This window comes from Falco punctatus, assembly GCF_963210335.1.
Source record: "Falco punctatus genome assembly, chromosome: 8".
Lineage (NCBI taxonomy): Eukaryota > Metazoa > Chordata > Aves > Falconiformes > Falconidae > Falco > Falco punctatus.
Genome location: NC_137588.1, coordinates 46,770,625 through 47,784,692, shown reverse-complemented (window position 1 = coordinate 47,784,692; position 1,014,068 = coordinate 46,770,625). Strand labels below are relative to the sequence as shown.

Sequence of the window (1,014,068 nt, the reverse complement as noted above, 5' to 3'; positions counted from 1 at the left end):
TGTAACCTTTTTCATCAGTCCTGCTAGTCTCCTATGCACTGAAGTCACTTCAAAATCAAAACATGTGCAAAGTTGTGGAAGATCTAAGCTGAGTTGCTTTTACAAACACATAGATAATATATTTTTAGATATCACTTCAAGTGCTGCTCACTTAGGGACTCAAACAGGTAGTTAAAACAGTAAAACCTATGTAAGGATAGGTTCATTCATACTGAACACGTGATATAATGAAAAGCAACCCTTTTATTAATGCTGCTTCTTTTTTACTATTATTTTTATTTTCTCATTCATAGACACTACACTTAGTCATTGTTAACTATTATAAATAGCAAGACTCTAGATGGCTTTAAATTAAAATTGCTTCTTAGTGTTTATTGTACAGAAGAAAAATGTTACTTATATTCTCAACAGGATCTGTAAAACTCAGTTGGAGAAAGGCGCTCTCACAAATCATGTTTTTACATAGAATCACTATATGCCTATAAAAGTAAAGTTTCAGCTATTCCACTGTTACAACGAGCTCTGGTCAAGGAACTGATGCAGCCTACCCAGCCTCTACTTTCAGAGTCTCCACAATACCATTTGTTCCAGCAACTCAGATTTACTTCAATGCTGTGAACAGCTCACACCATTTTACATCCTAAGTTTGCTTATAACATATTTTTCTGTACCTGACATTACGTGATGAAGAAAGTACAGTGCCTCTTTTCTAGCCTAGATTACACTTTATGTCCTTCATGGTATCCTCCCTTGCAAATGTCACTTTTCTGTTAGGATCCCTGTATTCATTTTTAATCAGTTTGTTCTCCAGTCAGTATTTTGACTACAGCCTCTTCCAACGACCTGGATTACAGCTGCTGAGTCAGTTACTTTTGTTTGCATGAAACCAAAATGCTGAGGTTGTGACAAAGAACATTGATACAACAGAACTAGTGGATGTTTCTTTAGGAAATGGACAGCATGGCTATGGCAGGGGAAAGGCTAAGACCTGAAGGCTATGGGAGCTGCTATGGTTTACCACAGCTTGCAGCTGTGAGAAACTCTTCCCCACACTCAGGAAAAATTACCTTCTTGCAAGAGTTTTTCTTGTTCAAAGCCTACCAGTCTGGTCTTTGGTCATAATATATTTTGTTATCAGAAGCTTAGCAATTTTTTCTCTGTTGAAAATATGAAGATCAAATATGAGAAACTGACTAAACTGAAGAAAAAGCAACTTGGGTTGTACTAAGACGAATCATTAAATTAATAAAATTTAAAAATCTGACACAATTCTAGGTTATGACAGAAAAAGGCTGAAGCGTTGCAAAGGCTGGAAAGTACACAAGTACACACCTTTTTTTTTTTTTTTTAAGAGAGGGGGAAGGTAGAAGTCTTTCATAAGTCAGCCAGCTAAACTGAATTCCAAGAAAAATCCTCTGACCATGCTAGCAAATACATCTTTCAAATGCCAAGAAACTTGAGAGTGTAACAGCTGACCCAAATTTGTCAGGAAAAAAGTCATGCCAGACCAGTCTGTCTGCCTCCTATTTGACAGGGCACCATCGCCATGTAACAGAAGCAGCAGGAACTGTCCCGCCAGGCTTGGGGGCTACAGGACTTCAGGCTTGGCCAGATGGAAATGTGGGCAGAGAGGTAAGGTCTCACCTGAAACACTGTGTCCATCCTTAGGCCCTATTCTGCAGTGTTAAGAGATGCTGAAGTCTCAAAATATACATATAACCCATGTCACCCCTCATGCCTATATAAACAAGAGTAGCGGACACCTAGAATAGAGTTCCAGGAAGGTTCTGCTATCTCTGTCGCTACCGTTTCAAAGAAATGTTAGGGCAGGCACTGCTGGCAGTGACATGGATACCATCAGTCCTGCCTTGACCCTGAGCTGAGGGTTTACTGGTGTCCCCGAGGATGGACTCGGGTCCCGCCCCAGGCACTAATGGTCCCTGCAGCCACCGGAGGCCTATAGACATCTGAGAACAATGAGCCGGCAAACTCATTGTGTGTGCCAGCCGCGCCCCTGCCGGCTCCTCACCAGCGCCGCCACCTGCCTTCCCGCCTCCCTCCACTCAGCGCTCCCCCCCGCCGCCAGCCTTCCCGCCCCCGGCGGGCGCGCGCCCCCTCAGCGCTCCGCGCCGCCGGCCCGGGGGCAGGGACGGAGCCCGCGGTAACGGCCCGAGCCTGACTGCTGGGACTGCGCTACAGCGCCCCAGCCTTGCAGCGCCCCTGAGACCTCCCCCTCTAAACCCACCTTTGGCATAGCGTACCCCAAACAATAGCGTGGTTATTTAATGTGGCGGTTCCTGCCTGGAGGGGAAAAAGAGCAAGTCGGAGAGGAGAAAAGGAAAAGATATTTGTGCCGCTGGCAGGGTAATGGGTGGCAGCACACTGGGCAAATTGTTCTGAATATCTCTCGGCTGCGTCTGGGCGCCGGTGCTGCCGCGGTTTCCGCGCGTGAGCGGACGCTTGCTGCGGGCGCCCTGCCCCTCACACCGCCACTGGGGACTGAGGCGAACGCCAGGGTGGCCGCACTGCACCTGCCTCACGCACCTCAGGGGGTAGCCTTGTACCCTTGTAACATTCCGCTGTTCCTACAAAATTAGTGAAACATTTGAATTATTCACTGTTCACTTTCATCGAGCAATTGTGAGCAAGCCCTGCGCTTTAATGGGGTTTCAGTGGAGTTGAGCAGTTCTTTTCAGGGGCAGCTGCTACTGTTCAATTCTTCTTAAACAGAAGCGCAGTGACTGCGTATCTCTGCTTTTTGGAGCTCCTGGTTTGAATTTAGATTGAAAACCTTGTGACATTATCAACCAGCTTTGTAGGTCACAGAGACAGCTCTTAAAGCTGAGAAACCAGAAATAATGGAACCCTTGTCTTATGGGAATGTCGGTGCTCTGTTTGCACAAGCCAGACATTTTGAAAACTTGGTAATCTGACTGCACCTAAGGACTCTGAAAGACTGTAGATATTAGTAAAGAATGTTTGGTGACCTGAAAAAAAAAAATCCAAAACCAAAACCCTGAACAAAAATATTCACGTTAACCCCCCCACAATTCCTCTTATTTTACAGCAGTGTCACCTACAACACTGTGGTGAGAGTAAGGTTGGAAGAGTGAGTTTTGTATTTCATTATATGGGGAAAAAGAGTCTTAAGCTATATTTCCTTCTATTGTGTAGTGTGCCTGTTCCAACATTAATTGCTAGCATGCACATTATCTTCAATATGTGATTAGATCTTAATATACTTACTAGAAAGACATAAAGTTTAGTACAGTACGGTAGACATTTCTCATTTTGATGCAAGAAACCAAACTGGCATATTTTGAAATGCTGTGTTACCACAGTGTAAACTGATAGGTTGGATCATATCAGCATCTGTATAACGGAAGCGCTGCAAACCATTTTCTATTGTGATGATGTGCAGCAACTAACAGTCTGTTCATCTGTGTCATAAACTGCCCTAAGATATGGTATCTAACATCAATGAAGTACTTCAGCCTCCTTTTTTTTGCCAGGGTCACTCTCTGAGACTCTGGAAGGATCGAGCTCTGAATTAAAAAAAAAAAAAAAAAAAAAAAAAAAGCCTTACATTCCATTTTAAATTCCATTAAGTTTTTGTAAAAATTTGCATTGTAAATTAGGACAAGATGTTGCTGACCTGGAAGTCTGCTACATTTCATTTCAGAAACTGTTAAATGAGAATATTTCAGACATTTTTTAAATGAGATGCAGTCTCTGAGTTCCAGGATTAGTTGTTTCACTAACACTTTTCTTCTCCAAAGTCTTAAACCTGAACAAAGTTGGAGAAGCCCTTGAGAACTGGAACTTCTGTGCCAATTCGCAGAACCAATGAATTCAAATGTGGCTGTATTTATACATTTATTTTTCTCTGCAGTGACCCTTTATATTCAGATAGGCATAAAATTTGTTTATCGTGCAAAAAAGCAGTGGTACATGCATCAAAACAGTAACATAAGATACATTTGTTTCATGTAAATAGAGATCGTCAACCTTAATAGTGATTTAATCTCATTTGGATGGGGATATGAGGCAAAGTGGAATGTGCACACATATTGGAAGTGACATGAAAATGTTTTACGTATGTAAAGTATACCTACCTCTTCTGCGAACCTCCTTGAGTTCAGAGACTGGGGATATAATGCAGCTGCTGTAATGCTGAATACAGGCAGAGCAGGCTGTGCATGTTCACAGCTGCCGGGAAGTAGTTTTTTTCAAATACAAACTGAGTTACAGCTGCTCTGGGTGGTGAGCTCCCTTTAGATGTAAGAGCAAGAGTCATTAAATAATATTTTAAGGAATGATTATGGAGATAATAAGACAATGCTGTCCAAAAGCACAGAGGTACGTGGCAAAACTCAATGCAAGAAAGTTCCTTGAGGGATTACCTTGAATTTTACTGCTTACAGCTACACCTGTCTGTGATGGAAGAGACAGCAGACTGTGAGAAAAGCAGCTGCTTCTGAGCAGGTTGTGCTTGACTTCTGAGCTGTTTGGTTCTCCTGTATTCAAGGGCATGGGGATTTATGACACATATAGTAAGTTTTCCCTCCTAATGGTAATGATGAGGCATGGCTGAGATTTTTGAAGCAAGGAGACAAGATTCCTGAAATATTTACATGTAGATGTTGTGCCCACATTTGTTTCTCAGGGCGAATGCAGCAGCATTTTCACTGTTGGTAGCCAAAAGACTTTTTAGACTTCCTGCCAGTCCTGGGGCACTAGGCAGGCTTCCAATTCAGTCTTTATGTATGACAACTAACAGAAAACAAATCTGAGCTGCAGTTTTCATCTGTCTGTTCAGAGAAACAGAAAATAATGGAAAATACGTAAATTTCAAGAAGGTAAAATGTTTGGGGGTTACTCTTGATGTTTTTTCCTCTTTTTCAGTCATTAACACATCTTTGCCCCAAGTGAACTAAGTTTCAGCAATTTATTTCATCCCCTGCTCCCTTTAATCCTTTATTCCCTTCTCCTTTTCTCTCCCCTGTGATGAAGACACATATAGTCACACTCTAAAAGCAATCCAGCAAAGAGAGAACAAACTCTTGAGACCAAAACTTGAAAACTGGTGCTTGTAAGTTATGAAAGAATAATAATACAGGAGCCTCCAGTCTCATGGTTTTGATGGAGTAATTATTGGGAAAGAATGCAGTGGCAAAGGAAAGGCTGAGACATCACCTGAAAAACAGAAAGCTTTAATATTATGGCTTTAAAAGGAGTTTCTGTGTGTAAGACTTGAGATTTACTATGGAATTCTTTCAGAACAAGTATTTAGTTTTAATTATCAGGGTGGTATCTTGGTTAATGGCATTCTTTGAATTCTTCAGTGGCTGTGAAATGCTGAGGCCTTATTAAGGAGGAATATAGTGAAAAAGGAGCCACAGGAGATGAACACATTTCCCCAATTTTCCAAATTGAATGTTCCAAGCCAACTTTAAAATATATTGTTAATTGAAAGAACACAATGAATGTTTATGGAAATTCAGTGGCGCATTCAGGGGTGTAACCCATCTTCTCAAGTTGTGGATATGCTGCAGCTAGCATTACTCTGTGCTTTGTTACAGCTGTGCAACTCCTTGTACAAACTCTCCAGCTGATCTGAGAGTACTTTTATGGGATTATCTTGGCTAGAACTACTTCATGGTTTTGTGAGTTTATCAAACAAATAAGGAGAAGATACTTCTAAGCCAGCATAAAAGTGCTGTGCTTGGAGAGACAACAATGATTCATCTCATACTTTCAATTAACTACTTAACAATACTTGTATGACTCCAGTCTTCTTTTAGGGAATGAAGGATTCTGTGTGAAGCAAAGACCTGCTGCTACAGAGTGTAAATACCTTATTATGCTCTTGGAATACATGTACAATGTGTACATGTACATGTACAGGAAATACATGTACAATGTGTAATAAGATACACTGAGTCAGACTGGTGGTCCATCTGTCTTGGTATCCTGCCTCTAATAGTGGCTGTAAGTGGCAAGGGAAGTGTAGAAAGTCATGTATCCTTAAAGATCCTAAAGGAGCCTACATTCAATATGCAAAATACTAAACCCCCTCTAACTACATGCCTAGCTGACTCCCAGTTACTGGTAATGCAAATATAGATATAATTCAAAGCTACAGTCTTCTGGAATTAACAGATTAATCTGATTAAATGAATAAGAAATCATCTCATGTTACCCCTAACAGTAACACATTTAGTATTTGCATACGGTTTGAATGAAGATTGTCAAGGACATGCAAACTAGAGGTTGAGAAATAGTTTCTAAATAGATAGAGATCTTGAAATATAAAAGGTGGTATAGAATTGGTCTTTGCTGGCATCCAAACTGCATTTAATGCATTTGTCTATTTAGCTTCCTCCCCCCGCTCCCCAAGCTTTCATAATCCCTTCAGAAAACCATTTTAGACAGTTCATAGAGAACTTCCAGTATCACGTTCCCTTAGTCCTCAGAAAAAACTTCTATCACACAGGAGATCTAGTTCTTATGCTATGTATACACTCAAAATAAACACCGTAAACTGAATAAATAGCTCTATAACAAACTGTAAGTGGTCACAGATGGCACTGTGGTCTTAAAAGGGGTCATGTCTGCTCTTTTTTTATTTTAATAGGTAAATACTATAGTCCATGATTTATAATTTTAAGACGGTTCAAAAGAATTTACCCACAGTGAATTCCAGTGAGAGGTAACAGCCTAAATGCTTAAAAATACCCATTCCACACAGTTACATTTTTTCCCTCCAGTGCTGTTTGTAACATTTGCATTGGAAGTCTCATGTGTTCACGTTGGAATCCAGTCTTAGAAAAAGGATTTTAAAATTAATTTTGATACTTGAAAAATACTGTGGCTTTCTATTAGGGAAAGCAGCAAAAACAGAAAATTAAAAAAAGGAAAAATACAGCAACAAGTTGAACCTATGTGTCTGCAGCCTTGTTTGGCTTGTTAATGTGTCCCCATCTATGCATTTAAATCTAATAAGTAATCTGCCCTCCTGCTGCCAACTTAATCTCCCTTATTTCCTTAAATATTTGCAGTTACAAAAGCAATGAAATTACAAAATTATTAAAACTCCACAACAGGTTAATTAGCATCTGTATAGGAACATTAACTACAGGTACAAATCCAATTATTTCAATAAAAAGACTATTCCTTTATCCTTATAACCAAATAAATCCTGCTCTTTTATATGCATAAATCAAGCCAGTCCTGTCCTATGGCTGAATTCTTCATTTTCTGAACTAAGGCTGTAACTAATTTGCCCAGTTGGGATTTTAGATACATGAAGCATTTAAAACCCATAGCAACTGGTGTAAACAGAGTACCTTTAAAATCCTTTAGTTGGACTTTAACTGAAAAATAAACCAGTACATAACCTATTGAAATAGCCTAATTTTTTGTGGGCAAAATTTGAAACAGGCTTTTAGATTAAAGATAGAGTTCTGAGCACAATAAATTCATAAATTCACTGCTCATTTGAGAAACATGCCAATTAAAAGATTAAGAGATATCAGACATCTCTTAATGCCAATTAAATTATATCAGATTCCATTCCCATATGCGGGTATTCTAGAGTAGTCAAGAGAAGGGACTCTTACCACTCCTTGGTAGAACTACTACATGTAGGGGGGGCACCAAACCAAAACAAAGCTCTCTCTTCTTCTGTTCTTAATAACTGTTAGACTAGATTAACAAGTGCTGGAAAGTGATTGTTTGTGAAGCATTAGCTCAGCAAAACAAAGGAGCAATTATGCAATTGGCATAGCCCTCTTTCAATGCAGTATGAAATGCTCACTTACTCTTACCTGAATATCTGCTATTTCAGAGCACAAAACAAGCTCAACACATTCAGACTCTCAGCAAGTTATTCCCACAGGCCTGCTTGGGAAAGATTCGCTTTGCTGACACGCTGACTTTTTGCTAACCTCTTCACAGCCCCTGTTTCTCTGAGGGATTTTGTATTGTTTTGCTTTGAACAGAGCTCCTAGTTTAGCACATCTACTTCCTGAAAGATTCTGATTAACCCAGTAATTCTACTTGCCTACTCCATCTCTCAGGGAATGAGTGTGTTTCAAAGGCTGTTAACCCCCTTGGTACACTGTCTTATATATGAGTTCTGGGTTTGTATACAGTAGTTGTGCTATCTATTTTGAGGAGCCTATGCTTTAGGAATATTGTGCTTTCATCAGAAAACTTCTGCAAAAGCAGTAATGTTTTGTGCAAGTTGAGACAGTAATGATAGTATCCACGGAGAGCTGAACAAAGTCCTGAATTCTTCAGCTCAAGGATAGAACATTATGGCATGAAAAGCCAGCACAGGTATAATTAGACTAATTAGACTAAGTAAAAAAACTGAAAGCAACTCCTGTGGCATTTGGCTCACTAAATGTGGTTGTGGGATGCAGAATGAGTACAGCTGCTTTTCCCCGAAAGTGCCGGTGAGCTTTGCTAAGAACTTTCCAACATCATGTCTATAAACACAGTATGGATAATCTGTGAGAATGATGCTTAGCTTAGTAGGGTTGATGGTTTCCTTTAGACTTTTTCTGTTTATCTTTAAACTTGATTCAACCTCAGATTTTACGGAAGTCATCTTTCTGTGAGAAAGGCATAAAAAATCTCTGAGGTTTCATAACATCAGCACCTTGCCAATCAAGATGGGCGTGGTGAAGCAGCCAGAGAGAAAGCATACAAGAAGTGAATTCTGATACAAAACACATAGTCATGAGCTCCTTTTGATTAGAGGGGTTTTGTTAGTTTATAGATTCTATTTAAAGCTATGGCAGCCAAAATGAATCCAGGTTTACAGTAACACCTAGGCTGGGTGTCCTGGGCTTCCTCATCTTCCCTGAGCCAAGTCTGCTCTGGTTAATTTTCTTGTCATTTACTTTTCTTGTAGATTTTGAGAGGAAGACTTACCAATCAGCAAGATTGAAGAGCTATTAAATGTTAAGAAAGTAACTTTCATGTGAATGTGGTTTGCTATCATCCATGTGTCCATTACCGCTTGAACTGGTTTTCCTTACCTGGAATTCAAAATCATGACTAAGCTGCTGAAAACTCTCATCTCACGTGTAACTTTTGCTATTGGACTGGTGCGTTAATAGTGTGTTAGGATTCAATACATTTTTTTACTTGAAGATCTTAACCTTTTTTCCCTAGACCGTTAATACCTGAATTTAGCACTGAAACAGAGAGCTTGATGTTTAAAACATCATAAACCCACTAGAATCAGTAAATTTTTTCATAGGGCCTCACTTGTTGCAGGACTGGTCATTATACATCATTTAACATTTCCCTGAGATTTAATACCAAAGGTCAAAGCTTAATCCTAAATCTTTATTCTGACCAAAGGGGATACTCCTCCAGTCTCTTTACAATGCTTGCCTGATGCCTAAGTAGCATAAGACCTAAAAGTTCATAATGAAGCTTTTTGTTCAAACTGCTTGGAGTGGGGATCAGCTTTATCAAACTACAGTTGGCTTTCTGTATATTTTTGCAAGCAATTCCTGGGTAATCTTGCAGTCTGGTGAGGCCTGATTTTCAGCTCTTCATTCTGTGTGGGTTTTTTAAGGGAGGACGAGCTTTAGAATCTCCTTTATTATGGTCTGATCTCATAGAAGAGCAACCTTTATTAATAGAATTGTGGTATTGTATTGTCCAAGTCAGTGTTTAAAATACGCCAGGGCATTGCTTTTTTAAAATGTTATATCTTAATTTTTGCACATTTTTATGATGCCTCAAGAGGCTTGTTCCTCCAGTCTTACTCTATGGAGCTATTTCACTTAGAAGAGGAACCTCCCTATGTTCAGTGGGATATCCAAAAAAAAGTAAGATGGGTCCTGTGATTCAAAACACTATACTGGAGAAAAAGTTGTCATATAAGACATATGCTTTTTTGCAAATGCTTTATAAAAAAAGTAATAGTAACATTACTTACATTTTATTGATACTTCTGGTTTGTGTGTCTTTTTAACGTGTGAGAACGTGTAGAACAGAAGACACACATTATCATGTCTGCACCAATACTAACATGACATGGTTTATGTCACTATGCAATATATTAAAATAAAAAAACTGACTGCCGATTCTATGCCAGTTGAAGATGTTTTAAAAGGAGAGGGCTTAGGTGAATTATGGGAATTTGGTTCTTGTTATAGAGGTGGTGCTTATTATTTCATTACTGCCTGACAGTGCAGTTTTATGGTTGTAAGCCATACTAGCTGAAAGAGTGCCACTGATGAAAACAAATACATTTGATGTAAATAGTAAACACACCCTTGTATATGGTATTTGTTGCAGTGTTAAAATTTATGAATACAGTGCATTGTGTTTTCTGAGAGAGGCAAACAGGTGGAAAGAGTTGGAAATTTCTCTCATTTGATAGTGAGTGTGTAAGAAGACAGAATTCTGCAAAGAGGGTAAACAAGTAGGGATGGACTCTCTGAAGACACTGAGTGGGTAGTCAGAATAGCCCTGAGAAAGGAGCTTTAGTCCTGTGCTGCTGGGTGAAGGCATCTATACTTTTTCCTTATATTGGTAGCAGGCTGCATTAGGTCTTTACCAATGAGAGTGAACACAGCTTTGCAAGAAAAGAGGCTGTGTGGAGCCTTCAGCTTTCACTTGCATGTAAATTTGTAACATGGTTCCTAACATTTTGCCAAGCAGCAGCACATCTGAAAGCTGTGTCCAGAAAGAACAATGTGTGTTTGCAGTCTCAGCACTGAGTGGGGTTGGCTGCTGATTACATCAATCCTGGCAAATTCCAGGAGGTATATATAGTATGGCTCTGGAGTCCTGGAGCAGGAGCATGGAAATTGGCATCAGCAAATTAAAACTATGATCTCTTTTCTTGTTTAATTAATAAAGTTCTTGCTAAGCTCCCTGTAGGAAAGGCAGAGACACAGGGAAAGAAACATTTCCTTATTCAGAGCTCAGTAATTAAGGCAGAATTTCCAAATGTTCCTGTTTAAACTTAAGGGTGCAGTGCTATGAAATTCTAGGAGATCAGCACACATTTGAGAAGGCAGAAGGGTCCAGGAGCTTGGGCATTAACAGAAAAGTCAGAAAATTTGAATTTTGTTCCCTGACTTCATAGACTATTTTCTTTAAGCATGTCACTTTGTGTCTTTGTTTTCTTACAGTAATATGTTAGAGCTGTGCATTGCTTTTGTGGTTTGCTGAGTGTCATAACAGGATCCTGGTGTGTTCTGCTACCATATATTAAAAATAAATTAATAGATACAGAATCAGGCCCAGCTGTTGGGCACCAAAGTGTAAAGTCAGGTTGTGTGCAAAAGTTTCAGGATGATTGAATCTGTGAATCTCTCACAGCCTTTTAGAACTACTTTACCTATGGAAGTTTCCAGTATCTTTTGATACTTGCAGGATGTTGTTGATTAAGATAAAATATTGTTTTGTGAATGCTTATGAGTGCAGCATATGGATTTTAGTGCACATTAAATATTGCTATGGTTAAGTTGAACTGAGGAACAGGCATGCTGCACCATGTTGTTATTTTCTGTGAAGTGATTTAACAAATGTTTGAACAGCTCTTGCTGAGTAGACCCTGTTGATATAAGTGATGTCATGAGAGCTGGTGTTTTGGTTGTTTACATTGGAAAAGAACAAATCAAATCATTTTCTGCCTGAGTAAAAGAAACCTTGAACGGTAATTCATGATAAAGTTTGTGAAATTCAGCTTTGCATCTATAGTGAGTTTTATTACAGATGCGCATTTTTGATCTACCAGAGAAGGTGATAGGGTTTTGACTACTTCAGAAGTCAAGACAAGAAAATTGCCTTGGAGAACGGTCAAGACAGTTGCTGATCTTGATATTACTTAAAAAAATTCTTTCAGTTCCCTAAATGAGCAGTCTCTGGACCATAATTCGAGGTGGACCAGCAAAACGACTGCCACAATTGATCATTTGTAGCAGAAAAACAGCATTTCTGCAGTTAGCACCATTTGTCATGGAAAGGTTCTGCTCTGCACTAACAGTAGCTTGCCAATGAGTTTTAGTAGTAATGTGGTAAGGGAAAGGAATATAGTTTATAAACAGTAATGAATGGTATTAAATGAACAGCTAGCATTCCTGGCATAGTACAAACTCACCAAACAGGAAAAGAAAATTATAGAATATTGTAATGGTTTCTACTCCTAAAAATGGAAACCAGAGATGCAAATCCCAAAGACCCCACTTGAACTTTCTGCTTGTGGTCCAACTTCTGATAAGAACTAATTGTAAGGACAAATTTGAGAGTGGGCAGCCACTGTGACAGTGGGCAGCCAGTGATAGTGGAGTCTGAGTATTAGCTTGCAGCAAAATGCACCAAATAAAGGCCTTGAATTTTTGCATAGTGATGAAATTTTTTTGAAAGTCTAAATGTTAATCTTCATGCCTCAGTTGGTCCTCTCTAAGCATCTCATTCCCAGGACTCAGGCTTTTTTTTTTGTTTGCCAAAGAAGACTCAAAAGGTTTAGTGGTGGCAAGCCCAATGAGTTGTTTGCAAGAAGTGTACCTGAAAGTCACGGAAGTGCATAGGGACAGTGGCAATGCAGCAAATCTGTCCTCCTCAATTTAGTATGTTCCTTTGTACTGCTGTTCTCACCAGGAAAGGCAAGTGTTAGAAGAGTCTTGAGAAACGAGTTGCCTTCTTACGGGCTTCCTGGAAGGGAGAGCCGAGGTGTGATGACAGGGAGCTGTTAGTGTTTATGCTGTACTTTGGATGATAAAATAATTTAACATCTTCAATGAAACACTTGTATTTTTTTCTTTGTCCCCATCTCCCCCTTTTTGCACTACAAGGTATTGCATTTGCCTGGCCTCTGAGCAGTTCCTCAGGCTTTTTGTAAAGAAGAAAACCTGTGATGGAACAGAAAAAGGACTTTCTTGTATTAAGGAAAATGACATACTGAGGTATGCTTATTGCCAGTTCTTACAAGAAAGCAATCCTTTCCAGGAGAGTAAAGAGTGACTGAGATGCCTTTATTGCAAGGAATGCTATGTAACAATAAAACATTCAGTAAAGTTTATATTGCTGCCACCCTAACTAAGGCATGATATTTAAATGAAATAACACTACTTTTATGAGTACACACTGTAATATGAGTTATCAACCAACAAAGAGGGATTAACTGGATTCTATTTCTTCTGAAGGATAAAAGCTGTCAGATTGTGTACTGATAGCTGCAAGGGTATTCCAGGTGGCTGATTGCTTGGGTGTAAGTTGGAGGAGTGGCTGTGGGTGCAGAGGCATTGAGCTGCAGCTCCACTAGTGATGTGCAATGTGTCTTTATAGTTATTCTGCTTTGGAGGGCAAGCCATCAGAACTTCATGCTTTGAATGAATTATGTTTATCTCAGAAGCCTAGAAATAGACTTGGTCAAGGTTTCTCCATGCCTATGGCCACGCAGACAAGGCCATGCTGGATGTTAAGGTGGGCTTGAATACAGTCAGTGAGAAAGCTTGTACTGCAAATCTCTTAATGGTATACCACTTGGCTAGCTTAAAAATGTCTGTGTGTGCTCTTTTCTTCCTCTTTTTTGTGGTATAAGTAAATTCCAAACTGCAAACAGTGAGATTGATTTTGACTCCATGGCTTTGACCATTGCCATCTTCAATCTGTCTTAAAGATATCTTTAGTTTTCTTTAATGTTGTCCATACAACCTTTGTTGTACATAATTTTTTGATGACTATATTTAAGATAAGTTGTTTTAATTAATACTTGGTCTTTCTAATGAGCCACAAAACTGGTCACCATAACAGTCAGTGGAGAAATCAGTAATATTAAGGTACGTGGTGATGTGCATGTCTTGATGAAATTTAATAATAGTAATGTCAATAATTCTAAAAACTGGCCAGCAAATAATGAAGGGCCCTACCTTCAGGAAAAGCTGAGACGTAACAAAGTGAAAAAATCAGTTGTCTTAATTATGGTAATTATTTTGATTTAGGCTTTAAATAATAAGAGACTTGCACTTTGTATATTTATTATTTCAGTTACCTATGGGCAGTAGGGAAAATGAGGCACCTCAGCGATACTGATTAAATCCAGCATTTCATGTAAGAAATGATAAAAAGCTTTCTGGGAAAAACAGCAGTAAGAAGGAGTAGAATGTTGGTGGAAATTGACTTTTATGTCTACCTCTTTCACAAACCTACAGTGTCTTAACTCAGGGAAGAAGGATCACATTTGCAGGTAAACCACTGAAGCCGTCATCTGTTTCAAGTAGCTGGGGACCTGACCTGTGAGTTCACTGGAGACTCTGTCTTCTGCTGAATCCACCTTCTGAACCAGTTGTGTTAGCTGCTATCCTACCAAGTGGTGTGAATCTGAGGGTTACTGTATGGAAGCTCCCTGGCAGGATTAGGGTAACCTCAAGGCTATTTCCTTTAACAATAATCTATGAACAGACCTTTCTTTGCAGTGAAATGTCAAGTCTTTATGAATTCAAAAAGAAGAAAGTCATAATCCTCTGTGACTCTGTATACCCAGATGTGCCTAAGTATCCTGGAAATTATTAGTTTTTCTGCTCCATAGATAGTAATGTTATTTGCTCAGCTAGTTTTGCATGATTTCCAAAACTTCATTCTGAAACAAGCAAAAGAATATTCACATTCACATTTCTTTCCTGCACAAAACATAATCAATGTTTAACTGTAATGTATAAACTCAGTGGATACCCGATTGATTAAACGTAGCAGATTCCATTCAGAAATCCTTATTTCCTTAGTGAAAACACAGCCTTATTCAGCCGTTACAAGATAGACTTAAGAGTCATGTCTACACATCTTTTAGGGACATGGTTTAGTGGTAGACTTGGTAGTGTTGGGGTAACAGTTGGACTCAATGATCTTAAGTGTCTTTTCCAATCTAAATGATTTTATGATTCTATGATAGGTGATAATGCCCTTAAAGAAGTGTAGCTGTAATCCCCCAAAAGCAGTTATTTGTGTATGTAATGATTAATTCCACAGAATGAGAACTACACTATGGTTGCACTTCCTCTGCTCACTGAAAACATCATGGGCTTGCTTTTTTTCAAGGAGGGTTGTTTATTTTTTAAGTTTACTTCTTTTTTCACCTGGGCAAACAACTTTCTTCCAAGCATCAACTTCATGTAAGATACTTTCTGCATATGACATTAAAAGATGGTAATTGTTAGTGTATTATTAAAATACCACAGTGGATAGGTACTGCCTTGACTCACATATTCCTTGCTAGGAATACAAAAGTCAAGGGCTATAAAGAATTGTGTGGCTATTGAAAGGTGCAATCCAATTACCAGTGGCCCAGCTAAGAGATTACTGATCTAAGTTTCTTTTTTGGATGCCTTGACTGACCAGTATGTTCTATCTCACTCTGCATATGAACTGAGTTTCTTATTATAGGAATGTTGAAAACAACCAGAAGTAAGTTGAATTGCCTTTGTCACTCCTACTTTGAGCCACACCGTGTTTGGGGTTCATGCTGTACAGGAATTTAAACTCTGACTGATTCTATTGCTTTCAAAAACATTATTCCTGGAGATAACAAGTGTGTGTGAGGGTGCCATACTTACTCACCTTAGAAGAAAGAGTGCATTGTGTCTGCATTGCAATATGAAACAAAAAGAAAATAAGTTGAAAATCAGTTTTGCTTATCCAGCCTTGCCAGATGCACCAAGAAAGTCGCTCAGAATTTTTAAAATCAGGGAAAATGTGAGTGCTGGGCTATTTAAATAATGGTGGTCCAGAAGGTTTTTTTAAAAAAGGAAAATAAAAAAAAAGCAGAAAAGGTGGCAAAACTGTATGTCAGTATTCTCTCAAATGCTTTTAATTACCATCTTGAGAAGGACAATGAGAAAGCTGAATCTGTGGCTGAATTAAGCAGGCACTTCATTCTAGATACCTTGATATTTTATGGTACATTAGCCAGAAACATCAGGTAAGGAAAAAGAAGAGGGAGTGTGTGAATCACAGCATTTGTTACTTTCAGGTTTGAAAGAGTAACATTTATAAGGTGTAAAGTAAGTAAAGTAAGTAAAAGGAATGAATTGGAAATTGCTGCAAAAGACCCCAATTCATACACTTTTTAATCACTGTCTATCTAGATGGCCTACTACACCACCACCCCAGTTGAATATCTCAGAATCATTAATTGATTTTATCCTCTCAATTCCTATACATTATATATATACCTATATCCTTTGATACTTATATACACACACCTATGTATACCCATATATATATGTAACTATATCCTCTTGTGCCTATACAATACAACTTAATTTTGCAAATGATGAACTATAGAAGTATGTAGCTTAAATGAACAAAGTCACAAAATAAATCTAGGTTTAAGTCAGCAATTGATCAGGTGCTTTGATATGATGCTCCACGAGGAGGACATGCCATGCAGGACATTCCATTGGCACCCACACTTCCAGTTAGGCTGGGTCATCTCTTCAGTGGAAATGCAGCTTTTGGGACCTGCACTGCCTTTCCAGGGTTTTGCTTAGAAATGTATTTCGCATTGTTCTTTGAGACAAATTGGTTTGGGTCGGGCTCTTTCCACAGTGGAGACAGGAGGTATTGTGTGCTGCAGTTTACACAGACTTTTCCAGCTCTTTAAACTAGCTATTTCCAACACTCTTAGCAATGTGGCCACAGCACCATGAAATACCAAACAGCTGGGAAATATTTTCAAATACACCACTAATCGTGCCTGTGTTAATTTGGACTCACAAAGATGAGCTGCAGTTATTATAGCATGTATGCGCTCACAAATAATTTTTAGGGAGGGAGCTGAAGCTACAGCAAATGAGGCTCAGATGCATGATCAACTGTGCAGGAAAGCATTAAGGAAGGTTTTTGCAGTGACTGAGTAGCTGCACAGCTGTGATGGTAGCAGAGGATGCCATTAATTCTATTCTCTACCCATACTACAACCTTCAGCTACCACACCAATGTTGCTTTACATCTCTCTGCACCAACTGCAGCCTGATTCCCTGGCACATGCTTTTCTAAGCAAACCCTGCAGTTCCCCTCAGAGGGCTTCACCATCACAGCCAGCTGCTATCTATCTTAGTCGCTAATCTGTGCTATAAAGCAGGCCCATTTTCCAGGCAGTGTTTACTGAAAACACAGGAGCGTGCCTGGCTCCCTTAGCCATGCTCCTTCCCTCCCGCTCCCTGGCAGGCAGTATGGCTGCGGAGGTCGGGCTGCAGGACTCCTCAACTGCCTCTGAGAGAGCGTGGAGGGAAATCACCAGCCCGTAAGACCATTATTAACCCTGACAGATTTACAGTTGCTTCCTCTGAGGTTCAGAGTTCATTATGCTTACAGCTAGTCAAAGTGGTTGGCAATAAAGCAAACAGTAACATGATTGAAATCTTTGTTATAGAGAAAACTGGTGCACTAAAGGAAAAATTTGGGGATAGGAGAACACAGTGCAAGATAAAGGCTTTCCGTGATATCAGTAATCTAAAAATGAAATTTCTAAAAAAGCAGAGAAGAAATAATGAAAAGGGTCAAAACCAAATAATAAGGGATAATTATGAGGTTGATGTTACTCACATATGGCACTGGAAAGCTGAAAAGAAGAAACTGGATCTTGCCATAGTGCTTAGTACTAGGAAATGTTCAAATGTTTAATGAAAAAGCACATTTGAAATGATAACTTCTGTGTATTTGCTGCTGTAGATTAATTATGTCTAAGACCCGTATATTGGGTAGTTTCTGGAAGGATGCACCAAGTTTTGAGAACTAGAAACCATCTGGTGCTGCCTTCAGCAGCATTTTTGTCCCTGTTGCCTGACAGCCAGGATTGTGGCAAGATAATTAGGGACTTTGCTTGAGTAAAATGTTTCTGTATTTCTTTGCAGCTTGTTCTGAACTAATCTAGCCATTCCTATCCATCTTGACAGGTGACCTGTCTTATTCTAGGGGTCAGAAAAGCTATATTCTTTTTCTTTTTCTTACTGCATGATCAGACCATTAATAGTGTGACATGTTCCAAATGGCACCCATCATCAGCATATGTCACGCTGACTGTACTTGGCCACTTTTTTTTTTTCTTACTTGGGACTGGAAGGGACTAGAAGTGGGCTGTATGATTATTTTATTTTTTTCTTGGTAACAGCTCCCTTACTTGCCTGGTTTTGTCACTGAAGCTCTAAGGGGCTGTTGAAGCAATATTGTAATAGGGCTATATTCAGCCTGTGAAATGCAGGGTGAGCACTCATGTTTTAAAAGAGAGATGTTTAGGAGCCTACTGAGCTCCTGTTAAAGCCAGCGGGTATCCCAGCATGTCAGTGGAAGCGAGATAAGATTTCAAGTCACATCTTGTATTCTACATGTTTTCCTGTGTGTCCAAAAATGTCAGTTATCTCCACTCATGACTAGAGATCATGATAGCTGTTTGACTTTTTAGTCAAATAAGACAAATACACCTCTATTCTCTCTAGTTATATATTTATTCAGTAATCAACACAACTTTGAAGTTCACAAACTTGTTCTTTGTTCTTTAAGTGTTTGACATAGAGCTTAGGAGCAGTGATCTCCAGTGGAGGTGAGAAGCCACAAAGAGGGACAACAGCCAGGAGCACTGCCAAGGCTGTTTGGCTCTACAGATCTGTTTGATGTTTTAATATCCTTGAGCAGTAGCAGGGTATTTTTGCATATGGTAGTGTGTTTGTATTTTCTATCCAATGTTTTTGGTTACAAATGAGGAGACAACGTATTTTCTACTTAACATTTTGTTTTCTTGTCAGCAGTTTAGCACAAGGAAGAATACATGTTCCAAAAAAATCTTAAAATGTGTTCAGCTGTGGCCTGCACAGCTTTATTTCTCTGTGTTGTGTTTCTTGAGCTGCAGTGTGAATACAGACTAGTGTGTTGTCAGGGTTTCAGCTCTAAACTGCCCCAGTTAGGGACTATTACAGCATTTAGACATGTCTCTGGCAACAAGGAAAAGAAAACCCACTGCCCTTCTGCATGACTGAAGGAAAAATCTGATAATCTGTTTTGATTTGCTGTAGATGTTAACAAAAAGCTCAGAGAAATCTGAATGACAGCCACAGTGAAAGCTGGTATGAAACTCCAGAATATGGGCACTTTCAGTTGAGAGTAACTAGAATAATTAATATCAGAAAAACTAAAAAGTCTGGATTTATTTACTTTACATTTACATTAAAAAAGAGACATTGAGAAACAATATTGAGAAAAAGTATGTTTAAAATGTAATTACCTACAAAACAAGATCATTGATCTAGAAATAAACTAGTAGTACTTTACTAGAAAGAAGTTGCCAATAAATTTATTTCATGAATTAATATTTGTACATTCTGTATTGGAAACTTATGCAAGATAGCTGAACAGTTTGTTCCTTTCTTGACAGGAGTTACAATAAAAAATGCTAAGAGCTTGGATGCGTAGGTTTTTGTATTCTCCCTAGGGGATCTTTCAGAATTAAGAACTTTTGGCAGCTATTCTTTCCTTTCTGTTTGAAACATCTTTAGAAAAATGAAATGGTAACCTTCCACTTAAAAAAAATGTCTAGAATTTATTTTACCACTATTACTGAAATGATTGTCTCTTGAACAGGACATTGGGAGAACACTCATTTAACATTTCTGTTAACCTTGGTAGTGTTTTCTTCTGTTGGTCTCTCCTATTTCTTCTTTCTCTGGTTTACAGAATAATGCACTGATAGAGTCAGAACTACATCTTCAGACAGAAGAAACTTACATTTGGGCAAAGAGAGCTACAAACTGCCCCACACCTCTGAAAATCAATTAACTGATTAAATGGTCCAATATTTGGTATTTTGATTTGGTGCAATTGATCATTTCCCCTAATATCTGTGGAAGTCTTGGAAATTAAAAAATATACATTATAAATTATATTTTTTGTATCCAATTTAATATTTCTGAAATATGAAAAAAGCCATTTTTGTGGTTTGGCTTTTTGTTACATTCAGATTCAGAGGCATGTATGGACTTACTGTGTTTTTTTCAGAAGTTTATTTAGTTGTTAGAAGACTCTTCATTCAAAACAAAATCACAGGTACCTTCCCTGGAAAGGAGGTTATCCTCCACTTAATGGCAGTGTTTCTCATTCAAGTGGAGCATGAATCACAGGGTTTGCGCTTGCTGTAGAATGATGAAAATACAGAAAAATTCTGACAAAACTTGAAAGCAATTTGTGAAATTATTTGAAATTTTATGAGGCATTGGAAACATTAAATATTTTGTCAGTGTTTGCTCACTAAAGATCACTACATGTTCTGAAACTTTTCTGACACACTAAGGATCCATTGAACACTGTAAAGTCCGCTGAGGTGGTGCTCATACACACCGCTGGCTGCTTGCTCAGTGCAGACCTGGTCAAGGTGCAAGAGCAAGCTATGTGTGCAGCCTTCTCTGAGATCAGTTCTTCACAACGGTGCACCTGAAGCAAAGTTGCATGATATGCTGATATTGATGCATGCGTAGCATTTATTAGTGCAGGTAGGTGAGGAAGAGTTAAAAGAGTTTTCATTCCAGTTTCTTTGAATAGTGTGTTAGAGTAAGAATGCTCAGAGCCTTTTGTATAGTTTTGTACAGTTTGTGTTTTCTCCTGATATATGCATTATTTTAATGTCAAGCTTACAGATAAGCTCCAAGGAGAGAGTGTGGTTATTTTAGAGGAGTCAAAAAGACAGAATTTTCTTTATATCTTTTCTGTCCAAAATGGTACTTGTAAAATCAAACTGTGAAAAATGTCGATAATAGACTCTCTGTTGTTATTCAGAGGTAAAAGATAAGCCTGTTGGCAACCAGAAACCTATTTCAGCAGTTTCTGAAGTGTGTCACAGACAAGTCTGCAAAGACATTTCATAATATCACTGATAAAGATCATGTAGTATTGAACTGCTCTGCAAACATGCAAACATAGACTAAACTTGTGTCATTGTGCATATGTATTCATCTAGATTGGTGAGCAAGTAGAAGGATAACTTTTCAAGAATTTTGTAGTAAAGTAAGAGTAGTAGTAATTAAAGTAAAATCTCGTTAACTGTATTCCAATTGTTCTTTTATTTTGGCTCTGTTTAGCATTTCAGTGCGTAACACAAGTGATACAAGCAAAAATGTTTCGGACTGACCAATACAGCAATTACATGACGGAGCAGTAAAACCCTAACATTTTCAGCTTCAAGGGTGAAGACTTGTTACTTACTGCTGATTAACTTATTCAGTATTTTTTTAAGTCACCAAACAAGGTTTTTCTCTGACTCTAAAAATAATTATTAGTAATATAGGAGTGGATAGGATGGTGATGGGGGATGCTTTCTCAATTCAAACTGTAGCTCCAGTCTCCCAGAGCTTGTCTTTAATCCTCCTTAATGCTTTTAAGTTACCAGCTGTCCTGCCGTCTTAGAAACACGGTGACTTTCCACATTTGTGTTAATAGCATGTTGGATGTAAATCTACTTTCTAAAATGCAGGATGTAGACATTCTTTACAATGCTTCCTCTTTGGCAAGACAGAATAGACTTCCACAAGAGCGAAGAGTAGGATCAAAAGGAAACAGGATAAAGCAGAGCAATAAATGAATGGTTTGCTAAGAAAATCTAGCTAAAGTTTTAAAGTCTGAAAACAGCATATTGTACTTTTTCTTTCCCTGGCACCCTTATGAAGGGTCCTATCAACTATGCCATTTAGTCTGTGACTGGCAGTAAAGCCTGTGCCATCGTCATTAAAAATAATCAAGAATTTGGGATAGATTTCATCGAATATTTGTGGCACTTAATAAAATATAGGGTAATTGGGGTGCTTTATATTGATCAGAATTGGGTAAATCTGACAACACCCAATTAAGCTTTGTACAGGAGAGAGTAAGTGCTGTTGCCTGCATGCGATGGCACTGTGATTTATGGAAAGAGGAACACTGGTATGGAAAGAGCGTTTTGGGTGCTGCCTTTGTTGTGAGCTTAGAAACAGGGATGGTTTACAGGGATCTAAGAGAAGGAAATCATTTCCCTGCTTTTCCAGCATCCTGCATCTGAGTCTTCAGCCCTGGCATCAAATTCAACTGATAGATCTTCTTTCAACAAAAGATTAGTGGAACTAATAACAGGTAAGTGTCCTTGTTGAAGTCAGATCTGAGATGCTAAATATGCCTGCCAAAATTTTCCTGGAAGGCTGCAGATTTACAGTAAATGCAACACTGAAAGCAGAGGTATTATTCTCTAGTACATTTCTGCACAGGTCAGCAGATAAAGCAGATACATTATGCAAGTCAGGCAGCAGAGATAGTCTGTCTCAGAGGTACTTTATTAATTTTACAGGAATATGAATCAATGTGATTTCATGTTGAATAGACAATAAAATATTTTTTGCTCTTACTTTCAGACCCTCAGCAATCATTAAGTATGGTAAAAAGACCATAAGGGAATTTGCTTTTTGACCCAGTATTCACCAAAAGTAGATTCTGCTAACAGTGGGAATAGTCTTAATGAGCAGTTTGCAAGATAAAGATTCATATATTTTCATTATAGGCAGATTTTGTAAGATTTTTAACTTTGTGGCCTGAATGGAAGCTTTGAGGCAGTTACTAAAAAAAATAAAAATAGTAAGACTGGCTGTGGTACATAAGGAGATACGATGCTTTAGAGAAATGGAAGTGTGATTGGCTTCCAGGTGCTGATGTTGAGTTTCTTCTGAATGGCATGTCATCTTGCACTTGCATGCATTTCAAGGGATCCCTTCTCCTCCTGTAAGATCAGTAGAGACGAGATGAGGTGAGCCACAGCCTTTCTGAATTGAGACAGAATGTAGATGTAAATGAAGATGATATATATCCAGCACGCTCTAACTCCTCTTCATAGTTCCACAGTTCCAGACTATTGAGTCTTCAAAGCACACATTTGCTGTACAATGGTTTGATTTTTCACCTTGTTCTGGGTGTCAGCTGGAAATATCTATTTAGTTTGTTTGCTAATCTGTCTTTGCATAGGAAAAGGAGGAAGGGAAAGGTAAAGAGGAGATAATGCACTGCTGCTGTTGTGGAGTGTACCTCCTATAGGGTCCTAATCTCAAAGGACAAAAGGTGAGAACATCAAGCAACTTTAAGCTAACATGATAAATGCTTGGCAGTCCTCCTCCATCAGGAATCAGATATTTCTATATAGCTGTCTCAAGATTTAACATATGGGTATGCCCCCTCTGCATAACCTTACCACATGGCTCACCCTTGATGGAGTGATGATGTCCTGTCCTGGAAAATAATTACTTTTCCTCTTCTACCTCAGCAGGGGCTACTCATTGTCCTGGCTAATGGAAGGAATAACAAAGGTGACTTGCTTGGACTATCATAAGAAAAATGCTATGCAACATCTGCAGAGACAGGTAGGACAGGAGCTGGGATCACATTAGATTCTTCAAGGGCTGGTACAGCACTTGACAGCTTCCAATTTGGAGCAGTTGTGCTTCACATCACTCAAAGATGTACTTTATCTAAGAAGCTATAGAGCTTTTTAGTTCTCCAGGACTCTGGCTAAGAATTGGTTGAAATCAGAAAGGATGAAGTTATAAAGTATTATTAGTTGTTGTCAGAAAGTGCAATTTTCCTTGGGTATTCTTAGATAAATGTCTGTCCTTCAAGTTCATTGCTGTAGCTTCAAACTGAAGATTATTTTCATGTCTGTTTTGGTTGGCATTCTGTTTCTTCAAACCTTTGAGAAGTCTATGATTACTTATTATATACCACCTCTTACAAAGAAGGGGCTTCTTTTACAGTAAGAATCTCCCCACAAAGCTCTTTCCCAGGAAAACAAAACAAAACAAAGTAAGTTATATTTTTCTATATTAAGTGGGGATAAGATAAGGAGGCATAAAGTAATTAAAGAAGTTGATGGTGCTCAGCTCATTCAAAAAGCCCAAACCTTCCATCATATTCTGTAGGTGCTTAGGATTAAATATTTACTTTAATTCAAAATGTTTCAGTTTGAAACTTGTCTTTCTACAGTGTCTAGTGTAGTGGCATCCTGTTACATGAGTATTACTCCTGGATTCTATACCATAGGAAATAAAAGTTATTAACAATAGTAATAATAATAGTGTTTAGAGGAGCAGAGCGCCCATGGAGCCATCCCATGACAATGGTTCATTGCAGAGTGAGAAACATGCCCACTGCTGAATTGCAAGTACAGCTATCAATAGCACCGTAGGTTAAATTTAGGTATGCATATCTGAAAGCTTTAGGTAGAATAAAAACCCAGCATTTTTTGAAAACCAGTAGTTGTATGATACTATAGAAATGGATGTGGGAAGACAGGCTGATTGCACAGCCCAACATATTGCAGAGTGTGTGCATAGTGTTACCTAAATGCTGAGTCATGTTTACTATGTGTCCATTCCTTTAAGCATTTTGTAGTAAGACCAGTCACATGCCCCTTCAAAATAAAAAATATTTGCTCTTTAAGAAGAGATTTTTTGATAAACTACTACAATAAAACTGGTCTGCAAAGGTAAAATATATTCTGTTGAAGGATCTTCAGTGCCTCTTCACTGAAATTCCAGTGTGCCCACTTTCCATGACCTGCCTTATACCTCTGTCATCTTTACAGAATATTCTGTTAGCATTGCCAAAATGGGCTCAATAAAGGAATAGGAAATTAATTTAATTTAAAACAGAAAAGCTGTGAAATCTCATGGTGAGCTTTGTAAGAACTGTATTGCCACTAAGTCCTGGGAAAATGACTGTGTCTGCTTTCCTTGATGGGAAATTAGACATGTAGGATTTTCTCCTGAGACTTATCACAGTGCATTTGGCTTCTTGAATTTGAAGCAAACCCATACTGCAAGAGAAGATGCAGAGAATGACTGGAACAGAATCAATGACTTTAGCTAAATCACTTAAACCAACATTCCTCTTTCATGTTAGAGCAAAACAATGTTATAGCTTGAGTTATAATAAATTGCTGCTTAATAAGGCCAGAAGTAAGTCATCGCTTTTCAGCTAATTCCTGTTCAGCTTCCCCATCTATAAAACACTTATTAAAGAAAGTTTAGCAGCTGTGCTGTTCTCTGAGGCATGAAAAATCTTGATTAAGGTCGCTATACTGCAGTCAATGAAGCTTAAACCTTGATATACTGGGACACGGCGAAAGGACATATTAGGTTTATACTCCACAGTGTCCTGCTGACCAGTGCACAGAGAAGTGTTTGTTTTGGATGCTGAAAAGCAGCTTGCCAAACCTCCTGCCTGTAAGATAAGCACCATTTTATCTGGGTCTATCTGCAAGGTTAAGAGCAGCAAGGAAAAAGCTGTGGTCACAGAAGGGCAGGACAGTTTAAACAACCTTTGAGGCTGAGCTTCTGGCAGTCCTGCTTTTGACAAAGAATGTGTCTGGGGGAAAAGATCACCTTTAGGTCTTTTAGACTTCACGTGTTTGATTTGAGGAATACATTTCAGCTGCCTATTATAGTAGCCATATATTGAGTCACCACTGGAAATATACTTGAATGTAATGTAACTGAAAATGTTAATGCAAAGTGATTAGTGATTGATACAAGTTGATGATGTTAATGAGTCAAGTTCTACTCTGAGCCACACAGGTAAAAATCTTAATAAATTAGTTATCTGTCATGGATATAGTCTGGTCTTTCACTTACATAACAGGACAAAGTTTTGAATACATGATCTTTTCTCTAGTTATTACAGAAATTATTGTAAAGCGCCATATATAGACAAGTCACTGATATGAACACTAATCAGTTTAGCACAGTATTAATATTAGCACTGTAGGGCTATTTCCACTGTCAATCAGAATGTTTTTCATTAGGCCTTGGATCTTGATTTTTATCTACAACTTTTCTAAACAAGATGTCAGGTTTCTTGTAATAAATGGATGTCATAGTTGGAGAATTTCACTCTCTGTAATGTGCAAACCCTCCCATCCTTTGGGAGAGGGAAGCTGTCATAGGCGTTTGTGACTTGAAAGATTTTTCCAAGATGCTGCAAGGAAATAACTCAGATGTGTGAAGTTTCTGATGCCACTTGTCTTCAGCAGCTGTCTTGAGGTCTAGGCTTTCCTGGGGCTGAAGCCTCTTCTGAGGCAGGGAGCATGAGGACAAGGAAGGAAGATCTGACATACTACTAATATCTTTTTCCATTTGATTTTTCCTTTTAGATGTTTCTGCAAAGAGATTATAACCTGGCCTGCTTATATCATTGTACATGCCTCAATTTAATACATTTATGTCTAGAATGAGTAATAAATAAGACAAAGTTTTCTGGCTAAATTGAAGTTTCTTCATCCTGAAACCTAAGAAATTACCAGTTATGTCACCTGCTAGGATGTAGCTTCTGTAATTGTCAACCATTATTTTTATAGACAGATACAACTGCAAAGGCATTGCCATGAATAAGATGTAGACAAAAGTAAAAATGGCATCCAGAGCTTGAGCACTGAACACTTTTGTTATTTGCACGCAGACTGTTAGCATGTGCAGATTTTACTCCTGGTTTTGCTTTAATTACTTTAATTAGTACACGTTCCCTTCCATTTTTCTGTGTCTCTTAAAAGTATTGATTACATTGTATATAAAGAGGTTTGAACAGTATCATGTGACTAAAAGGAATAAAACCTAACACAAAGTTGGAATGCAAACTGCTAGAGATACAGTGGTATTGCAGGCACAGGATTAACTGAGTTTTGATTCCTACATTTTTAATATTAATATTTTTTCCATTTATTCTTGAGTATGATATACAGGACTTTGAATTAGATTGGAAAAGTGGGGGAAAAGCTTCATGTATGGTTTGATTTTTCCTTTTACTCAGTTTTGTTTGTCAGTTCTTGCAACAAATGAAATTTATTTAATTGATTTTCCATTTGTTTTCATTTCATACTTACCCCGGTAAGTATTATAAAATATATTCCCACAGGAAATGATTTGCTATAAATGTTCTGATTAAAAGTATATAAAATATCTTTTGATTTATTAATTGGTAAGTGAAAACTTTTCTCCAATTATAAAATTTAAGGTTTAAAAAACCCCTGAAACATCCAGATTAATCTGGAAAAGGTTTCATCTGTAGCGCAAGTCTACAACCTCTTGCTGTAACTCCCACTCATCGGCTGCTATTGCAAAATATCTTAGCAAGGAAAGAAGGGGTAGTAGCTGAAGCAAGACTACCTGGGCAAAAAACTGATTGGGAGATCGCAGTTATAGAATCAAGAATCATATAAAAACATGTTTTATGATTAATGAAGATTAGTTAATGAGTAACTGGCAAAGAACAGTTCACACCTTTGTATTGTGGTTATTTAGATGTAATTGGCTTTAGTAAAATCACATGGCTATTACATTTTATTTGTATAACCTTGTCTGATTTACTAAAAATCACTTGAGTGTGTTTACAAGTTTGTTTCTTTTTTTATTAAAGCAAAGAAGCTGACTCATTGTTCTTAATCTATGTGTACACAGCCAGCCTCTGATGTGCATGCCAGCATTCATATTTAGGGAAAGGTTCTTAAAGAATGAGACTATATGTTTCTGTGAGTGTAAATAGCAGGAAATTCAGGCCTTTGGTATCATGTTATGCATAATTTTTTTTCTAATATATGTTCTAATAACAAATTGACTGGTGCTTTAAGGTAGTGTCTTGGGGATAAGGTATAAAAAGTTCAAGGCATTATTGGTGTTAAATGTCATTCAAAAGTTGGATATTACTGCTGAAGCAATGTCAAAGCGTGACATTACAAAAGGAAAAATGTCTTCCTCTGGACTGTCAGCCTGCTGCGTGCTTGTGCATTTAGATTCAACCATACATTCTGAAATGCTACAGAACACTGTTCCCTGACAGCTTTTGTGGATGACATCTGCAGTAAAAGCAAATGCTTGTGGCAGTTAGCTAGGTAACTTTTGTCCTGGCCATTCCTTTACTCTTAATGTATTTATTGTTTTGTTGCTGACATCTATTTGGTGATATGCTATTTTGACATGTACAAGTCTGCTAGATCATCTTATTGCAAAAGTCATCAGTAGTTAAGAGATCATGATAACCTAGCAGTTCTGCAGCTGGAACTCATAAAGCATATAGTCACATTCTTATGTATTTAGTGATCCAACTACCCTGTATTTTGGCTACAAATGAATTCCACCAAGAATGGAGTTTCCCTATCTGCTTTGAAGCAAAAGTTAAAAAAAAAAAAAGGGAAAAAAAATTTCAACAGATCTACTATAAAAGGATCAGACAATTCAGCTAGACAGTAATTTTTAAGTGCCCATTGCAGTAAATAAAGACACAATGCTTAAAGACACAATATAGAAGAACTTAAAAACAATTAGATTTGGTTTATGTCCTGGACGAGAAAGCTAATATTCTAGTTCGGTTTGGCAGATGAATGAATACCCTAATTTCACTCCTTCTCTTCCCTGCCCTCTCTTCTTCTTCCCCTACTCCAAACATGGTAGAGGAACTGATAGACTTGCTTTTTGTTTTGTAATTTTATGATTAATATATTTTATTAATCAAGTGAAATAGAAGTTTTTCAAGAGAAACCAAGCTTAAATTATCTCCCAATTATAGTCTAACATGAACAGAAATTAATAGCCCACTTCTTTTAAGCCCAAATGTTCACTGGTTTCTACTAAGGAAAAATTCTATTGGCTAGAATAGACTTAAATGTACCCTGTACATAAAATGTATCTTCTGTGTTCACAGGCTCATGAACATAGAATCATAGAATCATTTAGATTGGAAAAGACCTTTAAGATCATAAAATCCAACCGTTAACCTAACGTTGCAAAGTCCACCACTAAACCCTGTCCCTAAATGCCACACATATGTGTTTTAAACACCTCCAGGGATGGTGATTCCCCCACCTCCCTGGGCAGCCTGTCCCAAGGCTTGACCACCCTTTCGGTTAATAAATTTTTCCTAATTTCCAACCTAAACCTCCCCTGGTGCAACTGGAGGCCGTTTCCTCTTGTCCTGTCACTTGTTACCTGGAGAAGAGACCGACCCCCCCTGCCTACAGCCCCTGTCAGGCAGCTGTGGGGAGCGATAAGGTCCCCCCGGAGCCTTCTCCAGACTAAACCCCCCCAGTTCCCCCCGCCGCCCCTCCCAGCACTTGTGCCCCAGCCCCTTCCCCAGCCCCGTGCTCAGCTCTGGACACGCTCCAGCCCCTCCATGTCTCTCTGGCCATGAGGGGCCCAAACCCGAACCCAGGGTTGGAGGGGCGGCCTCACCAGTGCCGAGCACAGGGGTCGGGCACTGTCCTGGCCCTGCTGGCCACGCTGTCCCGGCTACGAGCCAGGGTGCTGCTGGCCTCCTTGGCCACCCGGGCACGCTGCTGGCTCCTGCCCAGCTGGCCACCAGTCCCCCCACAGGTCCTTTTCTGCCAGGCAGCTTTCCAGCCACTCTTCCCCAAGTTGTGACCCAAGTGCAGGACCCAGCACTTCTTGTTCACAGATCATCTTATTTTCCTTTTTCCTTTCCATCTTCTTTTCTTGTAGTTTGCTGTTCTTTCTTGCTATACCATTTATTTAATGTCTTGCACAGTCATCAGAACTGAAACGTTTACACTGCAAAGTACTGCCACACTATTGGTCCCATATAAACAGATAGTAATATTAAATATGATTGATAATACACAAGTAGAATTGGAAATGTAAGCCACTGTGTTGAAGTGTTATGTGTTAAGAAGTAATGACACCCTCTTTGCATAAAAATTATTTTTCTTTTATGATAGAATGGAAGCGTTTCTGAAGAACCTCATGTCATCCTCAGTAATCATGGGTACCAGATCATGTTTATCCAGTTAGGGGTGTATCCAGAAATGGTAGATGGAAATCCGGAAGTTAATGCATATGTTTCACTAGTAAAAAGTAAAAGTACCTGTAAAAAGCAGTACCTCCTTATTTCATCCTTCTATGTCTTCTTTGTCCAGAGTTTATAGCTATTTACGTGAGAAAGAAAAAAGTTATTACTTCAGAAAAACAATATTCAAAGAAACAGTGTGTGGAAGTGAGCCAGACTCAGTGTTTACCTACTCAACACGTGTTTTTCAGGTCTGGACTGAATTTCATAATCTTTGCAGATATCTAGAAGACAGAAATAAAAATTTTAAACTCAAGTCTCCCAAGAAGCTGTAGGAATAGTAGAGCTAATGTTGTGAGGATCAGCAAAAAACTGAAGCCAGGACTTTGAGTATTGAAGACTGCCTTGCTTAAGAAGCTTAGATGGTGATTGATTTTTCCAATTATCAGACTCCTATAAAACACGTTAAATTGTGCATCCAAACTCTTTAAACATGCAGAATAATAAAGTATTTTTTAAGTCTTGCTACTAAAGCTACACCAGTATTAGCTAGTATCAGCAGCAATGAATTCACCTGCTTTAGACAAGCAAAGTGAAGCTACAGCAGGCACAGTGACATAATTGCCTTAGGTCTTTGAAACATTTTTGTTAGTCCAAAAGCTAATTGACTGACCATTTTCCATAAATGCGTTTAAGCTTTTCAGGTAACAATTCAGGCAAATAATAACAGCATTTTTGTGATCTGATATGAAAGAAGTTCTTTAGCACGAACATCAGTAAACCAGGGACAGTTTGGTTTCAGTGGGAAATGTGGCAAAATTAGCTTAAAAATGGTCAAGGAATTGCTTTCTAATCTCTCTTAACTATTTTCCTATGCTAGAGATCATAGGAACTAAAAAGAAAGAGAACTGGTATTCTATCATTTGTATTCATCTGGGATATTTTGTTTGCAGTCATACAGATCTTCAAACATTTATGTAGAAAGAAATAACAAAACCTAATATTATTTATCATTCTAGAAGCTGAAGCTGTCACTACCTTTCATTTAATAAATACTGTTTACAATAAACTTACACCTTTAGGGTGAACCTGCAGTACAGAGGAAAACTAAAAGATAACTTGAAGAATAATGAACTTGGAGTCTGCACACACATTCATGTAAACACCAAGCTGGACTAGTCTAGTCCTTACTAGAAAACACCTGTTTCAGGCTGGAGAATGCAGTATCTGTTGGAGAGATATGAGCCTAACTACCAAGCAGGCACAATTAACAAGTCCTGCATTTTCCATCTATCAAGAAATCTATTGCCAAGGTGTCTAAAATGAGAAACTGAATTTTGTGCTTACTGTAAGTGCCATGAGAACTGAAGAGTACCTGCTCGCGCTGTTCTGTTTCTCTGACATGCCACCATTGTTTTTTCAGCCCAGGCTACTCTCTACTACTGTACTCGTGTGGGCAAAGAGGGAAGAAGTGTGAATAAAACTGATATATCTAGGAGACCTGTTCCCAAGTAGTCCAGGGTAAAACTAATTCACCTGGTATATTTATAATTTCCACTGAATTCATTACAGAGACTGATGAAGACATGTGCATTCAGATAACTTCCTCTAAGGCTGATTTAAGAAAGCAATTTGGAAGCTAAGCTTGGGGGGGGGGGGGGGGGGGAATAAAAAACAATGCCTAATTCAGTACAGTAAAGTATTCTGTATTATAGATTCCTATGGTAATTTGTTCTTTGTAGACTAACATGTGCAGACCTCCCCCAACGACTGTCTGTCATTTCCTCTTTTATACTCAACTCTTAAAATAATTTTCCATAATTCAGCAGCACAAATGATTTGGTCATCAGGCAGGTACATCCTTCTGTGTAACCTAGAGTATACAATAATGGAGGCACAAAGAGGATTATGTTTATCATTGGTGTCTCCACTGAGTTTAGTAAATTGACCTCAAGGATTTCTTCCGTTGCAGAAGGTAAAGAAACTATATATGAATAACAGGCTATTTGATCAGTAAAATGTTTTTAAAGTAGCCTGTACTTGATGGCCTCTTCAGTCTTGGATTGGTACCTCCACAGCTGCATGAACTGCATTTCTCTGATTTACTCTTTTTCCTTGGAAATATGGTCCAAGATTTCAATGTAGGGATGTGGGAATATGGAGGTTATGATTATCACCCGCAGTAATGCAGCTTTGCTGAGGACAGTAGGTCATATTTGTTAGCACTAGTTTGAGTTTAAGACCCGTTACCCCACTGAAACAGTGCCATCCTGCCTTCTGGAGAGGTCTCCACAGGTAGTGTAGTGTAATTTTATTTAATCTAATCCCCTGTAATTTACACTACACAGGTAGTGTAGTATAAAAAATGCTGTAATTGTGCTGCATGGCACAAACTAGCAGAAGTGCGATGACTCTAGTTGCTTGGAGCTCTTAGGTATAATATTGAGCTGTAAGCTGTCAGAACAGTGTGTGCTGGGTAGCTTTCTCTCAAGACAGGGGGTTGTCCCAAGGGAGCTGTTAATAACATAACTTGTAGACTAGGCCTGCTTAAGGGCTAATTAGATCTCTGGTAGGTTGTGCACTTACACCCTCTCATGTTACCCTATAAGAAGATGAGCAAGTGAATGTGCTCGTGGCTATACGTTTATGAAGGGTGTATATATGGCACATGCACAAAGAATTCCCTAACACCTTACAGGCATTCAGCACATACTGTTGTGAGTGCTGAAATAAAGCTATGAATGATAGGAATCAGTAGGGTTAAGCTCTTGTTTTACGACTATTCTGCGAAAACTAGCAACTGGATCAAGATTGCATTTTTATTTCTCAAAAGCATCCAAGCACCTGTCGCACAGTGTTTGTACTGTTTGTACTTCTTGCCACAAGTTGAATTTTGAATCAGAAGCCAGATGGATGGTTTCAGATCCCACTTGAATCTACACTAGGCATCCGGTCTTACAGCAGAAATACACTATTGCAAAGAAACCCAGTGCTTTAGGGGATTCTACATTATGTACAGGGTTAACAGGAAAGCAGCAGGTCTTATTTATGTGTAGTGCAGGAGTTGCCACAGCAGCAGAAATATTGTTTTCTTTCAATGATTAATGTGCTCAATAAAAGTGTAGCATCTGCTGCCAGCTTTCATTAACAAATAAATGAAAAACAAATCCACGTGGTAGGCAGTGTGTCTGGGGACAGCTTAAACAGGACTGAGCTGCTTTAGATTTCAGCTATTTTTTTTAGCACAACAGTGTGGAGCACTTTATTGTTTATAGGCTAAACACACGGGATTGAAGTGATCTGTGTAACACACAAGAGCGGTTGCCAACCCAAAACATTCTGCAGAATGCAAAAATTCCATAGCTGCTCCCCTGGGAGTCATAGGCTACAATCTTCTTGCGTGTTGGTTTCGGTGTAAATAACAGTTAAATCATCAGAACAGACAAGCTGCCAGTAAAACTTTGAATAAAGTATTACTTAGTTCATTTTCCTTCCTTCATAATACCAGTTCAGCAGACTCAGAGCTCAGTCCTTTTTCAGGAGGCAATGTTACAGATGTAGCATTTCACACGCATTAATACAAGTAATGCATAAATGTAAGGTTGTAAATGTGTGGGGTTTTAGCTTCCTTGCAACAAAGCAGACTCTCTGAAATACAATAGATGTTTCTTTTTGGCCTTATTTCTGTGGAAACAAGATTTATTTGATCATTTTGTCTCTCATCCACCTTTTATCCTCCTAACTTCTGAACCATATTGGCCAGTTCCACCCTCTTTGACATGAAGAAAAGGGGAAGGAGGGTCTATATACAACAGTATCTCAACATAGGGGAAGGTCGCAGTGCCTACTTATAGACATCACAGAACCCATGTAGGAGAGAATCACTGAGTATGCCATCCTTATGCAAGTTTTGATCAACAATTTATGGCTGAAGTGAGTCCATGAAATTTTAAGAAGCTGATTTTTCTCAGCTCTGGTACAGCTAAGACTGCTTTCCTTCGTGGAAGTTTGAGAGTGGTCACCCAAGCAGATCTCTGAATGTGACTTTGCATCTGTGACAAGAACTTCACTGAATCAGTCTCAGGTTGTGTAACAATTAAGAGTATTGCTTTCAGCATTTCCGGTTGTTTCAGGCTTATTTGTATAGAAATCAAGTTCTTTTTAAACAAATAAGCAGAGACTATTTCCAGCAATAATGTGTCTGTCCTTCAGACACATGGAAGCCTAGAAATCTCCAGAGCAATCCATTTATGTATTTGCAAAATGCAACTTACTAATTCATAGTGGAAATACATCACAGAATGGCAAAAATATTTCAGTGCTAAAAACTAAAGTGCAAAACCATCATGACCTAAGGAAGGTGACAGAGCAATCTCTGCAGATTATATGATGAGGGACAAGGATGGCTTTGGGAATCTAAGGCATTTGTTCTAAAATTCAGTGAGTATTCTAAGCTAAATGGCAGTTCATAGAAGCTACCTGTACCTGTGAGCTATGCTGAAACGAAGAAAACCTTTCCTATCAATGTGAGACAGGAGACCAACTCATTGCACTGCTGTTCCCATAAAATCAGCCTCTCCCAATTCTCTTCTCTGCAAAGTATTTCCAGATAGAAGAGAATAAACTGGGTTTCAGCAATCACAAAGACTAAGCTAACATGCATCAAGAAATGTGTGCATTGATTTACAGTTTTCCTGTACATGCCTTTAGTGCTCAGTACAAACTTAGTATTTATGTAGCTTGTGTGGTCGCACACTGAAGAGAATTTCATGTTACTGAGAGCAGAACTTCTTCCTCAGTCATGACATGCTGTAGCTATCCTCACCATGCAAATGTGATTATTTACTAATGAACAGACATCCCTCTATATTTAATTGCATCACACTTTTCAATCTTATACTCTTCCTATGGTGATTATGTTCCCTGTCTAGCGTGAGTCATCAGACTCTTCGGGTACGTACAGCGTGTGCTATACAGAATGATGCATTAAGCAGGCGTGGCAAAGGACAGGGCAGTTCAAGTAAAAGGAAATCAAAATGTATTTTGAAAGAGAATGCACAAATACCTTAGTGTTTTATTTCCAGGGTGGTGATTAATTGCAAACTGTAAGATAAGAACATACAGGACAAATGAGAGCAATAGTCGTTTGTTGTATCATGTAGTAGATGCACCTCTGGTTTAAGCTGGCTTTTGGTGGTATGAAGCAGAACACAGGGACTCTGGCAGCATAAAGAGAAGTGACAGCCAGAATTCCCTCTCTCTGGTGAATGCTGAGGGCTGGCAAGCTGCACGCAGAGGACCCTGATCTCAGCATTCTGCACAGGCTGAGATTTTCTGGCACTCTCCAAGCCCATTAAAAATGTTGTCCCTATCAGGTATGATGGTGAAAATTAAAATGTGGCCTGCCCTCACGAGCATGCAGCTCATGCTGAAGTTGATCCTCCTCATTTACTTGTACTTGTTTGTGCTAGAGAACAAGTCTTGGCTTGCATGTGCATTCTGATTTATTCTGATTTTAGGGAATACAGAGTGACTGTAGTTAAACCCTCGATTCAAATGCCGGCAATGTCATCTGCCAGCTCAGGAGGTGCAGTGTGTCGTCAGACTTTGTCCAGCTTACACTTGAGCTAGACGAAAGAGCAAAAGAAACTTGGAACTCATACCTTCTTCCTTTGTATTTATAAAATCTTTGTACGCTTTGGTACAACTTGCAGTTCCAACTAAAAGCTGTAAAAGTTGCTGTGTTCCAGGTCATAAATTGGGGTGAGATGGCAGTGCTGTGTGATGAAGCTTGCACAATACCCACGCAGCTTATACCTGACTCCAGGCTTTGCTATTAATTCCTCACTTTCATGAACACAAAATTTACATCCTGTTCTTTTTGTAGTCTCTGACGAACATCTCCTATTACATGCCACAAGCAGAAATCTTTCTAGACAGTATAAAATTCCTCAAGACGTAATGCAGTGAAACAAGATCATCTCTGAAATGAGGTTTTGCATTTCCCCCATTACCCAGTGCCTCACATCACTGGAAAATGAAATGAGTTCCTGGCCTGAACGCTCCTGCTGTTATCTAACTCTCACTGTACTTCATGTAAATTATTAACATCAGCAATGATAGAAATCTTAACACATGTTAAGAAACAGGACTCCTACATAATTTTTGTTAATCTGAATTATTTTGCCCTATGATCTTTGTTTCAGAGCCTACCTTTCTCCATCTCCTTTTGCAATGTGCTTTCACATTTGGAGTGCTTTGGGCTCACATACTGCTTTTGGCCTTTGGAGGACAGGGTAAAAAAGCTGTTTATGATCTTTTTCACCCTCCAGCAAAAGATCTTGTTCATCATATAAGCACCTTCTGTTTATTAATAAATTTTACCTAATAATACCACTAAGAATTTAACAGAAGACAATAGACACCACTAAATGACTTAGCTGAACTCTCAGATTGGAATATATTGATATATATTAAGGAAGTCACTGAATATCTGCCTTAAGTATGAAAAGTGTCTTTTTTGTTGGCTTGCTCACTTCATTTTTTTTTTTTTTCTGTGAATCTCAGACCCAGTGATGATCCTTTGATTTTTCTCAGGATAATAAATAATGCAATGTAGAAACTGCTAACTGCTAACAATGTGAACACTCCAGTTATGTAAAGCTTGGGGTTGGGGGTAGGGGGGACGTGGATGGATGTACAGTCCAAGCACTTGGAACGAAGCATAAATACAAGGGGCTGGTTTGGCTTTGCTCTGCTTCCAATGCAGGTTTGAAACACTACATAGTGACCAGAAAGCAGTTTGGATTCTCCAGCTGGGAAGGCTGAATGTGTATCCAGTCCCCAGGAAACACTGGCCTCAGTACAGCATGTGTGTTGGGGATGGAAGATAACATGACTACAGGCATGTATTTCTGCTGTTTCTTTTTAGAGGATACAGTTTTAAGCTTTTCCATCTGGCAAGTGTCAAAGTGGATTTCCATCTCCCTTAACCTTCTCCAGCTTTGGGTTTTGGGGAGGAGGTATGGGGAGCCATAGCTTGCCTCTTGGCAGCCTCACTAATCCTTGCCTTTGTCCAACAGAAAATGGTTACACCTTGAATCTGACTCAGGAAGAGTCTGGGGAATCAAAGAGGCACAGGACTAAGCCCATGGTATGTGGGCTTCTCAACAGGATAAATGATGATGGTATCCAGCACCAGGTAATTCCATACCCACATTTTTTACTACTACAATGTAATTGCATATGTGCGAATGGCATCATATATGTTTCCTTTGTGTAACTGAATATTGCTAGGTACCTGGAGCAATGAAATACAGAGATCAGCTAGAATAAAAGATAGCAGAAACTTTTACAGCTGAAGTTTCCCCAGCTTCATGAAGCCGTATCAGAAGAGCTGTTCTAGCATTGCAGGTGTGAGCTAGTGATTTCTTCTAAAGAGTCACAGCCTGTTACTTTTTCTCTTTTCCTTTCCCAGCTAGAAAAAAAGCTGCCAGGACTAAGCCATAGATGTGAGTGTACTCATCCTTCTCTGCAAGAAAACTGATCTCTGAATCAGAATTCCGAGACAAGTAAGTTAAATGTCAAGGCTGTAGATTGCATCTGTACAGGCCATACATTACAAGTAGTAGTGTTAAACAGTACCAGAATGAATCAGTGATCCAGGCATGTAGAAGTGTTATTAAATTCCTAGGAATTCTGGCATTGCAGAGCTCACTTGGATTAGAGTGTGGTATAGGTCATTCATAAAAATATAGATCCTTTTTTTGGTCATTGATAAATTTTATCTTTTCAGCTGGAAGGTGATTCAGTCTGGAAGCTTTTTTGTGGTTTTTTTTTTACTTAATATCAAATAACCTATTAAATGTGTAGAAACCCTGTAAAATCAAGAACATCAAATCAGATTGTTATTTTAAATGCAGAAATCTTACAACAGATTCCCCCAATAAACTTTAGGAGAGCAAGCCAAATTCCTACTTAGAAAGAGAAGAGGCAGTGTTATGTTCTGACAGACAAAATGAGCTTGCAAACCATCTGTTGAACAAAGAACACAAGAGTAACTCGCTATTACATTTTCTTTTGTGTTAACTGGCTAGCTGCTGAACTACATAGCATGCAGGAGATAAAATAGCTGCCACCACTTACTCGAACCCTTTTTCAAATTCTGTGGTTTGTGGAGGTCTGTGTTTCAGTATGGCTGGAATTGGTACATAGCTTCACTGAGCTCCTAGGCCAAGGGCTGAATGAAACCTGGTTTAGGATGCGGTGCAGTGCCTAATGCCCTGGACATTTTGTTGTTTCACATTGTGTTATTTCATGTTTGCAGGCAGAGGGAAAATTGGTTGCTAGATGTGAGCCTAAGGCCAGTGAGTGTGGTAGTTCTTCTTCCCCTGTAGCACTGCTTATCTCCACCCAAGTCACATACACAAAGTTGTCTTTAGCAAGATCCTGAACTGGTTGGGCACTAAATACATATGTAAATTTACATATGTAAATAAATGTGCAAAGATGCACATACCACCAGTGCACTGTCCCCTAGGAGGGGTTTAGCACTTACCCAAGTCCTGCCAGCACAAGTACTGCAATGTTTTGATGTCATCTGAATGTGCCCCATTACGACTGGCTTAGCCCAACCATATGTAATTTACTGCAGGATCAAAACACAAGTGCAAAGAACAAACAATTTTGGAAGAATCAATACATTTGGGATGGATATCAAGTATGAAATCCTGATAATTGTGCAATCACTGGACACTTTTCTGATGCCAGAAGCAGTCCTTTGTGTTTCAGGTCAAATGCTCTCTCAGAAACAATCCCGACAAAACTATAGCCTGCAAAGAAATCAGGAAAAAATTAGTTTTTATTTTGCAGTGTACTACAACTAGGAGAGAGAAAGATGTTGAGAAGCAGACATCATAAAAGTGATGTTAGAAATTTTCTTCTTAGTACACAGGATTTATGATGAAAATAATCACACTGGTTTCAAGAATAATACCAGAAAGCATTCTCCTGGAATGAGAGTTTTATTTTAGAAAATTCAATTGAAAAAAGAAATTATCATAATATGTAGGCTACTATGAGTTATGAAGTGGTATACCAATATCAAAACTCTTATCTGACCTTGGACAGATCACTGAGAATTGCAGCAGATACATTACTTTAGTAAGCTTAAAAGTATGGTATTAAGACATATGGTACGTATCAGACTTCTACATAACTTTGTAGTTGTGGTATCAGTTATATAGTAGCATGGGTGGATATTATTTCCATTCTAAAATGAGGTACCTGAGATGCAATCTTGTCTTGAACTGTTGCACAGTGATGGCAGAACTGGAGGTGGCACCGGAGTTAACTCTCAAGTTATTTCTCCTCCAAGTCTTCAGAATACATGCTAATGTTGCCATCTCTAACTCATCAGTGCTATAAAAGGCACAGATGGTGACATGATGGATTTCCAATAAACCTGAAAAAGTATTAGGGCCTGTGATTTGGGGATTATGTACCTGGAATATAGTAACTATCTATCATCTGGGCTCAAGGGAAGAGATTAAAATGGGAAGAGGCAGAGAGAATTGTTACTAAAATGATCAAGGAATTGGAGGGTTTAATCATATCATAAAAGATACAAAGATATTTAATTAATCAAAGCAGAGGGAGTGTAAGGGCTAGTAGATAATGTTGACACAAGAACCAAAAGTTATAAGTTGACTAAGAATAAATCTGGAGTGGAGTTTTTATATAAGGTCAGTTAGAGCAAAGAAATCCTGGAGTTAGTCTTCCAAGAGAAGAAGTGAGAGGGAAAAATAATCTAAGTTTAAGATGGCATAGAATACTTTTATGAAAGGACAAAATAATGCAGTGCCATAAAAGGCACCTATACTCAGTTACTCAGGAGATAACCTTGCAGTCAGTGTTCGCATAATTTCTGCATACCATTTGAAAGCATGAAGAGAATTATTACCTCTCACAGGCAAGACTTTCATTATCACAGAGCTAGGCTATTCCTTGCCCTAGACACAGTGCCATCCCAATTCTGAACACAGTGCTCATAGTAGGTTGTGGTTAAGCAAGAACTGGCGCAGAGGACTGTGCTGATGCAGCTGCTACGGCATATGGGACATCTATCTGCAAACAGCAGTCCTGTGTCATCTGCTACTGTGAGTCATGTGGCGCCACACGGACAGCAGCAAAACAGGTGAGCTAATGGTACTGCCATGGACTTACCTTCTATTTTGCCTTTTTTTTTAATAATTAATGTTTACAACAACGTTAATTCTATGCTGTCGTTAGAGCCTGCTGTTGTGCTAAGGCATTGTCGCTTTTTTGTAAGGCGATTCCTGAAATACCACGCTGCCCCCTTGAGGTCGGATAATACATGTTTGGGGTTTTTTTTCAGCCAGGTAGTGGAAAGAAAAAGATGTTTTAATAAAAATTTTTATCTTATGGAAATAAGTAAATTAGGCGTGACCATTTCAAAGCTGTCTGTGTTTTGGATGTTCCAAAAGGAACTGGGCATGCAAGTCCTCGCATATGTCCTTAATTTCTCCACCTGAACTCCTCAAAAAGATCTAGAGGACCATGTGCAGAAGCGCCAATGACTGGGAGCAGAAATAGGGTTGCTTGGTTACAAACATTGTTCCATTTAGATTTGAACACAGAAATAATTTGCAGCAATGGGAGAAATCACGTTTCTAGTCCTCTGGCTTTGGCCAACAGTCTTCTGGTACTATCCACAGTGGTCAGGCACACAGTGACTGATAACACCCGTCACTGCGGAGATCTGGCTGCCTGATGGTTTCTTCCAGCTGCAGTGTCTCGTTTGAAAGGATGGCTTAAGAGAACTAAACGTGTCTATGTTGGCAAAATGAGCAATGCAGGTGGTTAGAACAAGTGCTGTAAAGCACAGGCAAATTATAAACACGGAGGAAGACAGCATGACAGAAATTGCCTCTGATAGTTTTGTGGGGGTTTTTAACATTAAAAAAAGGAAAGTTACCAGCATGATTCTGTGTAATAGTCTCTCTCAAATGAATTGTTTTAACATGAGATCAGATAGACAGTGGTGGGAATATGGTTAGGTGAACTAGGGTGCCTAATTTCTCATTTTTTATTCATTGCTCTGGGAATCAGTTTATAGTACAGCGTGTTCATCAGATACAAACAGACTGGAACAAAAGAGGAGGGAGCCAGTTGGATCCCATGTGTTTCTGTGCCACTGTAAGGCTTGGATTTGATAGGATATAAGAAGATGTTTTAGCCATTTGTCTTCTCCCCTTCTGCTCCACAGTGTCCGTGGCATTCCAAGGAGTTCCTAGAGAAAATGAATGATAGCAGCTAGAAGCAGAAGTATGCTGGGAGTGATTTCTAGTGGCAGAAAGTTTGGCAGAGCTTCTGCTGCCTTGACTAGAGGCAGAGGTTTCCGTTTGTCCATCTAGTTTTAGGATATTTGCTGTCTGTGCCTAAGGGTTCCTTTCAAGCCTCAGTTGTGCTAATGTGAGTGGGACTGAGAGCCAGTGCAGTGTCTGGTGAAGCTTCTTTCAGCCTGGCTGCCATGCTTGGCAGGTAACACTTTGCTGGCAATGGGGATGGGAAGGACTGGCAGTTGTAATACCAACATGAATGCTGGCCTTTGCACTATGTATTTCCATTGCAGCTGATCAAACAGGGCAGTGCTTCTCCAGTCTGCCTGCCTTGACTAGAAAGTAGTAATTGAACTTCACTGAGCAAATATCCATGGAATGACTAATGCCAATGAACATTAAAACCATCCCATTACAGGGATTAGTGTTACTAAATATAGAAGTATGTTTTCTTAATATCATATAAAAGGAAAGCCAATGCTCTTTTCTGGTATCTTCTAAAATTCCTGAAAAATAGACAATGGTCTGTGTATTTCTTTTTCAAGAGTAGATATAAATACTCCTTAGCCAGTCATCTTGTATGCAAAATTTCCAGGGCCCCAGTACTGCCCTTCCTCATACATATTTTCAAGTATTCTTGTATTCTGTCTGTAATGATTGGCACATATAATGAGTAAACGCCACTACAAATAAGAAAAAACCAAGTATATAATGAATTAGAAGTGTTTATAGCTGACTATGAAAAAGACCTTCCTTTTTTACAGCTTGCCTGGTTGAAAGCCAAACATTTACTTTCAAATGATCAAATGTTTATTTCCAGATTAGAATATACCTTATAAGGCCAGCAACCATGCAAAAAAACCAACAAAACAACCAAACCCAAAAGACCCCAAGAGCTTGACAGAGCTTTATTTCAAGTATGGAATAATGTATTTTGAAATAATTTGAAAAGCAGGAGTGCTGACACAAAGCGCCTAAGTTTCTTCTTGAAAACTAATCCTATTTACTTGTACTGTTATTTTTCCCAATCGAAACTTTTTTTATGTGGAGAGAGCTTAACTGAGCACAATCTCTTTCCTTTCCCTGATGCAGAATAGGTACGCAGTGTTCCTCGGACTCTTCAGCAGCTTTCCTGACTGATATAGCATGTCTTTTCACTTGTATTGTTCATAACTTCTTAGAGACCTGCAGACTTAAAATACTGACATATGGCCTCATGCCTTAGGATATTGGTGCATAATTATAGCAAAATAAATGCTATAGAATAACAGATAGAGAAAAGACATGTTCAGCTGCCTCCCATCTCTCTTGTGGTGTTACTCTCCTATGTTCCCTTTTTGAAGCTCTGTTTACTGGAGAGGGGAGTAATAGATATAAAGAATCACAGAATCATTGGTTGGAAAAGACTTTCAAGATCAAGTACAGTTGTTAGCCCAGCACAGCCAAGTCCACCACTAAACCCTGTCCCTAAGTACTATGTCTACACGTGTTTTAAACACCTCCAGGGATGGTGATTCCCCACCTCCCTGGGCAGCCTGTTCCAGTGCCTGACCACCCTTTTGGTGAAGAATTTTTTCCCAATCTCCAACCTAAACCTCCCTGGTACAACTTGAGGCCGTTTCCTCTTGTCCTGTCACTTGTTACCTGGAGAAGAGACCGACCCCCCCTGCCTACAGCCCCTGTCAGGCAGCTGTGGGGAGCGATAAGGTCCCCCCGGAGCCTTCTCCAGACTAAACCCCCCCAGTTCCCCCCACCGCCCCTCCCAGCACTTGTGCCCCAGCCCCTTCCCCAGCCCCGTGCCCGGCTCTGGACACGCTCCAGCCCCTCCATGTCCCTCTGGCCGTGAGGGGCCCAAACCCGAACCCAGGGTTGGAGGGGCGGCCTCACCAGTGCCGAGCACAGGGGTCGGGCACTGTCCTGGCCCTGCTGGCCACGCTGTTTCTGATAAAAGAGGAAAGGAATTTAAGGGGGTATTGGAGCTGTAAGTCCCATTTTCCTGAAAGCATTGACATCCCTGTGACAGAGAAGGTGGGACACAGTGGACACAAAAAGGCACTCTGAACCCACTGCTAGTCCCACTCCTATTGCACGATTTCTAACAGGGTAGTCTACCCTTCTCCATCACATCTGGGCTACATCTTCATCAGTGTAGACTGCAGATTTTTTAGTGTGCAATTTGATTTTAGCAGAGGGGCTTCAGTCTGAAAGAAGTCCCAAAGTGTCGAATGGGGGCAGAGGAGATGTCCCAGGCACTAGAATGCTTCCCCGTAGTGCTGCAGTGCCCAGAGCACAGCTTGTGTACCTCTGAGATTCGAGTAGGGACAGAGACTGTAACAGACCCTGTCTAGTCCCACCCAGCTGCAGCCAGCCACGTTATGCTCAAGCTCCATTTTACAGCTAAGAAGGCTTTCACCCCTGCTATGTCTGCTGGAGTGCTCAGCCCCTCATTTGAATTTCACATACTTTCTTCTAATTTCCAGCCTTATTTTGCCTAATCATTTTTAATGTTCTCCTTGGGCTTACATGCCTTGTCTTCCTGCCTGCTGTTATTCGTAGGTGTGCTTCTCTTCCTTTCAACCTTTGCTTGCTAGGTTAAATAAGGAAGGATCTTGCAGCTCATCAGACAGTTTTTTCTAGCGGTCCTTCTCTGTTCATTGTCCCTGTGACCATGGATGTCTGGAACCATCTACAGCTATATAGTTTCCTATTTCATTAAACTAAAATTGGTGTTATATAATGTCACACAAATTAGACTTCTTGAAACACTATTCGAGGGTCTTTTTCAATGACTTTCAGATGAGGAAAAGCTCAAAAGGGACAATGTACCACCACAGCTTATCCAAACAGTGACCTTTAGGGCTGCTGAATTGTCAAAAAAACCCAAAAAAAAAAAGAATCTTGAACTTTTAATATAATAATACCTATTATCTGAAACAATTTCTGTAAAACCTGACAATTCTGACAAAAAAAGTGCAGCTCCAGGCTGCCGGAAAGCAGTCTGAATCTTTGGTGAACTTGTTCTGTCTGTTCAGGACTCAGCCATGCCCATAACATCTCCAGAGTAAGCAGTGTCATTCCTCTTAAGCAAACATGGTATCTGCGAGTACATAGCCATAGCATCCCGGACTGCACAAGCATACCTAATATCTGGAGTAAATATTCAGGAGCAAGAGACCTTGCCAGATACAACACACTGCTCTTTGTAATACAGATATGAAAGTTATTTTCAAAACAATAAACTGTGAGGCATCCACACTTCTGGGATAAATTTTAAGAATACTGTTGCAAACATGGCCAGAATGCAGAGCTTCTTTACAAATGGAATTTCTGGAATAAACTCAGAAATAGAACTAGAGGCATGATGAGAACTGGTAACAAATAGGCACTTTTTAAAACATACCTGCCCTATATTTGATGTCTCAAAGGTAGCTCAGTTCTTCAGAAATCACTTTGAGACAATGTTTATGCAGTCAGATAAATGTGTAACTTTGTGAGCCAGCTCTACTCTTGATGACATTTTGCCTGTAACCTCTCAAGCAGTGCTTTTCAGATTTTCTGTGAACCCAAGACACTCCAAGAGAGAAAACTTGCTTAGACATCTCACATGCAAAAGCTGTTGTAGAGCTGTGGCTGAGATTCATGCACTTTTCATACTTGCTTTATTGGTTTCCAGAAGCTCATGGAAAGTCCTGTTGTAAAGTTCCTAGTTTTCCTTTCATTGTTGTCAAATTAACATTAAATAGGGACATTGCTCACACATGCTTAGTTTTAGTATCTGCTATTATTCTGGTGAAAGATGTCTGACATGAAACCTATGCGCATGCTTAGTAGGAGCTGTAAAGTGTCTGTATATTTGTGTGCTCCGTTTCATCTATTTTATTCTGCTAACTTCCATTTGTATCTTATTTCCCTGAACTAGTGTGCTACAGCCTTAACACAAGAAAGCTCGAGCTTTTGTATGCAGGAGAAATATGCAGCAGTAAACAAAAGCAGCAGCTGGGAATTCAACATCTATAAACTGTGCTGGTTGATATATTACTCTTCTTTTTAAACTGAAATTATATATAACGTTCACCTCAGCGACTAGGCTCAGTTCATTTTGCCTGAAGCCGTCAGACCCTGAACTCTGACGCTGTCTGATTTCAGGCTAAACAAAGTTGGTCTGGATTGGTACTAGACTGTGAAGAAACAACATGACCTTGGGTGACATTGCGTACTGCTGGGTCAGAGGGCACAGGCATTCAGGAGGGACGTGCTTGGTACTGGACAAGGCGCGAGGCAAAGCGTTGTTATTAAAAATGCTGGTGAAAGTACAATTTTATCAAAAACTTATATATTCACTCTTGTTCTAAATTATAAGTAAGATCTCTTTTTCTATCCTTGCGTTTTTATACCCAGACTACAGAAATGTACCAGAATATTAAACAAATGATATGTAAAGTATTATTGTATTATTAACTAGTAACAAGTTCTTTCTGTCTTAGAATTTGAGTGTACACAGAAAGAAATTTGACCTTGAAGCAGCCAAATACATTTTTTAATGAAATTTTCTCTAGAGATCCTCTGAGAGCAAAATTCTAATTTTCAGCACAAGTTCCTGTAAAAGCACACATCTGCAAAAATGTATGCATCTGAAAAGAAAATGTAATGTGACTGCAGATTATCTGGGCTTGTCATATGTTTTGGTGATCTTATTGGTAGAAGTAGTGTCCATAGGTATCATAGGCTTGAAAGCAGTCAGTTATTACATTACTAGAATTTCTTATGGCTTTGTTTAAGGTAGGATATTTTACGCTGGTGTAGTCATCCTTAGATAAGTGTAATTATAGTAAGTTATACAATTTGTCATCTCAGATTCTGTTTCTTGACAATGGAACATTTTGGTTTACTTAGTTTCATACTGCTACTGTATACTAATTACTTCTAAAGTGGCACAACTCCAGCCCTTTCAGACATCCAGACACAGAGTTAACTTCTGTTGTTTTGTATGTAGACCTGGAACCCCTACTTTTCAGACAGCTGAGATGAAAATGATAAAAGACGATTTACATAGCAAATAGAAAGTATTGTATGTTCTCCCTCAAGCTGTCACAGGCGTCTTCCTAGTAAAGTCATGACAGATGTTCCTGAGGACCTTAACCACAAACAAAAGATAGAAAGAACCAAAATGAATTTTCGCAATCCAAAAACGTTTGTCCTGGAAAGAAGTTTCTGTCTATGGAGGTAATTAGAGAAGTTGCTGAGAAGATCTTGAATAGAGAACATGCCCTATGGCTTCTTACTCATTCCTTACTCATTGCCGCACTGAGGCACAAGAGGAGTAGTTGTGAACTTCCATGTAAGTATTTTGTACATATGTAATACTGAGAAATTTGAAGTGTTGCTTTACTCCAGAGATGGCTACAAATTGTACTTCCTTATCAATCAGAACTTCGTGATGTGCATATTCGGTTATAACTTCTTACTTTAGATCAAGAAAAAGGATTAAAGAAGCATTACTTTGAACAGTAGTCCCAACTCAGCTACAATTAGGGGCCTGGGTTCATTTTCCATTGCATCAGCAGCATTTCTTACGAGGTTCTAGATGATGATATGTAAGCAGAGATCCTCTCACCAGCACAGAGGTGATGGAATCACTGCAGCCTGCAAACTTCTGGTGTTGGTAGTGTCAGGATTAGAAAGAACTCATTTGAACTGACAGTCCAGAAGGCTGGAAATTAAAGGGAAAAAAGTGTGTGTGGCATGATCGTAGTAACAATTTAAACACTTTAAGGCAGTGTTTGGAAAAGAAAACATGTTGCGTGTAAACCCAGTTCTACCAAACCTGATGTCTTTTCAGAATCTTGAAGAAATACATTATAGAAACTGCACATTTTTTTCTCTTTCTTTGCAATTGACTCTCCAAACAATTTCCCTTCTGTGATTGGGTCAGCCTTGGCTTAAGTGTCCTGGAGGACATGTAGTGGTCCTTAACTAAACCCATATAGATGACCATCTAACCATAATTTTAAGTAAGTATTTGCAGTCATACAGATAATTCATGGTACAACTTGGCATATTTGTTATTTGGACAAAATGGAACCTATTTACGTTAAGACCAAATTATCACTTAAAAGCTTTCTGCAGTATGAAGTTGTTCGAGCTTCATTATAGTTAAGATTTAAAGTTTTCAATTTAGGAAAATGTTTTGACAGCATGAAGGATTTATCTTTAAACATATGTTTCAAATATTAGATCATGATGAACCATCATCTGTATGTGACCTTCTGAAGGTCACGATGAAGCAAAGGCTTTTAAGCTGTTTTGGTAACAAGCCTATCACTAACAATGGCAAAACAGGACAGCCTGAACTTACAAACATTACGTCAGACCTGTTGCTAGAGATAACATGTTTGCTAAACTTCTCAAAATGAGCTGATACCACAAGTCATCTCATTGGGATCAGACCAGCACCAGGACTATTTCCTGCTAAGACTGGCTAGCAGATTGGTATGTTACTGCTTGCCCACAATATTGAACTTATGAAGTAAAGTTATCTTTATTTTGTGTAAATAAGCACAAGCATTCTCTCCTGGAAGGACAGAAAGGTTGCTAGCAAATGCAAATAATGGAAAATACCAGTATGCTAACGATAAAGACATTCCAAATTAATCTATTTTTTTATGAAATCTTATTATTACATTGATAAATGCAAAATATATACCCTTTAGTCTTGTAAAGCTGGAGAAATAAATGCTCAGAACTAGGTCAGAGCACTTGCCTGCATTTCCAGAAGGAAGTGACTTGAATTGGTTATTGGTATTTTTGTAAAAATTTGTAAGTATTAAAAATATTCCACAGATATTCATGTGGATTTTCAGGGGACTGTAACTGCAGATCGTGCTGTTACGAGCCTGTATGGCCCAACAGTGAGTCTGTGGAAACTAACGACTGAGAAAATCAAACAGCAGTCATGTTGCAAAAGTTGTTCCAGTTGCTGAACAGAAAAGGATATGTTTCATTTGAGGAAAAATGTCCCTAAAAACTCCCCCTTAATGGGACAATCTCAGGCACCTCTGCGTTAACACAAGTGATACTTTCAATGTGCCTTTCCCTTGGTTTTGTTTCGTAACTTGGAAGCTTTCTTAGCAAAACAAAATGTCATTTGTTGTCTAAGAAGCAAAAACCATTATTTCACATATTTCAGATATACAGAGGTGGTACGGAACAAAATTACAGGCTAGACATTAAATTTAGCACTGCTTCCAATAACACTTATGTCATTTCTCTTACTAATGTAACGCACAGCAGCTCTCTGCGGTAATAGCAGAACAGGTGCCATTATGCAGCAAAGCAAATTAATACTCTGTGAAGGCTCAGGTCAAAATAGTTAATGGCTTGTTAGGTGCAGAAGCGATTCTGTTATGAATAGGCAATACTGCAGTATATAAGTGGAAACCTGAACACATATTCGTATTTATTTTCAAATTTCAATTAGAGCATTTTTGAAACTATTTGTTTTTAGGATCAGCTTTATTAGTATTTCTTATGTTACAAGAGAATCCCACCTACACAGAGACCTTTTATAGTAACATATGCTTAATATGTCAAATATTTTAATTAATTTCAAGTAAAGAAATGGGTCATATTATTTATCTGCAGCATAAAAGTTCTAATGACCTTGTAAAAAAATTAAGATTATGTCCAATTCTGTATTACCTAAACTTTGCTACTTATCAGTATTTGCTTTGTTTGTCTTAGGGGCTGCAAACTTAACCAAAATTTTGGATAAATACCTGTAAGAGTTGGGCTAAAAACAAGACAACTATTTTTATATCACAAAGCAGAACTCCTGAGTACTTTTAGAAATTGTCAGTGAAAATGAGAAAGTTTTCAAATAAACTTTAAAATATTCTAAGCAAAATCATACTTTCCCTGGTACTTAATGAGTCAGTTTTGATTTCTGTATCTGTTTCTGCTTGTGAAGAATCGTTACAGAAGAGAGCCTTGCCAAAATTAGTTAGAAGGACCATTGGCTAAATTCAGAGCGTTGCATTTGCACTTAAATCCAAACATGTGGCTCTTTTTGATTTTAAGCCAGAGGAGAGCAGAAATTAGTCATGACCTGTTGTTATGTATTCAGAATATGTTGAGCAATTATATTTTTGTTCCCCATTGTCGTGAGACTATGACAAATGGGTGAATGTGCTGTACATATGCAATTGCAGCCAACTAAAGTCTGCCTGCAGTTATTTCCCTTCACCTTCAATGAAACAAATGGATTAATACAGAAGAAACATTTTGCCTCATGCTCTCTTAATTCCTAGTTGCTAGAAATGGTACATTTAAGAAAAGTAACTAGTTTGAATTTTGCAGCCTTATAATTATTATCTGCAGCATAATGTTGCCAAATCTTGTTTGGCAAAAGGTGTCAGGTTGTCAAAAATGTTGTTTGGCATAATGGAAATAGGACACTTTTCTTTTTGCTCAGGAGAACATTTTCGTATTTATGGGGATTATGCACTTGCAATGAAATGACGCCACAAAGGTCTTCCATGTTTCTAAACATCAAATAATTGAATTCCCTTGTCTATGTACAAAGTAGTATTTTCCCCAGAAAAGCTCTTTCCCTATCAAAGAATAGGAAAATAACACCATCATTTCCCCCCCTGCAACTAAGAATAATTACTGAGCAGAAATCTAGGCATATTGTCCCGGATTTATAGCCAAACTCCTTTGTGTATTACTCTGAGCCACATATTAGCACAAAGGACTACACAGCCATAAATCTTTAAAGTTGTTCCATATTGATATCACATATATATGACAATTAAGGTTGCATTTATCTGGCTGCTGCTATGATTTGAAATCTTTTCTTCTTCTGTTTCAGAATTCAGAGCAATAATGCGGTAGTCTTGCAGTAAATCCACTGGGTTGAAAGGCTTCGCTATTTCAGTTACAAACAAATTACTTGTGCATTGTCATATTAAAAAAACATTGCTGGCTCTGCAAAAAGGACATCCTTCTCCTAAGGTTCCTCCATTTGACTGTTTGTCCAAAAATGAGTAAAAATATTCTCAAAGACAGTTGTATGTTATTTCCAAAGGCATTAGTGTTCAATCTCCACATTGTTCTTATGGTACATTTTAGTAATCACTCACAAATACAGGTGCTAGCTTGAATTTGTCAGTCCTTATATTACTATTCATTTCCTTTGTTTAATTAAACTTTATGTTCAGAAAAGCCACACTGTTTACTTTCAAATCTTGTCATACCACTTAATCCATTTTTCTGGTGCTAGGTTTGCATTTAATTCGGGATTTGATTTGTACTCAACCTCATCATTCCAAGTGAAAGTTTATTAGGATGGATATACACAGTACTGCACGTAATGAAAATGTGAGAAACAGAAAGCTAAACTGCAATGTCAACACTGGAGGAAAAAAAGACTCAGAAATTGGGGTGACTCCATTTTGGAAGACCAATGTCTTTCTAAGGCCTCCTTTTCAAAAAGTGCCCCTGAAGGTTCCCTCAGTACTAAGAAGATCTGTCATTTCTTACTAATAAGACAGTCTGAAAACACGCTCGGTGCATATACAGAACTGGTGTCAAACTCCTTGACTAATTGAAAAGAAAATTAGTCTTCTACTCTCAGAAATGTTGTGGCTTGCTTTTCGTATTTTCTACACCAAGAAAAGACGAACCATGCTAGATCTTATGTTCAGTACCTTCAGGAAACACCTCTCACATTAATACAACTCTAATAAACCTTCTGAGACTGCCATCTCAGTTGCTTACAGGTATGAGAAAGTTTCTGGCATTTGGTGTTAAAAATAGGTTTTGTAAAGTAGGAAGAAGAAGAAAAAACCCTCAAAAATTATCTAGAAATCGATTCTTTCATTTAGTGAAAACTAAGACCAAAAAATGAAACGAATGAGCTTTTATGGTATTCTTAAACAGGAGGATATCTTTTTAAGAACAACTTAAATAACCAGCAGATATGGATCAGTATTTCTGTAAATAAAGTTAACTTCCTATTTCTAGCTACATGGCTAGGAGTGAAGAGAATTTCCAGCTACCTGTTTTATGCATCACTGAAATATAAAAGTAAGTAAAAGCAACTTGATTAGACACATATCTTCATGCATTAGAGAACATTTATTAGCTAGAGCACAAAATGTGCATTATTCTTCCTTAAAGATAAATGCTTACTAGTCATTTTTTATTCTGTCCCCCCGATGCCAGTGGCTTTGCTAAATCTCAAAATTACAAGTAGCAATAATATTATTTTCTTGTCCCCCCCTTCCCATCCTTCCTGTGGTTATCTAGTAGATTTGAAGCACTAACTAGACTAAAATATTTTAAGATTACTTTGCATTAGGAATATTCACCCTTGAAAGTTATTTGTATGAAATAATACAACTAAAAAAATCACTGAAAATTAAACTTCCTGACTTGTACTCCAACCTCATCCACAATTCTTGTTGAAACAGCATTCCCACAAATTAAGCCAGTAAACCATATTGAAATGCCATATGATCACCTGTGTCACTGCATGATGCTATCCCAAGAAACGGGGCTTTCTCAAAGTGAGCGTAGTGTATCTCTGCTCTGGGATTTATACAATGCAATAAAAAATGACAAAAAACACAAATGCAAATATATTTTAAAATATAATATTAGCATTGTCAACATGACAGACTTTATTTACTGCACAGGAAAGAAAATATTCAGAATAGTGTAATTTGTTTCGGGGAATGCACAAAAAAGTTTCAACAACTAACACACAGTGTTTCTTTGCAAAATAGCCCTTTGCATGATGCTGAAGCTGAAATGGTTTTTGCCCACTGGTATCTACGTTCTTGTGAAAGAAGGTCATTAGCCTCTATTGTGACTGCTGCTTTTGGATGTCTTTGACTTTACACAAGTCAAACAATAAATAAAGGTAGTCTGTTAATATAGATTAGCAGTTAAACTGTTATTTATCGTCACATTTTATGGAGAGATTCTGTAGAGACTGTTATTACCCTTCTCTGCCTACAAAACAAGAGTCATGTATTTGTCCCAGGCAATCCATTTGCAATGAAAAAGAAATTAGAGTCTTACTGAAGAGGTTAAGGCGTGCATACAGAAACTGAGGTACAGTGGTGAGGAACAGTTGCTGAGTAAACGTGCATCACAAATTCACATCATGTTATGTCTCTGAGCATATTAGATGAGGAAATAGTTGAGAAACAACAGATTTCCTCCTGCAGTTTTTGAAGTCTTCTTTTAAATGTTGTCTGGGTTCTGGATGCAGTTGATCGTGAGGAGAGTATCTAGCACATTTTCATTCCTTTGAGTTTATGTAGGTAAGACAGCTATAAGAGTAAACAAAAAATCAACACCCTCTTTTATGTTTTCTTTCAAGTAGAAATAACTGAAGAAAACCCGGGATAACAGCCACCCACTTGCTGTGCCTGAATGACCTTAACAGCACGCCCTTACACTGGTTTGGGACAGGACTTCTGCAACGCACCCTAAATCAGAGCACACCTGGGAACAGGGCTGCAAGGGCCACTGTGACCACGGAAGTAGTTCCTGACTATGTACCAGGGAGGCTTCTGGTTAGAATGGAAAGAAACTCCTTATCTGAACATCCTGACTTGTGAGGATGTCAGAAATCCAGACTAAGTCTCCCATCATGCTAAAAATGGAGAGGAAAGAAGAGAAGAGCTTATAAAAATGTAACTTTCTCCTGTGTAAAGCAGACACAGCCTTCTGCTTTCTCACCCAATCTGTCTTTCAGGCCCAGACCTAACCAAATTCTGACCAAGCGCCTTCCTTCTGCAGCCCTTCCAGGCTGCTGAGTTGTCATGTCACCCGTGGCCGCACCACTGTGTTACAGACAGACCCAAATGAACCATAACACCTCTTTGAAGAAGAAATAATCTCCATCCAAGTCATGGCCACCTCTCCCAGCCTGACTTGTCAAAGTGTATGAAAAAGCGCTCAGAGGAGGCAGCAAAGTCTGCAGGCAGCTGGATAACTACTGGTAGTACAGCTCTACAGTGTAGCAAAAGCCGAGTAGGGAAGGGAGTGCTCTAAGCCATGTGTGAGGTAAGGTAGAAGTGGTGGCAAAGAAACTATCTAACGCTACTTCTGCTTTCCATCTCTCCAAAGGATTATATGCCTGCATTCTTCCCTTGTTATCCAGAACAAAACAATCTGCAGGACACCGGCTGGTTCCTGAGACTAACAGAGGTAAGAGCACAGTCAATTTACTACTGTGTCTTCTTTGTTTCAAAAGCAAAAAGCTTAGAAAGATTAAAATATGTTAAAGGCTTGAAGAAGTAAGGTCACGGTTCCTTTCCCAACTGATGTCTGGGCAAGTACCTCTGAAGTCTGCCGCGTTTAACTAGTGGAGAAGCACTCAGTACTTCAACATACTCATTTATTCTTTGCAGTCAAGTTCAAATTCTAAAATTCATTAAATAAGACACACAAAGAAGTAAGTCCTTATCCAATGCCTTCTTACAAATATCTTTACAAAAAGTATATGAAAAAGCATCCAGGAAACATTATAGGGAAAGCAAGAAATTATAGTATAAAAATAAGGTGACCACATTTTCCAGAAACTTCTGAAGTTCCAGAAGGATGTTTGCTTGGAGAAAGCCATTGCTGTAAGGGAGAGTAGGCCAGATCTGACTGTACTAGCCACACTACTGGAGGTAATATAAGGTAAGAAAAATGTGAGATAAGACTTCAGCTCCTCAACAGTGTCTGAATGGTATGCTCCTGCTAACAACATCGTTCTCCCTAAAAGTTTGTTGAGTTCAATTGTGTTGCATGTACTGCAGCATGTACTCTAATTTGGAAAGAATGTCTACACACTGGCCAGGTTTGAGTGGTCATGTGTTTTTGAGACAAAACATACCAAATACAGTACTGATATTTTGTTTGCAAACGAGTCATTTTGAAATATGCCTTGCTTTTCATCTTTATAATAGCCTTCTTGTAAAGTCTGTTATTTTAATAACTGAAGTTTTTCTTTTCCCCCTTTTAGTCTTGAAAAAGACCAAAATCTCCCAAGCAGTTATTTTTGTGGTAGTGCACTGTTTCAGGTTTGTGCTTACTCTTGGTTTCAGACTCCCAAAGCAGGATCTGCTGAATATCTCCTAATTCTGTTTTTGTTTAACATACAAAGCATTTGTTACTTCCTTGCATATCACACTTATACTTTAAATTGAACCTTGTCTCCAAATGCCTTCCAATGTCCCCCACAAATTTCTTGACAGTTCATTCTTTATATAGTTCGTTCCTTATATATCCACCTCTATTTGTCCCTGAAGTATTCAAACATTTGTAAGTAAATTCCATCTCATTTTTCAAAAATGTATCTTAATTTAATTAAACCACAAGTCCTGTACCTGACAAGATGTTGACTGAGGAATAAAATAAACAGAAATGTTTTAAGGAAAGTGATTACCTTTGTCTAAAAGTAACAAAAGGTTCAACATATTTGTGAGCTGTATGCAGTTCTACTTTTCATATTAAATAGATAGGTTGTGCAGTAATTTTTTTTTTATTATTGTAAAATAGGTGGTGAGGGATGTTCAGTGAAACAGTGCCCCTTGCTGGGAATTTTGTGTTGTTGTTTCTGATTACATTGGTTTTGAAAGCTCCTGCGGAGATCAGTTGCTCATTTTAATGAGTTCATAACTGGAGTGAATATTAAGCATGTTATTGCTAACAATAAGTACGTACTTGCTTATGTCACTGAATTATGTTAGTACTGCCTATAGAAAGAGGTGGGTAAGACTGGGAATGAAAGGAAATTGTGTTTCCAGTGACATTTAGATATCCTCCATTCACAAGCAAACATGTCAGATCTGTCAAAGTGTACAGCTGTAAAACTGAGTCTCTTACGGCAGCATGGGCTGCTGCCCCGACCGTGCCACAGGAATTCAACCTCCTTGTCTCACCAGCTCCCAAAAGCATTTTATGCCTGCCAACTTGAGAGTCCAGAGCTACAGTGAGTTCTTAGCTTGCAAATCATGAGCAATAAAGACACTACAGTACAAATATTTTCTCGAATTAATGAATACTATTGGTGACGCATAAACTGACACAGAATGCCCTTTACATGCTGTTTTTTCAGGGAACAAAAAATACGAAAAAATCTATGTTAATGAGAAAAGGTCTGACAATTCTAAATTTAAGCAAGGAGCAATTTGTTGGGTGAGGAAGTATGCTTTTTATATAGTTGATTTCAGATGGCAGCCATGCTTTAAAGGAGGTTTCATTTTGTCTTGGGTAGCTTGGATACATTGATGTAAAGAGGTTTGAGAAATATAAATAATTAACTTCTGCTGTCACAAAAGACAATACCTAACTCTCAATTTTTCTTACTTTCTTTACTGAGGACACAAAGGGAATTATCTCTTTTGTGAGAATGCTTTGAAAAATGCAGAATATTGGAATAAATAGATGGCCTTTCTTATACAGGAACATAATCCCTGAAAATTCTTAATTTTTTTCCCTGAAATCCTTGGAAAAGTTTAGATCCAGAAAACAAACTCACCCCTTTTCTTTCCTGTATGTGTCACAGTGAGCCAGACAAAATCTCATTGCTTGCACAGCTATCCACACCATAGTATTAGAAGGAATAGTTTCAGGTGCTGTCAAATTAACATGTAAACAGTTCAGTCCAAAGTGCTTCCATTTACTGGTCACTCCATTAAGGCTTAGACAAATGAATAGGAACAATAGAATTGCTAATTGTTAATACATCATATGTCTTGGCACATGTATTCCTGAGTAATGTGCATCATATTTTATGTACACCCACAAACACAATGAAAACTCTTTATTTTTCAAACCCAACAAGATCATTTGAAATATGACCTTAAGACTCACTTGTTCTGCTGCCCATATTAAATCCATATCACAGTTAAATATGGATTTTTCCCCTCAAATACATTTTATTATTCAGTTATTTCCAATATAGCTCAGCCTTTCTTTGACTTCAAATACCCAGTAACATTTTACTGGCAGGTTACCATTACTACTGCAGTTATTCAGATTGATTCCTTCTGAAAACAATTAAATGGGTTGTTACTAGGTCTATTAACTAGGTTACTGTTCACTTCATGAGCTGCTTGCACTGTCAAAAATTTTTAGCCAGCTGACAGGTGTACAGTTTTACTTGAAGTAACTGTTTGTCACTTGTCCACTACTATATCCTGTACTTACTAGCTTATTAGCGGCAGACTTGCTAGCTCTGCAGAGAAACAAGATGTGAATGCATCAGTGACTTGTCCTCTTACTCACAACTAAGCTTCACCTTAGACTGAAGTACACTGGTAGGTGGAAGTTTAAATTTTTTCTGCATCAGCTGTGATATTTTATTTGCTCATTTTCAGGTTGCTTATTTGCAGCCAAGTAAAATCAAATTTAGGGAGCTTTGTAAACCAAGATTTGAACTTATGTATTCCAAGAGCTGTAGAGCTGCACTACACAGAATATTAAAGATGCTTCATTGCTGCCAATTCTGCTTCCCAGCAGCAAGGAAAAAGGGATTTAATCAGATGAGACTGCCTGAACAAAGTGGTAAATCACACACTACTTTCCAACAGTGGGCAATGCCAGTCTGATTAGGCACAGTAGACTATATTCAAAGCATTTAAGAGACCTAACAGATATATATTTTATTGCATAGCAGTTGCCAACAAATCCTTGCTAATGTGATCAAAGTGTTAATGAATGCTTGGTAACATTAGCATGCAAGTTGCTTCTTGCAGTTTTTTTGAAAAGTGACCAAGGACATGCTACTGTGCTATTGCAGTAACGTTCACCTGCTGATAGACCTTTGTGTCAGAGGAACTCTTATGAAGGAAGCAATAAACCAACCTTACATGAATCATCTTGGGTCCAGCTGAGGGCTACAAAGATGATGAGGGCACTGGAGCATCTCCCTTGTGAGGGCAGGCTGAAGGAGCTGGGCCTCTTTAGCCTGGAGAAGACTGAGAGGGATCTTATCAATGCATCTAAATATCTTAAAAGCAAGTGTCATGAGGATGGGTGACCACCACTACTTTAGCAGGGGGTTGGACTAGATGATCTCCAGAGGACCTTTCCAACCCCAGTCATTCTGTGATTCTCTGATCTTTGTGGAGTAAATTGACCTCCTTACTTTGGACTACATACTTGTATTTGTGAATATTTTTATGGCACTTTTAGTCTTTTTTTTCCACTGGTACAGTTATTAAACCCAAATGTATAATGGTTAGAAGATGGACTTCTTGAGAGTAAAACCAACAAGTGGTTAATAAAGCACTGAATATCAGAGAACTGATGAGTTTTTGCTTCACTAAAGGTTATTTTATAAGAGGTGCTAGGTTTTGTTATAGGTACACAATGCACATCACTCTGATGAGAGATGATGATTGAAATAAGTCAGCATGGAATTTTACACTTCTAAATTCCCCTGCACTGTTTCTTATACTTTTCTTAAACATTTACATTGAAAGTTCTTGTTAAAGGAAACAGCTATAAAAAGCAGTCACTGAAGCAATATAACCTAGGTGTTATAAAAAGCTTAGGCAGTAAATTGTCATCATTTTTCTCCAGAAAATAAATGCTCTCCTTTCTTTCAGTGGAGGCCATTTGCTCCCCTTAAGTAATAGGGGGGAGCCAGAAGAGCATGTGGCTAGTAAAAGGAGATAAAAAAGTGATGAGTACAGAGCAGTGACTCTGAAATGATCCTAAAGTTCAGTGATCACTTGCTGGTATCAGCCCTGCCAAGGTAGCTACAACCACAGCTTGTGATCATATGATAAAGCATAAAACCTGCTATGTAAATTACTGAAGGATATGTTCAGACTAATGTAATTATCTAAGCAGAGCCCTTTTATGCTGTGATACTTATCTTCCTACTTCTTTTATTTTAGAGACACACACACAGATTTTAACTGTTCAGTTGCTGAAATGACCCAGTGATTTAACCCTTAAAGGCCAAACTTCTTGTTTATTCAAATCTTCACTAACACAAAGCTAAAAAGAAAAATCTTGTACTTCTGTTGGAACACCATTTTTGTGCTTTCATGGATTTAGTTCCAGTTCTTCCGCTCTTTAGCAGAGCCTGGATTCTGAGACAGTGTCTTTGGGTCCCTCTAGGTCTTTCTTTTTGACCTAGGTTGGAGCCTGTGTCCTGCTCTGGGTCCAGCCCTCCACGTCAGGATAGCAGCTGGTTTCCGTAACTTTTCAAGTCAAGAGATATTTTGTGGGTTCTTGGACCATTTCCTATTTCAACCACTGGCTTTTTTGGCCTCTCTCACCTGTGCAAGAATGAGATAGGTTTGTTAGAAGTATAGCTGGGCTTTGGTCATTCTTAAAAGCATTAATTATCCTGTGGCACAAGATGATGTTAATTACTTCAGTGCTGTGCGATGTTTGCTTGGCTGCTACATCTCCTGCTCCTTCTGGAAAGGGTGTTTGTATGAATCTTCTCTGTGCTTACTCTCTTCTCTCCCTGAGACCAGAAGCAGACAAAAGTTAACAGAGCAAGAATCTGTTAAGTCATATTCAGTCACTATCTGTAGTCTTTGTGCAGTTCTGTTTAGAAAACAAAAAATCTAACACACTGCCTGGCACTGTAGTCTTGCCTTCTGAAGGGGGGAAAGTTGCCGGGCAGGAAATGAATGTTGCAGTGTCACAGTGAAGGGCTGTCACAACGAATAAAGGAAATTAATGACACCAGCTTAATTTCTCCAGTTTGTAAAAAAAAAAAAATGATCTGGTCTAATTGGGACAAAAGTCAAAATCTCAACCAAAAACATAATGACCTGAAAGATCATGACAGAATAAAATGTGGAAAAGTGTTTATGTCAGAATAATGAAAATATTTACATTAAAGATAGCAAGTTGAGATTGGCTTTTGAAATTTAGATTCACAGGTGTTGATGCAGTTCTATGAACAGTTTATATCTGAGTCTTTGCTTTTTAACTGACCAAAGAAAGTTTATAAAAAAATTCCTGATCAGCTGTCGTGATTACCTGAAAAAAAGACGTGGCTGATTCTTTTACAGCGTTTGTAATGTGCCGTAATTATTTTCAATCTGCTGTGATGTTTTCAAAGCAAACCTGCTTTCACTAAATGTGCTTTTGTTTTATGTACTGCTAAATACATGTCCCATTTTACATAGCCTGCCTACCAGTAACCGGTTGTGGGCAAAGGTAGCACGGAGTTTCTCAGAAGCACATTTCAGCAATGCTTTCAGATGCAGCACATTGAGCATGCAGAACAGAGCACATTGCAGAATACGCTCATGAAAGAATTGCTTGGGAAACCTAAAATGAGACTAGACACAAAACTGGTAAAATGAATAAAAAGGCCTGATGGCACTGTTAGGGACCTAGAAAATCTCATCTGAGGCACAGTAACATCTGCAGTTCTATAGCAAAAACCTGCAGATTCATTATAACTGTGAACAAGGAGCCTGGCCAGCAGTGAACCATTTATTTTGTAGCTGCTCATCTTTTTTATAATCTCCATTGCAAGATTATAAATTCACAAGAAAATCTCTCATGAATATAACAGGAGGGATTATGTGAATCAAATACTGAGATAAGTTTGCTCCAAAAAATTAAATATTTACACAGGTAAAGAAATTTTCAATTTCATAGGTTACTTATTTAGAGTTAGCTCTTAAAATTACCAGCAACAAAAAAGCTGAAATATTGTGCAAAAATCGGCAATTAATGTCACAATAGTCTTACCATATCTGTTTTACTTAATTTCAGTATATCTTATTTAACTTTAGAAGGAAATTAATAGTGAGTTACATGTCCCAGAATTAATATTAAGGGATTATATTTTTATTTGTGATTTAATCCATAATATTAACCAATATTAACTGTAAAGAAATAATCCTGCTTTATTTTCATTCCTTCTGCAGACTGTGTGGAGGAATAATATGAATGGATTAGGAAATACCTGTTAGGTAACATTATGTGTGAATGCCTGTAAATTCTCAAAAGTTAAACTAACCCTTTTATTTAAATATTATATCATGCTTTCAGAAGTCATACCTGTAACTGTGTGCATTTTAAGGCTTTCTCCCTTGAAAATGTAACTTTATGAAGGTTCAGGAAATGGACTTGTGTCCTGCTGAGGGATAACTAAAGCATCTGCCTGCTCTGGAGTAGGATAATTGGATTGCAGGCATTCATATAATATGCAATACTGCAGAGGATCTAGACATTCTGGATTTTACAGTATCTGTGATAAGGGTAGAAGGTAGAGTGTGTAGGTATTAATTCATTCTGGATTTGCTGAAACCCAAGAAAAAGCTTTTATTGATCCTTTTATTGATGTTAGCTGTGTGGTGACTCCAGTAGACTCCAGCAGAAAATATTTTCTGACAGAGTTGCCACAGAGCTGACGTGGTTACAGACAGCCGGGAGGCAGTTGGGATGGCGAGCATGCTGGTTTTAAACCATGACACATGCCATAACTTGTACCGATGATGACTGGAATCTGTTTCTTACCCTCCTGGAATGACATGCAGGTCCATCACATGCAGGGGAAGAAAGAGGCGAGGGCTCTGAAAGGATGCCTGGATTCATAGGACAAGTATATTGTCAGCTGTTGATATTTCTTGGCAGCTTTATTCCAAATTCCACTTTGCTAAATGTATGTAGGATCTTATTTCTTGTTCATGCAATTTGCAAATGTTAGAACCTGACTTCCTTTACTTACAGCTAAACCCAGCTCTTGCATTATTTGTGGGAACTGGAAACACTGACCATTTCTTTGTGCTGTGATGCTATTTGAGTGTAATAATAATGTAGCAAATTTCTTGGGAAATGAGCATAATCAAAAAGATTGTGAAACATTTCCGTGGTTAAATGTCAGTGCCTATAGATCAGAATGCACACAAATGGGTATTATGTATAACTATAGAAATTTTGCTGCATTTAAGTGTACCTGATTTGTCATAAAACAGTTTCTCTGCGGTTCCAAAGAAATGTAGCAATGTCATAAGAGATTTCAACCATTTAGAGTTTACAGGAGAAATTATCAATTCTCAGACTGGTTTCTGGAATAGCCTTCCAAATGCTCATTTTTGTCTTTTTGAGGAGTTTTGTGTTCTTATTTCTTTTCTTTATACAATTTGATCATATATTTAAAATTCTATTTAATAGAGAAAAAATGAAAGCAATTGTATTTATATAAAATTAATCTGAACAAGACAAACCCTGAAAAGAAGCATAAGTTTAGCATTATTTTTAATTGAATTTTTAGCTATAAAGCAAGTGTGGTGAAGCAATGGGAGAAGGACCTCATTTCCCATTTTTGGAAACAGAATTGTTTTGGTTGGACAAGACCTTCAAGATCATTGAGTCCAACCGTTAACCTAAAGCTGCGGAGGCCACCACTAAACCCTGTCCCTAAGTGCCACACATATGTGTTTTTAAACACCTCCAGGGATGGTGATTCCCCACCTCCCTGGGCAGCCTGTTCCAGTGCCTGACCACCCTTTTGGTGAAGAATTTTTTCCCAATCTCCAACCTAAACCTCCCCTGGTGCAACTTGAGTCCATTTCCTCTTGTCCTGTCACTTGTTACCTGGAGAAGAGACCGACCCCCCCTGCCTACAGCCCCTGTCAGGCAGCTGTGGGGAGCGATAAGGTCCCCCCGGAGCCTTCTCCAGACTAAACCCCCCAGTTCCCCCCGCCGCCCCTCCCAGCACTTGTGCCCCAGCCCCTTCCCCAGCCCCGTGCCCGGCTCTGGACACGCTCCAGCCCCTCCATGTCCCTCTGGCCGTGAGGGGCCCAAACCCGAACCCAGGGTTGGAGGGGCGGCCTCACCAGTGCCGAGCACAGGGGTCGGGCACTGTCCTGGCCCTGCTGGCCACGCTGTCCCGGCTACGAGCCAGGGTGCTGCTGGCCTCCTTGGCCACCCGGGCATGCTGCTGGCTCCTGCCCAGCTGGCCACCAGCCCCCCCAGGCCCTCTTCTGTCAGTGGTTGTTCACTTTACATTTCAGCTTGTGTAGGAATCTCAAGAGAAATCTTAACTTTGACATGTAGAATCATTTGTTAAATAGTATCTGCTTATTAATGCTCATCAGTGGAGTCTGAAATATTGGGAGCATGGTATTGTCATAACATAATTATCCTGTGAGCCAGACAGCCTTCTGAGGTGTTAATGTGTCCATTTATGCTTTGGGCAGAGTTGAAGCTTGATTAGACTTCTAAAGGTCTCTTTTGTGTCTTATTGCAGCATGTTGACATGTTGATATGTTTTCACATTGACGTCCTTGTAAAACTAAGCAATAAGGGTGCATACTTCATTGCTCATGATACATCCAGCAGATAAAACTAAATATTTCATCTTTTCCCCCATCTAGACCCACTAGGCCTTGTATAATGTGAAGCTCATTCAGTTGGCATCTGCAGCTCAGTAACGTTAATCATGCAGTAGCAGTTTCTCTCGCTCAATGTTCCTAGGTACCAAATGCGAGAGAGACAGAGGCCGTTGCTCGCTCTTCTTTTCCTTGCTCCCTTCTCTGCCAAGTGATGTGCATGCGGGTACCACCCCCAGAGCCTGTGATTCAGCTTACAGTTTCAGATACCAGGTCAGAAAAATGTTGAGGGTTGTATCTACTGCATTGGTACAGGTATGTTACAGTTCCTTCTCCACTTCTCACCCTATCCAGTTCCTCTCTCTCTCAATGAAAGTATTTTAAATATAAATATTGAATTTTATTTGTGTTAATAAGTTCTATTTTTACTCTGTTTTGCATATTTGTTTTGAAGCTAATGCATTTGTAACTGCCCTAATTCATTTAACACAATGTGGCCATTGTCAAACTGTGAGAAAACTGAGCCAGGACATGCAAATATGGGGAGGGAGATGAGGTCTTAGCTTTGATGCTAAGTAGTTGCCACAGAATGAGTGAGGCTAATAACTTGTTAACTTATGCCATAGTTATTTCAGAGCAGTCTTGTTCATATTCAAAAGACCTTTAAAGTCTAGTTGAAATAAGTGATTTTGCACATTTTCTCTTCTGATAAAAGAATCTGAACAAAGTGCTAGTATTTCAGTTTACTTATGTGATTCAGCAGATAATGCAACTTCACCCATGTCTGCAGGTACAATATGGCAGCTCACCCAGGTAAATATGCGATTGCTGTGCAGACACAGCCACAGCCAGGATATATAAATGTGAGATTTTCCACAAGATAAAAGCAAAAGCCAGAGTTAAAGACCTGCAACCTACAGTTTGTTAGTCTGCAGTCCTGCAGTCCTCTAAACTTGATGCTGTTTCCTGAGTTCAGATGACAAATATTTTGTGTATATATATATATATATGCACACTGTAAACACAGAAAAAACACAGCAAAGCACATTTATGTGTGACGTGAGACCTAGTAATTGCTCCGACAGTACAGAGCGAGCCTACTGTGAGTAGCTTTTGTGTCCTCCGTCCTCTTGCTACATCCCTTCCCCCTAGGATTACAGTGTCACTGAGTGGGAAGCTCATACAACATGCAACTAAGGCAGTGACATGAATTACCTGGCATCTATTGTCATTTTCACATTTGGCCTAAATCACCAACCTTTTCATCCAAGCACATTTACTTTTCAAAATGCTTTTTAATTGTGGGAAGGAGGGCCTCTAGTGGCTTCTTTTTTTTTTTTCTTTGTTTTTTTTTTTTTTCCTTCCATAGTTATACCATTCCAGTTTTCAGAGATTGTAACTTACTAAATTTTGTGGAATTTGTGACATGGTTGTATTTAAACAGTATGAACATCTTTCCAAAAGTCATAACTTTTTATTCCAGACAGCCAATTTATGAAAAACCTTAGTTACAGGGAAATGCTCCAGCTGATCTGCTGAGACAGGGTGTTTCAGGATCTTTTGTTTGCCTCCCACTGGCCATTTCACAAGTCATTAAAAAAGAAATCTTCTGATAATGCAATAAGAGTAATCAAGCCTGTAATTTCAAAATAATAATAGAATTTCCCTGAGCAGATTGGTATTCTTTTAGTCTTTTTAATTCTCATTTCTGTACCTCTAATGCTTATAGGGTATTTCATTGTAACAATTTATGCAAGTTGACAAATGAAAAATAATGTAGATACTTAGAATAGAAACAGCTAATAGAAGCTGCAATATCTACATTGTATCTCTAACCATTAGTTTATAGTATTAAATGAATTTAAGTGAAGAAGGGATAATTTGCAGTGTAGCAAGTTATAAATCTGATTTACTGATATCAGAATATGCCCCTATTTCTCTCTGCAGTATTTCAGGCAGTACACTCTTATTGCTATTAAAATCTAGGAAGATAAAACAGAAGCGTGGTAAGTTATCTGTAAAAACTGAGCTACTAAGCAGTGCCATCTCAAAGGGCTCAGCATTTTCAAAAAGGCAGTCTGGAATCACTGGTTTCATAGGGTCTTGAAACAGTTTCACATTTCCTTGCTTTATAAACTTACTTTCCCCGTGCAGATGAGAAAAATCTTACTGAATGGCATTTGGCATGTGAAAGGATGCAGAGAAGTATATGTGACTCTGTATAAGAACTGGAAGCAGATAGATTTGTATAGCTCCAGGTAGCTGCATGCTAATGAGTAAAGGTTCACAGTTGCTATGAAGTTCTGTGTTGTTTCAGTGGTTTTATCATGAATAGGGAACAAATATCATAATATCAGAAATCACTTCTGTTGTGAAATCCAAAAAAGCATGAGGAATTCCTCAATGCTTCTTGAAAATCTTCTGCCCAACTCCTGGATGTAGCGGAGTTTCACTTTGAAAAGCCCTGCAAGACAAGTTGTGCTTCCGAATTCCATCGGCTCAGACTTTGCAAGCCCAGCAGGACTTCTGCTTTCCTCAGTAGTTCTCCCTTTCCATAATATATGGGCCATAAGAAACCAAAAATATTTGTGAATATCCCAAAGTTTTGTTAAGCATAATGTTTATGATTAACTGCCCAAACTATACCACCAAAACCTAATTGGCACTTACCATTTATCTCTTCAAAATTTCACCACCTGATCACCTGACTTTAGTAAAAAACTGAACAACAAAGATGTTGTATATGAAATGGCTGCAGGAAATATGCCTTTATTTTTACTTAATTTTTACTTATTTTTTTTACTTAAATTTACTTAAATTTTACTTATTTTAACTTAAAAGTTATCCATACCAACTAAGCAGTTTCAACAGACGATTCCATCTGTATTAGCATTATACAGGCATTTGTGTTCAATCAATGAATATGCATATCTTTAGCATCTCATTGGCATACTACATTGAAGAACTACTTAAAAGCTATAGTTTAAAAACTTTTACAACATAAAATAACTTTCAAGGTCACTAAGAGGAGACCTTCTGAAGTATCTACAAAGCATAATGTGTGCTGATGCTGCTTATTGTTTAAAAATCTTTTTTCAGAAAACTATTTCAGAGCAACAGGAAGAACCCTGTGGATTTAATATTAGAATTTAAACTGCCCATGGAAACAAACAGACTACAAGAACATAGGAGATGTTAAAACCTGAGGTGCTCTGAGCTTGAAAAACATAGCGCTGACCAGAAAAGTGTTTACTGATCAAGCAACAAAACGAAACAGGGCTCTATATAGTGACATCCTTCTTCCTCTCAGATGCCACTCTCTATTTTCTTAGTTCTTTGGCCACTGTAGGGAAAGTATTAAAAAAGATGCTTAGTTAGGCATCCTCATGTATTACCTCCTATAATCTGTTGCTGTGTAGAGTCCTCTGAAATGGAAATTAGTATCTAAAATGGAAGGCGGTGGTATGTGTCCCTAAATCTGATAACGGTATGTGTACAGCAATCAGCAAACTTCAGTGTGCAAGCAAGCACTTACTAAATTATGTGCAGAATTTTACATGGTCTCAACAGCTCCTTTTTTTTTTTTTTTAATGTATGCATTTAATATAATCAGTTTCTTAGAGCCACACAGACTTAATTACATTGCTGTTGTGAAATGTGGTAATGATTTTCATTCTGTAGGAACACTAGTGGTTTTAGTGTTTTCTTAATCAAGTATTATTACAACATTCTCAAAAAAGTCTGTTATGTGTAACATAATTTCTTGAAGTTTTCTGGGTGAAAAATCGGGAAGCAAAAGCATTTCATAACCCAATATACTATGTAACAAATATATATTTTAACTTGGTGTTTACTCCTCCTTCTTCTTGAGCATATATTAAGGTGAGACAATTTGCTTAGCAGTCTTTTCTAGCTGTCACATTTTGCCTCAACTAATTAGATTGTAAACGTTTCAAGACAAAGTCTGGCTTTTGCTTTACTGTTTTGAACCATGATCTGGTCAGGCTTTTTTTGGCCTTCAGCATTTACCAGTTTTCATGGGTGAAAATCCTATGTGTGCTCTCAAGCTTACTAAATGCATTATTTCTTCAGAAAAAAACTGTCATAAGTTGAGGTTGTCTGATTTTTTGTGTGTGTTGGTTTGGTTTCTATTTGACTTTTCTTGCAGTCTGGATTAACATTTTTTATATTCAGGCAATGGTAAAAAAGCAGTTCCTCTTTTGTTAGAGCTTTTCACGTGAAAGTTTAATAACATGCATTGAAACTTCAAAGACTCCTAGTAGATCCACTAGGAAATTTTTATGAAAGCTAAAGCTTTCAAAGTAACAGCAAATGGTTATATTTTCATAAAAGTTTATTTCCTTGCATCTTATCTCCTAGGTATTGCAGTGTTTGTAAATACAATTTCCTTAAAAGACAGAGTCTATTAATGTTTATTAATCTACTCACTAAAATACTGTCTTTTAAGTGAATAATTTTTTTTTCTACTTCCCATTAGAACAATTTATTTTAAATATTTTTGTACCCATGAGATACAATATGAGATCACAGAATCATAGAACCGTTTGGGTTGGAAGGGACCTTAAAGATCATCTAGTTCCAGCACCCCTGCCACGGGCAGATCAGGGTCTCTACTTCATCTGTGAATATACAGGAAAGTAAATTTGGATACCCTTTATTTTGAAAATCCTCCTGTTAAGTGGTTGTCTATGTAATTGTTTTATTTTTGCCTGAAATTATATTCAAAGTAATTTTACTGCAGAGGTGAGGAAGGTAGTTCTGTAAAGTGAACTGCACTGTTTTAGTTGCCTGCAGTGCTTGCTGATTCATGTCATAATCCTAAATTCATGACCTGAAATATATTTCTAGCCTTCCCAATCTTTTTTTTTTTTTTCCTCCTTAGAGAACTGGTTTGGTAGTAATTCTGTCTTTATCTGAGATTCATAAATGTGGCTGAATGGCTTCAGCTTCCATAACTAAATGTATTTGCGGAAAGACTCCAGGGAGACAGTTGTTTCGTGTGTTAAACTAGCATACACAGCCAGATCAGCCCATGATTAAAAAGAGTTACAATCATCTTCAGCCGCACATATCTTTGCACATGAACCTGTAGGTTTATTTCAGGGGAAGCTGCAACTGCAGCTCATAAACTGACACATTGATATGACATTTTTAGCAACACTTACAAGGGCACTCCTCACGTAGAGGTGTAACTTAATAATTTAAATTATTAATTTCAAATTTTCATTTTGAAATATTACTTTATTAAGAAATCCAGAAAGTATGTCAGTTCCAGGTAATTTTTATTGCAGAAATTAAATATCTCTTAGTCTCTTTTTTAATTCTTAGAAGAAAATGCCTCGTACAATCAACAATTATGGAAGGTTGTTTTTAGAAAGGCTTTGCTGTTAAGAACCATTTTGGTTTGTCCAGTTAGTTCTGGGGGCTCTGTTCATATTTTGTATCTAATTTTTCTGGTCATCACAATATTCTGTTTTTCCTTCTACAGTTACTTCACAGAAGAATTTAAGTACAATGTGAGCAGTTATTTATAGGATGTGGTAAAAAACCCAAACCCAAATGTAGAAAGTAAACTTAAATATTTGAGCAGAGGTCAATGTGGAACTGCCTCCCCTGTCTTGAAAACCTCCCCGTTACTTGGTATTTCACTGCTGTTGAGGTCAGCTATATCTTTCCCCTTCCCTAGTACCATCCATAGCAGGATACTATGCCTGTTTTAACTAGCGGTCTCTGCAGTAACGCAGGTGCCTGTTTATCTTCATTATAGCTTCCCCTGCCAACCCCATTCCTGGCAGCCATTTAAGAAATCACCTTTACAGGTTACTGAGGATAATGACTTCTGCTTATGCTAACACAGATGTTTTCAGGAGCTCACTAGGCTACTGTTTTACTTTTTTGTATCTATGCTTTTTATACAATTTTATATATTTCTTTACATATAGGAGCTATATAAAACCACCTTGTTGTATATTTTCTTTCTATGCACGTGTACTCCAGTATTCTGCCAGGAAGATCACCAGTTTCTGCAAATCACAGAGAACTTTTTCCGTAGACACACACAGAAAGGGCACAGCTAACTTGTTTGCACTGAGGTCCATGTAAGACCTTATAAACAGAAAGGCTATGCAGTACAGGAATTAGTGAACATGTGAAGTGTTTCCTGCCCTGCATTTCTCATCTTCAGAAAGCTCCAAATCTAAGAAGTGTCTCATGTTTACTCTTTGAGTCACAGTTCAATTGTGCCTTAACAGAAAATGCTATTCTGAGTTGCAATTTAGCTTCACCCACAGTCAGAAAACAACACATTTAGAACGTTGCATTTTTAAGAAGTTGTTTTGTGAAAGCATACCCCTGAAAAAGAGAATAGAAGAGTAAGTAAATGGCAGGCAGCTGACTTCTCTGTCCATCTGCTCTCTACTGCACAAGCAAATAATTCCACTCTGCTCTGAGGTACGGTAACCCTCCTCAGTGGTGCTCACATTACAGCTGAACACTGAGCAGCAGGAAAAATGGTTGCAGTAAATTAAAGTTCTGACAGCCATTCCCTTGCTTGGTGTCCGTGGCTTTAAGTACTAAGGGGCACACACTGGGGAAGAAATGAACAGTTCCCAACTCCCGGTCATTACTTAGCAGTTTTTGTTGAGTTCAACTGAGGTCAGATACATGTGTCTAAGGGCAGCGTTCAGTGTTGTGTAGTCTAAAGTGATAAATCTGCATAGCAAAGTGCCTTTCTCATCTTCCTTGAATTTAGGCGTAGTATTTGATCTTTGCTCATCATAAATTACTCTTACTCCATGAGAATTTAAATTGATGACAAAAAGGAACTGACTGCTTATAAATTGGTTGCTGCAATGTGCAGTGAACACTTGACAGACAGGGCTTCAAAGGATGAGAGGAAATCCTGTTCACAACTCCCCCATGGACACCTCAGTCCTCTCTCGTCCACGTCTTCAGCTTTTGCAACATTTGTGGTTACTTCATACCTCCCACTGCTAAAATCACAACTCATACAGGCCTCTTGCAGCCTACTGACATTCCACGTGCCGGAAGAGGAGCGCATCACAGGGCTTTCCTTGGTGAGCAAGGCAGAGGGCAGCCAAGCACTGGGGCTGCCCGTGCGGGGGGCACACGCTTTCTCCTGCCCCCATGGGCTGCTGCCTGCCCCCAGCCAGGGCAGCCAAGCCCTTGGCCATGCCCCAGCCATCGGGGCTGCCCAGGGCCAAGCTGGAGTGACCAGCTCGTCCCGTTGCCTGCGGAGATGAAGCTATGGCACAACCAGGCTGTGGTAGTGGTGGGCTTTTCACCTCTGGTGGGAAGGGCTGTGCTGCTGCCTGCCCACAGGCCTCACCAGCGCCTATGAGGTGCCAGGGCTCAGCTGGACCGCACTTTCCTCAGGGAGAGCCCTGCCTGCCTTCATGGCAAAGGGGCAAAGGTGCCCTGCAGTCCCTGGTGTTCTGCAGGTCTTGCTGCTAGCGGCTGCAGTGTGTGAAGGGGAAGGGGGCAGCCGGGAGGCATGGCCCTGCTGCCGCGTGGCCTTTGAGAGCAGAGGGGCCACCACTGCAGGCCACAGTGGGCAGCAGGGCCTTGGGCGCCAGTGTCCAGGGAGGTGTGAGGCTTCATATGCCCGCACGCCATGAGGGGGCTGGTGCCGGTGGGTCTGACTCTCGGAGAGTGTACCTGCCCATGGAGCACCACCAAGAGCAGGGCAGCGTGGCCTGGCCAAACTGGCTGCCAGGGCTTTCTTTCAGTCCTTGGCAGGCCTTGCTGCGAGATATCCCATCTGCACTCCTGCGTGCTCAGGGCAGCCTCCAGTGACTCGTGGGGAAATCCTTGGGCCTTGAGGGGCGCCCTCATGGCCTGCTTCCTAGTGGCCCGTGGCCATCAGAGCTGGGCCTTGCCAGGGAGGGGCCTCACCCCGCCAGCCCACAGGCTGCATTCCCCTCCCCGGGGCTATGAGGGACTTGGTTTGGCTGCCCCTCCAGCTAAGGGCACGGTCTGCTTCATTTCATTGCACCCTTGCTGAACACATACAGTACTAGCATGAAATAAACCCTTTCCCCCCCCCTCCCTTTTCAGCACTGAAACAGCTTTCCAGTGATGTTATAAATGTAAACGTGCTGAGGGTGTCTGAATTTGTGAGGAGAGAGATCAGAGGAAATGGCAGAAGAGCGAGCCCAGGCATCAAGTATTTAATTTCAGATCTGTGACTGACCAGCAGACATCCAACACTTGACTTTTTTTGTGTCTGCTTTACATGCTCCTTGCATAAATTGATAGAAACTGATTGCAATGACTTTTTATGAAGTTTTTAATCTAAAAAAATGTAGAATTTTGTTTGACGAATTCTTCATCACAGTTATAAATATGCTTATTATAATACTATTATAATAATATTATATACCTAAAATTAAATTAAATGCCTAAAATATTTGTGAAACAGACTCTAAAAGAAAGTAAAATAAGTAAAATTCAAGATTTTATTCTACCTCAAGGAGAATTAAAACTATTCGACCCCTTAGACTCTATTTTCATATAGCACCAATGACAACATAATCTAGTTATTATATTTATCAAATGTTATTATATATTTGATTGAGCAAGATATATATTTAAAATATATGTTACTCCACAATAATTTGGAGTTTGTCCTTTTAGGATCTTTGGCGTTGACTGATGACCTCAGTGCAAAGCCACTGTGTGAAGGGAAGGGAGACTTGGACAAAAAATCTATGTTAACTGTACGTTCAGGGTTTTTTTTTCTTATTTCTCAATGTGCTAAGGTGTTCTACAAAGTGATCATTATTTATGAATATCACCCAGAGTTTTTCCAGATATTATTTTTGGAATTTTTGAATGATAGAGAGCTTATAACTAGGCCAGAAACATGATATGTGCCATTTCTTCTAATATTTTTCTTAAGGAAAAAAACATGCCCAAAAAGATTGTAGTATGAAATTAAAAATTCAAATTATACTTAATTTCAAACAGTTAGTCTTATTTGTCGCCAGATTTTTATAGGTTTTTTTTAGTTTAAAGTGAAAGGGAAGGACTATGATCTCCAAAATAAGCCAAAAGATGTTGTTTATAAGATAATTACCTGTACAGACACAAATGTTCCTGGGCAGGTATTAACAGATTCATTAATATTCAGTGCTGACAGTGACATTAATTTCTTTTACTCGTGTTAGTGTCACAGTAGCTCCATCTTGTGGTTTACTAAATATTGCTTGATTATTAATTTTTATTTAGATTCTATAGGAAAAGTAAGGTTGGAAGCAAAAATGAAAAAATGCTGGTGAGGAGAAGAAATCTTAGATATGCTTGATTTCATTGCAGTTTGTAAGAAAAGAAAATGAACTGAAAACAAAAAATAAAGTCTGAGTGTTTAGTAGTTGCCTTCAGTATCTGCAATTTGCTATATCAAAGTGGATAATTATAAAACGGGGGAAGTGTTAGTTAAAATATTATTTTAGAAAATCAAAGAAAAAATCATAAAGATTATGATTAGCTAAGTTAATGAGTTTGTGAATCATATGTACACTGCCAGTTATGGCTTGTTTCTGTTTCATACAGGTGTTCAAAAATGATGTTGCTGGTCAGCAGTTTAACCTCGAAGCTGCGATTAAAAATGTTGAGAAAATGTCCAATGAGCTGAGGAAACTAAATGGTACTTCTGAGTTCATCATCCAGTTAAACAAGAAGCTGTTTAAGGCATCATTTTAAAAAGTGTGCAGCTGTGAATTATTTGGTTTTCTATGTCATGCAGCTGGGTTTTGATTTAACGAAACAATACAGTTGCTTTTTTGTTTTGAAAAATTCATGAAACAGTAGGTACATAGAAATGAAACATGTTAGTTAGCCATGGAAAAAATTGGTTAGGTAGTCAAAGGCATTCCTCTGCAGGAACAACAGTCTCCTAATAGAAATATTACCAGTATGCTAATACCAAGCTTTATTTAACCATCTTGAAGTAAACAAAACAAGGCAACCCTCCAAATTTTTCAGAGTTGGTAGGTGAACACTTCAAAAAGTGCTGTGTATAAATTGCCTTTCACTTAGCATCTACTATTCCATAAATCCCATGATGATACACTGCCCTTTGTCTTTCAGTGGAAAGCCAGCTACTGCTTTGTGACCTTATTTTGAATTTCAACCATCCTAAGAAAGCCAAAGATTTAAGAGAAGCTGAAGACAAAAATTGGAGTTTGACAGATTAAGTAATAACACCAATCTTCATGCATCATCTATTAATACTGCTTCAGTCTGAACTGTAAAATAATAGTACAGTTTCCTTCAGTTAGGCTATTTTTGTTTTAAATTGAAAATGTGGAGTGGAAAAATGCTAGTTTACTGGTTTTGAGAACTTTTTTTTTTTTAACCCAGATTTCCCAAATTAAGCCCAGTAGGGCTGGGAAGACTGATATAATTAGCTAGAAAGGTCAGGAAACTGGGCATGACATTTTTCACATGTGGTTGTCTTCCCTTAAACAAAGATGTATTGGAACAGTAACAAAAGGTTTTAAATTACTTCAAGTCAAGTCATTGCTCTCTTATCTCAGTTGTGCTGTGGAAAATGGGTTAAGAAACAGTCAGTAAAGGAGGAACTGCAACTTGTCTCATTTGATCTGCCTTCCTCATTCTAAAAATGATGCTGAGGAAGGGGGCCAAAGAGCAGATTACTTCTGGAAAACTGAAAGTACTTTCATTCTGGTTTTGGTGGTAACTTTCTAAAGCACCTAGCTACAAAAGAAAGAGTGGTCTAATACTCTGCCCTGAAATCTTCTTGGCTCTAAATTTGAGTAGCCAGTATTTTTGTGTAGTTCATTGCAATTAACACTCGATCGTACTTTACTTATGGACATGTTTGAATATTTAGGTGTGGTTTTATTCATACAATATATGTTTATCTGAATAATTAAATCAAGATTTACTCTGCAGAAAAAAACCCCATGCAGTATTATAATTTGTTACGCTGGTTTATATTTTGTTTCTCTTTCTCTAAGGAGATGATTTAAAACAAATATAACACAATTCCAGGTGAGGTATGGCTGGGTTGTCAGACATTTCAAGGCAGTGCATTGGAATAGAATTACAACCTCCAGCTCACATAATCAGTGGTAATATCAGGGATGGTATTCTTAATTTTAACATGTTTTTAAAAACATGCATTATAACTGACTTTCAGAAGGTTAGTAGTGAGTTTTGAAAAAAAAAATGGACTAGAAACAGGTTTTGTCCCCTGAAGTATTTTTAAAACTTTATTTTTATTTTTATTTTTGAGTCATGGTTGCATGGAAATGAAATGCACTAACTTTAAACTCCAGCACCTAGCTAAATATATTAGAAAGGAAGATAACATTTACAAAACATATATTTAAAGTAAAACTGTTTATGAAATCTGGTTAATTTATCTGAGAAGCTGTACAGATTACACGGAAGATAGTTTTCTGCCTTGAATTTTGATTTAAGTGTTTCAAGTGATATACACACAAATGGCTTTAAAGGAGAAAAAGTGTGGCACAGCCTAACATAATTATCAGACCAAGGTCTCATCAGAAATCAAAGGTTACTGGAAAACGGAGGCAAAGAGTTGATAAATCTCAATTAACAAAGGAGAGGGGAAAACTCTCGATACAATATGCTTCAGTGATCCTCTGTTGCAATGTATTTTAGAACTAAGAACTCTGATGTTTTTCTTTAAAAAATACAGTAAAAACAGAAGGCAGTTGTATAAGAGGAACTAAGCTTTGCCTGCTTGTCTCTGTCTGCTTTAAGAGATTTGGGTGTGTTCTGCCAATTAAGAATCACATGATGATAATCTTGTTGATGTACCTCCTATAAAAAAAGTAGTTGCTTAATTTGGAGTCAGAAGGACAAAGCTAAAGTGAGCTCTTTGTTAAGGGGGAAGAGCTTGTTTCAGAGTGAGGTTAGGAGATAGAGAATTCCAAGAGTGAGGTTAGGAGATAGAGAATTCCAATTTGTGGGTTAAGACATGCCATCAGTGGTATGACAGAGAGAACATGATGTTTGTAGGATGTTGGTTTTTTTTTTCTAGAAAACTGTGAACACAGTTTCATGGCTGAATAACATGGACCCAAATCTTGACAGGCTGCTACATATAAAACACTGGGGCTTTTTTTTCGGTGTTGCTGAAACCTAGGTGTCTTTAGGATCCAGGGTGGAGTCCTCATCTTTTTATAGAGGAGGCCATAGTTAGAGTTATTGGGAAGTAGATTGTGGGGAAAAAAAAATCGGGCTTTTATTGTCTTTTGTCTGCTCCTCAGCTTTGACAAGGTTTGGGTCTACTCTGTATCACTTTAAATTATATAACTGTTGCTGCAGTTCAGATGTGAAAAATGGCTTACTTTTTTTTTCCTCCTTGGAAAGTAGATACTTGAAAGAAATAAATTGGTATTTATTTCTGGGGCCTCTAATTTCGTGTGGAAATAATTTCAAGAATGTACAGCTATCTCGGAAGAAAAAATTCTCCTGTACTGTATGCTTAGTGGACAGTAATAAACATGTAGGAAAATCAAATTTTAGAGTACTGCATATAAGGCATAATTTAAAAACAACATTGTCCTTTTTCCTTAAAATTAGAAAGATTTTTGACGACTTCATGATTTTAGTTTGCTGAAAAAAGAAATATCCTGAAGTTTACAAACTTCAGTAGGCTTCAATATTGCATGTGATCTTCTTTAAGGTCTGATTTAAATATGTCCTGCAGCGTATTTTAACATGCATTGATTTCTTGAACCTCTGTCTTTTCCATCAATCAGAAGAAGAGGTGTTCTTTGGAAGTAATCAATGATATCTGCTACAGAAGAAAAATCCTGTGGAATGGAAAAAATGATAAGGCTATGGCAAAAACCACTGGTGGTGTTAGTAAATAATAAAACAAGAAGGCTTTTTTTAAACTCTAAATATTTAGCAGTCTTATAAGATCCACTAGATACTGTCTGATAAGCTGGTTTTGTTCCTGCCATAACCTCTAGCTCAGTAACTTAATCTAGTGTGTGTACAACCTACTGCAACTTTGTATAATTAATTTATGCACTCTTGGCCTGTTTAATACATGATGTTGTCATTCTGCCTGACATGATGATTGCACTTGAACATTCAAAATGTTGGCTGATCAATTCAGAGAGTTCTGACTCGATCAGAACTGCAATACATGTGCTGACCCGTCAGTCTGGTGCCAGTGAATCCAATGCAGTAGTGCGGAATGTAAGTAAATCAGCAGTCCAGGAGCAAAGCGGTAAATTTGGCAGATACAGATTTGCTCCCAACTGTGTATTTCTTTTATCTGATATATTAGTGGTAAATAAACATTCTCTAACCAGGTATCTGGATTTCTAATAGCTGTATTCTAAGGCTATCCCTCATTCCTTGAGCACAAACAGGTGAATCTGATTTTACTTTCAGCAGTAACGTATTCTATCAGGAATAGCTCTGGGACAATAAGCAGAATTCCATTGGAGTAAACCAGCTGCCAGGTTAAGCAGCCTGACACTTAGGAATGAGGCAGGAAATACCTTAAGATGAAGGGGAGTACTGTGAAAAAACACATAGTACCTCTTTTCCTTTTAAGCCGGTTCCTAACAAATATACGTGGTTTTGCTCCTGGTAACGAATCTGGATGTTGTATACTTTATCTCTGTACAACACCATTAGTACATATGGATGAGTAGCAGTTTTTCTTGAACTGTCTCTTACCAAGAATGTTCCATCCTGATGAAAAAACAAAAGATGAGAACTATACATCACTTCTGGATTTGGTCAGCGTAACAACCTTAACTAGAGCACTCATGATTTTAAGTGTTAGGGTTTTTTTTCTTTCTGAAATCTCTTTCCTCCTGGTAAAAGAAGCTGCACTGTTAAAGAGTTTAGGTCATTTCTCAAATGTTTTATCTTTCAGTTTGCTACTTAAAACTTTCTGGTCTGATACACATGCAGATTTTTAGGGAAGGGAGGAATGGTGTTCTGTGAGGGAGAGATTCCATTAAAGGAGGAAATAAAATGTCAAGGGCAAAATCTTACATCATTTCAACCAGAAGAGAAGTTCGTTTCTGGTAAGTGCCAATCAAGGTTCTTATGTGATCTATTCACAGACAGTCTCAAATAATGATAGTGTCTGTGTAATTTTGGTAAAGGCAGTAATATTCTCTCTCTCTTTGCTTTTCTTAATTTCAGATCTGTTTTAACAAGTCTTTCATTGAAACACACTTTCTTAAAGGCATTGAATGTGGTCTCATAAGCTGGACCTTAGTACAAGTCACTGCAATGCTGTACGCGTCATCCTCAGCTCATGACACGTGCTGTGACACACCACAGAGTAAACACGTTTCCACCGTGCTGGAATACAGCCTGGTTTATCTCCACGTGCACAGGTAAGCGTGGGTTTCATCTATTTGAATCTGTACTTCATTTTGCTGGTAAGTATGGCCTAGAAGAGGGTGGGATTCATCTAATTCAAGCTATCTAAAACTTGGAATGTGCAACAAATTCCTCACTGGTGACTAAGAACTAGTTCCAGAAAACAAGTAATCCTCCTTCGAGAGGTGAGGTGAAACTGCTTTCTGGAGACACGTAGTTTGTTATCTTGGACTACGAAAAACAACAGCCTTTGTGGCTGGTTTAAACTAGATGTGGAGTTTTTATCCAGGTAAAGATATTCAAGATGAATCTTCCACTCTAAACATCTACATGAGTGCCTTCACTTTTCCCGTATGACTGCAAGGACATCTAGCTAGGAGGTAGTGAGAATTTAAATTTAACTATTTTTTTAACATTTTTTTTAACATTTAAAATTAAAATTAAATTTAAATAAAAAACAACAATTTAAAGAGTACCTTGTTTATTTTTCGAAGAGCTGCTTCTGCTTCTGGCCGGCTAACGTAAGCAACATACCATTCATCATTTAGGGAGTCCTATGGGGTTTTGTGAGAAAGTCAGCTGCCAATGAATCAGCTTGTCATGTTAGCAACATACAAATAAGTAGAGAGAAATTTGAATGTGAGGGATATTTGTGTTTATGTGCAGAATCTCTGAAGGTATGAGCACCAGGGATCATACTAGTATATATATAATAAGTTCCACTACATAATTTTATAATAATTTTCTTACTTTGATGAATTTTAAAATATTACAGACCTAGCTATATTATGCCTTCAGGTAAGCTAGGAAAACAGATATTTCCAAATACTTTTTGTAAATAAGTAAAAAATAGATTTTAAGTGACATTTTCTCTTTTGTCTGCATGGGACACTAGCATCCTTTGTTTCTCTGGTTGTGATTGTTTTTTTTTAATGATTTTATTTTGTTTTTCCTTTTTTAACTATCTCTGAGACAATAATGCAGACCCTGTGAATATACCATGTATGGTTGCCCAGGAGTGTTATCACCAGGAGTGGTTTGCTCTAAACTTGCTGTAAAGAAATATGAAACCAAAATGCACATAAAGTGTATGAATTCTTTACTCACCAAGGTTTTGTGGAAGGAGAACTGAATATGTAATGCTACTTGAAGGCAGTTATGCAAACCACATAATCCAGTAAACAAGTATTTTTCTTATTTTGTTCTACTGGGGTTTTGCTATTTTTTTTTTCTTGGTGAAGACAAAATAAGGCACTAAAGTTTGACACAGAGAAAGAAACTGAAAGTCTGAAAGTGCTTACTAACATCATGACAGTGACTACTAATTAGAAAAAACAACTTTGAAAAATGTTTTCCCTCAAAATCAGAAAATTTGCTGGGTTTAACAGTTATGATTAATGTTTGTTTTGTACCTCTTCGCCCTCCATATTTATTTGGTGAACAGTGTGTCTGCTGGGAATTGGCAACGGAGGTCTTACGTCACCTGTGCCTCTTGAAGGAGATCTGCTGTTGTTGCCTTCAAAGATATAAAAGTAGAAAAAATGTTAAAATTGGGAAAATAATTTCATCTGTGGAGTCATATAGTCTACAATCTTGAGTTTATGAGGCATGAAGAATTTATATCACTCTGATACTGAGACATTTTGAATTGATTTGAAATCAGATTTAGGTGACTATATGAGAACCAAGTTCTTCACATAAACTCACCCCTCGTGCACAGGGACTTTAACTGAACTTTTGCAGTTCAGTTTTCCTAAAAATCGGATGAACTTGAAAAAGAGGTTACATCTTTTTAGCTTCTGTACCATAGTTACTCAGTTGAGAGCATATCCGGTTCCTTTAGACAGTTAGAAGTGATGTTAACTGCATCCCTTGCCTTCTTAACATGTAGAAAGCAAAAAATTTCACTGTAAAACATTGGCAGCTGTCACCATATAAAAAAAAAATATTTGAAAAGCAGTTGATTTCTAAGCTTCCTTTATTTTTTACTTGTTATTACAGGATAAATATGCAGCATATTTCACATGGAAAGTGTTTTCTCTCTTTTTTGAGAATGTTAGTATACCACAGTGACTTGCAGCTGATGTTGCTGAGCTCTCAGTAGTGTTAGTTATATTGAAAAAGATGATTACATGAAGTTTTGATAATGGTTTAACTAGGCAGTAAGCCCAAACTTTATGGGGAAAAAAAATCTTACATTCAGACTAAGTTACACAAGCTGCCTTTCAGGAACTTGATAATTTTCGAGCATCCATAGGAAAAAAAAAGATTATATTAACTGCACTGAAACCACCTTTTAACCTTCAATCATTTTTTGTATAAAAAATGCAGGAATGCAAGATACAAACCTATATGTAAGCGTGGTGGTAGTGAGCCACTTGAAGGCAGGTTTCTAGCACTGTTAAAAAAAAAATAGTAGTCAGTATAAATGCAAGACTGTTATACAAGATTTCTTGGCTCTGAAGAACTGATCTGGACTTTGTGCCTGTTTTGCAGAATATGAGAGGCTCTTGAGACCTATGCAGGATGAGGATAGCCTTCTCTTTTTTTTTTTTTTGTTTGTTTTCTTTCTTTCTTTTTATGTAAGCAGATCCACCATTAAGTTTACTTGCAGCTCAGTATCTGGGAATAAGGTAAAGGGAATCACTAATGGCCCCCCAATTCTTCTGTATCAGGATCAATTCAGAAAACTCATTCAGCTTGTTGAGCTTTCATGGGAATGATGACTTTATTTCCCTAAAGCAGGAAGCACAGGCAACACCTTGCTAAACGTTTCTTTCTGTGGAGATCCACTTGAAGAGTCATTTTTCTTGTGGCTTCTATAACATTGTTGATGACCATGCAGTTTCTCATCATTAATGTTGCAACTGTGGATATGGAGCTACTGGAGACAGTCCAGTAAAAGGCTACTAACGTGATAAGGAACTGGAACATCTCACATGAGTGAAGGATGAGGGAGCTGGGACTGTGTAGCCCAGGAAAAAGAAGGCTCAGAAGGGACTGTATCAATACCTGAAGCTCCAGAGGGCCAGGCTCTTTGCTGCGATGCCCAGTGACAGGGCCAGAGGCAGTGGGCACAAACCGAAACACAGAGGGGTCCCTCTGAACGTCAGGGGATGCTTTTTTACTGTGAGGGCAGCTGAGCACAGGAGCAGGTTACCATGAAGGGTGGTGGAGTTTCTGTTCTTGGAGATATTGAAAAGCTGTCTCGACATGGTGCTGGGCAGCCTGTGCTAGGTGACCGTGCTTGAGCAGGGGGCTGGGACCAGATGATGTCCAGAGGTCCCTCCCCATCTCAGGCACTCTGTGTGAGCTATGAGCTGACAGTGGCACAGAGCTCGTACCCACAGCTTCCATGCATAACACTTCCAAGTGCCTATGCTTTCTCTCCAGTGTTTTTTTTTTTTCTTTTATGTTTTTTTTTGTTGTTGTTGTTAGAAATCTATCATTTTCTTTTATGGCCTCATCTCAAAACCCACATCCAAAATTACTCAAACTGAAGATTCCCAATCTTAGATTTTTTTTTTTTAATTTCTTTACCTAATTGAGAACAAACTGCCTGCATGATTTTCCTTTACAGTTCATATTTCTCTTCTGCTTGAATGGACTGTACAAAGAGCTCTGGGATGAATACGTTAATTTTGTTTGCAGAACAAAACACCCTATCACAGCTTGATTCATGAGAGAGAATCAGCCAAATGAGGGCCTCTGCTAGAGCAAAATTTGGCAATGCTGTTTGAATATAAGCAGAAGTGTTCATCATAGGAATAGTTCATATTTGCATATGACCTTGCTATTGCTACTGCAATATTTGTTCTGCTGGGTGTCAGCAGTTCCAGAGGATGATGGTAAGTGGGAGGAATTTATCAGAGACCCATTAAAAAAATACAGAGATTAGAAAATGAACTTCAGATTTAGACTGAAGGAGCCCGCTCTAACTCATGAAAGGCTAAGTCTGTTGCACACTACATCAGAAATAAAATTTTGATTAAGGGCTCTTCCATCCAGCAAACGAAGACATAACAATCTAATATTTGGAAGTTGAAGCTAGAAAAAAATAATAGTTGAAGTAAAGTTTGCAATTTTAAGTAGGAGTTATTAACCATTAGAGTAAAAATTAGTAAAAGGGTGGTGAAATTATTTTATATTTAAATTTAGAGTACTAAGGTTGTGGGGTTGTTTAAGTTTTGAAGCAATTACTCACAGCTCTAGCACTTAGGCTCCTAGAGTGTGCAGAATCCTTTTAAAGAAGAAACTCTTTGACCTTCATCCTGCATAGCTTTGTAGAAGATAATCCCTTCCTTAAAGGGTATATCATTCTTATGGATCATGCAGGTAATGGGAAAGATGTCTCAAAATGGAAGCATTGTACCATGTAGGCCCTAAAATACTTCTTTGACATAAAACTGAGATATTTACATTTTTTCTTGGTTGCCTGATGTACACTATCTGCTTCACTGAGTACAGAGCTTCAATTATATGAAGGATTCTCCTGGATAGTAGGAGTCATACATATTAGCATATAGTGAGGCAAGGGTATAGCTTGAAAAATTATGGACTACTACAAGTAGTTATCTTGTGTTAGCCTGAAAACCCTGTAGCCATGTACATACTATTATTTGCCAAACTGCAAAGAGGTTGAGATTCCAAAGGAATGGCACAATGAGTGAGACAAACCTTTCTGCACCAGGCATGCTGTTGGATCCTGGCTTAGGCAGAGGCTTGACCGATTTGCATGGGAATGTATTGGAGCTGTATGGGGGCAAAGATATCTGTGGCACTGGTCTTTGGGGTGCAGCTGTGGAGAGAAAGAGAAAGCATCTTAAAACTTACTGAGACATTCTTAAGTGAGGTAGAATGAAGAAATGCTGTCACATTACTGCTGTTTAATTAGATAAACATAATGGAGTGAACTATTCTATAAAAAGTCCTTGATATGTTAGTTATGGTTTGTAAACTCATATAGTTAGCTGAGAACTTAAAATTAAATATTAAAATTTAAAATACACTGGAACAGGCTTGAGCAACATTTACATTTTCTGACTCCTGTTTTGGATAAGCCACAATTCAGATACCTTAATTGTATTAGAGCTGAAGGTGGTACAAACCCATGTGTTTTCTGTTATGTTGCTTCTAAGTAGTAGATTTGAGGTTACCTTTTTGAACTTAATTCCTTTCTGAGATATCTCCCATGTCATCATAAACAACAGCATAAAATAAAAAAGAACAATTTCTTTCTGCAGTGTTCTCAGACCTGAACTACTGGTAAGAGGGGAACAGATTAACTGTGCTCTGCACAGCTTAAATAGCCCTGTTCTTTATGGGGTCTTAGAGGCAGTGATAATTTGTAGACACTTGGCCAAATATTCTGTTTCTCTTATGGTACTATTTTACCAACTTAATTTTAGGAACCAGGATTCTGAACTAATTTATAAATGCCATTATTACATGAAACAAGTTCTGTTTCTGTTAGAGTAAATAACAACCCAGCAGGGTCTGACTGAACACTTTGTTGAAAACTGGGAGGATACCAAGTTTGCATGCCTACCCGTTTGATGCTGTATGCAGATCACAAATCTTTAAAATGTAATGTATTTCAAAATAAGAAATCCTGCTGTCTTGTAACTGGCTGACTGAAGGAAGCTATTACCTATTGATTTCCTGTGTTTTGCAGCCTTGATATATAAATCTGCATGAGGTGCTTTATAAGTATTCTACACCCTGTCAAGACAGCACCTGCCTTTTTGAAATGGCTCTAAAGAAACAACTCTGATCACTATTTATTTTTTTTTTAGAACTAAGACAAAGAAGGACTTAGAGTTTTAAAAATCACTGTAGAAATACTTACCGTCTTCTTCTTCCTGGGGAGCCAAAAGAAAATAAACATTAGCAACGTATTACAACACAGTTCTTAGGAATATTTTACAGATTTGCTTATACCACGAATCTGGTATCTATAGTCACTTTCATCTAAAATTCTGGGGTTTCTATCTTCATGCCACGCCACATAATTTTTAAATTTCTTGCATTAAAGTGCAGCTATTATTTACAAATAAACTGTGACATAGATGTCCCATAATGGATCTTGACCCAAAGTAGTCAGAAACTCTCAGTGAATGTAAACTTTCCTCATTCCTTCAGTAAATGTAAGCCCTCGGAGTTCTCTGAAAGTGAAATTCTTAGGTCAGCTTAAGCTGAAAAAGAAACCCTAAACCCCAATACACAGTGAAAGAAAAAACACTTCTCACATGTCCTAAAAATATTCTGGCCTTATTCTTCCTGTTATCTAAGATAAAGTACTTGGGGAATAAACTGAGCTTGACATAGAAGAACTGTTTAACAAGAAACACATGCTATGGAAAAGCCATGAGTTTTCTTTATAACTGATAAAAGAAATGAGTTTACGTTTTCCAGAATTATTAGTTTATACAGGTATTTCATTTTATTACCATTCCTATACCTTTAAATATTTGCTTTGAAACTATACTTACTTCACATTTTTTGTGAGGTGGCCAACCTTGCCTGAAATAAAACAAAGAAAACAAAACATACTTTGTAGCTGGAATATTACTAATTCACTTTGTGTGCATTAGGCCATATTTTCAGACATGAAACTATAGTAAGTTATACAGACCCAATGAATGCAAAACATTTTTTTCCTCATAAAAATATTGGAGATTCTAATTTCAGCCATAATCTATGCTAGTCTTTAGCCCATCTTGAGTCTATCAACAAGGAAAATGTCTGATGAATTGATGATAAGATTAGAGCTTAAACCAAAATTTTACAATGATGAAACAGTCTTGAACTCATTTATAGTACTTAGAAACATTGCTGGAGCACATGATAAGCCTTCCAGTCTTTGTTTCTCTGATAAATTATCCTGGTTGATTAGCAAATATCAATTAATTTCTTATTTTGTTTTGAGATCAGTCACACTGTTCAGCCCTCAAGTTATCGAGAAAATGCTAGAGATTGATATAGTTCTGCTAAAGAATGCTGTTTGCTATTAAGAAGGAGTTTTGCAGGCTAGTCTAAATCAATGGCAGGGAAGTAAAGCTTTCTTTTTCTAATATCCTAAACAAATTAGTAATAGAACTCATGAAAGAATGTTCCCTAGAGCAACTTGATCTGATGAAAAAAAGCATGGATCATACATTTCCTTGTCCAACTTGGAAGTGAGTCATGCCCTGTGTCACAGCCCTTTCAGAGGTGGCTGGAGAAAGAGCTCTCTCTGCATTCACACTTTTCTGTAGCTTAAAGCACATCCCATGCCGATTCCTAAAGCAAAGCTTTCGTGTCTGCAGACACTGCTGTCATGCAGTAGCAGTAAATTATACTATGCTGTGTTGCTTATCCATGTTTTTCTTAAATTTAATTTATCCTTTATTAAATTTAAATTAAATGAACACTTACTTTAGAGGGGTTTGCTTCCGTAAAGGAGGTGGATTGCCTCTTTCATATCTGTCACTTGGTGGGACAGGAGGTTTCGGCATCATTGCAAGCTGTTCCCCCAGGGATCTAAAGCAGGAGCAGGATGATGAAATAAAGGCAAAACCCCTGCTTATTAAGAAATAGCTGGGTAATACTGGCATCAAAAGCCTCATTTCCAGAGGCAAAACTCTTACCTTAGCTGTGAAGTCAGAGGCTGTAAAACAACAAGGAATGGTTAAAGAGAATGTGTATCAAAATGGGTGAAAAACCTCAATAAGCACCAAAGACATTACCTTTTCAGGAAGGCCTGGCTTCCTCCCTGAAAATAGTAAAAGCTTACATTTAGAAAAAATGAAAGTTAAGATAATTAATTAAACTTTCTATGAAACAAACAAGTTTTGAATAGCATTGAAAATTAATTTTGCAGATTGAAACCCTCAGCTTCCTGAGATGTAAGCCAGAAAAAAATTTGGTTTTGCAAGAGATGGCAAAACTGCCATATCTCTTACTAAAGGAAAATTTTAAGATTTTCAAAGTGATATGTTTTACAATCATATTTTCTATGGTTCAGCTTTGAATTACTGGATACTTTTATGCCATTATATAACAGATGAAAGCATTTGGATAATAAATTAAAATCATAGAGTAGTATCTTTAGAGTCTTCATAAAATATGGTTTTCAGGTCTGAAACAAATGCTACTTTTTCCTGTTTTTTCCAGTACCCAGCATTTTTTTAGATCTAGGTACCAAATCACATAGACTAGTGTGTGCAGAGTTTCATTAGCTTTGTATGCAAAAGTAATTTCCTCTTTATAACCTACTAAATATTTTCTTGTTCATTCACTCAATGTTACATCAAACCTTTACTGCAGAGGGATCTCATAATGTCTTGCTGTTCAACTAGTCCTGACTAGGGCTGCTACTTTCTAGATACAATTTCTCTCACTTTGTAAGTAGTGCTCACATTATTTATTTGTAAACAGATCACCTTGTATGTGATTGGATCACAATACGTTTGACTGAGCCTTGTTCTTTTGCATGAATGATATTCAAACTGATCATTTTGAATAATTAAAAAAGCTCCATTGATGTTAGCGTAACGAAATACTGACCTGATACTGGGCTTTCTCTTTCAAATGGTGGAGCAAGGCGATCCAGTGGGGGTTTTGTGCTTCTGTCTATAGAAGGAGCTGGGGCTAAACACAAAAGCTGTGTAAGATAATTTACTAGTATAGGTAAATGTATCTTTATTTCACATAGCCATGAACAAGTGAGGCTTCCATATAAATAGTAAAAGAGAGTGGAACTGAGGAGATGTAGGCAAAAGTGAGGTGCTATATAGCCCGGGGGAGAAGCTTTACAAAGAGAAAACCAACTGTACTTACGTTTCAAAGGCTTGGTATTTCTCTCTCTACTCAAGTCGTTGCTTGGTGGAGGAGGAAAAGCTGGCAGCTAAAACAAATATTTTACATGTGGTTAAAGTGTGTCTTCACATTTCTGGTTTAATTTTCACATATTAACCTCACCCCACCATATCTGCCAATCTTTGTCTTTGGCACAGCACAAAAAATAGGTTTCTGCTCAGCACAGGAAGGATAGGAGCCATTACCACCCCTGAAGAATGACCTACATAAACGGGGGTTTTGTTACGTGCAGAATTGCCTTGGTTTGTTTCATCTCACAGGGAATACTCCAGTGGGATGTTACGTTTGAGGGGGGCCTGAGTATTGTCAAAGGAAAGAAATGAGCTTCAACAATCCTGTTATGTCTTTGCCTCTACAATGGAGCAGGTGTTAGTTTTGGAAATTGGTATTGAAATTAGTGGATGTAAATTTGAAGCTGAGAAATATTTATCATGTCGGTGCTGCTGATTGAGACAGGAAGAGGAAAGAGTGTCCTTTGTGGCTGGGACAGCTGGGGTCAAACAGCATTGTGTTGTCAGCAGCTGCAAAAGATGTTTGCATCTAAACCTAGATTTCTCCAGATAAATGCCTTTGAATGTTCATTCTTATTCCAAAAAAAAGTAGAGCAGCAATTTAGGACAGCAGTCTTGAGAACTCATGACACCTAAGTCCTGTGTGGTTTATAGATATATGAACTATGACACTGTGTCAGACCGAAAGTCCCTCTATCACATCCTAAAATTACCTTTACTTGTATACGTGGGTAGGTCTAATGTATGTCTGTTCTGACAACCTATAGTGCCAGTAGCTTTCAGTTTTGAAGTATTCACACCAAAAAAAGAGGGGAAAATATCTGAGTCATGAATCTCATTATACAGTCCCCTATACTTTTAAGCGGTCTTAAATCAATTGAGTAATTGCTAGAAGTATCGCTTGGAAAGACTTAGCCTTTTTTTCTTTTTACAAATTTCACTAAAGAAACAAAGAGGCATCTATTCCATATCTAATTTATATGGGAGAGGCATTCACAAGTGGGTACAAACTTTTAGTGTAAGAAACAGCCAAGTAATGTGAAATAATTTAATATATATGTCCCATGAAATTTAATTGTTCCATGAAATAATGGCCAGCCTTAACAGAGTTCAAATCAATTTTCATGGCTGAAATTCTTCCTCTACATACAGTGTCTGAATAAAAATGGCATTACACTTGGACTTCTAAGAAGGTACTGGCCAACCCAAACCATTCCATGATTCTATGAAATTTTAAGAAACAAACATACAGAAGCACCTCTTCCCCCAAATGAGGCTGGTACTGGGGATGGGCCAGGTCGCTGAGGTGGCACTGGAGGCTGCTGATGTGAAGATCTTGTTGTTGGAGGTCTGTCTGCAAAAAAGCAACCCCAAAATCCCAAATTAAACAACTACACAGTCTGGTTATTTTATTCTCATTCGATCTTTATGAAAATAAGCCCTTGCAATAACCTGCATACTTAAATAATAGATCATAAAGACATTGTTTTAGTATATAATGGATAGTTGCTTTGTGATCAATGTTGCATTGGGAGTTAGGGCTCATCTGTCCCTCTGGTGATGAGGTGACTCCATCTGCTAGTCTGTTGGCCCACGCTATTTACTGTCATTCACTACAGTGCAGTGAGTGTGTGAAACACCAGCCAGTCTGACTGGCTGTTTTGTACTCCTGTATTTGACTCCCAATGGCAGGCTGCTACAGAATCAAACATAAAAAAAAACCATGATAGCCAGAGAAAGCTGCTAGTTTGTTTTGGGGTTTTTTCCCCAATTTTTACTGGAGTTGTTGACACTTGTGACAACTTGCTCTATTCAAGGTTGTACTACTAGAGGTAATACAGTACACACATATGTTTAACTTCATGTGGATTCAAACCAAACACCAAATAACACACACATCCCATGAAACTAATCTTTAATCCAGCAGGGCTTGTTTGAAGTAGAAAATCTAGCTTTAAAAGTCACAAAGCCACCAACATGTTGTAAGTCTGTGTCACTAAATCTTATTCATGAGCTACACTGTTGACTTCAAGGAAAAACCTATATTCCCTAACCAGTCACCTAAAATGTGCCTGATAATGTGTGAAAATATCACTTAAAAATCATTAATAACACTTAATATTTACTGATTACCTATATAATCTGTGTTGTTTGTAAGTGACTTGGCAGGAAATATGACATTGTGGTGTGCTTCATCATTATTGGATGGAGGTGGCTCATAGCCATCACTGTCATGTTCTGCTTCCTCAGGTTCTTCTGTTGGTGATTCATAGTCAGCCTCTTCCTTTTCCTGGTCATCATCGGGGCTTTCGTAGTCATCATCTTCATCCTAGCAAATGTACACAAAATTGGGTGCTGTAACAGTGAACTAAACACTTTAGTGCAGTTTCCTTGTGCCCTTTCACTGTTGTGTTTTTCACTGGAGAATACAAAGTTTTTACAACGAATTTGGGTGAAAAAATTCACTGTTGAAATAAAACGGGGAAAGGTGGCAGAATTTTATTAATGTATATAGCACTCAACAGCTGATGAAAGAAAATGAATATAATTTCGTAACAGTAACTGCAGTGGAAAGTCAAGATAAGGTCACAGCTGGTTGAAATGCACTGTGCCTTTGTTTTAAGTAACAGACAAGGCACCAGCAAACAGTCAGTGCTTCCTAGGAACATAGTGGAGCAACAGCTGATGCCTGTTAATACTCATTCTTCCTTAATGGCATGTACTCTACAGCCTGCAACTCAACTTTTTAAAAATGCTTCAGAAAAAATGAGGTCTTTGATACGGGTATTGATGCCCTCCTGACCAGAACAAAATCAGCTTCAGACAACTTGCAGGACCCAGTAACATCACAGTGAAAATACGGTAGCAGTCATTACACACATCCGTGCAGTTTGTCAAGGCCCACAAGAAAAAGAATATCCAATTTATCATTGATATCTTGGCTGAAATTTCCAGGCTCATTCTGTATTTACATAGAGCCTAGGTGCTCTATAGGTAGTTACTTTTAACTTTTGTGCTCCTAAAATAGCAGCAACTCTCCTGCGAACTTAGTACAAGTGGTTTTTAAAAATCCCTCTCCATTTTTCACAAAAAACTTTGGCATTGGTCAATGTAAGAGATCTTGATAAAGTCGGGCCATGCATCGTTCAGCTCATTCATTTAGCTAGCCATGTATGCTTCATTTAATCACATTTAACAATACATTTTCTATGCCAAAGGGCAAAAGGAACTTTTACAGTCTAGTTGGCTTCAAAAAATCACATTCTTCAACAAATCAGCTCTAGAGAATAAAATGGCAAGAATTTGCCACTGAATAACATAGCAACCTTTCCTTTACCTCTTTTAAGAGCTTGAAATAGGTATATAAAATTCAGCTAAGGTTCTGTAGAGACCTGATTGTAGGCTGTGAGCTTGAGCCGGTGGCATAGGACCACCATTCTGAACCTCTGCCTTGCATTACTGGGGGAGACTTTTTTCTCAGGGAAGAAATTTGTAAGCAGCTACTCCAATCACTCATGTTCCTGCTTCTCTTTCTCCTCACCCTAACACCCCCTGCCATCGATCACTCCATGTATGCTGCTCAAAGTAGATAATGCAAGAAATGATAGACCTTACAGAAGAGGTAATCCACTCAACCAGTAGGTTTTGCTAATCCCGATACTCACAAATGAAGACCAGTCATCGTCTTCTTGACTGTATCCTGTGTAAAGAAGCATAACCACAGACTTCTTAGCAAGTACAACTTTAAACTATCAAGATACAACTTGACAAAAAGGACAGGACAAATCCCAGATGAGTTCTGAACCACCGTATGATGTCAGAGGAGCAAGGTAAGTCTTTCAAAGGCAGGCAGGCAGGCAGGCCTGAAAGGCACTACAAATAACATTCTGATTCAAAACTAAGAATATAGCTATTCTTGTATGATATATGTACTGTCACTTCAAGTTTGTCCTATACTTTGAGTTTTAACTATAATTTGAAGTAGAATGCTTTCAGAATGAGCACAGACTTCTTATCTCTTTGTTTAATACTATTTTAGCTTTCATATCAAAAGATTTTTTAATTTCAGTAGGACTGGGGGAACATGGTAGCTTACAGAAGTTTTAAATAATTGTGACCTATTAAGAAAATAATTGAAATAAAATTTCAGAACATGACAGGCACCTAGAAGCTTACCTCTCTGATGTATGGTGCTGCTAGGAATAGAGGCAGGGGGCAGAGCTGCTGAAACAGAGATATATAAGCACTGATACTATGTATTGGGTTAAAGAAAGGCAGGTTGGGGATGTTCACATAAGTGTCTCTGCTCTTGCCCTTTTTCACCATCTTTTCTATTTTAAGCATATTGTTTCATACTTGTTCTCCTGTAACTATTCTTGCAACTTCTTCGTGCTCTCCTCTTTTCCTGTTTGTTGTTTTGGGTTTCCCCCACCCCTAACCCCCATTTATTCTGACCTGCAGGGACTGACTTAACGTTTTAATACTTTTACACAGTTTTTGTTGTTAGAGACTATCTGCCAGTACACACTTACCTGGATTTTCAGGACATTTTTGTGTTTGAGCCCTACAACAAAGGTGAAAAAAAATAAATTTCTTCGATTTGCAATTCTTAAATGTTTGAAGCATACTAAAATCTATTGTGAATAAAGGTAATAGTTAGCTTTTAACAGTGAAATGAAATTTATATAGATGAGTTTAACTCTGCCTGAAATGCCAAAACCACACTACTTCATATTACACATACAGGATCCTTATGTAAGTTAAACTGTCTTGAAAAAATTTAAAGTCAGTGAGGTCAAGTGTTTAGAAACAAGAGGACTAAGTAAATAAATTTACTAGAGGCCCCAGTCCTGAAAACCTTTTTGACTAACTCCATTCATGCTGCTGAAAATCAAGTTCATTAATATTTTTAGGGTTGATAGATATTTTTATGGTTTTCAATTTTAGTTTTGAACTCTAGTTAAATGGAAAGGTGTAAAATTGTGTTGTCAGATGATGCAAAACCATGTTATGTAGACTAGAGTTAGATTTCATTGTATATGAATATAAATTGTTCTTATGCAGTGTTATTGCAATTTTTGCTTTTTCTATTGCAAGAATATTCTATTCAATAAGTCATAAAGTATTAAAAAGTGTAACGCTGTATACCTCTGTGAAATGCATTAATGATGATTTATTAATGCGATAGTATTTGCCTAGGCTTTATAGCATTCAAAAAGGCTAATTTAATCAGGTCGAAAAATGTATGAGATTTACATGTTACATGGCTCTGGACATGGCAGAAGTATCTAGGGTGTTTGTGGGCACAGGCCTCACTATTCTTAACAGATGACATTAACAAAATAGAGTTTTATTTTATATAATTTCCAGGCTGTCCCTCTGACCCAGGTATTATTGATAAAATGGAAAACAGTCCAGAAAAGATATATCTGAAAGCTTTGAAAAAGAAAGCAAATTTGTTTTACTTACCATTTTGGTAAGAAAGATAGCCTCCCTTCATTTCTGTTTATTTCTTGACTTAATTTACTTACAATCCTATTTAAAAGAAACGCAAAAATAGTTTTAAAAAACTCCTTGAAACTTATCAGTCATTTTCTTAGCTGCTTTCCCTTCATATTTACTAAATTAAATCTGGTAATTCAGAATTATTATTTGCAATGTGGTAAGAATACTGAATTTATCATCTTATTGCAAAGTTGAGCTATAGTGCATCCAATTCAAAACTGAAGGTTTTTTACATAGATAAAAACCTGTACTGTTGGATCAAGTTTAAAAATAAACATTAAACATACCAAGCCTTAGAAACTTTGGGTGTGGTAGACATCACACACTAGAACACTGTTTTAGATAGTGGCAATTGCATTTGCATTATTTTGCATAGAAAAAGCAGATAATGCTTCAGGAAGCAGCTTCTGCCAAGCTTATGGTTGAAAAAGCAGGGATTAAATGTACCCTGTGTCTATTCTTTTTTTTCCCTCCCTCTGCAATCAAGATATACCTAACCCAGAATCCTTCCAGTAAAGAAGGTGAAAAGGTTTAGTTCCATGGGATGACACATTTGCAGGGCAGAAATAGTCATGGAACATATGAAGTTTTATGTCTAGAGACATTTTTCCAAGCGGATGTGTTTGTTCGTCATCACTCGTGTAGTTTGGTGAGCAACAACCAATGAAATACAATCTTGAGTAAAATTTCGGTCAGGAGCATGCTTTTATGCTGCTAATATCGCTGGCATCTACAGTCAGCACAGACATCTAGGACTGAGAGGTTTTATATTGACTGACTCCCTGAAACAACTCTGAGCTTACAGGACGGTCGTTACCGAGGCTGACAGAATTAAGTCCACTGAGAGCAACAGAATTCTGCTCTGCTAGTAAGCAAGTTTGCCTCTCTGATTATTTTGTTTCAAGTAACAGGGGTTTTCTCAAAGAAAACCTATGATGAGTCATGGTCTGATTATTAATTGTCATTATTTCTTTTTGAGGAAAGTCCTACCGGGAAAGTCCTGTGACAACCAAACCAAATCGGTTACATATACCTGGTTAACAGTTTCCCATTTTACTTCAAGTTTATATTATTCAGGTCTATCAGAGACAGTAATTGTGGAAATAAAAGTAGTATGAAAAAAATCAGCAACTCAACATGTCTGTTTATCTCAGGTTCTAAATTCTGTAAAATCTTAACTTTATTGTTTGTTAGTGCAGAATTTTTTCCCATACATCTTAGATCTGGTCAATCGAACTCTGTATCAGTATTGCATAATCTTTGTTTCTGGCCAGGCAGTTGCCACTCTGTTTTGTTTTGCTGCTTCTTTCATGTCTTTCTGCTACTCAGCAATAATAATCCCCTAGCTTTTTCTGAATGACCTCATTTATGCATCTCTTTAATGTCTAACGGCTTTTCTATGCTGGGACTTGAGGAAGACACAATTTCAAGCAATATAATATTAAAAAAAATAAAGCCTGCAAAATCATATTTTTTTTTCATCCTCAACCATGCTAAAGATCTTTCTCTTATTTTGAATATCCCTTCTCTTGCCCTTTCTACTTTCCTAATACTTACTTTACTATAATTCAGATCAAAAGATAAATTCAAGTCATAGGGTTGCTCTATTTTATTACGGAAAATGCTATGGGGGCAGATCAGGCTGCCAGCACGTATCAGAGAACAAGCAATTTCAGATCAGTTTGATGGTGCTGTCTGAAAAGGATGAAGATGGGTAATCTGTAATTAAGGATCCACATGTGAAAACAGAAAGTCAGAGGAAGAATATTTTTTGGTGTTTCTGTTTGAAGACAGTGCTTTGCAGTTTTCTGATTTGAAGTAAATATTGTCATACTTGCCCCTTTTGAAGTAAGCACATACACAAATGTTAATAATTCAAGAAGGTTTGCAGCTGTCTAAATCCGACATCAGTACCCAAGCAAATTGTATAAAGCAAGAAAGATGCCAAGTTGTAGGCGCAGGACTCCTCACGCTCCTCTTCTTTCCCATGCAACTAACGCTCTGCGCAAGAAATGTCCTTCTGCTGCAGGTGGTAAGGAAGCTGCTGTGTGAATAATAAGTTCCATGTGAAACATCAGGAAACATTCTGGGGTCACCAGTGCACTGTGTGTAGCAGTGCTCTGGTTGAGAAGTAGATTACGGAACTTGTGTGTGGCATACTCTCTGTGTAGAAGAGGTAGAGGAAGGATCTTTCATAATACTTGTGTTTATTTTCAGCTAAAGAAGTATAATGAAGATCACTGGGTTTAGAGCTAATAATTATTTTAGTTCAGACTTCCATAGTCATGAATGAGACCTGAGTTTTTGGGAAGTTTCTGGACTGAACCTGGGCTGGCTGCTATGAGGATTTACACCAAATGGGTTTTGAGGAAAAATTGAAAGGGAAAAGTTGCTCATCTTATCTCGCTGTCAAAAAAATGATCATTTGCTGCTTAAAATTCAGTGTCTAATTTTTGCTTCAAGTTTATTGAAATGCTTTAAACTTCAGAGAGGTTATGAGAGGAAAGCAACGTTTAGAATAGTAACACTTCACAGTTAACATTATTGCAGAGAAGATTGGTGCACTGAGCTGCTGAGTCTGTAGCCATGCGAGGAAGGAAGTACCCAAACCACACTGCTTTCTGAGTTGTGGGAGTGGATGATAGGAGAGGATAAGGCAACAGCACTTGCAGAAAATGTTACTCAGACTTCTCTTTCTCTTTCTACCTCCTCCACCAGACACTTAGCTTAAAGCTGGCAGGAAGTTGAAGATAAAAAAGAAAAACAAAACCACACAACCAACCCCCAAAGCAGTACTCCCAAACTGGCTTCTGTTCACTTAACTGCAGATATCGTTGTCACGAGTAAAATCCATTCTACATCTATTGGGATAAAGGACTTAAGATGGATGAGAGAGATGGAAGGCAAAGTCCTCTAGGGCCAGGAAGATGCAGAGTTGCATATTGAACACTGTCAAGAGCGTAGTGATGAAGTCTTTGTTTTGGCCGTTGAGAACTCTGTCAGGCAGATGCAATACTAATATGTTGGCTTCAAAACTGAGTATTAGTTATATTCTAAACCTTTCAACAACCTTTAGTATCCCAGCTAAGAGAGCATGTGTGCACACCCATCACCTCTGCCCAAGGCATACCTTTTTAAAAGAGAAGGGTACCACAGATTTATTTTTTTTTTAGGTTTTCACTTTGACTCCCCTGAAAGTAGGACAACTTTCAGACTGCGCCATGTCAGTAGGTCTGAACACTTCCCATTCAGAACTCAGCTCACTTCCTATGTTTGAACTGGTGGGTGCAATTATGTATTTTAGTGCAGTGATGCTCTTTTTATTACTGGAGTTTTTCACAAGTGCTATAGGATATGCCATAAGATTTCTGACCAAGACTGAAAATTTCAAATCCCAGGTTTGCCAGCAACCTGCCACTGAGGATAGCCAAAGGGATCAACAGCCTGGGTTAGTACCTTGACTTACTGAAAACTTGGAAATCTTTTCTCTCAAGCTAGTAAACAATAAGAGTGGCAAAGACTGACTTTGGTGTTTAGATCATAGCTCAGGCATCGACCAGACACCAACATTATTTTGAATGAGATCTTTGCTTTTTCTTCTTTATTGATTCTGATCACATTAAGTAAGGCACAGTCTGTCGAATGCACTTTAAAATATTTTGAGACTCACATTTGTTATCCACAAGCATAAACCTTTATGACCTTCTGTGACTGCCAATAGTGATAATGAGCAGTAAGAAAACTCCATGTGTCCCTTCAGTTGTATATTGGCCTTTTGTTTCATTAGATTTATTTAAAAAATGTTAATTACACCCCCATGGTTAGGTCTGAGTTTTAGTTAGCACTTAAGACACATACTCAGTGTCTGCTCTGTGTAACATATACCATATCCCTTCCCTGTTTCCCTGATGTACCACTTACTCTCTCAGGATGCAGTGAGTTGTTTGTGAAGCTTCAGGTGCATGTTAACCTAGTGGTATTGATATTAATTTAAATGGTTACTTCATAAGATAGCAAGTACAAGAGTAATATGTATGAGCTCAACAAAATCCATAGCACTACGTTTTTTAACAGTTTTTCATATTGTTACCAAAATGCCAAATGTTAAGCTTAGTATATGTTTGAAAAAAAAACAGGTTGCAACTGTGCTAAGCTTTAATAACTGAATGAGTTGTTAGGTCAGCCATGATGCTACCTCTGTCTTAGGATGACAGCTCCATTCACGATAACCCAATCTCTAAAGCTGATGGTTGTGCCACATTTACTTGTTTTAATTTGTCAGTGGGAAAGGGGAGAAAATGTGTGTTAGCTGTTCCTGCCAATAGGTTACTTGGCCCAAATGTTGCTGCTCCTTAAAGGACTGTGGCAATGTGGTAGCTGGGGCCATGGCTGAGTGTCTCCTGGGCCATAGATTTCCACTAAAACTGTAAACAGATGATGTAGGGAAAACCCTTGGTGGTCTGGAACCTGGCGACTGCATTCCACCGCGGCATGCATGATCCCTCAAGAAATCTACGCGTGGCCTGTGCATTTGCAAGTGCAGTGAATCCTGAGCAGGCTTATTGCCCGTTAACCCTTTTGCCCACCACAGAGTTCCCAGAATAAAACTTGCGGGACTGTCTGGATACATCAGACACTTTGGTGCCCTTAAATATCTAAACTTTTTAGCAAAGTTTTCAGTAAAGAGTTCAGCTTTTTTAATGGAGAGTTTTAAAGGTTTTATGAAGCATTTTGATTTTCAACATGATGTTTAAATCCTTTTATCTGGTATTTAAAAATAAGCCAAAAGAAGATTTGTGAAGATGTGTACCTATAACATGACTGGTGGACATTTACTTTCAAAATAATAATTCTGTTAATAATAACAGAAAATAGTGGGGTTTTTTAATTAGTTTCAGGAAATGGCCTATCATACTTTGTAATGACAACTGTTACATACTTAGGCACTCAAAGATTCTTGTAAAAGTCACAGAATCATACCCAAGTAGTGCCACTGTTATATGCAAAGCTTGATCAGTAGAGTTGCTCAAATGTATGTATTTTCTAAACCTGCATACCTGGCTCAGGAGGCCGCTATGGATGCAGGCTGTGCTTTGCAAGCCTTGTATAGCTGCAAGTGCTGGCTTCTGCTCTCTGTACATGTAGGTCAGCACAACCTTGTAAAGTTACTGGAGAACAATCTCTCCTGTATATGTACTTTTTATTCATGCTGCTGGCCACTGCTGTAAGTGTGATGCTTGCTATTTATATTAAGCATTTTTACAGAACATGCCCAGATTTTAGGACTGTTTTTAAGTATCAGGTACTATAACTACAATATGCTAATGTGTATTTCAGCTTGTAGAAAAACTCTTCCTACTAGGTGAGGTCTACATTATGATATAAAAGTAAGGTGTGAATGTCTTCTAGTAGAAGTCAACAGCAAGCACTTTCCATTTTGATGACAGTGTAGAGATTCTGAAGTAATGAAATTCATGTTAAAAAAAATGGCAGGTTCTTCTACCCATGAATTTTATATGGTTGGATTTGTTTTTTTTTGTTTTGGGTTGTTTTTTTTGTTGTTGTTGTTTTGTTTTGCTTTGGGTTTTTTTTGTTGTTTTGTTTTGTTTGGGTTGGGGTTTTTTGATGGTAACCAGCTTTTTTTCCTATTAAAGCTCTAAACTCTTGTTTTACACAGCAGCATTACATGGAGGACCCCACATCTCACCAACCTTTTTGCATGTATATTCACAATGTTCTAGTGAATTGCTTCCCCGTGTGGAGAAAGCTGAGGACAAGGGCTTTTCTGGCAGAACTTTAATTCAGATTCAATAATTTACTTATTCAGTTCTTCAAGTTGTGCACCGAGCTTCACTCTTCTCTAAAAGCTCTTTAATTTCAAGTTCTCTTCTTTTTGAGAAACCCAAAACATCTGACTAGAAAAGGCTGTTTGCTTTCTGCTAGGGTGTTTTGAGGTAGGTGGACAGTGAAAACAGAATTTTCAAAACATTTTTGAGCTATCAATAGATTAGAATCATTAGGCTATGATCATTAGGTTAGGATCGTTTAGGCTGGATCTTTAAGATCATCGAATGCAACCCAGGACTCCCAAGTCCACCACTTAGATGAGGAGATAGGAGCAATGTCACATTGTTAGATTTCCTTTTAACTATTCAGCTATGACATTAATATCTCTTGTGTGTGTGTGTGTTTATTAGACCTTCCACTGACCACTTTTGACTCATGAATTTGGAAGGAAATCCCCAAAAATTCTCAAAATCAGGAGTTCAGACTGGGAGAACACAAGGCAGTTTTGCCAAAGGAGGGACAAATGATCACAGAATTAAAAGTGATGCATTTTACAGTATGGTAAAATGAGTTTTTTGCAGAGAATCTGCTGTGACTCTGGACCCTCAGTCTCAGTAACCACAGTTAAATGTTGCTTTTAATTGACAGTAAGTTAAAAAATGCTGAGCCACAGGGGCATTTTTTTTAATATAGTATGTTGGCCTCCTTACTAATACATCATACACCACCAATCCCTATTATTAGGAAATTTATTGTGTGAAAATATAGAAATAACCTTAAGAAACATGTCATATCCAAGGCTTTCACGTTCAAGTCCTTGCATATCTGATCCAAACAGAGGTATCCTCCTGCCCTCAGATCTAGCCATCAGCCTACCCATGAGCACGTGAATGTGGGAGATCACACAGGTATTTCAGAATATTTCAGTATTCTTAGCTTCACCAAAGCATCTTACACAAGTTCTGATGCATCAAAAAAAAGCAAAGCAGACTGTACCTTCATAGCAAAATCAAGATATGCATACAGGGAGTGAGTCCAGAATTGGGAAATGAGGAACAAAGAAACAGCCATGTTGGAACAACTTAAGTTCCTTTTTCCCCTCCATTGTTTAGAAAACCTCGGAGAGCTTCATGCGATCATGGTTAAAAACCTGCACCTTCCAGCTTAAATATGTACCTGAGAACTCATAGCAAAATAAAATCCTTCATTTTTCACCATGAAATATTAGAAGATAATTTCTCTGTCACTCAATATTGACTTAATGAGATCATTGTTCTTCAGTTAGTAACTTCTATGAAATTATGAAAGCTATTCTGGTAAATTTGAAACTTTTTCACGGCCTAATCTACAGTAGCTAAGGAAAACTATTTAACACTGAATCAAATGTTCCAGACTGATTTATCTTTAACGCCTACCTAAAGGAAAAGCACGTGATGAAAATCACTTGAACTTGAACTCCTCAACAGTTGTGTACATACCTGACTTTTTTTTTTCCCTTTGAGTTAAAGATAACAGTTAAGCAGTGAATAATTAAGTCATACTTTGAAGGTAATACTTGCAAAAAAGTTTAACTTTTGTGTAGCTGCTGTCAGTCAAAGAATTTATGGATGAGTTTTTTGAACAACCCCCAGACAATTTTTTTGTATTGCATCATTGTGCTTGAGCAGTCATGACAACACTCCTTTTATTTTGGAACATTCTTATTTTTCTCTTAGTACACTGCAATGAACAGGTCTCTAATTAATCACTTGTAAATCATTTGCCCAGTATTTCCTGTGAGTTTTCACTACAGACCAGCTAAGATAATTTTAATGTTAAATTGGTTTGGCTTTACTTACGGCACTCTGAGTTTGGGAAATTTCTGAATATCATTTTCAGACATGTTCTGAAAAAGAAACACATGGCATATATCACAAAATTGTCCATGGACACCCTGTGACTTACAGAAGAATACTCATTCAAAAATGTGTCATGAAGTTTCAACAGATAGGAATATAGAGTGCATAGAGAAGCAATGCAAGATAAGAGCCTGCCCATCCCATGGCTCATTTTCATAAAAAATCCTCTCTCTATTTTTCTTGTTTTGCTGGCTGTTGGTTTTTACTTCAAATTACTGCCAATTGTATTAAACTATCTAGGAGGTTAATAAGCATCATATATGTTTGTTTACACACAAAGGACTTCAACAAAATAATCGCATCTAACTTCAAAGAGAAGTATTTCTGTAGCTAGAATGTTTTAATGATATCTTGTCAAAAAGATGTGTAAGGAGAAGGGAAATCTTAAACCAGCTCTTACCAGCTGAGAGTTGGGTAACCAACATCAATCTGCAGGTGAGCCATTCTTCCAGGATTAATTTCAAATTAATAGGACCTTGTGCAAGGTTAAAGTCAACTCTTTTGCTTTTATGATCTGGGTGCTAATCCAGTTCTTTATTGATGTTATATTGTCACACTGACTTACAGGCAAGCTTAAAATCCATCCCTGCTCTGCTTCTCAAAAGAACTGGAAATAAAACTCTCTTCTGCAACAGCTTTCTCCCTTGAGATTGTTTAAGCTAAAGCAGGTGAACAAACGTTAAACCAAAAAATTCCAGATTTTTAAGTTTTCTTCTATTTTTAAGGCAGTGTGCAATGAAATACCCTTTATACAGGGCTGTTCCTGGCAGGCAAGGCAATCTCCTACCATAGATTCTGATTTAATGCTATTTTGCTTCGCATCTTTTTGGTACAGCTAAAAGATATGGTATTTAAATGATTTTGGAAGCTAGGTATATTGAATTCCTTCATGTCTGCATAGTCCAGTCGGGCAAAGTTGTGCATGGTTGTGAAGTTTCAGGGTGAAACTATAAATTTTAAAACAGAGCATCATTTGCTGGAGATTTGCATTAAGGACCTTATCTGCAACATCACAGTATACATCAAATCACATGTTCTAATGGAGATGTTGCTGAAAAACGTGGATTAAAAGCAGCCTTGGCAACCTAACAAAAATCTTTCTAAAAACTGGGATGGGGAGATAGTGATTCTCCCCCCTGCAATCATAGCATAGCATATAGCAATTAGATTCCAGATTACTCCTGACCTGACCTGAGTCTTGAGAACCTTACTGATGCTCCTGCAGAGAGACTCAGCCTCTCTCTTCTGCCATCATGCACAACTCCAGGTTTAGGACCAATTAACCCATTATGAAAACTTTTGAGAAAGTGTTTCATTTAGCTAATCACAAGCTTCGCAAACTCTCTTTGGAACGTGGATGATAGTCTGGTTCTTTCTTTCTTACTGCCAACAATAAGTTTCTAATTACACACTGGTTCACAATGCTATCAATGATTCTCAGGACAGAACAAATCCTATCTGTGTTTTCCAGCACTGTTTTGCCTCTGGGAGTACTCACAGCAGTAAAACAGAGAAAACATGTACTCCCCTTATGGAAATGTCCTGCAGGATTTACTGAAGCGTCATATTTTTTTCTAAAGACTTTCTAAGCTTCTCTCTGGAATTCTATTCTGGTGATAAACCTGACAAATACTATGGGTTTAAACTCTCATAAAAGGGCCATGTTGCCACTTTAAATATTAGATAATTTTATATAGGATAAGTTACATGGAATCCCTCTGATTTTATTCCTACTACATCTCAACTGGAGTTTCCTTGTGGTAGCCAGCAGATACAGAAATGTAACTTTGAAACTAGGGTGTTGTTCTGATGCATAAGATAGCAATATTTTTACAGTCAGGTTTACCATACAGATCTGACAATAGATATAAAACCTGCAGACATTCAGTCTTAACAGTTTCTTCTGTGCGAATGTAATTTGGCAGTTTCCAATAACATAAAATGTAAAAAGATATTTCTTAGAAAAGCCATTCATACAGAGAATCAACTGTACTCTAGAATTTTCCACTTAAAGTCTTTTTTGTTGTTCTGTTTAACAGGTGAACCGGTTTTTGCATTATAAAATTGACAAGTAGGTCAAAAGCTTAAAAACATTGTCTCAACAGGCATGAGCAGCTGCTTGCTTACTTAATAGAAAAGCATTCTTTGAATCTACTGGCATGCTTCTGGATAAATGCTGCACTCTGAGCTATACATTTACAGAAAAACTCTGGAAATAATAAAAAATTACAAAAATCACTTAGGAATCACACAATTATTGCTCTTGTTATTTGTACCTCACAATCTTTCAGGATTTCATAACGCTTCCAGAGCTAGAACTCCCACTTCAGCCACAGATCCTTAGCGCTTGAGCTAAGGAGAATCCCTCAGGCATTAGTAGGATAAATCCTATGACACACATCTGAATGATTCTGACTCCACCCAGCATGAGGGAAGTGTAATATCCTGTTCCTACAAAAGGTGTTTGATTTCAATGAAATGTCAAAAAAGATTGATACATTAGGATAAGTAAATAAAAAATAAGAAGGCTTTAGAAGAAGTTATGCATAGATTTTCCCATGATGGCTAATTATGCAGATGATCGAAAAGGTTACTTTAAGGGAAAATAGAATACTTAATATTTGGAAATAAAATAAAATAGAAGTAAAATGAAGTAATAATAAAAACCGTTACACATCTTCATGGATATGTATTTAAGACCTGAACTAGCAGATATGTCAATGGAAGTTGTCAGCTTTTCTAAAGTTAATTTGTTGCTAAAGCCTGGAGCAATGTTGATTTAAACCCACTGGGACCTTGCTTACTAGTTTTGTTTCTCTTAAATGTCATTGATTTTATATATTCCTGCAGAAGAAATCCAATTTTAACTATAGAGGCATGAAATAGTGATTACAATAGAGGGCCAGTCATTCTGGCCAGGTCTCTCTTCTTTAGTAGGAGAGGACACTTAATAAATGTGAATTTTCTGTAGTTACTATTTGAAAACAAGTACTTCCTATAAAGAAAAAAATGAATTCTAGACAAAATTGTGGTTTTATAGCTTCCTTTTCAGTTTAAAAAATACTAAAAATTATGCATATTAAAGAACATGTTTGGGTTCCCAGCATTCCATATTTAAAGCAAGCTTTCTGACTGATTTTAGCAAAGACGTTTGCTTCTTAAATTTGTACCCGAGTAACCATCTGCGAGCTAAGTGCTTTGCATCTGCCAATGCAAAGTAGGGAGGAGTCAAAACAATCTCTTGATTGGCATTTTACAGGAAGAAATTGTACAACTCTACTTACCAAAAACCTTTGTCCATTTATGCTGTGCTTCCTCACGACTTTCTCACAGTCCTTATACTTTAACTGTCAATGAAAAGAGGATGATTATTGCACCCTTAATTGTAAGAATGGATTAAGACACTTAGACATATGGCTAGCTTTCAGTAGATGCTTCAAGTAACCCTTTTGTAAACTGGAGCCTGTCTAAATGGCTCGTTTTGTTCTGTAAACATGAATTTTTAAGACAAAGGTTTTTGTGTGGACTTGAGGATTTTCATCCTTCTGGGAACATGTAATTTCTCACATTAAAAAAACACCTCACAGTTGCCTGGGCCAAAAAAATATTTGGGAAATGGATAGTTTTGGTACTGACGAAGATGAACGGTTGCTGAAAACAGGGATTACAGCAAAAACCTTACTGTCTTGGAATACTGAACCTTGATCCTGGTTGCTGAATTCATTATTCTGATTGAAAAGTTTCCTTTTCTGGATGGAAATGTCATTTGTTAATCCTGGAATTTATCTATAATATTTGAAAAGCTTTTCCACAATATTATGTTTTACATTAGCATCTAGAACAAGGATATGCATTTTAAAAGTTGATCATGTACATAAGAAAAGAAAGCTCCTAGTCCTACCAGGCAAAAAATTCAACAATAATTGGGGACACTTAAAAAAAATAATTGAAAAAATGTTAGGTATATTTAGCAAGACATGCCTCTTAAATATTTCAAGTGGGTGTCTTAAGTGTTTTTTAATTTGAACAGTAATAGCATACTATGAGAGCACAACTTATATTTTTGATCTGGCTAGAATGCATGCTTTCTGTTTCAAGCTGATCAAGTCCATATCAGAAAGAACCCAAAGAGTGGGCAGAAAAAGTGACATTTTGGAGCCTTCAAGAGAGCAGAATGGCTGTGGGCCTGCCTGAAACTTCAGTTAGTGAAAGTTATGCAGACAAATTATCCTGTGCTGCTGGGATAATTCCCCTAAAGCAGAGAACACCTTATAGGGAGCATTATGTTCTTTCTTAGTTCTGTCCTATTTATGCACCTCAAGGAATAATTTTGTAACAGTGTTGCATGAGAACAGATCCTGAAAACATCTGAACAACTGAGAGTATTTTTAGGAGCCACCTTCATTTATTCATATGCAAAAACAGGCCTAACTCTGCTAAATATTTTAGGAGACAGATTAAGACTCTTGCACAGACCAAGGACTTAAACCTGTAAATTATGTCTCTGTCATGCAGCGAGTCCTATCATGACATTACAGCTCAAGTCTGTATGTGGCGGTGAGCAACTGCTGTATTTGGTAGAACGTATCAGTGTGACTGACACCTAATCTCTTCTTAAATTAATTAATGAAAAATACTGTTTAGCTATTAAAAATAAACCTTGGGATATTAGAAATATGACCATCTTTGCTTTTTCTAAAAAAAAAATAAAATTTGAAGTCTTTAGAAATTCTTTGAAGGTTTGATTCTTTATTGGTCCTTCCCTATTTTGAACACATGGTTTAAATTAACATAGGCTATAAGGTAACACACACAGAATTATAAATTAGATCTTATTACTGATAAGCATGAAGAATTCTTATTTGACAGAAATGGAGGACTTTATTAATTCCGTAATATATCATAGCATTGTTACATATATTACTGATGTGTATGCTGGCTGAATTTTGCTAATATGAAGGTGTAAGCTAACAATGAATTGACAAAAATCTTACCACTGCCCTGGGTCATGACCAATCACTTCAGGTGAAAGGAGATATGAATGTGATTGGCCTTTGAAAATTACCCCACAATTAGCTCAATTTAGGAGGAAAGAATTTGCTTATCCCTCTTGGACTTGAATCCTGGCTTCGAACATATGGCTTCAGGCAAAATATACTAAGCAGGTGCAAATAAAGCATTCCTAATATTCAACCATTTAATGATACATGTGAGGGAAATTGTATGAGTTTATCTGGGGAGAAGATCTGGTCACTTGTGGCCGTTGCCCAGAGATAGCTGACTTAGGCTGCCAATACTGTCTTACACGGGTCTCTTAGATGACTTTAAGCAGCTTTTGCCTTGATTCAACTCCCTCAAAGTGGAACGCCAGGATTGTCTCTATCCGGAGGGGTATCTGGATCTGTCAAAGGGAAGTACTCAAAAATAAATGTAACCAGGCACGTTCAGTTATGATAAAACCTACAGTTAATCCTTCTGTCACTGTTAATAGAATTATCAACTCTTCCAGGAAGCCGCTTCCCCTAGTCTCTTGGAAACGGTGACCCAAACCACTGTGCCCCAGCGTTGTAATGTTTTTCGTATCTGTCTGAGGTTGTCTGTTGATAAAGATCTCATCTGTTCCATCTCTGAGTCTATCACTTTGCTGTGCCACTAACCCCTGCACCCTAAAATTAGAAGTTTGCAGGTAGTTGGTAGTTTCAGTTCTCTGGAGATTTGGTAGACATAGACTTCATGTTTGATCTGCTTGTCTGTTTTAGCTAGTTTTTCATCCTCGTATCAGACTTGCAAAATCAACTTCCCAGATAAAACTTTTGTAGTTATACATGCCATTGAAACAACAAACAGCATGATTTCAAAATGAAGCCCAAACTGTTCCGGGTTTTACAAGTCCAGTCTGACAACTTACTGGAAAATCAGCCAGCTATGCTGATATTGCTTGCAAATCTTCCCAAATCTTCTGATTGACCTGAATGTTAAATTCCAGGATGGCAGTTTTGGACTTTGGGAGGAACGTGTTCAGTTGCCAGGGAGATGGAGCAGACACTCTCTGATGTGAACTGAAAAATGAGCCATTTACAGAGAACACACAGAAGTGAAATCTCAGTAAAATTGGCTCAGTTACACATTCCTGGGCAATTGCAAAGGTGTCAGCAGTGCTGTGCAGAGGATATATTTTGGCAGTGAATTCCCGTTTTGCCTTTCAGAGTATTTATTCAGTGTGGAAACTCCTTTGCATTGTAAAATAAAATTTATAGATCATCACAAGTGAAAAAGATGTCAAAACAAACAGAAGTTCTGAGCTAGTCACACAAAGTAGTCAGAAAAGTTTACAGTGACAGGAAAGAAGGGGTAGCTAGTAATCTTTACCCATGAGGTTTGCCTACAAAGTTTTAGAATAGGGAAGTCAAATCAAAAGGTGAAAGGTCTTTCTAGCTGAGCCTAAAAAAAATTTAGGAGTCCATGTATCCACTGTTGTTAAGTTCCTGGCTGCGTTCTCATGGATGTGATTAGCAAAGACATTCAGAGACTCATTTGTGAACACGGAGCAATTGAAAAAAATGCTCTCTTCTGAAAGTCACTGAAGAAGACCTAGAAAACTTGTAATCTTCACACATTAATGCCCTCTACAGCTGTTAATATTTGCTATATCAACAATTGTAGTAAAGTGAGTATTTTCTCTAAAAGACATGACTTTCTCTTGTACCTAATTTAAAACACACTTTCAAGATTCATTTATAGATTTCCCTGGCCAGTTTAGCTCAGCTTTTTAATTGTCAGAGGTTTTGGTTTTAGTTTTGCAGCAAGCTTTGCCCAATATAAAAATAGGTAAATTTAGCACAAACAATATTACACTAGTTTGCTCCTGACAAAACACAGTTAAACTTACCGTCCTAAAATAGTCTGCTAATTCATCTGGGTTCCACGTAACCACGTCTGAACGGTAAGGAACATTTCGCAAATCCATTGTAAGTTTTCCTCTCCGGGCAGCTAGAGAACGTTCATAGCAGTATCGTCAATGAACCAGCCATGTATTTCCTGCACGCGCCCACCTCCACTGGATCCAGTAATTCCTCGCCTAATGCCCAGTTTCTTCTGTTTAAGAGCTGTTTTTGTAAATGTAGAACTACGTTGTTAGGACTTCCAGGAGAGATACTGCTTCCTCTAACACAAAATGGTCTCTTCTCAGAAAAGTTGTCAGCTAGTCAGCCTTACCACTTCCTTTGTCTGAATATAAATAAGTAAACAAGGAAGCACAGTAAAATGTTGAAAATATTCTGCCTGCTACATGTAAGTGAGCTGCTGTGGACCTATTTGCTTGTAACTGCATACATAAACATTTACATATTTACACACTCCATACACTATAAAAATATTGGCATATTATCTGCATGGACATTGGTTACTGCTTCAGTGCAAGTCTAGCCTGGGCAAGACCCCCTCCAAAGAAGAAACATTCACTTAAGAGAAACTTCTTCAACTTACCTCACACATGGAGTGTCACATTATCTTTCTTTGATTTGTGCAACAGTAGAAGGTTGTTGCTGGAGTTGTGCATAAGGGGGTAATGGTTGAATTAGGGATGGAATTACAGTCAGCAGTCCTTCAAATGAGGAATCTCTCAGTGAAACTAAAAAACAGACAAGCTTAGAGGAAAAGTTATTATGTTGTCATTATTTCCGTGCCCCATTTTTCAGCTACCTCTAATGAGGATTTCTGTGTCTGAAAAAAAATCCACAGAGCCATAATATTACCACAGGGACATGACGGACTGTATCTGTCGTGTAAAGCCAATTCAGGCACTGTCCTCTCAGTAGGTCCTTTTGGTGAGACTACATTTAGTAATTCCAAATGTGCCTATTTTTTACAAAAAGCCACCATGTCCATTGTCCCTTTTCTTGATGTGGATCTCCTTCCAAAGCTGTGTTGGTATGAATGCCTGAGGTCACTGTTCGCATCTGCTCCATTTAACTGCACAAAGGGTGGCATTTTGTGAGCTTCCTATATTAGTAAGACTACATGCATAGTTCTGAAGCACTGGAAAGTTTCTCATCTTTCTAATGAAATGCATCACTCGCGCTATTTCTAGTCATTGAAGACCTTCTAACCTTGGGTCTGTAATTTGCAAGTGCATTCCATACAAGTGTGTGTATTTGAGATCATATCTACAAGTCTCAGTAGTATTGTATATGAGTTTTCCTTTTGAAATTCACAGTCTGACTTAAAGTACCTTATTTTTTCTGGGGAAATTTTGGTAAATGATGGCAGCATAGTAATTAAAACTCTTTAAAACTAAACTGCTGTAACAGCTGGTCTAAACACTGTAACATTCATCAAATACATCATATAGCTGTTTGATGGGTTCCTACTTGAAATGGCCTACATGAATCATCTGAGGCATGTACTGACGGTATCACAGAAATACCATCACCTCTTCATTGCAAATCTTAAGTTTGGGGATGAAATAGGGCTAAATTAACTCATGACAAAGAATCCCCAAAGAAGAAGTTGTTTTGATGGTGCATTATGATCAGTGGTAGAGTGGGGATCACACAGCATACGTCTCAGCCACCCCATCACACACCATGTCTTTCAACAGAGAAACAAGTTTCTTACAGTACGGAAAGAGGAAAGAGCCTGTGCTATAATTTCTAATTGTTCATTCTATTATAGTGTTTCATTACCTTCTAATGTAATTTCTATCCCAAATCCAGTGTAGCAACTCTAATTTCAATTGCGTTATTCCTTATTTGTACTAATATAAAATTAATTAGTCTAGTCAGAATTTATTCTGATGATGTTACAGAAGAATCATAGATTCATTTATTCTGATGCTGAGATAGGAGAAAAGCAGTCACCTTTGAATTCAATCTCCTAGCCTAGAGAGCAACTAAGAAATTCTAACACATTTATCTAATCATTATTATTTGTTTAGATCCTGTCTATGTCACTGTAGAGTACATTGTAGATACCTGCATATTTCATGCATTTTGCAAAATCCAGCTGCACACATACTTGAGCTTTGTCTTTAACTAGAATTTCTTCTGTGATGTGATAAAGACATAGGATGTGGTGGCCAAGTGAGGCTTGCTGAGGAAACATCACTTTGTATTTTCTACATTTGTATTTTCAGATACACTGTTAAATTAGTGTAATGATTTCAAATTACATTTCCAATCTATGCATGTATTTGAACACGTCAATGGAAAATGTTGTTCAACTTGCAAATAACCACGCATGAGTCATGGCCCCCAGTCCCAACTAAACTGCAGAGAATTGTTATGAAAGATGTTTTTAATCATCTGTCTTTGTGGCCCAGAAATGCAATGTGGCAAATCCCATATTCCACAAAAGGAAAATCTTGATCCTGGAAAAAAGGCCCCACATTATTTCCTCATGCTTTTAATTGTTCTTCTGTTCACTTTTCCCATATATTCCCATTTGTTTCTTCTTTCTCTTTCTCTCTTCAAAGTCACTGTGGTTACCTCCAGAGTCAGCACTTTCTCCCATGTGCTCCTGTTGCCGCCAGTGTCCTCTGCTCAGAGGCAATTTCAACACTGATGGTCACCAAGAAAGGAAATGGAGAAACAAGAAGTTGAATGTCCACACTTGCACAAACAAGCCTACATGCCAGAATCTCCAGCCAGATTTGGGCAGGAGCGAAAAGGAGGACATCTGGGAAGCAACCACATCTGATTTTTACAGAGGAAGACAGAATGACTGCAGGGATAGCATTAGGGTGGTTAAATGAAGTGCAGCCAACAGGCAGGGCCACAGAGACTTCCTGGGGAAGAACGTCAGGTTGGCAGGCTACACGCAGAAACTTGGTTGATACCTGAATACATTTCAGAGGTGACAATCCTAACTGTCTGCTGGGAATGATCACATGCTTTGAATTGTAGTAGTTCAATCTTATATTGCAAGAAATGAAGACGCAATAAGTAGGCAGCACAAGATACATCTGATCCGTAATAAAATTTTTCATCTAATTCAGTTGGCAATCTTCCACGAAATGGATTTTAAGCTCTTAGATTTTCAAATGCTGAGGAACACTGACATTACAACTATTATCAGGTGCGTACCTTTTCCATTAAGACCTTTTTTCCTCTTTTTAAAGATTCAGGTCTTTTGTAGTGGATGCCTGCAGTGACACAACCTTCACATAAGAAATGTGTGTCTTCAAATAACAGCTGCCAATGGTACAGTTCTTTCAGATGTGGCAATGGTCCGGTGACTGGTATTTGGAAATGTGAGAGTCTAACCATTTCAGGCACTGCAGGAAGGAAATTCACACTGCCCACATTCCACTGTCTTCAAAGAGCATCGATATTTTCCATTTTCTCTCACCTCTTTCTGGTGATGTTCTGTCCTGCAGCACCCTTTTGTAAAGTGCAGACAAGGACTTCCTTTGAACAGCTTTCAGAATGGCTTATTTTTATAGAATAACTCAGTTTACATGGCAGTTTTCCTAAAGCCAAGCAAAAAAAGTGAAACCTCATAAGAATTTAGTCTTCATGTTCATCTCAGTCCCAAAGCAAAGTGGATCTTCATGACGTTTTGGTTTTGCCCCACCTAATTTTGTTTTTAAAAGACTCGGGCACTTTCTTCCTTTTATCCTGGGAACATTTATCATTGCCAGCCTGTATTTCCCCTTTTAACATTGTGTGCCTTATTCCCAAGCTGTAAATCTATCTATAACACATGGAAAACATGTTTTCATCTTTATACCCTTTAAAAATCACCACAGTATTGTTATATATTCCTGGCTGTCTTTAATAATCACCGAGCCACTCTTCCTCCTCCTCAAATATCCTTATCCATTATTTCTTTAATTCTTGTAGTCAAGTGTTAGCCTTGATTTTGCAGCATCTCTGCATTAATACAAGATCAAAACCTGAGTCTTTGCCAACTTAAAAAAGCGCTTCTGTAGGAATGGAGCTACAAGTCGTCGTCCCTCAGCTAGTGACCACCTCACAGCCCAGCACCCAGCACTAGTCCTGCTGTGCTGAGGAGCAGGGATGGACACTGAACTGCTGACACTGAACTGATTTGATACTTGGGTAATATATATGACATTTGATGGGACTAGCAGTTGAGGTAGATGCTAACCAACCTACCTGCATCTGAAATACGTGATTTGAATTAAACTGAGATACCGGCTTCCAATCCAATTTCACAAAAATAAAATTTCTGTATTCATCTTTCTGATCTCAACCTTCAGCAGTGATTTTCCTGGGCAGGAAGAAAATGTGCATACTTGAAGAAGCATGTTTTCCATTACTAGTGAATTGTTTTACTTTGAGTAGGTGGAAATGGGGAGTTCAGGCAGTTCCAAAATGCCTGAAATCCTAGAATGCAGCCACTAGAGTGCAGCTGAAGTCTATTCAGAAAACAGAGCATCAACTATCTATTAAGGTGCTGTAAAAAAAAGGCAAGTAGTTAGAGATATTCTAGCAAGAGTACTGTTTGTTCAGGTGCATACTTTGTTCCACTGTTAGGGTCACAGTGGCATAACGTGTCTAGTTTGTCCAGACACTGAACAAAAATGCAGAGGAGAACACCTAGCAGGACTTGGAAATGGTGTCTACTGAGGAAAGACTGGAAAAAAATAATGTTTTGCATAGTCTGGGAAAGGGAAAGACAAGGGAAGGGAAAAGGAGACAAACTTAGTGACTTTGGGTGATAGCAATCAGTTGTTCCTGTGACCTGTGAAAGGCTCTGCTAACAAGAAAAGTAGCTGCAACCTTGAAAAGTAGGCATTGCAAGTGGAAGGACTCTCCTGCCCGATATTTGAACTGTTCAGAGCAATTCAACAGCTCAGTTCATAAACTGCCAAACAATGCCGGCCCTGTTGTGACTCAGAAGGAAGCTAAGTAGGCAAAAAGAGCAACTGGAGAGGCTGTTGGGTTTGGATGTGATATTCCATTTTAGTACAGCGCCTTCCAGGTACAGAACTCTACCAGTGAACACACAGGTTTTGTAACTGAATACGCAGGTTTGACAGAGACACTGGACTTACGTAATGTGCAGATGAAGAAAGTTCAAAACACACCATTTAGTGCCAGGTAATTGCTCAGACCATTTCCACCTGTGCTTTCAAAACCCACCGGTTTCCTCCCACCAGCTCCAGACATGACCTCTGCCAAGGGGGTGGGAGCCAAGCCCTTGGCTCTGCAGGGCTCCCCAGGGCCCCGTTCCACCAGCAGAGCTGCTCTTTGCTCCCACAGCTCCTGCGCCAGCTCCTGGTGGCCCCCGGCCCTCCTGCCCTCTCTGCACCACTGCAGAGCTGAGCTGTGCCGTGCTGGGCTGGGGGAACCGCCAGCTCTGCAGCCAGACCCCATCCGATGCCAACTGTGGTGAGCATTTTGGGGTTTTTGAAAATTAGAGTTAAATCAAGGCTAGATTTTGCTGTTGTGGTGGGTAAAAGCCTGTTATTTCGATCTGACTGTGAGGAGAGGTGATCAGGCTCAAATTATTTTTATCAGTGCTGTAAACAAAAGGGGTGATCAAAAAAGTCCCCGAACAAAGTGGTAAAAGATGGGAAAGGGAGAAAAAAGGACCAACGTGAATTCAGTAGGGATGTCCCCTTTCTGTGTCCTGCCCCATTCTGCCCTGGTTACCCCTGAAGAGCTGGGACAGGGTGGACTGGACAGTGCTGTGACATGGCTGGCGCTATGACATGACTGATGACATGGCCAATGGTGTGAAATGGCTGGCGCCGTGACATGGCTGGTGCTGTGACATGGCCTGTGCTGTGACATGGCCGGTACTGTGACATGGCCGGCAGTATGACATGGCCAGTGCTGTGACATGGCGGCACTGTGTCATGGCTGGCACTATGACATGGCCTGTGCTGTGACAAGGCCAGCAGTGTGACATGGCCGGCACTGTGACATGGCCAGCGGTGCTTTCACCTGGCTGGTGCTGTTACATGGCCGACGCTGTGACATGGCCAATGTTGTGACATGGCTGGCACTGTAACATGGCCATTGCTGTGACATGGCCGGTGCTGTGACATGACCTGTGGTGTGACATTGCCTGTGCTGTGACATTGCCAGTGCTGTGAGATGGATGGTTCTGTGACATGTCCGGCACTGTGAAATAGCTGGCAGTGTGACACAGCCGTTGCTGTGACATGGCTGTTGCTGTGACATGGCCAGCACTGTGACATGTCCAGTGCTGTGACATGGCCGGTACTGTGACATGACTGGCACTTTGACATGGCCGGCGGTGTGACATGTCCAGTGCTGTGACATGGCCCACGCTGTGAGATGGCTGGCTGTGTGACATAGCCGGTGCTGTGACATAGTTGGCAGTGTATACACGGCCGGTGCTGTGACATTGTCGGTGCTGTTACATAGCCAGTGCTGTGACCTGGCCAGCAGTGTGACTTCTCCGGCACTGAGACATGTCCGGTGCTGTGACATGGCCGGTGTTGTGATATGGTTGGCGGTCTAAAAACGGCCGACAGTGTGACACAGCTGGTGCTGTGACATTGCCTGTGCTGTGACATGGCTGGTGCGGTAGAGATGGACGGTGCTGTGACATGTCTGGCACTGAGACATAGCTGGCATCGTGACACGGCCGTTGCTGTGACATGGCCGGTGCTGTGACATGGCAAGTGGTGTGTCATGGCCAGCAGTGTGATGGCCAGTGCTGTGACATGGCCGGCGCTGTGACATGGCTGGCTGTGTGACATGGCCAGTGCTGTGACCTGGCCAGCAGTGAGACATGGCCGGCACTGTGACATGGCCAGCGCTGTAACATGGCCGGCATTCTGACACGGCTGGCAGTGTGACACAGCTGGCGCTGTGACATTGCCGGTGCTGTGACATTGCCAGTGCTGTGAGATGGACGGTGCTGTGACATGTCTGGCACTGTGAAATAGCTGTTATTGTAGACATGGCCTTTGCTGTGACATGGCCAGAGCTGTGACATGGCCAGTGCAGTGACATGGCCGGTTCTGTGACATGACTAGCACTGTGACTTAACCGGTGCTGTGACATGGCCAGCGCTGTGACATGGCTGGTGCTGTGACATGGCCGGCGGTGTGAAATGGCCGGTGCTGTGACATGGCTGGCGCTGTAAACATGGCGGGCAGTGTGACACAGCCGGCAGTATGACACGGCTGGCGCTGTGACACTGCCTGTGCTGTGACATGGCCGGTGCTGTAAACATGGCGGGCAGTGTGACACAGCCGGCAGTATGACACGGCTGGCGCTGTGACACTGCCTGTGCTGTGACATGGCCGGTGCTGTGAGATGGACTGTGCTGTGACATGGCTGGCAGTGTGACATGGCTGGCAGTGTGACATGGCTGGCAGTGTGACATGGGCGGCGGTGTGACACGGCCGGTACTGTGACATTGCTGGTGGTGTGACATGGCCTGTGCTATGATATGTCCAGCGGTGTGACATGGCCGGTGCTGTGGCCTGTACTGTGACATGTCCAGCACTGAGACATAGCTGGCAGTGTGACATGGCTGTTGCTGTGACATGGCCGGCAGTGTGACATGGCTGGCAGTGTGACATGGGCAGCGGTGTGACATGGCCTGTGCTGTGACAAGGCTGGCACTGTTACATGGCTGGCAGTGTGACATGGCCGGCACTATTGACATGGCCAGAATTGTGACATGGCCTGCGCTGTGATATGGCCGGCATTGTAACATGGCTGGCAGTGTGACACGGCGGGCGTTGTGCCATTGCCTGTGCTGTGACATGTCCGGCACTGTAACATAGCTGGCATTGTGACACGGCCGGTGCTGTGACATGGCCGGTGGTGTAACCTGGCCAGTGCTGTGTCATGGCCAGCAGTGTGACATGGACGTCACTGTGACATGTCCGGTGCTGTGACATGGCTGGCGCTGTGACATCCTTGGCTGTGTGACTTGGCCAGTGCTCTGACCTGGCCAGCAGTGTGACATGGCCAGCGCTGTTACATAGCTGGTGCTGTGACATGGCTGGCACTGTGACATGGCCAGCACTGTGAACATGGCCGGCACTGTGAACATGACTGGCTCTGTGACACGGCCAGCTGTGTGACATTGCCTGTGCTGTGACATGGCTGGTGCTTTGAGATGGCCGGTGCAGTGACATGTCCAGTACTGTTGACATAGCTGGCAGAGTGATACGACCGTTGCTGTGACATGGCCGATGCTGTGACATATCTGGCACAGTGATATAGCTGGCGCTGTGACATGGCCGGCACTGTGACAGGGCCAACGGTGTGACATGGCTGGTGCTGTGACATGGCCGGCGCTGTTACATGGTCGGTGTTGCGACGTGGACGGCCGTGTGATACGGCCGGCGCTGTGATATGGCTTGTGCAGTAACATGGCCTGTGCTGTGATATGGCCGGCGCTGTGACATGGCTGGTGGTGTGACATGACTGGCTCTGTGACATGGCCAGCAGTGTGACATTGCCTGTGCTGTGACATGGCCGGCAGTGTGATATGGCCGGCGCTAGTGACATGGCCGGTGCTAGTGACATGGCCGGTGCTGTGATATGGCTGGTGCTGTGACATGACTGGCGCTGTGACATGTCCAGCGGTGTGACATGGCTGGCACTGTACAGATGGCTGCCACTGTTACATGGCCAGTGCTGTGATATGGCCGGTGCTGTGACATGGCTAGCGCTGTTATGTGGCCGTCGCTGTGAACTGGCCAATGCAGTGACACGGCCAGTAGTATGACATGGCCGGAGGTGTGACATGGCCAGCAGTGTCACATGGCATGTTCTGTAACATGGCCTGTGCTTTGATGCGGCCAGTGCTCTGACCTTGCCAGCAGTGTGACATGGCCGGTGCTGTAACACGGCCAGCAGTGTGACATGGCCGGCAGGGTTTCATAGCTTGTGCTGTGACATGGCTGGTGCTGTGACATGACTGGTGCTGTGACATGGCTGGTGGTGTGACATGGATAGTACTGTGACATGGCTGGAGGTGTGACCTGGCCAGCAGTGTGACATGTCCAGCCCTGATACATGGCCAGTGCTGTGAGATGGCCGGCCCTGTGACATGGCCAGCGCTGTGACCTGGCCAGTGCTGTGACATGACTGGCTCTGTGACATAGCCAGCAGTGTGACATAGCCTGTTATCTGACAAAGATGGCAGTGTGACATGGCCCGTGGTGTGAGCTGGCCGGCCGTGCTGTGACATGGCAGGCAGTGTGACATGGCCGGCACTGTGTCATGGCCAGCGCTGTGACATGGCCGGCACAGTAATGTAGCCGGCACTGTGACATGGCCAGCAGTGTGCCATGGCCGGTGCTGTGACAGGGCCAATGGTGCGACATGGCCGGTGCTGTGACATGGCCGGTGCTGTGACATGGCCGGTACTGTGACATGGGCCAGCAATGTGACACGGCTGGCGGTGTGACATGGCCAGTGCTGTGTCATGGCCAGCGCTGTGACATGGCCGGTGCTGTGACATGACTGGTGCTGTGACATGGCCGATGGTGTGGTAACATGGCTGGTGCTGTGACATGGCCAGCGCTGTGACATGGCTGGTGCTGTGCAGGTGGCAGTACCCAGCAGTGGCTCTCAGTGGTGAGGCGATGACGATGGCCCACCCCTGCCACTACTCAGAAGGGTGGAAAATAAAGCTGGGCACAGGACTGTTGCTAAAGTATGCCCCAAAGTATTTACCAGATTGCTTTTTTTTTGGTGTGGTTTCTCCTTTCCCTGGGAGAAATCCATTATTTTCAGCCCTTTTGAGTCGCTGTCTGTGAGGGGCTAATACTGCCTCTTGCACAGTGCTGAAGGTAACTACTGCGGAGTGTTTAAGATTATTAAATTCTTTACTACAAAACAGCAGCTGCTGACGGTTACGTATGGCTCTGGAATTATGCAGTGTGTCCAGAGTTGCACACAGCTTGTTACCTGGATGCTGACGGCGCAGTGGCCTCCATGCAGGCTGGACCCTCTCGTGCCGTGAGGAGGTGCAATGCTGGCACTGCCGGGGGGGCCTGGGAACCCGCTGCAGGACGCTCCGGATAACAAAGAGTGCTTCTGGAGTGAGCTGAAGCTGCAAGGAGGAGATGCTTTCACTGCAGTTGGGTAAAATACATGTAAGACAGAGTTGCTTTTGAGTTTTGTGGGTTTGGTTTGGTTTTGTTTTTTTGGTATTGGGTTTGGGTTTTTTTTGGTTGAGACCATGGCTTTGAAAGGAGCTTCCAGGAGTGCAAATGTGAAAGAAGGCATTTGTACAAGCTGTGACAAGGGTGGCTCTGCAGGGCTCGCCTTGGGTGCTGGAAATCAGCTGTTACGCCTAGATGGTGCAGGAACCCTGGGGTGCTCCTGCTCACTGCTGCTGCAGCAGCTTTCTGTGTGCTTTGCCTTTTTTTTTTTTTTGTACACATTTATTAAAAAAAAAAAAGTAAAACTGTTCTCTTTCAGCAGAGACGACTAAACAGTAACAAAAATGTGATTTTTATCTCACAAAAGTTTTATAAAAAGCAATATTTCAATTTTATGCAACTATTCTGACAGCTAAATACATTAAGATTAATTTAACTCAGGCCATTTTTTAATTTTTATCATGAACTATTCACACCAATAGACAGCTTCTTGGCTCTGACATTCAGATTGTAAGTGACCTCCTTCTGCTTAGACAAGCAGTTATCTTAACCTAAACACACCTAACTACAGAACTTGCAGCGTTTACACTGCACTCAGCTCAGATCTATACTGGTTAACAACACGGCATTTTAATAACCGTACCCATCACAAGGAAGGCTTGACAACTTAATAAAGAAGAAAACAATTGCTCTTAATTTCAAAGTCAAAATCTGGAGTGAATGTTGCAGTTGCAGAACATCCTGTTCATACACAAACCGAGAACTGGATTCTGGTCCTAGTATGTTTCAAATTGTCTAAATATTAAACAGCTTGCTGAGCAATAAGAAAACCACTAGTGATTTTGCAATGCTGAGAAAAAGAAAAAAGCTTCAACAGCTTGTACAACAATATGTGTTCATTTCAGACTTTCATGGGAAATGTTTTTGTCGATCCTGAAAGTTTTTGAGAATGAATTTCTTGCCAGATGAGAAAATATCTTACTTGTGAGACCATTTTGATGAAAATAATGATATCTCAGCTCCTTGGTTACAACCCAGTGGTTCTGTTGGCACTTCATCCCTGTAGTGTTCCTAGCAGACCGAGCAAAAAGCTGGGACTCAGAAGAAATGCTCAGCATTCTTGTGTTTGTGGCACAGGGTTTTTTTCTTGCAGGCAGAGAAGACACTATCCTATAAATGGTGGAACATTTCCTCCTCTACAGGTTTCCCGAGGGCTTCCGAAATTTAGAAGTTTAGATGCATCTAGACCGGCGTGGTCTGCAGGCACAGATGTCAAGCAGAAAAATAGAGCTGCTGCTAACCAGCGTAGTCTCAGGTATAGTTTCGGGTTTAGTGTTAGTTTTGTTTTCAATATTTATATTCCTCTCTATGACTAGGTCAGAGTTTCCAGGGAGCTGAATTCTTGAACGCCGCCCCGTGCTTTTAAAATTTTCAGTGTCACCTTATATTCAAAATAAAGTATGTACAGAAAAAGATATTTTTTCCTCATAAACAGGCATTTCACATACATTTTAATCTGTACACATGTGTAGCACTATGAGTGGATGCAGAAACAAATCTTTTTAATCCTCTGGCTCATTATGAAGGAGGGCCAGCACAGATCAAAAGTAATTATTCAGTTGGGCCAGTCCTAATTAGTCAGGTCTCTCATCCAAGATGTAGATTACAGCAACAGCAGTGTCTGAGTAGGAGCTCAACTTGCTACTTGATGGGTGACAGGGCACATTCTGTCACTAGGGGCTGGAGTGTCCATTGCCCAGAGCAGCGCAGGGATGTGATCTGGGCTTCCTTCGTCGGCTACAGTGGTATAAAACTCAAAACCTCAGAAGGAAGAGTTGCGAGTGCTGAAGTTTCACACACAATTAAAGACAGCATTAGCTGATTCTGCAACTGCAAGGCATGGTCCCTTCCCAGCCGCTGGGTTCTGTACTTGTGCTGCTCCTGCTTGCGCCAGCATAAGCATTTCCATGACCACAGGGGGAAACAGGATCAGGGATTTGGCTGTTAGCTATTCTAACAAAAATAATGACGAAACGGTAAGTTTCAGACTGTAGCTCTTCCCTGCAATGCCTTTGCTATATGACTATGCAGTGGTTATGCTGGCAGAGTAGGAGGTGTAGCATAGCAAGAAAATTTTTTGGCGCTGGCTCTGCCGGGAAGTCTGGCCTGTTTCTTTTGGCAGCAATGCTAGTTCAGACTGCACATTAAATTCTAATGTAGGTAAAGTGGTCCAGAAAAAAATAGGAACCCATTTAATTTTTACTGTGTAGTTCATCCCATTTCACCATCTTATTCTGGCTGATAGGGCACTACTTGTTTGGGATTTCAACTTACAGAATTAAAATCCTATTTTCTAGAGAAAGTTGAGCATTCATGTGCTTCTTACTAACAGCCCTGACCAGCTTCACCTGGGGCCTCCACTCAGCCCCTGCCCATGGTCTGAGACTCTATTTAAGATCAGCTCGGGACCCTGCTAAAATGTTTGTTATTGAAGATGTCGATGGGTAGAGACAGGTCTCCTCAGATAAAGTAATATTTGCTTTCCAGTAAAACTTTTGCTTTCAAGTGAAGGTTTCTGCTTTCCAGCCTTCACTGCATTGGTCAGAGCCTTGATACAGCACATATAGTGGGGATGATGAATCTGGATTGCTCTATTTATAGTCATTTAAAGACATGGGCTGCTCAGTATTCTTACTTAGGTTGCCCTGTTACTTATAGGATGGTCTTGAAAATGAATGACTTCCTAATGTTAGTAGTTTGGAGTACGAACCTGAGGATATGTTCCCTGATGCAGTTCTGAAGTGCATGTAGGACTGTTGGATATTCTCTGTTAACCAACATTAGCTCTGATTTAATGGTGTTAAGACAAGAGGTGATGCAGATAAGAGGGAAGGTAAGTAAGGAGGTATATGAATCTGCTTCCTTGCTGTGTAAGATGTGTAAGCAGCATACAGGAGCAAGATGACAGAGATCCAGCATGCATCCCATGCAGCTGGCTGCATACAAGCTGCATGCTTGTGGTGCAGCTCCAGCTCTATAGCTATTTTATCTGGCAGTCCAGCATGGACTCCATGTCCCCTGTGACATAGCTGTGCAGTTGTAATAGCTAGTTCTGCTTGTCGTTTTCCTTCTTCTGAGTGGTGTGGCCATGAGAAGGGCGGTGCTTCTTCCCTTCTGTAGACTGTAGACATGCCTACTGTTGCACCTTCAAGACCACTTTTACTGCATTTCTTATGTGTTTTCCAGCCTGATAAATCCAGACCACTCAAATGTTTGCCATGTCCTCTTAAAGGCTGGCTATGTAAGTTTACATGTATGTACATCAGCTATGGGAAGTTTTCTGCAGTCCCTTGATTAACAGATGAACTTCATAAGGAACTGAACTTTTCATGCTGTTGTGGTTGCTTCTGTTCTTAACACCAGTTCATGTAAGAGCAGATGTGATCAAGATACCCACCGTGACCTCATAGACCCAGGTACTCCTTTACCTAGGTAGGCTTATTCTTGCTTACTAATTTGAGTGCTTATAGGTCAGAAGGAAGTTAAATGATTCTTGCAAAATGAGGCACTGATACCTCTAGTGAAAGGAGTAAATGTAAAACCCTTCCTAAAACTTGGGGATATAATTTCATAGATGCAGAAACATCCTTTATTCCTCTGCCCCAAAGCAAATGCCCTGTAAGTATAATTTGGAGCAGTTTTAGGACCATTTTTCCCCCTCTCTATCTAGGCAATACACAGAAACTACCTCATCTCAACTTTGTGTACTTCTGCAGCAACACTTACCTTTGTGCTTTAATGTGTTCTGCAGTAATGGATGCAGCCCTCCAAAGGTTGTCGGGTGAATCAATTGGGTTTTTTGTCTTAATCCAACTAGGACAGAATCATTATTGATCAGCATGAAGTTCTCTAAAGAGACTAATATTGTGCTAAGGCTCCTGGAAATGGATCTATGTACGAATCTTGAATTTACTTGGCCTTTCCTCAGATACTATTTGTAAAGTAAAACTGTTACTGTTTTCATGGAGATAAATATCTATAAATAGTAGCAAAGAGAGGGTATCTTTCATGGTACATATCCCATGTAAACAACTTGCTCAGCTAAGTGCTTGTGCTGCTCAGTCAAATAAACAGCTGCCAGTTGCAGAATGCTTTTGGATAATGTTGAGAATTGTTGGGCAGCGGAATTCCAGAACATGCTTTGGCTGCCTCTGTTAGTGGGGGGGACAGGTTAACAAGAGAAGCCATTTCTACAAAGTGAACTCAGGTTCCCATCTCTGTGCAAAGTCTAAGCAGAGCTCTGTTAATACATCGGTCTTACTGCAGCTGCACATATAATAACATTTGTTTTGCAGGAGAGCTTGTATTAATTCTATATTAATCTTCTATATTAATAAAGATCAGTTCTCTCTAGGTAGTCTTGGCTTCAGGCTCCAGTTTCTTAAATCTCGACATTTATTGAGAAAATTTTTGATAAGTGCAGAAGTTCATTTTCAATAAATATAAGTGATAGTGTGCTTCTGTGGGTGTGAACCAAAGCAAGCTCTGTTGTCAGAGGTCAGGTGAATGTCATTTAAGTCTATATCGAGGAGCAGCTGGTGTGTGTGGTCAGAAGCAACATGGAGGTGTTGGTGGGGAAGACAGGTGTGTGCTGAGGATAGCCTTGAGGGGGTGAGGGCAGCAAGACACCCTGGCTGCTCCAGCAGCTGTATGTAGGGTTACTGAGGAAAATGTTCCCAGGAGCAGTTTGTACACAAGGAAGTGAAACTGGATTATGAGGGGTGGAACTGGAGGTGGTAAACTCAGGGCCAGATCTGTTATGGAGGTATGTGGCCAATGATCTGCTGATATTTACTGGTTTTGAAGACACTCAGTGATTCTTCTGCGAGAAGAGGGACAAGCCCCAGCCCCTGACTGGTGCAGAACGGGGGGATGACAGGCTTGTCTTGTCTCCCCATAGGCTCTACTGTGGGATGAGATGTTCCAGCCCGAAGCCACGTGCAAAGCAGAAAGCTGCATAAGGTTTGGAAAAATGCAATTTGTTGGAAATGTGCCTTAATGACATAAGAAATATTTTCTTCAGAAAACATGAGAAAATTTATACCCCATCTTAGGAGTAATAGGAAATTATTGAACAGTGTCCAGAGTCTCTGGTTGCCGTGATAGGAAAATAGAGCACTTCTGAGGCAAGTGTTTGCAGAATCATAAACAGTAAGAAAGATGAGAGCATTAACTGCAATCATTGAGGGTTCAGATCTTCAGCTGGACATGAACTTTTTTGAGTTCTATTTAAATACTTCTTTGCTGTAAGTGCTGTATGTTGGTCTGAGTCTTTTGCTTATGGATCACTGACAGGAGACAGATGGCCTGATCCAAAGCTATGTGCCTTAGCTGGAGCATACTTGCTTTGCTAATAGCAAAATAGCAAATAAGGACACCGTGTAGACTTTGAAAATACTTTGGTTCCAGCAGTTAATATTACACACATCCTGAATTCCTTCTGCCAAATTCACAGGGTAATGGACTGTAGTAAGAAATTGTTGGGAGGAGCAGGGTAAAAAAGGCACTGAGGTACAAGCTGGCCATGATCCACTTCATATGTGGATTTAGGTATTTATAATTTGAAAGGCTTGATAAAAGGAAGAAAAATCATCTGAGACTTCTCAAACGGGAAGAGAATCGGTCTCTGTTGGGGAATATATAAGAGCAGGCTGGGTGAGAAGGGGAAAAAGGTTGATTATAGAATCATAGGGATTCATTTCACTACAGCATTTGCTGGAAGAGGTGCAGAATAATATTGTTGTATTTTAAATGAACACAGACTTTGGGTGACTGCATTGCTTACAATGAGATGATAGTTGCTATTTTTCTGGAGAGGAAACCCAATAGGCAGCTGTTAATTCTGTAATGTAACTTATGGGAGCAGTTTTACCATGCCTACAATGTGTTTTAAGGGAAATATTTTTATTCATGAAAAAGTAGTAAGCAAGCTAAAACTGTGGGTAGGGCTGGGGAAGAATTCAAATTGTGTTTTAGGCATAGTGCTTTAAGGCAGAGTTAGTTATGCTCATGTCTTGAGTCACAGTGTTTCCATTTCCCAATGTTTATTATACCAGAATTATTCATGAATTTAAATCAGGTCTGAACACTGATCTTTGACGGGAAAATTCTAGCTTTCATCTCCCAACCAGGCATATCGCCATTTTCCAAAGCAAACTGTTGGGCATGTAACATTTAGTAATTTAATTATTTCTAAAGATGGGGTGGTGGTAGTGTTCTGAAAAACAGCTAAGTCACAGAGAAAGCTAATTTGCTGAATAAGCTATAAGTCAAAGACCAGGTGATGGGGAATCTTGCATGGGGAATGTGTCTGCATAACTGACGTTTTTCCCCTGCAAGCTTTGTATGTAAACAGGATACACATCTAAAGTGTAGCAAGAATGAAAACAGTGTCTGTTTCCACCTACACCACAATGATACTTTAAATAATTTCATTTACAGCTTTCTCTTACAGTACTGATTTGCTGTAGCTGAGATATGGACCTTATCTTAGCAGCTCTTCATAAAGGTACAGTTCTCAGCCCAGATAACTTATGGAAAGATCTTTCAACAGTTATAGAAATTTCTTGAGATCCAAAGACTCACAAATCCCACGATGTAATGCATAGGTATTTCAGCCTGCTTAGACATGTTGTGCTTTACTGAAGTACCTTGCACGTATACGAAGCACGGCTGTTCGTGTGCTGGCCGGGGTGTCATAAATTTGCGTTCCTCACAGATGCCTAGTGCAGTGTTGTAACACTAAGTGCACGATGCTAGATCCTTTTATAGACCTTGTAATATGTATGACTAGGTAAGTTGAGAAGAGACAGGAGGCTAATTTACACCTTACAAATGAGGGATTGAAAACTTCTCCAGAGCAATTTAATTTTCTAGGAATGACTGACTGTCATCACAAACATCTTCCTGTGTGGGTACAAGATCTGTTCCTTTAACCTTTCCCTTTTGCTAATGCAAATGTGCAGGTGTGCATGAGCTGGAAGGTGCTTGGGTGTTGGAGGGATGAGCATGGCATAAAAGCCTGTATGGCACAGAATATCACTGAGGTCACGCAGAAAGCATATAGCAGAGCAACAGCTTTGATCAGTGTAGTTTGAGTTCCAGTTCAGTGCATCAACTGTCTTGCAGAATTAGTCATCACTTAGCATAAATCTCAACAATTTTGCAAATCTGCAATTTTATGGTACACAGTTGGTGTTAAGTTACTCAACCAGGTATTTCCTGCACCGTGGTGGTATCAAATGCATATTTAGTCACAAAGCCATTTTGCTATTACTTATCCTTTGTAAGACCAGCTCTTTTGTGTGGGCAAGGTGGTGTTGAGAACACTTTTACCATTATAGTGCCTGGCAATAGACTTATGAGAGCACGGGTAACACTGTGGCTGTTTTGAGTTCTGTGAAGATACTGGTATGCCCAGAGCATCTAGTAGAGGGGGAGAGTGTAAAGATGACTAGAGCCAGCTTTGTATAGCCATGGTTATCTTTGGTTTGAGAAAGAACCATTCTCTTCCCCCATTCAAGTTCTATTCTCCCATTTTCACCCTCTGTTATGATCTCTGAAGGAGAGTTTGCTTTGAGTGGACATGTATTCAATGTCAAGTCAGATGACTTGGAACCAACAGCCTCTGTTAGGCTCAAGGCAGCAAGAAAGGCCCACTTCAGAAGTATTTTGAACCTGTTTATAGGTAACTTCTGATGAGCTGTGTTCAAAAGGAGATGCAAGTAACACATTATTCATCTAAATTTAACTTCACCCTTCACAAAAGAACAATTCTGCAAAGGAAAATATAGTAAGAAATTGAATTAGATTTCCCACTGTTGAAAGCTTATGAACAGTGGCTGATCAGTAAGCCTGATAATGAGGATGGAGTGCAGCGTTAGCAAGGCCTTGACATTAAAGAGAAAAAAACAGATGATTCTATGGGACCACGGTGTTTCGAACAAATGATCTGTATTCAAAAGAAAGTATACAGCAAACATTAAACTTTAATGGAATAATCTCAGGGGGAAGGTTATTTTCATGCAGCTGAACATTTTTCTTATTAGCATAGCAAATGGTCACTTTTGCAACAAGCATAATAATGTTGTTCATCATCCACTTGTTCTGTGTAAAGGTTAAGTCTCCTTGGAAGTATAGTCAAATAAACTAGTTTACTATCCACTTTGGAATGCAGTTCTCCCTCTGATGAGCACATATGTGAGTTCTAGGCATTACTTCAATGCCAGTGGAAACTATACTTTTTTTGGTTTTAATATTTGAAAGAAAGAGTAGTGCTAATGCCTTGCATTAGCCACCTTTGGAGATCAGACTTCCTTATGAAATGTCTGTATGTACTCATCTTAATTTGTCCCTTCTGAGATAAATGGGATTCTTATTCTACATGGAAAGTGTGGAGAGTGATTTGGTTCCAAAATTTCAAAGCTCGGTACAAGAAGGAAGGAATTCTTATGTTCTGAAGAGGTCAGTGGTGGTTGGCGCTGTTTTATTAAAAATGCCTAGAAGCTGAGTCTCTATTTTGAATATTTTTGAGCCTCAGTGATTGCTGAGATTAGACAGGGTTGGTTGTTTATAACTTCAGCAGTAAGTTGAGGTGCATAGCTCTGGTTATAGACCATGAATTGTACTGGAAGTCAGATTGTTGAGAGTTGGTCACTACTTGATTCTCCCATTAGTTCAGAAGGATGGTAACCTTTGGAAGCCTTTTCCCTTTCTGTGCCCTTTCAGTTGTGATACCTTCATTTGTGAGAAAAGAGGAATGACTTTACAGGCTTACCATGGTCTGCATAGTGGATGGTCTTAATCATGGAATTAAAATACTGTTAAATAGCCAGTTCAACAATGAACTGGTGAGTGCTGCAGCTGTAATTACTGGAGGCTGAAAATCACTTAAGATTGGTAATATATAGTAGCTGATATGTGGGCCCCAGACGAAACCACCCTCAAAAATATCTGTTGCAGTGAAGTTTGTTCTAAGGATAATTTTTACCCACTCTATGATCCAGGACTATTACCTTTAGGACTTTTAAAAGAATTTCATACAATAACTACAGGCAGTAAGTTGTTGCAGTCCATGCTTTGTACTTGGACCAGTGTTTGCTTTTACCTGTTCTCACACTCACTGTTACGAGCAGCACACTTACTGCTTTTTTCATACAAAACTTCTGCCTACCTCTACTCTCTCCTTACTCCCTCCTGCACTAGTGACCACTATTTTTTACAGCTACTAAACCCAAACATAGTTCTATAAAGATTTGTTTATGCACAGCAAAAACACAAACTGTGAGTCTAAGCTTGATTTCCTGTCTGCTTTCTTTATGCAAACATTTTAGTTTCTTTAAAAAGCAAGTACTTTAAGGTGGTGATCTCCAGTTTGCAGTGAGCACACTGTACTTTCTCACCTCAGTACCTGTCATTCAAACCTGCCATAGGCCTCTTCCAAAAATAGTATTGACAACTTATAGCAGAAGCTGGGTAATCTAGTTAGAAGAGCAGGAGACTAAAAATGGATGAAATCAGATAAATGTTTTGCCTTTGATCAACCATCTGTGAAATGATTCTACCAATGTCTCCTCTTACGGAAGGATTTTAATTTTTGCATGTAGAAAGAACCTACTGTGATTTCAAGTGTAAATCAGCAGGATTTGTGCTCCTAACTTGGAAACTTTCATAAATCCTACGCAAGGGACCTATTTCCCATTCTCCCCTCTTAATATTGTAAATCATGTTTAAACTCTTCCAATATGCAGGTTTGTATCCTGAAGCAGTGAAAACTGTGTGGTCAGGGTTTTTTGACATTTTACTATGAGGCTCACAATACTAACTTTTCTCCTTTAAGTATATAATATTTAGAATTCTTAGATTTTAATAAAAAATAATTTCTGACCTTTGTAGTAGAGGTGGGAATCCAAAGATCTCAAAAATTAGAACATGAATGCACACTTAAAATGTACTTAAATATGTAAAACTCCTTTATGTAGCTTGCTATTTGCTGGGTTAAAGTCTTACAAGTAACACTACATTGCGGACTTCAGACTGAAAATCTGTCTCGGAAAGTATGATCCATGTTAAGCATGCAATTACAGAGTGCTTAGCGTCTGCAGCAGGAAAGTCCTTATCCTGTGTTAGTTTAAAAAAAAATCCCAAAACAAAGAAAAAACCCACTTTAGGCTTCAAACACTGAAAATGCTTAGTTATGTCACCATTCAGTGTTCTTGTCAATCATTATGGTATGTCTCTTATGAAGCCAGTAAAAGCTATGGAACAATTTGTAACGTAATCATTTTAATGAAGACATTCAGAATGGTGGAAGCAAACTGTGAACAGTTGCTAAATATTTCTGAAATGTGAACCCTGTAGCTTGTCACACATTGAGAAGTTATACAAATTTATACTCACTTCATCTTTAGTTATTCATAAATATTGTGATGCGCCAAATCTTTTTCTAGGCTAAAATCAAATGTCTCTAATAGTAAAGATTAGACACAATATACTGCTAACACTTAAACTGGTTCTAAACCCAGAAATTATTAGTAGGCCTTGGTCCCTTGCTCAGTGTACTTACACTCTGTTATTCCACTTAAGAACTTGAAATACTGTTTATCATGTCATTCAAAACTCAACTGGATGATGACAGGAGGCACAATTTAAATTTAGTTTTAAAAAAAAATAATAGAAAAACAAAATCCCTAAAGGCTATAGGGGAAATGACCAACAATTGCTTTGGGTTTTGATTTATAATTGGAGACAATGTCAAGCTTCACTTAAACTGTGAAGCAAAGTCCATATTTTATTATAAATACCAGCCAGCATAAAAGAAGAATTTAAAACATTTACCAGCGGTAAAGGTGTCATCAAAAATTGCCTGCTTCATCAAGTATGTAGTCAAAAAAAGTGAACATGTCAGCTAGTCCTGACTTTTAAGGTCTAAGTTTTTCTGTCAGTTTTTAAATGGCTGGAGTAACTTCTTGATGGAAACAGATGAAGCTTTGCAGTTTGACATTCTAAATTAAGATGGGCAAAGCATTTATGCAATCCTGTCCTCTTTATTGTGTTCTGAGACTGAGAGGGGCTGCATGATTTTACAGGCCTTTTTTCTAGTTTCTGACTTACATGCTGCTCCTCCAGATCACTTATTTGTCTTATGACAGTAGCAGTAACTGCTACCTGTGTACCCTGTGGGAAGTATATTGAGTGCTCACAGTTTGGTTTCATTTTATATAAATACTGACTTTCTTGTAGCAAAGGAAATAACCTTTCTAGGGTTGTACTATGTATTGTACTAATACATCAACTCAAACAAAACTTAAAGGTTGCTGCCTAAGTTACTGATTACTGCAGTTATCTGTCTGTCAATTTGTACAAGTGCATCTGTGAAGAAGGTGCTTGAGATTAGGTTGGTGGTTCAAAATGCCACGTGTAAAACGATCAGCCTTCTGTAGAGGCTTTGCTCGTTTGTACGCATATACTTGGACACAATGATATTTTATAATCGCTATAACACTTTTCCGAATAGCCATAGCTAGTAAAAGTGTCTCCTCATCCAGGGTTATTTATTATAACTAGACTGGAAGCAGACCCACAGTAGATATTCCCTAAATGAGGACTACAATGAGACAAATACACTGTTCTACTAATGGCAGGAAAATGGACTTCTCTTTGTTCAAAAGCCAAAGGTTTTTAGAAGACGTGCACCTTCTGTATCTAATTTTAAGTGATTGATATAGAGGTAAGTATACATTGATCTTAACGTATTATTCAGGGTTAAGATACTGTGTGTGTTATAACAGCCTGTTGTCTCACTAAGGCAAAATACGGCACTAAAATTTCTGAGTGAAATACTGAAATCAAATTAATTCTTGTAAGAAGTAATGAGCCTTTTCTTGTCAAATTCACTCCTAATTATAATCTCAGCAAGACAGTAACAGGCTAGACTCAGCAGGTATGTTTTAGCTAATGGAAATTACTAGTCTACATTTCCAGGAAAAAAAAAAGCGAAAAATTTACTTTGGATGCTTTAATGGAAGTGGGATATGAAGCTAGTAATACTGTGGGATTGCTTGGTAGTCTCATGGACCAAAGTCACTTAGTATAGTCTGTTTGTTTTTTTTTTTCCCTATGTTGTGACTGGCTGCATATATCCTAGATTCAAGGCTCCATGTTGTAACAAGTTGTGTAAAGTTTAAATGAGTTTTCCTGGATTAGAATACTGAATTCCCTCAAGAGGACACAAATAAACTGCATGTCATCACTATGGTATCAGGAATCTTACTTGGCCTTTCTTTTCTCCCACTAAACAACTTAGGGACACTTCATTATTAGCAGGTTCTGGAAGCTATAAATGAGGGATGATTTATCTGGTAATGGATCCGGTTAAAAGGCAGCCAGAATGGAAATTAAAGTAATCATACAATGGCCATTATTACCATATAATTAAATCCCCTTACCATTACTGTCTTACACTAGTTAAATATTCAGTGTACCATGGTTACTATTAGTAACATTTCTAACTTATTTGTTCCAAACATGTCTTATTACTGTATGTTCAATTTAGTGTCAGTGTATGATTTTGGCTACTGGGCAATGCTACCTGTGTCCTGGTTCTTACAAAAATTGACAGACCTGAGGACACTTAATTCAGAATTGGACTGAGCCTGTATCCATTTATCCTTTAATAATCTAAATGCTTTCTATTTTCAACAACCTGAAATTATATAATCCTTTTACTCATTCAAGTATTACTAACAAAATTTAGTACATTTTAACACTTGGAATTGGTGGGCAAGTCTGTTTAAATTATGACTTTATTGGAATAGGGAAAGTTAAGAAAATAAACTGCTATTTTTATTTAATAAAAGTATAGATTAAATGTAGCAGTTCTTTTTCCAGGAATTACCTAGCATTATCTAAATATATGCTATCCAATAAAGCATGCCTTTTAATTTTCATGAAATCCCTGTTGTCACAGATGAATATTTTAAGTGCTTCTAATTGGAGGTAAGATCCAGTTTTGAAGTCAACTATAAAACTCCAATTAATTTCAAAGGGTTTCTGAAACAAATATATTTCAGTCAACCTATTTGACTGATTTATAGCTGTCTGTGGCCTGTAATACTATGGTAACAAGGACTGTTATGTGCCACTTCTATCAATAAGTGGTACCTAAAACTCCTTCTCCCTTGACATTATGAATGCAGACCCATGACACTTTGGAGTGTATAGTGGCGATGTTTGCCTGCATTCTATATTCTGCAGCAGTATAGGGTTTCTCCTTATCTCAGGCACAGGTAAAATGTTCTCAGTTCAGGGCTGCTGAGTAAAGAAAGAAACAGAAGAAGAGAGAGTAGACAAATGAACATTTCAGATCGTAGTGCAAAAGCTATTTGTCTGTTAAACAGCTCCTATTGTTATGGTTAAGAAAGAATCCCAATATGGAGGGACAGCTGAAAGGAGGAGAAAGAAATAGCGTTGTTCTCTTGTAAGGAAGGCACTATTACAAAGAGCAAGGAATAAAATTTATGAAGGAAAAAGGAAAGCTAAGGGAATGTCTTGCTGGGCAAAAATAGATGAAAAGGTAATGAGATCTTCAGAATAAATCTTTTTAAGTAGATGCAAAGTTTAGAAAGGAGTCTGTGGGTTAAGAGTCCAGAGTCAGCAGTCATCGATGGATGCCCACTCTCCCTTCAGGGAAGGAACAGACAGAAAGCAATTGAAATCTGCACTTGTTTCCCTGGTCAGTGATTGCTCTGCCAAACAGGGAGTGCTCTTTTGTAAGATGACTTGTGAATAGCATTGCTGTTCAGCTGTGCAGGTAGGCATTTGCTGAAAATTAATTTTAGAGGAACACATCAATGATTTTTTTGCATTAATATGCTCTACCTGCACTGGCCTGGGATAAGTACATCACAGTAAACTATAAGGATTCCATTGGGTGAATTAAGATTGTAACAATCATATTCAATAATCAACCAAGATGGACTGGCTTTAGCTCACCTACCTTTAGTCATCTGTTTTACCTAATCTTCCGAGTGGCATCTAGCAAATGGAGAGGCATCTCTTATTTGTTTCTTTTTTTACTCAATAGTCCTTGTCTAAAATGTGGTCATCTGAAGACAACTGGGTTCCTTTGACCTCCAGAAATGTGCAATTCTCTTCACGGACTTTCAAGGGGGCTGAGGTGACAGCTTAGCCTTGAGGAATAAGGTTAAATGATGCAAATATGCACTAAGAGATTTTATAGCTCATCCTACAAAGAAGAATTTTTAGTATTTTTAATTTTTCCCCCTCACTTTCACTGATTTATACTTCAAAACTCTCCTGGGACATGTGGTGGTATGGGTTTTTTGTTGCCAGTGCTTAAAGCATTAGTTTGAAATTATTTAAATTCAGTCACCCTGTTTGTGCAGGGAAAAACAACCTATTCAATCCCAGGGGCAGTCACACTAACCTAAGCAATCCAGGAAAGGGTGAATATAATGATCCGTCCAGAATCAGGTGGAAATTTTCTTTGAAATCCATGAAGTCTATACTTGATTCCACTTTAACTTCCTGAAGAGATGAACATTATAAATGTGTATTACTGTGCTGGATTGGCTCAAAGTATATTTTTTTCACTCATGAATTTGCTATGCGCTTAAAGATGTATTAACAATCCTATGATCTAATAAACAGTTTCCCCTGCAGTGATGTCTCTTACAGTAATGCATGTGAATGTGTGTTTTTTCAGGGGTGTTTGTGGCTAATAGGTTCTTCAGTAGCTGTATATTTCTGACTAATGGAGAAGTCTAGAGTGGATAAATAAGATAAAACTGGGTATTTTGTTTGAGCTGTGGGGTTTGTCCCTGTATCCTGCTCTATTCATGGCACAAATTATCCAATTAGAACTCAGGAAGATTACTGTTATCTTGAATTCCTACAAAATTTAGGGAGTGAGCTTCCCTGCAGCTCCCAATTACAATCTTGATCCAATCTATTGGCAAAACCAGTTCTCCTAGTTAGGAAGAGGAGTTGGCTGCAAAGCCAGTTCCCTGATGCAGTCTTATTTGTTTTTATGGGACATTTAATTCCCTGTATGGAAGGTCTTGAACAGAAGCAGATAATGTCCTTGTGCTTGTTCCCACATTCTCTCTGCAGCTGGCACTTTGCTTTGAGGTGTTCTGCTTTCAATCGAAAGGGTGACTGATGCTGTACAATATGTTATTTCCTTGAGGTTCTCACACAGCTTCTCAGAAATCGCACTCAAACCCAAATACCTCAGGTACTTGGTGTACCTTTTGCCTAAGGTAGGTGTGTTTTCCCCACATTTAGCCTTCTTCCTGCTTTTTCTACTACACCGTTATGTGAAGATGTGTAACCACTAGTAACTCTGCCACAACACAAGACAGCAGTTACGTTCTTGCCTCCAAGCACCTTCCTTGCTTTTAATCACCCCACCAGCAGCAAATAGAACTGCATAAAGAACAGAAATATTAACATCTTGCTACAGTGTGTTTGGCTTTTTTAGATCACACAATCTGCTGTTCTTTTTAAAAAACAATGTTAAATTTTGGCAAAAAAAGCCAAAACAAGACAGATTTTTGCCTTTCGTGCTTGTCTGTCTATACTAGATTTTGATAAAATTGATACAATTTACAAAAATTGTAAGAACCTACTTATAGGACTGCCATGTTCCTAGTGTAAAATAGTTCAGATTCAGTTCTCCTGCCCATGTCTAGTCCTATGGCCTTCGTACGTGCTTCTGAACCCTTCAGAGGCTCTTAGGTTTTTCCCTTTTCTAGTAACTACAATTTGTAATGTCTCTTATTCTAACAATCCCACTTTTGATTTATTTGTTTGATATTGCACTCAGTTCTGGGGAACTTTTCTTTAATGTAATCATGTCTTCCCAAATGGATAATATTAGAAAATTGGATAATAGGAGCTAAATGTGGGAATTCCTCTGTACCTGTTATCATTAGTGTGATTTAGCAGTGTGCAACAGAGTATGCAAAGACCAGCTGTTATCACAACTGCTAGATTTAACTTTACCTTTTTTTGGTGACAACACAGATCAAGGTGAGACACTTCTAATGAAATGACATAGTATTCCAAAACTGTTTCTCTTTCTGCAGATCAATTCCTTCTAGACACCACCCCACCCCCACCCCCAGGATTTATGCTAGTTCTTTAGTGGCACTTGAAAGCTTTTGACTACAATATCATGGTCTTCCCAGAATGAGCAGTGCATTCTTGAGAGTAAGTGTACTTTGCAACATGAAACAGCTTCCCCCTCAGGTCTGTCATATGATTGAGCTTCTCTGTCTAAAAGCCAAGTGGGAAATGGAACAAAGGAAATAATTGTCACTTTATAAATCTTCAGAGAACTATTAAAAAGCCTTTGTAGTTTTTTCTCTCACTCTTTTGTGATGATCTCTTATGCATGACACTTTGAAAACAATGATAGATTACAAATACATGCATAGGTTAAACAAAACTGGCAGAATTTGGACAGCCTTGACAAATCCCTTCTGCATAAGTGTGTGTAGCTGATGAAGTGACTGATAGTCTGAATTCTCTCATTCGGAGAGTATTTATTCAGTTCAGTACTGAACTACTCAATATGGGTAGTTACATCTTTATGTAGAAAATCACCTGCTATGAGTTGTTTAAATGTTGTTGACTGGTCTAGCATCAAAGTAAGTTGTAACTTGGCTCTGCTTCTGAAAGGGCAGAAAGTTCCCCATCTGAAACGTTAAACTGCCACTGAGTTCAAGAGCAGAGAGTAGTTATCTCCCCTGCTGCCTCACCTGAAAACACAACTAATACTTCCAATGTCCTGGTTGAACTAATTTAAAAGGCTTTTTCAGAAAATACAGTCATGCATTGGAAGCCAGCAGGGAACAGAAAGAATCAGGGTCTCATCTACTTGAATTATTATATAAAATGTTGAAACCCTGGCCTGGTGCGTAAGAGCTCATTTTAAAGAAAATCACCTGGCTATATTTTAAATGCAAATTTTACCCACTCTTCTCTAGTTCTGCAATCCAGTGCCTTCCCTTTATGTATGAGAGAACATGCTTCACAGCACCCGAAAGAAGGGCATATGTTTTCTGTGTTCAAGTTCATGGCAGTAAGCAGAAAGGATCAGCTTCACAGGTGAGTGGATTGACTACAAAGGACATCAGAATTAGAGCTCAGCTCTAGATTCTTTACAGGAGGGTGACAGGATAATCTGCACGTGTCTATCAAATTAAGATGCATGTACACACAGAACATTCTAAACCACAGCTTGGAAGGAAACTATATTAATTTGGGGTGAAACACTGAATTAATTGACAGATTGTGACTTCTCTGCCTTATTCAGCCTAAAATGTGTTTAAATCAGAATCTTTCTGGTTTTTAAAGTCTCTAGAATGAAAATCAAATCTAGAATATACAATATGTGATGGTGGGGCACAGCTTTGACGAATCAGCTGAAGTAATACCACAGAAGAGTGGTCCCATTTTAATGAAAGGCTTCAATTTGTAGTAGAATAACTAACCACCCTTAGACAAATATATGTATTAATACAACATAAGATGTTAGTTTTCCTCCCTCAAAATCAATGTTTAGAACATTCAGTATTAGCCACAGTGATAGGGAAATGCACCAAATCCTATTGACTTAAACATATGGGATTTGAGTACTTTAGGTATCTCTGGTTTATTGATGGGCCTTTTATAGGTCGTGACACAATGTATCATGTGCTAAATTCTTTCTAAAATCTACAATCTAGAGTAGGTGCCAAGAACTGGGAATTCTGGTCATAAACTTTTTGAAAGATGTTATTGCTGGGTTTTAAAATTAAAACAATGTTTCGAGATCCTAGTCTAAAGGTAGTTTTTTCTAAGTGGAGCTAAATCTTAATGCCATAAGTGAAAAATAACCTGATTCAATGGGTGAAGCAAAAAGCTTAATCTAGATATAACAGAGGCTTTATCTAAAACTTGATGTGAATAGAAGTCTTAACATCCGTTTATTGCTGAGGTTTTGGAAGCACAAAATGAATAGATAAGTGATCTCAGGCTTTACCATTTATTTGTTTCTAAACACTTTCTCATACTCTGTAGCAAAGCAGCATTTAATTTCCTCTGAAAGTGAGACTGCATTGTCTTAGCTGTAGTCTAAGTAAGAGTTAGCCCTGGGTTTAGAGCTTCCCATCTGCATTAACAGGAGAGATAATCAAAGAAATGTGGGGACTTTTTTAAGGCAGGAAATCGAGGTTGTTTTCCTATAATTCTTCCCTATCTTTTTGCTGCCTTGTCTATTTAGACTGCTTGACTCCTTGCAGCAGGGAATGTTTTATTTTCTCTACAGAACCTCATGCCCAGTTGAGTGCCAAACTGAAAGACTGTAGAAGAGATTAGAAACACAGATTTATTGAACACTACTGTAGTGACTTAGTCAAGAGCAACTTATTCTTGCACAGTACTGCTTAGGTATGTCTTTGCAAACACTGCTTTCCAATGGTCTTTGGAGAAAGAATGATGTGGTAGACCCTGAGGAAATTAGTTGTGGAGATATGTACTACAGATGAATCAGACCAGCATGTCTGAGTGGTTTTACACTTTTTAAAGGGCTCAAGATCTGGAGTAGTGACCAAATATAGTTAACTCATCCATAGCAAATTTGTTTGGCAGTTTATCTGTTCTTTTCTCTGGCCTTTGGATTTGATGCAAGCATCTCACACAGATTATTCCATGTGGAGATCAAAGGCCGTGGAACCTCTGGAGCAGCCCTTCATCACCGTATGAAAGCACAGGGAGGTGTGTGGGCTTCATCCAGGTGAACTGTGAAGAGCTTTACAAACCAAGAAGAAAGCATATAAACATTGTAACTTTCTAAGTAGAAAGAAAAAGGTCCTACATGATTAGGACATGGAGAAAGATACCTTTCCTTCTGAAAAGATCTGAGACGTTACAAAACAGCTAGAAGTGTCTATAATATAGCCAGTTTATTTTGTAGTGTCACTTTTATATTTAACAGAAATGGTGACAGTGGAAAGATTGGTAGAAATATTTCTTTTCCCATACTGGGAGAGTTATCCTGGGATACAATGTTTTTAACTTAGGCAGTCTAGGCAGCTGTAATCCTGCTGTAATAACTGAAGTATCAAAACTGCAGTTAAGTACTTAAGCACTTAAAGCTAATTGGAAATTTGATTTGGATTCCATTGGAAAACATTTTACTTTTTCTCACTTCATGAGTGTTCCAATTGCGAGTAAGAGCGACTGCAGCCCTTGGGTTGGTTCACATTGGGGGGGGTGTGGGGGGGTGGGGGCAGGATTCAGGCTGCAGAGACTTCTGAGAAACTCCAGAGGTTAAGAGTTGCCAGGTTTTTCTTTGTACCTGTACAAAAAAGTGGATGGTGCTTGTAGGTGCTATTGATGTGCAATTATTATTACATTTTGAAATTAAAAATGCATTTCCTTAACATCAGGTTTGGGGCAAAAAGTGTATTTACTATTCAAATAAAAGAAAGTATTTGGGAGCCACTTGTCAGAGGCAGATTCTGTTTGGTGAACATGGTGAACATGCTTGGCTTAAAGACAACAAAAGGCACTGGCAAGCAAAAACTGCTTGAGGGTCAGTATGGTTTTACCCTGCACAAACATGTATGTAAGCAAATTAAAATACAACAGTCTGGGTTTAAACTGCTCTCATAAAGGACAGGATAAATGAGGCACTTAGTGGCTAAATGCACAGGGGTAATTAGGCACAGACACACACAGACCCTGTATGTCTGAGTATGTCTGAGTACCTCTCTAAGAATTTACAGGAGGGGGAACATTCAGCACGACAAAAAACTCAAGAGTTTTTCAAGAGCACAGAACAGACTTATGAACCTCTCCTACAAATATTTTTACCACATCTTGTATAAGGCTTGCTTAGAATCCTTCAGTTCCAGAAGACAAATTTTTCGTATCATGTGTCCAATTAAAATAACATATCATGACTGCTCCATTACTCTAAAATCTGGCAGGATCATGAAAAAGCATGAGTTCCTCTGCTTTTATACTTAACTTTCTCTCTTGTCCTTGCAGGATGATATTTTTATATCTCTATTTCCATTGAAAGTGTTCTTTGAATATGCAGCCATCAGCTTTTATGCTCAACAGCCAATTAGTTTGCTCGATCTAACCAAGACAGCGCTTCCCCACAGCAATCTCATCTTCTGTTCCTTGGATGACATGTGCTCTTATACAATGTCCTGGCAGCTGAACCATGCTGCAAACAGCTACCACATCTGCAAGAGAGGAAAAGGTGATGCTAAAGGGCTGCTGCCACTTGCTTGTGCCAAAGTGCTGCCATGTTGATGACCCAAGGGCTATTGCTATGGTATGACCCCCAGGGAGAGTGCCAGAAACGAGATTCTATCCCCTCAAAACTGATAAAGTCGGACCATACAAAAAAGACTTTTTTGGTTGATAGATCTGATGTTTCATGTATTCAGTTACTAAACCTTCAGAGATTTCAGAATTCAGATGTGCATCTTGGGATTACACCTACTCCTGCATGCCTTCATGTACCAAAGCAGATGAAGCATTAGGCACCAAATACTGCATTGCACTTCAATAGTGGCATGATTCTGAATTGTCTTGTAAAGGCCATAACTAGCAGATATGAGTGTTCATGTATTTCTAATCCGGTATGGCAAAAGGGCCATATGTGTTATGCATTTTAAGGTCCTACAAAAGTCTAGAAGTTTTGATTAAAAATTGATATTCACTTCAGCATTTCTTAATATAACTGTATGCTTATGCTTTTAATATGATAATTAATATCCTGGTGAGTCTCTAGTTAGCTGTGTGAATGAAGCTGACAGAAAGAAGAGGTCCGTGAGTGTGAACTTCCAACTTACTGCCAGATCTGACAAACCTTCTGCCAGGTATTTGCAGAGGTGGACAGAGACCCAGAGATGCCATGGGCCCACCTTTTAGGGACTTATTACTGAGACCCACTTTCCCTTGTAGTTTAATAGAAAGTTTCTCAAAAGAGTGACAGTTTTCCTTGTCCTCTGTCCCCCAGTTCGTGCAGGAAACCTGGTTCTCTACTGATATCGATATTACACTGTTTCAGCTACCACAAGCATGACAGTGTGACTACCCTGATCTAATAATACTTTAAAATCAGTTTGGGGGTAGTGAAACAGTACAGGGCAAGAACTCATGTTTGACGTACATTAGTCAAACCATGTATTAATCTCACTGTCGGTTTTCTTCCACAAATATTAATGAGGAACTAGACTTTTTAAATGACCCATTTAATTGCTAGAAGAAGGGTACACTTTAGGGGCAACTTAAAAGCCACTAATTCCATTTCAGAAAGCATTTCTGACATAAAGGTTAATGATTAAATATCTTAAGATACTTTATAATGAAAATATCAACTCCTCTGTTATAAAGTCGTATTTAACATAAAATTTAAGTAAAGTTAACAAAAACTAGTAAAAAATGAATTCTGTATTGAGAAAAAAAACCCAAAACCCCACAACACTTCTTTCCTATCTAAACAAAAAGTGCTGTTGCAGAAGTAGATTTAAGGCCAGTCTTAGCCAGTGAACTCAGACTCCTTGCAATCAGAAGTCTTCCAGCAATAGTTTTTGTTCTAATTGTGTTGTCATTGCAAGTCTATCTTTGCTGGTTAAGTATGTTTGGTATTTACTCCAGAAGTTCTTGCCTCATGAATATTTTCATGCTTGGTAGCAGCTTTCAGAGTTTGGTTATTGAATTAGGAAGACTATGACCACAAATTTCTATAGCTCCAAACTAATTTGGCTTTGTGGTGGAAATACTAACATTTTAATATATTCCTACATCTTTTAACAAAAAGATAGCAGATGTCTGGCTGACTTGACATAGATCAAAGTTGCTATACAATTTATAGCAAGCTCATGCATGGTTCAGGTAAATTCCTGATGCCTCAGGCTTAGTATAGATACTAGGAGTCATTAAGACCAAAGCAAATCCTTTGATATGTTATTGTACAGTTACTCATAAAAATAATATGATGAGGATTTTTGCTAGTAAGAAAGAACAAAGCAAATCTTGTTGGGGGGGTGTGTGTGTGTGTGTTGTATTTTTCCTTTCGCTTTGGATTTTGAAACCCAGTGATTCACAAGCCTTACCCATTGCTGAATTTTGGAAAGCACTATTGCTTTTTCTTTGATGGATCTGATGGCTCCAAAACCTGTCAACCTTTCCTTAATCCTGTTAGGTGTAAGAGCAAGGGGTAATCAAAACCATATTGCAGTTATTTTTACCTCTCAGGTTGTCTGGGAATGCATCTGTGCTATTCTGTAGCAGTGACAATGCTGAAATGGTGGCCTAAGGGCCAGCTGTGTACATAATTTTAGAAGACATAAGAAGCTGAAAGAGAAAATATACCTAAATTCTCTTCATTGACATAGAATGCCAAACTGGGTGAAGACATTATTTTGTTAGGCAGCAGTCTGACCAACTCCAGGGTTTTCGAAGTAGACTTGTAGGGCATAGAAAGGCACAAAAGGGGATTTGTAAAGGATAAAGAAAATCATGGGAGAACAATTTTAAAAAATAATTCATAAAAATAGTAAGATAGTAGTACAGATGTCTGAGGATAGTAAAAGAACTGGGCCTACTCAGGCTTGCCCACTTATTTTAGAATCAAAAATAAAGAAAATTATCCTTCCTTTTTTTCCAGCTGTCCTTTTTGCTGTATCTAAAACTTCCTGAGCTCTTTTCACATTGCATCAGTAAAGTTCTCCCTAGCTCCTGTGGCTGTTCTTCTAGTCTATCTTTAAGTTGATTGCACAGCTGCAGGAGAGGTAAGTATTCCATCAGTCTTCTCCTGCTGCTACACAATCTGTCATTTTATTGCCTCTCTGATGAATCTCGACAGCTTTAATTGATTTTAAAAATAGAAGTGACAAAAATAGGATAAAACCAAAAACATATCACCCATTGCTTTCCATGTATGGCATAACTGACTTTTGGAGCAGCCAACACCAATGTTCATGGAAAGAGCTCATGCAGCATTTTCTGAGCTGGAGCCCACTTCTGCAACATGAACGGTTTACCATGGACTAAGATGGGTTTTCTGTTACTCAACCCCAAAGAGCTTGACTCAGTGAGGCAACCAAGTTCTGTAGTCCGTGTTATGCAGAAAGTCAGGAGGAGCTTCTCACTGTTAGTGAATGTGACACATAAGTATGTAAAAACAGTAAAGTCTTGAACTGCTGAAACTGTTATGGTTCTTACAAACCTTATAAGCTTCACTGAGGGGGATGCAGGAAGCTATTAAATTCCTGTGTTCCATAGCCAGAAGTGATGGAGAATGATGGTTGAAATTGGTCAGGCTTTTCCTGTCATCAGGTTTGTTGTTGTGTAGATCAACCATAATTGCCACTACACAGTGGTAAAATGGGAAGGTTTATGACAAGGAAAAGCCTGTAGTGAATGGAAGAGGAGGGGAAGATGTTCTAAAGTTGTCTAAAATTAGTGAGATGCAATAGTCTCTGCTTTTGTTTTTTGAGAACAGTAATGTGGTAAATTGAATCTTGAAAGTATTTCTGATCTTTCAGAACTATAGTTGCCTGATAAATGGCTGCCTTTATAGCCTTGTGCTAGCATGGACCACCCAGATGGTACATGTACAGTGAGAAGTGGTACTGTAGGACACTGGAATTGATGGCATAACACAGTGGGAACAACATACAATACCAGTAAACACATTCTGAAAGACTGAGCTTGTCTACATGAAAGAATAATGCAGAAGAAAGTGTTGTTTCCCTTTTAATTGTATAGGTAAGTTGCAGTGCTTATTAATAAAATACGTGCACACAAAAGGATGTGTTTTATTGCTCCAGTAATAGTTGCTTTGGGTGTATTGAGAAGTAACCTTGGACCATCACTTCCTTTTAGCTGATAATTAACTAGGAGGTTCATTACAGCTTAGATTAAATTTACCAGCCTCAGAAAGCCTTGCAAATAAGATAGATGTGGGGTTGGAAAAGATGTTATTGCTTGTGAGATGAGGTGGCCTTCTGCAGAGGTTATTGGACTGGGAGCTAAGAGACCTGACTGCTGTAGATGCCCCAGGTACAAATTTCTGTTCTTGCTGGGTATGCCACTTTGAGTTTAGTTACCCTCACTCCTTCTAATTCTTTATTTTATCTGTTTATACCTTGGTCTGGCCCTATAGCAAAACTAATCTGACAGAAAGTCCTGTTTGGGCTGTCAGCAAATAAGTACCTCTGCCATGATCTGTGAAGAACAGTGGGCAATCAAAGTGTATCTGCCATAAACTATAGATGTAAGTAATCTTCAGGGAAGTTTGGCTTGCTTCCTGTGTATACTTCTGGGGTCTGGGAAAGGCTTGGAAATGTAAAACTGTACAGGAAGTTCTCTGTGTTTTCCAAATTCCGTATGCTAATGTAGAGTTTAAATAAAATCATTAACATCTCAGATGCAATAGGAGATCCATATATTTCTTGACCCCTGATAGTCTGGGTAAATTCTCTCTGGCTGGTATAATTCAGAACAGTGCTGATAAGCTTGTGCAGTGCACAGTTTATACTTCATTTCACATGGATTTCATTTGATTAGCTTTGAGACAGAACAAAACAGCAACAAAAATCCCACATAATGAACAGCAATGTTCAGAACTCTGACAGCTTTTCCCTAGCACATTGCTTTGATTCACAGGGTCCTTAAGCCAACAAACTATCTTGTTCTGGTTCCTGACCCACAGTAGTCAACCTAGTTGTATTTGGAAAAGTGTGCAAAGTTCACATTATGCTGAATTCATGCAGGTGATGAGTATGAGCTGATGTACAAAGGAACATTCCCTTAAAGACCACATTAGGGCTTTGCAAAAGTCCAGTGAGAAGGGTGGTCGGAGGGTTGGCTTCTTTTATACAGCAATAATGTTTGTGGTACTATTAAAGAGCATGGTGTTTAATAAGTCAGAATACTGTTGCTGAACATTCTCAGAGAAAGCTAGATAAGCATCCCACTCCTCCTCTGATTGTGTTTTAGCTGCAGTAGCTGCAGAACTATTTGGCAGATCATGGAGGAACTAATGGAAGTAAGGAGTTATCATCTACTTTCAAAATTTTCAAAATCTCACCAGGCACCTGTGTGTGCTGGAAGGCCTGAAAGTGCACATGTGAAATAAAGTACAAAAGAAAAGTGAGGGTAAATTATCCTCAGTCCATGATCTAGCTGACATATTAGATTGCTGGGCTGTTTGGAAAGGGATACTGCTTCTTAGTTGCCTGTATCTAGTGACTGACTAGCCCTTAAAGTCTATCTAGATCTAGTAGGTAAAGTAGTGGACTGTGATATAGGTTCTGTCACTCGCTGCTGCAAGAAACTGAGTATGTCAGCCTTTTGGCACCAATGCTCTTCATCTGGCAGCTAAGGAAAATACCATCTTTTTTGCCCTTACTGTTTCCAGAGTATTCTGAGATTTAGTGATCAGGGTTCATTAGATTAAAAAATAAACTAAAATTTTAAAAAGCAGAGAAAAAAAACCCAACATTTAAAAATCAATTAAAAACTAGAGTAGCAAGGCTTTACTATTCATTGGAAATGGAGGGGAGCAAAGAGCACCTGTTATGAGGGGTTTTTGAACAAAGGCTATCAGTGGTTAGAGTCCTGCCTTTTGCACCATGTGCGCAGAAAAAGGAGTTGCAATAAGTAGAAAACAGCAGACCACCTATCTTACTGTTTAAATATCAGGAATGAAACCCTACATTTGTTCAAGGCAATAGGTAACTTGTCATTGTCAGCTGAGCCAGGACTTCTTCCCTTGATGTACCTCCCCAAAGCACTGTAGTTGAGAAGAACATCTACATCAAAAAGATCATGGGTAAAGCCAACTTGAATAATATTTATTAAGAATCTACCCTTTTAATTAATGACTGACTTTTTTTTTTTTTTTTTTTTTGAATGAATGAAACTGAAGTTCCAAGTCCTGAGTATTTATGAACACTTGTGAATTTGCCCAAATGAACAGATTTCACCTAAGGGTAATTTACAGACTGTTTGTTTTGATTCTACTGTAGTCGTACACAGCTGGTTAATCTGCTGATTCCAGGCTGTTTTGCTGATTGATGAATTTTAAACTAAATAACAGCTGAACTAACATTTATATTTATATTAGTGGAACTTTCAAGAGTCATGGAAACTTTTAAAAAATCTCACAGGTGTCTACAAATTCACAAATGATACAATCACATTATTGTGGTCTGTATTGAGTGTTACTGCTCTGTATCATAACAGTCTCAGGGCAGGGCTCTGTGCCACAGGACAACTATGACACAGTTCTTCAGATGGTGGTGTGTCCAGAAGACATTCATAGCTTTCCATCTATTAGAGGTTAGCGGTTTAGTCAGTATCAGAATCAGGCTGTTAACAGCCATGTTTGGGTGCGTGCATAAACCTACATCTGCTAAAAAGGTAATTGAAAGTGGTATAAACCTATTTAAAAAATCACAGATACTGATACACACTGCAATTTTCAAACCCAGAAAATATTTCCATAAGAGTTCAAATAATCCTTTTTAACCTCAAAAAAACCCTCCATTTTTTTCCTTTGAAACTATTATTTTCTGAGATTGTCAAGGTAGGCTGGACATGTTCTCATAATAGGATAAAAAAGAAAGCTTAACAGTTGTGACAGCTATGTTTAGATCAATTGTTTTGGGTGGTTATAAACAGTTTGGGTTTGTTTTTTGGTTTTTTTGGGTTTTTTTTTGTTTGTTTGTTTGTTTTTTGTCAGCTGAAACATTAATTTTGTATAGTTATTCCCTACATTTAGCTGGAGAATTATAGCTTCACAATTGGAGGTTAGTTTAATGCAATTTAATTGTGATTTAATTGGGAAGGGGCTTAACTGTTTGCTCAAAAGCTTCAACACCTATTTTATGCCCAAAGGAAATAAAAAAAAAAAAAAAAAAGAAAAGAAAAAGAAAAAGTGAAGGTAAAAGGAGACCATGGGAAGTTTGGGAGATTTGGAAGTATGACCTATGCTTCCCTATCCTGCCTGACTTCATTTATATAAGTCTTCCTGCTTCCACCAGAATTTAGTTTATTTTTCTGAACTAGAACAAATTGTTATAGCTCATTAAAATGTATAAGTATATATTCTCTCTTGCTGCTTTCTGAGAAGTTTAGCATCTGCTGCATAAATTAATGTACCTATACCTCAAGAATGGGCAGGATGGAATAAGTAGTACAGTATGACTGGCTGTAGAAAGAAAACTGGCTGGAAGTGCTTTGCTTCATAATTCCTGCACCAAGCTAAAGACAGTTTGTCATAAAACTGTCAGATGCCAAGTCATTAAACCTTATTTTATTGAGGCAAATAGATTCTTGGGATGCCAAAAATAAGTATGAGGTAGGCACATGTTATTAGATGCATTTAATAACAAGATAAAAGACATGGAAAGAGTATTTTAAATCAATTCTATCTGAGATAAATACTGCAATGTAAAGAAAGAAAATACTTTGTCTAGTCAAAATACATACCAGGTCCAGACCAACGAATGCATCAGTGAACTAACTCAAAGTTGAGTGAAAACCTAGTATGTGAGGAATGGGGGAGTGAAGGAAATATACTTCTAATTTTCCCTGAAATTGAAATGCTGAGAAAATTTCATTTTGGAAGCTCAATGACATAGTGCTTCTGGAAGGAGCTGTGCTGTCCTTACTGCCATAGTTGTTCTTCCAGTTGATGTTCTCATCAGTGTTGTTTCATCTTTTTCCTGACCTGTCCTACCAAGCCACTGAAGCACAGCTAACATATTAGTGATTGCCTCTCTCCTTTTTCACTCAGGGACAGCTCAAGCTCAAGCATGCTCTGATACTGTTATAAACTAAAAATGAATGTGTGCACGCATCCATGTCATTGAAGCTGGGAGGCATAACAGCAGCCATTGATTTAGCATAAACATTCCCAGCCTACAAATCTGGAGACCCCTTTGACAAATCATTGCCCCCAAGGTGAAGAGAAGCATGGTTTACTTTTTCTATTCTTCCTACTTTGGTCCTCTGTAACCACCTCTGCAAAGGCATACTTATCCATACAGCTTACACACTTACGAGAAGTAAATCTCTTGGGTTTGTACTAGAAGTTTTTCTGGATGGTAGATGTCTTCTGGGGAAGCTGCCTTCACCTACCACCAACCTACTTGCAAGGGCAAGACCACTATATCCCTGTCTCCACTTCGAGCTTTACAAGCTGACTACAGCCAATGTGTTCAGTGTATGCTGTTTGCTCTCTGAATAGCTTTGTATTTGCCAAGTAGCATCTCTGTCCTTAGTTATGGTTGAACAAACTGTGATTGAACATCAGAACAAAGGAAAAGTGTGTCTAACCCATCTCCATAACACAACTATTTTGAGAATACAGGGCTAAAGTGGAACTTAGGCAGGACCTCATCAAAATACTAACATCAACTCACCACTGGAAGCATGGCATCAAACGTGCATTTGATATGTTAAACCATCATTTCTATTTACTGAGCAGAATTCACTTCCCAGTGGAATATTTCTGTAAAGCCTGTGTATGGCTCTGGTTTTCCTGCTACTTTTAATCTCCTGTTGACACACATGTGATAATGACAGACATAATGAAAGCTAAGACATGTCACTAGAGTGTTTCTTGGACTCTCATAGCCAACAGCTGTGAAACTCTGAACAGTGTCTGGCTAGATTTGGGGGTTGTTTTTGTGACAGAAGCTCATGTAATTTTCAGGGTTGTGGTGTAGAACCCTTTTGCTTTAGACTGTGCAATTATTCAAATCTATTCAAGAGTATGAAGAAGTATTCAGCCCAATCCCAAACTGAATTATGATTTTACCGGTATATTTTAGCAACAGTGACAAACCACCTCAAGAGAAGTCCAGAACTGGAATATCATGAGGGCTGGAACTTCAGCCAATTTCTCTGCAGGAAGCTTGCACAGCAAGTACTGAGCTTGGCTAGGAAAGAAGGATCTAGGCATTGGCCTCAGCCCTCTCTGTAGGGAAAAGCTCTGTCTGCACACAGCTTCAGGGAAGTCAATGTGGTTTTCCACAGGCAGAAGTGAACCACCTGCTTGGAGTGACTTCCAAGTCCAAGGTGTCAGGCTGCTCCTGGAAGAGAAAGACAGAATTGTAACTTCAATTTATGTGCACTCTGTATATGTATGCCTGTATTTCAGGCAAAAATTTTGTACCCAAACCTTGAGTCTCTTAGTTTCTCACTGCACTCTAAAAAGCTCATTTTAGTGTGCATGCTTTTTCATAAACCCTTTCTTCCCCTAGATTTCTGTATAAATAAACAATTAGTCATGCTCGGCAGATGGGATATTAAATAAACAGATGATCCAATTTGAGTGGACAGTTTGTGGAAAATACTGATGTGTTGCTATCTATATACATTCCTACCCAATGAGGAACGCTGCCTGAGTCTAGCGATAACTACTGTGCCATAAAAAACCAAATTCTATAATGATGAGGAAATCTCCATGCGATGTTCCTGAGGCTCTGATTGATAATACTAACTGGAATTACAGACTGAATAAAAATGCAATATGGTCATTATCTGCCTGGAAGCAATGCCAGACACCAGTGGAGAAGATAATATCAGGGCTGGGAAGCTGCTGCTGAAGTGTTGGACTGGTACAAAGGAGACGTTGATTCTAAACTTGCTGCTGCTTTGTTCCTGGTAATCATAGGCAAGTGAGTCCATCTGGTTTTGTGTTAGTTTACCAGATTTGAAAAACAGATACTAGTACAAACTTCCTTGGGAGTCGAATGTAGCTGATTTCTATACGTGGAAAATGCTCAATATTAATTCTGGTATTATTGCAAATAGTAATGGCATGTGATATGGCATGCTGAGAGCTCTACCCTCACAGGCTATCTGTATTCAAGTAAGGCATGAATCCTTCATTTTAAGTAGATTGATTTTCAAAGCTATTCCTTGATATTATACTTTTCTTAAGGGCCAACAAAACTGGTTCTTATTGTTTTAGGTTACCTCAAATCTAGAAGTAATTGGGATACAGCTAGTAGGAACAATTGCCTGTACCTGCTGGATTTGCTTCCAAACAGATTATTAATATTTAATCTATATTATTTTCAGGTCTATCCTGAGACAACTGTGCCTTTGGGAGTGCAATGAAGATGATACAGTACGTCGGTAACAACACTTCTGGACCCAAGAGAACACCTGGCACCTCTACACTTCCATGTCTGGGTAACTCAGTGCATATCATTGCTTCACATACCTCTCTTCTCTGTGAAGGAGAGCTGGGTGTGCAGGCTGGGCAGGAATCTTGTGGCATGCTCCAGCCAAGTCTTCAGCTTTGTCAGGACAGCAGGGACCATGACCACCAGGCTCGAAATGAATACATGGAGACTGAAAACAATTTCCAGTACAGGAGGAAAGATCCTGTTCTTCTTACAGCATTAATGTAACAGTGCACCATACCAACAATGGAAAAAACTTCTTACGAAAAAAATTAGGGGAAGGAGTTTGAGAGAAATTTTTGCAATGATATGCTTCCCAAAACCACAGGGAAAAAGGGTGACTTGGATTATCCTTCTTAGGGTGAGACCTTTCTGGCTTTCATGCAAAAGTGTTTCTGCAGGCAAATATGAGAACGGATCTGCCCGAATACCAAACTAGTTGACAGTTTCTTCCACAATGCCAAGTAGCAGAAACACAGGAAAAGAATATAAATAATGCAAATATCAGAGTCTATTCTCTGATAGTACCCAGGATCTATGATGGATCTCAGCCATTATCCCATTTGCCTTTTGGTCTCCACAGCATGATGGTAATATCTGTGGGATGAACTGGGTATCATGAATGCTATACCCTGACACCCTTGGCAGCAGTTAGCTCTGGAATTGCTCTTTCCAAACCTAATATAAATACAGAAAAATAGGGATATTCCCTTTATGCTGGAGGGGGCTGTAAGGAAGCAAGGCATCCAAGTTTGCAGTTTGTTTGTTCACACCTATTCCAGAGATTATTCTTGAGCATTTGCTGTGTGGTTTCAAGATAAGGGATTAAACTTTCTCCTGATGCAAATAGGTTTAACTGTCTTTGATGTCAGTGAAAACCATACTGGCTGAACCTCTGGTTGAACTTAGCTCATCTGAATCTTACAGACTTGGAGAATATTTTTACATCTTGCCCACCCACACTGTGATCCTGAATGGCAAATTAGGAAAGAACAATTTCCTACAATGCACTTTTATATCTCTTTGGGATGACAATTAACTTGTTATATAGTGTTCTCAGACTTTACATGCAGAAAATTAAACTAAGCTTGGGTGTGAGTGAACCAGTTATGTTTCTGAATGCTGTGTAACTACTGTAGTCCCTGAAAATGCATGTAAAATATATTAGAGGGCATATTCTGTTTTATTTTGGAGTTTATTATATCAAAACCTTCAGAGAAAAATACTTTCCCCTACATCACAACCCTCCCTTTGAATAACCTTACTTCTATATGCCTTTTTACCTTTGCCTGACCTTAGATTTCCAGCATTATACAGAAATTTAATATACAGCAATATAGAGGAGTACTATCTGTCTACACTCATTGTCTGAGGCCATTATAAAAAAGCTCAAACAGTGACATAAGACCTTTTTTTCTCAGTAACATTTTCAGTCAGTTACTGAAGACTGTCTACATTTGCCTGCAATCAGAATAAGCTGCCTTTGTGCTTTCCCACAAATAACAGCAGTAAGCAATTTGAGACCTTTCATGCCCAGTATTTTTTTAGGATTGTCAGTGTTGGAGGCTACATTTAGAGGGCCTTTTGGCTGCTGGAAGTCTGGTTAACTCCAGCTTTCACTGAGCTACAGGGCTGCAAATCTCCACCACTGCTGAACCTGATGCAGCTTTTAGGAAACCCTGTGGTTAAGATGATCCACTCCTATTAAAGTATATTTTGTGTTCCTTTTGACCCGTTTTTCCCTGTGTGGTATGGGTGTGCTGGTTTTGGCTGGGATAGAGTTAACTTTTTTCACAGTAGCTAGTATGGGGTTGTGTTTTGGATTTGTGCTGGAAACTGTTGATAAGACAGGGATGTTTCCCTTATTGCTGAGGGGTGCTTACACAGAGCCAAGGCCTTTGCTGCTCCTCACCCCACCTTGCCAGTGAGTAGACAGGGGGTACACAAGGATTGGGAGAGGAAAAAGCTGGGACAGCTGACCCCAACTGACCCAAGGGATATTTCACACCGTATGACATCATGCTTGCTATACAAAGCTGGGGGAAGAAGGAAGAAGGGAGGGGACATTTGGAGTGGTGGCATTTGTCTTCCCAAGTAACTGTTAGGTGTGACGCAGCCCTGCTGCCCTGGGGATGGCTGAGCACCTGCCTGCTGGTGGGAAGTGGTGAACAACTTCCTTGATTTGCTTTGCTTGTGTGCACAGATTTTGCTTTACCTATTGAACTGTCTTTATCTCAACCCATGAGCCTTCTCACTTTTACCCTTCCAATTATCTCCCCTATCCCGCTGTGGGGGGAGTGAGTGAGTGGCTCTATGGGACTTAGCTGCTGTCTGGGGTTAAACTACAACATATGGGCCAAGAGAGGTAAATGGATGTCCAAGAAGAACTCTCATTCTCTGTGTGAAATTAGGGTGTTAGGGACACTTAAAGTGCTATCTGGGATATGACACAGTTTTCTTCTCCCAACTATGTAAGACCTCTCAGTTTCCATTACTTCCATTAATACAACTCCTAGCACTTGTTATGTCCATTGCCCTACATTCCCACCCCAAATTATATCACGATGTATATATATAAATGCAATTAAACATGCTGCAAACCTTTTATACAGAGATATACAGAGATATACTAATTAGCAACCTGCTGACTCCTTGATTTCCCTATTGACGTTTTACTGCCTTATTACAATTTATTTTTTCTTTTAAAGAATCACATTTCCAACTTTGAATTAGATCTCTGGGAATGAAGGACAGCCTTGGAGATGGCTTTATGAAGGAGTTACTTAGCACTGTGTTTCCCACAAATCTGCCATTCATTTTGTGTAGTCAGCAAAGATTATGAAGCCAAGAATGGTCCAGAGAAAAGTGGCTTTTGGTTTTTTAACACATCCCCTCCACCTCCTTTCCCACTCTCCATCTTCACATCACTCTGTACTGTTTACCTTACTGGTTGGAAATTTGTAGTGTAGAGGGCAGAAATATTACTTTACACCTGAAACCCATGCCACTCTCTATTCAGCCATATGTTTCTGACAAGGTTCAGCAATGTATTTAACCTCTGCCTCAAGTTTCCCACTAATAACCTTGGACAGAGAGTCCCCACTAATGTAATCACCTGTGAGATGGGGAAGCCCTGTGTAACAAAGGCTCTGGGCTGTGTGGAGGCAAGGGTGGCAGGAACCACAAGACCTTTGGGTGTTTGCTGCAATCCAGGGGGAGGATTTGGCGGCAGCAGGGACCCGGCTTCTCTTCTCCACCTGCAGTGCCCCGCGGAGGGCTGGCCTCAGTACTCAACATCCTGTGCCTCAAAGGGCAGGTTCTGAGCACTCAGCTGGCTGGCTTTGGCTCTGCAGAGCGTAATAAAGGGAAGAGGAGATTTTTTTGATAGATTTACAGAAAATTTACCTGAAAGGTTGTGTGGGAGTACAACCCCGAGGTGGAGGCCGCAGCCCCAGGGGATGTCCGTGTGGGGCACTGCCAGCCTCCCGCCACCAGGCTCAGCCATCCTTGTGAGCTCACACCTGCTTTCTGCAGAACGTTTCCATTGAAGCTTTTTGGAAGTTTTCCAAATTTGAGAACTATTAAATCTGAAAAAACCTGAAACTGAATGTTAGGTATTTAAGGCTAGAGGCAACTGGGTGGAAGCCAGTGAGCAGCAAAACTTCCAGTGCCTGACAACTCAGCTTGGGAGTGACAGCCTGGGCACGAGCTTCATGGTGGCTATTACTGAAGTAATTTTGTCTGTATGTCAGTTTTTATGTGTCAAAGTACCTTTTTCTGAGGTAAAATGAGGCAGTGTGAAGCCTCTCTGAGCAGCCCTAAGGAGATGGTGAGCAGCTGCATGGCACAGGGGTGCCTGGGGAGGAGGAGGCCAGGAGCGCCCATGTGAGGAGGAGGGCTAGGGTGCTTCCAGGTGCGAAGGGCAGGCAGTTGCCTGTCTCAAAGCAAGGTGAACCATTTGACAAAGCCCTGAATTTTGCCTGAGAGGGATGTAAGTTATACTGCAAAGCAGTTTAGTGCCCCCTGAGCAAAAGGGACTATCGTTGTTCCCTGAAGTGAAAAGCTGTTTGTTGTGCTTGTTTCTCAGGTAAGGCAGAAGACTCAGCTGTTGCTGCTCAGACGTGATGGCTGGCTCCAGGTGGCTGTGTCAGAGACAGGGCTGATCAAGTCATCTAACAAGTGGCAGCTGGGTGTGAACTGAAGCCTGAGCTAATCTGCTTTGTAACCCACCCTGCGACAAGCAAATACGGCATTTTGGGAGTTGTTTAAAAACATCTGAGAGGTCTTCATTGAAGATGCCTGACTCAGTGCTCAGGTGGGGTTGAAGATCTGAGGCAACTTCTACTTTGCTGCTGGACACATCAAGTCTTTTTATTAAAAGTATTCCAGGCACGCAGAAATAATTGACTGAAGTGAAGAAGCCAGAGCTGTGGCTGTTGCTAGGGGATAAACTCACGGTACATGGTAAGAGGGAGCCTTGTGTGCATCGGACAAGCACAACATGAGGTAGTGTGTAAAAAGTAAAGGTATTAAACAGTGCTGTGCTGCACAGAGGTGTGAGCATAAGCCCCGCAGGCTCTAGGAGCCTGACTGACACATCCCTGAGTGTTGAGCAAATACCCAGCTGAGCAGCATCTAAGCTGGTAATATTAAAAGGGACTTTTTCTGAGCGCAGCTTTGCTTTTCTACTTCTGGCAGGTTTTGCAGAGGAATCCCCTGCAGCTTTCTATGTGTAAAGTGCAAGTACAGTGTTGGTAGAATTTTCTGGTTCCTTTGGGCCCGATGGGAGTAAAATTGGCAGCTTCATTGAAATCAGCTGGAAAAGAGAACCAAGAAAAGGGTCTTCAAACAGCAGCTTCTTTTTCTTGCAGCAGTCACCACCCTGTGACTCCAGCATTGATTGCTGCATTACCAGTGCCCGGCATGGCAGGCTGCAAAGCCTGGTGAAGCAAATCCCTCCTCCTTCCCTGCCTGGCTGAGGTGTTGCCTGTGCTTAGCAACTTCCATCAGGGCACCGCGGCATGCATGTGCAATCACAGTGGAGAGGCTGAAGGGGAGAGCTATACCTTTAACAAAAAGGGGATGCAAATTTCTCCACTGCAATCTTTCCTAGTAGCTTCGGAGAGGCAAATCTCCGTGCAGAGGCTGGTGCTTTAGTGCATGAGAGCAGAGTTATGTGCATTGCACAAACTGTCGTCTCAACTTTGTAAAGGACTTGCTTTTTTATTTTTTTGTTATTCCTGGACTTTATAAGAGAGAAGAGCATTTCTACCCTTTTGAACCATGAGCGGTTGTTCAAAGAGATGCAAGCATGGGATTGTCAAATTTGCCCAGACTATTTTTAATCTCATCACAGGCACTCTCAGCAAAGGTAAGAGAAAACATTTTAGTTCGTATCATTCTTCTCTGCTGTTAGCTTTGTGTGGGGAGTTTTGTAGCCTTTAAGGAGGTTTGTGATAGAGTTTATTATTGTCTCTTCAGTGGCGTTCTGGTTTAATTCTGGGAACTGACTGCTCTGAAAGAAGTTGCTGTGTGCAGCGAACATTGGAGCTATGCTGTGAAGCCTTATGTAATTGTTTCTAACTTGTGTAGTTTGTAACCTGTATATGTCAATCTGACATAGCCCACAACTGTAGCAGGCTTTTTCAATGTGTTCGGAAATGTGCTTCTGAAAGCTGATGTGCAGCTTCAAAAATTGAAGACTTCATAGCTGTCAGTAACTGGTACTTCTCTGTGTCATTTTCTGCTTCAGTGTTTCTGCTTGTTTGAAGCATGCGTGTACCTTGGCTCATAATCTAAGTATACCTTTGAGTACCTTTTGTTTATTTAAGTTTTGCTTGTCACCTACACACCCTGTGTGCCTTTGTGCCTTACTATGTGGCAGGTGGAACAGTACCAAAATTATTTATGCTGTCCTCTTCACTAAAATCAAACAATTAAAAAAAACAAATCCTCTCTTCTTCTTTGGAAGTTTAGTAGTTCCTGTAGTGGTGCACTGAGGTAAGTTTTTGTTGGTTGTTCCTTTTGTGATGATACTTTTCAGCACCACCTATGGCCGCTGGTTAAATGAGTACTGGTGATCTGTTTGGGAACTCCTGACAATAATAAGCAACGTTATGCTTGACTGCTGCTTGCCTGTTGAAATGTGGACAATGTTTAGGTGAGGGTCAAACTTCTGCAGGGGTGGGTGTGTGTGTGTGGTTGGAGGGGATGTGATTTATTTTTTGTTACTTTTGTTTGGAATTGATAATACAGTCTGGATTAAATTATTAGTAGAGAGATTCATATAAGGCTGAAGAGTCTGTGCCATGATGTGGGTTTTTTAAATATAAAGTCTGTAGCTTTTTTTAATGTGTTCATAATCAAGGAGCAAAAATGAAGCATTTCTTTTTCAGGTAAGTTATAATCCTTGTAGTTCTGTGGCTGTGTTGGCTGCCTGCAGCACATGTGCTCCTGCATGAATTTTAATGTTTAAGTTGTTCCCTAGGATAAACTGAAGCAGGCTGAGGTGACTTTTAAAATAGCAAATGTGAAAGTGCCAAGAACTGTTAAGTGCAGCGTGCAGCTTCCTTTTGTAGAAACTGGGGAAATATATTCAATCTGTCTCTCTGGAAAAGAAATACAGTTCTAAGACAGCATTCTCGTATTAACCTTACTGGTTTTCAAAAGAAATCTACACAAGAAAATATCTGTTTCACATAAGGAATGCTGGAAAAGTTGGTTGTCTTTAAAGTAAAAACTGGTTTTAAATTGCATCTTTTTGTATTTAATTATTCTTCTTCCACTTGCCCCTGCCCCCATCATCCATAGGCTGTCAAACACCAGCAGAGGAAAGATTAAAAACTTGTAAAAGTCTGTCACAGGAAAAAGCTGTCTGATGTTGGTTATAATTCATGATTAATGCCAAGATGTCTTTTTAATATTAAAAACAAAAGAGAAAATCACAGAAGAAAATATAGCAAAAGAAATTACTTTCACAAATGGTAGGGAAAAGAAAGTAGTGGTAGGATGCTATCTGCAAGACCTCATCTACTATGGCATGTATGTATGGTGTATTTGGTGTAATTTATTTGTGCTTTTTTCAGAAGATAATAGAATGTAGGGTGTAGACTGCTGTAGTCACAAGTCATTGACAATAAACTTTGTGCTGTTTGCTTGAGCTCCCCTTAAGGCAAGCGGAAACCTGTGGTCTTGTAGTGTTTCCCCATGTGCTCATCTAGAGCAGTTCATCTGTTGTGGAGTTTTCAAGTAGCCCTTGTGCCTCTACTGCTTGCCTTGCTTTGGCAAAGGGATACATCAGTGTTTGAGTCTGACAGTAGAATAACACATATGGAGAGCTAGAAATGGGAGTATAAATGGTCCAAGGCCTGCTTCCCATCCCCACCCTTTCTTCTGAAAGATGCTGCTGTTGTGCCATCATTGTCTTTGCAGCCAATACAATAGTATTTTACAGTTTTACCCACATCTTTCCTGTGGCAATGTCTCATTTCAAGCTGCTTGAATTAGATAAGAGTGGCTTCCTAGGATTCAAAGCATTTAAAAGTCTGTTAAACTTTTTTTTCTCCTAGTCAGCTGCTTGTATTTTGAACTGGAAGAACCAGACTGAGGAAGGAATAAACTGTATGAATGAGTTTGTTGCATAGATATCAAAGACCTGCTGTAATTAAAATAAATGTTTCCATATCATTACCTATGAAACTCATAACTAGAAAGAAAAACATTAGAAATCTTGCTCAGGAGTCTTGAATTATTTTTTTTTTAAAGTGTTGAGGTTTGTATATTTATCCCAGAGCTGATTGTTTAGTATTTCTTCTAGTAAAAGTGTTGTATGTTAAGCCAAGAAATAGAAACTGTTGTATGTTGCTGTTATTGTAGGGTTTTAAACTTACACCATATACGTGCTCTTGAATGTTCAAGCAAAATCCTGTGTTCTTCATCCCAATCCTGCCTATTTTCCTCCGTACTAATTAATGTTCTTTATTTTCCTTGTAAAAAGTGTTTAAAGTAAAAATAAAATGTGAGGCACAAGATCCTTTGTTTTCTTATGCTTCTATCTTTGAGTGTTATTGTGGTGGCAGATATTCCACAGTTCAGTGAGATGTAGTCCTTAGCTGTGCTCTATGGCTTCTACTTGTCTTAATAATAGCATTTTTCTGTCCCCTTGATTATTTACAGTAATAAAATGATGCTGTCTGAGCTGCAGATATAAAATCGTTTTGCAACAGGGTGTGATGAGACAACAGCCTCTCACTGCAGTCTGCAATGAGGGAATAGGCACACCTGCTAACCCCGAATGGTCACCAGCCAGGTTGGTGTGTCCTGATTTAAATCTGAGCTGCAGCAAATCTATGAGGTTGTAAGCCAAGAAGTTCATAGCTGGTATCTCTGCAGAGCTGGACTAGCAAATTTTGCTAGCTTCCTTCTCACTGTGCTCTTATTTGGAAAAATTTAGTGGCAGAGGTGTCTGCTGCTGTGCAAAAGAAGGCCTCTTCCACCAAGAGCTTTGTGTAGTAAGATGCATGTGTTAAAGAAAATATGCCTAGTTGAAGCATATGAAGTTTGCAGCTGGTGGAAGAAGAGTAACTCCCTTATTATGCTTCTTGGCTTGGATGGAGGTCTAGCACTTGCAGGGAAGAGTCCAGAAAAGGCTTTTAGAAGTGGGTTACCGTGGCAATGGACAGTGTGTGAGCAGCAGCACTTTTACCAAAGTTGCCTCAAAATGGTGGTGGTGGTGGTAGAAATGTTTTGTGCGAGGTTTGGGTGTGCTTTCACATAACCTCTACTGTGGTGTGTGAAATAGTAGTTCATTCTCCACACCCTGGGAGCAAGTAGGGATGGTAAGAATGAGTTTGTTGGGGGTTTCCTATTGAGCAGAATGATTAAACTACAAGTCTCTCTGTGAGTGTGAAGATATTGCTAATGTAATTAAAAACCTAGTACAGGAGGACCTTGCTGAGTGACCAAAAATGAAGCTGGCATGAGACCTCTTGGATTTCTATTAATGTGTTATAATTTTCAATGCAAGAATACAAAGATTATTTCTGGCACTAGCTCTTTCAAAAATGTTCCTTTGCAAAAGCTGATAAGATTCTGCAAATTAACTATCCTTTCACCTTTGTTCCCAAGCTGCCCCTCTTCTAGTCATGCTATTAAAATCCTTGCCAAAGGGTCTCATTTCTGTTTTCTTGTTTCTCCCATCTCTGTTCTGCAGTGCAGTTCATCTGCAACTGGTAATTTGTCCATTTTCTTAGTTTTAATTGCCTAATTGTCTGTTCCACTGCAGCGATAAAGTCTTAAAACATCTTGCTCTCCCCACAGCCTCCCTCTGCATGAAAGTATTCTGTTTTACAGAAGTGTGGTCTGTTTTGCTGCTGCTTTGTCAATCCAAATTAGTTAGTCTTGTGAGATGGTAAGGAAAATGCATGGTCCCTTTTAGTAATACACAGGCTCTGTCTCCTCTTAGTGAAAGTTAATCTTGTTCCTTCAGAGCATACTGGCACTGCATTAGGTTTGTCTTCATGTCTCCAGCATCTGAAAAAGCAAGGGTAGAGTAGATGTTACTAGATGTCCTAAAGACCCAGGAAGGTTTTACATTTGTTCAAGTGATGCTGTGGTTACTGCACCTGTATGGAATACAAAAATGTACTTGGATTCTCCTGCTGCTGCATAGCTTACTTTCAGCCCTTGAGTTCTGGCTATTCCTTCAGATTTAGAGAAGCTCTGATTCAGAGGGCTCTTCTAAAAGCTCTTTGTGTCTGTTCTTTCTTTACAGAACTTTTCTGAGTGTTTTAAATGTCCTTTTAATAAGGAAACTGGTTACAGAAGCCAGGTTAATAACATGCTGTTAGAGTGGGATTAGAGCTTATCCACGTTTTCCAGGTGGTCCTGAAAAGTGAGGGTTTCTGTACAGAAGATGCTGGTGTAAAGCCCCAGTTAGAAAAGGAATGCCACTATAATGGGCAGAGTAAGAGTCTTCACTGTGCATCTTTAGAGAGAAGTCCACAACTGTTGAAGCCTCACAGTTCAGAACCTTCACTCTCCCCAGTGAAGCTCTCCAATTTTACTACGTGGCTGGTAGGAACTCTTGCGTGGTGTGTCTGTGGTTCTTGTTTTGCTTTTTAAAACCCCAGCATATCTAGTTATATTTTCTCCATACTGATGAATCTTTGACCCACAAAGCAAAATATACCTCTGTTTGGCATGTTACACATGTTTTATGTCTATGAAAAATGAACTACAAATAAATCTTTTTTTTTTTCCACAAAGTATGTACCGCTTGAGCCATGTATGTACACACATTTTACTTCTGTCTTTCATCAGGAGCAAGATATAATAATAAGTATATATTTTTTTGCATAACTGATGGATTAATCTGCAGATTCTCTAATAAAAAAAATTAAAATCAATAAAGTAATCATGTTGGATTCTATAGCAGTGGAACAACTTAGGAAAATTTGGCATCCTATTGTGTGTAGGGGCTTTTTTTGGTTGGGTTTGGTGTTTTTTTCTCTCTTTCTCCCCACGCCCTTTTTTTTTTCTTCTCATAATTGGTGGGCTAAAGAAAGAATTCTGACCCATGCTGTAGCTGTATTGATATGCTAATTCTACATGTAGGTTTTGTCATTCAAAATGGTGTAAAATGAACATGCCACAGTATATTTTGACCTAATGGACCATAATAATGTCCACCTAATGAATGGTTGTAAGTGTAAACAGATAACTTCTGAAGATGGCTTGACATAACTGGGTACTAGCATGTATTAAATAATTGTAAAAATAGCTTTAATTAACACATGAAGTGTAATTTTAAGATGTAGTTTTATCTCCAATAACACAGTACTAAAGGGTAACAATAAGGTAACACTTGTACATCTCTTCTGTGCTCAGAAACTAGTCTTGAGCTGCTAGTCTACTCTGTTTGGTTTGGGCTATATTCTGCAAGTTTCTTTATTAATTACTCCTGGTCTGTAGAGTGTGTTCAATGTTGAACACCTTGGTGCTAACAACAAAACAAGCAGTGGTGTTTCTACTCCATGCTGGGTGCCTGGTAAAGCTAACTTGTTTCCTAAGCAGGAATCCCATTGTTAGGGTAACAAATGAAATTCTGTCGACTATTCTTTATGATGGTATTTGTGAGATTCCTATTCTTAAACCTTTGTTTTCGTTGTTTTGATATGATTAGTAGGGCTCAAAGATGGTAATGTAATGGAAAGCAGGCATGGGGAAATTTTAACTATAGCAGCATTTAAGCTTGTGATGTAATTGGAATGAATATTCATGGCCAACTTGTTCCACATTTGCACAGCTTTACTAAAAACCAGTAGCATGCATATATAATTTGACTTTCACTTCTCAGCTGACTTTAACTTCTAATGTCATTCTTTGTAATGAGTGTTTCACAACATTTGGCTTGCAGGGCACGTGAGAGGAGTACATTTAATGCCGATAACTAGAAGTGAAGTAGTCTGAGGTTTAAAATCAGAGTGATTGAATGCTTTCTTTTGTAAATGGCAGACGTGGTACAGTAGCCTTACATTACAGAGTGAGAGAGAAATTGCTACTGCAGGCTTGATGAGGTGCTCATCTTGTAAAGCCAAAATAGAGTTTTGAGAGTGTAAAAATAAAACCTTGTTATATAATTTACATAATTGCATCTAGCAAAATTAATACCATTTTAATCTATTTCAATCTGAGAATTGTCCCTAAACATTTAAAAATCTAGTAAAGAACAAGTGTTTAACTTGCCTGGCTTTGAGATTGAGTGGCACCTTCAACTTTTAGGTAAGTGCGTCTCTCAGATGTGCAAAAATGGCATGGCATTTTTCTAATGCTTTCTTTATTTTTAATGATACAATGGTGTTTTGCCATTTTAAAATCTTTGTACCTGGCAAAGCAGATGTTTGGTTCTGCATTATTTCACCTAGAGTCATGTTTAAACTGGGTAATGGAAGACGTAATGAACACATACATCCATCATGAAAGAAGTGCAGTGTGTTTTACTCGGTGGAACAGCAACCATCATATACTGAAACTACTTTCCTAACTCAGCCTGTGAAGCAAGGAAACAAAGACTAAATCCACATAGAAAAGTGGATGATAGAGGCGCTCTTAAACTCTTGTCTGCTTCCTTCATGTTCTAGCTATGAATAGATGCGTCAAAGCTGTTGCTAAGTGTGAGGAAAATCATGTGAACTCCAAAGAAAGATTCTTGGTGCCCTAGTTCAAGTCTAGTTCAAGAATCCCAGGAATTTTAACCCCCCTCACCAGCCAAAGTGAATTAGGAATTAGCCAGGTAGGGGTGACCATGTTTCAGGGGTTTGGGTGGAGCTGTTCTGCTCAAGCTGCTCCAGTTTATAGAGGTGATTATATAGCAGTGGTGATCTGGAACACCTGTGATTGAGGCACTAACTGTGGGACTGCTCTGCCTTTCTCTGTCCCTCTTGCAGCTTCCCTGCTAACAGGGCTGCGCCATTTTCCTCTTCTTTGTGGGCTTCTGACTATCACACTTTTAAAATATTTACTCTGTCACTGGATGCAGGGTCACTAGCAGGAGTGGATTTCAAGGTAAGGATCAAGAAACTTATTCGTCTCTGTGGATCCAGTTTTACTTGCATAGAAACTCACCTGAAAACAATGTAAGTAATGGAATACTTCACTTGCCTGAAATTGTTCTGTGATGTTTTCAGACCCTGCAATAACCGTGTCAGTCTTCATCAAACAAATATGGTTTAAAACATGTCTTTGAATTGGCTGTATTTCCATATAATCTGCTGTTGAAGGTGACATGTTCTGGGGTTTTTTTGGTCTACACCCTCATAGTTTTGGTATAAATGTCATTTATTTTTTGTATATTGTCTTGTCTATGGGGTTTACTGCCAAAATGTTGTATGCTTCAGGTGAATGTGTTGCATAATGTTTTGATTAAGGCAATAATTCACAACAGTATTGCATACATTATCCAGTCTAAATTAAAGTGTGTGTTGGCTACAAGTGAAATTAATAAGCACCTGGAAATATCATTCTCTTAAAGTGTTTTTGTACATTCAGTTGGGAAGATGATAATGGAAGATGATGGTGTGGGGCAGTATTCCAGTGAAATATGCACACTTTAACATGAGTACTCACAAATGTGTTGCTGTTACTTTGCAGTTTGAGTGTCTGCTTTAGAGTAAATGAAAAACACAATAGATCATCTGTCTTCCAAAGAATAATGAAATCATACATAGCCATTCTTAGAGTGGAATAATCTGGTTTAGACTTTTAAATTCACAACTCCCTATGGTTACCCATGATAAAGCATTATTACTACTGCACAATAAAGCTAGTGATGACTCTAAGCAGGATAAGCCTCTGATAGTACACCAACATTCCAATGTTTGCGTGGGTTCCTGGAATGAACTGGGAATGCAAAGTGTGAGAGATCTTTATCGTTTATATATTGGTAGAGGTAAACATGTTAGTTTAAAGAAATGATCATGACATGTTCTACATCAAAGTACTTAGCCTAATACTATAAAATATGGCTTTTGTCACACCCCCTTGAAGTAGTAAAACTGCAGCTGTCTGTTGACAGAAATTGAATAAGATTCAGTCTAAGAGGAGGCCAACAAAAATGAAAACCACATTTCCAAGCATAAAAAAGTTAGCTTGAAGCTTTCAAAGGCATAAAAAGTAAGATAGACTTCTCTATTTCCTACTTAAAGGTTTGGGTTTTTTTGCTGTGATGATTTGTGGGTTTTGGGGTGTGTGTGTGTTGGTTTTTTAATCCCATACCTGTTGCATTCTATGTGTACAAGGAGTAGCAGATCTTCAGGTTATGTATTTTAGGGAAAGTCATAAATGCCACAGGTTTTTGACTTGGGTCTGAAAATGTTTGCAAGCTCCCCAGTTGTTGAATTGTGTGTTTATGTTGATGCTCTGAAAAGAATTTTATCACTTGTTTCATGAGAAGCAATTTGAGATTCAATGAATGAAAGCATTGTATAAATGTAATCCATACTGCAGACGTGGTAACTCAGGATGCTGCAGTGATTGTTATTGGCAGCATGGTGAGCTGTGATAACTAGGGTCCTTTCAGTTCTCAAAAGTTCTCACTCATGCAGTTGTAGTGATGCGAATCACTCCAGAAACTTAAAGGAGTGCTGTTTGTATCGAGGCCTGGCATTTGAATTTATAGGGAAATACCTCATGCTGTGCCTTATGTTCATCTTGGAAATAATTCTGCTTTTTGTGAGATTTCTGTCTTCTCATAAATACACGAAAACAGAAGAAACATTTGGAATGTGAACATTACTCTGCAAAATCACCATTACAAACTGAATATATTTGCAGTACTTCATGGAGAGGTAAATCATCAAGACCACGGGCTGTCTTGTGAAGGCAGCTGTGATAAACAAGCTGTGCATTTGTCTTTATAAGAGGAAGAAATGACAATATTAGACAAACTTATCTGACAAGCTATAGTATGCAAATAAACAAGGGGGCACAGAGCTACGAATACTTTTAACAGTCTCTGGGATTGTTTAGGAAGTTGGGGGAAGGGGGAATTCAAGCCTTAAATGCTTATTAAATATTGTTGCCTATTATGCAGCTAATAGCACAAGCAAGGAAATATTTAAACCAAGAACTGCTTCTGATGGAGTACAGCAAATCAGACCATAACAGGTGACGTGGGTGTGATAAGGTACATCTGCAGGAAGTAATTCTGCCTAGCAAGGATGGGGTGTGGAGAGCTGAAGCCATCTTGAAGCTTCTGTCCATCTCTCTTTTTTTTCAGACAGAGTGCTGCCATTCTTACAGAGCCTAATTTAGCATTTTAAATGCTTTTGTAGGAGCTTAATTGTTTTATTCCATCTTCAGACTTACCCAGCTTTGCTATGCACTCAGTGTGTGACAAAAGTAGGTATTCTGTAGGTATAAAAATTGAGTGTGATATATACAAGGTGGGCAGAATGAACCTTTTGTCTTCTGTTATGGTTTGTTTTGGATTTTCCATAGCACATCTTCGGCAGCTTGGATAACCTCAGGTAATTGAAGAAACAACCTGTGTTTCATGGTAATCTTCACTTGCAAGGATGAGACTCTGGATCAGCTTCTATAGAACAAAATCTTAAGCACAAGTTCTTTTTGTGGTTTCTGGAGTTGTGTCTCTGGGGTTTTTTTTGGGTTTTTTTGTTTATATTTGATATACCAAAAGTGACTTGTCAGGCATAAAGCTGAAAAGATTATTTGAGAACAACATCCATTTCAGGATTTGTTTATTTTGACTTTGGCTCTCTAAATCCTATTGAATTTTAAAAGTTGAGGGGTAAATCCCTTTACAAGGAATCAGACACAGAAGAAAATTTTACGAAAGGCCATCTTTTTTGCTTTATGCAGAAATACTTGCTTTGCTCTTAATGACTCAGTACAAGGGGCAGAAGTATGATCCATAGTGACTACAGTAAGCCACAACCCTGATATCACTAGAATTATAATCAGTTTTTGGGATAAAGATTTTGACCAACTTGCCTAAGAATCTATAGTGAGCTTTACTGCTCAGGACCGCTATGTGAGAGGGTTTTTTTTTCTTCTTTTTCTGTCTGTGACTTGGCTAACAACTCATCCTGTGAGTGCGCTTGTTACCTTCAGAGGAATTAGTCCACCAATGAATTTGACATGCCGTGTCTTTCCTGTGTGTTTGATCTGTTTTTTGAGAAAAATGCTCTGTGTACTTGCAGTGTTTTACATAAATAATAAGTAGCCATGAGAATTTTGTAAAATGACTGGTCAGTAGCTGTAGAAACAGGCATAGTGGCAAAGCCTGGCGTTTCTAGCATTCTCACAGTATCTATCACCTTCAGCTAAAATCAGCCTCTAGATAGCTGAAGGCTATCGATGTCCTCATAAAAACAATTTATCTGAGAATAACCTAATGGTTAGTATTTTTCTATGCCACAGAGAGTAACCATAATGAAGACTAGCTCTTAAAACCTGTTTGAGACCTACTTATTTTTGGGTTATGTGTTTTCTGGTGGTGTGCTTTGTGACACTTTGTGCCATTAAAGTTGGGCGATACCGCATTACAAAGTCTCTTTCAGCAATAAACACTTGATATTATGGATACATAGACATGTAGATGCTTGCTGGAAGTGCATTTTTCTCCTGTTTGAGAGCAACATGAATATTGCAGCACCGATCTGTTAAGCAAGGGGCTTAAAATGGTGGTCTGATATCCAGGACATGTGAAGCGGTACAACTCTGCAGCACTTCAAGATCTGACCTAATTATTTTGGCACTTGATGTCCTGCTAGAAAAGAAACGCTACCCTTAGCAAAATTAACTTGCTAGATCTGGGTGTGAGGTTTTGTAAACGCTATGCCAGGAAAAGGATAATATATTTGATAAGTGTATATATTTCCCAAACACAAGAACCTTGGGTTTACATTTGAAAAGAAATTTGTAATTTCTCTTGAAAGTATTTTAATATCCTTTGTCCACTGTTATACGTCTTAAGGGATAGATGTCAGGAAATTTTTGAAAAACTGATTTCCCTTTAGGTAAATAATGTCGTGTGTCTAAACTACAGTGTTTCTTACATATCTTAGGAAGAGAAGGAATAAGATATTTCAGAGGAATTTCTAGATTGTTGTGAATATGATTCCGGTTCTTTCAAGTTGCTGTTCGACTCAAATTTCTGACCTCTCCTTGTAGAAATATCTAAAGTAGATTAAAAAAAAACCAACCAACCACACATGTTTTCATGGTAATGTGAAAATAATTTGTGCACTTAATGCCAGATGAGGAATCTGGTGAATGCTCTCACTAAATAAAATAAAAATCAGCATCGTGTTCCAAAAACTAATATATTTTCTAGAGTTGTTCCATGCTGCTGTCTGAAGTAAAGTATTTCCTAAGATGAAATAAACTGGTGAATTGCCCTTTAAAAAGCTAAAACTCAAGTGGATTACTTGTAGTAAACTCATGAGCATTTGGATTAGTTTAAATGTTCCAGACTATCTAAAAATAGTCTCAGAAGCCCGGTCAGAAGCTGCAGAAGAGGATGCAGTGAGCAGCGTTCATGTTGGGCAAGACATCCTTTAACTTATATGTGTAGGGGTTTTGTTGTTTTAACAAAGCCATTGTCTAGTTTGAAAAGAAAAAAAATTCTGGTACACTTCAAAGAACACTCTAAATACTATAGTGTGGCTACAAGGCCTATTAGTGCTTATTTTGATAAAGAACAAACTACCATAAACCCCCTTTACTTTTTAAGAAATATGTGGAATCGTTTGGCGTGGGTTTCTCCTAGCAGTAGTATAAAATGAACTTTAGATTTGCAGCCCTTATTGTTGCCTTCTAGATTAAAGCAGGAGATACTCAGTTCATGGACACAGAGGAAATCTGCAGAACAGCACACAGAAAATGTTCCTATTGATCAAAAAATATTTAAGTATTCGATTTCTTTGTCCTTGTTCATGAACTTGACCAATGCTGCTTTCAATGGCCATATCTGGCAGAGATGAAGAGTTTCGTCAAATATCTATTCTTTGCCTTCTAGCCATGATAACATTAAGCTGTGTGAGGTGGCCAGAAACATCTTTGATTGCCTGCCACTTATTGCTGCTTTCTTATGTACACAGTATCTTGTTTTGCTGCAGACTTAAATGTTTCTTTCCGGTATGTTGAAGTACTTAACTGTGCCTTTTCCATGTATTACACCCCTCTTTCTTCTCCAGTTGTGGAGCTATAATTTAGCTCCATTCTACTCTTTATCAGTTAACTGACAAAATGAGAGACACCCCCCAGCATGTGACTTGGAAGTCCCTTGAGAAATGTTGAAGGAGGTTGTGTGATATTGTTCTGATTAAATCTTCCTATCAATGATTTTATTTCATAGAATCATGGAATGGTTTGGGTTGGAAGGGCCCTTAAAGATCATTTAGTACCAAACCCCTGCCCCAACCAACCTGGCCTTGAATACTTCTAGGAATGGGGCATCCACAGCTTCTCTGGGAAGTATTTCTGTAAGTATTTGCATAATAACCTTAGAATCGTAGAATCATTTATGTTGGAAAAGACCTTTAAGATCATCAGGTCCAACCGTTAACCCAGCACTGCCAAGCCCAGCACTAAACCATGTCCCTAAGTGCCACATCTATTTTAAAGACCTCCAGGGATGGTGATTCCACTACTTCCCTGGGCAGCCTGGTCCAATGTCTGACCACCCTTTCTGTGAAGAAATTTTTACTAATCTCCAACCTAAACCTCCCCTGGTGCAACTTGAGGCCGTTTCCTCTTGTCCTGTCACTTGTTACCTGGAGAAGAGACCGACCCCCCTGCCTACAGCCCCTGTCAGGCAGCTGTGGGGAGTGATAAGGTCTCCCCGGAGCCTTCTCCAGACTAAACCCCCCCAGTTCCCCCCGCCGCCCCTCCCAGCACTTGTGCCCCAGCCCCTTCCCCAGCCCCGTGCCCGGCTCTGGACACGCTCCAGCCCCTCCATGTCCCTCTGGCCGTGAGGGGCCCAAACCCGAACCCAGGGTTGGAGGGGCGGCCTCACCAGTGCCGAGCACAGGGGTCGGGCACTGCCCTGGCCCTGCTGGCCACGCTGTCCCGGGTGCTGCTGGCCTCCTTGGCCACCCGGGCACGCTGCTGGCTCATGCCCAGCTGTCTAATCCCATTGATATCCCTTTATAAGGCTGCAGTAGTGCTATAATATAGTCCATGTTTTCACCTCCCATCCTACCTTGTAAAAAGATATTTCTGAGCAAGTTAAACATATATTGCACTAGCATGCTTTTTATGACAAATGTTGATAATATTCAACAAATACCTGTACACAGTATTAGTGCATATGTAAAGCAGTGAGTAGTTAGTAGTCAGATAAATAAAAACCAGACTAAACTACTAGCACTGTACACAAATGGCAATTGCAAGCTGATCCATTCCATCTTAGTGATTGGGCTTGCTAATGCTGCTGTAGGAATGCCTTGTGTTGTGCAAATCAAGAAGCAAACATCCCAGTCTTCTTGCAAGCTGTTTTATGAAAGAACAAAGGGAAGCAACTGTCCCAGCCCTCAGATCCTGGGCTCTGAATTCTGAACATGATGCCAGAAGTATAAAGAACTAAAAAAATTATATGGACTGTGGCTCCAAAATTGGAAAACTGCATGTAGCGCTAAAACATCTTCTCATAAGTCAGCTTACAGTAAAAACCCTTTTATTTCAGTGTTTGGCATAAATACAGTACTGTAAATGCAAAGAAATAAGCTAAATTGAATTCCACTATTGCAACAATATTGAGTCCAGTAAATGAAAATGCTTCCTCCTTTGCAAATATTGGCTTTTGTTAGCAGCCTTAAACTTCTTGGAACAATTCCCATTGACTTACCCAAGTAGCTAAATAAGTTTTGAAAAACAAGCTGGTTTTAATACTGTAGCTTCAACAACACAGATACCAAAATATAGCCTTGTCTATGTAACCTGAGCTGGGGCTGAAGCTGCTCTGGAACTGGGAGCTAAAAACACTGATGTGTTTGCAAGGACTCAGCAAAGTATTTGCTACTGCCTTAAGGTATTAAAGGAGGAGCTATAATGAAATAAATGCTGATTTGGTAAGAGTTGTGGAGTTCATTTTGACAAGTGAATGTGCTACGCACCCAGCACTCTCTTTGGCTCTCTTTGCCCTCCTGTCCCTAAGCCATAAAGGGTTGTACAGAGGACATACCTTCTGGCATCACACTACTGGAGAAGAGGATATAAAAGCTGTGCAGTAGCCAGGAACATTTTCCAGCCTAAGAAAAGCCTGAAAAAATCTTATGTCTTGCAGCAGGGCTGGGTCAGCAGGTCTCACAGAAGTGAGACACGAGAGGCTCTGGCTGCTCCTGACTGCCTCTTACAACAAGGGACATTACCCTTCATTTAGAGCTTACTGGGAAAGAGAGAAAATGGTATGAGCAGCTTATGTCTTTCATGAAAAACTTTTTTTTTTTTTTTAAAGCAAGATTATGCACAGGTTCCTCTCTTATTTAATTTATCAGGAAAATAATGACTGGAAATCTTGTGGCTGGCACTTGCTAAGCCTTTCTCTATCCACAGCAATGTCTCGACATTCTTGCTGTTTTTTCTTCTAATACTGATAAATAAAGCTATTAACAGGCTACTGGTATAATTGTTGATTTGACCATCTCCTGTCACAGACACCTTCCATTTCATAATGTAGCACAACTGTAATACTTACTAGGACACAGATTACTCAGGGATAGAAATGTACGTACTGGCAATATTTCTAGTTTTCGCTCCTCTTTCTAGTGGAGCGGTATGTAAACTGGTATAGGTACACCAGCCTCCCCAAGTGAAAGGAGTCAAGTGGGCTTTAAATGCTGGAGTATGCTGTAATGACATTGCAGTATTAGAAAGTAAAGGGTGAAGCTGCATACGGGACCAAGGAGGGGGAAGGACTGTAAGCTTGAAAATGCTCTATGCCAGCAGTTGCCATGGTGCAACTTTACTAACACGCATCTTTTCCTTGCTCCAATGTTATGCTAATATTAAACAATACATTATAGCCATCAAATGCTACCCTATGTGTTTCTTAAACAATAAAATCAACACAAGAAAACCCAAACCTGCCCATGCCAAATAAAGTTCTGTGAAGCAGTTTCAGGTAGGGTTTTTATTTTATCGTCTTGAAGAAAGTTTGTTGCTCCATGTTCAGGAGGTGAATGCAGTTTCTGTAGGCCGGCAAACAGAGTTTCATGGTGATTTAGGAGCCCTAGTGAACTGTAAAACGGTTAAAGTAAGCTATCTTTACACTTCCTTCTGAAGTCCTTTGTGTAAAAACATTTTTTTTTCTGCTTAAATTAACTAGTTTTGGTGCTTGGAAGCACAGTAGTATAGGCTTCTCCATTCTTATTGCTGTGTAGGAATTAAAGCTGGCATCTTTTCTGACAAGAGCAGCAATAGCATGGGATGGAATCTCAGAAAGGAGCTTTTTTTGTTATTTGGGCCTGGTTTCAGAGGAATAACCACAAACGGTTATGCTTTTTCTACTTTGTTCACTGCAGTTCATATTACACTGAAAATACTATGCCATATTCTCAGAGTTTTTCAACTTGCACACCATTAATGTTTTTCATTTTTCACTATCAATGTTACAATTGTATGATCTGTTCATGCTGTTAGAATTATGAAATGGATGTTTCAGTTTTGAGATATTGGAAGGGGTTAGGGAAATTACAAATTTAGATGCCTACATTTTAACAGAGAAGACCTTGTCCTAATTAAGGAATGGCTTAAATTTGCTCGGTTTCAAGTCCTGTGTACAAAGTTGTCTTGGTTGCTATCTTCCATGTAAAGCATGAACAATAATTTAACTTCCTCATTATTCATCCTTGAGTTTGAAATCACAAAGCCTCATCTCTTCTCTGTAACTTAAACTTCCTATCAACCTATGTGTGTGTTTCCTTTCTAAATTCATTAGTTCATTAATTTTTGTCCTTGCTTCTTGTTCAATTTCCAGTAATAGAATGTGAGAGAGCCAAGAAAACTGTCTGCTGGAGACATCTCTTTTTAATAACTTTGTATTAGTGCTGCTGTGCCCCTACCCAGAATTCATTTGCTAAGAAGGCTTTATAGGAAAACCTGTCTCATGGTGCTTGGCAGAGAAAACGCAATGCCTAACTGTAATGAGTATTGATTGGTTTTAATTTGTTTGCTGTACAATAAGAACAAACTTTCTCTTATGTTGGGTAAGGAAGTGAAAGTTGAGCGATACCCATTTCCCACCTATCTTAGACTGTTCTTATTGCAGCCATGCAGGGCACGAGTACAGCTGACTTTTAGGTGAGCAGTTAGACAGCCATGAGATCAAATTGCAGCAAACTTACTCAATTCACTTAAGGGGAATTTTCTTCTCACAAGCTGTAGTTTGAGAGGGGGAGGTTGATTTGGCATTGAAGGAGAAGTTGGTGCTGTCTCTCACCTGATTCGAGTTGCAGTCCTTCTAGAGCTCTAGTTTCATAATTAACTACTTTACAATTTTGTGTTTTATATTAGTCCATGAATAAGCACCATGTCTACATATTTTGAACTCCTTTTTTATTTTTTAACTCTTTTAGTCATGACTGCAAGTGATTTGCATGGGAATTCCCACTTGAGTGCTGTTCTCTCACCTACCGGATTTTCAATGAGTTAAAACTTTGGCCAATTTCCCTGATGGTTTCTTCCCAGGAAGAGTTTCTTCTTGTTTGACTTGAGCATAATCTGTGTTTGGAGACAAAATTTTATAGTGACAGTGATAGTAATAAGGTTGACAACTTTTTTTTTTTTTTTTTTTTTTAAATAGCTGTCGTAATTTACTCAGGTTAAGAAGTGAAAGAAGGCACTCTTTCGGGTTTTGGGTTTCTTTCTCCTTCCTTTAAATGTGTCAAATTTTGTAATGGTTTTATCCATCATGGATGATGATGCTATATTTGTTTCCACTGTAATTCAGAAATTTGTTTATGGATTGAAAGTTTTTAAGAGAGTGTCACAAATGCTGCTGATAAGCCTTTGTGCAAGACTTCACATTTAGATTTGAGTCAGCTCAAAAATGTGTTTAAAAAATAAGAAAAACAAAAAGACTGCAAACAGCCAGGCTGTTTGGTATTGGCCACACATCTGAAGTGGCTTAACTGTTGAAGTAATTCTATTACAGGTGCAGAATGAATTATTTATGAGGAAATTTGTAGCAGAGTTAGTGGCTTCACAAAGTAGTATATAGGTATGTTGGGCTAAAATTTGCTGACTGTGGTGTAGCTCTGATCCGCCCCTGAGATCTGTCATTGTGTGTACATAGGTATTGATATTAGCTCCAGCAGTGTTCCATTTTCAGATCAAAGTAAATTTTGGTTTGACCAGGTAATAATGCCATTGCAAAGTGTCGCACTGGAGGTTCACATCTGCAGTGCTGCACGTGTCTATTGAGACTGTGACAGAGCAGTGTGGTGGTCTTGGAGATCTCTGGCATCCTGTCAGTCATACCCTTGAATAGAGGCATAATTCTGAGCAGGCTGAGGATTCAAGCAACAAAACCTTTCAACATCCAAGCAACATATGGTAAGTCACATGCTCAGTGTAGTAATAAAGAGGGGGCAAAAAGGCTTGTTATCTTAATCTGTCCAATGGGGACCTCTTGGTCTCTGCATGAGGTTCCTAGGCTCTGTTGCAACAGGAAGATTTGAACAACTAATGAAATTAAGGAACAAAAAGCTTATGCCGTTATCAAATTCATTAAACTTGGAAATAAACTTTTAGAGTGTACAGTCCTCACTCATCCAAAATCAAACGTCATAAGTGCCACTCTTCAGTAAACAGCCTAGTATCCTCAGTGACTTTAATGAAAGCCTATCTGCTTCTTATGTAGCCACGCCTACTGGGAGGTATTAGGAAGACAGCGTTACTGGCAAAGTTACTCTCAGCACTACATGTTATAAAAAGGCCTTGATTTTCTCCTGGCCTGACAGCTGCAGTGCTTGGGAGGTATTGTATTATAAGTGTGCCAGTTGTCTGGCTTTCCTGCAGCATGCTAACAGGAGATGAAGGAGAGGAGAAGTATACTTCTTCCTCGTTACCCCAACCAGTGACCAGGACATTTTGCTGTAGCTTAAGGTGTTGAGGATCTGCCTTTTCACAGGCAACTATTTGTTTGCTAGTGTTTGATGTATCTCTGATAGAATCCTTGAACGAGCAAGGTGAAAAAACTCTTGTTCCAGATGTGACATCTGGGCAGGATGGAGCTGTGCTTGTCGATGGATGCTCATTGCCATTCCTGCACTTTCCAGCAAGTGCAAAAAGGAGGGTGCGGTGTTCTATATGAAAATGCTGTTGTTTTCCTATTATGTAAGAAGCAAACGCTGCAAGTTATGCAGGCCAAAGAAATCATTCCAGTCCACCTCTTGACACATTTTGTTCTTTATTTGGTGCTATATGCAATTATTTATATTCATCATATTTTTTTAAAAGCTCTACTTCCAAATGCTTCTGTTTTAAAAAAGCTTAACATACTGTGAGAATACGTGTCCTATACTCCAGTTTGCAGCAATTCTCTTTCTACCAAAGTTTACCTTATATCAGAATAAGACTATATTGCTATGTACACTTACACTTACAGATTTGGTGCTTTTAAAGCCAAAGGACCTTCAGGTTTGCAGCTTGAAAATACTGAAGGTGAAAAGTTTGGTGGGTGGGAAGCAATTTAACAGCACTTGTACTGTGAAGAGCACCCAATAAATACATGTCAGGAAGGCTTATTATGTGTTGTTTTTCAGAATGAATTAAGAAGGAAATTTTACAAGATACCAGCCAGTAAGAGCTGATTTGAGAAGTGAAGGCTAAAGGCTGCCTTTTTATTACTGGGCTTTGTAAAGCATCATGTGTTTATCTAATGCATAACGTTCTGCTTGGGTGCAGCCTTTGGTGAAGGGAGCTGACTAATGCCTAAATGACTTTTTTGCTCCAGTCTTGTGCAGAACTTGATTGATTGCCTTTTCCCAGGCACTCATTTGATTAGTAATAAATAATGTCTTCTGCTATTTTAAACTAATTGAGTTTTTGGCAATATGTGCATATTGGGAAGGAGAGATGATCAGGTCCTTACTTCCCTAATTAACTTATGTTAGGATGGGGTTCTGTGCGAATGCAGAAATCCCCATGAAATGTAGGAAATATTAATCCATTTTTCAGTGCCAGTAGGTGTTTAACATCCATACTGAAAGCTAACCTTTCACTTCTGTTAAGTCTGTTGGATGCCATGACACCCCTCTATTGAATTAAGAGCTAGACTGGCCTAAAACTAACCTCATAAGGAAAACAAAACTCTTCTGTGAGCCAGGTCCCAATGCTGAAGTGAGAGCCAGTGTCTGGATCAAAGGCAACATTGCACATGTAGGAAGAGGGGAGAGGTGTGTCTGTCTCTTTGGGAAAAGCTGTTAGATCAGATTTGCTGTAGTACTGCTGTAATAGCCATCAGAGTACTCCAGTGATAGGGCTTTGAAGTGTCTTGGGACAGATAACTTTGAACCTGTTGACATGCTCAAGCACTTTAAGGACTGTTTCAGAGCTGGGGGTGATTTAGCAGCCTGACTGATAGTGCCCTCATTGAATCCTTTCTAGGGATTAGATAGGAGTTGACTCTAAGGCCAAGATCTGTTCATTCTCAAGAGCACCCTGTGATCAAGCAATAGTTGTCTGACCGTGTTTAAGAAATATAGGTTACAGAATGTTAAAGCAGTAGACTGTTCTCAAAGTAGCTTTGATTTCTTGAGCAGAGAACCAGTAGCATGCAGTATATCTGAGAGTGTTATGGGGTGTAAAAATAGAAAATGGAAACATTATGGCTTGTATTAAGGAGGGAGAGACTTATTGTAACTTTTCAGACATTAAAGTGTATCACTATACATACTTGCTTAGAAAAGCAAAGGTTGGGGTCGTTTGTGTTTTCATGTTGCATGTTGGCTCTTTGCCCTAATAGAATTGCATGGGATTTTCTTTCTTTCAAATGATCTTTTTCTATAAATGCCTATCAGAATGTATTACACTAAAAATTCAAACCCACACAGCAATATCATGTTTCAAATGACACTGCAACAGTAATGCAGAAAAGATTAGAAATGGAAGTTGAGATTTAATGTGGAAATAGTCATGACTAATGATAGGCATCAAGGTTTGCTTGAGTGAAAAGTGCATTTTAATTGCTGTGGATGATTAGTCTTGTCATACATGGGCCAAATACAGTAGTTGTTGGTTTTCTCTTTTGGGGGAGAAGAGAGCAAGAGAAATGGTCCAAGTCACAAAAGAAAAATAATGCTAATCATATGGCAGGAGGCTGCATTTCTTGTGTCTGATGCACACGGGTCACTCCTCTTCCTATTGAGTAAGGTGTTATGAGAGTGTTTCACTGAGATTCACTAGTGTTATATTCACAAGTAGAGTAAGGTGTGTCATCATAAAATGGTAATATGTTGTTAAAAGCTATAAAAATGTATACTACTCTTTCTTATTCTCTGAATTCAATGCAGTAGGGTTTTTCTAAACCTAATTTGAACTGGCTGATATTTTTCAAGTCAGACTTGTTGACTCTTGTCTCAAACTCATTTTTTTAATGAAGAATAAAAGACCAGAGGCGCAAAACTGGAGTAGATTTAGCATAATTTGTAAGTCTTAAATGATAAATTTCTACTAAGTTCCCCAAAGAATTGACATGTGAAATACAAACTTGTCTCACTGCAGTTTTTCTTCTGCATACACCTTTTGTTCACCTATTTTTTTTTTTGCATACAGTTGAATGGCTTTGTAGATGTCTTCCTTTAGAACTTCCAGCCTGAATTTCCTTATAAAATGGGATGTGCAGGAGGAGAGTCATTGAAGTGAGAAAATGTGGAGAACAGAACAAGAAATCCTTGCAAAAGCAAACCCCGCAAAAGAGAAATATAAATTGGAGCAGAAAGAAGAAAATAGGTGCAAAACCATAGATAGCCCTAGTTCTGCCTGCCTAGGGAAGGCAAGACTCTAATTTGTTTCTGCCAAAGTTGTGGATAAACAGAAAAGAAAAATCCCACTATTTTCATGATTTAAAAGGACTATTGAAATACAGGCTATGCTCTTCAATCTCAGATGAAAGCTCAGCATTAGTTCTGCTTATCTCTTCAACCATGTCCATAGTTTTAATGGAACTGGAGAGCAAATGAATATTACTTAAACCAAATGTGTCTTACAGCCCACTTGTGACTTCTGCCAAAAATCTCGTTCTTTTTCCTTATTGTTTGCAATCACATGATGAGAGATGCAGAGAGGCTGGGGAGCTGGATGTGTGTGGACCGTAATCTGTTTAAAAAAATTATGCTGAAGGATTGCCATTGGCAATATTCAAACACTATTCTACCATATTCATACACCAAGTACTACATTTATTACTACAGATACAGTTAAGGGAGTAAAAATTTCAGTCTCAGTTGCATGCTAGCTAGATCTTGAGGGTCTTGGATCAGTGAGCACAGAAGTCCTGTGTCATCAGTTGAAGAGGCTGTTAATTTTTTTTCTCGTTATGAAGCAAGAAAGATTGCTAAACATCAGGTTTTGGTGTTTAGCCCATAAATTTTATTTTGCTCAAGTGCAGTATCTGCAAATCTCTCCATCTTTGAAATATGTACTTTATTTTGACATTTCTGGTTTGTCTTTATTGAATTTCAACATTTTTACTGGCCATACACATATTAAGGGTAATACATAACTCTTTATATCAGTCAGTATGGTACAATAGATAATACTAAGTACTGTTAAAGAATTTGCTAAAAAAACAGGTTTTATTATTTTTCTTTGTTCAGAACTACATGATATTAGGATGGACTGATGGAGGAGGGCAGTGTTAGGAGAAGGCATTTGTTAAATGACTGGCTTCACAGTCCTACATGAAGAAAGGAGAGCAGTAGTAGTATGAGAATAATGGGCTTCAAAAAAGATATTTCAGCAGGCTTGGGAAGCTGATGTACAGTCATCTGGGAAGGTAATATTAAGAAAGCTGGTCACTGCTGGAAACGGCAGGCAGTGATCCTGACTGTGCAGGAAGATAAGCACCGTAAGAGACTAATACAGATGAAACAGTGGAAGCATGTTGGGATAAGAGCAGAAAGGTCAAGGTGCAAAATGAGTTATTACAACTGACAAGCAACTTGAGAGATGGTAATAAAAGTGTCCAAAAATACACTGGAAAAGAGAAAGACAACAGACAAAGATCATGAGTGCTGAATGGCTCATGGCTGAAGTCATGGCTGATTCTTCCTTTAGCCTTCAAAAACATGTGACTTGTAGCTTCACATAATTAATTACCACAAGGAAAGAGAAACCAGATGGGAACAATGGCTTAAAAAATGTGTAGATAAGTCAGACGTAATTGAATTCATATTGCCTGATGAAAATCGCTATTGATGGCTAGATCTGTGTAATCTTTTAGCTGTTGGAATTTATTTCTGAGAACAGGGGAAACTTTGGAACAGTGATTACTGTAGCTGTAACGTGGTACGGGGAAGAGAGAATGTATAGGCCAACCAGCCTAACATTCCTGAACAGAAAGATAATAAAATAATTATGGGAAAAAAGCCCAGCTGTTTGAGATGACCCAATTTTGTAATCATCTCTTCACCATTCTCTGCCTGCCCAAAAACCAAAAAACCAAAAAAAAAACCCATCCCCAGCTAGCCAGCTTTTTGTCAAAAATCAAATATGCAAAACCCCGCAACAAAACAAACAAAAAACCTCCTCTTGTGTTTTCATTAGCAAAACTTTCCTAGTGGGAATGTTGGAAATGGGAGGTGCAGTGCTGCTTTATTAGGTTTTGTTTTGGAACTAGATAATTTTAAACCAAAATAATGAAATATAATAGTTGAAATTGCTGTTAAAAGTCGTTTATTAAAAAAAAAAAAAAAAAAACACCTTTAAATATGTCACCTAGATTACTGTCATCTGCATCTGGTGATGTATGCACCTGGGGACTTTGCTTTTTTACAGTTGGTGAGATGAATTGACAGAAATAGGGATTAGGAGCATGATAGCTCTGCATAACTTTACAGAATAAGTGTTAACATTCAGTATCATACAAAAATTAGCTATATTGCAGAAGGGAGGTTAGAGATTCTATTTCCTTTTGTTGGTGGCATCTGAGCTCTTACAACTAGCTTTCCAAAGTGCTTTTATCTGATTAGTTTACTAGTGATAATTTTACTTTGGTATTTTTCATGCTTTTCCTAACTTTTCCGAGTCCCCAGCTTGTCAGTGATCATAGAGTATTTGGTGACATGTCTGGTGGGCTTATGATTTTGGTTTTGTTGGGGATGTTTGTGTCTGCATGGGGAAGGGGGTGTGCGTTTTGGGGTTTTGTTTGGTTTTGTGTTGTTGTTTTTTTCCCCTAAAATGTGTCGCTTCCAGCAAAGTAGATCTCTTGTTCTGTTTCTGAGCTGTTCTCATTCTGTTGCAAACTTGCTTCTAGATACTGTTGTGCTGTACTCCCCATGGGTAGGACTTGAGAGAAAGCACAATTGCACTGGAGCAGCAACTTGGATCAGCACCAGTTTTGCTTGTATCTCCAGCTACTAAGAAAAACAAGGCAGATGTGGACTGCTAAATGCTACCAGTCTCCTGTGCAGAATTGTTTCTTTCAACCACAGTGCAACACACAGGAATAGTCTTACAGAATTAATTATGTGTCTTTTAGTCACTTAGCTCTTCAATGCTGGGAAAAGCATATCTTAATACCTACAGCTGGGATTTGTACCTTCATTTTTTGCAGGCAGATTAATTCTTAACTTCTGAATATTTCTGACTATTGCAATCAGGTGCCAGTGCGTGCTTTTGACATGAAACTAGGTTGAGTTGAGAAGATGGAGGCAACAGAATTACACTTTATCTGTTCATTTTTCTTGGTTTGAATTAAATTTTATCCTTTGATAAATATTTTTTCCAATCTTAATAGGCACAAGTATATCCCTGTACATTGCTATGATTTGAGATCATGAAGTGTCATCAGTTTGAGTCTAAATTTCATTCTCTTCTTATACTACCTTCCTGTAGAGTCTTGATATTTTAAAGCTGTATAAAATACTTGTTCTTAATACCATCTGAGAGTTTAAATGTCAGCTGAATGGGTGATTTACTGCATTTCTATGTAGATAAATCCCGTGCAAACATGAACCTAAACAGTGCAGATTATCACAATATAAAATAACAGAAGAAGCATGTTGTTAATCTTGTTCCAAAGCAGCTTCTGTATTGTTTTATTCATTAAAAAAAAAAATATAAAATAATGCTGCTTTCCAGTGAAGAACCAGCTGTGTATCAAACTTCCTGTATTGATCCATTAATTGAACTTTTAAAGAGGATGTGAGACTACAGGAGCTCCTCATTTATTAAGAGTATCTTCAAGTGGCTAGGGACTCTGAGAGCTTCAGTTATTAGGTGTCCCATGCTGACAACCACATTTACATAGTGCAATCTAGAATTTGGATCCTCTTGCCCATGATCAGCTGTGGCTCGCTCAAGGAGCAGGATGGGGCAATGTCAGCTGTCTGAGTGACCTGCAGATTTTCAAAACATGTGACTGGAAGCATCTATTATGTATCAAGAAAGATATATTTGTATGCCTCCCCTTGCTTTCAACTCTCTTAGACTGTCCATTCCCAAAACACTCGCCAACAAATACCAATAATAGGGGGCTTTTTTTGGTCAGTTGGTGTTTTTTGTTGTCTTTTTTTAAAGACTGCTCTTCTATTTGCAGTTTGGGCTCCTTCATTTTGATAGGTTTGTGCAGTTTTGTGTGGGGTTTTTGTTTGTTTGGTTTTTAGTCCGTGAATGTTTCTGAGACTGTAGTGTATTGGTATACTGGTGAAGGTGTTACATGGCCTTTATGGTCAGAGCTATGGTTCTTGTATTTTACCTGAAGATTTCCAGAACCTCCTCAGTGTTCATGTGCTCTGTAGTCCAGGCTAAATATTCTGATGCTTTTGAAAGCAGCTGGATTTTAGGCACAATGTTATGTAGGAAATGTTTGGGGAAAAACGCCAACAAAACAGTTTTGTCATGCAGGTGTTGTATATTTGCTGACATTAAATGCATGTTACCTATTCTGTAGTACTAACTGAAAATTTTAGTATTTTTAAGTGGCTTTAAGCACTTTGATAACTGTCATTCTGAAACAAACTTTTTTTTTTCTTCTTTTTCAACACTGTCCATAACTAAGCATGTTGGTCACTCTGTTAACATTAATTTGATTATGCGGTAGTAATATCTACTGCTGTTTTAGCCTCTTACATTAAGCCTCATTTATGAAACTAACAGTGTCATATTACCCAAACAGGCTCTTGACTCCATTGCCTTAAAACCTGTTCTCAGCTTTGGTCTGCCTCACCAGTTCAGTGTAACCTGCATCTCTTTGTAATGTCCCTTCTATTTGCAGGTTTCTCTATTGCTAGTTATACAGGGCATATTTCAAATGCCCTGGAAAAGCAACCGATGTTTTAGCTATTAAAAAGACCAAATAGATTTGTGGTTTTCTGAGGCCAATTTAGTACGTGACTTCCAGGAGGCAGATGTGGCAAAAACTGGAATTTGATATCTGCATTCAGTGCCACCTTGACCCATGGTAAAAATGAGGTGTCACTCCGCAGTCCTGCCCTGAAGCTGCCACTGAGCCAGTGAGTCGGCTAGGAGTCAATTAAACACTTGATGCTTCTGCTGAAATCAGCAATAACAGCACAGTTGACACTTTTATTTCCTATCACTGTCTTGTAAAAGGGGTGGATTTTCCTGAGCTGGTGCTCGGAATGCTGCAGGCTGAGCCACAGCATTGAGCAGCTTATGTAAGGGGTTCACATCTCAGTCAAAAATTCATGTCATTTTCCTCATCACCAATGCCAGAACCAACCTTCCAATACACATTGCTACACTAAGACCAAAGACAAGAGGTCCTGTGCTTAAAGCACAGACAGTAGGACATGCTGGAAGAGCTGTATTCATTCAGAAAATGCTCAGGTGCCCCCACTAGGGTGGCCATTCTGAGGCGAATAAAGCCACCTTGTGTAAATCTGTTCCTAAACTTGTGCTGAGCATTTACTTGGGATGTTGGCAACATGTTCTGCTGGTCTGGAAAATACTCTCAAATGCAGCACCGCTACAACTTTACAGAATAGAAACTGCCAGGAACTATTAAAGTTGGTTGTGCAATTTTGTCTTTCTCAGGCCAGATAATCTGCCCCAAAGGATGCTGCGAGAATATTGGGAAGTTGAGAATGCTCTATGGATGTAGACAGGCCACAACAGCATAGGTCAATAACTTCAGCTCTGCCAGGATGACTTGATTCTTCCAGTCTAAATTATATTCTTGTATGGATATCTTTGGGCAAGAATCAAACAATAGTCTTTCTACCTGGTCATAAAGAACCCCACATTCTTTTCATGAGGTGTGTGTGGGTGCTTCAATTTGTTTATAGTCTATTGAATCGCCACATTAACATGCTACTTCTGAAGAGTAAAGGGTATATAATTCACATTCAGGTAATTTGATTGATTGCATCATATTTTAACACCTTTAAAAGTTCTGTTCATTGGTGCTATTTCATTGCTTTACTGAAAGCAGTAGAGAAGGCAATGAATTATTTCGTATCTGCTAGTGAGGCATGAAGAACCACTAGTGAGGCATGAAAAACTGTTTCAGTGACTACAGAGGGGAACATCAGTGGCTATAAAAGGAACAAGGGAGACTTCAGATTTTTAATCTGATCTGCCTTTCCATAGATAAAACTTTTATAAGCTGTTTTAAAGCTTCTATTAATGTATATCTTTATGCAGCTGCCTAAGTGCTATATTTTGAATGAATTGCTCGATACATAATTTCTCATACAGATTTAATTTCTGTTGTCAGTCTGTCTGATAAACATGCACTTGCAAAAGGCTTAAAAAACCAAAACCTAAACAGCGATGCATCCTTTACAGGCAAACTATTCTTTCATGTCAAGTCCAAGGCAAAAAGTTCACTGCAAGGTCAGAGCTGGAGAAAGAGGAATGTCTGGTTTAGCAGTGAATCACCTGAATTCCCTCACCTTTGAGTTCAAGCCCCTCGTGATTAGCCACGCATCTGGGTTTTGCAGTTGTAACTCTCTGATTTTCTGACCATTGACGGATATGGATTTTTTTTACTCGCATTGTTTATCAGTTTCATCCTAGTTGTGTATTTTATAGGCTGCAGTAGTGGCAGCCTTCACATTATTCTTGGTATGCAAGATTCAGCCATGATTGTGGGCATCTTCTTGCCAGAAATCAGAGGGTAATTCAGTTCTGAGGGCTGTCCAATAATCATCTTTCTGTCAATCTAGATCATATAAGAATAATTAACTGGAGGCATTTGTTCATTGCAACTATTTCGTGATTCCAGAGGTGGTAATTATTTTCTGTAGACTAGGCTTAAAATCTGGTGTTATGGTTTCAGGCTGCTGAGGCTGATAGCCCTATTGACATAGGGGTCATTTGATTATTAAGAGTAATCTCCAAAAAGAAGTCAAGATTTATTTCTTTATTTACTTTACAATTAAACATATCCAATGTTTTGAAATATTCCAGCAGAGAGAAAATTATGCAGTGCTTTAGTAAACTATAAACCAATAAGTGCTTCAAACACAATTCTTTTGTTCAACCTCTGTCTTTGAGGTTTCTTTCAGAGACACCTCTTTAATACATTGTGCTGTCTCTTTAGACTTTAAAGCATTTGAATAAAATTATTTAAAGACTATTCAAAGAGTTTTTATAAGAATGGCCTTGAGTTTGATTGGACTACACAGCCTGTATTTACTTCATTCAGGTCACCTTGTTCCGTGTGTGGTACAAATAATTTACTGAAGAGATGGAGCCTTACAAAGAACTCTCTTCCCTGCCCCCCATCTGTAAAATTAATCTTGTGTTATCTTTTTGCTGAAGCTGAAGTATTTTCAGGTGCTCTCCTTGCTTGCTCTTTGTGCTGAATGCAGAATAACTTATTTAGCACGCTGAGACTTTCTGAAAATCTGACTGGAATGATAAAAGGTAAGAAGTAGTATCATAGAATGGTTTGGGTTGGAAAAGACCTTAAAGATCATCTAGTTCCAACTGCCCTGCCCATGGGCAGGGATACCTTCCACTAAACCAAAGCTCAAAGCTCTGTCCAACCTGGCCTTGAACACTTCCAATGATTGGGCATCCACAGCTTCTCTGCACAGTCTGTGCCGGTGTCCTACCACCCTTATAGTGAAGAATTTCTTCCTTCTGTCTAATCTAAAGCTACTCTCTTTCTGTTTAAAGCCATTACTCCTTGTCCTGTCACTGCATGCCCTTGTCCCTCTCCAGCTTTCTTGTAGCCCCCTTTAGGAACTGGAAGGCTGCTATGAGGTGTCCCCAGAGCTTTCTCTTCTCTGGGCTGAACAACACCAACACTCTCACAAAAGAGAACTGCCTGCAATCAATACTTAATATTTTAACACAGGAAGAATAATTATATCTAACTTCAAGCCACTTTGTAAATTTGGAGTCAGTCAGTTAACCCTAAATGCTACTTTTTCTGTTGTGGAAATTGCTAAAAGGAAAATTTCTGAATTGTTTTGTATGGCTTATGAATATTCTAGAGACCCTGAACTGGTGGTGTTAAGTTTTTCCTAGTTTTGTAATAAGTAACTAAGGGTAATTTGCTGATCAGACAGGTTAAGCAACAGGAATGATCTCATTGCAGACATGGGAGTGTCCTACATTATCATAAGACAAATGTTAAACCCCGATGCTATGTTGCTTTGGCAATTTCTATCTTTGTTTAAACCTTTGTACCAAACGGCTGTGTGGAGAAGGATTGCATGAACTAGTTTTGTAACTGACATTTTATCAAAACTACCGTAAGCAAGAAACCACGATAACGGAAGAAGCTGAGGGGTGTACCGAAGATGCTGAAACTGAGTTCCATGAAGGTAAAAGGAGCCGTTTAGCTTGCCTAAATTTGCGAGCCTTGGAGGAGCTGTGACTCCCCAGCCACCCAGTGCACTGTTTTTGCTTTCCTACCTTAATAAATATTTAGTGACTTTATTTTGGACTCAATTTATTTCAATTCAACTATAACAGTTTCCTTATTAAAACACACACACACAAACATCCAAACAAACAAAAAAACCCGCCAAAAACCAGCCAAACAAAAAGACAAAAAAAAACAAAAGAACAAAAAAAAAACGCACCCAAAAGGTAGTAACAAAGTACCAGCTACTCAGCTGGAAAGTATTTTGTTATCAAGTGTAGTGGGTTTATGCAATGAGTGAGGAATCTTCAGGGACCAGAGTCATCTTTGTGTTAACTACCCTGTTGCTGCTTTGAGGATGAGGTAATAAAAATAGCACCAGTTAGCAGGATACTTAAATCAAAGCTGCCAGAGGTAGCCAGAAAGTGTCTGCTATTGTTTACGTACATTAAGAAGATGCTGGTGACTAAGGGGTAGCTGCTTAGCAAATCGGTGGCCATAGGCTCCTCTTAAGCTGCCATTGTTGCTACCTTACTGAAGGTGGAAAACAGTGATCTTACTAAAAGCTGATGAAAACTGAATCTATCTCATCCAGAATTATAGCTTCTGGTTTATGGGAAAAGCTTTGTTTTACAACCTTTTGCAATAGTTGTGTGGGTGGTGTGTTTTGTTGTTTGTGGTTTGTTTTTTTCCCCTAAAAAAATGCTAGTTCCCTCAAGAATAGTGCTGGAGCTTTTGTTCTTTTTCATCTTCCAACAGTAGAATCACCAGGTCCAAGCCTTATTTGGCATCAAGCAGAAAAACTATTCCTAAGAGTCTGTGCTCAGCACTTGAAAATTAGGACTTTTAATAGTTTCAGCAAAACAATATTATTCATATAGACATATAAAGGGCTTGCACAACTGAAGTATTCATCAGGGTCTAAAAATCTGTCCCCATTCCCTATGTTCCCTGTCTTTCTGGTCGACTCAAGCACTACTGTGGTCTGAGCATCAATGCTGGTGAAAGCTGTGTGTAGTCAAACAGATTTGAGGTATGAATTTAATCTCCAGCTGCTTATACTTCCACTTTTCTTCTCCTGGCAGGAGTTTTAATGCTGTCGTATGTACCTTGAGCATCTGCTCTGCCTTGAAAAAGTGGATTGTGTACATCTGTCGCTGCAATAGTCACTGTATTGAAGCACTTCTCATAGGAAGTGTTTTGCTGGATCTCAGAAAAATAGCATTTTATTTATCAGATATATTATAGACTTGATGGTATAATCCAATAATATTAAAAAAAAACACCAAACACACAAAAAAAACCAAACCGAAAAAACCAAAAACCACCTACCCAACAACGAAACAAAAAGCCCTAAAGGCTATATAGCTTCCTTGTGTGCTGCTCTAAGAAGCATAGAGTATTATTAAAACTTCACTCTCTAACAAATTACAACTTTTGTAGATGGAAGAAGGATAGAAAAATGTTTACAAAAGGCCAAGAATAATTCAGCAACGTGGCACAATGTTAAAACATTTAGTTCTGACTTTAAGAGAAAGTGAAACTGTAAAGGAAAAAGAGTATCTATGACTTTAACATTAAACTTTTTCAGAAATGTGGAAAATAACCAGTATTTATACATGGGCAAATTGTTATTATAAAAGAACAGTTCTGTAGTGCCTATACATTTTGTGTGTTTGTTTTCTACATTATAATATTTGGCTTTTTGAATTTAAACCCCCTTTTTAATTTGGGCGAAAGAGAGGCTGGCTGGTGAGAGTCCAAGACAATGCAGTTTCTGAACTTGCGTCTAGTTTTTCCCCTGAACTGGCTGTTTTCACTTAGAATATCTCCTGCCCAAATAGAAAATGTTACTATATTGGAGAACAAAATTTGTGGAAGGTTTTTCTTCATGTTTTTGCAATGTTGTACATGTTGGAGGGAAATAATTGTTTTCATGCGATAATCAACTCTATTTGTGGTGGAGGTAAATCTGGAGACACAGCTTGCACTGAATAAATCATCTACTTCTATCAGGGATAACTATGAACAGGGAGGGGAGGAGGATGGCTTTAGGGAGTAGTCTCAGGAAGCCAAGGTAGGAGTTGGAAGCAGGAGCTCCCAGTCTTCATGCTGAGTTCTGAGCTTAGCAAAATCAAGAGCTTCTGCACTTCAAGGATAAATAACTGACCCATGAGTTAGCAATGGGGACTGCTGCTAAATATCCAACCTTCATTTTTCTCTGTTGAGCTGAGAGAGGAGCAAGGTGGCAGGGGTACTGGTTTGCTGGACTGAGTATAAAGTAGTCATGAACAAGTTCTAGTTTGCAAACTGAAGGCTTTTGCTTTTCAGCAGTAGTTTAAAAATATGGAGTAAAGTTTTGAAAGAACCTTTTAAATAAACTGCTTTGTCTTATTTGCAGCTAGCTTGTTCACCTCCTTTGGTACCAGTACAATGCATTAGGTTCAACAGGTATCCTCTCTGCCTTTTTATTTTTAAGCAGTTACCACAGTCCTGCCTTAGCTTTTGGTGAACTAATAAACCAGGGTCTCTTCCCCTTGCCATCCTGTTGGCAAATGCTTTTGGTCACCCAAAACGCCTGTACCTGTCAGCTGCACTTTCACTTTCCTGAATGAGAAAGATTAGAATCATATATACACACAGCTTCAGATGCATTTCATAAAACTGTTGTATGAAGCTGTAAATACCTTCCTGTTTCTTGTGGAAATAATTCTCCTCCTATATTCATTTTTTAGTTTAGGCTTTTTTTTTTCTTTTTTTTTTTTTTACAGCACCACTGACACTGTGTGACTCTTAAGCACTAGAGCTTGTCATTTTTCCTCTTGTAGATTTCTAATAGATAACCATCTAGACTTTTCATGTTGCATGAGTGTTATTGATATTAATAACTGCTGTTTTGTACTATCTTGGTCTAATTTTGGTTTGATGATCATGATGAAAAGCAAACTCTTGATGCTGTTCCATTAGTAATGTTGGAAAATGAATGTGGTGGCTTAATATTTCAGCCTTCCTCTTTCTCACAATAGAGAATTGTACCACATTAATGAGAATATTTTTTTTTCCACTAGAGTTTAATGGATTTAAATTTGCATCTAAGCCCTGAAATTTTCCTATGAATGATAGCTACCAAGTGGTTCATCAGGAATGTGACAAAAAATTTTTTACTAGCTATGTCTCAAGTGCCAGTCAAATACAGCATATAGGAAGTAGCTTGTGTTCCTCCTGTGTCCAGTAGCAATTTGGAAATTGTCTGAGGGAAACGGTTATTTTCAGAGAACAGAAAATGTATCTATGCATGCATCAGAGCATTCCTAAGAGTTGGCACTAGAAACAAAGATGTCTTCATTGTGAAATATCCTTGTGCTAAATATGGAAACTTCTGTCCTTAGGTTATATTACAGTGTTTAGTAAGACATCATGGATGTTTCAGACTACATAATTGTGTTTTTCATGTTATGACTTCCCTTCCTTAACAGTTTTATGATACATGCAAATGGTAGGCAGATGGTCTTCCTTGAGTGGTACACTTTGTAAAAAGTAAAGCAAGGTGAAGATTTGAGTTAAATACAAAAACTTCTAATATAAACTTCTTTACCATACCCTGTGTTTTGTGCATATATTTAAATACATACAATGGGTGTTAAATGTTTAGAGTGCAAACTTTGTAGTGTCTGTGTACGTATATTTTGTTTTTAGGTGGTTCTCCCCTCTCCCCTTTCCCAAAAGCAGAGACATCCATGATGATAAATACCTTTTTGGACCATAGCAAAACTTCTTTATCAACAGACAAGAAGACTATGTCATGAATACACACTATATTGGTAATTAAGTATATAAAACATGTGTCTGCAGTGATGATATATGTGGATCTGGCACCAATTGTTATCAACTAGACAGAAAATTAGGACCACGTCTAAAACATGGAACAAGAGTTTAGTAGTAAACTTAAGTTGTAGCTCTGTAAAGCTACTCTACTGCAGAAAGTCCAAGGAAACAATAGGCAGTAACTCAGTCTGCGTTCTTATGAGGTATTTTCAGGCATTCCTGGTGTCCTGGTTTTGGCTGGGATGGACTTAAATTTCTTCTTAGTAGCTAGTACAGTACTGTGTTTTGGCTATGATGTGAGAACAGTGTTGATAATGCACTGATGTTTTCAGTTGTTCCTGGATAATTTTTATACAAAGTCAAGAATTTTTTGGTTTTTTGGGCCGTGCCAGCCAGAGGGCTGGAGAGGCACAAGAGACTGAGAAGGGACACAGTGAGGACAGCTGACCTGAACCAGCCATAGAGGTATTCCATGCCATGGGACGTCATGCTTGGTATAGAAATTTGGAGGGTTAGCTGGGGGGGTCGTTGCTCAGGGACTGCTTGAGCATCAGTTAGCAGGTGGCGAGCAGTTGTACTGTGCATCACTTGTTTTCCTTTCTCCCTTTTCCTTTGGATTTTGTCCTTTTCCCCAACTTCCCATTATAATTGTTGTTGTTATTGTTATTATTATTGCTCTTACCTTTTTATTCTGTTTAAATTATTAAATCTTCTTATTTCAACCCTTGAGTTCTACATTCCTTTCCGATTCTCCTCCCCACCCCTCTGGGTGCAGGGAGTGAGCAAGCCGCCGGGTGGTACTTTGTTACTGGCCAGGATTAAACCACGACACCTGGGAATCAGTTTTATATTTTGTCTTCATGTAATGGATTACCATCCATAGTGATTCAGTTTTCTGGAATGCCTACCCTTGGATTGATACCTGATGTATTAAAAGTCACACAATGCAGATAAACAGGCAGAACAAAGGCGCTTTAATATCTTGCAAGGATCTCTGCTAGATATTTATGTTCTACTGCCGAGCAGAAAGAACAGAAAAATACTGACTAATTTTTACTAGAACAATAATCAGGCATCCACCTGTAAACATGAGTGTAGGCCAAAGGAAAGCAAAAAGGAGGCCTTTTGGGGGATAAAGTCTGCTTAAAATGACATTGGTTTGCGTTCCTCCTGGGTCATAGTAGCACGGGAAAGTCTGGTATTTTTTGAAATTGCTTGCAATTATTTCTATTCGTGCTTTAACTTCTTTAGAGTTCTCCGACTTGCCTGGGACGTACGAACACTGGAATAAGAAATCAAGGTGATTCATTATAATGGATACTCACAATTCAAGGTTTGTAGTTAAGCCAAATTGAGTAAAACAAACATGCTAGTACTGACAAAAACTTGTGTGGTTTGGCTAGTATCCAGGGTAATCATCTTGGTTTCCTTACGCACGTAACCCATTTGCCATGCTTCACTGTTTCTGTCAGTGTGTCTATGCCCCCAGTCTGCAGTTTTACAGATTGGAGTAATGTTGGAAACCAATAGTACATATGTGCTTGAACTAAAACCGCAGTCTTTGAGACTGTCACTTCATTATTGCAGTGCCAAGTTTGGATTCCTAACAGAGCTTGTAGGCGCTACCACAGCAGAAATGTGTTAATTGTGCAGAAATTCACAACTGGCTTGTCAGTGTGCAGAAAAATGAAGTTGCTCTACTCTGCACCTCTGGTTGTAAGTAGCAGGAAAAGTAAGAGAGAGGCATGGCTGTTGGCAGCTTTCTACTTATCCTTGCAATGCAGAACTATCTTGACCTGTAGTAATAATGCAAAGTTATTTATACTTCAGTGGATATACTAATAGACTTCAAAGCAGTCTTTTTGTTGCTGTAATTCATAACAGTTTCTTTTATGCAACACTATTTTGCATACATAATAATGCTTAGGTGTCTTAAGATGGAAACTGGCCAAGGCAGAAAGGGTATGGTTCCCAACCTGAAGGTTTGTACTTGCAATAATGTAAACAGTAGGTAGGAAATCAGCTAATGGCTGCCTCTTGCAGTGAGCAAGGCTCTCATTTCAATCTACAGCAGATAATTTCTCCTTTGCCACTTCATTATATGTAGCTTTTCCTGAGATAGTTACTATAAAGACAGACATTAGCTAGCAAAATTTTCTTCATTTCAGTGTTTTATGCTACCAGGTTTGCACTGTGTGAAACTAACCTATATAATTTCTTTAAGAAGATGAACACTTGTAGTCTGAGGATGTTTGTTTTGGATTCTGAAAGTGCTTCTGTCTTGGGCATCCAAGATCTGAATTTCATTTTATGTCCCCTTAGAGAGAGTGTTGAGCAGCAGTAAGGTCTCTGAAATACTTCTGCTATTGGTACTGAACTGAACCTGACCTTCCTTGGACAGCATACTTGTTAGAGAGGTTCTGGTTGTGGGGGAGCAAGCCTAAAGATGTTGAGCTTTTTGATTCCCAAGGAGAAATAGTGGCAGGAACAAAACAATAACATCCTCCTTTTCCCCCCTTCCCTAATTTTTCACACACCTCTAAAGCCAGCTTAATACTGTGCACCCACATTTCTGTCCCACCCATGGTCTACAATCATCCTCTGGGGAAGAGATTGCTAAAACAACTGGCCAAGGGACCTCTACTGTGATACGCAGCGCCTCTGCATTACACAGGTGCTTCCCACAGCATCACTCTCTTCTCCGTGACTCCAGGTTTCTGCTGCCATACTGGCCAGAAAGAGTTGCAAACCAAACCAAGGACAAACAAGTTTTCTGGGTGATCGTCTTCCAAAATTATGGATTTGTTTCTCCTTTCTGTCTAAAATGTGCATAATTTCAGATGTTCCCAACAGCACCCTTATTTCCCCTTTCTTGGCTTTATTTCCTGCTTGATACCACCCACCTATAAAATAGAAGTACAATTGGTATTTGTGCTCTCACTTTGGACAGTTTTTAACTTCAGGTCTCTCTTGTGATAATTCAACAAGCAAGTGAGCAAACCACAGTTTATGAACTATTTCTTACCAGTGGTCTTTAGCTGGGAGACTTACGTATTTTTAAATGTTCATGAATGTTAAACATTCATGTTTAATTACTGTAATTCCTTAACAAGTATTAACTTAATGTTTCATGTAATGTTTAAAAGATATATTTTTTTTAAAGTGTTATTTCTGGAATGTTTTAAAAATGCCTTGGTCTAAGCATGGATGTGAAAAGATGAACAAAAAATACTTTTACTATGCTTCTTGGTTTAAAAACAATCACCCCTTCTCCTCAAAGGTGCCAGCCAGCAGCAAAGAGTGATTATTCAGTCTCTGTTGCAAGTACCTTAGGGTTTCTTTCCAGTGTATCTTCAGTCTGATACAGCATCACCTCTTGTCCTGAGGCTGTCAGATTAACCCACACCTGCAGACAGGGGTAAGGAAAGGTATCCCCATCCTCTGAGCCTTCGCTGTTTGGGCAGAGTGCTTTATCCTTGATGTTGGCTTTGAGTACCTGGCACACACTTTCTGTTGTCCACACACTACAAAACCAAAACAAAAAGTGTTGCTTTTAAATGTGTTGACAGCGTATGTTATGGGCCACATGCTGGATATACATCTGTGTGCGCCAGCTGTAGGTGTGGTATGGGTGAGCTCACGGCTGCTCCCTTCTGGGGCCCTGCACTTTGCCTTCTCTGCACCGACAGCTGGGCCAGGGGAAATGGCGCCATAGGAAGGCAGTTCTTTTGTTGTTGCTGTTTGTTACACGTTCTGTGGTTTGAAGTCAGATTCTAACCTCATCTGTAATCAGCTTCAAGTGTTATTCGAGAAAGAAAAATTAATATGGATTTTAATGTTTGGTAGTAAATATTTGGAAGCACAGTACACTTGATGTCTCAGAAATATTTTGACTAATCTCACTCAATTCTCAGAACTCAGATTAGCTCCCATGTTTCCCCTGCCTTTTCTTCCTTATGCAAACCTTTTGCATGAATAAGTAGCAGGGTTCTGTCAGACAAAAGTGGGGGTTTGGGGTTTTTTTTTGGTTTTTTTTGTTTGTTTTTTCTGTTGCTTATCCCTTTTTCTCAAGGATTACTGTTAGTATACCAGCTTTTGCTTACAGCAGTACACTTTGGTGGCAAAAAAAAGTAAACAAATAGTCTCACTCAAGTTCTTAAACTAATCTTTTTACATGCAAATATATTTTGTAATGTAATCAGGAGGCTGGAAAATAAATAAGCGTAAATTACTGTTTTAAAGATAATGTTTTTCAAGCGTTTTTGAGCTTAAAGGTGCGCTTAGTAAGAAGAATGAGATGGATGTACTTTATCAAAATCTTCAAGCATGAAAAACTGAGCTGCACTCTTGTTGCTTTGTTTTGTTGCAAATTGATTTTGTGTGTGGAGACAGAACTTGCAAAACAAAATAAAAATATGAGTAACAGTAACTTCATCAGCATTCATTGTATTCTGCAACATTTGCTGTGGTAGACTGGGCTGTTGGAGGATGGTTGATTTGGAAATAAGCTACTGATTCTCAACTGAACAATTTTACTGTGACTTTTATGCTCAAGTTTTTATAGTTTTATTAAAAAACACACACCCTCCTGCACATGGAAAAGCTTTTTTAAATTATTTTTTTTATTATTATTAATCCAAGATTTAGTTTTCCGTTATTGAGCTTTGATAGTCATGGCTGGTTTTTATTTTACATGTTTTCATAGTAAATGTTTTGTTTTAGTCCAGGGGTCCTCAAACTTTTCAACCAGGGGGCCGGCGCACGGATGAAGTGGCAGGCAGCCAGTTCCCCCCAACCCCCGGCGGGGGGGTTCTGTAAATACCGGGGGCCGGATTGAGGACCCTGGGGGGCTGTATCCAGCCCGCGGGCCGTAGTTTGAGGACCCCTGGTTTAGTCTATTCTTACTCTGGCTCTGAAGGTGATCATTCCCTCTTTCTTTTGCTTACCTGTGAATGCTCAATGACTTCTTGGCTCACCTATTTCTTTCTTGTTTCTTCTGTCTTAAATTCTTATGAGGTCTTCAAGAACATACTGTTTATTTATTGCAACATACTACCATATATTTTGGCACTGTTTCAATAATTGTATTTGACAGGAAAAAGAAATAGCTTTGTATTCATAAACAAATGTCTGTCATTACCTTTTAGTGTAGAATGGCACAATGGTGATCCCAATAAAAAAGTACATCATCATGGAGCACGCAACCATTCCCAGTCCCAGGCACAGGGCTCTTGTCTCCCCTCGCTTCTGTGCAGTCACCAACTTTTTTCCCAACATGATTTAGAGTTGTGTAATCTGAACAATCTCTTCCTGGTATAAAACAAAATAGAGAAAGGAGAGGGAAAACAGGACTAGGATTGGCTATAAGTATCGCAGTTCTGTAATAAGTTTCTGGAATATAATGTATCCTGTGGAGGAACAGTCCATTTTTTCAAAAAATAGATTTTTTCAAAAAAAGTTACCGTGTCTTTTATTATCAGTAGACTTCCTTTTTACTTTCTGATATTTACCATATAGTACTCCAAAATGTATGTGTGTGTGGAGGATGGGAGTTAAGGGGTAGGAAAACCTGATTATCTTGTGGGAGAGTTCTGTTAACAGCCTGATTGTCCTCAGCCTTAATTCCATCTTTTTTACATCATTGCTTCTCTGAAGTAAGAGGTATTGTGTTGTGTATTGGTAAAGGCTGCATGAAGGGAAAATCTTCCCACAGCAGAATCCTTTTTACGTTATGTCTTCTGTTCTGGATTAGTCTGAAAGGGATTGTCTTATTTTGAAAGAGCTGAAATAATTTAAAATTTAGCACTTGAGAGGCTGGGTTCTGACTTCTGCATGTTTGTTGTTTGGCCTTGCCTGTTCAAGGATGCTCAAAACTTGATGTCCAGTCAAATAGTGGAGAAAAGCTGTGTTTTCTAGATGTGAAGCCACCAAACACGATGCAATAGGATTAGAAAAAAGAGAAGTTAAACCTGCTGTATTTCTCACCATAAGTACGGTGTCAGGACTGCTGCTGGCACTAACGGGAGAGTGCAAACTGCAAAGTGTTGGTGTAACACCAGGGGAACACTCAATCAGAGCTGTCTGAACCTGAGCTCAGGAGAGCCTGGCATTTCCCCCCAGCTCCCTTGCCAAATAGCATTTTAAATTATCTTGCTAATGTTTTGATAAAGAGAATCTGAAAATAATTGCTGTGAATCCATAAGCCATTAAATCATTACAACTGATAGAAAGGATTAATACATAAATGAGGATAACATTCACAGAGTTCAGCCTATCACCAGAATCTGTTGAACTGACAGCTGTTAACTGAAGGTTCATGAGGTTCTGTTTTTTCCAAGAAAACATGGTGCAAGCCATAGTTATGGCAAATGACAAGACTGGCACGATTTTGGTTTTTTTGGGGGGGAGAAGGGACGAGAGCAGAGCAGAAAGGGAGACTATATTACATACATGCATGTGAGAACAGGACTGAAACCTGTTTAGGCAAGACGATGCCCAGCTTCATGCGTTAGCTGGTGCATTTTCAGGATTTCAGCTTCAGGTATGTGCAACTATTTAGTATTTACCCTTACTGGCTGGCCTTCAGGACAGCGTGGTCTCTACCAATGTTCAGCTAAGCAATGGAGCAAATGCCAAGACTTAGGTTTAGATACCGTATAAGACAAATACAAGCCAAAGCTAGCGAATGGGTTCTTAATGTTAACCATGAGTAAATGGTCTCCAGCTACCCCAGGCTGGCAGAGCTGTGGTGTTACCAGGGGTGGGGAACAAGACTGAATTCTGTGAAAGACAAGATAATGACACCATCAGCTGTCAAAAGAAAAAAATGTGAATATAATCTGAGTTTTGCTTTCTTTTCTGTTATATTTCTGGTTTTCACTGGTAAAAGTGCCTTACTTTGACTGTTTAAATGTTCAAAAAATTGAACGTTGAAATATTACTGATTTTAGACTACTATAACACCTGAATGTTAGTGTTATTAACAATAAAAATATAGATCTCTATGGACAGTAAAACAGCTTTCATACAGCATAACTCAAGGCTAGTTACAGAATTTTTTAAGTATCTATTTTGAAGTTGCTGGTACATGATATCAAAATGAAAGGCTGTTTTGAGCTGTCCCTAGGAGCAAAAGGAGTTATTGTTTGAATATTGAATTTTTTCCAGTTCCATATTTCATTCCACTTTAAATAAAACATCAATATACACTGTGAATTTTACAGACAGCATTTTTAAGGGAATTATTTTTCTGATGATCATGTGTAATTCACTGGCATTTTAAGAAGTAAGGAAATTGCCATAAGATGAACCTTACCTGCTTACTGGCATTTGAGTTTAATACAGAATGTGAGCTAATGCCCTTAATAAGGCTGTATTCTTTTTTTCTTGGTCTGTGGGGCTATAATAGAACATGTGGCATCAAGCACTGTCAGCGTGCTTGCACTGTGCCTGCATACTTTTGTATAACCATGCACAGATGCATGTGCACCTTGCAACGAAACTTGGGTGAATGCCAGTAGTGGCTATTCCTTGGAAACTTCTGTCATTTCTTTTAGTTCTGTGAGGGCAAAGTGGAAATAGCACTTTCAAAAAACCAATGAAGTCTGAAATAATAAAAATATTGGAACATTGTACAACTTGGTATTAAACTGACTCTTTTACTTATTGTCCAGCTTGGTCAGAGGGGAAAATGGAACAAAGGAACATCATCAGTCCTGGAGCATGGGCCCTGAGTCTGCGTGTACCCGAGTGGCAATTCCTTATATCACAGTGGGAAGCTGCTAATAGGCGAGTGAAAACCTGTGTTGTTAGCAAGAAATTCTTAGATGCAGTAACAATTATTCATCTTTCATTAGTTCTGTGGGAAAATGAAAAAGTGAATGATCGGTACTGCCACCATGACTTATGGAAAACTTCTAGTGGCCTTGTGCTGTTAATGTCTTGAGTTTTAGATGAACCATAATGTTTATATAGCTGTCCCAGTTATGCTGAGAAATAGTGGGGTAATCAGACCACTTATTACATAGAAAACAAGAACTGTGGGTCAATTAACCAAAGAATTAACAAGAAATGTAATTACCCCACCAGTCTGAATGTCAGCCACATATGCAGCAGAAGCACTAGTAAGCTCATCCCTCCTAATCATTGTAAACTGCCAGACTACCTCTTTAAGACACATAAAGAATTTGTATGTGTAAATTGGAAATTTTAACAAGTGGCCAAGAGGTTTTCCAAGTATTATGTGCAGTGTTGTTCCCCATCCTGAGGCTAGCCCCAGGCTGCCTGACCCTTGTTCACTGCGTGGGCTGCTAAGTGATCCTGTTTGCCTCAGCTTCCCCAGTCCAGATTTCTGCTTGACACCAAAGAGAATAAGGACATATAAATTATGCAGAGAATGTTAACAAGAAAGATTCATCTAAAAATATCTCACTGAGTCCTCCTGTAAACATTAAAAAATAACCTACTAGGTCTTCAGGCAGTGTAAATCAGAGGTGCTCATGTCACTGTTGTGTTGCTGAACCAGATTACTGTGAATGCAGTCCCTAAAACTGAAATATGTGCTTTCTGATGCTTTTTTTTTTTATGATTTAAAATTCAGAAGACCAGAAAAATCTGTAGCGCTATTTCATGTATGTACAGAACAATTTAAGAGGAAGCACAAGTCAGTGAAGGAAACTCCGTGTGCATTTTTTTTTCTTTTCATATATAAATCTTATGTTCTTGTGCTGAACATCCTGCATTTTCTGGCTTCAGGACAAAACAAGGTGCATGCATATAGAAAAATGTATTCATTTGGAATTTCCCCGTTGTTCAAAAGGTTAAGTTTTTTCAGATTAAAAATTCTTCTGTCTCCTAGCTCTGTCAGTGTATATTAGGAGGAATGTTCAAAGAGCTAATTAAGTGTTTCTTCAGACAAAATCATTACATCTTTGAAAAATGAAGGATTGCAGAGCACTTGATTGGCCCAGGAAGTTTCTGAGCATATTTGAATTGGTAGATATTGAAGTGTGTAATGTGGGTTTTAGCCTGGCCTTCAAGAGTAAATCTAAATGTATCTTTTGCATAGAAGATTGTGGGGTGCCTCCATAATTATTAGGAAAATATAAGCTCCAAATCTTTTCATAATGTTCCTTCTCCCTAATCTTCTTCTTCAGTCTAGTTAAATTATACAGTACATTAGCTGTGCAATTTCAATGTATAATCACTGCATTGACAGCTGCTGGTGATAATCCTAGGGATACCATCTGCTCAAGTTTGGAATAGTCCCCTATTTTGATTAGTAGACATGTTTGATACTTAGCAGGAAGTATCTGACGCCTCCTCCCCCCATCTCAAGGAGTTTCCAGTGCTGTGACCTCCGCTAGTTAGCTTGAGAGAGGACTCATTCAGTTCCAGGCTGCTCTTAACTTGGGTATCACAGTATTGGTAGCAGTGATGAATAAATCTTGCTTGCTTGCAGAAGGAAGGGTGCTAAACCCTTATCACAAATTTAAGTTGGGAATAGATATTAAACAGTGAGCTAGTAATTTTTTTTCAGCTGATTTATCGTATACCATATGGTGAACTTGCAGTGAGCATTATGTTTTGCTTTCAGATGAGCATCAAGTGCTAATACCACATTACACCCAGAATGATGAAAGTCATCCACCTCCCTGAAGTGATGAGTTTTTAAAGAGGCCTGGACCCTTTGGCCTCTACTGCCTCTGCATACAAATAGCCACCTTGTTTTCCCTTATCAAGTGTCAACTTAACAGCCACCTTGTTTTAGTCTCAGAACATGTTGTGTGGACAACATGAAAATTGATGGCTTTGCTGGGTGTGTAAAAGGAGCATAGTATTCATTGCCAGTTTATTGGCCAAGCGCTTTGTGTGGAGACCAGAAGGCAACCATAATTTTTAGATCTATAAATATGAGCTCTGTTCTGGTTATGCTACTGTGGCAGAGCAGCACAGCTTACACATTTACTACTGTCTTTGAGTAGAATTAGTTTGATCACTCACACTTGCCTACCTGTTTCCATATCCGTCTACTTAGATTCTTCCTTTCTGTTTCAAACCTGCCTCATCCTTTTCTCATCTGTTACCCTACTGCTTACACCCTGGACAAGGGACCTGAAGTTGAAACTACACTTGTGTTGGCACTTGCTTCCCCTCTCCCTGCCCTCTATTTCCTACCCTAGCATTTATATGCATCTCTTGCTGGTAACAGATCTGCCTTTGCCAGGGATGCTGGGGCCAGGGGACAGTGTTTTTTGTTCATTGCAAACAATTACAATGCAGAACCCATTACTGAAAAAGCATTCTGGGCATCTAGGACCACGAATCCTCTGAGTGTTACAGAATAAGGTGATGCTGAACCTCAATGGAAATCTGCACAGAAAAGATTTTGCCATGTACTCATAGTTGCCTTGGAAACCTGAAGCAGCAATATTTTGACTATGTAAAATGGTACAACCACATATATTTTATGAAATATGCTGTACCTTTTTGCTCTATTAATGTTTATCTGATGTAATAACTAGAATGAATTAAAGAAGTTAGCTTTTTTGTTTAAAAACCTGTACAGTTGTTTAAGAATAATTCTGTTAGCTTTTTAACCTGGTTGTTCTTAAAAAAAAAAAAACAAACAAAAAAACAAAAAAAAAACAAACAAACAACCCAGAAAAAGAGAGTTAATTGCTCAGTTCAGCAGTTCCAAAACCTGTCTGGAGTGCTTCTTTTGGATTCTGTGCAGTATAGGGCTGCATAGAATGGATCAATTTAACAATAGATTTCATGGAAGCCTGGAAGCATTCAAATGCCTGGTTTCTCTAACTTAGAGGTAGGCAAGCACAGCCTCTAAAGAAATGCTGAACACCCAAAGCCATGAAACTCCTAAGAGTAAAGGTGTGTTAACCATTAAAATTAATAAAAGCTATGATCCCATATGAACTGCAGACTCCTGATTTGTGAAATTATACAGTTATCTTTGCTAATAATTGTGGAGAATTATCAGATTGCATCCAGTTACAAAAGAGAACAACTTAACCCACAGGCTACAGAAAAGTTATCTGTGCTGTCCTCTACAGTGCTGCAGATTCAGAAAGATTGTTGCTTCCAAAACCACTGTACTTCTCAAAACCCAGAGCTATTGCATGTTCCCAAGGAAAAATTCCTGCTTGGAAATATACTTACCGATTTTGATGAAATGCTTCTTTCTTTGATGAAAAACTTCTGTTACATGATGGACTTGGAATAGTAGTAGAACTTAAAGCTGAAAGGGATTTTTATGTTTTGTTTTTTCTTTTTTTCCTTTCCTGTACTTCTCTGGGTTTGCTTTGCTGTGGCTGAACTCCTAACTTAGTTCCACTATTACAAAGCTTTCTGTAACCATAAATGGTAAGGTATGAAAGAACACTGTCCTTTTTGAGATTAATTGCTGAAAACCAGGAAGCCACAATACTAAGACCCACTACAGCTGAAGAAACTGAGAATTCTTATACCCTAAGGCCCCTTTACCACAGATCCTGGTGGATTTGTCTTAAGCAATGGTTCTGCTCCTTTTGTACAGCTTTTTAGTTTAGAAATCTGATAGGTCTTTTGGGTAAGATTTAAGGAATTGACTGTACCAATGACCACTGATACAGACTCTTAATTCTTCATACCTAAGCTATTGACAGCAGTGTATGAATGTTTTGTTCCCACTAGTTTTGGTCAGTTTGTATGCAACAGATGCTAAAATTCTGTCTGTACAGCAGACCTCTGTAGACAAGAACAAAGCATCCATCATGCCATAGATATGTTAGTGTCCAGCATGTTCCTCTAGCCAAAAAGCCAACTTTGTTTCTGGGACGTATAAACAGATGACTCCTAACACAGATCTTCAGAGAAGAGCTAAAATAATTTTTTTGAGAGAGAGAAAGAGAGAGGAAAATTCTCTTATTGGGAGACTAAAGGAGCTGAAACAAGATAATCTACTATAAAGCATTAAGAGTGTTCTGAGCAATGTAAACAAGGGTAGGATCCCCTCCATCCCGCTTTAGGCATCTAATAATTAGCTGTTTTATCTTAAGGCAATCTTCTGGGTTTACTTTTGGTAAAAGATTTGAAAGTGACATGTTCAGAGAGTTCGTGCTGCCTGAAGATAAGAGATGTATCTCCCCCAAAAGGACTTTTTCTATTATAATTGATGCAGAAGAGAGCACACAAAGCTACCTTGGATTTAGATAACTGTCTGTTAGACACTTAAAGCTAAGTAAGTTGAAGTCAGCTACTATCATCTAGATTGGAAAGATTTATGATCATGGTAATTTTTTTAATATTTGAGAAGTGATGTAGCTAAATTTAAAGAATGACATTTGAAGGTTGAAAAAAAAGCCTTATGAACAAAACTTATTCCCAGATAAAAAGTGATCTGGTTGAGTGGAGTTTTCTATCATTTTTTGAGACTTGGAAAACAAGACTGAGTATTTCAAAGGTGCAGGCTTTGGCTCAAGTAAAAGTAATATTTTTAATGAGGTATTTATTTAAAGTGGGGGGTTTGGGGGACTATGTGATTCAGGAGTCAAAGCAGAAAACAAGGTAACCCTTGCTGACTGAAATTAATGAATTTTGAACTCTGACTGTCTCTTCTGCCTGCTCTCCTTAACCCTGATGGCTAACACACATGGATCAATTTTTAACTGCAGCACTAAGCAGTTCTGCAAAATTAACATAAATCTTGTGGATTCCACAGGCAGAACAGATCACACTGCTGAAGTTTCTCAGTGTACGGAAGGAGGTGGTGGTAGAGCGCTTTGGCTCAGCTTGAGGTGCACTGGTGATTTATTTGAATAGACAGAAGCTATGCTACAAGTCTGGTACCACAATCTACCTTTTGCTTGTTTCTTTTCATCTCGTGTACACTGCAGATGTGCAAGTCCAGATGGCCTCTGTCTTTTGGAGAACTAACCCAATAAAATAACATGGGTTTGCTAAAGGGAGGTGCTATGCTGATATCCACTCTAACCCTGGGATATTTCAATATGCCACTGACCTGTATGGCGATGTGTATGCGTGAGAGCTGTATCAATGGCAAGCCAAATCTTTGTTATCTTATAGACTGTAATTCTGTACTGCAGTCTAAAATAGCATATGCCTTATTAAAATCACATGGATTTTTTTTTTTTTCAATTTCGTGGGAAGGGAGGAAAAAGGGAACAGTCTGGTTGAGATCACCATGCGCTTTTGCCTTGGTGCACCTTTCCTTGCAGGAGCTGCAGTGCTCACTCCTCTCCGAGCCTTGCTCCTGGCTATCAATATGGGGCACCATGAACCAACTCGCCTGCTTGTTCAAGGCAGGATTTCCCTGGTCTCAGAGAAGTACAGGACCAGCTGTATCCTCTGCATGAGGATCTGCTGCAGGGACACTAATTCACTGGTTATTTGTAAGCAGCTACCTGGTAATGAACAGTTTCTCTTGGCCTTATGCTGACCCAGAGAGGGAGTGTGGGTGACTGCTGGACAGGCTGAGATCCTGAAAGTGCTCTTTGAGTATGTGCAGCAGAAGAAACTGTGCCCAGTTAAGGTCACCTGGAGCTAAAGGCAGTAGCCCCTTTGGTCTATGATCCTTTCACAAATACTGGTTTTAGCCAAGTTAATCCCAGACTGTATCTGGGGGAAGAAAAAGGGAAGAGAGTATCAGAACAGGCTTTTCTGAACTAAAATTCTCTATTTTGAATCTGAACAAGTTTCTTTTCAGTGTCTTGCTTCCTACTTTTTTTATTCTAATATATTAAATTTTAGCTAAGGACAAAATAAATTAAATTTGAGGGATCGTTTCTCGCAATTCTTTGAAAAATGAGCAATTTTTCAACTTCGAAAACCTGCTGTGTCTGTAAGTTAGCAAAGTATTTATACTTACAATTATCAGTCTCCAGAACTGCAAGAAACTATCAGACAAATTAAAGAGAATTAAGACAAATATTTCTGAGTAGTTATTTTCTCTGTAAGTGCTAGTGGAAGAAAAAACATGGAAGAGAAGGCATGTAGATCTGAAAGAGAAATTGTGTAAACATTAGCATACAAGGATTGTAGCTCTGTTTTGTAAGTAAAAATAAGAAGAGACTGTAAACATTACAACAATGGCAGGGGAAAAGTTTCTGATGTTTGTTTCCTGTACTACTCTGTAACTAGTACTCAAACTCTTGTCCTTTCTGCATCATCTGTATTGCAGAATGCTTTCTTCCAGCTCCCTTTTGTTTCTGATAGAGCATGGTCATGGCAGGTGTGTTTTAGTTCAGAGGACTCTTAACCCTCCCAAGAAATCAGACTGACTCTGAAGCTTCAAGGAAGCTCAGGAGAGTTTGGTTCAACCCCATGTGCTACTGAACAGTTTCTTGCTGTGACATCACATGAATTAAACTTATTTTGTGGTTGCAGGTGACCTGTTATGCATTAGGCTGTCCTATGTAACAGGTGGATCTTGCTGGAAGTCCTAGTCAGATTATACAAATAGTGTCCATACACAGGCAGAAGTGATGTGAATTTGCAAACTGTGAACCCCCTTTTGGCTCTAGTGTAAAGAGCAATTCAGGAGTTAAAAAGGGGAAAGGAAAAAGTATGAAAGGTAAAAAAACTCAAAACAAACACCAGTATCTTTTTGTTGGTCAGAACTGCTTATTCTATTCTTCTAAGGCAATCATCCATAAGGGTTATTTTCATGTTAGGGCATAAGAAAAACTTAATGGCTATGAGACAGAGCCAGTTTAATAAGTATTGTAATTTTATTTCCAGGGCTTTCTTGTGCTTCTGAAGAATCACTGAGCTGTGAAATGAGAACAGTTGTTTGTATCTTCAGAGAGCCCTACAAAGTTATTAGCTCCCACCTTCCTAATTGAAACATATTCATAGTGTAGTACATTGTCATTTTTAATGGGCATCATAAAGAGAAGCTGTGGCTCTTGAACAAGGAACAGTCACGTATTAAAAATTATGCAAGTTAGAAGGAGGCAGATGTCCTAAGTGCTGGCATGTCTAAACCAGGCACAGGCAAGCTTTAAGACTCAGCTGCTTTCTTTTAAGCAACTAAATTAACAAAATGTTTGCTGGACTTGCTGATAACTCACCAGTTTCCTGAGGACTGAGAGATTCCTCAGAACTTGTCACACACACATAAACAGGGATTTTGGATCATTTGTTTGGCCTCTAACTTCGCAGTGTGGTGGCTGTGTGCTTGTGAAGATTACCTGAGTTGGAAGGTAGCTGTAACGTGATGGGCCTTCCTACGATGTTATACCTGTATTAAAGCATAATGTTGTGGTAGAATTTCATTTGTGTCTGAAGTTACTAACAACACTTAACTACTGTGTGTTGAAACTGAAGTTAGAGAGGATACTTAACTGTTTGCTGTACCCAGCCATCTGTGGATACATACTAACTGATTTCAGAGATTAAGGGCATGGTTTTCAATCAGAGAGTAAGTGCATATACTCCTTTCTCAGGTTGGATCTTGCATGTGTAATCGGTTCTTAATAAAGATATTCCAGATAGAGGAGCCCTTGAGATTTAAAAAGAAAACAACAAACATCACCACAAAAAAAACCTCAAACCCAAACAAAACAAACTCACACCACATTGTATAGAAATTTTGATTGTGAATTTAAAAGTGTTTTACAAAGAGAAGTAATTTTTTTTTTTCCTTGCTTTGTTAGATGAGCAAAAAGAGCTAACTGCCTTTGCCTGGCAAGTGAGAGGCAATCAGCTGACCGGGTTTGCTGAGTTTCTGCAGTGTGCTCTGTACCGTTTGCAGGTAGAAGTACAGAGGGGGCATGGGGGTTGTTCTGAGACCATGGCATCTCCCACCTAACTCCTTTTATCTGCCACAGTGACTTGCGCTCTCTCACTGCTATATGCTTAGCTGTGTGACAGTGGCAAACAAACCTGAATAAAAAATTTTCAGCTTAGTTAGAAGTTGGTGTTGTCTGCTTTTGAAAGTGTGTCTCAGACATGTAATGCATATAGCATTACATTTGATGCTGATGGGAACTTTATGCAAAGACTGAGTAGTATCTGATACCAGGTAAAAAGAAGCTGCTATGAACATAGTCATGGTCAGGTTAACTACAACATAGAGCAAATATAAGACCTTTCCTGAATTTGCAAACTTAGTACAGCAACTTTCTGACATGTTAAAGCGTGGCATGTAGTGTACAGGTACCATGTGCTCGTGCTGGGAGACATAAGCATTGCCAGATAATCAAGGCAGATGCTTATCCAAGATAGGATGGAGGGCTAACTCTGGTAGTATTGTTGCTAATGGTCTCTGCTGTCATCTGTGAAGCTGATTTCTTCAGTGAAATGGTAAATTTCTGTTTCTGAACCTTGTTGGTTCCATGTTTGTACTGTATCTGAAAGAAGGACTTTCCCCTTGTCTGTAGAATAGGAACAGTATTTCTGTTCTTGCTGTCTGAAGGCCAAATACATTAATGAAATGTCATTTCGTAACGGAAGGCACTCACTATATTAAGTTGAGTATAACTCATTATGCAGCCTGGCCAATAAAAGGAAAAGTGTTTTGGTTTTTGGTCATCACCTGCTTCTCCCTGGCCCTTCACCCCTGTATTGGGTAGTTTGCTAAGCTGACAAAATGCAGGCAGAAAAAAGGAGAAATGTGAAGAAGCTTTCACAAAATAAGATATTTAGACATAACAGTCTGTGATGTTAAGTAAGCCTATGAGAATGCAATTCCAGTCATCTACTCAGAAATAACACAGTTCTGTATAGCAGAAGAGATCAGAGAGTTGCTGTTAAGACTTCTTTACTTTTTACTTTTTGGAACTGAGTAGAGCCCCTGTATTTCTGTCTGACAAACCCCAGTCAGCAGCATGGCCGCGTGCGGTCTAACACGTTCTAGATATGTCAGACCTACTGCATATGCAAGTTGCAGATGAGCACCTTAAGTTAAGCAAATCTGCGTGACTTAATTTACTGTCTAAGTTCTGGGCATCAGGCAGTCTGGTTATGGTGAGTCATATAGAAACGATAAAAACTTTTTCTTGGCTTGAGGGAGAACCTCTGTGTTTTGGGAAGCCTGGATATTGGTAACTTGAGTACAAGGCATATATCGTAAGTGGTATTTTGTTATTGCTTATCAAATAATAGAAGTCAGGGCAGTTAGTATGGTTCATGTGAACTGCCTGTTGAAACCCCACAGTTGGAGCCTATTGCTGTCCGCTGTGATCCCTGATGCCATTGCTTCCTTTGCTGAGAGCTCTGCTCCCTGATGTGCTGCTGCTGCTGTTACGGTGAGTGAGGTGCTTTCTACCTCTTTGTCCGTGTCCACATATTGACAGCCTTTATTGCTGTCACACATCTACACCTTTCCTGTATTGGTGAGGGGAGATTGAGAAGCAATGTGCTAACCTTTAGTTTCCTATGCTCCCAAAACACATGATACTGTAAGTGTATCAGCCTTGCTGCAGTGAGTTACAAAGTCTCCAGAAAAGACATGCAAAACATAGTGGTAGCAAGGGTGATGTGCCTTCTTTTTCTGGAATTAAATTGCTTAAAGACAGGATAAAAAAAAAAAAAAAAAAAAAAAAAAAAGGCAGTGGTGAAATGAAATGAAAATATATTATGAAATGCCCTTTCTTTCTATTCCACACCTGTTCTGTATAGAAAAGTTCACAATTTTTTTCTTCTTGCCCTAAGTCAGATTGATAAAAGGAACTAAAGTAAATCTTTTCTTTAACATTACTCTTTTGTTGCAGAAAGTTACTGTAAATGAGACTGTGGTCTAAAAATAATAGCATTGATCTTGTGTTCCTTGAAGCAGTTAAATTTTCTTTTGGAGTGCAGTCCCAATATCTAGGCATTTAATGTGCTTTAATATACACTTTTCATGAAAGTAACATGATTACTTTGAGCTCTTCCTTTACCTGGGGAATTTTAATCCATTTCAAAGTAACATTGCCCCAAGAGGTTACTGACACAGACGTTTTGGGCTTATGGAGCAATTCCCACTGTGATTAAAAACTCAAATGAGCCATTGGTAGCAGAGGTCGTTAATTTTGTCTGTGTAAGAGAGGAGGTCATGCAGGCTACTACTACAACAACCTGGTACTGGATTTTTCCATGACTTGTGGCAGGTTTCAGCTGAAGAGGGTCTGACATATATGGCAGACCAGAGGAACATAGTTTGTGAATACCATTTTTTCAGATTCACTTGCTGAAGTACATTTATTCTGTGCTGACATAGAGAAAAAAAAGCCTCAGCTGCTCTGTGTGTGGAGAAAGGGAGTGGAGTGCTGGAGGGAGAAGTGTGGCAGGGATTTGGTGGAGAGAATTGCTAGGAAATGGTTTTTTTACACATTAGAAGCCCTAACTTCCTATCTTGACAGAACAGAGGCAGAAACAGAGGTAATGTCACACTTCTTCACCTTTTTCAACCAGTCATGCTTTTGGGTTGGCAACACTTTTATTCTGTAATCATGGTCTTTGTGCTTCTCGTACTATTTTTCGCTTGCTTGCTTTATTGATAACTGAAGGTTGAAATACCAAGATGAGGCACAGACACTGGGCAGAAGGAGCAAGTACTCAGGGCATGCAAAGGTGAAAGGCTATGTTGATGCTTGATCATTTCAGTGTCACTTCTACCCCCAGTTTTACTGCAGGACTGTCTTCTCTTGATGCAGCACCTTGCTGGACTATGAGGTCCTGGTTGCCAGAAACTGTGGTGAAGCAAATGGCTCTTGTGCAGCATGGATGTGTTTGCATCTCACTCTACCACAGAGTGCAAAAAAGGAGTTCTGTGTGCAAATTTAAATTTCTCAAAGAAAAGTGGAAGCAGAGCTGAGGAGAAGATAATATTTGGGCCACTAGGACATATACCCTATCGGAGATACATATAGGCTATATTTGTGCACAGTTTCTACCTTGAATCTTTTCACCACCAGGAAGATTTGATAGTATACCTGCATGGACTTCAAAGATGTTAATAAAATGTGTGTTGCTTGAGGAAAAAGCACTAATTCTTTTTGTGGGGAGAAGAAACTATTAGACCTTGCTCTGTAACTCTCAGCCTTCCTCACTTTATCTGTATATTTCTCCCTTGGACCCTACTGTTTTCACTGTTGATGTTTAGTTTCTTGTTTTCTGTGTTATTGCCTCTAACCTTGCAGCGTTGTGAGAAGGAATGGACTGATGAACCAAGGTAGAAACCTGTGACTGTTGGGAGGAATTTGATGTTTGTGCATACAATCTGGCAGGAACTGGCACTTGCATTGCAGAACCTCTTTTCCTCTACCAGAAGGCTTTGCTAGAAATGAAAGGAATGAGTAGAATGAGAGAAAGAATTACTGAACCATTAGGGCCCAAAGGTTTCAGGATGACCTTTCCTTCAGGAAGGGATGTTCTGGTTTCTGGAGGGCTGGACATGTTTAACAAGCCTCCAAGAAGGACATCTGACCCAGGATGTGATGTGAATTGCTTTGCCCTGGTTTACTTTTTCTGAACCATGAATGCAAGTGTGACTACAGTAACTTAGTAACTTCTTCTATTTTTTCGATCTCAAATGTAGTAAGTGCTGATGCTACTGTGGTTTGTAACCTCATTTTACAGACACAAGTTCTTGTAATGCAGAGGATTTCAAGAGGGAAGACCTTTGTAGCTGAGCAGAGTCCCCTGTAGAGTGAAATGGTTCTGTTGCAGTTAAAATTGAGTACTTGGAGAACTGGATTCCAGTAATGTGTATTTTGCTTTTGCTTGCAGAGGAAGAGAGTTGAACACTAAAAAGTTACTTTTCTAATCTTTCTCATCTCCTTTTGTATCTCACAGTATTGTAATTACAAACCAGTAAAAAAGAATATATGAAAACTAGTTTCAGGTCATAGTTTTATGTTAAATTTTTATGGGTATCAACACAGTTTCCATGAAAATAAACTTACAAACCTTGGCCCTTCATTTTAGTGAGCTTTGTTAACAGTGCTATGCACTTTAACAGGAACTTCTGAGACATTTTACAGGATTTGGAAACCTCTTGATGAAATGCTATGGCTCACTACTTTAGGGCATAAACAGTGGCAATGTTTAATCTTCATTATCTGTCTTTGTACTTGCTCAGCAATTCTATGCTCCCCCTGGATTTCTTTGTTCTTAGCAAAATTATTTTATCCCCCTCAGGTTCTTTCAGTCTGTTGCTTTTCTCATTCAGTTTCTAGGTGAATAAGCCTTTTTTTCCATCTTGCTGCTTCCCACCCCACCCCCACCCCCCCCCCCAGGCTAAAGGAAAGAAAAGGTGAAAACTGCATCCTGAACTTTGATTGTGTGTGATGAGTTACAAAACACTGCAATGTTCATAGGGATGATGTGTGAAATGTGGGTGGTCCGCAGCAGTGGGCTTTGAACTGGGCTTTAATCCAATGGCTGACTTTCAGATTTATTTTTTTTAGGGAAAGTGGGGTGGGGTGGATGGTGGTGTCTCTAATAATAGTTGGATTTAAAAAAAAAACAACGTATAACTATGAATGAAGAACACTAGATAAAAACCAAAATGCTGTTCTTTCTTGACTCTACAAGATGGGATTTTTTACCACTTGACTTCAGTGGCAAGAGGATCTATGCTGACAGCTCATGCACGTCTTAAGTAGTATTATTTAAAAACTGGTGTAAGCAAATGAAGCCAAATTTTGACAAATAGAGGAACCTGTTACTGTAGTATTTCTTGCAGGTTTGCTGAAAATAAAAATGTAGGGAACAGAGTCACAAACCAGTACTCTAATAGATTGATGTCTGTAGTACCTTTTCTCCAACTATATATGGGGATGGGCATCTCTTTGTCTGGCAGAAGCTGAAAGAATAGTGAATGGTAACACAGGAGGGGATAGATTAAGTGTTTGTGGTATAGCAGGTTCAGTTTCAGATATATATGGCTGGAATTTGGCCTGCAGTTCCCGGGTACTGATCCTAGCCATTCCTGACAAATAATCCTTTTACAGAGTGATTTAATAGTTTCATCTTGACAAAATAAATGAAGCTTGCTGTCTGCTTTTTTCTGGGTGATAAAGTTCTCAAACTTAAAATGGTCATCAAGTATCACTGTGTAAACTGTTTGAGGCTAATCAGAGACCTTATTAAAACAAAAGCCAATAATGTATTTATATGTCTCCTCCTCCCCCTTTTTCTACCCTGCTTTTGATGCAGATGCTCTCCAAAAAGCTTACAGATTGCTGGCACTGACATGGTAGGTGGAGGAAGTGTAATAAGCTTCCTGTGTATGACTTCACGATTTTTGTCAGGTACTAAATACCTGTGTGTACAAGGTGCCCTTTATATCAAGGGGTTTGTCTTGCATTTGAATTAAGAAGATCAGATTCCTGCAAAGGTAATAATGCCAGGATAATAGCTGCATATGGGAACATCTCCATAGTTTCTTCATTAAAATATTTTGGACATAACTAAGGATGTGCTAGCCAAAACCTCTTCAAAATCTGCAGAAATTGGCAGGTGTCTATCTGTGGGAGCAAGCAGAAAAATCGATCAGGATTTTTTTTGCAGGGTTTGCAAACTTCTTGTAGGATTTTTGAGCCAAGTTCAAGACATCAAAATGATCCATAAATGATTATAACCGAAACTAAAGTAAAAAGATAGTTACAACTTGTATTGATATTGTGTGGTCATGATGCAGAATTTGCAGCACATGTCTCCTTGTTGTCACCTGACAAGACCTCTGTCATGCCCAAAAAAGAAAATAGCATGAATTTCTCATATAATGCCCCACTGATTTCTTTCACAGGCCAAGAAGCAAATGTATCCAAACTTTTAAAAATCTGAACTCTGGCTGTGCTCATTGAATCGGTACTAGAGAGCCAAGGTAGCAGAGGGACTGGAATTGCGTCCATGCCAAGAATTTACGATGACACAATATCCAGCCAATCTAACGCATTGCCTCATTTGCCTGCATTATGTTGCCACAAGATGTATCCTAGCCCGTTCCAGTTTCCTTATGTTCTACTTATAGCAGGGGTGCTGAGATAATATTGTGCACCCTCAGCAGGTGCTCTGAAAAAGGAGTATTCTCTAATCCCTACTATTTTTCTTTTTGCGCATAGAAAGGAAGACTCTTACAAAGCACTGGCAAGCAGGCTTCATGTAGATAACTACCTCGGCTTTGACTTCAATGATATTGGGCTTATGTGTGCAAAGAAGGTCTATACCTGACATTTTGTTGGGCAAAACAGCAGCATGCTTTGCGCTAAATATTCTAGTTTCCTTTAGTCCTCTTCATTGCTTTTGACATTACAAACTCTTGGATAGCTCCAGATTTACCCTGAGCCAGTTGGACTTGCTTCTGAGACTGAAGTTAACCTCCCAAGTCCCTCAGAGCTTTCCCATACTTCATACTGTCTCAGGAGTCATGCTTTTGCCTTTTGTTGTTGCATTTCCTAAGTATTTCTGTTTACAGTCAAAGTTCTGGCTTTTCTCAATATTCTTCATGGTCTGCAGAGCTTAGTAATATGACTCTCCTACTGACTCTGGACTGCTTTCATTTTGCTGCAATTCTTCAGAGCAGTCCTTTTTTAAAAAAACAAAGCGGGAGGAGGGAGAAAGATTGACACTTTTCTTAGTGACACCAGCCAACTTGAAAATAGACCAAATCTTGTGATGCTTCTCTTGAAAGCAACTTAGATGGAAAACAACCTGAATTCTTTAGCATCTTCTTTTTTAAATAGTATCCTAGTGGGATGCTGAAAACACCAGAAACAGGCTTGTAAGAGATAGCATGAGTTTTGGGATTTGGTATGAACTGCTAAGGTTTAGAGAATTTTTAGATGTAACTTCCTGGATCCCTTGTCTTTATTTATAGACAAAAGTTACCAGCATGCGGAAAGCACTCTTACACTTAGCACAGTAGTTCAACAAATAATACCTGTGGTCAAGTTCTAGAAGAGGCAATGTCTCCAAGGCTGGACTGAGATAGGGTGTTGGTATGTGTTATGCCTACTGAGCCTGCCAAAAGTCTTCAGTAAAGTTTTGCAAGTGAATGAGCTGTGACACCGTTCTTTAACAGTAAATGGACTTAAACCCAAAGAGAGTTGAATGCAGCCTACTAACCTGAGTGGTGAAGGATTATTTCCACGATGAAAGAATGAATGTGTTGGTACTGTTACATTCACATCTTGTTTCTGACAACAGATTTCAGACTGCAGGAAATGTGGTTTTTTTTACTTTCTTTTACTACTAGTCAGGTTTTTGGCCTCTTATGCTTGAATACATGCTATGCTGAACCTAACTGTTATGATTTGTAGCCGTATGGGAACCAGAATGGCAGAGGTGCAAGTGAATTTCTGTTATGTGATTAAGGCCACTATCTATTCCAGGGAGAAACACAAAGATGGCCAAAAGAAAAATGAGAAAGAAGAGAAATTACAAGAAGAGTTTACTTGAAAAGGGAAATAGAGGATGATAAGAAAGATCAGAAAAAGTGAGGAGCAAGATTCAGCTTCCTTTTTCATGCTGTGGCAGTTGTGGAGCTCAGTAATCACGACTCTGTGGGGATGATATCCGGCTAGGAAGATTAGTAACAGGAACCAAAAATCTGTCACAAGACATTCTTGAAAGCTTATGTTTCCCTAAGTACTTGTTCAGAGCATACCCCATGCTGAGTTTTGCTTATCTCTAAGTCTGTGAATAGCTTTTGGAAATGAATGGGGGGTTTATTTTTTTCATTTTATTTTTATTACCCAGTATACTGCAAAAAGATAGATAAGCAGCTGAAATACTTTAAAACTTCTTTGTCATCCATCACTCCATCTGCTTCAGGGCTTAGCACACATCCCTGATCCTTCTCTGCTGTGCTGTAGAGCTTGGTCTCTCATATTTCTTGAGTGGAGAACAAGGACAACAGTGTGAATTCAGGAATTATCTTGATATTTGTAACCTTTTAATTTTTGCTTCTCTTTTTAACCATTTCAATTGCATGGAAAACTGCCTGTTGCATACTTTGGTGGAAAGTCTTTCTATTATAAATATAGTCTGTGTAAAGGTAGGATATGCATAGCTATGGACAGGTACCATCAGCTGAACAAGGGAACCCAATCTTGAGGATTACTTGTGGGTAAACTGGAGATCACATCTTTGCCCACAGTGAAGTGGAACTGGTCTGTTGTACAGATGACTGGTAATAGCAAATCCTAACTAATGTTCACACACTGTTTGCCTTAAAGATCTATTTTCTTTTTGAGAAAATAATAAAGCTGAATATGGGGAAAATACTTCCAAAACTGACTCAGGACAGATATTTGAGTTTTGGGAGTAATCTGAAGTGGTTTGGATTTTTAATTATTAACATGTATATTAATTTATATTAACATGTCACTTGCAAAATATTACAGTCTTTCCCACACCCTTCTCTCTTAATGACATAATTTTTCTCTGAGAAAATTACCACTTTAGTTTTGAATTCTTCCTGATTTGTAAGAATGTTCTTGACTTGCAGATGAATTTTACTGAGCCAAACTGACAACTTCCACGGCGGTGGAGCAGGAAATCAAAATACTGTGTTCACTGGGGGATGTTGACAGTATTTTTATCAATGACCAAGAATGGTAAATCTGAAGTGGCTTAAACTAAGGTAGGATGAGGAAAATACACACACTGGCAGCCAGTATAGGAAGGCTAGGTTATCTTCTTATGTCTGGTATTTTGTGTCTAGAGCTGTACAGAGCCTTTTGTATTTTGGGAGGTATGGTATCTTTCTGTGAGCACAGCCATGACTTTGGATGAGTATGTATACCTGACATGGACATGTTCTGTCCCTCAAGAATGGATTCCGCCGTGAAGAAGAACAACCATAACTATTCCTTCCTCATTATTACCTGGACCAGTGATGAGCAGCTAAACAAAACCATAGCTAAAAGCCACAAGGGTTATAAATTACTGGCATGGTCACTTGACTTAGTTATGGGATCTTAAACCTGGCCAGCTCATATAACTTTGATGACAATGATTGCCTTGATGTCTGGGATTAATAGTGCTGGTCCTTTGACGACAGAGTTTGTTTATGAGAGGTAAGGGATTCTAGGTACTTGCTGAGACAGCTAGTATTAGAGAAGATCAGACAGTCCACAGTGTTTTCATTCTTTTTTAAAAATATTTTTTAACCTTTGAAAATGTATTGCATAAATATTACAGAAAAGAGCATATAAGAAGATGGATTGGCTTGGCTGTATCTATATAAGGTATAGTTTAGCCCTGACTATCTCCTTGCTTTCCTTTTGTAAATTAATTGATTGGGAGAAAGGAAAGATGAAATAACTTGTAGGAGTATGATTTCCACTGAACAGGATCAGTCAGTGGCTATTAATTTTTGTGCTGAGGTTACTGAGCCATGTGGTTGTGCTAGCAGGAAAATTCCCCAGAAACATTTACCCCAAAAAATATTAGATTCTTCCCATGATCTCAGGATGCTTGAAGAATGTCTAGTAAGTTGGACTGCATGAGACCCTGGCAAGGTAGAAAATGGGTTTGTAGCCTCTCTGAGTCTCAAACACTGTCCCAGACAACATGGGGTCGAGGGAGGTGCTGCTGCAGTACTCCCCTCCCAGGCCATAGCACACTACATGCAAGACCGTACGTTCACAGAATGGCACCTGGAGTGAGAAATGAGAAGATGCTGAAGCAGCCTTGAGCTTGTAGGCAGTGGTGGAGTCCTGTGTGCCTTTGCAGCTGCAGTTTGCTAAATTCATCCCCTGCCTTGGTGGCCGTTGCCCAGTTCAGAACGAGGGGATGGTAGTACTCCTCAAGGAAGTATTCATCCCGCTTTACTGACCACAATGCTCACATAGCCCAGGTGAGCAAAAGGTAATTTTCTGGTCCCCAGGGTAGTGATGGTAGCTGTCAAAAAAACATTAGGATGGAGCAGGCTCCGTGAAACAGCTCCAGAGAACTGGGAGAGGATTTTTTCGTGATCATGTCTTTAACCCGTTTTCTGTGCTCAAGTTATTGGCCTCAATGCAGAGCAGTCATACTTCTAAAGCTCCTTTTTGCTGAAATGTAGTAAATTCACCTATACAGGTCTGGTTTGTTTTTTTTTTACCCTCTCTGCCATTGTTCACTTCAGACATTAAGGAAAAGGGAGATCCTGAAAGTTGTTTGTTCATAAAGATTTTTCAATCCTCAAATGCAAAATAGAGTCTGCAGCGATTTGGCCTCTAATCTGTATCATAACTTTGTTATATACTTAATGGCCATTAATTTGTACTAATAACATTCAGCCATTTTAAAGAAATTATGTATATACCTGTTATTATTTCAAGATTAATTTGCCTGTCAGTTAAGATCAAAAAGCTTGCTCCTGAAAGTTCCTTGATATTAATCAGAACACTTTTCTGTTAGTGCAGCTATCTTTTCCGTAAGATATATGTTGAAAGAAGTCTTGGTGTCACTTCTGTTTGCATTGTTTTCTTTTAATGACCCATCCCCCCATCTCATGGCTCTTTCCCCCTCCCCATTCTTATACCAGCAAACATTGCTTTGTTTTTATCGGTGACTGTATTTTCCTGTAACAAACTGTCCTCAAAGAGCACAGTGCTAATGGATACCAATGACATAAAATCAGTCTTAGATGCGTAAACACCTGCTGCAGTCAGTAGATCTCACATTGGTTTATTCTGTTTTGTCCTTGTTTCCATTTTACGCTACTCATGCTTCCCCCAGTTGTTATTTTGTCACATTATTTTGAGACTGAGCCTCCCTAAGCAGGCTGCTCCATGTAACACTTGATGTGAAGTTGTTCTTTCTTTAATCTCCGCAATGTGGACTTTTATGTGATGATTTTCATTCAGCATAGCTATAATTAAGAAACAAATTATACTGTGAAAACACTGGGGCATTTCAGGAAAAAAAAGAGGTGCAGAATCTTTCCCTTTTAAATCTTGGGGATCTTTGTACAGACTCTCTGACAAGGAAGGTATTTCAAATAACCCTCATGAAAGGGAGAAACCTGGACAGATTCTTGTAGTTAAAACATGTCTCACTGATCTTCTGAACTCGCAAAATTTACAGCTTTTGAAATATGAAACTAGGATAGCCTCTGAATTTTGGAGGTAATGCTTTCTTGTATAATCAAATTGTTTAAAGTAATATTTTTGGGTTTGCTTGGTTTTAAGGTTGAGCTCGGTCTGATTTGGTTCACACATTCTTAATTGCTATTATTTTAACTGTCTGTCTTACTTGAGATGGAAAAATCACCAGCTAGCCAGCATTTCTAAAATTAGCCTAATTACATCACCACTTTATTTCTAAGAAGTTTTATTTATTGAGGATCAAAAGAAGCAAAAATAGAACTTTTTGGTGTGAAGCGTATATCAGTGTTTCTAAGTATGTCTGTGAAAACATGCCCAAGTTTTAAAACGAATGGAAAGAAAAGTCAGCAAATGAGTTGTTAGAAAGTAAGCATAATTACAAAGTGTCAGCAGGTACAGAACGGCAGGGAAGGAAGGAGTCCAGTTGCACAGAGTAGAGGGTGATCAGTGGCTTTGTGCACGCAGTGACTCATCTCTCACAGAGCAGAGTTCTGCTGCATGGTGTGGGCTTCGTCACTTGCCTTTTTGTTTCAGGGTTGAACACGACTGATTCTATTTCATATAAGTAATGTTATTCCTATACTGTGCAAGGATATGGTTTGTTATTTCTAAGGAACCAGTACTACTTAATGTTTGTAATGTGATCTACAGTCTTTCACTTGCACGACAAGCACCATGCTGTGAGCAGCACAAGATTTTGCTTAACCTGTCATCCATTTTTTATAATTTGGTTGGCTGTTAAAATTTTTGGAGAACACAAAATGGCAGTGTACTGCCCACAAGCTGAGAGGTGTTGCTGGCTGAAGATGTGGTTTGCTGGCTAGTAAAGCAGCTGCAAAACCTCATCTATCCTAGCTAGAGTTTGCTTTGCTTTACAGTCAAAGCAGCAGAGCTGCCTCAGTGAGGCACCAGGCCCGTGTGGTTTAGCTCCATGAGGTTCCAGGGCCTTATAGTCAGGAAATAAAATTGTGGCGAGCTTGGCAACGCTGTTTTTCTGGAATTTTTCCACGAGTATAATTGGTGAAGGGTGAGAGTCTTTGCCACGTGCATTCAGAAGAGATAATATTGAGAGGATTACAAGCTCGCTTCAGAGTTTCCTGAGACTCCTTCAAGCAATGCCAGTCCTTCACAAAGACAGTAAAAAGAAGTTTTATTTATTACTTTTTTCCAGTATTGGTATTCTAGTATGTACATAGACATCCAGGTGTAGATTTATTCTCTTATTCAAGTACTTCTAGCAGGAACAATTTCAAATTCTGTATATGTTGCAATAATTACCGTCTTAAGCAATATTAGAGTATGGACTGTTACTAAAATTGGAAGTTATGAAATGTTGAAAACAAATTTAGTATACACCTACTTTCAAAAGTCATAAAAGAATGAGAGAACAACCTTGCTATTGTCTCTGACAGTCTTCATACCATTTTTTGCTGAAGATGATATAACTTGCTGTGTTCTTATGGAAAACGTTTCCTTTTTACAATCTGATTCTAATTTCTGTGCATGCCTTTCTCCTCTGCACAAGAAAAAAATCTAGATGTTGGATCCCTTCTGTAAAAGCAACTAGATAAGAAAATTCTTTGTACAGTCCATGTATGCCCTTTAACTAAAAGTTCTTGTCTTTAGTGGAATTTCTGTGCAGTTTCAATGTTGTAGTGCTATTCAGGATTAAAAGCACAACATAGCATGTAACAGCAAGTACCTTTAGTTGGGATCTCTATTCTTCCATCTGGTGAGGTCCAGGATTGTTGTACATCTGTTCATGGGCATGTAGGTAACTGTCACAACAGCCTTGACAATGTAGTCAACAGTGCAACAGCACCAGCCAAGTGTGTAAAAACACAGTGTTTTTCAGATGGGAGTATCCTGGCAGGTGATAAAACCAGAATTCCTTCTCCACCCATGGTTTGGAAGAGGCAAGTCATGAATGTGTTTGGTGCTGGGGTTTTTTGTTTGTTTCTCTTTATTTCTTCCCAGTTTTCTGGAAAGTAAAGAAGTCATTAGGTTGTAAGGTATAAGTGGTTCCCCTGCTTAGGTACTGAAAGCCTAATACAGAGCTGGAATAATAAATTGTCTCCAACACTGTATTGATGTCTCAAGATAATGTAAACTTTCTGGTTCTACATTGAGGGCACATGGCATTAATCTGTCAAAATTACCCACATAAACTTACCCTCTGCTGTGTGAGTGTTCCAGTTAGATGTCAGAAACATTTTTTTTTTTTTTTTTTAATTGCAGAATACGTGCATCAATTAAAAGCCCAACAAAAGCACACTTCTTATTCAGACCCTGTCAAGTCCTTCTGCTCCAAAACCAGGCTGTGTCTATCTCCACACAAAGGGAGGGACATTTTATCTCAGCTTCCATCCAGCTTTATGTGCTTGGGTCAAAGAGAGTTTTCAACATACAGTACTGCACTGGGAACAAAAGTCGTGCATGTGTTTATTTTTGAGGAGTTGAAGGACAAACTAACTTCAATGTCTGTGTTGTACCAGGCTTTCTCCTTAGCTTATCTAGCAAACAACCCCACTACTTCTGCTTTAGGAAATTCATGGTGAAATATCTTGAAATTCCAATGTGAAGATGTGCAGGCAGTAGGGGTATATGAACTGAAGTTACGGGTCTTTCTCTGCAGATTGGTATGAATGCTTGCCATTTGATGAAAAACCAGGGATGAGTTTGAACAGCAAACCATCTCACCATCCTGCACCTGTTTCAGCTGGTCTGCCTTTCTTAATGAGGAACACACAGATGTAGGGTGATGCAAACTCACAAAACAAAGTAATAAACACTGGTTATAAAAGAGGAAAAAAAAAAATTCTCTCTACTCAGTAGAAAATGGAAGGCGGTAGGTAGGGGACTTTGCAGCTGTGGCTGCCATTGCCTTGCTGTCATTTGGAGCAATGCCCTGCTCAGCTGCCTAGGGCTGCGCCCAGGCTGGGGGAGCTTGGTGTAAGGCATGGCAGGGAGGGGATCTCATGGCTATACAGGGTAGATTAGGGTGTTTGCCCTTTGTGAGTTTGGCTTAAAATGGAAAGAGCTTCAGAAATAAGGATTTTTTTTTCAATGTACTTCATTTTAGTTTCCACAAATTGGCTGGCTTTCCCTCTTGTGCTTTGGGTTCTTTCCCTGTTTTAAAGAATTGAAAAGGCAAAGAAGATGTACTATCTACTGTTCTCTTGCTGAGTAACTAACATCTTGAATTAATGCTTTCATGCCTAATACAATTTTTATAATGATTACTTTTTCTGTATGAATTTTTAATATTTACAAATTGCATTTTATATTGGTGCAAGAAAATAGGAAGCCAAATGTAAAATAAGTAGATTAACTCTGCTTCTAAAACCAATTGCTGAAAATAAAATTTTCTCAAGTGCTGAGCTTGTATTTTGCTGATCAGCCTCACACTGAGGAAAAAAATAAGTAGAATGTGAATTTTTTTTTGTTTTGTTTTGAGAACCTGCATTTTCCTCAGTTGAAGGTCTGTTGTCAGTTTGTGAGGACAAACCTTCATTAAGCCACGTTGCTTTTAAGCTCTGATGTACATAACTGATGAGCAGCAATTCTCATAAATATTTATTCAATTATAATTTAATTTTAATCTTATTAGTGTGTACCATTATCTGTTTCAGCTTCTTTTAAAACAGTATCTTCATCCTTTGAAAAGGAAGTATTTAAGTTTTAATATTACACCAGTATGGTAGTATAGTGTAGGCTAAATTAGTTTAAATCTCTTTGTGTTCAAGTTGTCTCTGCTTAAATAGGCACAGAGTAATTGATGGTTGAATGAATAAAAAGATATGTTGCCTCCATTTATCCCTCCAATTTTTATTCATAATTGTGACTGACTTAATGTTTGTACGACATTGAGCTAAATCACTTATTTCAAGCAGTTCAGATGAAATTTTGATATGATGTTATTGTATTGCACGTGGTAACTGAAGGTAAGCTAAGTGTGAACAGAAGGGAAATGTTAAGGATCTAGTAAGTGTTGCAGCTTGGATGCAAGAAAGTGCAAATAACCATGAAACCAATTTTGAGAGAAGCATTTTTTGTCTCAGATTCTGGTGTATTTGCCCATCCTGAGAGCACCTTGCCTGCACAAAAATTCTGATGAAATTTTGCTTTGAATTCTTTAAATTGATTTTTTTGGTGTTAAAACAAGTAGCTGATGAACAGTAAATGTAACTGAAGGTGCAAAGTTTGCATGTATATATAAAAGCACACAAATCTGGACAGCGGTGTAAATGACTTTTGCAGTTTTGCTTTGTGGAGATGTATTTACCCATTGAGACGTGACTGTTTCTTCACCAGGGAGTGAAGGCAGTAAAAAACTTCCATGTACTCTTGTGCTTTACAGAAACTTGGCTTTAGCATGTTAAAACGTTGAGTAGTAACTTCAAATAGTAAATTTCAGATGGTATTTGAAAGGGACGGCTGCTTTTTTAGTTTTAAAGAAATAAACCAAAGTATTGCTCAGCTACTGTTTTAAGTCAGTACTGTAAGATATTGTTTGCAAATGTTATCATTGCTTATTTACATTTCTTTGCTCATATCTAAGGCATGTAAAGATCATCTTTGTTCTGCATTTCAAATATATTTCTTTTAAAATGTCATCAAATCACATGCCTTTGCATGCAGCAGTATACCTGTATTAAGAACAAGCAGATCAGTGTCTCTAAGCAGAAACGTCAAAAGGGGATCACTTTAGTGTATTAATTTAATGTTTAAGCATTCTAGCCTATTTTTATTAATTAGATTTGTATTGTTCTATGTTACTGTATTTAGTTGTAGTAGAAGATGCAAACATAGCATGGTAGGTGCAGTTAAGTGGGCTTTAGTGACCTCAGAGTCCTTGAGGAATTAGCACAGCTTTTACTGAGGTCCTGTCCCCCTCCTGCCCCAGCCACCTTGCTGTCATCGTGGAGACTAATTCAGAGCAAAGGTTGCTTCAATAAACTTCTTTGCAATGTGTTCACAGCTTTTTGGGTGTGGACCTTTCGTTTCCATCTCTGCTCTTCTGGTATGTTACGTGCATATTCAGTACATGGAAGCAAACGCCACAGCCTGGGTTGCTATGTGGCACCTGAAGAAGGGCTGGTGTGGAGGTAGGATCATGTGTGGGTGGGTTTTTTCCCAACGAGATTGGATAGTCTGATAAAACACATTTTCTTCACAGGATGCTTACCTCATTCTGTATGCTTGGCAAAAGGAGATGGAGTATTTTATTAGCTCCTTTTCTAAGTGTTAGCTTACTCAGGAGCGGTATTTTTCATTGCAGCGTGTGCCTTGCCATTAACCAAGCTGGGAAGGTGATGCTAATTGTGAAATGGCTCTGGCTGCTGGGGAACCATGGTGAGGGCTGCGATGTGCTGGCAGAGCCAGGCAGGGGGCCGGAAAAGGTCTTGCCTGTCTGGTTCAGCAGCTGAGAGTAGTGTGCTGCGCTTGATAACAGCTGCTCTTTGGTGAAAGAGTAATCTGTCAAAATGCTTGATGACCCCTCCCTCCTTCCCTCTTTGTTTTTTGGGGGCTTGGAATTTTGTTTTTGAACAAAATCTATACATGGAAGAGCTTCCTGTAACAGGTCACCTTGTGGGTGGGCTGCATGTGAGGGAAGAGGAACAGCGGAGCCTGAAGGTCTCCCTGCATCCCTGGCAGGTGGCACTGGTGTCTGTCCCATCCATACCTGCTATGACTCGTGCAGGAGTGGGGGGCACGGAGGGGAGCACCCTCCTGAGGGGTGCAGCTGCAGCACCGTCCCTGCTGCCAGGCACCCCTATGGCAACTGCCTGGTTTGGCTTGGCTAAAATCCTGCCCTGCATGCAGGGAACTTAAAACTTGAGTCTTTTAAAAAAAGGGAGGATGCAGAGAAAAAAATAATATAAAAAGCTCCATTAACTTCAGTTATGGTGGTCTGTTAATACATTTGTAGCTCAGAGTGGTGGAAAATTATTTGCAATAGCAACTTTCATCAGGCTGTTTGACTGGTTATTTCCAAGTGCTTTACTGAGGAGGTAACTGTGGCAAGCCCATTCCTACTGATGGGTGGCTAAGGTCATAAGGAAACCAGGAAGGATTGGGAATGAGCTAAACTAGAATCCCCTTAATTCAGAGGGTTTGTGCCCTAGGTCCTTCTGCCACCCTGATTTTGGGGTGGGTTTTTTTTGGGGTGGTGGTGGTGGTTGGTGTTTTGGTTTTGCACTGAGAGGCAATGTGCCGCATGCAGGAGGTGAATTTTCCTGCTGCCCTGCACATAAAGCTGGGAAATACAAATTTTCTTAGTCTTTGAGGTACTTGGGCAAAGCTTATTTATTCAAGGTCTGTGTACGTACATGAGAGAATAAGCCTGTTCATGGACAAGCAGTAACAGAAATCATTTAATTAATAAATTAGTAATTTTTATCTGTCTGAATAGCAATTATAAGTGAGGAAACAAGCAACTATAAAACACACGGCTGAGACGTACCAGCAGGCCTGTTCAGATTGTAATTTAGATGCTGCTCATCCAAATTCATGCTCTCTTCTATTATCCTTGAAAGGCTGCAATAAAAGCAGCATGGACCATTACAGCTGATGGCATCTAGGTGCAAGGTGACTCCGCTTTGGGAGAGATTCACAGCCCAGCTGCATGCTCCCAGTACAGCGGGGTGTGCAGAGGCAGAGCCAGGACGATCTGGTAGAACCAGTCCCTTGTTCCTGGGCCTAAGAATTAAGCAAACCAGGACTTAACCTTCAAGATGAACTTAGAAATCAAAATTTACTCTGGAGTGATTCCTTTGGCAGTTGTTTTGTGCAAATTATGCTGAGGAAAACAGAGCCTTCTCCTTTGTTTTCCTTGACAACCGCCATGTGAGAGCAGTGAAGAGACAATTCAGGCACATGGTATTTCCAGAACTGGGCTGATGTTGCTCCGGAAAGGAAGGGCCAAAAGCAGTGAGGTGCAGCTCTGACAAAAGCTGTGGCTCAGGCTGTTCCAGTAGGGATGGATGGACATGTCAGATCTGCAGTGCTGTTTGCAAAGCTGTTTGCTATGAGAAAATGTTTCTTGACTGGAGCAGTTTTGTTGGAGAGCTCAGCTGGATGGTGACTTTTGACTACCATTCAGGAATTTCCAAGGTGTACCGAATATTACCGGTGTGCTTATATCTCACAACCTTTGTCAAGAGCCTTATCTGTTGTGAGGGTTCCACTGAATCAATGCACATATGTGTTTTATCTGAACATCAGCAACCAAATTCGGGAGAGGCAAACTTGTATGGCTAGCAAAGATTTGGTTAGGTATGCTTTGGTCTTTTCTGGTGCCTGGTAGATCTGTACACATTGGGGCCTGGGACAGTTACTAAGGTGTTTAGTAGTGTACCTCTGCAACAGAGAGGGGCTTGTAGGGGTACAGCTAGAAGCCTGTGACAGCAGTGAGGGGTTACAATCAGGCTGCCCCCTGGTGCTGTAATACAGGTTAGATGTAAAATGCTTTCTTACCTGCAGAAAGCGGTAGCAGCTTCTTTAGAACTACCATGCTGCTTTGGTAGGGCCTTTGATTACGGGAGGGTGCGTTTTGGCTGAGGTGGGATATAGAGAGGGTGAAATCCAATGAGGTGTTAGTACCTTGTCCAGGTCTGCACTGAGCCTCAACACAAGAGGCAGAGCTTGGACTTACTAAACGTTGTCTTCTGCTCATAGCAGCAGTTTGTTTGCTTCGAGTGATTTCTGTTTTACCTTGGGGTTAGTTACCAAGTTTTGTAAAGAACTTGGAGGCTGTGGAACTTGCTAAATGTACATTCAATTAACATAATTTTGAAGGTGAGGTTTTTTTGTTGTTGTTTTGTTTGGGGTTTTTAAATTTTTTTCCCTGCATTATATTGGCTTTAGTATGTGAAATAAGTACTTCAAATTCCCAATTATTTTCCCAGGAGGAATTGTTTGGGATGTAATATATTCATGTAGAACTGCTTTTAACCTTTGAATGGATGTCCTTGAATAATCATTGCTAATTTTCATTAATAGTGATAACTATAGATGACATTTTATGTTGATGGTACTACTCCAGATTGAGAAATCACATTTTTATTCAAGCATTTTTCCTGAATACTACCATGTGATTTTTGCTGAAGCTACCATGTGATTCAATATCATTTAAACTGTTAGAGAAAAATTCTTCACAGTGTTCTGTACATCTATATTACCATAGTTTTAAAGCATGTCCTTATGGAAACATTGTCTTCCAGAGTAAAATTTGGCTCCAATATTTTCAGAGTTAAGCTAATGGATAAACTTGCAAAATCAATGCAGTGAGGCTATGCATTTGACATACTGCTGTACAATACTGTAGCTTTGAAGTACAATTTTATGGCCACTGCATTAAACGTTAATGTAAACATGTACCTGGCAGTGGAGACAACTATAGCAGTCATGTGTAAATCAGGGCAATGAGTACAAAGCTGCTTACAGGCAAGCATTCAGTTGGATCAACTATTGAACCACTTATTAAATCTCCCAGTGCTGTGTTCTAACTGCAGAGTAAGGGAGCACTGGTGCTGCTGTCTTCCTCAGGCTATGTGAGTGCACTAGGTCTTTCCCTGTGTTTTAAACTGGTATTGCCTTAGTTTTTGCATTAGGTACTTAACCTGCTTCTCAGCTACTGCATACAGCGGGTGTGCTATCCATACCACTCATTCAAGCTTTTATTATTGTAGCATCACTGTGGTAGACCATGATATACTAGATGTTGTAGAGCTTTTGGAAAATAAATCTCAAGAGATGGAAAAGTGAAAGTGTTATTAGATTTGCTACAGCAGCCAAAATGCAGAAAGAATAAATAACTATTCTATTCTGACTTGACAACAACAGATCTGCATATTAAGCTTGGATCTCATGCCTAACTTATCTTGCTTCAGACCATCAATTCTAACAGTTCATATTGTTGCACGGGCAAAACATGTAGGGAAACTCTTACCTACCCAGTTGAAAAAATAGGAAGGATACTATAAGCTTATGGAGAGATACTATAACCTTTCAATATGCATCAGCTTAAAACATGTTGCAAAACAAAGATAAGTTGAATAATGTATTTGACACAAGAAGTAAAACTTTCTATAGTTATGTAGGAGGAATTTATTTCAAAAAAAAGAAATCAAATATTGCGTTTTCAAAATGACAAGATTTTGTATCTTTCAAAAACTGCTTATGTGTGTGTGGTCAGAAAATCAGTGGAATTGGCACCTGATTAAATACCCAAATGTTGCCAAATCTGTACTTTAAATGAGAGAGAGTTGTAGAGGATAAGCCACCTGGAGCGTCTGCTACTTGTAGGCAGTAAAACTACTCTGTGCTTGACCTTGATAAATCTCCAGTTTTTGCAGATGAAGATGCTGGACGTTTATAAGGAACTTTTTGTTTTGAAAGTGCAAGACAGTCATTGTTCTCCAAGTGCAAAAGATCACAGAGCTGAGAGGTTTTATGCTGATGTGGCTGCTGTAGCATGAAACACATTCTGGTGATCCTTCAGTGCAATTCCAGATGAAATAAGCACAGGAAGCCACAAGCAATGTTTAGATTTAATAAAAGAACAGATCCTTTTGCCAAATGAAAGCCGTAGGCTTGGACTTGCTAAATTGATAGCTATCTGTAATGTCAGCTGCCAGTGATACTTCATTAATAGTGATAGTAGCTGTGGTAATTGCCTTCAGCACCTGGCCTGTAAACACCCAAGGAAGTTAAGTATCCCTCAGCAAGGTCTTATTTAGTGCCAGATCAAAGGAGGGATTATAATATGATAAAAATAGGGTACTCGTTTACAACCGTAAAACGACTCTGTCTCCTGCTCAGCTCAGAGATGTATAAGCTCCAGGGCTGGGTACTGTCAGGTTTCTGAGTTCCCCGGAACATCTAGCCCTGCATTTCTGCATTCTCCCCAACCTCTGGTTTTCACAGGTTGAAGCAGCTTAGTTTAAATGTTCAAAGAGTAGGAGAAATGATCCAGGACTCATGTCAAATCTGATTTACCAGCTGGTATTGAAAGTGCACTACTTTTTGCAGAAAGGCTCTTCAGAACAGAAATTATGTCAGCTTTTTTTTTTTTTTTTTTTTTTTTTAATAGCTACTGTGTGTAACTAGTACCACAATATCTATGCATAATTGTTCTAATTTTGTTTTTTTAATTGTACATGTTGATCTTATTCTTTTGCAGTTGTTCAGAGGAATTTAGTCCTGTGTTGAGGTTTTTAACCTTGTAAGTACTGTAACCAAATGTTTTTCATGGTTCTTGTCAGCTAGAAAGCGCTACCAACAAACATGAATATGTAACATACCCATTACCAGAAGGCAGCTTTCTGAGGAGAAGAAAAAAGAGAGGAAAAATATGTATACATCATATAAATTGCAACAATAAAATGGAATTTGATGTGGAAGGGGGGAGCATAATGATCTGATATTGTGTTAGTCTATCTGGGACTAGGTACCAAGCTAATTGACTCTAGCCCCCTAAAAGTCTTAGCCACTACAAATTCGTACCTGTTTTCTATTCAGAAGATGTATTTACCGTCTTTTCTTTCTTTTTTCTCTTTTAAATTAGGTCAGCTAACCTGTCACTTAACAGGTTAAGGCAGGAGTGAAGTAGAATAACTTTACAATATTAACATATCCTAGATTCACACCAGCATAGGCTGTGGTCACTTTTTAAAAAGCTGAATTTGAAATGTCACTGCACTTAGGGTTCAGAAAGATAGACTGGGCTGTGCTGGTTTAAATAGATGCAGTGAACTCACTGGAACAAACTTCAATTAGTGTCAGTTGAATATTATGTCCAAAATTTGCAAATGGTCAATATTCAATTAGTTCAGTTGGAGACTGGCCATTGAAGAAATTATAGCTACACTGTGAATAAAGCATTCTGGAAAATATTTGAAAGCAGGATTTCAGTTTGGGTGTATGAGAAATGCTGATAAGCTTAGTCAACCAGTTGTCACACTTTTTTGTTCTTTGTCCGGTATTTATTTTACTGCAAATTTGAAGAAACTGCATTATCACAAGTAAGTCATACTCAAATATTTCAAGTGGAACAATTTTATATGTAGTTTAATTTCATGCACTAATACTTTTCCTTTGACACTGTGCTGAGTATTCAAAACTTGTAAACTGCTGGGACTCCGCTTTTCACTGATGTTATACCATAAAGGATGTATAAAAACAGTGGCCAAGTCATTCTGAAAGTAGACGTCACAGATTCAATATACTAATTAGTTTTTAATTCTGCTCCTATTGTAAGTCAAAAAGCTTTTGTAGAACGAATGAGTAGAAAACAATGCAGATAACCCTCATTTAAATTTTTATGCATGTATGTATTACAGAAAACTAGAAAGAATTTTCATTAATAATTTAGAATAAGTACAAGACTTGCTCTTCCAACATTCACATTTTGTGGTGAAATCTGGGAATCATCTTCTCTTTAGTGTTTTTTTTAAATTAGATATTTCCTTAACTGAAGCATTTAAGTGAAAAATGGTATTGGGTATTCAGTCTCTCCGGGGTTGAATTCTGTGGGTTTCTGATGTGGTTTGTTTTTTTGGTTTTGTTTTGTTTTGTTTTTTAACAATTCTGTTTCTCAATGCCAAACACCTTAAAATAATGGAGGGCATTAAATGTGGACAAACCAGACTTTATGGATTTAGGTTAGGCTGAAGCTTGAACAATTCAACAAACAACAAAAATCAAGGGATCTTGGTAGGACTCAGTGGCCCTTTGTCATTTGGGAGCTCTGCATCTAACCCTGTCTTTGTACCCTCTGTATCTAATCTCCTTTTAAAGTTCATTCTTCACCTAGTCTTGCAAGTTGATGCGAACTACTTAAACAGCAAAGCACAATGGACAAGATTCCCCTTTGATGAAATAACAGGGATGTAGTGTTTTCCTGTCATTTCTCTGTGTTGGATCCAAAGATCCAATGAGCATGTTACAGGTCAGGGATCTTTCCAGTTACTTGTTTAATTCCAGGTTTAAATTTTGGTCAAATCCGTAAGGTACAGGAATCATTGCATGACTTCTGGATTAAAAGAAGGCAAGTAGTAGGTTGTGATACAGAGTGGGAGGAGACTGGGTTTTGGTGGGCTGGACTGACTGAAAGGTGCCCTTTTAACAGAACTTTGAGAAACTGGTCAAGCCTCAGTTCTTTTGGCTTGATAACTAAATGCTTCATATATTTCTAAATTTAAAAAAAAAGAGTATGAAGAAAAGGTTGGTTCATTGATACTAAGGTAATTTGCACTTCAATATTCTTCAGTATTGCTTGTTTTCTGATGTGTAACATGTCTTTCATTCACTGAAGTGGACACATAGAGTTGTCTGTACATTTTTTTGTCTTTGTTAAATCCTGATTATTTTTTGGTTTTTTTGGGTTTTTTTTTCTGTTTTGGTTCCATTTTGGGGTTTCCTAAGGTACTTTGGTACAGCAGGAGCTATTTTAAAATCTTAATATTCATTGCATGTAGAGGTTAAATTGACTATATTTTTTAAAGTATTCCCCAAGCATGCAGAGTACCACAAATAACCAAGGTTCAGCAAAGAAGTATTAGAATAGTTCTTGCTGCATTAAAGCGTTTGGAAAAGAATATAAATTGCCGTTGTGTTCAACATAGTGTGGTTGTGATCTAAGGTCAAGAGATACTGAAAAAGCCTTTTTCGTATTAGTTTGATGGATTAACTTCTACTGGAAATATAGGAAATTACATTCTGTGGAGCAAAATAAGCATTATGGAAAAAAAGCATGTGTGGAAATGGCTGCAATCAGATTTCTTCAATTTTTTTTTTAGTTTTATTTTATTTTAATGTTTCCTGTACAACTCCATTACATCAGATTGTAGCTTTGGTGACACCTGTCAAGCCTTTTTGTATTGGTGGCTCTTCTGCTGCCTTTCTAGATTTAAAAAAAATATCTTTTGGTTCTCTATTTTGAGCTACTGAAATGAGGAAAGGGGCATGACTACAAGGATAGAAAAGGTAACATGAAATTTTAAAGCCATCACTGATGAATTAAATCTCTCCTGAAATCATATTGGGTAACTTTAAGCAGGAATAGTTTAGAGTAGATTAATGAGGGTAATAAATAATATTATGTATGTGGAGTACTAACTGACTGATTCCTTGGAAGTAAAACAGATCAACAGATCCTAGAACTATTGCCAAAACAGTACAAGCTATTGAACAAGATGGGATAAGTTAAAGGCCCAGCTCAGCAATTAGGTCCCGTCCTGTTCCCCACCCCCCTCTTAGAGCTCTCTCATCTCCCATCTTCCTTCCTCTGGAGTCTTCAGGAGCCTTTTTCTCTGTCATCCTCCTCCTCCTTTCTCAGGTCAGTCTATCTCTTCTTCCACCATTTACCTTCCAAGACTGTTGGAGAGGATCTTGCTTCTAGATATATTTTCACCTTTTGTTCTCCACTCTTGGTTCTTTTGTACACAAATATGTGCATGCTCCCACACACATCAAGATGCAGAAAATGATCGCAGACAGCAAATATTTAAGGGAAAGAAATGCAGAGAGTGGAAGACTGAAGAGACGGAGGGAAAAGCAAACTTAATAAGATTTAAATCTGAGCTCAGAAGTGTATGTGTTTTATGGGCTGAGGGGGGAAGGAATAGATGTCCTTTCACTTTCCTGGGTTTGAGTCCCAGGAAAATGGAGTGTAAAGTTGCCCACAGGCTGCTGGTGATCACCTCTATATCACTGCTCCCCACAGGCACTTCTAGTTTGATGCCATTTTCTGTGGTGGCAAGGGAAGGAGAACAGTACCTGAAAATAGGCCTGGATCATGAGACATCTGAAAAAATTAATGTCAGTTTGTTGTGGGAAAGACCTAATATTCTGCGGGACCTTTTTGGTTTACTAATCATCACCAGTGAACTAAGATATTTCCCTCTGCCACTTCCTTACTGTTTTCTGATATAGTAGTCTTCAACAGTTCAGGAATTCACATTTTTGTGTATAACAGTGTTTCATCTAATCCCATACCCCTTCACACACACCACTGAGTTCAGCATTTAGGAATGCTTTTCACTTCTCAGAGTGTCAGAGGATGTCAGAGAGGTAACAATCTCCTGATTCCCTCCCAGATCTGCTGCTGGTTTCCAGATGTGTTTTGGCTCCTAAAAGAGCTGTCAAGGAATAAAAATAGCTGAAGGGTTGGGGTTTTTTCCCTATCAGCTTTCAGTTGAGAAGTTCAGGCTTGGTAGGATACATATTATACCTCTTCCATGCTCTACATTATGGTCAAAATTTAGTGTGGGAGGTGTAGCTTAATTTGTCATTAGCCATCAGCTGTGTATGTATGTTGCTCTAGGGCCAGTGGGCATTGAGATTCTAATTGCAGCTTGTTTTGTTGTTCAGCTCAATTGTTTCAGTTGTTTTCAATAAAGTAAGCCTGCTGAAAGCAAATTGTATCCTCATTAAGACTAATTAATAGTTGCCTTTTCCAAAAAGCTTTATGTGAGGCTTTGCACAGAGCAATAAACTGAAATATTGTCCAGCTGCAGACTTAATGTCAAACTTTTGCAAAGGGAGCCAGATGCTATATAGAAATAGTTCTGCAGACCCTAGCACTTTCTTTGCATTTTATACTCTTCCAAATGGCCATCGTTACTCTCATTCTTTATTCAGACTAACAAAACTTGTAAAGTCTGATGGAGTCGGATCCTGCTGCCATGGGAATCGGGGGAAGTGGGAGCTGAAAACAGTCATATTTCTTAAAACAGATTCTCATAACCTATTTCCTGAGGAAATTCTGTTCCAGAGTTGCTTTGGCCTTTGGTAATAAGACTTATGATAACATTTATCTATCTGTACAGCATGCTGAAATACTGCCTTGTCAAAAGCTATCAAAATAACTTTCAGGTACTGAGCGGAGATGGTGAGAGACTGATTAGCTTTGCTCTGTTCTTTCAGGTCACACAAAACTTTATGCTTTTTCATCAGTATTACTTTCTTTAAAGTTTAGTTAATGCCCAGAAGGAAAAAATGGGTTTATGACCCAAATATGATACAGGCAGCTCCTGTCCCCCAACAGGCAAGGCACGGTAGCTGGAGGAGGCCCATGTAAGTGAGACAAGTAGGGACAAAGCCGTCAAGTGACGCCATGTGTTTGCTGTTCAGGCACGTCTGCTGCAAAACGTATTCCCTAAGGAAGAGTTTGTAATTGCCATGCCCCCCCCCGCCCCGGGTCCTTCGTAGTGCTGTGTATATTCCCTTGGTCATTCCTTGGGCCACCACCAAGGATGCAGATCCCTCAATCCTTTCCATCTGCTGTCACTCAGAGCAGTGGAAGATGTTATGCTGTGCACAAAGGTGTTCTCTCCTGTTTGTAAAATGAAATACTGGTTTATCTTCATTTAAATTCCTGCCCCCCCACCCCAATCCAAAGTTTTATCTGATTTCAGATGAAATTAGGTTTACCCGTATCCATCAGAAAGCATGAGAGGGCCTTATTTTGTTTGCATTTATACTAATACATTTTTTTATCTGTTCTTGTTAAGCATCAGCTGTGAACCAGCACTCTGAAAGTCATGGGGCAGGATCTAGTACTTCCAGGCGAGCTTGAATTTGTCCTTGTGGTTGGTTTTGATCTGATCTTCAGAAGTAAATGATACGTCTGAATAAAAGAGAAATAACAGCTATGGGAAGTTTTACTTGCTGTGTGCTTTTGCCTGTCACAGAGTAATGTGTTCATCTACCTGCACGCAGGTCCTTGGAAATCTTTAGGATTGCAGGAGTAAGATATCACTCACTGCTTTGCTCTTCCTACTGTTTCTTGCACCAGCTGGTGTAAAAAGCCCCTTTCAGATGCATGAAAAAAACTTGTGAATGTGAGCAGAAGGAATGCTAAGTGAGCAGTCCTGCTCTTTAAGCATTGGAAAGTCACTGTGTCCAGTCGTCTTTTAGTGTTTCCCAGGGACTGTGGGAATAGGGATTTAAGAAGTGCGGTGTTCAGAGTGCTGTCTGGCACGGGGAGTTCGTGTGCCATCTGCATCCAGCAAGGACTGCCTGCGTTCTTGGGTTGCTAAAGAAAAGTTAAGGAAGTTGGGCATGGTTTACTTGTGGTGCTGATGTAACGGGTATATAGATCACTCAAGGATGTTATCTGTGGCTTAAATATGCATGCAAAATTTTGTGAGCCCTTGGGAAGAAGGGGAAAACCTGAGGATGCTTCTGCATGGGATTTTCTACTGCCTGACATGGATGTGGCTTTGTCCGTGCAGGCATCCAGGCAGTTATCACTCAGCGCTTCCAAGTTACGTGCTGCAGCTCTACTGAGAGCAAAATTGGAGTAGATCATGTCTTGTAGCTTCTATTGCATTTTAATTCATGAAACAAGTAGGTAATTGATTTTGAAGTTCATCGTTTCCAACTCCAGAGAAAGCATGTTTGTAAGATTAATAGTTCTCAAGAAGAAATTACAAGGGAAATGGTAGCCTAAAGAAAAAAAAAAGGCAAAGTCAAGCTTTTTCTTCTATATCTGGTATCTTTTCTAACTGAATGTCTACTCTGAGCATTGCTGAAGGGTACTTAGGCCAAATTTCCAACCTCCTTGTGTCTTACTAACCATTTTTGAAAAATACGTGAATGACCTTGAATGGGAGAAAAGGATACTGCATCGGAGCTTGTGGATTACCAAATTTTCTAAGCTCTTACGGAGAAACAGGGCTTGGGCAAAGAAAGTAATTCCTGTGATTGTTCCTCACTGTGTTAATTCTGGAACATGTTTCTGGTTTTGGTCCCAACTCCACCATGGTTTTTGGAGATGCCATGTTTAGGGCTATGGAAGGGTTTTTCAATTTCACAGCTGCACCAGGGCTAGCAAAGGGGGAATCATTTTAGACTGGAATAAACATGTAATTTTGGTATTTTACTTGCCAAATATAATGCTGGAAAAATTTTCTCTTTTAAAAAGGAAATCTCCCTTTGTTTCAGAATAAAGAGTTTTACTGTGGACACGTATAGAATAAGTGACAGAAATAAAGCGAAACATTTGGAAAGGGAGGTTACCAAATATTACAGGGGTCTGACAGTGTACGTTTTGGATGGAAAGATCCAAGTGCAAAGAGAGATAATTTTGAGTGCCTGAGCCCTCCTCTTACTACTTACAACAGCAAAGAGCCAAAGTTTATTATACAGGGAGATGGGAGGCCATGTCTTTAGTTACTAAATATGTTTTTGTATGAAGTATGTCTTTGTCAGAACAGGGACTGGGACCCAGGAATCCTTTTTCCCAGGTTGGTGCCATGAATCCTGGTATTTGCACAAAACAAAGCTGAGTACAGGGCATCTGAAGAAGCCACCAGCTTCTTGATGTGTCCCTTCAGGTTGTTCCTAATGGTCAGTGGGGATGTTTGAGCTGGAACTTTGTATTGAATTTGACTTCCATTTTCCAAAACCACTTAAATTTAAGTTATATTTCTGTTGTGAAGCTAATAGTTACAGGGAAATGTTTTCTTGGGTGTAACCTAGCTGATCAAGTTATTACTGCTATAATTACATAAAATGAGACAAGAAGTGTCACTTCAACTGTGGTGTCTGTTGGGAAATTAATCTCCTGTCTTCTACAACTGAGACATGAATGCAAGAGTCTGCAAACCAGTAAATCTGGAATCTGTACTTTCCTAAAGTAAATATATTACCACTTTTTTGATATGGATCAATAAGTGACATCTACTTCCAGGATATGGTGGGCAGAAGTACTAAACAGTTCCCTGTTAGCATATTCTGTGTGGTAAATATTTGAAGACTGTTCCCCTCAGTGGGTAGAAGCTGTGCAGTGCAATTATCTGCTCTGCTGTGTGGTTTCTTCACACTCTTGTGTAGAAGTTTGCTTCAATGTGGACGACTTTTTTTTTTTTTTTTTTTTTTTACCCCTTGTTTTAAATACTCTGTGAGGAAAACATGAGTAACAGTGTTGTAAATAGAAAAACCATGTAACAGCTGGTGTCTGGATTGGGTCCTTTTTCTAGTTTGGTATTTTAATGCTGCCAGACTTGGGTAGAAAAGCAAACTGTTGGAGAAGCAAGGTAGTGCTGGCAGAGGTGGCCGGTGCAGTGGTGCTCAGCCTGCAGAATAAGGCTGCGGGGGGTTTTGCTTGGCTGTAGGACAGCGCACAGCTTTTGAGTGCCATCTACAGTTTTCCCCAAGGAGAGTTTCAGCCTGCTGTACCTTTGGGTCTGGGTGACCATTGCCTCCTTCAGTCCTCTCGCCTGCACCTGGGAGCCCAGTGCCATCGCAGGGTATTTGGCCTCTCCCACAGCTGGGTGCTGCAGGCACCGCCGTGCTGCTGCTGGAAACACCAACATTAAACCAACAGGCTTAGGTATTCTGTTGTGAAGCCTGATGGCTCAACACTTTTAACCACTGATTTAATCAGTCTCATTACATATCGATTTTCCTTGTGCTTTATAAAATCACCATATTTAGGGAAAGCAGAAACCCTTTGAACAGGAGCTAAAATTATTTTAATGCTTTACATTTACTTCTGGTGACTCTGCATAGCTGGAGTTGAAGCCTGGTATGGTTTGATACCCTCACAGACTGTCACAGTTCCTTGAGTTGCAGACATCTCCCGCTTTCATCTAGTTTTGCCTCTCCTGTTTGGGCTAGGTGGTGTCTAACTGGAAAGTGGGTTTTTTCTGTGGCTGGACATTCATACCTTTCTCTGTTTTGTGGAGTTTCTGATTCCTGACAATGGGCAAACCTTACCCTGTCTGGGGGCATTAACGTGGCACCTCACCTCTACCTACTTGTCCTTTTTCTTGATTTTGGAAGTTGATTGTTTTTGGGGGGTTCACATTTCCTGTATCAAATTTAGTTGAAGCTGGCTGCATGGGACAAGAGATCTGGGGTGAGCTGCTACAATTGTATAAAGCGGATTTCCTTAAGAGGCTGGGCCAAAACACTCCAAAGGTTTTGCTTTTCTTTCCAAGTATCGTTTACTACAGGCTTAAGTCGGGCTATCACTTCCAGGCATTAACAGCCACATTACTTACATAGTGTTGTCTTTCCCTCATATTTGCACAGGAAAAGATGAGCCAAGCAGGGTGGCAGTGGGGGGACCGTGGCCACATGCCTGGCTCCCTGAGCCCCTGCCATGGGGGAGGAGGGGGAGCCCTTGGGAGCTGGATCTGCCGCAGCAGGGCTCGCTCATCCTGCTTAGCCTCACTGTACGCTTTTGGAAGTAGTTTCGTTGACCAGTGCTGAAAAGTTGAAGGTCCCAGCAAACCTTCAAGACAGCCATATGTCTCTCGTAGTGGTGTTGCCTGAAATTCCGAATATGGAGTCGGCATTGGAAGCTGGCGGTACCCGCTTTTCCTGTTGGTTTGCCTATGAAATTCTCCCAGTTCATCCTGAGCTCCTGTCTCGATTTACTGTAATAATCTGTATTCTTGGCCAGCTCATCTCACTCTCTTGAGAGGAATATTCTTTAATAGTAAGAGCTATCTATAGGTTCTAATAGAAATTAGACCAGGGGATGTAAACCCATAGGGATTTGGGTTTTAAAGTTTATCGACACTGTTCCTTAGGAACTGCGCCTGTTCTAGCAAGGATACCTAAGAATTTTGCTCCCTTTGCTTGTGATAAATCCAGACCCTATAAAAACAGCCTGGTCGTATAAACCAACAAGTCTTTATAGCCAAGCAAAGAAATAGTTTGTTAAACATTTATACTCTAATCATAAATAATAATACTAATAAAAAAAAATGTGAGCAACCAAGTTGTGTATTTTCCTTAAAAGAATACCAATATATGTAGCATCATTTGCAGGAATTTGAGATACATGTGTCTTGATCTAATTCAAAGTAATCACCTTGTTTCTTATGGAAAATATTTGTCAGGTATTCCGTGGCTGCTGTTCTCCTAATACATATGCAACACAGGAGCTTTTAGGTCTGAAGTTGCTTTTCTGACAGCTCCTCCAGAGAGGGCAGGAGATCTCTGGAGACAGGGACATATCAAAGTGTCGGAGTGTTATTAGCAGTACTGTGGAAATAATTTTCATGTCCTTAAAATAACTACACCTCATGACTTTTAATAGATGTTTCTGAGTAGGTAATAATGTCTCTTATTTTGGTCGTGGTTTGGGGTTTTGGTGGGTTTTTTTACCTCCTCAAATTATTAGCTTTGGAGTGGTGTCTTTTAACACACCCTCTAAAGAAACTCACTATACTTCTGAAGAGATATCTTAACACGAAAACAGCTGCGAGCTGTTGCCAAGTGCAGTCTATAATAATAACGGTGTTCTGTTATAATGAATGGATTTTTATATTTAATACAGCCTTGGGGAAATTCTCCCCCCTTTGTGTATTTCTAAAGCTTATAATAATGTATCAGTGCAGAAAGAAAATGGTAATTATTAATCTGCTAAAATTATGTATCCCTTCAGCCACACTAGGGAGTTTGGATATTCAGTTTCAATATTTGTTTGGTGAAAAATAGGAAAAGTGCTGAGGTTTCAGCATTTGGTTCTGGCTGAATACTCTGCCCCCAGCTAAGGGAAGTAACTGAGGCTCCAGCTGTGCAGTTGGACTTGACAGTGGCTGTATTTTGTCAGCTACCATTTTTTTTGTTTCCTTATGTTAAATAACCTGCATGGTGGTTAAGCTACAGAGAGAATTAGGACTAGTAAACCGAAAAGAAAAAAACCAACCAAAAAAAAAAAAAAAAAAAACACAACCCTGCTACTTTCTGTCCAGCTTCTCTGTAGTGTTACTTACATTTGATGTCCATATCTCTGCCCTGGACTTAGAGAGAACCAGAACTGCAGTAAATTGAGATTACTGGTTGAGAAGGCACTTCCCCATATCTCAGCTTCTTGCTGCTTGATCTCCCGCACACAGCTAGAACAGCTCTTCAGAAAGTTGCTTTATCAGCAGCTGACTTTACAAGAAGCTGTACTTTCTGCTTGGGCTAAGACTGGATAGGCAAACAACAAGATTTTCAGCCGCTGAAAAGAGTTTATTGCTTCATGCTCAGACAGCGAAGCTTCTGGTCAGTAACCCCTAGGTTACGATCAGCACACCACAATCTTTTTGTGTGATGAACAGTATAATTCCATTTTCACATACCCCAGGAAGGCTGTGGCAGATGATTGCAATAGATGGCCTCGGCCATTTGACAGATGGCAGCAGGGATTACCTAGCACAGCTGTGCCATTAATTGTGTGAAACCACTATGGCAGACTTGAGAATCACGGGCGAGCTATTCCTGACTGTTAGGCTGGTCTGTCTGAGTCCTGGAGGTTCTCCCTGAGGACAATTAACTCACTTTGAATGCTGGGCAGCCCCCTGTGCAGGGTCAGCCTGACTCCTTGATGGGGACTGCTGCTGGAGCATCAGGGCCAGGCAGAGTTGTGCCATCTTTTTGTTCAGCACTTACAACAACTGTCTTTTGGGGTAGGTGGGCTAATAACTTTCCTCAAAAGCTTTAACATCCTGTGGGATGCAAAAAGCTCATTCTGTAGCGACTGATAGGTAGACATGGGACGGTATGCAAAGGACGTTGATCAGTAGAAATGCCCATGGTGTGGCCTAGCAATGCACCGTGTAATGTTGTGCTCAGTTCTGCTCCGATGTAGCTACACAGTGCCCAGAGCAGGAGTACCTCTGCTCAGAGCGTGGGCAGTGCAAAGTCAGCTCTGCACTTGGCTTCACCCATGCATCTGCTCTGTTTTAAAGTAACATCTCCCTTCTTCATCAGTGTCCTCAGCATAGGGTCTGTTCTTCTGCCCAGAGTATTACAGTGGAAAAATTGTTACCCCCATATCTCTGTTCTTTCAATTGTACATTTTAACAGTGCATAGACCCAAATGATAGTTTGCAGCAGCAATTTTAAAGAGCTGCTTTTTTATCTGCTCTGGGAGTACAGCACAGCAGTAGAAAGGCTTGTAGCTTTCTGCTGCATATAAGGACCATGGGGAGGTATGCATGATCCATAGCAGTGCTTGGGACTACACTAGCCCCTAGCCATTTGTACTGGTATGAAGATTAAAATTTTGTCTTTGTCCCTATGTGTTGGGGACCTGCTCCTGACCTCCCCAACCTAGGCTTTCAGTGAAGAGTGTATGGTGGACATTATGATGTAAGCAAGAAAAAACATTTTCCTTAGTATGCTCCAGACTCTTAAATAGGGTCATTTAGACACTTCTGTTAGTAGTTGCAGTAGCTTTCGGCACGGTGCTGTACTTAATGCATTTTTTAATGTTTTATTGGATGGCAGCATTAGTTCATGGTGAGGCACCTACATTGTTGCAGGGAATGGAGACATAAAAATAAGAAAGCACTATCATAATGACAGCAGCAGCAGTTGCTGCCAGCCATTATTAGCGAGCGAACTTCATCTCAGAAACAAATTGTCCCCTCCTGTGGGCTAGGGCAGTAGGTTGTGTTTTCATTATGTATGCACTACATACAATGTAGTAAAAACTGATGGTAGTCAGTTTGTTTTATAGCTGTATGGCATGCTACTAGGAAATTTTAAGGAAGAAGCTCATCTTGTCAGCTTTATTTGAATGTGTTCAAGTAAGACTGAATATGTCTTCCTATACACATAGGCTCTGACCCCTCTCACTGCCTGCTGGGGAGAGGCGATTTTGTTGTCCTCTCCTGAAAGGACTGAAGCATCCTTGTTGTCCCATTCTCCTGTGAAGCAGAAATACCCCAGACCTGGCTGTGCCAGTAAGGAGGCAGCCAGGCTGCCTGCTCGTCTGGCAGTGGTGGTGGCAGGGAGCAAGCTCTGGGCACATACAGCATCCCAGGCAAGTGAGTTAAGCTGCTTTTCAGCATATTCCCCAGAGACAGCCTTGGGTCCTGGGGGGGTACCGGCCCTGTGAGGTGCACCATTCTTTCTGCAAACCTGGGCGTTACATTGCATGCAGTGCCTGTCCTTGTAGCTGTGAGAACCAAAAAGGTTGCTGCTGTTTCAGAGTGAAGGTTGAGTTTCTCCAATGTGATAATACAGCTGTAGGAGTCCTTCTTATTCTCCAGGGTGAGGCTGAACTGTGAGGGATTTGAAAAGCGAGGATGGAATAGGTAAAAGGAGGTACTGAGAAGTAGACACAGAATTTTATTGCAGAGTTTGGATAAATTTGTGTCCCCGTTCTCATTGCATTGCTGCTCCACTGTGTAATTTCTCTTTCAGAAATGCATCAAGTTTTTTATCTGAAGGCTTGGGCTTGTTTGACTACTTTTCCCATTTCTCATTTGAAATAAGTGAATAGGAGAGCTAGTTAAATGATCTTTCTACACTACTGTGCAAGGTCTTTTTGGTTCTCTCTTGCTATGTAGTAATTATAAATGGAAATCTTCTGAAACTTCACTGTCTCTGTTCAGGCTCTAGTGTCTTGACTCCATCAGCAGCTGCTGAAGCTCAAACCCAAATGCTTTTTTTATTTGAAAGTCTGTTAAGAGGATGTTCTGAAGTCACAGGAGTAAAACTTCGCAAGTTAATCACTATGACACCTTTTCTTTCTGATGACTGCTAGGAGTGTGATGATTTTATACCAGTAATAGGTGAAAAAATGAGCAGGGTTGGTGATAGGATTCCTTCTTAGCTTAAATGTGTTTCCTTCAGTTCCCTGCTACTATACAGAACAGTTCCTGTTAATGTATGCTATGAAGAGAGAATAAAGGGATCAGGTATCCAGTTTTAGAGGTTACCTCCTTTCCACTGATTTTCCACTGATTGACTGTGGTCTGTATGAGCAGCCACTAAAAATTTGGTCCTAAGGGTTAAAGCCTGTAGTGATGTAAACCTTCGCTGGCTTCACTGAATCAAGACCAGTGTACCCTGTCGGAGGTTTGGCTCTCGGTATTTACTGTGGAAGGCAAAGTTATTGAAGTACTGAATGTTTGCAACGACATTGATCTGTCCTTTTATTGTTATATTTTGTAATTCTCTGAAAGGAAGCAAGCTTGAGACCTTTTACAGACCTCAATCAAAGTATAGGCTGCCATTGCCCTTTTTGCTTTCCGTTTTAATTAGCCTGCACAACAGGTAATGAGCAGAACTATTGACTAAGCCAGCAAAAGGAAAGGTGTGTGTCTGCTGTGGTGTCACAGCACTCAGCCTCAAGGTTGGCCGAGCTCAGAGCGAGGGGATCGATCCGCAGGGAATGGGGCCCAGGTAAAGTTTGCTGTGAGATGAGCAGCAACTGGTGGAGCAGCTGCCTCTTTGCTGCTGAAAGGGGCTCCTGCCAGCAGAGCAGCTGACGGAATCCTGCCAGCACCTGCCCTGCGCAGCGCGGCAGTGGCGCAGCGGCTGCAGCGGGCCCGGGCCGGGCCGGGGGGGAGGGTGGGAGGCGGCAGCGCTGCGGCAGGGCCGGGAACTGGGAATCCTATTGCAACCGAACAGCACACTCCAGTGGAGCCAGGGCGTACTGCTCCGGGTCTGCCAGCGTCTGGCAAACACCTTGTGGGGGGGGTTCTTCTTCTTCTTCTTTTTTTTTTTTAAATATATTTTTTTAACCAACAAAACAAAACCCAACCAAAACCCACAACGCTTTTATTCAGCCAGTCCCTTGCCCGCCTCAGGCAATGCCGATGTTTCTCTTTCAAAAGGTACATAACTCTCCAAAATAAATGTAGTTCTGTTTGTTGCCACTTGTTTTGGCTAAACTGGTGGAGTTGTGGATATTCCTGTTCCTCTTCTGTTGCCTACTGTGTAAACACAGAGAGGAAGAGACTGGGCCAGAAGAAAGGACATCTCATCCAGATGGAGCCTGTTGCCCTTTTATTTTTCATTGTTGAACACAGTCTGAGTTTCTGTATTTGCAATCTGTCTTGCACATGTAGTTTTTGTATTTTCGTGTTGTATATTGGTAAAATAATAGACGTGAGAGTGATAGGCTGTGCCCATCCTCAACCTCATGGGTGACTTGGGGCATCTTAACCTTAAATAACAATTTTGTTGTGAGTGTGTTTGAAAATCATGGCAAAAAGCATATTTTTTCCTTGCTCTAAAAATGTGATTGTGTAACATAACTGAGTACAGGTGGCACCACAGCAGATTGTCTCCTGTGGAGTCTCCAGATAGACAGAAATGTCTCATTGCTGCCTAGGATGCAAATTCTTTGAAGCGTTGAGCATGTGTAACCTGCACAGTGTGTTTTCATTTTGATTCTTAGAAATATTCTTCCTGGGTGCAGTAGATAATACTTCCACAAAGAAAGAAAACAACATGTGCTGAGAAGTTACTTTGACTATAGAAAAAAATACTAGTGAAGGTATCGAGAGCCGAAGGCAGAACACTTGAGCAATACTTGCATGTTGTCTGGCTGTATAGAGGTGTGCTGGTTGTGGCTGGATAGGGTTAATTTTCTTCACAGTAGCTAGTATGGGGCTGTGTTTTGGATTTGTGTTGGAAACAGTGTTGGTAACAACAGGGATGTTTTCTTTATTGCTTAGGGGTGCTTACACAGAGCCAAGGCCTTTGCTGCTCCTCACCCCACCGGTAGACTGGGGGTGCACAAGGAGCTGGGAGGGGGCACAGCCGGGACAGCTGACCCCAACTGACCCAAGGGATATTCCACACCATATGGCATCATGCTCGCTATACAAAGCTGGGGGAAGCAGGAAGGAAGGGAGGGGAAGGATGTTCAGAGTTACTGTTCCACGTGATGGAACCCTCCCTGCTGTCCTGGGGGTGGCGAAACACCTGCCTACTGATGGGAAGTGGTGAACGAATTCCTTGATTTGCTTTGCTTGTGTGCATGGCTTTTGCCTTATTTAGTAAATTGTCTTTATCTCATTTCATGAGTTTTCTCACTTTTACTGTTCTAATTCTCTCCCCCGTACCGCTTGGTGGGGGAGAGTGAGCAAGCATCTGTGGGGCTGAGTTGCCAGCTGGGGTTAGACCACAACAAGACACTTGTGCTCATGTACCCCATAGCTTTTCACTTCAGGGTGCAGAGTCAGGTTAGGAGTTACTGATACTTAGTACTCAGGGGCAGAAGTACTAGCAAAGAGTTATGGACCTTCATATGAGCATGAGGTCACCTATGCTGTATTGTTGTTTGGATAAATGACATAAGCTAAGTAAGAGTCTGGTCTGCAGATCTGCTAATCAGGAAGGTTAAATAAATTTTATAAGCTCTCAAAGAAAAATAAAATGACGCATCAATGATGCAGAAAAATCAGCAGGAAATACACATTTGCAGCAATGAAAATAATGGAGTCCAGTCCAGTTAGTTTAGTCCCAAGTAGCCTGCAAAATTACAACAAGAGCTGTAGAGAGAACACACAGAATAACAAAATATAAGTAGGAAAGAGTGAAAAAGAGACTTTTCTGTTTGAAGTGAAATCTGAATGTGCTAAGAACTTGGCTGTGAGATAGAATTTTTGCCCTGTCTTCTCTTTTTACTTGTAGTTTGGGTTTTGGAAGTTTTGTGTTACCTCTGGGCACAGTCACGATTCTTATTCATAAATGGTCTTTTTCTCAGATTCACATACAGTTGGCTCTGTCATGCTGTGCCAAGGTGCATATTTTTTTAATTGCCAGGGTAAAAATTTTGCGTTCATTGGCTTTGAATGAGCTTAAGCTTCCATGAAAAGTGCTGACTATCAAACTGCCAGTCTTCATTCCAAGGAGGAGTGCAATAAAGTCTTGTTAAATCAAGCTCTCTGCAGTGTGCAACCACTTAAATAAATGTTTCATGTTGTCTGCATGAGGCTTTTAAAATATAACAGTTGCCTCTGTAACCATTGCACAGGAAATAAATAATTGATGGTGTTCACGGCAATCAGAGTGTAATTTCTGCTTGCGTCTTTGTGATGGAACACTTCATAAAAATAATTTATTTCGCAAATTTGTGCTCAGGAAAGAACTCTGGACCACTGTGGAGTGAGAAATTCTACAGTGTTAAGAATTTGTTTGTGCAAAGTTTATTCCCAGAAATGGTCAGGGTACTTGTGAATACTTAATGAAAAACTGAACTATTATGGATGCTGCATGTGAATGTTGAGTATTTATTTGTTTGAGGACTCTTTTTGCTTCTGTTCTGTATTTGCTGCTTGGTAGTAGTTTAATAAAGTAAATTAATAGTGAATGAGGATTTAAAAAAAATGGGGTTTATGTTTAGACCATTTGACCATCTTGCAGCATTAGCGTTATCTTAGTGAACTAGCAAACTACCCTAATAACCATAAGCAACGGAATGATCAGACAAGAACAAAAAATATTCCATGATAACTGATGATATGCGTTGGGATGCTGCACACATCCTACTTGTATGTGATCAAAATTTAATTCAATCAGGAAACAGCTTGATGACTGCACTGGGCTGTCTGTATTGTACGCTCAGTAACTATCGATGTTACAACGCTTGTGCCACACGGTGGTGGTACAGCCTAGTGGAGCTGGTCTCAGGAGATGTCCCCTTGCTGCCGCAGGCATCCTGCTGACCCCGAGGTCATTTTGGCTCCTTGTCTATTTTGGCCCTCAGTCTGTAAATGAACCGTGGTGCTTGCTATCTTCGGAGTGCCTTGAAATTTATGTATACAAAGCAGTATATAGAATTAGTGGATTTTCCTATGTGCTAGTGTTCTTGCTCTTATTTGCTTTAAAAAAAGACTTACAGGGAATGCTTTCTCGATTCCAAATAAAGCCATTAAAATCATTCCTCCTCCATCTCAAGAGAAATCCACAGTCTCAAAATCTGCACAACGTCATTTTTTTGAGAGCCTTCCTTGTTCTGAAGCTTGCAGTCCTTCACCTTTTAAGCCTATGCTGATCAATGGACCACACCGGACTGTGAAGCTGTATGAATGCCTCCAGGACAAAATTCAAAAGGGTTTCTTCCATACTGAATTTTGACATTCTTCTTCCCAGGAATCTTGGGTACCAGGCTCATTGCTCCTGCATAGCCTAAGGAGAGGGATTACCATTTAGCCTTCAGCCTGTGTCTAGTAGGTAATCAATTCTGTGCCTTAAAATGAGAAGGTCCTGAGAAATCAGGGAAAAGAGAGGTTGTGTGTGGAGACAGGCAAATCATACACAGGGGATGGTGCCTGGTGGGTCACACAAGAAACAGTGTTTCTCTTCCCATCACCCTCATGCCACGAGCCCTGAGCTATGTGCAGGGGAGAGGTGTTAACACCCAGCCTCTTTCTGTAACAGAACAGCAGAGAGAACAGCTCCAGAGAAAGTAGATTTGAACTACAAAGCTCTGGGGGACTTTGAGGGGAAACGTGTTTATCTGCAGCTTTTGGAACATTAATCCCCCAGTCCCTGCTTTTCCACTTCACGGCGAGGAGGAGAGAGCTCAGCTAACAAGAGGCACTTTCAAAAATCCCATTTGCGCACACCTTCCAGTGTTTTTTTCAACTTCATTAGTGTTACCAAGGGCATTTCATATCACTCCACTCATCGTAAAACTGCAGGTGAGTTCAGCCTCAGTCCTTGTTCCCAAACTCTTTGGAGGTTGCTCTTTCATGTAGGCACAGTGCTGATGTCACCCCAGCAACAGAAAAGTTGCGGGCTGCATTCAGAAAGGTTTGGAGCTGTGCGAGCAGGCAGGTGCGTCTGTCGCAGGGACGTCCCTCCCTTGTCGCAAGGCACCAAATGTGAGGTTGTTGACAGGTGCTGTGAAATTCATTTGATGCATAGTCTGCCAAAGTTCCAACCCTTCCTAGGCTGTCCTAATACTGCTCTGCTTTCACCCCCTAGTTCAAATTATCAGCAGCCCTCCGTAAACTTTTGCAAGTACTTATGTAAAGCTGCTGGTACCAGATAATGGGGCAAAGGTGGTGTGTGGGGGGGATAATTGCTTGTTATTTTGCAAGAATACCTTTTCTGCAATGTCAAATTCAGTCATTGGGCAGTATTTCAACCCTCATTTACACCCTGCCCTAGGTTGACTGTACTTTTTTGTTATGGCGGCATTTACAGAATTTCTACTCAGTAAGTAGCAAGGTCATACCAAGATTTCTCCTCCGAAAAGACCTCTGCAAAAGCACGCACACTATCTAGAGTTTTAGAGAGGAGGGCTGTCATTTTGTTCTGGCGCAGCTGGAATAGTTAATGGTCTCACATCTCAGCTCTGTACTGCTTTGGAAAGTCCCACCCTCAGTTCTGTACCATTTAGCTAGTAGGACAGAGACTATTTTCAAAGTGGGCTCTGGGTTCTCGCTTGTTTCATAGATGTTAGAAGCTGAGGGACAGAGCAAAGGAAATAAGCCCATGACCAGAAAGTGTAACTTCGACAAAGTTGGGTGTAAATCTCAAACAAAAAGACCCAGGTCTTGCAGCCAGGCTTAAGAACGTTTAGTACTTTTTGTTTGGCTCTTGCAGGGTATGAGTGGGCAAGAGAACAGCATCCTGCACTGTGGTGTATTTGTTATAATTAATATCATTTATTATAGTAATTGTTTCAATATATTCAAGGTCTGACTTTTAAGATTTTGAGCTTGCAATAGAACATTTTGCTCAGAAAACTCTGCCTGCCTCTCCTCTTATCTAATTTGCCTGTAGCAATGTATCAAGTGAGCACGGGTGCTTTTTTTATCTACATGGGTTTTGTTTATTATCTTTTGCCATTAATTGCTTTTCTTCCCCCTCTTCCTTCAATAATGAAACTTGAATGAAAAATAATAGAATTAAAAAGCACTCCCATAGTCAGATACAGCAATCGTTTGAGGGTGTTATTAGTTTATGCCTTACTCATAAGCAAAAGAGCTGTAGCAGTACTTGTGGTGTGCCACATCTTTGAATTTATTTTCAGGCTCCTCAGTGTAAAGCTCAGATTTGCTCCCTTTGAGCAGAGTTGGGAAGCATCGTTCTGCCAACCTTCTGGACTGGTGTGGTTTTTACAGGCAATGAATAAAGTTCTGGGTATATAAGTTTATAATTTGCCCAGCAGTCCTGTATTAAGGGTCTTTAATATACATACATATATATATATATGTATATTGAGCCATGTACAGTCTGACCTGTCCGTTTGGGGAGCTTAATGTCTTGCTAAAAGACTAGAACAGCCCAGTAAGTAGAAGTTGCTGTAAGGGACATACTCTGATATCATGGATATTTCAACAGGATTACTCTTTCCTTCCTGGTGCTAGAATTGCCTGTCTGAAGGCCTCTTACTTGAGTCTGAATTATGTTCTTCAGAGCCTTTCAGATAAGCTATTATTCACCTGGTAACTGGAAAAAGTTACAAAAATCCCCGTTGAAGTTCAGTAGAACTACCTCAGCTGGTTCTGATCTTTGTACCCACGGCTTTTGAGCATCTCAGTCTTTAGCAAGCTCATCTATGCAGAAGTGTCGTGGCAGGAGATGATGTTATTTCTGCATTACAGATGGAAAATTAAAATGGTCACACCAGAGTTGTGTTCCTGAGGAGGGCAGTTTGATCCTCACAAGTTGCTGGGCTTTTGTCTTGTCCCCTGGGAAGTTCTGTTTCTGTAGCCATAATTATTCTCTTACTTCAGGCTCTGAAGCAGCTGTTGTCCAGATCTTTGCTTCAGTTTCCTATCTTAGGTTAACTCTGTTTATGGCACACTGACCTCGTGTGTGAAGTCAGTCTGTATTTGTTACAGTGCATTAAACCCTAGAGCTGCTGACACTTTCTTAGGATGCAAGTACCCAGGAGCTGGGAATTTCTCGGACTGGTTTATAAGGCAGGTTAACAGTGCTCTCTGCTGTCTGCATGCTGTGTGCTGTGCTGATAAAAGGAAGAGGGTGCCTGAGGGGTTAGGGGAGATCCTTCAGTGCATTCTGAGGTCCCCTGGAAGAGGAGATGCTTTAGCAGCCTTGGCCTGTGCTTTTCAGGGAAGGACTGAACGGTGGGCTTTGGTTTTAGGCTGTTGATTGCTACAGAGCAACTGTATTTCTTTTTCAGTCTTCTTGGAAGTAAATTGGGTCAGATCACTTTGTAATTTGAACAGGGAACAGAATGTGGCATGGGGAAAGGGTAATAAAACCCAGAACATCATTTAGAAATCATTCTTATGTAATATAAATTATAAAAGAATATAAAGAAGAACAAAGGAAAGGCCTAAGTGAGTATATTTCAGTACATACACACTTGAAACTATGTGATTCAATACACTTGTTTTTCTAAAACCTCTAATACCAAACCCAGGGTGTGATCCCCAGCTTCCAGAGCGAGAGGGGCAGCTGCAAGGCTGGCTGAGAGCACCACGGGGTGTGCCAGAGCTGGGCACCTGGAACCCCCCCGCTGCCTCCTCCCCGCCCCGGCCCGCTCCCCCCCCCCCCCCCCCCCCCCCAGCATTCAGGGCAGCGAGCAAAAGCGGGGGTGGGTGACTCCCTGGGGACCAGGGTGTGCTCACCTGGGTGAGGAGGTGGTGGCTGTGCTGGCACCAGTGCACTCAGGCAGGCAGTTCGTGATTTCCCACAGCAGAGGGTACTGTTACATGTGCCTGCCCTGCTGGAAACATTGGTTCAGAATGATGGGTGTATTTAGTCTGCTTGTTTCAAGCTGATGTGGAGTTGTTAAATATTTATAGCAGACATATATATGCATCTTTGCTGCTTTACTGAAAATATTTTTTCTGTGAAGCAAATATACAGCCCGTTATCTCTCTGGTTCTGCACCACAGTGCTGATACTGAGTTTGCAAAGCTTGCCAGGCTGCTGATTTTCTGAGATTTCCTCTATCACCTGTAATAACTTCCTCTGCTAACATTTTGTCTTACTGCTTTATTTTTGGTAAAGTTTTATTTTTGTTTTAATGCCACACCTTTTACAGAAATGCATTTCTTCTGATGACACTGCCTTCCAGATGCATGACATCAGCTATGCAGCAAAACCTAATTAAAAACAACCACACAATTACTATTCCCAGTGTCTTGGCACCAGTGGTGGGTGATTCTGGGATCTCCATCCTGGTGTGGAGCTGCAGGCACGATCCCCCATCTGGCACGTCCTCCCTGCCCTGCAGCCCCTGGGCAGTGCCACATACACCAAGGCTGGCTGATGCTGCGGTGCCTCAGGTAGAAGTGTTATTTGGCCTGGCAGAGAAGCCCCTGGTAGTAGTTGCTCTTCAGAGAGGCAGCCCTGGCTCCCAGCCAGCTGAAGGCTGGAATCCTTGAGCCCAGGTGTGTGCCACATCCATTGTGCCTCCTGTGTGCCTTCAGCATCAGCTGTGTCCTCAGCAGGCTGCCAGAGGAACGTGGTATTTTCAAGGCAGAAAGAAAGATTAAAATTGAAAGCTAACTTTTAAAAAGTAATATAAAAGGAAAGTCAAACTGGCTAATAGGTAGCTTAGAGATGAGACATGTAGTTCTGCATATTGAATTTCCTAGATTTTTAAGTGTCTCACATATTCGGAAGCTGGATCTGTTCTGTGTCCTGTCTCTCTGTCCTGGTTTCAAGCACACAATGTGATGTGGCTTGAGCTGCTGGACGTGCAGACATGGGGTGTTCTGTACTAAGGGAATAGCTAGACCTTCCCCCCTCCCACCCCCACACCCCCACCCCCCGCTTTGAATATGAGATAGTAGGGAGTAACTCAGGAACAGTTGGACTTAAAAGTTTTTAAAGGTCTTTTTCCAATCTAAATGATTCTATGAAAGGTAACAGGCTCTTGATCTGATCAAGTGTGGCAAACCATTGCGTGGCAGTTATTTGCCTTGATTTGTGTTTTAAGTTGTCCCTAGATGTGATTTCTTTGTACCTGATAGTTTGCTTGGGAGCAATATTGTCTGAGGATTGAGGCAAGAGAAGAGTTTGTGCAAACCCACTGATGATTTCTGTGGGATGTCTTAATGCCAACACTCAGGCATCAGGTAGGAAAGGGTGCAACATAATCTGAATGGAGAGCAGCCCCAGTATAAACATGTATAGGTAAGACGAATCTGTATGGTAGTTTATATATGTTTATGTATGATAGTTGCATGATCACGTCTTTGCACACATATGCATTGCCCAGTTCAAAGACGATACTGATTTTTTTATTCAGAAACAGAGTATCTAATTTAATAATAAGCTTTAGGACTTGTGTTTTAGGTTAAAAAAACTCAAAGAGCTCTGCTGGCAACTTCACGGTCCTTTACCAAGATTACACACAGCAAACGTTTGTAGTGCTGAACATCCTGTAGCTTTTTGGGGCTGTATTCTTCATACTAGTCTGCATGAGTGAGATTTTTAAATTGTATGTGAAAGGACAGGACCAGGAAAGGCTGATACACTGTTTCATTTGTTTGCACCATAAATTAGTATTTAAGATTTTAAAGGTAATTTGACTCCCTCTTCCTTTCCTCCTCATACTGTTAAAGTTGTAACATCAATTTTTAAACAAATTTTTCTTATACAGTCTTGCCTATTTTCTTCGTGTATTCTTATCTTGCTTTGTCCCCCCCTTCCCCTTTTGCCTCTTTCCCCTTCTTTTCCTTCATTTTGGGTTTTATTTAAAAAACACTTGTTACTTGCTGAAATTAACTTGATTCTCACCAAAGTTGGTATCATGTTCTGAGCATTTTGTTTAAATATTGTCTATCAACTCTAATTATACAATTGTTTATTTCTCTCTCTGACATGATTACTTATTTCACGTTTAAAAGTTGAATTTTAAGCACTGTGCTGCTTAAAGAGGAAAAGAAATTAAATTGAGGAGGGGGGAAAGGAGTAAAAAAACATTGATGCAGATGAACTTGTAAACCTTGTTTAAGACATTTCTACTTTGCTAGTGAAATGCTTGGACTATCCATAGATGGTGTCAGGTCAGCCTACAACACTGAGTTAAGATGCAGGTTGGTTTGTGTGATACGTTATCATGTGGTTATGCAGTTCCTGGTGCTGGAAGTGACTAGTTCCTGGCAAGCATCTCTACCCCACTGCGTGGTCCCATTTCCACTTCACCATAATGATGCCTTCATGCTAAAATAAGGTTGCTGGTTCTGGTGCTAGTTCTTTCCCACCCCTGACTCTAAAATCCAGTGTTCCTCCTCTGCTTTATTTTTTATCTCTCACCTGCTGGGCTCCTCATCTGCTCCATCTTCTCTGTACTGCCACCACCCTTTGGCCTTCCTGTGTCTTCCTTCCCGCACTGTTTGCCTGTACCCTCTTCCCAGCTCGAAGGCTGCTGATCATCCACTCCTTCAGTAAGGCAAGGAGTCACTGTTGCAGTTTTGTTCAGTAAACTGGTGCTGCTGGCTTGGATGCGTCTCTCTGGCAAGCTCCAGATGAGTATGATGACCCCCTGGGGGTAAGGTGCTGCTCCCCTGAGTAAGCTGGAGAACCACGTTGTTCAGCATTGCCATAAACTGCATATTCCGTGTACCTTTGACTTCCATTGCTGCTCTGCTCCCTCATACATTCCTACAGAGATTGGTACCAGTAGTCTAAAACCTTCAAGCAACTTCCAACAGCTGCTTATTTAGGGGGATAAAAAAAATATCTGCACAAACCAACAAAACAAAACCTTGAAAAACCTACTTACCAGAAAATTGATTCTATCACTTCCTCTAATGTAAGCTTGTCCACACAGAAACAAACTGAACTTGAATCCTGGGAAAGGGAACATTTAGTCCTGACTGAAAAAGGCATTTAAGGTCTGATTGTTTTGCTCCCCAAAAAGGACCTGACGCCCTGAGCTGGAGCAGCCAGAATGCACATTGCTCTCTGCAGAGACAACATTGTCTCTTTTTGCTTAACACAACATGTTTGTCACTTTGGATATCTTAATTCTTGTGAGAAAACTTCAAGGCTACGCATTTATTAGTTTAGCTTCACAATGCTGTTGGTATCTGGTACCCGCTTAACTTTTGCTGTGCTTCCATGTATATACCTCTGTACTTAGAAATAGGAAAGCACTAAGAATTTTAAAATCAGGGCTGTAAATTGTGCATGTGGGCCTGGATGTCAAAACATCTCTTATTAAGAAAGAGTTGGTACTATAATCAAGAAGAAAAACATCCTTTCTAAAAGTATTCTAATCTGAAAACATCAGCAAATGACAAAATTCCAAATAAATGACCATGTGTAAGAAAGAGCAGGTATTTAACAGTATTTGCCACAGAAGATTAAAGCCATGGGATTCAATGGGATTAATTATGGTACTGAAAGCGGATCATGTGTTGCATTGAACTGTAGCAAACACCAGTGTTAGGGCTGGCAAAGACTCTCACAGGAGCGTTTGTGATTTTATTATTATAATTATAAAGCATTTGACACCATCCTACATGACATATTTGTCTCTGAATTGGAGAGAGATGGATCTGATGGATGGACCACTCATCAGATAAGGAATTGGCCTCTTACTGTGCGGGCGGTGAGAGCTGTGGGTGCCCCATCCCTGGGATGCTCAAGGCCAGGCTGGATGGGGCTGGGAGCAGCCTGGGCTGGTGGAAGGTGTCCCTGCCCAGGGCAGGGTGTGGGACCAGGTGATCTTTAAGGTCCCTTCCAACACAAACCATTCTACAATTCTATAATTTAGATAATTATTTAAATAAAAAAGCAAATATTCTCACTTCTTCAGACAGGTCATCTCATTATTATTGTTATCCCTCTATCTGGAGATAATTTTTAATTCAAAGGTATAGTGAATTTGCTGTTCAAATCAAGGAGACCTTGATTCTAGAAAGAATTTTGAGTGTTTGGGTTAATCTGGATTAAGAAACTGGGTGTGAAAAAGTAAAGCTTCTGTTAAAAAAAGAGGGTGCTCTTCATTTAAATGTTGCTATGCTTAGCCAGTCGGAGAGAACATAATTTTTCATCGTGCTTAAAATATGATGTAGCTGTAGACCTTAAGAAATGATGAGATTTTTTCATTCTTTTTTCACCTGTTCTTAAATTGTGAACCATTAACCTCAGGATGCCATACCTCCTAACGCTATCTAAAGAATTTTGGTAAATTGTAGCATTCCACCTGCTGTTGTTTAAGACATGATACTATAGAGATCTGAGATGCTTTTGAGTTGTTTGATATTGTGGCGTAGTGGTTGTGGGCAGCTTCTAACGCTTCATAGTTCTGGAAAGCACAGTGAATTTTGACTCTCTGAACACGAGCTGGGAACAAAGAGTGTTGAAGGATCTGCTGTACACAAATAATAGTCTAACTGGACTGTAAGTAAAATATTTCCAAGTTTTTGATGTGCGATAATAAATATAATAGTAATTATTATGAGTGAAATACAGATATTCCATGAAGAATTTATGTAGGACTGAAGTACAATGGTGGATAATAATTTGGGAGATAAATCCAATGTCTCGACACTCAAGAGCTCTAAATGTGGCCTTGGAGATCACCAGTGGATGTGGGATCAGAAGCACTGTAACAGGGTTTTGGGGCATGCATCTGTGTCAACTTGAGATAAGAGCAAAAGGAACAAGTTACAGCTCAGACTTCTTTAAGTCTATCATAAGTATTTATAGATATTTTACAGGCAGCTGTACCTATTTATCTCTCTGGAGTAGTTTTTTATTTTAGCTTTGATAATAATATAAAGGTCTGGTTGGTTTCTCACTTCATAGGGGCACCTCTGATCGCTCCTTCTTATTCTGATTCCTTTTAGTCTAATTTAGTTTACCTACCCAACAATTATCACAGTCTATGAACTCTTTTGTGTTTTCATGTTTCTGTTTCCATTTAAACTACAGCAAATAAGAGATATGTCACATAAAAATCTATGTCTTTTTAAGCGGGTGAAGACTATACGTCAGTTATTGAATTTACCACAGTCAGTAAGCAATGTAATAACCTGACCAGGTTCAAACCAAACGTGTGTGTATCTATGTATTCACACCTGTAGTGAAATGTTACTTATTTTCTGTATAAGAAATAGGTGATCAGTGGGACTATATTCAGAAAAAGACTCAAAATGACCATTCTTAGCAAGAAATAGATCCTATTGTGTTCATTTATGCCTTTAGAGTTGTTTTCCCAAAGAATACATAATTTGAATTTTCCAGCAGAAAACCAGCAGGCCAGACATGTTCCTGGTGGTGCTAGCAGGTCGGTCTGGAGGGGAAGGTACGTGCCACAGGGGTATCAAGGCCGGTTTTAAGTCAGTGAAGAAGACAATCAGGAGATTGCTTTCCCAGGCTGCTGAGTGGAGATTGCCAAAGGGCCTGTGCGACAGTTCGCAGGGGATGTGAGGGGGGAAGATTGCACTTCTGTGGTCTTGCTGAGAGTTCAGTTGATAGGTTGTCTCTGCTTGTATGTATAGGAGACTAATCTTCCTGGGCCTTTCCCACACAGGACATTGAGAGAATGACCATCTGCTCCGTGGCAAGTTCTTACAGAGTAAAATGTGCCTTTTCCTTTAGGAGATCACCACCCTCTCTGAACAACCACTTTTGGCAAAAGATGAGCGGCAGCGAGTCAGAGCCAAGTAACCTAGCCTTCCTAAATATTTTGACGCAGCTGAATAGAGAAACAAAATTATTCAATTCAGATTTTATCTTGATCCAAAGTATTCGTTAGTTGAGGGGTTGTGTTTGTAGAGGTGTTGCTTTTTGTTTGGTTTGTGGATTTTTTGTTTTGAGGTTTTTGAGGTTTTTTTTTTTCCTTTCCTTAAAGTGCTGGTTTCTTCAAGGCTTGCTTGAAGAGTTTGGTCTTAAGATATGAGACCACTTTGTGTGAAGCAATTTCTCAAGTATGGGGCTTCATTAAGTCATACAGGAGCATCCAGCTTCAGGTTATATAGAGGTGCAAATACACTATCACCTCCTGCATTGACAAAAATAAAGATATGATATGTTCTCACATAAAGCAGCACACAGGCAGCTGGGAACACTGAAATTTCTAAGTAAATTCACCAATTATCAAATATAGCTTGAAATTTCCCCCATCAGCAGATGTACACACCCCTTTTGTTACACATACAGATACAGACAAGCATAGCTACACTGTGATCGTTATTAAAATGAGCTGCAAAAAATAGCAGGACCTTTTTACACAGCATGGTTTGCAGTAGCAGCTTGTTGCTAGAGAGATGTGAATTGGTTTTGTCTGCAGCTGGAGGAAGGCTGCACATCAGGGGCCAGTTAAAGCTCTGGGAAGGAAAGAACAGTGTGTGAGAGTGATGTCTGCAGTGCTCCTCTGACCTGGCAGTACAAGCCTGCTCCTGTTGCCCTTCCTCAAGCTTCAGTTTGTGATAGTGGGAGATTTACTTCACTGAATTTTGCGGGATTGAGTATTATCCTTACCAAACTTTTGAGGATCTGCAGATCTCTCAAATCAAATGCCAGGATCAAGCCATCTTTATGAAAAGTTTTTAAAAACAAACCTTTCAGTTTGGTTTTAGACACTCTGGAAGCTTGGAGGCATTGCATCTGGCGGTCTGATTCAGTTCAAGACTAAATTTGAGAAGCACATTTCAATCATTGCATCCAAAAGGTGGTTAACTTAGGATATATTTTCTCTCCTGTCCTCCATAAACATGAGCACACATGCACACTTGCATTTCCTCTTTGCTCATGCCAGACCAGGGAGATGTTTCTGCCTGATGTTATGACTTGGAGCCTGTTAGCCATAAATGCTCCTGCATCAAGCCTTAGGTAGAAGCCATTTCTGCACTATTTTTTTTTTATTGTTTCAGTGTTTATTTGTTTATCTATTCCACTGATATGTGCCATAAAAATATATAGTTAATCAAATTGATCTGGTATTTTAACATGAACCTCCACTGTACATGTTATCTCTCAATAAAAGTTCTTTGTTTAATGAATGATATTTTTCTCACTACTGCAGCAAGAGAACTGTGCTGATGGTGCAGGAGGTCCTAGGTGCTAGAAATGAGATGACTGATGAACACAAATGCAGGTGACAGCAATATATGGCCTGGTTTTCTGAAGAGTACTTAGAAGTGAGAAATATTCCTGACCATGCAAATAATAGCTTTCTGTACCTATCATGTAATCATTCACAGCTAACTGTTTATTTACCTAAAGCAAATAATACAGACATCTCTGTAGTTCTGAAGTTTTACCATGGGGAACAGCTGAGCCTACTCTGCATAAATCCTGATTCTTCAGGTTACAGCTGATGCTTGGTTACAGCTGGAGACAGCTGGAGCTCCTGTGCCCTGCAGCCAAATGCTGGCATCCAGTGGAGTATTGCAACCACAGTCTCCTTGTGTGTTTCTAGAGCGTAAAAAATTGTCTGAATGATGAGTTCTGTAGAAAATTGCTGATGGAAAATCTTCATGGTTCCCTTCTGCCAGAACAGCAGGAATAAGATTGTCCTGCTTGTGCAAGAAAGCAGCAACGTGCCTAACTGGATTCAGATTTCTGTTGATTTGTGCCGATACGTTGCTCCTTGCCCAATTTGCTCATGACTTTCTGTTTTATTTTTCACTCATTTTTGCACAGTTTTGGCATGGTGCAAAAGAGGAATTTCTCCACTGAAAAGTGAGAAAGCAGAATTCTCACCTGTCAGGTTTTGAACAAAGATGCTAATTATTGCCAGGAGAGGTCAGAAAGCTCATGTGAGAGTCTAAACAACCCAGTTATCCTGAGGAGGTCCTAGAAAAATGTGCTTCTGTAAACTATCTCGAGATGTCACTGCCTGCTGTTCTGGATGACTTTCATCCGCTTCTAATTGCACCTGCCTGTGGTCTGGTGCTTAGCCACCAAGCAGGGCATTTTTAATTTTAATTTTAATTTTAATTTTTTTTAGATTTGTAATTTTCAACTCCATGAATATATAATTTCTTCCATTTGGCTCCAGCAGTTATCCTCTACAGTTCTGCTGTGATGAAGGGGGATGCCAAGTACTATACTTCCCTTATGCTCCTTTCATCATGAAGGCATAAGAAATGAAATCGGGGATGGTAAGGAAGGTAGTTGGAGTCCTGCTTCACCCAGTGAGAAGGCATAGTTATGCTATCACCTACACATTATTTCCGTAGCCTCCTCCAGTCTTGCGTTCCTTGAAATTCAGGATACCTCTTTGTCATGAGGTTCTGCTTGTGGTTCTCTTTGGTCATGATGCTGATGAAACTCAGAACATTTATTAATACTTGGGTTCATTGAAATTCATTAACTTCTTGACTGAACATCAGAGTAATTTCTAATAATTTTTGCTGACTTTTTATCAGTTCAGCAAGTCTCTTTTTGTCATGCAGAGCTCATTAATTTAAGTGGAAATTTGTTTTGAAGTTTTGGGTTAATTCACACCCATAATGGAAAACAGAAAGTACAAAATGAACACCAATTAAAACCACTAAAAACAACTTCTTGCATAACTGTGCACAACGATGTCCTTTTGCAGACTGTGGTCTGGCAGCTATGAGAAATGCCTTTTCTTGCTGCAGTAATACAGCTGTGTTTGGAAGGGTTACAAAAGGTGCCCTGTTTGCGTAAATTTGATTATTCTTTTCAAAGTCCCTGGTTAGTATTAATTTGAAACTAAGTATCTGGCCTGAGTTTTGCAAAACTCATGTGTATAAGTGTAATGTTCAAATTGCAAACGAGATGGTGAATTGACGTACTGCTCCCATGAGCCTCGGAGAGCTGTACAGAGCGTGAGCTGCTGTGTCTGTTTGGTAGATTGAAAATGTGTGTTTCGGGTGAGGAAATCTGGACCCGAGATGTTCAGAACTGCTTGAAGGGGTTTGAGGCCACATTCCTTTTAAAATAAATAACATAAACTCTCTTAACTTTAAGAAACTCAGTGGCATATAAGCAGTAATTGCACCACTAGCACTGCTCTGTGATGATGTATATAGCTCCGCTTGGCGTCAGTAGGGGCTGGCTTTGTCCTGCTTTTGCAGTCCTACCAACCTTCACGGCTTTCTGGGGAGCTTTTAGGTTTTCCTGTGACTTTGTAAATGTATTCCCCATGAGTAACTGTTTTCTGTCTCAGAGTATGTTCACTGAATCAAGCCCAAAGCTACACATGCTTTTAATCCTAATATTCCCAGTAATTACAACAAACCTAACTGCACATCTTTAACTTTCTACTGTAGCTTGTATTCAATTCAGTCTGTCAGTAGGAACTGTCCTTGTGTTAAATTTTCAGTTTCACCAGTTTATAAGGATTTTTCATTGAGATTTCCACAACATTTTCTAGTTGAACCACGAGCGCTGATATGTAATTCGAAGAGTTATATCAAATAATGTTGTATCATCATCATCTGGGAGTACTGAGGCATCATGTCAGCTCTTGCTTTCCCAGACTGCTGATGGCAATCCCTCTGGCTGCTCCCTGTGCTTCCCTTCCAGCACTACCAGTGCACCTGTGTGGTGATCTCCTTTGCATCTGCTGCTAGTGGGCTCCTTTTTTCTTAACGGTTATTTCTGTAGCTTTGGTAAAGTGTATTTGAAATGCTAAAGATTATTTGGGGCTGTACTCTTGCTATCTTTTGCAATGCTTCCTTTTGCATTTCTTTTGCCTTTCGACCTGTGAAATCTCTTCTGAATTCTTATTCTTACGACCTGTTTTTCAGTTTCCTTTCTAAACAATGAGATCCCAGTCTAGTTTCACCTTGCTTTCACCATAATGCTTTCATTCAACACAATATGATTTTTTCTGAAGGCACAAACAGCCTGCCTGATAGACTATATTTGTTAGTAATCTTTTCTTTGAGCACAGTCACTGTCGTATAAGAAAAGCTGCCAAAGTATCACAGTTCTGTTTTGTTTCATTAATTTAAAGGCAGTCAAAAATGCTTCAGTGGGCTCTCCTTCCTTCTGCAGGCATCTTTAATATTCATATCTACTAACAGGTGTATTTCAGATCGAGATATTTTTCAGACTTGCAAACTTGAGGTTAATAGCTTGCCCTTTCATCCTGGTTTACTCAAATGATATTTAGGAGATCAATATCTTCAGGGCTTCAGGGCAACATTTAAGAAAAATTGCTATTTTCTATGTGTCTCCATTGTGCTCAAGTCCATCTCTTTGCTTGTGGGTACCAGGGCTCTGTTTAAGTATTCCAGAATTTTGAAAATTCACCAGTGATTGTTACCTATTTAGGAGCTTTAATTGTTCCACTTCTTGTTTCTTTTCTTTCAGACTCAACTGTTTGGGTTTTTCTACCTCGCACCCACCCCGCCCCTGGTTTTCACTTTTCAAAATTTTGCTTGGAGCTCTCATCTTCTCTTAATGCAATCAGAGTCTATTCCAGTTTCAGGTAGTAACAGAGGAGGGAAGTGATGCCTCAGTGCATGGAGATTTCTGTGCTCCCGGGGTCTCATATTCTTTTAACTGGATCCAGCAATCATAAGCATCTCAGTCATACATAATTTAGTTAATCATATGTCAAGAGAGATGTGTATGAGGTGAATGTTACAAAAAGAAATGAACCAAGAGACCCATTTCAGTGCTGATTTCTTAGCAGAAAGGTGTAACTCCCTTTAAAAGAAGGGAGTTTTTATCTGCCACAAAGCTCATAAATTATTTTTGAGGTGAAGCTGGAAGTCTGGAGTATAAAAATTGTGATGAAGGACTATAGTCTTCTCAAATTTAGTCGGGTGATAGTTCCTTGAGGCTGGAGATGCTGACTGACACTTGCTGTATGCCAGGGAAATACTATTTGCTTCAGAATTCAGCTTACAGAAGAAAATCTTATTTCTGTTTTCTGCAAAGGTGAAATGCATTTCTGGTTCTGTATATATGTATGCTTTAGGGAAACTGCTTTCTGGTAGTGCAAACCTGCTTTTCTCTGTCCTAGAGAACCTGTTATTTCTGCTTTGCCCCTCCAACACGTGATACTCTGTTGGATAGCTGTCCTTATCCTGCTTTGTCCTTCATTACCACTGCTGATCTGGGACATACTTGTCACACCCTGGGTAGCTGTGGTGGGGCTCACTGCCAATGGCACTGCCTAAAGAAAGTTTGAGCCTTCACCTTTCCCATCAGGAGGATCACAGTCCAGATGATCCTCATGGAGTAACTGCGTTCCTATCAGTCCAGCGGGGTTTCAGTAGCACAGCACGAGCTGTCTTCTCCAGTCAGAATATTGCAGCAACATGCAGGGGCTAAGGTGTCATTGTTCTTCCTAGTGGATGGCTAGCTGGGAGCACAAAGTGTTATGATCGACGACTTTTTGATGTGGAGATTATAGCCATACCCTGAAAAATGTTAATGTGAAATATTGGCAATAGTAAGGCTTAAAATGTTCCATCATTTGTTGTTCCTGCTTTATCTCCTGTTGCTTCTTGAATATGTTGTGCGATATCCCAAAAACTGACTTATGAAAAGGCAATTCCTTAAGCGTTAAGAGATGAGGTTACAGCCGTGAGCAATAGGGTTGTGACCGAGGCTGACCCTGCAGCAGTAGCCACGGACGCTTTGGGACTCAGCTGAGTCCATCTCACAGTGATGAAATCAGAAGTAACTCTCGGGACTCATTACAGTTTACCTGCATAAAATTAGTCTGACTATGAACAGTAAGTCTGGAGGGATATGAGATTTTTCACGTTGTTAAAAACCCATACATACATGAAAACAATAAGCTATAAATATATTTGTTATAATTATGATCTCTTAGAGGATAACATGTAAGCAAGAGTTAAATTTGCAAGACAATAAATATTTAACCAATCCTGGCTGCAACGATGCTGAGTTTTTGCTGCTGTGGGAGTCAGAGGTGGTTCTTACAGAGCTCAGCCTGTTCAGTTTGCTGCAGGGGGCTGTTGTTTGAGACGCTCCTATTTGAAGGTACAAATGAAGGTATGGAAGCCCCTTTCACAGATGTCTGGAAACCAGCTGGGGCAGACTTTTGCTTGTATTCAATGAAGGCCAGATTTCATGTTAGTTAAATTTAATGAAGGTCAGTCTAACTTCACAGGAAGTTCCATGAAGCTCTACAGCCTGAATATTAAAAATTTCTTTTTTTTTTTTTTTTTGGCGAGTACTCCTCTTCCTACTCCTGATATGCAAAAAAATCAGGAAGATCATTTACCAGCTCCCCTGTGGCCTCTGCTGAATGCAAAGCAGTGTATATATCTGTGTGGCAGAGGATTAGAAATAAGTAGATGTTCTCAGTTTAAAGATGAAAAGAAAACATCTGAGAGAAGACTGCAAATAGAGGCACACCAGAAACCTGCAGAATGGATGGCTTTGTTGAACCAAATTCCTCTCTCTTTAATAATTCCTGATTATTTTCAACAGCTATTTGCATAAATAGTCCTCTTTTTTTTTCTCCTCTGACATAGATTTGACTTTTTTGCAGAAAAATTATAGAGCACTGACTTTTTGACTGTTCAATTTTCTGCCTTATTTTACCTTTACATGCTCTTTGAGTTCAGTTGTTAGTCATTTTACCAAGAATATTTTAAAAGCTTAATATAAATCTTGGTATGTGCCATTTCCTCTGTGAAATGGATGCCTCATTTTCTTGTGGAATGTACAGAAGACATACACACCCTGGAGTGATTTCTTACTTTGAGTTGCAGTTTGATCTAAACCCAGAGTATTCATTTGTATGGTGTCTTGTTGGAATTTCCATGAAAATGGTTTCTACTGAAGAAAGGCTGCATATTCTGAGGTTACAGATAAACACCAGTCCAAGCCCATTTAGATCTGCATTTTTATTATGCTTGCTAAGCTGGTTTATCAAGACGGAAGCACATTTCCTGGAACAGAGAAACAGCTGAGCCTGTCAGCGTTATTTATTCATTGTTCATAGCGGTAGGAAGCTGTTGCCAAACTGCCAGTGGTGTCCAGTCTCTGTAAAGAACTTGCCAAAAACTGCCCTGTTTGGGAGTGCTTGAATACCTCACCAAGCCATCTGGTGTGGAAAAGCACATAAACACAGGAATTAATTAACTGTAACTAGTCTCTACTGAGCATATACAAGATGAGGTGTGTGGTTTTGGTTTTTTTGTTGTTTGGTGTTTTTTTTTTTTTTTTTTTTTTTTGATGTGTGTGTGAATGTTTATAGCTTGGATGAAAACTACCTGGTTGCAAATTTGTAATTCCCTTTAACAAAGCACAGAGCTGCAAGAAAGCCCCAGCTGAGCAGATGTAGAGAATTGCTTAATGTTGTTGGGGATTCAGTCTTTTCTGCCCCATACTGCAGTGCAGCTCAAATGTTTTTTCTTAGTGGTTGCCAAGGAAAATATTCTGTATGAGGACACATGCCTCCTAGCCTGGTCACTTCACCTCAAATTTCGTATTTTTTAAAATTTGTAAAGTACTGAAAACCCTTCTTTACCTGCCTGTTATTGCATATTAGTAATGCAGGAAGGAATAAAGCCTTGCTTATTTAAATCCATCAAATGCATAACATTTTCTGACTATATTTGATATATAGACATTGGCTGACTTAAAATAAGTAAATGTTTCGATGCATAGCAATTTTGCATCTCTCTTCCCAAGATTTTAGCTTTTTGTTTGCATTTACATCTTACAGGAGTTCAACAGTACAGCACAGCAGCTATCTACCTTATTACAGCATATAATGTGGTGCCTTGGTGTAGCCAGGTATTCTGACTACTCATATAGACTTCCTCAGAAGAGTAGGGCATGACAGTGCTAAAATACAAATATTCCACATTGTTGTATTCATGTAAACTCCCTTTTTCCTTTTAGATGTGTGCCAGGAAGGAGCCTAGATGTTGTAATTCTCAGCAAAGTTCTGGGCAAAATGTGAAGGCAAAATTCCCCTTGGCTTTGAAATCTTCAGTAATTAAAGAGCAAAAGGACTTTAACAATCTTTCTTTCTTTCTTTTGTAAATTGCTTGCTTAGCCTTGCTTTTTTTTTTTTTTTTTTTTTTTAGCTTTGCCATTGGACATAAACTCTCACCTCTGAATAGAGAACAAACACGATGTTGCAGACTTTGGGCTTTAACATGGACAGGAAAATGTTTGCTGAAGATACTTTCTTATTGCAATTCACACAAAGCTGTCATCCAGAAAATGCGTTGGGTTTTCAAGAAGCTTGTTTCTAATGACAACCTAAGATTTGCTCTCTTTCATGCCTAAAGTTGTGTTACGGTTTGCCTTCATAGCTACGTAGCTATCAGGCAGCTTTTCCACCTCAGGGATGAGCTGTTATGCATGCTGCTGCTGCCGCCTGCTCTTATGTGCTTGGCTGTCTGTGGACCTGGGCTATAGTGAATTTAATCATCTGTTTGGAAGTGAAGTGGAAAAAGTTGGCAAACTTGACCATGAACAGGTTGGAGCTGATTTCTTCCCTCCAGAACATCAGGTCCTGACCAGATATTGATACGTTCACATCTACTAGTCTATTTGCTTCACCTTTTCTAGAAGGTAATAAATAGACTGATTTATTTGAACTTGAGAGTGGGATAGATAGGAAGGGCAATATCCTGATGGATTCTTTTCAGTGAGAAAAGGAGGAGACCTTAAGGGACTTAAATTTAGAGAGAGGGTGTAAAGACATGAAACCCAGCCTGCTTGAATGTATGCCTTGCTACAGCTTAACTCATCTAAAATTAAAGTAGCAATGAGCCAGATTGTTTGTTTCAGTGACTGGACTATTAGTAGTAGATTTTTATTGTATTGAAAAGCTCTGTTGGTAACTAATGGCAGATCTACGCTTGTACATTGTCCTCCTGACAGAAATGTGAAATCTTTCTCTCTGGGACGATTCCCTGGTTGGAATGATCAGTCACTGGGGTGTTTCTGTAGTTTGCAACGATCTTCTGTCTTCCATGAAATGCAGTGTAAGCTTTCATCGTGCCAAGAGAGATGTCTGTGCTTGAGACAATGTAGTGCAAACCATTCTGGGCATGCGGTAAATGAGGAGCCTGAGAATGGGCTGGCTGGCTGTGTTGTGGAGCACATTTACTTCTGTTGGGTAGTCTCTGCAGCTTTTATCCTGCTTGAGGTCGTGACATCTCTTCTCGTATTCCGATAATTACTCTAAAAAGTCTTATGTTTTCTCTTACTAACACAGACCTTATAATTGCAAAGAAGAGAGACAGCAAGAGAAAAGTCTCTAGTCAACAGCAAAGACAATTCTGGACATGCTCCTAGGTTGCCTCTGTTCTCCTTTTGTAGCCTGGGATGGACTATTGATAGCCCACGATGCCATTCATATGCACAAGTATTCACAATACTGGGTATATTAGCAAATCCAAATCCAAAAGCTTCCAAAATTCATAGTTTGAGATTAATTCTGAACCATTTTTACCTTCAGGTTTTATTATATGCGTTTTTTAAAAACAGCCTATCCAAAGTTTCAAATTAAAATGTGGATGTGTATGTAAGTCAGTAAAAATTGAGATCTATTTTTTATGGTTCAAGAACACTTCCTTATGACTGTATGGTTTTGACTGTCGTAATGTTCCTGTCTTGGATGACAGGTAACCCTTTTGAATCTTTCTGTGTCATAAATTACATTGAAATGTTTCACTGCAGCTGCACTGGTCTTGGCTAAAGTGCTGTGCCAATGTATGCTTAATTTTTTATTTTTTTTTGTACCTGGTAAAAATGTGAGAAAAACTAATGTTTTCACACACAGAAAGGGAGGAACATTGTTCTTTGATGTTTTACCTTGTACAATCTGCAAAATAAGAAGTTGAATTTTATTCATCTATTGAAGAGAAACTAAATAGTTTGTTTTAGCTTGGGGCAAAGTCTAGAGGTGGCTATTTTTGTTGAAGTGTCTTTTAGAAAATAATGGAAAATCTAGTATTCAAGCAGGTACCCTTACCTTCCTTTCAAAGTAAAAGAGAATTGAAAATAGATGTATTTCTGCTATAATGCATGAAAATTAGACCCTGGGTTCATGCCAGTATCTCTGAACTCTACCCTGTGCCCCTTCCTATGAGCTATTAAATGGCTCCAGGAAACTGAATAGCTTTAAAATGTTTAGCCCAACTTCTGTAAGTCCCTGCAGTGGATCAGATACTTCTACAGGTGAGATCATGGATAGGTACCACATGCCTGTGTTCCAGGCAGAGTTAGACAGATTTCTTTTGCTTTGTTTAAAGTCTCTTGGTCCTGAATCTGGTTTAATCTGAACAGTCTTTGCTTGGACTTGGACACATTGTGTTAGCAATAGAGCTGAGTGGGTGCCCCTGGAATTCCCTCGTAGGAAACACTCACCATCATGCACTTAATAACAGCTTGCTTATTCAAGAATTAAAAGTATTGAGCTGTCAGGGTACAGGCTGCCTGGGAGTCACAACCTAATGTGTCAAGCAGGGCTCCTGGCAAGGGTCTGAGCCTTTCCCATCATCAGAGGCTGTCAGAGCAGCCCTGAGTGGTGTGATGTCTGTGCCACAGAAGGAACACTGGCGGCTGGGAAATGAACAGACAGATCCATAGGGTTGGAGGAATAAGCAGGATAATAGAGGCAAAGATGACGAGGATCTCATGAATGAGGAAGCAAATGTCCCCTGTACAAGCATTAAAGGAAGAGCATCACGGAAAAGTGTCATTTTTATTTCTGAGGGCTCTGCATGCAGCAAGTAAAAATAGGGTTTGAGAATTAGGCAATTTTTTAACAGCAGTTTGCAGTATGCATTTGTGTGAGTGCAATATAAGACAGGTGCCCACAGAGCGAGTGTAGTTTCCCCAGTGACACTATTTACACTGCAATAATTTATTTTAGCCTCCTGAGTGAAACATGCCAAACCTGTAGACACATTGGGATTTTTCAAAGAATAGAGTGCATTGTTCAGGGAAGCAGCTTATGCAGACCTGGGGGATAAGTCTTCTCAGAGGTTTTGAACTAAATCTAATGCTATATTATTGAGTATTGCCAGTATGAAATAAATGGCAAAAGTCCAGTGAAAATGATGGGGAGGCACAGTAATACAGGCTACTTATACTTTTACAAATGTTTTTAGCAAACAGTTTCTGTTCCTCTCTTGCATATGGGGAAAGCAGATATGCCAAAATGTCATCTTATAATTTTTCTCTTGCCTTATTAGGATTTGCTAGGTAATTTCATATAACCTAAAGTGATGGTAATTGTGGTGCAGGGAGTGAAGGAATGTAGTGGCTCAGGTGCTGGCATACATAACTGTAGGTTTCAAGCGCATATATTCCTTTTCCTATATATAATAGCATATAATTTCTAGGAATAGTTTTGCTGTTATCTTCATAGCATTTTCAGAAATGGCATTTTTCTGGGGTAAAAAAAAAAAAAAAGATTGATAGAAATAATTCTTATGGGGATGGTTTCACATAAAGAAGAATAATTTAAGTAGGCTTGTCCAGGGTCACTTTTCTACAACCAGTTTTCTATGCTAAGATTTTATGAGGAATCATGCAAAAGTATGATTCTCATTTGCTAAAAAAAGCATGTAGTGTCATAGAAGTCATAAAGAACAGAGAATTAAAACAGAAGCCAGTAAGAGACAGAGGCTGCTGGAAGATATGAAAGTATATGCTTATTTACAAGTGTGCAGTGCATGGTAGCAAAAAAGGGGAGGTGAGTAGTTTTAATGTTCAAACTTCATGATGTAAAAGCAAGGCTGAAAATTAAATCCTCCAGGAATTATCCAAAAGCACCACAGTAACAAAGTCCTACGACAATTTGGATATTTTTTTTTTTATGCTGCTTATCCTGCTGCCCTGAATTTCCACAATGCCAGGGAATAATGAGTTAAGAGAAGAGCCAGCCAAAGAAGACATTGAATGGACAGAGGTTAATTCCCTACCTCATTCAAGTAGGCTACTCCCTAAGTAGACTTCTGCTGGGAGAAAATGTTATTTCACGTACAAATGTTTGGTTATTCTCTTTGTGCAGCTTCACAGTCTAAGCTTTTCTACCCGGGAAACAAATTCCCACAGGGTTCCCATTCTGTGTTGCAATGTTCATTGTGTGGGAGTTAGACCTGTTAGAGCATTTTTAAGTATAATCTGCTGTTAGAAGTGTTTGGGGCTTAAATGACAAATGGGTAATTTTAAATAATAACTCTTTGAAATCTAGGTGGAATCATAGAAATCGCAGTGAAATGGCTTGGCTCTGCTGTTATATTCTTTGTATTTAGGTCCCTAAAGCAGATGTGCAGACCAGGTAGGTATTCCAGGGAGTTTTTAAACTTATTCAGTGGTTTACAAGCTTTCTGCATGCCAGTACATGCACTTTTTGTGTACCACAGCACAAAATCTTGTACATGAAAATTTGCTGCTGCAAAAATTTACATTAATTTGGATTGTTAATTTGAATGCCTGGTCTTCCACCTTAAATTTACGCAACTGGGCAAAAATAAGCATGTTCTCACAAAAGTATTACTACGCATAAAAGAACAGCTCCTCTTTTTGCAGGTTCTTTTATAATTAATCCAGTTTTGCAAACTACCTTGTGTATTAAATATTTTCACTGAAGTTTCAGACCAAGAAGGCAGTGAGATGCTATATTTTTTACTTTTATTTTGTTACCAGATATAGAAGACCTAACCTTTTTAATATAAGCACACTTTAGGATAATCCTATGTGCCTGACTGGATACTCATGCATATAAAAAGAACTACTTTTGTGTTTCAATCCTTATTTTGGTATCTTAGTATCAGATTTGGTATTGCATTTGAAACCAGTTTTCTATGATTAGACTCTTAAAATGGGTTCTTATATATCTGAGATTGCTGGTCTTCTAAGTGAGCAGGTTACATTTAAATTGTTGCTGACATCTGAGCTATTCTGGAATGCTTATCCACCTTCTGGCACTTGAAGGCAAACTGAAGATGAAGGTGCTCAATTGACTCTGCAATAGATGAAGAAAAGGTAGAAAGAAAATGTTCCCTGAGAAATAAGAAAAAGAGAGCAGTTACCATCTGGTTTCCTGAGTACAGTTTTGGGGTTGTTTTCGTGAGGGGTGTGTGTGTATTTGTTTTTGGCCAGAGGGGAAAGGAATGGGAAGGGGTTGATGAGAGATTTGGTTTTAATCAGGCAACTTAATCTCAGGCAAAACACCATTTCATAACACCCTTATGCATGAGCAGACATCAGGTTGTTTTTCTCTGACTCATGCACATCTAGGACCTTCTGGTTTTGGGGTGACCTTCCCCATTTCCAGCCAGTTATATCAGTAAATGCTGGGAATAGAGTCAGGGTTCTTGATTTCTTGTCCTTTCCTGTGAACTTGCTCATAGTGGGAGCTGATGGTCCTCAGCAGTGACTGGAAACACAGGGGTAGGCAGGGGCCCAAGCTGCTGGCACTGACGTTAAAGACCATGGGGATCAGCCCTTTGAGAAGTAGCTACATTTTTAGAAAGCTGAAAAGACCACCAAGGTTACTGAGATGTATTGGAATGGGACACTAAGATTTTCACAAATATGCAACAGCAAATCATTTCACTTTGCCCAGAACGGGTTAAATAATGGTAATTCAAGAAGGGATTAACCTCCTGGGCTGGCAGTCCTTATACAGCTTTTAAAGCGAGGTGATTAGCACTGAACCCAAAGTCATTGATGCAGCGCAGGCCTGGGGCTGGCTACGTTTTAAGCTACTTTTGCCATCAGTTTGAGGCTTCTTGGGCAGCAGATCTGGCCCTCAGATCCTTCCTGCTCCTCTTCCAATTCTGCCAACTTGACATTTGCTTGGAATTTTGTGTATCGTCATACCTTTTCTTGACAGGAACCTGAATGTTCAAAAAGTTTAGTTATAAATTTGAGAATTTTTTGAAAGTCTTCCAAGATTTGGTTTATAGCTTTGGATTTTGGTTCTTTGTGAAGCTGCAGGAGCTGAGTGTATTGACGGGTTTGTAGAGTGAGAAACTGGACAGCACTGGTATTTGCAGCACAGTGCAGTTTCTGCCACTTTCCCCCTGGCCTTGGGCATACAGCTGGACCCCACAGGGCTGAAAGGCAAAGCCAAGGGAAATATGACCGCAAACTACAAATTATTATTCACTAGTGACTGTTCTTCTAGAGCACATATAACATCTGAATTCCTGTGCATATATTTAAAGGAGCACCACTGTCTCTTAGGAGAAGAATTGAATTCTCTTGTTCTTGAGTTTAAAACTAATTGCTTCTGCAAAATTAAATCTGGAGTGGTTGCTTTGAAAGTGCAACATTTACTCCCCTTCCATAAATGAAAACTTTGGATTTGCATAGAGCTTATGAGAAATAATTACATCAATGTGTGTAAAGTCTTTTCCTCTCCATCAGGAAGAGAATACCCCTAAATTTGGATTGGTAGGATTTTACACTGTTCCCCTAAAAAAGAAGTAGATAAATAAATGAGAGAAGAGAAATAATCTCTCCAAGGTGTGTCTTCCAATGAAACTGACACAAGCATGAGTCAAAATTACCATTCCTTCAGTGAAAATCCAGACTAACTCCTTTGGTGTCAGTGAATTTGCCAGAGCGTCAGTAAGGTCAGGGTATGGCGTTAGCTCCTTAATGCAGGAATTGAATACTAGGTTCCAGTTTAAGTACAGTGGTCCTAATGCAGGCAAGGATTCTTTTTAAAGTGATAAACTTTCTGAGATCCCCTTGTTTTTAAAGTTAGTTGCATGATTCAGTATTTATTCTTGATGTTTCTTGACTTACCTGGAGATAAATAATTTTCCCTTTAGTCAATTTTCTGGGGATAGGAAAGTGTAATTTATATTCACAAACAGCATTTGTGTGCTCTGATCATGTGAAACAACATCTGCTTGCCCAGTTTTCCTGTCCAAATTATTTTTGGGGATGTGGACTGGAAACCTGAAATATGAAGATGGACAGGTTGAAACTGAAGAATATTATCTCACAGGAAGAACAGGTACCAGTTGGTTTCATTTTCTCTTTTGAGCAAATAGAGGGAGCTTGTTATGTGGAATTTGCTTGTGCTTTAGAACAAGATTCTTGCTTGTCAAACCTTTGACAGGCTTTGTGAGTCATGCCGAGCCTCTTCAGCCCCCATTTGAGTGATTTGCTTTGGGATGGGGCACAGGGCTGGACCTCTGCTCTTGAAAGTCCCTGGAATTCTAGATCAATTAGAAATGCTTAAAAACTCTCTCTTGAGGCTGGCAGAAAGTCTTTTGGATGATATGACAGAAGATAGCCTTTTTTGGGGGGATCTCATGACAATACCAAAATAAACAAGGCATGGGAGATGCTCCCAACAAAAAAGATTCACGAGGAACATCAAAACTTTCGGGCAGGAGCATGTCCTTCAACAGAAAAGGCAGTTGCCAAGGTACAGCACAGGGGAATTTCATTACTGTTCTCATCATTGTGACAGCAAGAGACAATAAGGGAAAAATAAAAATGCCTATATACATATTTCCTTCCATACAAATACTAAGAAATTACTTTCAAAATGATTCTTCAGCCAAAAATGACACCCTGCAGTCATGTGTGTCTGGCTGCTTGTGCGGCAGTTCTCTGTCCAGGGTGTTGATTCCTCTTGTTATGGAGTGTATTATAGCCATTATAAAACCTTAAATGGGCATAAAAAAACCCTTGCTGTAATTCCAATCTTATCTCGTGATTCTTTTGTAATAGCACCTTTGGTCTTATTCCAGTGGGGAAGGTTGCTTTTGTGCACTGTGTAGCATCACGTGGCAGAAAAAAACATGTAGTTCTTCAGTGCCATTTCTTCTTCCTCTGAGGATGCGAAAAGAGTTGATGTCGGAAAATATACTCTCTATTCTTGCAGTAACATGATTATTTTTTATTTTTGCTTTATTTTTCAGAAAGTGTAGGGATCATTACACTTTCAGTTCTCTCTGTGTAATTTTTTGTGAAGAAATTGCAAATATAATTGAATTTTTTGGGAATCCATGAATTCAAATGAGGCAACAATAAAGGGAACAGGGTGATTAAGGAATTGTGATTCATTTGTTGTACATCATTATAGCAAAAGCTTTTTTGCTGGTTTCCTTGCAGATGAAGTCACTGAACTATGATTATATTTCAGAAAATGAAAGGGGACAAAAATAAAAAGGCAATAAAACAAATTAGTAGATGTCTTGAGGGATGCGATTATTACTGACTGACTATGTTTTGTATCATAAATGTTCCAAAAGTCTGGCAGTTTAAATAATATATCCATGAAGGCAAAACTCTTCTGGTATCAAAATCTTCATTTTGCTGCTGCTCTTATATTCTCTTTGAAGTTCTGAATTGGCAAGAAAAATTAAAATTGTCTTTTAATGATGTTTCTAAAAGATAGTGTAGAACTGTTTGAAATACCATCTCTTAAAAAAAAAAGAAAGAAAAAGAAAAAAAAAAAAAAAAGAAAAAGGTCATTGAGGCATGTAAAACTCTTTCTTTACCTTAACATTACTGTTACTTAATACAATGACTGATACGCTGATACTCTATGCCTGTCATGGCACTGTGTTGCGTTTTGTACTCAGATTTGAACCAGAATGGATAATTAGATTAAATTAGTGGAGATCACTCAACAAGCAACCATTAGGGAAAGACCTCTCTACCCAACAGGTTTGGTGTGGATGTGCAAAGGCACCACTGGTGAGGGGCTGCGCTGCAGCCTGACACAGTGACCCCGCAGTAAGCGAGGGGTCCTCCCGCAGTGACGGTGTCTGGAGGTATTTAGTCTGCAGCAGCTGGGATCTGCTGCAAAGCCACCTGATGCCTAGTGTGACTTACCCTGCTGCCAGGGCTGGGACCAGGCGTTCACTTTCCTTCTGCCCAGTAAGTGGTTAAAAACTCACGTTTCTGTTACTAAAATAGATCACCATAAAATAATCGCTGCCTGCCACAATGATAAGTGCTTGCCTGGCTTGGGGTGAGTTTATGGCCACCCCATGATCCACGTGTGAGCACACAGTCCACATTTTCTGTAACAAAGCACTGCGTGCTGCTGCCAGGTACGCCGAGCAAAGCCAGCACAGGCTGGAGTGAAGGTGCCCAAGAGAGCTGACCTCGGAGAGCCCAGTCATAATACTTCGTCTATTGATATCATATTATACATCCATTAAACAACCTACATAACATTTTATGGATAGACAGGGAAAACAAGTTTTGTGGTGTTTTTTGCTTGGTTTAACATATCTCTATCCTGTGTGCATCTTATCAAAGAGCATTGCTATACGTATGTGCAAGGCTGGCCTCTTCACTCCCCTGTAAGAGATCTGAAGCTGAGGTTGCCTTTCTGATGGTGAGGTCCGAACTCACCTTTGAGGTCTGTTTCCCTTGAGCAGTTTCATACAGTGTGGAGAAAAGGGGTGCATGCTGGTGTGATATGAGCACCACGTTAGAAGTGTCCCCTGGCAAGCTGCCCTTGCCTGGAGCCTGCTGCAGCACTACATGATGCCCGGCCGTCCTGGGAGAACCACTGCTTTCCTAGGAAGCAAGGCAAACAAGGAGCAGCTGGCTGGACTTCAGCGTTATAACCACTAACTGGACTAGAAAAGAAGCTGCTTTTGCCAGTGTATCACTGAAGCTCATAAATATGCTTTGTGACGTGCATCGCCTGCCTCCCAGCTCTAGTTCCTGCAAGCTCTGGGAGCACTGGTGGCGAGGGGCATTCCTGAGCCCGTCACTCAGCCCTGATGATGGTTTTCTCTGGATTTGACATTGCACAGTGGAGAGCAGGGTAGAGCTGGCTCCTGCTCCATCTCAAGTGCCATCTCCTGTCACTGCAACTGGAGGAAATGCTGAGAAAGGGAAGGACACTGACTGGGGCTGAGGAGAGGGAGGAAACCAATTGGACAAAAACTCTAACTTTGTAAGGGGAGATCGGGGATTTTGCTGGCAGAATATAAATAGTATCCATTAGGATGAGGTTAATCTCTGGACTGACTGGATACTGCAGTGATACAGAGCAGTGTTTGGTTTTGGCCGGTGTGCAGTGCTGGCCCCTTCTGCTGCCTGTCACAGGGAAGCAACATGGCTGCTGGATGAGTCCCAGGGGAGCGTGGATGCAGGTTTGTGTCCAAGGCTTAGGTTAAGCCTCATACTTGCACTCTGTAGCTGTACCAAGGGCTTTCCACCTTTGTATGAATGTTGTGCTGAGGAAGGGCCCTGGTTTAGCAAATTTTGACACAGGAGGATGTTGTCCCAGGGGAGCAACAGCACTGTGTGTTGGAGGGGCTTTTCTCCACGCAGACTAGTTTCTTTTTTTTGTAGAGCAGATCAGAAAATATTGCTGCTTCTCTCTCCTTACTCTTTCCTCTCAAATGCATTTTTCAAAGCTAGTAGAATCTTTCACAAGGTTCTGTGTCTGACCAAAAATAAGCATCTGAGTTTTGACCTTCTTTGTGTGTTTTTCCTTTCCTACTTGTTTTTTTTTTTTTTTTCCTTGTTTGCATGCTTGCTTTTTCTTCAGGAGAAAAAAGAGAGAAATAATTTTATTCTATAAAAGATGCTCAATTGTTAGGTGGGTTTGCTTTTGAAACAAAGGCTGTTGTAATAGTCTTTCACAGGCAACCTTTATCATTTTTAAGTCTGTTCTAGCACAGTGGGATAGGGCTGCTACATGGCTACTGTGATTATTCCAGAAATCTTTCAAGTTTAGATAGCACTTGCAAGAACCAGAGCTGACTTAATACCCCCCATGCCAGGCAGGCTGGCTAAGCTAGTGTGTCTGCAGGTAAACACGTGTTTTGGCTCACTGTCATCTCTGCCATTTATTATCTGTGTTAAAATGATTTCTTATGTAGGTGTTTGCTCCAAGAAAGACATCTTTGACAAAGCATCAGGTCTGTTTGAAACCTTAAAAGCATTCACAAAAATATCACGCCCTGACCAAAGCATTCTCAGCCAAGGATTGTACTCATTATTTTACCATTCCCAAGCACAGAAGTGAAGAGTGTCAGCATGATCACAACCACCAACACAACATCGCAGGGAGCAGGAAAGCTTCAGGGGTTGTACTTTGAGGAAGTTTAAAGAAAACCTTAGTGATACCTAGCAATCCTTGGTGGGATGAGTTACAGCAGCTGACTGGGGTGGGGTGGGATAAAATAAAATTAGAGTTAAATGTATTTCTGTAATTCATCTTTTCCTTAACAAAGGAACTCACCAGTTGGGGAACTCTTGTCCTTCTGTGGGCTGCTTCCTAAATCCAATGGGATTTAGTGATTAGTTGACTCAAAACTAATGTGTAGAAGCAGCAAACTCTCATCTTTTCTCCTACAGAAGACAGTGTTTTCTGTCTTGGAGAAAAAAGTGTAGCCAGGTTTGCAAAGCTGTACAGAGTGTAATTCCTTCCTGACCTCTCTAACATATGCCTTGAAGCACAATACTTTGTTGACCTTGTTACTTCATCTTGCATAACTAGTTATACTCACAGTTATACAATTTTCCAATCCTTTTGAAATCCTGCATCTACAGGATGGGTTTCAATAGCCATAATAATGAATTTTATAATCCTTTGGAGAACTGCAAGGTTAGAGATTAATGCAGAATTTGATAGCGAACTATTTTAAATAACTCAGTAAATTATCCCAACGAGGACACAGAAATAAAACACCACTCAGCTGTCTCAACTTCTTTTTAATGATGCTTATTTCTTGAGATCTGGTACAGTCCTGCCCTTCCTATTCTGTAAACTTTCTGCAGCAATAAGATTATGATGTCACTTGCTTCTAAATCTCCTAAAATGAAGGACCTGATGTTTATATAGAGTTGTTACTGTGGTTGAGATGTGAAGCCCTGCATCCTCCAAAAGGCAAAGCACCTCCCTGCAGAGCGCCCACTGTACCGCTCAGGTAGCACACAGGGCAGGCTTTGACAGAGATGCCATGAAAATCAGTGCCTTGTTTTGAAAGAAAATGTGATGGGTGCATGAAAGGAGAAGTTGTAGTGTAAGAAGTCTTAAATAAAATTGTATTACCAGCTAAGTGTTAGGGGGAAAGTATTGATGACAGATTCTCATTACCAAAGCTGCCATCCTCCTGACATCATCTGGCTTGGTCTGAAAATCATGGGGTGAGTGGTCCCTGAGCCCCTGTGAACAGCTAAGAGCCCTGAGTTAGGGTCAGAGTATGTTCTAGGAAGCAGGCTAAGCTGTGCTCCCTCATCAGGTTGAGAAATAGATTCTCAGGCTCTTTGGGACAATCGTCCATAGTGAATGTATCAAGACATGGGGGAAGAAGCTGTGATGAGCAGTAGTTCAGCAAAGGTCAGTAGCTGGGGCAGGTATCCATTGGTCTGGTAGTGGGAAACTGAGATACTTGTTTCTGAGCTCTTGGCATGGCATGCTGGCAAATACCAGCCTGTTCTCAGTACCCTACCAAGTGGAAAGTACTGCTATTTTCTGTATATTTATAGGTAGAAATGCAGAAATTTAGCAGATGGTGGGAACTCATCATTCTCAGATCATATGGTCATATTCTTAACTGGAAGAGATCAGCTCTGAAACCAATGGTGTTATACCAATGTACAACAGCCAAGAGAACTGACTAATCAAAAGTCACAGGTTGGAAACAGTTTTGGGTTTGGGTGTATTTTTCTTTCCCTAAGGTTAAATCTATAACCTGATGCAGCTTTCGCACTTGCTGTATATGGTATGCATGATAGCTAAAATACAAAACATTGAGGCAGTCATTTGTAGGCAGCTTACCTTTTCCAGTCAAGCCAACTATGGTGATGTGTTTCTAGAAGCTGCTCTCCATAATGTGCAGCCTTTAATTCTCCAAGGGCTCCTGGAACACCTGAAGGCAGGGACTGCACTGCGTACCTCACCCAAAGCAGCGGTCTGCATCAGCACTGGGGAATAACCGATTTTCTGATGGAGTGGCACTTGGAAAGCGTGGAGGGAGAAATAGTTGGAAATAATGAGGGATGCTGTCCTGGGATTGTGCTGCTTGCTTTGGAGTTCCGGTGTTACATTTTTCTGGTGGTTTTTTTTTGTTTGTTTGGGTTTTTTTTCCCTATGTCTTGATTAAAATACAAGGAACTGTGGAAACAGCAGTTGCAGGGAGAAACATGTGGAGAGTCCACTGGAATAGACAGAAGCAATCTTTACATCTTAGAATTATTTTTAGTTAGAATATCCCAGCAACCTTAGATGAATTCATAAAATGTCTTAGTTTTTCTGCATTTTCATTTTTCTTCCCAAATGTGCTTTTTGGCCATGTTTTGTGTTACAGCTCTTTCAGGCTGGGAGGACCGATCTCTTATGGCAGATATGTCAGCAGCAATGTTCTCTCATCTCTCTCCTGGTTGAGGCAGTTATTAATGGGTTGGGTGTTGTTTGTGTGTGCAACTGTGGTATTTTCTGATCTTTGATTCAAACAAGTGTTTAGATCTCACAGAGGAAAGTTGCGCTATTTCACATCGGTGGAATCACAGGGGCAATCTTGCATGTTGTCTTGTAAGTTTTGCTGTTTCTGACTCATCTCAGAGAGATCTGCCCCACTGTGCATTCCTAAAAAAAAAAGTAAAAAAAAAGAAGGGAAATGTACAAATATGCACGTAGCAGAGGGCTGCCAGCCCAGCCTGGTTATGGCTGCACAAAGGGAAAACGCACCTGGCTGGTGCACTGCGCGGCCGCCCCGCAGCGGGGACAGATGGGGCTGTGGGGCTGGCGGGGCTGCCCAACAGGGCTGCGCTGATGGCTGAAAGCTGTCAGCCATCCCCCGGTGGTTTGGATGAGTATGGCATTAATAAAAGGCTGTAATAGCCACATGTTTCTTCATTGCTCCTTGCACTAGCAAATAAGGGGGCTGTGCGTGTGTGTCTGTGTGTGTGAAGGTAGGTGTGAGTAAGGTGGTGAAATTAACGTGTTACAAGTATAAGGGGGGAAAATGAACCTTGAAGGCAAAGTGTAGGGAATGAAATGTAGATTTTGTCCATTGCTGCTGCCAAAAAGTTCAAGACCTCTATGCAAAAAGACACAGGCTCGGAAAAACTGTGGAATGAGCATACCTGCTGGTGTGTAATCAATGGCAGTAGAAGGGGCTGGGACCACGGCTGTAGAGGGTGGCGATGGATTTGCTTTTCATACACTAGAGATCCACAGAATAGGTGATGATAAAAACCAATGTATTTTCCACTTTGCCACAATTTTCCATATTTTTCCACAGCATGTTAGGGACTTGTCAGAGCATCTGCTCTGATCAGTAAGCACAGGAAAGAGACTTGGAAAAACCCAAAGCTCTGTTTTATCAGTAGATATTGCAGTTTGTTTTGTTGTTACTGCTATGCCCAGTTCTGCTCTGTGGTGCTGGAAATACCAGTTTTTAGATGCCACCCCTCTACTCTATAAGATGTATGATGGCAATAGCTTGGTCTAGACAATTAAATTTGTTTCTGTAAATCTTTAGTTGCATTCCTTTCACTTCATAACTAGAAATCGAAACCTGTTTGGTGGTAAGAATTCTTCAGTTCAGAAGAGGTTGGTGGCAGCTGGATGAGGTCATGCCTCCTGCCACGTTTTGAAGACTAACTTTTTGACCAGCTTTTCTGTGGATGTTTCAAGGGTGCTGATGCTACCACTGAAGATACCAGTTTAGCTTTAAAGGGCTAATGCATGCCTTCTCAAACCTCAGTTATTGCTCCTGCTTCTCCCTTGCCAACACAACTTGACCTGGCAGCATCAGAATTGTGCTGCTTTAACTCTTCCAGTGTAAGATGGTAAAATACGTCCGTGGGGGATGCAATTACACCAGTGTAGCCCTGTTCCTGAATGTCTGTTCTCATGCAGGAGGCTGTTGAGCTCAACTGCTCTGTCACACTTACACTAGGATAAGCTGTACTTGCTGCTGATTTAACCGTTAGCTTTAAACAAGAAAGTTTTAATTCCTTGTGTAATAATGGTGCTTTTTGACAAAGACCAGACTTGAATAATCTGTCTTTTGGGATGGAAAATGGTATCACTATAACAACAAGCAGTTTTTAGGAAGAGAATCCAGCTTGTTTCAACACTAATATGAAAAGTGAGATACACTTTCTCAAATACGCACTTTTCAGATTTCCATAGTACAACCTAGATTGTTGCTTTTTGCTTCCTCTTCTGTTTTTTAATCTTGATAGTATCCTCATCTCTCTTTCCCGGTCTTTGCTTCACACCTGGACAACGTAGCAATTTCCAGTTCACTGGGGTGTACGTATCTGGGACACATCTGAGAAGAAAAATAATTTTCTTGCCCCCATGTAGTCCCTATCAGTGACTGCCTGCTATGGTGTACCATGTGGAGTAGCTTGTGCTCACTATCTTAGTGTTGTGATGAGAAGGGTGATAATAGGTGTCAGAAGTGATGAGTATCAAAATATATCCAAAAGCTAGAAAGTAAAAAAAGTTTCCTTTAGCTAGTCCAGTGAGACCTTGGATCCTGTGCCAAGCCAGCAGTTCTTGGTGACAATGAGAACTGCCCCTAAAATACTTATTTTTCTTTCAGTGGCTTAAGGCACTAAAGGTTCATTTGAGATTTCATCTAAACTTCAAAACAGAGCTTAACTGAAACTAAGGAATTGAACCAATTATTTTAAATTCTGAATTTCATGTAGTTTAGATTAAAAAATGTGCTGGTCTCCCAGGCTCTGTTGAACTTGTGAGTTCACATACTCAGGGAATCCTCTCCAAAGGTTGGCTGAATAAGCAGGTAAATGTGAGTTTCTACTATAGAAGTTAATGGATCTTTGTTCACCATTACAACTGAAAGCAGATTTCAGAAAATGGACTAATAACTTGTTATGTGATGGGGCAGAAGCAGCATCAGAATGCTGTCTGTGTCAAATGACCATGTATGCCCACATCAGATAAATAACAGAAATCTGCACTTCACCAGCCCGTTGCAAGACGAGCATTCTCCCAAGCGCCCAGCAGCAGCACAGGAGCCAGCTGGGCTGGCAGCTGGAGGCACGTGTTGGGGCTGTCTGTGGGACTCCGGCCTGTGAGGTGGTGTCCCGGCAGCCGTGACACACAGTACTCTGGTGGGTATCAGTTTCAGCCCAGCAGGGCCGTACCTTTCCAGCAGTACTTCAGCATTTCTGCTCCAAGCCTCTTGAAGATGGGCTTTCATCTAAGTTTTTTTCCACTTTTTTTTTTTTTTTTTTTTTTCTTCTTCTTCTTTGGGATAACTTAGTAGACTGATTAGCATCACCCTTATCGTATCTTTTTCTGTAGTAGTTACACACAAAACTGTATTATGTCTTAAAGATAGAAAAGATGTCAGCTCAATGAATACAGCCTCACACCACTCACTCGCATCTCTTGCAGTAATGGTATCATACCCTTTTTTCATTAACTTACAAGAATAAAAGCTTGCTGAAGTTTTGTGCAGAGCCGGTACTTGTCTGCACAACTGCTGTGCTATCACTTCCAGGGTAGTGGTACCTGTGGGCTACCCTGCAAGGTCAGAGGTGCTCTGAGCTGGAGCTGTAAATTCCACCAGAGTGGAGCAAGGAGGGGCACGTTTGTTCTATTCCAGCAAGCTGATGGCATCCAGGATCTTCTCAGACTCTTGGACTAACATCACCTCTCGTGGATTGTGCTTTCTGCAGGGTTTTTGCAGCCTGGCAAGGAGGAATGTTAATGGATAGGCTGGGAATAAATTTAATGGCTTTGCTTTGCTTTGTACCTGGGTCCAGGATGGTGGGAACACCACTTTGTTACATGTTACAGGCAACAAACATTTAAATATGTATTGTAAGATAACAATATACTTAGAGGCAGTAAAGTGAGGATTTTATTCCTGTATCAGATTGAAACCTGCCGGTGTTGTATTTTGCCTGTTAGACTGGGTTTTGGATGCCCAGGATATGAATAAGATGATGCACGTTGGTATGTGGGAAAATGATATTCAGTTGCTAGCGTGGTAGTATTACAGGTCTTATGTCAGATGGCCAAACTTCTTTCAGTCTCTTTGTGCAAGTTATATACATTTTTGTACAATCTGTAACTTTGTATGGGAACTCTCTTATAAATACTTAGAGTTCTATTTTTTTCCTGTAAATAAAGTGAAGGAAAAAATTGTTTTCTAAGGGATGGCTGCATTTCAGCAACAGATTATCTGTTTATGTATTTTAGCATTCTTTTATTGAAAAGCTCAACCTTAAGACAAAAGATATGGCCATCATGGATTATTAGACTTTTCTGAGGAAAAACCATTAATGTGTTTACTTGCATCACAAGTAATATCAAGTATTTTTATACCTAATTATTGGCACATGCAGTTGTCATGAACAAATAGCAAACTGTGTTGATGCAGGAGTTGCAGAGGTGCTCAAACCTTTCATGAACATTTGGGTACATTCTGAAATGGTTTTCCTGACTTTGTAAGGTCACTTTGACTGTGCAGAGGATTATATAAATCTGAACTTTTATTATTATAACCCTTTGTTCACAGTTCCACCAAAACCTTGAAATAGTTTCTCAGAAGTAACTTGTAAGAGAGACATACTAATTGAGGTCAGCTGAGCCATGCGTTTGATGAACAGCATGCTAGGAGCTGCGTTAAGTGATCAGCTTCCATCTGGAGATGAGGTTTTATTGCAAGCCTTTGCAGAATAATTAACTGTGCACTTGCCTCTGATGGTCACTGTTTTGGAGAAGTGGCTTCTGCCTTCTGAATGGACTTCAACAGTTTTTCCTTCTAAAAGAAAGGTTCTGATGAGTTGCTTTTAATGTTTCACGGAGGCTGTTCTTCCCCACTCTTTGGCAGCTAGCTAGCCTGGGGGGGGGGGGGGGGGGGGATAAGTTTTGATTAAAAACTCTGTGAATTCACTTAGCAGAAGGAGTTCTGGCTTCCCAGGAGCTGGCGCCACTAATGAACCAATTGGTGTGGCTGACAGGATAAACTAACTGATTTTTCATCATCATCTTGCTCTTCTCTAAGGGAAACAGGTTGGTGGTTTGTAGGTAAGGCAAGATTCATTTGTTGCTTTGCACGCAGCCAAGCCACTCTGGGGACGTAAGGAGACATACATCTGCTGGGTTACCTATATGTGTGCTCCTAGGTGCAGCCTGTTGGAAGTCGATGTGCAACTAATGCTTTTTTCCCCTTTTAACTTGTTTTTCTCACATGCTGAACATAAGACTTTTAGATTTATCTGTCTTACTATTCTTTATGTAATGTGACTTGGTGTCTCAAACAAAACCCGTTGCTCATTATCTTTTGGAAATGTTGGCTATGGTGGCGGTATGGGGACGTGTGTGTGCATGCAAAGTCAGACAAAATTTGTAAATTTTTGCTGCTTCATTATTGCTGTGGGAGTTGCAAGAGGAGAAACAAGAGAAAATATGTTATACTGGAGCAGACTGCAATGCTAGAAATCTTTCATTTGCCAGTAATCATATGGTTATTTAACCAGTCTGATAAAACAAATATAGTTGTACGCAGTTTTGTGTACAAGCATGCTTTGTATCCTGTTATCTTGGTGTTCACTGCCTGTTTTCTTCTCAGCCTTGTTTCTAGATTTTCCTAGATTTTCTCAGTAATAAAATGCCAAGCTTTCAGGTTATGTAGTGTTCTTTGTGTTCTGGCATTAATTTTTGCTGAGTTTTTTTTAATACTTGGTAAACAGGCAATATGATAGTTTTACCTGTACAGAAGGTCTTGATCTCAGAAAATTCTGGTCTTAAAAATTACTTTGTGAATGAAAGATCTGGGCAAGTGTTACTGTGAAAATAAGGAAAAAAAACAAGCCAGTTAAGTGTATGCAGTAGTAACTGAGGTAAGTTATGCCACAAGATGACATGCCACTGAACAGTTCTTTTTTGTAACAGTCATAGAATACGAGTAAACAAAGTGAGCTTCAGGAGAGATCCGTGCACTTTCTTAGAGTGACAGATTATATTGTGCTAGAAAATCCAAAAAGGTAATTTCTACATCTGTTATTTATTCATGTAGTAATGATGACAGGTGAATTTAAAAGAGAAAAGCAAATCTCTTCCTTCTCTTCCAAGCCAATCTACCTTGCCTTATGCTTTTTCATGCAGTTCTAGGGTTTGTGAGGGGCTATGAATAATCAGGTCTGGTATCTGGGGGTGTCATCTCTGCCCTTTCATTTCTGAGACAAATCATACTTTAAGCGAGAGAGGAAGATTAATGCTGTCATAATTTGTGTTGATAGTTGTGGCTGAGGCACACAGTAACAGAAGAACTTCACAGCTGTACCTGTCAGAGGGGGCTGTTCACTGCAGACACGCCAGCATCTTATTCGGCAAGGAGGTGGGGAAGGGATTTTGGCGGAGCTATGGGTACGGAGTCTGGTGTAAGGCTCCCTGTCAGTTCCACTTGTCAAAAAATTGCTAGCAGCTGAAACCTGCAGGAAGCAATTGGGTAAAGGTTATGTATTTGATTATTTCATAGCACAGCTAAGTTAAACAGCCTTCCAGCTGTTTGTTTAATATTAACGATTCACTTCATCTACACAGGCAATGGCACTGCTTTAGAGTCATTTAATGTTTTTGTTTTAAGGAATGCTTTCTCTTTTATTAAAAATCCAGGGTGTATTTGAATTGTTCTATCAGTGCCCTCCTGGGTAGCTAACATTTTTCTTTGCGTGTGGAAACCTGAGGTGAGTGATGAGGCATTGCCCACCAGAAATCCTCCCGTCCGTTCGCAGTACAACCAGCACTAGCCGTCCGTCCAGTGACAGCAGCTCTGCTGTTTTCTGTGGCACCTCCAAGGACAGAGGATCCTCTTAGTCTCGAAGCCCCAAACCCCAGGCAGTGTGCCCAGTGCTGGCCTTTAAAAGACCACGGAGCTTCTCACAGGGTTTAATATTTTTTTTCTTTGCTGCAGCTGCTCTTTCTTGAAACTCTGTTGCGTGTTGGGTCTGCTGTGTAACAAACCATGCTGCCTTCCCTATGAGCGATATAGGGCTAGAGTATCTGTGGTTGAAATATGGATTCTGCTACCAGTAGTGCAGTACCTCTTTGAATTTTTAGAAGCTGTCAGTGTGGGAAACCTATAGGATTTTTATTAGTTTCCACTGTATATAGAAAGATCTCTGTGATTTGTTTGGGGCCATACAAATGAGTTATTGCCTGTGAACTCTCGTTAACTTTCCAACAGAATTGCACTGCATTCCTTTCACTACCAAATGAAATTCTTTGGCTCTCCTGAAAGGAGTGGCTTAAACCAGCAGAGTCTCTTTTGGAAACCAGCTCAATTCCTGATGTGAGAGTATCAAATACCTTCAGTAAGACTCTGCAGGTTCTGTTGTCCTCTTATTAACCCAGGTTTAGTACTAATGTAGCTCTTCATTTCCATCACTGCCTGGCTAGGCTGGAGGGGTGGGGGGAGCCGGCCAACAAAGGGGGAGGGGGAAATCAGCCTGCCTGTCAAATTGCAGTGAAAATTGTAACGAATGCAAAGTGTGTGAAATGAATGGTGCGTCAGGCTGTCTGCCTTAACTCAACGAACAGGCCCAGCCTCATGCAAACAGTCTCCACACACACCTGCTTGTTCTACTTTTCCTTTTCATTAGCCACTGTAAGACACTGGACAAGAGGGGAGTTTCTACACCTTCGATGTTCTTTGATGCAGAAATAATTAAAATTTCTGTTTCTGATCTCTGGAGGCCTTCAAGCTAAGAACACAAATCTTTCACCTTTTCATGCAACTTAAAAGCAGGCAAGCTCAAAACTGAAGGTTTTTATGAGTGTTATCATGTCTAGGAAGACAATTTTCATTGTCAAAAATGGGTGGTGAAGACCAGGAGTATTTTGGTCAACAAGAGAATAGCCACACTCTACAACCAGATTAAGACCAGGAGCTGCCTGTTTCTGGGGGTCCTGCCATGGCAAAGAACTGATGGGATGACTGAGTGTTTCCACTGGCTGAGGAAACCAATAAAACCATGCTCCCTGCCAACGTGATACAATGAAAATAATCCCTGCTGGCAGCAATTTTGGAGATCAGCGTGACTTTATGCTGCTTAGATACAGGAAGGTATTTGCAAAGGCTAATTTCATCCCGGTGAGGCTCATCTCTCCAGGGGCCTCTGTAAAGAGAGCAAAGGATAAACAGCTCTCTGGAGAGGGACTGGGAGCAGGAGCCCAATTTAGCTGGTATGAATCACCAGAGACAGGCTCTGACCGTCGGCTGTGGAAGGGAGTCTGGAGAGAGCCTCCTTGTTAGGCTAAAGATAACCTGTGTGAATACCCTTCTGTCTCTTCAGAAAAATCCACTGTGCCTGCATCGTTAGCTGTTCCATACGTGAAATGGAGCTGTTCAAGCACATTTAACCTGCTGTTATGTTCTCTCCAGAGCAACCGGTCCAGAGAGGGATAGCTACCTGCCTCTCGAGTCTGCTTCTGCAGCCTGACCTTCACTCTGAGGAACAGAGGTGTGTGCTGTGGTGTGCAGATCCTCCTTGGCTTACGGGATACAGAATGGGATTTTTTTCCTCTTTTAGGAAAAGAGAAAATTTTATGCAATACACTGATTGGGGGCTTTTTTTTTTTAACCGTCAAGCACTCTGAAGTAGAAGAACAGAATTAATAGTGTTTGTGCAATGCTGTTTCCCTGCCTTGTGAGCCTGTATTATGACACAGCCTTCAGTTACATGATCACACAGTCTTTCTTCCACAGGGCAGTGCTCAGTGAATGGCAGCTTGAGCTTGTTCAATCTTTGTGCTCATCTTCTAATGCATATGCCCCCTCAGCTGGTTTCTGCACATCCCCTGCTCTCAGCCGCCTGCTGCTGTAGCCTCCGCGGAGGCCTCCCTGCATGCGTGCGTGAGAGGCTCTCGCCACACGCAGCACGTGCTCGGGAGCTGTGTGCAACCTGTTCACAGGCAGAAAAATAGCAGATGAATTCATAAATCCATGAGTATGTTATATCATCAATAACATCGCATATATATTTGTGAGCAGAAAAGGAGTTCAGCTGACAGTAACATGTCTTTGCAGTAACTTAATTTCATTGTAAAATCCACTAGATATTTAGACGGTAATTGAAAACATTATTTAAAGTCTAGTATTCAGTATGTCGTTTGAGTTTCAGACATGATTAACTGAGACAGCTACCTCTCTGGCCTTTTCTTGCTCACCCATGAGAAATACAAATTCTGTTTGTCCTATGCAAAGTCAATGCCTGACACTGTCACTCGACTTTGCTTAGGGCAAGCCCCTTTCCATGGTTCCTAATGAGGAGGAGGTGAAGACAGCTATCAGACATCACTCTCTGCTAGCTCACCCCACCAGCTGTAGCATCAGTAAATTCCTGGAGCTGTTTTGATTCCCAAAGTCCAGCCAAGAATCCAGCTTGGCTGTTTCAGAATCTAACGTCAATGACAGGATTAGAAGCATGTAGGGGTTTGACAGCATGAAAGTCTGACCTTTTTTGTATGCCAAAGTGAATGTTTGCAGATTGGTTTTCTGTGGTTGTTATGGGGGTTTATATTTAACTTTTACTCCCTTAACCAAACCCAACAGCCGAAAATGAAGAAAAGTAACAGTCCCGTCACTAGCAACCCCCATATATGATGCCTTTTGCTCTCACCTCTCCAAACTGTTGCCCTGAATTTAAGTTTCTCCTGTCTCCCCTGGAGGTGTTACCAAAGATGCCTACTGCTGTGCTTCTATGTATGTCCTGTCAGCTCTGCTTTTACTTAGGAGTCGTCAAAACAGGGAAGAATTTTGCAAACTCCATTATAATGTGAATATACACTACCTGGAGAATGCACTCTTTTGTGGTTTGCCGTTACCTTATGTGTTTGTATGTGTCCCCTCAAAGAGCTCAGCTGGACTTTTGGCAGGAAAATTGCCCATTTGCCCCATCACGGCCCCTGCTCTTGGTGTCAGTCCCATCACTAACCTGATGGCCTTGATTGCCTGTGTTTGCTTCTAAATGTTAACAAACCTGCACCACCACATTTTACTTATCAGTAAAAAAAAGGCAGGGCAGAAGTTTCCCCTTAACTTTTTAGGCAAGGGTTAATTGAGTATATTTACCAGCCTTCCTTCAGAGGAAGAGGGAGGGCAGTTAACCTCATTTGCCCAGCCTGATGGCAGGGAGAGGCATCCTGCCTGTAGTTCCCTGAGGATGTGCCCCCGTAAAACCCAGCGGATTTCGGCACAGAGTGCTCTGCTTTCAAGCTCTGCCTCCCTTGCAGTGCCGGGGCAATTTCAACAGGGCATTTCCTGGAGCAATGAAGAGGAATAGAGCAGGCAGGAAGAATGCTGACACCTGCGATTTTTCTCTCATATTATTTTGCAGCTCTAATCCTAAGAAGAAAACTAAATGGGCAATTTCCTGATGATTGTTGAGTTAAAAGTTGTACCTTCATGGTCCCTGCCCTGGGGGATACTTCTAGGGTGGTGAAGGTAGAACAGTCTCAGCACTCGCTGTCTGCAATACCCCATGGTAATGTACAAATTCATCTTCATTTATTGGCACTAAGTGGGAGCCTCAGCACTCAGGGGGACTGGCAGCCTTCCCTCATGGTATGCTGAGAGGGGCAGAAGGGAGAGTCTTCAGAAACTCTTTCTGCAGGAATCATTTGCAGTAGCTGGGAATAAAGCAGAAAGGAAAAGAATGGAGGGGGGTATCTGACTTCCGAGGGCGCAGCAGAGAATTGCTGTCGTGGAGGAGGGCCCCGTGTCAGCTGGATTTCTCATCCTAGGAGACAGGAAGAAATACAGTCTAGAACATAAAGGCGAGTGGGATCAGGTCTGCCTGCAGTGAATCGTAGTGCATCTCTGCTTTGTACGGATCCAAGCACATCTTGCTGTCCATGCATGTCCCAGATCAGAGGGATGTGTACTTGCAGCTAACCTAACTGCTGCAGGCAGTGCATCTCTCCAAAGCATCTTTGGAACATGTTTACTGCGCACTGCTGGAGAGAGTGGAGCGACCTGTGGCTTTTGCAAGCTGAGGACGGGGTCTTGCAGACCTGACGGTGTCCTTTCCAGCATGTCAAATGTTGTGAGAGGGCAATGCGGTGCGTTAACTGGCAGCTTTGCGTGCATGGACTCCTGATGACTTTTGAGGCCTGCTGTGTTTGAGGAGCAGCCTGACTGACAGGTTGGAGACTGGCAGTGGTGGAAGTAAGGTGACAAGCGAGTGCCTCTGTAGAGTCTGTGCTGTAGCCTCAGGCAGGGAACCTAGGAATAGCATCATCTCCTGCCACCCATGGCATATAAAGCAGGAAAAATGCTGCCCTTGGCAGGAGGTGTGGAAGAGGTGTGCAAAGCTTGGCTCGGCTCTCCCTGAGGAGGCTGGCAGAGGGGCAGGGGAAACAAACCCTTCAAAGGGTCCTGAAATGCCAGCAGGCGAGTCCCATCCCATCTCTGCAGCACAGCATGAGCTTCTGCTACTTCTGGGAGGAATTTCCTTGGCGAGACTTGTATTCAATAACCACAGAGGCTATTAAAACCACGTCTATGCCTTTAAAAAATGTGTTATTTGACATTTTTTCCTCATTGAATCTGTTTTCAGTTTTCAAATGCAATAGCTAAAGCAAGTTCCAGAAATATTTTCATATCAGAAACTTGAGTTAAGCCCCTTATTTCTGTGTATAGTAACGACTAACTGGTTGAAAACAATTGCTGCTTCTTTTATGAGTACCTATGTTGGTAAATATAGGCTTTTTTGATCACAGTGTTTCACTGAACTATGTGAATTTTGCTTATGAAAAAAAGGAAAAATTAAAATCATTTTGGGTTTTCTCCCTTGAAATAAATTAAGGCTGTGACCTCATGTTTCACCACCTAATGAAAAAGTAACACAATAAGAGGAAAGTATTGGTTGCTGAGATATTATAAAGGAAAAGGCAGAATACTGTATTCTCCCTCTCAAATGTTCAGTCTAGTACAGCATTTATTTACAGGTCGTGATACGTAATGCACATGTGCCATGATGTTACTCTGAATTAGGAAATACTCCTTTGCCTGGTGGTCTTTTTTTCTTTTTTATTGCCTATAAAATTTATTAAAGCAAAACAAAGCATCATATTCCTCTAATATAGCTGGAAAATCTGACTTCCAAGGGTGACATCTTTCCCTCTGTTTTGCTTTTGCTGTGCTGAGCTACTGTTTTTTAGACTCAAAAGTGGCTAAGTATTTTTCAAAGCTGCTATCTGTGGTTTGGCAATCCCTTTTTTGGGGGGATATGATCACATTGCTCCTGAAAAACCCTTAGGTTGTGAGCACGCTGCAAGTTGAGAAAAATCAATGGCAGTATTTACGCGGAGGTGCCCTGGGAAGCTGGCAGAGATGGAGGGCTGCCTGGCCTCTGCTCCGAGGCACTGGAAATGTGCTGGCAGGATACCTGCTGTAGGAGGAAGATGGTAGAAGGTCTTTGGATTATTATTCCCTTCCTAATTCAATGCACTCATTTTAGAAACAAAAACTAAGAAGGCAGAGAAAGAAACTATTTAACAAATTTGAGTCTGTCCTGTCAGCTGGGCTTTTGCTCAGAAAGAGGGGATGAAGTCAGGCCTGTGAGAGCAGTTGCATGTTCTTGCAGAAACAGCATCTTCTGGGTTGAAGCTCTTCTGTTTCTCTTTTCATCTTTCCCTTGTGATGTCTGTCTCCTCTCTCATTTGTTTTCCTCGCCCTTTTCAAGACCTATTGGAGCTCAATGGCAGCAGCGAGGAGGAAGGTTGCATGGGCAATGCGGGTGCTTCTCCACCCTGTACCAGGCTGCAGCCAGCTAGAACCAAACGCAGGCAGAGGAGCTTTGCATCATCAAACCACACATCCTGGCACGACACAGCTTTAAAGCACAATGAAAAGAGCAATTCTGCCCTATGAAGTCAGCACAGCAAAATCACAATTACAGATTTTAAAAAACAAACTAGAGAAAATATTTAGAAGAAATGTCTTAGCTTTTATTTTTAGTAGCTATTGTTTTAAATATAATGGCTGTGTAAGGCTGGAATGTAAGCTGACTCAATTGCATAATTTCTCCAAATTGATTAGAAGCATAAATGATAGGAAGGAGAAAAGAACCAGTAATGACTGGACCAACAATTCCATTCTGCTAAGAGGGGCTACAGCAGCCAAGAGCCTTATATGCCATCTTGGAAGTGAAGTCATGTGTCTCATGGGTGTATGTTTCCATGGTAATTTTTTTTATTTCTGGGGAGACTGAAAATCTTTGTAAGAAATGGGAAAACTCATCCAAAAACTATGATTTGAGGATGTTGCCTTGGAATAGTAATATAAATACCCCAGAGCCACACAGAGCCTGCTTTGGCAGGGGAGCCAGTGACATCTCTGTGCACATCTGAAGTGTTTAATTAGAGAAAAGTGAAACCAGATAGAAGAGAAACATATTCAGCTACCCCTCTGCTGCCTGCCTAAACCACGAAACAGCTTTTTGTAGTTGATTCACGTGCCTTGAGCTTGGCTTAGGGAAAATGAGTTTTCCCATGTTAATATTTTGATTTTCAACTATGTAACGGCTTTTGGAAAGAAATATTGATAATTTTCTAAGCCTCTGCCTCATACACATGATTACAGCAGTGAGGTGTGCTTTTGAAAAACATCTGTGCTGCACACTACAACTTCTTGATACTTTCTGAAGCTTTTGTGGTGCACTTTTTCAATGACTGTTGGATTTTATGTGTGCTTTGGGTTCAATGCTTTTATCCCTGGAGCAATGTAAAAATAGTTATATCTTGTAAGCAACTGCAGAGGGCCAGCCCCTTGCTGCTGTAAATGAAAAACTGTTAAAACACACAGTCACAGAAGATGTTTCACCTGTGCAACTGAAGATCAGCATTTTAATTAACATTTAAGAAACACTTGACTGGGGTAGCAGAGCAGGGATGGAATGGGAAAGATGTGTTGAATGGTGTTAGAAATTGATCCATAACCAATAAACATTGTGGTACTTTGAAGCAATTGTTTTCCCTGTATTTTACATGCAATGGAACTGTAAGAATTACAATTAAGAGTTCAGCTCACCTGATGTGCTCAGGGAGCATATGTGATGCTATAATTGTGGGCACGCTTAACAATACGAATAGGTTTTGTTCCAAGTAACGTTTAATATTATTAATATATACAATCCATTGTTGGGTTAATAAAGGGCAAGAGGCTGAATTATTGAAGATGTTAATTGGGTTTAATACTCATTAGTTCCATTAAGGGGCTGTACAACTATCACATAGGAAATGTGTTATAATGAAGAAGAAGCAAGTACATCTCCCACATGGCTCAGAGTTCCAGTAAGAAGCTAGTGATAAGCCCGTGGGGGTCTCTGGTGCCAGTCAGAGGAGGGAGCATGCTCTGGGGGGCTGGCTGCTGTGGTGGGGTCTGTGCAGGTCACCCTACCAAGCAGGCAGGGCTTTCTGCAAACTGTGTTCAGAAATCTGTGTGTGCTGATGGCTGGCAGAGCCACCCAGCAGCAGATGACACTGGAAAGGCCATAGTTCCCCGTACCTGTTTTCCTTCCTCCCAGCTAGCCCTGTGTACCACTGGAGTGGGGAGAGAGGCAGGCAGCCATGGAAGCGGAGGCTAGGGACTGTGTGGCAAAGATGGATGGATTCAACCAGTGGGATTTGCTGGAGAGTGCAGGACGTGTTAGTGAAAGTGGTTGCAGTCTATCATCTGTGAAGAAACACGGCAACTAGGGAAGAAAGGTGGCTATTATTACACTTGTGTTTAAGGCAAGGAGGATGACTGGGGTACAGGAGGCCAACCAGCCTTGCCTTAGTCCGTGCAGGGAGCACATCCTCTTGCAGACTGTTCCCAAACCAGGGAGGATGAGGAGGCAGTCAGGAACAGTAGCACGGATTGTGTGGTGTGTAACTTACTGTGATGAAGGGGCTGGCTCTGCAGCCAAGGAACGAATACCCAGACTCTGTTACTTTACTGCCTCTACCAATGCCAACATCTATATTAATGTCAGATCAGTTATTACTGCTGGGCACTTTTCAAGCTAATGTAATATTTCAGTTATTTTGATACTTCCTTAAAATCTGTAATTGATGCCTTTGATTTGATGATTAATTTTATCTCTAAAATTTAATGTGAGCATTGGGAAGAATGATTTGATTACTGGCTTTAGTTACCTGACTTAGTCTTGCAAGAGATTCCTGCAAAGTTAATTGAGTGTTTAACTCACAGCTGACTGTGATGCCAGTACTTGAGAGAGAACCAAGGAGATCCTCAATTCAGAGACTAGTGAAAGTCTTTGGATTAAATCACCTCCAGGTGAAACGCTGAGTCTAAACCAGTAGCTCACCAGCTATGGCTCTGGCAGCAGAGCCAGAGGACCCAGCAAGAGGTAGCTGGCAGCTACCACCTCCTGGCTGGGAGGAGGGACTCCGCTGTGGTCCTCTGTGGTGTACAAATTCCTGTTGAGTTCCTGCAGGCATTTCAAACACACCTGGCTTACCCACCAGCAGGTACTTGCTGGCAGGTTTCAAAGCAAAGAACAGAGTTAGAGCTTGTAGGTGAGATGCACAGATGGAAATAAAGTAGCAGATACTGATCGAAGTCAGTAACAGAATATGTCAAGGTAAGATATGCTTTTCTGCCCTAGGAAGAATGAATTTCGGTAGACAGGATGTTTTCTGTGCGAAGAAAGGTGATTAAATCTTAGCTAGGGAGAGAAGTCCATATTGAGATGTCAGCAGGAGAAGTGAGGGCGATACAAAGAGAGGAAGATCACAGTAGGTGAAGTCCAGGGGAGAGATTTAGATGGGGGAAATCAGGAAGTTAGTAGAAAGTGAAACAGAAATTCAAAAAGACTGCAGGAAAAACCGGGGGGGGAGCACAAAAAAACACTGAAAGAAGGACAAAATGTGCTTTAGTGATATTCTGCAAGTCTCCCACAGAGGTGGGTGACAAATTGTTAGTGTGTGGTCAAGAGGACCGTGTTTGCTGGGGGTTTATTTTGTAATCTAAGGTAGGCAATCCTTTCGAATGAGGCACGTTTAGGAGTCTGTCTTGGGATGGAGAGAAGGGCATTGAAAATGAGGCAGAGAAAGAGGTACTACATTGGGTTTTGTGCTTTTGGTGTTCAAGTCTGCGTAGTCCAAGCCCAAGCAGAGTGGTCCCATGCCACCTCTAGGGAGGGCTGCTTTGCAGAGAAGTAATGTGTCTCCTGTAACTTTGGCTAAAAGATCCTATGTGACTTGAGAGGGGAATGAGATACTTAGAGCCTAGCAACAGAGGATAACTTTTGCAGTACAGGAGGAGATCTTTAAGATATCTTACTGGGCGAAATTTGTTAACATTACATTGGTTTAGAAAAAGACCTGTGAACCATCTATATTCTGCGTTCAGTTTGAACATCAAGAGCAACCTCAGTGGAGCTTCTCCATTGAACCTGGTTTCAGACAAAAATGCCAGCTGGCACAGAAGGCATTTTTCATTCCTGATTTAAAATACCATAAATTTTTCAACATTATTCTTTTGGGAAATAAACTATTTCAAAATTATCTCCACTTTTGCATTTCCGTAGATGCAAATAGTCTGTGAGCTTTTTCACGGGCAGTTAAGTCTACTGCCAGCATCTGAGCTAGTGTTCAGAGATGGAGAGCTGCTTTTTGAGGGGTCTTCCTATCTGAAATTTCCTTCCTTCTGTCTGTGAAAGCATTTTGGCTTACTTATTTTCAGAGCAGCCATGAAAACCCATTTGTTCTTCCGACGCAAGGTGAGGTGGAGAGGGCTGCAGCCCATTCACAACTGCTGGGTTAGGAGGAATGTGGTTCCTTTGAGCTGCTGTCTGCTGAAAATGTGTGGGAGCAATGAGGGGGAAGACAAAGGGTGCCCATCCCAAGTACTGTGGTAATCGTCCTGGGGGTCCTTCCTGAGAAGAGGTGTTAAAATTGTCATGTGAGGGGAAACCACGCATCCTTCCTCACCTGGCCAATGTTGCACAGTGTGTACGCAAGAGAAAAAGATGCTGCTAGACTGGCAGCATGATGGCAATGCTGTTATTTTGCAGGTACTTGAACTTCCAGCACGTTAGATACTTAAGCCTTTTGGGTTTAATACATGCCTGAGCAGTGGAACATGAAGCTTGCCTAACAGGCATTGCTCAAGCTGTCTCTAACCAAATACTGCACTTCAAAGAGAAGCCTTCTTACGCAGTCATTTCCCATAATCTTTTCAGCGCTGCAAGGCAATATATGTCAAGAGATTTCCTTGTATTAATCTAAATAGAATTCTTAATAATTAAGGCAACCTAGTCAAGTCAAAATAAATTTAATGGCTCATACTTAAAATTCTGGTTAGAGTCCTTATGAATCAGGCAGAAATGTTACAAAAAATTCAACTAAGCATATGTCAGTAGTAAATAATAGAAGCCTGGATTGCAGACAAGTCAGGCCCTAAACTGATTAGTACAAGCAACTGGCTGTAAGTCTTCCCTGAAGTCTGATGGATTTAAGACGCTGCTAATACCAGTGTAGGATGTGTAGTAATGTATTTCAAAACCTAAGTCCAACTTCTGAGGAAGCCGATGCAAAATCAGTACTTGTAAGTGTATCTGGACAGCCTGGATATTACTTATCTCTAGGTATTTTCTGATGCTTAGCGTTCAGTGCTTCTAGCATCTTCCCAGAGTGCTAGCTCTGAGTGAAAGCAGACCACATTAGGGGAAGACATGCATTTTTAGGTGCTGAAATAACCAGGGAGTTGTAAAGTAGCCACACTCAGTAAGTGCTTGTTACACAATGGGACAATGCAGAACTGTAGGGACATGAAAGTTCATGCCCCAGGTAAGGGACTCTGTAGGCAGAAGTTTCCCTTGGCAGTGTCTTGCAGCTGTGAGCCTCACAATACTGGTTTGGTGTTTTGACTTCATGCTCTGGGAATTCCCATGTTTTGAAAAATTTCTGCTAAATATTTTAGGAAGCTTATGAAATGTGGATGCTCAACCGTAAGGAGCCACTCCAAGTCCTTTTAAGACTTGGGGTCATACTGCACTTCTCAGAAACCAGTCGCAGCATCATAAGGATAGGGAAAGGCCAGCTGTTAAACAAGAGGTTTGAGGGGCAACCAGCCCCCCAGAGCCACACTCCCTCTGGCTGTCACCTCTGTGCTCGGTGCTTCCAACAGCACAGCTCCAGTAACTGAACTGTGTCTGTCTATTTCTAGCAGAATTGTCCTTTTGTGCATGGTGTGTTAAAGCCGCTGAATTTTCAGACTAAATTTGGTGCATTTGTGCTGAGCCATGCCTGAGTTGTTTTCTCTCGCTGCTTGCATCCCTGCCTGGTCAACTCATCACCTGTGTATCAGACACAAATAAAAAGGGTGAATTGCATCATTAAGCATCACAACCCGTAACATTAAACAGCTGGGATGCAAACAAGCCCTGAAAAAATTAACTGGGGTGCTCAGGGTCAAACTGATTTTCTAGAGAATGACAAATGGCTCCAAATCTTGGTTTTATGTACAAGTAATGACTTAGGAGGTTACCTGATCTGGGCTTTCCACTGCTAAAGCCTGTCCAGTAGCCACCTCTGCTCAGGCTGCTGTGCTCACTGCTCGAACCAGAGCAACAGCTCCCCCAGATCCACCCTGGGCTTGGGTCTTTACATAGCAATCTGACAATATTGTCTCCCTTTTATTTCTTTATTTTAAATGATAATTAGTCTATCATGGCTGATTATGTGATTGCTTTTGAAGTAGTTTAGCTGGATTGCACTGCATTTTTAAAATATTTCTTCTCTTTAGATACCTGCTTTAATGACTCCCCAGTGCTCTGTCTTGAGGTTTTATTTATAAAGGATCTTGACCAGCTTACTTTCACGTAGTTATTACCATAACTACTTGAGTGGATTAAGAGAATGCATCTAATGTGATATATTTGGATTTTAATAACTCAGTGGTATTTTCTTATTCAGATTTCCATTTAAACAAAAACAACAACAAAGAAAAAGTCCCAGTTGGTTTAAATAGGACGGTGGCCACGTGGACTGACAGCTGGCTGAAAGATTTTATACAAAGGCAGTGCATTGATGTGGGGAAGGCTTCTGGTGGAGAGCTGCCAGAATCGATTGTAGGACTTGATTAAAGTTCATTGCTGATTGGGAAGATGTGTTAAACAGGACGTTAATGAAATTTGCAGATGATACTAAATTGGGAGGCACTGGAACACCAATGAAGAGAGAGAAATTTAAAAGGTATCAATGACCATTAGAAAAATGAGTGGAATAGCTATGAAGAACTGATTCATTTGGGGGGGGGGGGGGGGGGGCGGGGAAGCTACAGTTGTTATTTCTAAAGGAAGGCTATCACATGTAACACTGAAGAGGGAGGAGAAAGCTTGGAGGTAGAAATGCTGTCACTGAATGTCTCACTGCAGATTAAATACTCTATTTCTCTGTGTCATGGCCATGAAAAAGCCACTAATTCTGGGAAATGTGTTTGAAAACACCTTTTTCTGAGCAGAACATTAACTCCTTTTTAAAAGTGCTTGGCCTGTCCCAGCGCAAGGAGCACACCACGGGCAGGTGCTTGTTTTGTTCCTCTCTGTTTGGCATCTTTGCCAATTTTCCCATCTGTTAAATGGCACCAACACCTAACTTGGTTGCAAATGGTGGAGTTTTGGCTTTGGTGTTTAAGACAAGGCTGCACACAGAGTTTGTGACTCCCAGCCTGTCAGAAAGCAACACTGGTTGTCAAACTTTTTGCAGAGTGCTATCAGTTATTGGTGTTTCCTTCATTAGGAAATTATTTTTTCATAAATACTTCTCTTTTCTGCAGCTCTACAGAAGAGATCAACCCTCACCTCCATACCTAAAAGAAAATCCAGGTTTAGCTGCTAAGTTCTTTGTGTGCATATAGGATTGCTGCAACATAGAGCTAAGGCTGCAGATTTGCAGTAGATGTTCTCCCATATGCAATGTCTCCTCTTACCCATAAGTAACGTGTCACTCAGAATGACCCTAGGGTGTTGGGGTTTTTTTCTGAAAACTATGCAGTGTATTTTTATTTCCAATCCTTCTTCCTCTTTGTCCTTGATATAAACTTTCTGCTGCTTCACCTGGAATCATGACAGAGCAAGTATTATTGCCTGCTATCAGTGATTGGTTCATGATAACTGTGCTTCTTAAAACATTGATTAATTTTATTAGTGCAAAGACCAACAGAATTACATACACCTAACACAACCCTAGTAGGACTTAGTACGAATTTGCGTTTGCTGCTGGTGAACATCAAAATTCAAATTTCCTTCTGTTCTGGTTTAAGGTTACTTTTCCCATTTATATTTACAGTTTATAGCCTGTTCTCCTAAGTGCTTGTAAATCTGCTCGGATCTGATACACACAAGCACAAGTGGCAAACAGGTGATAAAGCTTACCACTAACTTGGGATTGTGAACATGCTGTGAGGAAATACTGTAAACATACTACTTTGAAAAATGAGGCTTCTGATTAAAAAAAAAAATGGAGGAAGGGGGATTAATCTGGATTTTTTTAAATGTGTATAAGCATCAAATTAAATTTATTTTTTTAAAGGAACATGCCAATATTGAGATTGCCTATTGTGAAACTTTCTATGTGCAAACACAGGTGTAACTGCTTCAAAAATATTCTTTTGGTTTTGTCAGTCAGTCTTTGCTAGTCATTCAGAACATAAAGTTGACCAAGAACCTGTTTGATCCTTTTTTAGTGAAAAAAAAAATTCTTTAGAAATTTTAAAATTTTAGAAAAATCTAGAAAGTTTTAGTGACACTCAGCTATTGCAAGGCAGTGTTCATGCTCTGCAAGCTCACACAAAAATCATGGGGAAAAAAATGAAACCTGTATTTTTATTACAGTTATCCTACAATCTGACATGATTTTGATCTCTGCGTCCTTCAAGTACTACACATGAAGCTTCTTTTTTTGTTTACTGAAGCTTTAGTAGTGCAATGACTGGTTGTGTTTTCCTTTTTTAAGAATGGAAAAAGCATAACAAATGTTTTTTCTGACTTCATTGAGCTACTCCTTTACTAGAAACTTTCCTAGGTAACTTGAAAACAATAACGATCCTGAGGCCCATGCTGTCACTTTTCAATCTTTATTATGAAAGAGGAGCTAGAGATGTACGTAATGCCTATGTAATACAATTACATAGTCTGCTGCTGACTGGTTGCAAACTCAGAGCTTGGTCAGCATCAGCTATGGCGTGAAGTTTTTATATGAGTTGAAAATTTTGTTTTGAGCACAAACACCTGATGAGGAATTCTGTGGAAATAAAGAAATGTTTGAAGTTAGGCACATCCTAACTTTTTTGGGTTTTGTGCTCAGTTGTGTATTTATGGACAGATGGTAAAATCTTCATATGCTTATAGCAATAATAAGTAACCTGTGAAAAATATAGTTATCAAATTATGAGCTTTGTATATGTGCCGGGAGCAGCTGAGTTGTTTTTCTGATGGCAGTGGAGGTGGTATTTGCAGTTTTCTTCACTGGCTGCTGGTGATTAAACTTCTAATCAACCACAGTGTTCCTGGAAGATTTTAATTACATTTGCTCTTTCTAGGCTGTTTTGATATCAAGTGAACTTTTAAAAAGCCACAGTCATCTTCCACAGAACTAAAAATGAATTGAAATTCTGCCATGCAATTTTAAGCTGACATTTTGATAATTACAGAGAAGCAGCTACAGAAAAATAATGTTCATGTTGAATGCTGGAGCCCAGGGCTGTCACCGTGCAGTGCCCTCATGTTAGACCTCTGGAGCTGGGCAGTGCTCTGCATAGCCTTGCTGCAGGAATACCCATGGCCAGAAAGAAAAGGTGGAATTTTGGGGGCAGAGGGATGAAGGACAGAAGTGTCTTTAGCAGAGCTGAGGCCAGCATTTGCAGCCAGGCTGTGGGCATGCCATGGTTGTGCTGCCTCTGCTACCGCTGTGTTTTTGAAGCACATTTAAAAAGTGATACTCAACTCACATAAAAAAAAAATTGTCATAAGGGCAGGGAAACTTCAGCAGAGAATCTGTATGCACAATAAATGGGGTGAATAGTGTGAATTTTCCTGTGGAGTTTTCACACTGAGTTATCATATCAAATACAGATGCTGAAGCTGATGGCACTGTGATTCCGGTTCTTTCATGTTTTGATTTCTATTGAAAGATATTTTGAGATAAATATACCTGACTCAGTAAGATCCTGTCCCGTACAACTGTTTCTGGAGAAAAGTAAGAATTGCATGTGCACAGCACTTCTGTAGCTTGTACCAGCATGGACTAAAGTTTAGAAATAAAAGAAAGTAACCATGCCAGGGTATTTATCGATACGATGTTAGTAGTGGCACATTGGAGTAACTTGGCTGAAATCTATAATGCCAGCTAAATTCACAATCTCTGTTTATTTGCAAATATGACTACCTTTAAAAAGTGTCCTAGCATTAGCTGTACAAAAGTGGTATGCTTTACTGAATAATTCTGGTCTTCTGATAAGTAGTGTCAGTGAGGAGAAACACAGCACATTTCTAGGAGTCCTTGCCTGAGAGGTGGTTTCTGTTAATATCACACTCACAAAAATATGTCCTACACTCAAGCTGATTATACTGTCCGAACCTTACTCTAACGTAAATACATGGTAAGATTTGGATTTCCCACCTCTTCTGGCTATGAGAACTGTCAGAATTGATGAATTTCCAGGTTTCCTTGGTTAGGCAAAACACTCTGCTCTGCTCTGAGCTGTGATTAGTTAGTTGTAGGAGGGTGTTAGTCTTAGCTTGTTGTGGCTTTGCAGTTTGCTTCTATCTTGTTTTCTAGCTCTAAAGACTGTTAGCGATGCAGCTACTGCAGGAGAAGAAATTTGCTGTAGGACTGATTGTTTATATGAAGGATAATTTAGTGTTTGGTGAAAGGATGGATATGTATCCACTTTGTTTTGGAGGTTGATAACATGCCAGAGTTGCACTGCACTGATGTTAGGCTTGGTTAATCCTCAGTTTCTGCAGGTCAGAAATATTTGTTACTGTGTTATATTAGTGAAAGTCTTGAAATTTGTTTTTAGGGAGTTTTCCACTGAGTTTTAGAACAAAGCGTCTTGGTAAATGTTGGTTTCATGATGTCAATTGAAAATGCAGGTTTAGGCTGCTGCCTAATCACACCTGAGATGACATCAGTGGGATCCCACAAGTCTGGGCAGTGGGCCAGTGTGGCCCTGGTGTATGTCTGTGTTGCATCCTAATGCCATCAGCACAGGGGTTTCTGTCAGCATTCGCCACATGGAGCGGCCACCTCTCGTCTTCCGTCTTCCTTGTGCATCTCCTCTGTCATGCAATGCATTTATTATGCATAAAAGGTCCTCAAGTGACAAATCTCAGGACTGTCCATCCTATTATCTTCTGAAGATAGGTTAAAACGTTAGAATATAGAACACAGAACAGAAGTTAAAAGTAAACTGATGTCCAAAGTCCTGAATATTCCACCTTAATAGGAAGTTTTTACAAAATATTCCCATAGGACTGAACCTAAAGTGGAGCATGATCCAGGAGTCACAGAAAGCCAAGGGCCTGCAGGCCAGGTGGTTTTGATGGACACCACCTTCATGGTATTGATCAAGGCCATTCCATTCCCCTCACATGCGCTTTTGATACAGGTGGTTCCCCGAGAAGCTGTCCTGAACTTTTGAGCTTTTCTACATCCATTACTATTTAATAAGCTAAAAAGATTGTTACCTGGCTAAAAGCTGGTGCCATAAAGACAAAAGGATGGAAGAGACAACCTGTCAAAGCTAGCAAAGTATTTACCACAGGGGATGGAGGGCGGGAGTGTATGTGTGCATAAGATTAAGTGGTTTTTTACTTTGTGACAGGTTATCACAGAGATAAATGTGGCTTTGGTTTCTGTAAATGTGGCAGGCTTTGTTGCTGTCATCTGTACAGTGAAGAAAGCAAGGTCATAGCTGTCATTTCTTTGTTCATGCTTCCAGCTTGGTCTGGATAAGTGGTACAAGTGGGAACCCAACATAGGTCTACTGTATTGAAAGTCAAGTTGGATTAAAAACAAGCAGCAGCTTTAAAAACACATAAGCAAAGTTAACAGCCCTTGTGCAGTGGTAATTTTGCCCTATTGGATGTTTTGATCCCAGCATTTCTGGACCTGGAATGGTCATTAGTTCATAAGCAAGTCCAGATATTTTGCAATTAAATCAACAATATACTCCAATACTATAGGAAAGACAAGTTACGTTGTTTTGTTTTACTGATTTGTTCAATAGCTCATCAGTGACAGAATAAATGCACGCTACAGAACCTAACTAAGTAGGAAAATTGTATTAACGACAAAAAATGAAAGCATAGTATTAATTGCTGGCAATAATTGTGCTACATCTGAAGCTGTGTATTACCTACCTCAAAATAGTGATGAAGCTGTGATACCACATCTAGTTAAAGTCTTTCCACCTCTCAGGGGAAACAATTAGAAAAAATTACAACCAAAATAGTTCTCTGAATTCTTTGGAGTCACCATCATTAAACAGAAAGTGAGAGTGAATATTTGATTATATATGCAATCAGAAGGGAAAATACGGCCTGTTGCAATATTACTGCTGGTCAAGACTGTGAAAGTGAACCGCTTCTGCCTGGCAATCCTTCAAATTCAACCTCTGAAAACAGCTTCAGAAAGGTTTGGGTGAGTGGAGGCATCAGATGTAATTACAAAAGAAGGATGAGAAGATCAAAGAAAAACACTAAGCACAATGTAGGAGAAGCCCGCAAAGCAAAGCTGAAAGGACGAAAGAAGATTGCAGAAAAAGAACTCAACCTTTTTCAGGCACAAAAGGAACAAGAGGTCACTGAAAAATTCAGCAGGGCTTCAAGAAGCAATTTATTGACAAAAGCAGCCGATATGTCTCTGAGGGATTTGATGAATTCTTACCCTCAGCGCTCACCTGGTGAGGCGGAGGTCAGATGCCAGAAAGATAGAAACCTGCCACGAGGAGGGGAGGAAATCACCCTCATCCAGGATCAGCCAAAACGCAATGAGCCTGTGATGCCTCCTAGCACTCCAGGAAGACAACTTATGTGAAGTGATGCTTAATGAACATCAAGTGGGCTGAGGATCAAATCATTCCAAACCCCAAAGATTTTTAACCCTCCTTTCCTGTTTTTGCTTTCATTTTCTGTGTGTGTTTACTCTCCCTGCCCCAATTAAATATTTAATGTGCTGTTACCATTTGTGGGCAAGTCTGATCGTGAGATACTGAAGGCAAAGCCTGGCTTTAACAAGCCTGTTGGGTATTTTGTGTATCTTTTGTATTCTCCCATGTGCTGCCCTACAGCTCAGCCCCACGCTCCTTCTTTCAGCTGCCTTTGGTACATATTGAATTCCAGTTTAATTGCTGTCTGACCTTGGACGCAGAGTGCAATTGAGACACAGTAAACACCAGGAATACGGACATGAGGTAGCTAGATCTTGTCCTCTAGACTGAGCACAAGATAAAGAGTATCAGATATTTGGATGCTGATTAGTGAAGGAGTAAAGATTTGGTATTGGTGCACATGAAACATGGAGGCATTTATTGACAACTAGAATTTCTCTAAAATTGTTTCAAGTTTGCTGCTTGAAATGGGTTATTCGCTTATGTGGTTTGCTTTCTAGAGCTGGACCCTTTCCTTTCCCAGTTTCTGAGCTGCAGGCAGCATCTTGCAGGCACAGAGCGTGTAAGCTCTTTGTGGAAAACAGCTTTTCTCAGCAATAGTTAGTGTCTGCTTTCACTGCCCATGAACTTCTATAACTTCATCCAATGCAGAGACTTTCTGCTCACCGCCAAAGCAGTGAGTTCTTTTTCAGGTTTATATATGACACTGCACAGCATGTTTTATATGTGACATCCCTTTTTAAATGTTACCACTGTTGGACTGGGTGTACTGATGGAACAATTTCAAATGTTTGTGCTGCTTCTGATCTCCTTTGCTTCTGTCTGGACCAGTCATTTTCACATGTAAAAATGTTATGCTAATCCATGCCTTGTTAGTATATTTAGTATCAATTAGCATAAGCAAGGTTGTTGAATGCCATAATTTAAATGCTAGGCACAGCTATTTTGCTTGTGACAGGAAGGTATGAAAAATAATTTTAACAAATATTTGTAATCAAGAAACCGGAGAAATTGCTTTTGAATGGCTATATAACAACCAGAACACAAGTCCCAACATTTTAAATTATGGTGCATCAGTTCTCTAAACAGCATGGATTTGCAGCCGGAAAGGTTTGCATATTTGCCAACATGAAAAGAAATGAAATTGTGAGGAGTGCTTTTCATTACTCATTTTTATTATTTTTTTCTGCTACTGCAAAATGTATCATATTGTAGTTTTATAGCATCTATCTTATTGAGCTGATATGCAAAGCAGAGATGAGTGGAAAAGCCCCTTTGGAGTTGGGTCTTATTTCAAATCGACAACTTCAGCAATAGGTCAGGCTTAGCCCTGACAAAAGCACTTCTTCTGTAGCAGCTCAGTGCTGAAAGAACCATTCTGGGGATCTATATATCATTCAGATCAGGGCCAGTTAGATTAAGCTTTTAATTCATCTTGAAGTTGCAGGCGGCTCCTTCAGACATTTTAAGACTAGCAACTAACTCTGCTTTTACATATTATGTAGCACCGTGGATATGTAAACATGTAAGCAGACCTGTATGTTCACTGTCAGTGCTGTGAGCAGCTGTTCCAGAACTCTGTTTAAAAGGGTAAACCTGCAGCTGTGCATATATATGTCTTTTTCTGTATCCAGTTTCTAGAACAGTGGCTGTACAAGTGTTTGGGTAGATCTTAAGTATTTGGTAAAGCATCATCTAAATTTCCATTTGGGACCTGAGTCTTTATCTTCATGTAAATGGCGGCATGGGAAAAAAAACCTAGGAGACTTGGGATAGTGTTTTGGTACTCATAAATGTATATTTAAGGCTAATGTTGAAGGTTCATGCCAAAAAAAGGTATAGAATATGCTCAACTTTTGTTTAATTCTTGCTCAAATTCCAGCAGTTTATGAAATTGTCATTGTGAATTTCCCCAAAATTTAGTCTGGTAGAATTGGGCCAGTCCTGGGGCAACAGGGATCTCTGTTTTTCTCCCCTGTTTCTTTGTTCCCACCTGTTTGCATGCCATTGGAAATAATTCCTGGGTATTACAGGATACTGTTTTGTTTAGGTTGCCAGGCCCATATTAGAAGGTTGAAAAGGTCAGCACATCCTGGGAGGTGTTTTATTGTAAGCTGTTAACTGAGTCTTGGATTTATGTTCCTGGAGTGCTCCGATATCCACAGCAGGAACAATGAATTACTTTATTTGTGTATTTTTTTACTGCTGTATCTTATAGCAATGAAGACAGTGACTCCACTAAGAGCAGAGTGAATCTTTCTGGTGCTTTTCAGTGAATCTGGATTATTATTATTTTTTTATTTTTCCATGTGGAAGGGCAGGAAAACATTAGACTTTCTCATCTAGCCCCATTAAAGAGAGAAAATAATACATATTTCAGTTTCTAAAACGGTGCTGTAGTCTGAAAGTCATAGGGAAAATAACCTCATGCATAATGCTTTTCTCTATTTGTCCAATGAGGGTTTGCAGCATGCATTTAAAGCTGGTGCTTGCCTGTCTCTGCCCCTGTCCATACACAAACTTCCTCGCTATGCTGGGTGGGGGGTAGCTGACCCCAGGAGTTCTGTACACGGGGGGTAAAGGCACAGAAGAGGAGCAGCGGCCGGGACCTCGTGTGCCCTTGGGGACCCTGCAGCGCCTACTCCCTGGGTACGGGTATGCAGCAGCCACAGCTCCGTACCAATAGCTTCCTGATGGCTGGTTTCTGCTAGGGCTTTTTCCACTAGATTAATGAAATCTTGATGACAATCTTCATAGCTCACAAAACAGGACTGCTGAAGATTTGTTTCATATAAGTTTGCTACTAAAATTTTTGCTGTCACTCCTTTGGCAAGAATTAATTCTAAACCAGGGACTAAGTCTTCAGCAGAAGCTAGATGGAGGGGACCTGGAAAGAAAACAAAGGGCTGACTGGAATTTACTGGTCTGCACCAGATGAGAAGTTATTCATCAGCTTCAGGAGAAGCTTCTTCCACTGAGAGGCATTCCTGGTTACACCCTGCTGCTCTGCAGACATGCAAAAACTCCCAGCCCATATGATTACCAGCGGGGTTTTACTGAGGAGGGGATCTATGGGGACATAAATCACTCACCCTTTGTCCAGCATAGGAATAAAACACTGGCTGCCTTGCAAGAACACCAAACAGGTCAGACAACAGCTGGCTGATGATATATTTGCTACAGTAGGTACTTCATTTGCCCGGAGAAGTTTAGTGCCCACTCTTGGTGCACATGCAGTCTGTGTTTGTATGTTGAAATGGGTGTCCTGTGACAAACCCCAAGAGTTTTATATAGTACTTGCACTAATACTGATCCAGTATGGGACAACTTCTTGGGCTACTGCAAAGTATACTCTGGACACTGGTAGAGGCACGGGTGGAAAACGCAAAAATAGCAGTACAATTTTCTGCACGTGTGAAAAGCACTCGATGGACAAGGGACTAATTCTGTTTGTTTTGGAAATTTTTTTCTGCAAACAGAAATTTCTTCTTCTGTCCATATATATATATCTGTTTGGGAGCTATGCATGAGGTGTGGAAGCATTTGACTGACTCCTGTGTGTGTATGTGAAATCTCCATGGCTTCCTGAAGTGGCATGATGTGCTGACCCTTTCTCCAGCTGCGGGTTTGGCCCTGCTGGCCCAGCAGGGACACTGCTTCCCTGTCAAGCCCTTCAGTGACTAGGAGAAATCATGCTCCACCAGCATGGCTTGTTTAACCCGTGGTTTAAAGGCCATGTATTCCAAAAAGTGTTGATACTCAGTTCTGAAGGTATCCTTGGCTGAGAAAACTAAAAGTGATATAGATATTTTGACCTGAATATCTGCATTTGACTTTTGGGTCCATTTGCTGTAGTTGCAGGGTTATTGCACACACCAGTGTGCTGGCAGCAATGGAAGTAGCATCGCAGTTTGTCTTGGAGCTGTCTCCACCCTACCATTGGTACATCTTGAAATGGAATATTTTTAATTAGTTAATAACTCCAGAGAGTATCTGGATTGGTGTATTGGACAGAATTTGAAAATAACTGTCACCGATGATGTGATTTGGGGAGCACTTCAGCATCAAGATGAAAGTTATTATATAATTGTAATAATAATAATTCAGTCCAGCAGCTAGCATTCTAGGAATGGCATATATCCCTTTTATTGGAAGCATTCTTCATCTGCTGAGACCTTAATGTGAATTCTTTCACATAAATGAAGTTAAGATGGAAATACTCACTGTTACTGCCAAGACAACACATTACAGGGACACTGCAGTTACTCCCCAAAACAGGTGATTCTCTGAAAAATGCACAGACCTCCAAATTTGTCAAGAGTTTTCAGTGTCATAACAGTGTATTTTTCACATTGTATCTTTGTAGTTCCGTGTAGTTCTGCCATGTAATAATGCCACTGAATCTAGATAAAAACTAGCTGCTTAAGAAACAGATTTTCCAAACCTTTCCCCCCCCCAAAAAAAAAAAAACAAACCAAAACTGCTGTTTTCCTTTGATCAAAGGAAGGGAGAGTTTAGCTGTCATTATTTCAGGATTTCATGAATCCTGTCAACATTTATTGGAAATGTCAGTGAATTTAACTACCTGGGAGCTACCTGAAATTACTTAATTTTTTTTCCTGTGATGCCAACCAAAGTAAAAACCTTATTTTGTCCTGTGGGTCCCATGGTAAGGAGGTTTCAATCTAAAAATCATGCTATTATGCTACTTTCTCAGTCATCCCCAATCCCACTTAATTTACATTTACTTGTATATGTAGGTTGGAGCATGATCCTTCTGGTGCAATTTAGTCTTGATTTTAATTTGGTGAATTACTTCAGTATATTAACTGCTGGCAGTAATCATTGCACAGGTCACAGAACTCGTGGTTTCCATAGGGACCATGTGATTCCCCATGATTGCTTACATAGATACTGGTCAACCACTGCCCTGCTGACAGCTGACCATTGTTCCTAAGCTTGCTTTTCGCTGGAATTGCTGTAGCAAGGTATCAGGCATAATCTGGTTTTAGTTGGGTATTCAAGGCAGATGCCACATCTTAACTTCAAAACCTCTTTGTGCCCAGTCTGCTACAAAGAGTCTGCTCCGTGTTACACAAAAGTAGTGTAGTTCAATACACATTAACAACAAATCAAGATACTCCCAGGCAATATGGTAAACTGATGTCAATGTACTGAGGGGCACTTTTGTATCAAAATGAAACTCTTAATTTACTGCAAGCAGGTTGTACAGATGGAGCATCAGAAGATGTGCATTTGCAGGATGGAAAATTGAGACATGTATAAACCTGGCTGTTTGGTGTGCAGGATATGAGTTTGGGAGGTGTTAGTGCTTACCTATCTTAATGAAGCTTGCCAAGCTAATCTCCATTTTAATGCATTGTTTTATCCAGCTTCAAACAGCAAACATTTGAGTGGAATAATCCTATCAGGTTTTTTTTCCAGCAGGAAAGATTACAGCACAGAACATAAACATAAAATTATGAATCTTCATTAAGAAAGTTGTGTTTATTTTGAAAGTTAGGAAATGATGCAATGAAAGTTGTATGTCATTTCAGTTAAAGCGTGATGTCATCAATGATCAGAAAACGGAAAAGTCTTCCTTTTCTAGAGCACCTTCTAGCAGGACATGGCCAGGGGACCATCCGTGCCTGGTGTGCATTCCTGGAACATTCAGAAAGAAATAATACTGATTTACTTGCCCAGGTGGCCAAGAAGTCCAACAGCACCCTGGCATCTTTACCGAGGGGCTGGGCGAGGGGACGGGGCGCACCCCCAGGCGGGTTGCAGGGACACCAGGCTGGGGGACAGCTGATGTGCTGGGGGCAGGAGGCTCTGCAGAGGGACCTGGGCAGGCCGGGCCGAGGGGCCCAGCCCAGCTGGAGGAGGTTCAACAAGGCCGAGTGCCGGGTCCTGCCCCGGGGGCACAACAGCCCCCCCAGCGCTGCGGGCTGGGGCAGGGGGCTGGGAACTGCCCGGCGGGGAAGGGGCTGGGGGGGCTGGTGGCCAGCTGGGCATGAGCCAGCAGCGTGCCCGGGTGGCCAAGGAGGCCAGCAGCACCCTGGCTCGTAGCCGGGACAGCGTGGCCAGCAGGGCCAGGGCAGTGCCCGACCCCTGTGCTCGGCACTGGTGAGGCCGCCCCTCCAACCCTGGGTTCGGGTTTGGGCCCCTCACGGCCAGAGGGACATGGAGGGGCTGGAGCGTGTCCAGAGCCGGGCACGGGGCTGGGGAAGGGGCTGGGGCACAAGTGCTGGGAGGGGCGGCGGGGGGAACTGGGGGGGTTTAGTCTGGAGAAGGCTCCGGGGGGACCTTATCGCTCCCCACAGCTGCCTGACAGGGGCTGTAGGCAGGGGGGGTCGGTCTCTTCTCCAGGTAACAAGTGACAGGACAAGAGGAAACGGCCTCAAGTTGTGCCAGGGGAGGTTTAGATTAGATAGAAGGAAAAATTTATTCACCAAAAGGATTATCAAGCCATGGAATAGGCTGCCCAGGGAAGTGGTTGAGTCACCATCTCTAGAGGGATTTAAAAGACATATAGATGTGGCACTTGGGGACCACAGCAGACTGGCAGTGCCAGGTTAATGGTTGGACTTAATGATCTTGAAGGTCTTTTCCAACCTAAAAGACTCTATAATTCTGTGTAGAAACAGTATACCCTCTTATTTAACATATTTTTTTACCTGATGTGATTTAATTTGACAGAAGCTGAACTAGGGGTGTCTAATGGCTGCTCTTGTTTTCTATTGTAAGGCCCTATGGTGAGAAGTGAAATGTGAAACAGAAATAGCTGGTTAACTATCCACATTAGTTACCCAGCGGTATGTGCATCCGCTCAATGACCTGAATTAGACGTGGTTAGTTTGGTACATTTCTTTGAAGTGCACTAAAGCAAAAGGAAAGCAGGGATCCAAGATCACCTGGATGTCTTCTCTACCCTCTTCTCCCTGAAGTGAACTTCATTGACTGTAAAATTCTTTAGAGTCAATTTATCAGTCATTCATGGAAATACCAAACAATTAAAAACTGCTTTTTCTTTCTCAATAAGGCCACTTTGACCATTATCACAAGACAGAAGTGAAACTAGCTGTCAACCTGGATTGACATTTGTCGTTTGCTTTCTTTGTATAGTTTTGACACATTCTCTTTAGTGCTTTTGGGAACAAAACACCATTGAATTCTTGTCTGTCGCTCAGCTTGCTTAGTTTGTAAGTTCAGGCAGTGCTGAGCTGATGTTGGGTGTGTGAGTGAGGGGGCAAGTACATGCTACACTCCAGCACTGCCTGTTCCAGCTGTTGGGAGAGATGTCCTTGTCATCATGCACCAGGACACGTTTCCCTGGGATCTTGTTCTGTGTTTGGTTGCAATATATACCAGTCTGAGCCTGTTAATTTAGCTGTATACTTCCTCCGTTATGTTCATAGAGGCTGTGGTTGCAATAGAAATGCTCATGTATTAAGATAAAATGTTGGTTTACTGAGTCTATGTTTGTGAACATACCTGGTGTTTGGGTTGGCTGCTTGGTGTTCCCTGGAGTACTTTTATCAGCCAAGTGCCTATTTTGTGAATGTTGCCATTGCTGCTGTCACTGCCATCGCAGGGACCGGGATTAAATGCCCACCTGGCAGCCACGTTACTATATTCATCTTACACAGGCCAGTCTCAGTCAGGTTTGTGGTACATGGTGTGATGCAGCATCTCTGCCCTGGCCTTTCTTTCTGCAAAGGGAAAAGGCTTTTGGGACCTTCATTGGCTGCCAAAATTCCCTTAAAAAGTCCTCCCATTGTTCCATATGTGAGAGGTGCCTTAACACATTACATTCACATCCATATACCTGTTTTCAAATGGCGTTAACTTTTTTGGATGCAGTCACCACAGTGCCACGGCGGTGGTGTCCTGCTTCCCAGCCTTCTCTGCGGCCTGATGGTTCTAATATTTCTCATGGTTTTCTGCTTCAGATCTTCTTGAAGTTTCTCATGTATGGATTTTATATTTTTGAAAGACAAGACTTCACTTGGCACAACGTTCAAACAGATTTCATGGGGTAATAGATGGTTTTCGTTACTGAAATGTGAGCTTTTTCAGCCTTAGGCACTACTGTAATGGCAAACAGAGAACAAAAGTTGCAGTTCTTGATTCCTCTGTGTGCAGCCTCCTCCTGGCTGTCCTTGGCTGTGCCAGACATGCTTCCTGGCTCTGCAGCCTGGTTTCAGGACTGACCCCTGTCCTTCTTTCCCTCCAAGATAGATGCTGTTATGAAATTCTCCCGGTTTTTCTCTTTTCTTATCATGAAACCCCACCTTTTACAGGCACTTTCCTTGCCAAAGCCTCGTGTTCTGGGGAACAGCCCAGCCGTTTTCTATTCCTCCTTCCTGGCCTCTGCTCAGCTCCGTCTCTTCACCAGACGAATCCACACCGCTGTTGTTCACCACCACCTTTTTTATTTTGACACACCAGGACCCTCGACCTTTTCTGATTGTCCCCTGGCTCTCTTGCCTTCTGCCTAGCTATAGTGTCTTGTCATCACCTTCAAAGGGTTCAGCACAGTGTCCTCTACCCCTCTGTCAGTGTTCCCTCCCTCCCTCTGGCAGCAGGGGTCCAGGACAGGCCCCCTCTGTGCTCCCACAGCATCCCTCTTCTCCTGCCAGAGGGCATTTGTTCATGCCACCCTCCAGAGCAAGCGCTTTGCCCAGGTTTCGTCTCTCTCCTATTCTTTCCAGTTTTTATCTGGAAACAATCTCCCCCTGTTTACGGAAGAAACACTCCAACCAGAGATACAAACTCATATCTGCCTCGTGCTGTTGAAGTTGTCCCTAGCAATGTGCAGTATTCCCTTCCTGAGCTCTCAGCTATTTTGGAGTGTGACATACTTAGGGCCAACATTAGGTCTGCTCTGTGGAGTTCTGCCCAGTTTTATTACTATAACAAAGAGAAGCCAGCAGACAATAATGCAGTTTTATTTTCAGCTCTCACTACACTGCTTCATATGGGCTGAAAAATACCGTATTCTTTTTTTCTTTTTATTTCCTTTAAGTACACAAATGTGTATGTCCATGCATACCTGTGTGCAGCTGCAGTGGTGAAGAAAGACCAGAGCAGAGCAGGGACATCTGGTCTCGATTTCAGGAGTCCAGGACTTGATTCCTTGTTCTGAGCAATACAGTGCCAAATGCCAGCTCCGTTCTCTAGTCTCCTTCTTGGGATGTTAAGGAGGAGCAGCCCTTACTGCTCAGACCTCAACACCTGGCTTTTTGTTCCCTGTTTGGTGGCATTAAGTGACCACTGCATTTATTTTGTTTTGGTTTGCATAGCTGTATTTGCTATAGACTGGAAAACAAGTGGCTTTCCAATGCCTTAATATTGTCACAGCCATACGTACATGAAGATCTAGATCACAGAGCTTTAAGCCTCATCTATTGCATTTGATTTCTAACCATTATTATTCACTGGCTTTCATGTAATGAAAAATATATTTCCATCAAAATAGAATGGAGGACATCTGGCTTCTGAGGTCTGGCTAAGCTAGACTTTGCTTTGGGTCTGTAGAGGTGCAGTAATGAATCTTTTAATAGCTCCTGTTCTGCTACCTTGTCCTTACAAAGAACAAAAGATGTCTTTGAAAACTTCCCTGTTTATTATAATGGCTCATGAGTAGAGAAAAAGAGGAAAAAAATAGGCTCTTGTGTGTTGTTGTTTTCTTGGAAGAAACACTTCCAAAAAATACGTGCTAGGAAAAAAAAACCTACTTCTGGGGTGAATTCTGACTTTGTGAAAATCTGGAATAGGAAGACCCAGTTTATCCTTAGCATGATAAGAAGGTAAAGGATAGCCCAAAAAGTTTCCCCAAACAATTTTTACAGGTATAGACCAGCAAAAAGCTGCCTCGTCTTGGTCTCTATGATCAACCTGTTTTTCAGTGGCAGAGCAGATGGTCACACGCTGCTTAAATTTATCTCCATAGATCTTTGGAGTGGCTGTGTGTGTTTCTTCAGTAGGTGGACTTTTCTCAGCTGGGTGCCTTTCTGATTTGAACTGGGACAATTTCAATAAGTTAATATATATTTGCAGTAAATAAACACACCTTAAATGTTTTGGTTAGTGTAACTGAAATGTTAGCAGCCTAATCTAATTTTTAATAATAGCAGAGAAATAAACAGAAAGAAAATGACTGCTACTACAAGATAAATGGTGTGCCTGTCTTTCTGCTGCTCCTTGGAGTCTTGCGGGTTCAGTCTGGGAGGGGCTGCACTATGGAGGCTTGTCAGCATCCCAGGCTCTATGCATGTGCTCATGATGGTGATGATTTCTTCATCATCTCTTCAGGGTCCAGCTGGAGCTATTTTTATTCATTTCCTACCATGCTTTTGCACCTTGGTCTTCCATAGCTGGTCTGTGCCTGTGTGGAGTGCTGCTGCCTGGAGCCTCGGCACCGAGGTGACCTGAAGGATGAGTCTTTCAGTGACACTGGGGGCATGTCTGGAGTGCTCCAGCATACTGAGGTAGATGTGCTCTCTGTAATTCCTCACCCAAAGCAGTGACTCAAGCAATTGGGCAGGTCATGGCTCAGAAAATCTCCACCAGGTCTTCTGCAGAGCCTTGGGCTTAGGGTCAGGCAAAGCACTTGGCAGAGGATGTTCTGGCACAGACAGCTGAGGACAGCAACTGGTTAAAAATTTGCTAAGCAACAGAAACTCTCATTTAATTCTCTTAGAAAAGGAACATTTTTCTTCTTGCTTTTGATTTTTATTTTTTTCCCCCAGATAGCCAAGTCTCAGTGTTTCATGAACTGCTTTAAAAATCAGAGCGAGCTGGAAGAGAGGACAGGAGCCTGTGGGCAGCTCTCATAGTGCACAGGCAGCTTCTGCAAGCTTCTGCCATATCACTGCGGGTGCAATCAATGCAAAATTCATGTCTCCCGTTCCTCTCCAGCTGCCATCTCTTATGGAGGAATCTATGCCCAGATTATCACAGAAGCGACTGCATTTGTTGTTGCTGGGGGGACCCAGCTTGTTGCCATGGCTGGAGGCGGGTTTGTGCCAGAGCACTTCGTGATAATTGGGCTGGTGTTGGTGGGTCCCAATTACAACCCTCCATCCAGGCTACAGTTGAGTGGGCACAGCTGAACGCAGGAGTCCTGGCATTTCTGTGTCAGTGCTCATGTGGCATCCTCCCAGCTCCCAGTCTGCTACTTGTACACTCTCAGCTGCTTCTCACAAGGACTCTGTTTACATTCAGCCTCAAGAAAAAAGTAGCTGCTTAGGTGAACTGAAAGTCACCTCCGGCTTAAAGTGAAACACTCCTTGTTGGGTCAGTGTAAAAGGCTTTCCTGAAAGAACTGTTAGTTACTGGAATATGAAAAATGCAATTCCTTTAGTCTTTAGTGCATAGCAAGAAACTCTGGCCAATGCCAGCTAGATCTCATTCCTAAAACACCTAGAAGGGAAAAGGAAGCAGTCACTTCCAGTCACTTCCAGCTCCATTTAGACTTTTTAAAGCAAGAACCCACCTGGAACTGCTCAAAGCTAATAGATACAGAGTGAATGACAAGGGCTTGCTATAAACAGGCTGCTTTCAGGTTTTATTTGTGTTCATATTATGCAAACGATCATTGCTGTACTTTGGGAGAAAAAAAAAAAAAAAGCCATCAGAATGAATTTCACCAATGTCCTAAGTTTTAAAATCTGGGTATGACTGAGGCATTCCATTGTTAGTCCTACAGATCTGTGTGATGTTGCCAGCTTTGCCTTTTAGAAGAGAGGATGGCTGATAAACCAGAGATTATGTCCCTGGATACTGTGCTTAGGGGAGGGTGTTTTCTCCTGGCAACGGTCCACATCTCTGCATGATGAAAAAAAACAACTTCCCCCTCTATTTTCCTGTATATACCCACAAAAATCCCAGAAATACGTAGTTCAGGACAGTTATAATACAGGCGTGGTCTGGCTCCATTTCACACCAGTTGTCTTTAGTGGGAAGAGGGCCTGTTCTTGTGTCAGGGAGCAAAGCTGTACTGATCCCAGTGACCTTGCTCCCGGGAGATTTCCATCCCTTACCAATATTAACTAGCTGGTATTATGATTCCCTAATTGAAGATACTGTATTTGCATTTATTAAAAATAATGGAACTGCTTATTCGACCAATCCTTCTGGCTACACCCAACAAATAAGCGTTTACATCACTGCCAGTGTCTGTCTACTTTGCTCTCATGTTTCCAAGTCTCACAGATGCTTTTTAAAAGCAGTAGTATAGAGTTAAGAGGCAGAAAGAGATCAGGAAGAGGGTCAGTGAATAGTAGTAGGTCATGGTTTTGTTAGTCAGTAGACAGAATTTATTACGATATGGTATATAGTAGTAGTAAAAAGATGGAATGGGGTTTAATCACTGGCAGACAATAATGATGGATTAGTGGTGACCCATGGGGATACATTTGCCCTGCTGATCTGGCTCAGGAGGTCAGCACCCAGCACCAAGCGCTTGGCTGAGTGTATACACAGGCTTCCATTCGGGCAGAGCCATACCCAGATGGATGCTTTTGGTGCGTTGCTGTACCTGTGCACACCTAGTGTGTGTCTGCCTGTCGCCCCTCCCCAGAGGGCACTCCCCCTTCTTTAGCAGTGACTGCTGGGGCGGGCACACAAGTCACCTGTGGCATGGACTTTTTGTCAGAAAGTGAATGAGTGTAGGCATGGCGCAGGCATTGCAAAGTGGTATGTACGTACCTTCAGCTGTGCAAGCAAATGCCGGAGAACTGTGTGTAAGTTGTGCTGTGAGAGAGCCCCGCAGGGTGCAGCGGGGGTACCAGGCTGCGCGGGGCAGTGAGCCACACTGGGCTCTGGAGCGCTACATCGGTACTGGGGCTGCAGGCAGGTTCACTACAATACAGCATCTAATTTCCCCGAGTTACCTTTGATCCTCTGCTAGCAGCTCTTACCAAGGATGCTGGCTTAGGTACCCACAGCTAGAACTGTGTGTTTCGCTGTCACAGGCAGAGCTGAACCTTCATCTTACCCCTAAAGAGGATACTCTGAAAATTCGGCTTCTCAGATAGAGGGTGATCGTCAGCACTTGTTATGTCTCAAGTATTATCTCTGAGGCTGATAAATTTGGATGGTCACCTTTGAGGAAAGGGATATCCTGCCTGCTGTGGTAAATACCCTAATTCATTAGTGTTTATGATGCTTCTGTTCCTCTGAGGTCTTAATTTTCAGCTGTGAGGGAAAGCAGCTGCTTTTGAACTGGTGATCTGAGATTCTGTACTCATCCACCCAGGCACAGACGTGGTCTCTCTTCTTGTCCCCATTCTTGTATATTTGAGTCATACAAGCAAAAATGCATGTAACCATTTATCCTCATGATTTCATAGGTAACTGTCAATACTGGTTTCCAGCCAAGATAAATTTTTCTTTCTTTCAAGTTTCAAGAAAACCAAATATTCACATTTGCCCTCCGCCTTCATATACCATGCCGTTCCAAGTAAATCAAGTGTGCAGCATCAGGGATGCAATTTTATCTTCCTAAATTACTTTTTTCTAGGGTATCTCACCATATGGGCAACCTAGTCTGTCACTCCCAGGCCGAGCCCTTTCTGCGTGGCTGGGATCCAGCCGATGTCAGGAGGAGTCCTGAAGGAGCTACTTTCTAGGTGCTTTTTCCTGAAAGGAGGTTGTAGTGAGGTGGGTGTCAATCTCTTCTTCTCTGTAACAAGTGATAGGACAAGAGGAAACAGTCTCAGATTACATCGAGGGGGTTAGGTTGGATATTAGGAAAGATTTCTTCACCAAAAGGGTGGTCAAGCGCTGGAATAAGCTGCCCAGGGAGGTGGTGGAATCACCATCCCTGGAGGTGTTTACAAGACAGAGATGCAGTGCTTAGGGACAGGGTTTAGTGGTGGACTTGGCAGTGCTGGGTTAACAGTTGGACCCGATGATCTTAAAGGTCTTTTTCAACATAAATGATTCTGTGATAATCCATGTAGTTCTTTCCAACCTGCTACTTTGGAGCTCTTTAGATGGTTAACACTGGTTTTCCCAGTGCATGAGTCAACTGACGTGTGGTTTTGTGAGTGGACAATGTGACAGGAGCTGCAGCTTATTGACTTCTGCTAGCAACAGCTTTGCCTAGGTTGAGGAGGTTTTTGGTTTTGACATCTTGGAGACATCATGCCTGGGAGCAGAGGAAAGGAGAGCACAACACCCCACTGGCAGCTGTTACTTTTGGTGGTAGGATGCTTTTTGCTGTCTTGTTTTCAATAGAGGAGCCCAGCGATGGCACTGAGAACTCCTGCTGGGGGGGGAGGCAGGACCACCGCAGCCTTACTTGCTGGTGAAGGGCTGATCCAGGAGTGACCGCTCAGTTACAGGAGCACAGCTCCTGCCCCAAGACCCATGGAGGCTCTGTCATGGCACCAGTGTCCCGTAAGGGTAGTGACGTATCTTGGAGGTAGCAAAGGTGGTGCAAACCCAGCCTGCCAAACAAGAGCCTCACCATCTCTCTTTTCTCCCTGTTTGCAGGAGAAAGGACATATCCAGGCACATCCTCACCTGCTGGTTTCTCATCTTGGCAGCTGTGGTGTGAAGCAGCTGCTGTTACGTGAGGGCACATCTGCCGTGGCCTCTGGTCACCCTGCAGCCTTTATTGTGTGCATGGATACCAACAGCAGTGATTTTCCACATGCACGCTGCAGTCTATCTAATATTTTAATGTGTAAACACAAATAAAATATTCATAAAATAAATATAAATATTTAAATAAAAAAGAGCTTAAGAATCTCATAGAGCTTTTCAGTGCCTTGTGGAGATCTTAGTCTGAGAGATCCCCATCTGGGTCTGGAGAGCTGGAGAATCCTGGTAGCCCAGGGGCTGTGGGACCACAGCCGTGTGGTTTGGGGGAGGAAACTGGGGGCAGCCAAGGCATTGCACAAGCCAGTACAGGCTCCTGCCCCCAATGGCAACGGCCACACTGTGTGCCCCAAGTCGTGGGTACTTTGCAAACTGGTATGGTTCAGTTCAGGACTCTGGTATCTAAACAGGACCTTACTTCAGACATTCCTCAGAAGAAGTTCAATTACTGTGTTTTGAGTTGTAAAACAAGGCTGGGGGGGGGGGGAAGGGAGGAATTATTGTGCGTAATGCCTTTTGCAACTAGGGACTAATTGAAAGCTCTTTGCTGGTATGTACTAGGGATGCAAATACACCTGTGCATGCAAAGGTACCTTTGCTGGCAGCTTGTGAGCATGGGCTTTACCTCCAGGGATATGGATGCTGTGCTGTTTCTGATCCTGGGGGCTCTGGGATCTGTGTTTCCTGAAATCTTTACTGCAAAGTTAGAGGAAAGCTGGGAAACCTGTTGAGACAAGGTGCTTTGGTCTCTGGTGTAGGAATGATTTTTTTATTTATTTTTTTTTCAAAAAAACACAGCATTAGCACAGATGCTGCCTTAATCTCAGTCACCATTGTCACCATGTGCAAATAACAAATTAATTCTGGTTCTGATGGCTGCCTTAGTATATTTAACTCTTTCTGTACCTGAGCACTTGTGATTTCACCTTCTGAGAAAACGTAACAGGATGCATAACAGTTTTTTTGAAATGTGACAGAACTGAATAAAATGCTGAGAATTGTCCTAAATCCTCTGAGTTCCTGGATGTTTGCAAAATTTTGTTTCAAGTTTGTTGTTTTAATATCCTTTAAAAAGGATGTGCACATACATACTTTGCAGAAAAATAAGTTATTAACAACCATTACACCTGTTTCTGGTGCATGAGAAAGGATGCGAAGGAAAGGATACACAATTTTCTGTTTTCCCTGCTGCACTTATTTTCCCCTGACTTTCCTGCTTGAGAAGACTGTTAGAGATTGCTGCTTCCTACCTTTCTGTCAGACTCTTAATTAGCAGGAGCATGTAGTCTGCGCAGCTGGGGCTTTGATGCCTTGCTCACTATCGTTTCCCACTCAGAAGATTTCCATTCATTCCGAATTGGTACCCAGCCCAAAGCCCTGGCTTCCCCCCGAGACACTCAGCATGTCTACAGGACTCCAGTTTAGTATGCACTGGAAGAGATGCACTGATGCTCCCTCGCTAGACCTACAGGCTGCTGGTTGGAGCCATAAGGGAGTGAGAGGAAGAATTAGCCTGTGTGTTTATGTGGCTGTGCTCCAGTAAATATTTTGATGCATCTGCTGCCAGCTCTGGTCTGAGGGAATCTACCTAGCATTTAAATTTTGATGGGGAGCTGTTTTGAATAATAACAGTGCAGCCGGCTGTGAGTCAGTGCATGTGTGTTGACTTAAAAAAAAAAAAAAAAAACTCAAAGCTTAACGCTTGCTGAACGCTGAGCTGCAGTGCTTTGCTTTTTCCCTCCTCCTTTCTTCTTTTCTTTCTTCTCTTGACTTCCTCTGTCTTGTTTTTGTTCTTGGGGGCATTTCACATAGATTTTGTTCACTGGCAGTGGCAGGGTGGGTGAGAAGAATAAAAAAACCCCAGCCAAAATAAATCCTCCCAAAAAACTCACAAGTAGCTTTTGCAATGGGTGCTGTAATGGGTACGTTCTCTTCTCTACAAACGAAACAAAGACGACCATCAAAAGGTAAGACCTCCTGTTTTGCTTTTCCTGTCCCTTCTGTGTATTTGCTAGGACAGAAATTTATATTAGGAAGGGAGGAGAAAATGAACATGTGCCACTTGCAAGTAACCCAGCAATGTTTATGTGAGGTGTAATTTGAAGAGGAGAGTGGGATGCGTGGTGGTGGAGGAAACGTGTGGGCATGAGGAAATTGCTGTGGAGGGGCTTGGGGGGTGAAAAGCATCTAAATGTTGTAATCCTTCATACAGGCATGTATGACGAGGAGAAAGTAAGTGGCTCTATATGCAAAGCACTTGCAGAAAAGACCTGTAATTTCCAAATCCCGTGCTTTATAAACCCTTTGAGGAGGGAATAAAATGTAGATACATAGCAAATTCTTCCCAATGCCTTGTGATTTCTTTCTCAGAAAGTATTGTTAGAGTCAGTGTTGCATACTCAGTAATCCAACACTAAGTGTGCAGTACTAATAATGTGTGTTTTATAAAGATTATCAAGAGGGGGGAAAAATCAGTATGTTTTCATAAAGGAAAGGAGGAGAAGCTCTTGAAAAATGAGAAGTAAGCAGCAGTCTCCATGGTTTTAATCCTTAAATCCATAAATATTGGGTGTGAAATGCTGATTTTTCAGGAGGTCTGGTTTGTGTAGTGTTTGCTTGAGCTTTGCTCAGTTTCTTTCAGGATTAATTCCAAAATTCCTGGGTGCTGCTGAGCAGAAAGTTGAAAGCTCTGTCAGGGACATATCCATACCATACAGAATGAGTAGTGCTTAGAAAACAAAACAAACAAACAAACAAAAAAGACTCTGTAACTTAGGCAAGTCTTTCTGCTGTTTGAAGTGTTCCCTGTCAGAATCTCTGCATTTAACAGTGTCTCTGTATTTCTAGGGTAGGTCTCTATTTCCACTGGATCTGTTGCTCAGTGTGTATATATACTTTTTAATTGCAAGTTGGTACGGGGTTTCTAGCAATTTAAATTAAAAATCATCTTAGGAAATATTAAGCATGAAGCAATCATTCTAAAGAGACATGAGAAAGGGATGTGCAGGGGATTTGAAGTGGCAAGTTTGTGAGCAAGTGTAAAATTCCATGTTCCTGGTACAAGAGAGTTAAGGTAGGGTAAAATTTCACATTGCAGTGTCTATACATGGTTTACAGTTCACATTTCTCTGCTATTATAATGCAGCCATAATTGTACAATCGTCTGGGATGTGTATGATACTATTTATAATGCAAGCATAACTGTGTAATTGCCTAAGCACTGAGTCACACCTGAAGCTGTGAGGGTCGTGTTTAGGTACCCACGAGCTGAACACGGCGCGCTGGGCATGCTGGCTGCTGTGGCACCGAGGGGTGTCTTATCCACCTGCCAGAAACCTGGGAGCTGGATCTGATGTCCATTAAGCGCAGAAAAATTTTGGCTGAGTGTATCTGTTCTCTGCTACTTTGTTGTCTTGCAATTGGCTCATCTCTCTAGTGGATGGACAAAATTGCTTTTTGTTGGAGTTCATGAGCACTAAAAATCCAGCATCTGGTCACATATTTGAATATTTACAGTGGGATTCAATCTTGCTGATGCCTCCTGGCAGTGGTTGTTCAGCTATATTTTATCAAAAGTTGTGTTCCCAGAGTTATCTTCTCTTGGCTCGGATGCGTTACCCATGTGGTATTGCTGGTTAGTAGGGCACACAGCTGAGAGAGCAAGCTGGAAGAAATCCCTTTGATTTTTCTTGGCTATTTTCAAACCAGCACAGAATTTCACACCTTTTAGTCACTATTTACCTGGCAGGGAAGAGCATTACAGAACAACACTGCTGATTTCAGCAGTCCTCAGCCAATTGCAGATGCTCTTCTAGACCTATGCTCAGAGGACGCCCCAGATCTCCGGGAGTGGCAGGGGCATTTGCCACATGTGCCTCTGGGCTGCTCGGTGCGTATCGTGCAGACTGGGAGCACTTTACCTTGTCAGAAATGAAACACTGAAGTGTGCTGGGCTTGAATACAATCTGAAAGTGTTCTTGGTCTGTGAGCTAAATAGTTAGTAGAGGTCAATCACCACTGCCTGATGGATCCCTTACTGTTTGCCCACCTGTTCCCTCTGTACCTCCTCCAGCCCCCAACCATCCTGGTGGCCTCCACTTGACCATGCACCAGTGGATCCATTTCTGTCTTGTACCAGGGAGCCCAAAAGTGGCTGCGGCCCTCGTTGTGTGCTTGCATAAGCTCTGGGCAGAGGGGTGGCTCGTCCCAGTGCTGGCTGCATGCCTGGGGGGTTGCCTTCTCTGCCAGAGGGCACCTCGCTAACGATGCCTGGGTGTAACTGCTCTGTTTGATATTGCTGGTCTACCTTTTATTAAAGTGTTTATTATCTATTTTGTTATTAGATTCTCACCAACTGTTATCTTATTTATTAATTATATTTATCTCTGTGTTTGTTTGACTATTTCAGGATTTATATAGGAGTTAAACACTGCTGCTAAAATAAAACAAGGGCTTGAAGAAATAGTTACAACAGGGCTAGATACACACCTGTGCAAATACACTGTCATCCTGGTAAATATGTACTCTTCCAAGTAGTTTGAAGATGATTTGTATAACCTTTCCTAGCTAAGCAGCTCGCACAGGTATCTGAAGCTATGTACTTTTGGGGTAATAAATGAAAGCAAAAACCATGCATACGTATTGTTTTAAGAATAGGTAAAATACAAAGGTCACATCTAAGTGAGTAGTTTCCAGAGGTTGCTTAATATCAGTAAGCACGTGCTGGCTCCTGGCAGAGTGGGCTCCAGTGGCTGGTGCTGAACCCTCCCAGCTTCAGTGCAGGACACGTCTCCACCTGCACTGCTCCCCCTCACGCCCCGCTCATGGCTGGGCCCAGGATGCTGGCAGTGGGACTGGTGGCCAGTTCAGGTAGTCCAGCTGTGAGTAGAAATGCTGGAGATTATCTTGTACCACTGTTCAAGAGTACAAGATTTCATTCCTTGTTTTAATGAAAATGGGGAGCCTGAATCAATAAAGGCACAGGAGTAGGACAGCCATTGCCTTAAAGCTGAGGCAGGGGTCCGGTGGGTGCAAGGCCTCGTCCCTGCGAGCAGACAGTGTCGTGGCTTTGCAGAGGAGGAGATCATTCATTTGGCTTGAATGTGAAAACTTGATTCAGTATAATTGGACGTTTCATCTAGGCAGGTTTTGAGCCACGCACCCTGTCCTGTGGGATAAAGATTTCTGCTTCTTAGATTTGCAACCCAATCAGTAAAGCTGCAGAAGCTTTCCCTGTTCGCTGGAGTGTCCCTGGGTAGTCTATGTGATTTGTGCTGTTTGCTTCGGTAGTGGCTCGGGGCAGTTCTACAGATTATTTGTACATTTCATTAGAAATTATTTCCTCTGATCTCCTCAATTGATGGCATTTTAACTTCATTCACTGTTGGGATTCTTCTTGTCTGCCTTTTCCAGCATTCTGAGTTAGCCTAGTAACAAATAATACCTCTTTCTACCATGTTCGCTTCGCTTGTATCTCAGACCAACAAAGCTGGGCAGAATTCCTGGGGTCCTGGTGGAGCCTGGCTGAGGTCCTGGGGGACAAGCTGGCCATAAGCCAGAAACGTGTCCTCCCAGCGAAGGCTGGGCTGCACTGGGCAGAGCATCTCCAGCAGGCTGAGGGTGGTGATGCTTCTCCTCTGCCCAGCACTGGTGAGACATCCACAGTCCATGGCTGGTGCTGGGCTTCCTAGATGGAGATATGGGCACTCACTGCACTGAGTCCACTGAGGGGTCACAAGGAATATTAAGGGATTGGAGCATCTGAAATACAGGGGAGAGGCTGAGAGAGCTGGGACTGTCCAGCCGGCAGCAGAGAAGGCTCAGGGGGATCTTACCAGAGTGTAGAAATACCTGATGGGGGGGAGCAGAGGTGATGGAGCCAGGCTCTCCTCAGTGGTGCCCAGTGATAGGACAAGGGGCGATGGGCACAAAGTGAAATACGAGAAATCCAGTTAAATATAAGAAAAAAAATTTACTGTGAGAGTGACTGAACACTGGAACAGGCTGCGTAGAGGGACTGCAGAGTCTCTCTCCTTGGAGATATTCAGAACCCAACCGGACAGTCATGAGCAACCTGCTGTAGTTAACCCCACCTTGAGGAAGGGACTGGGTAAGACAAAGATACGAGGTCCCTTCCAACCTCAACCACCCTCTGGCTCTGGGATTACCATCACTTTAAAAATCCTAAAGATGTAAGGACTTGGAGATACTGGGAACAGGAAGAAACTCGGAGAGTTCAGTATGGACTGAACACCAACAAAGCTGTGAGGAGTTCTCGGTCCTCCCTTAGTCTGTTAGCAGTTAGTGCTTAGGTACAAGATTAAAATGGACTTGAAAATTTCAAGATGCTTGTATATCTTCCAGCAAACATAAGCAATAAAATTATAAATGAGTTAGGGGAAAGAAAAATGCAAAACCACAACAACATTAAAAGGCAGAGGGGTCAGTACAGCAGATAATGTACACACAGATGCCTCTCTGGTTTCAACTAGCTGTAGAAATAGAAATTTTACATTCTGCAGCCACTCATGACCAAATTTGTGGCTAGAATTAGGCACTTCCATATTTGTCATGGAAACGTTTGGATTAGCAGATTGTTAAAGCAGGTGGAATTTCTTGTTTTGACTGCTTTCTGTACCTCTGCAGTAGTGGGGAGTGGGGATGGTTAGCCTGCCATTTGTGGGCAAATTCAGTTACAGTAGAAAAGGAAAACCGAGAAGTAAGGGATTAGCTATGTTTGTTCTTTCTTTTCTCTCTATACACACACCAGCAAAAGTGAAATGTAACTCAAATATTTCTCAATACCTGAATCTTGTATCTGCAGGCTCTAGCTTTTACTCTGACAGCACCAACAGAAAGCAGTACCACTTTCGCTTGGGAATCTGAGTCTTTTGAATGTAAGAAACTGTTTTGATCCAAGACCACCCAAGCCTAAACTGTTGAGAGGAGCCTGACACAGCTGTTTAATTTTGCAAGAGCTAACAGCAGGAATTCACTTTGCTTAAAATGTCAGTTGTGCCACTTCTGTAGCGACCAGTTTCTAGACTTTGTTTTGAAGGAAAGTTTGCTTTGAAATGGCTTATTGTCCATAAGCATCAGATTTTGTGACTGACCACTGTTTTCCAGATGTTTTATTTAGCAGGAAACTGCTCAACATTGTCAGTCTTTGTAAGAACATCTGACTGACCGGAGCTCCTAAGATTGCTGCTCATGGCTGTGCCCTTTCAGTTCTTTGCACTAGAACAATCTGCTTTTCTGACCAAAAGGAGAAAAAGTGGTTCAACAGCATTTCAAGGAATCTGTCCTTCTCAGCCCTAGACCTACCGCTGCAGAATGGAGAACAATAGGTTTGGGCAGGGGAGCTGCCCTTGTATTTACTTTGACCAGTACATACCATTACAAAACAACGTTCTGCAAGCTGTTTACAGCAGCTTTATTCTTGATGGGCCTTTGAAATTCACCCAGGAGGAGTGACAGACTTGCCTTTATTCCTCAAAAATCTCTTCAGGTTTGACAGAAAGAAAAGCTTTGAAAGTTGCCCTTCTTTTGCTTCTGCTCCTCAAAGAAACCTGACAGCTTGCCACTGTTGTGAACGAACGTGCATGTCCTAAAGACACGGACCATATAGCCCTGTGTCCTGGGTATTTGGTTAACAGAGAGATCTCAGTTCCTGGCACATTTTTCTTCTAGAGCAAGGAGAGCATCCTTCTCCCTGGTTGGAGACCTGAGCAGGCAGGTGCTGGAGTGACTGAAAGCAATGGCTGGTTTGGTTTCTCCTGCCCAAGAGCCAATACACAGCACTGACATCTCATTTTCTCTCTCTACTCTTTTCTGATCATCATCTGATACAGTCTGGCAGGTCAGGTACGTGGTCGGCTGCCTGCACTGAAAAGTGAGAGTTTGACAGGTGGTTTTTTTCTAGGGAATTGGCTTTGTAACTGGTATATAGAACAACACTCAGCAACAAAACTGTTTGATACAAGCACTCCATCAGAAGCAATTTGGAAAAACTGTGGTGACCAGTAAGCGTTCATCAGAAAATGCCACTCCACGTGAAGTGCTCAGAGGTGTGTGGGAGGCTGCTTGGCTGGGATGTGCCCCCAATGGGTGGCACAGAGGGGCAGGAGCTGTTTGCACCCTGCTTCCTGGTGTCCTCAGCAGCCCTGTGCCAGTGCTCATGCAGGTGTAGGGTTTGCTTAGAGGTGGGTAGGACTTGACGAACCTATGACTGCTTCCATTTCCCACTCCCCCATCCTCCAGCCACATTTCTGTCGCTCCCAAGCAGTTGTCAGCACTAAATTTCTTCCCTTGTCTCTTGCTTTGTTTCCCACTTGCTTCCCTATGAATTCAACTCCTGGAAATGAGGTAAAGGGATCTGAAATACCTGGTCTGAAGAGTGGATAGCGCTGATTGAATTAAGTGATGGGTGTCCTTGATCGCTTCCCACAGGCATACAGTGCCTGCCTGAAATGCTGTAGTCAGACCCAACTTGGAGGTTTGGAATAAAGAAAAATGGATGGAGGAAAGTACATTATATAGTGCGTTATATGTTATGCTGCATTACCATGTATGTGTGCTTATTTACTGCCACTTGGAGTGCAGCACATCCACACAGACCTATGAAATCCCACCACAAAAGAGGCGATTAGACTTTAGCTTTGTGTGCCAGCAGGTTGCAGTGCTTTGAAGCTTCTTTTTGTTACACAATAATCCAAAAGGGTAAAAGAGAAAATACTTTCCAACTTTTAACTTCCACCCTTGATAGTCTTCCAATCTTTATCATCATCGGCTCTTCCAGTGTGAATTACTGGATATTTGATGTTTGGAATGGACATTAGGAAGCACTAGGATTTTTGCAGCTGGAAGTTGCAATACTGTAGAAGTGAAAAGCTTGGAACTTAATACTTAGCAGAGGTTTTGGCCAGTTCCCAGCTTTACGGTTGTTAATGTCACCAAATGCATAAACAGGAGTCAGTTAAGGTTGTATACCTTTTTTGAGGAAAAACTCATCTATAAAAAAGCAGACCAAGGTCAGCCAAAGCAAGTTATAAACCCATGATGATTTCAGTCAAATGTGAGGGGAAAAATAAAAAATTCATATTTCCACTTATGAAACTACAGTCAAAATGTTTATTTTGGTATTTTTTTAAGCTTTATTAAAAACTCTGAAGCTTTACAAATTTTCCAAAATTAAATGATGGTGTTTTTTTAGATGAAGTGTTTCATTAATCAAAATTAACATTAATTATGCTTATTCACCAAAAATTTCCAAACACTTTATTGGCTTGTAATTTTATTGTAGTTTTAGATATGAATAGAGAATTGTGAATGTTAAAGTACTTCCTCCATTGAGGTGGGGGACAGACTTGGGTATTTGTCAAGTGCTGTGTTTCTTATTCAAAATCATTAGCTGGAGAACATAATGGCACAGTGGCGCAGAAGGTTTGGGTACCTGCTCAGGGTCTTGGAGTCCTGCCACCGCTCACACCGTGGCTCTTTGTAAGGCAGGAAACTTCTGCAGTCTCTGAGAGGTGTTTCCCAGCAGATGCAGGATGCTCTAGGCACCCTATATTGTTCCCAGCAGTAAGGTACCAAAATGCATGGCAGGGGTCTTACCCAACTGGGAAGTGCAGGTTTAGAGCTATATGGGACCCCAGCAGCATTTCTAACCCAAATATATTTAGGCTTCCAAGCAAGGTATTTAATTTTTCACCTTTTTTTTGTTCTGAGATGCCAGAGGGAAGGGGAGTAACTGTAAGATGGATTGTACTTTCCAAATCAGAAAATTATTTAAAGTCTACACTGTATCCATGTTTTCAAAATAGGTGAGTCAAAAATGAAGGAAGCTTTTCCCACATATCTCCAATTTGTGTTTGTGGGGTGATGTCTTTGGTCTGGACTTCAAAGGATACAGATAGTGGCCAGATGATTTCTAACTGCATTCATGAAAATGGGGATGTGACTCATACCAGCACTGCTTGGGATGGGGAGGTGGGGGTGGGGGGTGGTAGTCTGGAGAGTTTGAATGAACCACAGCAGAAATGATGCAAAGTCCATAGGCAGTAAGCGGGGAGGCAGGGAAGGACCATGTGCCAGCTGACAGGTGCAGGACAGCAGGGCTGCCCTGGGGGTGAGCTGAGACCTGGGGGTGGGCTGCAGGAGATGCTGGCCAGGCAGGAGGGGAGTGGGCCCAGCCCAGCTGTTGTGTGGGAAAGCTTTAAGGAAGACATGAACTGGGTGACAGAGCCGTCCTTTCCTGGCAGAGCTCTGCTACATCTGTTTGGCTTTCCTCAATCCAAACATTACTTTCTTGACATATTTAACAACCACAGCTCTTCACACACACACACACACAGAGCGTTTGCTTTTCTCTTGCTCCACAAACTCCCCCCTCCCTCTAAGCCCATTCTGTGGGTGGCTAGTTGGAAATGCCCAGAATTTCCAGACGGCCACAGCTACGGTCTCTGAAAGCCAACGGGTAGGCACAGGACGTTTTATATTGTGGCTGAGAACAGCTAATGGAGAACATGATTGTGAGGATACACGTTGTGCTGCTGGAGGCAGGTTTCTAGGAAACCTGAGAGACGCCTGCATCCTTCTGCTGAAGGGTCCTTCGTGCAAAGGGAGGGTGTCACCTCAGAAAGGGGGAGCCGAATTTCAGCGTGCCAGAGATCAGTGCTGAACATCAGGGACTTTTAGTGCTCTGACAAAATAAATGTTTCTGCCTGTCAAAATTCTATGCAGGAAAAACATGGATGAAACAAGCCATATTCACAAGATTTAGACAGTTTGTAGAGCGCAGTTTCAGAAGCAGAGTGCAAATGTTTTGACAACAATTCTAACTTTGCCTGCCTGCAGCTCAGGGCCGAGCTCCCAGGTATATTTTCCCAGGTACGTTTTCCCCAGCTGCGGTTGCTTTTTTCTAGTGAGCGATACAACACATCAGCCCCACAGATTTCTGGTTATCACGTGAGACCTCAGGCAGGGACCCTGGTTCAGCATGTCAGACTGCACGAGCAGAGGCTTGCTGTCTGTAGGGTTCACATGCAGCCCTGTGAAGGATAATGCCGTTAGCTCCCCAGCTGCAAAATGTCAGAAGCCAACACAGCATCTGCAGGTAAGGACGATTTCCCTTAAGGAAACTGTTTCATCCCATGCAGGTGAAGCCTGTGATGCAGCAGGAAGCATCAGCACCCCTTTGCACGCTGAACCCTCACAGCTCAAGGGACTTGCGCATTGCCACCTAAACTGGGAGCAGCACATGAAAAGAAAAAATGGGAAGCAGAAAACTTTTGTGTCAGTGCAAGGAGGATTGCTGTCTGCTAATCCTAATAAGCTAGTGTAATTGAATTGGCACACTAGTTTACATGCTTTGCTGGGAGAGTCAGGTGTGACACCAAACTGTGATGCCAGTGCCCCAGGAATTGAAAGCCTGTCCTTGTGTGGATCTGTATCCCTGTAACACGGTGTTTGCTTTTATCTAATATTTTAACATGTTGGATTGCCAGAAGGTCTAGTTTGTGGTCCTGTGCATACAGAATTAGCCATGCAGCTGGCAACTAAACAAAGAACTGCATTCGGGCATGAGGAAAATCCTGCCTGGGTAGGCATTTGTATATGCTGAACAGTTGACAAAGGCAAGGGTGTGCAGTTCTGCAAAGGAAACCTGGTGCAACAAGGTCCATTCCTGTTTGTGTAGGCAGCAACCGGACTTGCACACAGAGCAGGTTTGGTGCTAGGATGGAAAGCCAACTGCAGACTGATCTTCTAGGAAAGTGCCTCCCATTTCCAGGGCTTTAAGGCATCAAAAGGGGCTATTTACAATAAAAGTTCAGCATCCCCTGCTTGGCAGGAGTTGAGGACATTACAGCTGAGCTGCTGCCCTATCATTTCTAATCACCTCTGTGATGGAGCACAGGGCTGCATGTGGCTCACCGCAGCCCTCCAGGAAAGTCTGCTGTCAAACAAAGGAAATTTTCTCATCAGGCATTTTCTGGGCAATGCCATCAGCTATAGCACTTTACATGGCTACATTTGCATATTTTTTAGCTGATGCTGCCTTTTCTTTTTCCTCTGTCCTGACAGTTGATGAAGGTAAAGTACTTACAGTTCAGAAGTTCATGTGGTGCAGGAAATCAGAGCACTCTGTACTTTCCTTGGGCGCTGGTGGTTCAGCAACGTGCCAGAGAGAGCACAGCAATGTGCCATTGTGAATGTCATCTGCAGCCCAACTCTGATCTAGGTGAATGAGGTGTAAGTTGAATGTGGGGCTGTATCTGTTGCAGTAAATGCACCCTGTGTTGCGTGTACCAGTGGTTTGTAAAACCTACAAAGCAAATTAGTTGTTAGACTGAAATTTTGGTCCAAACCTGAAAATTTCCTTTACTCCACAGAGTTTGTGAGAAGTTTTGGAAACTTAGGAAACACTCTGACTTAGAATTAATTTTGTCGCATCTCTTTGCATTGTTGGTTTTTAGCAAAACTGTCTCCCTTTAGAGCTGTTGTCTGGAAATTATTGATAGTAATTAGCTGGTAAATGTTCCTAACCTCCACCCCGATCAAAACCAGAAAAAAAGTTGGAAGAAGTTGCTGGGGTGTAGATCCCCACACCGAGACTGATACCTCAGGCTCGGATCACTCAGAAAACACAAAGCCTCCCCTATTTCTTGCCCCCTGCCCCTTCACCCCACTAGGCTGCTGCTTTTGTCTTGCTTTCTGCTTGGGCTGCAGCAGTGCTGGCGCTCAGGCCAGGCTAACAGGCGCGGGCAGAGCTGGGAAGCACAGGTGCAGCTTTGCCTCTCTGCTTCGGTGTTGCAGCTGGCATTTCTGAGGGACGTGTCCCTGCTTGGGGACCAGTGTCCTAAAATGCTGGTTATCATTTATGGTCAGGCTTTCAGTCAATATGCATGAATTGTGTGTGTTCAGATAGCTAAACAAATATAAGAAAATACTAGAGGCATGTGCGTATCTGGTAATGTTTTCTATCAGCAAGAACACTTCAAACTACTGAACTCCTGAAAGAACAAAAAGCGAGGAGCAAGCCTTTGATCATCTCCCTGTGTTTCTGTGAAGAGGTGCTTCCCTGCAGAAGCCTGCACAAATCATTTACTTAATGGGTGTGTTTCTGTCCTGTTAGCCATGATCGTAAAGCAATCTGTTTAAAGAGCTTCATTTCCCTATAAATTAAACTCCTGAGGCAGGATGAGGTGGGCACAGTGCTGTGGGAGATCCCTTTCCATCTGTGCTTCCCCTGCAACCTGGGGCAAGGTGCTGGGTCTGTGTTTCCACAGCACCCGCTGCTCTAAACTTGCTGGTGTGTGGTTCGGGAGTGTGATGCTGCCCAGCCACAGAGTGTCGGTGCCCTTGGTCATCCTCGCCAGCCTGATGTCCTTTTTTGCATGAAAACTCTTACAGCTGTAGAGTTTTGCCTAAGCTAATTGCTTGTCACTTGCCTGCTTTCTGTGATTTAGTTTTATTGTATTTTGTTAAGCATTATGAGATGGCTCCCAACAACGTTGAGATTTAGGAGAGTGGGAGGTCAAAGCTAAGGCATCGTTACTCACGGTGTGAGTGCTGTTTCCCAGTGTCGGGAAGCACAGAGACCACACCAGGCAGGCGTTGTGCATGTGGAATTGCTGCAGACAGGGCATTTGGCTCAGGAGCTCACTGCAGCTGTTGCCAGTGGCAAAGGGCAAGGATGTCATTAAGCAGCTAGTCTGACACAGCATTCACCTGCAGAAGCTTTTCTCTGTGGAGCAACATTCCTGGTTTCAGTCAATTAGTTGTCACTGATGTTACGTGGCAGCAACAGGATGGCTGCAACAACAAAGGCTGCTTTTGAAGACCCTGTCCCGGAGTCACTGTCTTCTGTAGTGTCACCACCTGCTTTGCTTTTCTGTAAGCAGCTAAAGGAGATTTGATGTTGCTGTTAGTTTCAGGGCTGCACTTCAAGAGGCTGTCAGTGCTGTGGACAGGCTTACGTGATGCTGAGATAGCTACATGGATAGGTCTTTTCCCAGCGTGGGCAGGGAAATGTTTGTTCCCCATCCCGTGATGGGAGTTCTGACCCTTTCCAACAGTTCAGACAAGATCACTGCCTCTGTACCTCTTGGGTTTAGGATCTCTTTTTACTGGACATGTGGACAGAAGGGAACAGGAATTTTGCCCTTTGCGGCTGACAGAACTCAGTACAGTGTGGCAGCTCTTGTAATACTGGCAGGTTGCAGCACCACTGCAGTGAAACAGATCAGTCACCTCCCATCCTACCTGTCAGGTGTGGCAAGGTCCTGTGCTTCTCTGTACCAGACCCGGAGGGACAAGTGAGATGTCTTGAAGGGTGGGTGAGAGAGGCTCCCAGAGCGTGCTGAATAGCTGGAGAAGGTGCCTCTTGCACAGAAGGGATTTCTTGCAGTGATGTTTGAGATCAGGAATAGTTGTGAATGTCAGATGTAAGATACCAGTAAGAATGTTTGTGGTCATCAACAAGTGGGAACGTTTGCGTGCATCCTTTGCCTGGTGCAGGAATGGACAGAGAAAGCGGGGAACCTGCAGAGTCATGCTGGGCACTGTGTGCATGGAAATCGGCATCACCTTCCTCAGCTCTCTCTGTGGCATTTACCATAAAACATTGTAGAGGGAACAGAACTCAGCAGTAACTACTCAGATCTGTATGTTTTAAATTCTCTGTGCATTTTGAATTGTGTTCTTATGCTGATTCAGGTACCCTTAGTCAAGTTGAAGTTACCTCAAGCAAAGTGACAGGGTGGACTAATGTACTTTTTTTTTATTTTCCTCCCGTTCCCTGATATTCTGAGTCTGGTCTTTAAGTAAGTAGTATTTGGAATTTTAACCTGTTTGCTGCTGTGAAAGGTGGTGTGAAAGAACCTGCAGCGGAGAGAGAACAGCTCAGAGAGAGATGAAGGTGTTAGTGTCTGTGCTGGAAAAGGCAGCAGAGTACGACCTAAAGAAATTCTAGAAAAGTTAATATTAAGGTGGTTTCTAGTTTTGGCTCCCAGAGAACAACGCATTTGTTAACAAAATATGTCTTGTACTAGTAAGAGAGCCTCAAACTGATTTGCATTTCATGGTCCACATAAATGTGGAGAAGCTGCCAAAATTGTCTCTTTTTCTCCTCTGTTTTCATTGTAGGCATTCCAGAAAATTGAGCAAAACATTTTTCCCTGCTGTTTGGTTCTTCGTTTCATGCATATGCATTTCTGGGACACGCGCTCCTGGAGCATGCAGCCGAGTGCACATGCCTGGAGTCTCTGCAGGCTTCTGCAGCTTTGAAGCAGAGAACCTAAAGCATAAGAAAGATATTTGCAGAATTAAAGAGAATTTACAGGAACAACAGTTGAGACTTTGAATTCCTGTAAATAAGTTCAGTCTCAAATCCAGAGATGAGCTTTCACCTGCCTTCTGCTTCCATCTTAGAGATGTTTATTGGACTGCAGTAGGAAAGGAGAGATTATAGAGTGAAACTGCTCACAGATGTGAGGAAAATCACTTGTGTTACTGTTTTCTGTTGATGTTCACTCTAATGCAGTTTGCTGTTGACACCACATTACAGAAGGGATTTATTGGTGAACACTCTTGGGTGCTAAACCTGCTGACACATGGCAGTGTAGGGGAACACTCTAAATAAGTTGGATAGCTTTATTTTTGCAGCACTCTTGTCACCCTTTAACACCTACATAAAGTAGACATGCAGATTTGTAAAATCCAGGGCCCCAAATCTCCTTGCTTCTCAGCCGGAATATATGAATGTTTCTCAGGTTGAACATCTCAAGCTGGCATGTGTTTTGTTTTCCCTGAGTTTCAGCTTTTAAACTTCAGCAAGCATAGGGAAAAAGTTAGCCTGCATCTTACAGTGTCCTCTGAGCCCAGAAGAGTTTGAAGGCACAACCTAATTGCCCAGGAACTTACCAAGTCTTGTTGAGCTTGATTCAGCCTGGGAAGTTTGGGGTTGTTCTGCCGCCGATGCAGCTCTCTTCAGCGAGTCCCTTCCCATTTATTTTGGAGTTGTGCATTTCGGTGTTGCAGGTGGGCAGAGAGAAGACTGAAGTACAGGTTAATTTAAAGGCTTTTGCTCTGCTTGGTGGCAATAACCTACTTGAAGGAATTGGAAGCAAAGTCTCAGTCTGCAGCTTCCTCCAAGTCTTTCTGGAAGGCTGGGAAGGGATTTTCTTTTGCTACCTCCCTGCGAGCAGGCGCGCAGTGCAGGGGGTGGCTCAGCCCCTGCCCATGCAGGCTGTCCTCCTGCTGCTCCCTCCCGCACCCCACTGCACGGGGCTGCTCAGCACCCACCGAGGGCTCTCCTGGGCTCGGGACACCTGCCCTGAAAAGTAGTGCCTCATTCCCTGGTGCCAGGCTGAACTGCCATATACCACCACTGTCACTTACCCATGCATAGGAAACAGGGGGTCGTTATTTACCATCCAGCTTAGAAATGTATTTACATTTCAAGCAGTGGGAGCCCTCTCTTGCTCGAGCAGTGTGAGTGGGTCCCCATGCATCTGGTTTTTGAGGAATGTTGCAACAGCTGTAGTTGAAAAGCAAGGAAGAGACTCGTAGGCTTGTGCAACAGCTAATGGCGTGGTCCTTGTTCTCTGCACAGAAATGTGTTTTGCTTAAGAGCTTCCCCTCTAGCAGCATCCGTAAGTTCCTTTAAAGCCAGATACGACATGTCCTTCTGTGCAAAAGTGGCAGGCAGAAGTAGGTCAGGGGTTTGTCCTTTTGAACTATTAATACAGATCACAAAAATGTACCAAAAAGTGTGGGAAACTTTAAAAAATACGATGAAACTTTGGGGATGACTTGGTTTTTATTACAGCTAATATTGTATTTGGTGTAAAATACAAAGCATATTTTGATATCTTCCTTCCTTGGTGTTAAAGAGGGTAGAAGGAGAATCCAAATTCATTCTTGATTAAAACTTCTTGAACCCTGTATGTCTTTTTTCCCTGAAAGGTACTGCTCAAAAAGAAATTTTCCATCTCTAAAGCCTAAAGAAAAAAGGAAGCGTGGCCAGCCCAACCGAGCACACACTGCTACTGGCTTCTGAAGGAGTTTTAGCAAGTGTGTGGGATGATAAATCACGCAACATCAGCCTTGGCGCCTGTGCAGGGTTGAAGAGGAATACAGTTTCAATCTTACGTATCCATTTTCTCCCGCATGAGGAAGAAATCATCATATCAGCTATTTTAAAAGGGCTTCTGCATGTACAATGTCTATATGAATTACAAAATGATTTAAATATCTGTAGATACCAGCTCTCCAAGGAATTTCATCTATTGAGACTCACATCTTACATTGTAAATTTATCTTTAATTGCCATCTTTCACTGACAGATCTGCAAAACTTAAAATATTTTCAGTAATTAATTGTCAATATTAGCTCTATTGTCAGGAGCAACAGTTTGGATTGTTTTATTGTAGGGAAGTGGGAGGGAGCCACTGTTTTGGCAAGTGACAAGCAAATAGTATATCATTAAAAGCCAAGTGCTGGAGTCATGAAATCCAGTATCAGTAGATATTCAGGGTCAAGTCAGTGGTGAATTTCTAGCTCCTGAAGGCAGCTGTGCTGCATGCATGTGTGAAATGCAGATTGGTGTTTCTCAGAGAAAGCTTTGAACTGGACCTTGTGGCTCACCAAGACCTGTGGTGGAAACCAGAGTGCTGTGGTGCTGCCTGCTTTTCCAAAGCATCTGGCACGTGTTTCTGGGGGATAGGTTTTCCAGTAGATTTCTTGCATTAGCCCTGTGGAAGTTTAGCCATTGCCCAGGCAAATTGTGTTAAAGAAAATAGTCATTAAACCACTAAATAAAATCTATTTCGCACTTGTCTAGTATCTAACCATCTTTTGCAAGAGGATGCTGACAGGGCTCCTGCCCTGCCTCTTTGTCCACACCCATGTCTCCTCTCGCAGCTCCCAGTGCTGCTCTTTGCTCGCTTGGCCGCCACAGGAGCTGTGCCCTTCAGTACTGGCTGTGCCCTGCCCTGCTGCTGGCTTTGGCAGAGCTGGGCTGTGGATTGCCATAGGGGCAAACCCACTGAAAGCTGTCAGCTTTCTCCACGGACTTTTAGGCATGTGTGGGGATATTGTACCTATAGTCGTTGTGTTGTTTTCATGTACAGTTTGTGCCGAATGCAATCATCACCTAAGCTTAATAAATAATTTTCATAGAAATTGTAGACTGCCTCCCTAAACAGATTACAACTCAGTCCTCCTAAATGTAAGTATGTAGCAGCGCCGTGATCAGCATGCTGCAAAGGAAGCCTCCCAAATGACAGGATGTATGGGCATACATTTCCCCTTGTTGCAGGCATCCATAGTTTCACCTTAAGCAAAGCAACTGCATTGCCTGAGGCTGTAAATACCAACCCTGCTCTTACTGGTGTGAGGTGAGCTCCCAGGTTGGCGAGACCACTGTGCGTACAGCTCAGAAAGCTGCTTGTGTGCTGCTTACAAACACCACCATTTTTTTACAGAGAAAGATTACTGAATTAAGTTCACAAATGTATAAAGTCAAAACCAGGGCCTTTTTTTGTTTTTAAAAAACTTATTGCCTTCATCCAGAAATCTTCTATGTCTGTAATACAGTCTTTGTGGTGACAAATATTTTTAATCTTTGACCTAGTTTATAGCTTTTTCTTTTTTTTGTTTTAATCAAGCATGGCAGGAATAGGAGTGAGTGATATTGAGAAAAACTTGCAGCTACCCAACCTCAGAAGTACACGTCCTATCTCTGAGTCTCTTTTCATCCTTTCAAATAAGCAGATTAGATTTTGCCTGAACTCAAGCCATTAAGCCCTCAAAAGATGAAGGTTCGCTTTATTAAGCTCTTAAAAAGAAGTCCAAGGTCTAGTCCCAGCTCTTACTTTGCATGATGGGCTATCCTCACTGTTTCACTGCTTTCTGTGCTTCAGGGACAAGCTAAAAAAAGAATATAAGGGAATGAGGTTTTACCTTTGGCAAAATGCATCTTTTCGCTCCCTCACGGCCATGCCCTGAGCTAACCTGCCTCGGGAAGCTGCTGCTGGGAGCGATTGGCGTTGTCTTAAATGAACATGGTAAGGGGTTAGGACCAGAGTGAAGAAGGGGTCTTGAAAATTCATTGAGAAGGAAGAGCATCTCTGTGAACACAAGTGTACAAGCTAATGTCAGGAGGCCACAGGTTGGGTTTTTTTAGATATGACATTAATATCTTGCTAGGCACAGTCAAGACTGCCTCACCAGGGTTTATATGTGTTTGTATGTGTAAGTAAGTACAACAAACAAGTGCTATTCAAAGCCAGCCTAACATTTTTTTATGGATACATGTGAAATTGCTCTAAGGAAGAAGCAAGATTTTTCTATTTAAAAATGGTATGAATTTTCATATCAACTTTGTTCCTGTATGTTCCCCAGTCTTAGTCAAGGGAAGAGTTGTTTGGTATCAATGTGTAAAAGGAAAATGCAGAAAGAAAGCAAAAAAAAATAAAAAAAGGAAAGCAGATAACATTATCAAGATGGCAAAGAGAATCCAAAGGTCCATCTAGTTCTGCCAAGAAAAAGCAAGGAAACAATTTCCTTCTGCTAAGCAAGGCTGTAAAAGCATGCCAGCAGGTAGGACACAACCCAGGGCAGTCAGGGCAGGCTTTTGGATCAGGCCCTGATGAACTACGTGTTGTAAAGCTGCTCTTGAGATCCTGATTTCAGCCAGAGAAGGAAGTGATCCCTCTGATGGGTATTTTGCTTATTCTTACTATTCCCGCTCCGTTATTCTTAGTGCTTTGTTTCACGCACCAGAAGCAAGGAACTCTCTGGACAGGCAGTGACCGCTGTAGCCTGGGCTGTTGTATTACCCCGGTAAAGAGAGAGCTTGGGTCTCGGAAACCGTGAGGTCTATTACTGTCACAAGCCACATGAGATGGGACAGGTGGGGACAGTGACTGATGGCAGCAGGAGCTCTGCAGCATCAGCAACTGCCTGGGCACTGGAATGACCTATGCTCCCTCTACACGCTAATCTGTTTTCCATGACTTGATGATTAAGTATAGCTATAATGTATGGGGAAAAATTAACTCACACTATACAGCCCATCCTTAGGCTAGTACACAAAAAAAAAAAAAAAAAAAGATTCCCTGTAATCCAAATCCCTCAGCTTTGGATCACTGGTAGGCTGTGGAGCATGGCTCCTGTGTCTTATTTTCAGCAGTTAAATTGCGTCAACAAACCACTTAGTTATATCTGTTGCTATAATTAGCACCTGAGGAGGAGAGGAGATGGTCTCTGAAAGCAGGAACAGGATAAAAAGCTGTCCATGGGATGGGCTGTGCACTCGGGGTGTTACCGAAGGCTTTGTACGAGCTGGCTGAAATAGCTCAAGAAGCAGCAGGCGCGTTGCCGCGTGTACCCAGGCTGGAGTGGCTGCAGTGGGCTCCTGCAGGGTCTGATGTTTCCCAGCTTGTCCATGTGTAATCGTATGCAGGATCTTAGGAGCTGCATGACAGGCAACATAAAAGTGTGAACATTAACATTCCTCTTCAACTGGACCACCTCTGTGTGTCCTTCAGACACATCTCCTTTAATCTCATCTTCTTCTTGTCTGCAGTCTCAGAGGTGAGATGAGTCTGTGAGGACTTGCTGGGGTGGTGGAGCACAGCTCCCTGCCCTCCTCTGCTCTTGGTTATTCCCTTTCTATGTGCCACGCTCAAGATGCAGCACAGTTATCTCAAACGGTGAAGATTCAGAGATGCATGCTTAAAAATTGTTACTTTCTTAGCTTGATGTGCAGTGTGTACCGCACCACGTCCCTCCTCTCGCTGTCCCTCGCCCAACTGGAGAAGCAGCAAAGTCCAGGGAATGGGGGGGTCTCCTCAGCAGCTCAAACTGACACAAATATTTGTCATTGGAGGTCACAGTTTTTCTCACAAAGCTAAAAGAAACCAAAGGAAACTTCTCTTGGGATGTTGTGGAGGATGGCAGTGTTATGCCACTGTCCATGTAGATACGGGGAACGGGTCATGGGCTGCTAAAACGGCGTTCTGGGTTCCCTTGCTGTAGCAAATGCTCAGTGTCACCCTTCGGTTGGGGCTTTCTAATTTTTCTATAGGATTAGTGAGCTTGTATCTGCATAGGGCATCTCTGGAGGCCTTTAACAAAGCACTTAAACACTTTCTACTCTTCCTTTCCCAGCTTCAAAACTGCTGTATTTTGAATAATAAAAGGGCCCTGGTGAAAAAGCTATTCCTGATGCAGATTCTGCCGGTGTGCTGTCCTGCTGCCAAAGCTTCTGGGCTGGTCTCCAGGCATTTTGGTGCTGATTATTTTAATTGCTATTTGACTTCAACATCCTGCTCTTTTCTAAACCTTTCTTTTTAAATTTCTACTTTTCCTGCCGTGCGATTTTCCTCCTTTTCTTCTCTTTTGTATTCCTGATCCTCTCTTCTTTCTCTGCGTGTTTTGCTTCTCCTTTATACCTGTTTCCATCTCTCTGCTCCTGCTGCAGGGAGGTAACGGGACTCCTTCCCATTGTCCTGAGGCTGTGCAGCTGCTCAGGAGAGCAGAGATTTCTTTCAGAGGTGGGAGCTTTGGAGGAAAGGGGGTGGATTACACTTATGAAAGAGTAAGCCCTGGCATCCCACTCCTCAGCTACTGTTGCACCCCTGGCTTTGCTGTTCCTGTTTTCCTTAAAGCACAGCAATCATCAAAAATGTTGAAAAGTCTTTCTGACCCTGGTTGCCCCTGCAGTTCCCTCCATGGGCCCGTACTGAGTGGGCCGTGAGTTCAAGGCACTCTAAACCTGTCAACCACTTTACAAATGTCTGCAGTAACTACTGCGCTTCTTTTCCACAACCAAGTTTCTCGACCTCGCTTATGTTTTTGTCCTTGCTTCATTCCACACTCTCCCTTTATGCAATGTTCAGATGGCTTCTAGCTTCACCTTTATGCAGATTTGGTTTCTTCCTCACTGCAGGAACTCTGTTTTTTAATGAGATTTCAAGTATTTAACAAAACTAAACCAGTAATGAAGTTGAGACTAATTCCTCCTGCAACCCCCCCTCTGTGATAACCTGTTGACAAGCATTTTCTGCACTGCTTGAGTTTTAAGCACTGGGTCATCCAGGATGGAGTCAGCTGGGTGCCAATGCAAAGCCTTTGGATCACTTAAGCCTCACAAAAAGGCTTATATGGTTTGAGTTTTGTATAAAAGCTTTGTGCTCTTGGCTTTTTGGGGGTTGGATTTTTTCCCTAATGAGCATTTTGTAACAGTACCTTTCTCACTTGGTCTGAAACTACAGTGGAGGAGCTCGGTGCTCCTGCTTTGTACAGGATTGGACAAATTAATTCTCCATAAATACAATATAATCACTCATGGCATTGATGTTTCCCATACTAATGACTGATTCCTTAATTTTGCAGTTTCTTACATGCTTAATATTGCATTCTGAATGTGAGAGAGGCTTTTCCTTTTGACTTGTCTTACCAAATGGGCTTGCGATGTTCAGAAATTATGTCTAGTCTGAGAATTGTTTGGTGCTGCTTGTGTCCATTTCACGTAACGTGGGGACACCAAGTGACAGCTAATGAGAGCTTCAAGGACACTGCATGACACAGTGTGTCTTCCTGCTCTTCACATCAAGTATCAGCCACTGCTTTAGGTGAGCATTTTCCACGGTAGAATGAAACTCCAAGCACACTATGTGTTTGAATAGGCTTTCTTAAGTACAAAACCAGTAACTCCTAGGTCAAGAATTCCCTGAATCAGAATTAGCTGCAGCCTAGGAAGACATATCTGTATATATTTCCCTTGTTCCTAGACTCTTCCCAAAGCATTTCCTAACCGAGTTGTTCTCTGATCTAGTACATATGCTCCTATGTAACTTTTCTTCTTCTGAACTGGATTTAATTGTTTCTTCCAAAAGTACTGCAAGTATTTTGGCATGCTCCAAATGTCAGGGAGCAAAACGTTCACCTGGTGTCAGGAGGAGTTTGGATAACACACCTATGCTTCAGAGCTCCTGAGCTTGCTCTGTAAACAATAGTGGAATATCTAGCAGACTTGGATTTTGTTGGCTAAAGCTTGTGAGTGCAGCTGGGAAACATCCAGGCACGTAACAGTGTCTTTGGTCATCTGGAAGATGCAGCCTTTGAAGCAAGTTTGTGGTGCTTTCAGACAGGTTGGAAGTACACAAGCCTTCTGCATTTGGGATCCCGTGGCCTGTAATGGGAAAACTTAAGCCTGAAACAGAAGAGTAGGTAGGTGTAAGAACACTACAGTGTTTTTGAGTTCTGCCAAGAACTGAAGTCCTTCAGAACCTTTGGTGCTGACAAATTTGCAGCCAGTAGTACCAATGGATGATCTTTTCAATTATTCAAAGCTTCAGAGGTGTTTGGGGCTTTTGTGGGTTTTGGGGTTTTTTTTCTACGTAATTTGTGTTGCATAGTGGCAGTGGTATTTTGTCTTGCTCTAATAGCATATTTCATTTTTCTTTTCATAAACTAATTGTAATTGTATATCTCTGTGTGAAAATCACAGGTTGCTTGTGTCAGCGAAACCCAGGGAAATGTCAGTTGTGTTGCTAACGTCAGAGCTGCTGGAGCTCATCTCCTGTAACCTGCACTGTCTAAGAAGCCACTTGCTTCAGTTCTCCTGTATTTTTAGCAGTAGCTTTGCACTCCCAGATAGTCCTGAAATTGTGCTACTGATGCCAGCCCGCTGGGCAGGCCACAGGCTTAGACTGGCGAGCCTGCTGGGCTGCCTCTTACTCCAGGTCCATCAGGGAAGAGCAGGATATGTAAATTTCCTTTTTTTTTTTTTTTTTTCTTTATTGATACATGTTTCTTACCTTATCACTGGGAAATTGTAAAATTTCATTTTTTTCCTAACAGAAGTGAACACTGTTCTGTAGCAGGCTTTAGTCCCGCAGCTGGAGAGAGTCTGGCTTCCTGGTGTGTGCTCTGGACAGGAGCTGCTCAGTGATGTGGGAGGAGGCAGGGGATACAGGAGAGGATGAGTAGCTCTTCCTTTGGTAGAACTTGTGGCAGGTGCTGGTGGGCACAGCTATCTCCTGTCTGGTCATCCCTTCCGGAGGCTCTGCTTGGCACTGTGTCACTTTTCCCTGGCTTCCTTGTGTCCTTTAAATCCCCATATACAAACCATCTTACCTCAGAAGACCTGTAAAACCAGAGATTGGTGGGAATCTTGTTCAGCCACAGAGCAAGATTTGGGAACATTGCAGCATTTTCTTTTTTTCCACATAAGGATGAAGCTGAGACAACCCAGATTTTTATAAAGGAGAAAGATGAGGGTGTGAAGCAACCAGAGCAACAGCCTGGCAGTGTCTGGGCTAAGCCCTCAGTTTGAAGCTGGCAGGATGGGGACCTGTACCTGTCTCTTCTCTTGCCCCAGTGACAATTTCAGCATCCATCTCTTGGCCTCTCCGCAGAAAAGGCTAGACTTGCTCTGGTATGTTTTAGCCGGCAATTGTATTTTGCACTTGTATTTAGAATTTTTTTCCTTGAAAAAAACCCAACAAACAAACAAACAAAAAACAACAAAAAAGAAAAACAAAAAAAAAACCCAAAAAACCATACCCACAAACCCTAGAAAGTTTGGAGATCAACTTAAAAGTAAAATCGATAGACAACTCTACTAAAAACACATTTCAGCCAGTGTTAAAAAGAAAAAAACTGTGCTTCCAAATGCAAAGCTCTGCTAGGAGCCCTGTGTCGCTGGGTGGTTTCTGCTGCAAACATATAGGTGTTATTCATGCATGTAAAATCCACTTTATACAGACCTTGATACAAAACTTTATAAAATTTTTTTAGTTAAAAAAATTCTTACACAGTGGGGCAGAGACGCTTTAAGGGTTTTGCTCTGTTAAACGTGAGCTCCCTACAACAGGCATTGCTTTTCCCAGCAGAAGCATCTCTGCCCTTACTATGGCAAGTCCTTGGAGGTGCCATGACAATAGGGCTTATGTTCAGGTGCTTACCATGACTTTGATAAAATGTATGGTATTTATTGTGTCTGGCTTTCAAATAAAGGAAAAAGCAAAGAACTAGAAAAAATATGGTAGGTATTTTAAGATACTGGGAAGAGTGTTTCTGCTGGTTGAGGTTGGAAAGAGCTCTGTTTACTGTTCCTGTCTGAAAAACATGCCTGAAGGACAGAAGTGTATTCCAGAAATCCTCAGATGCATCTGTACGGAAATAAAAATAGATATGTTGATAGTAGCTGAAAAGAATCCCAATATTCTGCAAAATCTAGTAAAAATGATGGTGGAATGCTTTTTGACACATTTTAAGGGAACAGAGGTAAAAATTCCCACCTTCTTGCTCTGCCTTGTGCTTTGCAGCTGCATTCTATGATACCTTCTCCCAGGTTCCCTTTCCAGAGAACGTGGTGGAGGTGAGTAGCTACACAGACATCCAGCACGTTCCTCCTGCCCCTGAACCCCACCAGACTGTCCTAGTTTGGTAACAGCCTACGCTGAGGCAGACTTTACCTAGTAGTCAGTTAGAGCAGTAATACAAAAGCTTAGTATGTGTTTAAAACAGGGGGAACCCTCTTTGGTTCCTCTGTGACTTAATTTCTTCTGAATCCTTTAGAAACATATCCCAGCTACATTCCCAGGCAAGGACTCCGGTCTTTCCTCATTGCAACACGCATGTGCTCAAATCAGGATACGACGGGGTAAGAAGTGAAAGCCCTCTATATTTGAAAAGGTGCTTTCTTGTGCTTCAGTTTCTCCTTGGTGAAGGTAAAACGCTTACTTGCATGCTCCGTGTGAAGGAGGGTGGAGCGGGAGAGGAATCCATCTGTAGTTTGGAAGCGTGTCATGCACTCTGCATGTTGGCAGAAGAGGTGACAGACTCTCCCAGCTCATCGCTCTGCCCGCAGTGCCCAAGCCCTCGCCGTTGGTTCAAGGCTATACCACCGCCGTGGTTAACACAAGGTTGGAATGTTACTCTGGGAGTTTTATTCTAGCAGTTCATGAGAAATCAGTACGCTGCAGAGAAGAAAGTGTCAGAGAACAGCCGTTCTTCCCATCTGCAGCAGCTGCCAGCCAAGAGCTGGAGCAGGTTCCAGGCAGGGACTAATGCTGACTTCTGCGGAGCAGCAGAACTCCTGTGAGAGGTTTGTTACCTTCACAGGATGCTGGGCTGTGCTTGGAGGTATATTGTTTGGAGATAAAAATCATTAGTATGTTTAATTTGTGTATCTATAGCTCAGGGTACCTGCAGCACAACCTCCAGCATGGATGGTCAGTTTGAAGTCCCACAAATGCCCTAGAAAGATGTTTTCCAAAAGTCTAAGTAGAAAATTTATGCATTTGCTTTCCTGAGCTGTCCATCACTGCAGCACCCTGTGCTTTGTAAATCCAAATGCATTTATCCTGACAGCACTTCAGCGCGATGGGGCTGTGATCACATGGACCATCACCTTGCCAGGCTTGGCCGTACAGGGAGAACACCCATGGCCTCACTTTTCCAGTTATTCCCTGTTTTGTAGTACTTTAGAGGATCAAAGCCCAGCTCACTTTGGCTTCAGCTGAAGCTGTTGAGTATTCAGCATTTTACAAATCAAGCCCCAGCCTCTCCCGCTGAGCACGGAATGATGAACGTGCAGTTACTGACAGTTTCTGCAATTAGTGATTTAACAAGAGCTCTGTAACAAAGGTGTAGTGTGTTCTCAAGAATAGTGTTACCCAATTTTGAGAACATCAATTCCTCTTCCTGCAGTTCCTTCCCTCCCTCTCCACCTTTCAGCCCTGAACTGCGGGAGAGCCCAGTGTTCCCATGAATGGTAACCTTGCTGGTTATGGCCCAGGGGGTTATTCCCAAAGCTTTTCCAACCCCTCTGAAGGGATAAAATCAGGTTCCTACTTAAGAATAATATCTGTTTACTCCATGAAGCATATGCAGATTCCAAATAGTATTGCACAGACACCTTTCTTCTGGCATTTTTTGAACTTCTGATGAGATGTCCGTAATTATTTTCTTATCAGGCCTTTTTGTCCAAGTTGTCGTGAAGTGCAAAATATCAAGCTGAAAGGACAAAGTCTTTTATCTGGCAATACATTGTCATTCATATGATGGAGCATCAACATGCCTTTAATATCACAACCCTGGCTTTGCAAACTGAGCAGGCAGGGTAACTGCTCAAAGACTAAATTTTTCCCTTCTCTCAAAGCATACCTTGCAGGTGCTGCTTGTAGAGGTGCGATCATGTGGTAAAAGCTCTGTGAACTCTATAAATAGATATCTAACTTTATATTAAAACATAATCCTTGGAAACCATTAACCCTTCTGCAGTCAAAGCTTTGCAGAATGCATTCAAGGGATGTTAGTTCAAGTTGGTCTCCTACATCAGGCTGAGAGCCCATAAAGAGATTCACCGGCCTTTCTGGGGCATTGATGCTGTCCAGTGGTGCTGCTCCTGTCAGTTTATAGGGCTCTGATATGGCTGTGCGATACCACGTGTGGGAATCTATTAAGGAAACCTTGATTTTACCCAGTCATGACTAGAAAGCAAGGTAGGGATAATCTCCCAGTGTACTGTGCCTTGCCCTCAAATGTGCTTTCTCTACCTCGCTTCTGTTCTGCCTGCTTTTTCTGTGGGTGATTAATGTTAATGAGGATTGAGAAAATTGCATTGCACTCGTTAGTTCTGCCAACCAGCTCCACTAACCAGCAACTTTTGCAAGCATCTGAATCCAGACAAATCCCTCCTGTGGTTTTAAGTTGGTGCTCTTGTGTTAGCAAAGGAATTTGCCCTGGTACGTAGGAAGCTGCAGAGTCCAGCTAGTTCATCCTGTGCTTTCCAAGCTCCTTTTAACAGGAGAACTTAGTGCTGCTTTGTGGCATTGCTGCTCTGTGCTACAGCTGGAGAAGGGAGCCTCATGCACCACTACTGAGTGACAATGCATGGCACTGCTGTCACCAGGCAGCTTTTTAGCAATGATTATAAGAATTACAGTAATGTATAGGACGCCTGGAAGGAAATGGGCATTGTTTCCCTTTCAGGCATATAAACAAGCTTTGAGGGCATCAGAAGAACCTGTACTTAATAGCTCAGACCTGGAAGCTGTATGGCAGTTATCATCCAGCCAGGTTAAAAGTCCTTGTTTGTATAAGTGACGGGATCACATTTATTTTCCTCACTGTGTAGGAAGCATGCTGTGTGGGGGTGGGCTTGGGGCTGGCCGGCCAGGACACCATGTACCTCCTGTGCAAGGCAGGCAGCAAGGGGTGAATGAGGTGGGTTTTGAGCTAAGAGAAAGGAGGTTCTGCCTGCTAAGGGAAATAACACCTGCACTGGAAAATGGGGTCTGCCTCCGTCTCTGCTTCAGATTCGCGTTGTGGTGGCTCTTACCTAACCCTACGCCACATCTCACAGCTGTCTGTTAGTGGCACAGCTCATTGCCTGGATGCTCAGGGTGTGAGTGCAACGTGCAGAGCTGCTTCTGCTCAGGGTATGGGAGCAGCTGCTGGTGCCTGCGCCAAGCATCCAGGTCCAGCTCCAGCACAGGGGAGCAGGTGTCCGTCTCAGGGGCTTTCCTGGAGACCCGAAGTGCACATCTGATGTGTGACAGATTAGAGCCATGACCCCATAGTCTTATTTGAACATCCCAGGAGGCTGACCCAGGACAAAAGCCATGAATCCCTCAGGAAGGACTGCAGCAGCAGCCAACCTCCCCCTCCAGGACAGCCCCACTTTCAGATACTTTGCTAGCTAAGACACAAATAAAAGTAGAGACAGACTTTTCTATAGCTTTGAGTTTACCTTTCTCAATTATACGTAAATGTAGCAGGATTTGCCACAGTGCACCGTGTCACCAGCAGCCTACAGCAGTTCACAACTGGTCTATTAACATTCATGTCTGGTGCCGTAATTCAGGTTCCTCTGAACTTTCTATGAGCAAAGAACAAATTGAAACATTTTTGAATTTTCTTTGCTCTGTGAACCACGGTTTGGCTTGCCAGAGTCATAAATGGAATTCAGAGCAATACAGCAGTTGTAATCACACCTCTGTCCTGGGCTGGGGAACATTTTACAGACTGATTAGACTGTAGAAACCCTCTGAAATGGAATAGGAGGTGGCTGCTAATGGAAAGTCAACTGTTACACAGAGCAAACAAATGAGCAAAGTAATCCTCGCACCAAAAAACAGGCACTCAGTCTCGCACTATTCTGGAAAAAGTCATCTGGTTGCTTTATCTGCTGAATCAAATTTATTTTAATTATATTGCAGCCAGTCTGTTCCCCACTCCTGTGTGGTGTTTTTTGGTTCCATCATTATCTAATGGTACTACTGTTTATTTATGTAAGGGACTGGATCCAACCCACTGAAGCCAAAGAGAGCCTTTCTGTCAGCTTATACAGATTTTGCCTTCCCCACCCCGCTAAGCTAGTGCACTTTCTAAGACAATACCAGAGGCCTTAAACAGATTTTTTGAAAGAATTTAGATTTATTATTTTAAAAGAAAACAAAACCCACCCCCAAATCATTCTTAGGGGTGTTTTTATTTCTGGAATTGCGTCTCTTGCTCTCCAGAACATTTTACAGGCTGCAACAGGGTCAAAACCAAACATCGAATGTGTCCTCAGCAGTGTTCCTCCAAGTGCTGTACTGGTCAGCAGCTGCATAGGGCTATAAATGAGCTGCATTTCTGTAAACACCTCTCTTGTTGCATTACTGGTTAGATCTGAGTTTGTATGGTATCTTGGGAATTAACAACAGTTTTTGAGATGTACTGCCTTACACAGCTCACATCTTGCTTTTCTCTTTTTTTTTTTTTATGTACAGTTTTCTGTCCAAGGCCCAGGGTGTGCTTGGAATGTGTCTTTAAATGTCTTTGCTTGCATCCCAATCCCATGTTTGTCTTTGCCATACACATACTGAGTTGAAGCTGAATTTTCATCAGAACTGTTTTAAAAAATGCCCCAAAAATTTACAGAATCCCAGCAGAGATCTGAACCAATTTCATTATGTGTTTCCTTCTTGACACCTTAAATTCTAGATGAAAGGCAAAGAAAATCCCTGGTTTGATTTTGCTGGCAGTGGAAGGTGGCAGTGCACCCCTTGCAGGTACCGTTACACAGCCGTGTGTTTTCCACTGCAGCCACCTGCAAGGGCACCAGCATGCGGGGGGGAGGGGGGGGGGGACGGCACAACAGGCCATGGGGACACAGTGACATCGCACTGGTATCTTGCCCACCCACCCCACCCCTCGCCCAGGAGCCTGCTCAAACCGTGGTGGCGAAGCCCCAGCTCAGCTGGTCCGCGGCAGGGACCCACAGCTGGTGCAGGAGGGGCTGTGTCATCACTTCCATCTCTGCCCTGACTTGCTGCTGCCTCGAGGAAATCTTTCTAGTCGTGTTTCAGTGTACTCAGATGTAAGGTGAATGTGAGTCCTTTCTACTTCTCCTACGCCTTTATTCTATATAATGTTGCAGGTATGTGTGGGATACAGAATTGTGGTTTAAAACTACCACCAAATCACAGAATCATTCAAAAAAATGCTGTAAAATCTACGTCTTGACTGGGAGACTTTCAATCTGCTTTTTCCTTTTTTTCACTGTATTCAAGATTTCTCATGCTTCATCTTAAATAATAGTACTTTCCAGATAGAGGTGGTACGATGAGGTTCACGCTAGCTGCAGCGTAAGAAAGAATTCTAATTATATTTAAATACCCAAGGCTAACAAATAGTTCAATTAACATTGGCAAAGGCTGTTTGTAGTTGATAGTTTGTTCGTGAGGTTATAAATAGACCTGTCAGAGCTCTAACGTGTGCTGGGCAGATATTTGATCGTTAACACTGACTGAGCTTGCAACGCCTAGGAAAAGAGTGATTTATATCTAGAAAAGGTTGAAGAATTAAGAATAATGATGTAGCCAGAAACAACAGTGGTCTTTAACGCATGAAGTTGGTTAGACCCTGTCCTGTTTCCTGATGCGCGCAGGAGTGTGCGGGGAGTGAGCAGGGGGACGCACGGCAGGGGTGAGGAGCAGCGTGGGAGCTGGGCTGTGACACATGGACAGGGGTCAGGCTGCCGGTGGCGCTTGGAGAAATGGGTGGTGGTGCCATTTGCAGCTGCCCAGCTTTAGTAACGGCTGTAGCTGATGTATGTCCCTGTCCCCACACAGCTGCATGTTTTAAATAGTTGGTGGCTGCACGCTCTGAGGACGCACATCTGTCATATTCTGATCTGCCATCCTTCAACCGAGAGAGATACACCTTGCTGCTAGCATGCATAGCACAAGCCAGTAGATTATCTCTAGCCTGTTGTGTCGCTTCAGTTTTGACTACATACATACATTAAACATTTAGACGTTCTCTAGCACAAAGCACAGGGTATATGGTGCATTTAGAGGTGGGACGCACATTCACGCAGCGCTGAGCTCCCTTGCTGTTCGCCTGGGGCTGGTGATGTCTCTATTAAGCACAACTGTGTTTTGCTACCAACAGCTCAAGGTGCCTTCGTGCAATGGCAGGCACTCTGTATCTAAGACAGCAGGGGAAAAAGTATTCTGCTGAGAAACTGACAAAATTTTGGGTCTTTTTTTCTTGTCTCCCAAATCTTTGTCCTTGGCAGCCTCTGCTTGTTCCTGCTGCCACACTCCCTGTTTCGCCGCAGCCTGGGCAGGTGGCACTGGCCTGAATCTGACGGCTGCCTCTGGCCTCTACATTCTCCGTAGCCCTCAGATGATTCCCTTTGCTATGCTTGAACTCAGAGAACCAGGCATATATTTGATATGAAACCTTTATGCAGTAATTATGTATTGCCTGTTTCCCACACATTTTTCAAAAGCTTACAAATACCACCTGTAGCAAGGTAAGTTTATACTTTGTCTTAAAAGGGAGAAACAGTATTCTACCCAGTATTAGTCAAACCAGAAAAATACTCTAGCTCTGTTTTCTTTTTCCTACTCAGTGACATACCCAGAAAAAGCTGAGAGGAGACCTAACATATTTCTGAATTATCTCCTCCCCTGGCAGACCGTACTCCGAGTGGTTTGTGCCTGAGTTCTTGCCATCGCCTGTGCAGCACTGTGCAGCCTTTCCTAGGCTGGGACAGAGCTGCAGGCAGAAGGACCTGAATGCCTGACAGTGCTCCAGAGCATCCATTTAAAATGAATCTTCTAGCACATGCCAAAGATAATGCTTAGAATTAAAAATCTACAATAACTACTGCTTTTGGGGAAATGCAGTATAATAATAATAGCATGTTGGCAATTTTGCATAAGGCTGATGGCTTACAGGGCTGCTAATTAACTATGGGTTTTCTTTGCTGGCACTACAGGGAGACACTTCATGAGGAAAAATGTAACTGAAGCCAAAGAATGACTGTCTCGGAAATTCACTGTGTCTGTCACAGTCATGGCAAAATACTGAGCTTGCTTGCTATTGCATGCTAAAATAGTGTGTTTGGGGATGCTTGTTGGTTGTAGTGTCAGTGAAAGAAAACATGTGGAAGTCTCCATCTTAGACTCTGGGGCAGTCTGCGAGTCTTCCCAGGCTGGAATTGAGTTTTGATCAACTGAAACATCATTACGTGTCCTGTCCGTGTCCAACCAGAGGGCTGCAAGGGATTTCCTGCGTGGTGTATGAGGCAGCACCTGTGCTCAGCCCTGTGTTAGAGAATTAGATACTCAAATGGAGAATTTAATGTTCACCTTCTACACCCTCCTGAAACCCTTTGGAGTGTGTTTTAAATATAGGAGAGGTTAAAATACACTGGGATTTGTTTATTTTGTTTGCAAAAGGGTGTTTTCTTGAACATTCTTTATTTGATTAGAGATTTCAGTCTGACCAGTAATCAAAGTTTAGTATATTCAATTCCTTTGGCATTAAATTTCAAGTTTACACTTGGATAAGAAAATTAAAAGTAATGGTATGATACTGTCACTAAAACATACTCATAATTCTAAATGATGCTACAGTGCTCAGGATTTGAACAGTGTTGTTACATAACAAAGCAACAAATGTATACTTTCTGCTACAAAAATTTGGCTATCATCTAAGCATCCACTTGTTATTCCAAAGCTTCTACTCCTAATCATCTTGGGATATGGGTTATTTTTTAACAAATCTTCATAATTTTTACTTCTAGAGTCACAGGATTGGATACCTTTTAAACTCTTCTTGTTTATTTTCAAATTGTCTATAAGTACTCAACTGAAACATTTAAGGAAACTGTACAGAACCCTTTTCCCCCCTTGGGTTTTGCTCTATTAGCTGAGACTGAAGGATTCTGAAAGGGAGAGTGGAGTCATGGCTGTAGCCTGCAACCAGACATGGGACGGAAAGCAGCCCAGTTATATCTGGATTGATTTTCAGGCTCAGTTGTGAATTTGGGGCTTGGAACCAAACAAGAATGAAAGTCTGGATCTCTTGATGACACAAACTGATGAATTTCAATTCTATGTATTTCTGTGCTATAGGTGTTTGTGGTTAAAATGGAGTTAGTCGATAGAAAATATTTCATAAGACCTTACTATAGGTAATGTGAGATCAAAAAAGACTTAAGTCAATTAATTTTGCAGATGTTTGCCTGCCCATTTATCATGGGCAGTCAGCACTTAGTGTCTTCATTGGTGGCTGTGTGACACTGTGTTCATGTTACTCCTTTCTTAGAAATGGTTATTCCTTATCCACTTTGTTTCACCTGCCGATCAACCACTTGTGTGTCTTTTTAGGTCACCTCGATGTTGCAGTTCTCGAGTAAATCCCTCGATTTACTGCTGCCAGCCTCGGCTCTTTTCAGCCAGCCTGATTTACCCTGTTGGTCTTCAATATGGTGTTCACCTTAATTTTTATTTTTGTAATTCATAGTATTTTGCTTCAACAGATACGCTTCAGGGTGCTAGAGGGAGTGCAGGTTTCAGGGAGGTTGGCTGTGAGTGGCCATGTTTGCTGTGATGATGCTGGGTCATCCCTCAGCGCATCAGCCGAGCAGCCCCCGGAGGAGGAGGAAGGGCTTAGCTGCAGTAGGCACGTGTTGTGAACTAATGCAGAAAAAAATCTCTGTGCTTCCAAGTTTTTTTCACTGTAGAATTTCTCACCAGCTGTAATAAAGTGACTGGCTTGCAGTTGGATGAAAACTGCAGGACCACTGTTGCAGAGTTCTCTTCCGATGCTTTTCCCTAAGAGATGATTGACTCCCAATAGCGATCGTTTTGTGTTAGGATTTGACGTGACAGACTGACTTCTTCTCTTGCTTGTGTGTGCTAATGAAGGGGAAAAACTCTCTCAGTCCTTTGAGAAGGATGCGCTCGGGTTCTCAGCACAGCCGAGAATGGGTGTGCTCTCATGGTGTGGTGCTCAGCCTGTGCCTGAATCCCTGCCTGGAGCAAGGAAGGATGCAGGTGGCACCTTGTCTGCGGGAAGCTTGCTGGCTCACAGCCACTGCTTTTAGAAAATAGTGTCTGCACCAAAGTTTCTAATCCCCACTGGTGAATTATTATCTCTCTTCTAACATCCCAGCTTGCCTCAGCCCTTCGCAGAGAAGAGCTGGGCTACAAATCAAAGCTTTCACTAGCAGAAAGTCATTAACTTGCTTTGGATACTTTGGCAGAACCTCATCTCTAGAAAAAGAGATGCTCCCAGATACGGTATCTTAAAAAATAAAAATGAAACAGTGTAGTTTGTCTGCGGTCAGTTGCTCAATTTATAACTAATTATTCTGTGACACCTGTGACTGATGACAGCTCCAGCCCAGTGCAGCTGAATGTTGCAAGACAGCAACTTTATCAGGGGTCTCCAGCAAAACCCCTGCTTGTCTTTGGGGCTGGGGTTTGAAAGAGGCAGGTAACATCCCATGTCAGAGCTGACTAATTAAACTTTCAATGCAAGGATTCCCTCTGGCATTATCCCCACAGTCCTACTGTGTACAGTCGTTGCCATGGCAATGGTAAAAGGCTACTATGGCTGGCTGCCCATCTCCTCTTCATATTTTTCTCAAAGAAAATAAAAGCCAAGATATACTTCAGAGCAGATTTGCTGCCTGTGGAAACTCTGATCTTAGTTGAAGGTCCCCTGAGGAAAACATCCTTCTGACTATCCCCAGCTGCCTCTGCTCCCTGATGCATCACCCCAATTTCAGGCAGACTCCCTTGGTTCAGGCTGATGTGCTGCAGCAGAGCTGTGGGGCTACAGCTGTGAAGTGTGAGCCCACAGCTGGGAAGGGATGGCCTCGGACAGCTGGGGGGGGACCCTGATCCCTGGGGAGCTACAGACACTCCCTGGAGCATGGACAAGTGCTTTGAGGTCTGCATCATCAAAGGGTGTTAGATCCAAAATGTTTTTTATACAGATAGTGAGGCACTGGACGGGAGGTTGGGGGTGGGGTGTCCCTGAAAGTATTTGAGTATTTTCAGTTGCCTTTTATCTCATTTGAATACCTAACTAGCTCTAGCCTATCTTAAAATCCAGGAAGTGCCTATCTCCCTTTGCAGGTACCTAAATAAATTTAAAAATTTGGTTCACTGTATACTCAGTTTTCTTCTCTGTGAAATAAAGTAGGATGATTTAGAAAGGATAAGGTTAATTCCTAATAGTGAGGAGAGGTATGAGGACTATCTGGGAATAAAACAGGATTGTGTATATGAAATGGTTGTGACGGTGTTCAGCAGTGACTACTACAGGCAGATTTCTCTTGCCTGCAACTCTACCACCGGCATATGCTGTGACTCCTGGTTAGAACAAATACCCGGCACTGAAGGATACCTTTATACCAGATCAGTTCAGCAGCAGCACAAAGATGACAACTGACCTATGGGTTTAGGAAAGAAGTCAGTCCATAATCGTGCTCAGAATAAAATCCTAGAGACTGGTGTAATCTCAGCTCTGGTATAACTCCTATGACGCCACCAAAGCTTAATATTTGGAAAAATACCTCCCAATAGTTCCCTGAAGCTATTCAGGCCCTTCTTGACTCTTCACCTCCTCGAAGTTTCTGTCCAGGAAGGAGCATTAATGCAATCTATTCACCAGCCTCCTTGTTGAACCTCTTTCCTGCTACTTTTGCCCTGGTGAAAATAGAAGGCTTCGGTGGAATTATTCACATTCTGGTGGTCACAAGTTTTTTATGTAAAGCTCTCAAACTCTCTCATTCTCCATAGCTGGTGCCTAATAAAAGCAGCAGACCAGGTCTTTCCCTGCAGTTATGTTACCTTTGTGCCTCCCTGTGGCTTTGTCTTTTCGGAATGCATCCATCAAAAGTCAGTACGCGCACTTTTGCTCTTGTAACTCTAAATAAGGCTGTTGACACCAGAAAGCCTATTCCAGAGAGTTCGCTTAAACAAACAAACAAACAAACAAACAACAACAACCAAAAAACAAAATAACAAACAAAACCCCCCCATGTTAAGTGAGGTCATTGATGATTTTGATCTTTGTACGTCATATGTTAGCATAAAGCTGCAGGATTTTATGATATCTTTGGGTTAAGTTTGAAATAACGAAAAGCTATGCACTCCGTATCTTGAGAGTATGTACATAAAACCTTCCAAATTTCTTTATCTGCAGAAAGATAGCCCTTCCTTTCACAGATCCCCAAACGTTTTCTTAGTAACTGTATATAATTTCAGAGCCTACAGTGTTATCAAGAACTCTTTTGCTGCTCTATACATGGTAACACTTCTGTGGCTGTACCATTTGGGTTTTTTTAAAAAAGACTCCATCTTTTTAGTTTCTTCTATCTGATGTGTTCCTGTAGGGCTATTGAAGCATCCTGGTATCACTGGGTACACGGGGGAGAAACCCAGCTATGGCAGGCTGCCGGCCCTGCTCCTCACATCTTGTCCCCACTCCGCCTGTGCCCTGTGAGGTGACGTTCATACGGGTTCACGTTCAAACGCTGTCCCACATAGACAGGCAGCTTGCAAACCTGGTGGATCACACATCATTCCACCTTCATGCTGAAGCTTTGAAAAATGTCAGCTGGAGAGCAGACTGAGCTGTGTATGCCTGCATGGCCGTGCCTTCGCATGAGGCGAGGGCCAGCCTCGGGCTCAGGGACACACAGAAAAAATAAATCAAAGCATTCACATCAGGAGCAAAGTCAACGAGCAAAAGTCACACTTCTGCGTTTAGGGCAAGTGAGAAGCTACAAGTGAGTACCCCAGTGTTCGTGTCCTATGTGGGGCAGAACTTGGAGGGCCAGGCTGAACTAGGAGACAGCGGATTTTTTTTTTAATTATTATTTTTGTTTGGTTTTATTATACAAATGGAAAAACACAAGCAGATAAGGGCTTCAGGTGAATTGCAGTTGAATGTGACATGTAACTGATGCTCCCAGTAGTCTGAAGAAAGCTTAAGGAAATGTTTTAAGGTATTTTCAAGAGGAACATTTTTAATCCATAAAACGCACTACCTACAAAACTGAATAGAGAAAGAAACATTTTGGGCGTCCTAGACCGCTAATCAAAAGAGTTTAAATTTTTTGTGTTATATGCTAAAGTATGCAAAGGTCCATGGCAATTTAAAAAAGAATGCGTTCAGTTCACGGAGAGATTCTGAATGAAAAAAAATATACCACCAAAGACTTTGCAGATACTTACCCTGTTCCAGATTAGTTAATAAACGTTGCAGACAGTCACCTGGCACACCAGGGCTCACCCTGTGGGCAGTCACTGGTGTGGAGGTTTCATTGTGGGCAAGCCATAAACTGGTCGAATTAGCTGCCTCTCATGCCCAGCTCAACTTGTGGTCGCCAGGGCTTGACAGAGTGCACAGCCTGCCTGCTTCCTCCGGAGTCAGAGAAGGTGCCTCGTGTCTGCGCTGGGGCTTGTTTGTTGTTGCTGCTAAAGGTGAATAACCTGGCCTCGGCTTGAGCGGCCGTTTCCTATAAGTAATTGGGGGTTATGTTTTGGGTGAAACCCTGCCATGCTTTGCTGCTTATACTAAAATCTCTCTTTTCTGAAATCCATCTTTCTCTCAGTATTGTGTCGAAAAGGTTGGGTGGTAATGAAGCAATGTCCTAACAGGTGTGTCAACAAGGAGAATCAGGTCACTTGTGAACATCCCTTATTTTGTATGCTGTCAATCAGTAAATCGCCCTGGGAGTGATGGAGTGAGCCTGTAATCAGTGCAAAACAGACATGTGAATCTTATTTAATCCTATTTGACTTGTCATTTTAATGACTTGGGTTTGGGGGTGAGCTGTTGCATACAACTTCAAGAGATGCTGCTGCTTTCAAATTCCTGTAGTTTCATATGTTGTGTTACTGCTAAACAAGCTGTACTCTGCAGAGTTGACTTGCTGTGAATTCTTTAGTTATTCCTCCTGTGCCTTATTGCTCATGTCAAGTGCAGAACTCAAAAGCCACATCACAATCTAGATAATGAGCTGAAAATACCTTATCAGAGACAAATTTAGATCTAAAATTAAGATTTCCCCTTGTTTCAATGTGCTTAGATCTGCATTTCTTTAAAGTCAAATGATTTGGAGGCCAGGAAGCCTTTCTTGCTGAATTGCTTGGTACTTAGATGCTGTTTGAACCACTAAGTAATAGATCATCTGAGCTACATAAATTGACAGCAGTAAGACAGCTTTTCTTCTGCGCTTGACACGAGTCATCTGTTCCCTCCTGTCTGTCTTGCTCAGCTGCCACTTTCATTATGGAGACAGGTTTGGTTCCGTGGTTGACTTTTTGGATGACCAAGAATGGTACTGATCCTTTGCTTTTGATGATCTGGAAGAGCATCAGGAGAGAGGAGATAAACTGGAAACTGTATGGCTTTTCTTAGTGTTCCCACAGTGAAAGATCATCAGTAGCAGGTAAAGACTCTGGACCAAGCCAGCTATGACAGCATTTGCTCTGTGCTTTGGTTTGTTCCCTGGTGGTAAAAGGAAAAATATTTCTTGTCAGCCCTGCTAAGCCTGAAAAGCCTGTGAGGTGGAGCTTGTACAGGAGAGAGATACTGGGGGACAGAGAAGGGAAAGCTGCTTTCTGCTTTTGCTCATGCCTCAGTGGCCAAAACTGGGGAACTTGGCAAAGAGGGACAGAGTGTACGTGGTAAAGCAGGCGTTTGGGGGAGGTAGGTAGAGTTCTATTTTAGCGCATTAATTCTGAGAATCTTAATGGATTTATCCATTATTTTGAATGCTAGTTGGCCTAATTCCAGTCAATTGATTCAGTTTTAATGTGGCTTTTAGTTTATTTTGTTTGTAGTGATTTCATTTACATCCCTTTCATACATCATTTTATCAACTTTTCATTACGTATTAGAATGGTGAAATGTGCATAGGTGACCCTTTCCAGCAGCCCTCCCTATAACCCAGTTACCATCCACACGGTGGTGGAAGGTGGGGTACTCTGCCCCGGCCCCCTTCCCCCAGTGCACAGCTCACCCACCACGTGCACTTCCCAAGGCCGTCTGTTTTGTCTCTGATATGCCCACAAACCTGGCATCAGTCGCCCTTAGCAAATACAGAATGCAAAGCGCTGTTCCAGTTGACTGCACTTATCCCATTCCTGTCCTTCACTGTGAGCGTCCTTTAAATATAGTCCTTAGGTCTTTTTGATCTCCTGGCCCTATGGGAACATGGCTTTAGGTATGAATTACCCTTCTAGTCCAAACTCGTACCGTCTGCAGCATCTGGGAGGTATTACCCATTCAGGCTTGCTTTTGAATGTTAGGTACTAATTTCAGACAAGTGTCTGTCACTTGAACATAAAGTGTGCAGCTGCAGCAGCCCCCAAATAATTATTACCTCTAACTGGCAGCCATTCGGTTCTTTCTCTTTTTTTATCTCTGTAGTATCTGTATGAGTATCCATGGTATAATTCATTTCCCCTACCTCCAGCTGGCTGAAAGGTAGATGTGGAGATCAGCTTTTACTCTAGGGCCCAGTTACAGTCAGTGGCGAGTGATCCATCCCTCCAAAGGACAATCTGTCCATCAAAGAGAAAATGGGATAAATGGCTTATTGCTCTTCACTGACTGTTCTTTAGACTCAATTCCTAAATGTTTGATGGGCAAAACAGCAAAAATGAATCCCAAACAAAAAATTGATGTGATAGATGATGTTTGTGGCCCCGCTGTGTTACCAGCGGTTTGTATGGAAAGGCATCTCCCTGTCCCTAAGGTAGCTGTTCTACTTGTTACAAAACGTGACCGTTGCTTTTACTACCTTCTTTTAAAGCAGTGTCTAACGTTAGGCTTCAGTATCCTTCTTTTGTGGCCAGTACAGAAGAGCTCTATTTTAGAGCTCCTGAGGAACTTGTGATTCAAAGCAAAACCGTTTCTCTTTGCCGTTGGAAATGTGAGGTAGGATGCCTTGCTTAGGACCACGTTTAGTAACTGGAGCAGCTACTAATTGAACTGCAGGGCCATGTGCTGGAGTGGCAGGCAGCTCTCTTAACGTGTGTGTAGGGAAATTACCTCTTTCTGGAGGCAGTTGAGTCTCAATTATTTGTTCAACTGGTGATTGCTTGCTGACTCATTCAAAATTTGGCATAATTCAGCTGGGTTGGGTGTTCAGGTTGTAATTCAAATCACAGACTTCATTTTCAAAGCAAAATGAGCCGCAAAGCAATATGAAAGTGTGTAAGCTTTGAGAAGCTTGGAAAAAGCTCAGCACAGCTTGACCTGGGTATCTTTAAAGACTGGGGGGAAAAAAAAAAAAAAAAAAAGCTTAGTTAAACATGCAACTTTACTAAAACATAGGGTGTTTTTGCATTGGTATTGAACACTTTACTAATGGTCTTATGTAGTTTCTGCTTAGTACTACACTTATTTTTCCCTACTCTGTCATTCTGCAGCTGCTTAGGCTATTGGTTCTCTTGCATGTGATTCCTTACTTAGCAACTGCTTTACCAAAGCGCAAAGTGATTTCAGTCAGACATGGAGGATAGTGCTGTTTCTTCTCTCAGGCTCAGATTCATCACTTTTCCTAGTAATTTAGTAGCTGGTAAACTAGCAAAATGGATGTGGATACTGTCTGGTAAGGGACAAAGCTCTGGACCTCAGGAAACTGCTGTTTTAGAAAGCATTTTTCTAACCTTAAAACTTATTTTTGGTAAATAATCTTAGATTTCTTGATAACAGTACATATTACAGTAAGACCTACATACCAGTGCATGAAGTGAGATTTCAGGTAGCCTTTTTTTTACCGAATGTAAAAGCACCAAATGTTTCTATTTAGGTGAGGATTTTCCTCCAGTTATTTGGTTTTGCTAGAGACACAGCGGTGTTTGTTCACGTTGGTGTAATTCTAGTATCATAAAGTGAATGATGCTAATCACTGATTTGCCCTGTGAGGATCTGGGCATATCTGTCAGGGAAATATATTTAGAATTAGAATTCTTCTGATATATATGCAGCGCAAGAAAAATAAGGCTGTGGCACGGAGATGATTGGCTGTGTTGTATCTTGCACTTACTTTCACTTAAAAAAAATCAACAAAAATCTTGCCTTTCTGAGCAGTGTCTTGCATTGTACTCTTTTAGATCTATGACGGTTACATTATGCTTTCATACCATCTGTGAGAGTGGGCCACAACTTTTTTTTCCTACAGGCACTGGTTTAATTTTTTTGTTGTTACCGTTTTTAAGCTACTTCATAATGGAGGTTTATCAGAGGAGAATCCTGGGGGCAACAGACCTCCTTCTCCTGGCACATATAGAGCCTGGAAGGTGTGAGTATTTTTATCCAGTGAGTGATAATTCATAAGCTTAATGAATAAAAATGCAAGAATAGTGTTCCTGTAGGTACATCTCTACAGAGGCAAAGGAGCAGCTCTGAGATGACCCGAGCACCGTCTCACCTTGGGGACAAAAGGGCAAAGTACCAGCGGAAGTGTGTTGTGGGGTGGCTGCTCTCCCCACCTTGTGTTTCTCGAGGGCTTTGGCTGGGCAGAGTCCAAGCCCAGTTCTCATGCTTCTGCCATACAACAGCAGTAGCTGAGTTATCCTCTCCAGAAGATCCATGAAATAGTAATACATCATGCTGGCCCCGGTGGATGCGCCTTGCAGGAGGAAGCTTGTGGGGGCCCCTGGGGTGTCTTAAGTGCCCTGTCCCCTCTGCTCTGGGAACACCTCGTGTCTCCATAGCAGACAGCCTGGGGGAAACCTGGGGGGAGGCAGCCCCCAGGTCAGTCTGAAACATTGTCAAGTTGAATTTACAGATGCAGGAGAACTCCTAATTACGGGGAGCTGTTTGCTGCTGTCAGTGAGAGCGAGAGGCAAGCTCTGCGCTACAGCAGCACTGCCGGTGTCAGGCAGCGTGCTGCTCCTTGTCTTCTGGTCAATCAACAGATTTGCTTGAGAGTAGAGTTAATACAGTGTCTAAGTGAAGTATTTCCAGTGTAACTGCAACCTCTATCAAAACATGCCTTTTCTAGATTAAGTATCATCCACGAAGAGATCATTTTTCTATTTCTTCTTCCCCCCTAAACCCTTACTTTTCTGTGCTTGCTGTCTGAAAGCACGCAGCACTGCAGCGCTGCTCTGACAGCATGGTGTGTTCAGGGAGGGGGAGATAAAATGTCAAAGACCTTCAGAACATTCACAGTCTACTTCTGGGCTTCCCAAACATCACTGGGGTTTTCTGGATAATTTACTCAAGACTGCTGCTTTTTCTCCTGGGGATTGTCTCAGTAGCGTGACAAGCTTGGTGCAGCTCAGGTTCAGGGCTTTCAGGACACCAGCTTAATATCCACTCCCTACACACAGTGCAACTTTTGGCAGTTGAGCCCTAAAACACTGGAGTGTTATTAGAAAGCATTTGCATTAAAAAGCATCTACAAAACTGAAAGGAACATCCCTTGCCTGAAGCCTTGGCAAAAGTCCACCTGAATCCAGGCTGGAATCAGCTCCCCAAGTGCCCTGGACTGCAGGTCCCCTGGAGGAACAGAGACCATCCAGGCTTTGGGGCAGTTTTAATATTTGACGTGTATATAGAATTCTTCCTATCATCACTTCAGGTGGAATGACACAGTTTGAAAAGCTGACACAGGGGCTAGGACCCAGGTCAGAGAGAAGCTTCCTAAAAGAGGGGAGCATGCTGTCTCACACCCTTGGGCTCTCTGTTGCACTAATTCCATTGTGCTACTCTCACTCATTCCTCTTACGATTGGGAACACTTATTCAGAGACCACTGTCATCCTGATTATCTGTAATTAGGAGCAGAAATGACTGTCCAGGTAATGGCTATTGCTGTACAAATGTATTGCATTTTTTCTAAAGTAGTTTTGGAATCCTGGGCAGCAAAACAGATTTTTCTACCTTTCAATTCATTAAAAGTGAAAAACCAGCCCTGTTTGGGACTGCATAAAAAATTACCATTCTTCAATTGCAGCATATATTTCTTGAAGTTAATTATATTTCAAAATGTTAACTAGATGCAAGCTATTTTTTCCTATCCTACAGCAGAGTTTACACCAATGTCATTGTGCCTGTTTCATACATGAATTAATTGTACGTAGATTGTTGCCCTTCTGCAAGTGAGACCAAATGAAGGAGCTTTAGAGAGAACCATTTTAGCATGACTTAGTGTTACTTCTTTTCCATTTTCAGGCTTTTTAAAGAGCTCCAGGCATGATCACATATGTCTCAGGTCAGACTCTCTGTCTGCCCTCCCTCCCTCTGCCTTCCTTCAGGCTCTTCCAGTAGCTGCCAGCTTTGCCAAGCAGTTATCCATGTGAGTTCATTGGAAGGTTTGTTGCCACTTTAAGGCATAGAGTTTAGGTAAAGGAATGAGTTATATAGATCTTTATTACGACTGAAACCCAATTAACTACTTTGTTTTAAAAGATTACTGAAAGGTTCAAGAGTGGTGTTCATCCACTTCAAGGTGAATCCTTCAACCTCATCTTCACCTTGGCAGCTACACTGTGCATCTCTTCTGAGGTCTTTTTCAGATCACCTTCCTTTGTCTTCCCACCCCAACAAGCTTTTATTAATTCTTTGGTTGTCTTGCAGAAGCCAAGAATTATGCCACCACTTTTGATTAAGAATCACACTTTCCCAGTAATTTCCATGCACTTCTTCTAAAGCTTATAAAGAGATTTTGCAATAGCCATTAATAATTCTTAGCCCATCCTCCGTGTTTTACAGAGTGATTTTGGAGAGATGAATGTGCCTCAGTTTGATGTTCATGGAACCTTTTACTGTTTTCTGTGCTGAAATATAGGCTAATGTGTCAGATAATGCTACCCAGTTGCAGCAGTTTTACTCCTGGCTAGGCAGGGTCTTGCTGTGTGAACCCTAATAGCTTATACTGTTTTTAAGACTAGAAATTAAGTTACATTAATCATTTTTTGCAAATAGTTTCGAAGTTATAAACCATTGATCAATAAAAGTGAGAGAAAAGACTGGGGCCTTTGGGGGAGAAGTAATGCATTCATTACTGTGAACAAATTCAATATGAGGAATGAATCAATGTCATGACTTGCTAGCAATGTATTACATATTGTCCCATATAATCTAGTGCAGACCAGACTGGTATTTCTTTCATGTGGTATCTGAAAAATGATTGTCCTTCCTCCAGTGAATTGCTGTTTGATATTTTCTGCAGAAGAGAATATGAAACAATAATGAGAGGGTCAAATGCTGCCCTTCCCTGGACACGTGGCTGGCTTGCTCAAGTCCACAGCCTACCTGCCAGCATCTCTCTGTGTACCTAAATCCCATATTGATGACAGCCTGACAGAATGCAATACAGAATGGCAGCCCTAAGGCACTAATACCAACAACCAAGATAAATGCATTACACATCACAGAAAGGACTGAATAATAATTTAAAAAAAATATTTTAAATGTATGGCAATTATTTAGAAAGGAAAAAGGTACTAGGGGGATGCCTACTAGGATGCACAGAAACCACCTACTGTGCAATGTTATAGTCTCTCAAATTCTTCTGAATACCGATCTCAGTTAATCTCAGTTATCTTTTCCCAGATTGTTTCTTCCATGCCGCTCTCCCCTCCACAGCACCCACTGCTCACGTGGAGAGCCCGGCAGCCCTTGCAGGCAGTTGGCAGGAGCCTCTCTGGCCCAGCCTGTCTGAGAGAAGGGAGCTTGACAGGCACCTGAGCCATCTTCTCACTCCATCTCCGCAAGCCTGCCATCGATGAGTATGTATCATCCATTTCTCACATGTCAACAATTTTGATGGGACCTTTTCTTCTCTTCCCTCCTTAAAGCTAGTATGCCCTTTATCAGGAAGCCTGGAAAAGGATGTACGTCGGTCTGCACTGTCCCAGTGGCAAACAAAAAGCAAAAATATCTCCAATTAGTTAATCAGTGAAAGGCCTCTTATTCTGTAAACTCATCTGCAGGTTTTATGATGTTCTTTTTTGAGTGTTTTCTTTCTGAATTATATAGTACAGTAAAAAACCCAAACCAGATACTTTCTCCATTGTTTTCTGAGTCTACCATTACACTACAAAGTACCTTAATCAGCTTCAGCTTCATAGTATTTTTTCCCCTATAAAGATAGAAAGTCATTGAAATTCTGCTGGAGAAAGTATCTGTGCAGGATTTGAGAAAACATTTTCCCCAGGAGCAGTCTAAGCTCTATATACTATTAAATGCTATCAAGTTAAAGAAACAAACAAACAAAAAAAAAAAACCCAAAGAAAATAAACAAACCAAGCCAACAAAAAACTCCAAACCCACAAAAATTGCTTTCATGTCTGATGTGAAATATGTGCAAGACTAGGCACCTTGTATGAAGCTTCAACCTACCTTGTGGTTTTATTTTGGATTCTTTTTCTTCAAGGGATTCTAACACACGTTAACCAAACTAATCCCCTTTCACTATCTCATCCCTTTGGATACATTCAGACTTATAATGATCATTGATTAAAACACTTCAAAACCCAAGCAATGTCAGGGAGACATGTGGTTAAAATTTTGCAGTGTGGGGTAGTGGAATGGAGTAATGAAAAACAAACAAAAAAAAATCATCCCACAAACTCTTATTTGCTGCTGGTGGTAAACAGGTTAATACATTCCTTAAGCTGAAAAGCCAGACAATGAAAAAATGAGTGAAAAGAATTATTTAATGTGAATAATAAATGCATGAATCAGACAGCATTAGAGTTGGGTGTCTTCTCATTATTGACTGATTTGCTTGAAGCCCAAATGCTCAAAAAAAACCCTAAGTAAATATCAAAACACAAAAAAATTGTGCAGAACTTTGAAGCATTTTGCACAAACTGGACTCTTGCGGTTTGCAGACCATACGGTTGGCTTCTGGTTTACTTGGATTTTTCCTGCATTATTGTTGCGCATGGTGGGATCTGCATGGCTAGATGGTGTGGTCAAGGCTTCCTCTCCTCGTGGTCCTTTTTCTTTGTGTTTGACGCACAAACACTGTGGTGAGATGTTTGTGCATCAGCTCGTGAATACCAAAGTTTCTGTGTGGGACCCAAGAGCGGCTGTTGGACTGCGCTGGCTGGGCAGGTGCCATCTGTAACCCGGGGGTTCTGGCTTCGCTTGTAGAGCTACTCTGGGACACGTGAGTGGAGAGGCAGCACATCGGGTAACCGAGTCCTGTTGCAAGGCTGGGGTGAGAGCAGGTCAAAGCCAAGCCTTGCACACCCCGCTGTGCCCAAGGCAGCAGTACGTGTCTCCCTGTGCTGCAGCCGGCAGGCACAAGGGTCAGCTGCTCTGGTGCCAGAGGCACTGCACAGCGTCCAGGGTCCAAGAAGTGATGGAAGGATGACTGGCCATGCCTGCAGTAATAAAGGATTTCTCAGGCCTGAGATGGCAGTTTCATTCATAACTGATTATAGTCACTTCTAAGTCTTCATAGCCTGTCCTGTAACTTTTCACAGTTATCCATAGCCCCAATAGCAGGAGCTTCAGTATTGACATTTCTGCAGAAAATTTCTCTGTATTTCAAAATCAGCCATTAATCTGAATTAGTAAGCAAAGTTTTTTAAAAAAATACATATCCAAAAACATTGTGTTCAAATATGTGTTGAAGCACAGCAGATAGTTGTTAAACATCTTTTTTTTTTCAATTTCTCTTAATCTGTGGTGGTGTTTGTGCATTGTGAGATGGAGGCGGTGATGTGCAGCCAGGTTTGAGAGGCAGTGGTTACCTTGTTGTGTGCCCCGTAAGAGTTCAGCCATTGCTTTGCATAGAACATTAACATTTTCCTAGACTAGCGGTTAGACTCTGTACTGGTCCTAGGAGGGCCCCAGGCTGTCAGTAAAACACAAGATTTGAGGTTGGTGGTGGATGCTGAGCTGTGTCATGGGCACCAGCGGGGGGTGACAGCTGCCCAGGCACTGCTGTGGCCATGCCTCCGCCAACAGCTCTCCTTCCAGCAGCTCACTGTTTTGCCACTCCGCAACATAACACTGATCTCTTAAAAGTACATTTGAGTGGTTTCCAGCTCTGGCTGAAGGGATAAAATACTTTGTACTATTTATTAGTCTGAATAACACCAACAAATCAGTGACTGCAGCTAATAACAGCAAAAGGTATTAAGGGGACAGTGAGCATCAAGTCCAATTTGCAAGGGCCTTTAGATACCAATTAATTGTAGCTGGGGGTTTTCTTGCCTCATGTAATCACTGTGGTAAAGATGGGGTTAGTGCACAGTGGTGTGGTTTTCCCACAAGATAAGCAATGGATTGGTTTTTTTTGGATTGTATCCAAAAGCAGCTGAATAATGCTGAACTGGATTTCCTATCCCTCGTTCCAACCCACCACCACCACCGTTACTGCTGAGTAGCATCACGTGCCATCTGTCAGCACTAGTGCCCAAGTTGGCAGGGGATGCTTCTGGTTACAACTGATCCAGAAGAACATCCCCCCTCTGCCCCCACCCTCAGCACAGGGCATGCTGTCTGAGATACTTGACATAGAATAAGCGACTCTGCTGCAGAGATAACTTTAGACTTATTCTTCTCATCACCTTTAAGCATTTTCTTCGTGTTTCAGTTCTCCTTGCTATAACAGCAACATTCTTTAGCTGCCATTTGCGGTTCTCTGTTTTATAAGATACTGCTGTCTTATTAGGTCAGGGAATTCAATAAAGAATAGCAGGATTAAATTAGATCAAATGAAAAGCGTACTTTGTAGGAAGGAGGGTTTAACTGGAAGGAGATGTCAGAACATACCAATCACTTCAATACCTAGGTGTGGGGTAAGGCGTAAGTGTCTGATTTGAAGCACTGTCAGTATGTCTGCAGAGCAAACAGAGGCTATTGTGGTGTGTGCAGGCACAGTCTTGTTACTGTGACTCCAGCAGTAACAGAGAAAGGGGGAGGCGGAGGGTTGGGGTCAGGGGGAGCCCCTGGGGGGCTCATGCAGCACATGCTGATAGCTGGGTCCTTACCTTGCTGTTATCCTCATTTGTGTTGCCAGACGAAAGCCAGGGCAGGGGCAGCTCCCCTGGCACAGTGTACGCCTTCATCTGCTGTGCAGCCCTGCCTGCGATGCCCTCCATCCTCCTCCTGAACCAGTGAGCCTGTTTTACTGCACAGACCTGGATTTGCTCTGATGAGGTTGCAGCCAGCAAGACATCCTCTAAACTAGCTGTTTCTGTGCCACCACATCAGCTCTGACCTGGGCCTTCTCTGTTCCGTGTTCTTCTCCAGTTGTGTGATCTTTGTGACACCAAGTGACTCTAGCAGGGAACACATCCCCAGGGAAGCAGCAATTCACTATGTTGTGCGAGTTTAACAACCCCTTGGTCCGTTCATCTTCTATTTGGTTTTGTTAATACAAAACAAAAAAGGAGATTATACATCAGATGAAGAGTGATGGTTGTTCTGTCTCTGTCCTTTGAGTCCATACTGGGATCAGGAACCACAGAAGCTCCATGATGGTAGCTGTTCTTAGAAGGACTTGGATCCCCACGTATTTCTGGAGTTCTATTGATTTTTTATCACCGATCTCTGATGGCTGCACACTTTGCACAGCCATTTGCATTGTTATTGTTATGCTGGTTGCTGCGCTGCAGCTGGGCTTTCCATACCCAGACTGGAGGCTGAGGAGGCAAGAGGAGCGATTGCTCCTGCTGGCACACGTTCCTGGAATGACCACGCTGAAGTAATGAACTTAAGGTTTTGACATGTTCTTCACGGTAATATTAGTAGTGGAGGCTACTGCAGATGACAGCAAATTAGATAAGGCAGGGTCCCCCAGTGATTACTGCCTGCCACAGAATTAGTTTTGGCTTTAGTATTTCACTTAATTGAAAAGTGGTCTTAAAGTCTGTACAGTGCTCCATAGTTTTTAACTTCCTCCAAGAAACAGAAATCCAGGCCTAGGCCAAAAATGGGACATTGACATTCCCGTCTGTGACGATCCCCGTGGGAAGTACTGATAGAGTTGCAGTGGTCAGGAGTTACCACCTCAGCAAATCGGGGGGCTCAAAGGCAGGGAGAAGTCACAACTTCTCTTTCATTTTAGAGACCAAAGCCTGACTCGTAAACGTGTTTCCCAACAGTGTTTGGCTAAGGGAGGTCAGCAAAAATGCAAATTTATCAAATCCCATTAAAAAAAAAAAATCAGATATAGGGCTTAATGGTGGTGGTAGGGTTTGGGATTTTTTTAAGTTTGTTTTTCCTTGCTTGGTTTGGCAGGGAGCAGCAAGGGACAGCTTTTTGTTTCCTGTAGTTGATTCAATGCACATTTTTGTCATTAAAAAAGCCAGAGTTGCAAGGAAGTTTCATCCTCAAAAGCCAAGTTAGTGAAAGAAATATAATAAGCACTTTAAAATGTTGTAACCAAAAGGTGTAGCCAAACAGGAAACTTAAGGAAATCTCTTTATGGTTGTGTCAGGTGCCATTTGTGCTGTGCTGCAGTGGAACAGCCAGGGTGGGCTGGCAGCGATCCCTCAGGCCTCAGTGCCTCTGTGGTGTCATACTGCTCGGTATGGGTGGGAAGGTACCGCCTCGCTGCCACTCTACCAAGTTAAACCATCTCTCCTAAAACTACAGTCAACTAGAGTGCTTCACAGAGCCCGCGTGAAGGTATCCAAGATGGTTTTAAGAGGACAAAGCCAGCAAGTGTTAGCAGGGCACTGGACCCGAGCGAGGGAGCGTTGATTTTGTGCGTTGTTAACAGCCGCGGCAGCAGTTTCCCTGCTTGCATGACTGCTTGGCCTTGGGATGCAGAGCTCGTTTCATCGTGTGGCCTGCAGGTTGTGTTGTGCTGTAGGTACACCTCTGATCTCCAGGTGTAAGGGTACATAGGCTTAATTAGGTCATCATTTTTAGGACCTGAGTGACATCAGTGCTGCTTTGCTAGAAAATCTCTGCTGTTTTTCCTTGACTGTTGTTGATCAGACCCAGGCCTGTGGATCACCTCATCCCAATTGCTGATGTAATTGTTTGCAGACTGTAATTTGATGAAAACTTCATTTTAAAACTTATTCTTACAACATGACCAGGGATAATTAGCTGACAGCAGCATAGTTTTGTTGCACAACAGCTAATTTGGAGGCAGTGAGTCCTTGTAGTGGGAAGAGGTGAGTGCGGTGGCACAGTCCTTCAGGGTTGCTTTATTTTTGTCGAGACATTGACCAAAGGAGCAAGTTTATAGTGAGGTTCCCCCTCCTCTGTTTTTTGGCTTCTTTTGTTTGGTTGGTTGGTTTGTTTTGCTGATACTTTGCTTTTGACGAAGGACTTAGATACTTGGTCATTGTTTGAATGTGGAGAAGTCAGCATTATTTACTAGGAAAAGGTAACCCATGATCCTGGATGGAAACCGAGAACATTAATTTATACATAATTTATACATTATTTCTGTGGGTCTGACCCTCACACAGACACTGGCCATTCTCCTTATTTGAGGCACATGGATTGCAGAGAACGGTTTAAGTAAAACCATATATTGGCTTTCCTTGTGTTTTCCTGTCAAAAATATGATCCCATTAAATGTTGAAAAAGCACCAAAAGTATAGATATTAGTGAGAAACCCGCCTTTGAAGTATTATTGGGTTTTGGAGGGATTTTATCGTTGCCCTCATTTAATACCTGGTTGTTACCAATTGCTGTGGTTCAGCATGAGCTCCCGTAGCGTCAGAGAAGCAGTCATCCTGAGTTACTCTGGCACACCAATTGCCTTGGCACACCAATTGCCACGGCACACAAAACAGCTGCTGTCTCTCATGGCAAATGCAGAAATGGGCTGATTTCTGCAAGTTTTGCGTAGTTCTTATTGGACTGATAACTTAGTGAAACGGATGGGGCCAGAAAAATAAGTATCAACCACTTTGTTTTGCTGAAACTTAACAGGAACCTAACAGAGATTTCTGTGTCTTGAGAACAGGGGAATTATATTTGTGACCTACATTCTTCTGGTTATTTTTGTTAATTGATGAATGATTTATTTGCGTGTACATTTTCCCTGTGTGCTCATTTCCATAATAATATAAATATAAAAAGAATTACAAAGGCTTTTCTGGGGTTATAGAGGACTGATAGAGAATCTCTGTGTGCTACTGAGTACTTCATTTTTTTAGACAGTTAGCATGACTCTCTTAGTGGGTGTTTTGCTTCTCTCTGAAGTCCTGGCTGGCATCAGCTGCAGACAGCATGGTGCTGCTTACAGAGGTTAAAGCAGAATGGTAGGGTATGCAGTCTTATTTTAATGCAATCAACCAAGATAACACCAGTATAAATATGATTATCCTTTACACACTCCATAGGTTGGTCCTATATTCACTTAAGCAGATCCATTTATTTATCAGTTTTATTTAACTACAACAAATATCTATATAAAAGGCCTAAGTACTTTTTTTCTGCCTGCCTGAAATACCAGTGTTGGTTGTGTGTTTTATTTAAAAAAAAAAATAATAATAGCAACTAAAGGCTCCTAATGAATGCTTTCGGGTCTTTGGGCCTGTTTGACACTCCCTGTAGATCACTCCAATTCAGTGGCTGGTGGGTACATGTGGCTGCTTGCCTTGCACCTTTCTCCATCCCATTTGCTCTTTGGCTGTCCCCAGGAGTGGCAGGGCAATGCCCTGGGACCAGTTCAGCTCTGGTGCTGCCATTCAGGGTGAAGGTGATGGGGGAAAATGATATCTGTTTCTAGGAAGAAATACAAGGGAAAGTTTATAATTCTTCTTCCTCTTCCATTTTGAGATGGTGACACTCAGGACTGAACAAGGGTGGGACGTAGCTCCTAAGTCCCACAGACATTACAGTCCATGCATAAATGGATGAACCAGAGAAAACTGTAACCAACAGTGAAGACCTGGGGATGAGAGCTGCTTTTTGAAAGGCACAATTTTTCCAGAGCCAGCGTGCACTGAGAGAAGAGAGGCGTGCTCAGCGGGATGCGGTGTTTAGTGTAACCTTCGGGGCAGCTCATACATGACTGCAAGGTTTGGGTCAGCCATGTGTGAACAAATGTCTTGCGGAGTAAGTGGGTGGAAAGCAAGCTACTCTCACAGGTTCACCTCCTCAGAGAGCCCAAGGCAGACCTGACACTGTACTAACAGCCTTTTGAAAATCCCATCAGGAAAACAGAGCTTGACATTTATGGTCACTATTAAAGGTACCTATAATGAGCAAAACCCAGCAGCTAATTCCTTCTTTACATTGTTTCTCGGTGGAATGATAGTGCCACCTCCTTGCACTACGGGAGGAGCGAGCTGGTCTAGTGTACCTGCCTTCCTCCCTCCGCCAGGTGTTTGCACACTAAGAAAAGCTGCACGCTGCTGAGATCACTGCTGCCCATGCTGCCGACCCTCTCCAGCACCGAGGTGACAGTAGTGGCAGCTCCTGCAGTGATGCCAGGGTTGGGCTGGCAGTCACAGGATGTCTCACAGAGTCCCTGCCCTCCAAATAATAACACCCAGGGGCTGATATCAAGTCAAGTCAGTAGCTGTGGCTTCAGCAAATCTGTTTCAGACTCTTGCGATGGGTTTTTGCTTCAGTGCTGTTAAGCATGGTACAAATTTAAGTCATGTATCATTTATGAGCACGATCCCCTCTGCAAAGCTTTCTGGTGTTCAGCTTGCAGCATCCATGAACAGGCTGTTTCTGAGGAGTAGAGATGGTCTTTATTGAATGCACTCTGTAGCACCTTTTTGATTGCAAGCCAGCTTGTCTTGGTCTTACTTAGGTGAAATTGTGTGAAAGTAGAAATCTGGGTTAGAAGAAATACATGCAAATGCCATTACACTTTCCCTTGCATTTTCTTCTTCTTTTTCTTTTTTATTGGGTACTTTAATTTGTCCTGGCATAGGGTCAATAACTGTTTGCTACTTCATGTGGTTACAGAAAAACATGTGAACGTGATATCAAACAGCCTTTGACCTCATGGTATTTTCATGTTTTTTTTTCAGAATCATTTCAATCCATTAATTTACACTGGGATCTGTAAGTTCAAGTCTCATTGATTTCAGTGACAGATGCATGTGTGCCTTGGTGAACTGAATCAGAAATAAGGGGCTTTAGCTATTGGCAGAGGGGAGATGTCCTCATTTGCCTGACAGCTGGGTTTGTTCTGCAACTCACTTTTCCAGATGAGCGCAAAAAGATCCTGCTTATTACCTGAGTATATGCAATGTTGTAACTAGACATCCCATTCCAGATAGGGCATTGCAATTCTAGCTTAAGCCCTGGAAATTTGCTATTCTGCAAGAGGAGCACCTGCCTTTGCTACACGTCACAAACCTCAGTGCTGTGGAGGTTGCTCTGGAGTAGCAGAGAGTAAAGGGGATATCTCAGCCACATTTGTTTCCCCATTTCAGGTGCATGAAAAAACTTGATTACAAAACATCGGGAACATATGGTTTGTGAAATCAGCTGGTGTGTGGAAAATTCCATCTCTGGGCTGGGAGCTGGGTTTCCCAATCAGAAGGCAAGTGTTAATCTCGCTCCATCTATCTCAGAGCCTTAAGTCTAACAGTAACACATTTGCAGCCATGAATGTGCCTCCTTTCAAGGAGCACAGATCAGTATGCCTAGGCTGTACGTCCTCTTCATTCAAAAGTAGGTTTTATTATACTGGGTGAATTGCCTTCGAATCACAGGGAGTTTCTGTAACATTGGTATTTGTACCAATACTTACCGTAGTAACAACCAGATTGGCTTGCATGGCTTTTAAATAATTCATGACTTTGCACTGGACTGCATTCTTCTTCACCAGAAAACAACATTTTCCTGTAACAGTTTCTGTAAATGATCTGTCTTAATTGTGGTAGCTATGCCTTGTCATCAATGTTGTGGTGTTTGATCCTTAAAATCATTTATCTCTTGTTTCTTTCTGGGATATCTGAATTCAATAATATTACCAGGAATGCCTGTGGAGAGTATGTCCCCAGGACTGCGCTCGCAGCTTGCTTTGGGAGGTAAAGCAGGTCTGGTTCCTTACACCCCCACTCAGCTGGACACCAAGAGCGATGCCCTGGGCACTGTGCCCTTACACCTGTGTGCACCCTTATGTACTGCAAACAGCGGTCTGCAGCAACTCTGCTAGTGAAATCTCTGCAGTCAAAGTATTTATGAAGCTCTTCTGATGTACCAGGTAGAGAGATGTCCTCCAAGCCTATCAGGTAAAGAGGCAATAACCGTTCGATCATGACGGAGGGTCCAGGAGGACTGAGATGTGAGACTGAGGTGGAAGTGAGAGGTGGACTGAAGGAAAGAAGAAATGGGGGCACTGCAGAGCTAGAGCTCGATGAATGTTAATTTGCTTTACATGAGATGTTGACAGTCCCTGCCATGTTGTGTGAGGGGTGCAAGATACATTCACAGATTAGGTGAATGCTACCACTTAAAACTACCAAACCAGAGCAGGAGCGGAAAGGTCCGGAGCTGAGCAGACCAAACTCATGGGCTTGGTCGGTGCAAGCAGCTGAGAAGGGAAACTCAAGGTTGGAGTGAACAATCAAGCTGAATTAGAGTCTGATGGTTTATTTGCGCTCACTCATTCCTTCTCTTGATAGAATCACTAAAACAACCTTTACCTGAAATATTAAGCCCCAAAGAGTTGCTGCCACAGTAAATATTACACTTGAATTGATTAGGTGCACTTCAGAAATCAAGCCACATTCTTAATAGAGGAGCAGTGCATATTTTCAATGTTTATCATACTGTATTAGGTGTTTAATTAAAAAGAGGTTCCCAGAGGATTAGCCAGCTTCATGTTGATGGCAGAAGCAGATCTGTTAGCAATTTTTGGCAGGTAATTATAATGTGGAACTGGATGGCTCGAGCTGAATATTTTATGATAGGAGCTCTAGTTGGAATGAAGAGAAGTATAATCACTCTTTTTGCTAGAGGAAAAAAAATAATCAAACAAGCACACACACCTGTTTGCTTCTGCAGGTTTGCTAGCTTGGTAAATTAGGAAGGAATTAGTGTTGATATTATCCAGATTACTGGGCTGAGCTCCACAGCAGGGAGCATGGGAATCGGCTGATGGCTCTCACTGCTCACACTTCTGCAAGCACCTGCTCTCGCGTGCTCCTCAGGGAGCCGGGGGGATTTGATTTCTATTCTCCGCTCTTATGTTAGATTAAGCCAGATCAGCAGGACAGGATGTAGCCCTGCATGTGAGAGGCAGAGCACAGCTGGAAAATAAAAGCATCTTCCCCTCCTTAGGCAATGTGCTGCCTGTCTGGGTGTGATTTTCAAGAATATTCTTGACATCAGAAGAGGGTTTACCCAATGTAGCCACCCTCCACTGATCCTTGTGACATCCCTGTAGCTAGGAAAACTTGTGCCTTAACAATGTTTGATGATCTTAATACCACATGTGGCAGCAGGTAGGTGGTGTGAGAGGAGGTAAAGAAAAGTTTGCAGAGCAAAGCAGACATGGAGCAGGCTTGTTTCCCAGACAGCCTCAGCCCAGACCCCTCACCACCAAGATGCTCCTGCACAAGGGCTTCCATGGCAGATCTTTTGGAGAGGTTGGGACATGACACATGTGACATCCATTTGCTGCTGCTTACATTGCTGAAAAAGCAGCAAACGAACAGGTCTTACTGGATCAGATCATTAACTCTCAGAAGTCCAGCAGCAATCCTCTGCTTGTGGCTGATGCCTGGTGTCTCACAGTAGAGAGAAGGACCTGCTGTGGTTGTGCTGCTGGGAATCTTCGGGATGTTACCGGTCTGCAAAACGAGGCATTTGTGAAATGCAGCATTTACTTAAAGCAACTCCCTCTCTAGATAACCACTCAGTGACTCCATGGAAATGAGGGAGCTTAAAAGAAAGGTGGGAGAACTCAATGCTGTGTTGACAGGTTTTTTACCATTAGGGTCTGAATTAATTTTAAAAATGTATTTTTTAATTGCTATTATTTGGTATTGACTGCAGCATTAGCTGTCCCTGCTCTTAGCACACATGGTGGTGCGTTTGCACAAAGGCACATGTTTGATGGCTGTGCCAGGCTGTGTGCCATGGTGGGAGCTACCAAATCCAGGATACAGTTGCTGAAGCTGCCCGTGAGCACTGGCAGGAGAAGCCTTAGAGAAGCCTTAAAACATCGGGCTCAGCATTTTATAGGCATTAGGCTGAATGAGCTGATAGAAGGAAAAGGAGAAAACAGATGGGAGAAAGCATTTATGAAGCAGCTGCCTGTTAACCAATAATTTGGTACATTTCCTTCAGTTCTTTTCATTAAGCCACAATATGTGGATGCCTCGTTTTCTGTGAGATCCATTGAATGTTCAAAAGACTTGGCTATAATTAAACAAATGCTGAAAGAGCAGAGACATGCACTGTGTCAGGAATAGTCCTCTCTGCGTTCTGGAGTACAACAGCCCGATACAGCACCCTTCTGTACCCATCTCTTTGTTCGGAGTTCTTTTCAACAATTAACAGGGTAACAAGGTGAACGGATGATTCAAAGTTAATATTGTTTAAATCTGAGAACTCCCTATGGAAGGTTTGGTTTCAGCTTTCAGACCCATTGGTGGCATCTTGGTGTGGTAACCCAGGATTTATCAATGTACAGAATAAAACTTGCTTGATTGCCTGTGATGTCTACTATGGGAAGGAATTTGACCTTGCATTCTGATAACAGCCAGATATGGTCACATCATCTTTCCACTAATTTAGGACCCTTTGCATCTGCAGTTAAAAATATAAGACTGAATTTTTGTAAGAACGCAAAATGATAACACTTCTTTTCCTAACTTTGTTGCAGTTTGTTAATTAAGTTATGTTAACGATATGATGTTAATGACTCAAATTTTCCCTATTGCCTGCCCACCTCAAGTTCCTCACCAAAATGTGAGGTGGCTCTGCCAGGAATTTGTGCTGTGGGATTAGCGGGGAGAGACCATGTCATGCAGAGCACATCCATCCCGGAGCAGAAAGGTGAGCCCAGCCTGGCTGTAGTTGCCTGGCCCAGGAGCAGGGCAGGAGGTCTGCTGTGAAGCTCCAGTTCTCATTCCTGGTCCTCTGAATCCACCTATAGGGTGTTTGACTTGCACCAGGCCTAGGCAGCAGAAGAGAACATCATTTCCAGTGTTCGTAGTTGATACAAGCAGTTCCCTTAGTGACTGTGGGTGCAGAGAGATCAGGTGATGAATGAAAAGAGGTGCTCTGGGTACACTGTAAAATGGGCTAGAAATTATAGTGGATTCCGTGCGGAAAGGGCTTGTGTATGTCATGACATAATATACCATTTCTCAATATGCAGTAATAGCAAGCAAGCCTCTCCATTAACATTTGAAGTTTCAATGGTGTGGAACAAGGCCTGGGTTCCCCAGGAAGGAAGCTGATGTGGGTTTGAAACCGAGGTGAAAAGACACCCACATCTTCACATGCAGAGCAAGTGCTCCTGAGGGACGTTGGCTTTTCAGGTGCCCTGAGATTGACTGGGAAGGAAAACCTGAATTTTTGTAACCTCTGCCCACTTGGTCTTCCAGGAAAATGTCCAGAGTGCTTCATCCTTTCTGTCGTTTTTGGTTTTGGAGTCAAGGGGAGAAATACTCCACTGCTGGTAACTCTCAGAGCTTCATTAAGATGAGTACAGTCCCATGAAACTGTGACAACTTCTACCAATTAAGTGGTACATGAAGGATCTCTTTAAACTTCTACTACAGTGTACTTAAGAGATTGATTTCAATTATTTCTGCAAGCTTTGAAGATATTAATGTCAGAAAATAGTAACTTTCTTGTGAGCTACAAATGGCGTTACGTGCAGATGTGGTAGCATAGTGGTTGCAGCAAGTCACTTTATCAGTGTCCATCTCACCACACAGGCTGTTTCATCTTCCAACGCCAAGCTCTTGACTTGCCTTGTTGATAGCTCAGATTAATCATTAGCTTCTTATTAGTCTTGGTCATTAACCTTATTAATTCTTACAGATCTTTAGGGAGTCTGAGACAATCTGAGGATGCAGGAGCCTTTTGTAGCAGCCAAGTCCCATGTTTGAGTTGCATGCAGAGAAATTAGGATGCCTCCAGCTCATGGGAAAGCTCTTCAGTGAACAGCACAGGGAAGGGACTTTTACTACTTGGGTTGTCTTTGATCGCCCAACACACTGCTTCAGCTCCTCTGTGGGTGCTAGCAACCCACCCAGCACCACTGCCTCATCATGCCTTACTCTCCTGAGCTGGAAGCTGGGACCCGCAGCCTCATCACAGGCAGCGTTTCTGCACTAAGAGCAGTGGGAGGTTTGCATGTGCAAAACGCTCTGGCTCCTGAGGAACACAATTACCATTGATCAGGCTGAAATGGAGATGTGTGCTTTGAGTTTAGCTTTTCATGCTGGTATTGTTATTTGCCGAATTCATTAACTGCAGTGCAGCTCAGGGTGCTTTAAAAATTTAAATGGAATTGACTGAAAACCAAAACCTAAGTACAGATGAGTGTTATTTACCTCCAGTACTCCCTATAATTCTTAGTCTGGAGCTAAAGCAGCAGCAGTAATTTTCCCCACCTCCTCTGGATAATGGCCTTCTATGCTAAAACTTAGCTTGGTTGTGTGTCTGTATTTTGCTGAAGAAAGGCAAGATCCCCCTGCAGAGGAGCCCAAGCAGAGGAGGGGCTGGGGGCAAGGCAGAAACTGGTGCTTAGGAGAGGTGAGGCTGCTGTCTGACAGCCACATCAGCCTGCGACAGGTTGACAAGCCACTCGGGCTGTGTGCTGCAGGGGCTGATAGGAGCATCGCTTTTGGCCACATCGTTTGTACCGTGTGTTTCTCTCACAGAGTCTCTAATGGTTTCTGACCAATGGAGCTCTTCTTTCCATGGAGGTACTTGTAGGAAATTTCTCCTCTGGCTACTGCTCATATATTATCTCTTTTCATGGGACCGATAAGAGTTTAACTGTCTTTGAGACTCTACTCCTGTTTTCCCCACCAGCAAATCAAGTTGGTTGGGCTGAGCTGGAATGTGCAGAAGTTGTTACGGAGGGTGATGGGGAGGCACATAGGGAGGGGTATCACCCGAAAGGCTCATTGCTAGAGGAAATCAGGCCTTGCTTTCTTTCTGGTCATTTGCAGTGTCTGAAGACTAAAAAGGTGGAGATTTCCAAGGTGGGAGCATGCAGCCAAAGAATAGGGGCTGAGCACTGATAGACCAATTTCCCCCATCCCGCCTGTCATGCTGCAGGAAAATATAGCACCTGAACAACACTACCTGGGAGCTGGTCAGACTGGCAGTGGAGGAAACCTGCACTGTACTGGTGTGAAAACAGTGTAAAAATAAATTCTTCCCTTTTTCAACAGTATCATCCATACATCTAATGGATCTTAGGCAGAGTGCAGTGATGTCCACCATTCGCAATCTGCTCTTTCCTCGCACATCTGACAGGTCTCAGCCAGTGACCTGGTGTCCACACCGTGAGGAGCTTTTCTGTTCCCTTCCGCATACTGTGCTCTGGTCTCACGTTACTAGAAAGTTGCTGATTTTGCAGAATCTGGAACAATGGGTACGTAACTGAATTAACAGAGACAGCACATTGTGCAATCAATATTTTTTCTTCCCATTCCTGGAGACAGAAATAAGCAAAATTCAACCAGGGGCAAGAGACTGTAGCTGCAAAACTGGTGCTGAACTTACTAAGATAACTTAAATGTTTTCTGCTCTGATTACAAGTATAATATGATTACTTCTCAGTGCTTGCCTCGGGTATCTTCACTGTATGCATTGGATGGGATGTTTACAATTTGTTTCAATTGCCATTATTTTGTAAGGTTAGAAGGCAAAAAAAAAAAAATCATAAGTGGTATTTGAGGAGAAGATAAAGTTCAAGATACTCATGGTCAGACTTCTAATAGCCCTAAATTCTGCTGACAGGACTCAGGCATTGTTGGCTTCAGCAGGAGCTAAGTGCTCCCTACATCTGAAGCTTGAGTGCCTTTAGTGCTAGAGTTGCTTTTTAACCATTAATTAAAATGTTCTGTTAAAATACTAAAATCCTAATAGAAATTCTGCAGTTGGTATAATTAATTATTGCACTTATCTAACTGAAATTGTGGCTTCACAAGAGTAAAAAAGTTTTATTACCAGCTTGATGTTATGCCTCTACATCACAGCCTTATTGCTTTGATACAGAAGGTTATTATCAAATCCAGTCGTATGTAAGCTAGTTACATGCCTGAAATATAAGTGCCTGCCACTGCATTTCTGTAATCAAAGAGATATAGTTTTTAGAAACTAAGAAAGATGTGTGCAGTCACTGCTACAACTGGTTTGTATATTTATTTTTTGTAAAATATGTATGCTAATGTTAAACAAACTATGTTTCCTTTTATTTTGTGATTTTTTAGATCCTTTTTACTCTTTCAAGCTATGTTAGTCCTGAATTATTTAGTCCTGAAGTAGTCCTGAATAGATAAATAAAGGGAAAATGCCAGTTGTCCTTTTTTAAAAGGGCTGGGCTGCTTTGTCCTGTTTTGAGCAGGACCTTCCAATGCTATTCAAAGGCATTCATTCTAACAGACAAGAAATTTCCAATAGCCAGGGTGATTCAGCACCAGGGTCATCTATAACAAGAGAATCAACATAAATAGTAGCTAAAACCAGAGCATCTCTGTAGTGTCATTTTGTTGTTGTGGAATGAAATACAGAAAGGGGGGCCGTATGCCAGGCGCCAACGTAGCCATGCTGGGAGGCAGTCGGGGGAAGGCTGGGTCTCTAACTGCCATTTAAGAGCAAACCTCTTCCTGTGAAGAGAAGTAAGAGTGCTAATAAGCTTTAAGAAAACTAATGTTATGAAAATCAGGCTGATCAAGGGAAAAAGAAACTATCATTAACAGGAACATCTCTGGATTTTGCTGAATCGATTTATCAGATCTGGCAAATGCCCACTTTCTACGTGATGTATCTGGTCAGGAAGGTGGCCAGAGGAGGGATGCTGTGTGCCGCTGCCGCAGACAGCTCCGCACTTGGTTCAGAGGGGCGACACACAGATCGTGGGTCTTGCAGGCAGCATCAGAAGGGATCTGTGTCGTCTCCTTTTAAGTACATTTCTACACCGAGATTTTAGAGAGAAAAGCATGAATTATTGCACAAAACATAGAAAAGCATCCTGCAGGCAGGGAAATCTTTAGCTCCCACTGTGTTAGTTACTTCTGTGCTACACTGAGCACAGATTTGAAATGTAATGTGGAAATTTTAATAGAAAAGCAGCTAAGAGCAAGAAGGTAGCAGTCACAGTATCAAGCATTCATTGCAACATTGGCCCTAATCTGTACAAAAATGAATCCCCAATAACTCGATTGACACAAGGGTCCTGCTTCTCTTATTCCAGCTGCTGTAGCTGTTAGGGCTGAGTGCTATGTTGTTTTGCAGAGCCCATTTTTTCTCTAAACCTTAAATACATAAAGCAGCCAATGCACCCCCAGGCAGATATTCTGCAGTACGTGCAGATCGCACCTGTACTTTCTCCTCTCTTCCTCCCTATTTCTGGACAGCAAGAGTGCCTGGCCTCTGCCAGCTCCTTGTGGGAGCAACCCTGGTCCAAAGCTGGCAAAGGGCTAGAAGGGTCAGGTCCCTTCACCTCCCATGGAGGGGTGCCCCATGGCATCCTTGGGCCTGACGCCCAGGGGTGGGAGGAGGCAGGATAGATTTATCTGCTGCTCAGGTTAAAAAAGCCAGGGCACCAGCTAGGACTTACGGCAAGTCTGCTAGGGTGCTGCAAGTGTTAATGCGGGGACGTCGTGGGTGAGCTCATAGCAGAGACCTAAATGACAACATATAGCTTTCCATACAAGATACTATCATTAGACACCCAGAACATAGATGCTAGTGATGTGTATGCATGGATTACTTAAATCTTCTGGGCATTTCTGCACCATAATATCAGCTGTAATCATTACAATTACAGCTTAATTATCCACTTGGGCACAGGTACAAAATAATACTCCTGCCTCACCTGTCAAAACGGAGATGATGGTTGATGGCAGCTGTGTGATTCTCTGCCCCAGCCATGAATTTCATTAACTCCATCAATGTGACAACTGCCAAGTCCTGCTATTGACAGGAACTCCATGGTAAATTTGCTAAATTTCTTGGCTTGTGCTGCTACTCAGCAGTGTTATAATGCAAGGATACCTCAGTGAATCCCAGGAGTCAAATGATCTCTACCATAAAGACTGTTCTATAACTTTTCAATCCTATATAATATATAGAAATCAGTAATTTGGTTTTTGAAAAGAGCAGAGAATGCATCAGGCTCACATGCCCAGTGATGCATGGTTCAGTGCTCATCATGATACGATCGTTTATAAGTGACAATACTGAAAGCAGTTTTTAAATTCAGCACCTCTGCCATTTCTGAGATGAGCATCGCTTGTTGCTGGGAGAACTGTCAACTGCTTGGTACCAAGTCATTTGTTACATCTTTTTATAATTCTTAATACCAGTTCAACCCTTTTTCAAACAATTCTAGCTTACTGCTTTAATCACTGTGTAATCTTCACATAGGCCCTCACCCGATGATACATGCATATATGGCTCTTGCTAATTTGGAAGAAGTTAAATTTGCATAGCAGTGAAGATTAGGACATTTAGATGTCTTAATTATATTCTATATTTTCATTATTTTTTGTACTCTTAGAGATGGCCAGGAAAAAAACCTGCTTGCTTTCTCACATGACATCCCATTCTTTGGTATTTGTTCATATGTTTTTAATGAAAGACTGTAGACCTGGTTGAGACTGAAAACATCAGAATGGGGAGAAGAAGGAAAGCTGTTGGTGGTCACAGCCACCGCCCGACAGAAATGGGTGTCTGCGCTGGCTGTGGACCTTGGCGTGTTTTCATATCCTCTATTGCTTTAGCTGTAGAGCCAAAGAGGCATGGGCAAAGAAGCAGGATTAATGTCTTAGGTGCTAACCACCTCAACAGAAGGTATCAGAGGGTAGTTGGAGGAGAGCAGATTTGCTGATGGTTGACCCTGGGATTTCCCCTGTACTGGTAGCCTTTCTCCAAGGGGGGAGACTGCTGCGGTCAGTGCTGTACAACCTGTCCTTCCCAGAGCTGGTTCCCCATCTCCCACACCAGGGGCTATTAGCTACTCTTAATTTTATTTAGCATACTTTTGCAGCTTTGAAAGACATGTTGGATTTGCCAAGTGTGACCAATTTCTCTTCTACCTTCCAAAGAGTTTATTGGATTTCAGTGTATTACTTTAATTCAGAGAGATTATTGCTAGTGTCCTTTTTGAATTACATGTGCAAGTCTAATGGATCATTTTATATCAATGTAGATTGTAAATGGAGTAGCACCACTGACGGTCTCCTAGGCAAACACACAGCTGTGGACAATGAGTTACTGCTCTTAAGATGAACAGAGTGAACTTTCACTTGTTTTTAGCCCTTAGTGCTAGTAGGATACCACTAGGACAAGGGCAGGCTTACCATAAGTAAAGCAAAAAGAATCAATATGACTCTGGGAATAGGACTTTTCAGAAAGAATGAATTTATTATCCTTAAAATAATTATTTTGATAGACTCCCTGTGACCTACTGAAGATGTGTTTGGGTTTACATTCATGCAGCTAAATCAGATATCCATCAGCCCCGGTTAAAGACGTCATCTGTAGTTGTCTTTCCAGGTGCCAAAGCCCATCAACTTTTAATATGGTTGATTATTAAGGAGCTTTTGATGTGTTCATACTTCTCCTGGGCTGAGCAATGAAATGTCTATAACATTTAACATAGTGGCTTGACATTTAAATGTCAGTTAAAAGCCTTTTCTTGAGCAGGTACCATTTCCAGAGGGACATGTGTTTCATTATTGGGACAGCCTCACAAATAGCTAGATAATGTGTCTGTGATTTCAAGTCCTTGCCACAATTTTATTCTACAAAGAGGGAATTTAAAATTAATTATTCCCAGGCTCTACATAACTTAATGGAGTTGGTAATGACTGGTACAGCAGCCACTGTGTGCACAGGCAGGTGGGGACAGACACCAGGAAGGTTTGACAGACTGCTGGAGAACTGTGACACTCTTTTGGAACATGGCCAGGAATAATTATGAAAATAACACTTCTTTTCCAAATGTTTAAATTGCTGCTAGTAGAAATCTGCTTGGAAATAATAAAGAACCACAGCAATTTATGCGGTGACCATAGGATAACCTCCTTAATGACCGCAGACTGTAGATGTTGGTGGCTCTGTTTTATCTTTAGAAGGTCGTTCCCAAGGCAGAGCCGGCGCAGAGGGGAATGGCAGTGGCGAGCGAACGACCAACACGGAGCTGCCTGCAGAGCTGCTCTGGATCTTGGTGCCTGAGCACAGGAGGCTGCATTGCAATGGACCTTCCAGCAGGGTTTGACACGTCCTTTGTCCCTGTGGTTGCTCTTTGGGCAGTACCCCCTGAGCAGCTCTGAGCAGTTCTCTGCTACGCAGAGGGACAACGTTCCTTATTGCTCTTTTCTCTTGCGCAGTAAACCAGTTCCAGCTCCACTGCAGGGGGATGCCGATAAAGCCAAGAGCAAAATTTGCCCGTCTTGTTTTCTGTTCAGCAGCATTCCCTTTAATTTTTAATGATTACAAATCACCTTATTCATGAGGCTTTGGAGTAAGTAATAATGTATGCACATTTCATGGGGGACAAGTGATGTCATTGGTCTTTTTCAAGTCTAAGATAATAATGTTAGATGAGGTACTGACAGCTTGAAATCCTTTATAAATTAATTAAATTGCTTCATAACATTTAAGAAGAATAGGTTGTACTAGATCAAAACTGTTCCTTCCTGAGGTAATAAATAAAGTAATAATACAATTGTTAATTTGTTTGAGGTTTGGAATCAAATTTAGAAAGAAATAATTGAACATAGGTGTGAAATCTTGTTTCTAACAGTTGTTTTACCCCAGGAGTATCTTGGGTTCCCTTTCCGGAGGAGAGCAGGTGGGTTGTGTTGAGAAGGAGCCTGATTTAAAATGCAAGCTAAAGCAGACAAACCAAGGAAATTAACAGGGAACTTCCAAAAAGTACTCTGATTGAAGTTTGCTTTGATAGCATCAGCTTGTCCAGTGGTACCCTGGGAGGAGAGTGTGCTGGGGTAAGGGTGCTGCTGGGCCCTTTCTGCTGTACGTTGGCAGTTACAGCCAGTTGATCGGGGTTTGCTACTCACTGGGGCACCATGCTAAGCAGAGTTCCCTGTGAATTCATGTTAAAAGTACATTTCTAAAGGTTGTTTCTTTCTGCTTGCTGAAAGGGACCCTCAAAAACCAGAATAGATGGTTCTTTAGAGTTTCAGTCTGGCTGTCCATAAATGCCACGTGACTAAGGATCCTCTTCACCCTGGTTCAAAAGTACCCCTAAAAAAGCCCCAATTTACTTGTGCCTTCCAAGGGCAAATATCATCTGCTCTTGTTTAAAGATGTTTCTATAAGGAAGTCTGTGCCAGGTCATTTGCACATGCTGGCAAGTTTGAGGCATCAGTGCTCCAAGGACCGAGGAGAAGCCCCATTCATCTTTACTGCATGAGCATGCTGCACAATACTGCTTATCCCTGATTATGTACTTTCACAGATAAATTGCAAACAAATAGAGGTAATTAGGACATAAGAATGTTCCATTTGAGACCACAACCATTTGAGATTTCAAAGTATTTACCTTCCTCTGTTCATACTGTTATTCTGTCTTTTATTACTTCCTCTACTGAGTTAGCACGGCAAGGATGTGATGGCAAAGTATGAAACAGTTGGGTTCTTTTCAACTTATGCCAGTTATTAACTTTCCTCTGTTTATCAAGGAAATAAATCCTCTGGTTTATTAGTTTGGTGGTTGGGGGGTTTGTTGTTTTTCATTGTTTTTCAGTGTCGTGTCCAAATAGAACGTGTTGCTTTATATTGGATCTTAAGTCATGGCTGGATCCTAAGAATGATTACAGAAGGTGGAGGGCATCTTTCATTTGAAAACCATTATTTGTATAGGACAGTATTAACTCAATATTAAACCAAAATCTAGTGAATAAAATTGCCCTAAGAGGTAAGCTGTTAGCATGGGGACAAGGGGGAAGGGAAGGAAAGCAGGGAGCGATCTGAATGTTTAAGCTCAAGTCTAGAAAGTAAAAGCCTGAATTTCTCTTTGTGTTTCATTCATTTATTTATTCCACCTGTGCAGTCATTCTTAATGCTGCCACAGTTGTTGAATGTGATCAATATTAACTCTGTTCTTAGCGTCACTGCAAGTGAGTAAATCTTATGCACATTTCTTTTCCCATATTATATTTTGCTTAAGCACTATTAAAATATAGCTGCTCACTCTGGGGTCATCTAGGCTAAACAGAAATACAAATCACTATCCTAAAAGCAATTCAAAGGAACTCTGAGTGTTGTATACTTTTTAATCATCTTCTTGTTACTTTTACCATTAGCAACAATTAGTACCATTAGCAACAACTGTGCGGGGGTTTAATTTGGCAATATCTATTGCTTGTGAGGGAAAGGGTCAGGGAGCAATATTTAGAAATACAGGAATGACTGTATGAAAAGAGAGAAAAATGAGGTTTTAGCATTCAAATTCATTTTGCGTTGGGATGAAATTCTGAGAAATAGATTTATAAAATGCAGGGCAGGTCTGTGGGCAGGGCAAGCAGCTGCACCATGGAAGATGGGTCTGAATCTGGTTCTGCTTGACTTGTCCCAGGATTTGCTCCGTTGTCACCCAGCTCCTGGCTAAGGGCCCAGGTCAGCCATCAAGCCAGTGAGCAGTACCTTAAAGGTGTAATTCAGGAGCAGACCTAGTCATGTCAATCCAAGAGTTAATTCAGTTGTATTCCAGTTTGTGGGAGTAAAACAAGGAGCAAGAAAGCATTTTGCTGCAAATACTCTGCAGTATTAATGGAGTTCAGAATGATGCACAGAATTTGCACCTCTGGGCTGTGACTAAATTTACCTTGGTTTGGAGTCAGTCCCTCCTCCAATAGCTTCTTTTTCATATTTCTCTATTGAAGCTTGAGGTTTGATCTCTTCCACCAAATTTAGCTCAAAAGCAGGCAAAATACCAGGTGCTTCAGAAGTAGATGCTGTCAAAAACAAGACTTCTGACTCTGCCTTCTGGCTCTACTCATCACTTGCTGGTGCAGAGGGAGGTCTGGTAAACTTTTTCCTCTTCCCCTCTAAAACATAGGCGGATTTTTAATTGCCTTGTTCTTTGTTAGTTCATTTTATTCCTGGTTCCCCATGCTGTTCAATAATAATTTGCAAAGGCTAGGGTTAGCTGTATTCATTCATTCTGCATAAATATTCTTACATAAATGAGAAGTGCAGAGGCTCTGAGCTGTGATTGGGCTGGGGGGCAGGCGCGCTCGGTGCTCCCTGGAAGAGGCAGCTCCACGCAAGTCTCCATCCCACCTCCCTTGGGCACCTATTTTAGTAGGAGATGAATCACTTGCTTTTCCTCTCCTTTGAGTGGAAAGAACCTGGGTGAGTCACAGGCACTAGCAAAGTGCTTAAGCGTTAGATATCCTGGTTAAGCACATCCCTGAAAGCTCCTTCAGTAACACGTATTTGCAAAGACCAGCTTGACTGGCTCATTTTGGAGCACCAAGGGGGAGCAGCTCTCGCTGCAGGTGTCAGCGTGAGGCCCCCGGCCGTGTAGCATGAGGCTTCCGATAGTGCACCTCAGAGTGAGCTGTGAGCCCTGGGTTACAGCAGCCTCCTGCCTGGGTCTGGTACTAATCCAGTTAAACACAACCCCGGTAGCAGGAACATAAAATCCCTTTCTAGTCGTAAGGAAGGTTTACAAGCACCTCCTGGATTGCCTGGGGTGGGTAGAAAGACTCGCGTGTTGCTGTGGTATGCAATGCAGTATGGGATTATCATTTTCTTCAGCCCCATCTTGTCAGCTCTTCTTCAGGAAGGCGTGGAAACCATTTTGTTTCATTTATTGCCTGCTAAATATATTACTAAAGGAAATTTGAAGCTGTGGTTGCCACACAGGTACTATGAAGTTCCATTTCAGCAATGCTTTTAAGCCTGTTTCAATCTCAGTGATGCTGCAGGTCCAAGCCCTGTGCCTGAGTGCTCTGCTGAGCAGGAGGCAGCGGTTCCTGCCGTGGGGCTGTGCAGCTTGGCAGTGGGGCAGGTCGTGGTGGCACCCTTGGTTGCCTTGCCGCTGTTACAGAATTAGCTAGCTGCAAAAGGATGTTTCCAATCCCAGGTTGCATTTCCATCACGGCGTTTGTCCTGGATATCTCAAACTTGCTGAAACCCCCAAAATCTCCCAGACACATCTGTTTTTACTGCTTATGTCCTTTTAGATGTAGGTATATTCTGCTAAAACTGCCTGTTCTTTGTATGATTTCTACTCCAGTGCTTCTCATTACAATAAATTCCTTTCTCTTACAAATATAGTTAATTGCTCCTTTTACAGCCCACACTTGCCTCAAAGATTTTAGTTGAGAGCTCTGAAGAAGCATTTTGATGTCCAAAGCCGCAGGAGTATTTAGCAGTGTGCTGCCGAGAGATGCCAGGCTCTCCTAGGGCAGGACCCATTGCAGCCTCTGCTGCTCGCTGAGAAGGACCAGGGTCCTCAGCTTCTTCCCAGACCTGAAACAGAACTTCACCACAGGTGAACTAGCATACTTTCAAACAGCTGGGTAGCTGGATAAGTAAATTGATATTTGCGGTGGAAGCTTACACACTCTGTGCTTGTCTACTTCATGCTCATCACTACTTTTCCTCTACTTGGCTTTGGAACAGCTGTCATTCTGCTTGATTAGTTCCCAGCTGATGGAAAAGGCAGCAAAGTGCTTCTAATGGAAACACAGTGGTCTGTGTCCAGAAGGGTGTTGTTGGAAGTGAATTCAAAACGCAACACATTAATTTAGGAAATGCAAGACAAGATGTACGTTTCATTGTAAAGATGGTCCCCTTCCAGCTGTGCGAAGAGCCTCACCAAGGTGTTACTGAATAGCAGCACTTGGGAGAGCTGGCTGAGAATTTCCCATTCAAGCAGTTTTCTTAAGAGAATTTCAGAGAAGATGTAGTTCCCAGAAAATAAAATAATTTCCCAGAAGTTCATTTTTATTATGAAAAATAAAATGTACATATTTTACAGTCATTTTGACCTAAATAGTAACACTTTTTCCAAAATGGCCCAAGGTATTTAATATTGTGTTGGTATTAGCTAGAACTTCCTCAGTGCTGTGCATTGGCTCACGGAACCATAGCTCAGGACTCCCCGTGTTTAGGTGCTGGAAGGCTCATCTGCTCCCCAGCTGTGTAGGTTGCTTTCTGGTCAGCATATTTCATTTGGTGGAAAGAAGGGCTCGTGGCAGGGCTGGGACCCGTGGGAGGGCAGGAGCAATGGGGCCCTGGAGGTTTTGATGCTGTCTCCAACCGCGTTCTTGTGTGCTGAAAAAGTGTGACTGAGAGGATGCACTCTCAGGTGGGTGGAAAATCAGCAGGATCGGGCTCAAAGCTAGACTAATCAGATACTTAAACTTTTCCAATTATTCAGGTTAGTAATATTTTCATTTGCTCAAAGCAGTACCTTTGGAGAATGTGCTCACTACAGCACAAAATCTGTTGCACCAGATTAGCAGCATCATTTCAAGAGAAAGCAGGCTTGGGAAGGGATGTTTTTTTGGGGGTGGGGGTGGGAAAGCTGCACAAAAGCAATCTGCAGTCCCTCAGGAAAATGAAGTTAATTCATTTAATCTTGTAAAAAAAAAATATTGAATTTCAATTCCCTAGATGTTTTGCTTGTTTTACCCTGGCCACTGTACTGTGTTTGCCTCTGCACTGCAATTCAGGATTTGCTGTCTGTAATCTCTCTGTCAAGCTGATCGCATTGATTTATACCTCTGCTGCTCCCATCCAGTTTATCTGCCTTGCAACCAAGCAGGCAGTTCTCTTCTGATGTTGTGACTTTTTTATTATTGGAATTTATCTTGGAACTGTGACTGTGGCACAGTGTGCTCGCCACCTCTCCGAAGGAGAAGCATGGTTGGTCTGCAGCTACGCACTGCTCTGGGAGGAGCAGCGCTTTCCTCTCCCTGCCTGGGAACCCAGATGAGCGTGCAAAGTGCGATTAGTGACTTCATGACTGCATGTGAAACTCTGTTTCCACTAAATAGTAGAGTTTAAGAAGTCAAACATGAAGAAGAAAGCATTTTTATTGTTGTGGCAGATGAATTCAAGATGTTTCCAACTTTGTAACGCTCTACATGCTATTTCTAATGATAATGTTTTAATCTCTGCGGCAGGCTAAATGCACCTGACAGACTATATATGCTGTCTCTGGATTGTGTAGATAAAATAATTTTACTGTTACCAACAATAATTGTCTGTTTCCACTAAAAGTGCTTCAGCAGCATTCAAGGCAATGGAAACACAGACCCAGACACAGCAGGATTGCTATGAATAGAGCAGATGTGGCATGTGGGGGCTGAGCTCCCGCTCCGGCTGCATGGGGATGGCTTTTGGCATCCCAGGGAAGTGAGAGACACCCTTGGAGGGATGCTGCCTTGGGGGAGCTGGGTCCCACTTGCAGGGGGGGCAGGGAATGCTGAAGCAGCATTAGCTGCTACCACTCCTAGCTCGACAGAAGTCAGTCTTTTGCAGAGTCAGCTGAGCTGGCAGCAGAGATGGAGAAGACGCAGCTTAGGGAAAATGCATCTAATAATGCTCAAAAAAGCTCCTGAGACCTCAAAATGCTTCCACTTGACTCACGTGTTCCCATTCTTTTAGTTACTTCCCATCTGAAAAGCACAGACTAATTGGTGAGGTTTCTATGTTTAAAGGATCCTGCTTCTTGCATTTCACCATGAAAATGGGGAGATTTAGTCAATGTACTTGTAAAATCATGGAAAAATGTACATGGAAAGGGAGAGCCCTGCCCCCAGGCCTAGCTGCGTACCTCTGTCAAGGGCTATGGGTTTACCTGGCTGCAGCTTTAGGTACTTAAATGCCTTTACAAACCTGCAGTCAAATCTCTTTTCAGAAGGGCTGTAAGGATTTAGGAGGTCAAGTCTCCCTGACAAGCTCTGGGACTTGTAATTTAGTTCCTGTGTACCTTGTGCCTTTAGAAAATCAAAGGCACCTGTAAAATGCCATCTTTGCTTCAGCTCCTCTCTGATTAGGAAAGCACCCCATGCAAGGCACGTGATGGGGCTCCGGAGGGATGCAGGGGTATCCATCACCCCGGACAGGTCAGCAGTGGGACAGGTGCCACTGTCCCCTGAGCAGCAAGTGCTCCAGGGCTCCTCCGCAGCCCCAAGCAGGCTCCGTGTGCTGCCAGGCACTGCAAAGCATGGAGCAGCAGTGGGATGCACAATATTTGTGCTTTCATTCACCTTTTGCCATAAAATAGGCATGCCTAACTCTGCAGAAATCATTGGAAATTTTAAAAAGGGTAAGGAGAACAAACCAGAACACCAGGGCTGGGGCTAAGATGCAGCCCGCATACCTCTGCGGTGGTCCCTTGTGCAAGTGCATGCTTGGATACCTCATGATACGGACCATGCTAAACACAATATTCACTCGGTTTACTCAGGGCACAACTCCCCTGTCCTTCTGTGTGCTACATTCTTACAGACTGGGCTAAAAACTGTGACACACAACCAGAGGTAAAATGCAGTGCTTTTTTTCCTGCCTTCCTTTTGGAAAGTTAGTGTTCTGATGTTTCCTCCCTGTTTTTTTTTTTCTTCCCTATTTTTATTTTTATTTTATTTTATGTGTCAGTACGCATTCCTATGTCAGTCTTTTTGCTTAAATGGAGAGTGCTGTGTATCATGCCTTAGGCTCCATTGTTTCTGAAAGCAATTAGAAAGGATAAAAAAAAAAGTCCAGAAAGAGAAGGTCTAAATGAGAACCACAAAATAAATGAGGAGGAGGAAAACTGGATTAAAAAAACCCTGTATACTAACTAATTATTGGAAAGCCTCTGATTTTGAAAAAGGACAGTCTTTGATGGAAGAAAAAAAGTGTTGTTTGATATAATTTGATATAATTTGATTCACTGCAATTCCAAATTGCTAATTAGCATGCAATTGTAGGGCAGCGCTCCTCATAACTTACCAACACCTTTCATTTCCTACTTGCTCTCTTAGGCTGTTCTGTCTAAATGAGTCTGTTCAGTTCAAGAGCTGTGTACCTCCTCATTATGTCTGCAGTGCCTTATTAGACCATCTCCCCATAATGATCACTTCACAACTAATAATAGCATGTAGGTTTAGATCCGTTGCTATTGCCTATCTCAAGCAATAATCATTTTCCATGTATAAGGAAATTTGCTATCCTTTTCATTGATGCTGGATCATTTCTTCCTAGGGGTAATGAGAGCTTTAGCATGGCCCATTTCTTTCCAAAAAGCTTGACTTATTACTAAGGTGCCATAGAAGCCATGAACTCTATTGTTAATTGGACGTGAAACGGGAGCATACAGGATAACATCTTCCTCAGGAGCTCAGCGCCCGCCCTGCCCAGTGCTCCTGCCGGAGCTGGGAGCGGGCTGGTTCTGCCCCAGGCTGCAAGCGCCTCCATTAAAGGGGTCCGGGATGAGCTCTTGCTTTGGAGGGATCAACAGCACGTTTATTGTTTGTGCAAAGGAACATTTCCAATATTGCGTGCTTTTGTCTCCTGTCATTGAATCGTTAACTGCTAATGCAGATCCCCGCATGGCCGGGGGCCAGTGAGAGGTGGGGTGCAGGTGTCTGTGCTCCCCAGCCCCCCACACCATGGATGGGTTTTGATTGTCCAAGGGATGCCAGTGGGATCAAGAAACCTGGTTCAGGTACCTGGAGAGGCCGAGGCTTTGCTGAGCACACTGGGGGGCTGGTGCTGGCAGGCTCAGCGGGTGGTGGCTGCAGCCTGAGATGGCGTTCCTCTGAGGGAGGTGTAAACACAGACCAGATTTTTCACGATGAACAAACCCAACCACACCAAACCCTGCAGACACCCCGAGTGAATCAGTGTGCTGTTTGGTGAGTGCACACACAAACCAAAGGGGTGATGTGGGGCAGACACGGCGCACATTGGCGTATGGGTCCATGTCCCTGTGCCCTAGGCTGGCCGGCTGTTACAGCATCCAGGAGCCCTGCTGCCTGGACACATTCAGGAGAAAGTTGGATCCAACAAGGGAAACCCATGCGCTTGTGTGCCCCAGCGATAGTCACAGCTCCTCTCTAGTGTTTGTTGGCCTTCCAGGTTTGACTTCCAAAGACAAAGCCTCAACTTCTAGCACCGTCCCTCCAGCCAGGCCTTTCTGGACACCTTGTCCCATGGCGAGCTCAGGGTTCTCTGCATTCATGCCCTTTCCTTTACAGGAAAAAAGAGGTGTGCTCCCTGCTCCCCGCTTTGAAGTCTCCTATTTGAAGTACAAGTTTTTGCTTTGGAGCGTGGTGGCCATGGGACCTGGCCATGGAACATGGCCCTGCTAGGCTCCTGCACTCCCTACCCTCCCACCAGATCCCAGCCTTCCCAGCTTCCACAACTCTTAACAAGTTATAAAGATGCAATGTGACAGGGAAATGTATTTTTAATGCATTTGCTATTCTGTATTCTGTACATCACAACACCTTTAAAAATTGAAAGCAGTAATACCAAAATGAGAGGAACTTGCCAAAGTACAAAGCGCTCACCAGTGTTTCCTATCATGGATTTACTATTTTTTTGAGGTATTTCAGTTCCTGTGAAGTAAAATGCTACCATCCCTTCCCTTCCCATCCCTTCCCTGCCTGCTGTTATTCCTTTCCAAGAATGAGCCTATAATTCAGTTATTGAATAATAACTGTCACATCTCCTGAGAGCACAAAACTTATTTATGGCTTTGCCCCTGGGCAGGAGGAAGCAAGGAGCTGCTGACAAAGACCCAGATAGCTATTTATGTCGAATTTCATTTCAGGGAAGGAGCATCTTGACTTGGTTTTGTGATCTCCAAAGCGATGCAGGCAGCATGGGGTACGGGGGCTGAGAACCTGGGGAGACTTTCATAAGCCTCAGGTCGTGCCCACTGGAGTGCCAGCCCCTGCCTGCTCTGCCTTTCCAAGGCAAGCCAATTAGTCGGGCTGCTGCTGTGCTCCAGCACTTGAATTTAAGGATCCAAACCCTGATGAGGGGAATGGCAGTTAGCCGATGAGCAGGGCTTGTGCTGGGCTCCTTTGGATGGAGGAGCCCTCAGATCTCCATCAGGTAGATGGAGATGTGGGCATGGCATCCTCTGCTTCATCTGCAAAGCTATTTGGGATCATATCCATTCTCTTATATTCAGAGGTTTACCCTAAACGTTGAAAAACTACAGCGAGCTTTGATGTTTCGCTGATTAATTACAGAACAGGGGTGAGTCACAAGTGTTTTAGCATCAGTGGAAGCATCTGCAAGAAATAATGTGGCAGGGTCAGACTGTCCCCCTCTTTATGTACATTTCCTGGATAAACTCACATATTTATGGATGTGTTTCCCATTGAAGGTGCTTGCAAGTGGCTCAACAACTTGATCTGCCCCAGTGCTTAATATTTTGCTGGTCTAAGGCAGCAGTCTGGCACTGTAAAACTGAGCTCCCTGTCAAGTATGAAAGAGAGCACAAAAGACATAAATAACTTCTGGGGGGGGCTCTAACAGGTTTCTCTTTAGCACAAAGCCTAAAGGGTGATTTTGAAACTGGTGGGTTTTGTCTCCCTGGCTGAGTTATTGCTGGGGAGATGAGAAATTTTTGCATCTCAGTCTTCCCACCAGTGGTGGGGCTGGGTTGTCCCCTGCGCAGGGCCTGGTAGCCTTCAGGCTGCTCTCACAGTTGGTGCAGGTGGCCCAGGGTTGCTGTCTCAGCTCCGTGATCTGGGGACTCTGGCAATGAAGTCTGGTGAAGTTAATTCTATGTCCACTATGTGTCAAAAATCGGGATTATCACAAAGATCTAATCTCCTTTATAGAGCTTTACAATAACTTTCTTGGTACATTGCTGTTAAAGTCTGCACATGTCTTCCTTCAAGGACACCATAAATAAGCATAATAACAATTAGAAATATCCCAAGTGAAAGCCAGGATGAGAGCTCTGCAGCATATGCCAAGGACTAGAGTAAGATTAAAACATCCTGGAGAAAGAGCTCACCAGCAAGAATAGTGGCAGCTACCAATTATTTTAGCTGACAATGACTTCTCTGTAACCAATACAGACAAGTATTAAAAGCAGTTCATAACTGCTGTCCTTTCTTGCTTAATGATGCAGGGGAACAAGAAAAATGCTGCTACCAGAAAGGGACTGGATAGATGGCTCCAGTCCATGCATCCCTTGGGGAAAACGTTGCCAATTAAATGAATACTCTACTAGGGACTTTTAATAGTGTTAAAACGTCAATATTTGGATAAGCAAGAATATACGTGTTAGCTTCTGCTTCTCTGAGGTGGTGTGCTCCGTGGAGAAATTGAAGTCGGTGAACCTGTAGCTGAGCTGTGGGAGCTGAATGGTCCATACCTGAAGTTTCCCATTGACATTGTGCAAAATGCGTTTAATTCTAACCCTTCCCATAAGAAGTCGTACTATTATGTTATGTTGATTCTACTTTCACATACCTTTCAGGAAAGAGAGATAAAGAATTTATTTTTTTTTCTTCTTGTAACACATGCAAGACAAATTGCGAACTGAGCCTCAAGATGAGTAAAGTCTGTTACAGAGCATCTGCTGAAGTACCTAGTAATGGCTGTTGTAAGTGTTGTAAGGCTGGTCGTAGCTAACATTAATGCTTCATCCTCACAGGATCCAACATACCGATCCTCACTTTTGTTCCACTGCTGAGCACTGAGTCCATGTTTGGACTTAACATGCAGGTGCCAGTACTGCCACAGTCCCAGCAATAAGCCCACTCCTTCACCCACTGTGCTTCTGTGATTGAAACATCTCTTACAGTGGGGATGTGAGCAATGAGCTGAGCATTCCTTATGCCCTCATTTTGTTCCGTTGAAGGAGTCACCTGCAGTATTCTGCCTTTGGAGAGCTCACACACTTTGAAATGAACTTCCTAAGCAATGTAGTCCCTTCCTCATGAATAACACTGTCTTGGGAACTGTCTCCATAACATAAGAGGAATTTTTGTGGCCCTGAAAGCTCAGTGTTCCCAGAGTGCTTGGAGAAGTTTTTGGAAATCTGTAGCATTTAATTGTTTGATTGCATACAGTGTTCAAGGCCTGTCTGTTGAGGAACAGCTTTAGGATATATTTTTTTTGTTTGAGAATACAATAACTAAAGCAACAGTATCACTGTTAATTGATCAGTATTAATTTAAAGCAAATCTGTAACCACAGTTAAAAGTATTCTGCAGCTGTGCCAGAATATTCTGAGGAGAGGAAAATACGAGAAGAGAAATCTCTCTAAAAATCCAGCTCTTAGGGGTTTGTTCTCTTTATTTTTCTTGAAGAACTTGTCATTAAGAGCATTCATGTTGGCAAAGTGCCTTCCCATGTTGGGAGCTGCAGCATGTCGGTCTCATGCTGGGGCAGAAGGCAGCGGTCACTGTGCTACCTGCTCACCAAGGTCCATGGGGTGAGCATGACGGGGGAGCCATCCTCCAGCCACAGTGGAGTTACTTCCCTCTTATGGTCTCTCCTTGCTGCCTTAATAGAGAATTTATACAAGAAAAGAGTGTTAAGGGATATCAGGTGTGTCATGTAATGGTGCAGCTCTAACTAGCATGTTTGGAGGCTGGACCCCTTCCTAAAAGGCTGAAGGTTAGTCAGTGGCTTGGGTGAGTGTTGCCTTGGTAGAGCCTGGGAAGGCAAAACGCCGCAGCACATCACTGCAGTGCAAATGAGGACGGACTTGGGCTCTGGGTGTGAGATTTCTGTGCTTATCCCATGATGCTTGTAATGATGATTTTTATAGCTGGCCCTGCTGCGCTTCACAGGAGCCGTCTGCTCAAAATAGAGGGAGGGCTGGAGCGGTAAGCTTTATGTAGACCTGTGCACAGAGCAGAACAGATCTGAGCTAAAAAGATGCAAAGAAATAGCCAAGAGGTTTGGTTTGGTGGCTGGTTACGTTGCTGTGTTGCCAGTCTGTGTCTGGCCCAGACCACCATGCAGGAGGAGGGGATGGCTGGGGTCTGTGTGTGTGTGTGTGGGGGGGGGGGGAGTAGCATTGTATGTAGGAAGCAGGTGTAGAGGTCAGAACTGCTAATTTGCATCCAAAAGCAGAAAGACTGTAAAGGCTGGGTCACACTAACACACCAGCTCATTTTGAGAGCGCTTAAAATAATTAGGAGCCAGAGCCTCATGTCTGGTGATCTCTTTTGACTGGCTTTGGAGCTTCCCAGATACCTTGCCAATGAGAAATATAGAGTCAATTTTAGTACTTGAAGTCTGCAGGTCTTCAATAGTGCTTGACTCATGCTGGGAAGAAAGAGGAGGAGAGCTGTCACTCCGCTGCATTTTTTTGTTTCGGCATATAGAAAAATTGTTATTTCTCATAACAAATATATGATGATACTCTTAAGATGGCACAGTGTGTGAATGTCTACGCTATTCATCATCTTGCTGGCTGAAAGGTGTGTGTGTAGTAGTAAATGAAAGATTGCTAGAAAAGCATTGCTTGAGTTTGGTACCCCCAGACTGAAGTCAAGTGATTGATCCTCCTCCAGGTACATCATACCTGTCCTCCATAAAGGAAATTACATTCTCTTACACTGATCAGCTGTGACCATAGCACATGAAATTCTTAATCCTGACTTATTTAAAGGCAACAAACACTGTGTCATTTCTGTTGGAAATAATGCCACTGACCTGCTTCATTCAGCTCAGGAGCTGCATGGTAGGACCTCAAGCATGGCCTGACGCTGGGCAGATAGCCAGGCTGGGCTTTGCTGAGCCTCTGCCACCTGTGAAATAAGCTGGAGACATTACAACAGGCTTCTTTGGAAATGGCCATTGCTCCTGCAAAGAGCAGCTTCTTTCATGAGCATTAGTCCTGAATATGCAGACACAGTAATTAATGTAATTCTTTAAACACCCCTGGGTTTCATTAGCTTTAGGGGAAGTTTGGTGCTAGAAGACCACCCTGCCCGATGCCAGAGCTTGTTCTAAGCAGTTTCTGCTTTAGTGCACAATTGCCCATGATTTCCCAAAGTTCTCTGAAATTGCATCCTGTGTGTGTCAGGCTGAGACTCGTTATGTGATTCTTTTTCTTGTCCAAATCTACAACACTGAATTGCCATAACAACACTGCGACCAATGTGAACTGCTTTGCATGATAAAAGGAGCACAGAAATCCCTGCAAACTGATTTGGAGATGCCTCAGTGAGATGTTAACTTGACTAAGCATTTCTGGGAAGTGGGAAAGGAAGCTGGACAGCAGCGTGCAATGTGTCTCTTGGGTCGGCCTTTTGATGCTCGCACAGAGTGATGTAAACCCAGGTGCTGAATGTTGTATTAAACCAGCTCCCCACAAAGCAATCTAATAACAAAGATGTGTAAACAACAGCATGGTAGCAATAAACGCAATTATCAGTGAACTGAGTTACACAGAAGAGGCGGAGATGACTCCTGCTGTCATTTCTGGGGAATATAAATGCAATGCCTGCCGCGCGTCGGGGGAGCCGCTCTGCTGCACCGGGAGCCTGCCCCAGCTCTTGCAGCTGCCCTGGGTGTGCGGCCGGCATGCCCAGCACCTTGCTGCGCTCTGAGCACCCACCCCCCAATCCTCCTGCTCTTGGCAGTCCTACACTTGCCCCGGTTGTTCTCTTGTACAACCCAAGGAGCCAGCGGCCCCGGTGTGGGAGGAGATGGTGCTGCTGCTGCTGGTGCACAGTGTCAGGGACTGTAACACGCCGCACATGATCTGGCTATCAAAGGTGCGCCTTCAGGGTTTGGAGCTGAACTCCGTTAAATACCAATATTGCTTCTAAGCCTGCTCACCTCGCTGCTTGGAGTGTCTCCTCTGCTTGAACATGGCGAAGTGGCGCTGGCAACCTGTGACAGTGAGTGCCAAGGGCTGGTTCTGTGCCGTAGGACTGACTTTCACCAGGCTTAGATTTAGGGTTGTCATTTTAGTCCTGGCTACCGACCTGGGGAATGAATGAAGTCTGATAAAACCGCTGCAAGCGGGGAAGGGAAGGAAAGGTTTGCAGCTTCTCTGTGGGTTTGCTGAGAGCAGCTGAGCTGCGGTGACCATGCCCAGTAAGCAGAGAGAGGCTGGGGCACAGCCACTGCACGGGCACGGTGTCCCCTCACTGGGGCTGGTGTCCCAAGGGGTAGTAGGGGTGCTGGTGTGAATGCCAGTGTGCGCGGGGAGCGTGGCTTGTGGTTATTGCCTGTATCACAGACTTACCAGAGCTACAGCCTTGGGGCACAGCTGCCGGCCACCTCCGCTGTGATGGCTCTGCTCGCTGCCCTGCCTGCCAGAAGAGAGAAACCTGGGGGACAGGGTGGCACCTTTGTGTGAATGTGGTTGCACTTGTACCAGAAGAGGCTGGAGAGACCAGCAATTCTGGCTGAAGGCAGAGGGAGGCTCTGGAGGAGGGATGTGGAAACTGCTGTAGATAATAAACCAGGCTCCTCAGCCTACTAACCACACTAGTTCTGATAGTCTAAATAGAAACACTGGAAAACACTTTAAAAAATTGTACAGACAATTATAATTTTAGCATAATCTTACTTTAAAATTAAGGTTATCATACAATACTAAAAGTGAAGGTAACATAGAAGAGAAGACTTTGTAACGTGACAAGCTGCCTTGTCTTCGAAACATAATCTTTCAGATTTAGCAGTGTAATATCCACAGGACTCAGGGTTATACACAACAAAAGTACTTTCTCATCTGAAGACAAATAGGACATTTGTGAGCAAATGCAGAAAAGCTGCTTCCTCTTGCCTCTTTCCCGAGAACAAAACCCTGCTTGCCGGAGCTGGCTGATTGACTGTATTAGACAGCAGGGCAATTCAGATGAAAGATTATCTGACATTTTAAATATCTGTAAGTTTAATGTAACAGGTAAAGACTGTCTCGCAGGAATATTATATCTATGGAGTCACAGTTTTAAGAGGTGATTATAACGCAAGCAATTGACTACCATGTGGAGTATGTGCTAAATGATATCATGAATGATAATGATGGTTCACTTGGCAGCCTGACAGGTCTCTGATCCATTTATAACTGCACAGAAACTGGAGCACAGGAGCTGCTGCCAGATGGCATTGGCAATAAGCGGGGATAAACTGGGCAAATTCAGCACCGTGCAGCCAGCCACCCAGTGTTCAGTGGCCGGCAGGCGTAGGGGCTGTGAGCCATGGCCACAAACCTGGGCCAGCCTGGCTCCGGGGCTGGCTGGCAGCAGCGGCTGTGTGGACACCAAACAGCACAGCCTGAACAACTGAAAAATATACCTGATAAGCCCCCTGTTAATAGTCGTCATTGTGCCACTTCTTCTCACCCAAAATCACATTAGATGCGAGAACATTAGCGATAATGAATTGCACAAATCTTTTTTTCTGTAACAAATATCTATTTATCATTTAGTTTTATTACAGGTTGTGTTACTTTCTTTTGTCTTAAACTATTGATTTCACCAAGTTTTTCAGTAAACAGAAAAATGTACACTTTGTATCAGTCTTGTTACCCTGAATAAGGCAACAACCACACACATGCACGTGAAGCAAATGATTTTGTGTGTTTATCTCTGTTTGTTGAGGAAGCAGCTGGAATTTCGCAGCACGGTGTGTTTAGCAAGCAGTGCTCAGCATCGCCTTGGAAATTATAATTAGGCCTGTTCCCCTTGCATGATGCTGAGCCCACTGTCATGGCAGTTACTCTCTTTAATTCACGCCTGTCTGTGGCTGGTAAGACCTTGTTTTCTTAACTCCTTTCTGCCGGTCACAGAAGGACTTAGAGCTGTTGTGGTGCTGGGAGGCATCCCCGAGTGCACTGGGTGGGCAGGGAGGGGACAACCATCTCTGTAGGCAGTAGCAGCTCAAAGTGGCCTTGGGGACATGGGGTAGAAGCACCACAAGGTGTTAAAGGAGATTGACTTGAACCCCAGTACCTCCAGGGCCACTGCTGCTGCCGGCAAAGCAACAACGTGTGGGTACCATCCCCTTCCAGCCATCCTGCCCATGGGCGCTGGGCTGACGGGCAGCACCCAGAGTTGTTGGTACAGTAAAGCTCACCCCGCGACAACAGCAGGTACGCCGGGGAGCACGGGCTCGGGCTGGTTCTTCTGTGTCTCGGACCTTGCTGTGCGGGAGGACGTGGCCTGGGTTCAGCCTGGCAGGGAGGTCAGCCCAGCTGACACCCCTCTCCCCAGCCGTCACCAGCCTCCAGCGATAGCTGGTGGGTGTCCGGGTCAGTGCTGGAGCAGGGTGGGGATGGGGCCGGCACAGGCTTCTCAGAGGGGAGAGCACAGCGGGCAAAAGTCTGATGGGGAAAAACTCTCATGATACCAATCACTGCAGTTGCTGTGATGGTTTAGGTTTTATTCCAGAGAGACAGAGGTGGCCTCTCCGGGCTTGGCAAACCGCTGTGCAGTCCCTGGGTGCCTGGGACTGGTCATGCTGTGCCATGATGAACAATCACCCACCAAGGAAAAAGCCTTGAGCACTGTCTAAATGAGGTGTTGGGGCATATCACCAGCACCCAGGTCTGCTTTGCTGTCTCTTAGAGCCCCCTTCTCTCACAGGGGACCTGTGCCCTGTGCTCTGCCGCTGGCAGGTTAATCCTCCAGCCTGGCAAACTTGGCCTCACCACTTCTCATGATCAGGGACCCTGCTGAAAACAATGCCCTCATGCAGATAAAAGCCTGATGAATTACAGCTCCTCGAGTCTTTAGTACAATGAAATGTTATGCAAAGAAAAAGAGCAAGAGACCATTTCAGAGCCTTTTATGGTGATTCATCTGGGAAATTATCTGAGAGCAGATAATTTAATGCTAATGGCTTTTTCTTTTTTGTCCAGTGTCATTGTGAGATGATATTCCAGCATCCTTTCTCCACGCAAAATGGGCTGGGTTTTGCTTTGAGGTTCTTCTGCTATGCAGCTAGTGAGATGAGCGGGTAATGAGCAACCAAGATCAGGAAATATTTGGGGGGGAACTATGGTACCTCCCAGGGACTGAGGTTTGTACCAGCTCTGTGCAGTGTAAGGCAAAATCATGGTCTAGGGACTAAATTCTTTGTTGGTGCCAGGTGAGTTAACTCCAGGGATTTTAGAAAATTTTACTTCGCAGGAGCATTAGGCGCAGCAGAGGCAGTGTATGCAGGGAAGAAGCAGAAGTGCTTGCAAGTAGGGAAGGCAGGGGATGGGCAGAGTAAGGGAATGGTTTTGGTCATTTAGTTTACTGAAAATGCTGGAATTGTTCATTTGTCATGTAAACACTGTTTAATTTTCAAGCCCTTATAATAAATGCAGCGTAGCAGAGAGGCAGGTGCTTTGTTAGCCTCCTGCCAAAGGCCGTTAGCCAAGCGATTAAAGCCCTTGGCAGAGCATGGGAGAGCCTGATTCAGCTCTCCAGCAGCATGCCCTTGCTGCTAGCTCTCTGCATTTTCTTTCCTCTTCCTGACACACCCAGCCTGTAAGAAGGGCTGGCATGACCAGAACAGCCCAAGCAGCCCAGCCTCTCCTGGAGGTGCAGGAGAGCTTCCTCCAGTGCCTCACTGCACATTGGGCTGGCAAGCAACAATTTTTCATCCAGGTGCAGGATGTATTATCTTTACTCTCAAAGTTTCTAAAATGTTCCTAGAGCATGTCCCACAGCCTGAGACTGCTCTTCGTTTTATCATTCCCCAGCATTGCTGAACAGCTCATGATTTCTGATATTCATACTTAGAAAGAAATGCCCTTTGGTCTGGAGAGTTCAAAGCAAAAGTTTTCTGCATTATTACACAGTCCCCAATATGCACCCTTGCCACCTCCAGCTCCACTTCTTTTTTGGACGGTAATTGAACCCAGTGGTATTCTAAGAGTTGATGTATAATAGAAAATAGCCTGAAACAAAGTGGAAGAAAATGTATTTATGATCAAAATGACCCTAAGGTGCAACATGTGCTTTCTCTGCCATATCTCATGATCAATGGTGACACAGGCACACAGCTGAGATGCTGAGGCCACACTGGCAAGCCATTTGTTTCATGTCAGAAAGCGATGCTAAATCATGGCTATTATTTTCATGCTAAATCATGGCTATTACTTTCATGCCAGTGGTCAAAAAAAGCCCCTAGTGCGAAAGCTGTAGAGGAAACATTAACTTCAGCTAAATACAGATTCTGCAAGATCATGACTCCTTTATGCATGCACAAGATGAAGGAAAATAATTTTCACTAATTTATTTTCAATTTTACATACCTCTTAATATACCTACAGATCTTTTGCCTCTTGCTTAATGTTTTCTCAGGTGTGAAAACCTCTTGATAGAGAGCTTTGTAATTTTCTGTCTCCATGCATGGTTTTGACATAATATTTTGCATTCTTAAAAAAACCTTTGAAACTCTCTTTCCCCTATCCTTATTCTCTTGTGGTACAAAGTAAAAGTCAGCGTGATCATTTCATAGCAGAAAAGTAAATTATTTGATAATGAAATTCAGGGAAATACATTTTTCTTTCCTTATTTTTTTTTTCTGGCAATGTTTAAACATTAGCTAGATAAAAGAGGGAAATGGGAAAATACAAAAGAGCTGTTTAATCAAGTTTCTACTATCTGACCAGTCTTCAAAACAGCAGGAATCAGTCTCATGCTAAAGCCTTGCTGTTTCTTCTATGTCTCTGGCAATCTTAGCTGTAAATAAAATTTAAAATGACAGATGTGAAAGCTTGCAGAATAATTGCTCTCAGAGTAAAAAGTTGGCAACAGATTTGGTGCTGATCCTGGGATTTTTTCTGGGGACAGTTTTGCGAACCTGACTGGTCTCATATTCACATTTTCTACTATTTTGTATGGGCTCATAGATACCGGCCTGAAATGTGCTTTTAAAAGAACAGTATCTTATGCATGTTTAAACAAGGACGTGGAATTTAAGTGCTGCTCAAAGCGCACCTTGGGCATCCTATAGATGTGCAGCAGTGGGTGCAGAAAACGGTCCCTCACAGTGGGAGCCACGGGGAGCAGATGTGGCAGAGCTTCAGATTTCCTGATCTTCAGCTTTTCTGTCAAACATCCTCAGCGCAGCTCCTGGTGGGCTTTTTGTTGCTTTCATGCTGCGGGGGCAGATTCCCATCCCTCCCCGCAGTGTGAGCCCTGTGGGAAGGGCTCCCACCGTCCATCCCACTCCCTGGGCAGATGCTCTGCCAGTGGGTGCTGTCCATTCTCTCAGATCTTTAAAACCATAAAGCTCAGCATGTAGAGACATAAAATATAAGAATAATAAACCACAAATACTACAAATATGAGCATTAAAGTCATTGGCACTGCAAAGTTAGAGGCCGTTCCTGCTCCATCTCTGACCACAGCCGGGTGTCGCTCTCCTTTGTTGGGGAACGCTGGTGGGTGGCACCTCGGCCACAGCTGGCTGTGCCCTGCGAGCAGCCTGGGCAAGGGCAGCAGCTTCCACCAGGGCATGTGAAGCCTCCAGTGGGAGCTCTGGCTGGAGTGTGCTTTATCCATGTTTAGATGGGAAACTCAGTCCTGAGGGGAAACAAATCTTGAAGGATTATTTTTTTAATTTTTTTTTTTTTCTGGGCTTCCAAGCCCATCAAATTGGTGTCTGAATCTAACACACTAAAAACCACTCAGGCAGCTCCTCTGGAAAGCCAGATCCCCAGACCCAGTCAATCACTGTTTAAGATACTCCGTTACTTCTGCAAAATCAGGGACTACGGATCGGTCAAGCAGAAAAACTTGCCCCAGGTTCTCCCACAGGCTTCAGGTTTGCCTTGGGGGGAGGGTATTGGGGATGCTGGAGAGCCCTTGTTACTCAGGATGGGGTGAGATGGGAGAAGCTGGGAGCTCTGCAAGTGTGCAGTCACATGCCTGCTCTGAGAAAAAAACAGGACCTGGGAGTTAATTGTTCGAAGGCAGCTCCTTTGCCCTGTTTTTTGGAGAGGAGTTCAAAATGTTGCGGGTACACCCTGTGCTTTTTAAGCTGCACTTCATTACTTCAAGTTCTGTTTTAAGGTTTTGACAGGCAGTTTGTTTGGCTGCTTCAAACAACAAATAATTCAGCACACACCCCCCACCCAAATGGCTTTTTGCAATTAATAAAATCATGTTTATGCCATTGAATTAAAATATTGAAGACAGTAAGATGACTGTGAGTAACACAGTCATGAATCTCATCCACAGTTCTGCAACCTGCTGTTCAGCAACGCTTCTTCCACTGCTTCTTATTAGTTGTTTATTTGCTAACTGCTTTGTCAACGTTGGAGAAGCTCAAAATAATTTCTCTGGGCCAGGCTGGGGGGATGCAGCCCCTGACCAGGGCAGGGCTCTTCTGGCCTTAGCAGGGCCACAGGGCAACCCCCAGCTCCTGGCTGCGAAGGGCCACTCACCTCATGGGTCCTGGAGAGGAAGGAGCTCTCCACCCCTCAGCAAGCCCCTTTGGATCATGTTTAGGTGGTGGTGTGGAAAAGAACGGCATTTTGAAAGTTTACTGTGACTTCTTTTGCCAAATATAAAAGAGTAAGTAGAGTCGTGACTTAGTAAACATGGACCTTTAAAATGGTTATTTACGTAGCATACCTTGTTGCTTTGCCTATGTGCACTTTGCTTTGCCGTGGTTGCTTGCAGGATGCTCAGTGTGTTCAGCCAGCACCTCCCCCTTGGCTGGGCACGTCCCACAGCTGTAGGTGCAGAGGTTCGGAAGAACCTTTCCCAGTTGGAGAGTCTGAAAGTGAGGTGCTTTTTACTGGGGTGCTTTTGCAGAGGTGCATTTTGACTCCAGTCACTACCCTGAGGCTACTTTAAGAGTTCAAGGCCACTGGGCTGAAGGGATGGGGCTGAAGGGGGGGCAGGCTGCAGCCCCCCGCACGCTCCGGCTACACAGCAGAGGTGGCTGTCCCAGCGCCCGTCCCACAGGTGTCTCCTCATGCTTGAGCTCACAGGAACTCCTCCAAGGAAATCCAGCAGCATCTGTCATAAAAATGCAAAGGGAATAAGGCAGATGAAATTTCCACCTTTTCCTTGGCACCATATAGCTGTTTGTTTACCTTACTAGCCACCAAGTGATGCATATTTATGTATTCCCCGTGCCAGGATCGCTCCTTCTGTCAATGAAAGGGCACAGCCTGTGGAACAGGGAGCACAGCAGCTGCGTTTGCAAATGTAAAAAACATGAATAGTGAAGATAAGCATTCACAGCAGTTTTCCCAAACAGTCCTTTTTTAAGTCTAACAGTGTCTGTAAAGAGATTCCTGTGGCATTTCCACCAAGTTGGCCTGCAGCATGTAACGCTCGGTCTTGGCAGACTGGATGCAGTTTATCTGGAGTAAGGAGCCGCCTGTGTTTGTGCCCAAATAGCTGACTCAGCAACCTTTCAGCCCTCGCTCATCCTTGGTTTTATTGGGAAAGTGCTCTTCCTCTATTATTGTGAGCTGTGCTTTAGCTGTAATAGCTAAATAAAAGTGTGATTTATGTTTTCTCTTACATGACGGTTCTTCTGGCAGGGACACTGGCTTCGCGCTGCTCTGCCACCACACACAGACAGGACCTTCCCACCAGCAGAATAAAAATGTAGCCAAGTTAAGTGCTCGAAATATAGTGATGCCAGAATGAAAGTTGTCTGTACAAAATTAACCTGCAATCCTGGCCATAAATCCTGGAAATTCAGATCTGGCAGGGAGAAACACATGAGGAGCCCTGAGAAAGGGAAGCCCAGGCCCAGCAGCCAAAGAGACTGTTCAATTATTTTATTAACAGAAAAAACAGGTGTTTTTCTATAGCTTCACCTACAAAACCAGCTGAGTTGCTATGGCTGGATTTCCAAAAAGAAGAAAAAAAAATTAGGCTGACACATTTTTCCAATGCAATAATACAATACAAAACACTAAAAGTTTTAGCTTCAAACACAGAGCAGGGGACATTGCAGCGGGCAGTGCCAGGCAGCCAGCGCTAGCAGACTGCTTCGGTCCCACCTGTGCCTCTTAAATAGGTTTATTACGAAGATTTAATCCACGATGTAGTGGAGTGTCTGTGTGATTTATACTGGCATAACATGTGTCATCTTGTATCTACTGGCTTTATACTTACTGACTCCATAGTTAATTCTATGGACATTACTTCGAAGTTCATTTGGCAAATAGACAAGCTAGTGCTGGGGAGCGCTTGTCACAGAGACTTTTCAAAATTGCTTTACCAGTAACAAAACATTAAATAATAAAATGACAGCACACAATCCACTGTAAGAAAAGCCTCCCTTGTTTCCTCTGCCATAGTAGCTTCCATTGATTGATTTCGCAAAGTTAATCATATTTTAAGGGGTGGGACCATCAATCATGTACCTTGGGCTGTCTCTGACGCAGGATGCAGTTGTGACGATCTGGATGAATACGAATGTGTTGCCAAAACATCTGTCCCCACGTGTGGTGTCACAAGAGTGTGGAGATGAGGAATACTATTCATTCTAACTGGGAGGGGTTTCAGATCCCTGGAAGCGTGTCTAGAAGAAAACAGCAGAGAAATTAAGCCATATCATTTAAACCTAGTCTCGCAGCGTTAATTGATAGTTGCTAGGCATCAGATAAATCTAATAATTTATCAGTCAATCATAAAAGCAATGTATTGGCAAAGTGGTACCAAATGTCAGTTGGAGTTCAGTGGGGGATTAACCGTGAGAAGAATGCAAGTGCAATGCTCCTCTCTCCTTACATTCTTTCTTTCTCTTTGCTGAAGCCCTCTGTTTATTTGCCTGCACAGAATGAACGGCTGTTAACTGCTTCTTCTGCAGCACCATCATCTGTTACAACAAAGGGTAAAGCAAAAAGAATGGCAACAAAAACCTGCAGAAAGCCTTGTTTTCATTTCACAAACAAGACAAATAGAAAAGGTGGTAACTCAGGTATTTGCATTTAGCAGAATATGAAAGGAAACTCAGAGGAACCAACCTCACTTTTGCCTGCTGTCTCAGTTTAGTGCACATCTGTTCAACATGAGAAATAGTAAAAAAATGAGCTATTTCCCTCTACCCTGTAGCGCGTGCCTAGCGCAGTCTCTGGGTCCCACCCCGCCACTCCTTTCTGCTCACTCCCACCCAGCACCGGTAACTTTTTTTGCAGAGTGACCGTGGTTTATTGTCTTGATTTCATCTTAGCTGCTGCTTGAGCTTAAAGTTTCACTAACATTGCAGAGAACACCTCTGGAAGTTGAGTTGGAGCACTTGCTGCATCCCTGGGGATGCGGCTGGGGGAGTGCATGCCCCCCGAGCCTTTGCCTGCTGCAAGGTGTCTGGTTAGCAGGAGAAAAAAGAAAGGAACAGCCCACTTTACTGTGTGTTATTTCTATTCCTCACCCTTTATGGTGAAGAGATATTTCTTTCCTAATGTCCATCTCTCCTTCTAAGTCTTCCAGCTGTTCTGAGTGCATGAAATATTTCCTTTATTTAAAAAAAAGAAGAGAAAGAAAACGGGGGGAGGGGGGAAAAAAAGCATTCCTTTTTTTTTTTTTTTTTTTTTTTTGAGTGGAGGTGTAGCAAAATCCCATCCCCACAGTACTAGAAGATCCTCAGCATTGGCTTTTCCATGTTGTATCCCGTTAGCAGCTGTAACGCTGGTGCCGATGCGATGTTTTGTGTCCCAAGCTGTTTGCCAGGCTGGGGCTGCAGGTTGGCCAGGATTCCGCAGCGCGGGGCGGCAGGATGGACTCACCGGTGTGTTCTGTCCTGAGCTCAAGGGTTAGAAGTGCTGAGCCCTCAGACTAGCTTTCCTTTCCCTCCGATGGGAGTATCTGCTTTGTATTGCCCTGTAAAACAGAGGGATGAGTTGAGCTAACGGCTGGCACATTGTGTAATAATATATCAACACTTAGGAATTTGCTGGCAAATAAATACCCAACAATGAAATTACAGCCATGCCTCCCTTGGGTTGCTTCCCTTCTCCCCAGAGTACAGTGCTCTGCTTAAACCAGGTGAAATTTATAAAGGACGCATGCCCGGACATCACTGTGGAGCCATGTTCTAATAGCATTATAGAAGCCCATGAATAGCGATGAGGGGTCGAAAGAGCTAAGCCGGCTGCCAGCCTCTGAGGGGGGTCAGTGTACTCAGGTGGAGATAGGGCAAATCAGAAAACATTTCTCACGCAGTTGTGCAGGGATCTGCGATAGGGCAGGTTTTTCCCCATCTATTTTGCTAGATTTACTCAGTCATTTAGAAAGTAATATAATTGGAAAATCTCTTTAGCTCGGGATTACATTTGCTGGTAGAAGATAGAGAAGGTATTGGTAAACAGACAGGATTATTATACAGTGTGCCAGCAAAAATTGATTTGTTTTTCTTGGGTGGGGGAAAATATTAACATTGTCCTATTTCTGTCATATGTCCTTGAGAAAGACAGCTGCAAGGTTTTATATCAGATTGTCTTCACCTATCCTGTTGCATATCAAAAGCCACCCACTGCAGCGGAGCGGGCACAGGAGCAGCGTGCGTGAGCAGGGCAGGTCCTGCAGCTCCTGCCCATGCACAGACATGCGTGCTCTGTGCTGCACGCCGGCACTGCTGCACGGGACGTTATATGCCTCCCTACTGACACTGAGGCTGTCTGTTCTTTCTGATGGCCACCACAATTAATACGTTGTGTGTAACATAATAGATTGATGGACAGTTTGGAAGTTATTGAGGTCACAGGATACCACAGATGATCTGAATTCGGTACCCAGACAGGACAGAATCGGGCTCCTCCTGATACATCAGCACAGCCAGAACCTTCCCCTACCTGTGCAGCTGTGTAAGGTCTTTTCAGTTGTTTGCTGCCATTGCATTTACTAGAATGGTTTGGTAGAGATGAGAACTACCTCCCTCATCATGGGTTTGATGAGTATGTAGGCACTAGGAGCAGCCTACACCTTCCATTTCCATCTTGGCAGGATATATGCCCCCGAGCAGAGTTTTATGTGAAATGCAGAGACAAGCATTTACATAGAAATTTTCTTAACTTTCCAAAGAATTGTCTTCTTTGAGATGCAAAGTTTTTATCCAAATCTGAGTTTTCAGTGTGTAAAGAAAATAAGGGCAAACATTTAGCACTAAATAAATTAGATGCACAATGAACTAACTGAGTTTCATCTGCCAGAATTACTCAGCAGTAACGTTTCATTAACATTAGATGTTTATCAGTAGGTTTACAAATTAAAGTGCTCTAACAACTTTCCCGTGACTTCAGGCAGCTGCTAAAGGGCCGGGGAGCAGCCAGCTGACCTCAGTCGTGCGTCAGCACGTTGCACGTTACGGCACCAGGCTTTGTGCTGACTCAGCGCACTTGTCCAGCTATCCCTCCTAGGGATGCTGGGGTTGTTCTTGCTAGAAAATGAATCCACTCATGAAGGTTGATTGCTGGCCTTTTTAAAAGGAAAAAACAAATGAAGCTGTAAACCAGTATTTAACTGATATAATAGTTTTCCTTATTCCTGCCACACCGGAGTAAAGTGCAAAGCAGGCTCTTCGGTGGCTGTGTAACCATGTTGGCAATGCTGTTTTCTGATCTCTGCTGGGCTGTAGGCCCTATCCAGTGGTGGGCAGAAGAAAAGTTCATGGCTGCATTCATGAGACTTAACTTAATTAACCTTAATTAACCTTCAATAATCATTTTGTACGATTCCACAGAGGGAGGTCACAGCCAGGACTGGATTGAGGCACTTTGCCCATAGCAGCCTTTCTCTTGCCCCCTCGTGGGTGATGGAGAGCTCCTTCCCTGTTCACCTCCCCGCCCCAGTGGAAGTGCTGTCAGTGCTGCTTTTCCCACCCGAACATGCAGACAGCAAGCGCGGCACCTGCCTGGCATCACCTAATGAGGTAGCAATAAAGACAAAAGCTGAAGTAAGAACTCATTAACCATTACTTCTCCTTTCTGGACAGAACAGTTTTTCAGGCTGATGTGGTCTGAAGAATATATACATAAGTACATATGTCTAAGTATGTACACATAGAGGAATATATAGATATATAAAAAGAATACCTAAATGTATGGATCACTGGGCTGAAGAACCCCCTTGATGAACTTGGATGACTGCCAAGTCTCGCTCAATGAACAGGTTCCCTCAGCATCTCACCCAGCATATGGGGCTTTTGTTTCCATACTGAGGATGGAATCGTACCCTCAGATACTTCAGTCCCAGTGTCGGTCTTAAAAGAAGTTTTCTGGTTTCTGCTGGTATCCTTAAACCAGCAGCATATTTAGGTGGTAAAACAGGATGCGAACTAAAACAGCTGAAACTGCAAGTCTGACGCTACGGCCACCAACGGCCTCTTGGGAGGAGCCCATTTGTGCAATTTTGATCACTATTTATGCCATGAGCTCCTCCACCCCAAGCTACCCTGCCCAAAAGGCATGTGGAGCAAACCCCAGCATTTTTGAATACAAGCTACAAATGTATTCCAGAAAATAGAGATTTGGTGCATCCTCAGGTGTAGAACATTTAAAAACCTTCCCTATTCAAAGATGTACCTGGTAAACATCCAGGCAGCAGCTTTTTGCAATTTTAATGTTATTTATATATTAATGTTCCCTAGCGTTAATATAATAGGCTAAGTATAGAAGATAGCTGGGGACTTTAGGATACATCGGGAAGAATACAGCTTCATGAAAACAACATTTGGAGCTAATTACAAGACCAATGGGTTAGAACAACACTAAGCTGCCAAAAATCCCTGGATAGTTACTTATTCATAGCAAAATGAAACCCAGCAATTGAGTGGGGAAATGTAGCTGTAATAGAAATCATGCCTGGAATATTCATAGAGAAGTTTATCAGAATTCTGTGGAAAATACAGTATTAACATTCATAGGCCTTGAATGCATCCTTTAGGACACTTCTAATTTCACTTTGAGCTACATCATCTTTATGCAGCAATAAGTTTATTTCAGCACACCATGTTCATTTAAAAAAAAAAAGATTGCTTACATGGAAACATATTTAATGAAATCTGAAGCTAGGTAAGGACAGATACCTGCAGCAGTATTAACCTTGCAGAGGAAGGGTGGGATCTGTTAGGATTGTTCATATTCAGCTGCATGCAGTCAGGGTTAATCTTTGCTATTCCTGCTGTTGCAACATAAAAATTATTTTCTTTTCCCTTCAGTAACAAAACAGAGGAGAACTTGGCTGTTGAGCAAAGATTTAAACATCATACCTCCTCAAACAGGAGTGTGTTGGGTCACCCTTTGATGACTTGCATGATGTTACTTTAGGAGACTAGTTATAGGGTTTCCCCTTACATTTTTCTTTTGTGGGGTGTTTTCTTTCTTTCTTTTTTTTCTTTCTGTATTGTTGATATTGGCCTTGAGATTCAATGGTGCTGAGGAAACTACAGGGCTAAGTGCAATGGGATTTGTTCCCTAATTCTCTCCGTCTGGAGCTGGTTACGGAAGAGCAGTTGCTGGGCGTTGTGTTTGCATTCTGCAGCTACAGTCGTGGTAGGAGGTTTGATTAGAAGCAAAGCAGAGCACAAGGCTGGAGATGACACCTCGGTGAGAGGCTTCTGCTGTGGGTAGGAGGGGGTCGGTCGTGGGAGCTGGGGAGGGAGGCAGCACAGCAAGGGGCGGTGAATGCAGAGGTGTGGGAACTGCATCTGCCAGAGAGCCCCGATGGCTTACAGAGGCATACCACTCCCTGCGTTCTCTCTTCTTTTGCTCTTTTACAAAATGCCTGTAAATTGAGAGTCCCATGTGCTTTTAACAGTGTTTAGTGCTGTGTTAGGTTTTGACTCTGACATTTTGCTATAGAGGATTGGAAATCGCTGGCTTTTCTCCTAGCGCAAAGTTAAAACAAGAAATATTTGGGAAATGTTTCTGAATATTTTTTTCCTTCTTGAAAATCTGTTTTCTATAGAAAGCAAAGAAAAGCAAAGAGAGATCCTCATCTTCTCATCTGAAAGCCTGTAAACTTGTGTTTTGCTTGTAGCTACAAAGAGCTATAAAAGATGGAGCCATTCCATGGAAGTTCCTGTTTCATTCACAAAACCATTTTTTCCTGATGAGTTACAAAGCACTTCCACCACCTATGCTTGCATAGTGCCTGGAGGTGGTGCAGCTCCCAAATATCTCTGTGCTGTGTTTGGGGAAAGGTTTCAAATGTAAATATTTCTTATCAGCATCCAGAGAGCTTTGGTTCTCCTTCACTACCCTATCGATGTTTCAGCATCACTGAGCCTTTGCCCTGTCACTGTTGGGACATACAGCGTTACATACCCAGCAGTGTGTGTGTGGCCCCCCATATCCTGGAATCGGGGCTTCCAGCCACTTCCCATTAACATCAGCCTGTTGGAAAGACCCACTCTGTAGTGAAGGCTAAGATGCTGCACACCAGCCAGTCTGCCAGAAGCTTCTCATTTCTGACAAGTGCCATTAAATTTTATCCTGTTTAATGTCTGCATTAGAGCAGAGCCTTCCTTTGCTTTGTGAGGTTTAATGAAAGATTCGGGGTGGGGAGTGTCTGGTTCTGTTGTCGCTAACGGAATGCCACCACAGCTAACAGACAGTATCAAATACTTTTTTGGTGCCAGTTTGCAGGCAGAATCACCTTGCTTTGCTTTCATCCATTCCTTTGCTCCTTTCCTTCATCTCCCATTCAGTCTCCTAACATCAGTCACATGAAGAGCGCAGTCACAGGGGTTATCTGCCTGCCTGCTGTAATGCCGCGGTTTTACGGTCAAGTTTCTGTGGCTTTAAAGAAAATATGAAAAAGGATTGTGTTGCACACAGGCTCACCCAGCACACCATCAGCTAAACAGTGAATTCAATTAATGAGCAGTAAAGATTGATGGTGGCTCAAAAGGATCATTATTAAAGGCTGCAACAGGGGTCTGCTTCCTCCAGGTGATGCTTAACCTGATAATCCAGAAAGATCCATCCTTTTTCTCTGCTCCGCGAGGAGGGCACTGCCAAGCTCAGCACTGTTAGACATGCCTGTGCTGGACTTTATTAATGTATCAATACATTGTCTGAGGTATGCAAACTTTTTCAAGACTTAAGCTTCTTTTCCTATGGCTTCAGTAAAAATCTTTGTTCTTCCTGCTCTGAGTGAGCCGGAATCACTGCCCTTCTGGTTTGGTTGGAGCTGCCCACCTCCACTGCCAACTTGGTATGTGTGGACAGGGAGGGAAAGTGATTCCAGCCAGTAAAACACTACCTTTTGCTCTGTATACACTATGGCAACTGACATCTAAAGGAAAATTGGACTTCTGATCTGGACAAAAATCTATAGACTAAATAAGCTGTTGTTACTACTCTCTTTAAAATAAGCCGAGGACAGAATTTAACATCCTGGACACCCCAACAGTAAAAGAGCAGCTGCTACTGCCACAACTTAAGATGATCCAAGGTGGCAAGGTTTGAAAAGAGGAGTCTCAGCTTTTATTAAACCAACCAATGTAATCAGCAGACAAGGCAAATCCTGGAGACTCAAGTACTTCAAATCCCGTGTTGGTTTTAGACCGATTGTTTAATTTAGTCTAGCAAAAGATACTACATTTTCCTTCAAATCTTGTTACCTTTACTTCTGTAAACAACTTGTTATTTTTCATCTTCAAGAAAACCCACTTAAAGCTCAACTTTTTCACTAAAACTATTTTTCAGTTTATTAGAGAATTTTTTATAACCCGTTCACCTGCATGATTGCCCCTGACTGACCACTGCACGTGACCCAGTGCTGCCGGTCAGATTGCTTCTCTCTTTTCTGTAGAGCAAGCCTCTTCTGTAATGATCTAGTAATAGAGTAATAGAGAAGTTTAATTTTAATGTTCCACATAGGTGCTGCTTTGGAGTCTTTAATCTTCGGTTAACCCTGATTCGGTTAACACCTCCATTTGTACTGCTGCTCATTGGACTATACTAAGAGGAAGGGCTTAATGTCTGTGTTTATATAATGTGCTGTAATTCCTGGTCTGTATTGTGCAGTGTGTGTCTGATCTGTCCCACCTGGTTTGAGGGCTCAGAGGGGCTGTACGTGCCTGCAGGCAGCAATGCTGGTCCTTCGTGTGCTGGGGTTGCCCAGCCAGGGCAAGTCCCTGCTCCCATTGCTGCCCAGCCCCAGTACTGCCCGCTGCAACGCGGCTTACGGAGGTGCTGGAGTACGTAAGGCTTGCTGGGGAATGGGAATGTCAGGGTGACTCCTCTGCAGCCAGGGTTACACCTTCTTACAGTGTTTTACTGACTTTTGATAAAAAGGTAATCCAAACTACCAGGAATATTCAGCTGAAACATGTGGAAAACACAGGTTTTATAATAATTGATTTGAAATGGGGAAAAAAAAAGGCTTTCAACTGTAATCCACTCCCATCTTGACCTACATTAGCTGGGAATTCAGAGTGAATGCAGTTATGGTGGCCTCTGTGCAAATAATCCCTCCCCGCTCTGTGCACTCTCCCCAAACCTCTGCTGTTCCTTTTCCCCCGTGACACCAGGCATGCTGGCAGCTGCTGTAGCTGCAGCACGTGTGCTCAGTTCCTGGACTCGTCCCATTTAGTCACTGCAGACTGTGTTTTCTGGGGAATTTCTCACCATTTGTTTGGATACACAAACATCTCTATCATGATTTTTGCAGTGAATAAACAGCATTTTCATTTTATGGAAACAAAAATGCATTCAAAAGGTAGAATGCCTCATAGGACTTTGTTGTTACTGTTGTTCCCTTTGTGCTTTTTTTTTAAAATATTTTTCATTATAGTTTGTGTCCCTAAAAAAATTGGGACATCCCCCTAAAGCTTCTCTTCCTATTTCCACAACTGCCAGATATGGATGTGAATTAAACAAGCAAGCCAAGTTATCTGTGATGCTACAGAACACTATTGCATGCCAAATGGTTGTGGTGAAAGGGAGCTGCTTCGATTGTTTATCTCAGATTTAGCCCCTTGTTTTTGGTTTCCATGTAATTTTGTGAATCAGTTCTGATTTCAGTGGAATCAGTTGTTTGTTACTAAGCATTTGCAGGAGGGAAATTCTTAGTCCGTGGATAGGTTTTTTTTGACTGTTTGCTGCAATGATGGGTCATCTAATTACCTGGTGATGCCTGTTCTTGGCATGTGGGTCTCTGAAATGCCAGGCTGCATCAGCAGAGAGGTAACAATAAAGGAGTTCTCGGTGCAAGGTTGGGAGAGGGGAGATTCATTTGTGGAAGACTGAAATTCATGAGTATTCTTCCAAATATTCTTCAGACTACTCAACTGATGACTAACATCCCTGTGCGTAAGAATGCTTCTGTATTGGTTTAGCAACCAATTATTATATTATTTCATCAGTGTCACAGTAATTACAAAGGATTTTTCAAAATCAGAAATCTTGAACTTCTCCCTTGGAAACCTGGTCAAAAGGTTGCACACTACACCTCTTATTTTCCATCGTAATATCCTCCCGTGTATTTCTGCCCCTACAAACCCTTTCAAGCACTGGGACTTCACCAGCTCCCTCTGCTGTGTCACAGTTAGCTCTCAGCAGTCAACCGTTTGTAGCATTATAGTCTCTTGTTCTTACTCAAAACCTCAACATTTCTCACTCCTTAGTGTTCCATCAGCTTTGTATTTGCTAACAGCTAAATATTCTATTTGCATCAAAATGAAGACAGGATTTTTCAAAGGGAATGAGGTGCTTATATAGCCTTAACACCAAGGAACTGGGGCATGTGATTCCCCTAAGCACAGGGCAGAAAAATTTCAATCCTTTCAGTTTTTGGTGATTACCCTGTCTGCTGCTGTGGGGAAGGTGCAACCTTTTATTTGCAGGCATGTCTGTGTCAGGTACCAGTTTTCTTATAATTTTTTCTGATGATACCAGGAATATAAATATCCAACGTAAGCTAGGATCTGTTGTACACTGGGTTGTAATTGCCTGGAAGAGACCAAACTAACAGAGATAAGAATGTGCCTAGATAAGCTGTGAGAGAGCGCCCTACAAAAAGATGCAGGAAAGTCTTCTTGTCCTACTATGTCTTAGCAGGAGCTGCAGGGCTTCCCCCTGCAGTGATGCTTGCTGGGGACAAGGGGTTGCTGTGATGGGAGTCCACAGGAGCCCCAGATAGTCACCAGAGGGGAGTCTCTGGTTGTGGAGGTCTCAGGAGTGTGTGGCCGCAAGTGTTTAAGGGGAATGGGGAGAACCCAGACTCTGGAGAAACTCAGCAGCACAATGGTTTGTGCAGGGCAGCCAGGCAGAAGGTTAGGTTACACTTTTCAGTAGCAGTGGAGTGCCACCAAGGGCTGTGCTGAAAGAGCTGGACCACGGCACTTTCCGTGAGGTAGTAAGTGGAACTCTGGTTACTCAGTATGGATGAATCTTAAAATTAGACAGTAACTGTGACGTTTGCAAAGCTGGAACAGAGTATCAGCACTTCTGCTTTCTGATGGTCCCTCTGTACAATTTTAAGCATAAATAATTTTACAAAGCCATATATTTTTGCATCTGAGGTGAAATACCCTTGTATTTGGTCATTAATTAACAGTACAGTAAATTAAAAATTGACATTTGGTTTTACAGAATTTGTCAGCAGAATTGGAATAAATTGCTCTGGGTATATGTAAAGGTCCTGGTATTCCTGCAGCTAGTTGTTCATGTGCATTGAGATGGACTCCTGCTCCTGCCTGGTTGTGATTCCTTGCCCAGATGAAGTAAGAGATATGGGAGTAAGGACACAGTGTCTAGCACTGGAATTTCCAGACATATTGGAATTTCCTGGGATTTCCCTCATTTGAGGGTTCTGCAGAGCCAGACTCAGCTTAGCCTGCAGACCCCATGCTCCCTGTGAGCCTGAGGTGGCCAGCATCGGCACAGTCCAGCTGGACCCTCCTGACAGCAGCCACAGCCACCATGGCGTTGGGGAGAGCACAGACAGCCCAAGGGCTCTTTTGTAGGTTTCCAGTTCTGTTTTAAAACTTGGGGAAGGATTTCAGTGCTAGCACTGTGTGATAACACAGGCAGCTGGTCCCCACTCCTCATTAACAGTGCAGGGAACTCCACCTCCACCAAAGCAGACAGGGGGAAAAAAGTCCTGACTGCCACATTGCAATAAATCGTGTAGCTCCACTGCAAGCTGTGGGAGGGCTAAATTTAAACCCCTGGGTTTGTGAAGCCCAAATTGAAAGACAGAAAAACAAGAAAAGCCTCTTTGCTGAATACTCATCCAACATCACCCGCTCCGGAGAGGCTCCGAGGTGCTGTGGCCCTGCACCGCTGCTCCAGGCTGCCTTGGGGTCACCAGTCCTGGACCGGGTGCTACAAGGCAGCTTCACACCAGAGCACTTGAAACTCCTGGAAAATGTGCAATAGCCAGCAGTGCCGGGGAAAGGCTGCCGACAGCCCCCAAGTGTCACAGTACATTTTGGGCAAAAGCAGTCCTGTGCAGGAGGGGCCGCTGCGCCCCAGGGCTGGGGCATGAGCCTGGCCGTCCCACAAGGGCTCTCCCCCTGCTCCTGCTTAGGCAGCGGGGCCAGAAGCAACGGGTCAAGACCATCATGGTCCCCAAGTGACTGCTGGGTGACACACCGTTACAGGTCAGAGATCCAGATAACACCTAGACTTTAACATGCATCGACGAGCACAAAATACCTGTCTTACTCAAGTTTTATGTTTTAGAAATCTTTGCTGCTTATTGAGTTTCTGTGAGCCATGTGGTGATGCCTTTTTTGATTTTGAGATATTTGCAAGTATGCAAAATCCATATCCATCCTTATGCTTGGCTGCTCCCACATGAGCCGGCCTTTCCAGGGGTAATACCAGTAATGCAATCAGTGAGCGTGCGCAGTGAGCACCAGTTGCAGTTGCTTTCCCAGAGCACTGTGTCTCAGGGTTGGGTGTGACTTCCCAAAGGGTGGCTGCTCTGTTTTGACACTGTGCTGCCACTCGCCCATGGCAAGTTCGGGTTTTCATACAGGCCTCCTGCCTCTTCCTGCAGGCCACCCCCTCTGCAGGGAGTTTGCAAATCATTAATGCATCCCTTGAACAGGGACATTTGCAGAGAAAGCTGATACGAAGTGACACCAAGAAGGAATTTTTAGCTCAGATGTAGCCTTTGGAAGCAGAATATACAATATAAAGCTGCAGTTCTTGACATGCTGTCCCTGAGACCACACAGCTCTAGGTGGTTTGTTGCATTCAATTCTTGCTTTTTAAAATATTGGCTTAATCAAACACTTTTAGCCAGAATAAAACAGCATGAAAGGAATCTAAAAAAGATTCATTTTACTGTCATCTTATGCTTTTTGTTACTACTACTGCAAATATGAATCAAGATTGTTTCATGTTAATGAAGTTTCCTTAAGCTGTGGGATATAAACTGCATGTTGTATGGAAATTATGGAGCTCAAGCACAGAATAGTGTAAGATAGCATATGCTTTTCTCTTTCCATTCCTAAAATATCAAACTGTGTCTTTTTCCTAGTATGTTGGCATTCTTTACCAGGTGTCTAGCCGCTTTTAATGAGCATGTCTGTTATGTAAAGGTGTCACACAAAGGAATTTGCAGTAGTAGCTGCTGGCGTTCAGCCCTGTCAGCAGGGATGCCCAGCTAAAGGCATCAGTTCGTACCTTATTGACAAATCTTTCAATTATTCTATTTCTTAAGATTTCTCTGAGTTTTCCATGGAAGCACTCCACAAGCCGTGGTCCTTCAGGAACTCCCCGGGCATTTGTCCTTCAGTAATTCTGATTATATTGGAGCGAGTCTGACATTCAGGGTTGATGTTGAACATCTAGCTCACTCAGCCTATGCCCATGAGCCACCTGCCCCTATTGTATCCTGCATGAGAACGGGCTGTAACGAGTCTGTTCCTCCTTCAAGGAAAATTTACCGAGGAGACAGCATCGCTGACAGCATGGCATCAGCTGTAGGAATGATACCCAAGCTACTGCTCCTGCTCTAGAACAGGGCAGGCAGGATCTCTCATGTCCCTCCTGGAAAAGGTGAAAAACCTCAGATAAGTGAAAAAATCATAATGGAGATGAACACACAGAGGGCAGAGTGCTGGCAGTGTGCAGTTGAACGCAGCTGGAATGCCTGGCTTTCCCATGGCTCCAGCTAGTAATAGGATGATGGAGTAAATGGTTCAGAAAAACGTGCCCTCTGTCTTTCAGGTTTTGTGTGCAATAACACAGAGTTTTGATTTTTTTTGCTTGTTCCTCAGTGTTTTCACTTGTTCTGTACTTTGAGAGCTGTTTTCTCCTCTTTCTATAATTTTGTATTTTTCATGCAGATTGCTTTTACTTCTGGCTTCTCCACGCTTGTAACAGACCTTGGACTCCCCGTAAAGAACAGTTTTGTTGGTCTGTTTATAGTTTTCTGTTTCTCAAGTAAAATTGCTCCACAGCAATCCAGTGGGGCTTTTGCTCCATTTCATATTAAATACCAATTGAAAGGCAAAGTGTCATAACAGAAAAACCTGATGCCTGTCTTTCAAACGACCTCAGTGATTTAATTTAGCACTGGTAGATGGCTGATTGCAAGAGGGCTGCAACAAGAGGCACACTATCTCTCTTGCTGTGACCATCAGCTGCCACCTCGCTGCTCCCGGGCACAGGGTGCTCCTGGCCATGTTGGCAGGATTTGCATTTCTCTTCTCCTTTCTTAGCTATTTTCCAGGTTCAAACTCCATCACCAGAACTGCTTCAGCCCCTCATCTTTCTCCATGCTCTCCAGCATTGGGTGCTGCTGTGGGTGCTGGGTGGTGTGGGCAAGGTGCCATGGGGCTGCCCAGGTGCCCTCCCCATAGCGGGGCCCAGGACTGCCCCTGCCCCATTGTAGACCTGGGTGATTTCTCCTTCTCACTTGTGTTTGGGCTGTGTCCTTCCCTGCATGCTGCTGTGCACTCACATACCGCTAAGGAGAAAGAAGCATAAAGACTCCAGAGCATTAAAAATACACTTGCTTTAATATAGAGCCCTATGGGAAGCAAGAGAAGGGATTGAAATTCTGGTGGCGGATGCTGGATGTTTCAGCTCGCAGCTATATCAAATATCCCCAGCGTTAGAATAAATCTTCAGAATGCGAGATCTGGGGTTGGTATTAAACCTCAGTCCAAGCAGTCCTGAGGTTACAAGTCACCGCATCCAGTCAGACCACTTATTAGTTTTAGTTTTGAACTAAATTCTGCAAATTGGACCAAGCGTGTAAGCGCAGGGAGCCCTTCCTGCAGCTGAGCAGGCTGGCCGGTGGCTTGGCTGCTCTGCTGCAGGACCCTGACCCGTCCCCGCGTACGGCACATTGGCTGCAGCCCCTTTCGGGAGCAAATCTACTCCCAGCTGCCACTGCAGTCTTCATGAAACAAACTCTGCAAGACAAGCCAACCCCTTAGTGCATGCTGCAATTATTTCTACCTTTTCATTTTATTTTTCTGACCTCAAGAGACCTGAAAAATCCTGCTTAAAGCTGCGCTAGCTCTGTATCCTCCTGGATTTTCTCCCTCACGTGACAGATCACTCTTTAACAGAGAAACATAGTCACATAGGGGACAGGTGCCTGGGATGACAATATTTTAATATTTGTTTTAAGATTAATCTGGGAAAATGGATTGACATAACAATTGTTTAACTCATCAACTCTTAAAACATGTGCTCTGTGGAAAGTAAAGGGAAATATGGTTTAACCTGAAGGACGGTAGAGAGCTGTGACTCATCCCTCAGGGAAAATTTCTCTTTTGTATCATGAATTGATGCACTGTAGGCCAGCCGGGAAGGTAATTCAGAGCAGTACACAGCAAAAAGACTTTTAACTTAGAAGCAAGTTCTTGTCTTGACAGCACAAATTATATAAGTAATTTGTTTGAAATTAGTACTTTTTCTAAAGTAATTCATGGCTCAGGAAATTCTCTTCGGTTAGAAGTTTTCCTATTTTATGAACAGATCTACTTCTGTTAGCCAGTGAGTCATGCTGCTCCCTCCAGCTAATACAGAATGATGCTCGCAATTATGGGAGCTATCAGCTCCTTAATGATAAGGATTTTAATTTGGCTGCTTCTAAGACATGCCATGAATAGAAATCACAAGGGCCTCAACTCCTTCTGCACAAATCTTAATTGCAAGTGAAACTTCAGCAACTAGTTCACAGGATAAGTCTTCTTTAAGGTACTGGATGCATTCACTAGTGAGCCCTTGGAGAGATCTGCAAGTAGCTCTATGGCAGGAGGAGGCTTATGCTGGCAGAAAGCCATGCAGATAAACTCTGTGGCCTAAAACTGGGGATCAGCTGTGCTTGTGAAATGGCTGAACCTCTGGCACAGCCTGAGAGGTGAAGCATGGTGCTGCACCCCAAGTGCTGCCTCCTGCGATGCCCCTCAGGCAGGGACAGGGCAGCAATGTGTGGGGCAGGGCGGCTGGGCTGAGTGGCACGCATCCTGCTGTGGGTGCTGGGCACCCTGGGCACTGCTCCTGCAGCCCAGCCGCGTCCTCTAGTGAATCACATCAGGGTTGTCTGCTGCAGAACTTCTCTCTCCGGCTTTTCATCACTTGGTTGTGATAAAAAGACACAAAAAATGAAATAAAACCATCAATCAAAAGACAATTTAAAACTTAAATCTGCAGATCAAGAATGGTGTATTATGATTCTTGTCTTACTTTTTCGCATTTTCCATCCTAGTTCGATTTAATTCTGCAGCTGTTTACCTAGAAATATAGGTGCTTTTTTAAGGACCTGTGCTTTTTTGCTTCCACAACAGGACCAAAGATGTATCACGTAACTGCTAGACTGCAGGAGATCTCTCTGCTACTATGTACAATAAATAATTTTAATACAGTTCCATCTCTTCTACCCTCTCTGAAATGATTAAGAGCCCTGTTTGGATTCTGAACTGTGTTTGCAAGGTGGCATTAAAGCCAATGTCTTAATGAAAAAGGTTTGCCCATGTCAGGGGGAAATATAAATTACATTTACCTTTATGGAGACTTTGTTTTGAAATGTCTTTGAAAGCAGCAACCTATATCAAGAACTTCATTTTTATATGGCTCAAGGCTTTCCTGGTCTGCCAGTGATGGTGGCTCCATGAACAGCAGTGAATCACTCTGGCCTGGCTGGCTGCCACAATTAATGCGAACACATGCTGCCTTCCCGTAATTACTGTGCACTCAGTGTGGATTTGGAGCGATCCTTCAGCGTGTGGTCCACGTGCTGCAGACATAGAACAGCAGTCTTGCTCTCATGGTCCTTTCTCAAGTTCTCCTCTGGGTGTCACAGCTTAGTGAAATAGAAGCAGATTTCTGTAAATAATTTAGATGTCCTGGTTTTCATTATTCTGTATTTTCCATCCATTTTCACAGCAGGTTTCATACTGGTTGTATCATAGTTCGGTTGCTGATAGCTACAGGTAGCATTGATTGATAGGCAGGTTTTTCCAGCTTAAAGCACGCTCTTAGATTTTGGGTTGGGGATGTTGATTGATTTTAGTTGAGACACACTGAACCCAGATTTTCACAAACCTCAAAGCCCCTGGGCACCCTTGGCATGAACATGACTTTGAGAGTTGCAAAGCTCTCCCCATGTCCCAGATATCCAGGGCTACTCAGCAGCAGCAGGTCTGGGGCTTGATAAACTGGCATTTATTGTGGCCAAAGATTTCCTACCAGCACTACTTCTAGCTGCAAGCTGATGCTTTGTGTACAGTCCCATATGGCGTTTACTTTACCTTGATAAAAATCAGTACCTACAGTCACTGGCTTGAGTGTTTGACACTACATGCTCTGCCTGTGCTGCTGGAAGGTCCTTCCCTCTTATTCATTACTGATTTATAAAAAATAAGTTGGCAGTGTGTGTACAATGTCTGTTGGAAAATAAATGTTCCCCTCGTGCTTGGCATCCTTCTTGGCAGATGTAGTATTGACAGCAGGAGGAGAATTCATCTTCTCCTGGTTATGGCCTCCACAGCCACCGGCGGGGACGGAGCAGGGGTTTGGTGCGTTGCATAGCTGGAACAGGGACATGTTTCAGGGCCATTCGCTGACCAGATTTCAGTAGCAAAACATAGCTACTAAAACACATATTTTTGAAATACATAAATCTTACAGTTTCTGAGTTTAAGTCTTCTGCCAAATTATTTTTATTTAGAAAAGCGTGTCTTTTGGAGCCTGAGTCTCTTTGAACCTTCCTGGTCTTTTGTGCTTGGTGTGGTGTGACTCCTTCCACAGCTGTGACTGCAAACAGTTTTGATCTACTCAAGAGTTAAACATAGAAAAGGATGTAAATTTGCGTGGTGAAAGAGAAAATCTGCTGATGTGTTGTTTGAAGAATCCAGGCACTGCCTCATGAGGGAGCCATCTCCAGCTCAGTTCCTTGACTTCACAGATAAGCTTTTAAAAGCTTCTACCTAAAATAGCTGTGTGTACCTTGGGGGTTGCAGTTTAAGACTCCGTGGCCCTGCTGTGTGCTGCTGACTAATTGCTGTTGCCCTCCTTTAGCCGATATAATCACTGCTCGCTCCTTCCCAGCAACTGATACACGTGCCCCATCCGCTGGCCCTTTGCTCTTTCATCTCCAAGTGGCAGGAGGGGAAAAACTGATATTCAATGGGAGTAAGAGACGTGGAATGTCACTGAGTTTTAGTGCTTGAGTGCAAGGTTTATGCATGCTACAGAGGTTGGTTTGCCTCTCCCAAAAGATGGGAAAAATGGGCTGAAACCCTATTCTCTGCACATTTTGTTTTCCTACATAGTTACTCACCTCAGGTTCCTGAGAGAGTTGGGCCCATGTCGATCCAGACTTTGTGAGACAGGGGATTTACAGCAAGCTGAGCTTTTAATAACTGTGAGTTATGGGAAAGGACACCAGCCATAAACCTCTGCTAACCTGCCTGCTGCTGCTCTGGGCACACAGAGATCACTGCAGGGGCTGTGGGTGGGTGACAGAAGAAGCACCCAGCTGATGGAGCAGCTCATGTGCTGCCTCACGCTGATAAAACTTACTGAGTCAGGGCAGGCTGCAAAGCTCCCTTGCCCCAGTGAAAGCTGCCTGTGTTTTCCTGGCAGACCTTAGCTCAGTTTTTTTCCCAAGTCTTGCAGACTGCAGGAGTTGTAGACATGACCTAGTCCAGCTCCTGCTAGTGCGAGCCCAGCTTGGATGCACTGCACAGCTGGTTTTGCATCTTGGCATGCCTGGTACCAGGGTAGCTCTGCTTTGTGGATTTGTAACACCTCACCTGGATGGACACCCCAGCCACAGTGACAGCCTCTGACCTCTTGTGATTTAGTATTTGCTATTGCTTCAGTGCAGGGAGCATAGCCACTAGGTACGTGGACCAAAGTGGGAACCACTGCAGTTTCTGTGTAGATTTCTGTTGGTGCAAAAGTGAACGGAGTGCTCCAAGCCAGCATCTGCTCCACTGTTCACGCTGGGGAAATGCCTGTGTGTGGGGCTGAAACTGGATCCTTTATGTTATGCTAAATCAGACTCCACCTGCCTTGAAAACCTCTTCAACTCTGCCCTTTCCAAAAAAAGACAAACAAACAAAAAAAAACCTAGCCCACCTATAAATGAGCAGAACGTGTTCTATCTCTGTTCTAAGAGGAGACAACTAAACACAATTATTTGTCATGATCAAAGATTAGAAGAAGAGGCTTTCAGGCCATTATCCTTACTGTATGCAGGGAAGATTGAATTTAAAAACAAACAAACAAAACAAAACAAACAAACAAAAAACCTCAAAGATTTTAAAACAAGAGATGTGAGGAACCAAACTGAACTACAAGACTGTGATGCTCCAGCTGCAGTTTGCAGGGGAAGACTACAGCCACTTCCACTGCCATATGGTACAAACACATTCCTTGTTTACAACACCCTTAAGCTTTGCAAAGGACGCACTCTCATAAATCAGATAGTTAAACAGGGCTTTACTAACTCTCGTTTATGAAGACACTGCGCAGCGCAGCCACCAGGCAAGCCCTGACCCTGCTGTCCCCAGCACAGATGTAACCCCAGGCCCCTGCCTGCAGCCACAGCAGCCCCAGAGCCTGCCCCTGGGCTTCCGGAGTTTTCCATCCTTCTTCCTCTGCCAGGTTTGCACCGTGACACCATATGGCCGCAGTGCTGCACTCCCTCTTCATCTGCCTGCCTCCAGCCAGTGTGGATGGACCTGCTGCACCTTGCAGCCAGCTATGAGCAGGTTCGCATCAGCCTTTGCTATTAAAGACAGACACCAGAAATGCCAAGGGCTTTACAAAGTAAAAAAAATAAAAGGAATTCTGTGCTCCAAAAGGTATTAAGGTATTGCTTTTTAGGCATTTTTTTTTCTGCCAGAAGAGTTTCACTTACTCATTAGTCAAATCCCTTCTGAAAACCCATTTATTCTGAGGCTCACAAGTACTAATCTGCATACATCATATCATTACCTTTGCAGTTTACAAGGAAAGGGATTTACATCTAGCTCTGAGATCTCCTACTGTGTGGGTGTCTTCTCTGACTTTTTTTTTTCCCCACTCTTTATTTTGTAAATGCAGGGAGGCAGAGCACCCTCTTCTCTCTTCTACAGCGCCAGCCATACTGTCAGCACATAAGGAGCAAATCATAACTGTCAAATTCTTTCCTATTTTACTGTTCCAGCAGCAATCCACAAGCAGCAAACCACATATTCTAGTTTTCCACCGACATTTCAGTAGCCCTGTCTGCCTTTTGGTATTTAATTCTTCAGCTGATGGTTCAAAAGAAAATTCTCAAGATCGTCCTCCCAGTGGGAGCTTGGCATCCTGTGCTTGGTGAAAATGTTGGTATGTCCCATGTCACTTGGTCTGGACAACAGAAAACAGTACCCTTCAAAAGCAGTTGGTTGCTTCTAACAACATTAAATCTACGGCTTTGTGCAGTGGAAAAAATATGTACTGCAAAAATAGGTGTTATTATTGACAGGGGCATAAGCAAGAGTGCAGCTTCAGGAAACAGTGAGACACTTTGGCCTAATTACTAAAAATCTATGTTTCAGAGTAGAGATAAAGGACTTGGCAGCATGGGGCATGATGTGTGGGTCAGCGAAGGATGGAAATTAATGTGGTGAACAGTATGGGGAAGTGGGGCGATTCACTTTGTTCCTTACAAGTTGCTGTGACACCAGTCGGGTGCGTTCGGAACCGCTGGGCAAGCAGCAGAGACGGGAGGGTTTGCTCTTGGCAGGAGCTGCTCTCTCTGCCATGGAATTCTCAGCTCTGAGGTGCTCTACAGGCAAGATTTCAGTCAGCATTTTGAAAAGTATTCAAAGATATCAAGAGTCTATTATTCTCATGGCAGATGTTGCTTAGCTTTTCCAGTTGTTTCTGTGCCTTCCATGTGTGCAGCCCCGTGTAAAAGCCGACACCTCTACAAGCATCTTCAGGGATGTGCAGGAGCCGGCTGAGCTGCAAGAGTAGCAAGCGGCTCCCATGCAGCCCCAGGTACAGCTGTGCTGGCGTGCAGGGACCCTGAGAGCTGCAGCCAGCCCTCAAAACGTTGGCATTAGGCTTGGGAGCTGCGTACAGACATTTGGGTTGGTTGGGTTCCGCTTGCCAGTGGGCAATCAAACCTGCCTTTGGAGGAGGCAGACGTTGGGACTGGGTTGGAGCGTTGTCAATCTGAGACAATGTCTTCTTTTGTGGCACGTAGTTCTCAGTCCCTGTTCTTTTCAACTTCTCATGGACTGTATAGGCAGAAAAATAAAAGGTTCGCTGTCTCTTGTAAGTAATGTAGGGTATTTGAAATGTTTGTGTGTGCACATAAATACAACTGAAATTAAAGGGCAGTGAAGACACCTGAAAAGGAACTCAACAGACAATTCTTGAAGCACTTGTGTTGCTAAGAATAAGCCAGCATTTAATTTCAGCAACAGCATGGGGATCTATAATTTGCATTTTATAGCACAATCTGTATAATTTAAAAGCCATATTAATGATTTTCCATGTAAATCAATAGCGTGAACATCTCAGCTATATCTACCGGCTACTGAAACAGTCGGTCTGGGGGAGAATCTGCAGATGCCTCTGGTCAGGGCACTTGCTCAGGGTGTCAGAGACGGAGGGGCAGACCTGCCTGTGACCACAGGGCTGCACGAGCCTTTTTGGCTTGTCCCACTCTTCCAGCAGTTGGGTGATGCTTCCAGACACTTCTAAGTGCTTGAACGTGACTTTTCCCTCCAGAATGAATGAGATGTTTTAGCTCTACCAAAGCTGAAATCAAACTGAAAAAAATCTTTGCTTTTTTTCTTCCCTGGTAGCAATGCAAACACAAATTATTTGAGCAGCCAAACCATAGAGCTATACTGGCACTAAAGGAAAAACTTCAGCGACTATTCCAGGATGCTCACTGGGTAAGTATGTGTCTGCATGCCCCAAAAAAAGGGACAGAGCTATGGAATTAATCTAGTAGGTAGGACTGTCCTGGAGCTGTGTCACACTATTTTGCCTGTGTCACTGGTGACCATGCAGGGAGCTGCTGTACGTCTGTGGAAAACCCAGCACTCCTGGTGCAAAGGGCAATGAAATAAGAAAGTCTCTAGAGGAACAAGATGAACAGGTGAAGGTAAAAGAGTTTCTCCAGGTGTGTTGTTTGAAAATAATTACAGCAACTCCAACCTGCTCTGCCTTTCCAACAGCCCTGCGCTTCCTCTCACTGACACCTCTGAGCTTGTCTAGGGTAGTAAACCAACACTCTGGCAGGATCAAAATCACAAAAAGAGATTCTGAATAAACCCAAGCATTATTAAAGGGTGCTTAATTGCGTGAGAATTATTGCCCTCTCACGTGGTCCATGCCACAAGCTAGACTGCAAAACTGTGTTTTCTGCAGACCTGGGACTGATAAGTCCAGGTAATGTGACAGCGGTCTGCAACGTACAAGATGAGCTGGCAAACTGGAGTTTACGTTTGTGGAGAATGCGACTGTGGCACTAAGCATGGATGCTGCTCGGAAACCTGCGTGTAGCTGGGTGCTGCTGACCTCATCTGGCAAAATGCAGATAGGCACCGAGGGAAGGCAGCTGCCCTCACTGTCCTGGCTTCGGTGTGAGGACAGGGTTTATCTCACTGCTGGCTGATAACATGGGTGTAAGGGTACACACAGGCTTTCCCTGCTGCAACAGGAGGTCCTGGTGCTGTGAGGTTCCTGTTCTGCTTTTTATATATATAATGCAGTTTTATAAAATGGGCAAGGCTTTTCCATGTGTATATTAGGCCAGTCTTAAATTTCCAGGTCATTTAAAATGAAATTACAAGCTATCTAGTTTCTTCTTAAGTTATTTAAATCTATTATTTAACCTTTCCTGGGAAAGAACTGTGTCATCAATATTTATATATGTGAAGCACAAAAAAAGTGGAAGGTTAAGTTACCAGAACAAAATACCATGTGTGCCAAAATATTTCTATACCTTCCTTTTTTCTATACCTTTCTTCCACGTGCAAAAGGTATTTACACGTGCTAATTACACGCGTAGTTTTTTCATGTGAACTATGTCACTTAGGCAGGCAACACTCTGAGACCTTCCTTGCCCCATAACTCAACTTCTAGTCTTGAAACTAAACAAGTTGTGGTTCTTCTAGCCTGTGCCCAGTTTGGGATGACTTTTGTGCTGAAGTTCATGTCCATCCAGCTCCCAGGGTCTCTGCAGCACATACCCTGTGATATTTGTAATCTTCATGGAAAGGCAGTTTCCAGTTTAACATGTTCTTGCATTTCTTTCTGAAGCTTTTGCCTTGGCTGTAGTTTTTAACTGTCTGTAAAGTTCAGATAATGGTGACTGGGGCAAAACCACAACCTAAATGTGTGGGGCCTCAGTGTGCAGCTGGCTGTGGAAGTGGCCAGATTATTTGGTTTTATTCTTACACTCTTTGCTCGCTGATCTCTGTAGGTGAATTTGCACAGAAGTTTCCCATCAAGTTAGATATCCACCTGTCAGGAATTTCCTTGCATATTTTACACTATAATTGCGCTACAGAGAATATGGGAAGTTCAGTGATAGATTTCCTGCATATTTTTAAGTCTCCTATCTCAGACTCAAAATACAGACAATGTAAGTAATTTATCACATAGAAACCTGCTAATTCATTTGCAGGCATCTCACTGCTGGAGCTTAAGCCAACAGCCAAATAAATAATTTTTTTAAAAAAATATATATAAGTAAATACAAAGGTTGTTAACTCACATCCCTAACAAGTAAGTTTCATTGGAATTTCTGTTTCTTTAATGCAAGCACACCTCTAGTCCATCATCAGTAAATCTATAATCATTTTAATAGCTCAAATTCAATCAGCCCTGTAAGCCTCATTTTCTGTAAGTTTCTGCTATAAGGGAGCTAGTAATTTCATATTTAAACAAATGACCTTTATCTCATGGATAATGATTTTAAAATAACAGGAGAGCCATAACATGATCAAAGGCCATAAAACGGAAGGATTACTCTGATATATTGTGGGCTGTAACACATTGGGTGTAGCTAAACCTCTTAGCTTTTTGGAGATGCTTTCTAAATTTTTCATGTGATGCAAAACACCACCTTGTCTGCAACTACACTTGCTTTACATCTCCCTCGGAGAGGTCCCCCAGGCCATGTGTACCTTCCTCCTTCCCTGCCACACACCCTACATCTCTCAAAACTGAGAGGTGGCCAGTGTCCAAACCACGGCCGTGGCTTCTCCACGCTGCTATCGGACATCCTGGCATGGATCCTGGGCCCCAGCAGCTGAGCTGCTGTACCACTCTTGATTAAAAAAATGAGACAAGACTCTTTAAATATGAATCGCTCCCTGCTCCCAAGAATTACAACCAGGTTTTTAGGTAACAAGGGAATATGGCTCACTTTGAAGTACAGTCAGTAAAAAAACTCAGAAAGATGAAATACATCTCTGGGTATTAGATCATTAAAACACTGCTTCTTATATGCTACTGGGATCACAGAGAGTGGACTTAACTAGGAAAATAAGAATTAAAATCCTGAAGATATTTGCTATGCTCCTTGCAATCAATATGATGGAAATTCAACTTAAATTATTTGAAAATACATTAAAGCATCACATGATTTCAGTAGTTTTGTACAAATTGCTTCAGCTGAAAACATTTCAAGAAAGATTTCCAGCTACGTCTCTATCACAGTCTTATGTATCTGAGATTTTCTTTTCATTGCTGATTTGTCTTTAGAGCTATTATGGAGGTATGGTGGTGTGTGGTATAATTCAGGGTGGGCAAGGCTGAAATCCAGAGGGCCGAGGGCAAGTAAATAAGGTATCTAATAGATTCAGTGGACACGTTGAGAAGTAACAGTGTGTATGAGTTTAGCCTACTGGAATTAATGCTGAGGGTTTATTTAAACCACTTCTGTTGCAAAATGACAGTTGTTTTACACTACGTTTAGATCCTAGGTTAATAAAGAGTAAACCTTTGCTACTCTTCCTGAACCTCTCCCAATCCGAAGGCACGGATGTCAGAGCAATGCTGGCTGTGTGGGGTTCACCACAAACCCCGAGGTACCTGCTTGCACCGCCTCGGGGCACAGCTCACCCCCTCCAGGCAGGCAGGGCCCTCGCACCCACCGCGGAAGGTGGGCAGAAGCAAGACAGGCTGCTCCTGGGCAGAACAGTAACATCAGTAAGTATTGCATAGAAAACAGAACAGTTTAAGGGCTTTATGCTTAAGAAATGTTTTCCAGGGGTGCCAGCAGAACATCTGAACTATTTTCTGTGTCAGTTCAACGAAATCTTCAGGACAATTTGTTAAAATTTTTGGAATTCCCTCCAAGTTGTACAGTAGGAGGCTGCATTTGCTTATTGAACATAAACCAGAGAGAAGGTGGCACAAAACAGCAGACGGTCATTCCGTTGTGTTGTCCTGTTTCAGAAGGCATTCTCTAATGGTGAGGGCTCAGTATAATGTGCCGAGCTCCTGTCCTGGTTTCAGCTGGGGTAGAGTTAATTTTCTTCTTATTAGTTAGTACAGTGCTGTGTTTTGGGTTTGGTGTGAGAACAATGCTGATAACATGCTGATGGCTTTACTTGTTGCTGGGTGATGTTTATAGTAAATCAAGGACTTTTCAGTTCCTTGGGCCCTGCCAGCCAGAGGGCTGGGGGTCACAGGAAATTGGGAGGGGACACAGCCAGGACAGGTGACCCAAACTAGCCAGAGGTATTCCATGCCATATGACATCATGCTGAGTATATAAACTGGGGGAAGAAGGAGGAAGGGGGGGAACATGCTACATTATGGCGTTTGTCTTAACCCGAGTACCCATTACGCGTGATGAAGCCCGGCTGCCCTGGGGATGGCCAAACACCTGCCTGCCCGTGGGGAGTGGGGAATGAATTCCTTGCTTTGCTTTGTTTGTGTGTGCAGTTTTTGCTTTACCTATTAAATTGTTCTTATCTCAACCCCTGAGTTTTACATTCCTTTCCAATTCTCCTTCCCATCCCTCTGGGTGAGAGGGAGTGAGCAAGTGGCTGCATGGGGCTTGGTTGCCGGCCGGGGTTAAACCATGATGGCTCCTTAACCTTGTGTTGGAGCTGCTGTTGTACCAGTGCCCAACATTTTGTCTGCTATGGTTTTAAACACCAGACCCTGTGCACCATCACTGCTACTGTTAGTCAGCGTTCCTATATCCAGCTGTGCAAAGCTGGCTATTTGCATTTCAAGTGTCTCAACTAAGGGCTAGTGGAAGACTTTCACCTGGAAAACTAATCATTTAGAGTACAAAGGGTCGGGACTGAAGAATCTTTTACGGTCACAAGATCATGTTTTTCAGAAGCAAGGTGTTGAGAAAAGCCTTTAAAAATAGATTTTTGTAGGCTCAGAACTGTGCAGGAACATGCACAGACATGATCTGTTCCTTTACAAACTTTTTGGAAAGGTTTCTCTGCGGTTCACCTGGAGCAGGCATGGGGCTGTTGCTGAGCTGTACGCACAGCATGATGCTGCAGAGCAGTCCGTGAGGGTGAGGGCCCTGTGCCAGCAGCAGGGTGAGCGGTGTAACTGGGCTCTTGTCAGTCCTCATGCTCAGGAATTGCTGTCAGTTGGGTTTGGGCTGTTAAAAACACGACCAGGGAGGCTGCAGCCACGGTTGGGCTGGCTGATCCGGAGCGTGAGCACATAGGCTTTGCAGTCTGGGCTGAGTTTTGGTTCCAAGTGTGAAATTCCCAGGAGAAATATTTGTCTTTGGAAGACAAACCCATTGGTTCACTATACATCAAAGTTAAACTGTTAGGGGAGATTGTGCTGCATGGAAAACAAATACCTCTATGGCAGTTAATCCTCCACTAAGCACTTTGGCTCCAGAGGTGCCTTCCAACCTCAACTGTTCATTGATTCAATGAGACACTCAAATGGGATTGAGTACATTTCTCTGCCTGACCTTAACAGCTGTTGAAGCAATAATTCTTCTTGTTCGAACACTTGTCAAATTCCTGACATTAAAATTTTAAATTATAATTCAGATGAAATAAAGAAATCTCAGGCTGCCTCTCACAGCCTCATTATTTCATGCTGATTAATGTTGCTGCAAACTTCTCATTGAAGCTGGTGAGCTGAGAGGAGCTGAGGTAAGGTCTTAACCTCTAAAATCCCTGTAGAGTTGTATCAGGGGCAGTAGCCTTCCAACAGGATTTTTATACCAATCTGTATTTCTCGCTGCAGGGTATAACTATATGTTTAATTGCATAGGAAGGTCTAAAGAGCCTGCAGAGAGGAAGCAACTTACTGTCAGGTTCTTTAATTTTTAAAAACACAGTTTGAGAACACGTCAGTTGGGTTATGGGGTTGCTTTCCAGCTGTACGTTCTCCTCATCAAACTACTGTGTATAAGAACCACTTGGCTAAGTATAATGCTAAGAATGGTCAGTGCAGGTTCTTTTTGACATTTAGAAAATGTTGTCTATAATGTTATAAACCAGTCATCCTTGTGGCTGCTATGCAAGCTGTCAGGTAATGCAAGAGCAGAAAGGTCATTTGATTGTGTGTAAAGGCAGTATTTTTGATAGTGACCATTCCTCTGTGCTTGGAATAAATGTTTATATCCTTCTAAATTTTCACAAAGGTCCTTGCTGCAAGTTGTGCAGTGCTTAACCAAGTAGCAAGATTTTTAAAAATCTTGTTTAAAAACAAGTTTTAAACTCTTGCGTTTCTGGGTGACTTTTATCCATGGGGACCCCAAGGTATCTTCCAGCTTCCAGTGCCTGCTATGTATTGCATAGACTTTCCAGAAACTGGTGAAGTAATTTTGAAGAGTTGCCCAAAGCTTGAAAAGTACTTTATATGTTATATTCTGTTTAATACAGGCTCAGAATAAGAAAGGATTAAGTTAGCTGAAGACAAAAAACATGTCTTTTCCATAGTTATTATCAAAATCTCAATGCTTCACACTTTATAGGCAGCTAAAAAGGAACCTTTGCAGCTTTTCTGAGAAACACAATGTTGTTTGATTTTGGAAAGAGATGACTGAGCCCAAGAAACCTGAGGCCAACAGCACTAATATATATGACAGCTGCCTTGATTTCCCTGTTCCTCCTTCGTTAGATGCAGAGGTTTTTGTCTTTGAGTTGGGCATAAAAAAGACCTGAAGGAAAATTAATATTCTTCCCTTTTCCTCACTGGATTCAGACAAGCAGTTTAAAAATTCTTCAGAAATTAAATCCCTCTGTGAGCTGCCCTCCTCTGCTCTGAAACATCACACGGGGAGGAGCTCGTTTTGGCAAGAAACATGCTGGCTGCCTTCGTGAGAACGGACTGACAGATAGCACTGCCACAGCTCTGCAGTGCGGGTGCGTCTGGCTGGTGCAAAGGGCCAGTTTGCTGCAGGTCAATCTTTGGGAGGACCCTCAGTGTCTCAGACCAGCTGAAATCTGAGAAACCACTAAAATATATCCCCAAATCCCTGATAGCTGCACTAAGCACCTTCTCCCAAGGCAGTTTGCTTGATGCTTTCAGGCAGTGCCAGATTTTCTCTTTCTTGTTAGCAGTAAACCAGAGAAAACCAAGATGGTTGTGGCGAGCTGTAGCAACTGTTACGGTGTGGGTTGTTCAGGCAAACCCTCATTTTGTTGTGTAGACCCAAAAACGCTGCAGCAGAGCTGGCCACTGAGGCTTCATTGAGATGTCTTGCATAGACTTGAGTGTCCGTGCCCTCACCCCACACTGGGCTGCTGCACGAGAGGGTGACATAGTTTAAGCTTCTTGCTGGAGCTGGCAGCGGTATGATGTGGGGTCCCGCTGGGCTGCCACAGCCTGGGCTGCTCTGGCCATGCGTGTCCAGGAGCTTGGGGGTACCAGTGGCCCCTGAGGTGGGGGCATGGCCACCTTGTGGTATGCCCTGCAGCCCTCCCCTACCAGGGCTGTGCAGCACAGCACCCTCGCGGCGCATCATTTACACTTCAGGCATAGTCAGCTAAATATGTGAATTTAGCAGATAGTTGCCTCCCTGGGAGCTGCTGTCAGGGCCGGGCCTGGTGGTTAGGCGGTGGGGTGCACTGACAGAGGGCTTTGCTGCTCTCCCATGTGACAGTACGTGGCCACTGCAGAGCCTTTCCCCCTAAAATGTTTTTGCCCGAGCTACAGCCCCTCTGGTCATGTGGCTGGGGACTGTGGCCAGCCAGCGAGCACAGGGCAGTGCCGTGGGGGCAGCCCAGGGGCACAGCCACCCCCTCCTTCCCACCATCCCTGCCTGCAGCAGGAGGCAATGGCCGGGAAGGGGCTGCTCCAGTTGGGACAAGCATGTTCCTCCCTCCCTCCCCAGGAGCCTCATGCCCTTTTCAGTGAAAGAAAGCAAATTTGCTACTCTCTCAAAACTGTGTTTTGGTTTTGAACTTACTTTTCATTGTGCTCCAAACAAACCATTCACCAGCTCTGCTCCTCCTGCCTGTGCTCTGCCAGGGAAGTGTCAGAGATGCCTCAACAGTGGGGAAATGGCATAAGAGGTAAAAATCTGCATGTTAATGTTCTTGTTGGCCAGTTCTTAACACCTGCATAAATGCTTGCAACTCCATAGTGCAGCACAAGTGGAAATCACTCTTGAATTATTATCACCTGATTAAGAGACGGAAACAAATTGTGGCAACTGAGGTTTACTGTGTAAACCTGAGGAATGTGAAATGGGATTTAATGGGGTCTTGACTTTGGCTTGTTAAGCTTGCTGATGAGGTTTATAAATCAAGCACTTATGGAAATGAACTGTTCACTAATAAGTAAAATAAGGCATGCATTGAAAAAGATAGGTGTGAAGAGTGCTATCTAGTGTTATGCATGTCTGAAGCTACACTGGACGTTTTTTGATCTTGGAGCAAAGCTAAAGTTTAGCCTGGATTTTAACAGCTCTTTGCTGTCTATTGTTGGAAGGGGCATATTATGACAACACTTCATTTTTTAATTGCTGACTTGAATTTACATTTGTTCACTGAGATGCTAAAATGAACTGAGGATAGTAATAAATAAATAATAATTAAAAAAGACTAGCAGATGTGGTCAAAGCAGCTGGCTAGTAGAAACAGGCTTTGTGAAATTTAGATTAGACCAAGATTTTATTTTATTTTCATGAAATTTTTGCTGTCTACAAAATGTCCCATAAAAATTCTTTATTTTTGTAAAAGAAAGTGAAATTGCTTTTATGGCTATTTCCCTTTTGGTTTTATGTTGTTTCAAGGTGTCTGTGCAGCATCACAGTAGAGGCATCACAACGGTGTTTTCAATACAGGGCACCTGCTGCTAATATTCGAGCTGTTTCATTATGCCACACACAGGAAAAGCTTCTGTTTTAAAATAAATCATGAAGAATATTCACATAAGAAATCTGAAGATTTGGAGGCTTGTACCAGCTCAGTACTCTTCACCGGGAATTCAGTCTGGTGTGTACGCTTTGCATACATGTTCATGTTACTTCCTACCTGTAATATAGAGATTGGAAAATTGTGGTCAGTTTGCTGATTCTGAGAACATCAGTCAAATGGTAAATAATCTTACTAGGAAAAATCTTTAAAAAATCACACTTATTGCTAGTCTTTGAACTACACTGACTCAGCCAATACTGGTCATCAATACCAGAAAAGAAAGTTTCAGCCAGATATGCTGAACTTGGGCTCATTATGAACCCCTAAGCCCTTGCCGTAGTGCAGTACTGATGCTGCTGTGTCTTGCCAAGGCAGTCATGTCCTGCAAATAACATTTTCTTAAATTGTTCTATAAATTTGAAATTATGATGGAGGTCATGCAGGTTTGTAGGAAAGCTAAGCCATTTTTAATGGATTCCTGTTCTTCACAAATGAAGTGCAGCTCAAGAGAGCACTTCATTAGCACCCCAATCACACATTTTTCAAGTGGGATGTTTTCAGTACAATGTTGTAGATTCACAGAGTTGTGCAGTGGTACGTTAGAGCAAAACTCTTCAGTAACATTGGCTAAAATATATGCAGTCTTAAAAACAGGCAGGGGACTCTGCTGGGAAGTTCTCAGATTTCCAGATGTGAGAAGTGTTTCCCTCTTTTGTCCTTTCAATACTGGCATAGTGATAAACTGTGATGGGACTGCTTCAGCTTCCCAGGCACTACCTGAAATCCAGCAGGTAGCTCCCATAGCGAACTCATGACCTGAGCACCAGCAGCTTCCATTTGCAGAGGTATACAGGCACTGAAACAATAAGACAATAATTTCCCAAATGGTGTGCGTGTGCAGCCTTATAGCTGAACACCTGTGAGATTCACCTCCTCCTAGCCAAGAATATGCCCACATTCTGCACCCCTGGTACTATTATGGTAATCCCTCTTGAATGAGAACCCTTGCTTTCACCTGATTAGCTGTCTGGGAATCTGTTCTCAATGTAGCTTTGATTGCCAGTAATAAAGACAATTTGATTCTCCCTTATGCCTCAGCTGCCTGTTAAATTCACTTTGGACAGATAACACCAGCATTTTGCAAAGGCATGTTAAAAAAAATTGATGTATTATTGCCTACAGAAAGATCAACCCACTGAATATCTTCTTGGTGTCGATTTGAGATGCTCATCTGAGAACCCCAAGAGCTGGTTTAATGCTGCAAGCAGATTGGCACAACCCTTTTGTTTTGTTCTGGTTTTTCATACAGCATCAGAATCAAATCCAAGCAGGATGGGTTTGCTAAACGGGTAATGTAGGCAGTGCAGCCCCCAGCACACCCAGCTGTGTCCTGCAGCCCAGCAGCACACTGAGGCATCCCTAGACACACTTGGATGCTGCTATGTTGGGCTGACATCAACAGCTTTGACCCTTTGTATTAATAAGGCACTGCAGTGTTCGGTAAGATGTGAATTATAGGTAAGTTTATCAAACAAATCCATGTTTCTCTTGGCTCTGGCATTGTATGGAGAAGTAATGTTGGGCAGGGCTAGTGAATTCCAGGGCGTGGAAACAAAGTACAAAGTCTGGTAGTGCCTGTTTGTGTCACCAGTTAAACGTAGTTCCTATTGCATATCTGGGTTGAGTAAGAGTAAATAACATGGTCACTTCAGAGCAGGCTGTTTTGGTGGCATCACTGGGCAGTGAAGCCCGGCTTAGAGTAACAGGTGAATGTAGAAGCACCATGATACAATTGCAAGAGTGATTATTTTGTATTTATGCGGCAAACGCAGAAATTTAATGTTGCAGTGCAGCATGTGGGAAATTCCAGATTTTGCCAGGTATTTACAATCTTTTGGTAGAGCTGCCTGCTGAAGTCAGATGTCCCCTTAAAGGAGCAGACAGTAATCGCAATCTGACATCATCCCATGAACTGCTATGATCCTCTCTATTACAGCAAGTGTAAGAAAGTGAGCCCAGCACGCTGGAGCTGGAGATGTCTATTTTGCACTGACTATGTTTTCCTCCATATTAAATAAAGTACCACTGCTTTGTAGCAGAGTTTAGCAGCAATTGAGACATGCTTGAGAAGTGAGACATGCACACACACTTTGAAACCTCAGACCAAAAAGTTAAATATAAAATACATTGCATGTTACTGGGCTTTTTATAAGACAAGGGTTTAACGACATTACCAGCTCAAAAAATTCAAATCGATGACATGTCGGGGAACAGACTCTAGGGACTGAAGACCATTTTGTTGGTTGTTAATGCAGTGATGATTTCCTGTCTAAAGCCAAAGGGATCAATAACTCCAGTTAGAAAGAAAACCCTTCAGGGAAAGAGAACTTGTGTCAGAGATGTTTGCTGGACTGTTTAAGTAACAATATTTTATAGATCCAACAAACAAGCTATTCCCAGCCCAGTAAGCAACATTCCTCAGCTGCAGGTCAGGTACAGCAGAAATTAATTTAGCTCAATAATGTGTGTAGCTTGTAGTACCATCCACAGCATTACAGAATTAATTTGGCAACATTTCCCATTCAAGCCAGGCTCTCCACGAGGTGGCTCACAAAGGAGGATCATAGACTTACCTGTAACTACATGGAATGATTTGGAAAACACCATGTAGAATTCATTCTGTGTGGCTGGATAGAATCATAGAATCGATTAAACTGGAAAACACCTTTAAGATCATTGAGTCTAAGCATTAACCCAGCACTGCCAAGTCCACCACTAAACCATGTCCCTAAGTGCCACATCTACACGTCTTTTAAATGCCTCCAGGGATGGCGCCTCAACCACCTCCCTGGGCAGCCTGTTCCAGTGCCTGACCACCCTTTGGGTGAAAAACTTTTTCCTTATATCCAACCTAAACCTCCCCTGGTGCAACTTGAGGCCGTTTCCTCTTGTCCTGTCACTTGTTACCTGGAGGAGAAGAGACCGACCCCCCCTGCCTACAGCCCCTGTCAGGCAGCTGTGGGGAACGATAAGGTCCCCCCTGAGCCTTCTCCAGACTAAACCCCCCCAGTTTCCCCCGCCGCCCCTCCCAGCACTTGTGCCCCAGCCCCTTCCCCAGCCCCGTGCCCGGCTCTGGACACGCTCCAGCCCCTCCATGTCCCTCTGGCCGTGAGGGGCCCAAACCCGAACCCAGGGTTGGAGGGGCCAGCGGGATGTGACTCCATTCCCCACCGCTCTCTGGCCCGGCCGCCCAGCCAGCTTTGACCCCAGCGCAGAGCCCCCCGGGCAGCCATGAGCAGCCGGTGGCTGCAGGAGAGGCTGTGGGAGACGGTGTCAGAGGCTTCACTAAGGCCCAGGACACACCAGCCACAGCCTCTCCCTCGCCCACCAGGCCGGGCAGCTGCTCCTAGCAGGAGATCGGGGCTGTCAGGTAGGACCCATCTTTCATAACCACTATGCTGGTAGGTGTTTCCCTTCTGCATCAACTGTAACAGGAAGGTTTTATCCATCCCAGCAGATCAATGTCTGCTTGAAATACAGTCACAAATGAGCATCACCTCTGTGTGATTAAAGCAGGTCAGAAAAGACTTCCTAAAACAGACCATTGGAACAGCTTGAACTGGGAAAATGTTTGCTCATTAGGTGTGTTTTGCATTCATACATAAATGGTAGTGAAGGACCTGACGGGGTCATCTCAAGCCCGTTCCCTCCCAGTGCTGTTGATTGCCATTGTCTCATGTCAATGAAGAGCTAGTGATGAGCTACATATATTAAATGCCAAATACGGTTTCAATTTACATGTTGATGTAAAGTATAAAGTCAGTGTATGAAAAAGTTTTCCTGAGAAACTTATCTATGGCCTCACAGAATGAGTAACAAATTCTGTCCCTTGATGTAGTAGCAATGTACTATCAGGTGGGGACTCCTGCACTTGGTGACTGTCTGCCAAAGGGATGTTCTTATTTCTGAAGAAGGAGGACAGTCCTTGTGGAGGGAGGATGTTTAAACCGCTTCCTGATGCAGTGAAGGCTCAGGTACCCTTGGGACATTTGGATGGAAATGAGCCCGCTGGGGAAGGTGTGCAGGCTGCTGGCCAGGACAAGCCCGGAGCCAGGGTGAGGGAAGTGCCTGCACTTCTGGAGGTGAGGAATGAGAAGGAAAGGCAGGCTTCTGACTGTGAGGCTCTGTGAAGTATCTCGAGTGTTATTTTTCTTTCCTTTTTAGCACCTGTGTCTGCAATTTTTTTGCTTACTGCTCCTTTTGTGTGCTGTCTAAATACCTATTTTATATTTTTAAGACTTGAGTAAAGGGTGCTTTTGAAGTAAGGGAAGAGCTCTGTTGCAATGGCTGTAGTGATGCTTGTAACCGACGCGTTTGAGTGCTCATGCAGTGTGGGACAGTGACACATTGCTTCCGAATGCCCAGAGGATGGGTGCCCGCTTGACCACACGGGCTGTTTCAGGAGCTCCTGGTGTAGGAGTCTGAGAGGAAGAGGTGCCTTCTGGTGTTGGGGTCGGGATGCTCCCTCGTCTTTGGAAAGTCAGGGGACACTTCTGCAGCCAGGGTGGTCCATGGCAGAAGCGTATGGCTGGCAGCCTTGGATTTGAGAGGATTTCTACATATGCTTCGGTGCACTAGTCTGCCCAAAGTGGGCATAACCAGTGTTCAGCTTCATCTTAGACTGCTGCTGGGAATGATTGTCTTTAATTTGCTTTAGCCGAGCCTATCTCTAGCTCTACATAAGTGGGGTGTCCTTTTTTTTCCTTCTGTTCTCACAGGTTCTTTTATTGCCATGCAAATATTGATCTGGAATTAGCATAGACCTAGCTCTACTCCCACAGACATTGCAGAAAAATTTAGGACTGCGCTTAAAATAACAGTTGTTTTGACTACCTCATCCTAATATGAAGTGCCAGTTCTTGATGACTGATATCAAATCACCAGTTTTGCCTAGACTCTTTTACCCCTGTGGAGGGATATCATTCTGTGCTTAGCACCTGAAATAGGATTTTAAGTTAAAATGTTGTATCCAGATCTCTATATTTAGCTCTTCTTGTTTCAGAGATATTCAACTTGCAAATGCCTATTTTATATAAATCTTTTTTTCAGGTATTTGCATTTAAAATTTGGTTGGACTTATGTGAAAGGCTCTGCATAGCATAAGACAGCTTGCTTTGGAGGCAGAAAAATAAATATACCTCCCACTGAAAAGTAACAACCGTGTATGTTCCTCAAAATGCGCGAGGGATGATCACGTCTCACAGTGCTATTTTTCCACTGTGACTAATGCCCCAATTCCACTGTCCCCTGTCCATCTTTTCCAGTGCAAAACACTGTAATTCATGCATGGAGCTACACCCACAGATATGGACGCCAAGAGCGCTTAGCAGCCTATGATTCAGCTCAGCAGACTAAGATAATGTATCCTATAGATAAAGAAAAATATGCTTTTAGTCTACTGCTAACCTTTTTTTCTCCGAAAGGAAAGGAATTATCTGAGCAGGGTGCTCCTCTTCTCCAAAGGCAACAGCTGTCCAGAGATTAAAATGCCTGTGTCTGTACACAGCCTAGCCAGTCCCTGGGGTAAATGCAGCTCAGGTAAGGGTGCTTTACTTCGTGCTTCTGTGTGAGCCACCGAGACCTCAGTTTAGCTAAAGAGTCCTCATCGGTTCTTCTTAACCACATGCAGTGATCATTCTTACAGCATGGGCTGGTTTCCATCTCTGATAGAGTATGAGTACTTCTAACATCACTTGGAAGCAGGCAGTCATTGGGATGCTTCCTAACATCATCATTACACCAGAGGGAATCTGCAGAGACCGCGGCAAACAGCAGGACTTTTGTGTGAAAGCTACTGATCACTGTAATAGCCTCCTTCTCTGGAGGGAAAAATGGATATACCTGGAGCTGAAATCCAAGGAGACCCTGAGGTACTTTATAGCTATAGTTAATGGAAATCAGCACCCAAACAGCTCTGGGAATCCGTCTCTCTGTAAGAAACCCTTGTGACATGGCTGGACATGCTGTGGGACATGGAATGAGAGAAGCAGGGCATCTACTGCCAGCTGTCACACTGGCCCTGGAGATGCAGAGAAACCAATCTCTGCCTTCTCACCACCTGGAGTAAGGACTGTTGCCCTAGTTTTGAGGGACAGCTTTGTTGGAGTTTAACATCGTCTGATGTGACCTGAAGAACTAGAGCAGCAGTGTCCCATCACTCTGTTAGGAGCCATAAGTCCTGTCTACTGGTAGGTTTGTCCCATTTTTCCTCTTTATTGAAGGTCTTTCAGAGATGGATGAGGTGAGAGCTTGTGGGCTGTGTATACAGGGTGGACAGCCTTCTTTGGTCATGCAGCAGGTGGGCATCCAATTCCTCTGGACACTAGACTGTTCTCAGGGGCCCTCAGGAAAAAAAGGGGTTAAAATGGGCTCTTATTCACAGGAATTGCACTTGAAGGTTGGGCAGTAGCAAAAGGGGTCTCATTTCACTGCATTGGGATTTTGTTTCATGACAAAAACCATCCATGCTCTGGCTTGGTGGATGATTTTCAACTTCATGTGAATTCATCAGGCTTTCATGATGACAGTAACTTGTGACCTGTGTGTTCAGTGAGCCGTACTGAGGATCATTCAAAAAACACCCAAAAAGCAGCAGCAAAAGATGGAATACCTGCCTTACGAAGAATAAACTCTCAGTAACAGAGAGTCCAGATGCCAGAAGGATCAGGGCTGTAGGATGTAAGATTGGAGCTTGATCTCTGGAACACCTGGTGGGTAGCTTTTCCCTGAAGTACAGCAAGGCGTAACAAAATGCTCTTAGTGGCCCATCAATGTGGTGAGCCAGCTGCCCCTGCTGTATGTATCTGCCTGGCACCAGCTTTTTCCTGCAGCAGATGCTAGGGGTTAATCCTTGGGAGCTAGCACTTCATTTTGTGAAGCAGAAAGTTGTTTTCCACATTTATTTGCATCCAGGTGTTTTTACTCAGTGCATCTAGCTATCCACAGGACTGCAGTTGCCTTTCAGGTCAAGAAGTCTGTGCTAAGTTTCCACCCACTGGCATTATTATCCTCCATGTGAGGCAAAGCAGGGATTTTCTGGGCAGTGTCCATGTGTCACCAGCACAGCGTGTGGGTGAGGACACAGCAGGATTCGCAGGCAAGAACGACAGCAGGTGCCTTACACTGGTTGCAAGTGAGGAACGCTGGGATGGCATCAGTCTTTGGTCCCTTGAATTGTATCTATAGTGTGTTGTAAAGTAATTTTACTGAAATGAGACTTTACAAGCCACTTAAAATCTAAAACCCCCTTAAAAATCACTTAAAAATGAAAAGAAAAAAAAAAAAGAAGAATGGGAGGTTTGTGTAATGAAAAACCCAGAAACTTCACATTTACTACAAACTCCTGAACTTTAAACATCTATGTACTCAAGAGGAGATTTAATACTTTTTCTCACTTTGATGCCATTATGATAGAACACTTTACAACATCTGAGCTGCCCAAGAATGTGAACGGGGATGGTCTTTGAGATGGTAGAAATCTCAAAGTGGAAATTAATTCACTAGAGATAGGTTAGTTCCTGAAGTCTCTTTATAAAAACGTTTCTCTCAGTCTGTTAAGATTATCAGCTGCTGTGCCAACTCCCTGTGACAACACAGGAAATGAAAAAATGGTGGTAAGAAATCTCAGGCTGCTTGTTAAGCCTTTTTTAACCATCATACAAAACCAAGGGAGCAATGTACTCAAAAGAGGATTTCCCAGTCTCTCAGAAGCACAAACATCACTGAAGATTGGGCTGCACTTGGTATCTGGATAAGGGAAAAAGTTGTGGGGGTTTATTTCATTGTTCTTGGGTTTTTCTTCTTTTTTAATGTTCCTTATCAAGAGTATTAAAAAAAAAACCAAAAAAACACAACAACATGAAAACAATCAGGTAGCTAGGTTTTATTTCTCGTTTCTGACTGGAGTCTCCTCAGTTGCATATTGGCAGAAATCATGCCTGAGAATGATTAGACAAAATTTACCTTGGAACTTTTCCTCACATCTGTAACAGAAAGTCATGTTGTTTGGGTCTTCTGCAAAAGCAATTGTCACCATATATGTTGTGACAGAAGGACTGGAGGGAAAGAAAAGCTGGCGTTACAGCTTTAGCCTTGCCCTGTCTGTTCTTTGGTACAGCCAAAGAGCGGCGGGACTCCCCCTGCGCCGCTCCCCAGGTGCATCATCGTGCTTTCATGGATTGTTTCATACTGTGATGTTTGATGTTGATACAAAAATGGTGTTGCAGGCACAGTGGTGCAATTATATGGATTTCGCTGGGCTTGTAGGGGATCTCCTTTGGTATAGCCCCTCCTTCTTTGCCCCTTTCCACTGGCTCAGTCCAAGGAGGAGTTTCCCACAAGTAAGGAAAGGGTGAAAAGATAATGTTTCCAGGGACCGCAGTCTCCAATCACTTATGTCTCTACTGGTTGTAAATTATTGGCTAATAATGGAAGTACTTGGTTTGTGTGTTGGGTTAGTTCAATAAAAGCAATGTTAAGGACAGCCTTTAGTACCATAAAGCTAGGAGCTGTATGGCTTTGCTTGAGATGTGTTAATTTACGGATGGGTAGCCTGCAAAATGTTCTGACCCAGCAGTTACAAGAGGTGTAGCTCATTCAATTTAGCCACTCACTTTTCAGAAGATCTTGCTTTCAGTTAGGGTTTTTTGTGTTATCCATCACTGCAGCATCTCCAGACCTTTTTTCAAATCGGTAATTAGGCATGTGCTTAGATCTCATCAGCTAGAAAGCGAAGTATATCCTTGAGCACTCTGAATCGAGATGGGAATACCCATATGCCTGAATGCTTCTCTAAATGGGGTTAACCATGTGGAATATAACCCATGCTGTAGTATTTACACTATGACAGTTTGTCTTTGGTGCAGTGGGCTATCAGTAATTCGAAGATGAACTGTGTGTTCCTGACACTGTCTGTGCTCTTTAAACTGAGGTAGTTCCTGGACTCCAGGATGTTTTTTCTCCATTCCCGCTCCCCAGAGTGCCCTCAAAGCTGAAGAAGTTCATTGGCTGTGTTAGAGGCCAGGCATAAATAACAAAATTTCCCTCATTTCCTTTAAGTTTTTAGTAGGTAAATCCAAAAGAGTCAGGCAAGGAAGGAGCTGCTTTGCTGTGCTTGATAAAAGCTGGAATTTGCTGGCGGTGATCCTTGCTGCCTTATTCTGAGCTTACAACTGAAAGGCGGAGGATATCTGGGGGTCTCTGGATCATTGACTTGACTATGCAGTAACTGCCATCAAAGAGGACTTCATGGGGGACCTGTGAGAGATCAGCTGTAGATCCTCGTGTCTCTAGTGTGGCACAAGGCTCCCTGAGCTGCACTCTCTAGCTGGGATCTGCTCCTTTTTACACTTGCCAGAGCAGCTGGCACAGGGCCTTTGATCCTTGTGACAGTGGCCAAGCACAGTTTGCATATACATGTACAGGGTACTAAAGTATCACATTACCATGTGTATCTATACCTAAGATAACAGTTTGACATCCTCAGGAGGTATTAGAGTGAAAGGGAGTGGTCACAGGATAACATGTTTTGTTGGGAGATGCAAAGAATTTGAAAGTGGAAAGACAAAGCATTGAGCAAGCATTCAGTGTGTTTGCTGCAGATTAATTGTTTATTGTCTCTGTGCTCTGGTGCCTGCCTACGCCACTGGCAAATGTTTGGCAATTTACTCTGAACAGTGTCTATATTGCTATAGGTTTTGTCATAAAACAGCCCGGAGAATGCAAAGCTGCTCTAAGGTCACGATTCCTTTCATGGGATTGTCAGTTTAGTCATAAACAGATAGAAGCTGTTAAGAAAGCACCTACAAAGTAGATTACGCAGTGAAAAAAACTGAACTCCTCTTCAAATGTTGTCTTTGTAAGAAGATGTCTTAGCAGTCTATAAAGCAGACTTTCTAATAACGAGGAGTTTTTGCTTTTCTTGCTTTCCTCCTAAAAACTGTGAAAGGCAGAGCATGTATATCCAAGTGCCTCTGTCAGAGTGAGCTGACTACATGGACACTGGTCACTTAAAGACAGGCTTCCACTGCTCAGGAGAGAAGCACGTCACTAAGTGCTTTGGTTCTGAGTTACTTTCCTAAACTACATATAAAAACAGAGAGAAGGCTTGAGCGTAAAGGATGCAATTTTCCACAGGGGCAATATTAGGCAATGCAAGGCCTGTAATTTTTGTCATTCATCAGAGAGTCCCTATGGACTCTAAGTATATGCTTTATGCTGCTTAAGAAGGTAAGATCAAGACACCTGCCGTAGCTAGGTTTAGCCAGAAGGCTGTGCACCACCATCCTTTGACTTCAGGTTAAATGGTCTCGGTACCCCAAGAACTGGTCTGCAGGTAACTTGTTTTTAAGCATCTTGTCTTGCCTTTACCTCACATAAACTTCTGCTTTCCCAAAAGGAAAGCAAAATGCTCTTTAGGAATCTCATTAATAAGGGACGAACAAATATTTATAATAGTCCTCACTTGGCTGTAATTCCAGTGCTGTTCTAGACAAAAGAGGACAAGGGGCAAAAGCCATAAAGGGACTTTGTGGGTGCTGCCAGCTGCTGGCACAAATGGCCGCTTGGTGTATTTCTCCCTTTTCAGCCTGGACTTTGTATCTTCATCTTCTTTCTACATCCTCATTGTCAAGACCCTTTCATCTCCTTGCAACCTGATGCAGTACACATCCACATCAGATCAACACCTCTTACAATTCATTGCATGCTCCAGTACAGCCCTCTTATCTCTTACCCTAGTCCTTTCCTCTTGGTGACCGTTACCCTTCTGTGCTCACTGGAAGAGGCTCTGACCTAAATCCTGCTACTTCCAGGGGCAGGAATGGTCCAGGAGGTGTCCTGGGGCTGGGACAGGCACTGTGATGTTCTTACCGCCTCTCAGAACCCCATTGCCAGTTGTTATTTTAAGGGCAGAAATTCAATAATTCAAATAAGATGGAATGCTTATGATTATATTTGTATGTTTTAGAAGGCATTGACTTCATTTGAATGAAAGTTACAGATGCTTTGACTTTGAGCCTGGCAACGTTGTGGTATGAAATAAACCTTAAAGGATGTTCTTGGCTGGAACTGACATCTCCCTGGGCTGCTGGCCAGCCAGCCTTGGCTGCTCCAGCTTGGTGGCACCCAGAGCTACGCTGGGGCTGAGCTTTCTGCCTTTGGGCTGTTTGCTGCCATTATCTGGGCTTGCATTGGCTGAGGATTGGGGAAATAAATAAAATAAAACAAAATAACAACAAAAAGAGAGAGGCCCTGGCTGCTCCTACCTGCTGCTTCCTTGGCTCTAGCTTCCACATTCCTCTCTCAAACTTCTACCTGTTGCTGGCTGTGCTGAGCCCGCTGCTGCCGGGCCCCGCGCCGGGGCTGAGCACCCTCCCAGCACGGCCCTGCGGGGTGCTGGCAGCCCCTGCCCCAGTGCTGGGCTGGCTGAGCCCCTTGCCCCTGCCCCTGTGCCGGGCTGGCTGAGCCCCCTGCCCCCATGCTGGGCTGGCTGAGCCCCTTGCCCCTGCCCCCGTGCTGGGCAGGCTGAGCCCCCTGCCCCAGTGCTGGGCTGGCTGAGCCCCCTGCCCCCGTGCTGGGCAGGCTGAGCCCCCTGCCCCTGCCCCTGTGCTGGGCTGGCTGAGCCCCCTGCCCCCGTGCTGGGCTGGCTGAGCCCCCTGCCACTGCACCGGGAGGTGCAGGGCTGTGCAGGCACTACAGACCCATCTCACGTTTTTCTCTGTTTGCTGGCATCCACAGAGCCATATTTGCTGTTGCCTGTGTATTGAGGACTGGGCCACAAATGCAGATTTCTGTAGGGAAGAAAACAAGGTTTTTCCAGGATTGCACACGCAAACATCAAAGATTATTTGTACAGCAACATGAGATTATGGTAGGATTGCCCCTTGACGTTTTGAGTGTCAATGTGCAAAGTCAGTAAAGCACAAATTGGAGTCACTTATTCGCCAGGAAAGGAGGAGAATTCCTCGAGGAGATAAACCTAAATTTGTATATTCTGTCTCCTGCATCATTCCAGGCTGCCTGCCGGGGCGGGCGGGGCGCTGCAGGTGCGCGGCGCGGCCAGCAGAGGGCAGCAGGAGCCCGCACCGCCCGGCAGCGCCGCAGGGGCGGGGGGAGCGGCTGGGAACCCGCGTGGGAAAGGTGCGGGTTAAACCCTGGGAGCTGCAAGGGCGCTTTGCTGTTTAAAACATTGCGAAGTCCTTAACGTTACATCCGGACGCCAGGAATCTGAGGATGTTTTATCTGTATCTGCCTTTAACTGTCCCTGTCTGACAAACACCCAATAGTGTATTCCTGTTGTGGTAGGATTGAAATGCAATCTGGAGAAAACGGTATTCCCAAAATAAGGCTGACTGCTGGCTTTTTGCTTTTGTTTCTTCACCATGATGTCAATGCCACAAGGTGGAGATAAGAACCTGTTTAGATTTCTATCAGATTTTCCTTCCCAGTTACTTACTGGGGCTGGGTCCTCCGGCGGTGTTGGAGTACAGCCCTGGTGGGCTGGCACACTTGGTGGACAGTCAGTGTTTGCCAGCAGCTTTTACCCACTCGTTAACTGCTTGATACAAGTCTTCTCGGCCATCATCTTGAAGGTGATGTCTTTCTTCAGCCTCTTGCTAATGCAGAACATGGCACAGCTCGCCAGCAGGTAACCTGCCAGGGACACTGCACTCCGACGGCGTTTTCCATGACCCCTCGAAGGTGGTGCCTCAATCGTCAGCATAGTGGCAAAATTTTAAAAGTAGATAAACTCATTTGATGGTTGGAGAGAGCAAAAGAATAAGATACATTTCTTGGCATTTACCCTTCGTACATCACTGAGCTGACTAGCTCAGAGCACCTCTCAAGACCAGGCAGTGCTGTCTTCATCGTGACGGAGCACGGAGGTGCTGGTGGTTTGAGCAAGTCAGACTTGCCCAAAGGCCCCTCAGAAGCATGTGGCAAGTCTCGGCCATGTCACTGTTAGCAAACGGACAGTGCTTCCTCACACCTGAAATAACCGGAGTAATTTCCTCTCCAGCTGTTATTGTGCTATTGCAGGTGCTGAGATGTCAAAGGCATGGAACTACTGCGTCGTGTGTAGTGTTTGCCTTTGAGTAACCTGGATTTGACAGCTCTGAGAGACTGATTATTTCAGGTGCTTCTGATAGCACAGAAATATATTTTTATCAGCTGATAATGTAGAAATTCATGTGTTTTAATCCAAAGTCCTTCTCCATCTCTTTGACTAAGGCTATATCCTAAATTGCCAGAAATTTTTGTACCACATTAGGGAAGCATTTCCAGTGCTTTCAGAATTATCTCTAGATATATTTAGCTTTTCATATTGGCTGCTGCAGATGTCGTTTTCCATAATATTCAGAATTGAATATCCATCTGGTCAAAAAAATACCCTGTCTCCTGTTCTCCTAGTATGCCATAGTTATTACTCAGTATTTGCCTAAGCAGCGTTAGCAGAGCATCCTAGAACCAGGTTCTGTATAGCAGTGAATGAAGTTAGTTATTTTTCAGTCTATTATGTGTATATATGTTTATATGTCCTGTGTTCAGATAAAGCCTTCAGCTCTTATCATGGGGGAAACAATGAGTTATCACAAAATGGAGACAGAAGGCTTAGCCTGGTATTATTTAATCTTTTTTTTTTCTTTTTTCTTTTTTTTTTTTTATTTCTTGAGTCTCTAGCAGCAAACTATAAAATCATCCCTTCCTGTTTGCTTCTCCCTGTTTCTCAAAGAGCCCTTTGAGCCACAACATCCTCCCTGAGCTCCATTGCTGGAGTGATTTGCATACGCTTATGGTTTTGCCCCACTTTCAAAGAAACCCATTGCTTGGTGGATTCTTGCACAGATGTTGCTTCCCGTGTTAATGTAAGACAGAAGTGTAACAGAAATGTGATTTGCATAGCAATTGCCAACCAGGATACTGCCCCACACACATGCTGCAAAAACAATGGTGAGAAGGTGCACAGCAGGAACTTGGGAACAAGCTTCTTAGGCCATTAAATTGTTCTTGAGGTTATAATTTCTACATTCTCCTTGTCAGATAATGGCAGATAATATTTATTTTTCATATTATAAGCAAAAGTACCAACAGACTGTCTCCTATATAGTGTCAGCAGCCAGTCCATGTACTTGTTGGTATGCTGTCAGGGGCATGCTGAGTCTTACAATTTCTGCAGAATTTAATGAAGGAAAAATACCCTGGAAGTGTGCAAAAGAATAAAGTGAAAATATTTGCAATGAGGGATGGGCAAAGTAACGTCAGGTATCATGGACTTCTGCAGATTTATCTTTATTAGTAAATTGCCTGTCACTTTACGTGAACGTTTCCACAGACAGTTGCATTAAGTTGCTGTCTTCACAGCAGGATTGTGTATAGCCAAATATCGACATTGGTCTCGTTGGCTCTATTTTCCATACACTCAGATCAAAGTGTAGTACTTTTCATCCCAAAATCTTTTATCATGTCATGTTAGCTGAACACCTGGCTTTCCATAGCTGGCTAGGCATGGTTCTAGGAGGCTCTCTATGCATTAAAGTAAAAATAGAAAGTGAGTGGTTTGCTCAGTAATTTCAGCAGCCCAGGTATACACAACTGAGGAGGTCCACATGTTTGGGGTGTCAATGGTTCTAACATCAAAAAGCTGAGATCCTTAACTTTAAACCACCCGCTTTTTGACTTAGCTTTAGAGCAACTCTTCTGAAACGGGTTAATAGGTATAGTGCAACACAGAAACTCCACTTTAAGATTCCTTGAGTTTTTCGTGCTCCTCGTCTCGTGGCTAAGTGGGAGTTTGCTATTTGCAGTAAAGCTACATGATGGAGGAGTCCAACATAGCATTGGGCAGTGGAGGATGCTGCTCTTTAGGTCCCTGGGGTTCACTATGCCTCTTTTCCGCACTCCTGCTAGTAGGGTGCCCAGAAAGCCATGTTTCCATTTCTAAGGGAAGCAGCCACAGCAGAAGTAAATCTTCTTTTTTACCACCTTCCTTATGGTAGATGATGACAATAATTATTTTCCACAATCTGCCAAAGCAGAGGACCAAGGAATGAGAACATCCTTGGGGTGCACCATGTAACACGTACTTGACAAGCAACGCTACTGTTGCTTTCTGACACATGAAGTACCGGGTGCATGGAGCTGTAATAAAATCTCAGGGGCAGAGTGCTGAGTCCGAAAGTCATTTTGTTTCAGGCTCTTTTTATGTAAAAGTTGAGTTTTCAGCTGAGGAGCATTTCTTGGACGACATCTTCCTTCTCATTTCAGTGACATGATTGCTATCCCCTGGGTGGTGGCTCCTGGCACATCCCACTACCCCACCATGACAGATGCCCGTGTCAGGTGCCTGTGTTCCCCCACCAGTTCTGAGCTGAAAAACTGAGGACTCTCCCTTGCCTCCCTGAAGGGCTTGGCTCCTGGAAAGGAAAAAGAGGAGAAAGGAGACCAGGCATGCCTCTCTGCCCTGGGGAGACAAACACACCCTCGGTAGTCAGATCCTGTGTACTGGCAAAAACATAGTAGGAAAGTCTCCATCTTCCAGTCTCTGAAAAACAGACTGATGTTTCCTACAGAGCTGTCAAAACACACTCACATCATGCATAGCAAAACATCTCCTTAGCCAAGTTTTACGGTGAAAAGCTGCAGAGACTACAGCCTCTTCAGGGACAGGCAACAGCAGATGCAACCCCAATGCTGCTGGGTGGGGAGACCTTATGCACAGGACAGCCGTTTGCATCGTTACCATCCTTGGGATGCAGAAAGGTGCACGCTGTGCTTTGGTGTTTGGGTCATGTCGATGCATTGGGCAGCCAGTGGTGTCAGAAATCTATGAAACCCGGGGTGGGATGTACCTCATGGAGCACTTTGAGGTGGAAACGGCAGTCTGCCACCCATGGTGGGAGAGGCCCTTCTCATGATGCTTATTAAACCACCTTTCATGAATTTACTGTGGCAAAGAGGAAAAAAAGTTTCTCTCAAACAGTTTGCATCCAAATGTCTTGTAAAGAAAACAGCTGGGAGACTGAGGTAAGGGAACTTGCTAGAAAAGCTCAGCTTACTCTATACATTGGGGTCCAAGCACTTGCTACCATTGCAGGAACAGTTCACCATGGAGCTGGTGGGTTACTACCTTACTTCTATTTAAAAGCTCGGTTACAAGTATGTGCACCCCATCTTTGTTAATCTGCTCGTCCTTGCACTTAATCCTGCTGTTCCAAGCAATGCACTCTGTTGTACTGTGAAGCAGCGGGGGAAAGAAAAGCTGGGGGTGGGAGACAAGACTATGTGAACAGACAAAACAGAACTTTGTAATAAGAAGAAAGTCAACAGATATTATGTTTTGCCCTTTGGCAATGCAACATTTTGTAATTAAATTATCAGGATGGAAAAGGCTATCTTAATTATTTAAGGGCTAGGAAAAATGTATAGTCAAATAAATAATTCATTATACTGCAAACAGTTATTTTAACTCTAGTACTGTGAAATTTTTCAGAGATCCATTATTTATTTTCAACTCGGTGACAGATTTTTAAGTTTGAAGCTGTAACCCAACATTTGCATTTTGTTTTCTTGCAGGTAAGTCTGGATCAGTCTGTTTGAACTGTGCAGTTTGGGAATGTGAGTGAACAAAGTAAGCCTTCTTCAACTGTCCCAGCCTGTTAACAAGGTCAGAGTGTTGTCTTTATTTTTGATCTCTAATACTTCACATTAAAATGAAAATGGAATGGATAACGTAATTGAAGATTGATACAGCTATGCAGACACGATGTGGTCTTTCTGTTTGTCAGATGCGAATGCTACAAGAACAAGTATGTGTTACTGAGAACTATTATGCAGGCTACTGTTTCACCTGTTCATCCTTAATCCAGGAGTGGATTGAGAAAATATGAAATATTCACATTACCAATATTCTAGAGGGTAATACAGCTTTTTATAATATTTTTTCATTGATCATTTAAATGGGTTCTCTAGTTATGATAGATAACAAGATACAAAAATTTCAGTGCCTCCTCTTGAATAGGGCCAAGTTAACAGGTCGCATGCTGAAAAGCTTACTTTGTGGATCGCTCAGAACACGTTATCTTTTATTAATCACCTGGCAATAGGATCTTGCTATAAGTCAGTAAGATTGTTATTGGACTGGCATGCTTTGCTTCCTACCTCAGCCTTGCTCTGTGACAACTCCTGCTAGCAGTAAGAAACCTCTTAACCTTGCAAGCTTGCTTGCATTGGAATGAGCAGACTCCATTGAGATGGCATCATGTTTATTGTGTCAGAGTTGAAAATTATTTTCTTTGAATTTTTCTTCCTCTCTTTTCTTCTCCCACTATCTCCACGTGCAATTAAATTCACCTCTTGTCAGAGGCTTGTGTTGGCTTTCTTTTGAAGTGTTGTCTGCATAAATCAAACTGTGGCTTCTTTAGAAGTCCATACTATGAAGGATTCTTTGTCCTAATCTCTGATTCTTGTTCATGTACCAGTATCAGTACCAAAAAGCTTTTTGCAATCTTTCTGTATGCCCATGTTGTGGTATCTGTTCAGATCAGTGCTGTTGTGATGCTAATTGCAGGACAGATGTTGATGATCAATATACAGAAAATGGTACACAAGGCACGTTCCCTTGCAATCATTTGTGAAGCTTAAAATTGTTCACTTTCCAAACACAATTTTTTTCATATTTTAGCTGGACACTGTAAAAGCTATTCATGTTCCTCAGATTCATTATTAGTTCTGTACCACTCTAGCTTTTATACATTTGGTTATCTCATTTCAATTACTGTTCAGATCAACCAGCAAAATCTTCTATGAATGCTAAGAATCTTCTTGTGCTTGGCTTTTTTCCTTTCCTTTCTACTTCTGTTGACTGATGTTAGGATGTTTTGTTATCAACTGAGAAAAGGGGCCGTATGTTCTTTACAGCTACATCACCACTACCATTTTGAGGATGAAATAACAAGGGAGTATTTTCCCATGCTAATGAGTGCCTCACTTCTGAAGTGAAGCTGGGATTTGAGATGGTAGCAAAATGTGTTACCAGATTCACATATGCTGTATTTCTATCTCTGAATCACCTATAGTTTTGTAATAGCTGCTGTATTTTTTTCTTCTGAAAGATTGCAGTGGTTTTGGTCATGCTCACCTGTCTCTTTGGGCACACTAGAGATAACATCCTCAATATGCCTTCACATCCACTTTTGGATGCCTTCTGGCTACCAGTTTTATACCTTAGCTCGCATCCTGCACTTGGCATAGAACAACTAATTCACCACAGAAGGGTTACACTTTCCGTTTGATCCTTTCAACACCTTTTGATTCCAGCTTTCCATTTTTGGCTTTTGAAATCAGTTTGGCTTCCAAAACCCGGGTGGCCAGAGTCTTTTGCTCTGCAGCAGTTGACTGGTCTCTAGTGCACGTGTGCACCATTGACTCTGCCACGACATGTGATACTTCTGTGTCTTTTCATGCACAACGTCCTGAGCTCATACCACAGGTACCCAGCTGTATTCCCCCTCCACACTCCTTAGATTGCCTCATCCACCTTGGCTTAGAGAGTTCTGCACGAGAAGCAGTCTCCATACTCCTTGAAGAATTTATTCATTGATTCCAAAAGCAATAAGCATCACTTTGAACCAGGCACGTTGCACGTTATCAATGGAATAAATATGCTGTAGTGTAACAAGGCTGTGTATTATTTCTCAGATTATAAGGAACTCTGGAGCTATTAAGGAAAGAGGGGCTGGATGTGAAAACACCATCCATCATGTCTCATTGCAATGAAAAGGAGGTTTGTATTTCAGCATTACTGTTTGAAATGTAGAAATGCCTTTTTCAAGGGTTTTTAGACATAAGCAGATAAAAAGTTATTAGATGTGAATACGAATACTGACAAATCAAAAATAAAGCCTTAAAAATAAACACCTGATGTAGTCTAAGTTATGAGCAGCATTTTGGAAAGAAACTCCAATTTAAAGAAATATACAAAAAATAATCTTCTGCAGATCCGCTGAAGTCATAATTAATAATCAGATCAGATGGTCCTTACACAGGCTGCAGAAATGATGCTGAGGGGTTTAGGAGATAGGTTAAAAATGAATGGTTTTGAAAATGCTGTCCATATATAGCCATTTTTTACCCTAGTGTATCTCAGAACTCAGCACGATGGTAGATTTCATCAGCTTTAGAACTTCCTTTGTAAAAATATACCTCTTCTGTAAGCCTCACATAGCAAGAAGTATTCCTTTGTTGCCCTCAGGCTGCTGGTAATATACAAAGAAAACTATTCTGCCTTAAACCAAAATGAAACCTTAAACCCTGAGGGCTGGGATTGGCAGTTATCTTCAGTAATAACTGGCATGTGCGGTGTCTATAGAAAGCTGCACTGTCAATTTAGACCTTGGGAGGCTGTGAAACAAGGAGCATTGGGAAATTTGAATATGTGGGAGTCCTTCAGATGAAAGAGGATTGGTTTGGGAAGCATCTACTCCAGCTCACCTGGGGCTGTGCTCTGAGGATTGATTGTGGGATTGCAATCTGACATCTGTTGTGACAGCCTACAGCTTGTGATTTATACCTGTATGTTGATGCTGAAATCCTCCTTGTCATTGTTTTAGTAGAGAAGAGGAACGAGTCAGAAGCTATTGCTCTTGGAAAATGTAGGAAGGACAGGCTTGTGATTAGACTTTTGATCAGGCAGGTTATTGGGATACCACCAGTGGAAAAGCAACAGGCAGACAGAAAGGGTGGAGAGCATTCCTACTTTTGAGATATTTGCAACTTCAGTATAAAAAATGACTAAGTTTATTTCTTACATTTAATATCAAATCAGTATTTATAAAGGCAGGGCTATGTTTATTTATAAAGAGAATTCTGCTTGTTCAGGGTCTTTGCGCTGTTCTTGGGGGAATGGAGTGCAGAGCTGTAACATATTTAAAAATATATTTTTAAACAAATTCTTCAGTGTCTTTGTTTGGGGTCCTGGGATTAGCACAGGAGCCTTGCAGGGTGCCGGACGTACCATCAGTTTCAGTCTTGCCTACTTAATCAGGCACAGCACAATGCAGGAGATTTCATTGAGTGTGATGTGACCTTAAACGTATTTTTCATGATTAATTGAGCTTGCTAGGCACTGCTGCAAAAGAAATTGCTAATATGGTTGGGAGGGGAATAAAATAAAGGTTGTAAGATTAAAAGTATACTGATTTTTCTTTAAACCTTGTAGCTGTGGAACCCAAATGGCACTCACGAGCCCAGATAAAGCTGCCATGGTAGTTTAACCATAGTTCTGTAGCAAAAGTTTCTTTTGCTATAGTTCTCCAAGTATCCATGGGCTAGGGAACTGATCGTGCTCATGTATAAAAACTTCTCTGATTTTGAAAGAAAATAAATACGACTTTTGTGTTTAATTTATAGAACTGTTTGCTCAGCTTTAGCTGTAGAGTCATTATTTCATGCTTTTCCTACTGTAGATTTATGTATTTGGCAGGCGTGGTCTTGAAAGCACTGATGTGATGCAAGATGCTGAAGAGCAGAGCGCCTTAAATCTCCTCTAAGCAGGCTCAGCCATTCTGGTCCTTGAAATGCCAGTCAGCTCCCTGAGACCTTTCTGGGTGAAAAATCATACTGATGCTACTCTCAGGGGCATTGTGTGAGCAGTAATGCAGCAGTGGAAATGTTTTAGCCCGTAACCTGAAGTTGAAAATTAATCAACTTTAGTAAAAACCCAGAAGAAACCTCAGGCTGCTCTTGGGGTTTTTTTCTGCTGCAACTCAGTAGCTGAGAAAGCAGCTTACCTCCTCTGAAACAAAACTACTGTCTGGAACCAAGTGACTTACCACCTGAAGTAGAGGTGCTTAGTGCTTTGGAGTTAAATGGCTTAAATTTATCGTGAAACAGACTGTGGAGGAGAAAAGCAGGGCTTTTTTGGGGTTGTTTTCTAGAGATTTGGTTTTGTCTTGCACTGTTTTACATTATTTCTGAGTGTTCCTTTTCCCATAACAATGTCTCCCTTGTGTCTGAGAAAAATCTTGACAAAGTAATTCTCCCTGAGTTTCTTGTTTCTCTGGACTGCTGATGCTTGTACCAATGATGTGAAGTGGTACATCATCAGGGTGTCTAGATAACCCACCTATTTCTGAAGCCCACATAGTGGTTCTGGCAGTAAGAAGAGTCTGAAAGATAGAGCATGTCTTAAGATTTCCATTAAATAATTTGTGCAAAAATTGAAGCTCGGAACCCCACTTCCATGTGTTCTTCAAACATTCCTTGAGGTAGAAGTTGAACGCTCCGTAGTCATTTATATATTGAGGAGTACACAGACTTTAAAAATAATGTCTTACCAGTGCACAGATGTATATTAAATGCCACATCATGAGCACAGGCACAGCTCAGTTCTTGCCAAACCCTGAGAAAAAACTGTTTTGTTTTGAAGGTGTTTGTGCCAATGTAAAATTGCGAATATCTGTGCCATTCTCAGCCATAGTTTAGATTTTACAGAACTTTTCACAAGGGCACTAGGGTTACACCAAATTTTCTGAGGACAAATAGGCTTCCTATATTGGGATGACATATATTTAGTTCACAGCATCACTTCTAGTCTTCTGAGGGGAATGAAACTGGCACCTTGTGTTCCTGGTGCAACTTTCTGTCATGATATTAAGACATAATAAGAATGTAAAACCTACATGTCTTGTGATAGGGCCTTCCTTTCTGATGGAGAACATAAATTCCCCTCAGTAACACAAAATCAGATAGTCTGTGATTTTATTAGATTCACTGATCTTACTAGCTCAGCTTTGTCTTCAAGGGGGTTCCTGTATTTTAGATCTCTTTCAGCATCTCTTCGTCTTTGTTGTCTGAAATTATCACTACCAAAAAAGGTGGGAAATAGCATATTTAAGAAAATGTTTTCTGTGCTGCTCTCTCCTGTATGCCAAAGCAATGGCAACATCCGTACAACCGACAGATATGTATCTGTGATGTTTGAGAACTATCAGATTACTGCCCATCTGCTTTCTAGTTCAGTCATAATGTTATTTCCTGTAAAAATGGAAAACACTGAGCATAGCTCATGTTCACTCATGCCACTCAAAGCTGTTTGTAAGTGTCTGCATCACAAATGCTTTACTCTCAATAAATGCGATATTTTGCTATTGGGAAAATGTTTGACATGGAAAAGACAAATACCCCACACCAAGCAGAGGGTTGTGTTTTGTGGCTGGGAAGTGCGGCTGTAAGGCAGCCGGTCTGTGAAGCCTCGGGCAACAAGTCATTTCTTCAATTCCAGGTAGACTTACACATGTAAAACATCAGCTTCCTCTTCCTGCTTTCAACTTGCTCCCAGCTGACTTTAACCCCACAATTCAATCATTTTTTTTTCTTTTCTTAAGAAGGGCTGTACGAAAGGATGCACCTGTCCTGTTCCATGGCCAGAGTGTTTGCCTTTTGTGTGCTCAGGTATCTCATCGGTAACTTGCTTCTTGCTGTAACCATCTCCTGTGTTACTGCAGTGTGCAGATCTTCGTAATTTGTTGCTATATACTTCTGGCTATTTAATCTCTCCTTGTCTGTTAGAGCCATAAACAATTTAGCAGGTGAATACATTGCCACTATGATGCAATCATCATGACAAAAAATGATTTCTTAATTCCGTATAATTTTTCTAGATCTTCTGCCTGTCTGTCTCTGTGTCTCTCAGATATGGTTGCCCAAAGCAATTGTTTTTTGTTGTATTTTATCTGAGTTGAGAAGTGTCAGTGAACCTCATGCATTTATCTAACTCAGAAAAGTTTATTTGTTGATATATATCTCTTAAATACAAGCACAGTGTGTGCAAATACTAGGCTTTGCTTCACCAAATTCAAAAGCATATTCTCCCTCTAACTTTATAGCCCCTCAATAATTTAGTTGAGACCAGGGAATGACACTTGGCCTGCCAGAAAGTTATTAGCATCACTAAAGAGTTGAGCCCAGCTAATGCTTTAGGAGAAGAAAGTGGAATTTTCTTTTGAATTAGTTAAAAATTAATCAGTCCATGAGGGACTTGAGGGAGTTTGAAGGTAAATGTATCAGCAAGAAAACCTGTGTGGCATGAAAGTGAAGCTGGAGAGTCCTGGCGAGTCCTTCTCCTGTGTTGAATTGATCATTGCTGGGTTACACGACAGTTGGAAGTTTGCCAGATCTCTGAAGCCTGTTGAATTTGGTTCTGGAGATAAGAAAATTAAATGTGGTTGTTTTTAGTTTTCTGTCAGCTTTGTCCTTATAAAGATTTCTGATTCTGTTGTCTATTTTGAATTGAATAAGTGCTGTTTGTTTTTTGGTGACCATTTCTTTGTTAAGGACAAATTACACAGTTTCCCCTTGTGAGATGTAGTGAGCCTGAAAGTCTGGGTACCTCAGTGGTCCTGGGGGTCAACATCCCTTGGCTTCTCTGCTGTCTTCTGGCAGGGGTCTAGCCAACTACAGTTGCTCTGTAATGTAGCTGTAAAATATGTTTGCTTACCATGCTTTCACACTTTTTATTTGATGTTCATAGAGACCAGGTATCACTGTTGTCAGGCCCCTGTTACCCACTAATCTGTATTGAAAAAGATCAAACACCACATTCAGATTTCCCCCACATTGCAGGGATGCGTGTTGATATGTGTTGCAGGGAACAAGGTCTCTCATTTCCCTGGGTTTTTGTTCAGGCATCTGCAGGACAGCGAGCATCTCCATTGTAAGCTTCCGTATTTCAAAGTTCTCCCAGCACAGGCTGGGGCAAGACAAGAAGAGATGAGTCAGCCCTTTGAAAATGCTCTCGAGGAGCAAACGATGTCAGTGGAATGCTTTGTTGATGCTCTTCATCAGTGAATGCAGATTTCAGTGAATATTTCAGGAAATCTTGATTAACTCAGAGAGTACTCTAGCAGGGAAACTGTGGGTCTAAGTGAGAGTCTTGCCTGTAGATGAAATTCGGGGTCAGACCTTCACTTTCCTTTGGCACTGCTTCATCCCATTATTTTCAGCTATGCTCTGTAAACCTCCACAACAATTCTGATTTTTATGCCCTTTAAATATACATGGACATTTAACAACTTTTCCTGAGTCAAGTTATAAATATTTATTTTTTTAAATCTACCTCTGTAAGTGATCTGTAGCAGCCTTGTGGACACAGCCTTGTCATTCCTGCTGATGTACAGGATCAGCCGCTCAGCTGGAGTCTTGCTTTGAGCAGCTGGAAACTGCCCAGGGCCATGGTGGTGCAATTACTGTGTGGCACGTCAGCCTGAGATGTGAATTTCTGTGACCTGCTAAGCTGCAGAGGGCATACTTTAATATCTTCTGCATAGCTCAATTTACAGCTCTAATTTCTGAAAGAGAAAGAGAGAAAGTCAGAGCTCACCTCCAAGTAACTTTGAAATGGTTTCGCTCCTAAGCAAGCGCAATAGAAAATTCTGTAGGAGACATGAGTGCTCCCGTACATGAAACAAGCCAGGCAGCTTTCTGCACATCTGCTTGTCAAGCAGCACATTGCATCTTCATTTCTTAAATGTTTTGTTCGGGGCCATGATGAAAGGAACATAGCTGCTAACACAAGGGGCTGCCTTCCGACATGAGGGACATCTGTCAGAACGCTGCCTCAGAACAAACATCTAGTATTCTTCTGTTGATATTTCCTAAGCTCTTAATGTATGTTTTCTGACGTGATATTGGCTAAACTTGCTGTTTTAGAGTGGAGTGCTTATGCATAAGATTTGTTTCCTTAAAAAAGGAAGTGGTGTTTTGGATTCTCATAAAATTGAATTACTGGGGACCTGCAGTAGATCTGGATGCTTTGCTTCAGGCCCTAGTTCTGCTACTCTTAATGGTGACATGGTGAAAAAAAGACATGACCTTGATTCACATCAACCCTCTGAATGAGGCAAGTTTGAATACAAGCCTGTGCCTGGTGTAGGCATCCCTCCCAGGAATGGAGGAGACCTGGGGAAGTCTGGAGAGCCGAGTGAACGTCCTGCCTGTGGAGCCCCAGGACGTGCGCAGCAGGGGGCTGGTGGGACAGAGCTCCATCATGCCCAACACCCCGGGCTGTGTGGGAGGAGAAGCTGTTGTATTGTGGCCTGAGCCCATAGGGTCCCGTTGGCTGCTGCCTCCCCAGGGGCTGCAGACACGAGAATGGCTGAAGAACGAACAGCGCTGCAGCTGTGGCTGGCAAAAAGAGGTGGACGTGGCCAATGCCCAGAATGGGCTCATGTCGAAACGCAGTAGGTAGCAGCTCCTTCAGATTATAAGACATTTCTTGCTGGAAATTGATACATATGATGGGAGAGTTCACAAGGCACTTTGTCTTCCAATATAGTTCTCATTTTTCCTTTTGAACATGACTTTGTCTTGAGGGTGTTGGGTTGTTTTTTTTCTCCTCATTATAATTAGAATTCAGAAAGTGAAGGCAACTGGCCTAATAATGCCACCATGCTGTTTTAAAATTTAATGGCCAAAGCTGCAGGTCAGACACAGTGGCCAGGCTCGAAGTTGTACTTGGGATGAGAATGTGGCAACATCCCTGTGGCAATCAGTGGACCTGCTGCTCCAGCAGGCACAAAGCCTGCCGTGCCTCCCTGCTGCAAGCCAAGCTCGGCATGTAATTGCTGGGTCACTCATTGTCTAGTATAAGGCCAGGAAGGTGAAAGCTTCACGTAATCATGTTAAAGATTAAAACAGAGCTGGATTTTTTGGCAAGCCTGTACGTTGTGCTAAGATAAGGGTTTTTTTTTTTCTTCAAGAAAGCCTTTTGAAATAGCTTCCTGTATGGTAATCTTAAATTGGGACTAAAATGTAAAAAAGGTAAAGCGTTTCCTGTCTTGGGTATCACACGCTGCTTGCTGAGGCAGGGCTGGTTCAGCGCAGCGGTGCTTCTGTGTTTGAGCAGACTGCTGGGTGCTCCCCTCTCCCCTGTCACAGCACTCTCCAAACTATCAAGCTGCAACAAGGCCTTTTACCATCTCATACCAGCACACTCTTCATACAACCCCTCTGCTGCCTTCTCATCATCTTGCCTCACCCAGGGCACGCTGTCTCTCTTCTCTTGCTTCTTCCTCTCTCCTCTTCTTCCTCTCACCTTCTCTTCCTCGGCTGCTCTCTCTTCATCGGCTCTCAACCACCTAACTTAACCAGCCACAGCTGCACCTTATCTACATCGGCCAACCCGCCCCCCCCAAGCCAACCCACAGTTGTATATTATCATTGCTAATTAACCCAGCTTCATTCCTCTACACTCCCCTAGGAAATTCCTGTTGTATATTACAGACAGTTATGAAAGCCACTTTTAGACATTTTAAAAAGTGGAGGAAAATGGTGTATCCAAGAAAACTGTGGGAGTTCCATGTTGTCCTAATCAGGTTCTTTCAGTGAAACGAATTCTTCTCACAGGTTTCTGCACACATCTATGCAATGACAACATTAACACCTTTGAGCCTTCTCTGTGGTCGGGACAGAGTGTTGTGCACTGAATACTCAGCACAGTTTTGCTTATCACCAACAGGTGACTGCCTGCTCAGATGCTGGATGCTTCAGGGTTTTCCTGCTGGCAGATCTTGTCATTAAGCGTTGTTCTCTGCTGTGATGATTGCTTTGAGGAAAAATTCTTCGAACTAAGATTTCACAAAAATTTTGAAAACTTGTTTTAGTTTCCCCCTGCTCTGCTACGCACCTTATGGGCATTTTTCTCATACCATTAGCACCCTCTATGTCCTTTTTATAGCAGAGAAAAGACCATCATGGTATTCACTGTGTTGGGTATCTGGGACGCTCTCCATCATCACTCAGTGGAGGGAGTTGAGGCTTCTTTAAAGCTCTATCAGTGTGATGTAGCTAATTTGACTAAAGCTTCAGAAAGGAAATAAGAACTCATAAGCAGTGCATTTGCAAACAGCACATAGCCCTGACAGCTGTGCAAGCCTGTGGCAGCTGGTTTAACCCCAATTTGTTTTAATGTGAGTGGTTTAGCTGCTTTCCATGCCTGGTGTTATTTGTCCTCCCTGCTAAATCCATGAGAGCAGAATGGCTTCGCATGGTTGGGAAGATACTGAAGAATGACTGGGAGCCTCATTCTCTTCCACTGACTCTGCCAGAACAGGCTCAGTGACCTTCTCCAAGTCCCTTCACCACGCTGTGCACTCCATTCTCCACCTGCAACCCAGATCCATGATATACCCACATGCTTGGAAATGGTTCATAAAGTGCATTACCGGGCATTAGGTGATGCTGCTGTTGCCTGTCAGCTTTTTCTTCCACAGCAGCTCTTGGTGCTGGTTTGCTGCTGTTCTGCTCACAGCTGGTTTTGTATTCTCTTGCTGCTGGTGCAGGCATCCAGCAAGCCTGCATATGGAACCACAGACTTCTGTTTCTAAGTTAGCCTTAAAGAGCCTCTTTAGAAAATGGACCATGCTGTAAATGGAAGTTTAGTACAGATGTTAACTATTACTTTGGAATTAAATGTGTGCCTCATAATCACTTTGGACATCACTAACATCACTGAACCATAATCAAAGCATCATTTTTTTCAGTGGTACAAGCTGGATTTTCTTCTCGGCATTCATCTGAAAATTAAATCTCTACATGAGATATCTTAATTTAATATTTTATCATTTATTTAAACTGAGAAGGTCCCACATTGCTTCTGAAATAAGAACTGTAAAAATAAAGAATTACAATGTGAGCTGCTAGCAGACTCTGGGGGTTGGGAAAACTGAAACACACTTTGCAAGTGTTTTGCACTGCCTTTTCTGGGATGGAGTAGCAACAGAAATGTGGCAGTTGCTTGTGTTGAAAGTTTAATTTGGTGTCCTTATTGCTGATTGTCCATGGATTACATCACTGAACACTGTTTATAGTGTCCATATTAAGAACACGGTTAGTAGTCTGAAAAAAATAAGATTACACTGTCTATATTAAGGGTATGACTAGGACGTTTTGAAGAAAAACTAGTGTGGCAAAGTTTATCTGTGAAACACTGAAATGTGAAAATACTGCCCTGGACACCTAACCAATACTCACTGTACTGTTTCATTATACAGTGCATAAAGCAGGAAAATGACAGCTCTCTTTTCTGAAGACTTAGATCCCATTTGCATTAAATTCTCCCTGCATCTTTTTGTATGACTGTATTGAAAAAGTAATTATATTATTGGATGTGAATTTTATTCACTGAATAAATTGGCCTGGAATTTAACATTATTAGCATTTGAGAAAATACTGAGAGCATTAAAGGAAATATTGAAAGAGCTGGAACTGACACATTTGCCTTAAGTTTCACAGAGCTGAATTTAAAAAAGATGTGCATGCAAAGATACCAAGGCATAATGAAGCCTCCTACACACACCATGGGATGAAATATTTATACCGTAATCATACTATTAATAAAATGATGGATTAGCCAGCATCTGCTGCAACAAAACTCAGCTGAGAGACCAGTTACTGTCTAGAAGAGCAAAGCAATGTAAGAACTGAGGAGCAGAAGCATATGGACTAGCTTGGGAATCCCTGTCCTGAATTAGCCGTGTAATTGTGGAATCCACTGACTTTGCAGAACAGCCTCATGTTGCAGCTGGCACTTGCCCCCTTCCTTATTTCTTGTGGCAAGTGAAGGCCCGGGGAGCAGAAGGAAGGGCTGCAGCTCTGCTTGTGCTGCCACCATGCCTGGGTGGATCACCATGAGTGCCATCAGGATTTTATGCAATGGTCTGCCTTGTTCTCAGTTGCTGGTAGATGTCATTCTGAGGCCATCAGGAACATATGGGCTCAATCAGAGCAGGGCAATCTCAGGGGCTTTACTGTCGGTTGCTACCCTACCCAGAGTGCTGCTGTGATGCTGAACAAGTCATTTTCTCCTCTTTGGACTTGGCCCAGTTTCCAAGGTTTAAAGAAAAAGATAAAAAGCCTAAGAGGTTTGTGTAGGGAAGGAATGACAGATGGAAATGAGAGGAACAGTGCATCTGAGCTGTGAACCGACACGGTGGAGACAAATCTTAGACATGCCCTTAAGAGTAACCGTACAGGAGATTTTACCTAACAGGTACTGACTTGGTGCTCTCCTGATTGCTTTCCCAATTCCTCTGTTTGATGCACGTGTGAGTTAGCTTAGAGATCTCTCCTTGTTTGCCAGGAATGGAAGGGTGATGTTTCTCACAGGCCACTGCCATGAGCCATTCATCCATGTGGCCCCTAGACTTGCACCCACCACTTTATCTGCCAGACCCATCTGGATGCCTGGGTCTGCACCAGTTCAAACTGCATTCAACATCAGAGCACTCTGTGAGCATCTCCCAGAGAAAAGCTGTATGTAGTGTCGCTTTTTTTACCCATGTCTTTCTCCTCTTTCTCTCTCCTTGTTGTTTTGTCCTTCATGCACCTTAATTTTTATCTCGTGCTGTGAATACTAACTGCAAAGCAGATGCTAATTAAGCAGTTACTTAGGGCTAGCGTCCATACATAGTGAACTCTCAGGAATGTTGGGTTCTGTGTGCATATTGTAGTGTTAAAAGAGTTTGATTTCTAGTTGTTCTGTGTCCCTCCTGGTGCGCTGTGATGGCCTGGAAGTCCTGGAGGACGGGTTAACTTGCCCCCTGGCATTGCGGCCCACTCCTGGCCTGGCAACCAGCCTTCCTCCTGGAGCAGAGAGGAGGTATTCGAGCAGCCATGCCCACCGTGTCGCGGCATGGAGATAGGTGGATGTATAACCCGGTACTGCCATCGGCGGTAATTGGACATTTTCCTCCCAGAACACCAGTGCATTTCTCTGTTGACAGGAGTGTTTTCCTTCACAGTGAATTGCTGAAGCTCAAAAAAGAACAACTGAAAATTATATTGAGAGTTTGTTACAAATATGATATACTGCTATGAAGAAGTAACTAGTAGCAAATGCACAGCCTGCAGCTTTGTTCTGTCAGCTCGTCCAAGCTAAATAAGCTTTGATTGGAGTATATTTGAGTAGGTTTCTTTTCTCTCTCTTTCTTTCTCTCTCCCCAAAAATGCTGTTACCGGTGGCTTGGGCTGCCCAGAAATCAGCTGGGAAGTACTCTGAGGTTTAAAAATTGGGGTTTTGTCGGAAAAAAAAGAGGAAACTTTTCAAATAGCTTCTAGGAAGTAGAGTGCAGAGCAACCAAAATTCAGTAACAGAAGTGTCACAAGAAGAAGGCAGGGTCTGTGGATGTCCCTTCTCTGCTTTCTGGGGGTGGGATTTGCCCTCCCTGACCAGAGCTGTGGTGCTGGGCAAGGGCAGCGCTCTGCTCTGCACAGGCTAAAGCAGAACTTGGACTTGGCCTCTGGAAGCCAAGCAGGGAGGGAGGGTGCCTCAACGTGTCAAGGAGCTGGGCTGCTCTGGAAATGCAACCTTTGTAAAAAAGATCCATTTCTGTGGATCATTTTTATTTTCTACAAAATAGATTTTTTGACAAGAAAAAGAAGTTATGTATTTGTTAATTGGTTGTGTTGGTGGCTCAGCGGAGCACAGCAGCAAACCAGAACAGTGGTACAAGTGCACTGGACTCTGAGAAATACCCTTTCCAAACAGAAATAAAATTAATTTTTAATGCTTATTGGCATCACCCAGCTTATGCCACTTCTAGTAGGAGCAGAGGTTTTAAACTTGACCAAAATTAAGCTTAAGTTACTTTCTTCTTTTTCACCTTCTGTCCCAGTCCATTTCCATCAGGTAGCGTTTCCTTCTTTTGTCTTCTTTACTAAGACATTCTTTATTGATACAAATTATGATACTTTATGTCTGAACTGTCCCAAAGTGGTTTCATTTCCATGGTGATTTGATTTGATACTTCACTAAATTATCAACCTCCCCTCAGGAGTGTTCATGCTCAATGAGAAATTGGGTAAGAAGCTGTGAGATCCTCAAATGATGTTCAGTAATGAAGAGAAAAGTGTAAGATTTATTTTTGAATGGGGATACCTGAGAAAAGCCGTAGATGCTGATGATGTTAATTATATTGATAATGAGCTAATACCTCTGAAATAATATTTGGAATAATTGTATGGGAAATAGTGTCATTCAGGCCTTTAGCAACACAGCAAAGCATTGTTGAAGTCAGTAAGAAAACCATTGACCAGCATTCCAAAGAGGCTCTGGGGCTGATCCTGCTGTATACAGCAATAAGGGTCCATTTTGTAGTTGCGGGGGGACGCTAGCATGCATACAGAAGGCCTTAGTACTCAAGTCCTTGCAATAGCATTTAAGTACTTAATGCAATTGGACAAGATTACCCCGGGAGATATTAACTTAAAACATCAGCTAAAGATAGAAGTACACAAACAGTTAAAAATCAGTAAGTGAAAAGAGTCAGATTTCAGGCTTTCAGATGAGTATTGTTAATTTAATATTAAAACAAATACAATACTAATGTAAGTTTAGACTTCTTTATTTTTCCATGTATCTGTCTCGCTTTCAAAGTCAGATTATCCCAAAATTAATTAAAAGAACAGTGAGTTTGGTAGGCGATGTTGTGCACTGAAGTGGCAGCCATTGCAGGCCAAATACTCAACAGTTATCAGAACAAGTGGCCAGATTTTCAAAAGGGTGGGGTTGTGAGGTTGGGGTTTTTTTTTTCAATTCTGTGCATGTCAGAAACTGCCTGTAAATAAGGAGAGCTGAGTGAAGGTAAGTAGGAAGGACAGACAAGTGCTTGCTACTGTCTGCTATTAAGGTGCTATTAAGTCCTTCAGAGAATCTGTTCCTAAGTGTAAGGTCTGAGGACTTGGAAACAATTTCAGTTTTTCTGAGTGCTTGGAAAGGTGCTTCCTGAGGCAGAGCGGCATATTGCACGCAGTTCTGGCCATGGGCATACTGTGTCCTTGATGCCATTTTTTGCCTTTCCTCATCTGGAAACAGCCATGGGAACAGCAGCTGACCTACACCAAGGGCAGTTGTTCCAGCATCTGCACAGAGCCCCTAGGGCTGTGCAGCAAGAGGGAAAGGCTGTTGTTTCTCACATACCCCTCCAACTTTAAAACTGATTTTCCTCTAACAAGTCTTTTCATACCATATTTAATATTTTGCTAGATTCCTGTATCTGATGTAAAATGTGTGTGCAGTGTGGGAAAACAAGATACTCAAACATGTAGTAACTGTATTTCACTCGCTAGGGAAATACAGCAAAAGGTAATTTTCTAAATGAAATTATTTTGCTTTGAGTTTTCTGAAGTTCACTTTAGTATCAAGCAAAGAATGTGTTTGGACTTTTTCCTCTGTGTTGTTAAACTATGACATCATTTCATTTAGAAACTGTAGTTCACTGTGAAAAAGGGGCATCAGATTTTACTAGGTATCAGACAGATTTGGTGAATTTTGGCTGTGACAGAAAGGAAATGCTAAACAAAGTGGTTACTGTATATTCTGTTGCCTTAGAGACTGAAACATCTGTATCCATGCAGGCAAGTGATGCAGACATGGTAAGATTTGACTTCCTTACATTCCTGTGTTCATCTTGCTGTCAATGGAAATGTTTTATGGTGGGAATATGCTGGACTTCTTTAGCATTGTGTTTATCTGGTTATGTGGCATGTCTTGGACTAGGAGGGCTTTTTAATTAAAATCTAACTCTGAAGTCAGGACGCTCCCTAAGAAAAGATGCTTTTACATGAATAATTTTTCAAGATGAACTTGGAGGGACTTGAAATGATTGTTGTACTGGTGATAATTGTTGGATTTGTGAAGGCACTTGAGCATCTGGGTCTTCTAGAAGGCAATTATGAAGGTAGGATGTTAAGAAATAGAAAATATTTTATTCTGAAAGCCTTTTGCTGCAGAGCATTATACTTTAATCTGTACGTGCATGTGCAGTGTTTAAGTATCAGAGGAGCTGAACAGTAGCTGAATTAACTTTAAATGCTTTCTTTAGAGAAATGAAATGTATTTAAATGTCAATATAGTACTGTAGCTCTCATTGCAGCTCTGAAAATAAATGTGACAGTCTTAAACCCTTCTTTGTCTGTGTTTAAGATTGTTTCAAGAACTTTAATAAGATTTGTATGCTTTAGAAAACTGCAGCTTGCATCCCGAAGCTCTGAATGAAAGAAAGGTTTACATTTTTGTAAGTTTATCATTGTAACTTCTAATTTGTCCTAATTGCTGGAAATGTCCTGGCTTATTTTTTAGATATTGGCTATTATTAACAGAAAATCCAAAAGCCTTACTGACCTTATTTGGATGCATGTTTCTGTTGCGATCAGTTTAGCCCTCTTTCAGAATATCTACCTTTAACAAATCTGCCTGGTCTTGTTCTTTAGTCTCATGTAGATTTTAGGAAAACACTACTATTTGAAAAGTAAATATGCTTTGTAGAAGATAGTTTGAGAGACCTGACTGCAAAAGATAATTTAATTCTTGTTAACTCTCTGTTTTTATAAACAATGTAATTCATGTAGAAACACAGAAATATTAAATAGAGGCAGAAGGGGTGAATTTTAGCCAGTGAGCTCTATAAATCAAAACATGCTGTACAGATAGCCTCACTGTTTAATAGGAAGAGTAGATTTACAGTGTTCCTAAATGTTCCTGAACATGATATACATTGAACAGCTGCTTTTTATAGAAACCTGAGGGTCATTTTTCATGGTAAGCTAGAAGTGTGCAAGTATTAAAATAACCTTCAGCTACCCACAGATACCAAACAATTATTCCTTTCTGCTTCAGAGCTCATGACAACCTGGAAAAGGCGAGGCTGCTGGCCTCATATTAATTACATGACAACATTTAGTACAAGGCTCAAAGAACCTTGGAGGCTAGCAGCAAGTACTTTACTAGAGGAAAAGTTATAAAACTTTTGGTTCGTTGGTTGTTTGCTTTATTTTAGTTCTCATGCATGTACCTGTTTCTCCTACTTCCTGCTGCTTTGAGTATTTTTTCTAACCTCTTATGTGTATGGATTAATTAAGAGGTACCCAGTGATAACTGTTACACAGCATTTTGAAGCTAGGGCAGTAATGCAGATTGTTTAGCAGTTGCTTTACGTACCAGCTCTAGCTTTGCAAGGTCTGTTGAAATGATTGAATTGTGCAAGCAAGACAGAGTGCCAACAGAGAAATGCATTTATTCTGGCTTTTATGAGCCTTCAGAAGTCTGTGTGCTCCTATCATAGAAAAGTGTTACATGGTATCTGATGTACAGTTAATTTCCTGTCTCCAGCTCTGGCAAAGCCCGTTATGAATTGGTCTGTCTGAACCTGTTTTTTTGGAATCTTTTTGTTGTCTGCCTGGATGCATTCAAAGGGCAGATGCTATTTTGGTTTTAGTAACTTGGTTTTAAAAAAAAAACAACCAACCACAAAAAAAAAAAAAAAAAAAAAAAAAAAAAAAAAAAAAACAAAGAGAGAGCATTGAAGAAGGAAGCTTTAGGAGAGCACCTCTTGGATTTGCACAGCTGCATCTTCCCAGTGCCCAGTCTTGTCCTGTACCTCTGAGCTATACTCATGTCATGAGGGGGGAACTGCACATCTGGTGCTTCTAAGGAGAGGGAAGGATTGGGATATTTGAGCAAATCAGAGGAAATTTTAATGATGTCTAGTTGTTTTCTGTTTAAGTTTAATTGAAAATTTATACATACTAAGCAGGAGATTGGGGTTACTTTGCAAATTATACTGAAAAGGGTTAAAGTAAACTTTACATTAGGTTGTTAGAACTTCAGGGGAAGTTGACATATTCAGACTCCGTAGTTTGAACACATACACAGTTCTGGCTTCATTACGGTTGCTTCTGCAGCCACCCTCGTGTAAGGACATACAGCGTACACATACTTTAATGAAGCTCTTGTCATTGCTGCTTGCTTTGCTTTAATGGTAAGATGTCTTGAATGAGGTTTGTCACTCATTATTTTCCAGCAGAGATTATTGACTGTTTGTTACAATAAATTAATTCATAATGTTTGCATGCTGGTTTTTATGAAAAGAAACTTTGCTTGATATTCTAGTGAGAAAAAGTTTTAACTGCTATTAACATCTATTAATTTTGATAGCCCTGCTTGACCCTGTAGGACTTTACAGAGTATCATGCTACACAGGAATCTACACTGCCACTATGGTATAAATTCCTCAAGTGTGGGTTATCCTAGTGACAAAACAAATTTCTGTGGCCACACTTCATCATGCAAAGAGAAAATAAGGGTTGGATACATACAGCAGTAGAAAGGTGAGTGCTAAATCTCAGGCACAGCATACGGAGCGCTAGCAAACGAGCTGAAATAGCTGGAAGGTGCCTTTGGCCTAGATAACTCCCAGCTGCAGCTCCAACTGCCTGAAATGGTTGTGGACCTTATTTACACTGCACAGCTTACAAAAGTACACTGCTAACTACTGCCTACATGTTGAAACCAATGCAATTATTATTTAAACTCATCATTTACTATCTGTATAGAGACTTTCAAAGTGACTTTTACAAATATGAAATCTAAAATCTGTACATTTTTAAATGGAGGAAGAGGACCAGGACTGTCATGGGCAGAAACAGACTAAACTTCTTGAAACTCTGCACCTTCCAGGCAGTAATAATAGGCTCTTCTGAAAGTCACTGTCACTAAAAGGGGATGCTAGCTCTGGAGTTGGAGTTCTTGGCTCTGGCTGTCCTTCTGCTCTTACTTTAACATTTGTGGGCACGTGGACAGGTGAGCCAGCTGAGAAGACTGTGCTACTGAGAAAGTGCCTCAAACACTTAAACTTATATGCTGCTTTGCAAAATCATTAGCCAAAACCACCTGCCATTAACTGAGTGAAGGGGAGGACTTCAAAGCTTTCCTAACTGAGTTTTTGTTTGTATCCATAAATGATTTTGAAACAATATACAAAATTTCACAAAAAACAAATACTCCCATGCCATTTCCCATCTGCTCCATTTGTATTAAAATATAGTAGAGAACAGGTTCTGTAGCAGCTGCTGAACACTAGATGTTCCTAGGAAAAACTACTTCACAGCTTCAGCCTGTGGTTTACAAGGTACCAGAATTTGGTGTAGGGTAAAGGGAAGGAGTGAAGTTTCCCCCGACAGGCCAGGAGGTAGCTTCCAGCTTCCACGAGATACAAGATTCACTGCCTTAGTGATGAGGAGCCACAGTTTCTTTTCAATACAGTCCTGTGCTCTGACCGTGTCTTAGCAGGGAGTATAAAGCTTAAATTTCATTCCAGGCTGTTAAAAGCCAAACTTTCATTTTCTATTTGATTTAGCATAATGCCCATCTCTTCTGCTACTGGGAAGTACAGTGATCTGATGGTGTGACTGATTTAGACTATCAGCTACTGAGTAAATGATCAGGTTGATAAGCCACTTTTGTTAAAGACCAAAGAAACTCATTGTGGGTCAGCCTGGACCAAATCTGAGTAATGTGCACCAAGAATCAGCACAGTGCATGAACTGACAGGTCTAAAACATCATGCAGTATTCTCCCAGAATTTTATTTGTTCCTTGCACTTGAAGCACACTGTCAGCCCTACCACCACTGCAGCAATTATTTTTCATAATTATTTAATACATAAAGTTTTGGCCCTTTGCAGGGAGTTGTCTTTGCTGACAGCCATCTCTGCATGCTGATTTCACAGACCTGCTTCACGTGGAGCTTGGCTCGTGCTCAGCATGGAGCCTGCGTGGCTGCACACACCACAGCTGCCTCTGAGCCAGGCAGGGACCATGCACGCCAGCAGCGCTCACGCCATGAGCACGGAGGACTCAAACCGCTGGGATGCGAGTGTCGAGAAGACTGTTCCCTGAAGGGTTTAGTCTGTGTTTAGTGTATGTAGTTACCCTGTGGAAGGCAGCATGTCTAGTTGTTTCCTATGTAGTGGCAACTGGTGTCACAGAAATAGTATTCCTGTGAACATTGCATAGGAGCAACCACAGTGTCTGCAATGCACGGTGTACAGCTGCGGCGTGATGGGGAAGGGGAGGGATGTAAGGGTCTGCAGAGAGAGAGACAGGCAGGTAAGATGGCTGTCTTGACCACCAAAGTTCAAATCTCCATGTGGACCTTGTAGTCTGCATTTAGTTTGAACACCTGTATATTAATTCCCATCATTTTGGGAGCTGGTAGCATGTAATCTTGAACTTTCAACTGTCTGTTCCTCAAACCTCTTAGCAACTTTTCATTTTCTTCCTTCATTTTCTGTAAGAAGGTGCCTTTTCAAGTCTAGGCCCTGGCTCAATTCCTGTGCGTTGCTTTGCTCTGGGCTGGCTGTTTGGCAGCTCTTGGGTGTTGGACAAGGGTTTTTCATAAAAGCCAGCTGCATTGCTCTTGAGGCAGTGGTACAAATGATGCTGCTGCAGTACACGTGGCTCTGTGTGTGGTTAACTGGATGAAGTGTGTGAACATGAGCAGGGCCATCTCGGACCGCGCTAGCACTTTTACACAACAAAAGGCAAGAGCACTGCTAGAAATTTATGGTCACAGGATAGCTTAAAAGGCCAGATTTTGTATTTTCTGGTGCCCACACACAGGTTTCTCCCTTTGCTAATCCCCTTCCCAGTCCATCTGTGACTGCTCTTCCTCTTAAAAAAATATAATATTCATTGAGCTAATGCCCCTGAATGAGCTCAGAGTGCTGTCCTTGAGTGTACAGGACCGGCAGTGGGTAAGACTCTGCCAAAACAGCATCTTCCAGAATAACAAACAAGACAACTCTGTGTATGTATTTCCCCTGGCAATCTGAGATACGTACTGAGATACGTACTGTACTTGCAAAAGGTGACAGAGCTAGCCAGCTGTCAAATGCTTGCTGGGTGAAAGGAAATAGTTATCAGAAATGTAGTATTTTGTTTCTGTTATCCTAGCAGTTACAGCACGGTTGTTTGCTGTCTTCTCATACATGTACTTGGTGCACACTTGACTCATTTGCCCACAGCACACCACACAACGTGCCTTCAAGAGAGCCTCCATTTCATCGGCCAGCACCTCTGCTTAGGTCTGTGCCAAATTTTTGCAATTAATCTAAAAATGGGAGGTTTCAGTGGTATTTGTTGGTGTCATTAACGGACGTATTTGAGGGGTGTGTGCTTCAGCTGTGGATTCAGAATGAACTGTTTCTAGCAGGTGCTCAATTTTCTGTTCCAGCTTTGGGATTTTCACCTGTTGCTTGTTCTTGTCTTTCTGAGTGGCTTATGAAATCTTTAGAAAGCATTTATACCTACAGAGGGGCTCTGACCTGCAAATCGCTTGTGCACACTCATGTAAACTAACAGGACTGTGCCACTGTTTGTGAGCACAGAATAACCAAAGGACAGAAACATCCTGAACAGAAATAAACTTGTTTGCTACTGCCTGCCAGGGTTTTCTACGTCCTAACCATTACAGGACCGTGTCAGAGGTTTTCCTCTCACTTCTTCGAGATGATGCTCAGACAGATGGAATGTCCTTTTCTCTCTGTACTCAATTTATTCATATGAAAAATTGAGTTAAAATTAATGACCAGGTTCATTTTCCTCCAAGCTTAACCTTGACCATAAAATACTTGGAACATTTCAACGGAAACATACTAAATCAGTAGACTTTAAACCCTAAGAATCTGCTAACAGTGTGTGCTATTATGTACTGCTGTGCACATAATAAACTTCTCTCTTTGCTCTGCCACAACTGACAGTCTCATCATAGTCGTCATCTAATTCATGCCTTAGAAGCTGGTTGAGAGAGTGTGGTGGCTTCGTGGGTGTTATGCAGAATCAGGATCTCAACTTTTTTCCACTAATCATACATTGCTTTTGATTTGTAATATCAGCTGGATATTTTACATCTCTGCTTATCACATACTCTTGAAAAATCTTTCCACTGAAAGTGCTTGATGCTTTCCAGGTAAATATACAGCTGAGCCTTTCTCATATTCAGTGTACTCAGGCATACACACGTCCTTCAGATGCAGAAAGTAACAAAATAAGTTTCTGTCTTAGTGTGTAATTCCTAATAAGCTGTCGAGATGAAAAAGGCAGCAAAGCATGTTAGAGCAGAAGAACATACCTCTTCTCTCAAGGGTGGGGAGGAGTATGCACCGCAAGACAGAGCAGGATGGGCAAGAATTAAGTCTAGCCCTAACTCCTCCTACTACATAAGATAAGAAAACCTCTAAAAACATTATAAAAGTTCTATCCTCTAAACACATTTTCCAGTGTTGTCTTGTGTTACAGTGGCTGAGTTGAATTGATTTCTCTCATTGGCATACTGCTGTCATTCATGGTCTTCCTCTATATCAAGCAAAAAGGTTATTTTTATCCTGGCAGGCATTTTATGTTTATATCAGCTGCTATTTCAGTTTACCAAACATGCTAGATAGAGGACATCGGCAACGTGGGTGAGAGGAGCTGATAATTGTGATAGGAGTGGGATTGATTTTTTAGGAGAGATAAGGTCTGTTTCTTACATATAATCTAGATGTGCCTGGCATCTCATCAGGCAACTGGGAGTGTGGAGGGAGAAAAGATGTAAGTAGGGCTAACCTGCTTCACATGTCAAAGACCAAAGGGTAAGTTGTAGCTGAAGGCCACATGCGGTAACGAGACAAACCCAAGCATGCATGTTAACCAGCACCGAGTGTTCTTTCCTTCTTTCCTGCTGCAAGGCAACATGAAAACACTGTACTTTATCTTGGAAATCTGTATGGTGAGTCTCATACTGTGATCATGCTCCTTAGTTGTGCTATCATAAATTGCAGTGTGAGCCGGAGACCTATAGCAGGCACAGGGTGCAGCTGGATTGAGCTGTCCTGAGGAAGGTCCAAGAGTCCCAGGTATCAGCACTGTTGCTTCTTCCTTTGGATCCTTTAGCTGGAAGGGTTTTTTTAGTTCCTTACAAGAGTTACCTCTACTGAAGGAATCTGTAAATACCTGAGTCTCTCGGAAATAGAGTATCCACCTGCAGAGCATGTTAATTGAAGACCCAGGTTAATGAACGCACTGGGCTGGTATGACTGCCTCTCAAACATCCAGGCTTCTCCTTGCACACGCTGGTAGCCTGCCCACCTCAGCCCAAGCAGCTGTCAGAGCTGGGCTGTGAGATGGAGCCTGAAGGCCCTGTGGCACGAGGTCCATTTCATCCCATTCATCCAGGCTCCTTTTTAAATAGAATTCAAAAGCTCTTTCCATCCTTTTTCACACCTCCTCATTTCATACTGAGGGTTTCAATCCAATAAGAAGGCACAGAACAGCCCATATGCTGGTGGTGCTGTAGGTGATCATGTTTCCTCTTGTTTCTTAGAAAAGTCAGAAGTTAGCCCATCCAGTATATCATGCAAAAGCAGGGAAATAAACAGTCACTCAGAACTGTTGTAAGAGTAACACAGAATTTTCACGCTGTTGTTCATGCAGATTTTCTCCCCAAACTGGAAACGCTATAATGTGGCCCTGATTTTTGTGAGCATATTTGCACAGCTTCCACACAGATTGTGCACACGGCTTTTTCTTCACTTAGATTTAAGGATGGCTGCCCTTATTTCCAGTGTTGTTTGATCAGTATTTTTGTCAGGAGAACGATCCGTGTACATATGGAAAGAGGCTGTATATAAAGTCCAGTTGCATTCTATAAGCACAGCTATTTGCTCAAAGACAGAGGCAGATTTTGCCCAGTGGAAGAATAACTTATTGGCCCTTAAAATAATAGTTTAAAGAGTTTCTATAGGCTTCAAAAATCCCACTTGATACAGGTGTGACCACTCTATATTCTTATCTCATGAGATAATGAAACAGGTCGAACACTTCTTTTCAGCTTAGCTTGAAGTAGGTTTAGTGGCAGGTGGACTGCAGCAGCACTGTGTGTGAGTAGCTGATACGAAGTGGAGCCTCTTTGGCTCGTTTTTAATGAAAGCTGAACATCTTGGTCACCTTTGTCACTAGGTAGGGATGAGGAGTCACTTTGCTGTGGGTTACTGAAATGCCCTGTTTTATGGGGGTTTAAATATGCTTGTGCAATCACAAATTCACTTGTATCATGATTTGGATTAGAACTCTTGTAAAGAAAGAAAGAATTTCATTAATCTTTTTCACTTAACTTCTTTGGTGTTTTCATCGAGAAAGACTTCTGAAGTGTTGATACACTCATAAATAATTTCACTATTTTCTGTATTCATTAAAACTTAACTACGGAAAGATTTATATAAGCTTAAACATGACAAAAACTGAAAGATTCCCTCAGCGATGCTGAAGCACTGCTTCACAGTGTCTGAGAAGTCAGAAGCACGTACAACCTCTTTGGCTACTACGTTAGTCCCTTGTGACTGTGAGCAATTGGTACAACCTCTTCAAGTGCATACCAGGCGACTTCTTTGCCTAAACACCCAACGGAGGAGTTAAAAATAGTAGTAGCAACACTTCATGCTCCAGATGTATAAACTACTTCCGCCCCAGACACCAAGAAGGTCCTTGAACCAGAGGTGAAGAGTGGATTTGTGCTGTTGTGCCGCAGCTAATATGTGGTAAGTACAGCCAGGTTCGGTGCTGCAGACACTGAGGTTTGCCAGGGATGCATAATTTTATCCTAACTAGATTAAAATATTTGTATTTACAAATACATGGTGATACATGATGCCACTGAGCATAGGAGTGGGCATCCTTGGAGGCAGTGCCCTGGGAGGCTCTGGAGGAACATTTTGAAACTCAAGGGGAGCTGGGGAAAACTTAAAGAAGCTCACAACAGGAACAGCATACATTTTATCATTCTAATCAGTCTACAAAAAATTATGAGACTTCTTTTTTCAGGCAGAAACTGCTAGTATATGTGTGTCCCCAGGAGAAACTGTACCAGCACAAGAAAAGGTGACCTCTGAGTGTCACTGCGAGCTGTTGTGTTGGTAGAGTTGATGTTAACGTGTCAGAAATGGTGCATGGCTCCATGTCAGCATTGTACCACCACTCACACAGGAACATACCAATCACTAAAAAATCCTACTGTAGGACAAGGCAAGTGGAAACTGGATGCAAGATACAGTGAGCTGATATGGAAGCCTGTCTCTATTTACAGCTTCATCATCTCAGGTCTTTCTGAATGGTTAGAGGAGCTTCTGTGGCCCCATGGTTCCCACAGAGTCCACTGTGGGGGACATTTCTCTCTGGGGCACACAGGATTTTACTTACTACGTAATACCAAGTTCATATTGACAGAATGTCAATTTTATTTCTATCTCAAAAAACCTCTAGCTTTGGGCTTGCTATTTAATCTAAGTTTGCTGTACTGTGAAGGAGAAGAAAACTTTTTGCTTTAGTCTGTGCTTCTCCATTAAACACCTGACCCACTTTTGTCCTAACTGTATGCTTCTGTGCTTAAAATTGCTTCATAGTTCAGTTCTCCGGGATTCAAAGGATTTTACTAGTTGTTGAAATTGTCCCTTTTTTTTTGCCTTTTGTCCTGACCTCTGAATTGTTACTATTCTTAAAGAATTTCTTCTACTGTGTCATTTGATGAGGTGGAAATATATGAATTCAATAAACATCCCAACAATGTTGAGATGACCTAATTCTGACATCTTCAGAAAGGTCTGGGGTTTTGCCCAGTTCATTCTGTGAAATTTTTACTGTACAATATGCATGTTTTAGGAGGGGAAAAAGATGTACTCCATAAAAGTGTGGTGAATCTTAGTTTTCATTTATCATGTACTTCAAAATATTGTGCTTTCAGTAGCACATTTTTCAGTGCTTTGAACTCGCATAGTCTCACATACAGTCACTAATTTGTAGTGCCTTGGTTAATATACACTGAATTAATGTATTGCATTGAAAATGTAGGCAAATAATTTTCCTCTGCCCTAGTGGTGATATACTGTAGTTCTATCAGTGTTATACACTGTAGTAGAATTGGAGTTATCTTTTGAGGGTGGAGGATCATTGCCTTGTATGAACCAAAAAGCACAGAGTGAAGAGGCAGCCCAGAAATGAACACAAGAGAGGACCTCAAAGTTCCCCCTTCAGAAAGTATCTTTCCACACCAGAGAAAAAAAGAGAAAGGGAGCCCACAGGGATGAAATAGCCTGAAGAAAAAGTGCTTTTGTGGCATCTCAGGAGGTTAAATACAACCTTGGGGATGGACAGGTCAGGGTTCAGTGGACTGAAGAGAAGCTGTGGACCAGACGACACCTTCTTCCCTCCCACTTTGCCCACAGCCAGTCCTCAAGGGTTTCCCTGTGTGGGACCGGTGCTCATGTACAAGGCAGGCTGATGTCTGCATGAGCAGCAGCTGGTGGACACATCTTGGGGCTTTCTTTTGGGGGCAGGGAGCAGACTGCAATTCAAAAGACATCAGGACTAGGGCAACAAGCGAGCTGCTCTACCAGTCTAATATAACTTGAAAACTTACTAGGAGATTTTGCTTAATAAAATCAAATCATTACGCAGTACTGGAACTTGGGAGACCTGAACCTGTTGCCCATACCATCACTTTTCTGCCACCTTTACCAGACCCTGTGATGTTTTAGCTCCAGTAATTGCTTTCTGTTTTTCTTTCCCAAGAACATGAACACATCACTTGGTTCTTGTTGACCTAAGTTAATTTCCTAGCAGGACTGCGTGCTGGCTTGTTTCTCCTTGTCAGGTGGAGCATTGGCTCTTGCTGGCCATTGGCTCACCATCCACTGTCCCTTGCCTGCTGCTGGACACTTCCTTTCCTTGATCTTTTGTCCTCATATTTATAAAACTTGAGGATCCTATGCCTAGACTCAGTGCAGACCAGAGTCTGAAGAATAGCAGGGAATGGGATGCTGTAAGGACCAAGTTCCTACCACCAGCTTGTCCCTGCAAAGGCATTTGGTTAAAACCTGTGCTGGGTCCTGCTCAGAACAAGTGGATCAGGATTGCCATGCAGAGTGCAGCTGCTGTGGCAGGTTTGCACCCTGCATGAACAAGCAGTGAGTCAGCAGGCTGTACCAGAGCTTTTATGTTCCTTTCCACCTTTTGAAGGTTTCAGTCACACTCCCTGCAGCTGTTTGCACTTCTGCACTTTAAAAGCATCTTTTTGAGCTCAGCTGCCTAGAATTCCCAGCTGGGCTTTCTAAATACAAAAGGAAAAGGCTGAAAACAGCAGCCGTTGAGTACTGAACACAAATGGCAGCCCCAGATACAACATACACCTGTTGTTGAGAAGAAAGAAAACAAATGTGATGGAACTTGTAGGAGAAACCTGAGGACCACCAGTGGTCCATAATGGACAAATTTAAACTGTGCCCTGTGAGTAATTTCCTGAAGCCCTCCTTGTCTTTTGAGCCATCATTACTCCTAGCTTCTCTCCTTACCTGCCTTCATCCCTGCCACTCTGACTCCCCTCATCTGTTCAATAGGAAAGGAAACTGGTTCCAAAATAAAGAACTAGGTAATATACTAATAAAGCCAGCAGACACAAAGAGCCTGCTTGCTTAGTTATGGGATAGCAGCCCCCCGCCTTCCAATAGTAAGTCTCCCTCTTGTCCTTAGCAGGTCTCATAATGCTTGCAAAGGAGATTTTTTTATCATGATTTCAGTTTTCTAGGCAGAAATGGTGTGACTAGGCTTCCGATGGCATACAGCTGTCACCTCCACAGCTTTTGTTTCCTGCAGTCCTAGATTAGCTTTCTGGCCCTAAGTTCCTTCAGACATTGGCTCTGCAGAAGGTTTTGAAGGTCTCCCCTGCACCGCACCCTCAGATTTCTCATCTTGCTTTCAGTGGGGAGGCCAGTTCTGCCTGTGAATGGGCTTTAAAGCAATACCTGTGAGAAAAGTTTTTCTTCCTGGTCTCTGCTTGGATACTTGAGGCTGGCCCATTGCCAGTATGCTGAATTGCTGTGTGTCATGGTTTAAGCCCAGCCGACAGCTAAGGCACACACAGCCTCTCTCTTACTCCCCCCACGGTGGGGTAGGGGAGATAATTGGAAGGGTAAAAGTGAGAAAACTCATGGGTTGAAATAAAGTCAGTTTAATAGCTAAAGCAAAATCTGTGCACACAAGCAAAGCAAATCAAGGAAGTTGTTCACCACTTCCCACCAGCAGGCAGGTGCTCAGCCATCCCCCGGGCAGCAGGGCTGTGTCACACCTAACAGTTACTTGGGAAGACAAATGCCACCACTCCAAATGTCCCCTCCCTTCTTCCTTCTTCCCCCAGTTTTGTATAGCGAGCATGATGTCATACGGTGTGAAATATCCCTTGGGTCAGTTGGGGTCAGCTGTCCTGGCTGTGCCCCCTCCCAGCTCCTTGTGCCCCCCAGCCTGCTTGCTGCTGGGGCGGGGTGCAGAGCAGAAGCAGCTTTGACACTCTGTAGGTGCTGCTGTTTCCAGCACAAATCCAAAACAGCCCCCCAAGCTACCGTGAAGGAAATTAAGTCTATCCCAGCCAAAACCAGCACACTTTACACCTAACTACAGAGCAGGTTAATAATGTTACACCGCATGCCCACAGCTACTGTTGTACAGAAGATCTTTTGCTTCGCGTAGTGTTCAGGTTCTATTAATGTGTACATTAATACCCTATGTAAAAAGGATTCTGAATTGCCTGAAAACTAGCATTGCAAGTTTCAGAAAACCTACATGGCAGGATACGGTAGGCTTCGGTAAACCTTTTAATAGTCCTTGGCTAAAAAAGCAGCATTTAGTATAGATCATAAAAGTAAACACAAATACGGCACATCTAATTACTGTGGAAAATCAGACATCAGAGTGCAAGATGAAGGCAGTTGTACGTGAATGCCTGACAAGAAATCTATTGAACATATTAAATTATACACCTCTCCTAGAATAGCTTGAGTTTTGAAAAGAATATAGTGCAGCAGTACTCAATCAAGAACAAAAATACAAGCCTGGTGCACATCAGACTTGGGACGATGTACACACAAGGACTACCTTGAAAGTGAGAAAACAGCTTTGAACTTCACAGCATGCCATTACGCAAATACACATGCATGCAAATTATAAAGAAATCTCTCACTGAAGTGAAGCAATGTGACAGCCACCCTCCACCGTAAACCAGGACACAGGTGATGGAAATAGAAAAGGGAGGTAGGAAGAATAAAGGAGCACAGACTCGGCACCCAGGGGCTGTGCTGGCCAACTCCAGATGTAGCTAGCGGTGCTGCTAAAGGGACCTGAGAAGACACAATGCTAGTGTCAAATCCAGCCTTTTCTAGTCACAGGCCACTGGGTACCCTACAGAGCATTTACTCTCCAGAATACTTGCAGGACTCTCTGTTGCAGACTTAGTAAAGTCCCAAAGCCAGGAAAGCAGGAAAAATCTACAGCTACACCTGCATTGAATTCTAGGTCTGTGCAGTAGTAGGGTGGTGGTTAATAAGTGATGCTTTCAGGAAGCAGGCTGCAGCCTGTGCTGCAGAGGAAGGAAGTTTCCTCCAGATGCCAACCAGGAGTGTGTCCCAGGGTGTGCCAGCAGAAACACAGAGAGAATTCAATTCATTGCTGAGCATGGTTTTCTGTTCCAATATTGTGTGGAGAACCAGGGCCAGAGAGGTGCAAATAGGTACTCTTTTTATTTATTTCCTGTGGTGTAAAGTGAGTGCTAATTCTAGCAGAGTGTAGGCAGGATGGATGTGTCCCAGATGATGGCAACTGGCTGATACAGAGCTTGTAATTCTGTAACACCTCACTCTGTTGCCTCAACTCTAGTAATTAACAATTTACTCTCCAGAAAATTAAATCGATTCTAAATTTATGCATGGGAACAAGATAGCAATAACTTCCTGAGCAGCTCGGGAAAGTGGAGTTGGATTTTGGTTTTCTGGTCTGATGAGAAAGGTTAATGAATGTTGTACATCCATATTAAAATAGTTGAGGGGAGAGTGAGCAGCTGGCGACAGCAAGGGTGCCTGGAGCCAGAGGAAACAGCGTTACTTGCTCTGTCACTGCCTTTCTGTGTGACCTTGCACATTCTTTCTCGGAATTTTATCTATCACATCTCCATATATACCTTAATATCTCCAGGTATGTATAGAGCTTTAGTACTTAAGGCATTATAGATGTGCAAAGTATTAAGGTGTGGAAGGGCTTCAACAGGAAAGGGGAAGATACCCTTTTTTAGGTAGTTTCCATACCAAACACAGAATATCTGTTTGCTTTTGATTATTTTCCCATGACTTGTATGAAAGTGAGCTGGCAGACTGCAGTGTGGGCATAAGGCAGCAGAGGCACTGCCATACCAGGCTCTTGCAGACCCAATTGTTCCATACATCTGCCCCAAGGCAGCTTCTGGCAGCTGTTTTCTGACTTGTTCAAAAAAACATCCCATCTCAGAGGCTCCTCAGTCTTTAGGCAATTTGTGTCAGTGCTTTGTTACCTTCTCCAGGGGAAAGCTTTTTCCTCCTACCAAATTGATTCTTCCTTGCTAAACTTGAAGTTTGTTACTTCTCTCATCCACCAAGGACATGTAAAATAGATTAACTTCTTCCTCTGTGCTGGACTTTTGTGTACTTATAATCTCTTCTTGGTCTCTTCTTTCCTGAGCAACCTCAATTTGTTTAGGTCTTGTTTATTAGACTATTGATCATTCTTGCTGCTCTGGACTTTTCTTTAATTGGCTTATATCTTTCTGGGTGTGCATGACCCAAAATTGGATCTTGTACTTCAGCTGAGGCCTTGATAGTGTGGAGAAGAGTAGAAGGGCTATTTCATTTTTCTTCTAAGTTATCTCTGTGTTTCTACTTCTAGAAAAGCATTTGCCTGATTTTTCTAACATATAGGTCTTGATCCTTTATAGCTTCTGAATTTCTTTATGGAACTTTTTTTATACCGGTAGAACTCTTTCCCACCCTACATTTGTGCAGATGATTATTCTGACATAGGTATAGATTTCTGCATTTGTTCTTATTGAATAGAAACCTGGGTTTGCTTGTTTTCAGAATTCAGCTTTTAACATATTTTTTAAAATTACATTTGCTCTTCAGTTTTCCCCCTTTCCCAGCTTAGCATTATTTGCAAATCTGGTAACTACACTAATTCATCTGCCATTCATAATGATTGATAACATGCCTAAAACAGCCCCCCGTGAGGCTCAGGTTTATTATATCTTCTATTTTGAGAATGAACCTTTGATACTACTCTGAGTATTTTTTCAAGTAGTTCTGCATCCACTCCCTACTATTTTCATCCAGACTCTGTTTTCTTAGCTTATATACAAGAAAGTGAGATGAAATACTGTGAAAAGCTTTAGAGAAATCAAGATGTGACACAAAATCTATTGTCTTACTGTTGAAGGAAACAAGATTGATTTGACACCAATTACTCTGAACAGATTCAGTTGGGCAGCCACTCATTTTCTTGTGATTTTCTCTCTGCTTACCAATTGTTTGGTTTTATTTGTTTCTAGGAACTGCAGCTAAGCTGATGGATATCTAATTCCCTATCTCCTCATCCTCCACCTTTTGTAAAGACAGAAAGTGTATTTATCTTGTTTCAGTCTTCTGCACCTCATCCGTGTTCTTCAACACTGGGTTGCCAATAACTGCTAACAGCCATGAGATTTCATCAACCGAGGATGGATATCAGGCCAGCCAATTTCGAAACATCTGGCTCATCTAAGTACCCTCTAAATTCTTCCTTCCTTATTAAAAAATAGAGACCTATGTTGTTGATTTTATCAGTTTCCATATTGGTTAGAATCCACTCTGAAGGACCCCTTTTCTAGTTGGTTTTTTTTTCCCACATCCTATGTGAAAAAAAAATTACTGAATTCTACAACCTTGTTGGTGTTATCGTGCTTTTTCCAGGCATGTCTGTGCTTTTTCCAGGCATGTCTGTATATTACCACTTCCTAGAGGCTTCTGTCATCATTGCTCAAGGACATTTCTTCCCATGCAAAAAAAAGATGCATTCCCCTTAACTTCCTGATTTGACAGTCTATATTATCAAACTCTATTTTATGGTAGGAGCCAAGGTTTCTTTTTATCCCAGCTAGCACCTTCTCCTACAGTACGAATTTCAGGTGTTCCTCTGAGTGATTTCAGAAACCAAATACTTTCAGCAATCAAATAATTCCCCTCTTTACAGCTCTCATGACATCAGGCCAGATTACCTTCTTCAGAGTACTTGGAAAAGCTGCATGCAAACTGCCAGCCACTCAGCCCTGGCTGCTAGCCTGTTGTGTTCCTCCTATTCTTCTGAAAGGCACAGACACAGTCAGTCATCTCATGCTTTTATCCTTGGTGACCTAAAGACTCTTACAGTGACAGCTGCACAGGCAAAAGCAGGAAATCTCAGTGGAAGAGGAGTGGTAGGGTTAAAAAGAAAGGTATAAAATCCTTCCCGGCAGTTGTGAATTAACATTCTCATCTGGGAGGTACTTTCTAAACCCTGCACGGTGTATTGTTTGTTAATAACCTAAAGCAGGTTTGATTCCAGCAATGTATTTTAGCAAACAATGCTATAGCTTAGCTTTTTTTGTATCTTTATGCAGGGTGATGAAGGAGGAAGGCATTCTGCATTTATTTGGAGCACAAGTGGTTTTGAAGGGAACAGCCATGTTGAGGGGGATGAGGGGAGCTCACTGAGGGCTGCTGCTCATGCTGACCTCTTCCACAGCCCATGGACAGGCTGAGCCAGAGGTTGAGCCTTGAGGAGGGGAGATGCTGCTGAGCACTGCGCCTGGCACTGTGTCCCCAGGTCTGGCCCAGACCCCAGCCCTGTCGTGCCTTGGGGTTTTTCCCTTTTTAAATGACCTACCTTTGAATATCAGTGCATATTGCACTTGCAGCTTTCTATTAAACCATGGTGAAGAAGGAAGCGGCACTGGCAAGTTATGCTCTGGTTGCTTATGCCTCCTTTGCCATGTTCATTCTCTCTTAACTAGCTCTACTCTAGTTGATGTCTCCTCATGTGGAAATACTTCCATGCCTTACCTATTTCTATGGCTAGTGTTCGGACCTTTTCAGTTTCCTTCTGGCATCTTGATGTACGACCAGGTTTTTAAGCCTTATTAAGGGTTAAGCACTAAATGCCTTTGAAAAATTGTACATAGATTCTTTGTGCAAAGTTTTTTCCGTGAGTAGAGTAAGGACAATATTGTGCACCTTTAAGAAGTTGCTGAAGATTAATGAAACACGTTTGTAAAGCACTTTAAAATCTTTGCATATTGTGTTACTTCTTGAAGTGCAGATTACTGAACGCTGTTTGAAGAGATAACTAACAAACTGAATGCTACCATATGCAGTATTAATTGCACATGCAAATACAGCAGGCTTCATTATAGGATTCAATGGCATTTACTGAACTCTGTGACACATCACTATAACAGCATGCTTTTATTTGAAGTAAAAGAAATTAAATTAATCCAAAATTAATTTGGGGATATCTTTAGCAAATCTTTCCTTTACTTTGAAATAGTCAATTAGCCACCATTCAAAAGTTACATCTTACCTGCCATCCTGTACCAGAAAATGTTAGAAGTCAATAGGTGCTTCTAGTTGAAAAGAAGTTTCTGGCAAAACTTTCTCTTCTGAAAGATGACACCAAACTGAAAAGGGTAGGATATATCACCAGCTGATTTTCTTCACAATAGGAGAATGTTTTAAAAAAAAAAGCAATCACTTGCTGGGTTTATTTCCTTTATTCTGGACCAAGAGGTTGCCTGTAGCAACAGAGCAGATAAAATCTCAGTCTGCGGTGTCCTCACTGGCTCTGGAGGTTTGTCAGTGAGGATGAAGGAAAATGGACCCCTGAGCCTGCACACAGTGAGCCCCAGGGCTCTGTCTGGAGACAGCTCATGGGGGAGGATGGTGGAGGAGCTGGCCCTCAGGGGACACACCAAGCAACCACATTTGGATGTTTCACTCCCAGGCAATGACACGAGTGCAGATCTGAGCTGCAGCCTTTGTGCATGGGTCTGTTTCAAGAGCAGTTCTGCAGTTGTAGAGAAGAGCTTGCACAGCCACCTGCAGCATGAAAGATGTAAGTGGAAGGAAAACCTCAGTCAAGACCTACAGGAACCAGAGATCAGAAGACCAGCTGGAGAGAGTTGAGTAGAAATGTGAAAAGACTGAAAGGGCATTTGAGGAGGTGTGAAGGGAAATGAAACGTGGCAGGAACTGGAAGTACCATGACGTTCTGGGGATTGCAAGGGAAAGTGGCTAAATGATGCTGAAGGAGAAAATTAAGTGACCTTGAGTTAAGCTGAGAAGGTTAATTCAAAAGTACGGATGTGATATTGTGGCTGGAAATGGGATATTCTGGCACAGTAGCTGGAACTAGTGCTGTGATGACAAATTTCTGCTGCAAAGAAAACCTTTCTAAATAGAGGTCATACCAAAGTACCAACCTGTCTCTTCTTTACTGGAACCAGTCTGCAGTATTTGCAGAACTGACTTGCTGGTCAAAGGGGGGAAATAACAAATGGCTTATTTTAAGTGTTTAAGAGGTTGTAATGGCTGCAGCTTTACAGCTCTGCTAATTTATGGGAAAGGATGAGATTCAGGTTCAGTAGCAGTTGATGACAGCTCTTCACGTCAAATGTTTCCTGTTAAGCAATGTAGCAAAATTATACAGAAACAGAAACAGCGTGTATGATTTAGAGTTGTATGTTACCACATCATTCTTAGGGCTCTTTTTCTGCTGTTTACATTTAAAACAGAAAGTGTGCTTCCCGCTTTGGGATTATTTGTTCTCCCAACTATATCAAGTTTAATTGCTCTTCTTTGAACCATGAGACAATGCAGTATTTCAGAGCTAACATTCTTTGTAAATCCCGTCACTCATTTCACTCACTGAGAATTGATATACTTAGGCTTAGTATATTGGAAATGAAGCTAGGGAGCAACTCCATTCTGAAAATCCTTGTCACCTATGCCTTTTCATAGTGAAGAGCTATGTTTTCAGACCAAGGCACGATCTTTCAGGGTGGGTTATTTTTGGACTGTATGACTTGAGATACTTCAGACCTGTATTTCAGAGGCAGTGAGGGCACCCACTCCAAGATGCATGTTAGTGTGAAAGCTGCACTGCCATGAAGGGTTGTGTTCGCAGAGGCTTGGTTCCTGCAATTCAGGGAGTAGCTGTACGGGTAGCACAGCTCCGAGTGCGCATTGTTAGACATTGCCCTTCACCTTGGGCTCAGTACTGCTGTGAGCACAGCCAAGTTGGACAGCAGGCAAAACTTCTGGCTTCAGCTGCAAGTGTAGATGCATGGCTGGGAGTGGGGAGAAGGAAAGCCCACGTAAGTCACAAGAGAAAAGGGGGTATCCTGGCTTTAGGTGTTCCTAGACCTGTGAGGAGTTAGCAGGGTGTGGAGGAGGTAGTTTGAGGATTTCAATGGCTAAGATCTAGCAAGTAGTTAAGGAGCTAAATGGGAGGCAATATCAAAGAATCTAGAAGAGGGAACCTTCAGACAGGAAGATCTGCTAGAGAAAAATCTGATCTGGGAGCTGGAAGGCAACACTGTGCAGAGATCGTGGGGAAAACCCACCATATGAGGGAACAGAAGGGGAAGCAGGGGACCTGCTGGGGTGGGCAATGGGGAAGCCCATGTCACCCAGCAGTGAAAGGTGCCATAGCTATGAGACAAGAGAATGAAGACTACAGTGCCCTCAGAAGAGTGTTTGATTTCTGAACCTTGCTAACTTGTAACATTTGTGTGGTGTGCTGTGTGACACAATCCAAAAGTTTGCATAAATTGTATAACCAGGCTCTCCGAAAGTGAGAAAACATTGTAATTAAATTCACTAGCAGAGCTTTAATTTAGTGCCCTGAGCAAATACTTCATAAGCTAACCCATCTTTTCTTCCCCATGCAGTCCTTCTATTGCACAGCAAGATGTTGCCTCCTTAATTTTCTAGGACTTTTTACAGAGAAAACAATGTATTTTAACCCTACCCATGATCAAAATCATACGGGCTTTTTTTTTGTCTTGAGACTTTCTCTCAGTTTCTCATTTTTTATGGTAACCTGATGCAGGCACATATCCTTAAAAATCACAGCTGTAAGCAATTAAAAACACAGTCTGATAAAGGGAGCATGTCAGATGAAGGTTGCAAGGCACACATGTAATATGGCTGTCTTCTAAGCTACTAGTGTCAGCAACTACTGGTAAAGAAATACAATGCTGCAGCTATAGGTCTCTGATTTTTATCCAACTCAAATAATAAGAATTACAAATTATTCCATTTACTATGTGTTTGACCGGCTACAGATGCGTTTGTGCTTCATTTCCAATTTCACTGCTGGATCATTAAGATTACACTAACATCTTTGAATGGTGAAAACAGCTTAATTAAACTAGAATATTCCCTCAAATGTAAGTTGCATGCAAATATGAAAATAAATTAATGATTTTTTGTGTTTTTTTAGGAAGATGTTGTGCATAACAATTAATTGGCCCCATGAAAGTCTTGATGTTTTCTTTAAATATCATTTTGAACAGATTATTAACAAAAATTGTGTGTGTCTTTTGAGGTCACTTATCATTTGTAATGATTTGACTGGTGTAATAAATAAGCCAGTACAGGTCCTGTGCAGAAACTCCTGAAGTAATTTGTCAGCATGTATATATTATAGATATGCCCAGGTAAGATTTAGTTGAGTTTTAAACTGACCTTAAGATGTTATAAAACGGGCAGTCAACACTCAGATTAGTTCCCAACTTCTGATGTGATTTAATCAGGCTTGGTTACAAATGTAGGCTGGGACAATAACCTTTCATTTTCACTCATGCTTTCAGTTCCTCTAGATTAGACCTTCTGGGAGGCCTTCCTAAAGGTACTGTTTGATGTAATGCTTTTTCCAACTAATTTGCTATTTAATTGTAGGGTAATAAAATGTTTGTCACCTTTGAAATTTTCTAAGGTAAGTTTTCCAGTTCATATTACAAAAACTGTAGATGAGTGTCATGTGCCAGAAGGCGTTTGTTGTGAGGGCTGGTTATTTGACACTATTCTTAAGATAATTTTGAGTAGCTTTTTGACCTTTTATGAAGTTTCTTGCTCAAATGTTTCTCTTATCTCAACTTCCCTTTAGGAAAAAGAAAACAGGCAGATAAATTCTACCCTTCTCTGTACAAAGTCAAAGAAAACATGTTGATTCTTTGCCATAAATAAACTTTCACTAAATAAGCCTTTCCACTAAGTTGTCTTGGTTCTGCAAAGCCATTGACTAGATAATAGCTGAGGTTCCCAAAATTATTCATGTCTCTTTGACAGTCAAAATACCCTAGTTGCTTTAAATATTTATATATATATATATATAATATATATATATATAGTTGGAGAAATTATTTCCACCTTATCAAAAGATCTTTTTTTCCTAAAGTATTTATACAGCTTAAACCATAGATAGAGAGATTCTAAGAGATTATTTAGAAACCCATAATTTCTTTTCTAACTATATGCCTCAGTTTCTTAGGGTAGTTTCAAACAATATTAAATATATTACAAGATGACCTGTAATCCATAGAATTTATGTATGGCTTTAAAAATATTGGCAAAGCCTAAACCAAATCCTTTATTCATGTGGCATTAAACAGAGTGACTGTGAAAATATGCTTCAGGAGTTTCTGTCCTTCCTGAGTGTGCATGGCAGGAAACCACTGAAATTGCAATGAGGAAACTGCAATTGATAGACCTTCCTGATACCTTGTTCCTTAGAGAACAGTGAAGAAAATAAAAATAAATGCACCTCACTGATCTGGTGTTATTGCATGTCTGCCCGAGCTGCTCTGCTCACTTCTCCCCTCAGTGCCTCCCCGTCCTTGCCCACCTGCTGACCATTTCAGTGGAGCCAGGTTTGCCCTGCACTGTCCAAAGCCTGAAGTGAAACCTGAATATTAGTGGGAGAGTCTTAATAGTTTAAAAATTCTGTATAGTACTAGGCAAATAGTTTTTTACTAGAAAATTTAATAGATGGCTTTTGAAAATATTAAAGCATTTCATGATGGCTTTTAAAGAATGGTTTAGAAATTATGTTTTGCTTAAATACTTAAAGCACTTCAGGGAAAAAAAGAAGGGGGGGGGGGGGGGGGGGAAGCAAATGAAAAAAACCCAAACCACTTCTTTTTGGCTCTAGACCTTTCACATCTTTTCTAGAGCCTTATTCAGGGTAGCAGCAGAGACCGCCCTGACACTTTGTGTTCTGCAGCGTAATGGGCATTTCCTGCTCCCCTCAATTTATGGCCCTTAGCAACACTTATGTAAGAAAGATGAGCCAACTCATTAAAAGCAGAATTTTTAAAAGGTTAAGGTCCAGCCTTCTGTCTGGTGAGGTGGTACATTTCCAATTGCTAATTTATGAGAAAGACTTGAAGAAGACCAGAAAGTCCTCCATCATTTATCCACTGTCCTGGCAGACTGGGGAGGTGCCGGCAGGCTGGGGGGAGACACCGTGCCGCCCGTCTACAAGAGGGGCAGGAAGGAGGATCCAGGGAACCAGAGCCCTGTCAGCCCGACCTCGGTGCCGGGAAGGTGATGGAGCAGATCATCCCCAGCACCATCACACGGCACGTGCAGGACACCCAGGGGATCAGGCCCTGCCTGACAGCCCCGATCTCCTGCTAGGAGCAGCTGCCCGGCCTGGTGGGCGAGGGAGAGGCTGTGGCTGGTGTGTCCTGGGCCTTAGTGAAGCCTCTGACACCGTCTCCCACAGCCTCTCCTGCAGCCACCGGCTGCTCATGGCTGCCCGGGGGGCTCTGCGCTGGGGTCAAAGCTGGCTGGGCGGCCGGGCCAGAGAGCGGTGGGGAATGGAGTCACATCCCGCTGCCCCTCGAACCCTGGGTTCGGGTTTGGGCCCCTCACGGCCAGAGGGACATGGAGGGGCTGGAGCGTGTCCAGAGCCGGGCACGGGGCTGGGGAAGGGGCTGGGGCACAAGTGCTGGGAGGGGCGGCGGGGGGAACTGGGGGGGTTTAGTCTGGAGAAGGCTCCGGGGGGACCTTATCGCTCCCCACAGCTGCCTGACAGGGGCTGTAGGCAGGGGGGGTCGGTCTCTTCTCCAGGTAACAAGTGACAGGACAAGAGGAAACGGCCTCAAGTTGCACCAGGGGAGGTTTAGGTTGGATATAAGGAAAAAGTTTTTCACCCAAAGGGTGGTCAGGCACTGGAACAGGCTGCCCAGGGAGGTGGTTGAGGCGCCATCCCTGGAGGCATTTAAAAGACGTGTAGATGTGGCACTTAGGGACATGGTTTAGTGGTGGACTTGGCAGTGCTGGGTTAACAGTTGGACTCAATGATTTCAAAGGTCTTTTCCAACCTACATGATTCTATGAATTCATGCTTGGTATGCCTGACATCCCCTGATTGGGAAGAACCTGGAAAGGCAAATGCTTGTCTAGGGATTCTTTGGGTTTTTTTGGGGAGAGTCCTGTAACGGGGGATAAAGCCTAACAGCGGTATCCGGTGGGTGTCAGCAACATCAGGAACCCATTTGTTTCCTCTTCATTGCTGTGGTGACAATGGCTGAGTAGTATGAGCCACTGTCTGTTACTGGAAATACATTGTTGTTCTGAATATGTATTTAGGGAGATTGTAGCTCCTCTTCTCTTTGCTTTTCTTAAATACACCAACCATGAAAAAAAAAAAAAAGAAACAATACTGCCTCTTCATCAAAAATTCCTGAATTTCCCTGACTGTGATGGGTTGGCCTTGTCCAGCTGCCCACCCAGCCACGGTCCCAGTCCCCCCCTCACCCTACAGCGTTGTTTCTCACATGTTTTTCCTCACTCCCAGGCAGCCTTTTGCCCTTCCTCAAACCAGCTTCCCCAGGGGCACCACCAGCTCCACAGAGAGGCCCAGCTGTGCCCAGTGGAGGGACCACTGCGGGGCCGGCAGGAACCAGCAGGAACCGGCAGGAACCGGCTCACCTGCAGCCCCGCTGCCAGCGCCTGGGCACTGAGAGGCATTTTAGTTTCTGTGTCCCCTACGGAATTCAAAAAGCATTTCTGCCTTATGTCCTGGGAAGAATGTACTCCTGTGGTGGCTGAAACGGGAAGGGTGGGAGAGGGAAATCAAACAGCTCCGTGCAAGGAGCTGCCACCACCCTGGCCCTGGCCCGGCCTGAGGACAGACGGGTCAGAGGGCTTCTGGAGAGTCAGGTGTCCCCGCCTGGAAAAAACTTGGGAAAATACAGTGAAGAAAAGCTTTGATCTAGAAGAAGGTAGGTCGAAGAGGTTTTCAGTTGATTCTGGGTAGCAATGGCTTTCGTTATTTTAAAGGTAGTATAAATGTTTTGTATCTCAGTGCTCATTATAAACATCACATAGAATAATGTGAAATTCCTGACATATAATGCTGGAAAGAAAATTCAGTTATTCCGAATGAATTCCCAAAATTCCCAATCAAAAAGTTTGCCACCAATTTCCTCAAAAGCAAGCTACTTTTCCAAATTTGTCTTAGTTTTTAACCAAAAGAGTTTTGCTTGAAGAATGTGTAATGGGTTGTAATTGTATTGTAATAACTTCTAAATGAGCAATCTATCATTCCACGTGAACAAAATCTCCAAACCACATTTATCTCTTTGACTTGAGAAAAGATGTGAGGATTGAAAGTCTCTGAGGTGATGGGATTCAGCTCATAGGGAAAAGCCTAACACCAACTTAAAAAACAGTGAAAACTGAGGTCAGTGTGGGATTCCACACCAAGCTACCTGGATTTCTCTCATCACGTTTTACATGAAAATACTTGCTTTTCTCTACAACAGAAACTAACTGAAAACTATGCCATTCAAGATTTTTTTCTTTTATATTGTCTGTACCATGTTTTTAAACTCAGTTCAGTTGTTCCTTTTCTCTGAAGGTTAGTCCTAAATTGGGGAAGTACGTACTGCCAGCATAGACCTGTAAAATCTAATCCACTCAATTAAAACATGTGTTTTACTGTTTTCTCAGTGAAAGTCTGGCTTTCACCCAGATACATTAGGCTTAAATTTTCTTCAATAGTGTGAATAAAATATCTGTTGTTTTTAATGATTTGCTGCAAAGTCTGGTGCCTGTCATCCCTTCTGATAGTGTAAATTGCTCATTACTTCAAGAATTAATTCAAACAAAGAAGTGGTTCTTACAATAAAATTGATTCCAGCTACTTGTCTTGCCATGAGCTGTAATACATGCACTATTGGTGACAAAATCTGATCCTAAGTGAAGAAAAAGTCTAAAAACTTGGGGTTTAGACTTGATGTTTGTTTAGTCATGGGTGAAATTTGTGTAGCATAAAAGTAAAAGCTGGGATTATGAAAGCAGACAAGGAAATTCACCCATGTCAATTCCATGTATTTTAATGAGTTGGTAACTAAACCCTAACTCATTTTGGCTTGGCAGGCTTTAATATCTGTGTGTAGAGTACTTAGAGCATTTGGTAGTCGCTGCTATAAGCACCATAAATTAACTCTTGTTGGAAGTTTGCTTCTTAGCTGGGTTTAATGCAAGACTTCACCCATTTGGCTGAATTTTTTTATTTTTTTTAGGTTTGTGAGGTTTGTTTTTCTTTGGCACTACCACAAGTACTTTGAAAATTTCAGTACTGTTTGGAAGACCGGTGGGGGGATGCATCACTTACATGTTATTGCCTTTTAGTTGGGGGTGGGGAGGCTCATCTTGAATTTTGAAGGAGAAATGGTCAATGTTGGATATTCCTCCAACACCCAAGCTAGGAACTGTTCAATATTGCATATTCTCCCCTTCTGCCCTGGTTTTCATACCCAGGGAGTCTGGTAATGGTTTAGTGGTTTAACTCAGTGATAGTCCTTTAACATTTCAGAAGCAGAAGAAATTATTTGTAAATTGCTGTGTTCTTCAGATACAAGTATCCAAGAAATCATCTTCCTGATTTAATATCCCCCAGTACCCAAAGAAACAAGCAGTTTAGGCAACGTAACATGAGTATTTGTAGTGCAGAGAACACACAGATGCCTCTTTTTGGATCCAAGTTTTCTAACAGCCTAATTTGTAAATGAGCTTTCTGTGTATTCACACACTCCTAGTAATTTGGCTCACCGACCTAAGGAAATGCAGTCATCCAGCTGTGAATAGTTTCCCATACTTTCATGCTTCATTTCCAGGGAAAGAATCATGTCTGAGCAACTTAAGGGGAAAGAGCTGCTGAGGCATATAAATACATCTATTATAAACACTGCTTCTTAGAAACGGGCCTGTGTCTTGATGAAGTTTTGCTATGAGCACTAGTGGTTTCTGCAGAAAGCAAATCTAAATGGGGCGTGCAAAGGTCTGCAGATAGGAGCAGAGCCTCCTGTGTGGAGTGAAGGTTACGCATGAGCAGAGGTATGGTAAGTGTGTGTGCTTCCCTAATGTGATTAAAAATAACAAATGCTAATCTGACTTACCATCTGGGGAATGTGCAAATGCCATACAAAAATATCTGTATCTGAAAGTGTGTGATCCGTGCACAGTTGGATACGTAGATAGAGCTGCTGTTAAATGACTGAAGCTTTGGGTAGCAGTGGATCTATTAATATAATAATACATTGATGTGTCATTATCTGCTGTCATAATCTATTAACACTATGATTTCTTCTCCTTTGTGCTGTCTGTGTCTGAGATTAGTTTGTTTCAGGGCTGAACTGTGATAGAGAGGAAAGCATTGCACTGGGGTTGAAAGGAGTTGATGAATTCAGCTGTGGAATTGGTGTTTCATTTTTTCTATTGAGATATTTATGCAGCAGAATGGTCAGACTCATTCATAAATTTGACACCTTTAAATAACTAGTGTTAGCCAAAAATAAACTACTGAAGTGACATGCACACAACACATTTCATTCAGATTTATTATAGAAGTTAAAGTAGTTCACAGAATAGTAAGAGTTAAGTCTAGGCAGGTACTTAAAGAAACCCATGAGCTGCATTTGTGGAGCCTGAGGAGGAAACTCCTCTCCCAAGAGGCTGGAGTGCTGCTCTGGTTTAGGGGTGAAATTCCTTCTTTATGAAGCGAGACTTTAGTGTATTCCCTGTTTCCAGGAGCATGGATCTCACCCCAAGAGGTACTCTGGTCCAGACCTCTTCTAGCATCTTTGGTTGGGGTTCATCATGTAACAGAGATTGCTTTAATGTTCACAAAGCCAGAAAGCAGCCCTGGTGTCTGCTGGCAAGAGCACTGCAAGGATAACTTAGGTTTAGAAACCTGAGACCATGGGAAAGCAGTATAAACTTGGGTTTGTGAGTTCTTGATGAACACCAGGATTGCTTGTCCCCAAACATGAAGCTCAGTTCCAGGAAAGGCTTCATGGTAGTGAATGCTCATTGGAGGGAAGCGCCAAATTCCCAGTGGTACAGGGCCAGTACTGATTGTCATTCCCACCACCCTCCTGCTGCCTACACGGAGTTCAAAAGCACCTCAGAAGAGCCTGTCTCTCTGTTCAATGGAAAGGTTGGTCTACACTTAGGTTGGGAGTTCCTCTAAATACCGGATTACTAAAAATTTAAGGAGTGCTTAAATGCTTAATCCTGCTCCTTGACATCACTAAACGGAGATTTAAAAATGCGTTGCATCAGGATTTTGCTGCCATTTGAGCTATTTTGTGTGAAACCCTGTGATTACAGAATGATAATGTTTTGACACAGTGATAAAAGCCAGGAAATTCACCATTAGCATTGGTGTTTCTGTTTCTCTTGCCTTTACTGCATGACAGCTTTAGTGTAGGCAGTAATTGAACAGAAATGACAATAGCAGTTAACTTATAACCTTCTGCTTCTGTACACATCCTAGCATTCATTCAAGAAAAAAATGGCCATTAAGAAAGTAAGTGTTTGTGAGCTATCTCTAATAAAAATTCGTACATCTTGGAAAATCTGCTGTGAATATCAATATGACCAGGATTTTCATTTCCCTTGCAGGTTTTGCCATTAAAAATACCATTAATCCCATCTCTTTTCATTCCTAGTTCATGCCTTCTTTGTTACAGTAATTAGTCCAAAAACTGAAGTTTACGTAATGTTCTTTATGAATTACTATCAATTGGCTAAATAGGCTATTTTGGCATTGATTTTTTTCCCCAAGAAGCCATTAAGGTTTTTGTCCATGGTTCATAACTGTTGTGATTAGCGAGGTGGGAAAAGAAATGGAAAACACTGATTTATGTTTCATGAATGACAACTTCCTATTTCTGGTTGCTCCATATCTGTGGTTTAAAGCCTGGTTTATTAATTAATAAGTAGAATTTCTCTGCATCTTTGATCATTGATACCATCACACAGAATACTGAATATTTAAAAGTAATTTCCAATTAATCTCTAGTACATATGTTGTATCACAAGTCACAGCATCACCTTACAAGAACTATGCTCAGTGATTAAATATATAAGATACTCACTTTCCAATTTGTGATGAATGTACTGGTAGTGAAAGTGATAGGTTTAACACTGATTTGAATTGATCAGGTGTCAGTATAGGCTATGAAATGTCTCCTAAAAGAGCTGCTGAAGAAACTCAAACAAAATGATTTTTTAAAATTATCCATATTTAATACTTAGGCCTGAAAAGGAATAACCTGAATTCCTGAATCTTTAAGAGATTTTATGGATTTCAGTACCTCTGAAAATCAAGTTATTTTATTGAAAGAACTAATTTTGACCTACAATTAGCAGAAAAAAATCCCCTCAAAACAAACAAAAAAAACCCGTTAGCCTCAGCCTTGAACACCAAACAGCACCAGCTCCTTCTAGTTTATTGGTGGTTTCTGAGGACCTGCTTGGTATGAAAATTGCTCATGTAGGTATTGGTTTCACATGCCTGTCAGCATCAGCACTTTCTACCAGTTCCTGCATCACAGGTGAATTTTAAAAGAAATCTATGTTTGCAGTAATGGACAGCAATTGTTATCTCCATAAAGTTTTCCTTTTCTGTACTTGTGCATCTGCTGCAAAAGCTTTTGATTCAAAGGAACCTATTTTGCTTTTTGATACAGCGTGAGCCCTGCTAAAATGAAAAAGTGTTACATGTGTGCTTTGGTAGGAGCCTGGGGTCGGGCTGTTGCTCGCTGGCTGGGAGGGAGTGGGAAGCAGAGCCTTGTGAAGATGAAGGCTCCTTTGCCAGTGAGCAAACTGCCCATAACTCAGCCCACCTGTCTGTAGTTTATTTGCAGCTGTTTCCATTAAACCTGTGATATATATTCCAGGTTAACAAGCACCTGTGTTGCAGTGTGTCTTAATGTGTGTTCTGGGGGTGTATGTTTTCCTCTGCTAAGTGCTGGAGTTATATTTACTAATGTTAGTCTTATTGTTGAGACTAACTTGTTGTGCAACATTTCTGCTTGAAAAAATGTGTTTGTGGTGGCTATGGCCCTTGTTAGGAGAGGCTTTTACTGCTAGGTGAGCACCTGAGCTGCATGCTAATGTACAGAAGACTGGGTACTAGGCAAGAAAAGAAAAGGCTCAAAGGGCTAAGTGTGTTGTCTCTCCACCCTGGCAGACTTGAATAGCTTGAAAGAATGTTCAGATGCAGTAGAGCTGTTTCAGGTATGTTTGTCTTCTTTATTTTCAAGTAAGACCATTTATTTAGTCTGTTTATTTCTGCAGATGTCTTCAAGCTAAAGACTTTCATGTGTGAGTTTTGATATTTTTTTTCGAGCCTGTTGAGTACTTTTGAAAACTTTTTTGTGTATTGCTTTTCTTTACTAGGCTATTTAGTTGTAAATAGACTGGCCAATGGTTTTAGTCTAGCAAAAATATGGGCTTGTGTAGCTGCATGGGTAGGTCAGGCTTGCAGAGAACGGGAGTGCTCTGAAGCTGAACTAAATGTGTTGCTTAGGTTTGATTCCCTGCTAGACTTCAGCTTGGCACAGAATCCTGGTGGACTGTGGACATTACTTCAGAGTAGAGATTGGTTGTCTAAGGCTGTGGAGTTGCTTTAGACTTGTGTGTTTTAAATACTGGGTTCTTGATTCAAACTCTTCTCACCTCTTAATGGAACTAAGAGGGCTTTGAGCAACTAGTTTGTAAATTATTGATAATAAGAAATCTGTGTTTACGTTGTTTTGTTGTAGTAGAGGCAGATGTGCTGTGTCAAGGACTCCAGAGGAGGATGGCATGGCTGCATGGAGAGCTTGGCAGAGGCTTTGGAAGCAATAAATTCTAGGACAGGGTGGGATTTTCTGCTGTATTTCAGTCTTACAGGGCTTTTTTTTTCCCCAATAAATGGAAATTGAGATTGAAGGGGCGGGCGGGCATCAGGTTCAAGAAGTTAAACCTGGTTCAAGTCATCTTGTTGTGGATAAAACTGAATTTTGTCAATGTGACGCTATGGTGTTTACTAAACTGAATTCTGTGGGGCCAGTGTGAGTTCTAGAGGGAGCTCAGTGGGTTCAGGGTGATAGAAGAGCTAGGGCATGAGGCACTAGTGCTTAGGCATGGTCAGCCTTGTTTTTCCCTCTACTTGTGACTTCCACATACCCGCATCTGTCCATGTAGCCTCTTACTTCCAGTCAGTTTTCCAAGAAACACCCTCTTCTTCCTCTGCAAAACCCAGCAGCCGAAGAAATAAATGTGTTATTTGCACCATAACAAAAGCAAACGCTTCCATAAAGCAAGTGCTGATGGGCATCTAGCCCAGATGTGCTCTTTCTCACCTCTCTTTTCCCCAAAACAACCCTGTTAAGGAGGTGAGGGGCAGAACTGGCAGAAGCACCAAGGAGCATATCACCTCTGCCTGTACCTCCTGTTCCTTTGCAGGGAGGGCACGGGCAGGAATGGGCTGCCCAGCCAGGGCAAACAGGGTTCCTGGGCCACAAGGACAGAGTAAGGATGATGGCATCAGCTCCGAGCTCTGGAGCAGCTGTTGGCGCAGCAGGAGTTACAGGAGGCAGGATGCCTTCATCCTGGGTAGCCATCTAAAAATTCCCTTTTCTTCCTCTGCTAGCAGGGACTGCTGCTTTATCTACAGCTCTGGTGACTGTCTCATTCCATAACTGCCTTTACTTCAGAGTGCTCCTCCTTGACAGGCTGTCACAACTTCATCATTACGGGTCCTTCACACCTGTGAAAAGTGACCCGCTCTCCTATTTGTGTATAAATTGTGTAATGCCCAAAGCAGACTGTTCAACATCCACATTTTTATCTCTTGGACCAGTATTTTTCCTTGTTCAAAGCCACCTTATTCATCAGTACCGTTTGGCCACTGGTAAACTAGCATGTGGCAGCTCTCTCACAGATGGTTTAGGAGACAAAATAAAAAAAATCTTTATCTTACAGGGAAGTGTTACAGGACTGTGAATGGCCAGAAAATTATTATACACTTGAAATTCCACCAGGATACCAGCTGACTGTAGAAAAAAAACAGCCTCTTTGAGAGTGGGAAGTTTAGAGATGGCCAAGTTTTCTCCTAGGCTAGGAGAGAAATTCTTATTTTTCTGCTCAGTTAATGGGGTGAATTGACCCTCCAAGGTATCAGATAAGTGCCGCTGCTGGTGCAACACAGGGGGCAGAAGTGTGAGGATGGGGGGTTAGAAGGGAAAAAAAGAGGCCTGTCCCTTTTGGCAGGGATTGTTAGTATACCTGTGAGTCCCACTCCAACACTGACTGAAACTGAATGGCTTAAAAGCAGGATTTAATCAAATCCACAGCGTGAGATGCAGGAGAGTCTGCACTTGGAAGGAAAAACCTTTCTGGTTTTCTATAGCACTGACATAGAGAGAAGTGGGTGTATTACCTACCTCTGAGTCTACATCAGTAACTCATTTGTCAAAGAGCAAGGGAGAAAGTGAGTAATGAAAGTTTATGGAGTATATTTTCTCCTCAATGTGCTATTAGCATTAATGGGAAATGCACTGAGAGTGAAGCGAATATGCCCCCTTGTGTGCTTTAATGATTGAGCTCCCAGGTCACTGCTAAATCTCACACACTTTATGTGCTCCTCTATGTGATGTTACTACACTGTAATTTAAAAAGGGGTGAATTATATTGCTTACCTTAGTTAATTGCTGTATGCAAAGCAATAGCACAGCCAAGAGCAGAGTGCATCAAAATGACCTGAGATTGATCTTTTTCTAAAAACAGAGCTACAGAGTATTCCTCATATTACAGTCACTCAGGATGCAGTATTTAGAAAGCAGGTAATATTTGGTCAGAAGATCAGAGAAACTAGCTTTGGTGACACTTGCTTTCTCCTGAAAGCATAATACTTGATCACTGTGGTGGAGTTTTAGCAGGAGCAGAATACAAACTCCTCTGGAATTGTCTTTTCCAATACTGAGTGAGGCGTTTTTCTTTTGGTGCTTCTGTAAATGAAATGAGGAGAGCAGAAGCAAGGGGAGGGGGCATGGAAATTATATAGTGGTATGTACATAATTTGTTTGGGTTTTAATTTGGGGAAACTATAGGCCTTGAATGTATGTTAGTCCTTTCTGGATCTCACTGGAGAATAATGGTGTACAAAACTAAAGCACGGGTTTCTTACTGGGAATGAATGTAGAAAGAGGTCCATCCCCTCTAACTTCCAGTGTGGGTCCTGTTAATTCATGTTTAGGGTGGTGACATCATTGCCCTGTAACACTTAGATTTGGTGAACTCGGAAGGAATTTTGGGTGAGAGCCCTTACACTAGCTTTCCTGAGGGTTTTTTTGTTAGCAAAGAGGGTCTCATTCACTTTCAGAGATGAGACAAAACTTCTGGGAGCCTGTGCATGGCCACAGGGCTGTAGCCTGCAGGTGACCATCTTGCTCAAGAACCTGGCTGTGTTTACTTCAATGAATAAGATGGGGATGATAGAAATCAACCCAAAGTTGTGATTCCTGTCTTGAAAAGGCAGAAGACTCCCAGGCAGGAGGAAAGTTTGCAAGCAGGGGGAGCTGGTTAGCTGCTCTCTGGAGAAGGATGTCAGACCCTGCTGCTGATGTTGGAGGACATCACAGTTGTTCCTATTCCATGACATTAATAGAGGTTATGCCCTATTCCAGTGCTTGTAGGGAGACCTCTGGTGTGGTGGTGTGCAATGATGAGATAACTGGAGGCAGCCCGTGTGATGTATAAAGCCACCTTGTCCTGTTCAAACTCCATCAAATAACCTTTGAGGAACATGAAATGTGGTACAGGTCTGCAAGAATTTCCAAGCTTCGTCCCATTCCCTAAGGCAGTGTTTTCTGGGGCTGCACGTACAAGCAGAGAGTGTGTTGCTGCACACAGGATAGTTTGCCCTTCTGTTCCTGGGGCATAAAGCCAAACCTCCCCATTAAAAAGGGAGCCACAACATTTGCATCCTTCTCAGGCAGTGCGCAAAGACCTCAGCCTATGTTTCTAACCCTCATGAATACTGAATAGCTTTGTTATTATAATGCAGTGCAGCCAAAATGAATTAGTAATGCTTAACAATAAACATTGAGATTAATTTAGTTGAGGTTTGCTTTTTTCCAGAAAATAAGTGATAATTGCATTTTATACAAGCACTAGCTCTTTTTCTCCCTCTGAGCACAGAGGAAGGACCTTGATGTTGTAGCTGTCAGCAGGCCAGGGCTGCTATAGCACAGGGGCTGCTTGGTGGGAGAGCCACTGCAGCCCAGAGCTCGGGCGCTGTGCGTGCAGGCAGGTCTGTCAGCATGGCTGCGCCAGATGGCACAGGGCTCGTGGGCACAAGTGATAATAAACCCCATCTGTGATGGACAGTAGGCTCCTCTTGGTTACGCACACCCTGTGGTCTTGGTCAGCTATTAGAGACTCCTTTAATCATAGGCAGGCTCTGGAGAGCCTTCCCCAACACCCAGAATGTAAATCCTTGAATACCCCTGATGCAGCGTGCTGTGGAGCAGGGGGCTGCTGTTGAGCCAGATGAATTGGAAGAGTTTTCACCAAGTGACTTTACAGGAGCTGCTATAAGTCTTCTCCCCTTCCCTGAAGCACAAAAGGAAGAACTTGTTGTTCTGTACCACCACCAATAGCTCCCATGGCTCTGCCATCTAGAAAGAGAATGCAATCTCTTAAGAAAAGTGTGTGTGTATATGTGTAAACTCTCAAATTAACATTTGTTAAACCACTGCTGAATCATGACAATTGAAATATTACTGAAATTAAAAAAGAAAAATTGGGAAATTTGGTTCTGTTTCACTTAAACTGTTACAATGGTGCATGTCTAAATGTATGCCTGTGTTTATCCTTCCTCTGTTTTGTTTCTCTTGCTTCAAGTTTTTCTAAAAGAGTGTTGTTTTCAAATAATGAAACCTCAACATTTGCATCCAGACAGGGTCTGAGTAAATTTTGTACTTTGCCACCGTATGTATTCATCAGAATTACTGGCAAAGACAAGCTCCAGCTATTGCTATTCATACTCTCATAAATTTCTCCTTTAGATTTCCTGGCTACCTTGATATATTTTAGTTATTAGGTGAGCTACAGAAAAACAAACTTGTAAGTGGAAAAAGGTCTGGCCTAACCTTACTGTGATTTGCATATCCTAATCTAATCAAAGCTTTTGATAAATTTTTAAGATGCTCAGGCATGATAGACCTGTCCACCCTAATCTCTTAAATCACCTTTGTACAACTTCTGTTCTAAAGTAAGCCTCATACTTTATTGTGTGTATTCATAGCGAGAATGGTTCCTCAGTACTGCTAACAGACTCTCCTGCAGTGTTCGGCCCTGGTCAGAGAATGGAGACTATCACTTTGTGCTGCTAGAAAAATCAGGACTAAATCAGAGATGCATGCTCACAAATCTCCCTGAGGTTTCAGATGTGTTAAATTATGCTGTGTTTGCAGCAGAAGTAACATAATGCTGTAAAGCAGATGTGTTTTGAGTGCATTCAATGACTTGGAACATCATTTGAAACTTTATTGTGAAGTCCCACATCTGGTCTAATAACTTAATTATTCCATGAACTCCTGGGCATCTGGGCTTTTATCAGAAAAGAAGGAAACTGGGTATCCAGGAAGTTGCTAATTAGAGTCATTTTTAGCTACCTTGCCTCTACTGCATGAAATGTTAATAAGCTAGTTTCTGTGAATCTGTCATATATAAAATTGCTTAATTGCTTGCATTGTATGCTACAGAGATCACATTTTCAACCCAGAAATGGACTTTGATAACAACTTTTCTCCTGCTGAAAATACTATGAACGGTGCTTACAGTAGCTGATGGGGTGGTGGAGGAGCTCAGCTCTGGGAGGGGACATGGAGGGGAAGACTTCCTATCACCCTTGGGGACTAAGCTGGAGAAACCCTTAGAAAAGCTGGAGGTGGCCCTTCCCCACTTGCCACTGTTGGTGTGTCGCTCATGAAGAGGAAAACACATGTCCTCGATGGAGAGAGGGGCTAATTGCAAAGAGCAAATGGAGAACCTTATGAAAGGAGTTGCTGCATGGGACTGGCTCTGGCTCGGCCAAAGCTGTGATGAGTTTAGAGCATGTCTTGGTGGGACTGTTAGGGAAAGGGTGGATTTGGGTTCTAGGGGCTCTGTTGGTTGGCTCTAATAGAAGTGAGCAGAGTTAATGCCGGGCTGCAGTACAGCCAGTCTGAGAACTGACTCTAAAGCAAAGCCCCAGTGCAGAGCAGCCCTTAGAGGGCAAAACCAGTCCATGCTTTCAAAGCACTTAAATCTGCATTGTTGTAGTTGCTTCTTACAGGGAGCGTGGAATGAGGTTTCATCATTTTGAATTTGCTTTGAAGTAGGTCTGTATTCAACAGATTAAAAGAATAGTTCCTGGAGAAATGTTAGCATGCAGACCGAGGCTTCAGGCTGTAAAACTGACAGTAGGGAAGTGTAAAGGGTGATAAGGGAAACAGGCTGCCATGATAAAATACAGCCCATGGGAAAAAGTGTTGTCTGTTAAAATCTCCTCTCTGAAAGGCAAGGAGAGCTGTGGAGTTTCTGGAGAGACAGAGGAGAGGTGAGGACTGAAAAATCATCAAATGGGCATTGAATTTGTAACTTTTTATTTCTGATAACCACCATTTTCTTGGTTAGGAAGATTTCCTTGTGTCTTGTTGGAGGAGAGAGGGAATAAATACTCTTAAAAGGTAAAGGAACTTAAACACAAATGTGTGCCTGTGTGCTCACAGAATGTCAAAGACTGGTGGTATGCAGACAACTGGTAGAAGTTCTGTGTAATCATAGGTGAATAATACAATGAAGAGAGTTATTGTATGGATGAAAGCAGAAGAAGTAATCTTAATGTCCATGTGATGTGCTAAAGAGGACACTTTTTTTTTTTTTAAGTAAGAGGTTTAGCTAAATAAGAGCACTTAAAATTGAGCTGGACCACAAGTGTGCTGAAGTTGATTAATTCTGGTAGACAGAACATTCATTTTTGCTGTCCCAGGGCATAAGATAAATGTTCATTTGCCTTTGTATATGGCTTTAATGCCCTAAAGAAAATGGTGTTATTTCTGGAGCTGAGAGAGGTTTTAACTTGCACTGCAGAAATAACTGGTGCCCTAGTTTAGTTTCGTGAGCCCTTGCCCAGAAGCATAACAAAACAGACCTGTGTGTTTTCTACCTTGACGCTGCCCAAGGGCCAGCTTAAGTGTTTGGGTCTGCCATGGGTGTAGGTGAAGCCTGGGTGCACCTTGTGTCCCCAGTGCTGTTCAGATCAGAGCAACTCTGACACGGGGCTGGAGGGTTACCAGCCCAGCAGTCACTGGGGCAGGAGCCAGGAACTGCCACGACCTGCATTGAGATACTCACCTGAAAGAAATGCGATTTCTCCTCCTTGTTGCTTATTTAAAAGCCTAACTTTAGTTGTAGTTCTGTTAAAACACTGTAAAGAAACCAGTATTTTAGTAGTGTCTATTTTTATCCAGGAACCTGTTGAAATGCCATTCTTCACAAGAATATGTTTTTAACTTTTTTATTTAAGATTCTTGTAGCATCTGACTGCTTTTTTAAAACAAACAAAAAAAAAAAAAAAACCAAACAAACAAAAAAACCCAAAGGCTAATCATAGTGGCATTTGCCAGCAAGAGTGCTCATGATTTTTTCCTCTCTTTTTTTTGGTGTGTGTGTTTTCGGTTTATTTTAAATTTATATATGGTTTTGGTTTTGTTACTTGCTTCATTAAGGTTTTGTTCAAGAGTCACATTTTACATGTTTTAATAAGGAAACCAGCAATTTCATTCACTCGGCAAGGTGCTTCAGTTATTAGAGCCCCTGGCAAGTTTAAACAAAATGCATGGATAGATGGAGGATATTTGCCATGTCTTGTCTTCAGAGTGCTTTACAGTCATTAACCAATTATTCATGGCTTATTCTGTGACTATCCAGATGGATCTCTGAGTTGTTTGTATTAAATTATACTTACAAGATCATACAAATTGAAAGGAACTACATGATTTCACCCATAAGGAAATTAATGATTTTGTAATTAACTGCTTAATTAAAATAAAGAATTTAGATGTTGTCGAGAAAGCTAATTGGAAAAGCTCTCCTTAATGCATCATTTTTACAAAAAAGTTGGGATGTACAAGGGCTAGGAAGTAGATCTGCAAAAGCCACTGTAAATCAGCAGACAGGAACTGATGGCAGGGCGGGAAAGCAATATGAACTGAGTTACAAATTTAGTTGCACCATCATCACTTGCAAAAGTAAACAATACTTGGTTTAGAACAAAATGAGGTGGTAAAAATAAATATCTTCTTAATCTCCCAGAATCCATTGCTTTTGTAAAATTAGCTACGTATTTTGTAAGACTGAGGAATGTGAGGAGATTAAGAGAAAGTCCTTGCTCTGCTTCTGCTTAAAATCTTTCACAATGTCTGTTCTAGAATATCCAGACCTTGTCTTTGTTACATTTCCTAACAGGTAGGCTTGTTGTATGCTTTATGGTCTCTGCCTTACAGTCAGTCATTTAACTTTCTTAAATCACAGCTGAAATGCTAATACAGGTGATACACGCGTTTCCAGAAAGAAGAGAGAGTTTTAATTAAGTGTGGCCAAACAAAGCTGATTAATTTAGATTAAAATAGCAGTGAAGATGGAATGACTTGGATTTTTACTGGATTTCTGAGCTTAAGTGGCTGCTGCTGAGATCAGGGAAATCCCTTTGGCATTCTGATTTCTTCCCTGCATGATGCACTGAAACAGTTAAAAGCACATTGTGCACATTTTGTTCAGCTCAACATTCTGGAGGTTCAGAAGATAAGAAAGGCTGCTCAGCATGAAGGAACTGCGAAATGTATTTGAGAATGAAGCTTTTGATGAGAATTTACATCAAACACACACATATCCCAAACTTCCATTTTGAAATATATCACACTGTTTATTCCTCCAGGGAAGTAAATCTTATCTTTTGGATTTCAGACTGTTGTACTGAACAGGTTTTTTCTTAAGATATTTTAATGGCAATTGACATATGCACTCTCCCCACAACTACGGGGGGACAGGGATGGACGACAGTCCTGTCTTCTTGGATTTCTCATTGTGGCAGGTATAATATCCCTTGCATGTTTTTAAGCCAAATGCCCTTTCAGAATTATACAACATTTTGACTATTAGGTGATGGTGTGACCAAAATAATGAAAGCTGTCCTGCAAACGGCATTGCAAACGTTGCAGCAGAGTTTTTTTTATAGGCAAACTTCTTTCTTGGTTACATAGAGTGTGAGTAATTGTCCTGAACATCCAGAGATGGGTATAACAGCAGAATCCCTCTTCTAGCCAAGATGTATAGAACATAAACACTATCAGTAGACAGCTCACTACTGCTATATGTGTTTGCACAAGTTCGTGAAAAGTACTTATTCCAGTAAGTGTGTAAAATACTGATATGGTACAAACTCTTCCAGTGCATCCTGGTTTGCAGGTGTCAGCCTGCTGTCCCCCCATAGCACAGTGCTGACACTGCAGACAGCCCCACTGCCTGCACAGGTCCAGCCTACAAAGCAGCAAGTAATGCTAGGAGTGCTGTAAGTAAGAAAGATTATATTTTTGTTAGATATACAGGGAATGTTTTCAGGGTGCTGATTTCTCAGGGCTGGCAGTGCTGGAAGGGATTAGGGAGTGAAATGTTGAGCTGCTCCCAAAATTGTGCTAAACAGGTAGATGTCATTGAAAAGAGATTTATGTATTTTGGGGGGGGAGGAAGAGAAGAAGGGGAAACAGATGGGTACTTTGTACATGGATTTGCTTTTCTTATCTGGAAAGGAACAGGTAGTTTGCTTAAACAACCTCTGCTTTAAATTTCTGTGGCTCTGGCACGAAAGGCAGGTGGGAGCGGGGGAGCAGGGAGCCTAGGCAGCCTGGCTTGCTGTTGCTTCCACTCAGCAGGGTGGTGTGGGGCACAAATAGGGTCTGTCCTTACGGGCTGTGGTGGCACCTCACCATCAGCTGCTCCCTTGAGCCCTGTTAGCAATGGAGGCAGCAGCCCCCAGTTGCCTGCCTCCATAGGTGTGCTGGTTTTGGCTGGGATAGAGTTAAATTTCTTTACAGTAGCTAGCACGGTGCTGCATTTTGGATTTGTGCTGGAAACTGTTGATAACATAGAGATGGTTTTGTTATCACTGGGCAAAGCTTACACAGAGTCGAGGCCTTTTCTGCTCCCCACAGCCACCCCAGCAGCGAGCAGGGTAGGGGGCACCAGGAGCTGGGAGGGGGCACAGCCGGGACAGCTTACCCCAACTGACCCAAGGGATATTCCACACCATATGGCATCATGGTCAGCAATATAATACTGGGGGGATGCTGCTCAGGGACGGGCTGGGTGTTGGTTGGTGGTGAAAAATTGTTTTTATTTGCATCACTTGTCTGTCTTGGGATTTATTTCTCTCTGTTGTTTTCCTTTTCATTACAGTGTGGTTTTGTTTTGTTTTTTTTAATCATTAACCTGTCTTTATCTCAATCCACGAGTTTTCTCACTTTCATTCTCCCAATTCTCTCCCCCAACCCATCCATAGGGGAAGTGAGCAAAAAGGCTGTGTGGGGCTTAGTTGCCAGCTGGGGTTAAACCACAACAGTGGGTAATGGCCAGCTTGACTGATTCCTAACCTGAACATTTCCAGCTTTCCAATGTGGAGCACCTCTCAAAGCATACTTCCATGCAGGGAAAGCCATACCTACTACTTTCCACTATGGCTTGTGGTTGAGCTGGTAAATACTCTGAATGCATCAACGTTCCTTGCATATTGTACAGGATGAGAGTAGTAAATTGTAATTGTGGACTTCACGTGGTCGAAAGGCTTTGCTCTGGAACACCAATTTAACTGATCACTGTTTACCAAATGCCATTTCTAAGGGATGTGATGAATGTATGTGCACAGAGCGTGGCTCATCAGTTGCTAAGTGGTAGCTGATGGTCACATGGCGGGTGGTCCGTGTGAATTGCTGTTTCCTGTTGGTGCAGCAATTGACAAAAACCAAACCCTGTGATGCAGCCATGTATCAGAAGCACTGTGAAGGAAAACACACTTCAAGTTTTCAGTGGAGGAGGGGAAGGAAAGCAACCAAATCCCATATGTGTTCTGTGCAGCAGCAGGGGAAGGATTTCAGTGACCCAACTGCTCTCTTAAAATCTGTCCTATATTTGCTTTACCCATATAGTGAATATGGATTATTTTTTTTTATATAAAAGGGCTGCATCTGAATGAGGGTAGCCAAAGCTTCTTCCCCACATAGTGTAGCAGATTGTTCAGAAACAGCAGAAATACAGATCTCATGATGGGCACTATGGAGCAAGGAGTAGCGCAGGGAGCAGCTGTGGATGAAGACACAGTACAGACATGCTGCTGTGCCTACTCTGAGGATAAATTAAATACCTTTAGTCTCTAGAGCTTTCACTTCTGTTCTCCTTTAGAATTCACATTTCTTCTCTTTTCCCTCAAAAGATGCAAGTTCCTTTGAATGTATGTTTCGTACAACTTGATCAGAAGGCAGGTCAAAGCTGCTGTTTGTAGTAATGGATGGAAATGTTCTGAAATCCCAATTCAGCTGTTGCCAGAAGTACCAAACAACCTAATAATGTAAACTCTCTCATCTCAGTGCCATCAAATAATTCAGTATTCAAATTAGTCATAGACCTCAGGAAAAAATCAATAATACAATTCTGCATGAAATAAAGCATGGCTTCAGTTCAACTGAACCTACTCACTTCAAGTGTATTCTGATTCAGCAAATCTGATCTGCAATCAGCCTGCTTGACCATAGATATCTATTTTCCTTCTGTGAGAAGAGATGGTTCAGCAGCTTGATACCGGGGTGCAGGATTTTCAGGATTTTCATCTCCAAGTACCTTTGTTCAAGGTTGTACTAAGCTATTTCCATGCCACAGTTGTTGGATACCAGTTCATATCCAAAAAGCCATGAAGCAGATGCTAACTCTTAATGCTGCAGTGTGGGATGACTGCAGCTTTCCTTTGAGTTTGGGGGGAGGAACACGGTCACCTGCATTTGCACAGCTGGAACAGAGAGCCTCTCTCACTGTGGATTTCAGAATCTTTCTGAAGATTAAGGATTAAATTAGAGACCTTGTGTGCCTTTAAAAATTTCTTCCAAGTGTCAGTCTTTCACCTTTACAATGTGAGGTTAATTTATTGCCCAGGGAGGTTGCTCACAGCAATGCATTGATGACAAAGGTGTGATACCTGTGTTATCACAGATGGACTGATGTCCTGCCATGGCCTGGCTAGGTTTTTCCTTTACCATGTAGATAATAAAGAACTGCAAAAGGAGTGTCTAAATTCAGGTCTGCTTGTCCAAGATGTTCAACTAATAGCTGAGACTTGCTGGGAGAAATGGCAAGTTGTGTTCCACCAACCTGAGGCTGGAGCTATGGGTCTTTATCCATTAAAAAAAACCAAAAAAATAAAGTGTAGATCAGCTTTGAGGTAAGAGGTATCACTCGGAGTCTTCAGAGTTTCACTGTAGTGGCAGTGACCATAGTAGCTAGTACTAATTACGTTAAAGCAGTACTCTGCTCTTTATTATATCTTCACACTTGATGGGCTTTATTGCATCTTGGCTCATTTTGGGGTTTTGTGACTGTCTTGTGGCAAACTGAAGTCCATTTCCACTTAGTGAAGGTTTTGGCAAAACTTCTGTACAGTGTAAAGATCAGTCCAAGAGTAATGTTTTGCATCATTAAGTGGTTGTCAGAATCCAAGTTTTTGAGCTGCTTGGGGACACAGGTAACTTATCCACCATTGATGGTGAGGTGAGTAGGCAGACTGGGAGTAAAACCTGTATCTGATATCTAGATATTTGGATCATTCTCTTCTTATTTTTGTCTCTTATTTCTTTTTTCTTCAGCAAAAATAGAACTGAACCCTTTCAATGTAATCCAATTAAGAATCCAATTAGCACTACAACTTCTAGGGCACTATTATCATGTTGACTTTTAATCATGCTACTGTGAGTATGTTTCTCTTCTGAGCCCTGACTGTTAACGAATAATTAATTTGAACATGCTGAGGTTGAACACTTCTTTTGAGAAAACTCTTGAAAATATTGTATATATTAGCTATTTATGTGATGTTTTAAGAAAAAAAGGATAAACCAGCTACCCGGACTTTAAAAGATGAGCTTAATATTGACATATTTGTAGCAGTCCACCATGAACGAAACAGTCTGCCTGGTGTAAGAAAGTGCATGTTGACTAACAGAATTAACTGAAGGACTCCAAAAATGAGCATTCCTGCTAAAAGGGCTGACCACAGCTTTGTGATCTCTGAAGGTTTGTATAATTGCTTCTCATGGCTGTGTTTTAGTTATGAAATGTTTTCTTTTTAATTAAAGCATCATCCCTCTAGTAAATACCACTTTCATTTGGTTTGTAATTAGGGAAAGAACTAATGCTGTGATTCTTAGCACTCATAGGATACCAAGTGAATAATAAAGAACTGTATGAACAGACTGTCAAATCTCGGTATGACTTCTATCGCCCCCCTTTCCCCAAATCTTGCTCCTACACTCAGGTTTTATCAGTGTTGTAGTTTTCATGGTTATAAGGTCTATTAACACTGCTGTGGTAAAGCAGATCAGTGAAAATTTTCATCTAAAAATCCCCCTGTAAAATCAGAGTTAGGAGGAGGATAATGCATTTGGTGGGGGTGGAAGGTCTGGAAAAGTCCTTTCTTCAAGTATGGACGTGTTTGCCTTGCGAAATATGGCAAGCCCAAGGAATGCAAGTGCAGTTTCCTTCCATGCTACATCTGCAGTAGTATGTGATTTAATGCATTGCCAGCTTTGCTGAGCCTAGCAAGAAAGGAGCCAGTTCACAGAAGTTCATGTTATGGAGATTTTTTTCAGTTTTGAACATTTTAAATAACGTTTTGTTCCACAATAATTCCTTTCTGTTAAAGATAGTAGACTTTACGCCTTCCTTAAAGTGTAGAGAATAGAATGAATATATTGAATCAACAGAAACTTGAAACAGATTGCTTCAGGTTAATGGTCTCATCAGCCAGAACTGGGAGCTAACACAAGCCACTTTTGCCCCTACATAATTCACTTCCAAACTGGCTGGATTAAGCCACAAAGCTTTAGCTTTTTCTGATGCTACTGATGCTTTGACCACTGTGAGCTAGGACAACTCTTAAAAAAAAAAAAAAAAGGGGGGGGAGGGAGGGATGTTGGTGGTGTTGGGAGGCAGCAAAAAATGCTTAGGCTTCAGCGAAGTGTTTGCCTTTATAGACTTATGTATCTAAATGGGGGGGAGTGAAAATCTTGCTGCTCTGTCAAGATTTTTTTGCTCCTAAGTACTGAGTTTCTTTGACTTTTTGTTTATTATTATTTCTATTGTCCTTTCCAATAAAGTGGTGCCTTTCAAGCACCAAAACACTTCCCTAGGCTTTGGTTCTAGATAATGAAAAGCTGGTGGAGGGTTATTTTTAGTCAGCTGACACATTGTTTTAATTTCTAAAAATTCTATTTTCATGATCTGATTATGTAAACTGTGTAGCCTTTCTGCTATTTTTTTAAGTTTGTTCTCTTGGTCAGTTACTGCAATGACACTTAATTTGGTCTTAAACCAAGGTCTCTTTATTTGGTATTGTAAGTCCTTAAACCCAAAGTATCTAGATAAATTCAGTATAAACTAAAAACCAAGTTCTCCACTTTTAAATTGTGAATTATGAGAGCATATTTGAGAGATTTACATTGTCTTTTGTCTCCAAATGAGACATGGAAAATGGGTAAATATACAGACATTGAGCTATTTGTCTCCAACTGGTTCCCGTACCACTGCATCAAACTGCCTTATGAAGTAGAATGCAAAAACACTTTATTTCAGAAAACCCCCAAGATCTTTCTGCATGACTGGCATTTGTGATGAGCCTGATAATGAATGGGATTATACAAGGTAACTCCCTAAGGGTTGAAGTCATAAAGGTTGCTTGTTGACTCCAGCAGGTTTTAGATCAAATACTTGAACAGGTTGATCTGAGAGGTAGTGGAGTCCTTGGAAACAGTCAAAACCTGACTGTAAACTAACCTGAGCGACCTGCTGTAGTTAACCCTCCTCTGAGCAGTGCCTTTCTAATATCAACTGTTCTGTGATTCCGTGCAAGCACACACAGAAGTTAATGTCTCAATCTTAACAGTAGAAGAATGAGATGAAATTGCAAAATCAAGTATTTAACAGAGTAGAGAAGAGAACCTGAGTCTCTTAAAGTGAATGCTATATTTATCCTGGAATAAATTAGGCTTTCCTGATATATTCTGATGAAATGAGAAGTATAAGGATGACTTCAGGATCATTCCAGCAGTGGGAGGAAGAAAGCTTACAAACTTCTGTTGTACTGTGTGCTGCCTATAATGGGGAATGAGATTTGACCTCTCTGTATGTAACTATTGTTTCCATTGGACATGTAGTAGAGTTGGGCATCCTGGTTTTGATTGTACTTGTAGGTGATAGATTAAATGTTGGCTCTGTCATTACCAGTTAATAACTATTGGATTTACAATCTGTGAAATAAGACAGTCTCACTCCAGTTGTCACTGGCCAGGGGAGGAGTTCTCTGCTTCCATAGCTGGATGTAATGGATGTTCTTGCTGATAATATCAAGTATGGAAATATCCTGGCCCAGACTTTGCTAGGTAGTTCAGAGAGGTTCTTTGAAAAGACTTACCAGTAAAATCTTCAACAGCATACAAGGTTTACAGCACTAAACATAAATCTTCTAAAGTTTGTGTTAAGCTGAAGCGTACATGTGGTTTATGGTTCCTCAGAGCTCTTGCATGAGGTCTGAAAAGCTGAAAAAATATTGTATCTAAATAACAATACTGTCTAGCTTGAAGGAGAAATTGTATGTTACAGTTCCTTTCCAAAAAGAAAGAATTCCTTGTGATCCAGTGGCAGGTTGGTGACAGTCTCTGAAAGGACAGGCAATTAGCCTTGCAATAGTGAGTCATCAGATTTTATCATTTTTTTTGGACAGTGGAAGAATTGTGTCCTTCCATGATCACTCAGAGCCCTGGAGTCTTGCAGAGGTTTCCTTCTCAGTGTCATGTCACAAGAGTCTACACACACAGCAGCTGCTTCCAAATGCTCTAGAAAATGCAGTTCTTAATGATTTCCTTCCCCAGCCAACAATTACAATTATAATTACAATTTCAATTGTTGATGTAATCTAGAATTTCAAATGTATATGGAATTCTCTGATCTAAATCCCATCACATTCAGTTAGTCTAAAATATACCCTGGTCTCTTGTGTGGATTTGCAGAAACCAAGTCTTCCTCTGTGGTAAGTCCATGCACCCCCAATTATGCCCTGTCTTGGGTTCAGTCTTCCCATCCTGATTCTTGTTGGCTTTTATCTCCCCTTTAAAGGGATAGGAGCAGGTCTTTAGCTCCCCTTTGAGATTCAAAACAACATTGTCTATCTCTTTATTGGTATCCAGTTGTGGTTCCGTCTTTGGGTGACCTTGGTGCTACCTCTCACTACACTTTTTTCATGTTGTTTTGCACTGCAGAAGTGTAGTGTTCTGCTTTAGAAGTGGTGTCAGCTCTGTGCTCCGTGTCCAACAGGCACGCTTGCTTTGCATTGTCTCTGTCTTCCAAGTCCGCAGTGGCTTGCACAGATTTTTCAAGCAGTTTCTGTTGTCAGCATCAGCAGTGAGTAGGTGTAGCATCTTTGAAACCCCATGACAAGTACCTAGCACACAAAGGCATGTGTGGCCAGTGCTGTACAGGGCTTTTCTGACTAGATATGGGTGTGCAAATAGTGCCAGTGTCGCCACCAAAGTGTGCATGCCCTGTAACGCCAGGCTGCAGGGAGATGCTGTGGGAAGTTGTCTTCACCTGAAACAGGATGAACCTGTTGATGCTGAAACATGTACCTGGCCCATTAGCTATAGGACCCATTAGGTCACGAACTGTAAGTGGTATGGAATATTTCTCCTGTGCTTGTTGATGGATTAAACTTGTTGCTTGGCAGATAGTGAACCGCCCAGCTCAGTAGGAAGCATTTAGCTCTGTTTCCTTTACAATTCCTTCTTGATGAGATTTTCTGCGTGAAGTCTTATCTAGCAGGAATATGTGAGAATGCCTTTTCTGCCACTTCTAATGCTGGCAGAGAGTGTCCTAATAACCTGAAAAAATGGGGTAGTGTAGAGGAATGAAGCTGGGTTAATTAGCATTGATAATATACAACTGTGGGTTGGCTTCAGGGGCGGTGGGTTGGCCGATGAAGAGAGAGCAGCGGAGGAAGAGAAGGTGAGAGAGGAAGAAGCAGAGAGAAGAGAAAGAACACACATGGATGAGATGAGACAAGGAGAAGGCAGCAGAGGGGCTGTATGAAAAGTATGTTGGTATGAGATGGTAAAAGACCTTGTACAGCTGGCTAGTTTGGAGAGTGCTGTGACAGGGTAGAAGTAGGAAAAACTGTGAGCCAAGGTCAAGTTAGGGCATTGTGTGAATCCATGCAAAGACTGTTGTTCTGAAGTGTTGCTTCAGTTAAGGTGATGCTGAGGCTACCAAATGCAAATAGATCATGAAGTACAGAATTCACAGCTAGGCACCTGGAAATACGTCTGTTTGAGGCACGCTAATGTCCAGTCTCCACTGGCTTCAGGTGTCCTTCGACTACCTTGGTTCTCTGGAGGTCTCCAGGTCCTGTCCTTCAGCTCTGCCTTGCCAGCTGCAAGGAAAGTGAAGGATAGCTCTTGACACGCATAAATCAAGGGTAGGGGTAAATTTTTGTGCTGGATTGGGCTTCTGTGGGTAGAGGCTCTTATACAGTAAGTATTTGCACTAGGTATCTCACTTGTGGGCCTTCTGGCTTCAACTGGAAACTTCCCTTGTTTTGTTCCCAGTGTACCAAGTGGGAAAGTGTAAGAACAGAACTTCTTTTTCTTTAAAGAAGGTGATGTTTATTCTCTTCCAGAGGTTTTAGGGGAAGGGGTGTTAATGTGCAGGTGAAAAGAATCTGCTCAGGTGTTAGCCCTCTGCCATGCAGGTTTATTCCCCAGGTTTGTGCAGCTCTAGCTTATTGCTCATAGAAAAACATGTAATTGCAGCAGTTTTCCTGGTTTGTTTCAGTTTCCCAGTGAGCCTGGTTTCATTCCCTCCCACATGAAGGTATGCATAAAAGATAGTATACATCTGCACTTGAATTTGGGCAGTTTAGGGTTGTTAACTGGTCAGTTAAACAGCTTGATTTCTAGACAAGCCAAACTGTATTTCCTGATGCACTAGATTTATTTTTAAGATTTCCCGTCTCCCTCTTCATCATGTCATGTGCAAATTAGTCCTTCAGAGTAATTTGAAAACAGGGGCTTATGTGTGACAAGAATGTATGATGTGAAATATATGGTACTTTTGTTTTCAGTTAATTAGAAACTTGAGATCTCTCATTACTAATAAAGCTTCAGGTTTCTGTTCTTTGAAGCAGACAATTTTCCAATCAGACATAATTACTGAGAAAAGCTCCTTGGCTGAATCCATTAAGTTCCCTGCCTCATTTGTTGGTTGTTTTTTTGGTTTGTGGTTTTTTTTTTGGTTGTTTTTTTTTTTTTTCCGGGGGGGTGGGGTGGTGGTGGTGGTGGTGGTGGGGTTTTTTTGTCTCCTTTTCCTCACTTCTTGGCCTAGAGACAGTAAAAGATATGGCAAACCTTCAATAATTACCTGAATGGCAGACACGCAATAGCTTTATAAGCTATCTGAGTGAAGGTTATTAAATCTGCTACACTGAGCTGTTCAGCTACAGCTATTTCATTCTCTCTCTATGTAGAACTTTAAAAATTCTCTGGGCAAAAGGAAAAGTATTGCTTTCCAAATACATGTTAATTGCTCATTTGTATTGATGCTGGACATAATTCATGAAAAATTCTTATAAAGTGCCTGCCCTTGAATGGTTTTCTGGATAGAACACCAAATGTAAATGCCTCCTTATTGTTACAGATTGCCTACCTCTGTGTCAATTTAAAATTGTTGCTTTCTCCTCAGCAGTGAGAAATTATGTATTTCAAATTACTTCCTCAGAGCTCATCACTTCAGAAACATTAGCACCCTTGTCTATTTGTAACCTGCCTTTTTATGCTCTTGATTATAACTCAAGAGTCCAGAATGGATTTCCTGATTTTATGGGTTGGTGTAAAGCTGCTGAAGTAAAATATTGTTGCCTGAGAATTTTGCATAGGATACACTGGTGAAAAAAAACCCTCTTCTTGGAACAGAACCAAATTATTTAATTTTTTTCTAGGCTAGCATAGAACATGAGAGGAATGACTTGTGATAATACTTGGAAGGAGAAACACTGCAGGCATTGCTGTCATTGCAGACTGATTACAAATGACCTTGGAAAAGTGAGCCAGCATTAATTCTGATAACCTAGATGCATAGAAATTTTCTGTTTTCTGCATTACCAAGTAAATCCTGATGGCATAATATCCAGGTGTCTTACGCATGGCTTTTCAAGGTCTCTGTTTTGGTACCAGCAAAAAATGCTATTGGAAAGGGACTTAGAATATCTTTGTGTATTTACAAAGAGTGCATTAGCTGGTGTTAGGCAAGGGTCCAGCTTAACATAAACTGGGCTTAAAATTCCTATGTCTTAAGCAATATTTAGTGTGGTTTGAAATAAATAGCTTATAGGTATGTATATAACTTTACAGCATGCTTCTGAAGTTCTAGTTTAAATTCAGTACTGATAAATCACTGGATTGTGGAATACATTTCACTTAAAATCCAGACTTCCAGAGAGGGCCTGGCTTGGGAGAGTAGGTCAGACTTATTTTAAGGAAATTTCTTAATCTGTTTAATTCTACTTTTTTACTCAGAGGTGCCCAAAAATGCATGCAGGTTCAGGAATGAAAGCAAGGGAATTCTGTTCTTCTGTCCCAAAGGTGACTTTTTTTCCCCAAACATTTTATTGATTTTTTGCATTGGGTGGATGTAATCAATGTCAGTGCAGAACTAACTGTTCCATTGCAGTGTGTATGGATAGTTTGGGAGGCAGGAAATTCCAAACCATTTTAAACAAAGTGATCATTTTTTAGACTTTGCAACAGTGCTGGGAATACCCAGTTGGATTATCTATATAAGCAACTTTAAATTCCTCCTGATGTGTGTGTTGTCTCCCTCTGTCTAATATTCTTATTTAATAAAAAGCAAACAAACATCGTTGGTGTGTCTAAGTACATTTGTGGGGTTTTGTCCAATTTCCTCCAATTCAAATCTGCCTTTTTTAACCCCAGAGGCATGACCAGTCGTGTACATTTGGTACAAAGCATGAGAGTTCTCCTAAACAATACCTTAATGGTTAGAAAACTGGCTGAGGATGTTTGAGATTAGGAGCTGAAATCCCCTTCAACCTGTTCTCCCGCACATACCTTGTGCTGTCTCAATGGTCCCCTCAGCACGCTGCCCACCCTGCGCAGGTATTGCTGGCTGTCTATTGCTTGCACCCTCTGACTGCCCTTGCTCTTCTTCCAGGGGAAGAAAAAAAAACAGCCAAGGGAGACGTAGTATCCAATAGTTAGTACAAAAGTTTGTCTTTTAAGACAATCCCTTTATTCTGCTGAAGTGTCTGTTGGCTGTCTCGGTCTTCCTCTGAAACAAAGTGGGCTTGCTGTCCGCTCTCTGGGTGATGTGTGCTGGTACAGTTCTCGGCACAAAAGCAGTATTTGCTTGTCATTATTGCTACAGGAATCACTATTGCTAATCCACTTATCGCGTGCTTTTCCTGTATTATACCACAGTTCATTCCATAAGAGTCTTTTGAACAAGAAATAGAATTTGCAAATTCTTTTTACTTTTTTTCAGTCGGTCAAGTAGCTTCCCAGTGAAGTTAAACCCTTTATTGTTCAGATAAGAATTTGTGGGTTTTGCTTTAGCTCAAAACCCAAAATGCTCAGCAATGAGCTACAAGTATAATGCTGCTTTCTCCTTCAGCATTTATTTCCCTTTGTACGGTCTACAGCCTTAGTGCTTCTGTGGGGTTTGTTGTTGGTTGTTTGCTTTTTCCCCCATGACTTTTTTTTTTTTTTTTTTTTTTCTTCCTACAAAGTCAGAATTGCTTCATGGGTATTGGTTTGAGTAAAAGCAAAGGGCCCCGAACCGCCCTGTAAGTTTTAATGAGCTGTAGTCTGCCTGTGCCTTGCTCAGGTTTGAGTCCAGTAGTGATTGTTGTTCAGCAGAATTTCAAATGGTTTATGAAGTTACTCCTTGAAACGAAATCCTGCTGGAAGAACCTGCTGCTGACCTCTGCTTTGTCTTTGTCTATGCCCGGTATCATCTGCAGGGGTAACAGAATAGGCTGGTTGGGTAACTGCAGATTTAAACAGTGAGTACCTGATATTAGGCTGTACTCCTTGTACCTCCAGAAGCATTTGGATGTACATAAATGCTTTAGAGCTGTCCCTGGTTTTGAGCTGCTTATTAAGGCTATGGTAGGCTACCTTCCTATTCTTAATTTTTTTCTCTGACTCCTGGTGTGCATTCTCCCTCAAGCTTGGCTCAGTAAATTGACGCGTTTCTGGTAACAAAAGCAGACATCTCTGTTTAGGGTTAGAAGAGTAATCGGCATAAGTCTGGCTGATATGTATGGCATGGATAAACTGGCTTTTATCTGATGTTTCTCTTCTTTTTAGTCTTGATTTATCATTCAGTTTTCATTATTTCTTCCTGTCTTTTGTAGTCTTTTTTTTTTCTCTCTCTCTCTGTATCCTCTCTTTTGTTTTGAAGCTTTCTAAAGGGTAAGACTGTTCAACAGCAGCCAAGGAACAGTCAAGTTTTCAAATCAGTGGTTTTGAACAAAAGAAAAATAGACTTTACTGACCAAGTAATTGTAAATGGCATTAAGATTAGGAGTGAAAAAAATGAAGGCAAAGTTGTATACAAGCCTGAGCCTGAATAATTTGAATTAAGGTGTTCAAGTAAGACAGCAGGAAGAAGGCAGTGCACCAAACTAACCTGCCTTGAAACTGAGGAAACCTCTCCTCTGGCCCTGGCTTCCCATCAGGGCTCTAGGAAATATTCTCTTGCTCTCTCTCAATTTTCTTATTAGGGGTTTCTTTGTTAAATATTCCAAAACTATAGGTGAAAGCTCTGTAATAGTAGCAGTAATTACCTCCTGACTAGTATTTACTTAAGAGGAATTTCTACCTATAAGAATTTTCCTTAGTTTTGGTAGGGGTTTTTTGCAGCTATTTTCTTTCATAGGTTGTGTGGCCTATTTTCTCCTGTTTCTTAGTAAATTGCTAAATTTTTATGCACTATACAAATTTATCTACAAACCATATCATCCTGAATCGGAATAAAATATCCACAGACTTAGTACAAACAGGAGGTTCTCAAAACTTATTTCCATTTCATTATAGCCAGGAAATGGAGATCTTTGTGTTAGCCTTGCTTCTCAATAAATAATCCTGTACTGAAAGGAGGCAGAATTGCAGTGCCTGTTCAGATTACAGCCAGTCACTGTTTTCCTAGTTAACAGATAGAGACTAAGACAGATTTTGTGGCTTGATTTCTAAGAAGAAATGAAAGCAGACCCAGAATTTTGTGGTTTTCTTTTAATGCTAAGAAAGGAGGCAGAGAGCTGAGCTGATAACTTAAGAAAAAAATTGCTGTGAAAGGGATCCAGCACTCCCTCTCCATCACTGGTTTTCAGGCAGAGCTGAAGTGCTGCTCTCTGTATGCTCTTTAAAAACATCAGGCTTTAATATTGGAGTTTGGGTACAGCAATAAGCAGATATAGAAAGGTGTGACTTAAGGTTTCCTGTACCTTTGTCTTTGCTGATTTTTGCTAAGTATCGAGTGTATATGGCGTGGGCAGGGTCTTGGAGAAGCTTTTTAAGACACCTTTAGATTGTGCATCCAGAATGTTTTGATACACAAGAGTTATCCTGCACAGAAGTCTGTGCTGTCAGGTGTTGCCTTAATCTGGGCCAGTTCATCAGTGGTTCAAAATTGTTCAGACTACTACTTAAAATTATCTATATTTGTGTAATAGCAGCTGGCTCTGGGCAAACCTGCCAACTGCCGAGTCCCTCCAGCTTTCCTTGGAGTGGGGATGACAGTGTGGTGTGGGTTGGCTTCAGAATGTGCTTGGAGACTGTGTAGTAGTTGAACTAGATGTTTCTTGCTGGTTCTTACCTTTCCCGCCTTTTTCTGCAGCTAGAATTAGCTAGAGAGCAGAGGCCAGGAGGAGAAATAAATGAAATGAGAACATACAGCTTCTTAATGAATTAGATTCAAGATAACTGGCTAATTACAGGAACCTGTTAATTCCCAATTGCTGGAGTTACCTTCCCCCAAAGGCATCTTTGTAACTGACTTCTTTATTAAAATGGAAATGTTGGTCAGTGCCTCCCCTAAAGTCACAGCAAACCCATGTCACAACATGCCCAGCAGCTGGACTCTGGTTTGGGCAGTCTCTGAAACTGAGTGAACTGAAAATACCTATTTCCTACCTGTTGGTAGAGCAGGGCAGAACTATTTTTCAAGAAACTTCATTCAAAATGATGCAAGTGAGACACCTGGGGCAGGGATCTAGTCTTATACCAAATGACTTCCTGAAAGACAAGTGTCCTTGGCTGCTTGTGAGGACATCAGCAGTGACTTGCCAAGCTCTGAAATGCTTAAATTCATATAAGGAGATTATTAAGATTTTGTGACACATAGTTATTCTCTTGGGTGAAGGCCTACGTTGATACCAATGGATGTTTCATCGCTTTGGTTTGTTGTATCGTATGCTTCACATTGACCTTTACCCAGGTATTGCCTGCTGTAAGGCTCTCTAAATGCTCCTATAGTGTAACTTCCTAGTGTTTCACAGCACTTAGTATATTTATCCCATTAGAGGTCTCTGAGGCAGTGCCATTCATTCAGTTGTAAAAGGGGAAGCACAGCACAGAGCTCAGGGTGGGGGTGCGCCTCCTTCCTGGGCCCCTAAACACACGGGGGCACCCTGGTGTCTGTGACCTGGCCCTGGTTTCACAGCTTCTGACCAGCAGAGCAACCAGGTTTCTGAAGTTTCGGACTAACATCCATCTTTTCTCACTTTTTGTGACTCTGTTGCCTGTTAGGAACAAGCAAGGGCTGACACTGACCACTTACTAGTTATTGCTTCACACCATTAGTAACACTTACGTGAGCAGTAACTAAGGAGGACCATAATGGCAGTGACTCAGAAAAACATTTCAGTCACCAAGACTGAACGTCAAGGAGAAAATGTCGATTTCAGCATCAAAGTGGCATTGACTTAGATGTGCCCAAGAGAAAAATGAAGGTGATAGAAATAGAGCACTGCCCCCAAAGCCAAACCACTAGTATAGTAAGTGTTTTATAGATAGTCAGGCATAATATGGGTATGCAGAAAAGGGCTTCACGTTCATGCAGGTCATATTGCCTATTCTGGTGTATATGCAGCCAGCCCCCACGAAGTGTGGTGCCCTGGTGATTCATTTGTGTACGATATGAAGCATGAAGACTTTATCTTGCTCTGCTGCTGCTTGGCTATGCATGTGGGAATCAATCCTTTTCTTTCAGCCCACCAAGGGGGATTGAGAGAGAGAGAGATTGAAGAAATTTCTGCTGTGAAGGCTCAAGCTCAGATCTGAAGCATGGTCCTTCACCTGTGTGTGACACAGCTTTCCTCTTAACTAAAGCCCACATTTAAGACTTGTTGGTTCAGCTCTTGTGGCACAGTTAGTTGCCCTGTCCCTGTGCTTTGAAGTTGTAGCAGAGACCAAAGCAAAGTCTGAAATGACATTGTGCCATTAAAGTTTATTGAGTGCCTGTGCAGTTAACATCACTATAAACAAGTGATAACCAGAATCCTCGGCTGACACTTAAAGTTTAAGGCTGTTGTATGGTATTTCCAAGTCTATGTGCTGCCTAATGCCCCCTCCGAGCACAATTACTGCATAAAATGAACTGAATGTATTTAATAAATATGCTAACTTCACCTTCTCTTTCTAGAGTTGTAACAGTGAAATTTTTAGTAGATTTGAGATGATGTTATTTGAGAAGATGCTATTTCTCTCTTAACTGGCTCTCCAGGCACTCTTCTGTTGTTCAGGAAGATACATATCTATCCCACTGGAAAACAGTTTATACTCTGGTCTGAAGAAACATATGTATTAATGCTTGCTGGTGCTTATATCAGAACAGCTAGAGACTACCTACTTGGTATTCAGGAGAAATACATAGGAATCAATTTTTTTTGCATGTTAGCACAAAAGATTGTAGCTTTGCAATCAAAGCAACAAATTAGACCCTAGAAAATTCCTTCCTGCTTAGATCAATTATGTAGCAGAATCCATGCCATTTTGCCTATGTGCATAGGTGTGAAATCAAAGGGTTTTCCTTTTTCTTGTTTTGATGATGCTGGAGCTAGCAACTGAATTGGTATTAGTGCCCTTTTTGAAACTGGCTGATTTGAGAATATTGCGGATTTCAGGCTCACAAAGCTTCACGTATTCACAAATATATTTATGTATTTCTTCCCAAAAAAACACGTAATTGACATGTATGGGTTTTTCTATAGTGCCCTAAGATACAGATGCACATATCTATTTTTTTAATCTAAAACCAATCCTCCTTTTAAGTAGAGCATAGAGCTGAAATGGCAAAACTATGCAGAAAGATGCTAATTGTGCCGGCTGAGCCTCTGTTCCACTTCCAACTGTAGGCAATGAACAGTCTGTAAAGGCTGCCTTTGTGGTAACTGTGTATCACACAAAACTCTGGGAATGGAGGGCAGAAGATCGGGTGTTTTCTCAGCATAGGTCATTCAGCTTTCCTCATGCAAACTAGATCTTTATATAGTTGCTTAAATGGTTGAATTTATATCACCAAAGTACTATAGTTCTAAGAAGCCTAAACTGGTGGAATGATTTCATGATCTGCCAAAACTGAAAGAATTTCTACTTTCCTTCATTTCCCAAATTTTTTTCCTGCATGCTTTTCTTCTACAGAGAAGCATCCTTCAATTTTCAAGGCCAGCTGGAAATGGGATACTGCTCACTACTTCCTTATTGAGTAAAGCGTTAAGTGCTTGGATGTTGTGCCATCTTTCTTCTTTCTGGAAATGGCAGAGACGTATCTCTAAAATTCATACCAATACTTTTGTTCAAAATGTTTAAGCTGTAACTGGACGATAAATCTTGCATGAAAACAAGTTTATTGTAGTGCATGGTTTCCTGATGATTAACAAAAGAGTTAATCATAATTAGTTAGTCACTGTGAATGTAAAATGCTTAAGAATAGAGAAAGCTTCAGCCAAGGATTTTTAAACATACTGAAAAATGTTTTGTGGTTTAGATTAACTACCATCTCCAATACCTCCGGATATAATTCAGCATCATTGCTAGATCTTGGGTTTGTTCTTTGCCTGAAAGAGCTCTGAACAGAATAAGTACCAACAACTGAATTACCGTTTCATGTCATCTAAGAGTATTGCCCTCCAGGCCTGAGCTATGATATATTTGAGCAGCAGCAAAGCATTCACTGATGTATCCAAATTGATATTTAGTTTAATAATGGCAATTAAGCATTGCACTTTTTTCACAAGAATGTACCTTGCAATTAATAAGCTGCAGCTTAATTAAATTGGAAGGAGGGAGGGGGAAAGTAGTATCCTTTATCGTACTCTTTTCCATCAATAAGAATGTGTTCCAATAAGCAAATTGACAGGACTCTCTAAGTAGAGACAGTGTTGTTAAAACCTCCAATGAAAATATCTAGTGTCCATCATGAAAATATCTAGTTAATTGACATGGACATATTTAATCAACTTTTCCTTAAAGAGCTGTTTGGATACATGTTCTGAGGAGGAAATATCTTCCTGTGCTTGAACTGACCAAATTTTGGATTGACACTGGAACTGGACCAGCACAATTTGCAAAGGGATTTGACCTTTCATCTTCATACCTGCATGCTGTGTATTTGATTTTTATTAAGAGATGGCGTAATACAAATTACATATGTAAATGAACACGTGATGAGGTTTTATATGTATATAGACACACACATCAGAAAGTTTGGTTTACAGCACAAATGTTAGTATTGTGATACAGTATAGTACCTGTCCCTGGGGAGCCCTGTGGTAGGAGTCTATGTAATTGCCATTCTTCTGCAGACATTGGAAGAAACCATCCAGTCCCAAGGTCCAGTGCTTCTAAAATGTGCTGAACTGGGTCCCTCTTTACAGGACCCTGGTTTTGTCCTGTTTGACACCGGGATTAGCCCAAGAGATGTGCAGCTGTATTGCTTCAGAGGCTAAGTGCCTCTGCAGTAAGATCCGACAAACTCTCATGCAGATGAATGTTTATTTTATCAAAAGCTGGCTCTCAAGTGTCTTATGCTTTCTTGGAAAAAAGTGAAGCTTTGAGTTGTACGTGTTGAGGACTTTGAAGAAAGTCAGATATCATCCTCAACCATGGAAAGCACCTGTAATACATATCATTAGTTATTCAAGAGGGTTGTGGATTATTGGGCGAGTATTCTACCTGCTGAAGTGTGTATGATACATAGTGTACCCTAAATATGAATATTTACAGACCTTGGATGTGCTCTGTACATATCATTCTTTTACCTGTGCTGCCCTTTCCCAGATGTGCATTATAGTCATAAATCTCTTTCAGTTTGATTTTGCCCTTGAATTTAATCTTCAATTCTGAATGTAAATCTGTTTGCAGAAAACCCTTGGCACCTTAGTTTTCCTTGCTGCTTTTTTCCATGCAGCTCATATTTTTTGATGTACTTTCAGCACTTTTTTTCCCTGGTTTTCTTAAAGGGGTTATCTGTGAGGTTGATTCTCCTTCCCTTGTCCTCTCATTCCTCTGTACAGAGAGTACATGTTCCCATATTGTTTTCCTTTTGTTCTCCTCTGCTGTGTAAATGGTAGCAGCCACGTGGGAGTGAGTAGCGTACTGGCTCCATCACTAGTGTCCAGCTTGCTTGGTAATGGAATATTTTTAGGTACACATAAGGGAAGAGGTTTGATGGTGGTTGATTATTTCAGGCTACTAGTAACTTTAACATCCTAAGTATAGTTTCTGTCATGCGCACCTGTATTGCAGCTCTTCAAGTGCTTTGCTAGTTAGACATCAGTGTTTCCATGAATGTCAGCCGATCTGTGCTGTGCTGAGAAGCAGAATTTAAATCGTGGTGCCACTAGAAGAACAGTTAAACCATAATTCATAAATCAGAGGGAGTCTGGTAAACTTCAGAGAGCTGACCTCTATGCTGAGTGCAAGCTACATGAAACTGCTGTCCCTCATCTAATAGTTGGAGTGGTGCTGGCAGAAGCAGACATCCCCCTTCTTAGAGCACCCTCTGAAGGTTCTCCTATTTCCTGTGTATTTAGAACTACAGCATAAACCACTCTTTTTGTCTGTGTTATACTTTATAAACTTGATATTGCTTCTTTAGACAATTTAACTTCAGACTTTTGTTTTATGAATTGAACCTTTTTGTTCTTGGTTTCTGTTTTATTGTCAAGTATTAATTGCTGAGAGTTTTTTTACTACTTGGCCCAGGTTTCCAAATGTTTTCAGGATGGTTTCGTTTGAGACTATGATGTCTCTAAAATAGTTATACGGTACTATTTCATAATTCACTGTGATGTATCTAAAATATGGTTGGTTTTGTACAGTTTCATAATTCCTTCATGAATTTATTAATAGTAACCTTATTTTTTGTGGCGCTATCTTTTGCAGAATAATTATGCAAATAACTAATTAAATCTTTCAAGCTGGGGGTAGAACAGGAATACAAACTACAGATGATAAAATAAAAACTTAAGCGCAAGTAATGCATAGATGGTACAATGAAGATGAGACACCAGTAAAGAGTCAACAAGAATGTTTAGGTATTTCCTTATACAACAGGTCAGTAAGAAATTTAGAGTTATTTAGAAAACCATGTGCATATATTAAGTGTCTGAGGCCACTTAAAGAAATCAAGAAAAGCGTTGAGAGAACATGGTTTAATGTAACAAGCAAAGGCACAATATCCCTTAAGCGGAGTGTTTTTCAGTGCTTAAGTCTGTAACGTGTATGTTGTAACTAACAAAGATATGAGGTGTGATCTTAACTGAGCAATGTTTCACATAATTCTTATGGAAAAATAAGAGCATAGTTCTAATATTCCTTTAATATTGGTATAATTAAAAGGTTTTGGATGGTAGCAATGGAGCAGAACAGACTGCAGCAAAATGGCATGGTCCATGCTCAAGGGCTTTTTCAAAAGAACAGAGTCAAATGCATTGACTTTAAATGCTGCCTTGCAAAGAGCAACCTGTGTGGGTTTTCCCCATGGGCAAAGGCTGGACAGCTTGGGCAAAGGCTTGTGGCTTACAGGTGACCCTATGCACACACTGTGGAAAGATATGCATTCTTATAACAGAAGAGGCAGCAGCAATAAGTAGCAGCCTTAGAGGTTTAGATTGAACATTAGGAGAAACCTCTTCCCTAAGAGTAATGTGGCACTGGAGTGAGCAGCTGTCTCGGAGCACCAGTGGGATTACTATCCTTGGAGGTCTTAAAGTCTTGACTAATCTGATGTGCTGTTTTCAGGGAAGCAGCTCTTTCTCTGGGCAGTAGGCTGGGATAGGTGATATCTGCTATTCCTTCCAACTAACACTTCTGTAAAATTATGAAGTGCCTGGAGACACCAGTAGATTCACATGGTTTTGGTGAAAATCCTCAGTAACCAGCTGTCTATGCTCATGCTGTGACTGATGGCAAGAGAATATCCATCAGGGAGAGATGTATGAGTAAGTAGTAAAGCGTATACGATACTGGATAGTTTCATTGGTTTTATTTCTTAGGGGTTTTTCCTTTATCAATACAGTTGGAATAAGCCAAAAAGCTGGTCAGAAGGAGCATCTTAGCAGCTATCAGCAAGTTGACATGCATTGGAACACTGTAGAAACTGTAAATAATAAAAGCAGTTATGCCAAATAACAGAGTATGATTGGTGTTAAACAAGTTTAATTTTGTTTTTAAGCTGTGATTCACCCTGCATCAGTCTTGTGATGTGAACTTATGATCTTCTAAGTCTCTGGAGGGGGGGGAACCTACCTGTTCATTGTCATTCCCATATAAATAACTCAATATGAATCTAGAAAAACAAAACCCACTAGGAAAAAAAGTCAGGGAGCAGAGGTTCTGAATTGTTAATTATCATTTTTATTAAAACTGGGAATGAAGCTGTGACAAGCCAGTGCCCGTGGGAAATATGTAATATAGAGGAAAATCCACCTGTGATGAGAAAATCACTACGGCCCCACTTGGCAGCAGAGGCTTTTAGCTTTATGCCTCTTTACTTCCAGCTTCTGGAAGCAGCTATTATCACAAGGGAGAGGTCACGTCTCCACTTACTTGGGGCAGAAATCCAGTAGGCAGGAAAATCTCACTTGCAAAGCACATCTGTCTTCTGGCAATTGTGATTTTTAACATCATTTTTTAACTGCTCTTTACTACCATGTTAGGTGTGTTTGAGGAGAGTGCTCACCTCTGAGTACAGGTTCCAGGGGAAATGCTCAGCTGGATGGGGGACTCAGCACATGCTGACTGCATGGACTGGTGCAGTGGCATTCCCTGTTTGGGGAAATGAACTCTAGTATAACTGAAACATCAGGTTTTATAACTTTGTGCGCAGTTTCAGGTTGTACATAGCCCCATCCCAGTGCCTCCCTGATCCGTTCTTCACGCTACATCCATCCCCTTACTCAGTGTTCCTTATGTCAGACTTAAAAGAAGAAACAACACAAGGGGGTATTTCAAGTTTTCACTCTCTCCCCTATTCTTCTTTTCCTCACAGCATGTGTCCCCCTCAACTTTGTCTGTTTAAAAAGTAGGAGAATGAGAAGTCTTGCAGCCTTTTCCTATCTTCTCTTTAGTGAAGCTGAGGTTATTAGGCAGTTGCTACAAGTCCATCCAGCCTAAACAACAGCACAGAAAAGACAGCAAGTTTGGTGCTACAGAACTTTGGGGAAGTCCTGAGAGCAGCTGTAGCACTTCTGCAAGTCTGATAGTGATCTGTGATCTTAGAGAAGGCTGCTGGGTTTGGTTTTGCCACTCTGGTTTGTGCAACCATGTTGGTTTACAAATAAAAATCTAGAGAAAGGGGTGAAAGCCAGTTAAATAGAAGGAAAAAGTGCAATCGAGTCTGTCTGAATTCCTGTCAATAATATCTAGTGGTTGGGAGAGGTTCTCATTACCCTTTCATTAATTATATATTGCCTCAGTTGTATACTATCCAGTTTCAGATAGTGTGCATGTAAAGTATGGTTCAAGTTAGTCTTCAGGGTTACCTTTTTTAGTTCATTAGTTGCTGGTAGTCTTTACTACAATTTGTAGCTTGATAGGAGGCTTGCTTAAACTTTGATCTGCATGTGCATCATTAACACTTACCCGCTTTTGTCATCGTGTGGTCCAGCGCAAAGCAAAGTCTTCCATGCAGCACTTTGTAGTAACTTCAAGGTAGGATGTGCTTCTCTGTACCTCCAGCTGGCATGCAAAAAATCAGTAACAATGTACTGGAATTCTGGAGTCTTTCAAAGATATTCCTGAGTTTTTTCAAAGTTGATGTGAATTGTGTAATAAGCTCACAAAAGGCTGGGAATCGCTAGCTCAACTAGCTCAAGACAGTCCTCTTAAGGGGAAAAATGTGTGGGGTCCTCCTGCTTCTCTGCATAAATTGTCCATAGATCTTTAGACCAAACAACATCCTACTACTGCCAGAAAGCTGGGAGGCACTGATAGAATAAAGACGGTAGCTCTTTCACATGAATCAGAAGAATTGAACTAAGGGGAAATTTTTGATGGAATTATAGCTGGTGTTGTTACAGCAGAACAATTTATATCATGCCAGGACAAGGGTTCATCTGCCGGTTACTTCCCTGCACTCACACTGTGAGGAAATGGCAGACTGAGGAACTGAGCTCCTTACTCCTAGCTCCCTGGGCAGCACTAATAGAAAAGCATCCACATTTCTGTATTAGCCAAACCAACTAATGGGACATTTGTGGTTCACCTATCATTATACAGAATGTATCTCTAGTGAAAAAAATAATAACTAGTAATTAGCCAGGACCTTCAAAAACACTCCTAGCAGGTGAGTAACTGCTGGGAAACATAAGTGTGATATGAAGCCAAATTAATTTGCAGGCAGAGGGGTCAGGGTGGAATTGTGGTGCAACTGGAAAAAGACCTGAGCTCGTTGTCACTGGATGACTGTTAGTTTAACTGAAGATTGCTTGTACTTTAGATGGGGGCCCTAAATCATCAATTACTTAAATATCAAATTTGCTAGGTTTTTTGAAATTGTAGTCAGCAATTATCAATCAATTATATTCTCTTCACACATTCTCCAGATGGCACAAATTACTTGGGGCTAGTCAGATCCAGAGAAATCTGAGAAACACCAAAGGGGCTTAATCATGGTGAACGGAGTAGATGAATGACTGTTGACTAAGGCAAGCTGATAAAAAGCTGCAAGTTAAGCAGTTCATATTGTTGCTTGGGACTGGGTGCATTAAAGTCACTCATGAGAATGTCCTAGTTCTCATCTTGGTTTATCTTAAAACAGCAATAAAACCCACTAACTTTACGCATGTACAAAAGAAATCATATTGGATAAGTATGTATGAAATAGTAATTTCATACTTTTGACATTATAGCCACCTGCAATACTGTAAACTATCTCATTATGCTGTTTCTAAAATACAGCAGAAGTGGAAGGGCATCAGACATCTACAATGAAAATAGATTTATGGACAATAGCCATGTGAAAAGACTGTTAAGGATTGCTGAGCATCAGAAGATCTATAAACAGAGATATTTGAAATAATGAACTGTACAAGAAGAATCAATCAGATGTTCCTGTTTATTCTACATCATAACACAAGAGCAAAGGAATATTCAATCAAAATGACAAAAATTTAATATTTAGGGGTTTATACCAGGCTAATCGGAAAATACTACTGGGGTTTTATTAAAGGTGTGGGCAATAAGAACATGTTATGCTGCATTTGTTTTAAAACAAAGTGAGGAGAAAATTCCTCCTCAGGAAAGCATAGATGTATTCCATATAGCTCGATCACTGGGAGAAGCTTCTGCTGTGGGGAATATTATTTTTTTATTTTGCTGTGATTTTTGCACCTTCATACAATATTTTTCCACCGAGCCAATTATAAGAGCTGATTATAGATTACATAAATCATTTATATGATTCATCATAGCAATTCTTTTATTACCAGAAAATCCTTTTCATTACATGTTATTTTGATTGATCTTTTTAAAGTTCCTACTTATGTTCCCAGAGGGCACACATTGTGCATATCCAGCGTAAACCTTTTTCAGTTAATTGAGGCATTCAACCCCTTTTGCTGCATGTGAGAGATATGTATGCTGGGCATTAGCAAGAACATTTATCTCGATTATCAAGACATCTGGTATTTTAAACATTTGGCTTTTTACATTCCTCTTTTCTAGTATTTGGCAAAAAGACCTTGCTGCTCTGCTGGTGAGCTTAACCTGGTCTGTATGTAACTAAATTGTTCTTTCAGTTGCTGTTCTACAAAATCTGTTGTTCAGTGGCTACGGTAGAAAGCCAGGCACTCTGTGCTATTTATTTTACATGGGATGTAGTTAAAATCATTTAGTCCCTTGAGCTACCCCTCTCTGAGGACAACAGTATGTATTTTGCAGCAGACTTATGAATGTTTGGGAAGCATCGATCCAAAAGATGTTTTTTAGGCTGTAGAATATTTATTCTGTAAAAACAAAAAAATTTTGAATCTCACTATTTATTTGGCTTTGGTTTGGGTTTTCCCTCATTACTCCAGTAGTGACTCAAATACAATACCTAATAAAATCTTGACTTATATTTCTGCCTCTTGTTAAGAGCTGCTGGTCCTCTTTCTTCACAGATTTCTATTGGAGAACTAAACTAAGTAGCCGTTCTTTGGTTTAATTCCTGGAACCTATTTCTCTCATTAGCTCAATACTACAGTAAATTATGAGTGTTGCTGTAACTAATGGGCCAAGCTGGGAGGTAAGCTTTAGCAGAAAGATGCTATCTTTTACTTAAATTAGTTCTTACAGTGGAAAAAACAGATGAGTATTTGAATTCATAGGATTTGCCGCTCATAAGGCATTCATAGCCAGCTCTAGTCAGCCACTCCTGATGAATTTGAATATTTAAGCAGCAGCAGAAAGAGGATTTGTTTTAATTAATTGTATGCTATAACATAGGTCAGTGTGCAGCTTCCAAGCTACATGGGTGGATGGCTGAAGGGACCTGGTGCTCTGCCTGTCTGGCAACTGGCAGCAGGTTCCATAAAAACTTAGGGATGCGTTGGTGTCATGTCACACTAACGTAAGGAATCCTGGTTCTCGGGGCAGTAACAAGCAAGTGAAGAATAAGCCCAGTGGCTAATGGCTGTTTTGGGAAGCTTGGGGAAATAAGGGGGAAGCAGCAGCCTTCAGGAAGAACTGCTGGCTTCAAGATGATCCCAAACCAACCTGAAGGTCCTGAGTGGAAAAAATGATCCTTCGACATTTCATCTAAGTCTGTTTAAAAACTGAGTCAACCTCACAAAAATCTTTTGGCTTTGACAATGTTAGGCATACTGTCTAATGGATTCTGAGCTTCTGGCATGCATGAGGTCTTCATGCAGCAAGAATTCTAGGGTCCAAAACCAAATGTTCTTTTGCAGCTTGCTTATATCAGGAATGTTAGACTTGGCATAAATCGTTGTAACAGAAATGATGGAACTACCAGGTTTTCATGCCCTTCCCCATGCCTCTCGCTACAGTGCTGCTACAGGGCTTTAGAAGATGCAGAGGTGGGGGACAGTGGGAGAACTGCAGAATTGCCAAGCATACCTGTAGAAAGCCAGGCTTTTTGAGTTTCATTGCTTATTATGTCATCATTTTTTAGTTTTACTTTTTTGTGGTAATTAGTAGATTCAGAAGGTTCAGGCATTGTTCAGAAGAAGCTATGTGACCTGATGTATCTGCAATAAATAACGTGCCTGGAAATGAGTGGGTGAGTAAGATGGGCTTTTTTAGTTCTGTGTGCTCTTTAAGATCCAATAACTTAGGGGTCTGAGGAAACAGTGCAAAGTGTACCAGGCAGCCAGTAAATCTGTCAAATATCTCTTCTATATACAGGAAGGAACCTGTTTATTTTTGTGGTCAGTGTGCCTGGCCAAACTTAGTGTGACGGGGGTTTTGTGGTGGTTTTGGTTTTGTTTGGTCGTGGGTTTCTTTTGTGGTAGAAATGTTTCTCTAATGGAAACAGGACATGATTAACCAAGGAATTATCTAAATGTTTTGAGGTATGTTTATCACGTTTCTCCTCCAAATTCTCCTCTCCTTGTCTGGGAGCAATTTGACAGTGCAGTGATTTCAGTTCCTTGACAATTTTAAAGCTGAATGTGTACATCTGGGAAATATGAACCATAATGCAGCAACATAGTCAGTCATACAGCCAGGGCAATGAAAACCTAATGTGGCAGACACTACAGAGTACAAAAAAAAAAAAAAGAAAAAAAATTGTTTGGTCTGAAGTATTCATCTGTAGAAGTGGCTTTGGTATCATGCCATTGAGCTTTAGCTAGTTAGCTGCCAATGACAGAGAACTCTCATGAATAATGTATTTGCGAGTATGATCTCTTACCTGGCCACCTGCATACAGAAACAAAGCTCAAATTCAATTAAAGTATTCATTACTTCTTGACTTGATCACTCAAGTATGTATGAGTACTCTGCACCTCCAACCTGGCTTTAATTTGAGCATCTCTAAGCAATTTAAGTGTACTACTTAGTTAATGTGATATACAAAAATCTCTTTAGGGTTCTGCACCTGAAGTTATTGTTCAACAGTAGTTGAAGGCAGAGGCAGTATCGGAAGAGGTTATGGAAGCAGTTGGCAGGGTAAAAGCCAGCCTGCCTTGCTCTTTTGGGACGGTGGGGAAAGGGAGCTACTGCTTGCCTGGAGGGGGGGGGGGAGTGTGGGGACAATGAGAGCCTCAGAGTCCTGTAAAATAAAAGGCGTTGGCTGTGTTTTCCTGAGCATCCCACATGGGACACACTATCATCTTCCCCTAATAGCACGCTTGAAAAATCCAGCTTTTACTGGTGTTGCAATCTTGCATCTGCCATCCTGATAAAACACTCAACCTGCCGAGTGTTTACTCATCTGTGGTGATAATGGAGAAATACATAATTGACTGAACTTGAGAGCAACCTGCAGTGCTACCCCGTGCCAGCAGCCTGATAAAATATTGCAAAGGTGAGCAAGTGCAAAGTGCTTCCGTCTGTCTGAGCTGCCTGCAAAGGATGGCTCTTCCAGGCCAGTGCCGGTGCACACGGATCTCTGGGTGTGCATTACATGTCAGCAAAATGCCCCCACTGCTGTCCCGTGGCTAATCCAGTGGAGCAGGGCTTGGAGCCGCTGCTTACAAACACAATTGCTGCACAGGTCTTGGGCTCTATACAGGAATACACATATATGTGTCAAGTGTGTTTATGCACATGGCGGGAAGCGAGGAAGGAATAAGGGAAAGACCTTTCCTTTCCTTCCCTACAACGTGCGATAGTATAGTCTCTTATGTCATGTGGAAGCGGCATTGACAAAAAGCATCTGTATTGGCAGAATAACGGAGAAAAACCCAAATGCAAACATTGGTGTCACAGATATTAAAAAAAAAAAAAAGTGTGAGAGGTTGCTGAGGTTAGCAGCACAGTGCTAAGTTGTTCAGGGACGGAGTAAACTCTTGAGAGAATTACCCTGAAATGAAACGAAATAAAACCATAGATTATAGTTAAAAATTCCTTGTGTGTTTAAAAAAAAAAAAAAAGGCAAGGGGAGGGGGGGGGAAGAGGAAAACTACAAACAGGGGGAGAGGTTGAGAAACAGAGGCAGTGTGAGAATGAGGGGGGGAGGGAAATGTGCTGTACACTTAGCTGAGCAGCAGGAAGAAAAGCTTCAAACGGAGGATTTCTCAGCGTTAGATGTCTGCCAGTTGTTTGCAGGCACACCAGTAGGTATCTGTGTGGTGCCTTAAAGGATGTGGACGAAAGGCGAGTCGGAGGGACTTCAGACTTTAGGGATTGTGGTGGTGGTGTGCTCCTCTCTGAAACTTTTGCACTACCTCGGGCTAATTGACTTGTCAGATGGTAAGAGAACTTCCAAGTTTTCCAGCTCCTGTTTAGTTTTGTTTAAATTTGCTTCAGTAAAGCCACTGTAGGTAGCAGACAGGCTGTGGGAAGGAAAGCATTGTCTGTCAGTGCACTGATTCTCGATATTGTGATTAAAAATCATACAGGCTGCAAAGAGGGAATTATGCTTTATTGAGGGCTTTCGTGTGCTTTTGGTATATTACCATAGCTAGAGAGAATCTGAAGCTGTGATTATCTTTTTTGCCTTATGTATTATTTTATCAAATTAAGAATTTTTTTCTTATTGTTAATTCTTTTTCTCTCTTGAAATTAGTACCAGCCTGGAAAAAGGAAAGTGTCCCTTGGGGTAATGGAAGCACAGCTGATAATTAGATGCATGATTTCATATGGCTATCTAAAACAATTCTGTTGTGACATTTCCAGATTAAAGACATGATGGAATGAATGTGAATAAAAGAAAACTTCTCTGTATTTGTTATTCCAGACACTTTAGCAAAGTAACCAGAAGCAAAATAATCTAGGGAGAAATATTTCTGTTTTCACCTATTGAACTGGAAGATTTAGTCTCTCTTCATCTTATCAGTGTAAAGAACTTTTTTTTCTTAAAGGTTTTCTTGTCTGAGTAAAACATATATATTAACAATTAAGGGAGATTTGGGATCATATTATCTATTCATAAAACGATGTAGGTATCATTTAATTTTGAAAGAAAATAACTTCTTGATGGAGTAAATGAGGTACCTTTTCTTAAAACAAAGAGACCTCCAAGTCATTGAGTATATTCTTGCTTCGATCACTAACTGTGCCAAGTTCATCTAGCAAAGGAAACAGCAATGATAAAATATTAGCATAAACACTTACATTACTTTGTTCAGATATTATCTTTAAAATACAAGAAACCTAAGGCTGATGAAAGATTGAATAAAAGTAGAGGATATTTAATATATAAATGTTTTATTGGATAATGTTAAAAACAAGAAAAGCAGATGGTATTTTAACCTTGCTACTGTAAAATCAGTGCTGTCACATAAACTTGGAAATCCTCCTGCAGGATTAGGAACAAATGTGAGAAATGGCCTTAATAAGAGTTATTTTATTTAGATTAAGAGAAGATGTAAATTGGCATGTATTTGTCATTACATGAATGTTGCTATTCCTTACTACAAAATGAATATCATGGGAGTTTTTAGTTTACTCCTGGAATGCCACTGGAGTTCAATTATATAATTACAAATAAATTAAGATCTCTGACAATGACAGCTAATTTCAAATAATGGCAACAGAAGTGCTCACCTTAAAAATAAACTGTTAAATCTAATGCTGAGGCAGTTTCATTGCTACCTGTTTAACTGCAAGAACATTTTTATACCTTCTTTCCACACTTAGTTACTGTACTTCCAGTTTCTGCCCTTTTCAAAGCAATTGCTTTCCCCAGAAGTGTCTCCCCAGTGTTTCTCCAGCAAAGTCAAGTACATGACAGGTGAGAAAGTTGTCTGTTCAAAGATGAAATCAGCAAAAGTGAGCAAACAGTCCCACCTTGTATTCACTGAGCAGCTCCGGCTGCATTTTGTTTGTGGTCATCAGTTAATAATCACTCAATCCATACAAGTGTAGAAGGGTGTAGCATTTTCTTGTAACTCTTTGTAAAGGAGCACTGCCAGTTACTGATACACATAGTTCCTGATTGCTGATGAATTACTTGGCGGTGCATAGGAGCATGACACTGTAAACTGTTTCAGATTTGGATAACTTTTCTTGGAATTCCTTTTTTTCTGGCTGCAAAATAGTTCACCTGGAGACAAAGATATATTTATCTGGTACTCATTATATTGTATGAGTTTGTTCTTCCCTTCTGACTCGTGCTAAGAATTTCTTGTATGTGTAAATAGTAACATTAATGTAATGCAGATCGTCATTAATGTGGTGCAATGCAGACTTCAATCACTAGGAAATCTTTAAAGGTGCCATTAAACTGTTTTCTTTGATGTGCTAGGTGGCAGCGATGGCAAAAGGTATAGTGGGTGCTTATATTGCAACATAAATATTTCTAACATCTTTTAATGCTCTAGAAACAATCTCATGAACATATAGCTATTCCATGTGCTTTCTCATAACTGTGAAATAACACTAAAATAAGACTCTGAAATTGGCTATATTCTTATTCCTTCTTAGAACTAGAATTAGTCTGGCTCCTGTAGACGGACCAGGCTTGCTTAAACAGTATTTTGTCCTGCTTAAAGGAAGAAAATAAGAAAAAAACCACCCCAAAACCTGAGTGCTGATTTTTCATTAGTCTAACATAGGAAGCAATAGTTATAGAGAGAGAAATAGCATAGACAGTAATTTGAAAATGTGAAGTTTTGTAATTTGCTGCAGCTGAATGAATGGGTGTTCAGTCACATTCCAGAGGTGAAGTCCCATTCTGGCTGTTAGTTCATTCAGGTGTTTGACTGGAAATGACTGAAACCAGAGACATTAGTGGCAGTTTTAATCTCCAAGCACAACCCAAAACTGCTGAGCATTTTTAAAGAAAATGTTAAACCAATAGGAATTTTTTTTTTCTAATTTCTTTTGTTCCACCTGAGATGCTGGTGGAGCAAGCCTATATGAAATGACCCCCTAAAACTCAGCAAAGATAAGAGCTCAGTAAGATCAGACCTTTGCCAGTTACACTGTTTTATGTTTTCTGAATTATTCATTAGAATGTTCCCATTGGCTTAAAACCAAGAGGGAGAGGAGAACAGGGCATGGTAGCCTCTACATATAACTAAGAGACAAAATTTACATAACTAAAGAGAAAAGCTTTGCAAAGCATGGGGGGGGGGGTGGGGGGGGTGGGGGTGTGTTTTGTGACCCTAATAGAGTAGAAATGTTGATGACTTGCTGCTTTATGCTTTTCTCAAGGTTCTGTCTGTTGGGGGTTCATGTTTGTTGGTTGTCCTTGCTGCCATCCTACTTTTTGACAGAGCCGCTTCAGTCTCATTAGGTTAGTGCCCAGCTCCTAAGAGCTACACAACCACATCCAAAAGGGTGGGCTAAGAGTTGAAGATTGGGTTTTAGTGCAACAACGCATCCACAAACAATTATATGTACTACGTATTATTTGGGGAAATACCTGGTGAAACCTTGTACTAACTTACGACTGGGGACCAAAAAAACTTCTTCATCAATGTACAGCCAGAACTTACTCTTGTTTTGTTTTGTGAGTTTGGCTTCAACTTCTTTGCAGAATATCCATCCATCTTCTAAGCACCCTTGAAGAATTCATAAATCTTATTTCTTGAAATTAGAGGGATCCAGAGCAAATGTGAATTGTGCTTTTGGACTAGATGGTTGGCTGACTGGTTCAGTAATACCTGTGGCAGGGTACAAACCCCTGAAAATAAGTAGAATAAGATATACCATGAAATGTATTGTCAAGGATACAACTTTTTACTGCATGAAAGCTTCCTTTCCTTAGTTGTAGTCACTTACTTTATGACAGAAGATTTAGAAGCAGGTGCTCAAATACTTTTCTTGATTGAATAAATCTAGAAATCAGCTCTCAGATGCTTCAGAGGTTTTTGCTGTATGTGTCTACATAATTCAACAGTATGTAAAAAATATACTGCCAACTGGTAGATTTCAGTTGCCACTGAGAGAAATAATTTTAGTATAATTACTAAGGGAGATGAGGTCTTAAATCCAGTTCCCGGGACCTTCAGTAGAATGAGTGCTTTCAAGTCTTTCTCAGTGCACCTGTTTTCATGTGGTGTATCAGTGCCTGATGTTTTTTGGAGAAAGGAGACGGAGATAGACGTTTACTGTTGAATCAAGTAACCTTTAAGGTAATCCAGACCTCAGACCCAGAGGCTATTTGTTATAGTGCCTTTACTTGTCAGCAGCTGAGCTCAAAACAAAAATGAGCTGAATCCTGAAGCAAGAACTCTGCCCAGGTTCAGACCTGAAGTAACTGCAAAGAGGTGAGATTTATAATCTCGTAACGGGTCACTTCAGACTGTATTATTATTGTCTGTGGTACTCTTCAAGTGTTGGCGCTGAGCATAGCCAAAGATCAATCATACCCGATACCAATTTGATTCGTGAGGTACTGTTTAGGTTTAAGTAATTGTTGGGGTCTGCAGCGGGTCTGCAGATAAGTTAGTTGACCTCAAGGACTTAGCCGTGTACCTTTTAAGACAGCCACAAATTGTCAGGTACGTAAACAGGATGTGAAGAATCAGAACTTAGAACCACAGCATACGGGCACCTACAGCAACAGCAAATAGCAAGCAAGGAGGACACAAAAACCTATCAGGGTCTAACACCTGCACTGTCTAAGATATATAAATAGTTTGTATAAACAATAAAGGTCATTTTGTCCTAACCCAGCCACGCAGACATAGTGTTTCTTTTAAGTCCGCCTCGACTTGCGTCACCACAAGTAATAGCATGCAAATGTTGAAGCCTCTGAGGAGGAGATCAGTTTTGCACCAGGGGCAGACCAGATTTCCTGCTCTGGCTTTCTGAGCCCAGCTCCACAAACATATTCATGGCCCAGCTGCTGCAGATACTAGACAACCTGCAGTGAAATGCATATTCTGTCTTCTCATAATATGCTAAGGTATCGATTAATTCAAATGTGGAAGAAGGATATTCTTCTGTAAAAGTTCTTGTGAGAGTATGTTCTTTCCTCTAGCTTTGAAGATGGGAACTTCAAACCCACTTTAAAGAGAGGGAAAGAAGAGAGGTTTGAGCAGCCTAAAAATTGGAATCTTTCTTCTCCAGGGTATCCCCTGTGAGGGTGCTCAACTATGAGGTAATAGGGACAGAAAATGCTGGTTTCAGCCTATTGATGCTGCATGGTGCAGAGGCTGTATTATAGCTGAATCAACAAATTTCTTTACATCCTTCCCAGTGATTTCTTTTCAATTATTCCAACCTTTGTACAGATTTTTCTTCATCCAAGGCAGAAATCATGTGTTCTCGTTCTGTGACCCCAGCCTGTTGAGAGCCAGAGCCAGTGTGAACCTCCACCAGCAGCCAGGGTAATGGCATCCCCCGTGAAGCGGTGCGGGCAGCAGGTGTGGAGCGTGCTGCCCTGGGAGGCACTTCTGAACTGCCCCGGTAGTGTCAGTGCCGGCAGAGTTGGAGCAGTATGCCAATACTGGAGTCCAGTTCCTTTCCCCACTATGCTAATACCTCAGCAATTATTTTTACCTCATAGGGAAGATAAGGATAACTATTATTCATACTCTTCAGAGGGCTCAAATGAGAGGTGTTATAAAAATGCAATCTGTAATTGCAGTACATCTTCTCTGAAGCACAGGGTAGAAAGCGCCTGAACCTGCGCACTGCATCCTCCATCCTCTGTTACTCTCACTGTACGATCCTGTTGGTTTCCTTGATGCAGTTTCTCTTTTGTTCTTTCCCACCAATATTAGTTGTTTGTTGTGGTGGGGGTGGGGTGTTGTTACTAAATAAAGTGTACCTGATGATAGTTGCTGGCTGTTTGCAATTTTTTTTATCAAATTTTTCCGCACTGTGTTCTAGTATGCCACATTCCTACTTTGGCTTTCAGTCCTGCTCACTCAGGTGAGCTGAGAAGTACAATGCAAGTTAAACAATTTTACCTGTAAATACAAAGGATTGAAAAATAAAATGTGAAAGCTCCTGAAAATGGCTTCCATTATTTCATGTACCTACCTTCCTGGCAGGCACCTATACAAGTTTTTGGGTTTTTTTTTTATAGGAAAGGCAGGGATCTATAAAATTTTTAAGGCTTCTTAATATTTTAAGTAAAACTATTGTTAGCCTTAAAAATCGCTCAACTGCATTTCTGAAAACCCCTTAGTTGTATAATAGAACATCGTATGTTCCAATATGCCACCGAAATGAGAGTATTGCCCTGCCTGCTGAGGTGAAGGTGGCCTTGTACTGGCCCTGCTGTTGCAATTGATCTTCTATGTTTTAAGGACTGCTCTTTGCAAGGAAAGGTGGATGTTTTGTGCATGGTTCCATATGAACTTTGATAGAAAACATGTATGATTTGATCTAGGACAGAGGTTTTGATGTTATTCTTTAATAAACTTTCCTCTTGTTCTTATATGTGTGGTCACCTGCGTATGAGGTGGTACACTTCTTTCCTGTCATACATAGAGTCATGTAACTATAGTTATATTACAGGTATCAGTAGTTTTGCTGCGAGGCATTTTTTGACAAAGCCCTCCTGGATCATTTCTTGTCTGTATGAGGAATCCTGAGGGTGCAGTAGCCTTTCCCCCTTCCCTCTGTCCCACCCATTTCCACATCCTATAGCAGTCTGAACTTGGATACTTTTAGCCCCCAAGCTGTGCAGATGCTGTGGTGGTGTATGTAAGGAGGCCCATGTTTTCATGACTGTGCAAAGTTGTTAGTTTTTTCCTGTTCCTAAGAATGTAGGCAACTGAATAATTTGGTAGATCAACATTTTGGGCTATGGCTCTTACTGCAACTAATGAATTCCAGCATCTCTGCTAGGTCTCAGGTTTTTCATGGGATATTGGTCTGAGTGGTTTTACGTAACTATTTACTTTTCAGCTGGAAACAGTGAGACCCCAGGTCTCAGATACGGCAGTAAAAATATAATTAAAAAAAAACCAAACAAACAACAAACCTGTGGTGGATTGTGAATTTCAGAACCTGCTTTTTTTTGGCCAGTGATGTGTTATGGTAACATTGTGTTCATATGTCAGTGTTTGCACAGGTGGACCACACGTTCAAATACTCAGCTCATTTAGACACACTGATAACCTGCAAGACAAGGTCCCACATTACAAAGGGAAGCAGTCAGGAGATAAATGCCTGAAGTATTGCAACTGCTTAGTCTTAATACTTGAGAGTATGGTCTTGCTTCATGAGGATATTGTTCACGTCCATGTGGTAAAACAACACTGCATAATCCATACCCATGAGGGGAATGAACTAGTGCTGTGCAGCCAGACTTAACTTGATCTTTCTTCGTTTTTTGAATCTTACCTGTGCTCCCCTTGTATAGGGTTTTGTCCATATAAATATGTAGAAGCACGTAATATGCATTTATAATCTCTCTCTATTTAGCTTTTTAAAAAATATTCCAACTAATTATTACAGGTTTCCTATAATGAAATCTGAATTTGCTGCAGTGCTTTCAGGGTTTCCTCTCACACAGGTAGACCCTAGACTTTGTTGTACAGTCTCTTGCAAAGCTCCTGCAAATTGGTAGCCTTGGTATAGCCTGAGCTGTTGGCTTCCAGTTGGGGTTGAAGTGAGTTTTGTTTGCAGCATGCGATCTTCTGATTTCCCTGCCCTGGTGGCATTTGCCAGTGCTTAAGGAGTCTCGCTAGATTAGCTTCTGACAGCTGCTCCTGGTGTTCTGTGGCTTTTGTCTTAGCTTCAGCTCTGCTAAGGAGCGAGAGAGGTTTTGACATTGTGGATTAATTGCAGCCATTCCACTCCCCGAGGATCTCAAATTGAGTTGTTCATGCCATTGCTGTCTTAACACTGAAGCTTTTAGTGTACAACACTCTTTCAGACAGACAATTCAAACCTTTTAACTAGAAGAAGTTTGTTTTGGCAGCAGAGATTCTGCCTCAACCCTCTGGATCTATGAAGTGATTCAGTTAGTAGCTCTAATTACTTATGCCTCTCTGCTTACCAGAGCATACTGCACTACTCTGCTGTTTATACTTTGATGTTTATCATAGTTGCTCTACTGCTAACCTTTCTCTTGAAATAGTAATTTCTTATCCATTTTTCTCCATGCTGTAATAAAGCTGCATGTTTCACGGCTCTGTCCTGCATCCCCTTGTGTCTGTGTTAAACTACCCTCTGTGTGTGTACACGTGCATACCAATATTTATTGTTCTGGTGGCTTGTCAGTTTACCTCCACTCTTCATGGCACACTTACTGCCTTTCAGATTTAATCTAGATACTCACACTGTTTCCATTACTACAGCAGCTGCTGTTTTGCCTCCTTTTGGACTCTGGCAGGGTTTTGTCCCTTAGCACCCCTGCACTGTGATCAGGGTTGTGGAACTTTCAAATGCTGTGTCTGTGTGACAGCGGGGTGCAGCCCTTCAAGGAGCAAAGCTGGGTTGACTGGCTCTGTTCATCTGAAATGCTACCCTGCCTTTTGTGCTCCATCATGTTAATGTCCTTTTGCTTTTTATCAAATGGTTTTAAATGTCAGTGCTTCACAGAACCTGTGATAGCACCTGAAGCTCTGCCTTTCTAGTCTCTGCCCTAGGGCAATCCCATCCACCCATCTTAGTACTAAAATCTACTCTTTTCCTATTCTTTTTGCTTACTTAAATTTCTGCGTTCAAGCAAGACTAACACAAACTATGTGTGTGTAAAAAGAAGGAAAAAAATAAGTAATGTTGAAGTTGCTAGCTGGTCCTCTCTTTTCCATTGTAGACTTTCTTGAACATTTACTTTGTCTTTAGCACATAGTCTGGTCCAGAGAGTTCCCTGCAAGTGTTTAGTGTCTCCTTGCTTACTTTGATTACTGCCTTCTTGCTTAAGCAATCAGGAGCTTGTTTTTAATTGATTATTTATTATTAAGAGGTAGAATTAATACAGCAGCCCATTTTCTAGCTCTGTTAATGCTCACGTTATGTGTCTTTCACTCGAGGGGACAGTTAAGTACTCAGAAGTAGAAAGTGGCAGACTATCATGTCTCCTAGTCCATACCAGTAGGTACTGATCTTTATAAAAAAAGATTATGAAGGCTATTGCCACAAATTGTAACATTTCTACAGACAGAATACTATTTTCCTAATTCCCAAGTGACAGTATTGCATTTTCTATCCTTTTTTTTAAAGCAGAAAGGTGAGCAAAACAAACTGTGGCACTGATCCTGAATTAGAGATTAGCGGCTTCTTCCTTCTGTACTAATTTATGCAAAGAAATAGTCAGAAAACAGTTAATGCTTTGCAGAAGTTTAGGAGAAACATCTTTCTTCAGGGATATCCAATAATGCTGAAACTTTGAAACTTTTGTGGTTGTTATCTGCCGAAGTCTTGGAGTGAGATGTAACAATGCATTTGCTTCCTCTAAAGCATTTACTCTCCAGATTCAGGTTAGCATCACTCCAAAACTTGTAAAGGCACAAAACTGAATGTCTTCTTGAGGCATTATACTTGCCTGTCAGGGCCAACGCTGTAGCTTTTAACTGTAGTTTTGAGGAGAAAAGCTCTTACAGAAAAAGCATGTAAATACTTCATTAAATTATAGGAAAGTGGATGTGGAAGGTGAAGAGGTCTCCTAGTCCATCCTCCTGTCTCAAAGCCAGGTTGTACTCGTCTGTGTCAGCATGGCAAACTCATTACAACTATTACTTTGTCTTCAGTTCACCAATGGACATGGAGAACAGATGATTTCTTTTTTCTTTGTACAAGCCTTGTAAGGAATGTTACATTCCTTCAGGTTCCTCTTCACTAGTCTGAGTAACTAATTCTTTTGGTCTTTCCTTGTTTATGTGATTTAATCTGTGATAGTTTTTATAGCTCTTACCTAAAGCATTTATTGTTAACGGACATCTTTCTTGAAGCTGTGACTTAACTGCCACCAGGAACAGCAGAGGGATTATGCCACATGGCTGGCAAAGTGTATTCCTGCTTGTACTTCTGGTGAAGTGCTTGTTGTCTTTGCAGCAATACGAGCAGTCACTTATGTTCAGCTTTTGACGCACAGTAATGCACAGATCTCCAGCCTGGCCAGCTGGTTTGGTGTGGTTTACTCTGTTGTTGAACTTCTAGTCTTTTGCATTTGTCTTTATCGAATTCTATCTAGTTCCCTTCAGGCCTTTTTTCAAACTTGTGAAGATCTCCAGCAGTCCTTTCCACGTGGTGACATCTGTTCTCTGTGATTGTTACCAAAATCTCAGAATGAAGAACTTATTGACACCAATGGGACGTAGATAAGCAGACGCTTCTTTATTGATGGCTGGGTGCATGAGTGAGTCTCCTCACAATCAACGCACACCAAGCTTCAAAATCATACACCTCATATAGAACTTATTCATACATATTCATTAAGTATTCATGCATAAACATAGCATTTCCCGAAAATCATTAACATACTCTTGCTTTGTATGTTAATTAGCTTATCAGTCCTTTGCGCTTGAGCAAATTCTTACAAGAATTGTGGGCAGGGGTCTCTGGGACGTGGGCAGTGGTCTTTGGGAGGAAAGCCATAGGTCTGCCTCATGGTGTACTTCTCACCCTGTGCCTGGAATGTGATGATCTTGCCAGTTTGCAGTGTTCTTATCTGTCTGAGCTAATTTATGTCCTTGTCAGCCACCTGTTTCTTCTTCTTGTTTCTTTTAGTCACTCCCTCTAGATAACTTATAAACAGGCTCCTTGTTAGAGAAAGTTAAACAGACTCCTTCTTTCATTAGTTATTTCATTAATTATTTCTTTTAAACTATGGTTACATGACCTAATTACTATACTTACATTCTTTGAGTAAATATATTTGCACTTCACTTATTGTCCCTATTCCATACAATTTCTTTATATCAATTATTAAAGTTCACGATTTCTTGGCAGGTAACTGCGAGTTGTTTCATTCAGTTGCTCTCAGTTCTTGGCCTTGGTACAGGGCTGTACAGAGGATTTCACAGCAGCTTTTGTTGTGCAACTAGTTTCATTAAAATATATCTCTTATTCCTCTATATTTCTATCAAAATGATTTTATAAAAACAAATAAAGTTAATTAATTCTAACCATTAGCAAATCTGTAACATGATCATCCAGCTTAGTAATAAAAACATTGACCATGACTAGACCCATGAAAGACCTCAGTGGAGTTGTTTGATCCTTCCTTTGTTCTGATCTGAACCCCTGAGAGCCGCCCAGTCTGAACAGCTACGCAGCCAGTTTCTATCTACCTCATGGCAGTTTTGTAGACCATTCTTTTCCTTAGTTTTCAGGGGAATGATATGTGAGGCGAGGCCAAAGGTACTAGTCAGATAAAGACTTAATGTATCCTCTGTTTCTCTTATCCACCTAAGGATGCACTATATCAACTCAGCTTTATTCTACTGCAGTTTTGACAATTCAGTAACCCATGCTTATAAGCACACATCGTTGGTTGTTCCAGCGTTTCCTGAGAACTAAAGTGAAAGATGAAAAAAATTATATGGTCCTGAAATCCTTCCCTCCTCTTTAGTTGTTTATCCTTTCCAGGACAAAACAGAAGGTCCTGCCTTTGGTCTCCCGGTTTCCTGAAGGTAGGGAACACTCGGTGATTGCCAGTCCTGGGAAGCTATGAAGGAAAACAGGATGATAATATGATGGGAAATGCAGCCCTGTGTTTTGGATTGTCTCTCAGACTCTGGCTGAGGTACCGTCCTCTTCTTCCCCTTCTCTTCCTGTGTGGTGTGAAGAGGTGGTGTGGTGTCACCTCCCCACAGGCATCACGTGGCAGTGCAGGAACAGATCCCCTGATTTGTGTTGATTAGTGAGATACTAACGCTATACAAGAAATTTGAAAGCAGAGGCTGCTGGTTCACTCTGTTTAATTTGGCTAGCCCTCCCCTGCCCCAAGCCATGTTCTTTCATTGTTGGTAAAACTCTTAAAGAACTGCATCACTCTGGCTTCTTAATTCTGGTCTATGTATTTTTGATGTGGAACCCTGGAGGTACACTCTGTCCAACCAAAATTACTAGCAGATCATTTCAGGACAACTGTAATACCAAGAAGATGGAAAATGCCCTTCCTCCTCTTTCATGTGACAAAAATAATGCCACCTGTGTTTTACAATTCCTGCCTAAGTTATCAACTACATAAGCATTCAGTCTGAGATCAATAACATTTTGTGGGACTATGGCGGGGGGGTCATTCAATCAGTCATCCCTTAGGATGTATTCTGTTTGTGTTTCCCCTTCAGCTTTAACAGTTCCGAATCATTAGATATGGATTTTATTTTTAGTCTGTTTGTACAATAGTCATTCCATGTGCAGCATGGCAAGTCTTCATCTTCAGAATGTGTCTCAGCATCTTCAGACCCTTCTTCAATAGAAAGCATTGCAGAAAAAAAATAGCATTTGTGTAATACCTACCTGTGGCAGCATAGAAGCTAGAAATGCTATTTTAATTTTCATTCATGTTCTGGTGAAGAGGATACATTAGGGTGTAGCGGCGATAGGTGTAGGAGTGAAGTAAGGCTGTAGAAAACCAGAGCAACAACAACCTCCTTTTGAAAGTATAAACCACATTTTTAATAAATCAACATCTGTGCTATCAACAGAAAGCCCAAGCACAGCAAACTGCACATGTAAGTGTTTCTGAGAAGTGAGAACAGCTGAAAGCATAGAAGTGCCCTTCATTAAGTTCTGTAGCAGATGGCCAAGAGAAGAAAGGGATGTGTTTCCGGTGGGATAGACAGAGCTGGAGGGGGAGATAAAAAGTAAACTACTCTGTGAAGTAGAAGTGCTTATTGTGCTTTATGTGTTAGTGTTTGAAGAACTTGCATGTTGAGCTGACCACGAAGTTTGTTAATGGTTTGAAAAGCGTGAACCTTTGTGATAGTTATCTAGCTGTTTGATCGCTATCTTAGTTATTTTACTGAAAACTTCAAAGTGGACTACTTGGGCCTTTTTTAAAAAACATGGTAGGCATGCAAAAAACATACCAATATACCACAGTAAAATTTTTAAAATATCTGCTCACCATAATTCCATGATTTGTTTCAGTTAATTTCCCATGTATACAAAAATGCAATAGTACATGAGTTTTGTACCTATTTACATATCTTTCTTTCCATCTCACCTCTCTCCCTTCAGAGTGTCTCGCTAAATCCATCACTTTGTCTGCAAGGTGGAAGAATGTTAGAAGATGTTAGTATTCTATAGATTATTTTATAATTAATTTAATAGAGTTACATAAAACTTGATAGATATCCTCAGTTTTGCTGCAAGAATTCTTGTTTGGCTTAATTTTTTCCTCAAGAAAAAACCTCTGAAGAGGAGGGAGCTTGTGCTTTGCCCGTTTTCTAGAGCTGCAAGAGAAACTGTGGACTGTAACATGCTGCATCAAATCTGCCTTGCAAAATGACAAGCCCAGGCTGCCTCTCCCCTTCAGAAACACAGCATACTTGAGGCAAGGCTGGATGCCACGGGAGGCACTCATACATGTGGATCCATGTCATAGCAAGCTGCAGTGGGGATAAATGCAGTCCATGTAGAGGAAGGGGGAGACTTCGGTGCGTGTAGTGCCTGCAAAGCAGATGCTTGTTTCAAGGAAAAGCTGTGTGGGTTAAGAAAAATATATGCACGCCACTTTCTAAACTGAACAGCAGCACCATTGAAGATGCTTGCCCTTGTGCAAAGCTTGTTTCTGAGAGGCTGTTGAAGCTATTCTTAATTCATATCCTGTGGAAGTGTTGGCTACCAAAGTTAGAGATTCCCCAGTGCTACTGAACCAGGTGTCAGGCTGTTTGGCAGATGGTAACTACAGATCAAATTGGGTACATTTGATGAGCCTGGTTTTCTGTTCTTTCACTGTTTGTTTTCTCTTCTCCTTCAAGATCTTTCTCTGGTGTATTTTTGGGATGGAAGAGCAGCTGGATGATGGGAGATTCAAGCAGGATTGTATGTCAGTCCCATACAGGTTACTTTGTTTAGCAGGGAGAGTGTTTCCAAAAAAAATGTTACCAAAAAAAGCCCTAACCTTCTGAAGGTTAAAGCAAAGCTTTTAAGTATAATCTGGAAGGATCTCATTTTTACAGGAAGATTATGTTTTTTTCTTTCTAATATATCAACAGCAGCAAAGTTGTAAAGTGTCAGTAGATGTGAAGGATCTAGCCTAACCTCTAGCTGCCCTTATCTGCTAATCCTCAGGGGGATAGATACAATCTTCTGTGAAGCACATCTTTGCTGGTAAATTTAATTAACATGTATCAGCAAGTTAAAGACACAAGTTGAAGATGTTTTAAATTAAAAGCTAAGTCTATCTGGATGCCAAGAGGTGTAATTTCCTTGCAGAGAGACTTGTCACATTGCAGGGGGTTAGAGTGGATGTCTGAGTTTTGAGCTACATTTGAATGTAGCCATCCTTTGACTGGTGAAGGTGACGAGTAAGTCGTGAACTGTTGCTGGAGTGGATGGAGAGCACCAGCACAAGGGCAAGCTTTTTAAGGAAGCCATCCTGTGACACTAAATCTGTCTAAACGTCCTCTTGCAAAACTTTGGACAGACCTGGCTTTGGTAAAGACCTCAAAGTATTTCTAAAGGGACTGAAATTTCAGCCAATTTTTTTTTGGAACTAATTCGGATATCTCTGTTGATCCTTCCACCTCTCTCAGCTACTTCAGATGCCTTCAGGTTTCATGATATGTAGACCCTGGCAGGGTGATGTCATATGTCTCTCCCTTTCAATTGCACAATTGCTCGTATGCCTTAGGATTCTGTAACAATACACTGATCTTATTACAGCGTGTTCGAGAGGTAAAGTGCACGTGCTGATGGTACAATATCGTGTTCTGTCTGCTTAAATATATCTGATGTGGTGGCTTCCTCCTGCACAGCAGGCACTGGGAGTAGCACAAGAACTCTGTCACTGAGGGTATACTAACATAGTTTTTATCAAATCCAGAAATCCAAACACACTAGCAGAATACCTGCTCCAGTTATTTGTGGTGTTTACCTACCTTCTAATGGGGTATATAACTTGAAATGCTGTCCAACAGGCAAAATTCAGGGTGAGGCTTGAAAAGATCTGACTTTTAGTCCTATCTGGCCACTGTCCTGCTGGGTGACTTGCCAGAAGTCAGTCCCATCAGTAAGGGCTGGGTAATGAAGACAAATTTCCAATGCAACTTCTTTGCCTCTTGAAGTTTTCAGGGAATCATTCATCTGAAGCCAGAATGGAGTTTAATTTTCTTCTCATCTTATTCTGGAAGTACAATACTTTGATAACAACTATCAATTTGATTATTTAATTTGTCACCACTTAAGTTTTCTCAGAGAGCTATTTATATGCCTACTTCTTTCTCTCGCATTAACAGTTTTACAGAAACAACAGTAGAAAATAAAAACCATCTCACCTGTGCACGGCCTGCAATGTGTGCTACTTCTCAGATGGAACCTCTTAAGTCCTGTCAGTGTCAAATATGTTTTTACATTTATACTGATCTGCAGGATGATAATCCAGGCTTTTCTCTTAGAATTGAAACATAATAGAGTTTGGGGGAGGCATGGCAACTATTCAGACTGGGTGTATGCAACACAAAAGGAGCTGGTGTTTGACTGCAGGTTAACACATAAATGATTGAAAATCTTAGTATGTTAGCAGGGTGTGATGATGTTAATATAGACTACTTGTGACCTAGCAGATTATATATATATGTGTGTGTGTTCTTCCAGACCTCTCCCACATTATCTGCTTTGCTGAAAACTTAATTCATATACCCACAACTCTGTAATAATTTAAATAATTTATATATACTAATTAGCTGTCTGGAAGATGCCCAAAGACATTCATTTCACCAACCCTGAAATTGTACCTCCTTCAGAATTAAATCCAAGTGCTCTGCAATATTAACACCATTATAAACTTCCTAGGATAGTTAATAGCATAGAAAATGGATTCCGTATGCACAGCTCTGCATTTGTGGGCTGCGGAACCACTTTGAAATGCCGAGTACACACAGACGCTTCATCCCTCATGAATCCCATGTGCCTTCTCCATCAAGGCCCAGAAATGGTGACAGCAGTAGACAGTGCTGCACCCCTGAGAAGAGGGGATTTCTGTGTTGGAATACCAACTTGTCATTTTGCTGCCTTTCAGACAACAACAACAGGAATCACGGTGTTGCTGGATGAGTATAAAATGATGTGGTCTTATTTTAAAACCCACTTTGTGTTTCATTGGCTCTAGCTCTGAAGTCCTCTGACTTCTATTTGTTTCTGGTTTACATCAGTGAGAAGAGCACCCTTCCCTTTCAGTGCTCCCCGTACCTCATGAATTCCCATTTTCTGTTGAGAAGGGGTGCTGGAGAGCATCAGCTGAGATAGTGCTGGTTATACCTGACCTGAACCTGAGCCTCTGTAGTGTTCGGACAAAGTTCCTCTGTTCCTCTGAAGTTCGGACAAAGCTTCAGCTAGTTTATTCTCAAACTCTCCAGTTTTCTCAACCGTAAACCTGCCTGTTGATTACTGAGATAGAATCTCCTGATGGAGAGAGCAACAAAAGATACGTAATTAGCCTTATAAAAGGGGTAAGTAGTGGTGCAGGCTCTGCTGCCTTTGCTTCAAGGGTTGTGAAGATCACAGTGCAGAGCATGAAGTGGAGCCCAGAGCCTTTTGCCCTGTTTGGAGCTGTAGAAGTTGAAAGAACATAAAGTAGCTGACTTAGGCACAAATATGTCTTTTTGAGTGCTGTTAAATTAAAGTTTTAGCATGAAACCTTTGTTTAATACAAAATGTTGGAGGAAGGATTTGGTATAGTTCAGTCAAGGATCTGGGATACAGAGGGAGCTAAAGGAAAAGCGTGACATTCCCATCTGTATGGTTTGGGTTGCTCTCTGTACTTCTGATGAAATCTTGAAAGTCTGTATTTTGTGTTTCATCCTTTTAGATTCCAGGGGAAAAAAATTCTAACAGAAATGGCTACAAATGGTGTTTTCCCCTTTCCTGGAGACTTAACTTAGTATCTTGTGTTTGGCAAAATGTGTAACTTCATACTGGTACTGTGTGATGGGTTTGTGCTTTTTGTCTGTGTTGGTAGTCAAATCTGGTCTGCTTGGTGGACTAAAACCAACTATATAATATTAATTATAATAAAGAATTGGGAAATTAAATACAGTTTATCTTGGAGAATGTTATGATCCAGGCCAGTCATGGTGATTAATGAATGTCATTTGCAACAATAATCTAAATACAGTCCTGCTTGCCACATAATCATGGGTTTTTAGCATCGTTCACTAAGACTCATCACAATGTAGTGATTTTCTTTATTTATTTTTTTCAAGCCCATGTGTACTTTCAAACACTTTACTGCTAGCTTTATCAACAGGGATGTTGCCAAGGCTCGTCTATAGGGTCTATATGTTATTTTTTTATCTGCTGTGAAACTGAGCAGGGAAAGAGTGAAAGAGAAAGATTGTCAGAAACAAAAAAAAAAAAAGTGTAGTGAAATTTGGATATTAATTTATAACTCGGCTGTGCAGATTTATTTTAGGGTGAACTTTGGCAGCTTATCTCTCAGTCTTAGAAGGTGATCCTATAGGCAAGTTCAATAATGCAAAAATCTGGCTGCCTTCTGACTAGCCAAACAAGAAACTAGCAGTTTAAGTCTGAGTTGCATCTTATAGTAATAGTGTATTTTGGCTTTTATAAATGTACTGTGACCTGAATTTTATGTATTAAAAAGGTTAAGATGAATAATCTTGTGCTAGGGTTTCCCTGCTCCTTGGGACCATGTAGCTGGCTGGATGCACTGTAAGTATAGGCTGCACAGTAAAAGCTGCCTGCAGAGCCTGTCTAACAAGGCACTACAAAGGCCTATGCTTACAGACATTTACCATTCATGATCAATTCAGCATGTGAAACAATTTTTCTTAATCAAGTGCAAAAGTTTTTTCCTTTAGAATGTAACTGAATCTGAGTGCTGTAAATATTTCTAAAATCTTGTATAATTATATAGGTGTTGCACTGAGGACTTTCAATCGATTTGTTTTACTTGCACCAGAGCTGTTTACCAAATGTAACATTCAGATGACTAAAGCACCCACAAAGCTAAATATAAATGCATCTCTAAATGAAAATGCACATGATAAGAACTTGTAATATCTTACTAAGTGAAATGACATCATTGCCTGTCTTACTCAACTGGGCGAGAGAGATACCCTGCTCTAAGCTACCTTTGTGGTGCAGGTTTGAGTATACAAGTAATTGTACAGTCTCCCCAAAACTGAATTTCTCAATGTGTTTTGTTTCTTTAGTCCTGCTACTGCATTGCAAATGGAAAAGATTCCATATCTAGATGTTACTGGGATTATTTTCCCAAGTGAAGGTTTGTTAGCTGGGTTCCTTTTATCTCCAAGGAGCAACTGGGAAATTAGTTGTGCTTAAAGAGCTGACTAATCACATTTCTGATGACCAGCAAAAGCTTCTAAACTAGGAATAAAAAAAATATGCTGCTCAGGAAGAAATACTCATCCGACAAAATTACAGCATGTTAAACTGTGCACTATTAGCATATGTGGAAGAGAAAATGCTTCTTCCAGGTATGCATCTTAAATGTAAAGATCAGAGTAAAATTTGTCTTTTTTTCACATGAGAATTTAGCAGAAAGAACAGATAATATTTTATGACTTAACAAAAAACCTTTCTTTTTCCTCTTGCTTCTACCACCTTCTTTTTGGTATTTTTTTTCAAGTGATATTATGAGGCTCTTTTAAACCAGTTTCATTACAGTTAATTCCCCCTCTCCTCAGGCAGCTGCAGCTTTATGTACCAAATTTTTATTATACCTCGAAGCTTTCTGCCTGCTAATAAATAATGGTGGTAAATTTTTATGAAACAAATGTGGTTTCTCATTGCAGCAGAAAAGAAAATAAGTCTGGTTTGTTTTGGGTGGGTTTTTTTTCCTCACCATGTATCTTTAAATTATAGAAATTAAATAGTATGAAAACAGCATTTGTTTTGAAGAGACATGGCCAGGTTTAATAAAGTTCTTTGACTTATGAATGCCATTAATGATAACTTAGATCATCACTACACAAAAGTTATTTGGAATCTTTTAAACATATGGGTTTTTTAGTCACTTTTAATACAGTCTGTAAAGAGCAGTCAGCTGTGCTTTCAGTTTTCATTCCTGAGGTGGGTTCCTGTCAACAGCACCAGCCCTCGCCATGCCCCTGAGTGCAGGTGAAAGCAGTATGTGCGTCCCTGGCAGGACACTAGGCTTACTTTTACCTGCTGTGGGAGAGAGGGAAGGGGAGGGGGCATTAGGGTGGGAGGGACAAGAGGAGTGTGACCTGAGGCTGCTAATTCGAACTTTTGAAGAGCCTAAGTGGGTTTTGAGGATGCATCCCTGGACTTGGCCCTAGGGCGGTCTCTGAAATGGCTTTTCTCTGGTGGGTTGTTAAAACTTGCTCATTTTTTTCACTGACTTGCTGAATTATCGTGGATGCCTTGTTATTAGTAACTCTCAAAATGAGAGTTGTGGTCTAGCTTGTTGCATTGCTGCTGAACCATGTCTCACTGACATGAAGCATCACTCATTTAAACGCTAACCTGCCTGTGTTTGCCTGGTTGTCTCCTGGTTTTAAAAAACTTGCAAGAACCACAAGGGAGCTAGTATAACATGCCATGTTTTGAAATCCAGAATCATTTCACTGGGCTTGAATAAATTTACAGTTGTAGGGGGAGACATTTCTTTTGGCTGAAGAACATCCTTGAGAATTTCAGGGTAAGGCTGCTTTTCTTGAAGAAATTGAGTTAGAGGCGCTCATAATTGGAAAGGGATAGCAATTTAAATAGTCAATATAAATGGAACATAATTAACATTACCTTAATCCCTCTCCCATGATTCTTAAATCCTCACATGGGAACCTTGAATTGAGGATGCATGTCCAAATGTATCTTAATTAAGTCCTAATTAATTTAACTACTTAAACAGTTAATCCTTTTTCTCTTAAAAGGAGATTTCACACTGTGGGAAAAGTAAAACGTTTCACTTGCCCATTTTATGTCCACTATGCTTCCTGACAGCGAGGCTGTGAGGGTCCGTGGTCCCACGCGGCAGCAGGAGTGGGTGCAAGGAGCCGCTGGTGCTGGGCGCCCAGGGGCCGGGGCTGTGCCCGCAGCGCTGACCTGGGCTTGCTGGGGGTCTGCAGCACCCTGCACAGGCACCCGCCGCTGTGGCCAAGCGCTCGGCTGGCAGTGGGGGGGAGGGTTAGGCACAAATAAGAGAAAGGTGAAGCTGCCAGACCTGTCCCTAAGGCCAGGAGGGACAGTGCTGCTCGGTCCCCGCACAACCAGCTGGTACAGCTGCCCCAGGGTGGGCTCCCAGCTGCTGGAGCAGGGCTGGCAGCACATGCCGACTCCAGCTGTGGGTGCTCCCTCTGTGTCTTTGTACATGCAAAGCTCTAACTCTCAATTTTTCTATTATTCTGGGATTAGGCCAAAGCTTTATTGAATTTGTTGTAGATGATTATATGGGGAATTGAAATTACAAGATAAAATCTGAGGCATTCAGAAAAGGAAATCTTCCTTTTTTTATTCTTTACATGCTCCAGTTAAAATATGTCAAGCTAAATGTTTCTTCCTCCCTAAAATAAATAGCAGTGACCACTTGCACAGACAGGTCAGGCTTCCCCGGGTAGATCCTAGACCAGGGTCTTGGTTACCTCATCCCTTTCTTGATCGTCCTATGGTACCCTGATGTCAGAGCCCAAAGCAAAAGGGAAAGGGCCAAAGGGCTCGTCAGCACAAGCAGCTTTTTGGTTGTTACTGGGATGAGCTTACCAACGATGGCATGTCCATCTAAACCTCTTTGCTGTGCCTCTTTTTTTGCTCATACAGACTAGAGTGGCTCAGTGTATGTTGATGATGCTTCAGACAAAAAAAAAATATCTAATTTAATCCTGATCATGTATGGAGTGGTTTTATAATTCCTTTTTGTTTTTTAAAACTATTCTTAGCAGTGCTCTCCTATCTTTGTTTCTCAGTTGTTTGGACCACTATGTGCGTTCCTTGAAACAGAAAGGAAGAATCAGAATTGTGAAGTCTAATATATTAAAATGTTTTCATGGCTGCTTTAAAATCAAGTCACTGGTAAGAGCTGTGAGCAGCATTTGGTCTAAGTGACTGGTTTCCAAAACTGCTCATATTGCCAGCCATTTCCCAGTGCTCATGGGCACTATATCTCCTCATCCTGGTTGCACATCTGTGTTGCTAAATGAAAGTAATCAGAATCAGCATGAAAATTTAATAAGCTGCATTCTGGCATTGGCCATGTTCTCTATTGTTTTCTGCCTGCAGAAGTCCTCAGACGCTGTCAACCAGAGCAGCTCCAGTGTTTACAAGAACCGATGTTTATTAGCCTCAAATCACCCTCTTTTGGTGGTATTCCAAAAACAGACCAGATCTCTGAATTTGTAGTATTTTCAGGGGGCTGATCAAAGCCAGGCCACAGCCTGAGAAGCTGTAAACCTCATGGCTTTCCTCTTCCAGTCTGAAAATTACTATGTTTCAGAAGCAGAAAGATCCTCTAACAAATTAGTGGAATTGAAATCTTACAACTTTAGCATGGTAAAGGTTTAAATAATTATGTATTTTGACTTCATGGCAGCTCATCAAGTGCATAGTTGGTTGCATCTACAACCTAGGCAGGGTGTGTCTTACAGTCTTGAGCCTCGTGGCAGTCCCTACTGCCCTTCCAGGAGAAGCAGAATAAAGAGAAAAATGGGAGCAAGTTTTGTGCTTGTCCCATTAACCTTTTGGCACAAGAAAAAAGTTTTGAGATTCCCAGCACCACTAGCTGGACCAAGTTTTGGAAATCATGAAGCTATTGCCTGTTTCCTGAAACTTTCTGATCTTATCTGCCAGAGTTTCAGCTCCCTGTCTGCTTTGCTTTCTGGCTTGTAACTGCTTGTGATTTGGCTCCTGTGTGGGAGTTCAGAGAGGTCTAGCTCAGTTCTGCCCCTCCTTTGGTACGTGGTGCTGGCGTATTTGTTATATTGACCCCAGCAGAGGGATCAATCACCATATGCGTGGCAGGCTTGGGTTTTAGCTCCGGTTTTATGGGGTTGCTTTACTACTTGGTACCAATGTGTCTGGTCTTTTGTCCCCTCCACACTGACATTTGTGCTTCTCAGTGGGACGTAGAAACCCATGTGAACGATCTTTACATCATCACACTGTGCATGTATTTGTTTGCTCACCCTAAGAAATGCAAACGTGGCTAAGAGCACTTCCAGAAGGGATCTTCTCAATGTGTTGAACCCCTCGTGGGTACCTGTAGGGTTTCAGCAGACCACTGCAGACTGCTGAGCGAAGGGAGGGAGACATGGACTCCTGACTGAAAGGAAAGGCTTAGCTCAAAGCTGTTTGCTTCTCTGAGTGTTAAATCTTAATGAAGAGTTAACAAAGAGAAATCACTTTTGAGTAATTCTTAGTAAAACTCCCATCTCCTTCCTAGGGGAGATGTTTTAAATGGTTTTCTGCTAATTCTCTGGACACTTAAAACTGGATCAAAATGCTCCAGTGAGATTTCCTCTGCCCCCTTACAAAATCAGCAGCTGTCTGCAGTACCCATGGCTGTGGATTAACAAGGCTTTGCAGAGGAGCCCAGCGTGTGCTTGCCGTCCTCAGGAGTGGGTGTGTGATGCTCTGGATTGCTTCCTCTCTGTAGAGTGTCTCAGAGCTGATTAAAAGAAGAAACAGCCTGCCCTCAGCTTGGCGGATGCTCACGCTGCCCTTTGGAGGTAGGAGCGCAGGGGAAGGTGAGGGTGGAAGGACAACCAGGACTACGTGGAGGGATTAGCAGCCAAGTGAGTTGACTGAAACAGCTGCTCCTGAGTCTCACCACGGACCAGGTATGGCCCTGGCGAAAGGGCAAAAAGATTCCTTGTAAGGAAACAGAATCTGTTAGATATCTTGAAGTAAATTATTGTTTTCACACTAGAGTTTTACTAACTCAAAGAATCTAGTGTGTTTGATGGGTTTTTCTTATTTTCTTTTATTTAACAACAGGAGCTGACATTAATTGGGATGAAGAGTTTCAGCAAGCTAATGCCCTCAGTCTTGGGCAGTGGTGTGTATATATAAAAGCAAGTATCTGATTTATAGTTGTCTGTGTTCCAAATGTTTAGGCACAACAATTAAAGACATGGCTGAAGAATTTGAATATGTACGTACTACAGCATCTCCCTTTCTGAATCAGGACGTACGTAGGCTGTATCTGGAGAGGTGCTAATGGCAGAAGGGTTTAGGTTAGGGTTTCGAGACCTACTTCATGTTCAACTCCTGGGAAAACCAGAAATTAGGACGCTAATGTTTTTTGTGAAAAAGAGTTCCAGGCAGTATTGGTTGCTTCTATCTATTGCCTGAGATCAGGCTCACTTAAACGCTTGAGGTGTAGGTGCTGCTCTCTAACAACAGATCTATGGAAACATAACCTGTGTCGCTGCCAGCTCTCTGCGCTGGGAGTTGTGACCAAGGTGTGATGCTGTCAGCTCCCCCACGGTTTGCATCGTTTACTTCAGCAGAAAGCCTTATTAATAGGAGCAAAGGCATTTTGGCAAATTTTCTCATGTCCTACTGAAAGATCTGGATCTGGACTGGAACAGTATTTTTGAGCAGTTTCTTCTGTGGAAGTAGACTTAATTGCTACTTATGTTCTGCTTAATTATGTTTCACATTTTGGAGCAATCTGTTCAACAAACACAAGTCCTGTGAAATGGAAAGTAGTAATGTTTTGGGTGATACTGTCTCATTTGGGTGGGATCTGTAGTGTATTGAATAGAACTCCTGAGCTGTGCCTGGACCAAAATAATTTGTGCTTTTTCTAGTCTGCACAGGTGAATTGCCATAATGCGGTGGTGAGGTGTCCTGTCTCCTAATTACTTCCAAATTCACTCCTGCTGGGGATGGTAGCATTGCCTTATGATTACACAGCAAATTGTTTTACACACTGCTGTTTCCAAACAGGAAAAAGTGTATGTGAGTAAAGATTTTTTTTTTTCTTTAATAAATGTGAGCAGATCCACACATGTTCAGCTTGGCGGAAATAAATATTTGTTTCTTTGGAAAAAAAAAAACCACACACAAGAAACAAACCCAATTCAAAGCTTCATTTAAAAAAAAAAGTGATTGTAAGAAACTGAGACTTAAGGCCAAAGTACAAATAATGACTAATTATTATTTTTTAAAAAAAGATCTTTAGCGTGAAATTTCTGTTGTGCAGAGTGTAGGTGCCTGGCTATGAGCATACATATGTTACATTTCTGCTAATTTGCCCTGTAGTTCCCTAATAAAGAGGTAAAAACTTATGGATCTGGGTAACTTAATAGAGAAAAAGCTGCGAAGAGCTGCTGCACTGCAAATAAAATGAGACAAGCTGGCCACAAACTTTGTGCAGGTGAGGATGGCTTCTGCCTGTGTTACCATGAAATCTGAACATTTGTAAAAGTAAAATTTGAAATATTTTTCCAAAATGAACTTTTCTAAATCACAGACAAAACTTCCATTTTGTGGCAAATAAGGGGTATTTTTATTTGTTTTTCCCAACTGGAACATGACCTCTGGAAAAGTGATGTCTCCCACAAACCAATCAGAATTCCAAATAGCTTCAAGTGCCCTCTTTGGGAACTCAGCCCAAGCTGCTCACTCACCCGTGGGTGGCTCAGGCACGGGGGCCACCTGCCCCAGCTGGCACACTGGTGGCTGTGGGGCACTCGCTGGGAAGCAGCAGCCCCTTTTGCTGCCCTGGCTTGGTGGCTGCTGTGGCAGCCTTTCATATCTGAGGCTATGTTTAGGTGCTCCCACCGGCACAGGCATGCCTTTGGGAAGGCACAGCGAGGCTGTGGATGAGAAGGTAATGCACACACACATTTTCTCTTTTCAAGTGGAAAGTCCCAGTCCAGAATAAAGAAATCTCAGGTGAGGCTGCAGCTTTGTGATCCCCTGCGATCATGACCTTAAACACTGCGTATGTGATGGCGAGTGCTCATTATAAGGGTTTTATGTGGTTTCAGTTGTGTTTGTCCTTGCACCATTGTCTATTTACCTTCCTCTTCTGGATGCCTGCTTAGGTCTCGTGTCGGTTCTGCAGCCGGTGCCAAGTGTAGGTAATCCCACCTGTTCAAAAAAGGTGCCTCTAAGGGGGAAAACAACTTAGTTTTTACCCTGTAGTTAAAACCTACCTGAATGCACAAATACAAAATTCTGGTTTTCCCATAAGAACCCAAGGATAACACGTCCTTGAATTAGGTACTGAACTAATTACTATTTCTGATTGCTTGATTCCTCTGCATTATATATTCATTGACTATTTTTCTTCTAAAAGCCTTTTTCTAACTCAAAGCTAGAGCAAACCAATGTTCATGGAAATCAGTGCAGTAATAAATAAGGGACTTAAAGTCTCTGATTTGCTTTTCAATGAGAAAAAACTCAGAGAATAAGTCCATTTGTAATGCATTGTCTTGGCTCATCAGAGGTTTTTTTGATGAATAACCTATTCCAAGAAAGAAAAAAAGAAAGTTCAGTTACTTAATTTATAATTCAAAAGTCTCCTATGAGTATTTCATTTATTAAATGCCCTCAGAAGAGTTTCTGATATTTGTTCTGAAAAAGCATCATGGCTTGATGGCTTGACATGTTCTGGTTTTCTTTTACCCTTGCTGCTTTGGATTCAAAATCTTGCCTTGGTCCTGGCTCACCCTACATTTCATAATCTGGGGGAGCTCATTTAAGGCCAGTGGCTTAGTGACATGTTTTTGAGGAGATTGCTGCCTCCATATCCTTCATTTCCCCTCTCTGCTCCTTACCAAAACACGTGTGGGAGACATCAGTTTAATTTGGGATTGTTGTTTTGTTTTTTTTATCAAGCAGTAATTACTGATCTGAACTTTAGTAGCAGTATAGTAATGAATCTAAACTATTGGATTAATCTGTGAGTGGCTGTGGTAAGAATTTTCTGCCAGGCTATTTATCCATTAATAAGAAACGGATCTTTAAGAAAACTGATGATGTGGGGCTTTGTGCCCCTTGCTGGAGGCTGAGGCTGTCCCTCTGCTGCCTGTCACGTCCCCAGCTATTAGACTGTCAGGGGAGAGAGACATGTCACTGCAGTTAGACAGTAATTTTTCAGGAAATAGGTTTTGCATGAACGTTTCCTCATTTTCTGTTCTTCACCTCCACCCAGGACCAATTTAAAAAACTAAATTACAAATGATGATTTTTAACAATAGATTTTTTTTTTCCTTTACTCAGGTGTGACTGAGGGTATCCCAGAGTAACCCCAGCTCTGTCCCAGGCTCCCTGTGTGACTCCGGGCAAATGTCCTGACAGGGGGGCAACTGTCAACCAAACACTCGTGAGCCAGGGCTGCACAGGCATGCCACAGCCTTGGCACGCAGGAAAAACTCCTCTGCTCCTCTCTGAGCACTCTTTCTTGACAACTAAAAGGGAAAGAATGCTCTTTATGCTTTCTTCTTTGCCGAGATGGCAAACCTTTTGTGCAGGAACTGTCCCTGCTATGTGTTTGTGCAATGGTGGGGGCCTGACTTCAGGATCGCAGATAAAACTGATAGAGCCCAGGATCAAGTCAAGCTCCAGAAAGGGAATTACCTTCCGTGAGCTCAGCTGGGTGGTGTAAAGGTCTCAGCCATTAACATTATTGTTACCTGTGATGGTACTTGGTGCTATCCAAATTACATTTTATTACAGCAAGTAAGCTCATCATATTATACTTGTGCGTATTAAGTACATAGGCTTGAAATTTGCTAAAGAGCTGTGCATGTCTTGGGTAAAAAGACATCAGCTCTGGATTGGGAAATTGAATTTGGATTGCTGGAGACCAGGACAGGGTTCTCAGGAGTGTCACTCTGTCATCCTGTTGTTGTTCTCTTCCCTGGGTTGGATGTATTTTTTGGTCTGATCAAAGACAGCCATTCTTGTGTCACCTTTTCCAAGAAGAAAACCCTACAAAGTGTGAATAAGCTGATGGAAATGAGGAACACTGATCAGGGTAAGAATAATGCTGAAAGGCTATTCCCCAGGCACACTGTGCTAGACTGTGAAGTGCCGAGAACAGCAGCTTTTTGGAATACTGATCGCCCCCAGCCCTCCCCCTGCTCCCGTTTTTCAGGCAGGTCAGTACTTGACTTTATTTCTGTGGCTGGTTTGCACAGCAAAGGATTCTTGCTAGCTGGAGTTCAGCACCTGCCCCAGATTGAGAGAAAGCCTGACTCTGCAGCACAGAAACAGCTCGGGGAGGGGGGCTGTCTCACAGAGCCTGAGCAGGTGAAAGTCTCTGAAAAGGAGCAAGAATTAATGTGCCTGCATTGTGAATGCTCATCTCCTTTTTGGAAATTGCCCTGGGTTGCTCGGCTTGCTCTATGAGATAGGACAGACAACTTGGGACAAGTTGGTGATGTTGCCTTCGAAAAGAAGGTTAGTGACCACATCATGTGTTGGTTCATAGCTGTTCCCTGGGGTTCAATCTGCTTTTCTCAGGCTGATGCTGGTAGGGTAGAAGAAATGCTTTCTGCCATCTGCTGGGTTTTTCCCTGTTGCACCAGCCCTGAGACTTGCTCTTTTCAGCGATTACACTTCTCTACATGGCTGATTCACAGCTCTTGTTATAAAGCCTTGCGGTGGAGCATGGCATGGCAGGTGACTGCTTCCCTGCTTGGGAAGCCACCTATCTGCTTTTCTGGGAAAGGGAATGGATGTATGTGTGCGTACAACAGCAGCCATATTAAACCTGATTTGTTATACCAGTGCTAGAGTAGAAAGGAAGCTCAGCAGCATGTACTGCCAGTAGCTCGGGGAATATCATGAAAGAATCTGGTGCGCTTCCTTCAGATAAGTCAGTTTTTAATGTTTATTTAATCACCTGTCTGCTTGCCATCAGTTCTTCCTGTTGGTCATCATTCAGCCTCATCATTCTGTTACTCTTGGCTGCATTCCTTGGATTGCTCTTTGAAGTATTTGAAGTGGTTTAGAATCAAATACTGTTCTTTCAGCACTGCCTAAATATCAGCCTAGAAAAAAAAAAAATGAGTCTGCTGTAACTGGAGGGGAGCTTTGTCTTACATGACAGCACAGAACCAAAGTACAAAGTCAGACGTATTTGTAACAAGGGAGATGCATTAACTGAGTGTTAATGAAGTTGAAGGGATTTGCATGAAGCAGTGGGAAAGCATGTCTGGATGTATAAGCGTTATTATTCCCATTTTACTGGTGAGGCTTTACAAATTGCCTTTACTCCTTCCTGTTCTGCCGGAGAGCTACTGAGGCATAATTCATTGCAATAGCAGTGCTGGAAATAGATTCGTAAGCAGTTGCATGCTGTGAAACAGCACTCCTGGTTGTAATGCATTAACATGAGGAAATAATGCTGCTGATGCTATTGATGATCATGACTAGGAGGTTAAAAGAAGCTATCAGTGCTATCAAGCAAGATAGCTTTTTAGGTCGTGTTGCAATTCATGTTTTAGCTATTCCTCTTCTTGAATGCCCGGGCTCTCCAGTTCAAGTCCTGCTAAGGATGTAAGAACTGATTTGCATAAACCATTTTGTGTTTCTAGCAAAATACTGCAAGTTCTGCAAAACTCCCTTTTCAGGGGAACAGTGTATTCCAATGTTTTTTTCTTTGATTCCCCTAAAGGGAAATGACTTATTGTGAATTCTTCTGCAAGGCCATTAATGTGATGGGAGAATTTTCTTGCTGATCTTGAGATTTTCTGCTGCAGGGCATCTGAGAAGGAGCAGAGAGTTGGGTTTTGGGAGCTGGAGAAAAAGCTTCAGCACTTGTGCCCTTCCAGTCCTACAGTTTAATTGTAACCATGACTCATGAAGTACCACTTGGTGTATGAAAAGGATTGGTTGTGGGTGGTTGTCCTTGGGTTAACTCTTCAGGCAGAGGTTTTCAGGGTCTGAATTTTATATTCATTTTATGGATGTATAGTTGTGTTTGAAAAGGAGTAAAGAATCTCCTCTTACACAAATTCCGTTACTGATGATTGGGTAAAAATTGTACAAACTGAAGCCTGGATTGCTGTTGGGACAGCTGAAGAATTTCTGAAAAACAGCAGAAAACATTGCAAAACACACAAGCAGTGTTGGTGGCAGTTTGGACATGGTCTTAGGCAGTGCCTTTGGCCTAACTTCAGCCTGGACCTGAGCTTGTGAGGTTGAGCAAAATCCTTTTTTTTTTTTTTTTAATTTATATGATTTGCAGCACTGAAAACTTTCCAAAGTGCTGTGTGTGTGCTGCTCTGCATGTGGCACCTGTGCCCCTCAGTACATCCCACCCCAGCCACCCACCATAAAAGGTGTTCAAGGAGATGTTCCTGGGTTTTACTGTGGGAATGGGCACGTCTCCTAACTCACTACCTGGAGCTATGTCCAAACCACCAACAACAAAAGGGACTGCTAGCTATATACCTGTCTACTGAACGAAGGTTGTATATACTTGCAGCAGATAGCACTTAATATTCCAACAAAATGCACAAACTAGAATTAGTCTCAGAAGGTGACTTTGTCAGACTGAGCTATCTTTTGTGCAGAGATGTTTGAATTGAAGAAGTGATGCTGAATGTATTCACAGTTCCATATTAAGAGTAAAATGGAGAGTGCTACCAAGTTCCATGGTACGTAAAATGTATGTATTGTAGGAAATGTATTTGTTTAACAAACCATACAAAAATTATTCAACCATATAAAGACTTAGTATGTATTTTTCATTTTTTCTTTCTTTTCAGTTGGTAATTGGTGTGTTACCAAAATGGCATTTCAATACCTTGTTTCAATGCTAAGTGATGTACTATGTTTCTTATAAAGCACAAAAACAATCAAGAGTATGCTTCTCACCTTCTAGTGTGGATAGTGGAAGGTGAGGCTTGATTTGTGGTGTAAATTGTTGTGCTATGACAATGTAAAGAAATGTGACTTGAAACGGCAAGGAGTAACACTGAGAAATGGAACATGCTCATGATATGCTAGACATAAGATCCCTCAAAAGTGAGTAAGATTGAAGTGCACACAAAAAAAGAGGCCGTTCACCCTGAGAGGCAGCAAGCATGCAGCTCTCCTTCTGCTGGGCAGGTACTGAGATCTCTGTTTTACAATATCCTCCCCCCCCACCCCCTACTACTCAGAGAAGCAGCAGATCACATAATTTGAGGAAGTTTTCCAGCTGACCTAACTAGAGCCTGCCAAGGGCAAAGAAGCTCCTGTTGTAGGCTTTTACCTAGCACCTCCACAACAGATTTGACACAACAGCAGGACAGTAGTTTTTCCACCAGCTCTATTATGTTTATAGAACAAATCTATTTCTCCTTGAGGGCAGAAGGGTTGTGTTGGGGCTCCTGTATATTGAGAAAACAACAGAGCTGGCTGAAAACAATCCTGGAGCTAAGGACCTATCCCCTCAGTATGTTTGGTAGTGGGGGATTTGTGCATAAAGCTATTCTATTGAGTTCCTTTAACTTCATCCTATCAAACAAGTGAGTAGCCTGGTTCAGAGCCTAGAAAACCTGCTTTCTGAGTTTGAAAGCCTTCCTGATAAACAAGAGACTGAGGCAGCTATACCTCTAGCCTGCTCACTGCCCCATCACACCCTGCAGCACTCCAGTACTCTGGTTTCTAGAAGTAAGACAAACAGGAAAATATCTTCTTTTTACCTTGTACTACAGCTCTGCTCTGCAACAGGATTGGGGTTTTTTGCATTAAAATGAAGACAACCTGCCATGTTTATATCCTTACATAACAGGACTGAAATCAAACACTAATGTTGGGGAGTGTGATGTCTTCCCGGCCAGTGCAACTGCAACAACATAAAATCCACTGCTGTTCAGATAGTTTATGAGTTCTCAGAGGATTGGGCATAAGCACAAACAAATGTAAGCATCTTATTAGCATGCCACTGGTGAAATAGGATTAGGTGGCTGCAAATTCAATCTTTTCTCCATTTTTCTATCATTCTTGCATCTTATTTTGCTACCTTCGAGGTTTGTGCTTGGTTTTCCCTCATCTTTGTTTAGGCTGTGAAGGAAAGAAAACATTTTAAGTTAAATTAAAAAATGCAACTGGATATATAAGGGTTATGCAGGGTCTTATGTTGGCTTCGCTACTACAGTTTTGTTGCAGCTCACAATGGTCAGGTACAGGTGGGCAGTCCCATTCCATGTACACAGTCCTGATGGTTTAGTTATGGTGTTACCTGCTGTTTGTAAACAGAAAACATCTCAGAAATAATCCTCAGAAATTATAAACTGAGTTTCTGCCAATTTATCTTCCTTTTCGTTGATCTGTAGTTGCTCAGAAATTGCTCTATTTCACTGCCCAGAGAGTAATGCATAACCTAGGGGGTTTTGGAAAAAAAAATAAAATCCTAAGACTCCTTTGGAAAGGGATGAAAAATAAAGTACTCAGTAACTGCTTCTGCAGTGGTAACAACACTAGTTTCTCCTATTTGTACTATTCAATATGCTAAGTAGACATAAGCATATGAATTTGAGATGATGATTAAGAAGTTTTCTGTTAAGCTTATTGAAAAGTGCCATTTTTCAAAAAAAAAGCAATTTGGTGTTAAATAGAGACTGTAAACCAAAACCTCTTAGTTATAATTTTAATAGTCTGGAAGGGAATTAATTTTCAATTGAACCCTTGAAAGCTGACTCTGAAGTTTTTCATACAATGAAGAAAACTGTATTGTTGCAAGAAGCTTTTTTCTATTTCTCTTCTCAGGGTTTTTTTTTCCTATCTCTATAAAGAGAAAAAGAAAACATTGTTTATATCCAGAATGTATTATCTACAGCCTAAAGTTTTGATAACCCACAAGGTTACTCAATACAGAAAAATAGCTAATCTTTCTCTTTTTTTTGCAGCACTTCTATTGTCTTCCTGCTATCTGTTAATCACCTCTGATGCATTTTCATCTTTTCAAGCCCAATATTTACAGTGGGACCTCTCCAGCTCTTTTTATGCATTGATTTCACCCTTTCTAAATCAGGATGCTATTTTTGTGCTTTCTCTAATGACAACATTTACATCTCTTTGTTCTTATCAATGGAAATTAGTTTGCAGCTAGTGTTAACGTGCAAATTTAGAACTATCCTTGTTAAACTTGAAATGGGAGATTTTTATTTTTTTTTTCCCTGTCCTCAGGTTACCCAGCAAAGTGGGTTTTCCCTGGCAGTGGGTGATTTCATGGCTAATGGTTGGACACTTTTGCATCAGCAGAGATTCAGGGCCTCTAAGCAACTTGCTCATTCTTTTTGTTTATTACAAACCTATCTTGGTGAATCAAGAAGGTTAATAAGTCATATGATTATACTGCATGTGGTACAGTAGAGTTTAAATTTTACTAATTGTTTTATATGCTTTCATTAAAGTTTCTAGTATGTACTGCTCTCTGTAGTACGTGTTTTGATCTATATAAGCGATTTAAATTCATGGTTTGTAGGCTCTTTGTAGGACCAGCATCTCATGTAAGTATTCCTGAAGTTTCAGTTCAAAAGGGGAAAGTGTGGAGGTGTCTGTAGTCACTGATCTATGAACCGTGTCCCTGTACAAGCAGGCAGGCAGGGTTCAGTTCTGTTACTGATTGCCTCATGCGATTGTTCTCAGTATCACCATTACTCTTGCACTGCAGCAGCCAACTGAATCATCCCCTGTAGTTTTCTTTGTTGGTCTTGATTTTTGCTTTAGTTGTTCCTTTCTCAGGCTGAGGACAGCTGAACCAGAGTTAGTGAGGCCAAGCACCAAGACTCAGCAATACTGTCTGACCAGGCATTTTTACATCTTGTAGTGATGCTGTTGGGAAGCAATGTTCTAATATTTGCTTCTGCCAATTTTTTTCTTGTGGCCAGATGTTTTATTAAATTCTCCAATGCACAGTAAATTCTCTCTATTCCTGTCGAGTTTAACAACCAGTCCCAAAGATTTTTTCATTTCTTCTAGTTATGCACCTGTTGAGCAAGCTGAAAGTAGAAACCTCAGAGTGAGAATAATGAAAGAAGGTTCAACCGCTCCAACAGCTTAATGATGTGATGTGTAGTGCATGTAAGCTGCCTCCTTAAATGTCCCAGAACAAAAACACATGCTCACTTCTAAATGTGTTTTGGGTTTTTTTTATTTAAAGGGAAAGTGTTGAGCATGAGGATTATTTAAATGGCTTTAAAGAATTCATGGTGGAATTTCTTGGCCTTAAGGTTTCAGGTAGAGGCCTTGAGTTGGTCATAGCCTGCGCAAGGGTATGCAGAGGTGGTTGGCTGCAAGACGGATTCAGCTGGAGAATGAGGTCTTGGCATTCTCGGTCTATGGAGAGAAGAAGAATGACTGGTGCATTATGTGAGCTTAGACAGTCTTCATACACTGCTTTTCCTGTCACCCCCTCTACAGAGAAACACGCAGCAGTGAGAATCGCTCAGTTTTGGTGCCGACTTGATGCTAGTGTCCATTAGGGGGATATAGATGCACCATCTGTGGGCTAAAATGCACTGGCTGGTGTGTGAGAGGGGACTGGGTGGGCTTTGTGGGCAGCAGCAGGAGGCAAGACACTGCAGAGCCGATGGTGTGGTGAGAAGGTGTTGAAGAAGGTTTGGGCAGCTGGAGGCACAGACTACATGGAAATGAAGGAAATAGATGCCAGGTGGACTGAGGGCAGGAGCTGCCCGGGCCGTGGAGGTAGGGCCAGGGAGACACAGGTAGTAATATTCTGATGAAAACTCATGCCTGTTGCAGGTTAATGCAGATCATACTGTGTACCCAATTCTCCAGTAAAAGAAACTGATGCTGTGAGAAGCCACATGCATATATTTAAAAGAGGGGGTTTAAAACTTTTAACCTAATTTGCTAATGAATTTTTTTCCAGGGGACATGAGAATAGTATAAAATGACTGTGTTGCAAGCGAAATGACTGCAAAGAGCAACAATTAGTCTTCCAGACACACCTGAGACTTCTTCACTCTTACTAATATTTTTTTTTTATTTCTACAATTGTCAAAGAGCTAAGCTGTGGAGGGGAAGCAGAAGACTGCGTGCCCTTCTTGTTGCCCCTCAGTAGACTTAAAAAAAATTGCATGCGAAGTCTTTCTTATCCCTTATCAGAGTTGCTAGGATCACTGTTGCATTGCTGTCTTGCTGTATGCATGGATGCTTGTATGACTGCATGCACGCTTCACTTCACATGCTGCTCAGAGTTTCATGGCCATGCAGGGGACAGCAAGCTCTGACTTCCTTTTCTGCCTCTTGGGGTACGGGAAAGAGGCAATTCAGGGGAAAAGTGTAAAATATATCTGGAAACAATCCTGCAGTTACTGGGAAAAGTGATCCTCTGGCATTTGCAGAACACCTCCAATGTCCCTTTTAAAGTTAACAAAAGACAAAGCTGTGTATGGTTGTCACTTTCTTTTTGTTAAATTTTTTTCTCACTTTTTCCTAGACCCTGCCCGATGGTTTTACGTGTATCAGAGAGGTAAAATTTAAACCAGTTTGACTCTATTGATCATATAATTTTTGTAGCAAAAGTTTCTTAAGCTAGGAGGTTTCTTAAGTTTCTTTGGCATACACACAGAGCTGAGTTTATTCTTACTTCCACACTGGCAGCAAACAAAATTGAAGGTGCTTGATAACTTCCCAGTTCCTGGGTAAGGCTGCAGCCTGTGGAGCAGCTGAGTCCCCTCTGAAGTCACTCCCATCTTTTACTCAGTCTCCAAGTACTTCTGTGTGCAGTGCTTTATCATCGCATGACGTGCTAAGTCAAGTACTTAGCAATTCAGGTAGTCTCCACGTAAAGCTTTGAGATGGTATTAGTGGGAATTTTCCTAAAATAATCAGAGGGAAATGATTTTGTAACCTTTCTAATGAGTCATGCAAATTCACCTGGAGGAAAGCACTTGTCCCAAAAGCACATTTTCTGCAGCATCCCCATGGAAAAGCAGCAAAGCATCCAGCAAGCTTTCAGTAGTTTTCCACCTGCTTTGACAAGTTGCTTTCCTTATAAATGATAGGTGGGAATGTGCAAGGAAAAGTGAAAAGAAAGTGCGGTCCCAGGTAAGGTCCTTCCAGTGCACTTGACACCCTGCTGTCTCTTGCCCTGGGAATGGCCACAGCAAAGCTATCTCTAATGATGAGCGGGGTTAATACAGTGTCTGCAGAAACATTTAAAGTCAAATTTGACATTGTGTATTTCATGTTCATGTCATTGTACCTGGTCTTAGTCATATGCCAGAAAGACATTCTGGAGGTACCTGTGGCCTCTGAGTATTACTGCGCCTCCTTTTTCAGAGTATAACCTTGTTCTAACTTCCCTGTGTACAATTGTGAAACTAATTAAATAATTATAGACGCAGAGGAATTTTATGGTTTTTATAGATGATCGCAAGGATTAGCCAAGAAATCTTCAATTATTATTATTTTATTAAATCTCAAAATTGTATACACTATTGGTTTTCACGTAACTTTTCTCTGCAGCTGGTGGTGTTGAAGGTTCACACAGGCAGAACAACCTTGCTAAGCTTGACTGTTTGTGTAGTGAATTTGTTGTTGCTGATTTAATGGCGAAAATGGACCTGAAGGACTCAAAAAATCATTTCAGGAAAAGGGAGAAGATAAGGAGACGTTGGTTCCTTTTTGCTTTATTGGCTGGAGAGCACCCCCTTGGTTTGGTAATTAAAATTGAACAGCCCTTTATTAATAAATTATTATTAATAATAATAATGCCTGGTTGGAGAGATCAATTAAGTGTTTAATATTTGATACAGCAGTAGGTATTTTAGTGCCTTTTTTTAATTGATGTTTGCCATGAGCACGTTTTACTTAACCCTTTTTTAGGATTCATAGATGTGCATACAGACATTTTTCAGCTCCAGCCGAGCTGTCATTCCACCATGCCAGCCTTGGTGATTTGCAAGTATTTGTCAGGTGGGATCGCTTAGAGGCCAACACTTGGATTTTTGTCGTGGTAGAAGCATATGGAACTGCACAGAAATACTTTGGCTGTTCCAGATCATGGAGCTGTACTTGGTAGCTGCCCCTGCCCCAGGGATCTGGAGCCACAGACCTCAAAGGACTTCACAAAAGCAGCATTTCCAGCAGCTCCCACCTACACCAGTGGGATGCAGGGTCTGCACCAGTAATACAGCTCTTGCCAAAACTTTCTGCCGTAAGGATCATTTATGGACTCAGGCCCTTAGTTTCTTCTCTTCATGAAATTTTCAAATATTTGCAATTGCTTTCCCACAGTCAGGATCTATTTCCTGCGAGATCTGCCCAAGCAAGCATTCTGTCTGGAGATTAATTTCAAACATGTTGTGGATAAACTAGAGTTAATTTTTTCTTCAGGTCCTTGCTCCTAAAATATAGCTAATGTTTTTTTAATAAAAATAAGATGCAGTCTAATAATTCTTGCACATAATTTAATCCCCTTCTGCTGTATTTGTAAAATTACCCCTTTTATCTAATGTTGTCAGTTTTACTATTAACACTGGGCACATTAGATGTTTTTACATCTTGATTTTTTTTTACTTTAACAAAAAGTGAATTTATTATAAGCAACGTGTTTTCAAAATCCTTCCATTAGCCACAGAGCCTGGTGTTACATGGCTTCACCTTGCAGCCTTTGAAACCAGGGGACAGGGTCATTTGCATTTTTATTAAATCATCATTTACACCCCCCTTTAAACTGTGTTTTAGGCCTTGGGTTGTCCTTGTCCAGCCCTAACGATGCAATGAGACATTGCTATTGCTTGTTTGCCAGGCACGCAGGCTGGAGCGGTGGAAATGCTGCAGTATTTTGGGTGGCCGCTGTGGGAAGGGTTTTTTGATGTTTCTTGTGTTTCACGAGGGAGTTTGGCCCAGTGAACCCAACCCTGTGCTTTTGCACAAGGTGTTGCTTGTGTAAAGGTGGCTGCTAGTGGGAGGAAGGACAGGCATGTTAACAAATTTGGGCCCAAATGGCTGTTCAAACCCAGAGCTGAGAAAGCAGCAGATAAATAACACCTAATTGTTCCCTATTTTATAGCACACAAATACGACTTTGGCATTGTCTATCACCAATTTAATCTGTTCCGCTTCTGAGGGAAGAATTGTTGGATCCAAAGAATACTTATTAGGCTTTTTTTGTATGGAAATAGCTTGCTAAAGCAAATACTAGTAGGTGTCCTGTCAACAGAGGATTTTAGGACTTCAGTGCCAACAGAAGCACGTCACCTGCCCTCTGCTGCTGGTGCTGCCGGTTACTGGCTGGACTCTGCACATTTAGGAACTGGGTTTGGACAGTGCCTCTGTTCGTGTAGCTGCCTTGGATGTGCATCACCTTACCTGTACATTTTTAAGGTAAATTGCCAATGAAACAATGTTTTCCTTAACATAGGAGATAAATGTGCCTGTGTCCAATGGAACTGAAAGAGCTGGAAAAAATAAAATACTGGAGCAGGTCATTTTCCTTCAAAATCAATAGATTTCTTGTCTCTACAATAGGTAAAAGGACTGAGTCCCTCTGCCTGGTGCTCTGATGGAGAACAGTAGTCAGCTGTGGTTGAAAATCTGTTTCCCTCAATGATGAAAACAATGTTATCCATAGGCATGTAGATGTACAAGACAGCTTCTACATGTCTAGGCTTGAATTACTGCAGATTATCACTTGGAGAAATGCAAATTCCGTTTGGCAAAGTTTACAGCAGTTAAACACAGGGCCAGCTGTAGGCAGTCTAAGTATGGAAATCTTCAAGTTGTAAAAATAACAAAAGGTAAAAGTAGAACAAATATGAAAGGATGTATAAACCATGCCTCGTTAAGTAATTTCCAAAGTGTATTCAATTAAAATATTGATCTACTCTAATGAAAATTCATTCTCTGCTCTTGAGCAAGCAGCGGAGAAATGAAATACAGTATCTTTCATTAGCAACAATCCATAAAATATGCATGTACATGCAAGTATGTCAGGATTATTTTTCTTTGTGAAGTGAAGCCATTATTTATTTTGCCTGATATACAAAATGTGCCTGTCCTACAGGTTAAGCAAATAGAGATGATGTTTTGCACAAAAGTGCAAAATTAAGTAATTATTACAACCTGGACCTACTTTGGAGTAAGATTACCACATGCATTTCTACATTTCTACCAGACTCAGACTTTGTACCCAGCCATAAAAATAGGGCCAGAGGCAAATTTTAAATCAGAAAGTGCTGCTTCCCATTCCTCCAGTTTTAAACACATTGCAGCAAAAAACAGGTAAGCAAATGCGCAAACGTGTTCTGCACTGGCTAAACGGTGCAGGTGATTTTAAACCTACGACCCAACTAGCTGCAACTGTCTGGTGTGGAAGGGATTAGTCCAGATGCTATTTCAGCAAGTGCTGGAGCTGGAAAAAAAAAAAAAAAAGAAAAAGAAAAAAAAATCTTTTATCAGTACCTGCAAGCAGGAGAAACCTCCTGTTTTAGTTACTGAGTCCACCTAAATGATAAGCACAGGTACCCCAACAATAATAATAATAATCATGTTTTGAGATCCATAATAATAAATTTTTACCTATTTGCTAAGTTTTAAGTTTTTACTAACCAGCTGTATGGTACCCAGACCCTGAGGTGAGTTTTTGCAGTGAGCAGGGCAAGGGAATAGTTCCAGCTCAGAAGGGATGCTGTAAGCAACAGCAGCTGGTCACACCTGTTGCCTGAGCTGGGGAGGTGATGACATGCGTGCCTTGCAGTGTCTGCTGTCAGTGCTTAGGTCTGTTTGTGCGCTTGCAAATTGAAGGAGAAGAAAATTAAACAAGTGGCATGCCTGTTTCTCACGTTCAAATTTCTCAGGGTGTTCAGCAAGCTGTAAACAAGGCAAAACTGAGGAAGAACATGATATTAGATAAAATATCTTATCGTGCTTTCCTAATAAAACTAGATTTTCATGTATGTATCTATTTATATATACTTCTGCTTGCACTCACCACCGTAAAGTGAGCTTCAGTTTAATAAAACTTCAATATTTATAAATGAAAGGGCTCATATTTCATACAGAGACATCGCTGAAGAGCTGGGATGGAATGATCTGGTAATGAAAATGTAAATAAGAGGAAATAAGATATACGTGCCAAAAGGCAAGGGCAGATGAGGAGGGACAGTCTCCTTTTTTACCACTGATGGTACTGTGGTTAAAGGGGGTCAGGGAATGGAAGAAAAAGGTTTAAAAGAGCTGACTTCAGAGAAAACACTGAAAGGAAAACAAATAACAAAAAAGTCTTCTGGGAGGGTGGCTACTATTGAGTTGGACATGATCCATTTGCAGAGAAAAGCAGTTTGTGCCCTTGGGTCTCCAGCGGCAGGTGCCCCCTGCCCTACGGTATGTGCTGCCCGCTGGACAGTGGCCAGGGACGAGGAGGGACGAGCAGGGACACTGCTGGAGGGAAACCTTGGAATTTGGGATGCCAAAGGAGAAAAGCTTAGATGTAAATGTTGGATGAACACAAGGGAGGGAATGTTTGATCTGCAAGGCCTATTAATGTGAAGTAGTTAGTCTTAAAATAAGACTTATCTTTAAAAACATATATTATCATGAAACACTGTGGAAAATAGCTCTTTGTTGGCAAGTGATAGACAAAATAACCTGATAGGGTTTTTTTATTTATTTTCTGTGGCAAGGCTCCAAGATACATCCAGGGCTGCTCTGTTGCACTGGGGCATGTTCCACTGAAGGAAAATTTCTACCACTTGTAGAGTGTGTTTACTGGAACAATGTTGTTCTGGTATCATTTTGAGTGTCTCCTTGGTCAGATCTAAAGCTGCACAAGATTCTTTTTTGTGAAGTTTCAAAATATTGCCCTTGGGAAAGGAAGAGGAAGCAGATGAAAGGATTAACCCACAGGGAACAGTCAGATCCTCTTCAGAGGCAGAGATTAATGTTGGTCTGGAATAGAGAATGGAAGGGAAAAAATATAGCATCCCTTTGAAAGGGATGAATTTTTCATAATTTCCTTTCTGCGGTTTGTTATAAAGGAAAGAGCCACATTTCTCAGCATGGGAAATAGAATTAAATCTACAACAATAATCTGGCTTATTTTTAATATAGAAATATCTGCCCTGTGGGACCAAAACTCATGAACTGATTGTTGGAAAAACCTATTCTTGCAGGACAAGCTGAAGAAGATGAATTGCACTCTTTTGAAATAATGATTCATTGAACGAGGCCAGTATTGTCAAAAGACAATATATCATTATTAAATTACAATGTAATATTTTATTCAAGAATGTTTTGGAAAAATTATTCCAAGACCCTAATTTTGAGTCTGCTCATATAAAGGACATCTGGATAAGACAAAGAACTATGAGTTCTGAGCTATAATTCTGCAGATTTTGTTCAAACGTGTCATGGTGCTATAGAGCAAGTTTTCCATGAGAAAGACCTTTTTCTTTAATGATTTGGCTTTTAGGATACTAACACAAATTCCAGTAAGTATTTTGGAAAACTGGTTGCTTAAGGAGGAGGTGGGGAAATAAAAAAAAAAAAAAGGCAAATAAAGCACTGACAAAAAAATTAGTCATATCAAAATATTTTGCAGAGTGTGACTTCTCAGTTGGATCTTTCCTGTCACTAGAAACCATGTAAACTTCCATATTGTAGAAGCATAAATAAACCCAAGTATGAGAGTAATCCACTAGGCTGGCTTTCCTCATTTCCCTCATCACTTACACGAGGTTGCATACATTATTTTTATTCCCTCTCTCTGTTGAATTATAGGATATAAAGACTAGATGGTGAGGTTTTTATGGTTTTATTTTACATTAACTGAAGTTGTAAAGAACTTCAGAGTGACTCAAGCAATATGAAATGTCAGTGAAAATCTGGGTATGAGCAGAGAAAGGCTCAGAGCCTAATTTATTTATATACTGCCCAGCACAAAATGCATGGTTTTCTGTGGAAACCCAAAGTTACAGTCAGGGTCATGTGTAAACTGCTTATTGCATCAGGAGACAACAGGGAAATGCAAGAGAGGAGTCTGGGTTTACGTGTGTTTTGTAAAGGGGTTTAGGTAACTTGCAGTCAACCAAAGGTAAACAGAAAGGTAGTTCTTATATAATGTACAGATAAGTAATGAGTTTCCCTAATCTGGTCCTCTTCTGAATGGATTCCCTCTCATTTTTTCAACCACTTATTCCCCTTCCCTCATTTTAAGGAATTTCATACCCATTTTTTTTCTTTCTACCGCTTCTTATGCATTCCTTCATTTTGTGGTATGTGTTTTCTTTTAAAGAAAATGTCTTCTTCCCCTTACTTCATATTATCTGTTTTTTTTTCCTGTAGCAGCATCCTTTTCCACTTCCTCTCCTCTAACAGGTGCTATAATTTCTACACTCTTCGTTTTCCCGTTGTGTGGAGAAGGTGGCTCCTTCGGGCCACTTGCCAGTGTTCAGTAATTTTGTTCTGCATCATAAATGGTTGTGATAGTCTCGTTCTGTCTCATGCTATTACAGTCTCTTACCTTTATTCCCTTTCTGTGCAAGGGACCTTGAGCACAGTGCTCAGGAACGTATTTTCTCTGCTGAGGCCCCACAGATGCTGACTGTGAAGCTCCAGACACAGTGGATTAGGAGGCTGGCCAAATCCACCAGTATTTCAAACTTATTTCTTAATATCAAAACAATGAACCAACGTTAATTAACCCTTATCACTCACTAATGTGTGTCTTCCCTTAATAGTGTTCATATATATGTACAGAATTAATTAAATTATGAAAATATGGCTTTAGCCTGGTCTGTTTTTCCCCTGAGCCTTTCTGCCATTCAGGGTGATGACATTTCCTTGCATATTTCTGATGAAAACTTTGTCTTTCTGTAGGAATTACTATATTGTACTTGAGCCAAATAACCTGAAATATTTTTGCAGACCATGAATTGTGTGGGTTTAACAATGAGGGGGGTGTTATTTTTTATGTCAAGCAGCTTTTGGATGTAGATGAGACTTTCATATCAGCTGAAACCTGAATCTGGTCCTTGAGATTCAGAGAATCTAAAATTGACGTACACTAATCGTCTGTATATATTTGGGTATTACATACACTGCTGGGGAAATGAGCTTTACAGGTAAAAACATGCATCAAAAAAGAGGTGAGATTATGGTAATATAGGATGTGATATATCTTGAGTATTTTTCTTCCTTGTGGGAGAACATTCTCTTGAACAAAATGCACATAAGTATTTTTCATTTCTTATCTGTTATCCCAAAAAGTCCACGTAAATGCAGGTTGGATTCATTCCAGATTCAGCAACCATCACATCATTTGAATTTCTCCTAGGATTAACTTGACCTTTAGTATCTCTATAGCAAGCTTTTCGCTTAGCACTCAGAAGAGTTTCCTTCGCTGTTTACCCTCAAAGTAATGTCGTTGTCTAATATGCTTAAGCATGTCTGCTCTCTCACTTCTGTTTGCACAGCCTTCTCTAAAGCTAGTACTTTGAAAGGCCTATTCCTCCACACTGTTTCAATATTTAAATAAGAAATACCTGGTGTTGCCTTTTGGAGCAATGTATCTGCTGCCTGCCCTTCTGTTCTCACCACCAGTTTCAGCTTTGTGAACAGGGAACTAATTGGTAGCCCAGTAAGAACAGTGAGCTATTGCTTTACTCATACAGCTTTTATTTTGCTTTCAAGAGGTTGAAAAGTTACACAGATTGGTTCTGTTGATGGTTTCTTTTTTCCCCCGTTACTCTTGAAATCCAGTCTGTCCTATCCATCATGTTAACAGAGCAAAGGTAACAAAATAAATATTTTCCTGTCTTCTCTTTCAGATAAGATTGAAGATGAATTAGAAATGACTACAGTGTGCCACAGGCCCGAAGGACTGGAACAGCTTGAAGCACAAACCAATTTCACCAAAAGAGAACTTCAAGTGCTTTACAGAGGATTTAAAAATGTAAGAATACTGCAGTGAACTGAGTCTAGTACATACGTGCCCCCCAGCCTCAACAGCTCAGCTGCATTTCGTATCATTCCCCTGCTAAACATTAGTAGTTTTGTGCTAGATGTCCTCTACCACAGCAAAATGAGCACAATCTGCCTCTCCATCTAATATTTATGATTCTGTAATCTGCCTAAAACTCGGTTTGGATGAATATGTGGCACATAATATTCTCATTAAATTTGTTTCCCAAATGTCAATAAGCACACTGCGATTTCCTCAACTGTGCCACTACTTCAAGATAACCTGAAAATATTTTAATGGTTACTTATTTAATTCTTGCTGTCAGTTCCCCATGTTCAAATATGAGATGTACTGGTTGTGTATGATTAGCTGCCCAGGATGACTTTTTTATTATCCTTTCTCTAGCTGGAGAGATCTTGCTCTTGTAGTAGGATATTAGTAGAGCACATTAGGACTATAAGGTCCTACATAAGTAGGAAATAAGGCTGGATTGGCAGGAGCCAAAATAAATCAGAAGTTACCAAGACTGAAGAAACAAGAGAGGCTACAGGTTTAGGTGAAAGCAGGAAACATGCCAGTTGGCATGACTGCATGCACCGAACAGCACCGTGCTCATCCTTGTGAACCACTGTTCCAGCCACGTTCTCCGTGGTAGCAGGGAGTCTACGGCTCCATGAGCCACAGCTTCTAGGTCAAGCTGCTGCTGCTGCTTCTTGGGGACTCATCATAATAAATAGAAACAGCAAATTTTGAGGCTACATGGAGCAGATGTTTTAGGGACCTTGAAGAATGAATACTCATTACATGGTTGCCTGAGGGTCTGGATTCAGTCACCCAGGTGGTTCGCGCCAGCTGATATTTTTATGATGATTAATAGATTGGTATCAAGCTAGCTCAATAAACACAGTGTGGCTTTTAAGTTGTCTTGCAGGACAGCTCCAGCATTTCAGCTCCTGCCACAGTGAAAAGCTGATATTTCTGGGAAAGAAAAAGTCAGGGCTATTGGGTGAAAACTAGCCAAAAGAAAGCTGAGCTACCTTAAATATAGGCAGTGTTCAGGGAAACCTGCTGGACATTGAGAAGGGCCTTTCTTTTTTACTGTCTTTGTTTTCTTCTTTGATTCTTGAAATTTGATTGAATCACATCTCCAGTGGGTATTTGACTCCTCCAAGGAGTCTGGTGGTTTCATCCTTTATTTCACCACTCACCTAAGTGGGCTAAGGCACAGTTCAGCTTTCTCTATTTTTCTGTTTGGTGCATGTGTTGTATTTGTATAACCTTTGCTGTACATAGGAGGTGATTTCATGTGTAAAGTTTTGCAAGCACTGAAGACTAATATTCTGAAACCTCTTTGTGCTTTGGGCAGTCAGCAAGAAATTGTATGGCTTTTGAGACGGAACTTGACAGGTGAACATACAATATAATGTGGCACGACTGCCTACAGTGGGAGACTAAACTCGGAGAGTTCTTAACTGCTGTGTTGTGCTAAGATCTTTGAAATGCCTTCTGTATTGCTGTGTTTGGTGGGCATCCCATGGGGGAGAGCATCTCTGTGCTGAGAGGAGTTGCTGGCTGTGCCAGCAGCTACAATGCAGAGCAGAGAGGCAGCCTTTGCAGCGCTCAGCAAACGGAGCATTTACCTCTTGCCTCTCACAGTTTTGCTATCGCTTTTCAGTACAGGGGCATTACCTCCCAGGGCAAGTTTGATAGACACGTACATTTAACTTGTGACCTAAACCCTTTCCTAAGATCTCACTGAAGTTCTCGGTATTAATTGGCAGTGCTGGCAAGATCTTGTTTTGTATCAGGTTGTTAAGACAAAGCAATCTGTTTTTCTCCAGCTGCTATGCACACAATATGCATGAAGGTTTAATATCTAAGGTTTAAACTGAAATGAAAGGGCAGCTTTAGCATTTGTAGCTTGTAAATCATGGTTTCAATGGGATGAGTAATTATGCACAGCAGGCAAACTGACTCAGCTGTTACCATGTTCGCTATTGTACCGAACCGTCTGCTTTTTGGGATGATGTTACAGTGCCATCTGGAGATTCAAAATCCCTGTGGGAATAGTCATTCTCCTTTTTCACTGAGAGCAAACAGTAAGTACAAGCCAGATTGCACAGGTCCTGTTTAATCATAAGGCAACACCTGGATAATCACAGAGCAATTTACAGGCACTTGCAATGGACACGGAGAGAACGAGGCCCCGCTCAGCCTGGCTGCACTCACAGGCACCGGGGGTTCCAGGTTCTCCACTGTGGATGGTGTTTGGCCTAAGGCAGTTCAACACAGCCTGGGGCAGCCTCTGGACTGGTGTCCTGGCTGACCAGGGTCCTAATATTCAGTACTACTTATTCCTGTTCTTTCTTCATCTCCAAAATCTGTTGTCCCACTCCCCCCAAACTCCCCAGTCTCTTCCCAGTGTGTCACTGGTCAGGTCTGGTGTTTCTGCACCAGACTGATGGAGGCTTCCACTAAATTCAGACCCTTTGTAGCTCCAGAAAAGCAGAGCACACTAACCAGGGAAGTGTCGCTTGCTGCCTGGCCAAATGTCCCTTCCTTCTTTGCCTTCAGCTTTCTTTTCCAGTTGTGAAGGGGTGCTGTCTGCCAACATCTCTTGATGCTAGAACCAAAAGTTCACTTCTGTCTATCGGTTCTCCCTGTCCCAGTTTTCATTCTTCATTATGGGCAATATTCTGGTTTGCACCTTGGAGTTAGCTGCTGTCAGACTGGAGCCAGAATAACGTAAAGCAATTGCTTTGTGGTTCTTATGGCTGTGGTTCTGCAAAAGCAAGGTAACAGAGACAGCACAGACCAGAAGAACCTTTGGTGGATCTTGCTTTGGTTTAACTTCACAAAATAAAATGTGAACCCTCCTGTCTATAAATACATCAGGAGAAAGAACTGTTTGAGCTAAAAGGCAATATTGGCACAGGAACAAAATGGCCATGAATAGGCACAGGCTGGAATTAGAAGAAAGTTTCCACTCCCCAAAGGAGTAAAGTTCAGGGAACAGTTATGGAATGGGAGGGAGGAGAACAAGAAACTATTTCTAAGATGAAAATTGATAAATTGATGGCTAATGAAATGACCAGCAGTGACAGAAGCTTGAGATCAGTAATTCAATAGTTCCCATTTAGACCATGTTTCTAGTGATGTATATTCTTTAGAATTGAGTACATAGATTTAAAAGGATTGGGATTTTTATAGGATTTTTTTCTCCATTCAAGGGGGGGTCTGTGTTCTTAGGGAAATGGTTGTTAGCTGCAAGGGATAATTTTCTAATACTAAATCAGAAAACAGGCGCAACCCAAATAACTGAGGGGCTGTTGGAGACATATCTTACTTTAATGTGAATATTCTAGCAAATCTGTAATGGAGTGTAGTATGAGATGCAATAATCTGTAACAACTCATGGGTTTTGGACATTAAAGCAAGCAGTACAAGCAAGGTAGAAATGTTCTGATACTTTTAATAATCCCCAAAATATCTCCAAATTGGGAGAATATAGTAAGGGCAACAAAATCCATGGGATGCATGAGTGCTTAGAGATGCAAATCTGGATTGTGCATCCTGAAGGAGAATACGTTAGTTTGTCTGTAGTCAGCTAACTTAATACCTCTAGTTTAGCAAAATGTGACCTCCCCAGTACTCCTTTTCATGTTATGGCCAAGTTAGCTGAGAACAGTCTGATAGGCAGCTCTTGTTTAGCTCCAGTTCCCCTCCTGATCCCTGCTTGTCCGCATTGCGCATCTTTGAAAGCAATCTGTGAAGTTAATTTCTAATTCCAGCAGAAGAAAGCCCAGCAAGTGCAACTTCTGCTTGCCTTCTTTTTGGTTGGAGGTTTTTTGTTGGTTTTTTGTTTTGGTTTTGGGTTTTTAATGTGGATTCAGCTTCTTTATGGTTTAGTATTTTAAAAGAAGTCTGAGAGGGCACATTCAAATGCATGACTCGCGGGGTCAGTGTCAACCCTTCATAGTTAACTTTCTGAAAATGAGGGGTTGTTTCTGTGCATGACAATACAAAAAATGTTTACTGTTCTTGTTAGACATTTTAAAAGAATTTGTAAGTTGAAGAAATGAGGTGATTGCCTGAAATCTAGCCCCCTAGCACTGAAGGAAGGCCTTACACATGTTATGGTGAAGGGCAGTGCTTTTTCATACTGCCAAGAAATTTTTCTTGAATGAGTAAACCTTTTGTTATCTTCAGTGGAATTTAAACTGATGCTAAGCTTACCTGCTCCTTTCCACAAGAGAGATTTCTTTTGAGTCAGCTGAATTAAGTAGTACTATAGCACTAATGAGGCCTCTTGAGCATTATTTGGCTCTTGTAAAAACAAAACTGTGATCAATTAAGTGCAAATGAATTGGTAGTAGCATATGTGGCTGAAACCAATCCAGTTATGGAAAGCCAAACAGGCTGATCAATGTCAGCACTGCCTCTCCCCAGCACTCCTGGAGGTTTGATGCAAACTTTCATTTGGCTTCCAGATGGAGCATCAGAAGCAATAAGGATCATGTGGAAATTCAGGAAATTTAATCAGGCACAATGGCCAAAACGGCTACAGGAGACCATGCCTCTGTGAGGAGACCGTGTGCTGCAGCAGCCTGCCCTTTGCAGACTTACTCTTCATTCGCAGGGTTGCTAGAGGTGGTCTGGAGCTCTTAATAAACACAGGCTATTAATATAGCATAGAAGAGACACAAGGGACTCTGCGACTGTGGAAAGTATAGAGAAAATAATGATCAGTCCCTACATTCATAATCTATCTTTAAGCATGTGTAGTGATGGTTCTTAGTGAATATAATGGTTGTATTTATCAAGATGAGAGAAAGAAATACGTCTGCACTTAGTGTGCTTGTCCAGTAGCTCTATGCTGGAAAGGATGGTGTGCTCTGCTAGGTTTAGTTTTAAAAAGAATGACAATTTGAAGTTCTGCAAAGGCCCAGTGTGGATCTTGGAACAGTAGCGCTGCAGTGACCAAGGAGAAAATTTCTACCCAAAAATGGCTGTTGATAAGGTTCTTGGTCTGACCTGTAATTAAAAGATACCATAAATAAAGATCAGATTATTTATTTAGTGTAATCAGATTATTTATTTAATGTACATCAAAATACAGGCTTTAGGAAACATGAACTTTGGGAGAATACTTCTATGGTAGCTGTTACCTTCTATCAATTATTCGTCTTTTAGTGATTTCTAGCTTATTGGAAGTGGCATGGACAGATGAAAAAGTAACCACTTTTCTCATGACAAAGAAACCAGGCAATGGCTGTTTTATGAGGAGCTTTGGAACATTTTGAGGATACTCCTCTAACTAGGAATTTTGCTGTACAGAATTAGAAAGTTTTGTTAGTTCTGTCTATAAATGAAAAAACAAGATCTGGTTCTGCAGCTGCTGGCTTTGGGTACCCCAGTTAGTCTGTTTATCCCCTCGCTGTGGAACAGTCCTTGAATCCTGACACTGGAGAAGGGGCAGCTGCAGAGAGGTCAAGACCACAGTGCCAGATTCGGGTTTTATTAAACATAACCAGTGGAACAGCAGTTGTCAGGACATGAAGACACAGAGTACAAGATAATTGCAGGGCTTTTCAAGGAATAAATTATCCTTTAGTTAGCTCAAATCTCTCCCAAATTGCTGATGGTTTTCTACCCAGATGGTGGGTAGAAGACAGCAGGATTTCTTCTGCATTGGAGCAATGAACTTAGATCTAATCACTCTAATTTCAATAGCAAACAGGTATGTGATTAAGGAACTACCTCATTGTCACCTGAGGTACCCCTCCTTGCTCTCCTTCCATGACTTGCACAGGATGAAGTGATTTCTCTTGTTAGTTCTGTCCTGTTCCATGGTTTAGTGAATGCACATAAGCAGTGGGTGATGCTGGCAGATTAGAGGCTTGGAAAAAATGCCTTTTTTTCCTTTATAGGCTTGTCATAGTGGAAGAATTTCCTGTCAAAGTCCTTTTTGTTCTTAAAAGGTACCTAAAGAACTCATCAATAAATAAGGCATAGACTTGAATCTTCCTCCAGCTTTTTGTGTCACCAGTTCAAAGGGATTTCCTTAGACTTCCCAAGTTTACTCATCTCAAATTCAACAACCTGTAATGCTACCAGAATAAGCATTTGTCTGTCTTGGATCTGCAGAGCAGAGTGTAACATGCAATGTGTGTATGTGTCTATGGAAGCTCCAGGCTGCCAGCAGTGAGTAAATGTAGCAGTACTGGTGCCTGCCCTGCTTTGCAAACTTGACTAGGGCCACCATACGCACTCCCGAGACTGCTCTTTAATGAAATCCAGACCAAGAACAGAGTTATAGAGAGGTTAGGAGATGCAGAGAAGCAGCAGTCAAAGGATGCTCAGTTCCTTCTGTGCTTTTCAGGGTGGGATGCTTCATCCTGGAAAAGAGATAACAAAGGAAAGATCCACAGAATCACAAGTAGCAGGTAGAAAAAGCCTTGGGATCAACTGCTTGCTCGTTCTATTACAGGAATTCAGGGCTATCAGGCAAGGTGGTAGGAGTCAGGTTCCAAAAATTGAAAGCTGGTGATTCCTTGTGCAAAGGGCTATAGACCTGTGAAACTCCTTGCAGAAGGACATGTATTAAAATGAGACAGCAGTCAGTGTGACACAGAAAGTGGACTGCATGAAGAGAGTATACTGCCAGTAACTGATGAACTTTCTTGATCCCAAATCTGGCGTTCAGCTTAATTGTAAGTATCAAACCAAGATATATGCACCAGTTTTGTGAGACACTGCGTTAGCCAACTCAAGATAATCCATCTTCAGCATCTTTTACCAGGAGTGACAGTGCTCTTGCTCCCTTTTCCCTCCGTGTGACACACTGCCTCAGCTGGCGCTGAGGAATTTACATTGCTGTGAATGGAGTCAAAAGCTTGCAGCGGAGGACAGACCTGTGGTGTCTCTGCCAGATGGTAATTCCTGAATGTGGGAGAAAGCTGGCTTCTCTGTGGCTATGATTCTGTGCTCTGTGAATAAGGATCAGTGCCATGGTTATTTTATTGGTTTGCTCTGGCTTCATTTTCAAAATTGGTTGATAGGCAAATCTGTGAGGAAGAATGTCATCAACTGGGGAATATTTTATATAACTGAAACCTGCATGTAGTCAGATAGCAGTGCCTGAGGCTCGCTGTGATACTCAAACACATGTTATAACAGCACTGAGCTGGTGGGGAGACTGGTAAAGCACCATAGCCAAGCTAAATTTGCTCTTGAACTTTACTTGAATTGCCCAAGTAGTTTAAGATGGGGGAAAAAAAAAAAAGAGTCGAAAGTAAGGAAACAGGACTCACAAGACAGACAATTCTTGTGCTGTTTTTCACCCATCTCTTCCATTGCCTGTGGCCCTGCATCCTGCTGGGTAAGATCTGAGGGCATCAGTCCAGATATCACTTACCAGGGTATAAAGCCCCTGGGGGCCCAGCTCCTCATACCTGCCAGGTCTCCCTCTTCATGGGTGCTGTCTAGACTCTGCAAATGTGCCCAGGGAGCACCTTCTATCCCAGACTACCATAGCAGCTTGGATTTTGCTCAGCTGTAGCGAAGTCCTCCAGGCAGAGATCCCCTTTTCCCTCCCTGAATGCCACCCCATGGAGCTAGTTACTAGGGCAGGAAGTTCAGGGCAGAAAATCTGCCTCCGTCCTCCTAATTGTTTGCCCTTATCTGAAGCAACCAAAAGCGAAATTCCTTACATTCCAGTACCAGAGCTTAAAAATAAAATAACCCCACAGGCTGCCAGCTATAGAACATTTGCATGGGCACAGTCTGGTTTCGTAGAAGTGTATGGAAGACTAAGAAGATAAACAGGTTAAAAATGATCTAATAGTTTTCAGCCTAAAACTAATGCTTGTTTGTAAGGGCTTACTGGTATAGTATGTGCCATTAGCTTCCATGGAGCTGGTGACAGGTATCTGGCTACAGTCGTCTGCTGAGAGTTAATGTATTCGTATATGTGGAGGCATCGGACAGGGAAGTGTTAGCTGGCACTGACATTATTTGTAATTATTAGATAAAAGCTTCATATGACAGAAGGCATGAGCTGCCTTTCTAGGCCATCCTATAAAACAGTGATCAAACACTGCTGAAAACACTATTAGAAATGTCAATAATGGTGAACCAAGTCTATGAGATGCTTAAGATGAAACTGCAGTCTGAATTATTTTAATTTCTTCAGCTGCATAGCCTATGCATCCAGAGCACTGTGAGAACAGGAATGTGATTTGTTTAATTGTTCTCTTCGGGCTTCTAGAGTTTTGCAAATGAACCTTTACAGAGCTGTGTTTTTACTTTTTTTTTTCTTTCTTTCTTTCTTTTTTGGTTTTCTAACAGGAATGTCCTAGTGGGGTTGTTAATGAAGAAACATTCAAACAGATCTATGCACAGTTTTTTCCTCATGGAGGTAAGTAGAGTACTTTGTGTCTGGCAGGTTTACTGAAGCATGCCTTAACATCCATTACTGCTAGCTGGCTGCAAAACTACTTCAGATAATCTGTGTAAGAAATGTGAATTGAGCTTAAGCTTTGCAGGATCTTAAACAGAAACACAAACATCAAGGTAATAAAATTAAGTTAGGACCTTTGAATAGTTATGTCACAAGAATATTGACAAACCCACATTAAATGTTGTCCCTAGCTGTCAGCTTTTTATTCCCCAAGTCCAAAATAGAAATGGGATTTAGGGGGGGGGGTTACCCTGACTTTCTGGATGGCAGAAAGCTAAATCATTTCCCTTCAGTGTGTCTTGCTTCCCTGCTTGGACTGCTGTGCATGTAGTATCTAGCTCAGAAGAGTCCCAGACCTCATTTTTTGCCTGCAAATTAATCAAAACCTCCCTAAAATTCTTAAAGCAGTTCTTAGTTGATGTCTGAACTCCTAGCTACCTGAAAAGGTAATTTTTGGTGTTTGTGTGACTTAGGCAGGGTCATGTCACATATTGGAATATTAAAATATTGTATTAAACTTCTCAAATAAGCTATGTTCTTGCCTTTTAAACACATCAAGAATTATGCTTTTCGAAGTCAGTATGATCCTAATAGGATACTGTTCTCAAATTGAAAGAAATGAGCCATGGTTTTAAGTGGCTTTTTAGTAAAAGATTCAGTGTGCGAGGCTTTCCTAGATATGTTCCACTCTGCAGAGCACACTCATTGTGAGATGGTGACTAACGTTTCTGCAAGAGTGTATGTGTGCGTTTACTTTAAGTCATTAACAAGTGGGTTTTCAACTAAACGTCAAGATAAAACACGGTATGGTTATGTTTTACAATGCATGTGATCTCAAAACTGTGCACCTATAAAAAGTTTACATTAACTTTCAATATGGACTTAATTTCCTATTGTGGTTGCTTTTGGTTTTGTTATAAAAAGCAACTAGTCAGTTTTTTTTAACAAAGATGCAAAAATTTCAGTTTTTATAATCTTAACGTGTTTCTGGATGTGTTTTGTATTTTCAACCTAAGCTCCAGTAAGTCCAAGGAACTATTTATCCCAACTAGCTTGTTTAAGTGACACACCTCAGATGACTCCTTCCTTCCCATGTATGAAAAACAACCAGGCACAGAAACTTCTTTTCATGGATAAATAACTTTTTTCCCCTCTACTAAGGCTGACAAATACTTGCCTTTTTTTGTGTGTCTCATTCCCTTGAAATGTGATTCTCCCTTGGTTAATGATGATGGTAGTAAAACCGTGCTTAATAATAAATCAGTTTAACAGCAGATGTTATTTTGTATTTTACACTGTTTTCTTTCACTTGGTTTCCAAACTGTTTGTAGAACATTAGCATCATAAATGTGAGAGTTCAGATTCCTCAGAGATTTTTTCACTTTTATGGCTCTCTGTACAGATAAACTTGTACATCCCAGAGGTAGTAAAGTAGCTCTGAATTATAAAAACTTTGTGCACTGTCATCCCAGGCTTGTGATATTTTTTTTACATAGGACTCCTAACCTTGACATGATTTCATTTTTTTTTAATCTGTCATCAAATGATACTAGTGATGTAATATTTCTTAATGTACATCATACCTCTGATTTAGTATGTTTAGTTTGTTGTTTGTTTAGCTTAATAGAAGCTTTTAGTAGGACTCTCCCATAAGTAATTCTATGGTTTTCTTCTGGAGCTGTTTTATTTCAGAATCCTTTTCTTAAAAATGTAGTAGACAATTATTTTTTCCTACAGCCCAGCGTATGCTGTCCTTATGGATGACAGTAACTTTGAGTATTTGATTTTTCTGTGGAGTTAGACTTTTCTGGATTTGAATTATGAGAAAATATTTCATCATTTCCTAGAGACCAGAGTAAAGAGATGCTGGATCATTCCACCTGACTGCCTGCATAGCCCCGGGCACCAGGCTTCCCCTCAATACCCATGTGCTGAGTATGAAGACTCAGGCTTGACCAATGCTGTGTGTTAGAGGCAAAGAATAGAAGAGACAAAAAAAATGTGTGGTTGCTGGAATATCAATGAATAATTGAGGGAAAATAATGTCAGTTGCTTCCATCTTGAAAAGTTGGGCTTTAGTAATACAAAGAGCAATGTGAGTTGCCTGCAGAGCAGAGAACAGGCCAGTGAAGGTCTTAAGGTCAAACACCTATTTGATTTTCTTCTGCATACCATTACTGCTCTTCCCAGCGAACAGCCATCCTTCATGTGGCCGTAGAAACTGCGGTCAATAGAAAAGATTTTCTAAAACCAGCAGTTTGATTCAAAAAATATGCCTCTGAAGACATTGCTCTTTAACAGTCATGGGCCAAACTCAAGTTACTGGGACTAGACCCTTCTGAAGTTGGGAGGTCCCTGAGGATCTCTGCCATATCCCACACAAAGCAAAAAAGGTAGAGGAGGGAAGCACACATGCTGCAATCCCTCTCTGGTACTTTTGCTGCATTTCCCACCAGAGCTAATGCTCCGTTTGCCCCAGAGGCACTCTTGGGTGGGTTTTTTTGGTTTGCTCGTACTTTCAAGTACAGCCCCATAATCCAAATCATTTCTACTGTAATAAAAGCTTTTACATTTCAAGGCTGTTATAAGGGAGGGCGTGGGGATTATGCAAGTCAATGTTAACATTTACTAGTTCGTAGAATATCTGGCAATGCTACAAGGCTGGGTTTTGTACAAAAGGAAAATAAGCTCATGAATGTTGTTTAGAGCCATTAGTGTAAAATGAACTGTTGTACCAATCAGTGCACTTTGTGTTTTTCAGATGCTAGCATGTATGCACATTATCTCTTTAACGCATTTGACACTGCACAAAATGGCTCAGTGAAGTTTGAGGTAATTGTTTTGCATCCTTATTTGCCCCTTTCTCAGTTTTGTGGTTTTTAAGCTTTTCCATCCATCCTTCATTGTAAGGACTTGCTGGATTATGGGCCAGAGGTTTCAGTCTAGAATTAGTTGATAATTTAAAGTGTATTTCACTTTAGTTCATGCAGATGGAGTTACATGTTTTCTTTCACTACAGAAACATATAGATCATGTTAGTATCACAGGGAGAAAGATTATGTAGCAGAGACGAGTGGTCAAGGACAGTCCCATATAAAAACAGATAAGTGGCACAGATAATTTGGATGCCAAAGGAAAGCCATCTTGCGTCTTCTGCAGTCATCATGTATTGCATGATTAAGTTGTTATACATGTATGTTCCTGGAATATGGGGGGATTAAGCTTATTTGATATATTGAACAAGCATCTCGGATACTTGGTGTCCAATGGAAACTAAATCCACCCTTTAACTAAAAGGCCTGTGGCTATCGCTACACATAGCCATACTTCAAGCTCACAACATAACTAGGAGTGCAGCAAAGGGATTTGTTAAGTCATAGACTTCTGGAGGATGAACTTCATAGTTTTGAAGACAGTTTACTGTGATCATAAAACCAGAAATCATAGGCAGTCTTGCCTTTGCTGTCAAACGGACAAGTACTCTGGTAATTTCAAATGGACTGAACAATTTTTTCATTTACCAAATGTAAAATAGGATTGTTATCATATGTATACGTGCATGTCTGTAGCAGTGGCTGCAGTGGGAGTTTTGCATATGGCAGCTACTCAGTAGTTAGAGGCTTCCAGAAACCTAAGCAGACTGAGAGAAAAGGAAATGCTTAGATAAGTATTTAAAAAAAAAAAAAAAAAAAGTGCTGAGCTTTTCTTTCTGGCAAACCCGTTTCTTTAGCAGCTGTCAAACATAAGCATTCTGTCCCATTTTTTGTGTTGTTCAGCAAATTCAAATTCCTCTGAGCCTTGGCAAAAAGGAGCAAAGATTTCTAAGAAGTGATGCGCAGCCCCATGCAGAGCTAATGGAGATAGCATAGGAAGGACTAAGTACATTAGATGAGGTGTCAGGAACTGTATAGCTCTGTTATCTTGAAGCCCTGCCTGCACTAATAAATCCCTGGGGCAATGCTATTTACAGTGCTTGAGCCACCATGCAGTGTAAACAATAAATCAAAGCTACAGAAAGCAAGAACTCTACTGTAAACAAAAAATACAATTGAAATGCTGTGTCCCAGGCTGAGTAATTAGTGGTGGGATTGCATCTGGTCAAATCTGACAGATTTTGCCAGAGAAAAAAACCTGCAGCTCCCTGTGTTTTGAGGAGTGTGGGATCTCTCCATCTCTTGTAAGGTGGGCACAGAAAAAATGCTGGATTTTCCTCCTTCACCAGCACCCTAGGTGAGGATGTAAGAAAGCATCAGCTCCTATTTCCACAGTTAGAGTCCAGCTGTGTTTAACCAGGCAGTGGCAATCCGAGTGACTCTTCCTTGTAGCAGAACATTTCTAGGAGGGGAATGGCCACTGGAGTATCTTGGCAGTGCTTAAAAACCAGACATGTTTTGCTATGCTTATGTTTGTGCAGTGTTTAAAATATGACAGATTTGGATGGGTGTCCCAGCTTCTGGCCTTGAGCATGCTGCGCTTCTCCTGGCAAGTCCGAGGAGCCAGAGCAGCCACTCTCCTATTGCCTTCAGGATCTACGTCTGTCTTGGACTGGATCTGCTCTTAGTCCCATGCTGGTTTCACAACCCTTACCTCAGGACTAGTAGAGTTTATGGCTGCAGCACCAGTTAGGCCTTCCTGCCCCTCTGGCCTTGCCAAGCTGCCTAACCCATATCATAAGCTTGGCTTTTACACTGGCTGCAGTTGAGTACTTGAGGACTTTTTTGATTTTCCTGGTTACCTCATACACGTTTATTAGTGTGACAGTACTCAATTCATCTTAGCAGATGCTACATCCATTGAGTCGTCAGAGAGGACATATTTTTGGAAAAGGAAGTCAGAAGAGATTGATAACCATATGCTCTATCCTAACAAGATAAGTCTTTTGACTAGCATTATATAAAGAAAATGACTTAGAAAAGGCTGTTATGAAAATTCATGCTTCTCTTTGCCTCAAACCAGGATTTTGTGATGGCATTGTCCATTCTGTTGCGGGGAACTGTTCATGAAAAGCTGAGATGGACGTTTAATCTGTATGACATAAATAAGGATGGCTATATAAACAAGGAGGTAAGGCTGTATCTGACAAATGTGGTTGACTTCTGAAGAGAGCTGACTGGTTTCTGTTGCAGAGCACAATTAATTTTACATGCAGCTAACTAAATGCAAATCAGACTGGACTTGAGCATTAAGTGCACAGCAATCTTATATTGCATGATTTTGTAGACATATTTTCCTATGTTATAGTGCCTTTAACAGATTGCTTCAGCTAGGAGCAAGATCATAGTTACAGCTACGAACAACACAACCTTTGTGAAGGGAATGGTGGCAATAGCTACTCAGTGAAGTTCAAGGGGGTTCTGGCTGCACTGGGAGGTATGGTATGGGCTCGCCTCCAGCACCGCTCCCAAATTCTACATTATCATTTGGTTTTTATCTTCTTACCTGGTATTGCTTGTTCCCTTTGTGGGAAGCCTTGGTTTTGAGTATGGTAACCTTGAATATTTTGCAAATACATCCTCATCTATCTTCTCAAAACTATTGTGCGTACTGGAGGGTTTGTGGTTGCTGCCACTGGTCATGGAGTTGTGTGGCAGTTTGTGGAAGGTGTGGAGAAGGGCTGGGTTCACAGTGACTGCCATGAAGGTCCCTGGCCCAGGAGGAGGCTGTGGGACAAGGTTGGTGCCACAGTGCTCAGGGCTGAGCATGCCACTTGCAGCCCAGCACTGTCCCCAGAAGCTGTCGTGTCACAGCACACATCCCACAGTGCTGCCTGGCCAGGGCAGGGGAGTGGGCACTGCAGGAGCCTCCAACACGGCTGTGGCAAAGTCATGGCACAGCCAGAAAGAAGCACATGCTTTTTATAGATGAACTTGTGTGTGATGATATGCCTTCATGCACATGTATCAGCATTCTCTCTGCTGTTTTGTAATAGGAGAAGGAGGGTAAAGAAAAGGGCAGTAAAAGAAAGAAATGTGCTACCATCTCTATTAATTGTCCTTTTGTGTTTGTGCTGGCATGCCACTGCTGCAGGAAATGATGGATATCGTAAAGGCAATTTATGATATGATGGGAAAGTACACGTATCCAGTGCTCAAGGAAGATGCACCAAGGCAGCATGTAGAAATATTCTTCCAGGTACTTGATTTTTGATGTGTATTTTCTTAATACTTGAGCTATGCACCAATATACTTTACTGTAAAGTTAGCCCCAGGTTCAATCCTATGCCCCACTATATATTCCAAAGTAGTAAACTCTAGCAGCCATTCAGCCTAACACTACAGTGTCTGCTGATTTCCTGGCTCCAAAGGTGTCTCATTTGTCTCTTAGCCCAACTTTTTTCATTGGGAGCTGCCACATCCAGCAGGTCTGAAACCTCTACCCATGTTGCAGCCCCTCTGCATTTCTTCTCTGAACTGCCCATAAGGAAAGACAGGAATATGGGTGTTGGCTGGTGAAGCAGTGAATAAATAAATGTTGCCATTAGAGCAGAGGTTGCTGTGTATGTCAAAGAAGGAATAGTTTGAGGTGACCTCAACAAAAGTCCTTCAAACACTGGAGTAAAGAAGTCCTTAGCAATTAACCAATGACACTTCGTCTGTAATCTAAGCTTGTGAAGAGCTCTCAGTTTATTCAGGTTGTATCAACTAAGATATAAGTGCAGTGTTATCTATGGAAACAATTTTTTTGTGTTTTATTTTGCAGAAAATGGATAAAAACAAAGATGGTGTTGTAACTTTAGATGAGTTTATTGAATCGTGTCAAGAGGTAAGGACAAAATTATAACTGCAATGAAAGGTCTAGCTCATGCCACAGTGTTTGCTTTCCCTTTGAACAAACTTCAGCAAGATGCTGCTCAGGATCCCAGGTTTCCTTCGCTCTGTGAAAATAACAGCTTCAAGACTGAGTTTCTGGTGGTGCTCTGTGAAGCCTGTGACAGAAACAGCAAAGTAGGTTCAGGCTGATCATGGGAGAGGGCCTCTTTGTTGGCAGTGCTTTTGTTTTCTTGAGTGAAGTACCTGAGTCTATAGACAAGCAGGTAACTCTAGAGAACACCCATAATGCTCTTAAACATCCTCATTTTTGGGTTGGGTTTTTTTTGAGGGGTGGGGGTTGAGGCTGATATTATCTCTGTGCGCTGCCCCTGGGTATCATGAGCAGGTACCATGTTGCTGGAGCTGCCTAGAGCCAAAGGTCTCTCAAAGTTTTGTAATTACAGCACTGACTTATAAAACCAGTTGATGTTTTCATGGTCAAACATTAAAAGCAAGTGCTGTCCATCATAGCAATGATTTTTATTTATTTATTTCTGGTTTGGAAATTGGATGCCTCTTTGCAAATTCCTTATGGTAGATTGGTTGTAACAAATATTTGCTGGTATTTTTAGCACTGGCACCAAACCAAGCATCTGCATTAACATGTAATTGCCAAGTGTCTGTTGGCTTAGACTGTAATTAACTATGTGAATGTTTGCTCAGAGATCTCTCTAATATTTAATCAGTACGATAAGGACCTCTACATTTTAGAAAGTTTACATTGGTGCTAATAATTGCATACCAACCCTCCTCTGTACTTCACTTACCCTGAAAAAGCCTTCCCTGCACTCCTCCATACCCAAGCGATGGGAAGATGCTCGCTGTGGAGGGCTGGGCTGGCTTCCCGCTGTTTCTGTGTTGAGTCTGGCTCTGGCAACACCCAGATTACTTCTCAGTCAAGGACATGAGGTGGCAAGATCCCTGTTAGCAGATGCACAATACAAGGCTAATTTTTTGCAGTTAATTCGTTCTTGGTCCCTCCTGATTGCTCAGCTTATTTTTGGCCTTGTCTTTAATTTGATCATTTGTGTTGTGTATTTTTCTTCACATTCATAATTTGCCTAGATACATGTGTATGATTAGTTGTCTCATTACTGAAGCAGCTTTGCTTTACTTCTGTTACAGTTTATTTAATCCTCTGCCCTGGTTTGGGTTTGGTTCCCTCTGTTGACATCTTGCACTAGGAGCTGTGCAGACTGATGCACTGACATGTATGGTTCCCTGTCAGATGGGAGCAAACCCTGCAAAGCTACGGTGTCTTGGGTTTTTTCTTTATGAAAATCAAACCAAGTGCACTATGGTCCTTACCACTGCCATTTCTGAGGATATGGCTCATGGGCTGTGAACTCCTAGCACTGCTTTGGAGAGGATGATTGGTTTCTCATGCAAGGTGATACCTTGTACTAGTACCCACCAAACTGTGTTAGAAGTGAGATAGATGGATGCAGCCTCAAAATAAGATATCTGTCGCATCTCATTCCTCTAAGTTGCTCAGTGTCGAAAATTTTCATGTTACAGCCAAACAGTTATTCTAACTCTTGGAATGACTGAATTCCTGGGGGGCGGGGGGAAATCATCATTATGCTTTTGAATATTACTCTGGTTATTACCTCAAAGTACAATTTTGAGAATTCATAAGAAACTGTTCCAGGATTTCCCTTGTGTGTCTCCAACTTTCTCATTTGGACCTGGAACCCTGAAGGGGCTGAGATTGCATGTGTTTTGGGTTTGAGCTGGTTGTATTTGTGGGATCAAGCAGTCCTTCAAGGCAGCTTGCTTATCAGTTCAAAATCTGCAGTTTGGTTTGGATTTTTGAAGCGTATTGGCTAAGTACATATTTGTATATTCAGGTTCAATGAAATGCAGTTGGGCACTGAAGTCTGAGGGTTCAGTACAGTCACCAGCTCAATGCTGGTGTTTGGTTTTCTGCAGTAAAGCACAGCCCACGCTGAATGTCAGGCTTGTGAGCAGATCCTGTGCCTGTGTGCCTCAAACCACCTCAGGTGCCAAAGAAAGAGACTGCTTTGCTGAATCAGGCCCCGATCACTGAATCAATTCCTGCTCATCGTGGGTGAAAAGCATTATGAAAGCAGGGCTGTTGCCTGCAGTAGCAGGTGCAGAGCCCCATCTTGTGCCACACAAAGTTAGAGTTGTGCTTGTCAATGCTGGTTTTATGAAAATACCTTCTCATTGCTTTCAGGACGACAATATCATGCGATCCTTACAGCTCTTTGAGAACGTGATGTAACCATGTCTGGCAAGCGCTGAAGGAGTCAGAGACTTTCTGTGTAACAAAGATCTCCTTTCTGGGTGAAAGCTTTTTACAATTCAGCCATGTTCAGTGTGCGAGGATTTTGTATGACATCTTCAACCAAATGGCAACCGAATGCAGCCGATCCCACCTCCTCTCCCCACGAGTCGTCGGTGGACCTTTGTTTCGTTTTGGAAGCATGTGAATATTTTAAAAAATCCTGACAAGAGAGAACTGCTGCTCAAAGTTCAATGAGTAATATACAGCGTTGTTTGCTAGGCATAAGTCCTGCTTTTAATCTAGCAAGCTTGATTACATATGATAGCACGTGTTGATAGCTTACTCAGCCATCTATTGCAAGTAAAAAGCTCAGTCTATACTACCATACGGCAAAACATTTTATGAATGCATTGCCGTTAATCTGCTTTGACAAAAGGCAAATCTACCAGGGCTGTCTGTGTAAAAAACAAAAATAATAAAAATGAATAGGAGATGTACCTAGGACATTAAGCAGACAGCCCGTGTAGCCAAAATCCCCCACGGCAGGGTGGTTGTAACTAGGTGATCTCATAAGTCTGTTCCAGCCTCAACCATTCTGTGATTCTATGGCTCTGCAGAGATCCCGCTTCTCCTCTCGCATGCACTGGTGCTGCCGCCACTCTGAGTTTGGTGGAGTTTTTCCTGAACACGTTAACCAGAGGATCTTCATGCCAGGGTGAGACAGAAAGGAGCAAAACATGTTGCACATATAAATATTAAACTACAGAACAAATCCTGTTCAGTGATGGTAAGGTCTTGCAAGACTGGGCAGGTTTGTAAGGGCTGGTACAGTACGAGGAATACCTGCTCTGGTCTCAGGCACCTTCTGCAGCCCCAGCACATGGTGGGACACCAAGTGATTCTTCAGTGTGTATCTCTGCAGCACCATGGTCATGTGCTATGGTCCTTTTGGTGTAGTTTGGACATGCTTCCTTCGTTCATCATTGGAACATCTGTATTTTTCCATTGGGTGTTACAGTAAACTGTTGCCCACTTTGTGGATTTATTTAAGCTTTCCAGTTTTACTCAGTGCAGAAAAGGGCCCAGATGATGCAGCTCTGTTTCCACATACAGACCTTGGCACCCACAAAGTGCCTTTTAAGTTTAGTTAGTAGGGAACTACTTAGTTGTTATTAGTCTCAGAATCAGCTGCTAGGCCCATATGTCCCTTTGGGTAGTTTAACATTTTCTATAGCACAGTCTTTTTTTTTCCTACAAGGCAGTTGCATGATTTGTACAAGTCCCTTTCCTTACTAATGCCAAATAGAGCATTGGTGTGCAGGGTTGTTTGGTTGTTGGTTTTTTGTTGTTGTTTTCTGTTTTACTAATTAAAAAAAAAAATCATTTAGTAAATGTACTCCAGGGTCGGATTTTGCCCAGTAGATTGTTTTTCAGATGAGGAACATGTCAGAGCCTGCTTTGCAGGAGTCTCTTAAGAAAGCTAACACACCAGAGTGCCATTGTAGTCTCCAGGTAGCTGATGGCTGAGAAACCAAGGGAAGGAGGGGAACAGCCAATTTTTCCAGCTGCTCAAACCACACAGAAAGGAGAGTCCCTGCCGTAATGCTACATCACTCCCATCCAGTAAGCATATATTTTTATTATATCAAATATTATATTACAAATATACTGTTAGCAGTGAAAATATATTTTAAAAATTATGTAAGTGGAAGCTTTTTATAATACAAAATATATAGAATGCTTCATTTCTGTAGCCCTATATTTTATAAAAAATTAATCTATTGAAGTATTCCTGATTATAGAAGTAGGTCTGATCAGTACTAGTGTAATGCTATGCGAATTCCCCAAGATGGGACATTTACCCCTTTTACTGTGCTCTTCCATACACTTCTACATAGTCTTCACTTCTTCGCTTGGCCCACTTGTCATCAAAAGTGCTTGTTCAAGTGGGTGAAATTACATGTCCACAGGAATGATGCCCTAGTCTATCCTATTTCTCATCTTTCATACAAATACCGTTAATTAATTCCTTCCTAGCAATGAGACAGAGCATAGCAACTCCAATAATGTGCTGTGATTGGCAGAAGTGATGCAAGGCTGTGAGAGTAGTCTTGTCCTCCAGTTGTCTGGTATTGTCTATTTAGTTTTTATTTGATAAGCAATTGATAAAGATACCAGTTATAGCTGAAATACTGCACAATGTTTACACAATTCCTTCTTGATTCTTCTTGCAATCACTTTAGCAGATGGCAGAATTTAATATAACTAATAACCTGCTTTTTTCCCCTCACCAAAAAAGCATCTGTCTATTATCAGTCTAAGCAGTTAACTTCAGCTGGGGGAAAAGTGGTCAAGATAATGGAAAGCAAGCATTTGTGTTGGGCTAGCGCAGTGCCTTTCTGCCCTAATGGTGTGGCTCCAGATGTGCTCATGAGTAGCATGTACAGCTTGAAAAGCATTGAAGATGCCCTTTTCAAAAGAAAGCATTAGTAGTTATGTGGTACCACAGTCCCTGATGCTAAATTGATTTCTGGAGTTACTGTGCTGAATGTGGCCTGAGCTATGTTTTCTGTGTCCCCACTAGCAGAAGGTGGTGTGCGGGTGCCTGTGCGGTACGGGCGGTAGCTGCGTTCTGTTGAGCCTGGCCCCAGTTTGGCAGCGTACTGCAAACCTGTGAATGTTACTGTCAGTACATGCTGAAGTGCATTGCTGAAATCAGACTACCGCTAGTGACCCTGCCGTTTTGGCATCTCATTTTCTGCTCCACTGTGTCAGTTTTCAGGTCCCAGTAATGATGGGGATGTGTTAGGCAGAGAGGGAGATACTGAAAGCTGCACTGGTCCAGATTCTGCCCTTGAGGCATAACTAGCTTCGATTTTGGTCTTGCAGGAGCACAGACCACACCTGCGCATACCTGATGTGCAGCCCTGGGCTGCCACCTCTCTGCTCCACTTAGCGTGCGTTCTAGCTGAGATAGGAGGATTTGCAAAGTGACACAAAAGAGATGTATTTTTCACGTAGTTCTAATTGTAAATTCTGTCTGTGGCAGAGTCATTGCTTTTGCGAAACTGTTTATAATCCTGCAGTTGTCTCTGATCCCACGGATATCAGCCAGGGGCTGCTGTGCATCAGTACATAGAAGGCCTCTGGGTTTTCTACGAGCAGCAGATGTGTCTATGGTGTGTGCTCCAGCCAACAGACGGTGGAGATCCAGTGACTGTGAGAGGATTGTACTCTGCATGGAAATGTCTTTGGGTTTGTTTTTTATGTTTTCCGTGAACATTACTTTGTAAACTTGCAAAGCCTCCCATCGCTCATAAATGGGGCTTGCAATATTTATGGCAAATAGTACTACAGCTTTCTAAATAAAACATGGTATGCTATTCTAATTTCATACCGTCATAAATCCTACTGCCAGTATGCGGAAAGTAGTTACTATGTGGGCTTCTAAGTTACAGTTAAACTATCTGTCAATGCTATCAGCTGTGCAAATTTCCTCAAAGTTGTGAACGTTTAAATAATGTCTGAATCATTAGTCTGACTGTTTCATTAGTTACAAACATTAGTCTGCATCTCCATGCCAGCTTTTTCTAAAAAAAAAAAAAAAACAAAAACAAAACGAAAAAAACTTTCTAACATGCATTTTAGGCAACAATCTGTTGAAAAATAGGAATGTGATTAATGATAATGCAAAAAAAAAAAAAAAATAGTGTGCCTGTTACTGTCGATGTTTGTTTTCCTGTTACTTTGAATGCGTTGCAATGTTGTAAGTAATCATGAGTCAAGCTATAAACCTGAGGTGTGGAAATCCTAAGGTTCAAGTATTGTGGGCAGAACTTTGGTATTGCCTGACTGAGACACGCGTTGAGAACAAACATCTTTGTGTCCATATGTGACCTCTGATAAGATGGTAGCATAGCAGCAGCGTAACAACCTTTTATTATAATAATTATTATTATTCATGGAAGTGCCATGAAAGACCTAAGGAAATGTGCAAATATTATAAATTGTGATAACTAAAGCCATGTTAATGGAGCAGCAATGCATAGCTTCACTCTTACAAATGCTATTCTCCAACAGCAATTTGTATTAAATTTTGTTGAATGGTTTTAAAAATGTTGGTTTTAATAATAAAAAGAAAATATCTGTAGGAGGGTGTCCTTTTTTACTTAAGGGACACTGTCAGGTTAAAAATTTACAGTGAAACTTTTCAAAGCAGGACTCTTACAAAGACATAGCTATCTGCATAGAGGCTGTGTAATTGCCGTGAACGTAACATTTACATGCTAATGATTTATTTGCATCACTGATTCAGGGGTGTTCTTATATTTGGTGCAGTGACACACACCTAATTGATGGGCTGGCCCTTGTGTAAATAAGAGTTCAGAAATATTCTACCTGCATCACTGATGGTATCTTGGAGTAATTAAAATTGGAAGCTTATAGGTATGTCATTTCTCTTCAGCATTTTAGCTTAAGTATAACCAAGAGAACAGCAATCGAGTTGAAAAAAACCACAAACATGATTTCATTTGAAAGAAAAGAAAAATTAAACAAAACCTGGCAGTGTCCCTTTAGCTCTGGTTTGTTGTAAACATCCATTCTGACACATGGGGAAATGCAGAAGAAATTTTGCGAGACTATATATATGTGTGTACATATATATATATAAAGAACTTGCTCAACTTCGTTCTGTAGGGTATAATATGTCTACCAGCACATCCCAGGAAAAAGAACATTCTCTTGCATACATGCAGAAATGTGAAAATAAAGATGCCTGTGTGAAACGTGGTGTTGGTCTCACTCCAGTGCCTTTCAAGGTTGCGTTGCCCAGCTGGCAGCTCCCCCAGCCAGCTCTTGGCTGTGCAGACAGCGAGCGAGTGGCCTGGGGACAGCCACCTCTGCCATCGAGGCACCAGCCTGCTCAGAAGAGACAACAATTCCCCGTGGAAAATGCCAAACCTGACTTCTCTCTGTCCCTGCAAATAAAAGGTGTTGCAGCTGCCTGTCCAGCACCTCTCGCTAGCCCCGAAGCGCACCCAGCTGCTGCTAGGCAAAGTGTGCTCTGCCTCACTGCACGTGTGTATGGCTTTTGTTCATTTTTTGGCACCAGGTTTGCCTGAGTGGCTGTCTGAAGTCTAAGTCACCGCTGTGAGATATTGGACACCTCTGATTTTGTTCTCAGCCCATCACCACTGCAGGCTGAGCATCTCGTCCTGCAGCCTGTGTGGGCTGGGGCGTTGCATCTGGTGGTTTGAAAGGGCAGTGGAGGAGAGGGCAGGTAGGCACTGGCAGTGAGGGCTGTCCCCACAGCACCTCCGGGAAAGTTCTGCAGAGCATGGTAGGGTGAAACTGAGGCAGGGCCCGCAACTCAGCATGTGAAAAAGGTTACTTTTGAATGCAACAGTAGCTTTTTCTTACTGTGAGACTAACTGCAATCTCTGCTTATCCACCCAGGTCCAGCAAAGCTGGCACATGAAGGTCTGCTTCTCTGGACAAGTAGAAGTTATCAGCTACTCAGTTCTCTTGCATTTGGGGCCAGAAGATGCATCTGAGATGGAGAAACATGAAGAAACCATGCAGTGTGCTGTGGAAAGTGAGGCTTGTAGCCTGGTAGAGTGGAATGTCACTGGGAACACTGTGGGAAACAAAGTAAAAGCAAATTGGCAAGGTATTGGTAACTGGTATGAAATCCTCAGTGTATTTAAATCACAGGTTAACATGGGAGGTTATCAACCACAATGGGCCAGTCAAGGACAGACATTTATAAACTTTATAAACTACCTGTGTTGTAAGTACAGTGAAATCGAGTGTCAGGTGGAGCCTGATGTTTGCTCATCTTACGCTGACACTGAGGCCAGCTGAGGTGATGCATCCATGTGTCTGGGTGACGGTCACCCCAGTCTGCACAGCACAGGTACATGCATACAGGCTTCCAGTTGGCAGTTTCTCTTGTCAAATTCTGTCCCAAAAGAATGCCTATGATAGCTAGCTTTGAGAACTAATTAAAAAAAAAAAAAAAACGAGTTCATGTAATAATTTTTTTATAAAACTGCTCATGCAAAATATGTCTACAAATATATCTAAGAGTAGAGAAGGTGAACTTTGAAGAACAGAATCTAGAGGAAGCTATTTCCAATTCACAGAAAGAGAACTGAAGCAAAATTTTGCATCCTTCCATCACGTCAGATCTGTACTGTGTGAGATGAGGCAGAAGCAGAAGTCCTGCTTGTCCTAATTGATTGGAGAGCTGGCGATGGATGATGGACCTACCCCTGCTGCTTGGCCAGGGGAGGCTGCTCTTTGCAAACAGGAGACTTCTCCCACTCACCCATCAGGAGATGCAAAATGAACTGAGGATCTCCAGACCCTCAGTGGATGTGGTTATTTCCAGCCTGTTTTGTTTAAACTTTTCTTTTGTCTTGTAGAAGAGAAATGTGTCTTTCTCCATCTGTTGTTGCAGGGACTCGAATCACTGTGGGGCTCTGGCTGGAGCCCCCCGGGGGGGAGGCACCTCCCGGCAGTGCAGGATAAGTTGCCATATTGAGTGTGAAATTCCCCTGCGAACTATTCTGCTGTCCTGGCCCTGGCGTTGCATCTGGCCAGTGTAGCAGCTCCCCGTGCTGCCCGCAGAGCCTGTGGGAGAGCCAAGGTACCAGCTACCAGGGGCATCTGCCCTCTTAACTCAGGCCAAGGGCTTCTGCAAGAGGCTGGTCGTGCAGAAAGGGGAGGATTGCCTTTAAAACCTGGGATGCTTTTAAAGATGCTTGTTGTTGCGATTTTCAATCGCAGCCAGCTGCCGTGAAACAGAGAACAGGAACAGGGTTGCAGCACAACAAAACAATTTTTTGCTCATAGGAATCAGTTCTGACCTGAAGTATCGCTGCAGAAGAAAATCAGCCCAGATGCTTACTACTGTCACGCAGGGCCAGGAATCCAGAGAAAAAAATGTAAGAATGAGGCCATTCTGGTCAGCATGAACACTCCTCCCCAAACCTTATGACCTTCCTTCCCTACACTACCGGTTTTCTTGTGACCATGTTCTTACTGTCTCAAAAAACCAGCTGGGTTGCTCTGCCTGCAGCTGAAGCGGGTGGAAGAATGATAAAGCCACGTTGCCACTTTCCTAGATGTTTAGAGCATGTTTTCAGTCTTTATATTTGCAGGGAAAGCAGAGCCCGTACACTGATGGTGTAAAGGATGGAGGTGAAAGGATCATTGTTAGTAATGTGCAGTCATCTCTTGTTAAAAATGTCTGTGAAAAGTTAGTGCTGATCCAGAACTTTCCAGAAAGATAGGAAGTTATTGGAAGGTGATGATTTAAAAAAAAATCAAAGATTGATTTTACAATCCCAGGGTTAAATTGATTTGTTGGCATTTTCACAGACACTTATCCACTTAACCTTTTTTCTAATTATCTTATTGATTTAGTTATAAATCAATATAAATCGAAAATATATAACAATGTAAGTATACAAGGAGGTAAAAGTCAGCACAATGTTTTCTGTCTGAACAGTTATTCTAAATTTTGGAGAACCTGGAACATGTAGAAGTACAAGAGACTTATATTTCCTTCACACAGCATGAGCCGTTGCAGAAGACTATTTGCCATTATGTTACTAACCAGTTGTGCATAAGAAAAATAACATTAATTTTAGTGAGTGAGCATTGCAGTGGTGGGAGACAAGACCTATCTGTGCTGTAATTGATAAATGGTAAGACTCCTTGGGAAAACCTATGCGTTTCTATGACAAACTGAGTTGCAAAAAATACCTCTAAGTTGTTCTCAATTTTTGTTTCAGATTTTAAAAAATTTATCTTGGTTTATTTGCCTTATATTTGTTTTATTTTGCACTAAACTGTGATATTGTAATTCTAAAATCTGTAAGGACATATTCTACAAACAAGTTACTGAACTGTTTTCTAGATCAGTCTTTTGTATTCAAGTAGCTGGACACAAGCAAACAAGAGACGCTTCGAAAGGAAAAGAAGGTAAGAAATTGCAATCACAGCAAAACCTTGCAGTGATTTTATCAGTAACATAAAATTAACAGAATATTTAAGCTTGTAGTTTAGACCTTACTGTAGCAGTGAATATTAAGTGCATGCCATAAATAAAACCCAGGAAAATACCGTGTAGATTTTGGCAGCTTCAAAGTTCAAAAGCAGAATTTCAGAACTTGAAAATTCACTTTTCTGAGAGTATATTTAATGCCCATTTGGGACAGAAATCTCATTACAGCTTGTGAAAAGGATATTCCAGGGCCCAAGCAGCCCCACTCAGCAGCCAAAAAAAAAAACCATTGCAGAAATCAGTGTGAAATTGTGCAGAGACCTGTAGGTAATTTTAGATAATATAAAAAGCCATGTTCAAAAATTTGATAAACAAGGAGGGGCGTACTGTTCCTTTACGGTAGCTTTACTACAGGTTTGGGCTGGTATTTATAATACTTCTATGACCTCTCTGTTGACAGTCTGTGGACACCTTGCCATCTCCCGTGTGCATCTCCAGAGCCCCCAGTGAGGCTGGGAGGTGCTGCCTGGTGCCTGTGTAGGGGCTGAGAGGGGCCATACGACTGCGGAGGTAATTTGGACAGAGCCGGGAACGAAGCCAACCTTTCACACACTAGGTGAGTCCTTGTGCGTTCACTATTCCTTTTCTCCAAGGACGAGTCCACGGAGTAAGAAGATACCCTGTTGTAGGGGTCTGGGGCTAGAGCTCCCATGGGGAAGGGGCTGGAGGTGCCTCCTGGTACGGATGAAGTCTGGAAGGGGCAGACCGAACCCACGGGGTCTGTGTTGGCCCGCAGAGAGAACGCAAAAATGTAACAAACCTGGTCAAACCTGTTCCCCGTGCTGGGGTTTCTCTCCTTTGGCTTTTTTTAGCACTTGGCAAAGAGAGGAGCAATAGATGTTGTTTGGCTGGTCTTCTATGGTTTCGCTCTCCAGGTATTTTTAGCACATTGATACGCGGGTGCCTGGGCCCTGGCTGGGCGAGTTTCTTCCTTGTTTTCAATGAGGCATCACTGCAGCTCTGCCAAACCCTCAGCTTCCACCCCCAGTGCAAGCAGGGTTGGGAACCAGCCCAGAAGACAGCCATCATTCAGGTACTGGGGCACTGACACAGAAACCAGAAAATGGTCTGAGGCCTCTGTGTACCCTGTACTTGAGGCACCTCTCAGTGCTCCTCCACTCCCTGCATGGAGCTGGGCAGTATCGTCATTATTGTGATGATGTAATAGATTTTATAGTCACCAACACTCTCAGTATAGACTGAATTTCCCAGTGCAATGGTTTTTTCTGAACACCAAAATGTTATTCACTAACATAAACCCGCCTTCTTTACTTGCACTGCTCATGTTGAATTTACAGGAGCAACTGTCTGGTATCTGCAGCTGAGTTGCCCAATGTTCAGGGATATTTTAGGATATCGTTGGCGTTCCATAGGTGAAGGAATAGAGGCAACAGTTATAGAGCAAGTGCTGACTATGCCTCATGCAGTCCCTGCCTGGCAAACAGGAAAAAAAAAAAAAAAGGCTGTGGTGTTTGTTCAGAGCTGCTGAGAATGTTAATGAAAAGCAATTACAAAAAACTGTGGTGGTGAGTCCCCATGTATTAATCTTTATTAGAGTTAAATTTTCCTTTGCAAATGTGACATACCATCAGGTTTCTGCCTCAGGGGTGTGCTTTGTGGGATGGTACAGGGAAGAGTGTGCGGCATTCCCAAAGTAGCTATTAATTTCCCCCAAGCGCTTTTAGCAGACGAGACTTGCAGAGAGCCAGCTAACCCAAGCCAGGGTGGCACCTGAGCCACTGGCGGGTGCGGCTGGGGACACCGCTGTCACTCGGTCGTTCACACCTAGCGCAGTCCAGCAGCTCTGAGCGAGGGTTGCAGTTAACCAGGGCTGCCAGACTGAAACAAAAACTGCACAGCGCAGGTTGGGGGGGGTGGGGGGGGAGGGGGCGGGGTGTAGCTTCTCTCATTAACCATTTCTAGTTGAGCAGCAACTACTTTAATATGGCAACAGCGGCAAACTCTAAAGAATTGCATGGGTTAAAACACCAGTTTTATTCCTTTCAGTGATGTCCCTTTTGATACAGTGCATGCATTCACTGGCAGGCAGTTACATGGCCCTAATAAAAGCAAGTTCACTTTGATAATTGTACTGGGGCTCTGCCAGGACACCTGGTTGCCAACAGGCCCAGGGGGACATGCTCGTCAGTACTTTTCCAGATGCCACATAGCTTTTTCAGGGGGTGTGATGATCTGACATGACTGTAGATGTAGCAGTAAATAGGCTACAGGGCCTTTAAGGACACCAGACGTTTTCTCTCATCAGATAGTTATCAGTGTCGTACCAAAGGTCATGTTCTCCATCAGCTCACAAGAGTTTCAATGATTTTTGGTACCAGGAACTTGTTATTTTATTTGTGCCAGGACTGGATGTACTTTATACTGTAACAAACATAAACTGTAAATAATTACAAGTGAAAATGTCAGATTTCTTCCTCCTTTATGTGATTTCCCTTTTGGTTTGTTGTGTGCATTCCCTGGCAGACAGGCATATGGCCCTGACGAATCTTAAAGATCAAGAGTGACCCTGAGAAGGAGTGGCCTGAAACCTACTTTATCCCAGACACACAAGGAGCATCAGTCTGGCTCTGACACAAGGCCTGTGGGAAGCTGATGCCAGCTCCATCACACGCAGCAGGGGCAGGGAATTCTGCAGGTAGCATGCACTGAACTATGTAAATGCTGTTAAGACTTTTCTTTATCTTTTGAAGCGCAGAACTGAAGGTAAGCCTACAGTCAGTTCTTTTTATCCCTTTAAAATATATTCATAGTCCTTTAGGAAAGCTCCATTATATACAATTTCTTTCCTTTTCCTTGTTTCCATAGTGCTCAGAATGGTCTATGCCAAAGGCAAACATTTCAGTAAACAAAACGAAAGATGTGTGTTGTGATACCATTCAGACTCAGTTTAAAGATGTCTAAGGTCATGCCCTCAGAAGAAAGCCCAGCAATGTTTTTGTTCAGGCTATTTTACATCCCATCATAATTCAAAGTTAAGTTAATGTTTCGCCTCAGGCTGCAGTAAATTAGATAAAACAGTATTTCCTCATTCACAAAGTAACAGCAGTTACCATTTTACTTTGTCCACACTGCTCTGTTGTGCTGATAAAGGAAAAAGACATTGCTTAATCCCTTCTAACAAGACTGTTGAGACTGTTTTAAAAAACAAAATACATTTCTGTAGTGCATTGCCCATTGCTGAGGCATATTTAAGACTGCTGAGCCTCAACCTATTCTAGGTAACGAGAGCTGGCTAGTGGCAAACCTACCACTACTATTTGATAAGCTAAAAATAAAACTAAACCCATGCGAACCTCAAGATGATTTTTCCACCTCATTTTGTTTCACCCAAAAGCAGAAAATGCTTGTTCCTTGGAATTACTGAAGCACTCTGTGAGTGAGCTTTTCAGCATGCCCTCTTCGATGGAGGTACCGGACACACGCACATCTGGATGCGATGCAGCTGAGCAGTGCGCACCCGACCGGCTTCTTGCCGAGGAGCGATGCCCCTGCCCACGGTGCTGGAGCTCCCCACGGAGGACCAGGGCTTGGTGTGTAACACAGGGTAAGAGCTTCAGGTAGGACATTTATCTGCTCTTTTACTCATCTGCTGGTGGTGCAAATTACTTTCAGATCCCAAATGGTAAACAAGAATCTAATATCTTCCACTATCCAGAACTTCTCAGCTCAAAAATAACATAACACAAGGATTATTATTCTTGAGTAGTGAAAATAATAGTATGAAGTGTCTTCTTATAACCCACACCCAGCCACTTCACAAGCTAAACACTACAGTGTGTCCATACCGGCTCTCTGTGACTGGGACAAAATGAAAATCCAAAAGATTTCTAATTGAGTACATTGCTGCAGTACTTCCTGAGAGGCATGGAGATGCTGGGGGGGGTCCCTGCTGCATCATCACCTCCCCCAGGTACTACAGCTGCTCCAGTGGAGACACTACTGTGCTGCAGAGGGGATGAATCCCACTGGTAAGTGCCATCACATTTGGAGAGAAGCACAAAGCATTCATGTAGTAATTTATGGTGTTCATCCAAGTATTCTGGCATTTAATTTTTTTGCTTAAAAGCCACCACCCCACCCTTGAAAGAAAACAATATAAAAATATAAGGTCCTTTGAGGGGGGAAGTTCTTAATTAAAAAAACAAAAGTAGTTGTCTTTCAGCTAAGTTTTTTTGTGTTTATGGTGTTCAGAACAGTTCCAAAAAACGTGCACTACCAATAGAGAGAACTTTCCTTCTCATTTGCATGCACATCAGAAACTAGTACTTACTGCAGCTTGTCTGATAGGTACATCTTGAACTGATCTGCTCTCTCAGTATTTCATCCTATTAACATAAAAATAAGCAGTAATTTCCAATAGATCCTAATCTAGTGCCAGCTAAAATATCTGCCCAGCTTTTGACAGCTGAAGTCACTTATATGGATGAAATATATATTTAATAAATTAGGGAGCAGAAAGGAATGACATCATATCAGATGATGAGTAAGAGTTTTGGCCAAAGGTTAAACCACAATTGTGCATTAATCTGAGACGACAACAAAATGTTGTGCACCTGAAACAGTGTCCAATTGATTGTTCCCAGGCTCATTCCTGTATCTGACAAGAGGTTACATTGAACTTTTTTTGCTTTTAAAGTGTATTCTTTATCTTTTAAGTGAGTTAGAAAGCTGTACAAGAGTCTAGGCTTGAACATTGGGTGCTGATGTGCATACAGATAAAATAATGTTTTCAGGTTGCAAGAAAATAATGTTTTCAATGTCACAATGGAAATAATCAAATGGGGTTTCAGATTGGAGAAAAAAACATGCCTGGTACCAGCCCAGAACTTTTGTTCCTACCTGAAATGTTTTTTTGTCTCAACCATTAGCAGTACTGGTGCATTAGACCTGTTAACAAGACAGTATTGGCAAAAGAATTTGTTGCTAGTGTTGCTTGTTTTTCAAAGAGCAGCTGGAACCTGAAATGTGGTCTGTGGCAAACGGCTGCCTGGCCATGGATAAGTGGCAGTGTTGGGTAGGTTTTGCAGAGCGCTGGACACACCAGGTTGCTGGGAGGTTGGCTTGGGGCTGCCCGAGTGTGGACACGTGGGAAACCGCGCTGACAGGCAGCTGTCCTGCAGCCTGGTTCCCCTGTGCCTCCATGCATTAGCAGTTCATAAAGGTAATGTTCACACGTTACAAGGGTTTTAAATACTGGATGAAAGGTAAGATGTCACCTGTTACTTGTGTGGCACATACACTGTGTTCTGGAGCAGGACGCCGTGCTGCGGGCAGCAGCGTCTGCGGGCAGCCTGGGCTCACACCAAGGCTTGGTGGGGCAGCTGGTTTACCTAACCCTTCTGCTTGCCAGAGGAAAAAACAATGAATCCTGGTGATCAAGAGTCAGAATAAGAGAAGATGAACAGAAAAGCATATTTCCATGAATCTTTGTCTTTAGAGGAGATAGTGTGAACAGCTGTTATCTTCAGTTTTCATATGGGTGGCTGAGGCACGGAGCAACGACAGAATTTCTCGAAGTAACCCAGAGGCTCGCTCTGACCGCTGACACTATCCCAGACACACAAGGAGCATCAGTCTAGCTCTGACCTGAAGCCCGTGGGAAGCCAGCACCAGCTCTGTCACACACAGCAGGGGCAGGGAATTCTGAACTGTGTAAATGCTGTTAAGACTTTCCTTTATCCTTTGAAGTGCAAAACTGAAGGTAAGTCTACCATTATTTCTTGTCCCTCTTTCAGCCCATTCTTTCCCTGGAGGATGTCTCTGTCCAGCGATGTGTTGGGGTGCAGTGTGCGCAGGCACCTCTCGGCAGGGTGCTGGGTCAGGCTGGGAAGCATGGGGGGCACTGCGCGGCGGGGCCATGATGCTGCGGGTGCCCAGCAGGGCGGACCCCGTGGCAGGGCAGACCCCGCGGCACAGCTGTATTAGGGCAGCCTGGCCGGCCGCTGCTCCTGCCGTTCCCATTAACAATGAGGATTGTATTGAGGCACAGGGAGAAAAGGGTCGTTTGTTTGCTTGTTTCCAGTTAATCAATTAAGAACACTTTAAAAGGTAGCAAGAAAAAAATTGCTGTGTTGAACCTGCCATGTAATTAATAGGAACAAATATATCCACACCGATGTCATCTCCCACACCTTTCGTTTTCTGTGGTAGGTACCTTCTGCAGGAAAATCCCTGTTCTAGTGCAGAAGGGAACCGCGGAGCAGAGGTGATGGAGGGGCAGGAGCCGGGCGCTGAGGGTGTTGCTATGTCCTTGCTCTGCTTACAGCAGACACATGGTGAGGTGGGGAGGGTCACTACCTGGATTGACCCGTTCCCTGGCAAAAGGCCTGAGCCGCTGGTGATGGCTCGCCTGCATTTCAGCCGGGGCTGGACCCCGGCTGTGCTCCCCAGGATCTTGCATGGGGAAGCACAGACCAGCTCCCGTGCAGCCTGAGTCTGGTTTGAGGTTTGCATTTGCTTTATCATTTCACCCAAAAAGAGATATTGGTAACAACTGAGTGTTTTATTTTCTTTTTTTCTGTAGACCCCATTGTCAAGTCACAGAGTTTGCTGTAAATAAGTCTACAGTATAAAATTATGTTTATTTTCTCATGCCATCAATTTTCTGCCTCCTCTTTCTATTTTGTCTTTCAGGCATTCATTTTGGAAAATCTAGAAAGGTAATTTATGTGCAATGTTTCTGGCTTGACAGTCTCCTTAAATGCTGAAATGGGGCAGAAATACAGCTGGTGTGGTGACGTTTGTCTCCAGGTCACTGCTGTAGCTGTGCCATTACCTTGCCATGCCTGGGCGACTGCTCCTTTCTCCAGGTAGTCTTTGGCAAAAGCCCAGTCATTACCTCTCATTGTAGCAAGAGTGGGTGTCGCTGCTGTTTTAAGCTGCCAGGAGCCCAACACATAGCTACAGAAAATAAATGTGGTATGAGCTGATTGATTTATCTGCATTTTCTAGCCCAGCAATTAACTCCGCTTTTGGGAGGCAGTACCAAAGCAGCAAGCACGCTCTAATGCCAGATCAGAGCTGATAACATATTCCTCCCTTTCCCGGGCCTTCGCTAGCACAGAGATCAGCCTATTAAGGAATAATCTCCCAAAGCATCACCCGACCTCAACGAGGAGCATCGCCGGCTGTACTGCGGCAGAGCAGAGCCTGGCCAGCCGCTGGAGACAGAGCAGGAAGCTACAGGTGCCAGGGACGGGAGGGAGGTGGCAGCTGGGAAGTCACTGCTCTCACCCTGCTTTTTGCCAAATTGCTTTGAAACTTATTGTTACTGCACAGATACGCTTCCCCATTACCTGAAGAGCTAAGTGGCCCTAAACGCATCGTAGCCCTGCGCTGGTGGCTGCTGGTGGCTGCATGGGTGGTCCATGCTGGCTGCTGTGCGGTGGGACCAGCACGCAGGGTGACTCGTGGGGGGGGCAGCTGTGGCTCGTGGCTGCGGAGTGTGAGGTCTGTGGGGAGACTGAGGCAGATGGGATGCTTCCGACCTGGGAGCAGCGGCTGGGAAGTGGAGCCCACAGGTACTGGTGAGTGCCCAAAGGCCCCGTGGTAGCACAGGCTCAGCAGTGGGCTCTCAGTCCTGGGGAGGCAGGGGTGGGAGGGGGAGAGAGGGGGAGCTGCTTTTTCCACTGCTTGCCTCCCACGCTATCCCGAACAGGCTGCACCCCCTCTCCCTGTCGGCATGCTCCCTTTCTCTCAATTTCTCACTTGTGTAAGCTGGGGTTATATTTATCCCAGCCCTTAAGGATGCTAATAATTCAATTCAGATGCTGTAGTTAAAAGCTACAGCACATAAGCGAGCATTCCTGCTGGGGAGTGTTTTGTGTCAGCAGCCCAGCAGCTCGCTGATGCATCAGCTGGGAATGCAACAGGTACAAGGGCAAAGTCAATGCCACGAAGAGGAGACACCAAGGAGAAGGCTGCTGCCAAGGCAATCTCCCTGAGCCGCTTGTAAAATTCCCTGTGTTTAAGTGTCTCTGTGGGTGGCTGTTGATGGAATTTCTATATAAGGCAAAAGAAGTAAGTTGAATCTATGGTCTCTCTTACAAAACTTTGTGATTCAGTCAAGTGGAATCAGTGTGGCTATTTTTTCATCCTGACTTGTGTCCTTTATGTGTGTCTTACAGCTGAGGACTGAACTGGTCATGTACAAATTAAAAAGTAAGAACTGAAAACATTGCATGTATTTTTGAGGTGTGCTCTGGTCTTAAGGCCAGGACCAGGAAAGCCACGTGAGCCCTTAACCAGCAATCAACAGTGCTTTGGTTATCAAAAATCCCATCAAATCGATACCTGAGCACTAAGACAAGACAGAGGCTTTACCTTCCCTGCGGTGTTCCTGTTGTTCTCTGCAGAGGGCATCTGTTTACCTGTGCTGCCTTAGCAATGCGTGTGCCTTTCCACCGTATCTTGAGCTAAGGCGTATCTTTTGGGGAAATGTCGTGCTTGTCCTTTGTGGCAGCCCAGGCCTAGCTGTGCCCCTCTGCTGTATGGACGTGGCTCTGGACATCCCATAGGTAGGCAGTGACATGTGGCAGCTGCTACCGGGCAGGTAACTAAGCCATGGGGTGCTACTCACCCATCTCCTGATGTTGCAGACTGCCTGTCTAAGGCTCTCCTGTTCTGAAGGACAGTGCAGATGGAGCAAAACAGGCTGTGCTCACCTGAGAAAATCATTTTCTGAAGCGATGTGTTGGTGACAGTACGATAGTGCAGGGAAAAGGCTCTGTGTCTGTGTGTATGTCTAACTTCTCCAAAAATCTGTGGTCACAAATGCAAATGGTGGGAGTATGCACAACAGCCAGCAAGGTGTGACCCTGCTGCTGCTCCTGATTAGTCTCGCTAGCTCAGAAATTGGTGAAAGGATGCAGAGCTGTAATAGTCTGCATGAAACATCAGAGGGCTTTGGTGTGAAATACAACTGTAATTAAGTGTGGTGCTGTGGCTTTCACGTTGCTACAGTCAATTCATCGATACGAGGAGGGCAAATGCTGTGACAGGGGCTTGGGATGATTAATGAGCTTGTACAAGCTTCATGTTTTGTTGAAATTACAGACACCTGCTAAGGCTGAAGCTTTATTAACGGACACCGTATGAACTGTGGGGTCTTTTAGGCATATGAAAGTAGAAGATGGGGGGCTGCAGGCTGAAAGCCCCTTCCAGGATGAACTGGTGCCCTGCCGGGTTTTGTGGTTCTTGACTGGCACGGGCTTGGCTAAAGTGTGGGTGACCTGAGGGCAGGTGAGAGAACAGCACTCCCGCCCGGCATCTGTTCTCAGCATTAAGGGCATGTTACAGGAAACATCATGCTGAGCCTTGCTCATGTTATCTAACCCCAAATAAGTAATGGCCAGCGGAGCAAGTAACAGCAGCAGTTTTTCAGGTTTGGAAGGCTGCTGCTGCACCCTGTGGCCCGAGAGCAGCTCACGGCTTCTCCCCAGCGCAGGCAGCATGGCGCTGCGCTGCTTTGCAAAGCAAGTGTTGCGCTCCAGGTTAGCAGCTGCTGTGCGCAGTTCTAGCTCAGCTTCCGCTGCTCGGGAGCCCGGTGCCCTCCTGGTGCCAGCAGCATGCAGGCACGGCTGTGGGAAGCAGGTAAAACTCCTTCTTGCCAAGACTCAACCCTGGGGCACGGGCAGAATGCCCCCCCTCCCAGCCTCGGGAATCCAGGTGAAGTATCTCAGAGCTGGTGGCTGGTGCCCAGGCTGCTGGCACGGCTGCGAGCAGGCAGCAATGCAGTGCTGCTGCCCAGGGACACCAGCCCACTCCTCCTCGTGGCCTTTGCTGCACCCCCTGCACCCCACAGGGATGTGGTGCTGGTGGGGTCTCTGCCCCGCAGCCGCCTTTGGGGTTCAGCAGAGATCTGTGTATTTGCAGGACTGAAACTGTGCAGCCCCGTGTAAAAAAATGTAACAACTTAATTTTCCAATGATCCCCCCCGCCCCCCTTTTCGAAAGGGATGCCTTCAGTTTTAAAAGAAGTCCATTTTAAACAAAAGACTAATGAGTATGGTAGCACTTCCTCTTTTGCAAGTTTAAACACCTTCATCTTTCTTCAGAGAACAGCTCTAAATCATTTTATTTGCAGGCCCTAAGTAGGAATTTGTATTCATGGTAAGACATTTATTGAGTTAATTTATTTAAGGCTGAGGCATAATTTCTAATAATGGAAGAGTCCCTAGGCCCAGTGAAATTGTCTCTCTGATACAGCATTAATATTTTAAGGGTTATAATACTCTGTCAATTGATCTGTGTCTTTTAGGGAGTAGGTTAGTTATTGATGGTCGCTCATATGAAGGATTATCTTAGATAAAGCTGGCACTTGGCAGACCAGTGCCAGCATAGCCACACTGGAGGGAGGGGGCTCCAGGGTCTGGGTAAATGGCTATGGACGGAATGAGGAGGAAAAACAAGATGCACAAATCTGCAGAATGGCTGCTGCCCCTGCCGCCCCAGGCTCAGAGCGCAGCGGGGGGAAAGCCCCGATGCCGTGTGTGTGTGTGCGCAGCCCTGCGGCCATCGGGGGCTCCTGAGGGGCTGCGAAACGGGGCTCTGATCCGAGTGGGGTGGTGTCGGCACATCTTCTGCAGGAAGCTAGTTCTTCTTGGCAGGTAGTCCGTTATGATAACGGTTAAGAGACAAGCAACTTGACCTCTGAGAAGCTTAATTTCTCTGTTCCTGAAAACAGGGAACACTGGCGCTACTTCTTGAGTGATTTAAAAAGAAAAGGAAAAGTTCAAATTAGAAAAAAAAAATCTTGTTTGTTTTACTGCTATATTAACAGGCTCATTGCACTATGAAACATAGTGCTGAGTGGCCTTTAAAAAGAAGGTACCATAAACCAAATGTGGATTAAATACCTGTAGGGAAAGCCTGTGTCAGGGAAGGGATGACGGGACCACTGAGGCCCGGGCAGTTTGATGGGGCACGTCAAACCCCCCAGGCCAGGCTGAGGGTACCGAACCACGGCAGTGCAGTGGCCTGGGAAGGGGGACAATATCAGCAAGTGGTGCAAACCGCTGGCAAGAGCTGACAAACCTGAAAGGATACCGGGGTGGCTTCAAAGTCTGTCACCTCCTGTCTGGTATTTTGAGTGGGCTAGCTTTTAAGTTTCCTTATAAACCCCAGAGGTGCCTAATTGGTGGGAAGCATTAAATGCAGGAACTTGAGTCAGATTTGGAGTGTTTGAATGTGGCTCCGTGTCGGGCTCAGCTTTGCTCCTGGCACACATCTCCTTCAGTACGTGGAGCAAGCCAAAGCCAAACACCATGTTGGGGCACCAGGTTTCAAATCAAGTTTTCTGAGCAGCAGCTGCTATGGGCAAGTCAGTCATGCTTCGTCAGTCCGGTGTCTGCTTTTAATTATGGTCCAGAGGTGACTCTTTTCATACAAGCAGCTGCGGCTGCGAGGTCACACAGTTCACAGGTACGCAGGGATGGGCCTGCCAGTCACTCAGCTGGGTAATCCTGCCCTGCCAAAGCGTTGCGACAGCTTTAGAAGTGTTATAAAGAAAGCTAAATTGTCCATGCTAAGCTGCGGTGGCCTAGTGTGGGTGTGTTCCCTGGCTTTGAGTATAAGGTTTTATTTATTCACTTGTAAATGATTCCTCTTAATGCAATAGGTAAAAGCATGTTTCTACTAAGAGCTAAATTCTGCTCCAAGTCAAATGCTGGTACTCTGTGTTTCTATGTGCCTGGCTTTATTGTGGGTATTGAGTATTTACTGAGGAAAAGTGAATGTTGGCATGGAAGGACATGCAGCTGCAGTGCAGCTTTGACTGTGCTGCCTGCAAGAGTAAGATAAATGTGTTGGGAAAAAGTGGGCTGTGGAGGCATTGAAGACATTACATGGCTGGTTTTTCCCCTAAAACTTACTGCGGTGAGGAGTGTTGCACTGCCCTGCAGAACTTCAGACTAATGTATGTGTAAGATGACTGATCACGTCTGAACTGTGCTCCTCGGGGCCCCGTCTGATACTTTTTTCTTACATGCTCATCTGTCAGTTGTGTTGTCAAGCCTTCAATTAATGAGTTACTGGCAGCTCTATTCATCCTTACTCCCTCCCTTCAACCGTGCTTGGTGCTTTCCCGTCCTCAGCAAGGTGCTGCAGAGGTGCTACACACCACGACACCCATCTGCTCAAAGGATGCAGATGCTCAGCGAGAATGAAGACAAAATAAAGTGATTCTTTCCATTGCTGCTTTCCTCCTCTGAGAGGTCAGCGAGTCCCTCCTGCTTTTCCCGAAGGAGGGGTGTGCCAGGGCACGTAGCAATTGCTTGACTAAATCACATTTGTTGCTTAACAGCCCTACAGCCCTGCCCGGCAGGCACGCTTCAGGAGGCGGTGCAGAAAACTGCAATGGAAAGTAGCCAGCACAGTGTTACACAGAAAACTGTTTCCCTTTGCCATGGCCACCAAAGATGACCAGGGAAAGCAACCCATAATTACCCAGTGCACCTGCAGGCTTCTTATTCAACACTTACCTGTTATTGGGAGCTTGGACAAAAAATTGCTACATGTTCACTGTGAACTTTGCGGCCATGCGTCTGCTGCAGCCTTTCATTGTCATCATCCGTGCCCTTGGTCTGATGTAACGTGCAAATAATCAGAAACAAAATGTCTGATGTGTTTTCTCTGTGTATTCCTTTACCTTTGTGCCCCTTTAATGCTGTTCAGTCTAAATGACACGCTCTCATTCATTCTTTCCAAATTCTGCTCACACGGGAATCTTTCCATAGCAGTTACCTTTTATTTCCCATTTCCTCCTCTAGCCCACCCAAAACTGACCAGAGCACTCATAAAGATTCTCAGTAAACCACCTTTGCTTATTTAGCATTAATGCAACAAATACCTATAGTCATTATCCTCCTTTTCATATGTACAGTTCGGAAGGTACCCAGGGACACCATTTTGTGTCCTGCGAGGGAGCTACTCTTGTGCATGCTTGTCTTAGCTGATAGGAACAAGAATAATTATGTCTCACATAAAATACCTGCACATACACAACGGAGGAGACTCAGCAAGCAGAACTGCTGAGGTGGGAGGGACCGTATATATAGGGTTACAGCTGCAGGGCTGGCAAGTAGAGAGCAAAATCATAGAAAGTGACTGCTGGGCTGGAGATCGGGCTGCCTGTTGGAGGAGGGAAGATGCAGTTTTCGCACCCAGCCCTGGCTCCCTGCCTGCAGTGAGGGGCAGGTTTGCCGAGTGAATGACACCTGCAGTCATTGCCCAACATGACTGAGCACAGGCAGCTGTGAGCCCAAGGATCTGCAGCCACAGAGGACTGGCAGTGGCAGGCGAGTTTAGATTAGAGCTAGACTTCAAGTATCTAGTGCAGGAGGAAAAGAGCTGCCTGGAGCATGCCAGATCTCTGTGTACAATTGTAATTATTCACAAATTTTATGGACATTGTATTTGCTCAAAAGGAGTCAATGAATTGACCAAACAGAAGGCAAACTTGACGTTTGGGAGGAAGAATTTATTTCACGTAAGTAAATCTCAGAAACCTTCATTTTGATATAATTTAAGACTCTGTATGAGTTTAGAGAACTCGGGCCCGCGAGCTGCAGGCAGGCCTGCGTGCCATGCAGGGCAGGCAGATATGAGCATCAGCTGCCGCTTCCCACAAGCAGCTTGAAGGACGAGAGTTTACATCTTGAAAAAAATAAATGCATTACTTGGGCATGGGTTTAACTTTCTTACATAGGAACTGAATCTAATTTTAGGTAAACCCTTTTGGTATCGTGAAATTGCTTCTGATTCATTGGAATCAATAAGACTGGAATCAGGCCTGCAGTGCGTGGGGTGTCATATAAATAACATACCTGGTCCCCCCTCATACTAAAAGTAGTACTATGTATAGAGTCTATGATATATATGCATGTGCCACACATGGTACCAACACATGGAATTAGGAGTGGGCTCTGCATTTGCCAGGTACCAGGTGCGGTGTTGTGCCCCAGGCAGCCTGGGACTTGCCCTGGTGCTGCTGGTGGGCACCAGCATCGCTGCCCACTACGTGCCACGGCAGCTGCTCTCTGCGCAGCGTGGGGGTCAGCCTTGCACTGAAGCACAGCAAGGGTTGCCTCCAGCGAGCGGGCACTACAGCCCCGGCGAGTCACCTCAGCCGCGCCTGCTGTTTCCAGAACTGGGGGGTAATTCTTCATGTGATGTAATGACAGTGACGTGGATGGAAAGAATCTGTTTTTTCCCAAGAGCAGAAGTTCACGGAAGTTCTTGAAGGTTTTCTGCAGGTTTCATGAAGTCACTTGTTTAACTGACCATGATTCCAGATAACTACTCAAGGCAACTGGAAAAAAAAACAAAAACCAAACAAAAAAAAACCCCAATAAAACAGTTCATGCCTACCACTGAGCAGGCAGCTCCCGGTGCTGTCACACACTGCCACAGCCAGCACATGCCTTGCAGGGGCCCAGGCTCCCCCAGCGCCTCTTGAAACACACCTCCTGCTCCTCCAGGCAAAAACTGGGCCAACAATGACCTTCCAGACTTGTCAAAGTCACTAAACAATCTGGCTGAATTTAGATCTTCTCAAACAGGGAAATCAGCAGGACAGAAAAAGTTTCAGTTCCAACCAGAACAGAAATGCTGACATTTTGACAGTATACAAAAGCATGGCTCTTCAGTCAGTACGAGACATTCCTTTCAACTCAGAATGATGTGCTTTGTTTTACTGCCTATTTAACACACTTGAAGTCCTTTCTCAATTTCTTGTTTTAGTCAGGAAATATTATAAGCAAGACAATAGATTTTTGAAGCTAAAAGATCAGAAACGATTAAATTCAGTATTATCAACGCACTGGTACGAGTACTGCTTCCAGGTCCGCCCATTCCCTTTCCCTCCATCAGCCTCTAACATCCCTTTTTGTCCTGCCCAGCCAAGGAATGAGCACGTGTATCTGTTGACACGTGACAGGATCCCACTACCTCTTTAGTTCTGTAATAAAAGAATCTGTTCTGTTTGAATTGACTTCTAGTGTCAAATAACTAAAGTTTCCAGTTAGCGGCTTGCAAAAAATGTCATGCAACCATGTTTCCCTGTTGTTAACGCCGTTCTCTTCCTTGTGTCGTCTTCAGATTTTTTCCTGGCCTGCCAAAATAGATCTTCACCTTCAAAAATCAAAAAGAGAGCAGGTAATTTATTTTTTTTGTTCCTGGGGAGGGCAAGATTTACAGTTTAAAGGAAAACATATTTCATTTTAAAGTTGAGGAAGTGAGAGGCAAATCATCCTAGATCAACTGAAAATGAAAGCCTTTAATTATTTGTTTGGTCAGTAAGTTGAAATTTGAAGAGGTCTCCTAATAAATCATCGGAATACCTGACTCTTCTGCAGCAGCTGTCAGGCCATGAACCTTTCCTTGCAAAATCCCCTGCTCACACATCCCCAAAGCAGTTGTCTTTCAAGGTCAGACAGCTGCTCACGGTGCAGGCTGGGCACGGGCGAAAGGAAACGTTCAGAAAGGGCAGACAGACTGTATCTGACAGTCACTCAAAACCTTTTCTAGGTAAACATATGTTGACCTTGAAGCAACATTTTGGCAAAGTCGGTGAAGCCTGATCCCAGGTTGTATGATGCTTTTTGCCTCATTTTGTAATTGTATTTGGCAACTACTGCATTTGTGTTGGTGGCCAGAGAAAGCTCAGCACAGACTGTTGCAGCCATGGTCATGGAGCTGGAAGCTCCCGGTGGTGGTGTAGTGATGCTTTCTCCCGGAAAGGTGTTCCACGGGAGGGAATGCAGGGAGCAAAAGGGGACTCTGACTCTGTCCGCCCTCTCTGTAGCAACATTCCCACGTGCTGGTTGTGTTGACAACGGATGAGCAACACCACTGGAAAGGTGGTGAAAGTGAAACTGCTGCTGGGGTTGTGCTGGTCCTTGTGCAGAGCCAAGCCGCTGCAAAGCCAAACAATCCACACCTTTCCATGCCTGAGAAGAAAATAAGTGTCCTCGTGTGATTTCTGTCAAATCTCACCCTGGGAATCCAAGCACTTGTGAAAACACCCCAGTGAAAACGGTTGCCTACAATTTTTAGACACGGTCTTATTTGTGTGTGGCTCAGGCAGGCTGAGGTTTCAGGTGTGAGGGTGTCTCAGGCGCTGCGGGGTCTGCGTGGGGACCAGGCACATGGGATGCCGGCTGTATCGGGCCACCTGTGCCTCACCGTGCTCGTGACCCTCCCTGCCCGTGGCACGAGCAGCCTCCAGCGTTTCCTGCAGAGCTTTTGCTTACAGTGCAAGGGAAATGGAACAGACATTCATCGTGAAAATCTTAACTTTGTGTAATAAATAGAGGCAATGCCTAAATGGGCAAATTAAATGTAATCTGCGTTTATTTCAGCACTTATTTTGTTTTCTCTGTCTTCCTTAGCCAGGTTTTATTCTGAGATGCACGCGTGCCTGTGTTGCGTGTTCTGCAGTTGTAGCAATTTGGCTCTAGTAAAATTTGACCTTGTGAATGATTACTCTTAAGCTTAGCAAACTGGCCATATGGGTTTGGTTTTCTGGATGGCTTTTTAGATTCTCATAAATGCTCCTATTTCCCAGCACTGCAGTGTCATCGGCCAGTAGAAAATCAGAGGCTATGCTAATCTGCTCTGTGCGGCGAGATGCAGGTGGTGCTTTCAGATGGTGAGTGGGGGGTGACGCAGGAGTGCAGTGGCTCCTGCCAGCTTCCCTCACAGTTGGTTAATGCTCCAGATGAAGGAGCCCACCAGCACAGGTTACAGTGGCAGTGATGCTAAGCAGCCCAGCTACAATTTCAGGCTCCATCAGGTGACAGTGTGCATCTTTTCTACCTCACACCCTGTTCCCTACAAGCAGAATTATTGAAGCTGCTGGTGATTTTCCCTCCTTTCCTGTTTTTGCTCTTACCATCCCCTCAAAGATAGAGGAATAAAGCAGAATTAAGGAAGCAAAGACTGAACTGTAGTAAGAGACACATACTGCTGTTGTTGGTTGGTGTGAAGAAGCATTATTTCATTAAATTCTCTGAAAGCAGACAGAGGGTTCCACAGAGGACTCTAGCTGGATGTATCTTACTATAATGCTTGCATCTTTGTGTAATTTTCCCAGCCAACAGGGAGAATACAGAGCTGAGTCAGCTATTACATTCTCAAGGTTTTTATTGTCTCTGAGTACATAATGAATTATTTTTATGTAACTTTGGCATTGGAAGCAGTCTCTCCACCAGTTGTACTAGTACTGCCTTCAGGACTACTACTGCTGTTGTGGTATTGCCTGTGCTATGCCTTCACTGACCGTAGAAAGATGTCCAGATTAAACAGCATTTAAATGAGGTGAGGGGGGGAGTCTGTTGGAGTAAGCAGAAATCCTTTACTGGACAGAGAAACATAAATACACAGTCTTATAGTAATTTCTTCCCAGTATACTGTACTAATGAAGCTGGGAACTTCTGATGAAAGCTTCTCCACTATAAAAGCAGAATTGCAGTTGTATTAGCTGATACGCTAGTAAAGAAGTGGTTTGGTTATATTCAGGTCTGGGCACTGGTGTCACCTTTTTCTTGCCCCCGAGTACTTTGGTATGCCTGTTTCCAGCTTTCTTAGGTACTCACAGATCCCCCTTTCACTGCCTTGCAGTCTTTGATGTATTTATTATTTTCACAGCCATCCTCTGAAGGGGGAAAACAAGATGTTCCTTGTTTTGCAAAGAATTAGCAGAGTCACAGAGAAATTGAGTCTCTGTTGTTCACTCAGGTCTGAGGCAGCAGCAGCTATAAATTTATCCGTGTTGGTTTGTTCCGGCTCTCTTCCCCAGACAGCAGCGGCATGCATTGCAGTGCATGCTTCAGTTCCGTTAACTGAAGGTACAACAGGGTCCCAAGAAGGCTTTTTACAGCATAAGAGGTCTCCATCCATTAGTCATCCATCAAAATAAATAGAATTTGGCTTGCTTTTTTCACGACAGGGTCTTAGTAACTAGGATCAGATAGAATAAATCTGTTCAGAAACTTATTCTGATGCACGAAAATGCTAGCAACCACAGCGCCTGTGCAAAACATGGTCATGAAGGATGCTCGTGAGGGGTCCCTCAGTTCATGAATTCTATACTTTAACTAAATGCTAGTTTTCAAAATAATCCTTTCTTCCTAGAAGTACTTCTTTAAACTGCCTGGATGAATCCTTCTTCTTTCCCATTAGAATTGTGGCCTAACACTGCTGTGAGGAGGTAAATGGTTCTCTCTGTAGCTCTGCATGATCACGTTATAGTGAGGAGAGCAATAATGTCTGGAAACATCTGAACACCGTGTTCAAAGAAAGCACTAGCAGTGCAAAGCCTTGCTAGGAGTTCAGATGGTGGACAGATATTAGAGCATATTTTGTTTCGAAAAACATTCTTCCTCCAGTGCCATGCCCTGCATTTGTGGTGCTTGAATGTTGAGGTGTTTTTGCTGGCTCTGGATAGGCAAAGCTGTCCTTGCCTGGTGCCCTGCTGTCCTGTGGCACAGCACCGGAGCCGTACAGCCAGCTGAGCAGGCAGAGTGTCCTCTGGGCTGTGGTGAACTACCACAGGGAGAATCTGACCCAAGCAGAAAATTCCTGGTATTTGGGTTACCATGTCACAGCCAGGTCTGAAGCTGAGGCTGTACAGCTGCACATGATGAGAAAGGCACTGAATCTGAACTGGGACCTTGCTCTCACGGTGCCGAGGCACGGTGACTGAAGGTTTGCATAGTCATTCGTGATTTGTAATGATATAATAAAGAGGAAGACTCGGATGCATCCAAGAATAATGTTGCCTTGCCAGTATCTGCAGGAAAACTCGGACACACGGGGCACACTTCAAATATTGAAGTTGAGCAATATTGTGTTTCCAGCTCAGAGTAACGATGGCTGAGTAACAATCTCCCCTCAGCAGCTGTGGCAGTGTCAGACTCCCCACCCCATCCTGCAGCAGCTTGCTGTGGCAGCACACGTTAGGTGTGTGGCAAAGCGCTGTCCCTGTGCTCCAGAAGAGGTGTGCAACTGATGTGGCATCTCAGAGCAGGAGCAAAGCTGCCGAGCGCAGCAGCGCGCAGGTCATTGTGGCGCCAGCGCCAAGGCCAGCGCGAACCTGTGGGAGTCTCTGCCAGAAGCCAAGATCTGGTTCCACTCCCAGAAAAGTCAACGAAACCCATTTCAAGTGGAATGATTTCATCCTGTACTGCATGCTGAGTGACTTGCCAACAGTACTATTATGGCATGGGCTTATCCCAGGTAAGAGCTAATGGAGCGCAGAGCTGCAGCATTTCTGTGTAGCTGATTAGTGGACCTGAGCCCTGGACTAGAAGATGCTGAACATGTCACACATGGGCAGGATCTTGCTCTGCTTCAGAGTCTGACTGCCCTAGGAACTACCTAAACATTTTTTTTTTCTATTCAGTAGGTCCCTTCCTGTAAAGGAATGAAGCTGGGTTAATTAACATTGATAATATACAGCTGTGGGCTGGCTTCAGGGGTGGGGGGCTGGCTGATGTAGATAAAGTGCAGGTGTGGCTGGTTCTGTTAAGTGGTTGAGAGTCAATGAAGAGGAAGCAGCCGAGGAAGAGAGAGGAGGAAGAAGTAGAGAGAGGGAGGGCGTGCCCGGGATGAGGAGAACCTAGGAGAAGGCAGCAGAGAGGCTGTATGAAGAGTGTGCTGGTAGGAGATGGTAAAAGACCTTGTTGCAGCTGGCTGGTTTGGAGAGTGCTGCGACACCTTCCTGTGGTGCCATTTGCAACATCAGCTAATTGCCATCCCATGCTGAAAGAAGAAAAGCCCTATCAAAAATGAAGTGGCAGCTAAAATTTGCTGACCTTGTCAAGGACTTCGGGACCTGAGCTGTCACTAGTGTCTTTTATGTGGAAAGCATTAAGACAGCGCAGTGCTGAAAAATGACACAAGCCAGATAAAAGGGCAGGAGCCACTATGTGTTCAGGAATGTCAAACATCACACGGTGTATGGTTCTGACTATGCAGGATTTCTTTTCCCTGTCCCCTTCCCTTAAAATAGTTTTTTCTTAAGCCACAAAACTTTGCCTTTCTTTTCTGCTTCACAGATGAACAGAGCAATTACAGGAATAATCTCCAGAGATGTTCTCCAGATATTTTTACTTCAGTCTCTGTCTTTTCCTCCCAACACAAAGGTAAGTGGAGTGTGTTTTGGTTTACATCTGAATTATGTTTCATATAAATAATGTAGGTCAAAAGGAAGCTATGCTTCCAGTTATCCAGCCCACCCAAAGAAAGCTGGGTGCAGTACAGGACTGGGCATAGAAAAGGGCAACCTGCAGAGTTCAGGACCGGAACAGTTGGCAGGTTTTGCCCCGCACTGGGTTCCCAGCTGTGATGTTACTATCCCTGGATCTAGCCTTAAGTTTCTTGAATGTTTATGTTCATACTGTGCACAAACCAGTTCTGCTGTAAGGTCCTTTTTGGCCTAAAACCTGCCAAGCTCCAAGGACTATTAACCCAGCTTTAAAGGGAACAGAGAAAAAAAAAAACCATTCACTGGAGCTTTGAGTAACTACATTGCTGTTTCTTACTGCACAGACCTGTGGTCCGGAGGTCCCAGGCAGAGGTGCTGCCTTCCACCTCCTCCAGCCCTTCACAAAGCAATGATAAACTCTTAACGATTCACTCATTTACGTGTTCATCAAAAGAGCACATGACCACACACAGACACTGCACCATAAAACTGACCTTTTACAGTCCAACCGCCCTGTCTCTCTAGCTGTCTGTACGATGGTACAGATCTGTCAGCCTTGTGGTGCCAGCTTTATTGTCTACCCACAAAACATTAATTATGACATTGTAAATTAGATTTGAAACCTCTGTATGCCCTGCAGGTAGGGGTGGTTCAGCCCACAAACCTTTGTTGGTGCCTGTGAAGTGCTCAGCACTCGTCCTTTCCCCTTACGCCGTGCTCGGGGGTAGGGATGCTGCCTGACACGAACATATGAGGGTGAGGGTCCTTGGGGAAGGGAAGCTGTTGGTCAGTAAGATTTGTCTTAGGTTGTCATAACGGGGGGCAGGGGGAGAAATGCATGTTCCTTGTAAGACTGCATGAAAAGGGAGATTACAGGTTATTATTAAGGCTGGAGATATATAGGCCTGGCTTGATTCATCTGGGACGTTTCAAGAATGTCCTTAAGCTACCATGTATGCAAACCTGTAGCTATCAGCTGAGGTAATTTACCCTTTTTCCACCTCTTCAAGGTACCAGTCATTCAGCAAAGGTAAGCAATGCAAGCAAGTGCTTGTGATTTCAGGGATCTTCTTAGTTTTACAAACTATTTTGTGCAGTTTGCTTGTTTGAGCACAGGTGGGAAACATAGCTGCAGCCACACACCAGATGTGCCCAGCATGTCCGGCCACACATACCAGTATGTATTTTTGTCCCCAGGAGGTGCTCCCTGGGTCACGTACCTGACTTGCACAGCAGCGACACAACATCCCTCCCTGGATTTGAGAACCTCACCATGGGATACAACAAGTACCTCCGGCCCTACTTTGGTGGTATGTTGGCTCCACGCATTTGACCATTTGATAAACAATCTGTGAGGCTTGGGGTGGGGGGGACACGACACAATTCTGTAAGCTTTCTTTAGGATGCTCCAGTTTAAATGGTGGTGTTTCTTTTAAATTAGCTAGTAGCCAAGGCTGCCCTCCTTTCTGTGCATCCCCTGTGCTATTGCATAGATTGTGCACGCATGTGTGGGACATGAGAACACATCCATCGAGGAGGGAAATTTACAAACTCTAATATCTGTGAAAGACCTGACAGAGTAACTAAATTCTGCTCTAACAGTACATACTTTTGTTTAGAGTCTGACCCTTGTGATTTTCTGCTTTATTTTTGTTCATGTATATCTACTTAGTAGATTGTGGCTATAGAGGAATAAAGCCATCCTCCTTGCCAGAAATACTGACTTTTGACACATGCTTTCACTTCACGCTGAGACAAAAGTAAACCTTCATTAAACCCTTGTGAAACTCCAGGGAGTAGGGAGCACCTGAAGGACAGTCAGATATTCAGGAACTTAAATGAGGCTCTTGTCCAATTTGGGTGTTAAGTCTCCCACCTTCCAGGTGAGTGATGTAACCGCACAGAGGAAAGGGTTTCTCAGAACGGCATTCAGCACCTGAAAAATATCATTGAAAGTTTAAAAAAAACACCCATGAAACATTTTATTTATATTACTTTTAAGTTTCCGCCAGAACCCATTAATGAAACTATGCACAAGAGAAAAATTCCCCATCAGCTTTTTCCAGGACTTGGATGTTTCCCATCGTAGCTCCTGCAGACTGACCTGCTGCGGCAGCTTTCAGCTTCTTCCTTTTTCTGACCATGATGGCAAATTTCTGGGACAATTCAGCATTTACCAGCTTGTTGTGTCTAGACTGTCTGACCCAGTGCAGGAATAGAAAAGCTCCTCTAGATCCTGTCACATCAGTGAACAGATGCTTCTGAATTGTGTAACAGGGACCAACCGCATCCCCCCACCTGGGCAGGTCACACAGCGCCACGCGTTACACGGGGACGGGCAGAGCTCAGGATCTGCCCCCCGGGCCTTAACTCGGGGGCGCTGCAAGCGGCTGAATGTCTAAAAATAACGGGGGGGCACGAATGAGATCTGCTTTGCAGAAATAGACAGCTTCTGCCAGTGGAGTATATTTTGGATTTCGGAACAGTTTCAAACAACAACCCAGAACCCACCTGGAAAGAGATTTAGAAATTGTGTCCCGAGGCTGTTCCTAAAGGTGATTTAGACGGCGAAAAGGGGTTTCAGCGAGTCCCCCCGACAGCGGGTCTGTCCCCGGGCCGGGGGGCTGCCTGGCGCCCCCACACTCACACGACGGGGAGGCAGGGACGGCGGCACCGGGGGCGGGCAGGGAGCCAGGGCCGACCCCCGCCCCGACCCTCGGCCCGCCCAGCCCCCGGCGCGGGCGTCTGCGGGGGGGCGCTGCCCTCTTGTGGTGGCTTTTGGCAACGAGCGATAGGAAACGGGAACTGTCGCGATTCGGGACTCGAGTGCTGGACAGATGCGTGTAAACAGAGCAATGGCCTCATCGCTAAAAAGGGGCAAAGGCAGCGGCGGGTCGGGGGTCCCCGCGTCCCTCTGCCTCCGGGTGTCGCTCCCGAAGAAACGGGGATGGATGGTACCTGCCCTGCGGGCGGGGCTGCCGGTGCAAGTGTGCGTGTGAGGAGCACCTTGCACGGTGTGCGTGTGAGGAGCACGATTCCCGTGCATGCCCCTGTGTGGGTGTCACAGACCAGGTGCCCAGGGACAAGCTGCCGGCACTGCTGGTGCGTGATGCTGGTCCTCACTGCCAGCGTGGGAGCGTGTCAGCAATCTGCCACCGCCATCAGCCGCAGAACTCCAGCTCCCAGCAGTGACAGCTGTGGTTTGGCTCACGGTGCTGTTTATGAGTGTAATGCTCTGAACTCGTGTGTAACCCTTCGGGTTTCTGCGGTTTGAGAGACAGCCTGTGACGCTGCCAGCAGTGCCCGCACTGCACAGCATCCCGAGTGGTTCTATTGTGCCTTCCACTCTTCCCTTCTCTCTGCTTAAGCTTCTCTTTCCCTCCACAGGAGAACCTGTTCAAATTGCAATGAGTATGGACATTGCCAGTATTTCTAGTATATCTGAGAGCAACATGGTAAGTGAAAGAGTTTTTATTTTAGAAGAGATGAGTAGGATCTGCCTGGGAGACTTGCCATATATTCCTGTGTGTTCAGCCCAGAAGCTCACAGTCCAGCTGCTTTGCTTTTCTGTGTCTGTTGACCACATCCAGAGGTGTGATGGGAACAGGGCTCATTTATGACGATATAGATGTCATAGTAATGTGAGCCTGTAAGTAGAGATGGCTTCAAAGGTCCTATAGGTCAAATACTTGGTACCTCCTGGAATTCAGGTCACTTGGAAATGGTGGGGCAAAGAAAATTCAATCCTGTGTGTGGCATTCCCTCTTCCTCACCTTTCCTCTGTGTAGGGGAGGGGTGGCTTCTGTTGGATGTGCTGGTGTCAGTTGAAAAGACAGACAGGGTTTCTCCTCAAGGAGAAGAAATGAGGTTTTGAGCTGCAACACAGTCTGAGGCTCAAAAGACTGGTCATCCCAAGGAAAAAAAAAAAAAAAGTAAAAAACAACAATAGAGAGAACATCTTCCCACCACTGATGAGTCTGGTTCCCTGCACTTCTGATAACAGCTGGATTTCAAACAATGATGACTGAAAAATTCTCTTTCAGGTTGACAAAAAGTATGGGCAACTTGGATAAATTCAGCAAATAGTATCAGTCCAAACAGGAACAATTTCAACGCTTAATTTCAGCATTTTCAAGAACACCACTGAATTTTTTCCCCCCTCTCTTCCCAACAAATTAAAAAAGTTCACTAAATGAAATATTGTAACTTTGATAAAGCTATTCATTTTGGGGAAGAAGCAGAACCAATAAAATCAATTATTTATGTACCTTTAACTTAATTAAATGGCCTGGTAAAATAGCTCCTCTTCTGGAGTTTTTCTTCTTGATTGTCCATCTAAATTGTTCTGATTGCATGGAAAACATTGCAGAGGCTTACTCTGTGCCTCAACGAAAGCTGGAAAATCAACCAGAATTCTTCACTTTTGTTACTATTACGATGCACGGTATTGAAAGCCATAACTGCATTATTTGACAGGTTTCCTCTTCTGTCACAGGCTGAGATTAAAATTCTGGCAGTTGCAAAAGCTAATGCAGATACCCCATATTTACTTAGATTATTTTTTTTAACCATTTTACAAATTATAGATCAAATGAAACAGAACTGCTTCATCTTCCACAGACAGGCCACATATTCGTAGTAAAGCATGGTGCCTTCGCACTGCTAACACAATCACCAGTGTCGGTCTGTTTGTGACGGAGATGTTTTGAAAACGAAAGGCATTACTGGTTGCATTTACTTTGTCTATAACAAAGGGAGTGAAGCAGTACAACAGGACCCTTGTCTGTCCAGAAGGCTCAGCAAAGACTTGCCTTTAGAGCCACATACTGCTTATTCTTTATGAAGGGGCACTGTGAAAACACTCCAGTTGCTGCAGGTAGGTTTTGGCAGGCTACACTCAAGGTACTCCTAGTGTTCTTAGAGTCAAAGCTCCTACTAAAAAAGATGCAACATGTTTGTTGGGTTTTTTTTTTTTCATTTCTTTGGGTGCTTTTTTTTAAGACCTTTGTGAAATAACAGGTTGGATTTTCTTACCTTTTTTCTCCAAAGTGCTTGTGTCTCTTTCCTGATCACATTTATAGTACGTGTAACTTTCCAGCTCTAGACAATGACTGATTTTTAATGGCAATGACTTGCTGAGTGGCCTCAAGTGTGTAATTCCCATCTGTTTTCTTACCTGCAAAATGGACACAGGAATATCAATTACAATAATTGCTCATTTAAAAAAAAAAAAGTACTATAAGTATAATCTTTAGGCTTCAAACACTACACCTTAGAGTATTAGTATATGAGAAATGTAATACAATAAATAAAACTGTGATGAAAATCTATCAGATCTGCTGCATGCCTTTGAAGCTGAGCTTTGATAGAATTAAACAAATGTGCTGTCTCTTGTCGCACGTAGCACGCCCACAGCTGCACTGTGCAAGTATTAGGGACATGCACCCTCACGGGTTTTCCTCTTTCCCAGGATTACACAGCTACTATATATTTGCGGCAGCGCTGGACAGACCCCCGGCTGGTCTTCCACGGCAACAAGAGCTTCACCCTAGATGCTCGTCTAGTGGAATTGCTCTGGGTACCAGACACGTACATTGTGGAGTCCAAAAGGTCCTTCCTGCACGATGTTACTGTGGGGAACCGCCTCATAAGATTGTTCGCTAATGGCACTATCTTGTACGCCCTAAGGTAAATCAACCTTTGGCTTTGCTGCTGCTGATGGTTCAGAATAGATTTCCAGAGTTATGCTGGACTGGAGCAGGTACCAGCTGTCACGGGTAATAAGTTGGGGGTCAACAAGTCAACTGTGACCATGATGTTGTGATCCATTCCTCCCTGTTTTGGCCACTGGAAACGCCAGCCAAGGGTCAGGATTCCCCACCACGGTACATGCTGCGGCCTGAGCACGGTGCTGCTCAGAAAGCTTGCAAGTTTAAGTGTCACCCATGACCAGCAGAATCTGCTGGAGGCAGGCATCGTAACAGTACGAGTTTAACAGACAGTGGGTAAGTGCTTGCTTACCCAGTGCCACGTAGGCGTCGTTTCCACTTTTTAGCAAAAATCGTATTGGTACCTGTGCTGCAGAGATGTGCGCGGTAGCTGTGTTAGCCATTCAGCTGACAGTAACTGTGTCCCAGTTGCCTTAACTGCGAAGTAAAGTGGCAAAGTAAAACTCTCCACATCAGAACACGCCACAGTACATGTGTGGTTACTGTGCCTCAGGTGACAAGTGGTGACTTCTTAAGATCTGTAAACTGTAGCGCTGGAAAATGTGTGAATCTACACTAAATCTCCCACCACAGCAAAGCAAAATTCCTCCTTTGGATACATTTTCATCAGTGCAGCTGCAGAGAGCAGCATATCTTCTTAAGGAGGGTTCGCACCGATTGTATCAGTCCATTCATTTCACAGGTCAAAATTACCTAAATGACCGAGCAGAGCCTGTGAGGTCTGCTTTGCTGTGAGAAAGAGGTATTTTATTACGCACCTTTATTGCTATTTTTTGAGTTCTTTCTCTTCCTACAGAATCACTACTACTGTTGCTTGTAATATGGACCTGTCAAAATATCCCATGGACACACAAACATGCAGACTGCAGCTAGAAAGCTGTAAGTATAAAACTCCAGAAAAATCTGACTTGACTTTAAATTTGTTTATTCATATGTAATGACACATCTTGAATATTTGGATTTATCACAGTGGCTTTCTGGAGTAGACTCTTACTCCTGCAGATATTAAGGTCCAAAAGGAAACTGCTTTGCTTCGTCATTTTTCAAATCACAGTTCAGAGGATTCCTGTTACTGCGTGATTTATATATAAAGAGTGGTAATAAATAATATTTTTATTAATGTGTAGCTAGTGCAATTTTGCACAGAAAGGATGAAAAAAATAATGGCTGGATTTCCAAATTCAGTCCCTTTTGCACACACAGCTTCTTCAAAACTAACTTATGGTGTAAGTGCATGGCATTGAGTACAGCCAGGAACAACTTTTCACGTGTTTGTGTATCTACCACCTCCTGCACCTCCCAAACCTCCAGTGTAACGAGCCAGTGTGAAGGGTGGCTCTTACTACAATGAGTTGAACGTGACTCAAACTCACAAACTCAAAGTAAGGCAAAGGAAACTGTGCTGTCCGCGTCCCCCTGAGGGCTGTCTGTTACGGTGATGCAGATAATAGGACCCCTGTCAACAGAAGAAGTCTGAAGAAAAAGAATAATCAGTGGCTTCTGATCTCATTTAAATTAAAAGCTTACCCATGGCAAAGCTGGCTGGGAAAGACTCCAGGAAAACTGAGGATGCTACATGCCTTTATCCAGGAGCTCAGCGAGGGCTGCTGTTCTGTACCTGTGAAGCTCCACAACGAGCAAGCGACCATCTCCTGCTTCATGTCACGGAAAGAAACATGTAAAACCTCCACAATGAAAAGACCAGATTTTAACTTCTGGGGTTGCAGCACGAAGCACCTAGGGAAGCATGTATTATTTTCACATTAAAATCATATTAGTTCACCATGGTTAACTTTATTACAAAGAATAGCTCCTGAAATAATAATGATTGGCCTCTTCTGCTAAAGCATAGCTTGTTGGGGCCCGTTTTAAAAGTGATTGGGTCCTACATCATGCTCAGTTGCTGTATAATTCCAATGAAATTACATGCACATTGCCCACTAGAGATTTCATTAGGATAAGTGCCCAGAAATAATGCTATTTAAATATACGCCAGATGAATTAACAACAATCTATCATTTATTATAAAATTTTCCTGAGTAACCACAATTTATAAAACTGCTTAGAAACTTTGAAAGTCACATGCTTAGGATTCTATGCAGGGATTCATACCCTGGACACCTAATTTAGGAGTTCATCACACTCAAGCTCTGGTAATTTGTGTCTAATAAGAAAACACAATTAGATAAAAATAGAACTGCAACTGCATCTTATTCCTTCTACCAGGATGAACAGGTTATTATCAGAATCAAAGCGTCCCTACTCATTTTCTCAAAGAAGGGCACTTAATAAAAATCAAATTAGTGAGATTGATGGGCTTGTTTCCTAAATTAAGTGAAATTTCTGAAGTGAATGGCAAGCTGGTGACTCAGTGCAAGCTTTATCCCTCAGACTGTGAGGTATCCCTCCGTCCAACCTGAGGGTGAGTTATACCATCGTTTACAGTCCTGGAGGCAATTACTCAGCCAGCATAACGCTAAACTGCTTGAATTGTTGATCTTACTCGTCCCACCATTTTGAGGCAGGAAGCTGGTGTTACCGAAATGTCAGATGCATTTAGTTGTCCTCAGGAACTTAAAGACTTTGGGGATGGAAGGAATGACTTGCAGAAAAAGCTTTTATGAACAAGTTGTCTGGGCAACACATACCCTGTCATATGTATTACGAACCTAGAGCCTGGTTTGTAACTGCATAGCAGTCGCAGCTTCAAGCTCTTGACTAACTGAAAACCCTTTTCTGGTATTTTTAAGCACTTGAATAGATGATTCAGTGAAATGCGCTTCTGCTACCTGGCAAGGGGCTTGATGGGATCTGTATTCTCTTGTTTTAACCAGTGTTTCTCCTGACTGAAGAGACCACGTTCGAGGGTTGATTGCTGCAGTAGTTATAGCCTGCTGCAAGTAATCAAACTGTGGATGACAGGAATACATTATCTTTTAAAATGCCAAAATATTTTCAGATAGAAACACCTCTTTAAAATGCCGAAATATTTTCAGATAGAAATACCTCATGTAAATGATTGAAGTAAGTTCTTGGCAGCCTTGCATGTGATGCATCACTAACAGTGGCACACGTTCCTCTTGAAGTCTGAACCAGCAGACTGGAAGTACAGCAAGGGAGGAACAGCACCCATCCACCTGTAGTCTGACACAGCCAAGAGGGTCTTGGTCCAGCCCAGGATGCCAGGATCATGTTTCTGTTCCCACTCAGGAGACCAAGCAAGGCAGTAGCTGGGCGTTTACTGGCTAATCCACATTAACATGGGTCTTTATGTTCTCCTTAGGGGGATATGATGAAAATGATGTCATCTTCACATGGTTGAGAGGAAACGACTCTGTCCATGGCATAGAAAAGTTGCGGCTCTCTCAGTACACGGTGGAACATTACTATACCCTGGTCTCCAAGTCACAGCAGGAAACAGGTAAATCAGTGGAAAAGAGAGACAAGAAAAGCTCTCACGTATTTCCCCTCGTGCCTCCCTTCCCTTCCATGGGCCAGTATCTTTTGACTCAACCCTGAACCAGCAAAGACTCTAACAAATCTTAATCTCATAAAGAGAGAGACGGAAAGATGGTGAAATCCAATTAGTTGCAATCAGGATATTCTGCAAAATGGAAATCCACGGGCTATTCACTATATTTATTTATTTTTTTAATTCTCCACTTCTTTCCTTCTCCACACATACCTGAAGAAACTCTCTCCCTTCCTCCCAGGTACATAGACTATAAATACTGCAGAGAGCTGTGTGTACAGTAACTGGGAGCAAAATTAAGTTTTGAAATACAATTTTGTTTGTAAATTACAATTCTATCATGATGGAGTAAGATCCCTTTGTACATCAGAATTCAATGTCTTTTTTCATTGTCAGTGTAAATACTCCTCTCTCCAAGCACAGGCACTATGAAAGGGAGCAAAACTTCCTCAGAATGACCAGGTTGTTAAAATAACAATGTTTTGTTGTTTTCTGTAGCATACACAGCCTACAAACAACATGGGTTTTGTTTCTACATATCAAAGGGAACTATTGTTTAAAGAGCAGAAACATCTCCTGAAAATACTAGCAATCCAGCCCCAGATCCCTTACGCCAGTATTACGACAAATTGATTTTAAAAAATTGAATTTTTTGAATGCAGAAAGACAGACTTAGCAAAGATCACAAGTTACTGATGAATACAGGGGGTCTAATTCCCTGTGATGATAAGGCATTGGGATGCTTTGGGATGTGAGCCAGGGCCTGCCGAAATTGAGAGAAAAATCTTTTGTTTATCTTTCAGCCATCAGATAAGACTGAACTTGGCAATGCCCCCTCAAAGCAGTTATTGGGAAAAATGTGCTGTGCTGAGTCTGAGACAACAGATGAAAGCATTAGCCCTTCTCTACTCTGAATTAAGACACTAGTATAAAATGTTTCCACTGTGGATTAAGTTCAGGAGCCCCTTTGCAAGGCGCGCGTTATTTTACCTGTCTCTTGTCCAGCAACACTATGTAGCTGTGTCCTCTCATCTAGGACATATTAGATATGTAGGACTCTGAGGCAAGAAGCCAAGCTTGTGTGAACAACACATCTCCCACGATTTCAGTGCAGCTCTGCTCGGAGGGGCTGGGGCTGTCCTGGCTTCAGTTCTGGTGTCTTTGGGAATCTCATGCTGACTGTGTTCCTGCCTTTTGTGAACAGGCAGTTACCCACGACTGATACTGCAGTTTGAGCTCAGAAGAAACGTCCTTTACTTCATTTTGGAGACCTATGTGCCCTCCACTCTGCTTGTCATGTTGTCCTGGGTTTCTTTTTGGATCACATTGGATTCAGTGCCTGCAAGAACCTGCATTGGTGAGTTATTGCCTGAGGAAGGAGAAGATTTAGGCAGGTAGGGGAGCCTCTGAGGGCTGGAGAGGCAGTAGTTCTCTTGAGCTCTCTGCTCAGTGGTAAGAGCTCTGCTCATGTGGTGCTTTTCCTTGCGGCAGAGCTGGGTTGTTGGTACAAGGAGTGGAGGCGATGTTGTGGCTGGCACACTTGCCCTCCTGCAGAGCTGTGTATGGCCAAGGCTCCCAGCAGATTCACGATAGAGAGTAGCCAACAGAAGACACATTCTTGATGTGCTTTGGAGGGAGCAGGGGAGTGGTGGACTTCTTTAATGAAAGCAAGAAAAATAAGAGCCAAGTGTGGAGGCTTTTATTGGAGGCTCCAACTGGAGCCAAAGTGTCCAATGCAGTGACGCCTGTGTGAAGCTAGTAGCTAGTGCTACAAAAGCATTTCAGCTGATGGGTGATTTGGATTTGGTAAGAAGGGAGGTGCTCTCTCAGGCTAGCAAGAGAGAGACAACGCGTGAAGAAGGGTAGGCCAAGCCTTTTCTAAAGTGTCCACAAGGGAAGGTCTTTCCTTTTCTGCTTCCCAAGGAGTAACAACGGTGCTTTCTATGACAACTCTGATGATCGGCTCACGAAGTTCACTTTCAAAAACCAACTGTTTCATTAAGGCCATTGATGTTTACCTCGGCATCTGCTTCAGCTTCATCTTTGGTGCCCTTGTGGAATATGCAGTGGCTCACTACAGCTCATCACAAAAGTGTGCAGCTAAAGCACCGCCAAAGGTAATGCCTGACCTACCTTAATAAGCCAAGTTATCTTGGATTGACAATAATTAGTCCTCTGTTAATTAAGGAAGACAAATGGTCTTCCTGTTATGGACACAGTAACAATTTTTTCTCGTAATTATCACTAAATCTAAATTTTTTTTTGCAAAAAACACATGAGTAGCTCCAGACTGCTGTGATCTGACACAGACTTCTGCACACCAGCCAGAAGAGCAGTGGCCTTAGCCAACAGTTAGGTGAGATTCACGGGACCACATTAGGAAGGCACATTGGTCCACCACTAACATCGGGCCCGGAGCCCTGAGCTGAGCTCGTGTGAGAGCATGAGGCACCTCTGTTCTTTCAAAATGCAGCCAAAGAAGGGCCAGAATAACACCTCTCTTTGCTCTCCTATGAAATAACTGTGATTAGGACACTGATCTGGAAGGTAACCTCCTCTGCCAGAGCAAAGCTGAACCCTTCTTCCTCCCTTCCTAGAAGACAGTACCAAATATCAGTCCCACAATGGTCTGTGGGGGTTGTGAGAGTGAGTGAATTGGTCAAAACGGTCTGCTTTAGTGCAAAAAATTAAATAGGTATGATTATAGTCCAGTGGTCACTGAGGGTCCAAATCCTGACTAGAGGGAAAAGAGGTTACCCACCTCAATGCTGAGCTCCCCAGGCATTGGGTTACTGTGTAGAAGTGAAGAGGTGGATGTCTTGTAGGAGATGGGTGTTGAGTTGCTTAGTAACACTGAGTGAGAATTGCTCAAAGATTTCAAAACACCTCTAGAAATACAGTGGTGGAAACACAGGCATCTCCGGGACTTCATGCACTCCTAAAACCAGGCAGCAGCTGAAAGGCATGTTTGAGTACTGGGGTGAACATGTATGGAACCATGTTCTTTTACCTTTATCCTTATGGTCTCCCTATTGATTAAACACTTTTCCTCTGCAGAAGACAAACCCTAATATTAACTGTACACTCTTGTTTCCTAGGGGCCTACAAATGAACTCACTAAAGAAATGGAAGAAGTCAACTTCACTAACATCCTCAACAGCTCCATCACCAGCTACAAACAGAAAATCAGCTTTACAAGCGTTGAGATTTCCAGCGATAATGTCAACTGCAGTGACTTGACCATGAAAACTCATGAGAAAATCAAATGTGTTTTGAGAAACAAAATGCACAGGATTATTGGTTATTTCACAATTCAGAACCCCAGCAACGTAGACCACTACTCCAAATTGCTTTTTCCTTTGTTTTTCATGCTGGTCAATGTGTTTTATTGGGCTTATTACCTATATTTTTAGTAGAAATAAGTCACTTCATTCTCCTACTTCAGCAGGAGAGAAATGGTGCCGATGGGCATTGAGGTACCTAACCTCAGTGAATCCAGTGTGGACAAATGGTCTGTTGTGTTTCCTGAGGCACAGAGCAGAAGAGTGTGTGAGGTACACAAGATGCAAAGCCTTGGTGCTTCAGCATTAGCAACGTTGACTCTGGACAACTGCTTGTTCAGCTGAGTGGCTGTGCTGAGCTCTTCTGCTTGAACCTGCTTTTCATGCCAGCCTCCAGCCCCTCCAGGCCAGGGCTGGCTGTGTAGGACTGCACGTGGCAGGCCAACGAGTGCTACACGTGGTAGAATTATTTTGTTAGTCTGAAGCAGGTTGGAACCTTCTCATTTAGATCTCCAAGAGGATGTAGGATTATAGCTGTTCTTCTTTGCCAGAGATAACAGGAACAGAGGGACTGGGGTTGATGTCTCAATAGCTCCTCTGTTCAAGTGAGAGAACCCGAAGGCAGCAGCGTGCCATGCGCACAGGAGTGGCTCCCGTGCCCGGTGCTTCCGTGTCCCAGGGGTGGTGCGGTGCCAGGCTGGTGACCGCAGCGCTGCTGGCATTGGCGCAGTGGTATGCCTCCTGTCAGACTCATTGAGGTAATCCTCACTTGCTGAAGTTATCCATCCCTGAGACAGACAGCGGGCTTTTTGTTTGTAGAGCTGCATTTTTTCAGAGACTTGGGAACAAAATACAGGCAGCAGAATTGTTTTGTAACCCATCTCTTACACTCTTCTCATTGTACTGCAGTTGAACAGATTCTACCACCTTCCACATCTTCCTCAAAAATTATTTTTCATCCCGGAGAGTGCCTCCTTCAGCTTGCACTGCTAGAAGCAGCTCTCCTTTCTTGCCAGCCATATGCAAGAGTGGCCAGTTTGCGTCCCCTCTTCTATGTGGCTGTGCAGCTGTGGCAAGTCAGCAGTGCTGCTGGATGAAAACCCCGTGCGTGGGCTGGGGTACAATGATCTAAATCAGCCTGTCACTCTGTATTTTAGGCTAAAACAGTGTTATGTTTCTGCAGAAATTCAGATTCTCAGTGGGCTCTGGAAACTGCCAGTCAGCTTTGTTTATCCCCCAATCAGCAGGACCAAGAGCATTGTTTTAAAAATAAATGCAGCATGCACACACATTTGAGAACCAAATGCCATTTGGTACTATGTAGCTTAAGGCTACTGGAAGTCTTTATTTCCTGATTTTAAAATGAATGTTTTATGGCAGATTCTCCCCTCACCCCCCTGCCTATTTAGCCTATGTAACTTTCATAACTTTGAGGGCATAATCCTGCAGTTATGTCGGCAAAACTGTACCTGCCTGCAGTGGCTGCTGCTCAGAGTATTGCCTGAATGAGGCCTCTCATCGTGTACCTTGTATTACAGTCTCACACATGCAGTGTTTGCTTAGTGTAAGAGTCTCTTACTGGGGGTTCCTATAGAAGGTGGGCAAAACACACCAAACTATAGATTTTTTTTACTTTAATAACTTTTTATTGAACCACTTCACCACGCTATATTGTGAAGGTTCTAAACCACCTATTCATAAATCACAGCTTTTACAAAAAGCAGCACAAGAAGACAAAGGGGAACAGACTGACAATGGCAAGTGAATAAACACAAACTCCAATAATGAAATGTTGGCTTGTATATACTGGCATTTAAAGTCCATTCCATAAAATGTAATAAAGTGAATGTTTGTGATATGAACACAAACCCCCAGAGAGATTCTCTATTAAAAAAAAAAAAAAATCGTTACCTTCTTTCTGTATCAATTTCTTTCTTTAAAACCCAACTTAAATGCCCTAATGTGTTCAACACCGGCCGCCGCCAAATATTAACGTTAACAAAAGGAATTGCTCTGTACATTATAGTAAACTGCCACACTCAAGGCTTGCTCTCATTAGATGCAGCTTTTGTTACAACTTTGCTGCTTTGCAGTTGCTCAGGACTTGTTCCAAGTTATACTTCTGTGCAGCGAAATGTTTTTTATTGACCCGGCCTAGCGAACAGTATGATGTCTTAAAAAACGTATCAGCTGTGTTCTCATTTATTGCTGATGTTGGTAACTTCAATACAGAAAGGAGGGACAGAAGGTAGAAGGGGAAGGAAGCATTTTTTTCAGGTATCTTTATGAGAATATCCTTAAAGAGCTCTTGGCTTGACTGGGAGAAACATCTTACTTCAGAAACTCTTAAAAGCTAGAAAGTATGGACTCCTGCTTTATTTGCTCCTACATGTAATTTTCTCTCTCATTGGTGGATTTCACCACTTTAATGCACCTCATATGACTGTCCCCCTACATAAACCTGCTGTAACACAGGATATTAACTCTGGTCTCAGTGGTGTGCACACAGAGCGGTCCTGAGGCTGTTTCAGTGGTCAAACTGATGCTCAGCAAGGACCAGATATGGAGAGACAAGGTAAGTAAGCCACCCAGCCTCTGTCCTAGTGGAGGTACATCAGGCATGTTAGAGGGACTAAAATTATTTTTTGCTAATTACACCCAACAGTGAAGCAAGTCAACTTAGCCACACTGATGTCCTGGAGCAGCCTGGTGTTATTACTTGCTGGTGGTGTCATCCCACACATGATGTGCAGAGGGCAGTGAGAGATGAGCATTGTGAGCCCAGATACACTCTTCAGAATGGTCAGGATGATGCACTTGCACAGTCCCAAGTCTTTCCTGTCTCTTTCAGATGTTGTCTAACACAAGCTAGAAGCACCACTGAATTCACGATGAGACTTTCATATCCTGATAGGCATGGAGTGCAGAGCAGCTTCCATGTTACTGGTGTGCAGAGGTAATCCCTGATATCTTGACAAACACCAGCTGAAAAATCAGCCTTTCCCACAAAGGACTAGTACGTAACATGTAAGCTGCAGACAACAAAGCCACCAGGTAAGCACTGCACACAGCTCTGTTTTGCCTATGGGTTCAGCCTTGAGTAGGCTGTACTGGGAAGAGGAAGGGGTCTGAGCAGCAGCCTACCCTCTGAAAGCCTCTAGGGTGGTGTTTCCTGAGCTGTTTCACCTCCCACAGACCACATCTGCCCTGTAGTTCTGAGAGGACTTTGCACCATGAATGCAGATAACCCACAGGACAGAGTTACACCTAACATTTACTATTCCACCGCGGTGCCAGTTTGTGCTCTTGGCAGAATGTGAATGTATGGAGGAGAAGGCAACTGACTTGCTTTTTGGGATAATTCTGCTTTTCAGTTATGTTCTGATTTGCTGTGACCTTGCCTTAAGTATACTTCCTAAAGCTGCAGTTTCTGGAACCTTTGTCTCTTTTTAAGAACATTTGCACCTACTTTAAGCCTTTGTGGACAAATGCTTATGCATGTGTGTTAGCATAGGAAAGCACAAGGGATAGTGAGCAGCAGTCAGGCAATACAGGCAACTTGAGGAACTTTCAAGAGATGCAAACGTTTGTAACTGGTGCAACACAGGGGAATATAAAACCTCATGACTATGGAGAGTCACTCTAGCTAGCACAGGGACCAAAGGCAGTCAAGCCACAGCAGCATAAAGCATTTTGAGGATTAATTTATACAGTTTAAAATATGAAGGAGCTGCACTATAGAGGAAAGCTAAATTAGGCTAATGCATCATGCATATTTGTCTAAAGAGTGTAGCAGCAAGTGACTAAGAAATACCACCTATTAGTACATCCCAGCATACCCCTGCTTCCTTCCATGCCCCTCGCCTATGTTCTTCCCCTAAATCTTCTTGTGCCCACTTCATCCCAGCATAGGCAGGAGCTGGTCCTGCTGCCGCAGCCACTGGTCTGGGCTTGGGGAGTGTTATTTTTAATTTTCAGGAGGATGAAGGGTTCAGCTCAGGAATCCTATTGTTTCAGAGCATGCGGTTTACATTATGACTTCCAAAAGGTATTTGTATATGCAAACACTACCATCTGCTGTAAGGAATACTTTGCATTTTTAAAAGGTTAATTCCATTTCAAACCTACTGATGGAGTTGGTAGCAGAAACCACTCTCATTTGCTTACTGTACTTAAGTGTCAAAACACACAGCCAGCAAGCCACGTCTTTATAAGGAAAGACTGTTTAGTGCTGGTAATTAGCACAGGTTTTCTCCAAATTCTCACTGAAATAACTTCTCTGTTCATTAATGAAGCTGTTTTAAATTGCAACCTGTTGTTACACTTGGGATCAGACAATGGGCTGCTTGTTAATCTGAGGCGAGCATTAAGTCTTTAATGAATAATGTGATGCATTTTCTTTCTCTTTCCCCTTTTGAGATCTGTGTCTCAGACTGCAGTTTTCCTCAAAGTTCCTGTGGTTTGAAACACTTCTTAACTGTGTCTTACTCTATTGGCAATTCACCAGGAGAATTTAATATTGAACTGCAAGCTGCTGTGGTTGGGCACAAAGATCTGTTATGTCTTATTTTCTCCATCAGCTTAGTGCAGGTACTTACAACTGCAAACAAGAAATCCATAGTTTGGGAGCTAACATTTGGGTGATCATCCCTGCCAGTAAGCTAAATTAACAGAAGAGTTATGAATTCTGAACTCAGAAAAGGAAGCAAATTTGGTTCTAGATACGGAACACAGACTTTTGTATAATATCGGTGTACTCTACAGAGAGATCGCAGATCCTAAGCAGGGGCATGTATAGTAGCACAGTTTTGAAACGGAAGATTTTCAGATTCAGGGTGTACCAGCAAGATGCTGGCTCCTGCCTTTACAGGGACAGCGCTTTAACTGGGTTGACTGGGCAGCTGCACCTGTTTAGCACTGAACTGTCTGGAGGCATGTTGTCCTGAGAACTTGGCCCTATGGAAGCCAGTGAATCCAGAAGTCATCTGGTTTGGGTTTTTCCAGTATATTGTAGGGGTTTTCTTTTCAGTCACACTCCAGAGTACCTCCAACCTCTACCAGAAGAGGGATTTTGATGCAAATGGCCTGTTATTTGTTTCAATGTTTTTTTTCAGTTCCACTAAATAAAAAAAAAAGGGAGAGTTTTATCAATGTGGTACTCTATTACGTTTTTATTGGACTGAGACCCCCAGAAAACAAATCCTCAAACTTCAGAGAACATGGAATTAAAGCTCCACAGGTAGGCTCAGACTATGCAGATGGCTCTTATCATTGCTGCAGGACCAAGTCCTCCCACCAGTCCAGAATTTCAAATTTATCCAGTTTAAGACATACGCCCACCTGCAGCACCTTGTTTTAAATATAGAGATTATTTCACTCCCCTCAAAGGTGACCATAAGTTTTGACTTTACGCTATCAGTTCAGATTTTCCCAGAGATGTCCTGCCCTTTTCTTTCCCTGCAGCCCACAGCCTCTGGCTCTAAAACACAAACCTGAATGGGTCTACCTTTGCCATGTGCTGTGGTACAGGAGAGCAGCAAGACAGCAGGATCCTTTTCACTCATAATAAAAGCATTCCATTCCAGCATTGATGAATACCATTTAAGTGGTATTTTCTACAAGCTGAGGTAGTCAGTTAATAGAAAGCCTCTTTAGGGCAGATTTAGGTTTGTGTCAGTTGTTGTGAAATGCAACGACAACTGTAAGACAAGATCAGCTCTTCAAGGCAGCTTGTGCTTTCAGACATCTACTTTAGCACAAGTAGGTCAGCATTTACTGCAAAAACATTACAGCTTCCAGCGCATGCAAGATGTTTGTGTTTGGCCGTGCTGCAGTGTGAATAGACTGAGACCGAGTGTTTCATCAGCCTGGACAGAAGAGCAATCTGAAGTACGTGCCCTTGGACAGGGACAAAGACACTCGCCCTGCCAACTCAAGCGGTAAGCCAGCTAAGCTAAAAGCGCTCAGCAAAATCCTGAGCCCATTTAACTTAATGAGAGCCTGGCTACTGATTTAAATGGACTCAGGCCTTTACTTCTTAACTCATGCTTATGCATATTTTTCATTCATATTCCCTTACTTAATGCTGTTTCCAGCTTCCATGCCTTTTATTAGGAACAAACGTGCAAAGCTAAGAGCCATCACAGATGAACCACACATGTTACTGTGACCCTTGGAAACAGCAGGATAGTAAAGGGGCCAGGATGGGCACTGTGCTTCCAGAAATTGGCAGAGCCCTGCCCCATCCTGACCCCAAGAGTGTAAGCATTAATGAAAGGTAGGAGTAGCAAATATCCCTAGACAAGCCTCATCTTCCCAGAGGGACATCATCTTCAGCGTTCATCATAGAGAGCCACCATTGATTGTTTGTTTGTTTTTAGCCTCCAAGTATTCAGATGAGTGACCTTGTTAGGAGATTACTCCTTCTGACCAGAGGCATGAACCCAAAAGCCTAGGGGTGCCAATCCATAGGACTCTTCGCTGCAGTCCTGTTTGTCTGTAGGCAATACAGAATGCCCTGAGAACAGCAGGAAATGTTAACAGCCAGAGGCAATACCTGTGCTCTTGACCCTTCTTTCAGGATCTAGTGCTGCCCCTCCATGCTTGCCTCAGGCACTCTGAAGCTTCCTCCTGTCCTCTCTCACTTCCACCTCCTACTGCTGCACAACTCAAGGTGCCCAAAGCACCCCAGCCTAAAGCCAGCAGAGCCTCCCCTCCCCACACAGTCTGCATGTCCCCTCCACCAGGCAGCACCGTGCATCTCCTTTCAAGCTCTCTGGTCACAGATGAAAAATGTTTGTCAGAAGCGTTGAGTTCTGGAACTATTCCCACTGAAAAGCACAGTGGTGGGAAGCAGATTCCTGCTCTCTTCTCCAGCTTTTTTACTAGGTCATTTTGATCTGACACCATTGTCCAGGTTATAGGCTTTTTGCAAGACTTTTTGGAAGCTCTATTACCAGAGCTCACAGCCTGAACCTATGTCTGTTGTGGACTTATTTCTCTTCATAACAACAGTCAGAGCTAATTGTGTCTTTGAAGGAGACATGAGAAGAAGGGGTTGGAGTCAGATTTATGGTTTAGCCTAAGGAAAGGGAGGCTTCAGCCCAGCTGGCAGCTCCAGGAGATCCCACTCTGCCTTTCCACACTGTTGCGGGACAACGGGGCCCTAACATGGGTCTACATGGGCCTCACTGACTGCAGCCCTTAGCTCTGTATGCTCCAGAGGGGTAAGTGAATCACTTGAGAATATTCCTTTTATACCACTGCTCTGGCTCAAAACAGGAAAGACTCACACTTTAAAGAACATCCTTGGAAGTTTCGGTGGGGTACTAGCACCTCTTCCGTGCCCTTCTCCTGCAGACAGCAATGCTGGCCTGGGGCAGGGTCTGGCACCGGGGGTGACTCCTGCTTCCCTCAAGCAATGAGAGTATATTTTGCAAGATCCACGCGCAGCAGAAACAAGCTGACAGAATTTTGCTTTATATCAGAAACTGGTTTCTAGTTGCTTTGCTAGAGAAGGATTGTTAGTCTATCTGTACGTTTGCTGTAATGGAAAACTACTTTCTTGAGTATTGCTGTACAAGAAAAAGCAGGTGAAGCTGAAAGAAAATCCCCCAAGATTCCTCTCTGTGCCTGATTTCCTGGCTGGTTTTAGGGACAGGTAGTTTTTGCTAATGAGACTTTCCATTGTGAAGTTTCAATTGCTTTGGAAAATATTAACTTCGCAGGGTAGATCAAACAGGCCCTGCAGTTATAGTTAGAATATCCTAAAGATTTAGTTCCCAGTAATAACAGGGCTAAACCACACCACTGCCAGAGGCAAAAGCTATATTATTTGAAATGAAACTTCTCATAAATATCCAGCTATGAAGTCATTTTATATCAGCTGCTCTTATATAAACTGGACAAAGCAAACTGTCCTATCCGTCAACATTACGGTTACCAAGTAAAATTACTCTGTATTCATTGTCTGCAAATTTCGGAGATCTCCCTCTCTCTATTAGGCTTTCCCAGGAAACACTGTGGTTTGGTCTTTTTAAGAACTTTGCTGCTACATATAACCAGTAGCACCATCAGTGTCATTTTTGGGCTTAAACTTACTTGTCTGCCTCCTGTTACCATCCCTATGCGGGGAAATGGAGGGACAGACAGGTACACCTGGCCCTCAGCGGCCACTGGCCATAGCTAACATTACTTTCCAGTCTTTGTTAGGTGGAAGCACCTCAAAATATTGGCGGACCCAGAACCATGCTGGTTTTGATAACTATTTCTTCCAGCCTCTCTGCAAATGCTCAGAGCATGTTTGTTGCAGGTCTGCAATAAGGACCAGGTCAGTCTTCAAACATCCTGCTGAAAGTCGCACACAGGAGGGGCTGAGAATAGCCAGGGGCACACACACGGACATTGCTAGCCAGTCATACCATCCATCCCTTGGTGATGTGGGTAAGGGGGTGCCTCCCACAACCCTGGCCAGGCTGGGGATCCCAGGTCCTCACCTCTATCTCCAACCCCTTCCTGCTCGCTGCCTCCAGGCCCCCAGCCCCATTTCTCTCTTGCTGTATGTGCTACCATCTACAAGCAAGACATGCTTTCTTGTGCTCTTCATTTTTTTGTCTGGTTTTGTGTGGTGAGGTTTGATATGTTTTCCCCAAACTCCAGTGTCTTTGAAGCCCTGCTCTACCTTGTACCTCTACTGTGCCACTATTGATGTAGACAGCAACTGCCTTGGACACACAAATTGTTTCACACTGCATTAAACTGCAGCATCTGCTGCAGTAAAACATGACACCTGAAAATACTGTGGTCTGTGCAAAACATGGACATGTATTTCCATTACGTCTCTCTAAAATTAAGGCAGAAGGTGGACAAACCATGCCCCCCTCGCTCAAGAGGAAGGAGAATGATGCTGGCTATTGCTTCTATATTGCATTTGTGATTAAAGCGTGTAATAGAGAAAGGTTAAGATGTACAACTAAAATTTGCCAGGCTGGAAATGCGGGCAGGATGCATGGGGGAAATACCCTTGTGAAGTTTTCTGTGCAAGTCTCCTCACCGTAACTCTCACCTCTCAGAAATATGGCTTCAGAGAAATGCTAGATTACCTACTGCTGACTCCCTAAATGTTTCCAGTATCACCTCCTTGTTATGGGACAGGAGGCTTGGGTAAAACTACAAAGCTTTCAGAAATTTGGTCTACTTAAAGTATAGCAGAGACACGAAGCAGGCTCGAAAAGCACCCTTGAAATATCTGGCCCCTTGGAAGGAAATACTAGCTTTTTAAAATGAAATTCCAGACTTATTTGTGTGAAAAGGAATCAGTAAGCCTATATTAAATCAAACATACACATTCCGTACTAGAACCGTACTAGCAGGTTCTTCTTTATGCAAGTTAAAATTTTTGTGCCTACAGCCACCAACAATGATGCTGCTGCCACGTGGAATGGGAGAACTCTAGCCAGCCACTGCTGAAGACAGGTCCAAGCTGCGTCACCAAAAGCCTTACATGAAAGCAGTCAACTTACAAGCAGGAGATAGCCACTGATTTTTTTATTTGTTTGGTTTTGGTAAATTACATGTAAAACCTTAAAAAAGAAAAAAAAAAAGGCAAGAATAATGATCCTCCATTTTAACTTTACAAAGAAAATAATTAAAATATATGTTATTAAAATATGCAAAATTTATAATTTAATTATACAATTAAAGAGCCTTATAGTCTAATAGCCCCACTGTATTTTGCATATTAGTGAACAGTTGCTTTCTTAAAGCTCACAACAGAATCATTTACTTGATGCTGGAGAATAAGTTAATTACGGATCTCCAGCCTTTGATTAATGGATTTAATAATCATGTTACAGCAGAATTAACTTATACTTCATGTGCTTGCAGCACTAATGATGAGATTCATGAAAGCAGCATGTCAGCAAAAAGACTGGCACCAAAAAATGCAATGTTTTAAGATCCCAGGACCCACAAATGGCATCCAACCATTTTTGCCTCACCTATCATTAATTTCTACCATTTGCCACTTATTTCTACAAAACCAAACACTGTTTTCAGGTGAGCTGAGTGCCTCAACTGGAGCTCAATTCTGGATGCCATGGCAGGGGGGGAAATTATCCTAGGAGATTGGTACAGCATCAGGTAATGCATATACCCAATAGGCACAGCCACCTGTAGTGTGCTATTGCCCAGTATAATAGATCAAACATTAGTTTTCTTTAATGCTGTTTTTGTGCACGTAATACAAGTATAAAGTTTCTTGGATGGAAACATGTTGAGTCAGCCAAGATTTACTCTGTCTAAAGGAACCTCAAGTATAGGTACTTAATACAACTCAAGAGACAGAGCAGTATAGTTTCCAAACTTGGCTTCAACTGTTCAAGGACAGGAAGGTAGAAGGGAGATTTCAAAGTTTTTCATATTTTGCTATTATTCCACATAGGGCTCCTGTCTGCATAAGAACCAGACCTGCAAGCCTAGCAGGAGCCAGATTCAGAAACCTTTACTTAAGTAAAACTCACATTGACACACATAAAACCGAACAAAGAGCTGAACCGCATTTTGTATGAAAGAGCAGTAGTACCTCAGGAATCGCTAGCAATGGGATTTCAAATTGCATCAGCAATGTATCTTATCTATTACTATGCAAAGCAGAATAACACAGTACAAGCCAGCAGCTTAGCATAACACTGGACCCCAAGAAGAAGGCAGGAAATTAATAGGAATACAATTTCCTTAACAATTCACTTACAGGAATTATTTTGCAAGACATTACCCGTGTCCTGGTGGAAGATGTAGTCTGAGGGTACAGGAAGCACTGGGCCATTTTGCCATGTCCCCTCACTGCCCATCATCCAACTCAGGCACTGCCCTTTCCACAAGATGGTGACAGAACTCCTTGCACTGATCACACCATATGGAAATACCCAGAAAAAGCCAGGGAAATTGCTGCACGGCCAGCACTATCCTGCCTGCTGAGACCAAGAGTATACTAATGCTGTTCAACCTGCCTGTTAAAGAAATTATTCACCAAAATGTTATTTCACAGCTGATGGTAGAAAGCTCCCCTCATACACTGCAGCTGCTTACCTCCTCCCCTCCTTGGAGGGGTTGTGGAGGCATCATCTGCACTGCTTGTCAGCTCTCCAGGCAGCATTTGGGGGATGGTGTCTGAAAAGCAGGCAGGGCACTTTGGTGCCTGTCTTGCAGCTCCACCTGTGACATTAATCCACTGCTGCTTGCGTTTTCTTCTGGGAGATATTTAGGGTTAAGATAATTCAAGTTTTGTGATGAAAATCAACACTTTTTTCTGCCAAACCCACAAAAGCAAGCTTCAGGGATTAGAAACATACTGAAATAATGCATATTTTATTACTGAACCAGATGGGACTATGCCTTTAGATGTGATGCTTCAAACTCAGCTGCACGTCCCACCCTCCCTCCTTGCTCCCCATTTATCACCCTTGCTCTGACCCTGCCACACATCCATCCAGTATGGAGAGTTACACCAATGTTCTTCGCAGTTTGTCACAGATGGCTTACTAATGAAAGACATTTTAGACAGCTATCAGACCATTTCTCCATGTCATACCACAGTGCTTTAACCTCTCCCTGCCCCACTTTGTTCCAGGGGAGCTCAGAAATCAGTGGCCAAAAAACCTTCAGCTGTAGATCACCTGCCAAGTGGCAGCTGTTCAAACGAGACCACAGGCATACCCAGTTCTTAATTTAGAGGCTGAGCCTACCAAGAAGTCATATTACATTAGTCAGACAGATGCCAAAAATGCTTTCTAGGACATTTGTGATGGGTTTCCTCAGTGCCAGGATGCAGGAGGTATTTCCTTTTATGCTTCTGTTTCACAGCCCTCAAACCACACACTTCCTGGAAGCTGACAGGTAAAGCTCAGCCTTAGCACAGGGGCAGTGCTGCCCTGCAGTCCTTCCCTGCTTTGGCTGCACATTGCATGTATGTTTTCCCCACTATAAACTTTTTTTTTTTTTTACATTGTATGAGCCTTAGCAAATATTTGTCCTATAGACATTCATCCCCTACAGCTGTAGGCACAAGTAATAAAATAGACAGTGATGAGTAGACCCTAGAATGCAAATCTAAATGTCCAATTAGAATTTGATGGGGAAGTGTGAAATAAAACACATTCAACAGAATACAAAAGGAGGTGGGACAAAAAATCAATTCCCCATTAAAATCACTGGTTACTTTTCTTCTGACTCTTAATGTTAAAAGTACCATTTGCACACATAATTTACTCCTTTGCAGTCTGATTGTGTGTTCCGAGCTAAAACATGCTTTGTTTTTAGCCCAGCCATCCTACAGAAATAAGCAGCGCTCAGTAGGTCTCTCCAGGCTGGCTTTAAGAAGTGCTCCACCGATGCAGGCCAAGGGGAAATGCATTATACGCAGTTTGGGGGAAGGAAGTGATTTTGAAGCAGCATGCTACTGCACCGAAAGCAAAAGGTCATCTTAATTGATGAAGAAGGTAAGAAGCCGAACTGGGGAAAAACCATGGAGATGTTTGGGATGGAAAGAAAACAAAGATTTGCCTTTGTGGATGTGCCCAGAGGATGTAAGGCTGGCACAAGAAAATTCCTCCTTCACTGAGTGTATGTAAGCAGCTAAGCACCACAAATCTAAAAAGAGCAGAAAAGAGCCGCTTATGGAAGATTTCAGGACAAGCAAACACAAGCATGATTTTGCTTTTATTTCATCTTGTTAACAGTGCCTTAAGACTTACATATATATCTTGAAAATGTGGGGCACGTGGAGTTATTTTAAGTAAACAGACAAAGATGTTTCATTTGTAGGAAGTGGTGACCTTCACTTGTGGTATTGAGCCATTCTTGCAGGGTCTGTAAGTCCACTGTGCTTCACTTTTACCTCCAACAGACAGTAAGGTGCCTCTCTGCCAAGCTGCATGTGGTTTGAACAGCGGTAACAGTAGCCTACGGTCTATAGACACTTCTCATCAACACTGCAAGGGAAGGGAGTGTTCTGGTATAAGGTAGGGTGATAGGGAGCATGCCTAAATCCTGAGATGTGCAAAGACAAGTGCAGCACCTGGCAAGAAATGACCCTGCAAACCCAGCTCCCTGAAGTGGAAGAAATTTATGGACGGAAGAAGTGGGAAAAGAGATCAGTTACCTCTTTCATCCTCCACAACTCACAGTGTAAGTACATCCAAAGAAATGAAGGCAGAACAGTACTACGAAAAGACAAGCGATGCATCTAATACTTCAGCAAAACCTCCGTCTGGGGTGTCTGAAGATGCTGGGGTGGCTTGTTCATGTTTGTCTATGTAAACCTTTTGCACCTTTGTTCTTAGAGCCAAATGTAGACCACGTTATTTTGGGTTGCAAACCACAGACATCCATAAGCACTGAAAAGAAGCTAAATGTAGAGAGAACAATGGGTTTTTTAATGGGTCTAGGTACCTCCCATCTTAAATCCAAGAGTTAAAGTCAATTCCAGCTGTCTTGGACCATCCCTTGCTTGTAAAGAGCCTGTAAGTAATTTGTTTATTCAGAACACCCCAGCTGTGATCATTAATGGATGAAATTTGGTGTTAAACCTTGCTCTAGTCTCTAGAGCACTGGCTCAGTTCTAGGGTACTGGTATCTTGGGTACTGCTTTATACCCATCTTTCTCTTTTTCTGACCGTCTTTTTCAACTGATGGGGGTGGGAGGTCATAGCAGTTAATTTCTTCATTTTACACTATTTTACCCTGTTGCCCTTTCTACGATAGCTGCGATATAATGTTTCAGTAGAGCAACGCTTTGCAAATTTGGCTCAAGGAGACACTGAGCAAACAGCTTTTCAGAGAGCTTCAACTCAGCTGTCAGAAGGGGCAGTTTGATTTCTGTGCAAGCAATACTCACATTCCAAACTGCATTAGAGAAAAGCCGGTGGGTTTGTATGCATTTTTATTATCAGTTCCAGATTAAGAATCTGATGCTAATTTCTTCTTAAAGCCTGTGTTTGCAGTAGAATTTATATTCTGAAACAAGAAAAGGATTGTGATGTTTTTCTCACACTAGCTCACTCTTCTTTTTTTTTTTTTCTTTTCTTTTCTTTTTTTTTCCCCCTGGCTTTACTCCAAGGACCTTTTCTGCTTGTTTGTTACATTCTCAAGATGAAGCACCCGATGGTTACAGCAGTGCTGGTAGTACTGCTGCAGGTTTCTCAGAGTTTCCCTGCCTTGTACCACCGAGGTTGGTGGAGGCTGTTAAGGGAAGGAGATAGTTGTGGAAAATGCAATTTGGCACTTTGTTCTGAGCCTAAAGACTGTCCAGCCGGGACTGTACTGGATCGTTGTGGCTGCTGTCCTGAATGTGGAAATGTGGAAGGTCAGATCTGCGACTTGGACCAGGGCAATCATTTTTACGGGCAATGTGGGGACAACCTCGAGTGCAGGTTGGATGCTGATGAAGCAAGGTTTGGGGAAGTTCCGGAGCCCCAGTGTGTGTGCAAGTCTCAAGAGAGCATCTGTGGACCTGAAGGGAAAACCTACGAGAACATCTGTCAATTCAACAAGGCTTATGCTACGAAAAGAAATATCAGCATGAAACATAAAGGGCCATGTGAATCAGGTAACATGTAGAGGCACTTCCAAACTGAAAAAAAAATCTAATTCTTATTTTCATATGTGTTACTAGATGCTCTTGTCTAACTTTGTTAAAATAATACTGCATTTTTGTTATAATTATCATTATTTTGTTATAATACTACTTTGTGTTAAACATGGTTCAGCAGCTGGTACTTAATCTTGTATGTTACAAACCTCCTATAGACTAGTGGATTAAATCACTTGGTGACTATATGCCATAGATCTACAGACTAGTTCTGCTGTGAACAAGCAGAGTATGAGATATTTTCTACAAAAATTGTATGTGTAGTTGGGAATAGGTAAACAGATAGGATAGTCTGGGAGGACTGGGGAAATAATTACAATTATATGAGGACTGACCTGATATTGAAGTGGTGATAGCAAGGCAGATCTCATTTATATATAGGTATACATACATATATGCAAGCATGTATGTATCCCACCTGTGTGTATATATGGTAAGCAGTGTAAGCAGAGGCAACAGAAGGAGATAGGGCTTAATTAACAGATTTGTTCTTTTCCCCCCAAAAAAAGGCTAAAATAATCTAATTTTGGAATCTTCATAAAATCTAGCTAACCCATGAAACAGAAAATCCAAATATCAGAACAAAATCAAATGGAAACAATTTCCCTAAAGACACTTAGAGTTCATGAACAGTTGTCCACAATGATTATTAGTGGAAAGATTCTTAGCTGAGTTGTATAGGAGAATCCTGCCTCCTGCTCGTGTGCTGTCCTCATTCTTCACATTATTACAAGTCTTTACTCCTGGGCACCTTTCACCTAAGTCACATGAATATAAAATGAAAATGAAAAAGTGAACAGGCTTTGTTTTTTGAATGAGAAACTGCTTGTGGTTTGTTGTGTGTTTTTTTTGAAGTTAATGAAATATTTTCTCAAATGAATTAAGTAGAAGAGGTCTCTGGGTCACAAATGGTTCTAGGAATCTGAAATTGCATCTCTGGCAAAGGTCCATATATGAGACTAACTTGGGTACATTTTACCCACTCCTCGCTAGCAATCTGTTCCCTCCAATTTAGACTGTATGCTGTGCTTTTATATTGAATGAATACTAGATATTGAATACCTAAAAGGTAAAGTGATGAACAGCTAATACCAGACCTCTTTCTTCTTTCTCTAGTTAGAAGAGAAGATGCATTAAAGAATCCCTTATTTGCCATCAGGGTATTAAGCTGGCAAAAAAGGCTTGTCAGTAAAAAGATGTTCAGAAAACCCTGCCCACAGTACGATTGAAAGCCTATTAGCCCTCGGGTAGGTCTTCTTCTTTGGGATTAAAATAGCACTAGTTCTTGTGGCATAACCCCTTCAGGAAGATTTCAGTTGGAAGTGCCACTCCAGTAGCGAGTGACGGTAACTTTGCAGCAGAGGCAGCTGTTCATGCATACAGGCTTAAAGCAATGGTCCACTCTAATTAATTAAACAGAACCGGCCACATACAAAAAACTTCAGTTTGGAAGTACTATCACTTTTACTTGCTGGTGTTGTCATCCAGCAGGCCTTGCAGTCACCTGAGGCACATAACACCACTCATCATGCAGGAGGAATGAGCTTGGCTGCTTTGCAGGCAGGCGTCACCCCCAACATTTTCCCACTGTTTTCCTGGGTCCTCAGAAGGGCTGGACCCTCTCTTCAGGAACTCAGATAGATTTCCTACCATCACTCAGCCCACTGAATCCCACGGAAGCCTGGGGGAAGGTTCATAGCCGTATCAGTGCTGCACAGAGTTTAGTTAAGCAAAACGGGGGCCGGTTCCCTCAGAGCACCCACCTGGCATCCACACCCAGCTGCAGCAAAGCACTGGAGCCTGAGGTGGGTGCTGGGCTCACGGAGGAGCAGCACCACGAGTGCCCCTCTTCTCAAGCTTTCTGAGCAGCAGCTGACCATGCCGGCTGCGTAGGTTGTGGTTTAGACCCTGGAAGGAGCCTGGGCCCTTCAGCAAGCAGCAGGGCACAGAGGTGCTACCAGGGGGGCCCATGCCTCGTTCCCCACGGGAGTTTACCATCAGCCCCCCCCCCGCCACAGCAGCTCTCTGAAGCAGCACAGCGGGCATGTGAAAGGGCACCGTGATTTAGAGTGGTTTTTCATGGCTGCAGCTGATGACAAAAGGCAACAGGGAGTCTGGCACTGAGAGCAGCACCTCGCTGCGGCACTCGCTTTCCGCTGACTTCAATTTGCATGAGAAACAGTGAACACTGTGGGGTTTTGGTACCAAGCTATAAATACAACCTTCACTCAACTCAAAGTACTTTGTTTTGTTATTTCTCCTTCAAAGCATCTGCTGTTTCCTATTGATGCCAAATGGATTAATTGTATACAGCAAGCGATGAATAAATAAATAACAATAAACTTCTTTCATCAGAAGAGTATAGCCTTTTATCTTTCATCCATCACCAGAAAAAGGAGAAGAAAAAGGCCTAGCTCCCTAAAGAAACATTGAAAAAGCCTTTATTTTCCTGAAACCCAGTTTTGATCAGTTTATCTAATAATTTACCAAGCTTACTAAGTACATTGATTATATACAGATTCTCTACACTTAATCCATCCCCATTCACATTCAGACCTTTCTTGCTGATGATTTAATAAAGTAATGGAACAATATAGCAGTGATTCTCTTTATAAGTTAGCTGTCACAGAATTTATTTTAAATGTAAATTTTGGAGTAAAAAACAAATAACCCATGAAATTTTCTGACATTTTCATCAAATGAGACATAGATTAGCAAAAATGAATATGAGTTAAGGGGAAAAAAAGAATCATGTTATCTAATTCATTAATCTGGAGTGATATTGGGTGAATGTTGATTGTGAAACTGAAGCAGTATTTTGACTTTTCCTGATTTCTGGTTTGTCTTCTGTAACACACGAGGATAATTCATGACTGGGACTGTAAAAGGAAGGGAGCAGCTACTGCCCATTCACGTCTGGACACTGAGACATGAGAATGCTTTCTATAGCTATAGCTATGAAGAAAAATTTATCTACTCCAGGAATCAAAATGGCAGGTTATTGTAACAATAAAGATCCATTTCTAAAGACACAGTTATAAAAAAAAAAAAAAAAAAAAAAAGTATACACAGATATGCATGGGACAATTTGGCTGAACACAAAATCTGAAACACTCAAAAATGCAGTTTGTAAATTTCTGTTAAAATGATACCTCATTACTTCAATTTTCTTCTGTAAAATACAGCAAAATGGTGTTGTGAGATGTGCTGATTTTTGATCAGCTAATGCAAGTATTTATTGTGTGTTCAGGTTCAAAAAAGGCAGTTTGGTTAGATCAGAACTGTGGTCCTTCCTACATGCTATGACTTTGATCTTGGATGATGCCAGTCCTGGTCAGCCCTGGTCCAGCAAAGCCTTAACTACCTCTATGAAAGTACTCAGCTGGGTGTGACTCGGACCATGGCTAGACATTTCCAAGCTATCATCTGTATTCTCCTTCCAGCTAATGGAGGAAGGGGTACTTCCAGTGCGGAATTCATCTTGGTGTATGGTAGACTGCTGGAAAATTTCTCGTACATGAACAGCTATAATGCAGATCTGTAATTCAGATCCTTACATCCTCGAGGCTAAGGATGTGTTTACATGGTGTAGTGAAGCCAGAGCCCTCAGCCTCACACAGCTGGGCCATGGCTGTGGACAGTCTCACAAGCAGGACTCCGTTCTTGACAGTATTTCAGCGTTGTCAGTGTCCACGGGCCTGTGTTAGCACCAGAACAAAAATACTACTAACCAGTCAACATCTGAGTGTTTCAAGAGTTTTTCATGCTGTCTGTACAAGAATAATTTAAAGAACTCATGTGAGTCAACATAGACATTAGTTTCTTTTTCACAGTTTAAGCTTAACTACAGTGGATGTATCATTAAAAGGAGTGTGGCTGCACTGAGTTTTGGTAGTTCAAAGTATGCTTTAATATCAGACCCTACATGAGAAGTTCATAGGCAAAAAAAGTTCTTATCCAAGATATTAAGTTAATGTTGATTTGAATACAAGACTTTTGAAATAATAAACAGATTCTGAATGTACAGGTCTCATGAAAGACAAAGCATTTAAGGGTTCAATTATCCTAGTTTGAAAATCTTACTTTTAAAGAGTAACAGGATTGTTCAATGAGGCATTCATAAATGGGGAAACTGATACTTTGCTGGATAATTTGTTTGCAATTAATTTTAATCAGTATGCATTTGATATTTTCTGAACAGATACCAATCCTGAAAAACTGACAAATGTATTAGAAACTTTGCCTGAAAACCTGGAACAAGTCGTTAGAGTTTCAAATGCTGAAGCATAAATGCTGTACCTACATATATATTACAATATTGCAAGTAAAAATATATTCATTGTACTATAAGTTTCTATTTCCAAGCATCTGGAATCTGTACAAAAATAGAACCATTAATTAAATACAAGTATAATGGCCCAGAAAATGCATTCATTTTTAAACACTGGCCTGAAAATAGAATGAAAACAGGCTTTAGAAGGAAAAACGTTTATGGGTGAGAAAAAACAGATCAGGGAAAAAAGCAGAGATCTCCAAAATAGGAAGGCTGTGATAGCAGTCAGTATGTTATTTTGCTCTCCACTGCTAAATTTCATCATGTCCTGTTAACATTTAATATGTTCATGGATGCTTATAGAGGGATATGTGTTTAAATCACGTATGAATGCATCAGCTATCAGTTTATTTTTAAAATGTCTTCACATCCCTGGACTGGCTCCCTCTCGTGGTTAACGTCAGCTTTTTCTTTGGGAAAAAGTGGGAGAGTATAATTCAGGGGCAATAAATCAACAGTGGAGGGGGATGAGGGGAATAGAACAATAGGAAACAAGTGGAAATCTAACAATTATAATAAACTTTACATAAAACCTTATAAAAATAATTGGACTTCAATCACTTTTATTACTTGTCTCATAACAAGAACATCAGATGAAATTGATAGCTATTGAGGATAAATGTGAAACTTATTAATGCTGTTATTCTGTAACTTGCTGCAATGGATAACAGAGGGGGATAAGATTCTAATAAGTTCCAAGGCAATGATGTCCTCAGAAAAAATTTTGACAAGCTAGCAGTGCAAGTATTTAGCTTTTAAGTTAACCAAAATGTAATATAAATTAAGAAGAACTACCATGTATAATCAAGTTACTCTCTGATTGTTTGCTGCAGAATTTCTTGTTCTTCCCTCTGAAGGTCTAGTCAAGTACTGGCTACCCAGCTGGGCCTTGAGTCTAATCCATGATGACAGTTCATGGGACACAAACTTTTAATTTCAGTTTAAGCTTCACAATCACGTACAAGGGAAAAAGATAGACAGGTCCTTTGAAATAAGCGTTTTAAAAAGCCTGCTCACCCTTTAATGGGACACAAGGTGTTCTGAGCTTTAAAAGCTGCTTGGAATCATGTGGCTCTTCATAATGTGTTAGCTGGCAAAAGGCAAACTGGTTCTATCACATGAAGTAGAAATTAATGTTATACGCTTTTGTGTTTGTGTTGTCTTTTTCTCACTGTCTTCTAAAGCACTGTTCTGTCTGTTCTTTGCAGCTCCTGTTATTTCTATGCCACCTCAAGATGTCCAGAATTACACAGGCAATGATGTCATTTTTGGCTGTGAGGTGTCAGCCTACCCTATGCCACACCTTGAATGGAAAAAAAAGGGGAATAAAATGTTTCTGCCAGGAGATGATGCCCACCTCTCAGTACAGGTAAAACTTGCACTTTCCATGTCAGACAGTTTGGGATGAGGAGTTGAGGGATTAATCAGGGAATTCTTCCCACAGAATACAATACTGTGCAATAAATAGATTCCCAATAGGGACCCTCTGACTGTGTAAAGAATTATGATTTCAGTCAGTGCAAGGATCATTGCTTTGGCAGTCCAAGCAGACGAAATAACAGCCAGGGTACCGCCATCTGGCCTGCTGCAGGGAAAGAAAAGATGGAAGATTCTCCTTATGTAGGCATGATTCTGGAAAAAAAATGAATGAACATATAAACGGAACCATTTAGGCTGCTACCTAAAAAAGGTGCATTCTGGGAAGGACGACTGTTGGCAACAATTTTTCTACTCTTGATGCAGAAGCAGAATTCTGGCAGGTATCTAAACTTCTCCTTTGCAAGATGCCGTTTCTGGAGACCTGCCATTTGGGTTCAGTCCCTGAGGCATCCAAAAGGAAAGCAAAGAAACTTGCTCATTTTATGGAGGACACTGTGTTTTAATCTGAGGGGAAAGAGCAGAATGGTATTAGTAGAGGCTTCAAGCAAATCTAGAAATAGCCTTGAAGTTTGAGCTAAAATGAAATAAATTAAAATGCTAATTCCTTTAAACGGAAATAACATTCTGGGGAGACAAGCTAACAATACCAGATGTACAGGCAGACCACAGTAAGGCTGAAGCCAGCATCTGCGCGCCTCCCCCGATGGACAAAGAATACAAACAGAGACTACAAAGAGAAATGCGTGGCAAATCTCACTTTCTGGACATACAGCCCAGAAATGGTATGATCCAATGGACACGGGTCACAATCTGAACAAAAAGGTAGACAGAAAAAGCACAGAAGCAGCTAATTAAACAGTACAGTGCTACTGAAGAGTCCAAATTATTTAGAAATGTTTCCAGAGGCAGCATGAACACAGGTGGGATTAGTGGACATAGATCTGCCCAGAAACAATGGTGCAAAGCACCACAACCAAATGCTGGTCACCTCAGAGGCTAAACTGAGCTCTGTTAACCTATCTCCATTAATAGATTCAGCATGAGAGATTCTCTGTGAACATCTGTTAATGGTTTTCTGTTTGGAAAAGAAAGCTCACCCTTTAAGAGGCTTTAGCCCAAGTCATTTGAAACTGATTGTCATGAAGTGTGAAAGCTCATGGTATGTCATGCCAATCCATTAACATCTGGATGCCGAGTGTCACCTTGGTCGGGCCCCTTGGCCCTGAACAACTCAACCAGACCCACCTGCTGCTTCCGTCCTGAAGAAACTGATGAGCTTGAGAACAGGTGGCAATGCTTTGAAGCAGCAGCAAGTGGTATGGGATGACAGACAGGAGAAGCATTGGGAATCAGTAGCATGAGAAGGAATAGAAATGAGAGCACTGTGAAGGGCAATGAAGTTTAAAGAGCAGAGGTGGGAAAGCATGAACTCACAGGCACAGAGCAACAAGTTAAAACATAGCACAGCAGAAACAAATAGAATCAAAGCATGATGACAGTAAACCAAAAGCAAAGGTTGGAATGATGTTTAATCCATCCACAATTATTTTAAGAAATACCATGGTGTCTCCTACCTACTTAATTTCTATAATTTCTTTCTCTTCTCAAAGGCAAGAGGTGGGCCTCAGAAGTATGGTGTGACAGGCTGGCTGCAGATTCAAGGCCTCAGAAAATCAGATGAGGGCGTTTACATCTGCCACACCAAAAATAAGCATGGTGCAACATATGCCTCTGCGAGATTGAAAGTCATTGATGGTATTACCTTTTTATTTGCATGTTAAGAGTATAAATATGCATACAAGCAGGCTGCAAAGGACAGATTTGTCAGAATACAAATGAAGACTATGAGAAATTACCTAAAGATGTCAATATTTAAACTTTTCTGTGTGCTTTTCTTTTACTTTATCCCCTAACAGGTTAATATGGTAATATTTTGCTGAAAATTATACTAGCTTCCACAAAACAGAAAGCTGTGGATCATAGCCATACAGCTGAGACACATGTTATTCCACTGTCCTTATCCTACAGAAGTCCTTTGATGTTAGTAGGAACTCTGCACGCAGAACAACAGCTGTTGTAGCTAAGCAAGTCTTTGAACTACAGCAGTTCTGCATTGCTGTTTATTTTCCAAAAAATTAGGAAGGAAACAGTTGTTGCTCCTTAATGAGTGTTTGGAAGGCTGTAAGAAATAGCTTTACTATTGTTTTGCATTGGGCCCATTCCTGCAGAATAACATCCTTCTTCCTCCAGGAAAAACCAGGTTTCCTGGCAAATGCAGGGTAAAGATGCATTGTCTTCTATTTGCCTCCTGGTTTGAGGAGTTTGTCACCCGTTTGTCAATGACCTTGTTTCTGCAGGTGACTTTCAAAGCTTTATTGGCTCTGGTCATATTTTCAGGTACATAGGATCTGCAGAGGACTGAACTCATAGCTCACTAGTACTGGGAATTAAATGTATTTTCAACATCTTAAAATGTGAATGATATAAAAATTTGCTCATATTTCATGAGCTTCAGTGATACAAAGTCTAGTCATCAGATAAAAACCCTCTCCTTTTAATTGATAACAAGATTCAGAAACACTGATCTTGCCGTACAGATACGAAACTATACTTTGCTCTTTGTTCCTATCTACAACTAATTTAATCTGGATTCAATTACATCTTGCAGGATCATCTCCTACATTTGCATTTTCTGCTGGCAGTAGAAGTGCAAGCTACAGCATTGAATATGGGGACTATTATGACCATTCTGATGATGAAGATGAGGAAGAATATGAATCCGGGGACTATGAAAATTAAAACAACTCTGAATAATACTTTTTATATATATGTTGACCATTACCTTTCACACTCTGTTCTATTTACTAGTAGTCTCTGTGCCATAAATGGCTCCTCTGATAACGCACATATTCACTTGTGTATCCACCCTCCTGAAATTCAGCTATAGCTTAAGTGTATCATGCTACTCACCAGAAAAAAAGAACAGTTGTAAATCCATACTTTTAGACTGTTAAATAAAACTCTTAAATGTGCACCTGTCCACTAAGTACACTGAAGGGATCAAATTTTATATTGATTTTTTAAATGTAAATTATGTTATAATTTCTTTCATTCTAATTTGTCTAGCAAAAATGTCCATAGTTAAACAATATTTTTACTTGTATCAATTTCCTCTTTTCTATAATGTACTAAGAAGTATCAAGAGATTGTTCACATGGCAACAAACCTAAGTATGAAGGTTGCAAAACAGTCTTTAATCTCCTTAGCTGATGTTTTCTCATAAGTTTCAGCAAGATTTTCCTTCTCATTTGAAATTTGTCATGGTTAGTCTCATCAAGGGTGAATTATCTGTCTTTTGGGCAGTTATTTTGTTTACTTTTTTTTTAAGATACATTGAAGCAATCACAGTCAAAACAAGTAAGTGCCGTTTCACTAGCAATACTCAAAAATACCCAGAAAAGATTTCTTGTGTATTCAAACAGCTGTGCATACCTTTTTACTTCCTTTTGTAACAGCTCTTGCGCTACTAACAGCGTCAGCTTCTTCCCACCAGCCTAGGCAACGGTTTAAGATTTGGGGTTATTACTTTTACTCTGCACAGCATCACATTTGGTGAGAATTACTGCAGTTTAGAGAAGGCAATTGTTCGGCTCAGTGCGTGCCCCTCAAACACACAGAGATCCACACACAGAACCAGTATTTGTCTTTTGTCTTGGACTGACCGAGACTTGCTCTTGTATCTGACCCATGTATACTATGTCCAACTAAAAGTGCATTCAGCATTGCCACATTTCTGGAAATGACAGGCAGAAATGCAGGCATCATTTTCTTCCTGAAAACCACCAGAACACATGCACGTTTTTCAAATTGTCTCAACCACTTATCAATCAACATGAACCAGACAGCAAATGACATGCAATTCAAAAACACAAGACTTCAAAGTGTAAAGTGATCACCCTGAAAAATTTCTCCAATTTCTTTTATTAACTAATTACATGAGGGCTGGCTCTGAATTAATGAGTGACTGAAAATACAAAACTATGAAAACCACTTTTGGGAGGCAGTTACACCTGTTGGTTCCCATTGGCTGAGGGTAGATGAATAGCAGTAAATTACTGAACAACATTAATGACTAAGGAAGAAAAAGTTCAGACAACTACATGTAAACCCTCAGTATTTGCAGTTGTCTTTATCTGATGTACAAACCCATGTAGTGATTACTGCACACACGGACATAACTCGAAGTTAAATTAATGGTGTTAAGGAAGCTTTAAGGGCAGTCTTACTGTATGCATATACATACTGCGTAGATTACTTAATGTATATACAGTGCAACACAAATTCCTCCTTTAATATGCTCTTTTGTGCTTTTTTGCCATTAGGCAGATTTTTCCTTTCAATTTGAATTACATTAAGAAATTGGTTATAGACTGTGTTTGCCCTGAGGTATTATTGATCTTTGCCCGGGTAGCAAGCAAGCTAAGAATAATTTATTTGGTTTCAGACTTTCTAGAGCATTGGCAACTTATGAGTAGAAAGCATGCCATTTTATCATTGAAAATATTAATTTGTTTTAACTAGGAGTATGAAACGGTTTCATATTTAACTACTGATTTTGTTGCATGGGCTCTTCCTAGTGGTATAACTAGTGGTTAATATATATTCCTAGTGGCTAGTAACTTTTTTTGCTTATCCACTATACAGAAGTGTGAACATAAAATTGTCTGGTAGGAATCACTGATTATTTTTTTTAAGTGGGTATTTTTTTATGGAACTATTTAATCTGCAGAAATATATTCAAGATCAATTGTGATCTGCATTGCAAATGAATGAATTACATTACTAAACCAATTACTAAAGTGTGGCAATATATAATGGCATGGACTAGTGTGTGGCACAGAAAATAATCTTGAAATCATTAGCCACAGAAATAAATTAGAATTCTTCAGGGCCTTTTGCTGTTGTTAATGTAAAATTAAAACCAGAAAGAATGTTTCAATAAGAAAATATGCAGCAGAACCATATCAAACACCAGTCTGCAAGTGTTTGGCCTGATGGACTATGTCTATTTAAACAAAACTAACCTTCCCAGAACAAAGGGTTCTAAATTAAATATACTGCATTTCTCTCTGTATCGGGTTTTTTTCTGTATTTAATAATTTGTTGTAAATTATCAGCCATTCCTTTCAGTAAGAAAACTGCATTTTAGGAAAACTCCCTGCCTGATGCAAAAAGAAGAAGGAACACTGACACTCTGAACATTTGCTAGCTCTTTCGGGGGTGGGGAAGAACTGGCTGGCTTTATTTATATGCTTTAATCAAGTCACAAATTAAAAAAGCATAGAGAAGATTCGGCCCTCTCTAAGCAGTGTGGCAAATGAATGGATCTAATTGTGAATGCATTGCCTGTAGCCACAGATCTATTCACATAATCCAAAGTAACAGCAAATTCAGGAAGTTGGTTCTATTCCACCTAGCAGAAAATGAGGCAGACTTGAGCTGGAAGCTGTGTACTAACACTGCGGAGACATCTCAACACTCGTGAGCCAGACCTAAAACCCTTCTTTAATTCAGCTTCTACTGAACACAGCAAGAATTTTGTTGTTATCTTCCATGGAAGCCAGGGTGAATTTCACGGTACAACTTCCTCCTGTCAATGCCCGTCACACAAGCATCTTCACTGTGTCATTTCCCCGTCCCACGTAAAGACAAAGGAATTGTATAAAAGTTGTTAAATCAATTACACTCTTTAATGCAGATTTGTCCATTGGGCTAGGACTCTGACGTAGTCTGGGGTAGTTTCACAATCTAACATTCTTACTTGCCATGTTAAATCTCAGGAGTTATGTCAGGTATTAGTCTAGGAATCCATTAATTCTTTAGCTAGACAGTGTGGGGGGGGTTCCCCTTAAAATAATCAGGCTATAGTTGACAGAAATCAGACACAGAAATGCAATTGCCTGTGTCTCAGAGATTAAAATGATTCAACCGATGATTAAATAACAAATAGTCATGCGGCTGCACTATGCAGCTAAGCACTCAACTGAGCAAGTCTTCCTGGCCTACCTCATGGTACCAGCTTTGTGCTTTCAACTTCTCCGTGCTCATCCATGGGCACAGAAAGGAGGCCCAGGCTGGAGGGCAACAGGTGTTTCTGGCTAAGAAGAACCACACTCGCTCCAGACAAGCTGGAAACGGCTCATGGCTGCAGAAGCCACAAGCTCTCACTCAGACTTAAGATACATATGCTGTCCGCAGGTTATGTTCAGCTTTTGAACTATTTAACTTACTAACCTAATTTCTGCATGTCTTTGCATAGCTTAGTGGCACAGCCTAGGCTCTGCTCACATGGTCAAGGTCTCTGAAGGATATGCAAAAGCTTCCTTTTACGTTTTCGACCTGTATTGGCAAGCTGCTTCTGGCTCTTTGGACAGTTTGTAATTGTATTGCATCAGAGAGTTTCCCAAATTTTCTGCACTATAATTTATGGCTGATTTTTCTCACCCCAAGTCACCGTTTCATTCCCTATTCCTCAATCCCAGGAATTCTTGTTTTGATCTGCCCCTCTGCTCTCCTTTTAAATACTTTCTGGTTTTTTTCTTCTGCGTATCATCAGTCCTTTTATTCTTCTCCTGGTATGTTTTGTGACTTTTCCTTTCTTTTAGACTATGGCTATAGGTAAATGATTCTGTATCTTCACAGGGTAAAGGATGAAAACTTGGGTTAAGGCATATTCCAGGACTGAGGCAGTCATTAGGGGACTGGGTAATCTGAGCCAGCTTTTCAAAAACAATCCCTTTGACTTTTGGAAGTGCCAGCCACCAAAGTCAGTTGTGAGGGCAAAATAAGAGACTCCATTTAAAACCATCATCCATTTTGATTTTGCTTCATTCTCCAATAATTACTGAAGGTATTTTGTACAAAAGTGTATGGTTCAGTGATGGTATCATCATTCAACTATGATAGTTCATGTACAAAGAAATTACTCTTCCTGCCCCAATTAGATTGTCATAACTGTTTCTTGACCTCGCTGCTAGAAGGCAAATTCAGCTAGGAATACACCCAATTCACTTTTGCATTCCAGGTCTAAAGCGGCTTCCATTTCCAGAGGAATTCTACCAGTCTGGGCCTCTTTTGGCCCATGTGGGCCATGGAACAGCAGGGAAACATGAATAATCTTACACAAACAGCTCAGGCCCTGCATCATCTGTTAACCAGCACAAAAAACAACACGGACTTTTGACCACCGTGGTGTTCAGAGCTGGGAAGGTCAAGGCAAAAATTCTTCCTGCTGTGTTAAAACATCAAACAGCACTGTGCTCAACAAAAATGTCAAGCTTTTTGGGTGCAATACTCATAAATGCTGTCAGCTGGCTATAGCAGCAGTCCTCACTGCCTCTTTTCCATGACACTTTATCGTTACTTAATCCTCCTTTCTGCCCATGCCACTGACTCCAGAAGCGTCTTGTGAAGAGAGCTGTCCTGCTCCATGCTGTATAGAACCACTGCTCACCTTTAGCAGGTCAAGGAATACAGAAATGCTTCTCTTTCTTTGGGCCTTTCTTAGGTTTCTTCATTAGTGACAAAAGCTTGTTGCTGTCCGATTGCTTATGATGCAAAAGTGAACGCGCACGCAGTCTGTGCCAGGCTCGGTAACCCACACCACACCACCTCACCAACTCCTGCCAAAGGCAGCCGTTCAGGTACCAACAGTGTCGCCTTTTAGGAAAACAACCACTTAATCTAGTGACGGGGAACGCACCACCCTTTGGTGCTGCCCCAACAACCGCCTCAGCACCACAGGCTTTAGTTTGCACCTTTCAAGAAGCACAGATAGAGCAGCACCATGGTGGCTTGGCTCATACTTATTGACTGTTGATTTATAAACGTAGGGAATTAACGGTACATTGAATTACATCCATGCAACTTGTGAACTGCTGGCTGTGAAACTGGGAGTATTCTTAAAACCTCTCGTGGACTGTGTGATATGAAGCTCTGACGTTCACTGAGGGAAGCTCTCCTTTCTCTGGTGCTGTCACAACCTGGGAGTAAATTCTTGGGAAACGGTGTCTAAACCTGCCCTGCGCAGGCACAGCCAAATGCAGACTTACAGCAGCACCTGAACGCGGTACCCAGCGACAATCACGGCCCTTCCAGTCAGGGCTGTCGCTTCGCCCGGCTGCCGCCCCGGAGCGCCAGGAGCGCCAGGCGGGCCCGCGGCCGCGCGGGGGCTGCTCGGACAAAATGGCGCCTCCCGCGCGCGGCGCCTGTTGGCCCCGGTGGGGTCGGTGCCGCGCCCCCCTCGCGCCAGGCAGCCCCTGCCCGCGCGCCGCCGGCCCCGCCCCTCGCCCCCGGCCGGCCCGGCGCGGCTCGGCACTGCCCCCTAGCCCTGCCGGGGCCCGCCGCCCCTCCCTGCGGCCCGCGCCCCGCGCCGCTCGGGAAGATGGCGCTGCGCGTCCAGGTCAGTGCGGCCGGCGCGGCATGGCAGGGGGCAGCGGCGGGGGCCGGGGGGGCGCGGCGGGCTGTGCGGGGCCGCGGCCGCGGGGGGGCCTGTCGGCGCGGCGGAGGGCCGGGGGGGCACAGGGAGGTGCTGGGGAGACGTGGGGGACGAGCGGGGCGGCTGCGGCCGGGCGGTGCAGGGGACCGGGCGGTGCGGAGCTCGCCCCGGCGGAGAGGCGGGCGCTGCCCGGGCAGCTGCGGGCCGTGCTGGGGTGAGCCGGAGCCCGTCGGGGCGCTTAGGCGAGGTCGCGGTCGCGGGTGGGCTGGGGGCGCGGGAGGCTGGCGGGGCTGGTGGGGGGCGGCTGGAGCCGTAAATGTCCCAGTGTGGGCGGGGTGCGGGCCGGTGTGGCGCTGGGGGCGGCGGGGCCGGCCGGAGGTGGCGGTGGGTGGGTCTGTGTCTCGCCCTGGAGTTTGCTCGGGACCCGCTCGCTGTGCGGCTGCAGCCCGCCTGCCTGAGGTAGCCGCACCTGCTCGCCTGCGGCCACTGCTTCCTGAGGGCGCCGCCGCGGCCCGGGCAGCCCCTCCGCGGGCCGTGGCCGAGGGAGCGGCAGCGGGCGGCGGGCGCGGGGCGGCGGGACCCTCGGCGGGGCGTCCGGCCCGAGCCCCTCGCCGGCGGCGGGATGGCAGGCAGCGAGCCCGGGCAGCGTGAGAGAAGCCATTTTAGGCGTTTATTTAAATACGTGGGTGCCAGGCATAGTACATAAAAGGACCACCAAGATACCTTTTGTTAACACCTCATACCCAAATCCCTATTTTTCTTTTTCCTTCTTTTTTTCTTTTTTAAACACTGGTGTTTCAGCAGTGATGCCTGTCCTGTTGCTCTCGCGTAGAGCTGGAACTTTATCAATAGAATGTTTTCAGTCAGAAAATGCTGATTAAAATCAAAATGTCTGTGGGAATTTGTCGGTGTCAGCAAAACTTTGATCAGGAACCTACCTGGTTGCCTGCCAGTGTGCTGGGCTCCTTGGCCGCCTGCCTGGTGGGCTGCGCCGGGGCTGGCCGCAGCGCTTCTGGCCCTTGGTCCTTTTGCAGCCTGGTGGGAGCTGCCGCCGTCTTCGGAGAGCTGGAGAGGTGGGACCAGAAGGATCTGGAGAACTTCATTTAACTTAATCTTGACTATTACGAAAGTGTGACAAGCAAGGGGGGAAAAAATTCACTGTATCTAACGTTTTCATTAGGATGCCATTCTGTTTCTTGGAAAAAGTTACGCTTTGTGACGGAAAACACAGCTTTTTATACAAGTCTGTTTCCACTCCTGACTCACTTAAAGCAGCCAGCATCTAACTGCTAGATCCTCTTCACGGACACAATAGTTGTTTTCTTAGGCATCACCTTTCAGCTGTTGATAAGGGTTTGAGTAAAGGAGGTATCCAAAGGCGTCAGTTTCACGTGTTCCGCCCTGCTATAAAAAAGGGATTGTGGCAGTCAGCTGTTTTCTTGAAGGAAGTGTATATCTAATATAGAGAGCCAATTTTTCACTTCTCATTGGTTTCTATGAGTAATTTTTGGTTGATAAGGTTAAATAATACCTGTTGCTCAGCTGAGTTGCTGTCATCCACGTGGTTGTATTTGCTGATTTCAGGTTGCATTTTTTGGTTTCATGATCAGAATCAAGGAAAATCAGCATGTTTCCTCAATACTACACATAAAATACAACCCAGAGAGCATCTAACAATGTCCTTGGCAGCCTGAGAATTCTGAGCGATTTCTGGCCGTACCTCCATCCCATCAGTAAGAAAATTTGTCATAACGTTCTCCTGAGACCAAACATGTCCAGATAAAGCATTTCAAAGTGCTGCAGGTCATCAGTCTCAATATCTGATAAACCAGCTTGTCTCTGAGGGTTGTTACCTAGTTCTCGTTCAGGCTTGCTTTAAAAATTCCCTCATTGTCCTTCAGGTAAAATGCTTCACAGTTTTAACTTGTAAACAAGGAATTAGTTCTGATTCTTAGCCTGAATTTCAGTGTAACCTTAATATATTAATACAGTGCATTAAAAGTGCAGAAATTCTTGAAATCCACTATTAATTCTTCGTAAATCCACTGTTAATTCTTTGTGTGTAAATTATTGCTTAGCCAGCTTATAAATGGTTTCCTAATTTAATGCCAGTTAGCAGACAGGTGATTTCAACCTTAGTGACAGGGTTGATATCCCAGTTGCGTTCTGGACGTTCTCAAACTTACTGCCAAGTTTGTCCAGACTTGAAAGTCAATTTTCAGATCAGATATAAGAGAGTCTTCAACTTTTGCTGGTTACGATGTGACAGTTTGGTTCAAGCTTCTCAGATGGTATTGGAATTGTTCCGTTAGGGAAACATGCATTGCAATTTCCATCTGAAAACTATCTTTGCTAGATGTCCTTATTCCCATGTTTTACCCCAACTGTGTGCTGTATTACATTTTCCCTAATGTAATTTCCCTTGCATTTATGCATCTTAATTTTCACTTTAATTTGCATGGATCTTGCTTCATTTAAAATTGTGTTGCTGGGGTTGTTACCTGTTCCTTATTTTTCCTCCACTCTCTCTAACCATAGCGGGGGAAGAACAGAAACAAAGGATGTCTCTGTTGGGCTCAGCCTTTGAGGTATTTGATCTGCTTATTCCAGAAGCAAATGTGCTATTTCTTAACATTCCTTCAAAAGAACAAGTACATGGCTACTTTTGGACTGAAGATCAGGGACTCTTAAAATGTTGTCATTACTGAAATTCAGAAAAAAACTGATCAAAGCCAGGGATTTTGCATGCATAACAACAACAAAAATGGTGAAAAGACCATGTGTGGGTTTTTTGGTTTTGGTTTGATTTGGTTTTTTTAATGATAAGGTGGCTTTGGAAACCTGATGGATTCTAAAACTTCTGTTTGTGTAATGATTTTGAAACATGCTTAAAGGGTTAATCTCTCCTGTGAGACAGTGACTAGTAGATATAAATCATGTCCCTAGCATGGGAGAGAGATATTTCACACACACACCTTTACCAAACAGAACTTTTTCAGCTTCTAAGTAGAGAGGAATTTTAGCTCTTCTGTTGCTACAGTAGCTTCTGAATTGTCCCATCTTTTGCTGGTATTTGTATCAACAGATATAGGCAATGCTAATTTTTTCCAGGTATATTAATTTGATGAGTAATTACAGCTTTTAAAATGAAATTTGCCGGTAGTTTTCCAAGCAACGTAGCTCAAACTATTCACTGTTCTCTGTCTCTTCATCTCTCCTTGGAAAAGCCATGGACTTCTCATCTGAAGACTCAGAAAAACAGAGGGATTGAACCATATTAAAAAATACTTTGGTAGCTGAGAGAATAAGAAATGGCAACTTAATTTTCAGAGTTATTTTTGTCTTCTTGTCATAGAAAGCTTCCTGGGTTTCGGTAATTCAAATGTGAATCAACTGGAAAACTTAGCATAGGTAGCAGTTCATGTTACTGGTGTAGTTTCTAGGCTTATAAACACTTGAAGAGGTCTGATGTGGTTGAAAAGTCTTCATGGAAGTTTCAGTTGTGTTCTTTCCTAACAGAGTCTGGCAGAACTGGAAGTACTATGTAACCACCTATATGAAGGAACTGATCTAGCACAACGAATGCAAGCTGAGAAGGTACTTTTGGAACTTATTGATAGCCCAGAATGTCTTAGCCAATGCCAGCTTCTATTGGAACAAGGAACAGTAAGTATCTGAAAGATGTTATCCATAAATGTCATTATGCTTGTGGAAACTCACATAGGTTTCTCAGTCATGGGCATTACTGTGTCAGTACAATAAAGGCAAAATGCTTTTCTCTTTTTCGTACGTACTCTGTTTCGTAAGCGATTCTAGAAGTTTTTTCATTTGGAGGTGGCCTTTGTATGAGTGACAATACCTTGCATTGGAGACGTCAGGGACAAAAAGAGAAAGCATCTTAGCCTTTGGTACTTTCAGAATGATTGTGATCAGGGATTGTGTCAACTGTAGAGCAGTGTTGGGACACAATGTGGTATAATGTGATGTTTGAACATCGCTTTGTTCTTGTTTCTGGCTATTAGCTAAAATGAAAAAATATTTTAAAAATTTCCCTAAACTGTTTATCTGTTTGTTAGTTTAAACCATTCTTTTATCATTAGTCAGTTTCATTTTTGGTGTTTGATGTCACGCTGAACTCTGGATAAAGTGATAGGGGAGTTGATTCTCACTTGATGGTCCAAGCTGAGTGTAGCATACTTCTTGCTGTGTTTTTCAAATAATGCAAAAAGAGAAAGAAAAAAGGAAACACATGAAAAAATATCTTTAATCCAGGGCTACACCCATGGTAAAAGTGATTTAAAATAGGTTTCAAAACTGAAGAACTCCACTGAATAGTGAAATTACTTTGAGATGAATGCTTTCCATGAAAAGGGATGATAGTTCTAGGTTTTCACTTTTTATTAGTGTTTTGTAATTTATGTTTGTGGTGAAACAAAGTTTTTATTAAAATACATCTTTTATAAATTTTTGGTATACTTAACAAACATAACCAAAACCTGATAACCAATCTGGTTTATTGATTATTTATCAGGTTTTGAATTATTTCCCCTGCCTGTTTTTGAATAATGTCTTTTGATGTTTTTTTTGTAGACATCCTATGCTCAGCTTCTAGCAGCAACATGCCTGTCTAAGCTTGTAGGCAGGGCATCTCCTTTACCTATCGAACAAAGAATTGATATTCGTAAGTAACATTTGTGGTTAAAATTTTATTATATTAGTTGGATATAAAACTTCATGTTAACACACTAATCATTCAGTGGATATTCCGTTTTTTTCTCTAGTTCTTTCCATTTACAAAGCCTGTTATTCATAAGGTAGTAATTGTGAGAGTGAACATAAAAGTAATAGTGAGATATTTCCTCATTTCTCTGGTGTTAGCTCACAAATAGCATTTCCTGGTTTTTAAATTAAAATAAATAAAGATGTTAGCTCAGACTACTTCATATTTAAAAAAACCCACTAATTTTTTCAAGATAGACTTTGTATTTATCCCACAAGATGCTAAAGAGATTTAGTACGTGTTTGTAAAGAATGAAAGTTGCAGATACTGCTAGTACACCCGCCCGTCATTTAGATGTAACATTGCTCATGATCAGCTCTTAACATCTGTGAAAGTCATGCCAGGGCAGGTTCTTACTTGCGGTATATCTTCTAAGAGTAAGCACTTTAAGTTTCAATGTATAGTATAAGTGTTAACTTTCAGTGAAAGGCTTTGCACAAGAAGAGTATCATTTGATTTAGGTTTTTAGAAAATCTGCACTGTTCTGTCAGGTCTGTGGATAGTAGTACTCTGAATACATGGCTGAGGATCTGCTTCTGATAAGATTTCAATGCTTTTTTAGGTAAAAATCAACTAATCAATATAATATTAATAAATATTAATTATTATTTATAAATAAATTAAATACAAATAAATATTAAATAAATAAATATTAAATACTTGAATGATAAAACAAATAATAAAATAATATTATACATTTAAACAGCTTTTGAAACGGGTTAACTTCCTTCTAGTTAGAGAGGAGTTTGTGCAGCTGCAGTATGAGTTACTCAAGGCGATGTTCTAGACTGAATTGAGAACGTTCAGTAGGGTCTTTTGTATGAAAAAACTTCTGTGGATCTTAAGTTGGCTGTGAAAACTGCTGCTGCAGTGAAATAATCGGTGCCCAGTATACAGGACCATAATTGAACATTACTCTTGTTTTACCTGCCAGTTCTCTGAATTCACAAACTGTTGTCATGTGTGTCCTAGAGTAATGATCATGTCTGTAACATGCTTCGTGCTACTGAATGTTTAGCTGTATTTAATGATTTAATGTAACTCAGAGTTATTGTACATTAAAATGATAAGAATATAGAGTTTTTAAAAAATCCATGCCTTAAGTTTCTATTAGAACCATTTGATTAATTTTCTTTACAGAAGACTTGCGTTGCTTATTTTAAAATGCTTCTTTACAGGAAATTACATTCTCAACTATGTAGCATCTCAACCCAAACTGGCTCCTTTTGTCATCCAAGCTCTTGTTCAAGTCATTGCTAGAATTACAAAATTAGGATGGTTTGAGGTACTGAAAGATCAGCTCATCTTCAGAGACATTATTGCTGATGTAAAAAAATTTTTGCAGGTAGGAAACAATTGTTCACTTCTGTCATTTTTTTCTGTTGGGACCTCTTCATTTTTAGTGATCGGCATGTTAATGTCAGTTAGTTTTTATACACTCGGGTGGAAAAAGTGTGAAGAGCATTGCCTAAAATGGAAGATCACCTTACAGTGAAGAACCAGAGTGGGTTTGATACTTGTGTGAGACTGTGGGTTTGGATGCCTCACAGCATTCATAGCGCTGCCATGTTTTTTTGTTGGTTTTCTTTCCAAAGCACTGTTTCTCTATGGTTGTAAAACATAGCCACTGTTTTCTATTTACTGCCTTAATTTTTTTGAACTGATGTGGAGTTAGATTTCTAATAATATTAGCTCCAGTTATGTGGTTAGAAACACTGGTAGTGCACCATCTGAAGGGTGAGACTGTCAAATGTTATAAAGAATTAATCTGATTGTGCTATTTGTAATAGCCACTGCTAAAACTGTGCGGAACTAGTTCAAATGTATTTTTTTCAAGTGGCTGTCATGGAGAGTTGATCAAAAAGATACCTTTACAAACTATTTATTGGAATGTTCACTGTTACAGTCTTACATTATTGCTTTTCAGTGTAAGCAGTGGGACTCCACCAGCACTTAAATTTTTAGCAAAAATCACTAGATAACCTGGCTTCTGAAGTTACCAACGAAACTTCAGATAAAGCTTCAGATAAAGTTAGATAAAATAAAGTAAAGATAGAACTGTGGTACACAGAATTGCAAGACACTATATATATATGTTATATGGTTGTGGTCTTGTTTGCCCCATTCTTTTTTGACTTTGAGAAGCTGATGATTCATACGTGTGCATGGGTACTTAGATACCTGCATGTATGTCTGTATGTTCACTTTCCATACGTGTAAAGAGGAGTAGAATAAAACCCCCAAAACATTCTATCTCTCCTAGGATTATGCTGTACAATACAGGGAGACAGATAATAAATGTATGTTATTTAACATATCAAAGGAATTATGCATTCCAGGTAGGACTGTGGGGGAGTTTGGGATGAAAGATCACTCATCTTCCCTCTCAAGTAATTTGATGAGGCAGAAACGTTCTTGTTTTACACTTCCTTCCACATTATTTACTGTTCCCCCACTGCATTGGTCACTGGTACAAAGAAGGTGCGTTACAGGATAGAGAGGTGATCTTGGTATATAGTATTTGAAAATTGGAAATAATTTCTCCTAATGTCAGAGTGCAGTCATTTGCTGTGGACTGTTTACTATGCAAATTTACATGTCACATCTAGAATAAGTACCATCAGGCACAGTGCCTAAAGATACAGGATATACAGCATCTTCTGCAAATTAAGTTTGGAGAAATTGATTTGATGTCATGGGTTATTAGCCAGATTTGGTTATTTCATACATTTAACATGTATAAAATGGTTCTTAGTAAGTTTTCTGGGAGATGGCTAATCTGCTTTAAAAGTTAATACACTCTTTCTGAGTGTCCCTGTGAACGTAAAGCCTGGTACTTATTTTGAGAAAAAATAATCAGAAAATTTAAACTATTCGGAGATTTACTTGCAAAATGATCCAGTATGTGTGGTGATCCTGGCAACTCAGCAAGAAAACGTGAAGTTAATAGTTTATGTTGCTTGCCAGTGAGTTTCTCATTTGTTTTTCAGTCTTACATTGTTTATAACACTGTTCAAGTTAATGTACTTTTTGAGTTACATTGGGAATATCTAATAAAAGGTAAGTTGCAATATTCTGTTTATTAAAAAGAAACTCAAGTATACTTCTCCATCGTTTTGCAGTTATTTTTATGAATGTACTGTAATTGGATTTTACATTTATTATTAAAATGATTGCAGTGTGACTCTTCAGTGTGTAGCTCATTAAAAATAGAGATTTAAATACAAAATTTAGCTTCTTAAGAGATTTCTTTAGTTAAATTAAGAATTCCTGTAGAAAAGAAAATTAAGCCGTAGATCTACTAGTGAATTAAATTTTAGATAAAAATTGAAAAAATAATCCCTAAGCAATACTAATATATGTTAATAATTAGCATATGGTAGTTTCAAATACATATGCATTAGCATTCCAGATTGAAGTTCATTCAGTGTAAATTTGAATGTGATTTAATATAGCAAAAGGGATTAGCGGCTGGGTCTGCAGTTCAGTTCCCAGCTCCTTCATAATTCACCACGCAGCTTTTCACACCTGTCAAAAAGGGGAGGTTGCTTTTTCCATTTTTGCAGGTTTGTGCAATCTAAGGAACATTCATATAGACTATACTAAGAATTTGAAATGTAAAAGAAAGTTGTGTTCATATTACAGTATAGGATGTTTAATCTTACTGCATGCAGATAGGGCAGCAATACAAATGTTGCCTGAGAGTTCTCTGAAATTTCCTCTTCTGATTTGCTTTGGCAAATGGTAATAAAAAATACACAACAGCGAAAAGTTAGGCCCTTTGGTAAGTTGCCAGATTCTTCGTTAGTGGAACATCGGGTGATCTTCAGAGTTGCAAAAATCAGTGTGATTGTGACAAATACCAGGAAAATTTTGATAGGGATGACATTGCTTTTTGGGTACCAGGGGAGCTGAGGCTGCAGACTGCAGCTGTGAAAGCAGAGCTAGCTTCCCCCTGACTCAATGGCAAGGCCTAACTGCGGTTGATTTTAATTGTTTTTTAAAAAGCAGATTTAATTTTTCTATAAATGCTTTGTAGTAGCTCAGTGAAGACAGCTAAATTTTATTAAATAAATGCAAAATTCTGCATTGTATCTAAATTTCAAAACATTCCAAGAACTTAAGTATTGATGATCAGATCGCACCATCAGATGCTACTGCCTCGCTTTTTAGACACAAGGTCTCAGAGACTGACTGTATCATTCAGTTCAAACTAGTGCACTGTATACCTCTGTGGAGAAAAGAGAATTGGTGTGGTTGTTTTTATAGTTAGCATTTCAAAAGGTTTTGGGGTTTTTTTTTTGTAGGATGTACTGTGATCTTCTTCATCCATGATGGCTTAATTATTTTTAATGGTTTGGATTTCATTCAGTTTGCCTTATCAGCTTGAAAATACTGAACAGACCTGTGAGAAGTGTCTAATAGTGAATTTCTAGACTGTGGTTACTTAAGAGTCTATCTTCAGACGTGTTTTTCTTATCACACAATTCTTAAAATTTACAATAAGAGTTTTGCTTTTTTCAGAGCTGATTAGGGAGTTTGAAGGTCTAGTTCTATTAGTGTTGATAGAATTTGGCATGAAAGCCTTCTGAACGGCTTAGGATATATCGGCCTAAAAGTTGTTCTTGATTCAAGGAATGTTTGAAAATACGAATGAAATCTGATTCTAGAAATGTTGGAAAATGCTAACTGCAAGCCATGATGTTTGAGCAATGCTGTCTGTTTTTTTCTGTAGGGCACTGTGGACCATTATATAATAGGAGTAATGATTCTCTCAGAACTGACTCAGGAAATGAATCTAGTAAGCATGTTTGGTTGTTTTTTTTCATCTGCCAGGGATGCATGTATTGCTGATAAAGCTGTGTGTTGAATGTTTCTGCCCTTCATAAAAATGTTTGGAGGAACATTTCTTAGATATGAAAGGATTAATACACCTTCTTCCCTACCGAAATATAAAGAGGAAAAAGAAATTTAATGCAGGGAATCTACCTGTACCAGATACATACCATACCTGTTACAGGGTAAAGTTTCTCTCATCACAGTCACTAGAACTAGCAAAGCAAAGTGAATTTTATTTCTGCTAATGATTTTATTTTGCTTGCATCTTAACCTGGGGAAGTGTCTCAGACCTTTCCATCCAGAGAGACAACCCTGAAAGGAAAAAAAAGGAGGTGCTTGAGGAAGCTGTCAAGATTTGTGTTTAGTGCTGGACTATAACTTTCATTTCTAGTCTCAGATAATTAACCTGCCAGGTATACTTATCATCTAGTTTTAGCAAAGAAGGAGCATTTGTTTATTCTGTCCTAACTTTTCTTAGGTTGATTATTCGAGACCTTCAGCAAAACATCGTAAAATAGCTACCTCGTTTCGTGACACCTCTCTAAAGGACATACTGATGCTCGCGTGTTCTCTTTTGAAGGAGGTGAGGCTCTTCATCTCTTCATAATTGAACCTAAATCGTTACATTATAATTGTCCCGGTTTGAGTACTTATTTTGTGAGTTGATGAGTTGTGTACTTAAATGGATTACGTGACACCCAGTTAAGCTCATGTGACCAAAACACGTTCAAAGACAAGAATTCCAGTTGTCTTCTCTCCATATTTCTCTTGCTGTCTGTCTCTCAATCTTTCTGTCTGTGCCATCTCTTTATATCTTGCCATAAAGGGTGAGCAATACAAATTCTGAGCTTGTCGTCTTTTTTTGATGTTTTTCTTAATTTAATTGAATCTCAGTTTTGCTGGGCCTACCATCTCAGTATTTGCTAAAAGAATTATTTACTGAACCCTTAGGAGCAACCAAGAGGACAGACAAATTGTCTATCTTGTGGTATTGCAGCACAGTCAAATCTGGCCAAGGGTGTTTTTCTCCTTCACTAGTTCCTTTATCCTCTCTGTAACGTTTTGGGGTAATTCAGCCTCTCAAGACCCTTGACAGGAGGTGGTGAAGAACAATGCGCTCTTAAGTTAGGTGTCTCAGGACCGCGCAGGCTGAACTGAAATCACAGCTGGAATTTGCACTTTCCATTTTGTGCTGACCAAGACCTTCCATTACAGTGGAAGTGGCACCATGAGGTCCCTTTCTATTTCTCTTAAGATCAAGCAACTTTTTGCTTTAGAGAGCAGCTTATTTTTTAAATGTTGCCTGATTTCTATTCTTTGACTTATTTGGGAGTGCTGGTTTATTCAGTTTTTCTGAAAAACTACTGAATTGGGTGTTGCAATTTGGACAGATGCATTTAAGCTAAGAATTCAAGCACAGATGCCATCAGTGTGGGTCAGTAGATAATGGCAGCAGTTACTTTCTGGCTAAAGGTATAATTCTTAAGGTTGAGATATGTGATTGAGGTACTGCTGTAAAAAATGAGATAAGCTGTTTTAGCTTAGATTTCTTTCACAGTATGTTTTTAGTCTAGCTAGCATGTTTTGCCTCACACGTGCAATAAATTTAAAAGGCACATGTTGTCAACTACCAGTGCTCAGGTGACCAGCAGTATATTTTCAATATAGAAAGCAATTAAATAATATGTAATCCTTTGCTAATGAACACAAGATGTTTTAAATCAGTGTTGGAATTGCATATTAAATTTAAAAGAATCTGATTTTTTTGGAAGAATCTTCTTGGATATAGTAAACACCATTACACAGTTAATCTGTATGTAAGAACCTGTATCCTGCGGCAGCTGCTTCCTAGCTTTCTTCAAGTTCATGTGGTCTGCGGGTACTTTCTTGGTCTCTTGTATGTTGAAACGTTTGTCTGAGTGACATCACGCAGATTTCCAGACAGAAATACAAGAAAGTTATAATTAGTATCTTTACAATGCCAGCATCAGTATAAGAAACTGGGTTTAGAAATATTTCAGTGTCTATAATATACTGAAAAATACACTCAAGTAACAAATGTGGAATCATTAAAATATTCCCAAGAGTTTAAAAGTTACAGAGAGGGTTGGTGGTAAAACAGGTTATGTTTGTACAAGATGTACAGAAATTCAATGTTGATATCAAAGCTGAATTCATAATTTAGTGTCAATTCTAATGTGGTACAACAGTTGTCAAGTTCATGAGGCATCTAATGACACACAGTTGATTTTAATTGCTAACATACAAATTTTACAACTTTTTGGTAATGAGCTTAAGAGATGTGACTTTGAATCTAAATAAGAAGTAGATGAACTAGATAAAGTTGTTGCATTTGCATTTATTTTATTGTTTTCCTAGATGAAACGTCAATTTCTTTGTAATGTTCATGATCTGCATCAGTTACTAATGAATCTGACGTTTGTTTTCAGTGCCTTTATATAGTATGTGCCATCTTGAGGTAGTAGTGTTTTGCTTACAAAGTACCTTCTTATTCTGACACTACAGTGGTTATAAAGCAGTAGAGACAGTCTGCTGTATTTATAGAGGTGTTGTAAATTGTTACATTCAGATTACAGACTGTTAATTTCATTGTTTTTTAACACCAGGTTTTTCTAGACTTGCCAAAGGAAGAGTCTTTGAGTATGCATGCTGTGAAACTTGTACTGTTTAGCGGTCTGGACATCAAACTGAAAAATAACCAATTGTTGAGATATTTTTTTACTCATACGATTTTAAACGATATCTGCTCCACACTGGTCTGGAGTAACTGAGAGAGAAAAACATGAAACCTTACAGTTTAATTCTTGCAGTGAACGTTAGCACTGTTGTAACAAACAGTGTCAATGACATGCTGAGTTTTACCTAGAAGTATTTTATGCAAAAGGGTTTTACAAATCACTAGGCTTTTTAAAATTATGTACGAGTCTGGGAGCTGTAGCCTGACATGGTAGATGCCTCTGAGGTGGTAGTAATGATTTTCCCCTTGCCTTTAGGGAAAGACTATCCTTTTTTATTGTTGAAGAATTTGTTTTTCTCTTAGTATGTGTTCTTTTGCTCTAAACTGTGCAGTTTAATATCCAAACATTGTCCTTTTCAAAAATTTTTTTAAAGTACGTTCTGTGCAGGTGGCCTAACAAGATTTCTTTTCTGCTTAGCTTATGGCAAAACCTTTAACCCTTCAGGACCAACAGCAACAAAGTCTAGCAATGCAACTTTTGAAGCTTGTACTAAACTGCCTTAATTTTGATTTCATTGGAAATTCAGCTGATGAATCTGCAGATGACCTGTGCACTGTGCAGATTCCAACAAACTGGAGAACAAGTAAGAATTGTAACTGTTAGTAGTCTGAAGTCTATACCCGGTGGATTGTGTAACTTACTTAGTCACAATACCTGTAAAATAATTTTTAATGTGAAGTAGAGTTTTTTGCTGGTGAGTTATTAGTAAACCTCTTCTGCTATTTCTCTCACACTTTTCTTATTCTTATTTTCACAGACAGAAATAATAAAGGTAGTCTATAACATAGATATTAACAGTAAATCAAATTATCCTAACTAGACACTGAATACAGTTCTCATTCCTGGCATACGAACACCTTGAAGAGGTATAGCATGTGTAGTGTGTCTGTTTTCTCTTGACTTCTTCCTGTTGAGAAAACTGAGATTATTTTTTCTAGTGTGCTCTAGTATGTAGCTTGTTAATGAAGGCAGCAGAAGGTTTGCATCTTGGCTATTGGACTCCAGAGGTTTGGTTTCCTGGGCTTACGCAGTGCAGATGGTGGTCTACTATAAATGTGTCTGTGATGGGTTGACTCTGGCGGGACTCCAGGTGCCCACCAAAGCCGCTCCATCACCCCCCTCCTCAGCTGGGCAGGGCAGAGGGAACACAACAGGAGGCTCATGGGTCAGGATAAGGATGGGGACATCACTCAGAGGTCACTGTCACGGGCAAAACAGACTCAACTTGGGGAAAATTAATTTATTACCCATCAAATTAGAGTAAGGTAATGGCAAATAAAAACTAAATCTTAAAACACCTTCCCCCCATGCCTTCGTTCTTCCCAGGCTCAAGGTCACTCCCGATTTTCTCCCCCGCTGTCCCTGCCAGCAGGGGGAATGGGGCTGGGGTCAGTCCCTCACCCGCTGTCTCTGCTCCTTCCCCCTCAGGGGAGGGTCCTCACTCTCTGCCTGGCCCCAGCGTGTGGCCCTCATGGGGTGCAGCTCCCCAGGCCCAGCCGGCCCCAGGGGGGTCCCCGCAGGGTCCCCAGCCCGTCCCCAGTCCTGTCCCCTCCCCAGGGGCCACAGGCCCTGCCCGGAGCTGCCCCAGCACCGCTGCCCGTGGGTCACAGCCCCCTGCGGGCACCCCCTGCCATGGGGTCTGCTCCCCCATGGAGCTCCATGGGCTGGGGGCACAGCCTGCCTGGCCGGGGGCTCCCCACAGGCTGCCGGGGGGTCTCTGCTCTGCGCCTGGAGCCCCCCCCACCCCCCTGCACTGACCTGGGGGCTGCAGGGCTGCTGCGCTCACACAGTCTCACCCGTCTCCTCTGGCTGCTCTTGCGCAGCAGCTGTTGCCCTTCTTCAATACGTCATCCCAGAGTGCTGCCACCATCGCTGATGGCCTTGGCCAGCGGCGCGTCTGCCTTGGAGCCAGTGGCATTGGCTCCATCAGGCACGGGGGAAGTTTCTGGCAGCAGCCCCTCTGTAGTCCCCCACTATCAAAACCTTGCCATGCAATGTCCAAGCTAGCTTTAATGAAATTGCCTTGGATAATGGATGCAGTTTGGCACCAGCAGCATGGAGCTGCTTGTCTGGTTTATCCTGGTTCTTGGCAAAATAAATGAGCCTGATGGGAAATCTGTTATGTCTAGCTAAAGCAGCTACACAGCTTTCCATACCCAAGGTGGGAGGTTTAACTCTGGCTTACCTGTAAGGCATGACACACTGTAGTGTTTTGATATTCCTCCTCATTTCAACAATACTGTTCTTCATTAGTTTCCATGTATAATTCCATTTCTCCTCCATTAATCTACAATAGCATCCAATTACAGTGTGAGGGATGAAGAGCAGTAATGTATGGCAAGCAGGGGAATACTGACAAAAGGCTGAATTTGGGCAAGTGACAGTAATATCCCAAGAACCCCTAGGAAGGAGAAAGGGATAGGTTTTCCCAAGATTTTAATTTAGGTACTTTAAATTGTCCACAGAGGGATCTCCCTGTAGTCATTAAACACAGAGAGTGCCTAAGGAAATTAACCTTTGTTATGTGATGCTTTATTTTACATAAGATTTCATATAAAGTAATGCTTATAAATGGAACAACTTTGAAATGTTACTTAATTTGTGGGATTACTTAATTAAGAATTATTGGTGAATTTTTTCTATCCTTGTGTTACCCCTTCATAAACCAGGATAATGGTACAGTTGATTTGATGTGATTCCGCAGTGAATTGGTAACTTCGTGTTTAAAGTATTTTTTTCTGTTTATCAGTCTGTAGACTTCAGGATAGTCCGTGGAGCTTTTGTTAAAACCTTACCTTTGTTTAAGTACAGACTAAACTAATCCTTAGTATCTGGAACCTGTCTTGTCTTAGTATATTACTGTAGTAACTTGAAGAAATCAGTTTATGTGCATCTATTACAGAACAGAGTTCCGTAAGCAACTGACAAAGTATTGAGTCATCTGCAATTTAAGGGAAGTATTCTTTATGAGCTATACAGTAGATTAAATTGATAAAAAGAGAATAGTGCTTTGTTTAATATTGTACAATGAACTAATTAATGCATCTGTTCATAGTTTATTCTCAACTACAGTGATATCTTACTCATTGTTTTTGATAAATAGAAGATGATTATATTAAAGATATTTAATTATTGCTTGTAGAGAGTGATATAAAATCAACTTATCTTTTTCCGTAGTCTTCCTGGAGCCAGAGACCTTGGACCTGTTTTTTGATTTGTATCATTCCCTTCCACCAATGCTGTCTCAGTTAGTAAGTGACACATAGTGATTTACACTCAAGTAATTACAGAAAATAGTCTTTTTACATGCGTACTTTGTCCAAAAGACCCTGTTTTATTCTGTGCATTAGCATGTTATGAGTCCCCTGACTCAGTGCCCAGTCACAATGACTCTTCTTTGAGCTCAACCCCAGTTGTCATTTCTGAATATGAAAGCATTCAAATCCTTCCTCCCGTAGTTCAGCACTACTCAGCCTCATAGAAAACATCCATCCAATTATTTTGAAGTCAGAAACTGTTATAAAAGGGAATTTTAAAACCGAACCATATTTTGTTCAATGATCATATAGACATTACTGCAAAAATAATCTTCAGCCACAGAATGAACTACAGACAGCAGTAGGTTGGATTGCTCCAAGCATTAAGAAAAGGTTATTCTGAAAGTTTAAATTCTTTTAATCTTAGATTATTTTTTGTTATTTTTCAGGCACTTTCTTGTTTAGTTCAGTTTGCTTCTGCAAGGAGGTCTTTATTCAGCAATCCAGAACGTGCCAAATATCTTGGTAATCTAATCAAAGGAGTGAAACAAATACTTGAAAATCCACAGGTATCTCTTTATTTTTTATTTTATTGATTTGAAATGCTAAAACAGTTGTGGATTTGTTTTTCTGTTTACAGTCTTGATTAATCTACTGAATCTATCAAACCCACTTTCAGCCAGACATCCGTTTGCTTTGATTTTTCTATTCAAAACAAAGCAAAACCTCTCTGCATATAACATTGTCACCTGATTAGCAACAGTGTTCATAAAATTTCTATTAGATTAAGCTTTTAACTTTTAAAAATTTGCTTTTTCAAATTTAGGGTTTATCTGATCCGGGTAATTACCATGAATTCTGTCGGTTTTTGGCTCGGCTAAAGACAAACTATCAACTAGGAGAGCTAGTAATGGTGAAAGATTACCCAGAAGTCATCCAGCTTATAGCAAATTTTACTATTACTAGTCTACAGGTAAGAATATATACAGAAGTATTCTCTTTTTTTCAGCTCTTGAATGGCAAAGAGGGCTAATTCTGGTTCTCTGTGTTGGTGTTTTTTGAGAAGGTGGTGGGGCTTGTCTTTGCATAAAAATACATTTTGGCAATGATGTAACTCAGATTTCTAGATTCTCTAGAACTGGTTTCCACTCTTCCAATGAAGTTCAGTAATGGGAGAAAATGACAACTGAAGTAGGAGATAGATGGATGTTAATCCTCTGGCCTTAGTCCTCACTGTCAAAAAAAAAAAAAATCCAACAAACTATATCCTTTTTCCAACCCTAAAATACTTACACCTGTGCTCCCATGTAAACGTCGAAGTGCCTACACTGACTATATTCTTGAGTTCTGCCTTTGTGCAAATATATATATATATGTACACACACACAGACTTGCCAATACGCTGAGCTGCTGAGTATGACGTTCCCTTGTGAGCTGGATTCAGAAGCTATGTGGAATGATGTCTAGATTTTTGAGGGACCTACATCAGTATGAGAAGGACTCATATCACAGTGATTCTTACCAGGTTTATTTTTGAAACACTTCAAGATGAAGGCATGCACACTGTTTGAGTGATACCACAACTATTATTTTAGAATTTCTTCCAGGGTCTTTCTCTGGTCTTCAGAGTAACAGCTGAAGAAAGCAACCCTTTAGGAGAAGATTTTGACTTTTGAATTCCTGAGTTGCCCGTAGCAGCTCCATAAGCTTGGAAGAGAAAAGGAAGCTGAGATGCATTTTTGTTCTTCACATTTCCTGTTAGGTGGCTCTAGACAGTTTTCTGCTTAATATTCAGGATTTTTGAATGGCTCTTTTATGGCACTGAAATCTTACCATGTTAAGAATCTAGGCCTAGCTCCGAGTTTTGAATCATGGATTTCACTTGAAGGAGGTGAGAGTGCCTACAAGTAATTCTGTATCCACGCTATGATGTGTGCCATAGTATGCCTCAGCTCTGACTGGGTCCTTCAGTAATTATGTGAATAAATAAGACTACTAAGAGAAAAGCATCATGTTTCACAACTAAAATTTTACACTGGGATGCTTTAACAGAAGTATGTTTTGTTTTCTTGTAGCACTGGGAGTTTGCTCCAAATAGTGTTCATTATTTGCTAACTCTGTGGCAAAGAATGGTAGCGTCTGTACCTTTTGTGAAAACGGCAGAACCCCACCTCTTAGATACATACGCACCAGAGATAACAAAAGCTTATATTACTTCTAGACTGGAATGTGTTCCTGTAGTTATAAGGTAAACTTGTAATTGCAACTTTAAAACTGTAATATGGAATGTTTAATTTTCTGATTTGTTGGCATATTGTATTTTGGCTATGTTTAAAATCTAACTACTCTGGTTCTGATTACCATGACGATTTCTTTAGATTATCTTAATTGGCTGCTACCATTTTACTCCTTTTGCTTATTAAATCCAGGCCAAAATCAAATGTAAATTCTTATTGTTTTTCCTCTCGTGGGCCTTTGTGTTTTCAAAAAAGCTTATTCCCCCCGTCCCTTCCTTGCTTTTTTTAAGGCTATCTAAATTCACTATATTGTTCAGCTTTGACATGTTTTCATGATGAGTCACTTTCTAGTGTTACAGAGAGTAGAGTAATGGGGAAAGCAGAATGAACCCCACACACAAGAAAGGGTGAGACCAAATAGAACAATTCAGAGGGGCAAGATTGAAATTAGCAGAGTAAAAATTTCTTAGTTTAAATCTTCTGTTTTCTACTTTAAGTAAATGACCTTATAGCCCACACTATGATACAGCAAATAAGAAAAAAGTGTTTAGATTGTTTAAAGGATTTAATTTTCTCCAAGGGCTTTTATGAATTCCTGCTAGTAGGATCTCATGTCAGAATACAGGACTGCAGAACAAGCCACATCTGCTTTTCCTTTTCGATTTTACATCACTGAGGTGATTTCATTTGCTCTGTTTATGTAAGGAACAAGTGCATTCAACTTCACTGTTGTTGTTCTTTTGTCTCATCTTTGCCAGAATCTCATGGTTACAAATGATGCAATCTGTCATTTTACTGTTTAGTGACTAGGTTGGTGGGTTTGGCCGTGTGTTATCACCCTAGGTCTGTTAAAGGCTGACTTCCTAATGGTTCAAAATCTTGAGCTTCTCTATCTTTGTCTCGGGAACAAGAATTAGTAGTACGTAAGGGAGCTTTCAGTGTTCCAGTGAGAGGGCAGGGAAGGACAAGCAGCTGCTGCAGGTGGAGCCAGTTTTCCTGGTTCTTCTGTCAACCAGCCTACACTTCTTTTGGCATTTTTATGTTCTTTTTTCAGGTTTTCTGTAATGGAATCTCAGGGTTGAACTTTCATGTCTCAGCTTTCTTCTCTACTCAGTGGTACATTCCATCTCAGCTTCCAGCACTGAAGCACTCTAGGGCTGAGCTGCTGGCTCAGGCCATCTGACACAACCAGCTCCATTGAAGTATGTCATTGTCCTCATCAGCATCACCATCAGCACTGAAAATTCAGTTTCTTTCTTTGGCACTGGTGAGAGATTCTTCTGGATGTCCTTGTTATGTTGCGGAGGAGTAAGCTTTCTAATCTGTGAAAGAAGCCAACGGGGAAAAGATGAGGAAAGTGCTGATCTTCTCTTCTACCAGTCTGTAGTATTCTTAAGTGGGTCTTGGTAATGCAGTTGGCATGTATCTGTTCCTAGCTCTGAATGACTTTGTTACTCTGTTCTGTGATGAAGATCTTTAGTGGTGGCATTTCCGTAGACAACAATATCAAATGTAGACTTTAATATCAAACATCCATGCCATTCCTGAGAAACATGGGATGTCTAGGAGCTGATTGCATGAAGACTACTTCAGTTTGCTCCAGGGAGATTAATTGGTATCTGTGCAAACAAATCCTGTTTTCTGGAATTACTATTTTTCTTACACACCAGTATAGTCAATAATGTCACCCTCCATTCGGGAGCCATCGTGCAGTGTTTCAGAAAACTTTCAGAAAAAGTAGCTTGGAGCAATGGAAGTGAAGTCACTTTTGCCCTTTGGGGGTTTGAATAGCTATTCTCCCTTCTGAGTAAGAGTGAGTTAAGAACTAGTGATTCTTCTACAACTGGTCTACAAGAGAATGTTTTTCTACAAACTAGGAGAAGAGCTTTTATTTCAGATATTTGTAAATACCTGAGAAGAGGTCTGTTTCAGCCCATCTTGAATATTAGGATTTTCAGTTGCTGTATATTTTTCAGTTTGGATGTTAGCATTGTTAGCTTTGATAGTCTTTTGGATATTGTCTTTATCTCTAGATTGTTTTCCTGTGCCACAAAAGGACAACATGCTGATGAATAAACCTTTCCTATTGTGATTTGTGTAACGAGTATAGTTAAACTTTATGGCAAGAGCTGTTGGTCTCTTTGTTATAGACATCCCATGGGGTCACAGCTTGTTTACAGCAGAGTAAAATAAAGATTTATAAAGCAGTTGCATGGAATTTTACTGAAGCTTGCTTGTTGGCCTTGGTATCGTGGTCCCGTGCTTAATTTTATGAATATGCAAAATCCATTTCTAAGTACTCTGTTCTTTCCTCCCATCATCCTCTGAGAAGGATGCTGCTTGTTAGTATTCTGTTCAGATACAGTGGACCTTAGTTCTTCAGATTTACCTTTCTCTGTTCATTATGCCAGCCTAATCTCCTCTCTTCTTTGCTTTTTAAAGTATGTGTTAAGAGGAAGGAGCAAATCGAATACTGTTCTGTGTTTGTGTGGATGGGTATGAGTACATATGTAAATAAAATGAGATCTTACGTCTGTCAGGTGTGTTCATCAGCTGCTAAGGCTTTTAAAGCAGTGATGGTACAAGATCTGGATGGGAAAACAGCTTTTAAGCCATAGCGGCTAAGTGGTTACTTTCTATCTCTATTCCAGAGACAGCTTGGAAGATCCACTGGATGATACAGCTACAGTTTTTCAGCAACTGGAACAACTGTGCACAGTTAGCAGGTGTGAATATGAAAAGACCTGTACACTTCTTGTACAGTTGTTTGACCAAAATGCACAAAACTACCAAAAATTATTGCACTCTTCTAGTAGGAATCCATTAGAAATCACAGTTCAGGAAGGTTAGTATTTAATTTAATTTTTAGACTGTGTTTTATGTGCCAATAACCAAATACTTGCATATGAAAAGGAGTGGTGATCATATGGCAGGTGTAACTAGACCTTTTCTCAAACTAGGAGTTAATGATCCAAGTCACCTTGCACCTCATTTTCACTGGCTGTCTTTGTGTTGAATAGGATACATTGGCAATTCCTGTGTTTGTTTTAACATCTTGTTACATCTTTAGAATATAAGCATGAGAGCTGTAAAAACAACTAATTGCTGAAAATCAAAATTTTAGTGCCTCAGGTGCCCTCGTGGGAACCAGCTGCAACTTGATGAACATTTTTTTGAAAACGAAGATGATAACTTTCGTTCTTGTTACCGGCTCTTTCCTAATATAGTTATCTTATGGCTGTTGCATCTTTACATGGATAAATGGTGTTGTTTTGAAAAGGTGAGACAGGTTACTGCTTAATACAGCTGTTTCTTTGCATGCTATTAAACGTTTGTGATTTATTTTGCTGCTCTTTTGTTGAGTTTTAATATGCTGATTTTCTTCTGTGTGGGAGCCATTTTTTTGCCAATTTATATAAGACCTCCTACTTATCTTTTTTTTTTTATTAATTCCAGTTTCTTCCATACACCTATCAACTTCTGTTTGGGAGAACTTTCATTAATGACCTGATTTCATTGACCAGCTGCAGTCTGAGTTTGTGCTCTGCTCCCCAGTCACGGGGAGCCAAAGGGAAACAATCAGCTGGAGTCTTTCAGTGTCAGTGCTCTGGGGATTGCCGTTATGCAGTAGAAAACATTTGATGCAGTTTAAATATTGTGTTTCTTTTCTGCAAACTAAACATTTGTGCTCTTACTGAACAATAACTGTTATATCCCCTAGATATACATAGTTAAATTTAGATGTTTAATGGCTTTTAATGTTACAAAATAAGTTAATGTAATATTAAGATCTCATTTTATTATACTGTCTTGCTCTGTGTATCAATAGTGATGCGGTCATGGTTTACTAAAACAATAATCCCCAAGAAATGGGTCATTAACAGTAGTTAATGATTACTTGTGATCTATGGTAATGACTGATTTCTTTGGGATTATTGCTGTTATAAACCATAATTACAGATTATTATAGCAATAATTATTTTCTAAAAGAAAAGATGTTGTCTGCCTCAGTAATTGCAAAAGCAAATGCACTGAAAATTTTAAATAGTGAAGATAAAAAAGAGGGAAAGCAGTCTTACCTATTAATTGGTATTGTACTAAGGGAAGAGAACTATCATCAGAAAAATAACTATGTACTTAAAAATAAGCTACTGCAATTTTTAAAAAGGTTTTTATTTTAAAAGACTATTGGCCAAACTGGTGGCTCTGCTATTTGAACTGCCTAGCACCACTTCACAGTTGCTTTTTGATACCATCTTCAACAGGGCATTCTTTAGTAGCTGTCAGTGCTAAATTCTTTTGAACAGTGTCCGTTTTCTTAGACACTTCAGTTCCTTGGTGTTTTGCTAATGATAGTGCAATCTTTTAGTGTCCTAAATTAACAGCTGTTTGTACTGCAATGTGTACTGTGTCTGATGGGGCTTTGCTTGGAAGTGTCCTGTTTGTGAAGAAGCAGAGGTCTTGAAACAGGGAAATACGCTGGTTGTTGGACAGGTCATACTGTCCTTCCAGATCATTAGGGGTGGAACAGGAACAGTATGAGAAGATATATAGAAGTCTTCTTCATATATCTTGTCTTGTATCAAAAGTCAACACTTGTTCCCTGTCGCAAAGTGGGTTTTGTTATAGATCTCAGACTGTATTACATATTCATTTGGTATTTTTTTAAAAATAAGACTGAGATTTAAGAGAAACCCGAATGCTTTCCTGTATGTGTCTTTAAATCATCTGCATGTTATTCTGTACTCTGCGTTACATTTTTGTGTGTATTTGATCTCAGCATTATTGTTTTTATGTATAGAACACACTGTGCTATATACCTCAGACTGAAACAGAATTACTTATGATGTATAGTCACCAGGTTCTGGCCATAAGGATACTGGTACAGCTCAGAACTACTTACAGTTCCTGGTTGAAGGAGCTTAGGAAGTAGAGCAGTCAGTGCGCTCTCAGTTCTGGGTTTTTCAAAATACAGCAGTGCAAAACGTGAGGGAAATTAAGTGAAGCTTAATGTGATATGAATGAAGACTAGTTTATCAGAGATTTGAAACAAACATGAAATAAACCCTCAAAATTTTTGGTACATACTGTGCATGTCCTGATACAGATGTAGAAATACCCAAAATAAAATACTGTTTTACAGTCATAATGTGACGTCATTTGTTTATCTGTAGTTTATCCTTTATGTTAAACTTCAAAATGAGTTCAGAAGGTGCTTTATTTGTCAGAGTGTTATCTTCATGTAAGTTATGCTGCGTTTACTTGGTAAAAGCCTAGTAATGAGGGCAAGACATATTCTAGTTTATGTAAATACCTCACTTACTCCCTGGGAAGCCTTGCCTGTGACTTGATCTAACTTAAATGGAAGCTCTTCCAAGTTGTCTTTGCTGTGGTGTTACTTTCAACCAATTTGTTTTAATTTATTGCAAAGTATATTTTGCCAAATGAAGATGGAGTCTAAAAGTAGCTTTACTGTCTGATCGTCTCAGTGCATTTCCATTGAAGAAGGAACCTTCAGCAGCATCCTGAAGTTTTAACAGGTCTATGTATTACTTTGCTATTCAGGTCTTAGCTTTGATCTGACTTTAGGGAAAAATACTGTTATCTTTCCTGAAAGGGGATACCATTCGTTACTGGATTTGCAGCTTAAAAAGCTGAAGCAGGAATCTGTGTGGCTTGAGTAGGTATCAGTAGCTCATATTTAAAGATATTGCGTATCAGTCTGCCAGAGGGATTAAAATAATCCCGGTTTTGCAACATGGCAATGATTCTTCAGCAGAGGCCGGCCAAAAGAATTCCTCTGAATCAGGGTTTGTAAACTTAAGAGTTCTATATTTATAAAGTGGGATTTCAGTATTTGAAAGTCTGTATAAAATACACTGCATACTCAAACTCAAGGAGTTTATTATAGAACCTTAGCTTTACAGAAATTATAATCTTTATATTGTAGTTTACTTGATAAGGACGTTGCCAGTGGATCTTATAAGTGTTTTAGTGGAAACTGACAGCTAAATAATCTGGAAGCTTGGAAGGCATGACAGCATGGCTTGAAATGGATGAACTCTGTCTTTCAAGGCCTTATAGAAGACAGTCCACAGAGACTTTCAAAACTATGGCACTTCACAAACTTTTCTTGAAGAATATGTCTGATTTATGTCATAAATACTTTCTGATATGCAAATCACTTTAGATAGTACTTCAATATTACTAAGACTTCTCTATTTGAAATAGAACTAAGAAACAAGTAAATTGTAGTGAGTCTCAATTACTTCCAAATACTGTGATAAGCAGATGTAACAGCTCCACTGTAGATAAAATTGTTCCATGCCTTCAAGTAACTTATGGCAGGCAAGTGAGAGTACTAGATTAACTGTGTATCTAATCCTACCAGGCTGAGTTTGCTTAATAGGCATTTTAGGTTAATTGTTTTGTGTTTTATTTATATTTCTATTATATTTATAATGTCCAGATGAATAAGTTGTTAATAGTTTTTCTGTCAGTTCTGCCCAGAACATTTTGTTAGCTGATTTGTTTGGGTAGATTTTAAATCTGTTGAAGGGAGAAACTAACCATTCTCTTGACAGCATTCTGCAGTCTGGTACCTTATCGAACTGCTGATAACCTTATGGAAGTGTATTGTACTAGCATAGCGACTTATAATCATTAACTTCTTCTTTTAATGTTAGGACGTCTGGCATGGCTTGTCTATTTTGTGGGTACTTTTGTGGGAGGACGATTAACATACACTAGTACTGATGAACATGATGCCATGGATGGAGAATTATCCTGTCGGTAAGTATTGCTTCTTTTGAATTCTGTATTTTGATATTATTATTTTTTTAATGACATTTACTGTCAGCAGATATTTTGAATTTAAATATTTCAGTTTTGTCTGGTTCTTGGACGGCAGGTGCTTAAGGACTGTACTGACTTTCTGTGGATTGAGACCATTCCACTGGCTTTGATCTTTTCTGATTCATCATCCTGAGCAGTGAAGGGGTCGTTAAGGTTATCGTTTCAAAACTATGTTTCAGAGGAAGGGAAGAGTATTAAAGATAAATATGTCTTTTACTATAAGCAATATTTAGATATGCCCATGTAGCTGCCTGTTTTCATTTGTGCTTTATACTTGTACGCAAGTGTTGATTTTAATAGTTGTGAGTTATGGCTGTTATTTTCTGCACTACTTCCTCTACGTGGATTATTGCGGTTGAAGAAGTGCAGAGGAACTGCTAGTCAACCATTGAAAATTTAGACTGACTTTTATACTAGAGCTTGGAATAAAAAAGAAGGCTCTAGATTTAAAAATGTACATGCTAGGGTCTTTCTGCAGGTTTTACGGTAAAGGGTGAGCTAGGGATTATTGTGAGTGATGCATTCCGTGTGGCAAACACTTCCTTAATCCTTTTTTTCACCCAGAAGTATGTTTAAAAAGGCATGCATATTTGATCCTGTTGTTTACATCCTCTAGCTAACACATGAAAAAGGCCATTCCAACTTAAAATTGAATAAAAAGCTTTACATTTTCTCCTTTGTTTCTTGCCTTCCTAATCTACCCTGGGGCTCCATGGTGTTAGCAGTCTTCCACTATGTTTTTATTGAAAGTGAGAAGTTTTAATATACAGGCTTCAGATGAAGTGACATCTAATTCAGTGACTATGTATTTCAGAATTGACAAAAGGTTAGAATAATTTTTTGAATTGCTAGGGAATTAGGATTTCAAGCAATAGATAGCAGAACAACACAGGTAAGTAAACAAAGGAATATTCCTTTAACAATAAAAAGTATTACATTTTCTTAGCTGACATAGGCTGAAATTGATTGTTTAAAATCAGTCCTGGTAACATGGAGATAAATACCAAGTAAGGATTTAGGTCAGAAAATACATGTTTTGTTCAGACGTTTTAGGGGACACAGAAGTGGGAAGAAGCAAGGTGGTGTGTTACATACTGTATATGTAAACTTATTTCTAAGTACAATAGTTTCAATTTCCAGGGAACTTGAACAGCTCTTATCTTGCATTTGCAGTCAGAGACCCATGCTTCTCAAGTTTCTTTCATCATGGAATTGATGCTCTAAGAAAGAAAAAAACATTTTACAAACTTACCACAGTATAACATATTTATCTGAGAAAATTTCAAGTGACAAAGTAATTAGAAAAGCATTATGTTGATGTTTATGTTTAATAGTGGTCAATTAGCATAATTAGCCTCAAAACAAAATCCTGGAAGAAACTTAGGCAAACAAAAAATGGCTGATGGGTTCCTAAAGAAATTAGTTATGACAGTATCATTTAATTTGAGAATTCTTCCTGAAAATGGTGTTGGTTGGTTTTTTTCTGTCATTGAAGAGTTTTTCAGCTGATATCCTTGATGGATGCCCAGTTACCACAATCTAGCAATGAAAAAGTAGAACTGGCAATTCTGTGGTTCTTGGATCAGTTCCGTAAAACGTATGTGGGAGACCAGCTTCAGCACACCTCAAAGGTAAGTATCTGTTGTAAACCACAACATTTGAAATAAAAAAGCTTGTACAGAAATTGACCTACCCATATGTCTTACGTGTAAAAGCTCTTGATCTTAGCTGGTGGCTGGCTGGCTAGGTGGAGAGACAGATAACCTATTAATATGTTGTTCATCTGAGTGGGCTGTTACCATGTATGCTTTTGAGTTTTGGCATGCAAGGAGTTAATATTTTAACAGCTATGTTCATTAAACAATTTTACGTTACTTTGCATTTCAATTTTTTATTTCAAACATTTAGCAGGGTTCTGCTATATTGTGTTATATTTCACAGCTGGGTACACAAGATTTATTCTTTTAATAGTTCTGTTCTTTTGACAGTTACTCATTTATGTGGTTTCCACTGTATTTCTCACATTACTTGGCTTTTCTGCATTTTAAATAGGGAAGAGGGAAAAGTAAGATGCATTTTTGAAGAAGCAGTAGTTAATTCACCTTAACTGTAGGGGACAGTCATAATGTAGATGTTATAAAGAGAATGTCAGTAAGATGAGATCAATTGATCTTTGAGAAAGACTGAAAGAATTCTGTTGGAGCCCCAAGCAAATCTTTAACAAGAATTGTGACAGTGACTGAGATTTGGTTTTACTTGTGTAGTTCTCTATCTTGGCTTTCTGGTGAATGGTCCCAATCTCAAGAATCCTTTTATCCCTTCAGGTCCGAAGTGTACTCGGAACTTTATTGAATGGTTCCTCACTTAATGTTAAAAATAAAGTTTTACACTATACTGAAATCCTTTTCATGAAAGCAATGTGTTTCTTCCAATTGTTAAAGCTGATTTTTTATTTTTAAATATGGTGTGCTGCTCTAATGCTAAGTAACAGAAGGTACATGGTAAAAACATACTTGTGCTCCCTGTATTTTCATTAGCAGAACTCCTACTGACGGCAATTCAAAGGCAACATGGCTGTGCAGTAGTTGTTACCCTAATCTGTAATGCCTGGATTATTTTTTCTTTCTGCCCGATTTTGAGGGTTTTGATTTCACCTTATATTCCGACCGATTGAGGTGTAACTGTGGAGAAACCCTATCAATGTATAGTGTGCTATAGTGGGTTGTAGTAGGAGATGGTGTGCACAAGCTTTTTATATCCATCCTTATAGAAAGCTGGAAGAAGTGTTTGTGTGTGGGTGAAGCAGCTAGCAAAAACCTGAAGTGCATTATTTGTACTTAATCATCTGAAGCTGTGTTGTTAGTAGAAAGATGTAAAACTTGAACATTTGCCACCTACACCAGAATTCCATCCCTATGAATTTATCCAGCTCAGCAATGTGTTTTGAATAACCGTAAGACTGCCCTGCGAATGCTGCGTGTATGGAAGGTTAAATGGTTAATTATTGAGTACAGTGCTGGCTACTGTTTCCATTTGATTTATTGAAGAGCGCTTTGAACTGAAAGAATTAACTTTTACCGAAAGGACATGGGGGAAAACTGTGGGATGAATCTAAGAAAATGGTCTTGTGTTGTTTTGTTCTATTGTTTTGGTTTCCCCACCCCTACCCCAATAAATGGACATGAATCAAACTGGTAATATACCATATGGTGTATACTGCCTTTGCTTATGACCTGTCTTGTATGTAACCAGAGTGGGAAAGTGGGAATTTTGCCAGGCTTTCATGGTGCATAACAGTGGAACGGGTGTTTCTAAATTCTAACCGCAGTTTAGCAACTCCATAGTTCCTTGCAGATGCATTTTCAAGTGTGCTTTTTTTTTCCTTCATTATTTGATTACATTATCTACAAGTATAATTTAGTTTGCAGTCAAATTACACTTTCTTTTTTGTTTTGTTGTAGCCGGCCTGATACAACAGCCTTTCTTTGCATTGATAGAATCCTGTGGTCCATGTCACATTATTTTACTAGATCTTATAACAAAAAGCTGTGTGTGAAGGCATCTGAGCTCCCAGTTTTGGTGCTTTTTTTTGAATTTTTAATAAAGCAAGATGAGGTGTTTGTATACATTTTACAGTTAAGAGAAAGGCAGAAGGCAGCACTTGTGTGATTTTTCTGTTTTATCCTGCTGTAGCAGCAAGTATAGCAGCAGATGGCATTCTACCCTCACAGTTGTAAATCCTCTGATACTGTGTCTTGCTGGCAGCTATCTACAAATATGCAATAAAAAGGCTCACACTTGGAAGCAGAAAAATCAGACATATATCAAGTGACTAAGTTAATACACATTTATATAAATATTCAGGATTGCTTGAATTGTTTTATTTACAGAAAGGATAATGGAAATTCTGCATGCTTCAGCCATGTTGAAATGATTTTTGAGAATATTTCTCTTATTCGATCATTTGCCTGTATACAGAAAAGCAGACAATGATTTGAGAAGGCTGAATAGTCAAATGACATCATAGAACAAGTCTTCTATGTAAATATACAAATTTTGTTCATTAATTAACTCATATTCTTAAGTGTGTGCATATAATAAAACCAAAGTCATTCTAGAAGAAAATTGGCTAGGTAAATTAATGCATTCCTATTAAACAGTCCACTGGGGCTTGCTGTTTGGGGAAGAATAACAAAACCTTGGAGATCTTTTCCATGATAGTGTAATATACTTCTAGCACCATTACATTTCCAATACAAAAATAATATGTCAAGATACTGGCTTTTAGATCAGATAGACCTGTGAATGAAAAAATATATATATATTATATTTCTGTTGAATACTAGACTGGATTCTCTGGTACTGTACAGTGCTATTAATAATCTATTTGTCTATCAATACGTATTTTATTTTAATGCTTATATGACTTAGCATTCATAAAGTCACCTTTTTGTGGCGTGCTGCTGATTTGGATGCTGGCAGGGTAGCTGAAGCCAAGTTGGCTGGAAAAGCACTGCACTGTGCTTTACTGAAATTGTAGCCTCTGCTTCTATCTGTGGTAGCTCTAGTACTGCTGTAGCATGCCACTGTCAGCCGCTAATGTAAGTAGTGTAATGTTGCATTGAAATCTGATTCCTGACATCAGACACATGGTATTTATTAGCCTAAACATTGCTGTTTTGAATGAGGCTTTACCTTTGCGATATTCTTAATGTAACAACTATGCAGTTATTTATTTACAAGGGACACTAGAATGGGAGGAAATGGATCACAGAGGACAGGATTTAAATTCAGAGAGTTCTTCGTAAGCTGGAGAAATAACCTGAAAGTTTAAAATGCTGGTGAAATACTATGCTTAGGAATGAAAATTCCCTCTTAGAACTACCACTAGGAAATCTCTGACCAGGCAGCATTATTTCAGGAAATGCTGTGGAGTGTAAGCAGGGGTAACTCAACAGTGTGTGTTGGTTTTGCACACAAAAGAAATACAACATCTTTGTGGCTGAAGTAGCAGAAACATTGTGTCAGGTGCTGTAATTTCCTACTCATTTGTAGGAGAGAATATTTGGCTCTGATTGGCCTTCAGCTGGGATAACGTGTCCAGTTTCGGGCACCACACTGTGGAGAAAGCTGTAGGCAAATGGGAGACTACAACCATGCAAATAAGATGCTGAAGATACTGCTTTGGTTTAGTTTAGCAAATAGAATATGGGGGGGGGGGGGGCAAAAGTCAAGGATGTCAAGAGTTGTTTTAGGAAAGCTGGTGATCAAATGTTTTCAGTGCCCTTCAAGGAAAAGACAATATGTAACTGGCTTAATTTGTAGCAAGGATGACTTCGGGAAACCTTTTTAGCTAGCCCAGTAATGGAGTACTGGTGCGTACTACCCGAGATGCTATGGGTGCTTTTGACTTACGGCCAGGTATACTTCATTCATGCCTCTGTGAAGTGCAGAATAAACCAGAAATCCTGCTGGACTAATCTCATGCTTCATAACAAGACTATTCTAAGTGGTCGTGGTTGTTTGCTATGGCTTAGCCAGTGAAAAGCATGCTTGGGGGGAAATGAGCCCTCCTGTTTTTATTGTGTGTTATGCTGATCATAATGAATTTTTCTGTTATTTCAGGATTTTATCTTAGCCTGCCATGTCTCAAGTAACTCATTACAGCCATTTTAAAAGGAAAAAGAATGAGCACTAAGAGTGACGGGAATCACTATATCTTTGAACGTGGAGAGTTGGCAGAGGAGACTGACTCCTTTTCCAGCTCAAAACATGAGTTCACTCCTCATTCATCCATTCTAATGAAGATCTCGTCTTAGTTATCCAGCCCCAAGTGGGCCTCACTCTGGTTAGCCTGCAGTTTAGAGAGACTTACCTCTCCTAAGTTGTGTAACTTCCTATGGCAAGTGCAGCAAATAAGCTGGGGATGCCAAGAATGTGTTTTGGCTGCTCTTTTTATTGTGGGTTAAAGCAGAGTTCGTCGCTTAATGAGCAGGTGCTTCATAGTTACATGCAAGTTCTTACCTTGCTGTGGCAGGTAGACCAGATCTTGAGGTCTGCTCCTTGGGCTTGAGGGCTGCTTGCATTGCTGCAGTGTTATTTGCTAACCCCAATAATGAATGTAGTTTGATATTTTTGCACTTGGGACACTTAGTTAGGCTAAACAAGGATAGAAAGGGAAGACTTGTTAGCCAGAACCTTTTCCTGCTTCCAAACACACCAGACAGGTCCTTGGAGGGGGAAGGAAAGCAGCAGGAGGGGTTTATAGCCTTCCCTAGAGTGGTCCACACTGCATCTATTCCAGACTCCCCCTAGGAGAGGCTGTATCAGCAGCTGATGGCAGGGGCGGGCGCATTTGGCTCTCTGGCTCTAATTGGCGGTAAGAAATTGCCAGGAGTGAATCAAACAGTAAGTTGTTGGATGTGTTTTGCTGATTAATATATCATAGGAAATTCGACTTAGCTAAGTTAATTACTGAAACTTCTTAAGTTAACTTAGAATTGTATCTTTAATTTGAAACAAGTGTAACACTAAGGAATCTTCACAGTCTGGAGTCCTGACACCAGTGACAGTGTTCAGTTCAGTTTTTCATGTCTACACAGCTTACAGTGATTATATAAAAAAAAGACAGGTTTGGTTGAAGACTTCTCTCTTGAGGTACAATGAAGAGTTACTCTCCCAGTGTGCTCTTGAAAATGTATGCATGCAGAAATAAAATTCTTGTTATTGTTAGCTCCTTCGCATCTTCAGTTTTTTGGGGGAGTGCTTTTAGTTGCTAAATATTTTGTGATTGAAAATAGAAGTATTTTGTGGACAATTCAGTGGTCTATATGTGATAAAGAAATTACATTAAAATATTAATGTAATTAGTAAGTGTTAAGCAGGGTTTAGAATTATGGTATAGAACTGTCTATGATGTCACTTACTTACACTCCGGGTTTTTTCGTGGCATCCTAACGGAGATGAAGGATTTTCTCTTAATTTTGCACTTGTCATGTTTCCGTTCTACAGCATGTGGCACTGTTTCACTAGAGTTGCCCCTGCAGCTCCCGGTATTGCCATTCCTGAAACAGAGCGGTCAAAGCTGGGACCTGCTCACAGGTTGGGTAAGGGAAGCATGGGGGAAACAATGTTTGTAATTGCAAGTGTTGGAGACTGAGCTATGCTCTTTGGCGTAGCCTGATTACAAATTAAGCCTGGAGTTCTGTTTTCAGCTTTTGTAAGCAGAGCAATCTTTAAAAAATCCCATTCATAATCTTAATCAAAATAATTATACTTGCAAGGTTGGTTTCTGTTTTGTATATTAAAAAGAATTTATTGGTTAAAATGCATTTAGATAAACTCTTTTGCTCCACTGTGGAGCAGACTAATGGTTCCCTGTTCTGCTATTTCTAATCAAACAGTAGCCCTGAATGTGTCTGGAGAAGCCTGGAGGCAATTTTAGTCTGTACCAGGTGGCTCTCATTTGAGGGATGCCTCCAGAAGTGAAGATCACTGGCAGTAGGGTGTTCCAGCAAGCCATGCTTTCTTTTACCTTAAGTAAAAGCGATAGGGAGCCAGGGTAGAAAAGTAGGAGTTAGAATTGCAACTCTTCTGTTCCTAGGAAACAACCTTCTGTACAACTGAAGAGATAGAGGTGTCACCTTTTGTAGGTGCATCAGTGATTAATCTGGGGAATCCAGTCTGCTTTTCAGTCTAGGGCAGGTGAGAGTGAAGAAGGAAGTAGGAGCATGGATTAACATCTCAGAAAGTGCCTTTACAATTACAAGTTGAAGCGTGGTTATAAAGTGGGGAGGGGGGGATGCAAATGGGATTTCTGACAGTATCATGTGCACGTTTTTTTTGCTTGTGTGGTCAATATAAAGAAGTTACTGTACTAACATTTAGGATTGCATATGTATGTGCTTTTAAAGCTTTTAAATTATAGACTTGACATATGAGGTAGATCTCCATTACAATAAAAAATACCTAGAGGGTTTAGAATTTAGACTACACTGTGTTTAGAGGGGAGGAAAAAATAAAGTTTCCTTTGCTGTATGTTTTTTGCAGTAGCTGAAAGCAAAAAAACACACATAACCAGGTACCATCTAACCACTGAACACATACTGGTCTTCTCATGTGTAATATGTATTCTGTTGACTTGTGCTATTTTGATATTTCTTCAGTATATGTATATTTCTTTGATTACATTTCGTGCAGACACAGAAGCATGACCTAGCCAAACGGGGCGGGGGGGGGGGGGGGGGGAAGAAATACACATTTGTGCAGGACGTGACTGCTTTTCATCCTGCACAATGCAAGACCCAGAGATCTACAGCAGTCCCACTGATTTTAGTGGGAATCTTTGCAAGTAAAGGTGTTGATCTGTGTGCGTCTCATAAAAGATTCTGGGTCCTAGCATCTTCATGATTAATGATATCTTAATGCTTATGAATGATTATCATTTTCTGAGCTATAAAATATATATACTGTTTTATTTCATTATAGTGAGGTGAAGATCACAACACTGACAGGTGCTGGAAATTAGCACGCAGTTTTGAAATTGTTCTGTGCACTAGAAATTAGATCTCATTTTAATTCAGCTTTTCCAAACTAGTAAATGAGGTTAATGCCATACATATTCAGCTGATATGGATGAAGAAATTGATATAAAGTAGATCAACATAGCTACAGGGCTACTTTAATTTATAGGTAAAGAGGCAGTGATAAATGAAAGTAATGTAGTAGTGGTCACTAAACTCCTCAGCCATCAGGGATTCAATAGTGTTAGCTGCTCATTAAAGGCATTGTTGGGGTACATCAAATAGAAATTTGAAAAGAAATAGCCAACTAACCGTTAATTATCAAAACATAGAAAATACTAATTATGCCTTAATTAGCTTTTCTTTTAATGTACTGAAATTGTTACTTTTTGTGTAGCACAAATGGATAGTTATATCAACAATAAATAGGTTGTTTTAATAACTTTCTTTCACCTCTGGGAAAACCACACTCCAATTTTTAATATGCAATAATGCTTCTCTCTAGCCTGTAGGAGATGAAAATTATTAAGTAGCTTTATTTTTTGAAGATTTTACAGCAGCTTTGGGAAGAATTATTTCACCATGCATCAATTATTTTTAATTGAACTGAATATTTTTCAGATTGCATGAAATGCCTCTCATTTAAGTTTAACATTTAGAGTTTGTTAAGGAAGCATCATAGTGAGAACTGGTACAACTTATTTCTATGGCATATTCTAGGAAGAATGAAGAACAGTTATTTCAAAAGAAAAGTACTGTCACTGGTATTTTTCATTTCAATGGGCCAAATCTCATTTTTACTCTGTTTCATAGTTACTATGCTGTTCTCATCCAACCAACTTGCAGATCATAGAGGAGAAGAAAGTAGGGATTGACTTCAGTGGGGCTGGGATCTATCTGGTACTGATGAAAAGCTTCAACAGCTGTTGCAAAATTCTTTTCCTTTTGAGGCAGTGTGTAGCCTTCCCTCTGTGGTTATACGTGCAGGAAAGGAATGTCACAGGCAGAACTGGGTTTGTTTTATCAAACACAACAGGTATGTGTTTTTTCCAGATAAGTGATGGGAGGGAAACACTGCATAGTGCTGGTCCTAAATGCCTCTGAATTCATGCAGCAGTCCATGCTGAGTTAAACAGAATAGAATTGCTAGTACAAAAATCAGAGTAAGTAGGTACTACTGTGGTGAGTGATCAAAGTATTGCAGGATTTTTCCAAATCTGTAGAACTGATAGAAACATCCCAAGAAATCCTATTAATGACTTTGTTGTAAACTTTTTCTTCTAAATGTTTTAACTTTTAAAATAGAACAAGTGAGATTTACTTTCCATTACTTGGAAATTCTGCTTGCTTACAGAACTTAAGAGGTTATAACGTACCAACTTAAATTTCAAAGAGATTTCAAGCGTTTTACATATACTCAGCATTCAGTGCGGTCAAAATGCTGGGAAAGAGAAGACTGACATGGAGAAATACAGTTGTATTACTTGACAAGTAATTTCCTGGTGATTTTAGTCATACCTTTGAAGAAAAATCTTATTTCCAGAGCTTTAAAACGCAAAAATGAGATGAGAACATTAAATGAACTTGAACTAAATATCTGTCTTCCAGCATGGAGACAACCACAAAACTAGTAAAACCTGTAGTTCGGTCTTTTCGCGGGATTGGAGTTGCCAGTTTGGCTTGCAGCAGCTCAGTGTTCGGAGTTCATCAGGTTTTGTTGGACAAAAGAATTGGCGGTGTGGTTTTTTTAATTATAGACCTCGGGGAAAAAAACGTTACTTCATAAGTATGTGAGTTACTTTAGTTCTCTCCTCTTTGAGACTCTGACTTCCCCACTGACTTAGCAATTTCTAGCACGTTTAGGAGCTAGAAAAGATTTACTTGAATAAATATTACCCAGGCAGATCTTCTTTCGTGTTTTCTATCATAGTTCCTATCCTGCCATGAGCAGAAAGAACTTTCAGTAAATATTTCTAAACTAATATTTGAACTTATTTAATTGCCTAAAGATCAGACAGGCTAAGGTAAATGAATTGTGCCACTGCTTATGAAAGGATACAGTTGTTTTTAATTCTGTATTGTGGGTTGCACTGACAACCATCTTGTTTCATGTGATAAATAATTGGATTTCCTTCAAAGAAATCTAACAATTTGAAGCATTCTTTAAATACTTAGTGCAGAATTGTTTGGTTTTCTGTATTTAAATTAAAAACAACAAACCGAAAAACAAGTGAGCTAGAATCTGTGTCATTTTATTTCATGGATGTGTATTATGGACAGCAATTCTTACTTACAATGCCCTGGCAAACTAACTCACAGTACACTGTGCCAGTTCTTTAACTTCTTTTAGAAATTTCTTTATTGAATTTCTCCATTATTTGGGAGTTCTGTAGAGCAAAGGACCTGTTGGGACGTATAGACCAACACTAAGAACTTTGCAGAGTCACAAACATTGACTTCCTCATCAAGTTGAGTTGTAAAATATTCTTCATTTTACGTATCCTCAATTGTGCCATTTTGTACTTCGTTGTTTTATGTGTGAATTGGTATGTTTTTCTACTTGGACCATCCATACAGCACTTTCTCTTCTGTGTTTGGCTGGGGAATTCTTGTTTTGCTTTCACTTTTCCCAAATTTTACATTATATATGCCTAGTCTTCCTCCTTTTCTAGCAGTGCTGTTTAAAATCTTCAAATCCCTAAAATCTTCTTTCAATTTAAGTGCAGTGTATTTGCTGCTCAGTTACCTGTACCTTTATTTTACTAACTTATCTTTTGGCTTGTTGCTCATGACAACTAAAACCTGCATGAATCTTTATATAGATATTTAATCACATGTTTACAGTTAAAGCACTGCCTGCATGAATCTTGATATAGATATTTAATCACATGTTTACAGTTAAAGCACTGGTTTAAGTGCTGTGCTGCTTTATTTTAGAATTTTATAACACAAATCAGACAAACCTAAAAATAAATAATTAGCATAGTTCAGTTCTGCACTTGGCTGTAACTGAGCTTTATTTTGTAGCTGCTAATAAAGGCACATTATCATGTTCAGGCATTGCAATTATCATTGAAATGTGTATGTCCATTAACTGCAACATTAGGCTGAGGATATAATTACTGTCTAGAGCCAATATCTTTGTGAAGTTACGTCTATGATGCTATTAAGCTATAAGCAATATTTGTAAACTAATATTTAAATGTTTCAGAATTGATACCATCACTTGCGGACTTAAAAACTAATCCTACTTCCGCTCCAAATTATTGACTTCTTAAGTATTTGGCAAATATATGATTGGGTTATTTGGATGCTAATATAATTTGTGATTTGAGAGACTACTGTTTTTCTAATCCAAGTACCCAGAACAGATTGAACTGGTGGCAGGAGAAGAGAGAAGCTGTGGTAACAGCAAAATGCTGATAAAACAGCGGTACAGTATCTCACAACATACTGCAAACATGATTCATTTTTCTTGTGGTAGAGTTATGTTTCTGACAATTTAGTATGGGAATTCAACCACAAAAAAACCCACCCTGTTGCATGCTAAGAAGAGAATAAGGAAGACTTTCCTAGTAATATCACAAGTATGTTTTAAAGAGAAATGAGATTGAGTCTGGCCATTGATTTGCTTTCTGAAAATTTCTAGTATTTGTGCTGACTGAAGAACATGAAATTTCCTGTCAAGTTGGGTTGGCAGTTCATTTGCAAAACTCAGTTAAGTCACCTGTAATTAATTCCACACATGTGATATTTGGGTCTATAATGAAATACCCTTTTTTTCACATTCTGTTTTTATATGCAAAATAGGCATAGTAATAGTTGACTTTTTAAGTATTTGTATCAATTAGCTTTGTGTTCTGTTCCCTTGGTATGTGAGTGATAGTCATTAATTTGTTTAATTTGCTTACCTGTCTTGGAAATTGAGATTTAGGAAATGCTGATGGAGGGGAGATACACGTTACAGAGAATCAATCTTTCAACATTTTTCATCTTATTTTGAATGCAAGTGTATTTAATTTTTTTCTGGAACAGAGGAACTATCATGTTGCTTAGTGATTTTTATCTGACATAGCCTAATAGAATTCCTTTTCCTATTTTTACAAAGGTGGTTTCAAATTTTGCTCTCACGTACATCTGCTTTTGGGCTTTCCTGCCTCTGCTTTGTCTTTGATGACTGGGTTCATTTGTAATGACACTATTTGTGTTTTCTGCCCACGTCAGTAAATACTACTTTGTGTTTACTATATTGTTTGCACTTATTATGTTATGTTCTTTGTTTAAAAATTCAGTTATTTCACCTCAAGCAGATTCTCTGCTCTGAGTAACTTCTAGCTGCTGGACCTTTCCACTTCTGCTGTATATCTGATACCAACTTAGTGAGAAGGAATAAATAGCAGATAGGGCATCTTGGGATAAAAAAAACCCACCATGCTGTCTTGTGACTTACTCATTTAAAATATATTGTTTTTGTTGCGGTATGTTGGCCTCATGTCCTCATTATTTAAGTAGCTTAATGAATTAATTTCCCAGACCTTGCAGTAAGTAAATTAACCATCAGAGTTCACAGCAGAGTGAATAATTCTTTAATATTAGACTACAGCAATTTTTATGACTCAAGCTAAACTTAATTATGAAATTGCTTATTGCGTATTTGTGTAATTCAGAGAGGAAAAATATGCAAAGTAAAACATGATAAGTACGTCTGTCAAAAAAGAACAAAACACTGAAATCCTAGGAGGTTAGATTACCCTTGCTGATACTGGTTGAAGTTTAGGTACTGTGTTCATAGTCTGCTCTGGTCAGTGATGCTGAAAGGGTTTTTGATTTTAGCTGATGTTTAGCATCTCGTTCAAAACTGCTGAAGAATTTAACTTAGTTACCAGCAACTAGTATATTTCTGAAACAGTCCTCTAGATGATCCTCTAGATTTTCTTTCAGATTAGTGTTATAATTTTAGATTTATATGAGGAATATGTATTTGTACAAGAGTGTTCTTAAATAGTAATTGTTCTAGAGCACTAATTTTTCATTTTAAAGATATTTTTTTCCTGATAAAGTATATAGCCCAAGTAGTAATCTTTCCAGGTAGATTTATGCGCTGGCATTTTCTATTCTTATATGTGAAACAAATGTGGTAATTGAGTAGATAAAGTACAAAACTCCACTCTTTGTGACCTCCGGGTCATTTGGTTTTGGTCTTACAAAAAAGTGCAGTTTCTGACCTGTGTTAAAAGTTGCATGTAAACTGTCAGTCGCTTGGACTATTTTCTGCTTTTATTTATAGTCACAAGTTCTGGTATAATCCAAAATTGCAAAGAACATTCTGTTCTCCTTTTACCTCTTCCTGTCATATCACTGTTCCTGTTTTTTTTAATTAAACAGGATTGGATAATTTGCATTCCTATTAGGATGGTCTATTCATATATTTTTTTCATGCTTTTTAGACTTATTTTTATGTATTTGTATTGAAAGATCAATGTTGAGCTGATCCTTTAAAAATGAAGACGACAAGTATTTGTGGAGCAGCGTGTACAGAAAACTTTGTCTCTTTTCATCAAGCTGTTGTCACCTAACCATCCAATCTAACCAGCAATACATCACTTCCACTCTGGAAGAGATGAAGTCAATGGAGCTGAATTCCTAAAGGGTTTTTCCTGCAGAGCAGCAGCAGTCATATCCAGGATATAGTACAAGAAACCTTTGGGGGTTTGAGATATAAATGAGGCTTCAGCTACTTCCTCTGTTTTGCAGTTCCTTTGATCTGGAAACTTTCCAGGTTGATGAAGTCATCAGATTTCTGAATCAAGGGCTGTTTTTTTTATTTGGACTGCTCTTGGCTTCACATGCCTTATGTAAACGGCCTGATGTGCTGTCTGAGATTATCATAGTAAAGAAAACATCCACATCGTTGTGAAATGCTTCGTGATGAATTAAGTGAAGGTTTCCTCTGAGGCAGATGAGGTGTTGTACCTATGTCCTTCATTTTACATCTGTATGAAAAGAACTTTGCCAAGCAAAGTTTGCACAGAAGTCTCTGCAGAAACTGCATTTTGCTCAGCCAAGGAAGGGGCTTCCAGCATGTTCTTCTGTTCTTACTTGTGTTTCAGGTCATGGCTCGTCCAAATATTTTACTAATGCCTGCACTCTTTTCCCAGTGCTTTCAGCAAATTAGAGATATACTCTAGTGAATTAAGATACTCTAGGTAAAGTTGGGGTTAAGTGAAAGTTGTTTACAAATACAGAAAACAGCGTTGAACCATAGGGTATTTGTTGATGTCTCTGCTGTTGATGTTAGGTGGTCTTAGCTTGCTCCTGCTGTATTCCATTAACATAAATATGGACAGATCAATTTTTTTCTTTATAATTTATTATCTGCTTACCTTGTGTATATTGTTACTAATGTCAAATGAATCAAACTTCAGACATGATGAGGTTCAGAATTTAAATCTGTGTTTCCAAATCGTTTCAGCAGCGTTGCTTCCTAATGACTAGCCCGACAGCTGTGGCCTTTCAGTCTTGAGGACTTACTAGCCATCTAGTAAGATGGGTATTTACTAGACCTTTAATGCTACTCAGTACAGTCTTTAAAAATTAAGAGAATATTGAAAATATTTTTGTACTGGTCTGCATAACTACAATAGACAGTCTTATGCTTCAGCTTGATTGATTGAAGAGATCTAAGGACACAGAAGAAACAATAGTTTTTAATTTCTAATAGAAATAGGAGGCAATAAAACTTGTTTGATAGTTGGTGAACAGATGATCAGTAACTGCAGGGGAATTTCTCTTTCTCAGTTGAGATTGAAGGGTTCATGCTATAATTGGAAGATCTCTGTGAGAGAAAGGTGTAAATTAATTTTAATTTTTCTGGCTACTGCACTTAGTCCCTCTTTTGATTACAAGGTGGACATGTGAAATCCCTAAAACATACCTTTCTAAGAGAATGGACTTCCTGGGCTAAGAACACATGAAACCAACAGTTGAAAATGTCTATCCAAACATCAGTTAAGTGCAGGTTCTTTCAATATACTAGTAAGATCCTTTCATTTTAAGTCAGTGGCTTTGGTGAGTTTCTTCTTAGTTACTATTTTAAGCTCTACTTTTTCTATAGTAAGCCCTCAGAGTTCAAAACCTGAATTTTTTCTGTTCCTGTCATTAGAAGTAGTCAATGAAATGATTTTGAAAAGCAGAGATCAGTGCAGAGAAATTGTGAGTGACTTTCATGTACATCTGAATTTTAGGTATTTTAAACCCATTTTTCTCATCCTTTTTAAAGTAGTACTTGTTTCAGTGCTCATTGGAAATATATACTGCAGTTCAACAGTGGAGTCATTCACCTAAAAGTAGGATAGGGATGGGGCTTTTTTTCCTCAGCCCGAATGGTCGTAAAAGTGGGAGTGAAAGGAAGATCTGGAATCATTCTGAAGCGAAGAATTTTTTATTTCTGTTGAGATAATTCTGAGTGTAGAACATGTGTACAGTGATTATTCATTACAACAGAACTACTTATTTTTCATAAGATATTTAAGTATTACTCAGAAGTTATCCTTCCTTCAGCAAATATATTTATTTAAAAATGGGTAGGAAGAATTTTAGCAATTCTGAGAAATTTGGTCAGCTTTCTGTGAGTTGCTATTTAAGGCCTTATTTTCTATTCAGTTGACCTAGCGAGTTCAGGAACTAAGGCAGCCAGCATTTTCTCAAGTTTCTGTATCAGGGCTCTTGGTGTGAAAGTTTGAGAGCGATATTGTATGTCCTTGAAAACCTGGAGCAAAAAATCAAAAACAAAATTTTGCCTAACTTTGAGACTGAAAGACCATGACAGTTAAATGGCATTGGTATGCGAGTTTATTAGCCCAGCAGTATTCTGAAACTATTCAGAATTTGCTTGGGGAAGGTGGCCAGGCTGGCTGAGTGATGAAATCTAATGTTTCCACCCCACCCCCTTCCTTTCCACTAAGTATCTGGATCATTTGCATTTTTCATCCTATTTTAATGTACCATTAGGAAAAGCAGGAGAGTTTTCTCAGATAAACCAGATCTTTTTGTTGTCTTAAAGTTTAAGAAATTCAAAGTTTAACTGGGAAAATACTTTAAAAATAATAGATATGGAGTCTTTTTTCTTTGATGTGATTGACTGGCTTTGCAGGTCACAATTAAAGAAGCGTACAAGGCATGATGTTAGAGGTTTCCCATAGATGATTTTTCTCTCCAGAAATAGGAAAGTGAATCCATTGCTACTCTATTACTTCCTTTTATGTGTTGCACAGAAAATTGTCATCTTGTAGACTGACCTACCTTGGATCATTCTCCTCCTTAGGGAAAATTTGGCTTGTCACCTTCAGATCCAGGACCACTCATAAAGGTCCAGGTGACAGGTCACTGTCTTTAAGTGTACTTTCCATCCAAGTAAGGTAAGCCAGTGAGGATTATATTAAGCAATGAGAGATGAGCAACCTCAGTTAGGAGTCTGTGGGGCTGGTATAGATATTTTAAAGAAGCTTGTTTCTTCAAAAGTTTTTCGAGACATTGACATGAACTTATCTTGCAAGGCCAAACTGCCTAGGCTGGAAACCTTTCACATCTCTTGTCAACCATCTTGAACATGTGTACAGTATGACTGTGTTGAAGTTTAGGAATTCCCATGGTCTTCCTTAAATATACAGTCTTCAGCTCTTGCTTCAAACAGAGTATTGGATTCTGTAACTTTGACTAATGAGACTCTCTCAAAGGTGTTCATAGCATGCTATGAAATCAATGATTTCAACTAAGATCAGAATTGAAAATGCTACATCTACTTTTTCTGGTTTCATGATCTTGGCTATACAGGGCACTGGGTAATTTTCCAAGTACAATCTATGACAGTTTGTAACTTTCTTGCAGGAAGTGTGTTCTCTAGTAAGTTTCCATGGACTAGAGTCCAGCACTTCATGTAGCTGCAGCGCATATACATCGTTCTATTCACGTACACTGTTGCCCACGTTCAGCCATACATCCAAATTGAGAGTCGTTCCAAATTACTGGCTTTTTGCATGAGAATGAGATGTAGTGCTTCCCTTTGATGTTACAGAAATGCCATCTTTTCTTACAGAGACGTAAGTCCCAGGTGCAGCATTTCTAATGGTCTAATACAGACCCGGGGACCTTGTATGTATCTATCCCATCATTTTAGACTTCTGCATTTTCTTGGAAGTTGGTATAAACCAGGCTCGTTAGAGGTGAGCCTGAGGGTGGCGTGCCAGTGGGAGATAATAGCACAGCTGCAGTGCATCTATGCCAGTGTCCCAAGCATGGGCAACAAACAGGAGGAGCTGAAAAAGCCATCCTGCAGAAGGAAGACGGTGACATAGTCACCATCTTGGAAACATGGTAGGATAACTCGCATGACTGGACTGCTGCAATGGATGGCTGCAAACTCTTCAGGAGGGATAGGCAAGGAAAAAGAGGTGGTGGGTAGCCCTGTGTCTTAGGGAGTGTTTAAACTGCCTAGAGCTTAGCGACGGTGACTGTGGTTGAGTATGGGTAAGATTCAGGGGAAAGGCCAACAAGGCAGGTGTCATGGTGGGAGTCTGTTACAGACCACCCAACCAGGATGAAGAGGTTGAAACAGATGAAATGTTCTACAAGCAGTTGGGAAAAGTCTCACTCGCTAGCCCTTGTTCTCAGGGGGCACTTCATCCTGCCACATGTCTGCTGGAAATACAGCACAGCGGAGAGGGGACAGCCCAGAGGTTCCTGGAGTGTGGAAGAGAACTGCCCGACACGGCAGGTCAGTGAGCCAGCCAGGGGAGATCCCTCGCTGGACCTGCTGCTTACAAACAGGGAAGGACTGGTGGGAGATGTGGTAGTTGGAGGGCGTCTTGGACATAGCCATCACAAGATGATAGTTTTCAGTTCTTGGAGAACTAAGGAAGGGGGGTGTTAGCAGAACTTCTACCTTGGCCTCCCTGAGAGCAGACTTTGCCTGTTTAGGTGCCTGGTGGACAGAGTCCCTTGGGAGACAGTCCTGAGGGGCCAAGGTGTTCAGGAAGGCTGGACATTCTTCAAGAAGGGAAACTTCAAGGCTCAGGAGCGGGCTGTGCCCATGAGCTGAAAGCCCAGCAGCGGGGCAGACGGCCTGGATGAACAGAGAGCTCTGGCTGGAACTGGGGGACAAAAGGAGAGTTTATGACCTTTGGAAGAAGGGGCAGGCAGCTCGGGAGGGCTGCAAGGGTGTCACGAGGTTATGCAGAGAGAAAATTAGAAGGGCCAAAGCCCAGCTAGAGCTTAACCTGGCTACTGCCGTAAAAGACATTAACATTTTTTTTCTAAATACATTAGAAACAAAAGGAGGGCTAAGGAGAATCTCCATCCTTTATTGGATGTGGAGGGAAACATAGGCATAAAGGATGAGGAAAAGGCTGAGGTGCTTAATGACTTATTTGCCTCAGCCTTTGACAGTAAGACCAGTTGTTCTCAAGGTCTCAGCCCCCTGAGTTGGGTGACACGGACGGGGAGTGGAATGAAGCCCCCATAATCCAAGGAGAAATGGTCAGCGACCTGCTACGCCACTTAGACACACACCAGTCTCTGGGGATGGCTGGGATCCACACGTCTGGCTGGGCGGCCGGGCCAGAGAGCGGTGGGGAATGGAGTCACATCCCGCTGGCGCCGGGCACTCGGGGGGTTCCCAGGGCTCAGGGCCGGGGCCCGTCCCTTGAACATCTTTACCGAGGGGCTGGGCGAGGGGACGGGGCGCACCCCCAGGCGGGTTGCAGGGACACCAGGCTGGGGGACAGCTGATGTGCTGGGGGCAGGAGGCTCTGCAGAGGGACCTGGGCAGATCAATTAGTTGTTCCTAGGTCAGGGAAGGGTTTTTTGGATTTTCAGTAGCCAACAGCCACAAAGGAAATAATTCACTAGCAATTGTGTTTCCGTCTACCTATCTCATAGATAAGGGTATCTCTTATCTTTCCTTGCAGGTGCCTATCTTGGTGTATTACTGTATGTAGCCTTTTGATTCAGAGAGAAATTTATTAACTTACCAACTTTCCAGTAAATTATGATCATTGGAAGTTCAAATGCAATGAGGTGAGAATGGCCGGTTGCTTCTCTGCATTGTCTCCTAATACTAATAATTTCATTCTTCTTGTACTAATCAGGAGTTTCTGAACATGGCAAAGTCCTTTGCTCTGTGTCAGCTACTTTTGAAAGTCATTGATAGGTGATAAATGCCACTTACTTCCTCAACATCATCATCGTTCAGGGAAGTTGCCTGCTGAAAGTATAGTGATAGTCTTCATCATATGAGATAATTGTTCTATCTACACAGGCTTTGCAACTGACTTTAGTTTATACAGCCCTTCTGTATAAGTGATTTCTGATTGTCATGGTACTATGGTTAAATTTGGTGTAGTAGCAGGACTGCTTTGTAAAGCTACCAGTACCGTTTGAAGCTAAGGAGGAAGGGTGTTCTCCTAAACAACTGGGATTTAAATCAAGTTCATATTTTGCAAAGTAAATATCTAGAATCAGAGAGACGATTTATGATTCATATTTATTAGTACTTGTGATAATCCTTTTTTTTTTTTTTAATTGTACATGTTGTGAAAGCCACCATTTTCTTTACAAATAAATAAATAAATAGCATTATTGGGAAAGATGTAGTATGTCTTACAACTAGAAAGTCAGCAGAGGGAGCACATGTTAACAGAATTGTATTCAGTGTGATGGACTGGTGGTGGTAATAGTTCTGGTGATCAAATATTTGTTTGTTTTCTATTCTATAAAGATTTAATTACAGTAACGCTTTCATACTGCCAGCTTGGATACACTAAACTCTAATGTTATTTCTAGAGGCGTATGGAACTGTCAGGCAGAACTGAGCTATGGTATGTAGGGGTGTTTCTGTGGAGAACCTCAGATTACTCTTGGCAGTTGATTATGAGGTGGTTTAACTTTGTTCTAGTTTGCCTTTTCCTTTCTTCATTTGCCAAGCAAGTACCTTGTGCACATGGACCCGCTCTGGTCATCTCTGGGGGCCGGGGGGAAGGGAAGCAGGTGGGTGTAGGGCTGCTTGCTCTTCTGTGTCTTCACCTACAGGTTGGTGGCAGTAAGCTTCCTACTTGACGCTACTTTGGCCCGAAGCAAGTGAGAAAATACTTTTGAGAAAACATGTTTCATTTTTAAGCATGCTTAACCTTAATAGTTATGACAAGTTTTTAAAAATCTGTGCATTTGAGACAGCATTAATAATTCATGCGTGTGTCATTAAAAAAAGAACAAACTGTCTGTAGGGTCATTAAATTCTTACTTGGCTAAGATCATCAAAGTTTAAATGACCTAAAATGGTACATTGTTGGGGTCGTAATAATGCTGCTTGGAAAAAAAAGTACCTTGTGATTTAGTTTTGATTCTGACAATACTCAAAAGGATTTGTTATGTCTTACAGACCTTTCTGCAAACTACTAATGGGATGAACACAATATATCACTTTTATAATAGTGAGCTATTAAAGGCAAACATAAAGCAGTCTGAAGCCCATAAGTGCTGCCAACAGCTCCTGCTTTAATGAATTCCCTTTTAGATGTCCATTAAATGCTCATGGCAAATGTACTCATAATGGAAATGGCAAATCTAAATGGGTAGATATGAATAATCCATGGAGTTTAAATTCTGTTTATGATCATCTTCACATTTAGTTTTCAAGACAACGCAGTTTAGTTTTCATTACAGTTTGGAATAAAGAGGACAGGGAGTAATTGATTGCTTCAAGCAGATTAAAATCAATGGGTTGCTTTTCAAAGAACCCGTTCAATGCAGTAATTTCAACTTTAAACATTGATTTAGGAAACTCAACACAAAATGTTTTGTGCCGTGTGAACTTTTATGTGGAAAGAGTAATACTAATTTTATTTCTATATATCTGTATATAGAAATATATAGAGGTTGTTATCAGTATGTGCATGAGTAAATAGTGATCTATATTAAGTCATTTTGATATTATTGCGCTCATATAATGAATCAATGAGATTCCCGTCATCATTGTGATACTGTTTGTAAACCATTAGCACACAGAAATTACAGCCCATCATACATCATTACTGTGATTGAGGCTTTATTACCATATTCTCAAATTGCTTGCTTGCTATAAAACTAAATAGACACCAGACAACTATAGGTAGACGATAGACTGTGCATTATTGTGCTGGAATAATGAAGGATTATTGTAGCATAATGGGGCACAACTTATGAGGAAAATAAACTTGGCAGCAAAGGAGAACTTGAGTGTTTTTAATGTTTGTTGTTACTACTTTAAAGGTCAAATATATTTGTTATGATCGAGTTACTGTTTCCTTATTTCATGAATCATACGCTTTTTATATTTCATATAGGTTTTGTTTTATATTTAAGCATTTAAAACCGGGGAACTGCACTGCAATATTCAACTCCAGAGACGGATTGACAGCTTTTGAAGTACTGGTGTGGTTGTGGAGGTGGTGGGGTGGGCAGCAGGACATCCGTAGCAATGCACACTTACATTGTACTGTGCTGAAAAGAAACAGAAGAAAAACTGCATCAACAGACATCAGCTGTTAAGAAGGGATTAAGCTCTCCAAACAGAGGCAAAGGATACATTAGGAATTTTTGGAGCTGCGGTGAAAGAATTCATATCTTGATCTTAAAAGAGGAGAAAACACACTGAATTTGGACTTGGGGAATTTAACAATCTCTCATGACAGAACTGGGAGCTTTACTGTACGACACCAAGACTCGCAGGATATGCTCAAGGTGTGACTTTCTCTAGCTACAAGAAAAAATCAAACTAATTTTCTGAACTTTGGGGTGAATTTAGGCCCATAGGTCAGCCAGTGTTAATCCCAAAGTCTCAATGGAGATAGAACTGCAGCTCCAAAAGAAGTTTTGTAGCATCCTGTGGAGATGCCTCAAGCTCACTCTTATACTTACTCTCTCCCACTTCTCCCACCCCCCATGTGCTTGCTCACACCTTTCTTTTCCCCGGTTGCTCGCACTCGCATTCTCCTGCCTGCTTTTTTCACAGCAAATTCCTTCTGTGATACAGGTCTTCAGTGAATTTGAAGTGACATTTGAGATAATGCATTCATAATCCTAGAGCTTTTTTTTTTTTTTTTTCTCTGTGGAATTTAAGGTATTCCGAATACAGGATTTATTCTGACTAGGCCAGGTAGGCATTGTTTGGCCGAGGATTAATGGAAACATTCAGAGTTCCTGAAGTGGTTCCAGGTTATTACGGTAATCAATTACTTGTGTTTCAGTAGGACCTACAAGTCTTGGTTGTGTTCAAGTACCAAACTATTAGTGTACATATATGTGTAAGCCCTATTTTGAGAAGGTATGTAGAAACATATTTAACAGTGGATGTTACCAGCCACAGTGAAAATAGAATTATTGTTTCTTAGAGCTTGCAGTCAAGTGTACAGCAGGAGAGAATGGATCCTTGCAACAAACAGAAAGGAAAAGAAGAATGTGACTATACCCCCCTACAATCTGGGAGTGGGATTCAATGTCTGGGAGTATTATTTTATTACAAAACTTGAATGATGGGCTGCTGAGTGATGACAAATCTTCAAGTTTGCCCTACTGTAGCTCGGCTGGGATCTCAGGGACTCAGCTGTGTGCTCCCAACTCCTGGTTTTATTCTCTTTTATATAAAGTAGGTGTGTGATTCTATTAACTTATTAAAATCAGACATCTAACATCTCTTTTGGAGCCATCATCCAAATAGAGACATAAAATCACTTCACTGGGCAGTGCTAATACTTGCTATCATCCAAGAGCTTTGTTAAAATTTGTCCTATTAGCTATGCAGAACTGAATTGAGTTGGGAGACAAAGAGAATCAAGCAAAGTTATGCTTTAAAAACTGTATTGCTGGTATAACATGAAGGTATGAAGTATATGGAATAATAAATATGTGTAATTATTTCTGGTTTTCTTGGGTTGGATGTTGTATTTGAAAAATTGTCTAACTTTTTAGTCAGAAAGCTCAGTTATAAAGAACTGTTGACTTTTTTTTAATACTGTTTTCTTCGTTTAAAAGGTACAGGGCAGAATGACTGAGGGTATTTAAACATTAATGCAATTGTTCATGTAGATATTTAACCATTTTAAAGTATACTCCAGTTAGCTTTGCCAATGCCATAATTGAGCAGAAAGCCAAAGTCAGATTAGTAATTATATAAGATACTAGAGTCAAATATATCTTTATTCACAGCTTTCTTACCACACGTAGGTGCTTGATTACTTTTTTGTCAAACATTTCCGATTTTAGCATTGTCAGTCCAACAGGTTCTCTAACAGTCAAGTTCAGGTAGGTACATTCTAGCGATAAATGAGATTTCTTAAGGCTTTCAGCCAAGTTTTTTTAAATGAGATAACACTTAACCTACCAATCACTTAATCGGGACTCATGACCCATTTTTATTAAAAGTTAGATTTAGCAAGTATGAATAAGGCTTCGACTGTGTAAGTCAGTCTTTTACAGAAGTAAATGTTTTCTTTGGTTTTGTTTTTGGATTTTTATATTCCAGTAAATGGAAGTTCCACTGTAGTTCTTATGAATGTATTTATGTGTAAATGACCTAACAGATGTTACAACATCTTCATTATAAATGTTTGTTGTTAAAGAGGGAAAGTATAAACAGCCTTTCATTTCTTGCATTTCTGCATGTGTTGCTATCCTGTAGACAAACAGTATATTTTCACCAGAACAGCTATGACAGTACCTCTGCTGTTACAGTCAGACAGGTGGCACATCTGTGTATGTGTTCTCACACCCGGTTCTCTGCATCCCCGCCGCATGCATGCGAGTGCAAGGGCAAAATACTCTTGGCTCTATTTAAGTTCTTTTTTATAACAAAGCTTTTCTCCATGTGTTCTTTCAATTGTTCCTCTGGGCTTCCGTATCATTAAGTGTTCCAGCTTGGTCACCTCTCCGGAACTGACAACGCAACTGAAAGCAGTTTTTGTCTGCCCGTCCTGTGGGAGGCATATCCCTTGAAATGCAAGTGCATTTTCTTTACTACTTTTAGGATCTTCATGTTCATTAAGCCATATTCTTGCTGTGAGCAGGAACGTAATCTTTGGGATATTCTTTTTACAAAAGTGTTGATATACTTTACTGAAGATAGGTGAAAAATTAAGATTAGCTCTGTACTTTCTGGTAAGCTGGAATGATTATTAATCTGCTTACACAATAATGACTGTTGATCTCATACGGAAAATCGTTGCTGTTTTCTAGGAGAATCTTCTTCCATCATCACTGCAATGAAGGAATTGTATTCAGCACTGTCCCAACTGTAACATGGATGTGGTTCTCCACTCTTGGACTCTCTGTCCATGTGTGTGCTCATTTATAACACTTCAGACATGGACAACCAGGTCTTGCACTGGTATTCCTTTGGTTGCTCTCTCTCAGATGGCAGGTTGCAGCAAAAAAATTATCTTCCCTCACTTTAACCAGAAAAATGTTGCCATCTGAGACCTAAAGGTCGAAGTATCCCACTGCTTTTCCTGAAAACTCATGTTGGGGATTGTTGGTGGCTAACCTGTGACAAAACCAGTTTGGGCAGTATTGGTTGTAATAGGTGTTTTAGGCTGGAAATGGATGTGTTTTCATCTGTCTGGCTTGGCGTGACAAGGTCAAAAAGTAAAATTAATTTCAGTCTGCCTTTTACCACCACAATTTACTGGTGACTGGTATTTAAGCCTTCAGGCCATGAGACATTCAGAGAGGGAAGCTTCTCTTTGTACTCATATTTGTTACCTTGAGATTTCAAAGACAGGTTCTGAAAGAGAAAAAGACATACGATCTGTTTTGGTGTTGACATCCTTCAGCGATGTTGTAACATCCTTTTTACTAGCCTACTCAAAAGGATCCAAATCTTCACGCCCTTCTAAATTTGTGCTGTAGTCTATGCCATCTTCCACCAGTATTCTGCCCTTGTAGAATTTTTAGGCTATTACAGCAAAACATGGTAACTCATTTTAGGAAGGTAGAAACATGTTGCTTCTGGAAGTTATGAGTAGCTGAATATTTGCATGAGCAAGGGTTGTAAACATTTGGATGCTGAGGTGTTGGGAGAGCAGACTCCTTAGGGCTTGGTTGTCTCCCCACAGAGATTGCTGGAAAAGGTAACAGGAGCTGTTAAAACATCTCAGAGGCTACCAAAATAAAGCCTTGTCCATTTATCCCAATGCTTTCTTCCAGAGAGAAATCTACATTTGTGTCCACACAGAAGTTTCTTCGTTCTTCTCATCTGCTGAGCCAGCTACCTGGCTGGTATGATTCTTCATGTTATTACTTGGTTTTTCTCACTGTATAAATAGCCATCTGAATTATTTTTTTTTGTTTAAAAAAATAAATTACTAGTAAAAGAAGTCTTTGAGATGTGTAGCCCAAATACACATTTACTTCTTGTCTGTCTACCCTTTCTAAGCTCACTTATTTCCAGCACCCAGTGAAATGGTGCCAGACATACTCTGCATTAAATAGTCTTGTCACGCATGCAGCAGTCCGGGTTTAAGTTTAATCTTGTAGATACGGTATATTTACCAAAGGGAAAAAAACCCTATCCTGAAGTAAGAGGTGATGTTTACAATTGCAGTGAGACACATAAGTGGGCCTTACGCTGCAGCAAGCTCTGGGTACGGGTGAGTAGTCTCATTTGACTAAACTGCTTATTTTGTGCTTGAAATGCACCTATGGTAGAAACAGGATCTGTTGGAAGGGGAATCGATGTAGATGTCACAGCTCCAGGAATCACACTTAATGAAGTTTGACAGTACAGTTTCATGGTCTGCTTAAGTTGATATAAAACCACTCTACTGCAGAAAAGGTAATCCTGCCCTTTTTCTCTCTTGCTTGCATTGTCATTGCCATTTGTATGGCTGCATAGATATTACTGTTTCTTCTTTTTAGGACTGGCTTTTGGACCTGAGTACATAATTGCTAGTGTCCATGCAGGAAAGCGAGTGGGAGCTGCCGTAGACCTGACTGCCTGGCTGGCAAGCAGTCTTGTGAAAAAACACGTTGATATTATTCCTTACTATTTATTTACATTGAACTACTATTTTCAGGCACATAGGCAACCGTCAGAAAGGAATTTTCAAAATACATTCATTCATAATTGTCTTGGTCATTTTAATTATGGGTTTCCAATTAAAACAACCGATCTGAATTTGGGAGTTACATTGAAAGAACTTTTGCAGCTCCTCCTGTCAAATGCTTCACAGCTGAGCAGCTATTGCTGCACAAAAATTCTTGAGATGCCCATTTTCTGTGAAGTGTGCTACAGCACTGATGCATCAGGACTTTTGTATTTATATGGAGGTAAAAGCCTGTAAGTACATGCAAAGTCCTGTTGAGTTCCGTAAAACAGTGTATTTGCTGGAAGATAATGTACTGCTATGTACCTGACATTCAAGTTTCAGAACATAAAATAATAATATTCTATGTTTCTGAGCTTCTTAATAGGTACCAGTGAAACCGTCAGTGTGAAGTACGCAATTACTGAGAGGTGGCGAGTGACTTGATGTGAAGTCACTTTTGCCAGGGGTTTTGGAAATACGTGCTTTTAAATAAAGTACATTTGACCTTTCTTTTGCTTCCATTTGGCATAAATTTGCAGTATCATTTTGGTTCTTAAGAAAGTAGAGGCAATGTCTGTAAACCACAAGACATTATTATATACCAGTGCAAATAGAAGGAGGTAAGGACAGAGGAGGAAATGATGGGTTTGTTGTATTTTATAGAAGTTTGACCATAAACATGTATTTAAGATCTTTTTAACTAGGATATATGCAATAAGAGCATTCCCGGATAAGAAATGTTCCCAGTGTATTGCTGATACAGATTCTGTGTACAAAAACATGGTTACTTCTTGTGAATGAAATGTGTTAGACCTGGAAAACCTGAAGAAGAGCTTTTGTCTGAGGTTCGCGTGAACACCTCTTTTATTCACTGTTAAGCAGTTTTTATTGTTGGGATGCTGACAGACAGTAAATGTGTGCTCTGTTTTCATTATGTGGATGCTTACCTCTGATATTCAGCTGCAGTACTTTTCCTTTGCAGCTGTAAACCTACTTACAGTCCTCCTCCTTATAAAAGCAACTTTCTTGTCTCAAGGAAAAATACTTTGAAGTAGTAATGATGATCTAATATATTGATAGAAGTTTGCTTAATTCTGTTATCTCTTTAATGGACGTTAGTTTAGATAGAGCTTTTCCATTGTCCTCTGGTCCTTTCATCATGAATTGGTTAGCTCAGTTGTAAATGAGTCAGTATCTTATTTCTTCAAAGAGAGATGTCTGTCAAGAGGTTTGAATATTCCGGGAGTAATCTTTGTTAGGCAATATTCTTTTCCTGAGTTTAAGACAGCTGTAATTATAAACATCTCACAAATTGTTTTTTTAATAGACGTAATTCCTAACAGCAAATATCTTTGTATTAGGTTTGGAGAATCTATTTGTATTAACTTTTAGGCAATTATTTCATGTAGTTGCAGAAAGGGTCTCTAACTTTATGTTGTGGTAATACTATTTCTACATAATAATGCCTTTTGTCTTATAGAATGCTATGTGAAGCCATTGATATTTATGTTAAATATCTTCATACGTATTTGGTAACATATATGTGTTTTCATTTAGTCAGCTAGTGAAAATCAAATAACTTGTTTGCTTGTTTCTCAGAAATTGTGAGGTACTTTGGGTTTTTTTAATAATTTATTTGTTTTAAATTATTTTTATAAAACACTTTGTTTGGAAGTATCACTCAGGGTTTGACTATTAGATTTAACACATGATTGCATTTGGTTTGCTCATCAAAAGTGGAGAACATTTAATATTTATTCATCACAAAAGTATTATAGAAGCTGTCAATAAATTTTCTGTCATAATTGAATCATAGGATATCTAAATTGTTGATAATATGATCTGCTTGTTAAACAAAAGTGTCTGGAGAAAATGATGGATTAATTGACTGATGGCTAAGGTTTCTCTCAAATATAATGGTTTACCCAGTTTGATTTGATTTGTGTAAAATAACTTTCTCTAATAAACAATTTGCTCAAAGGCAATAGAAGAAATGAATGGTTATCAAACCAAACTTAATTAGTCTATCCTAGATTGATATTACTTGGGGAGTCTTCGTTTTAATTGTGGAGGGCTGGATACAAAGAGTTTGGTTCATTATATTTTTCCTGTATAAATGCTATTGTGTAACTACCTATGGAATATAACATGTGAATTCATTTTAATAAATGCTTGTAAAGTGAATTAGCTAATTATGCCAGGCTAAAAATGATTCCTTTAATTATTTTAGATATTTAACTAGTACTTCAATTTTATTATTGTTAGTCTGTAAACGTAATTTGTATTAGCTCTGCCAAACTAATTAGAATATATAACTTAAACAGTTTCAGCAGTTTCGTAATACTCATAAATGGACTCTTCTCCGAAAAAAACACATTTCTATTTTCAAAATGTTCGAGCAATGAAGAAATTCTTAGCAGAGAAAGATTTCTGAAATGTGAGGAAGAATAACTTTTTTCTGAAAAATACAGTTTCAGAAAAGCTGGTATGGTTCAAGGCTCTTGACTGTTTGTCAAGAGCAGAAAAAATTGCCACCTTTTCCTCAGAGATGGGGTCAAACTAAATGTAAATCATTGAGTAACATAATTCCCTGAGTTTCCAGATCAGTAGATTATTCATGTATAAGCCACAAATATGGTAAATTCTGCTGTTTTCAAAGGTTAAGCCTATGCTTAATTGCATTAGTAGCTTAAAATCTTCACATTCAAACTAGGAAGAACTGGTCTTAAAGGCTTCCAGTTAATTTAGTCTAAATAATTCCTCTTTCTTAAAAAAAAAAAAAATAATATTTTTTTTTTCAAAACATCTGTAGAACATTTACAAAATTTTAATATAAAATTTACATGAGAGGGCTGTTGTTTGAAGCTGAGTAAGTGTGGAAAGTAAAACATTATTAGTGAAGAGTAATTTAGGTGTTCTTAATTATATTCCTTTGTGATTAATCTCAGGCTTATAAAAGCAGAAATTAATCTGGTTTATTGTTTCTCCTCACACATGAAGTTTTCATTTTGACAGTCCGTTGCGTTAGTTTTCTTTAGATAATATAGGAAACTACAGATAACTGAAAATCCAGCTAAGAAATAAGAGACATCTTTTTTGTTTTGTCTATGTATAGCCATTGAGAAGTAAAGATTTATGTGCATAAATTTCTGCTATGAAGATGACTGTCCTGTCTCATCTATTTGAGTGACAGAAAACAGCTACAAAATGGCAATTTAGGCATATCTTTGGAGCAGAAACAGTATCAAACAAAACCTTTGGTATGAACAATTAACATATTCTCATGAATTCTTTCTGATACATGGCTACTTTACTTTTCTTTATCTGCTGATTATCTAGCCATCTAAGGAATAGTTCTTTAGTAGGTGGATGTGTAGTCATCACTAGCATGACTCGCGGTGAGTCTCAAAGAGAATTTTGAGAGCAAAATATTGAGAATATACAATAGTCTCTTTGGAGTATTGTAGATGGATGAAAATGAACTTTAAAAGTAAAGTCTAGCAAGTCCCTGGGCACTACCTATGTATCCAACTTTATTAGTTAAATCTCATTAAAGTCAGTGAGAGTCTCACAGTTTTACCTTGGGGTTGAGCCAGCGTTTTCAGGAGTTTGGGAGCTCTTGTTACATGGCACATCTCCTCATTGATGGCAGAATTTCTCAGGCTCTAGGAACCACAGGAATTCTGGGCTAATTTTGGAGGTCCAAAACTAAACCTTGCTTTTCTACTTAGATCAACAGAATTTCTTCCTCTGGCTTTGCAAAAAAATTCACCATTACAGCTTTTTAAATTTTGGGTTGGTTTGATTTCTTTATAGTATCAACATCAGGTATGTGCTAATTAAGATGCACTAAACTTTGTTCCTAGTATCCCCATGGGTGTACTGCCTGCTGTGACTCAACAGTGCAGTAGAGAGACCTTGTGGCCACTGAATCAAATCCAAATGTCAGATTCTTGAATATGTGAACATCATTCTGCAGAAAATACTGGGCTAGGTTGGCCTGTCATGCTGCACCATTAAGTCTCTTGTTAGAAAACTTAACCAGGGGCTTCAGTCTTGCCAAAAAGATGAGAAGTCTTCACAGCCTACCGCAGCGTGAGACTTACAAGCTTCAAGGACTCCAAGACAACAAATCTCTCTAAGAAAACAAAAGAAATAGGGTGTCTTGCAGGGTGACAGTTTTATTTTCATGATGAGCATGTAGTGTAAAAATTAAGGTTGCAGTTCAGACTCTTGGCCCATCCTTGCCAGATACTTCTTCTGCATTATCCTCATAATATGAATTTCTTCCACAACCTCGCAGCCTGGTCTGTACCTCCCTTTTTGTATATAACGGGTAAGCAGCTAGAGTATTTCTCCCAGGGAGTGTTAGACTGCTGTTTCATTTGTGGTAAGCTTGAGGGGGTCAGGTCTGCGTCTTTTACCTGTGAAGTGGGCACCCTGAGTGCCGGACTGTGAGGTCAGCTTCAAACAACAGCCCTCTCATGTACATTTTATATTAAAATTTTGTAAATGTTCTACAGGTGTTTTGAAAAAAACATCTATTTTTTTAAAGAAAGAGGAAATTACTTAGACTAAATTAACTGGAAGCCCTTAAGACCGGTTCTTCCTAGTATGTAACACTGCCTTGAAGTGTCCTTGGCTCTTCCTTGTCCAGCCAGTACCTTTACACAAACAGGAATGGAAGGAGAGCCAGAAAGCATCTCTATATGTTGAGAGTATCTTGGTTGGAGGGGAAGGAGGTCGTCTTTGTGCTGCAGATAATTTGTACATTTGTATTTAACACTCACTGGTTTACAAATAAAATCAAATGATCCTGCGATAGGGATCATAACCAATATACGAGCCAATCGTAGAAGGCAATGACATCATGGAAGAAAGTGTAGCAAGATTTTATAGTAGTTCCAACTAATATTTGTAATTTTAAAGATTCTTAGCAATAATTTCTTTTCTGTAGTAAACTATAACATTTTCCTATAGAAATCATTATTTAATTAAGCAATTTTACTCCTTAATTTTACTCCTTTAATTTTATTTAAAAAAAATACCAACAAAAAAACCCATATTACCAACTTGTGCCGCAGGGAGGAAAAAAAGATTCTTTGATTTTGCGAAAGCCTTTAAGATCCAGGTTAGTTAGTTATTTTTAATAAAAAAGAGAACAAGTATAAATCACAGAGAAAAATGTACTTGGATCAGAAATGGAAGGTTTTTCCCAAAGCATTTAGGTGCTGATGTCTGAAATGAATATTTAAGAAATATTACAGTATACATGTTAATATAGGAAGTGATCTTGAAATATCTAAAATATTTAAGATAAAACATGAAAAACATGAAAAATGTGTTAAGATTATATTAAACTTGTATCTTATAATGTTTAAGCAAGTGAAAATACAATTTGTAGATTGAGTTTTCAAGTTTAGTGAAGAGGTGTGTAATATACTAAACTCAGGTTATACACTGTTGATTACCGTCTTCAGTATTCTGAATAAGCGCGTTTCACCGACTGACAAATCCTTGAAGTGTGATATAGGCTGAATATTTTTAATCTGTATGTTATCCAGCTATACTGTGTATTGTTAAATAACCATGTACAAAATTTCATGTTCTGTGGTGTTGCAGCTAACATGCCATCCATAATGTATAGCAAAATAATGGTGATTTTTATTTTTATTGTTTTAGGGTGGGTTGTTTGCTTTTTTTATTCTGATAGGTAAAAGGGTGTGTTGAAACTCTGTAGCTGAAACTGAGTTGTGGTCCTCATTGTGCTTCGCAAGGAGTATTTTATGGGAGCGCATAATTCTTTGTTAAATATATCGCAGAAACTAATGCAGATCTTATGGGTTCTCTGCATTGTCCATTTTTTTGTTATACCACTGCCAGGCCATAAGCATATCTAATAATCTATCCTTGTTTTCCTGGCTGCTAATCAAAGTGTGTGAAACGGTGGTTTTAATGTTGTATTTTACAGTCAGGGATTGTGACCCTTCACGGACATCTCTTTCCACATCAGAGTCTTGTGGGAGCAAGGTGGAACTCAAAAAAGAAAAAATTGGCACATAACATGTTATAATTCCCTATGTAGTTATTTTAGTTTCAAAAGCTAACTAGTTGGTTATTAATTAGAAGAGCGACAACTTGGGGTTTATTATGCTTTGTGATTTTTAATGATCTGTGGTGAAAACCGATTGCATTTTATTAACATTCCTAGCTTGATATTAAAGCCTATCACAGAATCATCCTTCTTTTTCTCCAATATGACATCCTGTCATACCTCCTATCAGTCAGTACAGTAAAATTGCAGGCAGCATTAGGTGGCTTACCGGCGGTATACATAGCACAGCTCTGGCAAGGGCTGGTCTTAAATCAGTTGTTCTTGCTGATAAGTGAGCTAATTCTTCTAAGAGTTAAGCAAATCCATATTGCTTTTGCAAATCCATGTGCAATGTTCTTTATTTCCTTCATCAATTTCTAGGCAGGTGCATGAAATAAATGCATAGTTATGTAAGTAGGAAGTGTGCATAAAGAAATTGAGCCATTTCCACCACAAACTGGGAGTACTGTGTAAGTGCTCGGTAGAGTAACTCAGTGTTACGGTTGAACCCCAGCCAGCAGCTGAGCACCACACAGTCACCTGCTCGGTCACCCTACAGGCGGGAAGAGGGAAGAGAATTAGAAAGGTAAACACAAGAGAACTCATGGGTTGAGATAAAAACAGTTTAATAATTGAAACAAAATAATAATGGTAATAGTAAGAATAATAATAAAAATTGTAATGAAAAGGAAAATAACAGAGAGAGAGAAATAAAACCCAAGGCAGACAAGTGATGCAATTTAAAACAATTTTTTGCCACCAGCTGACCGATGCTCAGCCCATCCCTGAGCAGCACTCCCCCGCCAACCTCCCCCCCAGTGTTATTGCTGACCATGATGCCATACGGTGTGGAATAGCCCTTGGGTCAGCTGGGGTCAGCTGTCCCGGCTGTGCCCCCTCCCAGCTCCTGGTGCCCCCCCCCCACTCGCTGCCTGGGTGGCTGTGGGGAGCAGAAGCAGCTTTGGCTCTGTGTGAGCGCTGCTCAGCGCTAAGGAAGACACCCCTGTGCTAACAGCGCTGTTCCCAGCACAGATCCCGAACAGCCCCATACTGGTGCTGGGAAGGAGACGCACTGAGCAACACACTCAGAGACAAGACTGGACAGTCCCTGGCAGCTCACAGGCCACGCTACAGTAGCAAAAACGGCTTCGGTTTTGTCGTGTAGAACCCACTGCATATGAAAGGATTCTTTCTCATCCTAACGCCTCTGAATATCTCATATATGGTGTTGATGTATTCTAAACCAGAGCAATCTTTTGTAGCTAGATTGGCAGGCCAGACCAAAATTTTAAAGTTACATGCTTAAATAAACTCACAGTTAATTATAAAAAACTAGTCTTTTCACCCTTGGCCGTCTTTGATTTAAGATTTACCTTCACGGTTTATTATATGGTTACTTGCAGGCTTCCAATCATCCTGGAAGTTTGGCTCTACACATGTTGGCTTCATGCTTTTCCTCAGGATACGAGTAACTGTTTAAAAGGTTGAAGAAAGTAATTAGTTTTAGGATTGAACTTGATGAGTTTATGAATGAAGTAATATGGTCTGGTTGCCTGAAGTAGCAGCAGTCTGGATAAAAAGCCACGAGAAGCCTCTTTTGAGGCTGTGTTCTGTGTTCCTCTGTTCATGTATGTATTCAAGGATACTTATGTATTCATATTCGAGGATACAGTGGTTTCTAGTCTTAAAATACCAAATCGATAATTAGCAATTAACTTGGTTTTGTTGTAGGGGGTCCTTTGGATGCCTTTTGGAACCTGTATACTGGCTTTGTATTCAGCAGCAGCTGTAAAAATAATACTTGCTTCGTGGATGAAGTTCAGAATAAAATAAGAACAATCCTTGTAATACTTCAGTCATACAGTAAATAGCATTTGGGAGTAAATAGAGGGGACGACTGCAAGCTTTAATGGAAAAAGGATTTTTAAAAGGATTGTGTCAAACATAGTACAATAAGTCTAAAATAAGAAAGGGGGTTAAAGATGCAAAAGTGAAAGAATGTGCTCTTACCTGTTGCCAAATGTTTTTTCATGTATGCATTATAGCTCTTTTTTGTAATGGTCAGTATTACCCTTGTTGTGTACTGTTTACATGTCTGACTTCTTGTTTGGATTTTACTTGGTGATTTGGTATTAATTTTTAATGTGAAAGCACTTAGCATTAGGAGTTTGACATTTTGTCTGACCTTAATCACCAAGAGGATCATGAGAGGTTTATTCAGTGGGAAGAGAACTGTTACAGCTCTGACAGAAATGATGGGAAATAAGTAAACAGCCTTTTAAATCTTCACCAGAAATCAATAGAGTTTAAAGATGATGGACGTTGGTGTTTTTTGCTGCTTAAGGACTTCAACCTTTTACGGGAAAATATCTTCTCAAAGTGTCAGCATTTTTTTCCCCTAGCACAATGAATCACCGCTGCAAATAGAACACTCTGCATAGAACACTTCATCATTATTATAAAGATGATGTTATATATGTCTCTCTCTAATAATGCAGATGTTTTGTGTTTTTACACATAGAAGTGTGGCGCTGCTTTGTAACAGTGCTAATTAATGGATGGTGTGGGTCAGCACAATAATTTTAGGTGTATTTGATAATATTTAAACCGATGAACACGTCTTTATTCTGTCATTGTAATGGCTGCTGTTTATAACTTTTCCAGTTTTAGCTGTTTTTCCCATGTTGATAGAAATAGCTTTATTTAAGTGAGAGTTCTCAACTTCTTTTAATAACTGAGAATAAAAGCTGTTCTAAAGTCATTGCATCAGCAGTCATTTAGAAACGGTGCAGGTTTTGAGCAGTTGCACAACAAATTGTATAGTTTCGCTTTTCATGAATGATTTATTAGGCACTAGGATGGTACAGTATTTAGCGATATATCCACAAACAGCACTATTCAGACCCAATTATTCATACATTTGCATCATCATAAATCATTGGTTGTGCTAGTTGGGTTTTTATTATACAGTATTGGATTCCATTTTAAAACAGCTAAGTATACAGTAAATTATATTCAAATATAGTAAAGTTGCTGTTAAATAGTAATTGAGAACTTGACTTTCAGGCTTTCAGTTAATTTGTTTGCATCCTTATGCAGCCATTTACTCTGAATAAAGTGAAGGGGATTTAATTTTGATTTGTAGACAACCTTTTCTATTGAAAATAACTGTAGTGACTGTAGTTTTATGCTAATATCTTAGCATGCCACACATACTCTTAGACAAAATCGTCCCTTAAGACCTCCTGATATGAAGTGATCTTTGATTTAAGGTTGCAGTACTTTGGCTACAACTGTGTTCAATGATTATTAAACTGGAGTTATTACATACAAGCTGATGGAATATTTTCAGTACTTTATCTCAATTGATTAGCCATATTGAGTCCAGAGTGGCGAAAAACATTTAAAGCAGTTTCTTCTCGCATCTCGCGAAGCAGCCTGGCTCTGCCCGCATTGCGTTTAGCTCTCTGCTTTTCCTGGCGTTGCGTAGTGGTGGAGCTGTGATGTAGCCGGAGCAGATGAACGGAGCGTTCCTGCAGGGTGCTGAGAAATCTGACCTCCGTCAGCAAACTGCTGAAGCCTGTGCTCGTTTTAAGCACAGCTGTAGGCCTGCAATCTGGGGGATTAGTTACCTGCTTGAAGGGTGCCTGTGTGTATGTACAATGAGTGTTCGTGTTGTCCTGTTAGCCAGGGAACACATTGCAGGGTACACAGTTTGAGAACAGTGCGTGGAAGATAAGGAAAAGTATTCTTATCAGACAGTGCTGCTGATTTCCCTGCGTGTGCTCCACTGTGTAGGTTTTGATGGCAGTAGGTAGTCTTGCTTTCATTTAATGTAAAAATAATCTCTAAACTAACAGAAACGGCAGTGATGTTGCAGGACTGGAGTCTTACTTACAGATTACTTTGATGTCTTTCAATATAAATACTCGTTTTTAATAAATAACAGCCAGCAAAGAAGCTTAGAAAAGGGAAATGTACATGTGCCAGCTCTTTAGCTTAAGTACTTTAGCTGATCATGTCCCAGATTTGCCCTTGTTTAGTAGATAATTTTTGCTTACTTTTTAGTAGACTTATATATATTCAGGGAATTGTGGCTCTATGGTGACAGGCTGAAGTTTTGCCTTTAGTTCTTTTTAATTATTTTAAGAAGAAAGGCATGGGTACTTGACTCTGGTCCAGGGACATCCTGACTCTTTCACAGCCAGAAGTCTGGACTGATTTGGAGGTTTTCCCTGGATAGCAAGCTTAATGTTTTTCAACCTTTCAGCATCTTACACTTTCAGCATTTTAATATCTGTATTATATTAATATTGCCTATGGTTTTTCTTTACTAGCCTTTTTTATGATTTCATGTAGTTTTACTAAAGATAAATAAGCTTTCCATGTGTTGATCAACCATTGAATGCCTTAGTAGCAAGTTGCAAACTTTATTTTCTTCAATTTATTTTTTTTTTCCTTTTTACATCCATTTATGAAGATTATGTGATTTTAAAAATATTCACAACCTTTGGCCTGGAGGTTCAGGATTTTTATTTGGCTTATCTTTATAATAGTGGCATGGTGAGATGATGACAAAAGATTGTGTTCTAGTGGCTTAATTACTCAGCACCGGAGGTACAGCAATCTTTTAGCTGAGACTTTCTGTCCTGTTGCAAATACGAAATAAAAAAATGCCTGAACGTTAACCACCTTGCTATGGAATGTCAGCGATTCTGTCGTAACTGCAGTTGCATCTGTTTGAGATTCATTCAGAGCAGAATGGATGTGCAGAAATGCCGTGACCATGAGATGGAGACCTTGTCCGGCTGCTTCGGTGAGCCCTGCCCGTGGGTGCTGAGCAAGGGCGACTGATCTCCAGAAATCCCCGGGGGGGGAAGGGCAGGGACCCGGCTGAAAGTGCTGGGGAGGGAAAAGAGCTTTTTAAACTAAGGACGCTGTTGGCACAGGAACAGATGGATCTGGCTATCAATAACCTTTGGCTAGAAATTCAGAAATGGTTTCTACTCATCCAAAGACCGATGTTCCAGAACAACCTCCCAGAGGGGGAATTACAGAGGGAAAATTATTAACAGATTTTAAAATGGAGTTTTGAGTGATTTATAAAAGGATTAAGTGACGTGGTTGTCTGTATTGGTAAGAAACTGTACTCAGCATCCACAAGGTCCCCTCTACATTTTAGATCTCTTTATGTACTTTAACCGTTCTTTAATATGATTGAATCATATAGAAGTTAATTTTAGGTTTCCTTTTTAAAATCTTGCATTAATACTTGTGAATCTATGGATATAGAATATAACTAACGAGATTTTTGTCTCCTTTTCTGTCTGAAAGTGAAATTTTGTAACTCAAAGCTTTTCAGCAGGTTGGAGGGAAAAAGAAGGTAGGACTTCTGCAGAAGGTTGGTGTGGTTCCCCAGGTGGAACGTGCTCATTGAGTTAGCTGGAAAAATGCAACTGGCTGGCATTTTTTCCTGCCTATTTTATTTTCTGAGCTGCTGTCAATGATCACCTTTTGCATAAGGCGTACAATACAGTAGGTCAAAAGAGGATTTTATTAATCTGTGCTCTGTCATATAAATCTGGTTAGGTTTGAAAATCCTTTTACCTGTTCTGCAGTGCACCCCAAGAGGCAATAGTGATGCTGAGGATCTCCATGCGATGACTGTATTGCCTCCTCTTTGGTTTGCGAGGAAAGACAGACTGAGAAAACCCACTGTGCGCCTGCAGCGCATTTCTGCGTGCTGCTTGCTCTGGGTGGTGGGATGGGGTGTGCAGTTGGGCCCATGGGGTTTGGGGCCGTTGCTGTCGTGCTCGGTGGGATCTTTGGCCTTGGCAGTATTTCTGCTCTGTCATCTCAGATACTTGGTAAATTTTAAGTCCCTTTTCTTCTGCACTAGAAACCGTGTTCTATGTTTGGAGTCTTGAAGAGGGTCTTACTTTTTGCCGATCTTCTGGATGAAATAATTTAGCTATTCATTTGGCATGTGATGCTTGTTACGTTGTCACTCGCTTTATAAATGGTTTGTTCTGGTAATTTCCAGATGTCTTTAAAACGACGCATTTTGCATGCGCATCATTCAAAGGCACACAGACTCCTTTGGGGCACGGTTCAATTCAGTGTCACAGAGGCAGGTGACTGAAAAAGTAGCACAGTGTTGATCCCTCCTTATCTTAATTTTGTTGGCTGTTAATTGGCAACACATTTTGGATTGACACACTGTGATTGATCCCTGGATTTAACAGAGTGGAGAGGAAAAAAAAAAAAGGCGAAGCAAAAGTTATCTGAAAGGACAAACGGGGCAATATATTTTCTGAATGAAAAAGTGACAGGGTTGTAAACGATGAGGTTGACAGTTAAGCTGACAGAGTGGATGTTAATGCCTGCTGCAGTGCTGGTGGAGGTCCGGCTCGTTTGTCAGCGAGCTGCTGTAATACATGCAGTACATCTTCATTAAACAGGCATACAGCAAGCAGCTTCATGTTTCCGGATGAGCTGTGGCCGGGCCATAATTAACCTTTTGAACCTGGATTTGTAACAGAATGTAAAATCGGCTTAGGTTATCAATTACAGTCACACTCAATTGATAGTTGCCCAAAGAGGCTTTCTTATGAAGAGAAAGACATTATAATTTGCTCATTTCCTCAGAAAGGAACAAAAGTACTAACAATTCATTAAATAATAAATATAAATAATACCTAATTCATAGCTTTAATATCGCCTTATTTAAGTGCATTATACACAGAAGGCAGTACTGTATGTCATTAAGAGGACTCAGATAAATCTGTTACAAATTTGAATTAGGAAATGTTTTATAAAGAGAAATCCACACTTCTAAAAATTAATTTTATCAGTGTTTTGAGATTTTAATGTGAATGTTTTGATCCATGTTGCAAATGCTTAAGCTTCAGTCTGTGGAAAACTAGTTTTACATACTTTAGGGACTTCAGAGTCCATATATTTGTTGTAGCTTTTAAACAAAATCATGAATTTAAAACAATATTTGAGGTTATTATCCTATGAGTCCAATAATTGTCCTGTAATAAACTGAATTAGAATATTTGTTTCTGTTAGTACTCAATGGTGCTGGTTTATAGCTACTTATTTTGTGATATCCAGAGCAAATGATATTCTAGTTAGAGTTAATTTTTTATTGTTGTATGGTACTGTATGAATTTGCAGAGGTTTTTTTAAGCAAACTTTTAACATTTGTTTTCCCTGTAATATACTTCATTCATCATAAAAATGAATAAAGCTATTAGTCAAGGAGTGACTGCTTTTTCTTAGGTTGGTTGCTCCTGTCACCAGTGTTTTGCAGATCTGGAAGAATTTCCCTTTAAGAGTAGTTTTTCATTATTATTCTCTGAATATAGACAGTAATTTATCTGTCCACCCATGCAATATCTTATGATAGAGAAAAAAATCCTATTACATATCCATAATACATAGATTTTTAGCATGCGCTTCAATAATTCCTATTTGCTCTTTTCTCTTGTTAGTACTGAAAATTTGATTTTAAAACCCACTTAAACAAATAAACATAGAATTACTAGAATATGTCATCTTCAAAAGGCAATAAGTGTTCTTTTCTTGAGAGGACTTGTAACATACTTTCAGTCTTTCACATACTACTGGTTTTACCTAATAATACCCATCCATGCATGAGTAGGTTGTTTTTTTTTTTAATGTCCCTTAATCTTTTTCCTTCATTATCTGTAAGTATGGATTTGTTAACTGGTTTAAAAATATTCGGGTCATATTATTAATTAAGGCCGTCCATCAGCAAACAAGCAAGGGGCCTTTAGGAGAACATTTGTCCTCACAAGAAAGGAGCCTTATAAATTTGGGATTTTTTTACCAGCCCACAATTTAAACAGTCTCATTTAAAAAATAGTATGAACTTTGTGTAAGAGTAGTCCATCCATGGTATGTGAATTCAAAATGTTATATTTCTTTCTGTATACCTCTTAGATTCAGGGGAAAAAAACCTTCTGTTTAATTCTCTTTAAAGAAATCACTGATTCCTGTGTAGAACATAGGGAAAACTGCACTATAAAATTCAAGTAACTGAAGTTTTTACTTAAACTAAACCAAACAAACAGAAAATATTTTACATTTTTTTCAGTCAGGATCTAATGATGTAAATTTTCATACTCTGTCAACTCCACAAAAGTTCACTGCCCGCTCTGAGTGTTATTTTTCCAACTTCAGCTCTGTCCTCTCTGTTGTTTAGAAGAGGATTACAGTTTGTATAGGGCAGTGCAGGATTTCTGAGGCAAACGAAGGGATGTGGTGGGAATGAGATGATAATGGTAAATTCAGGGGGGGTGGTTTGTTTTTATTTTTTTAAAGCAAACCCATTAAGCCTGTGAGCACATGATGATCTTGCGCAACTGTTGGGCTTTAAGTGTGTTGAGGGGAAATTTCTTTCCCTGTCATTCCTTTCTCTGTCTTCTCCTGTATTTCTGGTAAATGAATGACTTTGTAATATATTTATTAAAAGACATTATGAGAGTTGCTTGAATGATAGTATAAGATACAGTGTTAAAATTTATATTTATAAATATAATTAATCCCTCTCAAATGTTATAATTATTCCTCTCAAACACATTTGCACATAGGTGATATCTGTAGTATACAAACAAAAACCTGTCAGTTTCTTTTTTTAGCTTGTGCAGACCCAAGTTCAAAATCTTGGATTAAACAGGATTTCTTACTGTGCTTCCCCCACCCATCTCAATTAGGAAAGGGGAAGAGTTTTCCCCACAAGTATAAATGTATAAAATACAAACTAGGCTTCCTATCAGAACTGTATCAAGCTTCTGCTATGATATTTAAGATACATGAGTGGAAACGCCCATTGGCCTAATTTTCTGAAGCAATGAGCATTATTAATGCCATGGAAATCAGCAGGAGTTTAACACACCTGAAAATCAGATTGCTTCATAATAGGATTGCTTCTCTTGCATTTGGGAACCTGAAAATTCTTTAATTCTCAGATTTATCATTTCAGGCCCTTAAAGTTCATTTCTTCCCTCAATCTGAGGGTGATTTATGGTTGCTCTGTTACAGATCAAATAGTTTCATCTTTCAAACTTGCTGCATTTTCGCTAGCGTTTCTATCACTTAAGACTTTGATTCTCAAAAGGTGAGAGAAGATGAATGTGTGTCTATATAAGAACTCTCAATTGGACCCACCCACAGGTATCTGAAACTTTACAGTTCTCAAAGTTTAATGAATGCTTATTGGGCTCAGCATAGGAAATCTGAAAGGTCAAGTGAAAAACAAAAGTATTATTCCACTCCTTTTTCACTGATTTTCAGCACTGTGCCACTACTGGTATAAAAAAAAAAAGAAAAGAAAAAAACCACAACAGACATCCTTGTGTCCAAAAATTTGTGGCAGATACTGTTTTGTGTTGTGTAAAACAATCTGAAGCAAACTTTTGATCAAAAGTGGAATTATCCAATTAAAGGGAAAGAAAAAAAAAACCAAAAAACAACCCAAAACCTTCGACTCAAGCTTCTATGTGAATAAGAATTTGCTCTCTACCTGTAATCCTGTATGGCCAGGGGGCTTCATCCACAGCTCAAGTGGGCGTTCCTGTGCCGGGAACTGTACAAACCCCAAGAGAACGGGGCTTGCTGCTGCCCAACCGTTGATGCTAACAACATGGGAGTGGGGATGTGCATGCATTCACTTAAAACTCTGCACTATGTATTTTTTGTTCATTTGTTCCTTCACAATGGACTTTTCAATCCTAAGTCATAATTCTGAAGATATCCGAAGTATACTTACTAGCGTGGTTACAAAAATTGTGCTCTGTTGTAGAAGATAGCTGTAGAAAAACCACAAGAGAGAGTTCAGTGTTTGTCCCCTTCTGGTAGCAGACCTGGCTTTGGGGCACATTTAGAGGAACGCAAACTTAGTATAACCTAAACAAAACTTAGGATAATCGTAGGTAATATTTGAGGGTTCATTGCTTCTGGAGATCAGATAAAACCCTTATCAGTGAGAAGATTTTGACTGACCATGCAAGTTCCCCTGCTCACGAGCTCTGCTTTCTAGTGGTGGTACGGTACCTGCATGTCTTCCAAAGGTGTATAGAAGGACTTAATTTTTTTCCCCTCTGAATCTGCTGCTATCAAAGGTATGAGACACTAGGTGCAAGGTGGCAATAAGTTCTCCTATTACTGCCTTCTGTTTGCATGTGCTGTAACTGGTGTCTGAGGTTAAGGGTGATACTGTGTCATGCCCCCCATGCTTCCCACACCATGCAGTCTGCTCCTGCCTCGGGAAGTCAGCTCTCGTGATCTGCGGCTCGAGCCACGAATGTGTCTCATCTGCCCATCTCTCTGAGTAAAAAAGGAAAGATCCTGAAGCATATTTTAACCTACATATGCTCAGGTATCGATAGCTCAAGGTACTGTGTATCTTCTTTTTTTTTTTTTCCTTTTTTTTTTTTTTTTTCCACCTCTCCTAGTGAACATTGGGTCTGCTTTAGGATGTTCTTTAGCTGTCCCCTAGCCTGGATGGATGGATGTCTTACCCAGCGTTAAATGTAGGACTGTCTGTGGGATACATAAACACATACCTTTATGCTTCCTGATTTCATTCTTTCATTATATTTCCAGTGAGGTACTGGAGGGGAAAAGTATATTTTTGTAAGAAAATGAGCATGCTTTTTCCTATACTCATATAGCTGGCACACAGGGGGAGTGCGTGCAGGCAGAACTGACATACCTGCCTGCTTGGGTGTGTGATTCCAGCATGATTGTTTCCTGATTTGTGTAGTCCTTTAAAGATTCCAAGATACAGATACGTGCGAGTTGTGATCTTCATGTAGAAGAAGTGGCTTTATAACTGGGAGAAAATACCCTTTCCATCACTGGGGTTTGGTGGGTTTGGCTTGTTCTGAGCAAAAGGCAAGAACCTGTAATAGGGGGTTTAGTCTCTTGCTGTGACAGTGGGTCCGCAGGCAGGGGTGGGTCCGGGGGGCTCCAGCACGTAGGCTTGAGTGAAGTGTTCGCCGCCGGTTCTGAGGGATGCTGCAAGCCGCCGTGTGTTGGTGTGCAGGAGGGTGACTTTCTTTCCTGTCTGCACTGAATTGTGCTGAGAAACATGTATAAGAAAGCTGTGATAATGAGCAGTACAGTAGAGCGAGGTGATTTATGATACCTGTTTCTGACAGCTATAGTGCTGAGATTCCCAGGGTATCTGATCACTGCATTAGCATGCTGACAGCTCAGCATTTAGGACATTATGGTAATTTATCCTGCATATGCTGTCACCTGCACTGTCAGAGTTTCTTTTTAATGATGGTATAACTATTTTGTTTGTTTGTACTGCATTCTTTTCATTTGGCTAATGTCTTCTCATTAGATTGCACCTAGTAAATGAGAGTAATTAAGTGTTTCCTATAGCTCAGATGCAATGATTAAGTTGCAGAGTTGGTGCTGATTATGTTTTGTCATTTATCTCTATTAATCTGAGAATAATCCAGATGATAAACACATGTAATTTTTTAGCTAATGTTCAATAGATGAAATTTATAGCTTCTCAATGGAGCCAAACAGTAAGTGTGTATTTATATATGAATAGTAAGTTATTGTACTTGCATTTCTGTTAAATAAACATAGAATTATCTGTGCGACTAAGGAAGAAAAACAGAACGTCTACTGAACATCGAGGTTTTCACCTTTTAAAAATGCATTTTTATATAGGAAACTATAATTCACAGTTAAATGACTGTTTCTTTTTATTCTGCTTACTCAAACATCTGCAGAGAATCCTGTGGCAATATTTTTGAGAATGTTTCCTGCAGTACTTGTCTGTATGTGTTACTATTAATTCTGGAATACAAATCTCATCTCTAGTAGCAAAATGTAGGTTTTGTATAAACACTTGCAAATTACTCAGTTTAAAAATGAAAAAATTACAGTGATGCATCAAAAGGAGGCACCCCACGAGTTTGTAAATCTTTAACTTTGAAGCTGCCGGTAGAGATAGGAGAAAAGCTCAGGAGTGGGGTTTTTTCAACATATGAAGTTTCAGTAATAAAGTGTTGATATGAAGAATAATGGCAACACTAAATTTCAGGAGCACCCCAAGTTGTTTGATCATGTTCCTTTGTTTTCCTGGTTCTGTAATCTTCCTAGCACATCACACTATTTTTTTCTAAATACGTAATTTAAGGAAGGTGGACAACATAGCCCCGTAATTGTTTGGGGTTATACATCAAAATTTTGGTTTCAAAAGTGGCAAGTTTTGTGTGTTATTAGGTAATAAACTTCTTTAAAATGTAGAACTTGCTGTTATAATAGAAGCTGAAGAAAAGACCCTAGACAATTTGAGTTCTGTGTTAAATATAGTGATACATAAATAAATGAGCTGAACAATTTTTTAACATATATGTACTGTGCTATAATGCTACCTAATACAGGAATGTTGTCTTTATTATAACTGTGTCCGTATGGTATCTGAAACTCTTTGTTTTGACAAGTGTCATTTAATAATCCCGATTTGCGACCCGTGGCCCTTCGTGCATGCTTGCCACAGCTTTGTACTTTCAGACAGGATTACCCAGCATACGTTACCTTTCGGGTTGGAACAGTGCCTCTTGTGTGGACAACTCTTTCTTCCGGGATGATTTTCACTGAAATAATTCCTGACCTTTTCTGGGGAAATACCTGCCTAGGTAGGGTTTTACAGGGTTTCCTTGTGGTGACCCAAGCTGGGGAGCGGAGCCCCGCCGGTGGCACGGGGGCTGCCCAAGCTGCCTGGGCATGCTGCAGGCACTGCCTGGCCATGGCAAGCAGCCTCAGCCCCAGCTGCTTTTGCCAAAAGAGTTGTGTTCGGTCCAGAGTGACTCTTCCCAATCCGGTGAGTGACAATATTCTGCTGTCTTTGCAACCGTGCTGACAATCTGCTGGAACAGGGGAGCTGAGGGGTCTGATGTGGACGGTCCAGCGTTAATTGAAGGGTGTTTTTCAGTCTGTGCATGTTTGTTAAGACTTGATCAGATTTTCCCGATGCGTCTTCTATATGAGCACAATTAAGGATTCAATTTTTTGTTTTTTAATACATAAAATTATGTTATACATACAACTCAGTAGACTGCTAGCTTGAAATACACGTTAATTGGATCAAATTGTTGTTCATTACCAATTATTTTGTCCCTAGGAACATAAATTTTAGGGTATCAGCATTCTTTCTGGAAAAGCAAATACTCTGTTCTGTTTATGTGGGTCAGTTCTAGAGTAGCTGCTTAAAATCCCACGTACTGAATTCTGTTATCTTTTCTCCTGGGTGGATCAGGAAAACAGTTGAAGCAGCCAGTGATGGCTGCTGGGCTTTCATTTCTTTGTGACTGGTAAATGAAACACATGCAGCCTCACCAAACTACATGACTAATGACAACCTCCAGTGGCTCCTGCAATCAAAGATTAATTTGCTTTATCAAGTTTAAAGAATAGTAGGCGATAAATCATGTCAAAAAGAAATAATCAGTGGCAGGCTGATGTTCTTTTGCACAGTGGAGGACAGGTGCAATAGAGGATTCATCTGCTATAGACTGTTAATTTTGTTTGCACACTGTTGTGTTAATTTTTATTTAGTTGATTTTTTAAGTCAAATAGGATACATTGTCAATGAATATTTTTGTCTAAAATGTATAGTATTGGTGTTTAGCTGTAAGATTAAATGCTTGTTTGAGTCTATCACTTGGTGTCAAAATATTTTCAACTTAATTCCTTTAATAATAGATAGATAGATTTCATTGCCATCACTTTTGCTGGCTTGGAGCACAGTTTAATGTGGACAAGAATGTAAATGCGTTGTGTGTATCTAGTGCATACATAATATATTTCTTCTGCTTCGTGTTGACTCCTGTTTAGCTAGATCTCCTCTCTCGTTCTGCCCAAGAGAGAAGTACAGCGTTAGTCCTAGCAGTTACTCCACTGCGGCAGTTGTTTTGGGTGTTGGCCTCTGAAGTGGAAAACTGATGATGCTGGGCAATTAAGGCCTGGCCTGCCATGGGACTTCATACCATCCACTCTTACCACAGTCAGGAGCACAGCATGGGATGGGATCCCCATGTTGCGGGATGGAGTTCTGTATGGTTCTCACTTAATGAAGTGATTCAGAGACAGCACCTCTCACATTTGTAATTACTGAATGTAAACATTCCAATAAAACCTGCGTTTTAAAAACAAACAAACAACCAAGATTAAGTCACCACTGAGTGTGTAAGGCTGCCTATGGTATGTCATTATAGTATTACATTACATAGTACGCCATTGACTGAGCTGTATTTAATGGTGAATTGTATTGCCCAGAAAGACGGTCTGTAACTGTTTGGTTTTGATGGAAGATACAGATACCCTCTGCTGACTTGATGTTCTAGCTACATAACTGATCGATGACCATTTTCAGGCTATTATTTCAGTTAAACTGTGGCCCAATAAATTATTTGGAAGCCGTGTTTTCCTGTGTTTAAAAGAATTTGAGTAATGGAATCATGCAGATTCTGTGAATTTCTGTAACGCGTGGAAATGATGTGATGTCTCTGTAATCATGTGTGAGCCCTCTAGTGGCATCCTCCGCACTGGAAGCTTCACTACTAATTGTGTACAAGAGTGTGCAGCAGTGCACGTGTTTAGGTCGGAGATGGAACAGCAGAACAGAATTGCCCTCCTGCGACAAGGAGCGTGAGCACCAGACCAGCCTGCTGGCCTCAGTGGGGGGTGGCGGGGAACCAGGCTTCTGCTGCAGCTCTCGGGGCAGCTGAGATATTTGCAGGGAATCTTTTAATACTGATAGAGTTGCATTCGGCAAGGGGAAAAGTTGGAAAACTTCTAACCAGCTCCAGTCGCTGGGTTTTGCATGTACAGTAAATGGGCTTATTAGCACCCATCTGTCCCGATTCAATCATATTTAGATCAAATATGTTGCAGATACTGAAAGTTACATTGCGTAAAGATTAAAAGATTTAAATAAAAAAAATATCTTGTGAAGTAAAAGGAATAATTTTGCACAAAGGCTGAGCTTGACAAAAGTAGATTTTAAATAAGCCATTGGCAATTTAATGTGGCCTCTGGGTGTACATAGGCTACAGGCAGCACTTTTAAATGTGGTTCATTAGAGTCTCTGCGTTAACTACCTTCCTTCCATCCCTTACACTGCATTTGTATGCCTTTAGTCTGTGGGCTGCCAAGACTGAATAGTAAGAGGGAGAGTAGTATGATGGGTTATGCGTCGCGTTGTATTCACAGGTCGGTATTTTCACTGGGCTATTTGAATATTTCCACCTGCATTTTGGCTTGGGCACTGGCACTGGGAAGAGTGGCTGATGCTGACTCCTTTGTCCTGCTGACAGTGCTGTAGGAATTAAAGCAGGGAAGTGCAGGGGCCCTGAAAGTACAGCTGTGTGAAAACTGGCCTCCTTTTTGTTTTATTTCAGTTTATTCTTACTAACACACACTTCTGAAATGATACAGCAATACTGTTTCAACTCCTTTGTGCCATTCTGGTGATGCTGGAAAGCTGAAAATGCGGATTAATTTTCTAGTAAAATCTTGCTACTTGTGAATCTGTGTTTAAAAATAGGGGGGGAAAGCCTGCTTTCTACTTATTTGTGTGTGTCTTCAATTACTCAAAAATCCATATTGAGATTTTTTTTCTGGCTCTCAATTTTTAATGTAAAGGTTTAACATACAAATCAGTGACTAGAATAATTCTCAGATTAAATTTGAGTTAACATGAGTGATTTAAATTTAACATTCATAATGATTAAAACAGAACTACCCTAAAAGTAAGTATTCTAAGACAATGTAAGTGTATCACTGAGTCAGGATGTGTCTCATGAGTGCTGAGCAGAGGGGAAGGATCGCCTCCCCCAGCCTGCTGGGGATGCTCTGCCTGATGCAGCCCAGTGCGCTGTTTGTCTTTTTGCTGTGAGGGCACAGTGCTCGCTCGTGTATCGTGTGGTTCATTTAAAAGACATTCAGATGTTAAGGTAAGAAATGCCTGTAAAGCCATCTCTAAATTACATTGTGATGCTGATGGGAAGGAGAATTGAGTACTTAGAAATGTTTCTTAAAAAGCACAGTCCTCAGTCCTCTGAAATGAGCTGAAATCCGACATACTGTTAGGCATCAGCTCTAGCAGCGTGGAGTGTGGCGTGATAATACTGTCCATTTCCACCACTTCATATTCCATCACTTGGTATCTTTGTTACTCAGGGGTTTGGAGGGCAATGCAGACTGGAATTGGAGGTCATCAGGCTGGAGCTGAGCTGATGATAGTTATGACTCTTTTGCTGTGGTGTTATTCATACATAAGTCAGCTCGGCTCATTTTTAATGTAATGGTGGCTCTGGGAGTAGGTTTGGGGAGCAAGACGAGAAGAGTCTGTGTTTGTTTATTTGGGGCCAAAAAAAGAAAAATATCCCACTCTCAATTTTAATCTATAGTTCTCTAAATAAAATGGCAGAATTAAGACATTTCATAAATTTCTTTCAGCAGTCCTTAGGAACAGAACCCATCATAGTAGCACTTTCACCCCAGAAAAAAATCTCTAGCTGTCTTCAAGTTGATAACAGATGAGTGAAGATAGGTAATAAATAATAGTATGGAAACTCCTCTTGTTTGAACATATTTTGCCGAAAGCACTAAATATGAAGTTGGGTGAGAGAAAGGAGAAACATTTTCTGAGTATTACTGACATATTTTATGATGGCTTAGTGGAACACCTTGCGGCCAGCTGTCTCCTTTATTCACAGATGTTCCAAAGCTGTCAGAGCTCCATTTCTTTCATACAACAGTGTCAAGAGCTAATTCATTGTTAATTGTTGAATGTTCCTTTCTGTAGTATCTTGAGTTGCCACAGGAGCCACGTGGCTTCCTTAGCTTTTGCACAGTGTGTTCAAAAATGGGAGACTGACAACTGTAATATCTAAAGCAGTATGACTTGGTTTGGATGTGGAGTGCTTGAACTAGGAAGGGGTGGGGGTTTTTCCCTTAAGAAAATGCATATTTCAGTTAAAACAAAAAAGCAAATAAACATCTTCTCGAGACTGTCTGTTTCAGGTTTGTGTTAGACTTCATCACTATCTTGTGTACCAGCATGTGATTTTCGTACCTAGTTGGATTTATAGAAGGCAGAACTAGTTCATCCTCATGTATCTGACCAGTGAAGGAGCAATGACTTAGCTGTCTTAGCCAGACAGAGCAAGGGCTGGCAGGTGGTGACTCTTACCTTGTGTATAACCACTTTCCATATCCTGAAGTCAAATTAGTGGAACACAGGACATGTGGGCTATACTTTGCATTTCATAGATACGCGCATCCTCCCAAAATTATTTTTATTAGACTATTCAGAGCTCTTTCTGACATTTGCTTTTGTGTGCTTATAAAGTAATCCAAAACTGTTAGTGATGTTGTTCTGATACAGATCTGTTTTCATGTACAGGAATACATTTTTTAAGTACTCTTCTCAGACTTAAATGCACTTTCGTTAAACATCATAGGAAGGCAAACACGTGTCAGTCTTCTGCCACTTGCCATTCTCCTGAAGCAAAGAGGAAAAAAAAAAACCCACCGGTATTTCAGTGATCTGTTCCACATAGGTTTCATCTGTATCTTCTTTGTTGGAGGAGTCGGTAGTTGGCATCAATTTGGATCAAAAGAACTGCATTTAGGAAGGCCATGAGGAAGGTTCCATATTATTTCTCCAGAGCATTCTCCCTACTGACGAGTTGTTTCTTGAGGCATGTAGCTCTATTGAGAAAGAAGTCTGCTGGGAACAAAAGTTTTATTTCTGAAGCAGGGGGGTTATATCAATTTAAGTATTAAATTATTTGTATAGATATCATCTGCACAATAATGCAGCTTATCACAAGATACGTAGAAGCTTTTGTGTGTAAGTTGATATAGAAGCATATTATTATTTTAGATTTTGTAAGAATATGCACAGGAACTGATGATTGAAGTAGCATTAATATAATAGACCATGTTTGAGCTCTTAACAGCACAAGTACACATTTTCCTTAATAACCAATTTCATTCTAATCTGCTGAATAGAAGTAACATTTAGAGTATTATTTAGATTTTTATGTAATCATCTAAATGTGTGTGCTGTTGGAGCTAAAAATGAGTTTTGCAATATAATATAAGCATGAGTCAGCACCTGATAGTACGCCTTACCAGAGCGCTTTGCTTGCGACGTGTTTCAGGTTCTTTGGCTGTGGAGAGTACTCATGCCTGACAGCGTTCTGTTATCTGCCCTGTTTGCATAGATTTGATTATCTTGTTTGCCTAAGAGGTCAGCAAAATGAACCAAAATAATTGCTCTCAATATTAGTAGAGACTATTACTATCAGTCATACTGTAAAAAGATGACATTCCGTGAAGGACTGCATGTGGAAAGTGGATGATGCAGCCACGCAGGACCCAGGTATGCATGTGACATCAGGCTGTCGTAGGCGCTGCCCGTTCCGTCATCTGCTCTTGGCTCTGCACCATGAACCGCTCTCATCTTTGCTATGTTCGCTGTAGTGTGACTAATTCAAGTGTTGGATGAGATTGCCTTTTTTTGGTTTGTTCTGTATTTTTCCCCCTTAACCTGAATGCTAGTCTGTGTTTCTCCAGCCAGAGCCCAAACAGTTCAGCATGTATGTTTTTCTGTGCACAGCTTCAGGATGGCCCTCTTTTTTTTTTTTTTTTTTTTTTCTTTTCCCTCCAGAAGACTTTAACATCAGAAGCTAAAGTCTGACACTTCTCACGTTACTGAGAATAATTATTGATCAAGATTCTTGACCAATTTTGATTGATCAGTTTCATTAGCTTTTATTAGGTTTGTAAGCTTTTCAGTAGATACTTGTGTAACTGTAATTCTATTCCCTGCTGGTGATCAAGAGTTGGATCTACTTCTGTGTCACCTATGCAATATATTTGTGTTTGAAATTCCTTAGTTTGTAGTGTGCTCTGTCAAATTCTGGCAACGTTTATAGTTGCTTAATTTCAGCAAAAGCTTGATATTGACAACTGCTCTTCAAAGCACACCCCTCAAGTACCCTCTGTGTTGGTAGGTCAGACCGTGGCAGTCCTTTCTTGTAAGCTCTAGCTTGATTTCAGTGCCCTGTGGTTTAGCTTGAGTTCTAGGGTGAAATTAGGCAGTGGAATTTTCAGTGTCTGAGCATCACTGTTCATTTTTGTAATTAAATGTATCAGTATCTCCTCTTGAACCAAACTGTTGTTTCAAAGAGTCCTATTAAATTCTCCCTCCATCTTTGCAGCGCTTCCTAGGCATCCTGTTAGGCAGAGGATGTTCTCCCAGCATAGACGCACCAGGCTCTGTCCACTATTTATTCACCACCATCTTAAAATTGCACGTATGTGTCATTCCCACAAGCGGACAGACTAACCTGAATTAGATCTTGGGCTTTGCTTTGTCTGTTGTTCTGACTGTTTGGTTTATTCAACCTCCTTCTTTTCTGCTTTAGATAATGAATGTCTCTGTCTTGGTATTTCAAGCACGTGCAAAATACAAGAAAACACGTATTACTGAAGTGAACCTTTGGTTACCATAGGGAAAGGTGCCCTAGGATTAAGGGAGTAGGAAAGTGTCTGAAAACTCTTTCCCATCTCATTTTGCATCAAGCAATGCTCAGTCAGACTGAAAGATCTGCCCCACAGCATCTCCGTTCAAAATGATTGATAGTCGTGGTGGTGGTGTTCTTGGTGAGGAATTCGGAATCATGCAGCGTCTTTACTAACATGTCATGGGTTGTTACCTTAAAATTGAATAGCAATATTTAAATTTTTTTTTTGTTAGCGGGGCGTTAAGGTTTGGGTTTGTGCTCAATTAAAGAACTGCCATTTTGGAACTACAGCAGTGAGGAAAAGTTGTGTGAGCAAAGCAAAACCAAAGCCACAGATGCTATAAAAATAACGGCGAGTGGAGGAAATTAATATTAGAACTACACATCTTAAATTTAGATACATGATGATATAGAGACAATTAAAAAGAACGTAATGCTTAGATTAATGATTTATGAGACAATCAAATTGTAAGGAACAAGCGTATGAAAATAGTCTAGCACATCAGCCTAAAAATAATGCAGTGCAAAAGTAAAAGACAATGAACCTCAGCATTCTCTGCAGATTAGTATATTGCATGGTTGGCCGTGAACAAAAATATTTAAGAGCAGTTCAATGAATTTAATAGATACGTAGAGATTTAAGGCATTTCTTGAAGACGGATGCATGGTGAAATCAGACTGCAGGGTGTTTTTTTTAAAAAAATACCACTTTTAAGCGAAAAAGCTTTCCCGAAGCTGTGATATTTAGTTTAATTAAAAATACAAATCCTCATTTTGATGGCATGTGATGGAGAAGTAGTCTTTTGTACGACAGTAATATGTTGCAATTATTATTGAAAATTACATATTATTACATAATTTTTAGATTCAGGAGTAAATCTGTGTTATCATGCAGTAACTGAAAAATTGGTGATCACTTTTTTTCCTGAAGGTAGCTTGAAGGGCATGCTTAAGAATGCATTTTATTTTAAAAATACTTTTCACCTGAATTGCTGAGGCCAATTTTTTTTGTGACATTTTATGATTAATTAGTAAATCTGTAGGAAAACCTTAAAAAGTTGCCCTTTGTTTATCTCACATGTAGCCCCTGATTCATACTCGGCTGTTTAATAAAGGGTCAGATTTTATTTATGTGCTTAAATAGAACATAAATATAGACATTTCACACGATGTACCATGTAAATGTAAGCCTTTGTAGTTACAAGTTTTTGTAGCTGGAGAATTGTTTTAAAAGGCATGTAATTTATTAGCTATCAGTAGCTGCTTTATTGCCTTGCCGCGCTGCAGTAATAAATAAAAGAAAGTGAGCTGATTTTACAAATGGCACACAAGGTGCACATTTTGTGAAAAAAGTCTTTTTTTAAAGAATTGGCATTAAATCCTTTTTTTGTGATGACAAAGAGGCTAAGAGTGCAAACTGTATTTTCTGTTTATCGAAAACAGAGTCTCTTTTTCTCGAGGGCATTTTTTCCTATGATCATCAAGGGATTTCAAAAGCAATAAAGTGTGGAATCATTGTTCGACTTGAACAGTATTAAAACTTAGGTTTTAATTTCAGTGAAGTAATAAGATTTGAACCTGTCTCACATTACAGCACTGTAAGGCATTTAGCAATTGTATTTTAAAGGAGGTTTTTAAAATGCAGCTCACTTGTAAGCTAACTGTCTGTCTAGTAATTAATAGTTTCTCTTCAGCAGAGGCTGTTGTGAATCATACTAAGAAATCTCAGTTTTGTTAATAACAAATTATGATAATTGTAAGGATGTTAATTCTTAATTAGTTTAAACCTACAATCTTTTTTGCCCCTTTCTGAGACTGATTTTCAAATGAAGACAAAAAAGTAGAGACTGAGGGTTTCAGCATGATTTTCACCTCAGAATTACAAAGAAATTATCCACGTTTATCTGTAAATTTCAAGAAACTTTATTCCTGGGCTAGGAGTGTACATCAGCTCCCCACTAAGAACTGGTGACGTATTTAATCTGTAACCATACTTGATATCATTAATGCAATTCCTTTTTCAAAATTGTGTGTTGAAAATAATTCTGCAGAGCACTTCTCCGCGCTGACACGGTGAACTCGGGGATGCTGGAACGTACTGTGCACGGTTTTGCACACATGTTCCCAAGGTTCAAAATGTAAATATTTCTTTGGGTTGGTGGATGAAATGTTGACTGATGAGAGAACAGCCATCACTGTACCTTGGAGCTGGAAAGGAGCATGTGTGATTTTTGGAGGAGGGAAAGTTTATACACAGGTGCACATTCAAAGCAGCCATCAGTGTTTCACGTTGGAGCGGTGAGCTATGACCTTCCGTGATGATTTTGAACGGTAACTGCCTCCATTAGCCATAAGGTTTGTTTCTTTATTTTAGTAGATGGCCTAGACTGTAAATATTAGAGGATCTAAAATAAATCAACATATTATCCTAAGGATACAAAACGTAAGAGCTATTTGTGGTTAGGAACCTTTGACAGATAGTTTGGATGAGGCAGATGATTGCCCGCCTCTCGTATCTGGCTTCCATTGCTGTGCCTGCAGGCAGTTTAGTGTTATAGTTGTATATTGATGTCAGGGTTACTACTGAGTGGCTAGCAATGACAGATGTCTATAATTACAGGCAATGCTTCCAGTATTTCAGAAAAGCCAGCCTATGTTGAACAATTATCTTATTTCTGGCTTGCCAAAGAGGGTTGTTCAAATTGCTGGTATTAGCTGTGGTGGCTGTAACACCTCTCCTTATGCCGTGGGATAAATGTGCAAAAGAACTTTCATGTACAACCACGGTGCAAAACCTTCTTAAAATACATGGTATCACTACATTTCGTGTGCTTAAGGCTTGATCCTGAGGTGTGCAACACCTGCAGCTATGTTAGTACAGTGAAATAGTTTTGGATATAGAAATTGTAGAACTATAATAAGTAGCTATGCTTTTTATTACTTGTTTTTAAGTGCCAAACTAACGTTGTTGCTTTAGCATTGAGGTTTATTGCACACAAGCATGCAGAGTGGGCCACTCGTTTGGATACAATTAAGTGACTGAATAAAATTAAGCTGGACGCTTTTAATAGTTACAGGGGCAAGTAAGAGCGTCCATTACTGCTGCTGAAGTACCTATAATACTTTATCTTTTGGAGTTTTGTGAGTAGCACAGATCTACTCTTGTAATCCATACGGTATTGGTTCATTTCCATCATTAGAGGATGTTAAAGCAGCAAGTACCTGACTGCATGTATGGCTTGAATCTCTGCAGTGCAGCGTATAGCTCTGATGGAAAGTGCAGCCCAAAGCTGTGGTTCCAAAACTAAAAATCGGGGTGATGTTAAAAAAGTAGTAGCTATTAATAGGATTTCTCAGTTTTCACTATAATATTTGTACTTTTAAGCCCTGGAGGGGGAACAAAAGAGACAGTGGAATTAAAAATGTCTAATGGTGCTTTACAAAATGGAAAGTCTAAGCAAGACACTTAAAGCTAAGCACCTTTTTATCAATTGGCTAACTGAAGACTTAGCAGATAAACCAGTTCCCCCACCCCCCTGAGGATGCGGCTCATGGTGCATCAGTTGTAACAGCTGTTAGTTCATAGCAGGTCTCCCGAAGTAAGTCCCCAGAATTGTAAATTGTTTCTTTCAAGATTTTTTTCAGAAAACGAGAATTAAGAAAGGAAGAAATAAATAAGTAAATAAAAGCTGAGAGAAGGTCATTGAAACAGAGATCAATTTCCATTTCAGGAGAGGTTTATTGCTGGCATGGCGTGGGTGCTTGGCAGAGCAGGAGGCGCCGAGTTAATCCCTCCCGCACCCCCAGCTCCCCTGGATTCTCTGGCTCCGTTGAGCTAACGGGGAAGGGGCTGGGGAAGAGAGCCTGGACACAGCCCTTGCAGGAGCTGGTGATGCTTCTCAGCTTGTGATGACGGAGTATTTCAGCAGACTTAGGAGGAAAAGAACACCCTAACACCCGTAACAATCTCTGAGCCACGCAGCAGGTTTATCCTTTCCCCTACAACATCACACTTAGTTGCCATAACAATACCCTCATTTTTCAATGTTATTTTATGGTAGGTCTCTATCGATTGAGGATAACTTCATGCAGTACTTTAATTAAGCTAGGTTTATAGGTAAGGTGGTGGATAGTATGTCATTGATATAAGTGGTGCTGTTCCTCTGGTTGCTTACAAACACATACAACAGGAGAGCAGCCTACTTTTTATGTAGCACAAAGCTCAGCTTAATTTTCAGAGATCCTGCCTGAAACTGAGGCAATTGCTTAATGGTCTATTCTGGAGGGGTTTTTTTTCACTTAGGAAGCTAACTACAAAACAAGAGATTAGCCCGATCTCTTGGTTTAGGCTCTGAGTTAAGGGTGGTTTGAGATCTCACCTTTTCAATAAAGACAGCTGGTCAGGAGTGGGGGTGACCAAGATGTTCCTCTGTTAAGGAGAGGATAGAAAAGCCAAGGTCTGGAGGTAAAGGCAAATGATCTGGCACCCCAATGTGCTAATTAGGGGATTCAGTTCAGATTTTCAGAAGCTGTCTGTGGGCTTCGGAAGCTGGATTTCTGCTGTGTTGTAACGGAGCCTTTAAGTGCTGAAAACTCAGAATACCTGAGAGTGATTTAAAAAGCCGTGGAAGTCACTAAACGCATTGTGATACGCGACACCAAGAAAGAAACCTGTGATTAGCGTGGAGTCGCAGTGGATGAGGCGTGGGATGGCACGATGGCGGCTGCTCCGGCCCTGCCTTAGGCCTGCCTTGGGCACATCCCCACGGAGGCGCTGGGGAAGGAAGGAGGTGGCTCCTCCGCTGGGGTGACAGCCGTCCCTGCTCAGCATCCGTCACCTCGGGGTAGATATGGTTAAGATCTGGTTTTGCCCTCAGTGTTCATGACAAAATACTTTAATGTCGCAGCGATAGTGCTCTGCAGCAGGGCCTGGAGAGCTTCAAGGAAGTTATAATATCTTAAGCATTTACGCTGTGCCTGTGGGTAATAACTTTACTGTAATTTTCTGAAGATTCATTATCCAAAATCTTAATTCATTATAATAGCCCTTATGAAACATATAGAAACCGACATTTTCTTGTGTTTTCTTATTTGCACAGTGTGAGAGATTCATTGCTCTGTTTTAATTTGTTTCATGGGGTGCGTTTGAGTACATTCCATACAGTGCTGTTATTGAATTTCTGTGACTGTCATTATATAGCCATACAACCTTTAGGAACTCATATTCTGAGCTTCCCAGTTCTGTAATCTGCTTCACATTTAAGGATTGACATAATTAACTTCTTCAGAGTTATAATGATAGTACCAAAAAGAGAAGACCTCAAAAGACAAAGCAAAGTTAGGCATATCTAGGACCAAAGCGTAGAGAGGACAGGGAAATAAAAGTTTTAGTGTGATTACTGAATTATTTCTCTGTTTTCTTGGACTGTGTTTTCATACAAGTGCTTCGCTTTATAAAACGCTGGTTCCGCAGTTTTATTTTCTCGTCCTTTTGAAACGCAGCAGGTACAGTTCAAGTGGCTGGGAAGTATATGGTTATGTAATTTGAGCCGCTGATAAATCTGCTAGATCGTAAAAAATTCCCTGGCACCAGAGCTTGTGAGCCAGCGGTCTTCCCTCAATGTCCTGATCCCAGCGAGGCAGTTGTAGTGCTATAAATGGGAAGAAGGCAGGAACCCTGGATTCCTTGCCTTCACACTCACTTTAGTATGTTTGAAATTGTTATTGATTGTTACCAAAGGTGTTTTGTTGCTCTCTTCTTTCTCTTTGCTGTCCCATTACTTCCACCCTGAATACAGCAGTACTGCTTGGGCGTTGGTTGCAGTGGTGGTATCAGCCCAAGCCTGCTGTAAGGACCTCGAGTACATACTTGTGCCTGTGCAACTCATTGAACATTGTAGCCTAATGTTATCGCTTTGGTGGACTTTTTGCTTAACATCTGTAACTTGTAAGAATGAGATGGTGATGTTGGGATATTTTACTATTTAGATTACAGTTTTGGCCATACCGTGGCATGATGGCGTAGCGCTGTGTGTTGATTCAGGATTTTGGAGGTTCTAAATCCTGCAGTTGCAAGCGTTTGGGAATGAATGTGTAAAGGTTTTCCAGAAGTGCTAAACTGGTTGCTTCCTACTGAAAATTAATTATTCTGCTCCTTATTTGAAGAGTCTGGAGGGAAGGAAAAGCATTAGGCTTGGGGTTTTTTTCTTGCTGGAAGAAGGACGGGGGAGGTCTCAAAAGAGAGGAGAGCTAGCCTGTGTGTGGCTGTGGGGGTCCCGCAGCACCCTAATGAGCTCCTGTGCTGCCTTACCTTCAAGTCACACCGGGGGAGGTTTAGACTGGATATTCGGAAAGATTTCTTCACCAAAAGGGTGGTCAATCCCTGGAACAGGCTGCCCAGGGAGGTGGTGGAGTCACCATCCCTGGAGGTGTTTAAAAGACATGGAGATGTGGCACTTGGGGACAGGGTTTAGCGGTGGCCTTGGCCGTGCTGGGTTAACGCAGGACTTGGTGATCACAAGGTCTTTTCCAGCCTAACTGATTCTGTGATTCTCTGGCTGTGTGATGGGAAACAAGCTGAAGATGAGATGACTTCCATGTGTGATTCCACATCCTTTTACGACCCCTTTCAACAGTGGTTTTTTTCCACCTTTTGAATATGCAGCATGGTCTTTTTTGGTGAAGTGTGTTTTATTATTATACGTCCAAAATGCTTTATCATTAATTTTTTATAGTGCTTAAAAGTCTAAGGGTGTTTCATTGTTGTGGTTGGGGGTTGTTTGCTTTTCTATTTTTACATGCCAAGAGTGCGCGTTGGTTTTGAAAATGATTTTGAAGAAGGTGTTTAAAATATCACATATATTTTAGCTTACAATTTGTCACATTACGGAACGGGTAGTAGTTTTTATTACAAGCACTGTATTCATGCTGACTTGAAATGACCCTGTCACATGTGAAAACAAATCAGATTGTTGCTGTTAATGAGCTTTTCAATTTACTATTCAGTGGATCAGATAAGTGGATTTAAGAGGTAATGATCCTGCTTAGCACTCAAGCTTGGCTGTCAGATCCTAGTAGTTGTGGGAAATCCCCAGGGACAAAAGCGTTGACACAGTTCTTGATGGGATAATGGGAATCAAAGCTAATGGATGATAAAAGGAGTAGTAAGAGTTACAAGGATAATTGTGGATTAAAGCACTGCTCTTTGTCAACACTGACTGCTGGTTTAGTATTTTATTTGTTAAACTCTGATGTGGGAAGAGCCTGGTTTGACAACAGAGCACAAAGCTGCTGCAACGGGCGGGCGCTGCTCACATTCCCCTTCTCCCAGGGCTTTCCCGAGGCAGAAGGAAAGAGCCGGACACAAGCCTGTGTGTGCTGGTGTGTTCACATTCCTTGCTGTCTCTCTTTATCTTTTCCTTGTATCAAATACAGACATTCCTAAACTTTGCTAAAATTGCAGCTAAATAACATTTCAGCAGCGCGCTATTTAGAGAGATGATTTTTTTTTAATTAAAATATAGTAATTTTTTTTGGACATATTGTTGATGCTGTGTTTAATTACTTTAAATGATAACTTCACATTTACGGTGTGAACATATTATTTTGCAACGTTTGAAGGATTACATTTTTTTCATATTTTGATTATCCTTTCACTACTGATTTTGTCACAGTGAATTACATTCACGCAATTATAAGTGGGTAAGTTAGCTTGGAAGTTAAGTTTTCCTTGGTCTTGGTGCATTTTCTTGTTAGGGCTGTAAGTTTATTTATTCATGCATTTTATTTTGCTCAGCATTAAAAATAAAGTCTTTGGGATGTGAAAATACAATTTTTATTGTCTAGATTAATATTAACCTTAACATTATTGACTTCCTCAGAGGCAGCATACTGCTGGTTTGGGTTTTAAGCAGTCATGGGATTACATCGCTAGCAGAAGGGAGGCTGGTACACGCACGTTTAGGTACATAACAGAAGTACTGAGTTAGCTGCAGTTTATTGGTATTCGTGGGGAATATGTAATGTCAGCCAACAAAATTGACAGCTAGATGGCACCAGGCTTTCACCGCTGGTAGCGGAGGCTGGATGTGCTGTGCGAAGTGGCTCCTCTCGGACCTTAGTGATACCTGGCTTGATCACCTCATACAGAAGAGTTACATATAACCCATAATGTTTGGTTTCTTGTCACTAAAGGTTAAATGACTGAAACTGAATGTGCTGACAGGTAGATCTGTGTTCAGCCCCGTTGTAAGCAAACAGCCATTACTTGAGCTCAGGGTAAAGAAACTTGGCAGAGGATTATAAAGTTTTGCAGGACATGTCTCCCTTCTGTTTCTGAAGTTGACTGAACCCAACTAAATGTTTTTATCCAAACTAAATGATAGACTACTAAAACAGTCAGAAATTTTTTATACAGATTACACAGTAAGGAAAAGAAGATATTCAGTGTGTCCTGTGCATTTCTTACTGCATCGTAGCAGCAGTTTGATCCGATAGGCAGGGTGCTGGGAAAACTTGGCTGGTAATATGTGTCTTGGATCTAAGATAAAGGGGAAAAGTATACAACTGCAAGTTACTTGGCTGCTAAAGCCTTTGTTCTCTCTTCAAGAACACAAACCTGAATGTGTGAAGAGTACCCAGTTTACCAGATTTTATGACTAGCGGTGCAAGTGCTTGCAAACACAAGCTAAAGGGCAGTGTTGAACCCCATCCCACTGAGGACAGAGACCAAGGATGTGTTCGCCATCCCTTTGCAACTTTTTACAATAAAAGAGGGGTTTTTTTGAATAGAGACTGTATTATTTTGTGAGCAACACGGTGAGTTTAATGTGAAAAATTTACATCTCCTTTGTGGGAAGAAATGTATGCAAGGGCAAGTAAAAGCCTATCGGTCCCAAATTCACAGAACTCCTTCCGAGAGTGTCTGAGCCTTTGCTTACAAACACTTCAGCAGGGTTGGATGGGGAGGCGTTGGAGCCTGTACTTTTCTCGTGCGAAATCAAAATAGGGAGGGTTTCAGAACAGCTGAAAATGTTGGTACTTGCAAATGTCTCTAATGTGTTACTGTTGAAATGTTTATTTCCAGGTCTATGCCCGAATGTCAGAAGTCTTAGGAATAACAGACGACAACCATGTTCTGGAAACATTTATGACAAAAATGTGAGTTTGTGCCTGGGTTCTATTCTGTGTGCCTTTTGTTTTGCCTTTAATGTTTACATAAAACCCAAGTTTTATTTTGTCATTAAATTTGCTCTTTGCTAGAAAAATGTTTTCTGTAAATTATAAACATTTGAAGTAAGGGATAACCGTTTTCAAAAGCGCCCATATCTTATTTTCTAAAGGTACTGCAGGCCCCTAAATAAAAACTTGCAGCTAGAGGTATCCCTCACAGTGCCTGCATCCCTTCTTGAAATGGCTTGTGGGAGAATGGAGCTGAGTTTTCATAGACTCCTGTTCAGTGACAGCCTGGCGTGCGCGGTCCCCATCCCTCCCCATGTCTTACTCCTGCACCCTCAGATGTCAGTGGAATTGCCTGTAAAGCTTCATAGTGATTTACAGTGGGCATCTGACCAAGTTAATGTTTCTTTGTTGTGGGGAGGCTCGTTTGGATTGCTTTTGGGGAGTATCTGGCAACATTGGCTCTGTTAAAAATATAGATTCACAGAGGATGGTTGTAAGGCCTCACTCTGAAGGAGACAAGGGGTGTTTGGCATTCAGCAGAATAAGGTGGTGTGTTATTCTGGCAGTTAAGGGTTGCAATACTTTCTCTTAAGAATAATCTTAGAAAATTACTCTGGAGAAGCTACATTTTTCTCATGCCTCTGCTGCAGCTGCTTTCCTGGGGTGCCAGCAAAACTACCAGGATTTTGTCTTTTATTATGTACTTCATGAGATTTGATAGTTTCTCCTGACTCAACAAGAGCTTCATCTAAAATAAGTTGTGCTCTTGAAGCAAAACAAAACGGTCCCTCTGAAAAATTACAAACATTCACTAAAAAAAAATCTGGGAGTCCCCAAGAGGCAGTAAGTTCTGTGAGAAAGAAACGAGTACCTTACCTCTCTATTGTAGAGCGAGGAAGATGCTGCATCCTGTCATTTACTTCATTTCCTCTAAATGTGACTTAGAAGACCTTTAAATTCTTTCAGTAGACTTTGACCTGCTGGAGAAACATCTCTGCTGGTTTTGCCAGGTTAGCCATGACCTGTTCAGGCAGTATTAAACATGACTTGTGCTATGATGACTACCAACCTTGAGAAATAGGAGCAATTAAGACAAGGTCATTTTCTGATATGACTTAACATTTCTGTGGAAAAACAAGGCATAAATGCTTTGCTTCCTCAAAACCAGAACTGAGTGTTGTATCCTGCCTTAGGGTAGCAATAGTACCCATCGAACCTTGATGTTTGTCTGGAGTATACTTTGGAGACAGGGAAATGGAGGGTGATAAATGGAAAAATACTGATGGATCCTTCCCGTCCAGTTTCTGGAAGCAGTCCGTGGCATGGTACTAGGCAGCTGGGCTTCGTTCGGTTGTTTCAAACTACGGTGAAATTTGGAACAACTGAGGAAAAAGCAGGGAGGGAGGGAGGCAGAGCTGTTTGGAAGCCAGATGCATCAGTTTGCATCTCTTTTTCTACTTGTTGCTGCCATTGAGAGGAAATCTCTGTTACCTTTGCCAACAGAGGTAATAACATAGCATTAACAAGTTGTACAATAAATACTGCATGTGTTTAGGGCTGCATTTGCACCAGTACTGTAAATTAAGAAAAAAGTTAGGATTTTAATGTTACATGGGAGATTTTAAAAGAAAACTAGGTATATGAAAAGCAAAAATCAGTGCTGCTTTCTGTATTACAACTTCTGTATTTTTATTGGCTCTTTGCTCATGGCTTACCGTATTTTCCTAAAAACATGAATTGTTCATTGATTAGATTGAAGATCAATTTCATTTTACAGAATGGATGCTGCAGTTTGAAATGGACCGTTCAGTCAGTAGCCATAACAGCTAGCTGTGAAACCGCCGCATAAACACATTCATGTTTGTGTCAATTAAAGTAAAAGAGCTTCTCCCCGGCGGTAGCATGCCAATCGGAAAATCCGGGTGTGAAACCATAACATACTGATATATAATCCAAAAGCTACGGTCTGATGGGACAATCCAGCCTGGCAGCATTTCTGGTGCTGTGTTACTGAGAGTGATCTTAGCACATTTGTAACTGGAGTGGGCAGGGTACGTGACTGTGAGTCCATTCACCTTTTTCTCTTGTGGATGTAGTCGGTATTTTTAACCACCACACTGTTTAGAAAGCCACTAGTCTACTGTTCTGTCTTACCCTACAGATCCATTTTTTTTTTCTTTAAGCAGGTGAAATTTGTAATATGTTATTCCTTAACATTAGGTTAAAAGGAAACACTGGGGAATCTTTAGTGTGCACTTTCTTGTTGAAGTGGTGGTACTCTCGTACAGTAACTGCATAACAATGTTTGAGACTCTAGTGTCTGTATTGTTAATGCCAAGCATTATGTGAAATAGAAGAGTTATGCCTGAAAGAATATTGTTGCCTGGCTAATGGCAACCAGTCTTTCAAATCAGAAAGTGTTGGAGAAAGTACTTCATCGTAATCTGCCATTAGCGCTGTGGGATGTTCAGAAGACAGTGTCAGGTTATTTCCTGCCACTTTGCCATTACAGAATCCAATGAAGGATGCGTGCAGGAAGCATTTTATACTTAGTGTGAGGAGTAAACATAGCAATTGGATTTATGGTAGTCAAACAAGTTGTAGTCCACCAGGACATAGTAATTATTTTTTTGTTTTGCCGTTAGAGTCTTAACTTGTTCTTGTGAGAACTTAGTGGTTGACGCCTGGAGTTTCTAGTTTCCTGAAGTCCGATGTGAGCTGTGCAATGCTTAGATGGATAAATGGCATTTTGCTTTTGATTTCTCAAGATTTTTAACAGTTTGTGTTGACTTTCCCTGGGTCTGTTTTCAGTAGTTCATTTTCACATATGTAGCTTTACTCTGTTCTTTTGAATTCATTAGTAGTAGCTTTGCAGTGGAGGACTGGTGATCAAACTCAGGGAGTGCTTTCATTTTCACAGAGAACAATTTGAAATACTTGTGTCGTAGCTACTAGAAGATGCTGTTCAATTTATGGATTAAAGGCTGTATAAAATAGATATTCTTCAATGTACAGCAATATACTGAGATTTGTCAATGTAATAGGTGTCCTTTAGAGCTTCTGACTGTGATTCAAAGTACTGCTGTCACATCAGGTCCCAGACCTTTCATCACCTCCCCATCGGAAGTTAATGAATGTGCCTTTTACCGAATTCCTGTTAAACCATTTCTGAAGGGGTGGGGTTTTATGTAGTCAGAATATCTATTAATGGCTGTATTTTCATCACAGTCTTACCAGAAATTTTATAGGATGCTTCTTTTAGCATCCACTGTCTTTCCTTGCGTTGATCATCCCTTCATGGGATATATGTGTGGAAGGGGAAAGGCCAACTAAAAAAATACATAATACCAAACTAATTTTTTCTCATCTGCATGGCATCTTAAGTCTTCACAGCTGTGTTCAGCATCATAGCAGCAGTAAAGTAGGTTCAAGGAGGCGTAAGCTGGGAGGAGCCATGTGAGGGTGAAGACAGGCAAGAGGAAGCAGTGGGATTTTGAAGGAGCTAGTAGGGTGCACGATGGTGGGTGACAAGAATCTGCAAAGGGACTATGACTTAAGGTCCCAGCCTCTCTCCGTGGTCTTCCTTCTGCTCAGCCCGTTGCCCTGAAGTACTGGTTTTCAAGGGCACAGAGTGTTCCTCCGTCTCTGGAGTTTTCTGTCCTTGTTGCTCGTACTTGCTCCCCAGCCAGCCACATCACGTGTGCTCACAGCCCTTGGCCTGCAGGGAAGTGGGTCAAGGCAAGGAGCGAGGCGCTGTACCAAAGCCAGTAGTGGTCCTCTCCTTCCACTGGTCATACCCGAGAGCAGTAGCTGCCCACCTGCCTTGATTTTCCCTGTATGGATAAGAGGTGAGAAGATACTTCAGCTGGGGTAGTTCTGGTTTCGTCTGCTCCTTGAGCCTGTCCTGGGCATTTGGCCAAAAGTGCCTTGCATTTATTTTGGCCACAAGCATCTTTCCTTTTCTTCACTTACTCTTCGTGAGCCTCTTCTGGTTCTTTTCAATTGTTACCAAGTTAATGTGGAGGTGATTTATCATGAGATGGATTTACAAAATATTTGCCCAAATATTTAGTATTTTTAGTCAGGATAGACTAACTGAAACATGAATAAAAGATGCATATCCAAACATTGCTGTTAGCTGTTTTTTCCTTTTTTTTTTCTGCAGTAATGATTTCACTATGGTGGATGCACATATGCAGACATATAAATAGGGAGATTTTCTGTGTGACGATGTTTAAGTAATACATAAGTATGAAAAGTCTGGATCTATGAATATTTTTCAGAACGCTCATACTGATATGACTCCATGAATCATAACAAACTAAAAGTTGGCATTTTTATTCATGGTAGAATGTGCATTTTTTTAACTATTCACCTTTGTCCAGCTGTAATGAAAAGTATATATCCAATCACTGTCATTGAGCCACAGAGACCTTTCATGGTAAATGATGATAATCTACAAGAAATAATTAAAACATGACTGTACAGAGCTTTCTTGCCAACAAATTGCGATCTTTATTATTACTGAAACTTAAGTACCACATAAGAAGAGATTTTCAAAGTGTTTTTAGGGGATTTGGATGCCTATTTTTCTTGCACTGTAATGGGAACTGGATAGCACACACCTTAAGGAACTTCGGAAGTTTTGTTTAAAATGTATGATTACTCTTTTTTTTAATGTTTATAGTTTTTAGAATACAAGTACATTTGTAATATCCTTGAGACCAAGACTATTCTTACTTTTACATAGTTTAGGTTTCCAATTCATGTCATCCTTATATAAGCTTAAAAGTTTTTCTCTCTCTATAAAAACAAATAAAAAAACAACAACTACAACAAAACCACCGCACCCAAACTGGCTGATTTACAGCAGTTGTCATCCTCTCGGGCTGGTAGCAACCTCAACTTCTACAAGTGCTTCTTTGTCGTGTTACCAGATCTCCTGTGCGTGTGCGGTACAGTAGTGAGTGTGTGCGGGTAGTACAATCTTCCTGGGATTCCTCTGCTTTATTGTGGTAACGAACCTGCCCATTACATTTCAGAGAGGGGTTCTAGACCTTCTGGGAAGGGGATGGATGAGTTTCTTGGGCACTTACAACTGGTCTGTAAGCAAAATTTGAGTACCTTGACATGCAATGATAAATGGAGAAGTTATCCACCATCGGTGTGACCGAATGGATTTTCTCTCCTCGTGCAGTATATACTCCAGCACTCCCTTTTCTGTGCAGGCTGTGCTTTGCTTTTGCTTTTCTACCTTGCATCCCTGATTCTATCTCCTTTTAAAATTTTCTTTCTTAAATTGCACTGCAAGTTTTTTAGTTTTGTCCTTTAAGCTGGACACTCCATTCCCATGTTCCAGCAGTATCGTTTCCCATCCACTACTGCCGTAAGAGCTGCTACCTCTCGTCTGAAGGGTTGTCCTTCGCTGTGTACCACATGGAACTTTTAAGAGCAGTGGGACTGTCTGAAACAGTCTTTTTCTAAATCATAAGCTCAGGACAGGTTGGGAAATTAAGGACAGTAGAATGGTTTGGGGAGGAAAAAATGAAAGTCACGAAATGGATTTAAGAGGCTGGAAGTGGATATCTTTGCCTTGATTCTTTCCCTGGCCAAATATCATGAAATTACTTGGAATGTGGAAAGAATTTTGATTCTTCTCCAGATTATATGGTAACCGTTTTCCCAGAGAATTGTAAATTGGAATATATAATCATTATTTATCTTCCCCTTCTAAATTTTAGGTTAAAAAAACACAACCTGTTAATAAAAGTATTAAGGGAAGAGGTGTTTGCTGTGCTGATGGAACTGCTTTAGTGAGCAGTCATGGTGACAGAAGTCCCTTGGCAAACTGGAGGGTTTGGAGGCTAGAAATCTGGGAAGCTTCTTTGGTGCACCTCTTAGAAGCTAAGGTTTTATTCTTATCTTCTTACTAAAGGCAAACTAAAAGCACATATTTGAAAGTGTACTGTATTCTTAATGCTGTTTCATTTAAATTTTTCAAATTTTCATAGCTCTCCAGCATGGATCAATGTTACTGTTGCTTTTTTGATTTTGTGTGTGTATAGTTTTTTGATACTGGTATTGTTGCCAGAATTATGCCATTTTTTATTGCCATTTTCTCTGCACTTGCCTTTCAAATGTGTTCAGTGCTCACCTATCATAGACATTTTGGTGAATTTGGCATTGGCATAGCTTTTGATGAAACTCTTATTTTCTGTGACTCATCTGAAACTTTGTGATTGGTTCCTTTGACTCTATTTCATTTCGTTCATATTTTAAATCAATAAGCCACTTGAGAGAGAGAAAGGCAAGGACACTAGCACTTGGATTTAAGTGCTGTCTTGCCATGATTTCTCTGAGAGCTGTAAATTTTTCTCCTCTTTCATTCTTTGGCTTCTCTTCCTTACATAGTGGAAAACTGCTTTTTGTATTATGAGATTCCTGTCTAGATCTTTACAAATTTTCTCAGATACTTACAAAGTTTTGTAGATGTTTCTTAAAATACTACATTTTATGTGTCTTTCATCTCACCTAATACTGGTAAGACAGAAACAGAAATGGGAATTGCTATGGTTATAATTGAAATTTTTCAGCCTCTGTTCACTCATGAGTGCTTTCCAGCTTTTATATTATTACTCCATCTTTCAGCATCCAAATACAATCATGAACTGAAAGAGCAGACGTATACAAAAGTACCCTGAATATTGGACAAAGAACCTTCCTTATACAGTTTTAATTTTTTCCTCAAGCTGGCACTGTGATGACCTCTTTTTCTTTAAATGTCTTATATCTGGTTACTGAAGGACAAAGATTTTACTCTTTTGCAAAATAGCCTTTTTATGATTTTTATATTGATGTCAAATCTGGGTAGTCCAAATTCATTTTTATTGCTTTGTATGGTATATACTTGTTAAGGATTTAGTGCAACTATAAACATCTCCAGAACTCCCCGTAGTAGGGATAAACTGTGAATTATGGACTTACTAGAATGGGCTATTTCTTTAAGGCAATCTGAACCTCTGTAGCTCTTCATAGAGATTTTATAAAGTAAATCAATGTATGTTTGTAAATCTAAATTGAGGAATACTGCTTTGGTAATTGCATTGTTATTTGCCTTTTCCTGAGCAAATAATACCGAACAGTTAGATGCTTTAAACTGCATTCTTGACTTTATAACTTCCTGAAAAAGAGATGTAGTTTATGGTGTATAGTACATCCCGTAGCCTGTAAACATGTAAAAGCAATAGTCAATGCTGATTTTAAGGCATTTAACATGTCTTCTTCAGGTTCTGTATTCCCAAAATTGAAATCCTGCTGTGTCAGGGTATAAGTAGCTGGTACTGATTGTACCCCCCACATCATGGTCTTTCGTCCGTAGGTCTGACGCCTTAGTCAGAAGCATTATGCGTATTCTGCGGACAAGGAAACTGAGGCATACAGATCTGAAATTACTTCTTCTGGATCACCTGGCAGCTTGAGATACACCCTAGCAGTTTGATACCCTGATCAGGAATCTGTGCCAGGGCTACCGAGCCAGGAGGTCCTGCTGTCTTTTTATTTGTGCTTCAGAAGGCTGTGGTGGCCTGTTTTTATTTCTCCAGGTGATCCCAGTATCAGAAACTCTGCTGCAGATCACTTACGCAGCAGCATCTCCCTGTCTGGAGGAGGGAGACATTCCACTCTCTTTTGGGTTTTTGAGCAGGTGAGGGGGATGGGGGATGTCCCAGAAGAGTAGGGCACAGGACTGGCCTTCAAAGGAGGGAACTACGGGGAAGCAACTTGTTACAGGCCAAGCAACCTAACAGTGGTTCTCAAAGGAATGCTAGGACGAGTTACTAGTAGTCAGTGTATAAGTAAGTGATACATGTAATTGAGCTGCTTGGGGGGCAGCAGGGAGTAATCTCTTCTTGGCCTCCCTGCCTGGGGTTTACAACAGAAGGATGAAGGGTCGGACAGTTGGACTTGGGCGAGTTCATTGACACTGGCCTGCCTGACATTGCCCTCAGAAAGCTGGGAAATGACAGGCAACAAGACCAGTGACTCCTAACTTACTGCTCTAACCACTCCACGTTTGGGGGAAAAAAATGACATTCCTCCACTTCACCGGCTTCAGTGTACCCCTTACACGTGAAGGCTAACGCCACCTCTTCACCTCCCAATAAATCCAGTAGGTGACCACGACAGACACAGTCCTGAGCCCCCTAGGTGTCCTCGCACAGGCCTGCACACAGACCTACGGCAGCAGCGCTAGGGGGTCCCCCCGGTGCTCCACGGCTCACGCGTAACCTACGGAAGGTAGTAGAGCAAGCATCAGCTGCATCATTCCACCAAAAGGCTGACTACAGGAGCTGGCTAGCAAAAGCAGTTAGTTGTTGTATGTTTTGTATCCCGAGGACTGATAGTAGGTCTAGTGTTACCTTACATCAAGCTTACGCATTGGTTCATTAATCAGAGCATCTTCCGAAGTGCCTGCGCCTGTGGGGGGGTGCAGGTGGGAGGTGCGCTGTGCCCTCTGTATCTTGGCTTTGGTGAATTGTTGAGTGTAGGGAAGAGGCAAAATGGGGATCAGTGCAGAACTGGAAGGTGGAGTTTCACTGGGAATTGGGTAGATCAGTCGCTCTGGGAATTGGCTCTTAGTTTTTCCATGCTCCGTTTCTCCGATGGAAATTTTCCTAGGGAATTGACAGCAATTTGTTTTTATCTTGTGAAAAATTGGGCAGATAAATACTGCAGAAGTGGCCAGATACTGTGTTGAAAAGTGAGTAAGATAGATACAAGTAGGGGTAAGCTTCAAGTAATTTGTTTCATTATGACAGATGATGGATTTTTTTAAAATTAATGTGTTTGTTACAATATCACAAAAATCTTTGAACCCCTTGTTCAGGAAAAAGACATGGCATGTTTTTATTGCATTTTCTGTCTCATAAATGGAAAATCCTAAGTCGTATCACAGAAACACATTCGTAGTACAATGTGCTGCTACTCTGAGCCTCTGCACTGCACTTCTCAAAAAGAGGAAAATGTGTTATAAAATCTCACACTTTTTTTTTTTATCCTAGTGTTACAAACCTTAAATACCGGGGAAGATGTGAACCTGTGATTTCAAGAACTCTTCAGTTTCTGAATGACCTCTCTGTTGGATATCCTTTTTTATTGTGTATGGCATAACATCATTACTTGAAAATGATACGGTAAAAATTAATATGAGACCTTTGTTGGTTTGTATGCCACAGTTTTAAACCGCTTAGGACATTAATACTTATTCATTGTGGTTTCTCTTTTTCTGTGCATAGTTTTTAAAAGGTGTGCTTATTTCTACGTACTTCTTATAAATAAAAGAGGAATCATATAAGTAGTTGCTTATGATCATCTATCCCATTCCTCATCTTCTTGAAGTCGGTGCCATTGATGACTTGAACAATATTGGGAACAGGATTCTGTTAGCCATTGAGAACAGGGTTGGGTCTACTTTGAGAACGAGTCCACTCTAAGATATGAAGCATAAGTTAGATTTTAAACACAAACCTCTTCATGTGTTTTGTTGTTGCCTGATTTTTGTTGTTCCTCACTGGGTCAGTGTCATCATTACTGCTGATAAAACAGCCATGGTTTTGCATATGGATTTTTGTCTATGTTCAAGTACTTTTGTGAAACTCTTAGCCAGATCATAGATGCTAACTGGCTGTCTGTTGCAAACCATTTGTATCTTGTTCTAATATTCACTTATCTTTAAGTTGGAGAAGAATGTTTGCTCTTTGAAGTGTCAGTCAATCAAGCAAGAAGATTTTGTAAAAGGTAGTAGCTGTTCTTGATGTGACACAATTTTAAAAGGTATACGACAGATAATAAACCACCAGGGCTCATGAAATCGTTCAATATTGAAATCCTTTTCTATTTTAAAATAAAAACAACTTTTCAGTAATTTTCTAGAGGAGATTGTTAGACAAGCAGAGGGGGAGGCACCTGGAATGTGACAATTGGTGTCATTTTATTTCTCCATAGAACTCTAATCATGTAAGAAGAATTTTAATATATTCCCGTGGGTTGAAAGATGAGTGTGGGTTTCCACATTCCGTAAGTGAATTTCGTTTAATGAAAATCATGCAATGTGTACTTCTGTATGTTTACTTGAAATACCATTAAGCAGCTAACTTGATATTTTAAATATGCATGTGTTTATGTTCTCATGGCATCACAGAAATAGGGCTGGAAGGGACTTGAAAGTGGAACGCCGCTAAGGAATTCCACAAAACCAGAAGGAGAGACATGTATTTCATGAATAAGATTTATGCAAGGACTGGTGTGCTCTCTCCTCTTTTAAACTGTATACTTACTGCTTCAGTAGGGTTCAAAACACTTTCAAAATAACCAAGAAATTTAACATGGTGCACCTAACTTAAAAGTGCTTGCCTGTGTACTTACATATGTATGTTGCTGAAATAACCAGCCTCATACTACTGCTAAAGCCAGCGAGCATCTGCTGATCCATATTGACTTGGGGCAGTTTTCAAAGGCATGTGTTCACACGGTAGCTCTCAAAAATGAGGGTCATTATAAACTATCGGTGCAAATTCTACTTTCCAAGGATGAAATGTCTGTGTAGTTTTAGTTTTCAAATTACTCAAATTATATTTGCAGGAAATGAGTTTCTGCTCATGAAATAAATATAATAATATCAAGACTGGAAAGGATGAAAAAGTAGATATTTAATAACCTAAGTTCTCCTGAAGAGTAGAATTGTGATGAAATTGCAGTTTTTTCTTTGCAGAAACTTGGTAACTGTTGCAAGAGCAGTTTCAGACCCCTGTGCGTAGTCAGGATGTAAAGCAGCACTGCCTTCATAAATATACATCTTAAACATCAATGTGAAACATTTAAAGACTAGTAAAAAGAGAGATTAACTGAAAACATACAAATACCAAAAATTTGTTCAATTACTTTTGGATGGAAATACTTCACAACATCAGAGAACAGCAGCTTTCCTGCCTTGATGGGTGGGGTTGTACAAAGACAGCTTTAATGCTGGTTCACTTCACCATGATGTTGTATTAGTTAAGTTTAAAATTGTGTTCCGTGGCAAACCATAAAAGATTTCAGAAGTATTAGACACCCACTTTTGTGCTGGAATTTAATATGCAACTTTTTATTGGAAAATAATCGTCCTTGTCTGGCAAAATCCACCATGCAATATTTCTGTTAGTAGGCATAATGCAATAAAGACAGGGAGGGCTATTTATCACTACAAATTTTGAGGATTTCAGGATTCTTTTTATTATTTTAATATATTTCTTTGGTATTAAATCAGAAAAATGATAAATTACACCTGTCGAGGCTGTTTTTCCTTTTTCCCGGAAAATGATGTACAACCCAATTTCACTGGTCATTTTGGCTTTTAAAGATATGTATTTTTTTCCTATTAAAAACTCTACCAATAGGGGTTTTTTTAATAATAATACTGAAGTACTTTTTATTTCAAACATATGAAGTAGTTTATAACTACTTCCTGGCATTGCAAACTTTGGCCTTTTCACATTATATTAGGGTCTTTTAAAAGGCATTAAGTATATATTGCTTCGAAAGAAACTGTGTGTTGTTAAGATGCTGGATCCAGAGGATCAATTTTCAATATTTGATATAGATTAAATTGTGGCTAGCCTGAAAGGTTAAAATAATAATTTATTTAATTTCAGTACTTTCCTGTACATCAGTCAGCTTCTACATAGTCTTAGAAATCAGTATTTTTCTTTTTTTATGTGCATAATAGACTTTTTCTAAAGGATAGTCTAGAATTAAAAGGAAGCCACAATTTGAGCAACTGTACTATATAACAGGGAAAAAAAAAGGAAGAAAAATCGTAAGACAGTAGTAACAACAAAGGCAACAAATGATTGGAGCTGGTGTCATGGTTTACATTACTTTCACAATTATTCCAGGTTTGCATATTTTGAAATATATTAGCCCAATTTGATTTCAAAGCTCAGTTATTTGAATTATAAATCATTATGTCCCTCCTAGCTGATCAGTCATGAAATATCTTTGAATTCATTTACATAATGGAATATGTTAGTCATTCCTTTATGTCTTTGAAGCCATAGTGCTGCTCCCTCATGCATGTTTAGTTCTTTCTAATAATTAACTTTTCCACTCTATAGTTTTGTAGCAAAATAACTACAGTTTCATTGTTATTTTGTACAATACAGTAACTTGGGTTAAAATATTTATAGTCGCTTAAAAATCCTTTATCCATGTCTTTGTTAGCCTTATGTTTTAAAAGGCTCTCCCTTGTAACAGGGGCAAAAAAACCTCAGCTAACAGCTTCGCAGTGTAAGAGTAGGTGGTGCTACATCAAGTGTTACAGATTGGCAGGGGAGCATCATCATACAACTAGATCAGGAGATTTTCCAATAGCAGCTATAAAACCTGTTCTTACACTTCTACTTGTTTAAAAATAATTTAATCCATTTAAGATTAGAAGGGAGATTGTTTATTCACATAAAAGTAATCAAACTCTTCAATCAATTATGTGCAGGAATGGCAGAGTGGAGCAGGCACTCAAGAAAAAAAAAAGGAAAATAGTAACAATAATAAGTGTTATAAGTATTTGTTTGAAAATCGTCTGTTTGTACAGGGCTGTAGGCACTACTGTACGGTCTAAAGTTAAGCAATCATACTGATTATTTCTTAAAGAACTTCATCAATGCCAGGGGTCAGCGGCGTTCAGTAAACTAATGAGTCCAGTTTATACAATATTCATTGCGGAATGTACAAGCCCGTAAGTCATTTCACTCCTTTGATGCCTTCAGTGCTTACGAATGTTGCGTTGCTGGGGTTTGAATTTTTCCGTGACATCCCTGAAAAAAGCGCATTAGCTTTTATATCCCCATTGTGCAGATGCAGAACTGAGACCGTGCAGCCCGACCCGCTGCCATCTGACGTCAAACGGGGAAGCAGCAGGGTCAGAGAGTCCAGGCGGCTGCTTTGGCCATTCTCTCGCTCCCTTTTTGCAGGCATCCCTCGGGGCACAGGGTATAGCCGTGCAAAGCTCACGAAGATGTCGGCACGGCTCTTGTTGGAACACACAGCATGATCTCCTTTGCCCAACCCCAAGTGTCTGACTCGCCTGAGCCAGGGAATTGGAGTGTGCTGATGCTATTAAAGGTGTTCGTAATGCACACAGCTAGGAGAGGGTTCAGGTTGTGAAACATCCAAACTTTAAGGCTTCTATAACACAGTTTTTGCTAACTCAACTTTTGATTTAATAGAATTTCTTAAAAGAAATCCAGAGAAAAATACTACGATTCATCGGGTGTAACTGCCTAGGAAGTCATGCTAGACTACGTGATCTGTAGAATATACGCAGTCCAGGAAAACGGTGCTTCTGTGTCATTTACAAGGAGGTGCAGAGTCAACCTTATCCTGGTGCAGGGCCAGGAGCTTCAGCCCCAGAGGCAGGGGGCTTTGCCGGTGGGATGTGGAGACCGGAGCAGCAGACCTTCCTGATCCTGAGGTTCCTGCGCTGGGGGCAGGGCACAGTGGTGCTGAGCTCGGTGCAGCTGTACTTCCCTCTCAGCTGGACTGTCACTGGCTCAAATTTAACCAGTTTGTGGATGGGAGATTTCAGTTCATGCTTAGCGGTAGTCAGTTAGATGTGCTTTATATTTAAGTCAGAGAAACTGGGATTCCTGTGCATCCAAAATTCCCAGCTGTACCACCGTGTTACAGACTTTGCTCTGGCTCAGAAACTTTGTATGTTCTTCAGACATTTCTGTTCACTTGTTATAGGTCCAAAGATACTTTGGTATCTTAGCTTAGTGTGTGTGAGATGTGGTTTTATCTGTTGTAACTGAAACAAATGAAATGTGATTTTTGAGGGGTCTGGAGATCACCTCTGTGATTGAGGCCGTACCTTCAGCGCTGCATAGGGCGGCAGCCAGTCCCATTGCCAAGTGCCTGGCATCTACCATGCAGGCAGTTGTAAAACCACTTTCTTTTTTTTTTTTTTTTTTTTTTTTTTTCCCCCCCCCCCAGCATGCTGGTGACACAGGTCTATCTGGGGAAAAAACAGCACCATTTATTACCAGAAACTCTCCGTTTAATGGTAAAAGGAATTTACTACATTCGTCTCTTTTGTGACTAGAATATGTGCCATGAAAAGATGAAAACTAATTGCTTTAATTAATAATAGATTATGGTCTTTAATGTTGTAAAGAATATAACATATATTTCTAGATGAAATTCAGCGATTTTTTTGTGAACATCTCTTGTTGTTTCAGTTAGGATCTCTTTCTCACTAAAGATTCCTGAAAGTTTGTACGACCTGATAATGCAATCATAACGCCGTGAGGCTGACCTTTCCTTAACGCCTGCTACTTATAGTCTCCTGAAAAAGCTCGTGAAAATAGAGGCTGTGAAATTCATGCTGCAGAATCACACGGTAAGTTTTCTTCCTATGTTAAAAAAATGTTGTGTGTAACAAATTTTGTAGAACACTTAATTTTTCATATACTTCTGTTTCAACAGAGTAAGCACTTCCCTTTCTTGGGCATCAGCGAGAATTACAGCCTCAGTGACCTCAGGTGCCGGACTGTGTTCTACACTGCTCTCACTCGTCTTCTCATGGTGGATTTAGGTAGGGTCCTCCTCCCGTTTCCCTGAGACACCTTGCTGTCTTGTGTCCCTGAGACACCTTGCTTTCTTGTGTAGTACTAGGAATTTTTAAGGTTATTAAACCAATCACACCGCAGCTTAATTGTACAGTAAATATGTTGTAGTTGGTATTTAAATCGCTGCCTGTTGAATTCCGAGATTTATGGCATTAAGAAATGACACTGCATTTGTTTGTGGCCTTCTGTTGAAGAAATAAGCAAGGTGAGTTTGGGTTTTTTTTTGCACAGAAGCACTTTTTATATTTTAACTGTAAGGATTTACAACATTAAGTGCCTGAGTAAGTGTGTTGCATTTCCAGGTGATGTAGTGATCATGCCAGAACCTTCTAGCTGCTAGTAGAAGAGGTTTTTTTTCACCTTTTCATGCAAGTTTCCAATATACAAAGATTTTCTGAGTTTTAATAAACATTGAGAAGCATTCCCAAGTTCAACCAGCAATGCTTAAATGTGCACTTGGGGTTACCTTTTGAGTTGTCCTTTGGGAATTAGAGAGGTTAGACACTTCTAAAACCCAGTGCACGCTTTAACAGCTGGATGTGATACAGGACTTGGTCACTTTGAATCCAGGCACAGCCCTCGGCCACCAAAGTGCAGAACTCTGCGTGTTTAGCTCTCTGTTGTCCAGACGTGGAAGGAAGTCTTTCGTGTGCCGAGTTCCAGCCCTCATGCAGGGACTTAACTAGGTAACGCGTGTGCAGAAGCGATGGAGAGGAGAGGCGTCAGTCAGCGGTGGTGTCTCTCCCCGCGCTGCTGACGGGGGCCTGTGCTGGCTGCTGCTTAGCAGTGCTGAAAACCACTAACTGCGAGGCGAGACCGAGCCACGTTGATCCGTGTTTGCTTTAAGAAGAGCATCTGGGAGCTGGACTGGCGTTTACTCACAGTTAAACTGCTTTCGGTGTCTGCTCAGCATTGTATAGCGCAAGCAATAGGTACGCTTTCTAATATAAAATAGGTTACGTGTGCAGTTTCAGTAACTTTTCCGGGGGGCGGCAGGGGGAATGATTTAGTAAAAACAAGATTACAGGTGTTAAAAATTACATCTCAGAGTAGAGGTTGTGTAAATATGTCAGACAAAATGCAGGCACATGACTTATGACTGGCTACAAGCTGATCGAGGTTGTTGTCATTCCCCTGGATTAACAACTCCGCAAGATCCGAAAAGATTAGTTGGAAAAAACGTGCATCAGTCTTGTGGCTGTTGTCAGTTGTGTTCCTGGAATAAATTTGTTTGGGTTTGAACTGATAGAAGAGCGTGCAAGTTGTGTTTTAGAATCCGAATATGGGAAGTAAGGTGTACACAAACTGTCCTTTCTGTGCGTTTGTGCAAGCATTAAATGGCAGCATTCTTACCTCGTGAATCAAGAGCTGTTTTCAGCCTGAGTGAATTGGCATTTTTAGATAAAACAGCATTGTACCAATTGTGTTCTCTGGGTTTTTTTCAAATTAAGTGAAGAGCTTTACATAAACCCTTTTATATGAATGATAAACAATTTACACGGAAACAAAATTAAGATGAATTGCTCTTGATGGGGGTTGTTCTAAATAATTGATGTAGAAACCTTTGACGATTAGTTAAATACAGTAAGTTCAGAATATTTACATTTTAAACAATGTGCTGTTGGAGTGACTGGCAAAATGTAATTGTAGTAGGGATGAACAGTAATATATTAATTGCTGTTTGCTTCAAAATGCACTTGGTTTCTGTTGAATTACTTTAACCTCATGACTATACTCAAGACTTTGAATTTCTTGTGTGCCCCAGGTTCTGTTTGTAATAATTTTTTTGGCATTTAGAATTGCATCATTTTGTCCAAGACTTCTAAAGTAAGCTGAGTATTATTTTGTGTGAAGTGTATAGTAACCAAAACTCATACAAGAGTACCAACAGAAGTTACATTTACATGAAAGTTTTTCTAGGGTTGATAGATTTTAATCACTTTTTCCTCTGCACTACCAAAAGTAGTAGATTTAAGCTGTAGAAAACACCGTCAGGAGCTGTTCAGCATGATTTGTCAGTGTCTTGTGCTTACAGGTGTATGTTGGCATGCTCAGTGCCAAACCTCTCCAAGTGCATGAAGTTTAAAGCATTATTGCTGTAAGCCACACACAGATCTACTAAAACGTAGAAGCGAGGCACCTCTTTCTTTCAGACAACGTGTGCGTAGTTTGAATTTCAGAAAATGAGCAATTTGCCACGGTACGCTGGTTTAGGATAGTTTCTTCCTTTCCTTATTAGTACTGCACTGTTCATGAGATGTGGAAGTGGCTTGTATGGGAATGCAAAAGAAATGTATAGGAAGTCATTGGTGTTGCTTTTCTAAAACATACAAATTATTTTATTAAAAGAGCGGTACTCTATGGGGTCCTAATTGTGTATTCTTTTGTCACTGCCAGCACTGAAATTGCAAACAAAAATAGCAGATAAGATTTCCCGTTACCCATTTCCAGAACTAGCTGGCTTGTCATTCCAGTGTTGGACCCAGACAACGCTGGGCGTTCTGGTAGTTCTTTTGTCTTCTCAACTTTTTAACAAAGTGTGCTGGAGATTCTGCCTTCAGGAAGGGTCCACCTTGAATTTGGACGTGTGCATAATATCTTCATGGAATGGTCTTCCAATGCCACGCAGCACTGCAGATGGGACACAGCATTACTTTTGCTATCTTGTGATAATTTGGGTTTCTCCTGAGAACTCTGTGAACAGCAACTGCACCCTGACCTGGCACAGAGCAGTGTCCTCGTGACTTCTGTTCATCTGTGCGCTGACATGGAACAGTACCAGCATAGGATTCTTTCTACATGATTGGCCGCCTTTTACTAATTTTTTTCCTCTGAGGAAAATCTGATAAGCAATTAAAAGGAGAAAAGTATCAGGATATGCAATGCATATAGAAATAGTTTAAGCTTCTAGGAGGGGAAGAGGAAGCTGATGCTGGTGGAGCAAAGAGATGGGGAGCTCAGGAGCTCACACCGCATTGGAACTGCCTGAGGAGCTGGAGCTGGCAAGGAAGGAGAGAGAAACAAAACACTGCATGAGTAGTCTGGGGCCACAAGGGTCCAGAAATGACAAAAAAAACAGAGTGACTCTGGTTGAAAGGAGCAGAGAGAAGATGGCAAAGGAGACAAGCCAAGATGGACAGGACTGGATCTTCCCGAAGTCCACCAGCTGCCATGGCTGGCAGCAGCAGCATTGCAGTCTCATACAGAGCGCCTGGCCCTCTGCTGCGGGTGCGGGGTGCCGGTCGTGGGCTTGGGTCAGTCCTTTGCTAGTTTCAGAAAGTTCTGGAGCACGGGTTGTGTTTCGAAGGCTTTGCTACTCTGGCTGGCCAGTGCAGTAGCAGAAAGTTATTGAAAGTGTTTCCTTTGCTTTTAAAAAAAAAACTGGAAGATGGGCAGGAAAGCCCTGTGCTAAAGGGAAGCAGCGGAGGTCACAAAGGCAAGCGCTGGGAACTGAGGAGGTGCCGTAGGTGGGATTGCCTCCGCAGCTTGCCTTTCCTCTCCAGTGTAAATATTTGCATTGATATGAAGCAGTTTTAATTGCAGGATCACAATTATTTCTCAGAAGATATTTGCCTCTTTCAGTACGGAAGATGTCATCCTTGCTTAATGAGAAGCTACTGAGTATTTGGATTTTATTACTTAATATTTTTTTTTGCTGTGTCCCTATCTGGATTTATGTGTTAGTCCACACTTTGCTCTCTGTTGTGACTGGTTTTTCCTTCCTGGCTTTTCTTCTTCTTGGCCTTTCCTGTCATTCTTACTGTTGTGCTGGGGTGAGCGATTTGGTCCTCACAGCATCTCTAGAGCTAAGGGGTTGGGCTGGTGCCCCTTTTACAGATGGGCATCTGAGATGTAGAAACTAAACTGCAAAGCTCACAGTAGCTTTGCGCAACCAATTTGGCACACAAAAGACTCCTCCGAAGTTCAATTGCAACTTAGTTTGCCAGACTTTGCTGATGAAAAGAGAAGCCCTATAGCAAAGAACTCTTTAAAGAACATAAATTAAATTCCTACTCTGAATTACTCTCAAGGGGACTCTGAGTGCGAGAGGCAAGCTACCCTCATTAAGGGCCTAAAGGTAAGTAGTGTGAGTATGAATCCTCATGCAAATTGCCATTTCTAAAAAGTTGCTGTTCATAGTTACTTGTTCAGCGTCACGACGAACCAAAAACCAATCCAGGCTTCCAGGCTATCTTTCAGCTGTCTAACCAAAGCAATGTCTTTTTTCCCTGCCCACATCTTGTTTCTTTTACTCTAAATTCACACCTTCTGAAACAAACAAGTCAATAGAGTCACGTAAATAACCCCAACACAGTCCAGATTTAATTTCATGGCAGCTTCATTCTGTATACTAAATAGGTAGGAGGGAAAAAAAATAGGATGCAATCCTAAAAGATAGTGATTTAAACATCATACTACAAAGTACACGTTTGAAAAGGGTCTAATCTGTTGTTGCGGTTTGAAATTTAACGTTTTTGAACTGTTGAGTCTTGACTTGTTTGAATATTCTTCTAGGGTACTGAACAATTGCTGTCAGATTAACAGAGGAAACAGAAATACGAAATGCGGAGATGTGCCGATCTCAGATACAAGTTGTTTGTGGTCAACAATTTGTCTTTGTGGTGATAGCTCAGTAAAAATATATCAAACCTCAAGTTTTTGTTCCTGTAGGTCATATGAAAGTTCCCATGATGTCGGTGAGATTTTTCTATGAAAGCCTAGGAGGCCGACCCTTCCAACGACAGTGTGAACGTGATGCTTTTGCTGTTTTGTTTTGATTTCTTTTCCTGTAGGTGAAGACGAGGATGAGTTTGAGAATTTCATGCTTCCCCTCACAGTTTCGTTTGAAAGTGTGACTCAGATATTCAACAGTAGTTTTGAACAAGAAGAAGCAAAGGTAGGTTTATTTCAATTGTAGGGAAAGAAATTATTGATGGGAAATAGCGGGGCAAGCGTTTAGATACAAGCTGTCTTCTTTTCTGGCTGTCTCTTGGCATGTATATCCTGTATATTTGTATGTATATTTATACCTGTATAAATTATATGTGTATTTGGAATGCAGACATAGAGATACAAAGGCTACGAATGGCTGTCTTCCTAAATAAACTCTTTACAAAGATTTTCCTAAAAGCCTTGGGATTTTTCAGTGCTTTGCAGATGAAGTGACCACATGTGAGCCCCATTTATAATCGAAGGGACAAATCTGGTTTCAGTGCTAGCTTACCTGTGTCACATGTCTAATGTTCACCTTTGACATGCAAGTATCCTGTTTGTGTGTATTAACATATTTATTTGGGGGTGTGAGGAGACATACTGTAACACACTTGATAAAACACTGCTGCTTCAAAGTATTTTTTCAAAGAAGAATTTATTATATAAATCAAGACTTTATTAAATGGCTGGGCATATATGTATAAATAGGAACTGGTCTTGAAGTATTGCACCCTTAAACTGAACAAAGTGATTAGGATAACTGATAGCTAAATAAGGTTTTTATGTGCCTGTGGGAGCCATATTAGGATTGATTTGACAAGTCAGTTCAGCTGTGGCAACAGTCATAATATCTAACACAACATTATGTTTTATTAGTAAAATCCTTAAGTGTAGCAAGCTGTTTGTGTCAAAACAACAGTATATTTTAGGGAAGAAAAAGACTTGCTGGATAGAAGCTGCATCATCAGGAATGATAATACATGAGGGCACTCTTGCATTAAAGAGATCCCGTCTACCGTCACTGAATAAATAGTTAACAATGCACACTGGAGTGCTGGCTGCAGCCACGCAGGGCGGTTCTGAAGAAACCCCCAACAGTAATTTTTAATTCACTGTTTTAAAATATGATGGAAACTTAAAAGACTACATCATCGTATTTACCCACTTTCTTTCCTAAGAAAATAAGCAGATATGCTAGAAATATTTAGTAATTAATTGGTCTGCAGTACATCTGTGACATTGCCAGGAGATGCACAGTTCACAGTAATCGCTTGAATTGACGGAGTATTTTTAAAAAAATAGTACTTGGGGTTATTTCAACAATTATTTAATTCTAGTTTCTTCATTTGTTGTTGCTTTATGTATTTAATTTTAATAACTTTTCATTTAAAAATAGATGCAGTTCATCTATCTTGGATTAATCACTGATATTTTTCAAGTTATAAATCTGAAAAACTAGAACGAGAGGTCACTGGATAGCGTTATCCTTTCTGTAGGAAACTGTTAATCTCATGTGAGGGTGAGGGTTATTAAAATAATTTTGCCATTGTCCTGTCTGGTTTGCTTGCAACTGTCTTAGTAGAGAAATTTTAATGGAGTGCCAGTGATATATTCCTAAACTAGCAAGTTCTTAACGACCCTGGAAAGTGACTGCTTGATTACACTTTAACGGTATTTGCAAATAAAATCACAAGTAATTAAGGGGAAATCTCCAGGCTTTTGAGCAAGTTTGATGCATGATAACTGCCTGATTCAGCTTCATCTAGAGTAATGCTGTGTAGACAAGAGCTACTGAGATCAATAGCAACATAATGATAGTGGCAGAATTAAGTGAGTAACCTGAGAACTGTGTCTTCAAAATGCATGCAGCTGCCACAAGCCAGGGCCACACAGTGCACTCCATGCTTCCGTCCTAAATGTTCATCAAAAGACGCCCTGCAGGAAAATGGAGTTAGATGCTCTTTATTGCTGATCGTGTCTCTTGCCACATTTATCAGGGAAATTGGATTAGCAGTTGGCAGCTGCAGGTAGACAAGGTTCTGCAGTGATTAAATATGCAGCTTGGCTGCATTTGTTGTGACAGACCTTTAGTAAATTCTACTGTAAGCACCATCTGTCTAATTTGTATAAAGAAAACTTGGTGCTTTAAGCTACTGATAAAGAACTAAATCTGTTGCTATATCATAAACAAAACTTTTGCTCTAAATTCTCTTAAACGTAATTTATTAGGTTAAAGCTATTTTTCTATCATGATGAATAAATAATACATGCAAAAGCGCTTTCAGGTACTTCATTTTGCAAGTACTGAAAACAAAAACAGTTCAGTTCTTCAATAAAATGCTTAGTATTCCAATCCGCAGGGAGATGACACTGTTAAAATATCACTATGAAAATGGTCCAGGACTGCCAAATTCATTTAATTTGTGGTTTTTACTAGGACTTTCTAACTGGCTAGGGTTTGGGGTTTTGTTGTTTTTTAATATTTCTGAAAAACACCCTTGAAAAACAGTTGCAACAAGGGAGCTCTTTCTTTTTAAAATACATTTGTAATCATTACATCTGCATACAAAACGTACGTTTAGGTTTCTTTTCCAGGGAGATCAAATATAATTGAAGATGGCTTAAGTAATTATGTGCTTTGCTTTCCTTTTTTTTCTTCTTCCTTTTTTTTTTTCCTTCCTACTTCCTTCTTCACATTTTTATATTAATAGGGAAAATGTCCAGTATTAAAACAGTGGCTGATTTTCTCCTAAGAATTTCAGGGGTTTTCTTGCCAATCCGGTGAAGTACTATATCAGCCGGGTAGCCGGAATCTCAGTAGCACTTTGTTTATAGTTGTGACATCATCAGATTTGCTAGAAACGCAGGGAAAAAAAAAAAAAGGATCTGAGGAAAAAGCAGTTAAATAGCAACATGCTATCTTTAGCTGGTTTGTAGAAACTCCATGCTGTTAAATTATTTAAAATCCTTGATTTTCAGCTTGCACACATTAAAAGTTTTCACACTAAGTGCCAAATGTTGCAAACAGCACTTTAACAGAATGATTTTGCTTTGATCCCTGTAGCAGTTCCTGAATAATTTATCACAGGTTATTGCCTTAATTCTGGAGAGGGATAGAGCAATAAAGGCAGATGAAAACACTCCAGTTGAAACACCTTGGGGCCTGCTCATTCCTCTGACACGGCTCTTTTGTTGGAACTATTTAGAGGTTATTAAGACGTGTCTCCAGAATTAAGAGTATGCTGTAAGGATGAAGACAGCCATCTTAATTCTAAAGACAAAGCGCAATGACCCTTCACCTTTTTTTTCCTTTGTTGTTATTATATAGTAGAATTATGAGGGTAATATTATAGCTGCACCCAGTAGTGCCACTATAGTTAAGGGTCTGTCAGACTTTCCATTACAAGCCCCGTTTTGGGGGTGGGTGGCTTGAGTAGTCTCGTCTGTTTTAAATTGCGTTAGTCAGACACTTGGCACATGTTGGCAAGTCACAGGGTTTTTTTCTGTGAATATCTAAATCTTCAGCTCCTTTCCATTGAAAAAATCTTCTTCTGGACTTTGAAACCAAATACTTGAGTTTATTTTTAAAATGGCTTTGTTTTAATTAATCGTAAACAAACCTGTCACTGACAATCAGGGAAGAATATTTCGTAACCGAAATTTGAACAAAATTGTTCCAGGAACAAGAAGAGCTATCCATAAACCCACCTACTGCTGACAAGCTCCTCTTGCTATGCCTCTTGTATTTACTCTTCTTCACTTCTCATCTTGCTCGTTGTGCTGGTGGTGTTATTTACTGTCACTTTGCCCCAGCCGTGGCTGGTGTTCAGTCGTGAATGAAGCAGTAGCTTCATGTATTCTTCAAATTACTCTGCAAAGTTTGCAAGGCACTTTGAATCCCACAAGATGACGGACAAAAAGTGGATGTATAAGTGGATAACGTTGTTTGGCATTAATAAATGTTATGCACCTAAGTGCTATTTGAAAATTCATAATGGACTAAAACTAGACTGTCTTGGGATTTTAGGGTTTGCCGGCCGGGGAGGTCTTACTAAATGTGACTTAAACAAGAATGGAATTTAGGGTGACTTTTGCTCCTGTTAGAGTTTGAAGGTATTTTTGCCAGTGACTTAAATGGATTAGGATTCTGTAGGCTGTTATAGAGGCTGCTCGGACATTGCCAACTGTAGGCAGTGTTATTTTATAAAGTTGAGTTCCAATGGATAGTATCTGAACACGGAGTTCGCTGGGATTTGCCAGGATATGGTGCATTGTAGATTGAGGTCATTTATTAAGAATAGCATGGGTAATGGTATGGCCTGTTTAATAACAGTACCTGAATTTTAAGAATAGAAACTTGAGAAATGTAGTTTATGTAGCAGTTGTTCAACTTTCTTTACAATTCAAGGTCAAATGGCATCTGAAATTGCCTGGTGTTTGTGTAGGTTTCCAGAAATCTGAGACCATAGTTTAAAGAAAGTTGCACGTCTGCTTTTATTAATAGTTTTTAAAGTCTCGCAGCCAAACTGTTTCTTAAATATATTTGCGAAAGAGTGTTTTCTTCTAACCAGTTGTTTTTACAAAGACAGAATAAGCATGGTAGAGGAATATGGGTTTGGCTGGTTGTCTTTTTCTGATCCACGTTGTAGAGACCCCAGTAAGACGGTGAGCTCTTTCTCTCCAAGCGCCTCCTCAAACAAAGGCAAGTTCACGTTTTGCCAGGGGCTGTAGCTTCCCTTCTTCCCAGCTCCAGCCTTTCCTTTGTGCAGTCTTGCTTGTCCCCTTCTTTGTGGCTAGCGTGGGCAAGGGAACCAAAATCAATGTATGCCCTCAGAAAGAAGCACAGAGTGTGGCTGCCAGGTTGTTAACATTCTTTATGTTTTGGCCACCATGCCTGCTAAAGAGTTATTTTTTTCTGTGGGCAAAACAGCACTCAAAGTATGAAAATACAGATGGATACAAAGATAAAGTTACAATTTTATATTGCATCTTCTCAGTATTGAACACTTCCTCTCTAGTGATTTCAGAGTCCCATTAAAGTTAATGAGAGTTGAGACCTCTGAGCATCTTGCAAGTTCAGGCCATTTCAATGCACAACAGAAAGGAAATGCAAATATTAAAATACTCTTAGCAACCTCACCAGTGTTTTGTAGAGAACTCAATTTATCCTTGGATAAATCTATGTGCGTGCCATCCAAGTCAGTTGGACTAATGGGTCTGTATACGAGGAGTAGAAATTAGCCCTTGTGTAAGATGACATTTAGCAGTTTAACAAGGCATCAGCTGTAATTTGCTCTTTATGTGATCAGTTAAAACTAATATGTGAGTCTTATCTTTTGTTATTTCGCAACACTATAAATATTACAGCGTGAGCACCAAGTGGTACATTATTGAAAACTCTGGTTTTAAAGCAAGAACTCCTTACTGGGTTTTTTTGCCATGCTTCTATGATTATTTTTTTTACCAGACTCTGCAGTACTATGGTCTTTTTTTTTTTTTTTTTTTTTTGGGGGGGGGGGGTGGAGTGGGGGGGGAGTGCAAACCCCACCTGCAACACATGGATAAAATTTATAAAAACGACTTAATTGTCAAAAAGAATATTTATGCCTTAAGTAAACTGAAAAGTTTGTTTATATTGTTAAAATATTTTTCATTCCCTAGTATTTCATATTGATGTCTATTAATTATCCTGAAAACATCCCTTTAGTAGGGGCTAATTATCTATGCACAAAATGTCTGGATTTGAGCTGGAAGGATTCTGAAGCCACACTTCAGCCATTAAAGGGGAAAAAAATCACATCTCAGAACCAACTTTAGTACAGATAGATTTGCGTGGTCTTCTGTAAATAAAAAAGTCACTTTTTGAAGAAACCTAACTCGGAAAATTACTTTAAAAAAAAAAAAAAGAGATGTTAAAATAACAAAATAACATACAGGAAGAATCTCAGTGCAACCTTAATTATAGCTTGTTATGAGTATCAGTTAGTCTTACACCTCATTCAAAATATTACATGCTTAAATTAACGTTTTATTGTTATTATTACTGTAAATATATTAATACAGGAAGCACTTGTAAACTTTAATACCTAGTGTTCATATATTATGTTTTAATTTGCATTATTCATTAGGATAGCATATCGAATAATCAAAAGCATTTTGCTAGTGTTTCACTACAGTACTTGTGGAAATCTTGTTTGTTAAAAGAATCTTTTACGGTTTTTATAAAAAAAAGATTTGAGCGATTCATTTAAACTAATGAATCAAAATCAGATATGTGGTCATTATTGGCTGATTATTACTCCATCTGCTCTGTGCTAACGTGAAAATCAATTACTGTGTCTCTTTCCCACTGACAGCGTATGTTGATCGGGCTGGCAAGGGATCTTCGAGGGATTGCCTTTGCACTAAACACAAAGACCAGCTACACCATGCTGTTTGACTGGATGTATCCTTATTACACTGTGACAATACCAGCTCTGTGCACAGAGGGATACCAGGCCCCTTGCATTAGTTTAATAGTATGGCACAGTGGGGAAGAGGAAACAAAGCTAAATGAACTAATGTGTAATCAGCTAAAATTACAGCACAATGGCAACCATGCAGTTAACTGGGAAAGACCACAGAGAGGTCACTTTTTTGTTGTGTCACACTACTAATCTAGAAAACATATCCAAGTGGGTTTCTTCCCTCCGTAAATCCCTCATGTTTTCCTTCTAAAAAAAAACACTGTGTCTGTAACTCCAAACACGATGTACCTACATTTGGTTTAACATCAAAAGTGCTTAAAAAAATACTATACAAGTGCTATCTGGGGAGATTCCTCTCTGTGGTATGAATCATGTCTTTAATTTAGTCAGTTACTTTCTGTTTATGTCAACTCTATTAATATCACAATACCTGCAGTCTTCTTGATCCAGAAGAAAACGGAAATCTGAAAACAAAATCAAAATCTTTAGATTGTCGTTTTCTTCAATATATAACGATAATGGAAGTCTATTTCCTTTAAATATTGTGTGCATTTTAATGCCAACAAATACAATAATACTCGTGGGTGTTTGCTTAATACTATAGAGAAATGTTTTATATTTTTATAAATACAGTAGCTGTAATTCTCTCTTCAGGCACACAGTCGTATTAGTAACAAACTGCTGAAATACACAGTGAAGTAACTATGAAAATATTTCTTTTCTAATTTAGGTCTCACAAAGCTATGGAAGTTAATTACGTATTTGTTTATTTTATGGACAGGAAAAATTGCATTCAAGTATAATTACGTGCTTTACTAGAAATCAAGCTTTTAAAAATATTTTTATTTTAAGTAAATAATGAGACCCCACTGTTCACTAATAATCTTTCTGGTTAAGAAGGAGGAACGCATGAATGTAGAACTGGAGCTGGGAAATCAGCCTTTAAGGACGGAGAGGCTGCACAGCAGAGCCTGCTGTGGTCTGGCAGGCGTCCTTGTCCGGTGGGTATTAGAAGCCTGATGACCGCTCAGATAAGCCTTGTTTAAGACCCTCACAAGCCCGCAGTGATTCTGCCTATGTGCAGGCTCAGCTTGCAAAAAGTAAGTCTGAAATATAAAGCAGCGTAATCTTTATTTCTCTTAAAATCAGTGGAAGGCATCCTTTAATTTCAGTTTTAGAGGACTGGAGAAGAGAGGAGGGAAAAAAAGGGGGGGGGGGGGGGCGAGGAATAAATCACAAACTACTGAAGCCAGACTGAATTAGCATCTCATTTTCTAGTGGGCACCATTGGGTACATTTAACTTCATTAGCACTGTTTGTGCTTGTGTTACCCTAAAACTTACTAATAAAATCAGGAAGATGTGCAGAAGCAGATCAGTGCTGCTTTCATTTCAAATTCTTTTGACTTTGTTTTTTCTAGTACAGCATGTGTATCATGCTCTTCTCCTGTGCAGAACTGCAAATCTCCAGTTGCAGGAGGAGGGATTTACCTCCTCTCCATTTGAAAGAAATGGATTCATCCATCGAGATTTTTTTTTTTATTCAAGGATCCAGGATATGTAATCCTCAGGACCCCTTCCTGATTTTTTTTTAATTTATTCCTTGCATTTTATTAATTAAGTTTATTTCAGATAAATAAAAACAGCCTCCAACTTTTTGATTTCATTTTTCTATATTAACGAGAAAGACAGATTGAAATACAGCTTTGTGGGGAATTAAAGCTCAGGCCTTCTCAGTTTCTTTTCCTTTGCACAGGTTCAAAATGGTTTTTCTTCCTCACCTTTGGCTGTAAAGGATAAGTGCCTGCTTCTGTTCAGTGGATCGTACCTCATTTGGCTGAGTCCAGCTTCATCCCATTATTGATCCAAAGCATTACGGCAGAATAAGCTGCTATTATCACAGCTCTTAGTTACTGTGTATAAATAACAGAAAAGTAAACGGAGGAGGACGGAGGGTCAGATGCCAGTTTTATCATACAAAGTTTCAGTATCCTTTGATTAACATATTTCTTTTGTAGTTTCAAATATGTCACAAGAAAATGGCTTTGATAGCAAAGAAAAGCTATTTTTCAAACAGATTTTATTCTGTCTGAAGACCTGGTATTGCAGTATTGAAAATGGCAAATACAGAACTTTAGCCAAAATAAATCTGATTTAGTTGCATTCGTTCAATAAATAAGAAGTACAAAAAGACAAGGGATAAAAGGCTAAGCTTCTAATATACCATAAGGTGATGTTTATTCTGTATGGAAGATGGTCAGAAATAGTCGCTTGTAAATCGTTGGCAGGCGAGTATGTTGATAAACTCTTCAGGGGATTGCAGGAAATATTTTGGGTCTGAGCCCTGTCCGTAACTAAACAAATTACACCCGGTATCTCTCACCTGAGGGTTGGGATTTCCTGATCGCAGTGTTTAGGATTGGAGTTTTGTCCAGTAGATGGCAAAAATGAGCAGAAATCATTTCTTTTCAGTCCTTTCGGTCTGGGGAGGGGGGAGGCAGGGAGGCACGGGGGACACCGTTCTATCTTGTATTTTACCGTTACAATGTTATTTATGAGTTAGTCGGATGATGGTTTAGAGGTGAATCATCAGGTATGCAGAAGCCGGGCTAGATTGCCAAACAGGGTTGTTCTGTAGCCGGCTTGCTTATACTAATTGAGTTTCTCTAGCAAATCAGGCTCCTTGGAAAAAGGCCAAAGGCTTTTCATAATTGTATTGACAAGAAAATGAATATGATAAATGGTGTTCATTCAGCTGAGACAAGATTTATAGTTTTCCTCTGGCAAGGGATGAAGAGAAAATACTTATAATAATAGTAAAATTTGTTTTAAAGTTGTATTAGGTGATCTCTCAAAAGACTTCATTAAAATATTTCCAACTATTTTAAGCAGCTTCAGGTGTCAAGCATAGCACCTTCCCAAAGTGTCCGGTAATGAAAGGCAAAGAAAAACATCACACAAACCAACCAACCAACCAAAACAAAACAAAAAAAACCCCACAACACCAAAACCCTGGATATGAAAGTCATTTATTCTTCCTGAAATATTGATATGTCAAGCTGTCAATGATGATTCCAGTACCACAGCTTTGGAAAGTTTATTTGTCTTTTGTATTCATAACATGCGGTCGCTGTAATTTGTAGGTCAGTCCTGAACATGCAGGTGTGGCCTGAAAAAACCCGCACAGCAATCTGAGAGGGTGAAAACCTGCTTTTAACAGTGATGATTCATTCTCCTTACGTATTTCATTCTGCTATTTACTCCCAGTCTGCCTGGATAGGATGTTGAACATTTAATCTGTTTTCTTCCATACTAATATCAGACTGTAGTCTAAGGTCCTTGGTCTCGCAGTCAGATACGTCCATGGAAATTCAATTGTGAGTTCAGGGTAATATCCACTTTTTTGTTACTTTCATTTAGTGTTTCTTACAGTTAGGTGGTAACCCATAGGCAATTTCTTCCTATGTTCCTCCCAGTTGATTCTCGGTATTTAATGACTTCTCTTGTCTGTAAAAGAAAAAGTTTGCAATAAGAAAATGTGTTCCAAGAATTAAATTATTAGGTTGACTCAGAGTTGCAGTCAGCTAGATAGCACACGATATATACATGTGCATGCGTAAAATCACTGCCCATATAAAAATATCTATGTGTATAGGTATATAGACACCAAGTTTATAGAAAAGTGAACTGCCATTGAAATGTTTTATCTCATGTTCATCTAAAAGTTGCAGTTGACCTAGGTGTTGGGATGTCTGATCCTATGCTGCTTCAGATGTGGATCACGGGAACAAGCAAAACAATCTTTCCACCAGACTACCATTGTTACATAGTCATCCAAATTTGCATCGCATTTCTTAACAAAATAAAACCACGTGCAGCAACAAGATGGCTTGTTCAGAATTAGTCTGTTTTTAAGAACTGAATTTTTAAGTTTGTACGTTTTAAGGATTCAGGATTAGGTACAAACTTGAAAAGCCAAACAGATTGAAGTTTCACCAGAGAAGAGGAGAATGTAATTTCTCATGAAACAAGGCTACCAGATCAGTAACCTGTTTGTAACAGCAGTTGTTGCCGGTTGCATTTATTCGAACCTCAGCATCATTTTTTGCAGTTTGAATTCCTTTGAGCTTGAACTGACTGGTCAGGTTAAGTTCATGACTTAGCCAGATTCCTTGAAGCTTATGGTTAAACCCTCTTAAAAATAATATTCTGTTTAAAAGCAGTTCATTCCACTTCATTGGATTTGTAAAGGAAATAATAAATTGCCGAAGCCTTTCTGTTGACACTAGCTTTTGTAAAATTTGACTGTAGTTTCCAGTCTTTCCATGTCAATGAATATGGACTCGATGCTTAAGTTTTTGAATTAAAGTAGCTAATCACAGTGGATGTATTAGCAGCTTTGATACTGCTGCCTTATGTTTTATTTGTGGGGTTTGGCTGTCAAGGTACTTTATGCTATGAAATCTGAAAAAGCTGGTTGTTTTCTACGCCGTGAAGTTCCGCAGTGGGGCTTTGCCAGCACTGCACCGTCTCCCTTCTGTGTACACAGGGCTACTAGGGAGGCGAAGGAAGAGGAGCGACTTGGGAGAATTAATAGCACAGCTTGGTTCTGTACCTTACATGACATCTGCTGCATCTTGAGATTAGTGACCATCCTCTATTGAGAGTGAGCTGTACTGGAAGTCCACCTCAGAAAAAATGGAACTGGCATTAGTGAATTTTTACAGGTGTGGGAAGGCATGGCTCATTTATGCCCTTTGAGGATAGCTTAGGCAAGTGAGAGTCAAATTGAAATCCCAGTGTGTTACTGGATAACTCTCCGTGGCATGTTTAACTCTAGTTTGTTTGATTTAAAATGTAAAGAACCCCACGAAGTAATGAGAAGTAAGGGTCTAAAGGTATATCTAATGTGTCAGCCTCTTCTGCTATCTATAGTTTACACCTGTGGTGCCTCAAGCAGCTGGCAGCAAAAATGCACGGGTCTTTAGGTGCCTCAGACGGCCAGCAGTAGCCAGAATGCCTCCCATCTGTCTGTGCCGCTGTCATTCAGCAGCAGCGCTGGCTGACGGCTCCAGCCTGCACCAGAAGAGCTGTATCGAACCGAGACATGACTCTGTCTGCACATCCTAGAAGCATGTGAACGTTTATGTATTTCAGACTTTTATTTCAGAATCCCATGTTGAGCGCTTGGCCTGTGTTCTGCTTCTGGAGGTTCACAATAGCTGCCTGTATCGCCTCAACAGGGAGTAGCATTTTCCTCAGAATAGCCGCTGGGTCTTCTGTGGTTAAATAACGCAGAACTATATGACATGCTACAAAGTTAAAAATGACAAATAAGTTGATTATTCAACAAAACCATTGACTAGATTAGCTAGATCATGTTATAATAGCAAGTTGTACAGTTAAAATCTCTTGGTTCAGTATTAAAAAAAAAAAGTTTTTCTTTGCCTGTCAGGCTGTGCAACCTCATTTCCATTTACCTGCATTCTTATCCAAATAAGCTTTATTTCAGCATGTTGGGAAGACCAGGGGTCAGTGTTGTATCAAGTTGTTGCATAAAATATTTCGATAGGGCCAGTAACTCGTGACTTTTTTTGTAAGTTACATTGTACACTCTACTAAACATACTTTTTTTGTGTGGCATCCTTTGAAATCCTGGTTTAAAAGAACAGATACCTCTTGAGTGCTCTCCTGAAAGAGTTCTTAGATACCAAACTTCGCTGGGCTTCCCATCCCCCCCGCGGCTGGGCTGAGTTCTCTTTGTGAATGCTCTGGAAAGAACTTCATACAATCAAATTGTTCCCAACCATTTATATAGCAAATGTATGTGAGGTGGCACTGAAATTTGGGGCCCGGAATTTGCTAATATGTAAATTTGTGTTGTTTTTATACTAAACTGCCATTTGTGACTTATGCCATTCATTGAAAATTCAAGTGCATTTTATATATGTACGTACAGGTTAGCTTTGCATATACAAATGGCTTTCCTTTTCCTTCATTACAGCTCCGGTATATTAACTATTTCTCATTTAACCATTAATATTTCCAAAGGATTTAATCTTCTAAGGGGAGACTTGCTCAAATGTGTAGGTTCTGGCAGTGCCTCTGTCAGAGTGCAGCCGAGGTCTGCCGGGCCCACCCGCCTGGTGCTGTAGTTTGGTTTTTTAGTGGAGTTGTTTTACAAGCCGTTACGCTATCGGTATGCTCTTTAACTCCGCTTGGTGAAGCTACCCTGCGTACATTGCTGTGCTGCAACGAGCTGTTGAGCTGTGGTACCGTGAACCGGAGTGTACAACCCCTGTCTTGAAGCTGATGGCAGAATTCATGCAAAACAGGTAAAAAGCACGTGAAAATTAGATACATGATGAAGATTGTGATGGTATGCATTCTCTGTTCCATCTTTACGTTTGGCTTACCCTCGGGATGTCTGCCTTTGACTTTAATACTGCTACTTTTGTGGTTTGGAGCAAAATCCGCCAGCAGAACTGAGCTTTCAGCGTCACTGTATTGTTTTACCAAAATGGTAGATGTTACAAAATCAGCTGGTAAGGATTAATTACAGGAATATATACGAGAGACTACCATGATTTTATATTCAGTGTTAGTGGAAGTGTGTGCTTTAACCAGGAATAAACACTGCCTCCGTAATTAAATATCGGAAAATTGTCTGCTGTCAAGATTTGCTGCAGGCTGAGTTTTTGCCTTAAGCCAAGCAGCATACATATGTGCCTGTAAAACCACAACTCCCTTCACAGTTTCTTTTGCAGCTCAACTCTTCCAGCCAAAATAGGAAAGAATGGTGTCTAATGCAGCAATATTTATAATCGGTGTGTAGGTAACTTCTCCCACGTCTAAAATCTCTGTGGGCTAACCCAGAAAGGCTTCGGCATGGTTCTGGGATGTGATTTCAGTACTTTACATTGTAGTAGTTAAATGAAATTCCTCTTTTTCCTCTTTTACCACAAGTAACAGAACAGTTTATTTGGGGAAATTATCGTTACACTTGGAAATACCTAGTGTACTCCCAAAAGGAAAAAAAAATATTTTTTCAAAGGAAAAAGTTAAAGTCTCTGTGCTGGGTATCTCTGTGACCAAAGTAATGAGAGTTTTCAGCAAAGAAGTATGTGTTCTCATCATTTCTCACTTTGCCTTGCAAATCAAACTTCAAAGGAAAAAAGCTGAAATATTTGATATTTGAAAAAAATACATAGTTTAATCTAGGGACAGGAAATTGTTGCCTTAAAGTTCAGAGCTGGCTGGTGCGCATGCTGTGCACTCAGTCCCTGCATGGCTACGCAAGCCTTAAGGCAGAGTTCCCTCTTCCTTGTTTGTGTTGACTTGCTTGCTGTGACTCCCTCTTTGGTTTGCGTAGGCTAATTATGTCTTTTATCGTGGTAGTAGTATAATAAATTGCTGGAAAGTTTAACTTATTTTTATTCATGACACAGTGCACAAGCAGTATAGTCTGATAGTGCTGCAGATTATTGCAAGGAGGAGGTTGTTAAAGCATAAATGCAGAACTCTAGTAACAGTAAACAAAAGCAAAGAGGAACCAGAACAATAAATCTTATGCAAAAGACAGCTCTTCAACCTACTTTCCATATTCATGTAACTCTTCTGCCTATTGCTATTCAGAAAATCTGCCTCGTTCCCTTTAGGAAACATCATTGGGGATTTTTTTTTTCACGAGTTGTGTACTGCATTAGCTTTTACAGGTTAGAATGCATTATACAATATACTTTGACATGGTTAAAATATGTTTCAGAGTATCAGATTGTGCATTATGCCACTGTGATACTGAGATGATGTGCTGGTTTTGGGGCTTTTTTTTTCTTTGCCTCTGCCAGCTATTATCATTTTGTGCATATGGAATACACGAATGCTTTATACAAGGCACATTTTAATAATTTCTAAACACCCAGATTTACTCCAGAGTTTGGAGCAAAGGGCTCTGCAGACAGGGGCTCAGACAGCAAATCTCGGACTTGCAGCAAAGAAAGATACCTGCTGCTCGCTGTGATAGGGGTGGTACAGGGACTCCACCTTTCATCAAAGTGGGTGACTGCCACATAGGTCAGCCCAGGGATACTCTGGTTTCACTGCTCAGTGATGGCTCCTTCCCCTTTCAGTCCAAATAAACCCTGAGGGTAAGTTTTGCGAACATTACTTAGAAGCTTAAGACCCACGTTGGAAGTTAACTGTCGGGGCTGAACTAGGAAGTGGGCTGCTTTGCCGCAAAGGCAGATTGGAAGGATGCAGCAGGGACTGGGGCGAGGATGCTGCTGTGCTCCCAGGTCGGGAGCACCGTGGTTCTTGCCGGCTTTGGTGATACCTGTGCGAGGGGGGAGGCAGCAGGGTGCAGTCTTCAGGTCTCAGCGTTCATCAAAAGCAAGTTACAGTTGACACTGGAGAACTGGCCTGTGGTTGCCGCAGGTTTTATGTAGCAGAATAACCAGCAGGGTTGGTTTGTGGAACCTTTGCAGCATGCTGCTGAGTGTCCGCAGGCACAGTTCCGCGCTGGTCACCAGCAGCGGTGTGTGTATTGGCTGATCACCTTTTCTGGTTAAAATTGCTTTGTCTTTGTCATGGGACTGTTTCTTCAGAGGTAACTGGAGTGTGCATCATGGGACTGAAAGCTAGAATGAGTTTATCAAATAGCTGTACTTTGTAATCAGCAGATGTTTTTTTTGTTTTAGGAATGAATCCATTGCATTTTTCTGCTTCAATGACCATCTGAATATTTTTGCTGTTATTTTTTAGATCGCAGCGTTTAAATTTTGATGTATCATCTCCAAATGGAATTCTTCTCTTCAGAGAAGCTAGTAAAATGATTTGTACGTATGGTAGGTACTCATTAATGTTTCCTCTGCAGTGTAATTCTTTGCCTGTCTTGTGATATTAAAATCCTGTTAGTTCATATTGCTGAGCACTGATGGGCTTGCGGAACATGTAGCAGGACTGTAATGTGCCGCAGCCAGTCTCATCCCCGTGTAAGGTGCAGAGCTGACGTGGCAGACCTCATTTACTTTCACAGATCAGGGTTCATTCATGCCACGTTGTTGCTTGTATTGCTGTTTTAACTTAAGTGCCTGTCTTTTAGCAGCGGTAAATGTATTTCAGCAAAAGTACAAATGCTCACGAGGTGTTTGATCCAGGCTACTTACTGACTGATAGGTGTGGGTTGATCTGATGTATTCAAATTACATTCCAGCAGTTCCAAAACATAATAGGACCATAACAGCTTTACCCTAGAGCACTGTTAAAAGTGTTTATAATAAGTTGCTGTATTTTACTACTCCCACTCATGCATGCAGCTGCAACAGGTCTTTGACACCAGCAGGTTTTATTACACTGCACCTAACTGTCGCTTACAATTTCGCTTTCTAAATGTTTCAAAAGGACCATTACCAAGTTTTTGTAGAGCAACCTCATTTGTAGTTTGTATAAGTAGGAACAGCCAGAAATGTCATCCTCCTTTTTGGTGCATCAAATTTGCTGTTACTGCATTCAGGTTGCTTTTGGGGCTCTGGAAACTGCGTGTTACGTGGCTGTCTGTCTAAAAAATCTTCAATGTGATTTTGCATTTGATCTGCAGGGCATGGAAAGAGTATATGCAAAAAGCATAAAGCATTTACATATGACACAAAAAATTACACCCAAGTAACTCTCAGTCCTTGCAAAATTATGTTTCTGTTTTTTTCAAATACACCATGGAGTAAGCTAGCACATTTTTTCAGCTATGTTCTTAAGCTAATTTGTTAGAACAATTAAGCAAAAGAAAGTTTTCCATGTATGAAAAAATAACAGGTAAACTTTTAGATTTTACTACTCAATTTCTGTCAGCTTTTGTACTTAATTGCTGTAAGCTTTCTTTTGGTGATTTAAAAAAAAAAATGAGGTAAGGGTAGCCATGATGATGCTTCAGCCCTACTTGTCTAGTAGTACCGGATCCATTGCAATTATATTTTCACTCTAATTTTTTTTATTATTATTATTTCAATCAGACTTTAATATTCTTTCTGTACTTATGAAAAACATACCATGTTATTGGGCATCCATTCATCTCAGTTGTTGGCATCAATTTTCTAAACCTTGCTGAGTAAGCCACACTAGTTGGTTTCAACCTGCTTCGTTCCTAATTCATGCCTAAAAAAAAGCAACTGTGTAAAGAAACCTTTTGCTTTCAGTTGCGTGTTTTATGGTGTGTATGTGAATTTCATAAAACCATAAGCCCTGAAGTCTTGGTAGCTCTGGCACATAAGCACCAAACTACATTTTCTGACTCATGCTAGAATTTAATTATGCAACGTAAAAGGAAATTTCAGGACCATGCAGATCTAAGATTTGAAAGTAAGCAGTGGAACCATAGAGCCTGTTGAAGCCTGTGTCCAAGCACCTGTTACCCTCTTTGTAAATTATGTGAAAGATACTGAGGGATGTGTGGCACCTATCTGGAGACGTGTGCCATAGAAAGAAGCGAAATGACATGAAGAGCCTTCTCCCACGCTTCTTTTTCGTGTCTTTCGTAACTGCTTTCCTATGGAAGGATAACATTTTGCTTAACACAGCTTTAAGAGGAGAACTGTTCTTAATGTTTTCCTTTAAAATCACCTATCAACTAAAAGTGGAGGAAAAGTGTAGATGTGAGGGAAAGCCATGCGATCTGTGTATGGGGTTGTGGGGGGTTAATTTTGATTTTAAAACACTTTCATATTATTGTCAGTGTCTGAAAGGGTCCCATCGGTGATCTTTCCGCTACATAGATGTGACATTTAGAGCAACAGGTTAAGTTTGCTTTTCTGTGGGTGATTGCCAGTACTGATTCCGGGACTGGACTGGCTGCAAAGCCAGCGTGGGAGATCCCCCAGCGCAGCTGGCCGAACGGGCCACTCGGCACGGGGACTGCCGGCCACCCTGGCTCGGCACGGGCACTGCCGGGTCGTCCTGCATCAGTGCTGCATCAGGTGGGCGACTGGTCTGAAGTGGTCACTGCCTGTCAGTCTGGGAGGATTTTACTGCCTACTATAAGTATTTCAAGATGCTACAATTAATCAGCTTGGAATAATTGCTGTTAACGTTTTTAGCTTTTATCGCCAATTACTAGTTTATGAGATTTCCATTCCAGTGTACAGAAAGATATAACTCTTCTGGAAATGCGTTGTAAGGATTCATTACTTCAGTTGTGTGTGGTCTTTTGAACGCACAAATTCCTATAAAAATATTGATATTAAGGAATTTTGCATTAGTTTCAAATGCATTTCTGAAAATCTTCATAATTGTGCTTTTCTTTAATCTGGAATACTCGATGACTTTTTTTTTTAAAGTCTCTTTGTTTTTTAAGCCTATGTACTCCTGGCAGACATCTGGGGAAAAATAAGTAAACCAAGTGATGATCATAACATCCGTTTTGGTGTTCTTGAGCAATGTTTCCAGACCCACATGCTGACAAACTATGCGATTCACTTAAAAGAACGAATGATTTCGTTCCTGAAATGATCCTTGGGCTCGCTTTTCAAGGTTGATGCTGTACCATTCCTGCAAGTAACTTAAAATTCTGAAAGTAGTTGGGATTCTGACATTCAACATGATTTTATGGCTGAAGCATTAGAGAAAAAAAAATAGAAGACACACAGCAAATGTCAAGAGATGACAACAGACAGTATATGCTCATTTATCTTACCAAGTCAGCCAAACCTCTTGTATATGCCTGCAGCTTGTAGCGCGCTCCTCAGAGCTGATCAAAAAGACACTTGAAACTCAAGATAGATTTGATTGAAATCTATACTATAATAATTGTCTTTTTAAACTGAGGGAAACACAAAGCCATGACAAGAGACAGAGGGGGGGAAATAGAAGCTAACATCTTTTTCTTTCATCACACTGCTTGTGGGAAGATCCTTCCTTTCAGTCTCTGTTTCGGTGACTCCACTGACCAAGTGGGTTGCCATAAACTCTGCCCAGCCTCCTCTCATCCCTACCAAGTTCTTTCCATCACCTGCAGACCTGGTGGTGTTTGCTCCTCTTGGCAATGCCTGTCTGAACCCCAGGCTCGTTACCTCTCGCCTCTCCTCCTTACCGTGCCCTTGACCATAGGAGTTTCCTCCCCATGGCTCAGCAGCTCACCAGGGAGACCTGGTCCCTCTCCTGCAGGCAGCGTAGCCTAGCCTGGTCACTTCCCTTTCTTAGAAGAATGTAACATACAAACAATAAATGAAAATATGGCTTAATGGTATTGTACTTCCATGGGTAAGTGAAATTTAAATTTGTTTTCAAACAGGATTTTTCCTTTTTCTCTCTCGCATGTAACAATATACAGGAAATGCTACTAAAAGCATTACTTCCAGAAACTTCACCTACACCAAATTCAACACGAAAATTTCCAGCTATGACTTAGGTCCACTGGGAGTCTTCTTGCTATATAAACCTATAGGTATGTAAAAATGTGATCTGAAATACAAGTCCATCCTGTTAACACTTAGACAAGGAATTAGTGACTGAAGCAAGGTGGCAGCAGGTGTTTCTACTCACCAACATCAGAGCACAGTGCACTGGTGGTTATTGACACAGCATTGGTTTTTCCTAAGCCTGGACTACACTGATCAAAACAGTTCTGGATAACACACAGATATCTTCTGGTGATGAAAATAATGTAGAATTTATATGTGGATTTGTTTTCTGCAAACCCTATGCTGCTGTTTGCATGGGAATAACTTTGAAACAAACATTTGGTAACCTAGCATGTTGCTTCCTTTCCATCTTCAATTTTGCCAAAGTTTGTGATGTCCATTTATGTCCAAACAGTACCTCCATTTACTGCCTCGGTGTACTGTCAGGTCTGTGCTTGGGCTAAAAAAAAGAAAAAAAAGAGGGAAGGAAAGGGTAGAACTGTGTTACTGGGTTGTGAGTGTATGTGGGCACTTGCAAGTACAGATGCTGAGATCTCTTCCATTCTAAAGTGTACACTCCTTTCTTCTCTAGACAGGCATATAGTGATTTCACATGTTTGAGTGCAAAGCAGAAGAAAATCCAAAATACCTCTTTTTAAGATACGCTAAGTATCTTCTGTTGTCTGTGAACAAAATTTAAAGTGTGAATTCTTTGTAGTTTTGAAAATTAGCGCTTCAGTGAGAGTTAAATTCCCCTTAACAGATCCAGCTTTGCAATTAAGGTAGTACTAGCGTGCCCTGTCCTTCTGCTTGTTTATCACTGATGCTGATACAGTGCTGAAGACAATTCTAAGATGTCTTTACAAATGCTATATGTTCAAAAGATGTAAAGCCTGGCGCAGGATGCACTTAGTCAATTATCCTCGTAAGGACTCTGCAGCTGCTTGGCAAGGGGTGTTGTGCCTCGTCCATTATGGCTAGAGCCAGCCTGACTGAGCCAGAGAGAGGTTTAAAATAAACAGCTGAGAGGAGAGAACTGAAAGGAGTTGGACTAGTCCAGTCCGCCATTCCCAATACATTTCACTTTTAATCCTGTATGTACAAGTCTCCTTACTATGTGGTTTTGAACTCCCAGTTGTATCGGAACGATGTTGCAGCCCATCTTGGGACCATCTATTTTTGTTTTGTGGTTTCTTTACATTTTAGTAAACCTCTTCCCTTTCATTATAGTAGACTGACATAAAAATAATATTTTCAATATGCTGGTTTTATTTATCTACATTCTGTCATGATATACTTTGATGTAAGTTTTTAATTTTGCTTCAGCTTTCAGCTGTTGTAGCAGTTACTGCTGAAGGTCAGCGATGAGGTTAGCCACAGTAGCACAAAACAATTTCCTGTTCTCACAGCCCAGGTAGCATTTGGATGTGGATTAAATTTTACCACATTTTCCAGTAGCCAGACCCAATTATTTCTAATGAGCTTTAAATTGCTTCCAGAACGTGTATTTCAAAACTTAGTGTGGTAATCCATTCAGTGTCAGCAACTTCATAAGATAACAGTTCTTCAGAATTTTGGTTAAGCAGATTCTGGCTGTATAACAGGTATTTCTGACCAGCAGCACAGCTGAAGCGGAGTGCTCGCCTGTCGCGCTCGCCGTCAGTCTGCGCTCCTCTCTTTGGCGATAGCGGTTCCAGAATATACTGCTCTTCATTACTGACTCCGATTTCCTCATCAGTTTCTTTTGGCAAATTTACCTTGGCGCTATGCATGCTTGCTGTGCTGATTTGAGAGGGTTTATGCAGGTTTTGTTGTGGAAGCTTTAAAGAAACCAGGTTGTGAAGCTTGCTCCCATCTTTATGATTCATGTTTTCCTTTGCGTTTTCTATATATGGCCACTTCTCTATACTGCCCTCACATTCTGGGTGCCTGGGAAGCATACATTCAAAACCATCTTTATGGGGCAGCGGTGAATAATAAAAATAGGAAAGGGGAAGAGGCAAAAAACACTTTTTCCTCTATAAACGTGATAAATTTTCACGACCTTTGTTTCATCTCACCAAAGTCTTTTTTTTATCTTCATCTAATTCACACATGTTAAAACGTGATTTAGTTGTAGTATTACACATTGCGCTTATTGGACTGAAATCTAGAACAAGCCTTGCTCAAATGAAACTCAGCCATAAGGAAATCATTTTTGTATTACAGCTTCTACTGTAAAAGCAATTAAGGAGGAGAACTGAAAGGGAAGCTGCCTGTCCTGACATGCTCCCGCATCTAGGAGGGAGTGAGGGAATGAGCTGTGCCAGGAGCTCTGGTGCATATTGCCTGTGGGATCCTGAGCCACAGTGATGTTATCTTCAGTCAGAGCATCCCAGTTTGTGTTTTTGCTGGCTTTGTATTCCCCCTCTGCATACACATGCTTTTTTCTTCCTGGCCCTTTGTTTATGTACTAAGGAGGCTTTCAGTAATGAAATGCTTAAATTGTCAGCCAAATTCAAGCCCTTATTTCCTGTCTAGCAGTTTCACCCAATACCTTTTAAAATCTTGTTCTTCCCCCTGTCAAAATTTTGTATCGCCTCTGAGGCGCAGCGAGTTTTTAATCTTTTTAAGTGACACTGCTGTCAAATGCAGGGCAAAAAGTTGTATCAAAGGAAATAATTGAGAATTTTGAAAGTCGGTATATTTTAAGATAGTGTGATACAATTTCTCCTGCATTAAGAAGAAATTGGTGCAAGCTGGATTTTTTTTATTTGATTTGTATCTCAGTAGTACACTGAAACTTCACTGATTAGTCTCTGTGGAGTTTTCATTTTGACAGAAGATAGGAATTTCAAACACAATTTTTTAATTCTGCATGTCAAAGGTCACTTTTATGTTGATTTAATGTCTTTAAATTGTTTCTTTTAACAATAGGAGTTGATAAAATTGTGTTTTGGTCCTGCACTACAGGGATTATAAATGTAAGCATATCCTCAGTAGCTGAGGAGTTGTTCTTGACCTGATTCCAAGTACCTCAGTAAATTAGTTTATGTTCAGTAGTATCCATGGTGTGTAAAAATATTCCCCTGAAGCTCCTGCTAAATGTTACAAGTAGATCATTCTTTTTTTATCTAGTCAGGCATAGCACCGTACTTCATATTTTTTTCAATAACTAATGCTAAAACGCTGGTCTTTGTTCTGGCGCTGCATCCCTTGAATCATAGGCTGATGGCTTGGGGCGCTGGTAACAGGCACCGCATGGTCTTTCACCTCTGCTCTAATTTGAAATCAGCTGTTCTCACTCTTAGGCCCTTTTAAAATGAGTCCATGAACACAGAACGGTTCTCTGTGGACTCTGGCCACTTGCAGAAGGCAGCTTTTAATCTTGCACTAGACCCAAACTCTTCTCGGTGTTCATTAGAAGCGATAGGTACCGATTCCTCTCCTGCCGCGGTGCCCAGGGTGAGGCAGCGCGAGGGGCGGGGGTCGTGCCTTCCCATAGTAAATGCTTCGTGCCGATCAATGGATTGAAGGTTTTAATTAGACATGATTTTTTGGTGAAGTAATAAAAATGATAGAAGATCGGCACTAGTGGATAACTCCTAGCATTCATGTTCCTAGGCTAAGGGATTCCTAGGGTTTTTCCAGCCTCTTTCCTCATCATCCTGTTTTTCCATCGACTTCCAATTAATTTCCATATTAAGTACATAATTGCCTTGTTGACAACTACTAAGCTCTTTCCATCTGTTGTTGCATATTACACTGAGTGCTTCCAGGACTAAGGGTTGTGCGATGTTGTGCTTAAACAGCTCAGCTGTGAACTCCAGGTTGTTACTTCCTTGGATCCAGAACTTTGTCTTTGCTTATTTCTGAAGCCAGATACATGTTTGTGTTATTAAAGTAGAGATTTTCAGCAGGGAATTTAATCGTGGCAAAGACCAGATGAGGTTAGTTTAGAGCACACTTACCTCTCTATCTTGGTTTTGCCCTAAGAATTATATACTGTTTGCATGGGGCTTTCAAAAACAGTGTGCGCCTTCCCACTTCATCTGACCGGCAGAATTTTGTATTTCATTTTATTTTTTCCAACAGATTTGAAATTCACTGATCTTTTCAGTAACAAGACTAAGTCTTGTCAAAAAGTTTAATGCTAATGAAGATGACCCGGCTGGGGTATCTTAAATGGGGCACTGTAGGAAGCTAAATGGAGTTTAATTTTATGTAAATGTAATTTCTCAGTAATGTAAAGTATTACAGTAATTGAATATCCAGGTACACTAGAAGACATTCTACTTTTTCTGCAGTGTGTTACTTTTCAAAGAGGATCTTTTGGATACCGGTCATTTTTAGTATAGCAGAGATTTAACACTGTTTGGGATTGATTTCTGCGCAGTAGCAGTCACTGGGATGCTGTCCCCTTCCCCAGTTACACTGTGCTCCCCAGTTACAGCAGCGTTGAGGGAATAGAGGTGCTCATATGACCATTTACAGTATCAAAACCATTTTGTGTCTTCATTCATAAAATAATATTTTTTATTTAATTAAGAGGACTTGATTTTCATGTAAGTGACCATCTTTCCTAGCTAAATGTTTGATTCTTCTTCTCCCTTCCATAATTCTAGTGACGCCGTTCTGGCTTCTTACAGACCCGGGTCACTTCTAAGCAATGCCTGATCATACTCCCAGTCTTTTTTTGAAAATCTGCTTTTCCTTTACAACTTGATGGATAAATTGCCTTGTACTTGCTAAAAGTGGTGAGCAACATTAATGTTTTAAACTGTAACTTAGGCCTTTCCCTCTTTGCATTGAATGATACCCCATGGGTGATGCTTTGATGGGTTGGGTGTTTAGAAACAAGGTTTTTCCCCTCATTGTTCTAATTATATGATGTAAATTCCTCATTGTCAGTAATCAGTAGCATTAAGAGAAAGAATTAAAAGAAGGCAGGTGTGTGATTTGCAGGTGGAAATTTACGTGGGTGGAAAGGAGAGCTATGTAGAGACGGATCCAGTTTAATATTAGGCCTCAATATGTATTAATAATATGCAATCTATGAGGTCTGTGTCATATCGGGCAAGTTTTTAGTGGCATTTTTTAATTGCCTGTTATAAGAACAAAACTGCGTTGTCGTAACAACCTCTCTCAACGGACAATGTTTGGGATTGTGAATAGTTAATGTCCAATTAGCTCATTGCTCCTTAATCCAGGTTGTCATCGGCTAGACACAGGGAGCAAGCAAGCCGAGCATCTGGTCTGTAGACTCTTGTGCTTTTATTGGTAGGAATACTGTTAAGAATGCACAGGTTTGTGTTACTTTCCTCTAGTTAAAATTACCAAGAATGATGAGTCGTAACAAAATGAAGACCTGACACTTGGTTTTTGTGCAGGCCAAGCTTGTCAAGGTCAACGTCAGATGGGGTCAACCTAGTGAGGCCACTTGGTGGTAGAAGTGAATGAAGTACTTATCTTTGCTGTGTTCGTTCTACTATTTCATCTCACTTTCATTAATTACTTGAGGCTAGAAAAAAAGTCTGTCATGAATACAAACTAACTCTGGGGTGCTGTGAAGATGGGCATTAAAATATTACAAGATACTTAGAAAACTTGGTAATGAGGCCTCGTGAATAATTAGATTTGTACAGAGGATAGCAGCGGGATCTACCGCACCGCTGCACAGTGGATCCAAAAGTCACTATTGCCTGTTAATAGCGACAGCAAATATTTACCGTTAGCTGTTATTTTTACATTATAAACATGGAGTTTAATTAAAAAGTCATTCCCATCTGTGACTGGTAAAATAGAGGCTTTTGTAATGGATGTATTTGTTTTCTGAGGGATATATTTAGTATGTGTATACATCAGCAACCATCCCAAGAGACCGTCATGGTAATGGATTAAAACCAGGCTTTGCTGCAGCATGAGAAACTATAAAACCATGTGTTGCAACGCTGTTCAGATTAAGGAATTCATGCTAATAGACCCAGTCATGGTCTGGCTGTACATCAGGGACGGGAATTCCGTAGCTTGTATTTTAAATTTTGCATACTAATTCCTTTAGTGGCTTTTAAGCTTTAGTCATGCTTAACAGAACTTTTACATCAAATGCAGAAACCATTTTTCTTCTGAATAGTAATGAAAATAAAGGCAAAAAATAAGTTTAGATAGTGCCATCAAAATATTTTAGATTTGCAGCTGCTTATGTAAGTTTCTTTCTTTCTTTCTTTCTTTTTATGAAAACAGGTAATCAGATCCTCTCTCTTGGGACTTTGTCAAAAGATCAGGTTTATCCGTTGAAACTCAAGGGCATTTCCATCTGTTACTCTGCACTCAAATCTGCCTTATGTGGAAATTATGTCAGCTTTGGCGTCTTCAAGTTGTACGGGGACAACCACTTTGACAATGTACTTCAGGCCTTTGTCAAAATGCTGCTTTCAGTATCCCACAGTGACTTGCTAGTAAGCAATTACTCATCTTGGGAGTCTTTACATGAAATATGAAGTAACACCACCACAGGCTTTGTATTGTTATAATGAGACAGAGGGATCTAGAACATCTCAAATGCAGTTTTCAGTTCGATTACTTGGATTTATTTATATAGTGACATCTAAAATACAGGTATGACTGAAATGCCGTCGGAAACGACAGCTTTTCCAGTATTTTCACTAGGTTTGTCGTAAAAGAGAGAAATGCAAATTTTTTTCCTTCCTATACTTGCAAACCCATTTAGGTTGCCTGCATGCACTGTAAAACATCCTCGCATATTCAGCCACTCTGCAATTAGTTTCAATCTGTAAATTGTCACTGTGTATTCCCCATAAAATTTAAAACTTTAATTTTAAAGTACACCATGTTCCCATTTCTCTGTGGGAAGACAACAGATCCTGCGCAGTATCAGCCTAAATTTGAACTGTGACATTTTCTTCATGACGCTTTCGTTCAGAACTGTCATTTTCTTGCAGGAAGGGACAAAATTGGGATAGGTGAAGATGGTTAATATCCAGTTTTATGCTTGCCACGTAAAGGAAGTCCTTGGAACTGAAAAGTTGCTCTCAATTAAAATCAATATATTGGGTGTATAGTGAAGTGTGCATGTTTGGCACGTGCCTAGGCACCCAGCAATAATGCCCTAAAAGTGAGTCCTTCAGAGTAAGGTGCTGAGCAGGCCAGTGGGTGCAAGCAAGTGCCTCTGCCTGCACAGAGCCAGTTACAGGACCTCACTTAAGCACAAAAAAAAGTCCATCTGAGATGATTTGGGGAAATCTGTGATAAATCTTGGTAAGTTTTCCTGCAGAAGGTAAGGTACAGGCTATAATCCCGTCAAACTGACACCCTGGACAGAATGCTGTACTGCTTTTACTAGACTGGTAGCTGTGCAGAATGTCACAGCGTGGTAGTGTTACTGTATTAGCCTGAGCTTCGTTTAAACTAATAGTGAGTTCATATCCTATGGCAAATAAGTTGAAATCTACTGCAAACAAGAAAATATTTTGTCTCTATAAATACTCTGATTTAATGGCTAAATTAGAATTCATCACATCATAAAACCCGTAAGATCATTCTTCTATCATCTGTTAATGTGTTAATGTTAGTCCGTGGTAATATCTGTATTTTCCATGAATATGTACTCTTTTTTTTTTTTCAGCAATATCGAAAACTAAGCCAGTCTTATTACCCGCTTTTGGAATGTCTGACCCAAGATCATATGAGTTTCATTACCAGTTTAGAACCTCACATCTTAATCTATATTCTTACCTCAATATCTGAAGGACTTACGGCAGTAGGTAAGAATTACTTACACTTAGAATTACATACTGAATTACAAATACTTAGCTATCTAGGAGTTTCAAAGAAGCACATTTATTTGTATCTTTAAAAAATTAGTATCAACAGACAGTGGAAGATGCTCTCTTTTGAACATTTTAAGAATGTGACCATTTTGGTTAACGGAGCTACGTTCTTTTAAACAATCTAACCTGTAGGGTTTTACAGATAATATTTTTAAATTGTCTTTTCTTACACGCCAGAGTTGTTAAAATTATTAATGTGCCTCAGCTAGGATTGTACTGAGAATTCATGCATTTGTTACTCAGAAGTAAAGCATGTTAATATGTGTATAGGAATCTGTGGGGTTTTGTTTTTATTTGATCAATGTAGCTGTTGCATAAATAATGCTTGTCCTGCACAGCTGTAATATGATTTAAGAAATTTGAAGGTATCTATCCATAGAAAAAAGAAACTAGTTATTCAGTGCTTCACAAATATATTTTGGAGGAGGATTGGTGCAACAGAAGCATACTTGGAGTAACAATAGAAATACAGTGGTCAGATTGTAGCTAATTTCATTCTCCTGCACAGTTTAATTTATGCTTTTTAACCACATGACTGTCCAAAAACTTGGGAGTTGGGCAGGGTTGGGGGAAGAGTTGGTAGCCTGAAGGCATTTGGAATATGGAGGAGACTGAGCATTTGGGGAAAGAAAAAATAAATCATGCAGTTACATTGTGATCACATAGGAATACCGTGCATTTATATAGGTTTTGACTGAGAAGCTGTTCAAAACCTTGCAGTCATACTTATTGATTAGGGAGGTTATTAAGGAAAAAAAATAGGGACATGAAACATTGGTGTGCCTCAGTGTAACTCTGTAATAGCTGGTGTTTCTCATTACCGCCAAGAGTCAGTCACACCCCACAGGAATGCATGAATGCACCAACACTCCCAAAGCATTTGCTGTGTTAGACACATTCAGCGGGTTTTGCTGCAAGAGGGGAACTACTCATAGAGAGAAAATGGGTAGTGAATAGCTAAGCAACAGCAGTGAAGAAGCATTCAGGTCCCTTTATTATATAATGCTGAAATCCATCTTCTCCCAGGTATGTTGAGTGCTTTGTCACCTGCAGTGGTGGGACGGCAACCGCCGATGGGCTGGCTCTGCTGGGAGCCTGCCTGTTGCTCGCTGGCCAGTGATATATCGCACTCAGCGTTAGCTTGACTGACAGCTGCCAATCCAGCCAGCACATCTCTAACATTTGAGATACTGGGTATATTAATTTTGATAATTCAAAATTTATTCAAAAAGGTTTACTTTAACCACCTCTTTGAAACCCAATTTGAATTCATGTAAAAGCAAGAGAAGAAAATGTAAATACTATATAAGCTTCAGTTTTCATGTATTTATGTTCCCCTCTCAAGAAGTGTTGATCTCTCAAGACGGGGAGGAGGAGTATAAAAAGCATGTATTTCTAGTCTTCGCTTTAAACTTCTGTGGTTTAGGTATCTGGGAGTTTAGTCATGAAGAATTACAAAATTTTAGGAACAGAGATGTTTTCTTAGAAATCTTTTATTCTGTGGGTTTCCTGATACTCTGCTGAGAAAAGTATCAACAAAAATTTTAACAGCTTACTTTTTTCGTATTTCATAACCCATAGATTTGCTTAGCCAATGCTCTCCTTCAGTTCATCTCAATGTCCTTAAAATACAAACATGTGAGACTAAGACAAAGTCTGTAGGAACCTGACTTCATGGAAGGCTTGATGCAGTCCATCAAAAGCTTTTACGCTCACTTTCATGTTCAGTTTTTTTGTTTAACTCTTGATTTCTCCAAACTGAAGTACTTTTCAGTCCTGGAGACCTGCCAGATCTGTCTGTCAGTAAGACCTGGCTGTTGCCATATTGCCCAGAGAGGACATGGAATCTCCATCCTTGGAAATACTCCCAGACACGGTCCTGAGGAACCTGTCTGATGTTGACCCTGTTTTGGGCAGGAGGTTGGACCGGAGGGTGCTCCCACTTGGTTTCTGCCACCACCTTTAGGATCCTACTGGTATTTTCCCTACATTTTGCACTTGTGTTCTCTAGCTTTCCACAACAGCTCCTGATTCTGTCCAAATGCCTATGCAGCCCTAATCTTTGTGCATGTCTCTTGCACATTAACAGTAATACTTCCTTTGTGTGATCAGTCAGCTGAAAAATGCTTCTTTTTACCTTTCACATTGAAGTGATGAAGTGATTATTTTTCATTAATGTCATGTTTCTTAATGGTGCGTGTATCAAGAATTGAAATTGATGTTCAGCCATTAAGTTCCTCATTTGTGTTCAAGAAGTTTTATTTTTGTGGTGAACTGAATAATTTTCCATACTCTTACAACGACATGTCCAGATGAACTACTCTTCAGTCAGTGTATAGCTCTTAACGTTAATTTGTTTATTTTTAATCATCTCAAGAGCCCATTACCTGTCACTCCATTTTCTTAAGAGTCATTCTTCTACATGTTTTATCCCTTTTAAAATTTTGGGATTTGGGATGTTACCAGTTGTCAGTAAAATACAAATCAGTGTCCTATGTGTTACTTGGTCACATACATCCTTCTGCCCTTGGAAAATGGGTAAGTAGATCCAAGCACTGCGTTTTTCACTGAATTGTATCAGTGCCACAAGAACATCTCAGAATAGTAGGGCTCAGGGCTATAAGCCATCTGAGGGGGAATTGTGTTTTAAACTGATTAGAACATACAAGTCATTTTCAGAAATGTTTATAAAAATGAAATAGCTGTCTTTTTATTTTAAAAATTAAATACCAGGAGATCACTTCTGCTTCACAGAAAAAAGTACCTGACTTTTTTCTCTATTTCCTTTACGTATGTGAAACCTTTGAGACTGTCGTCGTTGTCAGCTGTAGGATAAACATTCCCCAAATCCTTATTTCTGAGGAGTGTTCATTCTCTTGCTGAGTAAATACCTTGCTTGATTCCATGCTTTATAAACACTGTGAAAGAATATGTATTCCTTCTGAAGGGCCTAGCTGTAAATCAGCTGTAATGGAAGCCCTCATCTAAGCTTTTATTACGAGAATAAACACTCCAATAGTTCTCTTCTAAAGTGTTTACCTGGCTTTTTCACAGCTGACTCAGTGGATCAGAGCCTTTTAATGTAGTCTGCCTGGCATGTTGTCACTAATCTCTGCAGAGCTTTTCTAATTCTCATATGATTAATAGTATAGCATGCTATTCATTGAGGAAAAAGTAAAACATTTTTTCTGTCTTGCTGCCTAATTTAGATGTTAAATTGCTAAATCCATTTACTTTCCAGGTTTAGTCTCAAAGGCAAATAATGCCAGTATTGAACTGTAAGCAACCGATGGACAGGGAGAATGCCACTTAACTCCCTCTCCTTGCCTTCATATTTAAAACAAAACAATCTTTTAATTTGCAGAGATTCAGCAATGTCATTAAACTGTTGAAAAATAATTCCTCTTCAGCATGCAGTTGTCATACTGTTGAGACCAAAAGGCATCTTCCAGTTGTTCGGGGGGGTTGTTGTCTTTTTTGAGATAACATAACCCATTCTAACTCATATGCTCAACTTCCAATTACTTGAGCTAATAGCTGATGGGAGTTGCCTATGTCAGGCAAAAACACACAGATACTAAAAAAGTGCATGTAAAGTTAGCCCCCAGAACACGGAATGACCACATACTGGCAAAGAAAAAAACAAAAGAGCTAGTTGAATGTGCTGGTGACTGGTGCCAGTCACCATCCTTGTCCCCTGCCCACCACCAGCAACTGCCTCACCATCGTGTAAGTCGAGAGCTCGGTTTTGTTTGACAAGAGCTGCTGAACTGTTGCTGGATCCATGCGGACACACAGGAAGCTGCTTTTGGCATTTTCTATAACAACGGCCTGCTGGCTTTGTGATCCAGTGATTAGTTCAGAGGTGATGAAACTGAGTTGCCCAGAAGTGAGAAACGTGGTTGCCTGCGTTTTTCCTGATTATCCCAAGCTTTTATCTCGGTTTCTTTTATAATTCTATCTTTATTCTGTCTTCTCCACCCATTCCTTCTGTCCATAGCCCAGAATTAGTAGCTCCCTGTTGCTCATGTTTGTTCCATTTATTTGGCTGGCTGGCTTGTCTTGCTAAGATTTAGTGAGAACACTATTCCGCTCCAGCACAAGGTTCCACACGCCCAGAAGAGTCATTCAAGGGAGTTTGCTTGACACTCCCTGTCTGTTATATCCTTGCAATCAAAAGGAAAAATGAGCATAAGGAAGCATATTTGATATATAGTTATGGGCAAATTTAAGTAGCTCTTAACACTCATATCAGATTCTCATGAGCAAATGATAGCATAGACCTGTCTGCTGTCCTGCTAAAATCACTTACTGTCGAATGTAAAATATCTACTTGTACAGTATCAGCATGTTGCAAACTACTGCTGTTTTGTAAACTGATGATAGTGATTTACTTTGTATTATTCAATTTAAAAAGAAATAGAGTTAAGCACTGGTTTAGAAATACAGCAGAGCCCTCCTATGAAATATGTATTTTCAAATCTCTCGCTTGTTGTTATTGATGGTGATTCAGTTCCACCACGAATTGCATTTCTAGTTTATATGCAGGACTATTTTGGTTGAGAACACGATGAGTGCCAGATTCTGCACTCTTTACTTTGGCAAGACTCATAACTTTGAACTCAGCTTTGTTCCGGCACCATGTCTTAACATCCTGCCCTGTTTAATTCGGTCCTAGGAAGCTCGGTGGTCCAGTGGAGGTGGAGGCAGCATTGGGATGCTGCAGCTCATTTCTGTGAGCTATTAGATCGCTCTCAACTCCTGCTGCTAAGTCAGCTGGTTGCTTTGGAAGAGCAAGTCTTAGGAGACCACTTGTTTCTTTTTTGCTTGTAAATGTTTGTTCAGTGTTAACTTCAAAACACTCTTAGCAACGTACAATTAGTTTTTAGATGGCGAAGGGTTAATAGTGTCAGCACAGAGCCTAAGGAGTTAAACAGACACAGATCAAAATACTTCAGTGTCTGGAGGGATGTGTTTAAATGAACACTGCAAGGTTGGCAGGCCTCCAAATTAGCATAGTTTAAAGAATTCAAGGTACATTTAATTGGATCCTTCTAATCCCTTTTCCCTCAGAATGAGCATTTTAACAGTTTAATTCCTTTTGCAACCCCCACACATCCCTTACTCCAGTGGCCCATCTAAACTAAATACTGTGAACTATAAAAGGCCTAGACAAGTTCTAGCTGAAGCCAGTGGCAACAGGATGGAATCTTAAATGCACCACTCATCTGGACCTGATGTTGGAAACGGGGGAGGATGGAGGATGTTGGTTCGGGCTAAACCTCACACCCAGCAGGTTAGCCCACCGCATGTACCTGAGGAGCTTCGACTGGTTCTGGTGTTGCGAGGAACTGAGGAACCGGCAGTTGTTTCATCGCGTGGCTCTGGCCAGGTGCTGGAGCCGGAGCTGGGAGCAGCACAGCTGTACGTGTCAGCATCAGCCGCCGGTCCTGGGGTGCAGGAGGGACATGGGTGTTGGGCCAGGAGAGAGCTGGGCAGGGGGAAGGTCGCCATTTCTCAGGGGGAAGACGGGAGGAGCGTGCGTGCGAAGCAAGGACCAGCACACCATTCCATCGTGCGGAGGCATGGAAGTGAGCAGAATCCTCTCGCACAGCAGGGGCACAGCAGGCAACACCTAGCAACAAAATAACCTACGTAAATCAGACAGACATATTTACTCTGCAAATAGGTTTAAGCTTTTAATCTCCCTTACTTACCGAAACAGTAAGTAAAGATATGAAGTGGCTTTTGACTCTGCTTTTCAATAGTATCTTCCTTTGCTGTCGTGACTTTCAGTTTTGGGGGCATTTATGAATTATTTGGGATTCACTGCTGTTGCATTGTTGCCAGCCATATTTAATGTACTTTAACCTACCTGAATTATTACTTGTTAAGCAAAATGACTAATGGGCTCTTCTGTGATCAGTCTTTTACTACCTTCAGTGTTTGCCACCTGACACCGATTGTAAGCTGTTTGGGGCAGAGACACATGGTGAAATAGTTCTTGAGGAAAACCTGGACAACAAAAACAGCTCTCTTTGATTTAACCTTGCCTTTCCAGTAAGCAGATCGAAACAGAATGTTGGTTTCTAGGAATCTGGAGCCTTCTGAATGTGAAACTGTCAACCCGTGTCCTGCAGAGGGGCAGCTGCATTTATACAGCATGAATTAAGTTCACCGGAGCTCAGAGATCTGTAGTATGTGGAGCTATCCAGTTATTCAAAAGCAAAGGTTTAATTCCGCTCTGTTAATAAAAGCAGTCTTCAAAGCTAGTCAACTCATGTATCAAAAATAGCCTTGTCGATGTATCGATCAGCCTAATGTCAAAGAGATTATTAAAGTTGAGCTCTCCAAGTACTATAAAATGTCATTATTAATTATTCTTTTATGGAAACAATTTCAAAACTGTTTCATTTTTTACACAGATACAATTGTGTCCTCCAGCTGTTGTGCTAGTTTAGACTACATTGTCACCTACCTCTTCAAGCACCTCGCTAAAGAAGGCAAGAAGAGTCTGAGATGTAGAGAGATTTCACAGGATGGACAGAGATTGCTTCATTTCATGCAGCAGAACCCAGAAGTTCTACAGCAGGTGAATTAGCAATCTTTTCTATGGGGTATTATTGCATTTCGGAATTTTCCTGACTTTTTGCGGTACCAGACACAAGGGTATCGTTGGCTATTTAGTAACAGAACAAACCTCCCTACACTGGTCTGCAGCCCTGCGTAGCTTCAGCTGTGTTCTCATGACAACCAAAGATCGAAGGTATTTTTTTGTCATACTGAAAAGCGTAGATACTATACTTGGCTGTAGAGTATCTTAAAACTTGGTGTTTCATTTTTGCTTGTAAAAAGGTGTGTGAGATCATCGGTACCTTTCTATAGACAAATGGGAAGGAAAGCGCTCTAAAGTATTTTAGGAGGAAGAAGAACACATTCTGGCACTGAACCATGCATTTTGGTAGTGAAATGTGTTAGTTGAATGGCTGTATGTGAGCAAGTTTCAATATTTTATTTTGCAGTAGGTGACTTAGCGGGGATTTTTTCTGTTTAAGGTAAATACAATAGAAATGAAATCTCGTGCTGCTGAAGTGGCCACTGTACTGCTTAGGAGAGATTTCCCCTTCCCAGCCCCGTCAAGTTTATCTCAGCCCAGGTGCATTACAGGGAGATCAGGATATTCATAGCTGCATATCTCCAGATTTGCTCTGTGCCACATTCCTTTAAAACCTCTTTAAACGATTTGAAAATGCCTACTTACAAGAATCTCTGGATTCCTAATGCAGTTGCAAAGATGCCATTTCAGGAGACGCGTTTCACAGGTTGGGAGGCTTTTGACAAAAACAGAAGTTATTAAAATGCAGCTGACTAGTGTGGTTGTCTTTGTGTTTCCCTGATAGGTATGCTGTCATTTGGAAAAAGCCTGGCATACAGTCACCACAGTTATTGTTGTCATTTGTTTACTGTTCTAATTGAAGGTGAAAAGTAACTAATGGTAGCTAATATGATGCTGGCAGTATACAGCATATTGCGCGAATATTAATGATGTTTATTATTGACATCATTATCAGAATATGATGATTCCCTTGTTGTATTACAGGTTCTTATGTTTTACTTGCCTGATAGGGGTTTCGTCGAAACTAGCGATGAAGTCAGCATTTGGGTATGTCGGCTTGCTCGGTGTCGCACTGTGCATGCGATGATTCGAGGGTGAAGGACAGGAGAGTGAGCTGGGCTCTGGCCTCCTGCATTTGTGGCAATCTCAATGCGATACTACATCTGTTAATACACAGTAATCTTTCACTTCGCAGCATATGACTAGGCGGCTATCTGTCTTTATTAACTTCAGATTCTGCGGAATAAGTTACATTTATTTTGAATGCAGGCTTTCACATAGTCTTTTAAATATTAATGGCTGGTCTCCAGTAGTCAGCATAAATATGATTTGCATTAGCACGAGTCATATCATATTGAGTGCCTCTGATGTCAACTACTCAGTGTACTAATATCTGACATCATCTCCTGAGGTCACTGACAACTTTGACCTTTATTCTCATGCACAGTTTCTGTAGTCTCAGAAGCTCTTTTGAATTGATTTGAAATTTTGACTCTTCCCTTTATGAGGCAGTAAAATTGATAATTATTCAGATGGGAACTGAGCACTGAGTGAAAAATCAATTCCACCCGCTCTCTGCTGCGTATAAAATTACTTCTGAGTCTGCTGGACTGAACGGATGGCCAAGGTAAAAGCAGCAGGCAGAAATAGTAGAGAGGATTAGCTGGACGAAACTAATAGCCTAAAGGGATGGCTTTTGAGATGAGGGAGTGGGCCGGCTGGGGGTTATTATCAGCAATGATGGGACTCATTGATCATATGTTTACATCAGGTTTCCACTGGGTTATAAATCAGCCCTGAAGAGCAGCGGAACCCAAGGCCTTGCGCTGTACCGGCGGGACGGCCGATTAGATTATTCTCGCTTTCACACTCGGATGAAAAGTGAGACATTGATTATTCATCGGCTGGCCATTAAACACTGGTTTTATAGATGATTTGACTATCACGGAAGCTAATGAACAAGGTTGCTGCTTCATAACCAGCGGTTTCAGTTTTCAAGACATCTGTGTCGGCTGAGTAATGCATAACCCTATTAAAAGGAATGGGTTACAAATTGCTTAACAGTGCTGAAAAACTAGACCCTAATGACTAATTGTGTTTTGAGTTTAGAGAGGTTTGTCAGCTCTTTAAACTAAACTGATGCAATGATAACTGCAATTATTTACTAGTTAGAACATTTCTTTCCAAGTTGGGTCTCTGCAAGTAGTTGGGCAACTGTGGCCTCCAGTAGTCCCGGAGCAACAGCCCGCGGGGCCGCCTGGCGTTGGAGCCCGGCCTGCTCTGCCCCGGCCGGGAGCTGACCCGCAGCCCCAGGGGAGCCAGCATCGCAGGCCCGGGCAGCCTCGGCCGGGAGCCGGCCCCTCGGCCCCGGGGGAGCCAGCCTCGCAGGCCCGGGGGACCCTTGGCCGGGAGCCGGCCCCACTGCCCCACTCAGCCCGGGCTGGGAGCCGTCCCGCGGGAGCCCTGGGGGATTCGGCCGCGCAGCACCGCTCTGCCCCGGTCGGGAGCCGGCCCCGCAGCCCCGGGGGAGCCCCACGAGAGCCGGCCCCGGTGCCCGGCGCTCCCGCCTTGCCGGGCCCGAGGTGGGGACGCGCGGTGGGCGCTGCCCGGTGCGGAGCGGGCTGCCAGCACAGGACGGGCGGGTGGCCGGGCCGCGGCTGTGCCATCCCCAGCCACCGCAGCAGCGCTGTGCCCCACGCCCGGTGTGTCCGCACTGGGCCTGCCCGCAGGCCTGCCCGCCATCTGCACACCGGGCCGCACATGGCAGCGCCGGCCGCCCACCTGTTGGCCCTGTGAGGGAGTCAGAGGTCTGTGGGCAGCAGGCCGCACTGGCCTTGCCTCATTCATCTATTGCTGTTGTGTTATAAGTGCTTTAAGAAATAATTTTAAAAGGCTCTAATTTTCTACGCTGTTCTTCCAGGACTGATAGGTGAAGCCAGTGTTTGCTGCACTTTATAAGTGAAAGCGTAATTTTTAGGACGCTACCTTTGTCTTTGGTTAACACTGAATTGTACGCATTAGGCCAAAGGTCCACAAACTACGGCCCGCGGGCTGGATACAGCCCCCCAGGGTCCTCAGTCCGGCCCCTGGTATTTACAGAACCCCCCTGCCCCCCTCCCCCCCCCCCTTCCCCCGCCGGGGGTTGGGGGGGAACCAAGCAGCCACAGATGACTGCCTGCCACTTCATCTGCGTGCCGGCCCCCTGGTTAAAAAGTTTGAGGACCCCTGCATAAGGCTGTTTGCTCATTTTGGTGGGGTGAGGTGCTACTTGTAGTAGATTCCAAAAATCAGTTTTGTGGCGCCTTCCACCTGTGGTTCTGACAGCTGTTCCAAGGAGCCGTGCATGATAGGTACGGGAGGCATCGACCTCACGGTAGTAATGCTCTGCTGGATGGGGATGGGGATAAGAAACAAGGTTTCAGTGAGGTTTCGTGGGCCACCCACCCCCTGGCAGCCCATGTAGCGGTGCGCTGGGGGCCCAGGTGGGCCCATGGCAGGGGACCCTTCTGCGGGCGGTTGCTGGGGGGCTGGGTGGCTGTGGAGGGGGCTGAGCCCTCCTGGGGGTGGTTGTTGTGGGGCTGGGTGGCCGTGGAGGAGGCCGAGCCCTCCTGGGGGTGGTTGTTGTGGGGCTGGGTGGCCGTGGAGGAGGCCGAGCCCTCCTGGGGGTGCGGCGTTCCTGGGGGCGGTGGGTGGGGAGTGCTGCCGTAGGGGAGAGTGGGCAGGGATGTGGGAAGAGCTGGTGTTATTGCCGTGGGGGGATGCGGTGGAGTGCGTGGGCTGGAGAGGGATGCCTCGGAGTGTTGCAGTAGGTAGGTGGGAAGGTGTGCGGGTGGACAAGGAACTTGGAGGGGGTGGGTGGTGCTGAGCAGGGTGCTGCTGAGGAAGGCAGCACGGTTGGGCTGGGCAGGACTGATGTAGGGGAAGGCTGCGCGGTGAACAGCGATAGGTAAAACCTCACCGGGCTGCTCATCAGAGCTGAGCGCTTGTGACTTAGAACTTCACCGAGCGACAGTTGTGCGCTTAATGAAGCAGCACAGCAGCACTGCGTAGTAATGGTAAAACAGAAAGTAAAGATGCCAGTTGCAATGAAAAATCAAGTAGCGTTCCTAAAATAAAGACGTATTACGAATTGCAACTTTCCTTTTTTCCCTTTTATATAGTAAAACCAGTGATGGTTTTGGTTGTCAGGTACACCTCAGTGCCATATACAGCTAGTGTGCAGTTATGCACAGTAACTGAAATAAAAACCTGAAGGAGAGATGTGTTTGTAATGCTTGCTTTGTGGCCCGTGCAGAAGCACTCTCATGTAAGCACGTGAAAAAAAAAGACATCCCAATTGTACTGAGAGGGCGGTTGTGCGAGATGTCAAGTACCTGAGCAGCTTGAGCTGTATACATGAGCATATGCTTAATTTTTCTAGCTGATCAAACCCACAGGTGCGATTGTTCCTATGCTTAGCATTGTGTAAGGCTCAGCCAAATCAGGACCAGAGTGCTCAGCTTTTGCCAGCTTTGAGCCTTGAAAGGTTTGAAAAAGCCGTGAGAGGGATTTTCATTGGGACATCTGTTTTCAGCCTCTTACAGCAATTTAAAAATGTTATCCAATACTATCATAACTTTCTTTATTAATTGAAAGGGATGGAGGTATACCAGCTGTAGCCCAAGCCAGCAGAGACTTGGGTGGCTAAGCAACAGAAAAGGCACCATATTGAGTGAGCCAAAATCCAGTCTCCAAGTCATTTATTTTAACCAGTGACAATACGTTTAGACTCTAGTGTTTCAATTTGATTGATGGTTTAATATCATATATAATTTTTTTAATGAAGGGAACCCATTTAAATATGTTAACATTTGCACTAGTAGTCTCCCATGTATGTAACTGCATTTAATCATTACTCTGATTGTTTTTGTGGTTGTATAATTTGTATCCACAAAATAACTATGTCAAAGCCATCTTAATGAAAAATACGGTTGCTTCTCTTTCATATGTATTTCTTACTGCACGTGCGTAAAGCAGCAGCAGCCACAGTCGCAAGTATATGGCTAAATGTATAGCTATCACATGAGTGCTGTCAATTAAGAAATCAAAAAAATTAATGAGCTTAGTGTCTTTCCTAATTCTGCTTTGTTTAAAGCCTTGTTGTGATTCGTTGTCATGTGAATAGAGTAATTCAATTTTAAGACTTTTACTGTTAAAATACATCATCATTAGTGATGTATCTGAAGATTTCTCGCTCTTAATAACGGTGCTAAATCAAATTGGGAATCTCCTCTTAATCATCCAAGCTGTGCTATAGTTCACACAAACAGTTTCAGGGATGGAGAGAAGTTTAGTTCCGCGAAGTAACAAGTATTGTGCAGAATTCGTGTATGGAAACAAAAAGCGGCTCTTTGGCTTGTGGCACAAACTGCTGGAGGTGTCAGTGTTGGATGTGCACCCTCGGGCTAGGCAGCTGGTGTATGTATGCTTTTGTTTATCGGTTACTGGTTTATGTAGCCTTTAGGCCAGCACATGAAACAATCCTTCCTACAGGGTCAGCTGCTGGTCAGAAGCAAAGTAAGAAAAGACTTTGCCTTAAAACGCCTCAGCCATAATTTCAGTGCAGCTGGCACCTGCTACTGGTGCACAGCGGGAGGGTTAGAGGTCAAAGAGGCAGTTGTTCTAAACTCAGTGATGGCTTAAAGGGACTTGTAGATTAATCTGCTTTATTAACTTCTGTATATTAGATAACTATTGCAGTGAATGACAGTCCGTCTTTCTGAATAAGTCCCTTCACCTCTTTCTCTTTTAAATTGGCTTTTGAGTAATGAATATTAAATAGAATGCATTTCAGGGTAATTAAATGAAAACATTAGGATGATGTTGTTTTACAATCATATCTATAAGTTTCTTGTATATTTATCTTGCATTATTACTCTTCATTGCTTTTTGCTAGCAGAACAAAAAGCATAAATGTTTCAATTAAAGAAGAGGAGCTGGCTGTATTTCTCAATAACCTCGTGTCTTCTGTGCTGCATAAATATTTTCAAAAAGCAAATAAGTTTAAGGAGAAGTATAAAAATGTTTTATTCCTTGTTTACTCAGTGCAATGTAATACTTCACATTACTTGGAAATGTTCGATTTCTGCTGGCCGTGGTTCTTTTATATAAAACACTAAGAGGTGCTGGTTTGGGGAAGGGCAAAAATATTGCCATTCCGTAGAATCTAACTAGCGATATGAATAGCACCAATAATTTTGTAAAGCTCACATTATAATTCAAAATCCAGTTAGAAGTGATGCTTGCAGTCTGGAAAGAAAGCAATATCTTTACAAAATGGATAGGGAAAGGTAACAATCCATTCCATGATCTGCTACTGGTAGATTTGCCATGTGAGTGATGAACCTCACTCTCAGGAAACAAACACCCTCCCCTTCACCGTTTTTGGTTTTGTTTTTTTTTTTTTTAAGTAATAATTCAAAATTCTAGGATAGCAGTGGCTTACAAGGATGCTTAATTGCTGTTGGATGTGATAGCAGTGGTCCGTCAAAGCTTGTAGTGGATGAGGTGACGCTTGCATAGAGATCCGCTGTTTGATGAGACAATTGCTGCGGCGTTCTGACCTAGCCAGTGCTCAGGCTGAGCAAAGGGACAGGTATGTGTCGAGTGAAAAGGGCCAGTTTGTTGTTGAAAACTTTGTGTGTGCTAAATACATGTCCCACTTAATCGTGGCAGATTTCTGATCTTAAGGACTCGATTTGAACCTCAGATCCCTGGGTTTTCCTAGGCTAATAAATAGGTGTTGGTTTTGTTTATGAGCCTGACAGAGATTTGTGTGCTCAGGGTGTCTTCTGAAATCACAAGACCCAGAAACTTTGTTGTTTGTTGTTTTTTTTTCCTTGGTGTTTTCTTGTTTGGGTTCTTTTTTACTGAAAGTTGAGATTTTTGTGTATTTACATGTCTCCAGGAACTGGCACGATTTAAAAATAAAACAAAATTTGTTTTTAAAAAAATCCCAGTATCACAACAGATTGATGAGATTTGGGAACACTGTTGGTTTACCTTGGCTTAGCTTGGCATAGGTTAGGTTAGCTCATTTTAACTTGAGCAAATCCTCCCAATACTTTGCTGGGCCCATCAGAGACAAGACAGTTTACTGAAAGAGCACTACACACAAAGGACTACTGCACAACATGGGATTTGACCTTTCGGTATAATTGTGTTTCTGAATTCATGATTCGTTTCCCTTTAAAAAAAAGAGAAATTAAAAAAATTAAAAATGAAGTGTGTGCAACCATTCCTTAAAATCTTTTTAGCATGACAAGTAAAGTAATCTTCCATTGATACTTAAAAGTCCATCTGCAGAAATTCAGACAGAATGTTAGAGAGACGCAATATCTATTGAAATGTTGAGTGTCAAACTGCCAGGGTAATGTATTTAGTATGAAATATAATATTCAGTGCATTTTGTTTTGATGACTGCATGAAATAGCCTTGTGTTCTTATCCTTTGTTGTTGTTGTGAAAGATGATATTCACTAAGAAGTGTTGGTGACTATTCAGGACACAGTAGCAATATGCTTATTGCCATCTTTATCATCTGTCTTTTATGTTTATTTGCAATAGCTTTGGTTGCAGTTCAGTTCGTCAGGATAACAAAAATACTTTTAATTGTTCCACAGAAGAAATTAGAATCAATTTATGAAGAGTTTGAAAGCAGAAGAGGCTTGGAATCTGTTAGGCAATCGGTAATTAATACTTGGATTAGGCTTTTTAAGTTCTGTGCTAGTACACTGCTCCGCTCCAGTAAAGCAGAGTGGGTCGCTTTGCTTTATGGGGATCCCTGACTAGCGGTTAGAGCCAAGCTTCTGGGTTTGCTCTGCTCTGATTTCCTTCAAGGTGTGGTTCAAAAGTGCAGCCTGCCTCCCTGTCCCTGCTGATAATCTCCGTACCAGTGCTAAACTAAGGTAAATGTGGGTAAAATAATTACCTGGTTCTAATTTTCTCTGTACTACTGGTTGCTGTTGCTGTGTGGGGGATGCCTCCGGGTGTGCTGCTGGCAGGCGTCCACACGGTTTGAGCCTACGCTTCAGGCTGCCTGCAAATCCAGCTGCCTTGTGGCAGGCAGCGTCAGGGCTCTTGTAAGAAGAGATCTGCAAATCTCACAGTGTTGCGGCAAGGCCAGGTGGATTATGTGGTAGATGCTTGGCTGGACTTGGCTGGAAGGTGGGTCCAAGCTTAAGCCCAGTTTCAGGACTGCTCCTTGGCATGTGGGGTTTGCGTCCCTGAGGGCTGCGCTGAGCACACTGCCACTCGCTGTCAGTGTGAGTCTAGTTCAGATTCAAGGATAAGCGTGCACTCAGTGTAAGATACCTTGAAGTTCCTTGGATGAAGGATTTAGAGCTGATGTCGTCTGCTGCCTTTTCCTCCGTATGCAGCTTTTTACAATTCTGGAACATCTCTGTATATTAAGTTTGATATTAACCTCCAGTTGGGTTTAGATTAAATATTTTATTTTTCTAGTTTTTCTGATCTTGCTTTCCCTCCCCATTTGACTACCATTTTGGAAGGCCTTCCTGTAATGGAGATTTCAGAAAACTAATGATCCAGCAGGCAAAGATCCCAATTATCCCAATTCCTATGCTGAAATCCTAGTGCAACAATGAAAACCCCCAGATGCTTTTGCGCATCAACTCCCAGCACTTAATACAAGGGCAAGCACCAGTGAATTTCTGAGGAGCTGGAGAATGGTGATGGCTAACCTTTGAGGAGTTTAAAGAAGATGCACACTGTAAGTCCTAGTTTCAATTAAGGGGAAGACTGAAAGATTTAGACATAAGACCATTTACATTCCTGAAGATAGGCTCTTGCTGGAAGGCGGTGACATAGGTGAAACCGATGTTCTCCCCTCCCAAGAGGATTAGATAATGTGTAACCAGTCATTTGGCCAGAGATGCTCGCAGTAGACACCGACTCCATCCTGAGTCACCTCTCAGGTGAGAATGCTGGTGGTGCAAGAAAGGGAGAGGCTCTCACCACATGGACTGCAAACAGTGCTTGAGAATCTTCTTCTGAGATAAGACTAACTGGCTTGACAAAGACCTGAACCTAGTTGCTTCTTCATATGCTGCTAAAAGCAGAGGGGAATCTGTATTAATTTTTTATAAGGTTTTTAAGGAGCTCAGCCTTCCCCTACACCGCACCAACCTGAAGTTTGTGTTACAAATTATGGCAGGTTGTGCATTCCTGAAATCCCAGTTAATCACAGTTCTGTCATCTTTCAGAACAGCTGTAACACTGTGTAGTTACAGCCACTTGTTTAGAAATGGCTGAATCTTAAGTAAACAGCTTAGGTTAATTTAAAATGACACTCTGGTGTCTGTAACTGAAAATCTCTGAATGCTGCCAGCTAAAAAATGCAGATTAAGGGTTGATGTCACAATCTTAAATTATTCCAGCCCGAGGTGGAATAATTTGCTGTCTATCAGGGAGCACAGATGGATAGGCAAAAAGAAGCTGTGCAGCTACACGAGTTTGTAAACATCTGTCAGCTACACCAGATATCCAAATACAAAATCTAGCACTTCAGGCAGCGTATGAGTATGTGACATTCAACAGAGGGTTTACATGAAATTCAGCACAGACAGAAGCAAGTCAGCACACCCTGGAAGGTAATAATTAATGAAATGTATCCCCTCCTCCCTGCAGAAAGAGGAGGTATTTCATTCATCAGACATGTTCAGTGTTGCTGCAGTTAACTGTTCTGCTTCCAGTATTTTAATTGTAGCAAACCCTTAGACTAGGCAAAACGGCTCCATCCCATGAGGCTTACTGCTTTGCTATAGGTGAGTCTGTAGCAGCCAGCTGGCATCTCTTCTCCAACCCTGATGGATGCCAGCTCACCCAGGAGCGTGGTCCCCCTTAGGACAGATGGACCCAGTCCTGCTAGGCAAGACTGGACCCAGGTAGCACAGTCCTTAGCGTTAAAAACATCCAAGTGCAACTGTAATTTGAAAAGAACATGTTCTGTCATGTTAGAATACATCCTCAAATTAGAGGGAAGTTACTAAAATTACAGTTGGAAAACATCTAGCGTAGGGCAGGATCCTGCACTGTGAACAGCTCATGTGCAGGATGGAGCTGCTGCCCATGTTCCAGCTGCATTGCGATTACTCCCCGGCATAGCACAGACATCTGCTTTGTGGTCCTGTCGACTGCTCGAAAGGCAGTTCACTATGGCTAAAGGTAGGAGATGATGGAAGCAAGCCTTAGCTTTGATAAGTCTGCTTTGGGCTACTGGTCTATGTTACTGCGCTATTAACATCCAACAGTTTATTTTAACAGTGAAAAAGTAGAAGGCAGCAGTGGGTCTGGTGCAGTAAATCTAATGGGCACGTTGCAGGTGCTTGTCGTTAGCATTAAGCTGGCATCCTGAATGTGTCCTTTTGAGTACGTGCTTGTGTTTCATTTTCAGATACAACATCAGGTTTTACATATGTTAGTGCAATCTTATCTTACGATTATTTCTTCTGGCTTATGATTTGGACCTGCTTCAGGTGAATCTCCCATAGTCAGCCCTTTGCAGTTCTAAAGACACATCCGGGGAAGTGCCACAGTCCACACTTCCTGTATCCATTCTTTTTTCACATCTGTAGCCATCCCGTTTCCATCCCTTCTGAACACTGGGAGAATAGACTCTCCCAGCAGGACATCGCATGTAACTGATAGGAATACCCAGTGAAAGATACACTTAAATCATATTCCAGTCCATCAGCGGCAGGCATATACTAGTTCATGGTATGCGGTGTGTCACCCAGATGCCTTGTCCTGACACCAGGATTGGGGTGGGGGTTCAGCCATTTATACCTTATTTTTTCATAAAAGGAAATAAAAAGGCCAGGCCCAACTGAACTGCTCCAAATGGAGATACAGGATTGGGTCCCTCACAATTTTAAGCTTCAGCTGTTGAATCATGAAATCCTAGTTATTAATGTTCGCTTATATAGTGGAAGTACATATAAATAGGGTGGGATGCTGTGTTCTGTGAGCAGAAATCTGGAGGAATCTGGCCGATACAGGCTAGAGGAGGGCTTGGTCCGAGGGTAGCTGAGAAGGCTGGGGGCAGAAGGGCTGTGGGCAAGAGCTCTGTGGTCGCGTTAGCCCAGTTCCATGGGCTGTGTTTTCTGTCTGATGCCCTCTCCCCTCTTTCCTGCCCTCCTTCCTTCCACAGCTCCCCCCCACCCCACCCCATAACTGGAATGAAAATGAGCAGCGGGATGGGAGCAAGCTGAGCGGGTGTCCAGGAGGAAAGTGGCTGTAATGGAGCTCAGTCCCTTACGGGGGCTGCCCCCGTCAGCCGCTGCACCAGCTGTCCGTGCTCTGCTGCTCCGTGGCCGTCTGCTTAAAGCTCTGCGTTGGTCTGATGTAATTTTGTAACGCAGGGGGGACAAGGCGCACGATTCTTAACTCTTGCACTTTGCAAATGTCAACTGATGTGCTCTTTCTGGCAGTTACATGTTTGTAGTTCAGGTATAATGGGCTGATTCTCATTTCCATAATAAATGAAGGCTTTAGTTTTCTTATTTCATCTGGAAATTTTAGCTTTGACCATGGAACATGTCAGTGCGAAAGTTAAGCTTTCTAGTAAAATAAATATTTTAAAACAACAGATAAAAATTTAAGATATTTAATAATCTTGGAGCATTTGAGTCTTCCTCACAGTATTAGTAAATGATGATCCATTTATTGATATAGGAAGAATTGATGATGAAAGAACTGAGAATTCCAAAGGACGTTTAAATTAGTAATCACAGCTCCTAAATTAAGAGCAGGCTGTCTAAAGCTAGAGCTGTAAAAACCTACCAAATTTCCTATGCTAAAAAATGACAAAAATCCGCACCTTTTTGGATCTGAATGGAAAAAAGGAGTGTTACTGCCAGCCAAGTGTTGGGTTAAAGGCTGTGCATGTTATTGAGCATTCTGAATCCTTTATAAAGGAATACATACGGTGGTGCTGTCTCTGGCATTAATATAATGTTCTTTATGTTAAATTGTGGTTAACTGCAGCAGAACGAATTATTTATCCCAACATGGGAGAGAGAAATGAGCTACAGGACCTGCAATGGTGCAGGCGCTCTCCTGATGACATGGAGCAGCAAAAAGAGCCTTTCTAATGGCAAGGCAGCTTCTTTTCCAGCTTCCTTTAGAAAAAGTTTTCATAATGAGCATTGTCTTGACCAACATTGTCCTTCTCCACCCAAGAAAGAAAGAGGCTCTGAAGGAAGAGAAGCTTTGAAGAATTAATTTATTGGAAGTACAGTTCTTTATTCTGGCCTGTTCTGTCAATAGTTGCTTTTGTAAAGGACAAATGTGTCAGGAGAAACATTATTGAACCAGATAAAGTGATGCCTTATGTTTAAGGTAAGAACAGAGGCAAGGTTGCTGTTTTGAACTAAGTAGAAAATAGATGATCTGCTCCCCCTCCCTTTTTAATGCCTCTTCACCCCCCCACCCCCCAAGCCCTTGCTTTCTGCCAGAGTCAGCGTGAGGGCTTGCGGCTGCCCCAGCTGCTGCAGTGCCCCTGCGCTGCCGTGGCGCTGGGCAGGAGCCGAGAAGCCATTTCCCTGAAGCAAAATGTTCCCCTTTATACCAGTGGGGTATTTTCCACCTAGAAAGCAAAAAATCCATATGTTTGATCAATACTGTGTCTGTCCTCTAGGCTTTATTTTGCCATTGAGTTGCCCTGCGATGTCGGATTAGGTGCCGAGACCTCTGGCTAGGCTGGAGCAAGGAGGGTGTCCCCTACCATGGGTTTCCCTCTGACACCTGCACGCTGGATACGTGCAAGTCCGCCTGAACCCCACCAACTGCACCTGCTGGCCCAGTAAGAGGGACTGCAGGTCTCTAACAAGGGCATGACCGAGGTCGGGTGACGGCTGGAAGGAGCTGAGGAAGGTGAGGGGTGCCCCAGGCTCAGGCGATGCACACAGACCTGGCTCCCCAGTCCGCCCCTCCATCACATGTGGTGGCAGCACTGGTGTACCTCAGTGGCACACTGTGGAGCTGACTAACGTGTGCAAAGCGCTCACAGTTCTCAAAAGCAGCAAACTGAGAATGCGGACGGTGGTGCTGCTGTTGGCTGCTGGGTGCTGGCGCCCGCACTGGGCTGCGGGGGGTGGCTGGGGGCAAGCAGGGTCATGCTGGGGCAGCGGTGCTGCCCATCACTGCCTTCAGCTCCGCGTTTGTGGGTGCTGCCGGGCAGGATCTCGTCATCCTCGTCATTTCTCGTCAATGAAAGCTGCGGTTATCATTTCTGTACATGTGGCCATCGTAAATATAAATATATGTAAATGCCTGTGAGCAAAGGAAGTGTGAAGGAGGCGGTGCGTTGTTTCAGAGCCTCTTTCAGAAGCTGAAAGAGTTGCGGTTCGTTCGTGACCCTGAGTAATTTGGGAGAGCAACAAAAAATGGCCGTACGTGTGGAGCTGCGTGTCAGGTATCTAGAAATTCTTCCCTGCAGGGGTCGACCTGTTTCTCCTGGTTACAGCAGAGTCACATCTCCGATCAGGTGAGGTCAGAAGGAGGAAGCAGCTGCAGGTGTCACTTGTCACTGCAGGAAGCAGCTGTTCTGTATTTTGTGCAAATAGTAGAGAGGGGGGAGATGGAGAATTGATGCAATTAAAGGAAAGCCGGATACCTCTGCCCAAGAAAGAGTTAAAAGTCTGGTACATCACCAGCCAACTGAGGCAAAGCCTCATTATAAAGTAGCGTGAGCCTTGTCTAGAGCAGCTCGGTTGCCTTGCAGGCTGCCTCCCTCAGACAGCGGTCCTCTGCGGCAGGGGGGTCTCCCAGCACTTGTTTGTGGGCGCAGTCTCTCTTGGTGTGTGTCAGCAGCACTGTAAAACAGAGAAGGATCTGGAATGCAAACAGCTGGCTGTAGGCTCATGCAGAAGTAGCACAGGGAACCCAAAGCCATGAGTAAAGCAAAGCAGCAGCAATAGTTGTGAGAGAGAAACATGGAAAACAGGAAAAGGAAGTTTAAGGCTGTTGTCATGGATTTTAGCGCCCTTCATCTTGGTGGAATTACGCTCGATAATTGCTGATTGTCTTCTGCCTATGCCATCATGCACTCCTGACAGCCTCCAGCAGAGGTCTGGATTGATAGGTTTGCCTCGATTTTATTCATGCAGTGCTTAATGCCAAGCTGTACACCTTGATTTTTTTTTTTTATTTTGTTTTTCTTTAATCTTCGCAAGAAGCGGTGTGTCTAAGACATCTGCAGAGACAACACGAGAGGATTCCAAATTGTCCACCTCTGCAAGTAATAAGCTTGCATAACTTCATGAGGAGCATTAATCACTGTTCCGGAGAACTCACGGGCGGTGTTGGAGCCTTGCTGGTACCCGCGCAGTGGTACCACCAGTCCCAGCAGTTCCTTTAAACAGTGGCAACATGGTGTGAAAGCTTCAGTGCTCAGCACTGCTGTGACTGTCTGGTTTGGCTGAAAGGAATGGGATGACCCGTGTAGAAAACAGACAGACACGTGTCCAGGTACAAGATGGAGCTGATTCTTGAATGCAGTGTTGTTCCCTATGCGGCTAATGGTTTCGGAAAGGGTTCGTTTTCATTAGCCCTTAGAGTCAGAAGTGGAATTAAAAATGTTTTGCAGTAGGATCTGGTCAGAGAGAAAGCTCGGCAGCGGGAGGGAGGCTTTCCCTCTTCCCTGTCCTGGTTGGCCAGTATCAAAACACACAATGAATAGTTCCTGTGGTGCAGGTTGCGTTGTATTGGCTTGTTTTTATGAATTGTAACATCCATGGTATTCCTCGCTTATTTCAGTACTGTCTGTATGACTTGTGCACAGAGACAAAAAAGCATTTCCCAGGTGAATTTTGGACATTTTGGTGATCTTACACATTTAGGCCAAAACCTTTCCTAAAATAGTTGCTTTGCAATTCAGTAGCAGTTCTGGGCTAGAGACCTTAAAGACATCCCGGTGAGTTGTTCTATACGGCTGGAGTTTGAAGAGGCAGCACTTTCCCTCTGGGAGGGCTGTGAACTTGCCTCTGAGCATGCCCTTGTTAGATCAAGCGCCCCATTGAGAGTCTCTCTACATGCATAGCACTTTTTTTGAAGAAATACGGGTATGTCAGTCGTGGTGCTCAGACTAAATCACAGCTTGAGTGAGTTTGTTTCATTACTTTAAAAAATGCTTCTGTTTTAACAGCTGACTTTGTTACAAGCTACAGAGATGAAAACCTAGCGATGAATGAATTACAGTAAGTTATAATTATTCTTCGTGTTTGGAAAACAAGCCCCTATTAGTGCTTATGCAGAGGTTTTGAATTGTTTGCATCGGTTCCAAAGCAGTGTAGAACTGGTTTTGTCCTACAAGTAATGAAAAATAGTTTGCCTGCTGTATACACTGTGAAGTCAGGTGACGAATTGGCCTTTCCCACGCCAGACCCTATGTTCCTCACCTGAAAGCTCAAATGATTTGTGGGTATCTCTGTTCCAGGAGATTTGTAGTGCTAGGATTCATCTTTTTCATTTAGTGAAACATGCTGTTTGACTTAGCCTTGGTCAGTTATTACAGGCTAGTTTGCAGTGTGGCAGCTCTCTGGAGACCCTGCTCATAGCTACTCATTGGCCTAGAAGAAAGGATTTAATGATTTTCTACTTCCTCTATGTTTGGTTTTAGGGTGTAGATATTTTATAAATGCGAGTCAAGCTATTTACGGGTGACATTTTACAAATTTTCACTCTGTTTAATCTCTGAGTAATGTTTTTAGGTTCATATATGTTGAGGCCTTTGGCATTTTGGACTAACATATCTGAAGGATATCGCAGAGCATTTTGTCTTTAAATGGATTCTATAGTTGTTTTGTAATTTCTTTTTACAAAAATTGTGCCAATCCCTAAAATAAGCCCTGCCCTTCCTTGCTGCACACACCAGAGGTATAGAAGCGCAGCAAGACCAGAAGAGGCCTCAGAGGGAGAATGCTCCATGTGGCATTAGCTGAAGGCTCTGGTTACGTGCCAGCCAACGAGCAAAGTGAATTATGTGGCTTCTGTTTGGGTGCCAATAGAACTTAATTGTATGAGTTGATAGATCTCAGTGCTTTATAAAGTTGATGAAGTGGCTTTATCCCTGCTGCAGAGCTCCATAAAGAAAGTCGCAGAATTAAAATGTCTAAAATCGGATGCTGGATTTGTAACTGCAGTGGAGATGGTGTAGGTTTCTAGATCCCTTGCTGTAATCCTGATGGCCTTCATTGAAATGGGGAGCGGCCCTTTCGAACACCTTGCAGCATCATGCACAAAGAAGGCTGGATATAAGAAAATCAGAATCTTGAAGAGCAGCTAGGGGTTAGTCTGAAACTAACGTAGATTACTGGTCATACAGGTTTTGCTCTCTTAGAAGTAATGTGACAGTGGGGCAGATCCCCATGGTAAAGTCAAAACCTGTACCTTAAATTAATACAGCTCTGTATCTCTATTCATATTTGTTTAACTTCAGCTTTTTCTTTAGAACTGAGCTTTGACATTAATTTTTTTTAACTTTCTTCACCTGGTAGTTTTGGTTATGGAAATACTGTTTGGAAGAATGACTTTTGTAATACCACGCTCATATATGAAATCTCAGTGATTTCAGCATGGTTCATAAAGATTTCCTTAATTTTTGCTTTTCATGACATCACGCTGTATAACAGTATCCATATTCATGTAAACTGATTTTTCTTTCAGATGATGTCAATCCTAATGAACACCATCATTTTTGAAGACTGCAGAAACCAATGGTCTGTGTCAAGACCGCTGCTTGGGCTTATACTTCTCAATGAGAAAGTGAGTATTTAAGAGATGCCACCAGATTCACTCTTCACATGCCCTAACAGCTGAAATATTTATTTCATGTAGACCAAAGCTGCCTGTTGCCCTTCAGATCCCCAGTTCCCTGGGACCTTGCTCCATTACACTTACATTAGGAGTGGAGAGTAGGGTTCTGCTTGTGTCCTGTATAAATATTTTGCAGGTCAGTTCACAGAGGCTGAGTGGCTTCATTTGGATGAAAATTCCTCTCAAACCTTCACCCCAACTTTTACACCCAACCTTAGATCGTGCAGTTTTTCTCATAAATACTATGTCTTCACTTGTCCAGAATTAAGCAGGACTAGAAGTTGTGTAAGCTCATCTGGCTTTTAGATAGAAATATGAAACAAGAGCACTGTGGAAATCACATCAGAAAAATTGCTTCCTAGAAAAATAGTTAACCAATTTCTTTTTCTGAAAGGTTTCACAGGAACAACTAGCTTTGGGGGTATTATCTGTGTGCTTACACTTAAGCACTCGCATTGATTGCAATTTGAATTGTGTGCATCTGTGGCAGATTCTGTAAACCAGGAAATACTCTGCAATTTGCCCTTTGAATAAAATCTGAAACTATGAATTTGGATATACCCATCATGTTTCCCTGGTGACTTAATAGAGATGATATTGTGTGAAATGGAAACCAGCAGAGTAAATGAATGCAAGTTGATCTAAATGTGTGCATTTTTTGTACGGCAAGGCATTGTTTCTGAAGATATTGACCTGTTGTGTGCACCATCCTTCAGAGCCAGCTCTAACTTTATTCTGAATTGCTTTATCTCTTGGGCAGTCACAAGCCTCAGTGTATTACTGCTTTGGAGAATGAATTGTCTATACAATAAGAGGGTGCTGGAAAAAAATAAGACACTAAGATTAGCAGCAACCGCATACATTAAAATTCAAACTGAAATCCCAGCTATGGAAGGAAACTAATAGAAGAAGAAAATATATCAAGAAGAGAAGCGCTGTCTCATCATTCACCTGTGCTGAAGGATCCAATTTTAGCCATATCCAACAGCACTGTCATTCATCTTCTTGGTGTGTTATTGTGATTTAAATCCAAGCTCTATAAGAGAGAGCAGTTCTTTTAAAATGATTGAGAGGGAATAAGGGCAAATTCAGTGTTTAGGAAAACTTTATGACATCACAATATTATACTTTACAGATGGAAGCAATATTTCCTACTTTGGAAGGAAAACTAATCATTTTCTATCTGCTCTGAGTCACTGCATCATTATAAAAGTGGGAAATAAGTAGTTTTGTGCATTCCCAATCTTGTTCAAGACGACACTTTTTGTTTATATAATGCTTCTGATTTATAGCGTTTAAGTATTAGCCTGACTACATATTAATTATGTGGTTTTGATGCTTCAGCATAAGAAGAAATTAAATATTTCACTTGAAGATAAAACCATGGAGCTGTAAATCATAAAGAATAAATTTGTGACTGGCAGAATATTCTTTTTACTGAAATTAGACTAGTTCTAATGATTATATGTTTTGCTTGGCAGACATGGATACGTACAAGCACCTTTACTTACGAACAAGTTTTATATTTCTTTTGGAAGGGTGGAGAACAGGAAATAGAATTTACAATATTTGTATTGCCCCTTTTGCATCAAGGTTATTTATTTCGTGTTCAGAAAAAGTAGGACATGGACTTATATATGGTTGTAAAAGTCATCTTTTCTTGGCTCATCTTGGTGCACTGCTGGTTTATTTATTGGAAATGGGTTCCTTTATTTCAGGTAGAGTCTCTGTCTCTACAGTTCCTGAGATAGCAAGCACACATTTCCCGTGTTTTATTGCTTGTTCTCTTCTTCTTTTGTTTTAATGAGATCTCCTTTGCCTATAATTCATCTCAAAGGGAAGGCATCAGGTTTACCTGGGGACTCAGAAAAATTGGGATTTCTAGATGCTTGCACCAATAGGAATAATTATGCCAAAATCAGAATCGTACTCAGAGCCCACCCTATAACAGTGCTAAATCTTTTGAGACAGCATCAGCTTAGGGTGAAGTGGGGCGATTGCACATGGTTCCTGACACTCTTTCCATATTGAAGTGCAGCAGCAAGTTTAATTTAAATCCTAGGGGCAAGAGGCTGGCAGAAAAATCTCTCTGCATCCCGATCATGTAGCACCCATGTCTCTTTCTTGCTGTTGTCCTTCGACCGAAGAACACGGGCATTTGAGCATGCAGGGAAGCCCAGAAACCCCAGGGCTCAGAACAGCTCCTCAGTGTCAAAACAGCGATGCTGTGGGATGCTGCGCTCATTAACGTAGGCAGTGTTACTCCTTGCTCTTACCTGAGGTGCTGTTAATACTTCCCATTGTGGGGCTGACTGAAGTTGCTCTTGGAATGCCTCTTTTCTAAAAACAACTTGTGGATGCCGGACACTGTCCGGGGTTGTGGCCTTCTCTACACTGAGTGCTGCATTTGTCACCTTGAGACAGGGCTTCTGGGAATGTGCATGTTGCTGACAGATACTTCATCTTTTACAGCAGCTCTCAGGTGATTTTCAGTTTTGAGTTCCTAAGTAGTTTGGGACCCAGCTATTTGATCAGCTGCTGCCTTCATTTCCAGTACTGCTGCAGTGGTCAGCAAAGATGCCTAATACAGGATGTTTCTGGTTTGAGAGGAACTGGATTGAGGGCAAGTAATTTGCCAAGTAGACATTAAAGCAAACGCTTCCTATAATCCTGTTGAGTTGTCAGGGCTTAGTGTTAGTGTTACGGTTTTACTATGTTTTCTTTTGTTATTCCATATTTTTTCATGTGTACAGAAGAAACATAATTTTAATGGAAAAGGTGAGTGTTTCATTTGAGATTTGTTTAAGGTTTAAACAGGTTTAAAGCTGTCAGAGGTTTCGAAAAAAATTGGCAAACAAATTCCACGCCTTAGTGATTTCTGACACTGTGTGACACCCTGCAAGTTACATTACCTTCAGAAGTGCCCCAAACATTGCATACTCAAAACTTATTTTCAGCCTGTCTTTAACAAGTTACCTTGTTGCACACCTGAGATTTGGGGAGTACCAACAATATTCCTCTTAACTGCAATGTCAAGACTTCTCAGAAACTTTGCCATGTACTTGGGCATAGGTTCATCAGAATGGTTCATTCTCCTCTGAATAATTGTCCATATCACTGCTTATAGAATGGATGTGCTTATGGCCAAGGCCATAAGACTTTGACTGACACAGCCAATACAATAAAAGCTAAACAGGATTACGTGACTTACCTGGCTGTGGTACTAGGGCAGTGGGTAGCACTAGAGTTCCCCTCGGGTTCTGTATTTCTAGACGAAACCAAAATTTTCCTAAGGTGATACAAAGTTCTATTTTAACTAGTCTATAGCTCTGCCAGAATATTATGGGAATAGTAATACAGAAAATCATCTAGATTACTTAGCTTCTAAAGATGAGTCTGTCTTGTCACAGCACTGAAGTAATTATAGCCCACAGCAAAGTGCACAAATGTGCACCATTCTGAAAAGATGTGAAAAGCAATCCAGGGTGTTTCTGCCACCTCTCTTAGGTGGCTCTCTGTATCAGTACAGTTAGGTGGCCAACACCTGCTGGTGAAGTGGCATGTCACTTGTTACCACTGGACTTCAGCCATGATGCACAGCTGATAGAGTGCTGGTTCGTTTTGGGAAGGCAGCATCTGAAACCCGAAAAGCCGATTCAGCTAGACCTCTGTGTGCTGTTTGGCAGACTCTTGTCCCAGAGAGCAACGCATAAAGCACTTGCTCACGAGTGCTGCCGGTGTACGTGAGTAACTGGGTTTAAATTTCTAAACTTTATTTTTAATATTCTTTGCTTTGCTGTCATAGTACTTCAGTGAGCTAAGGGCAACCTTGATCGCCAGCCAGCCTGACAACAAACGTGAAGTCCTTGACCAGTGCTTCAGGAATCTTATGGAAGGGGTCGAGCAAAACCTTTTGGTAAAGAATAGGGACAGGTAAGTTCATAACACATAAGTAAGCTGGAAAAATAGAAGACAAATAGAAGCTTGAACTGGAAAAAATTATAATATGGAAAGTATTCTAGGTAGCCTTAAAACTGCACTTTCTTTTGGAAGAAAGATAATATCCTAGCAAATAATTCATCCCTAGGCATAACAGAGCCTGAACATTTGATAATTATGTATTTTCTTGGTCAGAAATGTATTTCCTAATTTGATCCCAAAGTCAAGGTTTACCAGGCTGCAGCTGCAGCTGCTGCTTTTTCACTTGGGAAAAACTGCCTCATTTCAGCAGCTGAGCCTCGGAGCTTCCTTTTTCCAACCTTAAACCCCTCTGATAAAACACTTGCTTCAGCCTCCAGCAGTGCTCTTGCTCTGACAGAGCCTTTCCTTGCTGGTGCTGGGGTCGAGCCGCTGCTTGTGAAGTGGCAGAATGAGGAGGGATCCGGTGGGGCCACTTGCACGTTGTAGATAAATGAGGAAGGATTTTTTTTAATTTTTTCTTTAACACGGACCACAAGTTCACGCAATCTTGCCCTCATTTGAAAAACAGAATAGAAGCCTTCACAAAAGAAATGGCATGTTTGTCTGCATTTAATGTTTACACTAACATTTTGTTACTAGCTAGCTGCATTTTCTCTTCCATGTGCATTATTCAACCAAAACAAACCTTGAAAGTACAGAGACGTAATCTTAAGTCCAGACTGTGGAACTTCCTGGAAAGCTTGAAACAAATTGGAAAGGGGGCTTGGAGAGAAGTGGTGTCCAAAAATTATTTGGTGTTTTTATTTCTCTGACTTCTTCTCTGTTTGTTGGTGTGAAAATTATGTTGAACTTGTTTAATTCTCAGTTTTACATCAATTATGGTCTCCATGATTTTTTTTTTTTATTTTTCTATTAAATTCTGGTCCTGTAAAGTGTAAGTTCCTCACGGCCTGACTAGATGATAGCCAGAGACGGGGGAGTTTGGAAGCAAACCCAGAGAAGCACAGACTGCCTGTGTAACTTGTATTATGGATTAGCAGAAAACCTGGGGAAAAGGCACAGAACCACCAGGAAGGAGGAGGATGCCTGTTAAAACAAAGAAAAACCGAGCTGACGGTGGCGGGCTGTAGGACGTAGTCTGACAAATGCCAAATGACCTGTGAATGCCAAGGGGATTATTCATTTGACTCAACAGTCCTTCAGGATTAAAAAAAAAAAAAAAAAAAGAGAGAGTAAAACTCATTCTTATAACTAGTTTCTTAGTTCTGTATCTGTTTAGGTTTATTGAAGGCAAGAAGTTCTTAAGATAACGTCACTTTCTGAGAAAAACATGCTTTGTTGTGCATTTTCTCAGAGCTGCCTTATTCTGAGACCTGCGGCGCCGAAGGACAGAAGGGGGCTGCTTGGTGGTCCCGCCGTGTGTCAGGGAAGCTGAGTGAGCAGGAGTGAGCCCCCCCCCCTCGCCCCAGGCAGGCAGGAGGGACGGTAGGTGGGCAGTGGGGACCTGGTGCTCTGCTGTCCATGCTCCCCCTGCTCAGGGCACGGACAGGGGCTTCCACTGCTTGGGCTGCCAGCAAATGTTAGATTTGGCAAATGTGAGATTCAAATATCCATGGATTGTAGAGGGGATTTTCATCTCAAAGTGCCATGGAGCGCGCTCAGATAGGCAGTGGTGTGGAAGCTCTCAGAGAGCTTTTGTGGAAGTGCAGGCAGAGGGATGGGTGCAGGTGTGACGGGGACAGGGATAATTCCGTCCAACAAGCAGCTCATCTGTCTCAGTAGCGTCCGCCTGTCTAACTTGGGAAGACTTTTAAGCCATCACTTCCCCAACAAGCAGCATGACTTAATACAGCAGCTCTTCTGGTTTCAGCTCTTGATTTGTAATCCTGCTCAGATTTATTCTGTGGAACAGGAGGCTTCTTTTAACTGTGATTGTTTAAAATTGAGCGGAAATCAATTTCCATTAGTAAGGAAATAAGCACAAACGTAAAAAATTATGAATAGAATAAAGAACAAACTCGTAATTGCATCCTGTATTTCCACACACAGCAAGCCCCAGTTTACCACACGGCTGCGAGACGTGGCCATAAAGTACAGCGCCGTGGAGGCAGGCAGGAGGAATTATTACCCCTGGTCCTGCAAAGAGACCTTTGCTGAGATCCCATCCGTTCTGCCAGCACCTGTCCGCACAGCCCTTTGCAGGAAGGAGCCCTAAGGAGCCGTTCGTCGGGAAACTTTATTAGCTTCGCTATAGTGAGACAGCAAAGTCTGACACAATGAAAGCGAAGAGCATCGAGGCAACAAACAAAAGGCCGTTTGAAAAAAGCTAAATGTCGGTTGCAATATTTGTCCGGCATTTTAAATCTTCTTTTGCGTGTGTGGGTTTTGGGTGGGTTGTTGCTTGGGTTTTTTTTTACATATATACATACGTGAGAGGTGATAAATGGCGGTTGAGCTCTTCGTGTGCGATGAGGGTAGAGCAAGGGAGCAGATCAGCTTGGGCTGTCGAACCAGCCGAGTCAGAGCTGTCATTCAGTCTCAGGTGTGATGCCACTGATGGACTTCACGTCCTACACCTGCCAGTAGAGAAGGGGGGGGGGGATATTTTTGCGAATCCGTTCTGTGCCAGATGGGTGATGGTACCGCATTTCGCTGGGAGACAGGTTGAACTCTGACACCACTCATGAGGGAGGCAGGTCGGGCTGGGAGAGCTGGCCCTTGGTGGCCATCTGGACATGTCCCAGAGAGCCCTTTGCTGGAGCTCTGGGAGAAGGGACATGTCCGAGTCACATGCGATGGAAGGTTTCTCGTTGCATTCATTTCCCAGCTGACTTAAAATGTTTCGCGCTGTTGGTAGGCTGTTTAGAACGCTGCCTGTACGTGTTTACGTGCTTGTTATTTTATAGGGCTGGATTTTGAGGGCACCTAGTGATTTCATTTGTGAGTCTTCCTGGTTTTCTTTCAAAGTGAAATTTACACTACAGTTACTCTATTTAGCAATTCTTGAAGCACATCTCTCGGTATCAGGTCTCCTTTAACCAGGCATTTGGGTTTTCTTTCTCCCAGGTTCACTCAGAACATGTCAGTCTTCCGCAGAGACATGGCCGAAGCTCTGCGCAGCGAAGGGGCCTCGGATGCCGGCACTTTGGATATGATGAGTTGACAAGGACTTTGGGAACAGAGCACTGACTAATAAACCAGCTCTGAAAGTGTTGGGACCCTGTTATATTGTTAGATAGATTTTTGACCCTTGTGAGAACTATTTTTTTAAGATATCTTCTGCCTTTTTATATCTCTGGCCTAAATGTGAGGATTTATAATAGTGAAAACAACGGAAAATCAGCCTTAGTTTGAAGAACGTTTTCAGCCTTTCTTACCAAGATTTGTTATCCTGTTATTTTATCTTTATGAAGTGGTGTAGAAACAGTTACTTAACCAAAGAACAAAATAAATATGCATTCCTTCTAAACTTGTATCAGTTAATGATTCTCAGTTCTACACATAACAGTAAATATCATCTCATCAGTTCCAAGCTCCAGGCTCGCTCTGAGGTCATACCTGTTTGAAAATGAGGCGAAAGCAAGGACAAATTTTGTATGACATCTTTTTGAAATAATAAAGTTACTATTTTTCCGCAAAACGTTATATATTTCTTTTTCAGCACTGGCAGTTAACGACAATGTGGACAACAAAGTAGAAGACTAAAAATGAGCATTTTAGGCTATAAGTATAGCAAGAAAATTGAGAATGTTGCACATAATAAAATAAGAGGTGATGGAACAAGCCTTAATTAAGTACTGGCGATACTTTCATTTCACAAATACACATTTTCCAGGTCTTCAGGAATTGAAGATAAACCTCAGAAGAAAATAAAGTTGTTAAAACACTGTTGAAAAATAATAAAATCTATCCACCGCTACGGCAAAGCAAGCAGGTAGTTACAGAGACTTATGGCCCATATTTAAACGGCATGTGGCACAATGAAGACGAACGTGTGCATCTGAAATGGCAAATTCAGCAGATTTGTCTTCGCCTCTTGGTGATGGTGAAGAGCAGGGTGTGTACCAGAGCAAAACACCCCCCCAGGTGCCAAGCTCACACTTGCACTCGCCACCCAGCTTTGTGGGGAGCAATTAGTGTCGTCCTGCGGTGGGCAGGAGGTCCTGTGCGGGCTGAGGAAATGCACAAATGAATTGTAGCAAGTCCTAACAAAAATTAGAATTATTTAAGCAATAAGCCAATTAGTTTATAATGTAGAAAAGCCATTACGTGCAATTACAAACTATTGGTATTGGTTTTGAATTGGGTTGGGTTTTTCTATTTTTTTCTTATGTAAATAATTGATTTCCTGTGTTTTTCATGCTTGCTTACATTTGTGTATGTAGTAATATTTCACCACTGTTTAGATAGGAATGGGAATTTTTAATTGTGGCCAACAGGGAGGAAAAGTTCATACCCGTGTTTCTTACAGCTTTTTTTCCAGGTTCTTCTTTGCAACTGCTACTTTTCTGCACATTTTTAAATTGCAGGAACTAAATCTGAAATGAAGTAATTTTGTTAAGCAGTTTTCCGTTTACATTTAAGCTCAGCTGGAAGAAAGTATTTAATCTGCAGCCAAAGGGTCTGATTTCCAAGAGTGCTGAGTACTGGAGAAAATAATCAATTGAGGTTACTAAAGAGCTGCAGATTCGGGGTGTTGTTACCTGCAGCTCGATGCTGTGTGCTGAGGGTTGAAAACTTGTGGAAGGTGCGTGATCATTACCAGCACGTCAAGCACGTACAAATTAGCACGGTTGTTGACTTTCCATTTTGGTCATTAAAGGGAGTGGGAATCTGTGCTGCCAAATTGGATGTTAGAAGCTGCGGAACTGAACTCGTGAGCGCGTGTGCAGGTCCCCATGCAGGCTGGGGCTTGGGGAATGGTCCCCTGGCCCCATAGCCTGGCCGCCCTGAACGTGGGCATTGAAGGCTCAGATGAAAGCTCATGGGTTCTGCAATTGTTTTCTTCTGTTGTAGGGGGGGAAATAAATAGCGGTGCCATACCAGCAGCGTGCGCTCCCAAACCAGCCCGGTTACCACGTAATGAGCCACCCTGCTGGGAGCTGAGGCTTGGCGTATCGAGAAGGGGAGGACATGTGCCCCCTGCCTCGGCATTCAGATTTAGGGTTTGCTCGGGTGTGGGGCTGCAGGCTCCTCCCCGGAGCACTCAGGGACCTCCCTGAAATGTCCCTGCTAACACATCCCTTGTTACAACTCACAGGTGAGATTCTAAAGAGCATCTTATAAACCAAGTGAACTGGAGACCCGTATTTGAACAGCATTTCTGCCTTGGTTAACAATTGACAACAAGAACTTATTTAGAGTAGCTGGTCATATAAATACACTTGCTTTTAGGTTAGGAAATGGATAGCATAGCAAATAGAGAGTGTGGTTTATGACTCCAGTCTTTGTTGAGCATCTTTGCTGACAGCTTTTTAAAAGGGCCCTGTCAAAGTGGGTACTGCCCAGAATTTCCTCATCTGTTTACAGAGCATATATAATGCCTTACCCATTTTTTAAAAAGACTAATTGCCTTAAGGGATTTGGATTTTTTTTTTCTCCTTCAAAAATAAAAAGTAGGAACAATGGAATGGGAAACACTGGAAAGGGGATGCCATGTGCACCCTGAGTGATTTCATCGCAAGAAACCAAGGTGAGCCTCTCTGATGACGCAAACCACTTGGGTCTGTGGGATAGCTCTGGTTCTCCCCAAATGCATTTTATGTTGTCAGAGCGAAAAGCGCTGGCTGCTGAATGTGGGGGAAGAGCCTGCCCCTCTGCGAGGGCGAGCGAGCCACCAAGAGCAGCCCCCGGCGCGGTGGGTACTGCTGGGCTGGGGGGGCTTTGGAGACACTCGGGCACCCCTGTATGCACCTTATAAAATCATTCCTTGGACTTGTTAATGTTTTATTGTAGTACACGTTTATGATGACAGCAAAGCTTTCAAACTGCAGAGGGATAACACGCTTCCTTGCCATATTAAAAAATAATGTTAGTGTAGATTTTATGTACCATAGTTTCGACTGCTGTTAAGGGGCGCTTCTTTGACAACATTCTTTTTGAGGTTTACAGAAAGCATAATAAAATATGTAAGTTACATTTCTACAAACAAAAGCCATAACATAAGTTATTTATAAGCGTGAGATCCAAACGGTATCACAATAAATAAACCTTAATGGATACCTGTGGCATCCATCCTAATGTAATCTGCCCAACAAAAGTCGTATTTAGTGGAAAAACCTGGCAGCGGCTGCATGTTGGTATATAAGATAAGAATGACAGAAGGAAGCCTCAGCGAAGCGCCGGCTGCCTTCCCAGGTTTACGCAGACCTGCGGTACCTCCCAGCCTTCTCCTTCGACCTGGTGCTGGCACTGCTGCTGCTCAGGGACACCAGATGTCTTTGCATCTTCCAGGGTTTGTCCACAGTACCAGGACATTCCCTGTCGGCTTCACTACAGTCTGTTTTTATGAGAGATGGCAGAAAGAAAGAGCCCCATCTGCCCGTCATCCTCTCTGCTCTCTTCCCTCTCAGCCACGTTCCCTTCCCCAGTGCTTCCCTCCTACCCTCCCCGTCCCATCTAGTCTCAGGTCTTCCTGGACCGATGCATAGATTCTGAACTAAAACAAAGTTTTGGCTTTTTTAATGTAACTGTTCAGGATACCAAGCGCTTAAAGATGTGCTTTGAAATGTGAATTGAAACCGCTAAGGCACGTTTATCCGCCGGAGGCTGCCAGCCACCTGTAACTAACTGGTCACTCTGGGACTTGGGTTTAATTGTTTCCACCCACGGGGTGCGGAGGATGAGGAGGCTCATCGGCACCCACATTCAGCCGGGCAGCCTCCGCTCCGGGGCTCCTCCATGGGGGGCTGCGGGGGTCGTACCCTGGCTGATGGGGGAAGGGCTGAGGGCAGACCTCGGCCCCCCCGAGCCTCCCCTGCCTGCGTGGGGTGAAGCGCTCCTCAGCTGGAGCCAGGAGCGTGGGAGGGGTACAGCCCTCCCGACCCTAGAGGAGGGGCAGAGGGGAATGGCCTTTAGACTCTGCAGCACCAGAGCTCTTGCCTCGGCAAGAGGCAGCGGATTTAACCCTTGTGGGCTGACAAAACGGTGGATCCACTCTGCTGAGCACCAAGAGCTGAGTGCCTGACCCCAGGGCACGAGCTGTGTGCCCATGGGAGCATGTCTACAGGTGTGATGCCCCGGGGCCCCTTTCCATCACCAGGACGCAGCAGCGAGGCCACTGCTTTGTTGGCCACAGTGGCCTGCACCCAGGGGGGCTCACCCTGGCGAGGAGGGCTCAGTGTCTCCCAGGGCCCTGCAGCAGAAGGTATGAGGGTCAGGACCACATCACCCACCTGGCTGTGCACCCCAGCCTGCCTGCCCAGTGTGTCCCCTCAGCAGGGCGCAGCAGGTACCGGTGGAGAGCTGGGGCAGCGCCTTGCTGCAGGGAAGATGCTTGTGACCATCCCCTCCCCATGGCAGCACACGAGCTGCCTGTGTCCCTCTCCAGCCTGAACACCAGCATCACCCTGCCAGCCCTGCAAGGATGCTACTTCCTGGACTACGGCTGAAGAACAACTTCTTTGTGTCCTCTGCCGTGCTGACTTCTGCGTGAATTGTATGTAATCCATGACATGCTAAACATTCAAACCCACATTGGGTTTATGCCACAATATCCAGCTAGAAAACACTGTGGAGAACAGGACTGGCCTTGCCCACTCTGAGATCCGCTGCCAAAGCCAGGAGCTACAGCAGAAACACCTCAGCATCTGCTGCTGCTTTCCCATGCAGCGATGTATTGCCGTTCCCTGTCACCCTATGGGAAGAGACAAAACCTGAAGCCACGGGCGATGCCTTTGGGGGTCGGCACATCCCCACAGCCTCTGGTGCCTCCTGCAGCCCTGCACCGGGCTCTGGCAGCAGCTGGCAGCAGGTTGGGGCAGCTTCCCACTGCCCAGGGTTAGAGACCAGCTCCCAGCCTGCGCCCCCCTGCCCGCTAAAGGGGGCGCTGGGGACAGCAGAGAGGTCTGAGACATGAGAGATGGCACTGCCTTTAGCGGCCTTTAAAGAAAGATTTGTGGCAGTGCGACAGCCGGCGAGGATGCGTGAAGGTGCTGCTGGAGACCTAAGCTATATGTTGGACACGGGTCAAACCCCCCGTCCGCTAAGCACTGGCCCCTGGCCAGTACCTGGGCTGAGCGTCACTGTGACCACTGCCAGTCCCAGCCCCCAAAGTAAGGAGCCTTTGGACCCCCAGACGTGCAGGATGGTGTGCTGGGGGGCACAGCCCAGCACGTGCACAGCCAGAGTGCTGAGGAAGGGGCAATGTGAGAGGAGCTGGAAGTGCAGGAGTGCAGCTGAGCAGATGTACCGGCCCAGTGGTGCTGTGGAGCTCCTCGGGGCAGCACAGGGCCAGCACGCCACCGAGCTAAAGCACGCGTTGAAGCACGTGCTCCATGTTTCACATGCGATCCAACCCCATAGCTACCGGGCTCGCTGAAGACCCTGAGCCTGTATTTCTTCAGCATTGTTGGAGGTAAATCTGCTGCCGCTGCCGCCATCTCCCGGGATGAGCTCTGTGGGCACCACAGCCCAGGGAGCAGCAGGGGCACCTGGTGGGTCCCACAGTGGCCAGTGGGGTCTGCCCGCAGTGCTCATACCCCTGCAGTGGCATCACGCACACAGTGGTTGCAGGCTGCGTGGCTGTCCAAGGCGTGCGCGGTGGAAGGGCTCCCCTTTTTCTCTCTCCAGGCAGGTGCTGAAGCACCCATGTGCTCAGGTGCGAGCAGCCACAGTGGGCATGGGGGGGCTATGAGCAGCCCCCTGCCCCCCGTGCAGCCTCGCAGCAGGTGCTGGAGCCCGACAGGCAGCGCCTCGTGCATCTGAACGGGCCTCCCTGCCCCTGGGTTTCCTGCAAGAGCATCAATCACACTGCGGCCCCTGCGCTCAGCGGCTGCACCAGGCAGCTCAGTAGGAACTGCGCAGTAATGCACCATCAATTAACGGCCCATTATTATAAAACGCTGCCTACTGGTTTTAAAAGGCTGGAGGAGCTCTGCAGTGGTTTCGCTTGGTCTCATTCCCAGAGACCTGTCCCTCTCACCTTAGAAACTAAATGCCTCATTTTAAAAATAATTAATGATAAACATCAAGAAAAAAAAAGATATGTAATGGATCAGGGGTTGGATCAGTGCTTATTTCATCACGTGTTTTTATTATCTCATCCTACAGGAAGCACTTTAAAAGCTGAGCGGTGGCATTAGCCACTGCCAGGCACATGGGGGTCCTGCAAGGACGCGGGTCTTGCAAGGATGCCCACCATGCAGGGCCCAGCATCTTTCCAGCCCAGAGATGTTCCAGGGATGAGGAGCACACATGCACACCGTAAGCAAACCCAGTGACCATGGTGGGCTGTGGCACATCCCCCTCCATGTTCTCCCTATGGCAGCCAGGTCTGGGAGTGGCTCTGGGTTTCAGGGATGGCTGAGGCAGGTGCTGCACCTCTGCCCCCAGTGACTCCCAGTGACAAATTGGGCGGGGGTCCCTTCTGCCCAGTGGTGCTGGGAGGTGGTCACTCCTCTTACATCATGCTACTTACTTCCCCCCCTCCCGCCCTGGCCCCTTAACTACACCACCTCTGCCTGTGCAGGTGGCTGGGTGCTCCCTGGACCCACACCACACGCCAGCCCAGTCCCATGCCAGGCCCACAGGACCCCCGCTGCAGCGTGGCTGTGCTTCTCCCTGCCGGCACTGTGCACTCCGCGCTGCGCTCAGCGCTGCTACAGCGTGCTGTCAGTGTCACAGGGGATAACAGTGCTGCACCTCTCGCCCCACAGCAGCCTCCCTGCACCCCCCTGGAGCTCTCCCTTCCTGGTCTCCCCCTCCCTGCGGGGCTCCAGCAGCTGCCCCACTGGTGCCGGGGGCCTGCCTGGCTGCGGGGTGCTGAGCACACACCCTGCCAAGCCGGGCGCCCTCCTGCTGGTGCTGCACCCACTTAACCCCCTGTGCCAGGGTTAGAGGCACCCCTGCAGGCGGCTGCTTGTGGTGCGCAATGCTGTGCAAAGGCCGTGCCGTGCCATGCCGTGCTGCGCCGTCCAAAGGCCACGCCGCATGTGCTATGCGAAGGCCATGCCATGCAAAGACAATGCCATGCCATGCCACACCACACAAAACCCATGCCATACCATGCTGTGCCATACCGTGCCATGCAAAGACCATGCCATGCCATGCTATACTATGCCATGTAAAGACCATGCCGTGCCACGCCATGCCGTGCCATGCAAAACCTATGCCATGCCGTGCTGAACACAGGGCTCCTCACACCCAGCTGCATCGCTGTGCTGGGGAGCTGCCCGGGCACGGGGCACGGCGGCCAGGCTGCGGGTGCCCTGTGCCTGCCCGGGGGTCCTGCTGCCTCCCCCCGACGGCACAGAGCAGCGCGGGTCGGGTGGGTACGTTCATCCCCACACCGCGGGCGCCCGGCAGGCACCCACACGGCCCCGGGCACGGCGCCGCGCCGTGCCGTGCCGTGCCGTGGGCAGCCGGGCCGCGCCGTCGGGGCCGCAGCTTCGCTGGCTGAGCGCCGGGCGGCCGGGGGGTCCCGGGGAGGTGCCGGGGGACGGCAGCGCAGCCCGTCGCGGAGCCGCGGAACGCGGTGCTCGGCGGAGCGGAGGTGGGTTTGGGTGGGGAACGGTGCCGGGGGGCTGCGCGGGGCTGCACGGGGCTGCACGCCCCCGGCCCGCGGAGGGGCGAGGGAGGGGAGGCGGCTACGGGAGAGCTGCGTTTAAGGACACCATACGTCCCGGGTTATTAATTATAAAACATAATTAAAGTAAAACTGCAGAACGTCAACATATTAAATTTAAAAGCTAATATTAAAATAGAGTTAATATTTAATAAGGTAGCCGAGCGTTACAAAGCTGTACGCTGATACTCTATATTTAACTGTGTAAAACCAGGAGAGTTTTTCCCAAAGAAAAATGTATTGTTTAGCTGATTATCAAAGACTCTGTGATATATTATCCATTTCACAAAAATAATATAGATATCTTTTTAAATATAGTAATAAAAACATACTAGCGCCTTTTAAATATACTATTACTTACCACCCCTTTTCATATTGTACTATCACAGACACTTTGGAATTGGTTTAAAAGCACATCATTCATTATTCAAAGCTCATCTTTGCATATTATTCCAGCTCAAGTCTGCCAGGCTCCCTGTGAAATCGTTCACAAAATTGATAACAGCAGACACACATGCAATAAAAAGATAGCCTTGGGCAGCCCGAGTTCCCATTATGCAGATCAAGCTGCAATTTTCTCTAACAAAGCCTGCCCTGATTCAGGACTGGGTGTCACTTTATTTATTTATTTATCCTCCCCCGGTTGCCTTCCCCCCACCCCGCTCCCCCCCTTCCCCGGTTTTTTCCCCTCCTTTTCTCCCTTTACCCCGCCCCGCCGCCTGCCCGCCCTCCCCGCCGGGCCGGGCGGAGCGGGGCCCCGAGGGCTGGCGGCCCGGGGCTCCGGGGTGCGGGGCTGCCCCGCACCCTCTTGCCGGCAGCCTGTCAATCCCGTTAGCTCCGCTCCGGGGGACCGGCGGCTGGTGGCGGCTCCGGTCGCCCCTGCCTCACCGAGGGGGCACGAGCCGATTAGGCTGCCCGGGGCCAGCGGGGGTCCCCGTCCCATGTCCCCCTGGCGTGGGTGGCGGGGCAGGTGGTTAATCGCCGGCGGGCGGGGAGGGGCGGGTGGCTCCCGGTGCCGGCGGCCGGGACCTCCCCGCGCCCCGACGGCTGGGACCGGCGCTCCCCGAGCTGCGCCCGGCGGCTCCGCGGCGGCCGTCGGGGCCAGCGCCGGGCCGGGGCCCTGCGGCCCGTGCGGGCCGGGAAAGGCGGCAGCCCCCGGCCCCTCTGCTGCCGGCGGCCCGCGGTGGGGGCCGCGGCCCGCGGGTGCCGCTCGGTGCCCCCCGCTGCCGCCGTCGGAGGGCCGCGGCGCGAGGCAGTAATTGAATCCGGAGGCTTAAAAACTAATCACGTCCCTCCTGTCACCGCTCCGGCATCCCGGGATCGCCCTGCCAGGTGCTGATCAAATGCCATTACATTCTATTAACAGGGAAATTCTATTCCCTGTTTTCATTTCCCTTTATAAGAGGGAAACTAAGTAAATGCGGCTGAGCGTTATTTAATTTTTAACGCCTTTAGTCCAATTTGGACGTTAGGGAGCGTCTGCAAACTCGCTCGGCGGCCGCGCCGGGCTCCCGCCGCCCGCGCGCGGGGTCGGCCCGAACGGAATCGCGGCCCCCGGGCGCCCCCCGGCCCCGCCGCTCCGCGCTGCCGTCGGGGCGGCCGGGGCCGAGCTCGGGCGGGCACCACGGAGCGGCCGTCGGGGCGGGGGAGCGGGCCGCGGCCCGGCGGGAGGGCGGCCGGCGGGAGGCGTCGCGCCGGCCCCGCGGGCGGGCGGCCGGCGGTGCGGGAGCGCGGCCGGCGGCTCCCGACGTACCGGCGGGTTCGGCCCCGCCGGCGCCCCCGCCGCCCCGCCCCCGCCGGCCATTGTTCGCGCGCCCCGGTGATGTCACCGCGGCGGCGGCGGGGCCCCCGCGCCGGGGCGTGAGGCCGGTGCCGCCGGGCGGGAGCCAATGGGAGCGCAGAGGCTGGGCGGCGGCGGCCAATGGCGGCGGCGGGGGGCGCACGCGGCGCGGGGCGCGCGGCGGCCCCGAGGAGATGACGGGGCGGCTGCCGGGGCGGCGCGCGCTCGGCAAAGTTTCCGCGCGGCGCACGGCGGGGCCGGCCGGGCCGCGGAGCGCGGCGGAGCGGCGGCGGCTTTATAGCGGGCGCGGAGGGGTGCGCGGCGGCGGCGGCGGCGGCGGAGGAGGAGGATGGATCCGCCGGCGGGCGCGCAGGGCCAGCACCAGCACGAACCCATCAGCTTCGGCATCGACCAGATCCTCAACAGCCCCGAGCAGGAGAGCGCTCCCCCGCCGCCGCCCCCCCGGGGCCCCGACGGCGCGACCTTCCTGGGCGGCCCCGGCGGCCGCGGCGGCGCGCCCTACCCGGCGCTGCCGGCCCCCTTCCCGGCCATCGCCGCGCCCTTCGAGGACTCTGGATCTTACAGTGTGAACCTCAGCCTGGCCCCGGCCGGCGTGATCCGGGTGCCGGCGCACAGGCCCATCCCCGGGGCCGTGCCGCCGCCCATCTCCAGCGCCATCCCGGCCATGCCCGCCGTGCCCAGCCTGGGCAGCCTCAACTTCCCCTGGATGGAGAGCAGCAGGCGCTTCGTCAAGGACAGGTTCACAGGTGAGGCTTGGCCGGGGCGGGGCGGGGCGGGCGAGCCCCCCGGCACCGGGCGGGAAGGCGAATAAAACCGTAGAAAACGAAATAGCCGTAGCGGCGGCGGCAGGCGCAGAAGCGAGGGCGGCCCGCCGGGCGCCCGCCTCCCCCGCGCTCGCTGACATCCCCAAAACCGCTCTGCGGCCGGCGGGGCGCCCGGGGGGCGGCCGGGCCCCGCCGCCTCCCGCCGCCCTTCGGCGACACGTGGAAGCGGGACCTCGGGGAGACGCGGTCCCTTCGGGGGCGCGGCGGGCGGCCGTCGGGCGGAGCGGTGGCCCCGGGGGGGGGCGGCCGGCACCGTGCGGGCGCGGGTCTGACCCCTCTGCTTCCCACCCCGGGCAGCGGCGGCGGCGCTGACGCCCTTCACGGTGACGCGGCGGATCGGGCATCCCTACCAGAACCGGACTCCGCCGAAGCGCAAGAAGCCGAGGACGTCCTTCTCCCGGGTGCAGATCTGCGAGCTAGAGAAGCGCTTCCACCGGCAGAAGTACCTGGCCTCGGCCGAGCGCGCTGCCCTCGCCAAGTCCCTCAAGATGACGGACGCGCAGGTGAAGACCTGGTTCCAGAACCGGCGCACCAAGTGGCGGTGAGTCCCGCGCCCCCGGGGCCGCCCCGTCCCGCCGCCGCCCCCGGCGGAGCCCCCCGCCCGCCGTCCCCGGGAAGCCCCCTAGCTCCGGGCCGGCAGCTCACCCCGGCCGGCTCCCGGCAGCGGGACGGCTGGGGCCGGTTTTCCTTGCCGTGAGGTTACTGCCGTTACTGCTCTTCGGGTTTCTCTTTTTTCGTTGTCCCCCGTGCGCAAAACGGGGGATTATTCGAAAAAAAACGAGGGACTCTCCGACAAACGGGGAATCGTTCAGAAAAAAACGACGGGGGAATATTGGGGGATCGGGGGGTCGTTCGGAAACGGGGGATTGCTGGGACACGGGGAATTAGCGGGATCCGGGGGATTCCTGGGAAGCGGGGGGACAGGCTCTCCCCGCCGCCCGGCCACCCTCCGGCACAGGCCGAGCGGCCCCACCGGCCCGGCGGTGCCCAGCCCCGGCAGGGAGCGGCCGCCCCGCCGCCCGCCCGCCCCCGCCGCTCCCGGGGCCGCTCCCCGCGGGGCCCGGGCGGAGGAGCATCCCGGGGAGTCCCGGGGCGCGGGCTGAGCGTGTCCCCCGGCAGGCGGCAGACGGCGGAGGAGCGGGAGGCCGAGCGGCAGCAGGCGAGCCGGCTGATGCTGCAGCTGCAGCACGACGCCTTCCAGAAGTCGCTGAACGAGTCGATCCAGCCCGACCCGCTGTGCCTGCACAACTCGTCGCTGTTCGCGCTGCAGAACCTGCAGCCCTGGGAGGAGGAGAGCGCCAAGATCCCCCCGGTCACCTCGCTCGTCTGAGCCCGGCAGCCCGGGCACGCAGCGGACTCGCCCGCGGAGCACGGCCGCCGGCTCCCCGTGCCCCCGGGGCCACCGTTCGCCCCAGACGGGGCGGGCGTGGGGGCGGCGAGCGGGACCCGCGGGGCCGGGGCCGGCGCGGAGCGGGGCCGCCGGGCGCTGCCGGTGCGGGGCCCCGCGCTCCGCTTGTATATTCGTGTCGATGTTCCACTAGGAAGGGAAATATGTCACTTTTTGTAAGAAGTGTTAATAATTTAATTTATTTATGCATCGAGATTTTGGGCACTATTAATATGGAATTATATAAAACCTCGATTATTTATATCGAAATCTGAACATAGGTATTTTGTGTTGGCTTTGGAACAAAAGGCTATTTTTTTTTCTCCTGTTCTGAGGATAGTCTAAAGAAAAAAAAATACCTATCACTTAGCCGAGGGGACTAAGTGGAGCCGGTGATGACTCATTAGCTTAGGAAACCCTATTAAGCTGAAAAGCGGTAGCTTCCATCTGTCCCAGGTGAAGTTAATGTCAGCTGTAATTTATCCACCGTAGTAATAAGGGCTCCGTTCAGGCTCCGCGCTCCCGGTTTCGTCCTCACCTTTCCAGCCGATGAGCTTTCGCGCACCGAAACAGCACCCGCACCCGCTCCTTTCGCCACCGACTCTAGAGAAAGCGCCTTATGTTTCATAATAAAGAAGATTTGGGGTTGACACAGACCATGTATAATACTTTGTACTTGCCGAGACGTGTAAATAAACGTTTTCTTTAAAAATGCCTCTGCGCTCCCTGCCCGCCGCTGCGTCGGGAAGCGCCGGGGCCGGCGGCCGCGGACGCTCGGTGGACACGGAGGTGCGGGGGCGGTGGGGCCGGTGCGTCCGTTCGCTCGGCTGGCAGCGGCAGGGGAGCGGCCCCAGGGCTGGGGCGGCCGAGCGGGCTGGGGCGCAGCGCCCGACGCCTCCGGTGGCTCCGCGGTGGCGGCGCTTCCGCCGCTTTCGTTTTCGCTGCCTCGGCTGCGCACCCTGCGCCGGCAGCAGGAGGGCGCGGGGCCGGGGCCGCCGGTACCGGCTTCCCGGGCTCGCCGGCAGCCTCAGGTCGTTTCACCGCCCGGCTGGGGTGTGTGTGTGGGGTGTGTGTAATTTTTTTTCGTTGTTGAAGACCGTTCCCTGCCGGTGCCGCGGGTCCGGTGACCCCCCCAGCAAGGGGGAGGCTGCAGCACGGACACGGTCAGAGCGCGGCGGGGCTGCGGGCCGGCGTCCCGGCCGGGAGCGGAGCGCCCCGCGAGGAGGGGGCGCAGCCCAGCCCCGCTCACCGGGAGCCCGCAGGGGTTTAACGGCGTTCCGGCGCCGCGGCTCGCTGGCCCCTGCCCGGCTACCGCCAAGGGCGTTCTCGGGGCGGGCAGCCACCCCGGGTGGGGGGTGAAGGAAATTATTTCCCTGGCCGGTCCGCTCTCCCAGCGGTGCCGGGGCACGGGCTCGGGCTGCAGCCGCGGTTTGCTCTGTCGGGGGAAGGGTGCGCGCGGCCGAAGCAGGGCCGAATCCTGGCGCGCCGTGGGTGACGGTGCTGGGACCCTGCAGCTGCCCGACCGGCTGCCGTGCAGCAGCCTGTGCTAGAAAACACCGGCCGAGAGAAGGTGTCTGGCAGGGAAATAAAAATAAAAATTGAAAAAAAAAACCCACAAAAAACCGAAAACAACGGGGAAATCTCTACCTGGTGCTGGGTGTGGGGATACGCCGCGCTCCTGCGGTGCGTGGCCCAGTCCCTGTCCCCACGCAGAGCCCCGCCGCTGCTGAGCATCACCCCGAACCTTCCCCCGTTTGCCGCGGCGGGGCCGGGCCGGGCCGGGGGAGCGGAGCGGAGCGGAGCAGCCGGTGCCGCAGCAGAGCAGCCGGGCGCCAGCCTGTGCTGGCTGAAATGGGGGCGAGACAAGCTCGGAATAATGTGCGGGCATCGGAATAACCGGAGCCCCGTATGCACACGTGCATTTGATGTTCTGTTTTATCTGTACCCCCCAACATCTACAATCCGCGTTGTTTTCAAGACAGCCTTGTTCTTTTAACTGTTTGAGCGTCCCATGTCCATAAACTTCTGCATTCCTGATTTCCCTGCAGTTTTTTCCCAAACTGCTGTAAGCCAGAAGCTGCATATTTGCGGAGAGCGTAATGATGCTGCATGCTGCAGCCACCAGCCTTGTGGCAGGCGAGGAGCTAGTGCAAAGCCACGGAGCGTTTGCAGCCCTGGTACTAAAAGCAGCACCAAGTGGGTCTGAACCCCCGGCCTCTGCCCTGGGCCGTGCCGCAGGCAACGGGGCCAAGCCTGGGGGCACGGCGTCTTTCCAAAGGACTTCAGAAACCAGTAGCTTCCATTTCAGCCCTCTGAGCAGCCACCGAATTGTGGGGCTTGTATACTGGGAGCCGCATGCTGGGGCTCACTGGGGTTGCGGCTGGTGCCTTTGTTTCGGGGGAGCTGGGCTCGAGGTTTTGCGATGTGCTGGATGAGAGGGAGACGGACTGCCTCGTGCATCCACGTCATGTCAGGCACGAGTGCGTGGGCGGTACAGGGGTATGGATGTGAGTGGTCTTGCTGAAGGGGACAGAACTGGGGGTTACCTCCAATTACTCTGTCCAGTAAACCCGGTGTTCATAGCAGCCTCAGGCAAACACTGGTGGGGACAAACACGCGGTGTTTCCCCCACCGTGGATGAAAGCAGGGTTCCCTGCCAGCCTGATGTGGTTGTGGCAGGGCTGTCCAGTGGTCCCTGCTGTGTATCTCTAAAGGTCCGTCAACAGACAGGAGCCACCCACGGGGGATTGCACAAGTTCCAGACCCTACCAGCTGGAGCCTCTCCCTCCCAAGCAAAGTAATCCTGGGGGACACAGGTGCCCTGTGGAGGAGAGGGCACCTTTTTGGGAGTGAGCTGGCTGTTGTTCTGGTCCTGATGATGGTCCTGTTCACACACTGCACTTGGGCTGTGTGGTGGACAACTCGAGCCAGGCTGTCATGTACTTTGTTTGACCTCCCAGCTTCTGAAACAGCCTTCCTGCAGTGTGGGCTCTGGCTAGTTGTGGGGGACCGTGGTTTATCCCCCACCCTCCCACTTGTTACTAAACGCTCCTTTACCTCCACGGGAGACTTCCTAAAATACTCCACTAGGCAAAGGATAAAGACCAGCAGTGTACAGGCAGTGTGAGGGCAGCAGCAGCAGGAGCTCCTGCCACCGTATCGCAGCACAGCTAATTCAGGGGAAGTCATCTGAGCATAGGCGGTGTAAATCCTGTGATAGGGATGTAGTCTGAGAGTGCTGAAGATGCTGCACATGCCATGAAGCTGAGTTTTAATATGTTGATGCTTGATGCTGCTATGAAATTGATAATTCTTAGCATTTGGATGATCTTTCCAAACCAGTCTTGAATCCACAAGTGAAACATTGCCTCCGTGCCTGTGTACTTGGAAAAGTCCACACTGTGTGCTCATACTCCCTCCTGTTCAGAAGTTTTAAGGCCAGGAAAACTCATGTTTGCTGAACAAGGATGGAAAAAGGCAATGGAAGTTAAGGATTAGTGAATTATCAGTGGGACTTAACTTTGGGCAGGTCACTTTCTGAACTCTGCTTAATCATGTGTGTGAGTGGTTTCCCACGAAGGACCGAGCAGCTGGGTGGGTGGATGGATGCACAGGGCCGAGCTCAGGGTAACCAGAGCCACGTGGAGGAGCATCGACCCTTTCCTCGGAGTCCCTCCTGACTTTGCTCTTAGTCCAAACCCAAAGCAGCCCCCGTGCCATGCCCGTATGCACAGGCACAACCCCTCTCAGGATAAAAATGGCTCCATAATTTGCATCTCTCAGCATTATTTTGTGCCCAGGGTATTAGATGTTACAAAGTAATGCACGGTGATCAGATCTGTATAGGCAATTCTTTTCCTAAATGGGCCTTAAAATCAATGGGTTATTAGCTCTCCTCCACTTCGTGATGAAAGCCTGGTCCTGTTAAACATGCAAACTACACAATATTCAAAGCCTTGGTTTAGAAAAATGTTTTGCTCAGCTAGGTCATAATTTAGCTCACTTATAGCTAACATAAATAATACCGAGATTTACACCTCATGCTTTTTTTTTTGAAAAATGAAATTTCCTTGAAGCACGTATTTCTGCACCGCCGTCCTCCCCACCGCTGATAATTTAAGGGCCGTGACTCACCCAGGTGAGCGCTTGCTCATGGTTGCTGCTCCTCCTCATTTGGTAGAATCCCTCATGTGCTGCCTGAGCAACCAGGTGGATGAAAATATCTGCCTTCTGTGTAGGCAGGCGTTTGTGGGAGAGTGGGTATATACACCATCTGCTTTAGGCTGTTTGGGGTATTTCCCTTCAGTGATGTGTGTTTCCCTTCCCTCCTGTCTTGAGTCCTGACTGTTTTTTTCCTGACTCATAGCAGTGGAATAAATATTTCTACTTGGTGCCCACTTGTTTTTCAGGATCTTGGTTTGCCTTTTGGAGACACCCAGTTAGCTTTGATGGGCAGGGCTGTAGTACAGCTGGTGGCAGTTTGGCACCTATGTGCTTTCCCCCTTTTTGGGTGTGTGTGTCTCTCTCTGCATTTCTAGGCATTTCAGATGACTTAAAAATCTGCTGTTAAGGTTAAAGTGGTAATGGTATTTAGATATTTTACTCCCATTAATTTAGTTAATTAAGAGTAAGAGATAAAATATTCTTTCCAGGTCGTTGTGGAAAACAGGAGCTAGCTGCCTAAAGGCTTCATTGTGCATTCAGAAATGTCCACGCACCCTCTGGAGGATGTGCCCAGAGCTGGGAGCATTGGGGACTGTGGGGCAGAGACGTTTGAGGTGGGTCTCATGCTCTTCAGGCAGCACAGGTGAATGTTTCGGCACTTCTGCAGGGCAATGTGCGGCTGCGCCGGGTGGCCTGAGCCTGGCCAGCTGCTGTGCTGCGGGGTGGCCACACGCTCTGCTCCAACGGTGGCCTGAGCTCACCGGGTGCTGTGTGGAGCAGACTCCCAACACCCTCAGAAGAAACCCAGACCTCAGGCCATTCTTCAAAATACCTTTGCAACTAAAAAAACAAGATAAAATTTTGAAAAAGATGCCTCTAGATAGCAGACTCCCCAGCAGATCTCCAGGTAACATCTGGAGTATCTATACAGACAGTGATGGTACCGTGTTGATGCTCGGTGAACTTGCCGACCTGAGCCTGCAAGTATTTACCTCCTGGGAGTCCAGCTGAGTGTTTCTGCTTTGCTGTGGAGCATCACGTGCTTTCACAGAGAAGAGTCAGTTGCGAACCGGCACGTGGTGTTTACTGGGTCCTTCGCTGCTGCTCAGCCCAGTGGCAGGACCATGGGGTTAGACCCAGCTGCTCCTGTCCCTGCGCCAGCCAGGCCTGTGAAACTGCACCTGTGCTCGTCCCTGTCCCTATCCCAGTTTGGGCCTGTGTGCTGGGGTTGGGGAGCAGTGTGCTCACAGGGAGGGAATGGGGATGGGCGAGAAAATTGCTCTGTCTCCAGCTCCGTCATTCATTTGAGCTGCTTGAACAAATTTCTGCACCTCGTCAGGCAATTCTGTATGCTGTACGTTGGCAGTGAGATGCATTTCCCTCCTTTGGCAGCTAATGCAGGTAGGCAGGGGACAGCATGGGCGGTGGCTGTGAGCCCCGTGGCCAGCGAAGGTCCTCAGGCTCAGCAGGAAGGTTGGGCTGCACGTACCCAACAGGCAGTGTCTGCTCCATCGCCTGGGTGCCTGAGCCTCCAGCTTCCTGTTCAGGTGGATCTGTATTTTTATATACTTTTCATTAGGGACACCAGGCACAGTCTCATTATCTTGGTTTTATTATCTCCCAGCTTTGGACTAAATAGCAGCTGGATGGAGGGGATAAAATTCATTGTCATGTTTTACCTACGGTATTTTCAGTCTTTTGAAAATGGAAGGTCATCAGCCCTTGCTAGGCTCTTTAAATGACTTAAGCTCAGTGCCACAAGTGTTCCAGAATGCCCAAATGATCCTGTTAATTTGGCATCCAGTATATGCTGCATTATACATACCGACTTCCATTGGCGCATGCCACATCCAATCCATTAGTTGCGCGCAAATGCACTTAAGTTTTTTATTGCTCTTAGTTTTGTGTCATCAGCAAAGAAAGGTAAAGTTGATCTTCATCTAAATCACTGACATGGATTATTGCAATTGATTACAAAGAAGAAAGAGCTTTTCAAGTTTCAAAGTTATGTTGTCTTTTATTTCCCCAAGTAGTAATCTGTACTGTTTAAGTTATTGCACAAGGACTGTCTCTGTAAGAGCTGTCCATATTACATTCCTCGTTGAGAACATTTGTGTTAGTAGGCTGTCGTGATTCCCCCCCAGTTCTGTACGGCACACTGCTTTTATTCCTTCTGGTGGCAGAAATGCACTGAACGTTCTTTACTCAGTCCAGCTACAGAAGGAAGAAAAGGAACACGCTGCCTGCCTGCTGAAGCTAATGTATACCGGTTTGGGGAGCTGTGTTTCAATGTGAGAGTAATTTATCTATGATTAGAAAAATAATATTTTATTTATTGTTTAATCCAGCATTCTTCTCAAGCTTAGATCCTTTATTGGGCTAGCGTGTTTAAGACACCCGAGTACCCAGAGGGAGCAGCACACAGGGGAAGGATGTGGCCCAGCATCACACCATTTTTCAGCCTAGTGATGTACAACTAAAAAAAAAAAAGAAATAGGGAAGCTGTTAGTACGTCCATCCAAATTGCCCTGCTTGCCCTGGGCCAGAAACGCTGCGTGTATTCGGGTGCTGCTTTACAGCTCAGCAATCCCCCGCATTTACACCGTGCCCTGCTTGGGCAGGCGCTCGCACCCGGGTTTGTCTGCGCACAGCTCAGGTTAGGATCCAGCAGGCTGGCTGCCTGGCTCACACCGGCTCGGTGTTTGCAACAGAGATGCCTCGGCTTGAATTCAGGGGGCTTAACTCCCAGGTGCTTCCATGGGGCAGTGGGTGCTGCCACGTTTGTGGAAAGACCCCCTGCACCGCCAGGGGCTGAGTGCCCCGAGCTGCCTGGCAGCACCTCTCCTCGGCTTTGCTGCCACCACTGCAAGTCTCTTCAAAATTCCCCGCCTGCCCTAAGGGCAGCAGTTCTTAAAAGATGACCATGAAATTTAACTTGAAAAACTAATTATTAGTTAATAAAGCTCGTGGTTTATGGACTGGAGTGATAGAAAAGCCTGGCTGGAGTACGAAGCTGTTAAACACGAAGACTGCTGGAAAGGTTCGGCTGTTTTAATACGAGCGAGAGAGGGCCAACTCTTCGTTTGGTGTAAATCAGCAGAGATACATTAAGTTCAGTGGATCTCATCTACTTTACATCAACTAAGGACGTGACCCTGAGTACTTAATTGGTGGTGTAGCATAAAGACATTAGACTCTCTTCCCTCGTTCATCTGCACACGTCGTTCCCATTAATGGTAATGGGAGCAGCCTGTAAGGGAATATGCAGCCACGGGCGGGTACGGCTGGTGCCGGTCCCGTGGCCGGTCCCATCAGGGCTGGCGCTCCGTAAAGCTGCTCTCCGGCCTCCAAAGAGCCGGAGCTCTCAAGTGGAGAGGGAAAACAAAAGCAAAGCGGTTAATAATTTAAGAAGCCTTCAAATCTTTCCCCTGGACGGAGGGGAAGGAGCGAGAGCTCTGAGGGCGCCTGCGTCAGGCTCGGCATGTGCCGCAGCCCTTGCCGTGCCGGCACCCTGCCGGGGGGCTTCAGCCAGGGCTGCCTCGGCGGGCAGCATCTCTTACCCCGCCGCAGCCGGTAGCTGTGGCACAAGCTGTAGCCTGAGCTGTGTTTTCCTTGGAAATCTGGAAAATGGGGAATTTTGCCACAGCAGATGACATTACTAGGTCCAGACAAAAGGCATCCCAGCAGCAGCCTGGGCTGAAGCCTCCGGTCTGCAGCCCACGGGCAAAGGCTCCGAGCTGTGCTGCTCTCTGTGCCAGCCTCCTCCCGTCCCCTCCAAAGACGTCCCGAGCGCTGGCTCTGGGGCAGAGGCGAAGCAGAGAGCACGGTGGTGTTTTAGCTGTCAGGGAGCTGCAGATGCGGGAGAAGACAGCAGTGCTCCTTCAAGTTTTTTGTTGTTTTTTTTGTTTGTTTGTTTTTTGGTTTTTTTTTTGTCAATTCTCTTTTCTTATGCCTTTCAAAGCCATGAGGCTCGCTGGCGGGTGGGCGCATCAGCGGAGCGCGGCTGCTGCAGGACTGAGGTTTAGTAGAGGGCTCCTTCACCGGCAGTGGAGACCTGTTGGTAATCCGTCTTGGTGTGGTTCTGGCATCTAAAAATACGTCAGGGGAGCTGCAGTCCTGCACCCTGCTTCATAGGTTCTCCTGATCTGTGCTCCTGAACAGAGCTTCAAAGCAGTACTAGGTCACACTTTTCCTGGAGTTCCTTAAAATATTCTTTCTCCTCCTCATGACGTTTCCAGGCATCCTGTCTCCACGTTGCCTCTCTGCTCCTGGCCAGGGCACGTGTTGCCCTCTCTCAGCTCACAGCTTGTGTCTTTCTGATCTTGTGCAGTTCCTCAGCCTTTATTTTTGGTCAGTCCTTCGGTAGCTGCTGAGCACCCTGCTCCCAGCTTTCCTCTCTGCACAGGCATGTCTTTGCTCTCTGCCTGGAGCCAATTTAGCATTTATACTGCTAAAATGGCATCCTCATGTTGCTCTGTCTTCTTGTGGGGTTGCAGAAAAATAAATAAATAAAAAAAAGTGGGATGTTGCATCTTGCCCAGAAGAGGCTGAGATGGGTAATTGATTCTGAAAGCAGTTTGCACAGTCGGGGACTCGCTCGCTGAAGCTGTCGTGTTGCACTGGGGAGCTTTGCCATTTCGGTGCTCCAGCGGAGCAGCTGTTGTACCCGGCATCGCTTCCAGATTGTCACGGGCTGTGGAGGTTCCTGTGTCCTCAGACTGTTCATCGGGAATGCGTTCAACTTGAATTTGACCCCTTTATTCAGCAGGAGGCCAACAGCAAGCGTGGGGCTGGTGGGGAGGGAGGCTTGTCAGTGCCTCACTTGGCACATCAGGGTTAGTGTTACACTTTGAAACACCGTTTTAGAGCCACCAAGCCCAGCGCATACACACCTCGTGCTCATGGCCCATGTGGCAAGAGGAGAGCATCTCTAAGAGCCCAAGCAGGGGGAAAAGCCTTTTTCACCCCTCCCAGGCTGAAATATTTTGGAGTACCTGGAATAAGTGAAGTGTTCAGGGAAACACTTGCAGGATCTTTCTGGAGATCTGAAACGTGATCCTCCTCTAAACTCATTAAGGGTAGGAACCGTAGGGTTTTAGGGGGTGTGTGCTCTGCCTTGTCATGCTTGTGGCTTTCCTACATTGATCTGTATGAAGTTGACCTTCTCCGTTTCAGTCTCTGCCAAGTGCATAGAGGGGAAAGGATATAGTTCTGCTGGACAGGGGCTGGAGTAAAATCACTACACTCTTTTCACTGCCATACTGAATAAGGCAGGGAAAATAAAGCAGCTCGTGTCCCTCCCTCATGTGAGGACTCTTTCAAACTGCAGACAGTTGTCTAAAAACCTTCTCAGATGGAGCTTCCAACCTCCTTTGCATGACTGACTGTTAGGCTGCTCTTATGGAGGGGAAGCTCCTGCCTGATCCCCTTCCCCAGCATAAGCTTTTATCTTCCTGTACTATTCAAAATTCACAGGGACACCGATCTTCCTTGTTCATTCTGCCAGATCTGCGAAGGCAGTTCTCTTCTGTATGGTACACACAGCAGAGCCTGTCAGTCCTTTGTGTAGATCTCAGCTGTGGTCCTACAGCTCCAGTGGGACTTCCATGGGTGGGAGCTAAACCAGAGGATACTGGCTCAAAGCACACAACACTATTCACTATTTCAGGTGGGAAAAAAAAAAAAAAAAGAACTTGCCTCAGCCTTGTCCATCTTGGTTTACTTCTGCCTCCTTGCTTGCTTTCGATGCCAGCCTGCAGCTTCCCAACTGCAAACTGAACGCCTCCCCATAGTGTTGGCTCCTCTTCACAAGGGTGTTGCTTTGCTCTTTGTCTTCTTCTCTAGCCAAGACTTTTCCGTCTTATCACTTAAATTAACTATGGGGCAGAGGCAGAAACACGTGAGGTGTGATCCACACTGCAGCTGTGTGGCTGGGGCACAGTGAGCGAGGTGGGAAAGCTCTGGCGGATTGAGGGTGGATGGGGCAAGAGCTGGTGGGGCTGGAGGGGAGGGAGCGGTGGAAGTGCAGCAAGTGGGAGAGCTGCAGGGGAAGATCAGCAAGAGGAGACATCCCAGACCTCTGTCCATGCACAGAAACCTGAGAAGGAGGGAGGAAACCAGGAATGGAAACAAAGAGCAAAGCTGGAGGTGGGAGTGATGGGAAGGGCTGGGAGAGAGCAGGGGATGGGCTGTGCAGAGCAGCAGTGGTGGGGAAGGGTCATGGGGCTGCCTGGAGTGGTGGGACCCTCTGCTGTGGGACTCTGCTGGTCCTTCAGGTGGCAAAGAAATATTTATGTGTTTAAAACTGTGGTGCAGCGGGGCTGTATGTGAGCAAGCAACCAGGTATTGCCTTAGAAATGGAACCCGTTTGGTGTGAGTTCCTACTGAGGGGCAGGGAGGGAGTAATTTCTGTGCAGGGTGTTTTGGGGTCCCATCGGACAGTGAGTGCTGGGACAGCTCCGCGGTGAAACCACCAGGTCGCTGAGCAGGGCAGGAGCCAGCAGACAGACAGAAACGTGGCGAGAATGACTCAAAAATGCTGCAGAGCAGAGAAAGCAGTGGTTGCACAAACAGCTGAAGGAGGTGGGTGGGAAGAGAAATGGTGCATGAGGAAGCCCAGGCGAATGCCCCTCTGAATAACAGGACTCTCCTGAAAACGGCTCCGGCAGCAACTCGCAGCGAGCGACTGGAGCACACGCGGGCGAAGTGGGGCGCGGGCGATGGCTGCCCAGCCGACATCTGTGCTTGGTGACAATAGCACGGCCTGACAAGTTCATTGTAGCTCGGCACAGGGCAGCAGGTGGGAGAGGCAGTGTGCACAGCCACCTGCTCAGCCGCCTGTGCGCCTGTCCCCCGAGGCTGTTGCTGATGCTCTGCTGCGCCTTGGCCCCTGGGGAGGGGTGGCCGGTGTGCTGCCCCCAGGTAGGGCGAGGGGCTGGCACCCGCCACCGGGGTTTGTGTCAGGCGGGGGGGGGCTCGTAAAGTAGCTGTGGAAAGGCTGTGCTGTTACCTTTTATAGATTTCACTTGATCAGGGTGCAGCACTTTTTTTTTTTTTTTTCCTTCATTATAAAAAAAATAAATCTGTTCTAAGATAATTTTTGTGTCTGGTATTTAGCAATGGGTCATGGAAGGCTCAAACAAGTATGAAAATAGATAAGGAAAAAACAAAGCAGCCAAGCCAAATCCTACACCTGTAACTCTTCCTGAACCCACCAGGCAGTGGGAGAGCTCAGCTGCTCTCAGCGCTTGGCTTGTGCTATCTGAATGTCATTATTGTACAATAGGGTTTGATCTGAATTGGCATCGCTCTTGCTGGGGAGTGAATGGACTGAGAGCGACTGAAAGCAGCCCAGGATCCAGCCTCCCACGCCTGTGCTAAGTAAGTGCTCGTGCAATGGTCAGCTCTGGTTTAGAGGCCAAAGTCAATTCAGAATAACACCAACAAACTGGGGCTGTTCGCTTCTCATCGGCCCTGCCGTAACTCAGGAGGAGCTGACAGTGAATTTTTTTCTCCTCTCTCTCTGCAAGCACCAGCCAGCAACAACGGGGTCTGTCTGATTCGGGGCAGCACGAGGAACTTGCTGTGTCCTGGTGTTCGCCGTTCGAGTCTGTTTGCTGAGCTCTTCGGTAATCACTTGTACGCTGGGATGGAGCATTCATAGAGCTGTTCTGATTTACTGAAAATCTGGCTCGCGAGTGCCATTTAACAATCCTGTTGGTTGCCAAATGCTTCAGTGCACGTTTCTGGTTTGAGTTTTCATCTTCATAACTGCATGCATTTAGTTTTCCTGATTGCGTGTATGAATGCTTGTCTAGACTGACAGCCATAGGCGGGGAGCCGGGAGAGGCAGCGGGGTGGCAGATCCAGCGCGGAGGTCGGGCTGAGCGGTGGGAGTTTGGCTGGCTAGGCTGGCCCCTACCCCCCCGCCAGGGCTTTGTGTGCCGCTCCAGTGCAGCGCTGGAGACGGTCCCTTTGCTCTGTACCGCTCAGCAGTGCGGCGAGTAAACACAGACCCAGGCGCGAAGATGCCACTTCTACAGTTGCATTAAATAGCAGGTTTGGTCCTGATGTGACAAGGCGAAACATCTACTCATGTGGATGGAAAAAAAGAGTGGCTGGAAATGTTGCTGCCTTCATGCAAAAGCCAAGCTCCACGTTGCTGGTTTTGGTGCCAGGTGCGGTATGGCTGAGCTGGTTTCTCTGGAGTAGCTGCTGGTGGGAACAGAAGGTGGTGCAGCTCCTTTCCTGGGGGGCATGGTGGCCCCGGGAAGCCTGGCTGTCCCCCGGCTTGTCCCCCCACGTCTCCGGGCTCACATTGGGCTGGAAGAGGGCTGCAAGGTGCACCCCTTGAGCTGAGCTTTACCTGCTCACGGAGCACAGCACCTGAGTCCTCTGATTAAAAATGTGTTGCCAGATTTCAAGGAATCTCAGGGTTAGAAGTTTTTTGGTACCTACCTCTGGTGTTTTAAGATGTCCGCTTAGAACAACAGGAAGATTTAAGTGGATGCTTAAATAAATCAGCCTAAGGTATTTAGGGATTTGCTTTTAATTATGAAGAGTAAATTAAAACGTAGTTGTTCCATGGCAAGGTCATCTTAATTTGGTGCCTAATAATACAGGTATTACATTTCTCCTGAATAAAGCCTTATTTGAGCTAAGATCATTTATTTAAAAAGTAATCCAGTCTTGAATGAAACATTCCTAATGATGAAGAATCGATTCAAAATTTAACAGCCTAATCACAGCCACAGTAAAAATTAATCTTTTGCTCCTGTTTTTTTGCCTGAATTTCTATAATTTTGGCCTCTGGCCATTGGAACCGGTGGCATGCTTGTTCGCCCAACGCTGCCATTTCGGAGTCCTACACAGGAGACCCAGGTTTACTTCCCCTCCTGGTTTCCCTTTGTTCAACCTGACAAACAGAACTGCTCCCGTCCTCTCTTTTTACTTCCAGAGGGTCTCTCCTGCTGGGAATGCTCTTTGCTGAAGGCCACGGCAAGGTCCTGGAGCGGCGGATGTTCTCATGAATCCGTGTGACGCTTCCCCCCTTCTTACATGTTCCATTATACAGCTTCAGTTTTCATGCCGAGGCTCTTCTTTTAGTAGTTGAATTAATTTCCCCAACATCGACACAGAATTAGCAGCAGTCTATTACCAGTGTGGCTTGAATTTGTTTCCCCAGGAAATAATACAAGTGACCTTATTGATATTTCATCTTAGGGATAGCGCGTAACCATGTCCCGTCCCAGAAACTACTGGGGGACAAACTGGAGAGCTGAGATTCCTCCCAGCAGCTCCGAAAGCACAGAGGAGTTGGTTTGGCAATGTGGGATAACCACTGTAATTGCATCTTGATTATGCTGAAGTGGTCAGGAGTGAAATAATTGAAATACAGATATTTCTCCTGAGTTTCCAACTTAAAACTCCGTTCTGCCAAGCAGGGCTGCTTCATGTGTCAGGGACCTCAGATGCCTTAGACATGGAGTCTCCAGAATATTGCTCTCTCTTATCCTTGAGTCACAGGATTACTCTGAAAACAATGAAAATAGATTTTAATTCTTGGGCTCGGTTTGTTTGCCAGTTACCCCAGTCTGGGTGTGAGCGCGCACACGGGGCGCCATCAGGGTGAAGCCGGTGCTCATGCCGAGTCCGCTGGCTCATGATCACCGGCACGGCAGCGGGAGGCGGGTGTCGGAAGGGGATACCCAGCGAGATACCTGGGGGGCCGGGGCGCTGCTCCCCCAGGCCAGGCTGGCCCACGCACCCCTGCAGCGCGGCAGCCGGAGCCCCCCCACGTACGCGTGTGCTGCCGCTCGGTCAAAGGGGCTCTTGTCCTGCCTGGCCAAAATTTATTGGTGCAAGGGCTGATAATTGATAGCTCTGAAAGATGCATTGTAGGCTGTCCTGCCGCTGGGAAAGGAGGCATGTTAATGGGGTATTGTACGGACCGCTGTGATCCTCGGACGCTTTGTCGGTGGTGAAAAGTTAGCAAGGAGAAGCCTTGTTCCTCCGGCGCTGCCTCCCTCTGATTTACTGCCGCTCCCCTTCGCTTCGGAAGTGCCGCGACATTCCCCAGTAAATAGGGATGTATGAACGATCTTCTCTCCCTCCTTTCCCTCCTCTTATCCGCTCTTCCCAAATATGTAAAGTCTGAGAAAGCTTTATTCTTCTTCAATGATCATTCAATTGTCTCCAGACTGTATCTTTTGGTAAATTTATTGCTGGCTATTTAAAAAAAAAACAAAACTGAAATGCATTTTGCATATTAACATGTAACTCTTGTTCCTGTCTGCTCAGTTTGGAAATGGTTGGATTGCTTTTATAAAGAAAAAAATGGCTAATAAAATTGGCCTCAGCACCGTTGCTTTGCAATTCTTATGAACAGTAAAGTGCCTCTTACAGTCATTGATGTTAAAAGCTATTTCTAAATTATGGTGCCATTTATTATCTCTAGTGTCCAAAGTAAGTTTAAATGATGCTTATAATTCATGTTTTACCAAATTTCCTTTTCCCCCCGAGGATACCTCTGATTAACTTATGCACATTTAAGCGCTTTTTAAATTCTTCTTTTATTGCCATTATGCTCTGAAAATCTCAGCGATTCTCAAAAATGGGTAATAAACTTGAGATAAAATGCTGCAGTTTTAGATCAATGCTGACATATCACTGTGGTGATTTCTTCAGAGCTAAAGTGATAATGCTTCATATTTACAGAATATATACTAGGTTATTACTACAGTATTACCATTTTGTTCTAAGATGAAATGAGTAATTTACCAATTTATTAAACAGTTACATTTAAGTATTGCTTAGGACATTACCACACCAATCTGTTTACTTAGCTTGAAGAGTTACCATTAAGAAACCCTGTTTATTTAGGTAAAATTTGTAATGATCGTGCCCTCCATTAAGAAACTTATTTTTCTGCAGGCCTAATTGCCTGGAAATGAGTTTCTCCTTATTTACTATGGTGCATTCTGCTAAGCCAGCTAAAAACGTCACCCGCACAAGAAGTGCTGGAGAAATTAATAATACATACATAGAACAGTTTTAATTAGTATAATACCAAATGTTAATAAAAGATTTATGATCCAGTTAAAAGTCCTAACGATCACAACAGGAAAAGGTCTGAAATGTGGCGGTGGCGATCCGTTAAAAATAAACAAATCCTGCCAAACTCTCCGAATTGAGGACAGAGGAGATTTTTTTAAAATTTTTTTCCTTTTCCTGCCCCTGTCCTTATGTGAGTCCCAGCTCAGTGATCTGTAAGGTCAGGCTCTGGCCCCACAGGAACCAGAGGAAAGCCAGCATGGCAAGGGGATAGCCATGGGGGTTGTCCTGGTGTGATGGGAGGGGATGGAGAAGCCCGTTGCAGTGGAAGAGGCTGTGTTTTGAATTAAATGGAACTGGTGGCACTGGGGTGTGAGCGGGCAGCTCCTGCCTGGGAGAAGCAGCCCATGGCTGGCCCGACACAGGTCTGGCAGGAGCATTGGCATTGCTGGCACCACTTTTTAGCCCAGATCTAGGAAAAAAGTTTGTGTTTTGAGTAGCTCAGAAGGCCAACGGTGGAGGATGGAGACAGAACCAGCTTGGCTCCAGCCAAAGGTATAAGCAATACGCAGCAGCTGAATTTCCAGCAGTTAATTCCTCCAGAGGAGTGGACCAAATGGTGTCTGAAGTCACAGGTGCCTCAGGTTCCCCCGGCAGCTCGGCCCCGTGTAGCACAGGGACAGTCTCCGCCACTGAGCAGGAGCAGAGACGAATGAGTCCTCACGGAGCTGGGCTGGTTGCTGGTGCTCGGGTGAGTGTGGACGAGGGAAGGTGCTGGGTCGCCATCTCAAGTGGAAGCCTGCTAATGTCGGAATGAGGTTTTGAAACGAGCGATCCTCTGTAGCCAGCTGGGTGGTGTGGCAGGGGAAGGAGGTGTGCCGGGTGACATGAGGGACACTGGCTCTGCCAAGACCTGCTCTAAGTGTCTTTAGTCAGATGAGCTAAATTAAGATCCCGTCTTAAACTCCCTGGCTGGGAGTCTCACTGGGGTCTTCAAGACCAAGCCCTTAAGCGTGGTGTCAGAAACGTGAGCTTTAAGAGTTGAGCTCAAGCCATTCCAGTGCCATTAGAGGAGGTGGAACCATAAGCTGCTTTCCAGTGCTGTTTCTTTAGACCACGGTTACTTGGTGTCCGTCTTGTTAGACCACAGAGGGTAGTTCATTAGTAAGACAAAGAACTCCACCCAGAATAGCCATTGCCCTCGGAGGTCCTAGCAGAAATGCATACTGCTGGCTTGGATTCGGGGGATTTTGGGGCAGGAACAAGTGCTGCGGTCTTTACTTTTTTCCCAGATGGTGCCTAGATTTGGCTCCCAGCAGTATGGGCTTCTCTCTTCTGGCAGGGTCTGGGCATGCTCAAAGCAAATAACAGAAGCCAGACTTGTCCTGCATCCATCAAGGTGCTCAAACTCAGGCTGCACACGCTGGCTGTCACTCCCTGTGATAGTCCAGCAGGAGCAGGGTGACATGGCATCGCACCGCGCAGAGATAACTGGTTGTCTGGGCCATGTGCCCAAGGAGGAGGCAGGAGCCTGGCTCTGACCTGGGGGCAGCAGGTGCAGAGAGGAGCCGGGGATGAGCTTTCCCAGCAGGTTTGCTCCAGCCAGAGGCTTGCCGCCATGGGATGGCACTGGAGGATGTGTAGGCTGAACATCTTGCAGGTGGGGCTGGGCTTCTCTGCTGCATTGGGTGGGGCCAGTACCCCAGAAAAAATAACTGGTGGAAAAGTTTCTGCCCATAATAAAACTGGGTCTCTCCTGCCTGCCACAACCTCCATCTTTTGCAGTGGGGAATGGGCTGGGCTGTAACAAATGGGGAGCTCTTTGTCCTCCCCTTTGCTGGGCAGCCGGGCTGCACCTGCTGGGGAAGGCGCGGGCTGCAGAAGCGTGCGGGTAATGTGAGCCGCGAGCTCCTCTTGTTCTTCAGCGGTGGAACCCTTCCTCGCTCAGGGTGTGAAGCCCATCATTTTGAGATTCAGAATGCTGAAGCAGACGTACAGTCAGTGCTGGGGCCTGTCTCCTTTTCAAAAGTTTCTCTTAGGAAGCTGTCCATGAAAAATTTGAATCGGAGTCCCAAGCTGAGTGTGTGGGTACTGCCCGCCCAGCACCCTGCCCAGGGCGGTACTTGCTCTGCTCTGGAGAGCAAATGAATGTCAGAGATTTACTGAATTATCTGCGAAATGCAGAGATTTTATTCATTCCTAAACTTCATAATGTGACTTTCCTTATTTGTTCTTTCCAGCGCCAGAAAAGGAAACACCATATTTATTCTTGCTAATGTAGCAATATTGATTAAGTCATAAAGCACATATAAATACATATTGACTCATATTACATTAAAGTATCTATCACTTACTACTTGTTCCTCAGTATTACTATAGTTATGTAAAAAAATGCATTAAAATTGGCGTTACCTCAAGGAAAGTAGGATCTGCCATCATTATTAATAGCAGGTTTTGGTGAATAAAAGCTTTAAAAAGGATGTAAATGTTAAAAATGGAAACCCACCTCCCTTCTCCCCCAGCAGTGACCAGTTATTTCTGGCTGTACCAGTCATTCAGGCATGGGTCCTGACCTCTGCTTATTGGGTCAGTACTTCAGTTTTGTTGGAAAACTTTGTTGTGGGCGACGCCCTGACCCGTGGCATGAAAGGATGGGTATCTCCTCGGCACCAGCACATCCCCTGCAGAGCAGAGAGCTGTCTCTGGCCATGGCTGGAGGGGACTGCAGTGACATGCTTAGCTGGGTGTTGGAGCAAGGCTGGAGGCTGCCTGCCTGCTGCTCTATCTGCACCTTGGCTGCTCCCACCAAACTGATCTTTTAAGCCTAAATTAAAAATTGGGATCCTCACAACCCCCACTTAATCCTGGAGGTTCCTCACGCCACCAGGCACCCAGCTTTCTACCTCCACAGCCTCTCAAGTGCACACTGCCCCGGCAGCAGGCGTTCAGCTGCGTTCGCAACAGCTTTCATGGGGGCTAGGGTGGCCCCTGGTTTGGGATCTGCTGCGTGCTTAGTGCCTGTGTCCCAAAAAAGCTGACTGGATCTTGCAGGTCTGCAGGCTGGGTGGGCACAGAGCGCGGACCTCCCGTATTCGCTGGGTGAAGGCACTGGCTCTATCAGGGAGTGTGTAAGGCATCCTTCAGAAAAGAAAGTCAAATTTCTGTTTTAATTTTATCAGAAGAGGAACTTTAATCTGGGTCTTCGGTATCCTAAGGACAGCATCACTCCTCTGTGTTGTGAGTGAGAAAAACTCATGTGGTTTACAAACCTGGGAGCAGGGAGAGCAGCCACAGCCATCACCCCTGGCAGGAGCAGACTCGTCTCTCCAGGGAGGACCTGAGAGCTTTGGTGCTTTCTGCTGCAGCTTTTTCCTCTTGGGCAGCTTCTGGCTTAGTATATTGGATTTTGTCTCCTGGTCTTAGAAGTTGAGCTTTTTCCCCAGATATAACATGGGAGTGAAATGCATAAGGTGTCAGGATAGTCAGCCCATAAATCCTGCCTTCTGGGGCTCGAGGATGGCATGGTTGCTGCAGAAACAATGCTCAGTTCATGCACTGGAAGCCACTGAGTGCGGTGAGAAGGGGACACGCAGGTAGAAACCACCCAGCCAGTGGGTAGCGGTGGGTGGGTAAACCTTATTTCTTGGTGTTAATTGGGTAGAAATTGCAGGAAGGGTGCTTAGCTTCTTGCTGATGAAAATGAAGCATCTTTGGACTTCAGGGATGGACAAGGTGACTGTGGTCAACACATCAGGACTGGCAAGAAACTGAGTGTACCCAGTGTCCAAAAATGCTCAGGAGCTTCTGTGGCTGCACAGGGGGAGGAACCCGGCGGCGGAGAGGGGTGAGCGGGAGGCGTGCGGGACCGGCTGTGCCGCCTGGCTCCTTATGTCACACAAAGGCTCCACGGCCTAGAATTGTGCTGCAGGTTGGCTGTGCAGAGGTTTAAGGATTTCTGTTAGGTTCGAAAAACTTGGTCCTTATCAGAATTCGGCCACTGCTTCACACAACCTGGAAGACAGCATGCAGGCGCATTGCCTTCTTACAGACTGTACTCACTGAATAAAACCAGAGGAGGAATTTTTTTAATACTCGTCTTTCTCTTTTGCAGAATGTGTTTAGCCTTTTCCGTGCAAAGAAAAAATCCAGCAAAATACTGTCCACATGGCTATTTATGCTTCTGCTTGTCTTTTCTTCTCTTTATAATTAGCCTAATGTGATATCTGATCCCTGCTCTTTTTAGTGTTTGTGTGCCAGTCTGACAGCGCTAGCGCTGTTATTTCTTAGATAAGCTAATCACTTCTTAATGACTGGACAAGGTATCTTTATTTAACTGCATAAAGAGATTTAACTTTTCCTGTTAAGACACGACTGCTGGTTTATGTTTGGTTAATGACATGTAACATTGGTGTCAGACTCAGGTGGTACACAAGTTGTCAGAGCGGGCTTGGGCGGCTGGTTTTAGCGAGGCTGTGAAAGGGGCAGGGAGGGGAGGAACTCCTTCTCTATGAATCAGAATTTATGAGCAAACCCCCTGTGAGCCTGGCTGCCTGCGGCTGCTTCACAGCCCCATGTGTGGCCATGGGGCTGGGGCTGCAAAATCGAAGGTGGGTTTGAGTCCCCTCGCCTCCCTCCTTGTGGCTGAACACATACAGAAGTGTTACTTTGAGATTATTTTAAGTGCTTGCTGTAAGATTATTGTAAGGTCTTATTTATAAAATAAACACATCCCTGAAAAGTGCAAGCACATGGAGCAGCGCTCAGATCCATAGGTGAGCAGTGCACATACAGGTCCATATGTCCTCACCAACCTGCTGTTTCTCAGCAGACAAAGTGGTGGATGGATGAGAGGAGATGTGCAGAGCTGGGATGTGCAGAGCTGGGATGTTCAGAGCTGGGATGTGCAGAGCTGGGATGTGCAGAGCCGGGATGTGCAGAGCTGGGATGTGCAGAGCTGGGATGTGCAGAGCTCTGCCCTGCAGCATGCGGCCTCCCATGCCCCCAGCGGAGCCCCCTTTGCCTGGAGCTGCCTGAGGCTCCTGCTGCATGGGGGGGGCACCAGGAGGTCCAAATGACCCCAAAGGGCATCATGCAAGGGGGGAGCTGCTGTTCACACTGGCACGGGGCTCTCGGGGAGCTGGTGTGTCTGTGCCAGGCTGGTGGGAGCTGGAGTTTTTGGTGTGTGTGCTGGCAGCAGGCTTGGGCACAAGGTGGCTCAATGTAAAAGCTTGACCCCCTGTTCCCTGAGATAAAGGACCCAGGCACAGAAGAGACTGTTCACCCTGTCATGCCAAAATGTGCTTTCTAAGCAAGGTTTTCTCAGTGTAAAAATGAAAGAGGACAATAAGGCCAGTGAGACTAAATCGCAGCTTTTATCTGAGCTCCGAGAAGTTACTGGAGATTTGAGCAGGAACAAAACTCCCAGCACCTCTGAGTTCAGTCTTTGACACCTCCTGCTCTAGTTCCGTGAGCCTGAAGATGTCAAGAGGAACCAGTGTTTGAATTGATTTTCCTCTATCAACACCCCACGCACATGCGCTTTCAAGTTCTGGATGCAACCACAAGCTCTCTGTGGTGCTTCACGGCTTGCTTTCTGTAGCATCACTGAGACCAAAGTTTTTGAAAGGAAGCAGAAAGATGCCTCCAGCCCCCAGCCCGCAGATGCCGGTGCCTTCCTGGGGCTGGGTCCTCTGCTGGGGCAGGAGGGCAATGCTCAGAGGGACAGCCAGGCCCTTTAAATCATCTGAAACTGTTCTGCCAAAACTGAGGGCATAAAAAAATCCTTTCTTTTTCTATTTGAAAGTTTTGTCCCTAACATTTATGAGTATCTTAAGCGTAAGTTTGGCAGAGAATCTGTATTCCTGCCTCACAAGGAAAGGGCCAGTCCAGTCCTTGGGGTTTTCATTTTACTGGCTGACTCTAATGTCAGTCTTATCAATGATATCTTTTCTTTCCCAGTAGCATGTTCTAATAAGAAACTAAATCACGAAGACAAAAAGCTTCTGGCATCTCCATTTTGTTGGCTCCTACCTCCATCTATGGCATGTTTACAAGAAAACATTTATCGCTGGAGCACTTGCCTGCAATAAGGGAAAAGCTGATAGCAACATCTTTTAAGTGGGGTCCTCCCCGCCTGGCTGGGCGGGCGCAGCAGGCTGGAGTGCCCTCTGCTGTGCTGCACAGCCCCCTCTCCTTGGGACCAAATCCGGACCAGGGCTGAAAATCACCCCCTGGTGCTGCGTGCCCCCCACGCCAGGCTTTTGGCAAGGAGAAGCAGTCTGGTGATTTGCTTTGGAGCAGCGAGGGCTCGGCTGACTGTAAATTTGCGGTGGGTTGTGTAAGTGTGGGGCAGAAATGAGTCACCTTGGTGGGACTGGCGAAGGTTTCACACCTGGGGCAGTGTGGATGGCAGAGTTGTCTGAGCACGAGCGACGGAAAATCCAGTGCATTTCAGAAATACAAACTTGGATCGTGGCTGATCCCTACTAAGGGTAAAGTTGTGCACCAGCAAAGGGGGAAAAAAATCTGACAGCACTGTGTACCTTACAGAGCTCTCCAAGCCCTACATGATGGGGTATCTGAGGGTGTTTTCATGCTGCAGTGTTGCAGCCCTCCAGCGAAGCTGTGAGCGGGGCTGGGGCAGCCCTGCCAGCCCTTATCAAACACATCGGAGTCCCCTTGACTGCCTGCATGTCAGAAGTGTAAATACTCTCTTTTGCAGATGGGAGAATGGGGGTAGCAAGAGGTCAAGTGGCTTCATTAGGCCCCAGAGGATTTCACTGTCGGAGCTGAAAGCCGGAGCGTGGCGTGGGGGAGAGCGCTTTGTCCCGCGCTCCGGGCTGCAAAGGCCCGTCCCTTGTAAATCCTCGTGCGCTTTGATCCTGGACTTAAACTTGCAGTTAACTTTGTCCCTTGTAATTTTCGCTGCCGGTGTGGCAGGCGCTGACATTTTCTGAAAGGGGTCAGCAGGCTTACGGGGTGGCTTCGACCTCCCTCGCCATGGGGGGTCCCTGCCGGGGAAAAACGCTGTCGGTTGTGGATTCAGCGCCCTCCCAAATCCCGCAAGGAAGCAAGCAGCAAGAGGCATCTCTGGGCAATTCTGGCATCAACTGCAATAGTAATAACAATTAGCAATTATGCACAGTTATATGCCTTTGGTGCCTATTACAGGCATCAACGAGGAGTTCTGTTTCTGTTTGCTACTTGTAGCTTGGCCTGATGCTTGCATTTTAATAGCAGATGCTCTAAGATAATTAGAGCCACTGCAGGTAATACTGGGGGTGATTTAGCCAACCTTCCCGCCCCCCCAGTACGCACCAAGGTCTTTGAGGGTTAAAAGCCACGCGGCATGTAGCATGCATTTAGGAGAAGGAGAGGAAAGAACAGGAAGTAGTTTCCAATGCCCACAGCAGAGCTGTGCTGGGATCCATCTCCAGGTGACGGGATGGGGACGGGGAGGCCGAGGCGGGTACCCCCCTGGAGCTGTGGGGCCCATGGGGACTGGTGCTACTGTCTCCTTACCTGGTGTGCTCTCTGGAGTTGGAGCTGCTAGAAACAAACTTGGAAATGACGGCTGGGAGGCTGTAAATGCTCCCACCAGGCTCCACGGATCTACAGTGCTCCCTCCTCACCGGCGCCAGGGAGCAAACGCGCTTTTACCGAGGAGATGAAATGCAGATCTGCGCTTCAGCTTCTCCTCCGTTCCTCCAATTCCCCTAGACAAAAAAAAAAAAAATGTTAATGTAATATTACATCAGATTGGACTCTGAGGAACAGAAAGCCAATTTTGGGGGAACGTGAGCCAACCTACATTTAACTGGGATGCTGATATTTACTGTTGCAGTGATCTGAGCCTGTAGCATGGGTGAAGTCGCTGGCTGGGGATTCAAAGTCCAATTAGGCAGTGTTAATAGAGGAGGCAGCGATGCCTCATTGAGAGAAATTACTAAAATTGTACTTTTAGGACAGTCAATTAGCTGTGTTTTGACAAAGCAACAAAAAGATGAAACTGAAGCCCTTGAAAAAAGAATGAGAGAATTCAGAGGGAACATGTCTGTTTGGGGAATCCTAATATTTTTTGTTGAAATCATTAAGTGAAATTAAATACTATTTTAAACCAAAGGGATGGAATATCTAATTAAGACAGAAAAAAGGTTTGGGGAAGGGTATTGTTGAGGGGATTAGAGAAATGGTTTACAATTCATGTTGACTGAGGCGGGGCCCCCTGAATATATTAGGTATATTAGTAACGGGGATGGGAAAAATCTCTCAACAAGTTGATCTGAAGTTTAGGAAGGGTTTCTTTAGGGTGACGCCAGAGCTCCCGGACTCCAGAGTGAAGTGTGGGAATGAAGCCAGGGAAATCAGAGCGATTGAGGATGAGGCGTGTTTTGGGAGCCGTGCTGGGGCTCCCAGGCTGCAGCATGGTCCTGGTGCTGGTGCTGTGGGGCTTGCCCAACCTGGGACGGCCACGCAGCAAGGGGGACGAGGGGCTGGGGCATCCAGAGTGACCTGGATGGTGCCAAGTTGGTGGGGTAGTGCAGACAGTGGACCCCATGGAATGAGATGCATGGAATGAGGACCCCCTGGGGTACACCCTGTGACCCTGGTGCTGCAGGATGCTGCGGGACCCCATCCCTGAGCTCTGGCCAAGCTGCTGGCAGTGTCCCCCTGGCCAGCGTGTGGCAGGGTGCTTGGGTGCCTCATTTGCTCACTGTTGATCTGGTTGTATTTCTTCTAAGACCTACGTCTCTGCTTTGTGAGTCTATTTCCAGCAGTCACTCTTAGACCGGTGTGCTGCCCCAGAACAGAGGACAGGGTGATGGGCTGGTGGTCCCTCCCAGCCATTTCTGTGATCGTTTGTGAGACCCCTGCCACCTTGAGCAAAGCCCCAACACACGGAGAGGGCTGGCCCTGCCCTCAGGAGGGTACAGCCTGGCTGGGAAGGGCAGGAGGTTTCTCCAGCAATTTCTCTGTAACTTGGGATGATTTTCCCATGTTTTGCACCCAGCACTCCAGAGGTTCCCACTCTTAACATGCAGCTCCAGAGAATATCTTCTGCCTAAAGGCCTTTCCTAAAGAACTCCATTTTTGACCGATATCATCACATTGTTTAATTCATTTGATATACAGAGACAGTTAGTGAAATATGCATGCTATATTATATTAAAGAGAAATGTAACCTTCAATTGGTATCTGATGTGCACTTTGCAATAACTGCTATTAGTTGTCTATAAAACTCCTAGACATCATTTGATTTTATTACCATTATATTATTTTACTTGGGAACATATAGAAGGAGTGGTGATTGCAGGTCTTCAAGTGCTTACTGGGAAATATTTAACACAGAATGTTTTATTTATTAGCATAAAGAGACACAATGGATTGTTGGTGATTAAAGTGATGATACTGCTGCTATACTTGTCAAAAATATAGACCTAATTCAATAGAAAGGCGACAGTCAGTCTCCATGTTGATCTATGCTGAAGCAAACTGCCTCTGAAAGCAGTACAAAGCCTGAATTGGCCTCTTAATTTTATGCTCTAGGGCATAGTATAAAAAAGGGAATTCTTTCTAAGTGCCTGTAATTGCATGTTACCAGAACCTAAAATATAAGCCAAATTTTTGAAATTATAAGTGTTGAGCTTTCCATTTCAATTCCTTCCCCTCCTCCAAATAAATAAATAAAAAAAATCACCAAAACAAGAGAGAGCTTTAAAATGCCTCGCTATCCCACATCATTAATAAAATATACAGCATACTTAGCCTTTAATTGCAAATGTACATTTTGAAAGAAAATACTTTTTTAAAAAAGAAATTGTTTTCCTTCTCTCCCAGCCGTCCAGCGCCGGAGCCGGGGCCTCGCTCGCCCCAGCTGGACATGCCGCCTCCATTTTGAAGCAGCGTGTTTCAGCCAGCAGCCGTCTCCTGCGGCTGTAGGGCTGCTCGTGCGGGCTGGGATATCGTTTCCCTCACTTAGATGGGTAAGGCTTGGAATTAGCTAAGTGGTGGAGGTCAGGTGGGCCTTGCTAAGCCCCAGGTATCAACAGGAGGGAGGAAGCCCAGCAGCCCCCAGCTGGGTTTGGGCTCTGCCCGGCCGCGATGCTGATGCTCCGGCTGGCTCCCAGAGGCTGAGCCAGCCCGGTGACGCCAGTGAGGTTTGTCAGCAAGTCCAAACCGTTCAGGTGGAGCAGCTTTGCAGTGGGAGCTCCAAGTGGGACGGGCTTGTGTCCTTCCTTTGCCCTGTACTAAAATGGGATGCGCTTTGCACAGACACACTGCAGCATCTGCTTTGAAAAAAGTCAAATATATCCCCCCTGCCACCCCCTTGCATGAGTCTGTGTTTACAACTTCACTCCTCTGAGCAGACAGCAGGAAAAAAAATAAGATTAACCATTTTGTACACTTGATGGCTTCATTGGACAGGCAATAAATCAATACAATTGAATTGGAGAAGATAGTGTTCAAATGCTATTATCCGTCTCTCTGTTATTGAGCTGGGATCCTCGGACTGACTTACAGAGATCCCTCCACCTCCAGGATTCCCTTCCCCAGGAAACCTGCGGGATTCGACCTGCTCCGGGGCTCACCCAAGCCCACTGGGCCATCCTGCACTTTCCTGTGGATTTCATCCTTTTGGGGTCTGCTGCCCAGCACCCCGTCTGGGTTTGCCGTTACATGGTTAGGCTGTTCGAGCAGGAAATCATCTTAAATGCTAACGCTGGTGGAAGATGCTGTGCTCATAATGACAGAGGTGAAATCTGTTGGCAGAGCTGAGGGTGACAGCGCCGCCGTGGGCCCCAGGGGAGTGTTTCCAGGGCTGGAAGCAGGGGCTTTAGAGATCTAATCTGCTCCTCCATGTATTTACTTTTGCCTTCTAGCTGCAAGATTGCCGGCAAGGTCCAGCTGCCACGCGTGGTCCCTGCAGCCATGGGCGTGCACCTATTCGGAGCTGCTTGGACAGCACAGGGATTTTACCCAAAGGAATTTCCTGGTTCTTCCTGCCTGGTTTGGGGGCCTTTATGTCTGCAGCTTTCCAGGAAAGATGATGGCACTGTGAAGTTTGTTTTTTGCAGAAAAAGAAGAGTTGTCGTAACAGCTTAGGATACCCAAAAGGCCAGATGTAATGTCAATTAAATGGGTCTGACTCCAGCGAAGTTGCTGCTAAGTTATACCTTCATAAATGAAAGCTAAATCAAGCCCAAACTTAAACACTGCAAGGAGTGATGCTGATTTCAAGACTTAAAAAATGTTTTGTTAGCGAAATATTCTGTTTCTCTAATAGAGGTTCCAGTATTTTAAAGCCACTCTTACGTGGTGGCATAAAGGTTACAAATTCTTTGTTTACAGGTGAAATCCCCACTCCTGCTCTCCTAGATCTTTTTCCCAGCCCAAATAATTTGATAGATTTTACCTTCAACATATGTAATTTCAGAGTGCCATCTGCTGTACAGATATCTCCAGTGCATCGCCCTCGCTCGGGCCTCTTCCCTCTGACAACCCCACTGGCTCGGAACGCTTTGCATTTATTTATCCCTGTTGCTTCATGTTTCCTAGGAGGGGGCGGCAGACCCAGACGCGGGTCCCCATCCTGTGAACGCAGCTTAGCTGGCGTACCCTGGGAGCTCCCAGACTTTGCATCAGCTATAAGGAAGGGTTCTGCCTATCTGAGAACAAAGTCAGAGCCCAAAACTGTGGTGAAAAGGGTTTTGCGTTGCCACTGATGAGAAAAATACCTGGAGTATGGGGCCTTAGTTGAGTTTGGGAGAAGCCGCTTGTCAGCAGGGATACTCCTCATGAGGTGCCACCGAAGGCGCAGAGCCTCGCTGCACGAACGTGGCTGTAGGACTGATCCCTGCTTTCCAATGTACTAACAAGAAACAAGTGAGCCAAAGTAATCCTTGCTCTATTGTGGATAGCTGGCTAGCTGAAAAAGTTTACATAAACATAGTTTAGCTGGCTGGACAAAAATGCACATCGCTCTCAGCTTATCTGAAGTAAAGCAAAATACGCTGTCTTTGGCTGTCCTTGTTACATAATAACAGGAAGATTTTGGTGGGAAAAGAATGTTGCAGGTGGGAACAGATAACTACAGAAGAGAAACTAGGGGCGGACTTGGTATTTAGGCAACTAACCAATAATGAGCTTAACTTTTGTAATATGTATGAGCTAATTATAAGAAGGCATAAAAGGTGACTGTAAGGGACAATAAACAAAGTCTGCTGATCACTCATATTGAGTGACTGTGTCTTCCCTCCGTCGCGACACTCTATGTCCAGTGGATTTATCGTATCCAGAGGATGATGTTCTTACACTGACTAATAACATTTGTATCAGCTGAGAATCTAATCCCTTCTTGCATTAAGTGGAATAACTTTTTTTTTAAGATCTGTTAGTCCTGGAAATATAAGTCTACAGCAATGCTATTTCTTGTGAAACAAAACCAGTGGAGCCGCTGTGAACCAGAAGCTATGCACCTTTCAGCACTACAGGGAGGAGCAGGTGGGTCACGGGATCGTGCTAGGAAGACCAGTGGAGGTAACATGGTTCTGCAGGGACCTTGGATGCTGGCAGCAGGTGACAATAAGGCATGCCAGGTCTAACAAGCAGGTGTCTGAGACCCCCTCAGTTGACCTTTGCTCCCCTATGGCAAACACATACGTTGTGGGTTTGCACCTGATTGCAGCTGCTCCCATTTAGGTTGGGTTTGGTGCAGCTTGTTGGTGGGCACCACGATGACCATGACAGAGCAGGCAGGGATGCCACTGTGGACCTCATGGACTTTGTGCAGCTGATCTACATGGTCTCCTTGCTCAGCGCCAGCACAGCCATGTGCCACCTGCTCTGAGGGATGCCTAGGCACACGGGAGGTGTCCCTGCCATGTGCCAGGTGTGTTTGCTAGACAGGAACATACAAGAGTGATGAATGATCCTGTGAGCAAGTGCAACACATGGACAGCATGCAGGGGACGTTAACTTTGGGAGTGCCAAGCTCTAATTGATCTGTCAACAGCTAGCTATTAACGGTGTTCCTGGGACAGACCTTCCTACCTTGAAACTCCACTGGCGAAGAAGCTGGAGGGATTCTGGGCTCTTGCTGAGGTGACAGAAAAGGCAGATGATAACTAAAGTGACTGACAAATGCTGCTTTGTAATTAAATATTAAAAGACACCACAATGAAGGCAAATGAAATTGATGGGGCCAACCTGGCAGCAGCAGGAAGCTGCCGAGATGTGTGTAGTACATCTGGTTGTGTCAGACCAGTTAACAGTTTTACTTAACGAAACAAAGCAAAGATCTTGGCAAAGAGCTCCAGAGCTACTTGTTAGAGATTTGCAAATAGGGAGCAAAGCCTGAAAAGCACAGTACAAGACAGATGGGCACACTTATTTTGAGGTTGCAGTCAGCCTCAGGCTTCCAAATTTTAGATGAAATTGAAGAAGTATTGAAAAATCATCTCTTTTTTCTTGAGAAACCTGGAAATCCTCTTTCTTGTAAAGGAAGTTCTACATTCTTTTGAGAACTAACATCCCACAGGACCCCAACCACTGGTAAATGCATCCCCTACCTTTAAAAAGTCTGTATCACACAGACATGCACCAGAGCTGGCAGCTGGTATGGGAAATGCAGAGAACTCAAAAGGAGCTTGACATGGTTTTCCTTTGTGTCATCCAGGAGTCAAGGGAGGCAAGTAACTTCGCCGTTGTATGCAACTCTGCTCTGGGGTTTAGTTTTCCCTACCACAGGATGAAGCTGTGAGATGAGCATGTGAAGTTTTGTCACCTTCTGTCACCTGCTACAAATTGCCACCAGCAGTAAAACACAGAGACCTCATTTGAGGTAGGTTTCCAGGGTAGGTGGTAGTACAAGCCCCTGCCACAACTGACGTTAACAACTCCAAAGTCCACTGTGGGACTGTCAGAGATGGCTATGCCTGCGTGGAAATGGCCAGCCCCAATACCCTAAACCTCTGCGGCTAGACCTGAAACCCCACTGCAGTGAGTGATCAGCCTCAAAACTGAACTGGATTCTGGATCTGGGTCTTGTAGCCACCGGTGCAGTGTATATTGGGCTGGAGTCAAGCCTGGGTCAAAGGGCTCTTGAGCTGCAGGTCTGCTTGGAACATCTGGCGCTGACCCTGGGTTGAGGAGCCTCTCACCTCCTCCCTGTTTGGATCAGATGAAAAGCTCAGCCAGCCAAGTGTCTGGCTGCCAACAGTGACTGGAAGAAATGTATGGGAGCAGATTAAGATTACAGTGATGTTTTCTCCAGAATATCTTCCCAAGCAGTTCAAGGACTTTTTGAGCCAGGGAGCGGTGTCTTTTGTCTACACACATAAAGTCCTGGTGTCCCCAGCATCCTGTGGCAGTGACTTCCACAGTTCTGCTATATGTTGGGTGAGGATCTGCCTCCTCTTTTTTTTTTTTTTTTTTTTTATTTGATCTGCCACCTACAAGTTTCATTTTATGCCCTCTATTTCTTATATTAGGAGAGACAGCAAACAGTTGTTTCTCATTCTCCATGCTTCTTGTTATTGAATAGCCCTTTATTTTCTCTTTTTTCACAACACGACTATTGCTACCTATACTAGTCAAGATGTGGTTGTACCCTGCACTCATACACTGACCTAATGATATTTTCTGTTTCTCTCCCAGTGTTTCCTAACATTCAATTTGATTTTTTGACCTTTGCAGTGCTTCAGACAGATCACAGAGGTGTGTTACATCTCTAAAGTCACATTTGTGATCAGAGATGAGACCAGAGCCCACTGTTTCGTCTGTAAAATTTTCATAACTGTAGTTTGAAAATATGATAAATGTTCATTTGTTCAGTAAATATATTTGTCCAAAAGCCTCCAGCAGCTTATAAGCATATATACACACACACATATATGAGCATATAAGGTGAACTGAGGATGTTGTGTGTGCAGGAGCCAGTAAACCACCTGCAGGAATGCTAAAATCCCCACCCTCCTGCCTCAAATGGACAAATACTGTAGAGGAATGAAGCTGGGTTAATTAGCAATGATAATACACAACTGTGGGTTGGCTTCAGGGGCGGTGGGTTGGCCGATGTAGATAAGGTGCAGCTGTGGCTGGTTCTGTTAAGTGGTTGAGAGCCCATAAAGAGAGAGCAGATGAGGAAGAGGTGAGAAGGTGCATGCCCTGGATGAGGTGAGATGATGAGAAGGCAGCAGAGAGGCCGTATGGAGTGTGTGCTGGTATGAGATGGTAAAAGACCTTGTTGCAGCTTGATAGTTTGGAGAGTGCTGCGACAAAGTACAACCCAGACTGTGGGATGGTTTAATACTCTTGCCTAGATTAGATAAATTCAGTAAAGTCCAGGAAAGTAATTGACTTATGGGGGTGGTTTTAAACACCCATCTTGTTCTTTTTTCATGGTTCTGAAGTGGGGTTTTTTTTGAGAGACCTTTCCCAGGCTTGTCTCAGCAAACTTGAGAGCTGTGATCCAGACTCTCGTGTACAACCATGTGGCTCCAGATTCCAGATCTGAGTGCCCTCTAGCATGATCTGGAAGCATGGATCTGTTTTAGCCTAATGAGCAAATAGAAATGGAAGAGCTCACTACATGTATCTCACATAGTATGGTTTTTGTGGCCATGCCTTTGATGCTGGAGGTAGTGCTTGATGCATCAAAATTCCTTACCATGAGCACTCAAAAACTTGGGATCCTTTTGTTTCTTTCCCTCAACCTGCAAGGTGCCTTCATGAAGAGCCAGGGAACTGAGAGGCTGCAGTAGAGAGGGCTGAGATTTGCATGTTGTCCTGACTGGGTGGGAAAAAAAAAAAAAGGCACAAAATGAAACTGCTGTCAACATAATGTCCTTCTGTCTTTATATCCAGCGTGGGGGCCCTGGAGACTGTTGTGGAGGGGGTGAAAAGCAGCAGTGCAGGAGCTGGGATGATAATGAAACATCAGCCTCTCCAGGTTTGTGTGCGGATCCTGCAGATTTTTATTTTTGTGGGTTTTTTGCAGGGCAGGGTGTTGAGGGGAGGAAGAGAAGGGCTACCTGCACACTGGAGATGTGGAGCTGCCTGTTGCTTTGTGTTGAGAGACCAGAAATAATGTTGGCTGTGCCTTTGACTCTCTCGACAGCTGTATTATCAGCTATGTATGCCAGTGGGATCTTGGGGCCAAAACATGATCTTTGATTCATGTGCCTGAGCTCCTTTACACAACATGTGAGTGAGGTCAAACATGGAAGAGAATCAAGGGAAGGATAAGGGAGGTTTTTTTTTTTCTTTTCCTGGGCAGATTTCTTTGGAATGTGGAAGCTATGGGAGATGCCCAGGAAGGCAGGAAAGATTCTCACTGAGCCAAATGGGGTCTGGCACGCACAGCTCAGTGACCTTTCTTGGCCTGTGAGTTAATGTGAATCACGTCATCCCAGCTCTGAGGTCTGCGACTGTGGCTGGGTGCCCTCAGCCCCCACCACGAGAGACCTTCTAGTAAGCAACCCTCTAGAAGGGAAGGTGTAGATGGGCACAGACAGGCGAATCTCATCTGGGAGACCCGGACAAAGGTATGGGATGTGGCAGGTGGGGCAGGCAGGAGGCTGGCGGGGGTCGCTAGGTGGCGCTGTTGATCTCGAAATGAGACCGGACAGCTCGGAAGGGGGTATCTTCTGCGCCGGTACCCAGAGCACCTGCCCAAAATCATGGTTGACTGACAGTGTCTCACAAGTTTCCCAAACATCAAATGGACCTGCACTTCAGGCCCTGGCAGTGCAGCTATAGAGACGGAGTACAGCAAACACAGGAAAATCAGGATCTGGACAAGCGTGTGCTGTGCCCCACTCCATGGCCTTAGCTTTGCCCTTCCCAAAGCCTGCAGGAACCATGGGGCATGGGGCAGAATATATTAAAGCCTGTACTGCAAAAGAAGTAGATGTGAAAAGTGACCACCAGAACAGGCTACTTTTCTGTGGAGTACCATGTACTCTCTCCCACCTCCATGGCATTGGTCATGTGTAGGTCATCAGCAGAGCTCATGCACGTTGGCAGTGATGGACAGCATCATTTTGGGATCAAGTTCATTGGGTTTAACAAGCAGAGAAGTGCCTTGGGATGGCATCGGGCATAGTAGCAGTGCACAGCAGCAAAAAGTATGCTGGGGGGAGGCATTGTAGACAAACTCATGAGGTAAGGGCATCTGGCATCACTGGAGCTGAGTAGCTGAGATGGTTGCATGTAATCTGCCTCACCAGCTTTACACACGCATGGCTTATGGAGCTCTTCACTGCCATGGGCCTTCCTGAGACAACTCAGCCCCACCAAGTCCAGACTTCTGCTATTCCTTCTACTGTGAGGTGGTGTCACCTTTGGGACCAGCAGGGCACAGATAGATTCAAGGTATGCCGACTTTTAGGACAGTTTTTTTTTCCGGGAAAAAAAATCCAGAAAACAGTGCAGGTGGAGAAGCAATCTGTGAGTAAGACACATCCTGGAGTTATGGGTCCATGGGGGGAAACAGAACCTGGGAGTGCCAATAGGTTTGCATGGCAAGGATTTGGTAGTGGGGGCTACAGGGGGGCTGCTGTGAGAAGCTGCCAGAAGCTTCCCCCGTGCCTGATGGAGCCAATGCCACCGGCTCCAAGGCAGACGCGCCGCTGGCCAAGGCCATCAGCAATGGTGGCAGCACTCTGGGATGACGTATTGAAGAAGGGCAACAGCTGCTGCGCAAGAGCAGCCAGAGGAGACGGGTGAGACTGTGTGAGCGCAGCAGCCCTGCAGCCCCCAGGTCAGTGCAGGGGGGCGGGGGGGGGCTCCAGGCGCAGAGCAGAGACCCCCCGGCAGCCTGTGGGGAGCCCCCGGCCAGGCAGGCTGTGCCCCCAGCCCATGGAGCTCCATGGGGGAGCAGACCCCATGGCAGGGGGTGCCCGCAGGGGGCTGTGACCCACGGGCAGCGGTGCTGGGGCAGCTCCGGGCAGGGCCTGTGGCCCCTGGGGAGGGGACAGGACTGGGGACGGGCTGGGGACCCCCCTGGGGCCGGCTGGGCCTGGGGAGCTGCACCCCATGAGGGCCACACGCTGGGGCCAGGCAGAGAGTGAGGACCCTCCCCTGAGGGGGAAGGAGCAGAGACAGTGGGTGAGGGACTGACCCCAGCCCCATTCCCCCTGCTGGCAGGGACAGCGGGGGAGAAAATCGGGAGTGACCTTGAGCCTGGGAAGAACGAAGGCATGGGGGGAAGGTGTTTTAAGATTTAGTTTTTATTTGCCATTACCCTACTCTAATTTGATGGGAAATAAATTAATTTTCCCCAAGTTGAGTCTGTTTTGCCCGTGACAGTGACCTCTGAGTGATGTCCCTGTCCCTGACCCACAAGCCTCCTGTTGTGTTCCCTCTGCCCTGCCCAGCTGAGAAGGGGGGCGATGGAGCGGCTTTGGTGGGCACTAGGCATCCAGCTGGGATCAGCCCACCACACTGATGTAACATGTTGCTGCAAAGCAGTAACTGCACAATATCAGAAGTTGGTAGAGTTCAGTTTGTCTGCTGATCATGTCCTGTTTAAGGACACACAGACACTCATTTGGTAAGGACTGTCCTGAATATTGGCAGGAGCTGATGAAAATGTTCAGGATGCTATTTCCCTTGAATTGTATCGGGTACGCAGTTTTCCTCTTTAAAGGTATGGCTCTAACACAAGTCCAGTGTGAAAGCAGGTAAGTAGAGACAGCTTGTCCCTGCATCAGGTCATCTAACTCAATGGGAGAAGCATCCTTCTTACACCCTGCCGCCTTCTCTCCCTCCCTGAAGTGTGGCTGTGCTAACCCACGTAGGTGAACACCTAATACCCATGACACTCACAGCCCTGACCTGCTCCGTGACCTGCTGATGTGATCCAGGTCACCACAAAAATCCCACTTTTACTGTTTTCTGTTGCAAACACCTGGCTGAGATCCAGACTAGTATCATCCATTTGGGCATGTGTGGAGCCATACCTGACCCTCAGCTGCATGCAAAGAACCCCAGCTGCACAATTCTGATGCCTTTTTGTGAAGGGACCTATAGTCAGGTACATGCTGTATTATTTCTAAATTAGAACGCATTATCCTGTATTAGAGGCTTGATCATTCGTACCACATGTTTAGCTCCTGTGTCTGTTGGTATGACTTTTAGAGTATTTAAGGAAAAAAAAAAGAAAAAAAGGAAAAAAGAGAAATTTCAGGCTATCTCAAGTTTTACTGTCATGACGCTACCACTTGGTGTAATCTACCTGTGTAACTTTGACACCTGAGTGCCTTTCTTGTGGACTTCCTGGCTTGTCTGTCAGTCTTTCCTTTTAGGAACAAATATCTGAAATCAGGCCCTAACATGAGAAGGATCCTTTGAAAGCCATATGCGAGAATATAGAAGAGATGGAGCAGCACCAGCATGTGCTGTCACAACCACATAGGCCAGGTTGTCAGCCTCCCTTGGCTCCCCTTCCAGCACGCAGCTTTCTCCAGTGCTGGAAGATCTTCTGATGGGAGACCTTCATGCTGTTCTGCATAAATAATGTGTTACAGGCAAAGCTGGAGATGGAACAGACAGTACATTAAAGGATTGATGAAGAAAACTTCTGGTAGCCACCCATGGCAGGATCAGCAGTAAAAAGCAGACAGCAGGTAAGAAAGAAGACAACGAGGTAAGGTTGGTCTTCCATCACATCTCCCTGTCCTCAGCTGGCTGCAAACCTACCTGGAAGTGGAGGGAAATGATAACCCCAAGGACAAGTCTTCCTAAAGCAACCCTGCAGGGCACGCAGCTCTCACCTGTGTGGCATCTCTGTGTTTAGGGCACAGGCTGGCCTGACATGCTGCAGGACAGCTCTGTCCTCGCTGCCACCGGGAAGCTGCAACAGTGTGCCACTGCTGCTGGGGTCGCTAATGGTATATTAATGATAACAGCTAGCACCTCCCTCGTGCTGCCCCATCTGATGATTGCAATCTGTGATTATTTCAGGTTAAATTGAAATATGTGAATTTTCAGGTTTGCAAGTGGTGGTTTTGATATCAAGGAAGGGTGTTTCGATGCCATTTAAGATTTTGGCCCCAAGTTCACTGGGGCAGAAATTATTGACTGGTGAAAGGAGAAGCCTGGTGAAGAGGTGATGTGACAGCCATGGGCAACGCAGCTGAAGGTTATGTGATTACGTCAGCGTGTAAATTAAGATTGCATAGGAAATCTTTGTGTCTGTAGATTCTGATTGCTTGACTGCAACTGTGCTGTGCTTTTAACTGTGTTTAAAATGCAATTTCCTAAGTTTTAGTAAGCTTTAACAAAAAGAGAATTCCATTAAGGGAAACTATGTTGACTCCGATTTCTTCCTCAGTTCTCCAGGTACAGTTATTTCTAAACCACTTGTAAGCTTTTTCAGCTATGCTGAGTATTACATAGCATAGAGTTGAGCAGAGTAAAATGATCGATATTGTAATGGACTTCTCATCCTAGTACATGACAGAAATAATAAATGTCATGATATATGACAGCCCTTCTAAAGCCCTATGGAGCCAAACGAGATGCAGTAAGCATATATCTCCTACTTCCTACCCCTGTTTTGCTTCTCTGTGTCTGTCCTTTGTTTCCTCCCACATTTATTTCCTCAGTAATGGAAGACTGTAATTGAATTAAAAGCGACTCTGTACGCATGAGAACATGCTGTGGCTGCACTGTTCCCCTTCGACAGACCTGGGTGGACTTCTGTAACCCTAGTCTGCTTCACCAGCTGCTCAGTGCCACATGGAACAGGTTTTTGGGTGAGTTTTTGACTAGTAGCCATGTACGCCTGTTGGCACTACACCAGGTAAATGTATGTGCAAACAGCTGCAGCCTCTTTCACTGTTTCCATGTAGTATTCACCTTTCAGCTCCAGTCTGTCATTTAGGTCATGCCAAAACTTAACTTCATTTTAAATTTTGATACTAGTTTCCATTTTCAAGCCAAATCAAAGAAATGTCTTAGCTGCATCTAATATGGCTCTTCTTGGCTGAGATGTCTGATCAATTAATGATGCCTTTCTTCTGCCAGTGACACCAGCCACCACACTCAGTGGGTTTTCCTGCCTCTGCCGCTTCACAAATTCCTGTATCTCCTCTATACTGCAGTGCCAACCTGCCACCCTTACAAGTAATTTCTTCTTAAAGATAGTAAGAAATGAACCAAACCAAAGGTTACAAAATTAAATAAATGCTGTTCCTTCTCTGGTTTCCTGGGGAGATTTTAAGTGGAGTAGATGGGAAGGATGGTTTGTGATACTTAAGCAATCACACTGTTCTCTTCTTTTAGAACTTTGACACTCATCAGGGTGCTATTTCTATACATACAAGTGATGCACAGGTTGCAGATTAATAATTTCTACTACAGGATGCAAAGGAAGGAGAAAACAAAAAGATTGCTATTTTTTCTGGTTTTGCTTAAATACTCTTGTCACATGCTACAAGTGTGTCGCCTTATATTTAAGTAAAGAGAAGAGCTAGTAGGAAGAGGAGAAAAGAAATGGAAAAAATCCCACTAATTTTAACCCAGACCCGCATTTCCAAATCAGCTGTAATGGGTTAGTTACTGCACCATTGTAGCAAAGGAGCCTGGCAAACTGCAGAGGCAGACCGAGCCCTCGCAGCTGACCCACATGGGTGCTGCGCTGAGCAGGGTGCTGGACCAGGTGGCCTCCAGAGGTGCCTTCCAGCCAAAATTATCCTGTGGCTCTAAAAGAGGGCTCTCACAGCAGCCCAGATCCCCTGTCCTCACTCCTGCGGTAAGCTGCACTACTATTTATTCCTATACCTTGTTTTCACACACAAGTCAATTTTATTATTATTGTATTTTAGTTAGCCTGCGGCAATCCACTTGAAAACACCTCGGTAGACAATCTGCTTTAATGTTAACAGGCTTGTAGGGGAGCGTATCCTGGTGAACCCATGGCTCAAGCAACCTCGTATTTGGAAAACTAACTGGATCTTGCAAATAGGACACTTTTCATTCAAAAATAAGATGAATGTATATACTGTGGAACTGTATTTACTGTTTTTCAAAGGGGTGAGCTTTGCACGAGTGAGAAAGATGAGTGACACATTTTGACAGGTAAGACTATTGCTACCACTACATCAATTCTTTTTTGTTTCAGTTTTTCTCATTTTCAGCAACAGAATTTAAACGTTCTTCCTTATGAATATGAATGCAGGCATTGAGTGACACATTTCAAATTAATGGAGTGATAAGAGCAGTAAAAGGCTACATGCTTTTATTTTTGAAGACTGAGTGTTCAGGTAAAAGTAATCTTGAGATTAGCTAATTTACAGCTCCCAAGACACCTGACTCTTACAGACCAGCTGCTGGACACAAGGACAGCCTGGACCAGCAACTGGAAGGTGTCCCCTGCCCAGGGCCAGCGATGGGCTGCCTGTCCTGATGCATACACAAACCTTTCCAAGGCTTGTGGCTCTCACTACAAAAAAAAAAAAAAAAAAAAAAAAAAAAAAACCCAAATCTAACTTTTAATTCTGTTGTGACAGATGTGCACCCCCATGTGCCAATTCACACGAAGTCATGGCTCCCATCACACATCAGCTGAAAGGGGGGTTCCCGAAACATTGTTGCTCCCTGGTCCTCAGAGGCCAGTTGCGCGGGGAGCAGTGACGCACAACGGCAGCTCACCTGAGCAGGTACGCGAGCCGGAGAAGGGGCCGCTGCTTTTGTTGGTTGGGATTTTTTAAACCGAAGCTGCCAGGAGCCATCAGCCCGTGGCGCCCACGCAGAGGCAGCGTGTTCCGCTGCCGCAGGGCCCGGCCCGGCTGCCCGGGAGCGCAGTGGCGGCCGCTCCTCACCCGCCCCGGCTGCCCTGCGACCCAGGCCCGGTTCCCAGCAGGGTCTGAAAGAAGAACGCCGGCCTGCTGCCTCGGCAAGGCCCGGGCCCGCAGGGCGGCAGCGGAGCCCCCGGCGCTGCGCGCCGTGCCCGGGCGTGAGGCGGCACCGGCCGGCCTGGGAGACCACTGAGGAGCGAGGCGGGGCATCACCACGCACCGAGCGCGCAGGACCCCCGCCGCCCGCCCAACGACAGCCATTTCACACCGCTGCTTGGCCCCTCCAGGCTGCGGCGGCAAGCGGCCACCTGCCCGGGCGGCACTGGCCACCCCTTCCCCCTATGCCGCCGGCTAGCCCGCGCCTGTGCGGCGGGAGCACCAGCCACGCACACGCCAACCCGCGCAGCCCGCCCCCGCCGCCTCCATTTCACGACGGCGGTGGCCCTCGGCGGGCGGGGCTGCGCATGCGCGGGGGCGTGGCGGCGGGCTGAGGGGGCGTGGCCGCCGCGCGGGTCTCGCGAGAGCGCGCGGGCTATATCTGGGAGGGGGCGGGTACGCCCCTTCCTTTAGTGCGCGTCCGCCCGCAGCGCTGCAGCCACCCATTCAGCGCGCCCGCAGGCCGAGAAGATGGAGGACAGCGCCATGGACATGGAGAGCATGGGCCCCCTGCGCCCCCAGACCTTCCTCTTCGGTAACGAGCCGCCGCTGTCCCAGCACCGCGCTTGTGCCGCGCTCCCGGTTCCGCCCGCCCCCCCCCCCCCCCCCCCCCCCCGGCATCCTGAGGCCTTGGGGCAGGGCGGTGGGCCCCGCGGCGGTGGAGCCCGCGGCACGGTGCCGGCCTGCGCGCCGCGGGGCGGCGGGGAGGGGAGGAGAGCGGGGAGGCCCGGCTCGTGAGGGGGCGCGCGGCCTAAGCGGCCGCGCGCGCCCCACACGTGGCGCGCGGCTCGCACGTGGCGGCGGCGCGGCGCGTCCCGGCCCGGCCGCTTTTGTTCTCCCCGCCCGTTCCTAAGGACGCGGCGAGGCCTCAGCCCCGGCCCGACGGCGGCCGCCGAGCACGTGGCGGGCGGCGGGAGCTGGGACACGTGGGGGCGGCGGGGCCGCGCCGTCCTGGCCTAGCGGCAGCCCCAGGGCAGGCCCGCCCGCCCGCCAGTGCTGCCGGAGTCCCGGGAGGTGGTGTGCCCCCGGGCAGCGCGGAGGCCGCCGCGCGCCTGGATGGTCTCGGAGCGGGCGGGCCGCGCTGGCAGCGGCGTGGTCGGCACTAGGCCGCGGGCTCGCCGGGGATTTTCCCCGCCCCACGTGTTGCCTCGCTCGTGTGCCCGCAGCACCCCTGGGCCGTTTTGTATGCGAGTACAGAGCCTTGAAACAGCAAGTTGTAAAATAATAAGTGGTTAGCGAATACCTGCATCTTGGTAAAACGGTAGTCGAGTAATTAAATGGTCTTTTCACAGGCTGCGAGCTTAAAGCAGATAAGGAGTATCAGTTCAAAGTAGACGATGAAGAAAACGAGCATCAGTTATCTCTGAGAACGGCAAGTATTGTTTGGTTTTTAAGTTTTTCTTTTTTAAGTAGCGCGATGTTTTGAGAAGCGAGATTTAAGGTGTATGTTTATTTCCTTAAACTTGTTTCTTTAACGGTGTAGGATTTTATGTGAATCTGTTAAAATAATAAACTTCTCTTACTGAGTGGAGCATACAGTGTCACTTGAAATATTTGCTGTGTTGAAAAAAAGAGTTTGAGATATTAACTGATGTTTCATTGTTTACAACAAGCAATGCGAGGCACAGTTTAAAAATTAATGCACAGAAGCTTAACAAATTTTTATTGAAATTAAAGACCAGGATATACATGCTGACATTTGCAATGCAATAGGTCAGATGCTGCAGGAGCACCAAAGGAGGGTAAGATTTATGAGAATCCTACATGGGCATATTCTAGTACACTGTATTATAAACTTTTTTTTTATTTTGAAAAGGTGTTCCATATATTCCCCAAACATCATTCCAGTGCTTTTTGTTTTTTTCCATAAGTAGCAAATACTAAAACTAAATGGTTCTCTGTGTGTGTGTATGTTTTCATTTATTGTCTTTGGTGTCACTCTCTCTAAGGATGTAACTGGGAAGTGCTGGCTTTCATTCAGATAATTAATCTAACAGACTTGTCACTGAGCAGGATACTCCTGGAAATCAGGGTTTGTACACTGAGTTCTTAAAAGTGTCCTTAGATCTTCCTGCTGGCACACAAGCAAGGCACAGTATTTAAAGGCATTTTTTCTGGGCTGAGCATGTTACTTTTTAGTTAGCAGAATATGCCCCAGCTTTACAGGCAAGGAAATGGAAGAGTTGTAGCATCCCTCTACTTTATAGTTTATTACTGTGTTTATTTGAATAAAAAGAGACACCTTAATGAGGCCTGGAAACAAGAGAGTCATAATTGTGTATTACTTCCTATAGCAGAATTTCTTCCTTCTGGAGACTTGCATAGTAATGCTTTCCAAACCTATTCACAGTGATACTTATAGCACTTTAATATAGGCATTACAGTTTTATGAATCACGTGTCTTCAGTCCTTGCACATTATGAAAATTACAGGTTGCACTTGACAGTGACTAATTTGTTCTTAATTAGAATTTCTTTTGAGGGAAGACTAGCAGTAAAGTATGTATAGGATGAGTTCGTGCAGGTAGTTCTCATAGCTGAATGTCATGCAGATGAAATGACCCACTGAGGGATACTTGAATTGTAGGGCTTTATCTAAAGATCCTGTTATTGGAAAACTACCTGTAGCATCTCTTCTGATGCTGAGCACTCTTCATGGGGGACAGCAGCAGATTGGTTGCATACTAGTACTTACTTTTTAGGCTTGTGGGGTAAAAAGTCAATAACCTGTCTTTTTTAAGACAAAAGATGATACACAGGAGAAATGGAGGTTAAAATAACATGACAAACTGGAAATACCTTGGCCAAGTGGAGGAGGGAATTGATGAAAGATAAAGTGTGAAGGTAGCAAGTATCTGGTGACTGGTCTGTGCACCTGATAAAAGACTAGATGTATAAAAGGTTAACTGGCGCATGTCAGTTAAGATACAAATGTGGTGATGGGCTTGGGTATGAGGTACAGAAGGAGATGAAAGTGAAAGGGGAGGCAGATTGATGCATGTTGAGAGGCAGAAAGTGGCATGAGAGCTTCTGCAGATTCCTTATTAAAGATAGCTGAGGGTATAGAGATGGTTCCTGCTTCATTACCTATTTATTACCAGTGTGTGTTCCTTCAGTGTAGAAATTAAGGCACATGAATGGACACTTGCCAGACATTTTGTAAGTAAATTGATAGGAAGTGCCATAGTATTGCTTGAGCTGGTGCAAATGACAGGAGTAATGGGGTAGAGGGCATGCACTTAAGTTCTTGTGCTGGTTGGGTAGTCCCACTGCCTGAATGATTCAGTGGTGTTGCTAACCTCTGAGAGGTGAGATCAGAGCAGCAATTTCACTTCTTTAAATTTACAGTAAGAAAACTTTTCAGGAGTGGTGAATCCTATAACCTATTTCTCAGCCTTCAGACTGATACATCTGGTCTGCATCATTACAGCCTGCCTAAAACTCAGCTCTTGAAGAATGGAAACTGAAGTTGTATATCTCTGCCTGAAGTGTTTACATCTACATCTTCTGTGGAAGGTGGAAATCTTTGTTTGTGGGCATTGGGAAAGGAAGCAGAGAGCTTTGATCACTGGTCTCAGGAATAATTGTACTCCTTCAAGGGATTCTTGGTTTTCATGGCTCTTGCAAGTAATCCTGACTCAGATGCCAAAGGTTCAGAGAACTGGAATTTCAGGCCTGTCATGTGTCTGTCACTCATTTGCCTCCCTGCAGCTATGATTTTTGAGTCTTCAGAAAGTGCCAGGCTTGTATTCACTGAAAGAAATCCCAGCACTTGAGTTGTGAAATGCTCTGGGACAGCAGCCCTCAGACCTTGGTGCGTTAATGCAGAAGGCATATGCATAAATGACTGTACTGAATGGAGGAGTTGTTAAGACTTGACTCTTTATTGAATGTCAAATAATCAAAAAGTGTGCAGTGTGACAAGGTGAAGCAATTGGCAGATGAAACATGGCAGGAAGGGGAAGGACGGGCTGTGATTGTGTAGCAGCAGTGGAAGCTGTTTCCCTTGCTCTACGCATGTGTTTATAGTTCTTCCCTTGGCCAGCATCAGTGCCGACTGGACTTGGCACTGACTCATTTCAGTATGGTAATCCAAGGAGCAAAAGGTCTTTTCACTCTCATCAAAACATGCCTTGAGTTGTACCTTGCACCAGGACACTGGTGTCATGGGGAAAAGGGATATTGGCTTGGGCAGGCGTGCAGCTCTGTCATTAGCAGTCAGAATTACAGACTTCAGTCTTGAGAGATGCAGGACAGTGAGTGGAGTTTTAAAGACTTCAGAATATTTGTGAAGATTCTCAGAATGTGCACTGTTCTTCACAGGTTACTTTAGGCGCTGGAGCCAAAGATGAACTACATGTTGTAGAAGCAGAAGCATTGGACTATGAAGGCAACCCGACTAAAGTAGTACTGGCATCTCTGAAAATGTCAGTGCAGCCTACGGTAAGTACAGGAACTTGGAAAAATCTCCTGTGAATTGGGTCTCAGATGATAAAGACTAGTTAGAAAAGGCTTTAGTTGACTGAATTTGGCGAAACTAGCACAGTCGTCTGTTCAGACGAGTGTCAGTTTTGGCATGTATAGTAAATACAAGCTAAATATGAATACGTTTTTTTGTGCCTAGTAGACTTAACTGTAGTCATAGAGATGATAGACTTCTGTTCAAATTATGCATTTTCTTAAGTGGTAGTAATTACGTGTGTCATCTCTACATATATAAATGTGTGCGCTTGCAAGCAGATGCACCTATAGCCTATGTTACTTTCTTTGAGACTGGGATGAGAAAAATGAAGTTTTTCTGCACATCCCAAGCTCTTAAGACATTCTAAAGATGACTGCTACCCTTTCTTGATTTAAGGGCACCCTTGTCATTCCTGCCATCTGGAATGTAATTTGAATCGGTGTTGCTGATGTTGTACAAGTGGAACTGCACAATGCTGGCGGCAGGTGTGATGGATAATGTTCAAACTGGAATTGCTGCCAAGAGGAGCAGAAAACAAATGTGGATTGGTCTGGCTTTGAAACTTGTGCTTTAATTATGATAAGCAACGAGAGCATAGTAAACCCTGTTGTGGCTTATTGACCTTGACTTGACACTTCTGGAATATTCTGTCAGGTAGAAACTGGGAGTCACTAACTGTAATAGCCTTGGAGTCTACACATTGCTGCTCTTGGTTTCATTTGAATGGATTGTGTGTTAAGCACACTTTACCTGCAATATTTGAATAAATAACAATGCTTTTTTCCTTAGGTTTCATTAGGTGGCTTTGAGATCACACCACCCGTGGTCTTGAGGTTGAAATGCGGTTCGGGGCCTGTTTACGTTAGTGGTCAACATCTCGTAGGTATGTATTGCTCTGGTTACAAGTCTGATCTTGCTACCCGTCAGCACCAGCAGAACTTGAGTGATTTATCTGGTGTCTCAAGCAGTACTTTTTCTAATAAAGACCCTGTGATTGTTTTAATTCACTGTCCTCAGAGGCATGAGGTAACTAGTGGGACAAAGGACTTCAGAGAAATTCTTGTATTCCTTTTCTTGGCTCTTGTCTTGTATAGATAAGGGGCATGTTTGTCAGCACTGCAATTTGAGCAGAGGTGTTGGAATGAGATTATCTTTAAGGTCCCTTCCAAACGACTCTGATTCTGTGAATGTAGAATTCTCTTTGAAACTGATCTTCATCTCTTTAGAAGTTCTGTTAAAATGTGTCGTCTTAGAAATAAAGTAAACTTTATTCTTGACTTCCTATGGCTTCTTTCTGTGAGGACCACTACAGGCAGCATATGGATGATTATTCACCCATTTTGGGTTTCACTGTAGTGCCTGCATACACTCATCCAGAAAAAGTTTCTGGTCTCAGTGGTTAGATTGGTAGTAAGAAGCTTCCTCCTATCCATCCAGCACCTCAGTGAGACCATGCCTGTTTAGTTGTGGGTGATACTCTTCCGTTTGTTTCTTACTAGCAGTCTTGCTTTAACTGTTGAATGAGGTGGGTTTTTTTTTACACGTTGCCATCATTTCGTCAGCATTAGAGGAAGAACCAGAATCAGATGATGAGGAGGATGATGCAAAAATTGTGAACACTTCCACAAAGAGACCAGCAAGTGGGGGAGGAGCTAAAACACCACAGGTATATATACTTCTAATCACCTTATCTGCAGAATTTTCTTTTGGTTTGGTATCACTGCTGCTTCTAGGAGTAAGCATTTAGATGGCTTGCTGTGACTCACTTAATACGTGGTCTGTTGATTGATATATGTTGAGAAGGATTATTTTGTTCTTGGGTCTTGACAAGTACTAAATTACAGAAGCTTAGCTAAGTACAGATAGTTACCAAACCTTTGCTGGAGGGGCTAATATGGAGGCAACTTTTATGTGGAAGTTTTGTCCACTGCAGTAACCGAGTGTGCAGATTCTGGTAAAAACATCAGCATGTACTGCAAGAACTGAAATGTTGATTAAAGCTCTGTAGTGTAGAGGAAAGGTTCATATGCTCCGAGTATGCTGTAAATTTGTCAATGGCTTTTGAATTGGCAGCTGTAACTTCTTGGGTTTTAGTTAAATTGATGGAAGACAGTCTTGTAATCATTATGCGACATTGTTTTGGATCAAGGTTGCTGTTTATTAGGACAAAATGGTATTGATGTGTAACATACTTGATATTTTTTTTTTAAAGAAAAAAGCAAAATTAGCAGAAGAGGATGATGAGGATGATGAAGATGATGAGGATGACGATGAGTATGTATTGATACTGAATTTTGAAATACAGGGTTAACTGTTTCAGAATATGAATTGTGTGACATAACTGAATCTTAAGTGAGCAAGCTCCTTTTTTATCTTTGCTACAAATAAAAGCAGAATTATCTCGTTTATCTCCACAATGCAACCTAAATTACCGTTACTCAAATATGTTATACTAGGTTATAAAACTTCATTTAATGTAATTCATTAACTTAATAAATTCAGAATTTCTGTATTAGTAGAAATCTGAAGTTACACACCTTCAGTATTAAAACAGAAAGGAGTGTGTTTAACTGTTTTAATGGTAGTATTTGGCCAAACACTAAAAGGTGGGTATAAGGTAGACTTGGAAAGGTTACTTGCTTCCTTCATGAATAAAACATTTTATTGGGAAGGAGGTGGAGGATTAATTCCTAATGTGGGTAAAGCTGTATGAATTTTGAGTTATGAGGAGTGACTAACTTTCTAATTGTAGTGATGAGGATGACTTGGAGGAAGATGAGGAAGAAATGAAAACACCAGTGAAGAAAGTAAGTGGCATAGATATATATAAACACACTGTGACCCTCTTCACCTGTGATTAAACAGCCTGTTCAATGAACTTGAAAGGAAGTGAGCGATAACACCAGGTGGGCATAGTGTCTGCAGCTAAGTTTATTCTGGCAAAGGGAGCAAGTGCTAATGCCTCTTGCTAACAGGTGTTAATTACCTGTCCTGATAGAATCATCTTTGAGGATTCTCGTGAAGACCCCTAGAGCCCGGGGTGGGGGGAAGCTGTGTTTGCATAAGCTGTAGCTTTTTTAGGTTTGAACTCTGCATTTATGGTAACGCAGAAGCTAATTGAGGTGTTTGCAGTGTTTTGTTTTATAATGGATGATATCAATAAAAGGATGACAGTAATTAGTCAGATAATCCCCGAAACTGAGTTTAAGCACAGCTGTTTGGAGTGTGTGAAAGGGATGCTTTTGATTCAGCTTGGTCTGTATAAAGAAATTGTGGTAGGACATCAAAACACTTCAGTGTGTGCATCGAGTCCATGCTTTATTTACATTGCTGCAGAGGGATGGCTGGGTTCTTCAACAGCGTGTATATGCACATGTGCAGTATTGGGTAGCAAACAATCTCGCTCAAAGGTGCGGGTTATGCTTTGCAATTTCACTTAGTCATGCATGCTGTGAATAAGGTCTTAGTAACCTAACTTTGAATAAAAAAGGGATCTAAATATGTGAGCCCACTGGAGAAGGTGTTCCCTTCAGGCAGCCCAGGGGCTTGAATGTGAATTTACATCAGCCCGTGAGTGCCATCTGGTGGTAAATGAACGGTAAGACAACTTGGCAACTGCAGAGGTAGAAGGTAGTTTTATTGAACTTGCATTCTTGGGCTTGAATCTATGTGTTCGTATTTGCTGTTTAGAAACAAGTATTTAATGTTTTACTTTGTTATATGCTGCTCTGTCCAAATGGATTTCTATAGGTGATAGTGCACAATAATTTAAGGCCTGGTAAAGACAAGCTGAACTGCAGATTTCCTGCCATCTAATCACATCTAGTGTGGCTGAACGAAATGGTCTCTTGATTTATATAGGAATGTAAGAATCCACTTCCTCAATGCACATGTGGTATTGCCCATGCACATCCCAGATGGTGTTTCTGTATGAAATGCCAAACAAAAGAGGTAATGGTTGTGTTACAACAAACCAGGTAGCACTGAATCTCATCTTGGAATTGTAGTGCTGTCTAGAATTAGTCTTTAGGCAAGGTCTGCCCCAAAAGTCTGCATGGTAATATATAAAGATGTAATATGTAAGGAAAATGTAGTGGAGGTCCCACATAGTTGTCTGGCATCATAACAAAACTTTGTTTTGGTTATGTTATGTATTGTGCTACACCAGTAGTTTTTCATTTGAGTTCCTGTAGTCTGTATGCTTTTTGCTTAAATAATGGATGCTGATTGTATTGCATGGGCAGTGAAAATGCCTTTTTGAGGTTAAATAGTACGTATTTTTCACTTACGCTCATTAAAAATTACTGAAGACTTAATGTTTACTGTTTTTTTCATGGCAAATGAACTTAATGCATTCTTTTCAGCCTGTCCGTGAGGCTTCAGGAAAAAATATGCAGAAAGCAAAGCAAAATGGAAAAGACTCTAAGCCGTCCACACCAGCATCTAAATCAAAAGTGAGTGAAGACAAATGAGTAAAACAAATGTTTATTCTAGTGTGGGAGCTAACTTTCTTGCCCAGTGGTAACTTTAAGTAATGTACTAACCATTAAGTTAGGTTTTTCAATCTTAATACGAAGCATGCTTGGGGATACAGTTCATTGCGTTGTGTTCCCCTGTGAAACTCTTCAGTGATTAAGCTGTGACCACACCAGCTAAGATCATCTTAAAGCATGATCGAATATGGCTGCAGTTGTGGAGTAAACTCTAAATCACTGCATGTTTGGGATATTTTTTGTTTCATTTCTGTTGGGAAAGTGCTGTGTAGGTACCTGCCCAGAAGCATACAATGCTACTAGCTATGCTAACTGTAATAACCCCAAACTTAAATATTATTCTTACCCTTGTCTCTGAGGAATGTGTTGGAAGCACAGATTAACTTCTGTGACTTTGAAAACTAACTGAAGTGTCTGTGATAGCTAGTTCATTTATTCTGTATAAATTCTACAGTAGATTTTTGAACATTCTTGGTTTTAGAAAACTTGATCTTGTATACGTTATACATTATAAAGTAGCTTTATTTATGTACAAGTTTCTAATGAAACAAATAATTTTCAGACTCCAGATTCCAAGAAGGATAAATCCCTAACTCCAAAAACACCAAAAGTCCCTCTGTCGTTAGAGGAGATTAAAGCAAAAATGCAAGCGTCCATAGATAAGGTGAGTTTTCAGGAACTTCAGGTTCTCAGATTTTCACACTTAAACCAATCAGAAGAATTGTGTGTTTTTAAGAAGTGGTTACTTGTCACTGATGGCTGTGCTGTTATCAGAATATGGTGATGTTGAAGGTCAGAGAAATGAAAACTTTTGGGGGAGAGAAAGAAGGCTCTGTATTTTCTGCAAAGCAAAAATGCTTTGTTTTTGTATTCTTCCAGTACTGGTGATTAGTAATTTGGTATTTCTTAGTGAACTGTTTCAAACTAAAATTTGAAAAACCCCAACCAAACCAACACAACAGAAAACCAAAACCCGAACCCCACAACAAAGCAACGAACCTTGGGTGATACTTATTCTAAAGGTGTCTTAACTAGCACATACATTTTATTTTAGGCAGCCTAGAGTAAAGCAGAGTTCCTCACATGCTTGGAATAACTTGGTTTTAAAGCAGTATCTGACTCGTAGCCAGATGCTTGTAAAGCTTTATAACTTCCAGAAGGGGGAGATAGGTCCTTGTGATGTATTAATGAATCAATAAAGACCTGAAAGCATTTGCTTTCTGAACTGGGTATCTGGGATTGAGTCTCTCAACAGATGTTTCATCTTTTGAAGGTCACAGGGCAGTCATTTCTGGTTGTTAGTAGCTTTGACTACCACTTCATGGCTATGCATATGAGTGTTCTTTTTAGCTGCTGTTTACATATTAAAATGAAATTGCATTTTAATTATAGGCTGGTTAGGTAAAAGTGTAGCAGGTAGTAGCCATACTTTTCCCCCCTTAACCAAGTTTGGAACCGGTGTGGTAGCTATGGGTGCACTTGAGTATGCACCTGTATGGGAGAATAGATTGTAGTGAGGACCCGACATCTAGACTATAGTAGTTCTGGTTTTACTTCACTAGCTCAGGGGTGTGCTTACAGATCGTTTGTGACTGAACCAGATTATTTATTGGGAGACTTTGTTTTTGGCTTATGTCAGTGCTCTGAAGAATTCCATGGTTTTTTTGGGTGAGTTGGTTTTTCGTTTGGTCTGAGCTTATAAACCTCCCCCCCTTACAGTGGCAGTTAAGTAATCCGAAGAATTAGGATGTTTTGAGGTGGTTTCATCCCAGGAGTGCAAAAGCAAGACAAAAAGTGTTTCAGTATAGAGTGGATGCGGGGTGAGCAATGACAGATTGTGATCGAGATTGAAATACATATCCCTAAATTGTGAACCTGACAGTGACGGATGGTATCATTCTGCTAGGTCAAACTAACCTCTTGGATCTAGTGGATGCTGGGGTGGGTTTTTGCATGACTCAGGAGCTACGATTAGTGTTTTCTGCAGTGTAAGCAGAAGTGGCTGAGCTACTCACAGTAGACAGATGTCCCTATGGAGGGAAGCATGCAGACCAGATAACCGGCAACTTTTCTGTTGAAGAGTGTTTTCACTTGGAAATGCTGTGTCAGCACAAATACGTAGAAGCAATAGTGGGGGGCTTAATTTAATGTTTTCAGAGATGGTGTGAAAGCATATCTTAGTTAGGCGAAAGGTTTGTGTGTTGCCATATACAATAGCACTTCTAGCTGACAGCCAGCAAGTTAGCAGCTTTGAAAAACCCTCATTTTATTAAATTTTTAGAGGGAACTGCTGTATTATGTAGTAGGTAGATGTCAGCAAGCCAATAGAAAAGCATCAGTACTTGACAGAATACAAAACTAAAAAATTGTCTGAATCCAAGCGTTTTGCTTGCACTATTGCAGTTTCAGATCTTCCTAATGTAGCTTTGTTTACTTTGAACGGAAAATTGCTGTCTCTGCAGTGTGCCAAGTAGCTGCTAAGTGTACTATCGCAGTTGGCTAGGTATATTTCAACTGATAAACCTGAAAAATGGGAAAAACACTATTCACTGGGCATGTGAAAGTAAATCAATGTTTCTCAAAATGGTGTGCTGTATTATTTTGCCTGGAGATGGGAAGAGGCATGAAGATAAACCATGTTCATTAATTATTACTGAATCTGCTTTGTACATTTGAGTATGTACATTTCAGAGATGGAAACAAATGTTTCTAGAGTGGTTCTTTAAATTCTTGGAGCTGATGTTTGAAGGGTAGGCGGGAGGTCACTTAAATTTTTTGCTTTACAGAGCTGAAGTCTAAAACCTACCTGTGAAGGATAGTAATGTCTCAAGTTGAGTGCTGTAGTAGGAATCCGTAGATGCGGAATTAGTTCTAGTTTAGTTGGATAGCATATGAACGTTGACTACAGGCAAGGTTATTTGAAGTGATGAATGGTTGCTATTAGGTTTTCTGAGCATGAACGAAGATGCTTGTACAGGCATTTTAGTGTGTGGGCACTAATCTGTCAGAAATATCTGGGTACTGTAGAAAGCAAAATTGAAAAAATTAAAGCAGATTGGTTTGGGATGTTGCAAGGTGAGTACAGTAAAATTCCGTGTGTGTTGCAAGGGATTTAAGCTTCATGAGTTGCTTATTGGAATCATTAAATGACCTGCATACACTAAAGCTTGCTTTTTTTCAAAATAGGGTTCTTCCCTTCCGAAGCTGGAACCCAAATTTGCCAACTATGTTAAGAATTGCTTCAGGACGGAGGACCAGAAGGTAACTGAATTTATTGGAACTCAATAAAGTCCAAAAACTTTTATAACCTGCCTTAGGGATTCTTTTCCACTTCTTAATCTTTACAAGCCTTGGACTGTTTCAAAGGGTTACAAACCACGAACAATACTTCAAATCAAATAAATGGGAACAGTTTTAGGGGTTTAGTTGGCTAAGATGGGAAAGCTAATATTTTATTACATTTTTCCAGCTTTTATATGGTTGGTAAATTATCTCTTGCTTACTAAACCCACAGAATTTTCCTTTTGGCACCATATTGGCTAAGGAAATGAGCTGTGGTTTTCCTTGCTGCTGAATTTGGCCACCTAGGCCAGTCTGCTGTTCAGCCTTTTGTTGGGGAGGGTGTCTGGGCGGGGGAACTGTTTTGTGATTGAGATTATGGCATTCTTGCTACGTTTTCTCCCAAAGTCAACTGAACTCTTGTAAGAGGGGAAGCCAAAAGGTGGTGGTATCAGGAAGCAAGTTTCTGAATTAGTTATTACTCAACATATGCTAGGCTAAAATGTGTCTTAGATTTCCCTATCAAAATTCCTGTAAGTAAAAACTTTCTTCCAGTGACAGAATTCCTTACACTTTCCTACTTCCCTCAGTGGTTCAGAGTAAACTTGTCTGATAGACAAATTGATAGGTTCTTGAAAGAATGTTTAAAAGCAGTTAGCCTCAGCTACTGGAGTTGGTCTGACATGAGCCAGGGTAGGCAGAGTTCAGCCAATATTTGCCTAGCTGGTCCACACCCATCCTCTAGCTTACCTTCACTGAATTCTTACTATTGTGACTTACAGGGAATAACAGTCTTCTAGCAGAAGGGTCTGATGTCTTGCTTTGAACTTTATTTTCTCTGAAAGAAATGCATTTTTGTTGTAATTTAACGTCAGTATTTTGTGGAGTAAGTGGAGGTAGTAAACTGGAAATAATTAGAAAAATGGATTTCAATTTCTAACTTTTTGTGTACACTTCCAGGTCATTCAAGCTCTCTGGCAGTGGAGACAGACTCTGTAAGAAAAGAAAACAGTTTAAACAGTTCATTAAAATCTGCAGTCTTATTTCTGTAACCATTATTTGGCTGTCCTTTTTACAAATGCTGAAAGAGCTTTCCCTACTGTGTCTGATAAATGTCATCCAGATTACCTTGCCAAGAATGTGTTGTCCAAAATGCCTGTTTAGTTTTTAAAGACGGGACTCCACCCTCAGCTTCATTTTAAGTATGTATGGAATGTTTTGATAAGGCATGGTGGTGGTGGTGGTGGTCAGACAAATGGAAATGGTGGGGAGACTAAATGTACGTGGAAAAAAAATAAAATTTAGTATTTTAATAAAGTACTATCGTTTCTTTTTTTTATGGGTTGGGGGTAGTTGGCATACTGAACCCAGAAGATAACAAGGCTTTAAAGTTCTCATAGAAGCTACTGCTAAATATTGTAGCTACTTCTCTTTTACCAAGTACAAATCAGATAGTCTTCTCACCAGTCATCTGCTCAGTAGCTGTAAAGCTCATAGAATTGGAGTTGGTTTTAAAGCTGACAATATAAATGAGACTAAGTGGTAAGCAGGGCTTTATTCTTGTCTGGAAGTGACCACTAATTACATAATTGCCTAAAACAGCCTTTCCTGCATCTCAATTTCTGACCAGCTTCGTTGCTCATTGGTTTATGGTTTCCCTCTAACAACTGAGTTTGTAGGGCTTGTGACTCTGGTTGTAAAATGTAATACTTTGGATTTGGGAATTGCTGGCTGTGGTGTTCCTCTGAGGGGCTGCAGTCTCTGAGGTTGTCTCACGTAATGACTCCTGTGAGGGTTTTGTGGAGAAGAGAATTAGCTTGAATGCTGTAGGGTGTGCCTAGAGAGCTCACTGAGGGAGATCAGTGCCAGTGGAGAAATTCCTGGGAATGATGAGGAACTAATCTCCAGCAAATCCCAAAAGCTCAGATGGGCAGGTGGTCCTGTCTCGGTTCCTTCAGTCTTTCTTGATTATGGCCTACCAATGATGCTATGAGGCAGAGTTGAAACAAATACTTGGACCGTTCTTGGTTGTCATAAAAAGTAGAAATGCCAAGGTATAAGGGTTTTTTAAGGTGAAGGGGGGGCGGGGAAAGCATGGATGTCATGGCTGGCACTGAACTCTTCCTCAAGGCTCTTGTTTAAATGCTGTATCACTTCAAATGCTTGAATGCTATGTCTATGTGTAGTAACTGCAGTAATGGTATAAAGATGAAAGAATACTTAAGAAAATATTTAAGCAGTTGTATGGTAACTATTAAACTTTGATTTAATCCTTGCAATGTGTGAGCATTAATGCAACTGACCAGTGTTTTTCACAGCAGAAAAGTCGTATTTGAGAACAGAAGGGCATTAAAGCAAGCTTTAGCTGGTTGAGGTTTTTTCCACTTGAAGGACTTGCACAGTTGGGTCCTACAGCGGTTACCTTCACAAGACATGGTAAAATCTTCTATTGGGTTGTCCTAATTGGGCATGGGGGTCTCTTTTTTTTTTTTTATCGGGTGTTCTTTTTCCAGGTTGTTCTAGAAGGAGAATGTATAATCTGGTTTGTAAAATTGTTGCTGGAAATATTTTTAAGGTTTGCAATTACAAAAACCTTAGTTTTCTTTAGTTGAGATTCTGGGCATGGTGGAAATGAATGCAAGCCTCCGGAAGCAAATACTTTTTTTTGGAAATGCAAAGCCAAGCAAAGTGCATGGTAGAGAAATGAAACACTGTGCAAGGCTAGCGTCAAAGATTCATTTAAACTTGAGTATAATTGCAGCATGTGAAATGGCAGAGTATAAGGGTTTAAAATGGTTTCGGTGGGGTTATGTCAATAGATGATGTCATATGCACAAGTGAGAGCAAATTTCCCTGGTGAAATAGACCTAATGGCACAGACAGGCTTATTTAAGCAAAATTGCCCTCAATTTTGGCTGAAACAAGTGAAAATTGTACAGTAATTTCAGTAAGAGGCTATCCAGCCAATAAAATATTCTGAGTGTTAAACTTTAAGAAAAGCCAGGGTGTTGTCTGTCTATAGGTCACTGACCAAGGCAGATCCGTGGGGAGCAGCTGTGCTCTGCACAAGGGTTGCAGGGGGAAGATGGAGCCTGTCTGGGCCGTTCTAAAGGAAAATGTATCCCTGTCCTGTAGCCAAGGTATGATGCCACTCAAATCTGTCGGGCTGCAATTGAGCATCTTTGAGGCATTTGCATCCTGGCATAAAAACAACTGTACTTGGCCCCCGTTAGCTGTTCACTGTTAACTGCCAGTTGACATTCTTAACCAGCTCTAGCTGTGAGAAGTGGTCAGCGTGAGTATCTGCTGCGTGGTGATCCACCGCATCCCTCCCAGAACAGCGCCTGCCTCTTCCTCTTCCTCCCAGTCACGGCTCCAGAGGCTTCGCTCCTGTTGGGACTGGCCATCCGATGCCGCCGTGGGGCTGCTGGGCTCTGCAGCCATATCCTCCGGGATTTTCAGGTGCAGCTGCCAGTTCTTCCACTATGAACAGAGCCTTAGAGGTTGAATTAAAAAAACACACCTTAGTTTAAGTTCAGATGTGAAAATACCTGTTGAAGATACCAAATACCAGATGTGGGTTGTTGAAGTACTGTTCTTGACCGCAGAGTTGAAGCATGTTTTTACCACGGTGGTAATGGCACGATCGCAGCAAAGAGCAAAGCTGTGATGTTTTGACGGCAATGTTGAGGGTTGTAAGCCGGTGTGATCCCGCTCCTTGAGGATGGCTTGTTTGAGAGCATGGAGGTACATAGTCACGCTTTGGTGCAAATTTGACCTTCCATGGGGAAACTCGTCTTTCCTTTATGGCGTGGTAAAATGCCTCTCAAGGTGGCTGTCCCTTGACCTCTCCTTTTCCCACAAATTTCTCCCCCTGCTGCCCTACCTGTTGGAGGACCCTTCTGTTCGTTGCTTTTTCCATGCATCGCTTCCTCCCATGAGTGTTTCCTTCCTTACAAGGAGAGGGTAGCTGGTGGTGGTCCCCTGCATGGGACAAGGGAGAGGCCACGCGGCTGTGCAGGGCCATGCAGGCTGTGCAGCAGCGCTGTCCTGTGCTGCACGGTGGTGGCTGTGGGTACAGCTGCTCTGTACGGATCTGCTTTGTCTCCAAGTCTGGTGCTTCTGAGCATCTGATTTCAGAGGAGGTGATGAGAAGGATACTGTCCTGCAGTACAAAACCCTTTTCCAGGTTCAGGAGGTCTTGGTCTGTGCCTTATTCCTTAGGGTGGTCAAGAAAACTGCTTGTGGCCACCTTGGGGCTGTCTCTGGAGTTCTGTTTGGCCCTGTGAATCAAAGTAGGCTGCCAGAATGGTGCCTCAGACCCCAAGCACTGCGCTGAGTATGGGGCTCTGTTATTTTGCCTGTGCTCAGCAATTGTTGCAGCCTTTGGAGAGGAACAACCAGAGCATGGGTGGCGGGAGGGTGGAAGGGAGTGTGTGTGGGCTGAGGTAATGGAAAACAGGGCCAGGATGGGTGGCGGTTCTGGGCTTCTTGCCACCCAGACAGTCCCTCAGGGGCTAAGTTCATGCTGGAACATGCTCTCTGCCCTCTCCTTCTCCAGTAATCGTACCCAGATACCCCAAGCTATGTCCCATCTTCCTTCCAGTGTGCCATTACTGACTAGCAGCCAAACTCCCGGCTTTTCCTTCCCTCTTTCCCTGTGGAACAAGCACATTTCTTATTTCTCTTGCCGTTTTCCCAAAGGGGAATTAAAAGCCTGGATCCTACTTACAAAATGTCATAGAAAAAGCTGCAAATGAATTGGGTGGTTTGGAGCAGGCGTTCGATGGAGCACCTTCATTCCCTGGCCTTGGCTAATGGGCAGTAGGTCCTGGCAAGCGGCAGCAAGTGCAACTGGTTGTGTTGAGTGAGGTTTGGAGGTTTTGCGATCTGGTATTTATTAGGAGTTGCTTTGTCTGAGTTCTGGCTCTCCTAATCTGAACGGGGAGAGCTGAGCTTCGTGATGGGGCACAGGAGATGCGGTACAGAACCTCGGGGTGTGTCTGGAAGGGCCTGACTCAGCCTTGCCTTTGCAGACAGCGGAGGGAGTCCCCTGCTTTCTGCTGCTGTTGGTTTTTTATCTGCATTTATGCCTTTGGGAGCAATTCTGTGTGTCGTGTTGGATCAGCTCTTCAATGGCTGGCTGTTGGGTTGTGTTAGGCGAGTGGATTTTAAACCACGCCGAATTTGGACCAAATCAATCAAATGTATTAAATGTTAATTAAGATGATATATGCATTCCGTGGAGACCACTGGACTCCTGTAACTGTATGCATGCATGGCTTGTGGTCACTTGTATGGGGCTGACTTTTGCTCTGCCCTTTACTTCAGAAACTTTCTTCTCCCACTTCTATCAGCTCTCTGAACCAAGCCAGAAGAGCCTTTTTAGGAAAAGGATAGGAAAGGAAAAGGAGAAAACGAAAAACAATAAAGGGCAGTGAATCAAAAAACAAGAAGGTGGCGGCTGAGGATCAAAAGTGAGAATGAGAAAAACAGAGACCCACTGGGATGCTCGGCAGGAGTCCTCTAACAGCACCTGTGGCTTCGGAGGCGGCTGTGCCGGCAGCGATGTGCTGCTGCCCAGAGCCTGGCCCAGGCCAGGGGATGGAAAATGGCATACCTGAGCAGCAGGTGGCAAAAGGAGGGGACAAGGGGATGTGATCAGGCCACTCGGAACACAATTGGTTCATCTTAGACTTAGTGTTTGGTTAATGCTGGTACTAGAAACAGTCTTTTTTGTAAACCGAAGGCAATTTTGTCAAAGGCTCCTGCAGTCTTACTCGAGATCCCTTCAGCTAATTGCTGGGGCCCTAAGCCTGCTGAGCCCCATCCAATTCCGTTCACTTACCTGGTATTTAAGAGAAAATAAGTTCCTCTTGAGTGAGGATATAAATTCTCAAAGCTATTTTCAAATTAAGCCTGAGGTTTTTGCATTTTTTTTTTTAAATGTGAAATAATTGCAGGGAGAGTTGAAGGCATATTGTAGCTTGTTGAGGTACTTGGCTTTTCACTGCTGTAACCACCTTTATCCGTGCCTGCTTTGTGTAACTTTTTCCCATTAGTCCTTTATTTGTCCCACAGCTTGCAATTGGGATATTTTCCCAAGAGCATCCTCGATGAGAGGCTTCTAGTGACGCAGGTCATGCTATGTTGGGGCAGTATATGTTATCCCAGAGTTGCTTTGAGTGTTGCCTCCCAAAGTACCTGCTGTTGTAGCTGTTGCCTGTATGTAAATACCACACCTATGTGTGGGTGCTGTGAACAGTGGGCTGCTGCAGCTAATAGAGAATGCCTTCAGTTTAGTAATAAGGCCACCTCTGGCCTTTAGGACATTCTTCCCTGCCCCTTAACTCTTTCCCATACTTCTAAGTAGAATTTCCTTCAAATTGTCCACATGGAAAAATAGATTTTAAGTAAATGACCCCCCACCCCCCCGCCCATAGCTAAAGGCAATAATGTATCATGGGATCACCATAATGAAGGGGACCCAACCCTCGTGATCTCCGGAGACCACAGAAGGACTGGGAGATTGGGCGATCTTGGCTTCGTTTTTAGGGTCTCAAACTAAGGAGAGGTGGTTCTGCTTGTTCCCTCCATCTTTATGGTTCTGCATAGTACGTTACAACTCATTCCCACTTCTACATCTTTGCACAGCCTTCTCCTTGCTAACTGGGTCCATCACTGCTCCTCAGGCTTCTCCTCTCTGTTTTCTAATCCTTATCAGTTCCTCCTCCAGTCTTTTCTATCTGTTGCTGCTGCAAGCAGCACTGTCTTTCCATCGTCAGTCTCGTGCTCTCAGTCTCCAGAAAAATCTTTTGAACACAAGTGCAGACATGGTGCTCCTGCATGAATCCATCCACCCTTCTGTGTTGTGTGGCAAAGTGTCACCAAGAGCACAACAGAGACAGGTGCCCTCCTTTCAGTCACGGTGAAGCATGGTGATGAGAACAGCTCAGCGCTGCCCTGCCGTGTGCCTCCACATGGATGGAGCCTTCAGCCCTACCTGCCTGCAGGGGTGTGAGGTGCTTGGGCATGCCCCAGCAGAATGGGACTTCCAGAGATTCCTCTTCACTGGCCTGTGACGTTGATTTTTCCAGAAAAAGGCCACGTTTGGATATATTTTTGTGTAAACAGCCAAGAAAATGAGCCATCCATCTGCTACATTTTTGGAGTCCTTGCTCTGAAGTGAGGTGTAGCCTACAGGTCCTCTTCAAAAGGATTAGTAAAACACACTTTTCTTGGCGCTGTTTTCAGAAAGAGCTGTCCTGTGTCTGTCTCCAGGCCTGCCTAAAGTTGCTCTGAGGTTGCTCCAAGTTGTTTATTGGGTTGTGCCATCACCAAGAACAGTGACGTGGGGTATAGAGAGGTCCAGGACATCACCAGTTGTTCAGCACCTGCAGCTGTGTGTGCATCGGCCCTGAGCTGCCCTGGGGTGGCATGTGCCAGCTGTGGGGACACGTGTGGTCATGCAGCCTCCATGTGAGGTCCTGCCTGTGAGATAGCAGCCGGGGCAGTGCCGGAGCCCATAGCAGTGGCTGGAAAAGGGATCGGTCATCCCAGAGAGAAGGAGGCTCCACAGATGGGGGTTGAGATGGTGACTTGCTGGAGACAGCTTAATTCAGGAGACTTCAGTCAAAGAGGTTTATGTTTAAGAGCTGTCGAGCTGAAAATCTCCAAGTTAAGGAAATACTAAGTTTTGAAGCTTAACAGCTTGTGATTTTTATTTTTTTTATTTTTTTGAAAAACGAAACCATGGAGGAATATAAATCCAAGAAGCCAAGCCCTAGGATTTAATGCACTGCAAAGGCTGGAAAGTGGAATTTCCTACTGGTTTGTGTAGGGTTGCTTGCAGAGGTTTGCCTGTGCTGCCTCCCTTCAGAATCATTTGAGCAGCTGCCACATGCTTTCAGAGGGGAGCTGGAATGCTCCTGGGTGGTGGGGCCAAGGAAAGCCCATGGGCAGCTTCTCTTTGTGGGACAGGCAGGACACCAGAGCAGGGGTGGCCAGGCTGGGGGACGGTGGGGTGGGGGCAAGCACTGGAGGTGGGCTACCCAGGAGAACAGCGTATTGAACTGGCCTATGAGTCTCTCCTTTAGCTTGAGATGTCTGTCATTTTCAGTGATTTTGTTTTCCTCATTCCTCTGCTGATAAAACACTGAGGTTTGTTTAACAAGCGTGCTGGAGCTTTTGGTGGCATCTGGGGTTTCAGTTCCCAAATCCCATTGAAATCTGGGAGGTGTTTCAGTGGAGAAAAACCTTTGCAAACCCTGAAGTCCTGACTGCTGAATAAGACTTTTTTAGTTTGTTGGGTTTTTTTCTTACAAAGTAATGACAGACATCAGAGAAAGGGTTGTAGCATGCTGGGTTCTCCCTTTGCGTGGGGCTGTGAGACATGCATGTGGTCTAGAGCTGGAAGAGGTGCTTCTCTTGCCCCCGTTCCCAAGAAGTCCAGCGAGGACCGTTGGCTGCAGAAGCCCTTGGGAGCATCCCTGCTCTCTCTGGAGCTGGGACAGCCTGCCTGCAATGCTGGGCTGGCTGGCAGCGGCTTTTGGGGTTTTCAGGCCACCTCCATCCTCCCAGGTCTTGGTGCTCTGCTCTGCGCCAGCTCCCTCCCCTTCCAGTCTACAGAAGGCTGTCCCAGGTGGATGTATTCATGGTACAGAATGATACCCTATTATTTGTATTTCTTATTCATATTATCCCATTATTCTGGTATTTTGTGCTTGCTTATATTTGGCATGCATTATGTGCTTTTTCAGTAATCGTTCTTCAAGGCGAGGGTTCCTGGAGGCCAGAAGAGGCCTCCCCTGGTAATGGCAGGGCAAACTCCAGCAGAGCTGGGACTTCACATCACCCCTCGCACGTATTCTCTCCTTAATGCTGACTAATGGATGTGCTGTCTTCATTCGGGCTCCAGAGACCTTTCACCTCTGTCCAGCTGGGCTGCCCAGTGGCTATGAAATAGCAAATACTTCGTATTAAAAAGATGGGGTCATGCCACACCTGCATCTTAATAGTGCCAGTCTTCAGGCCTCTTGACCTAAACCCTAGCCCACCCAGCTCCTGGTCACCACAGGGGATCGATGCTTCTGTATTTGCAGGATTAATGCCTCTAATTCTCGTTGCCATCCCCACTGGCTGGCATGGCATGGTGCAGTTCATGTGTTCCAGGCTGGTGGCTGATTTGTGGGGCTTATAAAGCACAGCTCAACAGTCACAAGCTAAAAACTCGGTCAGCAGAAGGCACCCAGCACTGCTTCGAGTTGTTTTTTTAGTGCAGTGAAGGAAAACTCTGTTATGCGTGTCCAGAATTAGTGTTTAAAATGCTCGTTGTGGGAATTCAGCATTTCTGCTTTCGCTTTATTTACACCTTTGTTCCCCATTTCGGTTCATTCCCTAGGCCTCCATGTGTTTTCAAAGTCCGGGCAAGCAGCAGAGTGGCTGCAGATACGCACTGGCTCTGTGCTGATCTCCCTGGCTCTTCATCTGTCTCGGAGCTTGGTGAAAACCTGGTGTAAAAGCTGACGATGTATGGTTTGGGTTGCTGTTGTTCTTCTGCGCGTGGTTTGTTTACGTCCAGGGAGAAACTTCAGCATGCTAAAACCTAAATTCCATCTGTGGTTAGCTGATAAGTGAGCTTTCCCTGTGCCTGTTGGTATGCAGCGAAATCTGGGAGCTTCAGGGGCTGAGCAGCGGCACCCAGCAGCTTCCCAGCCTTGCAGCTGCTGTCTGATGGCCTGCGGTGAAGCAAGATGCTGGGGACCAGCCACGGCTGCAAAGCACCAGAATTGCTAAACACCACATCCCTGATTGCCCTGCTCTTCTTGTGTTCCAGCTGCGCTGAGCAGGAGGATGGAGCCACTGCCTGTAGATGTGGGGGAAGCACCGCAGGGTGCATTAGCCAGGCTAGCGGCTGAAGAGGGCTCTGGAAAGCCACCAAGGCTGTGCACCTCTGCTCCTGGCTGCTGTGACCTGCCCCACGCTAAGCACCCTTCCCACGCAGGTGCTTGTAGGGCTGGCACAGGGGATGCATTTTCATGTAGAAACTGTGGCTTTGCTTGTTAACCTTTTGCATGGCCTTACCCTCTCTTCTCTGTTGGCCCTGCTGGCACCTCGCACGCTGACGACTTGCAAATTGCTTTGCAGAATTTTCATGCAACTTTTATTTTTATCTCTCTCTCTTTTCTTCCAGTGCTTTGAATCAGGGCTTTAGCCTGGTACTTTGTGGCTGGCGGAATCAGAGTCCTGTTTGCTCCTCACCATGTTTCTTTCACGAGGTTGTGGCTGAATATCATGGTGCGAAAGCTGAAGTCCTGTCCTCTCGGGTACCAGTTCAGGGTTGTTTTGAGGTGGCAGTTCTGCCAAGTGGCAGTAACTGCAAAGCATCCGCATCCCCTCCCTCCCTGCCTCTCCAGGCTATGTGGCAGAAGTGTTTCTAAAATCTCTTCTTACCTTGGGATAAAGTTGCCTTTTTGTGCGTAAACTGAATAAAGAGAGAATATGTGCCACAGCCCTTCTAAAAGTTGCCTTTCCTTTTACTGAAGGTTTAAAATGTAGAAATCCTCTTCAAGCTGCTTTTCAGGAAGAAGTGCTTATTGAAACAGCCCGAGGCTGGGGATGCAGAAGATGCCAGGAGCAAGCAGCGCACAGGTTTGTTCGCCAGTGGCAGTGCTGCGATGCAGAGCTGAACTTGGTCTTTGCAAAACGTCAGCCTGTTTTTTTTCTTTCTCCTTTACATCTTGGATGTAAAGGAGAAAGGGCTCCAGTGGCACAGTATGCCAGGTGCAGCGGGGCCGGATCCTGTGCTGGCATGTGCTGCCGGCTTCTCATTCACATTCCAAAGGAGTGTCCAGTGGGTGGGCAGGCTTCCCACTCAAGCATGCTGCTAAGTCCTTGGCCCCATTGAATGGGTTTCATGCTCTGTGAAATGTCTGCTCGTTGGGTGATATGGACCACTGGAGCAGGGCAAGGGAAACTCATTTCACTGGGGGCACCTTCACAGCCCTGCAAGTGAAAGGTCATGCTGCTCAGACTTTGATTTGAGCTGCTGAAGAGCAGTCGCTAATCCAATAAGCCACCGAGGCACTGTAGGACATAGTCTTAATTCAGGCATTTGCATGGGTGAGTGAAAGGCAGTAACCCTGGGAGATCTCGGGGAGTGCCCCACAGCGCAGGGACCCTACCTGGCCCGCGTCTTGCTTGATGTAGTGCTGTGAGCATCGGGCTCTTAGGAACACCAGCCTTGGCACCCTGAGTATGCCCTGTGAAAAATAAACAGCTTAAAATAAAGGTGTTCGTTTTCCAGTGGGCACTGGCTGTGCTGGCTGGGTTTGTGTGGGGAATTGGATCAAATCGCAACCTTCAGCAGTGGAGCAATAGGCGTGGGTGCAGAGCTCTTAATATCGTATATATACATACACATATTGTAACAATGTGCAGCTAAGTGATACTTTTATTTTTCCACAGATACACGTGAGCGGCCTCATCTGTTTTCTGTGTTCAGCTGTGTTCTTCGAGGCTGGTAGTCTGAGATCCACTTGATATTGCTATTATTCTTCAGGTACCTATTGGGATTTTAAAGATTAAAGGGCTTTGTCAGACTACTGATGCACAAAACATGGATCTAGTTTAAATAAAGAACTCGTGTGTGATTGCAAATGAAATGTTTTCATAACTGAAAAGAGAAAACCCAAGTGCCCTCTTTAAAGCACCCCCCAGGTGTTGCCCTGGCAGTTCCCACTCTTTGAGGTGTCTGGGTGCCTTTTGCTTTGTATGGATCCGGTCCCTTTGGCAGCTGAAGCTCCAGCTGGGATGCAGTGGTGGGAGACGGCCGTGCTGCTGGCACACTGTGTGTCAGCTGGGCCAGCATCACCTGTGACAGGTTTTTCCATGTGTAGCTTGTAGCTCTGCTGTAGCTGCTCTGTTTCCATGCTCTTGGGGGAATTGAAATTATAAATATTAGCTGCTTCACAAATGACTTTTCTAGCCATGCTGCTTCTATCTGGGCACACCAGCCCTGGGCTGGCTTGGGTGTTGGGCAACACCATCAGTCACTGTCTATGGAGGATTTTCTCACTGGCAGGTGATGGGGCTGCCATGCTGCAAAGCCCCAAAGTGGTGGGATGGGTGCTCGTGGCCACCGTAGGGACTTCCATCCCTTCCCCAGTGCATCACCAATGGCTTTTCCATGTCAAACTGGTCTTATGAAGGCATGCAGTAGAAAAGCATGAACTTTCCTTTAGATACTGTGTAAGCCATCATCCTACTTAAAGACCCTGAGGTCCTCAAGGCCAACCCACACATTGGTACTGTAAAGCAGCTGATGCACTTGGTGTGTGGAAAGCTCTGCTCCTGCGGGAGAGGGGGCAGGTCATGCGTAGGATGCTTTGGATTTGAAAACCTCACCCAGAAGTCCTGACTTCCATATTCTGGTTGCTGAGTGTTTTCCACTCTTGTCGAAGGAGGAAAATGCAATGCTTTAAACTGGCACAGAATGTCAGTGGTATGAAAGGCTCAGCTCTGAGGGTTGGCAGGATGAACCTAATGCCTCCTGGTAACAGTGCAGCACCCTGGCATTGTCACGGTAAGGGTGGGGACTGAGTTCCAGGTACCCATTTTCTGCGTGGACCCTGCTTCCTCAAGGGTGATTCTGGGGTTGGGAAGAGAGAAATGTGACATGGGCTCTTGGTGGAGCTGCAGAAATCTGGTTTCAGCTGAGGATGACATCCTTGGTCTGGTGCGGTCTGTGGTGCACCAGCCATCAGTGGGAGTCTTGGTGGCCTTTTCTGGAGCTCCGCTGAGTAGAGGGACCATGCAGGCTTCCCACAGCCGCCCTCTGCTATCTTCCCCCTTGGATTTAGGGCAGATTGATTTTACAGCCTTGCATTTGCACCTAGAAGAGCTAAAGGGAAAAAAATTACCTAACGGAGGGCCAAAGAAACCCACTGGGGCCAGACTCCTGCCCCAGGGCTGTCTCTGAGACAGTTCCAATTAATTCTCTGATTGCTTTGAGTTTTGGTGGTCAGGACAGTCGAGAAGGAGCAATCAAAGCTCATGCTTGCAGGTGACCACAATCAGGTGTTAGAGAGGAATTATTGCCTTCTGGCTCTGCGTAGCTGCTGTGTGTGCTGGGCAGGGTCTCCTTGGGCAGCAGGTGCTGGGCTTAGCGGGGTGATGGGCTGATGTTCATGGAAACACTGGGCTTGATCCCATGCCGTGGGGTGCCTTGCTCTTGGGTGACTGAGCAGCACCTGACGGCACAAGGCAGCATAGGCTGGGTTCCTCCCCACCCAAACTGCTTTGAGGAAAAGACTCTTTGATGATGATTAGGAATATATTAAATATTTTCACATCTAAGCTAAATGCTCTCATCCTGTGAATTGCCAGATTCTGTCTGTACTGTTTCTGCATGGGGCACCCTGGGGAGCTCAACCTGTGGGTCTTGGGAGGGTGGCTCTGATGATCTTGGCCATCCTTGGAAACAGCCTCCAGCTGTGGCGAGGTGCCACGGGACCACAGGGACAGGGACGTGTGCTGCCACTGGTGTTGGTGGTGTTAGTAATTGGTAGCAGTTTGGGTTGTGGTTTTTTTGGGTTTGGGTTTTTTTTTTGTTTTTTACATCTGGATCCCTAAGAGCAGAAGTGGGAAGTCCATTGCATATGTCCCATATGCGTGCTGGCGCTGGGGGGTTTCTAAGAATTTGCTTTATCACTGTTTTCAAATGGTAACGTATTCTGTGCCTCTTGGGCCTGAAACTGTGGGCTGAAAACCAGTGTGATTTGTGTCTGAGCTGTCCCCAGCAAGGAACTCCAGGGATGGAGGATGCTGCCTGGTTTGTGGCTGAGAACAGGGGGGATGAGCACTCTGGTCCCCCAGATGCGGGAGCAGCAGGGCCCAACGTGCCGTGCCGGCGTGCACTGGTACTCGAGTGGAGAGTTTGGAAAGCTCCGAGTTATGAGCTATGGTTATGTTCTCACTTAATAAGGTGTTAACTGACATTAGGCTCTCTTCGGAGTTAGGCTGTACGTGGAGGTTAACGGTTCCTGGCATTTTGTCTGCTATAAACGAGCTTGCAGAGACCGGGAAAGAGTTACCGCACGCTCTCAGCGTGCGATTTTTTTTTTCTTTAGCTAAAAAAAAAACCCACCCCAGCACCAAACCGCAGCAACCCGAGGAGGGGGAAGCCGTTCGGCGCCCCCCGGGCTGCGGGAGCCGGCCGGCGGTGCGGGGCGCGGCGCGGCCGCTGGAGGGCAGGCGAAGCGTGCCGGAGCGCCGGGCAGCCCCGCCGGGCACCGCCGCGGCACCGGGCCGGGCTCATGGCCCCGGCGGGCGCGGCTCGTCCCGGCCCCGGCGGCGGGTGCCCGGTACTCGGGGGGCCGCGCCGGGGCCCCGCTGCCGCCCGCCCGGGGCTCGCCGGGGCCGGGACGCGCCCGGAGGTAAGAGAGCGCCGGGCCCCGCCGCCCCCCGGAGCCCAGCGCGGTGCGGGACCGGCCGCGGCTCACGCGTGTCAGGGCGCGGGGGGACCCCTTCGTGTTTCGGGCGAGCCGTGGAGGGGACCGGAGCGGCGCGGCCTCGCTCGCCCCCCCCCCCCTTTTTTTTTAATACATTATTTTCCTAAAAAAAACATACTTTCCGCGCCGCCCCTGCCCTCCTGGGCGCGCCGCGCAGGCGGTGCGCTATCCGCGCAGGCGGTGCGCCACCCGCGCAGGCGGTGCCAGCCCCGCGGGGCCGCCCGGGCGGGCCCCGGGTCCCGCCTCCCGCCCGCGCCCCGCGCAGCGCCATGCCACCGCGCCGAGCGGAGCGCAGCGGGGCGCGGAGCGGGGCGCGGCGGCGCTGTGCGGGCGCGGGGCCGCGGAGAGGCTCTCTCCGCCTGGCAGGGCCGGCCCGGGGGGCGGCGGGGGGGCACTGGCTGATGATCGGAAGTTACTGACAATAAGCACCTTCATCCCCCCAAAGGCGGAGAGAGAGAGAGGGAGAGGAGGAGGAGGAGGAGAGACAGGGGGAGAGGAGAGCTGATGCCTAAGCGAGTCACTCGGAGGAGGCAAAGCGGGCGGTACCACAACTTCTCGGCGGCGCGGAGCGGCGCGGAACGGCGCGGAGCGGAGCGGAGCTCGCCGGCCGGATCGCTCCCATGTCAGGGCGGCGGTGGGGGACTGCACTCCGCTAGCGTGAAGCCACTGACCTGCCCCCTCTCCTCGCCCAGCGATGTATTCACTGCTCTCAGCCTGCACTTGCCTGTAAGGATTATGGCATCTTTTTAAATATTTTTTTTTAAATTTTTTGGTTGGTTTTATTTTTTTTAAACTTTCATTTTGGAGGCTCCGGTTGCATTTTCCTTGCAATCAGGTGGTAATCGGGACCCGAGCCTTTTCATAAGCAGAGCATCGCTCTGTGTCCTTTAAAAAAATCGCAAACAAAAACAAAGCAAAAAAATATATCAACTTTAACCATTTTACCGCATCATTTGATCTTTTGTTGCTTTTTTTTTTTTTCTCCTCTCCAGATGTTTACATTTCCTGCTGCTGTGCTTTCAGGTACAGGTACGTGTCCTTTCTGTCCTCTTTCGCTTTTGGTTGTAAAACAGAAACAAAGGCGGCGTGCTGACCTCGCAGTGCCAGGCACTTTTGGCTGGGGCTTTCACTTTTTTTCCCCTCTAGTTTTTATAGACGTATTAAACCGCTCCCCGCGCCAGATGCCGGAGTGTCACTTGCCCTGGCAGCGGGCTGCCCCTCTCGCTGGGTGCCCGCTGCGGGCGCGGGGTGCCCCGGTGCGGGTGCCGGTAGCCTGCCCTAGCGGGATCCTCTGGAGTGCATTAGCCTGGCTAATGATGTGAGAGGGAGTGCTGGACTCTCCTTGCACAACGTTGATTGATGCACTTGCCTTGGAAAAGCAGGCGCTCTTCTGCTCGCCCTCTTTTCCTTTTCTTCTGTTTTTTTTCCCCCTTTTTTATTTCCTCCCCCCTCTCCTAGGGAACTTACTCCCAAAAACTGATACTTTGAAAAACACGCGTTTCCCTAGCCAGGAGAAGGAGGCTGTGTGCTCCCTCCCCATTATTCAGTAGAAAGCCATCCAAGTCAGATCCTGCCTTTGATCCTGCCTCGGCAGGAATGGAGCCGTTGGAGGAACACCCTGAGCGCCGAAGCTCCGTAGCCCAGGCGCCTGCGGGACAGGGACGGCGGCTGGGGGTGCCAGGGCAGCCGCTGCCCCCCAACAGCCCCAGGGCCACGCAGCTCCCTGGGATGGGGATTTGAGCTGGGCATCCCGGAGCAGACCCACCTGCGGGACCAGGCAGAGCAGGTGCCGCTGTCCCAGTGGCTCCAGCCCACCGTCCCGCAGGGCCGGGGGACACTCGTGCCACCCCTCGGCCCCGTGCGGTGCTTTGGCCGGGATTGCACCTGCTCACCCCGACACCCGACGGCAGCGAGGGATGGTCCCGCATGAGCACAGCTGCGACCTTGGAGGGGGCTCCATCCCTCCGGCCAAACGAAAACCCAAACCAGCCCCATCCTCTGCTCCCCAACCCCTCAAAAAAATCCCCGGTCACATTCTTTTTCTCATCCCCTCTGAAAACTGCAGCTCGAACCTAACACCAGCAGAGCCTCCCCTCGGCGGCGCAGCCTCCTCGGCAGGAGAGGATCCACAGCTGTAAATTACCCTGCGGTTGGAAGGCGTTTGCTGTATTTCTCCGGTGCGTTTTTTTTTTTTTTTTGGTTTTTTTTTTTTTTTTTTCAAGCCCAAGGAATAACAGGCTGCGCAGGGCTCGCAGCGACGGCACCCTTTGCAGCGGGGAGATATTTTTTTGTGCTTGTGCGGTAACTGAAGTTAATCAGCCTTCCAGCCCCCTCCCTCTCCCCCTCCCTTTGGTGCTTTTAGTGAATCAGAAAAAGTTTGGCTGGCTGCCTGGAAAGCACTTGCTAAAATCTGATCTCTTACTTCAGCAGCCTTAAAACTTGGGAAGTTATTGGCATTTATACAGTTGGAGCTCGCAGGCTTCCAAAGCAATAAAATAATAAAAAAAAAAAGAAAAAAAAAAGGTGGTGGGGGGGGAAGCTCTGCGCTCTGGTGCTATTAGAACCATACTTGCTCCATTTCGTGCTGATTTTGCAGCCTTGTGCGGGATTTGAGGCGGGGATTCGCTGTGGCTGGGCGCCGCGGAGGTGTCCTGGGCCGTGGCTGGAGGGGCGGTGGGTCTCGCTGGGTGTCACACCGAGAGGCGAGCTCTTTCGGCGATTAGCGTTGGGAGCCAAAACATTAGATTAGTCATACTCAAGGGCCTTCGAGTGAGTGTTTACAGTATTAATGGTAGATGAAAAGATGTGAATGCTGTAAGTTTTTATTGCCCATTTTGTTACACTTTCTTTCTGGATTTATTCACGGGATTACATGTTTTGAGCCTGAATGGGAGCGAGGGATTATAGGATTTCTTTTATAATGATCAGTTTGGGTAGGAGTTAGCCTTTGGTGAACTGGAGTAAATTAATGCATCACTTAGGTTTAATATTTATTTAGGCTAAAGGAAGTTGTTTAGTTTTGCTTAAAGGGCTCTGTGTTGTATTGGAGAGATTTAAGAGTGCCTGAAATGGATTATATTCTAAGGCCGCCTTTCACCCTCCCATGCAAGCCATGATCAGTGGGTCGTCTCACGTGTTAGTCTTAGAATTACGCTCCTCTGCTGCTGGCTGTGACCCTCTGGCTCTGCATGCAAAGGTAGAAATCCCTCCAGCATGTGTTCGAGCTGGAGGGATTCTGAGGCAAAATACCACAGCTTAGGTATTTTGCATCTTCTGTTAGTTAAGCGTGTACAAAGACCGTGGTGTGTGACGTGCAAGCTGCCCGCAGTTAGGTGGCATGTCAGCTCAGCTGCTGGCCCAGAGCTTTCCGCAGCCCCCGAGCCTGTGTCCACAGTGCCGCAGGTGACCCGGTCGGTGTAGCATCGCTTGAGGGTAGGTTGCGGCAGCCCCGCAGGTGCATTTCCCAGCCCAGACCGTGGCAAGCTCGGAGGGTGGTGGTGGGGGGTTACAGCAGGATTTAGTCTCCTGGATGAGTTGGGGTCCTCCAGGGCTTTGCTGTCAGGTGACGTTTCCACCAAGGGACAACAGGGAGTAGCGCATGGCGGGTCAGAGGGGAGTGCTGCTGGAGCACAGGCGATGGGTGCCAGCGGCTGTGAGAGCAGCCCTGTACCTTGTCGGGCTGTGAGGAGGACACCTCGTTCTCCGGTCCCTTCCCCCATGGTAGCGATGTCCCTGTCTTGTTTTCTTCTCTTGCATCTTGGGAAGTTCCTCTGCTGCTTGGCGTTGCTGCAGTCCCGAGGGCAGCAGGGACACTGGATATCCCTGGGGACACTGGAGAGATTAATTTATTTATGCAGGTTGTTCTTAGGGGTACCCTTTCACCACTGGTTATTAAACTCTCCTTCTATTCTTATCTTTAGCATCCTTTGGTTTAATTCTCTCAGTGCCTTTTCACGTTTCTGGGAGCAATTTGTCCTCCACATGCTTTTCCCTCCGTATGTCCTGGAGCGGTTTTGTGTTTGGCTCTGGAGTCGCTCCCTGCTCTTCACATGGGTGAGAAACCCCAGGAGCACCTTGTGTGGATGGAGGGGGGCTCCCATGCTGTACCAGCTCTGGCAGCCCCAGTGGCCCTTTAGGACATTGGGGTCAGGGACATGGGACCTCAGGAGCTCAGATGTCCCCCTTTGCCGGGTCAGGTGGGGGCTGGAAGCAGCTTTGGCTGAGCAGTAGGATGCCAAGTTTTGCGTTTGTGAGAGCTTCCAGCTCTTCTGCCCCTGGGCCACCTCCAGCGCGTTGTCGGCTGGAGTATGGGACGATGCCGGCGTGGGCTGCCCTGGCCACGCTGTGGAGCGGAGGCTCGTGCTGCCTCAGCCTCTTCCCTGCCCTGATAAACCTCAGCGTGTTCTCCTACATGAAGTGCATCTGTGTTAGATTAGGAAGAGGTCCCTGATAGGGCCAAATCCTTTGCTTTTATGGCTCTTGTAGGTTAAGATCCAGCTTTGGAATCTGATCCAGAAGCAAACAGGAGGTCAGAGGAGCGCACAAGGCAGCACCGGGCTATTTTCACATCTGCTGGTGTTGTGTAAGAGGAAGGCTGCCGCACACCATGCCAATAGCAACTTATTTCTCCTAAGCTCCTGTGCAGCGACAGACAGTTATTGTTTGGGGCTTTGTAAAGTGAGACACAGAGGAGTGTTGCTTCCACACATTCAGTGAGCCAGATCCTGCGGTCTGGCGGAGCTGTGTGCAGCACATGTCAGAGGCGTGAGCCTGCTGAGCGGCTCCCTCCCCTCTCCCCATCTGCTGCTCCACAGCCGCCTCCCGGGGTGGTCGGCCGCGAGTGCCACCGAATGGCACTGGGGACACTGTTGTGGAGAAGCCAGAGCATGGTCCTTGTCACAGCTTGCCTGGCCAGGGCTTCTGGTCACCCCTTCTGCAGGCGTGGAGTGGTGCTGGAGCCAAGGGTGCCCGTGCTCTGCCCTCGCCAGTAGTGCTGGTGGTTGGCGCGGAAGGCAGGGTGCTGGACCGCCTGACCCCAGTGGGGTTATTCTCACATCCACCTTCCCCACAGGTGGGCACCCACTTGCTCCCTCCTTCCTTGGGTGGTGTGAGCATCTGTCTTGAGGCTGTGGCCAAGGCTGCATGTGCTGCCAGGGGTGGAGGCTCTGGGGCTCGGGCACCACTGATTCGCTCTTCAGGCCTGTGCTGTGGATAGGGCAGGTGCTTCTTTGATGTGGCGGAGTGCTCTGCTGCTGGTGGCAAAGCCTGAGGCTCGGCAGGGGACCAGCACCCTCTGGCTCCCAGGCTGTGAGACCCTGTGCTTGCCATCTCCGCCCAGCCCGGGGTGGGACCACCGAGTTCTCAGCACAGCACCCCTGTGCCGGCACCTGCCGCCTGCTCCCTGTGGGTGTCTGGACCCCCTCAGGTGGAGGTAGCCCACCTCCCTGAAAACGTCTGAAGTGAGTTCCACTTTCCAGTCTTGTCTCGCTGTGGTTGCTGCCGCGCTGCAACGCCCACCTGAGCTGGCCCACCCTGTGCTCGTGCGGGGCTGCTAACACACGGGTTGTAGAAGCAACGCTGTGAAGGACAAAATATGGCAGAGGTAGTCTGAGAGAGGCTGGGAAGTTTTCTGTTGATTTTTCTGATCGTAGCCGACTCTTAAATTATTAGGCAGTGAGAAGACAAGAGAAACTGCATAAGCAAAGCCTCTTTTAATTAGAGGAGGAGGAGGAACTCGGCGATGTTGATGAAGTGCATGACCCCATCACAGGCTGGAGTTGATGATATGATCCACGGCTTTGGATCTGTGCTGCTGCTGGACTCGTGGCGGTGGATGTGGTGCCTGCTTGGGTGGCTCTGCTAGGCTGCAACCCGCAGAGGAAAGGTTTGGTTCCATATTAAATTGTTTGGTCCTGTTTAAAACCTCCTTGCTCTCCAGGAACCAGCCATGCTGCTTGCCACAAGGGATTCTTATTCCCCCCTGCTGACTCATTGCACCAGTCTATGAAGTGCTGTGTCCTGAAGCTGCCCCTCATGCCCTGCTTCTGCCTCCTGCTCTCCAGAGAGCTCAGGCTTGTGGAGGAAGAGGAGGCAAACTGGAGCGGGTGACTGGGCTGGAGCAGGGAAGCCCGGCCCCGCAGAGCGGCAGCGGCCTGGCTCTTGTGCTGGCGCATTCTTCGGTTCTCCCATAGGAGAAACGAGACTGAGATGAGTGGAGGGTGTGTGCAGATGGGGGTCTTGCTCCCATGTGGATGGGGGGTAACACAGCCTGTGACCCCCATGGCAGCCGTCAGCTGCCTGACCTGGGCACGTGCTGCCTTTGCTTCCCACAGTCCCCAGCCCTTCGATGTGCTGGGGCAGGTCCTGTGCCAGGGAACCCCTCACACACATGTTGAGTGGGAAGATTTGCAAGGACAAAGCTGGTTTCCAGGTTCCCCATCCCAGCGAGACAGAAACAGAGGTGAACTTGGCATTTTCTGCGTGTGGCAATGGACAGCACAGCAGGGCTGCTGCTTGGAGGCTTCAATCTGCACACCTGCATGGATTGCACTTTGTTTTTTTGTGCAAGATGTGCAAGGCGCTTTAGAGAACCAGAGGAGGACCTGGGTGTTGTTGAGGAGAGCATGTAGAAGGGTACAGCAGATGCGGGGTTCAGGCTTCCCCTGTTTGAGATAGCTGGGCACATCGTGGTTGTTCTATGTAATTTCTATTGCTTTCCTTATTGCACCTGGCACATCCAAGGGTGGATGGAGGTGAGTGATGTTGGGTTTGGAGGAGTGCTGGGTTTTGCAGGAAAGATGCCCGCTCAGACCCTACTTGTTTTCTACCTGAGGAGCAGTTTGGGCATTGATTACCGAGGCGGGAAGGAAAAGAGTGGAACAGGTAAAGGGTGATGCTTCCCAAGGCCAGCGGGTGGATTTGGGACATGGCCATGCAGCTGGTGGTGGGTTCTTTGGCAAAGGGCAGGCAGGGGGGACTGCTGAGGGCTTCCAGGGGCTCAGGTAGGGTGCACAGCGTCGGGGGCGCGCAGGTGGCCACTCAGGATGTTGGATTTTGCTGTAAGTGCCAAGCTGTTCAGCTGGGTGAGTGGGTATGTCCCTCCGCTGTGGGAGTCTGAGCTCAAAGGAAAGACTCCCCTGGGGCTGAAAATAGTATTTTTGATCTATAAAGCTACTTCCCACATCCTTGGTAGTATTTTTATGGGTCTCTTCCTTTCTGTAGGAGCTGGGAACCCCTGTCATATTCTCTCCTCTCCCCTCTCTGTTCTCACTGAGCGATAGCTGCTTTTGCTTTGATTTTCCCCAGCTACGGACACTTTAGATACCAGTTGTAACAAGTGCAAGTGAAAAATATATTCAGGGAGAAGCATGATTTCAAGAGGAGTGGCTGCCCTTGGTGCCTGGGCAGGGCTATGGATACCTGCTGCCAGGGCTTTTGCCTCCTCCGACAGGGCTGGCAGGCGGGAACCCCCAAGATGCTTCCAAAAGAGATGCTCTGCTGCAAAGTGTGACCTCCCAATGCTCTGCTGCTGATACCGGGGGCTTCCACATGGGAATCTGTGGCCCCAACAGGTCTGAACCTTTTTTTTTATTTTCCTTCCCTGGCTTTTTGTGTTTTGGTCGCCTGCTGTGCCCTAACAGCAGGTACAACCAGAAATTATGCAGAGCTGTGCATTACGCTGCCTACCTGGTATGTTGCTTCTGTGTCCTGGTACCTCTCCAGATGTCCGTGGAGGATTAGGTATCCAGCGAAGCAGCTGGAGGGAAAGTAAGAAATAAAAACCCCTGAAATAGAAAAGACTGTCTGGCTCTGCCAAAGTATTTTCCTATTGGCATTCAGTAGCCTTGCCATAGCATGAAGAGAAAGAAAGGGGAACAGAGAGAGGAAGGAGGAGGCTTAGTCTGTCATGGTCTGCGTGTTTCCCTTTGTGCGAGCTCCGTGCTGCGCGGGGGGCTGCAGTGGGTGGGAGCCCATGTGCCAATCTTCCCTGCCTGGCCAGGGGCAGGTGGTGGGGTTCGTGCCCCCCGCACCGGGCTCGCCAGCTCACTTCGACATGGGGCAGGGCTCCCGGGCAGGGCTTGGACACCTCCCTGCCTGCACCAACAGCTGGATTTCAAGCTAAACCACAGGGCAGTGTTTTCCACGTAGCAACAGCACACCCTCCCCCAGCACAGCACCCTGCCCTTTGCCAGACGCCGCTGACACCCTGCTCGCTGCACACATTTGCTTCTTCGTGAGGTTATCTGCTTTATTCCACTGCAGCCAGCGGAAAAGGGGTCGTGCTGCCAAGAAATCCACAATGGCTTTAACATACTGACCTTTAGGACAAGAGGAAACAGCCTCAAGTTGTGCCAGGGGAGGTTTAGATCTGATATTAGGAAAAATTTCTTCACCAAAAGGTTTATCAAGCCCTGGAACAGGCTGCCCAGGGAAGTGGTTGAGTCACCATCCCTGGAGGTGTTTAAAAGACCTGTAGATGTGGCGCTTAGGGACAGGGTTTAGTGGAGGGCTTGGCAGTGCTGGGTTAACAGTCGGCCTCAATGAGCGTAAAGATCTTTTCCAACCTAAACGATTCTGTGATTCTATGATTCTATGGCCTTAGAATGCAATAACAGCATCTAGCAGCAGCCTTCTGCCATAGCTCCTCTCTCGGTGTCGTGCGGCTGCTGCTCCGTGGCTGTGGCCGAGCGCGAGCCCGTCGATGCCGCCTGAGGTGGACTCTGCCTCGGGACCAGTGGGGAGGCAAAGGCGAAGATGTGAGCTGCGGTGCTGGGTGCTCACAGCCCCTGCCTCGGGGAGCACTTGAATCGGGATAAACCGCGGGCAGTGGGGAGCAGTCCGGTGGTCCCGCTCATGTGTGGCAGTGAGGAAGGCAGGTGAGGCAGGGCCTGGTCCCTGGGTTTGCCCCACGCTGCGATGGACAGCGAGGCAGTGCTCTCCCGGGTTTGGGGGGCAGACTGGGGGTGCTGGGGCTACCCCGGGGGGGAGGCAGAGCCCCGAGCCATGGCCTGGCTGAGGGGCCAGATCCTGCAAACAATGCGGGGACAGCGCTGAGGGCGAGCAGAGGGGCAAGGGGCTGGTGTGCCCTCTGCTTCCTCTCTTAATGTTTTATAATCCAAATCAGGTTGATGAATGTAAAACCTTGGTGAAGGTCCCAGGGAACTGCATATTGCATGGATACAAATATCAGAATGCCAGAATGCAGCAATTAATTAATAACGGATTGCTCTTCCTGCAAGATATTTCCAGCACTCCTTATTCCTCCCAGTTCTTTTTGCTCCTGCTGCATATTTCAAATCCCTTTCTTTCTTGCTAAAATACTATCTTTGGCATCATTTTTAAGGACAGCTTGTTAAAAAGCTGTTGTATCTTTTGGAATACCCCGAGCTACTCCGGCAGAAATCTAGAATTAACAGGAAAACACAGTGGTGAGCCTGGTAAATAGCTGGGCTTGCAGGGTGTGTGCTGGGTGGCCGTGGGCATGGCTGGTGGCATATGAAGCCCTGGGGATATAAATTAGAAAATGGGATGAAGGACAATATTGATGCAGGGCATTTTGCTGCTTCTCTGTTGCCATTCATCCGTCTGAAGAGAGGGATGCAGTGGGAAGCTGGTGCTGCAGGGCTGCCGTCCCAGGGGTTCCCTCACCCACAGGTGGGACTGGGGTCCCCTCCTTCCCTGCAGACCCTGGGCAATCCGCTGACCATGCTGCTCCTTGGGCTTCTCCTCTCCAACTGTTAGACATGAACCTGAATGGACAGTAATATTTATTTTCCCAAGCTGGATTCAATCCATAGGCAGAATTTGACTCAGTTATAGGAATGTACAAACTAACGAGTGGGGTGCACACTCCCATTTCCAGCTGTGATTTTCAACTATAAGACGAAAGCTGATTTTGACCCCCTTAAGCTGCCAGGCCTTAAGGTCACAGTCCTGTATGAGTAGCATCAGTCCCTCAGTGTGAGGCTGTACTGTAAGATTGCATCGCGCAGCGCAGTATTGATTATCTGTAAAATAAATTATGATGTATGCAGTGCAGGTTTCTGACCCTGTGGTCGCGACCTTGCAGTGATTGGGGAGACTTCCGACCAGCTGAGATCAGAATAGCAAACAGCCCCCCAGCAATCAATAGGAAAACCAGCAGGTCTGATTGTTGGGGCCTTTTACGGGAATAATGTTTGATGCCATGCACGCATGACGTTTTTACCCTGGGGAACAGGCAGTTCTACAAGCTTCACCTGAAATTAGATGTGAAACTCTGTTGGGTGTTCTGCTGAGCGACAAGGCAGCCGGCCCACGGGGCGGTCAGGGACGGGGAACTTTGCGGTGCAAAGGCGAGCACGCACGGTTCCGCGTCGGGGTTCTCAGTGCTCAGCAAAACTGGCATGTCTGGGGTTGGAAGGGAGGAGTGAGGGCAGCTCTGTCCGGCCACGCTGGCCAGCCGCAGGCTCTGCGCCAGTTACATGTGTGTATGTTGTGAGTTTGAAATAGCGTTGCCTCAGCCCCGACAAGGGAGCTCTTCTGACCCACGAGCCAAACTGACCAGTTTGTGGCAAAATTGACAGCTCGATTGCAGGGCTGAATTTTTAGAGGTGTGCAGGTGCCTTCAGATGTGGATGCAGTGAAGGAGGCGCCTGCTCCGGTGCTTTGCTGGGGTTGCCTCCCTAACCTGTGTAGGTGCTGCTGAGCCATGAAAGCACTGGCAAGGGGGGGACAGGGCTGTCCTGTGCCCCCAAGGCACCCTGAGAGCAGCATCTGCACTCCTGACCCCACAGGCGTGAGCATCGGAGCGGTGCCTCCAGCTCCTTGGTCAGCCAGGCTGCGTTCGCTGCTTTGGAGAGGGAGCAGCTAAACGGGAATAGTCTGCCAGAGAGGCAGAGGGCTTTCTTTTGTGCTGTCAATGTTGTAAGAGCAGGTAATGTGAATTTAATTGCTGTTGGAATTTAGCAAACAAGAAAATGGAATTTATTTGCGTGGTTTTCATTTCTTTCTGGGAGCCTGATTTCCCCAGCGTGCACCAGCACCATGCGTACCAAGAAGCTGAACACCGCCGGGTTAAGTTGTGGGGTTTCACTTCTAAAGAAAATCAGTGCCAACACTGACACGGGGCTAGCAGGGCTGTGCTCGCAAAGCTGGTCTGAGTCGGGTGGCAGGGCCGGCGAGGCGGGGAGCTCCAGGTATTTCCAGACCAAACGGGAAACTGTTCGTACTGTTGCATTGGTACCATCCGTGTGCCGGCCCCGCAGGGTGCTGAGACGCTGCTGCAGGTCCCCTTGCAGAGGGATGCTTGGGGAGCAAGGGGGTGGGGATGGCTGGGCTGAGGCACAGTGCTTTACAGCATCCCGGTGCTGTAACCACGAATGCTGGTGGTTAAAAGAAAGGGCTGTTGGGGAATCTCCAGCTTCATGTCTTAACATCTCCTTAGCTCCTGGCCTGAGTTTCCTCCCAGCACCAGCTGGTGACTGGTGATGGATGCAGCAAAGTGTGTTGGGCTTTCCCTGGTACCCACAAGCTGCATGAGGATGCAGCAGCCTAAACCTCAGAAGGTGCCTTAGTGATGGTAACGCCTCTTTTTCTTTTTTGCCCTATTTGAAATGTTTCAAAAAGGATTTATTTTCCAAAACTGTTGAAAATTGTTCCCTAATAATGGGAAACCTGCAATCTAAATTAATTAAAATAAAATGAAACTTTTCCCTAACTCAGCAAAGCAGAAAGATAAGAAATCCTATTTGTCTGACATTTGCAGTGTAAAGATTTCCACGCAGGAGCACAGCTAATAGCGATCAGTACAAATCTTCTATTAGAAAACAAACCGTGCTTTCCATTTCTGGCCCTGGGCTCATGTTTGTTACATCGGATCCTGAAGGCAGATTGACAGTTTGGTTTGGATTAAATTCAACACATGGTTTATGCCATACTTCTGATAAGGCTCAGTGTTAATCTGATTATTTTTTCGTGTGCTGTCTTTAGCACATCAGCAGCAGAATTGTCCGTTCCTAGGAATATTTTCATGGTGAAACCATTGAGGAATTTATTTCTGGAGGGAAGATGAAATTACTGATTTTAAAAACTCTCAAGATCTCAAGTAAAGCTGAAATCTATTAACTGCAGGCAGTAAGCTTGACATGACCTGGACAGGTTTTGAGTTATTTTATTAATTGATATAAAAAGTGTTCTCTTTAAATATCTCTGGAAAGGCAGCAGAGGAGGAGACTGGCTCACGCAGAGGGACCGGAGCAGGTTCCTGTACTTTTACCGCCATCATCAGCTCTGGTTAGCCGGGAAGGAAGGTTGTCAGCTTTTGCACTTGTACATGCTTGTGAGCTTGGGTTTCTTCATGGGAATAACGGGAATAATGGGCATTGCCATGTCCGCCAGTTCCCTGAATGACCTCCCGTGGTATGTCCCACAGGTGGGCTTTTAGGTATGTTGGCCCATTAGGTACAAATATTTATTTTTTTAGTATATATTTATTCTGTTTGTAAGTCGGTTTCACTCTCCAGCGCTGGTGTCCTTTTGCCATTGCTCTGTTCCCTAGAAAGAAAGTGAGGGGGAAAAGCTAGAAGAATTGGGAATGGGGAGGACTGAAGGAGAAGAGAGGCAGAGGAGGAATCGCTTGTTGCCTTTGAACTCTGTGCCTCAGCAGTTGTGTGCCGGGCAGCCCGCCCACCAGGCTTTGTGTCCGTCTTTGCTGTAGGATGCAGTGATCTGTTGTGGCTCATTTTGGGGCAACCTCCAACGCAAGCGTGGCAACTTGCTAATGTGGTTGTTTTATCAGGGGTGAAGTGGTCCCAAAGATTGTCTTTGGTGCTTGAAGACAACCGGTGCTGGCCCAACCTGTCAGTTGGTTGTAGGGTGCTGGGACTGAGCACTGGAAAAGCTCTGACTGGACGGTGGTGCAGAAAGTAACTGAGATCCTTATCCCAGCTATATATTAACTTCATAAAAAATTAAATTGATGGAGCTGGAGATGAACGTGACCTGGGTCTGTGTTCATATGAAGCTGCGCTGTCACCAGGTGCTTAGGTGAGCTCTCCTGAGTGATGAAGCTCCTGGGGTACATGTCTCGGGGTGAAGTCCTTGCTTCCCGGCAAGATAGTGCGCGTTCCCTATATCCACCCGTGTTGGGTGAGCTGGAGATCTCCAGCCTCGAATGGAAAATGTGCGTTTGCACAATTAGCGTGGCCCCTTCCTTCCCTGGGAGCAGAATGGTTTATTGATTTCTTTGGCCCGCTCGCCCCCACCTATTCAGCAATAATGACCCTTCCACCCCAACTCTAAATCATCCCAGCCTGCCTCGCCCGTAAACCCTCTAATCTTTTTTGGGTTGTTGTTGGTATTTATGCTCGTGGAGGTTTATGATCTGTCGGCGCTGGCTGCTGAAATGCTTTATTTATCCATACGCTGGGCCACACAGGGAGCGTCCTTATTCTGGTATCATGTTCAGGATGCTGTAGTTAAGGTTTGTGTCAGCACTTCCATGCACAAACCTTGTTATTCAGGGGTTTTGCAACTCCGTGGAAAAGAAAACCAGCAACCTGGCACGGTGAGGGGAGGCTCAGAGGCACACATGAAAGCCCAACAACCCACTGCCCATTTAGGGATTATTAGATGGGCAACGTCTTTCCTTGAGGAAAATGGCCAAAAACATCCTCCTCCTTTGGTTTGATTTTGTGAAAAGAAAACCCTCTTTTGTGTGCTTGTGTCAGTATCAGATGGGGAGAACACAGGGAGGTAGGACACAGGCTGGAATCCTCTCTGGATACTTAAAAAATCAACGCCTGGACCGTGCAGGACACAAGTGCCTACTGCTGTGCCCAGCTTGCGTGCCATGGAGGTGGAGGGGCTAGGGGAGGCAGTGGCTGTCCCTGCCGCCCTGTGTCACCTGGCCGCTGGCTGCCTGGCTCGGCACCACAGCCCTGCGAACAGTAGGCAATGGGGTATATAAATGTGATTTATTGCCCTGTTAGTGCAGGAGCTTGTGGGCTTCTAAATTACTCGGAGATTTCTCGATAATAGAGGGAGTGCAGTATAAACAGGAGAGATAATAGGGCTTGAGAATGGATTTCAAAGCACTTTTGGGGAAGGAAAAGTTTCATGGCTGTTGGCAGGTATGGGGTGATGGCTGGCTCAGGTGGAGGAAGAGCCTTTACACACCAACCCAGTCGGAATATTTTTTTGATTGCTCCTTCTTAATGGCTGATGGATTTTGTGGGCACTCCACGGAGCAGCCTGGAGCAGAGCTGATAAGTCAGAGTGAAAATGCTCGCACAGCCCATTAGCCCAAGACAGCAGGCTGGGGGTTGCGTCAGCGGTAACGTGTTTGAGCAGAACTGATCAGCCCCGGGTGTCCGCAAGCAGGAGCAGGCAGGGATGAAGTACCCTCCGGTTTCCTCAGAAAGGGGATGCTGTGGCAGCAGGGTGTTTATAAAGGGAAACTGGGAATGCCAAATAGCTGCTCTCAACCCTTCTGTCAGCAGGTACCGAGCTGGCGTGGCTGGCAGCCCTAAGTTACTGCTCCAGAGATGCCTTTGGTTTTCATCTCCAGATGGTGCCGGCTGGTCTTGCAGCACATCACCGTGTGTAGCCAAGGGGACCCCGCCACCGTGCACGGCAGCAGTGGTGGCACAGGAGCATTGTTCCAGGGAGGGTGGCAGTGAGCTGGGTGGGAGGTGCAGGAACCCATCTGCTAACACATGCCTTCAGGCTGGGGCTGGGGGATGCCCAGCTTCAGTGCTTGCTCCCTCTCAGCCCTTGGTTTGCTGACCACCTTTGGCGGGCATGGGGGGAGCAGGCTGGTGAGAGTGCTGGGTATGAGGAGGAGCATCTTGGATGCCAAGGGTGATACAGAGGTGGTTCCCATCTCTTCTGTTTTCCTGTGAAGCTTTTGGAGATGGCCATACATTTTGTTCATTGGATAGGAACTTCTAAGCTATTTTTTCACGTCTTGGTCTTATGTTGGGGATGTTTTCGGTGTGAAGTCGTGCTTTGCTGATCATTCCTGGAAGCTCTGCAGCATGTCGCTGTGCAGTATCTCAGACCGTGGTTTCAGGTAGGGCCACCCTGGACAAGTGATAGGAAATGGAAAAGGTTGTTGTTAATGATGACTTTAATTGAGTTTTGCTAAATAAAAGAAGGTCTTCCCAGGTAAGTTGAAGAGATTTATTTGAAGTAAGTAGGCCATTTTCCAATGGAAATTGGTTTTGTCCATCTCCTACATTATCAGGGCTCCCGTGGTGATGTATTTGGGGTTGAGAGCACATCCTGCTTTACAGTTCATGGAACAGGTTTTGCAAGGCAAGTAAAGCATAAAGCAAGATCAAAAAAAAAAAAATCTCCCTTGCAGAGATGAAGAAAATTTTGCATCTTTGCATCTTATGTTTCAAATAACCAATCAAATTACTGATTAAAATCATCTCTGAAAGCCCTGTTCCAGAAATAGCTTGCAAGGCTTTTGTAAAGATGTTTCTCACGTATGTGGGAAGAGAACCATGCAGGAGCAACTCTTACATTGCAGGTGCTTGGTCGTGGTAAGCTGGGGAGCGGACAAGGAAACTCGTCAGCAATGTGTTGTCAAAGTGTGCCACTGAAAGGGGGAAAATCTGTTTGAAGGATAAGGGGGTGCTCATATCCATGGCTGTAATTTCACAAACTGCTATTTGTTCTAGGGAATCTGCGTTTATTTTTAGGTAAATTACTCCTCTCTTTACCATGACTGCTATTCCTCAACACCGTTACTCTGGGACCTTGCCTTTTACAGGTCCCAGTGGGTTTAGAGAACTCCAGGGGCATGTTCCTGGGAGCTGGTGTCCTGCTGGATCGTACTGTGGTTCACTTCCCTGCTCTCGCCTGTTCAGGAACCTCCAGTGACATTTCTGAGCTCCATACCTGAGCTTTCCTCGCAGCACAGCAGTGCTGGGCACCTCTGGTCCCCTGCTTGAACAGGGCAGATGAATCTTACATCCCCTTTCTGTAAATTTTGGGGTTTGATGTGTACTTTGCTTTTCAAAAAGCAAAGGTTGTGCCCCTGGCTCTTCCAACAGTGTCCCAAGTCAGGGCTCACCTGATGGACTGTCTGGATACAGTGGGTGAAGTCCAAGGGCAAAGAACATGTCATTACACAGGGCCAGCATCTCTGGTGAGCGGGAGCTGGAAGGAGAAGAGGAAATGGCCCACTGGTGGTTGGTGTTTTATTGGGTGTTTAGACCTGAGGAGAAGGCACTGTCTCTGAATCATGGCTTGAAGTTTGCAGAGATCTTCCTTGCATACAACTCCTGTTCCTGTTTTGACACCAAAAGCTCTGGATCAGCCTGGCAGCTGGGGTGGGGCAGGACCACAGGGATCCCTTGTACCACTGCCGAGCGTCAGTCACGTTCAGCAGCACCAGCCCTGCCATCCCGGGCTTTGGGTCAGGATGGAGACCCCAGAGAGGCTGTCCCCCAGGCTGGGCATCTCCATCAGGTGTTGTCATTAGGCTCTGAAAGAGAGCTCAGCCCAGAAAGACAGGACTTTCCCCTGCTTCCCCCCCGCCACTAACTGCTGTTAGCAGGATGGTATTCATATTTACCAGTTTTCAGTGATGTTTTAGTGGTTTCCATAACATGGATCTGCTACTTGCCCTGAACCTGCAAGTGTCCCCCTTCAGAGTGGAGCTGTTGGAGGCAGTGGGAGTAAAGAAGATGCTCAGCTGAATGATGGAGAAGACAAACTTTAAATGTAGGAGGGGAGGGTGCAAGCTTTGGGAGAGATTTTGAGTCTCAAACAGCTAATGTTAGCCAGTTCTAAAAGCAGGTGTGAAAAAGTGAGGCAGGCTCGTGGGAATGAACGCAAGGCACAAGCGAGGTATCAGCAGCACAAACGTTCCCAGCGGAATGACTCCTGCTATTTCAGTAAATCCCTCAATTGCTTCCAGTTATTGTTAGATGGATTAACCTCCCAGTCCTTGGCCACAACCATTTTCTTATAGCCCAGTACTGCGCAGAGGCTGCCAGATCCTGGGATGAGTGAGCAGTGACACCTGAGAAGGTCGCGTTCCCCTTGGCACCATTCCCATGTAGGGTCACTAGGTGTTATCTTGCCAGAATAAGCAGGAGCTCATAAGAGGAGTCTCCTGTGAGACTGGTTGGAGCTTAGTAAAAGGTTGCCAGAGAGGAAACTGGATAGAGGAAAAATGGGATAATTCGGCAGGGTCTCCAGGCATCTCTGCTGAATCAGCTGTGTGCTTTTGGAGAAGCCACCTTTCACATGGGAGCAGTGCCTGGAAGCTACTATCTAGGGAGATAGTTGTTAGCCACATCTCTATTTTCTTTGCAAATGCAATGGAAAAAGGTGTTTTGGAAATCCCGCGCTGAACTTGTGTGTGCTGCTCGGCAGTTGCCATGTTTTACCCTAGAGGGAGTTGCTTTTCTGCAGTGGGAGCAAGGATCTCTGTGTTCTTTGGACGATGTCAGGGGACTGGGATGAAAGGAGCTACCAGGATAAACATCAGTTCACTGCTGCGGTGCTGCTGCTGCTGCAAATGTTTACTTATTTTATGGGGAGATGGGTCTCCGATGACCTTCCGTCTCCTTCTGACGGTGATGTTTTCCTGAGTGTCGCTTGGGTTTCCCATGTCTTGTGCTTTTGCTCCTGTTTTTGGGGAGGTCCCGGCTGGGCTGGTATGGAGCAGAAGAGCCAGAGGTGTCATCTTGGACCTGACGGGCCCGTGCTTTAAACTGGCATTGTAAATCCTAGGGGTGAATGACTCTGCCTTTTTCCAGGGTGTGGAAAACCCCTGACCGGTTTCAGGGAAGTGGGCTTGGGGTTTCTGCTCTGCCCTACTGCCGTGGCCAAACAGGTTTGCAGCTGGAGCATCTGCCCTGTGAGGAAGCTGCTGGTGATGGAGGGAAGGAGAGAAAAGGTCGGGAGTGCTTTGAACCTGGCAGGTTTTTCAGTAATTGGGCTCAGGTCTCGTTTGAAGAGACAAACAAATTGCTGGTAAGTATTTTTAGTGGGGTGCTTGCACCTTTTGTCCCAGGAGCACCCTGCTGGGTGGGCTGCCCTGGTCTCCGCTGCAGCCCAACCCGCGCAGCCACACTGGGCTCCTCCAGCACCGCGCATGAAACGGGGCGATGGGACCCACAGTGTGCCGTGGCAGCACTCTGGAGATGAGCGGGCTTGGGGAGGGGAAGCCCCCTCAGCCTTGTTTCTCCCCTTTGCAGAGCTCCCTGTGCTTTGTGCCAAGGCATTCGAGTTGTTTCAGAGCAAGTTGGCTGCTGCTGCTGGGTCTGCATCAAAACGGACCTCCTCCGTGGCTCGCCATGCAGGCGATGCGTGCGCGGGCACAGGTTGCTGCGCTGCTGCCTCATCAGGGACCATGTTTGCTCTCGCTGTGTTTTGGGCTGGCGAGATTTTATGGTTTCCTCTCAAGGTTTTGTTTCTTGAATGCCTGTTTCAGCTGCTCAAAAACACTAGCAGACAGCTGCTTGCAACAGTTTGAATTGCTGAATGGTTTTAATTCCTGTTATCAGGGCAGTTTATTTCAGCAGGATTGTTTTCTCCATAAAGAAAAGAAGCTTTTTTTTGGTTCTGTTTTTTTGTTAAGGCAGTAAAGGCAGTTGTAGTATGCCAAGCTCCCCAAATCCAGCTGCGGACTTTGTGGATCCATGATCTCGCAGAGGTTGGTCGGGGCTGTTCTGCACAGCCTTGCTGTGGTTTTCTTTGCAGTGGTACCTGTGCTGTGAGGAGGGACACAGGCATGAAACTATTTCTGGAAAAAAAAAAAAAATTATATCCTGGTGCTATCAGGAGGAGCAGTGGCCGTAGCACAGAGCTGGGACCATGCATGGCCTCTGCAAAGCCTGAAGGACGTTGCCACTGGTCAGCAGAGCGTGTGGGGCCAATGAATATTGAAAGTTCCCTCTGAGCAGGGATTGCATCCCTTGGGAGACATGGTGGGAAGCAGGGGAATTGTTTTGGGGTTTGTTTTGCCTTCATTGAATTTGATGATATCAGAAGTAACTGTGGTGAAGTGGCAAGGATGGGAGCTTAGCTCTTCCCCAGCAAAACCATCTGGGGAGAAACCGTGGTAGGAGATTTCAGCTGTAGAGGGGAATATTTTGGAAAGCTTCGGCTGTTGTGAAGGCTGCTCCAGTGTAACACATCCTCCAGAACCAATCCTGTGTTCTCTCCATGGGTTGTGTGTCTCAGGGTGGGGTTGGTCTTCATGGTAGGACGTGTCCAGAGCAATGCACGTGCCGTGAGGTCTTGGTCCTGGGGAGGTGCGAGGGTTTCTGCTGGCACTGAGGTTTGAGTTGTGGTGATTATATACTGCTCAGGTCCAGGCCATGTAGTTACAGGGCAGTGCTGCTCAGGTAGTATTTGGCACCAAAGAGGATGACACCTGAGCGGGTGGCTGGAGTGGGAGATGGCAGGTGGGGCAGTGCCTGGAGGGGATGTGGGGGCTTCACCCTGTCCCTGGATGGCTCCACTGAGGTCTAAAGTGAGTAGCAGAGTTAAATAAACAGTTGGATGATAGTAGTCCAGCTTATTCCTGTGTTTCTTGTAGTAAAAAAAATATTAGTGCAGTTGTAAATGGGAACGTTGTACATTTTGGAAAACTGAGTACTGAACATGAGAACAAAATTGGAGCCCTGAAACCCAACCCATCCAACTGCTGTCTGGTGGGTTTGAGGGCTGCAGCATTAACCCCTGAAACTTCCTGCAGCCCAGGCTGCACAGAGATGCCCTATGGAAGCCTGAGGTGACCTCATGAAACCACCATGGAAATGTCATGTGTTTAAGTGAGGGATGAATCTGTTTGCTGAGCTGTTTATTGGGGTTTATTTTCATATCTTCTATTTCCTCCCCCTACTTCTCTTTTTGAAACCGCTGTTCTTACTGTTCTGGAATCTTCACACTATTTCCTAAAAATGTAGTTTCACAAAGATGTAGTTGGATTTTTTTAAATGGAAAAGCAATGGATCTTGTGGGGCAGAGTGACAGTGCTCAAGCAAAGCTGAACTGCTCTGCATCCACGTGGGCCCTAAATCTCCCTGCGTCACAGTCTCTTCCCGAGAAAAAATCCTGTGGATAAACGACAACTGGGAGTCAGGGTTGCTGAGCTGGCCTTTAGCTGGTATCACAGATGTCCTACAAGACCCTAGGGCTGGAGGTTTTAAAGCTCTGTCGTGATCTTGTGTGCCAGTTTGGGAACCCCAGGAAGGTTGATCAGAGCTGACAAATGTGCGTTTCAGCGTGTCACTCTGCTGCGTGGAGGATCTCAGCCATTGCCTGGAGACCTGTCGGCCAGTGGACGGAGCTGCAGAACCGAGACCTGCAGATCCCCTTGGGTATGCGGGGACTTGCAGCCACCCTTCGTGATGACCCTGGAGGATATGAAGTACCAGAGATGGAGCGGTCATGTCTGCGGGGCGTCGGGTGGCTTCGGGTCGGACCTTCCTTCCAGCACCGACCTCCCTCGCAAGCCCTGGGCAGCAGCTTTGGAAGGCAACGTTTTGCCAGTCGCAGTGGAAGTCAGAAAGACCACCCAGTACTGATAAGGGCAATTTAGAAAGGAAGGGGAAGATTGTGAAAAGAGGGGCAAAGGGGCACAAAGGGAAAAAAAAAACAACCCACCGCTGAACAAAAATGAAGATCAAGACTGCTGCTAAACACACTGCCTGCGAGGGAGGTCTCCACCGTGCCTTTTCTAATCTAGAGCCAGCAAGGATTGTATTAACAGCTTCAACGCAATGGAACAAATTAATCCCTGATGTAATTGAAATCGGTGAGGTCTCACAATAGGTGAGTTTGACCCAGTGGGATAGAAATAGAACAAGTATTGGAATGAAGGAGTGAAATGAAGTCACACTGTTCAGCCATTGGTATTTCATTCCTAGAAACAAAGGCCAGACAAATGCAGAGAATACATGGCTCTGTTGGGCATGGTTGAAAGCTGCTCAATAATATCAAGCTTTGAAGGGATATTTCTGTGTGGAGAGGAAGTATATAGCAGAGATATAACAAGCATTAGAGAGAAAGAAAGACAAAGAAAGAAAGGAAGAAAAAAAGTCCTGCTTGCTCATTGCCTGATTGATAGCTGTGGTAAAATAATGCCAGCCCTGAATTTAAAAAAAAGATGTATCACAACTGGAGAAAAAATAAGAAAAAGAATTAAGGTCTGAGTTGTATTCCAGAGAATCAAAACCATCAAGAGCTTGTGGCAAGAAGCGGTGCCCTGCAGATACCCCCGCTGCTGAGGTGCACAGGGTTGGCTTGCTTTGGCTACCGCAGGTAGCAGGAACTGGTCCCACTGGGGAAGAGGTTCCTGTTGGCACTGGGAGGTGGCTCGGTCCTGGCCCTTGGGCACTGCTGCACCACGGCACGATGCTGGGGCGAAGGTGGGCGGTGGAGGGTGGGCTCCCTCCTGCAGGCTGTTGAGCTGCTGTTGCTCCTGATTTATATATGCTTATGGTGATTACATAAATTATAATTTATGATGTGTATATATATATATTAAAAATATGGTAATTGTGTATAAAATAATGCGACTTGAGGGCTGCAGCCAGTGACCTGGTTGTGGATCGGTGGCAAAGGGCAGATGCAGGTGGGATGTGGAGCCCGTTCGGGAGAGCTGCATTGCAGTGCTTCGGCAGCGCTCTCGTGCTGGGCTTTGCACCGGCAGGCAGTGCTGGCTGGAGGCGCCTTCCCTTCCTCTGCTCGCACACGAGTACAGCTGGGGTTTTAAAAGTCATTAATCAAGGCTGAAACCCTGCTCTTCCCCAGGCTGAACCATTTCCCAGGGTGGAACAAGTTTAAAATGTCACCATTTCACAAATGGAGCGTTTTCACAGTTCTGGCAGAGGCTCACTCCATCATCAAAAGGAGAAATTTGGTTTTCTTGAAGGTGGCATCATCTTTCTCTAGAAAATGGCCAAATACTGACTGATGGGCCATAAAACATTCGTTTCCTCAAACTCTCTCAGATTCCAGTTTTTTGGCACGCGCTCCCGCCTTCCTCGTGATTTCATACCAGGCTCATTAACACCGCTGTCTGCTGTCCCGGGGGCAGGGGACATGCTGCTCCAGGGGACCCTGGTAGGACTGGTACGTGGCTTGGAAAGCTGGTGGGATCTCGGGGCGATGCTGGGGAGTCTGGCTGAGCCATAGCTGTATTTCTCAGGGGCTGTGTGTTTCGGAGAGAGAGAAGGTCCAATGCTGCCCAGAGATTTAATGTATGGCTTCTCTGAATGTGGCAGGCAGCTCTGGGGGTAAAAGGAGGCTCCGCTTGCAGAGCAGCTTTTGGATCCAAGTATGTGTCACTTACTGAGCTGCATGTCCCCTCTTCCAAGCCCTGGAAACGTCTTCTCTTTGGGTCTTGTGTAACATTTCTGAAATCCAAAGGGATGGGCAGGCTCGACCCCAGCATCACCCCATTTCCTTCTCCTTTCCAGCTCGTTCCCTACATGCACTTCACTTAAAAGTGCATTAAACAAAGAGCAAACATCCTTGAATTTCACATGCTGCAGCGACATGAAAGCGCTCGAGTCAAAGAAATGAGGGGCTGGATTTCAGGGCACACCTGTGCAGGAGCGGGGGGTGCTCTGGGCCAGTGTCTCCTGCATGGGCCCGTGTCGAGGGTGAGCTCGGCACCATCCTCGGTGCGGGCAGGAGCTCCTCTGTGGTGGGAGGAGGTGGGGGTGGTCTGGTGCTTGGTTTGCATCCTTTCTGAGCATGGTGGAATGGAAGTGGGGAAGAGAGGGGAGAAAGGGAATAGCCTCGATGTATTGCAAGGAGAAGCACAGGGGGAAAAGTATTATCCAAACTGGACACTGTTGGTACAAGAATGAACCGATGTAAACTGGATGTACATATACTTGGTAGAAAATTAAGGCAGTGGGTGTGAGGAAGGTGTTTCTGAAACAGCCTTCTAAGGAAGCAAAGACAGAAGATAGTTCATGACTTGATTTATGAGCTGGCTATACGGTGGTACAGCTCTGGTGGACCGAGATCTTTTGGCATCTGGGTTTTAAATAGGACATTCCTGCTTGCCTGTTGAAATGGTTTTTCATACCAAAAAAAATATTTCAAAAGTATTTCAAGTGAAATACTTTGTAAATGCCTCTGGGGGAGTCTTGTGTGGAGTCTCACGTCTACATCATTTGTAACCACCACTTCCGTGGTGCTCGGCGTTGGCCTTTCTCACAGTGCATCTTGGAAGGTACACAGGCATCATCCGAGGTGACATCTCCCAAGGTTGGGAGCACAACTTAGCTTTTTGGATATTTATTTTTTGAAGTAAAAAATATTTTTCTGTGGATAGGAGGAAGAAGCAAACACCAAAACAAAGGTCTGCGTTCTGTTACTTTGAACAGCTTAGTTCCATTTGTGCCATTCTGGCACTGTTGTGCCACAGCCTCTCTCCCATTAGATACACAGAGATTCACTCGGCAGTGCCCTCTCCCTTTGCTCCGGGCTCCTGCTGTGCATCTGAATATGGAGCGTTCATGCATTAGATAAATTTCCAAATGTGCTTCTAAGCCCAAAGAGGTGACTATGTCACTGAAGCAGTGCACATCCACTTCTGTTGAGCTTCAAACTAGGCTCTGTAACCTGGAGGTAACAACATGCTGGTGAAGGACTGACTTTGCAGTTAAGAGGAGGAAAAAGCAGCAAATGAGGAGTGCGTCGTGTTTCACTGTATGCTGTGGATGGCTGCCATGGTGTGCTAGCAAATCTTGCTGTAATTGGCATAGAGGAATTTTGCCAAAGTCATGGCAGCAACGTGGTTTGTTACTTGCCTTTGCAGACTTGAGAAAGATCTGTCTTGGATATCCTCTTGTTGACCTTACCGAGTTAACTTTCATGTGTTTAGAAGGTCATGGAGAAAATCATTAATATTAGGTTGATTTGATGGCTGAAAGGTAATAAGTATTTCCTGCTTATCAGATGGGGTTTGAAAGGACTTTGAATAGCTTTATTTGTTTATCTTTTGCAATCGGAATGGCCCTTAGCAAGAGGGATTTTGTATTCCTAGATTGGTTTGGGGAATGACATATGGTTTGCTCTCTGATGAGGCTTGGAGGCTCTGTAGGATAAAAAGCAAAAAATCAGGAAATTCTGAAGTCCAGCTCCCAACTAACTTGGCCATGCTGTGGGCCTTGGACATCTCATGCTGTAATGCTTTATGACACGAACAATAACAGATTAACATCCCCTTTTACTGGAAAGCTCAAAAGAGAAAATTCAAAATGTGGAGAGGTTGGTTGGATGGAAAGGCAGATCCTGTAAACATGGCTTGGCACCGCGAGGCTTGCGCTGACCTCGGCGGGGCTGTGCTTCCTCCCTGCTCACAGCACGGCATCGCTGCCTGCAGCCCCCGGTGCGAGCTTGTGCAGGGCTAACGCTGCAGTGCTGCTGTCGGAGGCTTTTGCTGGTCTTGAGTGTTTCTTGGATTACTTAATGGTGAAACCTTCGGCTGCATCAGCAAAACGGTCTTTCTCTCACCCTCCAGTCATGCTTTAAACCGAAGGATCGTTGTAAAGCCATTTAAAATGAAATCCACTCATTGTGTTAGAATCGTTTGACAAAAAAGCACTTGAAAATCTCCCAGTGTGGGCTGTCTGAAGATGTTTCTGGTTTCTGTGGCTGTTTGGAAAGGAGGTAGGACTAAATGGACCTACCTTGAACGACTGGGCAAGTGCAGTGAGAGGAGGGAGAGCTGCACCTTGTCAGGGGCGAGGCAGGCCTGGTGCAGCAAGCGAGGCATTCCCGATGCACGAGTTGGTTGAGCTGATGGTTGTTTTTAAAAGGAATGCTGTTTATTCCCTTGCATGAGGTCTGTATCGCCAACTGTATTTTGGGGATGTCTTTGTGGCTGTACGTTCCAGCTGTGAGATGTATGACAAATAAATAATAAATGGATGAGGAACCGACTGAAAAACAGAGAGGAAGAATAAAACTGAAACCAAATGTGATGCTCTGTTTTAACGACTGGGGTTTTGCGGACTATAAACCATTGGCAAAGAATGAGATGGAGCTGTATGAAACCCGTGATCCTGAAGTGCTGAAGTTGTCCTGCATAGGTAGTGGCCCATATGGGTTGGATAGATTTGCAAAATACACTGCAGTACAACCCCAGATCCCACCAAAACACTGGGGGAGATAAAGTGATGCAGGAAATCCTTTCCCTGTCCCCAGAGGGTGTCCCCCCCCCGGGCACGTTCCTGGTCAGGAGCTGGAAGGTGCAGGCGGCTGTTCATTTCAGAGACAGGTTGTGCTGCACTCTGGATCCAGAGTCTGTAGGTTTTGCTGCCTAGAGTGTGGATGCGTGGATGATCGGATTGAGAGGCCAAAACCCCCCAGTGGTCATTTCATATATCATGTTACAGTAATAACATATTAATATTTAAAAAAAGGTGTGTGTGGGGAAGATTACTTTTTGCTTTGGTGAACAGAAGTGAAAGCCTTTAAGTGTTCAAGTGGGGCTGGGACTTAAAGACATTTCTGCATTCGTTTTTGTGTGGTTGTGATTGTTATAAAAATGTGTTTGGGGGTAGATGGACTTGGTTTTAGTTGACCTTCTTGAGTGAGTGTTGGTGATCAGTTACCGAAGGAGGCATATGTTACTAATTTTTTTGAGATTTATGAAAGAGGGTCTCTCTTATGGTATATATAAATGGACTTTCTTATCTCGGTAAAGTTAGCTGCTTGAGGGAGTATACTCTTTAGGGCAGGGATACTGTGAGAATGGATTTCAGCAATGATCAAATAGGTTTTATCTCATGAAATCGACACTGCATGAAATTTTATTTTAGAGTATTGATACTCTCTGCTGCAGGCCAGATGCAGCCCAGGCTGGCACAGCTAATTCTCCTTGGCCACACTCCAGCAAAGCATCCTGTTTCAACAGAGTGGTTAAGCGTGTGCTTATCTTTAAGCAGGCAGCTAAATCCTGGTGGTTTCACTGCTGCTCTGGACGGCAGCTTCTCGACCCCAAGGGTCAGCCGCACGCAGAGCCTGTGGCATGTTCCTGCTGCAGGATTTCTTTCCCTGGGCTAGAGTTGGGCCTGTTACTGGGGAAGTGATGGAGTGATACACACTTGGGCTGACTTTATTTCAGGGGTTGATGTCCCCTGCTGATCCCCCCGCCAGGCTACCGCTGGGCTTGGACAGGGCGTTGGGGTTGTGGGTGATGCCAGCAGGCCCTTGGCTGGGGCAGGAGGAGATGTCATTCTCCTGGGCTGCAGCCGTGCCCTTCTTGCAAAGGGAGGAGACACTCAATTAGCTGATGCTGGGCAGGGGAACTGTGACAAGTGTGTGCAGGCGGGCTGGGAGCCACCGCGCAGCACGGCTCCAAGGGCGCTCCAGAGTCCACTGCAGCTACGGGCTGGGGCCCTGCGGGGTGAGTGCTCGAGAGACAATTAAAAGAGAGAATTAAAACATGTTTTGGAAAACAGATTGCCTTTTCTGCTTGAAGTTTCCAAGAAAGCAAAGCAACCTGCCCTTCCCCCACTTCAGATCCCACCTGTTTTGTTTTTTTTCCTAGAAAAATGTGAAATTCATTAACATGTGGTGAAAGCAATGTAACGACGTCATCTTGATTTAAAATCTGTTTTAAATCTTAAAATGATGGAGCCAGAATTTTAACTGCAAATAGCCTTTCTTTTGTGGGTACGAGGCAGGCTGTCAACATTACTTGAACATCTCCGGTTTTAGTAGTTTAGCATCCTTTGCAATAATGTGATTTGAAAAGAAAGCAAGGAGAGACATAGGAAGAAGAAAATAAATGAATATTATTCACATCAAATGCCAAGCCCTGCTGGCTGTCCTGAGACATAGCTGTGGGACCTCGGGAGAGGAGGGTGAGCAGAGCCTGGCTCAGTGACTGCTGTAAGCTCTGTCAGCATCCCGCGGTGCCCTCCTGGCAGGTGCCACGGCTGCTTCTCCTCTCACATCCTCAGCTTTGGGTCACGGCTTCTTGCTTGAGCTGTTTTCTAAGAGTGGGAAATATTGCTATGATTAATTGCGTATTTCTTGTCTGTCACCTCTGTCATCACCTTGAATATCTGTTTAGACCCAGCGTTGCCCTGAATCTCCTTTTTCTCAGCCTGTGCGTTTGGCTCCTGCAGCCTCCTCCTGACTTCTGACAGTGAAGTAAGAGAGTTAAATCTCTCTCTCCTAGGACTTGGGATTCAAATAGCGTAATCCCAGCATTTAATAAGGGCAGCAAAGGTGATCCCACAACATCCCTGTGAACCTCATTGCTGTTGCCACTGTGTTGAATATAATGTTTTTGTTTGTGTTGCTTAGTGAAGGTCTGGTGCTAAGCAGCACTGCCTGCCCGCCTGAAGTTTTCCTCCTGCTGCTGATCTGTGTGTCTATGTGATAACTGGAAATGCTAAAAAGTTCTTTTGAGGTTTTGACTTTCAGGGAGCATTTGGCTTCAAAATATTTGCTGGTATGAGGTGACATATACAGGAGATTGAAGTGGGGCTGTTTTATGCTGTTTTGTGTGTTGTGGCCACTTGCTTTTATGTGTTTTTGCCTGGAATGGACCTGAGTGAGGATTTACTGACCCTTTTCATTTGCATTGCCAGCTCCATCCCCACACCAATACACCAGAACACTCTTGCTTGCAGGCTAGGAGGGGTGCAAACATGCCATGGTGGGAATGGGTTAGGAGGAGAAGTACTAACCCTGCTAGAGGTAAATGTCATTCTTCTGTCAGCCCCAAACCTAGGCATCATTAAATTCCCACGTGATTCTTATTTTGTGGTGGATTTTTTCTCTAACACGCAGGTGGTACACAGTAGTAGAGCTCGACAACAACGAGTAGACTTTGAATGGTCTTTGTCTTGGTCAAATCAAAAATTTTGTGTGCACTGCTCAAAATTTTTTTGCTTTTGGTTTCCAAATGATTTATTGTCCTGTGGAGGGAGTCTGCCACCAAAATACCATCTGTCTGTGAGTTTGGTGTGGGCAGTGTGGGCGTTGTGGTGCAGACAGTCTTGGGGACAGATCGTGGAGTGGTTTCTGGGCTTTCATACTGTTTGGGTGTGACGTGCTTTTGGGTGCTTACCAGCCTCCCCTTTCAGAGGGCATCTGGAGAACGTCTGGGTTCTCTGGCACTTTGACCTTGGGCAAGGCAGGACAGCTCCCTGGAAGCAAAAGCAGGAATCCTACGGTGTTTCTTGGGAACAGTTAAGACTGGAAACAAAGCCTCCAGAGAAGGGTAGATGTGTCAGAGAAAGTTTTTGGTAATATTTTAAGGCTGTAGTGAACTAAGGTTAATTCTCTCCATTGGCCAGAAAAAACAGATGATGTGGCTCAAGCGATCAGACCCCTGCTGCTAACAGCCCCGCGGCTGGACATGCTGGTTTGGCTCTTGCTGGCCTTCGTGATCTCTGCCCAAGCTGTGGCCCTGTTGAATCAGACAGAGATGCATCCACAGAGGGTCACCCGTGAGCTGGCTTCACTGAAACCAGAGCTGGCAAAAATGTTAGGCTGAAGAGTGCCCATGTACGAACAATACCTATCGTAGTAGACATTATGCCTGTGCAAATCTGGAGTCCTGTCTGCTAATGTCAGCATAAATATTTTTTTCCCTTGACTTCTTCACCACAGCTAATCCAGGGAATCAATACAGCTGCTGAAGGTGAAGCACAAATTTTCTGAAATGGAGTTGTCCATCCCCTTTCTCCCAAATGTGTCTGTGTAACGTGGTGTGGAGGCTATGCACATGCAATGGAAAGCCTAATTTATGGCCAGCTTGGCTGACCAGGATTAAATCAAAGCAGGACCGAGCAGAAGTTTCTACTCAAAAAAAAAAACAACCCCACAGTTTGATTGTAAAAGCCCAGGTTTGGTTTACTGTCGAGAGCCAGCTCTGGCTAGAATTACATGTTGAGTGCCTGATACCGCGGCTGCAGCTGTCAAGCAAAGGGCAGCCAAATCTGAGTCCTCTTGCGCCACGTGCCCGTTGGCAGGTTGGTGTGCAGTCTTTCTGTCCAAGATGCTGGTTGTTTCATAGTCTGTTCTGTTCTCTCTCCCCGCTCCCCATCCACTCGCAGATGTTTGCTGCAGAGGAGAATGTAGATTTTCGGATACACGTGGAGAACCAGACGCGAGCGAGGGATGACGTGAGCAGGAAGCAGCTTCGGCTCTATCAGCTCTACAGCAGGACAAGTGGGAAACACATCCAAGTGCTCGGCAGGAGGATCAGTGCCAAAGGAGAAGATGGAGATAAATATGGTAAGAATATTTACTGGGATCCCCCAGACAGCAGGTCAAAGGCTTTAATCCTGTACATCAGGCTGAGAACCTCTTGGGAGAAAAATAAAAGCAGCAATAAAAAACAGGATAAAAGGGGAAAAAAAACCTTTCCAGGTTAAGGACATGGAATTTGTTGTGTTGGAGCAGGCTGTCAGCCCAGCTCCCAGCTGCAGGCAGTTCCCACAGTGGTGTCATGCCCCAATGTATTAGTGTATAGTGGTGCTTGAAGAGGAAAATCTTTTTCTGCCCAACAGATGAGCTCGCAGTGTGTCTGCTGTCATTAATAAATGATACCCAGGTTGGTGAGTGAGGATGTTCTTTTCCCATGATCTCTGGGCTTGAGTCTGGGTGAATCCAGTGCTTCAATGAAGCACTCTTGTCTTTCTAGGCAGGGGTGACACTTGGTTTGAGCTGAAATGAAGCAGGCTTTGGAGCTTTGAGAGCACCCCAGAGCTTAAGCTGAATCTCGGGGTGTGTAGAACCGGCAGGAACACAAATAACTGAACTTTCCCTGGGCTAGCAGCGTGTCAGCCACTCTGTAAATTGCACACAAGCAATGGGCTAGAAATGCTGCTAGCAGGCTGAATTACAAAAAAACCCTCTGTAATTCCAGTACATTTTGAAATGGTTGCAGCAGAAATACTTTTCCTCCAGTTGATTGCTGGAAGGATTTGGGGGCTGTTCGAACAAGTGGTCCTTTTTCTGTTGTGAATGTACAGCGCATGTGTTCATGCATTGCTGCAGAGGTGTGTGTATGCACTGGCTAGCATGCACGTTCATGCGAGCCTGACTTCATGTGCAGCACTGTCGAGGTGGAGGTGGGCTACGGTGATGGCAGGTCAAAATCTGGGAATGGCAGTTGTTCCCTGGGGAGCTTCAGGCAGGACGAGGTACCCGCCGTGCCTAGCACAGAGGGCAGTTACAGCCACCGCTAGCGTAGGCAGAGGAGCAGAAGCTGTGCCCTGGGAGGTGGCAGCTAGAAAGCACCTGGCTGGTGTGGAATGAACCCCCCCAGCTGTTGTGTAAAGTCACCCAATCCATCAGAGAAAGCCCTGCCCCGAGGGCTCATCAACCTTGTCCTTTGTCATTCCCAAATTTCCAGATAAAACAGGAGTGGAAAGTGCCACTTGGCTGCTAATTATTGTGTCATTTTATTGCATTCATCCTCTTAAGGTTTGATATGTAAACTAGTCGCTGCGTGCTGGCTGCTGGCTTCCCAGGAAACGCTCTTGCCCACGGTGACTGTCAGGTAACGTGATGTAGTTTTCCTCTCCATAAAAGAAGGCAGCACTTACAGTGGGGTGCAGCAGGGAAGTGTGCCCGTGAGCAGCTGACAAGTGCTAATTTATGTGTCAAAGCCCATCTTGTCCCCTTCATACATATGCAATCGTGTCTGAACAACAAACCCTGGCGCAGGAGCGTGCTTGTGACCGGTGGTGATGCTGCACAATTGCAGAGCTCGAGATCTCCCGTCTGGGATGCTCCCCGGTGCCCACGGTGCTGCCCGTCACCAAATCCTCTCTGCTCCTGGCTGCTGGCATCCTTCTAACAAGCCAGAGTGCTTTGGCCACGGAGGCCATGTGCTGACACCCCACCTGCCCCCTCCCTGGCGCTTACTAATGAACCTCCTTGCCACGTCAAGCTGCAAAGCCTTCCTGTCCCTAGCCGTGCTAAAAGGTTATGGAAATCTGCTCCTCGTCGTGCTTGGCACGGGAACACTTAGAGCATGATAATCGGGGAGACAGTGAGGTGGGACATGGAGGTCCAGGATGTGACCATGCAGAGCTCCTAGCTGTGATAATGAAGGGGGGGGGAGATGTCAGAGTTACTGAAGTGAGAACCATCTGTGTTACAGCCAAAACTGGATACAAAGGCAATGACACAGGATTCATTATGTGCTGGGAACCCCTCCCCCCAGGCATTATGACAGAGTAACCTTTGATCAAGACCAGAGAGAGGCTTAAACCAGGTCTGGGGATCTCAACAGTTGCAAACTTTTGATCCACATCTCCGTCTTTCTGGTCGGATCTGCCTCTGAGGGAGGACACCTTTACTCTCATGCAGCAGATGGCTGGTTTTCCTCCTGCCCTTTTTCTCCTCTTCCCTCTCTTCCTCCTCTGCGCTGGCTCGGGGAGTCAGAGCCAGGCTTAGGGCTGGGCAGTGCCCGGCTCCTTCCCTGGCCATGTCGCCCTTGCAGATGGTGCAGTCTCCCCCAGCTTCTCCTCTGTCTTAACCCTGTCCCACTGGCGGGGAGATGATGGTGGAGGTGATGTGGATTGATATCCTAAGGATTACAGCCCGGGGAAGTCTTTGGGAGGATGAGAAAGAGATGTGGGAAAAGGTGCCCCTGAGCTGGCTCCAGCCCTGAAATCCCCCAAGAACTCAGTCCCATTAAGAGAAGGTGACACTGGGCAAGGGCAACGCAGACTCGATGTCTTCAGTGGTGTGGCTGTGGCAAAGGTCCATAGTGCTCATCACCAGCAATTAGCACTAGCCAGTTTTAAGGATGGGGGAGGTAATAACATTTTAGCACCTCTTTCCTCTCTCCTCCCCTACATTCACAACTGGTTAAAGAGCAGTGTCCAAATGAAGGGAGGCCTTTTTTTGTCTCTCTCTCTTTTTTTTTTTTTCACATATACAGCTTCCAAATGGCTGGCGTGGGAGGGTTATCCTGCCTTTGAAAAGGGAGGTTAGTTTTATTGCAAGGTTTTATTGACTTCTGAAAAACTTCTCACCTCCTGGTTGAAGGGAATGCCCAGAAGAGAGAGGAGGTGGCAGATCTCAGGGCAGGGAATTGCTGTTTCCAGGCAGCCACCATAAGTACAGCAAAGCGACCTGTACAGCAAAAAAGGGGGAGAACTTACTGCAGGGCGGGGGGAAGCTGGCTGGAGCGAGCCCCCCTGGGTGTTCTGTCCAGGTCTGCAAGTGCCATGTGCAAGGGAAACTGTACGCTCTGCAATGCGTAGTTTTGCTGCCATAATAATTCCGGTACGTAATTTTTGGTTTATGTGTTCTTCGGGGCCAAGATCTGGCCCCATGTGTCAAATTATTAAATGGCAAATTAAGTCAGTTAATAGAATTAATTGAGTCGATGTAATCCTTTTAATCAGATGGATTTGATCCCTCCTCAGATGAATTAGAATCCATTAACAGATAAGTCAATTATTGGACTAAATTAAATCTAATAATAATGCCTGCTGCTCTCAGCAACACTAATTAATCTAAATACACTTACCTATCTCCCAAGGTTGTTGAGTTTTTTTTAAGGCTTAATTGATGTTCCAAAAGTGCTCTGAGATCTTTAGATAAAAGACGATCTATGTGAACAAAATATTATCTCTTAACAGACTATAAACTAATTAAAAGAGTGATCTATTTACAGATTGCATTTTTACTTTAATCTCTTCAACCTATTCGGAAGAAGTTTGCACTGGCCCAGAAAAACAATATTCCTGTTATAACCTTATTATTACTTTACAGGTTCCTAAGTGGTCCTTTCATTCAGAAAATGAAAGGGGGAAGGAGGAAAAACAACCATTAAAGCGCTGACAAAAAAAAAGAAAAGGACCTGGAACCTTTATATTCTACCTCCGATAAATGGTACAGATAGGGAAGAGAGGGATCAGTGACCTGAAACCTTAGATCCTTTCATTTATTTTCATTTCACAAAAGGCAGAAGACATTCTATCCTGTTTGTTCACGATCTTTGTATCCGGCGCAGTTGGGGAGACAGAGCTCTCTTGGTTGGGTGAAGGCATTTCTTGCCTCATTTGTATTTCACAGCCATGTGATTTTTGTTTTAATTTGTCCCTGGCTACTGCAGTCCTGTGGGGTGACGAGAAGCGATAGCCATCAGGAGAGAGGCGAGGGGGGTGTGAGGGGTCTTTGGGCTTGCCCTTTCTGCGGAGGTAACTTTTATTTGCGGCGAGCGCTTGGGTGTCCCGAAGGCCGGGATGTGGTATATATATGTAGGGGGACTAGTCGAGGCGTTCCAGGGTGCTCTCCAGTGGTATTTTGTCCTTTGACCTGATCTATCACAGTTTAAAACAACTCTTGGGTTCCCTAGAAGGTTATAAACCATCTGTTTTACAAACCTTCTTGTCTGTAGCATGGGAGGCTTTGTTTGAGGACACCCCATGCAAGGGGCAGCGCACAGGGATGACATCTCCTTCTTAGCATCCCATCGCTGCCAGTGTTTCCAGCCACCCAGGGCGGTGGACCCAGCGCCAGTGAAATCCTTTCCGAGTCTCCCCTTGAGTTCAGTGGGTTTTAGCTCAGAACTGGAGAGATGCTCTGCAACAGGAGGTTTGGGGAGGTTAACAAACCATGGGTTTGCTAGCAGGTGGTTGACAAATCTGGGGTCAGGCAGACCGAAGAGGGAAGCAAATTCAAGAGGTGGAGTGCATGCATGATGCCAGGCATTACCTCCACGGGTCACGGGCATTCCTGGTACAGCACATCATGCCCTGTACAGATGTGCTTTTTCGGGTGGTACAGGGAAAGCGAGGAGCCTCCTTCCTGGGGCCACCCCAGCCTGGGTGATGTGCTCCCCAGCTTGCATCCCCACCTCCTGTTCTAGCTGGAGCTTCCCAGAGATGCCAGGGGACAAGCCCATGGAGAGCACATTACAGCTGTCTAGACATCAGCCACACTCCATCCCGCCAGAGATTTCATTTGTGGTAGAAGCGGGCGCTGTTCCATGAGGAGGTGTAATACGTGTGGAAAATATTATTACAGCAAAATAGCCTCCTTTAATTGACTCTGAATTTTGCAGGATTCCTTCCTAGGTTTGGGTAATCCTGTGCTCTCCAGAATTAATGAGCTGACATAGCACTTCTTCGGGTTTGGCAGCCTGACAGCTAATTTAGAACTCCCTAAACTCATTTCACTAATGACTCCCATTTGTTCTATCTCAAAGCCTGGAAACAAATGCAAAATACCAGTGCCATTGTCCCATCTTTAGCAAATCATTCTTTCCCCTCAGCATTTCTGGCACCTTAACAGCAAGCTGCCTTGGGAAACTTCATTAACCCTTTCCCTTCCTAGAATAGTTAAAATCAATTTTGATCCGCCTCCGGGGAAGACCAGGAAGAAAAAAACCCAAACCCTAAACTCGTTGTGGCTGGGAAGCGCAGCATTAACCTGCAAGGAAGCCGGGAGATGTAGCCCAAGTAGAAACTGGGGTTAGTTAAATACACTGTATTTAGGTTCAGAAACCTGCCTGTCTTCCCAGGAGCCAGGTACCGCACGAGCTGGGATGCTCCCAGTAATGTATTCGGGGAACCATCAGGGTGGCTTTTCCCTATTTAAACGACGTATCGCTGCCTCCAGTCTCTTCCCATTACAGTTTTGACGTGACAACAAGACAAATAATTTTTTTAAAAAAGACCTTTTATCTTCTAAACCATTTATTTTCACTTACTTGGCCGGGGGGCAGAGCTGACCCCAGCGAAGGGGCGATCACTCACCCTGGCAGCTGGACAGTCATATGGGTCTGGGGACCGGCCTGAGCCCAAGAAGCCTTCGCCGTCCAGCTGCTGTGTTGTGGCTCTGGGTTTGGGTTTTTTTTTTCCTCTTCTTGCCCAACGTCCCCTGATTGCTTGATTATTTTTTTTAATTTTTATTCTCCCCTCCCCCCTTGGAGAGTGGGCTGAGTAGTGTGCCTTGGCTGCTCACCTTCCAGGCGGCTCCTAAAGGTTCAGTGGCCATTTGAAATGTGCTATAAGCACCTTATATGAACCATCTGTATATGTAATACTCTTTTTTTTTTAAATGATTATTTTTTTAAACTTTATTTTTTTTTATATTTTATTTTATTCCGCTGTATTCTGCACCAGGGTAGGGGAGAGCTCCACTTAGACAGGATGAGAAGTTTGGGAAGGAAAACCCAAGCCTTTTGCTTTTTGATTCATGACAACCCTATTTCCAATGATGTATTTCTTGCTGGTTGCCTTTACTTGTGGTTTTGATAGCTGCTACCCCCCACTCCCACTGTGGCCGGCTTCACACCTGAAGTTCAGCTCTTTCCACAGCGGCCCCTGTTCTGTACCTGTAGTAACAGCAGAAGCTGTTTATTTTTCCTCTGCACTACAGTGATTTCTGATTTCTCTACTTCTGGACCTTGAGATAGTGTAAAAAGCCTTGACTTTCACAGAAAAAATAAATAATTCACCTTTTAGCTCTATGTCCAAACTTCAAGGCTCCATAATCACTGGTCAGGGTTCGGAAAACATAAGCCTGCCTGTCAGTAAATATTAAGGACCCAGAAATAACAAGAAGTAATTTAGAGGTCTGCTGTTAATTTGTCATTTTAAATTTCTGTGTGGAGTGGGAAGTGAGCTACAAAGTGAAAAATCTTTATTTTCATGCAAGTCATAAAAGGGTTTTTGTTAACAGTTTGTGTGTGTATATAATTCTGTGCTGTGATTTAAGTGTTCCCATTAGAAATGCAGAATAGGAAATAGGATCCCATCTGTGAGCAATTTAAGAGGAAGTGAGACAATGGATTCGATTGCTGCTTCAGTTTAGATAATCAATACAAATATTATTAGTATAGTGATTTATCTTCTGAGACACTTTATGAAAATGTGAATGCCAGACCCTGAAGACAGGTCAATATGATATTATCTGTTCCTGCCTTGCTGTGATTACGATTTTTTCCCATGAAGCTCAAGCAGCTGCTTTGCTAAACATTCTTCCCTGGCTGCAACAAAATCACATGGAAACAAAGTTGGGGCTTCCCTTTCTCCTCGGTGACTCTGAAAACGCACTATGCATGTTAGTACAAAGATTACTTTTATCTGGAATTTGTACCTGGGGACTGCCGGGTGGGTACTGGGAGGTGATCTTTAAGGTCCCTTCCAACCCAGACCGTTCTATAATGAAGTTCTGGAAGAGGTTTGCTTAATTTTAAATATATTTCTAGGCCATGAGTGATTGTGTGCACAAGTGCTGAGAGAGCTCCTGTGAGTTTATTGCAGTTTTATGTTGGTGTCTGTTATTGAGCCTTGTATTGTGCTATATGCGGTTTTCCCATATCTAAGGATTCAGCCAGTCACGAATTCAAGTCAGTTCTTGGGATGCAGTTAAAAGCATCCTGCGAATAGGCTAGTCTATGTTTCTGAAAGGATTCTTTAATCGCTTTTACTTTGGAGAGGGGGGAAGGAAAACATCACCAACAAATTGTCTTGTAAATTTGGCTTTGGTCTACATCACCATGCATGTTGTCAAGTGGCCACTGAGATTTGTCCTTCATGAGAAACATTTGGAGGAAATGAAGTATGTCAATAACCCTATGAACAACATGCCTAATTAAAGACAGGATGGGAAATTCAAAACTTGGGGTGTAAAGAGCGCGCTTCTGCTGGAAAATAGACACGGGATCTTGTTAGGCTGCTGTTTGAGAGACCTGAAGTCAGGAGCTTGCTTTGCTTGAGACTTAATGTTGGTGGCGTTAGCCAAGCTGCTTGGCTGGAGCATCTCCTGTGCCCTGTTTTGCCCAGGTGGGGTGGTAGGACACTGAGGCTGGACCCTCTAGACAGTGCAGAGAGAAGGACCTTTTCTCCTCATGTATGACAGAGTAGCACAAATGTCATCGTCTCAATCTCCATGTGTGTCCTTCCCTCATTTCCAAAAGAAGTGTTGCACCATTCCCTTGACCTGTGTGTGATGTCAGGGTAAAAGCATTGCAAATGGAGAGATGCGAAAGAGATGGTGGTAGTGGACACCACACCGGCAGCCTGGTTAGAAGTAATTATTTGGTGCTTTTAGATGCTGTGAGACCATTCCTGTTTTCAGGCCGGGGTTTCCTCAAGAAAGGTGTTAGACTTTATAAAAAAATAAGGCACTTTAATCGCTCAGATTTCACCTCAGCTCTTTTAAAAACCAGATAGTCAGGAATTTCCACAGCTGCGAGGTGGAGCACAGCAAACATTAACAACGCCGCTAGCATTGTGTGGCCATCTGGAAGAAGAGGGAAGAGCCCGGTCCCCTACAAACTGCACCAAGCCTCAGGCTCGGCAGAAAGGTGAAAAATAATGAAGCTCCGAAGAGAAGAAATTGCTGATGCATGACGCTTGGAAATCTGGAAGAATCCAAAAAGGGAGCTGAAAATACCCCCCAAAAATGACTATCTGTGGCTTGAACGAAATAGTGTCCGATCAGCATTCAGAAACCGCTGAATTCAGGCCGTTCCAATACTGGCATTTTCCAGACTGCCTGCCAGTCGGATGCAGAGGAGAACACGTGTAGAGCGTCTGCGGTCTCAGCGCTCGCAAGAAGGGGAAGGCGAGCTGAAAGTAAAGGGAATGAGAAGGTCCAGTAAAAAAACCCCTATTTTTTCTTACTATGAGGAAGAGAGGGGGTATTGGGCTTGGGGGGAGATGGCTGCATGGCTGCAGTCTGTGAGCATCCCTTTTAATGAGCTGTGCCAGCAATAAACAGCACACGCTTTGGTCCCTGATGAGTTTTAAGAATTTTCTGAATGCCCATAACAGACAATTAATGCTTTTATGGTGATGTAGGAACTGAGACCTTCTCAATGTCTCCTGAGCTTTGTGTCCCTGACTTCTGCTGTAGCTGCTTTGGGGATGTGCCTGTCCTTTGCTGATGCCACCTGGACCACTTGAGCTTGAAGAAGCAGTGGGTAGTGCTTAGGTTTATTTTGCCCTTGTCTCTGATGGCTGAAATGAGTGCCTAAAAAGCCTTCTCCTCGGCAGTCACAGCTGCCAAAAGGGTGCCTTTCCTCCCAAAGAAATAAGAAAAAAAATCCTGCCTTCTGCCGTGACCCTGCCACCTAGTCTAGCTGTAATGAGTTTTGGGTCTTCTCCCACAAGCAGATTCCCTGCCATCACAACTGGAAGGCAGCTATGCTGGCGGGAAGGATCCGGGCCCAGCTATGCCATGGAAGGGAGTCCCCGTTCTCTGACACTGCTCAGCTGTTCTGTTCCTCATCCAGGAGCTGGTGAGATGGAGAAGGAGCGGGTGTTGTGCTGGAGTGGCACATGGTGACTCCAGCCATGGGTGTTTGAGCATATGGTCGACAACGTACGCTTGGGAGCCTGGCTTCAGGCTGGCGCAGCTGGTATGGTTTGGTTTATACCTGAAGGTCTCAAGTGCTTTAGGAAGAACAAGCAGGAGATGAAACGGGGTCAGATGTGAGAGGGGAGCTCTAGCAGCAGCGGACATCACCCGCAGCTGCTGAGGCAGCGAAGGCCTCAGTGTGGAGGAGCAGCAGGGAAGGGCTAAGAATAGGATGGCATGTGAACACCAGATAAATGTCAAAAAATGATGTGAAATGGCCTCAGCGCTTGGCCAGGGACAGTCAAAAGGCTAGCAGTGTGTCTGTGTCCCCCGTGTGGTACGGGCCTGAGGGGGTATCCTCACCACAGAACCCGTTACTGCTCTGGCAGGCTTTTGCAGGGGTGAGTGCTGAAGTAGACCGAGGGGTACTTTGGGTTCTTAGTTTCAAATCGCACATTGTGCCGAGGCAGAGGGTGAACTCCGCGGCTGCTGAGAGCTGGGCTTGTCCTGTTGGGATCAGTGATGTTGCCCCAGGTTCCAGCAGGAACTTGCCTAAAGGTAACCTCAGTGTAAATCCCAAATAACATTTCTGCTGGTTGCATGGAGGGATCACAGGGCTGGATCCCTGTTTCAGCTGAGGCCTGATTATCCTCTTTTCTGCACTCATGAAACTCCAGCGACTTCAGCAGAGCCATTCCTGGAGCTCCTGTGTGAGACTGAAAGGAGATTAAGTGCCCAGCAGTGCCTCCCATTCCTCCTGTGTCTTGCACCTTTGTTAAGACCTTGCATTTCAAACCATTTTAGCCGGTGGGAGGCAAATCAAAGCTGTTAGGTTTTAGCTGTTGACAATGGTAGGATGCTGCGTGGTGTGCCCAGCCCCTTGCCTTTGTGCGAGGTTTGCTCAGCGGTGATTCTTGCCTTTATTTCATTTGCTTCTGCATCTGCATTTGTAACTGTTTTTTTCAAGTTAAGTTTCTGACTGGCAACTCATTAGGAGTAAATAGGCAAAAGGATATTGACTTTACACCTACTAATTTGGGGGTGCTAACAAGCAAATGTAAGAGCTGTGTAGTCACCGGGTAAATTGTTCCACCTGGGAAGACTGGAGGAGGGGAGATAAAAAGCATTGCCAAGAAACTGCACTTTTGTTTCTAGCTGCTAGCCCTGGTTGTTCTTGCAGCCATAACGAATTTGGGTGAACATTTGACGGTCGCCATTGCTGCAACCTGTTTTGAGCTTTGCCAGGATTTTCTGGCGCTGGAACTATTAGACCTGTGTGGGCACAAGAAGAAGCTAAGATCCTAATTAGAAGATGCTAAATATGTTCGCTCAGAAATGAGGTGCCCTTTACGGTGGCTGGTGGAACAAACCCTTCTTCCTGCGGCATATGTGAGAGCAGGGCGGCGGATGAGTCAGGGCGCGGATTGCTGCCGGTGCTGGCGTGCTGTGCGTCTGCTGCACTCGCAACGGGAGTTAGAGACAAACAGTAGCTTTAATGTAGCTCGTATAGGTGCTGACAGCAGCAAACATCAGCACTGTGGGATGCCCCATTAGGTAAAGGTGAATCAGTGTGTCTCCGTGGACCGTGGCTGCAGGGATGGCAGAGGGGCATAGGCATGGGCAGCTCACTCCTGCTGAGGTCTGTTCTCAGTTCTGCTGGTGCTGGGGCCCAAGCCAGCTGCAGGTGTGTCTGTCCCTCTCCAGCCACATCCCTGATGCAGTGACCGTGCATCTTTAGGTACGCTTAAATCAAGACAAGGATGCCAGCTTTCTCAGGAAGAGTGACCTGTTGCAGGAGAGCTGGAGCACAGCTAAGGAGTGATGGTCTCTAGCCCTGATGGTCCTGCTCTGAGCAGAAGAGTGAGCTGGATGACCTCTGGAGAGCCTTTCTAGCCTAAATTATTTTGTGATTTGGTGAGTTTCTTAAAACACTGTCAGAACAGAACTGGTAGATGAAGTCATCAGTGATCCGTTGCTTTGAAGGCAGTGGTTCTCCTTTGGATGCATTCAGTGGGACCCTTAGGAAGTGTCTTTTCGTGATTTGTCCCTCCCACTTCTTGTGATGTTTCGTATTAAGATTTTTAGGAATTTATATTATTTGAAAAATTGGATGTAGGCAGGGTTTTCCATTCTACCATTTTGGTCCTTCTGCCCTTTCTCTCAGCTTGGGGTGACCCACTTATATCTGTGAAGATGAAACCATCTGCACAATGGTAGATAAACAGTAGTTGAAAAGCGTGTGCCGCAGGGTGGAGAGGCACACTTTGTACCAGCGCAATAACCAGTTATCATCTCTGCTCCTTTCTGGACACAAATCCGGTTTACTGCGTACTTCGAATGGAAGGGAGGAGTCCCCAGTCCTGCTGTATCTGATGTCAGTTTCCCATTCACCGGCTCCCACTCTGCGGCTGTGCCTTCCACCCTCACTCCTCCTCCTCAGTGCCTGACCTGGCTGTAGCCAATATCTGTCTCTCAGCAGGAGGAATCTGAGGAAACGCAGCAAACTTCAGCTCCTGGGGCTAAATTGTTGTGCTCTGCCACAGCAAACTGTGTTGAACTAATTGACAACCACCTTTAAATGTACCCCAATCAAGCAAATACATTGATTTATTTTTTCCTCTCTTACTGAGTGTTAAGCGACTTCCAGTTTCGTTCCCTCCCCAAGAACTGGGTAACTCATCTATTGTGTAGTAAAACTGATGGGCAGTTTTGACCTCTATACAATCCTTTCAGTACGTTGAGGGAGGAAGGAGTTTCTTATACTTGTATGAATGTTTGACCACTTAAAAAAAGCAAAACAAAAAAAGCCCAACCCAAAACCACACACAACAACAAAAGAAGATCCATTTTCTCTGGATGTCTTTGAAAGAAGCTTAGTTTAGAGACAGACTGGAGGGAAAGGCTATTGATTTTGTTTGACCTCCAAACAGACTGCGGTCAGTATATTTTCCCTGTTGGAAGCAGTTCAGGGCTCTGAATTTCCATGTCAGTGTTTGTACTCTGAAGTGCACTGCAGCTTTTGCTGCTTCTTCAATAAAGAGCAAGCTGTAGGGAAAGGTAATGCTGGTATATATATATTTCCCTCTGGATCTGCCCTTCCTTTCTTTTTCTTTCCTATATAGCTCGGTCATATTGCTGGTTAAGCATTTACAAGTCCTTTTCACCGAATGTCACGCAGGTTAGTGGCTTAAACCGGGACTACAAGCAACAGTTTTGCAATCCCTGTCTTGCTTTTTCCACAGCTGATCCAGGTCCTTTCCCAGCCTCTTGCCCACTCTAGCACCCCTTGCTGTACCTGGTGCGAGGAGGGAGCCGCCTCCCTGTACACAGTAATAAACCCTCTAAAAAATACCATCCCCTCTTCTGCCCTGATTATTCTCAACCTTTACATAGGAAAGCCTTTCTGATTTGCACTTAGTCTCCTGCAGTGCAGCAGAACTTTCTGTTTGCTGACTACCACAATACTGGAAACTCTCTGCTCGGTACAGGTTTACATCACTTTGTAGATATTCTTGTAAAATGGCATGTGACAACTGATGTGCCCTTTCGCTGGCAATTACCTAGTGAAGAATGGCTTCAAGGGATGGAAATACCTGTAGGATGTGTTGATTGTCAGGTTTCTAAATAAACTTCTTGGAGCGCCTTTGAGATGAGCAGTACCAGTCGGCATCTCTCCATGCTGAGGTGTTGACTGCGTTATCTCCTCCTAATTTAACAGCAATGCCTCACATGGCATGTTTTCAGTTTGTGTGCTCCCACCCGCTTTGCGGCAGATTCAGCACAGCAAGTTTGCTGCTGTCAGCACATCAAAGGGCAGCCTGATAAACACTCCACGGTGTGATCAAGCTGTAGGCAGAAGGTTATTGATGTTGGATACCAGTTGCTGAGCTCCCCCGTTGGCTTTGGCACCACGACCTTCATTTCTAACCCACATGGACAGATGTTCCTCTTGGTCTTAATGCTGACCCCCTTTTTAGAGAAAGGGTTGGTCTTCATTGCCCCTGCCAGCCTCGCATCTGCTTCTGGCTGTATTTTGGGTCAGGGTGGATCTTGCTGTTAGGGATGCATGAGAGCCTGCGGTGTATGTGGTCTGCTGACAGTTCCACAGCATCAGTTGCTAACTTAAGTGCTTAATTTCCCAGAAAGTAACAGCCCACTGCATCCCTAAAAAATAATGAATGGTGGAAGATGTATTTGCACGGCCTGTGCCAAGTCAGGTTGAGGATGCAGCCTGTGTAGTGTAATGCTGGTGACTCCCTGCAGTGGGACTTCAAGGTTCCCCAGAACATTTTCATTCTGTCTTTAGCCCAAACCCCCCTCCCTTCCATCTGAATATTCAATTGCGTTAACCCTTTGCAAATGGCTCAGCAAACACCTCTGAGGGTGGTGAGAACTAGGGACATGTAACTGTTAAACCTCTGCGCAAACATGAAGGCGAGGAGTGACGGAGGGAGATTGTGGGAGGTGGCAGCCTGGCTCCCAGCAATCCTTCAGTCGCAGGCAGGGCGGGAGCCCACCCAGTGCTGCCCAGCACAGCCCAGTGCTGTTCACCTTGTGCATCCCCATGGCTGGAGCTGCTGGAGATGGGTCCCACGGGTGCTGCCTGCCCACCAGCCTGCCCGGCTGCCCAGCCACGCTGAGTACTGGTCTCTGGGTGCTGCTGCTGCTAATTTCCCCTTAGCTTCAGTTCCCAAGTCCTGCCTGCGAGGTCCCCCCCTGCTTGCACTGGGCCATTGGGTAGAAGAGGGCAATGCAGAGGGGCTGCCATGCTGCCTGGGACAATTTAGTAGTAAGTATTACTAATACAGCAATAGTATCCATCAACCTGCTACTTGTCTTAGGATAGTAAGTAGTCCTGGGCTTGCAATCTGAGCACAGACTGGTCTGTTTAAGTATTACCCAGCTCAAGGTTATCATGAAGCTTTGTTAATTAATCAGCAGAAAGTTTTTGCAGAGCCCTGAGCGGCAGGTGATGCTCGATAGTAAAACATGTTGTTGGAAACGTAGCTTATCACTGGGAAAGCAGCAATGCTATATGTTACCGTATTGTAATAGTTTCCATAGGTGGCCTCAAGTACATTGTGCTGGTGGACCAGGAATATGACAGTTTCTTGTTAATGATCTAAATGAAAAACTAAGCACGTGTAGAAAAGCAAAGATGTCCTTGTGTTTTAAGTGCCTGTAATCTGTTTCTAAGAGCTGGGTACCAAAATATCCCTTTGATTCTCAAAGGTAATTGTACCTCTTAATTAGCTGGGAAAAAAACCCAAACAACAAAACACAGCCTGGGATCTTGCTACATAAATTATAATTAACCCCTTGGCACTGGAAGTTGAGATTTCCTGCCCCCGAGCACAAATGCAAAATGCATTAGCAGCACTTAACGTCAGGCACTCTCGCCCACTGCAGCCGAGGGGTCAGCTCGCTACCCCATAAATACTGCTGTGCTCCCAAGTCCAGTAGGAAAATGGCAGAGAAGCCACAGAAACCTGAGGGGAAGCACTAAATACACCATTCGGGGCTGTTTGACCTGCTTTTTTTTCAGAGCTGCAAATGCCCCAGCAGGAAGGACAACACAGGAAAAAAAAAAACAACCAAAAAACCAACACAAAAACCCCAACTGAACCTGGGTAAGGAGATGGGAGCAAGGAGAGGGATGCTTCCCGGTGAGAGGTTTTGTTAGCCGACATGGCTGGTTGCTTCGCTGTGAGAATGGCTCTCGGCGCTCCCGCCGCACACACCTCCAGCAAAATAATTGTCTGGTGCCAGACACACTTGGCTGTGCCTGTTGTGTGCAGAGCGCGCCAGCCAGGGGCTGACGGCCACCCACTGCTGTCATTCACCAACATCCTGCTTTTTTGTCTCCTTTTCATCCCTGCCTGTTGGGGGATGAGCTTTAACTCCTCACACCGGAGGTGGACCTGCAGAGACACGGCAGGTCGGGGCAGCTGGCGGCGGGGAGGAGGGCGCGCGGTGGCTGCTGTGGGGAGGCTGGGGGCTGGCACCTGCGCGCTTCCCCTCCCGCTGCCCTGAGCTACCAAGGGTCTCTGCTCACTTCGCGACCTCGGTGGAGGGCCAGGCCTGGGGAGCACCTGGATTTAGGGAAAGCCATCTGCTTTCCCCACCAAAGGCTTGCACTGAAGCTCCTTGTTTCAATTTAACTGGTTCCTTTGCTCCTTTGGGGTCCCGGGTGGAGAAATAACTCTCTTCTCCTATGGGTCAGTCTCAGGTGGCTGCAACTCTGTGCTGGGCTATAAAGCCCTTGCAGATAAGGTACTGTTTGCCAAGGGCTCTCTCATGCCCCAGGGCTTGTGTGGCATGTCCTTCATCCAGGGTGGCGTTGGTGGTGAGGGCTGTGGTGGGTACCGGCAGCTCCTCCCGCAGCAGTAGTGGTCGTGGAGCTTGGGTGCTGGCTGCGAACATGGGGCGTATTGGCAGGTTTCCAAGGTGGCTTCATCCTCCTGTGGGAAAGGTGAGGGGCAGCCCTGCTCCTCGGGCTCGGTGCGGAGATGTGGCTGTCGGGACAGTCTGCTCTGTATAAAAGCAGTGGGGAATTTCATTCTCCTGTCTGCTCCAAAGACTGCAGAGGGAGATGGAATAAGAGAGTAACAAGGTGTCCCAGCGGGGAGGAGGGACATTCTCACTGGCGTCGGGTAGTGAGTACTGGGAGGAGGGCTTGCCCTTTGGAGTTTATCCTTTGTCTGTATGTCTGAAGACTTTTCAAGTAAATCACGAGCTGATCAAAGAGCTGGCCAAAGAGCCCTCCAAGCTAAACGCGCTCTGTCTGCCCCTGTTAGGGTGGGTGCAGGCTGAACACTTGCATCATCATCATCATCACCTGCCAGTGTGGCACTCGCCGCCTCAAAGGACCATCCCCTGTGCAGGTGCACAGGGCCAGCCTCCCAGGTGGAGAGAGGAGGGGAGGATGCTCTAGTGCAGGGAGGAGAGAAAAGGGCTGAGAAAATTTTGAATGGAAATGTGGGGCTGAGTCTGAACTTTAAGGATGATCTGGGTCTCCAAATATACTGAACTGTCAGTGCTGAGTCTTTAAACCCAGAACACCTCAAAATAGGCGATTAGAGATATTGCCTCTTTGCTTTGCTGCTCTTTCCTTTGCTGCTCTTGTTTATAATGCCACAGATGAGGACTGGCTTAGTTCTGTATTTGATTTACTTTTTATATTAAGATTTCACATGAGATCTCCTTTTCTTAATCCAAACACTTATGGTTTGAATGCAGAATAATATTTGAGATTTTTAAAGTACCTTTATTAAAACATAAAACTAATTTTACAGTTCCAACAGGTCTCATTTAAATACCCAGTGCCAGATGCCTTTGGTCCCAAATGACTCTAGGTGAAAAAAAAAAAAAAAGACTTTTAAAACATCTCATGCAATTAATATGCAGTAAAAGGCAAGTAAATAGTCTTACCTAAGCTGTGCACTGGGGGTAATAGTTTAAGAAAAGCCCTGTAATTAATGTGTTTCCAAATACAAATACATGACACCAAAGGTGCTAAAGGCAGAGTTAATGTGATATCTGATTTTTTTTTTTGTTATTTCTGTTGCTGCTGCTCTGAGAATAGTCGAAAGAATAGTGCTATGTCTGTAGGGAGAGACCTTTTCAAGTGGACTGATGCAGAGGACGCTCCTCCAAGAGACTCGCTTTGCCTACAGTTGGTTCCAGAGGATGTGTCCCTGCATGTGCTATCAGTTCTTCTCCACGTCTTTCAACCCTTATCCAAAAATAGTCACACTCTCATATTCTTATCTAAGAGTGACGATTTTCTATACTTCATTTAATAATGCGTTATCTTTTATTTGGCAAAAGTGAGCTTCAGCAGCACCAGGATTAAAAAATCAGGTATCTCTGAAATTGTGTTTGAGTCCATTTCTGAGAGCAAGCCCAATTTAAAATCTTAAAACATAGAGGAATTTTCCCCATGTGCCAGAACATTTTTTCTGGTAGGTTGTGCTGCTGCCTCTGCTCCTCTGGGTTCCAGAGCCACAAGAATCCCATTGAAAATACCGGAGCATCCTGCAACTTTATTTTCAGCATATTTTTATACTTGCTGGAAGAAGGGAAAGTTACAATGAGCCTCTTTGAGAAAATGTGTGAGCATGCTTGTATTTCTATCCATAAAATGAATTGTCATAATTTCAACTTTTACTGGCACAGATGAAGAAGGCTGCTTGGTAGAACTTAGCATCTTTGTATATCAGGCACGGCTGATAATCTTAATTCAAACAACTCTGCAAATGCTTTACGCATTTCTCCTCATTAGCCCCATTTTGGAGCGCTCACAAATACAGCAGTAGAACCTGGATGGACTAACTTTTGGAGTACGTGAAACCATCATGGTGTTGGCGTACAGGAAAGATTTATGTGTTTGGGACTCCTTGGTAAGAGGATACAGTGGTGCTAACATCACACCTACTTCATTGCCAAGGATGAGCAGCCAGCCACCAGGCTGCCCAAGAGAGGTGGGTGAGTGCTTCAGAGTAAATGCAGTCTGTCCTACGCTTCTGGCAACAAGTAAAGCAGCTCTGGAGAAGCAAGAGTACGTGGGGTTCCCATAGCTGTCATTCTCCACTTATTGTTATTTTTGTGTACATCAGTATTTTTATTGGGTTCAGCTAAGACTGGTAACAAGAGAGTCAAAATAACTTCAGCAGGGTTTGTTCTTGTGGTAATTCTAACCCTCTGTGGGACAGAGAAGGTTCAGCTATTTCCAGACCCAGGAGACTCCAGTGCTTTGGATGCGTTTCAGCTAGGCGCTCAGGGCCAGGTCCTGAGGTCCTTGTCTGTTGGGCTTGACTATGTCAGTAGGAGTTTATTCAAATGAGAATGATCAAAGACATCAGGGTTTGGCTCTTTATTTTTCATTTTAGGTGCTTTTTCAAGCATAACAGAGCTTCTGAACTTTTTTGAGGCTCATCCTTCACTAATTCCAGACTCGGAGCCTGGCAGCTTGTCAAGCAGTTTTCCTGCCTCTGTAGAAATACTGTCCACTTGAGCCGTGTTTGGAGGCAGCAAGACACCCTGGTGAGATAGAGGAATTTCTGTGCTAACATTTTTAACGTTTCTCTTTCCAGGCCTACTTCTTAGTCATTGCAAGTTTGCAGGTGGCAAAGTTCAGTGCAGAATTTGTTCGCTGCCGCTCCCCGCCCAGGCGTTTTTAAAGCACACATCCTATCGCCTCCAGTTTTACTGGATCTTGTCTAAATAAGCTTATTCACTGTCATTGAAGCAACTGCCAAAATATTTTTAGTGTCTCTTATGGTGAATTATGTATAAAACATCTGTGAGAGGCCAAGTCTGATTCCCCACTGCTTAATCCTGTTTTCTTAGATCTACAAATGGGTGCAAATGGCTCTGTGTCAGAAGGACAGTATTTTACATTCATTTTTCATGTGGGTAAACGGTGATCAGCCTCTGGGTAGTACAGGCTTGTGCCAGTAATACAGTGCTTATACTTTTCATGTTGTGCTCAGATATTTTTTTGTTTGTTTTTCACATAATCACAGACTCAGGGATTTATTAAATTTTTATTTAAGTTTGGCAACATCTTTAACGCCTACCTTGGTATTTATTCTGGTCAAATGTCAGCTAAACTATCAAATATTTTCTATGTGTGCGGACTGATAAAAGACCTTGAAGTAATGAATTTTCATTTAAGCTTCTCCCAAGATGTGGTGAATAGTCTATAGGGACAGTGCCTGGAAGCTTTGTCATCCTCTAGGAGCCCGGGCAGTCCTAAGGAGAGCACTGCTTTATTTCAGAATCTCCTTTTTTTCCTTGATATTGCCATTCTGGCATAAGCAACCCATCTCCTACAGGGCGGGGAGCAGGCTCTGCCTGAGGATGCTCGGGGAGGACCAGCAGCTCAGCATCGTTCCCAGGGCATGTTTTGTTAGCCACTGCTGAACTCGTACTAGGATTTTTTTGGGTCCCTACAGGTGAGACCACTGTAATGGTGTGACAGGCTTAAGCAGCAGAGGTTTCACTCATGCATGAGTGATATTTTATTGCCTGAATATCTTGGTCTGTGCACCCCGTAGGGTTAACTGCTGCGGCAGTGTGTCATGCTTGCACATCTGTCCTGGGCTGGGTACTCAGACTGGTGTGGTTGGCACCAGCATGGATGTTTCTGCATGTCTTGGCCTTGTGTCATGCAGACGTGCCCAGTGAGCACCGAGGGGATTGCTCAGCATCCTGGAAATGGGACAGGATGCCTTCTCGGTGTTAGATGGTTGTTTGTGGCTGAGAGTGCCTGAAAGCATCTCCCAGGCTGTTATCGGCTAGTGCGGAGGTGGAACCCAGAGTGTGCCAGGAAGGGGAATGTTATCCCTTGTTTGACAAAAGTGTGGTCATCCTGCACTTTTCTCCATCACGTCAAGCCCTTGGGGTGGTTGCAGGTAGGCAGGGCGAGGAGGTAGCCCTGCCGGGGGCTGGGGAAGGGAGAAGCTTGCACCTCTGTGTCCAAAGCTGTGCTCCCAGCGTGTCCAACCGTGTGGCCAGTGGCAGAGGCGGCACCCTGAAGCCATGTAGGGGTCTTTATCAGCACTCGAGGGACTTCCGATGTGTGTGAAGTCCTTTGTGTGAAAGTATTTGCAGGATCAGGTTGCTGCAGTGTAAGTGCCTTTGAGGTCTTTGCTGCATTATAGATTTTCTTCTGATGTCTCCCATGCAAATATTTAACCTGTCTGGTTCCTGAGAGCTACTAAGGCCGTTAGGCGGGTGGCAGGTTGTCTCTGCAGTCTTTCCTTTGTTCACACAGAGCCCTGCTCACCTCCCCACCCCAGGATTGGGCAGCAAGAAGTGCTGCAGGGGACGTGGCACTTGGCGTATATTGACGTGTTGATGCTCCGAGGGGCTCATGCGCTCCAAAACACATCTTTTTCCCTAACTGCACCAGCCGACCAAGTAAAAGACAGGATGTTTAAAAGAAAGCCTCATTTAGAAAAATGGCATTTTTTAAAGCCTGGGTTAACACTGGGTGTGCCGCTGCTGGTGCGGTCCCCCTGCACTAACCCTGGGTAGTTCCCTTGTGCAAAGTGGTGGCTTAAAAAAGGAAATACCTGGAGCCTTGATCTTGGAGCTGCTTTTACTCCTCCTCCCCACGACCATCCCTTTTAATAATTTGACATACATAGCATATGCTCATTCAAGACAGACTTGGTGAGCTAATTGCAGTGGTATGTGGGTCAGAGCTCTGCCCTCCTGAGCACCAACCTTATTGATTTCAGTGGTTACTCCTCATTTGCACCTGAATAATTGAGAAGGGAGTTTGGTTATATGCATTATATGCGTTATAACTATTTAAAGTGATACAGTTTGGAGGAATATACAAGTGTGCAAACAAAACTTGAGGATGCAGCCTCACTTGTTCATAGCCCACGGGCTTTATTAGACCCTCCAGACTTTACCTAATTTTGGCGTTTTTCCCTCATTACATCATGAATGTGAAGTGCTGACAGGGTCATTCTCTCCTATGTTGTGGTCATGTAAGGGATTCACAGGGTTTTGGTGGGGGGTAGGCCGTGTTTGAACAGGTTTAAACTATTTTAAGCACCCTTGGCCATGCTGGGGTTCATGCTGGAGGATTCAATCTTATCAGAGAGGAAATTTTACTCTCCCATCAGATGCAATACATGCTGTGAACTATGGAAAAGCACTCTCAGTTCATGGCACCCGAGTAACTAAATTGGAGAGTTGCTCTCCGTCACCGACACTGTGGTCTCAGCCTTGGTGTATCTGCGCATCCTTCCTCTTCATTAGCTGGAAGTGGTTTCAAGGGCAACAAAGGCAACAAGATCTTGGTCCCCTCTGAAAGCCTTTTCCCCAGGAGATCTGTTTTGGCTGGCCTGCTTCGAGGTGCCCGTGCTCAGCCTAAGTGGCTGTACTTTCTTTCTCTCTGTGGTTTCTTTTGTGGAATTTTTACCTGGGGGGAAAAATAAAAAAGCAAAGGTGGATAGATTCGAAGTATCCAGTCCTTCTGTGCCTTTTTTGTGTTTCCCCCTTTATCTCTTTACTTATCTGAAGCTGGCTGGTGCTTAGGATTTTGTGATAGGTGCATGTAAACCTTACACTTCTCAGGTGCCGCCTTCTCCTTTCTTTCCCTGTGCTTTTCTGGCTCCTGTCCTCCCACTCCCAGGAAATATTTGAAAGATAATTTGGCATATTTTCTGCCACCTTCACATATCTCCCTGACTTCATGTTTTCTTAGCTGGAAGATAGCTTTTCAACATATATATATATATATATATATATATATATATGTAATCCTTTTCACCTAGACTTGTGAGGAATTCTAGTCTCTTCCAGTGGGAGTTTTCAGGAAGGTTTAGGTTAAATGGGCCAATAAGGCAAAAATGTGTAGCAGAAGATCTCACCCTCTAAAGACATCTTTTCTCTTTTGCTACCTCCCGCTCCCCCCAGTATATCAGAATATCTAGATGTCAAAGAATTTAAACAATAATACCTGATCTGACGGCTAGAGTGCAGAGCTTTTGAAAATGAAGATTGTAATCTCTCTACAGTGTATCCAGGGACCAGTGGGGCTGAAGTCAGGTGTCCTGAGCAGCAGGCTGCCGTGGGGACACTTGGTGGGACTTATTTTACCTGAGCTTTCAGTGGAAATTGCTTTGGAGATTTTCCCTGGTGCTTTCGTGTTGCAGCTGTAGCATCTTAAACATAGAGATGAGAGCACGAGCCAAGTCCAGTTTAACTTAAATCCTCTCGGTGCTGACTGAGCTCCTCTGCTGCTGCATGGCAGTGGAGTGAGAGACCTCAGCAGCCCCTTTGCTGGGCCAGCCTCTGTCCCCCTGAAACTCTTGTTGCAGCGTTCAGGGCTGGGATTCATCCCAGCTGATTTTAACTGATAGATGTGTTGTGCAGGTCCCAGTCTGGGCTTCTAAGAGGATTTAGGGAGATGCCTACTGGAAAAAGGAGAATAGGCTGGAAGGGGTGCCTTAGGCTGGAAGCCATGTGGGTTATGAACCCAACCCTAAAGCCGCACTGATATCTTTTGTAGGAAAGAGGTCAAGGATCCCTATAAATAAGAATGTTTCCACCATCTTAAGACTCAAATTTTTCAGAAGTGGGTACCCATGGGTGGCCTTAGCCTGTACTTTGGCAGGTAGGGTCACAGTGGAGAGCAGATGGCATCTGCTGAACCTCCTCCCCTCCACTCCTCTCTCTTAGACATTGGGTGCAGGATGAGCTCTGGGGCTCGCAGGCCTCCTCGGGGCACTGGGGTATGTATACTGGTGTATTTACTGCTGGTGGTGTTGCACTGGATGCTTGCCCATCAGCTGCTGCTCAGCCCGTGCTGTGGCACTAGCCGGGGAGGGATCTCAGCACTGGCATAACCTTTGCAGCCCACAGGAAAGGTGACTTCCATTTAGTTCTAAATTATGACATTATTTTATTAGATCTTTAAACTTTATTTAAATTCTTTATTTAAAAAAGGGGAGGAAGGTATCATATTTTAATTAGTAGCGGTGCCAAAGGAGACCTAGATTAATTATTTGAAATCACTCCATCCAGATGGTTTTAATTTTCACAGCAGGGAACCGGCATCTTTTTAAGGTGATATTTTTCAAATTAAAATCAGCTTGGATATTACTCATACTGGCTGCAGAGTGAGGGGGTGGGGAACACGAGCTGGTGTGCCCTATGTTTGTCCACCCAAGCGCGAGCTGCCAGTGGGGACCCACGTCGCAGAGGTGCGGGTTGCCGGCTGTCCGTCGGGACCGCAGCTTGAGGCTCTCGCGTTGGAGCGTTTTATCAGCGTTGGCTCCTACTTTGACTGGTGAAAGCTGGTGTCTGCTGTTCAGCGGTATTCTTAGCAGCTTTAGTCACGGCACTGAGACCGGAGCAGGCGGGGAACGCCTCGCAGCTCAGATGGGAGCTTGCCGCGTCCTGTCCTTGCCTGCGTTCAAGCTGTCAGCCCTCGCTGAACCCCTTCGGTGGGTGGCCCTGGGTCTGTCTCTGTGCCCAGGTGGATTTGACACGTGATAAACTCCTCGGCACTGACTGTTGGCTATCGTTCTTGGGCTAGTCCTTGGCACCTCTTGTGCTGGCTCCATAACGGTCCCTCGTGTGCAGGCTGCTGCTCTCTCCCTCTGAGGCTGGCCGTTAGGCCTCTGCTCATGGCGGGGGAAGATCTTTCACAGTCACCTTTTTAAAGACACTCATACTTTTGGCTATTCCCTTCTCTATTAATGCTGCATTGTACCTGAGCAGCCTCCTTGAACTTCTCAGAGCAGTGGACATTCACCAAGTTACATGCCATACTGGTTAACCTCCTCTTGAAGACTGGTCTTTGACCCTGTGTTGTCCTCCGCCATCCTGGCTTAGCTTATCTTGATATCCTTACTGCGATATTTCTGGCTCACGTGGCCCTTCCTTTTACCTATAGTAGTCACTGGCTCCATGCCACCTTGGCAGGTGCGGAGGGAAAGCCTGCAGCACCCAGTTGTCGCTCGCAAGCTGCTCTCCATCATGGATACCCAAAGCCATGGTGTGTCTCTGAAAGGCTTAGATAAATATCCATATTTATGCATGACTGCAAATAGTATTCTGCTATAATACAGGCTTTATCCCACTTGCTGTGGGAAAGAAGTTATTCTTTAAATATTCCCTGTGATAACAAGTTTAACAGATAGACCTAAATAAATGTAAGCAGCTAGTAACTGGAAAACCCTGAACTTGCATATGTGACTGAGCTGCAAAGGAAAAACTCCTTTTAGGGCCCTTGTGAGTTAAAGGTTTGTGATATTTGCACTGCTGCAGAAGCCAAAAGCTGACTTTACAAGTGGGAAAAATATTAATGTGTTTAAATGAAACAAACTCCTATTTCTATCCCCATGGTAAATCCTTACAGTGAGCATATTTGCTCTTAGAGGGTTTTAAAGTTTGAAATATGAATGCCAAAAAGAATGTGACTTTTTGCAGCACAGATCAAACATTCTCCAGAGTTTGGCAAAAGCCGTGTTTCTACGGTAGGGCTTGGGTCTTACAAGCATGAGTATTTCCAGAGCAGGACCGTGGATTTGCACTTGCTGACACTTACACATTCTTGTGTTGTGTTTTGACCATGTCTCCTTTCTCCCCCTCTGTATCGGAGATGGAGCTGAACCAAAATGTCCAGTCTGCCTGTTCCTGCCTCTTCAGGGAAATTCCTGGAACCCGAACCTTGAGCATGACTGGAATTCATGTTTAGATCAGAGATGGAATAAAACGCTGAATTTGGACTTGTCTAGGTTTTTGAGATGGTGATGGCACACTACACATCTGGGTGGTAGTTTGGCTACTTCTGCAAATACAGTTGTACTAGGGCAGGTGGTTTAAGGAGGTGCAGCAGAAATCTGTCCTCTACCGTGGCTCCTGGCAGTGCTGCAAACGAGCTCTGGCCTCACCAAACATGTGAGGCACTATGAAATTGGGCATATTTCCCCCAGGTAGAGCAGGAGTCATGGACCTGGACTGCCAGAAAGTAATTAGTGACCTCCTGGGAACATGGCTAGACACACAGAGGATGTCTGCAGGGCGGGTGTTCATCAGACAGAATAAGCAGTGCCAAATTTCTCCCCTGCTAGCTCTTGTGGTGAGCTTCGGGACATCACTGCGATGTTTTGCGCCATGAGCACATGGCTGGACCACTTCTGTGCAGTGTTTGAGGGCTGCTGGCTGTGGGGACAGGAGTTTTGTTCTTGCTGTGCTAATCTTTTATCTTCATGAGAATAAAAGCCACATTCTTACTGTCCAAGAACCCTTCTGCAGCGTGAAGGAGAGCATTAGCATTGAGCTTGATATTGCTGATGGGCTGGTGGGGTTGGTGCGGATGGATGAAGCACACATGTGTGTATGTACACTCTGCTAAACGGGCATTAAATCTGGAGCATCCACATAGGAGCCAGTGGAGACGTGTCAGATCTGCACCTGTGACCAAGCCCAGAGCTCAGCCCCTGGGTGGTTCCTTGGGCTCTTGCCTTGGAGAGCGTTCCAGCATCGTGTGGTTCGTGTAGAGGTGATGGGACAACATGCTGATGAGCTTTGCATGCTCTGACTTAATGGGACCACATTGGTAAATGCTTTTTTTTCCTTCTTCCTTTACAAGCCCAGCTTCTAGTGGAAACAGACACTTTTGGCAGTCAAGTCCGGATCAAAGGGAAGGAGACAGACTTCTACCTTTGCATGAACAGGAAAGGCAAGCTAGTGGGGAAGGTAAGTGTTTCCCATTAATTCATTTGTAACATGAGTGTTACCTTTAGCAGCCTCCTGAAGGCTGTAATGATGTGTTCGAGCTTCGCCTGTCAGCCTCAAATGAAAAGCAGGACGGAGGGGACGTGGGGTTTGCAAGGCAGCCCATGCCCTCCCCGAGCCCTCCCCCACACCCCTAAAATCGAGCTCTGCAGCCACCCCTGGGATTCTCTGATGATGCTTCGGGTGTGGTGGGTTCATGCTTTGTGGTTGTGTTAAACTGACATGAGATGTCATCTCAGCATCCCAGTGTCGTGGCCGTCTCCATAATAACTTCGTTACTTGATCTTTCTTTGGAGGGAAATTCAAAGTAAAAGGGCAAGTGGAGCACTGTGCTGGGGAGGTTGGTGCTGGGGAGGTGGGCAACGTCAGGCCCCTTTCAGCGGGGAGCCACGGGAAGCTGTGACAGAGCTAATACTGGAATCTGAACATGGTACTGGGGCTGGGCCTCATGGTTCTAGCATTACAGGGATATTTTATTACTCTGGATCCCCACACAATGGAAACGTAACAAACTCAGCATATTCACCCATCCAGCTTAACTTCTTTGCTGAAGTCATATTTTTTATGTATTAACTTGGTTTTGTAACTTAGGCAGTTCTGTGTTGTTGGTGAAACTAGAAGCTTGCTAACCAGGCAGGAGCTCACTCATAGCTAAATTATCTCCAAAAAATAAATGTAAAATAAAATAAAGACCCTCTCCTCCACTGCGTGCGCTTTGCATCACCAGCAATTGAAATCTAGCATCTCTGTGGCTGTGAAAAAGGGAAGCTGAGTTTTGTTTTGAGTCAACACAGCAAAAGCCATACTCCCAAACAGAAACCAGAAAACAAATTGCTCTGATGAAACATTATTTACTTTTGCGGTCCTGAGCATGACACCTGCGGGACAAGCGCCTGCCCCGGGCATCCCTCCTGCCACTTCTGTTTTCCTCATGAGCAGTGTGGATGCCTCTGTCGAGACTAAGCCCAGATCTTTGGCAGGCAGCTGCTAGCCGTGGCTGCCTGCCTGGGCCACCGCCGAGCTGCTTTGGCCAAGCAGGTAGCGTCCAGGGCGCTGCTCAGAGTTGGCAGGGACTTGGAAATTGGTGCTCCAGGAGGACTGGACCAAAGCAGCTGGTTCTTTCTGCTCCCTGTACCTCTGCGGTGCCATTGCTGCTTTGAATGAGATTTTGGATCTTGGACAAGGAAATTTGTTTTCTAACCAGATTTAGACCTCTCAGGATACATATGGATGCTTTTGAGGATTGCACTGAACACAAACCTGGAGTTTTATTTTTTTGGGGGGTGTGTGTGTGCCTTAGTTTGATTTAATTTTTATTTTTTTGTGTGCCTTAATTTCCCATCCTTTAAATGTGATAATAGCACTTTTTCCTGAAATGTTATAAGGATAATTTTGTGGATATTGATGAGGTGCTGATACCACAGTAACGGAGACCTTAAAGTACTCAAATTAGATGGGGTAAAATGAGCATGAAATCTTACCTTTTCCTTTAATAGCCTTTACCCCAGGGCGGATCAGCAGTGGTACACAGTGCAACCCACATCCTTTCCTGGTTTGTGCTGAGTGTCCAGGAGCATCTTGGCAAAGTCAGAGGCTGTTTTTCAAAATGTGTCGTATATTTAGGCAAGATTCATCCCTTGATTTTGCCTGTTGGGCACCAAGGCAGGACAGTTCTTTAGCTTGTCACCTTTCATGCAGCGTAAAGCTTTTGGTTATTTTTCTTGATGTGCTTTTCATAATGTTAAGTTGGCAAATGGTTTGCTGTTACAAGAATAGAATTTTTTTTTTTTTTTAGTATGAACCTTCCCATCCCAGACTGCTGACAAGTTCACAAACAGCCGACCTGAGCAGGAGGGGGTATGGAGAATGGTGTTTGGAAGGAAAATGTTCCAGACTCATTGCCCATATTAACAGCTTCTCATGAGCAAAAAAAGAAAATAATAGCATGTCTTCTTGATACCAAAGAGTGTGGTTTTAATTAGTATCATAGTTTCAGCTCTTTTTGTGGCAAGAATTTGAAGGAGTGTTTTTAGCTTGAATGCTCTAAACAGCTAGTAAACCCCAAGGAAAACATTAGATAAAAGTTACGCCTGGGTTTATACAAATGTTTAAGTTCAGTCTGGGGGTGGAGGGGAATGAAACCCATAAACTGATTGTTTCACGGTCGCCCCGGTATGTTCATTTGGCAAGAGAGGAGCCATGGGACCAAACCGGGTCTTTTTCTCTGCTCATTTCCTATTGCCTTACACTGCATAATCCCTAACAATACCAGCGTATGCCATCTGGCTTTGTTCTCCTCCTCAGTCAGCAGTTTTGGATCCCCCCCAGTTGAAAACCTGCTTTGAATTTAGTCCTTTTTGTTTCCCATAATCACCTACAAAGGGTATTACAGACTGGAGCAGGTTGTTGTTGTTCTCAGCTGGAACTGGTGCCGAATGCAAGAGCTCCAGGGGCAGGGCTTGCTCCCCACCTCGGAGCCGGTGGTGTTGCAGGAGAACAGACTAACCACAGGGCTGGGACGAGCAGCCTTTGCCTCTTCATGTCTTTATCAGAAACTGCACCTATGCCAGTGGGACTGGTGGCCATCGGACAGAGCTTTCTCAGGAGCCCCAAACCTTGTGTTTTCTCCCTCACTTGCTTGTTACCAACTGCGTGTTCATGGCCAATGTTGGCCAAAAGGCTCGGAGTTGTTTTGTGCAGGCTTCTAATTTTATTTATTGTTGCAGCATGCAACTGCTGAGGTCACTGAAGCACTATATGCTGCTTATGAAAACTGGAGACAGGACAGGTATTGTACAGGGAGTGAACTTTCTGTTGAAAGTGGCCAGCACTGGGGGAAAACAAATTGAGTTGTGTTTCTTCATTGATTCTTGGTGTTATATTGAAGAAAGGCTCAAGAAATGTTTATTTTTTTCCTTCTGACCATATTTTTTTGCCTGTCGGTTTTTGGTGCCTCTATGTATAGACACGTAGAAATTGTAGGTCCTGAGTTTTCTGATTTTGCTGAAGTTTTCTATGGAACACTGAACTTTATCATAGAATAGTTTGGGCTGGAAGGGACTTTCAAAGGCCATCTAGTCCAAGCCCTCTGCAATAAGCAGGGGCATCTTCAACTAGATCAGTTTGCTCCAAGCTCCATCCAGCCTGACCTTGAATGTTTTGAGGGATGGGGCATCTACCACCGCTCTGGGAAACCTGGGCCAGTGCTTCACCACCTTCATCGTAAAGAATTTCTTCCTTACATCTAGTCTAAATCTACCCTCTTTTAATTTAATGTCATTACCCCTTGTCCTATTGCAACAGGCCCTGCTAAAAGGTTGGTCCCTGTCTTTCTTACTGGCCCCTTTTAAGTGCTGAAAGGCTGCAATAAGGTCTCCCTGGGGCCTTCTCTTCTCCAGGATTTATGGTGGAGTTATATTGCAACGAGAAAGTATGAAAACTCAGAACAGGAATGCTAGGTGCTTTTCTTCAAAATCTTTTGGCTTATTATTATTATACCTGTTTATTCATCTCGAGCTTCTTACAGACATGGGGGAGAAGGGGACTATGAAAGGTTCAGCTGTGCTTCCAAGGACAGCTGCAATGTGACTTATCCACTCATGACAAGGTGCAACGTGCCTGGTCACCTCAGACACAAGGACTCTGAATTTTTGCAATAATTCAGTATTAGGGGGGAAGAGGAGCTAAAGGTCTCTTGAGGAGCTCTGAGTTTCTAACTGTGGTTCTCCTGGGGAGCCCTTCTGTGTTATTTTCTCTGTGCCTCAGCTTCTCTTATCTCATATGTTGAGATAAGGGTGTCAATAAAGCGGGGACTTCATGTTTGTAGAAGACTGACAAAGGTAAGTCTTTTAAGTCTCCAGAGCAAGGATTAGCAGCCCCAGGGTGTGAGCAGGTGGCTGTTAATTAGCTTGGCCACCTCTGACTGCTCTTGCTGGGCCTGTCCTTACAGCAAATCCATGCTTTCTGCAATTGCAAGGCGCTGCAGAGATTTCCCAATCCCCTTGTCAGGAGAGTGTCTGCAAGCAGTCCGTGATCTCTGTGGAGCTTAAACTGGATCTGTCGGCACCACTACAAGATGACCAAAGCCATGGCTTTTCCTTTTGGTGCTGCTAGGGTGAGCGGCTGGGACATGGTGATCAGAGCATCTCCTAATCCCCAGGCGTTGTTGCCAGGGAATTTCCTGTGGCTCTCTACCAGCCACCCATGGGATCATGTGCTCTGGTCAACACCAGCACTCAGGTTCTAGCAGCTTTCCGTAAGACGTATTTTGCACTCCCAGCTATAAAGGGAGAGGAGAGAATAGACCTGTTTTTCTGGGTTGACCAAGGGCAGAGGAGGATGGACTGTGTCTTCCTGCAGAGCTGCCAAGTGGGAGGAGAGTCTTCTTATTGCAGAGTGTCTCGAGGGAGACATCAGTTTTCAGAGCAAGATATAGAAGCAGGGAAGGTAAGTAATGACTGGAAGGAATCCAGAAGATTTGAGAAGTATGGAGAAAGAGTTAAGCACATCTTTGATTTGATCCAGAAGTTTCTTCAGAAGATGCTCCAAGCAATCCCACTAGTGTTCTTCTGTGGCATTAGGTGGATTAGATCTTTTCCAGATCCAGCAGATTATTGTTCCCTGTTGGTTTCATTCTGAGAACAGCTCCATCTCTCAGTGCGTTACGTCTTTCCTTGAGCTCTTCCAGGAAGGAGAAGCAGGTGGTGGGTGTCGGAGCCATCTCCTCAGGGTGGGATGGGACTTGGAATGCAGGCGGAGTCTGGGCAGTGTGGTGACTGTCAGACGCGTGCTGTGCTCCTGTGTCATGCTGCTCCACATGAGACGGCTGGAATCTGGATACTGAGAGTCCGCAGGAAACTCCCGCACTGCTGTAAATGGGGGTGAGTCCTTCTGAGGTAGGGTGTGGCCACAGAGAAAATTCCAGAAATAGGGGCAGAGTTAGAAAAGTGATAGACAGAATGGGGGATCTTTCACAGGTATTGTCCCTGCCAGCCCTACAGAAGGTGAGAGCAGTAACGTTGTATCCCGAGAAGTCCCTGCTAGTTACATCAGTTCAGCTCCTTCTAAGAATTCAAGCCCGAGAGCATGTGATACTACAAAATAGGTGATTGCCCACCAAATCCACGTTTGACTTGCACCACTTTCTTTGGGTTTTCTTTGAAAAATCCTCAGTGACCTGGTATATACATACTCTCAGAAAATCATTATAGTATACATGCCTTTTTTTAAAAAAAAAACAACACAAACCAAAACATTTTAATGAGTTTAGTGAGTTTTATTTCTCTGTTCTCTGTGCTTTATGTGAACAGTGGGAAAAAGCTGTTCAGTGAACGGTATGAACCCCCTGGCTGGTCAGGGTTGCCGAGGCATTGCTTCAGGCCGATGACAGGGCACTTGGGTGCTTTCTGGGGACAGCTGTGCTGATGCCATGTCTGCAGCGCTGAAGCCCTGCCAACGCTCACAAAGCACAGGCGAGCAGTGCTGAGCTTGTGCCTTCGAGCACGGTCCAGCTCCCGAAGAAAAGCTGTGCCAGCTGAAGCCTGGCTGCGCCAGGGACCTGTCATCTGTGCCAGGGGTTGGAGGGGGCACGGCTTTGCTGGCCACCATCACCTATCCCCCACGCCTGACCAACACCGTGTGCTGATACCACTTACAGCAGAGATCTGCCTCTTAGACGTAAGATTTTTTCTGGTGCGATAACTGCTTTCCAAGCCAATATATTTCTTAATGTTACCAGAAAGTTGCTAATACCATATGGCAAGGCTCTCTGTATTTTTGCAGGACAACAAACAAATTGTTGCTAGATGCCAGACTGCTCTGGCAGAGCTTTATCACTGATGCCTGCCAGCAGTAGCCTTTAGGGGATAGTAATAATTTGGGGTTGTTTACATTACAGCTTTAAAATAGGGGTTTTCTTGAAGCATGTGTGTGTTTAGTCAGGAAAGTTGGCTAAAAAAACTCTGACAGCATCAAAGAGTGAAGGCGCTCGCTATGGCCCATGCATGTGGTCTTGGCCCTTTATAGTACCTCTGGCCTGACGGGAGAAGGAATGTGTTGTGTTGCAGGAGCTCCAGGTGGCTCGGGGGGAGCCACCCTTTGTAGGACAGCAAGAGTTGCCCGGGTTAGGAGACACCAGGTGGGTTCTCCGAAGCCTTACCCATGTACCTGGACCAGCTGCTTCATCAGTTGACGTTGATCAAGGCCGAGGTTGAGATTTCTTGAAAAGCTACCTTTGAAACACCAATGGTGGGAAACCAGTGCCTTGCTGTAAGGCCAGGGGTCCGCATTAGCCCAAGACAAGGAGACTCGAATGAGCTCTGAGCCTGACGCCTTTTGCGTGCCCCAGTCCTGCCTGGCATTTGGGTGCGAGTCCTCCCGGTACCGGGGTCTAGCCCGACAGCCAGGTGTGCCGCAGAGGTGTCAGGAGGTGCGTGGCGAGGGCAGAGGGGCACTCTGAGGTCTGCAGTTTGAAACCGATGTGGTAGATGAGGTGTTTGCCCTCCTCAGCTTGTGTATTTAAACCCACGCCTAACTGCATCTTGGATTTGGGGCAGAACTCTGAGTTTCACAGGGTTTTGACGCTTATCCAGGATTTTTGCTGGAGTTGCACAGTATTCAGGTTGCTTGAAAGGGGCTTGTAAAACCTAACAATTCCTGGGGCTGAATGCTGAATTTGCAACAAAAACACGACCAGAATTAGTGGGGTGTCGGGTTTAATAGTGTGCGTTCTGCGGATCTCTCTGTGACATGTTCAGCCATAAACTATTCTGACTTGGCATCTCATGTGAAAGCAAAACTTGACATGGCTTTTGCTGGATCCCACTCAGATCTCATTTTGAACTGTAGTCTGGTTCTTCATATAGAGTGGGATTGGTCCTTTTTTAAAGCCAACTGTTCCCAGGCTTTCACTCCCCTGTGAGTTCGTTTTAGTTTAAGTCATCTAAATAAACGCCTTCAGTGGAACCTGGAACCAAGCAACCTTGGACCCTGTCGTACTTTGAACAGGGACCTGATCCGAAACCAGCCTCAAGTATCTGAAAATCTTGAATCAGGGCCTGCAGGATTGCAAGGGTCTTAAAAGCAGTGAGATGACAAAACCAGTTTTCTTTCGGTTGAGCCATTAGAATCTTCTGCATTCACCTAATCAGGCTTTTTCCTGCGACCAGTGGAAAAAATATGAATTATTGTTCTGAAAACTTAGAAGCTGAGATTCTCGTGAAATTAAAAGCAGAAGTAGAAGCTAAAATCAGCCATCACCCTCCTCCACTCTCAGCCCCTAAATATCATGAGGCTTTTGGTAACACTGCAGCCTTTCACAGCTGCTCCTTTCCCATTGCTGGGCAACCTGAAGCATCGCCTTGAAACTTTTGTGGGTGCTGGTGGAATTTGTATCATCTGGTTTGTTTGTTGCAGTTTCAAACCTTTACAGTGCTGGAAATATGTCAGAAGAATTCCCCGAGGGGAAGTGGCTAGGTGTGATGGTAGGGATCTTGTTATCAAGCAGTCTCAGGGTATGTGGGCACAATCATTTGTCCTGTTACTTCTTGGTGGGTATAACATGCTAAGAGCTGGCCAGACCCCATGGTGCACCTTCCCTAAGGGCTGTGGTAACCCTGTCCTCCGCTGTGGGTCTGTGGGCATGCAGGGAAGGGATGAGGTGTCAGCCGGAGGGGTACGGTGTGCTGGGTTTGCATGCCCGGCCAGCAGGAGCCCCGGTGCCACAGCTCCTATCCTTGAGCAGAGGCAACCGTCAGGCACTGAGTGTTACCCGGCTTTTCCAGGAATCCTCATTCTGGATGGCACAACCGTGTCATGATTCCCAAGAAGCCATTTATGGCTGAGCCCAGTGAAACTACTTTCCAGTGTTTATTGTACTGAGGCTGCCTTGGCACAGAAGTGGATAGGCTCTGATTCTGCGGTGGTTCCTTCAAAATGGTAGGAGTTTGTGTGAGCTCACTGGACCTTTACAGCATTAATATTTGCTATGAGCAATGGGCCTTGTCCTGGTTCTGTATTTGTGGCAGTTTGTTTATAGCAGTGTTTGGCACAGCAGTTTCTCTGGAGGTGGGAAGGAGAGGGCAAAATGATGTAAATGTGGGTGATGGATTTTATGGAAGAAGTTTAGCTGGTTTGTGCTGGTGTGGGGTGGCAGGTGGCTGATCTTGGTATTGTAGAGAGAGTAGAGATCAGGTTGAAGCTTGGTGTGCAGAAGAGGGAGAGCAGGTGGGTGGGTGCTGATAAGCACTGAATGGCTGCAAGGCTTGGGAAGGAGAGATGGGAGAGTTTGCAGAGGGAATGGGGGTAGCCAGGGAGCACCGGCAGGGCTTGAGCTCACATGGCACAAGAGGTTGAGGAGGTGGGAGAAATATGCTTGTATGGAGAAGGCTCCTTTGCTTCATAAATGGTTAAAATTGCATCAATTCTTAGCCTATGCATGCAGGTAAGCTTGGCTGCCAAATCCCTGAAGGCTGGCTGAGCCAGAAGACTGGGCTGTTCAGGGCACTGAATGGAGAGAGGGGCTTGTGCCACCACGTAGGCATTTGCCAGTGTCTTCCCTTTGCTGACCAGTTGTTAGTGCTGTATGTACATATTACCTGCATGTTCTGATAGATTTAGGTCCTGGGTTTCATAGCACATCATTAAGCATGTTTACACCCACAGTGGGCTGCTGGGATTTGTGTTCAGCTGTTTTGCCGGGCAGGACATTGACAGTGTTGGCTGGACGTCACCTAACATCTTATTAATGTGAATGTTTAAGGTCTGTGCTACGTCCTTCTGTGCTATCTTCAGTTCTTGCAATCTTCTAAGCACCCCAGACGGATGCTGATCCTCTCAGGCCGAGCAAGGCCAGCAGGTTTTGCTTTAACCAAGCTGAGTAGAGGAGCCGTGCATGACATGAGCTGTGAATCCTGTGATCAGGGCTTCCTCGGGTGGTGGTGGTAGCATCCGAGATGGGACTGGTGCTTCATACATTGTTTCATGGGCTAGGCCATGTGGTTAAGAGGTTGTCGTAGTCGTGTTTAAGCCATATATGAACATCTCCCGTTAACATAAGCTTGTCATCACAGACACAATGCTGTGCTTTCTCTAAAATAAAGCAAAAGGTCCCTTATCCTTTTATTTTAAAAAATTAATTACCGCATTGTATTTTTTTATGCTAGAGAGTCGCAGTTGCTCAGCTGAGGATGTGAGTGTTGGCCCTTTATCTCCAGGCTGTGCCTGGTCACCGGAGAGTGTAACAAGTTTATGGATTTCTTGTGATTCCTCTTTAGCGAACTTCATGTTTTCCTTTGGATATTCCTAAGAAGCACCAATTCTCTCCCAGACTGGAGCTTTGCAAAATCAAGGTTCACATTGCAGACCAAGCTTGCAAGCTTGACCTCTAAATCTTTTCCTTGTCCTATGGCTGGAAGCTGTATATCCCCTTCCAGGGAAAAAGTACCGCCTTTTCAAAGCTGCATAATAATTTAATTTAATTCTTTCTGTGTTCAGGGAGCAAGTGTCACCATAAAGCTGCTAACATCCTATCGCCTGTGTTTCTTGGTGGCTGCAGCTGTGTGTCATGTTGGAGTATTTCTGTTCCTTAAGGTTAAATGTTAATTAAAATTATTGAGAGGGGATCCCTGAGCCCTGGTCATGACTCACCCTGTTTGGGTGGAGAGGGTGTGCTGTGTGTGTCTTGTGCTGGCAAGTGTCAAGTTGAATTTGATTGCTTTCCTCAGAGCATCTTATCTCCCAAGTGCAATTTTTGTTGGTCTGAGTGTCTCAAAGATGAGGATGATGTTTCTTCTAAATGTTACTTTGCAAATACGCTGGTGTATTTAAATTGCAACAGGGAGCAAAGCGATGCAGCCTTGTCTTCCTCAAGTGGATGCAGCTGAGATGCACATTCATCATGCACATGCACATCCACACATCAGGTGGATCCTGCTCGTCAAGGACTGTTTCTACTTGACTCTTAATTAATTTTTGGAGATGAAGTGAGAACAGAGGCTAATTCGGAAGTAGACAGTAGCTCCAAACAGTAGCAAAAGATCGTCCACTTGACATGGCTGTTACAATATCGTTTTTAAGGTCAAAGAAAAGTAGAACTTGCTTAAATGCATTTTTGTTCTTGACTTTTTCTTACATTGCCTTTTAGGTACTTAAAGATATTAAGTTTTCCTAAGGGAGGACAAATCTCAAATGCCTTGTGTTGTATACAGATGGAGAAATTTGTCATTCACAGGTTCGAACAATTCTGGATGATCATTTTTTATGGATGGCACTTAATTTGATCATGGATTTATCTTTTTTTCTTAGTCATATAATTTGACATGAAAAGAACTAATGCCATCCTGCAGACAATCAATGAGCTTTCTTGGTCCTAAATTCCACTGATTTAAACTTGCCCCAAGGAAACTGGTGTTACTACCAGAATGTCACCTGAATGAGATTGCACTTGTTTGAAACGATAACTTAAAAAGTCAGTGTGTAAGTTTGTTTAATGTATAAATCTGGGATTTACCAGACCTGCTATGGGGTCAGCAACTGTTTTAGTCCTGTCTTCTTGCTCCACTCGTTATCTGGACCTGATGTTTTAAACAAGATTAAAAAAAAAATTCCTACAGTGGCATAGGTCCCTATATAATGAATTTAAGCCTACAAGAAATACGCTGCTGCTCTTAATTGGCTTTTACGAAAGTTCAGGACTAGCCTGTGGAGTCTCGGTGGAGGCTGGAAATGACTGCTCGAGAAGAAAAAAACAGCAAACCCCGGCAGCGCGTTTGACCGACAGGCTGTGCTTTGTACAGGGGGGTAAATACCTCCCCGGCTCTCAGCGTGCTGAGCACCCAGAAGCATACGTGCAACTGGATCGGGTAGATGTGGGTAATGGTAGATGCCATGGATCTGGTGTCACATCTGAAACCTGCCTGAGGTTTCAGATCTCCCCAAGCAGTAGCTTCCTATTGCAAGAAACCCGCAGTTTTGACTCCAATTAAGTTTTCCTAAATTTTCTACTGGTTTCATAAAGTTGATATAAAAAGCGATTGACATTTCTCATCATTAATAGTAAGTACATGTGGCTCCCTGGGATGCAGTTAGGAGTTTCTATTAACCAACTGTACATCTTCCCAGGTGAAGCCAACCTCTTTTGCTCTAATTAGGATATGTGCTGTCCTGCCATTCTGTTGGGAATAAGCGTGCCTGGGATGGAAGGAGCGGGTTAGGAGGCAGGTCCTGGCGTAACCTCAGCCTTGCTTGATTCATCCCTGCAAACATTCCACTTCTGTGTCCACCTGTTTATCCTGTGACAAAATGCTCCTCCAGGGCAGTGTGAGGGTTTCTGAACAGGTACTAGTTAGAAAAGTGGAATTTTTGAATGAAAGGTAGAAGGAAAGAAAAAAAATTAAACTGTTCCCTTCCTTCCTTGGCTGTTGCGGCTTGTGTGTGGCACTAACAGGGTCAGGTCTCTGTGAAGCCTATGTGTCCTAGCCCAGGCAGGCAAGCCTGTGCCCGTTTTGGCATGCTCTCAGGAGAGATGGGATGTACCCCCAGTGCCCGTGGGCAGGTGGGTGCAACCATGGGCAATGCTGCTTTGAAACTGGGCCTCTGAATGGAAATGTACCCTCTCTTCAGAGGTCTCCTCCGCACGGGTTTTGTGTTACTTCCCTGGCTTTGTGAATGCACTTAGATGTCCTGTATACATAATTAACCTCTCCGCTGTGCTGGCAGACACTTTTATTGAATTGCCCATCATGACTCCTAAGTATTTTCCTCGGAGGATTGTGCAGGTTCAGAGGCCAGAGAGCTAGAGGAAACGTGCATGAAGCTGAGTAACTCTTGGCAGTTATAGATGCGGCTTCCCTGATTTACAGCCCAGTCTAGGAGCAAGAATGTGCATTTGGGTCAAGAGGTGTCTCTGTGGTCAGGGTGCCTTGCCATAAATCCAGGATGCTGAGCATCAGGATGCTTATGACGGATCTGTCCTGATAATGCCCTGTGAGGTGCACGAGGATGGCTGGGTCCAGCTTACCGGCAGGCAGGGCGCTCACAACTGCTGTGCTGCGAGGGGGTTGTATCTCCCACAGCACTGCTGGGTCTGGCAGCTGTGGTACCCACCTCGGCATCACGCTTCCTCACCTACCTGCAAACGGTGTGCGTGCGAAGGGGGAGAGGCGGCAGCACCAAAAGCTGCGACATTAACACAGCTCCTGCCGTACCTTCTTCCACTCAGGATTTTCCACGCTGAGTGGAGTGAGTCTGGAGGAGGCTCTCAGCGTTGCCCATCTGACTTTGAGATGAGGTTGTGCAAAACCACAGGGAAGGGATATGCTTCCTGAAAATCTTATGTCACTAGGTACTTGCTGCATGAACAGCTCTGGGGCTTTATAAGTGTTAGCAGTGATGCAGCCCTTGGTCATCAGCTGGGGATGCTTCAGGAGTGGCTTACTGGGACTGCTGAGCCACAAGTCTCCTGAAAACCCAAGGCTTCCCTGCTGTCACTGCTCCAAAATTTAGGAAATACAGGGTAGGATTTCTTCCGTATGATGCTGTGTGTGAATCTAACGGTGCTAGTATTCGAGGGAAATTTTTAGCAGCCCTTTGAAATAATAGCTGAGCTCAGTGGGCGTATCTCGCACCTGGGGGTGGCGTGAGATCCAGCACGGTGGGGCACCAGTGCTCAGGAACCCCCTCTGCCTATCTGTCTGTCTGAGGAGGGGGAGGGAGGGATGCGGAAAGGGTCCATTTTCCAGCTTTTTCCTTGGAAGAAACATGGGTGTGTACACCTCTATGGAACCTTTTGCTTGAGCGGCAGCTTTCCCTGCTCCAGGATTTTTAGGATGAGGGGCCTTGCTTTCCTTGCAAGAGGGAAGCACTCCCACTTGTAGGGAGGGCTGATATTTCTACAATTTGACTTCTACCCTGGGGGGCTGAACTTGCAGAAAGGTGATAATTAGACAGGAGAGTCATCCCCCTCTCACTTGAAAGGTTGGATCTTGCTGCGCCCTGTGCCAAGCTGGCATTCCTGGGTCATCACAGACGTGTTTCGTACAGTTTGGTGTTTGTTATTATTTGCAGCACATCACCAGTGCATTCGGTCGCCTTACCCGGAGAGCTTCTAATGCGGCATCGTTTGAGGAGGGGGGGAAGTGTTTTAACGTAAGCTTAGCTAACAACAGCTTAACACAGCATCGCTCATAGAGCTTAATTTGTGCCCTGATCTTTGCAAACAGAGAAACCTTTCAGCCTTGGAGGCATCTCTCCCCACACCGTGGTGTTACCCAAGCCGCTTGCGTGAGCTTATTGTTGCCGTAAAAGCCGAGTGAAGTTTGGATTTGCCGGTGCCCACTGAGCCAGATTTGTGAAGCATAAATGAGAAAACCTGCCCTGGCCTCCCTTTCCCATAAAAAGCTGCTCAGGTGGCTTAGTGTGGCAGGCTAATAGGGGGAAGGCGGAGGCGGTTGCTGCACCTGCTAATGCTTTGGCTCAGGCTGGTGGCACAGAGGCTGCCGCGAATTCCCCCTGAGCAGCAAGCTGTTAGTGGCAGGAATGCCTCGCTCGGAGGAGCGCTCCTGCTACGACAACAAAGAGCCCTTTGATCCTTTCCATTTGGAGAACTTAAAACGGGAAAGCCAAACTACAATAAGACCAAGTTGGGTCATAAAAAGGAGAGCAGGAGCACCAAAGCGCTCTGGAGTGTAATTGTAGAAGCAGCAAATGCTTTGGCACTTAATTCTGCTTTAGTGTCAGTTCAACATGTTTCACGTTTAATACTGGAGAGCCCGTTGCCAAATGCTCTGCACAAACAATCCGGTGCTGCTCCTTGGTAAGCTCAGGGCACTCGGAGAGCCCCTGGCTCCAGCGCAGCTCCGCTGCTGCTGGCTGCAGGGGGGATGGTGCTGGCCCCTGGTGTGTCAGCGGCTCCGTGCTCCAGGTACTCCTGTCTGGAGGGGGGGAGCCTTGGATGGCGGCTGCTGCCCTAACCCTGCTCCAGAAAGGGACTGGGACCGCTCAGGTCCACCCCCTTGTCACTGTGCAGCGGCTCGCTGTGCCTGGGGCTGGTTCCCAGCCTTTATTTCCAGGAGATGCTCAGCTGGAGCCAGTGCTTCGTGCTGCTGGGGCTTACGGGCACGGCTGTGCTGCCCCTCGCCTCTGCGCAGACCTGGCTGATGCCCGAGGGGTTCCTCTGGAAGGTGGTGTTTAGAACAGGTATTTTATAAGGCATTTATCAGAAGTCTGGCTAACAGCTACCACCTCTTCCCACGGCTGCTAGGGGTGTGTTTAAACAAAAAATGCTCTGAATTATTTCTCTGCAAAGAACGGAGCAGCAAGTTGTCACCTCCATGGTGGCATGGCCTTGTCACACGGCCAGGCAGCAGCCCCCGGGGGCAAAATTGGTAATTCGGGGGTGGCTGGTTGCAGGTACGAGGAGGTGCTGACTTGAAGAAAGCCTGTGCCTTTTGCAGGAGCGAGGTTGTTCCTCTGCAGTGGGTCTTGCCCTGTTCTGAGCAGGGATCTTAGCTGGAGATGCTGCCTGTGGGATGGTGGTGAGCAAAACCAGGAGCAGCTGGTCCTCCGAGCACGTGTGGGATGCTCTGGAGCTGCTCTGCAGGGCTGATGGGGATGAGGGGCTGGGTACAGGCCCTCCCCCATCACATGGCAGTGCCGTTGCACCAGGCTAAGCAGTTTTGCACAGCTCCAAGGCTTTTGAGAACTCTTCTTTATTTTAAAGAATCAGTTCAAAATATAAACCTCCATGTTTTGAAGGGCGAGCGCTCTGCAAGGTGCATCCTGACAGCTAAGCATGTGCAAAATGTGGCTTGGCACCATCTCCCGGCTGACGTCGGCGGCAGAAGGTACAGCCCTGTATCAGCGGCAAGCGTTTGCACCAGGAGCTCCTGGGGAAGGGCGAGCAGGCAGCTGGAGCAGGGAGTGATGCTCGGCCAAAGCTGTGTGCTTTTTCTCTTCCCTCCTCCTCTCTTCGGAGGAGCCCTTGAGGGGATGGGTGACAGAACCAATGAGTGTTTTGCTGGCATTTAAACAGGGACATGATTAGATCTTAAGTGATGGGCACCTAGTGAAAGCAAGGTGACACTCAAAAAATACTGAAACCCCTTATAAATTGCTTTTGTGCCTAATAGATTGCCATGGGTCCAGCTCTCCATGGTGTAGGTAATACGTGTGAGTGATTTATTCTATTGGGGATTGTAACAGATGCTGTAAAATCATCTTGTAAGTATGTGGGAAACATTTGTCTGTCTCTGACATGTCTTAGCATGTACAGGAATGCTCTGTTTGGGGAAGTGAGGTCCTTATCCTGATTTATCTCGAGGCACTTGTAAATGTTACTGTAATTTCATGTTATCAAATCATTTAGCTCTTCCTTTTCCAGAATGAAGTTATTTTATCTCATGCACCTTGTTTACTTCAAATTAGCCCTGAGGTTGGCCTGAAGTTGCACCTTGTTATTCCTCCACCTCCTGTCTTCGTCTTAGGCTCTGTCGGCAAATTTGAAGGTATAAGTAAATACTTTTCTGTTATTAATAGAATAACTTCCCCCTCCTACACACACATTTTCTTTTCATTCCAGTCTTCATTTTCCATGAGAAACTGACATTGCAGTACAAGCGGAAACCTCCCAAATTGCATGAAAAAGCCTTAATTCTCCTAGCAACAAGGTCAGGGCTCAAATCCAGGACCTTTCCACAAGCGTAGGGGAAACAGCCCTTCCAATTACCTGCTCCCCCTGCGGTACGGATCCGGTCGGTTCATCAGCACCTGGGTTTGGGTGGATTTGAAACTCAGCCATGGTATTGTTTAAAAATTCTCCATTCACTGGGGAAGGGTTTGTAGTGGGCTGAGCCCTGAGAAACCTGGGGTCGGTTTTATGGCTTCCCATTGAAACCTGGTGGAACCCCGTGGTGTCGACTGATTTTCTCCATCCCCACTCATGTGGCTTTGATCAAACCCAAGGCTTGGAGAACAACTCCCCCCCCCCCCCCCCCCCCCCCCCCCGGAACTGGAACCGTTGAGCTTTGCCCGGTTCTGCCATTCATTAAAGCATTTGTGAGCTTCCAGTTGTACATGATAAAATTAGGACCTTTGTGCCTAGCCCGGGATGGAGATTGCTGGTCCTGGGGCAGAGCTGGCTGTGCCCCCATGTAGGGGGCACATATGGGGAACATGGATCCTGGATTAACATGATTGATGCAGAAGTTGCCATGTTCTACCATGCCATCTTAATAAGACCTACCCGTGGTAACGAAACCCTTCAGGCAGGATGGTGTATTAATGATTTTGGGGTAAACATCACATTTCATTGCACGGATTGAACTGAAGCTCTGCTAAAGGTATCAAGCCAGGGATGGCTGGCTGGTCCTGGAGGCTGGCGATGACAAAGTTTTTCCACTGTTGTTGCCTGTGTGACTCTGGCTTGGGTTGTCATGCCTGATGGTTCCTACCTCGCAGCTCTGTTTGTATCTCATATGTGGTTATTCAGGGATCAGAGGTGGGGGGGAGCCTGGGCCAGCTCAGCCCAAGGGAGCTCCCCCCTGCCCCATGGTCCCCTGCCCTTCCCACAAACTGCAGTGGACCCCGCTGTGATTGTGCAGGACGTTTTGGGAAGGCTTCTCAGCCGGAGCAGGCTGACCTGGCCATGGGGAGGGGGCGGTAAGTGTGTGGGGCTGCCATGCTCAGCAGAGCCCCTGCGCAGAGCCACTGCAGCCCGGGGGACCGACTGTCGCTGCAGGTGCTGCGCTGGTTGCGCTGCTGCACCTCTCCTGTCCCCCCAGACAGGGTGGGTGAAATGGCTGGGGGCTGAGGGGGCTGCTGCCATTTAGATGGGATAGGGAGACTTTAATGGCAAGTGTAGCAGCAAGCATGGGCCTGCAGTATTGAAAAACTCATTATTTGACTTCAGCGGGGAGTTGGATTGGACTAATACTGTGATGGATATCCTTCCTCTGGCTTTGCTGAGCATTAGATTAAGTCCTGTATGGTGGTCCATACTGTGCATATCCCTGTCAGGAATCCATATAACACCCAGAGCTGAGACAACATCCAGGGCTGAAGTGCACCTGTATCTATTCCCTGCTGTCTTTTGATCTATCTAAACCAAAGTGCCGATGCACACAACGACACGTGGCATTCTAGGTGCAGGACCAGTAACTCAGTAGTTAAAGGGCAAAACACGTTTTCTGGCAGAAGATCATAGGTGAGAAGAATTTCCTCTGTGCTGAAGGACCTAAAGATGCTGTTGTGTGATGCTGCAACTCCCTCCGGTGTGGTGTGTGCTGTGTAAATTAGAGTCCTGAATCCAGCCTGAGATCCACATGCTGCCATGTTCGAAGTCCGGTTCTGGATCTTGGCTAGTTTGGATCTCCAGGCTGAGGTGAACCCTGATTGCCAAAATCTCGAAGCAGCAGCTGCCTCGGGCAGGGAGTCCCGGCAGGGCGGGTGCTGTGCTACAGGGTGGCTGAGGAGCAGTGCTCATGCTCAGGAGCTTCTGCCCTCCAGTTCTGTGCTAATCCTGGTTTCTTTTGCGAGGAGGAAAGCAGTTTAGGGACATGGCTTCCTCAGCTGGGTCATTGAGCTTTGGGTGGCTGCTTTTAGGCTGAGATGGAAAGGTTGGATAAGGCGAAGGACCGTGTCACCTCTGCTGCCAGAAACGAAACCCTCTTCCAAATGAAATCCTGTCCTGGGAGTGCAGAGGTGTAGGATCAGGCACTTGTGTCCCCCTCCACCCCCGGCAGTGGAGCTGGGGTGGGTCCGGTGGCTGAGAACGCTGCTGCAGCATAGTCCTCCAGCTACAGGCGCGTTGGGATGCCAGTGGGATGCTGTCCCATCCGGGGAGCCACTATGGCGTGGGAACGGTGCTTTCCCTGCTGATGTTGCTCCAGGATGCAAGTCGGAGCCAAGCCCGGGGTGTGCGATGTGGTTCCGAAAGAACTGCTGCCCTTGGGGCTTGCCAGGGTCCCGGGGCTGGAGCAGAGTCAGGGGGCTCGGTGCCTTCTGCATCCCTCTGCTCATGCCCAGAGCTCCATGCGTGCTTTATTTGCCAGGTGTCGCACCCGGGATGTGGTGGGGGAGAGTTTGCAAAGCCCTGGAAAGGGTTAGACTAAGGCTTGTAATGGTTTTAGTGGGATTTGGGTAGTTATGGATGCAAGCCCATAAGGTATTTTGGAAAACAAAAGTGAGCGGCAGAAAAGAGAAACACTGTTGTTTGGCCCATATGGGATTCTGGGGGGTTTTGTTTTTTTCTGATTAAGTATGATGTTTCCCTGGCACAAATTCAATTCATCTTCCTTTCTTAATGGAAAAAGCAAAGCTAAATGTCTTGCTTTGCTTGCAATTGAAGGAACGGAACTGGATAAACTTAACTGTTGTCTTTGAAAAATCTTTCTCTCCTTGGATAGGAGTGTTTTAAAAAAAATGAAATGATGACCTCATGCTTTCATGCTTTTTTTTTTATTATTATTCATGTCTATTTCAGCTGATGTTTGTTACAGCTCATATTAACAAAGTTTGAACCAAAAACAAGGTCCAGATGTGATGATTTTACTTATGCCAAATTGGGTTTTGGTCACTGAGCTTGCATTTGAATAATGAATTTTTATTTTTCTTCCCCCCGCCCTTTTCAGCCTGATGGCACCAGCAAGGAGTGTGTCTTCATTGAAAAAGTCCTAGAAAACAACTATACGGCACTGATGTCAGCAAAATATTCAGGCTGGTATGTTGGATTCACCAAAAAAGGGAGGCCACGGAAAGGGCCCAAGACCCGGGAAAACCAGCAAGATGTACATTTTATGAAGAGGTACCCAAAGGGGCAAGTGGAGATACAGAAACCTTTCAAGTACACAACAGTCACCAAGAGGACTAAGAGAATACGACCCACCAACCCCAGTTAAAAATAGACAAAAACAGTGTCACAGTAATAAACCATGAAAAGAAAAAAAAAAAAAAAAAAGAAAAAAAAACTGCACCAGAGGAATATTTTTACATTAAAAATAAGGAAGAAGCTCTATTTTTGTACATTGTGTTTAAAAAAAAATAAAAATAAAAAAAATTAATAAAAGACTAGATGGCAAACGCTGGGGAAAAGCTGTTAGGGATTTATTGTGACTTGAAAAACAAAATGAACTGCTCTATTTAAATTGACTTCTTGTTGTTGATGACACACAGGTGCTTATTTCTCTTTTTTGGAAAGGACAACTTTTCAAGCATATCCCCAGAGGAAAAAAAAAAAAAAAGGTAATTATTAAAAATAAATAAATAAAACCAAAGAAAACCAAAGTTCTTTCCCAAAGTTACTGAGACCCTGCCCCGAAAAGTGCCGGTTTTGCAGTAATTATTTATTGTCTGCTGCACACCGGCCCAAGACAAGATGGTGTGTGCTGCAGTGATTGAGTTTCCGTGGAGTTCTCGACGCATCGATCTTCTGTAACCTTTCTGACGACATAAGGTGTCACGGCTCCGTGATCCTGCATTATGCTCAGTTCTGGAGAATGCTGCTAAATACATTCAAGTGACTACCAGATGACCTAGTACACCAATGATAAGGGAATATTTTAAAACCAGCTATATTATATATATTATATATATATAAGCTATTTATTTCACCTCTCTGTATATTGCAGTTCCATGAACCAAGTATTACTGCCTCAACAATTAAAAAAATTATTTAAAACACATGTACTTATTTTTGCTGTTCACACTTATTTCCCCTCCCTGAGCAGTGATTTTTTAATGCGTATTTATCTTTTATGTGAGGGCAGCAGGATATGTTTGGCGTAGTTTCCCCAATGTAGACTTTGTTGCTAATTTTGTAATTCCTCCTTTTCCTTAATACCTCCTTCCTTTTCCTCCCTTGTTGTTCCCCCAAGGAAGAAATCTTGTGTGGGGTGATGATGGGCTGAGAGTGGGACAATCCTCGCTGGCATTTTTCAGGAGCAGGAGTTAAATTTGATATTTTTCAGTCCAACGAATACTTCTTAGAGCTTTGGCCAAGCAGAAGGCTTTCCAAAACTGGAATATTAACGTTTGACCTGATAACATGTATTTACGTGTGGCTTGTGTTTCCTTCACTGGAGGTTGTTGAGAGGGACTACTTGTTTCAGCTGTTGAATTCTGTATTGTATGTTTTAGTTCTCCAAGCCGTCAGTGACCCGCTGTGGCGGTTGGGGCAGCCAGCTCACTCCCAGGTGCTTTGCACAGGATGCGGATGATGTAAAGCCCCGCACAGATGCGAGGTGGGAACCTGTATATACAGACCGACCCACACCGTGGAGGGGGCGAGATGGTGTCAAACAGAAAGTGGGAAAAAGAAGCCAGATGAAACAACAGACCTCAGACTGTAGTGGAAAGGACAACTGAGCCCCAAGTGGAGCTTTAGGGAGAAGCTCGCTTGGCTTTTTCCTCCTCTCCGTGTGCAGACATTGCTACACCCCTGTTCCAGCCAGGGCTGAAAATGCTCAAAGCCACCAAGAAAGCTTTTTCTTGTTAATCAGAAGAACAACTCTCCCCAGAACAAGCTTTCTCAAGATAACTTTGAGAGCTGCAGCCAATTCCTGCAGATCAAAGCTGTTTGGGAGATGGCGCAGATAAGCATGCAAGCTTGAGGATGCTTATCTGAACCAATCTCCAAACCTCGCAAGCCTAGAGAAAAATGAACAATGCTATGCAGGGTCACTCCACGCTGCTCCATGGGAAGCTGGGCAGCCTTACCGGTGATGCCTTCACCCCAGCTGAGCATAGGTGGTCACTGGAGCAGTGAGTATCCTGGGAGCTGCCCTCCTGGTGCATCAGCGGACCAGCAGGGAAGCGGGCCCTGATGGTGTGGTGGTGGAATTGGTTGGTGGGGGCTGGCAGGCTTTGCCAGCTTTGCCTTCAGATTGATTCATGTGGGAGAGATTTGGGGAAAGTTCAGAGGAGCACTGGGGGTGGAGGACTGGGAGCGGCTGGAGATTTGCTGCGTTAGTGCCTCTGAGAGGAGAAACCCAGTTGATTTCCAGAGCAAGAAAGGATTTATGGGTGCCTTTTTCCTCCTTGAAACATCGCCATGGCCCATGGCACTGATGGTTTCACTGTCAGAACGGCAGGGTTTGTTTGCCATGAGGAAATTCGAAGGGATGGGGGCGGCAAATGCTGGAGAAGGCTGGGCAGAAGGGATCTCCTGTGAGGCCGAGAGCAACCGGGGGGGATCTGCCCGCCGTCCTGCAGTGCCCGCTGTGTTTGGAGACCAGTGGGAGCTGGGGCCGTGCAATCTGGCACTTGTGCCATTGGTTTACAAGAGTATTTCCTGGGCAGCAGTGAGGTGGGTTCCTCAGGCTGTGAAAAGTCAGGGTGGCAAGGCACTACGGTGCTCACCCAGTTAGGTGCCGTCGGAGGGGTGTGTGGGCTGAGGACACAGTGTTGAGTACCTGTGTTTGAACCTCTGCTCTTCAGGCTTTATTAATAACAACAAAAGCAGGGGGAAAGGCACAAAGAGTTCACACAGTTCCCTTCGGAGCACCTTTATGTGGGGGGCAAAAGGGTGCTCTGGGGAGGAGATGTTCAAGAAACAAACAGGCATAGGGGCTATGCATCACGTGCCCCATGGTGGCCACCGCCTCGTGCTTGCCAGCGGGCATGTGGTGTTTCTGTGCCCAGAGTGTGCTTGGTGGTTAGGCCAGATGTTGCAAGTCGTTGTCAACAGCCCGGTGGGATGCGTCCCTCCGCTGACCTCCAGGCTCCCCAGAAGCTTGGCTGCGGTGTTTAACATTTCTTCCTTTCAGAAAGTCTTCGGGCTCCCTGAATATGAGCTGAGATTCCCCGTGTAGGCTATTACATTTGGTTTACTTTATAATTGAAAATTGTTAATGAGGATTTAATTACTATTGTGGAAATAACCTCAAGAGCAAGGGGTGTAACGCTAGGTGATTGCTTGAAGCAACTGATGGCATTACTCTGTGTGTGTAGCTCTGGGTGGGCACACTTTAAACAAAATGCGCTACTTAATTGGATTTAATGAAAGCATATTGTAGCTACCGTTTCAGAAATAGTGCTAGATTTGTAGCAATGTTTTCATAGCTGAGATCAGATAGCGGCACGTGCTGATGATGCTGGGGTTGGCTTTGTCATGAAGCTGGGTGCAGGAGCTGGGGCACGCTGAAATGTGAGTCCATTCCAGGATGGAAACTTTGTTGGTCCAGGGAGGCTTTTTGACAAGACTTGAAGTGTGTTGCACAAACCAGACTGCTGTTTGGTGTAACCCTCTGGCTGGTGGGTCTCCCTTCCTGCTATGGTGAAGGGTTGGTGGTCAAAGCTTAGCTGGGCTCTGTGGCTGGTCCAAGCAAGGCAAACTCTTCACCATGACATTGGTGCACCCTGCCTGGGGGTTGCCACTGGCCGAGAAAGCAAAGAGTGTCCTGGCCCCTGTGAAAGGTGTCTTCCAGCCCTCTGGCAACCTTTCTTGGACCACAGAGCTGGCAGCGGATGGGAATGGTTGACCAAGTTGACATCCCTGCAGCTGGAGCCCTTAAGCTGGTGCAGTCTTTCCTGCTTGACAGCCAAGCAGTTTTGTTCTGCCTCTGCCTTGTTGATGCAAACGCAAGTGCCCTTGCAGGCTCTGTGCACCAAAGCCGGGTGGTTGCTACACCTGGGCTGCCCTATTTGAGCCTCATCTGCCCCACTTGCCAACAGTGGGCTTTTGGCAGCACATACTTTGGGAGCACGAGCACTTGAAACTTGGTGCTTGTTTTCTTGGGCTGTCCTTGCAGTTGTCTTTAGCTCAGGCTCATCCCCATAGCACAGGTTCACACGTATAAACATAGTTAGAGAGGAGCGTTTTGCAGCTATGAAGCAGTAGGGAAGCCTCTTCCAGGAGCACACTCACAGTTTTAGCTGTGCCCTTCTGCAAGCAGGGGGATATTGCACATGTCCAAAGGCTGCACCCACCTATACAGGGGAACGGATCCCTTCAACTGCATCTTTTACACACCAGCACACATGCTGTCTACACAATTAATATTTGCTTCTGGGAGTGTAGCTGATACACTCCTCCAAGAAATGTCACAAGGTGGGACAAGGTGAGAAAGAAGCAATTGGGACAAAAATAATGAAGCCTGGGGAAGGGGTGCTGCCCTAGTGCTTCAGTGATGAGAAGACTCAGTTTTCATGTTCATTACTTGGGGACTTAAGGCCACAGCCTAAATAAGCTGGATGCTCTAGTGCCCGTGAACCTGGTGTGTCTGTAGGGAGACACACGTGGGAGCGGAGCAGAGCTTGGAGAGCATCCTGAAAAGCACGAGGAGGCCTGAGCTCGGCTGCAACGGTTTTGGTCTTTGCAATAGGTTATTTATCTTGGCTCATGGAAACACAGCAGGGTGGAAGTTAGGTCTGGTGTAAGCAAAAGCCCAGCTTACACCAGCTCTCAGAGCAAGGCTTGACAGGTACATGTGTAGCGCTACAGGCAGGGTTTTGTCCTGTGGCTGCCCATCAGCTCTCCTGGATTCAGGAGTGTTTTGGTGTGTCCGTACTTCCAGAAAAGCAGTGGAATGAGATTTCAGCCATGACCTTGGACTACAGCTGGAGAAGATGGTCTAGCAGTTTATTTTGTCTAGGAGAGTTTGTCCACCAAGGAAGATCTGACTCTGAGCACACACAGTCAGCTGTAGGTGGGATAGGCTGGGTAACAGAAAACGCACGACTTCGGCTCCAAGAGCGTGCTGTTATCATACCTACCTTTGAAAAACAAGGTTGCAATATGGGAAAAAGTGTGTGTGTGTAGCGGTGGTGGTTCTTTTTCAGGACACTGAACTACTCTACAATGCAGGTACCTGCCGATGAAGGAGGAGGAGGTGTGCGTGTGTCAGTGTAGCTGTGAATACCCCTGCAAAGCCCCCCTCCTGCTGCAGAGCCTGGCTTGGTCCTGCTCATCCAACACAGCCGCAAGGGTCTGACAAACCATGGGGGTCCCCAGCAAAAAAAGCTTTTTTCTCCTGTCCTCTCTCAAGGTATAAAACACGATGATTTTTGTCTGCTGCAAAGGAAAGCTGGTATACTCCTATGCAGAATTTCCTGGCGTGGTGCCGAAGGGTGGAAGTTTATACTTAAGATTCACAACAGCTGTTTAAAGTGCCTATGTCTCGTGCCAGCCATACCACCTGAATGGCCAAGGGATATATATAAAACTTCAATTATTTTTTGAATGTTTGTTGTTATTCATTTGGAGACGGATGAGAGGAGATTCCTCACGAATGATGTAACCTACGTAGACTCTGTTATTTCCAACGGTGTGAGCTGAAAAATTAGGGAGGAAAAATCAGGTCAAACTGAAACTTTTCTTAAGTGAGACAAAGTACTGGGTGGAGAGATTTGGGTTTACCCCAAAAACATTTAATTCACCCTATTTAACAATTTACTTCATTTCTTTAAATACAGGTGATTTTAAAAGAAAGAAAGAGATAAATCAGAAGCTTCACTTTGAAAGCAAAAAGCAATATTTGATGTGTAACAAAATCCCCTGTCTGTTTCTCAGCTGACACTGTTTTCAAAGTCTCTGAACAGATTTGAGCCCCCCTCTAAAATTCCAGTTCTGTGGCACTTTGCTGTTTCTTTAGCAAACACCATCTCGCTCCACTGGCCGAGGCCCTGGGTGGGAGCTCCCACCACCCTTCCCTGGAGCCTGCCGAGGGGTTTGGAACCCAAACCCTCTGCGTGTTGACCCTACCTTACCCATTCCTGCTGCCACCCCCTTTTCTCCAGAGACTGAATCCTGGGGAAAAAAGCTCTTACCACCATTTCTTTCCTCCCATGGCATTTTAAGCTCGCAACACCTGTGTTAAGGTGCCAGCCCAAGGATGTACACCATGAGCATCCCCTTCGGTGCCACCTGCAGAGTCCCTGTCCTGCGGCAAGGTCTGGCACATACCAGGGTTTCCTCGGCAGTCAAGACCCACAGATTTAGTGGTTACTCACAGAGACAAACCAAGCCACGAGATCTGGGCTGGTGGTGACTGCTGCAGTACCTGACCATCTTTGTTTTGGGTGGTACTTGTTTCTGCTCAGAAAGTTATAGTCCGGCCAGGGCAGCCTGAGGGTGCTGCCGCCTGCCCAGGTAAGAGCTGATTTCCAGTTTCAGAGCAGACAAAAGGGTAACTGCACATCCCTGGTGCTGCTAGGCTGGGGAATCCATGGCTGAGCCACAGGAAGCATGACTTTGAGTTATGCTGGTCTTGGGAAACGACTGGTTGAGTTTCCCAAGCCACATGAAACCCATCTGAAGAGAGATGAATTGGTCTGCTCGGGCCTAAAGGATAGAAAACACTGCCTTTGTTTTGAAAAAAGCAACTACAGCAGCCAGGAATAACAGAAGATGTAACCACATTGAAGCCTTTAATGGGAGTTTCTTCCTTGGTTAAGCACCACGAGTGTCGTGAGGTTCCAGGTGTGTTTTGAAGGATGTCATGGATGAAGGGCAGCGTGGCCCAGCTGCGGGAAGCACCACGGGTGATGCTGCAGGTCCCATCTCCCAGCCGGCGCTGAGGACCCACTCCTCCCCTGGGTTCTGTTTTCACCATCTTGTGCAGTCCCAGGGTTGGAACGGTCTTTTTTTTCCCTAAAAGAGGCAATTCTGAGCCTGCTTCCACCCTGAGTAAATGAAAGGAGCTATGCAAATCATGGGAGAAATGTGCAATTGGGAGATTTCACCCCAAAACTTCCCAGCTAGGGTTTCTGGGGACAACGCATCCCCATTTTGGGGTACACCATCTCTCTAGCAGTAGCAGGGAGAGATGCGCCATCAGAAATTCTGGCATAGGCGGAGCAGAAAGGATGCAAGGGAAGGCTCTCCGAGTGTTTTGTGAGGCTGTGCAGAGAACCGGCTGGAAGTAGACCCTCTCCTGGCCAACTCAGAGCCAGCTGTCTGCTTGAGGGATGTTGTATGCAGGGACAGGAGGAAGCAGCATCAGGAGTGAGGAGGGAAAGCGATGGTGTGAGATAGGCCATGGCCTGCGGCGTGCAGCCATTAGTGCACTAGTTCCTGGGAGGTAGCACATGCTACTTTGATCATATGGTCATATTTGCATGAATCAGAATGTGAAAATCTTGGCTGGGGTTTACAAAGGAGCCTAGAGGAATGAGCTGCCTATCTATCTATGTATCTGACACGAGCATGTAGTGAAAACCCTTCCACTCCTTTGTGGGACTATTTTTCAAGGAGAGACAGCTATGTGGAGCTTAAATGTTGTTTACAGCCATGGCAGGCTTTGGGACTGTGATCATCTCTGCTCGAGAGCTTTCAAAAGGATAAAATGAGCCTCCTATTATAAGGGCTGAAAATGATCCTAAATGAATAACACACACGCAGCCTTCACAGGCACACATTTCTGAGCCATTGGAAATGTTGGCACATGCAAACAAACAAAAACACATGTCTCGGGTCTCTGGTTTTCATAGATTTCTGCATGCCATGACATTTTGGGGGATGGCATTGCCAAAAGCTAATGAACCAGATTCCCAAGCTTGGCTTGCAGAGCTGGCTTGGTGACGCAGGGACTAAAAGAGGAGGCCTTTGGGCTGGGGACAGGCTCTGGGGATGGCAGCACCCCAGGCAGAGCCTTTGAGGGGTGCCACCTGCGGGAGGATCGGGCAGCGGAGAGAGCTGCTTCGTCTGGAGCAAGGTTTGCAGTTGGGAGGCTCTCTGGAGGCAGCCTGGGATCAGGGTGCGGCACCCACCTCCGGCTGAGGGCAGAGAGGTGATGGAGAGAAACTGCTCTGAAACCCACAGCCCACGGCTGTGCCCGCAGCACTCCCTGGAGAGAAGCTCTGGGTGAGCTGCATGCGTACGGCTCCACCTGATCCTGCCATTGCCATGGGCATGGGCAATCGCTATCGGACCCAGCACCAGTCTCTGCGGACCCCGAGGCCAAGCCTCGGGGACAGGGACCCTGCATCTGCCTGGAGCCCTCGGAGAGCTGGGCTTGTTCAGGCACAGTGCTCAGCCCGTTCGTGCACCGGCCGCCCGCCCACCCGTCTGGGTTGCTCGGGAAAGGTAAAACACCATTTCCTGCAGGGTCAGATATTTTGGAGAGGGAAGAAAGCAATTTGTGGCTGTGTTGTCTGCCTGATCAAAAGTGTTACCGGACTCGGCTACACAATGTGCACTCTTTAAACCGGTCCCAATTAGCCCTTCTTGCTAATGCTGCGTTTCATTCCTGGGAGACTGCACTCGGAGAGCTGTTATGACTTTGTGATTGTGCACATACCTTTATGTGCTTTCATTCTTAATCCCCTTTTTGCAGAAGCCAAAAGGTCTTCCAGCCAAAAAGGAAATCAAAACCTTTTGTTGGCTGCTTCATAAGAATTAAGGGTGGGATGAAGGTTGTAGCAGGATCTTAATTAGCCATTGTAAATAACGAGAGCGGCAGTGCCTGCAACCATATACCACCTTGGGTTGAGATATTGTCAGACCACACAAAGCTAGGTGAATGGGCAGCACAATGGCAGAAAAAATTCACCCCTGACAACTGCAAGGCAAGACACGGCGAGGAATAATTCAAGCTACGCATGCACATCGTCGGGCTCCAAATTAATTGTAATCATTTATGCTTTTATTGAGCTATCTGCAGTGACTCTGGGGTCTTTTTTCTTTTTTTGCTATTGGGAAAGTAACACAAAATATGCAGATGGTTAAAGAGAGGGATGTAAAATATTCCCGAAAGCCTGGCTGCTTGCAGCAGAGATCCGGAGGAGACCCTCGCTAACATGCCAGGCTCCTCTCTGGGATATCTGATCTCAAAAGGGGATATAGTGGAAATAATAAGTGTTCAGAGGCTGACAATGAAAATGATTAGAGGCCTGGCGAGGGAATGCTTTATGGAGCTATTGAAAGGACTGCGCCTGCTTCATTTAGAGACAGGAAAGTAATGAATAGTCTAGACTGCAGAGAAAGTAAATTGGGATCTCCCGCTCACCTGCTCTCCTAATACAGGCGGGGAAATTCAATGAAAGGCAGCAAACTTCAAAACTGGTGAAAGAGAGTGGTTCTTGACTTGGGGAAAATTAACATATGGCATGGCGATTAACCTTTGGGTTCAGACTATGGGGGCCTGCAGCCCAGCCTCGGAAGGGCAGGGTGTCGGGCAGCATGCCCCCTCACAGATGGGTGCTTCTCCCATCCCACCCAGCGAGAGCCACAGTGGTTCAGCCTCAGTTTGTCCCTTTTAAACAGCTCTGAAGAAAGCAGAAGACACCTCCAGGTGTGCTTTGAGTCCTTTCCTTGTCCTGTCACGTGGGCCTGTATTTTCTTACCCCCTACACTGGCTGAAGGAGCATCAAAGATGCTCCATGATGGCCTCGTAGGACCCTTGTAGGGTCTGTTCTCTCTCAGTTTCCTTTCCACTCCCACAAGAAGTTCCACAGGCACTTCTTCCCAAGAATACCCGTGCCCAGGTGGCAGCAACCCCGCTTGCAAACCTGGGTTGCATTTTCTCTTGTGCTTGGCGCTGGCCTGTGGCAGTGTTGCATGGCCGCCTCACCAGCTGGTGGGGGTGGGAGAGGACAGCTACCAGCCCCTGCCTTCCCAGGGTCATCCAGCTGTCCTCCAGCCCTTGCTGCCATTCACACCAGCCGTGCCAGGAAGCTAAATGCAAGTGGTCCTGTTCCGGGGGTGGAGAAGTTGTGATTACTCGTTTGATCTTGAACATGGCAAGTTTTGAGCTCAGTGTTTCACAGCCTGATTGTACAAGCTCCTTGCATACATTTGGGCTGAGATCTTTCGTCGCCCGGAGGATTTGGGTGTTCAAGTCCCATCCACTCAGCATGTTGCAGCCAGATTTCTCCTGTGATTGCAGAAGGAGATCTGTGCATGCGGCGGGCCCTTTGCTACGGGAACCTGGATGGCTCCATGGCATGATTTTCTGGGAAGCATCAAAAATAGCTGCTGGGGCGGAGGTGAGTCTGGCTCCTAAAGCTCCAGGGTGCTGCAGAGTAACTGGGTGTCCTCCCCAGTGCCTGCACAGGGAACAGGTTTGGCCTGGCCAGCCCAGCTGTGGGTGCTGCCGTCAGACGTCGCGGTAGGTGGTCTGAACCCGGCCCGAGGTGCTCTAATCTACGATCTGCTGCAGCAGCCAAGTGATTCAGGGCTGGATGTTTGCTTCGTACCTCTTCAAGGTGTGAACTGGGATCATGTCATGCTCCTGGAAGAAGACAACGAAAACAGACCCTCACCTTTCCCAGGTGGCTTTTCCAAGCAGGCAGCGTCTCTGGTGGTGGTGGGGCTGACCGTCACCAGCTCAGCCACGAGCCCTGGAGAAGCCCTTCTCCCTCCCCAGGGCAGTGTCTCCATAGGCATGGCACAAGACAGATCCCAGCTCACAGCCGCCTCGGGAGGCAGGGACTGCCTTTGGAAAGTGACTGACTTGGGGAATAAACCAAAGCCCTGCCCTTAGGTGGAATTCATGACACATTCATGGCATTTAGATTTATAGGTGGCTTCTGTGTAGCGCCGCATTGCGAGGGAGCTGGGAGCTGGACTTTGTGATGGGGTGCATACCTTTATGGTATGTGCTTCATTAAACACCTTTCCTCCCAAGCCAAGTGGTTTGTACATCAGAACAGCAATGAAAACCTTTCCTGGCAGCTTCACCATCAGAGGAAAAAGGGCCACCCTGCCCCCTGGGACACAGAGAAAAAGCTCCGGGAAAAGACTGGCAGCGAGCAGAGGGAGGGCAGCGTCAGCACCTGGAGTATCCTGTGCAAAGGGCTCACCCGTGCAGGCAAATGGCAAAAGACATCGCTTGGGGTGGAACTACCTCGAGTCCTTGAAAATGGCAGTGATAGGGGAAAGAAAAACGGATCACAGGAGCATGCAGAGATGAAAGATTAGCAAAGTTATTTGGTCTGGAAGTTTCCAGAGAAGCAGCAGTGGGTGCAAGTAAAATTGCAGCTGCAGCCAGAGGTTGGAGAATCACGGGAGGGCTGTGCCTGCTGGCAAATACCCAAACTGGAGGATTTTGTTTCATCATCTACTTTTGGGGATTTTATTATTGGCTTCACATTTGTCCTGTAGCTTCTCCTCTGCTGTTTGAAGGGTTTTACTAGTTCCAGGCCAGGAATAACTGCATGTTCTCGGAGGGCACAGAGACACCTGCTAGACATGTCAAGTTGGATGTGCTGGGGTGATGGAGGGCAAAACATGAGCGCCCACCTGCACGGGGAGAGCACTGATCTCTGGTGAGGTCTCTCGCTCTCCTGTATTTCAACACACACAGGGGCGCGTGGGTGCCCTGCACCGGTGTCAGAGGTAAATTGAGTCAATTATCTCCCACCATCTCTGTTGAAAGCAGTACTTAATCCTTTCCTCTAAACCTTTTATCTGACATTAAATGGTCATTAGTTTAAAAGAAAAAAGTTAAGCTGACTCACTTTCCAGCTGGAAAAACCTTTATAATTGCACTAAAAATGCACTGAGGGCATGTACTGATAACATTGTTTTAGGGAACAAATAAAAACCACCATTAGTTTTGCATTAATTATTTTTCTGGGCAAATGAATTAAACAAACAGGACCGCTGATTTGTAACTTGTGGGCACATTATTGTGTTTACTATTAGACCTTCCCGGAAATTTCCTGAATTAGAAGAAACTTTTAAACTATAACCAGCTACACGTTTCTGGTGGGAATCGTTCCCAGTCATAAATAATAAAGAACTCTTTCGGCTGATGAGAAGGAATTCAGCTTCATCTCCTTGATGTTTCCAGTCAAAACCAGGACTCCAAGACCCTGCTGCTTTGGGTGGAAACTCTCAGGGTGGGAAGGGATGCCAATAGAGAGCCCGGGGATCGATGCAGGAACAGGAGATGCAGCTTATCTGTCTGTCCTGCTCCACAGGCTCGTTAGCTGTTTACATCATTAAGCCACCACCAGCCTCTGCTCTCGACTTGGCACCCACACTGTACAGCCCTGGAGGAGCTCGGGGTTTCTACCAGGGCTTCTCCGTCTGGGCTGTGTCCTGCTCCTGTGGGGCAGGAGCCCCCTGACACACGTCTGACACTGCAGACCCTTGTGCTGAGGATGTGACGGGGATCAGGGACATGGTGCAGGAGCTGGCTTGAGCCTCCCACGCAGTGCCACACTGCTGGCCTTCTCCAACCCAGCTATTGGAATATTATTAGTGGCATCAACTCCTCAGCACCTCCCTCTGCAAAACTGCGAAGTGAGAGGTGGTTTCTCTTTACTAACTCTTTGTACCCCTGCAGCGAGCCTGTGTTGCCTCTGAGCTCTGCCACGCACAGCACAGGAGGGATGGGGAGGGAGCCAGAGCTGTCGGCGGTTGCTGGGAGAATCGCTGCTGTCTGCATCCCTTTTCTGCTGGTGGCCATGGTGTGGCCCGGGACAAGGACATCGGAGATGTCAGGCTGTGCCCCAGAGCAGCCCCCTGCACTGCCGTGTATCCAGCAACCACCAGCCCAGGGCACGCAGTGACACCCTGGCTTGGTGCCTGGTGCTGGCACTCGCCTCCATGGGCACCTTCACCAAGGTCAGAGTTGAATCTGGGATTGGACTGGGATGATTAAACTGACGATTAAATCAGGAATTAGCCAGGGGTCTGGTGAAATATGACTGGGAATTTTGTCCTTTTTGCCTTGAAAAGTACAGCTAAAGGATTAAGTTTTGTATTTTTTTTAACCAGATTTTTTTTTCTTGGAAAGTTCTTTGCATTTTTTGAGCCTAGATGCAAAGTCTAGAAATATTGAAATGTGAAAAGAATGCGTTTCAGGTCCCAGGTTTTCTACTTTTGACAAAAATACAGGTTCCCTTTAAGGCAAAGTTTTTACTTATCTGTAAATGTGGACATTTCCAGCCAGCTCTAACACAGATTATTCAGTTTGTAAGTTTTGATGGAAATGCTGAATTTTCCCATGGTTAGAAGCGCAGTGCCAGGACCTCTCTTCCTGCCCCCGGCATTGCATCTCCGGTGGCAGGGCAGCACGCACTGGAGTGCTGCACCATGAGTTCAGCTTTGAATGAGTCAGGGCTGTGTTGCCCCAGCCAGTCCAGCTGTTGCTGTGGGGCTGTTGCTGAACAGTCCCTGTCTGAAGCCCCAGAAGCAGGGTGTGCTGTGACCCCCTTCCCAGGACCCCCTGCACCTGTGCGCTCGGTGCTGCAGGCATCCATTCCAGAAAGCAATCCTGCTTGTATTTAATTTACTAGTAAATTATAGATCGTGTGGTCCATTAGCCACTGTACTGGTGCTGCTGAATTTACATGAAAGGGATAAAGTTTCTGCAGTGAAAACCCTCCTGTGGGAGGTGAACCATCTCACGCAAGGCCCCACAGATGCCCAGGGAAGTTTTGCCACCAGGTGAGCGGGACCTGGCTCCAGCCTTTTAGGTTGCACCCTGCATCTAGGCCTGTTATTATTTGAGGACATTTTATTAACGAGACATGCGACCCAGCTGCAGCTGCCCCGTTAATGCCAGGGGTTGAGATAGTGGGGTTATTTGCAGTTGTTTGAATGTTTTGCTTATGCTGGCAGCCAGCCCTCCGTTGCTACCTGCTGTGCAAGCGAAGGAGAGCGGCCACATGCATCATCTGCTATAGCTGGGGAGCTGGCTCGTGCAGCATGCTGTATTTCATAGAAAGTCAGTCCTGAAACGCTTTTTGCAGAGTTATGTGGCAATAACAGCAACAAACCAAGCAGACACAAGGATGGGGGCAAGAGCAGCCCCCATTTGAGTGCCATTGCTGCTTGTACATGCGTGCAAAGCTCTCCACTTTGGGCTGTGGTTTATTGAAAGTAAGCTTTGTTGGGGCTGGAGGTTTGTACGGCATGTAGCACACCAGGGTCTTTGCAAGAGGAGAGTCATCATAATGCAAGGGTAGGACAAAGCACGAAAGAAATGACGCAGAGCGTGAGCCCCTTCTCTGCGCGGCAAGAGCTGCTGCGAGAGGCTCCTGTTTGCATAACGAAGTAGCTTGGCTTTTGCTGTCTGCCCGACTCATTTATGCTTTTCTACAGCTCCTAGCCCCAATCCAGCCAGACTTGACATTAGCAGATGCCAAATGAATATTTGCACAAATGTTCACCAGCGAGTTTTCGTGCCGCTCCCTCCCTCAAGGTGGCAAGTGTGGGTGTGGAGAGCGCTGCCCGTGTTTGTGAACATGTCCCTTTGAACTCCCTGGCGGGGAGGGTGAAAGAGAGGGGAAAAGGTTTTCCAAGCAAGAAAATAAAAATAAAATAATAAAAAATAATAATCTGAACAGGTTCCAGCTTGTGTTATTTTGTTGTTAACCCAGAAACCTGTGGATACTGGAATCCGGGAAAGGAGCGGAGGAATGGAAATGGACTCAGTAAGAGCAGGAATGCGGTAAGAAATAAAGCAAACCTGAAAAAGCCCCGAATCATGACTTTGGGTTTGTTGATATGAAAATTAGACATATACAAATTAGCTAGGAAATATCCTGTTTCTTTTGGGGGGTTGGGGGAGGGGGTGGTATTAACCTTATAAAGGGAACTCTCCGGCCACCCCAGGGAGGGTGTGAAGTAAGTGTTGGGTGATGTGTTGACTTTAATGCAGGAAAGGAGTCTGCTGCCGAGAGCAGCATTAATCCTGCGTCTGCATTTGGGCTGCAGTTGCTAGCATCCTCCCTTGTCTCCCAAACATAAGCACCCCATTTAAAGCGGTGCCCGGAGGATGCTGCCCTGGGCACAGCAGCTCCTACCCTGGCTGGGGCTGGCTGGAGGGGGCTGGGGTGTGGAAGGACCTTCCAGCAGAGGAACCCAAAGCTACTCATCTGGGTGGGGGCTGCCGGTGGTGGGCTCAATATTTTCTCTTGGTGGGGATTTGGTGGCGGTCTCATGGGAGCAGGAAGGACCCTTCCCATTCCCACGCCCCTTCAGCAGTGCAGGCAGGAGCAGCCCCGTCCTGAGGCAGGATTTGGCCACCTTTCCCAGACCTCCTCTGTCTGGCATTCGCTGGGTCCAGCCGGGTTTGCTGTGGAGCCTGCGAGGGGGGAGCAGCAGAGAAACGCCTGAAGACGGAAGAGTTAAGTGCACCCTGGCAGCGCTCCCCTGCTTCCCCTCCCCAAGCTAATCTAGCAGATGGGGGAGATACTAATTATCCCCCCAGCCGGTAGCTGTTCGGTGAGGGCGATGCTGTCCTGGAGCCCTGCCATGCAGCGCGGAGGCATCACTTCAGTGAGAGCGGGCTGAGCCATTTCTGGGTGACCTGTGGGGAGGTGGTGTCACCAGCCTGGGAAGAGGATGCTGCTGTAAACCTTGCATTCAGGAATAAAAGCAAGGCGTTAACGGGGCCGGGGTGGAAATAGGCTTGGCTTTTCCCGTCTCGCCATACCCTTGCTTTGAGCACACCAACATCCTTAATTCCTCCTGGGAATTCCCAAAAGAACAAGTAGTTTTTAACCGCTGCAATACATCATACCAGGTAACTGGAAAGCTGCTCTGGCAGAGACTGTTTCCTTAAAAAACAAACAAACAAACAAAAATCCATGTATTTAGCATGTCTGAGAGATGCCAAAGGTGCCTTGTCAGCAGGCAGCTTGTCCCTGAGGTTTTCTGGGCTGGAGGGACTGGTTCCAGCTCTGCCTTTTGAGTGAGGGTCTGTGCAACCCCCCCATGCGAGCTTCCTCCCCTGCAAGCCCCAGGCACCTGTGTCCTCCAACACCGCTCTGGGCTTTGCAGATGAAAGCTGTGTTACGAACAAAGCATTATTGATTATTATCCCCTCGAATTTCAGAGCGGGCTAGCATTTCATGTGCACGACACAGTCCGTGGGCTTGCTGGAATAAATAACACATGGGAGCTTGTTCGTATGCCTAGTCAATAGGGAGCTGTCGGCTTACATGCGATTTCACACATTTTTTCAGCTAGCTCAGCAATCCAAATGCAAAAATCCAGCAAACAGGGACATCGTGTTTATTTCTGACAATCCCTGGAGAGGGCTGTATCCGTAAACCAATGAATGGATTACACTCATCCATAGATGATGTTTTTTTTTCCATCTGTGACAGATATTATATGGAAAATCTCCATTTAATATCTGATCCAAGAATAATTCAATACAAGTGAGTAATGTAAGTTAAAAATACTGTAAATTCTTCTTAACTCTTTCAGGGCGGTATGTGTGGGTGGAAGGCAGGAGGTGGTGGAAATGATTTGTAGAATGGGGGAAGGGGGAATGATGCTTTGCAGGTGGTAACTCAACTTAGAGACCTAACACCCGTACAGCTCTTGGGAATACAGGTTGTGGCAAATTGATAGGGGTTTGACCCTTCTGAGGGGCATCCTAGAAGCCCAACTGGGAAATGAAAGAGGGGTCTGAGATGCAGAGGTCACAGGCAGATCTCAGTCTACATTGTCACAGCAGTAGTTGGTGGAAAACTGTTCTGAACTAGTCCACAGAGTCATGCCTGGATGGAGCACCCAGGGCATGGGCCAGTAGCTGCTAAATAGTGGTAAGCATTGATATGTGGTCATCAGTTCAGAGCAGGTGTTTGTGGGTAAATAATTGCGGCGTGGGTTGTGCAACATTGGCTGGGGCTTTGCCCCTTCATGGCATAGCTGTTGGCATGATGATGCCAATGATGTCCTGCAGACCTGATGGTGAGGCTGTTGTATGAGATTCCTGAGCAGCAAAGTGCTAAGCAGAGAAACACCCTGAGCAGAGAGAGGTGATGCTTCAGGCCAAAGGCTTGAAACATTGTGATCTTGGGCTCTGTGCACCAGCTCTTGCCTTTGGGTCTCCAAAGGTGGCTTCCAGTAGCTCCTGACCTGGTTTGAGCTGGATGAAAGAGGCAGTCCATGACTAAAAGACTCCAGACCTTCTCCTGAAAACTCACCCGTGTGTCCTAGAAGCACTGAGAGCAGCTGAGACACGAGCTGGGTATCAGAAATGGAGATGGAGGGGATCAGCTTCTGCATTCTGCTCTGCTAGCCTGACACTTTTAAAAATTAATGTACTCCTGAATTTATACCAGCATGAAAGAGATCTGATTGTTAATGACCACGTGTTAATAGGTTGTCACCGTTTTTTGGCTCATACATGCATTAAATGACAGTGGACTGTTCCTGACATGCTCCGGTGCTGGCCAGAGGGGCAAGCCAGGACAGTCCCTAACCCACACCGCTATCAAGTGAGTAAAGAGCCACTCTGGGTGAAAAGCCAGCATGGTACCAGAGGCTCTGCCAAAGCACATGGAACCGCGTCCAGTGCCACAGGCCCAGTTGTCAGCCCTTGCTTGGGTGAAACTCATGTTAAAACCATTTTTCCCAATCAAGGCTGATGTTCTCCAGAGCCCAGGGACAGGCCTGTTGTCCTGCTCAAGACTCTCCGTGGTGGCAGCTTGTTTTAATAATGAAATGATACTTCAGGCTTGCAGGCTGCTCTGCGCGGGCTGAGTGGAGGTCCCGCGCCGGAGGGCAGTGTGGGGGCTGGGGCACAGCTGCCCCCTGCCCTGCCCACCCCCACCAGCCCACCGGGAACGGGGCTGCAGGCTCCGGGCTGGAGGAGGGGCTGGCACGCACGCACAGTGAAAATTCAGAATACTGAAACTTCTGTCCGCACAAAGAGCTCAGACAATTCCGTTATCTCATGCTATGTCAGGGCATACTGATGTCACCCAGTGTGTCTCTAGAGCCACTGTGATGGCTGGAAGTGCCTCTTGGTCCAGCATGAAACGAAACACTCTGGGTTTCCTGCTGGAAGAAGCAGCTCAAATAGAGCTTGCTCTGCAGACGTTTCGATTTCTGTGAAGTCCTGTTTTCTGATAGGATTTTCCTCTTTTTTTCCCACTTAGCCAGGAGAAACAAGGCACTGACTGCCAAAGGCTGGACCCCACTGAATACATATGGACATAGAAACAGAGATATATACATACACACACACACACACATATGTGTACGTATACATACACAAATACATACACAAACACATACACATATACATACACACACATACACATATACATACACATAAACATGTGTGTGTGTGTGCCTGCCTTTATTGCTACCACTACAGCATCCTGAAGCTTTTGTCCTTGACCTAGGCGACGTGCAGCACCAGCGCTCCGAACCCGAGCTGGAGAGGAAAGGCAGCAGATGGGTGCAGACAGAGAGCGAGAGCGGGGAGACGATGAGCCAATATTGCTCAGTATGATAGACAGTGGTCTTAGCACACCAGCAGCCTAATTCAGTTTTTTTTGCTGTCAATTTTTCGGTAGATATGCTGGCAAAGGATGGATTTAAGGAGGAATGTGAAGCAGCAGAGCTTGCTGCTGTTTGCAGAGATCCTCCTGGTGTGGAGGGTGGACTGGAGGAGGGTGCTGGGGCCCGTCGGGGTCAGTGGAAATGAGCAGGTGTGGGGGTTTACAGTGCTTGGCACCAGCATCATGTGGGTGAAAGTCCACCTGAATTCAATGTGTGTTTTACCTGTCTGGAGACTGGATCCCCTTCAGATAAACTGGGGGATGAGAGCTGGAGCTGCTGTGGGGAAAAACAAGTAAGGAGGTTTTGCTATAGTGATGGAATTTCATATGGGATAGATTTATTTTAAACTTAAGAGATTATACATCAGCACATATATGTATTTATAAATACAGAATATAATAGCAGAGCTTATAATTAAAAAATGAAGATATAAGTGAATTTCCTCCCTGGACAATTCTGTCAGTTCCACTATTCAGGCCGTTGTGCCAGGGCCTCTGATGGCCAGTGAAGCCACCCCATCCCTGCCAGTCACTTCCCCTCCCCTAGTACTGTGTGCTGCACCCCGGAGAGGTTCTCCCTCGTTGCTGTGCCTGCTGGACACCTCATGTTTTGTACTTCATCTTGGTATTGTCTCTAACATGGAAGCATCCTTTGTCTGAGATTTCAGCCCTCCAGACCTTTTAGCTCACCCCAGATGTGTTCCCTGCTTTTACTCCAGGAAAAGGGCTCAGGATGTGGGATTGCTGCCTGAGCTGGATTCTGCCATGAAAGCCTCCCCTCCCCGAGGGAAAGCCCCTGGGAGCTCTCTGTGCCCCCTTCCACCACTGCAGCACATTCCCTTAAATACCTGCAACTTCTTTGAGCTTATTCAACTCTTCCCCAGGCTGTGCTGGCCTCTGGTATAATTTCAGCAGCTATTTCCAGCTCGTCCCAGTTGTCTGAGCCTGCAGGCTGGTTTGGTTTGACCAGCTAAGCACAGATGGTGTTATGGTCAACAAATGCTGGATGCTGTTCTCCTCTCATCTCCATGCCCTTGGTTAATGCTTTCAATCTTTTCCTACCTCAAACATAATTATTGACGTCTTCTGGTTTCAGTGGCACTCTGATGCCTCCCAGGAATCTGGTAACATTTCCCCTTTCCATCCTGCCCCAATGCAGTTTGATATCATCAGTGCATTGGACAGTATCCTACCATGTCCTGTCAGCCATGGACTCCAAATGACTATGCAACATTCAAGAATATTTTGGAACATATGTTCCCCCACCTCTCCAGGGCAAATAATTAATTTTCCTTCAAATATTGGGGAGGAAGTCATCTATTAATGTATTCATTACTCATTTCTGCTACAGCACGGTCTAAACATCTTTGGCATGATCCGTGCTGCTCGCAGTGAGTACCATATAAACTCACATTAAGAGACTAACGGCCATTGGAGCATAGCACTTGGTATTTGAGAAATGAATACAATTTTGTGTTTTCCCAGTAAGCAAAAATTATATTATCATTACTGTCGTGTAGAGCTGGATAAAGTGCTGCCTTGGAGACGCTTGTTTATGGTTAGAGCCCTGCTAACTCTTGCAAGGCTTGTATTGCAGTTTATAGAGCAGTATAATGTTTGTGTGTGTCCTTATACTTCTACTGTTCGATCAGTAAGCAAAGAAAGAGGAAATAAGATTTGTTAGCAATAAAGCAGTATACAATAGCTATTAAAATGGGGTAATTACATAATTAGCACGGTAGTGGTAACTCACCCAGCATGAACAACAGTAAAACAAGCCCCTGTTTCCCTTGGTCCGACTCAAGCCAGGACCCTAAAAAAAACTCCAAAATGGTTATTTAGTTGAAGCACACACAAAAAACTTAAAAGCCATCGTAAAACTGAGAAGGGAGGCCCAAAAAACCACAGGGAAGCCAAACACTTTCAAAGAAACAATAGTAAATTAGGTGTTAAAGATATAAAAGCCTGTTCCCTAACAATTTAATTAGGTAGCATGTCTGTTACAGACATTATGCTGCTAGTTTTGGAACCCATGGCAGGGCCTCACAGCTCTCAATTCACACTAGCCCCCAAGAGAGGAGTTTGTTATGAAGGACTGATGTTTTGCTCTACAGAAAAGTGTGATGGTAATCAAGTGAAAATGGCAGGTAGCACAAGAAATTACTATTTTTCTTCCCCTTTGCAACTTTCCTTGACATATATTTACAGTAATTAAAAGCCCAGTTTGAAGAATAGTGCTGGTTTTAATTAGCACCTGCTTCAGTTTCATCTGAGCTCATTCTCTCGCAGAAGGAACAAAACAACACAACTCTCCTGCAATGGGCTTGAGCTTGACCGGCGTGAGATAAGCCTGCCTCCAACTTCTGTCCTGCGTGCTGGAGCGGGATGTGGCAGCCAGAGGCAGAGCCCCTTTGCTGGGTGTGCAGAGGTTTCATTTAACTCCTCCTGCAGCCACATGGCATTTCTTGTGCTTGGAAGTGAACCTCTTCTTGACCCATCCTGGATCTGACTGGTGGGGTTCTGGCTCCATTGAAGAAAATAAAAGTCCTGGTGGCTTTGCCTGGGCTGAGTCCACCATTAGTGACTTTCAAGATTAAACCTGTTAGGCGGAATCAGCGACAGGAATGCCTGGGGAAGGAAGGGGATTGCTTGTTAACAGGCTGTTGCTAAATTGAAAGGACAGTCCAAGTGCATCACTGCTTTTCAAAAAGTCACCTCATCACTAGATCCTGCAATAAACCCTCTCTGGAAAGTCTGGCTTTTACCTCTGAGGCTCTAAAGATGTGGGGTTTATTCTCTTTATGGCAAAGATGGTTGCATTTAATGACTGCTGTAGAAAGCAGGATCTTGTGGGAAGACTCTCTCTGACCTCTTCTCAGAGGCAGGATACTGAGCAGTACTCCTGCTGTGCTCAGGGTAATTTTCAGGGATAAAGTTTCCATCGGAGTGTTGCTTGACGGTTCGTTCTTCCATCACCTCCCAGCAATGTTTATACCCAGGAATGGAGAGTCCATCACAAGCTGAGGGGTCATTTATTTTTAGTGGAGTTTTGTTGCTAAAAAATAATGGCACATCCCTGATGGAGCTAACCAAAGCAAGGGAGAGGTCCTCACATAACCTTTCTGTTGGTTTGCAGGCTTTGCCTTAACACTTAGTCTGATTTTATATCATCTGATGGTGAAAGTGCTACACAGAGCCCTGTGCTGCCCTGCAATTAGCACACCATTCTGAAGCTGCCCTAGCCCGCTCTGAGTCATTGCTTCCCTACAGTGCTGCGCCTCATCCAGCACATCTCAAACCAGTGACATGCAGTTGCCCATCCAAACAAGACCAAGCCCTTTGCAGAACTGGGCCCAGCTCCAGAAATGTGGGACTTCTCCTCTGGTTCGATGTTTGTCCATCTCAGGATGCAGACATGCAGGTCCACTCCATCAACGGCAGCTGGAGAAGAAATCGGAGCTTTTCACTGTCAGAGGCTGCACAGGGATGCACAGGAGTTGCTTTGAGCACTCAGTGCACTCTGGAGAGGGGCAACAGCACTTCTACATCATTTTTTGAGGTTTCTAATCCTTACCTCTGCCTTTACGTGCACTACCACACCTGCACTGCTGTGCTCAGCTGGAAAAAGGAGCGACACTTTAAAACAGGATTGGGATCTGCTTGGAGAACTTATTTGTTTTTAAGGACAGGGTGATGAGGGAAAAGCAGCTTTCCTGGGGAACAGCTGCCCTCTGTAGCCTGAGCATGGTCCCCATATTCTGAGCCCAAGCAGCCCCTCACTGGGTTATGTGCCAAGAACGAGCCTGGGCTGAAGTGCCTCCGCTCGAGAGAGGCATGCACACACAGGACCTGGGGATGCTCCCATGGAGCTGTGGGGAACCAGTGCATGCAGAGCTGGTTCTCAGTGGTAAGGACCAGCCGGATCAGATGGATGGCTTCCTCTGACCCCATGTCAGCTGCTCAGCTGAGCTGCAATGCTGCAGATAAGGAGCAAAGATCCAGTGACTTCTCTTACTCTGGTATCCATGTCCAAAATTTCCTCCCCAGGCCACCGAGATTCTACTTCTCCTCCCAAAGTAGCTGGCAGCAGCTCCCCTCCCTGGGGAGCAAAGACTCTTGCATTTCCATGCTGTTGTGTGTGCTCTTTGCAAGGGCTTTGGAGTGAAATCTTTCTCACAAGGCTTTTTTTTTTTTTTTTTTATTAGCACTTCATTGTTTTTTCAGGGCTGGAAACATAAGCTCAGCCATCCCGATGCTATTTTGGACCTCACACCTCTACTTGACCTAAGAGAACTAAGGACAGCTGCAAAAATACAAACAAACAAATAACTTAGAGCATTGGATATGCTTTAAACCACTAATGAGCTAAGCCTAACAACCCCCCTAGGAGGCATATGTTAATTTATATGTTTTCATTAAGTCTAGTCTTCAGCCTCTTGATTTGTCTGTGCAGCATTGCAGGGTCCTTGGTGAACAGGGGAGACAATGGTGAGACCGAAGGTTTGGCAACAGTGTTTGACACTAGAGCATTTCCTCGTCTTAAACATCTCCCACTTAAAAAGGACAGTGACTGTGCCACAGCAGTGTGATGAGACGTTCTGGTCACGGCATTTGCAGATACAGCAAGTGAGGCTGCAAAGAGCTGAAATAATGCATGTAATGTCAAATAGCGGGGAGGAGGATGGCACAGATCCTCCACGAGCTGCCTCAGCTGCGCACAGGAGCCTCCTCTGACCGTCCCTCTGCAGGACTCTGGGCCAGGGACTCATTTGTGCCAGAGCTGCAAACCCCTGCCCATCTCACTCCATCTTCTGCCAGCTGAGCTCAGATTTCCCACACCCAAGCGCTGAAACAGGGGGAAAATAAACCATTTGAGGAAGGGACGCTAATATTCTCCCCCCTTGCTTTTCAGTGTTACTAGATGTCAAGCGGTTCTGGCATAAACAGCCTGTTCCCCCCTCATAGATCTTTTTTCCAGCTTGTTCCCATGAAGCTGCAGTTATTCGTGACTTCACTCCAGATCTATTGCTCTGGGATTTGGGAAGTGCTGCCACTCCCTCAGCCCACATCACAGCTGGGGGGGTGGGGAGAAGGAGAAATGGGGAATAAACAGGGCTGTCACCTTGCATGAAGTGGGAGATGGAGCTTGCCTCTGCTGCCCGACCCAGCTGCAGCCCCTGGGGTGGGGATCGAGGGCTGTGGCCGAGGGGCAGGGGCATGCAGGAAGCTATAGGAAACCATCATCGTCTCTGTGTATAAACAGCAACACAAGACATTCACGTAGCAGCTGCGATAGTAAAGCACTGGACATGTCCATGCCCTGCAGCTCCTCCTCTGAAATTCCTTGAGGCTAATGCTGTGTGTAGGGTGGTGCAGCAGCAGGGTCAGTGGCTGGTGAGCCGATGGGATGGAGCTGGCTCCATCACACCTCCTGCCGCCCTCGTGCAGGCCTTTGTGCTCACTGTGGGCTGCTGGACCCACGGGAGATCATGCACAACCGTCTTGCTCCTCTCACACAGGGCAGATATACCCGCTGGGGTTTTTGGCTTGAGCGGTCTGACCTGTGGAGGCAACACTGATGATCAGAGGGGGGCTGACACAGCAGGGAGCCAGGGTGGACAAGGGGACACCTCTGCGGGTTGGTGCTGGCATGCCTTGCAGCAGAGCAGAGCCCACTAACTTGAAGCATCTCTTTGGTTAGAGAAGCAAGATGGGTAAAAATAGCAGCTTACTGTTGAGGAAAAGTGCTTCCTGTCTGGGCCTGATTTCATCGGCCAGGCCAGCGCCGTGCAGCTGTGAAAGTGCAGCCTGGCTCCGTCCCTTTGCTCCCTGCTTGGGCATGGTCAGTGCACTCGGACCGCAACGCTTCAGTGGGAGACCACCGGTCCTCAGGGCTCCGCCTGAGGGTAGCCAGCCTCAGATAACCTCAGAGGGTCCACATCAGTCACATTTGAAACACATTATTATTTGTTTATTTGCACTGAAATCGGCCTAAAAGGCTTCCTAGCTCTGCTAGGAAGTTCCCACCCTGTTTTACTTATGATCTAACCTTGTAGTTCATAACCCTTTGGCTGGGGGTGGGCATCTGTGGGTTGAACAACTCCATGCCCCTGCTCTTGTGATAGGAGTGTGGTCATTTCACAACTGGATTCATCTCCAGTTGGATGACAAGTGGAAAAGGCTGTAGGGCCCTCAGGGAAGTGGACAAAAGAGCAGGTCATAGACTCGACACACTCTTCTTGAGTGTGATCCAAAGGTTGTAGCTTAGGCACAAGCGAATGTGGGTGGGTGTAGGAGCACAGGCAGAGGGAATTGGAACAGTTTGGTCAAGATTAACCTGGAATTACCTGATCTTCTAAATGATCTTACCAACGGTGGACAAGGCTCTTCAGCCCCTAGGAATACACCACCACCCTTGGTTTGCCTTGTAGAGGTGAAGTTATTTTACAGGTGATCTTGGAAGCAGCCCTAAACCTTAGAACAGGGCCGAAGTTTTTATTTTTTTAAGGCAAACTTTCCCTTGGGTACTACTGGATTTCTGGAATGGCTCCTTCAGAGAAGTGCGGAGCCTGCAAGGACAACAAAGGAAAGCCAAGGGGGAAGCAGTGGTTGATTTGCCAACATCGTTTTGGATCAGATCTCATCCTGCCAGCTCACAGTCCCTCTATCTTTCTGCAGGTGACCTTTGCTCCATGTTGCACCAGCCTGTGTGGCCAGCCTCCCTCCTTCACTGCACTGTCAGGTGATCACCAGCTACACAGGAAGGAGCCACCTCATCTGGAACTAGTAAACTCCAGCAAACGGCGGATGAGTTCCAGCAGACAAGAAGGCACCTTCAGAAAGAAAGGAGTATCTCTGTCCAAAGGAGTGCTCCTTTGGAAGAGGAGAGACCAGCGGAACCTCGTCCAGTTATGCCTTTCTGCACTGAGTGGGCTCGCAGTTCACAAGTGCTCGTGACATGACTTGCTCCAGGAAGGGTTTCCTCCGCTTGTGGTGGGATCTGATGTGAGTTCTAGCTCCTCAACCAAAGCCTGTGGGAGGGTGCCTGTCCAATGTCACATGGAATTATTACTTCAGCAGCCTGAATTTCTTCACATTCCTGTATCTCCCTTATTTTTGGTCAAACTACATTCAGAAGGTTTTTTCTCTCCCATCTTAGGAGTAAAATAACTCTGAGGATTTATTGCACTACAATTCCTCTTCCCAGAAGAACAGTAGATAAATATTTCAAGCTGCATCTGATTTGATTTAAGATCTTATTTCTGTTGCTGAGGTACATTTTCCTTGCAAGCAGGGCAAGCTGCATCAAAGCCATGATGATTCACTGGGTTTCGCAAAGGGCTGGTTTGCCAGTTGTGCTCTCTGGCTGTTGCTAGGCTTGTGAATCAGACCTACCTTGGGCCTCCCCACAGAGCCAAGGGTTTCATCTGGGTGAGGGCTGAGTGGTAATCAGAGCTGGTCAGAAGGTGGAATTTCTGCTCCAGGAGAAGCCTGACACTCCCCGGTTCTTTTTGTTATGAATCAAGATGAAAAGGTGAAATTTGGACGTTTCCCACGAAATGTCAATTCAGAAACTCTTCAGAAAGTAAAGCCTTATTTAAATGATGGTTTTGCTTCTACTTTCCTATTAGACAAAAATGGAAAAATTAAGACATTAGGCAGTGCGAAATATAAGATCTATATCAGGTTTGAGTCAATATTCAACAACGTGCAGCAGTGGAAGCAAAAATACCATAATGAAACGAAGCACATCAATGCCATTGAAAAGAACCACTGCGACAGTGATGAAACACCATGTTTTGACATTCTCCTGTTGTAAACTTTCATTGAAATTGACAAACTGCTGAGAAATATTTTGATTTTTGAATAGACTATACTGGATAAGAAATTGCTCTGTTGAAAAATTTTCAGCTGGCTCTATTGCAAACAGAATCAACAGCTGATGAGCCGGCCATCGTCACTGCTGGGGAGGGCCTGTAGACAGCAAGGCAAACACGTGAGGGTCAAACCCTGAGCATTTAGCAGTCACTCATCAAAATACCATTTGACTTGAGCAGGAAGCTGGACTAAATAAGAATGACAGTGTTTGGCACTTTGTGGGTGTCCAGATGGCCTAGCATTAGGCGCTGGCTTCTAAGAGTGGATACGGCCCAAGTTGTTATCAAGGCTTCTCGCAGCAGCCATTGCCGAGGCTGACAAGTCAGAATGCCTTCGTTAGGAGCCAAAGGCAGGTCTGCTAAAGCAGCCTCTAAATTTCAAGCAGATGCAAGATGTGAAAGTAGGAAGAAGACGGCAAGAAGAGTTGTTTGCTGGAACAGACATACTGGAATGTGCACTCATGTCTTCTGCTGGAGGGGTCTCTGCCAAAGGAGAACATCAGTTCTGAGGAACTGATGGTTCAAACTGACATTTGATCTCCTCAAAAGAGATTTCATGTACGCTCGTGGCACATGGCTTTCAACTGTCCGGTAAGTCTGAAAGTCTTCATTGTTCTGTTATCGGCTTGACAGCAAGATGAAACAAAAATGCTGAAGTCCACAACTGCCTCATTTCCAGTAATCCTTTTAAAACCAGTTGGAAGTGCTAAAAAATAATGATCGTTTAACACTTAAGAAAAGTTGTCCATCAGAAAAATGTGTGCCCTGGGTTTGGGTACATAATGATGTGCTGCTTTGTCTTGTGTGCAAAACTCAGCCCAGGCTCAGCTGAGCCTGAGGTGCTGCAGCTGCCGCACGTGCCCCCATTCACTGTACAGTCCAACTGTGGCTGCACTGGAAAATGTAGGAAGACACAGATGCAGTGTAATACCTGGCTCCATGGTCTCCTCAACTGTCACGCATTCAGACTATTACGTGACAGAAGCATTTCTCTTAGTAGTTTCACAGTTGGAAGGTGTGTGTGATAGATTTATGGTAGTAGGTAAGACCTTTTTTGGGTGAGTGAAGAACACAACTCTCAAATTATGCAAGTCTCGTTGTTTTGTAAGCTCCTAGTGGGTAGTAATGCTGCGACCCCGCGGCAGGCGTGTGTTTGCACATGTCACCGATGCTGCACAGGAGCCTGGCAAACAGGGACTAGGAGGTGGAAGCTGTTACACGCCAGCGCACAGCCTGGCTGCTGCCTTCACGGTGCTGAGACAAGGGAGCCCTCACCAAGTTCCCTCTGTGGGCTGTGCTTGTTTTCCGTTATGGCTTCGGCACTGACAGTGAACAATAGTATTCCAGTAAATGTGGACAATACCGCTCGCAGACAACCTGCATTTCAAGGGGGAACTGACAAAGCTTTGCTCTGGTTTGCAGTCAAGTCCTGTTGCTTTGCTCCCACTGACCCTTGGGGAGTTCTCAATAGACAGGTGCTTTATTACCTGGGTTGATACTGCCCGCTCTTTCTTTTTCTCTTTTCACAACAAAGTGCTGGAAACATGTTGGATGGCTTCTTCTGACTGCCTCTCAGTGTGGATCGAAGGCTAGAGGTGGGCAGGCAAAAAAGGGGTTTGGTGCACAGCAGTGGGCTGTAGACCTACAAAATAAGGCATCTATGTACAAACACGCACACAAACAAACACCAGCTACCTTCCAGTTCCTGCTGTGGTTTCAGTAGCACTCTGCCTTCCCTATAAGCCTCTCCCAAGGCAGCGAGTCAACTGGTCCCAGTGGGAACTGTTATACAAGTGAGATTCACAGAAGGGACATGGAGGAAGCTCCCACACTGGGCCATCCTAACCCCACAGAAATGGTGCAGTGGTGGTGAAACATTTCTCCATGAACTTGTGCAACACCTCTACTTACCCACGGAATGCCTCTCCGCAGTCTGTCTTGTGAGTTGTGCTTTTATTGCCTGTTTTGGTTTTACCTGATCGTCCCTCTGCAGGTGGAAAGCTCTGAAGAAGCCCTGCTGATGCCCCAGTCTCAGACTAAACATCTGCTGCTGGGTTTGTTACAGAAATTAGAGTATGTATTGCAAAAGATGGACTTACTAGTTTTGTCAGTGTTTCAAAATAGTGGGCTATTGCCCATATTGATCTCCATCCAGCCTGGCTTAGCTGCACTTGCCAGCTGCCCCCCTACCTTAGTGGGCGGGCCCAGCTGTGCTGGCGTGGGTCAAGGCAAAGCAGGGGGCAACCTCACAACCTGATGGCAAACTGTGTCCCAGTGACAAACATTGGCTCAAGAGGTCCCACAATCACCTCAGTCTGGCTGGATGTCACACAGCTGGTTATAATTACCCTTCTCCTCTCTCTGAAGTGACACTAACTTGGATCTTCCACAGCTCCAGGTACAGGAAAAGCACCACTGGATGCGTAATTTATAATGAATAATTTATGTGAATAACACTGGCCTTTTTCCGGTATGTGAGTTGTCTGTATGAAAAAGCTGGATTTTTCCCAGAGAAACTTGTTATTTGGAAACTTTTCTTTTAATAATCTCTGGAAAAAAAAAAAATTGCAGTCTGCAGCTTATTAGTGAGTTGTTTGTTGTGAGTGTTTGATAGTCCAGCTCCAGACTCTCTTGCATGCATGCACACAGCTCACATGGGCCTGATTAAAGTCCATCTAGAGTCGGAGGGAGCCTTCCTGCTGGCACTGCTGGGCACTGGGATGGTCCTTGCAGTGGACGGTCTGGTGTGAAAGGGCCAGGCAGCACTCAGAAACAGGTTTCTTCCATGTTTGCACCTGGCTGTAGGTATCCATCATGCTTGCTGACACTCTTCAATATCGGCTTAAAATTTGTCGGTTCAGGGAACAAACTTATTCAGTAACCCCTCTGGCAACAAGCACAAGTGAGCTTCGGGCATCATCCTGGTAAGCTCAGAATTTAGCAAGAGATTTTTTAACAGGTTTTGTGAAAACAACTTCTTGGGCAGAAAAGAGAAGACAACTTGGTATTTAAAGGACTAAAATTATGAGAGAGAAATTTTTTGAAAGTGCTTTTCCAGTTTCAAAGCACAATTCCCACTTTCTCTCCATTCTCTTATGTCAGTTCTGCCCATTCCATCTTTTATTATTGGCTTCATTATTGACTCCTAACCCTTGGGAGTGCCATGCTGCCCATCTCTCCCCTGCAGCCATCAGAAGCAGGCACCCATCCGTCTGGGCTACAGGTCCCACCCATTCTACTCAGGGACTGAGCCTTGCTGGGAGTGGAGCTCCTGGAACATCCAGTCCAGTGTGTGCTATAATAGTTTCAAGGGCTAAAAACCATTTATGAACTCCCACTTGGAGCTTTCTTGTATCTTTAGGGACATTTGAAAGTCTGGATCTACAAGCGTGAATCCCTTCAGCTGTCCCCAGAAGCACTCAAGCACTTCTGCGAATCTCCCTCATTCCCATTTCTAGTGCATTGTCCAACGGGGCTTTGGCTGATGGAGCATTTCAGACTCCTTGCAGCCCACAACCCAACTGTGGTGACAATTTATAGCAGCTCCTGAGATGAGCTGTAACTCATATATATACATACAGCTGACCTCAGCTAGCCTGACCAAGGTTATGCTGAGATTAATGTGCCATACACTTGTGTGTGCAGTGTGTCGAGAGCAGGGATGGTCCCCGGTGTCCATGGGCAGTGCAGCATCATTCTTCTTCTGACAGTAGAACACACTCTGACAAAGAGGAGTGCCTATTTTTGAGAGCATGAGGATTCTGAGAGCCAGCCTTGAGATTGCTCTCATCTAGCCCGAGCTGGCCAGGACCTTGTTACCGCAAGGACATCAGGAGAATCCTGATTTCCAAACTGGTATCTTCTCAGAGCATAGGAATGCTGAACAAGAGCAAGAGTGCTTAAAGCTGCTTCTTGAAACAGTGCAAGCACTGAAAAAACACACTAATCTCTGAGGGAGGAAAGGACATCTTTTGCAACCCAAGAAAGTTCCATGGCTTGGTCAATGGGGTGCACACAAGTCCCTTCTGGTTCCCAAACTTGCTGTAACCACTGAGGCTTGGTTGTGAGTCTGATCCCCACCAGAAGCAAGCTTCCTGCTTCTTGCAGGAGTCTCTTGGTTGGCTCTCATGGTGCAAACTCTACCACAGCTGAGTTTGAACCCACCTTTGTCACTGCAACCTTCTCCAGCAGACCCTGTCTCTTGCTCCCCAGCTTCTGCACCCTGTCCCTCTCCCCAGAGTGGTTCCAGCTTCCCTGGAGCACAGGAGCCAGGACAAGCTCTGCTGCCTAGTAACAGCCTTTTCCACAGTGGACCACATCTATAGAACAGATCTGAACATGAAGGACATGTTCCAGCCTTTGCCTGAGTGTTTGCCGCCCTCCCACAGCACACCTTGGAGCCCGTACCCAAACCATCAGTGCTGTATCGCTGTCACACACTGCCAGAGTCCAGCTTTCATCTCCTTCCAGGCTTGCCTGCAAGTCGAGGAAAGAAAGGGGTCAAGAGGAGGCAGAACAGGCAATATCCTTAAAAAAAAAGGAAGAGGTGATATTTTTTTGGTGGAGTTAATATCCAAGGAGGGATGGAAAAATAGGAAAGGGAAAGAGCCCAGCCTACATAGCTGTGCAGATAGCCATGGGTTAGCCAGCACAGAGCAAGAGCACTAAGCCATGACAGGAGGTTGGCGTAGTATCATCTCGGATTATTAGTGCCTCTTGTTTTATAAGCTAAGTTCTGGGGGAGGAAGTATGTAGTGAAGTGAAACTGGTGATTGTACAGGCACGCCGGCGATTAAGGTTGAAGTGGGTGGGCAGTCTGTGGGGGCTGGTGTGTTAACTCCAGCCAAGGAGAGGCACATGCTTTCCAATCTATGCTATCTCAGTTTCAATGCTGCAGACATCCCATCAGGGTGTCATTAACAAGCAGTTACTCCGCTCTTGTTGCTGCGCTTTAAGGAAATATGTCAAAGGCATTTCTGGTGAGCAAGGGCTCGGTGCGATCAGATTGCTCCAGCCTTCTCACAGCATTCCATTCAGATTATAATACACAATAGTTCAGACCCTGCTGTGTCCCATTACTCAATTATGAAATTGCTTTAAAAGTTGGGAGCTTACTGATTGGCTCCAAATGATTTCATACCCATCATATTTCTATGTGTTTGTGCTCTTGGGCTGATTGCTCCATCTAGTTGGTTCAAGCCGTTTCACCCTTCTGTTTCATGCATTAGAATACATTTTATACCTCTCTGTATCTCTAACAAAATCCCACTCAATGTGCTTTGCATCTTTAAATCAGGCAGTGGAAGTGCAAATTACCTTTGAGGTCAGTTGTGGATACAGAGCCTAGGAGCTAGGAGAAGTGGGAAGGTGTAGGGAACCAAAGTACAATCCCGTAGTGCAGAGCCCTTCTGCCTTACCTGTCTGGCAGGTGTGCAGCTCCCTGTGAGGGAGCAAAACGGTGAAAGAAGGCTGGAACAGCGACTGAATTTATTTGTGCAGCTTCTATCACTCAGACTGAATCCTAAAGCATTTATGCTTTAAGCATCTAACCATTTAATCCACTAAGCATCACAACCAGCCTGTACAGAATTTAATTTTGTTCATGACTTACCTGCAAAAGACAAGGAAAAAGTTATAGTGATAGTTTGTGCAGATATGACCTACTTTTGTGCTTTAGATCTTTACACATCTGTTCGCCCTCTCCCTTGTTTGTCATGGGGCAAACATTTCTCAGCGGTGGAAGACAATGGAGAGAGGCATTACTGCTTTATGTGTAAAACAAGGGGTTTACACCTGTTTGAAATAATATCCATGAAACCTGAATGCGCGTGGTCTGATGCTACAGAATGACCCAATTTATCATATCCTCCATATAAGGGGAGCAAACAAGAATGAAGTCAAGAGGACTCAGCTTGTGCATCTTCAAGATGTTCAGTCTTGTCTGTATCCATCCATGCAAGAACTGAAGCAAGGTCCTGTTCTAAATTAAAATAATGTTATATGTTCTGGTTTGGAGAGCCAAAATAAACTGTCTTTGAACTTTTCTAAAACTTACTGCAAGTGATCACTTTGAGCACCTATTGTTAATAGCAGCGTCAATTTTCAGGAACATTTTGTACCACCCAAAGGAAAAAAGCTGAGGCTGATAAACTGATAATATGAAGCATTGCCAGAGCCTATTAGAATCAAATTGTTGACATCTTCTAGGGAGATGCTGAGCTTACAAAAAATTTCTGAGTAAAAATGTCTTAGTGTGCAATTAATAGTTTTCTCCCTTCTCTGTCAATAAAGGAATGTGATTTAGAGTCAGAGCGAACTGCTCAGGGGGTTGGATGTGTTTAGAAGCCTGTGGATATGGCCAAGCAACTGGATGCCATTGACCTTGTGCTCAAGCCCTCGATCTGCTGTTCAAAGGGGAGAGATTTCTTAATAAAAAGCCTGAACTCTGGTGGTCCCTCAAGAGTTTCTCTTGGGCCAAATCCTGAAATCCTCTCTAGGTTAAGTCCTCGCTGGAGACTTTTAGATACATGCACAAATAAAAATGAAATGAGGACACTGGATCTGCCTGGCTTGTTTTTAAGAAGTAATTTCTTTCCCAGAATCAGCATTAAGCATTTTTTCCCCCTCCTGTTCCGCTTAGACCACCAGCAGGGTTGTTTCACCCTCTAGGTGTATCAGGGTATCAGGGAATTACTGGAAAGCAGCATGACTTTCTATACCTTTGATGCTGTTAAAATGATAGTCCCTTTTGCCTACACAGGGATGTAGCTAGAAGGTCTTTGAAAGGTTTCAGCTTATGTTTCCAAGATGAGTTAAGGCTTTGGCAACAGCAACAGGATTCTCTCACCTGCCAGCAGATAAGAATCATTGTAAATGTTCACCATTCTGGGCTATGCTATTCAGTCAATTGAATACCCACCCCTCCCTCACCCCCCCAGTATTGTCCCATCTAAATTCTCCCCTTTCAGACTTTCCACTGGATGTGATTGTTCTGACAATCTGCCATGCCACTAGCACAGAGAGGTGCTTATCTTGCAAAGTTATTTCATGTATTTATTAACTCATTGTGTTTACTTATTTAAATATTCTCTGCAGATGAGACATATGGCAAATGCTGGCCAGCTTAGTCTCAGCTGCTTCTCAGATCCAGATGCTAATATCATTTCATAACTTGGCTTGTGCAGTTCAGATCTGTACCAAAAGGCTCTGTTTTGAATTACCATTATATTTGATATTAATACTAAGCATACTCACAGCTGTCCTACATTGCTATTTCCACCCTCCCTGGGATTCGGCTCTCAGACAGAGGACATAACACTCCTGTATGTCTGCCTCTCAGGCTTTTAGATCTGCCCTGGGCTCACAGCGTATTGTCTACAGCAGAGAAGATGTGCTAATTGCCCCTGCACCACTCTCCAATTATAAGCTTGATGGCTTTTTCAAGGTCAGGCCTAACCTGGCAAGTTCTTCCAGCATTGTAATAGTGACCTTCAACTGGGCAGCCCAGGGAGGACGTATGTGCAGACCATCCAAAGTCTCTGAGGGTATTTGGGATGGGTTTTGGAAGGATTTAGTCACCTAAAGATGAGGAATGGTATCTAGTGGGATTTTCCAAAAGACATTGGGCCCAGATCCTTGGTGATATTATATATCTTTGTCTTGGATAAGTCAATGGGAGTGAAGCACCAAAGCATGCTGAGGGTGAGGTCTCCATGCCCATTCTCTTGGACACATCTGCACAGCTATATGCATCTTTAGGAGCACAAACACCTTTACAAACCTGGTGATGGCAGCTGAGCACACGGCTTCCCCTAGCTCCCAGGGAACGGTCACACCTCTGGACCTTGGTTTTGCAGACATACCGAAATAAAATGTCCCAGCTCACGTGCATTTGGCTGCTGCCTCAGGAGCTCAAGCCCACCCCTGGCTCAGGGTGTGCAGGGTGCCCAGGAACAGCATTTCCAGCCTGCTAAGGGCTGAGACAGTGTAAACATCCCTTGTCAGCGGGAATGACACTTTGGTCACTTGTATGACTCAAATATTTTCTTTTTTCCCACAGAGGTGGAGTTGTTAGGGAGAAGAAAAACATCAGTTTGATTTCTTGTCTTCTCTGGGTCCTGAGTGAGCAATGCTCAGAGTCACCTTTTTGTCCATGGCCGCTGATGTGCCCTGGGTGTTGTTCCTTTAGCACAAGAGCAGAATGTGCTCTTCTGCTAATGAGCAGGTCAGCAGTTACTCTTTCCAGAAAGACCAGGTCTTGTGCCTGTACTCACTAAAAGCAAAATATTTCTGTTAGTGACAGCCTAACTTACCACCTTTTATGGATGAAAATGGGAGAAGAGCTGTAAATCCAATGTAAATCCTATCCTCAGGAAGCCCCTCGGGAGTCAGCCCAGAGACGTTAAGGCAAAGGCTAGAAAACATCTTGGGTGACTACCAGATTTTGAGCAGGTTGGCAGCCTTGGCACGAACCCACTGGAACCCACAGAGTTGCAGCAGGCATAAATCTGGCCCCAGTAGCGAGTGTCCTGGCCAGACGTGGGTTTGAGGTGCACCTCGCCTGGGTGTTTTCCAAGGTACACCGAGATTCATGCTGTGCAGCAGAGAGTCAGCTCCTCTCCCTCCATCTTCTGCTTTCTCTTCAGAGAGGATTCAAGTTTATTTAATCTCAGATTTCTTGCTGAAAAACGCTCAGTGAGCATGAAATGCCTTTGAACTCTGGGAGTATTGCTACTGCCTGTAATAAGGCCGGGTAGCAGGAGACAGCCGCTTCCGTAGCTATTACAAACACATCTGCACAACGTGATGCAGGAAGCATCTAAATGCCTCCATAGCCTTGCACACTTTTGCAAGCACATTAGGAAATACAGAGGACACAGTTTGTGACCTGCACGCCCCGCTCACCGGCCCGCACACAGTATGCAACCAGGGCAAATCGTTGAGCTTTATATAAAAGTATTTCCAGCCCAGACAACAAACAGCTGCGAGGACTTGGAATATATTAGAAAGCGGATAGCCAGGAAACCCTTTCCATGAAGTGAAGAGAGGATTTAGTTGCCGAGTGCTGCAAAGATGCATACATTTTCCTAAAAAAACATTTGTGGTGCCAAGATGAAGATTCAGTGCATTGTCAAAACAAGCCAAGATTCTTATTAAAACCAATTGCTTTGGTTTGTTAGGCTACTTTACTATGGTGCCTCTGAGCCAACATATGTATTTGGGTTTAGAAGAAGTGTTGCAGCCAAACCTTAGGTGGCTAGAAATGAATGTGAGCTGAGCAGATGCAGGGTATCATTTGCCCACTACTGTCCTTCGGAGGCGGCTCCATGGTACATGGTGCACAGAACGTCAGATGTTGGCTTTCTGTGTGAAAGCAGACGGCCTCATGATGAAGCTGTATAGTATGACTGCTGAGAGGGACAGGCAATGCTGTGGGAACCCTAGGTGCTCCTCATTTGCATACACAGTAATGTAACAGAAGAAAATGAGACAAAACACACATGCTATTTTTTGCAATCTGGATTTCATTTGACTGAATGTCATGAATGACAATGACCATTTTGAGGAGAGAGGCAATACCTTTTATCAGGCTAACTGTGATGATACCAGAAAAGCTGAGGAAGCCTTTGTATGCCTGAGAGCCTGCCTGTTTTTTCCAGCTATATTGGTCTCACAACAGCAATACTACTGCCAGCGTAAGAAAGAAACGGGGTGTGTTTCTGAAGGGCAGTTCTGCTCTTCATGGTATTAGGGTTGGTCTACCCATGCTGGTGAAGACAGTTCTATCCACGCTGGGATAAATGAAATTGGAACCAAGTGTCATGTGTCTCTGGTGGATAAGCTAATACAAGTATTCATTTATTACCTAAGCAAATAATAATAAAAAAATACCCTTGAAAAATCTCTTGAATGTCTATCTGAAGTTAGAATCATTAACTTTTATTTCATTCGGAATACGGCACTGGAAGATTGGCTCTGTTTTAACAATGCAAGCCAAACAAAGGTTAAGATGTTAAGGGGGATGGGTAGAGATGGTAACTCCAATAGTAAAATGCATCAAAAATCAGGAAGACAAGAAATAGGGATTCTTCTTTTCCTCCTTCTTCAAGGAGCCTTTCAGTTCCTCTCAACTCACATTTTGTTGGTGCTGCTGTGTTCCCCTGGACAGTATTATTTCTTTGTCACATTTGTGGCTGTTCTCATCATGGCAGTCACCCAGGGAAACCTGAAAGACCCTGCTTGGGGAAGAGACTGGTGAAAGAAGAAGGGTCTTTGGTTTTTCAGAAACAACAAGATGAGAGTCAGAAATTGCAGTTAAAAAATATTTGGCCTCAGCCTCCACAGATCTCTGTCTCCGCAGCCGCTCGTGTGAGTTTGGCTCCTGACTCTTCCTTTAGCATGCTTTGTGACCCTGATCCCATTCCTATGGGCCAATTATCTGTTTCCTAAAACAATTTACAAACCAATGATGTTGTAACGAGTTGGCTAGTGATGCAATCCCCCTGCACCAGGTAGCGGCTGCCCCACGGTTAACAGTTTGGAAGTGCTTCATTTTCAGGCACACGGAAGCAGACCTGGGGATCCCAGGGGACAGATGTGTTTTACGGCAAGGACATGTTTGAAGGCTGCAAAACAGTGTCTCTGTGCTCAGTGTCCTTCATGCGTCTATGTGTGCTGCAAGACATGAAGACACGACGCTAGACTCATGGGCGTTCCTCCACCTCTGGAGCTGATGGAGCATTGGCACCTGCAACGTCCATGGGCAGCCGAGGGGCACTCAGCAGAGTCAGCTTTTTCAAAGCAAGGACTTACAGCAAGTCCTAGGTTCTCATGATCTGAGCAAAACCTCAGATTCAGCCTGCCTTCTGTGAGCGGTATTCTCACATCTGAGCCCCAAGGCAAGCTCCCAGCCTAACTATCAGACTCTTGGCAGTAATTTCCACACCGGTTTGTTGTATTTGGACTCGAGACTCCCCCTTGACCCCTAAAGTCACACTAAAATGCTAAAAGTATTTTCTTTACTTGCTAAAGAAAACACAGAGGACTTTATTTAGTTATTCAGAACTCCTCAGCCATTCTTCAGTCACTTCATGATTTCCAGAGATTGTATCTGTGCTGTTGTCTCCCGGCTCGGGTCGCTCGGCACGGCTCGGAGGGGAAGGAAAGCTGTTACATTTCATTGTCCTCAAAAGAGGGGAGAAAAATCCGACTCGTGCTCCCAACCCAAACATCTCTGCTGCCTCGTGCATTCTTGACAGCCAGCAAGGCTCCATTGAAAACTGCCTGTAGCCTTTAGCTCCCCTCTCACAAGTTGGCCATTTCCATAGAGAAGATTTTTTCTCCACTGATTTATGAGCTTTAATTTATATGCAAGCCTGGAATACTTGCTTTGGGAAGAGTTCTACCTCAAGCCAAGCGAGCACTGAGATGTACAGCACTTTGCATGGTATGTGTGGTATTTTCATGGCCCGGTCTGTAGCCGGCCAAAACATCCCAGGTTAGGAGCAAGCCTGGTTGTAGGTGGTGCTGAGCACTCTCGCTTCCCAGCCTGGCTGGGTCAAGAGGGTGAGTTACTGAAGTGGCTGGATTTACCCAGTTTGAAAAGCCTCCGCATGACCCAGGCAGGCACAGCCTGTAAGTGTGGAAGTGCTGCTGCAGCCTGGTCTCTCGTGCAGCCCATACGTGATCTGGGAAATTGTTTAACGGTGTCTCGATGGGTGGTAATGGGATTTTCCAATCTGGAGCTGACTCGCTGGAGCCTGGGTGTAGGTAGGGTTGTGCTGACTCTGCCGTTTCCTTTGGAAGAGATCAAGAGCATCTGGCACTTTTTTGCATCAGGTCAGGAGCTCCTGACTTCTGGTTTCTAGGCTGAGATATGGCAACCGGTGATGTGCACCCCAAGCCGTAGCAGTATCCCACTTCGCTTCACGTCTCTACCTGCTAGGAGGATCCAAATGGCTGCTACTGCATCTCAGCCCAAGGTTGGTACCTTCCAGCCGAAGGGTGGTGAATTTTTTATATGCTCTATTAACTTCATCGCTTGCAAGGTAGGAGCAGCATGCTTTTCACCCATTGGTTTGTTATCACCATTTGCTACAGTGTGTTTTACATACAAATAAAGATATTGGCTTCTGTGTGCTTAAAATCAGAGGAGCCATGTTAAGATCACTGGAGTTTAGCGGAGCAAGGGAGCACACTCATTACACTCAGCCCTTCCTGCACTCTCCTATAAATTGTAATGCCCAGGGAAAGTGCCCTGTGGGCAGCCCTGTGGCTTCCACAAGAAAGGAGCCATTTGGTGCTGCGTTGAGAGGAGCAGGTTCAGCTTGGAGGCTGCTGGGGTGGCTGAGACCCTACCATGGGCAGCACTTGTCACCTGGAAGGGATTCACAGATTTCATTTTGCCAAGCAGAAATTGTCAGGCAGCAACATACTTTGGGAATGCCTTCCTTCAGCCAGGTGAGCAGGGTTAAGTGTGGTTGCAACCCATGATTGCTCAGCTGTGTACACATGCCCTACAAACCCTTGTAACTGTTCCCAGACGAGTCATGCTGACCCATGGCTGCCCCACAGGGAGCTCCCGCTTCACCTTGCAATGGCCAGGAGGGCGCAGCCAGGTAGCAAGTACATGGGCACCCCTCAGGGCAGAGACCTATGGAGTTACTGTGGTTCAGCAGGTTACACCAGGTGAGTTTGAGTTTGCCCTTGAGGGCACACACGAGTGGTTACTGATGCTCCGTAACTTGTTAGCTGTGGTAAGGGCACCACGACTGAACTCTCAAGGGTTTGGTCCAAAAGCGCAGCCAGAAGCCCTGCAGAAAAGCACTTGGCTGCCTGGGTAGGTCCCTCTCTGCAGGAAACCCCTTACCAACATGCTGACAGTGAAGCACGTTTAAATGTTTCTCTGAAAGCTGGGGTGTTACCTGAGGATCCCCCAAGATATTTAGCTTCCTGATTCACATTGATTGAATGAAATACCTTCAAAGGCTTGAAACTAGATTGTAGCAAAAGGAGGCACGATGGGTTTGGAGGATGGTAATGAAGCCCCTACGCTGAATTCACTGACTTAGCACTGGATGGTGGTGCTTATGCAACCTGGAGCTAGTGAGACCTGTTGGCCCAGTGGGTCACCTATGCAGAGCTGTGAGCTGGCAGCAGCAGTGTGCTTACACAGTTGCAGTTGTCTAATTTTGACTGTTATCATTAATTTTCATCAACTCTTTCACAAGCCTCAAAACGCTTCATCTAGCACATTGAGATTGGGGTCTTGCTACGAAGTGTTTCGCACCTCCACCATCACATGGGAATAAAGTGACGTGTGCTCTGACGTGTGCTCTGCCGTAAGTAAAACACAAAGCGGTGGGTAGATGGGGAGAGCTGTTGTCTTCACAGATGAAATGGTGAGGAGAGCACATAACAGCGTTTGGTTCTTTGCAGCAGGTTCTGCTCAAACTGGTCAATAAACAAACTGATCGATAGGTGGGTCACCTCTGCCCCTTGGTGACAGAATTGATCACTAGCTGGATCTGAAGTTTGGAAAGATCCTGCTACACTGGACAATGTCCCTTCATCTGACAGATGGCTTCCCTGACTATGTAGCTCATGGGAGCCCACCAGGTTAGTAGAAGGACTCACTGAAGTACACCTAGAAGGTCTCCCATGGCAAGTGGTGCGGGGTTTACGGAGCAGCCCATGCTGGAGGTACGCTAAGGTCCTGAGGATGCATGTATCCCTGAACGGGATAGCGTGATGGACACCCCAGGAGGCTGGGAGTGAATTTGAATCCAGGCACCAAGGCTTACTCACACCCTTATGATAAGACAGCTTAGGGGAGAGGCATGGGGTTATTTATCTATTTGTTTGGCTGTAGACAAGGCAATAAAAGGTGATCTTTTAGAAAGCTCAGAGTAAGGAAACCTGAGTCAGCAACAGCCTCAGCCTACTTTCACTGTTATCTGCGTTGCACTAAACAGGATAATTCATCGCTCACTCTGGCTTATATAAAATTGCACTCTTGGATGTGACCTCCCTCCCGGGACCCACTCCACCCACCAGTACCTCCCTGACCTCATCTCCCCTCTCCCTTCTCCACCCCGCACTCGCTCCTGCAGCGCTGGCCTTCTTGCCCCATCCCCCCGCGGGCAGCTCCATGCAGCCAGGGGCCAGGTGCTCGCCGGCGGCCAAGCTCGCTCTAGCGAAGTTTGGCTCTTGTGTGGTTTTTCATCTGTGCCTGGGAGTCCCCTCCCCTCCCCTAGCCAGCTCTCACCTTCCGCCTACCTTCCAGCTTTCCCTTTCCACCGCTTGCTGATCCTCTCTCTAAAAACAGGCTTTGTGGTTTGGGAGTTTCCAAACAAACAATCAAAAACCAGAGGAAGGTTGTGGTTTCCACTGCTTTTCTTTCGCTTACCTTGAGTGAGAAACCGGCTTTTGCACAACGACATCACCATGTATCGTGTATCACGCACAATTAAGAGGAGAACATGGCAGGCATGGTGCTCTGGCACAGCCATGGGTGTGTGTCATCTGAGATGTTCCTAGCAGGATCACAGTCCTCGTAGTGCCTCTCCCATCTCCACCCTTCTGAGCTGCAGCAATATGTGAACTCTGTGTTACTGGTAAAGAAAACAAAACTCAGAGGTGGTCATTAGAACAGCTTGTTCATCATGTGAGGAACATTGTTCTTCACCCACTTAAGCAACAAGGGATGAATTGAGTACTCTGGGTTGCATCTGCTGTTGGGAAGCAGCTAAAATGTTCATTGAAATGCCCAGGAACTAAAATTGTCTTCAGATGTGACACCTCCACTGTTTGATCAATATCTGGCTAACGGGGGAAAGGTCTCCTCAACAACAACAAAAAATCCAAATATATTCATATGCATATAAATCTACATGAATTATATCTCATGAATATAACTTGTCTGATATTAAAATCCCATATTCTGGATCCTGGCAGGGTCTCTACCAGAAGCTTTCTGGCTCCCTGCTTCCAGAGGTGGGCAAATGTGGGAGTCTTAAGGACTCTACTGGCATGACAAGGTGCCACCGTGTCTATGCTGGGTGTCCAGAGGCATTCATACAAGAGGCAAGCAGCAATGGCCTCACTGAACAGACCAAATCCTGCTCACCTTAATCACACTAGCCCTGAGTGAAGGAAAATTTGGCGATATATTGCTTTGAAGTTACTGTCTGATCATGATTCACTGCCTGGCTGCCCCAGTTATTAGGTTGCTTCTGCCATCTCATGCTTTTCTTTACAAGTTCCACAGCATTTTAATTTCCTCTTTCCTTTAGCCTTTTCCTATAGGTCAGTGTCTGGCAGGGATGGATTCAGCTATGTAATGGCTGTGCCGGTGCTCCCTTAGTCAGGTCATCAAAGCCCTACAGACACTGCTGCCTGAAGTGGGGAGCCATTCAATGCTCCACTCAGATGTTTTTCTCTTGGAATCTGCAGCCCAGAATGTGCTGGAAAATGTGATTGGTATGAACAGGGCTGTGCTAAGTGCATGTTTGTGTACAGAAACCATTATCCCGGTGCAGTGCTCAGCACTTGCACAGTCAGACTGGTGCTCCTGTGCCTTTTCCAACATGGATTGATCCTTCACCCAACCTGCGTGCCTCTTTGTATCAATAAACCCACATACCAGCCCAGAGCTGTTCATGGTGCGAGTTTTCCACATAGATTACAAAAATTTCAAACACAAACCAGACTGCAGATCCTCAGAGAGAACACGTGCTTCAGGCTGCCTCCCTCGCAGGTTATCCTGTGCTATTTCTGTTGATGCTCACTTACAGGAAAAAGGGTTTGAACATGAAGGACCTGTTTGCTTTTTGTATCGAGGATAAGAAACCTAAAGCATATAGAGGGTGAGAAGTCCTAAAGCATTAGCAGTTGCATTCCCACCACAATGGGCTGAGGGAAAAAACCCTGAAACTTTTCAGACAGAAGTAATATCTTAACATATCTGTCTTGTAGGCCTTAAGGCTTGGCAGGTTGTTTTCATCTACATCAATTTGTCTGATAAAATAGACTACCTTTATCTCTGCAAAACTTTCTTTCCAGAAAGGTACACTGCATGATTGCCATAGTACTTATGGATGAGATTAATGGAGCAATCCCTGACCTTTGCCAGCAAGGTATTGCGATGTCCTTTGTTATGTTTCTGAAGTTCCAGGGATGAGCGCTGCTATATAACCTATACATCGTCCTCCTTGTGTGTATTCCTTCTTTGCAAGTCCTGAAGCCACAGAGCTGCATGTCTTGGATTTCTTTGCATTTTGCAGTGTGAAGAAAAACCCCAAAGCCTTCATTCAGTCCCTTCCTTCACCTTCATGTCAGGGGTCTGTTTTCACACACTTCCACGGGAGCTGAGTTGTGTCAGCAGCTGAGGCCGCTTTGTGTGCCAATAGTTAATGATCGCTATTTACAGTGCACTTCACAGTGGAATGCCAAAAGCAAGGAATTAGAGAAAGACAGAGGAACAATGAGAAGCCAGGTCAGGATTTTTTGTTCATGATACCTGGCACAAGCCTGTGGTTAGCTAGAATTTTATTTTTCTTAAAGAATCACTTTCATTGAGATGGGGAAAATACAAGCCAGGCTTGTCCCTGGGTTAAATTTTGCCCCTTGGAACTTAAGTAGCAGGAATAATTTCAGATGAGTTTGCCAGCCTTCAAAACCTTATCAAGCTCTGAACTATGCTGGCTTTACATCCTACCTGTGAAGATGAAATACACTGAGCTAGAAATCAGTTGATTTTCCACCAAACATGAACATACCTGAGCATCCATGCTATGCTGATAGCCATGTTGTACTGGAACATCCTGAATCCATGCTGATAGCCATGTCATACTGGAATGTCCTGAATATTTTGTAGCTTTGAGGAACTCATTTGCATACAAGGTTAAAGCAAATTAGTTTTATTTTCTGCAAAACATTATTATTGTGTGTTTAGTCATTGGATATGATGCTCTGTTTCAGAGCAGGCAGTGGTGATAGTTGTATGGCTAAGTACAGTACCCGGGGAACATACAAGGAAACTTTTCATGTTTCAGAGAAATGTGAAATGAAACACAAGGCAAACTGGGAAAGAAAAGGGTTAACCATTTAAAGGATTGAGTTAAACAAAATATATCTGTGCGAGAGTCTCCCCAAGGAAGTGGCTGAGACCACATCGCTTGGATCATTTAAAATTGGACTATACAAAGAAATAGAGAAAATTCTGCAGGGAACAATCCTTCACTGGCAGGTGGGATGGACTCAATGACCTAATAAGTCTTTTCCATCTCTGAGTCTATGAGATGAGCCTATAACTAGTGCAATATGGTTTTGCCCAGAGTTCCCATGTGTTGGTTATGAACAGAGCCTAGCTGCACCAAACTGTGTCTTGTTTAAGTTAACTATTTACGTGGTTCTTTTGCCCCACACTGGTTCCTTTTTTAACAGACTCCCTACCCAAACAGATGATTCCTTTATACTCACTTCATTTTTGGTATGTAAGCATGTTAGATCACATACTGTGTCATATATTTTCCTTAAAATAGAACAAGAGGGCAGGAAAAAAGCCCCTTTCTCTTCCATTTCTGCAAGTGACCCCCTGACTCCCATCTTGGGAAGGATTTGGACCACCCAGTTCCTTTACCCAGTTTTCCATCAGGCAGTTCTCAGCATCTCATCAAGCACATGGTAGAGAAATTCCCCTTTTTCTGCATGGCAATGTGGCACCACCTGGAGCCCTGCATGTCCCACACGTCATGCACATGGTCATCCTGCCCAGGTGGTGACACTTTGGGGTCTCAAAGCTCAAAGTGCATTTGGTTTTACTTTCAAGTGATTTAGTCGAGCTGGATGAACCCGAAGTCTGTGTTGTCTGTTCTCTGCGCCCAAAAAGCTGAAATTCATGAAGAGAAAGGCACCAGGGGTGTGCAAATGGCAAATTTTGGGCTTGCCAACATGCCTGCAGGCAGGGGATTCAGTCCTGCTTGGAGTCAGGGGGAGCTTTAGGGGGTCTCTGCCTCTCCAAGATCTTCTGAAGCCTATGGCCCTGGCCAGCCCTGCCTGGCAGGGAGCCTGCTCCTAACCCCACAGGAGAGCAAGTGCTCCAGACATTGTATTTGGCTCCAGGCTTTTTTCCCCCTCCACCTCAGAAGCGTATTGGCAAGACGCAGGCAATGAGTCTGGATGGGCTGCCAGATGATGGGACTGACAGACGGGATCAAAGGGTTGTTGCTGCAGAACGTGCGACTGTGTTCCACTTTCTGCTTCTCTGCGTGCCAGCTGCAGCTGGGGCAGGTTTGGGCAGAGGTGGCCAAACTTGCGACCCTCATGTCCTTCCCTGGCATAGAGATGTTCTACAAGAGCCACTGAAAAATTGGTGTTCGTCAGAGAAATTGTGTTAAGCAACGGCAGAACTGGGTGACTTCCCAGGCACTCACTGGAAGGGAAGGTGAACACGGAGATTACCAGGCTGCAGTCACTCCTTTCTCCTGGGGATCTCAGGTGCTTGAAGCCCCATCCCATCTCAAGGAGATAAAGCAAACTTCTCCTGCTGGGCTACGTGGCAGGCCTTTGGGAAGAGGGAAGAAGATGGGACCTTCAGAAGGTGTGACATGCCCCTGATATCTGAGCACCTCACGATCTGTAACGCCATGTGTCTGCCGTTCCTGTCGCAGCAAAGGACTGTACATTCACCTCACAGACCTGAGGCCTGAAGAAGCTAAGGGCTGGTTTGCTGGTTTTGAAAGGTAGCCAGGAATCAAGGTCCTTCTCGTTTCAGTGAGTAAGAGCCCAGAGCTGCATGGCAAAG

General features: G+C 42.7%; 9 protein-coding genes and 2 long non-coding RNA genes across 24 annotated transcripts; 7 read left to right on the top strand and 4 right to left on the bottom strand.

Moving 5' to 3' along the window:
* Positions 1-73,784: 73,784 nt before the first annotated feature.
* LCP2 (lymphocyte cytosolic protein 2) lies at positions 73,785-106,130 on the bottom strand. 3 transcript variants are annotated; one of them, XM_080399975.1, is made up of 22 exons: positions 105,853-106,130; positions 102,248-102,310; positions 98,904-98,950; positions 91,243-91,308; positions 90,306-90,337; positions 89,950-89,997; positions 89,439-89,473; positions 87,907-88,102; positions 87,024-87,127; positions 85,724-85,790; positions 85,451-85,534; positions 84,631-84,656; positions 84,532-84,551; positions 84,320-84,424; positions 83,395-83,425; positions 82,752-82,764; positions 81,581-81,701; positions 79,252-79,301; positions 78,316-78,419; positions 77,380-77,457; positions 76,103-76,258; positions 73,785-75,360 (listed from the first exon to the last, which is right to left on the bottom strand). In XM_080399975.1, the coding sequence occupies exons 1-22, from the start codon at positions 105,928-105,930 to the stop codon at positions 75,238-75,240; spliced, it is 1,647 nt and encodes a 548-aa protein (XP_080256101.1). In that variant the 5' UTR covers positions 105,931-106,130; the 3' UTR covers positions 73,785-75,237. The 3 variants fall into 3 exon arrangements, with proteins under 3 accessions (XP_080256101.1, XP_080256102.1, XP_080256103.1); XM_080399976.1 differs by having other exon boundaries at positions 89,950-89,994; XM_080399977.1 differs by lacking the exon at positions 89,950-89,997.
* A 32,058-nt stretch (positions 106,131-138,188) lies between these two features.
* LOC308068800 lies at positions 138,189-146,456 on the bottom strand. Its single transcript, XR_013930134.1, has 2 exons — positions 146,375-146,456; positions 138,189-145,235 (listed from the first exon to the last, which is right to left on the bottom strand). It is a non-coding gene; the product is annotated as an uncharacterized lncRNA (long non-coding RNA).
* Positions 146,457-151,606: 5,150 nt separating this feature from the next.
* Positions 151,607-587,077, top strand: KCNIP1 (potassium voltage-gated channel interacting protein 1). Of its 9 annotated transcripts, XM_080400000.1 has the most exons (10): positions 263,019-311,967; positions 418,540-418,632; positions 443,689-443,779; positions 568,942-569,066; positions 577,425-577,494; positions 580,298-580,368; positions 582,493-582,600; positions 583,564-583,668; positions 584,236-584,298; positions 586,546-587,077. In XM_080400000.1, the coding sequence occupies exons 4-10, from the start codon at positions 568,965-568,967 to the stop codon at positions 586,591-586,593; spliced, it is 567 nt and encodes a 188-aa protein (XP_080256126.1). In that variant the 5' UTR covers positions 263,019-311,967; positions 418,540-418,632; positions 443,689-443,779; positions 568,942-568,964; the 3' UTR covers positions 586,594-587,077. The 9 variants fall into 9 exon arrangements, with proteins under 9 accessions (XP_080256123.1, XP_080256126.1, XP_080256128.1 ...); XM_080399997.1 differs by lacking the exons at positions 263,019-311,967; positions 418,540-418,632; positions 443,689-443,779 and adding an exon at positions 151,607-151,707; XM_080400002.1 differs by lacking the exons at positions 418,540-418,632; positions 443,689-443,779 and having other exon boundaries at positions 263,019-267,403.
* KCNMB1 (potassium calcium-activated channel subfamily M regulatory beta subunit 1) lies at positions 185,643-204,861 on the bottom strand. The gene is made up of 4 exons (XM_080400004.1): positions 195,865-204,861; positions 189,830-189,999; positions 188,018-188,213; positions 185,643-185,971 (listed from the first exon to the last, which is right to left on the bottom strand). The coding sequence occupies exons 2-4, from the start codon at positions 189,964-189,966 to the stop codon at positions 185,702-185,704; spliced, it is 603 nt and encodes a 200-aa protein (XP_080256130.1). The 5' UTR covers positions 189,967-189,999; positions 195,865-204,861; the 3' UTR covers positions 185,643-185,701.
* LOC308068799 lies at positions 339,771-358,441 on the bottom strand. Its single transcript, XR_013930133.1, has 2 exons — positions 355,827-358,441; positions 339,771-355,792 (listed from the first exon to the last, which is right to left on the bottom strand). It is a non-coding gene; the product is annotated as an uncharacterized lncRNA (long non-coding RNA).
* A 138-nt stretch (positions 587,078-587,215) lies between the features above and the next one.
* GABRP (gamma-aminobutyric acid type A receptor subunit pi) lies at positions 587,216-633,987 on the top strand. Its single transcript, XM_080399982.1, has 12 exons — positions 587,216-601,350; positions 601,442-601,500; positions 601,643-601,876; positions 609,787-614,834; positions 616,094-616,206; positions 618,284-618,351; positions 620,367-620,584; positions 621,422-621,504; positions 623,909-624,046; positions 625,302-625,454; positions 626,021-626,214; positions 627,196-633,987. The coding sequence occupies exons 4-12, from the start codon at positions 614,782-614,784 to the stop codon at positions 627,508-627,510; spliced, it is 1,335 nt and encodes a 444-aa protein (XP_080256108.1). The 5' UTR covers positions 587,216-601,350; positions 601,442-601,500; positions 601,643-601,876; positions 609,787-614,781; the 3' UTR covers positions 627,511-633,987.
* Positions 633,988-633,990: 3 nt separating this feature from the next.
* On the top strand, positions 633,991-650,537 carry LOC308068789 (kazal-type serine protease inhibitor domain-containing protein 1-like; the record flags this gene model as incomplete). Of its 3 annotated transcripts, none has more annotated exons than XM_080399991.1 (5): positions 633,991-640,563; positions 641,495-641,983; positions 647,567-647,727; positions 649,349-649,493; positions 650,407-650,537. In XM_080399991.1, exons 2-5 carry the CDS (start codon positions 641,527-641,529, stop codon positions 650,535-650,537), a joined length of 894 nt encoding a protein of 297 aa, XP_080256117.1. In that variant the 5' UTR covers positions 633,991-640,563; positions 641,495-641,526. The 3 variants fall into 3 exon arrangements, with proteins under 3 accessions (XP_080256117.1, XP_080256116.1, XP_080256115.1); XM_080399990.1 differs by having other exon boundaries at positions 633,991-640,898; XM_080399989.1 differs by having other exon boundaries at positions 633,991-641,299; positions 641,527-641,983.
* A 5,543-nt stretch (positions 650,538-656,080) lies between these two features.
* Positions 656,081-819,678, top strand: RANBP17 (RAN binding protein 17). The gene is made up of 28 exons (XM_080400008.1): positions 656,081-656,199; positions 659,755-659,901; positions 660,826-660,916; positions 662,194-662,360; positions 665,751-665,816; positions 666,333-666,437; positions 669,031-669,196; positions 671,791-671,864; positions 672,320-672,439; positions 672,697-672,843; positions 673,946-674,118; positions 676,759-676,952; positions 680,794-680,899; positions 682,458-682,593; positions 742,378-742,451; positions 751,532-751,627; positions 756,849-756,906; positions 756,993-757,101; positions 761,929-762,032; positions 768,205-768,293; positions 774,542-774,649; positions 777,075-777,157; positions 786,923-787,137; positions 788,325-788,463; positions 794,955-795,121; positions 811,870-811,968; positions 815,825-815,952; positions 819,007-819,678. The coding sequence occupies exons 1-28, from the start codon at positions 656,182-656,184 to the stop codon at positions 819,101-819,103; spliced, it is 3,276 nt and encodes a 1,091-aa protein (XP_080256134.1). The 5' UTR covers positions 656,081-656,181; the 3' UTR covers positions 819,104-819,678.
* Positions 819,679-819,815: 137 nt separating this feature from the next.
* On the top strand, positions 819,816-832,346 carry TLX3 (T cell leukemia homeobox 3). Its single transcript, XM_080399993.1, has 3 exons — positions 819,816-829,270; positions 829,646-829,889; positions 830,468-832,346. The coding sequence occupies exons 1-3, from the start codon at positions 828,853-828,855 to the stop codon at positions 830,676-830,678; spliced, it is 873 nt and encodes a 290-aa protein (XP_080256119.1). The 5' UTR covers positions 819,816-828,852; the 3' UTR covers positions 830,679-832,346.
* Positions 832,347-869,286: 36,940 nt separating this feature from the next.
* Positions 869,287-882,462, top strand: NPM1 (nucleophosmin 1). Its single transcript, XM_080399992.1, has 11 exons — positions 869,287-869,444; positions 870,202-870,281; positions 873,232-873,351; positions 874,160-874,253; positions 874,933-875,036; positions 875,583-875,644; positions 876,123-876,177; positions 877,735-877,824; positions 878,426-878,527; positions 881,050-881,124; positions 882,103-882,462. Exons 1-11 carry the CDS (start codon positions 869,381-869,383, stop codon positions 882,139-882,141), a joined length of 885 nt encoding a protein of 294 aa, XP_080256118.1. The 5' UTR covers positions 869,287-869,380; the 3' UTR covers positions 882,142-882,462.
* Positions 882,463-882,602: 140 nt separating this feature from the next.
* FGF18 (fibroblast growth factor 18) lies at positions 882,603-981,292 on the top strand. Of its 2 annotated transcripts, XM_080399988.1 has the most exons (5): positions 882,603-896,378; positions 896,645-896,681; positions 924,704-924,884; positions 950,053-950,159; positions 968,822-981,292. In XM_080399988.1, exons 1-5 carry the CDS (start codon positions 896,347-896,349, stop codon positions 969,086-969,088), a joined length of 624 nt encoding a protein of 207 aa, XP_080256114.1. In that variant the 5' UTR covers positions 882,603-896,346; the 3' UTR covers positions 969,089-981,292. The 2 variants fall into 2 exon arrangements, with proteins under 2 accessions (XP_080256114.1, XP_080256113.1); XM_080399987.1 differs by lacking the exons at positions 882,603-896,378; positions 896,645-896,681 and having other exon boundaries at positions 918,534-924,884.
* The last annotated feature ends 32,776 nt before the right edge of the window (positions 981,293-1,014,068 follow it).

Excerpts from the sequence above, each read along its gene's own strand:
- LCP2 (XM_080399975.1), bottom strand. The coding sequence starts at position 105,930 with ATGGATTTGCGAAATGTTCCTTACCGTTCAGACGTGGTTACGTGGAAC. Across the intron at positions 102,311-105,852 it reads TAGCAGACTATTTTAGGACG|TTAAAGTATAAGGACTGTGA; the intron begins GTAAGTTTAACT and ends TTTCATTGACAG. Across the intron at positions 87,128-87,906 it reads AAACAACACAGATTATATAG|ACAGACCTCCAACAACAAGA; the intron begins GTAATCAGTAAA and ends GCTTTTTTGCAG.
- KCNMB1 (XM_080400004.1), bottom strand. The coding sequence starts at position 189,966 with ATGTTGGGAAAAAAGTTGGTGACTGCACAGAAGCGAGGGGAGACAAGA. Across the intron at positions 188,214-189,829 it reads GTGCCATTCTACACTAAAAG|TGTGTGGACAACAGAAAGTG; the intron begins GTAATGACAGAC and ends TTGGTTTTGTAG. Across the intron at positions 185,972-188,017 it reads CACTGGAAAGAAACCCTAAG|TGTTCGTACGTCCCAGGCAA; the intron begins GTACTTGCAACA and ends TTCTTATTCCAG.
- KCNIP1 (XM_080399995.1), top strand. The coding sequence starts at position 560,522 with ATGTCCCTTTTAAAGTTAACAAAAGACAAAGCTGTGTATGGTTGTCAC. Across the intron at positions 580,369-582,492 it reads ATGGCTCAGTGAAGTTTGAG|GATTTTGTGATGGCATTGTC; the intron begins GTAATTGTTTTG and ends GCCTCAAACCAG. Across the intron at positions 582,601-583,563 it reads ATGGCTATATAAACAAGGAG|GAAATGATGGATATCGTAAA; the intron begins GTAAGGCTGTAT and ends CCACTGCTGCAG.
- GABRP (XM_080399982.1), top strand. The coding sequence starts at position 614,782 with ATGTTCTCCAGATATTTTTACTTCAGTCTCTGTCTTTTCCTCCCAACA. Across the intron at positions 614,835-616,093 it reads CTTTTCCTCCCAACACAAAG|GAGGTGCTCCCTGGGTCACG; the intron begins GTAAGTGGAGTG and ends TTTTGTCCCCAG. Across the intron at positions 618,352-620,366 it reads GTATATCTGAGAGCAACATG|GATTACACAGCTACTATATA; the intron begins GTAAGTGAAAGA and ends CCTCTTTCCCAG.
- RANBP17 (XM_080400008.1), top strand. Across the intron at positions 660,917-662,193 it reads CGAACAAAGAATTGATATTC|GAAATTACATTCTCAACTAT; the intron begins GTAAGTAACATT and ends GCTTCTTTACAG. Across the intron at positions 680,900-682,457 it reads GATGGAGAATTATCCTGTCG|AGTTTTTCAGCTGATATCCT; the intron begins GTAAGTATTGCT and ends CTGTCATTGAAG.
- TLX3 (XM_080399993.1), top strand. The coding sequence starts at position 828,853 with ATGGATCCGCCGGCGGGCGCGCAGGGCCAGCACCAGCACGAACCCATC. Across the intron at positions 829,271-829,645 it reads CGTCAAGGACAGGTTCACAG|CGGCGGCGGCGCTGACGCCC; the intron begins GTGAGGCTTGGC and ends CACCCCGGGCAG. Across the intron at positions 829,890-830,467 it reads AACCGGCGCACCAAGTGGCG|GCGGCAGACGGCGGAGGAGC; the intron begins GTGAGTCCCGCG and ends GTCCCCCGGCAG.
- NPM1 (XM_080399992.1), top strand. The coding sequence starts at position 869,381 with ATGGAGGACAGCGCCATGGACATGGAGAGCATGGGCCCCCTGCGCCCC. Across the intron at positions 870,282-873,231 it reads ATCAGTTATCTCTGAGAACG|GTTACTTTAGGCGCTGGAGC; the intron begins GCAAGTATTGTT and ends TGTTCTTCACAG. Across the intron at positions 881,125-882,102 it reads TCAGGACGGAGGACCAGAAG|GTCATTCAAGCTCTCTGGCA; the intron begins GTAACTGAATTT and ends GTACACTTCCAG.
- FGF18 (XM_080399987.1), top strand. The coding sequence starts at position 924,338 with ATGTGTCTGTGTAACGTGGTGTGGAGGCTATGCACATGCAATGGAAAG. Across the intron at positions 924,885-950,052 it reads AGAAGATGGAGATAAATATG|CCCAGCTTCTAGTGGAAACA; the intron begins GTAAGAATATTT and ends TTCCTTTACAAG. Across the intron at positions 950,160-968,821 it reads AAGGCAAGCTAGTGGGGAAG|CCTGATGGCACCAGCAAGGA; the intron begins GTAAGTGTTTCC and ends CGCCCTTTTCAG.